General features: G+C 42.5%; 2 protein-coding genes and 1 pseudogene across 3 annotated transcripts; 1 reads left to right on the top strand and 2 right to left on the bottom strand.

Annotated features, from left to right (window-relative positions):
• The first annotated feature begins 275,102 nt into the window (after positions 1 to 275,102).
• Positions 275,103 to 761,329, top strand: LOC124775058 (neutral ceramidase-like). 2 transcript variants are annotated; one of them, XM_047249851.1, is made up of 16 exons: positions 275,103 to 275,234; positions 364,226 to 364,310; positions 492,066 to 492,189; positions 530,240 to 530,386; positions 596,960 to 597,136; positions 597,302 to 597,429; positions 615,144 to 615,342; positions 662,698 to 662,919; positions 665,240 to 665,362; positions 684,298 to 684,492; positions 716,021 to 716,239; positions 724,322 to 724,417; positions 728,302 to 728,469; positions 738,135 to 738,253; positions 755,231 to 755,399; positions 760,449 to 761,329. In XM_047249851.1, exons 3-16 carry the CDS (start codon positions 492,073 to 492,075, stop codon positions 760,509 to 760,511), a joined length of 2,142 nt encoding a protein of 713 aa, XP_047105807.1. In that variant the 5' UTR covers positions 275,103 to 275,234; positions 364,226 to 364,310; positions 492,066 to 492,072; the 3' UTR covers positions 760,512 to 761,329. The 2 variants fall into 2 exon arrangements, with proteins under 2 accessions (XP_047105807.1, XP_047105808.1); XM_047249852.1 differs by lacking the exons at positions 275,103 to 275,234; positions 364,226 to 364,310 and adding an exon at positions 379,522 to 379,868.
• LOC124778789 lies at positions 736,842 to 736,959 on the bottom strand (annotated as a pseudogene).
• A 131,036-nt stretch (positions 761,330 to 892,365) lies between the features above and the next one.
• Positions 892,366 to 1,140,294, bottom strand: LOC124776041 (neutral ceramidase-like). Its single transcript, XM_047250881.1, has 13 exons — positions 1,140,178 to 1,140,294; positions 1,084,814 to 1,084,960; positions 1,060,193 to 1,060,369; positions 1,059,897 to 1,060,024; positions 1,030,398 to 1,030,596; positions 992,817 to 993,038; positions 987,823 to 987,945; positions 973,259 to 973,453; positions 956,988 to 957,206; positions 937,288 to 937,383; positions 928,693 to 928,860; positions 914,045 to 914,163; positions 892,366 to 892,633 (listed from the first exon to the last, which is right to left on the bottom strand). The coding sequence occupies exons 1-13, from the start codon at positions 1,140,292 to 1,140,294 to the stop codon at positions 892,366 to 892,368; spliced, it is 2,178 nt and encodes a 725-aa protein (XP_047106837.1).
• Positions 1,140,295 to 1,153,433: the final 13,139 nt, after the last annotated feature.

Below are 1,153,433 nucleotides of genomic sequence, written 5' to 3'. Positions count from 1 at the left end.
CTGGAACACCGGCATAAATACGATAAAGAGATAATATTCCGTGAAGCTCGCGTACTGGCGAAACAGCCATTTACACTGAGGAGACAGAAACAGCCAAGCGACCCGCCAGCATGAATAGAGAAGACAGCATAGGCTTCCGGCGTTCTGGCCGCCAGCGGTGACAATGCTGTGAGAGGACAGCGTGCGCAAAGCAACTCACACAGGCGCAAGGGAGACCGCAGTGCTCGTACGTAAGCAGAGCGGAGGCAGCCACAGCCCACACCTGGAAATAAGTAAACAGCGCTACATCACAGATACCGCCAATTTCTAATTCGCCTGTTTCCTCCAATGGCAAGAAATAATGCAAACGCCAATCAAGACCGTCTTTATCTACCAATGACAAGAAATAATATAAAGACCAATAAAGAAAGCCTGACAGCCCTCCTCCTATCCTCAAGTAGCCAAGAAATAATATAAAGACCAATAAAGAACGCCTAACAGCCCTCCTACTATCCTCAAGTAGCCTATCAAATCACGTAAACAGCTTCCTCCGCTATTACATAAGATCTAAAGTCTGTGTCGTTCAGCAGTCAGCTCGGCACAAAGCCCTGAGGAAGGTCATTTGGAACAGTGGCCGAAACGTCGGATAATATTATGTGTTGACAATGCGGTCAAGAGCCCAGAAGAATTTTATTGAGAGTCACAAACGTAGATTATCATAAACAGGTAACTTCTTAGGATTTTTGGCAGGCGAGCGTATAAGAAACAAAATTATTCTCATGCAGGATCTTAATTCCTGCTTATACATTTACACACAAAAATAATTCTTCCTGAACATCCAATTTAATTTATAATGACCCTTTGATATTGTATGTAGAACCTTTAATATATATACATACCAAGGACATTTTTGAAGAATTAGAAATATATAAACACGCAAAAATTATCTGAACGATATCCTTAATGAACAAATCGACCTCAGACACAAAGTATACTACAAAATATTATTGACGTTTTGGAAAGCGATAATGGATGAAAATCACTTTAAATAGAAAACCGAAGATAGCCATAGATACAAATTATAACAAAATTATAATAGCAATTAAATGCAAGCAACATCATTGATTAGCAAAGATTGCAGTGTAAACTTATAGTAACGAGAACAAAATGTCATTACAGCTGTCAAAAGTATTAAGTAAAAATATTATACACAGACGATACTTACGTGATTGTAGCGATCTTGCAACAAATACACAGTTCAAGTTTACTCACTGTGCAGTATGGGAATCCAGTCCAACTATATGTAAGCCTGTATGCAAACTGACCTTCCAGTACAACTTTTATAAAAGTGAGTAGACTCGCCAAATGCAACGTCTACAGATCTTCTTGGGAATTGCGGTATAGCCGAAACAAGCTTGCAGTAGTGAAGGGTTACTACTAATTGAAGCATTTGCAGATTACCTGCAATTTTTCATTACAAAACGTCATGGAATGACATATTATATGCTACTGTCCTGACAGAAAGGAAGACTTGCACTTTGTCTGAATCAAGTTATACGTTAATGTTCAAATGGTTCAAATGGCTCTGAGCACCATGGGACTTAACATCTGAGGTCATCAGTCCCCTAGAACTTAGAACTACTTAAAGCTAACTAACCTAAGGACATCACACACATCCATGCCCGAGGCAGGATTCGAACCTGCGACCGCAGCGGTCGCGCGGTTCCGGGCTGAAGCGCCTAGAACCGCTCGGCCACTCTGGCCGGCGTTAATGTTCAGAAACAGTTGTATATGCATGTTGTTCCTATGTAAATGGTTTTACAGAGTTAAGTAATTTAACTTACGTATGCTGTACTAAAGAGAACTGATATTTTATGTGTTATAGTACTCACTCAGTCTAATCCCACATCAAAATAAAGAATCCACCATTCTACCGACGAGTATATCTTCGTCCAGTGCAACACATACAAGGATTTTTCCGTAGTTATTTACGAGTCTACAACAGGCAGTCTTATAGTGGTCTCACACATTACTAACGTGAGGATAATGTAGACTTGGAAATAGCAGGAGCCTCTTTGTTGTTAAATAATGCAATGCAAAAATTGGTTAACTCGGTGTTATGGAGCATTTATTAAATTATCACCGTGCAAATGTGATATATCTGAGTAATTTGTGCCGGCCGGAGTGGCCGAGCGGTTCTAGGAGCTACAGTCTGGAACCGCGCTACCGCTACGGTCGCAGGTTGGAATCCTGCCTCGGGGATGGATGTGTGTGATGTCCTTAGGTTAGATAGGTTTAACAAGTTCTAGGGGACTGATGACCTCAGAAATTGAGTCCCATAGTGCTCAGAGCCATTTGAACCATTTTTTGAGTATGAAACTTTCCTGGCAGATTAAAAGTGTGTGCCGCACCGAGACTCGAACTCAAGACCTTTGCCTTTCGCGGGCAAGTGCTCTACCAACTGAGCTACCGAAGCACGACTCACGCCCCGTCCTCACAACTTTACTTCTGCCAGTACCTCGTCTCCTACCTTCCAAACTTTATAGAAGCTCTCCTGTGAACCTTTCTGAACTAACACTAGCGGGATACTGCAGAGACATGGCTTAGCCACAGCCTGGGGGATGTTTCCAGAATGAGATTTTTTGAGTAATTTGTTTAAGTATCACGCTGCAGTAATTAGTCAGTCTTGTTTTGTTTCACATGTGTGTCTTTAGAGAAAATCAACGAACACTGAAAAATAGCAGTGGGATGTGTATTCTTTACGCCACAGTTTTTTTTTTAAATTTATGATGTCACTCATTAATAATAGAGGGACATGTATCAATAGCTTTTTTGTTATACTGTGTTAACTGCCCAGTCACATACTTACAGTGGATATTTGTGGAAAAATCGACTGAAAATGTAAACAACAATGGGAGTTGGAGTGCTTGCACAAAATACGCAACACTTTGCTGCTACTTCTTTCAATTAAGGTATAGAACTTCTAGGTGGCCATTTTGGACCCTTCATTATGGTAATACTGGCTACCATTTTACGTAGGATAACAACCTGTCACACAACTCGCCTAGAGGAGTGGATGGACTAATATTTTCCGCTATTTTTGCAGCATAAACCATGACATCACTAAAGTATAGTAACTGAAACCACACAGTAATGTCAAAGTATCTGACCTCTTAGATTACGTTAATATGAACTGCCATTTTCCAGAACATGCTAAGAATGCCCAACACTTTGTCAGTAACTGTGTTATTTAAGATACAAACTTGAAGATGTGCTTTTTGGAACCTTAATTATATAAATTTTAGTTACCATCTTCAAGTAAGACAACACCCTGTCATACAATTCGCCTAGAGAAGTGCATCTACTTGTATTTTACACGATTTATACAGAATATATCATGTCATTAACTTATAGTAATTCAGCCAGACAGTGTAATGTCAAAATACCTCATAAATTACATTTGTGTTAACGACCCCTTTGGAAAGTATACTACGGTGCTATTAATTTACAGTAATTTAACTACACTTTAATGTGACAGTGCTTACTCATAAATTATATTTGACGCCATTTATTCAGTAACTTAGTGCTGCTGCGTATGGTCCCCTCATCACAGCACATAGACATCGAATGACGAGGTCGACACTATTTTACTAATAACAAACAGGTCGGTGGGAGAGGTGAGCTTGATTGTTATTGGTGGAATGAGAAAGGGGGAAGAAGAGGAGAGGGACTTTGAATGTATCACATACAATTACCTTAGGTATGTAGGTAGACTGGGAGTTACCTGGAGGTAGAGAGCTGAGGGGAGGGGGGGGGGGGGAGGAGGCTCATTTAGAAGATAACAAGCCCAATTACATGAGGGTTCACCTGATACCTTAAAAGTATCAGTGATCTTGACAACTTCTCCGGAACCTGTCCTGCAACACTATTCGCATTCTGGTAATGATATAACGTCTACATTGCTTTGGTTGTGAAAACCAAGATTTTGTGGAATTCTCGGCTGCACTGCGGCATAATATCTCCCTTTGGACCGTCATGAGAGCTGCCACATTCGTGACCATTCTTGCAAGACCTGTTTCCATACACTAGCAGCGAAATCTGTGTGTGGAAGACAAGAGTTGTTAAGTTGCCCATCAATGATACTTTGTTTCGCATGGGGATCCACCAACTCATTACATTGATCCAAAACAACTGGACACGTTTACGATGGCTTTCACGCTGGTTGATTAACTTAATTACATCAAGCACATGGTAGTCTGTGTTGGAGTCACACTGCTGATTTTCTAACTTTTCCAGTGTCGTCCTCGCATCAGTGACAATAAGAATGTCGTCAAACTGATCTGTCACATATCAAAGCGCATCATTAATGGCAGGAAGTTTGGCAGTGAAGATGCTAGTTCCCGTCAGAAGTTTCAACATATCCCAAGGAAGCGAATCACCACAGAAGTAAGCGAAACCAATGGCCCCTCTTCTTTTCGAGTTGTGTGTAAATATTTTGATCAATAATTACCATGCTTATAGTTTAGTAATTCGTATTCCAATTTACATGCGGAGGGTCACCAAAAATCTTTGCTGTCTGTAACATTGAAGTAGTAGAGGTGCACTCTTCCCTCTTCCCTCGCTTCATATCGAGATACTCACTGTCCTCAATGAAGTGGTTGCGTTTAGGGAGGAGAGGATGAACTGTGTGTGCTGCTCTAGTAAGTATGAATTGCTGAGCTGAGGAATTCCTCATCAATTGTAGTAGCATTTTTCTTGCCTCTGCTATGATTCCTATAGTGGAAACAATTAAATATCCTGGCAGGGTCGACATGTACAATTATTACTAACCGTGGGTGGCCTCAGCTAATTGGTAGTGCAAAATATACAGGGTGAGTCACCTAACATTACCGCTGGATATATTTCGTAAACCACATCAAATGCTGACGAATCGATTCCACAGACCGAACGTGAGGAGAGGGGCTAGTGTAATTGGTTAATACAAACCATACAAAAATGCACGGAAGTATGTTTTTTAACACAAACCTACGTTTTTTTAAATGGAACCACGTTAGTTTTGTTAGCACATCTGAACATATAAACAAATACGTAATCAGTGCCGTTTGTTGCATTGTAAAATGTTAATTACATCCGCAGATATTGTAACCTAAAGTTGACGCTTGAGTACCACTCCTCCTCTGTTCGATCGTGTGTATCGGAGAGCACCGAATTACGTAGGGATCCAAAGGGAACGGTGATGGACCTTAGGTACAGAAGAGACTGGAACAGCACATTACGTCCACATGCTAACACCTTTTTATTGACCTTTTTCATGGACGCACATGTACATTACCATGAGGGGTGAGGTACAAGTACACACGTGGTTTCCGTTTTCAAGGACAGAGTGGAATAGAGTGTGTCCCGACATGTCAGGCCAATAGATGTTCAATGTGGTGGCCATCATTTGCTGCACACAACTGCAATTTCTGGCGTAATGAATGTCGTACACGCCGCAGTACATCTGGTGTAATGTCGCCGCAGGCTGCCACAATACATTGTTTCATATCCTCTGGGGTTGTAGGCACATCACGGTACACATTCTCCTTTAACGTATCCCACAGAAAGAAGTCCAGAGGTGTAAGATCAGGAGAACGGGCTGGCCAATTTATGCGTCCTCCACGTCCTATGAAACGCCCTTCGAACATCCTGTCAAGGGTCAGCCTAGTGTTAATTGCGGAATGTGCAGGTGCACCATCATGCTGATACCACATACGTCGACGCGTTTCCAGTGGGACATTTTCGAGCAACGTTGGCATATCATTCTGTAGAAACGCGATGTATGTTGCAGCTGTTTGGGCCCCTACAATGAAGTGAGGACCAATGAGGTGGTCGCCAATGATTCCGCACCATACAAGCGTCAACTTTAGGTTACAATATCTCCGGATGTAATTAACATTTTACAATGCAACAAACGGCACTGATTACGTATTTGTTTATATGTTCAAATGTGCTAACAAAACTAACGGGGTTCCATTTAAAAAAACGTAGGTTTGCATTAAAAAACATACTTCCGTGCATTTTTGTATGGTTTATATTAAACAATTACACTAGCCCCTCTCCTCACGTTCGGTCTGTGGTATCGGTTCGTCTGTATTTGATGTGGTTTACGAAATATATCCAGCGGTAACGTTAGGTGACTCACCCTGTATACAGGGCTATTACAAATGATTGAAGCGATTTCATAAAATCACTGTAGCTCCATTCATTGACATATGGTCAACTACAGATACGTAGAAAAACTCATAAAGTTTTGTTCGGCTGAAGCCGCACTTCAGGTTTCTGCCGCCAGAGCGCTCGAGAGCGCAGTGAGACGAAATGGCGACAGGAGCCGAGAAAGCATATGTCGTGCTTGAAATGCACTCACATCAGTCAGCCATAACAGTGCAACGACACTTCAGGACGAAGTTCAACAAAGATCCACCAACTGCTAACTCCATTCGGCGATGGTATGCGCAGTTTAAAGCTTCTGGATGCCTCTGTAAGGGGAAATCAACGGGTCGGCCTGCAGTGAGCGAAGAAACGGTTGAACGCGTGCGGGCAAGTTCCACACTTAGCCCGCGGAAGTCGACGAATAAAGCAAGCAGGGAGCTAAACGTACCACAGCCGACGGTTTGGAAAATCTTACGGAAAAGGCTAAAGCAGAAGCCTTACCGTTTACAATTGCTACAAGCCCTGACACCCGATGACAAAGTCAAACGCTTTGAATTTTCGGCGCGGTTGCAACAGCTCATGGAAGAGGATGCGTTCAGTGCGAAACTTGTTTTCAGTGATGAAGCAACATTTTTTCTTAATGGTGAAGTGAACAGACACAATGTGCGAATCTGGGCGGTACAGAATCCTCACGTATTCATGCAGCAAATTCGCAATCACCAAAAGTTAACGTGTTTTGTGCAAACTCACGGTTTAAAGTTTACGGCCCCTTTTTCTTCTGCGTAAAAAACATTACAGGACACGTGTATCTGGACATGCTGGATTGGCTCATGCCACAACTGGAGACCGACAGCGCCGACTTCATCTTTCAACAGGATGGTGCTCCACCGCATTTCCATCATGATGTTCGGCATTTCTTAAACAGGAGATTGGAAAACCGATGGATCGGTCGTGGTGGAGATCATGGTCAGCAATTCATGTCATGGCCTCCACGCTCTCCCGACTTAACCCCATGCGATTTCTTTCTGTGGGGTTATGTGAAAGATTCAGTGTTTAAACCTCCTCTACCAAGAAACGTGCCAGAACTGCGAGCTCGCATCAACGATGCTTTCGAACTCATTGATGGGGACATGCTGCGCCGAGTGTGGGAGGAACTTGATTATCGGCTTGATGTCTGCCGAAACACTAAAGGGGTACATATCGAACATTTGTGAACGCCTAAAAAAACTTTTTGAGTTTTTGTATGTGTGTGCAAAGCATTGTGAAAATATCTCAAATAATAAAGTTATTGTAGAGCTGTGAAATCGCTTCAATCATTTGTAATAACCCTGTACAAGAGCTGGAACTGTTAAAATTATAAGGTGTAAGGTAGGGGAATATGCCGCCTACGAAAAAGAAACTACTGATTCATTTCAGTTGCAATTATTTAATGCTTGTCATGATTATATAAAGGAATTGAAAAATTTATATATAATTCAAATACAAATAAGGGAACATAAAATCAGTAACCTATATTCTTATGAGATACCTGCACTATGTGATCAAAAGTATCCGGACAACCCAAAATACATACGTTTTTCATATTAGGTGCATTGTGCTGCCACCTACTGCCAGGTACTCCATATCAGCGGCCTCAGTAGTCATTAGACATCGTGAGAGAGCAGAATGGGGCGCTCCGCAGAACCTACGGAATTCGAACGCGGTCAGGTGATTGGGTGTCACTTGTGTCATACGTCTGTACGCGAGATTTACACACTCATAAACATCCCTAGGTCCACTGTTTCCCATGTGATACTGAAGTAGAAACGTGAAGGGACACATACAGCACAAAAGCCTACAGGCCGACCCCTGCTGTTGACTGACAGAAACCGCCGACCGTTGAAGAGGGCTGTAATGTGTAATACACAGGGTCTATCCAGACCATCACACAAGAATTCCAAACTGCATCAAGATCCACTGTAAGTCTATGACATTTTGTCGGAAGGTGAGAAAACTTGGATTTAATGGTCGAGCGGCTGCTCATGAAGCTGACATCACGCCGGTAAATGCCAAACGACTCCTCTCTTGCTTTAAGGAGCGCAAACATTGGATGATTGAACAGTGGAAATACGTTATGTGGAGTGACGAATCATGGTATACAGTGTGGCGATCCGATGGCAGGGTGTGGGTATGGCGAATGGCCGGCGAACGTCATCTGCCAGCGTGTGTAGTGCCAACAGGAAAATACGGAGGTGGTGGTGTTATGGTGTGGTCGTGGTTTTCATGGAGGGTGCTTGCACCCGTTGTCTTTTTGCGTGACACTATCACAGCGCAGGCCTACATTGATGTTTTAAGCACCTTCTTGCTTCCCACTGTTGAAGAGCAATTCGGGGATGGCGACTTCATCTTTCAACACGATCGAGCACCTGTTCATAAAGCACGGCCTATGGCGGAGTGGATACACGACCATAACATCCCTGTAATGGACTGGCCTGCACAGAGTCCTGACCTGAATCCTATACAACACCTTTGGAATGTTTTGGAACGCCGTTTTTGTGCCTGGCCTCACCTACCGACATCGATACCTCTCCTCAGTGCAGCACTCCGCGAAGAATGGGCTGCCATTTCCCAAGAAACTTTCCAGCACCCGGCAACATTGCCTGCGAGAGTGGAAGCTGTCATAAAGGCTAAGGGTGGGCCAACACCATACTGAATTCCAGCATTACCGATGGAGGGGGCCACAAGTTGTAAGTCATTTACAGCCAGGTGTCCGGATAATTATGATCACATAGTGTATCATACTCTCTCACGTGGGCCACAGGGAAAGTATGTGAGGTGAAAGAAACTCAAGGGCATCCCCTCTAATAATCGAGCCCACAGTGCTTGTGTATTACGGTAGTACCAAAAACAACTGCACTGATATTACATCAAAACGAATGTCAACCAAGCATGCAGAGGGAACAAATTCCACCCATTCGGCTTTTTGCGTGAGCATTCCTTTGAAAATAAACGTATGGGATGGTTAACTAATCTGTCGTCCATTCACGAATTTAGTGAAATTATGGAAGTGAAATGAATAAAATAAGTCCCGAGACTGTTGTCTCAGTATCACCAATCATTAACCAAACTAAACAATTTATTCCGCAAAGCAGCGCTTACCCACCGAAGAGTCGGTGCCACAACTGAAATAGGAGTCCACACCCATCAGAGGGTGATCTCCTCAGTTCAACGGTAGATGTACATCTACATCCACATCTACATCTATGTCCAATTTGCTACTCACACATGAGTGCCAGGCAGAAGCTTCATCGAACCAACTTCACAATAATTCTCTGTTACTCCACGTCGAAAACTAATACCTTGTGAAAGTGGGGTTGATCTGCTATTCTGTTATTCTGCGCAGCGGATTAATCTGAGATGTACCCTTTACCCTGTGGCTTCTGCAAGATGCAATTTCCACCCCCACACTACTACAGAAGTCAGACAGACGCTCCTAACGTTCTAAAGAGAAATGCCCGAAAAACTCCAGCAACAAATATCTTCTGGAGTCGTCCGCTGTAAGAAAATGACACAAAAATTCACAAAATTTCTGACGTAACTAGTGGGATACTTGGGTACTGGAGTAGCGCTAGTTAGTGTAAGAAAAACATGAAACTAACGAAAATTATTATTTATTTTGTAAAAATTCTGAGAAATCACGATGGCACTTTTAGTTATGAATTGAACAAGTTACATCCTGGTTCTTTTCGGAATGTGAAGTTACCCCTCAAGGATAGGATTCGCTAATGAAATTTCTATACAAAGTTTAAGATTGTTATTGACTTGGCAGAATGGCTGAGAGGCGCGCCTACTCAACTTGAGTAATTATCCTTTAGAATGTTGCTAGGTACGGTCGAGGCTGTCGCGTGTGAAATGCAGTGAAGTGTACTGTTGTGGAGGAAATATGGGGCTCGCAATATCTGTAGCGCACAATACTGTAAGCTGCGATGACTGCTGTCTGCGCCGCTCGCTGCTGACAAATAAGGTAACTCCCGTTCTGTCTGGATTGACCTTCGCCAATCAAACCCTCCCTACGCCTTGATGAAGTCAAGGATTCCTATTGCCCCCTAGTCTGACTATTGGCGTGGCACATCGGACAGATAACCTGTCCACCGCGATGCCACTCAAAATTCGCTCGCAGGCGTTTAACTATAACTCTGTCCGTTCACACCGCACAATAAGTGTGTCGGCCAACACAGTGAACAACACTTAATCGCAAGGACTCTATATAGAGTCGCACTTCGATTCGCTCTCGACAGAGGTGCTCTCCCAGTGAAGGTCTGAGGAGAGACTTGTTCCTCGCTCCAAGAGCGACGGCGCCTTTCCACGACAGACGTGAAGGGGTATATCTTTCGGTCTCTTCCATTACTCCAGCTCAAGGCGTCAGAAATATCGTCTGCCAATCAGCATTGATTTTCTAAAACGGGAGAATGACGTTTCGTTTAAGGCGACCAATCCGGAAATCTGTACTATCGGCATTTGGCGTTTGCTGTCTCCCTGTGAAAATCTCTGAAACTGCGTGCTATGCGTAAAGAATGCGTAGGTTGAACGCTCCCACACAATGTAGCGGAATTTGCTTTTAAGCCGACCTCGAGGTCGTTCCCCCTTTCACTCGAGCACACGCTGTCTGCTCCACGGGCGGCCGAGGTTGACTCGTGCTCTGAAGGGACTGGCCTCCGGTGTGTGGTCTGCCCCTCACGAACTAAAAGCTCCTGTGACCGTCGTGTCTGGAATGTATGTGTGTACGCCAGCCACGAGTATTTCAACCCCGGTGCGCACTTTGCATATCGTTTACATGAATTCATACAACATTGACTTTATCTTATCGAGTTCGCGTTAGAATGAAGCGTCTTGATGTGAGGAATATGATTGTGAGGGCGGAATATGTAAGCAATGAAGGTCAGGAGACCACGATGTCTTACAACCTATACCTCCTCCTTATTTTATTACGATGATCGTTTCTCCCTATGCAGGTCGTCGTCAGCAAAATGTTTTCGTATCCGGAGGAAAAAGTTCATGATTTAAATTTTGTGTGAAGATCGCACCATACCGAGAAACGCCTTTGTTTTAATGATGTCCACCCCAAATCCCGTGCATCTCGATGATACAAAACGTGCTGCCTTCTTTAAACTTTCTTGCCGCCCAGCAGTACTCCAAAAGATGACGGAAAGACGTTATTTAACAACCACTCAAGTCTGCACATCAAAATCAGATATTCCTTTATGCTAATTGAAAGAATATACACTGAAGAACCAAAGAAACTGGTACACCTGTCTAAAATCGTGTAGAGACCCCGCGAGCAAGGGGAAGTGCCGCAACACGATGTGGGATGGGCTCCACTAATGTCTGAAGTACTGCTGGAGGGAACTGACACCATGAATCCGACAGGGCTCTCCATAAATCCTCAACAGTACGAGGAGGTGGAGATCTCTTCTGAACAACACGTTGCAAACCATAAAAATTGTTCAATTGGCTCCGAGCACTGTGGCACTTAATTCTGAGGTCATCGGTCCCCTAGAACCTAGAACTACTTAAACCTAACTAACCTAAGGACATCACACACATCCATGCCCGGGGCAGGACTCGAACCTGCGACCGTAGCGGTCGCTCGGTTCCAGACTGTAGCGCCTAGAACCGCTCGGCCACCCCGACCGGCACAAACCATCCCAGATATGCTCAATAATGATCATATCTGGGGAGTCTGGTGGCCAACGGAAGTGTTTACACTCAGAAGAGTGTTCTTGGAGCCGCTCTAGAGCAATTCTGGACGTGTGGGGTGTCCCATTGTCCTGCTACAATTGCTCAAGCCCGTCGGATGTACAATGGACATGAACGGATGCAGGTGATCAGACACGATGCTTAAGTACGTGTTACCCGTATGAGTCGTATCTATACATATTATGATTCCCATATCACTCCAACTGCAAACGCTCCACGCCATTACAGGGCCTTCACCAGCTTGAACAGACCCTGCTCACATGCAGGGTCCATGCAATCATGAGACTGTCTCCATAAGCATACACGTCCATCCACTCGATACAATTTGAAACGAGACTCGTCCGACCAAGCAACATGTTTCCAGTCATTAACAGTCCAATGTCGGTGTTGACGGGCCCAGACGAAGAGTAAAGGTTTGTGTCGCGGAATCATCAAGGGTACGCGAGTGGGCCTTCGGTTCCGAAAGCCCATATCGATGATGTTTCGTTGAATGGTTCGCACGATGACACTTGATGATGATCAAGCATTGAAATCTGCAGCAATTTGCTGGATAATTGCACTTATGTCACAGTGAACAATTCTCTTCAATCCCGTTCTTGCAGGATTTTTTTCCGGCCTCAGTGATATCGGAGATTTTATGTTTTACCGGATTCTGATGTTCACGGTACACTCGTGAAATGGTCGCACGGGAAAATCCCCAATTCATCGCTACCTCGGAGATGCTGTGTCCCATGGCTCGTGCGCTGACTGTAACACCACATTAAAATTCATTTGAACCTTGATAGACAGCCGTTGTAGCAGCAGTAGCGTATCTGACAATTGCGCCAGATACTTGTTGTGTCATATAGGCGTTGCCGACCGCAGTGCCGTATTCTGCCTGTTTACCTATCTCTGTATTTTAAGCTTAGGGCCTGTTGACCATAGCTGTTAAGGCCCATAAGATTTCAAGCACATTTGAACATTGGAATACCAGTCCGTTTGGGGCTTCAGCGTAGAAAAAGCAACACAAGACTTAACTGTCACAATGCTGTTAAATGGTCCAAATATAAATGGAAACCTATACGTAATAAAATATCAGCCACCCACCCACCCACCCACCCACACACATACACACACACATATATATATATATATATATATGTCCGCCCTTGTAGTCTCGCGGTAGCGTTCTCGCTTCCCGAGCACGGGGTCCCGGGTTCGATTCCCGGCGGGGAATCGAGATGACTGGGTGTTGTTGTGTCGTCTTCATCATCATCATTCATCCCCATTACGGTCGGAGGAAGGCAACGGCAAACCAACTCCATTAGGACCTTGCCTAGTAAGGCGGTGCGGGTCTCCCGCATCGTTCCCCTACGCTCTGTAAAGAAGCATGGGACCTCATTTCATTTTTTTCATATATATATATATACACTCCTGGAAATGGAAAAAAGAACACATTGACACCGGTGTGTCAGACCCACCATACTTGCTCCGGACACTGCGAGAGGGCTGTACAAGCAATGATCACACGCACGGCACAGCGGACACACCAGGAACCGCGGTGTTGGCCGTCGAATGGCGCTAGCTGCGCAGCATTTGTGCACCGCCGCCGTCAGTGTCAGCCAGTTTGCCGTGGCATACGGAGCTCCATCGCAGTCTTTAACACTGGTAGCATGCCGCGACAGTGTGGACGTGAACCGTATGTGCAGTTGACGGACTTTGAGCGAGGGCGTATAGTGGGCATGCGGGAGGCCGGGTGGACGTACCGCCGAATTGCTCTACACGTGGTGCGTGAGGTCTCCACAGTACATCGATGTTGTCGCCAGTAGTCGGCGGAAGGTGCACGTGCCCGTCGACCTGGGACCGGACCGCAGCGACGCACGGATGCACGCCAAGACCGTAGGATCCTACGCAGTGCCGTAGGGGACCGCACCGCCACTTCCCAGCAAATTAGGGACACTGTTGCTCCTGGGGTATCGGCGAGGACCATTCGCAACCGTCTCCATGAAGCTGGGCTACGGTCCCGCACACCGTTAGGCCGTCTTCCGCTCACGCCCCAACATCCTGCAGCCCGCCTCCAGTGGTGTCGCGACAGGCGTGAATGGAGGGACGAATGGAGACGTGTCGTCTTCAGCGATGAGAGTCGCTTCTGCCTTGGTGCCAATGATGGTCGTATGCGTGTTTGGCGCCGTGCAGGTGAGCGCCACAATCAGGACTGCATACGACCGAGGCACACAGGGCCAACACCCGGCATCATGGTGTGGGGAGCGATCTCCTACACTGGCCGTACACCACTGGTGATCGTCGAGGGGACACTGAATAGTGCACGGTACATCCAAACCGTCATCGAACCCATCGTTCTACCATTGCTAGACCGGCAAGGGAACTTGCTGTTCCAACAGGACAATGCACGTCCGCATGTATCCCGTGCCACCCAATGTGCTCTAGAAGGTGTAAGTCAACTACCCTGGCCAGCAAGATCTCCGGATCTGTCCCCCATTGAGCATGTTTGGGACTGGATGAAGCGTCGTCTCACGCGGTCTGCACGTCCAGCACGAACGCTGGTCCAACTGAGGCGCCAGGTGGAAATGGCATGGCAAGCCGTTCCACAGGACTACATCCAGCATCTCTACGATCGTCTCCATGGGAGAATAGCAGCCTGCATTGCTGCGAAAGGTAGATATACACTGTACTAGTGCCGACATTGTGCATGCTCTGTTGCCTGTGTCTATGTGCCTGTGGTTCTGTCAGTGTGATCATGTGATGTATCTGACCCCAGGAATGTGTCAATAAAGTTTCCCCTTCCTGGGACAATGAATTCACGGTGTTCTTATTTCAATTTCCAGGAGTGTATATAACTTAGAAAAATTATGCAAGACTGTGCTTAAACTGACACACAATATTTTTAGCGCAACGCAATCTGACTTTCAAAAATCCCTGCAAAAGAATGGCCCTGACTAACATTATCCTATACCTTTCACAAATCACTTATCTCACAAAAATCTTGGTTACTCAAACTAGTGCAATACAGCGAGCGCCACTACTGCCAGCTAAATAAAAGATTCAAACTACGGAAGGCACTAACTACTGATAGGGATAGTTGGCAAATGAAAGATTTTAATAGAGAACAAACAATGTATTTGCCTCAATATTATCAAAAGTCATAATATATATAGCAGTTCATGACATCCAGTCTTACAAATTTCAAAACTCCGCCATTTCTTTCCCCACATGCACCACTGCTGGCGGTTCACCTCCAACTGTGCAACGCTACGCGCTATTAACAGCCTACTTACATAGCCCCCATGCTCCCCACAAAAAATTTTACAAATTGTTTTGGGCACTGGCCAATAATGATTTGATAAAATTTTTCATAATTACAATAACAAAGATATCAAATGCACACACTTATTGATACAATGTTGGTCAAAAGCTAAAATTTTCTCACAGTCCGTGAAGACAGTCCTGATCATTCATCGCAGTAAAAGTGAAGTGTTTTTCTCAAAGACTGAGCAGTAAAAGAAAATGCACACGGAAGTAGTGGATTTCCATGCGGTCTTGAAGAAGTAGTGTTGTCCTTCCAACGGAAAGATAGTGCTGGCTCTCGACATGCAGACAGGTAATGGGTCACAACAGAGCAAACCCCCAGCAGAGTCATTCGAAGTTTTGAAGAATATTGGTAGGTAGGTCATCACAGAGCAGACCCACTGTAGTCCTGGTAGAGATTACGGTATTGGTGGACCACCAGAGCTGCAGACCCACTGCAGTCCTTGTAGAAATAATGGTATTGGTGAGTCATCAAAGGTGTAGACCCACTGTAGTCCTTGTAGAGATGGCCAGCAGCCATCTGCTGCGACTGTGCAGGTGCACAATCACCATCGAAGAGTCTTGCAGATAATATGGCAAGTCCATAAACCACCACTTGTCCACTCATAAAAATTTGTTTGAATTGTCCTTAGAACCAGCAATGCTGTTATCCAGTCCCTTGCTGAATTATTAACACACGTCCAAACACTATCAGTCCCTACTTCTCACATATTGTCCATATACTATGACCAACAGAAATGTGTGCAGTGAAATGCAACTTACAAGTTACTTCATTTGATGAACTGGTGTCAATTACAATTTTATAACATAAGAATACAATAAAAAAGGTACAAAATACATCATTAAAGAACATAACAATACAGATAACATTTGTAGTAATACGAGGTTTACAAAAGAATCGAAATAACATATACATCAGTGTTACAGGAATTATGACATAAGTACATACATAAAAGGTCAGAATAACTTTCGAAACATCAACTTCACACATGAGCATTAAAACAAAACAGAACAAATAATGTCTAAACATCTTTACAAAGTAAATGACATAGTATTAGAAAACAACATAACAACATCAGCTAAACACATAAAGATAGGAAAAACACAAATATACATAGTGTAATAACACAAAAATACAGGGCAGGGTTTGTTTTCAGTATGACATTTGGTACTGCAGTCCAACCAAAAACTTCATTTCGTAGATCTTTCCTCTTATTTCAACATTTGTCTCCACCAAAAAAATCCTATCCAAGCATGCTTTCCATATTTATATGTTCACATATTTCTTACCTCATCATTTATTTCCAAGATAATCTTACCTAAACCTGTTGTCCCTAAACCCTACTTTTTTGTTCACATCCTCTTTCAAAATACTTTTTTGGCCAAACCATTTTATTATAGCTTCACAATGCATTTCTTCCAATTCATCACAACTCGTTCTCTTATATAGCTTACCCTATCTTTAGCTAACTTAAATCTACTGAGCTCAGATGCTAAACTAAGGGACGAGACAATGCAGCAGCACAAAACGATTAACACAAACAGCAATGACAAAAAAATGCCAATTTGCAAAGCAAGCAGCAGTAAATCTAAATTAACAGATAAAATGCAACATTACAACTAATATGAGCCAATGTGCAGCAACAAGAAAAATAAATCAGTAGTAAAACTGGCTTAACAGAGTAATACAAAGTTAAATTTAGTAGTACTATGCCTGGCACACAGCAGCATCAAATGCAATAACTTAAACCTAAACATGACATAGCTCAAGCAGTAAAAATATTACAGTAAAAATGGCCATGTTTAATACCTATGTCACACCTTAACACTAGAGTGATGCATCACTGTAACTTCCTCTAGCAGACAAGTTACCAAGTCACTGACAAAAATTATGTATGCAATTCCTGTGAAGTGGAAATGTCTTTTTGTGCTCCCTCATTTTTTTGGAGTACATCCATCATAAAGTTATTTTTTACTGGATCTGTAGGCATAAAATATTTATATTAGTACATCTATAAAATTTTATTTTAACCAATGCTGCAGTGCAGCTAGGAACTAGATATTAAACAAAATAGGCAAAGCAAGGTGTGAAACGTCATTCACTAGCCACATGGCATTTCATAATGCAGTAAACAATCTTTCAACTAGCAAGACAATAGACATGAAATGTTTCTCATCATTTCATTTCAGTAAATGTCATAAATTAAGAACTCTACAGCGTAATCATGTTTTCAAGTTTGAGGGTGTCATATTTACGATGCTTTCTACAAAGGAATGTCAATAGCGAGGATAACGGCCTCCCTTTTTTTTTCTTCTTCCCCACCTGTGCCTCTGAAAGGCACACACTAATGGCTTTTTTCCAGGCATCTGTCGCGCAGCTGGGTGCCCACGACGCATTACGTGAAGGTGGTCACTTAACTTTCTTACCGATATATTTAAGACAGCAGTTTCTGCTACAGTGACAGTCTCATATAAAAATATTTCACAGGTCAAGAATTTGCGTTACAAATCTGTAGAAACAAAATCCTATTGATATAACAGTGTCCAAAAAATTTTCGTCGGCATTGTAATACATTCACGCATTTACATACATTTCATAACTCTTAAAGTACGATTCTTGGTTTTCAACACCCTTTTTCACAAACCATAGTCCCTAACCACTACTCATTATTCCTTACCTTATTCGTCGACACTTCTTCAATATTTCATCATAACAGACATGTAGCATAATCAAATAACTCATATAGCATCAGCTTATTGATCATAAACATACCACAACAGCATAATACACATAGTCATCGTAATAATAATATAATAACAGATCAATCACATCTCAGAATCGTTGCAGCTTCTTTCAATAATTTCAAAACCTAAAAAAAATTCTCTGCTCATGTCAAAAGTGTCATCTGCCTCAAACGTACTTTAAAAATCATGATCCCATACCAAATATATCATTCAAAGCGCTCATAATATCACAATGGGTCCGAAAAAATATGAACAGTTCACAAAGTACAGACAAAATACAATTTCGTAAGTGTGAAGTTATCCAACGGTGTAATTACGTCAACATCTGTCACTGCCATAGTAAAAAAGTTTGTCTCTCTTAGTTAAATGATCAGATAGCTGTGTAATTCTGTGTAAGAGAAATATGGTACCGATGTGTAAAGTTATATAAGCAAATACCATATTAGCTAGGGCTCCTTGTGCTTGCCACACACATGGTACACAAAGTAAGGGTGTACCCCCCTGAGGATTAATGTACTTATACCCTCAGGTGTTACAGATTACAGCAATGGAATTAAATGTATCAGGGAAAACCTATGTGTCATTGTAATTAAAAAATCTTTAAAAATAAATGTTTTAAGAACAAAATTAATCACTCAAATATGTGTACTGTAGCGCTGAATTGTGCATCTTGTTGTAACATAATCTCTGTCATTACTCAAGGGTAAAAAATGTGCCAAGTGTCGTAAATATCGTCGTCCATAAGCAAAGTTCTGTGGAAGTCAATGTACTTACCTCATGATAAACAAAAGTGAAATGCTTTACATATAGATATCTTACTTATTACGCTTATTGCTATGATGAACAAAGTACTGCGCTGTAACGTATTGTTGTGCTACAGAAAAGGCTGTCTCATTGTAGCTATACCACAAATGTTACTAATAAAACGTGTTTTACTTTCCAGAATAATACAGAAAAACTGTGCGGATATAAAACAGAAACACTGCAAAAGCAACACTGTAAATTGTCACTCATTAGTAGCGTCGTGATACAATCGTGTAGCTGTCAAAGAAACCAAATACTAAGTCATCTTTAATCTCTCAGAAAGTACTTCAAATAAAGAATGTCTATTCAACTAAACCAAAATGTTGCATTAGAATCTCATTAACAGTATATGTTCTAAGGATGTAAGCCGTATATTCGTTACGTAATCGTGCAACTAACAAGCAAGAATATACACACACAATAACACTGTGTCGTCTGTTCACTATAACAATGCACTCGTAAATACTGTCTAACTATGTTCCCTATGTTCTAGATTGGATAGTTAACTTTAAAACATAGTGGCATGTTAACAGTTTCTAAGTCTGACGAAGTGTACTAGTAACGTGCAGTGAAAAGTTTTATGGCAAAGACAAAGTTAAAAAGCAGATTATCTTTCAATAAATGGTTTTAGATTTGAAATGTGGTGTAACCCTTTGCTCTTCCTAGTGTGCAGAGTTTCAACTTTAACGCAATTATCATGTGGTATATGTCGGTAAGGAATACTGGAATTTTCCTCAAGGTTAGCGCCTATGTTATTTTTTCCTGAGCCAGCAGGCGCACGTGGCTGCCTGCGGTACGAGTCATTGTCTGTTTCTTTGTTGGCGCGCATCGTTACTGGGATTAGGAGACCTAACTTCTACAAATTCACCTTGTCGAGAGGGCCCTGCTCTGTTTGAATCCCGCCAGTTCTGATGCAATTCAGGTCTGTCGTTACGATTATATCGTCTGTCGTCATGTCGGTAGATTCCATAGTTTCTTTCTTGCCGGTCACGTGGTGGGGAATTTCTTCCTGAATTGTAACTGCACGCTGAACTGTTGCATCTGAAGTTATTCTGTCTCCCTTGATAATAGTTGTTTTTGTTCCAATATTGTCTGTTTCTGTGGTTATCTCTGTCATATTCATTACTACAGAAGTGTGATCATTCTCTGTAACGATTATTCTGCCAATGGTTGTCATACGGGTGATATCTGTTTTGGTCACGATTTACGTTGTAAGAATAGCCTTATCGTGTCCAGTTATTATTTCTGTCATCGCAGAATTGTGACAGATGTGACCTGTAATTGTTGTGCTCCTGTTTTCGCGTTCCGCGATTGTCAGTGTCAATTTCCAGTTGTTGTAACAGTCCCTGAAAAGCTTCAATGTCGTCTTTGCAACGTCCTGCCAAAATAATATGTCGTAAATGTTCAGGTAATTTGATTAAGCAAATGTGGATGAGTTCTGAGGGGCTGTATGGGTTTGAAATATACTGATTCTTATGCAACATGTCTTCAAAATATTTCATAAGACTGGAAAATTCAGATTGTTCGAAACGTTTCATCATTATGATGCTATGTTTTACTCGGTCTTGTGTAGCTTGAGACCAATACGCTGAGAGGAAGACATGATAAAATTCTCCTTCACTGTGACAATCGTGAACGACCGATCGCATTCTTACAGCTGGTTCATTCTCCAAGTAGCCACACATAAATTCTAATCTGTGCTCTAACGACCAGTTGGGAGGAAAATAATGAGAGAATTGATGGAGCCACGCTTGTGGATGAATGTCGTTGCCAGAATTCTTAAATGTTTTAAATTTACGAGTAGTAATGAACAGCTTATAGTCATAATCATCATGTCGGCGAGTCGCATATCGGTCATTGTTACGGCGTTTCGGCGGTTCCATTTCAAAATTCGGTGCACCTTGCCAATTTCTTTCATAATTTCCGAAATGCGCTGTGTTATTATTTCGTCGCTGTTCCGTATTTCTATGTCCCTCTTCCCGTATTGGGGCGTGAGTGTCCTCTGAAATATGTAATTCTTGTACTGCCGGTGTCAGCTGATTTTGTACTTCACGGATTTCTCTTTGGTGTTGCGTATTAATTTTATTCTGATTTTGTTTGAATTTTCTAATTTGTTTGCACTCTTCTGTGTCATTAAAGACTGCCGGTTTTGGGTCATTCAGAGTATCATCTACCTTTGTAGATAAATTATTCAGCTGATCCGAAAGTTCAACTACTTTCTCTGACAATGAACTAATTTCCTCCATGTGTCTTTCTGAATTTCAGAGTATCTACTGTGTCCTTTAAGTGTTCTTGAGTTTTTGCAAGTTGCGTAACCGAATCGGTAGATGCAACTGAGTCAATTTTAGCTTGCAAGGTCTCATGATTTTCATGAACAATAGTTTGCAGTTCCTTTATGGGTGCTTCGTGATTCTGTAATGCATTTTCATGCCGCAAAAAAATAGGTTGGAAATGCTCACAAATTTGTGTTTTTGCGTCATTACAGACCTTTTGACATTTCGATTCAATGTTACGTAACTCAGTAGTTAAATCTTCACTTGTTTGTTCAAGCGAGGTGTCTAACTTCCGAAGATTTTGTTCCATTGTGTCTAACTTTTGAAGCTTTTGCTGTGTTTGTCTCTGATTTTGTTCCATTGTGTCTAACCGTTGCTGTGTTTGTCTCTGATTTTGTTTCATTTGTTGCATTAATTGCAATAATAATGTATTAGTGTCTGGAATCTGTTCCTCTATGCTTTTTGGCAGTGCATTTGCACCGGCAACATTCACATTTTGACAAGCAGAAAATGTGTCTTGACTTATTTGAGGAAACGGTGAGGACCCAAAACCTGAATCTGCAGTATTTGCAAGATTGTGTCCTTTCATTTCGGATTCCTGAGGCGAGCTGTTGCTGACCGATCGATCGAAAATGCTTGACTGTTCACTAATTGTTTCACTGCCTACACCATTATTTGCAGCCCACTCCATTTCCCTATGCACAATTACTAAATTACTACTTTGAACATTAGTTAATTCATTACTCGGTGGCACTAACACACTGCTTTCGTCTTCACTGTCATTTCTCAGTTTACTTTGGAGCCTAGTATTACGTTTTTCACACGCCATTATTGTCACAATATTTCACACGACAACACAGAAAAGCACAATTTGAAGAGCAAAATAAGAAAACACATTAACATAGCACTGAAAATAATATCTAGTTAATTGCAAGTACATCTGCAAAATACTTGGTGCAAATCTACATGCATGCCACAACTGTTTTACTGTACAAGAATGAAAAACTACAACTACAAAGGAGATTCTCTCTACAATTATGCACTAGCAATAAACAAAACTACACTAATTACACAAACTACAAGAAAAAAATCAGAAGAGTCCAGTGAGGTATCCTGGCAGGGTCGCCATATGAAACGTCCCCTTGGAAAAATTATACAAGACTGTGCTTTAACTGACACACAATATTTTTAGCGCAACGCAATCTGACTTTCAAAAAACCCTACAAAAGAATGGCTCTGATAACATTATCCTATACCTTTCACAAATCACTTATCTTACAAAAATCTTGGTTACTCAAACTACTGCAATACAGCGAGCGCCACTACTGCCAGCTAAATAAAAGATTCAAACTACGGGAGGCACTAACTACTGATAGGGATAGTTAGCGAATGAAAGATGTTAATAGAGAACAAACAATGTATTTACCTTAATATCATCAAAAGTCATAATATATATAGCAGTTCATGACATCCAGTCTTACAAATTTCAAAACTCCGCCATTTCTTTCCCCACATCCACCACTGCTTCAGGCTCACCTCCAACTGCTCAACGCTATGCGCTGTTAACAGCCAACTGCCCAATGCTACAATGGCAGACAACAATGCAAACTAGCCACAGACTGCACACAGCACAGCCAGTCATTTTTCATACAGAGCGCTACGTGGCATTACCAATAAGAAAACCTAAACAGCCTACTTACACACACACACACACACACACACATATATATATATATATATATATATATATATATATATATATATATATATATATATAAAAGCAACATCGTATTAGGCATCATTAGTGACAGATAGTAAAATCGTCACTGGAAATGGGGTACGAAGCACAGAACAATGCAAGCAGCTATGAACAAAGACTGCAAAAAAATTTGATACATAGTATTATACAGGGTGGTCAATTGATAGTGACCGGGCCAAGTATCTCATGGAATAAGCATCAAACGAAAAAACTACAAAGAACGAAACTCGTCTAGCTTGAAGGGGGAAACCAGATGGCGCTATGGTTGGCCCGCTAGATGGCGCTGCCATAGTTCAAACGGATATCAACTGCGTTTTTTTAAAAATACGAACCCCCATTTATATTACATATTCGTGTAGTACGTAGAGAAATATTAATCTTTTAGTTCGACAACTTTTTTCGCTTTGTGATAGATGGCGCTGTAATAGTCACAAACGTACAAGTCGGCCAGTGCGGACGGTATTTGCTTCTTGATACACTACCGGTGATAAAACGGACCGTTTACCAATTGTGGAAAATGGCGATATTGTGTTGATGTATGGCTATTGTGATCAAAATGCCCAACGTGCGTGTTCTATGTATGCTGCTCGGTATCCTGGACGACATCATCTAAGTGTCCGGACCGTTCACCAGATAGTTCCGTTATTTAAGGGAACAGGAAGTGTGAAACGTCAACTACGACCTGCAACAAGTGATGATGCCCAAGTAAGTGTTTTAGCTGCTGTCGCGGCTAATCCGCACATCAGTAACAGACAAATTGTGCGAGAATCGGGAATCTCAAAAACGTCGGTATTGAGAATGCTACATCACCATCGATTGCACCTGTACCATATTTCTATGCACTACGTACTGCATGGCGACGAATTTGAACGTCGTGTATTGTTCTGCCACTGGGCACAAGAAAAATTACGGGTCGATGACAGATTTTATGCACACGTTGTATTTAGCGACGAAGCATCATTCATCAACAGCGGTAACGTAAACCGGCATAATATGCACTATCCGGCAACGGAGAATCCACGATGGCTGAGACAAGTGGAACATCGGCGACCTTGGCGGGTTAATGTATGGTGCTGCATTATGGGAGGCAGGATAATTGGCCCCCTTTTTATCGATGGCAATCTAAATGGTACAATGTATGCTGATTTCCTACGTAATATTCTAACGATGTTACTACAAGATGTTTCACTGCATGACAGAATGGCGATGTACTTCCAACATGATGGATGTCCGGCACATAGCTCGCGTGCGGTTGAAGCGGTATTGAATAGCATATTTCATGACGGGTGGATTGGTCATCGAAGCACCATACCATGGCCCGCACGTTCAGCGGATCTAACGTCCCCGGATTTCTTTCTGTGGGGAAACGCCGGCCAGGGTGGCCAAGCGGTTAAAGGCGCTACAGTCTGGAACCGCGGGTCCGCTACGGTCGCAGGTTCGAATCCTGCCTCAGGCATGGATGTGTGTGATGTCCTTAGGTTAGTTAGGTTTAAGTAGTTCTAAGTTCTAGGGGACTGATGACCTCAGAAGTTAAGTCCCATAGTGCTCAGAGCCGTTGTTTTGTGGGGAAAGTTGAAGGATATTTGCTATCGTGATCCACCGACAACGCCTGACAACATGCGTCAGCGCATTGTCAATGCATGTGCGAACATTACAGATGGCGAACTACTCGCTGTTCAGAGGAAAGTCGTTACACGTATTGCCAAATGCATTGAGGTTGACGGACATCATTTTGAGCTTTTATTGCATTAATGTGGTATTTACAGGTAATCACGCTGTAACAGCATGCGTTCTCAGAAATGATAAGTTCACAAAGGTACATGTATCACATTGGAACAACCGAAATAAAATGTTCAAACATACCTACGTTCTGTATTTTAACGTAAAAAATTTACCAGTTACTATATGTTCGTCCAAAATTGTGAGCCATTTGTTTGTGACTGTTACAGCGCCATCTATTACAAAGCGAAAAAAGTGGTCCAACTAAAACATTCATATTTCTTAAGGCACTACAAGAATATGTAATAAAAATTGGGGTTCCTACTCTAAAAAAAAAACGTTTTTTATATCCGATTGACCTATGGCAGCGCCATCTAGCGGGCCAACCACAGCGCCATCTGGTTTCCCCCTTCAAGCTAGACGAGTTTCGTTCTATGTAGTTTTTTCGTTTGACGCTTATTTCGTGAGATATTTCGCCCGGTCACTATCAATGGACCGCCCTGTATACAGCTACCTCTTCTCACATACTGATATAAATTACATTGTGAATCATGAACTGTACGAGACAGTGTATTTATTCATATTACAATAACAGTAAAAGTTTGCGATAGGAGCGGAACCATTTTACTTACTGCCACCTGCACAGTTGATCACCACGTACCAGCTGAATAAAAGATAGTGTAGGGGTCTGCCTACATCGATAGCCCCAGTATAATTCGAGGGACTATTATCTTAAGATAACAGATGTTGTCGTTTCCCACAGTGTGCAAATTTGATAGTCCGAACGGGTAAAAATTTGTACGTCGCACCCGGTATCAACTTACTTTTTTGGAAGAACAGTAGTGGCGACAGAAAACAAAATTTTTAAGAAGAACGTGTTACAAATACAGACAGACACATGTGTCAGATACGCTTCAGCCATATTCACCATGTGTACTGCTTCCATTGTACTGTGACTTGAGAAACAGAGAATGAAGGGAGAGAAAGGAAAGAAGGGAAAGAACGAGAGAGAAAGCACATGTTTGTTCAACAACTGTTTTGGTGCCAGTGCAATGCGGAATGTTGGTCCTTAGAAAACACCCTTATGAGAAGCTTGGACAGGTACTTAAACTTAACTCTGGCCACTTGCGGACGTCTACAGAGGAGAAAAACGAACTCGGATCTGCCCCTACTGGTGCCGCTCTTGTGCGACACCAGACAATATTGCACTATCGGACGACAGCAGGGGCGTGTCTCAAGTTTGTCTATGAGACTTTCTGACGTTGGTCGGCAAGGCATCTGGTAGCCATCTTTGTCTCCCGAGCCAACTAATAATACGCATACTGAGAACGAAACAAGCCGTATATTGTGCAAGAAACCCCTTGGCCATGGCGAGTGCCAGAGGCTCCCGTCCGCAATCTCTTCAAAGTATGTGAGAGGAATTCATATTTTCTTTACCTCCTACGTCTTGCGTGTTCAAATAGTTTTACCTTCACAAAGATTCACTTGCCGTGAGTTAAGGTCAGGGCTAGTGCAAAGTCAAAAGTGGTCATTTAGTTGCAAAAGGGAAACTTATTCCTTTTCAGCGAGTAATATAAGAACTTCCCTTACTTTTCCTATACAAAGTGATGCAACTAAACCACAGTGGCAAAATGATATGATGTTGATCTTGCCCACTGATCTTCTGCGGTGGTTTCTCCTCTTTATTATTACCTCGCTCACTCCCTTGCTATTAGAGTTGCGGAAAATTAAGCAATAAACGGACACAGACATTGATCTCAACGAAACAGGCCAGCTATCAGTTGGAGGAACAGTTTCATTAACGGCACCATCCGACGAAAATGTGCTAGTGGATGTCTCACTAAGAGGTGCAATACTGCAACACATGTAAGCATTTTTACATCTTTTTGATAATCTGTTGTTGTGTACATAGTTCCGCGTAGTCAGCGCGTACACAACTTTCCCACTAGAGCGCGCCTCGCTAAGCACAACAGCGCAGGCACAGCGCTCGTCCGTCTCCGTACTACGAGATGGCGCTGCCTTAGAGACGGACCAAATACTGCTTCCGCCGATCCACGTATTAATATGTAACGCAGCCAATGAGATTGCTGCTAACGTAGAACCTTTTCTCCTTGTGGATCACACTCGTGCAGTGATACCTGAATGCGTGAGGTATTATAACGAGTGTACAGACCTCCGATTAATCAGTCTGCATTTGTCTGCACCAGTATGTACCAGTCTGCATTAGTCTGTACCAGTCTGCATTAGTTTGTACCAGTGTATAGTCAAGTTTCAGTTTGCGCCTAATAAGATTACAATATTCCTGTACATAGCCATGAAGATAAATGTATAGACACTTTGTCAAGTATCAGAGATATGTGAGAATAGGATTAACGTACCAAGATCAAAGGAACTTCAGATTGTCAATTGTAAACAGCATCCAGAATCAAGTTACGTAATGTCTACGCTTTTTATTATTTTAATAAATGTGTGTGAAAATTAATCAAGTTCTGTTTAAAGTTTGTCACCTTCAATCTGCTACTCTAAGCGTGCAAGTGGCATTTCTATCGTCTGACCTAGTGGCAGAAGATAAACACGCCACGATAAGACCACGAGACATATTGCTGACACTCACCTACTTCGTTAGAGCGACAAGTCAAATAATCTGATGGTGTGTGTACCGAAGGTCTTACAGTACGCACACCACATCTGTTGTTAGCTGTCATTGGGTTAAATTCGTCACATTATCTTTACTAGTATAGGAGTACGGAGTGAGGCGCCATGTTATTTTTTTTATTACTTATTCATGATCGCCTGCTTAGCTGGGTGGAAAGCCGGCTTGGTAGCTCAGCGTGTTCGGTCAGAGGGTCAGCTGCCCTCTGTAGTAATAATAATAATAAAAAAAACTGAGTTAACCCAACAACGAACTTAAACGGGTGTCTTACGACGTCTGCCCCGAGCAGATGCGATGAACGAAAGCAAACAAAATGATATTTAAAAAAAAAGAAAAAGAAAAAAAGAAAACAGGAAGGTGGCAAAGTGCTTGCCTCCCATGCAAGCGGCTCAGGTTCAATTCCCGGCAGGGTTGGAGATTTTCTCCGCTCGTGGACTGGGTGTTGTGTTGTCCTCATCATCATTTCATCTCATTACCAGCGTGGAAGTTGCCCAATGTGGCGTCGAATGAAATAAGACTTGCACTTGGCGGCCGAACTTCCGCCGATGGGGCCTTCTGGCCAACGATTCCATACGCTCATTTCCATTTTTTACTTATTCACTAACATCTAAGTATTATTTGATTTATTCAGTCAGTTTCACAAAATTGTTGTACTTGAAATTAAATTACAAACCCAAGAGTAACACACACACTCAATCCAATCACCCATGTAGATGCCTATGTTAACTTCATTCATATGACAACTCACACATTTTTAATTCTGGAGTTGCTGTAAACATATAACAAAACCCAATACCCTTACTGTGAATAAACCCAGATTGACTTTTTAAGTTTACAATTATTGTAATATCAACGCTTTCATTCATTCATTCATTAAGCATCACAATCTTCCCGTTCATACCCCCATTATGGATTAAGTATAAAGAAACATGCACACCAAACATAGTACAAGGAAAAACAATATAAACAATAAATCTCATCAGACCACTACGTTCAAAGTAACATTAAAAAGCACTCTGTCTTCAGGCCCACTCTGTCTTCAGGCCACGAGTGGCCTACCAGGACCATCCACCCGCTGTGTCATCTGAAGTTCAGGATGCGGATAGAAGGGGCGTGGGGTCAGCACACCGCTCTCCCGGTCGTTATGATGGTATTCTTCACCGAAGCCGGTACTGTTCAGTCGAGCAGCTTCTCAATTGGCATCACGAGGCTGAGTGCACCCCGAAAAATGGCAACAGCGCTTGGCAGCCCGGATGGTCACCCATCCAGGTGCCGACCACTCCCGACAGCGCTTAACTTCGGTGATCTCACTGGAACCGGCCGTTGCCTCAAAGTAACATCAGCAATAGTAAAAGAATTTTTTTGAAAATATAACGGTATCTAAACATTTAATTTGTAACTTCCCCACAAAAATTTACAAGACAATATTATATAGAAATGGAGCCAAGAAGCAATATCGTCCCCACAGAAATATTTAAATAAAAAATATAATAATAAATGGGAGCCAAGTGTAACCTCCCGCAATGAAATCTACTGACAATGACAATTAAACAAAAATTAGCAATCTGACCCAAGTATAAGTTCCTCACAAAAAATGAAAGTCAATTCAGTGATAAGAAAATCTCAGTGATAATGATAACTCAATTAAACCGAAATATCGGTCTTTGGCCCTGTGTAAAAAATCAGAATTAATTTCTTACCTCAGTATAACTGCATGTCAAATTTCTGCTCTTATTGTTGGCCACGGCTTGGAGGAAATGCATTGCAAATAATATATACATTTTTTTTTGAAAGTTAACTGAAACTTTTCTTTAAAGGAAATGGAAGGAGATCGTTGGTTCAATTAAAAGGTTTTTTTGTAAAAAAATTGCTTTGAAATGAAAATTATTATTGGGGCACTTGTTGAAAATTAATTACAATAAATAAACTTTACATTATCTGATGATTACCTACATTAACAATATACCTCATTCAGCATCTTGACCAGAATGCCATGTCGACACTCGCCGACTCCTCACACACAACTGCACTCGACTGCTACTACCGACATACTGGATGCAACTGAACTGAGCTACTGCTATCGACAGACTGCACTGCACGACGACTACTAGCGTACAGCTCGCAACACTCGCGTGGTCAAGCGCAGACTAACTACGATAAATGGCTCTCTGATCAAAGATTTTATCGTGCTTCACCATCGCTGCTATGTTACATACGTGTTTCATAACCCTCCACTGGGGGGGGGGGGGGGCAAAAATTTGGCAGCGATGGTGAGTCATTTGGACTTGCCATCGCAAGAAATTTTTTTTTTTAATTAATAAACTTCTACAATTTACAGAATATTTAGATGTAGTACATGAATTAAATGTTGTGCACATGCACCGAGTACAAAACATTTCAGACAAAGACAAAATGTGAGTATAAAACATAGTAACAAATCAGAAAACTGTATATACAAATTATTTGAGAGATAACAGAGTGCATACGCACTGAAAAAATTCTTTAGCATTTTCAGAACAAATAAACAGAATGGCAAAAAATCATGTTGATAAGTGACATGAGTGTACTCGCACTGGAGTTGAGAACATATCAGCAAATGACGAAATGTATATACAATGAGTAACAAATGGCATAAGTGCATACGCACTGAAGTATCGAACATACAGAATGAGTACAAATCATATTGAAAAATGAGAAAAGTGCACAGGCACTGAAGTTCAGTAGAAAACATATTGAACATATCAGGAAATCATAAAAGGTATACAGAATGAGTACAAATCATATTGAAAAATGAGAAAAGTGCACAGGCACTGAAGTTCAGTAGAAAACATATTGAACATATCAGGAAATCATAAAAGGTATACAGAATGAGTACAAATCATATTGAAAAATGAGAAAAGTGCACAGGCACTGAAGTTCAGTAGAAAACATATTGAACATATCAGGAAATCATAAAAGGTATACAGAATGAGTACAAATCATATTGAAAAATGAGAAAAGTGCACAGGCACTGAAGTTCAGTAGAAAACATATTGAACATATCAGGAAATCATAAAAGGTATACAGAATGAGTACAAATCATATTGAAAAATGAGAAAAGTGCACAGACACTGAAGTTCAGTAGAAAACATATTAACACATAACCTAAGTGCACATGCACTGTAGTTCAGAACATATCATCAAAATAAAAAATGTATATACGATATAAAAGACAAGAGTGCACATATACTGTACTTTAGAACAAATCGAAAAAATGTCTTTAGCATTTTCGCAATAAATAAACATACTGGCAAAAAAAACATGTCGACAAGTGCCATAAGTGTACTCACACTGGAGTTCAGCGAATCGAAAAAAAAATGTATAACCCATGAACATAAATGATGTTAGCAAAAAATGATTTTCACTATGTGACAAGAATTAGAATGGGAAAGGGAAGGATTGCATCATGGTTGTAGCACTTTAGATTGCACACAGCTGTTCTGAAAGTCCATATCTTTCCACAGAAGTACAACACCAAGTGACACAATTTGAAGTTCTTTTCCCATCAGAATTTATCAGCGTAGCCAAGACACTGAACTGTCATAGTAATGTTCCATGTTTTCATTTTGGCAGTACATTAGGTACACCAAACAGTGGGACCATAATAACGTCTTCATCGCTCACGGTGGTGGACAGCATGTCGTGTCAACACCACGCTCTTACAAGGCACACCAATGTAGAATTAGTGCAAAAACCAAATATAGTGCTCCATGATCATGAGGATGGACAGGACAATTCGACATTGCAGTAATTCAGGGTAGTTACCTCATAAGGTGAAGGACATTAAGTCACATAATATTGAGAATTACAGTAGTAGTTTGCGGCATTCATAGCCCAGTTATTGAACATTTCTGTACCATGTATGTAGTATTACAGAAAAATGTTCATTAATTGTTTTACATAGAATCAGTAGCCTTATTTTCCTAGTTACAAAGCATTATTAAATAATCGCATTCTTTTCCAGTTACAAAGTATAGCATAGTTAATTAATCATTTGTCATTCCAATATAGTATTAATCATTAGCCTTCTCCTAATTACAAAGCATTATTAAACAATCACATTCCTTTCCAGTTACAAAGTAAGGCATAGTTAATTAATCATTTGTCATTTCAATATAGTAAGAATCATTAGCTTTTTCCTAATTACAAAGCATTATTAAACAATCACATTCTTTTCCAGTTACAAAGTATCAACATTGAAAACAAGAGCTAATTAATGGCATAATTAATAACATAATTCATTGAGTGACATTAATTATTGGCACTCAGTGGCCAGCAAGTATTGAATAGAATAAAACATTGTTCATCATTCAGTATTATTCAGATCATTACGAAGTCATTATTAAAAATCAGTTAATTACAGTCATAGCATTAATAATCATGGGCATTATAAGTAGTCTCATTACAATAAAACATTGTTCCTCATTCAGTATTATTCAGATCATTATGAAGTCATTATTAAAAATCAGTTAATTACAGTCATAGCATTAATAATCATGGCCATTATAAGTAGTCTCATTACAATAAACAGTGGCAGTCCTTGGCCAGTTACAAAGCATTATTTTATATATATATATATATATATATATATATATATATATATATATATATATTGTATCATTAAGAAGTCATTACTGAAGTGACATACTATTCAGAGCTAATCAGTATTACTCAGAACTTTCTCAAACTGGTATCACTACTTGGGACTGGTAATACATTTTTTTGTTAGCAATGCATTGCGTTGGGATCGATAATTAATTGCTGAGGCATAACACTATTTGCTTTTGACCTATTGCTGCAAATGAGGATAGGTAACGTCATTCGTCATGAGTCAGCTGTAGCAAGGTTATGTAACAAGGTAGTATATGTGATCACATTTATAAATGATAAACACAAATGGGTAAAAAATGCAAGTACTAGAACAGGTATAATAAGTAACAGGTTTAGTAAGTATCACGAAAAGCTTCTCCTGGAAAAAATACAAAATGGATTATTGACCTGAAAGAAGAAACGCACACTATGCTGAAAAGTAGTGAACTTCGAATTAACAGGTAGTGAAATGTGTATAAAAATGTGTTCCATAGCTGTCCTTTCCAAAACCTTCAGTCATTATACTATGCAATATAACACCTGCTGTCAAAGCAAACTGCAACAAATTCTTAAATAACTACATAGCATAAATACATAACTTCAACATTATCCTCATCTGTAAAGAAAAAACTTCATTATCAATCACTTCATTATCCATATTACCATAACTTCATTATTATCATCACCTATAAAGAAAAACTTCATTATTCATAACAGTATATCCTTCATCATTATTCATCAGCATTCATTATCATCTGCAAAAAAAAAATCACTTCATTACTCCTTACACAACTATTCCTTATCTCTAGCATATTTCATCACTAAAACTAAGATGTGCAGTTCTGTCTGACAGCCTGCATCAATCACCTTGTATTCTGAAAGAAAAAAATAGTTAAGACTGCTATTCTACGATGAGTATAGTATATTCTTGCTAATGCTTGTTAATCCTGATCCATTTACTCTTCCTCATAGAGTTATTGCATCTTCTTTCGTTTATTCCGTAGGTGAAATTCCCATTTCTGTTGAATTTACTTCTTACACACATCATTTCTTTCTGAAATTGATGAACAAAGATTAATGTCTTGCATTTAAATCATATACCCACTAAATAATGACTGGTTTATGGTGACATAATTAACATACAGCATAACATGACAGAAAACGTAATATGTCAAAGACATTGACAGTGTTCAGGGCAAAATGTACAGAGTATATCACAATGCAGCAGCAAAAAAAAAATGTAAAACAGTCACGATCTTGAGATGTCATAGGGCAACAAAAATGTCAAAGTCAACTGGTGTGTGTTATGTCTTAACTATTTCACAGTGCATACAAACAAAACTGGAATACAATCATACACACAAAAAAATGGAAAATGTGCACGGACTGATGTGTAACGACAAGAAAAGCGACCTGCTAACCTTACCTTGCCGGGCACTTGCCAAGAAAAAATACGATAATCATCAGTAATTAGTCATGTGAATATAATTGCATAAGTGAATGGCATCATAGTGTGTTGAATCATACAGTGTCATCATTCAATAAAGGGTTTAATATTTGACCAATGATGGTTGCCTTTCGATTTTCTGGTTCTCAAAGTTTCGACGTGTACAACATTAGGGTGAGGGATGCTGCGAATCCGATATGGACCTGCGTATAGAAGTTCAAATTGACTGCACTTACCTCTTATTCTGCTAGATAAATAGTGTGTACGTACTAATATCTTCTGTCCAATGTGAAAGTCTCGGCGTCTACAAACCTGTTTTTGTTGTCTTCTCCGGCGCTCTGCGGCACGTTTGATGTTGTTCAGCGCAATGTCAATTATTTCGTGGTGTCTTAGTCGACGACAGGTAGGGAAGTTTACTAATTCTTTAATTTTGTTTGGTGGTTCAACGTTTTTCAGTATAACAGACGGAGATAGCTTAGTGGATTCATTTGGAATGGAATTAATTACATCTTGGAATGAGAGTATGTGTGTATCCCAATCAATATGTCTTTTGTGGCAGTATATTCGACACAGCTTACCAATTTCTTTCATTAACCGTTCACAAGGGTTCGAAGAAGCATGGTACTTGGATATATAAATCGGAGAAATGTTTCTAGCTCGTAACATGCGTGTCCATATGCTAGAACGAAATTGTGATCCATTGTCAGAAATTACTTTCATCACATGCCCTACATGAAATAGAAAATGTTTTACAAATGCTTTCGAAACAGTTTTAGCAGTAGCTTTGCGTAACGGAGTGAAAGTAACAAATTTTGAAGTGAGCTCAACAGCGACAAAGATGTAGCAAAAACCTCTCTCAGTTCTCGGAATTGGACCAAAAATGTCTACTGCGGCCATATGTCTTAATTTAACAGGTACAATGGGATATAAAGGAGGAATATGTTAAGTGGTGTCTGGTTTAGCTTTCTGGCAAATTTTACAAGACGCTAAAACTCGTCGTATCCGTTTCTCCATGTTGGTAAAATAACAATTCTGTCTCAGTATAAGAAAACATTTTCGTGCTCCGTAATGTGCGTAACTTAAATGAGTGTACCAAATTAATTTGTTAATCAGTTCGTCAGGAATGCATAATAACCAATTGTTGCTTTCAGGATGAGAGCGGCGAAACAGAATGTCATTGCGTACAGTGTAATGGTTTCTAATCGTAACATTATTCTTATCTTGCCAAAGGTGTTTAATTTCTTTCCACACATTGTCTTTATTTTGCTCTTGTGCTATGTCTTGTAATGAGGATGAAATAAAATTTTCAAATGCAACTTGCTGAATGTACATGACACTGAAATTTGTTTTGCAGAAGTTGGTTGCTACGTCTTGCTGATTGTTGCCGAGAGAACGCGATAGTGCGTCTGCTATAACATTTTGTGTGCCGGGAATGTGAACTATTGTAAAATTAAATTCCTGTAAATAAAGTTTCCATCTGCTTAATCTATCGTGCGTGAATTTGTCCGAAAGTAAAAACTGTATCGCTCTGTGGTCTGTGTAAACGGTGGTATGTCTGCCATAAAGAAAGTGCCGAAATCTCGTAAAAGCCCATACAACACATAATGTTTCCAGTTCTGTAACGGAATAATTTCGTTCAGCAGGTGACAGAATGTGACTTGCAAATGCGATGTTTTTAATTACTGTAGAGCCATCTTCTTCTATTTCCTGACAAATGTGTACGCCTAAAGCGGTATTGGAACTGTCGGTGGCAATGGAAAAATTTCTAGTAAGATCTGGGTGCGACAAAAGTGGTGCATTCAACAGAGCATGTTTCAGGTTCACAAATTCAGAATGTGCTTGCTTATCCCATGACCAAATAGTGTTTTTACCTGTTAATTGGCATAATCTGGGTGTGTCTAAAGCAGAGCGATGAATAAATTTACGAAAAAAGTTAATTAAGACCAAAAAACTGCGTAATTGCTTCTTCGTCGTAGGAACAGTAATGTCACGTAGAGCTTGAAGTTTTTCCGGATCAGGCGCAATGCCTTCTGCTGAAATTACGTGTCCAAGAAATTTTATAGAAGTTTTGCCAAAGTGCGATTTACTAAGATTAACTGTGAGTCCTTGAGCATGAAAAGTTTGCAACAGTTGTTCTAAAATCACATTGTGTTCAGACCAGTTAGCTTCTGCGATAAGAATATCGTCTACGTACGTCGTAATTCTGTCTTTAAGTTCTGTCGGAAGTATAGTGTTCAAACCGCGAATAAAGGCTGCAGAAGAAATAGTTAAGCCGAATGGTAATTTGCAAAATTGATAACAGTCGCCAAAACAGAGAAAAGCTGTATATTTTCTGCAATTTGGATGAAGTTGAATTTGCCAAAATCCCGATTTTAAATCTAGTGTAGAATAAATAGCAGTACCGTGAAATTTCTGTAGAAGTTCCTCTAGTGTCTGTGGTCGATCTGTTTCATTAATAATAATGTCATTAATGTGACGTGAATCAAGTACAAGGCGAAGTGAGCCATCTTTTTTCTTAACAATATGTAGCAGGTTTATGTACGGACTAACTGCCGGTTCTATAATTCCTTGATCAAGCATATCCTGCAATTCTTTTTTAACCTGTTCTCTGTGGATATATGGAATGGGATAATGCTTTGCTTTAAATGTGTCGTGCTGTTTGACTTGAAATTCATACATAAATCCGGACATAGTACCAGGAATATTGTCAAAAACTGGAGCTTGCTGTAAAAGAATTTTGTGTAACTGCGTGCGTTCGTCGTCTGTATTTGCACTGCTCTCTTTAACCTTATCAGAAATCAATTGCATTACGTCGTAGTCAGCTTCGTCTGGAGTATTATAGTTGTGTACGTACGTATCCGTGAACAATGTGGGATTACAGTCTATGTTATGTGTTGCGGAAATGACCTCTGTGCGGTTAATTGTTTGTTCTTCCGCAGATAAAGAGTGCTGAAATTCTAAAGCCAATTGTACATTTTCATCCTTTAACATTAAATAAGAATTTTGAAAATCGATAACTGCGTCGTGTTGTACCAGAAAATTCGTACTTAAAATAACGTCTGTTGTCAATAAAGGAACAATCCAAAAATTAGAGTGGAAAGTATGACCTCCAATACAAAATGATAAATGCGTCTGTAATTTAACGTCTACTCCTTTACTCGATACTGCTCCCTTCACTTTTGTTTTGCCTAAAGGTAATGTCGGATAAGTATTCTCTTTGTTGCATTCGTTGAAAGTCTCCTCATTTATTACTGATATAGGTGATCCGGAATCAATTACTGCTGAGAATTTCGATGAACCAATTTTAATTTCGATGACAGGATGTGAAATAGTTTTCTGAACAAATGGTCTTTCCTGCAAAAGAGTGTCTCTGATGTCGTCAAAAGTAATTACGTTTTCGTGAACAACATTTTGCGTGTCAAAGGTAGTGCTTGTGTTATTGGAAGATGCGACTTGTACAGTATCTAGTCAGATTCTATCTGACGTGTTATTATTATTAGGAGGATTCTGTGGCATTTCTACTATTTGAACTGTTCTATTACTTCTTCCAGACGTATTACGCTCTGGATGACACCTACTATCGGGTTCATTCATGAGAATAGGTTCTTGCGGATAATTCTGCTGTTGGTATGACCGACTGTTGTTAGATGTACGCTGATAATTGTGCTCATCGTTTTTACGTCTGTCGTGAAAGTCATTCCTATACGGTGCATTACGATAGGAATTGAAATACTGTCTTCTTTGTACGTAGTTATTTCCTTGCTGCCGTGCGTTACTATTTGTTGGACCAGGGACTATACGTCCACGCGGCGAAACATTAAAGTTAGGTTGACCTTGTGCATTCCATTGTTGGTTAGGTATGCTAACCGGCTGGTTTTGATGTTGTTGTTGTGAAGCACCTCTATTGTTACTAAAGTGTTGTTCCTGTTGCTGTAAATTTTGATGGTATTGATAATTAGAATTTTGGCTGTTATTAAAGTTTTGGTAGTTGTCGTTCCTAAAGCGTCTGTTACCTTTTCTATTGAAATTACGCCCCTGATCATAATTACTGTAAGTTTCTTGACCTTGGTTATTATACGAAAAGTTTTTGTTTACAAAAGAATAATCAGATTGTTGTACTTCCAAGAGCTGTAAAAGATCTCTGAATGCTGAAATGTTTTCCTTTTGCTGCCCCGTTAGAAGTGACACTCGTAATGACCGTGGTAATTTGGAAATGCATAAGTGTATAAGTGCGGATTCACTGTACGGTTCGCTTAGGTACTGGTTTTGTTGGACCATATGCTCAAAAAATTGCATCACATTGGGAAAATTTGTGTTTTCCTAATTTGGTAAACTAATTAACTGATCTTTAATTCTGCGCTGTGTCGTCTTCGACCAGTACGCTGACAGAAAGGCATTCTGAAATTCTTCTACCGAGTAACATTGCCTCGCGATCGGTCTCATACGAGTTGCCGGTTTGCCTTCCAAAAAGCTGCAAATAAATTCAAGTTTATGCGTAACGGGCCAAGTCGGTGGAAAAGCAAAGCTAAATTGTTGTATCCAATCTAGCGGGTGAATCTGTGTTCTGTCGTTTTTAAACACTTTAAACTTTCTCACTGACAGAAAATGTTTGTAATCAAAATTATCGTCTCTGTGTGATGGAACAGGTTCAGGATTGTAAGAGAATCTGTTGAACTGTGGTTGTTCGGAATCAAAGTCCCGTACTCTCTGTAGATTACCCAAATTATACGCGCTCCATGAGTCTGGCAAATGTTCGAAAAGTGGCGTCTGCTGTGATGTGTTATTAACTGAAATATTTTTCATCTCTGTTACTTCTTGCTGTAAACTTGTCAATTTTCTATGTAAGGTGTTATTAGACGAATCGATCTTATTAATCGCCTGCTGTAAATTTTGAAATTCAGGTGTTTGGTTAAATGAAACCAGTGCAGTATCGTCTGATTTATTGTCATTAGTACTTTCAATAACATCAATACGACTGGCCAATTCATCATATTTTTCAGTCAGTATTTTTGTCTGATCATCGGTTTTAGTGTTAGTGGCATTAATCTGTTTTTGCAACTTACATGTAGTTTCGTTCAGTTTTTTAACATCAGCTCTGACGACATCGGAATCCAGTGTTAGTTCTAATTGTTCGAGTCTGTCGGTCACTGTTTGAAAATCTGTTGTGTATGTATCTGTTTTTGTTTTAAGGTCAGAAATCTCATCACGTAATTCAGTGTTCAACTGTTCGATGGTATTAATTTTGTCCGATACTGTAGCAATATTGTTGTCTACATATGTTTTGCCTTCGCAAACATTTTACGTTTGTCTTCCTGTCTCTGTGCAGTGATTGTTTCCATTACCTGACGTTTTACTTTATTTTGATCCTGAATAAATTTACGGAAACGCGTATCACTGTTTTGTATGTGAACACTAAGACGTTCGTTAATTTGAGAGTTCTGTTGCTCGAATTTCGCGTCTATCTTTTCATCCATTGTGCGCGAAAGTTCTGCTGTCATTGTTTTAAACTCGTCGCGTAATTGTGTAGCCTTTTCAGAGCATTGTTTAGCGACTGTACTAATTTCCGCTCTAAGTGTTTCTGTTGCGGCTGTTTGCAATTCCCTTAATTCTTGCGCAACAGACCTAATTTCTTCGCTACTTTTCTTTGAACAAGCCTCAATTTCCTCGCGTAACTGTTCCTTAGTGTCATGACACTGCGCGGCAACGGCTCTAATTTGTTCACTAAGCTGTCTGGAATTGTCTTCTAATTTTTCATTTAACTGTCTGGAATTGTCGTCTAATTTTTCATTAAGCTGTTCGTTCTGTTCCCTAAGTTGTTTAAAATCTTCACTTTGTTTGTCTAATTTTTCATTCTGTTGTTTGAAATTGTTGTCTATTTTCTCACTTTGCTGTTGTAGCAAACTTCTCATAATTCGTACCAAGTCAAAACTAGCGTTTATATTCTCTGTGCTGTTTAGTGGTGGATCTGGAATTGTCTCGTTTTCTGTAACCATTTGGTTATTCTGAGATGTACAAAAAGGTTTGCCAGTTAAACATACACTGTCAGTCCCTATTTCGGAATTAAATGGATCCGTCGTACTTGGTGTATCCTGTTCATTTTCATTAGACAAATTTGTCTGTACATCACTTGAATTTTCCAAACCGAGTGTGTTCCGCTGGGCAGCGCTCATTACTATAGACCGCCCCGCGTCATCAATTGTCATCAAATTAACAGACGAGACAATTGAGTTCGTTTGTTCATCATTAAGGTAAAAGTCATCACTAGTGGTTGGAATGCATTGATTGTCAGTGAACGCAGGATTGTCATCATTACACTGCGTGTCACAACTACTATCGGTCACGCTGTTTAAGTCGGTAATTTCATTCAAAATACCTCGCGAAACACTATTCACAGTCTTTCGCGGCATTTTTACAATAGTCACAAATATTCACAAAACAAATAAGCACAAATGCAAAAAGACAACAAACAAATACAACAGAGCAACGAATTGCCGTTGACCTGTAGAAAGAAAGTCACAATATTAGTAAAAGCGTTGCGCCAAATCCTAATTATATCTAAGTAAATAAGAGCAGATATCTGACTGTCTTTCAAAAGATTATCAACGAAATACGATCCTGGACTGGGTGTCGCCAAGTGTAACCTCCCCACGAAAATTTTTAAAATGACAATATTTAATAGAAATGGAGCCAAGAAGCAATATCGTCCCCACAGAAATATTTAAATAAAAAATATAATAATAAATGGGAGCCAAGTGTAACCTCCCGCAATTAAATCTATTGACAATGACAATTAAACAAAAATTAGCAATCTGACCCAAGTATAAGTTCCTCACAAAAAATGAAAGTCAATTCAGTGATAAGAAAATCTCAGTGATAATGATAACGCAATTAAACCGAAATATCGGTCTTTGGCCCTGTGTAAAAAATCAGAATTATTTTCTTACCTCAGTATAACTGCATGTCAAATTTCCGCTCTTATTGTTGGCCACAGCTTGGAGGAAATGCATTGCAAATAATATATATATTTTTTTTTTTGAAATTTAACTGAAACTTTTCTTTAAAGAAATATAAGGAGATCGTTGGTTCAATTAAAAAGTTTTTTTGTAAAAAAATTGCTTTGAAATGAAAATTATTATTGGGGCACTTGTTGAAAATTAATTACAATAAATAAACTTTACATTATCTGATGATTACCTACATTAACAATATACCTCATTCAGCATCTTGACCAGAATGCCATGTCGACGCTCGCCGACTCCTCACACACAACTGCACTCGACTGCTACTACGGACATACTGGACGCAACTGAACTGAGCTACTGCTATCGACAGACTGCACTGCACGACGACTACTAGCGTACAGCTCGCAACACTCGCGTGGTCAAGCGCAGACTAACTACGATAAATGGCTCTCTGGTCAAAGATTTTATCATGCTTCACCATCGCTGCTACGTTACATACGTGTTTCAAATTATACAACAGAAAACACTTAACTGAAAATTACATCTGGAGAAAGCATTTCACGGTTCATTATTATTCATCTCGAGAAAAATGTTGAAATAATTACAATAATCATCTAAATTACTGTATCAATTTGAGTATTTTATGATTCAGATGTCTCCTTTTCTTAAAGGAACAATACACAGACACAAAATGTATTAATCCTAACCCAAACTGGATATTATTAGTTAGCCATGAAAAGTAGCTAACAAGAAACAAAAAAAGGAGCTCAAGCGGCGTCTCACTCGATATTGCACCACAGTTACTGACCACTACTTAAAAAAGCCACAAAAGGGTTCCCAGACAGTACATTTAAGTTTTTATCAAATGCTGAAAGAACGTACACAGTCATTTAGTCCTAGATGTGACAGGTGTTCGATCGACACTGTTCACACACATGAAAGCTTTATGGGGGGGGGGGGAGAGGGGGGGGGGGTTCTGTGATATCAGGTTTTAATAGGGCAGGACATAGTTTCCTTAAGGCGACTTTTGGATTGGACAAGAGACAAGGGGGAATAGTGGTTGTAGCAGTTTTCAGCGACGACTTAGTCTGCAACAACAGAGTCCCTTGCTGCCCCTCTGACGTTTACCCGAGATGGCTATGCGACGCACCTTGTGGTAACAATCAGTAACAGGACACACCGTCTCGTAAATAACGTCAGGTGTAACTGACATCAGCACTGGATCGACCGTGAAAGCTTACAGTCTATGATGCCCTTGGGAGTTCACAACGTAGTGTTTTTTAGGTATAAATAAAAAAAGACAATTCTTCAATACTCCTAATTTCTTTAAATATAGCTAGGGTTTATTTAGCTATTAAATGAAAAAAAAGTTCTTAGACTCTGACTAATATTTTTAAGTTTTGGGGTTTATATTCCACATCCTTTGGATTATGAGCACCGATATTACTCCAGAATTTATGTTAAGCCTGGAAACTCCTCCTAAGAGCATGAATAGGAGTTAGTCCATATCACATGCAGCTGATTACTGCAGACTACCTTTTATCATTTTGTCTTCATTCCTCTATTTTCGTCTTCTTATAAACTGCACTTTACTATCGTCAATCAACTAAGATAAACCTCATCAAATCAAACGCAACACACACTTGCCTTAAATAGAATTGACTACTTTGCACTAGTGTACAACTGATTCAACTAAAATGGATTTATTTCTGTCGTTTCATTTCTTTCTTCACTCACCGATAGTTTCCCAATTACGACAGTTAATTATCGCTGTGGTAGCTATACTGCATCTATCAAAACCATCGGTAATAAATTGTGGTCTCTCATATACTGTAAAACTGTACTGTTTCAAATTTACGAATGACACAAAATAATTGAATCCACATGCAATCTAAGTGACCGAGTGGGATGTTTCACGCTTGATACGTTACACTGTATGCTTTCGCCTGTTCACATAATCAGTCAATTAGGTAGTCTCCACTTTACTGAGGAAAACTACACTAACAAAAAAGTGAAAGTGGAAAGTCCCGAGTTCGAGTCGCTGTCCGGCACGCAGTTTTAATCTGCCACAGGAAGTGTTAATCTACGTTTGTTCAGAAACCATTGATCATCATTAGATGTCTTGTTATTCCTCAAACAGACATAAACAAAAAGAATCACACTGTTCTTCCTGCAACTTGGAGGCAAATTGTCGCTCCACAAAAATCAGCTACAAATAAAACTTTAAACTTTCACTTCCAGCAACCTTAAAATACCATCACGATCTTGGAAACCATTATTCAAGTGCTGGTATGTCCTTGGAATAGTATTTTCTTCAAATCTGACTCAGAATCATTCTTGTCCCTCACACAACTTATCATACTACTCATATTATTCAGTTCTATTATTCTTGACTTGGGCATCCATTTGCCCTCTGAGATGGTAAATACTTTAAAACACTCTCATAGGAGACATACGAACAGCAAAAAATCCACACTCACATAGACACAGAACCGTAAAAGAACAGATAGTAGCAAAGGAAAAAATAATGGAAATGAGGCTACTAACAGCTGAGCTTACCATATCCGTAACATAGACAGACTATATAATCCGCTGGGTTTTTAATTTGATATTCTCTCACCATGGAAGATTTGCAAAATCATCCCCACAGTTTTACCATTCTAACTCAACAGTGTGCCAGTCCAATACTCTTAATAACTGTGATCACACCGATCAATAGTCAAAACCCAAATTCACAACCAAACGGACAGCAACCAAAAAGAAAACGAAATCTCAGAACAACAATAAAAGAAGAAACCAAGGAAATTATAATCACACTCAGTAAACAGCTCCACATCACTTACTTCTCTGGTAGAGCACACAAACCATTCTTTACTTACAAGTTTAATGAAGTACATTGGTATAAACCCAGTCTATTCATCTCTCAATATCATCTCAGACTAAGCCTCCCTAGGTAGAAAAATACCCGATTATCTGATCACTTAGTAAAATTACGGAAACGAAGAGCGAAATAAACTACTGTAACTTTTCCTCCTACATACACACACCGAAATACTCAACATGTGGAACATAGTTCCACTAACAAAGAGAGGGCACAAACGTAACAATACCGCTGCCTGATCAGAGAGAGCAGAATTCATTCAGAACAGATGCAACACCCTCAAACACTGCATACAGTTATATCATACTTTCTTATACTGGAGAGTGATCCTTCTTCAGTATACCAGACATAGGATTTATGCATCATTCATTTTTAGTAGTGTTCCACCCTTTGGAATGATGTCAGCCAACAAGCTTTCTGTTTGGAAAAGCTATTGTACTTAATTTTTAATTGTTTAAGCACTCAGAAATTTCACTGCTCTCTACCTTCACAGCGAGTAAAATCTGACACTATCTAACCCGCGTCTCGTAACGGATCTGAACGTGTTATAGCTTAGGCGTTAGAAAAAACATGAGCTCTCTCGATACTTTAGTTCTCGATGGTTTCGCAAAATTGCGATAGTGTTTTCGACAGACTGAGACGCAACAGTTCGGAATACAGCTCTTCCCTCAAAAATCTCATTCGCTACCTCCTTGCTTCTGACGTGTTCCCCATCATAAAGCCGGCCAGAGTGGCCGTGCGGTTCTAGGCGCTACAGTCTGGAGCCGCGTGACCGCTACGTTCGCAGGTTCGAATCCTGCCTCGGGCATGGATGTGTGTGATGTCCTTAGGTTAGTTAGGTTTAACTAGTTCTAAGTTCTAGGGGACTGATGACCACGGCAGTTAAGTCCCATAGTGCTCAGAGCCATTTGAACCATTTTGAACCCATCATAAATATTTTATCGTATATCAAGCCTGGCCCCGAAGTTCGGACAGGTTACGTTCTGCCAGATGTTCTGCCAATTGATGTCAGTTTTCAGGGACCACAATTACGTTTAATTCAAGTAAGCATTCTCTGTTACTTATCCAACGCTCTCTCACATCTGCATTTATTTCAGAAGTATATTCTCGTTCATTACTTTGACGACGCTCTTTTGATACATTTAAATTCTCCAGTACAGTTCCGCCAAACATTACATCCTCCACTTCTTAAGCACATTAATTCGTTCAGTCACTATCAGTGAGATAAATGAGCTTCTCCCAAATGCCCTAAAGGGCGAAGAGAGTCGATCAGCCGCCGTGTCGTCCTCTGCCATTCGGCGTCATGCGGATGTGGTATGGAGGGGCATGTGGTCAGCACACCGCTCTACCGGCCGTTTTGCCGACTTCCGAAGTATCTCCCCAATTGGCATCACGAGGCTGAGTGCAAGCCGCATCCGTCCTGCCACCGGGAAAATATACTAGGCACAACCATGAGTCGAAACCTGGTCCCCTGCGTGGCGAACTCTGGTCCTCAGCACGGCAGGGCTCTACTACAAATGTACCGCAACTAGGGCACGGTGACTCACTGGTGTGATGCGAATATTTGCATACACCACCGGGAAGAAATTAGTACACCCTTATAGAGCTTTCCAGTTCAGTTAAATTTATTTAATTTTTTTTTTTTCAACAGTGCATATTGAGCCGTGTATCGACTCGTGCTACACCTTGTGTTTAGATTGCATTGGTTTTCCGTCCCCTTCCCCTGACATGTTTGTTTGATATGTTGTCTGTCGTTAAGTGGCTGCTTGGTTGTCTTTTCCCTCTGCTCTCGATATCTGCGTTTTTGCTTCCGGGAAACAGCTATGGAGGAAGTGAGATCTTTGACCGGCTGTAACCTCGTGTGGTGGCGCGGAAGTAGGGGCGTGGCGCGAGAGAGTGTGGTTGACGCGGGAGGGCAGTGTGGCTCGCCAGCGCGAAGCAGGCGTGGTTGGGTGGTCGGTTGTACCGAGTCGCCACGTGATGTATGTTGGTTGTGTGTAACGAGCGGGTCGAGTTGACGGAAAAGCTCCCCGCGTGTTGGTTGTATACAGAATCGCTCCACGAGTAGTTGCTGTTCATTTCGCCTTGGTGGGACGTTAACAAGCTTCTTTAAATCCTCCGTTTCAACACTGGAGTTTAAAAGGAGACACCTAACATGAACGAGCGGTCACTACCTGTCAAAGTTGCAGATAAGACCTTAACTCCGGTGACAGAGCGTGTTGTTGCGTGGCCGTGGCGTGTTGGATACGCTGGCGACGCGTGCGCGGTCGGATGTGTGGATCCTTGCCATCGGAGGTCGTGTACTTCCTGTTCGAGCATAAGTACAAGTTAAGTTCGTGGAAGCTTTAATCATTAAGTAATAATTTTGTGTAACCAGAGTCTGTTCTGCCTTGTGGCCTCCGGCGACCGGGTTTCCTGCCCCTGGCACCGGTGTAATTGAAGACAGTGATCTTTCCTCCTCCTCTCGTTACTGTCCTATAAGAGGTGTAGTTTTGGCAGTTTGATTGTTTCGCTATTCTGTCGTGGGTTATGAGTAAATTCATGCTACTTGTTGGTTGATCATGTGGTCGCTCATTCAGGACTGTGTGGTGTAATGTTTCCTTGCACGAGGTTAGCTCTAATTCTGTCAGCAAGTTAAGCCATCTTATTACAACTTTTCGCTGGCTAAAAGTCGGTGCAGTGACCAGACTGAGAGTGTCAAAGTGTGTTTACGGGCGTATTTAAATTGGTCAGTATTCTGTCTAGCCTGAGCATCCCTGAGTGGGTGATATGTGGCCGTCTTACACGGGTTCGTCATATCTGTTATGTTCTAATAATATTCCAGGACACTTTTGTTTAAAAAAAATTTTAAATTCCTCCAAATTTGTAAATTCCTTTTATTGCCATTAATGGTGTGTTTGCTGAGACCTGTTTAATTTTTTAAATGGCGGTGTTGGTAGCTTCACTACCTCACCGTATTTTATTAACAAAGTTCTGTATTTACTTTAGTAGCCTGTTTACTAATTTTCTTTAAATTTTTTTAAAATTGTTGTATTGCTATAAATTACTTTGATTGGCGTTGGCAGCGAGTTTTAAAAGGTAGTTTATTGCCGTACTGCTAGCTTCTGTGTGTGTCACATATGGAGTACATGAAATGATTACATTTAGAGATGAATAGCAGAAGCCTTTCTGATGTACGAGGTATCGATCCATGCTTAAACAGCTATACAGGTATGTGTTGTAGCCTCCACGGGCGACAATGGAAGCACCGACTCTGGCATCCAGTCGATCGTACAGATGATGAATACGGATCCGTTACTCCACGCTTGCTCGACATGTTCACGTAGTTCTGTAAGCGTAGGACATTTGTTAAGGCATCAGGGAATAATTTCCACTTTACTCGAGAGAGCTGCAGACGGTAAAACTGTTGAGGAAAACAGAGAGTGGAATAGAGCCGTCAGCTAACTATGGACGTAGGTTTTAAGTGCTACTCTGAAATGAAGAGGTTGGCACGGGAGTGAGGAATTCCTGCTACCTCGGCAGCAAAATAACCAGAGACGGACGGAGCAAGCTGGACATCAAAAACAGACTAGCGCTGGCAAAAAGGGCATTCTTCGCGAAGAGAAGTGTACCAGCATCAAACATAGGACTTAATTTGAGGAAGAAATTTCTGAGAATGTACGTTTGGAGCACAGCATTTATAACACTTCCGTCCGCTACTGCTGTACCATAACCTTAAAGTTGGAGGCAGGTTGTGAAATAATTTTCCTTATTAAGGAAAATATGGTATAACGCAACGGAGCAATGTTACCCTCTGAGAGGAATTTTGTTATGTTGATCGTGATATACCTAGCGAAGGTGGCGTATCGGAAGCGAATGTCAGAAATATTCAAACAGTAATTAATAATGTTTTACCTAGCTACACTGCTTAAAGAATAAGGAAAACGGTCGCCAGCCTAATTAGGCAAGAGAAAGATTAACGTTCTTTTCAAAGAAAGTAGGTATGAGTAACTTTAACGGGTAACACAACCTATATTTTACCACACGCGAGTGCAATGAACTCTGACACCTGCATATGTTAACGTTAAGGTTGGAACTAACAGCTAGAGCAGCACAAACTATTTGCATAAATATAACAAATAACGAAACCCACTATTACTTTCAGTGCTTATTCAAACTGAATGATCTTTATAACGTTACTATTACTATTCACTGCAGAATCGTTAACTGGGCATAGGTTCAATATTATTTTTCAAATATTTTCCTAGCTGACATAAAATTATAAATGCAGTTCAATGCATTTTTATGAACTGGTCACAGGTTAAATATCTCTCAACTAAATACTATTCTATTTAGAATGAAAGTTAAATGGAATTCACTAACAGGTTACTTCTCACTGTCTTTTGAATAAATAAATTATGGTTTTAATAAGTAGTGGTCTTCCCGTTACTTGTTACCTAGCATTGGCACAATAGATAAACTGTGGATCCTGTTATACTATTAATATGCACTTGCAATACACAAGAGAGACAAACACTTAGCAACCATGAACATATAACTTTCTACTATTGCAGTTTTCCTCTTTTACTACAGTGAAACACAATGTTGACAAAATTGCAAGAAACTGACTTTTAAAATTTACTGCAGGCAGCAATGTGATCGTTGACTAAGCAAAACTTTAGAAGCCTCATTTTTATGAACTTTTAATCTTTAAAGGAAACAGCAAATTGTCTTTATTACCACTGTCTCCCACTTGCAAGTAAATGATTAAATAGGTGACTTTGAAACCCCACAAAACTATAAATTGGACTATTTCCATCACTGGGAGGCTTTCACAAAACTACATTTACTACCTCCCACAATTTCATGAAATCCACAGTAAACCTCAATACTCTCTTATTACCAAAGATCAAACAACATCATTTAATGTTTTGAGGCTTTCATTTTTTCCACAAACTAGGACACTCGGTAATCATAGCTCAAATGGAGAGAAAGGGAAAAAATCAAGGTAGGTACATGAATTCAGTTATAAGTTACCTTATATTTGTGCACACTAAAACATCCAATAACCTGATCCTTCACTGTACATTATTATAGCATTCCGATACAGTGATTGCGCAATGTGGTGGCAACTGCATGCTGGTAGATAGATTTGCAGGCAAAATTGCTGGACCCTGTCCCTTCTTGGAGGCGATGATGGATACCAATTCCAGAATCGTTCCAGCTATTTATCCATTCATCCGAGGCATTGGAAAGTGGCAGAAAAAGCCTCTCTCGGAACCAGCACAATACACAACTTTTACATGGCAGTGCACAGTTTGGTAGCTCGTCCCCGACTGACTCTTGTTCCACCTTTTCTACCTAGACCAACCACAATTTGCGCGCGCTACACAGTTCCGTTCCCGAGGGGAACCACAACACCTTTTATGTATAAGATAACTAAGAACCCTAAGTGAGGATCAGCAATTTACATAACAGCAACCAAACACATTAAATAAAACAGAACATTTGCACATATTGACATTTCTACAAAAAATTATTCACACAGAAATTCAATTATATACAGTAAGTTTTGTTGCCTCCAAATGGGACAAAGAATTTAAATGACAGATACACTACTTTGCATAGAATCAAACCATGACATCAAAGCTTTTAAAAAGAAAGGAGTAAACAATTTTGTGTTATCGATTCAATCAAACACATTTACAGAAGGTGAACGATGTAACATTAAATGAAACAAAAGCAAATTAAATCAGTAGAGTATTAGAGCTATGGTGTTACACATTGTATGGTAGTGAAACATGGTCTGTGGGAAAATCGGAAGAGAACAGAATCGACGCATTTGAGATGTGGTGCTACAGATGAACGTTGAAAATTTTGAGGACTGATAAGGTAAGGAATGAGGTTGTGCGCAGAATCGGAGAGGAAAGAAATGTGTGGAAAACACTGACAAGGAGAGGGGGCATGATGACAGGACATTTGTTAAGAAATCAGGGAATGGCTTCCATGGCACTAGAGGGGATGCTGTAGAGGGCGGAAAACTGTAGAGGAAGACAGAGATTAGAATACATCCAGCAAATAAGTGAGGACGTAGGTTGCAAGTGCTACTCTGAGATGAAGAGGTTGGCGCAGGAGAAGAATTCGTGACTGGCCGCATGAAACCTGTCAGAATACTGATGATTGAAAAGAAGAAAAAAATGTTAACTACCATTTCCGTGTCCAGACTGAAGTCACAAAACAGTACACGCTGCTATTTACCACTGTCAGGGAGACCTTGTGGCAACTAAATTTTGTATGTCTCAAAAGACAAACGACGCTACAAAAAAACGCAGAGAAGCACATGAGGAATGACTGAGCCTCGGTTGGCGCGATGTATACTAGCCTTGCGTGGGCTACGTGAAAACCTCTGTCGAATGCTTTCTACGCCTTGCTTCTAGCGTCGTTATTCATTCAGCAGCACGTACGTAAAACAACATACCTATTCTTCGTATGTAGCGAGCTAAACCCACGAAGATGGCATCGCACATGCATTCGAAAATAATTGAGTGGTTGAAGACAGATTGTTGTCCGCTCTCGTGATTTGAATGTGGGCATCAGCTCTATAAGGTACCGTACAAATACGATAATATTCGGATTTTGCAGTTAGCCCCAAGGGGACTTGACGATTTCACCGTTTCTAACTCAGTCCTCTTAATTTTAGTGTTTTTACGAACCGTCTACTCGGCTGGTCACACTATCTTTGTGCTCTGAAAAAGACATTTACTTAGCACATCATGGGTTCGTTTATGAATACAGAATATTTAGTATGAAATCTTCTTCACTTGTAGAAGTTACATGATCTTATAATTTCAGTGACCTTCAAACATTTCCACTTTTCATTTATAATCTGCGTAATTGGTATTCACCAGAGCTTGTAAATTCGTCTGTGCACTATCCACTTTCCAATTAAATGCGAATTGGCCTTGAAATTAAGTATTCACTTTATTGAGTCTTTAAAAATGTTCTAAATAACAAATATATCAGTATCAATTATCACTTTGGCCTGATCTCCTATCACAATTCAGATCAATGAAATTACATTGTCCACCTGCGTTAGTTTTTATCAACAGAAGATAACTTTCACTTTTTCATTAGTGTCGATATGAATCTCGTCTTTGGTTATGATTTTTCTTAGAATGGCAATAGTCTTTCTGGCACAAGTGTTTCAGATATTATTTTCTGAAAATTATCAAGATAAATCAAAACACCATCATAAAATCAAGTTCAGCTCCTCGCGAAAGTTCTATTGCAACACTGTGGACAGCGTCTTTCCACGAAATAACTTTTTAATCTATCCAATAGATAGTGGCTATTGCGACATTACATAAACCGCATTACAGCTCTTGACATTTCAAGATCTCAAAACAGTGTTTCACAGTATAAATTATATCTTTTTTTGTACATTGTTAACATAAATACGCACAGCAAGAGCTCGACGCACTTGGCTCATCACTCTGGTCGCTGACTTGATGGCGATATGCAGGTGAAGACTGCCGTCGCTGCCAATTATTTCTTTCTACGACGCTATATGGGCGGAAAATGGGGCAACGTATTGAAATTAGCGACTCTGACAAAGGGGATATTTATATTGCGAATGGTACAGTCAATTGAAATAAGCGACCTTAACAAAGGACAGATTATCCCCTACAGCGTGTGAACGAGTATCTCAAAAATGCCAAAGCTGGTCGAATGCCATGAGAGAAGGGCAGAGAAACCACCACTAGGGCTTAAATGGTTGGATGTCCATGACTCTTCACAGAACATGGGGTTCGGAGGGCAGCGAAACCACCACTAGCGCTTAAATTGTTGGATGTCCACGACTCTTCACAGAACATGGGGTTCGAGGCCCATGACCCTTTACAGAACGTGGGGTTTGGAGGTTTGTCAGGTCTGTAAAGTAGGACAGATGGTGATCTGCGAATCTCTGCCTAAAGAGCACAATGCTGGTGTACGCACAATTTTTTCAGAGCACACCGTTCATCGTACATTGTTGAACATTAAGCTCCGCAGCAGACCATGCCTGTGTGTTCAAATATTGACCCATCGTCAATTAACGATTGCAGTGGGCACGGAATCATCGGGATTCGACCGTCGATCAATGGAAACGTGTCGGCTCTTCGGGTGAACGACATTTCTACTACATCTGGTCGATGATGGTCTCCACAAACACGTCATTGAGGTTTATGGCGGCTCGAAATGCGCAGCGTGCCATAGACGCAGGATGGTGGGATCAGTATTATGCTACGGGAGACATGGGACCTGTGGTAGTAATCAAAGACACGTTGACGCTGCGGACCACCTGCATCCCTTGATGCTTGATGTCTTCACCGAAGGCGATGTCATCTTTCAGCAGTGTAACTGAGCGTGCCTCAGAGCCAGAACCGTACTACAGTGGTTTGAGGAGCGTTATACTAAACTGACCCTTAATGTCTCGGCGACCAAATTCGTCAGATGCAAATCCTATGTAACCATCTGGGTCATTCTCGGGAGCAATCACCTCGTACGCAGATCAGGGGCCCGTTATTTACGCGAATTACATGATCTGTGCGTAGACACCCAATGCTACATACCTCCACTAACGTACCAACAGACTGTCGCGTCCCTGATAATCAGTGTCGTATTTCGTTCCAAAGACGGACAAAAAAAGCTACTAAGCAGGTGGTCAGAATATTCTGACTCATCAGTGTAAGTCATAATTACATTAAAACATAAATTCGACTTAACATATATCGTTGCTGCTGGGAAAACCGGTAATGATGATGCACTTTGAAACCTTCCCGTCTCGTCTATATCTCTTGTTACGCTACATTCCCTTCTACAATAACCTATGAAACCTTCCCTTAGGATTTCTATCTCTTGCTTAATAATAACAAATGAAATCTTCCCTTTGAAATTTATTCTCTTTCTCAATCTTCGCTTACAAATTTAATTGCTGCTTATTAAATGTGATTTTCTGATTATTTCGACGAAACATGGAATGTGTCGTCGACGTGGCCCTCAGTCGTTATCCGCAATAACCCAAAACTGTTCCTTACCTTTTTTACTGTTACTGGATCGCCATCTGACTGCTACATCGAACTCTGTTTTACTATACTTTATTAGCTGCTGGTGGGCTTTCATAATAAGTGGCTGTATTTATTACCAAAGCTGACGTTATTCTTTAATATCAAATCTGACGTTATTCTTTAATTAATTTGACTTACGTTACGTAATTCATAGTTAAACTTTTTCTTGACAACAATAAAATTTTGCCCAGTTTTACGTTGATGGTTTTTGGGATGGATTATAATCAGTAATGCAATATTGCTGGCAAAAATTAATTATATTCTGAATGAAATGATTTTACAAACGTTCAAATGGGACTTACTTTTTACAATAATCTTACAACTAGCATTGCGCAAACATACCTTCAGTAGTCTTGAGTTTCTCCAAAAAATAATTCAATAATATTAGTTCCTCTTATGATAATAGCTAGCTGATGACTCTGTGCACACTGGACTCGCATTCGGGAGGACGACGGTTCAATCCCGTCTCCAGCCGATCTGATTTAGGTTTTCCGTGATTTCCCTAAATCGTTTCAGGCAAATGCCGGGATGGTTCCTTTGAAAGGGCACGGCCGATTTCCTTCCCCATCCTTCCCTAACCCGAGCTTGCGCTCCATCTCTAATGACCTCGTTGTCGACGGGACGTTAAACACCACTAACCTAACCTAACCTAACTCTGTGCATCCGTTTATAATCTCTTGTAAATCATAGCTGGCGGCTGGCAGGCACACCGCTCCTCTCGACCTCTCGCTTTAGACCTGCTACCGACTCGCTTCACTTCTCACTTACTACTGACATCCTACTAAAGTTAAAGTGCGGTCTCTCCCGCCAACAATGCTTTCTGGTGCAGACAATCCCTGCAACCATTACAAAATGTATCAATGCGTGGACTTTCCCGCTCTTTTCTTAAAATGTATCCATACGCGGTCTCTCCCGCCCTTTTAAAAATTATATCAATGTGCGGTCTCTCCTGCCTACAATACTTTGGTGCGGACATTCCCTGCTACCACAGTTATTTCCAGCATGGCAAATATTAATTATTCCTACTTAATCCCATTAATGAAATATAAACATCTTTCATAAATTGTGGTTTGACAATAGACAATAGAAATATACACGTCTTACAACCTGAATGTTTCAAATCGCTACGATCCGTGGAATTCCCCTTTTATAAATAATCAGTGTTTTGAACCTCCTATGCCATAAGCTGTGGGAGGTGCAATGCCGGTCTCTCGGCGAAAATCATTTCACAAAGTTGTAACGTCACCTGTTCAAGTGGGGAGTATAAGGACTTTTTTGCTTCTGTGCTATGACCATCTCGACACATATTGGGTAATGAACGATCGAACACGCATCTAGACATCTACCGGCAACAACGTGAACCGGCGGCTTACAACTGGCACCAAGATGAACTTTTAGTCTCAATGCGCAACTTAAAATTTACTCCAAGTTACACCATGCGGAACCGTACACTAGACTGTCCTCAGTTTCCAAAATTAGTTAGTTTTATAAAATTATTTAATTTAATGGATGCCTAAGATACACGTACTCATGATAAACTTTCGTATGTCTACAACGCGTGTACGAGGGTTGTCCAGAAAGTAACTTCCAATCGGTCGCGAAATGGAAACCACAGCGAAAACCAGAAACGTTTTATTTGCGACAGTTAGGTACACCTTCCACCTACTTCTCTACATAGCCACCGCTCCAACTTCGAGTGTTGTCGTAGTGTTGTATCAACTTTCCAATACCCTTGTCACAGAAAGCACCCGCCTGTGCTTTCGGTCAGTTATCTGCACTGGACTGCAATTCGTTGTCTATGGAAAAATTTTGCCTTCATAGCCAGCGGTTCTTGTGAGCAGAGATGAGAGCCAGGGGGAGCCAATTATGGACTGTATCGTGGGTGATCAAACACTTCTTATCGGAAACGCTGCAAGAGCGTGTTCTTTGCCGCTGCAGTGTGCGGCCGAGAACTGGCATGAAGAAGGAACTGCTCGACAGTTGTATTATGTGGGCTGCATAGCACAGGCGAAATCTCTAACCAGGCGCTCATACGTGGCGGGAGACGCTATTCCCTACGCATCTTTACGTGCTCATTGTTCACTCAAAACTGAAAAGAGCGACGCGACACGACCGACGGGCAGACTAAAGACACTGCCCAACACATCTGTGCAAAGCTTTAGCGGATTTTCCCAGTGGTTTCCATTTCGCGACCGATCGGAACTTACTTTCTGGACAACCCTCGTACATACACGTGAAAACACCGCGAGAAGCGCATACGAGCAGATGGTAAGCGAGACTATACGTTGCGTTGTTGTACTTGACCACGAGCGGCATCTGTAGAATGTCCTCAATACTTCACACATATCGCAGTCAGTCGTGATTATAACAATGTTCAGCATGGTTGTGAGTGGATTATGTCGGAGCTAGGTGAATTTGAATGTGGACAAATTATTGCTGCTCGTGTGGATGCTACCCTAACAATGCAGCCAAAATGTTTCGTGTCTGAAGAGGCACTATATAGAAGATTCATGGAGCATAGAGGGAAATTGGAAAAATATCATCTGGTAAGGGGGGTAAAAGTGTGCATTGAGTGATCGAGACAGACGGTCATTGAAGAGGATCGCGAGGTAAATAAAAGGATGACAGCTGCAAAACTCACTGCGGAACTGATTGTCTCAGTCGCGATCCGTGTCACCATCAAACAACACGAGGGGAGCTCTATAAAACTGGATCTGGAGAGCGAGCTGGAATTCCAAAACCACTCATTAGTAACGCAAATGCCCGTAACGGGCAAACGTAAGGCCGAAGCCAAAAAGCCTTGTCTGTGGAACAGTGAGAGTAAGTCATTTGGTCGGGTGAGACTTGTTTGACACCGAGCGAGGTGGTTCAGTGGTTAGCACACTGGACTCTCACTGGGAAGGACGACGGTTCAAAGCCACGTCCGGCGATGCTGAATTTGTTTTCCCGTGGTTTCCCTAAACGGTTTCAGGAAAATGTCGGGATGGTTCCTTTGAAAGGGTAAGGCCTACTTCCTTTCTCATCCTTACCTAATCCGATGGAACCGATGATCTCACTGTTTGGTCCCCCAACTAACCTACTTGTTATTGTTTCACACTGTCTCCAGTTTCTCGCCGAGTTTAGGTACCAAGAGTGAAAAACGTGGGGGGGGGGGGGGGGGGAGGGAGTTTGGTGATGATTTGGCCAGCCATATCGTGGTATTCCTGGAGCCCCATTCTTATACGGCAAGATCGCAGAACTGCCAAGGATTCTGTGAACATTTTGGCTGATTAGGCCCATCGCATGGTAAAAGTGGTGACGCCGGCTTCCAAGACGACTGGACGCCCGTGCCCACGGCTAACATGTCCAAGACTGGTTTTCTGTGCACGAAGTGGAATTGCTGCATCGTAGCCACTAGACCTCAGTACAATCGAAACTGTGTGGAGGAAAGGATGACTGATCGCTATCCATCTCCGCCATCCTTAGCTCAACTTGCCACTAATTTGCAGGAAGAATAGTAAAAGATTTCCTCGAAAACTTTACAGGACCTGTATTTATTCATTCCGAGACGACTCGAAGCCATTTTGAATGCCAACAAGTTTGCTACATTGCTATGGTAATGTGCTGTGTTTTACGTGTTTCCATACCTTTGTTTGTCCCAATATAGTTCAAATGGCTCTGAGCACTATGGGACTTAACATCTGAGGTCATCAGTCCCCTAGAACTTAGAACTACTTAAACCTAACTAACCTAAGGACATCACACACATCCATGCCCGAGGCAGGATTCGAACCTGCAGCCGTAGCGGTCGCGCGGTTCCAGACTGAAGCTCCTAGAACCGCTCGGCCACTTCGGCCGGCTCCCAATATGTGTACCACGTTTTTTTAATGATTTTACACAATTCCTTTGGATGCTGTAACAGATAACAGTTATGTACTTGACGCCAAGGAACCTTTCTTAACTCTGATGATATGGTATCCAATACCATCTGCCTTACAACAAGAGGTCGCCTGAGTTATTTTGCCGTCTGCCATTTTTTTCTGTTAGTACGAAGACAACTTGACCGCCGCTTGAGCGGGACTGCTTATCGATAAATAAATACAACATTACAGAATATTTTGGCATTTCTGTGACACCGTTCTTTAAATAAATTGGATCTCTGCAGCACTATTTACTGAAAACTTTTGGAAGACAAGAAAACTTGTCTGAAATTCACCTACAGGTACTGGGAGAAAAAACAATGACAGTGTGAAACAAAGATGATGTCGGCAGCAAGCTGCGTGAAACTTAAGCCTAACGTACGCTGGAAGTGTTGTAGTGGGTGGGGGGTTGCAGTACAGCTACTGCACCAGCAGCGCCACTGGGGTCGTCCTATGGGGTATTGTCAGCGCCTGAGCCAGTTTCCGTATCCTATGAATGTAGGCTTTGTCCAGCCTAGAGTCGATAGGCTGGAGTTACCGGTTATGTTTGTGAAGGGTTTTGTGATAGGGACCTTCCGGGCTGGCTTAAAAGCAGATGACTTTGACGCTCCTCTCCTTGCTGTTGTTACCAACACCCACGCCACACAACAGGCAGCAGTTTGGCGGGAGCTGGCCACAGTGTACAGGCGTGATTAGCTTAACAAGCGGCGGGGATGTAAAATTAACTGACTACCCACAAGGGGAGCCCACGTCGTTGGCATCACAGATTTAATTCAAACTTTGTACACGTTTCGTAGGCCATTAAAACAGCAGAATGTGCAGGTAGTAAGGTGCCGTACTCTGGAAATTCCGAGAAAATAGCAAGAGAAGTTTTATTCGCGTACTATGTGGGTTATGTATCTGTTCGTAGGTGCCGGACAGTAGAGTTCATGTCGTCGCGTGCCACCGACACGGTAGATCAGCGTGTTTGGTCAGAAAGTCTGATGCCATCTGTAATGAAAAAACTTTATAATGGATCGATGATGAACTTCAAGGGGTGTCATGAGACGTCCGCCCCGAACAAATTCAACGGACACTAGAGAACAAAATCAGATAAAGAAAGTTATTAGCGTTTGAGCTCCGTAAGACGAACGTATATGAGGCGACAGTTCGACTTCCGCTCAAACTTAATTATTAATGTATTCTTTTCATTATTGGTCATATTATATAATATATATATATATATATTTATGTATTATATATATTTATATTATATATATATATATTTATTTATTTATTTATTTAACATTTGAGAGGTAATATAATTAAAAATGTATGTTGTCGAGAGCACATCCGACGAGTAACTGTATATTATTCTTGTGCTCTGCCGCCTGGTGACTTACTATATTATTTATATTATTGGTTGTGAGTAACGTCATTCGCATCATTATTTATCGAGGTTTGACTTGAGCTTTCCAAGCCTGTCCCTCGTCCTTGAAAATTTTGTTATAAATAATAAATACTCAAATAACATATGAAATTCGTTACAACTTAATGAATATGCATGTGTTTTTTTTCATTATGTTACATCTGAAATGTCATAAATTAAATAACGCGACCAGTGACGAAAATAATATAGATTAAAAAAGTAAGTTTTAGAAGGATTCGAACCGTCGTCTCGTTCACAACCCATTTTCAAAGAGCGAACGCTAACGACGTTTTTTGGACCTATCTTGTCATGTAGTTAAATTTAATCTCCAAAAATAAAAGAAAAAACATTGTGTTCTGCCTGACGGCAGCTCTTGTCGTGGGGGAAGAGGTCCACCGCATGAGCGTCTAGGGAAGTGATTCCAGTGGTGGTTTCCCGTTTCCTTCCACTGATAATGATGAAATGATAATTAGGACAACACAACATCCAGTTCCTGAGCGGAGAAAATCTCTGTCCCAGCCGGGAATCGAACCCGAGCCCCTTGGTGTGACAGACCGGCGCGCTGACCACTCAGCTGGCGGGGCGGACAAAAATAAAAGAAACAAGTATTAAATCTAGCCCAGCTTGGCACCGCCATTTCAGCTCTACCGAAAATGACCTATCCCTCCTCAGGCGTTGCTCCTGACTAATCGCAAAAATTCTCCCAAGGGGTAGTAGGTTCCATGGGTCTATGATTTTTTTTTTCATTTTTTTATATAATTACATGACTATCATTAGCAAATGTGTACAAATGAAAATGTTATAAAACAAAATCTTTCAATAAAAATGTGATTCGAAGCTGAAGTAAAATAGCTTTGAATATTGCTTGCTCTACTTCAGCAAAAAGAATCTTTCTTCAAGAAACTGTACAACTGGAGTTTTCTCGTCCACTGTCGCTCCACTAGTGTTTTCTGTGTCCATCACCACTTCACCACAATGACTTCTTACACCCGGCGCCTTCGCACAGATATATAAACCACATAATAGACGCGTAAAACTTTTCTTGCGATTTTCTCGGGTCGACCTGGGTGACCGAGCGGTTCTAGGCGCTTCAGTCTGGAACCACGCGACCGCTACGGTCGCAGGTTCGAATCCTGCCCCGGGCATGGATGTGTGTGATGTCCTTAGGTTAGTTAGGTTTAAGTAATTCTAAGCTCTAGGGGACTGATGATCTCAGGTGTTAAGTCGCATAGCGCTCAGAGCCACTTTTGATTTTCTCGGAATTGCCAGAGTAACAGCCCTTACTACTTGCACATTATGTTGTTTTAATTGGCTACTGAAGGTGTACAAAGCTTGAAGTAAATCCGCGTTCTCAAAGTCGTAGCGTCCCCGTGTCAGTCCCGAAAGTGCAAGAAGTATCGTCTTCGAACATACATGCAAAGGGTTACTGATTAAGTAGGAGACTCTGGGAGGTGGATAGAGAGCACAACTCGAATGTAGGTTATGAAATGGCTAAAGCGGACACTGCCCATGTAATCACTTCCAGCACCAACAAAAATTTGATTTTCAGTATTACATATACGCGTTGTCCTCTGAATTAAAGATTTAAAATTCTGTCATAATATAAACATTAAGAGGTATAATCCTCGACGCGCAGTTCACTCACGCAGTATTCAGTCCGCAGTTGAGAATGAGAGCATTTAGCGACTTCCAACAAATGAATAGGAAATCACCGACGTTCTGACTACGGACGGACTAATCGGTTCCGCCCGTTCGCCCTGTCGTTCTCAGCCAATGGCATCACATGGAAGCGATATAAAGGGGCGTACGGCCAATGAACCGCCCTACCTGCTGCTGTCGGCTTTTCAGACCTCGCAGCATCTACTTCTCATTCTAGTAGCTTGTCTTTTTTTTGCCGCTACGCAGGCGGACGGCTTTCAACAAACTTTACACATAATTTCAAACTTCTTCGAAAACTTGTCTCGCTCACATCTCCCACAATATAATGAAGGGTAAAAATTATCGCTTACTCAGTTTCGCTGTTCATGCACTAAAAGTTCAGCTTCAGGCACGACGTTTTAATTTAATACTTATGTACTACTAACTGTGCTCACAAAATATTTTACAGACAGTATTCACATACACCAGTGAATGTACCTGCAAAATTATATCGTTATACGACACACATTTCAGGAGATATGCCGTCATATGCATTGAGATGCGTGAAAAACGAGTGATTTGCGTCATGAACCATAAAGGTTTCACGTGATTAACGCCAAATATTTTACAAATAAATTCATTTATAATCAGACGTTTGAAACTGTTTTATACATGGAAGTTCGACTCTTTTAAGAAACAGGGGCGGGGTCCGGGTTTTACTAGTTAAATAGAACGACTAGAGCTTAATAAAGAGGTATATTTTAATGACAGGAAGTCGCAGATATGAACGAGAGCGGAGTTCACAGACATTTTTGTCGTATTAAAGAACGCGGAGTATCTTGATAGACATTAAACAAGAGTTAGCAGCAAACGACTTAACCAGTCACAAAGTTGTTTATGTATAACTCAGGCACTGTGCTAGAGAGATGGTGGATGAGTGGGTACTGTTCTTCTGGAGAACCCATCAGACACTGTAGGACGTGACACAGGGGAAGGGATGCCGATTAATGCTCAAAGAACCGGTTTTCGGTTGTATCAGCTTTTCTTCAATGCCTGTTTAACCGGACTATTATAACCGATCAAACTAACCGGTTTCTGATTTTTTTTTCGGTTTCTTATTCCTGTTATTTCCTGTAATAAACACAGATATATAACAAAAATAGAAAAATTTAGACCCCTAGTCTCAGAACAAATAGAATCAAAATAAATTAAATATGCAATCTTAGTTCTTCCACAGTTCGCTGCTTCGTCCACCGTTCGCTGCTCTTATCGAAAACTGATAAATGGTTGACTATTACAAAAAATCACCACAACTCTCCTACTGATTCTAATCTTTTGAAAACTCATCTCAATAATCATGTTTTAATCAGAGATCGTAACACCACCTGGACATCACAAATGGTCAGTGCTAATGGGTGAAAACTGAGTTTTAAGTACTCCATTTTCGCGTTAATTTGTCCATTTTCAAATATTTGCAAGCAGATAAAGGCGTATTACCCGTATGTAGACACAGGCAGCAAATCAGCTACTTCCTATTTTTAACGCATACTATGAATTAACTGTTGTTAAGGTTTACGCTCTCTCTCCTTATGAAACGTCACAAGTTTGTTGTAGCTCTTTCCGTTTTTAACCTTTTAGAGTAAATGGAGCATTGTACATCGTTGATACCGAACATCGTGAAAACTTCCAGATTATGGATGGTGCCACTCTGTACTACAACTTGTGTCCGACGACGACACTGAGAAATTACCATACAGACCAGATGGGGCAAATCTTGAATATTGCATGTACACGTATAGCATCAAATACGCGACACCACATGGTAACAGCTACATTATTGTCTGAGCAGTGCTTTATCTATTGTTATGCCATGTGTTTGTTGCTCGTTTTTGTCGACATTGTTATTAAAGTAGCACCGATCGCTTTTCCCACTTCCTATAACAACACAATATTTCAAAACAATGGACATTTTACGAATAAATATCACTTTTTCTTTAAGTAGGATTTTTATTTTGTGGTTTTTTACCCGGTCGTTCGCAAAAAATAAAAACACCTGTTATAATCGAAAAATACCGATTATTCAGAACTAAAATCTGTTTTTTCACATCCCTGCAGGGGGGCTTCGGGGGGAGGGGGCGGTCGGTTACGAAAACATTGCTGGCGCTACCAACTTTCGGTCGAAGCGCAACACAGTCGCATACGCCGGATTAAGACTGTCGAACTGTGATTAGCTGTAAGGCGACAACAACGCGTGTTTACGTCGGCGTCGTGGCGCCAGTCGTGAGTCCAGATCGAAGATACACAGAATGATTGGCATGGCTGTGCTCTGATGCTTTATGGTCACTGCTCCTTAGTGAGCTTAGAACCACAAAAAACAAGTCAGTTTCCAGCTGCAGAGAGCACAAGAGGTCACGCGCAACTGACCACGTCTTTTGCTAACAGGGGTCAACATTCCGCTTCAGTTCTAACCGTCGAGAAGCGGTGCTCACTGTCGTCTTAACCCCAATGAGGAAAAGAAATAGCGTTTAAAACATGGAGAATTTTTAACAGTTGCCGTTATTTTGAGTAAATTAGTAACTTCTCCCAAAATGACCACACCCGCATTCTTATAACTGTTTTCTGTTCCCCAGTACTTCATGAACCTGTTTAATATGGTGTCCTTTGTCTTTCAGTGTTTTTATTAAGACATGAAACTGCAACTGAAATTTAGTATGGTTCGAAATAAAATTATTATTATTATTATTATTATTATTATTATTATTATTATTATTGTGCCACGGATATGATACGCGAGCTGAAGTAGCAGTCGTTAAGAGTGAGGTGTTTTTCGTAGTGGCGAGATCTTTTCGCGAAACTTCATTCACTACATTTATTTCCAGAATTTTAAAATATTTTACTGACGCCCATGCACATAGGGAGAAATGATAATTCTGGTAAACAAGAAACATTAGAGATAGCACCCAATGACTTCTGTGTTCGTTTTTCCTGCGTGCTATTCGAGACGGGAACGGTAGAGAAACAGTCTGAATTTGGTTTTATCAACGCTCTGCCAAGCATAGTAATTATGCAGGTATAGATGTTCATATCCGGTTTTACAATGTATTTACGTTTTCCGGTAAGCCATTATTATAAACCGAATTTAATTTTCACTCTCCATCTGTCCATATATTACCTTTAATATTTTTTCTTCTATTTAATGTGTGAAATTCCTGTACCCATGCGGCCGATGGTCAGCCTCCTTTCTTCCTTTCTGGTGCTACCCACCCCATGATCCGCCGTTACAATGTTGCCTATGACATTAGATGGTTTTCTCTCACATGATTAATAATCGAACTAGTGAGACAGTACATCCCGGAAATTGAGCGTAGAAATGTGTGTGCGTGCCCTGATGTGACGTCAGGAGCAGGCGTGGCCGAGGGGGGTGGGGGGTGGTGGTGGGGGTGGGGAGTTTTGACAGCTGAGTAGGCGGGTCTGCCGAGACAGGCAGGGCCCAGTAGCCTCATGGCGGCACCCTTTGAGGCTCAGCAATGAGTTTAAATTTCATAGAGCGGCTATACGCCACCCATGATTACAACAAATTGAATTCCCGTCCGCCATTTTATCGGTAGTCAAGGGCATCGCCTGCTGTGTCACGTCCACTTGAAATTGTCCTTGACTAAGTTCAATGAAATCATCCTAGCTTCATTTTTTCTCCTAAAACACTAAACAATAGTTATTCATGCGTACACTGGCAGCAACAATGGAAGCTGAAGTCGAAATATGGACAAACTTTTCGACGCAGATAACATTGCAAACGACTCAAAACATTTTCGTGCAGTTGCGATAAGTCTTTGTTTCACGTAAACTGAACTGCAATCTTAGCAGTTATCACAAGAAGATTATGGAGTAAGCTTCGAAACGCGTTGTAGTTAACTGACAGAAACAGTGCCTCACGCAGAAATTCCTTACTTTTGTTTGTATTTAAGCATAGTCACAGCCTCAAACACCAGTCCACTATGGAAGAGAATATTTTTAAAGAACTGCTTCTTATAAGTAATTCAACAGTAATAATGACTTACGAGGCAAAGTAACTTTTTGACATTTCGGTTTTACAATGTTTTCATTCGCATTTCATTTCTACAGTGTTTTCATTGAAATTTTAATTTCGCAATGTTTTCACTGACCTTTAAATAAAGTAAGCTGTCTACACAATTGTGTCACAGCTTTATCTCCCTAATTAAAGGATTTGGATTTACAACAATGTTTTCACTGCGCGTAAAATAATGTTTGGGAAGCAGTGTTGACATGCAAATTTCACATAGTGTGTTTCATCCGCAAATTCAGTTGCTGTACAAAAATGGTCACTCTTTATAAATAAGGGACTTTCAGCAATTGCTGTGGAGTATGCTTGGATAAGATAATTTCACCAACTTTCGTGAGTAACTATACATCTCACCAGAAAGAAAAACGTAGGATCAGACCAAATTTCCATATTTGCTGAGAATATTGTGCTATCTGACCACTAGCTTCAAGTTCCAAAAGCTCTATCAACAGATCCATTATATTTTTACTACTGGTATTGAACATGTCAAAAACTGAATTAATAGTCTTTGTTTTCGAAACAGCAACTAAAATTTGTAACTGCGCTACTCGTTTGTGTTGCAGATTGAGTTGTTTCATATGCATCTAAAGTAGCACCCTGTCGCAGTGCTTTCAAACTTTTTTGGACTTGGAAGACAGTAACGCTGGTGATCGTAAACAGATGTAGAAAAGGCACTCAAAGAATATAATTCCACCACAAGTTTATAATAATAACAATAATAATAATAATAATTTTACTGCATAAAAAATAGAAACTATCATGCTGTGTCAGTGGCTCCAGACATAATCAAAACTGGGAACTGAAAAGCCTGATTATGTGTTTCCTTAAAATACTGTAGTGAAACCTTACGAACCTTCCTGTATCACACTTTCAGGCTGAAGTACCCGTATTACACTTAACTGAGTGCTGCAAAAACAACGAAAGTGCTTCCCTGGAAAACATAGTTTGTGTGTTCATTGTAATCCAAGTCCGTGATAGCATGAAATCTGCAGTACGCTCCTAAAGCATAAAAATTTCAAAATTACCATAAACAGTTAGTAAAGCAAACATTATTAGTGCGAATAACTAGATACCCACTAAACATGTTGTTTAAATGAGGAATCCACCAGGTTTAAAGTGTTTGTGGATAAAATCATTTAAAAGTGGATAATATAACTTACAACTGCGAGTTAAATAAAACAAAATCTAGTTGTGTGTAATTTGGAATTTAAGAATATGTAGGCACTGTCTAAGCTAGAAAACTGATGAACTGAGCAGACAACTGACGAACTTTATTAGTTAAAAGTCAATTTAAATCTCAAGCTGTGATGAAATACTCTTATTCCATGTGAGTTCGTCAATTAACCAAGAACATTTGGACTAGTCACATATGAAAATTGCGCTATGAGCTCTCTCGAGTTGTTATATACCGCATAAACCAAGAAACAGTTAGTGAAACATGGGTACACACATAATTTTCATTTATCTACTCACGCTATACTTACAAAATCATTGTGGGGAAGCTCCTGGTTCAAAAAATTTCTTCCGAGTAGCAAAAGGGGACATCAGATGTATTGCAGTACTGATTCCAAGTGTGTCATGTAAAGATTTTGATCATCTTAACATTTAGGCAATCTTCAGCTTATGTGTGCACAGTTGTCTCCTCAGCGTTAAAGGGAACACAAATAATTTTATCCAAAGGATGTCTGTACATGTTCATAACACAACTGAACAATCAACTGACCTCTCCTTCAGTTAGTTACAAGTCTCACGGATCATTCACGATTAATCATAATGATGTCGATTAGTCTCAGACTTTTGTAGTGACTGTTAAATGCAGTGCGTTTTGTTCCACTGAGTAGATCTAAAATTGTCTTAGCTGAATTTTTTAAGTAAAATGCGTTCTATAAATTGTTGACGGTGTTGGTGGTTTTGGGTTACTTTATACAAAAAGTACCTTTACCGGTTTCGAATTTTTCACAATTCATAATCAGATGGTGTTTTCCTCATTTCCTCAAATCAAATTATACATTAAACATTACTTTATTCAGAAAGTGCTGTTACCAGTTTCGAATTTTTCACAATTCATCGTCAGACAATTTTTTCATGCTTTCATCAAAACAAATTATACGTTGTTTTGACGAAAACATGAAAAATCCGTCTGATGATCAACTGTGAAAAATTCGAAAGTGGTGGTGGGACTTTTTGGAAAAAGTAACAACAATTTATTTCATATAACAGCCATGGTCTCCAACCATGTTTTTACTAGATAATATTGCAAAAATGCATACTATACAATAAAAGTGTATGAGGAATAAGAGTTAAATGACAGGAATTTATCAATGATTTCTTGACACTGTAAACTGTAATACAGTAAACTTCAAATGCAACACTATATTATTGATGGGAATATCGTTGATTTCTTTCCCTATATATGAGACATACATACAACAATTACTTGTACATATAATGTTTGAAGTTGAATAAGCAAAATAATTTTAAAAACTCCTATATTTTTTTTAAATTGGGGGCTAAAAGTAAAATACATGGAAATTTAAAAATATTAAAATAATTTGTTAACATTTTCTTTTTTACAGTTTTCATTGATCTTTAAACAGAAGGAGCTTAGTATACAACTGCCTTATGAATGTGTCCTCTCTGCTCGAAAGATTTTGATTTACACAAATGGTCTATTCTACAGACAAAAATATTGCTTGAGATGAAGTTTTACAATTGTAACGTAATGGTTTTTCTTACTCAAATTCAGTGCCCGTAAATAGATGGTTACAGTGTACAAATGAGGAACCCCTCAACGATTGTAACACTTATGTTTGACACCTTAACAAAACATTTCTCTCACATAGGTACTGAATCCCCGTGTTCCTCTTTTCTTCTCAGCAATACGAAAAGTTTATCAATCTCCCTACCTGAATCGATTAAGCTGTTGTTTACATCATTCAGCATGATCAGTCCAGCTCAGCTGATTCACTCAAAGCAAAGAGCGTATCTAAACAGTTAGCACAGGGAATTTTTTTTGGTTGCTTCCATCTATATATTCAATTACATACTCTGAGTACATGCTCAGTGACGCATAGTTAGGTATATAATCACGATATAAAGCCACTGAGCTTACCATACCTTAAAAAAAGAGGTGGTGGCATCGTGTAGAATCCATAAAACTTCCATGTTAAGAGCCATCTGCCTGAGCATTTAATCATGTGCTGTAAGGTGACATAAATTGAACAGCTTTCAGATTATTCCTGCTTCCACCTGTCCTATGTTGTGAAAAAAGGCTCTAAGAGGTCCTGATTTAGCCTTAGAGTTAAAATATAATTCATTTCTGCATTTTCCTGCCAAACACCTAATTATACATTTTTTCTGCTCATTAAGTGTAGCATTAATCCACAGAATGGCATTTTTATGTTGCACACAGAAAAGAAGTTGCGCCAGAGAGACTCAGATATCTGAGATAATGAACGCAGTTATGGATTCTTTTTCAAATTGTGTCCCTATTCCCCTTGAAAATCGGTGTCTTAGTGTTTTTGTCAAGAGTGTAACAATAATTAAGTCAAAGGCATTATCTATCATTTTTATGTATTGTACTGTGACCTCACACCCATAAAATTCGTTTAAGCCTAATTTTTTGCAAAATAACGTTGCATTTGCAACAGAATTACTAATTGTTTGGGCTGCCAAAGCCACCTTCATTTTTTAAATGTAATGCTTAGTGTTTTGCCTTCTAAGTTCGTTTGCAGCGTGCATACCTCCTCTTTCCTGTAAGTCAGAACTGCCCCTCTGGTGCCTTTACCTTTCCTAAAGCCAAACTGATCGTCATCTAACACACCCTCCATTTTATTTTCAAGTCTTCTCTACCATATTATTGTCAGCAACTTGAATGCATGGGCTGTTAAATTGATTTTGCGACAATTCCTGCACGTGTCAGCTCCTGCAGCCCTGGAAACTGTGTGAATGTTTTTTTTCCGGAAGTCAGACGGTATATTGCCAGGCTCATACTTTCTACACGCCAGTGCGAAGGGTCGTTTGGTGGTCACTTCCCCCAACTATTTTAGAAATTCTGATGGAATGTTATCTATCCCTTCTGCCTTATTTGGTCTTAAGTCTTCCAAACCTCTTCTAAATTCTGATCCTAATACTGGATCCCCTATCTCTACTAAATCGACTCCTCTTTCTTTTTCTATCACATCAGACAAATCGTCCCCCTAGTAGAGGCTTTCAGTGTGTTCTTTCCACCTATCTGCTCTCTTCTCTGCATTTAATAGTGGAATTCCCGTTGCACTCTTAATGTTACCATCCTTGCTTTTAATTTCAGCGAAGATTGTTTTAACTTTTCTATATGCTGAGTCAGTGTTTCCGACCACCATTTCTTTTTTGTTTTTTCAAATATGTCATTCAGCCATTTCGTTTTAGCTTCCGTGCACTTTTATTTATTTCACTCCTCGGTGACTTGTGTTTCTGTGTTCCTGAATTTCGCTGAACATTTTCGTACCTCCTCCTTTTATCAATCAACTGAAGTATTTCTTCTGTTACCCTTGGTTACTTCGCAATTTCCTTGTTTGTTCCTATCTTTTTCTTTCCATCTTCTGTAACTGACCTTTTTAGGTACGTCAGGTCCTCTTCAACTCAACTGCCTTCTGAGCAATACCGCTGTATCGCAGTATCTGTAGCCTTAGAGAACTTCAAGCCCATCTCTTCATTTCTCAGTACTTCCGTATCCCATTTCTTTGCGTACTGATTCTTCCTGACTAATCTCAGACTTCAGCCTGCTCTTGTCCGCCCCCAGCAGCTGAGTGGTCAGCGCGACAGAATGTCAGTCGTTAGGGCCAGGGTTCGATTACCGGCTGGATCGGAGATTTTCTCCGCTTAGGGACTGTGTTTTGTCCTAATCATCATCATTTCATCCCCATTGACGGGCAAGTCGCTGAAGTGCCGTCAAATCGAAAGACTTGCACCCGGCGAGCGGTCTACCCGACGCGAGGACCTAGTCACATGACATTTACATTTTGGACTACTCTTCATCGCTACTAAATTGTCATCTGGTTCTATATCTGCTCCTGGATACTCCTTGCAATCCAGTATCTGATTACTGAATCTCTACCCGACCATGACGAAACCTAACTGGAACCTCCACTACCTCCTGGCCTTTTCCAAATATACTTCCTCCTCTTGTGACTCCTGAACAGAGCATTCGCTGTTACTAGCTGAAATTTATTACAGAACTCAATTAGTCTTTCACCTCTTTCATTCCTATTACCAGGTCTACATTCTGGCGTAACCCTCTCTTCACTCCTTCTCCCTCACCGCATTCCAATCCCCCATGACCGTTGTACTTTCATCTCCATTTACGCACTAAATTAACCGTTCAGCATCGTCATATGCTTTGCCTGTCTCTCTATTTTCAGCTTGCGATGTCGATAAGTATACCTGAACCACCATTGTCCGTGTTGGATAGCTGTCGATTCTGATGAGAACAACCTTATCACTGAATTGTTCGCAGTGACTCATTCTCTGCCCTGCTTTCTTACTCACAACGAATCCTGCTCCCGTTATACCATGCTCTGCTGCTGTGGATATTACCTTACACTCATCAGACCAGAAATCCTTGTCTTCTTTCCATTTCACTTCACTAACTCCTATTATATTTAGACTGAGCCTTTCCCTTCTCATATTTTCTAGCTTCCCCACCAAGTTCAAACTTCTGACATTCCACGTCTCGCTTGGTAGAACATTGTCCGTTCGTTGGTTATCGAATCATAGTCACCTCGCCCTTGGCAGTCCCCTCCTGGAGATCCGAATGGGAGACTATTCCGGTATCTTTCTCCATTTAAGAGATCATCATGACACTGTAGTTGTATAAACTGATTATTAGTTGTAAAGTGTTTCTCTCTTTGTTGGAGGGTTTGCAATGGGACGCCACATCCGTTTCCTGAGATGTGGCGAACCTGGGGAGGGTCACTATTGGCAATTTTCCCGTTAAGGTAGGCGTCTGTCAGCATTTTGAAAAGCTATGGCATGAAGGAGATCTCTCAAGAAGATTGCTACACTACCGGCCATTAAAATTGCTACACCACGAAGATGACGTGCTACAGACGCGAAATTTAACTGACAGGAAGAAGACACTGTGATATGGAAATGATTAGCTTTTCAGAGCATTCACACAAGGTTAGCGCCGGTGGCGACACCTACAACGGGCTGACATGAGGAAAGTTTCCAACCGATTTCTCATACACAAGCAGCAGCTGACCGGCGTTGCCTGGTGAAGCGTTGTTGTGATACCTCGTGTAACGAGGAGAAATGCGTACCATAACGTTTCAGACTTTCATAAATGTCGGATTGTAGCCTATCGCGATTGCGGTTTATCGTATCGTGACATTGCTGCTCGCGTTGGTCAAGAACCAATGATTGTTAGCAGAATAGGGAATCGGTGGGATCAGGAGGGTAATACGGAACGCCGTGCTGGATCCCAACGGCCTCGTATCACTAGCAGTCGAGGTGAGAGGCATCTAATCCGCATGGCTGTAACGGATCGTGCAACCACGTTTAGATCCCTGAGTCAACAGATGGGGACGTTTGCAAGACAACAACCATTTGCACAAACAGTTCGACGACGTTTGCAGCAGCATGGACCATCAGTTCGGAGAGCATGGCTGCGGTTACCCTTGACGCTGCATCACAGACAGGAGCGCTTGCGATGGTGCACTCAACGACGAACCTGGGGGCACGAATGGCAAAACGTCATTTTTTCGGATGAATCCAAGTTGTGTTTACAGCATCATGATGGTCGCATCCGTGTTTGGCGACATCGCGGTGAACGCACATTGGAAGCGTGTATTCGTCATCGCCATACTGGCGTATCGCCCTGCGTGATGGTATGGGGTGCCATTGGTTGCACATCTCGGTCACCTCTTGTTCGCATTGACGGCACTCTGAACTGTGGACGTTACATTACAGATGTGTTACGACGCATGGCTCTACCCTTCATTCGATCCCTGCGAAACCCTTCATTTCAGCAGGATAATGCACGACCTCATGTTGCAGGTCCTGTACGGGCCTTTCTGGATACAGAAAATGTTCGACTGCAGCCCTGACCAGGACATTCTCTCACCAATTGTAAACGTCTGGTCAATGGTGGCCGAGCAACTGGCTCGTCACAAAACGCCAGTCACTACTCATGATGAACTGTGTTATCGTGTTGAAGCTGCATGGGGAGCTGTACCTGTACACGCCATCCAAGCTCTGACTCAATGCCCAGGCGTATCAAGGCCAGAGGTGGTTGTTCTGGCTACTGATTTCGCAGGATCTATACACCCAAATTGCGTGAAAATGTAATCACATGTCAGTTCTAGTATAATATATTTGTCCACTGAATACCCGTTTTTCCACAAGAATCCTACTCACAGTCACAATGCAAAGATTACAAATGAATGGAAGACGTATTGTTCCTCTATGCACATGTAGAATAACCCCATTATCCTCACTCTCCTTCCTAACGTGAAATATAAAACTCCTTTCCAAAAATAAACTTCTAAACTTATCTGCCAAGAGTGAACCGACAAACTCAACTACAAAAACTGCAGTGACGCCACAAACCTAGTGGTCATCTAATCTTTATTTTTTATTCTAACTTTCAGCGGATCAGTGAACAGGAAATGCAATGCTTTCTTTTAAGGAATGGCCAATTTGAGTCGAGGAAACGAATTACACTGTTCTTGCACGTGATCACTCACGCACCTTCTCTGTCATTTCGCGTGATCACAACGCATCACGATGCAGTATGTGTTGCCCAGCGGGGTTTCAGCCATACTGCACCGCATTAGCCGCAATCGCCAATTAGCCATAAATGTTACACTTGGATAGCTCAGTCGGAACACCCCCCCCCCTTTCAATGTAATTGATTTTATACGTGTAGATAATTAATACAGGATCGCTCATAAACTTATGCCGCTTAACCTGCGTAGCAGACCTGTCGTGTGATTTGTATTACAACGACATACAACACTAACAAGGGGAGCATCAGATTTTTTAATCATGGATTTCGGTGAGTCTCAAATATGTTGTACAGCGACCTGCCCTTAGTACCCGGCTAGCGGCTTTTCTCGTGACGGCCCCTAGTTTAGATGATTAAGTTTAATGCATACTTCGCATACCTGTAACATTAGTTCTGTCTCGACGAAGCGAGAATAGCACAGCAACTGAGATTCCGGACTATCATGCTACCCCACAGGTCCAAAGCCTACCCGTGTACTGATTTCCATTTCATCGTGAGAATATCATTAAATAGTACATGTCATGAAAATTTATTCAGAAACCATCCGACCGAAATGTACTCCATGTTGCCAACCCTGTCATGTCTATTTTTACATGTAGGTTAAAATTTTCACGAAAAAAAACACAGAAAATTTTCGCCACATCTTAAAGCAAAAACAGCTTCGAGGGAAGATTCCATAAACGTACATTATTAAAATCTGCACCGATTTCGTACACCTACTTTCAAAGGAACGATCAAATATGCGAGACATGTATCGAAGTTGACCGAAGAAAGAACAATCTTTTTGAATTCAAACGAACTGTGTTTCCCGGTATAACTCCTGAAAACTCCGTGTTCCTGCAAGGCTAATGTGCGCTCTAGTTCACAAATTTATGTTTCGGCTGCTCCTACATCGAACAAAATCCGGAATTCTGACCTAGCACAGCAGGCGATAGTGCCACAACTGAGATTTACCCCATAGTCGGGAAACAATACATAAAAATGAGTTGCTTTCTTTTTAAACTTGATTAGGTTTTTAACATGTGATTAAAAATACTTTGATTTAAAAAACTTTATTTTAAACATGCCAACCCTTAGTAGTATTCAAACAGACAGAGGCAGGTTGATAAAAAGGCTCCACAAAAATACAGGGTGGCGCACGAAATGTGTTACCAATTGTTTCTTTCACAATTTACGCCGCACATTAGACATCCCGCTGGGATCTCTACAGCAGTACCAGCAGAGCTTGGAAAAACAAATGAGTTACGAAATGACGTGTAATTCACGATACTGCCGCTAGGAGACTAGAAAGCAGCAATGGCTGACAATGGAAGACTGACGTCACAGCAACGATCGGCAGTTGTGTCACTTTTTCATGAAACGAAAAGCCTTGTTGCGACTCAGAGGCGTTTTCGACAACAGTTTAACATACGATGGGTACCTTGCAAGATGACCATCCACAGGTTGTACGGTAGTTTGTACAGGAAGGAATAGTATTGGAAGCGAAGCGACCTCGGCCTAAGCCTGTTTGTTCGCCGGAGAATATTGAAGCGGTACGAGTTGCTGTACAGAGAAGTCCCGGGAAATCGTATAGAAAGGCAGCAGTGCAACTGGGAATATACACACGCTCCGTTCAACGTATTCTTATAAGCGACCTCCATATGTACCCATACAAGATGACCTGTGCACAGAAGCTCACTGAAGAACACAAGCAGCAGAGACTACTGTTTGCTCTGTGGGCGGAGGTTAGGGAAGAAACTCTCAACAAAGTTTGGTTTTCAGACGAGGCGCATTTTCGCGTAGACGATGTGGTTAACAAACAAAATGTACGCTTTTGGGCCACTGAAAACCCACAAGTGCATCATGAACGACAACATTATGCTCCGAGGATTACAGCGTGGTCAGCAATTTCCAGTCACGGACTTATTGGACCCTTTTTCTTTGAAGAAACTGTGAACAGCGAGCGTTATTTGAGCATGCTTCGCAATAGCTTCATTCCACCGCTTCTTGCTACTGTCTTGCCCTTCAACACGCAGTGGTTCATGCAAGATGGAGCAAGGCCACATACTGCAGACACTGTGTTGGAGCTTTTACACGAGCATGTGGACATGCGGATCATTTCACTCAAGTTTCCAGGTCGCTTCAATGACGGACAAAATTGGCCCCGCAATAGTCCAGACCTATCCATGTGACTTTTTTCTTTGGGGGTACCTAATGGAAAAAATTTTCCCGAAACGTCCACGTGCTTTAACGGAGCTCAGAAGACTTGTTCTTCAAGCTTGCAGTGAAATTACGGAAGACATGTGTCGTAGGGTAATCACTAACTTCAGTGTCCGTTTGAAGGAAGTTAGGAAACAAATGGTGGACATATTGAGCATCTGCTGAGTTAGAACAAATCTCCATGGACAGCTCTTCATTGTAGTATATGTTCCTTTCAGACTGTATTGACAAAAAAGTTTATATTGAAAAACAAAATGGTAACACATTTCGTGCGCCACCCTGTATATTAACCGCTCTGGCAGTCACTGAAAAATTGACCTTGTTTTGGTATATTATATACATTAAGTGCCAGCGGCTTTGCCGCAGTTGTAACACCGGTTCCCGTCAGATCATCGAAGTTACACGCCGCCGGGCTTGGAAAACACTTGGATGGGTGCCCGCCCTGGCTGTTGAGCGCTGTTGGCAAGCGAGGTGCAGTGAGCCCTTGTGAGGCCAATTGAGGATCTGCTGGACTGGCCCCTCCTTATCCGCATCTCGTGACGCCTGTGGGCAGAGAATCACATGGCGGTCGGTCGGTACCTTCGGGCGTTCAAGGCCTGCTCAGACGGAGTTTATTTTAGTGTATATATTAAATGCCATTGTACCTTTATGGTTCAAATGGCTCTGAGCAATATGGGACTTACCTTCTGAGGTCATCAGTCACCTAGAACTTAGAACTACTTAAACCTAACCAACCTAAGGACATCACACACATCCATGCCCGAGGCAGGATTCGAACCTGCGACCGTAGCGGTCTCGCGGTTCCAGACTGTAGCGCCTAGAACCGCTCGACCACACCGGCCAGCCATTGTACCTTTACTTTGCAGATGAAAACAACATGGTTTGTACCTTCCTTTGAACCGTATGTTTACGTAACTTTTGAGTCTTTTCATTTACGTGAGCTTCAAGATACTCTAATTCTTGTCGATGAACTTGAGCTTAGCTTCCTTCGACAGGCTATTAACTTCTTGTTCACACATGTGTTTCGATTTGTGGGCGAGCCGCTTTACATATGCATTGTAAGAGTTTTGGTACAAATTCAAATTGAACACAATAATATCGGCATTATATGAATTGGAGAACATCATCACTGATTCACTTTGGCACGCAGTGATTTCGCCCGGCGCGGCAGAGAACTCCCCGAATGAGAAAGGACATGAAACTTCCTGGCAGATTAAAACTGTGTGCCGGACCGAGACTCCAACTCGGGACCTTTGCCTTTCACGGACAAGTGCTCTACCATCTGAGCTACCCAAGCACGATCCACGCCCCGTCCTCAGAGCTTCACTCCTCTGCCAGTACCTCGTCTCCTACCTTCAAAACTTTACAGAAGCTTTCCTGCGGACGTAGCAGAACTAGCACTCCTGAAAGAAAGGATATTGCAGAGACATGGCTTAGCGACAGCCTGGGGGATTTTTCCAGAATGAGATTTTCACTCTGCAGCGGAGATGGTAGAGCAATTGCCCGCGAAAGGCAAAGGTCCCGAGTTCGAGTCTCGGTCCAGCACACAGTTTTAATCTGCCAGGAAGTTTTATATTAGCGCACACTCCGCTGCAGAGTGAAAATCTCATTCTGAGAACTGACATGTTTGAAATCGCGGTATCTCAGACGTGCACTCGTGTAAAGGAATCAATTCAGTTCAGAGATGTCATAACCACTGGTGACCACTTTAATATTGTCTGGTTTCTGGATTAATTAGATAAAACAAAATGCTATCCTTTATAGTAGCATATATCCCTTGAAATAAAAAAATGGCATGAGATTTTCATTGCTCCCCACTTTAAATAAGATTTGGTGAGATTTTGCCAGATCCTTCCACCCCTTCTGCCCCGGCCCCCTCCATATTTTGACCTCACATAAGTAATCAACGTCTCCTAAGACGATTCTGTAATCTGTTTTGTAACAAAAGTGGCAGAAATGAGACGGACGTTTGGTCTAATGATTGATTTACTGATAAATTTACTACACCGAAAGTGACAATTTTTGAATAATTTTGCATGACGTATACTATTTAAAGGTATTCTGTGCGATAAAAATGAAAGAAGGTTCACACACAGGATCTGAATTTGTACGGCTGTGCCACCGGCGTGGTAACCGTGAACTCCTGACCGCTGTGATACGCTCGCTTGGTCGAAATAGGACTAACGTTACGGAACGGTTATAGGAGACACGTGTGAAAGTTCAACATCAGTTATCTCGGACACCAGGGACCGTCGCAAGAAAGTAGCCAGATGTGTAGGACAGGTCTCTCCGCGAAATTCATAAGTCTCATCGAAATCCGCGATTAACACTTTGCCGTCCGCACGTCTCGTACAAATTTATTCGCTTGGCGCCGGCAGCGCTAGTTCGGATTACTTGGCTTGACGCCGGCTGCTTGTCACCTTTCCGTTGATGACAAGCTTCAAACACAAGTATGGTGTCTCAGAACGAGCCTGAGCGCTTTAATTTTCCTGAAATCCTCTATCTTGCCGAATCGTTCCACAAACTCGAATTTTCTTTTCAAGTAACTTCTCTGCTGCACTGTGAAACACGTATGTAACGTAGCAGCGATGGTGAGGCACGTTAAAATCTTTGACCAGAGAGCCTATTATCGTGGTTAGTCTGCGCTTGACCGCGCGAGAGTTGCGAGCAGCAGTCTGTCGATAGCAGTAGCTCAGTTCAGTTGCGTCCAGCAGTTCGCTAGTAGTCGTCGTGGAGTACGCGAGTAGCAGTAGGCCAGTGCACTCTGTCGGTAGTAGCAGCCCAGTGCGGTTGTGTGATGTAGCCTGTCGGCAGTAGTGGTTTAGTCCTGTCACGGTCGCGAGCGGGACGCAGTCGGCGAGCGTCGACATGGCATTCTGGTCAAGAGGCTGAATGAGATATATTGTTAATTAAGGTAATCATCAGATAATGTAAAGTTTATTTATTGTAATTAATTTCCAACAAGTGCCCCAATAATAATTTTGATTTCAAAGCAATTTTTACAACAAAAATTTATTTAATTGAACTAACGATTTCGTTCCACTTCCCTTAAAGAAAAGTTTCAGTTAAATTTAAAAATAAAAAAAAAATATTATTTGCAATGCAGTTCCTTCAAGCCGTGCGCAACAATAAGAGCAAAAATTTGACAAGCAGTTTCAATGAGGTAAGAATTTAATTCTGATTGTTTTGCACAGGGCCAAAGACCGATATTTCGGTTTAATTGATTTTCATTATCACTGAAGTTTCATTAGCATTGAATTGTTTTTCATTATTTTCGTGACAGCTTACACCATGAGTCAGATTGCGATTCTCCTTTTTTATTGTCATTAAACTTAATTGCTGGTGTGGTTAGCATTCTTAAATAATATTGTCATTTTTAAGTTTTTGTGGCGAGGTTACACTTGGCGACACCCAGTCCAGGATCGAATTTCGTTGAGAATCTTTTGAAAAACAGTCAGATATCTGCTCTTATTTGCTTAGATGTAATTAGGATTTGGCGTACACTTTCACTAATCTTGTGACTTTCTTTCTACAGGTCAACGGCAATTCGTTTGCTCTGTTGTATTAGTGACTGTTGCTTTTTGCATATGTGCTTAATTGTTTTGTGAATATTTGTGACTATTGTAAAAATGCCGCGAAAGACTATGAATAGTGTATCGCCAGGTATTTTGAATGAAATTACCGACTTAAACAGCGTGACCGATAGTAATTGTGACACGCACTGTAATGATGACAATCCTGCATTCACTAACAATCAGTGCATTCCAACCACTAATGATGACTTTTACCTTAATGATGAACAAACGAACTCAATTGTCTCGTCTGTTAATTTGACGACAATTGAGGACGCGGAGCGGTCTATAGTAATGAGCGCTGCCGAGATTAACACATCCGATTTAGAAAATCCAAGTAATGTACAGACAAATTTTTCTAGTGAAAATGAACAGTGTACTGGAAGTACGACGGATCTATTTAATTCCGAAATAGTGTCTGACAGTGTACATCCGACTTATAAACCATTCTGTAAATTACAGAATGACCAAATGGTCACACAAAATACGACAATTCCAGATCCACCATTAAACAGCACAGTGAATGGGGTAGAGAATGTTACATTGGGTCAAATTATGGCTATATTGCTACAAATTGATGAACAGTATAAACAACTTAATGCAAAACTTGATAAGCAGAACAAACGACTGGAAGAAGAGAACAAACAATTTAGAGAACGGAACAAACAATTTTCTGAAGGTATTAAACAGCCGAGGGAAAAACACGATAACCTTAATGAACAGAACAAACAAGCTAGCGAACAGATTACAGCTGTTACCATACAATGTCAGGACACTAAAGTACAATTACGTGTGAATACTAAGACTTGTGCTAATAACAGTAATGAAAAAGTTGGCACTGTTGCACAAAAATTAAATAGTACACATGTAAGCACAACAGAATTACATAAAGACGAAGTTAATGCAGTCACTGAACAATGTTCAGCAAACGCAACACAGATACACGAAATTAATGCAGTCACCGAACAATGCCCTAAAAACGCAGTACAGATTCGCGACGAAGTTAATTTAGAGTCAGTGGAAGTTTTACACACTGTGAATACGGAAGTTGTTAATAAAAGTGAACGACACAACAACCAAATTGACGAAAGTATTAAAGTAACAGAATTAACAATTATTTCAGTCACCAATACGTCACAGAATCCGCCACGTTACGAACATTTGTCAGAGTCACACAGCGCGTATCATGTGAGCAATTTACAGCAACTACGCGACTTAAAATCCGAAAAGCCACGCGACTTAAAATCTGAAAAGCTACGCAACTTGAAATCCGAAATGACACAGACGAACAGATTCACACACAAACCTGAACGTGTTATCAAACTGAGTGACAAGAACGTAGATTTCGAGCAATTTGCATTTGTAAGAAAATATAAGGAATTTAATAGTGACAGAACACAGGTACACGCTTTGAGCTGTATACGACAATTTGTTTTTATGCTTTCACCGCTATTGCCTGTAATGCAGAAGCTAGCTTTGAACCAGATGCGACAATTTATTTTTGTATTTACAACAGCATTGCCTATAATGCAGAAACGAGAATTAACATGGATACAACTATTTGCTTTTGAAATTTTACCGCTATTGCTTGCAACGCAAAAGCTAAAATTTATTTGCAGTTCGTAAATGACCTCAGGGGATTCATTACGCTTTAATGAATATGTGCCGTAGCGAGCATAGGGCCCCGAGCTGTGGTAGTGCTGTTTCATCTTTAGTTTTCTGCACTGCTGCCTTTTCTTCTACTATCCTTTATATCTATCAAAACTGCTCTTTAACTATTGCTCTATCTAGGATTAAGAATATTTAATGAAAACCGGATATGACAAATCTTTACCGAATGTGACAATTTTATTAAGCACTCCCGTAATGACAACTACCGCCGTAACTTTAATAACAGATAAAATCGTAATCATCAGTATGTACAAAATTTACGGCAGTCGCAACCACATTTCTGTAACAATAGATGTTTTTTCACCACAATAGCATGAAAGTCAGTCGCTTAGCATACCTAACCAACAATGCAGTGTACAAGGTCAACCAAACTTTAATGTTTCGCCGCGTGCACGTATAGTCCCAGCTCCAACAAATAGTAACGCATGGCAGCAAAGAAATAACTACGTACAGATAACACACTATTTCAACTCGTATCGCAATGCGCCGTATAGAAATTACTATCATGACAGACGTAAAAAAATGATGAGCACAATTTTCAGCGTACATTTAATAACAGTCGATCTTATGAGCAGCAACAACATCAGCAACAACAAATAATCATGAATGGAACAGACAATAGGTGTCATCCATAGCGTAACACGTCAGTAAGAAATAACAGAACAGTTCATATAATGGATATGCCACAACATTCTCCCGTAAATAATAACACGTACGATAAATTTTAACCAGATACAGCACAGATTGCATATTACAGTAACGCAAACATTACTTTTGACACGCAGAATTTTGTTCACGAGAATGTTATTTGAAACATGCTTTGTTGAATGCACCACTTTTATCGCACCCAGATCTTACCAGAAATTTTTCCATTGCCACCGACAGTTCTAACACCGCTTTAGGCGAACACATTTTCCAGGAAATTGAAGAAGATGGTTCAATAGTAATTAAAAACATCTTATTTGCAAGCCGCATTTTGTCACCTGCTGAACGAAATTACTCCGTTACAGAATTGGAAACATTATGTGTTGTATGGGCTTTTACGAGATTTCGGCACTTTCTTTATGGCAGACATACCACCGTTTACACAGACCACAGAGCGATACAATTTTTGCTTTCGGCTAAATTTACTCACGACAGATTAAGTAGATGGAAACTTTATTTACAGGAATTTAATTTTACAATAGTTCACATTCCCGGCACACAAAATGTTATAGCAGACGCACTATCGCGTTCTCTCGGCAACAATCAGCAAGACGTAGCAACCAACTTCTGCAAAACAAATTTCAGTGTCATGTACATTCAGCAAGTTGCATTTGAAAATTTTATTTCATCGTCAGTACAGGACATAGCACAAGAACAAAACAAAGACAACGTGTGGAAAGAAATTAAACACCTTTGGCAAGATAAGAATAATGTTACGATTAGAAACCATTACACTGTACGCAATGACATTCTGTTTCGCCGCTCTCATCCTGACAGCAACAATTGGTTATTATGCATTCCTGACGAACTGGTTAACAAATTAATCTGGTACACTCATTTAAGTTACACACATTACGGAGCAAGAAAATGTTTTCTTATACTGAGACAGAACTGTTATTTTACCAACATGGAGAAACGTATACGACGAGTTTTAGCGTCTTGTAAAATTTGCCAGAAAGCTAAATCAGACACCACTTCACATATTCCTCCTTTATATCCCATTGTACCTGTTAAATTAAGGCATATGGCCGCTGTAGACATTTTTGGTCCGATTCCGAGAACTAACAGAGATTTTTGCTACATCTTTGTCGCTGTTGAGCTCACTTCAAAATTTGTTTCTTTCACTCCGTTACGCAAAGCTACTGCTAAAACTGTTTCGAAAGCAATTGTAAAACATTTTCTATTTCATGTAGGGCATGTGATGAAAGTAATTTCTGACAATGGAACACAATTTCGTAGTGCCATATGGATACGCATGTTACGAGCTAGAAACATTTCTCCGATTTATATATCCAAGTACCATGCTTCTTCGAACCCTTGTGAACGGTTAATGAAAGAAATTGGTAAGCTGTGTCGAATATACTGCCACAAAAGACATATTGATTGGGATACACACATACTCTCATTCCAAGATGTAATTAATTCCATTCCAAATGAATCCACTATGCTATCTCCGTCTGTTATACTGAAAAATGTTGAACCACCAAGCAAAATTGAAGAATTAGTAAACTTCCCTACCTGTCGTCGACTAAGACACCACGAAATAATTGACATTGCGCTGAACAACATCAAACGTGCCGCAGAGCGCCGGAGAAGACAACAAAAACAGGTTTGTACACGCCGCGACTTTCACGTTGGACAGAAAATATTAGTACGTACACACTATTTATCCAGCAAATTAAAAGGTAAGTGCAGTAAATTTGAACTTCTATACGCAGGTCCATATTGGATTCGCAGCATCCCTCACCCCAATGTTGTACACGTCGAAACTTTGAGAACCAGAAAATCGAAAGGCAACCACCATTGGTCAAATATTAAACCCTTTATTGAATGAAGACACTGTATGATTCAACACACTATGATGCCATTTACTAATACAATTATATTCACCTGACTAATTACTGATGATTATCGTAATTTTTCTTGGCAAGTGCCCGGCAAGGTAAGGTTAGCAGGTCGCTTTTCTTGTCGTTACACATCAGACCGTGCACATTTTCCATTTTTTTTTTTTTTGTGTGTATGATTGTATTCCAGTTTTGTTTATATGCACTGTGAAATAGTTAAGGAATAACACACCAGTTCATTTTGACATTCTTTTTGCCCTATGACATCTCAAGATCGTGACTGTTTTACATTTTTTGCTGCTGCATTGTGATATTCTCTGTACATTTTGGCTTTGAACACTGTCAATGTCTTTGACATATTACGTTTTCTGTCATGTTATGCTGTATGGTTAATTATGTTACCATAAACCAGTCATTATCTAGTGGGTATATGATTTAAATGCAAGACATTAATCTTTGTTCATCAATTTCAGAAAGAAATGATGCGTGTAAGAAATAAATCCAACAGAAATGGGAATTTCACCCACGGAATAAACGAAAGAAGATGCAATAACTTTATGAGGAAGAGTAAATGGATCAGGATTAACAAGCATTGACAAGAATATACTATGCTCATCGTAGAATAGCAGTCTTAACTAATTTTTTCTTTCAGAATACAAGGTGATTGATGCAGGCTGTCAGACAGAACTACACATCTTAGTTTTAGTGATGAAATATGCTAGAGATAAGGAATAGTTATGTAATGAGTAATGAAGTGATTTTTTTGCAGATGATAATGAATGCTGATGAATAATGATGAAGAATATGCTATTATGAATAATGAAGTTTTTCTTTACAGGTGATGATAATAATGAAGTTATGATAATATGGATAATGAAGTGATTGATAATGAAGTTTTTTCTTTACAGATGAGGATAATGTTGAAGTTATGTATTTATGCTATGTAGTTATTTAAGTATTTGTTGCAGTTTGCTTTGACAGCAGGTGTTATATTGCATAGTAGGATGACAGAAAGTTTTGGAAAGGACAGCTATGGAACACATTTTTATACACATTTCACTACCTGTTAATTCGAAGTTCACTACTTTTCAGCATAGTATGCGTTTCTTCTTTCAGGTCAATAGTCCATTTTGTATTTTTTTTTCAGGAGAAGCTTTTCATGATACTTACTAAACCTGTTACTTATTATACCTGTTCTAGTACTTGCATTTTTTTTACCCATTTGTGTCTATCATTTATAAATGTGATCACATATACTGCCTTGTTACATAACCTTGCTACAGCTGACTCATGACGAATGACGTTACCTATCGTCATTTGCAGCAATAGGTCAAAAGCAAATAGTGTTATGCCTCAGCAATTAATTATCGATCCCAACGCAATGCATTGCTAAAAGAGGTATTACCAGTCCCACATAATGTCACTAGTTTATGATAATTCTGAATAATACTGATTAGCTCTAAATAGTATGTCACTTCAGTAATGACTTCTTAAAAATAAAAAAAATACATATATAAAATAATGCTTTGTAACTGGCTAATGACTGCCACTGTTTATTGTAATGAGACTACTTATAATGGCCATGATTATTAATGCTATGACTGTAATTATTGGTTTTTAATAATGACTTCGTAATGATTTGAATAATACTGCATGATGAACAATGTTTTATTCTATTCAATACTTGCTGGCCACTGAGTGCCAATAATTAATGTCAATCAATGAATTATGTTATTAATTATGCCATTAATTAGCTCTTGTTTTCAATGTTGATACTTTGTAACTGGAAAAGAATGCGATTGTTTAATAATGCTTTGTAATTAGAAGAAGGCGAATGATTCTTACTATATTGAAATGACAAATGATGCTATGCTTTGTAATTAGAAGAAGGCTAATGATTCTTAATTATGCTTTGTAACTGGAAAAGAATGCGATTGTTTAATAATGCTTTGTAATTAGGAGAAGGCTAATGATTCTTACTATATTGGAATGACAAATGATTAATTAACTATGCTATACTTTGTAACTGGAAAAGAATGTGATTATTTAATAATGCTTTGTAACTAGGAAAAGAAGGTTACTGATTCTATGTAAAACAATTAATGAACATTTTTCTCTAATACTACATACTTGGTACAGAAATGTTCAATAACTGGGCTATGAATGCCGCAAACTACTAATGTCCTTTACCTTATGAGCTAACTACCCTGAATTACTGCAATGTCCATTTGTCCTGTCTATCCTAGTGATCATGGAGCACTATCTTTGGTTTTTGCACTAATTCTACGTTGGTGTGCCTTGTAAGAGCGTGGTGTTGACACGACATGCTGTCCACCACCGTGAGCGATGAAGACGTTATTATGGTCCCACTGTTTGGTGTACCTAATGTACTGCCAAAATGAAAACATGGAACATTACTACGACAGTTCAGTGTCTTGGCTACGCTGATAAATTCTGATGGGAAAAGAACTTCAAATTGTGTCACTTGGTGTTGTACTGCTGTGGAAAGATATGGACTTTCAGAACAGCTGTGTGCAATCTAAAGTGCTACAACCATGATGCAATCCGTCCCTTTCCTATCCTAATTCTTGTCACATAGTGAAAATCATTTTTTGGTTAACATCATTTATGTTCATGGGCTATACATTTTTTAGATTTGCTGAACTCCAGTGCGAGTACACTTATGTCACTTGTCGATATGATTTTTTTGCCATTATGTTTATTTATTGAGAAAATGCTAAAGACATTTTTTCGATTTGTTCTGAAGTACAGTATATGTACACTCTTGTCTTTTATATTGTATATACATTTTTTTATTTTGATGATATGTTCTGAACTACAGTGCATGTGCACTTATGTTAGGTGTTAATATGTTTTCTAATGAACTTCAGTGCCTGTGCACTTTTCTCATTTTTCAATATGATTTGTACTCATTCTGTATATTGAATACTTCAGTGTGTATGCACTTACATCATTTGTTACTCAATGTATATACATTTCATCATTTACTGATATGCTCTGAACTGCAGTGCATGTGCACTCATGTCACTTGTCAACATGATTTTTTTTGCCATTCTGTTTATGCTAAAGAATTTTTTTCAGTGTGTGTGCACTTTATCTGTCAAATAATTTTTATATACATTTTTCTGATTTGCTACTATGTTTTGTACTCACATCCTGTCTTTGTCTGATATATTTTGTACTCGGTGCGTGCGCACCACATTTAATTTATGTGCTAAATTTGAATATTCTGTAAATTGTAAAAATTTCTTGCGATGGCAAGTCCAAATGACTCACCATCGCTGCCAAATTTTTGCCCCCCCCCCAGTGGAGGGTTATGAAAAACGTATGTAACGTAGCAGCGATGGTGAGGCACGTTAAAATCTTTGACCAGAGAGCCTATTATCGTGGTTAGTCTGCGCTTGACCGCGCGAGAGTTGCGAGCAGCAGTCTGTCGATAGCAGTAGCTCAGTTCAGTTGCGTCCAGCAGTTCGCTAGTAGTCGTCGTGGAGTACGCGAGTAGCAGTAGGCCAGTGCACTCTGTCGGTAGTAGCAGCCCAGTGCGGTTGTGTGATGTAGCCTGTCGGCAGTAGTGGTTTAGTCCTGTCACGGTCGCGAGCGGGACGCAGTCGGCGAGCGTCGACATGGCATTCTGGTCAAGAGGCTGAATGAGATATATTGTTAATTAAGGTAATCATCAGATAATGTAAAGTTTATTTATTGTAATTAATTTCCAACAAGTGCCCCAATAATAATTTTGATTTCAAAGCAATTTTTACAACAAAAATTTATTTAATTGAACTAACGATTTCGTTCCACTTCCCTTAAAGAAAAGTTTCAGTTAAATTTAAAAATAAAAAAAAATATTATTTGCAATGCAGTTCCTCCAAGCCGTGCACAACAATAAGAGCAGAAATTTGACAAGCAGTTTCAATGAGGTAAGAATTTAACTCTGATTGTTTTGCACAGGACCAAAGACCGATATTTCGGTTTAATTGATTTTCATTACAACTGAAGTTTCATTAGCATTGAATTGTTTTTCATTATTTTCGTGACAGCTTACACCATGAGTCAGATTGCGATTCTCCTTTTTTATTGTCATTAAACTTAATTCTTAAATAATATTGTCATTTTTAAGTTTTTGTGGGGAGGTTACCACTGTTATAATAATCATCCATGCAGACGTGATGCCACTTTCCACCACAAGGTGTCAATAGTTCCGTCACTGTTTTTGCTAAAGGCTGTCCAGCGCCGGAATATATCTTGAATGAGGAAATGTATCGCGTACTCGAATCACACAGCATCCGAATGAGTAGCCGTATTTCGTAATTTTCAACGGATTGTAAACTTTAAAATTTAACCGTTCACGCCACGGTATCATTCCTTCATCAGTTGAGATTTTTTGACTTAGATTAAATGTTTCTTTAAACTTTTTGGAAAAATAATCAATTACGAATTGCACTTTGACAAGTCGGTCGGCATTATCCGGTTTATTGTAAAATGTAAAAATGATAGTATTTGTCTGAATCGGTTCGGGGGACATCGTTTTTCGAAATATCGGTGTGTCTATCAACGAATTCGTTGACCAAAATCATCGACCCATGCTTTTCTTACAATTCCCATAAGGATAGCAAGCCCAAACCATTTTCTAAGTTCGGGTCCCGTAACGTCGACAAATTTGGCATTTTGTTAATCCAGTTTCCTTCTATTGCAATTTTGACTGTAGTACTTGTTGGTTTCGTTACTAATATATTCAGTTAGATTGTTCCCAATAAATAAATCTACGATATCCTCGACGCTCTGTTTAACTTTGGGAAATATGTTTGCACCCGGGGATCCTTCAAATTTATTATTGGTACTCGGTAAATCAAAGTATGACTACTGTACACTGTCTTCTTCGTCTAATTCAGCCGTATCAGTTGGCAAACGTAGAGTTCGCCGAATTCTTCTTGGACGTATTTCACTATCTGCCTAAGATTCTGCTTCACTTTCACTTTTTCTTTTATATCCAATGTCTTCTTCCCAATCGGCCAAGTCGTCCGGAACGTCAGACAAGACGTCCGCGTATTCATCGTAAATAATCCTATTGTCTCTTTCGTCCGCCATGATGAAAGGGCACAAGTACTTATCAAAACAAAAAACTTGTTGTGTATAACTTACTGTTACGTAAGCAAAACACCAACAGGATGCAAAAGACACTAAAGTGCTGTCGCCGGCCACTGCGCGAAACTGTACTCACGACACCACTGTGGTTTCGCCGGTCACTGAGCGATACTACGCAGACGACACCACTGTGGTGTCGCCGGCCGTTGACCGCTATTTCGCGCACGACAGCATAGTGTTAACAGGTCGGACGGCTCCCTTGCAATGGTGCAACTTCGCGTGACGCCACAGAAGCATCGCAAACGTGTGTAAGTAACGTACACGGGTGAAGGTTCGACTACAGAGTTGTTACTGTGGCCACAGCAGCACTCGTGTCACGGACTGAACATGAGCCGTGCCTCTAGTCTGATTGTCACCCCATTACTTCCTTCGTAGCTTTCAATCCTAATTTTAATCGGGGAATGTTCTTCGGAGTGCAGTTTATTACACCAGTTAACTATCATGTCAAGAGTGAGTGAACGACGCTGAAAGTAACATGTTGAGCCGTTTAGTTGGCACTCATTTGCACTAGGAATCAGTTGGAGTGAGCTGTCAGAGAGACACGTGTGACCAGCAGCCCTGATTAGTACGAGATGATGTAAGACTGCTAGAGTAAGGAGTTGGCTGACTCACAGTATGCGATGTATGTTTCAAGCATTTTAGATATCTTAAATCCAATGATTGTTTAGCCCAGGTATCTCCGAACATTTTGGTCTAACGGCCATACTGGCTCTTCCACTAACAGCCAAGGGCCAAGACCTATCCACAAAAAAAAAAAAATGGTTCAAATGGCTCTGAGCGCTATGGGACTTAACATCTGAGGTCATCAGTCCCCTAGAACTTAGAACTACTTAAACCTAACTAACCTAAGGACATCACACACATCCATGCCCGAGGCAGGATTCGAACCTGCGACCGTAGCGGTCGCGCGGTTCCAGACTGTAGCGCCTAGAACCGCTCGGCCACACCAGCCGGCAGACCTATCTACAGTAAGTTTTCTTGAGCCTGAATACCACAGTATCTCGGAACTCTTTGGTACAATTTAAAAAATTTCGTTAGTGTTACAACAGTAGTCAGTTTGCATGAGCTGACACTGAGCGACACTGCAGTGGTCATTACGCAGTGAACTGCTCATTGTTTCAGCTTGAGCTGTGGCCTTAGCTTCTTTTAATGTACATTACTACAGATAAACTCCACTCGTGAAGGCTGCTGTAAAGGGCTTCCAAGACACCTCGTTACTTCCGTGCTTCATTCACATCACAGCAAGTGGTCGGAATACGGCGCGAGGTGTGTATGGTATCAGGAGCGAGGGATATCTTCCCACCGCAACATTCCTCGACACTCGACGGCAGCAGGGGTTATCTCTTCGTTCCTTGTGATCACCGCTAGCATGGGTCAAGAAAAATAGGACATAGTTCATAATAACAACGCACTGTAATGTTGAATTACGCGCAGATTTGCGTTTCAGAACTAGACGGTGGACTCCACTCCACAATTTGTGTTCACTCTTACGGGCAAGTCCAGATCATTTCACTGCCGCGGAGACAGTCGATACGCGTTCTGCGATTAGCGAATTGTTTCGACTACTTCCGACAATGCCAAATGTATGCTAGTGAATCCTTCCGGAGAGTAGAGAAGTTAATTGCAGTAGCACAGAACCATCTTGTGGGCAGCGGCAGCACGTGCGATCTGAAAAGCAAAATATAGTGGGACTTGTGTGTTTTATGACTACAGTTTCTTAGTGAAGACGCAGTGTATTTCAACGTGAGTTCTAATTTAATTAAAATTGCATTGAAGATGAATCCAGTGCATTTCTTTGCTCAGAACCAATGCATTTAATACTAACAATTGACAACATTTTGATTTGCAGTTATGTCCGATTTGTGTAAATATGGAAAGAAACGAAAGATACACGGTGAGTGAAGAAATTTCAAAGAGCGGTCAGTATTTCGTGATTGAGTGACGCCGGCCGAAGTGGCCGTGCGGTTCTAGGCGCTGCAGTCTCGAACCGCGAGACAGCTACGGTCACAGGTTCGAATCCTGCCTCGGGCATGGATGTGTGTGATGTCCTTAGGTCAGTTAGGTTTAACTAGTTCTAAGTTCTAGGGGACTAATGACCTCAGATGTTAAGTCCCATAGTGCTCAGACCCATTTGAACCATTTTTTTATTGAGTGACATGTGTATAATTTGCAATGAAACAATACCAGTTAGCTAATAACAGAATATGTAGAACAGGCCGTTGTATCCCATTCCGAAAATATAGATACTCAAAGAAATTTGTAATGGAGCATTGTACCTTATAGTACAGTATACCTTATGTTAGAAGAGAGTCGACTAAATATGTTTGTTTACGCCTGTACTCCAAAATCTGCTGAAAAACAGATATACCATTATCGTTGGTCAAACTGGCTGCGCACATAGATACTGCCTTGGCTACTGGCATCTTTAATGACTTCGCGTAAGTAAACGACAACAAATCAGAATTGGAATTCATAAATACACCACTGTCCATTAAAAATGCTACACCACGAAGATGACGTGCTACAGATGCGAAATTTAACCGACAGGAAGAAGATGCTGTGATATGCAAATGATTAGCTTTTCAGGGCATTCACACAAGGTTGGCGCCGATAGCGACACCTACAACGTGCTGACATGAGGAAACTTTCCAGCCGATTTCTCATACACAAACAGCAGTTGACCGGCGTCGCCTGGTCAAACGTTGTTGTGATGCCTCGTGTAAGGGGGAGAAATGCGTACCATCACGTTTCCGACAATGATAAAGGTCGGATTGTAGCCTATCGCGATTGCGGTTTACCGTATGGCGTTGGTCGAGATCCAACGACTGTTAGCAGAATATGGAATCGGTGGGTTCAGGAGGGTAATACGGAACGCCGTGCTGGATCCCAACGGCCTCGTATCACCAGCAGTCGAGATGACATGCATCTTATCCGCATGGCTGTAACGGATCGTGCAGCCACGTCTCGATTCCTGAGTCAACAGATGGGGACGTTTGCAAGACAACAACCATCTGCACGAACAGTTCGACGATGTTTGCAGCAGCATGGACTATCAGCTCGGAGACCATGGCTGCGGTTACCCTTGACACTGCATCACAGACAGGAGCGCCTGCGATGGTGTACTCGACGACGAACCTGGGTGCACTAATGGCAAAACGTCATTTTTTCGGGTGAATCCAGGTTCTGCTTACAGCATTATGATGGTCGCATCCGTGTTTGGCGACATCGCGGTGAACGTACATTGGAAGCGTGTAGTCGTCATCACCATACTGGCGTATCTCGCGGCTTGATGATATGGGGTGCCATTGGTTACACATCTCGGTCAGCTCTTGTTCGCATTGACGGCACTTTGAACAGTAGACGTTACATTTGATATTTGTTACGACCCGTGGCTCTACCCTTCATTCGATCCCTGCGAAACCCTACAGTTCAGCAGGATAATGCACGACCGCTTGTTGCAGGTCCTGCACGGGCCTTTCTGGATACAGAAAATGTTGACTGCTGCCCTGACCAGCACATTCTCCAGATCTCTCACCAATTGAAAACGTCTGGTCAATGGTGGCCGAGCAACTGGCTCGTCAGAATACGCCAGTCAGTATTCTTGGTGAACTGTGGTATCGTGTTGAAGCTGCATGGGCAGCTGTGCTTGTACACGCCATCCAAGCTGTGTTTGACTCAATGCTCAGGCGTAACAAGGCCGTTATTACGGCCAGAGGTGGTTGTTCTGGGTACTGATTTCTCAGGATCTCTGCACCCAAATTGAGTGAAAATGTAATCACATGTCAGTTCTAGTATAATATATTTGCCCAATGAAAACCCTTTATCATCTGCATTTCTTCTTGGTGTAGCAATTTTACTGGCCAGTAGTGTAGATACTGCTAAGGAGAGGATCGCCATGCACCGGCGAAGATAAGATCTTGCAACGCCGTTGCAGAGTATTTCCAACATCCTCGGGAAAGACCGAGCAGTGGTACGAGTGAGATCAATTGCGGCGCGAGGCGCTTTGCCCTCAGTAAAGCTGACTGAATGCAGTGTTGTCGGGGCTTCTACTTTACAGAGCGGTAGTTAGTACGTGAACGCGTGACCCAGTGTCCATTTATAGAAGCCAAAGAGACAGATCCAGGCCAGAACATGGGTTTTGAAACGCCCATTAAAGACTGAAAAACGACAAAACTGACTCTTTACGTGAAACATGGTTCGCTAAGCGAATTACTCGTTGTTGGAGGAGCTCGATTAGGATTGATCGATTGTAATATAAACAAAATAACAGTGAGGCGATACCACGCATGCCCTGACTCATTAACGTCGGCGGGATAGATAGTGCTCCTGGGCCATAGTTTGGAGACCGCAGGCTTAGCCGACGGATGTACTGATGCTGACGGTTTGAAGTCCCGGTACTGCACAAATGAGGTGTGCAGCTGGACACGCAACGTTACTTGTGAGGTTGTTGGTGAACCTTATTGCTGTTTGTCGTACCTTGCCTGGCCTTGTTAGACTATCTGTGTATTCCACCCATGCGATGCCGTCGCATGTTATTTATGTTGAGCGTCATGTTGTTGTTAATGAAGTGTACCAGTTTTTGCTGTAAGTGCTTTCATGCTGCGAGCTTAATCTCTTTGCATGCATGTATCATTCTAGTTTGTTTGGGCTAGCATATTGCTGCGTTGCCAGCCTACTACATGTGGGTGCGCCACCACTTGGGAGTAGATAAGCTCGCATCAAGCCTGTGTCATTATTTGTAGTAAAGTAGAGAGAGTTCATTTGTATGAAAGCATGGTGTCTGTCTTTTCGGACATGTTCGAAAGAACAGACACCACATATTCATATAACTGGTTCACCTAGATGGGCAACGAATCCACCTTCTTCAGTGCGGATCCACAAATACTCCCGACCTCCTGTGGGAATCTGAGTAACGAGCATGAAGGATATAGACCGGGGCTGTGAATAGGTGGTGCTGTATTGGAGTGTGGGTACACCATTAGGGGTCCCGAGCTAGTCAGCGCAGGAACGATGTACACTGTTCCGGGTGGTGCAGTGGTTAACGTAGCTGCCTAGTAAGCACTGGTGTATGCATGTGTACCTCAGCGTGTTCGGTCAGAGGGCTGCTCGCCCTCTGTAATAAAAAAAAAAAGACTGAGTGAAGGAATCAACTATCAACTTGAACGGATGTCTTGTGACGTCCGCCCAGACCAAACGCAACGAACAATACCAAAAAAAGAAAAAAAGGTTAGCGTCTTTGAAAATAAAAAAAAGTAAGCAGGAGATCCCGAGTTCGAATCCCGTATTTTCACTCGTCACCACAGATTTCGTGTAATCAGTTATCTCTTTCCATTCCTTTCTCCCCTCCCCACCTTCAATTCACATATAATGAGGAGTTCACTTGTTACTGTGCTGCAGCTGGCGATTGAGAACTGTTCCTAGAAGTGAAAATCTGGCGCTACCACTTGGAGTTATGATTATGTTATTTGATGAATATTGTCACTGTTAGTACAGCTTAGGTTTTAGACAACTGGATAATTCACTGGTATCTGGCTTAGTGGGCAGAATTCAGCCTTACACTGGGGGATCTTTAAGTTCGTGGTGTTAGGATAGTAACGGTGTTAAAGGTAAATGTGGCGGCACTATGAGCAAAGGGAGTTGTTATTGAATGTTTCTGTGGTCAGGTTTAATATAGTTTCCCTTTCAGACGAGCCCATGGTCGTATTTTTTGTATTATTTGTGTCAGCCTGGTTTCGGTTGCTTCCGTGGACAGTTACATTGTACGCAATTATATTTTGTACACAAACACTAATTGTGGAGGTGAAGATTTGATTAATAGTTCAAAAGAAAGCTTAAATCTTATTGCATTTTGATGTTTTATTTACTTGTTTGGGTAGTTAACTAACATTTTAATGTGATGTTCCTCAAATTGATCGAAAATGTCAATTTTCGTTTCATTTTTATTTATTAGTAGACCCTGATAAACAACAAGTTACAAAAGTTTCAGTGAGGAAATCACAGTCGAAATGTCCGAAAAAAATTAAAGATGACGCGACATTCCTGCCATGCCCACTTTCTGAAGCAATTGTTCCATACTAGCTCGACTGCGTCCATTACTTTCAAGCAACACTGCACAGGATACATAAGACTGCGATATATACTATTTGACCTTATAGATCATCTGTGACTATTCCATATCTTAGAAACAATAACAAACCAGCCCTTTCGTTTACGAAAAAGCAGTTCTTGTATTGGCGCATTTTCATGCACTACACTTGTCATAATTGCTGCTTATGTTGCAGTTCTTGGATTTAATGATGCGAACATGGGGGGATGAAGGTTTAAGAGAGAATAGGCTTTAAGAAAACCGATTTACAGCGCCTCCCTACAGCTGAAAGAACAGTTAAAGACCTGGTAAAGGAAAGAATGCAGTAAACAAGAAACCAGTAAAGAAGTCTTTACGGGGAAGAGGTACCTGAGTAGAAATCCGGGGCCTTCTGAAGAGACGACGTAAGAAGAACTTTAGACTGAACTTTAAACTGTATTTCTTGAAAATTATGGTTTGTAATGGTTACGAACTTTTTTCTCAGTATCTATGAAGGCTATAATTATTAAATTTTGTACGCGTATTTCTATAAACCCAGTAAATGTTGTCTCAAGAGCATATTTTGATATTCTGAGTGAAAGCTGATATATATGGGTCAAAGTGCTTCAAATTTTGCTCGAATTTGCTACTAAAAATCGTTAAAATTCTCCTATTCGATATGTTCGGAAAACCTCATGAGAGAAGCTAAGTATACGCAGGGAGGTTAAACAGAGAAAATTTTGCGGAAATCTCTTGGATAGTTTCCGGTGAAAAGTTATATATATGTTAATTTTTGGAAATAAAATTTTTAATTCCATAAAAAACTTATATGTTTATAATCCACGGAACTTAACTGCAGATGTGTTAATTTCATGTAAATCATGGTACAAATTTCAATGCCATATCTTTAAAGTTGTGGATTTGGTGCATCTTTTAAATAGAGTGTGTTTTTCATGATCGAATTTCCTTAAAACGCTTCTCTGCACCTGTTGGATACAATTGTTTCACCACTTCTGTATATGTAACACTGTCAAGATCTAACTGTTACCCAGGATACGACCAAGAAACGCGGTGAGCCGTTTGCTCCTCAATGCAACAATTTATCCTGAACGATGGATGACCTTGATTCTGGAAGTGTGCATTATGACTGTTCAGGAAAATCTGCACTTCGAAAATTACATCCCGTCATTTTGGGAATACCTGCCGCACAATTGTTTCTTCATCAGAGAAAAGAGCAATAAGTCACTGGGTGACACGTGAAGAGGATACATAGAGGGAATGGAGATGGGGCCAACTTTTATAGCGTAAAGATGCAGTAAGTGTGACCGAATAGTGCTAGAAGTGTGATGGAGTACTATCGTAGAGAAAAGACGCGTTCCCTGGACAGCGTCCCGCGGTGCTTCGCCTTGAGAGCCTCCTGTAATCATGTCAAGAGATTCCTGTAATATCCCCTCCGTCTCGCTGTGCTCCTTACGAGCGTAACCCGTTAGCAACACACCACGGAAGTCCCTAAAAACCACACAGCGACACTTTCCCAACAAGTCGATCGCATCTTCTCCGCGGCTGTGAATGCAGACGTTTCCACTGGTTGTTTCACTGCATTGCCTTGAAATTATATTACCACTCCTCCACGGTGATAGACGTTTGAAGACGTCATCCGGATTTACCTGGCACTGTTGCAACATTTCCGCTACTGCCTTGCTTCAGAGGGCTTTTTAAACATGTTTCAGCATTGTCAGAACCCAGCTGTGAGGGGGCCTCTGTCATACAAATAAAAACAAAAGTTATCGGCGTTAGTCATTTATTTTGCCACTACGCATCTCCATGGTTCGCACAATCGTCTTCACGTGGAGAACTGTTTAGTTACATAACATTTAAAGTTAAAAAACATGAACTACTGACAATAAATTCTACTTACAGTGGCAGTAGACTCGTACAAGGTCAGCATACTGCTACTTATTGAATGTCTTCTTTACTGTACGTTAAGTTCAGAGTCACTTCAAACCTGTACATGTTACAGATATGCTTCCTTACATGGGATACAAAGACAACTGGAAAGCACAATAGCTGGAGCTAGGTAAATTCGTCACTCTACATCACAGTTCAATTATTATAATCAATAGTTATAAACACGCATACGGTTTTCTTTTATTTTAGAAGTATTAATGTACTGCAGCAGAATATGGACATGTGCACAATTCAATTATTATATTAAGTGCTTATGTAACGAGTATAAAGATAAATATTTTTATAATGCTATCTTAATATGTACACGCATCCGTATGCTGGTAGTTTTCTCTCTGTGTCAGGCTGTCTTCCCACAAACTTGCCACAAATTTTACGACCTGATGTTTTCTGCACAGTTGTAACATGCCCTGTGGTCGTAGCAATTCAATACTTTACTAATTGTCCAGGGGAAAATAGACAATAGCTTGCTTGTGGCACACCTATGTGGAGGCACTATCCAAGCTAAAAACCTAAGACTTGTAATAGCTATAATTATTAGTCTGTAAAAGACGTAAATACTAATGTAATGTTGTTCAGTAAGCCGTCCTCAGCAGCAGGAGAAATATCTGCGCTTATACACCCTGCACATAAAAAAGATTACAACAAATCATAACACGTATGTATCGTAGACTGACTTCATTGGAAAATGAGTAGGAGTGGTTAAATAAATTCCTCTGCATTGAAACAGAAAATTAACAATGCTTCAAGTACTTTGTGAAAGCTGTTGAGAAAGGTGTTTGAGACTTTTCCCTGGTTTCTTTCTGTGGATATGGATTTCTAGTTCTTCATATAGAAATTTCGATGTCCTTGTTCTGTGTATAGTACGTAAAGGTTGCTTTGTACACTGTCGAATGGGTGTCCTGTATCTTTCATATGGAAGGCTATTGCAGATTTGCGTGGCGTTGTGTACTGGAAGGTATAGGTGTGTCTTTGGAATCTGTTGTAGAAGTGAAGACCTGTTTGAGCTATGTACTGAGCTGGGTATTTACTGGATATTATTTTATATACATGACAGAGGATGAATATTTATCTGAATATCTTTGTCATTGTCAAAATTTCGTACAAGAAGTTGAAAAGTCATTCATGACTGATTCTTCACTTTCTCCACTGTTGCCTCGACTGCGGTACGCCGCTTTTCTTACACCGGGTTATAGTTTGATTAGAGTGCTATTCGTTCCAATTGCTCCATAGTGAGGAGATCCTCCAGGATGTAGAACATGTGAGAAGAACAAGAATAAATAATAAATATTTACAATGGAAAACAAGTACGCGTATGGTAATGCACATTCCACAGATCTCAAGTAGAATGATCGTCATGGATGTGGAATGAGTCAAAATTTTTTAAATATATTTTCGTTTATGAGGTAATAAACAATGAAGAGAAGAATCATTATACAATACTTATATACAACGATCGCATTACTGGATTAAATTTGTGCAGAAGTTAGATTGTACTAATATTTGCATTATTTTACATTATTAGTAACACACACACACACACACACACACACACACACACACACACAGCAGTTGTATCTACTAAGAAATTTATAAATGGAGTAGAAGGAGTTGGCCACCAGTAAATCCCTTAGCTCCTCCTATTAGTAACACACACACACACACACACACACACACACACACACACACACACACACACAGCAGTTGTATCTACTAAGAAATATATAAATGGAGTAGAAGGAGTTGGCCACCAATAAATCCCTTAGCTCCTCCTATTAGTAACACACACACACGCACACACAAACACACACACATACACACACACACACACACACACACACACACACAGCAGTTGTATCTACTAAGAAATATATAAATGGAGTAGAAGGAGTTGGCCACCAATAAATCCCTTAGCTCCTCCTATTAGTAACACACACACACACACACACACACACACACAGCAGTTGTATCTACTAAGAAATTTATAAATGGAGTAGAAGGAGTTGGCCACCAATAAATCCCTTAGCTCCTCCTATTAGTAACACACACACACACACACACACACACACACACAGCAGTTGTATCTACTAAGAAATATATAAATGGAGTAGAAGGAGTTGGCCACCAATAAATCCCTTAGCTCCTCCTATTAGTAACACACACACACACACACACACACACACGCAGCAGTTGTATCTACTAAGAAATTTATAAATGGAGTAGAAGGAGTTGGCCACCAATAAATCCCTTAGCTCCTCCTAAACTGAACTTCACTGCTAGTTAAACTTTTTATGGCTCCTGGAAAATTATTGAAAATGGTTGTTCCTGAATAATAGACACCTTTTTGGACAAAGTAAGTTGTTTTAAGTCTTTGTGGTGATTAGTATTCCTATTTCTAGTATTGATTGCATTACCTGAGCTACTGGTTTGAAAAAGAGATACAATGATAAATTTCATTAAGGAGTAAATGTTTTTGGAAGCAGCAGTTAAGATTTCCAGTTCCCTGAATGGGCCGCTGCATGATGTTCTTCACACCACAAATACTTCTTATTATACATTTTTGTACACGGAAAGCTTCAGCTTGGCTTGATAATTCACACCAAAAAATGATACCAAATGACATTATGGAATGAAAGTAAGCATAGTACGCCACCTTTTGCACCTTTATATACCCTACAACTGACAACATTCGTATTGCAAACAGATATTTGTTTAGGTGGCTCAGCAGCTCTGTGGTGTTGTCCTCCCACCTGCATCCCAAGAATTTAACACTGTCCACGTCTTCTGTCTGTTCGTTGTCATATTTTAGGCGTATAATGGTCGGAAAAAGAATTTCTGAATTGCATTTAGTATGTTTGTTTGAAGGTTTAGTGACAAGGAATTGGCTAGGGACCATTTATTAATTTCCATGAAAATTTCATTAGCGCCGCCACTTCTTTTACGACTGCTGGTTCTCCATAATGAGATGGACTGTCACTTCGTCTTCTTCATTCGTCCATGTCAGAGCACATTGGACGCATTTTAGCACCTCGACATTGTGCACTATGGTTTTAAACGTGCACTTCCAAGAACTCACGCTGGATGTTTGCAGCATTGTTCCCCATCAAATGCAGAAAATTAATTACTTTATCTGCTGCGTGCGCTATCTTGCCTTGGATGCTCTAGGAGCGTTCTACTGTACTTCGGTGCGGGTATTTCATTCCTTACCAGAACTGCACAAATGTATACCGAAAGAAAAGAAAAATTACTTAAATTTAATATTTCTTCGGTGTGATAACTAAGACGTTGCAACCCCCCCCCCATTACGTTCTGAAGCCTGGCTCTGCCGGCCTTGGTAACTGGTGTAGATGTTACGCAGGAACTGGAGGTTTGTCGCACGCAGCTTCAGACGCAGCCTCGGGGTTTGGGTCACTTGGGCTGTTTCTGCCTCGCGGCTCGACCAGTCTCTCATTTGCATAGCCGGCAGCCGCGGCGGTAGCGTGCTGGCATCGGGCCAACCCCGCTCATGTTTACGACCATCCAAGAGGCCAGGGCGAACTTTCTGCAGCAGATTGCGGCAACAGCTGGAGCCCGCACAACTCCAGCTTACGTATCACTCATGAATAACATCCTCGTAAAGCCAGAATAAAATAGCTACTACCGTTCGCGTTGCACATCTCGCGAAAAAAGAAATGAAGTTAGAAATTTTTTACTGTCATTTACGGACACCTTCTGATGAAATACATCTCATCGTAAGCTTTTATTAAGCGGGTAGTCCTCTGTGAAAAGAAAAGTCCAATAGTGGAATTAACACTGAAACGTCTCTGTGAAGTCGTTTCATAAGACGCTTGTCGAATTCGGTACAACCTATTCATTTTACTACCTGATTTTAGCTCGATTCATGAACTATTCCAGAAAGACTGAGCACTCAGATAAGGCCTATTGAATATTATATGTGTGTTTTAATGTGGGGTTTCGGTTTTGTTTTGTGGGAAACGCTGAGTTGGTCATCGTCTGCTGGGAGCGGACGATGTTGCTTCTCGTTTGAAGGAAAGCACAGGATGACCAACTTAGGTTTCCAATACCTGAACAGAAAGGTTTACCCATCTTAGTCGAGGGCTGTTTCTGTGTTCTCCGCTGCACGAGGAGCTAGGTAATCTGGAAAGTGAAAGGGGCACTCTTCAGTGAACGCTTGGTGAGTACGGATCGTAGCTCTTAAGGGGGGTTTCAGATGATAGGAATCAGGTTGAGTTAGGACTTCGTTATGTTTAACTGGTGAAATACTTAAGAACTTTAGCTTATTTGAAGCGTGTGAAGAGAGTTATTTTTTTAATGATTTTTAATCTTATATTTTGTGGAAATTGCTTTTGTCTTTGTGTGTCGATTTTGTGCCAAGTGTTTGGTAATCAATGAGCCTTCTGATTCACCATGGCACCGCAATAGATTTTATTTTAACAGTTTGCTTGTTTAATGAGCTACAATTTCAGCAAGAATATCTGTTCTTTCGTGCACTTTCTGCAAAGCAGCAAAACAGTTTGAGTCAGAATGAACCACGTGCTCTAGTTCGGCTGTTTGCAAGCAGCAGACGCAGTTAGTATGTTAAATAATTATCGCACAGCCTTGTGTGTTGGTTAAACCTCTGTCCAGAATAGAGCATGCGTAGAATCGTAATGCAAATCTCATTTAGATATTTTTATGGTATTAATGCAAAGGAGATGAGAGTATAATTGTCTCCCACCCCCGTCTTCTGTGTTTCTTCTTGCTGTAGTTAAATTGTGCTCTGTTTCATTCTGATGTACTTCTTACTTAAATATTTCGAGTCAGGCACCAGTTATGTGTAGTTAGGATGTGCAACCAAATATTTAGTTACAATAAATAATCTACGTGAAAGATAAATTCTTTGCTGTCGATCTTACCCCCTTTCCATTCCTGAATTAATCAAGTTGCTTCATGCACGACATTGTGCTATTTATCTGGCTGCTTAAAGAAATTTGCGTACTTGTGATTAAATTATTAAAGTAATTAAACTAATAATTTTCCAGCTCCGTTTTTTTCTAAATGGTTAGCAAGGGCCTGGGCTGGTGGCGACCCTGAATTTCTGAATTTTTATCATTATTTGTGTGAGAGAAGCAGCTAGAAATGCGAGATAACGCATATGGCTCGATGAGAAACGTCGTAAACATAGTACTTTACAACATTCAAGATGGAAGAATTTTAATGATTAGATTTGCTGATGACATTGCTATCCTGAGTGAAAGTGAAGAAGAATTACAGGATCTGTTGAATGGAATAAACAGTGTAACAAGTGCAGAATATGGACAGACTATATCGAAGAAAGAAGAAAGTAATGAGACGTATCAGAAATGAGAACAGTGAGAAATTTAACATTAAGATTGATGGTCACGAAGTACACCAAGGCAGCAAAATAACCCATGACAGACAAAGGAAGCGGAACATAAAAAGGAGACTAGCACTGGCAAAAAGGGCATTCCTGGCGAAATAGTATCAAACATAGGCCTTCATTTGAGGAAGAAATTTGTGAGAATGTACCAGGTGGCGCACGCACGCCGTCCTCTGCTGACGTTAGGTAATCCTGAGAACGTACAGAGAGGAGACCCTGCTAAACTTTACAGCTATAGATGGTCCTATAGCTCGTCGCTAGAAAACGTGCTTGCTGTAGGAGGGGTGTTCGATTCCTGGGCTCGAGAAAGGTGTCTGTCTAGAAGAATGATTGTCCCTGACCAAAACAAACGCACAATGGCCAAAGCATATTAATTGTCTGTTTCAAGACATATCAGCATACGATAGCTAATTTATTAACACACAATGCACCAATTCGTGCTTCACAACTGGAAATACTACATAGATGTTATCATATCTCCTATTGCAATCAAGAACAATGAATATAACTAATATCATAAATTATGTTCCTTCAAACCTATGTTATTGACTGACAGATCTTTGTAACTGCATCATTCAAAATGATGATGATGAGGTCCCCTATTCCGAGGAGCATAGGGGTCGATGCGGGAGACCCGCACCGCCGACTAGACAAGGTCCTAGCAGAAGTGGTTTGCTATTGCCTTCCTCCTACCGTAATGGGGATGAATGATGGTGACGAAGACGGCACTACAACATTCAGTCATCTCGAGTCAGGGAAAATCCCTAACTCCGCCGTGAATTGAACCCGGGACCCCGTGCGCGGGAAGCGAGAACGCTACCGCAAGACCACGAGCTGTGGACATTGTTCAAAATACAAATATTTAAATGCTCGTCCACCTTGTTGTATCCATTGATATTAGGCCGTCTCGGTATTGGGATGGACATCTCTCCACATTTATGCAGATGCAGAAGAGCAATCATGATGTTTTGGTTCTTTCAGCACATCTGAATTTTCTGGTTCCGTCTAGTAAACACTGGCTTTGATATGACATCTAAGCAAAAATACAAGGGCGTTCAATCAGGCGATCTCGTTGGCCATCGAACGCAACCACCATGACCTATCCGCTCTTCGGGGTACACGTGATTGGGATACTCCTTAACTCCTCTACAATGGGTGGTGCACCATCGTGCTGAAACCTGTTCCTCACTGCTAACTGAAGTGGGACGTCATCTAGGAGATGCCCAAGATTCAGCACATCATGTAGGATTTGCAAGAACAGCCGACCTGCTAGACTGGGAGCAATATCCAGTGGTACAGTGATGTGCGCGCCATAAGATAACACACCAGTGCGCTTGGAAGTGATGTGGTCGTAACCAGCGAGGACCTGCAGCAACCCAATAATGTAGATTTCGTCTACTGGCAGTGACGTCATTGGCATAGCATTTATCTCTCCATAAAATCTGCCTGATGAAATCGGAATTTACGGTTTCTTTACTTACGAGACATCTGCAGAACGATACCTGATTTTGGAAATCGTTTCCATATACCTGTTTGTGCAGGTGCAGCTTAAAGTGATGCCATTTTCGTTCCGCCAGAATCATTTGTCCTGAAGATCTCAATATTCCCAGGTCCTTTGCAGCTATTCTTGTTCTAATTACGATGGGATACAGGTATTACTGGGTCGGATCTAATGACATTCGTAATAGTAATAAATATGACATTATTATTATTATATTATAGGTACAAATAATATTGTAACCGAAATGCAATAGCCCGACAACACTTTCGTTCATACTACATTGTACGTACGCAATATTTTAATTTACGCTGTGCTTACTGTGCGTAAGATGTGCTCCAAAATATTCAATAAGGTTCCGGGCAGCATCGGATGCTGCACTGATTGGTCTTTCGACGGGACGTTGTATCTGGAAAGCCCTCTCGATTCTTAAACGCATCTCTATAAGTCCAAATAAGTGTGCAGAAGGCAGACGTCTCGTGGGAAAACGTTGTGAATACAGCCTTGGGGCCTCAGCCAAATGGCGGTGCGTCTCCCCATAGATCAGTATTATATCGGTGTAGTCTTCGCTGAAGTACACTGCTGTTGTTACCTATCTAATTGTAAGACCTTATTCGAGCTACGGACAGATGGCAAGTGTGGTGTCACCGCCAGACGCCTTTAAATCGGCCGCGGTCCGTTAGTATACGTCGGACCCGTGTGTCGCCACTGTCAGTGATTGCAGACCGAGCGCCGCCACACGGCAGGTCTAGAGAGACGTCCTAGCACTCGCCCCAGTTGTACAGCCGACTTTGCTAGCGATGGTTCACTGACAAATTACGCTCTCATTTGCCGAGACGATAGTTAGCATACCCTTCAGCTACGTCATTTGCTACGACCTAGCAAGGCGCCATTATCAATTGCTATTTATCTTGTGATGCATGTACCGTCAGACCGATGTTCACCAGTTATGGATTAAAGTTAAGTATTCCAACAGCTACGTACTTTATTTGCTAGACTCAAATCCTTTAACTGTTCCAGACCTCACGCCACCCTGCGTGAGCTTAAACGCGTGCCTTTCAGCTGCCCGTCATTGTGGATTGGCTGTCTTGCCAGTCCACAACAAGAAGGCGACCTTATCAAAGCGGAACCGAGAGGAAAACGCACGCAGATGGCGGCACAGCTCGGTGGAGGTTCGCTTGTACGTGCATTCCCCTTTGAACAGCTGTGACAAGGCAACCATTTCGGCACTATCGTATGCGGGAAACATTAAACTACAGAGCACGGCTTATGTGATCCACCTGGTACGTTAGTAGCACAGCATTGTATGGTTGTGATACACGTACTGTTGGGAAACTGGAGCAGAAGTGATTCGAAACATAACAGATACGGTACTACAGAAGAATATTGAAAATCAGGTGGAGGGATAAGGTTCAAATGGCTCTGAGCACTATGGGACTTAACATCTGAGCTCATCAGTCCCCTAGAACTTAGAACTACTTGTTGTTGTTGTGGTCTTCAGTCCTAAGACTGGTTTGATGCAGCTAGCTAATCTAAGGACATCACACAAATCCATGCCCGAGGCAGGGTTCGAACCTGCAACCGTAGCGGTCGCGCGTTTCCAGACTGAAGCGCCTAGAACCGATCGGCCACACCGGCCGGCGGAGTGATAAGGTAAGGAATGAAGAGTTTCTGCGCAGAATTGGAGAAGGGAGCATATGAAAAACATTTGACAAAAAGGAACAGGATGATAGGACATCTGACAAGACATCAGAGGATAACTTCAATGGTGCTAGAGGACGCTTCAGAGCATAAAAACTGAAGACAGAGATTGGAATACATCAAGCAAATAAATGAGGACATACGTTCTAAGTGCTACTCTCAGCCGGCCGTTGTGGCCGAGCGGTTCTAGGCACTTAAGTCTGGAACCGCACGATCGCTACGTCTCAGGTTCTTATCCTGCCGCGTGCGTGGGTGTTGTGTGATGTCCTTAGGTTAGTTAGGTTTAAGTAGTTCTAAGTTCTAGGGGACTTATGACCTGAGATGTTAAGTCCCATAGGGCTCAGAGACTTTTCAACCATTATTTTTGCTACTCTGATCTGAATATTTTGACACAGGAGAGGAATTCGTGGCAGGCCGCATCAAACCTGTCAGAAGGCTGATGACTCAAAAGCGAAAAAGTCCTCTGAAAATTCCAAGAAATAGAATTTTTTTCTCTTTTGCTTAAAATGTTCACCTGGATGTCGACTGTATTGTAGTGCTCATCCCAAGTTCGCCAGAAATTCGAGTTACAAAACGATTTGTGAGAAAGTCTGTCCCGAAACATTAAGAGCGCGAAAGAATAGTCGACGTGGCGGCCAATGTGGCAGCAAGAAATTTCAGCTACGGCCTGGCAGGCTTTACAGAGATTATAAACGTGCCCGAACTTCAGATCGGACCAGCCTGTTAGAATGTCTGCAGTAAAGCGGACGCATAACGTATCGAGTGAGTAGAGCAGCGGATGACGGAAGCTGTCAAAGGGGCCCGCAGGAGCACGATGCCCACAAAGAACATGGAGGAGGACCTCCTTTTGAACGTGGAAGGATTGACATATGGCCCAGGAATCGCTGAATGGATATGTACACATGCATTTATAGATGTACATTATGTACACATATACGAAACATGAAACCCAAAACTTTAAACGCATTATTCGGAAACCGTATTTTTCAAGTTGGAGGGAAACGTAACTTGAGAACAGTGCATAAGTATTTGATCGGGATTTGATGCTGGAATTCCAATTTGAGTTCTCTGTCAGAGTACGTAGGCGTTTTGCGAGATATTCAAAAGTCTATTTTGATACCTGCTTTTCTCTCGATTTTGTGGACGAAGAAAGTGACACTTGTTTCAACACGTCATCATTTTTTAAGAACTTAATATTTATCAGTTAACATACGTAAGCTAATGGGAAAAATGTTAGAAACGACTTAAACAAAAAACAGGTCCTAAAGGAGGGCATCGGGAATTCACGACGATAGCCAATTCTTTGGCTGCAGGGGTTCTTCCATCTGATGCAGCGATTACAGGGAACGTTCAATGTGGACCAAAAAATGATTTAGTAAGGGTAAACTCTATCATCAGATTCACCATTAGTTTTCATTTTACTTGAAAAACAAAATCATGAAAATAGCCGACCTTTGATGCGCTCAAAGGGGGATACCACCTTAAAGCTTGTGTAAAGAATAACCACAGTATTGTGGTGTAAATGAATGAAATTACTTTAACGTGAAGAGACTTCTCTGGCGTTTGACAAGCAATTAGTATAACTTTCGAAGGTGACAGTATGAAAATCATGTCTCTTTTCCGGCAGATATGTAAATAGAATTATCAAAACAAGCAATTGGAGAAAATCGTTAGTTACATCACGGTTGTGATTTACAATGTCCGACAAAAAGGCATTGCGAAGCACTGGCAAAGGGATGAGGAAACGAAATGAAACCTGATGAATCCAGAAGGTGCTTGATGTTTGAATACTGATTACAAAAAAGAGTAAAATTTCAGAGAACTTGGGAGTATGAACCGCTTTACAAGTATAACATGCATCACATCTCGCTGGGCTAGGGACTGATTCGGTTCGGAAGTGTCCTAAAGCCGTTGTGTCCTCTCCTGAGACAAGCTGCCCCACAACTGTTGTAACTGGACCTCGGTATCCTGGACACTGGCGCTAAGAAAGGCGTGGACGTCCGAGCTGACGCCGCACTTGTTCTATCAGCAAGAGATCTAGGGATCCTTTTGACCATGGGAGCACATCAACATCAAGAAGACTGCTCAGAGAGAGACACGAGTCGTGTGTGGACGAGCACTGTCCTGTTGAAAAACTGGCACTGTAATATTGTGAGAAGTAACACACGAATACGCAGGACGTCCAAGACATATGGTTCTTCCGTCAGAGTTCTCTCAGTCATTAACAGGTGTGCCTAAACAAATATCCGATGCCTCTCCTCACACAAAGCATGGCCTGTGCCTGTGTGAAACATTGAAAGAATGGGACCTCTCATCAACTCGCCGCCATGCTCGCCGCCGACAATCATCCGAGGTAGTGCAGATCCACCCCTCCTTGCTGAACACAGTGCGACACCATTTATTAGCATTCCATGCTTCTCGGTCGTGACGCCGCCTCAGACGCTAACATTTATGTTGCGGTGTCAACAGCAGCCTAAGCATGAGACGGTAATTCCCTGTTCTGGCTGCTGATAGCCTCCGACCAATGGTGCGGGATGACACAGAATGTTGCAGGGAGTCCTTTACTTGTTCTCGGCAAATGTGAAGGAGTTCCGCTGCGATGAGGCAGGACATGGGGACCACCCCGGTATTCACCTAGTAGGATGTGGAAAACCGCATAAAAACCACAGCCAGGCTGGCCGGCACACCGACCCCCGTCGTTAATCCGCCAGGTGGATTCGTTCTGGGGCCGGCGTGCTTCCTGATATCTGAGTCCAGGAAGCAGCGCATAAGCGTTATCGACTAGCCTGGCGGTTTGAATTAATGTACAACATGCAGTGCTATATTGCACTCACAGTGTACAAGACCGTTGTATCGTCCATAAATATCTTATTTTAAATCTTCAGATAAAATACACTACTGGTATTTAAAATTGCTACACCAAGAAGAAATGCAGGTGATAAACGGGCATTCATTGGACAAATATATTATACTAGAACTGGCATCTGATTACATTTTCAAGCAGTTTGGGTGCATAGATCCTGAGAAATCAGTACCAAGAACGACCACCTCTGGCCGTAATAACGGCCTTGATATCCCTGGGTATTGAACGAAACACAGCTTGGATGGCGTGTACAGTTACAGCTGCCTATGCAGCTTCAACATGATACCACAGTTCATCAAGAGTAGTGACTGGCGTAGTGTGACGAGCCAGTTGCTCGGCCACCATTGACTAGATGTTTTCAATTGGTGAGAGATCTGGAGAATGTGCTGGCCAGGCCAGCAGTCGAATATTTTCTGTATCCAGAAAGGCCCGTACTGGACCTGTAACATGCGGTCGTGCATTATCCTGCTGAAATGTAGGGTTTCGCAGGGATCGAATTAAGGGTACAGCCACGGGTCGTAACACATCTGAAATGTATCGTCCACTGTTCAAAGTGCCGTCAGTGTGAACAAGAGGCGACCGAGACGTGTAACCAATGGCACCCCATACCATTACGCAGGGTGATACGCCAGTATTGCGATGTCGAATACACGCTTCTAATGTGCGTTCTCCGCGATGTCGCCAAATACCGATGCGACCATCATGATGCTGTAAACAGAACCTGGATTCATCCGAAAAATTGACGTTTTGTCATTCGTGCACCCACGTACGTCGTTGAGTACACCATCGCAGGCGCTCCTGTCTGTGATGCAGCGTCAAGGGTAGCCGCAGCCATGGTCTCCGAGCTGATAGTCCATGCTGCTGCAAACGTCGTCGATCTGTTCGTGCAGATGGTTGTTGTCTTGCAAACGTCCCCGTCTGTTGACTCAGGGATCGAGACGTGGCTGCAGGATCCGTTACAGCCATGCGGATAAGATGGCAGTCATCTCGACTGCTAGTGGTACGACGCCGTTGGGACCCATCACGGCGTTCCGTATTACCCTCCTGAACGCACCCATTCCATTTTTTGCTAACAGTCATTGGATCTCGACCAACGCGAGCAGCAATGTCGCGATACGATAAACCGCAATCGCGATAGGATACAATCCGACTTTTATCAAAGTCGGAAACGCGATGGTACGCATTTCCCCTCCTTACACGAGGCAAAACAACAAAGTTTCACCAGGTAACGCAGGTCAGCTGCTGTTTGTGTATGAGCAATCGGTTGGAAACGTTCCTGATGTCAGCACATTGTAGGTGTCGCCACCGGCACCAACCTTGTGTTAATGCTCTGAAAAGCTAATCATTTGCATATCACAGCATCTTCTTCCGGTCGGTTAAATTTCGCGTCTGTAGCACGTCATCTTCGTGGTGTAGCAATTTTAATGGCCAGTACTGTATATTATGCGAGGGAAATATAACACGTGCTGGCAGACAAACAGGAATAATAAGTATCTATTTAGTTCTATACAAAGTTTTCTGTTTCTTTTTTTTTAATTTTAAATTTTATTATGTGATTACGATCGCTTTCTCATATTCTGACAGATATATTTAGTCATCTGACAAAGACTGAAAGCGGCCTCACTGTGGGTCTCCATTTGGCCGGCTGGTCAGATCGTGCAGTGTCCTAAATTGCGGCGCCTTAGGATGGGACGCTTTCCCTCTGGTGGCAGGCATACTCTTCGCCGAGCTTCCAGTCTATCACGTCTAACCACCACAAGGGTGTATCGTTGTATTTTGCACCTAGCAGCACAATTCTCCCTTTTAGTGATCGGACATAGTCAAGGGGAATATCGACGACGGGTACGTCTACTTCACGTTACCATCCAGTCCACTATCACACAGAAGTGCTCCACAAATCTAGATATTACACGATTCGATCAGCCGGACAATGAGGCTCCTTCGTATTTCTATTATGTGCTGATAACGCTGTTTCACACCAGTACGCTGCATCTGATGCTGTTCACGCCCCAGCCTGCTAAAAACAGTAAAACACTTTGGCGGCAACTCTGTCTGTCACAGAAATTTACGTAGGAACAACTTAAACTGGAACGATCACATGGATAATGTTATGGGGAAGGCAAGTCAAAAACTGTGAAATATTGGCAGAACACTTAGAAAGTGCAACAGGTCTACTAAAAGAGACTGCCTGCACTACGCTTGTTCGCTCTCTTCTGCAGTACTGTTCAGCTTTGTGGGATCCGCATCACGTGACAACACTGAAAAAAAAATCAAAGAAAGAAAGCTCATTTTGTACTATCGTGAAATAAGGGATAGAGTGTCAAGAACACGATACCGGATTTGGGGTGGCAGTCATTAAAACAAAGGCGTTTTTCGTTGCGTCGGTATCTTGTCACGAAAGTCTACATAGCACTGACCTACCGTTACAGAAGTCCGCAGTTCGTGGTCTTGCGGTAGCATTCTCGCTTCCCGCGCCCGGGGTCCCGGGTTCGATTCCCGGAGGGGCCAGTGGTTTTCTCTGCCTCGAGATGACCGGCTGTTGTGTGTCTTTCATCATCATTTCATCCTTATTCACTCGCAAGTCGCCGTAGTGGCGTTAAAGAACACGCGAGGATTCTCCCGGCCACCAATGCCACACGCTCATTTATATTACCGTTACAAAATGTAATGAAACTTGGCAACCAAACGACATTATCAAAGATTAGTCTCACCAGAACACTAAAATGTTGAAAGCGAATCTTCAGAAACGTTCTCGCCCATTTTAATTCCTTGGTGATGGCAGTCGGTGCACGAGATGTAGTCGTCAGCATCATGCTCCTTAGCCCGTTCAACCTCTGTCTGCCTGTAGCCCTTGCTCACGGGCTACCTCACATCCCCGCAGAATACAATCCCTCCAACGCGTCACTTTCCACTTGCTGGTCTGCACAGCCCACGGCCCGTGGCACTCGGCAGGTGCCGCCTTGCATTTTTCCGCCGCAGTCATAACTTCAAAACGGAATGAATATCAGTTTGAGCTGTGAGCCGTATAAAAGCCGGCAGGACTACAGATAGCGTACTCTGGTGGGACGCGACAGCCCCAGTTGGTAGGTAACTGCCACACATGATAGAAGACAACCTCTATCAATATGAGCCGGCGGAGCTCAAAAAATTAAAAAGTAAAATGTTAAAATTTTGAACACACACTATGTGATCAAAAGTATCCGGACACCTGGCTGAAAATGTCTTAGAAGATCGTGGCGCCCTCCATCGATAGTGCTGGTATTCAGTATGGTGTTGACCCGCCCTTAGCCTTCATGACATCTTCCACTCTCGCAGGCATACGTTCAATCAGGTGCTGGAAGGTTTCTTGGAGAATGGCAGCCCATTCTTCACGGAGTGCTGCACTGAGAAGAGCTATCGATGTTGCCCGGTGAGGACTGGCTCGAAGTCGGCGTTCCAAAACATCTAAAAGGTGTTCCATAGGATTCAGGTCAGAACTATGTGCAAGACAGTCCGTTACAGCGATGTTATTCTCGTGTAACCACTTCGCCACAGGCTGTGTATTATGAACAGGTGCTCTACCGTGCTGAAAGGTGCAATCGCTATCCCCGAATTGCTCTTCGACGGTGGGAAGCAAGAAGGTGCTTAAAACATCGATGTAGGCCTGTGCTGTGATAGTGCCACCCAAAACAAAAAGGGATGCAAGTTCCCTGCATGGAAAACACGACCGCACGGTAAAAAGCCGCACGGGATTAGCCGAGCGGTCTGAGGCGCTGCAGTCATGGACTGTGCGGCTGGTCCCGGCGGTGGTTCGAATCCTCCCTCGGGCATGGGTGTGTGTGTTTGTTCTTAGGATAATTTAGGTTAAGTAGTGTGTAAGCTTCGGGGCTGATGACCTTCGCAGTTAAGTCCCATAAGATTCCACACACATTTGAACATTTGAACCATAACACCACCGCCTCCGAATTTTACTGTTACCTTTACACACGCTGGCAGACGACGTACACCGAGCATTCACCATACACACCCTGCCATCGGATCACCACATTGTGTACCGTGATTCGTCACTCCACACAAAGTTTTTCCACTGTTCTATCGTCCATGGTTACGCTTCTTAAAGCAAGAGAGGCGTCGTTTGGCATTTACCGGCGTGATGTGCGGCTTATGAGCAGCCGCTCTATCATGGAATCCAAGTTTTCTCTCCCCCGGCCAAATTGTCATAGCACTATCAGTGGATCCTGATGCAGTATGGAATTCCTGTGTGATGGCCTGGATACATGTCTGCCTATTACACATTACGACCCTCTTCAACTGTTGGCGGTCTCTGTCAGTCAACAGACAAGGTCTGCCTGTCCGATTTCTGCTGTACGTGTCCCTTCACGTTTCCGCTTCACTGTCGCATCGGAAACAGTGGACCTAGGGTTGTATAGGAGTGTGGAAATCTCGCGTACAGAAGTATGACACAAGTAACACCCAATCACCTGACCACGTTTGAATTCCGTGAGCTCCGCGGAGCACCCCACTCTGCTCTTTCACGATATCTGTTGACTATTGACGTCGCTGATGTGGAGTACCTAGCAGTAGGTGGTAGCACAATGCAACTAATATGAAAAACGTATGTTTTGGTGGGTGTTCGGATACTTTTAATCACATAGTGTAACTGTTGTTCATCATCGGCGAACGTAAATGAATGATTCGAGAAAATCAGCCAACTAGTTGCAGGTAAAAGATTTATTATATGGCCATGGTTTTAGCAATTGTAAAATTGTCTTCTTCGGAAGTCTATGGACGTATTGACGAAATTTTTTACATGGCACCGTCCACATGTGGGCTATTTCACTGCCATTTACTTTCATGTACATTTTGATGTGAAGACTTTTATGCTTAGCCCAGCTCCATTGGGAGTGTTTTTTATGGATTTTATTTGGTTTTACTGGCGGGCATACATACCGTGTTACTCATCATGAAGTTTTTTTCTCTGAAATTTGTCATCACCAATATGTGATTTTACGTATAACTAAATTTGTTCATTACTTTTCTATCAAGTGGTTTTGTTCATCATCTACACCTTGATAATTCTTTTTAACTATGATGTAATAAATTTCCTTCTGAAGAAGACAATTTTACAGTTGTTGAAACCGTGGTCAGTGGTAGCTAATAAACCTTTACACCTGCAGTTGGTTGCCTGATTTTCTCGAATCATTCAAATAAAACGTTAACTTTTTCCAGACATACAAAATTTAGTGGCTAGTGAACAGGTAAGTGGCCTGGTGGTTTCTTCATATCGACAGTAACCGCATGGAAAACCAAAATCAAACCTGTCAACTGTTCCAAATTCGTATCTTTCCATAGGACTGCTAAAAGAAAATAATTCAATATTTGTGTTTCTGAGGAATCTGCGCTCATTTCCATGTAACAGTGAGCTGTACATACGAATACTGTTACCACCAAGTCAAGAACAATTACTTCCACATAGGAAAGAACGCTAGATTCCAGTATTTGCATATCTACGAAAATAAATTTATTTCCAAGTTTTGTTACGGTGCATAGGTTTGTGTCGCATTTACAATACCATGATCCTTATTGTTTACTTAAAATAATTTGCATTACACTAGAATACAATACATTATAGCAAGATTTATTCACTAGTCAGTGATGTAATCACCATCTTTGCACTGACCGTTCAGGTCGGAACTCTACGCCTATTGTGTAGAACTGGTGTGATTTCTAGTGGAAGAAATCTGGTATCCAGTTGCTAACACAAGAATGATATTTAATCATGGTACAATAGTCCCTGAATGTTTTTAGAGAGAGCTCGGAAAATTATGAGAAGTGCCTAATTATAGTATACATGAGGGTGTGATTTCGTACCAAGTTCAGGAGTCATCTATGGTGATTCTAGTCTTATGCAGGCATGCATTTTCGTGGAGTAATGACACTGATTTACCAAGTGTTTTGTTTTCAGCAGTAACAGCCAGTCGTCTTAACTGTTCAGCATATGCAGCATCTTTTATCGGTTCATTTCTTGTTAGCTATTCATGATAAAGTAAGCCACTTTCGTTCCATCAAAATTTGAGAGTGGGCACTAACATTTGTATGGGGTTTTGCATTTTTTGACAGACTGAGCCAATTTTTTCTATTCTTTAAGTTAACATACAGGCCCCATTTCTCGTCTCCTGTAACAGTGTTACCAAGGCATGACTTATACTTACGACAAGCCAAATGTTAATCGGCCAGAAAAGACGAAAAGACGAACATACAGCTATTCGCTAAGTTTTTGTTGATGTCGCTTAACAGATGTGGTTCCCATGTACTCAGGTTTTTGCAGGTTATCCAATAAAGGCAAATGAAGCGCAATGGTTGTGTTCTTACATTTCATAACCTGTGCCAGTTCTCGCGTTGTTTAGCAAGGATATTTCTGAACCAACTCATTTAGGGAGTATGCATGAAAAAGAGGTCTCCCAGAGACTGGTTCATAAAACAAATTTCATTTTCCTCTTCAGAAACGAGAAAACTATTTCCGTGCTGTTCTCTCAAGAAATGCTTCGCTCCCATGCACACCAGAAAGTGTCTGCGTGGGTTCTGCAGTACCACATTCTCGATTAAACTCCAAGAGTAAAAGCCTCGGAAGTGTTAATTTTCTCTTCTCGGCACTTCATACTGACTGGCCTGGAAAATGAACAAAATGAGACCCTATTCGCAACTATCAGATTTAAAAGTGAGAAAATCACTGAATAATGAAAACCGACAGCTTCACAATGCAGTGGTGACACAGTGAAGAATGGCATGCATTTATGCACCGACCAAATAAATTCCCATGCTATGTGGTCAGTATGTCTGCACTTGTAGAGCCGTGCTCAGATACCACAGGTTCGAAGTACATAGTTCAGTAAACAGATGGATTGCAGTATTGGCTTCATTAAGATAACTGTGTGACACTTGACATTAACAGGTGATGGAGATAAGCGGTCTTTCGTATTTCTAAGACTTCTTAATTTTTTTACTGTGTCTTTTATTGCCTTGATCGCAATAGTACATTACATTCCAATGGGTCACTGTAAGAGGCGATCAAAAAGTTTCCGTTGGAAGCCCGTAGAGTCCAGAGTATCCATACCAGTCAGGCAAGATTTGCCTGAGCACTGAGGCTCTCGTCCCACCAATGGACCAGGCTGAAGACAGCAAAGTGCCCGGTTTGGAAAACAGCGTGTTCTGCTGCGTGAAGAAGTCCTTAACCGCCTGCCTCGTCCCACAGGAATCGCCGACCCTTCAAGGTCTCTTTGATGCGACCGCATGCTTGATAATCACATAGCCAGAGATAAGCACTGTAGGGCAGATGCTTGAGTGCCCCCACTTGGGTTGGCGTAATTTCTGCGTTACGACATTTGCGATATGGGGACTGCGTTATCATGTTGGTTTTTGACAGACGTCCTGGGCCCTTCACATTCATCGTTTTCTGATGGATGTCTAGTGCTGTTTGTCGTTCGGCTGCCAATAAGAGAATAACAACACGTTGGTTCTGTATGGACGCATTTTGTCATAATGTAGTCATAGTTTACGCTTCCACATTTACCGCAGGCACGTCGAGATACACGAATACCACACAAATCCATTGCCTACTTGTAGGTGCTTATATACCTGAATCGGATCCGCGCTACGTTGCATATACATTGCACTAATGCCGTCAAACGGAAACTTCTTGATTGCCTGTTATAGTTTCCATTGCGAAACAACCATTCTCAAATTACTCATGGCAGAGACATGTTATCTTCGTACACCGTAGACCGTCTTACAAATTACTCGTGATGAAGACGTTGTGTTTACATACACTGTAGATTAGAACACCATCGTTTGATAATATACTCTTATTTAGGAACTTGCTCACTAATTATCCAGGTTTCAATGCGCTGTTGGCTATACCAACAAAGTTACAAAATGCAATTCTGAACCATGCTTATTGAGAAATTCACTTGAAAAGCACGTTGGGAGTAATAAACATATGAAGGTAAAGCTCGAATTAAGAATGACTTAAGCCATGATTAAAACTTGGTTCAACTAGTATGTAGTAGAAGCAGTGCAGGGACTGAAAGAAAATTTCGGAAGAGTGATAAATGTTCAAGAGGAATGGATACCAATGATAAAGTCGTAGGTAAGGGAGAGACGAAAAGATGATGAAAGAAAGGGACAGCGCACTTAGCACAGACTGTAGCTCAAGGCTAAACAAATTAAAGACGAAGGTGTTTAAGAGTAACAGAAACGAGAATGAAGCCCTGCTTAACTTGAAAACAGGGAACGATTCGGTGGTGAAAGAGTTTGTATGGCAATTAAGGTTACACAGAATGGACGAAGCAAGGAAGACATCAAAGGGAATTTGGCACAGGTGAAGGAAGCTTTCTTCAGTAAAAGAGCTTACCTGATTTATGGAAATGAAGAAGGAGTTTCCGGAAGTGTACGTGTTGAGCACAGTAAGTAAATGAAACGTCGACAATCCGAAATCTTGAGAAGAAGAAGATGGAAGCATTTGACATACGGTGCATTGGAAAGACGTTCAAAGTTAAATGAAGAGATAAAGAGCGAAATGATGAATTGCTGAAAAGAAAAGGTAAGGAAAAAAGTCTGTGGACGACCACAGCAGAAGGAGGCACAGGTTAGTGAGACATCTGTAACAACATCTGGGAGTAATTAACTTGATGTTGGAATGAGTGGTTGATCGGAAAAATAGTAGGATCAGACAGAAGAGAATATGAAAAACAGGTTGTAGAGGTTGTTGGTTGCACCAGTTACGTAGAGGTGAAAACTTTAGCAAAAAGCAAGAAAAGACAGAGAAAACAACAAACCAGTTGAAAGACGGAACTGTTAAAAAGGAAAAAGAAAATAATGTGTGATGTGTCGAATCCCTTTCGTAGAAGCAGTGGAGGACTATGTTTACTTCAAACCTCACAGCTCCAAGCAATTCGAGTATTTCATCTGAGAGACTGATTTCTCATCTTGTGAGTGCTTAGTGAGATCTCCTTTTGCTCTCCAACATTAGTATTCCTGGGATACGCCCTTCCCATCCAAACCCATACGTTTGTGCGGATTCGTTCTCTTTCTCCCAGACAAAGTCTCTCGGCTTGCTTCCAACTAATTTGCAGCGATTGTGCACGCTCTGCGCTGTGTCTCTTGTTCAGGCTGCCACTCTGCGCCAGTACATCGCAGCACGTATAGCAGTCTAGTCAGGACGAAAGCACCATGCTGCCGCCGTAGATCAGTAGCTCGTGGTTACGTTGGGTTGTTTTGGCTATCGGCTGGTTATGATTTTTGGAAAGGAGCACACAGTGTTACACTGTCGACAGTTATTAATAATCTCATGTCCAGGCAAAGTAGTTTTGCTTTAAACTTGTGGTAGCAAGATTGTGGGGTTTATGTGCTTACTGCATAACTTGCACCTTGAATGGGCACGGCTGTGTGTTCGTTCTGTCACCACCTGAGGAAAAGCACTGGAGCACATTAGCTTCGCTATATGCAGGTCACATTCGTTCTCTGTTAAAGGATTCTTGTTTGTGCTGTGCTCCGTCTGCGTTACTGCAATTGGTAGATCTTTCAGTTGTCGACTACTGGTGTCTGTACAGAGAGCACTGCAGAGAAAACTAGACTGCGAATAAGAACGTTATGGATCTTCTGTAATTTTGAATGTCTTTGGTTGAGGCTCTTTTGCCTTGTCCAGACGGAAAGAGGATCGCAGAAGAGGGTGAGATACGATCATAAGATGAGTTAGGCTTCTCAAAAAAGGCAAACATACTTCATGAAAAACCAATTTATACATTGATTATTATCACTGGCCCATAGTGGACGTTATTTTGTCACCACCAACATGTCAGAATGAGCACTGTAATGCCAGAACTAAAATAAAGTGAATAAAATGCTGCCAGTACGTCCGTCTTACGAAGGAAATCATTGTATCAAACATACAAAAGGTGAAAAAGTCATTCCTTGAATTACAAAATTTTTTAATGACATTGTATTATCATATTTTCATGAGACAGGATGCGACCTCTAAGCTAAAATATCGTGAAAGAATTTTGTTACTATTTTTTCATCGTTTAAAATGCCAAAATGTTCAGAGAATTTACCTTAATGCATTATTTTCTTTAAAAAAGAATGTGTTCATTAGGAAAGAATAGACACTTGAAGTACAAGAGAGCAACGCACTACCTTCACCTCCGTTTCATCAGAGGCATTTCTGATGTTCATTTAACACTGTGCAGATTCATACAGGCAAAGAGACATTATCCGATCTTACTATTAAGGGGCTGGGGGGGGGGGGGGGGGGAGAACGAGTTATTGCTCGTAACGCAATAATCATGTAACGTATTGTCAGTCTAATCATACAGTATGTACTCCTTCCCCCAAGCACCTGGCAACTGAAATTACGTTATCTATCTGAAATGTGTATTGGCACCATGCTCGATACGCTTTTGTTTTCGATAAGAATCATCAGTGATAATTCTGTGCCTATATCTATATTGTCAGTAAAACATCAGATTCAGTAGCCCATACCAACGAAAAATATTCTTTAAATGGTTTTTGTACTGTAATAGTTTACTTTTATGCTTTTTTGAGGAATGGATCTATATCTTAATTCTTTTTTTCTGTCATGTACAATGCCGTTACGACGTGGCTCCGTTATAATCTTGATAATTAGCAACACAATGAAAGTCATGCACAATTTCCTACTTGTGGATTCGTCTGAAGCTACAGCGTAAGTCTTTAACGTCCTGAAACATTAGTGCTTTGTATAATGCCGACCGATATATGCATCAGTGCAACCTAACTTTGTTTTTAAATTTCGCAGTAGCAAAAACGTCCTCAAAAATGGTTCAAATGGTTCTGAGCACTATGGGACTTAACATCTGAGGTCATCAGTCCCGTAGAACTTAGAACTACTTAAACCTATCTAACCTGAGAACATCACACTCATCCATGCCCGAGGCAGGACACGAACCTGCGACCGTACCGGTCACGTGGTTCCAGTTTGAAGCGCCTAGAACCGCTCGGCCACTGCGGCAGGTCAGAAACATCCTCATACCGCAATAACTAAATAATTAAAAGGGTGGGGAGGGGTTAACCGGAGTTAAACCAAGACAAAAATGAAACCATAATCATTATGGTAGATCTCATGCAGCTGCAACACGACCTACACGCACCGCTAAAAATTTCATAAAATTAAAATACCATCACCGTTGAAGACAATTTATTCCCTGTCGGCTCTTAAACCTAGTTCAAGCGGACGTAACGTTCGAGAACGTAGTTCTTGCGTGAATACAAGTAGAGATACAGAACACGTGAAAGTCTAAGTTGAATAAAAATCAGGGTAGTGAAAAATATGCTCGTAAGAATCCAAAATTAATATTCAGAAATTGAAACAAAATCGAATGTTTCATAAAACAATCCCATTCAATAGACTATGTATCTTTAGCTGACAATCCACATATAACAGCAAACATAATCATCGTGTATTAGTGTTAACGTCCGAAATCGCAACTGATGGGTGGAAGAGTAAATAGATTAACAATTCGATTGTTCGGATGTCTGTATAAAAAATGGATACTGATTCCCTTATGTTCTAACGAAGTTGCGAATGCGAACAAGAACCTAACGTTTCCTGTCGTAAATACGACTGCAAGATATCCAGTCGAAAAAAATCTAATATTCCACAATCTTGAAAGGCAAATAACGTGCGGTCACGTAGATGCAACGCAGGCAAGCAGCCAGTAAAGCGTCCCGTAACAATCTAGAACGAACTCGCTTCAATATGCCCACTTAACAGTCAGGAGACAAGGCTCCTATACTGAACAGACAGGCATGTCTCCAAAGCAGCAAGTGGAAAAAGTGTGTCCAGTGACCCTTTGAGCACTGACCACGTGGTCCTCCCTAAGAAATTCTCCCTCCAAGCTTTCCTGTTTCTTATGTCACGTCAAACTTCAGACTATTCTCCAAGATATGCCTTGCAGTTTCCACCCAGTGATGTACACTATGTGATTAAAAGTATCCGGACACCTGGCTGAAAATGACTTAAAATTTCGTGGCGCCCTCCATCGATAATGCTGGAATTCAGTATGGTGTTGGACAATCCTTAGCCTTGATGACAGCTTCCACTTTCGCAGGCTTCGTTCAATCAGGTGCTGGAAGGTTTCTTGGGGAATGGCAGCCCATTCTTAACGGAGTGATGCACTAAGAAGAGGTATCGACGTCGGTCGGTGAGGCCTGGCACGAAGTCGGCGCTCCAAAACATCCCAAAGGTGTTCTATAGGATTTAGGTCAGAACTCTGTTCAGGCCAGTCCATTACAGGGATGTTATTGTGGTGCAACCACTCCGCCACAGGACGAGCATTATGAACAGGTGCTCGATCGTGTTGAAAGATGCAATCGCTATCCCCGAATTGCTCTTCGACAGTGGGAAGCAAGAAGGTGCTTAAAACATCATTGGACGCCTGTGCTGTGATAGTGTCTCGCAAAACAACAAGGGGTGCAAGCCCCCTCAATGAAAAACACGACCACACCATAACACCACCGCCTCCGAATTTCACTGTTGGCAATACACACGCCCGCAGATGACGTTCACCGGGCATTTGCCATACCCACACCATGCCATCGGATCGCCACATTGTGTACCGTGATTCGTCACTCCACACAAAGTTTTTCCACTGTTAAATCGTCCAATGTATATGCTCCTTAAACCAAGCGAGGCGTTGTTTGGTGTGTACCGGCGTGATGTGTGGCTTATGAGAAGCCACTCGACCATGAAATCCACGTTTTCTCACCTCCCTCCTAACTGTCGTAGTGCTTGCAGTGGATCCTGATGCTATCTGGAGTTCCTGTGTAATGGTCTGGATAGAGTATGCCTATTACATATTACGACCCTTCTAACATTCTGCGTGGTGTCTGTTTGTTCTAAGTCGTGTCTCCCTACCACTTTCGCGCAACGACGCTCTGAGCGTGTTTTTTAGGGAATTGACTAGTTTGAACCTGGGACCTGTTGCTGGTAAGGAGACGCCAGACCATACATGACATGTAGAGTTCAGAAGAGTTCAGTGCGACTAGCGATGATATAATCAAATACTTATTGATTTCAGCGTCAGCTCCACTGCACTCCCTGTAAAAGAATCTTAATACTAACTAAATTTAGTGGAAGGGGTTCAAGGCTTTCCTATTTTTAGTTAGCTGGAAAAATAACGTCGAAAAAGCAGTTAAGTTTACCATTGGAAATTTTATTCTACTCACAAAACATTGTTTATAAATTGCACTATTGATAAAAGGAAATATTTTAATACAGGATAATAACAATCAACTGAGTTCGACAAAAGTGTGAACGAATATTGCCTGAATGGGTTTCCAAGTTCTATAATGGATCGAAGGATGACCTATGCCATATTACGTCTATAATCTAGGTTTAAATTAAGTTTCATAAAAGAGAAAACGATCAAAATGTTCTACAGTGACCCTCAATTATCTTTAATTACTTATCTAACTTATCGTAAATTACAGTGGCTGATGTGGCTTCTCAATAATTATATAACAGAAAAATCATCGCGTTTCAGATTTTTAACTTCTAATAGCAAATGTGGACACCATGAGATTTAATTGACGATCGACACTAGTATTACGTAAAAAGGGAATGTAACAGATGAGACTTCTGCAGTTCTGAGTGAAGCCTTATGACTTTTATGCGGCATCGCGTGCGTTCATTAACTTGTCGGTGGTTAGGCAGCTTCAGGGAGCGGCGGGCGGCGCAGCTCCATACACCTCGCCATCTCGGAAGCAACTCTTCTCTAACCTCTCCTTACTACAATTTACCGAGGTTGGTTTAAGAAACGCTATCCGGCTGTGTTTTCAACTGACCAATCAGGGTCTCAATGTTAACCTTAAGCTCCGCCTACAAAAATTCTGTCTGTCCAATGAGAAACGTTATACTTTTCGTGGTGGGGCAATGTTTTTAACGTTTGCAACGTAACAGAGACGCGTATAGTCTCACGGAAAAACTTGCAGCTGGTATGGCCCTTTTAGTGTTATCGTATGAACTATACTGTTCTTCTGGAGGGCTCTATCTTTTAATATGGGCTGGGGTGTGGTCTTGGCGGTCGGCCGGAGATGTGGGTGTCTGCCCCTTATCGTAGGGCCTTCTAGCTTAACACGGTTCCGGTCTCGGCTTCTGTTCTCGTTTCTCCCATCGGAACTGCGTCTGTTTCACAGTGGGAAGGTATGACATGCATTTAGGCTTTCTTGTGTTAGTCTGTGGTATTCCAATTGCTCACTCGTTGATCGTATTACTTTGGTTAATTTAATGTCAGGATTTATTCGGAGCTATGTGACATACTGCCGGATTTGCTATCATGTCAGGGTTTTCACGGAAGATGTTGGATTTGTCTGACACCTTACACCCTCTTCTACTATCAGCGTTCTCTGTCAGTCAACAGATGAGGTTGGTGAGGTGTCACCGCCAGACACCACACTTGCTTGGTGGTAGCCTTTAAATCGGCCGCGGTCCGTTAGTATACGTCGGACCCGCGTGTCGCCACTATCAGTGATTGCAGTCCGAGCGTCGCCACACGGCAGGTCTAGTCTAGAGAGACTCCCTAGCACTCGCCCCAGTTGTACAGCCGACTTTACTAGCGATGGTTCACTGCCTACATAGGCTCTCATTTGCAGAGACGATAGTTTACCATAGCCTTCAGCTACGTCATTTGCTACGACCTAGCAAGGTGTCATATTCAGTTACTGTGTCTTCTGAACAGATAATATTGTGACTAATGTACCATCAAGAGCGACGTTCATCATTAATGGATTAAAGTTAAATATCCAGCTGATTATGTCCGCTTTCTGAATTCTAATTCCTTGTCATGTTCCAGACCTCACGTCAGTGTAGTTGTTCCCTCCAAACGCCAGCCTGCGTGAGCGAAAACGCGTGCATTTCGGCCTCCACGAGTAACACGGTGTTGGCTGTTCAGCCAACCCAACAGTCAGCCTGTACGTTTTTTTGCTGTACGTGTCCCTTCACGCTTCCACTTCAGTATCACATCGGAAACAGTGGACCTAGGGGTGTTCAGAAGTATGGAAATCTCACATACAGACGTATGACACAAGTGACACCCAATCATCCGATCTCTTTCGAAGTCCGTGAGTTCCGCGGAGCGCCCCATTCTGCTCTCTCACGATGTCTAATGACTACTGACGTAGCTGATATGGAGTACCTGGTAACAGGTGGCACCACAATGCACCTAATGTGAAAACGTATACTTTTGGGAGTGTATTCCTCACTTATATTGCGCAAATTTTCACGGGAGAAACGTAGGTGACTGTTGAAATAGTGTATCTTTAGGTTAATCACACAGCCTAACATCTTTAACTTTTGTAACGTGTTAATAGCAGCAGAAATACGTGGTGTCCCAAGTGTCAATATTCAGGTATTCAGGGGTATGACAGGAACGATTATTCGAAATAAAAATATCTAGTAAACATTTGCTCTGAGACGGGTAGCTTAAGTGCTATGAGCACTTCCTCATCTTCAACACTGAGAAACAAATCTGTTCTACTTCAAGCTCTTTGCTTTCCATATTTTGGGAGGAGATAGTAGGGACTAATACAAGAAAAAAATTATCCAGTAAACGTGAGCTCTAAAATGCATACTTCAAGCACTATGCGCACTTGTTAAGTAGAGCGGATGGTTCAAATGGCTCTGAGCACTATGGGACTTAACTTCTGAGGTCATCAGTCCCCTAGAACTTAGAACTACTTAAACCTAACTAACCTAAGGACATCACACATATCCATGCCCGAGGCAGGATTCGAACCTGCGACTGTAGCGGAGAGTGGATGTGTTTCGGAGGAGCGAAGATAAACAAGTGTACACAGCTCTTAAGGTACGCGCTTTAGAGCCCATGATCACTGGAAATTTTTTTCTTGTTTTGGTCTATGCTAGCGCCTCTCAAAATATGGAAAGCGAAGAGCTCGCAGTAGAAGAGATTTGTTGTACGGTGTCAAAGAGGAAGAAGTGCTTATAGGTGTTCATATACGCTTTTTAGAGCCCAAATGATCGTTTATGTCATGTCCCTGAGTATCGACCATTTCTTCTGGCACTACCTTTGTAGTGTTGGCTGAAGAGCCAACACCATGTTACGAATGGTGGCCGAAATGCACGCGTTTTAGCTCACGTATACTAACGGACCGCGGCCGATTTAAAGGCTACCACCTAGCAAGTGTGGTGTCTGGCGGTGACACCACATCCTTATAATGTGATCCTTTTTGTTATCTAAGGACGAAGTAACTATCTTCCTCTCATTAACTGCCATTTTTCATCCAATGTTGGAATCAAGCAGTATTTTTCGCATGTCAGATTCAACAAAGAATACCTGTTTCAATTTTGCTTCACGTAGTTGAGAAAAAGTCTAGCACAGAGAGTTGAAGCATTATCAACATCATTTTAGTTTTGTTTTTGGCCATTTTCTGATTTCATCGCATATTTCGCGTACCACATACGGTATTCACGAATTGTACTTGTCACCAAGCTTATTTCCTACTTTCTTTACGAAAACTGCGATGTTCCTCTCATAGGTCATAATCACAAACCTACCACAAACGTAACAAAAAAAATGATTAAAATCACCAAAAATGCATTTCTTTGAATATTGAAACTGTAGAAACCTAGCGGATGATACGGTGTTTTCGTTATCAAATTAACATTCGGCCTATTAAAAGCCTCAAAAATATGCCCCATCCACTTAAAAAGTGTTTCTATCGCTGACTTGTGTAAGTGAGGGAACAGATGATTTGTCAGTAGCGAAGATGTAGCATTCAAGTCCCAACAAGAAAAAAGCACTCAAATGTTTAATTCTTCAGAGACATTATTTTTTGCTTGTGGTCGCAGCTACACCTTAAAACAACAGTCCCTTCATCGTGTCGTAACTCTTCATTCAGAACAGTTTACTCAGCAACATATTTGGGACAGAGGACAAGAGCAACATTTATTGGAACCACTTTTCCGTATTACATTCTCTAAACCGATGGTTTGCAACGAGCGAGAGCCTCTCGCGAAAGATCAGTTTCTAGTCCATGCGTGGCAGCTGTCGACCGAAATTAGGAACGAGTTTAATTTCATCCTGAAAGCCTAATCCAACTTCGCTCCAGCAGCTGTCAGAACGAATACAGCGGCTCATTCACGTCACGTGGATGCGCCTACGCGCGACACGTGGATCACATACGTCACGAGCGCTCTTCCAGCTGTTAATGCCGAACCTTCGCGAGACGAGTTTATTCCTAACGTGGACGGACAGGTAATGGTGAAATTTTCCGCTGATTCAGTACCTTTGCCGATACAGCATTAAAAAAAAATTCTTGATATCGTTTTCATCAGAAAACACGCTGCAAATCGGATAGAAAACTAACTAACGCTAGCAAAAGCGAGCAAAAAAAACTATAAACGAAATTAGCCTGTACGACGTCGTTCGACGTTGAGCCATGTTATATGACGATAATTTTGGCCCAAAAACTGCATTTAAATGACGTTAAGAAATGCACAATAAATATCCAAATGTTGGACATCATTACAAACATTATCTCGACCGTGGACTACGCAGTTCGTATCGTTCAAATAGAATTTGTAAGTTCTTGACCCATCTCTTCGACAGGCGTCCAGCATCACTGCGAGCAATCGGTTTTTAGACCAAAGCCTTTTTCACAGATCTTTTAACTTCCATTCGTAAGAGATCGTCTTACCAGTTGCGTTTTTGCTCTTCTACCATGAAGTTTTGAAGAATATTGGTAGGTAGGTCATCACAGAGTAGACCCACTGTCGTCCTGGTAGAGATTGCGGTATTGGTGGGCCACCACAGGTGCAGACCCAGTGCAGCCCTTGTAGAAATAATGGTATTGGTGGGTCCTCAAGGATGCAGACCCACTGCAGTCCTTGTAGAGACGGCCAGCAGCCATCTGTTGCGACTGTGCAGGTGCACAATCACCATCGAAGAGTCTTGCGGAGAATATGGCAAGTCCATAAACTACCACTTGTGCACGCACATAGTTTTTGGAATTGTCCTTAGAAGTCTTGCAGACAATATAGCAAGTCCATGATATCCAACATTACAAATTTACTCTTTCTGATGGACACACGCCCAGATCGTCCGCTCTCAAAATTCCGCCATCTCTATCCCCACATCCACCACTGCTGGCGGCTCACCTTCAACTGTGCAACGCTACCCGCTGTTCACATTCAGCTGCCCAACACTACAATGGCAGACAACAATGAAAACTAGCCACAGACTGCACACAGCACAGCCAGTGATTTTCATACAGAGCGCTACGTGGCGTTACCAATAAGAAAACCTAAACAGCCTACTTACACCATTCGTAAGAGATCGTCTTACCAGTTGCGTTTTTGCTCTTCTACCATTTCATTTATGTTAAACTAGTAACATGCCCTGGCTTCCCACGGGTAGTTCGGAGTATCTGCAGCCTGAAAACGTGACTGACGTATCGGTAATAAATTGTACACACAAACATTCCTCGTGAATCAGTCAATTTATTATCGAAAATCGAATCAAAATCCCTACAAGAGTTACCGAGATTCGCCTTCACATGCAGACAGAAAAGGGCAACAGCGTAGTTTAGTTTAACAATGCGCATAGATATGTTTAATTCTTGCATCATATTTTCGTTTCCCATTTCGCCATTATGGAATTTCATTTAACTGTTTCAGTTGCTCTCTTCGTCGTGTCTGTAGTGACACGTACTCTACAGCAAGGCAGTAGGAACACCCTATATCGACAACTAGATGACAAACGTGGCTTTGTCTGGGTGTTCACTTTGTCATTTTCTTATTAGAAACGGAAACAAAAAGTGGAGTGTGTCTGTAGTATTAATATCGAAAAAATTTCATATCCATGTTTTCGTGGAAACACCTTTGTATTTATGTAACAATGGCACAAAGAATAAAATGTATAATATAGTTGCTTGCTTATCTGTAAACATCTGTACTGGCAATGCCTCTTCATAGCTCCACAGACTGCTATTCTTTTCGGTTGCAGCCTTTTGTGCTTCACGGTTGAAAGCTGTCAACTGCGCTGCCAGGTGTCAGGGATTTCCTTACGTTGACTCGAATGTAGGGGTGTCTCAGTAGCAAAAGTAAATTTATTAAAACTTAATGTATGATACGGCATTTCTTCACGTATCTCAGTATATCTCTCGAACTATGTGGCATACAACGACGTATTTGTGTAGGTGCACTCAGCGATATATGTGGAAATTTATGGCGAATAGAGATAGGAGCAAAGAAGTAATAAATTTAAATATAATAATTAATACAAATAAATATAATAATTAATAAATAAATATAATTAAATAAATTTAATATACATATATATACAATACGTATGGATGTTAAATTATAAATTATGTTACTTGATCACCCTGCATTTCAAAAACCACTGCAGTAATGGACATGGAACTTTTACAGGATTACACGTTACGTTACGTTCTTAGTGTACAGGACTAAAATCATTGCATTTCAGCCAGTGGTTTGGAAGACATAGTTTTTTTAACTATACAGTTATAATTTTGTATTATTTGTCCTTTCTCCTATATAATTATAATTATACTTAATATTAAGTTCTTGTTTCAGTACAGTAATACAGTAATGTTTAGTATAGTAGTATTTTTATGCTGCAAATCCCTGAAAATTTGAGTACGCTTCCTCAAGTGGTCTGGAGATTTAGAAAATAATGCAAATGAAAATGTTAATTTTCAGAGACAGCTTCCAAAGTTTTAAATAACCAAAATTCTCTTAATGAGTTACGTTTTTTTTTGTTTCTACTCACTCATAAGTACCCTGTGGGATACTGTGTAACATCCTCTTCATCATCTTCCATGAATCTCATTCTTTTCTCCGTTCTGGACTTCTTAGTGGCCAGTTCTGTTCCACACTGTGCTACATCGAAGTTAATGTTGTCCATGCATTGAAGTTCTCTGATGCAGTTTAGTCCAAGAATTATTCGCATATGCTGTACCGGTAGTGCTTTCACTCTAACCCTGTTGCCATCATTAAAAGCAATAACAGCATCAAAGGCCCCGCATTTTAGAGTATTTTTCACAACAAAAATATTTTTTAGTATGCCAGTCCATATGAGATTTTTGACAATCGTCATCTGGATTCTGAGTTTGCCCTTGTAGGCACTTTTTTAAGTTAGGATGTACCAGGTCTCTGAAATTGGGCTTTATGACTTGCATGACTGCTACTTGGATAGGATGTTTCTGGTTGTATGAAGTTTTTGAGTACTGCATGGTGCGACAGTTGCACCATTAATCTGGTCTGGGTGGACGAAGTTGATGTTCTGGTTCGTTGTCTGTTGACAGTTAATGGAAGAAGGTAGCCCACACACTGCTTGCCTCATTCTGAACAATTCTTCAGAGTTAGTCCTAATTCCTGTAATTCATCAGTATTTCTGCCTGGCAGCCTACCCCCTTATGGTTTTACCATCAGAAAGTTTTTTTTTCTCGATCTTAGTTCCAACTTCCTCAGCCTGGTGCCCATTCTTTTCTGGACATAAACCAAACTTTGCAGTTTAATGACAATATTATCAGCATAAGGCTGAGCTGCTGCTAACAGTATACTTTTGAGTCCCCATCACCTAAAAACTTAGAGTAACAAAACCCCATTTCATTCATGAATCGACTAAAAGCTGCAATAGCTGAAGCGACCTCCGTTCCACCACTTGTTTCTTCATAGTTTCTATCACAAATATGTTTTGTTTGGGTCATTGATTTAGATTTACAAGAATGTTTTGTCAGAATCTGAAAATACCTTTCCAGTATCGACACTGATCACCACTGCATCAGAAGTCTTAGAATTTCTACATACAATATCGATTTATATTATGCAAAGCTATTGTATGACAGTGTTACCAATAGAAACAGCATCTATCTGCCTTTGTAATATTGCATTTCACAGCCCTCCCTTTAAAAGGTTAACGACATTACTTGATCTTGAATTAATGCACGTAAAATTTTTAACATTTTAGACTGGTGCAGGTGAAATTTAAAAAAATGCAAATAGATTACTTACCATGCTAATTTATAAGTCAGTACCTGAGTAGCTGGCGTTCTCTGAGTATGTATTTATCCCAGTTCTATTAGCTTATCTCTTTCTCCTGTCTTTGTCCATCTCTTCCGCCCTCTGTCCACCTCCTTCTCCTCCCTCTTTCTGTCCACCTCTTCCACCCCCACTGTCTGTGTCCTGTCCCTCTCATAGTCCATTTTCTACTCTATTCTCTCAATGTCCAACTGCTCCTCCTAACTCTCAGTCCATCTGCTGTTGCCCCCCCCTGTATATCTGCACCTTCCCCCTCTGTCGCTCTCCTTCACCCCCTTTCTCTGAGACCCTCCTCCTTCCCCTCTACCACCACTCCCTTTATCTCCTCCACCCCCTCTCTCTGTCCATCTTCTTCTCTCCTCTCTCTGTCCATCCCGTCCTCTGTCCTTCCTCTGTCCATTTCCCCACTCCCCTTCACTGTGTTTTTCTCATCCTCCCTCATATATGTGTCCACGTCCTCGTTCCCCCTCTCTATCTGCCCATCTCTTACTTCCCCCTCCCCTTTCCACATTATAGCCTCTACCTCAGTAGGAGGCTGCTAGTTCTTACTCCCACACTGTTTCCTTCTGGAGCCAAGTTTCGTTGGGATGGATCCAGGATTTAGGAGGACCTTTTTACCTACAGCTTTGCCAGGGCACACACGTGCCACATATATTTCACATGTATTTTAATACATGTCACACTTATTTGTACACATATTTCACCTCTATCTGTAGCAAATTTCGTCCTACAGTTTTGATTTCATGTAGTTCTTTCTCTATGACGTCAAATCTCCTGAACAACACGTCGTACACCTATATCATTTTTGCAGCAGTGTATTTGTGTACAGCATGCGAAACGTGTTGCGAATAAAGTTAATACTAAAGACGAAATAAATTGAAACGTCGTGCATGATGCGGCAGTTTTACGCGCATCTTACTGTTTATTGCATCACATCTCCTGAGCTGTCTATCGTACAGTGATATAATTTTGCAGGTACATTCAGTGGAATGAGTGAATACTGTCTGTAAAATGTCTCATCAATACAGTGGGTAGCAAAGAAGTGATAAAACCTCATTCCTGATGCGGCAGTTTTACTTCATGAACAGCGAAAATGCAGTATGCGATAAATTATCTTTCCTTTCATCATATTGGGAGGGGGTTGTGAATGAGAGAAAGTTTCTTAAATGTTTGAAATTATGGGTAGATTTTGCTGTAAGTCGCTAAGTGCTCTTATTCTCAAATGTTGGATGAATGGATGAATAAAGCCTACGAATTTACGCGACGTGAGCTACACTACTGTTTCACTCCCACACCCACCCCTTTAATAGTAGGTGTTTCTTACCCCCCCTACAGCAGTTCTATCCGGACAGCAACTGATATGTACATCAAATTTGATTGAAATCGGTCGATTGGTTTTGGAGCGAATGGGGAATATATATACAAACCTTTTTATAATATGTACGAATTGACAAAGCATTTTATTAAAAACGTTACATGCTTTACAGTAGGGTCAAAAATTCGAAAATGTCAAGAAAAATTTTTTTACTCCTATGTAGCCTTAATCACTAGGCTTCGCCATTTCTGTTTGACTCGTCTAGTTACTAGTTGCAGTACTATGATACTGCGAGCAGGCAGTTCATTGTGAACCATGACCGCAGTCACGTATTTGCAAACAAACAGAAAAATAATCCGCAACTTGGTTTTTTCAAACACTTTTCATTCTTTTAGGTAGAACGGACTTTTCGAGGAATGATCCATTGGAGAGTCTGGGACTTTTCAACCAAACACACGGAAAGTTTGCAGTGTGGGCAAAGGAAATGCCAACGATGAATATTTTGGAGGGTATTTCCAGTTCCTGCTGTTTGCAACCAAGGGAAACATCCCGAAAACTTTGTTTATAACCGGGGGTTCGAAACTACATTTAATTTAATTCTGGGACAATATATCCGCGACAAAAATATAAGAAAGAGTGTTCTCGCCCCTGTTCCAGTTACTATGTATTTAACTTACCTTATTTTCATCACGCTCATAGGGAACCAAACATCACAAACAGTTTTCAGCAGTTAGTGACAGCCGGCCGCAGAGGCCGAGCGGTTCTAGGCGCTACAGTCTGGAACCGCGCGACCGCTATGGTCGCAGGTTCAAATCCTGCCTCGGGCATGGATGTGTGTGGTGTCCTGAGGTTAGTTTTGTTTAAGTAGTTCTAAGTACTAGCGGACCGATGACAGCAGAAGTTAAGTCCCATAGTGCTCAGAGTCAGTTAGTGACAGCAAGTAGAGCCCAGGGACTCCAAGCAACGGCTGTCATGTGGTCTGGGTTAATTTACTGTGGTCTGATGACAGTAATTATAACCGAAACCAGTCCCCACCAACAAAATTAAAGGTAAATGCGGTTTAGATTATTATTTTTTGTTGTTATATAAAGTAGAAAATCGCTGAAGTTCCTAAGTGTTGCCTAAATTTCTAAGATAGATAATTTGCTAACCTGTTGGATTGCTTTATTGTCCATTAAATTATTTGAACGAACTGGATATTTCTGATGAAATGCAATTACATTATCTCCAGATTGTAATCAAATCTCAGTTGAAAAGTTGATAAGTGGCTGGTTGCTGATCAGTCTCGTTGCCTGCAAATAAAGCCTGATCTCCAGCAAATAAAATGGTTTATTTGAACGAACTGGATATTTCTGATGAAATGCAATTACATTATCTCCAGATTGTAATCAAATCTCAGTTGAAAAGTTGATAAGTGGCTGGTTGCTGATCAGTCTCGTTGCCTGCAAATAAAGCCTGATCTCCAGCAAATAAAATGGTTTAAAACTGTTTTTCCAATCATAAAATTTTCATGTTGCTTTACCAGTAGTTTTTGCAACAGCTTCAGTATAAATATTGAAAAGCTTCACCGATAGGTCCACCCTTTTCTCACCCATTCACACGTGGCTTTATCTGCGGATCTTTTCCCTGCATTTTCCACACGGATGGTTGTATCTGTAGAATATCAAAGTGTTGTGGACTCTTTTTACAAAAACCGCAGCCTATCTGATACGACTCCTTCGTCTTTCCTGTCTGTACTATGTCACCCTTTTGATGACTGTATAGTAGCTGTCGGTAGTGTAAAGGATGTATAATAATTAATAGTGCACACAGATACAGCTGAAAGTACACGTTACTAGAAGCAAAAAAGTCACAGATAACTTGGGCCCTCAGACGAACCGTTTTCGAGGTAAGTGCACCTTTGTGGTTACCGGCCACCAATGACTTCATTCTGTATGAACTCATCCCTGTTAGGAAGAGGTAACAATATTGTACAAAATTAAGGACAGTTATCAGAGGTACTTTGGTAGAAGTGCAGGAATTTTGAGTGAACAAATGGTTCAAATTGCTCTGAGCACTATGGGACTTAACATCTGAGGTCATCAGTCCCCTAGACTTAGAGCTACTTAAACCTAACTAACCTAAGGACATCACACACATCCATTACCGAGGCAGGATTCGAACCTGTGACCGCAGCAGCAGCGCGGTTCCGGACTGAAGAGCCTAGAACCGCTCGGCCACAGCGGCCGGCTTGAATGAACACGACCACAGTAACATGACTGTGCGCGTAGTCAAGGAAGGTGTTCAAAGTGTCGACCCCGTACTTGAATGCAGGCCTGTACCGGTCGCCTCAATGAGTTTCGAAACTTTTCGAACACGCCTGGACCATTTCGAAGTTCCTGAAAAGCACCTTTAAGGTGGCATCAAACACAGAAATGCATGGAGTTGTGATGAGGTGATCCCGGAGGCTACGGTACAGGTCCTCCTCGCCCAATCCAACTTTGACCATACCGGAGCATCAGATGTCTTCTCTCCGGAGCAGCAAAATGTGCCGGTGCTCCATCGCGGATGCACCACATCCTCTGACGTTGCTCTAAAGGAACATACTCGAACAGTCCTGCAAGATGATGCAGCAGAAACCGATCATTCCATCCATTGAGTTTGTTTGGTAGCATGTACGACTCAATAAGACATCCAAGTGGATCATGTAACCATATAATCAATGTAATCAATGAGAGACTTCGCTGGAGTGGTGACTCATGCATAGCATCTGGATTGGAGCCTAGATTACTCCAAACGGGAAAAAAAAAATGTTGATAATGAAACACACCATCACGAGTGAACCCTGCTTCAACTGTAAATAAATTTTTATGGTCAAACATAGTTCAACGGCTTGGTGTTCCATCCACTGACAGAACATTAGTCTAGGACCAGAATGTGCCTCACTAACACACCGAACTCGCTGGAGATGGCGTAGGTACAATGCATTGCGATGCATTATTTTCCAAACACTGCTGAATTCCAGGAATTAGTGAGATTCCTAGCGAGTGTTCGACTGTTTCCAACGCCACATCTTCAAGCACAGGAGTAGTTCGTGCAGGCCTATCCGCTCCCGCAGAATGTGTGAAGCTCCCGTTTTCTGAGAGGCGTTTATGCACACCTGCAATCGTTTGACTCTCGGGGCTCCTAAGGCCATAGTATCCTTCCTGGTGTAAGCGTGTAGCGTCCCATGTATTGCCGTTAGCCCTACCATACATGAAATGCATATGCACATATTCGTTACAGTAAAATTCCATGATACCGTCAACATTCGTACAGCCGGCCGTGGTGGCCGAAGAAGCAATCACAGAGATTAAAGAAAGACTCAAGAGAGGGGTTACGATTCAGAATGAAAGGATATCGATAGTAAAACTGACGACATTGCTATCCTCAGTGAAAGTGATGAAAAATTGCAGGATCTCCTGAATGGAATAAACAGCTTAATGAGTACGGAATATGGATTGACAGTAGATCGAAAGATACGAAAGTAACGAGAAGTAGCAGAAACGATAACATCAGAAAACTTGACATTAAAACTGGTGATCACGAAGTAAATGAAGTTAAGGAAGTTTGCTACTTAGGCAGCAAAATAACGCGTGTTGGACGGAGCAAGGAGGAGATAAAAGTAGACTAGCACAACGAAAAGAGCGTTCCTGGCCAAGAGAAGTTTACTAGTATCAAACAAATATTTTAATTTGAGGAAGAACTTTCTGAGAGTGTACGTTTCGAACACAGCATTGTACGGTAGTGAAATATGGACTGTGGGAAAGTCGGAACAGAAGAGAATCGAAGCATTTCAAGTGTGGTGCTATAGAAGAATGTTGAAAATTTGGCTAATTGATAAGGTAGGGAATGAGAAGGCTCTGCGCAGAATCGGAGAGGAAAGGAATATGTGGAAAATTCTGAAAAGAAGATGGTACAGGATGATAGGACATCGGGGAATGACTGCCATGGTACTAGAGGGAGCAGTGGAGAGTGAAAACTCTACAGGAAGTCAGACATTTGAATGCATCCAGCAAGTATTTGAGGGCGTAGGTTACAATTGCTACTACTCTGAGATGAAGAGGTTGACACAGGAGGAATTGGTGGTGGATCGCATCAAACCAGTCATACGACTGATACCAAGAAAAAGGTGCAGTACGAATACCCTGCTCAGTCTACACGTGATGTTGTACAAGAACTGAACAACATGATTCCATGGAATATTTTTATGAAACTCAGGTCCTTACGAATGGCCCGCACGGTCGCCCGATTTAACACTAGTAGATCTCTTTTTCTGGGAGTACCTAAGGAATCGGCTGTATGTCACCTAATACGCAAGCTTTGACGACCTCACACAGCCCATCTAGGGATCTTACTGCTACGTGACGCCAGAAAATTTACATCTTATTCACCTGTCATTTAGAGAGCGAATTGAGTTGTGGATTCAGGAAAACAGACACTCGTTTGAGCACCTCACATAAATGAACAATCCGCCATCAGAACATCCCTCTGAAGACAGCTAAATACATACAACTTGTTGTAACCATACCTAACACTTCGAACGTTTCCAGTTCCCTAACTGAAATCCGTAGAAATCTGATTTAAACTGATTTATACACGGCTGGTTATAATGCATTAGCTACATGTTAGAAAACCTCCGGTAAGTGCGACCAGGACTCCTGCGTCGAGGGTTCCGCGTGAACTTAATTACGTATGCAGACAGTTCATCCATCACGGAAATGGAAAATTTCGACCATTGTTACCTGTTGACGATATCGATACTGGAAAAATATCAAAATACGTGACATAAATGGCTTATCTTTCGATTGCATTGACGTAGAATCTGGATTATTTTACACTGCCAAAGAAACGTAACCTGTAGTATGTGACTTAAATTTCAACCTGATACGTCTACCCCTTCTTGAGAAAAAAGGTTATTAACAGACGAACAGACCGACAGTCGGATAAGATGAGAAAAGAATATAGTTCTCGAGTGGTGTCATTACAGATTAACAATTTTCTGATTTTTTTCTCTTATTTGTGTGGTGAAACCTTTCGTCTTGCAAATTTCATGATCCGAGGACAACACGAAGTAACCTACAGGTGAGGGATTCTACGAATATCAAAATATATGACATAAATGCCAGTATCTTTTGGTTACATAACTTAGAAGCTTAAGGTTTACACGATAAAGGACCATACACTTAAGTATGTGACATAAATCTCAACCTCATAGGTCTACCTGATCCTGAAAAGAAAGGGGGGTAACAGGCAGATAGATAACAGGTGATAAAAATATTTAAAAAATTTTTCGTTCAAAATAATTACAAATTAACAGTTTTCCGATTTTTCCCATTGGTTGTACTGTCAAACCCTGCTTCTTGCCAGATTTCATGACTCTAGATCAACGGGAAGGTTTTGGTGAGTGAGTCGAGTTTGCGAGTATCAAAATAGTTATATTACGTAAATGGCCGTATCATTTGAAACGGCCGAGTGATCACAGACTGTATGTATCACAAAGTTCCACTTTATATGTGAACTCGTTCCTGACAAAAAAGGTTCTTCACTGTCGGACAGAGACACAGACAGGCAGAGGGCAACAAAGTGATCCTACGCTTACAAGGGTTACGTTTTTACCGTATGATGTACAGAAACTTAAAAATAGTCTTCTATTTAAATATTATAATTCGTTCTTGTAACACTCTGAAGAATACTTGCTAAAACCCGCAGTAAGAGTGGCTGGCGTTTCTTATGTTTACCTTTCTAAATAAATATTCCTTTCAGTTATTGTTTCCTAAGCTACATAGAGAAACACCTCATCTAAAACACCCTATGTGTATGAGAGAGAGAGAGAGACAAATGATTCAAAAAATGTTCAAATGTGTGTGAAATCTTATGGGACATAACTACTGAGGTCATCAGTCCCTAAGCTTACACACTGCTTAACCTAAATTATCCTAAGGACAAACACACACACCCATGCCCGAGGGAGGACTCGAACCTCCGCAGGAACGAGCCTCACAGTCCATGACTGCAGCGCCAAAGACTGCTCGGCTAATCCCGCGCGGCCAAATATGATTGAACACGGGGAAGGAGAAGATATGAAGACGGAAAATGAATTGTCATGTCCGTATTTTCTCGATGAAGACTGTCGATCAAAACTGTTCTTAGCAGGCAAATTGTTCATTCCAAGTAGAGGACTTTGTAATCTATCATACTATGTAAGTGCGGACTCGGAGATGCTGGCCTGGCACAGATTCGTGTTTGAGTTTCCCGTAACTGTGTTTGTCTTTCCTTGAATGAAACCAGTATTCTCTTTCCGGGTGCACTGCAACGAAGTTCTGTTTGCCTCTTTCCTCAGTTCTCAGCGTTCTGGCCACCTTCTCGCGTTGGCGAGGCTCGTAACAAAGAGCTGAGGAATTAATGAGTAACTGTACTGGAATCCATTGCAAGCGCGTATGCACAGCGACCGTTGAATACTCAAATTTAAAGGAGGACAGAAGTCAGTCGCAAAAGCCCGGAATTTACTGCAGCCTTAGATTTCGACTACAATAAAGTCATCTTCGGTGCATCGATGTATCACCACCTAGATCTACCATAAATTACGGACTTTTGTCACTGGCTGCTGCCTTTCTTTAAATTTAAATTAATGAGCTCTACTCACTCTTGATGCTCTGTACTGTGCTAAGAGAATTTTTACTGAGTAAGCGACACAATCACTTCACTTATTGTAAATGCGTCACATCCCCGTAAACGAGCAGAATATAAGGTGTCACGTGATAATGGCAGTGCAGTTAGAAATAAAACACTATATGTTTGACGCTTAATGGATATGAGGTGTCTGACAATAAGTCAGCTTTGTTATCAGACGTGTTGTTGTGTCTTGTTACGAGGCTTTGAGGAAAGATACAACCCATAAGTAAGATTTGAGAAACTGCTACGAAAGGAAGACAGAATTTTCTCTGCCTGTGTAGTGAACATCTTTGTACTTTGAAACTATTAGTTTTTATGTGGTTTTATTAGACCTACACTACTGGCCATTAAAATTGCTACACTACGAAGATGACGCGCTACAGACGCGAAAAATGGTTCAAATGACTCTGAGCACTATGCGACTTAACTTCTGAGGTCATCAGTCGCCTAGAACTTAGAACTAATTAAACCTAACTAACCTAAGGACATCACACACATCCATGCCGGAGGCAGGATTCGAACCTGCGACCGTAGCAGTCCCGCACAGACGCGAAATTTAACCGACAGGAAGAAGATCCTGTGATATGCAAATGATTAGCTTTTCAGAGCATTCACACAAATTTGGCTCCGGTGGTGACATCTACAACGAGCTGACATGAGGAAAGTTTCCAACCGATTTCTCATACACAAACAGCAGTTGACCGGCGTTGCCTGGTGAAACGTTGTTGTGATGCTTTGTGTAAGGAGGAGAAATGCGTACCATCACGTTTCCGACTTTGATAAAGGTCGGATTGTAGCCTATCGCGATTGGTGTTTATCATATCGCGACACTGCTGCTCGCGTTGGTCGAGATCCAATGACTGTTAGCAGAATATGGAATCGGTGGGTTCAGAAGGGTAACACGGAACGCCGTGCTGGATCCCAATGGCCTCGTATCACTAGCAGTCGAGATGACAGGCATCTTATCCGCATGGCTGTAACGGATCGTGCAGCCACGTCTCGGTCCCTGAGTCAACAGATGAGAGTGTTTGGAAGACAACAACCATCTGCACGAACAGATTGATGACATTTGCAGCAGCATGGACTATTAGCTCGGAGACCATGGCTGCGGTTACACTTGACGCTGCATCACAGACAGGAGCGCCTGCGATGGTGTACTCAACGACGAACCTGGGTGCAGGAATGGCAAAACGTCATTTTTTCGGGTGAATCCTGGTTCTGTTTACAGCATCATGATGGTCACATCCGTATTTGGCGACATCGCGGTGAACGCACATTGGAAGCGTGTATTCGTCATCGCCATACTGGCGGAACACCCGGCTTGATGGTATGGGGTGCCATTGGTAACACGTCTCGGTCACCTCTTGTTCGCATTGACGGCACTTTGAACAGTGGACGTTACATTTCAGATGAGCTACGACCCGTGTCTCTACCCTTCATTCGATCCCTGCGAAACCCTACATTTCGGCAGGATAGTGCACGACCGCATGTTGCAAGTCCTGTACGGACCTTTCTGGAAACAGAAAATGTTCGACTGCTGTCCTGGTCAGCACATTCTCCGGATCTCTCACCAACTGAAAACGTCTGGTCAATGGTGACCGAGCAACTGGCTCGTCACAATACGCCAGTCACTACTCTTGATGAACTGTGCTATCGTGTTGAAGCTGCATGGGCAACTGTACCTGTACACGCCATCCAAGTTCTGTTTGATCCAATGGCCAGGCGTATCAAGGCCGTTATTACGGCCCGAGGTGGTTGTTCTGGGTACTGATTTCTCAGGATCTATGCACCCAAATTGCGTGAAAATGTAACCACATGTCAGTTCTAGTATAATATATTTGTCCAATGAATACCGGTTTATGATGTGCATTTCTTCTTGGTGTAGCAACTTTAATGGCCAGTAGTGTATTTATTTTGTCCCGCCTTTTCCCGATGACTTGATTTCAACGAGCGAAGTCGCGCAGTGGTTAGCACACTGGACTCGCATTCGGGAGGATGACGGCTGAGCCATGCGTTCGGCCATCCTGATTGAGGTTTTCCGTGATTTCCGTAAGTCACTTCAGGTAAATGCCGAAATAGTTCCTTTGAAAGGGCACGGCCGACTTCCTTCCCCATATCCTGCTCTAATCCGATGGGACCGGTGACCTCGCTGTTTGCTCCCCTCACCCCAAATTAACCAACAAGTTGATTTCAGTACTTAAGAACGACTCTAGAAGACCTGCCAGATAACCCTCTACGACTACCATAATGTCTGATATGGGGTCAAAAAGTTTTCCAACTTGTATTTCTTTGGGGTACGGGGATCTTTACGCGTAACTAGGGTACCGTATTATGAGGAGCGGGATGTTCTTACGACAAATCTCAGAGTTCTGTACAAGCCGCATGACCAAAAAAACTGGAGCGCCCATAAGGTGAGGCGGCAACGAAATGGAACAGCAGTGGATCAGAGGGTATGTGATGTTACTTCAGAGGTTACAAAATAGAGTGAGATTTACAAGGAACTTGGCATTACAATCCAGCTGATCATGGTGACTGGCACCGTTTCTGGCCTGAACGTACGCACTAAGCTTGGAAAGAGTGTGACAAAGAATTTGTATCCTCTCCTGAAACAATCTGGCCCACCACTATCGAAACTGATTCTTGATATTCTCGATACTGGCGTCAGGACGATGTGCGAGCTGGTCCCAGAGATGTTCTATAGGAAACTGGTACGGGTATCTAATCGGTCACAGGACAACTTGAGCATTACGCACACAGTTCATAGAGACACGAGACATGTGTATCGAGCATTGTCCTATTGAAAAATGGCACCACGATACTGTCTCATGAGGGGTTGTGGCGAAACAGGCGCTGTATCATTTAAGAGATACAGCGACGAGCGAGTGTGCCTAGACTTAACCCCATTTCACTGCTACTAGCGCCACGTCATCATAATGCACCTGGACGTAGCATACAAAGTATTGCGCCATCATCTAAGAGTGAAATTAAAAAGTAAAATAGCTTTTCCAAACATTATCAACGTATGCTTCAGTATATTAATGTTCAAATTGTTAAATCTCAGAGTGATCAGATGGATATGTTTTCCTAAATACATCGTTTTAAATAAAAAACAAATGTAGCCAAATAGTAGAGGTATAAAGCCAAAAATCGGTCAGAGTATGCAAATGAATGTCAAAATTAACTGTTACAGATTTCAATTTGATCGGAACAAAATTTTGATCAGAAACCATGTTTTTACGAAAAATTGAAGGCTCTAAATATTAGACATAGAAAGATGAAAATTGGTATGAAGCGTCAGTTTGATATGAACACCTTAACTATATGACCCCATTAAAGTACCTCTAATAGTTTTCAAGTAATTTACAGAAAACTAAATTTGGAACAAAAACGTTCTCATTTGTAGTAGATTAAGTATCAGTTATATTAATGGTAGTTCTGACTAAAGCACTTGGTTACATGTATTAAATACTGAAGATATAACAAGTTTCAAGAGTTTCGTGTAAATAAGAATCTTTACAAAGTCTCTTAAAGATGTAGTTCAGAGGTCATGTTCTACTGTCGGTTCCGTTCAAAAAATTCTGGCCGCTAAAGTTTAAATGCAGGTGATCTAAAACTTTTTCTGTGATTAAGGCCTACTTAACTCCATTCATACAAAAATTACGAAGACTGTACATTGATACACAACAGTGTTTTAAAATGATACTTGTCAGAGAAAGCGGCCATTTAGAAGCTCTACTTAGGGATAGAGCGGATGACGGTAGGTTTTTTCTTCGGCCGTCCGCTGCGCTCATATATAAACACGGTCTGAGAGGCAGTGACACGACTTCACTTCGCACCCAGCTATGAATTGGCCCGCGTCAGTCAAACGCCGGCTTACGCGCTGCCTCGGATGACGTCACAGCCAGGCTGCAAGTAATCGCATGTTTTTGGCACAAACAGGAAGTGAACTCAAGAAGAATGACCACCGTTTTGGATTGCTCAGATTTCGCGCAAGTATCTTTTTGTGCCGTCCATAATGTTAACAAAACCGCGTGGCAAGTGATTGTATTTTACGCTTTTGTGACTAGCAATTAACACTGATAATCAGAAGTCAGGGCGAAAGAGCATTTAATGGGAACTTACCGTAGCCGGCCGGAGTGGCCGAGCGATTCTAGGCGTTACAGTCTGTAACCGCGCGACCACTACGGTCGCAGGTTCGAATCCGGCCTCGGGCATGGATGTGTGTGATGTCCTTAGGTTAGTTAGGTTTAAGTAGTTCTAAGTTCTAGGGACTGATGACCTCAGAAGTTAAGTCCCATAGTGCTCAGAGCCATTTGAACCATTTGAACTTACCGTAGAGGTCACCACTGAACTTCTAATACTGCTATTTTTGATAGAGACATAATAATAATAATAATTATTATTATTATTACTATTATACTATCAACTACAGGAGTCATACCACACAATATCCACCAGTACATCAACGCAATACAGCTACATCCAAACGTATATATACAACTACAGAAATCTGTAATTATTGACACATGTTCAATCACCCGAAAGTTCCTAAATGCAATGTAACATATATCGTACAGTTAAAAGGAAGTCACGCTTGATCAAGGTCCGTGTCACTTTCCATTTTTAACCAGACATAACGTCTGAGAAAGGAAAGAAATAATAGTAATATTAATTATTATTATTATTATTATCAAGAATATTACTATGTTGTGCGTGTGAAAGTTTATCAGATATATCGAACAATTAGAACTCTAAATTTTCATTTATAATCATAGTTCCTGATCTTGTTGAGTAAATAGAGGGTAGAAACATTTCTTTCAGTGAACAAAAGAAGAATGTGGACTTGGAGAATGGAAATTACGCTCAGTATGTTCTCCATGGCTTTCTGGCTGACCACAAAAATAGTTTTCAGGCTCTCGTATAGGACGGTGAATATTCCTATATTTCATATTTTTCGCATACTACTATCCATCCGCCACCCCACAACGTAACACAAAAGGACGTAGGACGTCACTGGTGCAGCGCTGTGGCGTGTTCCCGTAGTCAGTGCCGATCGTGCCTTGGACTCAATCCGATGGCTCTCTACAACATGACGCCAGGACTAACACCGCTGTGCCTCTCCAAAACGTTAGAAGAATGGCACCTCTCCTGAGGTTGTCGTCACACTCGCCAACGATGGTCATCCGGGATAGGGGAAAACCGATATTAATCGCTGAACATTTTGCGACGCCATTCACCAGCAGACCACCCTTACCGGTCGTGGCACCACTCCAAACACAGTCGTTTTGTCAAGTCCACGGCAGGCTACGCATGGGACGGTTATTTCCTAGTCCGGATGCTGGATGTCTCCGGCCAGCGCTGCAGGAACACACAGAACATTGCAGGAAGCCCATTACGTGTGGAACCCAGCTCGCGCTATTCGTCCACGAGACTCAGAGGGCCATAGACACGGGTTCCCAGATAGATGCCGTGTTTCTTGACTTCCGCAAGGCGTTCGATAAAATTCCCCACACTCGTTTAATGAACAAAGTAAGAGAATATGTACTATCAGACCAATTGTGTGATTGGATTCAAGAGTTAATAGATAACAAAACGCAGCACGTCATTGTGAATGGAGAGAAGACTTACGAAGTAAGAGTGATTTCGAGTGTCCTAGGACAGTTGCTATTCACAATATATGTAAATGACCTTGTGGATAACATCGGAAGATCACTGAGGATTTTGCGGATGATGCTGTAGTATATCGAGAGGTTGTAACAATGGAAAATTGTACTGAAATGCAGGGGGATCTGCAACGAATTGACGCACGGTGCAGGGAATGGCAATTGAATCTCAATGTAGACAAGTGTAATGTGCTGCGAATACATAAAAAGAAAAATCCTTTATCATTTAGCTACAATATAGCAGGTCAGCAACTGGAAGCAGTTAATTCCAAAAATAATCTGGGAGTAGGCATTAGGAGTGATTTAAAATGGAATGATCATATAATGTTGATCGTCGGTAAAGCAGATACCAGACTGAGATTCATTGGAAGAATCCTAAGGAAATGCAATCCGAAAACAAAGGAAGTAGGTTACAGTACGCTTGTTCGCCCACTGCTTGAATACTGCTCACCGGTCTGGGATCCGTACCAGACAGCGTTGATAGAAGAGATAAGATCCAACGGAGAGCAGCGCGCTTCGTTACAGGATCATTTAGTAATCGTGAAAGCGTTACGGAGATGATAAACTCCAGTGGAAGACTCTGCAGGAGAGACGCTCAGTAGCTCGGTACGGGCTTTTGTTGAAGTTTCGAGAACATACCTTCACCGAGGAGTCAAGCAGTATATTGCTCCCTCTTACGTATATCTCGCGAAGAGATCATGAGAATGAAATCAGAGAGATTAGAGCCCACACAGAGGCATACCGTCAGTCTTTCTTTCCACGAACAATACGAGCCTGGAATAGAAGGGAGAACCGATAGTGGTACTTAAGGTACCCTCCGCCACACACTGTCAGGCGGCTTGCGGAGTATGAATGTAGATGTAGATGTAGATACTTGCTCTCGGGCGGCAGGTGCAGAAGTGAAAGGGTTAGAATGTGCTTGGTGCAGGATACGGCGATCTACCCTTGTGTTGATCAGATGTTGTCGACAGGAATTTGCCATCACCTTCCCATGCAGTCCAATTACTGTCACACACGAAGGATCAAGTACACGATTGAGCAGCCGACGGTATGGAGACCTACAATGAAGCTCCTTCCAAACTCGGTGAGACGTTAATAATGCAACCTCACTCGGGTACGCGCATCTCCGTGTCCTACACACTGATCACTTAACATCTGTTGTTAAGGTCTTTTACTTATATATACCCTACCAGACCTGGTAACAACATCAAAGCACGCTATTGGCCGTTCTACTTATCACAGCTCATATCATTTACTTAACCGCCGATGGTGTGTGTGTGTGTGTGTGTGTGTGTGTGTGTGTGTGTGTGTGTGTGTGCAAATTACTCTGACATCCGATCGTGTCTTCTGGGTGTTTCCCTTTTTGTTTTTTGTCAGGTGGTATATACTGGGTGTAAAGGGTTAAGTGCAGATATTTTAATTGGTGACTGAAGACAATGTACTGAAGATCATTACATCGGTGTTATCTGCATTTGCGGACTAATAATTATAGCTATTGCAAGTGGTTTATTTAGGTTGGTTAGTACCTCCGAGTACATGTGACAAGAACAAGCCATTAATACTTATTTTGCCCTAGGCAGCAGGTGAGGTGTTGAAGTGTGGACACGTGGATTCAAAACACTTACAAGGAGACCCTCCATACTGTAAATCACGGATTCTGATGCACTTCAAATATGTTGTAGAGGCACTTACCCTGAGTACGTAGCTATCCGGTTTTTGAAGGACGGGCCTTGGTTTTTGAGAAAATCGATTTTGAATTTCATTGCGCGACGTGTTTACCCGTGACATGATCTGTATTCCGAGAATTCAGCGTAGCGCAGCGGTAAAGGTTCACGGCTACCGCGCTGAATGTACCGTGTTATAATCCTACTCCTGTGCTATTTTTTTTTCCAAAATCGACCGAATTTTTCAATTCTATTTCAAAGAATATGAACCAACTGTGTAAGGTGTGCGAAATTATAAAGATACACTGCTGGCCACCCTAAATGCAACACCAAGAAAGACAAGAGGTAGCACAACAAAATTTATTTTGTAGATAACATGTTGACCAAGTATCAAATTATTACGTTTACAGACGTCTGTGACATGTGGTTCCTGCCAGAATCAGTAGCCAGAGTAGCCGCCATTGTTGGAGATCACCGCTGCCACACGTCTCGGCACTGAGTCAAAGAGACGTTGGATGTGTTCCTGGGGTACAGCAGCCCAAGCAGCTTCCACACGTTGCCAAAGATCATCTGGTGTGGCAGCTGGGGATGTAATCTGGGTCACTCGTTGAGCAACCATGGACCACATGTTTTCCATCGGCGAAAGATCCGGAGAGCGAGCCGGCCAGGGAAGCAATTCAATCTGGTTATTGACGAAGAACCTTTGGACAATGCGTGCCACGTGTGGTCGCGCATTATCCTGTTGAAATATGGCTGTGGCCGAGCCCTGAAGGTAAGGAAGGACAACTGGCTCCAGCACCTCGGATATGTAGCGCCGGCTATTTAAAGTACCGGCAATGCGTACTAGAGGCGTGCGAGAGTAATATCCAATACCGCCCCATACTATAATACCCGGTGCAAGACCAGTGTGGCGGTGCATAATGCAGCTGTCCAGCATCCTCTCTCCACGGTGTCTCCACACTCGAATCCGACCATCGTGGTGCTGCAGACAGAAGCGTGCCTCGTCAGTAAGACAACGTCATTCCAGTCTGCCGTCCACATCCGTCTGTCATCTCACCATTGGCGATGGAGACGTCTGTGGTTCTGCGTCAATGGTAGACGAAGCAATGGACGTCTTGCGGACAGACCACTCTGCTGTAAACGGCGTCGAATGGTACGCGCAGACACTGGATGATGCGTTACAGACGCAATGTGCTGTGCTATGGTTCGGGATGTCACTGAGCGATCCGTCACTGCCATGCGCACAATTTGCCTATCAGCACGTGCAGTGGTGCACCGAGGCGAATGCGATCGACCACGTCGGTCCGTCGTAACCTCCTGCATCCAACGGTCACATATCCGCATTACAGTTGTTTGGTTTCGTCCAACACGACTAGCGATTTCTCGGTAAGCCACTATCCTTCCTCTGTCGAACTCGGATACTTGATCAAACGATGTTCGCTGTTGTCTACGAGGCATAACTGATCGTCTTGTGAAACAACCACAAGGTAAACACACGTGCCGAACGTACACTCGTCGAAATCGCCAAGCCTTAAATGGCGCTATGAGGTGGCGCCACAGGCGCGCGTGATGTGCGTCTGCGCTGAAATTCTAATCAGTTGCATATCTCTTCGCTGCAAGCCCATGCTGTAAATTTCACTTGATTCGGATGCTTCCTTCAGGGTGTTGCATTTACGGTGGCCAGCAGTGTATATTCAGTTATTATTTTTTTCTGTCATAGAATATTACAAAATCTCATTTCTCATCGTCCACATTCCTTTATGTGCCAGAACGATATTGTGGGTGATACTTATCACAGAAACAACCGAAACCGCAGCACCACGCGCATTTTATGAAAGCAACCGTCTTGCAGGCGTACGGTTGCTTCATGAGCGATACCGGGAAACACAATTCTTTTGCATTCAAAAAGATTTCTCTTTCATCCGCTAATTTCGATGCGAACCATGCGTATCTAATTATGCTTTCAGAATTAGGTGCGCTGAATTGATCTAGGATTAGCGAATGTAATTTTATCCAATTTTCCCTATAAGCGATCTCTCTATTGTCTTTCATCAAGTCGGGAGTATTCTGAATAATTTCCGTGAAGATTTTCACCTGTCGCTAAAAATAAACATCGCAGGGCTGGCAATAAGGAGTGCACATTGGTGGGACCACTTTTAGGGTGCAGGTGCTCGCTTTCCTTTCGTCAGTGAATTGATGATTGTATGAAGTTGAATCGTTTGCCGGCCGGTGTGGCCGTGCGGTTCTAGGCGCTTCAGTCTGGAACCGCGTGACCGCTACGGTCGCAGGTTCGAATCGTGCCTCGGGCATGGATGTGTGTGATGTCCTTAGGTTAGTTAGGTTTAAGTTGTTCTAGAGGACTGATGACCATAGATGTTAAGTCCCATAGTGCTCAGAGCCATTAGAACCATTTTTTTTAATCGTTTACCCTCAGCACGAATCGATAATGTACAAAAATTCTTTCTATCCCACATACGGAAGAATTACAGAACGCAAAAATTCGTATACCAGATTTGTGAACTTCTCGGATTTCCCGCAGGACACGACTATATTTCTGTATTTCCCAGTTAATTCATCTACTCGTTTTTGAACGTTCTGACCGAATTTTCCAGACGGTTCTTGCATACATAAAAAAATATGAGAGCAGGATTCGAACAAGGTACCTCCACTGCGGGAGTCGTGAACCTTAACCGCTGCGCTACGCTGACTTGCTCGGAACACGTGTAATGTTACGGGTACACAAAGGACGCAATGAACTTCAAAACCGATTTTCTCAAAAACCAAGGCTCGTCGTAAAAAAACCGGATAGCCAGGTACTCAGGGTAAGTGCCTCTACAACATATTTGAAGCGCATCAAAATCCGTAATTTACAGTATGGAGGGTCCCCTTGTTAGTCTATACAGACAAGTGTAGTCCACTTAAATAATCCACTTAAACATCCAGTTACGACTGTACAGAAACATCAACTCATAAAATTTGTGATGTGTTTGTGGGAAGACTCTTCGACACAGAGAAAAAACAACTAGCACAGTGATTTGTGGAGATATAAAGGTGCCAGATATAAAAATATCTGCACTTATACCAGTTGCACCCTACATAATTACAAAGTATCCCAAAAAAATATCGACAAGGTTTAGAGACACATTCCTTACATCAAAACAAAAAAAGTCTAGCAAATATGGGCTGTAAAATGCATACTTTATGAGCTATGAGCACTTGTTCAGTAGAAGAGATGTGTTTCACACTAGCGGAGATGATGAAGTGGTCATAGCTCTTAAAGTATGCATTTTAGATCCCACGTTTACTGGATGGTTTCTTCTTGGTTTGGTGCGTACTACCTCCTCTCAAAACATGGAAAGCAAAGGCTTACGTTATAAGAGATGTGTTTCATGGATTCGAAGAGGAACAAGTGCTCATAGATCTTACAGTGAGCATTTTAGAGCCCATGTTTATTGCCCTTTTTTCTTGTTGCGGTGCAGAGAACCTGTGCCTAAAGGAAGAGTGCCCGACAGTTCTGCCAACACCTTCGTATATATGGCGTAACCATCATGAAGTTAACGTATGTGAATAGAATAGGACAGATATTCTTTAATACATCGTACATCGTACCACCGCCACAAATATGTAAACACGGCACAACTGTTTATACACATTGGCCATTAGACTTTTCCTTTCTTTCCAGTGTAGCAGAGAATACAGTGCTCACACTGACTTCTGTTTTCCGCAGTTACGCAAAGCACGAATACTGTGAAATACTGTAAGTCCGTGGATAAAGCCCAAGACCATCTCATCGCCATGAAACAGCGTCAGATTCCAACATCAAATACAGTCCACTCTCGCAGCGTAGGTCGTCAACCAGACGGTACCTGGCGCTTGTGTTGTAAACATGTAACAGAATACGACACTGGCTTGTTGCCGCTGCGTGGGCAACTCTATCCCGCTCCAGACACCACGACAGGAGGGACTCCTCGCTATCTGCTGTGTGTATATAGCACCGCCATTTGTGAGAGTGAGTAAACAGTCTCTGTATCTGAGTTTTTATGTACAGCTGCTGGGTCATCAATCTTCTCACTGGTTTGATCCGACGTGCCGCGATTTCCTGTTTAGTGCTGATATCTTACATCTACATCTACATCTACATTTATACTCCGCAAGCCACCCAACGGTGTGTGGCGGAGGGCACTTTACGTGCCACTGTCATTACCTCCCTTTTCTGTTCCAGTCGCGTATGGTTCGCGGGAAGAACGACTGTCTGAAAGCCTCCGTGCGCGCTCGAATTTCTCTAATTTTACATTTGTGATCTCCTCGGGAGGTATGAGTAGGGGGAATGGGGAAGCAATATATTCGATCTCAGAATAACTCTTAAACACACCCAAATGCAGTTTAGTATTTTGACAAGCACAAATCATTGCCAGGCGAAAGAAGTGGTAAGTAGCAGAGAAGTTCCTCGGAGCAACCGTGGACTGGCTCTCGAAGTTTTGAATTTGTAGTCAAACACTTATCCACTTCTCGCCCTCTCTGTCCTCCCCTTACAGCCTTACCTTTCGCTCACCATCTCGGCCGAGTTACTGCGCCAGTAATATCGGATTATACTGATATGACATGGTATTTACATGCTTCATTTAGGGCATAGCAAGTTCTCCGTCCGTAAAACAGCTTAGTCATGGGATTAAAAGAAATAAAAAACCAGAGCAATTACGTCTTAAGGACTAAAGGACATACCAGTCATAATCTCAGAAACTCGACGATTTAGCGGGAATTGGAACGAAAAATTCATAATAAAAATCTTTCTCTAAGATTTTTACACTCTTTTGCTGAAGTAGTTGTCTGTAGCCAGTACTTCGCAAATGATGTATACAAAATTCTACATCCTTATTTTGCACTTGAGCAGCTTAATTATCGTCAAATTTTCATCGCATATTGTGCAGTGCGCAATAGATGTGACTGCTCGTTGTTCACATGAAACGCTTCCTTTCAGCGGTAGTGAACAAAGACCAGTTGTATCGTAACAAATATTCCTTGGTGAAATGTAATTCGCTGGATTTGGTCATAAGGGCCAATTTCTTTCTTACCCAGCCCCATACTACGGTTTGGGTCATGCATACAAATCTATATCGTAGTGAGTCAGTCGGTAAGGCTGGCCTCCAGGGCACGTTCTTCATTTTGTCCTGGATAGCTCTCCAGCAGTGGGGAATACATTCTACATCTACATCTACATACATACTCCGCAAGCCTAAATATGGTGCATGGCATAGGATACCTTGTAGCACTACCCATTCCTTCCTGTTCTGCTCGTAAACAGAGCGAGGGAAAAATGATTATATGCCTCCGTAGGAGGACGACGGTTCAATCCCGCGTCCGGCCATCTTGATTTAGGTTTTCCGTGATTTCCCTAAATCGCTTCAGGCAAAGGCTGGGATGGTTCCTTTGAAAGGACACGGCCGACTTCCTTCCCCATCATTCCCTAATCCAATGAGGCCGATGACTTCACTGTTTGATCTCTTCCACCAAATCAACCCAACCCAACCTCCGTAGGAGCCCTAATTTCTCTTATCTTCGTTGTCCTTACGCGAAATGTCCTTTGACGGCAGCAGACTCGTTCTGTAGTCAACTTCAGCCGTAGGATCTCTACATTTCCTCAGTAGTGTGTCGCGAAAAGAACGACGTCCTCCCTCAATCCAAACACTGGCCACTAACATTGTGGGATTTTCTCTGCATCGTGATGACTGGGTGTTGTGTGCTGTCCTTAGGTTAGTTAGGTTTAAGTAGTTCTAAGTTCCAGGGGACTGATGACCAAAGCTGTTAAGTCCCATAGTGCTCAGAACCAACCACCACTAACATTGTGATATCAGGAATGACAGCAAATAACGAAATTTTAGTTATTGTGTCTATACAGTATAGTGGGTACAATATGTGATTAAAGTTGTAGATTAATTGCGGTTACTAAAAATTTTTTAAAAAACTCCGCCCTAACAGGCCACGAAGGCCCAGTGGCACCGACTGGCCGCCTTGTCATCCTCAGCCCACAGGCGCCACTGGATGCGGATATGGAGGGGCATGTGATCAGAACACCGCTTTCCCGCCCGTTCTGCAGTTTACGAGACCGGAGCCGCTACTTGTCAATCAAGTAGCTCCTGAATTAGCCTCACAAGGGCTGAGTGCACCCCTCTTGCCAACAGCGTTCGGCAAAGTGCTAGCCCAGCCCGACAGCTTACCTTCGGTGATGTAACGGGAACCGGTGTTACCACTGCGATAAGGCCGTTACCTCGATTTGCAGGTACACACGGTGTGAAATTCAGTATGCATATCTGCCACCTCTGGCAGCTACCACAGCTCTAACCCAGCTAGACACGGAGCTGAATTGGAATTAATTGAGAGGTGTGGGTCATAGTTCCATATTATTTCACCTCTATGCTACAGCTCGTCAATGCTAATAGCTGGCTAATGGTGGCTTGCCCGTCTGTCCCCAACCATTCACCAGAAGTTTTCAATGGGTGAGCCGAGCGGTTCTAGGCGCTTCAGTCTGGAACCGAGCGACCGCTACGGTTCGAATCCTACCTCGGGCATGGATGTGTGTGATGTCCTTAGGTTAGTTAGGTTTAATTAGTTCTAAGTTCTAGGGGACTGATGACCTCAGCTGTTAGTCCCATAGTGCTCAGAGCCATTTGAACCATTTTTTTTTCAGTGGGTGACATATTTAGCCAAACTTATGTGCCGCAACTTGTGTGCCGAGGTAGGTCAGGATAGCATTGGCGACACGTGGTCTTGCGTCATCTTGTCGAAGGACTTTTTATATTAGCGGTTAAACTCCGTTAACATTTCTAAAATTTATATAGTTTAAATAAAACATTACATTTTCACTGTAAAAATAATATATGTATATTTATAAATACCTAAAAGTAAAAATACTTCCTTAACATCTTCAGTGTCACGCTCTAATTATAAGCCTCGAAGATAGAGAACGGCCGCTCAGATTACCGTCTATGCGAACCAGACGTGGCTGAGTTGTGTAACCAGCGGTACCCCATACCACCACACTGGTTAGCGGGCCCCAGTGGCAATGGCGAATGCAATCCGGCAACGTTCGTTCTTCTCGGGACATCCACACGCAGAAACGTCGATCGATGGGCAAAATCAGGACTCGTCCGTGAAGACAAGGTGCTGCCCTGTGTCCATCATTGCCGTTGGCCGCACCTCTGTCACCGCTGCTCTCTCTACTGCCGCGTCAAGGAGAGTAGCAACAATGGTCGCGTTGCTGATGCTCCGTAGTGCTTCATATGTCACGCCGTCCATGTGGGTATTTGTTTTGCTGCAGACAAACCTGTTTTCTAATTGTATGTAACGTGACTCTCCTGTCCTTCATGTCCGAATGAAGGTGTGTGTCCTCTCGAGCGCTAGGCGCGTGGGACAGATGAACAACTGCTGGGCGTTGAGTATGGTCCTCCTTGAAGATATTGAGTCCACATTCGTATGACAGACGTGCTATCCCCACCAACACGAACAGCAATATCGTGGAACTACAAACCAGAGTCACAATAGCTCCGATCCAGCTACTGTCCAATTCCAACAAATGTTTTGTAAGACGTCACTGGAGTTAAGAGTTTACATACATATATCAAGCCAATGATCTGACAGAGCACCACGTCCTGATATGCAGTTGTCCCCTACCTTTCAGATACATAATAATGAGGTATGCACAAGGAAACGGAACAGGTGGATGGCCCTGACAAGAGAATCATAGCAGTGGGTGTTGCATTACATTTATAATTGGCGACAGTAGAATCGATCTGTACTCTACTTCAGCCGTAGGTTCTCCACATTTTTTCAGTGGCAAATAACATTGCGACATCAGGAAGGACAACAAATAACATTTCTGACGCGATGTGGAAGAGGGGACTACGGTCTATTGAAATTAAAGTGGAATTTGTGAAAATCATGATTTATTGACATTCTGACGTAATGTGAAGCAATACAGGACACGAAAATCAAAATTAGTTATCTCAGAGACTAAAATAGGTGAGTGGCGAAATCATAGTCCGTGCAGTTAGTTACCAGTTACAGTACTGGGTCGGAAACGATCTCCTATGGAAGGGTGGAAGACTACTCTGGTGATAAACACGTAAAGTACCTCACTGAAAGTGTGGGGTTGCATCGGTCATGATGATTATATGTGTAGTGTCGGCAGACTTGCCAACACTACATACACTAATAGAAAGAGGCGGCCAAGATGCACGCGCTAACTCACGCAGGGTGGCGTGAGGTCTGAAACAGGACACGTAATGAATGCTATAAAGAAAAGTACGTAGCTGCTGGAATACTTAACTTTAATTCATCACTTGTATACAGCCTTCTTGATGATACAAGTGAGACTCTCTCTAGATAAATGCAATATAATGCTAATGGCGCCTTGCTAGGTCGTAGCCATTGACTTAGCTGAGGGCTATGCTACGTAGCTGCTCGGCTAATGAGCGATGCTTCGTCCGTGTAGTCGCTAGCAAAGTCGTCTGTACAACTGGGGCGAGTGCTAGTCCGTATTTTGAGACCTGCCTTGTGGTGGCGCTCGGTCTGCGATCACTGACAGTGGCGACACGCGGGTCCGACACGTACTAATGGACCGCGGCCGATTTAAAACTACCACCTAGCAAGTGTGGTGTCTGGCGGTGACACCACAGTATCGATTACAGCAAATGAAGGTAACAAGCATTCAAGAAACTAAACAACAAACCCATGGCCAGGGCATCAACTCAAAATCTAAATCTACTGAGACACCCCGCAAACCTCGGTACGGCGAGTGGCGGAGTGTACGGGTGTACCAGTACAAGCCAGAGAGAGAGAGAGAGAGAGAGAGAGAGAGAGAGAGAGAAAAGCGACTTATATGCCTCGGTATGAGCCCTAATTTCTCGTATCTTTGTGGTCCTTACGCATGTTGTGTGTTGTGGGCAACAGAACAGTCCTGTAGTCAGCTTCAAATGCCGGTTCCCTACCTTTCCTCAGTAGTGCCTCTCGAAAAGAATGTCACCTTACCTACAGGGTTTCCTATTTGAGTTCCTGAAAAAGTTTGTAACGCTTGCATGTTGTTCGATACTACCAGTAGCAAATCTAGCAGCCCGCCTCTGAACCGCTTCGATGTCATCTTTTAAGCCGACCTGGTACGGATCCAAACACTCGAGCAGTACTCAAGAATAGGTCGCACCAGCGTCCTGTACGCGGTCTCCTTTACATATGAACAACACTTTCTCAGAGTTCTCTCAATAAAACAAAGTCGACCATTCGCATTCGTTACCGCAATCCTCATACCCTCGTTCCACCTCATATCGTTTTGCAGCGTTACGCACAGATATTTAAGCGACGTGAATGTGTCAAGCAGGACACTACTAATGCTGTATCCCGAACATTAGGGGTCTGTTTCTCCTACTCATCCGCATTAACTAACATTTTTCTGCATTTAGAGCTAGCTGCCAGTCATCACACCAATTATGAATTATGTTAAATCATGTTGCATCCTTCTACAGTCACTGAACTTCAACACCCTGCCGTACACCACAGCATCATCAGTAAACAACCACAAATTGCTGCCCATCCGGTTCACCAAATCATTTATATATACACAGAGAATAATAGCGGTCCTATCGTACTTTCCTGGGGCTCTCCTGATGATATTCTTGTCTCTGATGAACACTCGCCGTCAAGGGCAACGTGCTGGGCTCTGTTACACAAGAAATCTCCGAGCAACTCACATATCTGTGAACTTATTCCATATGCTTGTATCTTCGATAACAGCCTGCAAGGGGGTAATGTAGTTATATGTATGAGATAAGTTCACACCCACTCTCTCTCTCTCTCTCTCTCTCTCTCTCTCTCACACACACACACACACACACACACACACACACACATATATATATATATATATATATATATATATATATATATATATATATATATATATATTGTGTGTGTGTGTGTGTATCAGTGTGTGTGTAAATGTGAATAAATTATGTGTGTGTAGTGTAACTGTAACGCTTTGTATGAAATTGTCTTTAAACCGATAATGATTAATTTTTTTATCACAGATCTTCCTACAATGTTTACACTGTAAAAGTGTTAACACAGACTTATTGCACCCAATGCTTTGGTGTGCTGAATAATGGATTATAATGATTTCTTGCACACCAAAGCAAAAACAACATGTGAACATAACCTCTTTCGGTCTCAGGGGTTGAAACATTAGTGTTCGTACGGATGTACATTTATTAGAAGCGCATTGGTTTGTTAATTTTAGTTGCATGAAGTATATTTAGTTATAGCTTTCTCTGTAATGGAGCCTACGTGAAAAATAACATACTCGATATTTGTGGCCCAGTACGGCAAAATTTTCATCAGAAAATAAAATAATGACTGAGACACTGTAATATTTTTATAAATGCATAATCTAAGTTAGTTATCTCAATAATACCTGGGCTAGAAGATCCTTAGTTGACAAAAATAGTTGTACCGACCGCAATGGAGGACAGCAATAGGGTAAGATCGTAAGTAAAAAAATTTTTACTAGCTGCAGGAAAGGACACAATTCTCCTATAAATAAAAGATGGCTTGAATAGTAACAAATAACATTTTGTATTCTGAAAACTATTTAGATAAATCACAAATTATTACACTTATTACAGCCCTCTTTATATGGAACGTAGGCAGAGTGCGTCTTGCTAGGTAGCTGTGTTATTCGGAAAGGTACAAGGTCTTCTCTTTTCTCAGACAAATGAAAATTAACGGAGTGTATATTGTCTTCTTTAATCATTGCGTACAAGGATAATAAATTGTAATAAATCGTGCTTATTGTCTGTGTACTTTTCATTTGATGCACTTCACATGAAAAAAGTCAATGTTTTTCACATATTCCAGAAATATATGAGGTCCTTTTTCTCAAGTATAATCTCAGGAAAACGCTTTCTGGATATCTAGAACTATGGAGTCTACCTATTGCCCTTCATCCATAGGTCGCAGTATATCATGTGAGAAAAGGGCAAGCTGAGTTTCGCACGACCGAAGCTTTCTAAAACCATGCCTATTCGTGGACATGAGATTCTCGATCTCAAGAAAATTTACTATATTCCAAATGAGAATGCGTTCAAGGATTCTGCAGCAAACCGATGTTATTGGTCTGTAAGTCTGTGGGTTCTTTTACGTGCACTTTATTTTCAGTGCTTAGAACTTTGTGGTGGGCGAGACATTCGCGATAAACGCAAGCTAGGTAAGGGGCCAATGCTACTGAGTACTCTTTGAATATTCGAATTGGAATTCCATCCGAACTTAGTGACTTATTTGTTTTCGTTCTTTCAGTTGTTTCTCTACATCAGGAATGCTTATTAATGTATCGTCCATACAGGAGTCTCTTCGACGGACAAACGATGGTATGTTTGTACGATTTGCCTGCGGGAATGATTTATTAAATATTCATTTTGCTATCTTCAACTGCCACATCAGACTGGTCGACAATGACTGGATGGAATTCTTAGATCCACTTAGCGATTTTATATAAGACCAGAATTTTCTCGCCCGCATCTCGTGGTCGTGCGGTAGCGTTCTCGCTTCCCACGCCCGGGTTCCCGGGTTCGATTCCCGACGGGGTCAGGGATTTTCTCTGCCTCGTGATGGCTGGGTGTTGTGTGATGTCCTTAGGTTAGTTAGGTTTAAGTAGTTCTAAGTTCTAGGGGACTGATGATCATAGATGTTAAGTCCCATAGTGCTCAGAGCCATTTCAACCATTTTTGAACCAGAATTTTCTCGTGTTCTCTGCAGGATCTTTTGCTAAGGCGTGACGATAGTAGTAGCTGTATGCTTCGATCATAGATCTTTTCAGAGACGTACGAATGTCCGCCAACCTGCACATGTCGTCTTTTTTGTGTATTCTCTTTTGAACCGACAGTGTAACAGCGTCTGCGTCCTCAACATTTTCCCAATGTCGTTATTAAACTATGTGTAAGGTGGCAGCTTGAATGAATGTTAATTTTGCTCCTTACATGAGATTTTATACGTCGTAACCAGTAGATGAATATGTCACCTGACATACTTCAGCGATAGTGAGCAGATTTGCCTATGAAAATGTACAGTATGTAATGCCAAAAGGGATGATACTCGATTCGACGGTATTAACACACTGAAACCAAATTCTACATGTCAGTGAGAAAAAGGTGAAAAAATTGCTGGAAGAAAGACAATATTTTGGGGGCAGACGCTAGTTTCGTCGTCGTAGCCCGCATACATCGAAAGGCTTCTAACAGGTGTTGGTGACGCACAGCGAGAGAGACAACGAACGCGCCGAGCGATACATCGAGGGGAGCAGGTAGCAGCCCAGTGTTTCCTGCAGCGGAGAAATTCTTTAGAAAACTGCGTTGGAGAATTTCCACATAAATATAAACGGGCCAGCGATGCAGTTGATCATGTGAAAAGCGGGGGGGGGGGGGGGGGGGGGGGGGCACAAAATGTCCGTTTGGCTTAAATAAACTCAGAAGGAGTAAAAGTGACGATATTTCGATGCAGGCACAACACCGAAAACTTAAGGGACTCTCCTTTGAACCAGCGTCAAATGTAAAACATGTCGCACTACCCTCTGTACGACGCCAAAAGAGGAATTTTTGTGTGAACACTTTGGCTGACATTCTGCTAGAAATTAGCTGAAGAGTCAGTGAGCTCCGATAGTGGAGAAACGAAACAGCCAGAACTGAGAGGGCGTTGAAATATACACAGTGCTCCAGCTACACACGTGTATATTGCCATATTTTACAGACAAGGGATGAGTGCAAGTTTCCTCGCCTAACGAGAAACATAGGACAGTTTCAGCTGATAAAATCAGCAAAGGTTTTGATTAGCTTACTGTAGGATTTCCAGGGGGCGACAGCAGTCATGCAGCGAACAGCATGTTGCAGCTAAAAGGTAAATGCCGATGGGCGAGGCGTAAAATTGTTGGACCACCAGTCTGCATCCACTGTGAACTCGAGCAAGCTTGAGTAATCTTTTGCTCATCTTCTCACAAAAAACTGACCATCCTCCGTGGACTTGATTCTCATCGTAAATAGCACCGAACTTAGAACCGGAATCGGATGGTTTATCGTTTATTGTCCAACTCAGGCAGTACTTCACTGTCTAGAAGTAAGAAAAATCTTGTAGAGAACCTTCTGTTTAAATTTGATATTGTTGTGTTCAGTGTTATTTCTGCTAATAGGGGCATAATACGTTATCTTGACAACTGTCCTGAAATTTTCATGTCACAATCTACGTTAACCTGCGTGCTTTTTTGAGAAAAATTCAGAAATTAAACAAATTTTGTACAGCTAAACATCGATGTGCTCTGTCATAGAATAGGGGTCCACTCCTAACGCCAGTAATGTATTCTAATAACGCTAACGCACTCACAGTGTGTTTTTGCTGATGTCTGTCGAATGTGAAAAGGAGTGCAGTGTCAGACATGGTAGGACCTTTCCGTCCTAAATCCACTTAATAGGCACATAATTCTCCAGACCACGATTTACAGTTTGTTTAAACTTTGCCCAAAATTACTCTACGTCCATATTACTGGAACTATGTGATGTCATTTCACTGTCTAAGGGAGATGCAAACAACTGATTATCTACTCTGTATAGTATTCTCCTACCCTTCTTAACTAATTTATTAACTTTCGTGACCATAGTTGCTATGATGCCATAAAGAGCGCTCGTCCCCTTTCTATACTATAACGTCTTGCTTATTTGTATCTAAAAGGTCTAAGATATTTCCATTGCGTGTGGGCTGCCGAACTAGGTGCTCGATACAGTTTCCAGAAAACGTGTTCAAAACTACCTTGCACGACAGTTTGCACCCCCTGCAATGAATCTCAGTCTATGCTCGGTAGGTTAAAGTCTCACAATGTGTGATTGATCAAAGTGTCTACTAATGTAAAGCATAAAACGCGCCTGTACCCTCATCGGTGCTGCTGACTAACCGCATTGCTGTGTGAACTTAACTCTCGTTATGACGGGCTGGGCGGTGAATTGGCGCTGCAACAGACGATGGACTACAGAGCTCCATGGCGCATCTCTCTAATGCCGAAGCTCTGAACAGAGTCTGTATCTGTAGCTCGAATGGTGGAAACGGAATGCAAGCCAAAACTCAAATCTTTAGTGTCAATGACCACCAAATAGCTAGGTACTGAAAGACACCGAGAACCCGAAACTGAAGCCAGAATCTTTAACCCTAATAACGGTAAGACGCTCTCTACCACATCTTCGCTCGAGGTGCTGCCAAAATTACTCGTATGCCAATCTAAGGGAATGTGTCAGCCACAGCCAATGAGAGTCCACGTCACCAACTTCGCCTTCCCGTTACGCAGAATTTTGTTCTTCCTCTAGCCAATTGCATCACTTTTAATAGGTTAAGCAAGTGGTGGGAGGCCTCTGCTTCAGGAAGTTGAGAGTTCTGTCAAATAGCAAAATTCTGTTTCTAATATTTGCGAACGCCGACCAATCAGAACACTGTCTGATTTTCGTGCGCCAGTCGACGTGGGTCGTAGGGATGCCGATTATCGCTCAAACAACCGCTTTTCGATTACATCGGTTTTTTCCACCCCAGTTTAACTTGAATGTTAACACAATCACAGGCTTCTGAAATAACCAATTTTGGTTTTTTATTGTATTATTTCCTATAAAAAACACAGAAGTCGAACAAAGATTGATAAATTTTGATTCAGTCAGTTACAAGGTATCCAGAATGAGATTTTCACTCTGCAGTGGAGTGTGCACTGATATGAAACTTTCTGGCAGATTAAAATTGTGTGCCGGACCGAGACTCGAACTCGGGACCTTCGCATTTCGCGGGCAAGTGCTCTATGAACTGAGCTACCCAAGCACAACTCACGCCCCCTCCTCACAGCTTTACTTCTGCCAGTACCTCGTCTCCTACCTTCCAAACTCTACAGAAGCTGTCCTGCGAGTTTGGAAGGTAGGAAACGAGGTACTGGCAGAAGTAAAGATGTGAGGACGGGGCGTGAGTCGTGCTTAGATAGCTCAGTTCGTAGAACACTTGCCCCCGAAAGGCAAAGGTCCCGAGTTCGAGTCTCGGTCCGGCACACAGTTTTAATCTGCCAGGAAGTTTCAGTTACAAGGTAGGTAGAATCAAAATATTTAATTAAATAGGCAAATAAAATTAAAAAAAAAACACTTAGTCCGTCCACCGTTCACTGATGTTCTCGGAAAGTGTTAAGTGTTTGAATAATAAAAAAAAACACCATTATTGTCCTACAGATTCTAATTTTTTGAAACACTCTTCCAAAATCATGCTGTATTTGTGCATTACGAGTAGTCAATGCTAAACTGTAAAAACAGAGGTTGAAGTACTGTGTTTTACATCTACATCGCTACATCTGCACCTGCATCTACACCTACATGGATACTCTGCAAATAAAACTTAAGTGCATGGCAGAGGGATCATCGAACCAACTTCGCAATAATTCTCTATTATTCCACTCTCTAACAGCGCGTGGAAAAAACAAACATCTCTATCTTTCCGTGCGAGCTCTGATTTCCTTCATTTTATAACAACGATCGTTTCTCCCTATGTAAGTCGGCGTCAACAAAATATTTTCACATGCTGAGGAGAAAGATGGTGATTGAAATTTCGTGAGAAGATTCCACCGCAACGAAAAACACCTTTTTTTAACGATATACACCACAAATCCCGTATCATGTCCGTGACGCTCTCTCCCCTATTTTTCGATAATACAAAACGTGCCGCTCTTCTTTGTTCTCGATGTACTCCGTTAATCCTATCTGGTAAGGATCTCACACCACGCATCAGTACTTCAAAACAGGACGGACATGTGTAGGCAGTCTCTTTAGTACATGTGTTCCATCTTCTAAATGTTCCGCCAATAGATCACAGGCTTCGTTTCGCTTCCTCGCAATATTTTCTGTGCGTTCTTTTCAATTTAGATTGTTTGTAATTGTAATTCCTGATTTCTCGTGTAACCGATGTTTTAGCACCTATGTGGATGACATCACACTTTTCATCATTTAGAGTCAACTGCCAACTTCCGCACCACAGAAATATCTTTTCAAAAACGTTTTGCCATTTACTTTGATCTTCTGATGGCTTTACTACGCGACAACCTAACACGGCAGCTCAGATTGTCTCCTAAATCGTTTATATAGATAAGGAACAGCACAAGGCCTATAACACTACCTTGGGGAATGCCAGAAATCACTTCTATTTTACTCAATGACTTTCCGTCAGTTACTGCGAACTGTGACCTCTCTGAGAGGAAGTGACGAATCCAGTAACGTAACTATATGCCATAAGCAGGCAGCTTGATTACAAGCCACTTGTGAGGTACTGCAAGACTACACCGGTTTTGCGGTTTGATTTGAAAGACTACAGGCAACTGCGGTGGTGGTGGTGGTTAGTGTTTAACGTCCCGTCGATAACGAGGTCATTAGAGACGGAGCGCAAGCTCGGGTGAGGGAAGGACTGGGAAGGAAATCGGCCGTGCCCTTTCAAAGGAACCATCCCGACATTTGCCTGAAACGATTTAGGGAAATCACGGAAAACCTAAATCAGGATGGCCGGAGACGGGATTGAACCGTCGTCCTCAGGCAACTGCATGTTTACACTCGGACAGGAGTCGCTTTGACTTGTAAACCTTCCACATGCTACCTGGCCAGGCATCTGCTAAATTGATTCTGCCCTCTGACAGTGGTTGTTGGTGCTAGCCTACATTGGAGGTTATCTCTTTTATCAGAATCTTAAATAAAACTTGAGTGCTCAGAAAAAATTAATGAAATGGTGATCCTGTCACCATTATAGGAAATTATTGATGGCTGATTAATATATCATCACGGGATTAATATTTTGTGAAAGAAGGCAAGAGTTAATTAATCATAAAATAGGACAAACAACTGAAGTTAAGCAAGATGACAAATAAATCATGAACTGTTGGCAACACAAATGGAAGCACCCAATAATTAACACTCCACTGGGAGGCGTTTGGTTGATAAAGACTAAGGTTTATCTGTTTAATCTGTTTACCCTGGCTGAAAACATTGATAACGCAGTCTGAAATTATCTAATGCTGAATAGAAAAAATGGTTCAAATGGCTCTGAACACTATGGGACTTAACTTCTGAGGTCATCAGTCCCCTAGAACTTAGAACTACTTAAACCTAAGGACATCACACACATCCATGCGCGAGGCAGGATTCGAATGTGCGACCGTAGCGGTCGCTCGGCTCTAGACTGTAGCGCCCAGAACCGCTCGGCCACTCCGGCCGGCTGCTGAATAGACTTTGACGGATTTATGCTACACAGAAGTTACGCTACGGTGGTGCAGCTGCGAACAAGTGGCGAGATTGTGATTCTGGGACATGACAATCGAATCCCTCCTGCAACTTCTGGATGTGGATGACAGGTCAGACGGAATTGTCGCCTACCAGATGACTTATCAGTTTTAGTCACTGCAAACAACAGAGCCCAGTTATAAGAGGAGGCCAGTGGAATACTACACACTATTACTCAGTGGTGTCAGAACATCAAACTCAGGATAGCCGGAAACAAAACAACATACACTTTACTGAAAGGATCATTCCAAAGGAATCCTTCGGTTAAAATTGGGGACACAAGCATCAAACGAGCACACATTACGCGCTATCTTGGGGTACACATAGATGAAAAATTGAATTTCCACGAACACATAAGGCTAACAACAGACAAAGCAGAAAAAATACTACACAAACTGGTGAGGCTAAATTCAAAGCAGTACAGAATATCTCTACCAGTCATACGGCCATGCGCTCTTCGAATCAGTACTCAGCTTCGCAGCTAGCACATGGGCACATAGATTGAACGTGGTCACCAACAAAGCATCCGTCAGACGACGGCAGAGAAGTGTCCTACTTAGGCTATCCGGAGCCTTCGGTACCACCTCAGCGGATGCATTGTGTGTGGTGCTCGGAATATGCCCCATAGGAATCACGATCACATACAGAGCTGCAAGGTACTGGTTGAAGGTGGGAAGACTAGATAAGGTACACACAATAACCGGTGTGCCGATAGAGACGATACGTCACCTTAGAACTTGGCGTTTGGACACATGGCAAGGTGAGTGGGATGTAAGTGATAAGGGACGTAGACTGCACGACTTCCTCCCCGACATAAGGGAGCGGTTGAGAATGAGACATATCGATTCCAGCCGCGGTATGGTACATTTCTTAACCGGACACCGGCCTTATCCCATGCACTTAGGCCGGCCGTAGTGACCGTGCAGTTCTAGGCGCTACAGTCTGGAACCGCGCGACCGCTGCGGCCGCAGGTTCGAATCATGCCTCGGGCATGGATGTATGTGATGTCTTTAGGTTAGTTAGGTTTAACTAGCTCTAAGTTCTAGGGGACTGATGACCTCAGAAGTTAAGTCCCATAGTGTTCAGAGCCATTTGAACCATTTTTGAACCACGCACTTAAACCGTGTGAGTCTGAGGCAGACACCTACATGCAAATGCGGGGAAGAAGGTTCCCCAGAACACACTGTCTATTTCTGCGGGGAATACGCGAACAATAGACATACACTACACTTAGACTACACAGATACAGACATAGATATATACACGGCAATAAGAGACGAAGAACAATGGGCACAATTAAACGCACTGACAGCCAGTATTTCAAAAACAACACATGAAGAGTACATGTGGACACGACATTACAGACATGCCTATGTGCAGCGTAACAGAAATCTCCAGAGGATGGACAGCGATACCCACAGTGACAGCGAAAATAGTGACAATGAGGAGGAACAGGAGGAGGAAGCTGAGATGTGACAGCAAATAAGCAAAAGTGCTGGCGATCTAGCCAAGAAAACACTAAATGCTGTACATGGATGGACACCTAAAGTAGTTAATACATATGATTAGTAATTAATAGGATAAGCAACATTATTTCTCTACTAATAACCATTTGTGTGTGTGTGTGTGTGTGTGTGTGTGTGTGTGTGTGAGTGACTGTCGGTCAACGGCTCGAAGAAACCATTCCGAGGTATTCACTTTCAGTCACATTCGGTGTTGGTACTAACAAATCTCTCCTCTATCCTATTTTCATTTTATATTCTTCTTAAAAAACAACAAAAATTTATTTATATTTCAACCTTAAATTATTGTTATTTTGAAAAGTATCATTCTTTGTAAATGTTGTACATAAAACAAAAGAAAACTGTAAAAAGATGAAAAACGAAAATTGTAAGTTGTACGACCTGTTTTAAACATCAAGTAACATAATTTGGCAATAAATAAATAAAATAAAATAAAATAAATTCTGTTTGCCCTAACAAGCCGGAGCAACAATACTGTACCCCTTCCTCGATGCATGGAGCTGCCTGAGGTGACATTCTTGGGGCAAGCGTCTTCAGAGTAGCAATGTGAGGCACCTGTAATTCGTTATTGTGGGCAAGAAATATTCTAGGTCGCAGGCACGTGATCTGTCAAACGGATCGCAGTTACTAACTGAGCCCTGAAATCACGGCAGATTCCAGTGTGTGACGCTCCCGTTCGCCGTCATACAATGTACCAATTTGACTCACTAATGTGGCAGTACACACAGGCCTGATACGAACAAGAATCTTCTCGGCACAGGGAGTTGTCCAAGATTATTGAGGTCCAAACTGTTGGTACAACTAAGACTTCACCACAGGTTCTCCGGTCAAGGCCAGTGCCAGTGCAAAGTCACATTCAGGATGAATGTCCCGAGTGCAACCCACTCATAACAAGAGTCCAGGCCAAAATCTTTCTCTGCAGAGCAGAGTCTGAATCGTCAGCCCAGTTTCCCCCTCGTGCCCTCCCATCAAAGCTCAGTAAAGTCCAAAAGTGCACCAATTCAATTGCTCCCTCACGGGTTTGGTGGTAATCACAAGACTGCACAAGCGCCACATCTCCCGTCTAGCTCATCTGCTCTACCTCTCAGCCAATCCTAACCAAAGTTAATAATATTCTTTTCTCTGCTGCAGAAGGAGCCATTCCCTGACTCATAAATTTCCGCGCAGTGTGGAGAAGAGTTGACACTCCTGACTGTTTGCCAGAGCCACTTTAGGCAGCGTGTTTTGAGAGCTTTCGTTTAAGTCTGAAGTGAACAAAATATTTATCACAGAGATTATTATCTTGATGGGCCGAACGTTACAGCATGTCCGACGAAGGACCTCAGCTAAACTAAGAGAAGCCTTTTGTGTCCCAACGGAGACCATTTCAGAGCAGCCACAAATGTTAGATTCCATCCTAAAATTCTTCCAAAGGCCCGAGGCTTCCCAAAAAACTCGGCAGGCAGAGGGACGACACCAGATGAGTCCATCTATAGCGTCCAGTCAAAGGATTTTTATAGACGCCAGTGCTTTACACAACGAGCGTTTGCAACACTGTCGAAACGCTTTGGCCGGGCGAACCACTTCCTCTCCTTCACTCCTGTACCTGCCGTGGCTAGAAACGGCTAACAGGTAGAGCAAGGTAGGCAGTTTTTGGCCTCTACAGCCGAAAGTATTGTCTGCACACCGATGCGATAAATTCTTGGGACCAGTATTCTGTTCCCAGTAAGTGCTTTGAGATGTTGTTCTCCCTAACAGCTGCACTTGGCGGCCAAACTCCAAATGTCCACTGCTAGATTTACTGTTAATTAAGCAAACCGCTTCCTTGTTCTCGAATCCAGAAAATATTATTCGAAGGAGATAAACCAAAACCATGTATCACAAAGATCCCACAGGTATCACAATGTACATGCTTCCATCAATGCCTGCTCGTGTTGATAACTGCCGTCGTCTGACCAAAAATGATATCTACGACGGTCATTCAATAATTAAAGAGACAAATTGGTCTGGGGAAAATACTGTCAGTGGGGCGAGTTTGGTACATTTATGGCTTTAAGTTGGCATCACTGGGATGAGCCCTGATGGGCTGATGTATCAACATTGTTTTGTTTATAGCCTCAAAAATACATTTCAAGATAACGAGTCCGCTTGAAACGTCCAAATTAGTTGAACAACGTTCTGTTATTCGTTTTTTACTTGCTGAAGACGAGAAACAAGTGAATATATACTGTGGAATGTCTGAAGTTTATGGTGAAGGTTGTATGAACCGTGCAAATCTTTACAAGTGGGTAGAGCCGTTCAAAAATGCTCGCAACTCAGTGACTGATGAACACCGTTCTGGGTGACCAGTTTCAGTTTCAACTGCCTCACTTGAAAGTCGAATTGATGACATTATTCGTGCCGACAGCCGTGTGACTGTGGAAATGATAGTTGATAAGGTCCAAGTTAGTACTGGTACAGTTCATAACATTACCTGTAACAAGCTGAAGTAGCGCAAAACATACGCAAGATGGGTCCCAAAGGAGTTGACGCTAAAGGAACGTCATGAAAGAGAAGGTGAGCACTTTCTCAACAAAATTTTAACTTGTGATGAAACTTGGGTGCACTATTATGAGCCAGAATAAAAAAGACAAAGCACGGAGTAGAAGCACACCAACTCACTTGCCAAGAAAAAATTCAAAACCTAAGCATCAGCAGGAAAAGTCATGTTGATGGTGTTTTGGGATGCTGAAGGTCCAGTTTTTTGAGATTATCTCCAAGAGCAGCGAACAATGAACAGCCAATACTACTCGGGTTTGCTTTTAAACAAGGTGAAGCCAGACATGAGAAAGAGACTTCTTGGCTGTCAGAGGAGATGTGTGATTCTCCAGCAAGACAAAGCACACCCTCATATTGCTCAACTAACCCGTGAAACCATCGATAAAATGGGCTGCGAAGTACTGCCTTATCCCCCATACAGTCCTGATTTAGCACCTAGTGATTTCCATTTGTCTGGTGCACTGAAGGAGGCATTGCGTAGGAAGAGGTTCCGGGACAACGATCACGTTAAAAAGTTTGTGGTAAATTGGTTCAAACATTAAGATAAAGAGTTCTTTGCAGCCGGAATAAAAAAAAGCTTGTAGCCCGTCCGAACAAGTGCGTAAATGTTCAAGGGGATTTTGTTCAAAAGTAATAAAAGTATTCTTTTGTAAAAATAAACGGTTGTTTCTCCAGACCAATTTGTCTCTTTAATTCTTGAATCACCCTCGTAGAATGTAATAACAACATTAAAGAACAGCCTTGAATATGAAAATAAGTGAGAGAGTGAACTGTCCTCTCTCACTGCAGTGTCAAAAGTCTTCTGGAAATCTACAAATACGAAATCAGTTATGAAGTCCCTTGTCATTAGCACTCAACACTTCGTTGAGTAAACAGCTAGTTAAGTTTTTAGTTTATTACTACACTCCTGGAAATGGAAAAAAGAACACATTGACACCGGTGTGTCAGACCCACCATACTTGCTCCGGACACTGCGAGAGGGCTGTACAAGCAATGATCACACGCACGGCACAGCGGACACACCAGGAACCGCGGTGTTGGCCGTCGAATGGCGCTAGCTGCGCAGCATTTGTGCACCGCCGCCGTCAGTGTCAGCCATTTTGCCGTGGCATACGGAGCTCCATCGCAGTCTTTAACACTGGTAGCATGCCGCGACAGCGTGGACGTGAACCGTATGTGCAGTTGACGGACTTTGAGCGAGGGCGTATAGTGGGCATGCGGGAGGCCGGGTGGACGTACCGCCGAATTGCTCAACACGTGGGGCGTGAGGTCTCCACAGTACATCGATGTTGTCGCCAGTGGTCGGCGGAAGGTGCCCGTGCCCGTCGACTTGGGACCGGACCGCAGCGACGCACGGATGCACGCCAAGACCGTAGGATCCTACGCAGTGCCGTAGGGGACCGCACCGCCACTTCCCAGCAAATTAGGGACACTGTTGCTCCTGGGGTATCGGCGAGGACCATTCGCAACCGTCTCCATGAAGCTGGGCTACGGTCCCGCACACCGTTAGGCCGTCTTCTGCTCACGCCCCAACATCGTGCAGCCCGCCTCCAGTGGTGTCGCGACAGGCGTGAATGGAGGGACGAATGGAGACGTGTCGTCTTCAGCGATGAGAGTCGCTTCTGCCTTGGTGCCAATGATGGTCGTATGCGTGTTTGGCGCCGTGCAGGTGAGCGCCACAATCAGGACTGCATACGGCCGAGGCACACAGGGCCAACACCCGGCATCATGGTGTGGGGAGCGATCTCCTACGCTGGCCGTACACCACTGGTGATCGTCAAGGGGACACTGAATAGTGCACGGTACATCCAAACCGTCATCGAACCCATCGTTCTACCATTCCTAGACCGGCAAGGGAACTTGCTGTTCCAACAGGACAATGCACGTCCGCATGTATCCCGTGCCACCCAACGTGCTCTAGAAGGTGTAAGTCAACTACCCTGGCCAGCAAGATCTCCGGATCTGTCCCCCATTGAGCATGTTTGGGACTGGATGAAGCGTCGTCTCACGCGGTCTGCACGTCCAGCACGAACGCTGGTCCAACTGAGGCGCCAGGTGGAAATGGCATGGCAAGCCGTTCCACAGGACTACATCCAGCATCTCTACGATCGTCTCCATGGGAGAATAGCAGCCTGCATTGCTGCGAAAGGTGGATATACACTGTACTAGTGCCGACATTGTGCATGCTCTGTTGCCTATGTCTATGTGCCTGTGGTTCTGTCAGTGTGATCATGTGATGTATCTGACCCCAGGAATGTGTCAATAAAGTTTCCCCTTCCTGGGACAATGAATTCACGGTGTTCTTATTTCAATTTCCAGGAGTGTATTACCATAATTTCCTTCCTCATTCGTTATTTCACAGAAATAGCAAGTTGTCACAGGAGAGAAATTCGTGGCGGGACGCATCAAACCAGTCAGAAGACTGATGACTCAAAAAATATATGAATGAATACAATAAAAAAAACCAGACAGATCTTTAATCATTTAAGCAAATTAAGTGTTGTGCTTCATTGCTACATTGTTACTTCCCTTAGTGAAAAAATATTTCCACACTAAAGTTGGTGCTATTCTGTAATGCAACAAGTGTCCAGCGATGACAGTAAGAAACTACCGTGTAGACCAGGTGGGTGCAAGATTTTGCGCTCTGCATATACTCACGTACCTTAAGCCACGACAGACGGCAATAGGAAACTCGTTGTCTCAGCAATGCTGTAGCAATTCTTATGCCATCTGTTTGTGTGTGTGTGTGTGTGTGTGTGTGTGTGTGTGTGTGTGGTTTGAGGTTTTGTTGCTTGCTTCTGTCGGCATTGTTATTACAATAGCACTGATCGCTTTTCCCATTTTTTGTAGTAACGCGGTATTTCAAACCAATGCAAATTTTACAAATGTAGATTACTACTTTTTTAAAAAGGGTTTATTCGAAAACGAAAAATTTTAGCACCAATGCTATGGCTATTTGTTATTTCGTTTCTTTTCACTCAGTTATTCTTAAAAAAATAAAAAGTCACCTGTTATAACCGAGACCAACAAATACGGGAAAATAGTGATTATTCAGAAATGAAATAACGCTATCGGTTTTAACTGGTCGATTTTCTCCCATCCCTAGTGGATTGTTCCTGAACAGCAGCGACAGCAGACGTATTTAGACAACAAACGTGTCTCTTAATGGTGGTGTTATAAGCATTTCCCACGTTATGAACCGATCTTATCATGCTGGGCGGCACGGAGGGGCGCGCTGTTGGTAGCCTGACATTCAGTCGCCTCAGTCCAACTTGCGAGCTACTGATAAATGTGCTGCAGACTTTATAACAGGACAGCGTCAGCTTGGCGCCTCCATTTCGCCGAGACAGTAATCCTCTCAAACGGCGCTTGCTGACTGCCTATCTAAAGGAGCAGGAAGAAATTGCGTCCGGCCACAGCCACACAACAGCCCAGCTACTTACCAGTTTCGGCGCCCTGTCCTTACCTACTTTCATGACGCTCTGATGGAACCGCCTTCGCCACACTCGGCTCCTACGACCAGCGGCTGCATACAGAAAGATACGTTACAAAAATAGTAAAGTGCAACTTCCATAATCGTCATTCCAGCCCTATACACGAATGTGTCCTACTACATTAAACAAACATTACGCGACTGGAAAGAAAATCTGGATGTCACATCACAGAATTAACTTAATTGCTTAAGGAAAGTGCAACTCCATACTGGCTACAGCCGAGCATGTCTTAACCAAGATACAATGCGATCTTCTTACAAATAAACATAATTCAAACGCGATTTCTGTGTGAGAAGACCCTCTTTCCTCATATACAGAATACACATTGCATTATTTCTGCCTGATTCGTTCAGCTGCTCTTAAATACTAATCGCTGCTTCTTCAAGCATGTAGTACAGTCTGTGTCAGTCTAACGTTTGTAAAATGCGTCCTACGTATTATTGCAGTTTTAATGACCAACAGTATGATGTGAATCACGTGGACCGTATGTGCGATTTTAAGATCATTTTGTGAATATTCTTTCATACCTTGCCCTACTCAGTTCCTAAGTCTCTCTTATTCCCTAAACCACCGTGCCACACAAGAGATCAAACTTTCAAAAGATATGAACAAATCAACTCATAACATTCTTCCGCCGACAGCGTAACTAGTCCTGTCACAGGAAAAGCCACGTATATCACACCCTGCTACAATTAAAATTATAATATGCCGATAACGTTGTTAGTGTGAAACGATACTTCTTTGACCGTGATCGTGCGTAATGGAAAGACATCGGATTAATTTTGTTTCCCTATATATTTCTATTGATAGGAAACAATATTAAGACAACCAGGAATCGAACCAAAGTTCTCGTATTAATCAATAAACCGTAATTACGTAAAAGGAAACAGTTGCCAGCCTAATTAGGCAAACTTGAACTATCATAAAGAAAGTTAACGATTGGGGTTGATTTTACTTTATACTGAACTTGTGTTTTGCTGATAAAATTCAAGACAGTAGCACGATATAATAATGTACCAGTCATTTGAAGTGAACTGCACAGGAGAAGTACTAATACGTTTAGACAACAACTGGCTCTCAATAACGCTTACTATCCATATATTACAGTAGGAAGATAATGATAATTATAAGTAAATGCTTACTAATAATGGAGCACTACTGATTTGGACAAGATGTTCTTTCGTCAGTTTAATTACAGGAAATTACTACTACTGAAATAATTATGAAATAATTGTATCTTTTGTACTGATTATTATATGCATTCTCAAGGAACATTCACGTCTTCATACTACAGTATTTAGCTCAAGTCGAATACGCAATACCTGGATCTAGTATAGTTTAAATATTTGTAGCCAGATGCTTATTCTTGATTGCTGTTATTGTAATATGACATTTAAATCTGGCTCAACTGTTATCATGAGATATCCAAAAACTAATCTATCGAGGCTGAACACTTTAGTCACAACACAATATGGGAAACACTGTTAACTACGTAACACAGGAAATTGTAAACACTATTTTTGTTTCAATAAGAAAAAACTTTCAAGTGAATGCTTTAAGTCCCCTCTTAATGAGTGTACTTTGATGAAACTTTAACTGCCCATTTACGAAAACTACGTGGAGTATTTGTAAATTTATACTCACTAAATACGTACTTACGTACTTTACAGCTCCACAGAGGATAATAGCTTCTGTTGAGGAAGGTAATTACTTCTCAGTTCAGTAAAATAAGTTATTGGGATTCATCGTAGCACATGGGATAAGACCGTGTATAGGTAAAAGACTAAGTATAAAATAATATGCTTCAACACAAAGTTTACAGATTACAAACTTTTTATTGAAAACGAAACCACGTAACTGATTCATGCAGTTACAAAGTACTCTGCTGGTAATTTGAAATGAAGGTGGTGGCAGTATCGGTCTGTGCTATTCAAAAATGGCGGCAAAAGTATCCATGGCTCTACCTGTCTAACAAGCTCTGAAAATTCTTTTCTTAGCGCCGGATTTTCATGGTATAGCGCTAGCCAAAGTATGCCATGAAAAAGTGCCCGAGCTACTCCCGCACCCGAGGCTATATTATATAATCGTGAAGTTGTTCTCACCTTTTTTAGTTCGCAATATGCTCACCCATTGCCTGCTAGTTACCGAATGACTCTTGCCACACAGGAGGCTTGCATTTCGACCGAAAGATCCATCTTCTCTATTCTTGCCTAGCTAGTTCCTTTGCGGAAGGACGTCCCTCCAAGTTTTACATGATTACAAACCTACTTTCCTTGAGCGTGAACCACTGTTACAGTTTAACTTTTACATTCTTTTATTGCACATTACTTTTGAAATTACATCCATAGATTAGTTACAGTTATATAAATGATCATAAATAATGAACAAAACATTTATGTCAACGTTAAATCCAAGAGCATGGCTGTACAGAAGCCGCATTACCTAAGAAACAGATAAAGAAGCTAGATAAGATCAATATAGGTAATCTCGATCATAGCGTTACACGTGCCCATTGTTTCATTGATGTTTTCTGTTAGGGATACATTAGTGAAACATCCGTAACACCTCAAACAGTGTTTGGCGAAAGATTAAAATTTGCAAACACATCACAACCGCATTCACTTTACACAACTAGCAATACAAAAACAAAGAACATCATTTCATCTCATTCACACAAGAACAACATTACTTACATTTTACAAAAAAAATGGTTCAAATGGCTCTGAGCACTATGGGACTCAACTGCTGAGGTCATTAGTCCCCTAGAACTTAGAACTAGTTAAACCTAACTAACCTAAGGACATCACAAACATCCATGCCCGAGGCAGGATTCGAACCTGCGACCGTAGCGGTCTTGCGGTTCCAGACTGCAGCGCCTTTAACCGCACGGCCACTTCGGCCGGCTTACATTTTACATAAAGTGGAGAAGAAAAGCTGTGTTACATAGAGCACTGGATAACAATGTGCACACTCACATGCAAACGTCACGTAGGCCTATATAAGAGAACACTTAATACATAAATTCAAGGAAAAAAATATGATACGTAGTTTCACATAAAGATTATACAAATTATGTTCGGTTTTTTATTGTTGTTTACTAGAATTTTTAAGCAGTTCGTTTAGCTGTCTTTAAAGGACAAACTAACATTTAAAATTGTTACCATTTTCGCCGGCCGCGGTGGTCTCGCGGTTCTAGGCGCGCAGTCCGGAACCGCGCGACTGCTACGGTCGCAGGTTCGAATCCTGCCTCGGGCATGGATGTGTGTGATGTCCTTAGGTTAGTTAGGTTTAAGTAGTTCTAAGTACTAGGGGACTGATGACCACAGCTGTTAAGTCCCATAGTGCTCAGAGCCATTTGAACCATTTTTTGTTACCATTTTCAAAATACTTCTGAAGACTTTTCTTTCGGTTTGTGTGCATAAAAAACAATTAAGGAAAACTATCATTTTCACCAGACACTAATTTCTGGCTGCGTTAATCGTTATGCAGTTGAACACAGTAATACAACATTGTTTACAATAAGCACAGCCCATAACTCTAGGGAGTTCACAGCAGCACTTTTATGTACCAAACTTGTTTACCGTTTGACTGCCCACTGCGATTTTTGGCAGTCCACTTCACATAGCCTTTCCTGTTTTATTCACTTAGTAAGAAGTTACGCTGCACATTTTACAAATTGGCAGTTCATTTTATTAAACTTCACAATGACATTTCGTTACGCCTTTCTGGATTTCTGTTACTTCAATACATTCTTCATCCGAAATATTTGCTGTATCTGACTATTCTGGGTCACTGTTCGGTTCTAGACACTTTCTTAGACACATGTTAATTTCCTCATCCGACCTTTCGTCGATTCTTAAATACTCAGGGTCACTGTTTCCACCTAATGTTATTAGTTCTTTTGCTTTCACAGCGGGTTTTTCATCAGAACCGTCATTTACACCGGCTCTAATAACGTCTGCCTTCGTATTTTGTGTAGTTTTCGCGAACTTCAGCAATTTGTAAACAATCGTCTGCATCTACTTCTTCCCACTTACTGACTGCAGTTTTCGCTGCTAGCTATTCGTTAGCCATGAATGTTTCATCAGCAACACCGAGTATTTCATCTTCTTCCTGTCTTCTTATTGCGATCATATTTCTTTTCTTACTATCGGGCAACCTTTTGTTTGTTAATTCCTTTTAAAATCCTCTCACTCGCACTGCTTTAGCCCTTGGTACAGATCATCGATGTGTTCACATCAACTAGTAATCTCTGACGACTCATTTTCGCAAATTTTATCTTAATTCAAACTATCGTCAGCGCTTTCTTCCTGGCCTAAGAGCATGTTCACGTTTTCTCTTTCCTTGGTGTCGTTATCTGCAGAAACAGGTTCATCGAAGTCATTTGTGACGCCCTCATACTGTTCTACTCTCGTTACTACAGCTCCCATACGAACAGCTGAGCGGTCTGATGTAATCTTCACTCTGTCCGTACGTTAGTATACGTTTCAGCACCTGGCTGTCATGACTCGTTTCTGAGCGCACCTGTCGCTTGGTTTGCAGCGGGCTGCGGTGCTTCTCAGACGCTTTCTCGAGTATTTGATTCATTACGTCTACGCCGGTATTGTTTCTTGACGTTTGGCCCGTGCGAATCTGTCCGAGTTACCAGAATGAGATTTTCACTCTGCAGCGGAGTGTGCGCTGATATGAAACTTCCTGGCAGATTAAAACTGTGTGCCCCACCGAGACTCGAACTCGGGACCTTTGCCTTTCGCGGGCAAGTGCTCTACCATCTGAGCTACCGAAGCACTACTCACCCCCGGTTTGGAAGGTAGGAGATGAGATATTGGCAGAAGTAAAGCTGTGAGGACCGGGCGTGAGTCGTGCTTCGGTAGCTCAGATGGTAGAGCCCTTGCCCACGAAAGGCAAAGGTCCCGAGTTCGAGTCTCGGTGGGGCACACAGTTTTTATCTGCCAGGAAGTTTCTGTCCGAGTTAGTTTGGCTCGAAACATAGGCGGTTCTTTTTTCCACGTTGTTGTTGTGGTAATGACGCGGTGCAAATCCTGATCCGCGAACGGCTGGAGCATCTCGACCTTTGTCCCCACCTCGTTGAACAGTATTAACCGTTACACAGAAACATAGGCTGATAGTACGTAATTAGAAACATCCGGTCTGAGAGACCTGATTTTTCCTGTTCCATACTTTTTCATAGTTTTAACAGTTTTAATAGTTTATTTGTGGGTTTAAAAGCTCTCCGTCTTCGGGCCACGAGTGGCCTACCGGGATCATCCCACCGCCGTGTCATCCTCAGTGGTGGATGCGGATAGGAGGGGTGGGGGGTCAGCACATCGCACTCCCGGTCGTTATGATGGTATTCTTGACCGAAGCCGCTACTATTCGGTCGAGTAGCTCCTCAATTGGCATCACGTGGCTGAGAGCACCCCGAAAAATGGCAACAGCGCATGGCGGCCTTCATGATCACCCATCCAAGTGCCGCCCACGCCCGACAGCGCTTAACTTTGGTGATCTCACGGGAACCGGTGTATCTGCTGCGGCCTATTTGTGGTTTTAGGACAATATTTTTAAATGAAACATTAAACTGAGTAATTTTGTAGTATTATTTATTCAAAATTACCAAACTAACTACATAAATTGTACTGAGAAAATAATAATATTGTAACTGTTTATGAAAACGAACGTTTATTCATTTTTGATTACACATGTGGTACACACTTTCCTGCCACACACCAGACATATTGGCTTGCTACACTGAACACACTTGAGGGAAGTCTTTCGGTCTTTGGAAGATGGAAACTTAAAAATGGTTCAAATGGCTCTGAGCACTATGGGACTCAACGGCTGAGGTCATTAGTCCCCTAGAACTTAGAACTAGTTAAACCTAACTACCCTAAGGACATCACAAACATCCATGCCCGAGGCAGGATTCGAACCTGCGACCATAGCGGTCTTGTGGTTCCAGACTGCAGCGCCTTTAACCGCACGGCCACTTCGGCCGGCATGGAAACTTAGAGGAGGTTTTTCTCTTCTCAGGTTCATCGCTTGGAACTTGATCATCTCCTCCCTCAACAGATTCCCCGTCAAGCAGCTCTTACTGTATGAGGTCCTTGAAATCAAAAAATGGCTCTGAGCACTATGGGACTCAACTGCTGTGGTCATAAGTCCCCTAGAACTTAGAACTACTTAAACCTAAATAACCTAAGGACAGCACACAACACCCAGCCATCACGAGGCAGAGAAAATCCCTGACCCCGCCGGGAATCGAACCCGGGAACCCGGGCGTGGGAAGCGAGAACGCTACCGCAAGACCACGAGATGCGGGCCTTTGATATCACGAGGCAGATTCAGAATGGTGAGCCGTCGTCTGATGTGCGGTTCTGTTAGAGAGTGGGCCAATCTTTTGATAAACCTCACCCTTTTCATAATAGGGTTTTGTTGATAGCTCAAGTATGAAACTGTTTACACAAATTATGTTTATAAGTGTGTAAAAAATAGCTAATGGTCATCTCCTATTGGAAGAATATAGGGCACATTTTAGGTCCAGAAGGTCTAATACACCTCATGTCTTGTTATAATAGCAGATAATATCTGGCTTTTTCTTGACAGGGTACGTTTCGAAGCTGTGGTGCATTGAAGATATGAGAAAAACTGCTCTGTTCTTCTTGGGAACAACAGACAGGTAAATCGTATGCAAAACCATAGAGAACTGAGCAAACTGGTCTAAATTTATCAGACTCGAATTCTGGTGGAATAACAGTTTGATGGGACCGATTGCCTTTGTAGTCTGGTCCTTTCAACCCCCTCAACCAACTAACATTTTGATTTTATTTCGTGGTTCTGACAAATGCCAGTGACCTTTTTCTCAGTTCTTCTACCAGTCCATGGATGAGAACCAATTATCTGCATCGACGTTTCTGTTTGAACCTTCAGTTGGTTTGCATAGGTGCACTGTTGATTGCGTAGGTTTATGAAGTTTCTTTTCTTCTTCACTTAGTCCAGTGCCATCACTGTCCTCTCCAGTATAAATGTAAGCATTGAAAAGGTATGAAATAGATGAGTCAGCCATGCACAGTATCTTGATACCATACTTGCCTGCCGGCCGCGGTGGTCTCGCGGTTCTAGGCGCGCAGTCCGGAACCGTACGACTGCTACGGTCGCAGGTTCGAATCCTGCCTCGGGCATGGATGTGTGTGATGTCCTTAGCTTAGTTAGGTTTAAGTAGTTCTAAGTTCTAGGGGACTGATGACCACAGCAGTTGAGTCCCATAGTGCTCAGAGCCATTTGAACCATTTGAACCATACTTGCCCGGTTTCTTTGGCATATAAATGCGAAATCGCACCTCCCTCTGAAAGGAACAAGAATTTCATCAACCGTCACATTCTCACTAGTGCAATACATCTGCTGGGAATTATATATGAACTTGCTGAATATTTTAAGAGATATCAGCCGCACTGTCTCATTTTTTCCTTACCTCACGTGTTGTAGAATCATCAAACTATACGCAGTTGATCAATATTTCATACCGTTTGACAGACATCGTTATTCTAAATATTGGTCTTCCAGTCAGGTCCTTGGCGAAGAGAGAGATGACATTGTCGTAGGCAGATCGGAAAGTGGATACGAACATCAGCAAATCAATCAAGGCACTAATTTCTACAAAGTCACTTTTGCGGTAGTTAGATTGGTTTGCTGTGTCTTTCAAGTTGTTCCTCACTGACAAACGTTTCCTATTTGTATGAAAAACGATACTGTCAATTATAGTTTGGCCAAACAAACACTCCCAAATTGCACGAATGTCAGGATTACCTAAGTTAGTAGCTTTCCTAGTCAGTCCAGGTAATCATCTCACAATGTTTTGACTTCGTGGTCTGACATCTCTTGTTGGTTCTAATCTATTCCATGCAAAATCTGTTTTGTTCCTTTTTCCAAGAAAAATATCTGCCTTGTTGCTTCGTTCGCCATGTATATTGTCCGTAAAAATATCTTACGTGTCTTCAAGAACATTGTCACATTCGTCGACGTCATCGTCATCATCATCGCTACTCTCACTTAATATCAGTCTATTGCCATTATTATTTCTTCTCTGAAAATCATTTCTCTCGTCAGTAATTGCAAAATGACTATATTCAATTTCCACCTCGGATTCATCACTGCTTTCCTGTAGCCACACGGAAATTTTTTCTCAAAACTGGCATTACTGCAACGTATTCTCTCATTTCTTGGGCCTCAAGCTGATTTTCGAACACACCCCGAAGTACTAGCCATCATGGAGTCTTCTAAAACACACAAAAGACGACACATCACAAAAGTAAGGAGTAGTCGAAAAAATAAATCACACATAATTCGACACACCAGGTCTGACAGACCTGTAGTGATTACGAAATTACAGTGTAACTAACAGTTAGAAACCCTAAGCTGAACTACAATGCCCTTGCTACGTGCGTGATTTAACAATGTGAAGGTACTGTGGAGGGGAAACTGGAGAACAGGTCTGTGTTGCCACAGATTTAAAAAACACTGTCGGTCTCTCAAACCGATGTGACGCTTTGAGGGTTAACGAGATACCAGTCGCCGTCATTCTGTTCATTGTCATTGTGGTTAACCCTATTGTTATTATCACAACGATAGTCACGATTACCTCGCCAGTGATCTTCCTCTACTCTTTCTAAAATCACAGAAGAGATTTTAAGATAGCTTCCTACGTACCTTGTCGAATCCTCTGGCAGGTTTTGGGTTCAGATCGTCTACTTCTTAAGTTTGTCAGTTTTCGGTACCAGGATTCACAGAAATCTTTCATAGAATTTCTGTCCCTATTGTCATATAATCTGGCCATCATGAATTCTCTCTATAATCAATTTCGTTTTTGTTCTGACTAGTATTCCTCTATACACTTTTGTTTGAACTCGTTAAACATCATGTGATCATTGTTCAAATTTAGCTCCACCGTTTAGCATCACCTGCTAATGCACTGGTAACTATTTTCCTTATCTGTCAAATACTCAGGAAAAATTCTTTCCCAATTTTTCAGAAAATCCAATGGGTGGCAGTCAGTATGTCTTTTGTCAGGACCAAAACGTTCTCAGAGGATCAAAACGCTCTTCACTTTCTAATAGTTTATCATGAGGTATCCTATCATTGACACATCTGGACTTGTCTCTTATTTTCTTTTCAAGGTCGCGGAACATGTCTTGAATTTGAGAAGTATTTTGGTTACACTTCCGTTCGCAACTATTCACTTGTTCAATTATTTATTTCTCAGAATCAACCACTGTCCCTCTCTCAAATGCAAAGTTTCATTTTACATTCGTCAATAATTTGAGTTTTCAGACAAATCTTTTTCGTCCGCTCTCGTTACTACTAAAGGGTGTACCATTTCTTGGATCGTTATGATTTCTGAATCTAATCTTTCGTTGATATCATTGATCTATTCCTGCATAGGGGCCATACTGGTACTTGTGGTGTTTATTTCAGTTTCATGTCTTTGATTACAGTACTCAAAACACCTGCATCTTCGTCTATCTTTTCGACCTGTTTTTACAGTCTGTGTTTTCGTTTCATAACTCTAGGTACTAATACCACTTGCTTGTGTTTTCAGTTGAATCTTAAGGCCACTAACTTCTGCCGTACTTTGAAGATTAATCCTACTAATTTGTGCTTTACTCTCATCATTAATTTGTGTAGACGAAAGTTTTGAACAGGTCGTTCATGCTTGACGATTTTTCACTACCTTGCTCTGCCGTATTTTCATGTTCTGATTCTACTTAATGTTTCTCGATAAGTTCGTTCTCTAACTGTGGCGAACTGAACATATCGACCCATTCATTCGCGTAACCAGTATATTCCACATAACGTTTCTCATTTATTCCGTCCTTTGGTTCCTGTTTTCTTTGTGACGGACTCATCATTTAAGCCTAATCATTTACGTACGCGTGGTATGCTATGTAAGCCAAGGGGCATTTTGTGGTGCTACCTGTGCACTCATTTCGGCAACTGGTATCGGGCTCCATGATGTTTCTCGGTACACACTGTACTGTCTCGTTCTGTTCGCTTTGGTCTACTACTGTGTTTGTATCCATTTACTTTCTAAACTCCCGTAATACTCGCTATTATTTGTCTTATTGTATTTACTGCAAGTCGTGCCACTGGACATTCATAGCTCGTAATACGTTTGTTTCGCGCTTAGTACACATGCTGTGGTATGTATGTTGCTGTGTACGAAGCTAACGAATGTCCTGCCACGCGGCACTTCCCTCGACAGCACAACTAGTCGTGTCACGGGAAAAGCCACGTATAACACTACCAGCTACTATTAAAATAGTGATATGCCTATAATCATATTGTTCTCGTGAAAGGATACTTCTTTGACAGTGTAGTTGGGAACTCTAACGTTAGGCGCGTAATGGGGCCCCTTAGGAACATGCCTGCCAGGGAGGGCAAGGAAGCGAGCGAGCACTCCGTGTGCATACCGGGTGGAGTCATTCCGGATGTGGGATAGGTGTTTCCGGATACCATGTAGAGTACAGGGTGCAGCCAACTGCAGCTGGTGGCCCACATCGGTACTAATGACGTGCGTCGCTTTGGATCAGAGGAGATTCTTTCTGGTTTCGGGTGGCTAGCGGAAATGTAAAGACTGCCAGTCTTGCTTGTGAGATTAAGGTGGAGCTCACCATCTGGAGCATCGTCGACAGAACCGACTGTGGTCCTTTGGTGCAGAGCCGGGTGGAGGGTCTGAATCAGAGGGTCGGGCGGTGCTGTGACCGTGTAGGCTGCAGATTCCTTGACTTGCGCCGTCGGGTGGTCGGTTTCGGGGTTCCGCTTAGTAAGTCAGGAGTCCACTGCACACAGGAAGCGGCTACACCTGTAGCGGGGGCTGTATGGAAGGGACTGAGCGGGTTTTTAGGTTAGAGGGTCTCAGGAAACCACAGAAAGGGCGTCCATCCAAAAACGGGCAGGTAAAACACAGTAAGGTAGCTGTAGATACGATCGGTATTATAGTCGTAAATCGTCGTAGCTGTGTTGGGAAAAAAACAAAGCTCCAAACCCTAATAGAAGGCACTGAAGCTCAAACATTTATAGGTACGGAAAACTGGCTAAACCGGAAATAAGTTCACCGAAATTTTTTCAAAGGACACATCAGAGCTTAGAAAGGATAGATTAAATACAGCTGGTAGTCGAGTATTTATTGCTGTCAGAAATAGTTTACCCTGTAATGAAATTGAAGTAGATAGTTCCTGCGAAATAGGCTATACTTGACAATGGGGCTAAACTATTAATTGGATCGTTTTACCGACCCCCCGATCAGAAGATATAGTTGCTGATCAGTTCAAAAAAAACTTGAGTCTCATTTCAAATAGGTACCAAACTCATAAAATTATAGTCGGTGGTGACTTAAATCTACCCTCGCTATTCCGGAAAAATTATAGATTTAAAGGCGGCGGTAGGCATAAAACGTCATCCGAAATTGTACTGAATGCTTTCTTGGAAAATTGTTTTGAACAAATAGTTCATGAGCCCACTCGAAGCGTAAATGGTTGCGGAACCATACTTGATTTCTAAGTAACATTTAGTCCCGGACAAATAGGCAGTATCATGGCGAATACAGGGATTAGCGACCACAAGGCAGTTGCTGCTAGGCTGAATACCGTAACACCCACAACCATCAAAAAGAAACGCAAAGTACACCTATTTAAAAAAAGCTGATAAAAATGCTCTTAACGCCTTTTTAAGAGACAGTCTGCATTCCTTCCGATCTGATCACGTAAGCGTTGAGATGTGCAATGATTTGAAAGAGATAGTATCGACGGCAATTGAGAGATAAAATAAATTAATAAGTGATGGTACTGAACCCCCATGGTACACAAAACGGGTCAGATCGCTATCGCAGAAGCAACGAAAATAGCATGCCAAATTTAAAAGAACGCAAAATCCCAAAGATCTGCAAAGTTTTGCGGAAGTTCCAAATATAGCGCGTACTTCAATGCGAGATGTTTTTAAGGATTTTCAGAACGAAATTCTGTCTCGAAATCTCGCAGAAAACCCAAAGAGATTCTGGTCATACATAAAGCACACCAGTGGCAAGACGCAATCAATAATTTCACTGCGCGATAACGACGGTGAAGTCACTGCTTACATTGCCACTAAAGCAGAGTTTTCCGAAACTCCTTCACCCAAAAAGACGAAGTAAATATTCCAGAATTCCAATCAAGACCAACTGCCAAGATCTGAAACATAGAAGTAGATGTTCTCGATGTAGCAAAGCAGCTTAAATCACTTAATAAAGGCAAGGCTTCCGGTCCAGATGGTATACCAGCTAGGTTCCTTTCAGAGTATACAGATGCAATAGCTCCATATTTAGCAATTATATACAACCGCTCGCTCACAGAAAGATCGGTGCCTAAATACTGGAAAATTGCTGAAGTCACACCAATACCCAGAAGAGAAATAGGAGTAATCCACTGAATTGCAGGCCTATATCATTAACATCGATTTGCAGCAGTGTTTCGGAACATATACTGTGTTCGAACATTATAAATTACCTCGAAGAAAACGATTTATTGACACACAGTCAGCACGGATTCAGAAAGCATCGTTCTTGTGAAACCCAACTAGCTGTTTATACTCATGATGTAATGAGTGCTATCGACAGGGGATGTTAAACTGATTCCATATTTTTACCTTTCCAGAAGGCTTTCGGCACCGTTTCTCACAAGCGTCTTCTAACCAAACTGCATGCCTAAGGAATATCGCCTCAGTTGTGCGAGTGGATTCGTAATTTCCTGTCAGAGAGGCACAGTTCGCAGTAATAGACGGAAAGTCATCGAGTAAAACAGAAGTAATGTCCGGCGTTCCCCATGGAAGTATTGTAGGTCCTCTGTTGCTCCTGATCTATATTAACGACATACGAGACAATCTGAGTAGCCCTATTAGATTGTTTGCAGTTGATGCTGTCATTTGCCGTCTTGTGAAGTCATCAGATAACCAAAACGAATTGCAAAATGATTTAAATAAGATATCTGTAAGGTGCGAAAAGTGGCAATTGACCAGGAATAAAGACAAGTGGGAAGTTATTCTCATGAGTACTACAAGAAATCTGCTAAATCTCGATTACGCGGTAAATCACATAATTCTTAAGGCTGTAAAACAAGTTCAACTAAATACTTAGGGGTTACAATTAGAAATAATCTAAATTGGAACTATCACATAGATAATGTTGTAGGTAGAGCAAACCAGAGACTGCGGTTCATTGGCAGAACACTTAGGAGGTGCAACAGGTCTACTAAAGAGACGGCTTGCACCACGCTTGTCCGCCCCATTCTGGAGTATTGCCGTGCGGTGTGGGAACCGCATCAGGTGGGACTGACGGATGACATCGAAAAAGTTCAAAGAAGGGCGGCTCGTTTTGCATTAACGCAGAATAGGGGAGACAATTCCAGAGATATGATACGTGAATTGGAGTGGCAATCATTAAAACAAAAGCGTTTTTCGTTGCGACTGTATCTTCTCATGAAATTTCAATCATCAGTTTACTCCTCCCATTGCGAAAACATTCTGCTGGCACCCACCTACGTAGGGAGAAATGATCATCACGATAAAATAAGACAAATCAGGGGTCGCAGAGAAAAATTTAAGTGCTCGTTTTCCCACTCGCCGTTCGAGAGTGGGACGGTAGAGAGTGAGTTTGAAGGTGCTTTAGTGAACACTCTTCCATGCCCTTTACTGTGAAAAGCGGAGTAATCACGTAGATGTAGATCGTGCGTAATGAAATGATATCGGACTAATTCTGTTTCCCCAAAGATTTCTATTGATTGGAAGCAGTAACAATACAACTGGGAATCGAACTAATGTTCTATTAGTAATCACGTAAAATGTAATTACATAAAAGGAAACGGTCGCCAGCCTAATTAAGCACTGTTGTACCCAGTACTATCATGGTTCATAAAGAATGTTAACTATTGGGGTTGACTTTACTTGATACTGAACTTCTGTTTTGCTGATAAGATGTAAGAGAGTGGCACAATTTAGTAATATACCAATGATTTGACACAGGAGGAGTATTAATACGTTTAGGCAACAACTTATTCTCAGTAACACTTACCAACCGTACACTACAGTAGGAATATAGTGATAATTATAGGCAGATGATTACTAATGATGGAGCACCACTGACTTGGGCAATACTTTCTTTTGTCAGTTTAATTGTAGGAAAATACTGCTGTTGATATTTTATTCGCATTCTCAAGGAACATTCACATCGTCGTATCATTTAGCTCAAATGGAACATATGATGCCTGCTTCTAGTATAGTTTGAATATTTGTAGCCGGATGCTTATTCTTGATAGCTGTTAGTGTAATATGACGTTTAAATCTGGCTCAACTATTAGCTTGGGGACCCAGAAACTAATCTATCGGTAGACAGAGATCGAGACTGAACTCTTTAGTCACAACACAATATGGGAAACGCTGTTAACTACACAACACATGAAACTGTAAACACTATTTTTATTTCAATGAGAAAAATCTTTCAAGTGAATACTTTCAGTCTTCTCTTAGTAAGTGTACTTTGATGAAACTTTAACTGCCCATTTATGAAAACTACGTGGAGTATTTGTAAATATATGCTCACTAAATACTTACGTACTTTACAAGTCCACAGAGGTTAATAGCTTTTGTTGAGGAAGGTAATTACTTCTAAGTTCAGTAAAATAAGATATTGGGATTCATCGTAGTACATGGGATAAGACCGTGTGTAGGTAAATGACTAAGGGTAAAATAAGGCACCTCAACACAATGTTTACAGAATACAAACTTCTTATTGAAAACGAAACCACGTAACTGGCTCATGCAGTTATAAAGTACTCCACTGATAATTTGAAATGAAGGTGGTGGCAGTATCAGTCTCCTGTGCTATTCAAAAATGGCGGCAAAAGAATCCATGGCTTTACCTGTGTAACAAGCTCTGAAAATTCTTTTCTTAGCGTCGGATTTTCATAGTACAACGCTAACCAAAGTATGCCGCGAAAAATTGCCCGAGCTACTCCCGCATCTGAGGCTTTATTACATAATCTTGCAGTTCTTCTAGCCTTTTTCGGTTCACGTTGTGCGCAACCATTGCCTGCTAGTCACCGAATGACTCATGCCACACAGGAGGCTTGCAGTTCGAACGTTATTAAGCGAATACCTCTGGTCTGGTGACCAGAAAGTAGATGAAGTTAAAGAATTTCGCTACCTAGTTCGCAAAATTACACAAGACGGTCGGAGCAAGGAGGTCACAAAAAGCAAACTAGCACTGGCAAAAAAAGGCATTTCTGGCCAAGAAAAGTCTACTAATATCAAATATCGGCCTTAATTTGAGGAAGAAATTTCTGAGAATGTATGTTTGGAACACAGAATTGTATGGTAGTCGAACATGTGCTGTGAGAAAACCAGAAAAGAAGAGAATCGAAGCATTTGAGATGTGGTGCTACAGACGAATGCTGATAATATGGTCGACTGATAAGGTACGGAATGAGGAGATTCTCCGCAAAATCAGATAGGAAAGGATTATATGGAAAACACTGACTAGAAGAACAGACAGAATGATGAGGCAACTGTTGAGACATCACAATTAGCTTCCGTGTACTAGAGGAAGCTTAGAGTGTAAAAACTGTAGAGGAAGGCGAATATTGGTATACTTCCAGAAAATAATTGAGGACGTAGGCTGCAAGTGCTAATGTGGGATGAAGAGGTTGGCACAGAGACGGAATTCGGGGTGGGCCGCATCAAACCAGTCAGAAGACTGGTGACCCAAAAAAAAGAGACCAACTTTTAAATCAGTACCAGCTGCAGATTGCCTATCTCATGGTTTGCAGTGGCAACAATATTGATCGAATGTAATTATTGATCGAATTTATAAATTTAAAATGATGTCATGATCTAGTCATTAAGAGGTATAATTCTTATTGTAATACGACAACTATTTTAGTTGTTAACTTGAGGTAGCGTAAATTACGGCGCCAAATATAATAATATATTTATCTAGTTTTCGAGAACAAGGGCACTTACTGTCTTCAAAAAACTTTAAATATAATTGCAAACCTTTGCAGAAAGTTTTCTCGTAGGAACTCCCCACAAAATGCTGAAAGAAAAAAGTTTGTCGCTGTTTGTGCATTCAGACTTCATCATCAGGCATACCGCCTTAATTTATTACTACTTTACTGCCGATTCCATTCACAATTCAGTTTGCAAACTCTGTCCACATATACCACTGAATGTATCTTCAAAGTTATATCACTGTACGACAGCTAGTTCCGGAGTAATGACTCTATGGACATTTAGATGCGTGAAAAACTAGCCTTTACTTAAAAGGGCGCGCAATAAAACTTTTAACATTAGGCACGATGTTTTAATTCATTAGTTATTTACTATTAATTCTTTTCGAAATGGACTTTGCAGACAGTATCTACGTATATCACTGAAGTACCTGCGAAATTATCTATGACAAATAGTTCAGGAAATATTATATCGTACACACTGACATGTGAAACACTAGATTTTGCTCCATAGGGAGCGCAAATTTCACAGACTATATGCATCCTATGTTTCATAATGTGAGCAGTCCGACAAACTGTATGCGTAAATTCAAACTTATTGTTAACATTTTTTTCTTTTACATTTTGTAACGTCTTCATATGTTTTCTTCCTTTGTAAATAATTCACCTTCACAGTACTGGGACCAAGATTAATGAGCATGCTGCACGAATAGTTATAAGATCCTTGATTCTGTGTTTAAGTTTATCCATAGTTCGTTTGCTTGCCTGTCAGCTGTGCTGCGCTAGAGCATTCTTATTTGAGGCATAATAGCGAGCAGCTGAGTTTCTGGAGAAGATTATTTGATATTTATGAATTTGGGAGAATTTATCTGAACTACTTCATTATCGAGACTAAAATTTGCTGGTAAACGCATGTTATTGATTCTATTGATGAAAAAGATTTTTTGGCGGAATTTTTGCAGGTAACTAATGCATGCTCAAGAATGAAATGTTTGTTTGTCAGAACTGTTGATTGAAGGAAATCTTTGTCCCTCAGATAACTCATAATGTTCATGATTACTGTCAATGTGATCTCTTTGTTTTCATTGCATCACAAATAACACAATTGATTGGAATGTTTGTCTTTTTGTATTGAGAGAATTTCGTATGTTAGGGTCTTCTTATCTTGTGCAGCCTTTTTTGACAATAACCAGAGTTTAATTTTAGAATTACGACTTCCATTACAATAAAAACCCCTCCATCATTTTTAGTAAAGTTTTGTGTATTTGTAAGGTGGCAGCTTCAATGAACGTCAATTTCGCAACTTATATGAGATTTTATGTGTCCTAACAAGTAGATGAAGATGTCACCTGACATACTTTGGAGATAATGAGCAGATTTGCCTATGAAAATGTACTGAATGTAATGCAAAGAGATGACACTCGATTCGATGGTATTAACACACTGAACCCAAATCCTGCATGCCAATGAGAAAAAGGTGGAAAAAGCTGCTGGAAGAAATGTATCATTTTGGGGACAGACGCGAGTCGCGCCGTCACAGCCCGAGTACATCTGAATGCTCCTAAATGGTTTGGTGACCCGCGGTGAGAGGGACAACGAACACGCCAGGCGATACATCTAGGGGAGCAGTTAGTAGCGAAGCGCTGCTTGCGATGAAGAAATTCTGTAGAAAACTGCGTTGGGGAATTTGAAAATGGATACAAACAGAGCAGCAAAGTAGTCGATCACGTGAAATGCCTGTGAAGCGCTCATGGTATACGGGTGTAGCTTTTAGGCGTCAAAAGCAGGCACAAAATGTCTGATTGGCTGAAATAAACTTGGTTTGAGAAACAGGGGCGACGTTGCAACGCAGTTTAAAGTTAGATTCCTTACGATTGGCGGAGGTAGTTTCCATAAGATGAAAGGAACGCTCCCATTGGTTTGAAAAGGCCATGACGTGAAGCGCGAAAGTAAACAGGTGGGGGACAGTTTGCTACGAAAGACCAAGGAGGAAAACTTCGTGAACTCTCCTCTGAACCAGCGTCAAGTGTAGTAGAGAGCGCATCACGGTCTGTACGATGCCAAAAGAGGTATTTTTGTTTGAACACTGTGTTCAATTTGGCTGCCATTCAGATAGAAATTAGCTGAAGAGTCGGTGAGCTCCGATAGCGGAGAAACGAAACAGCCACGTAGTTAATTGTTCTTGCGAGAACTGAGAGGGCGTTGAAGTATACACACTGCTCCAGCTAAGCACGTGTATATCGCCGTATTTTCCAGACAGAGGATGAGTTCATGTTTTCTCGCCTAACGAGAAACATAGGACAGTTTCAGCTCATAAAATCAGCAAAGATTTCCACAGGGCGAGAGCAGCCATGCAACCAAGAGCACATCGCAGCTAAAAGGTAAATGTCGCTGGCAGAGGCGTAATCGTGTTGGTTCACCACCTTGTGTCCGCTGTGAACTCGAGCAACCTTGAGTAATCTTTTGCTCATCTTGTTACAAAAACTAATCATCCTATGTAGTCTTGACTGTCATCCTCAATAGTGGCGAACTTAAAACCGGAATCGGATGATTTGTCGTAATATTGGCCAACTTCCCGGTGCATAAGTAAGAAAAATCTTGCAGAGGACCTTCTATTTAAATTCGATATTGTGTTCAGTGTTATTTCTGGTAAACAGGAAGAAATGCCTTATCTAGGCAACTTTCCTGACATTGTCATATCACAGTCTATGTAAATTCGTGTACTTCTTTGACAATAATACTGAAATTAAACAAATTGTGTACAGCTAAACACCGATGTGCTCTGTCACAGAAAAAGGGTCCACTCCTAACCCCAGCCATTTATTCTAGGGACGCTAACGCACTCACAGTGTGGTTTTGCTGATGTCTGACAAATTTGAAAAGGAGTGGAGTGTCAGATGTTTTGTTGTGTATGCATTGCACCTTACGCCACCCAAAGCCACAAATTATTTCTGATTACATCTACATGGATATTCTGCCAAACACATTCAAGTGCCTGGCAGAGGATTCATAGAACCACCTTCACAATTCTATATTATTCCAATCTCGTATAGTGCTCAGAAAGAATGAACACCTATATCTTTCCGTACGAGCTCTGATTTCCCTCATTTTATCGTGGTGATCGTTCCTCCCCTAGAAGTCGGTGTCAAAAAATATTTTCGCATTCGGAGGAGAAATTTGGTGATTGGAATTTCGTGAGAAGATTCCGTCGCAACGAAAAACGCCTTTCTTTTAATGATTTCCAGCCCAAATCCTGTATCATTTCTGTGACACTCTCTCCCATATTTCGCGATAATACAAAACGTGCTGCATTTCTTAGAACTTTTTCGATGTACTCCGTCAGTCCTATCTGGTAAGGATCCCACACAGCGCAGCAGCATTCTAAAAGACGGCGGACAAGCGTATTGTAGGCAGTCTCCTTAGTTGGTCTATTACATTTTCTAAATGTCCTGCCAATTAGGAAAACAAAATAGTAGTGAGTAGTTATTATTTTTCATTAGGTGCTGCATCTGCTGGTTTATATTTGCTTCTGAGAACTTCAGTCCAGCAGACACAAAATAACATGGTGAGCTTTAACTAATTTATTTTTATTTCGGGGCAGGTCTCACTTTGCATTCTTATTAGGAGCCAGTAGCCAGAATTATCAGGTGTTGTGTTAAGCAAGCAGATTAATTTACAGTGAACAGTGTAGGTAATTTGAAACTGTTATTTCTCTGCTGAGTAGAGCAGTATTTTATTTTTGTAGACGTTTCAAGTCAGAAACTGCACTTCGCGTCATGCAACTTTCGTAATACACTTCAGTACTGAGTTTCGGTTAAGTAGTTTTCTCTGAGCACACATTTAGTTACTTTCTGCACTTAGTTAGATTAGTTTCCATTATTTCAAATTCAGTATTTTACGAAGTTTAAAGTTCTGTATCACTGCGCTGTTCACATGCGTGACACAGAGCCAACCAATAGTCAGTATTGCTCAGCAGTTGAGTACGATGTATAAAGCACACGTTACACGAGGAGGAAGTTTTGTTATTTTTAGATAAATTTTTGTTGAAAGCTTACAATCTTCGCCGTCAAATATTGAGAACTCGCTCTCAATTAATGAGACATCTGAAGCGGTTGAAACGGATGTTTTATACATGGGAGTTCGATTCTTTAAAGGCTAAGAGGTTTACTGCTACGTATCTAGCACGAGTATCCAGCACACAACGCAGACAGAAAATGGAAGGATTGTGTGGGAAACGAAGGTAGCAGAGAAAATGAAGACCTAAGTGCAACATGGTGGTTTAATGTTGCCGCTGAATCCCAAGTTCACCATAATATTGCCATACTACCGATTTCATATTTATATCAATGACTTACTGCTTCGATCAAATGCGGCTGCTTTCAATAAAAGCGCAGTCGAAACGTGCTTTTTGTGTGGCTAATGTTGCTTTCGCAGAAGTTTCCAGTTTCTTCCTCTGTGCGCCTTGTCTATAATATGTTTGTATGCTTAAAATAACTCTGTATGACATGTCAAACACTGTATGAGCAGCCTGCAACAGTACTAGTTTTACCGCTTTTTTCTGCACAACCTTGGTGACGTAACGAAGTCTGTCTGCCCCGTGACCTTCTGAAGCGAATCTCTGCTCTTGTTCTCGTTCCCTGCAGCACTACACAACTAGACAAGCCTTGCTCACATTTCCAACAACCGTGCACAGTTCTGCTGCGGCCGTCCAGAGAGGCAGCTCCGCCAAGAATCCACGAATCAGCTCCGGCTGGCGTACTCTGGAATGTCTCTCATTCAAATTCCTGGCAGAGGAACGCGGCTAAGGCTTCCTAGAACCTGGAAACTGCTCCGTTTGTCGATTTAATTGAACATTCTTCCTTTAGCTATCGTCTATTTTGTGGGGGTTACACGTAATTCGATACGAGGGGATGAAACACCACGTGCTAAAGAAACTTCAAAGCAAGATATACTCTAACACGAAGAAAAACGACGCAGCACGAAGGAATTATCTGAATGGGACGGAAATCGGTAGACATGATTTACATGCACAAACAAACAAATAATTACAATTTCAGAAAAATTGAAGGATTTATTAAAGAGAAAGAGGTTCAGAAATTGATCAAGTCCCATTGATACACCTCTGGCCTTTACGCAAGCAGTAATTCGCTTTGGTATTGACTGATTTGTTGGATGTCCTCCTGAGGGATATGCTGCCAAATTATGCCCAACTGGCGCGTTGGAGAGTCAAAATCCCGAGCAGGTTGTGGGGCCCTAACCGTTGTTGTTGTTGTTGTGGTCTTCAGTCCTGTTGCCCAACTGGCGCGTTGGAGAGTCAAAATCCCGAGCAGGTTGTGGGGCCCTAACCGTTGTTGTTGTTGTTGTGGTCTTCAGTCCTGAGACTGGTTTGATGCAGCTCTCCATGCTACTATATCCTGTGCAAGCTTCTTCATCTCCCAGTACCTACTGCAACCCACATCCTTCTGAATCTGCTTAGTGTACTCATCTCTTGGTCTCCATCTACGATTTTTTCCCTCCACGCTGCACTCCAATGCTAAATTTCTGATCCCCTGATGCCTCATAACATGTCCTACCAACCGGTCTCATCTTCTTGTCAAGTTGTGCCACAAACTCCTCCCCAATTCTATTCAATAGCTCCTCATTAGTTATATGATCTACCCATCTAATCTTCAGCATTCTTCTGTAGCACCTCATTTCGAAAGCTTCTATTCGTTTCTTGTCCAAACTATATATCGTCCATGTTTCACTTCCATACATGGCTACACTCCCAACAAATACTCTCAGAAACGACTTCCTGACACTTAAATCTATACTCGATGTTAACAAATTCTTCTTTGGAAACGCTTTCCTTGCGATTACCAGTCTACACTTTGTATCCACCCTACTTCGACCATCATAAGTTATTTTGATCCCCAAATAGCAAAACTCATTTACTACTTTAAGTGTCTCATTTACTAATCTAATTCCCTCAGCATGACCCGACTTAATTCGACTACGTTACATTATCCTCGTTTTGCTTTTCTTGATGTTCGTCTTATATTCTCCTTTTAAGACACTGTCCATTCCGTTCAGCTGCTCTTCCAGGTCCTTTACTGTCTCTGACAGAATTACAATGTCATCGGCGAACCTCAAAGTTTTTATTTCTTCTCCATGGATTTTAATACCTACTCCGAATTTTTCTTTCGTTTCCTTTACTGCTTGCTCAATATACAGATTGAATAACATCCGCGAGAGGCTACAGCCTTGTCTCACTCCCTTCCCAACCACTGCTTCCCTTTTATGCCATCTCGTTTCTGTACAAATTGCAAATAGCCTTTCGCTCCCTGTATTTTACCCCTGCCACCGTTAGAATTTGAAAGAGAGTATTCCAGTCAACATTGTCAAAAGCTTTCTCTAAGTCTACAAATGCTAGAAACGTAGGTTTGCCTTTCCTTAATCTTTCTTCTAAGATAAGTCGTAAGGTCAGTATTGCCTCACGTGTTCCAACATTTCTACGGGATCCAAACTGATCTTCCTCAAGGTCGGCTTATACCAGTTTTTCCATTCGTCTGTAAAGAATTCGCGTTAGTATTTTGCAGCTGTGGCTTATTAAACTGATAGTTCGGTTATTTTCACATCTGTCAACGCCTGCTTTCTTTGGCATTGTAATTATTATATTCTTCTTGAAGTCTGAGGGTATTTCGCCTGTCTCATACATCTTGCTCACTAGATGGTAGAGTTTTCTCGGGACTGGCTCTCCCAAGACCGTCAGTAGTTCTAATGGAATGTTGTCTACTCCCGGGGCCTTGTTTCGACTCAGGTCTTTCAGTGCTCTGTCAAACTCTTCACCCAGTATCGTATCTCCCATTTCATCTCCATCTACATCCTCTTCCATTACCATAATATTGTCCTCAAGTACATCGCCCTTGTATAGGCCCTCTATATACTCCTTCTACCTTTCTCCTTTCCCTTCTTTGCTTAGAACTGGGTTTCCATCTGAGCTCTTGATATTCATACAAGTTGCTCTCTTTTCTCCTAACTATAGCGCTCCAGATCTTCTCGTTTTGGGGAGATTGGCGACCTTGCTGGCCAAGTTACGGTTTCGCAAGCAAGAACACAATCAGTAGAAACTCTCGCCGTATGTGCTGTGCAATATCTTGCTTGAATGCAAGCCTAGGATGACTTGCCATGAAAGTTAACAAAACGGGGCGTGAAATGTCCTCGACGTATCGCTGTGTTGTAAGGGTGCCGCAGATGACAACTGAAGAGGTCTTGTTATGAAAAGTAAAATGCAGCCCAGACCATAACTCGGGGTTGTCGAGCCGTATGGCGGGCGATAGTCTGGTCACTTTCCAAGTGCTGTCTGGGGCGTCTCTAGCGACGTCTTCGGCCTGGAATCTCATTGACTGGAGTAGAATAGCCTTCAATGATGACTGCTGATTCAAACTGAGCCCCGATGACCGTTATATTAGAAAGTTTCGCTACTGGTGCCTCAAAGTGAAATAACACAATTGCAAACGGCAATTCCGAAACCAATGCTGCCTTTTGTTTTCGCGGAAACTACGACTGATACAGCAATCACAACAAGACAGTTAAACATATCAACATTTCAGCTACATACTATCACTTTTCCCCATAAGTACACATTTCCAAATATAAACAGTACCTTGCATGGCACACTCGTTAAAAACTGAACCACCAGAGGCTAGTCAGAGTATCTGAATCTGGAAACAGTCGGTCACGTAGTTCGTCCTTCATAGGTCCAAAGAGATGGAAGTCTGAAGGTGCTAAATCAGGATTGTACGATGTGTATGATAGTCCAACCAACAATGAGTTCCATCGTTGCAAGACCGTCGTGGTACCTGGTGTCATTGTTTAACTATTTATCTGGCCGAACTCTGGAAATTGGCCTTTCAGTCTACACAGTATCGTATTGCAGTGTCCTAAATTGATGGTTGCCTTAGGCTCCCAGACATCCAAAAGAGCCACACCCAGGCTGTACCCGAAGACTATGAACTCACTTTGCTTGCTCATGGCTGTGTCTTGAACTTCTTTGTCGTAGAGATTACATGTCACCACTCCATGGACAATCTTATGGGTTCTGGCTCGTAGTCGTGAGACGATGTGTCTACTCCGGCGATGATGGTGATCATAACATTGTGACGTTCAGCATCGTATTGATCCAACAGGCCCAGACAAATTTCCATTCGATGATTTTTTTGTCTCGTTTAAGCAATAAAATGGAAATGCCTTGTTGCTAGGGCCTGCCGTCCGGTAGACCGTTCGTCTGTTCCAACTCTTTCGAGTTGACGCCACTTCGGTTACTTGCGTGTCCGTGGGGATGAAATGATGATGATAAGGACAACACAACACCCAGTCGCTGAGCGAAGAAAATCTCCAAGCCAACCGGGAATCGAACCCAGGCCGTTAGGTATGACATTCCGTAGCGCTGACCACTTTTTTTATACTTAGAACTACTTTTTTTAAATTTATTTTTTTAACTGACGATCGGGACTCGATCCAGCGAGTACTGTGCTTGAACACTAACCACTTTTTTAATTTTTTTTTTTTAAGTGTGTGTAGGAGATGGATCAGGTAGTGGGGTAGCGGAGGCAAGGCGGGCAGGGGTCGCAACCCGAGGCCTGGCCACGACGTCTCCTCGCTCCCATCCTGGGGATGTGATGTGGTACAAAGGATGCAGTTCGTGTATTAGCGTGAATGCTTTTTTATTTTATTTTATTTTATTTATTTATGTATTTTTAATTTTTTATTTTAATTTTTATTTTTTTTATAGTAAGTAACTGAAAACTAGTAAGTACGCTTGTTGCGTCGTGTTGGGGACGCACATGACTAAAAACATGCTTATAGTTGTAGCAAAAGGCATAAAGAAAGAGAGCAAAATGCGGGGCTAAGGAAGCCATGAAACAAAACTTAAGGTTGGAATCCATACCACCATTAACCGGTGCTACATTTTGCACCGGATAGGAAACAAAATCTGCGAAGACCTTTTCGCACCAGGGACAAAAAGAGGAAATGGGGCAAAAACTGCTATAGAGTGCGAGGGTTCACGACGAAACTCTCCATCTGCTGTACCATCCAGGTATGGCTTCTCGTAATGACCAAGGTAGAGCCCACGTTGTACCATGTAGTGTTCTATCATCTTCTTGTAATTTTAGCTTCTCTTACCCGTGATGTTCCAGCTACGTGGAGGGTCGTGGAACGCACTCCACAAACAATTGGAAAAAATATTGTCGATACTTTGTGTTACGGAGGATCTTGCAATGTCGTTCCTGCAAATAGTTCCAAAAGTCTAAAGTGTCCTTAGTGCCGTCTTGAAACAAATAATGCACTGCATGTCCACGAAGCAACGTCATGGCATTAGTTACCACTCAGCTACCAGTGGCGGACGTTTAAACAATCATTGGAACCAACTCGCACACATTTAGCGAAAACCTAGTGTAACATCCTGTCTGAAGCATTACATTCCACGTTATGAGGGTTGACAGCTGAACAGAGTTGCCTGGGATGTGGCGAGTCTTGTTCACTCCCGTCTTACCATATTGAAACGCATGTTACACACGTTTACTATATAGTTTCCTTAGAGCTTTAGCATTCTTCGATTGACATAAATTGATGCAATTTATTTTGCAAAAAATGGCTCTGAGCACTATGGGACTCAACTGCTGAGGTCATTAGTCCCCTAGAACGTAGAACTAGTTAAACCTAACTAACCTAAGGACATCACAAACATCCATGCCCGAGGCAGGATTCGAACCTGCGACCGTAGCGGTCTTGCGGTTCCAGACTGCAGCGTCTTTAACCGCACGGCCACTTCGGCCGGAAATTTATTTAGCAGTGACGAATTCAGTGACATAGCTCTGTTTCACACACACTTCTTTGTCAGATGCCGTGTGGAACTCTCCCCTGTTGCTGCTATTTGTCGCAGGACAACGAAACGATGTGATATTTATTAATGTAATAAAGAACAGACGCAGGCAATGTTGACTGATGAAGTGAACATACTTAATGAGGAGGCCTTACAGTCACGTCCAAATCACATTGAATACCAATAATTACAGCGTCCTCCCAGATGTACAAAAACCTGAGAGTCAGAAGGAAGTGATCATGCAAATAGCCGCACTGATAAAATACTCGTTACTAGGATTTGAAACAAAGTTACTTAGATTTATGAGTCTGTGCTAGAAAAGGAAGGAAATACCAGATGAATGGAAGATATCGCAGATCAAACCAGTCTTCAAAAAGGGTGACTGACAAAACCAAAACATTTTAGAGGGATTTCGTTACTGAGCTCGGTCTATAAGATACACGCTAGAATAATAACCGAAAGACTGGAGCCCATAATTCAGTGCATCCTATCAGAGAAACATAAAATTGTTTCGGAAGAGGAAGAAGTTGTTCAGACAATACATTTACACTACAACAAACTATAGAGAAACACGAAAAATACGATGAAGAAATGCATATCTTGTTCATAGGTTATGCAGAGGCCTTCTATAAAGTAAATAGACTGTCATTATGGGAGACGTTAAAAACAGACATACCAATACATCTTACACAGGAAATTCAGAAGATCTGTAATAATACAGGAGTCCAAATTATTGGGGACAGGTAGAAAAGAACAAAGGATATTAACTTAAGAGTTCGACAAGCTTGCAGCCTTTTGCCATTGCTGTTTAATATACGCAGTGACAAAATTGTATGGCACTGGAAGACAAACTACGGAATTACACATAAGATTTTAACCAACAAGTTAATATAATGACTATGCTGTCTGCAGATGACCATATTTTTATCTGGAACACAGAAGATGGACTACAGAGAGCTGCCTATGAACTACATGAAATATGTCAGATGTATAACATGTCGATATCAATACAAAAAACTAAAACCATGGCTTTCTCTGAGAAAAATCCGATAAGAACAAAAAAAGTAGAAAACAAGAACATAGATCGAGTAGATAGGTTTACATTTTTTGGGAACACACTAATGTACAAGAGACCTAGATAAAAAAAGACAAAATTTGGATGTTTATTAGAAGATCTCGCTAAAACAAAGTACGACTGAAACTTATCTTAAATATTATAAAGTTACGTTGATACCAACGTTGCTGTACCTGAGTGAATCTTGGTCTTCGGCAATGAAAAATAAAAGATAAAATAAGATTACAGGTCATCGAAATGAAATTCCTTAGAAACATAGCAAGACACACTAAATCATATCGCAAAAGAAACATAGATACTGGGAAGGAATTGAAAATATTTGATATAAGCGGAACGTTGAAGAAAATAGCCAAAAATGAATATTCCATCTGTTGCGAATGGAGGAATCAAGATTACCAACACATTTTTGGCAATATATTCCGCAAGGTAAAAGATGCATTGGAAGACCAGCAGAAAGATGGAAGAACAAAAGTAGCTGTAACAAGCCGAACAAGGCCTAACACATGAAAGGAGAAGAATAAGAAGAACAGGGCATTAGCGGGAAGTTTGAAGGTTCAAACATTAACACTATACAAACATAATCTGATTTGGGCACTCAGAGTCAACACAAAAAAAACGAAGCATTAGTCAGGAAGACCATTGCAATTGCAGGATACGGCCATACGCATATGTTGAATGAGACAATATTCAGCTCTGCACGCGAAAGAGTAACACGCAGGCACGTAATGCTATTTCAACAGTTCGTGTGGCACTGTTCTTGTCTCTCGTGATACAGTGGAATATCACAAAAACAATTAATTGGAAAGGTTTGAAAGTGAAACACACAGTTTCATCAAATGTGGATTCTTGTTCTACACATACACATAGTTTAATGATAATTTAGGTTTGTGATCACGACGTCACCTAAACCATTAATGATCGTATCCTACACGAAATGTTACCACAGAGCCGCATGATATTCTAGTTGGTTATTTAATAACACACAGTGACATTATTGGTAAAATCAACCATCTAGAAGTCGTCAATTATAATTAACCAAAATACTGAAATATCAAGTACCTCTGTAGTAAACTAACATGGAACCTCACCTACTAACTATTAAAAAAAGACCACCGTACACTAAAACTACCTACCAGCCGAACCACACTTCTCAACACATATAAATGCTTGATTTGAGCCATTCTCACCCATGTCAAAGTCACCTGGGTATTGAATGCACGCAGTTATTATGTCTCTCCAAGGCCTTGAACGCAATGCATTCCGCCTGACTTACCGCGTCAGTGTACCCTCCCTTACACAAACTCTTGACTAGCTCAGCAAAGCGGGCTCCCTCATTATCCACATTCATAAAATATGTTTATCGTTGACATCCCGCAAACCCGACCGAAATAATCAAATCGTATCCTCACAAGCTACTAATCCTGACATGCTGCCGCGCCTGTACCAAACACGTCTTATCGTCTCTATGCCTACGTATCCTCATTGCCCTCATGCAACAAAAATTCTATAAAAATTGACATGGTGAAGTTTGTGGAACACACGATCTTAATTTGGAATATACCATTTATAAAATGGTGACCAGTTTCAATTGCTCAAGAGATCGTATTTCAGCTGTAAAAAGAAAAAAAAGAAGCTAGGTAACATACCATTAAAATTACGTTGCATTAATTAATTCGTCACATGCAGTACAAACATATACTGTGTCATTAAAACTACTGAGTGTTCTATGAGCTTCCACAGAAACAATATAGAGACGAACGCATTTCTGCTAGGGGGTACAACAGGTGTACACAGTCAACGATTAAATGTATCGAACAGAACCAAATTCAAGCAAAATCCAGAGAGTAATAACGTTGGAAGTTTAACTGAAGATATTGAAAGTATTCCACAACGGATAATCATATATAACACGAAGTAAGTTAAGAAATTAAGTGCAAGGTAAAAGAGGATAGAGAGAGAACTTTACACCGCCGATGCGTTTATTCCAGCCACCAGGGGTCGCCTTCTTCAGGTGCGCTCTTACTACTTCTTGCCTGCAGTCATGATGTGTTGTGGGCGAGCGCAGACGGGCCATGTGGATACGGTCTCTGCCTCCTTGATTTCACAAGGGGCAGTAAGCGTCAGAACCACTCTTGTTTCTGTATATTAATGCACCACATTTTAGCACACGATGTCAGTATATCAAATCACTAAATCAGCTCCTCAGATATGTTACAATAGGCTAACCAACCTCGTACTGTTCGTTAAAAATGTGTTCTGGAGAGCACTTTTTGTTGCTAAAGATTTCAATTTCCTCTAAAACACGAAGCAGTCTTTCCTTGTTCGCTGCATGTAGCACTTCAGTGTTCAGTTTTACATTTGTCATGGTGTGCTTACTTTCAGCTATCCGTGTACCACAGGCCGTTTTATTTTTGAAATATGTATGCTCTTTGAAAATGTGTTTTAAATGTCCGTGCTGTATGGCCTATGTAACACTGATCACAATCGTAGCACTTCATCTTATCTGTACCTGAGTTCTGGACCTTGTCACGTTTAGGTCTAGTTTTATGGCGAAGACGGAACTGGGGACATGATTTGATTGAAAACTTATTGTAATGTTTGATTTTTCAAACATTGTTCAGTTCTTGTGATATTATGCCATTATGCGTCATAGGAATATACTTATTTTTTGTTCTTATCGTAACAGGTTTTCCTCGTTTACATACATATCGTTCCTTAATTTTTCTGTAAGGCCAATCCCACAGCCTTTCCCTCCCAGACAGCGGAACCCACCATGACAATTAACCCTTCTATCAGATCTGACCTGTTTCACTGGGTGTGAACCGTGAATTTACTTTCAAAACCTTTTCTTAAGAATTTACTTTATCTACTGGCGATTCATCAAGAATATTAACACATTTAATCACACTATGTGAACGTGGAAGTAGTTGCCAGTGGGTAACTGATCAAAACAAATTAAATTTCTTCCAACAAATGTAAATTTTATTCCTAAAAGCCCTCCCCCTTTTTTAAAACAGATTTAAAATTATAATCAAAAAGCACCCTCTAAATATCAAGTTACAATTTATTCAGAGGCAGAAAGAACAAATTTTGACAGTATGAGCTTTCGGGCTGAGAACCTTGTCGCTCCATTCTGACACGGCCGTAGTCACGACCGCTCACAACAACCTCTGAAAGCCTACACTGGCGCAAATCTGCAACACACCAGATTACTTCAAACTAAAAATTTTAACAACTCACACAAGCACATAAACTAACTGCCTAACAAATGCGGACGGGAGACAGACGAACAAGCTGGGGACGAGAGACTGACCAGGAAAACAAGTAGAAATCAACAAGTAAATGAAACAGCATATCACAAATCACTTCTAAAAAAACTGCGAAGTCTGGCGAAGACCTGGCGCAGCACCCCCAAAACGCTCTCCCGAACCGTCCACTGCCAGCCGCTTCGACGGAGGCTGGAAGGCGCGCCGATCTCCCGTCTCACGGCGTCGCAGCTCGCACCGGCCAGACCGATGTCGTGGATTGACTCCTGTTGCTCTCGTGTCGGCCGCGAACCCACTACCCCTCGCTATACGGCGCGGCCCACTGGACTCACGTGGCGACCTCACATGCGCCGACGTCCAAGACGGACCAGTCATCTTGTGTCCCAGTGCGCGACCGACCAACCGCCCGATCCAACCGCCAATGACCATTGCCTGAACAAACTCGAGCAGATTGGCGGCCTAACACATACTAGCACTCTGGACGACAGACAGACACTGACTGCCCCACACTGACCTGGCTGACCAACTGACCAGACTCGCCACCTAGCAAGTTTTTTTTTTCTTTATTGTTATTTTTAAACCTGTTACAGGTAGGCCATCAGCGGCATAGTACGCCGCTCTTTGGCCACAGAGAATACAAAAGAGACAAATGAAGACAATTATAGAATAAATATGGTCGATATACAGGGCTATTACAAATGATTGAAGCGATTTCATAAATTCACTGTAGCTCCATTCATTGACATATGGTCACGACACACTACAGATACGTAGAAAAACTCATAAAGTTTTGTTCGGCTGAAGCCGCACTTCAGGTTTCTGCCGCCAGAGCGCTCGAGAGCGCAGTGAGACAAAATGGCGACAGGAGCCGAGAAAGCGTATGCCGTGCTTGAAATGCACTCACATCAGTCAATCATAACAGTGCAACTACACCTCAGGACGAAGTTCAAGAAAGATCCACCAACTGCTAACTCCATTCGGCGATGGTATGCGCAGTTTAAAGCTTCTGGATGCCTCTGTAAGGGGAAATCAACGGGTCGGCCTGCAGTGAGCGAAGAAACGGTTGAACGTGTGCGGGCAAGTTTCACACATAGTGATGTGAAAGATTCAGTGTTTAAACCTCCTCTACCAAGAAACGTGCCAGAACTGCGAGCTCGCATCAACAATGCTTTCCAACTCATTGATGGGGACATGCTGCGCCAAGTGTGGGAGGAACTTGATTATCGGCTTGATGTCTGCCGAATCACTAAAGGGGCACATATCGAACGTTTGTGAATGCCTAAAAAAACTTTTTGAGTTTTTGTATGTGTGTGCAAAGCATTGTGAAAATATCTCAAATAATAAAGTTATTGTAGAGCTGTGAAATCGCTACAATCATTTGTAATAACCCTGTATAAAGGGAGACATTCACTTTTAAAATACAAGGGGCCGTTCACAGGCGTAGAGTCCAAGATAAAATTTGTTCAGACATGTGGACACACACAGAGACCAAAATTGTCACACACGAACGGAGGAGCACAAAACGAATAACACTGGAACACTTGAGCACGAATGACGTCACACACAGAAACACGAGGCGATGATCTCCGGCGCGCGAATGTTCACTGAGCGTATATGAGTCTGGGCACCAGCCAAGAGAGGAGGAGGGCGGGTGGGAGAGGGAGAGGGAAGAGCAGAGATATCAAGGGCAGGGGAGATAGGGGGGGGAAGGAAGGGAGGAGGGGGGTGGGGGAAGCCCAGGGGAAGATGGGTGGAGGAAGGGGGGATGGAGGGAAAAGGAGAGAGAATGGAGGGAGGGTGCCCAAAGGGAAAAACACAGGAAGGGAGGGGAGGATCAAAGTTGGTAGGAGGGGTAGATGGAGGGCAGGAGGACAACATCAGGGAGGGGGAGCTGGCGGAAGCCACCTTGGGAGAGGGTAAGGAGGGTGGAGAGATAGAGAGCAGGTGGGACATGGGAATACAGGTGTGGCAGTGGGCGTGGGTGGGAGAGGATGGGTGATACAAGTGGGTGAGGAGGATTGAGTTTACGGGAAGTGTAGAGGATCCATATCCATTCGAGGAAAAGGAGGATGTGGGGGAATGGAATTAGGTCGTACAGGATCCGCATGGGGAAGGTGAGACTGATACGATAGGTGAGGCAGAGAGCATGGCGTTCAAGGATCTGAAGGGATTTGTAAAAGGTAGGGGGGGGGGGCGGAGATCCAGGCAGGATGGGCGTAACAGAGGATAGGGTGGATGAGGGATTTATAGGTGTGAAGTATGGTGGAGGGGTCCAGACCCCAACATAAGGCCGGAAAGGAGCTTGAGGAGATGGAGTCGGGAGCGTGCCTTGGCTTGTTGGATTGTCCGGAGATGGGGGGTCCAGGAGAGGCGACGGTCGAGGGTGACGCCAAGGTACTTAAGGGTGGGAGTGAGGGCGATAGGACGGCCATAGATGGTGAGATAGAAATCAAGGAGGCGGAAGGAAGGGGTGGTTTTGCCTACAATGATCACCTGGGTTTTGGAGGGATTGACCTTGAGCAACCACTGGTTGCACCAAGCGGTGAACCGGTCAAGATGGGACTGGAGAAGGTGTTGGGAACGCTGCAGGGTGGGGGCAAGGGCAAGGATGGCGGTGTCATCGGCAAACTGGAGAAGGTGGACAGGGGGTGACGGCGGCGGCATGTCCACCATATACAAAAGGTACAGAAGCCTTGGGGCACTACGGCGGAGGGAAAAAAGGTGTAGGAATCCGTGTTATGGATGGTGACGTAGGAAGGACGGTGGGTGAGAAAGGAGCCGATCAGACGGACGTAGTTAATGGGAAGGGCGAAGGTTTGGAGCTTGAAAAGGAGACCGGAATGCCATACGCGTTCATAGGCACGTTCGAGGTCCAGGGAGAGGAAGATTGCGGAGCGACGGGAATTAAGCTGTTCGGAAAGGAGATGAGTGAGGTGAAGGTTAAGGTCATCTGAAGAGAAGGACGGCCGAAAGCCACACTGTGCCTAGCAAGCTCATAGCGCCCCTTAAATGCACGTGAACAGGCTACGTTTCCCCTTTCCCACCAGAGGGAGACACCAAAGCTGCGATTGCCACAGCGGCGCCGCCGCCAGAAACGGAGGGCGACTGCTTCATACAACGCGCTGCGGCGCGCTCTCCAAAGCAGTAATTTTTTACCTCGGCACAGGGTGGTGTTTCAGATTAAAGAGTGTTGGGAAAGTACAAACAGGGGTACAGACTGAAATAGTGTAGGTCAGACACAAGACGAGGATAGACCGAGGAACTGGTAGTTTTAACACTGCGCGCCGGACCGAATCTGTAAACCTTTGCCATTCGGAGACAAGAGCTCCTAAGCACGATTCACTACCCGCCATCACAGCTTTAGTTCCGCCAGTACCTCATCTCCTATTTTATAGATTTCACAGAAATCTTGCGAACATACAGTCTTCATTTCTTCCAAACTATGACATAAATTCAAAGAAATAGTGTTGAAAGCACTTGAGAGCTTTGTACCAATTAACTTAATAAGAGCGGATTAGTCCCAAATGAAATATAAAATAGGTCAGGACGTTGTTACAGAAGCAACAAAATAAAAAAAATGCCATGTTTGAAATAACGCAAAATCTCCAGGATTGGAGCCCGTTTTCAGATCTTCCAAAACTTAGAGGGGACTTCAGTGCGAACTGCTTTTAGAAGATGCCACAACAAACAGTACCTTCACTACGTGATAGCAATAGTAACGTTAGTGACCACAGCACTACTAAAGCAGAGTTACTGAACATGATTTCCGTAATCCCTTCACCAAAAGAGTTGCAGTAAATATTCGAATCAAGGGCAACTGCCAAGAGCAGTAATTTGGGAACAGATACATTCGGTGTACCAAAACAGCGTAAGTCACTTAATAAAGGCAAGTCTTCTGGCACAAATTTTCTGAGTTTACTGTTAAAACAGAACCATTTCTAGCAACTGCTTGCACGTCCAAAGATCGTTACTAAAGACTGGGAAGTTGTACAGGTCGCACCTACACGTAAGAACGTAAACGTAAGTTAAAATTTTTGGAACAGTCGATGGCATTTGCGCTGTTAATTTTTATTTATTTATTTTTTGGATGACCGGTTTCGGTCAGATCTACATTCCTTGGTTACAATGAGCAGTATTCTCCACACCAGCACGGACGGACCTGCTCCACGCCGACGATTCCTACTGTCATCGAGAAATGTAGATCTGATGATGAGCTCTTAGATTACCGAGACCAGTCATCTGAAACGTAAAAATTAACAGCATAAATGCGATCACGACTGTGTTTATTAAATAGGAAACAGAAGTAACCCGTTGAATTATAGTCCCGTATCACTGACATCAATCTGCAGTAGGACATTGGATCATGTGATTACACTGAGTTCGAACATTACGAAAGTACCTCGACGAAGTCAATCTATTGACACACAACTAGAATGGATTCAGAAAATTACTTATTTCGAAAGGAGGTTGCCGCCATATTGGTTGCCCAACAAGGGAAGTTCATGTAAAAATCTGATGACGCCCCAAAAGGGTGAAATACGTCATTGATAATAAATAATTTCGCAACAAAGACGGTTTTTATACTGAAACCAGAAAATTTCGTTTTTGTGGAACACAAATGGCTGTTTATTCGCACGAAGTAATGATTGCTATTGACAGAAGATCTCAAGTTCATTCGATACTCTCGTATTACTGGAGGCTTTCGACATCATTCCTTACAAACGGCTTTTAATTAAACTGCGTACCTATGGAGCATCGTGGGTTCGTAATTTCCTGTCAGAAAGGTCATATGTCGTAGTAGCTGTCGGGAAGTTATCTAGTGATACAGAAATGATATCTGGGTTTGTCCAAGGAAGTGATAAAGGCTCTCCACCGTTGTTAATACACAGTAACGAATTAGGAGACGTATGAGCAACCATCTTAGATTGTTTGCAGATGGTACTGAAGTTGACCGTTTAGTAAAGTCATCAAAAGATAAAACCGAATTACAAAATGATGCGGACAAAATTGTATGGTGTGAAAAGTAGCAATTGACACTAAATAATGAGAAGTTTGAGGTCATCCACACCATCACATAGAAATCCGTTGAATTTCTGTTACACGATAAATGACATAAATTTTTAAGGTTGTCGATTGAACTAAATACCAATGGAATATTATTACGAACAACTCAAACTGGAAGCAGTATATAGAAAATTTTCTAGGAAGGTGAATAAAGACTGTCTATTATTCTCAGAACACTTAAAAGATCCGATATATACTAAGCAGACGCTTATTGGTTGTCTTCTGGAATATTTCCGCCCTGTATGGGAGCCTTACCAGATAGCGTTCGCGGAAGATATTGAAAAAGTTGAAAGAAAGGTAGCTCGTTTTATATCACCGCCAAGCAGAGTAGCGAATGTGACGGATATAACTTGCGAGTTGTAGTGGCAGTCAATCAAACGAAAACTCATTTGTTGCGGCGAGATCCTTTCTCGAAATTTCCATCACCAGTTTTCCCGTCCGAAAATAATCATTCTATGCATACTGCATCCCCATTTTTATGTATAAATAGATTGTATGTAATTATAAGATAATAAAAGTTTTACAGTTACAAAAACGCAATTGAGCGAATAAGTGGAAAAAATGAAAAGTGTGCTGGAAACAAGTGTCCCTGAATTACTGAATATGTTAAGCAGAGCCAATCACCTCTTACTTCCTTTTAGACACACAGTGCTGTTCCATAAACTAGCAATGTTAACTATTCACACTAAATGTAAGTCTACTTTGGCCAGAGTATTCGTCAAGGATAGATGTGTATTCTGTTGACATCCACCCAAAGGAAGGAGAAATGACCGTCATAATATCATACAACTCGAGTGGAGTAATTGAGGCTTTCAGTTTTCCCTCGCACTATTAGAGAGTCGAAAGATAGAAAAATAATCACGGAAGGTGGTACCACGAACCCTCTGACAAACATTTAAGTGTGAATCCCAGAGTATTCGTTTAGATGTTACGTACATGTTTTCTGTCTCACATTCAGGTTCACTAAGGTTCCCTGTACCACCCTTTCTTCTGTCCCCATGGCCCGTCTTGCATCGCAGTTATTCCTCTTCCAAATCCCATGTCTCCTGTCACACAGTATCTCGAACTGTATGTCCCCACGTAGTAATTTCTCCTCTCACTCACTCCTCAAAGCGCAGTTTAAAGTTCCTGTTCTTATTTGTCGGAGCAGGTCCTCCTCACGGTTTAGAGTAGTTCAGTAATGAGCTTTGATTTTAATTCAAAGAGTGAAAGCAAAAGGTAAAGCAGTCCTCAACCAGATGGTTGACTGGAATACCGCAATGTTTTAGTAGGCATTTCCCTATTTGAGGTGGCAAAATTGAATACTATTCTGAATTTATATTTGTGTGTGTGTGTGTGTGTGTGTGTGTGTGTGTGTGTGTGTGTGTGTGTTTGTGTACTTTCCTTAAATGGCACACTAGGACTGTACTTGAGAATACTGTAATTAGTAGTGCAGATTGGTGGGAATTCTCTTCTTCTGTTCGTCGGGGTTGTTATTGTATCACAAGAACTCTGCAAACTAAAAAATCTCTTCATAAATCGTCTCTTTAGATCATACAGAGCCTGCCTATGTGCAACGACACGTCGCTCAATGAAAACTGATTGATAGGTCCGAAAGAAATAGTAAAATACACTTCCGTAGAGAATAATAATCTCCCTTCGACGAAATCGGATACTGACTGCTGGTTCGTGCTATCGAACCAATGTCCATCGAAATCTTCTATCGTTCGGATTAATAAAAGTCGACGTATCTTTTAAATAAAACTTCAGCACACATTCTGAAAATAGTTAACACCCTCTACAAATTCAGTCGACTCTGATGATACTTCCGCCTTAACAACAAGTTAAACTTGCACTCTAACAGAATTTTTCTAATAGCTGATTTCAACAGTGGCTAAAATGAATAAAAGATTCTAGTTTGTACAACACGTCTATCCTTGGCGAATAATTTGGCCAAAGTAGAGTTACATTTAACGTGAATAGTTAACATTGCTAGTTTATGGACTAGCACTGCGCGTCTAAAAATAAGTGAAAGGTGCTTAACATATTCATTAATGCAGCGACACTTTTTTCCAGCATGCTTTTAATTTTTTCTCTTATTCACCCTACTGCGTATTTGTAACTGTATAACTTTTATTATATTAGAATTACATATAATCTTTTTATACATAAAAATGGGAACTGCAGTATGCATAGAATGATGATTTTAATAATCATGTTTTCAACCGTTTCTAATTTGGAGGAATATTCTCTGTTGCTTTTAAGTCGTCACATCCTTCTTTTCCTTCTTATGCATCCTGATCTTCCTCCTCCAAAGTATCTAAGGCGTAATTTATCAATCAGCAGTTGACGATATGATGAATCCGTGAATTCTTTACAAGACTACAGACGTAGTCTCAAAGAACAATTTTCATTACTGCTATGGGGTTGGGGTTTGTGATTCCACAGAAACCTCTGGCTCGTGAGAGCGAGAGAACTTTGCTTGGTCCTCTCTGGATCCTCGATTATTAATGGAAGAGAAAGGGGGAAAGACTGTCAGAGTAATAATGGCAGTTAATGTGGAATTTAATACAGTGATGTTTACAAGGTGATTAAGCTGCCACTACCAATGATTTTATGCAAGCCACAATATCCTCAAATACATGTACACGATTTTTATGTTCTCGTGCAAACTATCAGTCCTACAAAAAAATAAATAGGACCTTTTCGTAGACAGATTAATGCAGTTAAATTTTGTACCGGGATACATTTTCGATAGACGCCGTATGTTTCGAATTATTGAAGAAAAACTAACAAAAGTGACCTTCAAACGCGATTTTCTTGGATAACTTTAATTTAACTACATTAAAATCTAACTATATTAAATTTCCTACAAAAAGGTCCTATCCACTTCTTCTGTAGGACTAGTAGTTAGCACATAGCAAGCAAGAGAGAATATGAAAATCTCGTGTGTGGGTTTTGAAGGCACTGCGAGTAGCATAAATTCCATAGACAGGGGCAGCTGACTCACCCTTCATATACTTATCCGAATCAGCATGTGATCGTGCTGCTGGGGTCTAATAAATTAATTGCTTTCGAAAAACTGAGTTTACATGTGGATACAATAGTCAGAAGGGAGAAACCACGCCTCAGCACTAAAATAAGGTCACCAAAACATTAGTTAATTTGAATGCAATTGCTTTATTTCTGCCTCCATTTCGATGTCATGAGTTATTTACGAATTAAGATTCATATTTAACAGTTAAAATTACTGTTGACATCGGTATGATTAGTGATTAAGGATGGAAGCACAAACACGTACGCTGAGCTATGGACACCAGCGTCAGAAGAAGCATGAGCTAACTACAAGTGTAAGGGAATCAGTGCCGTTCAAACGCCCAAGCCGCCATTTGGGGCGGCAAGCTGACAGGGGCGCCAGGGAAAACCAAGTACGAAATTTGTATGGAGAGTGTATCATGATTAATGGATGAAGGTATACAATTATAGAAGCGAAAACGTTCCGCTGTACATGGGTGAGAAAACAAATCGTTTGCCACATAAGTGCGTGTGCGTGGAAATGAGCCTTTATTGACATAATTATCAAACTGCCCTTGTTAGTATATATGTATCTGAAATGTAAGCCTTTTAGAGCCCACTTCCATCCCCGTCTAATTGGGCTCAATTCACTCGAGGCCTACGTTATCAAATAATACGATACTTCTTCAGATCATGACATGTTACAAGTTGTGTTCCTCACATGATTTTATTAAAAAGTTCGAATATTTTTCTTTCTTATCACACAATCTTGTGTATTTTCCTTTCCAGTTGGATATAAAAAACTTTTGATAGCATTTATCAATTTTCAACTAGTTTCATGAAAAATCTTCTGAAATATAACTATTTAAATGGCGAATTTTCTTCACGTGTAACAAAAGTTACGCTGCTAACCATGTCAGTATAAAATGGGATTGCTTTTTTTGCATTCTGTCCCATTTTTCCGATAGAATGTGAAACAGTTAGTAAGTTACATTACTAAAATAAAAAGAAGGTGACAGAAATTTTACATTCTCTCTATTCTCTTTGATAGATGGCAGATTTTTATTGAAACTGGAACGGTAAAATAATCCTACTTCTTACAGCGTTCCCCAAAAACTTTTAAAGACATCGTAAATTACCTTAAATGGACTTTCCCTTAATACTGATCACTGGAATATGATAAAGAAATTTATTTCTGTTATAGAGGTTTGTCTGTAGCACAAATTTTAAGAGACAAAGAAACTTTTAAAGATGTCGTGAGTTACCTTAAATGGACTTTGTTTCTTCCTTTAATACTGATCACTGGAATGAGATTAGGGAATTTTTTTTCTTTTATAGAGGATTGTCTATGTTGTACAAATTTTAAGAGAAAAAAACAGCCCTTTTCCATCACTGGCCGGGAGCGTGTTGGGAGAGGGGGGGGGGGGGGGGGGGTGGCGGAAGGAGAGAGTGAGGGCCCAATGTGTGAAAAAATATTCTCGAACAGGCCCTTAAACCAGTTGTGTTTGTCTAAAGTTTGCACAGAAAGAATTACGAGGGAAAGAAAAGGGTAACTGGCGTTCTGGTCACTGTGGTTAGCATTTAGCCAGTCTAGTTCTTGTATCAAATCCCACTATGTTCCTATGTTCAAATGTTTATGAATTTCTGAAGGACCAAACTGCTGAGGTCATCGGTCCTTAGACTTACACACTACTTAAACTAACTTAAACTAACTGAAGCTAAGGACAACACATACACCCATGCCCGAGGGAGGAATCGAACCTCCGGCTACCACGCGGCTATCACGCGCGGCACAGCCTGTTTCACTGCGCTTTATTTATAGTAAACCTACTTACAAAACTATAAAATAATTTGCTAACTCTGTGTACAAAATTGTATAGAAAGAGACAATTGAATGTTTCAATTTGTACTTAGGGTATGTAAAAACAGTATTTGTTTCGCTGTACTGATGTTTTTTGCGTCCCCAAAAAATGAGATCGATCGCCAGGAAAAGGGAATGAAAAAGAGAAACACAAAAAATGAGCAATTATTTCCGGAACGCGAACTGAAAGTAACTGACACGAAATACGGCGGGTTTTAAGCGTTGTTCGTAAATAATTTCCACTTACTGGCCACTAACGCATATATGAAGCACTGATCTTTCAAGCGCGATATCAAGAGTGTTTCTTATATTCAGTAAATAGCGGCTTCCGACACAAAGAGGTGTACTTTGGTTTGTCCAAGTGCGCCGGTTATCTGTTTTATCTCAGGCCACATTAACGCGGACACTCGGGACTTAGCTGTGTTTTCGGTCTCCTAGTCATATCGTTGTGCTGTTGGGGAAAGCGGCGAGTGCGAGTGCCCACCATGTCACGTCGGAAGCCACCTGCCTGCCCCCCCCCCCCCCCCCCTCCCTCCCGACGTCCCGAGATCCACGAGAAAGACACGCCGAGGCGCGTACCTCACAGCACGTGACACTGCAGCTCTTACAACTGCCATGTAACAACTCTGATACGCCCTAAGTCGTAATTTAAGGTTTTTTAATTACAAAAATAATTGGTTCATATACTTTACCAAATATTTGACGTATAGTATTAATAATGAAATAATTAGATTCCTAAGAACACAAAGGCTAGAGAAGCTAAAGATATGACTTATTGTTTCTATTTTCTTACAAGTAGCAGTGTAACACTCTGTTCCTCGTCTCCCTGTTCTTCTTTTCTTGAGTCCTTGTGTGTTGCTCTGTGGAGCACAGGCGTCTATTATTGTACTGGAAAACTTCTGATCTGTGGAAGTGTATTGAAAAGGATTTTATTTAACAAAGCTTCAAGATGCGAAAACCTGTGCATATAACTGGACAGATGATTAATATTTTCAAGTCTTAATAGAAGAGATTTAGTTAAAAAGGAGAGATAATTAATCTGAATCGGTTTAGTGGCCATTTATAGGTAGTGACTTTATTAACTGAAAGTATTCAGTCGTATTTAACTGGCAAATTTACGCTATGCACTGTAGACGTAGTTGACTCGTGTCATTAGATTGCCGGTTCTTGCGTTCTTGTGACATCTCTGTCCAGCACTGTTTCCGACGATACTGAAACTTGAAAAATGAATTAAAAGTCTTTAAAAATCTGGTCATTAACTAGAAGTGACTATATTTGTGAGATATCAGTGATGACACTGACACTCAAATATTGATACTGTGTGAGTGGGCTGCTTAGGTTTTTATGTTGGTAACGCCACGTAGCGCTCTATATGAAAATCACTGACTGTGCTATGTGAAGTCTGTGGCTGGTTTGCATTGTTGGAATCTTTGTTGTTGGGCAGTTGGATGTGAACAGCGCGTAGCGTTGCGCAGTTGGAGGTGAGCCGCCAGCAGTGGTGGATGTGGGGAGAGAGCTGGCAGAATTTTGAGAGCGGACGATCTGGACGTGTGTTCTTCAGAAAAAATAAATTTGTAATACTGTACATCATGAACTAATTTATATATGACGACGTTTGAATATTATTAAGGTAAATACATTGTTTGTTCTCTATCAAAATCTTCCATTTGCTAACTATGCCTATCAGTAGTTAGTGCCTTCAGTATTTAGAATCTTTTATTTAGCTGGCAGTATTGGTGCGCGCTGTATTGCAGTAGTTCGAGTAACGAAGATTTTTGTGAGGTAAGTGATTCATGAAAGGTGTAGATTATTGTTAGTCAGATTGCATTGCGTTAAAAATAGTGTGTGTCAGTTTAGTGCTGATCAGAATAGGTAAAGAGCGAAATGTCTGAGTACGTTCAGTTCTGCTCAGCTGTTTGAAAATCAAATGACGTAAGAGGTTTACCAGCACAGTCATTCATAAATTTTTCTAAGGGGACATTTGAACTGCATAGTTAATTATTGTTTAGTCTCCTGTGCAAGATAATCCAAAAATCTACACATCTCTGAGAAATTAAGGTCAAAGAATAACAAATCGTGAGTGCGGCTTCGTACACGCAGCACCAGAGGCCACACCACACCCAGCTGTCTTCTCCGGCAGAGAGCGAGTCATTATTTGAGACGATTTTATTAATTCTTAACTACGCCTTTAAATGCATGAAAGCTCTCGGTAGCACAGGACAGAGTTAAGGTACGTAGTGGGTATCTTTTCATTCACGTAGGTACATATGTAGCGGCTGGATGTCGGACGAGGCAAGCTGTTGTCTCTGCTACGAACACGTGCGTGAGTTTCGCTGCGTCAGCTGCATGTGGCCTTGTAGCGGCTCTGAAGGGCTGCTGAAACAGCCAGGCGCTCGCATTTGTTTCGACAGCGGAGATGGCGTCGAAGGCGTGGAGGATTATTGGCCGCTACCAACCCAGCACACAATAGTACCATTTATCCTTGCAAATAGCGACCTCCTGCCACGCTCTTATCGTTACACCCCACTTTCACATTTATCTCCAAGCAATCCCCTCAATTACAAACCCATATTACTGACGCCAAATTACAGTAGTGTTTTGGGACATATGCTGCGTGCGAACGTCATGTATTACATCGAAAAAAAAAACGATCTGTTGACACACAACACGGATCTCTGGAGTGCCAGCGACAGGGAATCTCAAATTCGTTCCACATTTCTAGATTTCCAGAAAACTTTTGACACTGTTTCTATCCATCGGTTTCTAATCAGGCTGTGTGCCTGTGGAGTGTCGTCGAAATTGTGCGTCTGGATTCGTGATATCGCGTCAGCAAGTTTACTTTTTGTAGTCGCCTGCGCGAAATCATCGAGTAAAACAGAAGTGATATCTGGTGTGCCCCGCGCAAATGTTATAGGATCTCTGTCATTCCTAGTCTGCACTGGAGTGCAAAACAAAAGTAATTTCAGCGTGGTGTGTCACTGCCAAGTAACAAAGGTCGATTAAACTTGGACAATACATAGAAGGGAATACTAAATTGTATTACAGATGATTGTTGTTGTTGTTGTTGTTATTGTTGTGGTCTTCAGTCCAAAGGCTGGTGTGATGCAGCTCTCCACGCTAATCTATCCTGTGCAAGTCTCTTCATCTCCGAGTAACTACTGCAAGCTACATCCTTCTGAGTCTGCTTAGTGTATACATCTCTTGGTCTCCCTCTACGATTTCTACCCTCCCTGTTTCCCTCCAGTACTAAACTGGTGATCTCTTCATGCCTCAGAACGTGTCCTACCAACCGATCCATTCTTCTCGTCAAGTTGTGCCACAAATTCCTCTTCTCTCCAATTCCACTCAGAACCTCCTCATCAGTTACGTGGTCTGCCCATCTAATCTTCAGCATTCTTCTGTAGCACCGCATGTCAAAAGCTTCTATTCTCGTCTTGTGTAAACTGTTTATCGACCACATTTCACATCCATACATGGATACACTCCATACAAACACTTTGAGAAAAGACTTCCTGACACCTAAATCTACACTCAATGTTAACAAATTTCTCTTCTTCAGAAACGCTTTCCTTGCCATTGCCAGTCTACATTTCATATCCTCTCTACTTCGACCATTATCAGTTATTTTGCTCCCCAAATAGCAAAACTCATCTACTACTTTAAGTGTCTAAGTTCATATTATAGCCCCCTTTCAAGACACTGTCCGTTCCGCTAAACTGTTCTTCCTACTCCTTTGCTGTACCGACAGAATTACACTGTCATCGGCAAATCTCAAAGTTTTTATTTCTTCTCCATGGATTTTAATACTTACTCCAAACGTTTCTTTGGTTTCCTTTATTGCTTGTTCAATGGACAGATTGAATAACACCGGGGTAGGCTAGAACCCTGTCTCACTCCCTTCTCAACCACTGCTTCCGTTTCATGTCGCTTGACTCTTATAACTGCCGTTTGGTTTCTTTACAAATTAAAAATAGCCTTTCGTTCCCTATATTTTATCCGCACTACCTTCAGAATTTGAAAGCCAGTCAACATTGTCAAAAGCTTTTTCTAATTCTACAAATATTATACACATAGGTTTGCCTTTCCTTAAGCTAGGTTCTAAGGTTAAGTCGTAGGTTCAGTATTGTCTCACGTGTTCTACATTTCTACGGAATCCAAAATGATCTTCCCTGAGGTCAGCTTCTACCTGTTGTTTCATTCGCCTGTAAATAATTCGTGATATTATTTTGCAACCGTGACTTATTAAACTGATAGTTCGGTAATTTTCACACCTGTAAACAGCTGTTTTCTTTGGGATTGGAATTATTATTGTCTTCTTTAAGTCTCGGCCACCAGATGGAAGAGTTTGGTCTTAGCTGGCTCTCCCAAGGCTATTAGTAGCTCTAACGGGATGTCGTCTACTCCCGAGGCCTTGTTTCTACTTAGGTCTTTCAGTGCTCTGACAAATTCTTCACGCAGTATCATACATCCCATCTCATCTTCATCTACATCCTCATCTATGTCCATAATACTGCCGTAACGTACATCGCCTTTGTATAGACCCTCTTTATACTCCTTCCGCCTTTCTGCTTTCCCTTCTTTGCTTAGAACTGGTTTTCCATCTGAGCTCTTGATATTCATACTGGTGGTTCTCTTTTCTCCAAATGTCTGTTTAATTTTTCTGTAGGGGGCATCTATCTTTCCCCTAGATTTATACGCTTCTACTTCCTTACATTTGTCTTCTAGGCATTCCCAGTTAGTCGTTTTGCATGCCCGTGGTCTTGCGGTAGCGTTCTCGCTTCCTGCGCACTGGGTCCCGGGTTCGATTCCCGGCGGGGTCAAGGATTTTCTCTGCCTCGTGATGACTGGGTGTTGTGTGTTCATCATCATTTCATCTTCATTGACTCGCAAGTCGCCGAAGTGGCGTCAACTAAAAAGGACTAGCAATACGGCGGCCGAACTTCCCCTCATGGGGCCTCCCGGCCCACAATGCCATACGATCATTTCATTGAGACGTTTGTATTCCCTTTGCCTGCTTCATTTACTGCATCTTTTTAAATTTTCTCCTTTCAACAATTAAATTCCAAATTTCTTGTATTACCCAAGGATTCAAACTAGCCCTCGTCTTTTTTCCCACTTGATCCTCTGCTGTCTTCACTATTCCATCTCTCAAAGCTACACATTCTTCTTCTACTGTACTTCTTTTCCCTGTTATTGTCAATCGTTCCCTAATACTCTCTCCTAAACTCTGGTTCTTTCAGTTCATCCAGGTCCCATCTCATTAAATTCCTAGCTTTTTGCAGTTTCATCAGTTTTTATTTACAGTTCATAAGCAATAAATTGTGGTCAGAGGCCACGTCTGCCACTGGAAATGTCTTACAATTTAAAACCCGTTTCTTAAATCTTTGTCTTACCATTAGATAATAAATCTGAAACCTTGAGGTATCTCCAGGTCTCTTCCATGACTCCTGGGTGGGGGGGGGGGGGGGGGGGGTACTGAAGGTAACTGAAAGAAATACGCAATGACACGAACAAAAATGACACTTTTATTAAAAGACAATCAGTACATTGAAGTCACCGCGATTATTTATGATGGTGCCCCGGATATTATAAGAGCCTGGACATAATTCTTAATAGAGTGTATGATCACCACAGATAGCAACGCATGATCTGCAAGGTGTTCCCATGCTGGTCACGAGGTTAGTAAGGAGTCCCTGCGGTAGAATGTTCTGTTGCTCCACTAACGAGATTGGCAACTGTTGGCTGATCGTTGGTGCATGTGGACGTCCTCTCCCCAATGGAAATTTAAGTCGGGGGAACGCGTAGGACAATCCATTCGCCGAGTATCATCTCGTTCCAAGAACTCCTCCACTTGCGCTGTTTGATGTGGTTGCGCATTGGAATACAGAAAAATGAAGTAAGGGGCGAATGTAGTCCCGAAACTACGCACATGGGAAACGAGTGCAGTGCCACAGTAATGTTGACCAGTGAATGCGGCGTACGAAGAGTCTTGCAATGGTGCCGAAAAGATAGGAACTGGACCAGCTCTTTTCGGATGAGACAAGATTCCGTCCGTTTAGTGATACTGGACGTACCCTCATATCGCGAGAGGTGGGATCACGTAATGCACCCAGAAATGCTGTGGAACATGATTTTCATGGGTGACTATGCGTGCATCTAACAGCGCAGGTGCAGGAGCGCTTGGAGCGACAACATATACTGCTGGCCATTAAAATTGCTACACTACGAAGATGACGCGCTACAGACGCGAAATTTAACCGACAGGAAGAAGATGCTGTGATATGCAAGTGATTAGCTTTTCAGAGCATTCACACAAAGTTGGCTCCGGTGGCGACATCTACAACGTGCTGACATAAGGAAAGATCCAACCGATTTCTCATACACAAACAGCAGTTGACCGGCGTTGCCTGGTGAAACGTTGTTGTGGTGCCTCGTGTAAGGAGGAGAAATGCGTACCATCACGTTTCCGACTTTGACAAAGATTTGCGGTTTATGTTTTCGCGACACTGCTGCTCGCGCTGGTCGATATCGAATGACTGTTAGCAGAATATGGAATCGGTGGGTTCAGGAGGGTAATACGGAACGCCGTGCTGGATCCCAACGGCCTCGTATCACTAGCAGTTGAGATTACAGGCTTCTTATCCGCATGGCTGTAACGGATCGCGCAGCCGCGTCTCGATCCCTGAGTCAACAGATGCGGAAGTTTGCAAGACAACAACCATCTGCACGAATAGTTCGACGACGTTCGCAGCAACATGGACTATCAGCTCGGAGAACATGGCTCCGGTTACCCTTGACGCTGCATCGCAGGCTGGAGCGCCTGCGATGGTGTACTCAACGACGAACCTGTGTGCACCAATGGCAAAATGTCATTTTTTCGGATGAATCCAGGTTCTGTTTACAACATCATGATGGTCGCATCCGTGTTTGGCGACATCGCGGTGAACGCACATTGGAAGTGTGTATCCGTCATCGCCATACTGGCGTATCGCCCGGCGTGATGGTATGGTGTGCCATTGGTTACACGTCTCGGTCACCTCTTGTTCGCATTGGCGGCACTTTGAACAATGGACGTTACATTTCAGATGTGTTACGACCCGTGGCTCTACCCTTCATTCGATCCCTGCGAGACCCTCTACTTCAGCAGGATAATGCACGACCGCATGTTGCAGATCCTCTACGGGCCTTTCTGGATGCAGAAGATGTTCGACTGCTGCCCTGGCCAGCACATTCTCCAGATCTCTCACTAATTGAAAACGTCTGGTCAATGGTGGACGAACAACTGGCTCGTCACAATACGCCAGTCACTACTCTTGATGAACTGTGATATCGTGTTGAAGCTGCATGGGCAGCTGTACCTGTACACGCCATCCAAGCTCTGTTTGACACAATGCTCAGACGTATCAAGGCCGTTATTACGGCCAGAGGTGGTTGTTCTGGGTGCTGATTTCTCAGGATTTATGCACCCAAATTGCGTGAAAACGTAATCACATGTCAGTTCTAGTATAATATATTTGTCCAATGAATACCCGTGTATCATCTTCATTTCTTCTTGGTGTAGCAATTTTAATGGGCAGTAGTGTATTTGGCGGATGGACTGACCTGCTCGTCCCGCCGAATTAAATCCCATCGAGCGCTTGCTTGCTAATTGGGAGACGTACCGCACCAAGGCCACACGCACCCAAGAGCATCCAGTGCTGGTGGAGGACTGGAACGCCCTACCACAGGAAGGCACTACAAATCTTGCGGCCAGCAAAACAGCACTTTGCAGAGCATACATTGCCGTCTGCTCTAGTCACACACCCTATTAAGAACGATGTCCCAGCTTTTATGATGTCCATAAATTACATAACGTCAGTTTCTCTGTTGTCTTTGAAGAGACGTGTCATTTCTGTTCGTCTCATTGCGTATTTTTTTCAGTGACCTTATGCACTATACTGTAACAGTTCTTTCTATGTATGGACCAAGTTTCACTGAGCTATTTTACTTGGCGGTCACACATACTGCGAAAGCTGCTTTTCTCCTCAAGTATTGCACGCCGGTGAATATAAACAATTTTATGCGACAGTGAGAATAACCCTTCTGGTTGTTTGCATATGATGCTGTGGTTTACTCTCTAGTAAAGTCATCAGAAGATCAGGACGAATTGCGAAATGATTTAGACAAGATATTTGTATGATTAAAAAAGTGGCATTTGATCCGAAAGAACACTGAAAGGAGTTCGTTAAATTTCTGTTACACGATAAATCACACAAATTTAATGACTTTCAATTAAACTGAATACCTAGGGAGTACAATGAAGAAATAGGTACATTGGAAACATCAGATATGAAATGTGAGGAGGAAGGTGAACCGAAAACTTCGTTTTATTGGTAGAACACGTAGAAGATGAAACAGCTCCACTACAGAGACTGCCTATATTATGATTTCCGTCTGTTCTGGAATACAGTAGCGTGATATGGGGTGCTTGCATGCAATGACTGAAGGAAGATATTGAAATACTTCAAAGTAGAGCAGATCATGGTTTATTACAGCGAAAAAAGGGAGTGAGTGTGACGGATGTGATACGCAAGAAGTTTGCCGCCCATTGTGGCCGAGCGGTTCTAGGCGCTACAGTCTGCAACCACGCGACCGCTACGGTCGCAGGTTCGAATCCTGCCTCGGGCGTGGATGTGTGTAATGTCCTTACGTTAGTGAGGTTTAAGTAGTTCTAAGTTCTAGGGGACTGATGACCTCAGAAGTTAAGTCCCATAGTGCTCAGAGCCATTTGAACCATACGCAAAAAATGTGTAGTCATTAAAATACAGGTTTTTCTCGTTGCAGAAATTTCAAACTTCCTCCTCCGGGTGAGAAATATTTTGTTGACTACCATCTACAAATAATCGAAACTGGAGATCGCACGGAAAATTTACGTGTTCGGTTTTTTCAAGTACTATTCGAGAGTCGAAAGTCTGAAAGTGATGCGTTATACTCTCTCCCATGCACTTAAAAGTGAACTACAGCGTTCTCATGTAGGTGAAGATGTAGATAAATCCATGTCCTTTCCCATGGCGTTTAGACACCTCTATTTATCAGACCACGAATTAATCCGCCTACAGTCGATGTTTGAGTGTAAAAAATGTAAAGACTTGAGAACTACTAGTCGCTGAAAAACCAGTACCGTGTGACAGAGAATTATTCATAGTAATCTCGGTAGCCCACTCGTTTATCGCCGAACTCGCGTCGACTCGACGTGGATATAACACAGCCGCAGAACGCTTTTCATATTTCAACAGTACAGAGAACCAACGCACTGGCACCTTCATGTCTCAACAACGAGCTACGTCAACGGCGGATCGGCGTTACGTAAACTACTAATCTCGCGTTGCACCATTGACCTACAGAGTCACCAGATGTCATGACATTTGATTCTTTTGTGGGTGTTTGTGAAAAACTCCGTCAATGTGCCTCCCCTCACAGTTCTTCGGGTGAGCAACCACTCCCATAGGAACAACAGTTTAACGCTTATAGGACTATGGGACGAGATCAAATATCGTCTCGATGTCTGTGGTGCGTCTGCCGGAGGGTACATTGAATATTTGTACAAGGTAAATGAATAGTTTCATTCTGTAAAAAGTAACCAAATGCTGTATGTGCATTCATGTAGGAGATATACCCTTATAGAATCAGATGATGAATTTGACAGCAAAAACTTTGTAACCATAGTGTAAGTTAAAATTTACCGCAAGGTCCTGTCTTCATTCATGTAGATGGTACAGTCTTGTGAATGCGAATGAACCTTTTTGAAACACCCTGTTATATTACTGTTTTATTTCATCACCCGTATTTATACTGTTATCTGCAACCTACTTTGTGCACCGAGCTAGAATTGTAAAGTCTCCGTTGCGAAACTGATGTTCCTTTTTTGTCTTTTGATAATGTGAGTACTGTGGCTTTGAGTGTCGGACTACTGCGTTGTGGATATACCAAAGTGATACACTGTGTTGACATGTTATCACTGCAAAGTACGCACATTGTTCCATTCCGTTGTGTTTTAATTACTTCAGTTAAATTCTACATTCTGCAAGGGATAAGTCCCTTCAGTCGCGCTATTCATCTGTGTGCTCGGTGGTTCAGATGGATAGAGTGTCTGCCATATAAGCAGGAGATCCCGGGTTCGAAAAAATGGTTCAAATGGCTCTGAGCACTATGGGACTTAACATCTGTGGTCATCAGTCCCCTAGAACTTAGAACTACGTAAACCTAACTAACCTAAGGACATCACACACATCCATGCCCAAGGCAGGATTCGAACCTGCGACCGTAGCGGTCACCCGGTTCCAAACTGAAGCGCCTAGAACCGCACGGCCACACCGGCCGGCCCCCGGGTTCCAGTCCCGGTCGGGGCACACGTTTTCAGCTGTCCCCGTCGAGGTATGTCAACAACACCTGTCGGCAGCTGAGGGTTTCAGTTAATTATCATTTATTCTAGAGAAGCTGCACACTCATCAATAGTATCTGTTCTTTCGAGAACAGTTACTATCTCCATATATATAGGGTGGTCCATTGATCGTGACCGGGCCAAATATCTCACGAAATAAGCGTCAAACAGAAAAACATTCGTATTTCTTTACGTACTACACGAATATGTAATAAAAAATGGGAGTTCCTATTTTAAAAAACGCAGTTGATATCCGTTTGACCATGGCAGCGCCATCTGGCGGTCCAACCATAGCGCCATCTGGTTTCCCCCTTCCAGCTAAACGAGTTTCGTTCTTTGTAGTTTTTTCGTTTGATGCTTATTTCGTGAGATATGTGGCCCGGTCACTATCAATGGACCACCCTGTAGAAATATAGTTAAAGACTACCCAGCCATTGACCTTTGTGCGAATGCGCACAGGTTGCCCGAACTCTTACGAGAATCGTCACCTTAATGTGTGCGAGTAATGAGTGGATGGGCAAATATCTCTTAGGTACATGGCGTATGTAAATTACGGACAGTTGGGAATGTGAGTCTCACGGGAAGCGTGCACGGGATAAGTCCCTGCAGTCGCGTTATTCATCTGTGTGGTCGGTGGCTCAGACCGCCGGCACGGTAGCTCAGCGTGTTCGGTCAGAGGGTTAGCAGCTCTCTGTAATAAAAAAACTGAGTTAATCGATCAACAACGAACTTAAACGGATATCTTACGACGTCCGCCCCGAGCAGATGCAACGAACGAAAGCGAACAAAAGGAGACTGAAAAATAAAATAAAATAAAAGATGGATAGAGCGGCTGTCATGCAAGCAGGAGTTCTCGGGTTCGAGTACCGCTCGGGACATACATTTTCAGCTGTCAAAGGTGTATTAGCAACACCTGTCGGCAGCTGAGGGTTTGAATTAATTATCATTTATTCTACATTTGAACTTTGTGGATGAAAAGGGAAAATCATTAGGCAACACAGCAACTTCTATTTTTAAGAAATATGGCGTTGTGAATATAGCATGTGTTAAAATATATTGTTTCAAGCAAACTTTTTTAAAGCGTCACATATCTTTTGACTAGTTTGAAACGGGCTGCCACGACTTCCTCTCTTGGGTACTTGCACCCAGAGTCCTTAATTAATGTTAGATCTACTCTAACTTCTGTTTTCATCTGCAGCTTTTACCGTCTACAGCTCCAGCTAGCAGCGCGGAAGTTATTCCCTCATTTTTTAACGCATATCCTGTCAGCGTGATCATTCCCTTCCACTTGTCAGTGTTTTTCACAAATTTCTTTCTTCGCCGATTCTTCGGGGGACCTCCTCACTTCTTATCTTATCCGTCCACCTGATTTACAACATTCTTTTGTAGCACCAAATATAGTACGCTCCGAATCTCCCCTTTTCCGGTTTCTCCGCAGATGCTGATTCACAGCCATACACTGCTGTACTCCTGTTGTTGTTGTTGCTGTTGTTGTTGTTCTGGTCTTCAGTCCTGAGACTGGTTTGATGCATCTCTCCATGCTACCCTATCCTGTGCAAGCTTCTTCATCTCCCAGTACCTACTGCAACCTACATCCTTCTGAATCTGCTTGGTGTATTCATCTCTTGGTCTCCCTCTACGATTTTTACCCTCCACGCTGCCCTCCAATACTAAATTGGTGATCCCTTGATGCCTCAGAATATGTCCTACCAAGCGATCCCTTCTTCTAGTCAAGTTGTGCCACAAACTTCTCTTCTCCCCAATTCTATTCAATACCTCCTCATTAGTCATGTGATCTACCCATCTAATCTTCAGCATTCTTCTGTAGCACCTCATTTCGAAAGCTTCTATTCTCTTCTTGTCCAAACTATTTATCGTCCACGTTTCACTTCCATACATGGCTACACTCCATACAAATACTTTCAGAATCGAATTCCTGACACTTGATTCAATACTCGATGTTAACAAATTCCTCTTCAGAAACGCTTTCCTTGCCATTGGCAGTCTACATTTTATATCCTTCTGTTCTCCTGTACTCCTCAGAAATTTATTTCTGAACTGAAGAGCTATGTTTCATACAAGTAGACTTCTCTTAGCCAGGAATGTCGTCTTTGACCCTGCTAATCTGTTTTTATATCCTCTTGGTTTCCCCCGTCGTGTGTTATTTTGCTATCAAGATAGTAAAATTGCTTCACTTCGTCTACTTCTTGGTCCCCTGTTTTGGTGTTAACTTTATCGCTTATGTCATTCAAATGGTTCAAATGGCTCTGAGCACTATGGGACTTAACATCTGAGGTCATCAGTCCCCTTGAACTTAGAACTACTTAAACCTAACTAACCCAAGGACGTCACACACATCCATGCCCGAGGCAGTATTCGAACCTGCGACCGTAGCGATCGCGCGGTTCCAGACTGAAGCACTAGAACCGTTCGGCCACTCCGGCCGGCGCTAATATCATTTCATATTCTGTACTTATGAGATTGTTCATTCCATTCAGTCGGGCCTTTAGTTCATCTTTAACTTTTACTTTTACTTTCGTTTATAATTCATTTAAATTCATCACAATCTGAGTTTTATTCCTGTCAGTTAATAAATATTTAATACTGTCATTAAGTAACCTCTGTGATTGCAAGGATTAACCAGCCCACTCGTACAATAATTCTGTCTCTTTGCTGGCGCGAGTTTTGCGTGTGACTTTGTCTGTAGGGGAGCGGCGTCATGATTTGCCTGGGAAGAAACAGACAGCTGGGCAGTGACTCGGAATCCCGTCAAGCCCCCTGGGAGTTTCGGCTCGCCTTTCTACATCTGCACACATATGCCGCAAGCCACCGCATGGTGCATGGCAGAGGATACCTTGTACCACTACCAGTTCCTTCCTTTCCTGTTCCAGTCGCTAACAGGGCGCGGGGAAAACGACTATCTGGATGCTTCTGCATGAGCTCCAATTTCTCTTGTTTTCGTGGTCCCTAGGCGAAATGCACGATGGAGGCAGTAGAATCGATCTCCAGTCAGCTTCAGATGGCGATTCTCCGAATTTTCTCGGTAGTTTTCATCGAAAAGAACGTCACCTTCCATCCAGGGATTTCAATTTGAGCTCCCGAAGCATTTACGTAATACTTGCGTGATGATCGAACATACAAGAAGCAAATCTGGTAGCCCGCGTCTTAATTGCTTTGATGTCTTCCTTTAACCGACCTCATGGAGATCGAAAACACTCGAGCAGTACTCAAGAGTGGGTCGTATTAGTGTTCTCTATGCTGTCTCTTTTACAGATGACTCACAGTTTCCTAAAACTCTCCAAAAACAAGTCGATATCGACCACTTTCCTTTCCAACTGCAATGCTTACGCGCTCGTTCCATCTGATATTACTTTGCAACGTTACACTATATGGTGGCCGTGACAGTGTCAATCAGAACACCGCTAATGCGATATTCAAATAGTACGGGTCTATTTTTCCTACTCATCTACATTAACTTACATTTTTCTACATTTAGAGGTAGCTACCATTCATGACACCAACTATCCTCCTACAGTCAGATCAGTTATGTATATAGAGATCAAAAGGGGCCCTGTCAGACTTCCATGATAACTCCTGACTACGTCTCTGACGAACACACACCGTCCAGGACAACGTACTAGGTTCTATAACTTAAGAAGTCTTTGAGCCATTCACCTATACGAGAACCTATTCCGTGTGCTCGTAACTTCCTTAACAGTCAGCAGAGGAGCCCATGACAAAAGCCTTTCGGAAACATGAGAATACCAATCTGCCTGTAGCCCCTAACCTGTCGTTCGCAGTATATCATGTGAGAGAAGGGGAAGATGACTTTCGCCCGAAAGATACTTTCTAAAATAGTCCTGATTTTTTGGACAGTGGCTTTTCCATGTAAAGGAAATTTATTATATTCAGAATATGTTCAAGAATTCTGCAGCAAACAGACGTTAAGGATATTGGTCTGTAATTTTGCAGGTCCGTTCATTTATCCTTCTTACGTAGTGGGAGTCGCGTGCGCTTTTTTCCATTCGTTAGGGACTTTGCACTGGCCGAGAAACTTGCTGTAAATGCAAGCAAGTAAGGGACCAATGCCGTAGAATACTCTTTGTAAGACGAAACTGAGATTCCATCCGGACCTGGCGACTTGTTTTCAACGCTTTCAGTTGCTTCACTACGCCACGTATGTCTATTACCACGTCTTCCACAAAGAGTCTGTGCGATGGTCAAACGGCAGTGTGTTTGTACAACTTCCTGCCTGAACGATCTCTTAAACGCGAAATTTTAAATATCCTTTTGCTATCTTAATTCACTTACTCAGCACATACTTCTCGAAATCTCGATTAACAGTCCGCCTAAACTCTGTCCATAATTCCCCTACGCCCATCAAACTGCAACTAGATGATGTCCCTTCATTGTCTAAGTGGAATGCTAACAACTGGCTATATGCTCTTTCTGGAAAAAACACTGTCCTAGCCTTCTTGAGTGATTTATTAACTTAAGTAAATACAGTTTCTATTTTGAAATCACGATCTGTCTCTATACTGACGCCGTCGATAAGGCAGGTAGGCTACAAGTTCTAAATATTTCCATTGCTTGTGGGCTCTCGAACCAGATTCCTAAGACAGTTTTCGGGAAACCTGTTCAGAAGCACTTCACAAAATGTTTCTCTGTACCCCTTGCAATTAATCCATAGACTTCCCAGTCTGTACTCAGTAATTTAAAATCGCCTCCAACTAGTATCGGATGATCTGGATATTTCCCCGCTACTGAGCGTAGACTTTCTTTGAATGAGTCTTAAAACTATCACGGCAGAATCGGGTGGCTTGTACAAACATTCGACAATTAAGTTTATTTCACCTAGGCCTGTTATATGTGTCTAGATAACTTTACATGCACTCTCAGATTTGAGAATAGAGACAGTACTTTTTTCGACTGCAATATACACTCCCCCTCCAACGGTGTCTCTGTTCCATGACTCGCAAATTATTTCAGAGCTTTCTACTTCGGGTTTCAGCCAGCTCTAGGTCCCATGAATAATTTCAGTGCGAGAAATGTCCTGGAGGGTAGTAACTTCGGGGACTTTATTACGGATACTTTGGCAATTTACTGATAAAATTTTGACAGTAGTAGTGTCTTTACTCTGAACACAGTCTGATTTTGCTATGTGTGTATCGACTGGCGAGCGTTCATCAGAGTACATCAAACTAGCATTTAGCCTAAAAACAACCATGTGCACTTCACAAGCACTTTTTTACCTGCTCTGAGAGGTGAAAATGAGGCGATGGGGGAAGCGTGCACTCGTGGCGGTATAACGTCACAAGCCAATCGGTGTTGCTAGGCTGTCCGGGAGTCGCCTTCCGCCAGTTTTTTCTCATACGCGGACTGCACAATATGAGCTCCCGGCCTCTACCAAAGAAAGTCATATAACATGCCGTGAGGAGAACCTGGATTTCTGCACAATCTTGGCTTATACGGGCTGTGGCATGCGGTGAAAACACAACCTTGTTTTTGGCCGACATTTCGCCTTCCTAGAACGCAGTGGATTGGGACGTCAGTGGCAGATACAGATCTCTGTGTCTCATGAGAAGAGAAGCATGTACATTTTATTTAAGTGTTGTTTTCTGTCTTTGTAATAGCGATGGGCCGACATTTCGGAGCTGCTCCTCGTAGGGTGAACACCCTCCTGTTGTAAGAGGGCACTTCATTGGTTAATGTGAACAAGTAGCAGAGAAGCGGAAGTCAGGACACCAGTTGCCGAAAAATTCAGATGTGGAGACAAGCATATTGGCTGAAGTGAAAAACTTAAATGAAGAGTGTGAATTGAACACAGAATGGTTTAAGAACTGTGTATGTAGGAGATAAGACGACTGCACAACGTTTGCTGGGTAAAGATTAGTTATTTTGGTAACAACAATATCATTGGTCAGCATTTTGCAGAACTTTTTCATGTGAACTGTGCGGACTTTGTGGGAGGGGAGAGAGTACAATTTCAGTATGATGTTCTTCGTTTAAGAATTCTGAGTAAAATATCGGCTGGAGATAATGAGACAGGCACTTGGTTCTCAGAGGGTGAGGAGAACGTTTTGCCCACACATGAAGAGAATAGACGTCACAATCAGCAGCTGAGGGACTGCAGAGAACAGCAGATCTCGGCATTCGCAGCTTTTTACATCATAGTGTGCATAGTTTGGTGAGGAATTACAACTTAGGCAAGCGGAGCATGAAAATTATTTATCGTTCTTAGGCATCTTACACTTTTATTGAGGGCTCATTCATGACTCTACCAGTGATGGTGTCTGCATGTAATAGTTTTCAGTTCTTCTGGGGCGATCAGCCGATCACTGTCTGTCCACTGCGGATTTATCTTCCCAAAAGTGATTTGTAAGATCCTTTATTAGACATCTTGTACTTTTTTTGAGGGCTCATTCATGACTCTACCAGTGATGGTGTCTGCATGTAATAGTTTTCAGTTCTTCTGGGGCGATCAGCCGATCACTGTCTGTCCACTGCGGATTTATCTTCCCAAAAGTGGTTTGCAAGATGCTGCTGTTTTCAGTTTATCTAAGCTATCCAACATTTGCCTGGTCATTTGAATGTTTTTCAATCTCGGACAGATCCTATGGTTAATTCTTATACTATCATGCATTACCAAAGAACTTTATATCTACATCTGTATCTACATGGACACTCTGCAAATCACACTTAAGTGCCTGGCAGAAGGTCTATCGAACCACCTTCACAATAATTCTCTATTATTCCACTTTCGAACAGTGCGTGGAAGAAACAAACACCTATATGTTTCCGTGCGAGCGCTCATAGCCCTTATTTCATTATGATGGCCGCTTTTCCCAATGTAGGAGGGTCAACAAAATATTTTCGCAATCGAAGGAGAAAGTTGGCGACTGAAATTTCGTGAGAAGATCCCACCGCAACGAGAAACTCATTTGTTTTCATTATGTCCACCCGAAATCCTGTAGCACGTCCGTGACACTCGCTCCCCTATTTCTCAATAGTAAAAAAAAACGTGCTGCTCTTCTTTGAACTTTCTCGATTCCTCCTTTAATCCTATTTGGTAAGGTTCAGGAGTGGAATTAAAACACAAGGTGATAGGATATCAATGATACGATTCGCTGATGACATTGCTATCCTGAGTGAAAGTGAAGAAGAATTAAATGATATGCTGAACGGAATGAACAGTCTAATGAGTACACAGTATGGTTTGAGAGTAAATCGGAGAAAGACGAAGGTAATGAGAAGTAGTAGAAATGAGAACAGCGAGAAACTTAACATCAGCATTGATGGTCACGAAGTCAATGAAGTTAAGGAATTCTGCTACCTAGGCAGTAAAATAACCAATGACGGACGGAGCAAGGAGGACATCAAAAGCAGACTCGCTATGGCAAAAAAGGCATTTCTGGCCAAGAGAAGTCTACTAATACCAAATACCGGCCTTAATTTGAGGAAGAGATTTCTGAGGATGTACGTCTGGAGTACAGCATTGCATGGTAGTGAAACATGGACTGTAGGAAAACCGGAACAGAAGAGAATCGAAGCATTTGAGATGTGGTGCTATAGACGAATGTTGAAAATTAGGTGGACTGATGAGATAAGGAATGAGGAGGTTCTACGCAGAATCGGAGAGGAAAGGAATATGTGGAAAACACTGATAAGGAGAAGAGACAGGATGATAGGACATCTGCTAAGACATGAGGGAATGACTTCCATGGTACTAGAGAGAGCTGTAGAGGGCAAAAACTGTAGAGGAAGACAGAGATTGGAATACGTCAAGCAAATAATTGAGGACGTAGGTTGCAATGCTACTCTGAGATGAAGAGGTTAGCACAGGAAAGAAATTCGTGGCGGGCCGCATCAAACCAGTCAGTAGACTGATGACCAAAAAAAAAAAAGGATACCACACTGCGCAGCAGCACTCCAAAAGAGGCCGGACAAGCGTAGCGTAGGCAGTCTCTCTCGTAGATCTGTTGCATCTTCTAAGTGTTCTGCCAATAAATCGCAGTCTTTGGTTCGCCTTCATCGCAACATTTTCTGTTTTCTTTCCAATTTAAGTTGTTCGTAATTGCAATTCCCATGTATTTAGTTGAATTTACGGCTTTTAGATTTGATTAATTTATCGTGTAACCTAAATTTGATGTATTCGTTTTAGCACTCATATGGATGACATCACACTTTTCATTATTCAGAGTCTACTGCCAACTTTCGCTCCATACAGATATCTTATCTAAATAGTTTGGCAGTTGCCGGCCGCCGTGGCCGAGCGGTTCTAGGCACTTCAGTCCGGAACCGCGCGACTCCTGCGGCCGCAGGTTCGAATAGTGCCTCGGGCATGGATGTGTGTGATGTCCTTAGGTTCGTTAGGTTTAAGTAGTTATAAATTTAGGGGACTGATGACCTCAGATGTTAAGTCCCATAGTGCTCAGAGCCATTTGAACCATTTGAACCAAGTGTCGTAGTTGTTTTGATCATCTGATGTCATTACTAGACGATGAACGACAGCATCATCTGAAAACGACCTTAGATGTATGCTCAGATTGTCTCCTAAATCGTTTATGTAGACAAGGAACAACAGAGAGCCTATAACACTACCTGGGGGAACGCCAGAAATCACTTCGGCTTTACTTGATGACTTCCCTTCAATTACTACAAACTACGACGCCTGTCACAGGAAATCACGACTCCAGTTGCATAACTGAAACTATATTCCATAAGTAAGTAGCTTGAATATAAGCCACTTGTGAGGTACAGTGTCAAAAGCCTTCTGCAAATCTATAAATATGGAATCAATTTGAAATCCCTTGTCAATAGCACTCAGCACTTCGTGTGTGTAAAGAGCTAGTCGTGTTTCCCAAGGATGATGGTTTCTAAACCCATGTTGGCTGTGTGTCAATAGACCGTTCTCTTCGAGGTAATTCATAATGCTCGAATACAATATATGTTCCAAAATCCTGTTGCAAACCGGCGTTAATGATATAGGCCTGTAATTTAATGATTACTCCTATAGCCTTTCTTGAATATTAGTGTGACCTGTGCAGCTTCCGAGCCTTTGGGTAAGGATCTTTCGTTGAGCGATCGGTTGTATATGAAAGTCAAGTACGACGCTATTGCATCAGCATACTCTGATATGATATGAAACTTCCCCTTTGAATGTAAAGAGAGACTGTGCTGGTAAAACTCTTACGTTATTTGATTTCAAACAGCTGAGCAAAACTCAACGTACTCAGACGGTTTTCTCTTTACTTATTCTGATCATCACTAAACTGACACACAATATTTCAGCACAACGCAATCTGACTTTCAATAATCCCTACAAAATAATGGCCCAGACTAACAATAACTTACACCTTTCATGAATCACTTACCTCACAAAAATCTTCGTGATTCGAACTACTGCAATACAGCGAGCGCCAATACTGCCAGCTAAATAAAGTAAATGTAAGATTCTGGTAGAGAACAAACAAGCTATTTACCTTAATAGCGTTTTCTGACGAACACAAGTCCAGATCGTCCGCTCATAGTAACCTCCAAAACTCTAGCATCTCTCTCCCCACATCCACCACAATTGGCGGCTCACCTCCAAACTGCCCAACGCTACGCGCTGTTCACACCAAACTGCCCAACACTACACTAGCGAATAATCCAACAATGAGTCCAACCAGCCACAGACTGCACACAGCGCAGTCAGTGATTTTCATACAGAGCACTACGTGGCGTTACCAACATAAAAACCTAAACAGCCTACTTACAAGGAATCTAACTGAAATAAGTCTGGAGAGGAAAACTTCCTTTTATTAAGTGATTTAAGTTGTTTCATTACACTGAGGATTTCTAGTTCTAAGATGCTCATGTTGGCAGCTGCTCTTGATTCGAATTCTGTCCTTTGTTCGAATTCTGTAACATTTACTTGGTCTTCTTTGGTGAAGGTTATGTTTAGTAACTCTGCTTGAGCAGCTCTGTCATCGATAGTATCTCCATTCCTATCGCGCAGAGAATGCATTGATTGTGTCTTGTCGCTAGTATACTTTACATACGACAGGAATCTCTTTGGATATTCTGCCAGGTTTTGGGACGAAGTTTCATTCTGGAAACTATTATAATCATCTCGCATTGAAGTCCGTGCTAAATTTCGAGGTTCCGTAAAATATCGCAAATCTTGAGGATTTTGCCTTCGTTTGGACTTGGCATGCTTTTTTCGATGTTTCTGCAGCAGTGTTCTGTCCCACGGAATAACACCTCCGTCGTTTGTTATTTTATTTCATATAAATCTCTTAATTGCTGTCGATACTATTTCTTTGAATTCAGGCCACTTCTAGTCTAGATTTACATTGTTAAATTCGAAGGAGTGGAGATTGCCTCTCTGGAATTTTTATCTGCTTTTTTGAATAGGTACATTTTTCGTTTATTTGTGGAGGAATTGGTAGTTCCGGTATTCATTCTCGGTACGACAATCCTGTGTTCACTAATCTCTATATCCGTTTTGATGCTCACTATTTGCTCAGGATTATTTGTTGCTAAGAATGAGTTTAGCACAATTTTGGTGGTGTTTTATGCGTACCTCCGGATATCAACATGAATTTTCGTCGACATATCGAGGGTAAATTGAAGTCACCACCAACTATAATTGTGTGAGTCTAGTAAGTGTTTGATATTAGACTCAAGTTTTCTTTGAATTTTTCAGCAACTGTATCATCTGAGTTGAGAGGTCGGTAAGAGGATCCAGTTATCATTTTATTCCTGTTGCCAAGAGTGACCTCTATCCATAATAACTACATCAATTTCGCGACAAGATAGACTGCTTGTAACAGAGACAAACACGTCAGCGCCAACTGTGTTTAGCTTGTCCTTCCTGAACACCGTTAGGTCCTTCGCAAAAATTTCGGCTGATCTTAAGTGTGGCCTATGCCATCTTTCAATGCCTATAATGATTTGAGCATCTGTGCTTTCAATTAGCGCTTGTAGCTCTGATACTTCTACACAACTACGACAATATACAACTGTTACACCGATGGTTCCTAGATCTATGTTCTTCCAACGTTGGACCTGCACCTTTTGAGACTGAAGTTCTTTTTTGTGTTTTCCCGAGACCCTTAACCTAAAAAAACACCCAGTCCACGACTCACAACCCCTGCTACCGGTGTAGCAGCCTCCTGCGTGTAAAGGACTCCTGACCTATTTAGGGGAACCCGAATCTCCACCACCCTGTGGCACAAGTTGGGGAACATACAGCTCAAATGGAGACAGAGCTGTCTGAACCCCTGATTCCGACCCTCCACTCCGCTCTGTACCAGAGGTCCCCAATCGGTCATGTCGACTATGCTGCAAATGGTGAGCTTTTCTTGCGTCTGACATTTAAGACCGGCAGCTTTTACCACCTCCGATAGACGCTCGAGACCAGAGAGAATCTCTTCTGATCCGAAGCGACACACATCATTGGTAACGACGTGAGCCACCACCTGCAGTTGTCTGCGCACTGCACTCTTCAGGTCATCAGGAAGGACCTGTTCCAGCCGGCCGGTGTGTCCGTGCGGTTCTAGGCGTTTCAGTCTGGAACCGCGTGACCGCTAAAGTCGCAGGTTCGAACCCTGCCTCGGGCATGGATGTGTGTGATGTTCTTCGGTTGGTTAGGTTTAAGTAGTTCTAAGTTCTAGGGGACTGATGACCACAGATGTTAAGTCCGATAGTGCTCAGAGCCATTTGAACTATTTTTGACCTGTTCCACTTCTGGAATGACTCCAGCTGGTAGGCACATGGAATGCACATTGGCTTTCTTCCCTTTCTTATCGCCATATTTCCTGACCCCATAAAGCGCTTGACATTCGATCTCCCAGCTATCTATAATTCGACCTCTGTGATTGCCCGGATCTTGCAGGGTGAGAGGTTTCCTCTGTAGCAGAACAAGCAATTGCATCTGGCTGAGGGACAGTGTCAGCCACAGACAGCACCTGTAACCTGTTTGACATACTAACTCGGGAGGCCTTACGTTCGGCAACCTAGAAAGTCTTTCACCACCTGCCACGCCACGAGGTGACCTCCCACACGACCATGGGTCAACCCCAGTGCGGGCAGTAACTGGGCTGGTCACCAGTGCACACCATCGGCGGACTCGTGGGTCGTGCTGGATGTCCGTTGGATCCCCACGGCCAGCCCACAACAATGGTGCCCATCCACTGCAGCCTCAAGCTGTGTAACTGAAGCCATCACAGCCTGTAGCTGAGAACGTAGTGTCAGCCGCACACCCCAATCACAGTCCCTGTCCACCCTGAAGACCGTGGGAAGCTACACTACACAGACAAAATAACAGAGGACTATCGACACGAAACTGTAGGCACTGACAAAAAAGTAAGAACTGTGTCCAATAAATTAGGTTAAAATACAGAGATCCAAAATCTAGCTTTGAGGAAGCAATTCGTAGTACACCCTACCCCGTTGTTCCTGCAGATGCGTATCATTATCCTTCATGGATGTGCGCAAGTCTTTATAAGGAGAGTTGCTGCTTCGTTTTGGCTCTACCGTACAGGATAGCAATGATCGGTGTTGTTTACGAGCCAATTGATAACGAGCAAACAGAGATGCACATATGGCCATCCACTGATTTTTGTGGTTTTGGCTTAGACCATGTGGTACGCATAAACTCGATTTTTTTAATCTCCCAAACTGTATGTAAATGTCTCACGATGGTGGAATGATCATAGTTCATCACATCTGCCAGTCCTCGAGTACACTGAGGTGGATTAACGAGTTTAAACGATCTTCATCTAACACCGAAGGTGTTTATGAACGTGGAGAGTCACTAATGCCAAAAAGATCCTCCTTAAAACGAGAAAACCATTTTCTTGTCGTGTTCTGTCAAATGGCATTATTCCCATACATGGCACAAATGTTTCTGGCACCCTCCGCTGCTATCACCCCTCTGCTGAACTCAAACAGGAGAATATGTCGTAAATGTTCCGATTTCTTCACTTGGCACTTCATTTTCTAGCGGCCACAGTTCACTCTCTACCGCCAAATGACAATACGTAAACTCAAATAACAACATTGAACTACAAATAAAAAATGATCGTCTATCAATAAATCCATAGGCAGTGTAATATCAACATGGAAAACAAGGACCTACGAACTTATGCAACAACCTAATAAAATGGGGTAAACCTGGACGATTGTTTCATTTCATACATGATACCGTTCTCATTACCTATTGTGGTTTACACAACCTATTTCTCATGTTTGCTAAGCTCATCCTTTTCCTGTCATTAATACGTTCCGCTACAGTTCTGTTTATTAAATAATTTAATCCCTTGGGGAGCGATGTGGTATCAGTCAGTCCAGTTGATGCGGATGAGTGTGATACCAACAGGGATATGTCAAAAGCTCAGTTGACGCCTTGCATAGAATGGGCAACTCCTACGCAGGATTTCGATCACTATGGACATGCTGACCCGCAGCAAATAGTACTTACAGTATAAAATTCAGAATTCTGTATACATTCACTCTCCGAAATTTTTCAGAAGTGATTGGGCATTTAGCGTCACTGATCGCGATTCTTTTGGATGAAATTTTCATATGGTATTAATCATAATTTTGGTAAACAGCAGAAAGCTGGAAAAGGTTTAGTTAAGCTGTTTGAAGGGCGACATTATTCCACTAGGATGTGTTTAAAACATTTTATTTGCGCTACTGTCTTAAGTTGGTTGCATACGAGATTAATCCATGAATTTCTCTTGCAGCATTCTATTGATTCTGTGTTGGTTTCTACTAGTCCATCTTGATGTTACCAACGTTGTTGTTATCCATGTTGCACTGTTTTGGAGGGTAACTGTTTCATGTGCGAGGTAATTAATGACAGATTTTTACTTTGGATTTTTACTGTGCAAGTGACAGGTGTGTTTTGCATATTAAAATTTGTAGCCTTACTAGACAGTGCCTAGGTTGATAGGCGCAAGAGTAAAGAGTTTAGCTGGAATGTGTGTAGTTCCACAGGATACTAATAATTTGGAGAGCTTAGAAACTGAGGGCAACATGGAGAGACAAGAAGAAATTGATCAGCAGGCTAGTATTAGCGAGATGCAGGAAAATAGTGTTCAGAAGTCAAACGGTGAGCAGGCTGGTATGGCAGGAACACAAAGCGTTGGGGAACAGCCTAGGGTTCGGTTTGGTAGTTAACGAAAACCGTGGCGACGCCTTCCCAGGAACGTCAGGACTTGCAGATACTATGTACGAGAAGAAGGCGCACAGCCCAGTGGGTAATGAGTCGACGCTGACTGCACCTGCTGCATCTGCATTTTCCGCCCTTCAAGCATTTTTAGTATGCACGGATAAAAAGAATGCTGAGCAATTTCAGAACCTAAGCCAAGAGAATAAGGAGCAAAGCAAAAAGATCTAGGACAATTTGACAAAGAAAACTGAAGAGCAGGTACAACAATTTAATCAAAAATTAGAAACGTTTGTCCAAGAGAGCAAAGGTACCACAAATGAAATAAGAAAAGCGGTCTCGGATTTGTGAACGAATCTTGAAACAGTTACTACGTGGCAGGATGAAGTTGCAGAACAAATGACAGTGATTAACAATGGACAAGTCATTTTAAGTTAAAGACTTGGACATCCGGTGTCCATGCCACAAGAAGTGACTATGATAGGTTGGGATGTCTTAACAAGATGACAGAGCAGGTTGGAGTCTTATCTACGGCTGTGGAAGAGCTCTCGTTAGAATGTGATACAAAGTATGATCGTACAATTCAGGGTGAAGAAATAAATAAATTATTCCTATTCAAAGAAGCTCTGGCAAACAATCAGGAATCTGGAAATGTTGCTCCAATTGCAACTAAATAAGGAGCGCAGTGGTAATTCGGATAACAATGTGAAAGATGTAAAGTCGAGTATAAGTTAGACAGAGATGAGAACACGAAAAATTAGGTAACATGGCTGAAAGGCATTAGGGGCACAATGCTGCAGCCATCTGCAAATGATTACAACGAAGATGAGAGTTGTAGGCATACAGTTGAAAAGTACTCACTCCTCCCAGACCCATCAAACAATCTGTATCCTATGATCTGAATCGATACTTTAATTACTGACATCATGCTCCAGAGATTAATTCTGTAAGTGGACACCAGTGTGAAGAAGCTGCAGCATACTTGCCGGAGGATGCAAGACCTGAGATGAATTTAGACGTGCTGTTCTGGCCGAATATTGTACAAGAGCATGCCAAGATCAAGTGACATTAGGGATACTTGTGACCGAAACGTTTCGTAACTCCAGGTGTCAGAATCTTCTACAATAATTTCAGGAGACAGTCCATCACAGTCAATTCTTGCATGTGCAATACGATCAGCTGGAGCTTATACTACTTTACCTTACGAAATAACTACACTACTGGCCGTTAAAATTGCTTGACCAAGAAGAAATGCTGATGATAAACGGGTATTCATTGGACAAATATATTATACTAGAACCGACATGTGATTACGTTTTCACGAAATTTGGGCGCTTAGATCCTGAGAAATCAGCACCCAGAACAACCACCTCTGGCCGTAATAACGGCCTTGGTACGCCTGGGCATTGTGTCAAACAGAGCTTGCATGGCGTGTACAGGTACAGCTGCCCATGCAGCATCAACACGGTATCACAGTTCATCAAGAGTAGTGACTGGCGTATTGTGACGAGCCAGTTGCTCGGCCACCATTGAGCAGACGATTTCAGTTGATGAGAGATCTGGAGAATGTGCTGGCCAGGGCAGCAGTCGAACATTTTCTGCATCCAGAAAGGTCCGTACAGGACCTGCAACATGCGGTCGTGCATTATCCTGCTGAAATATAGGGTTTCGCAAGGATCGAATGAAGGTTAGAGCCACGGGTCGTAACACATCTGAATCTGAAACGTAACGTCCACTGTTCAAAGTGCCGCCAATGCGAACAAGAGGTGACCGTGACGTGTTGTAAGGAGGCTGTTTATGTTTTCTTATTGGCAACTTTACGTAGCGCTCTGTATGAAATCACTGGCTGTGCTGTGTGCAGTCTGTGGCTAGTTTGCATTGTTGCCTGCCATTGTAGTGTTGGGCAGCGGCAGCTGGATGTTAACAGCGCGTAGCGTTGCGCAGTTGGAGGTGAGCCGCCAGCAGTGGTGGATGTGGGGAGAGAAATGGCGGAGTTTTGAAATTTGTAATACCGGATATCATGAACTGCTATATACATAATGACTTTTGAACACTGATGTAGTAAAATAAATGTTTGTCTCTCTCAGGTAAATAATCAGATAGCTGTGTAATTCTGTGATAGAGAAATATGGTACCGATGTGTAAAGTTATATAAGCAAATACCATATTAGCTAAGGCTCCTTGTGCTTGCCACACACATGGTACACAAAGTAGGCGTGTACCCCCCTGAGGATTAATGTAATTATACCCTCAGGTGTTACAGATTACAGCAATGGAATGAAATGTATCACGGAAAACTTTCTTTGTAATTCAAAAATCTTGAAAAATAAGTGTTTTAAGTACAAAATTAATCACTCAAATGCGTGTACTGTAGCGCTAAACTGTTCGTCTTGTTGTAAGATAATCTCTGTGGAAGTGTCGTAGTTATTGTCCTCCGAAAGCTAAGTTCTGCAGAAGCCAATGTACTTACCTCATGATAAACAAAAGTGAAATGCTTTGCGTATAGATATCGTAGTTATTACGTACATTACCGTGATCAAGAAAGTACTACACTGTAACGTATTGTTGAGCTACAAAAAAAGGCTGTCTTATTGTAGCTATACCACAAAGTTACTATTAAACATGTTTTACTTTCCAGAAGAATTCAGAAAAACTGTGTAGATATAAAGCAGATACAGCACAAAAGCAACAATGTAAATTGTCACTCATTAGTAGTGTCGTGATAAAATCGTGTAGCTGTCACATAAACTAACCACTGTCTCATCTGGTATCTCACAGAAAGCACTTTAAATCCAGAATGTATTTTCAAGTAAACCAAAATGTTGCATTAAAATCTCATTAGCAGTACCAGTATATGTTCTAAGTATGTGAGCCTTATAGTCGTTACGTAATCGTGCAACTAACAAGCTAGAATGTACACACACAATAACACTGTGTCGTCTGTTCACTATAATAATGCATTTATAATTACTGTTTAAATAAGTTCTCTTGGTTCTTGATTGGATATTTAACTTCAAACATTGTTGCATGGTAACAGTTTCTAAGTCTGACAATGCATACTAGAAATGTGAAGTGAAAAGTTTTATGGCAAAGACAAAGTTGAAAAGCAGATTATCTTTCAATAAACGGTTTTACATGTGCAATGTGGTGCAATCCTTTACTCTTCCTAGTACGCAGAGTTTCAACTTCAGTGCAATTATCATGCGGTATACGCCGGTAAAGAATACTGGAATTTTTCTCAAGGTTAGCCTCTATGTTATTTTTCTCTGAGCCAGCCGTCGTACGGTTCTGCCTGCGGTGCGAGTCATTGTCTGTCTCTTTGTTGGCGCGCGTCGTTATTGGGATTAGGAGACCGAACTTCTACAAATTCACCTTGACGAGAAGGCCTTGCCCTGTTTGAAGCTCGCCAGTTCTGATGGAATTCAGGTCTGTCGTTACGATTATATCGTCTGCCGTCATGTCGGTAGTTCCTGTAGTTTCTTTCTTGTCGGTTACGTGGTGGAGAATTTCTCCCTGAATCGTAACTGCGCACTGGACCGTTGCGTCTAAAGTTATTCTGTCTCCCTTGATAATTATTTTGGTTCCCAAATTGTCTGTTTCTCTGATTGTCTCTGTGATAGTTACTACCGCGGAGAGGTGATCTTTCCCTATAATTATTACTACTCTGCCAACGGTTGTCATATGGGTGGTGTCTGTTTTGGTCACGATTTACGTTGTAAGAATAGCCTTGTCGTGTATTATTTCTGTCATCGCGGAATTGCGACGGATGTGACCTGTAATTGTTGTGTTCCTGTTTTCGCGTTCCGCGATTGTCAGTATCAATTTCCAGTTCTTGTAACAGTCCCTGAAAAGCTTCAATATCGTCTTTGCAACGTCCTGCTAAAATAGTATGTCGTAAATGTTCAGGCAATTTGATTAAGCAAATGCGGATGAGTTCTGAGGGGCTGTATGGGTTTGACAGGTACTGATTCTTGTGCAACATGTCTTCAAAATATTTCACAAGACTGGAAAATTCAGATTGTTCGAAATGTTTCATCATTATGACGCTATGTTTTACTCGGTCTTGTGTAGCTTGAGACCAATGTGCTGAGAGGAAGGCATGGTAACATTCTCCTTCACTGTGACAATCGTGAATGACCGATCGCATTCTTACAGGTGGTTCATTCTCTAAGTAGCCACACATAAATTCTAATCTGTGCAGCAATGACCAGTTGGGAGGAAAACAATGAGAGAATTGATGAAGACATGCTTGTGGATGAATGTCATTGCCGGAATCCTTAAATGTTTTGAATTTACATGTAGTAATAAACAGCTTATAGTCAAATTCATCATGTCGGGGAGTCGCATGTCGGTCATTGTTACGTCGTTTCGGCGGTTCCATTTCAAAATTCGGTGCACCTTGCCAATTTCTTTCATAATTTCCGAAATGTCCTGTGTTATTATTTTGTGGTTGTTCTGTATATCTATGTCCCTCCTCCCGCACTGGAGCGCGAGTGTCCTCTGAAATATGTAATTCTTTTATTACTTGTGCCAACTGATCTTGTACTTCCCGGATTTCTCTTTTGTACTGTGTATTGATTTGATTTTGATTTTGTTTGAATTTTCTAATTTGTTCATACTCTTCAGTGTCCGTGAAGGCTACAGGTCTTGTGTCATATGTTAGTGAACTGATCTGAAAGTTCGGCTACTTTATCTGATAGTGAAATTATTTCCTCTGTGTGTTTTTCTGAACCAAGTTTCAGAGTGTCCATTTGTGTTGAAATCGTATCTACTGTGTCCTTTAAGTTTTCCTGAGTTTTTGCAAGTTGCGTAACCGAATCAGTAGATGCAACTGAGTCAATTTTAGCTTACAAGGTGTCGTGATTTTCATGAACAATAGTTTGCAGTTCTTTTATGGCTGCTTCGTGATTCTGTAATGCATTTTCATGACACGAAAAGCTAGGTTGGAAATGCTCACAAATTTGTGTTTTTACGTCATTGCAGACTTTTTGACATTTCGATACGATGTTATGTAACTCAGTAGTTAAATTTTCACGTGTTTGTTCAAGCCTGGTGTCTAACTTTTGAAGATTTTATTTCATTGTCTCTAACTTTTTAAGATTTTGTTCCACTGTGTCGAACTTTTGAAGAGTTTGTTCCATTGTGTCTAACTGTTGCTGTGTTTGTCTCTGATTTTGTTTCATTTGTTGCATTAATTGCAATAAGAATGTATTTGTGTCTGGAATTTGTTCCTCTATGCTTTTTGGCAGTGAATTTGCACCGGCAACATTCACATTTTGACAAGCGGAAAATGTCTCTTGACTCATTTGAGAAAACGGTGAGAACCCAAAACCTGAGTCTACAGTATTTGCAATATTGTGTTCTGTCATTACCGATTCCTGAGGCGAGCTGTTGCCGACCGATCGATCGATAATGCTTCCCTGTTCACTACCTGTTTCACTGTCTACACCATTATTTGACGCCCGCTCCATTTCCCTATGCACAGTTACCAAATTACTACTTTAAATGTCTGTTAATTCATTACACAGTGGTACTGGTAAGCTACGCTCGTCGTCACTATTATTTCTCAGTTTACTTTGGAGCCTAGTGTTACGTTTCTCACACGCCATTATTTTCACAATACAGGGCTATTACAAATGATTGAAGCGATTTCATAAATTCACTGTAGCTCCATTCATTGACATATGGTCACGACACACTACAGATACGTAGAAAAACTCATAAAGTTTTGTTCGGCTGAAGCCGCACTTCAGGTTTCTGCCGCCAGAGCGCTCGAGTGCGCAGTGAGACAAAATGGCGACAGGAGCCGAGAAAGCGTATGTCGTGCTTGAAATGCACTCACATCAGTCAGTCATAACAGTGCAACGACACTTCAGGACGAAGTTCAACAAAGATCCACCAACTGCTAACTCCATTCTGCTATGGTATGCGCAGTTTAAAGCTTCTGGATGCCTCTGTAAGGGGAAATCAACGGGTCGGCCTGCAGTGAGTGAAGAAACAGTTGAACGCGTGCGGGCAAGTTTCACGCATAGTGTTGTGAATGATTCAGTGTTTAAACCTCCTCTACCAAGAAACGTGCCAGAACTGCGAGCTCGCATCAACAATGCTTTCGAACTCATTGATGAGGACATGCTGCGCCGAGTGTGGGAGGAACTTGATTATCGGCTTGATGTCTGCCGAATCACTAAAGGGGCACATATCGAACATTTGTGAATGCCTAAAAAAACTTTTTGAGTGTTTGTATGTGTGTGCAAAGCATTGTGAAAATATCTCAAATAATAAAGTTATTGTAGAGCTGTGAAATCGCTTCAATCATTTGTAATAACCTGTATTTCACACGATAACACAGAAAAGCACAATTTGAAGAGCAAAAATAAGAAAACACATTAACATAGCACTGAAAATAATATCTAGTTAATTGCAAGCGCAGCTGTGAAATACTTGGTGCAAATTTACATGCGTGCCACACCTGTTTTACTGTACAACAATGAAAAACTGCAACTACAAAGGAGATTCTCGCTACAATTACGCGCTAGCAATAAACAAAATCTACACTAATCACACAAACTACAAGAAAAAATCAGAAGATTCCAGTGAGGTATCCTCGGCTAAGAGTCGACATATGAAACACCCCCTTAGAAAAATTTATACATGACTGTGCTTAAACTGACACACAATATTTTTAGCGCAACGCAATCTGACTTTGAATAATCCATACAAAAGAATGGCCCTGACTAACATTAACCTATGCCTTTCACAAGTCACTTTCCTCACAAAAATCTTCGTTACTCGAACTACTGCAATACAGCGAGCGCCACTACTGCCAGTTAAATAAAAGATTCAAACTACGGAAGGCACTAACTACTGATAGGCATAGTTCGCAAATGAAAGATTTTGATAGCGAACAAACAATGTATTTACCTCAATAGTGTTCAAAAGTCATAATGTATATAGCAGTTCATGATATCCAGTATTACAAATTTCAAAACTCCGCCATTTCTCTCCCCACATCCACCACTGCCGGCGGCTCACCTCCAACTGCGCAACGCTACGCGCTGTTAACATCCAGCTGCCGCTGCCCAACACTACAATGGCAGACAACAATGCAAACTAGCCACAGACTGCACACAGCACAGCCAGTGATTTTCATACAGAGCGCTACGTAAAGTTGCCAATAAGAAAACGTAAACAGCCTCCTTACAGTGTAACCAATGGCACCCCATACCAGCACGCCGGGTGAGACGCCAGGATGGCGATGACGAATACACGCTTCCAATGTGCGTTTACCGCGATGTCGCCAAACACGGATGCGACCATCATGATGCTGTAAACAGAACCTGGAGTCATCCGAAAAAATGACATTTTGCCATTCGTGCACCCAGGTTCGTCGTTGAGTACACCATGGCAGGCGCTCCTGTCTGTGATGCAGCGTCAAGGGTAACCGCAGCCATGGTCTCCGAGCTGATAGTCCATGCTGCTGCAAACGTCGTCGAACTGTTCGTCCAGATGGTTGTTGTCTTGCAAACGTCCCCATCTGTTGACTCAGGGATCGAGACGTGGCTGCACGATCCGTTACAGCCATGTGGATAAGATGCCTGTCATCTTGACTGCTAGTGATACGAGGCCGTTGGGATCCAGCACGGTGTTCCATATTACCCTCCTGAACCCACCGATTCCATATTCTGCTAACAGTCATTGGATCTCGACCAACGCGAGCAGCAATGTCGCGATACGATAAACCGCAATCGCGATAGGCTACAATCCGACATTTTTCAAAGTCTGAAACGTGATGGTACGCATTTCTCCTCCTTACACGAGGCATCACAACATCCTTTCACCAGGCAATGCCGATCAACTGCTGTTTGTGTATGGGAAATCGGTTGGAAACTTTCCTGATGTCAGCACGTTGTAGGTGTCACCACCGGCGCCAACCTTGTGTGAATCCTCTGAAAAGCTAATCATTTGCATATCACAGCATCTTCTTCCTGTCGGTTAAATTTCGCATCTGTGGCACGTCATCTTCGTGGTACAGTTATTTTAGTGGCTTGTAGTGTACATTTGCTGAAGTGTGAAATTGTGATAGCAGATCATGGCGAATAAATGGACACACAATACAGTTTTTGGCTAATATATACCGCCAGTAATATTTGGCTGCGAGACATAGACATTAAATGAGTCATTGTCAGGAAACTAATAGCAGCCCACGCAGGAATGGAAAGATCAGTGTTGAGCTACACAAAGAAAAACAGAAAGGAAGCAGCTGATATCAGACAGAAACAACAGAAAGAATGACTATTACTCTCTCTACATCATGCCAGTCTTCTACCAATGACGTGAAAGTCTTTCAGGGGTTGTGGTAGGAACTAGGTTATGTTCGTTGTGCAGAGGCACACTAACGAGTGCACTTTGTGCAAATTAATTTTCAGCCATAATGGGGAGAACCTTATAACTAGAGAGCCAGGCATCGTCCAATGCGAAATGGTGCCCCGTGTAATAGACAACTTCAACGAAGTCTTTGGTCACTGCATTAAAAATAGGCAGGACGGACATGAGTACCATGCAAGCAGAAACGACGGATTTTGAGAAAGAGTAAACGTGGCAGAGATTTGTAATCCAAATCCGCAACATAATGAGCGGCACGGCGATCGGAATTAGGTGCCATGAAACTGACTAGTAAAGGTTGCTCCAGACAGGGCTACGGAGAGCACAAATGCGCAAGGAACTTCATGTGTCAATTCACGAGCTACAAAAGACGTTTCTAGGAGGAACTGAAGAAGTTAGCTATGGTTACCCTTTAGTTAAGTTAAATATTAGTACGTGAAATTTATTCGCAGTTGCGAATATGAACAACTATCAGCCGTATAACGAAATGACGACACTGAAAATTTGTGATGGAACGGGATTTGAACCCGGATTTCCGGCTTAACGCTCACTGTCGCCTCACTATTGCACTGTCCAGGCACAGCTCGCGACTTCACCCAGACTTTCATATGTTATTAAGCACGTGTCTACAGCCTGCACTCGTACATCCATTACGTGTATTTTCGTACTTTTGAACAACACGGGCAGTGCAATATCGAATTTATCCGCCGGCACGAAGCAAGCGCCTTTCAATGAAAATGTCTCCGACTATACATATATAATGGGTGTACGAGTGCAGGTTGTGGGCACATGGCTGACAGTAAATGCAGAAATTGGGCTTAGTTGCAGAGCACGCTTGGATAGCGTAATGGTAAGGCGACTGCTCACAGTAAGCGGGGAAATCCGGATTCAGGTCCAGGTCCGGCACAAATTTTCGTTATCGTCATTCCATTGGACGGCTTATGGTTGCCTCTATATTCGCAACTGTGAATAAATTTGATGTATTTCGTAAATACTGTAGTCCCTGCATACGTTGTTCCTTTGTACAAGCAAGCATATCCAAAGGAACAGTGGATCATAGTCCTGAAATACAGTCACTGAAATATGGTAAAAATTGAAGGTGAATTGGTGCAGTGTGTTCTAAATTCTGGGAGTGAAGTCATAGTCTCTCACAAGTACGTACGTAAGTCATCCGACAAGGAAAAACTATGGGCAGTGTTTGGAATGAAGAGTATGAGAGTGCATGGAGATGTGAGTGGAAAGCTTGCAGAAGTGCAAGAGCAGGTTAGGGTTGAGTATGTATGTCACACAAGTTCAGTGCAGACATTTTAACTGCTAGAGATCTCACAATGGGAGCCATTTTAGGACTTGATATCTTACGACGGTACAAGACAATTTTGCACTTTTAAAGAAAGGTTTGTTTTTGCTAAAGTTGATAATCAAGTAGTTAAGCTAAAATTCAGAGATTTTTCTGCGGAGGAAGGTGCGAAGTGCCGGGGTCGAGAAGAGTTGTTACCTCTGTAATTCTAACGAATTTTGCATGAGAACGAGGCATGCACTCGACCCCTACTTACCTACCAACTCATTAATTATGTGCAGAACGGAGACGAAAGGAAATGATAGTGGACCCTGCTAGTTGGTAAAATAAGGAGTGCACACTCACAATAATTTAATAAAAATCGTAATCTACTGAGAGAGAAAAAAGAGAACTTTGTCATAATAAAAAATAGGAAATGGGATTTATTCAGTATGAACACCGGAGACGTCAACGAGACGCTGTAGAGAGCCAATTTTGCACCCGGTGGCCGAAATTGGAGCTAATTTTTTTCCATCGTAAATGGGTTCCACATTAAGGCATCAGCTTATCTACAAAGTTTCGCTTCCATAGCTCACACTGCTCCTGCGTGAGTAGCTGCAGTTTAATTATAACCATCTGATACTCGGTTTATTTGCGGATTGAATTGAAACCATGATAAGCCAACTGCACTGCAAGAAAAGACGAATGATGAACAATTGATTGTTATTAGTAACGTGCTGTAGAGTGACTATACATTTCGACATTCTATGTCGTAAAATCTCGTAAGCTATTCAAGTAAATTTTGTATATTACCCGAAGAAAAATTTATGAATAAGTATCATGTTCTTCGTGTAAGGTTTGGCACTAAGACTAAGTTAGGATTCCATGATTGCTGTCATTTTATTTGTTTTCGCAATAAGGGTAGATTACAACCATTCTCCCACACTGTTTGAGGAAGTACGAGACCAGAATTGCAGATGAGACACGCGTCATTCAGGCTTACCACTACTGAAGGCAGGTTGAACGTTCCTCTGCATCAGCAGCTGATGGTGAAAAGAACCGCGTCACTTGCCTCCTCTGTTGGGCACTGTGTACGGCATTCCAATGCTGCGCAAGGCCGGCTGACGCCTTGCAAATTGTTTCATTTCATTTCCCGTATTTATTACCTATTGTGAGATGCAACGCCAATGTTTTACGTTTCCCTGGGCCATCCTTTTCCTACCATTAATCCGTTGTGCTTTAGTTCTTTATCAATGCACAGGAGCCCATGGGGAGCGATTTGACTATCGGACATAGAATACCAATGTAAGCTGCGAATCTTATCACTGATATTCTTTCACCTTGAATTTGTATCCTACTCTTGAACTTTTATCTCAGTCATGCATTCTCAGTTCTGCAACCATTTTCATACGAACATTTCGTTCTTCGTCTTCCATTCTTATTTTTCCCTGTGAAAGGGGTGTTGCCATTTGTTGACTATCAGCTTCCCTTACGACTTGTATACACAGACGGCAGTCGCGCTTACTTTGTTTCTCAGACAGCGTGCAGTGTCATCTGCGACACAGCGGATGCTGGTCGCGGAGACAGTCCGCATTGGGTAATCCTGAAGTGAGCCACGGCCGAGGAATTGGCATGTGTAACACCTAGAGCGCCCCTCGGTGTCGAAAAGAACAAAAATAGCTCCCAAATTAGCTCCCATGTCCTTAAAATATCAATTCACAAAATGACCCAAGTCCTTTCACAAGTAGTAATTACGAAAAATAAATAAAAAACAAATAGAGGGAAATATCTAGTATAGAAAGCAAAAGAAAAGAAAAGGAAAATTTAATTATAAGGGGGAAAAACAGTAGAAAATATTAAAATATTAGTTATTCCAGTACGTAAGAAAATCAATGTTATAGTCATAGAACGTAGGTCTGGGACACCAAAGATGGTGTTTATTAAAGCATAAATAGATGTTGTAATTACGATACTCCAGTCTCTAGTCTGTTCTGGTTCGGAAGTTATTTAGGACGTACAGCTTTAGAGAACAACAATTGGGACTTTATTAAACGGGGATCAAGAATAGATCGTGACGAGATTGTTTTTGAGGATAGTCAATTCAAGACTTTAATTTGGACATTAATCAGATTAGATAAACGGGAAGGTGAATAGTAATCTCTTTGGTTTTCATGTCAATTCGTGTTAATATTTAAACGCATTACTGAATTGAGAATTTTAACCCGCTTCAGACTTTGAATTGTGATTGTGGGAAACTTTAACTTCACGCGACTAGTGATCATAGTTAATGACAGTTTGCGGATATTAAATAGAAATAACTTATTTACAAAAACTGACAGGATATTATCTAACGTCTCTGATGATAGCGGGAATCCTACTTATACATCTAATTAAAGAACTTCTTTGAATGATATCGTATGAGTGAACCTATTTATTAATAATTATTGTCAATAAACTGACGTTGTTAATTTGAAATACAATAAAAGTCTTGAACATTAATTTAACTTAGATTAATAAATGTTAAGGTTACTTGATCTATGCCAAGAACAAACGAGCAATTCGTAACTAAAACAATTGAACGACAGGTTAAAGTATCGTCGTCTGTAAATATTGGTAGTAAAGCTACTAAAGATTTTTTCTCTGAGTTGGGAAGACTATACGTGTAGTGACCCACGTTTAACATTGGGTTTTAAAAGTAATCAAAGTGATACTTAGCCGGGACAATATTAAATAAAAGTAAAACCCTTCAGTGACAGTCAATGTGTAAAAAATAAAATCAAACTTTCACCTCTTAGACGAAAAAGCGAAAACAGAAAAAGGGCTGCAACACGTGGCAAGAACGAAGAAAGTTAGTCTCTGCACTGCAATACACAAATTCGCGGACTGCCATCGAGTCCGGTGATAAGGGAGGGTAAGCAGGGTGACTGCTGTTCCTCCGAAGAATTCTTGGGTGGTCTGATGGCCTCTCGTTCGAATTGGCATCACGCTGCTTCCTGAGGTTGGCGAAGTAGTCTACGGCTGCTTGGTCCTCTGGGGCAGGCTTCCTCATGCCGGAGCACTACTCTTCCTTCCTTCCTTCACCCACTTCTCCGCGTTGAGGAGACGGAGCTGCTTCCGGGACACCACCTCGTGCAATAGACCACTGGTGCGGCGAAGGTCGCACGGGTGGTGGGCAAGGGAACGCTTGGGCGTGTCCGAGGCGTGAAAGAATATGGGTTGTCCCAGTGTGGGTACGCAGTCTTCTTGAGAAAGGGCGACACACTGCGCTCATCTGGGCAGCTCTTACTTTTCTGACGCCTCTTCCTCGTCGTGTGAGGAAGCGGACGGCGTCTCTTCCCCGGTGTGTGTGTCTCTCTCCACAGCGGGAGGCAGAGCAAGCGATTCCACGTCCACCTCCAGGTGCACAGCCTTCCGCAGTTGTGCAGGGCGCGAGGCTGTGGACGTCTCCTGGCGACGTCCACCCTCACTGGCCGCGTCACGGGGGAGGCGGGGGTAGCAACAGGCGTCTTCTTCTTCAGAACCTGCAGCTCCTCGCGCAGTTGTTGGAGAGCTGCAAGTTCGTCCTTGAGTGCGGCTCTTTCGGTCGCAAAGGCGGCTTGGAAGCCGGACAAGGCGTCGTCGGTGGCGACCCGCTGCCCTCGCCGCCTGTCTTGGAGCCAGGCTCCGCCGCAGGGTGCGTCGCAGCGGAGCTCCTTGAGGTACACAACACCTACGTGAATTAGCGGCGTGGGACACGCCGCGGTTCACGCATCTGCGAGCCACTCCACGTAGCTTGGGGCAGTTGGCGAGTGTCATGTGTTGCCGCGGCCTCGCATGTACTCCCAACAGGCCCCACCCGCTGGCACTTGTAGCATCGCGGTCATTTGCTTTGGCTGTCTTTACCGAGGAAACTGCTTTTGTAGTGTGGTTTTGGATTCTTTACTTCGAGAAAGAAAGATTTTTTTGACTGATTTGATGAAGGCTTCATAATAAGGAAACTATTAATTTTCTTTGCTCTAACTGTGCTCCAGCTGCTGCTTGCACACCGTTATAACAATATACACTACCGGCCATTAAAAATGCTACGCCACGAAGATGACATGCTACAGACGCGAAATTTAACAGACAGGAGGAAGATGCTGCGACATGCAAATCATCAGATTTTCAGTGCATTCACACAAGGTTGGCGCCGGTGGCGACACCTACAACGTGCTGACATCAGGAAAGTTTCCAACCGATTTCTCATACACAAACAGCAGTTGCCGGCGTTGCATGGTGAAACGTTGTTGTGATGCATCGTGTAAAGAGGAGAAATGCGTCCCATCACGTTTCCGACTTAGATAAAGGTCGAACTGTAGCCTATCGCGATTGCGGTTTATCGTATCGCGACATTGGTGCTCGCGTTGGTCGAGATCCAATGACTGTTAGCAGAATATGGAATCGGTGGGTTCAGGAGGGTAATACGGAACGCCGTGCTGGATCCCAACGGCCTCGTATCACTAGCAGTCTAGATGACAGGCATCTTATCCGCATGGCTGCAACGGATCGTGCAGCCACGTCTCGATCCCTGAGTCAACAGATGGGGACGTTTGCAAGACAACAACCATCTGCGCGAACAGTTCGACGACGTTTGCAACAGCATGGACTATCAGCTGGGAGACCATGGCTGCAGTCACCCTTGACGCTGCATCACAGACAGGAGCGGTTGCGATGATATACTCAACGAGGAACCTGTGTGCACGAATGGAAAAACGTCATTTTTTCGGATGAATCCAGGTTCTGTTTACAGCATCATGATGGTCGCATCCGTGTTTGGCGACATCGCGGTAAACGCACATTGGAAGCGTGTATTCGTCATCGCCATCCTGGCGTCTCACCCGGCGTGCTGGTTGCACGTCTCGGTCACCTCTTGTTCGCATTGGCGGCACTTTGAACAGTGGACGTTACATTTCAGATTCAGATGTGTTACGACCCGTGGCTCTACCCTTCATTCGATCCTTGCCAAATCCTACATTTCAGCAGGATAATGCACGACCGCATGTTGCAGGTCCTGCACGGGCCTTTCTGGATGCAGAAAATGTTCGACTGCTGCCCTGGCCGACACATTCTCCAGATCTCTCACCAACTGAAAATGTCTGCTCAATGGTGGCCGAGCAACTAGGTCGTCACAATACGCCAGTCACTACTCTTGATGAACTGTGGTGTCGTGTTGAACCTGCATGGGCAGCTATACCCGTACACGCCATCCAAGCTCTGTTTGACTCAATGCCCAGGCGTTTCAAGGCTGTTATTACGGCCAGAGGTGGTTGTACTGGGTACTGATTTCTCAGGATCTGTGCACCCACATTGCGTGAAAATGTAATCTCCTGTCAGTTCTAGTGTAATATATTTGTCCAATGAATACCCGTTTATCATCTGCATTTCTTCTTGGTGTAGCGGTTTTAATGGCCAGTAGTGTAGTATCCAACACTGAACTTTCCCCTCTTCTTCAGGAGATAACATTGGAGACAATTCAGGGAAGATTAACTCAGTTAATGAAACTTATTGCAGTCTACGGTGAACATATATATTTTTAATAATTCTTTGAACGTGACACTGTTGGACTAAAAAACTTTAAAGTATTTTCAGAATATGTCATTTGCTTGCAGTTCTTGGTCATAATGAAGAGTACTTTTGCAATGTGACATTTCTTCTTATTTTCACAATTCACCGTTTAAAGGAATCACCATTAAAATAATTTGCCACATCATCATCAATTTCCCAATATTTTTTATTCATTAGATGAAGTCTTGCAATCGCAATTTAAAGTAGAGGCATCTCAGTACCCGAACTCATTGCACACAGAGCTCACCTGTAGTTAGTTGGACGCACAGTAAATAGACGAGCCATTTTAGTAGCTTTCAATAGCAGCAGTTTCTAGAGAACAGTTGCCCGAACGTTCGTTGCCACTGCTAAGCCAAAACAAAAAAAAAAAAAACAAAAAAAAATTACATTTCAGATTTCAAGGGACTGCCTTTCATAGGAGCAGAGTCAGTTACAGTTTTGTCAGATTTCATATCAGAGCAGTAAACTGTGCGACAATTTTTGATGGGAACCTAGGTAGAAAGGTATTTTTTTATTCAGTACAATGCCTCGGAAATCACGCAACCAAATTGTTCACAATAGACTACCACCTTTCAGACAATCCAAGCAAAGAAATTGCCAATACATAATCAACAAATAGAATCTATCAGTAAAACTAATAATGATTTTTTTAAAGAATCACTTGGCGACATCTGCTCAAAGGAAGGGCTCAGTGGTTTTTTTTGTAAATTTTGTGATCAGATATAGGTGCAATGCTCGCGTCAACGATTCTTTTTAGTAAATTTCTGCCGCATTTGTGCTGTATTTGTAGTATCGCTGCGCCATTTACTAACCATTTGTGTTCTTTTTGCAGCCTAGAAGAAATAGTTTCTATCTTTTAATTTTCTATACTTCGTAAAAATGTATCTCACCAATATGTCTAATGCTGAGGGAAATATTAGGTCCAGCAGCACGACCAACAAGCAACCACGACCAACAAGCAACGTCAGAATCAAAATTCTTCATTTCCTATCGCAGCCATGGCTTCCGATGAGTTAGCAGCTAGTCAGTGAACGCAGCGGCGACGTAACAATGCAAGACACGACAACATTCCACACGAACAGTCAGCTTCCGCTCAACACAGACACGTTGCAGAGTGGTAAATTAATCATATTTTCCACCTTGAACATTTACTTCCCAGACAGTTCTCGTGATTCTAGAGGACAAACAAGGATTCCATTGCAACAGACACTAATCAGATGGTGCTAAATTTTGCTGTGACAAACTGCTAAACGGAGAACCCAAATAACAGCGAATTCCACAAGTTCCTTACATGACACTGACCTTTCGCAAATGCTACAACAAGTGCTAAAAACAGGAGAAGAATTAAAAACACATTTCACTACTCAGTTTGACAAATTTATCAAGAAACGGGAGGAAGGCATTAAATCTTTTGAAACGGACTTAGAGGAAATTCCTGGCGCAATTCTGAAAACAGCGGAACTCAGGGAACAAATAGGTAATGACATTAAACCAAAACTGACGAATTTATCAGCTGCAATCGTGGAGGTTTCTGCTACCCAGACACGTTTAGATGAACACATCAAGCAGTGCAAAAAATTAGTAGACGATAGATTCAAGGACCTCATTAACATCGAGGATAAAGAATAGATCATGGCAAAAATCAACAATCCAGCACACTAGTTACAAAATTACCAGAACACTCACAACAGATACAACAATTAGAAAAGACAGAATCACTACACAAACTAACGAAATACATGGACATGAAAACTAAAGAACAGTACCACACTTTAAAGGAATATGTAGATGAACTTCCGCAGAGAATGCCACAAATTTATTTAAATTCCGACGCTCACGCTGACGATACGCATCCGATACATTTTCAGAGACGGAAGACCTCCAGTCACTTGAACAATTCTAAGGACAGATGGCTATATATGATAAACGAAAACATGAAGTTAACCGATTACACCTCAGCAGCCTCCGGAAGATGTGCTCGTACTGTGAGCACAGAATATCAACTTATTCCAAGAACATTATTACAAACATGATCAATCTGCAAGACATAGGGAGACATTACTACAAGAGAATGAAGAAACTAAAGGAAACGTGGCTCATCATGTTATTAATATACACGTAGGAAAACATTCTTTATCTGCAGTTTTGGATTCAGGCTCTCCCATCTCAGTAATCAGTGACACTACTTTCAACAGATGTAACGAAGATGAAACTTGACGAACACTAACTTTACAGAGTACTAAAGTAAGAGGTGTTATTTCAGGAACAGAAGTAGATGTTAAAACGCAAACATATTTAGAATTCACTGCAAAAGACCACACATTTTTTTACAAATTTCTTAATCGCTACGTTACTTACAACCGAAGTTCTGCTTGGCATCTATTTCTTGAGTAGACAGAAAGCTATACTTGATTTCAGTAATCCTTATATTTCTCTACGAAATAACGACACTATGGTCACGTTATATTTCGATCGCTGCATGACGAGAGAAGAACGACTTTCTAACGCCGGAAATGCATATCCTCCTATTTCCATCCATTGTACTATAAATGTTTTCCATATTTTGATACATGAAGATATGACATTTCTGTGTCTTTATATATTGTAATTGTATATATGTATAATTGGTTTGTTTTGTAAATATTATTTGTATTTTTACCCTGGGTCTTGCCTAGGGAAAACTAGGCTATCGAACGATTACTTCGATAGGTCGTGTGGAGAACCAAAGTAGGATGTTGGGTAGTGTTAACTCTGCCACCTGGAGCGCGGGCAGAGCAGAGTCTGGCTGGAGTAGGGCGGTAGAGCTGGTGTGTTGAGTGACTCTCCCGCGAGTTGCCGCGCATTTGGGGTTTGGCAGCATATAATTGCGCTCGACTTGCTATGATATTTTTGGCACAGTGTCGTGGACGGGAAACATTAACTAGCACACATCAAGAGCCCGTTTCGCCTGGTGACCGTCTCGAGAAGAAGGCGAGCCAACATCCAGTTTCTGCAACAGCGACTGCCGACAATAAGTCATTGTCGCCACCTCCTCGACCGACGACTTCAAACCTTCAATCAATCAACAAGGAAGACTGAAAGCACGTTCAGTTTTAGAACTGTATGGCAGACATCAGTTTTTCAAACTGTTCCATTTGCAACACTAAAATACAGCAACTTAGCATGAACCTTTGTTGCTCATTGTCCCAATTGCTTTACCAAGCAGGGTCCCTTCCATTTCCAAAATGAACCCGAGTGTCATTGAAATTCAAACGCCAACATTAAAGTAATATCATTCCATTTCAATGCTTTAATTTCAAAGTTCAGTTATTCATAGCTGGCTAAAATAACCAAACATAACCTTATTTAGATTAGACAAGCACAAATTAAGAGTGCGAGTTTTGTTACCGTATTTTAACTTACCTGTGACTGCAGCTCAGCTTGGTACGTACTAAATTTTACTATTGTTAATTCTTCAGAATCATTTAATTCAAGTTCAAAGTTAAATCTCTTATCTATAAATTGCGTAGATTCAAGTAGCTTTCGAAATGATTGTTGAGGTAGCCCAAGACTAACCTTATTTTTATTAATTTCGTAGTGCTTTAGAAATAAAGTTCACTATTAATTTGAGTCACTAAATTAACTTTCAATTTTACGGCTTTATTAATTCTTTTGCTAAATTAAGTAAGAGTGTAACGAAATTTATTACTTCTGACAAACATTCAGTTTTCACACAACACGTGTCAACCTTCAGTTGCCACGCGTTTAGTGTTAATCATATGTGCATTAACCTATCTTTATCAGTTATTATAGTAGTTGTCCATAGGACTGGCGACAGTAATTTTCCGCAAATTTCAAATATCTAATTAACGCCAGTTAATTGTTAACGTAACGACTGCACATTTACTTTCTTTATTAAATTTACCCTTTTTCAAAATTAATTTCCACCAATTTTATTTGCATTTTTCCTTTCATTTAGATGTAACCCTTCCTCCCTCTTTACCTACAGATTAACTTCGGTGACGATTGCCTTTCCCAAATTTCCATTAGGTACATGCGGTTAAATTTTTCACTGTCATTAAGGTCAATAAGTGACAGGGCAAGGTTACAACTTCACACGGTAAAATGAATTAGTACTCACGTTTTTATAGTAATGTAAAAATTTTCCATATCAACGAAGACGACGAATGTGACATAGATCTGTTTCAGGTAATTCAGAAGAAAGCAGATGAAGATGAAGCTGTGACAGATAGTGAAAACCAAGAATCACACCACATTTTACAGTCTCAGTCTCATTTTTTTGTAACATTCCAGGTATAATTGTAGGATTTGTGTATGAATTCCAGGTGTAATCGCATCGTGAATTTACTGTTCCGCCACATAATATTCCACTCATGTACTAAAAAAAGTCCAACAGGAGACTGATTTTATGGAACAGCACGGTGTCATAGCCCGCCTCATATTGTTGAGAAGAAAGATGGTTAGACGAGAGTAGTGTTGGATTTCCGAAAAATTGTTACACAAACTGATAGACTTCAAATACTAGTCGCATTACTATCACCGTATTATCCATCCCTAATCTTAAATCGACATTTCAACAGACTGAGTTGCACTCAAACTGTCGTAAATACACAGAATTCTTACGTTGTGGAAATTGCTCCAATTTTTGAAACTATTTTTTGGTTTAAAATTTTATTCAGCTGCATTCATTAGAAATTTGAATACCATTCATCGAAACTATTTTAAAGACAGAATCACATCTTACGTCGATGATACTCTCATTGCAGAGAAAACTTGGTACGACCACAATTCCACTCTGAAATTATTGTTAGGAGCCTTTTCAGATCAAGGCATTACTGTCAGTCTTGACAAATGTGAATTTGGAAAATTTCACTTTAAATTTCTAGGACGTATCTTTTCGGGCACAGTCAATCTATCAGATCCACAGAAATTACAGGCACTTCATGACATTGAACTCCTACATCAACACGTCGTATTAGAAGCTTGTTTTGGTCTCAATTTTTTTTTCGTCGCTTCATTGGTTGCAAAGCTTTTAACACTCCACGGTAGTGCCAATCAACAGTTAAGGGGCTCCGGAAAGGCTCAAAATCATGAGAAGTTCAATTTTTAATTTTTTGCGTTTTCTGAATCTGCAGACTATTACCTTTTAATAGATATATAATTTATTCAATTCCGAAGACAACAACTATTTTTAAATTTTTTTTGAAATGTGTTCTACATGGGCGTGACCCACTGTGGCGCTGTTAAACTGCTGTCAAATGGTGTTATTATTAACGTCCGTGTTCATCAGGTACATTTTAGCGATGTGAGATAAAGCATGTGTTGTGGCTAACCTGTGATGGTTCAGTATATATCGCTGGTGTTATTGTCGATTGTTTCATGTTTATTTACTCTGTCGTTATCTCGAAAATATTCGTAATTAATTCTGTTTCTTGAGTCTCTGTTTTGTTGAAGTATAATATTGAGTAAAAGTAAGATTATTAGAAATCCTCTGAAGGCTTTTAAGAAAAGGAGAAATGTTGGAAAGCCAAAGGTATGTGTTATTACTGTAAACAATAAAGACGATAACCAAGTGAGTGAACCTAACCTCTCAAGTACACCTGCCCATAGCAGTCAAAGTGGGAAAGAAAATACTTCACAGAAGAAGCTTGATTCAATGAGTGAAAACTATGAATGTTTTATGGGCGAATCGGATGTGAATGAAATATTTGATATGTCGGTTCTCAAAGGAATTTTTTCAAACTGTGTAAGATGTATTCATTGTAGTGAAGTTGGTCTGGAACTCTCCATAATAAAGCACGTAGGACTTGCTAGTGAAATACAACTGAAATGTGATAAGTGTTCATACATGACCACCTTTTGGAACAGTGTTGCAGTAACTGCAACTGAAGAAAATGGTAGCAAAATCTACGAACACAACAACGAGCGACGCTTGCTTTAGACAAGGAACGCCTTCGGGCTGCAGACAGGGCTGTAAAGAGTCTAGAAATACAAGCAAGAGTAAACAGGAGGAGGAACAAGAGGAAGCTGGAGGAGGAGTTTGCAGAGGATGAAGATAATCCATCCTATGGACCTGGAATGCACTAAAAAGTTAATCCAATCTTTGTCGCTCCATTCCCAAAACTTTTATTTTCTCATACTAATTACATGTTTTCTAAGGATCTTCCAAACATATTTGTTTCAAACTTTCAGTAAATGTTACACAGTACCTTCTGCATAATTTAACACAGCCTTTTTCCAAAAAACTGTATATTTTTGAATATATAAATAAAAAATTGCAAAAAAATGTTGTGAATTTTCATTAAAATTGAAAAAAATCATCTTTAATAACTGAACTAAAATTTTGTAAAATCCCTGTGTTAAGTTGTAGCCCATATTCCAATAAATAATCTGTAAAAAGTTCAACTTCCTACCTCAAATACTTAGTGAGGAAAGATGTAATTTATAAGCGTTATTTTAACATTGCAAGTATAGGGCGTTCCGGAGCCCCTTAAGAACACAGTCTGTAATCGAGATAAAAACCTCAAGCAGAATTTGATAGTTCAAAACATGCATTAATTAGCGCTCCATTACTTTTCCATCCTGATCCTTCTTGCATTTTCTGCATTGCCACAGATTCTTCTAAGACTGTTCCTGGAACACGTTTATTTCAGGAAATTAAAGAGAACAGTGCTATAGTACAAATGAACATTGTTTTTACTAGCAGTGTTTTATCACCTCCAGAACGCAATTATTCAGTCACAGAACTTGAAGCGCTAGCAGTTGTTTGGCTTTTATAAAATTTCGATATTTATTATTTGGAAAACACATTAAAGCCTATATTGACCACCGTACACTGGATTTTTTAATGGTAGTCTAGGGAAGCAGCCTACTCACGCCATATAAAATTCACATCAGTCTTTCCATTGTGTGCCAGCCAGTCTGCTGTAACTAGCTCTGATGTCATAAATGTTGCGCAATACTTTAAAAATCAAGTAAATAACCTGAAACGTTTCTACAATGTCAGGAGTAATACGAAACCAATATGTGTTGAATATCAGTTCAATAACATTAACCATTTTCGAATATGGATGTTTTTCTGTAAAAATCATTGGCGCAACAGAAAAGAGCTAGAAACTTAAAAAATTATATTTAGATTCCTTTTTCATAAAAATTTAGTAGAAACAGTATTCTGGATCTCACAAATTAAAATTTTAGTTGAAATTCATGATTTTCTGGTTTTTGTCTTAGAAATTAAGGAAGCAAGATAGATTAAGTAGGCGAATAAATAAGGCTAGGGTGTTTAAATTTAAGTAGAAGGGAGATCCGCTATAATCATAAAGATGTGAGAAGTTTCAACTGAATAACTGTAAAACTATAGCGATAGCGATCTCCAAAGGGCAAGTTCAGAGCTCATCTACTGCGTGTAGTGTAATTAAATTAATTCTCTCGCCCAAAATATTGGACTTAGCCACGTCAGACTTTTATTATGATTACTTAACTGTGTGCTGATTGCACATTTAAATTGAGAGCTTCATCGGCCATCAGCAAAGGAAGCATTGATTTATTCGATAACTTAAAGTGGTGCATTACTAGCCCAGCGGCTAGTCGGGAGAGCGAATTTGATCAGACGTTCTCTTAGCCGTACGCACCGCGGCTTTATATATAAGAACGCTGCTCCAGAGAAGAAGGCTCCAGTTCTCTCCAGACGCTGATGAGCGCACCACCTGTGCCGGGAGTTGCATCGCGTCGGTATCATTGCTATAAACAGCCTCGGATGCCGTAATAAGTAACTCGGGATACGCGTAACCATGAAATCGTTCTCGAGTGAAGTGTTAATTCTGGGATGACTTTAATGATCTATCTTCAGTTTGTGTATGTCGTATTTTCACGTGCCGCCGCGGGACAGACATTCTACCATTATTTAGCGTGGCGTTTGATAAACATTATCATCAAATTATGGCGAGCATTCACTTAAACATTTAATTTGAACCGTTATAGTTGCATCAGCGCATTAGACTCTGAACTGCTCTGGTAGTTGGATTGTGTGGATTCTTTTTGGTCTGTGACTTTCAGAATATAGTGAACATTTTAGAGAGAATGGTTTTTTGATTATGAATCCCAGACAATCTCCTAATTCCTCAGAGCTATAAGCTGTAACTATAAATGTATTTCTCAAATGAAGTGGGCACTAGGAATTCTCATTACAGGCTTCACGTTTTGCTAATCACTTTCTGGTTGCCAATATTGTAGTTAGAGAGCCAGTGTTGAGAACAGCACACAATTAAATAAATAATAGGAACTTTTTTATAACAAATAATTCCACCCGCCGCCCCACATTAGCAAAACACTCCCACAAATGTTTGGCTCAATGAGCACTGTATCCACAAGAACTTCAGTTTACTGTAATACACATTCCTAGCAATAGTTGCTGAGGCCCTTTCTCAATCGGATGGTGAAACACAGCATGATAAAGCAGAAGAATTTTGCCAGAACAACTTCAGCCTTTTATGCATACGGACAACAGGTAGCTATGAAAATTTCTTCTCATCCACTCTGAGCGACAGTGCAAAAGACCAAGATAAAGCTACTATTCGGAAAAACATCGAACAACGATGGTATGACAAGAAAAAACGACTGTGACAAAGTAATACCTAGCGACGAACAATATTCTTTTCAAACGATAGGAGCCAAACAGTGTTCTATTTTGCTTGTATGCATTCGAGGAGAAGGAATAAACAGACTTGTGTGGCATATTTATCTCACTTATGATGCAAGAAAATGTTTTTTCTTGCTAAGTAAAACTTTTTGTTTCTGCGTAATGGGAGAACTGTTTGTTGTGTTCTTGGTAAATGCAAATGTCAGAAAACTAAACCACCCACAGCCTCACACGTGCCTCACATTTTTCCTATCACTTCTGTAAAATTACGTAATCTAGGCGCAGTTGATCTCTACGGACCAGTCCCAACGACAAACCAACAATTTCCTTATATTTACGTTGTAATAGAGTTAACTTCTAAATTTGTTTCTTTCACAGCTTTGCGAAAAGCAAGAGCCAAAACAGTATCTGCAGCCTTTGTTAACTTTTTCTTACGAGAAGTAGGTCACATAGGCAAACTAATTTCTTGATTTAAGACGCTAAGCTGTCAAGAGGCGTTGATATACATCAACGGGGATAGTTGAAAATGTGTGCCCCGACCGGGACTCGAAACTGAGATCTCCTGATTAGATGGCGGACGCTCTATCCATCTGAGCCACCGAGGGCACAGAGGATAGTGCGACTACAGCGATTTATCCCTTGCACGCTCCCCGTAAGACCCACATTCCTAACTTAATGTTCAGACACTACATTCGTAGTGCCCCTGCCCATTACACTCATTACTCGCGGCAGACAATCTTATCGAGTCCCGTGAGACTTCGGGCAATGCGTGTGCATCCAGCACAGAAGAAGAAGGTCAAGAGCCGGTTAGCCTTAACTATATATGAAGATGGTATCTGTTCTTTCGGACATGTCCGAAAGAACAGATACCATATTCATAGAAAACTAATTTCTGACAGTATACCACAATGTGGAACTGGTTTTTGGATTCACACTTTGAAAAGCAAAAAAAATTTATCTTTATTTCCTTGTACCACGCACAATCCGATCCCGCTGAACGTATAATGAAGGAATAAAAAAATTGCATGGATTGTACTGTCACAGAAAACATACTGGATGAGAGGAATATAAACATATTTTTCAGGAAATCATAAATTCCGTGCCAAACGACTTCACATGGCTTTCTCCACATGTAGGGTTGACAAACACGTTGCCTCCAGATCTCATTAGATAAATTATTCATTTTCCACAGCAAAAACGTTTATGACATCATGACATCATTAACCTTGTTAACGAAAGCATAAACAAACAGCAGAGAGGAGGAAACGCACGCAAAGATCGAAAATGAACAATAAAGAATTTCAGGTAGGTCAAAAGGTTTTAGTTTTCTCACATCTTCTGTCTCAAAAACGTAGGTGTCAGAAATTCTTTCTCTTGCATGATGGTCCTTTTCGCATTCGCGAGATCACCCATCCCGATGTTGTAACGTTGCAAACCAGGAAAACTAGAGGCTTGCACGACATTTCCAACGTTAAGGTATTTATCGATTGAGACAAGATTTTACAGGCATGTCAGACTATGAAATTTTATTGAGGAAGATAAAAGATTATATACATGTTTTACCACAGTTTCTTCTTATGCCATTCAATTTTGATATCACGGAGGAATAGCGTGTACACAGACACGATTGATCAGGAACTGATTTAACTTGCGTTTTTGTAAACAGTATTTTATGGAAAGTTTTTGCTTAGGCTTAGGTAGACAATCAATAGAATTTAGCTTTTCTCACATATATGACTGCTAGAAAAAGCTACATCTAGCACAATTTTTTCACAGTTGGTTCCCATATTTATGTAGATACATTTACTGTTGCAGAGAATGAGCATACTTTTGCCAACAACCAAGATTTCTGAACCATTTTAACTGAAGACATAATCGAACGGGTATGCTATCTACTAATGAAATTTATTTGATGAAGACTTCATAATAAGGTAATAATTAATTTTCTTTGCTTTACTTGTGTGTGAGCTACCGCCTGCATTTCACTATAACAATTTAGTATCAAACTAAAAACTTAGATCCTTTTCTTGATTAGATGATATTAGCGACAATTCAGGAAAGTTAACTCAATGCAATCTACTCTAATGTATGATGGACATATATATATTGTAATGATTCTTTGAACCTGACGCTTTGGAACAAACAACTTAAAATCAGTTTTCAGATTTTGTCATTCTTTGCATTTCTTGATTATAATGAATAATAATTTTGTAAAGTGACTTTTCTAAATTTGACAGGACAAATTTTAAAGGAATCAGCATTAACGTAATTTACCACATCATTCGTTTCACAACCTTTGGTATTCATTAGATAAAGTTTCACAATTGCAGTTCAAAACAGAGACGGGTTACGTGGACTCAATGTACACGGAATTGACCTGTGGGTAGTTCGCCACAGAGTAAATGAGTTTCGCCCTTCAGTAGCTTTCCACAGCAACAGCAGTTTCCAGGGAGCAGTTTCTCGAATGTTATTCGTTGCCATTGGTAGTGAAAAAGAGAAAAATAAAAAATTACGTTTCAGATTTCAAAGGACTTCCTTTATACGACCAGGGTTCTGTCAAATTTCATGTCAGACAAGAAAAGGAGTATGAAGCAGAATATTACAATTTTTAATCGGAACTTATGTAGAATGTAGTTTTCCTTATTAGGTGACTAAGTACACTTCCTTAGATATAACGCAGCCATATTAACTTCTACTTTGACTCATTGTTCGCAATAGACGCAAGTTCTCGAACAACCTTTCAGAAAATCCAAGCAAAGTAATTGCCAACACAAAATCAATAAATAGAAGCTATATGTAAAATTATTAATGATTTGTTTTTTAAAGACTCTTTGACCTCTTGTTCCTTATACACACCATGTATAAGCCGTCTTTCGCTGAGTATTTCTAACATCTTGCTCCATTTTATATTGCTGGACGCTTTCTCTTTCTCAACAAATCCTATGACGGTGTCTTGATTTTTCTTTAAGTCTTGCTTCCATTATCAAGCAGAACTGCTCCTCTGGTGCCTTTACCTTTCCTAAGGCGAAACCGATCGTCTCCATAGAGATCCTCTATTTGTTTTCCATTCTTCTGCACATTATTCTTCAACCGCCTGGCATCAGCACTATTCGCCACATAATATATACTTTATAATTCCTGTTTACGCGTTGCAGTTAACTCTCTGTTGAATTGCATTGTTTACTGAGTACCTTGTACGTCTCTTGAGTTTAAATTCATCTCTTTACAGATAAATAATGTTAATGGGTGGTAGAACAGACACACCTCTGCCTTTAAATATCTTTTTTATTCTGTTTTAGGAGCTTGCACGATAAAACTTCCTTTGACAGGGTCATTAATTTTTCATCCGATTGGATCTAGGTGAATATACACGAGGTGTGTGAGAAGTATACTCTTACAAAAGGAAGAAGGGACAGTAGGGTTTCACTCCCAACCTTTACAAAATTTGGAGACGATTTCCTCACAGGAAAAGAACAGTAACAGTTTATATAGACTTAAAGTATTTGTTTAACACCACAAACGGTCGTCAAGCCACAGTCACTAAAACAATGAATTTCTTTAAAAGGTTCTACAACGTGTTTCGACTCACTGAGTCGTCATTTTTAAATGTAATCACAAACCGGGAAAATTGCTTTAATAATAGCAGCCACACTCCTTTCAAATATTACGAAAAATACACTGAAATCAATAAACTGAAGCGAAGGCAGCAGAAACGGGTCACAACATGTGATGCCAATTTTTGTCTGATCGGTGATGGCGTCTTGTGACCCGTTACTGCTGCCTTTGCTTCAGTTTACTGGTTTTAGAGAATTGTTCAAAATTCAAATGTGTGTGAAATCTTATGGGATTTAACTGCTAAGGTCATCAGTCCCTAAGCTTACACACTACTTAACCTAAATTATCCTATGGACAAACACACCCACCCATGGCCAAGGGAGGACTCTAACCTCCACCGGGACCTTTAGAGTGTTGTTCGTAATATTTGAAAGAAGCGTTGTTGCAATTACTAATGCCGTTTTCCAGGTTTGTGATTACAATTTGTAATAAAGTCTCAGTGCGTCGAAACTAGTTACGCAACCTTTACAAAAAATTTCATTGTTTTAGTGACTGTGGCTTGACGACCATATTTGGTGTCAAATAATCATTTTACATTTCATTCAGTCACATCCCTTGATGACAGTTATGTCGAAATACAAAATAATGTTTATACAAACATACGTCCGAAAATCTTTTTTATGATTTACAAAGAAATAAAATTTTAGAAAGTTCCCGACTGTCACAATTATAAACTCTTTCACCAGTTCAAAGACGATGTTGACCGGTTTTTCAGTGATTTCTGTCACATTCATGAAGCAGGGAATGCGCAATCCATGCAACTCTTCCTCACTTCCTCACATTTGTAGCATGGCAGACGTTATCCAGAGTATGTTCAACAATGTGACTGAAATGTGCCGGAGCCCCAACAATAATAAGGTACATGCACCTTATAATCTAAAATTACACATCGTCAAGAAAATATTAAGTGTGCTCTGAATGAATTCCTTTGTAGACAGCTCCTGTAAGAAGTGCTAGGAGAACCGCCACTCACCTACAATTCCAGCCCATATATTATTTTTAAGCTGTTACTAATGTCTAGAGTGAACAGTAACATGAACATTTTTAGTGTCTCAAAATCTTTGGTTACCTCTTGCTGTTTTTGTGGTCTTCAGACCGAAGGCTAGCTTGCCGCAGAGCTCAATACTAGTGTATCCTGCGCAAATCTCTTCATATCTGCATAAACACTGCCGCCTGCATCCACTTGAACTTGCTCACAGAAATCAACACTAGTTCCCTCCCTACATTTCTCACCCCTCAAACATCTCTCATTACCAAATTAACTGCTCTTTGATGCCTCGGGATGTGTCCTTCCAACGTATCTCTTATTTTACCCAAATTGTGTTGTGCAGATCATTTGCCGCGAGGGATTAGCCGAGCGCTCTAAGGCGCTGCAGTCATGGAGTGTGCGGCTGTTCCCGGCGGAGGTTCGAGTCCTCCGTCGGTCATGGGTGTGTGTGTTTGTCCTTAGGATAATTTAGGTTAAGTCGTGTGTAAGCTTAGGGAATGATGACCTTAGCAGTTAAGTCCCATAAGATTTCACACACATTTGAACGTTTGAGATCATTTCTGTCCCACTCTTCATTAATTAGCCGATCTATTTATCTAATCTTCCGTACTCTTCTGTAGCACCGCATATGAAAACCTACTATTTCGCCATGTCTGTTCTGTTTATCGTCCACATTTCACTTCTTTATAAGACTACGATACGAACATGAAATAATTTCCTAACAATCAAATTTATTTTATATTTAACAAAATTTCTGTTTCTCGGAAAAGCTATTGTTTGCTGTTGCCAACCCTACATTTTATATCTCGTAAATTTCGACCTTAGTGAGTTGTTTTGCTGCCCAAACAGCATAGCTCGTCTATTACTTTTAGTTTCTCATTTCAAAGTCTAATTCTCTCAGCACCGTACCCCTTTACAATCATTTTACTTTTACTGATATTCAGCCCATAACTGTTTTTCAAGGCACCATTCATCTGAGTCCTTTGTCGTCTCTCAAAGGATTACGTCATCGGGAAACCTCAAGGTTTTTATTTTTTTTCTCACGGAAGTTTAATTAATTTTCAAGATTTTTCATTTGTTGCTAGCTCTATGGACACATTGAATGACATGGGGCATAGACTGCACCGCTATCCTACTCCTTTCTCAGTTATTGTCTCCTTTCCATGTCCTTCAACTCTTATCAAAGTAACTTGGTTTCTCTACTAACTGTATATAACCTTACGCTTTCTGTATCTTATCGTGGTACTATATATCTGTTCCAAATGTATCGTTATTGTGTGCAAGACTGAATACACACAAAATCACTTGGAAGTTTGTTGAACGGATCTGCGGCAAAAGTTCTCCCGTTGTCTGTGATATGTGGCTGAAAGATACCGCAGAGGTTAAAGCTGATAAAAACAAATCTCCACATGAAGCACCCTCTATGCGGTACATCAGTGATATCAAAATCAAGAGCGATGTGTCGTGTGCTGATACATAGATATCCTTGGCAGCCAGCAGAACTGTTCTTCCTGGTCAGGCGCTGGATAATTCTTGGTCTACCTCGGTCCAACGGTCATACAGCTACTGATCGTATCTCAGTAACGGGAAGTTAAACAACGGCCAGGACAGACTCATTGTGTTCTTTTGCATTCTTACGCGCGTTACCATTCATGTCCAGGTAATGGAAGTTAAATGATCCTGTTCCAGAAATGAATCTCCTGCCACGGTTAAACAGAATATTTGTCACTTAATTCACTGCTGGTACGAGTGATAGTTGTGAAGTTTTCCTTATTAGGCCTGCTTAAAAAATAAAATTTCATAACTATTTTTTTTAGTTTTTGTATGTACATTCCTACAGTCGTGGTACAGTCTGCCACAGTACCGGATCTCGCCATCAGAAGAGCCAAAATACACTGCCTAACAAAAAACTGATGCAACAAGAAGACATCGGCTGATGACAAAATAACTATCTACATGTACATACTGTCGGCAGATATGTAAATGATCACAGCTGTGACAGATAGAAAGTACACTAGAGGGCGTTAGTGTTGTTCATTTTTAGTGTTTTTACCACGCCAGTTAGTGTATTTAGGCATGGACAGCGCATGATACCGAGTGACCAATGACAAGATTGTGTTATATACACATGTGAGACAGCGTTACTGGCATCCGACACAGTGTGAAAGAGGCTTCATTGTGAGTCTCCGTTTTGTCGGCTGATGAAATCGTGCAATATCCAGTCTTGTGAGACATTCGGAAGTGACAGTGGCCCAATGTCGGACTGCATGGGAACGTAAGGGTAGGCATAGAGTCGTCACGGTTACGTGCATCAAGCACACCTTAACCCCTTCTCACCCACACCTACTACCTGAGATTAAAAAGGAGTCTCTGCAACATTCTGTGTAGTCCAGCACCATTGGACGGAGAGCAGCAGCATTCAGACTAAGGCATTGCTGTTCCACGTGTAGGCCGCCGCTAAACCATGAGACATAACACGCTTCCTTTCACTCATTTTTTGACAGATTAATCAGGTTACCACTCTCAAGTGAAAACAATAATGACAAACTAAATTAATTACGGCACATTGTTGTGCCGAACGGGTGTGAACCAGTCTTGGTTGATGGTTTATTTAAAGAAGAAAATTAAAACAAACTGAAAGAAAGGGACACAATGCATGAAATTACATTACGGAATATACTTGACTGAAAGAAAACAAAATCTGCTGTTCTCCTCTAGCTTTGGAGAGTACCAGAGAAAATTAGTCAGTTATTCAAAAAATTAATATCGTCATCTCTTTCTAGGCTGACAAGAATTAAGATCTTAATTTGCAGAAAAGTATTGCGGAAGACTACATGTATGATCTATAAGGTGTTCATAAAATCATATGTCTGCAGTGTGATAAATTTTCCATTGATTAGACGGAAAGAAAGTTTTATAGCAGATTCAAGGAACGCACTCACCAAACAGCTCATCAGCGTCAGATATTCGTTTAAAAACTCAGAAGCACTTACTTAATAACATGAAGGATGTAATGGAAATGCTATGTATAGGCATTGAAAGAAAAGTCATGAATTTACTTGAAAGAAAGGCAACGGCCTTGCCACAGTGGATACACCGGTTCCTGTGAGATCACCGAAGTTAAGCGCTGTCGGGCGTGGTCGGCACTTGGATGGGTGACCATCCAGCCGCCATGCGCTGTTGCCATTTTTCGGGGTGCACTCAGCCTCGTGATGCCAATTGAGGAGCTACTCGACCGAATAGTAGTGGCTCTGGTCAAAGAAAACCATCATAACGACCGGGAGAGCGGTGTGCTGACCACATGCCCCTCCTATCCGCATCCTCTACTGAGGATGATACGGCGGTCGGATGGTCCCGATGGGCCGCTTGCGGCCTGAAGACGGAGTGCTTTTTACTTGAAAGAATATAAATATGCCTAAACACCGAGATAAAATCTTGACTGAACCGAGAGACTTAAAGAATTACTAAAAGAACCTCATTTAATTGTTCAATATATTTTAAATAAACTCTACTTTTTAAAGCCTTCTTCACACAACCAAATTTCAACTTACAACTTTGCTTCCCAGTATTGTATTATGCGATATCATCCTTTGCGTCACTGATTATACAACCCATATGACAAAATAACTTGGGTAGTCTTAGATACCATTACACATTTGTATTTCCTGTGCTTATTACCTCTGATGTTAATTCTTCCAAAGACAATTTCATGTGGTTACTCTCAATCATATGCTTCATGGTTACTAACCTAAACTTCCCGCCCTCCTCCTTATACCATTTTCCTTCATTGAGTACGTCATTCCTGTGAATACGGTGTACTCCTTTTTATGAAAAAAGATGTGGTATTTACTTGAGGTACGCCTCCCCGTTATATGCTGTATTAAGAACCAATTTAAACTTAAATTTGATAAAACATAAGCGACTTGTTAAATCACATCACGAAGTTGTTCCTCTTCAGCCCGAGATTCATTGATGTGAGTTTGCAGCTGGTCCTTAAGTTATTTGCTTAGAAAGTTCTAACGTCAGAGCTAAATGACTACTAACTAGATGTTCTGACAGTTGTGTTGTTACTTGCTCTGTAATTTGCATAGTAAGTTGTTCAACCAGAGTTTGGTTGCGACTAGCCATTTTTTACTGGTCTGCTGAGAGCTCTGAGCAGTAAGAACTTGTTTAGTGCTAACTAGGCGTTCATCAAAGCTAGAAATTCGCTCATTAAAATTAGTCATTTGCTCGTTTAACTGCAGAGACAACCAAGCAACACGAGCCTGGTTATTGTTAACCATTTGTTCGTTTATGTCCTTCTTTCCGTTCCCTGCTCTCCTTCCGTTGGTCTCCTATTAATACCTGAATCGTTTGCGAATCCCTCTTGAATAATTATATCATCAAATATTTTCAAAATTGTATAAAAAATTTCGTCTAAACAGGTTTCTAACAAAAATCATTTTAAACTGCTTTCAATACGTCACTGAAAAATCGAGTATCGTAAATACTGTTCGTGGTTTTGAAACGACTTGCCGTTATGCCCGCACACCCACCGTCGTCGCGACTGCACAGACATATCTGAATCACGTTGTGAATCTAGTCGTGTGAACTAGTAGTTGAAAATTGATCGCGTTTTTCCAGAAATATTTCATACACTTTCGACCACGACGGATCCAAAGATATCAATTGAGTTCCAGTCTATTTTTACTAATTTGTTTCCCTGAGTAATTTGATTTAGTTATTTTAGCAGTCTGTATGCATTCGTTGAATCCCATTACATATGTTTATAAAAAGGTTTATCAGCTTCCTTAAATAACCCTTGAATGTTCGCAGATACTATTGTCTATGTACTAGCTGATTATGGAATTAAGTAAACACTGGGAATGTCTCGTATATTTCTGTTTTATTGACATAATTAAGTTCTTAAATTAATGAGAGATGGCACCGGGGGATCAATGAAAGGAGAGTTGATCCTAGTGTGTATTGTTTCGGTATGATAAGTCAGTCAGTACTACATTCCTTTGTGTACCGATCACCAAAGATATGCTTTCCCCTGAAACTGTTCTTTGCCATTAATGTCCGATGAATTATAAATGTGTCTCTGGGCCTTTCAATGTCTAAGCTCCTCAATTCTCACGACACGATATTAATTACGGGTTCGAATCCTTTCTGTGTCTGTTTAGCACAAGTTTAATCTTTCAACGGGCACTATTTTTCATTTCCCGTTCATTAGAAGAATCACTTTGACAACGAGCGGCAAAGATACTACTGTGATAAGGTACAAACCATTTTCGGTCCCAATACTCTTTAATAATTCGCATACAGAGAATAAATTCCTAATTCAACATTAAAGCTTCCTTATTGCCAATAAATCTCTTCACAATCGTAGGTATACGATCGTTGCGTTTCGTTTAACGCGTACAATCACCATTCACTTGAATATCAATGTTCGTACACCCAATCACCTCTAATTGGCTCCGTCTCTGAATTTATCCCAAAATAATATATTCTCCACCACTCCAATGTCTAATCCAGTTCTATGAATGCAATTTAATTAGGCTCCTAATCCCAAAATTCCGACTACCACGGAAGTACAGCGAACACACTCGCCACCTCTGAAAAGAAAAACACAAGAGACCTAACAATGTTGCGCATTGGTTTATATATTACATTCAAAACAAAACGCATCTCTGTTATGTCTTCCTGTGATTCCCTTGGTACTACTTTGCGTTACTCTTTTTCGAATATCTGCTCTTTGTAAAAATTCATACTATTACTTCGAAATACTACTACCGTTTTTTGGCTCTTAGGCCATTTCGTGTTACAGAATTTACTCGTTTCTGTATAACCACTCTCTAAAGAGCGGTTACACCGTTAACGGTAATTATCGTTGCTGAAACGGCGGTGGTGAAGCCGTCGATTGCAATAAGACATCTTCAACTTGTGGCCGCCTCTCGTCAGGACTGCTTACGTCTGCTCTGCTTTGACGGCCGAAGGGTGTAGCTGTCGCTTCGTCCGCGTATGCTGCCGAACGCTGCCGAACGCTGGTGGCAAAGACACGGAGCCGCCCACAGCTACCGTAGATTTACTCGAAGTGCACTGCGTGACCGCGCAAACAGTGCACGGAGACTGCTAGACTGGAGCTGGACACATTTTCAAATTTGTTGCGGAAGCGAGTAGTGTCTCGCCCTCCACAGATTGTTCGTATATTAAGTGTTCCCACGATGATTTGTAAGTCGATGATTTCCTCCACTTCTGTTCTAGCGACGGCCTGGAACCATCGGTCGCCACGATGAGGCACCCGGTCCATGATGCATTAAGACGTAAATAAGCTGCCTTTCTTCGTAGAATAGTCTTCAATTGGCAAACGTTACCGTGTTTTTCGGAATGGAACGAAGTCTCACATGAAGTTTTATTTCGTCTTTAATATTGCTTTATATAATTGTAATTGTGGATTACGTTGAATATATTGTTCACGATCGTCTTATCTGACTCAGGGAGAAGGGATAACTTAAACTGCGACGTATAATTCGTCGTCGTAGGTCACTAGCTGCAGAAGGTTACGTAAAACAATGAAGCGTCGACTTAACAAATTACTATCAATCAGCGATATTGTTTAATTTCGCTGTAGCGTAACATCTTTAATCTAATATTGAAACACAGTCAGCCGTAATGTTTCACTCATTTACTGTTGATTATCCAAGATAAGTACGCATTTAATTAACTTCGAGTGCTCTTTTGTAAGCACCGAAATAGTTTACACCCTTGAAAATCACTGCCAAAGATCATGTAATATGCTGAGATCGGTAACTTCGTGCAACGTCGATCAAAACTGAACTCAAGAACGTTTAGAGATTTCGAATTTACCACTATATCTGATTGCTCTTTTAAAACATTCTGTTTTTATCAGTTTTGGATTCACTGAGCTTCAAGAAATCACTGGTTTCAAAGCGCTGTTGTTCATAGCCTTTCAAACCAAAACTATGAAAAATTCAGTTTCGTCAGACTTGTGACATGGGCAATAAAATACTTTTCAAAAACACATCAGTTACGAGTGTAAGAAATTACTTCGGTATCTACTGCGGAATTTCTTTTCACGTTTTCACGTTAATTCACAGTACCAACTTCCAACGTGAACGTTTGAGTCACTTAAAAAAAATCATGTAAATAACTCTAAATGACTCATGACTACGTTTGCTAAATAAAAATTTCCTCAATACTAGACATACCTGGTCGTTTTATTTACTCACAATATAGAGCTATTCGCTAATATCGTAAATGTTAACAGCTTGAGAGTCAAACAGTAACTCTTTACCTTTTACGATATTTTTCGTTTTGCAGTTCATTAACAATGAATACAGAGATTCAACACAATGGTGGAGCGACATTCTCGCCGATGACGACCGTTGGCTATATCTGCTGAAGTGACCCGCACCGCCGGACACTGCTTCGTGGGGAACACTGCTGGAACACCTTGTCTATATTCTCCTCGGATTACATGGAATAAATTTTAACGGAAGACACATATATTTAACAAACATTTATTCAAATTATTAACGTAATTAGGGCTTCCTTGATTTCGTTTAAACGGAGAAATGAAGACAGTACCGCCCATCCAAATTGGCGCACTTCATATTCACACTTGGGACTAGTGAATATACACTACCGGCCATTGAAGTTGCTACACAACGAAGATGACGTGCTACAGATGCGAAATTTAATCTACAGGAAGAAGATGCTGTGATATGCAAATGATTACCTTTTCACATTGTTCACACGAAGTTGGCGCCGGTGGCGACACCTACGGCGACACCTACAACGTACTGACATGAGGAAAGTTTCCAGTCGAATTCTCATACACAAACAGAAGTTGACCGGCGTTGCCTGGTGAAACGTTGTTGTGATGCCTCGTGTAAGAAGGAGAAATGCCTACCATCACGTTTACGACTTTGGTAAAGGTCGGATTGTAGCCTATCGCGAATTGCGGTTTATCGTATCGCGACATTGCCGCCCGCGTTGGTCGAGATCCAATGACTATTAACAGAATATGGAGTCGGTGTGTTCAGGAGAATAATACGGAACGCCGTGCTGGATCCCAACGGCCTCGTATCACTAGCAGTCGGGATGGCAGGCATTTTATCCGTATGGCTGCAACGGATCGTGCAGCCACGTCTCGATCCCTGAGTCAGCAGGACAACCACCATCTGCACGAACAGTTCGACGACGTTTGCAGTAGCATGGACTATCAGCTCGGAGACCATGGCTGCGGTTACCCTTGACGCTGCATCACAAACAGGAGCGCCTGCGATGGTGTACTCAACGACGAACCTGGGTGCACGAATGGTAAAACGTCATTTTTTCGGATGAATCCAGATTCTGTTTACAGCATCATGATGGTCGCATCCGTGTTTGGCGACATAGCGGTGAACGCTCATTGGAAGCGTGTATTCGTCATCGCCATACTGGCGTATCACCCGGCGTGATGGTATGGCGTGCCATTGGTTACACGTCTCGGTCACCTCTTGTTCGCATTGACGGCACTTTGAACAGTGGACGTTACATTTCAGATGTGTTACGACCCGTGGCTCTACCCTTCATTCGATCCCTGTGAAACCCTACATTTCAGCAGGATAATGCACGGCCGCATGTTGCAGGTCCTGTACGGATCGTTCTGGATACAGAAACTGTTGGGCTGCTGCCCTGGCCGGCACATTCTCCAAATCTCCCACCAACTGACAACGTCTGGTCAATGGTGGCCGAGCAACTGGCTCGTCACAATACGCCAGTCACTACTCTTGATGAACTGTGATATCGTGTTGGAGCTGCATAGGCAGCTGTACCTGTACACGCCATCCAAGCTCTGTTTCAGTTAATGCCCAGGTGTGTCAAGACCGTTATTACTGCAAGACGTGGTTGTTCTGGGTAGTGATTTCTCAGGATCTGTGCACCCAAATTGCCTGAAAATGTAATCACATTTCTTCTTGGTGTAGAAATTTTAATGGCCAGTAGTGTATAGTACACTTATGTTAAGAAAGTAACAGAACACCTTGGACGACTAGAGGTAGGACGTTCATATTCGTAGGACATGTAAATTACAATCCCGGAAATTGAAATAAGAACACCGTGAATTCATTGTCCCAGGAAGGGGAAACTTTATTAACACATTCCTGGGGTCAGATACATCACATGATCACACTGACAGAACCACAGGCACATAGACACAGGCAACAGAGCATGCACAATTTCGGCACTAGTACAGTGTATATCCACCTTTCGCAGCAATGCAGCCTGCTATTCTCCCATGGAGACGATCGTAGAGATGATGGATGTAGTCCTGTGGAACGGCTTGCCATGCCATTTCCACCTGGCGCCTCAGTTGGACCAGCGTTCGTGCTGGACGTGCAGACCGCGTGAGACGACGCTTCATCCGGAGATCTTGCTGGCCAGGGTAGTAGACTTACACTTTCTAGAGCACGTTGGGTGGCACGGGATACACGCGGACGTGCATTGTCCTGTTGGAACAGCAAGTTCCCTTGCCGGTCTAGGAATGGTAGAACGATGGGTTCGATGACGGTTTGGATGTAACGTGCACTATTCAGTGTCCCCTCGACGATCACCAGTGGTGTACGGCCAGTGTAGGAGATCGCTCCCCACACCATGATGCCGGGTGTTGGCCCTGTGTGCCTCGGTCGTATGCAGTCCTGATTGTGGCGCTCACCTGCACGGCGCCAAACACGCATACGACCATCATTGGCACCAAGGCAGAAGCGACTCTCATCGCTGAAGACGACACGTCTCCATTCGTCCCTCCATTCACGCCTGTCGCGACACCACTGGAGGCGGGCTGCACGATGTTGGGGCGTGAGCGGAAGACGGCCTAACGGTGTGCGGGACTGTAGCCCAGCTTCATGGAGACGGTTGCGAATGGTCCTCGCCGATACCCCAGGAGCAACAGTGTCCCTAATTTGCTGGGAAGTGGCGGTGCGGTCCCCTACGGCACTGCGTAGGATCCTACGGTCTTGGCGTGCATCCGTGCGTCGCTGCGGTCCGGTCCCAGGTCGACGGGCACGTGCACCTTCCGCCGACCACTGGCGACAACATCGATGACTGTGGAGACCTCACGCCCCACGCGTTGAGCAATTCGGCGGCACGTCCACCCGGCCTCCCGCATGCCCACTATACGCCCTCGCTCAAAGTCCGTCAGCTGCACATACGGTTCACGTCCACGCTGTCGCGGCATGCTACCAGTGTTAAAGACTGCGATGGAGCTCCGTATGCCACGGCAAACTTGCTGACACTGACGGCGGCGGTGCACAAATGCTGCGCAGCTAGCGCCATTCGACGGCCAACACCGCGGTTCCTGGTGTGTCCGCTGTGCCGTGCGTGTGATCATTGCTTGTACAGCCCTCTCGCAGTGTCCGGAGCAAGTATGGTGGGTCTGACACACCGGTGTCAATGTGTTCTTTCTTCCATTTCCAGGAGTGTAGTATGTTCTGCAGAAATCATTATCATTTGGAACATGTAGGCCAGCGGGTTCTAGGTCAACACCGATATAGCGTCGCAACACCACCTACTGGTAAAATGTGCCTGCGGCTCTTGTTGCCGCTATAAACCGAAGGTAATGGATCAGTGCGACTTGAGCAGACGTGCAGGATGCCTCGCAGACGTATTCGCGAATCATACCGTCAAACCAAAGAGTTTGAAAGAGAGTGCATTGTTGCCATGACAGAACGGCATCCGTTTGGGAAACTGCTGTTCGTGGGGCGGAAGTGTTTCGGGAGTGCAAAGTGCGTTTGTAAAATGGTTCACACAAGGCCGTAGAACCGGACGAGGTGGGTCAGGTTGCACCACTCAGACCATCGCCCGAGAAGATCCACATCTCATCCGAATGGCACTGCAAAACAAATCTGTGTCCTCCTCGACTCTGCCCCAACAGCGGAATAGTGAAATACATCGTACACTATTAGGGGTGACAGTTTTTTAAGGTACCACTTACGTGAGCGTCGTCCACTTCGCTGCCTACTTTTGACGAATGTACTGAAACATTCTGGACGGCAATGGTGTGTGTAACGACGTCACTGGGGACAGGACTCGTATCAGATAGTGTTTTCGGATGAATCGAGGTTCAGTCGTTTGAAAATGATGGCTGCAGTTTGGTTCGCAGCAGGCAGGGTGAGCGGCATCACAGTGACTGCATTCGCACGAAACATACAGCACCAGCTCAAGGCCTTATGGTGTGAGGTGCTAATGAGTACAATCACAAATCACAGTTGGTGCACGTCCAGCGCACAGTGAAGCGTGACGTACATGATTGACTTGTGCTGTACAATAGTGATCGGCCGTGCTCCCCAAGACCACCGTTCAAAAGGATGGACATACGGAAACTTTACGTGAATGACATCCTGTGACCCGTAGCCATACCCTTCCTGCACTTCACGCCAGGCGCCATTTTTCAGCAACACAATGCATGACCACATGTTGCTGTAGGAACACGTGCCTTCTTGGTTTCATTGGATGTCAGCGTTTGCCTTGGCCCACCAGATCGATAATCGAAAATGTGTGGGAAATGGTGAAACGACAGTTGTAGCGCTATGATCCAACGCCAAGCAACACAGATGACCTTTCGAACCAGGTGAACGCACCATGGATGGACATATCACAGGACGCCATTCACGCGTTATACACGTCGATCCCATCACGCGCGAAACAAGCTATCAGGGCCTATGGCAGACCCTTTGCCTGTCAGGCAACAACACACACTGAACTGAGGTGACTGAAATGTTAATCATTTCTGCAGAACATAATAATGTACATGTCCTGTGAATGTGAACGTCCTATCTCCTGTCGTTCAAGGTGCTCTGTGCTTTCTGAACATGAGTGTACTTCTTATACGACACAGTGATAATTACTGTTCGTTCATATTTGGTGCCTACATTATGTCTCCAACCTACTGCAGGGCTAGGGTTTTGTCATACTTAACTCTCACTACGTTATTTAGTTGTCATTTCTGGTTCTCACATTAGTGTAAACATATTGGTTCCAACTTGCTATTGCGTGAAATATTAGTTACGATGTCTGCGCGCTGTTATTTGTAGATATTACAGATATATTACTCGTATTAGTACTCGCTTCATTGATGTTTATAAAAAAGCTGCTACTACTACTTACACCTCCCCGTTTGTTACCTGCATCTGTATGCTATTCTGTATTATTCTTACTCTGGTCCTGAGACGTGGATTGGGCGCTAATTTTGAATTTGATTTGAAGAAAATTATTGTTCTTTCTACTTTCAAGACAACTTGGTTTGATAATAAGTATTTTGTCTATTTGTCTTTCTTTCATTATAATATATTAGAAGTGGCTTATAATCTTCCCGTAAAATTTTTGTTCTGTTCTCACGTGTAGTAACAATGTTTTATGTTTTGTGCTAAGTTAGAACATTGCATGCTTGAAGAAGCATCAGTTACATCTACGGTTGGTATTTTCTCCATAATATTTGTAAACTTATACAGCTGCATGCTCTTTGACATGTGTACACTTTGCTGATGATCGCTTGTAACAGTGATTTCAAATTGGGCCCACCGCCTTTCCTATAACGATACTAGTTGCTTCTGCATATGTTCGGATCAGACCATAATTATATGGTTTCCCTCACTGATACAACTTGTGACGTGTGTTTCGTATTTTGTCTTTATTTGTATTCTTCTACGTATAACTGCTTAGATTTTTTGCATTTCTATTTCTTACATGCTTTTTTTGATGTTTTATGTTTCAGTAAAAGACAATTAAACAGCTCGCTAACATGTATTTTTAAAAAAGTCACAGAAACACTGGCTGATTAAACCAGCAAATGGCGGCAATGAAAATGTATGTAAATTGACTGAATATTTTACGAAACAACTGTGGTCGCGTAGAACTGTGACTTTTTTAAATACTTACGAGCCATGCGGCATTACTTTCAGAAAATAATCAACGCCGTTCTCCACTTCATCATGCTGGCGGAAGATCGTTATCCGACAACAGGACCACACCTACTCGTCAATGCCGATACCGTTCAAATTTATAGGATATGCCGGGCTTAGCCAGAAATCAAAGAGACTGAAATGAGAGCTCCTGATGGCTAAGTGGTTAAAAAAAATAGCACTTTTGGCGCCGGTTGGGCGAGGCATCAGCCGTTTACTTTAGCGTAGTTTCCACACAGCAACTGGTACTGTGGAAAGAGTATACAGCGTGGTAATTCGGGGGTCGCGGGTTTGAATTCCTATACATAAACTTTCTTTACTTTTAATTTTTACGTTACTTTCACTGCAAATAGAGGGAAATAATGCAGATTAGACTGTATTTATTAGTATTTTCATAAAGGAAAAGCAAAGGATATTTAGGATCGTAAGTATATTTCCAGGAAGGAATTGTAACGGGTACACCAGAACATCGCACACAGAATTAGATCCTATTTTTGTCGTGCTACTTTTAATGATTTACACATGCTGGTAAAAACAGGGCAGCAGTAATTTTCCCGGCATTTTCTACTTGTCGTAAACCCCAATTTTCCGCAATTACGTTATTGTTTTAAAGTTTCTATTTGTCCGCCTCGGCAGCTGTACGGCCAGCGCGGCGCATTGCTATCCGAAGGGGCCTGGGTTCGTTTCCGGCCGAGTAGATTTTCTCCGCTTCGAGTCTGGATGTTGCGTTGCCCTTACGTTACACACCACTGAAGATGCTTCATAAATAAAAGAAGCGAAACGCGTATGGCAAAAAACCAACTGCCTTTCACTTAGTAGCATAAACGGAACATACCTCCATGGAGTACAAAATCTTTTCCACTTTTTCGCCATCTCATCAGAATAGTAATACCATATACTACACACAAAAAGATGAATTGCCGAATTTTGTAGTGCTAAAAGAAGTCACAGCGAAAAATACATTTTTTATGTTTTCTGTTGCACTGATTCATGTTGTCGAATCTGTTCTAATTAATTGCGTTGCAGTGACACTGCATAGGGAGCTGCCTAATGCAGACATACTCACACACGCGCAAGAGTTTGAGAACCTGTGTAAATGAAAGGAAATTAATCAAACTGTCAGGTATAAATTTTACCTGCATATGAACATAGCACCAATATGTATATACTGAATAGCAGTTTACTCAAACACACCTGCAAATTTATCTAGCACTTCTGTCGTAAACACATCGTAAAATCGCAGAAGTTATCTCTAAAACAAAAGACTAAAATACCGTGTTTCGATATTTTTCGACAAAAAAAGTGCCTCAAATCAATATGACATTTACAAAATTGTTGAAATGGCTCTGAGCACTATGGGACTTAACTGCTGAGGTCATCGGTCCCCTAGAACTTAAACCTAACTAACCTAAGGACATCACACACATCCATGCCCGAGGCAGGATTCGAACCTGCGAAAGCAACGGTCGCGCGGTTCCAGACTGAAGCGCCTAGATCCGCTTTTCTTTTTAGTGTTCTTATTTTTTCTATATTGTCCGTTGAATTTCTTCGGGGTGGATGTCCAATGTCATTCACATTTACAGTTACACATTTGTCATACATATGTGTGAAAATCAACTAGTCCTCCTTTCACATACTTCTCTTTGCGACCGTAGCAACCACAGTACTGCACAATAGCTGCCACAAAATCTCAGACGTGCAAAACCGTACGTAAAACAGGGCGAATATGAGTGACATCAAGCTACACTATTACTGCAAATTGCAGACATGCAGTGTCGTCCCAAAATCATGTGATTAGCCCGGTCTAATGTTGAGAACATGCGCTGTAGGCTACGCTCACTCCAGAGATATACATACTCCATGCGAGCGGCGTGATATCATGTTCCCGCGGCAGCGCGGCACCCAATAGCACTCTCGTTGAGTCGCAGCCACCGACCGAGCAGGCGTTATCTCTGCCCTAGACACCCACAGACTAAGCTGCGCGCCTGATGTAAGGCGGTCACGTGACGTGGCGGTTGGCGCATTCAGCGGGACACGGCCCGCTCCTCGGCCAGTGCGTCTCGCGCGGTCTGGCGGTGCGGTGCGCATGCGCGCGGCAGCTAACGGCAACAACAACAGCTGAGCAGCGCTTCCGGCTTCTGAAAGCCCGCTGCTTGTCCGCCGCTGACAATAGGTACAGTGCGCGCTCGCTCAGCGCCCCACATATGCGGGACTCGGAAAAAAACTTTGCCTCTTACCTTCTCGTTATTATTGGGTTGGTGCACAAGTTCGTAGCGGTTTTCCGTGAGTTTAATAAACACAATAGATTCACATAACAGAAACTTTATTGATCAACATAATATTCTCCTTCACTATTTACAATAGTCTGCAATCACCGGGGTTACTTTTCGAATCCACGACTGTAGAAATCACTTAGCTTTGAGACGAAGAACTCGTCGATGCAAGTTCGGAATGTATTTTTATCTGCAAAGGAAATTTCTTGAACGTTTTTCGATAGACAGCTGAAAAGGTGAAAAATCCGAGGGTGCAAGATCAGGTGAAAAAGGTGGGTGAGGAATGATTTCCCAATTCAACTTTAGTATAGTGTTTATTGTTAGTCTAGCAGAAAGCAGGTGGGCGTAACCGTGGAGTAGGGTCACTTCACGCAGTCTTCCTGGTCGTTGTTCTTGGATTGCGTCTACAAGATGCCTCAGTTTTTGGCAGTAAATGTTAGCAGTGACGTTTATACTTCGGGGAAGCAATTCGTAGTACACCACACCGACGCTGTCCACCAGATGCATAACATTATCTTTTGTGGATGGGCGCAGGTCTTTGTATGGCGAGTTGCTGCTTTGTTTGGGTTTAGTCATTCCTTTCTTTTCCTTGTGTTAGTATATATACACCATTTCTCGTCACCAGTAACGATACGGGATAGGAATAGTCGCCGTTGTTCACGAGCCAATTGATGACTGGCAAGCAGAGATGCTCATATGTCCACCCGATGATTTTTGTGCTTTTGGCTTAGAGCATTCGGTACTCATACAGTCGATTTCGGAACCTTCCGCATTCCACGCAAATGTCGCGCTATTGTGGAATGATCACAGTTCACCACATCTGTCAATTCTCGAGTACCCTGGTATGGATAACTGCGGATTAATGCGTTTAAATGATCTTCATCAAACCCCGAAGATTTACCTAAACACAATGTTGATGGCATACACGGTACAAATGTTTCCGGCTTCCTACACTGCTACCACTCCACCATTGAACTCAAACAGAAGAATACGTCCGAAATGTTCAGATTTCTCCATTTGGCACTCCATCTTCTAGCGGCCACAGCTCCACTCACTATCTCCAAATGACCAAATGACACTATGTAAACTGAAATAGAAACAATGAACTACAAGTAGAAAAGACAGTCGATAAATAATCCCATAGCAACCGGAATGCCAACATGTAAAACAAAAACGCCACGAACTTGCACACGAACCTAATATATTAACAAGCCAGTAGGTCTTGGAATATACTCATTATATGCTAGATAGTTTGCTTAGAGGTCATATTACTGATAGCAGTAATTTACATTTCTCATTTTATGCTCGTCACACACACACACACACACACACACACACACACACACACTAACAAGTCATGTACAACAACCGGCATTTCAGAATTCTCTTCCAGCCTTTCTGTGTGTCCATATTACTTCCATTGTTTCGTGATGGGATTTCTTTTCTACCCACAGACCAAATGCTTACTACCTTCTTGAGTTTCTCTTCCCGGCCACTGATCAAGTCGTGAATATTTATGCAGAATATTTGAACTTGTTTTCCTACTGTGTTATCGCTTGCCATATTACACCTCCTCCAAACTGAGAGGTAGATTGAGCGGTTTAGTTTCGTGATTTAAAGTAACGATTATATTTTTTCGTTCTGACATATTTTGCTACATATTAAGAGCTATTTTGATCATTTACATATTTAATACCCTCTCAGTTTCTCTCGCCATCAAAAGAGGAAAAAGAAGCCGTGTGAAGACGATGCACAAAGCTGAGTTAGTAGCTGTGTGGTCAACAGTGAGACTGGCAAGAACTCGAGTACCTTTATAACATCATCCTTTGTATAACAGTTAATCGAATTACTGCGAAAAATAAAAATAAAATGTAAATTAAATAAAACATTCAGCCTTGTCTGCTTTACTTCAAATTAGTTCCACGTGATCCACCTTCGCAGTGCATCAACACAGAAATGTTTCTGCCTTGCGAATCCGAAGATGCCACAAGAAAAAATTTTCTCTATCGAGGGCCATGGTCACCAAAAGAGAGAGAGTAATATTAAAGGCTACTTCTTTTTACGCCGTCTTTTAGTGGTTCGTAGAAATCCACAACTTATCTCTATTCATTTCATACGGCCATAGAATTTTCGCATACGGTTTCTTTTTTTCTTTTCTTTTTAAATCCGAAATCTCCGTATACTATTGAATTGGCGCATTTGTTTTTTATACTCTGTATGTTTCTTCTTCACTCTCTTCTGGGCACCAAGATTTTCCTCACTTCTTTTGGATCTTCCTGCCGGTTGATGATATGCCTCTCTTTCTATTTTAAATGAATGTTTGAGCCCCATAAAATATTATGTTTCAGCGAAGAAGATGAACTAGTTTTGCGTATCTTGTGCTGCAGTTTTCATTTTTTTGTAAAAATATATAATGAATCAATTTTTTGTAATGCATTTTATCATTACCGTCAAAAATCATTGTAGAGTTGCCCCCATGTGGATCAACCGCTTTACAAGGTCCGTGGTCAAGGCCTTTCGATTATTATCCGTCTGGATCATCAGGGCACAATGCGTGTGAATTCCATGTCTGCTTGAACTAACACCGGATGTTCCCTGTCGTAGATACAAAGACTGGCAGCCGTGACTGGCCGTATCTTGTTTCACTGACGGGAGAGAGCAACGAAAATATTGGAAAATCTGAACTGGTTGAAGCTGGACTAAAGGCCCCTGATATCCAGAGCAAACTTAGATTGTTGCAATACTATTTTTCGGACATAACCTACAAAAAAATTTACCCACCTTCTGTTAGTCCTACTGTGGCCACAATGATGACAGTGAAAATTTCCCACCGGTAGCACACAAGTTCTAATTCTTTCCATGGTCCATCCATGACTGGGACTAGAGGAAAGAAAATGTACATATTGCCATGGTATTTTTATACTAATTTTTGCAGTACAGACGTCGATCTAGATTTTTTCATTTGCTCTGATCGTGTGGCTGTCGTCCGCTGCAAGAAAAAGGCGTTTGCTCTATTAAATGAATATCTTATGGGCTGTATTCGTACGCAGGAATTTAACTTGCGCGTAACAGATTCGTCACTCGCTAAGAGCTGGGTTCACATCCAATCGACATAAACAACAAAGGAAGCTGAACTTTGCGAGTCAAAGAAATTAATTCCTGAAGATATGTTTTAATATGCGCTACAGAAGGAACTATAGTCCTGAAGAAGAACTTTGAAGCATTAGAGTGTGTGGACTTAAAAACTAATACAAGAATGGGACAAATATAATGACTGATAAGGTAATGTAGAACATTTCTGTAGAGGTAAGTGGCTTGGTGGAGGACCAGTTTTAGTTGAAGGCGCTATCTGGAACGTATCTCTTTCGAAACGCCGAAACTCGGCCCTATTGGCTACGTTAAGGTCGTTACACACATATAGTCCGAACCTTTACGAAAAGAAAAGTTTGTGGTAAGGACTATAGGACCAAACTGCTGAGGTCATTGGTCCCTTGGCTTACACACTACTTAATCTAACTTAAACTAACTTACGGTAAAGACAACACACACACTCATGGCCGAGGGAGGACTCGAACCTCCTACGGGGGGAGACGCGCCGACCGCGACAAGACGGCATAGACCGCACGGCTACTCCGCACGGCGAACCTTTACGATTTTGCCAGGGACTCTAGGGAAGTTTTCCAAGCCGGTCGTGGCTTTGAACAACAGTTTACAATAGCGCAGCTGGGAAACCCTTTGGTGTCTGCCCGTGCGCCAGTGATGTACGCTTCATAGCCTCCGTCTGTTCATTTATTTATCTGTTTATTTATTCATTTATGAATCTCCATGAGACCATATGACCCACTTAGTCGTAGAATATAGATTAGTGTATGCCAACTAGAAAGTTTATAAACCAAGAATTAAATAATTAGTAGAACGCGAAACAAACAGAGAGCATACGAATCAACAATACACTGCAAAGAAAAGTTCTCAACAAATGTGAGGAACTCGTGTACAGAATAGAAGGAATGAGCCATAATGGATCTTTTCGACTTGGATTTGAATACTTTTTTCAGTTTTGCTGGCAGCTTATTGAAAATGAAACCGCTGAATAATACACGTCATTCTGCACAACGCTGAAGGAAGTGTTAGCCAACTGTACATCGTCTTCCCGTCTAATGTTCACTGAATGAATGTTCTGTTTTTCTCTGAGTGAGTTAGTACTGTCAAAAACAACTGGTGTGGTGAAATATACGTACAGGGATGACGGAGTTACGATTCCAAGACACCTGAACAACAACTTACGCGAATTTCAATAACTGATACAGATCAGTCTGACCGCCCTATTCCGAGTTAAGATATTCTTGGTGCATACACAGGATTGCCCCAAACTATAACACCACACTCTATGATATTGGCTACTCTTCAAGTCTCTCTCGCCTTTAAGGTTACGTTATTTTTTTTGTTTTGTTTTCCTGTTGTCACTGAATCTGTGACCAGTGAATATCATAATGTTTCATCTATTAATGGAACGCTTTATAGTTAGATATGAGAACGAGCCCTCATTTGGCGGGTGACGAGAAGCGAATATCACGGCACAAAGTGACAGATACGTAAGGCTGTTAATACACTCGACAACCTGAGCCAAAGCCCACGCGAAATTATGTACTGGAGAATAGTAAAAATATCAGGGCGCATATCGAAAACATAGAAAGAAAATAAATGATGTAAGGACTTATTGAAGTCTTACCAGTACATCTTACTACCAGCCGAAATTTTGATACCTTATTAATTGTGAACGAAACACTTCGTCTCAGTAACTTCCTTTGCTCTTAGCTCTTTTCCTTTACCTCTGCATGACGAGGGTAAGTGGTTACACGTGTAACTGTGTCTGTTTATCGATGAAATCTTCTCAGATTGCACAGGGAACTAGAAATACGTTTTTATTACTGGAATCTAAAATTATTTTTAGCTTGCATGTCCTACAAATACGACTTCTCTCACCTTTTCTTCTGATAGGCGAGGAAACTTGTCTCTCAGATACTTGAAAAACTGTTTGATTATGCACAACTTCATATATAAATGTGTCAACAGGATCATTTTCCATGTCGAAGAGGGATCTGCGCAAGGCGCACTACAAGCCTTAGCATTTTCTTGCTGTCCAATTTATTCCAGGACAATGTTTCCCTATTATCTCATTTACACAACTGAGATTATATATCAAATTTACAGAGTGTATCATAATTATTGGCGTAAACGCATACAGTTGGATGTACACGATTCCCTAAGTAACGCTGGTCCTCAAACGAACTGTTTGCGAGATATTGTAACTTTTTTGGTTACCTGCCACCGCTGACTGGATTCTGTGGAAACGTCATCTCATTTAGGAAAAGGTCGCAGTACTGTACAACATTAAGTAAAGTTATTAGAAATACTTTAACAGAATTACAGGTGTTTTGAAGGAACGCGACAATAGTCACATGACTGTACTCGTAGTTAAAGGAAGTGTTCAAAGTGTCGCCCTTGTACACAGAGGCAGGCTTGTACTAGTCGCCACAATGAGTTTCGAATCTTCAAACAGACCTGTAGCATTTATAACCTAATGACAAGCGTCGACTATCCTCTGCTCAAATTTTTCAGCCGTATTAACCGGAGTGGTGTACATTACGCCTTTGAGGTGGCCCAAAACACAGAGATCCATGGGATTTAGATCAGGTGATGTTGGACGCCACGTTACAGGTCCTCCTCTCCCAGTCCAGCTTTGGTCTATCGGTGCGTTAGATGTCTCACAACAGCAGAAAAATATGCCAATACTCCATCACGCATGTACCGTATCCCGTGTCATTGCTCTAAGGGAACATGCTCAAGCAGTGTTGCAAGTGAGATGTGGCAGAAATCGAAGGTAATTCCGTCCATTGAGTTTTTGGTAACATACACGGCCCAATAAACAGATCACATTGTACCCCTAACCACACATTCAATGAGAAACGTGGATAATGTGAAGACTCATGCAGAGCATACTGGCTGGAGCCTAAATGACTCCAAATGTGAGAATTATTTTAACTGAGCACGCCACCACAAATGAGCCCTGCTTCATCAGTGAAACAATGTTAGTATTAAACGTAGGGTTGCCCAGAACTTGCTGTTACAGGCACTAATAGAGCGTTAGGCTTGGACCAAAGTGCGCCTCACTAAGACACTCAGCTCGTTGGAGATGGTTAAGTGTACATTGCATTGCGATGTGTTACTCTTAAAACACTACTTTGGCTCGTTCCATAAATTCGTGTGGCGAGTCTCCTCGTCGAGATTCCTAGAGAGTGTTCGACTGTTTCCAGCACAACATCTTCAAGTACAGGTGTAAATCGTGCAAGTCTACACGCTCCCGCAGTGTGTGCAAAGCTTCCAGTTTCTCGGAAGCGCTGATGCACCCTAGTAAACGTTGGACACTTGGGCAACGTATGCTTGTTGGTACAAGCGGGCAGCCTCCCGTATATTGCCGTTAGCCCTACCATACATGGGACGCATATCCGCATACGCCTCGGTACAGTAGTGTTCCATACGAGGCCCAAGAGAAAGACAGGCCGCGGCGCGTGCATCACGGAGGTAGTCCTGAACTCGCTCGCTCGCTCAGCTCAGCAGACAAAATGCGTTTCTCAACCTGTTAACTCGCAGCTGGGCGTGTAAGTACTAACGAGAATTGCATCTTCCACTGGACTCTTGCTATTATGAAGTCTTGCAGACTAACAGTACCACAACAAAATTTAATTTAAGATCAATACTCGATAAAAATGGTATAACGGCTTGTTTATAGCATTTAGTCTCTTCTGCTTAACTGTGCTCATTACATGCTGGAAGTGGTGCCTTATGCAACTGATAATCATTTTAGCGTGATTTTATTTTTTGTTACGCCAGTACAGCCGTTACAAATTATAAGTGGGCCGGCCGAAGTGGCCGTGCGGTTAAAGGCGCTACAGTCTGGAACCGCAAGACCGCTACGGTCGCAGGTTCGAATCCTGCCTCGGGCATGGATGTGTGTGATGTCCTTAGGTTAGTTAGGTTTAACTAGTTCTAAGTTCTAGGGGACTAATGACCTCAGCAGTTGAGTCCCATAGTGCTCAGAGCCATTTGAACCATTTGAACAAATTATAAGTAGGCCCATGGACTTCCCATCATTATACGAGTAATAATAGTAAGATTCCATAATAGCGGATTCCAGTAGAAGATTCAGTTTTCGTTTGTACGGACACGCCTAGTTAAGAGTTCACAGGTGTAGAAACGTAGTTTGTCTGCTGATTTGAGCGAGATAGCGAGCGCAGGACTACCTTCGTGAAGTACGCGCCGCGGCCTGTCTTTCTCGTAGGCCTCGTTTCCGTATTACCACCAACACTCGTACGACACAACTGGCGCTCCGCAAACAACGGACGTGGGTGTCACTCTGTGTAGTGAGCTGTCGTATCCATTCTGTTTACAGCTCCGCGTCTCCAAAATGTAAACAAAAACCAATCGACGGACCGGTGTGTGACGTTTATACAGAATCACATCAGCAGTGACTGGTAATCATAAAGTCACAAACGTATCGCAAACAACTTATTTGCGGAGTTACGTTTACTGAAACAGTATTCTTTTAGTATCGTGTCCTTTCACCTGTACGCGTTGACACAATTTATTATGATTAGGGAACGGTTGTGTACGTGAATAAATACTTTTTGTTCATAGATAAAAAACTATAACTAACACAGAAATTCCGAAAGAGCACACACAAATCGTATACGAAAATCTGTTTTACATTAAAATACATAATTATTTATATATTTTAAGTAAATAAACATCTTAAAAATTTCTGTTAAAAACATAATTTTTCACTTCTCTTTCTTTTAATTTTTAAATTTAGCAAAAACTCTCGAGCATAGACATATTATCAGAAAGGAATTTGAATGAACTTCTTTCGCAAATGTACTGACTTCCACCACACGTGGATTGATTCACTCAAAGCTCCGAAAATGGAAGCTGTTAAATAGAAGAAATTTAGAAGTGTGTTCGAAAAAGAAAATGGTGGACTTCATATGATGTGTGAAATTGCCAAGATTTTGGGAGGAGTAGTAGATGGTGGTGAAATTGAAAATGTGTGTACCGGACACATTCCTCAGATGAAACGTGAAAGACTTTAGTCGTGTGATGTTGAAAGCAACAGCTCCCAGTATCGTGCATTGTTTCGAGACAACCGACATTGATTTGTAGTGGAAAACTTGGAGAAAGTATTCGTGATCTACTGCAATAGCGGTTTGCTTCAGTCCACTAATGCGTTAGCATGACTTGTAACTGATTTTTCAACGAAAGTATGTACATTTTACAATAGTGAAACAAAATATTTTTCTATTTTTGTGCATATTCTTATGTTTTTCCTACATAAAAATAATGTAATTTAAAGTTTTTTAGCACTTAAAAGTCCATTTCCTAATTATAATACACTTTTTATATCACAAAGATTGATAAAAATTATGTTTTAAATATTGAGTTTTAATTATGAAAAACTAATGGAAGAGACACCTTTTTTAATCAAATTTTTATTCTAAAGTATCATATTATAATTTTAAAAATCACAAGAATATGTCACTTCCATTATAAGTTTTTTTCATCAGTGGCCTATGGAATCGGCCGAGTGCCATCGTTATCTGAACCAACGTTTCAACGCGTGTCCTACACGGCATCTTCAGGCGATTTCAGCTGACACACGTTTAATCCTTGCATCTAGACAAGAGTTGTGAACCGAGTGATAGCGTCACATGAAAGCAACGTTTTAACGACTGCTCAAGAAAATGTCGAGGAGTTCAAACATTACTGCAAGATAAAGTCTTCTTATGAATAATTTTTTTCCCTCGTTTCGTTTACGGGAAAAACAACTTTTGTGAAATAAAGTTAGTGTGAGAGAAACTGTTTCTCTTAAATAGTCTCACCTTTCACGAAACTTTTGCGCGTTTTCTCGCGAACACAGGCCTAAGTTACAATATTCAAATGTATGTGAATTCCTAAGGGACCAAACTGCTTAGGTCATCGGTCCCTAGACTTACACACTACTTAAACTAATTTATACTAAAACAACACATACACCTATGCCCGAGGGAGGACTCGAACCTCCGGCGGGAAGGGCTGATCGTGTAAGTAGTTAGGGGTAATACTAAAGAACGAATACGTAAAATGTGTAGTGGGCAAGACGAGTAGAAGACGAAGATTTATTGAAAAAGTTGAAAAGTTCTGCAAACTGCGGTGCATATGTAGAACAAACAGCATGTAAAACGCTATTGCGATCAGTTCTAGCGTATTTTACCACCGTTTGGAGTACTCATTAAAAGTATGTGACTACAGGCACTCAACGAATTGACAGACCTATTCCTACGACTGTAACAGTTCTGCATAGTCTCTATGGAAGTGTAACGAAAATGGTCGGGATACTTAAACGCGAAAATTTGGAAAAAAGAACGGAAGGAAGATTAGGTTTTAAAGTCCCGTCGATGACGAGGTCATTAGGGATGGGACACAAACCCGAATTTCCGTTCGGAGCGAAATGGTGCAGTGGTCAGCACACTAGACTCGCATTCGGGAGGGAGACGGTTCAAACCCACGCACGGCCATCCAAATTTAGGTTTTCCGTGATTTCCCTAAACCCCTCCCGGCAAACGCCCGTGTGTTTCCTTCTCCATCCCCAAAACAATCCGACCTTCTGCTGCATCACTAATGACCTCTACGTCGACGGGACGTTAGGGATTAACCCTAGCATTACCAACGGGGGGGCCTCGTAGGCCCACTGACTCAGTTTTTCTATGTTGTATCCACACCCTTTGATATATGAACTTGAAAGCAAAGGTAATTGTTCGTTATTGAATGTACTATTGAGTCATTACAGAATTTCGGAATAAAAATGTAATTAAAATTCATTTACTTGATTTAATTCTCTGTGGGCCTTAGAAGCCCACCCGTTGGTAATAGCAAGGAAAGATTTACGAGGTTGAGTCTCTCGTTTCAAATTCTTACCATGAAACGAATTTTGGCATTGTTGCCTTCAGACATATTATTATGAAGCGGACCATTGTTATTTTCAGTGTTTCTGCTGCTGTTGAACCAGCAACATGAGTAGACATCGTTTACGTGATAGTTCCATTGAAAGAGTGCTAGAAGAAGTTTTGAACGAATCAGATTTAGAGGAAAGTGAAGTGGATGATGATGTGGAAGAAATTGGAACTGATTCATCGTCTGAGAATGAAGATGAGGTTGAAGCCAATCCACCGGATGATAATGATACGGAATGTGATGAATTCATTGCAAAAAATGGACGAGAGTATATTACGAAGCCATCTCGACAATATCGGCGTTCTGTACAAAATATACTGCGAGAAAGAATGGGGCTAGGACAACAAGGAAGAATTGCGTCTCCGAAAGAGGCTATAGAGCTCTTTTTTACACCTCAAATTATGAATCTAATAAAACTACACTCAAATGAAGAGGCTTCTCGACTAGGTATTCAGCACACAGATGAAGATGAGTTATTTTGTTATATAGGACTCTTGCTAATCATGGGTTCAAATCATGACAATAAGATACCTGTCCAAGATTTATGGTCTTTGCTTCAGGGCCGACAAGTGTACTATGGATCAATGAGTCGGACCCGATTTTTCGAATTGACTAAAATATTCGTCGCCAGACTGACAAGTTTGCTCCAATGAGGGAAATTTTTGAAAGCTTCAATTCTTCACTTCCATTGTATTTCATTCCTGGTCTACATACAACAGTGGATGAGATGTTGTCTTTGTTCCGTGGTCGCTGTCCATTCAAGGTGTTTCTAAAAGAAAAACCTGGAAAATACGGCATTCTAATTCGAATGCTGTCTGATTCTGAGACTAGATATGTGATCAGCATGGACATCTATACAGGCAAGTCAGGAAATACACAGCATTCAAATGGACCGATGGAAATTGTAAAGAGACTAATAAAACCTATTGAAAAATCAGGCCGTAATGTTACCACAGATCGGTACTATACTTCAGTGGAGCTTGCTGAGACTCTATGGAATGATTTTCACCTCACACTTGTTGGCACCCTACAGTCTAACAGACGACACATACCTGAAGAGCTGAAGACTACAACTGGCCGCAGTTTACACTCTTCCATCTTTGCTTATACTGACCCTCAGACACAGAGGCCACCAGTTACTCTTGCATCAACGCTAGTCCGCGAGAAGCCAAAACGACTGCTGTTGATGCTTTCAACTTATCACTCAGAAGGGGTGTTGAATGAAGACTCAAAAAAGACTAACATAAATCTTTTTTATAATTCTACAAAGGGAGGCGTGGACACCATAGACCAGATGGCAAGACACTACAGCACAAAGAGAGGAACAAGAAGATGGCCTTTGTCCCTCTTCTACACACTCATTGACATAGCAGCAATAAATGCATATTCACTCTTCCTCCTCAACTTTCCGAATTGGAAAAAGAATTTGCTAAACCGCAGAAGAGTTTTTATCGCTAACTTAGGTCTCGAACTAATAAGATCTCAAGTAGATAAACGGGCACAAAATTTGTATGGACTTCAGAAGCCAGTAATAATGGCAATGGAAAGCATCACACAACGGAAGCTCAGCTGCTCTGTAGAACCATCATCCTCAACAGCAGAACCAGGAACACGTGGACGGTGCCACCTATGCTGCCAAGAAGCTGCATCTAAAAAGATCAAGTACAACAAGCTGGGAAAGTCAACTGTTACCTGCTCTCAGTGCCACAAACACGTCTGTGGGAAACACTGCAGGAAGACAGTGTTGTGTGAAAAATGCGTTGCAGAATGAGACAGTAAATTTTGTTTGCTTCATGTAGTGTATCGAATTAAAAAAGTCGTTTTTATAAGAAAACACTATTTTGAAACATTATTCCAAAAAATATATAAACTGAATCTCGTGATTTGTTCATTTTATTCCTATTATAATAACATCTTTTATTATCCAGTATACAAAAACAATGTCTAAGCATTTTGAATTGTTATTAGAGGTATCAGAAGTAAATAAACTTGATTTATGATAAAATAAATTGTGGTATTCTTTATGGGCCTTTGAGGCCCCCCCGTTGGTATTACATGTAACAAAAAATACGTTGGTAATGCTAGGGTTAATCCTAATCTTCCTTTTTTCTTGTTCGAAATTCGGTAGGTTGGGGAAGGAGATGAGCAATGTACTTTTGAAAGACACTATCCAGGCAGTTGCTTTAGGAGATTTAAGGAAACCACTTGAAACCTAAATCTGAATATCTGGACGACTCGATGGGGATTCGAACCACCATCCTCTGAATGCGAGTCCATTGTCTTAACGCTGCTCTGTCACGCTCGGTTTTGGGTTAAAGGCGACGTTTCTCTCGCGAAACATTGCTAGGTTAATTTGGAGAACCTGTACCCGACAGAAACCGTGAGACAGTGGTACTGCGTGGGGATCATTAAACTTGGCCACCTACAAAGGGATACAGAGACGTATTTTTCCCTCGTTCGGTGAGTGAATAAAACAGGGCCGAAAAACGATAGAATTAGCACGAAGTATCCTCCGACAGGAACTGTACTGTGGTTTGCGGGATATACGCTATCAGATGAAAACATCCGGGCGCCCCTGTATAACGCGCAAATGGCCACTAGATGTCACGGGACGCGGACTCGACAGTAGGAAAGGAGGCGGAAACACTGTGTTACTAGTAGAGAAACAGCAACATCAAACTGGATCCCTAGGAAGTCACAAGTTGGACAGTCAGACGTAGGTACGAGGAAGGTAACTGCGAAGAAACTTTGAATAAAAGAATAAATACTTCGGTTGATCAACGAAAGAAGAAATTACTAAGGAAATGACAGGAATACAGAAATACAGCTCCGAGCCAGGTGGCGCAGTGGTTAGCACCCTGGACTCGCATTCAGGAGGACGACAGTTCAGCCGGCCGGAGTGGCCGTGCGGTTCTGGGCGCTACAGTCTGGAGCCGAGCGACCGCTACGGTCGCAGGTTCGAATCCTGCCTCGGGCATGGATGTGTGTGATGTCCTTAGGTTAGTTAGGTTTAATTAGTTCTAAGTTCTAGGCGACTGATGACCTCAGAAGTTACGTCGCATAGTGCTCAGAGCCATTTTTGACGACAGTTCAAACCCGCGTCCAGCCATTCTGATTTAGGTTTTCCGTTATTTCCCAAATCGCTTCAGACAAATACCGCGATGGTTCTTTTGAAAGGGCACGATTTCCTTCCATATCCTTCCCCAACCCGAGAATGTCTTCCGTCTCTAATGACACCGTTGTCGACGGGACTTTAAACACTAATGTCCTACACTTCCTCCTCCAGGAATACAGCAATAAAAATCCCTTAGGAATGAAAGAAACCGAAAATGAAGGACAGCTAAATGGCTGAAAAAAAGAGGTCATCTTCGGAGGACTTAGCTTGCATATTGAAAACTCAAAACTACCTCCGATGAAATGGGTGGTAACATTAAGAGTGCAATGGCATGTCTATTGTTAAGTGCATAGAAGAGTGCGGCCTCTTAGAAAAGAGTGCAATGAACGCCTCTATGACTTGACAGGAGCAGGAATTGGAATCGATATGGAAAACGTAGGGGATCCAGTTATAGAGTCAAAAGATCTCTCGAGACAAGGGCAGAAAACGTATACAACTTTCCATTGGAATTTCTAAAATTATAGGTGGAAGTGGAAATCAAACGACTGTCATGTAGAAAATATGAGACTGGTGACATACCATCAGACTTTCGGAAAAATATCATCCATACAATTTTGACGACAGCAAGAGCAGATATCTCTGAGAACTATCACACCTTCAACTTAACAGTGCATGCATCCAACTAGTGACAAGGATTATATATACAAGAATAGAAAAGAAAATTGAGGATCAGTTAGATGACGATCGTTTGGCTTTAGGAAAGGTACAGGCACCAGAGAGGCAGCTCTGGCAAGACGCTTGACAGTTGAAGCAAAACTGAAGAAAAACCAAGACTCGTTCATTGGATAAGTCGACCTAGAAATCACGTTCGACATTATGAAATGGTGCAAGATGTTGGAAATTCTGAGAAAAGTAGGGTTAAGTTACAGAGAAAAATGGGTAATACAGAGTATCTGCAAGAACCAAGAGGTAAAAATAAGATTAAAAGACCAAGAGCGAATTGCTCAGATTAAAAAAGGAAGTAAGACAGCGATGCAGTCTTTTGTCCCTGCTGTGCAATGTATACATCGAAGAAACAATGACGGAAATAAAGCAAAGGTTCAAGAGAGAGATTAAAATTCTGGACGGAAGGTTATCTATGATAAGATTTTCAGTTGACCTTGCTATCCTCGGTGAAAGTAAGAAGTAATTACGGGATCTGCTGACTGGAATGAACCATGTAATGGGTGCAGTGGATGGATTGAGAATACTCCGGAAAAAGACAAAAGTAAGGAGAAGCTTAATATCAAAATTGGTGGTCGCGAAGTAGACGAAGTTAAGCCAATGTGCTAGCTTGCAAGCAACATCACTTATGACGGACGAAGTGAGGAAGACGTAAAAAGCAGACCATTAAAGACAAAGAGGGCATTCCTGTCCAAGAGAAGTTAGCCAGTTTTCAAACAAAGACCTCAATTTGGGGAAGAGTGTCGGTTTGGAGCACACCATAGTGTGAGGCATGGACAGTGGGAAAACAACGGAGATTCGAAGCATTTAAAATGTAGTGCTATAGAAAGATGTTGAAAATTAAATGAACTGATAAGATAAGGAATGAATATGTTCTCCGCAGAATTGGCAAGGAAGGAAACTGTGGTGTCACAGCCAGACACCACACTTGCTAGGTGGTAGCTTTTAAATCGGCCGCGGTCCGTTAGTGTACGTCGGGCCCGCGTGTCGCCACTATCAGTGATTGCAGACCGAGCACCGCCACACGGCAGGTCTAGAGAGCCTTCCTAGCACTCGCCCCAGTTCTACAGCCGACTTTGCTAGCGATGGCTCACTGTCTACATACGCTCTCATTTGCAGAGACGACAGTTTAGCATAGCCTTCAGCTACGTCATTTGCTACGACCTAGCAAGGCGCCATATTCTTCAAGAATGTATTCTGAACAGATAATATTGTGAATCATGCATCGTCAAAAGCGACGTTCATCATTAATGGATTAAAGTTAAGTATCAAACTAATTACGTCCGCTTTCTGAATTCTCATTCCTTGTCATGTTCCAGACCTCACGTCAGTATAGTTCTTCCCTCCTAACGCCAGCCTGCGTGAGCTAAAACGCGTGCATTTCGGCCTCCATTCGTAACACGGTGTTGGCTCTTCTGCCAACACAACAGAAACATATGGAAACACGGACAAGAGGAAGGGACAGGATGAGGGTACATGAGTTAAAACATCAGAGAATAACGTGAAAAAAAAAAAGTCGGTCACGAGAGCTCACTGACTTGGAACATGTGCTAGTCATTAGATGTGACCTGTGTACCAAAGCCGTCAGAGATATTTGAATAATTCTGAAGCAGAAACAGTAAGGTACAGCCACAGCTAAACCAAGAGCAGGCAGATCTGACGGACAGATGCCAGTAGAAGGAGTCACTCGCGAGTTCCGCAGTGCTACCAACAGCCCATCTAGCACAGTGAATGTGTGTATGGAGTTGAAAAGAATGGGGTGCAGTGACCGAGCACCTGTGCTGAGTGACGCTTGAGGTTGCGTGAAGAGCGATGCCACTGGAAAGTGGATGACAAGAGACGAGTGCTTTGGAGTGATGAAACCTTTGTCAATCCGATGGTAGGGTTTGGGTTTGGCCATCGCCTGGAGAACGTTACCACCCATCATTCGTAGGGCCAACACCGAGTTACGTAGGAGGTGGTATTTCAGTGCAGGAGTGCTTTTCATCGCTAGGGTGAAGTCACCTTGTGCCGCGTAAGGAAACTCTAAATGCTGAAGAATACGAGCACATGTTACAGTATTGTTCACTGCGTGCAGCAGCAGAATGACAGTTCTCTGACTCTATGACTCTGTTATAAACTATAATCCCTGAAGTAATGGTTTGTGGATAATGAAGTTCCTGTAATGAGTGACCTGCTCAGAGTCTCGACCTGAACTCAACGGAACGCCTATAGGATGGGTTAGAACGTCTACCCGTCTCTAGACCTCAACGTTCAACATCACTACCTTCTCTCGTTTCGGCTCTTGAGAAAGAATGGGCTGCCATTCCTCCACAGAAATTCAGACACCTCACTGAAAATATCCAAAGGAGAATTAAAAGTGTCATAAAACCAAAGAGCTGTTTGTAGAAGTGGAGCCTTCACGTACGCCTGAAGGAAGCAGCCGTGAGCGGATGACACCTCTTAAGTACAGGGGAGAGGCAAAATAATGTGAGCACTTGTACTTACTTGGGAATGGTTTATTAATAAGGGGTTGGACCCCCATTTGCCCGTAATACAGATGCGATTCTTCTTGGAATACTGGCACATAACGATTGTATAGTCTCCAGTGGAATACTATGCAACTCTTCGATAAGAACCTCTTCTAACTCCTGTAGAGACGAGGGAGGTGGAAATCTGCTCCGGAGTCTGCGCTCCAATACTGCCCACAAGGGTTCGATAATGTTCAAGTCTGTGGAGTGTGCTGGACAGGGAAGGCATCGCAGTTCAGTTTCATGCTTCTCATAACACGATTGTACTGTCCTGTCTATGTGAATGGGAGCATTATCGTCTCGAAACATGTCGTCATTGTTGGAGAACAACATTTGAATCATGGCGTGCACCTGATCACCTAAAATGTTCACGTAATCGTTGGCTGTAACACGGCCTTCGAGAGTAGTGACGGGACCAGCAGAATACCACGATGTGGCTGCCCACACCATCACACTTTCACCTCCACGCTTAATCGAGGGAATCAAAGAATCAGAACTGAAGGATTCTTTTGGCGTTGTCCAGACGTGAACTCGGCCCGATGTTGGAAATAACGAAACCGTTGACACGTCGGACCATATGACGTGTTTTTACTGATCGGTTTTCCGGGACGTGTGCTCCTGACACCATGTTTTACGCTTCTTTTTATTGGTTGTCACTGATGTTTTCGATACAGCAGCTCATCTATGAATATTCGCTTTATGGAGCTCTCGGCGGACAGTGTCGATAGATACGGGGCCTCGAAGATGGCTATTGAACTCGGCAGTCGCTTTAGCCGCCGTAGTTTTGTGTTGTTTTGGGGGGTTGGGTTGACTTGGGGGACGAGACCAAACTGCATCGGTCTCGTCAGATTAGGGAAGGATGGCAAAGGAAGTCAGCCGTGCCCTTTCAAAGGAACCATCCCGGCATTTGCTTGAAGCGATTTAGGGAAATCACGGAAAACCTAAGTCAGGATGGCCGGACGCGTGATTGAACCGTCGTCCTCGCGAATGCGAGTCCAGTGTGCTAACCACTGCGCCACCTCGCTCGGTCCGTGTTGTTTTGACACAATTTGTGTTAGCGTACGGCGATCTCTGTCATTTAGTTTTGCGCCCACACGATGATATCATACTATGTTTCGTGCAGGCTAGCACGACTGTTGAAACAGTTACTCTTGAAACATTCAATAAGTTGGCTGTCTTGGTTACTGATGCTGCAGCTAATCGGGCCACCACAATCTGCCCTCTTTGGAACTCCTGTTAGGTCTTTCATTGCACGTCGAACTCGGCCTCTGAACGCAAATACGAAGTGTGCACTACTCGTAAACAACCTGCACTGATGCGTAGTCCGTACTAAACACGCACAGTCCATAGCGACACGTGCCTTACCTCCATTGTTGACAGTCAGACGCAACCATCTCACTACCGACTACTGTTAACACTGTTTTGGGTATCCCCTGTAGCCATCACCGAAACTCACAAGACTAGAAAAATCGCAACGTTAAGCTGGAGCGTGAGTGACGATGCAGTCGAGGACATCATCAGTATCTAGCCTACAGGCATTTTCCTTGGGGATTACCTCTGCGAGAGGAGATATCTATAGTTTAACAGGGTAGAACACTCACTTATTTAACGTATGATCGGTATTGTTATGACGTATATCGCACCTACTGGAGAAGATCAAGTACATCATTCGGAGCGTATGTGGTCTTCTTACATTTACATATTACGCTTTTGTAGTAAAGTATCTTTGCGTTGCGTAACAGCTTGCGCCGGACGTTGTTAGTCACTTCAGTTTCGATTTCTATCTGAGATGGATTTTGCATAATAGTTACTTTATAATACGAAATTGGCGATAGTAACGTTATTAACTGTATCCACAGCTTTCAGACTGCTGTCATTGTCAAAGAGATACAAGGACAACAAATAACAGTGGTAGTTAACGGAAGCAAATCGTACACTTCGCTAAGAAAAGCGCCCATACGATTTCACGGTTCATAACTGTTATGTGCAGAAAGTACGTCGTAAGGTATAAGTCAATGGTCGTTTATGAAGCAGAGGCCACAAAAAACTGCGTGGAAGGCTTTATCGTCTCAGATACGACTCTACGTTGTTGATGTCGGATGAAGAATGCTTAAACCAGGCCACTACAGCGCACAGGCTTTCAGGAGAGTAGCACGTGAAAGAATTCATGAACTGGAGCAGTAGGTTGTACAGAATGTGCGAGAGAAACGCAATTAAAGCTCGACAGCACACGAGGAGTTATCAGAATGAAGACGCCGAGATAAGAGGAATTTTCCAGCGGCAGGCGGCACAGAATTCAAAGCGAGAACGAACTCAGGTGTGCCGGTGATAAAAGGGGACAGGGATTGCGTTGCGGAGTAAAACAACGGTAGCTCAGAAAATCCTCGCGCCGTTTACAGTTTCATCTCATATGATCAGTGTGAATGATACTGCAGATCATTAGTTTAGATAATAACTAAAAAAATTTTAAGATCAAAGTAAACTGACGTAAAAAAATAATGTTCAATAATGGAATTTCAAGAATACAAATGTCTAGGTAACATATTTCAGTGATTAATATTGCAAGATCACAGGTTAATGTAATCGCGAGATAAGCCATTGTAAATATGAACTGCTGGTGCATTAATAGCCGGTGTAACTTCCAGAATGTTGAACGCAAGCATGCAAATGTACACACATTGTGTTGTACAGGTGCCGGATGTCCACACCTGTTGAATTTGGCCGGTCAATACAGGGATGGTTAATGCTGACCGTGGATGTGGCTGGAGTTGTCCGATGATGTTTCATACGTCCTCAACGGGAGACAGATCTGACGATCGAGCAGGCCAAGGCAACATGTCGTCACTCTGTAGAGCATCTTGGGTTACGACGTCAGTATGTGGACGAGCACTATATTGTTGGAAAACACCCAGTGGTATACATTTCATGAATGGCGGCACTACAGGTCGAATCACCAGACCGACGTGGGATAACAACGAAAGTGCTCCTGCTTCCCCAGACCACAGCTAGAGGTGTAGGCCCAGTGCGACTAGCACGCAGACAAATTGGTTGCAGGCCCTCAGCAGGTCTCCTTGTAACCAAAACACCGCCCTCACTGCTACCGAGGCACAACCAGCTTTCATCAGAAAACACAACAGATCTCCATCCACCCAGTGAGTTCTCGTTTGACAACCTGAAGTTGCAAATCGGTGGTCTTGGGTCAGTGGAATGCAAGCTTCAGGGCGTCTGGCTCTGAGCAGTCCTTGAAGTAACCGATGTTTCACAGTTCGTTATAGCACTGCTATGCCAGCTGCTGCTCAAATTTATGCTGCAGTGCGATGCTCCAGAACCATATGTCAGACACGATAATCTTTCCTCAAAACAGTGCAACACAGCCGTCCCGAGTCCGGTCACCTTGTGACGTACATTCTCGTGGCCGCCGCTGCCCGCAGTCAGCGGCTACATTCCTGCCAAGTCTTCCTGCAGTATCACAGAAGGGACTCCAGCAGTATCACAGAGGGGACTTCGAGCTTCTCGTGGCTCTATTTCACGGCCCCATTCAAACTGACAAGGGGAGGCCGCCAATTGTGAAATTCAGATTCGGTTCATACCGCGCATAATAAAAGCTCATAGCCAGAAGCGTAATGTGGCAAAGCACCAAGATGCACTTCTCAGCCGTTGTCGAGAAAATCGACAGTTAAAAGAAACCGTTGCGGTGAAATACTCTCTACGATTAATAATTGTCTACAGCGTCGTGGCGCAGCGGTAAGCGCTCGGGTTCGTAATCCGAAGGTCGCCGGATCGAATCTCGCGCTATGCAAACTTTTTTTCTTTTAGTATTTGTTTTTTATAATTCAAATATATATATATATATATATCTTAAGATATATTTTTCCCACGTGGAATGTTTCCCTCTATTATATATATATATATATATATATATATATATATATATATATATATATATATATATATATATATGTAATTCCCGGCAATCAGTTGCAACAATTATGCATATAATAAGTTGTTGAAAGTCGTTTGTCGTGGAAAAACTGGCGACATCATTATATTTTCCGCTAACAAAGTTGTATTTCACAAATGTTATTAATTGTCTTCATAATGTTAACCACGTATAGTTATCGGAAGACGTAGAAACGATATTCCGAAACGAATACGTATAGCGTAAGTCAAACGTTCGAATCAGAGTAGAGACCCCACGAACACAAATTTGCTGTGGCAGGTATGAAGTATAAACTCCTTTACTCGCTCGTTACACTTGAATGACAGATGTTGAATGGGCCGAAACGAGCCGCCGCATAACAGTGTAGTTGCCTGCTAACTTCGAAAGAAGGTAGATGCGGTCCCTAGCGCAACTTATAACATTGTCGAAAATCATTGCGGACGGGAGAGCTTTGGTACACCCTGTTAAAAAAAACCGGAGAAATGGAGGCGGTAAAATTGGAGAGCGATCCGCCTTCACCAACATGCATAAGCAATTCATTAATACTTTATATATATATTTGAATTACAAAAAACTAATAATAATAAAAAAAATTGCATGGCGCGAGAAACGATCCGGCGACCTTCGGATTACGAACCCGAGCGCTTACCGCTGCGCCACGACGCTGTAGAAAATATTAATCGTAGAGAGTATTTCACCGCAACGGTTTCTTTTAACTGTCGATTTTCTCGACAACGGCTGAGAAGTGCATCTTGGTGCTTTGCCACATTTCGCCTCTGGCCATGAGCTTTTATTATGCGCAGCATGAATCGAATCTGAATTTCGCAATTGGCGGCCTCCCCTTGTGAGTGAGGTGTTGCTAATGGCGTCCTTGTCCCCTTCAAGCCATTCTTGGCTGATGTCAGCTCACCATGTCTTAGTTGCAGCGTGTATCTGAAGCAAACGTGATTTCCATATTCATAATGGCGCGACTGGCGCGAAATTTGAATAGACATTATCTTTCAAATGTAGAAACACGCCTTCACAACTTTCGTTTATGTTGCAGAACTCCTTGGTGTTGCGATATTTTTTCCGTCAGCGTATGTTGAACTGTTAGAAATTCTTTCCACCGTAGCTTGACGGCTGTTGGCTTTCGCTGACTGGTCACTGGCTGTCTTCTTATGGCAGAAATTTCGCATCAATAAATTTTTGGCCGATGATTCAATGGAAAATTCCACTGGGCTTGACGTCCACCATTCTGATGTGAAGTTATTATGACATTTTTTTATCCTTTGAATAACATCGGGGATAGGCTACAACCCTGTTTCACTCCCTTTCCAACCACTGCTTCTCTTTCATGCCCCTCGACTTTTATCCCCCTCCAATGAACCATAGACTTTGCCGTTGGTGGGGAGGCTTGCGTGTCTCAGCGATACAGAGAGCCGTACGGTAGGTGCGTAGGTGCAACCACAACGGAGGGGTAATTGTTGAGAGGCCAGACAAACGTGTGGTTCCTGAAGAGGGGCAGCAGCCTTTTCAGGGTTGCAGGGGCAACAGTATGGATGACTGACTGATCTGTAACTTTAACCAAAACGGGCTTGCTGTGCTGGTACTGCGAACGGCTAAAAGCAAGGGAAACTACAGCCGTAATTTTTCCCGAGAGCATGCAGCTACACTGTAGGGTTAAATGATGATGCCGTCCTCTTGGGTAAATTATTCCGGAGGTAAAATAGCCCCCATTCGGATCTCTGGGCGAGGACTTCTAAGGAGGACGCCGTTATCAGGAGAAACAAAACTGGCGTTCTAGGGATCAAAGCGTGGAATGTCAGATTTCTTAAACGGACAGGTAGGTCAGAAAATTTAAAAAGGGAAATGGATAGCTTAAAGTTAGATATAGTGGGAATTAGTGAAGTTCGGTGGCAGGAGGCACAAGACTTTTGGTCAGGTGAATACAAATTATAAATACAAAATCAAATTGGGGTAACGAAGGAGTAGGTTCAGTAATGAATAGGAAAATAGGAATGCGGGTAAGCTACTACAAACAGCATAGTGAACGCATTATTGTGGCCAAGATAGATACGAAGCCCACTCCTACCACAGTAGTACAAGTTTATATGCCAACTGGCTCGCAGATGGCGAAGAAGAAATGTATGATGCGATCATTCAGATGTGAGGGAAGACGAAAATTTAATAGTCATGGGGGACTGGAATTCGAGAGTAGGAATAGGAAGAGAAGGAAAAGTAGTAGGTGAATACAGAATGGGGGTAAAGAGTGAAAGAGGATGCCAGCTGGTAGACTTTTGCGTAGAGCATAACTTACTCATAGCTAACACTTGGTTTAAGAATCATGAAAGAAGGTTGTATACATGGAAGAGGCCTGGAGACACTGGGAGGTTTCAGATACGTTATATAATAGTAAGACAGAGATTTAGGTACCAAGTTTTAAACTGTAAGACATTTCCAGGAGCAGATGTGAACTCTGACCACAATCTATTGGTTACGAACTGTAGATGAAATTTGAAGAAACTGCGAAAAGGTAGGAATTTAAGAAGCTGTGACCTGGATAAACTGTAAGAACCAGAGGCTGTAGGGAGTTTCAGAGAGAGCGTTAGGGAACGATTGACAAGAACAGGGGAATGAAATAGAGTAGATGAAGAATGTGTAGTTTTAAGAGATGAAATAGTGAAGGTAGCAGAGGATAAAGTAGGTAAAAAGACGAGGGCTAGTAGAAATCCTTGGGTAACAGAAGAGATATTGAATTTAATTGATGAAAGCAGAAAATATAAAAATGCAGTAAATGAAGCAAGCAAAAAGGAATAAGAAATTCTCAAAAATGAGATCGACGAAAGTTCAAAATGGCTAAGCAGGGATGGCTGGAGGAGAAATGTAAGGTTGCAGAGGCGTGTATCACTAGGGGTAAGACAGATACTGCCTAGAGGAAAATTAGAGAGAGCTTTCGGGAAAAGAGAACCACTTGTATGAATATCAAGCGTTCAAATGGAAAACCAGTTCCAACCAAAGAAGGGAAAGCAGAAAGGTGGAAGGAGCATATAGAGGGTCTATACAAGGGCGATGTACTTGAGACCAATATTATGGAAATAAGAGAGGACGTAGATGAAGATGAAATGGGAGATACGATAGTGGGTGACGGGTTTGACAGAGCACTGGAAGATCTGAGTGGAAACAAGGCCCCGGGAGTAGACAACATTCCATTTGACCTACTGTTAACCTTTGGAGAGCCAGCCCTGCCAAAACTCTACCGTCTGGCGGGTAAGATGTATGAGACAGGCGAAATACGCTCAGACTTCAAAAAGAATGTAATAAATCCAACCCCAAAGAAAACAGGTATTGACAGGTGTGAAAATTACCGAACTATCAGTTTAATAAGTCACGGCTGCAAAATACTAACATGAATTCCTTACAAACGAATGGAAAAACTGGTAGAACCCGACCTTGGTGAAGATCAGTTTGGATTTCTTAGAAATGTTGGAACACTTGAGGTAATACTGACACTACGACTTGTCTTAGAAGATAGATTAAGGAAAGGCAAACCTACATTTCTAGCATTTGTAGATTTAGAGAAAGCTTTTGACAATATTGACCGGAATACTCTCTTCTGATTCTGAAGGTTGCAGGGGTCAAACACATTGAACGAAAGGCTGCTTATTTGGGCAGATAGCAGATGGCAGTTATAAGCAGGGAAGCAGCGGTTGGGAAGAGAGTGCAACGGGGTGTAACCTATCCCCGATCTTATTCAGTTTGTATATTGAGCAAGCAATAAAGGAAACAAAAGAAATATTTGGGGTAGGAATTAAAATCCATGGAGAAGAAATAAAAACTTTGATGTTTGTCGATGACACTGTAATTCTCTCAGTGATAGCAGATGACTTGGAAGAGCAGTTGAACGGAATGGACAGTGTCTTGAAAGGAAGATAAAAGATGAACATCAACGAAAGCAAATTGAGGATAATGGAATGTAGTCGAATTAAATCAGGCTATGCTGAGCGAATTAGATTAGGAAATGAGACACTTAAGTAGTAGATGAGTTTTGCTATTTGGGGAGCAAAACAACTTATGAGGGAGGACGTAAAATGTAGAATGGTAGTGTCAAGGAAAGTGTTTCTGAAGAAGAGAAATTTGTTAACAGCTAGAATAGATTTAAGTGTCAAGAAGTCTTTTCTGAAATTATTTGTATGGAGTATAGCCACGGATGGAAGTGAAACATGGACGATGGATAGTTTAGACAAAAGAGAATAGAGGATTTGAAATGTGGTGCTACAGAAGATGGATAGATCACGTAACTATTAGGAAGGTAATGAATAGAAATCGAAAGAAGAGGAATTTGTGACACAACTTGACTAGAAGAAGGGATCGGTTGGTAGGACACGTTCTGAGGCATCAAGCGATCACCAAATTAGTATTGGAGGACAACGTGGATGGTAAAAGTCATAGAGGGAGACGAAGAAATGAATACACTACGCAGATTCAGAAGGATGTAGGTTGCAGTAGGTACTTGGAGATGAAGAAGGACAGGGTAGCATGAAGAGCTGCATCAAACAAGAGTCTGGACTGAAGACCAAAACAACAACACATGTAAGAGTTGGTAGGGTGGTTACAAGCAACTGTGAATTCCACCTATATTAGTTCTCTCAGTTTCGGCTCGTGTTGATGATAGACTCACTTCCAGTTTCGTTGAAAAGCACGCTTGTTTCATATGTCGATTACTATGATCCTTTGTTCGAAGTTGAAGCCGCCGCCACATGGCTCTTTCTTCCTTTCGCTCCTCGGACGACGTTGCAACATTATTTTGTATAACTACAAGTAGATTTGGGCAACTATTAACGTCGTAGTAATCAGATTAGATGCACTAAAATGAACTGAATAGATCAGAAATGGAGATGAAATGAAAGAAGATGCGATCACACGAAATTATATCAGTGAAATCCCGTCAGAAATGCTGTTCCATCAGTGTAGTGAAGACGTCGTAGTTAATGGAAATTATCGCCAAAACTGGCCCAGGCAAAGAAAGTTTGAGCCAGAGCTAGAGGCGTGGTCAGATAAACTACAGGACTGACGGAATCGCTGGCTGCAGTTTTAAGTAGATACGACGTATTCATCTCAAGAAACTTCATCGCCGTTATGTTTCTCTTGCTGTGTACTCTTCATATGATGTACTTTTTTTGTTATAATGTAAAACTATTCTCTATAAGATAGTTGGTTTGTTCTTGTCAGTATGTAGCTATTTCACGTGCTATGCCCTCTGAACAGCCTTAGCCATCTAATTGAGAGCTATTTAGAGCAAACTTGGAGCCATACTACAACTTGCGATTTTTAACGTTTTTAAAGCATTGCAAGAGGTGAAAAAGGGACAGCTGAAAAAATTCTAGGACCAACTGACGTTTGACCACAGGCCTTCCGATGTATAATCGAACGTATTCACTGAGAAATGTGTTTAAATTATGCGGTACTAAAATGTCACAAACGGTTAATCCATTGATTTGTTTCCGGGTGTCAACGTGTTTACTAGTAGCGGAATGTATCAGTGTATACACGGTAGACATAAAATTCCGTAAAACGCACGTGACAGGTGTGTGTGTACGTGGCTTTAAACGTAGGAGACAAATTATTTGATACGTAGATGCTTCTGTTTGTATGTGATTTGGTTCTATATAGTGTGTATACACCTAACGTGGCAATCGGCGGATCGAGCGAATAAGTCCCGCCTCCTGTCGCAGGGCTGGTACATTACGTCCCTGCTCAACAAGGAATATAACAAAGGCGCCCGGCGAGAGAAAAATTCCCAGTCGTCTTTCGGTGCTGTGACATCAGCCGCAGGACAGTTGTGGATCTTTATTTATTCTCAAACGGAAGTCGTGTTGTCCACCAAAGGAAAATGAGCAAGGGTGAATGTAATTGCGCAGCGGCACAATGCATTAATATTAATAGACGGACGACAAATGTTATTTACATAATTTTCCCAAAATGAACACTTGCAACTTCAATGAATAGTTCGATGCGACGAAGGAACTATTTCTTGGGCTAAAGAAAAAATAATATCATTATCCAATGTGGGAGTATAACGTAGTGGGTAAGACACATTCCTGACATGTTGATGGTTGTGGGTTTGAATCCCATCAGATGCTTTTTTTCATTTTTATTTGTATTCAGTTAACTGGCTGAAATTTAATTTTTCTATTTTCAGTATTTTTCTGCATCAATTTAATCATTGTAACTTCTTCTTTACTGTCTTTTCTCCTTCCTATCATTCCTCTTGCAATTACAATCTGAATACATGCTATTTTAATTATTTTGCGTAGCTATCGTAGCATGTAAACATTTAAAAATACTGATCTGTCAGTTGCAATGAAATAATCTATTTAAACTGGCTGTGAAATAGTGTGAATATGTATTTCACGTTGCAAGGTGTACATTTTTTGAAATATAATCGTCGTAAAAACATGTGAGACGTAAGTTCTTGTTGCGCTATGGACAGAATAACACAGGTGAAGATTTAAACTAAAGAATGAATTATAAATATAACGAGATTCAAGCAAGAGGAGGAATATAAATAATGAATATAATAACATTGATGAAAATATAAAATGATACAACAAGAGAAACTAAATCAAAGTTAATGATACAACAAGAGAAACTAAATCAAAGTTAATACTTAAAGAGAACTAAAATCTCATAGACAAAAATTCCAAAGGAAAACAGAGCAAATAAAAAAGTTGTTATGATGCTTAAAATTGTACAGCAAAGGATCATAAATAAAAAAAACTTACATTAAAACAATTAATAGCATGAAAATAAGGATCATAGTTATTTTGATAAAGATTCCAAAATAAATAAATTGAAATCACCTGATAAAATACAAACCCACAACCTTCAGCACACAAGGAATGAATCATAACCAATATGCTACACGACTACTCAGTGTAAATTATGTCGACCAATTACAAGTATGAAAAATGCTAGAAACTGTGAAAGTTCAAGAAAATTTATTAACAGACGTGGTAGAAGTGTGCGATGATTCCGGAATATGGGATGTTCTTCCAAATGAGATGACAGACGTTGCAGGCTATTCTGAATTTAGATCCCAAAGTATTAACAAATAATTGGGCTCACCTGTAGCAAAAACTGAACTTTGCACAGCCAGTATCAATTATTTCTCGTGAGGGTTATCTCTGTCCAGCATGAAAAAACAAAGTATTATACTTTGAAGCAGAATTTGCACTTTTCACGGGAGCAGGGCGTGGCGTGCAAACGAAAAAAAAGGCGTAAAATATGTGTGGTCCATTTTGAAACAAAAGTTTTGTGAGATTCATGACCCAGTTATTGCTCTTTATGTAAGAACAAGAACATATATAAGAATTAGGTATCTAAATCAAGAAGCTAATTGGAAGCCATGAAGAAATGTGGCAAAAGGAAAAAACAGCTGACTGTTGGTGTTTCATTTGGTAAGTGCCAATAGAAATCTGTAAAGGCACACATTAACATCTGCTTCTTCGTAACATCTGCTTCGCCGTAAGTACAGTCCTTTCTTGTAAATTTATTTGTAATTCCAAACTTTCCCTTACCTTTCTTTTTTAACCTCTAACCGACCAAGGTGGCTCAGTGGTTAGCACACTTGACTCGCATTCGGAAGGACGACGGTTCAAACTCGCGTCTGGCCCTTCGCAATGAGGGTTTCCGTGGTTTCCCTAAATCGCTACAGGAAAATGCCATGATGATTCCTTTGAAAGGGCACTGTCGATTTCGTTCCCCATCCTCGACACAATCTGAACTTGTGCTCTGTCTCTAATGATCTCGAAGTTGACGGGACGTTAAGCTCAATCTTCCTTCCTTCCAATTTTTTTCATGAAAATATTGATAAGTACAATATATTTAGCATTATTTCGCTTTTATTTGCAGTGTAAGTATCGTTACAAAAAAAATCCGGCTCTACAATGCACGGATTACTGTGCGCCACTCTTTCCGCTGCGAAAATCGCCGCTGGAAACTGCTCTAACATAATGGCTCATAGCTCACCCGACCCTCATTAATTTTTTGCCAAACGCTTTGCCATCTTGTCACTTTCATTTCTGGTCAAGTCCTGCATATGCTATTAATCTGGACGAAATTGATGGTGACGAGTAGGCGCGATCCCCTCTTTAGTGCAATGATAGCAAGCGATGGAAAAGAAGAGCAAGGGCTTAAGAACAACTGGACAGATTATTCTACTCTATTGGATTCTTGTAGGAGTAAAGGCGCCTCATCAGCCGCTGGTACCTCGAGAGGGTAGCTTGGCAAAGTCTACACTCTATGTTGGCGACAGTGTCCCGGGTCTTTCATCCCTGTAGACTCGAGGACGCAGTCACATACCACCTGTTGCCGACGCCGCGGGTGAGCCGGTAGCACAACGCCTCGCTGTTACCATGTTCTTCTTGGTGCACCGCTGTCCCGTTTGGGAAGCAGTTACCCATTGTTTACTTAAAACTCTTCCCGCTGCCGGTAGCAACTGGTAACTCAATATAATTAGTAAATCTGGCGTTACCTAAGCAGAATTCTCAGGGAGAGTCTTGGCTTCCAAGAGCAAACTTCGTGGCAGATGAGAACCGTGAACAGGACAGAGACTCGAACGTGTGACAGTTGCCTTTCGCAGATAGGTGCTCTACCGTCTGAGCTATCCAAGCACAACACACGACGCGCCATCGCAGTCTCGATTCGGCCAGTATGTCTTCTCCAGTTTTCTAAACTTCACATACTTTCTCGTACATAGATTGCGGGACCGTTATTTCTGGAAGAAAGAATGTACCGGAGAAATCGTTTAGCTGTAGTTTTAATCTGCCAGGAAGTTTCAGATCAGAGAGCACTCTGCTGCAAGGTTAAAATTCATGCGGAAACAAATCGATAGTATGTGGCTAAGCCATTCTTTCTTCCAGTAGTGCTAGTCCAGCGAGGTATGCAACAGAACATGTGCGGAGGCCTCAAGATAGGAGGAGAGGCCCTGGGGGTGGGTCGTGAGTCGTGTCTGGGCAGCTCAGTCGGTAGAGCACTTGCCCATGAAAGGTAACGGTCACACGTTCAAGGCTAGGCGCTGTACACAGTTTTCATCTGCTAGGAAGATTCAAAACAGCTCACACTCCGCTGCAGTCAAGTTCAAAACCACCCCACCACCTAAAACCTGGTTCAAATGGCTCTGAGCACTGTGCGACTTAACTTCTGAGGTCATCAGTTGCCTAGAACTTAGTACTAATTAAACTTAACTAACCTAAGGACATCACACACATCCATGCCCGAGGCAGGATTCGAACCTGCGACCGTAGCGGTCGCTCGGCTCCAGACTGTAGCGCCTAGAACCGCACGGCCACTCCGACCGGCCACCTAAAACTGCCATGTTTAAATTTCCGCATGATACTGTGTAAGCACTGTGCATCGTAAGTCTGCAACTGAAAATTCATTCTGGCCGTAAGTATTTGTTTCCCTGTTAGCCACATAATTGTATACAATTCGTCACTTTGTGTAAGCCTAGTTGCAGCATTTAGAACTCAGCAACGTCAATGTTTCGCTGCCGACATCCCACATTTCCAAATAACATTTGCATTGTTTCCCACCAGGATTGTGTGCTAACTGTAGCATATTTTAAGACTTATAGCATCCTGCCTGGTGCCGACTTCGGTGAATTAAATGAACCCTGTAAGCATAAACTAACCACCATAAAAATTGCTCATCCTCTTAATTCATGTCTCAGTGTGCGTTTTGTTGAATCAGATTTGCAGACACAACATTTTGGGGCCACATTTTTTTTTGGACCTGAGATACCACAAACGATAAGAAGTGGAGCATTCAACTAAGAACTGAAGTCATAACACGATGTATAAATAGATCAAATTATCCGGACTGAAACCTTCATTTCTTAGTATAGTGTCTGCTATTTTGTAAGTTTCTAGCAGACTAAAATTGTATGCTGGATCGGGATTTTAACCGGAAACCTTGCCTTGTGCAGGCATTGCTTTCACCGACGTTTCTCCATTTTTCATTCTTTTTTTCCGTATGGGTCTATCTTCCGTTGTAGCCTGCCTCAGCGGAAATACTTTCTATGTCTAGTTCCTCACGTTATATTCCTCAAGATTTTGTTCAAGCGTAACATGTAATACTCCACTTCAACGTAACATAAGAATCACGGTTCCACTTCGAAGCAACAACACGAAAATAACGTCTTCTGAAAACGCAGATATGATATTTATTCCAAAAGAAGCAGGAAGCTTCTTCCAAAGCAAATAAAATTCATAAAACAAGCAACATTCGCCTTTTATAAGAAACAATACTCCCCGTCTAAAAGCAAACAAGACTTCTCTTCTGGAATGATCATTGCTCCTCTTCTAAAACGGACATTCATTCTGTTCGGTAACAAAGATGCCTCTCATTTAAAACGAACAGCGCTTCTCTTCTTTGTCTAAATCAAACGAGTCTCCTCTTTTAGATCAGAGTTTCTTTTCTAACGTAACTCTCTTCTGACAGACACAAGGCTCCTCTTCTACAACAGCAAACATTTTTCTCTTAAGACAACAGAGTTCTTCTTTTAGAATAAATTTCCTCTTTGAGAACGTACAGACTAACAAACACGTCTTCTCAAACAAACCGTTCTTCTTGTGGAACAAACAAAAGTATCTCATATTTCAACACCAACAGAGCCGTTTCTTCTAAAACAAAGCATTTTTTCCTAAAACGTACAGGGCTCCCTTTCTACATACACCATACTTCTATCTCTGAGTACGCAGCTCGTGGTCTTGCGGTATCGTTCTCGCGTCCCGCGCTCGGGGTCCCGCGTTCGATTCCCGGCGGGGTCAGGTATTTTCTCTGCCTCGAGATGACTGGGTGTTGTTGTGTCGTCTTCACCATAATCATTCATCCCCATTACGGTCGGAGAAATGCAATGGCAAACCACCTCCGCTAGGACGTTGCCTAGTACGGCGGTGTGGGTCTCCCGCATCGTCCCCTACGCTCCTCGGAGTATGGGACCTCATCACCTTCATCTATTTCTGAGCTATAAAAGTATGACTCAAGATCCGTCCTCACTGCTTGAATTCTGCTCAACTTTCCAAATCTTACGTAAGTCATCCCGTTCACTTGCAGGACTAACAGTCCCATGAGAAAGCAAACTGGCGGAGAAGTGGCTTAGGTCCCAACTTTAGGGCTTCTCGGAAGTTTGGAAAGTAGCGGAGAGCTACTGGTAGCCGTGAAACTGTGAGGGCGAACCGTAGGTCGCGTCTGGTTAACTTACATGGTAAGGGCATTGCCTGCGGGAGGCACGATCCTAGGTTGTGTTCCTAGTTCGGCATACAGTTTAAATCAGAGTGGGCGTCTTAGGCACAACGTTTCTCGTGATTAATTCTGGCTGGAATGGACGCTAATGTCGGTAATCTGCAAATGCAGCGTCTGTGTTTTGCAACTATTCAACCAAGTATTTGCATTTCTTGTGGGTTTGCCACAATTTCAGACGAGCAGATAATGTACGTACAGTTAATGACATGGAATCAGAAAAGGAAACCCAGATGCTCTAACACTAGTTATGTTTGCAGAAGAGATTACACGTAGAATTGGTTTTCCCACTTTTATTCACAACGAAGATTCTTATCACCTTACTTTTCCCACCAAAATACGTTCCGGCACATTTGTGGCGGCATCACTGGAGCCTTATTTCACTGAAACTTTAAAATACTTTTGATGAGATTTGTGAATAAAAATTATACTTAAAACATTTGTTATTGTCTTTTACCTTAATTAGTGATTGATTATTACCCTTATGAACTGATCGGATAATTAGTCATCTACAACAACACGTATTTTTTTGTGCATGTAGTAACGAAAATAACTTTTTTCGCTGCAATTTCGTCGCTCGAATTTCACAACAGTAATTGGCGAGTATCTGCAGTTCGTTTTAGAGTTCTTGTCATGTATGTTTGCCTCCCGTGAAGATGGAGACGCAAAGCCAACGCATATGATGTTTTTAGTAACAGCATGATGTCATACCAAGTTGTTAAAGCTATGTTTAGGTTATTAACAAATTTCACAAAGGCTGCCTACATCTGGTTTTTCAGTGTGACGAAAAGTACGTAAAACTATAAACACATGTGGCCAGTTTCAAGAACGAGTATCCTTCTGCTCTTTTATTCGATTGCCTTTTATTTTCATGTTTCATCCGGTACAGTTAACGCCTCCATTTTTTATACAATTTTGTTAATAACCATTTAAATAAGTGATCAATCAAAGCACATCAAATAGAAAATCGTCGATGCTCATCTACTAGGAAGAGTAGGTCAGATTCTAGGAAACCCATGCTGCCTTTATACTACGTGTAACTGTGAATCTTTTATAATATTGCCACATTTGCATACAAACTTTTAATTAACTCATATGAATTTGTTATACACGTAAATGAACGGAAAGTAGATCGTAGTGGTGTTTACTGAATTGTCAGCTTTCATTTGACATTTCATTTGATCAGGTCCCTCCAGCAGTTCAGCTGTCATTGATTTGTGATCTATCACAATTAAAACAATTTTAATTTGCTTAATATTTATTCGAAAATAATGCTTAAAATTGCAATGAACTCGTCCCATTGCCACGATTTTTATGGAGTGCTTGGTTTTAATACAATATTATCATAACATGTCAAATAAGTAAGAACTTAGCAAACCACTTCCGCCTTCACAACCTGTTTCTTAGCACAATAAATATCACACAAAGCGAGTATATCTGCAACAGAGTAAAATAACAATGCAAATTCTGTAAAGTAAGGGATAATTACCCAGCAGGTATTCAGCATCACGTATACTTTCAAATAAAATGCAAAATTCCATTTCCATCGTCTATCAAACAGTTATCCGTGCTAATCGTGTCAACATGAACCATTAACTTCTTTTCAGTATGATGGTGAGAACTTGTGAACGTATTGTTTATTTCTGTCAGCACAGATCAGATCCCAGTTTGTCAGTTATTTTATTAAATATATTACAATACTTGTATTTGCAGTAGATACATTCTTTTACTTTCTTCCATTTAGGTAAGTTTAGTATTGAATGCTTTCATCTTTACAGATGAGTAGGAAATTGTTTTAGATAATGCATCGAAGTGTAATTCACAATGCGGATGTGTATTATTTTCACTTTGTAATAATCAACAGAGAGAGATCACAAACCAATTTATACCACTCATAAGAACATACTGGTTGAGTCACTTTAACTCGCAACGCCTAACTCATGACTGAAAATAGGCACCACACATGCCGTCCATATTTCGTGTATCCCTAGGCATATTTAGCGCGGTGTAGTTTAAAGCCGGTCCTTTTTGCTACATTTTGTGGGCAGATTTTTATTGTACACGCCAAATCCATTAGTTTCTGACCACACATCCACTTCAGGTTAACGTGATCGCCTCCCCATTGGCAGTTCCGTGCCGCAGATCCGAACAGGGACTAACCCAGTATGTTTTGCCAATGGAGAGATCAACATGAAACTTTTTCAACTAAAAGCCACACGTAGTGTGGATAGCCCTTGTGTGCCTTTAAATCATTGGTTCCCATTCCGTTCTGCATTCTCATGCCGTTGATCATTGCTGATTCTTCAGCCATTCAGGGACATTTTTTCCACAACAGGGGCAAAAGAGAGCCCCGAACCTCTTCCGCCTCCTCCGCCCTCTTTTGCAAGGCAGTTGGCAAAACCAGGGTGACTTCTTATGCCGGCAGTCTTCGGCCCCCGTTGCTGATGATTTTCATTCAAAAATATAAGTAGTGATTGGGTTCACGTCCAGGACTCCGGGCGTATTGATAACTGGTCAAAGATGCTACCTCTAGACCACAGGTTTTGCTGTCTGGCTTCTTCAACAGTCTCTTATTGCCTCTCCGCTATCTGGATCGTATTATCTTCTTGGCCGGTAATGACATATCTCGTAAATATCACGTGTCTTTTCTGGGTGATAACTGGAGATACAGGGGTACAGTTCGGTCTCTTTACGAAAACAGTGATTCTTAGCGTGAGAGGGAAATCCAGGCAATGCGGAAATCCCTTATCACCGAAGCTGGCCATTATGCTTCCACTTGTTTTCTTGTTGGAAGTAATTTCTGTCTCAACGGCTAGATAAAAGTGTCCCTTGTCTAGACTTACTTCGTACAAGGATATACTGAAATGGATGAATACTTTTTCCACTAATATAGGCAATTTGTCGCACACTAAATGCCGTAACTTATTTTGCACTCGTTCTATTGTAAGCTTCCGTTTGCCAAAGTAGTTTTTATTCTCCCCTGAGATCTAAGTATACTTTATTATAAATGGCATTCATTCGAGTCTCCACTAACAGCGTGGGCTTCCAAATCCGCAAGTGCGGTGCATAAACTTACCTTGTAGTTGTTTCTTGTACATGGTTGCTGCTCTGTGGCCTCCTATGTTGTATTAACCTTATAAAAAACGAATAAAAAATTTGGATAGGTGTGTTGCTTATTGTACTGGGTAAAAACAGTAGCACAGATTGATGCGCTGAAATAGCTTTCTGGTCAGTGGGTCAGACTTAGGTAATTGAAATGATTCGAAATACTGCTCAATAAAACTTATGTGTTCCAATGAGATACCAGAAAAGGGTTGGCTAATCGATTTCAGAGGTCTGCTTCGTCCACCTAAACAGACGAACAAGAGACGACAGTGAGCTCTCATTACAGTTAGTTACAAGTTCTGAACCTTTTTTGGTAATACATAATAACGTGATTCTAGATGTATCGCGCAGCTCAATATCGAAATTTCTCGTCATTGTCCCAAACGTACAAGGAAACTGTTGCCGAATGGCATCAACGCATACATCAGTTCAAAAAATGGTTCAAATGGATCTGAGCACTATGGGACTCAACTGCTGTGGTCATAAGTCCCCTAGAACGTACAACTACTTAAACCTAACTAACCTAAGGACATCACACACATCCATGCCCGAGGCAGGATTCGAACCTGCGACCGTAGCGGTCGTGCGGTTCCAGACTGTAGCGCCTTTAACCGCTCAGCCACTCCGTCCGGCATATATCAGTTACCATCACTGTAGGCAAAATGTTCAAATGTGTGTAAAATCTTATGGGACTTAACTGCTAAGGTCATCAGTCCCTAAGCTTACGCACTACTTAACCTAAATTATCCCAAGGACAAACACACACACCCATGCCCGAGGGAGGACTCGAACCTCCGCCGGGATCAGCCGCACAGCACTGTAGGCAAAACAGTACACAGCCATCATGGAGACATATGCACATCAGTGGCTAGCAAAACGTCTGCTAGCTACATTCGTCGATATTGCGTCGAGACTGTCACCACAACCGCTGAAGTGCTCCCCCCCCCCCCCCTCTCCTTCAACTGAAGATGTTCATTTCGTTCGTGGCTTCTGATGTCCTTCGTATCGCATCAAACAAGACCTACGCCGTAAATACGTCGTGTCTTGTGACTCAAATTAAGTTTAAAGTAATTTAAAGCTATGTTGATGGTTAATTACACAGATAACTCATTGCATCCAAATTACATTGCGAGTGCCTCACAAATTCCGTTTCTGATTGTAAGAAAATCATATTTATAATATTGGTGAATAACGCACGCAGCTACAAGTTCTTATGAAATGCCTTTATTTCAGAGCCATAACCAGTTTCGGACATGCCCAACTTCAGGCGCCCAACGTTTCCAGTTACATGAATGTTTCCAGCAGCAGCAGAATGTCGTCAGGTCCAGCACTGCACAAGAATAGCTTAACTCTTACGTTGTTTTGAAGATAAAAATACTCTATTACGACTGAACATATTCAGATATAAGGCGAAACAGCTGTATACACTTACTTATACTCCAATTGATGGCGCTCCGTCATGCCATACTCCGTATTCTCTTCCAGGATGACGTATAAGCTGTTGCATTGTAAACAGCACACGAACATATCGCTGTGTCACGTAAGACACACTTCAAAAAATTCTGTATGTCAATCTGGTCGTCACATATGAACTTCTCAATCGATATTTTTATTTACAAAACAAGTATCATCCATTAAGCAAAGATATCATTGATTTCTTATTGAGCAAAGATCTAAACTGAGCAAAGAAAATGTGTTAGAGATGCAACGTGTTAAAGCCCTTAAGTAATTTCATTCTTCAGGTGAAAATTTATTTGTTTTTAACATGTTGCGCCTCTAACTTATTTGCTTTAGTTAGTTTAAATCTTCGTTGAATATGAAAACGGTTATATCTCGGCTTAGTGAATCCTCTTCGCTTGGTAAATAAAAACATCGAGTATGAAGCGCATGTGTGACGCCAACCCGCGCGGAGTGGCCGCGCGGTTAGAGGCGCCATGTCACGGATTGCGCGGCCCCTTCCTCCGGAGGTTCGAGTCCTCTCTCGGGCATGGGTGTGTGGGTGTTTGTGTGTGTTGTACTTAGCGTAAGTTAGTTTAAGTAGTGTGTAAGTCTATGGACCGATGACCTCAGCAGTTTGGTCCCTTAGGAATTCACACACATTTTGCAAAGCCGAGACTAATATAATGAATATTAAGAAGTGTGTTTTACGTGCCCCACGGTTTGTTTCTGTGCTGTTTGCAATCCGCAGCTTGTACATCGTCCTGGGAGAGAAAGGGAACCATGACGAGACGAAACGACATCCACTGGAGCATATGTAAGTCTACACAACTCTCTCGACTTAAATCTAAATAACTGCAGGCGTATCAGCGTATTTTTACCGTCGAAACAACATAGAAGTGTTACTAAATACTCAGATAATCTTGCGCAGCACTGGAGCTTGCGACATGGTCCTACTGAAAACATTTACGCAAAAGGAAACGTTACCCATCTGAAGACGGGCATGAATGCCCGAAACCGGTTATGGCTCTGAAATAAAATCATTTTATGTACATTTGTAGCTGGTTGTGTTATTTGCCAGTATTCATTAACAGCTGCAGAGTTTACGAGGACCAATATGATTAATTTACTGTTTATAATTACTGAACCATGTTGAAAGATTGTGGAAGGGCTCAACAGATACGAAAACAAAACCCACTAGAAAAATGGGAAAATAAAAATTGAATAGAATCCTATCGTGCTGTATAGCAAACGATTCTGTTTGATCGGAAGACTACGAATTTAAAATTGAATACTGTCTGGGCAAAGTAATAAGAAAGTTATCGGTTCATAATTAATAATAATTGAAACGACTTTTAAGGTTAACTATCAACTTCGAGGTATTCTGATTTCCTGCTTCGATTAAAGTATATCACCTACTTTAAATGGCTTTTCTAAAAACCAGTGTCAAAATTATGGTGAACTGTTTTCTCATATCATGGAAGCCAGCCCCCAAAAAATATGTAAAATGGCTCTGAGCACTATGGGACTTCACTGCTGAGGTCATCAGTCCCCTAGAACTTATAACTACTTAAACCTAACTAACCTAAGGACATCACAAACATCCATGCCCGAGGCAGGATTCGAACTTGCGAGCGTAGTGGTCGCGCGGTTCCAGACTGAAGCGCCTAGAACCGCTCGGCCACTCCGGCCGGCCCAAAATGTAACGTCACTACGAATAGGAGGCAGTTCTTATTTGGGATGCATATTAATACAGTTGGGGATGTGTTCTGAAAGAGCAACAAAATACGAAAACTTGAACCACATGAAGGAAGCTGAAAACGTGAAAATAAGTAGAAAAATATCGATATGGAAAGGGACGGAAAACTTCAAGAAATTTTACGTAGTAACCGGAAGTGTCTGTTACGTTACATGACAACCAACTTTTCTTACTTCGATTTTAGGTTATAAGAAGCAAATCAGTTTTCATCTGAATCAATCTGTTTAGAATAGATCGAATGGTCACTATCGTTTCTGGATCTGTGAAAAGAGCAACCAGCTGAAGAGAAATACATCACACTATCCATTTTTCCTCGTCTACTTTGTTTCTTCCTCATCGCATGGGTCCACGTTGTTTGTGCCAATCCCTGTCGCTATACCATGATAATTACTTGTTCTTCTTCTTCTTCTTTGGAAACAAATTGACATAATGTTTTACAGCTTGGAAGTACTCAATACACATAGAGCACAGTTGGCATAACTTGGTAAAACTGTAAAGATTCAATACGACAAACACTACTTCGCATACCAAGAAACTGATATCAGTCATCAGTCACAAGGATTCTGTATAGACCCTTGCTAATGTTCCTGTGTACGGAGACAATGGTTATTTCCACCTCTAGAGAATCCATTATCTGTCAGCACTCTCTTTTTGATTGTCTCTGATCACGCAATATCTGTCTGCTACGAGCGCTCTGGGATGTGATTTCTCCTCTAACCTTGGTGAGTTACTCCATTTTCTTTTTTTTCAGATAAGACCAGAATAAGATAGTGGTATCTATCGATCTATCAACGATCAATGGCCCTGAAACTTTTAACAATGCTTTCGTAAACACTTCGGGGCTATCTGTAGACAACGATCGCACATAGAGTGCCGGCGATATTTGCTGGGGCCATCCGATAAGAATCGCCTTCGCGTTCAAATATAAACGTTTACTTATCATCATGGTTGGTATCACAGTGGGATTCCTAACGGTACTGCTAATGTTTGTGGGCTGCTAAGCGACATGTAACATAACTTAAAATCTCGACTTGGATATCACACAAGTAGTCTTATTTCTCGCCATTGTTCGTCTTCGAAGAGAAAAGAATCAAGAAAACACGAAGAGAAATTGAATCTTCGTGGCAGATTAAAACTGTGTGACGGACCTAGACTCGAAATCAGTACCTTCGCCTTTGGCGGGCAAGTGCACTTGTCAAGTGAAAATTTCATTCTGGAAACGTCCCCTGGGCTACGGCTAAGGCATGTCTCCGCAATATCCTTTCTTCCAGGAGCGCTAGTCATGAAAGATTCGCAGGAGTGCTTCTAGGAAGTTTGGAAGGCAAGAGACGAGATACTGGCGGAACTGAAGCTGTGAGGATAGGTCGTGAGTCGTTCTTGGGAAGCTCAGTCGGTAGAGCGCGTGCCCAGGGAAGGTAAAGGTCCCGAGATAGTGTCTCGGCCAGGCACAGAAATTAAATCTACCAGGAAGTTTCGTATGGACGCACACTCCGCTGCAGAGTGAACATTTAGTTCTAAGAAGAGAAATTTCTTTCACGGTAATTAAAGAATAGGAAAATAAAACAAAAATGCGTCGTTGGAGAAGTGTAATGACGAGATAGAAAGATCAAGGAATATCGGAATAAAAGTTGATGGGAGAACATTAATCGATTAAGAACAAACTGAATAACGACAGCGAAGGTATTACATTCCTTGCGTGTGAGACATTTTCTTTCTCGACTGTTCAGCTTCGTGTGCCATCTGTCGAAGTTCAAATGGTTCAATGGCTCTGCGCACTATGGGACTTAACATCTGAGGACATCAGTCCCCTGGAACTTAGAACTAATTAAACTTAACTAACCTAGGGAAACCACACACATCCATGCCCGAGGCTGGATTCGAACCTGCGACCGTAGCAGTCGCACGATTCCGGACTGAAGCGCCCAGAACCGCTCGGCCACCGCGACCGGCCAGGGTGAATCAGGAGGAAAAGAAAGTGGTCTTAGGAGTGATAGTATTGGTGATACAGAACAAAAAAGTTCAAAAGAACTTATGCCTTTTTCTTAATCATATCCGACAAACAGCTGTTTGAAAACCACGAGCATCATCGGCACTCACATGCGAATACAACCAAAGCTCACCCTTTCCCTCACACACAGATTAGAGCAGCCAGTTGCAGTACTGAGTTCCAGCAGCAATATAATCAGTTGCACCCATTCAACTTGACGGCATCCCAATACAATATCAGAAAACAGCGAAGAACTTTGGTGGAATTTTGGATGAGCATTTAAAGTGGGCAAAGAACACTGTCGCCACATGCCGGAAGACTTCTGCTTTCTGTAAACACAACGTTTCACCTATCCAGCATCCTGGCTGCACCGATTCATAAAATAAAAACATTGGCAAACTCCTTCGCTGAGGGTGCTGTCCGCCTCTGGAACAAGCTCCCCTCCACTCTTCACGTAACTCGACCTCTTTCTACGTTTAAGAAAAATTTGAAGCAATTCTTCCTGTCATTCTCCTAGCACTTCCTCAAAATTGACGTATATGGCCAACGTCCTCTCTGTCAAATAGCAAAGCCAGTGCTCCTATCTTCTCCCAATTATGCTTGTTTCTCTTTTCCTTTGTCTATGAGTCACGCCACTTCTCTTATATTCTTTAACGGTGTTTTATCACATTCATATTCCACGCCCATTCCGGCTAGCACTCATAAATATAACCCTACATTATTGTAATTTCTAAATATTGTTGTATTTACCAGGTACATATATTAACTGTGTGTACGTTTTTCTTATCTGCGCTACTGCAACAGAAAACAGAAAAAAGAGTGCAAAGGAGGACGGGGTACCCCTTCTCTCCCATTTGTGAGGGCACTGCCAGATGGCGGACGAAGCGAGTTGCTCCAACAGCAGACTTTCTATGCCAGCTGTTTCTAACGCCACGCTATATGGGAGGATCTGTGAATGTTTGATAATTGTGATGGTTATAAGAAATATTCAGTATGCCGTAAAATACGAAACCACATCGATAAATTCAATCGGCAGCGTCATTATGCCCTAAATTAAGCGGGAGAGTACGACAAACATGTCGACAACGAGTACAAGACAGTAATCCTTGACCTGAAGGCCTGCGTTTCATACGAAGTAAGTTACCATTTAAAGTTTAAAATAGAGGCAAATTTTGTAGTGTGACGACATTAGGGTGAAATACAGCAATTTTCACTTCAACAGCAATTAGTTTGCCGAGTTGCCTCTCCTTGCTGCATTGATCTACGGATTGTTGCGTGAAGACACAGCGACTGCCAGCTGTTCGTGCCGGAGACGCTTATCTGGAGCGAGCTAGAGGCAGCACAAATGAAGCGACATTCACTTCCGGCACAAACAAAAGTCGCACGACTGCATCCTTTGCTCTGCGGCTTGTTACTTGCCATGGAGCTACAATAATGGCTGACAGGCACATTAGCTAGACGCAGCGAAACCATAGCTCCTGAAGTACGAGTAGATCGTTCACACAAATGTTATGGACGATAAGGATACTATGTGGAATTTTTTTCTGTCATGCGACAATTGAATAGCTTACAAATGGATGTGATAGCGACATTTAAATCATCGTCAGCAGCAATAGCAACGGTCATTAGACGTCCATTCTTAGATGAACTTATAACACTTGCCTCGGTTGTATGTCACTCTTCCCTAACTACCGAACATTTAAGTCCTGTCACGGCAAAAGCCAGGTATAACACTAACCTACCGTGACATAAGCTAATGTTACCCTCTGAGAGGATATTGGAATTTTGACCGCGTGTTTTTCTAGCGGATAAGGGTATCAGTCTGTAATTTTGAATATATTGCAATTAACAGAAAAAACTAAACAGGCTATAACTTTGGGGTTCCATGAAAGAAGAAAAGTTCATACGAATCAAACAATGAATAGTCGCCAGCCCAATTAGGCACATTAATATGGAAATACATGCTTAATAAAATTAAATGTTAGTTATTGAAGTTAATTTCACCAATATTTCCCTTTTGCATAGCACACACGATACAAACGGACACAGGGCACTCTGTGCTCTGGGAGGCAGCAGTTACCAATAATGCACAAACTAGTAATCATAGAAAGCAAAATTGTAACCAACTCATAATAATAACAGCTACAATCACGATCATTACCTGACTCAGTACTGAGATGATACTGCAGAAAGCACCGAACAAAAGTTGAACATGGAGGTGCTTCTTACTTAAATGACATATAAATACCACGAATAAAAATAAATAATACCACAATTACACTGTTTATAATCCCATTTGTAGAAATATAGCCTATCAGGTTTCCTTAGTAGTAATAATAGTCCTATATGAAGATGGTATCTGTTCTTTCGGACATCCTCAGTGCCCTCGGTGGCTCAGATGGATAGAGCGTCTGCCGTGTAAGCAGGAGATCCCAGCTTCGAGTCCCGGTCGGGGCACACATTTTCAACAGTCCCCGTTGCTGTATATCAACGCCTGTCGGAAGCTTATTGTCTTGATTTAATTATCATTTAATAACAGTGCAGTTATTTTTCTAATATGAGAAGAATATGGTGGGGATCCATAAACTGATATTGTATCACTAGTCAAACTATAAGATTAATTCAGTAGCAAAATTCAGTTCAACTAAATTTTATTCTTAGCTTCACTTGGAATAGTTTATGGTTTTACTCTTTTCAAGGCGAATTATTCAACACTGATGCTCTCTTAACTTCAAAAATTCGTTCATGATAGTAATCAATGCTAAATTAAGTTTCAAATAAGTATAACTTATTTGCCTCTTTTCATCACCTGTGAAGCAGGTGTTTTAGACAGTAATATTTACAAAGTCTGGCACAGAATTTTTCCAAAACGATATTTTGCAATAAACTGTGATCACTTTAGCAGTATTCTAACTAACTTCCACTCCTGCTAATCCTTGCACATTTGACAAACATAAATAAATCACTAGTTCATTTGAAACAGGATACTCGGTTTTCTGAAGACCTAGGAGGGGATCCTGCATAGGTTCATGATTAGGATAAAATATATTGTTCTAAACACAAGTTTATAGCACTTGAATTGTTATTAAATCACTCACATAAAGTGACTGGTCCATGCTCTGATACGTACCTGTAAGCATGAAGTTGGTGGAGCAATGGCGAAGTTGTGGCAAGCGACGTGGCGGCTAACTGTACTCACGGCTCTTGATGTTCGAATGCTCTATACGATTTCTTCTTAGCGACGGATTTTTAATGTGTTAGAGCAATTCCTTATAGTCGAGAGTACCATGCAACAGCCAAATCCACATCCGAGGCAAAATTCCTTGCAAACCGGCTTCCGATTGCCTCCATTAGCACCGTAGATGTGTACCGTGCAACGGCTAGCCACTGACTGCGTACCGTTCCCACCTAGGAGCCGCCCAGTTCGACCACCAAAACCACCTTTTACATCGCGTCAAGCCACTTCCGTTGTGGAGGGACTTCCTTACATCTCTTGCATTTTATAGTACAAGTGCCCTAAGCATGAACCAGTTTCCAATAACATTGTTTTCCTTTTAAATATACACATATTATAAAATGTCATTACTTTAAATATCATTTAGGTTTCTCTATAAATACATTACAAACTTTAAATTTCCTGTCACAAGTCAATGACCTTAACTAAAAAAGAATAACCACTTCATAATTACAGACACAAAGTTACATAGTATAAACCTACTTCTAATCGAAATAAGTGTTACAAACTCTTCGCCTGGACGGTTTTCCTACACGCATCCATGGCGGACCTGAACGTTTTCTAGTCTTATGTACCTACCTGCCATTAAGTTGTCCTTTCGATGTTTTCTTTTCTCATGGAATGGAAACTCCAGGTTGGAATAAAAGCAGCGTAAGGAATAGGATAGACTGCTACTCACTGCAAGAATGACCCGTTAGTTGCAGGCAGGTGCAACGAAAAGATGCTACACTGATAGCTATCAGCCAGAGCCTTTCTCAGCATAGAAAGGCACGGCATTGTTCAGGCGTCTTAAAGTTCAAACTCTGCCGTCCCTGTACATGTACTCCATCAAGGTATTTGTTGTTGACAACACTGAGTCAGCAGAAGGAAAAATGCTTCTATCATAGCACAAGAAAGAATGTAAAAGAAGGTAACTATCTGTTCGACTTATCTGCCAACTTTGAAGTCTTTTAAATCATGGCATCTTAACATATTCTCGCATTTTTTACTTGTTAGTATTTTCACCAATGTCATGTAATATAATGCATTGTATCCAGTCATGTCGTGTCATGTCGTATAACACGATACACATCGTCATGTCATCCAAAATGGCAACGTGTTCATTAAAGTTTAGGATGCATGCATCCCACCCTAGGATTCTTCCTATTATAAGATGCACCACCACTCTCGGATATTACCTATTGTACATGTAACTCATTCCCTAGAAGCCACCCCATCTAGAAATAAAAAAAATTGTTTTATCGCCCTCCCAGGAACAAATCCATCCTCAGACGTTTTATGCCCCGCAGCTGTTATATGTATGCTCTTCAGCCATATGATATTATATATTGTACTATGGCTAGCGAATCTTCTGGATTTTGGGGACAGGATAAAGAACTATAGCCTATAAAGCGGAAGATGTAGGTGTGTCACCACCTTGCAGCTAAGGGAGCTCACTGCACTGCTGAAGTAGTGTTATCCCGCAAAAAAGCGGGAATATGTCGAGAAGTTTCTATTTTAATCTCTTTGATGATGATGATGATGATGATGATGATGATGTTTGGTTTGTGGGGCGCTCAACTGCGCGGTTATCAGCGCCCGTATACATCCCGAACCTTTGCTCAGCCCAATCTCGCCACTTTCATGATGATGATGAAATAATGAGGACAACACAAACACCCAGTCATCTCAGGCAAGTGAAAATCCCTGTTAATCTCTTTGAGGCAACCAGACAAGTCGAAAAGCTAGTTCCCTCCTTTGGATCCCTAACTCTGCCCAGGTATATTCACCTCTTTTCTGCCATGATAGGAACATTTTTTATTCGGGTTCCCAACATTTACTCTGCCAAAATTTTGACATTAGAACACCATAGCTCGGCAATCGATGTAGATTTTTGTTGACTCGAGCTGTGACTGATCCGGTATAGGATTTTTTATTGTCTTTCGAACCATGTTGCGTGAGACGGTCACCGTTAGCATGGCTCCTCTACGGTTACCTGCCTGATATGGTTGAACCTGTCCAGTGTAACCTACTGTGTCCTCAGAGCACACAAGCCTCACTATCACATCAAGGCCACACGCCCATGGGAATTTTCTGTTTTAAATTTTCAGTTTTCTCTTTTTTATTATTTTGTTATTTTGTTTCATATTTTTTAATTTTTTAAATTTTGTTTAATTTTTTATGTTTTAATTTTTTTCTTTTATAGTTGCACACATTCATTAGTATGCACATGAGACTGTATATGCAAATAAGAGAAATAACCGTAAATACTTAATACAGTGTACAAATTAACAGCAAACATAAATACGATATCGAATGAAATATTAAATACTGTAAGTGAATAGCCTTTACGTGTGTGTGTGTGTTTTCGTAAACACAAACCTGGAAATGTGAACTGACAACTTAAATGTGCTACTAAGCTCAAGCCCACATCACTTACATGAAACTGAAAAGAATCCTGTTTGTGTGAAAACCAGTCTCATCCTTAAGCAAATACATAAACAAACCAATAACTTCACGCTCAGTAGACTTGGCCAGTGCGAAATGTTTGAATCAAAAACTGTTACTTCGACCTGTATAAGACTGTAATATGAAGGATACGAAAATTTCTGCACCGACATTTGCCCTGGTAAAATAAAGAAACTGCCAGAACGTACATTGCGCAGAGGAAACGAAACAATCACTTATTCTGAGTCTCACTTGCAAAATGAAGTACTGCTAGAAACAGCAATACAGCAAGACTGCAGCAGATAAAAAAATACTGCTAAAAACTAACTACAGTTGGTCCAAGGAAATTGGGTTCATAATCTTGATACAGAATGCCAATGAAACACAAGATCCAGCTTTTAAGTTCTGAAATTTCATTTGGGGAGGAACTTACAAAAAGCAATCATACACTCTAATATGCAAATTCACTTAATCTAATAACTTCCATTGTACAGTAAATTAACTCAGAAGATCAATCAGTAAAATAATTGTCAAAAGCCCGACTGTGACGAGGGTGAAAGTGAACCAATGGTACAAGTCAACAAAAATAAAAATAAACTTTTTACATCAAATAATATCTCGTTCTTAATTTTAAAATCTTTTTATGTCCGTATGCTACCCAAGCATTGTTTTGAGTCATCATTCCTTCTCGTAATAAAACTGCAACTGAAATTGCCCCAAAAGTGCCTCCATGCATTACACTATACACTTGACGAATCCCCACCTCCTCACACCACAGCTATCAACTACTGACTGTCAAAGTCTCTACGACTCCACAGTGCTGTCATCACAACACAGATACCGAAGCCTAACAACTGTTTCTCTGGCCACAGTTCTTCAAATATATCATTTACCTATACAAATATTAAGACATCCAATAAAATCATCAAAAAAATCCATCTTACAATACAGTGCAAAGCTTTTAATAGTAATATATGTAAATAGTTTATATTATGTAGATATACCTACGATACGACTATATTACATAGGTGAACTTACTTAAAAGCTTACTATATGGCAAGCTGAATGATTCGCGCAACAAATAATAAAATATTGAAGAGCATATATCTTGTGAGTATCTGTTTTCTTAAAATTCTTGTCAATGCTTATTTAAAGAATGCAGTAATAAAAATAGAAAATTAAGAAACCGCTGCTAGAAAAACTGTATTGAATAATTTTGGCAAGAAATATTGCAACAACCGATCCGAATTAAGTAGGAGCACGATTGGATGAAATACGCAGAAGAACTGCGAAAAATGTATGCACGACAAAATACTATCGATTTTTCAGTCGTGTGCGAAAACAGACGAACATAAGCTTGTTTTACACCGAAAATAAATTTTCTACAAGACAGCACAATAGTTGTTGAACAAAACGCAGTAAAACATATTCTGTTGGGTAGAAACAAGGAAACTATTTGTCTAAAAACTATTTTTGTAGCAATTATCAGGATAGTTAAATTTTCTGCGTGGCCATCCATAAAGTTCAAAATGGTTCAAATGGCTCTGAGCACTATGGGACTTAACTTCTAAGGTCATCAGTCCCCTAGAACTTAGAACTACTTACACCTAACTAACCTAAGTACATCACACACATTCATGCCCGAGGCAGGATTCGAACCTGCGACCGTAGCGGTCGCGCGGTTCCAGACTGTAGCACCTTTAACCGCTTGGCCACCACGGCCGGCATCCATAAAGTTTTAAATGGTCAATCAAACAGTTTTTCATTTTGTACAGGGCTGGGCATAATTCTAGTTTGTTACATGCGTTATTTTGCACATCCAAAGATTTTTCAATGATCTTAAGCCACTGGTAAATAAAATCTTTAAGGTATAAACAAGGAAACGATAACCAACCCTAATAACCAGTTTTTTTAATTACATCCAAACACAGCTCTTAAAATGCAACTGATTTCTGCGAAACACAGTTTCATGTGCAAACGCTTGGTTTTCGCTCGTAAAACCCGGACGCTGAAAGATCTTTGCAAACACTTCTTATAATTACTGTAAGAAAATATGTTGAATTATCCTATGTATCACTTTGAACCGTCTCAGCAAGTGCGGTTCGCTTAAAACCGGATTTTATGTGTAGCTTTATACCACTGTATTGTGGCAATGGATAAAGCTCTCACGGAACAACAGAACTACCAATAATTACATGTATTTGTCTACCTTATTACAAAATTTGAAGCGATTCGCACAAGTCTGAAAAAGCGTAAAAAGCTCACAAAGACGTGTTTTTTTCACGTAAAACCCTAATGAAGTTAGATTTTTGAAAGCGAGTTTTCATTTTTATCGTGAGAATGCGTTTTTTTTTATTTGATCCACTTTAAACCGTTTCTGCGCATTCAGTAGACGTAAGAATGAATTTTACGTGCTGCATTTAGCTCGACTTTAAACCATTGTATCTCGACAACGGATAGAGATTATTCGATAAAAAAATTAGTTTTCAATTTACGCATCTATCTACTTTCGTGCAAAGTTTGAACTGGCTCTGACAAGTATAAAGTATAGAAGTGACGTGTTTCAGAAAAACCACAGGAAACCGTGTTTTTTTACACGTAAAATCCAAACGAAGCAAGATTTTTGGAAACGGTTAAACATTTTCTTAGACCAAGGACCAATAGCCCTGTGGACCATATTTAAACCATCAGTCTCGCTCCAGTCCAGAGTTATTTGATGGTGACTGTTTTTACACGTGAAATCCGAGCGGTTTACATACAAATGGTGCCACAAGCTGATCATTAGTTTCAGCCCAATTAAAATATTTTTCAAAAGAAATTAATGCATTCGCACAAATTGGCTGAGCGCCAGCTCCGCTTCGTCGTCTAAACCTTGATTAATATGCAGTAACACAGCTGCAGTAAGACAGATGTTCGAATAGCTGTGCAAATGGCCACTGGTCAGGGTTAAACCAAAACCCTGTGCCCTTTGTTCCTAGCTCGATTAGGAACCGATTACCAACTCCTTCCGAAACCGCTATTATGCCTATTTATACACGTTTATTAGAGTGAACAGAACGCGGAAAAAACGATTTGCCATTGGAACCACTTAATTAAGAATTATACAGAAAAGTGTACAATATCCAACAGGGTCAATTTTCGTTAGAATTCGAGCCGAATGACAAACACCCAGTATTTAAATTCAAGTTAAAATGTTTGCTTGTGACACAAACCTTCTATTTTATACAGAAGTTCCTCGCAATAGATGAGAACTTTCCCCCGTACTGAGTTATTTATTTTTACACTCTAACGTAATTTTTAACGTGTTTTGTTACTCTATAGTGCTTTCCTTTTTCTATTCAACATCATGTAAGCTAAGTTTCTGTGTGTCCATCCTTCTGACTGAAGGTTCGAGGGACTTCGGCCATTCACTTATGTAGTGAAATGGAGCGCCTATAGCCGTCCTTTCGGTGTTCTTTATTATATGGTTGATGGTTGGAGACTCAATATCGTTGTTACAATCTACGGAAACCGGTTCATAGATGTTGGGCATACACGATTCGAGTTAATCCCCTCAGTGTTAGTTAAGGCTTGAAGATGATGTACTGTGATTGAAACTGGTAGTCATATAACACATAACAACGAAATGACGGCTGCAGGTATTCCACCATTTCATTACACCATGTAAACTATGCACGTGGGGCATACAAAAATGATTGGCACTACAATTTTTTGTGCTCACAGGAACCATTTACCGAAGAAATAAATAGAGATTATAAGTTAGTTTAAGTAGTGTAAGTTAGTTTAAGTAGTGTGTAAGTCTAGGGGCCGATGACCTTAGCACTTTAGTCACTTAGCAATTCACACACATTTGAATATTTGACCTCTTTCCTACGTCCAATAGGGCATAGTCGCTAGGAGCTAGATTCGGCAAATACGGAGAATGGGGCAACACACTAAATCCTATTTCACGCACGGTGACAATGGTCTGGAGACTGGCATGTGCTTGCGTATTTTCGCGTTGAAGCAGAACACCACGGCCCCGTTTCCCCTGGCAGCATTGTTGACTGCATCAGCTGGAGCAGTGAACTGCAGTGCCCATCGCTGTTGAGGGTCGTGTTTGGAAGAATCCATTCCATCAGCAGTATACCTTCCTGACTCCAAGAAACAGTCGCCTTTGTTATTACACTAATAGCCCCGCCCATGACTTCTTCTTGGGACTAGGGCTCCAAGTATGCTTCCACATCATAGACTGGCGTTCTTTTTGTGGAGTCTCGTGGAAGAACCGTGACTCGTCGACGGTGACCAATCCCTCATAGAACTCCTGTGGATCTGCACTGTAATATTGCATAAAATGATGCCTTATCTTGACATGTGTCTGTTTTTGCGTAGTAGTAAGGGATTGGGGCTCCCAGTGTGCACACACCTTCTTTATCTTGAAATTCTTGTGGATGATGGCGTTGAGGGTTCTCCGTGATAGGCTTGTTGCTTTCTCTTGTTCATCAAACATGATTCGCCTGCAGCCCATTATCTAGTCATTGATACGCTAGGCATTGTTTGTTTTATATACGTTTTTCAGCAGCCGTCTGTGAACTCTGATACCCTACGAAACACGGATCTGCGACTTGATGCTGTTTTCCCACGTATGTCTACTAATCTCCTGTGGATGTCTGAAGCGGTCATTTCTTCCCTCCAGAGAAATCACACTGTTCACCGTTGTCCATCCTTGTCTGATTCCTTGTTGCCTTAACGATGTCCACCAAGGTTCTCGCAAGCCGGAAAAAGTGCTGCTGCAAAGCGCCATCTGTGAGAAGTAGCAACACGGTAGACAGTACTATAGTCTGTCTTCTCGCATAGTCGACAGACACTTCAAACTGCTACTTTTCAAAAGCTGTAAGCGAAAGACCAATTACTATTGAACGAACTAAATACTTACTTGTTCCATTACCATGAAGTTTTGCCTCACACGAAATATGCTAAAACAAGTAAAATTTTTAAAGAAAGTCTAGTGAAACAGTACTATAAGAAAATTGAGTCCGCCTTGATCCAAAACACCTTGTTATTTGTTTATTTCCTTATTCTCCCAAACTAGTTTCGGCGACAAATATCACCATCATCATAACAAGATAGAAGAGCTACACAGTAACATCAACACAGTACACCCACAAATCCACTTCACAATGGATATAGAAAACAACAAGAAACTAAATTTCTTGGATCTTACAATCACAAGAAACAACCACCAACATGAATTCTCCATCTACAGAAAGCCCACATCCACAAGCACTGTTATCCACAGCTCATCCAACCACCCGACAGTGCATAAATATGCCAGTGTCACACACATGCTCCACAGTATAAACAGGACACCTCTTAAACCAGAAAACTACACACAGGAACTAAATATAATCAAACAAATTGCTGTTGAAAATGACTACAAAACAGGTATCATAAACAAACTGAACAACAAGGTAAAACGGAAACATGAAGTACACACAAACAACACAGCAAACCACACCACTTCAGAAAAAAGAGAGAGATGGTACACACTAAAGTACAATAACAAAATATCACATAGAATAGGAAACATCCTGAAAAAGCAAGGGATCCCAGTAACATTCAGAACAAACAATACTGTTCAGAGAAGACTAAGACCAGTCAGAAAAACCTCAGACAAATTCAGTAATGCTGTAATATATCAACTCACTTGCAACTCCTGTCAGACGCAATACATAGGACAAACACGGAGAAATTTCCGAACGAGATACACAGAGCACATGAGAGCTCTAAACAGTGACAGCACACATTCAGCTTTTGCAGAACATCTAATGAACAAAAACCATAACCCCACTAATGTCGAAAACGATCTACACATTCTGAGAAACAGCAACAGTCTATACCGACAACAACAATAGAAGAAAATTACTACATACAAAAGGCTATAGACGAAGGGAAAAATGTAATAAACGAAAACACAACACTTTGTAACAACACACTCTTTACCGCTCTGAGAGAATTGACCAACGACACAGAACAGAAAGCACACACACACAAAAGAATCACTCCCCCATCACACACGGAGACATAAATAATGAACAGAAGTCGTCGTAATTCGCGCCACAGTTTTTCGTAGCCTTATTCGCCACATGCGATACACCTCTCGCGACACACGCAAACAACAAGATGGTGTAATGTTCTGGATCAGAAACAGAGTTCGAAAGTTTTGTTTTTCTGTGTATAAAAGCAGCCACATACCATCCAACGAACGTGAGTACACGAATAGCTGAGTAACAGCTCAGTACACACCAAAAATTGGTTTTCCACAACACTACCACAACCACAAGTATATATTGCTGACATACGAAGTTCACCTTTAAGTATTTTGTTTACTAACAGCCGCTGACATGTTTGCAGATGACATGATGTTCGCTAAGCAAAATAAGGCAACAGAAGCAAAAAGCGCACAGAAAATATGTAAATGATGTGGCACGTCTACCTATGGCCCTTGAGAATCTTGCATACTGTTCCACTCCACCGTGTTTCACTCATTTCACGCAACCTCTTTACTTGAGCATCGATGACGAATAAGGGAAGAATGTACGACAACATTGCAACTTCTGTTTTGTGGAATATAAAGCAGTGGTTACAGCACTTGTCAACATGTATTGTTTCAAGCAAATCTTTATCTAATTGTCAAGTAATATATAATTTATGAGTCTTGTGAATCTTCTGATCACAGCTGACTACATTCTGTCTTTAGCGGCTTGTGTTTCTACGGACTTTGGAGACTTTGACCTTCAAACATGGGTTGTACACAAATGCAGACTCTTGCAGATAAGTGTCCTTGATGGCTGGTAGAACAGACACATTTCTGTATTTTAAAATCATTTTTATTCGGTTTGAAGTCGTCCTAATTGGGATATTGCTCGCTGAGATAACACATACTGATCGCACGCTGTCCGTCCTACACACATCAGAAACTTAGGTTTCAGACCCTAGTTTAGGTTTCCAAACGAATGCCACGCCATTTTTGTGTAACTTCTGAGTTACAAGAGAATATACTTACGAAGCATTACCTTCGTTGATTATTGGATTGCTTTGCGTATTTCACAACTACTGCCAGACTCCAGAACCACGTATTTTCTACAATAATGTTAGAAGCTCAATAAATTAATTAAAATTTGCACCACAGCCAGGATCTGAACCCGGATTCCCTTGCTTACAAGGCAGGTGTGCTAAGCTTTTACACCACTACAGAAGTGTCTGAAACTCAGCTGCAACAACTTCAATTGACGTCTTCAGCTTATTTTCCCCTTCTTAAACCGTCGCTATTGCCGTGGCTCTCTGATACTGGAATAGAATCTCAACTTTGAAAGTAATGGGGAAATCCTGCCTGTACCTCAGGCGCAGGTGATCTATAGATCTATAGATCTCACATAGTTAAATTTTCCTTGAGACATATGAGTCTCAACTTTATCTACAGTAATGTTAGAAGGTGAAGAAATGAATTAAAATTTGTGTCATAGCCAGAACTAGAAACCAAGTCTCCTTACTTATTAGTTGGGTGTTCTAGCAATTACACGACCGCAGTAGTATATGAAATACAACCTAACACAAACTTAAATTCAGTCTTCGTTGTTTCATTGTGGATATGAGACAGCGGCTGGTCAAATATTTGACAGTGAAATTCGCCCTGCAGTTGAGATGTTATTTTATTTTATTGTCGCTACCAGTTTCGGCAGTTCGTTATGCCATCTTCAGATCCCGTATGAACCTCTAAAAAATAATCGATATTGGTATTTTGGGGCCATTTGTTATTGGATGTCGTAAATTCGTAGCTCAAGCTCGAAGAACTGACTGCAACTGACAGTTCTCTCTCTCTCTCTCTCTCTCTCTCTCTCTCTCTCTCTCTCACTGTCTCGATAAGAGCAGTTTTAAAGCTTTCTGATCAGATTCTTTACCTAACGGTAAAAACAGAGTTCTTAGATTCGCACTAGCGGAATGCATTTGGGGAGAGGTGGGGGGTATACTTCATTACTGCACGATGGCAGTCCTTTTTCGTCTTGAGGAATCTCGTCGTGTGTGCGTATGTCGATTTATCTGCCCTCCTCAAGAGTCAATAAACATAAGGAAAGAAGGAATGTTCTTCTGCAAATATTTATGGGTGATATAAGTTTCACAGATTTTGATAAGGGTACGACGACATTCCTATATCTTGCCTTTGGTTTTCACGCCTTTTATGAAAATATTAACAAATACGATATAGCTAGCATTATTTCAGGTTGTTTACAGTGTAAGTAACGTAAACACTGAAAATAAAGAAAAGATAAAATTATTTCCACATATGGAGTCGACCCCGCAACCCTCGTGTCTCCGCGCCAAACGCTGGTTAGAAGGTACGCTAACTTTAATGGTTTGCGCCTCGCCCGACCCTAACCAAAAATGCTATTTTTATTTGAGTGCCTGCCCATCTTGAGATCTCACTTCTGTTACTTCTATTTCTGGCCAAGCGCTGCACGTACCATAAATGTGGACGAAATCGGTGATGAGCAGCAGACGTGATCCCCTCGTTAAGCGCACTGCAAATTAAGAGAATATTACACGAGGCACATTTCGCTTCTATTTACAGAGCATCATCAGTGGTCGTTCTGCGTACATAATAAGTTTTGCATCTTTAATCCTTATAGATTAAAAACACTCTTTCTTTGATAATTTGGCGTTCAACATACTTATGATCATTATTCCTCCTTTTTAACTACTACGAAGATGACAGTTTTTTTTTCTCGCTTTGCTACCAGTGGCTGTAGACGAAAGAGCTCGGAATACTTCGCGTTTCTTCGGTTTTTGGAAGAACGCTTTTCGTTTTGCTGCACTGGTATTCTTTGCAATTCTCTTCATTGTTGTAAAATCTCCCACAAGCTATCTTTATAGAAATTCTATTGCGGCCGCACTAGTTTTGTATTTACCACAGTGTTTCTGTCTGTTCATCTGCTTTTTGTGTGTGTCCTGCCAAAACTGCGAATTCAGCGTTTTTAAGGATACTTCCATATCCATTAGTATTTATGGGTGTGTGTGTGTGTGTGTGTGTGTGTGTGTGTGTGTGTGTGTGTGTGTGTATGTATGTATGTATGTATGTGTGCACTGCTGAAGATGCCATTCATTCAAACATGTTACATTTTATTTGTTTCGCACATTTCGTTTCGAACCCTGTAGCTTCATCATCATACGCAGGTTACTGGAATTACATATTTGTTCTGCACAGTACACTGTGGCAGAACGCCAGAGACGAAAAGCGTCAAGAGCACTTCCACTCTCTATAGTAAAGAATGGAGGATTGTGTTATAACGCCCCGCCAGCGAGCAGGTAATTGATGACGTAACACAAGCTAGGTTGAGAAAAGAAGTCTGCTGTCTCCTTTATGAACGAACCAATCGGCAATTTGTCTAATTGGATTTGGAGAAACCAAAGAAAATCTAGATCTGTAGATCCGTCCAAACACGAATTTTAGCCTCGTTCACCTCACTTGCGCTTCCAGTGTCTTAACCATTGTGTAACTTTGCTCTGTGGATTTACTTAGTGCAAAAGCAAATTTTTTATCACATATTGTTATGTACCGCCAGCATATGTTAAAAGATTTTAGCTAAGGAAGCGATTTTCATAGCGTAGCGGAGCTCTAGTTAGCAAAATCATTACTGGAACGTCAACCGTTTGAAGCTCATTACATCCTGGATGTTCTTTTAACATTCAACTACAGTTGAGACACACGCAAATACACTTTATACGTAGGCAAACATTTATACAACATTTTAATTTTTACCTGGGAGAATGAATGATGTTGTCTCAGCAACAATCGAAAGTTCCGTTCTGGTCACAGACGGGCTAATCAGGACAGCCTGACCGCCACGTCACCCTCCACTAACGGCGTTATACGGATGTAGTATGGAGGCAGTGCCGGGAATCGAAGAGGGTTCCCCCGCTGACAGTCAGCCCCTCAGCTACAGATAAATACGAAACTGGTAAAACCTCTCCCGTTTATTCCCAATTGGGAACCCGCTCTGTCCCACTACCACCTCGCTCGTAAACTGGCTGAAAAGAACCGCTTTTTTATAACGAGCTGGATCTAAAACAATCCTCTCAACTTCGTGGAGTGGAGAGTAAAAACGAGAAAGTAGATTTCGACAGCTATCCTTTGGCTGTAAGGCGAGTACCGGAATTGGTAACCCAAACAACTGTTCCTATTTGGGTATCCATGCACCATACCACCAGTTCTCGTGACAACTGGCTGAAGAAAAAAGAGAGAGAGAGAGAGAGACTCCATAACGCTCGGCTCTCAACCAGCCCGATCAACGTTGTGGAAAGTAACTTCACACGTTTGCGTTACGTATAATTCACTACAACACAGGTATACATCTGTTGCGATTAATAATGGAAGAAAATCTAGACACGTGCACAGGATTTGTCAACCGGGAAAAAGCATTCACCAGTGTAAAATGTGACAAGGCGTTGAACATTATGAGAAAAGTTGGGGTGAACTACAGGGAAAGACGGGTAATGTACAACGATGAGCGAAAACATTATTACCACCTGTTTAATAGCGTGTTCCACATTTCAAACGCAGAACATAGATTCTGCTTGGTATCGATTCTACAAGTCCTTGACAGGATTCCAGACGTATGTGGCGCCAGATATCCACGCACAGGTCAAGAAAATTACGGGGTGGTTGTTTACGGGCACGCAGCTGGCGCCCGATATGTGCCCCAGTGTGTACAGATCAGGTACACCAAGATATCAGTGTGAGTTCAGTGAACGTCCCTAAGGCCACTGCAGCATCAATCTGACCTTGCAACACGGAAGAAGTCGCAACTAGCAGCGCGGCTATATAAAGTCGAGGCCACACGGACGTGGCAGTCATTTACCACTTCCCAATGCTCAAGAAGAGCTTCCTCGAAAGGTCGTGGGTTTTTAACCACCTGATACGGCTGGAAGCGCGAGAAGATTTTATTAACACGAGGGTAGTTACCACTTTGGGTTGCTCTAGTGCGTGGTCAAGCTTCCTAACACATTTTAATTACCAGTTCTTGGCTAGTCTTTGCTACATTGTCCTGGGTTAAATTCCAAACCTCTCCGCGGTGGCTTCTGGAGTGACGGCTATTGTGTGTGTGTGTGTGTGTGTGTGTGTGTGTGTGTGTGCGCGCGCGCGCGCGCGCGCGAGTCTGTGGCTGTGCCCGTGTCCTACTCCCGTCAAACTGATACGCTAAATGTATCGTTGTCTGTTTTATTTGACCATCATCAACATAACAAAAACAACAGTGGGCTCTCAATGAAATTGACAGAGTCACATTCAACACACAAATATATCTACATCTACAGTCCACAGGCCACCTTACGGTGACGGAGGGTACTACCGCTATCACTATCTGATCCCCCCTTCCCTGTTACGTCCTGTGAGTGGGAAGAATGATTGTCATTAACTCTCCTTATTCGCTCTAATTTCTCGGATTTATTATGGTAATTTTGCGAGACGTATCTGGGAGAAAGTAGTATATGTTGCCCTCTTTCCCCGCAACGTACTCTCTCAGATTTTCGGGAGCTAAACTATCCGTGAAGCACCACGTCTCTTTTGTCTGTCTCTAAACTTTGTTGAGAATCTACGTAATATTCTCGTGCCAACTAAACTATCCAGTGACGAAACGCACCGCTCTTCGTTGGATCTTGTCTCTCTCTTCTATTAATCCAATCTGCTAAAGGTCCCAGTCTCATGAGCAATACTCAAGAATAGGTCGAACGTGTGTTTTGTAAGGCATTTCTTTCGTGGACTGATTGATTTCCTTATGATTCTCCGTATGAATCTCAGCCTGGCATCTGATTTTCCTGCAATTAACTTTTCGTGATCATTCCACTTTAAGTCGCTCTAGATGGTTGGTTCTAGATATTTTATTGTAGTTACTGTTTCCAGTTATTTGTTTCCAATAGTGTAATAGCATAGTAGTAGATTTCTTCGCCTATTTATGCGCCATGTGTTACATTTATTTACTTTCGAGGTCAACGTCAGGGCTCAACACCAGTCATCAGTCCATTGCAGGTATTCCTGCAGGTCGCTACAGTCTTCTACGTTATGGAGTTATTCACTACATCATTTAAATGCGCAGGTTGTGTCAAAGTCTTTGCGACGAAATTTTGTTAGAGACACAACGTTCCCTAAAAAATTCCTCTAGGCATTAGGTGTCGTTCTGGTTATATCCGTCAGTGGCAACTGGGTATAGGTACTCTGCGCGTTTCTACGCAATGTGCGATGCCTGTCATCCAGTCATCTGCTTCACGTGAAGGGTGGTAGGCTGGGCAAAACTGAAGTTCCTAAATCGATGCTAAAATACCTTTCTCCGCTTAGTGATCGTCTTACTGTTTTCTGTTGAAAACATATCAGTTTACTAGGATGGGTAGTATGCTGCACACATGATAACTAGACCCCGCTAGTTTGGTTAAAATTCGTCGTCCCAGGACCGAAAAATACAAAAGGATGCCTAGAAGTGTTGGGAAAAGTCGGCGAACGTTTTGTCTCTAACAAATGTTGTTCTCCATGACGTAATCTATCACTCGTACGTTCCTACACAGAGACTTTGAAACACCCTTTAACGATCCTACAGTACTTCCCTCGAGTACTCCTGAAATTATCTTTACACTTGTCGATTTTGTTCGTGATATTGTGTATGTTTCGAAAAGGATGGTTATTCTACGGATGCTCGTCCTATTGAATTCTTTAGTGTTTTTACGCAACGATAAATTAACCCGCTAGATACGTGCTGGTTCCTATAATGACTCGGCGTGCTTTTTTCCAACCCAGCAAAAGCGCTACGGACATTTCATTACAGCGCTGCCACGTTGGAACTTCGTAATGCTCAAGACGAAGGAGGGGGGGGGGGGCGCAAGATAAATGCTTTAAATTATATGAGCATTGTTATGTTAATGGGACGGTAATTTACATCTGCTTTATATGGAAATGCAAGGGAGGAGAAGACACAAGACAAAAACTTTGTCTCTCGAGAAAAGATGCAATAAATGAGCGAAAGTGTGTGTTCATTGGCGTACATTAACTTGTCACGTAATTTCAAAACATTATGACTTAATTCACCATAAATTTTCTTGACCGGGTATATTAAAGCAATATATCACGCTTTCTGAAGCGTTCCTCGTACAATACGCATGAAGACTAGTGACTCCCTTATGACATCATAGTGCGTAGACATCACGGAAAGGCATCGTCGTTGAATGACTTGAAGAGAATTTTTATTTTACCACACGTTCCAATACTTATTCGCACGACGCGTTTCGACAGCATGCCGTCATCATATGGTGTCTAACTCTTTGTAGTGCACCAGCGGTTAGTTATCGATGCATTTGATGTGAGGAAAAGATTTTTTACTGGGTTTGCGAATGAAATTATGTTCCGAATGTTATATCCCCTGTCCAGAAAGATTTATTTTATTCCGTAATATTATCTGTGTGGTACGTTTAAATAATCTCCGTGATATCGTTACATGCATGTTTTGGGAATGTATCCTTATCTGGCACACTAAGCGTAGTAAGAAACAAAAGATCATTATTTCACTCAGCTGCTTACCTGCCAAAGATCCTCTGTGTAATATAATACGCACGTTAACTGCCAAGACGATACATGCAACACAAAAAAGGTACTTTTTTATACAAACAGATTTACATCATGAAGCATGTAACACGCTGTGTTATTTAGTAGTTATTAAGAAATTCAGTATCATTCAGAACTTTTTAATGCCGCTAGCTGTCCGTATTTACCTTTCTTTTTATCTTATTTATTGAGATTTTCCTCTACACGAAGGTTTTTCTTCAACTTCACTGCACCAAGTCTTCTCATTAGTAATAGTACATTTTGAAGCCAGGCGGTCATATGGCGTCCTCTTCTCTTCTTTCCCCTCCGGTTCCCATTCCAGGATCATATTTGGTATTCTGGCTTCTTCCATTCTTCTTACATACCCGTACGATTGTAACTTCCTTCAATCCATCGCGTCATTTATTCTTTCTCTTACTCCCATCTTTATTATTTCGTCGTTTCTTATTTTCCATTTTCTAGGAGTTCTTACTGATCTTCTCCAGAAGTCTATTCTGCTTGCATCTTTTTATGTGCTTCAGATTAGTAATCCATGTCTTCAATTCATACATAACTGTGCTTTCTAATATAGATTTACATATGATTCTTTTTATTTGGTTTATTACATTTCTGCTCCATAAGATTGAGTTAACCATCCCAATGACCTTCCTTCCACTGCTAATTCATTTATTAATTTCTACCTCTGATTTTCCCAGCATCGCTAAAATGGAATAATAGGAAGTATTGACCTTCTTAATTCTCTTTCCCTCCATGTGTAACTCATCTGGATGATTCATATTTTTGGAGTACTGCTGCGAAATGTGGTATCCTTACACAAATAGGATTAAAGGAGGAATCGAAAAAGTTCAAAGAAAGGCAGCACGTTTTATATTATCGCGAAATATGGGAGAGAGTGTCACAGAAATGATACAGGATTTGGGCAGGAAATCATTAAAAGAAAGGCGTTTTTCGTTGCGACGGAATCTTCTCACTAAATCCCAATCACCAACTTTCTCCTCCGAATGCGAAAATACACTCCTGGACATTGAAACAAGAACACCGTGAATTCATTGTCCCAGGAAGGGGAAACTTTATTGACACATTCCTGGGTTCAGATACATCACATGATCACACTGACAGAACCACAGGCACATAGAGACAGGCAACAGAGCATGCACAATGTCGGCACTAGTACAGTGTATATCCACCTTTCGCAGCAATGCAGGCTGCTATTCTCCCATGGAGACGATCGTAGAGATGCTGGATGTAGTCCTGTGGAACGGCTTGCCATGCCATTTCCACCTGGCGCCTCAGTTGGACCAGCGTTCGTGCTGGACGTGCAGACCGCGTGAGACGACGCTTCATCCAGTCCCAAACATGCTCAATGGGGGACAGATCCGGAGATCTTGCTGGCCAGGGTAGTTGACTTACACCTTCTAGAGCACGTTGGGTGGCACGGGATACATGCGGACGTGCATTGTCCTGTTGGAACAGCAAGTTCCCTTGCCGGTCTAGGAATGGTAGAACGATGGGTTCGATGACGGTTTGGATGTACCGTGCACTATTCAGTGTCCCCTCGACGATCACCAGTGGTGTACGGCCAGTGTAGGAGATCGCTCCCCACACCATGATGCCAGGTGTTGGCCCTGTGTGCCTCGGCCGTATGCAGTCCTGATTGTGGCGCTCACCTGCACGGCGCCAAACACGCATACGACCATCATTGGCACCAAGGCAGAAGCGACTCTCATCGCTGAAGACGACACGTCTCCATTCGTCCCTCTATTCACGTCTGTCGCGACACCACTGGAGGCGGGCTGCACGATGTTGGGGCGTGAGCGGAAGACGGCCTAACGGTGTGCGGGACCGTAGCCCAGCTTCATGGAGACGGTTGCGAATGGTCCTCGCCGATACCCCAGGAGCAACAGTGTCCCTAATTTGCTGGGAAGTGGCGGTGCGGTCCCCTACGGCACTGCGTAGGATCCTACGGTCTTGGCGTGCATCCGTGCGTCGCTGCGGTCCGGTCCCAGGTCGACGGGCACGTGCACCTTCCGCCGACCACTGGCGACAACATCGATGTACTGTGTAGACCTCACGCCCCACGTGTTGAGCAATTCGGCGGTACGTCCACCCGGCCTCCCGCATGCCCACTATACGCCCTCGCTCAAAGTCCGTCAGCTGCACATACGGTTCACGTCCACGCTGTCGCGGCATGCTACCAGTGTTAAAGACTGCGATGGAGCTCCGTATGCCACGGCAAACTGACTGACACTGACGGCGGCGGTGCACAAATGCTGCGCAGCTAGCGCCATTCGACGGCCAACACCGCGGTTCCTGGTGTGTCCGCTGTGCCGTGCGTGTGATCATTGCTTGTACAGCCCTCTCGCAGTGTCCGGAGCAAGTATGGTGGGTCTGACACACCGGTGTCAATGTGTTCTTTTTTCCTTTTCCAGGAGTGTATTTTGTTGACACCGACCTACATGGGGAGGAATGATTACCACGATAAAATAAGGTTAATCAGAGCTCGTACGGAAAGATATAGGTGTTCGTTCTTCCCGCGCGCTATACGATATTGGAATAATAGAGCTTTGTGAAGGTGGTTTGATGAGCCCTCTGCCAGCCACTTAAATGTGATTTGCAGAGTATCCATGTAGATGTGGGTGTAGAGATCGAAAATATCGAATCTGGACTAGTCACTGTATGTCACATGAGTTTCAGATTCACATGAGTTTCAGATCCATTCATTTCAACAAGCTGTCCAGCCGACAGATTGTGATGTGATTATGAAGTGGAAACGCAAAGCAAGAAGCACACCTATTCCAAGGCATGTCACACCAGATGTACAGAAGGACAGGGACTGCAGAGCATTGCCGAGGGTGGTTAAAAAGAATAGCATGAGATTAGTGGAAAGAATCACCCGCAAATTCCAAAGTGCTGCCAGCAGCCTATGTAGCACAACGCCTGTGCGTGCCGTGTAAAGAGAATGGGGTACAAAGCCCGAACAGCTCTTCATAAGATACAGATTTCTGTAGGCAGGGCGAAGCGAGGCTTGAGTCGGTATAACGAGAGACGGAAATGGACAGTAAACGGCTGGAACTGAGTGATTTGAAGTGGTGAGTCATGCTATTGTACTCTCTGGCAGTCCTCGGGAAGGGTTTGGGTTTGCTGAATGCCTGAAGAACTTTTACCAGCCATCATGTGTAGTGCCAATAGTCTAGCAGATATGAGGCGACGTTGCAGTTTAGGATTGTTTTTCGCGGTCAGGGGGTGGTCTCCTTTACTGTGCTTAAGAAAATGCTAAGTCATAACGATATGAACATATTTTGAACATATTGTACTGTGTACAATAGAGCAGTAGTTCAGAGACGTCAGTGGACAGTGAATGGCAGAAACTAAGTGATTTGAAGAGAAGAGTTCCGGTATTCCCTTTGGCAGTCTGATGGAAGAGTTTGGGTTTGCCGAATGCCTGAAGAATGTTACCTGCCATCACGTGTAGCGCCGACAGTTAAGCAGATACGAGGTGCCGTTACGGTATGGCCGTATTTCTCGCGTCACGGGGCAGTCCCCTTACTGTGCTTAAGAAAACGCTAAATGCGTAACGATATGAATATACTTTACAGCGTTGTGTACTGCGTACGGTAGGGCAATAGTTCGGAAACGATGATTGTTTGTATCAACATGACAATGCAACCTGTCATAAAGCAGTGGGTGAGAGACAATGGTTTGTGGAGAGTAACATTTCTGAAGTAAACAGTGGCCTGCACACAGTCCCGCCTGCACCCAGTGGAACAACTTTGGGATGAGTTAGAATGCCGACGTAGCTCCAGGCTCCAGCGTACAGCATCAACTCCTCTGATTTTGGCTCATGAGGGAGAATAGGCTGTTATCCCTCCACAGATATTCAGATACGTCACTGAAACCATCCCCAGCAGAGTTCAAGCCGTCAAATAGACCGTGGCTGTGCGCGCACCATATAAATGTCCGTTAACATGTAACGGAAATAAAAGAAACGCTCTGGAGTGGGATTAAAATTCCAGGTGAAAGGATATCAATGGTATGATTCGCTGACAACATTGCTATCCTCAGTGGAAGTGAAGAAGAATTACATGATCTGCTGAATGGGATAAACAGTCTAAAAAATGGTTCAAATGGCTCTGAGCACTATGGGACTTAACTTCTGAGGTCATCAGTCCCCTAGAACTTAGAACTTTTTAAACCTAACTAACCTAAGGACATCACACACATTCTTGCCCGAGGCAAGGTTCGAACCTGCGACCGTAGCGGTCGCGTGGTTCCAGACTATAGCGCCTAGAACCGCTCGGCCGTCCCGGTCGGCGGATAAACAGTCTAATAAGTACAGAATATGGATTAAGAGTAAATCAAAGAAAGAACGGAAGTGATGAGAAATAGGACAAATGGGAACAGCGAGAAACGTAACATCAGGGTTGATGTTCACGGAGTAGATGAATTTAAAAAAGTCTACTGTCTAGGCAGCAAAATACCCAGTGACAGACGGATCAAGGAGGACATCAGAAGCATACTAACACTGGCAAAAATGGCATTTCTGGACAAGAGCAGTCCATAGTATTGCAACTTCAGAGGGTGTAACTGAAACAACTGTCTCTCTACTTGGTTTTATCATTTCAACAGTCACCTACGGAATTTTCCCTGACAAAGACAACTCAAACTTAACCTATTCGTTTATTACCCACAATATACAAGCCCAACGCAATCTGACTGCTATACATTGACCACATAGCTTCAAATAATTAACACAAAAGAAAGGCCCTGAATTTCAAGAAATCCTAACAATAACCAATACTTTTTCGTAAGTCACTTACCACACAGAAAATCTTCATAACACGAACTGCAGCAGTTACAGCAAGCAGCAACTGCAGTCAGCTAAATGAAAAGATTCTAACTGCTATAGACTCTTACTACTAGGAGGCATATGGTTAGCAAAAGAAAGATTTTGTTGAAGAGCAAACAATGTATTTAGAAGATTTTACCTTATTCATGTGACATCCAGTTCCAAAAATTGTATGAAGACAGAATTGTTCTCGAAAGAATGGATACCATTAATGACCGTGCATCTTCTCTAGAATAAATGATAATTAATTCAAACCCTCAGCTGCCGACAGGTGTTGTTGATATACCTCAAGTGTAAGGGATAAGTCCCTGCAGTCGCGTTATTCATCTGTGTCCTCGGTGGCTGAGATGGATAGAGTGTCTGCCATGTGAGCAGGGGCTCCCAGGTTCGAGTCCCAGTCGGGACACACATTTTCAACTGTCCCCATCGAGGTATATCAATAACACCTGTCGATAGCTGAGGGTTTCAGTTAATTATCAGTTATATAGTTGTCAATAATTCCACTACCCAAACATTACCAACTACATCCATCCTCATTTTACAGTGCATATTCTACCAGCACTGAGTCTCCAGTAAGATATCATGTCCAAACCTCTGTTCGCTCGCTAACTGCTAGTGCGTCCAACCACAGAATCTCTTGCAACATACAAGCATACAAACAGGCTACTTACAGTATCAAACATAGGCCTTAATTTGGGGAAAAAATTCAGAGAATGTACGTTTGGAGCACAGCATTGTATGGGAGTGAAACTTGGCCTGTGGGAAAACTGGAACAGAAGAAAATCGAAGCATTTGAGATTTGGTGCTGCAGAGGAATGTTAAAAATTCCACGCAGACTCGGGGAGGAAAGAAATATGTGGAAAACACTGACAAGGAGAAGCGACAGGATGTTAAGACACCAGGGAGTGAATTCCATGGTACTAGAGGGAGCTGTAGAGGGCAGAAACTGTAGAGGAAGACAGAGATTGAAATAATCCAGCACATAATTGAGGACGTAGGTTTCACGTCCTACTCTGAGATGAAAAGGTTGGCACAGGAGAAGAATTCGTGGTGGGCCGCATCAAACCAGTCAACAGTCAAAGACAGACGACTCAAAGAAAAATAAAAAAAGAACAGGTACCTCGATACTTTTGAGCAGGTACTGTGCTGTTCACTGCATCGTTTTTGAAAGTCTCTCCCAGCTTGGCCCACGCCGAGGGCTGTACCAGAAACTCTTTTGTATTTGCTTGGTTATCGATACATATCTGAGAATTTCTGTTTCATGCGATGATAACGATTTGCTTTAAACATAAATAAATGTAAGATTATGCGAATGGATAGGAGGAACAGTCTTGTAATGCTCAAGTACATTGCCATTGGTATGATGTCAGACTTATTCGCTCCTATGAAATACTTCGTCGGTTTATCAGTCTATCGTCTTTACGATAAATATGTTTTTGTATTTTATGTTATTTTTTATACTCACGCTTTGTATCTTGATCTTCACTATCGCCATAGAACTATTTTAGGGTATGTTAATCGCTTTCTGTTCGATAAAAAATTGAAGCTCATTTTGTATTGCCCCCCACGTTCGTCTCGCTTAAAGGCCGTAAGAACAAAGTAAGGGAGTTCAGGACTTGTATTGAGGTATGCAAACAGTCATTTTCTTTCCTTCGCGCCATCTGCGAGTCGAACAGGATGGGGAATGGCTAAGAATGGCGCAAAATACACTTCGCCATGTACTGTATGGTGGCTTGTGGAGTATGTATGTACATGTACAACGCAATATCCAGAACTACGGACTGGCAAATGGCGGACAGATTTGAGCAATAGTGACGACGTGGCTCAAGAAGATTTGCAAGAGTAGCCATCGGGTTTCAACAGTGACGTAATAGTAATTGACGCTGTGGCGTCCCTTCTTGATGTGTGTTTTGAAAGTAACTTCGTTACAGCGGTATCGTTTGTCATTTTTCTGTTGGTTTCGACAGAATTTCAGAATTTATTTTTTAATCTCTGCTATGTATGAGAAAAAAATACGTTTCGAGGGAAATTCTAATACTTCATTGACTTATCAGTCTTATCACCTTTACGATAAATATGTTTTACTTTTTATTCGCACGGTGTCGTGGTCTTCACTACGGCTGCATAAAGTTTCTTCCGGATAAAAAACTGAAGTTCTTCTTGTGCTAACCGGATCGATATACTATTCATACAAACATAATACTTATATTTGTGACTGTATATTGCAAGTTCCTTTGAGTTATTTAACTGAAACGTATTTTGTGATAGTTTCTGTGGTTTTTTTATCATTATATTTGTTTCCTTTTTAAATAATTGTGATATACTGTATAACTATCAAGTATCCGTCACACTTGTAGAGATTCCTTTACGATATGGTATACACATACTAGTCGTAAAGGAATGAATGCGATATCGTTAACCGGCTCTAACATTGCTCACCGACTTTGCGCTAAAACTTACTTTTTGTGGACAATTTTAACACAGAAGACAAAGGGGCATCATGGATACTTAGCTTCATACTTATATTTTACAAAGGTAACTTATTATTTACGGATAAGAGGCTCCCTTTTCATATTGCCTTAATCACTTTAAAGTACTTACTAACGAAAATTCATCTTTAGCATTCTCATAGATAATAGCAATGACCGTTGCGGTAGCCCGTCAACTCTACCCCTCGTACAAGTAGTGTTTTATAAAAGAATATACTTTCTGAGACGACAAGCATATTTGTCACTGTCACCTTGTACTGTGATATACGTGATGTGTTGGCAGAAGAGCCAACACCGTGTAGCTAGAGGAGGCCGAAATGCACGCGTTTAAGCTCACGCAGGCTGGCGTGAGGTCTGGAACAATTAAAGGAGTTGAGTCTAATAAATAAAGAACGTAGTTCTTGGAATACTTAACTTTAATCCATAATTGGAGAACATCGCTCTTGTTGATACATTAATAACAAGTTCAATATAAACTGGTAATGGCGCCTTGCTAGGTCGTAGCAAATGACGTAGCTGAAGGCTGTGCTAACTATCGTCTCGGCAAATGAGAGCGTATTTGTCAGTGTAGCATCGCTAGCAAAGTCGTCTGTACAACTGGGGCGAGTGCTAGGACGTCTCTCTCTAGACCTGCCGTGTGGCGGCGCTCGGTCTGCAATCACTGACAGTGGCGACACGCGGGTCCGACGTATACTACCGGACCGCGGCCGATTTAAAGGCTACCACCTAGCAAGTGTGGTGTCTGGCGGTGACACCACAATACGTATTGCTGTTACAATCTCACGTGCTGACATAAAATACTAAGTGCAATTAAAATCTCAAAATACAGTTAGAAGTTATTGTGGAATTAGTGGAATACCAAGTAAGGAGCCAATGCTGCGTTCTAACCTATATATTTTACATTTATTTACTTCTTTGTATTTTTTATTCGTATTTTTCATTAACTGGCTCTTCAGAAACAGGTAAACGTAAATACGGTCGAATGTTAGAAATTACAAGCAGTTGATGACAGTCAAACAGTCATGTGCAGTACATTACATATCCTTACTTCTTTTACATTTGTGTTTGTATTTTCTCATTAATTATTAACGTTTGTCAACAACGGGGTGGTGTAAATACAACTGCCATAAATTGTAAATGACAAATTTACAGTGCTAAGGGAAAGAACATTAGAAGCTGTCAGCGAGAAGAGTCTCTCCAAAAGGGTGTCTGAAGCTTAAACACCTATTTAGAGAGAACTGCCCTTATCCCAGTGACTATACTTATTCCAAATATATCATTAATTAAAACTATAAAAGTACGAAAGTTTCGCACGGGTCCCCTGGTTTTATTTAGTCAAGGTAATTGTTTTGTTATTAAACTGCGATTGTGCATCATAGGTATAATCAAAAATATTTCTTTTGTTTATGATTGTTGTATTTACGTTACAGTCTTAATGTTAACATTACCTAACCCATCTTTATTACGTATCTGGCCAAAGCGACCGGGTAATATCGCCGTTTTCACTGTATCGCGACCTGCTAAGGTATCCAGGGAGCAGCCCAAAAGTTATTGCCAGCAAATAAATAATAACAGTAGCCAACGCTGTACTTCCGGGTGTTCTGCCGATCTATTCCCATTTTACGCGTAATACGTCGATGACCGACCCTTTTTTGTTAGGTACTGCAAGATCTGCTGTTACATGCACTCATTGTCTGTTGCAGCCTGTGAACTACTCATTCTCTCGAGCAGCTATTGACAGCTAGGTCGCTCTCCGAAATATTGTGCATAAAATGGAAAGAACCACGCGGCTGGATTCCCGGAAACACACTATTAATCACACACGCCGAGGAAACCTGAGACATCAAGTGACACTGATATCACGTAGCATGTCAAGGAGAAGCAGTCATCAATCTGGGCTCACAGATCCATTAGTGAGATCTTTGCTTTCTGATGATGAAGATTAATGAAAACCCCTCAGCTGTATTATTACACATTTCCTGTGTTACGATCAATTTCGTTTCTTTGAACATCTTCAGGTTACCTGCACGTAAACAAAGCAAGACATTAAGCTAAAGCTACAGCACCTTATCGAATAAAACAGCCGACTTGCATTGATAACAATCTTATACTATATCCTGATGGAATTATGCTGAAATTTGGTTATCGTACGTAATCTTAAATACCAAATCCAGGAACATTGGTCGTAAACATTCTGCCGACTACTTGGCGGACGTATGGAGAGCAGATACGGCATGTTACGTATTATTATTATTATTATTATTGTTAGTACAGTAAACTGCGTAGACAAGACCGCTCCTCGACAGAGGTAAACATCCAAACACGGTATTTGGCCACTGTCGAGTGCGACTGGCGATTTTGGCATCATAATTGCTACAAACAATGATGAAATCTTAAGTACAAAATTTATATTAAAAGATGCAAAAAGATGCACAATTAATGCAATCAGTTGAAAAGTAGAACTGTAAAAAATTAACTACACAATTAAGAACAATAACAAGGGAATAAGAGACTGCGCCTATACAAAACCACATCGTCGTTTGACAGCTATGGCAATTAGTAAATAATTATACAGTTGCAGAATAATTACGCAAATATATTTGGAACGAAATTTAGACTTCACAGAACGATCTTAAGTTATTAGAAACGTTGTTAGAAGAGTGTTTGTCTTTTAAAAATGCAAAACAGCTAAGGCAACCAAACTGGTGGTTATGGTATGCAGTTAATAATAACATCTTGTCACTGAACCTATAAATAATTGAAAATAGCTGAACAGGGTATATTTTGTGCTTAATTTGCTACATGTCTGTACAATAAAGGAAAAGAGAAGCAAATGTTTCGTGCTCACATTCGTAGACTTCAAGAAAGCTTATGATTTAGCAGACAGACGAACACTGTTCCAAGTTTTAGAGGAGTTTGGATAGAAAATCCAGTGAACTGAAAATGGGTCAAATGACTCTAAGCACTATGGGACTCAACATCAGAGGTCGTCAGTCCCCGAGAACTTAGAACTACTTAAACCTAACCAACCTAAGGACATCACACACATCCACGCCCGAGGCAGTCGCGCGGTTCCGGACTGAAGCGCCTAGAATCGCTCGGCCAATGCGGCCGGCTCCAGTGAACTAATTAAACAGGCTTTAAGCAACACAATATCCAAGGTCAAGTTTAGAAGAAAGCTGTCAAAGCTCTTCAAGATTAAAATTGGAATAAGACAGGGAGATGGACTCTCCCCCATTGCTCTTTGTCCTTGATAAGATGATCAGGGTGTGGCGACGAGAAATGAAAGGAGTAGGTGGAATACGACTGGGGTACGACGAGAAATACGGGTAGATTGTCTAGGATTCGCAGATGATATTTTGATAGTGTCGGAATTATTAGAAGAGGCTGTTAAACAAACCACGCAAATACAGAGACAAGCGGCTAAAGCTGGCCTACAGATCTCTTTCGAGAAGACGAAGTATGTGACAAACATCAAGGCAGGTCGAAGATGGGTGATAATAGGAGGAGTGAAAATTAAGAAGCCGGAGAGATTTAAATACCTGGGAGAGTGGATAGAAACAATGAAAAGGAAGCAATGGGAGGACCAATAAACAAAATTAGTTTAACATACAAACTAACTACGAACATCTACAACAAGAATATTTCGATCCATGCAAAACAGAGACATTACCAGACAGTCATCGATCATGAGGCCTAATAGCCAGCAAAATCTCTTAACTTTGTAAGAACAGGAGTATTTAAGAGATTAGCCTGGTGGAATGAAACTCTCAGGAGTATATTGGGACTCCAATGAACACAAGATGGTCAATTTAGAAGACGAGGGACCCAAAAACTGTATACCAAGCTAGAGAGAATCTCGGTCATCATCAGGAAAAAGAGGAGCGTTTTCGATGGAAATGTCCTTATAATGGATCAGCGAAGGCTAATACAGCAAATACACAGAAGAGCCAGACAAACTGGTACACCTGCCTAATAGCATGGAGGGCTTCCTCGAGCACGCAGAAGTGCCGCAGCAGGAAATTTGTAAATTTGTGGTAAGGGCTTAGGGACCAAACTGCTGAGGCCATCGGTCTCTCAGCCTACACACCACTTCATCTAACTTAAACTAACTTACGCTGTGGACAACACACACACACACGCCCGAGGGAGGACTCGAACCTCCGACGGGGGGAGCCTCAGACCACGCGGCTAGCGCGCGCGTCGCCGCAGCAGGACATGGCATGGACTCCACTAATGTCTGAAGTAGTGCTGGAGGGAACTGACACCATTAATCCTGCAGAGCTGTCTATAAATCTGTAAGAGTACAAGGGGGTGGAGAACTCTTCTGAGCAGCACATTGCAAGGCATTCCAGATATGCTCAATAATGTTCATGTCTGAGGAGTCTTTGTGTGCAGCGGAAGTATTTAATCTCAAAAGAGTACTCTTGGAGCCACTCTGCAGCAATTCTGAACGTGTGAGGTGTTGCGTTGTCCTGCTGGAATTGCCCAAGTCCATCGGAATGCACAATGGACATGAATGGATGCATGTGATCAGCCAGGATGATTACGTACGTATCACCTGTCAGAGTCGTATCTAGTAGTATGAGGAGCCCCATATCATTCCAACTGCTCACGCCCCACACTATTACAGAACCTCCACCAGCTTGAACAGTCCTCTGCAGACATGCAGGGTCCATGGATTCATGAGGTTGTCTCCATACCCGTACACGTCCATCTGCTCGATACAATTTGAAACTAGACCAGGTAACATGTTTCCAGTCATCAACAGTCCAATGTCGGTGTCGATGGGCCCAGGCGAGGCGTAAAGCTTTTTGTCGGGCAGTCATCAAGCATACACGAGCGTGCCTTCAGTTCTGAAAGCGGTTCGCACGCTGACACTTGTTGATGATCTAGCACTGACATCTACAGCAATTTGCCGAAGGGTTGCACTTCTGTCACGTTGAACTATTCTCTTCAGTTTTCGTTGGTCCCGTTCTCGCAGGATCTTTCTCCGACCTCAGCGATGTCGGAGATTTGATGTTTTACCGGATTCCCGATATTCACGGTACACTCGTGAAATGGTCGTACAGGAAAATCCCCACGTGATCGCTACCTCGGAGAAGCTGTGTCCCATCGCTCGTGCGCCGACTGTAACACCACGTTCAAACTCACTTAAAGCTTGATAACCTTCCAATGTAGCAACAGTAACCGATCTAACAACTTGTTATCTCATACAGGCGTTGCCAGCCGCAGCGCCGTATTCTGCTTGTTTACGTATCTCTGTATTTGAATACGCATGCCTACACCAGTTTCTTTGGTGCTTCTGTGTAATACAGTTTCTGGTGGACATGGCAGTTACAGTGCGCTGGATCCAGAAGGTACAGAGGGATTTGGAAGATATGGGAATTCAGGAACCAGAAATAACAACAGGGTGATAGTCAAATTTTAAAAAATAAAAAAAGATAATGCTTTCACGGATTTCTAAGCTAGAGTTAGCCCCACATAAAACCATCATGAGCAGAAGAGCAAAGAGCAAAGTATGAGAAAGGAAGACTAGAAGAAATGAAGGTGACGCGAATTATCGTGGTCCCCAGATGGCCAAAACGAAAAGAAGAAGAAGAAAGGAACAGATTCCAGAGCTTACACGATGTGACCGTAACAATGAGCAATGAGTAAATGTGACAACAAGAAAACGTGTAAAGATGTGGAATGCTGAAATAGATAGTTTCAGTCGTATATTGATAATTAAAATCAAGCTGGGTTTCGTATGCTACTATTACGTGCCAGTACGGAACTGGTCAAGCATAAAAGCCACTTCATAATCTGTTCAAAGAATTAAGAAACAAATACGGACAAAAGTTTTCAGGGCATTTATGCACAATGACAACGGATCAGGTGAAGTTGATTACACCAAACTGCATCGTCATTGGACATATATTGCGATAAATAAATAACCATAAAAGACATATGTAAATAATCATAAAACGGATAGTTAGAAAGTAATTATATACATTACTGAAGAATAGTAATTAAGACCTCACATAATGATCATAACGGAGCGAGGTGGCGCAGAGGTTAGCACATTGGACTCGTCGGGAGGACGACAGTTAAAACCCGCTTCCGGCCAACATGGTTTAAGTTTCCCGTGATTTCCCTACATCTCTTCAGGCAAATGATGATTCCTTTGAAAGGGCACGGCCTACTTCATCCCCATCTTTCCCTTATAAAATGGGACCGATGACCTCGTGGTTTGGTTCCATACCCCCAATCAACCAAACGATCAAAGATCATAAGTCATGAATAACGTAGGGTGAACATCAATAAAACCGAAAAACTGAAGGGACGAATTCCTGACTGAAAAACGTCCTATGAATATGTGTCCAGAAATGGACGGTGTGCGTTAAACGACAAGAAATCATCCACGTGAGAACAGACGTTCTAAGCGACCTCCATGGAATGCAGTGCACGCGTTCACACGTCGCATCATGGATTGTCTTACACATGTTGGCGGGTTACTTGCATGCAGCTTGTACTAGGGGTTCATCTCAATATTCAGTGCAACCCGGTCCCCCAAATCTGGTGCACCCACAGTCCGCCGCCTCCCTGCACTTTCGTCTGTCTGGAAGGACCCATGATCACACAAAAACCCAAAAAACGGCTTGAAATATTGTGTGATGTGGCTGGTGTGTGTGAGGGTACTTGTTTTGGTATAGCCGTGCCGCCTCTCGACGGTTTCCATCTGCTTGGTCGTACACAAACACCATCTCGACTTGTTGCCGAGATCAATACCAGACCATTATGCTCCATACAGTACGCTGCGTCCATTACACACAACCTGTAACTCGTAAGGCACTTGGTCAGAGAAACTTTCATTCGTCTGCGCCATCTACTGTGGCAACGGTGCATTTCCGGACACATGTTCATAGGACCTTTTTCCTCCATTGCCAGTCAGGAATCAGTCCTTGCAGTTTGCCTATTCTATTAATGCTCACCGTGTACAGTTACAGGAGACGGATTGTTATCAAAAATGTAAAAGAGCTGAAGCTTTGCTTTCACTGAATGGTGACGTTGCCCATCTGCACTTGTTTTTAACGGTCACATTTGATATCAATATCGGTTTCTTCTCGATTCCTCACGAAGAAGGCAAAGAGGAGTAATGGCGCACCTGAGGTGCGATTTATGTCGTGACTGCAGCAGGCGCGCTCCAGATATTGGAAATTTGAGAGCGTCAGTTGTTCTCGCGAGCTCTCTGGCGCGAGTATACCACTAGATAAAACAGCAGCTTCGTCGGCGCGGCTGCGGTCAGATAATAGAGAGCGGAGCTTAGGCAAATAGGCTCGTACTTATGATGTCCGAAACGGTAACAGAAATATTTATTTGTGTAAAGATAATAATGCCCCCAACTAAGATTCTTTAAGGAATTGAACTCTCATGTGTACAGCAGTTCCACAAGTTTAAAGTTTTCTGGAAGCTGCTAAATGCTCTCATTATCAAACACTCGACGAATGTAATGTGGATAATTTGCGCTCCACGTTCGTAAAATCTAGTTTTCACGAATCTCAGTGTTTATGACGTCATGTGTCCTGAAAAGTGTGTCGTACAGTGACATAATTCTGCAGTGGTATAGATAGATACTGCAAAATGCACTGTGAACAGAGCAAGGAAGTAATAAATTCCAATGTCGTGCTTGATACTGAAGTTTTAATGCGTGGACAGCGAAAATGCAGTAAGAGATAAGCCTTTTTCCTTTCATTATTTTGAGGGCGCTTTCAGGACGAAAAAGTCTCATAAGGTTTGAAATTGTTTGAAATTACGCGCAAAGTTCTTTGGTAGTCGCAAATTACTCCTTCTCAAATACTGGGGAGTATATTCTGGGTAATTTGCAGACCATGTGTTACACTGCCTCAGAACATGTACACAGTTTCTGTCTTTAACAGCTGTCTTATTGCGGTAAACCTTCAACTTTAGACTGTATCTCTTAACGGGCAGATCATGACCTTATTTGAGATTTTTAAATTCAGCCAACAATGGCGTGAAATACTGGAGACCAAATTTTTGTTGCCCTGTAAGCTACTAGATAGGCAATCGGCAACTAGGATTGGGTGACGGCGATTGTTTTAGCCATTTAATAATGCACATGTGAAGAACAGAAAGTTTGCTGAAACTTTCTGATAGTGAAATCTCTCAGATACCACCAACTGGTAATTCGCAATGAACATTATAACATTGTTTCCATTTGCAAGTACCGTCTGCACTGATGTTTCCTCTGCCTTTCAGACGTGACAGTTTTCTCCATTAATTATGAAATATACTGTATATTTGTTTTTGAACCACGTCGACCCGCGGGTAAACATCGATATCGCGGTGCAACACCACCTACCGGTAAAATGTGCAAGCACCTCTCGTTGTCGCTATAAGCTGATGGAGGGTACGGTTCTCTCATACGTCTGCGAGGCTCCCTGCACGTCTGCTCGCCACACTGAAATGTAGGTTTCTACGTTATTTTCTCAAACAACTTTCACAATTTATTCTGTGTGCTCATAAACTGTGCCTGGTTTGCTCTAACCATCGACGCTAATCATTATGAAGTGATCGCTTTCCGCTGTCTTTCTGTTCGTCATTTGATGCCACATGAAACTGATGGCTCAAATGGCTCTGAGCACTATCGGACTTAACATGTGAGGTCATCAGTCCCCTAGAACTTAGAACTACTTAAACCTAACTAACCTAAAGACATCACACACATCCATGCCCGAGGCAGGATTCGAACCTGCAACCATAGCGATCGAGCGGTTCCAGACTGAAGCGCCTAGAACCGCTCGGCCACTCCGGGAGCTCCTGATCATTCAGAAAACCCGCCAAGATGAAAAATTCAAACTCTTAACTGTGAAACACGAAGCTGAGTGGATTAAGTTAGCTCGCAGCATGGGTAGGTATTGTTTTTTGTGCTGATACGAGATCTATTTGCTCATTACTACGGAGTGACCAGCTCCAGCAGTGGAGCAGCGAGCCGTTATTCGAGAGACCACTGTTCAAATAATTTCATATTGTTGCAGCTGCGTTCCTACACGACCTATCATTTTCGTTACGGAGCTGTGATCAGTTACATGCTATTGTTAGCAATAGTTCGGTAGTTACTTAGTTTATCGAAATTTTGTCGAAACTGCTGTTGGTTCGGTATTAAAAGCTGCGAACAGCAGGTTTTGTGTGACCATCTAGTTAGACGTATATTCACATCGTTAGTGCTATTGTGTGATCGGCGTATTACTTTTTGAGTTATTCCTTTTCAGTAGCCTAGGTTTTCGCTACTAGTCATTTAATATATTTAATATGAAAGTTTTCTAGGTATAGTGCCATGTCATATTACAATAATTATCACTGCTGAAGTCCGCCCCCGGTAGCTGAGTAGTCAGCACCACAGAATGTCAATCCTAAGGGCCCGGGTTCGATTCCCGGAGTTTTTCTCCGCTCATTGACTGGGTGTTGTGTTGTCCTAATCATTTCATTTCATCCCCATCGACGCGCAAGTCACTGAAGTGGCGTCAAATTGACTTGCACCCGGCGAACGGTCTACCCGATAGGAGACCCTAGTCACACGACATTTACATTTCACTGCTGAAAGCGACGTTTCGGCCACAGTTACAGTGGCCCTCTTCCGTGTATACGAGGGGGTACCCAAAACTAAAACCGAAATTATTTTTTAAGAGCTATATGTTTTCAAATTGTTTGCAAAACTACCTTACCCCCTTCAAAATGGTCTCCATTACAACTAATGTATTTGTCAGGTTACCTTCCATTGGGAAAGTGGGTGCACTCAGCGGCTGTTATGTGATTTATAAATTATAGAGTGCAGCAATCAGTCGTCCTTTTTTTTGTAGGTTTTATTACGCAAATCCAGATTTCGGCTAATGCCTAACCATTATCAATGCAACATTTTCTAATCTAGATGCATGTTAGTTCCCTGTCAAGAACTGTGACTGACGCCCGAACAACAGGGAACTAACATGGATCGAGATTAGCTCTGTACGCAACAGACTTATGCTCTGTAGGATGCACTGCCAGGTTTCTTATATATACAAATCTTTCAAGTGGCACACTACACTTAGTTGGATCCAGAGTCCAATGTCTGAAAATTTAAAAAGTCTTAAGACAAAGATCTACAGTATAGAGATATTACTTTTAAATCATATTTTAAATAGTGATTAAATGGATTTACTAGACAGAGTCAACGACTCCCACATTGGATATAGATAATGTGATTCTACGTACGATACCTTCTGAAGAATACAGTTTTGAGACTGTCGAAACCATGGTCAGGCTTTAATAAACCTATATTTTCCATCTGGTTGACTTTTATTTCCAATCCATCGAAGCTCTTGCATGGACAATTGCTGAAGCGAAGCCATGTAATGAAATCTTAAATCTGTATTGCCACATGCGTTACCAACGGTCTCTACGATATGCAAAATCACGGGCGTAACAGAAGGAGCTACCAATTATTTAAGAGTTTTTATCTGAGTCCTCGTGTGACCGGCAGGCTAGATTACTGGGTAAGTGCCACGAAGGCAAGCACGGCGCTCCAGCGCGCCTCTAGCAATGCCCTATTGTGGAGTCGTTTCGATTCAGGCGACGCAGCCGCCTTCACGTCGCGAGGCCGTGTGTGAAGCACGTCTGACCTTTGTCTGCCTCGAGACCTTACGTGACACCGCCTCCCGAGCGAAGAATTCCGTTTACTAATGTCTGTTGTGGAATTGCTGGAGGGCATATCTTACATAGTTTGTGAAAGCTCGACTTGTAGAAAGAATTCCCAATACATTTACTGCATCTTACAAGTTGCTGTTGTTGTGATCTTCAGTCCAAAGACTGCCCGCGTAAGTCTCTTCATAACTGTCGCAGTCATGTGAACCTGTGTATCTGCTTACTGTGGTCAGGCTTCGGTATCTCTCAGTAATCAGCACTCACCCCTCCTCACCTTCCTTCCACTATGAAAAAGACTATTATTTGATGTCTCAGTATGTGCTCTGTGAACCAATCCCTTCGTTTTAGTCAAGTTGTGCAATAAATTTCTTTTCTACCAAATGATATTCAGTACCTCCTCATAAGTTACTTCATCTACTGGTGTAATCTTCAGCTTTTTTCTGTGGTACCACATTTCAGTAGCCTTCATTCTGTCCTTTTTTGAACTGTTTATCCTCGACGTTTTACTTCCGTACAAACTTACACTCGAGATATATATACCTACATAAATCATTTATATTCCTCTTCTTCAGAAATACTTTTCTTACTGTTGCCATTTTATGTCTTCTCTCTTTCGCTCATCGTCACTTTCTTTGCTTTGTAAATAAGAAAACTCATATACTACTATTAATACCTCATTTTCTAATGTAATATCTCAGCATCACCTGATTCAGTTCGACTACCATCACATTACCCTTGTTTTATTTTTTTCTGTTGAGCACTTTATCACCTTTTCTCGAGATAGTACCCATGTTGTTCAACTAATCATCTTAGTCCACTGCCATCGCTGACAAAATTGCAATGTAATCGCCTTGCTATCGTTACTGGGATATAGCGATCGCAATGGTGTTAGCAATATTACAAAATTCACTCTCTTGCATGTCATATCATACTGCTGTTGATATTGACGTGCAAGTTGTAGTGAAACATTTTACTTTTGGGTTTTTATTTAACCTGATGAGATTACGCTCTTTCTTACGTCGGTCTAGGTATTCACACATGCCGTACAAAATTGCCTGACAAAATTGCAATGTAATCGCCGTGCTATCGTTACTGGGATATAGCGATCGCAATGGTGTTAGCAATATTACAAAATTCACTCTCCTACATGTCATACTGCTGTTGATATTGACGTGCAAGTTGTAGTGAAACATTTTACTTTTGGGTTTTTATTTAACCTGATGAGATTAGGCTCTTTCTTACGTCGGTCTAGGTATTCACACATGCCGTACTAAAAAATAACAACAATTTAATATGAGAACTAGTAATAACATAGTATTAATAGAATAAGAAAGAATCTGAATGTATGTAGAGACGATGTGAACTAATAAAGTTAATACTAGAATTACTTCTACTACTGCTGCCAGTGATAAATAATAGTCATAATTTTCAAAAAGATGGAGCACAGCAATCAGTCGTCCTTTTCTTTCAGGTTTTATTAAGCAAATCTAGATTTCGGCCAGTGCCTAGCCGTTATCAATGCACTACGTCACAGTATCAATGCATGTCCTAGTACGTGAGTCCTCTGTTCTTCGAGCTTCTTGAGCGAACTGTGACAGAGGAGGGGACTGACGTACTAGGACATGCATTGATACTACGATATAGTGCACTAATAATGGTTAGCCACTAGCCGAAATCTAGATTTGCTTAATAAAACCTGAAAGAAAAGGAAGACTGATTGCTGTGCTCCATCATTTTGAAAATCGTACCACAGTCATTGAGTGCGTCTACATTCCTAATGGAAGGTAACTTGAATAGTAATAATAATAGCGATAGTGGCAGATTTAAAACTTTTATTTCTGCTACCTGAATTCTGAAAGTTGCTGACGTTTAAAACTGTGAGTTGAACCGGGACTATCGGCTGCAGAACCAAAAATCCATGCTGGAAACAATCCCCTAGGCTATGGCTAATCCTTATCTATGCCACATTGTTTTTTCCCGACGTCCTCGTGCAGTTAGATTTATAGCAGAGTTTCTGTAAAATACGGAAAGTAGGAAAGATGTAAGGGCAGAAGTGAAGGCTGGTTCTGAGTTGTGCCTGGTTAACTCACTCGGAGAGAGCATTGCACGTAAGTAAATGTTCTGGGTTCGTGTACCAGATGCGCACACACTTTTTTAATCTGTGAGGGCGTTTCATAAGTAATACGTTTAAACTGAAGTGTCTGACAAAATGAGAAGCACATGAAAAAGAAGCAAAGGAATCGAACAATATTTTTGATTGTCCGAGCCAGTAAACACACCTCCTTTCAATTTCCCTTCTTACAAACGCGGTAACACCTCGCTAACATACGTGAATCATTCTCCGTCTTTCAGCAGGGCGTCCACAAAGTGTTCCCCGAGGTCCAACGTGAAGTGTGGAGGTGTAAACAGATCGTCGTGGGCTCCAGGACGTTCTTACTAAAAAAAAGAACAGCCAAAAGCTTTGTAGTTGCGGTATATGCTAGCCAGTGAACCACTAGCTCCGTAATTTCTTTTAATGTTGTTACTGTTTTAAATATCAAATTAAGAATGTCGTTCAAATCGTTTAAATAAGCATTTTTAAGTTTCTGTACCTCAGTCGCGAAAAAAGGAACCGTTATACAATCACTTTATTGCCCCTCTGTCTGACTGTTAAAAACCATGTTTCTCAGGAACGGGTAGACGTATCAACTTGAAATTTATGTCACATACTAAGGTTGAAACTTCTTTAATTAAATGTGTGAATCTGTACATAAATTATTGAATGACTGAGAAGATGAAAGTTCTACGTTATTTGATTCTGAAACAGCTGAGTAAAACTGAACGTACTGAGCCTACATTCTCTTTACTTTTTCTTATCATGTCAACACTGACCCAAAATATTCTAGCGCAACGCAATCTGACTGCTCAAAAAAATGACAACCTGACTTCAGATAATTAATACAAAAGAATGGCCCTGAGTAAGAAGCAATCCTGACAATAGTCTATACATTTCATTAAGCACTTACAAAAATTTTCATTATGCGAACAACTGCAATACAGCGAGCGTCAATACTGCCACATAAATAAAAGATTCTAACTACTAAAGCCACTAAATACTAATAGGCATGGGGTTAGCAAAGGAAAGAGTTTGTTGCAATCCAAATAACGTATTTTTTACCTTAATAATGTGACATCCAGTTCAAACACGAATCGTCATTGACATCCAATACAAAGATATATAATCATGAATAATTTTCTATCTCCAAGTCGGATACTTCCGCATCGTTAGCCTACGCTAAGACTTCAGACCTCTACCCTCCACCAAAGCTAACTTATCACATTTATCATCCATCACTGCTGGCTGTGCACGCTCCAACTGCCCAACAGTACTTCCATCACCGATGGCGACTAACTTCCAACTGCCCAACACTACTGGCGATTAACGTCCGACAACGAGTCCAACCAGCGATAGAGTTTCTTACAAAGAAAGCGCAGTCAAAGATCCAATGCAAAGTGCTACACAGCGCTGCCAACACAGAAGCAGCCCACTTACAAGGCCTACGGTCATTTGGCGGCGTAAAATGTCTGAGTCAATGCAGTTAAAAGATACGGACATTTATGTCACATATTTTGATACACGCAAACTCATCAAAACCTACAGCGCACCTCCCGTTGACTCAGAATCAAGAAATTTTGCAGCAGCAAGTTCTCACAGTAAAAGGAAAAGAAAAAAGAAATCAGAAATTGTAAAGCTGTAATTACGTGACACGAAAAAAATGTTTCTTTTGTCATTTTTATCCGACTTCAAATTTAAAACGTTCTCGAAAGTCTTGGACTTTCCGGGACCGGTATCTTGCCATTATCATTGTCGATAATAGGCAAACATCGTCTATATTCTCTATTCACGGGATGGCTAAACTTTCTGTAAAGATAATTAGTTTTATACGGAACCCCAAAGCGGTAGTCCTACTCGCACCTCGTCAGTTTTTGAATAAGGGATGTAATTTAAAAAAAAAAGTGGGTGATAAAGCGTTTGATATCATATTAGGATTCAGCACATTAAAAAAGGTTTTTCGTATTTAGCCTGTGTTATCGATCATTATTTCAGCGATGAATAATATAGAGCAAGTATCTCTGACTTAATGAAGGCGGTGTTTGTCAAGTTTTATAAAGCATAAAGATAGGAGACAGGGCTTGTGTATGTGTTGAATCCTGCCTAGTCGTCAAGCATGGGGTGTCTAGGGAACCTGCTTTCTCGTATCGCTAGACAAACAATTCAAATAGATCGTATTAATGAGTTTTATTACGAAAACTAAATGACAATACTTAACTCTGAATATTTCACAGATGTGTCGAAGCAAAGGGCGACAGACAAAATAACCGAGTTCCTTCAGTGTAGACAATATTACATAGTACAAGCGAAACGACTAGTCTTGAAGCTATTATAGAACTGGGCTGCGACCAGCAGGGCGCACTCTTCGCATAGCGCAGCTGCTGTCACGTTGTCGTCCTGGAGAGGGGCCGGTCAGCGTGCAACTGGCTGACGTCTTCTCCACAGCCCTCTCTGCTCGTTCCCGACTGGCGTGCCGGCGCTTGCCTTTACGCCGTAACAGTATCGATTGTTTTGAAATCGAAAGCAGTAAGGGAGACACTAGGGTCAGATTTTTACTTCTAGCCGAAAACGATCTGCAGTGAGGGTTATGGAGATCCAATCGGCCGTGCCTTCGTCAAAGCAGCCACACTAACCACGCCAATATTCAGTTGAAGAGGATCTGGAAAAAACTATAAATTTGGATCAGCGTTCTGAGGGACTTGGACCCTGGTCCTCGCTGTCAGGGTAATTACTGTTCCTAGTTGGACGGTGTTGTGGAGCCAGAAACAGAGATGGGCAGGCCATAATGGCAAGCGAGCTGACCAAGGTCGGGATAAGGAAATAAGGAAATTGTATGACGTTTTCCTCGTGATTAGAAACGATCCTTGACGATTGGCTTGAAGGCCGATGGGTAGAGGACACGAGGAGAGATCCGAACATACTTACGAGGATCAAGTTGTGTGTGTGAAAAATCTGATAGATAAACAATGAATTTTGTTGCAGTCTCGTTAGCTCTAGCGGCTTCGACGTGTCAGTCATTTTCAAAAAGTTAAGCGTTTGATGCATTACATATAGATATACAAAGATACTCGATTCACACCACCGGTGTTTACGAAATACATCGCTGATTACACTTGCGGCCTGACTGCACCACGGAGACAGAAACTGTCAGTTGTTTGTCTTTGTAATTACATTGTCTGATGAGCCAACGACGAAATTTAAAAAAAAAATGAAAGTGGCTTCCTCTTGAACATTCTATATCGCTGAATCCTAATATGACAACAGATAAATGCATATTGTCCACAAATTTTTTACAGTTAGTACTTAATAGTTTAAAAAGGAATTTAGCTAATTTAATTTCCGATAAAAAACATTATACCGCCATTGTAATAGTAATCAAAATAATAATCAGTTTTCGATGGAACTGATATTGTGAAATTGTGGCTATGTGAAAACACATGTTTATTCTTGAAATAAAAACAGCAACCAGACACCGCTAACAATGCTATTTATTGGCATCGTTGCCGGTTTCAAACCGACAGGTGCATCTTCAGAGGTTTGAACTTACATTATGATTGACGTAGATCTGATATCCACTGATTGTGGTGAAAGTCCCCTGTGGTGGTTGTGCCCTACATCAAAAACCGATTCAAGAAAAAAAAATGAACAATTTTTTGGAAAGCCACGCAATACTGAATTATAATAACATAACCTACTTCTTAAGAACTGAAATAGTTTTGTGTTATTTACAGCGAAAATCTGACGTCTTTTTATTGCACTTTTTACTGCTTTTGAAGGAGCGCATATTTCATCGAACGCCAGACAAGACTTAACAGTTTCTGAACTTTGAAAATACGGGTAGTATAGAGCACTACACACGCACCAAAGTATTTCGACCGTACTGATCCTTATATAGAACGATAGCGATTTACAAGGGCAGAACTGAGCCATACAAATTTCATTTGCCGTTTCACTTAACAATTGTATGAAGTTTAAATTTCTGTGGCTGTGGTTGCAGTGTTGAGTATACTATACATCGAAACTGCTATGACAAACTCCTTGTACCTTCTCTGGATTTCTTAAAAATTCTTTTTGCATCACTACAATTAAGTTAGCCATAAAGAAACAGTTTGTGAAAACCTTACCTAAAGGTGGAGAAAGTTGAAAGCATCTCTCCGAGAAATTTTCTCTCCAGTCGGAAGCGAAACTGAAAGAAGGCATGTTTGTTGAAACCGATATTCGAAAAATTGTGTTAGATTTCAAATTTAAATGAAGCCTGTGGGTGAGACGTAGGCTGGGGTGGGTATCACGCAAGAAGTTTGTTACTACGATCTTAGGTAGCAATAAGGGATCTATATTATACTTGGGTTGCAGCCAACATGGTGAAAAAGTTTGTCAGGCTGTTCAGTGAGTTACATGATTCACTTTCTGAATAGTAAATTTGAGTGATATCAGCGAGGAGTGAAGAGAGTGCTTTCATCAAGACATCAAAAAGACAGAAAGATGCTATCAGCTTTTCCTCGGCGTGTGAGTAGCCTCTTAGGGCTTGCAGTTCTTTCGAAATGAAAGAAACACAGGTTGTCGGAATGACGATTCTGCGATACGAAGCGGGTTGTTAACTGCTAGACCCCAAAAGGAGCGAACACATACTTGAGTGATTGTGAGTCCGGAGAGCACCACTGGTGAACTAATGGAGTACGGGAGCAGATTACAGCACTTTTAGCGCATGCTTGAATGTAGGACAGCCCAGAGAGCTTGGCAATAGAACCAGTAGAGAAAGCAAAAAGGGACGGAGAAGGGAGAGATAACTTCTGTCATTCTCCATTCCTGCTTATGTCGTTTGTGGACCGTGAGCGAAAAGTAAATACCTTTCATGAAGAAGTCGTCCGATGTGCAGGATACTCCTTATGCACTCTAACATCGTAGCAGCTGACTCAGGAGCTTTCAATGTAACATTTCTTTGTACGTTTTGTGGGGCAAAAACCACTTTTAAGTCAAACTGGTCACACACCTCTATTAATCTGACTCCATTGTCATTTCTGAATCCTCCCCAGAATGCCGAACTATGTTATTTACCTTTTTGCTACCAACATAACCACTGAAATTGCCCACGGGGATCACATCGTTTTACTCGACTTTGTAAAAGCGGGGTAGTCAGTCTATAACACTCCTGTCTGCTACTACAGTTCCATAACCTCAATGCTAGAAACAGGTTGTGACATAAAACTATTTTGTAAAAGCAATTTTGGTACAAAGCAACAGAGCAGTGTTACCCTCTGAGAGGAATGTTGTTATGTTGACCGTGTTGTACCTAACGGAGGTGGCTTATCGGAATTACGTAAATATTCTAACGGTAACAAACAAGATTTTTGCCGATCTGCACTGTTTAATGGATAAAGAAAACGGTCGCCAGCCTAACTAGGCAAGAGAATGATTAACATTCTCGTTCAAGAAAATACACTCCTGGAAATGGAAAAAAGAACACATTGTCACCGGTGTGTCAGATCCACCATACTTGCTCCGGACACTGCGAGAGGGCTGTACAAGCAATGATCACACGCACGGCACAGCAGACACACCAGGAACCGCGGTGTTGGCCGTCGAATGGCGCTAGCTGCGCAGCATTTGTGCACCGCCGCCGTCAGTGTCAGCCAGTTTGCCGTGGCATACGGAGCTCCATCGCAGTCTTTAACACTGGTAGCATGCCGCGACAGCGTGGACGTGAATCGTATGTGCAGTTGACGGACTTTGAGCGACAGCGTATAGTGGGCATGCGGGAGGCCGGGTGGACGTACCGCCGAATTGCTCAACACGTGGGGCTTGAGGTCTCCACAGTACATCGATGTTGTCGCCAGTGGTCGGCGGAAGGTGCACGTGCCCGTCGACCTCGGACCGAACCGCAGCGACGCACGGATGCGCGCCAAGACCGTAGGATCCTACGCAGTGCCGTAGGGGACCGCACCGCCACTTCCCAGCAAATTAGGGACACTGTTGCTCCTGGGGTATCGGCGAGGACCATTCGCAACCGTCTCCATGAAGCTGGGCTACGGTCCCGCACACCATTAGGCCGTCTTCCGCTCACGCCCCAACATCGTGCAGCCCGCCTCCAGTGGTGTCGCGACAGGCGTGAATGGAGGGACGAATGGAGACGTGTCGTCTTCAGCGATGAGAGTCGCTTCTGCCTTGGTGCCAATGAAGGTCGTATGCGTGTTTGGCGCCGTGCAGGTGAGCGCCACAATCAGGACTGCATACGACCGAGGCACACAGGGCCAACACCCGGCATCATGGTGTGGGGAGCGATCTCCTACACTGGCCGTACACCACTGGCGATCGTCGAGGGGACACTGAATAGTGCACGGTACATCCAAACCGTCATCGAACCCATTGTTCTACCATTCCTAGACCGGCGAGGGAACTTGCTGTTCCAACAGGACAATGCACGTCCGCATGTATCCCGTGCCACCCTACGTGCTCTAGAAGGTGTAAGTCAACTACCCTGGCCAGCAAGATCTCCGGATCTGTCCCCCATTGAGCATGTTTGGGACCGGATGAAGCGTCGTCTCACGCGGTCTGCACGTCCAGCACGAACGCTGGTCCAACTGAGGCGCCAGGTGGAAATGGCATGGCAAGCCGTTCCACAGGACTACATCCAGCATCTCTACGATCGTCTCCATGGGAGAATAGCAGCCTGCATTGCTGCGAAAGGTGGATATACACTGTACTAATGCCGACATTGTGCATGCTCTGTTGCCTGTGTCTATGTGCCTGTGGCTCTGTCAGTGTGATCATGTGATGTATCTGACCCCAGGAATGTGTCAATAAAGTTTCCCCTTCCTGGGACAATGAATTCACGGTGTTCTTATTTCAATTTCCAGGAGTGTAGTTATTAGTAATTTTAGTGAATAAACACAACCTATACTTTGTCACACGGGAGTGCAGTGAACTCTGACACATACATTTGTTTACGTTAAGAATGAAGCTAGCAGTTAGAGCAGCAGAAACTATTTGCAAAATTATAACAGATACCGAAACACACTATTACTTTCAGGGCTTACACAAAGTGAATGGTCTTTATAACATTACTATTAATATGCACTTCCAATACACAAGAGAGACAAACACTTAGCAAACATGAGTATATAAAGTTTCACAACTGCAGCTTTCTCACTTTTACTACAGCGAAAAACAATGTTGACAAAATTGCAGGAAACTGACTCACCTTTTAGAATTTACTACAGACAACAATGTGATCATTTGCTTTATAAGCCTCAGTCTTAAGAACTTTTAATTTTGAAGTTAGCAACAGCACTTTAATAAGCAGTTTTAATAGGAAAATTATTTTCAGCAAACAACATTTACTTTAACTCACTCCTCACTCTCTTGCCACATTAACTTTAACTTTCTTTTTACTAAGTTCAAGAGGCATTAATTAGCAAAACTCTAGGCTTTAATTTCTTTTAGTAAGGACACTCGGATATCACTTTAGTTCAAACGGAGAGGAACCTGAGAGGTGTTATGATAAGGAGAAAAAACAAGGTAGGTATATAAATTCAGATATAAGTTACCTTATATTTGAGCACAATAACACATTCATTAAGCTGATCCTTCACTGTACGTCATTATAGCATTACGATGCAATGATTGCGCAATGTGGTGGCAACTGCACGTTGGTAGGTGGATTCGCAGACAGAATTGCTGGACTCTGTCATTTCTTGGTGGCGATGATAGATACAAATTCCAGAATAGTTCCAGCTATTTATCCATCCATCCGAGGCATTGGAAAGTAGCAGGAAAAGCCTCTCTCGGAACCAGCACAATATACAACTTTTACATGGGCAGTGCACGGACTTGTAGCTCGTCTCCGACCGGTGGTTCGTCCCCGACTCGTAGCTCGCCTCCGACTGACTCTTGTTCCACCTTTTCTACCTAGGCTACCTAGGCCAACCACAATTTGCGCGCGCTACACAGTTCCGTTCCCGAGGGGATCCACTACACCTTTTACATACAAACTAACTAAGAACCCTAAGTGAGGATCAGCAGTTTACATAACAGCAACCAAATACATTAATTAAAACAGAACATTTGCACATATTGACATCTCTACAAAAAATTGTTCACACAAAATTACAATTATATACAGTAAGTTTTGTTCCCTCCAAATGGGACAAAGAGTTTAAATGAAAGATATGCTACACAGCATAGAACCAAACCATGACATCAAAGCTTGTGCAAAGAATGAAATATACAATTTTATGTTATCGATTCAATCACACACATTTACAGGAGCACAGAAATGTAACATTAAATGAAACAAAAGCAAAATAAATCAGTACAGCATTAGAGCTATGGTGTTACAAGTCTGTGAAGAGACTCATTTTGTTTCTGCCCAGTAATGGATTTTTAAAACACAGTGTACCTAAGAAGAAACATTAAAAGATGGAAAAGGCATTTAGATGACATTACTAAAACGGGTGATGTAGATTTTCAAGGTGACCGCTGTGGTATGGATGATGGTGATGCTTCTGTAGGTCAGCTGAAGGATGATGTCTGGTGGCTTGATGAATAGCTCTAGATAGACAAGTAAGTGGAGTGGGCCTTATAGCAGGAAAAGAGGAAGAGGGACGAAATGGAGGAGCTGATATAGAGACTTGGAGAAGGAAATTTGTCAGATTTTAATACTAAGGTTCGGGTAACAGGACGGAAACTGGTTGAGATTGTGATAGGGATTTGCTCCAGAAGACTTGTAGGTACTGCACGCGGTAGGCCAGGAATAAAATCAAGCTGCGGTTGCGCGATTCGCGTATGAATCGCAGAAGCAGAGTTTGTAACTGATCTCACGAATCCGCGAAATCTGTTGCCAATGTTTATCGTTCTTTCCATCTTATACATGATGGTTTTGGTAACAATTTTCGCATAATTAGCAATTATTTTATTTCTCATTTTTTAATAATAATCGTTGCCGAAACATAATTTTTTTTTTTGAGGTACAGGAATTTGAAGGAAATATACTCCTGTCTTTCACTCATCAGTTTGCTCAGTCTGTTTTGCTGACTCCTTATTCTCGATACATTTGGCACTCGTTGTTTTCGTATCTCTAATTATAATGATATATTTACATTTATAACAAACTGTCTGTATGCATTTGTTCTTCTTTTTCAGTTGTTAAAAGTGCACAAAGTCATTACTTCACCCACTAACGACACAATCAATTTTTACTTTCTTCCAGTCAACATGCTTAATACAGACTACCTTGGACATGTAATATTTTGTCCTACAGAGTTTATCCAGTCTTTGTTACAGGACCTTTTCAATCAAATAGCACAAATGTAATACTCAGATTCGAAGATGGTTCAGATAAGATACATTGCTGTGTACTCCACCTTTATCTCACTTCACTGATTTAACAAGTTTTCTCAAGGCTGCTGATAACTGAAGATAATTTCGGAGAAATTGAATCCCTTTTCCTAAGACATTATTCAGCTCTATATGCTGACCTTGTCGCATGTGAAATAAAATACGCAGTGAATAATAGACCACAGGCTTGAAAAGATGATAACATAATATTTTTTCATTTGGACACTGCTTTTAATATTTTCAGGTTTCGTTGTTACTGTTTCAGGCACCACAACGTTCAGCACCAACCACCAGAGCGCCGCCAGTTTGTGGGTGAAAACTGGAAGACTACAAACTTAAAACTATTCTCTGTGAGTACGGATTTTATTTTAGATTGTTAAGTGTCTACGCTGTCTTTGCGACTTCTGTATTATGATAAGTATTTGGCTAAAAGTAAACAAAATTTTGGAATACGTTTGGGTACGAAGACTGTTAGGGCGAGGTCGGGTAAGAGTACGCGTCTGGTAAGAGTTCGCAGAATCGTTTTCTCTGCATTGGCGACTCTGACCGACAACGAAAAACTGCATTCAGTTTTGGTTCCGAAGCGACGCCATCATGTGTAATCTTGAAGAGCTCCGCCAGATTTTGAAATGATAATTAAATCAACGCCCTAAGCTGTCGGCAGGCGTTGATATACATCAACGGGGACAGTTGAAAATGTGTGCACCGACCGGGACTCGAACCCGGGATCTCCTGCTTACATGGCAGACGCTCTATCCGTCTGAGCCACCGAGGGCACATAGGATAGTACGACTGCAGGGATTTATCCCTTGCACGTTCCCCGTGAGACCCACATTACCTACTTAATTTCCACACACTACATTTGTAGTGCCCCTGCCCATTACACTCACTACTCGCGGCAGACAATCTTACCGGGCAATGCGTGTGCATCCGCACAGAAGAAGAAGGTCAATGGCTCAATATTTCTGCGTGGGACTTCCAACAACTTACTGAGTCCACTCCACGTCGAGTTGCTGCACAGTACCGGGAAAAATGGGGTCCGACACAATATTAGGAGGTATCAAAAATGGTTCAAATGGCTCTGAGCACTACGGGACTCAACTGCTGTGGTCATCAGTCCCCCTAGGAGGTATCCCATGACCCTTGTCACCTCAGTGTAATGTTCCTCAGCTGATCAACACAATGGCTGTGCTGCACCTGACCTCAAAACAGACTTAGGCTAGGCAGCACTAGGTCAGATTTTGCTGCCTTCAACATCCAGCGACAAAATGCCTCAGCGATTCTTAATTCTGCATGCGAACTAGATCGACGAACCAGCCAAGCACGATCACTGCAGCCTGGTACACAAATCTAAGCCACGACTGTTAACTTCCCAGTGGCCCTTTCTCTCTCTCTCTCTCTCTCTCTCTCTCTCTCTCTCTCTCTGCCTCTTTCTGTACCTCTCCACGGTCTTCCGGGTCCCGCTCCGCCACGCCACAAGTAAACATCTCCAGCCCCGCTGCTCTCGACGGCGCTCACCGCTCCCGAGCCGGACGCCAAAGACCTTCCTCACTACGGATATATCGATACTAATGAAACCATCGATGTACCCGCTGTACGATACAGAAACCCTTCCATCGGATGGCGACAAGGCATGTGTCGTTCATCACTCTAAAACACTCATTTCGTACTTTTGTTCAGTGAAAAATATACAAGCCAATCTGGAGCCACAAAAACTATTGAGTTTTGAAGAAGAGAGGGAAGCTATAATTTGCGGAACTGAGACCAGCTGTGTAATTCAAATAACGATAATCGTTCAGTTGGACGCACAGCATATGTAGCGTAACACACAATATTTGAAAAGGGTGGGCTTCGTCCACTGACCAACTACCACAGCGGTGCTAGGAAGCATACTGGCTTCTCTCAGTGCACTGTTGGAAGCTAGAACGTGGCGGTCAGCCTTTAGCTGCAGTATGATATGTGTATCCATGACTGGACTTCGGGACGAGGAGGTAGGACTTTGGGTGAGGGGAGGAAGAAATCTCCCACCACTCCCTCCACTAAATCTAGGTTGCCGCCAGCCCTACTTTTAACTTATTACAGATATCAACGATTTTAATAATAGCAATAATAGTAAAATGTATAAATGCTGTATTTTAACCACAATAAAATGCCTAAAACGTTTTAACATAATAATAACAACAAGAATAATAACTATCTGTAGATAGTTCACGACGTTCATATACATCTACATCCACAAGGTAACACTGAAATTCACAATTATGTGCCTGGCAGATCTTTCTCTACCCTTCCGGTCTTGAACGGCGCGCGAGGAAATCGAGCACTTGAAAGTTTCTGCGCGAGCTCAGATTTTTCTCATTTTATCGTGATAATCATTTCTCCCTACGTAGGTAGGCGCCAACAGAACATTTTCGCGATAGGAGGAAAAAGTGCCTGACTGAAATTTCACGAGAAGATCCTGCCGCAACGAAAAGCGCTTGTGTTTTAATGATTGCCATCCCAGTTCATGTATCATGTCTGTGGCACTATCTCCCCTATTTCACGACAATACGAAATGAGTTGCCCTTCTCCGAAATTTTTCGATATCCTCTGTCAGTCCATTCTGATGCGAATCCCACACCGCACAGTAGTATTCCAGAAGAGGGCGGACATGCGTTGTGTAAGCACTCTCTTCAGGGGACTTGTTGAAGTTTCTGAGTGTTTTGCTAATAAATCGCAGTCTCTTGTTTGCCTTCCGCTAGCATTATCTACGCGATCTTCCAACGTAAGTATTTAGTTGAATTTAAGGCCTTCAGATTCATGTGATTTGTCGTGTAACGGAAATTTAGCGGATTTTATTTAGTGGTCAGGAACCACGCCGTTGCTACTGAAACGTCCCCTTTGAACAATTATACATGACTGTGCTTAAACTGACACATAATATTTTTAGCGCAACGCAATCTGACTTTCAAAGATCCCTGCAAAAGAGTGGCCCTGACCAACCTATACCTTTCACAAATCACTTACCTCACCAAAAATCTTCGTTACTCGAACTACTGCAATACAGCGAGCGCCACTACTGCCAGCTAAATAAAAGATTCAAACTACTGAAGGCGCTAACTACTGATAGGCGTAGTTAGCAAATGAAAGATTTTAATAGAGAACAAAGAATGTATTTACCTTAATAATCATAATATATATAGCAGTTCATGCCATCCAGTCTTACAAATTTCAAATCTCCGCCATTTCTCTGCCCACATCCACCACTGTTGGCGGCTCACCTCCAACTGCGCAACACTACGCGCTGTTAACATCCAGCTGCCCAACACTACAATGGCAGACAACAATGCAAACTAGCCACAGACTGCACACAGCACAGCCAGTGATTTTCATACAGAGCGCTACGTAACGTTGCCAATAAGAAAACATAAACAGCCTACTTACACTACGGTCGCAGGTTCGAATCCTGCCTCGGGCATGGATGTGTGTAATGTCCTTAGGTTAGTTAGGTTTAAGTAGTTCTATGTCTAGCAGACTGATAACCTCAGAAGTTAAGTCCGATAGTGCTTAGAGCCATCTGAATCTAATTAGTGGTCATGTGGACGACTTCGCACTTCTAATTATTCAGATTTTTCGCACCATACAGATATCTTGTCTAAATCATTTTGCAATTGGGTTTGGTCATCTCACGACTCTGTAAGACGATAATGACTGCATCATCTGCGAAGAATCTAAGAGCGCTGTTCAGATTGTCTCCTATGTCGTTTAGATAGATCAGGAAGAGGGGAGAACCTATAATACTTCCCTGGGGAACACCAGATAATACTTCTTTTTTACTCGGTCAGTTACTACGAACTTTGACCTTTCTGACCATAAACCATGAATCCAGTCACGCAACTGAGGCGATATTCCATAGGCACACAATTTGATGAGAAGAAGCTTGTGAGGAACGGTGTCGAAAGCCTTCTGGAAATCTAAAAATGCGGAATCAATTTGACACCCCTATCGATAGCGCTTATTACTTCGTGGTACGCTATTCCAGGTTTACGTATTCGTTCCTTAAGTGCTTCATAGTCGAGTTCCTTTTTCATAATGATATCATCCAAGTACCTTAATTTGTCTGATCTGCTGATGTCTTCATATTTCGTCCTGAGTTTTGAAGGGGCATCTTTGATGGTATTTATTATTCCGTCGTTTTTTTTCCCTTAAAGTGATATCTGAAACAAAAAATGCCTTTCAAAAAACATTAAGATACGTCAGTATGAAAGGGATTTGAAGGCAGTAGTTACGTATGAAGCCGAGTTCCTGTCCCAAAAAATGCAAATAACGGCCACCGCGAAGAACTGGAGAAAATAGAGCGCAGAATCAGTACGAAAGTCGTGGAATCCAATTACAAGAATAGCATCCACCAAAAAAGATCCAAAATGGAAGTCTAGGCGAAATAGAAAAAAATTACAGACACATTCCAGAATAAACGCGTACGATTTTACGGTCATCTCAAAGGAAAGGACGGTAATGGTTGACCAAGAAGCTCTTTTTTTTATTATTCAAACCCTCCAAAACCACATTGCCCTAGTTGAGAAACGAATGAAACACAAAGGTGCTGCGTCAGGGATATCTTCCGTAAGAAGATAGTGACGAACGAGCTACACCGAGAGAGCAGCGTGGTTCTCCTTGGACGGAGGGACGCAAGTAGACCCAACTCACAAAAAATTATAGGGAATCTGGGGATCGAGGGAAGGCATTTCCTCTGTGAAATTTAACAGGGCTTAATGCGGTCCTGGATGGCCCAAGCGAAATAACAAGAATGATATCGCATTGTTACATCAGGGCTTAGTGTATCGCTTTAGCACAGAGGTGGTCAGCCGGGCGCCCGTTTGGCGTAGCCCGATGCAGCCAGGCAGACGTGACGTAACTGCGGTCAGCTCACCAGCTCACATACGTCACAGCGTAGTGGGACCACGTGGGAGGGAGAGCGGCCGGACGCAGCCACGCCGTGGAAAGTTGCGCGGGCCTACTGCGGCGAAGGATGCTAAGTTCACCGGACTTGGATACGATGTGACGTCATTATGACGTATACACGCTACATCGATAACGATAGAAACCGTATATCGACTATTCGACTTTTGTGAACTTTCGAGAGGTTGTGACAGGGAAGCGCGGGTGCTCTGCGCCGTTCGTTTAAATGTGTTTTGCGTTCCTTGCGTTTAAATCGTGTATTGCACTTTGTTTGTGAAACCACATTGACATGGCCAGGTACATGCTAAAAACTATTGTGGTTGTATACATGACATAATATACAGTAAGTCTGGTTTATCATACCACCATGGAATGCTTTGACACTGCATTCAATCATTTCATACGTCAGTCAATACTAGATTGGTTTACATTGAGAAATCCACTTCCCGTCGTATTTCATCTCCGGTCGACGATTTTTCTTCAACATTGCCTCATATTTTTCTTTTTAAGTTCGAAATTCAATCATTATACACACCAGTCATTACTGGACACTAAGATACCTGACTCTGGGGTCCGAGTGTAAAATTACTTGGAATTATGGTTGATAAAAGACTATCTTGGGATGGACATGTAAATTACTTAGCTAACAAACTTGCACGAGTTCTCTTTCAGCTATATAAAGAAAAAGAAGTCAGCAAGAGTATGCTGCTACAATCTAATATGTACTGACAAGACCAATTGTATGAAACCGTAGTAAAATGTTCATAAGAAATAAATATTATTTTCGGCGGAAGCATTCAATACAACAATCACACAATCTAATCTGGTCGGGACATAAGAAGACTTCACTTTTTTACTAAACGTGTTGTTTTCAAGGCCACGGTCAGGAATATTTCTATTAATATCCAGCTCTTTTACTTTTATTTTGGCGAAATACATATACGCTGCCACACAGCTGTTTTCAGAATCGCACATGTCAAAACAAACCAGAGCTGACGACAGTTTAGAATCTCGAACGTTCGTAAAAGTCGATAGGTGTGTTAATCGACTAAAGCGTATATACGTCATAATGACGTCACATCATATCCAGGTTGAGTGAGCTTAGTTAGCATCCTCCTACTGCGGCTGGAGGTCTGAATCCTCTCTCGGGCGTGTGTTTGTGACGTTCTAGGTTACACTAGATTAGGTACATTCTGGACATAAAACACAACCTTGCGGTGATAAAGATTCATCGGCAGCAGGTTAAATGTACCGTAATACTATTTTATTACTTACAATATACAGAGTGTAAATTTTAAGTCGACAAACCATAATAACTCGAAAAATAAGCTTCACGAATCCAAAGTTGATTATTTTCGAGGGGGACATCTGCTAGTGCTAAAATTAGCCCGCCACCCGAGCCCCTTGGTGGTGGGGCGGGAGGCAACTTTAAAATTTCAAATGGGAACCTCCATTTTCTATTGCAGAATCAGATTCTACATAAAAAACTACGCATATTCTTTCTTAAACATTTGTTTTGATTTTTGGTAGTTGGCTCTATAATTTAAGAAAATCCATGTTCTCATTTTTGCGTGGAAAATGGTTACGAATAAACAAAAAGCATTTATTTACTCCCTACATTTTGATTCGCTAAAACTAAAACTCTCCCTCTCTCCCCAAAGGGTGGGATTTGAGAGAGAGGAATTAGAATTTTACAAATGCTGACCCAAATATTAATTTTTTTGCGCAGATTCGAGTAAGTTTTGTTTGTTTCGTGGTCATGAGGCCACACAACTTTTAATTATCAAACAGATCATCTGACTAGATAACTAACTAACCACACATCCTACTTACTAGCGAGTGAACTCATTAACTCACAGAGTAAACAATGTAAAGGACTAACTGAGGAAAAGACTAACCCACTCGCTAACTAAAGATGAACGTTTTCCCGTTTAAGATTTGGTGGTCCTGAAAAGGAGCGATTGGTATCGTTTTATTGTTGATTATTTGCAAATATTTGCAAGTATTTCTTATTTATCCGTAACTATTTTCCACGCAAAAATGAGAACATGGATTTCCTTGTATTACAGCGCCAACCACCAAGAATCAAAACAAATGTTTAAGAAAGAATGTACGTTGTTTTTTTTATGTAGAATCTGATTCTGCAATAAAAAATGGGGGTTCCAATTTGAAATTTTAAAGTTGCCTCCCGTCCAACCCCCAGAGGGGAGGGGGGCGGGGGGCGGGGGGCGGGGGGTAGCGGGCTAATTTTAGCAACAGCAGATGTCCCCCTCGAAAATAATCAACTTTGGATTCTACACATTTTTTCGTGTGAAGCTTATTTTTCGAGTTATTCTGGTCTGTCAACTTAAAATTTACACCCTGTATGCACCGATGAGTCAAGGAAATTGGTATACCTGCCTAATATCGTGTAGTGCCCCTACGAACACCCATAAGTGCTGCAACACGACGCGGCACGGATTCGGCTAATGTCTGAAGTAGTGCTGGAGGCAACTGACATCATGAATCCTGCAGGCCTGTCCATAAATCCTTAAGAGTACGAGGGTCTGGAGATCTCTTCTGAACAGCACGTTGCAAGACGTCCCAGACATATTCAATAATGTTCATATCTGGGGAGATTGGTGTACAATGGCACTGTTTAAACTCAGAAGTGTGTTTCTGGAGCTTCTCTGTAGCAATTCTGGATGTGTGGGGTACCGCATTGTCCTGCTAGAATTGCCAAAGTCCATCGGAATGCACAATGGACATGAATGGATGGGGGTGAACAGACAGGATGCTTACGTACGTGTCACCTTTCAGAGTCGTATCTAGACGTATCAGTGGTCCCATATCACTCCAACTGCACACGCCCCACACCATTACAGAGCCTCAATCAGCTTGAACAGTCCCCTGCTGACATGCAGGGTTCATGGATTCTTGAGGTTGTCTCCATACCCGTACACGTCCATCCGCTCGGTGTTGACCCAGGCCCGGCCCAAAGCTTGGTGTCGTGCGGTCATCAAGGGTACACGAGTGGGCCTTCGGCTCCGTAAGCCCATATCGATGATGTTTCGTTGTAAGGTTCGTACGCTGAGACTTGATGGCGCAGCAGTAAAATCTGCAGCAATTTGCGGAAGGATTGCACTTCTGTCACACTGAACGTTTCTCTTCAGTCGTCGTTGGTCCTATTCTTGCAGGGTCTTTTTCCTTCCGCAGCGATGTCGGATTTTATGTATAACCGAATTCCTGATATTCATGGTACACTCGTGAAATGGTCGTACGCAAAAATCCCCATTTCATCGCTACTTCGGAGATTCTGTACCCCATCGCCCTTGCGCCGACTACAACACCACATTCAAACTCACTTAAAACTTGATAACCTGCCACTGTAGCAGCAGTAACCTATCTAACAACTACGGCAGACACTTGTTGCCTTATGTAGGCGTTGCCGAACGTAGCGCCGTGTTCTGCCTGTATATATAACTATATATTTTAATACGCATGCCTATATGCGCTTCAGTGTAATTGCATCACATACAAAACTTCAGACACTGTTGTATTACATTTAAATATGTTATGACCCATGTTTCTCAAGTTTACTGCAAGCTAGGGGTTGTCAGGACGAATACAACTTGTGGTGTTCAATCGGAGAACGGTCCTCAGATGGCTATCTGTCATTTGTGATCTATGTTTCGATTTTCAAACCTTTAAGACCGAGAAAAGTTGTTTACATAAATAAGCAGAACCAAACATGCACACTATAGCTGCTGCTTTCACTTGTAATTAGGGAATGTATCCCGTGGAACGCAAGAATAGAACTGAAAGATGTCATTCGCCATTCTAAACTTCTCCGTAATGAAGCGGTCACTATGCAGATCTATCAATTGTAGCTGCACCTCTGCGGGCACAGTTCTAACGTCCACCGAGCATAGTGACATCTGAAAATCTGGCTCAATCTTCGAACCTTTTTCCGAATGCTGCATCCAAATTATCAAGAGACTGAACAAGTGATGCAACAAGGTCATTATTAGTGTAAATTGCAAACCGTTGCACGTTCAGAAAATGCGTGAAATTGCGGTCCTGGAACTGACCTCTCCTTGTCTACAATTTCATTTGCATAGCGCAAATTTTAGAAAATAGAGATACAATTAATTAACTTTTCTCCCGCAACGAAGCATTGAGACTAATCAAAGGAGTCGTTATGTCGGTAATAGATGCTAGGTTAACAATCATTGAGGGTCAGAATACTCAGGAACCCACCTTCCTTTCATATCCATAAAAAGATTTAACCGTTCAAGCAAAAGGAGGAAACGTTCAAGGTTTATACCCCTACTCAGCTACCTTACCTGACAAAAACAGTGTGTATCATTGAAGTCATATTCTAGTGAATCCATTAACTCTCGAAATTGTCTGGGATTAAAGTCTGCAGAGCGTACAAAATTTGCAGACCTAATAATGACATTCATAACCCTGCCATATAGTACAGTCTTCGCACAAAGTGCCTCTTCATGAATTACACTAAGCACTGAGTGAAACTGCGGTCCTGGGCTCAGCTTAGTTATTAGACGTCCCATAAATCCGACGTTACAGGCGACTGAAACGAGCTTGTTCCAAGGCGGATTGAGTTTCGTAACAGCACGTTGAACAGCACTAAATACATATTCGCCGGTACATGTCTTCTCATTGGGACTAAATCAAGAAGCTCTTCTGTGATATTTAAATCTATATCCGCCCTTCGGACGAATATAACCAATTGTGTGTTGTGTCAGTAACGTTGGTACTGCCGGCACGGTAGCTCAACTTGTTCTGTCAGAGAGCTGGTTGGACTCTGCAATAAAAAAAAACTGAGTGACAGGATCAACAACGAACTTGAACGGATGTCATGTGACGTCCGCAACGACCAAACAGAACGATAAAAAAAAGAGGTGGTCAGCGCGACAGAATGTCAATCCTAAGGACCCGGGGGGCGATTCCCGGCTGGGTCGGAGATTTTATCCACTCAGGGACTGGGTGTCGTGTTGCCCTAATCGTCATCATTTCATCCCCATCGACGCGCAAGTCGCTTAAGAGACGTCAAATCGAACAACTTCCCCCCGGTAAACGGTCTACCTGTCGGGAGGCCCTAGTCACACGACATTTACATTCAACATCAAGAAACAGATAATATGCAAAAAGTCGTTGTTCTCTCACCGTTAGCTGCCGTTCACCATTTGCACTGAGGTCTTCCAAACGGCGTGCAATTGTGCGTCGTGACAGTCAAAGTGCACGAAATTTTGTTGTCCTTAGATGACATACGGATTCACTAGCACTGTCGAGACATTCTTTCGCAAACGGCCCTGTGGAGAATGGTCGAAACTTCCCGAGCAATTAAATGGGCAATTCTAAAGCTAGCCCTCATTGCGCCTTCATTTGTAGCTTCGAATGCGTAGAAATAAAATTGTCCTATAAATCCAATTGCAATATAATTTAAATAATATTAATAGTTGATGGAAGATTAATTACCTTTGCAGTTGACTATAGACGCTCGTCTCCCTGAACACTGTTATATACGTCGCAATGTTTGGAATTGTAGTGTCGCTCAACATTAGATTTTATTGGCACAACAGAATGCTGACGTAGGAAACACGTGGCACGTTCTCCAATATGCACAAAAAGTCTCTACAATTCCCACTGGGATTCTTGCTGCACGCAATTTGCACTAGAATTCGGTCTCTTTTCATCTGAATCCATATTCATAGCATGAGCTGTCAACGCCAAGCCGGCCGGAGTGGCCGACCGGTTCTAGGCGCTACAGTCTGGAACCGCGCGACCGCTACGGTAGCAGTAGCAGGTTCGAATCCTGCCTCGGGCATGGATGTGTGTGATGTCCTTAGGTTAGTTAGGTTTAAGTAGTTCAAAGTTCTAGGGGACTAATGATTTCAGAAGTTAAGTCCCATAGTGCTCAGAGCCATTTTTTTTGTCAACGCCAATAGGTTTGTTTACGCAGCGAAGACTGACAACAACAACACGCGACTGCCGTGCCTGTTCGCCGTCCGTGTATCAAGCGGGCTCCCTCTAGCCGGAAAGCCCCGTGTGTGCAAGCCTGCTTTAGCATAACACACGAGAAACTGCAGTTCGACGATATATGTCTGAAAATTTGAGAGGTATTTAAGAGTACATGCATCATGCAATTAATTTAAGAACTATAGTCTCATAATTTATGCACGACAAAATCAAAGTTTTCTACCACTACTATCAGAATTTCACTTAGCACTACGGTTATTACCCACGTCTAAAGCATACTATGGCTGTGCAAGTGGGTGCAGTAGGGAAATGAAGTTCCCTGCAGTCGTCTCCACCTACATTCGGAAGTCAGCCTTTATTTTTTCGAGAGTGGACTTTCATTATCTATCGTGTTGCATACCTTGTTGACAGGAGGTACGGTCAGCCTTTACATTGCTGGAATGTTCACAGGTGAGGATGCGAGACCTGCCGTGTGAGTAGACCATTCCGTTTACGTATGATGCGTACTGGTCAGCACGTACATCAAGCGCGTGACCTACGCAGCTGTTCGGGCAGCGAGAAACCCGTGGCTCAAGTATAAGAGGTGACAATTTTAGGCGATTCGTAGCGGAATCGAAATAGGCGAAGTGTACTAATGAGTGATCTGCCATGGATACCGAACGCATGATGAGCACACGTTTAATGAGCACAATATTTAATCATTACAATATTTCGAACTTTGTATTATCTTCCCCTCTCGCTTACAAGCAAATATTCAGCCGTTCCAGACAAGCAGGAAAACGAAACATAACATAACTACAACATGGCGGTAGAAACCTTACGTTTTGCTGATAAGACATATGAAATTCGTGTGTAATAGGTGGACACGACAATAGCAAGAGACGTACGTGTTTACACACACACACACACACACACGCACACACACACACACACACACACACATCATAAAGAAGAGAAGCAAGGCCACGGGATGAAAAATAATAGTAAGTAAAACTCTAAATAACGCTGTATAATATAACGATTTTCAGTATGAAATGGACTAAAAACAGAAAACTGGAAAACGTTTCGTTGTTTGCAGGTGACAAGATGCAAAAAGCCTGTTAGTTACTAAACAATCATCATACATAACTGATAGCGTCATGTGAGATCTGGGCACAAATGTATAACCGTTTTATGTCCGAATTAGTATCCTAGACTAATTTTTTTCAGCACAGCGTAAGTGTAAAAATTGTAATGCCTTAACTCGGTGATAAGTGTCTTTAATTATATTTGCAAACTAAGGTAACGTAACATGTCTACGAGGAAAACTTTTAATGTGATGTAAGGTAAAGTTTGATGTCTAAGTATTCTCCTTTGTACATGTTAATAGCTTCAAACCAGAAACTCATATAACTTCCACAAGATGTTAATATACGATAATAACAATTTTCAGAAAGAGAAAAGTAAAAATCCATTGGCGATAGCGTATAAAGTATGGCAACACTTTAGGTAAAACAAGAGTAATCAATCTTTGTCTTACATAAGGTGGACTTTCTTTCCAATAGGAAAAACACGGATATTTGTATGCTAGCGAAAATATACACATGCAAACACGTCGAAAACCTTTGTGACTCAATACATAAAGCCTGTGTGCCTTGTCCGTTGTGCCTCTTTCTCTTTCTAAGTACCAAGAAATCAACTGTATTTTTTACATTCAATAGAGCTGATGCTTCTGCTCCCTAAAGAAGATTGCATCATGCGTTTATTTTCCTGTGTGCACAGCGTAGGCTTTTTCCTTTCTAGGCGTTGTAAAACCTAAATCATTTTTTGGTTTCAGACTTCTGGCCTCTCTTGTTGAGGAACATTCATGGAAAGAATCTCAAAGTAGTCATCGAACATTTTCAATGTAGCACGAGAACGAAACAAAAGAGCTCAAAAATCCACACTACTGTGATTTGAGTGAAAATAACTTGACTGTCGACGTTAGCAGAGAACGACACTTTCGCCCCCCCCCCCCCCCTCCCCCAGGGAGAGCACTTGCCCGCGAAAGGCAAAGGTCCCGAGTTCGAGTCTCGGTCGGGCACACAGTTTTAATCTGCCAGGGAGTTTCATATCAGCGCACACTCCGCTGCAGAGTGAAAATCTCATTCTGGAAACACCCCCCAGGCTGTGGCTAAGCCATGTCTCCGCAGTATCCTTTCTTTCAGGAGTGCTAGTTCTGCAAGGTTCGCAGGAGAGCTTCTGTAAAGTTTGGAAGGTAGGAGACGAGGTACTGGCAGAAGTACAGCTGTGAGTACCGGGCGTCAGTCGTGCTTCGGTAGCTCAGTTGGTAGAGCGCTTGCCCGCGTGAGGCGAAGGTCCCGAGTTCGAGTCTCGGTCGGGCTCGCAGTTTTAATCTGCCAGGAAGTTTCATATCAGCGCACACTCCGCTGCAGAGTGAAAATCTCATTCTGAAAACATATTGTTTTCCATTCAGAAATTTTCGGGCCGTGCACGTATCTGGGAACCTGTTTTGTACCGTCGAACGTTCTTTAAGAGTATGCAGTTGGGCAATATGTCAAACACTTGCTGGAAATCTAGGCATACGGAATCTGCCTTTTGGCCTTCATCCATGGTATGCAAGACACCTTGCGAGAAGAGGGCAAGGTGAGTTTCGCACGAGCGATGCTTTCTAAATCCTGCTGATTTGTGGACAGTAGCTTTTCTGTCTCGAGGAAATTTACTATATTCGAACTCAGAATATGCTCAAGAATTCTTCGGCAAACCGATGTTACGAACACGAGTTGTTTGGTACTTGGCGCTGCACGAGAGACTGCGATAAATGCAACCCAAGTAAGGCACCAATGCCGAAGTGTATGCTCTTCCACTGTATATATACGCTCGATGATTAATACGAAAATTGTGGGGTTTGTTGTTGACATCATGATTATTTCTCACCATCAACGATGAGCGTAATGGAGGTATTTCTATTGGTGACTGAGGACGGTGTACTAAACAACGTTACTCAGCATTTACATCATTTGCAAAATAATAATTGTAGCTATTACAAGTCATATGTTTTTAGGTTGGTTTGTACCTCCAAGTACATGCGCCAAGGGCAGGCCACTACTGATTGTTTTTTCCTGAGCAGCAGGTCAGGCGTTGAAGTGTGCAGACATGGACGCAAAAGGGTAGTCTATACTGACATGCCTAGTCCACTTACAAGGGGAGGCCGCCAATTGTGAAATTCAGATTCGATTCATACTGCGCATGATAAAAGCTCATGGCCAGAGGTGTAATGTGGCAAAGCACCAAGATGCACTTCTCAGCCGTTGTCGAGAAAATCGACAGTTAAAAGAAACCGTTGCGGTGAAATACTCTCTACGATTAGTAATTTTCTACAGCGTGGTGGTGCAGCGGTAAGCGCTCGGGTTCGTAATCCGAAGGTCGCCGGATCGAATCTCGCTCCATGCACCTTTTTTTTGTAATTCATATAATTCCCGGCAATCAGTTGCAACCATTATGCATATAATAAGTTGTTGAAAGTCGTTTGTCGTGGAAAAACTGGCGACTTCGAACATCATTATGTTTTCCGCAAACAAAGTTGTATTTCACAAATGTTATTAATTGTCTTCGTAATGTTTACCACGTATAGTTGACGGAAGACGATATTCCGAAACGAATACGTATAGTGTAAGTCAAACGTTCGAATTAGAATAGAGACCCCACGAACACAAACTTGCTGTGGCAGATATGAAATATAAACTCTGTTACTCGCTCGTTACACTTGAAGGACAGATGTTGAATGGGCGAAACGAGCCGCCCCATAACACCGTAGTTGCCTGCTAACTTCGAAAGAAGGTAGATGCGGTCCCTAGCGCAACTTATAACATCGTCGAAAATCAGTGCGGACGGGACAGCTTTGGTACACCCTGTTAAACAAACGGAAAAATGGAGGCGGTACAATTGGAGAGCGATCCGCCTTCACCAACATGCATAAGCAATTCATTAATAGTTTGTTTATATATATATATATATATATATATATATATATATATATATATATATTTGAATTGCAAAAAACTAATAATAAAAAAATATTGCATGGCCCGAGATCCGATCCGGCGACCTTCGGCTTACGAAGCTCAGCGCTTACCGCTGCGCTATGACGCTGTAGAAAATCATTAATCGTAGAGAGTATTTCACCGCAACAGTTTCTTTTAACCGTCGATTTTTCTCGACAACGGCTGAGAAGTGCATCTTGGTGCTTTGCCACATTACACCTCTGGCCATGAGCTTTTATTACGCGCAGTATGAATCGAATCTGAATTTCACAATTGGCGGCCTCCCCTTGTTAGTGGTGCAGTAGGATTATGCAGCAACCTTGAGATCGTAAAGTTTGTGTCTTGTTTGATTTGTTTGATACAAGACTGTTAGATGCAGAGATAAACAACCAACACACTGTACACGGGGGGAGGGAGGGAGAGAGAGAGAGAGAGAGAGAGAGAGAGAGACTTCTGGCGAGCTTCAGATGCAGCATGCAGCCATGGTTGGTTAATCGGCCGGGCGATGTCGGCGACCGGTCTGCTGGGTTGCGCCAGTGACTGGGGGGATAGCGCAGCGGGCGTCCTTGACAACAACATGCGGGAGCGTCGTTCTGGCGTTGGCTCAGTTGCCGCAGGTCTGCGCTCCGGAGCACGCCACCAGCCGTGTTTGCCACACAGGGCGCAACTTGACGCAACGGCTGCCCTCTGTGTGAACCAGTTCCAGCTGCAGCCGATGCAGCTGTGCTGGCTGTGCCTGTGTCCCATCTCACCGAGCTCTGGTCATCCGTCATTTTGCCAGCGTACGTGAGGGTTTAATGGTGCCGAGTGTTTCGCGCGTTTGTGCCGAATTACTATTCTGATCGGATTTCTCTGGAATACGCCGTAAACTCCCGTCACTTCTTGTGCTGTCAGAGTGCAGAGCACTGGTGATGCATCGGTCCAACTGAAGGATCACTGCTGAACACCGACACCTCCCGATTACAGGTATGTTGAACAGCCTTCAATAATTGGGCTGGACTGTGATACTGATTGCTTGCCCACCGTCCCCTTGGTCGGTGTGGCAGATCTTTAGTGTGGCCCCACGCCTAGATTAGGTTAGAAGATGACAGGTTGCTTCAAATGGCTCTGAGCACTATGGGACTTAACTTCTGAGGTCATCAGTCCCCTAGAACTGAGAACTACTTAAACCTAACTAACCTAAGGACATCACACACATCCATGCTCGAGGCAGGATTCGAACCTGCGACCGTAGCGGTCGCGCGGTTCCAGACTGTAGCGCCCAGAACCGCTCGGCCACCCAAGCCGGCCTGACAGTTTGGTTGAGAGTTCGCGAACTCAAAGAATATGTAGGCGAAAGATCAGGAGGTATGTTCGATTCAAGTCGTTCGCTTTGGCCGGTGACGTAATGTTAATCGTTGTTGTCACGTCACTTTTTCGTGCGTATATTTGTTGGTAGTTGGCGGAGCCAATGTATATGAAGCAAAAAATCCTGGTTGTTGTGACAGATTGATCCGTAGCTTAGCCCGAGGTATAGGTTAGGATGGAATGTAACAATCTTGGGTTAGATAGAGCAGCAATCAGTCGTGGAATTAAGTTGCTTTAATACGACATTTATAGTCACAACGCAGATCAGATTTCGACCTGTGTCAGGTCATTATCAATGCAGTGCGGAATTGTAGCAGTTGTTCGTGCCCAAGTGAATGCTTATATAGTTCAACCATGAACTGTGTAAGCATTCACTTGGGCACGAACAACTGCTACAATTCCGCACTGCATTGATAATGACCTGACACAGGTCGAAATCTGATCTGCGTTGTGACTATAAATGTCATGTTAAAGCAACTTAATTCCACGACTGATTGCTGCTCTATCTAACCCAATATAACCACAGTCGTTGCGTGCACCCAGCCCATGGAGGGCAACCTGATGTAACAATCTGATTGTGAGTTGACGAAGCCAATAAATGTGATACTAACAAAAAGGCTGTGGTGACAGACTGATATGCAGGTTTGTCCGGGTTTGGTGACAGAAGACTAATCTGTAGGTTTGCCCGAGATCTAGATTAGGTTAGAAAATGATAGTTTGGTTAAAAATTGGCGAAGCCGAAGAATGCGATGGTTAAAAAAACCTGGTTGTGGTGGCACTCTTATTTGGAGTTTACTCAATCTGAAAAATATCGCCAATAACATCACATTACAATCGCCATATTTAGAGTGTTTGTCGCATGGTTTCAATGTCAGTCGTCAAAGCCGACGACTCGTATTGAAAATTCCTCTGTACCCGTATGCGAAACGAACCTTGTGGTGACGGAATCATCTGCCTCGTAACCTAATGTCTACGTTCGCGTAATATTTAATGTAACTAATTGGCATATGCAACTGCAAATTTCGTTATAGCTAAAACTGCAAGATGTAGCCAGAAAAGTGTCAGATAATACAATAGTCTCTCATAAATAAGTGGGGTACATATATCCTACGTAAACCACAGTGCGTTAACTATAACAGAAAGCCGGGGAGGTCAGTGGAGAAGGCAAGCCCAATCCCCATATAGACCCCCAACAGGCGCCCGTATGGGGGACGGGGTGAGAAACGGCACTTGACCCCATCCCTTCTGCAATCTGGAGTACAGAGGTTTTCTTGATACAGTGAGTGGATAACCATAAATTTTCTAGGATATTATAAGTTTCTTGTGTTACCTATAAAATTAGTTCTTGTGGCATGACATGTGTCGAAATTAACCAACTCATTCATACCAATTTTGCTACTTTAGCCCCCGCTCCCTTTAAATACTTGTTCGGACGCCTATGCCGCTACGAGGTGACAAGCTGCGCGGGGAAACGAAGCATGCCTGCCCCTATGGTAAAACCATAAACTGCCGTTAGTTCCTCTGCGGAACAGATCAAGCTCGAAAGTAAAAGGCGCATACATGTTACTCGTAAACGAAACTGTTTTGCGTATTGACATGCTTAATAAAGATCCAGCAATTACGTTCAATTATCGCAAACCGAGCGAGGTGGCGCAGTGGTTAGACACTCGACTCGCATTAGGGAGGACGACGGTTCAATCCCGCGTCCGGCCATCCTGATTTAGGTTTTCCGTGATTTCCCTAAATCGCTCCAGGCAAATGCCGGGATGGTTCCTCTGAAAGGGCACGGCCGACTTCCTTCCCCATCCTCCCCTAATTCAATGAGACCGATGACCGCGCTGTCTTGTCTCTTTCCCCAACCAACCAACCAACCAACCAATTATCGCAAGCAAAGGATACAGTACTAAATACAGTGAGGTACAACAAAATGACATAAGAGACAACAATGGCTACATGACACAGTACTGTCAGCTAGCTAATGTTGACTGCAGCCAAAAACAGATTACAGGCCGAAACCTTCCGAATTTTGCCGACTTACACCGATTCAGGTCTCAGAAGCGAATAGGCCAACTTAAAGTCAACACATTATAATAAAATGCAAGAGGGAGGAGGGGCACTGCGTAACTCTTACCAATATTTGTACTTAGGGCAGTATAGCACTTCTAATTGGCATTATCTCAATAGCTAATAGTTTTAAACCACAGTGTCCAGAAACAGTTCTGAAGTGGAACAGACCAATATTGGTCTATGCATGATGTTATTGTCATGATGGTGATGGTTAGTCTGTGAATATCGTTGCACATTGACAACACATAAAAAAGCCACAATTGTTAATAATTATGGATTATGGATGACTAAATGATCGTGAAACCGAAAACCAGCATGGCGCACTTCTGTACAGTATCATCTTGGGTTAACATCTCCTCCTTCAGAAGCATCGACAAAACACCCACCGTAACTAACCAAGGCGTTTCGGAACGATTTGCCCCGTTAACTCAGAACAAAGGCGCAACGTCTGGTGATCAGCAACCCGACGCCACCAACTCGCCGTTCTGGAAACACGCATCCCATCGTACTTCGCGCTGTAGCTGTCCTATTAAACAAGAGTAACTGCACTCTTGGTAACAGTTACAACATTGCTTGTTCATTAGTTGACATTCGTGTAGTTTGTGGAAAACCTTTACGTTAAATGTACGCGTAAAAATGCGAACAGGAATTTCCTGGTAGATTAAAACTGTGTGCCGGGCCGGGACTCGAAAGTGGAATCTTTGCATTTTCCGGTCAACCGACTGAACTCTCCAGGCACTGGCAGTCCTCACAGCTCGATTTTGCAAGTGCTATCTTCTAAACTTCCCCAACTTCAAGAATCTTATGTTCGAGTATAATGACTTTCCTGGAGACTAGAAATCTACTCTGTAGGAATCAGCATGGGTTTCGAAAAAGACGGTCGTGTGAAACGCAGCTCGCGCTATTCGTCCACGAGACTCAGAGGGCCATAGACACGGGTTCACAGGTAGATGCCGTGTTTCTTGACTTCCGCAAGGCGTTCGATACAGTTCCCCACAGTCGTTTAATGAACAAAGTAAGAGCATATGGACTATCAGACCAATTGTGTGATTGGATTGAGGAGTTCCTAGATAACAGAACGCAGGCTGTCATTCTCAATGGAGAGAAGTTTTCCGAAGTAAGAGTGATTTCAGGTGTGCCACAGGGGAGTGTCCTGGGACCGTTGCTGTTCACAATATACATAAATGACCTGGTGGATGACATCGGAAGTTCACTAAGGCTTTTTGCAGATTATGCTGTGGTGTATCGAGAGGTTGTAACAATGGAAATTTGTACTGAAATGCAGGAGGATCTGCAGCGAATTGACGCATGGTGCAGGGAATGGCAATTGAATCTCAATGTAGACAAGTGTAATGTGCTGCGAATACATAGAAAGATAGATCCCTTATCATTTAGCTACAAAATAGCAGGTCAGCAACTGGAAGCAGTTAATTCCATAAATTATCTGGGAGTACGCATTAGGAGTGATTTAAAATGGAATGATCATATAAAGTTGATCGTCGGTAAAGCAGATGCCAGACTGAGATTCATTGGAAGAATCCTAAGGAAATGCAATCCGAAAACAAAGGAAGTAGGTTACAGTACGCTTGTTCGCCCACTGCTTGAATACTGCTCAGCAGTGTGGGTTCCGTACCAGATAGGGTTGATAGAAGAGATAGAGAAGATCCAACGGAGAGCAGCGCGCTTAGTTACAGGATCATTTAGTAATCGCGAAAGTGTTACGGAGATGATAGATAAACTCCAGTGGAAGACTCTGCAGGAGAGACGCTAAGTAGCTCGGTACGGGCTTTTGTTAAAGTTTCGAGAACATACTTCCACCGAAGAGTCAAGCAGTATATTGCTCCCTCCTACGTATATCTCACGAAGAGACCATGAGGATGAAATCAGAGAGATTAAAGCCCACACAGAAGCATACCGACAATCCTTCTTTCCACGAACAATACAAGACTGGAATAGAAGGGAGAACCGATAGAGGTACTCAGGGTACCCTCCGCCACACGCCGTCAGGTGGCTTGCGGAGTATGGATGTAGATGTAGATGTAGAATCTCTCATGTATTTCTCACTGGAGGAGCACACCTGGAAAGAACAACAGAGCACAGAAACTGCTTAACCACAGTTAGAATACGTTTTCTTTATGTAATGGCTGTTCCTCAGTTACAAAGAATGAGGAGGTGCGTAAAAATTGGTTGTATTGTAGCGGCAAAATGCCACCACGTCGATGCCCAGGTTCCTCTACTTAATTAAAAAATGTTTTATACCCTGAAGTTAACATTAATTTACGTCCGGGATACGCTTTCTCAATGTTACAAAGGACAGCGTCAGTCGAGGAAATTACATTCTTAGTAAAAATTATCGTTACACTCTTTTACTCGGAGAGTATTGATAGGCCGATTGGTGGACCGCCGAACATTAAAAGGTGATATCCATAGGTTGCTAGTTCGAAACTAGCCTGCAACAATATTTTGTTTGTAAAACAAATCGACAGTCCTTTCTTATTGGAAGTTGTTGTTGTTGTTGTGGTCTTCGGTCCAGAGACTAGTTTGATGCAGCCCTCCATGCTACTCTATCCTGCGCAAGCTTCTTCATCTCCAAATAACTACTGGAACCTACATTCCTCTGAATAAGCTTAGTGTATTCATCACTTGGTCTCCCTCTATGGTTTTTATCCTGCACGCTGCCCTCCAATACTAAATTGGTGATCCCTTGATGCCTCAGAACGTGCCCTACCAACCGATTCCTTCATCTAGTAAAATTGTGTCACAACTTCCTGTTCTCCCCAACTCCATTCAGTACCTTGTCACTGGTTACGTGATCTACCCATCTAATCTTCAGCATTCTTCTGTAGCATCACATTTCGAAAGCTTATATTCTCATCTAAACTAGTTATCGTCATGTTTCACTTCCATACATGGCTACACTCCATTGAAATACTTTCAGAAATGACTATCTGACAAAGCTATACTATGCTATATACTCTCTAATTCGACCATCATCAGTTATTTTGCTCCCCAAATGACAAAATTCATGTGCTACTTTAAGTATCTCATTTCCTAATATAATTCCCTCAGCATCACGTGATTTCATTCGAGAACATTCTGTTATCCTCGTTTTGCTTTTGTTGGTGTTAATCTGATATCCTCCTCTCACTACACTGTCCATTCCGTCCAGCTGCCCTTCCAGGTCCTTTGCTGTCTCTGACAGAATTGCAATATCACGGCAAACCGCGAAGTTTTTATTTCTTCTCCAGGGATTTTAATTCCCATTCCAAATTTTTCTTTTGTTTCCTTTACTACTTGCTCATTATACAGATTGAACAACATCGGGGATAAGCTACAATCCTGTCTCACTCCCCTCCCAACATCTGCTTCCCTTTCATTCCCCTCGACTCTTATAATTGCCATCTGGTTTCTGTACAAATTGTAAATAGCCTTTTGAAGTTTCATCATCTTGAACGAAATGATGTTGGGTCTGCTTCTGACATGACGTTAGTTTAGACTCACAAACAGCATAGCCCTTACGTTTGTGTTACTTGCATGTTGTACATGCTTTATATCTCTTCACATACAAAAACCTCATCGTCATACACCTCGATGAACTGTGGGAGTGTGGAGATAGCTTCACTACTAGCAATGCTTTCCGAAAATGATAACTATTTGTAAGCGAAGTTGGTGCATATACCCTCAGTTGTCCATTTCTCAGACTAACATTAATGTGAAGCTGTATACAACACATCCCACCATCGAAACAACTGCTACAATGAGTTCTTGCTGACGCTTTTTTCATATTTCGTGCAAAACTTTTAAAAATTTATGACCCTTCCAGGATTCGGACTTGTTTTATTCTTTTCCGCAATCACCTGCGCTACCCGTTGCGTCACAGAGCGCGTGCTCCTTGTGGCATCGCTACTGCGGACATTGTATACCGGAAATAAGCACTAAGATTTTCCGCAAGAATAATTTTATTGTGCTTTGGCTCGTATTTCATTACTGATAGACGACAATCTAGATATAAGATACGGACCCATTTGCAAAAGTCCGACATTTCCTTACTTTTGAGCGGGTCTAATGATGTTGCATGGAGCAGGGAAAAGAATGTCCGCCCTTGCACGTATCGCCACTCTAAATGAGTGGATCACATACGCATCAACTTTCGTAAGGTTTCCACTATAGGGCTCACAAAATTCCTTTCTATTGTTATTTAAAAGATGCAAATGCGTTTCCTATCATTAAATAGCTTAACTATTTGAAGAAGAAGTACGTAAAAACCTAGTAACATTGGCTAACACACCTGTAATACACGTACAGCTTCGTCTTACTTCTGGTCTGTTACGTCGCCAGAGCGTCAGCCAATAACAGAGCGTTTTCGATTACGTGACCAGATCTTTTTTAAGTCTTAATTACTTATACATATGTTATATTTTGTGAGGATATTGATCGTAAATGCGATCTGAATGTTATAATCGCTCCGAATAACAACAATCCGAATCATATTTTTGGCACAGCCCATTGGCTGGCAGCTGGCCCCTGCCGCTCGATTTACTGAAATGTTAATCACAGAGATGTTTTAATCGAAGAGTGTATCTTTGGAAATTGCACTGAAAATCGTTTGTAATATGGTGTAGCCTTGCAGATGCTTGGCATGGTCTTCTAGAGAAAAAATGAGCCTGAACCAACGTTTGAACAGTGTAAAGAATTTGACATTAATATTGTAATATTGGAAAACAGAACGTCTGAAGTCTATTAATAATGAAGACATGAATATGGGACAGATCCAGTCACGCGGGCAACAACGTAACACATTAGTGCTATTTTTGGTACTAAAGATACCTGACATGTTACGGGAGTCATGCTCCGTTGCCCTTTTTTTTTTTTTTTTTTTTTTTTTTTTTTTTTTTTTTTTTTTTTGTCAGCAGTCTACTGACTGGTTTGATGCGGCCCGCCACGAATTCCTTTCCTGTGCACTTGCAACCTACGTCCTCAATTATTTGCTTGACGTATTCCAATCTCTGTCTTCCTCTACAGTTTTTGCCCTCTACAGCTCCCTCTAGTACCATGGAAGTCATTCCCTCATGCCTTAGCAGATGTCCTATCATCCTGTCCCTTCTCCTTACCAGTGTTTTCCACATATTCCTTTCCTCTCCGATTCTGCGTAGAACCTCCTCATTCCTTACCTTATCAGTCCACCTAATTTTCAACATTCGTCTATAGCACTACATCTCAAATGCTTCGATTCTCTTCTGTTCCGGTTTTCCCACAGTCCATGTTTCACTACCATACAATGCTGTACTCCAGACGTACATCCTCAGAAATTTCGTCCTCATATTAAGGCCGGTATTTAATATTAGTAGACTTCTCTTGGCCAGAAATGCCGTTTTTGCCATAGCGAGTCTGCTTTTGATGTCCTCCTTGCTCCGTCCGTCATTGGTTATTTTACTGCCTAGGTAGAAGAATTCCTTAACTTCATTGACTTCGTGACCATCAATCCTGATGTTAAGTTTCTCGCTGTTTTCATTTCTACTACTTCTCGTTACCTTCGTCTTTCTCCGATTTACTCATTTAATTCATCTTCACTTTCACTCAGGATAGCAATGTCATCAGCGAATCGTATCATTGATATCCTTTCACCATGTATTTTAATTCCACTCCTGAACCTTTCTTTTATTTCCATTATTGCTTCTTCAATGTACAGATTGAAGAGTAGGGGCGAAAGGCTACAGCCTTGTCTTACACCCTTCTTAATACGAGCACTTCGTTCTTGATCGTCCACTCTTACTATTCCCTCTTGGTTGTTGTACATATTGTATATGACCCGTCTCTCCCTGTAGCTTACCCCTACTTTTTTCAGAATCTCGAACAGCTTGCACCATTTTATATTGTCGAACGCTTTTTCCAGGTCGACAAATCCTATGAAAGTGTCTTGATTTTTCTTTAGCCTTGCTTCCATTATTAGCTGTAACGTCAGAATTGCCTCTCTCGTCCCTTTACTTCTCCTAAAGCCTAGCGCATTCCCCATTTTCTTTTCCATTCTTCTGTATATTATTCTTGTAAGCAGCTTCGATGCATGAGCTACTAAGCTGATTGTGCGATAATTCTCGCACTTGTCAGCTCTTGCCGTCTTCGGAATTGTGTGGATGATGCTTTTCCGAAAGTCAGATGGTATGTCGCCAGACTCATATATTCCACACACCAACGTGAATAGTCGTTTTGTTGCCACTTCCCCCAATGATTTTAGAAATTCTGATGGAATGTTATCTATCCCTTCTGCCTTATTTGATCGTAGTCCTCCAAAGCTCTTTTAAATTCCGATTCTAATACTGCGTCCGCTAACTCTTCTAAATCGACTCCTGTTTCTTCTTCTATCACATCAGACAAATCTTCACCCTCATAGAGGCTTTCAATGTACTCTTTCCACCTATCTGCTCTCTCCTCTGCATTTAACAGTGGAATTCCCGTTGCACTCTTAATGTTACCACCGTTGCTTTTAATGTCACCAAAAGTTGTTTTGACTTTCCTGTATGCTGAGTCTGTCCTTCCGACAATCATATCTTTTTCGATGTCTTCAAATTTTTCCTGCAGCCATTTCTTCTTAGCTTCCCTGCACTTCCGATTTATTTCATTCCTCAGCGGCTTGTACTTCTGTTTGGCATTAGTGCAGGCATATTTTACATTCTCACAAGAAACACACCAGAAAATTTTCCCCTGAAAGCTCCCTTACCACAGTATGGCTTACGCAGCGTTCTTAACAAGCGCATCCGCAGTAGTCGCAGTCTGTAGTTCGACAAGCGCTGCGTAGGATGCAGCTGGCCGTAATTGGAAATGGTAGGGCGCTGGTGACGATTGTTTTGAGTAACTATCAAAAATGTAGATAACTGATACGCATCTTGTTTTCTTCTATGAACTCAGATATACCGAGTCTTTTTCCGCTTCCCTCGAATACACATGCATTTTTCTGAAATTCTCTGTACTTACCGGTCCACGTCACTTGCTGGAAAATAAACACTATCGCTTTCGTCTGTGCCGAAGACTTGTAGGCTTTTGTTGAATAATTGTAGTGCCGTGATGTACTGTATGTACTGAAGACAAAGCCTCTAGGTGTGACATAGTAAAACTTACACCAACTGTAAGTTATTTGACCAATGGCCATGGACATGTGTTAGTAATGTGTTATTGTAATCAGGAACAGTGAATATTAAGAAAAATTTCGTCAATTAACACTTCTTACCAGTAGAAATGCTATAGTCTGACGGGATCTGTCTGACTGACCTGTCGTGTGCTCCACATAATTACAGTTCAACTGCATTCAGGCTGCCACTTCCTACAGGACAGCTCGTTTCGTACCCACATCACAGTCCACATGTACTGGATGGCCACCCATTTATTGGAAGCAGAAATTGCCACTGCAACCATTTCGTGTATGCATTCGATCATGAACAACGAAGGAAGAAAAGACACACAGAAATGATTGACATTAGCTGCTAGTGGACATTGATTTAAATTAATGGAAATATTTGAAAATTTATGCTTAACCGGGATTCGAATCCGGGTGTCCTGCTTACTTGGCAGATGCGCTGACCACTGCGCCTTCTGGACAAATTGGTAATCGCAACTGCATGGACTACCTTAGCACGCCTCCCATCAAACCAAAATTCTTGACTTACCCACACGCAACTGATGTAGCGCCCTTTGCCGTTTAACCTCTTTACTCGCGGCACTTCACCGATCCCCATAAGAGTTAGTGCGTGGTGTGCATCTGCGCTGAAGTGATACATTGGTCGTCCTCACTTTAATTATACAGACACCACATATACTGAAATTACAGGAATTTATTATCAGCAAGGCTTCATTCATGTTGATGATGTTAACGAGGGCTCGTGGGCGAAGTAGTTTACTGAGACATTGAATAATCCTTCCCCAACGACTGAACAATCTTTTTGATTCATTTATTCACATGAAGTGTTTAGATATATTCAGCGTGGTTGTCAAATGTTACGTGGATCGTTATGTCGGATGCCCAGAAATTGGACAAAGCGTAGTGCTAATTTCTGGAAGTCTTACATCAAGATCGAAGTAACGTTCGGTACTCTTCTTTTTCTTAGCGTTATCCAGTGTCTTCACGGAGTCGACATATTATTCTGGATTTTCCAGTGGGAGGGGCAGCCCTTCCCGTCGGCACCCCTCCCCCCCCCCCTGCCCCTCACCGCTTTAGGGGACGGAATTTGTGACCCCCATCTATCGACGGCTGGGTGAGAACTTGTTCTAAATGTTTCCGAATCGCGTATCTGCGGCGGGACGAGGATACCAGCCCAGCAGTCGCCTAGACTGGCGTGGGAAACCGCCTAAAAACCACAGTCAGGCTGGCCGGCACGCTGACCCTAGTCGTTAATCCGCCGGGAGTATTCAGCCTCTGCCTATCGTGCCTCCCCTAATTTCAAGAGAGGCTCCTAACGCGCGTGGTTATCCGGACATGTCCATGTGTGTGCGTGTATGTGTGTGTGTGTGTGTATGTATGTGTGTATGTATGAAAACCAACACAGTCTATATTCGCTAATATTTGTTTTATTCAGTCACCCATTTCAGTCGTTACGGTTATCATCGGATTGATAGTTCCCTGTGAAGTTAACAGCAGAGACAAAATTTATAGCCACAATTGACAGCGTCACATGATAAAATTGAAATAAATGTAGGGCCATTGTTAGTACACTGTCACAGTTATTGTTCACGGTCTTGTCTTCAACAACTGGTGTGAACTTATATCGTAAGCGACGTAGTAGTCACATTGTCAGGATGACACATCCCAGAGCACTCACCTAAGCTTCATAAATATTGTTTTCCTTGAGATGAAATTTGAATGCAGACACTACACCCACTAACGACCGGAAAAAAGTTTAATGGTTATGTCGAAACAGATTATTTATTCGCAAGAAGTACCGATCTCGAACGCTTCCTGATAAAATAACTAGTTACGCAACATCAAGAAACCGCATTTCTTAATCTTTTGTGATGAAATACATCGTATACTTCGAGCAGTTTTTAATAATTTTTTAACATTGCTCCGAGAGATAAGCATCACATATAGCTGAGTTCAAAGGAGCAAGGAGTATTTAACACGAAGAAAATCTTATCAACACTCATATCATAGACATCTTTCTTTATTTGTCATCAGTCTTCTGACTGCTTTGATGCGGGCCGCCGCGAATTCCTCTCCTATGCCAACCTCTTCCTCTCAGAGTAGCACTTCCAACCCGCGCCCTCAGTTACTTGCCAGATGTATTCCAGTCTCTGCCTTCGTCTTAAGTTCTCTCCCTTTACAATTCCCAGTTCCCTCTAGTACCATGCTAGCATTCCCTGATGTCTTAAGAGGTATCCGATCAGCCTATCTCTTCTCTTTATAAGTGTTTTTCACATATTCCTTTCCTCTCCGATTCTGCGGAGAACTACTTAAGTCCTTACCTTATCAGTCCACTTAATTTTCAACTTCGTCTGTAGCACCACATCTCAAATGCTTCGATTCTTTCCTGTTCCAGACGTACATTCTTAGAAATTTCTTCCTCAAATGAAGGCCTATTTTTGATACCAGCAGACTTCTCTTTGCCAGGAATGCCCTTTTTGCCATTGCTAGTCTGCTTTTGATGTCCTCCTTGCTCTGTCCGTCATTGCTTATTTTACTGCCTAGGTAGCAGAATTTCATAACTTCATCTACTTCGTGACCAACAGTTTTGATGTTAAGTTTCTCGCTGTTCTCATTTATGCTGCTTCTCATTGCTGTTCGATTTACTCTCAATTCATATTCTGTACTCATTAGATTCTTCAATGCATTCAGCACATCCTGTAATTCTTCTTCACTTTCACTCAGAATAGCAATGTCATCAGCGAATCGTATCATTGATATCCTTTCATCTTGAACTTTAATTCCAGTCGGGAACCTTTCTTTTATTTCCATAATTGCTTCTTCGATGTACAGATTGAACAGTAGGGACGAAAGATTGCGTCCCTGTCTTACAACCTTTTTAATCCTAGCACTTCGTTCTTGATCATCCTCTCTTACTATTCCCTCTTGGCTCCTGTACATATTGTATATTACCCGTCTCTCCCTATAGCTTATCCCAATTTTCCTCAGAATTTCCTACATCTTGTACCATTTTACATTATCTAACGCTTTTTCCAGGTCGACAGATCATATGAACTTGTCTTGATTTTTCTTTAGTATTGCTTCCATTATCAGTCGCAACATCAGAATTGCCTCTCTCGTGCCTTTACCTTTCCTAAAACCAAAATGATAGTCCTGTACCACATTCTCAATTTTACATTCTTTTGTGTATTATTCTTGGAAGTAACTTTGATGCATGAGATGTTAATTGTGCGATAATTCTCGCACTTGTCAACTCTTGCGGTCTTCGGAATTGTATGGATGATCTTTTCCCGAATGTCAGATGGTATGTCGCCAGACTCACACATTCTACATACCAAAGTGAATAGTCGTTTTGTTGCCACTTCCTCCAATCATTTTAGAAATTCTGATGGAGTGTTACCTATCCCTTCTGCCATATTTGATCTGAAGTCCTCCAAAGCTCTCTTACATTATGATTCTAGTACTGGATTCCCTATCTCTCCTGAATCTATTCCTGTTTCATCTTCTATCACATCAGACAAGTCGTCTCCATCGTAGAGCCCTTCAGTTTACCCTTTCCACCTATCCGCTCTCTCCTCTGCATTTAACAGTGGAATTCCCGTTCCATTCTTAATGTTATCACCTTTGCTTTTTTATTTCACTGAATGTTGTTGTGAATTTCCTCTGTGATGAATGAGTCCTTCAGCCAATTATTTCTTTTCAAATTGGTTCACATTTTTCGTGCAGAGATTTCGTCGTAGCTTCTCTGCACTTCCTATTTTTTCCTCATTAACTTTATTTCTGTATTCCTGAAATTCTCAGAATAGTTTTGTATTTTCTTTTTTTATCGATCAACTGAAGTACTTCTTCTGTTACCCACGGTTTCTTCGCAGTTACCTTCTTTAACCTATGTTTTTCTTTCCAACATCTGTGATTGCCTTTTCTACAAATGTACATTTCTCTTCAACTGTACTGCCTACTGAGCTATTCCTTATTGCTGTATCTATAGCCTTAGAGAACTTCAAGCGTATCACGTCATTCCTTAGTACTTCTGTATCCCACTTCTTTACGTATGTTTTCTCCCTGATTAATCTCTTAAACTTTAGTCTACTCTTCATCACTACTACATTCTGATCTGAGTCTATATCTGCTCCTGGGTACGCCTTTATTTAAAGTATCTGATTTCGGAATTTCTGCCTATGATGTAATTTAACTGAAATCTCTCGGCCTTTTCCAAGTATACCTTCTCCTCTTGTGATTCTTGAACAGAATATTCGCTATTACCGACTAAAATTTATCACAAAACTCATACTTTGTCCCAAGCAGATACTGTCCTATAACATTTTTCTCTACTCTTTCCCCTACAACTGCATTCCTGTCCCCCATGACTATTAGATTTTCATCTCCCATTACACACTGTATTACTCTTTCGATATCTTCATATACTTTCTCTATCTCTTCGTCTTCGCCGGCCGGAGTGGGCGAGCGGTTCTAGGCGCTTCAGTCTGGAACCGCGCGACCGCTACGGTCGCAGGTTCGAATCCTGCCTCGGGCATGGATGTGTGTGATGTCCTTCGATTAGTTAGGTTTAATTAGTTCTAAGTTCTAGGGGACTGATGACCTCAGATGTTCAGTCCCAAAGTGCTCAGAGCCATTTGAACCATCTGACTATTTCGGAATCTTTTGCCAACAGAGAGATCATCATGACACTTACAGGCCACATGTCCTGTGGATACAGGTTATATGTCTGTAATGCAGTGATTTTCATTTCCTTCTGTATCCTCATGTCGTTGTTCATTACTGATTCTTCCGCCTTGGGGGGGCACTTTCCCACCCCATGGACAAGGACGTACACTGAACATCTGTCCGCTCTTCCGCCCTCTATGACGGTTCCGTTGGCAGAATGAGGGTGACTTCCACAGGTGGTTTTCTACAGGACAACTCTCGTCCGCACATTGCACGTGTTTCTATGAATTTGCGCTATGTTGAGGTACTCTTGTGACCAGCAAGATCACCAGACCTGTTCACCAATAAAAAATGTGTGGACGAGTTCGTACGCCAACTCTGCCCTAGTGTGAGCATGCAGGAATCAAGGACTAATTGCTACAGTTGTGGGATAGCTTGGCTCAAGAGAGGATACAACGGTTTATAATACCCGTCCCATTCGAATCAGTGGGTGCATGCAGGTCAGATGAAGTGCAAACTCATACTGGTAGCCGGCCGTTGGTGGCCGAGTGGTTCTAGGCCCTTCAGTCTGGAACCGCGCGACCGCTGCGGTCGAAGGTTCGAATATTGCCTCGGGCATGGATGTGTGTGATGTCCATAGGTTAGTTAGGTTTAAGTAGTTCTAAGTTCTAGGGGACTGATGACCTGAGATGTTAAGTCACATAGTGTTGAGAGCCATTTGAACCATTTTTTTTTTCATACTGGTAAGTGGGGTCATACTGCCAAATTCTTTGCTATTTCCTCTCACTTTTTTAACCACTGAAACAACGACACTAATCCTGTCAACCCATAAAATTTCCTTTCCTTTCCTACTCCCTTTCTACGCGTTTTAATCCTTTTTGTCAGGTAATGTAGATGTATTTGTATGCTTCTTTCGCAGTTCTGTATGGTCATCTTTGAGCAATGTCATGAGCGTCTCTGTTAAAGGGTCGGGTACTGTTGGCAGTCGATGTTCAGACATCGACGATGAAATCGAAGTCAGCATCGATCGCTTGCCAGCATCGCACTTGCATAAGACTCGGGGATGAATTTATGGGCGCCATAAAGGAAGGACTATCTCGCCACCAAATCATGAAGATGACATTTCAGAACCAACCTTAGGCTGAGAAGAAGATAAGAACAACAATGCTCCGAGAAGCTGTGCTTCAACAGTTTACAAATGTGCCTGAGCTGAATGACCGCTGCGGTAAAGATGAAATGCGTTGCGCAGTCACAGTGAAGATGCTGAGTTAGTTGACATAATATGCAGTTTGGGTAAGCGGCGGCAGCAAGGAAGCAACTAGTGAGACGGGCATTACGTAAGCACAGTAACCGACTGCCTCGTTACCTGCGACAGTTCAGCCTGTTGCCTTCTCACGGCGAAGGATCGGTTTCCCAGCCTTATGTACTGTTAGCCTTTCTCTCTTTCCGGCATCTGCACACCCACTTCCCGTCTCGCTCTCTACAGTCCCGCTACGAGAGATACCGTCGGTGTGGACGTCCAAAGGGTCTAACCAGTACACAGACGTCCGTGACAGTTTCCTACTAGCAATGTCGTTCATTAAGAATACTCAGAGATCAGTGGCTCAAGTACAGGTCGCATTTGCATCCACATGACTGCTGTGCCGTTCACAGTTAAGTGCCTGGCCGATATTTAATCGAAACACCTTCAAGCTATTTCTGTACCGTTCCACTCACGAACAGCGTGCGGGAAAAACAAACATTTGAATCTTTCTGTGTGAGCTCTGACTTGAAATATTTTTCTCCGATGATCGTTTCTCCGTATGTAGGTGGATACCAACAAAATATTTTCGCATTCGGAGGAGAAAGTTGGTGATTCAAATTTCGTGAAAAGATCCTGTCACAATATGAAACGCTTCTGTTTTAATGACTCTCATCCCAGCTCGCGTATCATATCTGTGTCTCCCCTTTTTTCGCGACAAAACAGAACAAGCTTCCCTTCTTTGAACAATTTCAATGTACTCCGACGCTCCTACACAAGAAAGAGGACGGACAAGCGTGATGTAGGCAGCCTCTTTAGTAGCCCTATTGCACTTTCTAAGTGTAGCGCCAGTAAAACGCAGTCTTCGTTTCGCTTTCCATCTTAGTGATGTTCCAATTTAAGTTATTCGTAAATGTAATCCATAAGCAGTCGTAGATTTGTGACGTTATCGTGTAACCGAAATTTAGCGGATTCGCTTATAGTACTAGGGTGGATTACTCCTTTTCGTTATTTAGTGGCAATTGCCATTTTCCGCACTGAACAGGTATCTTGTTTAAACCGTTTTGCAATTGGTTTTGATCTTCATTGCAGCCTCAATGTCTTGGTGGATTAGCAGGCTTCGATTTCCCGTGATGTTTTTGTATTCCCGACTGACGCGCCTAGAACCGATCGGCAACAAAGTCCGGCAGCATCATATTACACTGGATAAAATGACTTCTGAAGTCATCGAATATATTACTTCAACAGATTCAATCATTTTTTAATAATTATGTAGCAATATAGGTTGCAATGTATTTCAAACACATTTTAACAAAAGAATAATAGCGGCAAATAGTTTACTATCTAAACCAATAAACACCATTTAACTTAAAATGGGCACCTTATTATTTATCAATATACACTGTATGTTTATCAATGTGCGTGTACCACTTACAATAATCAAGAAAATTAAAGATGCCTGGTATGCCTACCAACATTCAAATTGCTGACCCCAGACAAAAACTTGGAGCCGGCCGCTGTGGGTGAGCGGTCCTAGACGCTTCAGTCCGGAATACAAAAACATGATCGGAAATCGAAGCCTGCCAATCCACGAAGACATTTAGGGCTGCAAACAGTAATAGGCTTCGATCTAGGAACCCGCCAACAAGAACAGCAAGGAACTGTGTACAAGAGGGTTTCAGTGTCACAAACGCATGGTCTGAAAAATGGAACGCATGGCAAAATCATAACATGCCTTGCATCACACAAAAGCCACCTGGTTTTGACCTACCACGCAAAACGTGGTCCACTCTAAATAGGATTCGAACTCGTCATGGCAGATGTGCCTACTCCCTGTATAAATGGGGCAAAATGCCATCCCCGCAGTGTGACTGCGGAGAAAGTCAGACCATCAGCCACATTGTTGAAGAGTGTTCCAGAAGAGCCTATAATGGGAGCCCCGACGACTTCCTGCTCGCAACTCCAGAGTCGATAGATTATATTAATAGACTTGATGATTGTTTGTAATCCTTAAACTTTGTAATTTAAGTGATGTTTGTTTACAATTATTAACGTTTGATATATTAGTGATTTGTCTGTTTCTTTCTTATGTGTCTGTATTGCCATACTCGAATCCTGCCTTGGGCATGGACGTGTGTGATGTCCTTAGGTTAGTTAGGTTTAAGTAGTTCTAAGTCCAGGGGATTGATGACCTCAGATGTTAAGTCCTATAGTGCTTAGAGCCGTTTGAACCATTTTTTGAAAAACTTGGAAATCGCTGGACATCTGGAATCGTATTATTTTCCCGAGCACACACATTGTGTAGACACGTTTTTACCTTGAGCTCCAAAACAGTTACCAAAAACTACTTCAAACAACACCAGATTTTACCAGTTGGTCGGTGGAGGACCCCATCTTTCCTTTTGTTAAGCGATATTCCATTCCCCCCCCCCCCCCCCCCTGACACTAGACACCCCCCGCCCCCCGATTCCTCTTGACCGACTTCTAGAATCAACCCTGTCTCTGGCTTTGCATGTTTTAAAAGTAAAGTATACCATTACTACAATATTAATGTGACATAAAAATACAAAACTTTCCTTATAAACTACATTTTCAGTATGTCTTCTAGGAGCAGTAGTAACAACATTCTTTGGAGTCCTCATTCTTGAACAGTTAGCAAATAGCTTTCTGCAGAGAAACGTAACGTGCTCTAAATTCGCTCCGTAATATTTTCTTAGATTGTGTCAGTGACCTGTTGATCGTGATAGATAAAGCAAATCTCATCGTAAATTCCGATATATTAAAGTTAAAAGAAAGAGCCTTCAAATCTGTATGAATTCCTAATGGGCCAAACTGCTTAGGTCATCGGTCCCTAGACTGACACACTACTTAAACTACCTTGTACTAACTTACGCTAAGAACAACACACACACACACACACACACACACACACACACACTCGCGCGCGCGCGCCCGAGGGAGGACTCGAACCTCCAGCGGGAGGGGCAGAAAGATCCTTTGACGTGAGTGAGATCAGTGTAGTAACTGTCTCACCCATTGTCTTTCCTGTTAAGATCACAGCCTTGATACATCCTGACTAGAATCATCTCTTAACACATCCTAACGTCGTTGCAATACTTTTACATGTCGAGGAACGATAGTAAAATTACTGGAAGTGTCACTTTAAGGCGATGTGGCGACAACTGCGCCTGATCTACTACGTTTAGTATCTTCTGGAAGATTTTAATGGCTTCTGTACTGTACTGTACTGTATGATTAATTAGAGGTATAGAGACATGTAAGTTTGCTTCTGTGTAAATACTGTTGTAATTAGTTCTCGCAATTTATATTATCAATGTGCAAATTGTGTGCTAAATTTAATTTTGAGAAAATGTCAGAAAGGTACGTTATGCCACCTGAGGAGTAGGACAAAACATGCAGATCATGGTTTTCATTTAACGTGCGCCCCCTTGCGTCGAGCGATACATCGCTGTCAGTCTCGGTAGCAATATCACTCACAATCCGTTGCTCTTTTCGCCCGTTCGTACACCAATGGACCGTGTTTTGCTATGGAAAACAACGTGCTATGTCAAATAGCAGTGGCAGATGGATCTGCGCTTCTCGATTAAACTTGTGTAAAAAAAGAAAAATAATACAGCAACGGAGAGAGACGTGGAGAGAGAGTATCGAAATTCAGTAAATTTCTTTTGAAACGCTGCTGTTGCGCACTGTAGACTATCCACTAAACTTATAGATCCAAACTATTTGCCACATATCGAAAAAAAACTCATTAATAGTGTCTGTAATTATGAGTATACCTTTGATCAGTTCAGTACTTAACTTTAAAGAAATTTCCTCGTTTTCCTCATTCTTCTTTCCTGACCCAGGTTTTATTACTTTTAACACAGTCAGCTTCCATTTCCGTAGATATTTACTAAACATAATATTTTGTTCTACTTATAATCTAGGGTTTAGAAGCACTTAATTTATTTACGCACTCTATTTTTGGGGGACAACGGTATTCAAAGTAGGTTGGGATATGTTACAAAATACATTACATTGTTTGTTGTAGACAGTTTTCTCAGAATGTTTTTCGGATATTCGTCGTAAAGTCTTTTAGATATATTATTAATAGCTTTGTTCGCGGCTTGTGGTCTCGCTTCCCGCACACGGGGTCGTGGGTTCGGTTCCCGGCGGGGTCAGGGATTTTCTATGCCTCGAGATGACTGGGTGTTGTGTGTCTTTCATCCTCATTTCATCTTTATTCAATCGCAAGTCGCCGTAGTGGCGTTAAAGAACTTGTGGAGCGGCGGTCGAACCGCCCCGCGAGCGGTCTCCCGGCCACCAATGCCATACGCTCATTATTATTATTATTAATAGCTTTGCTGTTTGTCTTTGTCTGCAAAAATGTTATCGATAGCAATGCTAGTAGTTTTCACTCTTGTTGTAAATTGTTTGACTGTCTTCACGAGCATGATACTTAAGGTAAGTATTGTTCCAGAATAGGTATGCCCTAAAATATTAATCAACTTATCCACGTAATATTACCTCATTCCGCTACGAAGTAAAAAGTTTAATAATACTTCAAGTTGTTTCATAAATAACTCAAACTCACCGGCTGGAGCCCGGTATTTTGTGTCTCACTATTGACTTTCCATGAAACTCTACTTTTACAGCACGAGCATCGAAACGCTTATCACTGCAAAATTTATGAGTCTTGGTCTTCTTATATTTGTGACAGAAACCCTTCGACTTTACTTTTCAGAATATTTAGTGAGCTCTGAATAAGGATATATTCTGGCGTGATGTTCTTATTCTACGTGGCTAAAATGACACGAAACAAAATTACATTACAATGCTTAATGGATGGACAAACGGGTCTGTTACAAGTTTCTCCGTATTCGTAAGGTGCTGTTACTTCGCAACTGTACTCTATTAACGAAAAGCCACTTGAGTTGCTAATAGGTATTTTATTGAGCCCAAGACCTGTTTCGTCCTTTAATGATCTATATATAAATATTTCTACACAAATATTTTACTAACAGGAGATAAAAAAGGAAGGTTACATGTTCATAATCTAAGTGCAGAAAGAATACATAAGTTACGTTATGTTGTTGATGAAGCAACATCAAATGATAAAAGAAAGTAAAAGTCAGGTGCATTTAAAGAGGTTATGTGCCCAATGACACCGTGAGAAAATGGATGTGTCATGATCATAACACTTGTGCACTTCGATACATTAAAAGTATTAGCGTGCTTTATCATTCAAAGAAGTTACTTCTGAACTGTTCCAAATTCCAGACTGCATGCTCTACAACAAAAGTAAAAGGTAACTTTTTAGATTTAATGGAAATCTGAAATAGTTGCAGTGAACAGGTCGTCCAAGTCGAGATACAGTTGCGTCCTCGAGCGTGAGATGGCGAAAGATAAATCACAGGGAACTGCAGAGAACGGTACGTGTTTTGAGCGCAACGTGGACTGCTTACACGAGCTCGTTTACAAATTCGACATACAGTTACGAATATCCAGAACAAATTTAAGTTATCAATAACGACCCAGCAGATGTCCAAGGAACTGGTGTTTCATAGTGTGTGTCTCAACAACATACTAATTTTACACTGAAGCGCCAAAGAAACTGGTATAGGCATGCGTATTCAAATACAGAGATATGTAAACAGGCAGAATACGGCGCTGCGGTTGGCAATGCCTATGTAAGACAAGTGTCTGGCGCAGTTTTTACATCGGTTACTGCTGCTACAATGCCTGGGTATCAAGATTTAAATGAGATTGAACGTGGGGTTATAGTCGCCGCACGAGCGGTGAGACACAGCATCTCCGAAGTAGCGATGAAGTAAGAATTTTCCCGTAAGACGATTTCATGGGTGTACCGTGAATGTCAGGAATCCGGTAAAACATCAGATCTCGACATAGCTGCGGCTGGGGAAAGATCCTGCAAGAACGGGACGAACGACGGCTGAAGAGAATATTTGAAAGTGACAGAAGTGCAACTCTTCCGTAAATTGGTGCAGATTTCAACGGTGGGACATTAACAAGTATCAGCGTGAGAACCATTCAAGAAACATCGTCAATATGGGCTTTCGGAACCGTAGGCCCACTCGTGTACCCTTGACGACTGGACTAGATGAAACTTTACACCTTGCCTGGACCCGTCAACACCGACATTGGACTGTTGATGGCTGGAAACATGTTACCCGATCGGACGAATCTCGTTTCAAATTCTGTCTAGCGGATGGACGCGCAAAGCTAAAGAGACAACCTCATCAATCCACGGACCCTGCATGTCAGCACGGGACTGTTCAAGCTGCTGGGAGCTCTGTAATGGTGCGGGGCGTGTGCAGTTGGAGTGATATCGGACCTTCTAGAAACAACTTTTACAGGTGACACGTTCGTTAGCATCCTGTCTGATTACCTTCATTCGTCCATTGTGCATTCCTCCGGACTTCGGCAATTCCAGCAGGATAATGCGACACCCACACGTCCAAAATTGCTAGAGAGGAGCTTCAGGAACACTCTTCTGAGTTTAAACACTTCCGCTAGCCACCATACTCCCCAGACATGAACATTATTGAGCATATCTGGGATGCCTTGCAACATGCTGTTAGGAACACAATTTTACACCCTGAGAGTCCTGCAGGATTCGTGGAATCATTTCTCTCCAGCACTACTTCAGATAATAGTCGAGTCCGTGCCACATCGTGTTGCGGCACGTCTGCGTGCTCGCGGGGGCCCTACACGATATTAGGCAGTTTTACCAGTGTATGAGCATCGGTTTTTGTCTCTTGTTGTTAAAAATATTTATGTATCCATTATATTATGCATTAACAATGACAACGTCACATATACTTGAAAATGGCCAGATTGTAAAGGCCGAAACCAGTCGTGGACTTGCAAAAGTTCTCAGCTATTCGTTAAAAGAATCTGTCAGGAAGCTGTATTGCCAGACGCGAGTGATTTGTCGCCTGTAAGTTATCGGATCCAATGGGAATTTCGAGCGATAAGCGATCTGCTATTTGCGCGTACAAATGCCATCTACAGTGAGATTGTGCTACCTTCAGACACGCTGCTGTGATCCTTCGGTTGTGGGTTGTGTCCTCTAACTCTAAATGATCGCTGATTTTGTTCGTCTATCTTTCCCTTCTTCTCCGTTCAGTTGTGCGCCAAGCAGTGCGCGTGTGTGCGGAACGAACTGGTCGATGTGGGTCAACTTGTGGCTTAGGCTTTGAGAAAGCTGCAAATATTCGTCGCTTGCAGCTACGTAATGGCGACGGGAAACCAGCAAGTTAGCATTTCACGTCAGTTCTGGTCCCCATAGAGTAAGAACATCTATGAAATAAGCATTCGTATAGGTAGAACGTAGATTTTATTGGCTGGCTCTGAGCACTATGGGACTCAACTGCTGAGGTCATTAGTCCCCTAGAACTTAGAACTAGTTAAACCTAACTAACCTAAGGACATCACAAACATCCATGCCCGAGGCAGGATTCGAACCTGCGACCGTAGCGGTCTTGCGGTTCCAGACTGCAGCGCCTTTAACCGCACGGCCACTTCGGCCAGCTAGATTTTATTGTCAAAGCACATGGCCTGGTGACTATGGCGTGGCGTGAAGTTGGTCTATTAGCAATTTGCAGATTATGAATATCATTATATCGCTATTAAAAAGAGATGCTGCTCAAAATTAGTGTGGAACTTATACAAGCGTTTCACACGCAACGTAATACTTAACATTCGATATCGGGAATGAACTTCGTTTAAAGGTCTTAAGAGGCAAATGCATCTTCTCTGCTGCTAAACTATTTAGAAATGTTGCTCTCACAGGTGGCAAATACCGTAATAATAACCTGAAATATTTGTTGTTATAAGGGGTTTGCTTTTAATACATGATACTTCCATCCACTTCCTGTGAAAGAAGTGTGATCATTTCATTTTTAGTTCGTGCATAGTATTCACTTGAGGGAAATGCAGTACCTGTAAGTAGCTAAAGTATCGATTAATACTGAGTGAACAGCTTGTGTTGCTGGCCTTTAACGTAGCATTCAGGTGAGAAGATGCTAACGTCACATAAAACAAAACATATTTGCGTCAGAACTTCCCTGTGTCTTAAATGCTTTTAAAACATTTTTCAAAAAGTAATAACTCTGATAGAATTTTTGATAGCTAGAAAAATGTAACATATTGTGAAGACGGCGATTAGAATTGGCGTATTAAAATCATAGTTTATTTTAGCAATGATTCTGTAATTGTTGGTAATATTCAGTTGAGTAATTTGCAAAGAGAAACTTAGTGCAGACTGACGTGGAAAACTAAAGGACGAATGTAACGTTCGCATGAGGTGTCACTGCCATGTAACACAGCTCGATGAAACTTGATCATACACAGAAAGAACTGCTACAGTATAGCACAGAAGGTAACTGAAAGAAATTTGCAATGAGAGAAACAGAAATGGCCCTTCTATTCAAAGACAATAGCTACACTGTAGTCACCGCGACTGATGATGGTCTCGTGGATATTACGAAAGGCAGGACATGGTTCTTAATAGGATGTATGATCACCATGGACAGCAGTGCAACTTGGTGCCATACTGGCCACAAAGTTATACGGAATTCTTGGGATACGGCTTTCCATTTCTTCACCAGCGCGGCTGACTATTGCTGGATGGTTGTTAATGTATTGGACGTGCTGCAGTTAACCTCTTTAACGCATACCACACGTGCTCGAGTGATTTAAGTCAAGGAACAGCGGGCCAGTCAATTTGCGGCGTACCCCCTAGCACCGCGAGTTCCTCCACTTGCGCCGTTCGATGTGACGGCGCATTGTCATCCAGAAAAACAAAGTCCGGGCATAATGCACCCACGATAAGACCCACATGAGGAGGAGTGCAGTGCCTCAACAGCGTTGACTGCTGAGTGTACCGTATTCAAACATCTGGAGAATAGTATTTCCATGCAACAATATGCCTTCCCCCACCAAAACACACAGACCATAAAAAATATCACGTTCGGCTGTGTTCCTATGTATGTTACCTGTTCATAACTCTCGCCATATGACTGTACATCCAACATTGTACTTCACAGTAACCGTGCCACATTTTTAAGTCCAAAGAAAATACCGCACAACGGCGATGTTAACAATTACACTACTGGCCATTAAAATTGCTACACCAAGAAGAAATGCAGATGATAAACGGGTATATATTAGACAAATATATTATACTAGAACTGACATGTGATTGCATTTTCACGCAATTTGGGTGCATAGATCCTGAGAAATCAGTACCCAGAACAACCACCTCTGGCCGTAATAACGGCCTTGATACGCCTGGGCATTGGGTCAAACAGAGCTTGGATCGCGTGTACAGGTACAGCTGCCCATGCAGCTTCAACACGATACGACAGTTCATCAAGAGTAGTGACTGGCGTAGTGTGACGAGCCAGTTGCTCGGCCACCATTGACCAGATGTTCTGAATTGGTGAGAGATCTGGAGAATGTACTGGCCAGGGCAGCAGTCGAACATTTTCTGTATCCAGAAAGTCCCGTACAGGAGCTGCAACATGCGGTCGTGCATTATCCTGCTGAAATGTGGGGTTTCGCAGGGATCGAATGAAGGGTAGAGCCACGGGTCGTAATACATCTGAAATGTAACGTACACTGTTCAAAGTGCCGCCAATGCGAACAAGAGGTAACCAATGGCACTCCATCCCATCACGCCGGGTGATATGCCAGTATGGCGAAAACGAATACACGCTTCCACCGCGATGTCGCCAAACACGGATGCGACAGAACCTGGATTCATCCGAAAAAATGACGTTTTGCCATTCGTGCACCCAGGTTCGTCGTTGAGTACACCATCGCAGGCGCTCCTGTCTGTGATGCAGCGTCAAGGGTAACCGCAGCCATGGTCTCCAAGCTGATAGTCCATGCTGCTGCAAACGTCGTCGAACTGTTCGTGCAGATGGTTGTCTCGCAAACGTCCCCATCTGTTGACTCAGGGATCGAGACGTGGTTGCACGATCCGTTACAGGCATGCGGATAAGATGCCTGTCTGCTAGTGATACGAGGTCGTTGGGATCCAGCACGGCGTTCCGTATTACCCTCCTGAACCCACCGATTCCATATTCTGCTAACAGTAATTGGATCTCGACCAACACGAGCAGCAATGTCGCGATACGATAAACCGCAATCGCGATAGGCTACAATCCGACCTTTATCAAAGTCGGAAACGTGATGGTAGGCATTTCTCCTCCTTACACGAGGCATCGCAACAACGTTTCACCAGGCAACGCCGGTCAACTGCTGTTTGTGTATGAGAAATCGGTTGGAAACTTTCCTCATGTCGCCGGCCGAAGTGGCCGTGCGGTTAAAGGCGCTGCAGTCTGGAACCGCAAGACCGCTACGGTCGCAGGTTCGAATCCTGCCTCGGGCATGGATGTACGTGATGTCCTTAGGTTAGTTAGGTTTAACTAGTTCTAAGTTCTAGGGGACTAATGACCTCAGCAGTTGAGTCCCATAGTGCTCAGAGCCATTTTTTTTTTCCTCATGTCAGCACGTTGTAGGTGTCGCCACCGGCGCCAGCCTTGTGTGAATGCTCTGAAAAGCTAATCATTTGCATATCACAGCATCTTCTTCCAGTCGGTTAAATTTCGCGTCTGTAGCATGTCATCTTCGTGGTGTAGCAATTTTAATTGCCAGTAGTGTAAATAGGACTATCCTGCTTCTTTAATCACACACTCGTTTGTTTCATTAATTTACACCGCATCTGTGAATCGTAGCATAAAAATGATCAAAGAAAAGAAATCTGTTGCACCAGCTACAGGTTAAAAAACACGCACTCTGACACAGTGAAGAAAGCATGTTCCCCGTGTACTCGTAAGGACAGTGTTCCGCGAAGCTGTTAACTCACTTCACTGTACAGCACTTCGCGCTCAGGTATTAAGCGGCTGCCGTGGGGCGGAACGAGTGTCAAACAACCGGTGCGTACAAAAGGTTAAAAGCCGTACTTTCAGAAGTATGGCCCAAATTTTCGTAAGGCGTCGATTTCTGCGGTCGGTATCTTGCTACTGTGCTTTTTTCTCCTTAAAATATGAGGTCATGTTGTTTCCTTGTCAGAGTAGCCACCAAATATCTAAAATTGTAGACGTTTTATTGATCCAATTAAAGCTCCAGAAGAGCGAAATATCTGTATCCGTACTCCGTAAAACTAAGGCAAGTTGAAAAAGACAGATGGAGAGAGGGTGACGTATACGTCCGTGTGATAAACCCTTCCCTCCAAAATTTCTCTCCCTTATACCTCCTCCGTGTTACCACAGGTGACACGTCACTGATTTCATTTGTACTAAGACTGCAGCATACGCGAGGTGCCTATTTGCTTCCACCGCGCTGAGTGAAACGCTTAAGTTCTAATTAATATTCACCAACCTGCAGTCTACATAGTTGTTGTCCCCTGTGTAGAAAACAGCACATAGGTCGTGAATCCGTTACCTTGAGATTGTGAAAAACTCTTAGCGAGGAACATATTGTATAAATAATCAAATCTTCAATCAGATTGTTTATACAGGATGCTACACGTAATTTTTATTAGCAGAATACGAGAAACTGCACAATTATAGTCGCTTTACGAATCACAAATAATTTACAATCTTCACACTTTCATAAAAAAATAATCAAAACAATGAACGGCGTGCCGACAGGTGTGGCCGAGCGGTTCTAGACGCTACAGTCTGGAAGTCCCATAGTGCTCAGAGCCATTTGTACCAATGAACGGTTTATTTACATAATTACTATCAAATTCTTCTCAATTACATATCCAAATAACTAGAGAACGCTGATTAAGGCCTTAACCGATACCGACGAAGCCAGACAACCACTTGACCCGCCATCCAAGTTAGGCACGATCCGAAGATCTCTGTAGTGCTTTGTTTGCCTTTTCGTTTAGCAGCTGTTTCCTATTCTGCAGGTAATTAACACTTTTGAGATAATGGAATAATAGCCTGCTATTGAGAGAAGCTTTTACATGAACAAGTAAATGCACTGCTTACATTTTTCTAAGAGTAGTAACCGAAGTTGATCATTTTGGCGTGCAACTTCCGAACGCAGAAAACAATTGCGGAGGAGAACCAACATTTAAGGGACTTTCTCACGATACACATACCGAAGAAATCATCTGTTATCTATACCTCACACCACATTGCGTCGTCTTGCCACTGCTGCTTTCTGAACTGCTCTAATAAGAGCTTCTTGTAGCCTAATATGATGCCTGTAAAGCCATAAATATTACAAACCAACTTATAGTGTGAGGTGGAGGTCCCTTTGAGTATCACTGGCACCTAAACCCTTCCCTGAATCAGTCGATAGTGGCACATGGGAAGAACAGTTGCTGGTAGCCCTCTGTGTGAGTTGAATGTCCCTTATTTTACTTTCATTATCTTTCCGATAGACAGATAGATAGATAGATAGATAGAGAGAGAGAGATAGAGAGAGAGAGAGAGAGAGAGAGAGAGAGAGAGGGAAAGAGAGAGAGACGGAATCAATATGGTGGCTGACTTCTAGGAACATACAGGGTGGTCCATTGATAGTGACCGGGCCAAATATCTCACGAAATAAGCATCAAACGAAAAAACTACAAAGAACGAAACTCGTCTAGCTTGAAGGGGGAAACCAGATGGCGCTATGGTTGGCCAGCTAGATGGCACTGCCATAGGTCAAACGGATGTCAACTGCGTTTTTTTTAAATAGGAACCCCCATTTTTTATTACATATTCGTGTAGTACGTAAGGAAATATGAATGTTTTAGTTGGACCACTTTTTTCGCTTTGTGATAGATGGCGCTGTAATAGTAACAAACGTATAAGTACGTGGTATCACTTAACATTCCGCCATGCGGACGGTATTTGCTTCGTGATACATTACCCGTTATAAAATGGACCGTTTACCAATTGCGGAAAAGGTCGATATCGTGTTGATGTATGGCTATTGTGATCAAAATGTCCAACGGGCATGTGCTGTCTATGCTGCTTGGTATCCTGGACGACATCATCCAAGTGTCCGGATAGTTACATTTTTTAAGGAACCAGGAAGTGTGCAGCCACATGTGAAACGTCAACCACGACCCGCAACAAATGATGATGCTGTTGTCGCAGCTAATCCGCACATCAGTAGCAGACAAATTGCGTGAGAATCGAGAATCTCAAAAACATCCGTGTTGAGAATGCTACATCAACATCGATTGCACTCGTATGCACCAGGAATTCCATGGCGACGACTTTGAACGTCGTGTACATTTCTGCCACTGGGCACAAGAGAAATTACGGGGCGATGACAGATTTTTCGCACGCGTTCTATTTAGCGACGAAGCGCCATCACCAACAGCGGTAACGTAAACTGGCATAATATACACTATTGGGCAACGGAAAATCCACGATGGCTGCGACAAGTGGAACATCATCGACCTTGGCGGGTTAATGTATGGTGCGGCATTGTAGGAGGAAGGATAATTGGCCCCCATTTTATCGATGGCAATCTAAATGGTGCAATGTATGCTGAATTCCTACTTAATGTTCTACCGATGTTACCATGTTTCACTGCATGACAGAATGGCGATGTTTCCAACATCATGGATGTCCGGCACATAGCTTGAGTGTGGTTGAAGCGGTATTGAATAGCATATTTCATGACAGGTGGATGGGTAGTCGAAGCACCATACCATGACCCGCACGTTCACCGGATCTGACGTCCCCGGATTTCTTTCTGTGGGGAAAGTTGAAGAATATATGCTATCGTGATCCACCGACAACGCCTGACAACATGCGTCAGCGCATAGTCAATGCTTGTGCGAACGTTACGGAAGGCGAACTACTCGCTGTTGAGAGGAATGTCGTTACACGTATTGCCAAATGCACTGAGGTTGAAGGACATCATTTTGAGCATTTATTAAATTAATGTGGTATTTACAAGTAATCACGCTGTTACAGCATGCGTTCTCAGAAATGATAAGTTCACAAAGGTACATTTATCACATTGGAACAACCGAAATAAAATGTTCAAACGTACCTACATTCTGTGCTTTAATTTAAAAAACCTACCTATTACCAGCTGTTCGTCTAAAATTGTGTGCCATTTGTTTGTGACTGTTACAGCGCCATCTGTGGTCCAACTAAAACATTCGTATTTCTTTACGTACTACACGAATATGTAATAAAAACGGGGGTTCCTATTTTTAAATAAAACGCTGTTGATATCCGTTTGACCTATGGCAGCGCCATCTAGTGTCCCAACCATAGCGCCATCTGGTTCCCCCTTCAGGCTAGACAAGTTTCGTTCTTTGTAGTTTTTTTCGTTTGACGCTTATTTCGTGAGATATTTGGCCCGGTCATGTTCAATGGACCACCCTGAATGCTCCTGAAATTTCAGCGCTAAAGCACAGTGTAATGCACAACATCTCTCTCGTAGCGTCTGCCAAAGGAGTTTATATCGCTTTCTCGCTGACTAACCAAAGCTGCTCTTCTTTTGATCTTCCGCAATCCTTTTGTCAATTCCGTCTGGTAAGGGTAAGAGGGTTTTGTAAGCTATCTCCTTCGTGGATGGACTACACTTCCTGAAGATTCTTCCAGTTAATATAGCTGGCATTTCCATTATCTTTGATTAGCTTCATGTGGTTGTTATACTTTAAATCGCAATGTAGTATATTCCCAGATATTTAACTTGTGCGACTGCCCAAGCGACTGTTCGGCATTCACGTAATTATACGGATCTTTCAGGCTGCATTTCGCTACACTTTTCTAACATAGCGACTTTAGTATACACAACAGCATCGTTCACGAACAGCCTCATAAAGCTTCCCACGTTATGCACTAGACTGTTTATACAGTATGTACCGTCCCACCAAATGTTGCGATAGTCGATTAACAAAAAGAGGAGAAACGTTAAGATGGTGGTTTTAATGCTTCAGGCGTTCTAGTCTTTCCGCACTTGAGTTCAGCGCACAGAGCGTTCACACAACCATGAGAAACTGTCAGAACTTTCGGATGTTGTTCAACTGGCGCGACACATTCGCATTTTACACTGTATGTCGTTTGGTAAGTTCGTAATGATAACACCATGTCTCGTCACCCGTGATGACTTTTCCGGAATAGAAATGCCCGCGTTTTTCATTTCAGCCAAATCTCGGCAAGCGTCGAAGCATCGTTGTTTCTTGTTAGAGAGTCAATGTGTTATGCACAAACTTTTAGAGCGCTTTCTCATTCTGGAGACTGTCTCGAGCACTTCATTTAAAGGTGTTGCTGGATTGCAATTTTGTCACAACAACTGTGACACAATACGATCGCCCTTTCACTGTTTGGAACTGCCTGATCTCAACTGACTAGTCGAATGCACGTCTACACTACTGGCCATTAAAATTGCTACACCACGAAGATGACGTGCTACAGACGCGAAATTTAACCGACAGCAAGACGATGCTGTGATATGCAAATGATTAGCTTTTCAGAGCATTCACACAGGTTTGGCGCCGGTGGCGACACCTACAACGCGCTGATATGAGGGAAGTTTCCGACCGATTTCTCACACACAAACAGCAGTTGACCGGCTTTGCCTGGTGAAACGTTGTTGTGATGCCTCGTGTATGGAGGAGAAATGCGTACCATCACGTTTCCGACTGATAAAGGTCGGATTGTAGCCCATCGCGATTGCGGTTTATCGTATCGCGACACTGTTGCTCTCGTCAGTCGAGATCCAATGACTGTTAGCAGAATATGGAATCGGTGGGTTCAGGAGGGTAATACGGAACGCCGTGCTGGATCCCAAAGGCCTCGTATCACCAGCAGTCGAGATGACAGGCATCTTATCCGCACGGCTGTAACGGATCGTGCAGCCACGTCTCGATCCCTGAGTCAGCAGATGGGGAGGTTTGCAAGACAAAAACCATCCGCACGACCACTTCGACGATGTTTGCAGCAGCATGGACTATCAGCTTGGAGACCATGGCTGCGGTTACCCTTGACGCTGCATCACAGACAGGAGCGCCTGCGATGGTGTACTCAACGACGAATGGCAAAACGTCATATTTTCGGATGAATCCAGGTTCTGTTTACAGCATCATGATGGTCGCATCCATGTTTGGCGACATCGCGGTAAACGCACATTGGAAGGGTGTATTCGTCATCGCGATACTGGCGTATCACCCGGCGTGATGGTATGGGGTGCCATTGGTTACACGTCTTGGTCACCTCTTTTTCGCATTGACGGCACTTTGAACAGTGGACGTTACATTTCAGATGTGTTACGACCCGTGGCTCTACCCTTCATTCGATCCCTGCGAAACCCCACATTTCAGCAGGATAATGCACGACCGCATGTTGCAGGTCTTGTACGGGCCTTTCTGGATACAGAAAATGTTCGACTGCTTCCCTGGCCAGTACATTCTCCAGATCTCTCACCAATTGAAAACGTCTGGTCAATGGTGGCCGAGCAACTGGCTCGTCATGGTACGCCAGTCACTACTCTTGATGAACTGTGGTATCGTGTTGAAGCTGCATGGGTAGCTGTACATGTACACGCCATCGAAGCTCTGTTTGACTCAATGCCCAGGCCTGTCAATGCCGTTATTACGGCCAGAGGTGGTTGTTCTGGGAACTGATTTCTCAGGATCTGTGCACCGAAATTGCGTGAAAATGTAATCGCATGTCAGTTCTAGTATAATATACTTGTCCAATGAATACCCGTTTGTCGTTTGCATTTCTTCTTGGTGTAGCAATGTTAATGGCCAGTAGTGTATTGTTTTCAGTTTTTAGTTCAGACTGCCACCGTAATTATGATGACGTCACTTATAAACTAGGAATAAAATATGTGTCGGAACTTTTCGCACGGACGGTGTACACTGCGCCTATAGGCTGTCTAGAAAGTTGCTGAAGTTGAGGCGTAACGGGACAAGGTGCAGAGAGCTGGCTGACTTTGCGGTTAATAAGAACGGCAGCGCCGTGACTCAGAGTGGACTTCATTCCGGATGGCGGACGGCCTTGCGCAGCCTCCGCTCTGTGTCAGCTTCCGGAGTGATGGCGAAACCGTGACGTCACCTGCAAAAAGCCCAGTCCAGCATCGCGAAAGCTCTCCACTACGTAGCTAAGCAGGGTTGTTGTTGTGACACGGCGCGCCAGGGACTCCGCAGTTGCCGATAGTAATCTCACAGCGCTGTCCGATGCAACATCCGCTGCCGCTCTGCAGCCATTCGAAGGAAGTCCGACACCCGGACAGGATATATTTCGCTCGAGTGTTTGATGTGCGTAGTTTCCACACGAAGCTAAAGTGACGTCACGGCAAGTGGCAAGACGGCTAAGACAACAGCGCCGTGTGCTGCTATTACCCAAATGGCATTAGAATTGAGCTAAGAAACCAATTAGAACCAAAGAAAGCATCATCGTTGAATTTGGAAGTAGAATAGCGCGGTTTGTTTGAGGTTCACTTAGTGAGCGCGAAAGCATCACGGAGATGCTCAGCGAGCTCCAGTAGCAAACGCTCCAAAACAGGCGTTCCGTGTCACGGTGTGGTTTATTGTTAAATTTCTGAGAGTGTTCGTCTCTAGAAAAGTCAGCCACTGTGCTGCTTCCCCCTAAGTCTATCTCGAGATAAGACATGGACCTAAAATTAGAGAGAGTAGAACTCATACCGATGCTTACCGACAACCTTTCTTCCCTCGAACCATTCGCGACTGAAACAGATCGAGACTTGAGTTGCCAAGTCCAAAGCTAGAAAAGCCCGACTTGGTATTATATTTAGCCGGACATTTTGCAGTACTGCCTGCTTTCAACATACATAGAGCCAGTTTGGTTATTTTCAATCGTTTATTAATAATCATTTAGCTTTTTGAGAGATTGAAACTGGCGTACGTTAAACAAAATCTAAAACAAATTCAGTAAACAGATTATACAGTAAAGCGCCTAAGAAACTGCGGTAGGCATGCGTATTCAAATACATAGACATGTAAACAGGCAGCATACGACGCAGCGGTCGGTAACGCCTATGTAAGACAAGTGTTTGGAGCAGTTGTTAGACCGGTTACTGCTGCTGCAGTGGCAGGTTATCAAGATTTAAGTGAGTTTGAACGTGGTGGTGTAGTCGGCGCAGGAGCGGCGAGACACAGCATTTCCGAGGTAGCGATGAAGTGGGAATTTTCCCGTACGACCATTTCACGAGTGTACCGTGAATATCAGGAATCCGGCAAAACATCAAATCTTCGACATCGCTTCGGCCTGAAAAAGAACCCGTAAGAATGGCACCAACGACGACTGAAGAGAATCGTTCAACACGACAGAAGTGCAACCCTTCCGCAAATTGCTGCAGATATCAATGCTGGGCCATCGACAAGTGTCAGCGTGCGAACCATTCAACGAAACAGCACCAATATGGGCTTTCGGAGCCGAAGGTCCATTCTTCTGCCCTTGATGACTGAACGACACAAATCATTACTCCTCGCCTGGGCCCGCCAGCACCGAAATTGGACCGTTGCTTGGTCGACGAGACGGGTTTCAAATTGTATCGAGCAGATGGACTTCTACGGGTATGGAGACAAGCTCATGAATCCATGAACGTTGCATGTCAGCAGGGGACTGTTCAAGTTGGTGGAGGCTCTGTAATGGCGTGGGGCGTGTGCAGTTGGAGTGATATGGGACCCTGCTACGTCTAGCTACGACTCTTACAGGTGACAAGTACGTAACCATCCTGTCTGATCACCTGCATCTATTCATGTCCATTGTGCGTTCCAACTCACTTGGTCAGTTCCAGCAGGACACTGCGACGCCCCACACGTCCAGAATTGCTACAGAAAAGCTCCAGGAACACTCTTCTGTGTTTAAACACTTCCGCTGGCCACCAAACTCCCCAGACATGAACATTATTGAGCATATCTGGGATGCCTTGCAACGTGCTGTTCAGAGGAGACCTCTACCCCGTGGTACTCTTACGGATTTATGGACAGCCCTGCAGGATTAATAGCGTCAATTCGCTCCAGCATTACCGGAGACATTAGCCGAGTCCATGTCACGTCGTGTTGGGGACTTTCTGAGTGCTCACGGGGGCGCTACACGATATTAGGCTGGTGTACCAGTTCTTTCGGCTCTTCACTGTAACTTCACATGATAGTAACTGAGTGCTCACTCTTCTTAATTGTTTACTCTTCTTCGTAAGGTACTTTTATGTCAAAATGAACATCATGCAGTATAAACACCTATTATTCTAGGACGAAAAATGAAAATGGTTTTAATGGCTCTAAGCACTATGGGACTTAACCTCTGAGGTCATCAGTTCCCTAAACTTAGAACTGCTTAAGCCTGTCTAACGTAAGTACATCACACACATCCATACCCGAGGGAGGATTCGAACCTGCGACCGTAGCAAAAAAAAAAAAAAAAAAATGGCTCTGAGCACTATGCGACTTAACTTCTGAGGTCATCAGTCACCTAGAACTTAGAACTACCTATCTAACCTAAGGACATCACACACATCCATGGCCGAGGCAGGATTCAAACCTGCGACCGTAGCGGTCGCTCGCTTCCAGACTGTAGCGCCTAGAACCGCACGGCCACTCCGGCCGGCCGACCGTAGCAGCAGCAGCTTTTCGGACTGAAGCGCCTAGAACCACTCGGCCACAGCGACCGGCTCGAAAAATGAAATTACATTCAATAACTTCTGCGTTTCAATCATATTTATAAAGAAATAACAATAATCTGTGCTTAGGTATTTAAATTTCTCATCTGAATAGACTTTATCAAGAACATCATTTTGTCTGGGAAATCATTTCTTAGAACTCTTATGAAAGAAAACTCTTATGAAAGAGAACAGTCATATGGCGTTGGCATTGTAGGATGATGTTACAATGTAATATACAGTCAGTTTCGTTATTTACGGATAACATTTTTACTCATGCTGTCATCTGAAATAAGATGTCCACTTTTTATGTGCCATAAGCTTTTAAAGGGAGAGTTCTCTCTTTTTTGCTGCACGAATTTCGTCAGATTTTGCTACTGATTGAAAAATTTACTGTCGTTCATGTGGCTTTTACGGGCGGTTTGGTATCGGCTGATCAACTCGACACATTGACTTTGCCTCTACGTGTGGCGTGGTAATGACGCTGTGCGTTACGCTCTTTCGGCTTACAAACAGAAACGTAGGACAAGATATAAGAATATCATTGATTGGTATACCTGAATATTCTCCTTATATTTATTCCTCGCGCTAACAACAATAGCTTGGGTAAAATATAAATAAATGTCCATGTGATTCATTTTCTGCAACCGATCCCATTTCCTGACTCCAACCGAAGATAAACAGTGATCTCGGTAAACCAGAGTCCTAGCGTTGTCGGATTGGACACGCGTTTCTCCTTCTTAAGTGAGGCATTACCCACTGCTTAATATTTAGTGTTACTCGTACGTACTTTGTAGGGCTTCAGTGAAGAGCTAATCATATGCATATGCAAGCATGCAGTACACTGTATGCCAATTTGAATCTTGTTGCACGTCGTCTTCACGGTGCTGCAGTTTTATTGGGGAACAGTGTGCATGAAGAGATCAGCGCCGCCGGCCGAAGTGGCCGTGCGGTTAAAGGCGCTGCAGTCTGGAACCGCAAGACCGCTACGGTCGCAGGTTCGAATCCTGCCTCGGGCATGGATGTTTGTGATGTCCTTAGGTTAGTTAGGTTTAACTAGTTCTAAGTTCTAGGGGACTAATGACCTCAGAGCCATTTGAACCATTTGAGATCAGCGCCCAAAGATACAATTTCCTATTGTGTGTGTGTGTGTGTGTGTGTGTGTGTGTGTATGTATGTGTGTGTGTGTGTGTCAAGCTGCTCATATAACGCCATGAATGCCCTCAGTGGTGCGGAGGCATCCGTTAGCCGGGTTAGAAGTTTATTATTGAGGGCGGTACTCAATGCTTCCGTTTGATCAGTGACGCAGTGGCAGGAATGTACTGGCCGACCTCTCATGCGAATTGCGTACTCTGGGGCAACGAGGGGTCCTCCTCCACACTTCTCTAACAGCGTATAAAATCCTCTCCACGTCCTGAAATATACCTACGAATCGTGAAGTTCCTCTGTAGAATCTCATACAGTTATAATCAAAACGGCGACTTATTTTCTAATTTTCTAATTTAGAAAGAAGCAATGATTCTACGTAGTGTATGGAATACATTATTGTGTCACTTGGACACTAAATTTTTGTTTGTGTACCCACCTTCAATTAGACGAGGGGACTCCAGTTTTTACTAAGTTTTTATTGAAGTATGAAAGAATCTTTAAGCTTTATTTAGAACCATTGCTTTATCTGCTATCGATTTCGGCCTTAAAATGCACCATCTACAGGGTCCTCTGTGATAAACTGAGTAATCTTGCGGATAACCGGGTAAGTGGCAATATACACCACTGTAGACGCAATCAAACTGATGTCCGCGTTGATGAATTTCTTCCCTTTCGAGTTGTGGTACTGGCAAAGCCAGAGTGATTTCGTCATTTCAGGCTTCAAGGACAGCAGAAATGTCTCCCATTTCAGGAGAATTCGCTACCATGTCTTTTAGTGCTATAAACAAGTGTACATATCATATTTCCTAGATGTTTCGAGAAAGAAAACCATTGTTTTCGGCACATGCGAGTATTCTGCTATGTTATAATTGAACCGATCGGAGGAAATGCGGCTGCGTAAAATGGAGTAGTGACACGTTATAACAGCAATCGATAGCTATGTAATATCTTTGAAATTGAAGGCTTGTTGGTCATCACAGGCAGATTTGTCGCCAGACGCTTGTTACTTTCCTTCAGTTTTTTTACATCGTCAGTCTTACGAATACTTTGACGCTGCCGTCCATCTTACTCCACTGCAATAAATTTATGGAAATTAGTCTGCAGATGTCCCCTGTGTTGAGTACCAAAACGTACTTATCCAAGTGTTTGGAACGGAATCATTGAATTTAATTCTGGAATCAAACTAATTAAAACATGGATGCGTTTCTGTGTATTATAATATCATGGATGCAAATATAAAACTCTGTGCTGATTTGACGGGGCATAGGCATGACTCAGTAATCAGGCAAGAAGAAGGATTCCACCACTCCACCGACAGACATTGTAACAACCAGAGATGATCTCACCATTCGCCAAAGACAGATTACCATGAAAACATGTGCATCAGATGCGAGGTTAGCATGATGTGTCGGTTAACTCGTTGTTTTTGTGGCAGCGGGTTGATAGCCAGAAGCTGTCATCTTCCGCCATGTATTGTCCTTCGTATGTGTCTCGCAGAAGCAGTATTAGCATAATACACGGTCAGGCAAAATAATGTGAACAATGGTAGACATGGGATGGTTGTGTTTGGCGGTCAACAACGCACGTAAGGTTCGTGTCGCGTTGGACTGTGCGTCTTCAGTTCGGACTAGGGGTCAGTGCAGGTCGTTTACGAGTAGCGCACACTTCGTATTTGCATTCAGAGGCCGAGGTCGACGTGCAATGAAAGACCTAATAGAGTTCCCAAGAGGGCAGTTTGTGGGGGCGCGATTAGCTGGAGCATCAGTAACCAAGGCAGCCAACTTACTGAACGTTTCAAAAGCAGCTGTTTCAACAGTCCTGACAGCCCGCACAAAACATGGAAAGACATCATAGTGTAAACGTAATAGTGGGCGCAAATCAAAACTAAATGACAGAGACTGTCGTGTGCTAACACAAATTGTGTCAAAACAACACAAAACTACGGCGGCTAAAGTGACTGCAGAGCTCAACAGCCATGTTAGAGACCCCGTATCTATCGACAGTGTCTGCCGAGAACTCCATAAAGCGAATATTCATGGACGAGCTGCTATACCGAAACCATTATTGACGACAACCAGCGCAAAGAAGCGCAAAATGTACATCAGCGTACCTGATGATGGCGACGTGGTCGATTGCCGAAATATTGTGTCATATGCACACTCATACCAGGCTGTTCACCCAAGATTTATTCTGTCAAGATTTAACATCATAGACAATGAGATGTTTAAAAAATGCCACATCGTGCATGATATTTTAATACATTTATTTTTAACTACTAAGACACTCCTACAGTAGAGTCAAATCGAGGAAATCCCTGACATCTGGCAGCACTTTTGACGCCTTTCAACAGCGAAGTGGAAATGGCTGTAGGCGAAAACAGCAGCCGTCTACGGAGCAGCGAAAAGACGTTGCCATAGAGATTTTTACAAAATCACGTGGTGGACACGCTATGAAGCTATGCCCAGCGTGCAGAAACTGTCCAGGATCATGTTTCCTAATCTGGATACTGCACTTACAAATTTTTACGACTGTTCCATTATTTCGAAGATTTTTTCACGAGTACATGGAAAAGAAATTTTTTCGATACTTCTCAAGAAACACAGTTAATTTTTTGGTTTCGTTGCTTATTGAATACTGTCACAATCAGTACATGCCCGTTTTTTCAGCTAGTAATTAAATAAAAATTACGTCTTTACCTGTGGTGATACGTTCACACTGCCAGCTCTGTTCAAGAACGAGTTGTGTTCGTTTAGTACTGGCGCAGCAAGTTACGTCTTTGTACACATTCTATTTTCGATCACATTCCTTTCGCCACTATCGTCAGTGAAACCAAATGCGGCTCTGCTGACTGAGCGGCACTGATTTACCGTGAACTCGTGCGAAAAGTACTGAAGTCGTGCGCGGCAGCGTCGCGAGAGTAACAAGTGTCTGAGAACCTGAGGTGGTCAGCAGTTCGCCGTCCTCTCTGACCACCTGCGCCAGCGAACTGCGCAGAAACCCGACATTAGCGATCTTCCATTTTTCTCGGCACAGTTTTAAATCTTCTTGAAGTTTTAATCCGATTCCGAAGTTTTACGCGACAAGTTCGTTGCAGCGGCAGAAGCGAGTAATCTCTGCTGATGCTGTGTCGTTCGTCTGCCCAGCTGTCGTCTGTCAACCGGAATCTGCCGAGCGAAAGAGTCGGGGGCTCAGTTGCAGCTGCAACGATGCGTGACGGCTCTCCTCGCAAGACAGATCAGATGTAATTACATGTAATGGCTGTTGCGATGTCGCTTATCACTAGAAGTAGCACAAGGGTCAATTTTGACCCACGAGGGTTTTTCGAGGGCCGCACCTCCCTCCATAATCATAGCAGGACCAAACGATCCCCTGACTTTTCATCGTTTGTGGGGTTGTACAACTCACGAAAATTTCATCCCCCTAGCCCACCAAGAAGTATGAAAAATTTACTTCTTATACCAGTCGTGCCATGTGGGTCATTTCTGACCCATATGCATTTCAACGCATTTTGATCTCAGTAACACCGATTTTCAGACACTAAATAATCTCTGGGCGCGCCTCGACGTTGTTCACGAGCTCTTAGAGTATATTACGACACTCTCGGCCGAAAAGAACGTGAAATACAAAGAATTCGGTGTTTGGGCCATACTTTATATCAGCGCGGCTTTCCGTTTTCTACGTACTGATGACACGCAGACATACAAAATGACACTGGGAAGCTATAGATTAACATATTATACTGTGGGGAAGCCCCCTCCCCCTCCTACAATGATGTCTGGGGCACTGCTAATAGTTCTCTTACTCGATAGAAGATGTCAGGCATGTCACCATTATGGAACGTCTTAACTGACAGCTTCTTCACCTCTGTGAAACTGGCGGATGAGCTAAAACTAAAAGGAAAATTGTTTAGTTGTTACTCTTCAGAGATCACTCAAAGAGGTTCCTCCTTTGGCGCGAAGATGAGACGACGCACTGTATGCAGTACACATAAGAATCAGGCGACCATCTTCTCACAGCATTCCAATGGAAAAAGAAAAATAGTTCCTTATTATGAGTAACATCCATGCCCCCACATTTCCTATTCCTTGAACACATCTGCACCCTGTATATTGGCCGCCGACTCGATCCGCCCCCCAACCCCTGGTGTCCCCCTTCATCTCCACTCCCAGTCCGTTGTTGCGCCTTTACCATTGTGTCCCACCCTCTCTCCATCTCCACACCCTCCCCCTCCTTTCCCAACACAACTTCCAGCACCTACCCCTCCTGGATGATAAACTTTCCTCTGACGTCTAACCCTCCAACCAACTCTATCCCCACCTTCCTCCTACCTCCTCCTCAGGGCTCCCTGTCTTCCCCCTCCCTTCTCCTGAGCTGCTTTCCCCCTTCTACACCCCCTCCCTCTCCTTCCTGTCTTGTCTTCCCTCTTCATCTCCTGCCCCACCTGTCTCCTGTCTCTTGGTACACTCCCTGACCTCCCTATTCCTTTCATTCCACCCCCTCCCCCACTGCACCTTGCTCTCCCCTCTTTTTCCATTTTATGAGGCCTCTCCCTCGGCAGGTCCCACCTGGCAGGTTTTATTCTTTGCCGTGTGTGCTTCATCTCTTAAAGTGATTTTAAGGTGCCTTTGTTCTGGAGTGTTTTAATACTGTGACCAACTTTTAACCTGTGCTTGTGACTTCAGTTTCTTTTTCGTGCTCTACGAATTGCCAACTGTGTTTTTTTTTTAACTTTATGTAGACTTTTTTTAATTGTCACCCAATTAATGTCTCCATATCAGTGTATATTTTCCCTCCACAGTCTCCAATTACTCTCTTTTTATGTCCCCCTTTCTATCGCCCTTATATGTAAAAGTTTCTTATTTTGTTAGCTGTTCTGTCACTTGGCTGAAGAGCGGCAGATTGTGCCACTGCCAGCCCTCACAATAAAAGAAAAAAACCATGCATGCTGAATGAGAGAACTGAGAAGAAACTTCCAGAAACTGCAAACTTTTTATGGTGAAACTGAGGATGGAGTCGATATAGTTGATCAAATGGCTGTACACTATAGTGTCCACTCTGTCACCCACTGAAGGCCTGTGCATGTCTTCACCTTACCATGCCCAACACTCACACAGTTTCTAAGTTACATACCTCTCAGAAGATTTCGCACTGAACCTTATCCTCAGAGTACCAGACGAGTTTGTTGCTCCTTAGAAACTGCAGAGAGGAGCCAAACTCCCGTTACAGCCGCTCAATTCCAGTGGCGGCCAATATGGAAATAGAAGATGTTGTCACAGTCAGATTTCCTGCATACAACAAAGGGGACTGAAATATCAAACGTATGCTTCAAGTGCAACAAGTATGTGTGCAAAAGCTGCCAAGAAAAAACTCTTGTCGAATTTCTGAACTGTGAGCCCATCTCAGCTTAGGTAATTCTGTCAAATCTTTCTTCCTGAATATTTCCAAATATTTATAATTATAGACAGAAGTCATTTGTTCTTATGTTTTAGTTCCTTGATTGCAATAAGCAAGAAAACACACAGAGCATTTTAGTCAATTGCTGCGTTTTAGAATATTTCATAAATACTTGGTACTTACCTTATTTTCTGTAAAAGTACAAATACCATTAGTACTCACATAAACAATATGTTTCGATTCTGTTTACTAACTTGTTTTAAGAATGATTGATGAAATACTGTGGAATTTCTTCTGTAAAATTTAAAATAAGAGTTTATTTCTGGAAATTTGTGTTTCGCAATGTACTATTCATTTTAGAGACCAAATTATCCTTTGGTTACACTTTAGAGTCTTCCGGAACTATTATCATCATGGCGACACTCAAAACAGCACCAAAATATGAATAAAAAAGTGGTTTACTACTGTGAGTAAAAATGACTCAGGAGGAGTGTGGCCAAGCCCGATTCTTCTAGTGTTAACAGTGGCTGCGGCGATAGACGGGTATTTGTACAATGCTGGTTCCGCTCAGTTAAATAAATTTCCATTTATACGCGTGATATTTAATCATAGATCATTTCGCAGTCATCGCAGCATCTACGAAATAATCCTTGCTGCAAACGTGACGAAGTATAAAACATATTTTCTTACCAAGTAGGCCGCGTGAAAAACTGATAATGGAATTTTTACATCGGTAATTATATGTAAAAATGACACATTTATTCTAAAAATATGAATACCTTTTTTAAATAAACTGCCTCACCAGAAAAAGTGAAGCACCCAGGAGACATAGTGGGACGTCAGTATAACTTCGCACATATGCGCACCATCGGCAGGTACGTAAATGATTCAGAGTTAGAGTTCTCCGTGACAGGTAGCACAACCAACAGCACGCACGCTTATTGTTGGTACCAGACCAGATTTGGTACGTAAGGGGCCTCAACAACGCCAGATGTTGAGTGATCACTGCTGGAAGGTCATGAAGTTGAGGCTGACTCATGTGTGTGAAAAACCTGTTCGCCAAGCTCGCAGCGTCAAGAAGTGGTCTTGCCAGCACGAGGGTGAATTGTCGCATCTACACTGGGCACCACACTGACCAGATCTCAATATTATTGAGCCTTTGTGGTGTGCTTTGGAGAGAAGGGTGTGTGGTGGCTAACCATCGTTACCTCAACTTGCCATTATTTCGCAGGAGCAATGCTATAAGAGTCCCTTGAAAACCATACAGACCCTGTGATTACCCATTTCGGGATGACTGGAAGCGGTTTTGAATGCGAAGAGGTTTTCCAATGGATTTGGTTTCAGTGCCCAGGAAAAAAAGATTGGACTAAGCTATTATGCACCAAAAGGAAATATTTGTTCTATGGCCTCTGTAATCACTGAAGAAAAGCCACTGTCACAAAGTTTCACAAAGGAAGTGACCTTAGAAGACAGGGGGAAAACATTTGGACACTTTACAGATACTGAAAATGAACGCTAATATCGTAATGATTTAATAGAGCAGGAGCCTCGAAAGGTTGTTGTATTGGTAATGAGAGAGAGAGAGAGAGAGAGAGAGAGAGAGAGAGAGAGAGAGAGACGAGAATACAAACTTCATCTCATCCAACAGACCACTGATACTGCTGATGAAAGCAGATTTCAAAGACCACTGATCTACTACAAAATTCCATTGTGTCTTTCTTTCTTTCTTTGCTTGTGCTGTTTTTCCTGTGGATACACAAGGTGGCCATGGTTAATCGGCTGTGACAATGTTAGTTGAAGGGGTGGCCGGATGCCATTCCTGGCGCCACCCCATACTCCCCGGGAAGGAATTAGTGTACCTGAACTGTCTGGGACTAGTGTAATCCATGGAATAGTGCGAGTGTTCAGATGTCTGCGAGCCGTGTAACTGAGGCGGGACGTGGGGACCAGCCCAGTATTCACCTAGGGGAATGTGGAAAACCGCCTAAAAACCGCATCCAGGCTGGCTGGCACACAGGCCCTCGTCGTTAATCCGCCGGACGAATTCGATCCCGGGCCGGCACGCCTACCCGAGTCCAGAAAGTAGCGCGTTAGCGCGCTGGCTAAGCTGGCGGGTACAAAATTCCATTGTGTATGTATATGTTATTCAGTAGGACGCGTTACTCCTGAGTAAATTTTCTGTGCTATTGCATTTCACTTGTGTCAATGTTTTTGGAAAGGAGTGTACCACATGATTCGCCATCTGAGCGACTTATATGTCAGCAAACACCTGGGCTCTCGACGCCCAACGACAAAGCTATACCGAAGAAGTTTTATCGAAGCACTTTCCAAAGAGCCTTTGTCAACTAATGAAAGTTTCTCGTTGCACCTCAGTCGCTCCTGTATACATAAGGGTCACGTCCCGGCTGGGACTGGCAAGAAACAGCTTGTGCGTGGCCTGCATGTGCTGAGAAACTGGGTTGTGAGCGCTTTAGCTCCTTCGTCATAAACGCCGCACCGCTACATTCGTCACGGTAGACCAACACACTGTACTAGAGCGCGTCAGCAGAAGCTGGCGTTGTCGCTACAGCCTGAACTACGAACATTGGCCCAGTTATTTCACTGAGAGCGAGAACTCCTGACGTTAGCCGCTACGATCCCGGCACTCATGTTTTTTGTTACTGTCATCTCTCCCCTCTGACAGCGGACTATACTAGGAGGTGAAGTAGTCATGCGCTGGAGCAGTGGCTTCCAACTTTGATAACAAAAATGGTTCAAATGGCTCTGAGCACTATGGGACTTAACATCTATGGTCATCAGTCCCCTAGAACTAAGAACTACTTAAACCTAACTAACCTAAGGACATCACACAACACCCAGCCATCACGAGGCAGAGAAAATCCCTGACCCCGCCGGGAATCGAACCCGGGAACCCGGGCGTGGGAAGCGAGAACGCTACCGCACGACCACGAGATGCGGGCTTTTGATAACATTACTGCTGGATTCGACCAGGTGTCAGTAAACACTACGAATTAAGTGCGGCACCTGTCTAAATTTTAAAGCGGACAAAGAAACCTTCTTGTGCAATCCTGTTTCTAAAATGATGAAATATACATAACATTTAGTTGAAGTTCAAACAGATAATATTGGAATGTTTTGGAACCAAGAAGTAATAGGTCAGTTAAGCAACTGGTACTGTTTATTTTTTAGTCATTTTGTATTCTCTTTGGTCGTTGACAATGCATACTGTAAGTCGTGCTCCAAAATAATTTGATCTCACACTTTTATTTCTATTGATGACGTTGCCGAAAAGCCACTTTCACACCTGTCAGTTGCAGCGAATCTATTCAGAATTTGAACACTTTCTTTGATAGTGGACACTAACAACCATCGTTTCATCAAAATTATGGCAGTTCCTCCAGAATTTACTACTTTGTGTTGTCTTTGGGAGTCCAAAACTCAAATTTCCCTACTGAAAATATTCCTTTATTCGCTAAAAATTTTCCTAGAACCCAGACACTTATTTGGCTATTTCTCAAATCATGAAAGTAGTTGCTAACAGAACTTATAACTAGTGTAGACTTACTCAATCTAGGAATATAAATTTTTCATTGCTTGCATCGATCATTATTGACAGTTCTGTGACGATCTGAAAATCTTCGAATTCAGCCCGACTTTGGCGAAGCTCCAATTCGCATAGGAAACTGACGGCTTTATTTTGCGCTGTCAGAATATCCACCGTATTTTCTTGAACGCCGAGGTTAAAACAATTTCTTACTCCAAAGAAATCTAAGAGACATGGCAGTTTGGCAATAAGTACGTTATCCACATTTTGGTTCGGTCGCCAAGCGAACACCTGACTAGCAAAACAATGAGCTACAATGTTCAGATCACCTTGATGACATTGGTTTTGTGGGCGTTAGGGTATGGCATGTTTTTCTTCCACGACGTATTGCCCATAAAACCAGTTTCGACAAAGATGTATATACAGGTGGTGGATCGCTGCATTATAAGTCAATGTTCAAATAAGTTACGGGATTGCAGGCAAGTAACGTCCTCGAAAACCGCCGTTATTTCGACCGGTGCATATCTTGTCATTTTCAAGATGAAAATGAAACGAGACGTCACTGTGCACGGCAGTTTGAACCTTGGCGATACTGCAACCAAAGAAAAGCAATTACAGCAAGACAACAGGCTCTAAAAAAAAAAAAAAAAAAAAACTAGCTCCGCCACACAACCCCAAATGACCATCAGAATGTTGATGGTGGTGGTGGTTAGTGTTTAACGTCCCGTCGACAACGAGGTCATTAGAGACGGAGCGCAAGCTCGGGTTAGGGAAGGATTGGGAAGGAAATCGGCCGTGCCCTTTCTAAGGAACCATCTCGGCATTCGCCTGAAACGATTTAGGGAAATCACGGAAAACCTAAATCAGGATGGCCGGAGACGGGATTGAACCGTCGTCCTCCCGAATGCGAGTCCAGTGTGCTAACCACTGCGCCACCTCGCTCGGTCAGAATGTTGACTATGAAACATTTAACCAACAACACATGAGCAAGTAGAGCTTCCTCTGGCCCTCTGTTGTTTGACCAGCAAGAGAGAGAGAGAGAATTCCGAACAGAATTTAGGCAGAAACCTCTATCTCTTTATAAGGTTAATTGCCAATGTAAACTGTTTTATTCAGTTGCAGATTTGCCTGGTTACTGTAAGCATCTACGACGACCCTCCACAGTTGATATGTGATTGTTCAAGGACATATTTTCTTAGAAGACTTTATGACAGCTAAAGTTATATTCGATGTTTGCAAATTTCTTTTTGTCGGAAACATTTGTCTTGCTACTCAAAGTTTGGATTCTATACGCTCTTCCCTTCGGCCGTCATTTTGCTGCCCAAATAGCAAAGTTTCAAAGTATCATATTCTAACATAATATCTTCAGTATGTCCTGATTTCACTGCTCTTGTTTTAGTTTACACTCCATTCAACTCAAGTGATTTCCCAACTCCTAAGAGAATTACAGTGTCATCGGCAAACCTCAGAGTTTTCAATTCCCTTTCCAAATTTTTCCTTGTTTTGTTTTATTAATTGTTTAGTGTGCAGATTGAATTAGATCAGGAATAAGCTACAAGCCTATGTTACCCCATTCTGCGCTTTTCTTTCAGCTTCGTATGTTCCTTCTTTCCCTCCAGATCCCAAACTGGTCGTGTTCTGCTACGAGTAATTATACTGTTATGTCAATACCTGGTTACCTATCCGATAAAAATAAGCTATAATGTACCGGGCAGCCTGGATGAGGCAAACAAAATGCTGAGACGCTAGTTAAGTCAGCCAGCTGATAGTCAATAGTGACCGATGAGACGAGTCAGGTGGACACGGAAGTTGTTATAATGTGCGATCAGAAAGCTTCCATCCGAGGGCTTTGCTACAGCTTGTATGCAACGTAGCACGACTCCTATTTAGGTCTATATGGTGATAGTTACTAACGCTTAAAAACCTATGAAGCGAAGTAGAAGGCGCTGAGACAAGTGATTTTATGTAAGACACATGCGTCTCAAATGTCGGGAAATACCCAAAAAGTGGATGACAAATGTTGTAACGTCATCAGATGAATTACATCGCCGCACGTGCGGCGGTTGAACCATAGGTCTGTCGCGCCTGATCTTTCCAACCCAAGTCAAGTATGCGGGTAGGTGTGGCTCTGGACCCATGTGTGCGACTTTAGTGCGTGAGTATCAGGGTTCGAGTCTTGCGTCTGGCATACAGCATTTTCTTTTTCATTGTGCTAGATAGTTTTGTATTTACGTCGAGGTAAGATTTATTACGGGTCGACAGAAGCGTCCGATCCCACGCGTCGGCTTTGACCCGTGACGTAAGGGTGTTGTCGTGTGTGACGTCATGACGGCGAGGAGTTTGGTTTGAGTGTGGCTGCCTCCAGTTCTGTTTTATCTTATTTTATTTGCTTTTCTGATCTGCTCGTTCTATCTCGTGGGATTTTTTTTTTAAATTTAAAAACACTTATTACTTATTTTAATTATCTGTTTCCTCCAATTTCTGTTTTAGTTTATTATATTTATCTTTCTGATCTGTTCGTTCTATCCCGTGAGATTTTTTTTTTAAAAGACAAAAAACACTAATCAGCTACTGAAGCATCTTTATCTTCTATAGGTTGCATGGGTTACGACCCCTGGTGATGTGGGTGGGTATTCATGCATGGCTGTTTTCACTTACACGTTGTAGCTACGCAAGGCGTCTAAATTTGTTTATATGTAGTTTGCCCCCACCCAAAACACCCCATTTCCCGCGCTTGTCCCGTTAGTGTCATTAGGCTTCTTGTGGAAAGTGTGTGTGTTTGTTTTTGTTTCCGCCATATTTGTGACGTCATGGGTCAAAGCAGACGGGCGGGATCGGACGCTTCCGTATTTCCTTTATTACTTTATTTGCCGATCTCGCCGTCTCCGCCAGTTTACTGCAAGGTACGGTACAACAAAAACTTACCGTGTTGCGTCACAAGTAAATGAGCTTATGCTTCCGAATGACGTATTAGTATAATGTCTGTAAACAAAAAAAGAACGGACAAAGGGAAAGAAACACAAAGTAAGACTAGCTCTTACTTGGTTACAGCGAGGACAGTAGTTTTGTGGTGATTAAATCTTCTCAGACTTCCATCCGCGTAGCTGCGTCGAAAATCCGAGACGTTTCAATGAGTGACACTCATCGAAACGTGGCGGATTTTCGACGCAGCTACCCCGATGGAAGCCCTAGAAGATTTCATAGGCATTATACACCAAAAATGGCTCTGAGCACTATGGGACTCAACATCTTAGGTCATAAGTCCCCTAGAACTTAGAACTACTTAAACCTAACTAACCTAAGGACATCACACACACCCATGCCCGAGGCAGGATTCGAACCTGCAACCGTAGCAGCCCCGCGGTTCCGGACTGCAGCGCCAGAACCGCACGGCCACCGCGGCCGGCTGCATTACACACCGGGAAAGCCTGCATTCACATAGTAATTTTGTGACTTCTACATTTACAACATTTTCACCTTTAGGAAATGCTTACGAAATTTGTACCACTTGCTCGTAGCAAGTATTGCATCGCCCAATCACCCCATCATGCCAAGCTTAATCGCTGCTCGTGCGGCGAGGTATGTCTGGCGATGACACATGTTCAACGTTTCTCATCAATTTTTGGGGTATTTCCCGACATTTGCGACCTCATGTGTCTTATATTAAATTACTTGTGTCAACGTCGTCTATGTCGCTTCGGGGTTTTTCAAACGTTAATAAGCATCAGCCTGTGCAAGCACCAACATCCAGACTCGGGATTAGTGTGTCGTTCGCGTCCATCCGACGTGCGCGCGGTAAATACGGAGCTTAAACTATGGCGACGTTATTACAAACTGAATGCAAACAGAATCAGCGTGCTGTTATTCTTTCCTTGGCTGACTAAGGTCAAACACCGGTAGACATCCGTTTGAGAATGAAGAATGAGTATGGGACAGCACGTCTGTCGAAAACCGCTCTTGAGAAATGGTTCGCCAAAGGTTGCATGCTGCTTCATGATAACGCACGTCCCCATATTGAAAATGTCGTAAAGCAGAAATTACGCCAAATCAAGTGGCAGCCACTCGAGCATCCGCCCTGTACTACTGATCTCTCAGCACGCGATTTCCACGCTTTCGGTCCCTCAGGAAAGGCCTTGAATTGTCTACTGTCCATGTGGGACGAGGATGTGCAGCAGGCAGGTACGGACTTCTTCCCGCAGAAGGACACACTGTTCTACTAAAAGGGTATCTTCAACCTGGTGCGTCGTTGTAATGATTGCCTCAATGCTCACGGCGATTTTGCCTGATTTGAATACCGATAGTGGACTGTATGGTCTTCTGACGGAAACTTTTTCATTGCACCTTATGTAATTATTTACTTTCTCCCTCATAAGACGCACAAAATCAGAAACATGTACTGGATTCGTGCTCTACTTCCGGAGCGGCTAACAAAGAATTTATTTGAAAATTGTTTTAAGGATCTTCGCAACTAATCGATTCGTTTCTTTTTAACTATATAAGAATGTCAGTCCAGTCATTTTATAGTCTTCTGGAAAATATAAGTAATTCTGTTTTTAGTAGTGATACCTGTATGCGAGCTTGTGTAAGTCCGGAATAAAAAATGATAATTACTTTGAAGTGATTACAAAAACAAAAACTGTAAGGCCTTAACTTTCCCCGGCGAATTGGATGTTCAAATAACTTACGGGTCTACTGCGGGGTGACGTCGTCGATCACTGCCGATATTTCGGCAACAGAACACCCTGCCATTCTCAAGGCACAACTGCAAGGAGGAAGCCATGTGCAAGGCAATTTAATACCTCGGTTCACAGAGGAGAAACAAGGAAGATACCACACACAGAACAAGTAACCGCAGAGTCAACACACAATCAACGATAACCAACATCAGAAATATCAATAGTCACTATTAATCAAAAGGTGAGGTAGCACTAATTCTGTCCCTCTGTGTTTTTTTTTTTTTTTATGAGAGATAGAGCCGGATTCCAGGCAGCATTTAAACAAAATCCACCATCTCTGTTTGTAACATTGCTTGATAGTTCGATTTCAACAGCTTTCTTAATAACACTATCCCAATAGCTGGACGTGCAAGCCAGAATCTCCGTGTTGTTGTATACAGGTGTCAAGGCAATGTTCTGCAATAGCGGATTTGCTGGGCTGTTGTAAGCGTGTGTGACGCTTATGTTCAATACACCGGTCTTCCATAGTAATGATTGTCTGACCAATATATGACGTGCCACAACTGCAAGGAATACGATAGACACCAGCCTTACGCAAACCAGGATCATCTTTTACGGACGAAAACAGGGCCTTCACCTTAGAAGGTCGTCGAAAAACACATTTCACATCATATTTCCGCAAAATACAGCCAATCCTGTTCGAAATGCTTCCTGCGTAAGGCAAAAAGGCCGTAGACTTACGTGCCATTTCGTTGCTATCGTCACTCACCCGTTGCACAGACGGCTGATAGCGCAACGCACTCTTTATCTGCCTCTCACTATAACCATTCAGACTAAAGATGACTTCGAGATGTGATAACTCAACTGCCAAACTTTCAGGGTCTGAGATAACGTGGACCCTGTGAACCAAGGTACGAAGTACTCCTTCACGCTGAGCTGTATGGTGACAACTATCAGCTCGCAGATACAAGTCAGTGTGAGTAGGCTTCCTATAAACAGAATGTCGCAGTCTTCCTTCTGACCACCACATCAAGGAAGGAAGGAATCCATTCTTTTCCACCTCCAAACTGAACTTAGTATTCGGGTGGATTGAATTCCGGTTTATGGAACACGGAGATTCTGGCTTGCACGTCCAGCTATTGCCATAGTGTTATTAAGGAAGTTGTTGAAATCAAAATATCAAGCAACCTTATAAACAGAGATGGGGGATTTTGTTTAAATACTGCCTAGAATCCGGCTCTGTCTCTCATCAAAAAACAGAGGGACAGAATTAGTGCTACCTGACCTTTTGATTAATAGTGACTATCGATATTTCTGATGTTGGTTATCTTTGATATTGTGTTGACTCTGCGGTTACTTGTTCTGTGTGTGGTATCTTCCTTGTTTCTCTTCTGTGAACCGAGATATTAAATTCCCTTTCACAATGCTTCCTCCTCGCAGTTGTGCCTTGAGAATGGCAGGGTGGTCGACGACGTCACCCGGCAGCAAACCAGTAGTTTATTTTTAATAACATTTGACTTGTCAGAAAATGGAACAGTGATAGTCACAATTGACTCATTTCCATTCTGAAATAAAATTCCTTGGAAGCGAGTAACTCGAAAGATTTGTAACACAAACCGATAATGGTCGCACAAATGAGGAAATATGAAATTAAAAATGATGTATAGAGCCAATCGGATGCAAAATGTTTATCGTAATAAGCCGTGATCAGGTTTCTATACCACTAGGGCTATCTTCTTCGGAAGGAGCAACGTCACATAACTTAAATTACGCTAAACTTATAGGCATACATTATGAGCTAAAAAGTCAAATAGCAGAAATGATAAAGTCATCCATGAAAAACAGCAAAAATTACCCCAAAGGACAGCTTATTATATTGTTATAAACATGCATATTATAAGCTGTACTTATGGAGTTGATTCTTGGAGGACTCAATCTATCATATCTGCTATTTGACTCGAGCGTTTTAGCTCATAATGAAAATTACGAGTTTTCACTCCTTCTGAAGAAGATTCCTCTAGTGGTACTGAAACGTGATCGAGGTTTACTACAATAGACTTTATGCTGCTGTCAGTCGTGTTTGAAATTGTTCACCACAGTAAGTATGGAAAGTTGTCGCAAATTTTGTTCCGGGATGCTTCGACAAGCGCGCGGAAACTGTAGACAGTCAGCCACCTATGTCTTCGACGAGACACCTTGCTCACAACTGTTCTCGCGGAACCAACTATTTGCCATTCTGTCAGACGTGTTCTAAACACGGCAGCCGGAACCAGGAAATCCTAGCTGGCCATTGCAATGAACTGTCGTCGTTTTATTGGCTCCCGCAGCCAGGTTGCCTGGAGCGTCACGGCGATGAACTACTCGCAGAGTTTAACGCGTAGCGTATTAGCTTACGAGAGCACCAAACTCTGATGGAATCCGGGCAGCGGGTCAACGACCATTAGTCTAGCACACCGGACAGTCTGAGTTTGATTTTTACCGAGTTTTTGACGGTCATTTAGACGAATACGACAGACAAAGACTAAAAATACAGTAAGTCACATAGAAAAGTTTACACGAGTCAGAGACACATAGCAACATGACTTCCCTCCGTTTCGTTAACTGACGACCGAATGTCCAGACAAATTATAAAAATATGTGTGTGTATATGTGTACATTCCACATCTCCTCCTAAACTACTAGACCGGTATCAAGCAAACTTAGTACACCTATCACTTACTGTCTGGAAAGAATCACTGTGCCGTTGGAAACCACACATATCAAAGGAGTGCAGGTTGGGGTGAAAAAGTAGTGTAGCTCTTGCCGCGAGAATAACCAAAATTTAGCTATCCAGTATTTGAGAATGAGAGAACTTAAGACTTTCAGTAAGCTTTAGACACAATTTCACATCTTTACGCAACTTCCTCCCGCTGACGACTCCTACAAAACGAGGAAAGGAAAAAAAAAAGTTTGTCACTTGCTACATTTCTTCTGTTCATGCAGTAAAACTGCCACATGAAGCACAACATTTTGATTTACTACCAGCTGTAATCGTGGCACATTCCGCAGACAACATTCGCATAAACCAGTGGATGTACCAGAAAATTACAGAATTGTACGACACTTAGTTCAGGAGATAAATCATAAACACTAAATGAGTGAAAAACTACCGCATCATGCAAGAAGTTCTAATTTATTACTTCGTTGCTAATAACTATTTGCAGCACTTTTCGCAGACACTACACATAGCCATTGAACGTACGTAGGAAAATGTATCATTTTACGAGATCTAGTTCAGGAGATATGAGGTCATGAACTTTAAGATGCGTGAGAAACTGCCGCATATGAATGACGTTTTAGTTTTTTACTTCTTTGTTAATAACACTATTCACAACATATTTGTCAGAGAGTAACCACATATACCACTGGATGTACTTGCAAAATTATATCACTGTAGTGCACCAATTCAGTAATTGTTATGAGCATTAACCTGCGTGAAAATGAAACTGGAGGGCGAAATTAGTTAGACATATAGCTGAAATACACCTGTGAAATATATTTGACGCGTGCATACACGTGCTAGGTCACAGTAAAAAGCTCATCCTAAACTGCCAGAAAGATTTCAGTCAAATTTGGTAAGTATATTAGTTACAATATGGAAATAAATACTGTATGGGTCAGAACCACCAGCCACTTATTGGGATGAGTGAGATAACGTGGAGAGAGAAGGGAGGTCGAGGAGATGGACAGACAGCGAAGGGAAAGGAGGAAATAGGCGCAGATAGGAGGAGCAGAGAGACAGAGGTAGGGGAAGGGGAAATGGACAGAGAATGGGAAGAGGAGGGGTTGGACAGAGAAACGGGAGAATTTGGACAGAGAGATGGGAAATGAGGAGATGGACACAGAAAGGGAAGGAGAGGGGGTGAACAGGGAGAAGGAGGAGACAGACAGAAGGGAGTTGAAGATGGACTGATAGGAGATTCGGATAAATAAATGGCAGGGCAAAGCCATTCTACCTTATCAATACTGTGGAGTCCGTACGATGGGATAAACGGTAGAGACACACACAGAGAGAGAGAGAGAGAGAGAGAGAGAGAGAGGGAGAGAGGGGGGGAGGGGAGGGAGGGAAACAGAGAGGGAGGGAGGGAGAGGGGGGAGGAAGGGGACAAACTAGCGACGTCTGAAATGTGACTTTTAAAATAATTTAGCCTCGTGACTAAATCATAGTCGAATCATAGTCTTTTGTATACATGGATCAATAGCCGCTGTAAACTTCTTGAGTGGAAGTCTTTTTCCTGGGTGGGCTGTTTTTAACACTTTTTTATTAGTCCCCTTACTTGTCTATTTTTTGTGCTGTACAAAATTTGCGATTTTAAACTAACTTCTCGATGACCTAGGTACTTTAAACATTCAATGCAGATCAGGACTGGACGACGACGCAATATCAACTGGCTTTCTTGTCTGGTGTGGCAGAGAGTACTTTGTGTACCACTTGCAGATCCCCTTTTCGTGTTCTAGTTGCGAATGGTTTGCGAGAAGTAAGATTTCCAGTAAGCATCCGAGTCGAATTGGATCTAATGTTTACCTTTACGGTCTTTCGCGGGATATACATAGAAGAAACCAACATATTGCCTGATTCAGGTGAAGAAAACCAGGAATAAGCCGGAAATTCATCACATATCTATGTTGTAATCTCAACAAAATGTTTCAAATCGCCTGAAACATTTCGCTCACACACAAGACTAAATAGCAGAAGATAATTATTTAAATAAAAATCAGTTTTTAATATACTACGTTTTTAAATCGGACTAAAATGTATAAAATGACTTCTCGTAGCATCATACATATTCCTAAGACCGTACAGGTAGTCCCGAAAATACTTGTAAGATTTCAAACTAAAAGTGTGGGGCGCATGCAATAGATAATAGTAACCATTTTATCAATTACATACTGCATATACTCCACCCCCCCCCTCCCCCCCCCCCCCCCATTCTTCGTTGTGACTCTTATAAGTATTTTTATAGCAATTAAAATTGACAACCACACTTGTTCAGGACTATGTGGATGGGGCTAGGAATCCATACTTTGCTAGGAGAAATCATTTTATACCTTTATTAGTGCGATCTAAAAACGTGATATGTTAAAATGGATTTTTATTTAATTATTATTTTTGAAATAATCACTTTATTTCACGCAAAGCTATTAATTATTTTCGTTCCCTTGAGCATTTTCAATCTACCTTTTTTATTTCGATCACGGTGAAAAACTACAATCGTACAGCATCGTATATCACACACACGTGTGTTGAAGAACGAAGACCTGAGGGCATCCTTAGTAAAGGGTCCTTATGATCATTGCAGTAACTAGCACTATGTCAGCCATGAATTCCATATGCAGCAGGGACGGATTTTCTTTTCTTTTTTCTTTTTTTTTTCCATACGATGTTTACGTCTGACATAGTTGCGCCCGTAACTTCAATGATCATAACAATCCTTTATTGAGGATGCCCTCAGGCCTTGATTTCTCGACACACATGGGTGGAAATATACGATGCTATATGATTGGAGTTTTTCACTGTTGTGCAATGGTGATGCAATATTGCGGGCAATATTAATAGTAATGTCAGACTTTTTGCAGATTATGCATTTATCTACAATGAAGTACTGTCTGAAAGAAGCTGCTTGAATATTCAGTCAGAGCTTGATAAGATTTCATTGTGGTGCGGAGATTCCCAACTTGCTTTAAATGTTCAGAAATGTAAAACTGTGCACATAAGGAAATGAACTATAATATCAGTGACTCACAGTTGGAACGAGTAAACTCATACAAATACCTGAGTGTAACACTTCGTAGGGATGTTAAATGAAATGATCACATATTCTCAACTATAGGACCGGTTGTAGACTTCGGTCTAGATACTGGCAAAATGCAGTCAGTCTACAAAGGCGATCACCTACAGATCGCTCGGTCGATCCATCTTAAGTACTGCTTAAATGGGCGGGACCTTATTGGATAGGACTGACAGGGGATATTCGAGGTATACAGAGAAGGGCACCACGAACAGTTGGTTTGTTTGGCCCATAGGAGACTGTTAGAGATATGCTTTATGGGTCAGAACCACCAGCCACTTATTGGGATTATCCTTGAAATGCCCAACGAGACGGAATTATCTAGTAGCTAAGGGTGAAATGAAATGATTATTTCGAAAATGAAAACAGCCCACGCAGCAAAATGACTTCTCCCAAAATCGAACTTTCTTTATTTTTTTTATTTTTATTTATTTTTTACTCTCAGAAGGTTTCCTTTTTAACACCCCACGAGGTTTCTCCCTGGTTGTGAACCACCGTGATGGAACGAGCTGTTTTTAGGGTTCCGTACCTCAATCTGTAACAACAGAAGCCTTATAGGATCATTTTGTTGTCCGTTCGTCTGTTTGGAAGCTTTCTTTTTTTTTTTAATTTAGGAACGGGTAGATACACCTTGTTGAAATTTATATCACATGCTAATGTCTATGGTCCCTTGGCGGTCGAAGAGAGAGAAGCTTGTAGGTCAGTGCAATCAAAAGACACGGCAATTCACGTAAAAGATTCTAATGCTCGCAAACTCACTCACTAAAATTTCCCTGTAGCTGGGATCATGAAATTTGGAAAAAAGTCTTAAATTAGAGATAAACAATTTCACACGAAGAAAAATTTTTCTTTTGTCATTTGTTATCTGCCTGTATGTTCGTCCGTCTGTTAAAATTCTATTTCCAAGGAGTGAACTGATGTATCGAGTTGAAATTAACGTCACATACTAAGGTCTTCAAATTCAAATGGCTGTGAGCAAAAAAATGGCTCTGAGCACTATGGGACTTAACATCTGAGGTCAACAGTCCCCTAGAACTTAGAACTACTTAAACCTAACTAACCTAAGGACATCACACACATCTATGCCCGAGGCAGGATTCGAACCTGCGACCGTAGCGGTCGCGCAGTTCCATACTGAAGCGCCTAGAACCGCTCGGTCACTCCGGCCGCCCGGCCATTCCGGCCGGCTACTAAGTTCTATGATATTTTGGCGGTATAAACAGTAGAAGACAATGTAGTTAGAATACACTACCGTTTATGTTCACGTATTTTGATGCTTGCAAACTCGTCCACCAGAATCTATAAGGTACTGCACGGTAAGCTAGGATCACGAAATTTCGTGTGAAACAAGGTTTTACAGTCAATCAGAAAACTGGTAATATGCAATGTTATCACATAAAAATATTTCTTTTGTCATTTGTTATCCGACTGCAGACCTAAAATTAAAACATTCTCTAAAGTATTGGAATTTCTGGGACCTATATCTTGCCAGTATCGATGTCGATAACAGGCAGGAAATTCTCGATTGCCGGGACGGATAAAGTATCTGAATACATAATTACGTTTGTTCGAAACTCTCAGTGCGTGAGTCCTACTAGCACTTACCCAGATTTTCTTTACTAACCATCGAGTGTATTTGTTTGTTCGGTCACGCCGCAAGAGGATTATCTGTGTTTGCGCACAGCAGTCTGCTGATACGGGGCGCGACCAGCAGCGGCGAGGCCCCTGCAAGGCCGCGGCGTGCGACCTTGACCCACGAGACGGCGCTCTGCTGGTGCACAGTATTCCCGGTAGAGACCCGCGCGCTCTTGACGCTGCGCGCGCGTGTGGCAGCCTGCCACCTCAGCGCCCAAACCACCTGCTGCTGGGGGACGCGCCTCCATCTGTGGCACGCGCCTACTGGCCGTCGCGAATGCAAATCCCAGTGCACTCAAAGACACTAAATAAAAACTAGACCGCGCATTGGCGCTAGTGTCACGTCCCCACATTGAAAGTGATAGAAGCCGCCATTTGCAGGGAAACAGTGCGTAAATAGGGTTCGTTCGTGTGCTGCTTTTAATTGTAACAGTATAATGGAAGCAAAGACGAAGACGGAAACAATGTTACATTTCACAGGTCAGTCATTACTGCTTGTTTGTTACTTTCTACTACTTGTATATAGTATTTTCATGGAGAAATAATACATCATGAGCGTTTGTTTTTGTTTAGGTTTCCCTTTACAAACAATTTTCTAAATCGGAAATGGATAGTTCCTACTCGGGGAGAGAACTTCCAAACGACAGCAAATCGTTTTCTGTGCTCTCTTCATTTTGAAGAGAATTGTTACATGGAAAATTATGTAAATGGACGTCAACTGAAGGACGAAGCTATACTGACAGTATTTGGATTTCCAACTCATTTGAAAAAGGGGTGGTGTCCTGGAAATCGTACAATATAGGTCTAGGTTAAATAGTGTGGAAATACTGTCAGTATGTATAATTTTGAACGTTCAAATGGTTCAAATGGCTCTGAGCACTATGCGACTTAACTTCTGAGGTCATCAGTCGCCCAGAACTTAGAACTAATTAAACATAACTAACCCAAGGACATCACACACATCCATGCCCGAGGCAGGATTCGAACCTGCGACCGTAGCGATCGCTCGGCTCCAGACTGTAGCGCCTAGAACCGCACGGCCACTTCTGGCCGGCTTTGAACGTTCCTTTTACAGGTTACCAAGGCAATCAAATATATATATATATATATTACGTATGAATCAGAGGTAGTTCGAATAACTGCGTTTAGATACTTAACATGTGTTGTCAGGTGGTGATTATACTTCCTAAATGGTCAAATATTTGATCAGATGTTGCAAACTCAACCACTTTTCGTGGTGCTATCAATGTTAAAAACTAATGTGCGAATGAAATTCCTACCGTATTTAAAGTGACATCGGTTATTACAATTAATCATACCAAAATTCGAGTGTAGACAATACTGTGCTAAACAAAAGTAAGCCTGCAATATGTACACAGTAGTCGGCAAAAAGCGAACAGGATCTGACAGGAAAATTACGTGAATTAAATAATAATCGTACTGTCTGCTACTTTAAAAGTTTCATGTAATTATCTAATGCAAATAACTTGATGTAAACTCGCTCCACCTTGTCAGGAAAGAGCCTTACATTCTTAAATTTCGCGTCCCTATGCAGACGTATTTCGGAAATTAGGAAACTTCATTCATTTAGTATACTTTTAAAATAGACTAGAATACTCAGTACTTTTTTGAACAAACATGTGTTTATTTGTGCTTCAATTTGCTCCTGTTGCGTCTCATATACGTCAAATCACAACCCCAGTACTAGGATTCATCCCTGCAAATGGCGGCGATCAGCTGCTTCAATTGGGGGACAGTTGCCTCGCTTCTCCGCTACGGCAGGGTTGGGGCTTGAGTGCACTACGCACATCTGCTCGCGCCTGGTGTAGATACGTTTCGTTGAGCGTTAGGCTCATGGGATCGCTCCTACTCGTCGTAACCAATTTCGTGTAAATTTATGGTACACTACCTGTTCCCAGCCAGGCGTTGCTGTGGGTCAGTCAGGGTAAATCGAAAAGAAAGAGAAAACACGTTTCTAATACGTACGTCCTAACCTCCTTCTCTTCCCCCTTCCCTGTTTCTGTCCATCTCCTCCTCCTCTCCCTCCCTATGTCCAATCCATCTCCTTCACCTATCTCTGTCTGTATTGTCCTCCTTTTCCCTCTCCCCGTCCATCCTCTCCTATCGCTCTCTTCTCTCCCTCCATCTCCCTCTCTCCATCTCCTGCCTTCCACTCTCTTTGCCCATTTCGTCTCACCACTATCCCCCTCCATCCCTGACGTTGAGCCTTGTTTATTGTTTCCGCAAATTCAGATTCTATAATTTTATTCTAACCATAATCATTTAAGACAGAAATACAACTTTCCTCTCTTCTATGAAAACTGCCTGCAAAGAAGAAAGCAAAATAACACAGTTTTGTATACAGCTTATGCTTAAAAATTGTAAAGAGAAAGAACATACATGGAAGGAACAATTTGTCTGTTCGCTTTCTCACTGTCTGTGAGAAACAAAAATTGCAAATTTTTACAGGAGAGCATTCTATTTGTCTCAGTCTGTTTTAACAGAAAATCTGTGCAATGTTGTTTAAAAATAAGTAGTCTATGCACGTCTGAATGTTTAATAGCACATAGCATAGTTTAAAATTTAAAGTAAATCGTTCTAGAACTTCTCGAGATCTTTTACTAGCAACGTTCCACTGTACATTTTAAAAAATGTACATCCTATATTCGTCCAAACGTTTGTGAGAGTAACGCTTAAAAATTTTAAGTAAATTAGCAAGTACTTTCGAGATATTTGTTAGCAATCTTCCCTCTTTGTATACTTCAAATATATTAAGATATTATATGAATTAAAACAATATGTATCCTACTGACAATACGACTCATCATTAGAGTATCGTGAAAAAATTTGAAGTAAATCGGTCAAGAAATTTTCGACGTTTTTGATAACAACGTTTCCCCTTTATATATTTACTTACATATTGTATATAGTTAAAATACGCATATAAGTTTCCGTGAAGAACGATCGGAGATTTCAGATTTTAAACAAACGAACATTGCTGTTTTTATTTATATAGATGCAAGGCTTGGCCAGAAATGAAAGTGAGAGAAGCGGTAGTCCAGATGACTAAACGTTTACGGTAAACAGCGGTTCCGGCACGGGTCGGGCGAGTCATGAGCTATTTATGTTTGCAGACAGCGACTGGAGCAGTGGAATGAGTGCAGAGCGGTAATCCAAGGATCGAGGATTTGAGTATATATGCGGAAACAATTTTTTTAATTTCGGTTTTACGGTTCTTACATTGCAAATAAACCGAAATATGAACAAAGTAACCAAGTCAACTCATATACAGCGCAATACGCTATACCCCTTTCTGAAATATTGTTGCCAACGATCTACATTTGCCTGCAAGAGAGAGCTGGCTCTTTCGGTCCGAGGATTTAAAGAAAAGGGAGAGAGAGAGAGAGAGAGAGAGAGAGAGAGAGAGAGAGAGAGAGAAACATGGATGAGTACGGGGCAAAATATGCTCTGTCAAAATCTAGGGAACTTATAACAGCATTAAATGAAAGTGTTTTGAATTATGTGATGAATCCCTACGTGCGGGAGAACAAATATCTACTCTTATTTGACTCGTGGGAAAGAAAATCCACAATTACAAGATGAGATTTTTTAAGACGAAGAGCTGAAGTGATTCACTCCTCCCCCCAAATCACTACAATAGTGCGACCTGTGATGTCTATTTTTATCGTCAGGTAACGAATATATCTCACCGACAGAGAAAATGAAACGTCCCCTTAGAACAATTATACAAGACTGTGCTTATCCTGACACACAATATTTTTTAGCGCAACGCAATCTGACTTTCAAAAATCCCTACAAAAGAATGGCCCTGACTAACATTAACCTATACGTTTCACAAATCACTTACCTCACAAAAATCTTCGTTACTCCAACTACTGCAATACAGCGAGCGCCACTACTGCCAGCTAAATAAAAGATTAAAACTACTGAAGTCGTAATATATATATCAGTTCATGGCATCCAGTCTTACAAATTTACTGTCTCTGTCCAAAACTCCGCCATCTCACTCCCCACATCCACCACTGCTGGCGGCTCACCTCCAACTGCGCAATGCTACGCGCTGTTTACATCCAGCTGCCCAACACTACAATGGCAGACAACAATGCAAACCAGCCACAGACTGCACACAGCACAGACAGTGATTTTCATACAGAGCGCTACGTGGCGTTACCAATAAGAAAACCTAAACAGCCTACTTACATAGCCCCCATGCTCCCCACAAAAAATTTTACAAATTGTTTTGGGCAGTGGCCAATACAGATTTGAAGAAATTTTTCATAATTACAATAACAAAGATACCAAATGCACACACTTATCGATACAATGTTGGTCAAAAGCTAAAATTTTCTCACAGTCCATAAAGACAGTCCTGATCATTCATCACAGTAGATTTTTTTTTTTTTCAAAGTCTGAGCAGTAAAAGAAAATGCACACGGAAGTAGTGAATTTCCATGCAGTCTTGAAGAAGTTGTGTTGTCCTTCAACGGAAAGACAGTGCTGACTCCTGACATGCAGATAGGTGATGGGCCATAACAGAGCAAACCCACAGCAGAGTCATTCGAAGTTTTGAAGAATATTGGTAGGTAGGTCATCAGAGAGCAGACCACTGTAGTCCTGGTAGAGATTATGGTATTGGTGGGCCACCAGAGGTGCAGACCCACTGCAGTCCTTGTGGGAATAATGGTATTGGTGGGCCATCGAAGGTGCAGACCCACTTCAGTCCTTGTAGAGACTGCCAACAGCCATCTGTTGCGACTGTGCAGGTGAACAATCACCATCGAAGAGAAAAATAAATTACTTTCCTTGAAGACTGCATAAAAACACATTCCATTTGACATCACCTGCTGTCATCGCCAATATTTGTCGAATTGAGGCGTTAAGAGTGTCTTACTGCCAAACTGTGCGATAAGAACGAACCAAGTTTCTTGTTCTATAGAAATGTACAAGTAATTGTAAAAATGCGGTGTTTATAACGAGTGGAAGATGCCGAGAAAGTTACTGCTTCCTCTCTTCTTACGTTCAGTATCATTCCTGCACGTGTAAACCGCCACTCTAAAATAGTGGAAGTATCTAATTTTATACAGGGCGTTTAGAAACACTGTGAAAAGCTTGTTAGGGTGGTGCCGGATAGGTGTGCTGTGAATAAAACCGTTACGAAAAAAATTCGATACGTTGCGGCATTCACAAATTTATTACGTAGCATTGAAGTTAGCCAATAAAGACACAGCGCTCCCATATTCATGTCACTGTTGCCAGTGACTGAGTGAACTCCACGCATTTCCTGCATCCGTATACACTGGAGGGCCAAAGAAACTGGTACATCTGTCTCATATGGTGTTGGCCCCCCATGAACACGCGTAAGTGCCGCACCACGACGTGGCATGGACTCGACTAATGTCTGCGATAGTGCTGGAGGGAATTGACACCATGAATCCTGCAGGGCCGTCCATAAATCCGTAAGAGTACAAGGGAGTGGAGATTCTTCTGAAAAGCATGTTGCGTCCCAGATTTGCTCAATAATGTTCATGTCTGGGGAGTTTGGTTCAAAATGGTTCAGATGGCTCTGAGCTCTATGGGACTTAACATCTGAGGTCATCAGTCCCTAGAACTTAAAACTACTTAAACCTAACTAACCTAAGGACATCACACACGTCCATGCCCGAGGCAGGATTCGAACCTGCGACCGTAGGGGGGAGTTTGGTGGCTAGCGGAAGTGTTTAAACTCAGAAGAGTTTTCCTGGAGGCATCTTGTAGCAATTCTGGAGGTGTGGGGTGTCGCATTGTCCTGCTGGAATTGCCCAAGTCCGCCTGAATGCACAATGAACATAAATGGATAAAGGTAATCAGACGGGATGCTTAGGTACGTGTCACCTGTCAGAGTCGTGTCTAGACGTATCAGGGGTCCCATATCACTCCAATTGCACATTCCCCAGACCATTACAGAGCCTCCACCAGTTTGAACAGTCCCTTGGTGACATGCAGGGTCCATAGATTCATGACGTTGCCCCTATAGCCGTACACATCCATTCGCTCGATACAATTTGAAATGAGACTCTTCCGATCAGCAATATAGTACCAGTCATCTACAGTCCAATGTCGTAGTTGGCAGGCCCAGGCGAGGCGTAAAGCTTTGTGTCCTGCAGTCAGCAAGGGTACACGAATGGGCCTTCGGCTCCGAATATATCGATGGTTTGTCGTTGAATGGTTCGCAAGCTGTCAATTGTTGATGGCCCACCATTGACATCTGGTGCATTTTGCGCAAGGTTTGCACTTGTGTCACATTGAACGATTCTCTTGAGCCGTTGTTGGTCCCGTTTTTGCAGGATCTTTTTCCGGCCGCAGCGATGTCGGAGAACTGATGTTTTACGGGATTTCTTATATTCTTTTCCGGCCGCAGCGATGTCGGAGAATTGATGTTTTACGGGATTTCTTATATTCACGGCACACTCGTGAAATGGTCGTACGGGAAAATTCCCACTTCATCGCTACCTCGGAGAAGCTGAGCGCTGACTATAACACCACGTTCAAATTCACTTAAATCCTGACAGCCTGCCATTGCAGCAGCAGTAACATATCTAACAACTGTGCCAGACACTTTCTGTCTCATATAGGCGTTGCCTACCGCAAAGCCGTATTCTGCCCGTTTACATATCCCTGTATTTGAATACGCATGGCTATACCAGTTTTTTGGCGCTTCAGTGTATATTACCTCTCATATGATAATATGGCGGTACCATTTTTCAATAGGACAATGCACGTCCACACGTGGTGCTTGTGATATTAGAGTATCCCCGTGGCCAGCAAGTTCCCGTGACTGACCGTGTAACGTCGAGGCACTCTTGGTGCCGGAATGATCCTTGATAGCGCATGTGTGGGACATTTTCGGACACAAACTGGGTCCCAGTGCCAATACCTAGAATATCCAGGACCAGTTACAATAGTTGTAGGCCATCTTGTCTCAGGATTCAACGGCTTTGACACCTATCCTAACCGCATCAGTTCCTTGTAGACTTAATTTGACTTTGTGACCACAGAAACAACTTCATATACCCTCTCAATCCGTGACGTTTCATTTCCTCCTCCCCGTTTTGGTTGCTTCACTTTTCCGTCAGGGAGTGAGCTGAAAACAGCAATGACAATTCGAAGAGATCTCGTAGAATTTAATGTTTCCTCTTCTTACCTAGTAAATCATACGTTTTTGTCACCAGCGGATACCATCATGTGCCCCACTCGCGTTTTGTAGTTCATTTGTTGTTTTACAAATTCTTCTGTAGTGTGAAAGAATTTTTTTTCTGTGAATTCCAGTGAGATTATGTTCCGAAATATTTTTGATCACGTTATCCTATCTGGTGCACTGAGGACGAGAACAGATGCACTCCACCATCACTTCCCGCTTCCTCACACTGTTGTTTATAGTGGGATGTCAGTCACGACTGCGTCGCAGCAACTTTTTCTGTGCTCGGAAGTTAACGTAAATCGTCTGTGCTGTACTCCACTTATTGTCGAAGCAACCACCGTAGGTACTGCGGTATGTGCAGAAGCCCTACACTTTCGCAGCCGAGGCAGTGTTCTGCTGGCAGTTGCAAGATGCGGCAGTCTTTGATTCATCGGCACGCCGATCACACGACAAGCCGTGGTACGCCGGGACTCGGAATGACCGTTACGAGTCTACTTGGAACAATCCCAGCGCTACGACGCAGCGACCCGGTGACCTCGGAGATACGCAGGGGCCTTGCTTGTCCGCGATACCAAGCCCTGACGCGACTTTCTGACGTGTCTGGTTCTAAGGAAACTAAGAGGGTGATACTATAACGTTCACGCACTCTTTTCTCTTTTTATGACGCAAATGGAACGCATAAAAATCGTTGCACCGTTTTTCAATTTTTTTATCAGTAGCCGATAAACTACAGAGTGGGGCAGAGTCACTTGCTTATTTTAATTTGGTTCCTCTAAGGAGGGTGGGGTTAGGCACATTCGAGAGTGCTGGGCGGAAAGTTGTGGCTGTCGAGGCATAGTTTCTGACAATCGCTCAGTCATCTACACGTTACGTTTATTCCGTACCTATTTCAGTACTTCAGAGAAATTGGTGATGTTGTAAGTAGGCTGTTTAAAAGGATACGTAGCGCTCTGTATGAAAATCACTGACTGTGCTGTGTGCAATCTGTGGCTGGTTGGCATTGTTTGAATATTCGCTATTGTAGTGTTGGGCAGTTGGATGTGAACAGCGCGTAGAGTTGCGCAGTTGGTGAGCCGCTAGCAGTGGTGGATGTGGGGAGAGAGATGGCATATATATCAGTTCATGACATCCGGTCTTACAAATTTCGTTTTTCTGACGGACACACGTCCAGATCGTCCGCTCTCAAAACTCTGCCATCTCTCTCCCCACATCCACCACTGCTAACGGCTCACCAACTGCGCAACGCTACGCGCTGTTCACATCCATATTTATATTATGAGTTTTGAACACTATTAAGGTAAATACATTGTTTGTTCTACATCAAACTCTTTCATTTGCTAACTATGCCTATCAGTAGTTAGTGCCTTCAGTAGTCAGAATCTTTTATTTAGCTGGCAGTATTGGCGCTCGCTGTATTGCAGTAGTTCGAGTAACGAAGATTTTTATGAGGTAAGTGATTCGTGAAAGGTATAGGTTATTGTAAGTCAGGGCCATTCTTTTGTAGGGATTAATGAAAGTCAGATTGCGTTGCGCTAAAAAAATTTTAAAAAAATATTGAGTGTCAGTTTACTGTTGAACAGAATAAGCAAAGAGAGAGAAATGTCTGAGTACGTTCAGTTGTGCTCAGCTGTTTGAAAATCAAATAACGTAAGAAGTTTACCAGCACTGTCATTCTTAATATTTCGAAGGGGATGTTTCAATGTGAAGAAAAAAAGCTGACGAACAGTAAAGACACCCTAAAACTTTGACACGGTAGGGTTTTCTGTTTCGCGATCAACATGCAGTTGCTTTAGGTAGTCTGCACGTTCTGTGAGGCGAATCCTTCACGAAGAACTAAATTTTCATCACTACAAATTGACTGTGGTGTAGGAATTTTACTCGAGGAAATGCATGCTAGCTAGCATCTTTCGGGATCTGTAAATAAGTAGAGCATACGGTACCGGAGCCCAGGTAATCCCTGACAACTTCATCAGCATCCCTACACTCACAGCGTGTAACTGTCTGGTAGCAGCATGCAGCAGTCTGTGGAGTGTGTCGCTGTTTTTCCGACGAAGGCAATGGCCGAAAGCTTATGTGTAAGTGTCTTTTAACTGTGCCTGTCTGCAACTTAGCGTGTTATCTTTACTTCGGCTGGCCGGAGTGGCCGTGCGGTTCTAGGCGCTGCAGTCTGGAGCCGCGAGACCGCTACGGTCGCAGGTTCGAATCCTGCCTCGGGCATGGATGTGTGTGATGACCTAAAGTTAGTTACGTTTAAGTATTTCTAAGTTCTGGGGGACTGATGACCTCAGAAGTTGAGTCCCATAGTGCTCAGAGCCATTTGAACCATTTTTTTGTTATCTTTACGGTAAGCAGCAATATATCTTCTCCAACATGGTTACATTCAATACCCATATAGCTGGCACTGAACGGTACAACAAACAATTTATACCACGTTTTCTGATGTCGTACACGTTGAAGAGACCTGAAACGATTGCACGTGAAGATGACAGCGGCATTGTGGTGCTGAAGTAGAGGGATGTTCGTAATGTTAGGATGTTATTAACAAAAGATGCACCTATGATCACGTCAAGTTTGAATTCTACGCCGGCCGGAGTGGCCGAGCGGTTCTAGGCGCTACAGTCTGGAGCTGCGCGACCACTACGGTTGCAGGTTCGAATCCTACCTCGGGCATGGTTGTGTGTGATGTTCTTTGGTTAGTTAGGTTTAAGTAGTTCTAAGTTCTAGGGGACTGATGACCTCAGAAGTTGTCCCGTAGTGCTCAGAGCCATTTGGATTCTACGCATGGCAGTCCTCCTGCGACATAGCAAACCTTTGGTGACACTGGCGTATAATAATCGAAAAACTGGCATCGACAGAAGCTACCAGATGGTGTCATATCCCGCAATGATACGGAAGGGTGTCAAGTGTATTCGAAATTAGCACTACTATTTGCTTTAGGAGCAAGTGTAGTAAACGCTCACATTGTGTACCAGAGGGCCACAATTACAAAAATAGTAATAAGAAAATTTTGGGAACGTATTTTTACCGTATGATTGTCCGCGAAAAATGCTATGCCCGGCAGTAATATAAATAAAACAGGCAACATGTCCCACCATTTAGAAATTCGTAAGAATCAGCAGGGCTGGTCTGTACATAAGTTCTCCACAAACTTGTCTCCTTGAGCGGTGTCTTAAGTATTGTCTCGATCGTCTTTACTCGTGGAGCATCGACAATGGCCTTCGCTTTTCCACTGACGAAACCGTTTGTATGAATTTCTGGCGGCGCACCGGGTTTCTTACACCGTCATTACATCTCGGGCCTGTAGTTCTTCCGTTCGCTGAAACTACGAAATTCCTAGTCCTCATGCTCGATAGGAAACTAGCTTGGTCCTCCCATGTCTTACCTGGCCGCCAGCTGTACGTCGCGCCCGCAGTGTCCTACGTATCCTCAGCAGCAGCAGGGGTGCAGATCGGACCACCCTGCTCTGTTAGTACCGGTCCCTTGTCTATTGGAAACTAGATTGTGGGTGTTTCGTTTTTGCATTTCCACGTCTGTCCGTCTTACGCCGTCTCAATACAATCCACCCTCGTGACATCCGTTTGACCACTGGAGCCTTTCACACTAGCGCGGTCGAGAGTCTGTATGCCGAGGCTGCCGAACTACCGCTGTCATACCGCCGTGATTTACTCCTCCGCCTGGCCACCCATCCTATGCCTCATTCTCCTTTGATCCCCAGTGTGGGGCGCGCCCCTCTTCTCTGTTTTAGCGCCTGGAATTCGCTCTCGGCTTTTGCTCTGGCAGCATAACTTCACGCTGCCTGCCACTTTCCCACTACATCTACATCTACATTGATACTCCGCAAGCCACCCAACGGTGTGTGGCGGAGGGCACTTTACGTGCCACTGTCATTACCTCCCTTTCCTGTTCCAGTCGCGTATGGTTCGCGGGAAGAACGACTGTCTGAAAGCCTCCGTGCGCGCTCTAATCTCTCTAATTTTACATTCGTGATCTCCTCGGGAAGTATAAGTAGGGGGAAGCAATATATTCGATACTTCATCCAGAAACGCACCCTCTCGAAACCTGGCGAGCAAGCTACACCGCGATGCAGAGCGCCTCTCTTGCAGAGTCTGCCACTTGAGTTTATTAAACATCTCCGTAACGCTATCACGGTTACCAAATAACCCAGTGACGAAACGCGCCGCTCTTCTTTGGATCTTCTCTATCTCCTCCGTCAACCCGACCTGGTACGGATCCCACACTGATGAGCAATACTCAAGTATAGGTCGAACGAGTGTTTTGTAAGCCACCTCCTTTGTTGATGGACTACATTTTCTAAGCACTCTCCCAATGAATCTCAACCTGGTACCCGCCTTACCAACAATTAGTTTTATATGATCATTCCACTTCAAATCGTTCCGTACGCATACTCCCAGATATTTTACAGAAGTAACTGCTACCAGTGTTTGTTCCGCTATCATATAATCATACAATAAAGGATCCTTCTTTCTATGTATTCGCAATACATTACATTTGTCTATGTTAAGGGTCAGTTGCCACTCCCTGCACCAAGTGCCTATCCGCTGCAGATCTTCCTGTATTTCGCTACAATTTTCTAATGCAGCAACTTCTCTATATACTACAGCATCATCCGCGAAAAGCCGCATGGAACTTCCGACACTATCTACTAAGTCATTTATATATATTGTGAAAAGCAATGGTCCCATAACACTCCCCTGTGGGACGCCAGAGGTTACTTTAACGTCTGTAGACGTCTCTCCATTGATAACAACATGCTGTGTTCTGTTTGCTAAAAACTCTTCAATCCAGCCACACAGCTGGTCTGATATTCCGTAGGCTCTTACTTTCTTTATCAGGCGACAGTGCGGAACTGTATCGAACGCCTTCCGGAAGTCGAGAAAAATAGCATCTACCTGGGAGCCTGTATCTAATATTTTCTGGGTCTCATGAACAAATAAGGCGAGTTGGGTCTCACACGATCGCTGTTTCCGGAATCCATGTTGATTCCTACATAGTAGATTCTGGGTTTCCAGAAATGACATGATACGCGAGCAAAAAACATGTTCTAAAATTCTACAAGAGATCGACGTAAGAGATATAGGTCTATAGTTTTGCGCATCTGCTCGACGACCCTTCTTGAAGACTGGGACTATCTGTGCTCTTTTCCAATCATTTGTAACCCTCCGTTCCTCTAGAGACTTGCGGTACACGGCTGTTAGAAGGGGGGCAAGTTCTTTCGCGTACTCTGTGTAGAATCGAATTGGTATCCCGTCAGGTCCAGTGGACTTTCCTCTATTGAGTGATTCCAGTTGCTTTTCTATTCCTTGGACACTTATTTCGATGTCAGCCATTTTTTCGTTTGTGCGAGGATTTAGAGAAGGAACTGCAGTGCGGTCTTCCTCTGTGAAACAGCTTTGGAAAAAGGTGTTTAGTATTTCAGCTTTACGCGTGTCATCCTGTGTTTCAATGCCATCATCATCCCGTAGTGTCTGGATATGCTGTTTCGAGCCACTTACTGATTTAACGTAAGACCAGAATTTCCTAGGATTTTCTGTCAAGTCGGTACATAGAATTTTACTTTCGAATTCAATGAACGCTTCACGCATAGCCCTCCTTACGCTAACTTTGACATCGTTTAGCTTCAGTTTGTCTGAGAGGTTTTGGCTGCGTTTAAACTTGGAGTGGAGCTCTCTTTGCTTTCGCAGTAGTTTCCTAACTTTGTTGTTGTACCACGGTGGGTTTTTCCCGTCCCTCACAGTTTTACTCGGCACGTACCTGTCTAAAACGCATTTTACGATTGCCTTGAACTTTTTCCATAAACACTCAACATTGTCAGTGTCGGAACAGAAATTTTCGTTTTGATCTATAAGGTAGTCTGAAATCTGCCTTCTATTACTCTTGCTAAACAGATAAACCTTCCTCCCTTTTTTTATATTCCTATTAACTTCCATATTCAGGGATGCTGCAACGGCCTTATGATCACTGATTCCCTGTTCTGTACATACAGATTCGAAAAGTTCGGGTCTGTTTGTTATCAGTAGGTCCAAGATGTTATCTCCACGAGTCGGTTCTCCGTTTAATTGCTCGAGGTAATTTTCGGATAGTGCACTCAGTATAATGTCACTCGATGCTCTGTCCCTACCACCCGTCCTAAACATCTGAGTGTCCCAGTCTATATCTGGTAAATTGAAATCTCCACCTAAGACTATAACATGCTGAGAAAATTTATGTGAAATGTATTCCAAATTTTCTCTCAGTTGTTCTGCCACTAATGCTGCTGAGTCGGGAGGTCGGTAAAAGGAGCCAATTATTAACCTAGTTCGGTTGTTTAGTGTAACCTCCACCCATAATAATTCACAGGAACTATCCACTTCTACTTCACTACAGGATAAACTACTACTAACAGCGATGAACACTCCACCACCGGTTGCATGCAATCTATCCTTTCTAAACACCGTGTGTACCTTTGTAAACATTTCGGCAGAATTTATCTCTGGCTTAAGCCAGCTTTCTGTACCTATAACGATTTCAGCTTCGGTGCTTTCTATCAGCGCTTGAAGTTCCGGTACTTTACCAACGCAGCTTCGACAGTTGACAATTACAATACCGATTGCTGCTTGGTCCCCGCATGTCCTGACTTTGCCCCGCACCCGTTGAGGCTGTTGCCCTTTCTGTACTTGCCCAAGGCCATCTAACCTAAAAAACCGCCCAGCCCACGCCACACAACCCCTGCTACCCGTGTAGCCGCTTGTTGCGTGTAGTGGACTCCTGACCTATCCAGCGGAACCCGAAACCCCACCACCCTATGGCGCAAGTCAAGGAATCTGCAGCCCACACGGTCGCAGAACCGTCTCAGCCTCTGATTCAGACCCTCCACTCGGCTCTGTACCACAGGTCCGCAGTCAGTCCTGTCGACGATGCTGCAGATGGTGAGCTCTGCTTTCATCCCGCTAGCGAGACTGGCAGTCTTCACCAAATCGGATAGCCGCCGGAAGCCAGAGAGGATTTCCTCCGATCCATAGCGACACACATCATTGGTGCCGACATGAGCGACCACCTGCAGATGGGTGCACCCTGTACCCTTCATGACATCAGGAAGGACCCTTTCCACATCTGGAATGACTCCCCCCGGTATGCACACGGAGTGCACATTGGTTTTCTTCCCCTCTCTTGCTGCCATTTCCCTAAGGGGCCCCATTACGCGCCTGACGTTGGAGCTCCCAACTACCAGTAAGCCCACCCTCTGCGACTGCCCGGATCTTGCAGACTGAGGGGCAACCTCTGGAACAGGACAAGCAGCCATGTCAGGCCGAAGATCAGTATCAGCCTGAGACAGAGCCTGAAACCGGTTCGTCAGACAAACTGGAGAGGCTTTCCGTTCAGCCCTCCGGAATGTCTTTCGCCCCCTGCCACACCTTGAAACGACCTCCCACTCTACCACAGGTGAGGGATCAGCCTCAATGCGGGCAGTATCCCGGGCAACCACAGTCGTAGTCCGATCAGGGGATGCGTGGGACGAGCTGGCCGTCCCCGACAAACCCCCATCCCGACCCCCACAGTGATGCCCATTGGCAACAGCCTCAAGCTGTGTGACCGAAGCCAACACTGCCTGAAGCTGGGAGCGAAGGGATGCCAACTCAGCCTGCATCCGAACACAGCAGTTGCAGTCCCTATCCATGCTAAAAACTGTTTTGCTAAGAACGTCTGAACTAATCTACAGAGAGCGCAAACAAATCGACAAAATTTAAACGGTTATTAAAATACAAGATTGCCTAGTAAATGCAGTAATGCTGCTACTTGCGCACTGCTGACACTGCTCGGCGGCGGAAGGAGACTAAGCGAAATTACACTATTCAGGTACTAAAACACGATGCTACACTCTCAAATACTATAATACGCCCAAAATTTATGAATTAAACAATGCAAGAACCAAAAACACGCAAAGAAATTAAGAGTTAAACTATGTAACAAATGAGTGAGCTAGGAGTATACGACTTGCTGCTCAGCTGCTTATCCAACGGCGGCAGGGAGCACACTGACTGCGACCAACCGACACTGGCCGTTCAAAACAAAACAGTAGACAAACGACTACGCGAATTTACACTATTCAGGTACTAAAACGAGATGCTACAACTCTCAAATACTATAATACGCTCGAAATTTATGAATTAAACAATGCAAGTACCAAAAACACGCAAAGAAATTAAGAATTAAACTATGTAACAAATGAGTGAGCTAGGAGTATACGACTTGCTGCTGCAGCTGCTTATCCAACGGCGGCAGGGAGCACACTGACTGCGACCAACCGACACTGGCCGTTCAAAACAAAACAGTAGACAAACGACTACGCGAATTTACACTATTCAGGTACTAAAACGCGATGCTACAACTCTCAAATACTATAATACGCTCGAAATTTATGAATTAAACAATGCACGTACCAAAAACACGCAAAGAAATTAAGAATTAAACTATGTAACAAATGAGTGAGCTAGGAGTATACGACTTGCTGCTGCAGCAGCACTGGGTGAGAACCCTGCACCAGCCTGGCTTCGAGCGGCTGCCGTGTTCACTTTGGCCTTCATTCGATTCCTAAGGACACTACTCCAGCCGCCCTCTATCGCCGTAAGTTTCTCGCAAAGAACTTCGCGATGGTACCTTTGTGTACACTGATGGTTCTCGGACTGGCCGTGGTGCCGTATCTGACTTCGTCACTGGCACCGGCGATTTTCGTGACCGGCTTCCGGAACATTGCTCATTATTTACAGCGGAACTCTTCGCCCTGTATCAGGCCACACAGTACATCCGGTGACGCGGCTCTTCAAGAGTGTCAACTGCTCCGACTCTCTCAGTGCTGCCCAGAGCCTCTGTGTGCTGAACACCGTTCGTCCCTTAGTGCAACGGGTCCAGGAAAGCTTTCACTTGCTCACTCTTGATGGAGACACCGTGTGTTTGTGGGTTCCTGGTCACGTCTGTCTGACGGGAAACGAGGCCTCTGACGCTGCTGCCAAGGCTGCAGGCCTCATACCTCGGCGCACTATTTCTTCCATTCCCTCCGATGATCTCTGTGTTGCCACCTGGCACCAGGTGGCGTCATTCGGCAGTAGCACTGGCCTTCCCTTCATGGGAAAAAGCTCCGGGAATTAAACGTCTCCGGCGGCTTGTACGACTTCCTCTTGGCCCTATCGCCGCGGGGAGAGGTTGCGTATTGAACACTGTCTTTTTAACCATCGCCATTTGTTAAGGGGTGATTTCCCACCACTTATTGCTCATTGCCCTCAATCTTTGGCGGTTCATCATTTCCTGACAGACTTTCCTTTTCTTAACCATTTACGTTCTCATCATATGTTTGCCGTTTTAGCGAACGACGCGCGGGCAGTCGACCGCCTTTTACTTTTTATCCGTCGCGTAAATACGGCGAAGGACATTTTATCTTTGATTCAGGACCTCCGTTGTCTCCATGGCGTATTTTATGGACATTTCTCAAAGTCCCTGTTTTTGCTGTCTTTACTTCCATCGATTGTGCTCAACGTGTAATCGTTTTTAACTCCTTTTTCGTCTTCGTGTTCTACGGTTCTGACATGGGTGTGTATGGCCCTAGTTGTTTTTGCGCTCTAAAACAGAAAAAGGCTATACGAAGGATGTGCGCCTTATCTTACTCGAAGAAGGGGCAAACTGCAGAACGCAAGAAGTGACAAAGAAAAAAGCTGACATACGTATTCACAGTGTTTTAACGGTTGCCACATAACACAGTGTAAGGTAATATCTTATCCTAAATATCAGTGAATAAAACGTATAGTTGTTGTTGCTGTGGTCTTCAGTCCAGACAATGGTTTGATGCAGCGCTGCATGCTACTCTATCCTGTGCAAGCTTCTTCATCTCTCAGTACCTACTGCAACCTACATCCTTCTGAATCTGTTTAGTGTATTAATCTCTTGGTCTCCCTCTACGATTTTTACCCTCCACGCTCCCCTCCAATACTAAATTGGTGATCCCTTGATGCCTCAGAACATGTCCTACCAAGCGATCCCTTCTTCTAGTCAAGTTGTGCCACAAACTTCTCCCCAATCCTATTCAGTACCTCCTTATTAGTTACGTGATCTACCCACCTTATCTTCAGCATTCTTCAGTAGCACCACATTTCGAAAGCTTCTATTCTCTTCTTGTCCAAACTATTTACCGTCCACGTTTCACTTCCATACATGGCTACACACCATACAAATACTTTCAGAAACGACTTCCTGACACTTAAATCTATACTCGATGTTAACAAATTTCTCTTCTTCAGAAACGCTTTCCTTGCTACATTTTATATCCTCTCTACTTCGACCATCATCAGTTATTTTGCTCCCCAAATAGCAAAACTCATTTACTACTTCAAGTGTCTCATTTCCTAATCTTATTCCCTCAGCATTACCCGATTTAATTCAACTGCATTCCATTATCCTCGTTTGCTTTTGTTGGTGTTCATCTTATATCCTCCTTTCAAGACACTGTTCATTCCGTGCAGCTGCTTTTCCAGGTCCTTTGCTGTCTCTGACAGAATTACGATGTCATCGGCGAACTTCAAAGTTTTTATTTCTTCTCCGTGGACTTTAATTCCTACTCAGAAGCCGGCCGGTGTGACCGAGCGGTCCTAGGCGCTTCAGTCCGGAACCGCCCGACTGCTACGGTCGCATGTTCGAATCCTGCCTCGGGCATGGATGTGTGTGATGTCATTAGATAGTTAGGTTTAAGTAGTTCTAAGTTCTAGGGGACTGATGACCTCAGATGTTAAGTCCCATAGTGCTCAGAGCCATTCGAACCTACTCTGAATTTTTGTTTCCTTTACTACCTGCTCAATAGACAGATTGAATAACATTGGGGATAGGCTACAACCCTGTCTCACTCCCTTCCCAACCACTTCTTCCCTTTCATGCCCCTCGACTCTTATAACTGCCATATGGTTTCTGTACAAATTGTAAATAGCCTTTCACTCCCTGTATTTTACCCCTGCCACCTTCAGAATTTGAAAGAGAGTATTCCAGTCAACATCGTCAAAAGCTGTCTCTAAGTCTACAAATGCTAGAAACATAGGTTTGCCTTTCCTTAATCTATTTTCTAACATAGGTTGTAGGGCCAGTATTGCCTCATGTGTTCCAACATTTCTACGGAATCCAAACTGATCTTCCCCGATGTCGGTTTCTAACAGTTTTTCCATTCTGTAAAGAATTCGTGCTACTATTTTGCAGGTGTGGCTTATTAAACTGATAGTTCGGTAATTTACACATCTATCAACACCTGCTTTCTTTGGGATTGGAATTATTATATTCTTCTTGAAGTCTGAGGTTATTTCGCTGGTCTCATACATCTTGCTCACCAGATGGTAGAGTTTTGTCAGGGCTGGCTCTCCCAAGGCTATCAGTAGTTCTAATGGAATGTTGTCTACTCCCGGGGCCTTGTTTCGACTTAGGTCTTTCAGTGCTCTGTCAAACTCTTCCCTCAGTATCATATCTCCCATTTCATCTTCATCTACATCCTCTTCCATTTCCATAATATTGTCCTCAAGTACATCGCCCTTGTATAGACCATCTATATACTCCTTCCATCTTTCTGCTTTCCCTTCTTTGCTTAGAACTGGGTTTCCATCTGAGCTCTTGATATTCATACAAGTGGTTCTCTTTTCTCCAAATGTCTCTTTAATTTTCCTGTAGGCAGTATCTATCTTACCCCTAATGATATACGCCTCTACATCCTTACATTTGTTCCCTAGCCATCCATGCGTAGCCATTTTGCACTTCCTGTCGATCTCATTTTTGAGGCGTTTGTATTCCTTTTTACCTGCTTCATTTACTGCATTGTTGTATTTTCTTATTTCATGAATTAAGTTCAGTATTTCTTTGTTACCTAAGAATTTCTATTAGCCCTCGTCTTTTTACCTACTTGATCCTCTACTGCCTTCACTATTTCATCTCTCAAAGCTACCCAGACTTCTACTACTGTATTTCATTCACCTTTTGTTGTCAATCGTTTCGTAATGCTCTCCCTCAAACTGTCTACAACCTCTGGTTTAGTGAGTTTATCCAGGTCCCATCTCCTTACATTCCCATCTTTTTGCAGTTTCTTCAGTTTTAACCTACAGTTCATAACCAATAGATTGTGGTCAGTGTCCACATCTGCCCCTGGAAATGTCTTACAATTTAAAATCTGGTTCCTAAATCTCTGTCTTATCATTATATGATCTATCTGAAACCTTCCAGTATCTCCAGGCTTCTTCCATCTATACAACCTTCTTTCATGATTCTTGAACCAAGTGTTAGCTATGATTAAGTTATGCTCTGTGCAAAATTCTACCAGGCGGATTCCTCTTTCATTCCTTACCCCCATTCCATATTCACCTACTTCGTTTCCTTCTCTTCCTTGTGTACTATCGAATTCCAATCACCCATGACTATTAAATTTTCGTCTCCCTTCACTATCTGACTAATTTCTTATATGTCATCACACATTTCTTCAATCTCTTCGTCATCTCCGGAGCTAATTGGCATATAAACTTGTAGTACTGTAGTAGGCGTGGGCTTCGTCTCTATCTTGGCCACAATAATGCGTTCACTATGCTGTTTGTAGTAGCTTGCCCGCATTCCTATTTTCCTATTCATTATTAAACCTACTCCTGCATTACCCCTATTTGATTTTGTATTTATAACCCTGTATTCACCTGACCAGAAGTCTTGTTCCTCGTGCCACCGAACTTCACTAATTCCCACTATATCTAACTTTAACCTATCCATTTCCCTTTTTATATGTTCTAACTTACCTGCTCGATTAAGGGTTGTTGTTGAGTTGTTTTTGAAGAAGGAGACCAGAAAGCGAGGTCATCGGTCTCATCGGATTAGGGAAGGAAGAGGAAGGACGTCGGCCGTGCCCTTTCGAAGGAATCATCCCGGCATTTGCCTGGAGCGATTTAGGGAAATTACGAAAAACCTAAATCAGGATGGCCGGACGCGGGAGCTCGATTAAGGGACCTGACATATAGTATTATGTGTATATTCTTTGTATGTTTACGTTGTGTAACTTACAGGTATCCTATAGCTATATTTCAGTGCTTATTCCGTTAAATTCTTTGAAAATTCCAACTGCAAATACTATTAACTTCAGCAAGAAGAGCGTCACCCCCACGTGGGTGGTGCACCACGGAAACTTACACGTCACCCAGATATGGGTGACGTGGTGACGAACGTGTCAAACCTGCTGGACGCAGCCTGCACTTAGTATAGAACAGTTCACGCAGAGCGGTGCTGTCTTCCGGCATGCACAGTATAGCGCATGCGCGCTGTTAACTTCCGCTCCACGATACCGGAAGCTGACAGCGAGCTGGCGAGCACGCGCCGTATGAGCCAGGCCCGCCGGCCTGCGACCGCGTCCACAGCCGCCCCCGCAGAACCAGCTGTTGCTGACGCAACGCTACGCCCGCACGTTTGCAGTACCGGCAACAGTTACACACTCAACTGGCTTCGCCGAAAGCTGCTCTGTCATCTAGTTAGCAGCCTCTTTCTTTCAAGCGAATATTGGCAAAGTAGGCCATTGGCGCTCGTACGGCTACTTCCTGGGGTGGGGTTAAAGAAAAAAATGATTAACTCATTCAGTACTCCTAATGCACAAAAAGCTAATTTTACACAAAAAATTCCTGTTAGATAATAAGTAATTTAACACATATATCACCACGAAATCTTTCGCGACGGATTTGTTGTAATAGGCTGCGTTCACAGTGGCTCCGTCTGCTGTGGTCAGACGCCAGAGGTCGTCCGATCACAACTTGTGAACTGCAGAGCGCCCTCCCTTAACACACTGCCGTCTGGGGACAGCACAGTGGTATCGTCAGCGTAGTATCGCGCAGTGTCCGGCGACAGCGCTTTAGTATCTTTTGCATTCTGTTGGTGTTTTGTTTAGGTAACAGTAAGTTACACACGTCAAAAAAAGAAAAAAAGATTCAAATGACTCTGAGCACTAAGGGACTCAACATCTAAGGTCATCAGTCCTCTAGAACTTAGAACTACTTAAACCTAACTAACCTAAGGACATCACACACATATATGCCCGAGGCAGGATTCGAACCTGCGGCCGTAGCGGTCGCACGGTTCCAGACTGAAGCGCCTAGAACCGCTCGGCCACAGCGCCTGGCCTACGTCAACAAGTTTTTTTTTTTGTTTTTTTTTAAGTATTTGTGCCCTTGCATTATGGCAGACGAAAGAGACGATACGATTACTTAAGATGAATGCACGGAGCAAAACTTAGCGGCTGCCACTACGTCGCGTACATCCCATCATGATCCGGTTGACACACTTTCCGGCCATATAAAGCAACACTAACTAATAGGCCTAAGTATTTCCGAAACGAATAAACGGAAACGAAAAAACTGCCCTGTATGTTGCAAAAACAAAAAAAGAATAACAAACTTAATGTACAAGTCTTGTGGAGTTGCATTACATCTTGGAGACTGTTTTGCTGCAATCATACGAAAGAGAAATACTAAGTACCGAAGACCATTCAAATAAACAATACATAAGAAACAAACAAATTTTGAATTTATTTACGTATGTATATCTTCGAAATTTCGTGAAAATAGGGGAACAGGGTTGAGAACATACGAGAACTAACATTGAGATTAGTAAAACGTAACAATTAATAATCTCCCGATAATGTCAAGAACGGCCGGCGACAAGCCAAGTTATCCGAATAAGCGCTGCCGGCGCCAAGCGAATAAATCTGTACGAGACGTACGGACGGCGAAGTCCTGCGGACAGCACTAAAAGGAGGATTTGTGAACTGCGGACAGAGGATTAGTCAGCCAGTTAGCGTTATCCTGTAGACTCCACGATAATCACCTTAGCATTCTTTTTATAACTTTGATGTGATATAAAGCTGTATACTGTCATTTTTATAGCTTCACTTACATTGACCCTTATATATTGTTGATGCTGTCCTTACACAAAGACTACTTGGGCAAAGATGCATATTCATTTGGTTTACTTATTTCTGACGTTGCAGTTTCTTTCATACACCTATCATTATCTACAGTTAAAAGGTTAGTAGTTTACTTCAGGATTTTGCAGTTCAATGTATCATCCAACTGTGTAGTTTTAGTCATGTAACATTTGCCTAGTGATTTTATTAACAAACAGAACTTTTTTACAATGTATAGAGTAGAAATTCGTTATGGTATACTATATATAATGATACAGGGTGACAACTGAACGCCGGCCGGAGTGCCCGTGCGGTTCTAGGCACTACAGTCTGTAGCCGAGCGACCGATACGGTCGCAGGTTCGAATCCTGCCTCGGGCATGGATGTGTGTAATGTCCTTAGGTTAGTTAGGTTTAATTAGTTCTAAGTTCTAGGCGACTGATGACCTCAGAAGTTAAGTCGCATAGTGCTCAGAGCCATTTGAACCATTTTTTGACAATTGAACTATATCAAAAAAACGTGGATTATTTACAAACTACAGCGCGCACGGACTTTATTCAACATGTAAACGCCACTATAGATATTCGTATTTAAGTTATAACATGTTCGATATGACTGCCATGACGATGATGTGGCGCAGACCAATAGCGAAATTCTGCATGAACCGCTGAAGTGTCTTCAGCTCAGCAACGGTTTTGGGGTTACTGATGTACACCTTGCCTTTAATACAGCTCCACAAAAAGGAGTCGCATGTGTTCAGATCCGGAGAAGATGTCGGCCAACCGAGGCCCATGCCAGTGGCCTGTTGGTACCCCAGAGCCAGAATGCGGTCCCCAAAGTGCTCTTCCAACACATCATTCTCCTGCTTCCATGAAGTCGAGCACCGTCACGCATGAATCACGTCTTGTCGAAATCAGGGACACTTTGGACAATGGGGATGAAATACTCTTCCAAAACCTCAAGTACCGTTCCGTAGTCACCGTGCCATCAGGAAACATCACACCGATTATTCGACATTGCACACTACACAATCACACGGTGAAAGAGACTTCTCGATCGCGAAATGCGGAGGCTCAATTCCTCAAATGTGACAATTTTGCTTAGTGGCGAACCCATCAAGATGAAGGTGGGCTTCGTCGCTAAACCAAACGCTGTATGCACGTACTAATTCCTTTCATGTCTCGTGGGTAACCGTGCAGTTTGAAGGTCCTAACGCAAAGGTCAGAAGTTATTACGATTTTAGTTCATGTAGTTCAATAATTGTCACCCCTGTGTGTTTGGTAGGTGACAGCGAATCTACCTATTGATTTTTATCAAATGGTTACCGTAAATTCACTAGCATTGTGTTGTCCTTTATTCTTATTCTGCTTTTAATCTGTCTCTGTATTTGCTTTGTTGGTAAGTTGATGATGCTATCATAACTGTGCATGAATACACCCCTGAAGATGGTGTATTGACTCACCGCAGCCGGTTGCAATATAATAAGCAACGTCAAAACGACGGCAGCAGGTGCTTCACTTATTACCCAACTTTTCAACATTCTCGGCTCTCACCTGTTCTGAATTCATCCCCAGCCAATGTGTATACTCATCACATTTTCTGTGCACCATGTAGCGATGACCATGCTTGAGAAGACACGGATTCCGTTTCGTTGTTGTCAGTATTCCCATTACTCTCTCTGTATAACACTCAAGTATCTTAGGCCTAAGAAATTATACGGAAATGAAGGCTGTCGGCGAAGGCACTGCCTGACTGACGGCGACAACGAATCCGCTGCTAAAGTGCGCGTCATATATGTTGGCGGCCGAGTTTACGTTTGTTCTGCGCATCTGACGTCACAAAACACAGTCAGCCAATGAACAGAGAACGACGTTGCCAGATATCGACTGCAGAGCAGAGCACGGACGAGTGTCTTCAGTTTTAGAAACGTTCAGTCATAAATAAAGTAATAGAACAAAAACAATGTCTTGATAGCAGATTTTCTTTTATAGAAAGTTTGGAAAAAGCATTCTTTATACCAATTGCTTCATATTATATTAATTAATTAAAGCAAACAAGCAATAAGTCTTCTAATTCAGGCGATAGCAAGGAAAGGTGTTTGTATCAATCTCGCGAACCACTTTTTCGCAATAAAGAACAGCCATAATTGTTTATTTCCTATTGTACTTCGACGAAGTGTGAGTAATTCATAATCATACCAACAGTGTTTGTCAGTATTTTGCGTGACCTGTTAGATATCTCGTGGTGTTACATTGTAGGACGAGTTGCGGTAGCGTAACGGTTAAGGCGAGCCAGCACGGTAGCTCAGCATGTTCGGTCAGAGGGTTAGCAGCCCTCTGTAATAAAAAAACTGAGGTAACCGATCAAAGACGAACTTAAACGGATGTGTTACGACGTCCGCCCCGAGCACATACAACGAACAAAATGAGAATTAAAAAAAAAAAAAAGGCGTTAGATTAGTAAGCAAAAGGTGTAGAGTTCAAACCTTGTGCAGTGCTTACTACTTTCTTTATTTAAAAACAATATTTAAGCGTCTTACTTCACGAATTTTATTCGTTTGAATGCTATTTTTTGAAATTTCTAGTGCTTTGTCTCTTCATTAACCCTTTCGCTGCTGCAGACACGTGCTCCCCGCATTCCGCGCTGTGCGCGATTTTGTCATCACTGCACTGCTCGCCTGTGCAGACACATGGTGTTCTCACTGCTTTGACACACTTATCATTCGATTTCACAAAAGCTATTTGGCCCAAAAATTAGATTTTGACACATCCTCTTGAGTGATACCTTCCCCCCCATAAATGACTTAATTTTGTTTCGATGTTCAACCAAGTTATTGTGCAGCATTAAATATAGTAAACCATTGCACGAAATTTTGAAGAGTTCGCAGAGGTAAATGTCCATAGAGTATACTTTCCGTATGGTCGATTTTAGTTGCCACAATGTTGAGAATGAAATGTGGACAAGGTACCTAAATTTCATATAAAATTTACTGTGTAACAATATCTCATTCAATTTAAGTACCACATAGGTGTCGTGTGTAATATTGAGAAATATTCCATCTTTCGCGACTGCAACAAAAGTATGTCTGCACAGGCGAGCAGTGCAGTGACAAAATCGTGCACAGCGCGGAATGTGGGGAGCAAGTCTCTGTAGCAGCGAAAGGCTTAATGCGGCCTTGGTGGCATTACTTCATGAACTGCGCGCTCCCTCCTAAACGTAAGCTATACTATGGCGCTGCTTCTCTTGGCGCGTGCGTCTGGGCGGGCATGCGCGAGCCGCCAAGATAAAAGAATTGAACTATAGTGAACTACTTAGGTGAATCAGCAGTGTGGAAGGCTCTGGTCGGAAGTCCGACGGTACCTGCCGACCATCAAAAGCGTCGGAAAGCCCACGCAACCGTACTGCGGAGGAGCTTATCTGATTTCAGCAGTTCTCTACGAAAGGACTCTAATTGGAACGAGAGTCTGATGTTTTCCAGAAATCCTTGCACTTCGATTGAGTATCTCTTCCGTAATTACCCGCCTGCCGAAAGTTACTGTACCGAATTTGCATTAATGCTGGCAGCCTTTAATCATCTCGCTTGAGTGAGTAATTAGGCGATAAGTTTTGTTTTTCTCACACGTATTGCTTCAATAACATTATTTTTTCGTTTCACACTCATCCAAGTTGTGGTGAATGTCCTATTCAATTAATTATATATCTTCTTTTCCTTTTCGTAAAAATACGAAACGGTGCCTCAAGACTGAAAATCTTAGATTAATCTCACTATTTGGGCAGCAAAATAACTGACGATGACCGAAGTATAGTTAGAGTCAAAGTAGATAGCCCCTGACGTTTAAGGGGGAAACACAAGGCGACGGTCGAAAAAAACATGAATCTTTTTGAATTCGAATGTAATTACATTGAAGAATTATTCCCAAAAATATTATGCCCGTACTCCAAAAAGTAACGATTCTGTGAGCGTTTGAAGCCGAGCGTGGACAACTCAGAACGCCCTTGCCACAAGTCGTAATCGATGCCATCACCCCTGTTTCTACCGATTTAAGGAAACCTGATTTCTGGAGCATTGTTTGGGCGGTTTTACGCAAAATGTGAACGAAAGTTTCAGTAGTCACATTCGAAGATACACTCCAAAAATAACATCTAGCCGAAGCGAATTTGTCAACATTGTTTCGAATCTAGCCCTATGCCTATTCAGTAGACATACTGTATTAATGCACGTGGCAAGTGCCCTTTCCTTTATGCTGTCCTTTTGACAATCATTTCTTTTTCGATTTCTTCACATTTTTCATGCAGCCATTTCGTCTTAGCTTCCCTGCACTTCCTATTTATTTCGTCCCTCAGCAACTTGTATTTTCGTTTTCCTGAGTTTCCCGGAACATTTTTGTACTTCCTCCTTTCATCGATCAACTGAAGTATTTCTTCTGTTACTCATGTTTTCTTCGCAGTTACCTTCTTCGCACCTACGTTTTTCTTTCCAACTTGTGTGATGGCCCTTTTTAGAGGTGTCCATTCCTCTTCCACTTTACTGCCTACTGAGCTATTCCTTACTGCTGTATCTTTAACCTTAGAGAACTCCACGCAGATCTCGTCATTCTTTAGTAGCTCCCATCCCGCTTCTTTGCGTAATGATTCTTCCCGTCTAATATCTTAAACTTTGGCCTACTCCTCATCACTACTACATTGTGGTCTGAGTCTATATATGTTCCTGAGTACGTCTAACAATCCAGTATCTGATTTCGGAATTTCTGTCTCACCATGATGTAATCTAACTGAAATCTTTACATATCAACCGGCCTTTTCCAGGAATACGTCCTCCTCATATGATTCTTAAACAGAGTATTGGCTATTACTAGGTGAAATTTATTACAGAACTGAATGAGTCTTTTTCGTTTCTCATTTCTTGTCCCAAGCCCGTATTCTCCCGTAACGTTTTCTTCTACCCCTACTCGTACAGCTGCATTCCAGTGCCCAGTGACTGTCAGATTTTCATCTCCCTTTACGTACTGTTTTAATCTTTCAACATCTTCATATACTCTCTGTCTGTCTTCATCTTCAGCTTGCGACTTCGGCATGTACATCTGAACTATCTTTGCCGGTGTTGGTTTGCTGTCGATTCTGATAAGAACAACCCTATCACTGAACTATTCGCAGAAACACACTCTCTACCCCTCCTTCCCATTCATAACGAATCCTACTCCCGTTATACCATTTTCTGCTGTTGTAATATTACTCTATACTCATCTGACCAGAAATCCTTGTCTTCTTTCAATTTCACTTCACTGACCCCTACAATATCTAGTTTCAGCCTTTGCATATCCCTTTTAAGATTTTCTAGTTTCCCTACGACCTTAAAGCTTCTAACATTCCACCCTCCGAGTCATAGAATGTTATCCTTTCGTTGATTATTCAATTTTTTCTCATGGTCACCTTCCCTTTGGCAGTCGCCTCCAGGAGTTTCGAATGGGGGGCTATTCCGGAATCTTTTACCAATGGAGAGATCCACATGACACTTTCTCAATTACAGGCGACATTTCATGTGGATATACGTTACGTGTCTTTAATGCAGTGGTTTCCGTTGCCTTCTGCATCCTCATGCCTTCGATCACTGCTAATCCGTCAGCGTTTAGGGTCAGTTTCTCACCGCTAGGACAAGAGAGTGCGCTGACCCTCCGTCCTCTCATAAGCTCCCTTCGACAAGTCCGTTGGCAGGATGAGGGTGACTCCTTATGCCTGATGTCTTCGTAGATGTTTATGCTCCAGATTACAAACGACGCTCACTGTGACGACCACATGCATCCACGACAGCCTGGAGCCACTCTAGGGTTTGCCTTACTGCTACACGGAACAACAGTGGACCAAGGAATGTTCAGCTCTCTTGACGCAGGTCATGCACTGTTTGAAGATCGCACTAGTCAAGAAACCATGGGAAGCTAATGGAGTGTGTTCAACAACGAACGAGATATCGTCAACCATTGTTTTGAAATGGAGAAGCGATTTCACTTACATCGAGTGAATTATATATGGAAATCAGCTTTTCAGATGGCAGGTGTAATTATCTTAGAAATCAGTTTCCAGCGTCAACATGTTGCGCACGAAGCAGTAAAATAACTGTTAACGTTGGGCTAAGGGAAGTTCAGCGTCAAACGCTTCCAGTATCCGCAATGACGAAACAATGAATCTGTGAGACACTTTCGCCACATAACAAAATTCTCTTTTTTACCTCTTCTAATAACGCTACAAATTTGTATACGCAGCTTCTTTACATCCTGAGTACCAGTCTCCGTCTTCTTCTGAAGATTTTACATTCTACAGGTTGCTCAAATACCGTGGAAGTCAACTCCTCACGTTTTTACACAAGCCCTATTACCTGACCCTTCTACCTGTCAATTTTTTCCACATGTCCACTCTTCACCTAGTCGACAGATACTAGATTGTAAGGTGTTCCCAGGGAAAGAGGTAAACTTAGATCACAGTGTAGTAACGATGAAGAGTAAGCTGTAGTTTAAGAAATTATTCAGGAGCAATCGATACGCATAGTGGCATACGAAAACACTAAGGAATGGAGAGATACACCCGAAGTTGTCTGAGGTTATAGATACTGCAGTAAGGAATAGCTGTTTAGGCAGTTATGTTCAAGATGTATGGACATCTCTAAAAAGTGTAATCACAGAAGTTGGAAAGAAAAACGTAGGTACAAAGGAGTTAAGCAAAGAAACCATGGGTGACAGAAGAAATACTTCAGTTGATCGAAGAAACATAGAAGTACAAAAATGTTCAAGGAAAGTCAGTCTTGTAATAAAAACAGAAATTAGTTAATCTGATGCCTGTGTCTGCATACCTCTACCTGCTAGCGGCACTTAGAAATGGACAACTTAACATGAAAAACAGATTTCTCCAACCTTAGTTTTCACTCTTTAGCGCTGACTACTCGTAATGCCTAAATAGTGGTGTGTGATCCTCCTCTACAACGTGATTTTTTCACATAGATTTAAAAAATTAAAATCAGTGGAGAATATTGGTGAATTTTTTTGTACACTGCCCCCTGCTCCCCCCCCCCCCCCCTTTGCAGGGCCGCCCGCATCGCCACCCACGCCGCCCCTGCCAGTCAGCCCGCACGCTATTCGTTCGTTTCTTCCGTCAGTCGACTCGACTGAATCGAATTATCGATTAGTTGTACTTTCTTTTGTAGCATGCGCGTCCGCGTCATCGTATTTTATACGTTTCTGTCAGCCATATAGGTAGCTAACACATACTTACGAGAAAAGTCGCGTCCATTCTAGTGCTCTCGATACTTTATTCTGTCTGGCATTTGTTCGAGAAAAGTCGCGAATATTCTACTGTTTTCTTATACAGGGAATCTTCGATACGTAGCGTTATAAGCACAGACTATTCGCCGAATAGGAAGCTAGTTTACATTCAGAAGCAGAAGTATTAAGATTGAAGAATGAATAACTAACACGTCCTAGTTATAGCAAGTGCAAGGTGAAGATTAGTCAAGAGCGAGAGTGCTCAGTAGTTTGTGAAGTATTAATAATAGTAATTTGTCAGTAAAAATATTGTTACGAGACTTGTAACAATATTTTTATTGATAACGTAACAATAGTTTCCAATACCTAACTCGTAATAGGATCATAAACGCCCTTAATGATAGTGATTCTGTTACGCAAGCGTTGTCTGTTCGTCCTGGATCTGACTACCCTACTTTGCACACGCTGAAAAAAAATTTGCTTTTCTACCTTTATCTATTGCTACAGTAGAAGGAAGTTTTTCAACATTGCGGCGAGACATGGCTGTGCTCGACAATTAAGCACTTAATGGCTTAACTCTGTTGAACAGTCACCCTGACATAGACTGTCATATTGACGATGTAATTAACCAATTTGCCAGGAAGAATAGGCGCATACAATTCATCATTTAAGGAAGAGAACCACAATTTTAACTTTTTTATATCATAAGATGACACAGTCATGTATATTTGTATAATCAGTTTAAATAAAACTTTGTTAAACTTTGCGCGTGACTTGATTATTTTTTATTACAGTAAAAGAAGAGGTAGCTCAAGATATCTTTACCGCCCTTTCCTTGAGGTTTTTCTATATTCGCCGCTTGTACAAGCTGTTTTCTTTTTGTATACATTTTATTTGATATTTTGAGTCTTTGTATATTGAAAAGTATAACGCAAATGACTGAGAGAGTCGTGGAATTTTTTAATCTTTTTGCGACGTCCATGTTTATTGTTGGAAATAATAGCAATGAAAACAGAAAAGCCGGCTTTGTGACCGAGCGGTTCTAGGCGCTTCAGTCTGGGACCGCGCGACCGCTACGGTCGCAGGTTCGAATCCGGCCTGGGGCATGGATATGTGTGACGTACTTAGGTTAGTTAGGTTTAAGTAGTTCTAAGTTCTAGGGGACTGATGACCTCATATGTTAAGTCACACAGTGCTCAGAGCCATTTGAACCATTTTGAAAACGGAAAATCGGTTATTTCACAAATCCGTTACTTTGATCGCTTTTAGTAATCAGGTTAAACTAGATACAAAATAACCAGTGTAGCCAAACATCGGTTTTTTCAAGGATAACCGCGATACTTATCTCCAAATACGGTTTTTGTTTATGGAACGGAAAACTACAGCCGGCCGCGGTGGTCTAGCGGTTCAGGCGTTCAGTCCGGAACTGCGAGACTGCTACGGTCGCAGGTTCGAATCCTGCCTCGGGCATGGATGTGTGTGATGTCCTTAGGTTAGTTAGGTTTAAGTAGTTCTAAGTTCTAGCGGACTGATGACCACAGATGTTAAGTCCCATAGTGCTCAGAGCCATTTTGAAAACTACAGCAATTGCCAACGCCCACTTATAATTAGAGATGGGCAAAACTGTTCTTTTCAGAGACTGGATCAGAACTGTTCACTCCCTGAAATGAACTAGCTGTTTTTCATGACTCACCACTCATTCACAATAGAAAATAAATGGAAGGCACATTGCCCTTTAAACTTGGTTTATTCCAGTACTATACCTGTATTTTGATCTTATTTGATCCTATTTTGAAGTAATACAGATAATGAGTAAGAATTTTGTATTGTTTATTGAAATTTCCACAATATGACAAAGTTTTTGATTATTGATTTATTTTGCACTATCGTGGTTTTTTGGGTGATCGGAAAATGTTGTAACTTGAGATTTAAATTAACAATATATTTGGCTATAATGTATTAAAATTTCATTAACCTCGTACAAATACATCGCAAGCCATATATTTTTAAAGTGAACGTTTCCTTCTGAAGACGCCTAAAATCCGTACCAGAATAAGAAAAAATATATATAAATTTTACTGTAAGACTAAAGTGCTGCATATAGCCTTATGCACAATAAAACAAGGAAAATATTGGTGTATCACATTTTGCGATACGTTTATCGGTTCGCTCGTAATTAATGCGTAAATTCGAGTGTCCATAATAAAAATCCTATAGTAAGAGGAGTCGTCAGGAACCTAATCTGACCAGTTTAAACAAATAAAAATAAAATAAAAACAAATGATGAATACATAACATAATAACGTAATATACATAGCGGTATTACTACGAAGAACAATATCCAGTAGAGACGAACTCCCATGCAGAGGCGCTGAGTCAAGCAGGTCGAGCCGCGAGCTGTATTGCTGCGTGAGCGAAGACCGCAGAGGCCAGAGTGACACCTGAGTTGCTTTGCTCAACGCTCTGGCTAGAGTCGAGAACGGTGGGGTGAGCGTTGAGCGGGCGAGTTCCTAGGGTGGGGGGAGCGGTGAATGGCCACCAGTCACCCGCTCCGAGACAAATCGTCCGTTCTCTTGCGAGCAGGTTGTTGCAAGTAGTTCTTCTGTTCTCCGCTAGGAGGCTGTGTCTTGTTGCTCGCATCAACCGCCCAGAGGGCAGGACGTGCGACTGAAACGATCGCCGACGGAGTGCGATGCTAAGCAAAGTTGCTCCAGACACTGCACGCGGCAGAGGAAGCACAGCATATGTGAAACACAAAATCCAATGGGGCACTGCACAATGCAGGCAGCCAAGGCAGAAGCAGGGCAGAGGCCGGCGCTGGCTGTGTTGTGTGGCGTGCAGTGTGCTCTGACCAGCAGAGGCCCCGCTGATATGCTCCGTCTCTCTCTGTCTCTCTCTCTCCCCCCCTCTCTCTCTCTGTTGTGGGAAACGTTTGGAGCTACCGTTCTTTTTTTATGAATCACTGATTGTTCACTCCTTTGAAAGATTCAACTCTATGAATCAGTTCAGGAGCGGATCCCCCATCTCTACTTATAATAAGATAGGTGCGCCAAAAATCAGAGGGAGGAATTAGGTGGTTTTCAGCCTCAGTTCCATTCAAGACAGGTACAAAAAAGAAAGTCAAGCCTCGTGGGATTCTCGAGGGCCGCCGAGTCTGGAGCAGATTAACGACCTGTGAAGGCATCGGACACCGAACGCGTAGGAAGACTTGGAGGAGTCGGGCCCAACCCGCGCGGTCTCTGGCGGGATAACGAGGCAACCAGCCGGCGACGCGCCACGGAGCGGCAACGGGTTGAAGGATAGCAGGAGTAGAGGGGGTTGGAAGGGGGCGGGGGCTTGGGTGGTCGGTGAGGGGAAGGGTTGAGTGTGGTGGGCCACATCGTAAATTGGCGGAGGGGGGGAGGGCGGGCCACGGGGCCGCTCGTTACCGCCATGTGGCGGAAGGGGCGCAGATAACGCCCGCCTCACCCCACTTTCCAAACGCTTCTCCCGCCACATCCACATTCCCTCCCCGTTCGACAGCCTTACCAAGCACGATGAGCCGCGGGTTATATTCTTGGCCACAAGGAACTTCCCGCAAGCTATAACCTGCCTAACCACATTTTCCTCTTCCCTCATTAACGTTCTCTTGTGTCGTCCTGGCCCACTGACTTTATCTCCGCCGTGCTGTTTAACGCCTAGAAACGACCCGGCTTTGCACTTAACGGTACGTGTGTCTCGACGAGCTACACGCGATCGCAAAGCGCTCCGGCGACAGTTGTCGCTTGTACTTGGATCGCGTGTCACACAGTTTGTTTGGAAAATGGACAGGCGTAAAATTCGTACATTAGATCAATTAAATCACACAACTTGCCATTCATATCCCTGGATAAACACTTTGTTGTGTTTATGCGAAATTTTCTGGTGGTGTTTACAGGTTCTTCATGTTTGATTACACTCTAATCGAGTTAGCCGAGATGTGTCTCGTTTATGGGATGGCATGATGCAACATACGAGCACCAAAGCAGAACTATATCAACGTGGGAGGTAAAACACGATCCTTTGGAGCACTGATGGACTCTGCAGTGTGCGAAGTGTTCTGTCCGAGGAAGCTATGTTACGGCGAATTTAGGATAAACCCCAAGACAAGCAAGTGATCCATTGCTAAGAAACTGATGGTGGTGGTGGTGGTTAGTGTTTAACGTCCCGTCGACGACGTGGTCATTAGAGACGGAGCGCAAGCTCGGGTTAGGGAAGGATTGGGAAGGAAATCGGCCGTGCCCTTTCAAAGGAACCATCCCGGCATTTGCCTGAAACGATTTTTAGGGAAATCACGGAAAACCTAAATCAGGATGGCCGGAGACGGGATTGAACCGTCGTCCTCCCGAATGCGAGTCCAGTGTGCTAACCACTGCGCCACCTCGCTCGGTAAGAAACTGAACACCACGAGGTTATAATTAAAGTATAGCTACTTTCGGAGGTTCAGTGTCGATTGTAATTATCGTATGCCAGAGAAACTTGGTAGATATGCTGATTCCTTAACGCAGAACCGATTTACGCTGGAAAACAAACGGGCTCCAATTGTGACCACCAGGTGCAAATCTGGCAATGTACGCTGCTTGTATGACAGTATGACAGCCACGCTGTCATTTGACAAGCCTTAACGTGATTGAACAGTGTGACTATCGTGAAGAGAGACCACCTCGCTTTAGTGAAACTGTTTTATGTTAAACGGCAGCAATTACAGTGCTGCACTGAGAGAGTGTCGCAGACTGGATGGTTTGACGAGAGGTCCTATGTCATTAAACGGTTTAAAGAAGACGATAATGAAATCAGAAAACACTGGTGAGCTTAGTGTGACACCTGGAAGAGGAAGGCGTCCAATCCTGGTGGTTGTTTCTGATGAGGTTGCTTTTGTTTTAACTGACCATGCAGCACTTCTCCGGGTTAGTGTTCGTGCTCGTGCAGTGACACGAGAATTGTTCATCGCATGGTCAACAATACAGAAAGTTTTTGCTCTATTTTCCACTGGTACCCGCACAAGATCCAGCCGGTGCAGCAAATGACACCTCAAGATCCGCAGCGACGTTCTGAATGTGCTCTTCCGTTATTGACGGGGATCGATGACAAGTGCCGCTCAGTGTTCTCTGGACCGACGAGACACATTTTACACCACAGGGTACAGTTAATACACACAACTGCCGAATTTGGGGTATGCTACTGTTAAACCGCGTGTTGCGTATGAAGAGCCGTTACACTCGCCATATTTGAATGTATACATACGAGGTGCATTCAAGTTCTAAGGCCTCCGACTTTTTTTTCTAATTAACTACTCACCCGAAATCGATGAAACTGGCGTTACTTCTCGACGTAATCGCCCTGCAGACGTACACATTTTTCACAACGCTGACGCCATGATTCCAGGGCAGCGGCGAAGACTTCTTTAGGAGTCTGTTTTGACCACTGGAAAATCGCTGAGGCAATAGCAGCACGGCTGGTGAATGTGCGGCCACGGAGAGTGTCTTTCATTGTTGGAAAAAGACAAAAGTCACTAGGAGCCAGGTCAGGTGTGTAGGGAGCATGAGGAATCACTTCAAAGTTGTTATCACGAAGAAACTGTTGCGTAACGTTAGCTCGATGTGCGGGTGCGTTGTCTTGGTGAAACAGCACACGCGCAGCCCTTCCCGGACGTTTTCGTTGCAGTACAGGAAGGAATTTGTTCTTCAAAACATTTTCGTAGGATGCAACTGTTACCGTAGTGCCCTTTGGAACGCAATGGGTAAGGATTACGCCCTCGCTGTCCCAGAACATGGACACCATTACTTTTTCAGCACTGGCGGTTACCCGAAACTTTTTTGGTGGCGGTGAATCTGTGTGCTTCCATTGAGCTGACTGGCGCTTTGTTTCTGGATTGAAAAATGGCATCCACGTCTCATCCATTGTCACAACCGACGAAAAGAATGTCCCATTCGTGCTGTCGTTGCGCGCCAACATTGCTTGGCAACATGCCACACGGGCAGCCATGTGATCGTCCGTCAGCATTCGTGGCACCCACCTGGATGACACTTTTCTCATTTTCAGGTCGTCATGCAGGATTGTGTGCACAGAAATACCAACTCTGGAGGCGATCTGTTCAACAGTCATTCGGCGATCCCCCAAGACAATTCTCTCCACTTTCTCGATCATGTCGTCAGACTGGCTTGTGCGAGCCCGGGGTTGTTTCGATTTGTTGTCACACAATGTTCTGCCTTCATTGAACTGTCGCACCCACAAACGCACTTTCGACACATCCATAACTCCATCACCACATGTCTCCTTCAACTGTCGATGAAATTCAATTGGTTTCACACCACGCAAATTCAGAAAACGAATGATTGCACGCTGTTCAAGTAAGGAAAACGTGGCCATTTTAAGTATTTAAAACAGTTCTCATTCTCGCCGCTGGCGGTAAAATTCCATCTGCCGTATGGTGCTGCCATCTCTGGGACGTATTGACAATGAATGCGGCCTCATTTTAAAACAATGCGCATGTTTCTATCTCCTTCCAGTCCGGAGAAAAAAATCGGAGGCCTTAGAACTTGTATGCACCTCGTATGAATATGGTGTCTGCTCTTTCGGACATGTCCGCAAGAACAGACACCACTGATGACCTGCAGCCATCTAGAACGAAATAGGAATTATATTAATACCTTCAGCTGCTGACGAGCGTTGATATATATCAACGGGGACTGGTGAAAATGTGTGCCCAGACTGGGACTCGAACCAGGGATCTCCTGCTTACACGGCAGATGCACCATCATCTGAGCCACTGAGGGCACAAAGGATAGCGCGACTGCAGGGACTATCTCGTGCACGCCTCTGCAGGAGATCCCGGATTCGAGTCCCCGCCGGGGCACATATTTTCACCTATCCCCGGTGATATATATCAACGCCCGTCAGCAGCTGAAGGTATTAATATAATTCCAGTTTCATATTTGAATGTGTCGTGTGGATTCACAAGCACCTTTATTCCTGGTCCGTTCTTCTTCAAAGAGAGCACATCCAGAGGGCCTGTCAGGTGAACCGTGACGTCTGCAGTTTTCGAAGCCCCCTTGTACAGGACGTGATTCCTGCTTTGGAAGAGTGCATGTGTGTGGAGATCACTGTTTTCATGCAAAATAGTGCAACACCTCACGTCGCTCGCCCAGTGAAACATCTGCTTCATGCAACCCTCCACGAACGTGTTATCTCCAGAGCTTTTCAAGATACGTGGCCTACAAGATCACCTAATCTGAATATATGTGACTTCTGGCATTGCAGATATCTAGAAAGACGCGTTTACCAGGGACACGTTAGATCTCTACCTCATACGAAGGACTGTATATAGAAATACGTTGCTGAGGTTCCACAGGAACTGCTGCGAACCACTGTTGATCAGCATCTCGCCAAAATAATGGAAACAACATTGTGCCTTTGTTCCTTGTTTGACATTTCCTGCCCACGTCCCCTTCCTAATCAATTAGATATGGAAACCCATCTATACGTCTCTCTTGCATTCACAGCGACAGAGTTGCAACCGGTGCCCAAAACTGGGCCACATTTTTTTCAGCGTAAATCGGCTTCACATTAACGCGCTAGAACGTCTACCACACTTCGTCCGCAATGGAGTCTGTTACGACTGCACTGTAATTATAACCACCCGGTACCTCGAACGCCAATGCGTGGAACGTCCCACACGAGCCGGATATGCACCCATTCAAGTTTCTGGAGGTACAAGATGTATCAGCTGACAACTTACTCCAGGGCGTGGTATTCTGCCAACGGCATCTATGACAGTTTGTAAACATCCCATTACAAACGGGCCCCTCATTTACTGACGAGGCTGCCTTCACAAGGAAAGGAATACTCAGCAGCAACGTAGCCATGTCTGTCGGTTGGAAAATCCTAAGGCAGTTCGTGTGTACCACCATCAACAGCGATTTAACAAGAATGTGAAGGGTGGTATCGCTCACGACCGTCTGACTGAACTGGACCTCCTCCTAACGGGATCGACGAAGGAATAATTCGCTGTGAATTACTACCTGAAATGCTTGAGAATGTGTCGCTTGCACCCAGGCAATGATGAGCACGAAGGGACCACACCACACTTTGTTGTTGATTTTAGGAAATATTTCCCCAGTTGTTGGATTGAGAGAGGTGGACCAGAACCGTAGCCACCTCATTGTCCCGACCTCACTACTATGTGTTTTTTGTGTAGGGAGGGGGGGGGGCGAAGGAGGGAGAGACCAAGCGTTCGGTGTACGAAACACGAGAAGATGTGGATGCCCATTTGTCTGAAGTCGCTGCCGCTATTCGTGAAACTTCTGGGTATTTCCAAAATGTTAATCATTAGTGCGCAGATTCCAGTAGTGCATTAATGTAAACAGACGACCTATTCATCAACATTTCTAAAACAATATTCATCACAGCGCAGTTTGAACACTAACGTCAAAGCCTTCAAAGAATTCTTGCAGGAAAACGGTGCCCATGTGAGAATTTTGTCATATAATAAAGTATTTTCTTCTATATTGTAGAAAACACTCTAAATTTTGTGTGCGTAGTTTTTTTACGCCCCGTATATCTAACAAATACTTAAGACGCTGCCTGCAAGTGCTACTCTGAAGTGATTAGCACAGTTGAGAAATTCCTGGCAGACCACATCAAGCCAGTCAGAGGGCTGACGGAAAATAAGGTTGGTTGGTTGGTTTGGGGAAGGAGACCAGACAGCGTGGTCATCGGTCTCATCGGATTAGGGAAGGATGGGGAAGGAAGTCGGCCGTGCCCTTTCAGAGGAACCATCCCGGCATTTGCCTGGAGTGCTTTAGGGAAATCACGGAAAACCTAAATCAGGATGGCCGGACGCGGGATTGAACCGTCGTCCTTCCGAATGCGAGTCCAGTGTGTAACCACTGCGCCGGAAAATATGGAACAGCCCAGTAATGTCAGTCGGTTGATGGAGTAGGAGTGGGGAAAGTCACCAAATGATATGTCTCATTTGCGGAAAAATGTTCTCCCTGCAGTTGTTGGAAGAACAAGCGGGATGATGTGATCTCTGACTGCGTCGATGCTGCTGACCAGGGTAGTGGCAAGATGGCGTCTGCTCCTTCTTCTAACTTTATAAATTCACAAATAAATATTGCTCTCTAACCTGCAGTTCCAGAAATGAACTCGGTGGTAAGAAATCTTGTTATCTTTCCAAAGAAAATTGCTGGATGAGGTTTAGTGGAGGTGTGGCACGAAACACGTTTTATGACTACAATACACACAGCAGATGTAATTCACAAGCGAAGTGAACTTCAATTTCCACATGCTCGTACTATGTTCCTACAGCAATTTAAAGCTAGTTGTAAATAGTTACTTGCTAACGGAAGTCCATGTAATGTACAAAAATTCTGATAAAAACAGATTGTAAGTCTGCTACAGCTTGTCTGTACTCCACAGTCCAAATACGCATTTCACCTCGTTAAACAATAAAGTTGAAGTAACTTCGCTCTCGGTAAAACAATGTTCATTCACCTTCTGTTAGACAGGTTCAGATCAGAATCCAGTTAGTTGTCCAATCACGCAGGGTCTGTCGTCCGGCATTAAGCGAGTCTTCTCTATTCTTCTCCTTTTCTTTTCCCATTACATAACCCGATCCTCCTTTAACGTACTTCTACGTCTGTCGCCATCTTTATGCTCTCCGATATTCTCTTGTTTGTGACACCACAGGTGTTAATTTTATCCTAACGGGCGTAGTACTTTGTTTATATAAACCACAGATGTTACATTAATATTAAATAAAACTATAAGAAACTTGTAGCGACCAGAGTTTTTATTACTTGGCTGTTACAGTGATCGTCGCTGTTATCACGCCACTGGTGAGCTAGAGTAAAAGAATGAAGGGTGACTTACTACCTTTTCACCATCAGGCACAGAGAATATCACTAATCTGCTGACCTTTTGTCCCTAGACAGATAAGGCATACATCTTCTACTCGCAAGGGTTTGGTCGCCTAGTCGGTAATATAATAAATTAAAAAAAGGGATAAATGCGAGTAGCAGTCGCGCTTCGACGCTCCCGGTAGTATATAGATGACCCCGGGAATCGAGAACCTCGAGGGTGTTTACCAGTATCAATGTTGATACTGGCAAGATATCGATCCGGGAATGTTTTAATTGTAAGCTTTTAGTTCCATTTATTAGTTTCGTATTCACTAATGTAATATTCTATTTATTTTATTAATTTTGCTACATTACTGAGCGATTGCAAATGCGATGGCTTCGTCTGCTCTCCTCCCCATTAGAATTACTGGTAACATTTGATGGAAGTCTTCAGAGAAAAATACAGTACAGCCGGGTGTAGGGCTATTGTTACGCGTATGTCGAACTGTTCCGAGGGACGCGTAAAAGGATATTTTATGGGAAATTGGAACCTCATCCCAAACAATGGAGGTGCAATTCTGCTTTAGTTACCCATATCACTTCGCTCTGAAACATTGCAGATGCTGTACGTGTCGCATGCATAGACTGTCAGGGAAAGTTTGTATGTAGAAATCAGTAGTTTAAAGGCCATGGTATGGTAGTCGGGAGGCCTTACGCCTTTCACCGCTAGATGGCAAAGGCATCGCTTGTACGGCCTCAGGGGACTTACGGTAGCTCAACCAATCAACACGAAATATTTGTAGATTATATACACAAACCTTCCATGTAAATCATGCTAGCTATTACTGAAAACAAGATCAAAATGCTGGCAGTAGTTCCTGAGATCTTTGACAGTTCACGAATGAAAAAAAAAATTACGTGATATAATTGCAAATCCGGATGTATTCCTTTACTTGTACTGTGAAACCTTGCATTTTGTTAATTTTATGATTCTAGGTTACGGGAAGAACTCCAAAGGTTTTGATTTGTGAACTTGTATCAAAAAATGACCGTATCTGTCAGTCAGACAGACAGATGAACAATGAAGTGGTCATGTAAGGGTTCCATTTTTACTGACTGAGATACGAAACTGTAAAAACGGTAAACCTGTGAATTAACTCACCATGTAAAGTATTGATAATTAATCAAGCTGAACGCACTGCTGAATTGATACACATTAATTACACGTGACGAAAAATCTTGGTACCTTTACTTTCCTAACTGAGACACTTCCAAACAGTTTCTTCTCTTGATTGCGCTGCTTCCTCGCGGCGTCATTCACTTCGATACTTTCGCAGCAGACTCCTGTCATAAAACTTCATTAACTGAGACGAGTAATCAACGAATTCCGAAAATAGGTCGTCTGGAGACGGCGTACTTCTCGGACGCCACGACAGGTCTGTGACTCTCGCACACGGCTGCCAGGTCCCAAAACTGCGACAATATCCCCTCCAGCTCTCCCTCCATACCCCCCCCCCCCCTTCCACCGCCTGCTCGGCTCCAGCACTCAGGCTTTCAGCTTTACTTGCCACACGAGAGAGCAAGCGCGTGCTCCGTCCACTGCTGACAGTGTTCGAGCACTCTCTCTGTTGCTGTTTGGTCCAACACCCATCCTTCCACTTCCTTACAACGCCGCATTTGCAATCCTGTTTCATCCACACTCCATTATAGACTTTCAACGTTATGGTCACTCTCCCAACACACACTCCCTCCAGTGTCAGCTTCACGTCGTCCGCATTGTGAGTGGAAAACGTCGCTCTTCGCCGTTTCTCTTATAATTTGCACTCTATTTGGCCTATGTGTAATGGAAAGGTTGTTTTCGTAATGTTCTCGATTTTGAAGTACTAAAAGTTGGCTCCAAGCTGTGGCATAATCACAGCCCACGTAAGAGAAAAAGCGATTGTAAAGTTACTACGGGAAACAGTAATGAAGTACTGTCACAACTTCTGCTTCGAAATAAAATTTTTCTGTAGAGCAGTGATACACTTAAAAGTCAGCTCCACCACTCAAAAGACCTTGTAACTTCTAGTAACATTGGCAGTCGGACTGTTCGTAGATAGCATTAATTAAATGCATTATAGGCAATGATACTGAACGAAATCAGTACATATGTAAATTTATACCTCACTAACTACCGCAGTACCAAAACACCAAGGATAGCGCAATTGCAAGTTTCATAGGCAAGGATGCACATCACGCTTACTTATAGGGGCAATCAAATGGAAACGAGATGGATTGACAAAATATTGGGCAGATGCGAGTAGGACACGCCTAAGTGAGGGTTCCGTGCAAACTTAATTGCGTACACAGACAGTTCATCCATTCCGGGATTATTGACTATTATTGCCTGTTACCGATATTGATACTGGCAAGATATCTGTCCCAGTGACTCAAAAGACTTTCGAGAATATTTTAATTTCAATTCTGAATTCGGATAACAAATGACAATAATACAATTACAAATTAACGGTTTAGGATTGTTGTCTTTAATAGTACTGTGAAACCTTGTTTCTTGCCAAATTTCATGATGCTACGTCAACAGGAGGCACCCTCTAGGTTTCGATGAGTGAGGGTCCGAGCATCAAAGTATGTGATATAAATGATCGTATCTTTTGACTGTCTTAACTTAGACGCTTAAAATTTTTATACCGCCAAGGGGCAATAGACCTTTTAATGTGGCATAAATTGAAACGTGGCATGTTTCCTCGTTTCTGAGAAAAAGGGTTCTTAACATTCGTACAGACAGAGGGACAACAAAGCGTTTTTACAGATTGAAGCAGGGAACACTAAAAATCAAGTAATTATTTGTTATTTGAAAATAAAGCGCCGTAGCTGTTAATACATTTCCCCACTGCAAGACAACACAGACGCCTTCATGGAAAAGTGTGGCAGCTGCCTCCGGAACTACGACTGTATCCAGGCCACGAATGTATTCCTTCAGGACTCCAAACGCAAGGAAATCGCGTGATGAGAGATCGGATACTGTATGGTGGATGTGAAAGGGATTCTCCGCGAAACGTCTGCATCATAGTCGAAACAGCCTTGGTGGTACGTGGGCCTTACCCTGAAAAAGTGTCCACGTGGAATTGCAAAACAAAGTAACAAGTCAAGGAATGCCGATGTGTCCCATTGGAAAGGACGTGGTCGACATTTTTCCCATATCCTCATCCTTGCCTAACCCGAGCTTAAACTCGAGTCATATCGACAAAACCTTGTGAAGAAGGAACCTGCATCCCCAGAAGCATACACGATTGCACTGCCATGAATGGATCAATGACGATTAAAGAACGAAGCTGCAATGACATGAAATTACAGCAGAGTCCCGCTAATCCGAACCCCGGTAATCCGAACGTTCGGTTCATCCGAACATGAAAAATGTTAGTCTAAATATAGAAAGCTGTGCGGTAGGCTTCTGTAGATACACACTATTTTAATTTACACAGCACAGTAAACAAGTATTAGAAAAATCGGCAAGAAAACATTAGGTTTAAACAATGCGTAACAATGAAAGAAAAGGTGTCAAACATACTAAAATACAGCGGACATTTTATCCCTACTTCTTGGATAACAAAAACTCAGTCATTGTTTTTTGACGTAACGAAGACAGTCTGTTATGTGGCGTATAGTTGCGTCATCGTCTCATAAACTTTAAATCAGCAGGTGTAACAGTGGCTGTTGATCAAAATAACGTAGCGCGAGGTCAAGGGCATCTGCTGCGTCACTGGGTGGCACCAGCTCTCCTTTGTCGCTTTCAGGCTCATTGTCACTTCCCTCACAGCAGTCCACTTCTTCCTGGTCTTGAGTCACAGCAGCGTCAGTAAGGTTCTCCACACATTCTCCACACGTGCCCCATCCGCTGCCATCCACTCATCTACGTCTCCTTCACTAGCTTCTTCACATCCAGGGATTGTCTGTATCATTTGTAGTAGATTTTCATTTTCAACTAGGTTGTCCCGAAATTCAAGAGATGCCCACAGTTTTCTCAGAGTATTTTCTGAAATATTCTGCCATGTCTCAGCAGCCCAATAAAGAACATCCTTCACATTGGTCTTTTTTATTTTGTCCACTAAAGGAATGCTATCATCTTGGATCAGAATTGTTTTCTGTAAATCAGTTTGAATGTTTGCAGTACGCCCTGGTCCATCGGCTGTAGATGTGGTGTAACATTTGGCAGCAAGAACTTCGTAGTTTCTCGATTACATAATTCCTCAGTGCTGGGGTGAGATGGCGCGTTATCAATCAAAAGGATTGCACGGGGAGGCAAATGATTTTTCTGAGAAAACCGTCGAGCAGAGGGAACAAACCATTCTTTGAACAGCTTACCATCCATCCATGCTTTATTCTGGTTTCGGTAATATACGGGGAGGGACTTCATGTTGCAGTTTTTAAAAGGTCTGGGCCTAGCAGATTTGCCGATCAACATTAAAGGCAGCTTGTGATTACCAGCTGCGTTGCTGCACGCTAATAAAGTCCCACGGTCTTTGCACATTTTAAAACCAGGAGTATGGTCTTCTGATTTGATGCTAGGCTTTTTGCTGGCAATACCCTAAAATTAAGGCCAGTCTCGTCAGCGTTATAAATTTGTTGAGGAGAATACTTTCCCTCTCCTATCATTTTTTCAAACTCACCCAAGTATTCCTTCACTACATTACTGTCAGAAGAAAGCTTCTCTCCAGTAATTGTTAGCTGTCGGATTCCATGATGTTTTTTGAATCTGTCCAACCAACCCATACTCGCACTAAAAGACGCATCAAAAATTCATTATCTTGTTCAGGTAAACAGCCTTCTCCTGAACCAGTGCTCCACTCAGAGGAGTTCCCCTTTCTCTTTCCTGCGTAAACCAAAGTAAAAGAGCTTCATCCACTTTATTGTACTGGGATTGTTTCAAAGTCTGCCGAATTTCGAGTGTTTTTTTCCCGAAGACGTTGCACAAGACTGTTCAAGTTTCACTCGGTTCTTCTTCCAATCAGAAATAGTTGCTTCACCATCACCCATTTCCGTTGTCAGTTTAGATACATTCTCACCATTGTCTATCCACTTCAAAGCATTCAGTTTTTCTTTGAGAGTTAACGTTGGGGGTTTCCGTTTACTCATGACGAAAATTCGTACACCACTACACCTGAACGAATACAATACAACTGTTACGAGTGCCAACGATCGATAACTAACATAACCAAGTGCTTTGCGAGCCAACTAGCACTGCATTGACCTCAGACACTACAAAGGTCTCAACAATGCACAACAACTAGGGCAGGGAGTGAGAGTGAGCCATTGTTCCCACACTTGTTCCCATTTGTTACCATGGTGTACCTACTTATCTCCTTTGTACACTTCGTTCTAGAAACTCGTCACCGTAATTTCGCCTAATCCGAACAAATTGGTAATGCGAACAAGTTCCGGTCCCAGTTACTTCGGATTAACGGGGCTGTCTTGTCTATCAGTGCGAAACAATCACACGTACTGAACCTGCCATACAATCAGTAAGCACAGGAAAACAAAAATGTTTGCCGGACCGGGATTCAAACGCAGAGTCCCAGCTTATTGGGAGTAGTCGCCTCAATCATTAGTTTTTTTTCCTTCGACGTTTTAAAATAACGTCACTGCCGTAGCGGCATACGTACGTAGTCATAAAAACTCGTAGAATATTGCACAGAACGTTGCTCGACCCGGTTAGATTCGACACGACAGTTACAAAGCTTCGAGAATACGGAATGTTGCTCTCGCTCGTGTTCGCTACGACAGGGGTCATGTACCAAAATGACAGATATACATTTCTGTTCATCCACAACGGGTAATGGTGTACATTAACGAGTATGGGAGTAGACACTTAAAAATAACAAACTGCCCTGAACATAAGACCACAGTATAAATGCCTGACTGTGCACTGGTGTACAAAACTGAAGGACGAAAGAAACTTTCGCATGATGTGTCATTCCCAAATAACTTTGACGACACTTGCAACGAACTGCGACACTATTCTAGCGATCTTCGCACGCCGTCAGGCCTGACGCAAACTTTCGTTGTCACTGAGATTCCACCTATCATTTTTGAACACTTAACAAAAGAAATTCCCCATCGACTCTTTTACCTCAGTCGTGTTATTACCACGAATCGCGAACTGGAACCTCTGGCAGTAGCGTACGGAAGCCATGGGTAAAAATATAAATGAAAATGAAACTTTTCTTCACCTCTGGGTTCTTAATCAGATAGCACGTCTTGTATTGAGAAGTCGGCGCCAAAACTGTGAATGTTGTTAATGTTGTCTGCTGCACAGTTTGGCACTAAAATGAACGGTGAAAGTGATGCTATGAAGGACCGTCCTCCATAAAGAATGTCGAAATACAGTAACAGAGGTAAGGAATGTATACATACGAACCCACCAAATAATATTTTGAAGTGAGAACATATTGCCTTTTAAATTGAAAGAAATGGTCAAGGCTGCTGTGCTCACCACGATCAGGAAATTTATATTTGAATCGGGCACTGGAACTGATATTCAAGTGTCACTACATATTCAGAAGAGCAGCCGTTTAATGACGCACTTTCACGAGTGTTTCCTTCTTCTTCTTCATCACTTTTCCACTTTTTGCGGGTTACCTTTGGCTTCTGTACTTGTGATGCCACGCACGCCTGGGGTGGCAAAGTGTTATCGCCACATCAGAAATGGATTAACTGGAGATCAACAAGCCTTTGAGGCCAGCACTTACATTCGTATATGAACCAATTAATTTTGACTATGATTTTATTCGTGATTTTATAAGTGTTGCGCGGATGGAGCTTAGTAAGGTTCGCCATGATGACATTTTCCGTCATAAGGGAGCCGTTTGCGCGACGTTTGAACGGTCTTTTACGCGTGACTACTCCAGAGACGCCCCGGCTGTTTTGGCCGTTAGAAGAAGTCGACGTCTGGCGACCTAAAGTACAAAGAATAGCCTGCCCAAAACTGTGCAAATCACCACAGTTACGTTGTCTGTTCAAAGCATAGCCATCTGTGAAGTTGGTCGTTTTCTTCAGGGACCAGAATTCTTCTACCATCAAGGCGCTTTTCCTTGGCTAGTGGCGTCACTCTCATTTGCTACGAATCGTCAATAATTTCCCCACGCGTAATAACTTTTTTGTGTTTATAATATTCTTTTGCTATTCTATAAGTAGAAGAAACACCGTAAAAGGGAATATAAACAAACATAAAATTTAAATTGTTACATTGCATTTAGTCAATGTTGATTGTGTGGTCGAACGTTACACGTTAAGTATCGGTGTGCAATCTGTTTGTATTTGACATCAACAAGATTCTAGACATTCGATCGAGGTGTTTCTGCGTCCATGTGCAAATCTCTGGTAGGTGGTCTGACCAGAGGTCCCATTTCTGTACTCCATAACTAGGAGGTGCTACTGGATGATACTGGCGCGTTCTCGGATTTTAATTTTCGTCAAGCATTGACTTGGGGAGTTATATATACGCTGAAGTTCGAATTTCCATCGTTCAATGCGCGACAGTCAAATTATTGATCCTCCTGATTTACACCTTAGCCAACCATATTACTTAAAATGCGCTTAAACGCACAATCAACACGGCAAGTACAGTAAGAACGTACATTTTACATTACTTGATTTTTTTTAATTTCTGAACTCTGCACTGTGCTAATAAAAGAAAATTATTTTCTGTCACACTTGTTTATTAAAACGTTCATTTTCACTGGAATTACCAAGTTGCGGGGGGGGGGGGGGGGGGAGGGAGGGAGGGAATCATAGAGGGAGACAAAGAGATGAGTACAAATTCAGGAGGATGTATGTTGCAGTGGTTATTCGGAGATAAAGAGGCTTGCACATAGTAGAATAACAGCATGGAGAGCTGCGTCAAACCAGTGTTGGGACTGAAGACCACAACAACATCAAAGTTGCCTATTAATTCGCCAATTCCAGTGCTTCACATTCTAGTAGACCGCAACAGTTATTTTTGCAATCTTCAATCCTTATTTTCAGCTTCGATTAATCGATATAAGCTCTTCGAGCAATCACTTTGCATGGTTGCTGAGGCGACGTCATATCATTGGCTAGTCAGTTTATCTGTTGCAAAGCTTTCGCTGGTTAAAAACCACGACGAAGTCTTTGTTTGAATTAACATTCCCATTCTGTGTTGTAATGTTGATGATTTCCGCTCATGGTACTGCATTTGGATGGGTTCTGTTCGGTGTTACGACTTCGAAGAAACATTGGGTTTGCCTGGAGACAATCTGTGCTGGTGTCGAGATTCTACAGTTGTTATAGAGTTGGGTGAGATTATTTCAATTATTTGCTATGTATGTTATTTAGAGGACTGCTGGATAAATTTCTGCACCCTTTGGTCGCGATTACACTGCGTTCAAGCACGCGTTATTCATCCGCCCGGTAAAGTGGAATCTCATAGTTGCGAAAACTTGGTTGAATAGAAGCTGATTACAGCGCCTCATATCATTTTTCCAATCCGTCGTCCTTCGGATTCAAAGTAGCCATCATTTCACCACTTAAAAACTACATTAAATCTACTTTTTTTTAATTCGCACTCCGGGAACGTATTACTCCGATTACTGATTGTGAAACTGAGTTTTTATCTGCGGTTTTGAGGACGCAGATAGACTTGTAAACTAATTCCGTGTGTTTAGATAGCAATATATATGCTTACGAACCAAATTCTTTCTGCATAGTAACGATCAAACCAAATCATTCTTTCTTACTTAGACATAATGTAGTGCCACGTTCTACGGCCTCCACTATGTTGTATCATTCGGCACAAGGTCCGTGAATACTTTGGCGTATACATATTTAGTCGCAGGTATAAAACATTAGTAAGAAGGAGTTTCTTTTGCCATGCTATCGGGTTACAGACGCAGACAGTTCGACAGGTGCTTTTTCGACGGCCACTGCATACTAAATATTATGCGGAGTGACGTCTCACATTAGTGTGGTGTTAAGTGAAAATGATACAGCTTATGTTATCATCCTGATAGCTTAATTCTTCTTTTGTGCTTAAAGTTAGTGATTACAGAACTGAGGAAACATCGTCGTTCAGACAGCTAGGTGACGTAAACAAAAAGCTAACACTTGTTAAATTCTGGATCACTATATTGCTGAATCATTATTTGCTCGTTAACATTCAAATGATAGCCGCTCTAAGCTTACTTTCAATTGCGCTATATTATGTAAGTGTGTGTGTGTGAGTGTGAGTGTGTGTGTGTGTGTGTGTGTGTGTGTGTGTGTGTGTGAGAGAGAGAGAGAGAGAGAGAGAGAGAGAGAGAGAGAGACTACTTCTCAAAAAGTGGTTCAAATGGCTCTGAGCACTATGGGACTTAACTTCTGAGGTCATCAGTCTCCTAGACTTAGAACTACTTAAACCTAACTAACGTAAGGACGTCACACACATCCATGCCCGAAGCAGGATTCGACCCTGCGACCGTAGCGGTCGCGCGGTTCCAGACTGTAGCGCCTAGAACCGCTCGACCACCCCGGCGGGAGAGACTACTTCTCCTAAACTTTACGAGTGCGGTAGCGTATCCAAATTGTTTTCTGAGGCGTAAAATTTATACCAATTGCATAGCTTAATGGTTCAGGACTCAGCTGTCACTAACCACAGAAGTAGTACACTGTCTTTTCTGTCGCACATATAGCTTTAAAAAGGTAATGTAAAAATTGCTCCCGGGGTATGCCAGAGAATTGTTACAGGGGCGTTGCTGTTTACTGTAGACGTGTCCAACCTCTTACCTTACCTGGGCCCCGTTGGAAGAAGACGAGTATTTTTGGGGCGCACTGAACACTGACGGTAACTTCCGAGAAACAGAAAGAAAGGTGAGGGGAGGGGGGCGGCGGGGGGGGGGGCGGCGTGGGGGGGGCGGCGGGGGGGGGGGGGACCAGTGAGAAAATAGCAGCATCATGTGGCGGGAGTTTCAATTAGAAAATATTCCATTTATCATAACTTAACATAAAAGGAGAAAGAGTTTCAAGAAATCCTTTTTTACTGATTGTGTGATACGTGCTCACTTCTTGGGCGACATTGATATTTGCTTTGGGCTTAGGGTTGTACACCCCTGGTTTAGAACGTACACTGATGTGCAAAACTTAACCGACAAAGTAACTTCGATAAGATGCGTCACTGTCCCTGGACATGACTCCCAGTATACCATTTTCTCCTGCTGTTCTCATATGACCAGAAATCCTCGTCTTCTTTTCTCGTCACTTATCCCCACCATATTCAGATTGAGCCTTAAGATTTCCCTTTTCATATTTTCTAGCTTCCCCGTGAAAAAAAAAAATGGCTCTGAGAACTATGGGACTCAACTTCTGAGGTCATTAGTCCCCTAGAACTTAGAACTAGTTAAACCTAACTAACCTAAGGACATCACACACATCCATGCCCGAGGCAGGATTCGAACCTGCGACCGTAGCGGTCTCGCGGTTCCAGACTGCAGCGCCTAGAATCGCACGGCCACTTCGGCCGGCGCTTCCCCGTTACTTTCAAACTTTTCACATTCCACGCCTCTACTCTAAGAACATTACCCTTTCGTTGGTTAATCAATCTTCCTCGTGGTCATCTCCCCCTTGGCAGTCCCCATCCGAAGATCCGAATGGGGCACTAGTCCGGAATATTTTCCCTATGGAGATATCATCACAACACTTTTTCGGTGGCCGGCCGTTGTGGCCGAGCGGTTCTAGGCGCTTCAGTCCGGAACCGCACTGCTGCTACGGTCGCAGGTTCGAATCCTGCCTCGGGCATGAATGTGTGTGATGTCCTTAGGTTAGTTAGGTTTAAGTAGTTCTAAGTCTAGGGGACTAATGGTTCAAATGGCTCTGAGCACTATGAGACTTAACTTCTGAGGTCATCAGTCCCCTAGAACTTAGAACTAGTTAAACCTAACTAACCTAAGGACATCACACACATCCATGCCCGAGGCAGGATTCGAACCTGCGACCGTAGCGGTCTCGCGGTTCCAGACTGCAGCGCCTAGAATCGCACGGCCACTTCGGCCGGCGCTTCCCCGTTACTTTCAAACTTTTCACATTCCACGCCTCTACTCTAAGAACATTACCCTTTCGTTGGTTAATCAATCTTCCTCGTGGTCATCTCCCCCTTGGCAGTCCCCATCCGAAGATCCGAATGGGGCACTAGTCCGGAATATTTTCCCTATGGAGATATCATCACAACACTTTTTCGGTGGCCGGCCGTTGTGGCCGAGCGGTTCTAGGCGCTTCAGTCCGGAACCGCACTGCTGCTACGGTCGCAGGTTCGAATCCTGCCTCGGGCATGAATGTGTGTGATGTCCTTAGGTTAGTTAGGTTTAAGTAGTTCTAAGTCTAGGGGACTAATGGTTCAAATGGCTCTGAGCACTATGAGACTTAACTTCTGAGGTCATCAGTCCCCTAGAACTTAGAACTAGTTAAACCTAACTAACCTAAGGACATCACACACATCCATGCCCGAGGCAGGATTCGAACCTGCGACCGTAGCGAGATGCTTAGAGCCATTTGAACCATTTGAATTTTTTCGGTTACAGGCAACCCGTCCTGGGATCTCCATTATGTATCTTTAAAGCGGTGGTTTCCAGTGCTTCTGCATCCTCATGCCATTGGTCATTGCTGAGTCATCCGCCTTTTAGGGGCAGTTTCCCATCCCAAGGGCACGGTAGTGACCTGAGCCTCTGTCCGCCCCTCAGCTCTTTAACAAGGTCGTTAGCAGAACGAGGGTGACATCTTATGCCGGAAGCCTTCGGTGGCCATTGCTGATGGTTTTTATTCAAGAATTTAAGCAGTGGCGGGATTCCAGCCTCGGATCGAGCACGTTTTGGATGATAGTCAAGGACGATACCCTTATACCACGGGACCACCGGGAGGATTGTAAAAGTAACACTGGTTAAATATGTGGGAGAAAGCAACCAGATATGTGTAAAGTGAAATGGCCGCACAAAAGAGATGTGAGGCTGAGATTCATTGGAGGAATCTTAATAAAATGCAGTTCACTTACGAAACAAATGGCCCATAAAACACTAGTTCACCTGATTCTTGACTTACTAGTGTCAATCTGCCATACGTATGAAGCTGGATCAATAGATGGGATAGAGAAGGTCCAGAGAAGAGTGGCGCATTTCGTCACGACATCTTTAGGAACCGCGAGAGAGTTACAGAAACTGTCAACAAATTCCAGTAGCAGACGCTATAAAAAAAGCTTTGTGTGCCACAGAGACGTTTACTACAGAAAAGTCGAGAGCGTAACCCCAAGAAAGAAATGGCAACGTAGTATCTCCTTCCTCTTGCATCTTGCGAATTGTCCACTTCGAGGAAAACAGAGAAAAAGTCAGTTGTTCTCGCCGTATACTATTCACAAAGGGAACTATGAAGTTGGAGGGGGAGGGGGACTAATATTGGTTTCAGAAGTACCCACGCACTGTGAAGTGGGTCGTGGAATGTAGATGCAGATGCAGCAAGTTGCGTTGATGAACTTTAAGAGGAAAATCGTGAAAGTTTTCAATAGCTCGAGTTTATGTTATTTTTTCTTCCTCTTCATCGACTTCTATATATCTCCAATATAATTTTCCATCATGGAGACAATCGCCGTTCAGAGATATGAGTCTTTCCCTTGTAGCAGTGAGTTGTTCAGCTGCACGTGACTTTTCTCAATGACTATTAACAATTTTATTTTATAAATTGAAGTATCAGGTCATCGGGAAACTTGATTTGCGTCAAAATTGATAAGGTTTTCGCGTCCATGGCAAATTACGTGTTGGATTCTGCCTCGAGTTCTTCGGCTGACGTTTTCTGATGATTTTCTGACGTTTCACCAGCACGAATGGCTGGCATTTTCAAAGCTTCAGTCTCCGTTACCGGTAGCGGGCGCAGATAATGTGCACCTGGCGTGCCAACGTCCAAACGCTTTTCCGTTGGCATTTCCAGTGCGGTTCTCCCCTTGCTACCTACAAACGATCAACGATTACCCTTTCTAGACGTGTTGGTTACGACAGATGGTGAAAACCTAGGACACAGCGTATTTAGAAAACCGTCACATACAGACTGATTCCTGCATAAACTGTCGAATCACCAACCGAGCTCGAAACAAGGCATAATTAACACGTTCGTGATAGGCGCAAGACGAATATGTGACCCGAAACATACCAGACGTCAACGCAACACCTAGGAAACGTTCTGAGGAGCAATGAGTACTTTACAAGTTACATGAAAAGTGTAGCTAAATCAAACACGCGGCGAACTCTCATATCGGAAGAAGAAATTTTGAGTAGGGCCTTTCTGCCGTACATTCTCCAGAGTGACGGACAGAATCGGCCTATGTTGCGCATACCCGACGTAAGAACTATTTATAAACCGGCAAAGAAGATCAAAGAGTGTCTCAGATCGGCAAAGGAGAAAAAGAATCCACTTGCAATGTCGGGAGCAAGCCGTGTATGAGGTTCATGAATAGACGATAAATTGTAAGTAGGATGTTTAGGTTTTTATGTTGGTAACGTCACGTAGCGCTCTGTATGAAAATCACTGACTGTGCTGTGTGCAGTCTGTGGCTGGTTTGCGTTGTTGGAATTCGCTATTGTTGTATATATATATATATATATATATATATATATATATATATATATATATATATATATATATAGGGTTATTACAAATGATTGAAGCGATTTCACAGCTCTACAATAACTTTATTATTTGAGATATTTTCACAATGCTTTGCACAAACATACAAAAACTCAAAAAGTTTTTTTAGGCATTCACAAATTTTCGATATGTGCCCCTTTAGTGATTCGGCAGACATCAAGCCGATAATCAAGTTCCTCCCACTCTCGGCGCAACATGTCCCCATCAATGAGTTCGAAAGCATCGTTGATGCGAGCTCGCAGTTCTGGCACGTTTCTTGGTAGAGGAGGTTTAAACACTGAATCTTTCACATAACCCCACAGAAAGAAATCGCATGGGGTTAAGTCGGGAGAGCGTGGAGGCCATGACATGAATTGTTGATCATGATCTCCACCACGACCGATCCATCGGTTTTCCAATCTCCTGTTGAAGAAATTTTTCTGCTTTAGCCTTTTCCGTAAGATTTTCCAAACCGTCGGCTGTGGTACGTTTAGCTCCCTGCTTGCTTTATTCGTCGACTTCCGCGGGCTACGCATGAAACTTGCCCGCACGCGTTCAACCGTTTCTTCGCTCACTGCAGGCCGACCCGTTGATTTCCCCTTACAGAGGCATCCAGAAGCTTTAAACAGCGCATACCATCGCCGAATTGAGTTAGCAGTTGGTGGATCTTTGTTGAACTTCGTCCTGAAGTGTCGTTGCACTGTTGTGACTGACTGATGTGAGTGCATTTCAAGCACGACATACGCTTTCTCGGCTCCTGTCGCCATTATGTCTCACTGCGCTCACGAGCGCTCTGGCGGCAGAAACCTGAAGTGCGGCTTCAGCCGAACAAAACTTTATGAGTTTTTCTACGTATCTGTAGTGTGTCGTGACCATATGTCAATGAATGAAGCTACAGTGAATTTATGATATATATATATATATATATATATATATATATATATATATATATATATATATATATATGACTTTTGAACATTATTAAGGTAAATACATCGTTTGTTCTCTATCAAAATCTTTCATTTGCTGACTATGCCTATCAATAGTTAGTGCCTTCAGTAGTTAGAATCCTTTATTTAGCTGGCAGTAGTGGCGCTCGCTGAACTGCAGTAGTTCGAGTAACGAAGATTTTTGTGAGGTAAGTGATTCATGAAAGGTATAGGTTATTGTTAGTAAGGGCCATTCTTTTGTAGGAATTTTTGAAAGTCAGATTTCGTTGCGCTAAAAATATTGTGTCAGTTCAGTGTTGATCAGAATAAGTAAAGAGAGAAATGCCTCAGTACGTTCAGTTTTGCTCAGCTGTCTGAAAATCAAATAACATAGAGGTTTATCACCACAGTAATTCATCAATTTTTCTAAGGGGATGTTTTAAATTCAACACGAGGATCAACGAACGTAAGTGGCACTACAGGTTTGGGCAGGTGAAGAAATTGGCTGTGGCGGGAGCACGCGTTGTATGAAAGCGGACCACAAAATAAAACTGGCCGACACGAAAGTTCTTGCTGTAGCTAAAGAGCCACCACACCTACTTGTTCAGGGAAGCTACAGATATCCACATACGTGAGAGCAGCTTCAACAACAAAGAGGAAACCCTCAAGATGAAATGGTTCTGAATTCCTGTGCTCCAGCGAACGATCGATGTAAATAGTAAATGGAAGAACCACAGCGGTAATAACCACGGAGAAACCATCGGACTTGGCGTGCCAGGTGCATATAATCAGCGGCCGCGAGCTCGATTCCACTCCACCACTAGTAATGTAGAGTGAACTTTGACAAGGCCAACCTCTCGTGTTGGCGAAACGTCAGACAAATTGTCAAACAAACGTCAGCCGAAGGAAGGAGCTAACAGGCAACTGAAGTATATCCGTTACACACACACTTATACACAGCTTTACTAAGCGACGTCAGCAGATGATGTGCTAATTTATACTAACGATTATGTTTGCTTTTCTCATTTTCAGAGTCGAGATGACGCAGGGACGCACACTCGTGGTGTTGGCAGCACTGCTGTCCACGTCAGCTGCTTCGTATATGGTCGGAATCGGAATCGCTGACATTACAGGGCCACCGGTGGAAGTCACTTTCGTAAGTACCCTCTTTCATGTGCCAGCAAAATTTCTAACAGTCTCGAACTACTCGTATTTCAAGCCCATTTTGTATATTAACTTTCATTTCTCGAGTATACTCTTGCGGAGAAACTCCTACGTTTTACCTTTCTGTGTCGTATGAATACGTGTCTAAATGGATTTCCGAAACCGGGAATATGATAATTGTTACTAAAGTTATTAGTCTATTTAAAAAGTGGTAAATAAAGACACGAGCAGCTACAGAGGATAGCAGGGCTTGAAATCCTTAATAATAGCCTACAAACTAAGGGAAAGGCGTTAACTTCTGTTGATCACTGACTTTAGAAATGGTCTAACATGTGCGCTCCGTAGGTGTAGAAACGGTAACTGTTTCCAACTTACTGCAGTGGAGTAGAGGAAGACGAAAACGAACAGTTTGATACGGGACACATGTGCCTTACCAAATCGGGAAAGTACTTCAAATAGACCTACGAAAATACGGAAAACACAAGTGCATGTGTGGGCGTAGCGTGAGATTTCCAATATTCAAAATGGTTCAAATGGCTCTGAGGAATATGGGACTTAACAGCAGAGGTCATCAGTCCCCTAGAACGTAGAACTACTTAAACCCAACTAACCTAAGGACATTACACACATCCATGCCCGAGGCAGGATTCGAACCTGCGACGTAGCAGTCGCGCGGTTCCGGACTGAAGCGCCTAGAACCGCCCGGCCACCACGGTTGGTATTTCCAATATTCTCTCGCTCTCTTCGCACAAACTATTAGTCCTAGAGAAGAAATGAATAGGTTCTCTCTTGTAGCAACTTTTGGCTCATTCCCCAACCAGTCAGGATTTTTAGTATGTTTTTCATGGCACTCCCGCCTACTACTTCACAAAAATTTGCGACTGCACTATTTGTGTTCCACATTCCACATTTTTGATCTTCATTGATTGCGATATTACTCCACCAGCTTAGTCATGCACCACAAATTGTAAAACATTCGTGTAAATTTTACCTGTTTTGTAAATTTTAACACCATAAAATTAACAATTATATCGTTTCGTTTGTCTGGCCTTCTTACTACGAAAACTGCAGTGCTTGCACGGGTTAAGTTTAGATAGAATTGTAAAAGTAGTTAGTTTTTGCGTGGTATTTACAAAAGGCTTTTTTTATTTCATTACCCTCATGGGAAATTTTAAATTGATTAATAATCTAAATTATTAATCTAATCTAAATTAATCTAAATAATCTAAATTATTAGAAGAAATTTTAAATTAATAATAATAGACGGTTAAACCGGTGGCGTAATAGCTCGGTCAATGAAAACCAAAAAAAGTCGAACATGGGAAATGATTCGTGTAGTAACAGAATTTTGCACAGCGGTAGCAGTGTGTGCCATGAAGGACGTACTAAAAATCCTGACGGTTTGGCGTGTGAGATGGGGAGAGGGGCAGTTGCGCTTTTGTTGAATAACTCTAAAAGCGCGGCCTCTGGTGAAAGTGTATCCCAGTAAAAATCAAACTAAATTAAAATTGCTACAAAGGAGGCCCTATTCATTTTTTTTACTTGCGACTAATACACTCCTGGAAATGGAAAAAAGAACACATTGACACCGGTGTGTCAGACCCACCATACTTGCTCCGGACACTGCGAGAGGGCTGTACAAGCAATGATCACACGCACGGCACAGCGGACACACCAGGAACCGCGGTGTTGGCCGTCGAATGGCGCTAGCTGCGCAGCATTTGTGCACCGCCGCCGTCAGTGTCAGCCAGTTTGCCGTGGCATACGGAGCTCCATCGCACTCTTTAACACTGGTAGCATGCCGCGACAGCGTGGACGTGAACCGTATGTGCAGTTGACGGACTTTGAGCGAGGGCATATAGTGGGCATGCGGGAGGCCGGGTGGACGTACAGCCGAATTGCTCAACACGTGGGGCGTAAGGTCTCCACAGTACATCGATGTTGTCGCCAGTGGTCGGCGGAAGGTGCACGTGCCTGTCGACCTGGGACCGGACCGCAGCGACGCACGGATGCACGCCAAGACCGTAGGATCCTACGCAGTGCCGTAGGGGACCGCACCGCCACTTCCCAGCAAATTAGGGACACTGTTGCTCCTGGGGTATCGGCGAGGACCATTCGCAACCGTCTCCATGAAGCTGGGCTACGGTCCCGCACACCGTTAGGCCGTCTTCCGCTCACGCCCCAACATCGTGCAGCCCGCCTCCAGTGGTGTCGCGACAGGCGTGAATGGAGGGACGAATGGAGACGTGTCGTCTTCAGCGATAAGAGTCGCTTCTGCCTTGGTGCCATTGATGGTCGTATGCGTGTTTGGCGCCGTGCAGGTGAGCGTCAAAATCAGGACTGCATACAACCGAGGCACACAGGGCCAACACCCGGCATCATGGTGTGGGGAGCGATCTCCTAACCTGGCCGTACACCACTGGTGATCGTCGAGGGGACACTGAATAGTGCACGGTACATCCAAACCGTCATCGAACCCATCGTTCTACCATTCCTAGACCGGCAAGGGAACTTGCTGTTCCAACAGGACAATGCACGTCCGCATGTATCCCGTGCCACCCAACGTGCTCTAGAAGGTGTAAGTCAACTACCCTGGCCAGCAAGATCTCCGGATCTGTCCCCCATTGAGCATGTTTGGGACTGGATGAAGCGTCGTCTCACGCGGTCTGCACGTCCAGCACGAACGCTGGTCCAACTGAGGCGCCAGGTGGAAATGGCATGGCAAGCCGTTCCACAGGACTACATCCAGCATCTCTACGATCGTCTCCATGGGAGAATAGCAGCCTGCATTGCTACGAAAGGTGGATATACACTGTACTAGTGCCGACATTGTGCATGCTCTGTTGCCTGTGTCTATGTGCCTGTGGTTCTGTCAGTGTGATCATGTGATGTATCTGACCCCAGGAATGTGTCAATAAAGTTTCCCCTTCCTGGGACAATGAATTCACGGTGTTCTTATTTCAATTTCCAGGAGTGTAGTTTGCGCGAAGAGAGGGAGAGGATATTGAGAAACTCACTCTACGCGTATGTGCTGTCATTTATATGGGTTTCGTAGCCCGATTTGAGGTAGTTGCCCGACTTGATAGACTACAAGTGTTTTACATCTCGACTTCCCAAATACTACTGTGGTACGCTGTAAACAGTCACCCTATATTCATCGTTAAAACGATTGTAAAACAGAGAAAATACACTCCTGGAAATTGAAATAAGAACACCGTGAATTCATTGTCCAAGGAAGGGGAAACTTTATTGACACATTCCTGGGGTCAAATACATCACATGATCACACTGACAGAACCACAGGCACATGGACACAGGCAACAGAGCATGCACAATGTCTGCACTAGTACAGTGTATATCCACCTTTCGCAGCAATGCAGGCTGCTATTCTCCCATGGAGACGATCGTAGAGATGCTGGATGTAGTCCTGTGGAACGGCTTGCCATGCCATTTCCACCTGGCGCCTCAGTTGAACCAGCGTTCGTGCTGGACGTGCAGACCGCGTGAGACGACGCTTCATCCAGTCCCAAACATGCTCAATGGGGGACAGATCCGGAGATCTTGCTGGCCAGGGTAGTTGACTTACACCTTCTAGAGCACGTTGGGAGGCACGGGATACATGCGGACGTGCGTTGTCCTGTTGGAACAGCAAGTTCCCTTGCCGGTCTAGGAATGGTAGAACGATGGGTTCGATGACGGTTTGGATGTACCGTGCACTATTCAGTGTCCCCTCGACGGTCACCAGTGGTGTACGGCCAGTGTAGGAGATCGCTCCCCACACCATGATGCCGGGTGTTGGCCCTGTGCCTCGGTCGTATGCAGTCCTGATTGTGGCGCTCACCTGCACGGCGCCAAACACACATACGACCATCCATGGCACCAAGGCAGAAGCGACTCTCATCGCTGAAGACGACACGTCTCCATTCGTCCCTCCATTCACGCATGTCGCGACACCACTGGAGGCGGGCTGCACGATGTTGGGGCGTGAGCGGAAGACGGCCTAAAGGTGTGCGGGACCGTAGCCCAGCTTCATGGAGACGGTTGCGAATGGTCCTCGCCGATACCCCAGGAGCAACAGTGTCCCTAATTTGCTGGGAAGTGGCGGTGCGGCCCCCTACGGCACTGCGTAGGATCCTACGGACTTGGCGTGCATCCGTGCGTCGCTGCGGTCCGGTCTCAGGTCGACGGGCACGTGCACCTTCCGCCGACCACTGGCGACAACATCGATGTACTGTGGAGACCTCACGCCCCACGTGTTGAGCAATTCGGCGGTACGTCCACCCGGCCTCCCGCATGCCCACTATACGCCCTCGCTCAAAGTCCGTCAACTGCACATACGGTTCACGTCCACGCTGTCGCGGCATGCTACCAGTGTTAAAGACTGCGATGGAGCTCCGTGTGCCACGGCAAACTGGCTGACACTGACGGCGGCGGTGCACAAATGCTGCGCAGCTAGCGCCATTCGACGGCCAACACCGCGGTTCCTGGTGTGTCCGCTGTGCCGTGCGTGTGACCATTGCTTGTACAGCCCTCTCGCAGTGTCCGGAGCAAGTATGGTGGGTCTGACACACCGGTGTCAATGTGTTCTTTTTTCCATTTCCAGGAGTGTATGTCGCAGAAACGCATTTATTCTTCACACACGTAATGAAAGCTTTCGACAGTCTATATACCATAAATCTTTGGAAGGTGCTACCATAATTTCAGAAAGAAAGAAAAAAAACTGGTAAACAAATACTACAAGGTCTGCATTGGGGGCGTATCATGTACAGTTTTTGATATTGTACATAGAGATAATAAAACGCTGGAAAGCGATCGCTAATGCAGGAATTACAGACAGAAAGACCATAGCAGGCTGTATGCTGTTTGCGAATGGTACAGTAGTTTTGATAGGAAATGAAGAAATTTTATGAAGGTTGAATTTAATCTGTAGGCAAAGACTACGATGTGAGGTCATATATCATAATACATCGCAGCAACTCGGTTCTACCACAGTCAAAATTTAAGCAGCTTGGAATTATTGCACAAATCTTGTCGCTTACGTAATTTAACCATTTACAAAATGAATTTACTTCTAACATTCAAAAATAAAAAACCAACGTAATTATTTCAATGAATGCAGTATTGAGAGACAAGCCATGATATTGGTCAGAAAAAATGTAGTGCACTTTAACAGGCACTATATTATGTTATTTTGCGTTATGGGCACTAGAACATTGGAATAGATACAGTAACAGATAATACTGTTCAAATATAAGTACCACAAATTCACTCGAATGCGTTATTGTTATCGTAACTCAATAAATTAAACTGAAAAGGTGGGACACTGGTAGTTTAAAGAGGTTTCTGGTTTTGTAGTAGATCTGTACTCGAAACCAGAACGTCTGCTATTCGGGGGCAAATTCTCTGTTGACAGAGCTATCCAGGTACGATTCACAACCTGCACTCACTTCCCAAATTTCATTGTCCTGCATATCTTGCGGGTCTAGCACCCGTGGGAGAAAGAGTGTTATGAATAAATGACTTAGTCATAGCTTTGGGAATTGTTCCCAGATGTCAGGTCTGTTTGCTTGTTCTTTCCATACCGATGTATAACCTGATTATCCACCTAGGATATAACGAAATGCGAGGACAGCTCCTAATAGTCCTACATGGATGCACCTTTCCGAACAACTGGACGAATCTCGCATATGACGGTTGGTCTATAGTTACGTTTGTTTTTTATAATATGTGGAGAAGATTCCAGTGCCCAATGGCCTACAGATCCCAAGCAATTAAACATTTTTTGCGGGAACGTGATAGCTACAGTGTAGTGTTGACAGAACTGATCAACAGTTTTACATTTCCGATGACTTCTCCTCGTTCAAAAGTGCTATCGTGTCTTTGACACAGAAATTGTTTACGCTACGAACAGAAAATTCAGTGCTCTATGGTGACAGCTTACATGGCAAATCTTACTTATACATACAGTGGTGTACTTCGTTTCGTGAATTCCGTGTCTTGCGCCTACAGAACTGAGTTGCAGATATATATTCTGACTTGCAGTTTGTTTGCAGACTTTGTTCTGACGTGTTTCTGCCGCTTGTTATCTCTGTAGAAGATCATCGTATCTCCGATGGCTTTGACCTGCCTTTATCTGGAGTTCACAGCCGCGATACAAGAGGCCTAGGTCGCGTCGGGCGAAATCTGCCGATAGGTGTCATGAGTGCGTGCAAACCTATAGGCCGGCTCTATGCATAGAAAGCAGCACTAGGCTCCGCTTTTCGCATCAAGAGAAGGAGACGCCGGAGAGTACGTGCTATACACTGATAGTCCGTAGTATACTGCTGAATCTATGCAGGCCTCTTATCTTTCGATCATGTTTTCCTTGTTACTGGTGAGGAACTGGAGAGAACGCCTTTCTCTTAACAGTAAAGTTCATTGCAGTCAAACACTTGCAAATAATATTTCAGTGGCTTAGCCAGTTGGGACTTCTCACTCGTTTTCAGTATCCTACGAAGTACAAGGGCTATCCGGAAAAAGTATAGAAAAAAATAACTTTTTCATTTCAAAGCGATGCTTAAATATTTCTTTTCAACATAATCTTCTCACAGATTTAGGCACTCACAATAGCGGCGAACGAGGTTTGAAATTCCATTGTCGTCAAATTAAGCTTCAGTCAGTCACGTCCCCACCTTGCACCGAATTTTTGACAAACTAGCTTCTGTTCAACGATTTGCTGCAATCAACAAGGTGAAACTTGTGAATAGCTAAACGAGGGCTCTGTTATCGTGAATGGGCGGTCTTCTTCTCATCGACTTTGCGACCATTTCATCAGTCACAGTGCTTGGTCGACCATCTCGCTCATCATAGTGAACATCAGGCTGGCAACTTCTAAGCCGCATGCACTACTGGCGCAGTTCGCCGTCAGTGATTACGTTGTTTCCGTACACTTTACACAGTTGCCAATAAATTTCAAGCAGTTCATCATTTTTTTGCTAACAAAAACCTTACTTCTGACCGCGCTGCACACCTCGTGGGATTTTCAGTTGCAGCAAATATTTAAAACTTTTATTGTGAAACAACGGGAAACGGCACAATCTTCTCGCTGCCAAGGCAGGATGCCGACTAAATGAACAAACGCTCAGGGCTGCCAGATTCTTCCGTTCTGCTTGTAGCCAACTGCTGAACAAAAATAGCCAAATCATCGTCAACTTTTTATAAATAAAAATAGGCAAAATATCATCATTTTCATCATTTAGCATAGTTTTCCTAATTCTTGACTGAACTGTCATATGACTCGACAACGACAATCCAGAAATAAGTTCACTGAGGTGGCTGGTCATTCAATAACCGCTAAAACACACTCCAGCACACTCAGTACTTACACGCGCCAGACTTGACGTAACCGAGGAACCTTCCTCTTCAAACAAACATTTCCCTAGTCCAGCCGGGAATTGAACCAAGTTACTCTAACGAGAGAGCTGTGAAGCCAATCAAAATAAGAGGGAGAATCTGGAAGTACAGTAGTCACTAAATTATAGTTACATTTAAATACCACATTAATTAATTTGAGAACTTGTAACACTTAGACATGAAATGCGTAAAGAATCAGTATATCAAAATTGTGCACGGGATATTCTCTTGCGCAGCCTCGGTTGCAAGAAACCACTTTCATCTTCTTCAGTATTGCTGTTTATAGCTGTTGAATAAGTTGAGCTATTGAATTTTGTAAACATGTCTTTAATACACACAAAATCGTCACAACACTTAGAGACGTGATGGACTTCAATTTGTAACAGTGCACTAACCATTTTTGTTTTCATTCTATTTCGACTTCCGTTTTCATTGCATTCATATTACTGAATACTCTTTCCACTACAGCATTAGAAATAGGTTGCAACATCAGCAATAACACGATTGCAGCTAACTCTTTGAAAATTAAAGAGCCTCGACCTTTTCTGTGGTTTAAAACTGTTGGCCAAAATTTGTATGAACTTGTCAAAATGTCGCGTTCATAAAACTTAGCCCAGCTAACTTTATCAGTGGAGTTACGTTGATTATCAATAGTATCCATTCCATTTGTTAGGTAAATATTTATTAATGGCAAATCTTTGAAATTCGCTTTTGATGCTCGTGACAGACATATCTTATGGCTGAAATATTGAAGTTTCTTAAAATGATTAAAGTCTGTGAGAAACTTTTTTAGAAGTTGGTAAATTAAAACAATTTTGACAACACACGACAACATTCTGTACCTAGCTCAATATCTCTATTATCTAGGTATGCTAGATCGTTTTCAATGGACTCAATTATTTTGTGTAAACCATGGTGAACAGAAAGAAGTTTGAAAACCTTTCTAGCTAGTAATAACATGATCAACATTTTACCGTCGTTATAGAAAAGTCCAGTTTCGATATTTGTGTGCTGAAAAATTAGATTCGCTTTGGTTGGTTCAAATGGTTCTGAGCACCATGGGACTTACCTGCTGAGGTCATCAGTCCCCTAGAACTTAGAACTACTTAAACCTAACTTACCTAAGGACATCACACACATCCGTGCCCGAGGCAGGATTCGAACCTGCGACCGTAGCGGTCGCGCGGTTCCAGACTGTAGCGCCTAGAACCACTCGGCCACCCCGGCCGGCCGATTCGCTTTATTTACCTAAAAAAGAACGAGTTTCATAAACGTTAAATATACATAGCTGGCATCATCTTGCAACATCTCTTTTAGTGTCATTCCTATAAACCAATTTTTTTCTTTGTCTGCCGTAGTACGAATATGCACTTATAGTTCTTCATAGTGTTATGATATTATATTACTGTATTACTCCTACTTAGCCACCTGATTTTGCTTAGCTGTACGAAAGTCAAATGTTTTTAGTTATTATTGAAAATTTTAAATAACATTTGCTCATCTAGTTTCGGTTATGGGCTTGAATGAAACCAGTTGTATATTTCCCTGTAAATCGAATATTTTGCAGGACGTACTTAAGATGCCTGTGATGCAGCATTGACAAACGGACAGAGCAAAAGCTTAATTCTGTACCCTATATATATTGCTACCATTGTCCGTATCAATCGGTACCATTATATTTACATTCAATGATAACTTTTGCATGTGCAACTTAAGTGCTTCACACACAATCACTGTCCTTGCCTTCTCAACGTCTGTTAATCCAAGAAAGTCGACGGTGACGTCCGTTTCACCATGCTGTAATATCTCACGCAAATGCAAAGGTATTTTATGTCCCCCATGCCGGTGCTCTCGCCAGTAATTAATTATTAAAAATCGTTACCAATGTCAAGCAATATAGGATCAGGTAAACACAGTGCAGTAACGTGATTGGTGAGAGCACAGCATTTCGTCCTCTGAATTCTTACAGAGTTTTCACTAGTCCTCTTATTTGTTAAGACTTCTAAATAACCAACGGTTTTATCGATGGGTGCATTGCCACATGAAGAGATACTGATAGCCGTTCCTCCTTCCTTGATTCATTAACGACATCCACAAAATTATTTGATCTCTGCTGTTCTTTTTGTGGCCACCGACCTTTCATTTTTGAGACACGAGATTTCCCAGTTACAGGCTTCTGCAGACCCTTCTTGTGGGGGCGTAGATATTTCCTACAAACTCTGCAAAAGGCTTCTTCGATGACAGCATCTTTTGAACGGTCCATCCTAAAGTGCAGTAGTATATATTATAGTCGAAATTAAGGTTCATTATTATGACCGTTTAGTTTAACCCTAATTACTTAAGGACACGCCGCAATTTAAGAATTAATAAAATATGTGGGTAACACGTACCTTACGGTTACTCCTTTGCTTTCCATTCCCGGCGATATTTTTTAAGGCTTTCATGGATTCGGAAGTTCCCTAATCATAACCCACAGCCCACGATCTCTTCTCTACTTGAGCCCGTACAATTGTTGACTGGTGGGTCAGCTCAGTAACAATAGTTGACGACAGCGATATCTGGGATAGACTGTTACTGCACCATGAAAGAATGTAAGGCCAGCGCAAGTAAGCGGGGAGTACCACTCTTTTGGTCAGGTGTTGTTACGTCTAGAAATAAAGCAACACTCACGAGGAAGACAGGGAAATTATAGTATGTTCAACCGGTATCGTTAACAGTGATGTCCCAAGAGGAAATGTTTTATAATGGCTTTACTTGCATTCAAGTAAAAAATAGCTATTAAATCGCCAACTAATTCCTTTACTAGCCAAATCTGATTGCCAGTCGCCAAAGAGTTACAGGCAACTATTTTAATTTTTTTTTAAAAAGCGAAAAATGCGAAAAATCGCCGTACCTGGCACTCCTACAAACGCTGAGACAACAATATGCTGCAGGCGGAAACATAATCTACTTTCTGGATAGCCCCCATAGTACAATACGCTGTCAAAAATTACTGATGAGTAGGAATCGGATTGGGCACTGAAATATTGTATGAGAGTATGTGTGTGATAGGGAAAAAAACGGTAGATTCACACCTTTTCACGAAATGCAATAATGCCCTTCATTCTGTCAGATTACTCACGATGTGTTGTGTGAGGTCGATATACTGTAGATTTGCAAATTACTCGCACCGTTTCACGAAATGTAGTAATGCCCTCAATTCTGAAAGAATTGTCACAATAAAACATTCTCTATGCTATTTAAAGTAATTCAGCTTATCGTCTGGCACGGGATGCAGTTAAAAAAGAACGTTTTTTGACTCAAGAGACTTGCATTGAATGATGATGTAAGTTTTGAGACAAGGCAAACTATGCTCTTTTATTTCACAGACAGCCTTACATCACAGAGAATTCATTTTATTATTTTGTAACAACGAGAAGAACTAGTGTATTGTTATATGGAGAATTCATCGCCATTCGCTCCTAAAATAATAACTACTGATAATATTTTTTATCAAGTAATTATTTAATTTATTGGTTTTTCATCATCAAGGGAACGGCTGATTTTGGATAACATCGGCACTTAACGTGATGGGAGTCTGTTGCTCAGCTTATCAAAGGAGATTAAGATTTAACGATCTTCTCGTCCAGACTCTAAGAGACCTCACATAAGCTCAAAGTCCAGAAGGATGGGGAAGGAATTCGACTGTTACCTCTGTAAAAGCATCATCGCAGTATTTGCTCCAAGCGATTTGAGGGAACTACGGAAAATTAAATCCCCCTCGAGTCTTAACCCCTGTGCCACTTTTCTCTGTTCAACCGGCAATAGTGCTCTATTTGATTTTTTCCCTACACTTCCAAATCTACAACCCTTGCACGTTTTGCATCTACGTTCCACGTACTAGGATTCTCTGTCGTAAACACTGCCTCTAGATTTCTGATACATAACAGACAAAGTCAGAAGAAAAATCGTTTGAAATACGCTGTTGCAGAAGAACGCTGAAATGTGTGTAGGTGGAACCTAACCTGAAGGCAGTATTATATAAAGGGAAGAGGACGTAAAAGAAGATGGGAGAGGAGATACTATGCAGCGAGAAGACTTAAGTCGAAATAAGGCCCACAGAGTACACTTCCTTCCCTTAGAACTACTGAAATCTTTGCGACAGCCAGCTATAACAAACCTACTCCATGTGGTATGCAAGACGTATGAGACAGGCGAAATATCTTCAGTCTTCAAGAAGAATGAATTACTCCAAATTGCAAAGAAAGCAGGTGCTGACAGGTATGAATAATACCGAAGTGTTGGAGTAATAATTCATGGTTGCAAAACACTAACACGAGTTGCTCACAGAAGAATGGAAAAACTGGTAGAAGCTGATCTCGGGGAAGATCAGTTTGAATTCCGGAGAAATGTAGGAACACGAGAGGCAATACTGACCTTAGGATTTACCTTAGAAGATAGGGCAAGGAGAAGTAAATCTACGTTTATAGCTTTTGTAGATTTGGAGAAACCTTTTGACAATTTCGGCTGAAACAAACCCTTTGAAAGCGGAAGGCTATTTACAACTTGTATAGAAACCAGATGCTGGTTGCAAGAGTCGAGGGGAATGAAAGGGAAATAGTGGTTGAGAAGAGAGTGAAAAGGGTTGTAGCCTATCCCTGATATTATTCAATATGTACACTGAGCAAGCAGTAAAGAAAAGGAAAGAATAATTTGAAGAAGGAATTCAAGTTTACCGAGCAGAAATAAAAACTCTGAGATTTTATGATGAGATTGTAATTACGTCAGAGACAGCAAAGGACTTGGAAGAGGAGCTGAACGAAATGGACAGTGTCTTGAAAAGAGAATATACGATGAGCATTAACAAAAGCAAAATGAGGGTAGCAAAATGTAATCAAATAAATCAGGCAATGCTGAGGGAATTAGATTAGGTAGTAGCTGAGTTTTGCTTTCTGGGCAGCCAAACAGCTGATGACAGTCGAACTAGAGGATATAAAATGTCAAGAAAAGCATTTCTGAAGAAGGAAAATCTGTTAACATCGCATGTACATTTAAGTGTTCGAAAGTCTCTTCTGCAAGTATTTGTCTGGACTGTACCCATGTATGTAAGTGAAACGTGGACGATAAGTACAAGATGTTTTTAAAAGAATATAGGTATTTCGAATGCACATATTTACTAAACTTGAAGACATACGAATGTGAAACCTTACACTCATATTTACGAACCTCTCCAAGTTCAGATTACGGATGTTCAATATGTCCTCCATCAGCGACACGAACAATATCACATCGATACCGAAATTCCTCCCATACTCTGGCAAGCATGTCCTTCGTCACTGATGTTATGGCAGTACGATTCTTCAACTTTTCCAGATTCTGTGGGAGTTGTGGAACATAAACGTTGCCTTTAACGAAACCCCACAGGAAGAAGTCAGAGGGTGTGAAATCCGGTGACCGTGGAGCCCAGCTGAGGCGTGTTAAGTCACCAGCTCCTTGACGACCAATCCAACGGTTCGGTAGAGTTTCATTCAGATATTCACGCACTTGGCGACCCCAGTGAAGCGGTGTCCCGTCTTCTTGAAAATGAAGTTGCCTTGCAGCCCCTGAAACAACCAGTTTTGTAACATAGCAAGATACTGCTGACCGTCAACCGTGTTTCCATAAAAGAAGAATGGGCCGTAAACTGATGATCGGGATATCGCACAAGAAAACATTGACTTTTGGCGAATCTCGTACATGTTCAATAGCTGCATGTGGGTTCTGTAGGCCCCATATTCGAACACTGTATTTGTTTACCTGACCAGTAACATCACTGAACACGATGCGTTGTGCGAAAGTGTTATAATTGTCAATAGCATCAAGAATCTCGTTACAAAATGTCACAGGTTTGCGTTTGTCACAAGGATGCAGAGCTTGTAAGAGCTGTAACTTGTACGGCTTTATAACCAACCGACGTCTCAAAACATGCCAAATTGTTGTTCTAGGCAGTTGTAACTCCCGACTAGCACGACGAATTGATTTTGAAGTTCTCCGTTGGAAAGCAGTTTGAATTCGTGCAACATTTTCTTCAGGAACACGAGAGCGTCCAGGACTCTTTCCTTTACATACACATCCTGTACCTAGAAACTGTCGACACCATCTGCGAATGTTCCACCCACTCGGTGGTTCAATTTGATACCTCAACCTGCAACGTCTTTGGACTGTAATCATGGAATTGCACTTCGCAAACTGGAGAACACAAAATGATTTCTGCTGTGGAGTAGCCGTGTTAAACATATGACGGTTACCAAGAAAAACAGAAGAAAACTGACATCTAGCGGCTATTAATATACACTAGACTATGTATTCGTTTCTCCAATAGCCGAGCTGAGGCGAAGCTATCGATAGTTTGGACAAAATAATACTTTGTAATACGTATATTGCTTTTGAAACACCCTTTATTTTAGATAAGAAGAGAATAGAAACTTTTGAAATGTGGCGCTGTGGAAGAATGCTGAAGATTAGATAGTTAAAAATGGTCCAAATGGCTCTGAGCACTGTGGGACTTAACTTCTGAGGTCATCAGTACCCTAGAACGTAGAACTACTTAAACCTAACTAACCTAAGGACATCACAAACATCCATGCCCTTGGCAGGATTCGAACCTGCGGCCGTAGCGGTATCGCTGTTCCAGGGGATAGTTAGATCATGTGACTAATGAATAGGTACACTCATGTTTAGAGAAAAACAGAACATCTTGAAAGACTAGACATAGGACGTTCATATTCACAGGACATGTACATCAGTATGTATTGCAGAAATGATTAGCATTTTTGTCACCTCGGTTCAGCATGTATCCTGTTGCCTAGCAGGCACATGGTCCACCATGGGCCCTGATAACTTGTGATGGCGGTGAAGCATATAAGGGGCAAATGGCGTCATTTGGTATGGCTATTCCTGCTGCACTCACCTGGTTCCAAAGTTTGTCTGTAGTGATTGGCATTGGGTCATAGTGCTGCACCCTTCGTTTCGCCATATCCCACAAGTTTTCGACTGGCGACAAGTTTGCTTATCTGGCGGGTCAGGGCAAAAGGCATATATCCTTCGACACCAAGAAGGCATGTGTTCGTGCAGCAACACATGGTCGTGTATTGTCTTGCTGAAACATGGCACCTGATGTCTTTCGCAGAATGTGTTTGGGTACGGGCCGCAGGATATTATTCGCGTAGGTCACACTGGTCACAGTGTCCTGGACACGCACCAGCTACGATTTGTGGTTGTACCCAGTAGCACCCCCACACCATAAGGCCTTCCGTTGGTGGAATGTGTCTTGTGCGAATGCAGTCGAACCTAAATGCGGCCATCATTTTCAAACAAACAGAACATGGATTCGTCCGAAAACTCTGTGTGCTGCCATTCATGTCCCCAGTTATGTAGTTACATACATCATTGCCGTCTAACATTCGTCAAAGATAGGGGGAGAATTGGACGACACTCACGTAATCCATGACATAATAAACGGCGACGGCCACACTCGACAGTGTATAATGTGTTACAGTGTTCCACTGTCGCACCAGAGCCGAGGGCGACGCAGATCTGTCCTGCAATGCCATCCGGATGAAGTTTCGACCTTCTGGTGGGCAGTCTGGGTGGTGCGACCTGACCCATCTATTGTTCTCCGACCTTCTGCGAACCATTCTGCACACACCCGTTGCAACGCCGAATCACTTCGTCCCACACGAGCAGCAATTTCCCGGATGGATGCTTCACATTGTCTCTTGGCAATAATGCACCATCTTTCAAACTCACTGATTTGACGGTACGGTTCGCGCATACCCCTACGAGACATCCTGGATGTCTGTTCAAGTTACACTGCTCCATTACCTTCGGTTTACAGCGACAACGAGAGCCGCAGGCACATTTTACCTGTAGGCGATGTTGCGTCGCGGTATAGATGTTGACCTTGAACCCTCGGGCTGACATGGTTCAAATGCTAATTATTTCTACGAAACATTCCTTTGTACATGCCCTGTCAATATGAACGTCCGATCTCTGGTCGTTCAATCTGCCCTGTTTTTCCTGAACACGAGTGTACTTTAATAGAACTGGGGTGAAACGAATTTGGCGGCATAACTTAACTAAAAAAAAGTATCGGTTGATGGGAAATATTCTGAGGCTCCAAGGGGTCACCACTTTAGTATTGGAGGGAAGTGCGTTGTTTGTGATGGTGTGGCGAGGGGGAAGGTGAGGGGGATGGTATAAATTATTGAGGGAGACCAAGAGATGACTACAGTAAGGAGGTAGGTTGTAGTAGTTATTCGGAGACCAAAAGGCTTGCACAGGATGTAGCAGCATGGAGAGCTGCTTCAAATCAGTCTGAAGGTCACAACCACACAATAATAAAGATTCATAGAAGTTGAAGCTCTGTGAAACAGCCACCCTTCCGAGTCACTCATCTCTGTACTATTAAACTTCTATTTTGTTCATCTTCATAGACTTCCGTTATGAACTGAATTAGGTTCCAGTTAATTTGTTTTCCTTCCTTGGATGTATTAAACAAAGCCCTTTTTAATTAATTTTTATTTATTATTTCTTCACTGGATTACCCTTTAATCCGAAATGTTATTGAGGCTCTTTTATTTGTCTACATACTTGTTGCATATTTTCCTTTACAATATCCTTGAACTCCGCGCTTCATTATCACAACTTAAAACTGCTGAAGTAAACTGTGTGATAATCTTCGATGGTCATCGTATAGAATTACACATATTAAGTAATTAAAAACTGCTAGCAATATATGTGATGCAAGAGGTTTTTACAACTGTCACGGAAACATTCAACAAATCCACCACAGATTCACCATTCTCATGAAGTCAGACCTCAAACTGGCTACAAAGATATGAACAGGAATTATACTGCCTTTATTGTTTCGCATACGTATAGACCGTTTATCTTATCTTCGCTTTTGTGATGTGATTGAAAAGCGCAAAGGCTTTTCCGTGAAAATCGTTTGAAGTATAACAAAGCAGAATATTTTTCACGTATACTGCACTCGTAACACTGTCGCTGGCATAAGTAATCTACGTAGCGGAAAGCGATTTCGGAGTACACACGTGTGTGTGTGTGTGTGTGTGTTCATTGTATTCAGGGGAAGGGGCGGAGATAACGTGCATGCAAGTCCAGAAATATGCTTCCGCTCCGCCACAATACATAGAGGCAGCGGTTTTAACAGCGCAGCCACTTGGGGAATGCGTTTATTGTTAGACTCGTCTACAGATTTATTTGTGCAACGATAGCACCATACTCTTTCTTAAAAGTGATCAATGAAATGAGCTTGAGTAGTATTTCTTTTTTTTAATATCGATATTTGGAGCATCTATAGATGGATTTCTGTTTCTCATGACATTAAACTCAATGGTTGCGGTACAGTATTTAATTCCTTAATTTTTCGTTACTAATGTTCCTGTTGTTATTACAAATATACGAAAGATATCTGAAGTCCTACCAACATTCAGTAGCGAAATTTACAGAATCGTTATAGGTAATTTCTCTTGTATCCAAATAAAATGGCGAAAAATACAGAGGAAACGATGGTGAAGATGTTAGTGACAATCTCGGACCTTGATGATATTATGTTGGTGTAAACGGCATGACATTAATACAGGACTTATACGTCCCACAGGAATATACACCACGTAAGTCTCTGTCACATTTAATATTTTATTAACTTTACAATCATTGTGTGGCTGTTTCTGTGAAGGTTAAAAAGAAAAACATATCTCGCAAGGCTACCGAATTGTGAACGATAAACTTCTTTTATCTTGGCACACTAAAGCACTAACAATACAAAACGAGGCCCCAAAAGGAAAGCGAGGAAGTTTGTGAGAGCAATCTGAAGGTAGATTTGTTTCAAAACCGAAAGCGGTAATGGTTTGATGTAAATAATTGTTTTAAAACCATACTTTTGGTTGGTTGCTGTTAAAATCATGAACAATATAGTTGTACTACTGCCACGATTCCCAATATGTCTTTGGACAAGACAGCGTTAGGTAGGACTAATTACTGCGTGCACAGAAGCTTTTAAGTAGTCATTCTACCCATGCTCCATGCGCAAATGGAACGAGAAAAGCCCGTAATACGCGATGTAATTTGAAGTACACATCACTGTTTTACAGAGTACTGAATTAGCTTGTAAGATGCCCTTTGTGTTGAAGACACATATTTCCTTGCTTTTTACGGTTTTACAATTGTAGCGAGTATGTAGACACCACGTAGCATTCAGTGAGTGTAGCGGTACTTCAAACCGCGCAGAGTAGGGGGTAAGATTTCAGTTCCCACACTGGCTGAAAGACTCGGTGGACTACATGGCGCTGCCAGTGGACAATGGTGCGAGACGCTCCGCCTAGTACGGTGTTGATAAAATATCGATATATCGGCATACAATATTTTTTTCAAACAATATAGAAAAAGTATGACGATATTTTCTTCACCGATATATCGGTATCGAAAGGGCAATATCGACTGCCGCTATTTTTATTGTATATTATACACTCCTGGAAATGGAAAAAAGAACACATTGACACCGGTGTGTCAGACCCATCATACTTGCTCCGGACACTGCGAGACGGCTGTACAAGCAATGATCACACGCACGGCACAGCGGACACACCAGGAACCGCGGTGTTGGCCGTCGAATGGCGCTAGCTGCGCAGCATTTGTGCACCGCCGCCGTCAGTGTCAGCCAGTTTGCCGTGGCATACGGAGCTCCATCGCAGTCTTTAACACTGGTAGCATGCCGCGACAGCGTGGACGTGAACCGTATGTGCAGTTGACGGACTTTGAGCGAGGGCGTATAGTGGGCATGCGGGAGTCCGGGTGGACGTACAGCCGAATTGCTCAACACGTGGGGCGTGAGGTCTCCACAGTACATCGATGTTGTCGCCAGTGGTCGGCGGAAGGTGCACGTGCCCGTCGACCTGGGACCGGACCGCAGCGACGCACGGATGCACGCCAAGACCGTAGGATCCTACGCAGTGCCGTAGGGGACCGCACCGCCACTTCCCAGCAAATTAGGGACACTGTTGCTCCTGGGGTATCGGCGAGGACCATTCGCAACCGTCTCCATGAAGCTGGGCTACGGTCCCGCACACCGTTAGGCCGTCTTCTGCTTACGCCCCAACATCGTGCAGCCCGCCTCCAGTGGTGTCGCGACAGGCGTGAATGGAGGGACGAATGGAGACGTGTCGTCTTCAGCGATGAGAGTCGCTTCTGCCTTGGTGCCAATGATGGTCGTATGCGTGTTTGGCGCCGTGCAGGTGAGCGCCACAATCAGGACTGCATACGACCGAGGCACACAGGGCCAACACCCGGCATCATGGTGTGGGGAGCGATCTCCTACACTGGCCGTACACCACTGGTGATCGTCGAGGGGACACTGAATAGTGCACGGTACATCCAAACCGTCATCGAACCCATCGTTCTACCATTCCTAGACCGGCAAGGGAACTTGCTGTTCCAACAGGACAATGCACGTCCGCATGTATCCCGTGCCACCCAACGTGCTCTAGAAGGTGTAAGTCAACTACCCTGGCCAGCAAGATCTCCGGATCTGTCCCCCATTGAGCATGTTTGGGACTGGATGAAGCGTCGTCTCACGCGGTCTGCACGTCCAGCACGAACGCTGGTCCAACTGAGGCGCCAGGTGGAAATGGCATGGCAAGCCGTTCCACAGGACTACATCCAGCATCTCTACGATCGTCTCCATGGGAGAATAGCAGCCTGCATTGCTGCGAAAGGTGGATATACACTGTACTAGTGCCGACATTGTGCATGCTCTGTTGCCTGTGTCTATGTGCCTGTGGTTCTGTCAGTGTGATCATGTGATGTATCTGACCCCAGGAATGTGTCAATAAAGTTTCCCCTTCCTGGGACAATGAATTCACGGTGTTCTTATTTCAATTTCCAGGAGTGTATTTTTCCGCCATTTTCAGTAAATATTTGCGGTTGCTCTTTTGAAAATGTTATAGAACGTAATTTAATTAAACTGCGTGATGGAGTGTTACTACTTTTGTAGCTTTTATCTCGTGTAGTCTTTCCCTTTGACTGTGTGAAGCAAGTATAGATGGCCCAAAGAAGTTGTCCAATTGCACTAGGAGGTGGCGGAGCGAATGAAATAACATTTCCGATGTGAAGAAATACCATACCAGCTGCGTTAAAAAACAATTTTTAACGCAACTCGTGTGCTGTTTCTTCACATCGTCATTCTTTAAAAACAGTTGCTGAAACTGATCAACAAAAAACTGAGTGACAAGATTGGTCTTTGCTGCAAGCGGAGGCGTGTGAGGGGATCGGCACTTGGCGCTACCAGCAGAATCTGCAAGGTTTAACTCAGCCATGAAATTTTGATACTACGACTGTTAGTTCGCTGGCATTTTCAGAAATGAAAAAACAGGGAAGTGGACATGAAGTGTTCCGGACAAATGCGATATGTGACGAAACCCATTTGACACCTTTCATTGTGCCACTTAACAGGCAGTTACCATTGTTAGCAAAGTGGTTATCGCCAAGCCATCGTTTTCCTCTCAATTCTTGGTCTAACGGGGATAAGCAGGCTGCTGTCTTGATGACCTGCAGAGTATCTAACAATAAATCAAATGAAAAAATAAATCTATTAATAAATCGCAAGATACAGCTGTAAAACTGGCACTATATTATCAACGTGCAACTGATATTTTTTTGGGCGGTACCTCGGTATTTTTTCCATTGATATGTCGGTGAATAAATCCTATGTATCGACGGCAGTTATCGATATTTTTCGATATATCGATATATCTGATTACATGTATTTTTAAAAATGTCAACATTTACGTCAACAACGAGATAGGTAGCAATAACAGACTTATCCTGGCACAAGGCAAGTAATCTTGCATAACAAAAATTTGCTAATAGAAATTGCTTTTGCAATACAGATATTAGGACACGCCTACACGTCATAAGTAATTCTTTACAACAATATTACAGCGCCAGAAATCGATCATCTTAATTAATAAATGAGTAACGTTTAACGTTTAGTTAAAATGTACGAACGCTGCAAAATCCATCAAGTGTGAGTACGAGGTACAGGCAATAGTCAACGCCGACAGGATCCCTTTCGATCTGATTTCCAGTTATTCATTATTAATTGTGTCGCTATTCAACACTTCACAGGATGTAGAACTGCTCTTTACAGAGAACCCGACGGCGCCGATACTGCTTTTGCGAGGGACATGAAGTTCCAGAGCTTAGCGGTAAAGAGGGTAGAAAGAATCCTGCACGACGACTCACTAAGATAGTCCAAGGACGGATTGTCTTTATCTGGGGAAAGCTCGGATAGAGAAGCACGGCCAGTCATATTGTGCGGCTCTTATAAGGTCCTTAACGGACTCTCTGGCTAAACTGAGACATTTAAGGCGGTTTAGTACAAGTGTGGGGTTACTGGAAGCTGTACCTTCAATAGGAGCTCCCACCCTTAAATTACAGATTGCACAGTGTATTAGGAAACAATATGCAAACAGTAATTAGAAAAAGTGACCTTCGTAATAAACGCCCAGTACATCATAGGACAAAGTCCAGCCTTAACTACAACCACACTCTGCTTGCTAAAAGACTCATTGTTGGACCACAGTACACTCGTCCAGCCAGCTACCGCCCGCAAACGTCGGACAGTACGCGTTGATACACCAAAAAAGCAGGGAACTCCATTCGCTGTTTGGTCATGCATGGTCCATTCAAACACAATACTATAGTTCCTCTTTGACAATCTGTCAGATCTCCACGTCGATCCATCTTACCGAACTGATTCCACACAAGCAACTTGCTCAGACACACCCCTTCACTCCCGTGATTTGCACGACGTAGTGGTACTACTTCTACACAATCTGCAGCACTGCTAAGCGCCCAGTGTGCTTCTTCAAGAAGGTGACTAATACTTAGTGTGGTGAGCTAATTAAAATGTCGCTGAGATGACGGTTGCACATGCTGTATGTTGTACCTGACGAAAATACACTAATCGGTACTACGGTGGGTTCTGTACTTTGCTCCGGAAGGCGACTGAGTGGATACTATAACCCCAGCCTGGCCGAGACTCGGGCTCCGGAAGAACGCTAGCACTCTGCCCAGCGCTCCGGCTTTCCCAACAACTACTATGAGATTGAGATAGCTATATGCTGAGAGCTGCATGTGCTGCAAAGTTACAGAATTGTTTGCAACACAACTTACTTCCAAGAGGCGAATATTGCAGCATACTCCTGTAATGAGGAGATTATTTATTCTCAACGTTTTATTTTTTTGCAAAAGTAATAACTTCCATTATTTCATCAAGTAAGAAATCATACATTCTATGGTGCTAATCTATGAAAAGCTTTAAGTACAGACATTTAACATTTTAGCATGCTATTACGACAATTGCAACATTATAGAAATTTAGATCTCACAATATGTGTTATATATGAAACTAAGGTTTTCCATACGGTGGCAGAATTATTCAGATTAAAATCTTATGCAGATTACAATCCATTATACCTGAACGTTGGTGGAGAGTTTCGTCAGTTTCATGGAAGAAAAGAAAACATTCACACAGATGTGTTGAAGCAACCACTGAAAGCCCGCATCTCGTGGTCGTGCGGTAGCGTTCGCGCTTCCTACGTCCGGGTTCCCGGGTTCGATTCCCGGCGGGCTCAGGGATTTTCTCTGCCTCGTGATGGCTGGGTGTTGTGTGCTGTCCTTAGGTTAGTTAGGTTTAAGTAGTTCTAAGTTCTAGGGGACTGATGACCATAGATGTTAAGTCCCATACTGCTCAGAGCCAAACACTGAAATAACTTCAACGGTATGTCTGTGCGGTAGAGGATATTACACAACTGGCCATTAAAATTGCTACACCACGAAGATGACGTGCTACAGACGCGAAAGTTAACCGACAGGAAGAAGATGCTGTGATATGCAAATGATTAGCTTTTCAGAGCATTCACACAAGGTTGGCGCCGTTGGCGACACACACAACGTGCTGACATGAGGAAAATTTCCAACCGATTTCTCATACACAAACAACAGTTCACCGGCGTTGTCTGTTGAAACGTTGTTGTGATGCCTCGTGTAAGGAGGAGAAATGTGTACCATCACGTTTCCGACTTTGATAAAGATCGGATTGTAGCCTATCGCGAGTGAGGTTTATCGTATTGCGACATTGCTGCTCGCGTTGGTCGAGATCCAATGACTGTTATCAGAATGTGGAATCGGTGGGTTCATGGGGGAAATATGGAACGCCGTGCTGGATCCCAACGGCCTCGTATAACTAGCAGTCGAGATGACAGGCATCTTATCCGCATGGCTGTAACTGCTCGTGTGGCCACGTCTCGATCCCTGAGTCAACAGATGTGGACGTTTGCAAGACAACAACCATCTGCACGAACAGTTCGACGACATTGGCAGCAGCATGGACTATAAGCTCGGAGACCATGGCTGCGGTTATCCTTGACGCTGAATCACATACAGGAGCGCCTGCGATTGTGTACTCAACGACGAACCTGGGTGCACGAATGGCAAAACGTCATTTTTTTTTTGGATGAATCCAGGTTCTGTTTACAGCATCATGATAGTCGCATCCGTGTTTGGTGACATCGCGGTGAACGCACATTGGAAGTGTGTATTCGTCATCGCCATACTGGCGTATCACCCGGCGTGGTGGTATGGGGTGCCACTGGCACACGTCTCGGTCACCTCTTGTTCGCACTGACGGAGCTTTGAACAGTGGACGTTACATTTCAGATGTGTTGCGACCCGTGACTTTACCCTTCATTCGATCCCTGTGACACCCTACATTTCAGCAGGATAATGCATGTTGCAGGTCCTGTACGGGCCTTTCTGGATACAGAAAATGTTCGACTGCTGCCCTGGCCAGCACATTCTCCATCTCTCAGCAACTGAAAACGTCTGGTCAATGGTGGCCGAGCAACTGGCTTGTCACAATACGCCAGTCACTACTCTTGATGAACTGTGGTATCGCGTTGAAGCTGCTTGGGCAGCTGTACCTGTAAACGCCATCCAAGCTTTGTTTGACTGACTGCCCAGGCGTATCAAGGCCGTAATTACGGCCAGAGGTGGTTGTTCTGGGTACTGATTTCTCAGGATCTATGATCCGAAATCGCGTGAAAATGAAATCACATGTCAGTTATAGTAAAACATATTTGTCCAATGAATACCCGTTTGTGATCTGCATTTATTCTTGGTGTAGCAATTTAAATGGCCAGTAGTGTACTTTTGGGATGACATTTTAAGAAAATCTACTAAATTCCTGCAATGGACAAACGGGTCATCCAGTTGGGTGCTACACTCTATGTCTATCGGTTCAAGGTGGAAGTAGTGAGGTTCATTAGCAGCCAAAGGTGATATGATCCGACAAACAAATCGAAATTTCATATTCAGTCGTGTGCTGTCCTGCAATCTCGTTGAGAAATCATGATGAAATGTTTCAATTACTCCAAAAATGACTGTGTAGAGTTGGAAATACCGTGAACTTGAAGCCGACTTTCCGATAGAATTCATTTTAGTTCGATAGCAACATCTGAGGTCATCAGTCCCCGAGAACTCAGAACTACTTAAACCTAACTAACCTAAGGACATCACGCACATCCATGCCCGATGCAGGATTCGAAACTGCGACCGCAGCGGTCGCGCGGTTCCAGACTGAAGCGCCTAGAACCGCTCGGCCACACTGGCTGCCGCATATCTGTTGCCAAATGATCCTCCCCTCATCCTAAGAAAATTAATGAATTTAGTTAATTGGTAAGGACGACCATAAAAGATTTTGTCAACACTCTACTTACACTGAACTCAGTTTTTCCCACATGACCACCTTCAGCCATCATTCACTGTTGCTCATCAGAAGACAAGAGCATTATGTGTTCTTTGTGGTTGGCTATGTGATATCTGTTTTTCGAGCCCGGCCTATTGAACGCTTTGCATGGCCTTAAAACGATATGAAAAATACAGCATTTCCATTCGGTATTGAACGTTGGGCTTCACTACTTTTATCCTATTCTGGACTAGTGTGCAGATGCCCTAGTATTCCTAATGCAGAACGTAAATCTGACAGAAGAAAACAGCTTGGCACCTGACAAGGCACGTGCTTTGCTATAGCTGTGGTGGGCTGCAGCCTTCATTATTCTCTTCCTCCTCGCCCCTCACCGCGGTGGGGCCATTGTGCTTGCGCTCGCGGAACGCTATTTAGCAAGGCCTGTGCAACACACATGATATTTGTTCATTTTATTGTAATACAGCCAACAGGCTTGCCGCAATGGTAATACCGTTTCCCGCCAGATCACCGAAATTAAGCGCCGTCAGGCTGGGCTAGCACATGGATGGGTGTCCGGTTTGCCGAGCGCTGTTGGCAAGCGGGGTGCAATCAGCCCTTTTGAGACCAACTGAGGAGTTTGAAACGTCCCTTTAGAAAAATTATACATGACTGTGCCTAAACTGAAACACAATGTTTTTGGCACAACGCAATCTGACTTTCAAAAATCCCTACAAAAGAATGGCCCTGACTAACATTAACCTATACGTTTCACAAATCACTTACCTCAAAAAAATCTTCGTTACTCGAACTACTGCAATACAGCGAGCGCCACTACTGCCAGCTAAATAAAAGATTCAAACTACGGAAGGCACTGACTACTGATAGGCATAGTTAGCAAATGAAAGATTTTGATAGAGAACAAACAATGTATTTACCTTAATAGTGTTCAAAAGTCATAATATATATAGCAGTTCATGATATCCAGTCTTACAAATTTCAAAACTCCGCCATTTCTCTCCCCACATCCACCACTGCTGGCGGTTCACCTCCAACTGCGCAAAGCTACGCGCTGTTAACATCCAGCTGCCCAACACTACAATGGCAGACAACAATGCAAACCAGCCACAGACTGCACACATCACAGCCAGTGATTTTCATACAGAGCGCTACGTGGCGTTACCATTAAAAAAACCTAAACAGCCTACTTACATAGCCCCCATGCTCCCCACAAAAAATTTTACATATTGTTTTGGGCAGTGGCCAATACAGATTTGAAAAATTTTTTCATAATTACAATAACAAAGAAATCAAATGCACACACTTATCGATACAATGTTGGTCAAAAGCTAAAATTTTCTCACAGTCCATAAAGACAGTCCTGATCGTTCATCACAGTAAAATTGCAGTGTTTTTCTCAAAGTCTGAGCAGCAAAAGAGAATGCACACGGAAGTAGTGGATTTCCATGCAGTCTTGAAGAAGTAGTGTTGTCCTTCCAACGGAAAGACAGTGCTGACACTTGACATGCAGACAGGTAATGGGCCACAACAGAGCAAACCCCCAGCAGAGTCAGTCAAAGTTGAAGAATATTGGTAGGTAGGTCATCACAGAGCAGACCACTGTAGTCTTGTTAGAGATTACGGTATTCGTGGGCCACCAGAGGTGCAGACCCACTGCAGTCCTTGGAGAGATAATGGTATTGGTGGGCCATCAGAGGTGCAGACCCACTGTAGTACTTGTAGAGACGGCCAGCAGCCATCTGTTGCAACTGTGCAGGTGCACAATCACCATCGAAGAGACTTGTGGACAATATAGCAAGTCCATAAACCACCACTTGTGCACTCACAAAGTTTTTGGAATTGTCCTTAGAACCAGCAATGCTGTTAATCAGTCCCTTGCTGAATTATTAACATACGTCCAAACACTTGTCCATATACTATGACCAACAGAAACCTGTGCAGTGAAATATAACTTACAAGTTACTTAATTTGATGAAATGGTGTCAATTACAATTTTATAATATAAGAATACAATAACAAAGGTACAAAATACATCATTAAACACATAATAATACAGATAACATTTGTAGTAATACAGGATTTACAAAACAATAGTTATAAACATATACATCAGTGTTACTGGAATTATGACATAAGTAAATACATAAAAGAGCAGAATAACTTTTGAAACATCAACTTCACACATGAGCATTAAAAAACAAAACAGAATAAATAATGTCTAAGCATCTTTACAAAGAATATAACATATTATTAGAAAAATTCCACAACATAACTCAGATCAGCTAAACACATAAAGACAGGAAAAACACAAACATACAAGAGTACACAAACACATAGCAGAATAACACAAGAGGAAAAGGCAGGGTTTGTTTTCAGTATAACATTTGGTACTGCAGTCCAACCCAAAACTTCATTACATAGATCGTCCCTCTTATTTCAACATTTGCTCCAGCCAAAAAAAAAAAAAAAAAAAAAATCCTATCCAAGCATGCTTTCTGTATTCTGTTCACATCCTCTTTCAAAAATAGTTTTTCTCCACTGAACACTACTTTTTTTTGGCCAAACCATTTTCTTATTGCTTCTCAATGCATTTCTTCCAATTCATCATAGTTAGTTTCGTATATAGTCTACCCCCTCTTAAGCTAACTTAAATCTACTGAGCTCAGATGCTTAACTAAGGGACGACGCAATGCAGCAGCACAAAACAATTAACACAAACAGCAATGACAATAAAATGCAAATTGGCAAAGCAAGCAGCAATATATATAAGTTATATATAAGTTAGCAAAGCAAATGCAACATTATCACTAATGTGAGCCTATGTGCAGCAAAAAGAAAAATAGAGCAGTCGTAAAGCTGGCTGAACAGAGTAATACAAAGTGATATTCAGTAGCATTATGCCTGGCACACAGCAGCAGCAATTGCAATAACTTATACCTAAACATGACAAAGCTCAAGCAGAAAAAATATTACAGTAAAAATGGCCATGTTTAATACCTATGTCACAACTTAATACTAGAGTGATGCATCACCATAACTTACACTACTAAAAAGTTACCAGTCATTGACAAAAATTATTTATGCATTTCCTGTGAAGGGAAATGTCTCTTTGTGCTCCCTCGTTTTTATGGGAGTAGATCATAAAATTATTATTTACTGGATCTGTAGGCATAAAATAACTATATTAGTACATCTATTAAATTTTATTTTAACGAATGCTGCAGTGCAGCTAGAAACTAGATATTAAACAAAATGAGCAATCTCTCAACTAGACAGACAATAGATATAAAATATTTCTTATCATTTCATTAGGCATTTTACTAAATATCATAAATTAAGAGCTCCACAGTATAATCATATGTTTTCATGTTTGAGCACGTCGTATTTGCGATGCTTTCGACAAAGAAATGTCAATAGCGAGGATAATGTTCTCTTTTTTTTCTCCACCTAATGGCTTTCTTTTGTCAGACGACTATCTCTCAGCTGGGCGCCCAAAACGCATTACGTCAAGGTCACTTACCTTTCTTACTGAAATATTTACGACAGCAGTTTCCGCTACAGTGACAGTCTCATATAAAAATATTTCCACAGGTTGAGAATTTGCATTACAAATGTGTAGAAAATAAAATCCTATAAATATAACAGTGGCCAAAAAATTTTCGACATCATTGTAATACATTCACGCATGTACACACATTTCATAATTCTTAAAGTACGATTCTTGGTTTCCAACATCCTTTGCCACAAATCAGAGTCCCTAACCACTACTCATTATTCCTTGCTTTATTACACATATACATAGTCGTAGACACTTCTTCAATATTTCATCATAATAAATACATAGCATAATCAAATTCCTCAAATAGCATCAGTTTATTGATCATAAACATACTGCAACAGCGTAATACACATCGTCATCATAACATCATAAAACCTCAGCCAAATCTCAAAATCGTCGTAGCTTCCTCCAATAATTTCAAAAGCTAAAAAAAAATTCTCTGCTCATGTCAAAAGTTTCATCTACCTCAAACGTACTTTAAAAATCATGATCCCATACCAAATACATCATTCAAAGCTCTCATAGTATCACAATGGTTCCGAAAAATATGAAGGGTTCACACAGTACAGACAAAATACAATTTCATCAGTGTGAAGTTATCCAGCTGCGTAATTGCGTAAACATCTCTCATTGACGTAGTAAAAAAAAGTTTGTCTCTCTCAGTTAAATCATCAGATAGCTGTGTAATTCTGTGTTAGAGCAATATGGTACCGATGTGTAAAGTTGTATAAGCAAATACTATATTAACTAGGGCTCCTTGTGCTTGCCACACACATGGTACACAAAGTAAGCGTGTACCCCCCTGAGGATTAATGTAATTATACCCTCAGGTGTTACAGATTACAGCAATGGAATGAAATGTACCACGGAAAACTTTCCTTGTAATTCAAAAATCTTGAAAAATAAATGGTTCAAGTACAAAATTAATCACTCAAATGCGTGTCCTGTAGCGCTAAATGTGCGTCTTGCTGTAAGATAATTCTGTAGAAGTATCGTAGTTATCGTCCTCTGTAAGCAAAGTTCTACTGAAGTCAATGTACTTACATCATCATAAACGAAAGTGAAATGCTTTGCGTATAGATATCGTAGTTATTATGTACCTAACCGTGATCAAGAAAGTACTATAATGTAACATATTGTTGTGCTAGCGAAAAGGCTGTCTCATTGTAGCTATACCACGAAAGTTACTATTAAACATGTTTTACCTTCCAGAATAATACATAAAAACTGTGCAGATATAAAACAGATACACCGCAAAAGCAACAATGTAAATTGTGTCACATATTAGTAGCGTCGTGATATAATCGTGTAGCTGTCAAATAAACTAACAGCTGTGTCATCTGTTATCTCTCAGAAAGTACTTTAAATCTAGAATGTATTTTCAAGTAAACCAAAATGTTGCATTAAAATCTCATTAGCAGTGCCGGTACATGTTCTAAGTATGTCAGCCTTATAGCCATTACGTAATCGTGCAACTAACAAGCAAGAATGTACACACACAATAACACTGTGTCATCTGTTCACTATAACAATGCACTCGTAAATACTGTCTGAATACGTTCCCTAGGTTCTAGACTGGATAGTGAACTTCAAAACATAGTTGCATGTTAACAGTTTCTAAGTCTGACAAAGCATACTAGTAATGTAAAGTGAAAAGTTATATGGCAAAGACTAAGTTAAAAAGCAGATTATCTTTCAATAAACTGTTTTAAATGTGAAATATGGTGTAAACCTTTACCCTTCCTTCAGTACGCAGCAAATCAACTTGAACGCAAATTATTATGCGGTATATGTCGGTAAAGAATGCTAAAATTTTTCTCATGGTTAGCATCTATGTTATTTTTCTCTGAGCCAGTCGGCACACGTGGCTGCCTGCGGTGCGAGTCATTGTCTGTTTCTTTGTTGGCGCGCGTCGTTATTGGGATTAGGAGACCTAACTTCTACAAATTCACCTTGTCGAGAGGGCCCTGCCCTGTTTGAATCCCGCCAGTTCTGATGCAATTCAGATCTGTCGTTACGATCATATCGTCTGTCATCATGTCGGTAGATTCCATAGTTTCTTTCTTGTCGGTCACGTGGTGGAGAATTTCTCCCTGAATCGTAACTGCACGCTGAACTGTTGCACCTCAAGTTATTCTGTGTCCCTTGATAATAATTGTTTTGGTTCCCATATTGTCTGTTTCTATAATTATCTCTGTCATATTCATTACTGCGGAAATGCGATCGTTCTCTGTAACTATTATTCTGCCAACAGTTGTCATACGGGTGGTGTCTGTTTTGGTCATGATTTGTGTTGTGAGAATAGCCTTGTCGTCTCCAGTTATTATTTGTTTCATCGCGGATTTGCGACGGATGTGACCTGTAATTGTTGTGTTCCTGTTTTCGCGTTCCGCGATTGTCAGTGTCAATTTCTAATTCTTGTAAGAGTCCCTGAAAAGCTTCAATGTCGTCTTTGCAACGTCCTGCCAAAATAATGTCGTAAATGTTCAGGTAATTTTATTAAGCAAATGCGGATTAGTTCTGAGGGGCTGTATGGGTTTGACAGGTACAGATTCTTGTGCAACATATCTTCGAAATATTTTACAAGACTGGAAAATTCAGATTGTTCGAAATGTTTCATCATTATGATGCTATGTTTTACTCGGTCTTGTGTAGCTTGAGACCAGTATGCTGAGAGGAAGGCATGACAAAATTCTCCTTCACTGTGACAATCGTGAATGACCGATCGCATTCTTACAGCTGGTTCATTCTCTAAGTAGCCACACACAAATTCTAATCTGTGCTGCAATGACCAGTTTGGAGGAAAAAAATGAGATAATTGATGAAGCCATGCTCATGGATGAATGTCGTTGCCAGAATTCTTAAATGTTTTAAATTTACGTGTAGTAATGAACAGCATATAGTCAAAATCATCATGTCGGCGAGTCGCATATCGGTCAATGTTACGTGGTGTCGGCGGTTCCATCTCAAAATTCGGTGCACATTGCCAATTTCTTTCATAATTTCCGAAATGCCCTGTGTTATTATTTTGTGGCTTTTCCGTATTTCTAAGTCCCTCTTCCCGTGTTGGAGCGCGAGTGTCCTCTGAAATATGTAATTCTTGTATTACTTGTGCCAACTCATCTTGTACTTCCCGGATTTCTCTTTTGTACAGTGTATTGATTTGATTTTGATTTTGTTTGAATTTTCTAATTTGTTCATACTCCTCAGTGTCAGTGAAAGCTGCAGCTCTTGTGTCATTCAGCTCATCATCTACCTTTGTAGATAAGTTAGTGAACTGATCTGAAAGTTTGGCTACTTTATCCGATAGTGAAATTATTTCCTCTGTGTGTTTTTCTGAACCAAGTTTCAGAGTGTCCATTTGTGCTGAAATCGTATCTGCTGTGTCCTTTAAGTTTTCCTGAGTTTTTGCAAGTTGCGTAACCGAATCGGTAGATGCAACTGAGTCAATTTTAGCTTGCAAGGTCTCATGATTTTCATGAACAATAGTTTGCAGTTCTTTTATGGCTGCTTCGTGATTGTGTAATGCATTTTCATGCCGCGAAAAAATAGGTTGAAAATGCTCACAAATTTGTGGTTTTACGTCATTACAGACTTTTTGACATTTCGATTCAATGTTATGTAACTCATTAGTTAAATCTTCACGTGTTTGTTCAAGCGTGGTGTCTAACTACCGAAGATTTTGTTCCATTGTGTCTACCTTTTGAAGCTTTTGCTGTGTTTGTCTCTGGTGTTGTTCCATTGTGTCTAACTTTTGAAGATTTTGCTCCATTGTGTCTAACTTTTGAAGCTTTTGCTGTGTTTGTCTCTGATTTTGTTCCATCGTGTCTAACTTTTGAAGATTTTGTTCCATTGTGTCTAACTTTTGTAACCTTTGTCCCATTTGTTGCATTAACTGTAATAACAATGCACTGGTGTCTGAAACATGTTCCTCAGTGCTATTCGGCAGTGCATTTGAACCGGCAATATTCGCATTTTGCAAAGCAGAAAATGTGTCTTGCCTTATTTGAGAAAACGGTGAGGACGCAAAACGTGAATCTACAGTATTTGCAAGATTGTGCCCTGTCATTTCGGATTCCTGAGTCGAGCTGTTGCCGACCGATCGATCGATAATGCTTCCCTGTTCACTATTTGTTTCTCTGTCTACGCCATTATTTGCCGCCCGCTCCATTTCCCTATGCACAATTACCAAATTACTACTTTGAATGTCTGTTAATTCATTACACAGTGGTGCTGATAAGCTATGCTCGTCGTCAGTATTATTTCTCAGTTTACTTTGGAGCCTAGTGTTACGTTTTTCACACTCCATAATTATCACATATTTCACACGATAACACAGAAAAGCACAATTTGAAGAGCAAAATAAGAAAACACATTAACACAGCACTGAAAATAATATCTACTTAATTGCAAGCGCAGCTGCGAAATGCTTGGTGCAAATCTACATGCATGTCACAACTGCTTTACTGTACAACAATGAAAAACTACAACTACAAAGGAAATTCTCTCTATGATTACGCGCTAGCAATAAACAATAGCTACACTAATTACACAAACTACAAGAAAAAAATCAGAAGATTCCAGTGAGATATCCTCAGCTAAGGGTCGACATATGAATCGTCCCCTTAGAAATTTTGATAGAGAACAAACAATGTATTTACCTTAATGGTGTTCAAAAGTCATAATATATATAGCAGTTCAGGATACCCAGTCTTACAAATTTCAAAACTCCGCCATTTCTCTCCTCACATCCACCACTGCTGGCGGTTCACCTCCAACTGCGCAACGCTACGTGCTGTTAACAGCCAACTGCCAACACTACAATGGCAAATTCCAACAATGCCACCCAGCCACAGACTGCACACAGCACAGTCAGTGATTTTCATACAGAGCGCTACGTGGCGTTACCATTAAAAAAACCTAAACAGCCTACTTACAAGCTACTTGACTGGGAAGTAGCTGCTCCAGTCACGAAGACTGACAACATCCAGGAGATGGGTGTGCTATCCACAAGCCCCTCCATATTTGCATCCAGTGATGCCTGTGGCCTGACTATCACATGATGGCCATCGGTACCAATGGGCCTTCATTGCCTGTTCGTCTGGAGTTTACTTTTTATTGTAGCACAGCTGAGCAGAATTACATAGTTTTGTACAATCCATTTCCACAAAAAAGTCGCAATATTTACAACTGCCTCTGAACATTAATGTATCTCTTTATACAGCCGGCCGGTGTGGCCGGGCGGTTCTAGGCGCTTCAGTCTGGAACCGCATGAGCGCTACGGTCGCAGGTTTGGATCCTGCCTCGGGCATGGATGTGTGTGATGTCCATAAGTTAGTTAGGTTTAAGTAGTTCTAAGTTCTAGGGGACTGATGACCTTAGATGTTAAGTCCAATAGTGCTCAGACCCATTCGAACCGTTTCTTGACACAGAGAAAATACAAGTGTCTCACTCTGAGCACTTCCCGGCAGAACTGTGTTTCCCGGATGGTCCCTCGATCATGGGATCTCTTCGTTTCATTGGCAAGTGCTGTACCAACTGCACACACAGCCTCACAGCTTTACTTCCACCAGTACATCTACTACCTTCCGTATACATCCTACCTCTCATGTATTATATACTGCTGTTTTATCTGTAGGTGGGACAACAGATATGGAAAGGAAGGAATGGGAGATACCAGAGATTATGCAGACAGGAAATGAAAACGTCCTTCGTGTGCCTTTGGTTGAGGATAAACACTTCCTATAGGGATTCCTGAAGAATCGCACAAAGAGCAGTGCAACGAGTTATCGGAGTTGAGTTAAGCGGACGTGAAAGAAAGTGTGTTTATAGTAGTGAAACAAGAGTCAGGGCAACCAGCCACAGAAAAGTATAACGCCACTATTAAACGGAATGGAAGCGCTATAAATGATGAGTCACAGGTAGCAGACATATTTAATAATCATTTGTTAAATCAAGCAGAAAGTATAGGGATAAACTAGTCAATAGAAAAAATCACAGCAGTATGTTGAAGAAGTAATTCTCACAAAATTCAGTCATATGAATGTGTCAAGAACTTCTCCTTCTGAAATTAAGAAAATTATATATTCTCTCAAAAATAAAAGCTGCTTTTGATGGTGGTTCCAAAAGAGTACTAAAGATAGTTCCCATATATTGAGCCCTGTCTTATCTTGAATATGTAATGCAACGTGAGAAGAGGGATATCAGGTGAACGACAAGCTTCACTGCTGATACCATTTTCCAGACATTTTGAGAGGGTGATGTATTCTAGAATAGTATCTCACACCAGCAAAAATAATATCTTCATCGAATCACAGTTTGGTTTTCAGAAGAGTTGCTGTACTGAGGATGCCACTTATATGTTCACTCAGCGTATTTCACAGGCATTATATGTTAGCGCCGGTTGCTATTTTCTGCGACCTGTCTCAGATATTTGACTGAGTGCTGCACAGCACTCAACTAGATAGAATGAAGTTTTATGGGATTTATGGTATAGCCAATCAATAGATAATATCAAATTGAGCCAAAACAATGCCGTAACTCTTACTGGGGAGAAATCACATATGGGGGTTCCCCAAGGCTCAGTCTTAGGTCCACTATTGTTCCTCATATATGTAGAGGATCTTCCATGTAATATATGGCTAGAATAGTTCTTTTTGCAGATGACACTAGTAGTGTAGTGAAACCAAGCACAGGTACAGAATGCTTTTGGAAGTACCACTGAGTGGTTTTCTGCGAATAGTCTCACATTCAGTTTTAAAGAGACACAGCATATTCAGTTTTGCACATCTAGGGGTACATTTTGCAACTGCTATAACAATTTAGTTCATCTAAACTTGCACTTAGAATCACTGCACATCTTGGGGAGAGACAAACCAGTAAGTTGGCATACTTGCACATTTCATTCGATAATGCCATATGGGATACGGTTCTGGGGTAACTCACCCTTAAGAAAGATAGATTTAGTGCTGTAAGAATAATATGTGTCGCTCCCCCACGATCATGTTGTAGACACCTATTTAAGGAGTTGGGCATTCTGACTACAGCTTCACAGTATATTTATTCCCTCATGAAGTTTGTTGTAAACAATAAAGTTCAAAAGGGACAATGACGTACACAATTACAATACCAGAAGGAAAAATGACATTCATTACTCCACATTAAAGTGGTCTTTCGCACAAAAAGGGGCCCACAATGCTGAAATAAAGTTTTTTGATCTTTTACTCAGGAACATAAAATGTCTGACAGAAAGCACATTAAAATTGGACAGCAAATGAAAAAAGTTTTTTTCTTAACAACTCCTTCTATTCCTTACAAGTATTTCTGTAGTTGTAATGTCTAATATGTGGTGGATAAGAATTACGAAATCAGATATTAAGAAAAGACTAATAAATTTGCGTCATGTAATCATGTTCACAAATTAATTTGCAATGAGATGTAAAATGACTCGTTCTGCATCATTACGATTTATCGTGAAAATGATTTATGGAACATTAAACTAACTAACTAGGTCTGCAATAAGGAATGTCACTGCTGACTGCCACTTCCGAGACTTACTGAGTGACGATTGAAGATAAGGGTGGGTGGCATCCAAGGTAGTCGTAGCTAACGTCCTTGGAAATTCTAAGCCAGCTAGAATGGGAATGTTGAGCAGAAGTCTATTAGTGTGGGTAGGAAGGTGACAAATTGTCATTCAGAATCCTTCTTTTCAATTTATTTCTTTTCCAAGAAGTTCGGTGAGTGACTAAATGATAAAACTGATCAGCTTGCCGAATAACTTGCTGAATAGTTTTATTTCATAAACTGCATTTCTTTTACTTTACAGCTGTGTGTAAACACGTAAAAAGTAATTACAATGTGGTAGCCATACATTTTCGACAGGATATAGACTCTGTCGGCATAAAGAAATGAAAACATTGTGATTCTATCAGAGACAGAAAAGGACTTGGAAGAGCAGTTGAAGGAAATGGATAGTGTCTTGAAAGGATGATATAAGATGGACATTAACAAAAGCGAAACCAGAGCAGTGAAAATCAGTCAGTTTAATCTGGTGATGCTGAGAAAATTGGATTTGGAAACAATACAGTAAAGGTAGTCACTAGTTTTGCTTTTTGGGTAGAAAACTGACTCGGCCGAAGTAGAAAGGATACAAAGTGAGACAGCAAAATAACTCATGATGGCCGAAGAATAGAGGATACAAATGTAGACTGGAAATGAGAAGAAAAGCTTTTCTGGAGAGGAGAGATTTGTGAACATCGCATGTGCATTTAAGTTTTAAGAAACATGTTCTGAAGGTTTTTGTCTGCATTTAGTGTCGTATGGAAGTGAAACATAGACGATAAACGGTGCAGCCAAGAAGAGAATAGAATATTTTGAAATGTGACGCTGCATAAGAATGCTGAAGATCGGATGGGTAGATCACGTAGACGGAGTTTGTGAACGGAATTGGGAAGTGAAGAAAATGGAGGTAATTTAACTAAAAGATGGGATCAATTGATAGGTCTGAGATGTCGATGGATCACCAATTTAGTATTTGAGGGAAGCGTGGAGGAGGGGGTAAAAATTGTGGAGGGAGACCAAGAGATGAATACGGTAAGCAGGTTTAAAAGCATGTAGGTTGCAGCTGTCAAGCTTTCACAGCATAGAGCAGCATGGGGAGCTGCAGCAAAGTAGTCTTCGGATTGAAGAACGCTATAACAACACAAACTTAATGTGTGCCATAAAATGTTGTTGTTGTGGTCTTCAGTCCAGAGACTGGTTTGATGCAGCTCTCCATGCTGCTCTATCCTGTGCAAGCTTCATCATCTCCCAGTACCTACTGCAACCTACATCCTTCTGAATCTGTTTAGTTTATTAATCTCTTGGTCTCCCTCTACAATTTTTACCCTCCGTGCTGCCCTCCAATACTAAATTGGTGATTCCTTGATGCCTCAGAATATGTCCTACCAACCGATCCCATCTTCTAGTGAAGTTGTGCCACAAATTTCTCTTCTCCACAATTATGTTCAATACCTCCTTATTAGTTATGTGATCTACCCATATAATCTTCAGCATCCTCTGTAGCACCACATTTCGAAAGCTTCTATTCTCTTCTTGTCAAAACTATTTATCGTCCACGTTTCACTTCCATACATGGCTACCCTCCATACAAATACTTTCAGAAACGACTTCCTGACACTTAAATCTATACTTGATGTTAACAAATTTCTCTTCTTCAGAAACGCTTTCCTTGCCCTAGCCGGACTACATTATATATCCTCTCTTCTTCGACCATCCTCAGTTATTTTTCTCCCCAAATAGCAAAACTCATTTACTACTTTAAGCGTCTGATTTCCTAATCTAATTCCTTCAGCATCACCCGATTTAATACGACTACATTTCATTATCCTCGTTTTGCTTTTGTCCATTCCGTTCAGGTGCTCTTCCAGGTCCTTTGCTGTCTCTGACGGAATTACAATATCATCGACGAACCTCAAAGTTTTTACTTCTTCTCCATGGATTTAAATACCTACTCCGAATGTTTCTTTTGTTTCCTTTACTGGTTGCTCAATATACAGATTGAATAACATCGGGGATAGGCTACAACCCCGTCTCACTCCCTTCCCAACCACTGCTTCCCTTTCATGCCCCTCAACTCTTATAACTGCCATCTGGTTTCTGTACAAGTTGTAAATAGGCTTTCGCTCCCTGTATTTTACCTCTGCCACCTTCAGAATTTGAAATAGAGTATTCCAGTCAACATTGTCAAAAGCTTTCTCTAAGTCTACAAATGCTAGAAACGTAGGTTTGCCTTTCCTTAATCTATTTTCTAAGATAAGTCATAGGTTCAGTATTGCCTCACGTGTTCCAACATTTCTACTGAATCCAAGTTGATCTTCCCCGAGGTAGGCTTCTACCAGTTTTTCCATTCGTCTGTAAAGAATTCGTTTTAGTATTTTGCAGCCGTGGCTTATTAAACTGATAGTTCGGTAATTTTCACATCTGTCAACCCCTGCTTTCTTTGAGATTGGAATTATATTCTTCTTGAAGTTTGGGGGTATTTCGCCTGTCTCATACATCTTGCTCACCAGATGGCAGAGTTTTGTCAGGGCTGGCTCTCCCAAGGCTATCAGTAGTTCTAATGGAATGTTGTCTACTCCCGGTGCCTTGTTTCGACTTAGGTCTTTCAGTGCTCTGTCAAACATAACATAACAGATATAATATCCGATACCAGCTGTATTTTTAACCCGATTGTTGTCGCCAGCTTATTGTGTCATTAGTTATTGTGGCTGATGGCCTTTGTTGCAGATGGGCTATGCGCAGCTGGAGCAGCGGGGCACCGGTCTGCACCTCCGGCAGTTCTCCAGAGCCTATATCTTCCAGGACGATGACGGTAGCAGATTGGTGTTCACCAGCATCGACGCCGCCATGATCGGCAACGGGCTCCGCAGAGACGTGAGTGCACGCCATCCTACTTTTCTGCCGCATTACTTTCTCGAATTGTCTGAAAAATACTGGGACCGTGTAAGAGGTAAGGCTACCTAGGCCTGTATACAGGAGAAAACGCACACTCCAGAGGAAGCACACGAGGAGCGTTCAGTAAGTAATGTTATATTTTTTTTCTGAAAGCAGGTTGGTTCTATTCAGGACTTCGATACGCCATATTATTCCCCACTCTTTTGGCTATTTCTCAACATGATATCCGTTCAGTGCGACTGCGATACCCCACATCAATGGGAGGGCCCGTATGTTCACATGGTACCACTCTGTTGGTCGACGCCGGAGCAACGTCTTGCTGCATCCATACCCCCCCCCCTCTCCCCCTTTCTGTCATCACCAAAAAAATGGTTCAAATGGCTCTGAGCACTATGGGACTTAACATCTATGGTCATCAGTCCCCTAGAACTTAGAACTACTTAAACCTAACTAACCTAAGGACAGCACACAACACCCAGCCATCACGAGGCAGAGAAAATCCCTGACCCCGCTGGGAATCGAACCCGGGAACCCGGGCGTGGGAAGCGAGAACGCTACCGCACGACCACGAGATGCGGGCTGTCATCACCAACGCTTCAGGTGGAGTGCATCCATTATTGGGCCAAACAAATGGATCTCGGAAGGTGGGAGATTGGGGCTGTAGGGTGTTTGAGGAAGAACACACGTTTGAGTCCCCCAACTGACGTCTCAGCACTATTAATAGAGGCCGGCCGTGGTGGCCGAGCGGTTCTAGGCGCTCAGCCTGGAACCGCGCGACCTCCACGGTCGCAGGTTCGAATCCTGCCTCGGGCACGGTTGCTAGTTAGGTTTAAGTTGGTCTACGTTCTAGGGGACTGAGGACCTGAGATGTTAAGTCCCATAGTACACAGAGCCATTTGAACCATTTTGAACTATTAATAGAGACGTCCAGTTGAGCAGCTAGGTGTTTGATTGTGATCCGTCGACCAGCTGGAATGAAACCTGGAATGAGAGTGTCGGCACCTTTCTATATTAGAGCAATCACAGCAGTGCGTGGCTGACCGTCACGCGGGAGACACGCGATGATAGGAGACGCCTCGCCCAACGACCCACCGTGCTTTTGTTCAGTGCGAGGTGTCCGTAGACATTCTGCAGGCGCCTATGAATATTTGCGACGGTCTGGTTTTCCGTCAAAGAAAACTCAGTAATAACCCCCTGCTTGGAAACCGCTTCCGTTACAGACGCAATTCTAAAGGTTACGTGTAGGCTACCGTCTATGGGATCTTCATGAAACTATAGGTGCTCAAGCGTGAGTATTCTACGATGTCCCACAAAAAATTCCGCATTTTTGCAACCTAAACTGGCCGAGAAAAAAAGCGTTGCATTGTTTATTGAACGTCCCTCGTATTCACGAGAGTTAATCACAAAATTTTAATTATCACCTCAAAAATGAAGTTACCTAACTAATTTTTGTTAGTTTGCAGACCCAATTCAGACTGAAATCCCCGCGCCACGGTATCGTAGCATCCCGCTAGAGCACCGAGAACAAAATGACTAATTGGTAAAATCGTGTGGAAATTGGTTCCTTGCAGTGGCGCAGGAGAACGGCGGAAGTGGAATGTGGCTGGGGATTTTCTAAGCGTAGACTCTTAATCAAACGCAGATTACTTTTATTAAACAATGCGAACAACGTAATTAATAAGAGCACTTGCATGAGAAGGCAAGAACTAGCGCTCAGTTTATCAAACGACCTCGATATCTAGTACAGTAAAATAATTCATACATACTATAAAAATGGAACTACATAAATGTGTATGTATGTTCCCCAAGTCCTTCTGAATCACTGGGTCAATTACAGTCAGACTTGTTACGTACACCACAAACTGTCTCAAAAGAATCACTTTTGGAGAAGAGCCTACTAAAGGTGAAAAAGCAGTGGAGCCCATTACGCGCGAATACCAAGATTTTATTCGCCCAGTATTTCAGAATGAGAGCATTTAGTGACTTGCAAGAAGCATTACACATCATTTCAAACTATTACGAAACTTTTTCTCGCTGTCAACCCTCACAAAATATCGAATATTACATTTTCACTGTTCATGTTTCACTAAACTGCCGCATGAGGATATGACTTATTACTTTACTTCTGTACTTTTCATTCTTTCTCAACACACTGGACAGACCGTATTGACATACGCCGCTGAATGTACCTGGAACAATATGTCATTTTACTATAGTTCAGGAGATATGACTTCAAATACTGAGATGCATGAAAACCTGCTGCATCATGCGTGACCTTTTAATTTATTACTTCTTTGCTACTAAATCTGTTCACAACATATTTCGCAGACAGTAGCCACATATACTACTGGATGTATGGGGAGATAAACACCGAGAGGGGATGAGGAGCAGCTTGACATGGAGACGGGGAGGAGGAAATAGACAGAGGGAGGGGAAGCAGCAAATGGCCAAAGAGAGGGGAAGGAGGAAATCGATGGGGGAGGGGGGGGGGGACGAGCAGATGGACAGAGGGAGAGGAGGAGATAGATAGCTAGAAGGGAAGGAGGAGGTGGACAGAGAGAGGAACAGCTGTAGATGTACAGAGAGAGAGGAGGAAGAGAGAGAGAGAGAGACTCATAGAAGATTGGAATAAATATCCAGCCAGTACTCTATAAAACCCATGCCGCATTGGAACGACCAACTTTACAAAAATAAATAAAAAAATACAGAATCCGAAAGATTCAACTTAATACATTGCGAACTTCCAGCATGCTAGAGTAGCTTGGGTCAGCAGCTTTTATTAATTAGCAGAACGGAAAACCAGTCCAAGCCGCACTTTTTTATACTTTTTATTCATTCGACAACTACTTTCGGGCCGAGACCCATTTTCAAATCATCGTGACAAAGTCGAAAATGGCATTTCCAAAGACGTCAACAATGTGCAGTGAACATTTACAATGCATAAAGTTGACATAAAAGTTTTCTGGGTATAGTACCGCGTCATAATGTAAAACTACTGCTGCTGGAGAACTTCAAATGGCAAGGAAAATACTACGAGCAGACAGACGGCGTAGCAATGGGGTCTCTCCTGTCTCCGCAGGCAGCCGACATATTCATGGAAGCCTTTGAAGCAACGGCCCTCGCTTCATCTCCTTTACGCCCACCACGTTTCTGGTTCGGATACGTGTACGTCATGTTGGGTATATGGCCTCATGGTGAAACGGAGCTACACAAGTTCCACGAATATTTGAACAATATGCACGGGAAGATACAGTTCACGCTGGAAGTAGAAAAGAATGATGCTATCTCATTTCTAGACGTCGAAGTGTACAGGAGAACGGAGGGCACACTGGGGCACACAGTATATCGTAAGCCTACACATACAGACAGGTATCTGCACGCCCAATCCTACCACCACCCAGCGTAGAAGAATTCTGTCATCCATTCTTTGGCAATCCGAGCGCAGCGTCTAAGTGATGCTCAAAACATCACACCTGAGCTTAAAAGGTTACGCACGACGTTTCTAGCCAACGGCTGCAGCCATAAGTCGATAAACACAGCCTTGTAGACGAACACAAGCAAGAAAGATAAGCAAGAAAAGACAAACTGCAGCCAACAGTGCGCTTACCTTATATGAAAAACGTTACTGACCGAATAGGTAAACACCTTCGCCGCGTTGGGTTGCAGCCTGTTTTCTATAGTGGTCGTAGGATCCAGGACGTGCTAGGCTCCACTAAGGACTAGGTGGATTCATTACACACTGCAGGCGTTTACAAGGTGGAATGCGAATGTGGAGAGGCATACATCGGCGAGACTGGTAGGCCAATAGCAACGCCCATTCGGGAACACGAGCGTTACATTAGTCTAGGGCAACACAACAAATCCGCAGTGGGAGAACACCAGCAAGACTGCGGAAAAGGAATAACATTCAGCGAAGCCTGTGTGTTGGCCAAGCAGCCAATTATGACGAAACGCAAAATCAGAGAGGCCATCGAAATACACCCCAACAACATGAACAGGGAGGATGGACTCAGGCTTGCCCCATCTTGGCTGCCAGCAATCAGAGCCCAACAGACCGCACTGTCAACACGAGGCACGAGCACTACCGGCGAGTAACTTCCGCCGCGCGGCCGACGTCCAGCAGTTGGTAAACAGCAGCAAACTTCTCATTCGACGGTGACCTCCAATCATGGTACATAACACAAGAGCCAATAGACAACAGAGGTCACGTTCTCCCTCCACCGCAATAACCTGTTAAAATACAGTTCCCTCTCCTTCTTCCTTAAGTGACCAATGAAACCAAGTACCTTTTTAAAATTATGACGTAATGTCATGCGCACAACAAAATATAAAGGGCACTGCATAGCTAGAACGCACCATTAGACCCAGAAGAAGCCCGCTGCAATCGTGGCCGAAACGTTGGTTTTTCTCCAGCAGCAGTAGTTTTTAAATTATGACGCGGTGCTATACCCAGAAAACTTTTATGTCGACTGACTCTGGCTGCGGAAGCCTACGCAATTATAAATGCACAGTTATCTGCATGCACTGTAAATCTTTACTGCACATTCTTGACATCTTCGGAAGCGTCATTTTCGAGATTGTTATTATGATTGAAAATGGGTCCCGGACCGAAGCTAGTCATCGAACGAATAAAAAGTAAAAAAAAATTGCAACTTGGACTGGGTTTTCCTTCTATTGATTAATACACAGATATAAATATTTCGCTCCATTAGATAGAAACGTAGCATGAATTATCACACTAAATATTAACACGCATATAAATAGAACACACGGATACCTAATCAAGGACCTAGTTCCAGAAAATAACCATAAAATGCATCCCACAAGAGCCAAAACCTTAAGAAAACATCAAACAGACGACAGAATGACCTACAGTAATACACTGACCACACGTACATCCTGTAGCAAAGACACAAGGAAAATCAACCTCAGTAACAAGCAAACATAGCCGTAAAATGCAGTTCAGTCTTATAAACCACTGCTCTATAACTTCGAGGCCTAAAAGCGACCTCATCGCGTTTCATCAGTGTAAACCTTTTTTTACTTAAATATGTCAGCACAGGCTCAATTCGCTGCCTTCCACTTGTCGTAATGGAGACTTTACTTGAACTAGCATTCTGTCGCTTCCACCTGCACCGTGTCCCTTGGACTTTCAGAGGAAAACATCGTCCGTTGCTCCAATCGGAACGATGCTTCGCGTTGAAAAAGCACATCCACAGCCTTGGCCATCCATGAGTGCAAATGCCATGTTGATGTGCCGTGCCTCTAGCTGCTGCTCTCGAGCTTCACCATGTTGGCCGTTTCTACTTTGGCTGGCCAGTTGCTGCTGCCTCTGCTCAACCGCGACTGTCTTTCGCCGATGGTGAGAGCAGCCACGCGCCCTCCCTCTATGCAGAAACGCGCTGACACTGGCACACACTGGATCACATCCGCCCATACAAGCTCGGGCGTCATATCACGCATGGCCCTGACGAGGCACCGGAAATTTGGCAACCGCTGTGCATGGCAGCCCGGCGGCGGCTCCATGTTGAAGGTGCTGCTTTGGTGATATACGCCATACTCCAATCCGCTCTCCCTGGCTGCATGCCACCTCTCGCCTCACCGTGGCGTGGCACGTGCCAGTTCCCGCCACGAACATAGCTGGCGTGAGTTGCTGGGCTGGCAACAATAGATACGCCGTGAATCTCCTAAATCACGGCTCACTACCTTTGAGGGCGAACAACAATCCATGCTGAAGTTGTTTCTTTTCTTCCGGTCTGTCATCACAGAACTGTCCTCGTCCTATCGATTTTCGGTCATTGGTGACCATCTTCAGATCTGGTTAAAACACATCCTAATGTAATGAAGCAAAATACCGATCGTTCAATTTGTGAAATTCATGCTAGTGTGGTGAAAGCTTGTAGCAACAATGCACCATCATACGACACAATGGTTAGCTGGCGCAGGCGCATCTCTTGAGGTGAAGTAAGTGTAAACGACGGGAAAGTGACTGACCAAGGACTTGTCGAATCCGTGACACACAAAATCGCTGCTGTATAGCCTTCCAAAGGCGAACCAAAACGCCGTTAAACCACTGGTCATCATGTTTTGTCTCATCAGTCTTTGTTGTGCGCTGTGCCGTATGTGAGAGACTACTGTTGGAAATATGCATAACATGGTAGTTATAAATTAGTTATGAAGAAATAGCCTTTAGTTGTGAAAAGGGCAAATAACTTACAGAAATGTTTGATACAGCATTGGATGCAGTATATCTTCAAGTTTTATTCTCACGTGACACTGTGAGGCCCCGACTTCTTCGCTAGGTGGGAATGAGTTGTTCCAACAGCCATCATGGAGTCGTATAATGGTGCAGAGCGTGTACAGTGTTAGTCACCCATTGTATGCTTTCACGGTCTGCGTCTTTTTCAATTGAAACTACTGGGCTGGGTGGCCGTGGCCGATGTGTAAAACTGCAACCTGACGTTTCGTCTCTAGTCCGTAACTTTTAACTGAAGGAGTTCACAGCATTGTTCATGGTTTCATAAATCCATGGGAGACAGTTCAGAACTAAATGTCGTAAGCCACCAGCTTAAAGACAAGCTGTTATTAATTGGTACAGTTGTTTCACCGAAACTGGCTGTGGACACACATAGGACACCGGATTAGGGAAGACCAGCAGTTGAACAAGTCCGGCATTCTTGCATTCGTAGTTCCGGTAAATCAGTGAGACGTGTCAGATTAGAATTGAGTATGCCTAGTGTTACAGTGTGGAAGGTATTAAGGAAACGCCTTCCATTCAAAACCTATAAAGTGGCACTGTTGCAAGCTTTAAAAGAAACCCGAGCTGATTTTTATGCAGAAATGTTAAAGAAAATGCAGACTGAAGAAGATTTTCTTAATAAAATTGTGTTCTGCGACGAGTTCTTTTTTCATACTTGCGGTAAAGTGAATCGACATATTGTTCAAGTATGAGATGAACAGAAACCACGCCACGTGGTCGAAGATGCAAGGTACTTTCTAAGGTTCTGCTCTGTAAGGTGTGGCCGAGTGGTTCTAGGCGCTTTAGTCCGGAACCGCGCTGCTGCTACGGTCGCAGGTCCGAATCCTGCCTCTGGCATGGGTGTGTGTGATGATCTTAGGTTAGTTAGGTTGAAGTAGTTCTAAGTCTAGGGGACTGATGACCTCAGATGTTACGTCCCATAGTGCTTAGAGCCATTTCAATTTTTTGAATTTTACAGCTTCCCCTTCGTATTGTTCGTTTTGGGTCACTCCACTGTACTATCGGTACAAGCTGTGGACAATTTTTCGCTCGCTGTGTGTTATTCGCACTACATCCAGAATTTCAAAGAATGTATTCCAGGCAACATTGCCAGAATCATGCACTAAATTTACAGATTGACCTTACTTTCTTTAACCTAATTCCTAAGAAAGGCGTAGGATCAGTATTGCCTCATGTAGTCCTTCATCTCTCTGGAACTCCGACTGACACTTTACGAGATGAGCTTCCACCTCTCTTTCCATTCCCCTGTGTACAATAAGTGACAATATTTTGCACACGTGACTTACTAAATCGACGGTTCTGTAAAATTCATATCCTGCTCTAGAATTAGAATCGCTACATTCTTCTGAAAGTGTGGACCATCTTTGAAGAGATGCTGCGGTGCTCTGTCCCCACGACCTTCTGAGAATGTCTTGCACGACTTGCTTCGTCGTGGCGTCGGCCAGTGTATCTCAAAAATATGACACCGAATTTCAACCGGAGATACGTTCTGTATGTTGCAAAAAATTTCCACATAAGTTGTCTCCCGCTCGGCGAGAGAAAGAATAAGTGTCGTCATTTCCAGTTGCTGCAAAAACGATACTGCGTGTCCTCAGGAAGTGCCAGCTGCCGAGTATGACAGTCACATCCTGCCTCTGCTCGCGTGCTGTCTTGAGAAATCTATTCCGGCGATGCTCCTCATAGTCGTCGTGTAATATCACTTGAAAGACACCAACTTATTTTCTGCATTAGACTGACACATGCTTCTCCAAATAAAATAACATCTCTGCTTCTTATGATTTTTAGAAATTGCTAGGAGATTCGTGTCTATATCTATAAGATAAAACTGGAAAGTCCACGGGATACTGACCATACAGATTTTTCTATTTTATCTTTTAGTCTAACGACTGGTTTAATGCTGCTCTGCAACTTCTCCTTTCTTTTCATCTCTACGTTGCCGTTACAACTAAATCCGCTATAATCTACATACTTGGTGTATTCTGTCTGCCTGCTTAGCTGAGTTGTAACGTGTTTACCAACTATGCAGGGGCCCGGGTTCTATTCCCGCCCTGGTTAGAGATTTCCTCCGCTCATGGACTGGGTGTTATGCTGTCGTCCTCCTCATCGTCATCATATCATCATCACCGACGCGCAAGTCGCCCATGTGGCCTCCCCTGAAATAAGACTTAATAAGACTTACAACCCGGTATCCGAGCTTCCCCGGATGAGGCCTCCCGGCCATCAATGGCCTTAAAACGAACTTCTGTTCGTTGGCCTTTCATTTCTGACACTGCACAATCGGTTTTTTGTGTATTTTACTTTCCATCCGCAGCTCCTAGCGCCAGCTTGGTTTCTTCCTCTGTTCTTTTTAATACCTCTTTATTCCGTATCTTCGATTTGTTTGTAAATCATATTCTGTGTTAAATACGCTGTCCGTGCAATTCATCTGACTAAAAGAGCTATGTCGTCTGCGAAACTTAAACACTATCTGCTGCTGTAGTAAATCCTCTACAGAAATTTTGTTTCAGTTTTAATATTGCTTCTTTGACGTATAAGCACAGCCTTGTCTTGTACCTTCCTTAAAACGAACTTCTCTTCGTTGGCCTTTCACTTCTGACACTGCACACACACACACACACACACACACACACACACACACACACACACACACCGAGAGAAAGAGAGAGAGAGAGAGATGGGGTGGGGTGGGGTGGAAAGGGGGGACGATATCGTTCTGCGTTGGCTGTCGAGCAGTTTCGCAGAACCGACGTCATTTACATAGGGACGGAGCATTAAAGGCGGTAGACGCTGCGTGATAGACTACACCAATTTATTTATGCCTTCTACGTGTATTTTAGACTGTGACGTAGCTGAAAACAGATGATCTTCTGATTACATGTGTTCCGTTTGGATTATGTCTAGGTCATTACCTCAAAGGAAGAGGCTGTACGCGGGAAAAGACTTAAATATACGGTTATGTATGAAGTAACAGGTCTCGCCTAGGTGGTCTGTTTTCTGGTTAACATGACAACGCTAACAGATTTACTCATTCTTAAGGGGACTGCACTAAGCTCTGTACCTAGTTTCTGCTTGTGTGTTGAGTCCTGAGCTAGTAGCGTGTTTGAATGTTGGGCTAATAATAAATTGAGATTTACGGCTTCTTTTGATAATGACGCAAAATACTTTCCGTTTGTCTTTGTCAGCAAAAGAACTAGATCACGCTTTTAACTTTATTTTCTGCACAAATCGTCAAACTCCAAGTTCAAACCAACAACCAAGATTAGAATCGTGCTAAGTGTTTCTCCGATAGAAAACCCCACGGTCATAATCCTACTTGGAAATTTTTCTAAAAAGTGCCTCTACAGGTTTCTGTACTTAAATTCCACTCACTGAGATTTAGTGGTATGGAACATGTTGCTGATCAACGAAATAGTCGAATGTTAAGACGTCTTGCATAATGCAATTCGTCGTTGCGTGCATGTGATACATAAAAAGAGAGAGGAAAGAAACTCACAGTACGTGTGCCATCCTAATATATTGAATATTCCGAAACTGAAACCATGGTTGCTCTCAATCATTTTGAGATACGTTGGAACATCAGCCGTATTTTTATCTAGTGATTTGGGGAAACCATGGAAGACCTAAATTATGAAGTTCAAACGGGTATTTGAATCTCACTTTACCTGAATACATGACCAGTGTCTTACCTTTGTGCTAATTCTGTCCCTCGTTTTCTTATAACTAGGTCTGTATCTGTATCTGAAAGTGATTTTAGGCAAAGTAGTCGGACGCTGCTTGCTCATAAAGTGCGCCTGCGACATCGCTGCGAGGCAACCCGCCTGCCTGCCCTGTCTTGCGAGTCACCGATGAAAGGCGTAGTACCCGCAAACTCTGTAAAATTACGCCCACCTATACAAGAAAAATTTCCTGTTCCAAAGTTTATACTCTCTCTGAGTAAAATAAACCATCTGATTTGTAAACGAATTGAAAACATACATACATTGCAGAAACAACATGCTGCCTTGCACCTTGTTTATTAGCACTTACGAGGGTACATTATGGACAGCTCTGCTCTTTCCGATTTTGTGCATCCTTAGAGCATTTGAAAGTCACTGCTACGATATTAGTTTCACAAGGCAGTAAGATGCGAATAAGGAAACTCTTTAAAAAAATAGGCTATTACGATTAGATTTCCGAAGACTTTTAAGTATAAAAAGTTCGCAACTCGTTTAAAAACACGAGTGCTCTCTTTTTTTTAAAGGACATCGATTAACACCATAGTGAAAAATCCGATGAAGCTTTGCGCCGTGTCTCTAGTATGCCCTACATCGCATGACGTCGCGAACATATAAAGAGCACGTAGAGATGCCTAGAACAATAGTCTCGGGGGAAGTGTGAAGCGTGTGCTGTCATTCGATTTCTTCTTACTTAGGAATTGTGGCCGATTTCATGCAGCCGAAGTAACGCAGCTGCCACGCGTCACAGCATAGAGCGGCTGTGTGGCAAGAACTTTGAAACAGAACTTACAGCCGTTCGTAATGGAGGCAGTCAGGTAAGGAAGTGAATGTCAACTGATGATCTTGTTCAGAGAGTGGGACAGGTTATTCGAGAAAATCATCTACGAAGGTTAATTCCAGCACAAGCGAAGAAGAATGCGGTCATAAAGCATCGTCCTTCGTCATGACGGTGCCCGGCCGCACATTCAGCTGCAATAAAGACGTTCCTTCAGCGTTTTGGATGTGAAGTGTTTGACCACCCACCCTACAGGCCGAACGTGGCTCTCTCTAATTTTCATCTCTTTCCTTACATGAACCGGTGGCTGTGAGGGAAGCATTTTCGCACATACAACGACCAGCGACCAGAGCAGAGAATTGGCGGAAAGCATAGGCGACTGCCTTCTATGGCGATGATGTTGGGAAGTTGGTACCACGTATCGACAAATATCTAAGTCGGAGTGGCGACTATATTCAGAAATTACTGGAACGTGTAACTACATGTCCGAAATAAAATATTTTTGATTTTCACTGTGGTCTCCATTACGGTAGCTTGAACAAAAAATAGTCTCACTAAGTGTAGCGTAGCAGCCTTATGATAGTACAGTTACTGGCTCGAGTCGCGAAACTACCAGCAACAATTATTTTTTTAAAATTTAATTTGAGCACTTTACTTTCTAACATTTAGAAATGTAATTAAAAGCATCGAAATATAATTTTAAATAAAAATAACTTATTTTTAACTGCAGGTAATATGAGATTAAAAGAAAATTTGATGCGGACATGCGACTATTAAATGAAAAATATATTTACATCAATAATACCGTTCATTCTCTGAAAAAAGGATTATCTTTTCTGTTTGACGTTTTGTATTGTTACACCAAATTATAATGTTCTATGAATAATGACGTATTAATGTAAGTAATTTTTAAAGATAGAAATGTCAACTGATAAAAATATGATAAAATGTTACTTAAATAAAATTTCTATTTCGTGATAAATGTGGAATTTAAATAAGAGAAAACTGTTGCGTCTGATGACGTAAGAACTAGGGTCTATTACGATCGAAAGGTTTCTACGCTGTTTACTCAGATACCAAAACTTACAAATGTTTTATAACTCAGGGCTCGGAAATTTTCAGGTTTTCAAAAGCGATTTTTTTCGACTTAATTTGAGAATTGTATCGTACTGCTTTAGAAAATTCGTGTTCGGGCACTGAGCATCCAACCCCACGACTGTGAGGAAGAACTAAGAATAACTTTTGTAAGTGGGCTGTTTAGGTTTTTATGTTGGTGTCGTCACGTAGCGCTCTGTATGAAAATCACTGACTGTGCTGTGTGCAGTCTGTGGCTGGTTGGCATTGTTGGAATATTCGCTGTTGTAGTGTTGGGCAGTTGGATGTGAACAGCGCGTAGCGTTGCGCAGTTCGAGTTGAGCCGTCAGCAGTGTGGATGTGGGGATAGAGATGGCAGAGTTTTGAGAGCGGACGATCTGGACGTGTGTCCATCAGAAAGAGTAAATTTGTAATATTGAATATCATGAACTGATATATATGATGACTTTTGAACATTATTAAGGTAAATACATTGTTTGTTCTCTATCGAAAACTTTCATTTGCTAACTATGCCTATCAGTAGTTAGTCCCTTCAGTAGTTAAAATCTTTTATTCTGCTGGCAGTATTTGCGCACGCTGTATTGCAGTAGTTCGAGTAACGTAGATTTTTGTGAGGCAAGTGATTCATGAAAGGTATAGGTTATTGTTAGACACGGCCATTCTTTTGTAGAGATTATAGCAAGTCAGACTGCGTTGCGCTAAAAACGTGTGCCACTTTAGTGATGATCAGAATAAGTAAAGAGAGTAATGTCTGAGTACGTTCAGTTTTGCTCAGCTGTTTGAAAAACAAATAACGTAGAGGTTTTCCAGCACTGTCATTTATAAAATTTTTCTAAGGGGACGTTTCACTTTGAAGAAAAATTAAGAATAACTTCGAAGAGAAACTAAAAATAGCTACGAAAAAGCTACGAAGAAGAAAACTTGTGAATAACTATGGAGCTCCTTCTACTAAGGACACATTCCGATGTCTAGGTTTTTGACTACGGACTATAGAATGTGAATAAGGATGCGCAAGCAAGAATCAAAACGTCGTGGATGGGATTCAGAGACGTCACTGGTATTCTTTGTGATAGGAAGATGCCTATCCACCTAACTCAAAAATATAATGCACAGTGGAGGACCGGTTGACTATGTGGTACCACGTGTTGGCCCACACCCAGAGGTGCTGGGCACTTACTACATGTCATGGAAATGCGGATACTGAGTATATGTTGGGCATCTCCCTGATCGGCCCTATTAACAATGCATTGACTCGACAACTAGCTGGAGTGGCTCCAGTCAATGAAAAGATGCAAGCATGGAAATTCCGGTGGTATGAATACATCATACGGGCGCCTCATACTTCAGCCATCAGTTTAGCATTTAATCTGTCGAAGGGCAGAGGCAGCGTGGAAGCTGGACACTATAAATGCAGATGTAAGATGAAGAATCCTCAATCCGTATGAAACGTCAGACCGTAAGAAATGTGATGCATTGACCCAAAAAGTGCACCCCGCTCCAATGGCACGGCGCTAAGAAGAAGAAGAACTAAGGAAAAAACTAAGAATATGTATGGCCCCTCTCAGTACTATTTACCTCTCTTTCCCTAGCGATCCGTCATACTGCGTCCGCTGTTTTCGTGATTTGGTAAATTTATATTATTTTGGAATTGTGATCTGATGCTTTTGGCATCGCTACAGTCAACATTTGACCTAAGGGAGGGAAATCCTATGTAGTATCCGCCTGTGACTCGTGTAAACTTTTTTCTATGCATTGTCATATTTTAACTATTGGTGTATCGTGTTTTCTGAGCCGGAGCCCACTACGTGCTCATAAGTGCGTGAAAATTCATCTAAAAGCCATGCTGAAGCTGACCGGTGTACTAAACTAGCGATCGTTACACTGTGATGAGAGTTCGATCAAGGTCTGGTTTACCTTCCTGTCTCACAAGCTAGGCCGCTGCACGTTAATCAATACGAACAAGTTTGTTGCTGTATGTGCATAACGGGCACTATCAAAGAAGCCACGCGGCAGTCGATATTTGCGATTTTTTTATATTTGTAATACGTTAAGTTCAGAACCCAAATATGAATCACTGAAACCAATTCAATGCAGCTCTCAAATATTCTCGAGAAAATCGACATTGAAGTTTTTCGGACCAACTTTAAAACTATACAGTTAGATCGGCCTTTCAACAGGCAGTGTGGTGCTGTGCAATAATTGCGGCGTGCCATGTGGGCGACCTGCGTTCGATTCCAGGCTGTGGAAAATTTTGAAACAAAGCTACGTGCATTTCCGTGAAGAGCGAAATGCATCAATATGGAAAAAAAATTGATGCTTTTCTGTAACTGGAACAACCTTATTAACAGCCTTTCGTAAAAGATTGGTAATTAAGTGTTCCTGTTTGCAATCAAAACTGGATCTTTGTGTGTGATACGTGATGAGAAATAAGTTTATGTGCATTTTTCATAAAAATATCAATTAGGTGTATCTTAATTAGCATATATTTGAGGAATTTTATATTTGTATTGAACTGAACGGAAAAAAGAAAAAGTAATGACCGAAACGAGACTCGATCCAGCGATTACCAGTCTCGAGCGATAGCGATTTTTTTGAGACTGCATGCATTTTGTTTTTTTGCGAAAATGTTCGTAGAAGCATCATAAACTTGTATCGACAATGAATCGAACCCAGACCGACCACTTGGCAAACGATGGCTCTACCACAGAGCCACACTGCCTATTGAAAAAAACGGCCTTACAATAGAGTACTAAAAAAACTCGGAAAGCTTCAGAATTTCGAAGTCAGTTTTCTCTAGTTTTTGGGAGTTGCATCTTACTGCTCTGAGTGATTGATATTTGAGTTCCAAACTTCATATTCCATTAATATGAAAAACTACAGAAAACAGTACGACGAGAACAGAAAGTATGTTAAGGTTTTTTTTATATTACCGCTACCAGTCACAAACTTTATCAACTACTGCGTTACTTATTTATTTAGCGACATGTTTCGATGGTTAAACCTCATCTTCGGGCTAAATGGCATTACAAAAACAGCTTTACAATAAGGTCATACTGATGTTACGTAGTCTTTTTGTAGATGCTGTGGTCATCCTGTGGAAGAAGAGAAAACTTGGTAACAGGCGATGTCACTTTGGAAGTTGGACTGATGTTTGCACGAAAATGTTTTATAACAGTCACTCACTTTGTTCTTCTGGCGTGGCAGACTCGTTGTGTTGTGTTGCGTTGCGGTGTTTCCATTTCCGTGGCTGTCTTGGTCACTGTTCACAAATAGTCACTACATGGCAGTAGCTTGGAAATATGATCTCAAACAGTTCTGTAGTGCAGTGGACAAGATGGCGGTCGAAATACAGCTAGTTTCGATTTGACTATCGATTTGTCGATCTATGTGGTGGTCAGATGTTTACATGTCTTGTGCACATCCTGTTACCGCATTACAGATGTAGGTTGACGAAGTACATTACAGTTATTCGGCTTTGTACTGATGTTGCATGTCCTCCTGAGGGATATCGTGCCAAATTCTGTCCATCTGGTGCGCTACATCGTCAAAATTCCAGAGCGTTTGGAGGGCCCTGTTCATAGAGCTCCAAACGGTCTCAATTGCAGAGTGATCCGGTGACCTTGCTAGCTAAGGTAGGGATTTACAATCACGAAGACAAGCAGTAGAAACCCTAGCCGCCTATTATCTTGCTGAAATGTAAACCCAGGATGGCATGCCCTGAAAGACAACAAGACGCGGCTTAGAATATCGTCTGCGTACCGCTATACTGTAAGAGAGCCACGGATGACAACCAAAAGAGTCGTCCTATATAAAGAAATGGCACCCCAGACCGCCACTCCTGGTTTTCGCGCCATGCGGCGGGTGACAGTCACGTCGGTAGCTCGCCGCAGTTCTGGGCGTATCGAGACATATCTTCGGCCTGAAATCTCGTTGACTTGAACTGTCTTCAGCGATGAATCCCGTTTCGAAATGAGCCCCGATTATCAGCGAATGAAATCCCCATGAAATACTAGCACTGTGGTGGCGACCTTAACTGCGTCCTCCATGACAAGGACCAAACCCTGAACTTTAACAAATACCCAGGTTTGTTGACCTTAGTATCTGATCTCCACTTTCATGCCGCATGGGATACTTTTCTGTTCCTGAGTCACCAGTCTTCTAACTGGTTTGATATGGCCCGCTACGAATATCTCTCCCGTGTGAACCTTTTCGTCTCAGAGCACTTGAAACCTACGTCTTCAGTTATTTGCTGGATGTGTTCCAGTGCGTGTCTTCCTCTGCAGTTTTTACCCTCTATAGCTCCATGTAGTACCATGCAAGTTATTCCCTTATGTCTTGACAAATGTCGCATCATCCTGTCCCTTCCTCTTGTGAATGTTTTCCACATCTTCCTTTCCAGACAGATCCTGTGAAGGACCTTATTACCTAGTTGTTGAATGAAACCTGGTAGTCAAGGAAGGCAGGATTCGGTTACTATTGTGGACGGGGCCGTAATCAATTACTACTGGTTGGCTTTACTTTTAATCACACACAATTTACTTAAAATCAACAACAAATCGAAATAATGGGAATAATCTAAGAACTGTTTCACGGGTGAAGACTTTGAACGCCAAGAATGGCAATTATTAAAAAATTTTAACAAACATACATAAAATACAGACACAGCAAGTAATGTTTTGAAAACAAGCCAATGTGGTCGCAATTAGAATTTTAAAGCAAGTAACCACAGTCACGGCTGAAGGCCTTTAACGTCAAGAATGGCAATTATCAAAAACTTTAACAACATACTATAAAACAGCAAAAATAATAACAAACGTTAATTCAAAAGGACAAGCAACTGATCACCAAACAAGTGAGACAAATGATGGTAACTTCGTAATACAACAATAAAATAAAAACACAATAAAAAAAACACAAGGGCCAGTCACAGACGTTGCTCCAGGGGTCGGCCTCTGAGTTGGTCAGGCCAAAAACACTTTCGTGAGCGATGAGAAAGGCAGCCAAGAATTACATTCACGCCCCAAGATGGTAACTCAGACCAGTGGCAGTCTAGCGAGTGACTAATGATAATCTTGGTGAGGCTACTTGACGTCCAATAAACCAAATGAAAAGATGTAATTATACGCCAAAGCCGGAACCGGCGGTCTGGATTCCGCCTGCAGAATACTGTGTTTAGACCGCCCGAAACAAGAAAGGAATCACTACCATCAATGTAGAAGAATCGCCAACCAACCTACAATCAAGAAAGCTGTCAAACGTCTCACCGCACAGCGGCGGCAAGACGAGGAAACGTACACGGTCGTTACACACACTAACCCCCAGGGCAGGTAACTGGGGCTTTAGCGGTCACCAGGCAGGAAAATACCGCTGGTAGAACTTAACAATTGTAACAAGCTGAAAATAGTAAATAGTAATTGGAAGCCCAGCAAAGCTAATCAGATCCGCCTTCCCCAAGCACTCCACTCGCTGCTCTTTTCCTCGACGACACTTCGAGCAGCAACACGAACCCAAGTCACTGGAGAATCGCGAGATTTCACAATGGTAGAGGTTTGTCTACTCGAATTGAAATGCACTCAAAACTTGCAGGATCCGGTTTACGACGAGGTCGTGCACCCTCGTGACCACAGCCCTTCCATCTGGCAGTCGATGCGCACCGCCAGCGGTCCCGGCGTGTTCTCGCTCTGCGCGGACCTGGCTCCTCCTGCGTCCCCAACCGAACTGCTCACTCACACAAGGAAGAACAACGACGTCACCCCAAAGATAGGGCCACAGTTACTACATATCCTCATTACCCCACTGCTGCCACTAGCGGACAGGCAGCGCTTGCGAAACCAAGTGGCGCCAGTCAACACAAGAAGAAGACAAACAACCGAAACCGTGTCTACTAAACGATACAGTCTGGCCTCCAACAGAGGTTGGAAAGCTACAACAGTACCAACGCGAGCCGGAGCTCGGCTCACCAACATTCGCCTGTAGTACTCTGTTCCGGATCTTCCACCATCGCTGTTTCACTACCGTAAAATGCTAGGCTCCAAACGTTCATTCTCAGAAATTTCTTACTCAAAATAATACGTATGTTTGCTACTCGTAGAATTCTCTTGGCCAGGAATGCCCTTTTTTACCAGTGCTAGTCTGCTTTGTGTGTCCTCCTTGCAGCGTCCATCATGGGTTACTTTGTCGCCTAGGTACCAGATTTTCGTAACTTCGTCTGCTTCGTGAGTCCCAATACTGATGTTAAGTTTCTCGCTGTTGTCACTTCTGCTGCTTCTCATGAACGTCGTCTTCCTTCGATTTACTCTCAATTCATATTCTGCACTGGTTAGACTGTACATTCCATTCAACACATCCTGTAATTCATCTTCACTTTCACTAGGGACACCACTGTCATCAGCATATCTTATCATTGATATCCTTTCGCCTTGAATTTCAATCATTTCTTTTATTATCGTCGTTGCTTCTTTGATGTACACCATTTTTAATCTAAGCACTTAGTTCTTGGTCTTCAAGTGGCATTAATCCCTAGTGGTTTTTGTACATATTGCGCATTACCCGTCTTTCGCTATACCTTACCCATATTTTTTCTGCACTAGTAGAAAAGTGAATTTTTCGCATTATGGACCCTGCAGAACGCCAGTAAAACCTGTATTTCAGTTACTGTGTTTTTTAGTCACTGACAACCGATAATTTACTGCTGTTAACTGGAGCTTTTATAAAACGTGGGGTTAAACTTCTGCCTGCAGCGTTCACACGTGGCAGAGGTAAACAGGAAGAAATTCGAGCAAATACAGTATGGAAAAGCACATAATTCGCAGTCGTGCAAGGAATCTGTGCTGTTGTATGACACATTTTGCTGCTGGTGACGCGAACAACAGTTTAACGGTAAAGTGTCAGTAATTTTCATGTTGTATGAACAGCAGGCATACAAACGTTTAACACTGCGGGTTTTCTAAATGTAACCCACAGATCAGCGTTTTATTGGTTTTGAAAGCGAAAAAATACCTTACTGCAGTGTGTAAACTTAACGCAAACACTTTTGAATACTACTCGTTGGAAAGGTTGACATAAAAGCAATTTTACGGAGGTGCGGACATGGAGAAAAAAAGGGCGCTGAATATCACATTCAGGGGTCTCTTCAGCGAACGTTGGGTTTACGGAAGTGTTTGTTGATTCATAGCGAGTAGACGACGAGGTAGCTTCTGCCAAGCGCCAAGTATTGTTTGCTTCCTGCGTCATGCAAAGCTTTCTCTATATGTGAAGGTTGACTGAGAGCTGGTGTTTTCTAGTTAAACAAGTCCATGTTTCCGTATTGTGTCAGCTACTGACGTCATATGACTGCAGCCGGCAGCCTTTACTGAATCGATATTTCATGTACTTCAGGTATGGGGGTAATCTCAGCTGTTCTCTCGAAGGCATATGATGGACATGGTAATAAGCTGAGGTAATTAATTTTCGTTTCGATTACGTTTAGAAAATTAAAAATTTTGTGGACTGGCAAGACAGCCAATCCACGAGGACGGGAGGCCGAAGGGCACGCGTTTAGCTCACGCAGGATGGCGTGAGGTCTGGAACAGGTAAGGTCTTATAGTAGCAACGATAGTACGTAGCTTCTAGAATACTTATGTTTAATCCATTATTGGTTAACATCGGTCTGACGGTACATGCATCACAAAATAAATAGCATTTGATAATGGCGCCTTGCTAGGTCGTAGCAAATGACGTAGCTGAAGGCTATGCTGTCGTCTCGGCAAATGAGAGCGTAATTTGTCAGTGAACTAACGCTAGCAAAGTCGGCTGTACAACTGGGGCGAGTGCTAGGACGTCTCTCTAGACCTGCCGTGTGGCGGCGCTCGGTCTGCAATCACTGACAGTGGCGACACGCGGGTCCGACGTAAACTACCGGACCGCGGCCGATTTAAAGGCTACCACCTAGCAACTGTGGTGTCTGGCGGTGACACCACAAAAAATATTTCTCATCTATCGTTTTCCTGATGAAGAATCACAAAAGGCTCCAAAACAGTCATCAATGTGCTTTATGTACCTTATTTGTCAACGAGACACAGACCATCATCGTCATTGTCGTCTTCATCGCAGCATCATCATCATCACCACCAGTGCTCCTCTCGTACCTTGTGCTCAAATCTTTTGATATGTTAACTCTCCATGCTCTGCTGTCTTCTAGCATCCTGTTCAGATACACATAATTTCCGTTTCCCTTGATTTTGTCTATCATCTTATGTATACGCCTTCCTCTCAATCTCCTTCCACAAACTAGACCTTCCACAGCGTCTATTAGCAAGCACTTCAGTTTCAACTAATCTCTCACCCAGTTCTCCCTCGTCCACTACTTATGACGTGCAGCAGTCTTCTCCTCTCACCATCCCCTATCAACACATTTTCGTTACTCACTGTTTCCCATCAGCTTATCCTTTCCGTTCTCCTCCCCAATGGCGAGAAATGAAAGTTATATGGAGGTTAAGAAGAAGCATTTTTTATGTAGCAACTATGTCAGGGATACACTGTTCGTCCGCTATGGGCCAAGATAATTTTGACCCTAGAGACGTTCGGAGACGCTATTCAAACTGTGGTGGGATGAATCTTGTTTAGAAGATGTTGCTGGAAGTTTGATCCTTTTACAATTGGCATGACACGCTCAAAACACGCAGGTGTTCCAAGGAAAATGGCTGTATCTCCAGCCAAATGAATAACTAGTTCTTCTGGAGAGCCTACCGGTGGCTAGTACACCAAACGCTTCATCTCCACTCCTTACAAAAAGAAACCCATAGGTTCTCAGCAACAGCTATAGAACGATATTCGTCACATACAATTTTTTTCTAAACATCACTAGATTCAAAACCTTCAAACCAAGAAACTATGCATCTCAAACATTTTTGTACACATAAAAATGTGTTTGCTTTTGCTTCTTCTAAATACTCTAAAATTTCGAGTAAGTAGATTTTTTAAACCGTATATACTGTTCGCGCAGATCAAGTTGACACTCGGCGCAATGACTGATGTCAGCGACCGTAAATGGAAAATGTTTTTACGGTGGCTCCTATCAGCCACTGCGCCAAGTGTCAACGTCGTTTTCCCGAACAATACAGTATGTCCTAGGAGAAATCGAAAATATTCAGTGGTATGACAGGAACGATCATTTGAAGTAAAACAGCATACTAAACATGGGTTCTAAGATGTATAACTCAACAGCTATGAGCTCTTCTTGATCTCCAACACTATGAAATGAATCTCTTCTATTGCAAGGTCTTTGTTTTCTGTATTTTTCACCGAGATGGTGTGGCCCAAAACAAGAAAAAAATGCCAACCAAGCGTGGGCTCAGAAGTGCATACCTTAAGAGCTGTGAGTGCTTCTACTTCTCGCTGCTGTGAAATACATCCCCTCAACTACATATGTCTGTACAGAATGAGTCAGGAGAAAGATAGTTGCTTTTAACGATGATAGTATTGATGATTTTTAACAAAAAAACTTCAAATGAATGTGTGCTTTTTCTTAACCGTGCCAAACATACAGCTGTTTGAAAATCAGGGACGTCAGTCAGTACGGATCGATGTCTTTCAAAATGTGTTACCAGAATACTTGAAGGCTATTCCTTTTAAAACACGACTGTCAGTTCAAATTGTTCAAATGGCTCTGAGCACTATGCGACTCAACTTCTGAGGTCATCAGTTGCCTAGATCTTATAACTAATTAAACCTAACTAACGTAAGGTCATCACACACATCCATGCCCGAGGCCGGATTCGAACCTGCGACCGTAGCGGTCGCTCGGTTCCAGACTGTAGCGCCTAGAACCGCACAGCCACTCCGGCCGGCATAACGGAGCTCCTGCACGTTTCACACGGCCTGTGAGTCAACACCTCATGGGAAGTATCCTGGGCGTTGTATCCGACACCTTGGAAACATTTCTTGACCACCGAGGTCACCCCATCTTACTCGATTAAATTGCTGTTTGTGAGGTTGGCTTAAGAGCAAAGTCTACAAGCGCAAAGTAGACATAAAGGTGGAACTTCTCGCTCGTATTTTAGATGCGTGTGCACAAATAAAGGACCGTACGAACGATCTCAGATCAACTACATAACAGCTGTCTACAAGAACTGCAATATGCATTGCAGTTTAAGGTGGACTTTTTGAACATCTTTTGTGAGAAAATGTACACAATTATGCAAAACATTAGATCACTATGGTTAATTCACAATCAACTGCATGTGTTCTGTTCCCCTTTGTTTTCATCAGTTTCCTCGGAAATAGTTAAGAACAGGACATATGCTCAATGAGGTTTTTTGTTCAGAATCACTAACACTATCCACTACCCCTCGAAGCACGCACTATTTCTCCTGACTCACCCTGTTTGTGACATAGCGACAGGAGTCAGAATATCAAGCGAAGATTTCCGGAGAGCTTTCGGTGATCTCTGTTACCGCAAACGGAACCGGCCATTGTGGCCTAGCGGTTCTAGGCGCTACAGTCTGGAACCGCGCGACCGCTACGGTCGCAGGTTCGAATCCCGCCACGGGCATGGATGTTAGTTAGGTTTAAGTAGTTCTAAGTTCTACGGGCATCAGTGCCCGAGGTCTAGGCGTAGCGTCTTTGATTCGTAACCAAAACGTCTTCGGTCCCGAGTTCGATCCCCGCCACTGCCTAGATTTTGATAAATAATCAGCATTGGCGGCCGAAGATTTCCGGCATAAGAAGTCAGCCTCATTCTGCCAACGGCCTTGTCAAAGAGGGCAGAGGAGCGGATAGAGGTTCAGGGCACTCTCTTGTCCTAGGGGTGGGAAATTGTCCCTAAAGGCGGAAGAATCAGCAATGATCAACGCCATGAGGATGCAGAAGGCAATGGAAACCACTGCATTAAAGACACGTAACGTGTATCCACAGGACATGTGGCCTGTAATTGAAGAAGTGTCATGATGATCTCTCCATTGGCAAAAGATTCCGGAATAGACCCCCATTCGGATCTCCGGGAGGGGACTGCCAAGGGGGAGGTTACCATGAGAAAAAGATTGAATAATCAACGAAAGGATAACGTCGGGGCGTGGAATGTCAGAAGCTTGAACGTGGTAGGGAAACAAAGGCTCAATCTAGATATAGTAGGGGTCAGTGAAGTGAAGTGGAAGGAAGACAAGGACTTCTGGTCAGATGAGTATCGGGTAATATCAACAGCAGCAGAAAATGGTATAAAAGATGTAGGAATCGTTATGAATGGGAAGGTAGGGCAGAGGGTGTGTTACTGTGAACAGTTCAGTGACCGGGTTGTTCTAATCAGAATCGACAGCAGACCAACACCGACAACGGTAGTTCAGGTATACATGCCGACGTCACAAGCGGAAGATGAACAGATGGAGAAAGTGTATGAGGATATTGAAAGGGTAATGCCGTATGTAAAGGGGGACGAAAATCTAATAGTCATGGGCGACTGGAATGCAGTTGTAGGGGAAGGAGTAGAAGAGAAGGTTACGGGAGAATATGGGCTTGGGACAAGGAATGAAAGAGGAGAAAGGCTAATTGAGTTCTGTAACAAGTTTCAGCTAGTAATAGCGAATACCCTGTTCAAGAATCACAAGAGGAGGAGGTATATTTGGAAAAGGCTTGGAGATACGGGAAGATTTCAGTTAGATTACATCATGGTCGGACAGAGATTCCGAAATCAGATACTGGATTGAAAGGCGTACCCAGGAGCAGATATAGACTCAGATCACAATATAGTAGTGATGAAGAGTAGGCTGAAGTTCAAGACATTAGTCAGGAAGAATCAATACGCAAAGAAGTGGGATACGGAAGTACTAAGGAATGACGAGATACGTTTGGAGTTCTCTAACGCTATAGATACAGCAATAAGGAATAGCGCAGTAGGCAGTACAGTTGAAGAGGAATGGACATCTCTAAAAAGGGCAATCACAAAAGGAAAACATAGGTACAAAGAAGGTAGCTGCGAAGAAACCATGGGTAACAGAAGAAATACTTGAGTTGATTGATGAAAAGAGGAAGTACAAACATGTTCCGGGAAAATCAGGAATACAGAAATACAAGTCGCTGAGGAATGAAATAAATAGGAAGTGCAGGGAAGCTAAGACGAAATGGCTGCAGGAAAAATGTGAAGACATCGAAAAAGACATGATTGTCGGAAGGACAGACTCAGCATACAGGAAAGTCAAAACAACCTTTGGTGACATTAAAAGCAACGGTGGTAACATTAAGAGTGCAACGGGAATTCCACTGTTAAATGCAGAGGAGAGAGCAGATAGGTGGAAAGAATACATTGAAAGCCTCTATGAGGGTGAAGATTTGTCTGATGTGATAGAAGAAGAAACAGGAGTCGATTTAGAAGAGATAGGAGATCCAGTATTAGAATCGGAATTTAAAAGAACTTTGGAGGACTTACGGTCAAATAAGGCAGAAGGGAGAGATAACATACCATCAGAATTTCTAAAATCATTGGGGGAAGTGGCAACAAAAAGACTATTCACGTTGGTGTGTAGAATATATGAGTCTGGCGACATACCATCTGACTTTCGGAAAAGCATCATCCACACAATTCCGAAGACGGCAAGAGCTGACAAGTGCGAGAATTATCGCACAATCAGCTTAACAGCTCATGCATCGAAGCTGCTTACAAGAATAATGTACAGAAGAATGGAAAAGAAAATTGAGAATGCGCTAGGTGACGATCAGTTTGGCTTTAGGAAAAGTAAAGGGACGAGAGAGGCAATTCTGACGTTACGGCTAATAATGGAAGCAAGGCTAAAGAAAAATCAGGACACTTTCATAGGATTTGTCGACCTCGAAAACGCGTTCGATAATATAAAATGGTGCAAGCTGTTCTAGATTCCGAAAAAAAGTAGGGGTAAGCTATAGGGAGAGACGGGTCATGACATTGCTATCCTGAGTGAAAGTGAAGAAGAATTAAATGATCTGCTGAACGTAATGAACAGTCTAAAGAGTACACAGTATGGTTTGAGAGTAAATCGGAGATAGACGAAGGTAATGAGAAGTAGTAGAAATGAGAACAGCGAGAAACTTAACATCAGCATTGATGGTCACGAAGGCAATGAAGTTAAGGAATTCTGCTACCTAGGCAGTAAAATAACCAATGACGGACGGAGCAAGGAGGACATCAAAAGCAGACTCACTATGGCAAAAAAGGCATTTGTGGCCAAGACAAGTCTACTAATATCAAATACCGGCCTTAATTTGAGGAAGAAATTTCGGAGGATGTACGTCTGGAGTACAGCATTGTATGGTAGTGAAACATGGACTGTGGGAAAACCGGAAGAGTAGAGAATCGAAGCATTTGAGATGTGGTGCAATAGACGAATATTGAAAATTAGGTGGACTGATAAGGTAAGGAATGAGGAGGTTCTACGCAGAATCGGAAAGGAAAGGAATATGTGGAAAACACTGATAAGGAGAAGGGACAGGATGATAGGACATCTGCTGTAGAGGAAGACAGAGATTGGAATACGTCAAGCAAATAATTGAGGACGTAGGTTGCAAGTGCTACTCTGAGATGAAGAGGTTAGCACAGGAAAGGAATTCGTGGCGGGCCGCATCAAAGCAGTCAGTAGACTGATGACAAAAAAAAAAAAAGAAAAAAAGTTCTAGGGGACTGATGACCTTAGAAGTTAAGTCCCATAGTGCTCAGAGCCATTTGAACCATTTGAACCGCAAACGGAGCCGTAAGACAGATGCTGGTACGACGGAAGGAGTGTCCACATGTACACTGAAGCGCCAAAAAACTGGTATAGGCATGCGTATTCTAATACAGAGATATGTAAACAGGCAGAATACGGCGCTGCGGTTGGGAACACCTATATAAGACAAGAAGTTAGGAGTTGTTAGATCGATTACTGCTGCTAAGACATGAGGGAGTGACTACCATGGTACTAGAGGGAGCTGTAGAGGGCAAAAACTGTAGAGGAAGACAGAGATTGGAATACGTCAAGCAAATAATTGAGGACGTAGGTTGCAAGTGTTACTCTGAGATGAAGAGGTTAGCACAGGAAAGGAATTCGTGGCGGGCCGCATCAAAGCAGTCAGTAGACTGATGACCAAAAAAAAAAAAGAAAAAAAGTTCTAGGGGACTGATGATCTCAGAAGTTAAGTCCCATAGTGCTCAGAGCCATTTGAACCATTTGAACCGCAAACGGAGCCGTAAGACAGATGCTGGTACGACGGAAGGAGTGTCCACATGTACACTGAAGCGCCAAAGAACTGGTATAGGCATGCGTATTCTAATATAGAGATATGTAAACAGGCAGAATACGGCGCTGCGGTTGGGAACGCCTATATAAGACAAGAAGTTTCTGGAGCAGTTGTTAGATCGATTACTGCTGCTACGATGGCAGGTTATCAAGATGTTCTCCAACGTAGCGATGAAGAGCGAATTTTCCCGTGGGACCATTTCCCTAATGTACCGTATCAAGAATCCGGTAAAGCATCAAATCACCGACATCGCTCCAGCCGGAAAAGAATCCTGCAACAACGGGACCAACGACGGCTGAAGAGAATCGTTCAGCGTGACAGAAGTGCAACTCTTCCGCAAATTTCTGCAGATTTCAGTGCTGTGCCATCAACAATTGTCAGCGTGCGGACCATTCAACGAGACAGCATCGATATAGGCTTTCGGAACCGAAAGCCACTCGTGTACCCTTCATGAGTGCGCGACACAAAGCATTGCGCCTGGCTTGGGTCCGTCAACACCGACACTGGACTGTAGATGACTGAAAGCATGTTGCCTGGTCGGACGAGTCTCGTTTCAAATCGAGCGGATGGACGTGTACGGGTATGGAGACAACCTCATGAATCCATGCAACCTGCAGGGGCTGTTCAAGCTGGTAGAGGCTCTGTAATGGTGTGGGCGTGTGCACACGTCCAGAAATGCTATAGAGTGGCTCCGGCAACACTCTTTAAACACTTCCTCTGGCGGCCAAACTCCCCACACGTGAACATTATTCAGGATAAAAAAAAATGGCTCTGAGCACTATGGGACTCAACTTCTGAGGTCATTAGTCCCCTAGAACTTAGAACTAGTTAAACCTAACTAACCTAAGGACATCACACACATCCATGCCCGAGGCAGGATTCGAACCTGCGGCCGTAGCGGTCTCGCGGGTCCAGACTGCAGCGCCTAGAACAGCACGGCCACTTAGGCCGGCCTTATTCAGGATATCTGGGATGCCTTGCAACGTGCTGTTCAGGAGAGATCTCCACCCTCTCGTACTCTTACGGATTTATGGACAGCGCTGCAGGATTAATGGTGTCAGTTCCCTCCAACACTACTTCAGACATTAGTTGAGTCCATGCCACGTCATGTTGCGGCACTTCTGCGTGCTCGAGGGGCCTCTATACGATATTATTCAGGTATAACTGTTTCTTTTGCTCTTCATTGTAATTGTACGAAAATGTAAGCATGTCGCCTGAGCCCCTGCAGATGTTATCAAAGCATCTACCCCTTCCAGGACATTGCGCACTGAAGGTGAAATGGTTAATAGCAGTTACTTAAAGCGGCAATAATTATTACTATCGATCGTATGTAATGCAAAAGTATGATAAAAATAAAAGGACAGTGTCTGTATTACGATTAACGACGATGTAGTTATTGCGAATATCCGCAGCCGCACATTTGTCGAGAAAAAATTGATGACGTCTAATAAAGCTACATGAGAAGGAGAAGGGCCTCGCAAGCCCTTTGTTGTTGCGGTACGTTAAGCACCGACGAGAGGTGGAAGTTATATAGACTGTCATAAGCGTTACGAGCTACGAATAGCAAGTAAATTCCTCCGGCCTCGAGTTATATTCCCCGCGAATTTGGGATAGGAGGAGGTGGGTGGGCTTTTTCAGCGCGAAGGCAGAGGAGGCAGTCCCTGTCCCACTCCGGCTTTTATTAACTCCCCGAGGATTTGCCGGCGCTCATTTACATCGGGGCTTAAGCCGGCGAACGGCCGCCTACAGCGAATTCAGGCCGGGCAGAACAGACCAGAGGCTGGCTGCAGTATACGTAGCTACTCGCCGCTGCCTGTCTGCTCCGAAACTCCAGCGGTTTTCCAGGAGCGCGTGGCCCTAGTTTGAGGCTGGTTACTGCGAGCTCCTCATTAACCTGATGGTTCGATCAGTGGCAAAGTCACACCTAGGATGTTCCAAAACGCCGCTCGTAAAAGTAAGACTTTCCGGTGCTTGTACCTCGGCTTGTATTGGTAAAAAAAAAAGGTTGGATCAGGTGTTTTGGATAGCCCTTGAGCTGGGGACCGCTTGTATACGCAGCAGAAGAATTGTCTTAGTGTCATTGTCGTACTGTAAAAGGTCAAAGTATGTATATACACAGCTCCTGCTGCTCAGGAAAATTGTAACGTCCCCCTTCCCTTCTATCGACAATGTTAAAAATATATGACCGTGTAAGCATGTGCCTAAACAACTGGAATTAAAGTTTGGAAAGGCTATCGTTCCGAAGATTCAATATAAAGTCGTTAAATGAGGGAGAGGTTAACAACAAGATGCCTTCTAGAACAACTTATTCCGCCTACTCAATTATTGTAAAATTTAGTATGGTTGTTCGAAAGGTTTGTGCTGTCATTCACGTCCTGTGCCAACGAGAAAGGGTACCACGTGCATTGGAACAGAATAATAAGAGTTACTGAAATAATTATAGCTAAAAGAAATACCGTCGCCAGCCCAACTGGACAAAATTTCTGTTCGGTGGGTGAATTAATGAGCCGAACAGTCAATGTCAAGAATTACTCGAACACGCGCGGCAACAGAGGGCTGCGCGCACGTTAGCAAAAACAACTGAAATATTTACGTAATAAGCGAGAAAGAAAATAGTTTAATCTCGAAATATCATTAACTAATAGAGCTGAAATTTTGAAAACATACAAGATAACACTTAAATTAATGGTCACTTACTGTTGTAAGTGACAATGGCGCTACCTCACAATAACGTTTATTGTTTTCATATGAATTTTGGAAAATGGCAAAAAATTATTAAAAGAAACTCTATTGACTTCTGAACAGGGAAATAGAAATTGATAATTACTGTATCAAAAGGTAATTATTATACTTTAGCATGACTGCAAGTCAAAACGTGAACCAGAACTTTACTAACAATAAATTACAATAATCACTGATATTTGCACTCACTCATTAATTCTGGTTAGCGCTTTTGTTCATAGTGCCAGGAATCATTTTAATTTGACTAGTTGATTTACTATTTGCAACATTAGCTCGCCTCAGATTAAAGTTCAAATTTAAAGTTAGTGAGACTGAGATTACTGAATGCTTAAAGTTCAAATCTTTAATCTAACTGAATCATTTAGTTTATAAGCAAAATTAACTGGCACTGCAATTTTCATTTTTCATAAACGGTACTCGGATTATTGCAACAATAGGACAGAACAGGAACCTACTTGGGGAATGATTTTAGGAGAATCGCGGGTAAACAGTTTTGATTAAACTATGGTAATTATTCACTCGCAAAGCACCACAAAGCTGAGTACCGCCGTTACAAGACTAGTTGGCAATAAGCTGTGATGCAGCAATCTTACTTCAGTCCATCACGACGATACTGCTGCTGGCTCCTTTCCGTGATAATTAGCGAGCACGGGAGTTATTGGCAATGATATGGGCGTGGCGGGTTCTTGATGTTGCTGCAGCCAATATTTCTACCGCCCACGCTCATCACTGGCCACGTGCCGCAAACAATCACTCCTCCAGTACAGTGTGATGTCCTTAGGTTAGTTAAGTTTAAGTAGTTCTAAGTTCTAGGGGACTGATGACCTCAGAAGTTAAGTCCCATAGCGCTCAGAGCCATTTGAACCATTTTTTGCATTTTGCTCCAACACGCCATTGGCGCGAAATTGCGAACGTTTCGAAAATTTTTTTGAACAGACGTCGTGCAGTGCGTGCGAGTGCGGTCATAAATGTTTTGGATAACGACCTTCAGCGACGAACATCTCTGCAACAGACAACCTCTACGCTTTCCCATGTGGAGCCAACGCCATCGGCAATTACGATTCCAGTGAGCACAGTATCATAGATCTGAGTTCGTAGATCAGTGGAAATATTCATGTTTATATGTCTTTGCCACCAAATTCGCCTGATCTGACACGATGGAACACATCTTGTGCACTATCGGGAGCCATATCTGCGCCCACATGCCACTGTGCAGAAATGCTGCCGTATTGCGTTCCAAATGAGGACCAGTGCGGTGTTCAGCGGGTGGATATAATGTTTTGCTTTGTCAGTTTAAATGACGTAGCGTGCTGCAACGGTTTGTTCTTCCTAATTTTGATCCTCGTGCGCTACTGTGCCCAGATCTTTTACTCGTTTGTTGAAACGCTAGTTGGAGAGCGTTAGGAAGTATTGGGGGACATAAACTCCCGGTGTGATGAGGATGTGTTAGATGACGATAGATTTGGCTTTAGGAAGGGTAAAGGCGCAAGAGAGGCAATTCTGACGTTTCGGTTGATAATGGAAGCAAGACTAAAGAAAAATCCAGACAGATTCGTAGGATTTGTCGACGTGGAAAAAGCGTTCGACAATGTAAAATGTTTGAAATTTTCAGAAAAATAGGTGTAAGCTATAGGGAGAGACTGGTAATATACTATATATGCAAGAGTCAATAGGGAATAATAAAAGTGGATGGCTCTAAGCACTATGGGACTTAACAGCTGAGGTCATCACTCTAAGAGTGGACGACCAAGAACTAAGTGTTCGGACTAAATAGGGTGTAAGATAGGGATGTAGTCTTTTGCCGCCACTGTTCAGTCTGTGCATCCAAGAAGCAATGATGGAAATAAAAGAAAGGCTCAGGAGTGGAATTAAAATTCAAGGTGAAAGGATATCAATGATACGGTTCGCTGATGACGTTACTATCCTGAGTGAAAGTGAAGAAGAATTACATCAACTACTGAATGGAATGAACGGTCTAATGAATAAAGAATATAGATTAGGAGTAAATCAAAGAAAGACGAAAGTAATGAGAAGTAGAAGAAATGAGAACAGCGACAAACATGACATCGGGATTGATGATCGCGAAGTACATGAAGTTAAGGAATTCAGCTACGGAGGCAGTAAAATAACCAATGACGGACGGAGGAAGGAGGACGTGAAGAGCAGACTATCACTGGCATAAAGAGCATTCCTGGCAAGGAGAAGTCTACTAGTATCAAATATAGCCCTTAAATTGAGGAAGAAATTTCTAAGCACAGCATTGTGTGGTAGTGATGGTTGGTTGGTTGTTTGGGGGAAGAGACCAAACAGCGAGGTCATCGGTCTCATCGGATTAGGGAAAGATGCGGAAGGACGTCGGCCGTGCCCTTTCAAAGGAACCATCCCGGCATTTGCCTGGAGAGATTTAGGGAAATCACGGAAAACCTAAATCAGGATGGCCGGACGCGGGATTGAACCGTCGTCCTCCCGAATGCGAGTCCAGTGTGCTAACCACTGCGCCACCTCGCTCATGTGGTAGTGAAACGTGGACTGTGGGAAAACCGGATCAGAAGAGAATCCAAGCATTTGAGATGTGGTGGTACAGACTAATGTTGAAGATAAGATGGACTGATAAGGTAAGAAGGTTCTGCGCTGAATCAGAGAGAAAGCAATACGTGGAAAACATTGGGGTACGGCGGAGGTTCGAATCCTCCCTCAGGCATGGGTGTGTGTGTTTGTCCTTAGGATAATTTAGGTTAAGTAGTGTGTACGCTTGGGGACTGATGACCTTAGCAGTTAAGTCCCACAAGATTTCACACACATTTGAACATTTTTGAAAACATTGACAAGGAGGACAGGATGATAAGACACCTGTTAAGACATGAGGGAATGACTTCCATGGTGCTATGGAGAGCTGTAGAGGGTAAAACCTGTAGAGAAAGACAGAGATTGGAATACATCCATTAAATAATTGAGCTCATAGGTTGCAAGTCGTACTCTGGGATGAAGAGGTTGGCACAGGAGAGAGATTCGCGGCGGGCCGCATCATACCATTCAGAAGACTGATGACTCACAAAAGAAAGAGGATAGCACATGAGCTCTGAGTACTTAGCTTAAGACCTGGGTTTTGTTCCAACGATGATTCTGAACGCTGATTGTCATTCAAACCTGATACAGCAGCAGGGCTGGCACCTTGCTAAAATAGGTTATCAGCGATAAGTGTTAATTACAAGAGTGAAGCACAGATGATACATCATTAATGTATAACGCGAAAAGCGATGGACCGACAGAAGCGTGGAAGGCTCCTTCAAAGAGAGGACCACAGCCTATGCACTGCACCAGTCTGTGCAAACCTGAGTTTATGCTTCGCCTCCAGTGACCTCGTCTTCGGTACGTCGACCTCGTTATTTTGATTTCTCCCTCCCTTTGTGACAGCGAGCGCGCATATTATGAGGCAGACAAGGCTGGTCAGAAGCTGGGTAAGCAACAGGTGGAGCGTGGTGCAGGCTTCGCGCTCATGTCACTGCACCGCGTTTCGCTCTGTCTGACTGCCGCAGCGAAGTCGAGACGCACAGGCAAAAGGCTTCCCAGTTATCGTCCTGACGTCGCTCTCAGGTCGATAGCAGCGTAACCGGCAACCGGGGCATCTAGTTTTCGCACTCCGCAGGGGACGAAATGGTGTGTCTCGCAGCTTGGGCGGAAAATTTCTGCAGTCTGCGTTAGGATCGTCGCTTTCACTCTCGATACCAGCGCCACCACCTTGACTTGCTGTTTTCCATTTTTAAATACAGCGCAGTCTACAAAGGTGAGAGAAGCAACTGTGTTGTCCGATCAATATAAGTGCGTAATGCTGTCTGCTGCAGAATTGCTTAAAGCAGGAATGTTGGTCTCCATCGTCTTCTCGTTTAGTTACATGACACAGAGCTATGTTGAGATAACATCTTGGGTTGTCGGGTGTTCTGCCGGATATCAGCGTCGTACTTGCACGATATTTCGGTCACGTAGCTCGAGACCTTCATCAGGTGCGACCTGAGACTGCTCCTCGAGTTGTCATGGTCCAGTATTTATGCCTATGGCCTTCCCCCTCCACCAACGGCTGCAGGCGCTTCCTCTGTGGTCCGCGCCCATTCCCTGTGACCTGCTGGAGCGTTGCTGCTCCGTTTTCCGACCGCTGCGGTTCTAGGTGTTCCCTCTGCGGTCCGCGCCCACCAAACCCGCTCCTGGGGGTTTCATCTACGGTCTGGGGTACCAGGCGTTCCCCCTGCGGTCCGCGCCCGCTCACCACGACCTGTTGGAGCGTTGCCGCTCCGTTTTTCGTCTGCTGCGGCTCTGGATGTTCCCTCTGCGGTCCGCGCCCACCAGTCCCACTTCTGGGTGTTCCATCATCGGTCTGGTGCTCCTGGCAGTCCGTCAGGGGCTCGTTTACCATCTCCATGTCTCTGGTTCTTGACACAGGGTACCAGCTAAGCAGAGCCTGGGATCCGGCTCTGGAATTGTTAAAGGAGCAACGGGGCCAGCTGCAACACTACACAAACAGAAGAACCAGAGACATGGAGATGGTAAACGAGCCCCTGACGGACTGCCAGGAGCACCAGACCGATGATGGAACACCCAGAAGTGGGACTGGTGGGCGCGGACCGCAGAGGGAACATCCAGAGCCGCAGCAGACGAAAAACGGAGCGGCAACGCTCCAACAGGTCGAGGTGAGCGGGCGCGGACCGCAGGGGTCTGGTACCCCAGACCGTAGATGAAACCCCCAGGAGCGGGTTTGGTGGGCGCGGACCGCAGAGGGAACACCTAGAACCGCAGCGGTCGGAAAACGGAGCAGCAACGCTCCAGCAGGTCACAGGGAATGGGCGCGGACCACAGAGGAAGCGCCTGCAGCCGTTGGTGGAGGGGGAAGGCCATAGGCATAAATACTGGACCAGGTCCACTCGAGGAGCAGTCTCAGTTCGCACGTGATGAAGGTCTCGAGCTACGTGACCGAAATATCGTGCAAGTACGACGCTGATATCCGGCACAACACCCGACAACCCAAGATGTCATTAGATCGCCGGGAAAGCCTGAAGAGTTATGTTGTGATATATTGTTGTGCGTTATAAACAGGAATTTAGTGAATGTCTCTGAAACAGACACATCAAAAAAAGCTTTGCATCACCTCGGTTCCTAGAGTTCCGGAATCAGTACAGAAAATTGGAATAGAGAAAAACATATACATCATTTCCGCCATTTTTATTGCTCATGAAAACCACACATTGCATGTTGTACCACCATACACCGAGACCTTCTGAGGTGGTGGTCCGGATTGCTGTACACACCACGGTACTGACCGTCTAGGCATGGTTGAACTACAGACAACACGAGCCGTGTACCTCCTTCCTGGTGAAATGACTGGAACTGATCGGCTGTCGGACCCCCTTCGTCTAATAGGCGCTGCCCGTGCATGGTTGTGTACATCTTTGGACAGGTTTAGTGACATCTCTGAACAGTCACAGAGACTATGTGATACAATATCCACAGTCAATGTGTATCTTCAGGAGTTCTGGGAACAGGGGCGACGCAAAACGTTTTCTGATGCGTATATAATGTAAACACAAATATGGTAGATTACATGCGATCCATACGCGCTCGCCATCCTGGTCTGCACCAAATGTCAAGCAGAACTTAGTAAAATTTTGACAAGAAGAATGAAACGTCCCCTTTTTTACAACAATTATACCAGACTGTGCTTAAACTGACACACAATATTTTTTAGCGCAACGCAATCTGACTTTCAATAACCCTACAAAAGAATGGCCCTGACTAACATTAACCTATACCTTTCACAAATCACTTACCTCACAAAAATCTTCGTTACTCAAGCTACAGCAATACAGCGAGCGCCACTACTGCCAGCTAAATAAAAGATTCAAACTAAGGAAGGCACTAACTACTGATAGGCATAGTTAGCAAATGAAAGATTTTAATAGAGAACAAACAATGTATTTACCTTAATAGTCAAAATACATATAGCAGTTCATGACAAATTTCAAAATTCCGCCATCTCTCTCCCCACATCCACCACTGCTGGCGGCTCACCTCCAACTGCGCAACGCTACGCGCTGTTCACATCCAGCTGCCGCTGCCCAACACTACAATGGCAGACAACAATGCAAACTAGTCACAGACTGCACACAGCAGAGCCAGTGATTTTCATACAGAGCGCTACGTGGCGTTGCCAATATAAAAACCTAAACAGCCTACTTACAGAAGTAACACACTTGCTTGTTACAAGAAAGAAGCGTTACCAACGTTCCCATACAGGTTGAGGCCGCACAATACTACAGAAGAATGTTTGCCGATAACCAGGATGGCGGAACCTTACGGCAGAATACAGGAACTTTCCAAAATTCCCGTTCCCAGCACCTGATGGCTGTAAAGCAAATCTTCAGCGTAGTTTCCAAGTTGTTCCTGTATGAAATTGAAACCGCCACATGCCCCCTGTCCACCAGGCAAGGCAGAATATTCAGGTTCAAATGGTTCTAAGCACTATGGGAGTTAACATCTGAGGTCATCAGTCCCCTAGATTTAGAACTACTTAAACCTAACTAACCTAAGGACATCATACACAACCATGTCCGAGGCAGGATTCGAACACGCGACCGTAGCAGCAGCGCGGTTCCGGACTGAAGCGCCTAGAACCACTCGGCCACAACGACCGGCTACAGTATTCAGGAACTTGGACTATAACCCGCGACTCGCCGCTGCCCGAGTAGGAAGCAAACAGCCATTTCCAACAGCGTGTCGGCCCTATTAATGGTCAAAACTTCCGCCACGATATTCCAGGCGAACACAACTGCCGAAGCCAGTCCCTCAGCCGCGAGTAAAATGTAGTAGACATTCAACCAACTTCCTGCTGTAGGTCATGGGCGAGCTTTCGTTCTTGTAAAGCAGTACGTCGCTGCTCCTTAGCGGGACGCTCGATCCGCGGTTGACACAGTGAGTCAAAGATATTACGCTAGAGGCGCAGGTATCAATACTCTCTCACGGATCACGAGTGTAAGTTGAACGGTGACAGTTTTGTTGTCAGCTGCGAACGTGTATAGGAAGTGTTAGATGAGGTTACATACTGATATGTATGGTAACTCGAGGTCTAGGTTAAGTTGAAAGGGGGCGCTTTGGGTGTGAGTTCGGGAGGCGATATTAAATGGATGTGGGTTACAGTAGTCAAGCAGAGATCAAGAGGTCAGCCCAAGATATACAGGGTTATAACAAATGATTGAAGCGATTTCACAGCTCTACAATAACTTTATTATTTGAGATATTTTCGCAATGCTTTGTACACACATACAAAAACTCAAAAAGTTTTTTTAGCCATTCACAAATGTTCGATATCTGCCCCTTTAGTGATTCGGCAGACATCAAGCCGATAATCAAGTTCCTCCCACACTCGGCGCAGCATGTCCCCATCAATGAGTTCGAAAGCATCGTTGATGCGAGCTTGCAGTTCTGGCACGTTTCTTGGTAGAGGAGGTTTAAACACTGAATCTTTCACATAACCCCACAGAAAGAAATCGCATGGGGTTAAGTCGGGAGAGCGTGGAGGCCATGACATGAATTGCTGATCATGATCTCCACCACGACCGATCCATCGGTTTTCCAATCTCCTGTTTAAGAAATGCCGAACATCATGATGGAAGTGCGGTGTAGCACCATCCTGTTGAAAGATGAAGTCGGCGCTGTCGGTCTCCAGTTGTGGCATGAGCCAATTTTCCAGCATGTCCAGATACACGTGTCCTGTAATGTCTTTTTCGCAGAAGAAAAAGGGACCGTGAACTTTAAACCGTGAGACTGCACAAACCACGTTAACTTTTGGTGAATTGCGAATTTGCTGCACGAATGCATGAGGATTCTCTACCGCCCAGATTCGCACATTGTGTCTGTTCACTTCACCATTAAGAAAAAATGTTACTTCATCACTGAAAACAAGTTTCGCACTGAACGCATCCTCTTCCATGAGCTGTTGCAACCGCGCCGAAAATTCAAAGCGTTTGACTTTGTCATCGGGTGTCAGGGCTTGTAGCAATTGTAAACGTAAGATTTTCCAAACCGTCGGCTGTGGTACGTTTAGCTCCCTGCTTGCTTTATTCGTTGACTTCCGCGGGCTACGCGTGAAACTTGTCCGAAGGCGTTCAACCGTTTCTTCGCTCACTGCAGGGCGACCCGTTGATTTCCCCTTACAGAGGCATCCAGAAGCTTTAAACTGCGCATACAATAGCAGAGTGGAGTTAGCAGTTGGTGGATCTTTGTTGAACTTCGTCCTGAAGTGTCGTTGCACTGTTATGACTGACTGATGTGAGTGCATTTCAAGCACGACATACGCTTTCTCGGCTCCTGTCGCCATTTTGTCTCACTGCGCTCTCGAGCGCTCTGGCGGCAGAATCCTGAAGTGCGGCTTCAGCCGAACAAAACTTTATGAGTTTTTCTACGTATCTGTAGCGTGTCGTGACCATATGTCAATGAATGGAGCTACAGTGAATTTATGAAATAGCTTCAATCATTTGTAATAGCCCTGTACTAGCATGGAGAGCTGCGTGAAATAGGCCTGTGGACTGAAGAGCACAGCACTTGATAAAGTGGCGCAGAAGCTTGTGGTGTGGCTGTTTCATACTTTTGACACGCAAATAACAAGTATGCGAGTCAGTTTGACCTGTGCTAACATGTCTAGCCGCCTAGCTTCCCTCTGGAGGGCGCGCACACAACTCGGGAATTACGCTTTTTCCTTGGGCGCCTCAGCGTGCTTCTACTACATAGGGACTCACCCCTCTCAGCTTTGCCTACGTATTTTACACGACATTTCCTATCGACATACACTGATGAGCCGAAACATTATGACCAAATGCTTAATAACTTGTTTGTCGGTCTTCGGAACGAAATGCATCAGTGATTCTGCATATCAGGGATCCGAAAGTTTGTTGGTAAGTTTGTGGAGCTATATCTACGCACGGGGCCGGCCGCTGTGGCCGAGCGGTTTCCGGCGCTTCAGTCCGGAAACGCACTGCTGCTACGAGGGGTCAAACCAAAAGAAATGCACATTATTTTTGTAAAAAGACAGTTTTCATTCTGCATGTGTGAGAGTTTTACAGTGTGTAGATACAGCCTTCCCGCTTGTTTTCAAACTTAGTTCAACCTGTTCCCGTGAGTGGCGCCGTCACAGCAAGTCTTCAAGATGGCTGCTACACTTGACGTTCCTCGGAAGCAACGTGCTGTCATAGAATTCCTGTGCTGTGAAAGCGAGACAGTTGGAAACATCCACAAGAGGTTGAAAAAGGCGTATGGAGATGCTGCTGTCATCGCAGTAAATTTAGTCGGTGGGCAAGCAGGTTACGTGATGAAAGCGGGCACAGCAATATTGAGGATTGTCCTCACAGCGGCAGGCCTTGTACTGCACACACTCCACACAATGTGCAGAGTGTTAACGAATTGGTGACTGCTGACAGACGCCTCACAGTGAACGAAATGTCACACTACGTTGGGATAGGGGTAGGAAGTGTTTGCAGAATACTGAAAGTGTTGGCGTTAAAAAAGGTTTGTGCCAGGTGGGTTCCCTGGATGTTGACAGTGGCTCACGAAGAAACAAGAAAAACGTTATGCTGCGAACTTTTGGAATAGTACGAGAATGGTGGAGATGAATTTCTTGGAAGAATTGTGACAGGTGATGAAACATGGCGCCATCATTTTTCACCAGAGACGAAGAGGCAATCAATGGAGTGGCATCATGCAAATTCACCCAAGAAAAATAAATTCAAAACCACACCTTCTGCTGGAAAAGTTATGGCTACGGTGTTTTCCGATTCCGAATGACTCTTGCTTGTGGACATCATGCCAAGTGGAACCACCATAAATTCTGATGCATATGTGACGACACTGGAGAAACATCAAGCTCGACTGAGTCGTGTTCGACCACATCGGCAGAAGCAGGGTGTTTTGCTGTTGCACGACAATGCACGGCCACATGTCAGTCAAAAAACCAAGGAAGCGATCACAAAACTCGGATGAACAACACTGAAACACCCGCCTTACAGTTCTGACCTGGCTCCATGTGACTATCATCTCCTTGGGAAACTGAAAGACTATCTTCGTGGAACGAGGTTTGAAGATGATGACTCCCTTGTGCACGCTGCCAAACAGTGGCTCCAACAGGTTGGTCCAGAACTTTACCGTGCGGGTATATAGGCGCTGGTTCCAAGATGGCGTAAGGCAGTTGAGAGGATGGAAATTACGTGGAGAAATGAAAATATTGTTCCTAAAGGATATATCTACACACTGTGAAACTTTCAAACATCTAGAATAAAAGATGAATTTAAAAAAAAAAATTGTGTGCACTTCTTTTGGAGTGACCCTCGTACGGTAGCAGGTTCAAATCCTGCCTCGGACATGGATGTGTGTGATGTCCTTAGGTTAGTTAGGTTTAAGTAGTTCTGAGTTCTAGGGGACTGATGACCTCAGCAGTTAAGTCCCATAGTACTCAGAGCCATTTTTGAACCATCTACGTACGGGTCATCGCGTAAACAATGGGCCGCTGATTCGCGTGCTCGGTGATGACGCCCAATAACGACCCAGGTCGGTTCCACAGGATTTACATCAGGCGAATTTGGTAGCCGACACATCAACGTGAGTACCATAATGTATCTGAAACCACCGTAACACGGATATGGCTCCGCGAGACGCACAGTTATACTGCTGATAGATGACCGCCGTCGGGGAAGACACCAGGTATGAAGGAATGCAGGTGGTTCGTAGCTGTCAGCGTGTCTTCTATTATTACCCAGGTCTCATACCAGAGCAGTAAAATGCCAGAGCAATAAAATGCCTGCGTTTGTGGCGCGCTGCACTTTTCGAACTGCCATTCACCTTGATGCCGGCGTTTCCTAATGCAGGAAAAATGTGACTCACCTAAAGAGGCCTACTCGTTTCCACTGATCGACGGTCGAATATCGATGGTCCTGTGCCCACTGAAGTCGAACCTGACGATGTCGTTGGGCCTGCATTTGAACACGTAGGAGGTGGTCTGCTGTGGAGCGTGCACCAGTATTGTATTCCTTTGGCAGAGACGTCACAGATCACCACGTATTTTACTTTACAGAGAAGGGAAGCCTCCAAACCCCCTTACATACTTCTGTTACCACGTCACGTACCTGCAACGCCACAAGGGGGCATACAACGTCACGGCGGGCAGCGATCATAATGTTTTGGCTTCTCGGCGTACATAAAGAAGTTAAACTGTTTAAAAAAGTACATCGGAGCCTACACATGCGCATGAAAACTGGAATCTATTACAAAATTAAGTTAAACATTCGGTTGCAAACTCAATTATCTCGTATAGCGTATACGTGTCACTGAGTTCTTGTGTTACAAACTTACCGACCGATCATATGCATCCGTCTGTTCACACACAGATCCGTTTAGGCGACCTGTATCTTGAGCGCGACACTGCATCTACACATCGCTCTCAAATAACATCAATATACAGTGCTGGTCATTAAAACTGTAACTCTGTGAAGGCTACATGCAAGAAATGTCCAATTGGCATGATTTGTATTCATGGTAGTACATGAAAATGGTTAGGATTTCAACGCAAATTACGCAGTAAACGCGCCGTCTACATTATGTACATAAGTACACTGCAGGCTTCTCATTTAGCAATTGGATTTGCATATGGATTGTTTGTGTGAGATCGTATTATGTTGGAATTCGACAGCGGTAGCCTCGTGGCTTTTGATACTGCGGTTTATTGTTCACTGATATTCCTTCTCGAGTTGCTCGAGACACCATATCTGTCACGCGAATTGGAGTCGGTGGGTTAAGTAGGGCCGTAATCAGCAACACGCATGCAGCTTCTCTTGGCCGCGTAAGCTGTAAGAGACGAGACTGCAGTGCTGCAACAACCAGTAACAATGGACAGAGGAATCTTTTCAGATGAAATCCGATTCAGTGTATACGATATCTGTGAGGCTCCGACTGTAAAGAACGTTGTGTGATTGGTGTCGTCATACGGGCACAGTATCTGGAGAGATGATAACGGCAGCCATTGGGTAAACAACACGATCACCACTGCTTCACGTAACCTGTAATATGGATGGCCGCCATTACATTTCTGACCCGTTAAAGTCAGTGGCTGTGTCCTAGCTTCGAGGCTTCTGTGACGTTGTCTTTCAACAAGATAACACAAGACCACATATTGCCTGTGGTGTCATGACCTATCTCGATACAGAGGGTGTGCGACTGTTGCCCCTGCCAGCACGCTCTTCACATCTCCCACCGACTGAAAACATCTGTACATAAATTGCCCAGAGACTGCCAGCCATCACCAACGTTAGGATGGTGCAAGTGTGGCTGCCCTTCTCACGTGACCTCAGTCCAAGTAACCACAAATGGGATGGTTCCAATGAGCAGCTCTTGTTTAGGGCCAGCGCTGACCGATCGCTCTGAATTTGAGTGGCTTTGACCAATTGTTTATCCTAATGCTTTCGGTGTCTCATAGAGCCTATACCACGAAGCGTCGCTGCCATCTCGGCGAAAGATGGTGCCACAGGGTGTCCAGTTCAGTTGCTCATGGCTAGCCATTTTGTGATACTACTAATCATGCAAGTGTTACATTAAACCACATTGCCTGACAAAAAAGTGAAGCGCACAGATGGGGAGGAAAAAGCGAAATGAAAATTAACAGGTTCAGCGGGTATGTGATGTATTTCAGTGAGTACTAGGAACTTGGCTGTATGAGCGCACTTATCAGTGTGGTGTCTGAGTCCTTTTGACCTGGATGCAGCCACCGATTCGATTGGGAATGGTGTAATTAAGTTGTTCTATCATCTCCTGAGGCAAGCTGCCCCGAACTATTGTAAATGTTCCTTGTTATACTGGACTGGAACGAAGCTGATGTCCGAGCTGAACCCCCACATGTTCCTTAGGACAAAACTGATCTGGGGGTCTTGCTTGTCGTGGGAGAACCTCTTCATGGCTCTGAGCACTATGGGACTCAACTGCTGAGGTCATTAGTCCCCTAGAACTTAGAACTAGTTAAACCTAACTAACCTAAGGACATCACAAACATCCATGCCCGAGGCAGGATTCGAACCTGCGACCGTAGCGGTCTTGCGGTTCCAGACTGCAGCGCCTTTAACCGCACGGCCACTTCGGCCGGCAGAACCTCTTCATACAGACAGGTCATACAAACAGGTGGTATGTATGGACGAGCGTTGTCCTGTTGAAAAATGTGAGGTAACACATCAGGTCGCAGGATGTTCGTGATGTATCGTGCCGTGAGTTTCCTACCAGTCGTGACTTGAAACCGTACCCAACGGCTCCCTACGACATGACACCAGGAGTAATACCACTGGAAGAGTGGGTCCTCTCCCTTGTTCTGTGCTTGGTGTCGGACATGGTAGACTAGACGCTGATGACGAATAAGCCTGCTCCTTCGCTCCCTTGCAGTCCAACATAGAGCCACTGTAACATCCGCCATTTTCGCCGGCGATGCTCGTCTTGGGTAGAGCAGAACCTTAATCCATCGCTGAACAAAATGCGACATCATTCATCAGCAGTCCATGTTTACCGGTCATGGAACCACTCGAGACTCCTCAGTTTGTGTTATGGGTGTTTGCAGTAGAGTACGCATGGGACGATAACCCTATAGTCCGGGTGCTGCTGGTCTCCAACCAATGGTTCAAAAATGCTTCAAATGGCTCTGAGCACTATGGGACTCAACTGCTGAGGTCATCAGTCCCCTAGAACTTAGAACTACTTAAACCTAACTAATCTAAGGACATCACACACATCCATGCCCCCAACCTATGGTGTGGCGTGACAGAGAGACTTGCCGGGAGTCCATTACTTGTTCTGTGCTCGGTGTCAGACGTGGTAGAACGGAACGCTGATGACCAATTTGCCTTCCCCTGCGTTCCCTTGCAGTCACATAGAGGGCCACTGTAACATCTGAATTCTCCACAAATCTGGATACAACATGATTTGATCAGTCGACCAAATGGATATCCACAGAGTTTCAAATGGCTCTGAGCACTATGGGACTCAACTGCTGAGGTCATTAGTCCCCTAGAACTTAGAACTAGTTAAACCTAACTAACCTAAGGACATCACAAACATCCATGCCCGAGGCAGGATTCGAACCTGCGACCGTAGCGGTCTTGCGGTTCCAGGCTGCAGCGCTCTTAACCGCACGGCCACTTCGGCCGGCACCCACAGAGGTCTTTCAACTCTGTCATGTGCTGATAATGCTGTCACACACGAGTATGCGGCACCTCCGCATCCTTGACACTAATCATTCAACATACGACGTTGTTCACTACACACTAAACACAGACGACACTAAAGTACCCCTTGAATAATGATAATAAACAAGCGGCTGTACTTGAAACTCATGTCTTTTATTCTTTTTGACACTTGCTACCAGTTTCGACAGAACATGGTGCCGTCTTCGGGCCCCAAACGTAACCTGCTATCCACAATCATTGCCATGTGCAATGAACAGAATCGTATGCAAGCGGGTCAAAATTAACTGGTTTCTGTACCTTCCGAGGCAATAACAAGCATAGCATGGTCATGGTCGTCGGGGCCTGAAGATGAAATCACGTGTGTTGAAACTTGCAGCATGTGTTGAAAAGGATAAACGAAGTGAGATTCAAATACAGCTGATGGTTTTGTTATCATTATTCAAGTACTACATGTTCGGCTGCAGTCTCACATTCTCTGATGGGTTACCGGAGGCGTAATGTACCCCAGTGGCCGCTCTGTCTATCACAAATAATTGCAACTCATTTACACAATACCGGCGGTGTGTACGTTTACGAAGTTACATTGACATCGAACAATGTGTTCCGTGTGCTTCGTTTTTAAGCGGAAAAATACTTCGAAGCGATTGTTTGTGAATTCATTCAACCATAACAACGGTGATGTAATATCACGACGAAAAGAAGGATAAGAGACGAAAGGAATATATTGAAACTGAATTGAAAAACTTGAAAATAATGTATGTCGCGACTTGTCACCGACACGTAACCGTCCATCTTTGGATATGACTGTACTGCAAAATAAATTATTATTTTAAAAACAAACATTTCAACGATCATTAACATCTCCAGTACGATTGAAGTATTGTCCTTTCCAGAAATGAAGATGCCTGAAGAACTATGTAAATTGTGATTATAGTCAAATGAATAGCCATGCTCACTGTACTCGTCGCCCTCAAAATGGTCAAATGGCTCTAAGCACTATGGGACTTAACATCTGAGGTCATCAGTCCCATAGACTTAGAAATACTTAAACCTAACTAATCTAAGGACATCATACACATCCATGCCCGAGGCAGGATTCGAACCTGCGACAGTAGCAGAAGCACATTTCAGGAATGAAGCGCCTAGAACCGCTCGGCCACCGCGGCCGGTGTCGCCGTCATGCTTGTATTAAGTGCTGATTGGTTTGGTCTCGGGTTCGTTTTCCCGGCAGTTTTGTTGTTCGTTAACAGTAGTACACTGCACTATGGATATGTTTACTTCTAAAGAAATGGACGATATGTAAAAGGTGGATACAATTGAACTTTCGCTACTAGAATCTCTGTGATCTGTTCTGAACAGCACGTTGCAAGACGTCCCAGATACGCTCATTTATGTCCGTGTCTGGGACTTTTTTGGCCAGTGGAAGTCTTTAAACACAGAAGGGTGTTCCTGGAGCCGCTCTGTAGCAATTCTGGACTTACGGTGTGTCGCATTGTCCTGCTGGAGTTGCCCAAGCCCGTCAGAATGCAAAATGGACATGAATGGATGCAGGTGATCAGACAGGATGCTTACGTACGTGTCACCTGTCAGAGTCGTATCTAGACCTATCAGGGGTCACATAACACTCTTGCGGCACACGCCCCACATAATTACAGAGCCTTTACCAGCCTGAGCAATTCCCTCCTGACAAGCAGAGTCCATTTATTCATGGTGTTGTCTCCATACCGGTACACGTCCATTGGTTCAAATGGTTCAAATGGCTCTGAGCACTATGGGACTTAACTTCTGTGGTCATCAGTCCCCTAGAACTTAGAACTACTTAAACCTAACTAACCTAAGGACATCACACACATCCATGCCCGAGGCAGGATTCGAACCTGCGACCGTAGCAGTCGCGCGGTTCCGGACTGAGCGCCTTAACCGCAAGACCACCGCCGCCGGCATACACGTCCATCCTCTCAATACAATTTGAAACGAGATTCGTCCGACCAGGCAACATGTTTCCAATCATCAACAGTCCAATGCCGCTGATGACGGGTTCAGGTGAAGCGTAAAGCTTTGTGCAGTCAGCAAGGATACACGAGTGGCCCTTCTGCTCCGAAAGCCCATATCCATGATGTTTCGTTGAATGGTTCGGACGCTGGCCGCTGTGGCCGAGCGGTTCTACGCGCTTCAGTCCGGGACCGCGCTGCTGCTACGGTCGCAGGTTCAAATCCTGTCTTGGGCGTTGATGTGTGTGATGTCCTTAGGTTAGTTGGTTTTAAGTAGTTCTAAGTGTAGGGGACTGATGACCTCAGATGTTGAGTCCCATAGTGCTTGGAGCCATTTGAATGGTTAGCACGCTTTGTTGATGGGCCAGCATTGAAATTTGCAGAAATTTGCGGAAGGGTTGCACTTCTATCACGTTGAACGATTCTCTTCAGTCGTCGTTGGTCCCGTTGTTGCAGGATCTTTTTCCGGCCGCAGCCATGTCGGAATTTGATGCTTTACCGGATTCCTGATATTCACGGTACACTCGTGAAATGGTCGTACGGGAAGATCCCCACTCAATCGCTGCCTTGGAGATGTTTTGTACCATCTTTCGTCCGGCGATGTAACGCCAAGTTCAAACTCACCTCAGTGATGATAACCTACTGTTGTAGCAGCGGTAACAGATCTCTAACAACTGCGCCAGCCACTTGTCATATAGGCGCTGCCGACCGCAGCGCCGTATTGTGCCTGTTTACATATCTCTGTATTTGAATACGCTTGCCTATACCAGTTTTTTTGGTGCTTCAGTGTGTTCCTTTCAGTGGTTTATTCGTTATATCTGTTTCGCGTGTTCTTACAAATCCTTCCACAAAGTTTCGTTGTTCTACGACCATTCTTTAGTCATGGCGGCTCTGTCAAGTAGCGAAAGCGTCCTCGCGGATTTACTGAAAGCACTGAAAGAGCGGAACAGCAGCACTACGCAGAGCTTTACCTGCTGCAACAGCAACGACCTAGCACTGATTTTGTCTGTAAGTAGGCGCTTACAAGAAACCGGATCCCCCGTTGTACCAGTGAAGTTTCCACTTTCGCCTTTGAGAGATTCTAGCGGCTCACTGAGCCACACGAAATTACGGCAGTCCACGTTTATTCCAGCCCGCTTACTGTATTAAAACTTCGGCCTCCTCCTACAGTTTCCATCCACTCTTCCTTCCAGTACCAACTGACAATTCCTTGATACCTCAGAAGTAACTAGGGTAACAAACTGTAAATCGTATTCACATTATTACTATGTAACAGACAACGGTGGCCACAGGTCCCTTTCGACATAATAGCTAGAAAATATCCGTAGAATACCTTGCAGTTTTGTCGGTAGAGTTCACATTCACCTTCTGTTTGTTTGTACAGAGAGTCAGAGTGAAGGGAATGTTTGATGCAAAACGTAAAACTCGTTGCCACCGACCACTTTTTAGTGTGAAACTGGTACGTGCCGTTGTTTAGCCGTTACACCATAAAGGCGTAATTTCCTGTTCTGGAGTAACAGCCCAGCAATGTTATTACGGAGAAAATAATTTTGTAAACGGCGTGTATTACCCCACAATTATTGTTTATATTTTCCATTTCATACTCCTATATGAACAAAAATGTATTTAATCGTATGTCTGCTATTAAGTAAATTTATGTACGAGTCTTTTTAATTCGATAGCGATACAAAATAATTATTAGAAATTAATTTACAGTAGATATATTTTTCATATCGTTTTACGTTCATTTAGTGTTGGCGTCATTCATTCAGATAGATTTAATTGTCTCTAAACATGTACGTCAAATGTATCACTATTTCAAAAATTAATTTCGTGTTTGCATCGATGTACATATGGTTCAAAGCACCGTGCTTACGGCTTAAAGTGTTCAAAGAACGCTACTGCAGGGACATGGTGAACTTTGCCAAGTTCTTGTAACTATGTGGGAAGCAGGTGCTGTGTCCTAATTCACAAGTATAGAACAACTTAGATATTTGACAGCATCGATTCGACCTTGAGACACGGGCTGCTGCTTGTGTACCCAGATTGGTCATTGCTGATGTCTTTGGAAGCTTCTAGGGGCACTTGAGAATGGTCACATTGGAATTTAGACACCCACTTCACAGATATTTAAAATTATGGAGGAATAATATTTATTTGCAGTCAAAGACTCGCAGAATACAACTGTTATAACAGGATAACAGTGCTAAAGTTCGGCCGGCCGGGGTGGCCGTGCGGTTCTAGGCACTGCAGTCTGGAACTGCGCGACCGGTACGGTCGCAGGTTCGAATCCTGCCTCGGGCATGGATGTGTGTGATGTCCTTAGGTTAGTTAAGTTTAAGCAGTTCTAAGTTCTAGGAGATTGATGACCTCAGAAGTTAAGTCCCATAGTGCTCAGAGCCATTTGAATTTTTTTTGCTAAAGTTCGCAGACAACACTGCACTTTTGGAGAAATGTAAGGAAGACAAAAGTTTATCGCAGGGATTGGACTGCATCCTTAACATGGAATTGGGCTTTAGAACGGACAAAGCAAAGACGAACGAAAATTTGGAACAACGTAACAGTGGAAGGATGTTGAAAATTAGGCTGACTGATAAGAAGTGAGGAGGTTCCGCTAAAGTCGGTGAAGAGAGGAACGCGTGGAAGAAGGGACAGGGTGACAAGGTATGCGTAAAGACGTCAAGGATAAATTCCATGGTGCTTGGGGAAGCTATAAAGGGTAAAATCTGTAGGGGATGGCAGAAACTGGAACATACCCAACAGTTCAGAACAGTGGGTGCAAGGGCTGCTCTGAGATAAAAGGGTTGTCACAGAAGAGGAATTCGTGATGGGCGCTTCAAGCCACTCAGAAGAATTATGTACCACACAAAAAACAAGAAAACACAAGAAATAGCGGAAGAAGCGAAAGAATTAAGGTTGTAGCGGATGGCCGAAGAAAGGCAGGTGTCAGAAGCAGATTGGCGCAGGCGAAGAAAGCTTTCTTCAATTAAACAACTCTGCTGGTATCAATGGACATGGGAAGAAGATCCTGAAAAAGCACGTGTGGATGACAGCATCCCACTGAAGTAAAATGTGTATAATCGGAAATCCGGAGGGGAAGAAAATATCAGCATTCGAAACATGGTACTGTCGAAGAAACCGTTGATATATATGGTGTAAATCTCCATCTGTCTTTTAATTTGCACAGTGCTGCTAGTTGCGGTCGTAGACAGTTTTCAAACTTAGCCGGCATAAATGGCAGGAATGTTGTTGTTGTGGTCTTCAGTCCTGAGACTGGTTTGATGCTGCTCTCCATGCTACTCTATACTGTGCAAGCTTCTTCATCTCCCAGTACCTACTGCAACCTACATCCTTCTGAATCTGTTTAATGTATTCATCTCTTGGTCTCCCTCTACGATTTTTACCCTCCACGCTGCCCTCCAATACTAAATAAGCTTGAAAACGATCTGTTACCGAAACTAGTAGCACTTTGCAAAATAAGACAGCTGAAGGTTTTCACCATGAATTTCAGCGATTATTTAGCAGCTGATTTTTCCCCATATATACGCATAATAACGAAGAAACTTAAAAATTAGGTGGACAAATGAAGTACTAAATGAGAAAGGATGAAAAAAGAATGACGAATTGTGGGAAAATGTCTATGGACGAACATTGTTAGAAGAAGAGACAGGTAAGTGGGACATATTCTATGGCATCCAGGTACAGTTAACTCGCTGCTAGAATGGGCACCAGAGGATTAAAAATTAGGAGGGTTACAGAGTAGAATGTCTCAAACAAGCTATAGACGTTGTGGCATACAATAGTTACATTGAGATGAAACGGAACAAGAGGGGAATAGTAGAAAGGTTGATGACTACAGTAAGTCTATTTGAAGAGTATCATATATCTCTCGGATTCTAACAGACGCAGCGCTGCTGGTAAGAAGAAAAAATCAGACCGTGTTATCAGGACCCGCCTCCTTTGGTAGGAAAGCTGTGATGGCACCAAAAAAAGGAGTCGAACCAAAATTTTCTTCCCAAACATCGACCAAAGGGCGGAATCAAGATCTGCACAAGGTCTGCTCAAGATGGCTGATCAACTTTCTGACAGACTACCATCCACAAACGACCATGTTGCGCCCAATAAGGAGGTGGGAAACAACGGAATTTGCTTGCAGTATATAATATGGATGTAGCCGTGGGCTAGGGGTAGCGACTTTGATTCATAATCAAAACGTCCCCGGTCCTCGGTTCGATCCCCGCCACTGCCTCAATTTTGATAAATAACCAGCATTGGCGGCCGAAGACTTCCGGCATAAGAAGTCAGCCTCATTCTGCCAACGGCCTTGTCAAAGAGGGCGGAGGAGCGGATAGAGGTTCAAGGCACTCTCTTGTCCAAGGGGTGGGAAATTGCCCCTAAAGGCGGAAGAACCAGCAATGATCAACGACATGAGGATGCAGAAGGCAATAGAAACCACTGCATTAAAGACACGTAACGTGTATCCACAGGACATGTGGCCTGTAATTGAAGAAGTGTCATGATGATCTCTCCATTGGCAAAAGATTCCGGAATAGTCCGCCATTCGGATCTCCGGGAGGGGACTGCCAAGGGGGAGGTTACCATGAGAAAAAGATTGAATAATCAACGAAAGGATAACGTTCTACGAGTCGGGGCGTGGAATGTCAGAAGCTTGAACGTGGTAGGGAAACTAGAAAATCTGAAAAGGGAAATGCAAAGGCTCAATCTAGATATAGTAGGGGTCAGTGAAGTGGAAGGAAGACAAGGATTTCTGGTCAGATGAGTATCGGGTAATATCAGCAGCACCAAAAAATGGCATAACAGGTGTAGGATTCGTTATGAATAGGAAGGTAGGGCAGAGGGTGTGTTACTGTGAACAGTCCAGTGACCGGGGTGTTCTATCCAGAATCGACAGCAGACCAACACCTACAACGATAGTTCAGGTATACATGCCGACGTCGCAAGCTGAAGATGAACAGATAGAGAAGGTGTATGAGGATATCGAAAGGGTAATGCAGTATGTAAAGGGGGACGAAAATCTAATAGTCATGGGCGACTGGAATGCAGTTGTAGGGGCAGGAGTAGAAGAAAAGGTTACAGGAGAATGTGGGCTTGGGACAAGGAATGAAAGAGGAGAAAGACTAATTGAGTTCTGTAACAAGTTTCAGCTAGTAATAGCGAATACCCTGTTCAAGAATCACAAGAGGAGGAGGTATACTTGGAAAAGGCCGGGAGATACGGGAAGATTTCAATTAGATTACATCATGGTCAGACAGAGATTCCGAAATCAGATACTGGATTGTAAGGCGTACCCAGGAGCAGATATAGACTCAGATCACAATATAGTAGTGATGAGGAGTAGGCCGAAGTTCAAGACATTAGACAGGAAGAATCGATACGCAAAGAAGTGGGATACGGAATTACTAAGGAATGACGAGATACGTTTGAAGTTCTCTAACGCTATTGATACAGCAGTAAGAAATAGCGCAGTAGGCAGTACAGTTGAAGAGGAATGGACCTCTCTAAAAAGGGCAATCACAAAAGTTGGGAAGGAAAACATAGGTACAAAGAAGGTAGCTGCGAAGAAACCATGGGTAACAGAAGAAATACTTCAGTTGATTGAGGAAGTACAAACATGTTCCGGGAAAATCAGGAATACAAAAATACAAGTCGCTGAGGAATGAAATAAATAGGAAGTGCAGGGAAGCTAAGACGAAATGGCTGCAGGAAAAATGTGAAGACATCGAAAAAGATATGATTGTCGGAAGGACAGACTCAGCATACAGGAAAGGCAAAACAACCTTTGGTGACATTAAAGGCAACGGTGGTAACATTAAGAGTGCAACGGGAATTCCACTGCTAAATGCAGAGGAGAGAGCAGATAGGTGGAAAGAATACATTGAAAGCCTCTATGAGGGTGAAGATTTGTCTGATGTGATAGAAGAAGAAACAGGAGTCGATTTAGAAGAGATAGGGGATCCAGTATTAGAATCGGAATTTAAAAGAGCTTTAGAGGACTTACGGTCAAATAAGGCAGAAAGGATAGATAACAATCTATCAGAATTTCTAAAATCATTGGGGGAAGTGGTAACAAAACGACTATTCACGTTGGTGTGTAGAATATATGAGTCTGGCGACATACAATCTGACTTTCGGAAAAGCATCATCCACACAATTCCGAAGACGGCAAGAGCTGACAAGTGCGAGAATTATCACACAATCAGCTTAACAGCTCATGCATCGAAGCTGCTTACAAGAATAATATGCAGAAGAATGGAAAAGAAAATTGAGAATGCGCTAGGTGACGATCAGTTCGGCTTTAGGAAAAGTAAAGGGACGAGAGAGGCAATTCTGACGTTACGGCTAATAATGGAAGCAAGGCTAAAGAAAAATCAAGACACTTTCATAGGATTTGTCGACCTGGAAAAAGCGTTCGACAATATAAAATGGTTCAAGCTGTTCGAGATTCTGAAAAAAGCAGGGGTAAGCTATAGGGAGAGACGGGTCATATACAATATGTACAACAACCAAGAGGGAATAATAAGAGTGGACGATCAAGAACGAAGTGCTCGTATTAAGAAGGCTGTAAGACAAGGCTGTAGCCTTTCGCCCCTACTCTTCAATCTGTACATCGAGGAAGCAATGATGGAAATAAAAGGAAGGTTCAGGAGTGGAATTAAAATACAAGGTGAAAGGATATCAATGATACGATTCGCTGATGACATTGCTATCCTGAGTGAAAGTGAAGAAGAATTAAATGATCTGCTGAACGGAATGAACAGTCTAATGAGTACACAGTATGGTTTGAGAGTAAATCGAAGAAAGACGAAGGTAATGAGAAGTAGTAGAAATGAGAACAGCGAGAAACTTAACATCAGGATAGATGGTCACGAAGTCAATGAAGTTAAGGAATTCTGCTACCTAGGCAGTAAAATTACCAATGACGGACGGAGCAAGGAGGACATCAAAAGCAGACTCGCTATGGCAAAAAAGGCATTTCTGGAGAAGAGAAGTCTACTAATATCAAATACCGGCCTTAATTTGAGGAAGAAATTTCTGAGGATGTACGTCTGGAGTACAGCATTGTATGGTAGTAAAACATGGACTGTGGGAAAACCGGAACAGAAGAGAATCGAAGCATTTGAGATGTGGTGCTATAGACGAATGTTGAAAATTAGGTGGACTGATAAGGTAAGGAATGAGGAGGTTCTACGCAGAATCGGAGGGTAAAGGAATATGCGGAAAACACTGATAAGGAGAAGGGACAGGATGATAGGACATCTGCTAAGACATGAGGGAATGACTTCCATGGTACTAGAGGGAGCTATAGAGGGCAAAAACTGTAGAGGAAGACAGAGATTGGAATACGTCAAGCAAATAATTGAGGACGTAGGTTGCAAGTGCTACTCTGAGATGAAGAGGTTAGCACAAAAAATGGTTCAAATGGCTCTGAGCACTATGGGACTTAACTTCTGAGGTCATCAGTCCCCTAGAACTTAGAACGACTTAAACCTGACTAACCTAAGGACGTCACACACATCCATGTCCGAGGCAGGTTCGAATCTGCGACCGTAGCGGTCGCGCGATTCCAGACTGTAGCGCCTAGAACCGATCGGCCACAACGGCCGGCTAAACAAACACAAACGCGATGACTGGTCATCCCGAACGCTGGTGTTGTTCCGCTCTTCAAAGTAGGTCCAAATTACGTATTATAAATTTTAGTACTATTTTGCTGTAAATGATACTTTAAGACATGTTGATGTATTAACAGCCATCAATGTTTTTCTTAATCCTACTTTCGCTGCTTAATTTATATTTCAAACATTGTGTACAGCCACAGACTCAGTAAGTGCTACTTGTGCTCTGTTTGTCTCACTGTTCATGTGTACCGCGAAAATGGATGACACTGCTTCGTAGTGAAACACGCGCGCGGATCACCGTTACTGGCTACAAAAAAGTTGTTCTTAAAGTTTTTCATAACAATACAGAGAAAAATCAGCTTTGACGGTTATTGAGAGACACGATCTGATAAATGAAAGAGACGTAGGTGATATTGATATGCTGGCGTAATGAGAAGCGCCATTGCTTGCCAATCGGACGGGCTAATAGGCAGTGGTTCGAAATTCGTTGTCATCAACAATTTTTTTCCGTTGAATACCTAAATCATTTACATATGAAATTTACCACTTTTTTCAAGTAAAATGCTCGTCTTCTGGTTTCCAGTTACATATTACACGCATAATTCTGGTTTTCATTGCAAATACACATGCTTAATCATCAATATATTATACAAGATTGTCAGAGATTCTGAAGAAAATTATTATTAAATTTTCTGGAGAAAAGTGAATAATCAAATAGTCTTTATTTGAATATGCCCACTATTTTATAGGACAGATGTGATCTCACACGAGATAGTGATAAGCGTCGCAGAAACAGGAAAACAATTTTCACGCCGTCGAGCAAACTGTAAAAATGCTGCATTTTTACAGTTTTCACCGTACCCCTGCTATCTTAACCCAATAGAGTTGATCTGGAGCCCAGTTAAGGGATTTGTCGCGAGAAATAGCAAGAAATTTAAGCTGCCACACTTACTGGAACTAATGCACTAAGCTTTGTGACACGTCACTGCCGAACGGTGGCGAGATGCAGAACAGCACGTCATAAAAGAGGAGGAGAAGGAAATGTGGACTTTTTGGTGGCTTGGAATTCTGTTGTTGATGTCCTCGGTATCAGCGTAGCAATGCTGAAATGTACCGCTTTCCTGGGGGTCGGATATGGAAGAAGTTAAGAGATTACCAGACAACTGACTGTAATACCTTAAGTGGTGGTGGTTGTTGGGTCGTTTAAGGGGGACTTACTTTCAGTGGCTTTAATATTTCACTTCATGGTGGAATCCCAGCAGTGCGCTTTTACGCCGCACGTTGCTCCTCCAGAAAAATTACCCTTGTTAAAGTCACGAATTTTGATCAATCTCGTTTTTAATTACATTGCTACGATAGCTAAAAAAGAGGGCATGTTTTCCTTCAGATTACCTAAAAAGCGCATCGCCTGAGTTTTAGCATTATTTCCTTCTGTTTAAAAATTAAATGACATTGAAGGCTATACTATTCTCTTCTCGTCTTTTTTTTGCGCTTTTCCCGCAACTGTTCACATCACTGCAAGTTCAGGTGGTTGGCCAGTGCTTTCCAAGTTAAATGAGCCGGTAAAGCTATTGTCCCATATTATCGCTGAGTCGATGTACGCGTAGCGCACGACATAAAACGTATCCTCATTATCGTAATTGTCTGCACTGGAGACAGATTGGCTTCTGCTCCACGTCTAACGAAATCGAATGAGGTTCCAGTAAACGCGGAAGAATACATAGTGTAATCTTTAGATGAGGTTTATTCTTATGATGAAAGGAGTATAGTACTTGGGCGGTAACAACGTATCAAGAAATATACCAGGCGTTAAAGAGATCGTGCTTCACGAGCCAAACTAGCAGATCCGCAGTAACAATGCTGACACAATGTCCAAAGAATTATCTGAAACAACAAGTTCTCCCTACACTATTGGGACAGCGGAGCCGTCGAAGTTCACTTCTGCATACTCCAGAAATGAGGCGGGACCCGGCTCACGAGGTTCGTTACTAGGCGACGGTTTACATTGGATACCGCGTCACGCCGTAGGACCAGTTTAAAATCCCCTGAGACCGTTGAGCACTGGAGGAAAACGTGCGGGCGAGGACTGCTTTATAAACTGAAACGGACCACGGTCCAAGATTCCTCGACAACGTCTCTGCAATGACCACGGCGACAGCAGCTAACCTACAGAGGGAGGTGCCACACTGTGATAATGAGGAATCTCTGATGCAGAAGACTGTTAAACAGACAGTTTTCTGGGGTTGCACATGATAATTGATAATGATAGCAGTCGACAGGATATAAAGTGAACCAATACAAAGAAAAAGATATGAAACTTCCTGGCAGTTAAAACTGTGTGCCCGACCGAGACTCGAACTCGGGACCTTTGCCTTTCGCGGGCAAGTGCTCTACCATCTGAGCTACCGAAGCACGACTGACGCCCGGTACTCACAGCTTTACTTCTGCCAGTACCTCGTCTCCTACCTTCCAAACTTTACAGAAGCTCTCCAGCAAACCTTGCAGAACTAGCACTCCTGAAAGAAAGGATATTGCGGATACATGGCTTAGCCACAGCCTGGTGGATGTTACCAGAATGAGAATTTCCAGAGAGAGAAATCTCATTCTGGAAACATCCCCCAGGCTGTGGCTAAGCCATGTCTCCGCTATATACTTTCTTTCAGGAGTGCTAGTTTTGCAAGGTTCGCTGGAGAGCTTCTGTAAAGTTTGGAAGGTAGGAGACGAGGTACTGGCAGAAGTAATGCTGTGAGTACCGAGCGTGAGTCGTGCTTCGGTAGCTCAGATGGTAGAGCACTTGCCCGTGAAAGGCAAAGGTCCCGAGTTCGAGTCTCGGTCGGGCACACAGTTTTAATCTGCCAGGAAGTTTCATATGAGCACACACTCCGCTGGAGAGTGAAAATCTCATTCTCAAAGAAAAAGAGTTTCTTAAAAAGAAAAAAAAGTCAGCATCGTATAAAAACACAGACGTTAGAAGTCTTTCATGAAGGTACTTGTGTGGAGTGTAAGCTTTTATGGACGTAAACAGACAAGAAGAGACGAGAAGCTTTTGTAATGTGGTTCTGCAGAAGAATGCCGAATATTAAATATGGAGATCGAATAACAGATGAGGAGGTACTGATGCAAAGATTGGCAGCTGGCTTTAAAGTTGATAAATGTAAAATTTTGCACTTGACAAAACGAAAAACGCAGTAGGGTGTAGAAAAATTTCCGCTACTAGTTACAATAAAAGATTATTTATTCGTCACACGACCGATTTCGGGCTTGTGCCCATCCTCAGGTGTTTATACATTCATGTAAATGTTTAAATTGCTGGAGATCACTGTTTAAATACAAAGAAAATTATTTGCTGGTGACTAAACAGATACAAGTGGAAACAATTGTAAGTGGCAAGGCAGCATTTCTGTCTGCAAGAGAGTCTTAAATCTTGCCGCAGATCTGCTCCTATACTCGATAAGGTCGTACCTTTGTCACTAAACAGCAGTGCCTGACAATGCAAATGCCTTCATGAAGGAATCAAACTGAGCGAAATTGTCTATGGCGCTGCGGATCCCATGGAGCAACAGAGCGAGCTGAGTTTCGCAGGATCTATGTTTGTAGAAGCCATGTTGATTTTTGTAGGGGAGATTTTGCTTCTCCAAGAACCTCGTAGTTCTTGAGGATCACACGTTCCGTAAGTCTACAACAGATCTACGTCAACGATATAGGTCTATAAATGCGTGCATATGTCCTACGGCCTTTGTTAAAAACGGGAATGACTTGCACTTTTGTCCAGTCACTAGGTACACTCCGTTTCTCAAGCGACCTACGGCAAATTACTGCTAGAAGGGGAGCAAGGTCTTTCGCATAATCCTTATAGAATCTTATGGGTATCTCAGCTGGTCCTGGCACCGTTACACTGCAAAAGGATTGTAATTGTTTTTCTATTCCGTGATCGGTTATCTCAATATCTGCCATTTCAACGTTCGTACTACGATTGAAAGGAGGGGCCATGTTACAGTCCTCCACGGTGGAACAGTTGCGGAATACCAAATTCAGTATTTCGGCCTTCTCTCTGTTATCTTCCGTTTCGGTGCCAGTATGGTCACTGAGTGAGTGAACAGATGATTTTTGACCCTCTTGGTGATTTTACTTACGGGCAAAACCTTTTAGGGATTGTACTCGGATCTGTTGCTAAAGTTTTACTTTCAAAGTCATTGAACGCTTCTCCCATTGCTCTCCTTAATCTCGTGTTTGCCTCTTTCAGCTTTTGTTTGTCAGCTAGGTTTTTACCTGTCTTGAATCATAGATGAAGTTCTCTTTATTTAAGTAGCATTTTCCTAACACGGCTACTAAGCCACGATGGGTCTTTCCCACCCCTTAAGGCTTTTTTACAAAAAAAAAAAAAAAAAAAAAAAAACCAAACTTATGGGACTTAACTGCTAAGGTCATCAGTCCCTAAGCTTACACACCACTTAACCTAAATTATCCTAAGGACAAACACACACACATGCCCGAGGGAGGACCTAACCTCCGCCGGGACCTTACTCAGAACATATTTGACTAGAGCTATTGTACAATTCCTTTGAATTTCTTCTTTTCGTCTTCCACATTGTCCTCCTGTGTATCCATTGTGACAACTTCATCGAACCTCATATAGCCGCCGGCCGGGGTGGCGGAGCGGTTCTAGGCGCTACAGTCTGGAACCGAGCGACCGATACGGTCGCATGTTCGAATCCTGCCTCGGGCATGGATGTGTGTGATGTCCTTAGGTTAGTTGGGTTTAGGTAGTTCTGAGTTCTAGGGGACTGATGACCTCCGAAGTTAAGTCCCATAGTGCTCAGAGCCATTTTGAACCTCATATAGCCATAATGTTTAGCATTTCTTAAAACGGCGAACATAAAAAAATTGTTTGTAACTTCCACAAGAAAACTAGTTAAAGAGCCACCAGAAAAGCTACTATGGAGATCAGCTTCACACCTGAGTTACGTTACTGTGTTACATGAGACCATCGAAAAAATTTCGTTCGTGTTATATTGGTGCACGTTGCTTCCGGCTGAGGCCGAGGAATTTTCACAAGGCCTTCGCAGAGCCACGCTGTAGCAGCTAGATCCGTTATTGATAGCCGATTCCGACACAGAGACGTAAGCGGACCACGATGCGCCGTATCGACCACGCAGTGCGCCAGACTCCCGGAAGCTGTGTGGATGCTCCAGTGCAGTTGTTAGGGCGCAGGTGGCGGAAGTGGCGACGCCGTATGGCTTGTCGCTGATTGGCTGTTACGGTTTCACCGTACCAGTGCTGACGTCAGAGGCAAGACGCTGCTCCAGATTGCGAACCTCTGCGTCGAAACCCTCGCCTCTGCCCTACACCTGTCACCAAAGCAACGCGAAGTGTTCTAGTAATAGATTACTTTCTCGAGTGTTTTCGAATTATTTTACCCCAGCCTAAGAGTTTTTTATCCCTATGTTCAAGTCAGTGATCGTTCTGCTGTTTAAATGTTCGTCTCTAATACTTTTTCCAAAAGTTTATTTATTTTTTTCTTTTAGTTGTTGTATCAGTCTTTTGAGTGATGCGAGCCGGAACGACTGCTACTCCTGTACAAAGCCCATCATCTCAGGGGAGAGCTTACACAAACTGTCCTCGATTATTTGTTATAAATAATCGAATGAATGCCTTGCCCTACAACGTTTGCCCTCTACGGCTCCCTGCAGTACCATCAAAGTATTTTCTTATGTTTTAGTATATCTCCCATCATTCTACCCCTTCTTCTAGTTCCAGTTCCCATATTCCTTTCAAAAATGGTTCAAATGGCTCTGAGCACTATGCGACTTAACTTCTGAGGTCATCAGTCCCCTAGAACTTAGAACTACTTAAACCTAACTAACCTAAGGACATCACAGCCATTCCATGCCGGAGGCAGGATTCGAACCTGCGATCGTAGCAGTCGCTCGGTTCCAGATTGAAGCGCCAAGAACCGCACGGCCACCGAGCCGGCCATATTTCTTTCCTAGACGTTTCTGCATAGAACTTCCACATTTACTATTTTATGATTACACGAAGCTTTTAGTATACTTTTTGTACCATCACATTTCAAAAAAATGGTTCAAATGGCCCTGAGCACTATGGTACTCAACTGCTGTGGTCATAAGTCCCCTAGAACTTAGAACTACTTAAACCTAACTAACCTAAGGACATCACACACATCCATGCCCGAGGCAGGATTCGAACCTGCGACCGTAGCGGTCGTGCAGTTCCAGACTGTAGCGCCTTTAACCGCTCGGCCACTCCGGCCGGCACATTTCAAATAATTCGATTCTTTTCTTTCCCAGTTTTCCGATAGTTCATGATTCACTTCCATACATTATACATACATTCTCAGAAATTTATTCGTCAAATTGAGGCCAGTTTTTGTTACTAAAAGTCTTTTGTGGCGAGTAACGCACTCATTACGAAAGCGGGTTACCTTAACTTCTAGTTTCGTCCACCATACGTTACGTTACTTTAGTTTCAAAATAGCAGGATTTCTTCATCTACTATGTGATGCGCTATTTTGTTATTATGTTTGTCGCTAATCTCTTTGCTGCTGCTCCACACTTACCTCTTGTTTCTGTCGTTTTTTCTTAATGCGTATTCTCTGTTAAGCAGAGTGTTTATTTCACTCAATAGATCCCAAATTTCTTCCTCACTTTCACCGAGGATATCAATCTCCTTAGTGAAACTTAGAATAGGTATCTTTGCTTCCGATATTTTAATACAACTTACCAATCTGAATTTTATTTCCTTTATTGTTTATTCCATGGGCAAGTTAAACTACATATAATTCATGATAAATCGAAGTAAATTGACTGATATCGAGATACATGTTCTTATCTACAGAGTAAATACAGAGAACCTTAGCATATTAAAAATTAACAAACGTCAGATAACTATACATGTAAGTAAGCAGTCTATTTAAAATCATTAAGTTGATGGAAGGTTTCTATTCAGTCACTAGGAGACCATCTATTATCGCAATAGGAGACTACAAGAGTGTTACTGAAATCTCAAATTACACGTTTAGAAAATTATTCACGCGAAAGGATAATACAGACATAGCATTGTTTGGCCGCCACAAAACTCCTGTATGAAGAACATAATAATGGGAGTCCCGTTCGGTTTTATTGAGAGTAATTTTGATAATGGCCCCTTATTGAGAACCTCTCGCCCAGCGGAAAGTCCAAAGTAACTGGTATTCTGTTAATGAACTTAGCTCGACCAGTCACGTTCCCTACAATAGATCTTACGTGCTCGCTCTAATTCAAGCAAACTGATTGCAATGAAATGTTAGTGAAGGACTCTGTGACGTGCAGTATTTATTCTGGAGCACTGAAAAACCGTAGTCATTATGCGATACTGCATCACCTGTGTTATTAAGAAGAATGATGCAGTGTTTCTTGGGATATACATGCAAGTGCGAAGGAACAGACACTGCGGTGACTACGACTGTTACGAAATAAATGAAATGCATTCGGAGTTGCGAACAACCATCATCTGTGTAAGGGAACGATTACAATGAAAATATGTGCCGGACCGGGACTCAAACCCGGATTTCCCACAAGCGGTTGCCTTAAACGCTTTGGCTGTCCATATACGACACATAGCCAGACTTAAACTTGAGTATCTCGGCGTTACTGCATCGTAACCTATACTGGTACACACACACATTACGCAATTTCTGTATAGGGGAGGACACTTTAATTGGAAATCGCTCCCCACTATTGGCGGATAAATACGACAGTGCAGTGCCTGTCTTGCTAAGAAGAACCATGCAGTATTCATTCATACACGCATGCATGTGGGTTAGTAAAATTCACCATGAGTCTAGAACCGGAACTGAAATACAGTGAAGACGGCATGCAGTAAACGTGAAATTGACATGAAGCGTTCTAAGGACTTGGATGTGAAAATGACGACACAAAGGAGAAAAGATTAGCTTCATCTACACCCTGTACACACGATAGATTGCGCAGCTGATTTCTCATTCGGTAATCGGACTTTAGTGGTGGTTTTATGTGAGAAAATATTTCCTGCAAGAAGGAGAAAAGTCTACTAGAAAGAATAAGGATTACAAATCAGAATACAGGAGGCCACATTAAATGCCGTGCAGGATCTCGGAGACAATGCACGACCAGCGCTCGAGAGGACCGACGTATCATTTGCCCGACCATGCAGACCCGTGTAGTCACGTCATGTACAGTATCTTGAGGCAGGAGTCGCGACCTTTTTTTTTTTTTTTTTTACAGCAAATAATATAGCATTTAAGAATCTCTTATGTTAATGGCTACAGCTAATTTAAAAAAAAGAAATACTACAGTTTTGAATATAAATAAAAATGAAAATTCAGTCTTTGATATATCAAAGTTTTATAACTGCTCCTTGCCGGTAACGAACTAATAAAATGTTAATATTGATGTTATCTTCACTCATTAATGTTTTAATATTTGCTGGCGTGAGAATCTTCATTTGTGCGAGGCTTACCCACAGATTATTTCGATTTGGAATGTTTTTGGAACATTCTAGTATGATGTGATCGTGACCTTCGTCGTCTCCTGACTATTCTATTCATGAGGGAGACCCTGTAGCTCTAATGCTTTAGAAATGTGCAGGGAAACACGCGAGTAGCAACCTTATCCTAATAAATGATGTTATATCTTTCCTTGGGAGATTTTTAGGATTGCGCCATGGTTTTCTTGATATAATATGCTGATGTGAAGCGAAAGAAAAGACCTTTTTCTGCTGCTGTATTTGCCACTAAGTTTCCTGTTGATCGTAAACTTCTTTTTTTGATACGCCTGAAAAGTCACAAACTGAAAGCTGTGTAAATAGTGGGTGCCGTTGTTTGATACTTTCTTTAGCAAGACCATCTACTACCTCATAGTACCAAATGTCTAAATGTCCCTTTACGAACGGATTTATTTTGTTTGTTGGCTTTCGTTATCACATTGTTGTACCACACCATAGATACAGCTGTTATCAGCTTTCCACTTTCACTATTCTAGATGTTCGAAAGCACTTTTACAGTCAGAAAGATGTGTTCCGGGGCTCTGAAGTGGTTTACACCGACGGCTCAATGGCTAGAATGAAATTTTCACTCTACAGCGGAGTGTGCGCCGATATGAAACTTCCTGGCAGATTAATACTGTGTGCTGGGCCGAGACTCGAACTCGGCCCGGCACACAGTATTAATCTGCCATGAAGTTTCATGTCAGCGCACACTCCGCTGTAGAGTGAAAATTTCATTCTGGAAACATCCCCAGGCTGTGGCTAAGCCATGTCTCCGCGATATCCTTTCTTTCAGGAGTGATAGTTCTGCAAGGTTCGCAGGAGAGCTTGTGTGAAGTTTGGAAGGTCGGAGACGAGGTACTGGCGGAATTGAGGCTGTGAGGACGGGGCGTGAGTCGTGCTAGGGTTGCTCAGTTGGTAGAGCACTTGCCCGCGAAAGGCAAAGGTCCCAAGTTCGAGTCTCGGCCCGGCACACAATCTGCCAGGAAGTTTCGGCTCAGTGGTCACGTAGGATTCGCATATGTTCATGGAGGACATATTGAGCAGCACTCCTTGCCAGTTGGCTGCAGTGTTTTCGCTGCAGAGCTTGCGGCCATATCTCGTGTTCTTGAGCACATCCGCTCATACCCTGGCGAATCATTTCTCCTGTTTACTGACTCACTGAGCAACCTACAAGCTATCGACCAGTGCTATCCTCGCCACCCTCTGGTAGCGTCCATTCAGGAGTCCTTCTAAGCCCTGGAACAGTCCCGCCGTTCCGTGGTGTTTGTGTGGACCCCAGGACACGTCGGAATCCCCGGAAACGAACTTGCCGACAGGCTGGACAAACAGGCGACGCGGAAACCTCTTCTGGAGGTAGGCATCTCCGAAGCTGACCTGCGTTCTGTCTTACGCCGCAGGGTTTTCCGGCTTTGGGAGATGGAATGACATAACAGCACGCACAACAAACTGTGTGTCATTAAGGAGACTATGAATGTGTGGAAGTCTTCCATGCAGGCCTCTCGCAAGGGATCAGTTGTCCTCTGCCGGCTCCGCATTGGCCATACATGGCTAACGTATTGTTACCTATTCCGTCGCGAGGACTTACCTCAGTGTCGCTCCAAAATGACAGTCGTCCACCTCTTGCCGGACTTCCACTTTTAGCCGCCCTGCGGCAGACTTTTAACTTTCCCAGCAGCCTGCCTTCGGTGTTGGGCGACAATGCATCCACAGCAGCTTTAGTTTTACGTTTTATCCGTGACAGTGGGTTTTATACTTCTATCTAGGTTTTAGCGCATGTCCTTTGTCCCTCTGTGTTTTAATGTGTTGCAGAGTGGCTGGCTTTCATTCTCGTGGTTGGCCAGCCACTGTAATCTGCTTTCATGGTTTACTCTCTTCTGTTTCTAGCGTCTCTCTGTTGTTTTCTTGTCCTCTTTTTTTGCCTTTAGTGTTCGTTGCTTTCCCTCCGTTCTTATGGCTCTTCCTTTCTTTCCGTTTTGTGTTATATGTTTCGTCCGTCTTATTCTCACAGTTGTGGCATTGTTTTATTAGGACCAAGGGACCGATGACGTCCTAGTTTGGTCCCTTCTCCCGCCTCTAAACCAGCCAATCTCAACAGTCAGAAAGAAACTCTGTCGGTTGGGCATGCAACCTCCGAATATCTGGGTCTGAAGGACTGCCTATAAATGAATCATGTTTCTGGGCTACAAGACCGCATGCATGCCAATGTCCAAACCTGACTGTTCAAACCCGAACTTCTGACTGTTCTGCTCTGCACTCTATGCCCCAATTTTTGCAAATGTCCCAAAATGCACTTTTCCACGCAAGATCACTCTTTTTTTGCAATTTTTTGGGCCAGTCAACTATTTTCCAACGGTGTAAGTTTGCGATGTTTTCTATCTTCCCTTCAGAGGCGCTGGAAACAGTTTTCTCCCAACCAAATTATTTACCGTTCTTCTCAGATTAAAAAGTAATACTCAGGACGTAAGTCAGATTGTCGTTTACCAGTGACAGATTGCGCTTTTCTCACCAGTGCGATTTCGCTCGTACATACCACGAGCTAGTTCGTGGCGGTTTGGTATGTTTTCTAGACATGTTATCTGCAGCAAGAGCCAGCGCATCATTTGCACAAACAGAGTAGCGCCTGTTTGACCCCCTCCCTGGTCCCGCACTGCCCCAACCGGGCAAGTCCTTCTCGTCAACCTGAGGATAGGTAGTGCAGCCTGCAGGCTAGACTGGCGGGACAAGGTGGTTGTTCTTACAGCACCGTGACTCCACCGTATTGTCCTTGACCCAGGAGGACTGCGATACAGCAGTGACCTGGTGACTGCCGAGAGAGCCGCGGTGGTCTCGCAGTTCTAGGCGCGCAGTCCGGAACCGTGCGACTGCTACGGTCGCAGGCTCGAATCCTGCCTCGGGCATGGATGTGTGTGATGTCCTTAGGTTAGTTAGGTTTAAGTAGTTCTAAGTTCTAGGGGACTGCTGACCACAGCAGTTGAGTCCCATAGTGCTCAGAGCCATTTGACCCATTTGAACTGCCGGGAGACCAGCACAGAGCCGCAGTCTTCTGCTCTCCATCGGCCATGAGTTAACTGTTCAGCTTATAAAACTACCACTATGGTGGCCCTCCGCTGTCCATAGCGTTCACCTGCCCCTCGAGGGCCAGTGTCCGCCTCTACATAGCAACACACAGCATGTGTTAAGACCCATCAGAGTAGAAAAGCACAGAGTTATCTCTGCCCTTTCGATCAATATCGTATCACTGCTTCTACATCTACATCTACATTTATACTCCGCAAGCCACCCAATGGTGTGTGGCGGAGGGCACTTTACGTGCACTGTCATTACCTCCCTTTTCTGTTCCACTCGCGTATGGTTCGCGGGAAGAACGACTACCGGAAGGCCTCCGTGCGCGCTCGAATCTCTCTAATTTTACATTCGTGATCTCCTCGGGAAGTATAAGTTGGGGGAAGCAATATATTCGATACCTCATCCAGAAACGCACCCTCTCGAAACCTGGACAGCAAGCTACACCGCGATGCAGAGCGCCTCTCTTGCAGAGTCTGCCACTTGACTTTGCTAAACATCTCCGTAACGCTATCACGCTTACCAAATAACCCTGTGACGAAACGCGCCGCTCTTCTTTGGATATTATCTATCTCCTCCGTCAACCCGATCTGGTACGGATCCTACACTGATGAGCAATACTCAAGTATAGGTCGAACGAGCGATTTGTAAGCCACCTCCTTTGTTGATGGACTACATTTTCTAAGGACTCTCCCAATGAATCTCAACCTGGTACCCGCCTTACCAACAATTAATTTTGTATGATCATTCCACTTCAAATCGTTGGGCACGCATACTCCCAGATATTTACAGAAGTAACTGCTACCAGTGTTTGTTCCGCTATCATATAATCATACAATAAAGGATCCTTCTTTCTATGTATTCGCAATACCTTACATTTGTCTATGTTAAGGGTCAGTTGCCACTCCCTGCACCAAGTGCCTATCCGCTGCAGATCTTCCTGCATTTCGCTACAATTTTCTGATGCTGCAACTTCTCTGTATACTACAGCATCATCCGCGAAAAGCCGCATGGAACTTCCGACACTATCTACTAGGTCATTTATATATATTGTGAAAAGCAATGGTCCCATAACACTCCCCTGTGGCACGCCAGAGGTTACTTTAACGTCTGTAGACGTCTTTCCATTGAGAACAACATCCTGTGTTCTGTTTGCTAAAAACTCTTCAATCCAGCCACACAGCTGGTCTTATATTCCGTAGGCTCTTACTTTGTTTATCAGGCGACAGTGCGGAACTGTATCGAACGCCTTCCGGAAGTCAAGGAAATTGGCATCTACATGGGAGCATGTATCTAATATTTTCTGGGTCTCATGAACAAATAAAGCGAGTTGGGTCTCACACGATCGCTGTTTCCGGAATCCAAGTTGATTCCTACAGAGTAGATTCTGGGTTTCCAGAAACGACATGATACGCGAGCAAAAAAACATGTTCTAAAATTCTACTACAGATCGACGTCAGAGATATAGGCCTATAGTTTTGCGCATCTGCTCGACGACCCTTCTTGAAGACTGGGACTATCTGTGCTCTTTTCCAATCATTTGGAACTTTCCGTTCCTCTAGAGACTTGCGGTACACGGCTGATAGAAGGGGGGCAAGTTCTTTCGCTTACTCTGTGTAGAATCGAATTGGTATCCTGTCAGGTCCAGTGGACTTTCCTCTGTTGAGTGATTCCAGTAGCTTTTCTATTCCTTGGACACTTATTTCGATGTCAGCCATTTTTTCGTTTGTGCGAGGATTTAGAGAAGGGACTGCAGTGCGGTCTTCCTCTGTGAAACAGCTTTGGAAAAAGTTGTTTAGTATTTCAGCTTTACGCGTGTCTGTTTCAATGCCATCATCATCCCGGAGTGTCTGGATATGCTGTTTCGAGCCACTCACTGATTTAACGTAAGACCAGAACTTCCTAGGATTTTCTGTCAAGTCGGTACATAGTATTGTACTTAAGACTGAAAGTGCAATTGCCATGTTTAATTACCAATGTCACACTAATCTATTCCTTCACCGCTTACATGGACTATATGTGGCTAACCAGAAAGGCTAGCCATCTCCCATGGCGGATAGTTGAAGCAGCAGTTCATTTTGACTCGGTGCCCAGCCAGGTTAGAGACACTGTGTAGTAATTCGTGAACCCTGTGCACCCCGGATTACCTGTAATTTTCATAATACATTCCTCCTGATACGCTATATATTCAGCTCTTCATTATTTGTTATCATCCCTTGAGGTGCAATTTTATAGGCCATCACTGTATGTAGCTGGCCGACATCATATGCGCCCGTTTGTTGCAGGTCATCTCTAAGCTGCGGAAGGAGTTCGGTGACATGTACTCGGAGCGCAACGTGATGATCAGCGCGACGCACACGCACTCTGGGCCCGGAGGCTTCATGCAGGACTTCCTCTTCGACATCAGCAGCCTCGGCTTCGTCCGGCAGACCTACAACGCGCTGCTCTCCGGCATCGTGCAGGTCAGTCCGCAGCCTTTCACACTTGTCATTACCCTGCAGAATTAACTCACACGAGAAATGACCACTAGCCTTTGATAGCTGAACTTGCAGAGTAGCCCACTGGCCCATTTGACTGTCTAATGGTCACGTCCAGCGTTCCTCACAGTCGGTGGTGTCATGTTGCAGAGCATCAGACGGGCCCACCTGTCGATGCAGCCGGCGCGCCTCTTCCTGTCGCAGGGGGAGCTGCTGGGCGTCAGCATCAACCGCAGCCCCACCGCCTACCTCGCCAACCCCGCCTCAGAACGTAGCAGGTGCGTATATTGCTAGTACCCATACAGCCTGTGATTATTTGGCCGCGAAGTATTATCTCTTTTTTCGTAAGAGTAACACACAAACCTCTGGGCATCGACAACCTCCAGGGAAATGAAATGCTGTACTCAGAATCGTTGACACAATTGTTGTTTGGAAATATTCATACAATATACAGTATTTCTGGGTTAAACATACAACAATTGTTGTTGTTGTGGTCTTCAGTCCTGAGACTGGTTTGATGCAGCTCTCCATGCTACTCTGTCCTGTGCAGGTTTCTTCATCTCCCAGTAGCTACTGCAACCTACCTCCTTCTCAATCTGCTTAGTGTATTCATCTCTTGGTTTCTCTCTACGATTTTTACTCTCCACGCCGCCCTCCATTACCCTGCAGAATTAACTCACACGAGAAATAACCACTAGCCTTTGATAGCTGAAGTTGCAGAGTAGCCCACTGGCCCATTTGATTGTCTAATGGTCACGTCCAGCGTTCCTCACAGTCGGTGGTGACACTGTTGAATTTCTCTTCTCCCTAATTCTGTTCAATAACTCCTCATTAGTTATGTCATCTACCCATCTTATCTTCAGCAATCTTCTGTAGCACCACATTTCGAAAGCTTCTATTCTCTTCTTGTCCAAACTATTTATCACACATGTTTCACTTCCATACATGGCTACGCTTCATACAAATACTTTCAGAAACGACTTCCCGACACTTAAATCTATACTCGATGTTAACAAATCTCCAGAAACGCTTTCCTTGCTATTGCCAGTCTACGTTTTATATCCTCTGTTGTTCGACCATCATCAGTTATTTTGCTCCCCAGATAGCAAAACTCCTTTACTACTTTAAGTGTCTCATATCCTAACCTAATTCCCTCAGCATTACCCGACTTAATTCGACTATATTCAAATAGCCTTGTTTTGCTTTTGTTCATTTTCATCTTGTATCCTCCTTTCAAGACACTGTCCATTCTGTTCAACTGCTCTTCCAAGTCCTTTGCTGTCTCTGGCAGAATAACAATGTCATCGGCGAACCTCAAAGTTTTTACTTCTTCTTCATGGATTTTAATACCAACTCCGAATTTTTGTTTTGTTTCCTTCACTGCTTGCTCAATACACAGATTGAATAACATCGGGAAGAGGCTACAACCCTCTCTCACTCCCTTCCCAACTTGACGGTATGTTTCTACAAGTACGGTATTTCAAAATGTTTGAACGGTGTTGCCGCACTGTTAACACCTTTTGCCGTCAGATCACCAAAGTTAAGCAATGGTGAGCTCGGCTAGCACTTGGATGTGTAACCATCTGTGTCTTCCGAGCGCTGTTGGCAAGCGGGGTGCACTCAGCCCTTATTTGTGAGGCCAGTTGAGAAGCTACTTGACTAAGGAGTAAACAGCTCCGGTCGCAAAAACTGACAACGGTCGGGAGAGCGGGGTGCTGACCACACGCCCCTCCATATACGCATCCAGTGACGCCTGTCGGCTGAGGATGACACGGCGACCGGTCGGTACTGATGGGTCTTCCGAGGCCGTTTCGGACGGAGAGATAGGCGCAGATGTGGTACATCACGAAATGGTGGTGTCTGATGCATTTGTTTCTGGATAGATTCCCGCAGAAAACAATTCAGGTAGGGAAATATTTGGGGTTCTTGGGATACAGACAGTCGATGGATTTACTTCTCCCAGTCCAGCCATCTGGGAGCTCATGATCCAAGAAATCCCCCACAATGTTCGCAAAATGTGTTGGTACTCCATCTTGTTGGAATATTACGTCACGAGGAAGTTGTGGACATCATGTATCTCCACGTACATTGTTGCATTAAGTGCAGGCTTCGCGAAGAAGAATGGATCAGTCGTTCAACAGTCTACGCCACACATTCACGTTCGGAGAGTCGCGTTCGCACTCTGTCATTACGTGGCAGGGTTCATTTCCCGATATGCGGCAGCTGTGCGTGCTTACCATGTCGGAAGTGTGGAATGTAGACTCTTCAGAAAAACAGACGAAGTCAAGAAATGCCTCGTTTTCATCCATTTTTGCTAGAATTGTGTCCGCGAATGCCTTCCGTCGTGTCCTTTCCTCAGGCTTGATTTTGTGACGAAGCCGCAGTTTGTACGCCCTTAGGCACGAGCTTTTATGGGCGCCATCGTGTAGAGTCGAACGAGGTAGCTGTGACTGCCTACTTGCTTGTCGGATTGGCTGACGAGGAGTCCGCTGGAAGGAAGTACGGATCAATTCAACGGTAGCCTCTGGAACTGTGTGCTTGTCGTGGCGACACGACAACGATAGCAAATTCCATTTTCCAATTTCTTGATTGCTACGCAAGTGAGAACGTCGACAGTTGATCGTAGTCCATAATCATGGCGAAAACGACGTTGTATCAGTGTACAACCATACATGGTTGCTCGATTTATCATAGAGACGCCTGAAGATAGTGAACTGAATCGGTGAAATCGTTAGCTAATATAGCAGGACCTTTAATTACAGTGGAAGGATTCATTCATATTCAAACAAAAACATAGAGACAGCTGGCGTCCTCCGATCTTTCTGGAGGAGGGCGGTTAGTGGGACGTCTCTTTCGATACCCTATGATAGTTAACTTACTTGGCAGTGAAAGGAGCACTGGAGGGACAAAACAGTAGGAGTTGAAAAAACTAACGCAAGGTAGAGAACGACATAGTATCGGACCAGTTAGAAGCCTTGTCAGCATAGGTATGATAAACTTCGCAGTGCTCTGTATCGTGGCTTGTGGACTATATGTGAAAATGCAAAAAATATGTGGCCAAGGACCGTCATATGCTCATGAGGTTTGGTGAATGCTTACATTGCCTACATTATACGTAATACCGCACGTAAGGTTTAGGTACGGACGCGATGTTCTCTGAGCATTTTTGTGCTCTTTGTATTCGTATTCGATGTTTCTAATTACGTCTGTACATTTCCTTTACATCTGGCGCCATTTTAAGAGATTCTGGAAATTTTCATAATTTTTATCAAATTTTGCATTCTCTTATCTATCTTGAGTATCTGAAAGAGACATAATCGGGGACCTGTAAGAGGCGTAACACATAGTAATCTTTAAACATCTTATATTTTTCCCTGAGACATTTTAAGTCTTTTCTTTATCTGCGATAATGATTGAAGCAGAAGAAATGAATTAAAATTTGTACTACGGCCGGGCCTCGAACTCAGGTCTTTTTGCTTGCTAGGCAGAAATGCTAATTGTTACACCACCAGAGCACTGTTGTCAGAGTTGCTGCACGAACTACCCAAGTTGAGTGCCGTCCCTATCACAAATTTCAATTCGGGGAAAATAAGCAGAAGATATGAATTGCAGTTTGTGTTGGGGAGGGCACTCAATTTCAGTAGTTCGTGTAGCATTGTTAACCATAATGCTATGGTGGTGTAATGGTTTGCATTTCTACCTCGCAAGCAAAAAGACCTGAGTTACAGTCCCAGTTCCAGTCCCATTTTAATCAATTTCTTCTGCTTCAATTATTATCGCAGAATCTTTAAACACTTTGTTCACTCGGGTGGCATGATTAGCCTCTGTAATATGATATGGGCCTTGGTGGGGACGAAGATTGATGTTTAAAAAGCCGTCGACGAGGAGATCATTAGGGACGGAATATGAGCTCCGATCAGGGAAAGGCGGGGAAGGAACTTGGTCTCACCTTTTCAAAGGAACCGTTTGCGCTTAACAATTATGAAAAACCGTGGAGGACGTATGTGTGGACTGCTGGACGAGGATACGAACTACCATCTGCTGAATGCGAATACGGTACATCGCCACTCCGCCACCTCATCGGTCACCGTTTTATGTACACGTGGTTTCACTTGGCGGTCTCACAGTTCTGGACGATTGGCAGCCTCAAATATACGGCATTGGCAAAATTTTTCTTTCTGTGTGTCTTTTTTCGAGCGACTTATTGAAGAAACCATCATGGATTCCATAAACAGAGATGTTGAGAAACACAGCTCGTTCTGTTCGTGTATGAAATCAAGACTGCCGCACATGTTGGTTGGGTAGACCTGTCATAAAGCGGTTGTATTCTCCCGTTAGGCGAGCTGGCCCATAACTGTTATAAATACGATGGTATTTTAGGTGCTGGTGCTGGGACGGAGTTGTGTCAGTCAATCCCGTACATGTTCGATCGGGGAAGGATTTGGGGTTCTTGCTGGCCATGGAAGTACCTCACCATCACTCAGACAGTTTCTAAAGACAAGTGTCATCTGTGGACCACCATTGCCCTGTTGAAAAACAGGTAACGTCACCGCGGCGTATCGCTGTGTATTCAGTTCCGGTCCTGCCAGCCACTACCAGTCGTGAATTGAAGTCGCGATGGGCTGCTGCCCCTATCATAACGCTAGAAAAAATAACTGCGTTTCTCGAAAACTGAACAGTGGAAGAATGGTACCTCTCCCCGGGTCGCTGCCATGCTCGCCGACGATGTCCACTTGGGATAGTGCGAAACCGCGATTCATAACGTGACGCCGCGCCGTTCATTAGCAGTGTATGCCTTCCGATCATGGCACCATTGCGCACTCAGTGATTTGTGTTGTGGTGCTAACGGCAACCTATGCATCGGACGATAACTAGCTAGAACTGCTGCCGTTGCTATACGATCAGTGGCGCGGGATGACGGAGAGTGTTCCAGGGTATCCACTACTTGTTCTCGGATGGCATGCGCAGATGTGAAGGGGGTACGATGCTTTTGATTCACAATACGACCATCCTCCTCTGCTGTGAGAGTCTCAGTTGCCGGAAAGCGTGACGGCAAGTATGCGTGCCATCGCGTTTCCACGCAGTCCAACATCGCGCCACCGTTACATCCGAATTATGGCTGTTGTCGAGAAATCGATGCATCGACACATCGATATTACACAATACTACCGATGCATACTGATGGTAGTTTGTTCTGAAAAATTATCCGTGCCAAAATGCTAATATCGGTTGTCGATATTATATTTAATTTTTTTTCACAGTTTTCGGTAAATATTTGAAGTTGTTTTCATAATTTTAGTGGAACATAATCTTACTTTCACTGTGTGAAGGAGTCTTACTACTTTTCGAGCTTACATAACATCCAACCTTTCTCTTTTTTTCTCTTTAGGCACTGAGGGGGGGGGGGGCGGGTGGTTGGCTTTGTGAATGGAATAACAAAATATCCTGTGTGAGGGAATAGCACACAAGTTGCGTTAAAAAACCAATTTGTAACGCAAATTTGTGGCACATGGGCATTCTTCAAGAACTGTTGCTGAAAATAACGAACAAAAATCTAAATGACGACATTGGTCTTTCCGCTGGACGGAGACGTATGAGGGGAAAACCTTGCGTAATTGGCGCTCGGCTCTATGAACAGAAACTTAGTTTCACCAGCAATTGTTACACAACTACTGGGTTGCTGGCGTTAGCTAAAATGAAAAAGAAAAAAAAAAAAAAAACAAAAAAAAAAAACAGGGAAGTAGACATAAAGTGCTCCGGACGAATCCGATATATGACGAAACCTATCGATGTACCCATCGGATACCTTTTATTGTGCCACTTACATGCAGTTAACAATATTAGCAAAGTGGTTATCGCCAAGCTTGAACATGCATCGTTTTTCTTGAAATTCACGCTCTAAGGAGCATGGACGGGCGTCTACCTTGTTGATGTACGGAATATCTAATAAGAAATCAATACTTAAATATACAGCTCTAAAACTAGGAGTACGTTTGCTATGTGCAGCCGATATTTTTCTGTGATGTCACATCGATATCTTTTCTGTCGAAATATCGATAATTTTCTTCGGTAGGTCGAAAGCCGGTTATGGTATTTTTTAAATTTCGATATATCGGATACCCGATATTTTTAAAATTATCAACAGTCCTAATCCTAATGGCCCACAAACCAGGATATTAGACGTATCGGCCAGCCAACGTAGGGCCCCATAATGAGGCAGGTGCTCATAACGCTCTCACACGGGTACTCCTACGTCGTGACCACTCAACACCCGACGCTGATCACGCTTCATGTCAACTGTACTAGTCCTGGTAACAACACTGAAGACGAACAGCGCTGGTATACTTTAGTGGCCATTCCACTTATCACTTAGAACTGCATCTCTTCAGCATTTACATATCCGCCGATTGTGTGTACCAAGCTTAACTCTGTTGGACAGTTAAATTGACTACGAACTGAAGATCTTCAATTTGCACAAAATAATATACGTTTCGGGAATAACCGATCTGGTTTCTTATTTTCGTGACCATGTCAGCTTGACTATATTAAGTGCGCCAATATTGTTCGCACCAACAAATCGGACTTAATAAAGTAAGAGCAAGCACGTCGTGCATAATTGTTACATTTCGTGGCGATCTCAGTGAGATAATCATAATGGCGCTTAAGAAAACTTCGTCCAAACCGATTATTGCCGTCCACGTAGTAGGACTCACCCACATTTCGTTACAGAACCTGCTAATAACAAATAAAATTGCTGTAATTACTAAGAAATAATGAAGTACTGCAAAATGTGGGAAATAAAATTGATCGTTACGTTCAAACGCAATTAAATTAACATTTACGTCTTAACTGTGCAGCGCCAGGAGGAGGAAATCTGAGGGAATTAACCGGTGAAAGGTGTCAGAGACAACACGAATAGTAATCTCACGTAGATGGTCTTGTTACGCGCTCCATTCCTCCAAAGTTTAAATGATAGTAATTATACGATATTATGTTCCGAACCCTTGAGTCCTTTTCTTGTTGTAGATAACTTATTATGGATAGCATATTCTACAGGCAGACTATTTTTAGCTGCTCTCAAAAGAAATAAAATTCATTTAAATAAGAAAGTAAAGAAAAAATTGTACTGTATCTCTAAACAAGTTGCAAAGATATCCGACCATGTCTTCTGGATGCTTAATTTTTTTGTTAGTGTATTTACGTCAACCTGTATGGTACAGTTTTTTATTACGGAGTTCACAAATAAATTTGTGTTAGCTGGCGACGATCGGATCATTGAAACTGCTATCACAAACCTTTACTTGAGTAATATCTCTTGAAGAGTATTAAATGTGACTTCCTTCAAGTATTTGCTAGCTGCGGGCCGTCACTTGCACAAAATAAATCGGACTTACTCAAGTCTGAAATTATTTCAACAGGAATAATCATACCACATCTACGAAGTTTCAATATCATGCTGCTGCTTCAAATCCAAAGTGATGTCTCGGTGAGAACTGATTTATTGAGTGTCGAAGTAAGCATGTTGTTTAGAAGATTGTTCCAATAATTACATGGAGTCCCCGATCGGAGTTTGCTACTTTGCGTAGCATTGTCTTCTCACAACCTGCATCGATGTTACAAACATTTCTTCATTAATGGAAAGCTAGTGTGGGACTGAATGTAGCGATAGTCCCAATCTTATTGCAAACAGTTTGAAAGGCAAAGAAACGCAGGCGTTGTGTTTGTTCCTCTTTGTCGATTTTCAGTGATTGTGTGCCACTAGAGGAGGAATGGTTGCGAACGATACCTCCGGCCAGTGGACAGAGTATTCGTCGTCGGCAGGTCGCTTTTTACTCTCCCTCTCGAATCGCTTTTCTCGAAAAGGGGTTGTCTTGAAGCAATTATACGCACCCCGGGGAACGCTGAAAGAGCAGTTTTCCCCCCGGCTTCCCGACCTGTCACAAACGTCCTCACGGAAAGCTGGCTTCTCACTCGGCCGTCTGTATTTGGCCGTCGTCTCTTTCAGCAAAAAAGGAGAATTTCCCTGAGCGGAAGGTCACTGACCTCCACTCTGGGCGACCTTTCCCTCCACCGTCCACTCAACTTTGTTGTAAGAAAAAAGAGACACCAAGAATTTTTACCTTGGTTACGACAGAACTCAGTTAATTAAGCTAGAAACGCTGCTAGTCCTTAATGGTTGACTGAAACGAATTTCATTATCTTTTCAGTATTTTATTTAAGTGAAAAGCGGAAATGTCAAACACTCCAAGTACCATTATTCCACAAAACATCTTTTCAGTGCTACTGTACAGCCTTTATTCTGTTAAAATCCCTAAACCTTTTCCAAGCGCCAAATAGTGGCAAAAATGTTGCTAACATTTACCACTAGATGGAGTATGGTCTCTGAACCAAGCAATGATTTCTTCTGAAGTTCCATGCGTCAAGGTCTCCTCGTCCAGTTAACGCACAGTTTGTGTGCTAAGCCGAGGTAATGTAAGCTTTTGTTTCTATCAGTAAAATATACCTATAATGGATTGAGATAATATGGATCTCAAAAAAAGTAGAAAGAGTAAGAAGGAGTGTGATCAAAACCGTTTCATATGCATCTATCTGCAAGAGGTATTGAAAATTTTTACTTTTTGGAAGATTAAACTAGAAGAGTGTCATTGTATTCAAAAGAGGAAAGGCCGTGGCTGATGTATGCCATGCGGTATCTCCTCTGAAATACCAGCCTTCTTTATCTGTTGCTAAACGGAGTGACCTGTGGACGATGCTGCATGTCATTCTTTCCTCAAAAACACAAGGAGTTCCGCTGTATACTTTGCAACATCTGACCCTCAAGAATGGTATGGAAGAGGAAATGATAACTTTCTACTAACGGGCGCGTGGAATATCAGAGCTTTGGAGGTGGTGGGGAAGCTTCAGAATCTGAAAAGGCTCAGTCTAGCTTTAATGAGGGTTACTGGAGTAAAACTGAAAGAAGACAAAAATTTCTGGTCAGACGAATATAGGGTAATACCAACAGCAGCAGAAAAGTGTTAAATGCGAGTAGGATTAATTGTGAAAAGGAACATGGGACAGAGAGTGAGTTACTGTGAACAGTTCAGTGGTAGCGTTGTTCTCATCAGAAACCACAGCAAACCAATGCTGACAACAATAGTCAGAGTATACATCCCAACATCGCAAGCAGAAGATGGATAAAGTATATGAGGATACTGAACGGGTAATTCAGTATGTAAAGGGAGGTACAATCTCTAAGTCATGATGGACTGGAATCTGGTTGTAGGGAAGGAGTAGAAGAAAGGGTTACGGGAGAATATCGGCTTCGTACTAGGAATTAGGTATATAAAACACGTCAGTATCCGAATGAAACATCGTATCAAAATTTGAAAGCAATCTATGACAACTTTCAGAGATATAAAAATTTGAATATGGGCATGGGACAAGGAATGAGAGAGGAGAAAGGCTAATCGAGTTCTGCAATAAATTTCAACTAGTAATAGCCAATAATCTGTTCAAGAAGCACAAGAGGAAGGGGTATATTTGGGAAAGGTCGGGTGATACTGTACGATCTCGGTCAGATTACATCATGATCAGAGATTCCGAAATCAGATACTAGATTGTAAGGCGAATCCAGAAGCAGATATAGACTCAGATCACAATGTAGTAGTGATGAAGAGTAAGTTGAAGTTTAAGCCATTAGTGAGGAAGAATCAATATGTGAGGAAGAATCAATATGCAGAGAAGTGGGTTACGTAAGTACTAGGGAATGACGAGATATGCTTGAATTGCTCAAAGGCTGTAGACACAGCAATAAGGAATAGCTTAGTAGCCAGTTCAGTTGAAGAGAAATGGATATCTCTGAAAAGGGTCTTGGAAAGAAAAACATAGGTGCAAAAATGGTAACTGCGAAGAAACCATGGGTAACAGAAGAAATACTTCAGCTGACCGATGAAAGAAGGACGTAGAAAAACATGCTCAGGCAAATTCAAGAATACAGAAATACAAGTCGCTGAGGGATGAAATAAATAGGAAGTGCAGGGAAGCTAAGGCGAAATGGCTGCATGAAAAATATGAAGAAATCGAAAAAGAAATGACGGTCGGAAAGACTGACTCAGCATATATGAAAGTCAAAAGAAACTTCGGTGAAATTAAAAGCAAAGCTGGTAACATTAAAGAGCTTAACGGGACTGCTAAATTCAGCGGAGAGAGCGGATCGGTGGAAAGAGTACATTGAAGGTCTCTATCAGGGGGAAGATTTGCCTAAGGTGATAGAAGAAGAAACATGAGTCGATTTAGAAGAGAAAGAGGATCCGCTATCGGAATCAGAAGAGAGCTTTGGAGGACTTAAGATCAGCCAGCCGGCGTGGCCGAGGGGTTCTAGGCGCTTCAGTCTCGAACTGCGCGAACACTACGGTTCAGGTTCGAATCCTGCTTCGGGAATGGATGTGTGTGATGTCCTTAGGTTAGTTAGGTTTAAGTAGTTCTAAGTTCTAGGGGACTGATGACCTCAGATGTTAAGTCCCATAGTGCTCAGAGCCATTTGAACCATTTTTGAACTTAAGATCAAATAGACCAGAAGGGATAAACGACATTCCATCAGAATTTCTAAAGTCGTAGGGGCAAGTGGCAACAAAACGACTATTTAGGCTGATTGGAGAATGTATGAGTCTGGCGACGTAACATCTGACTTTCGAAGAAATATCATCAACAAAATTCCGAAGACTAAGAGTTGACAAGTGCGAGAATTATCACACAGAAAAATCCAAGTTGCTGACAAGAATAATTAACAGAAGAATGGAGAAGAAAACTGAGAAGACGTTAGATGACGATGAGTTTGGTTTTAGGAAAGGTCAAGGCGCCAGGAAGGAAATTTTGACATTGCGGTTGACAATGGAAGCAAGACTGAAGAAAAATGAAGACACGGTCATAGGATGTGACGGCCTGGAAAAAGCTTTCGACAATGTGCTCGTAAAATGGAGCTAGATGTTCGAAATTCTGATAAAAATTGGGGTAAGCTATAATGAGAGAGGGGTAATATACAATATGTACAAGAGCCAACAGAGAATAATAAGACTGGAAGACCAAGAACGAAGTGCTCGGATTAAAAAGAGTGCGAAACAGTGATGTAGTCTTTCGCCCCTACTATTCAACCTGTACATGGAAGAAACAATGATGGAAATAAAAGAAAGATTCAGGAGTGGAGTTAAAATTCAAGATGAAAAGATACCAATGATACGCTGATGACAGGTCTATCGTGAATGAAAGTGAAGAAGAATTACATGATAAACGGAATGGATAGTCTAATGTGTACAGAATGTGGATTGAGAGTAAATCGAAGAACAACTAAAGTAATGAGAAGCAACAGAAATGGGAACAACGAGAAACCTAACATCTGGATTGATGGTAACGAAGTAGGTGAAGTTAAGGAATTCTGCTACCTAGGCAGCAAAACAACCAGTGTCGTACGGAGCAAGGACATCAGAAATATACTATCACTTATCACCGGCAAAGAGGGCATTCATGGCCAAGAGAAGTAAACTAGTACCAAATATCGGCCTCAATTTGAGGAAGAAATTTTTGAGAATGTGCGTTTGGAATACAGACTGTGGGAAAACCAGAACAGAAGAGAATCGAAGAATTTGAGATGTGGTACTACAGTTTTAGACGAGTGTTGAAAATTATGTGGACTGATGAGGAACGGGGAATGTCAGCGCAGAATGGGAGAGGAAAGTAATATGTGGAAAACAAAGAGGAAGGACAGGGTGATAGGACGTGTGTTAAGACATCAGGGAATCACTTCCATGGTACTAGAGGGAGCTGTAGAGGGGAAAAACTGTAAAGGAAGACAGAGATTGGAATACATCTAGCAGATAATTGAAGACGTAGGTTACAAGTGCTACTCCGAGATGAAGAGACTGGCACAGGAGAGGAATTCGTGGTGGGTCGCATCAAACCAGTTAGAAGACTGATGACTTAACAAAAAAAAACAAAAAAAAAAAAAAAAAAAAAAAAAAACAAAAAAAAAAAACAAAAAAACAGATGCAGCAGACTCAAAAGCTCATTCATATATTCACGATATAGGAGTTGCACTCTTTACGAGACACCCCGTTGCCTCAACGTTAAAAAAGATCCAGTGGAAAAGGACGTAAAACAAGAAGAAACACAAAACCAGAACGTCTTTCGAATAGCTATAGTGATATTTGGGACCTCCCGAAACGATGAACACACAACGTGTCTCGAAATATGGGACGAACATTGTGCTTGACATGGTGAGTTGATGAAATACATCCGGTTTAAACGAAAGGGCGATAAATGAGATCTGCTTATTATAGTTCTTCGCTGACGTTGCTTTTGGACGGCTGAGTAATTAAATAAATAATTAATGAAAACGACAGCATTCCGTTACTTATTACAGCACGGCGCTGAGAATAGGCGCATTTTCTGCAACCCGCAGCACAGTTCTTGCTTAATAAACGCAAGGAAGGCAAACGCTTATTGGCAGCATTGGCTTCAGAAGCCAGACCACCTCCTCGATGGTGGTATTGAAATATTACAGACTCGCTCTGGGGTCTGTGCTGTTCCGTCTGTGAGGCAAAGACAATGTGTGTGTGTGTGTGTGTGTGTTGGGGGGTGGGTGGGTGAGTGGGAGGGGGGGTGAGAAGGGGGAGGAGGATGGAGATGCTACACCGCCGCGAGGGGCAATTCCGCTTGAGTGCCGCCGAGGGATTGCGTGGTTGACGAAGTCGCTACGCGAGACTACCTATCTCTTCCAGATGTATGTCTTTTCCATTCCTGAAGATTGAATTCACTCTTAAGAACAGTTCAGGCGGTCAGCATTTTGAGAACTCTTTGACGTACCGTGCACTCGATAAGAAAACGAAGATAAGAACTCCACGATGGATAAAATAGCATAAGTTCGCTTGAATGAAGTGTAGCCGACGATATATCTAGAGACAAAAAAATGGACGAAATAGTTCCCACCCCTACGTCATAATCCAAGCAGCCCCCTTAGATTGTTTGCAGATGACGCTGTAATTTACCTTCTAGTAAAATCATCAGACCATCAATTCCAATTACAAAATGATCTAGAGAGAATTTCTGTATGGTGCGAAAAGTGACAATTAGCACTAAACAAAGAAAAGTGCGAGGTCATCCACATGGGCATTAAAAGAAATCCGATAAATTTTAGGTAAGGGCTGTCAATTCGGCTAAATGCCTAGGAATTACAATTACGTACAACTTAAGTTGGAAAGATGCATTTACTCATTAAAGTAGTCCGGATATATTTAGCAACAAAAAGGTAACGTATCTGCTCGGTTTACTGTCGAACTGCTCGAACGGCTACAACTGAGTGGCAACGGGTGAGCAGTTTTACTACAGGCCTGTTTCTTCTCTTTGCTGGATCCCTAAGTTGGCTGCAACCTTCGGGAGAAGGGTGCTTCGAAACGCTATCCAGTCATCCGGATTCAAAAGTTCCCAGTTGTTCCACGGTTTCACCATCAGTATTCAATAAATAACTGCCGTGTTGCTACATGACAGTGCTGACCATCTGACTTCAGGCCAGTAGTTATATAAAGCTTCTTCAACTCTGGCCACAGTTAGTCGGCTTCAGGTACAACACTCACGTACGCCATCGCATGTCGAGTGGCCCGCTAAATCATCTTATAATGATACAACAGTTGCGCGGGAAACATAGCAATCAATATTCGCGCACTTTTATTTTCTCCAAGGAGTGTAATCATCGAGTGGCATGGCATTGAATATGGCATATCTGGGAAAAATCGTGGGCTCTCTTGTCACCTCACTGAGGCCCTTTATCTATCTAAACAGCAAAGCGACGGAACAACACGGACCAAACTTAGGACTGAAATATCTCGCTATCTCAAATGCCAAATATTGCAGTGCAGCTGGCCCACTGCTAAGAGTATATTGCAGGTCTCCGTGAGGGAAGCCACATAAGTCAGTGGGAAGCACTGACAAGTACCGCTGGATGGCTTTGGCTAACTGATATTAGAGTTCTGAACTTCATGCACAATAATTAATACAAAAAATTACAAAAATCCTGTCGCCATGTGGTCTCCTTGTTATGTCATCAATCTAGAACAGCAAATGTGTTTTAGATGTGTCATTTCAAATCTTATAGAAGTCTTAACTTTTATTTTTAGATCTGAAGACCACTGTTTGAGTCCATCGAAACTAGTAACGTTTAAAGATAACTATGATGTGTGGGGAAAGATTAATAAAAAATTAACTAATTTTGTCCACCGTAGTTTTATTATACAGGGTGTTTTTGCTAAATATGACGAAACTGCAGGAACTAGTCCGTCAAAGGAGAAGGAGCATGCCGAATTCAGAAGAACGCAAAATCCCCAAGACTGGCTAAGTTTCACGGAAGTTCGAAATTTAGTGCGGACGTCAGTGCGAGACGCTTTTGATGGTTTCCACAATGAAATATTGTATCAAAATATAGTATAAAACGCAAAGAGATTCTGGTCCTATGTAAAGTACACCAGTGAAAAAAAAAAAAAAAAAAAAAAAAAAACAGTCGATACCGTCACAGCGCGACAGCGATGGAAATCTTACCGATGATGGTGCCACCAAAGCGGAGTTACTAAATACAGTTTCCCGTAATTCCTTCACGAAAGAAGACGAAGTAAATATCCCAGAATTCGAAACCAGAACAGTTGTTAGCATGAGTGACATAAAAGTAGATATCGTAGATGCTGCGAAACAACTCAGATCACTTAAGAAAGGCAAATCTTCCGGTCCAGATGGTATACCAGTCAATTTCCTCTCAGAGTATGCAGACACAACAGCGCCTTTCTTAGCAATCGTATACAATCGCTCACTTGACGAAAGGTCTGTTCCTAAAGACTCGAACGTAGCATAGGTCACACCAAAATTCAAGAAAGGAAATAGGAGTAACCCACTGAATTACAGACCCGTATCACTGACCTCAATTTGCAGTAGGATTTTGGGGCATATACTGTACTCGAACATTATCAATTACCTCGAAGAAAATGGCTTATTGATACAAAACCAACACGGATTCAGAAAATATCGTTCTTGTACAACACAGCTAGCTTTTTTATTCCCATGAAGTAATGAGTGCTGTCGACAAGGAATCTCAGATCGATTCCAAATTCCTAGATTTCCAGAATCTTTTGATACCGTTCCTCACAAGCGACTATTAATGAAACTGCGTGCATATGGAGTATCGTCTTAAGTTGTGTGAGTGGATTCGTGATATCCTCTCAGAGAGGTCACAGTTCGTAGTGATAGACGGTAAATCGTCGAGTAGAACAGAAGTGATATCTGGCGTTTTGCAAGGTAGTGTCTTAGGCCCTCTGCTGTTCCTGATTTATATAAATGAACTACGTGATAATATAAGCAGCCCCCTTAGATGGTTTGCAGATGACGCTGTAATTTACCGTCTAGTAAAATCATCAGACCATCAATTCCAATTACAAAATGATCTAGAGAGAATTTCTGTACGGTGCGAAAAGTGGCAATTAGCACTAAACAAAGAAAAGTGCGAGGTCATCCACATGGGCATTAAAAGAAATCCGATAAATTTTAGGTAAGGGCTGTCAATTCGGCTAAATGCCTAGGAATTACAATTACGAACAACTTAAGTTGGAAAGACCACATAGATAATATTGTGGGGAAGGCAAAACAAAGGCTTCGCTTTGTTGGCAGAACACTTAGAAGATGCGACAAACCCACTAAAGAGACAGCCTACATTACACTTGTCCGTTCTATGCTGGAATATTGGTGCGCGGTGTGCGTTCCTTACCAGGTAAGATTGACGGAGGACATCGAAAAAGTGCAAAGAAGGGCAGCTCGTTTCGTGTTATCGCTCAGTAGGGGTGAAAGTGTCACTGATATGATATGGGAGTTGGGGTGGCAGTCGCTGAAACAAAAGCGGTTTTCTTTGCGGCGAGATCTATTTACGAAATTTCAATCACCAACTTTCTCTTCCGAATGCGTAAATATTTTGTTGACATCCACCTACGTAGGGAGAAATGATCATCATAATAAAATAAGAGATATCAGAGCTCGAACGGAAAGATTTAGGTGTTCCTTTCTTCCAAGCGCCATTCGAGAGTGGAATGGCAGGGAAGTAGTATGAAAATGGTTCCATGAACCCTCTGCCACGCACTTAAGTGTGAATTGCAGAGTAACCTGTAGGTGTAGATGCAGAAATGGTCGTGTGTTTTGGGACCATTGTTTTTCACAATATATATAAATGACCTAGTAGATAGTGTCGGAAGTTCCATGCGGCTTTTCGCGGATGATGCTGTAGTATACAGAGAAGTTGCAGCATTAGAAAATTGTAGCGAAATGCAGGAAGATCTGAAGCGGATAGGCACTTGCTGCAGGGAGTGGCAACTGACCCTTAACATAGGCAAATGTAATGTATTGCGAATACATAGAAAGAAGGATCCTTTACTGTATGATTATATGCTAGAGGAACAAACACTGGTAGCAGTTACTTCTGTAAAATACCTGGGAGTATGCGTGCGGAACGATTTGAAGTGGAATGATCATATAAAATTAATTGTTGGTAAGGCGGGTACCAGGTTGAGATTCATTGGGAGAGTCCTTAGAAAATGTAGTTCATCAACAAAGGAGGTGGCTTATAAAACACTCGTTCGACCTCTACTTGAGTATTGCTCATCAGTGTGTGATCCGTACCAGATCGGGTTGACGGAGGAGATAGAGAAGATCCAAAGAAGAGCGGCGCGTTTCGTCACAGGGTTATTTGGTAAGCGTGATAGCGTTACGGAGATGTTTAGCAAAGTCAAGTGGCAGACTCTGCAAGAGAGGCGCTCTGCATCGCGGTGTAGCTTGCTCGCCAGGTTTCGAGAGAGTGCGTTTCTTGATGAGGTATCGAATATATTGCTTCCCCCAACTTACACCTCCCGAGGAGATCACGAATGTAAAATTAGAGAGATTAGAGCGCGCACGGAGGCTTTCAGACAGTCGTTCTTCCCACGAACCATACGCGACTGGAACAGGAAAGGGAGGTAATGACAGTATGACAGTGGCACGTAAAGTGCCCTCCGCCACACACCGTTGGGTGGCTTGCGGAGTATAAATGTAGATGTATTAACCTAAGACCGGAAATGCGTTGGCAGGTATGTACAGTTACTTGAGGTGGAGATAAAATGTCTTTGACATTCTAGGTGTCAGTGATGGAAATCACACATGATAAGAAACCGGGCAAGTAGGAATGTTCTGTCTGTAGTATTGTTATAGCTTCACACCCAAATGAGCAGTAGTGGTGTCCATAATGGTGGCGCACTCACACGTCGGTACTTGAGGGCGTTCGCATCACTGCTGTTGACGACTCTCTTCGCTCATGGACAGCATTACTCCTGACAGTGGAAGTAAAGATGGCTCTGAGCACTATGGGACTTAACATCTATGGTCATCAGTCCCCTAGAACTTAGAACTACTTAAACCTAACTAACCTAAGGACAGCACACAACACCCAGCCATCACGAGGTAGAGAAAATCCCTGACCCCGCCGGGAATCGAACCCGGGAACCCGGGCGTGGGAAGCGAGAACGCTACCGCACGACCACGAGATGCGGGCGGGAAGTAAAGACAGCACATTCCCACTTGCTCGTGTGTTTTCATGTGTGCTTTCAATCATTGAAACCTACACTGTCAGATATCTTTTATCTTCAAATTCATGTGAGAGTACCTCCGTTGGAACACATTTCCGATTCTATGCCCATATGATCTTTTTTGCTGCTTATCCTCTCAGGGTTTATTTTCTGCAATGTGTCCATGCTTAGCAAAATCAACCTGTATTACGGACATCTGTGCAACATTTTATTCGGATTGGAGATGATTAGTTAGGAACTACTGGTCCTCTTGGTGTGGAATGATTCCTTAAGAAGTTTGTACTGCTCGTGACACGTTGGTCAGTTAACGACGTCTGTACTCTTGGTGACACTGTAACTTGAGCGTGACAGTCGTTGTGTGTGTGTGTGAGCAGGTACGAGCACGACGTGGACAAGACGATGGTGCAGCTGCGGATCGAGACGCCTTCCGGCCGTCCTCTGGGCGCCATCAACTGGTACGCCGTGCACCCCACCTCCATGAACAACACCAACACGCTCGTCTCCAGCGACAACGTCGGCTACGCCGCCATACTCCTGGAGAAGCAGTTCAACGGCGGGGCCATGCCTGGCAAGGTGAGCTAGCACGTCTGCTTAACTTAGGGTGGTGGACCACTGGAGCACGTGGCACTACTCGCACCATCGCAATCTCTGCGACGTCCGCAGTGGAATAACGTGAGCCAGGCTGCATTCGCGATCCGACCATGTGTTCTTAAAGAATCGTGGCGACGCTCTGTTTACCCTTCCTGTAGTCAACCCACTAATCCATCGACACTCAACAAGCTCCAGCCAACCTGACGAGTCGCTCTGCATTTCCAGGACGCCTCTGGCCAACCACCTTTAGATTCAAATGGTTCAAATGGCTCTGAGCACTATGGGACTTAACATCTGAGGTCATAAGTCCCGTAGAACGTAGAACTACTTAAACCTCACTAACCTATGGACATCACACACATCCATGCCCGAGGCAGGAATCGAACCTGCGACCGTAGTGGTCGCGCGGTTCCAGACTGTAGCGCCTAGAACCGCTTGGCCACCCGGCCGGCATCGAGTTTGGTACCAACAGCGTTTAGTTGAAAGCTGAACGTCACTGCCACTCCTGTTATGCCCAAAGACAGCAGTATTTTACGTCTTCTGGCCCCGCCCTTAGTAATTTTGTGAATGTGAACAGCTGTAATAGCGCTCTAACCTGTATAAACCCACTGACGTTGCAGTTCTAGGAGCAAGTATCAAGCTTGCTGCCTCTGCTTAGACGTACTTCTTCATGACCATCTTCTGCTGTGGCGCCTTACAACAGCTTCTAGGGTGTGGATGGAGTTATCAGATCAGTTAATTCTCTGAAGTGGGACAGCTGCCTAGAGCGTGTGCAATTTGCAGGGCTCTAGAGCTACTATTCAGCACCGGTAACATTTTCGCCTGCTCTCTGCACTGTATCTCTGAATTCCTGAGTGCCTTTGATGGCTCGCAACAGCCTTAAGCGTAACAGTGTACAAGTCATTAAGTCGTCAATATATGACACACTACAGAATACTCAGTACAACATTAAAACAGTAGGAATATAACGAATGCCGAACGTTAACCTCAGGGCAGTGGACAGTTGATACCGATACTGCGCTGTGAGCCTGGAACAAGGTTTCTCTCTTTGTGCAACGGGAATTATGTGTGGACGCGACCGAAGGTATCAGTACATGTACAGTCCTCAAAGCTTCGTTTCTAACCTGCAGCTGGTGGCAGAGATCGTTTCGACCCGAACATTATTGTGTTGCGATTCACAAATACTGCGTTAATGAATGAAACGAAAGAGTGTCTCATTAAAGGAGTAGCGTAGCACTTCTTAATATTACGCCAAGCTGCGCGAACACTGGAACGACCTCACCATAATCCTCGTAGTTTACAGCATGGAAATGGCCATCGGAAGGTAACCTCAATTCATAAGAAAACTTGACCTCATATTTTAAGGAGAAAAAGGCACAGTTGCAAGATAACACCCCAAGTAATAGATGCCGCACGAAAATTCTGGCCATAATTCTGACACTACATAGCTGCGACATTCTGAAGGCACAGCTTAACAAACATGGATGCGCACCGGTTGCTCATCACTCGCTCCGACCCGCAGTGGCGGATTAATGGCCGAGTGCGAAGCACTGTAGAGCGGAGTGAGTAAGAGGCTTATGAAATACTGTTTTGACACTGGTAACAGGCTTCGTTCATTGTGTCGGAGTGCTTCGTTTCTAACCTGCAGCTGGTGGCAGAGATCGTTTCGCCCCGAACATTATTGTGTTGCGATTCACAAATGCTTCGTAAATGAATGAAACGAAAGAGTGTCTCATTAAAGGAGTAGCGTAGCACTTCTTAATCATTAACATCGCAGCTGTCCGTTACTTAATTTGTATTCTAAAGCTGGCACTGTTAAAATGAAGCACGACTGCAGGAGATGCGCTATTCTTCAACGTGATTCGCATGTTTAAATTGTAAGTCGAATATCACTACCTCCATTTCATAACAATTCTTCAGCTGCTTAGGTTTATTCATTTTAGTTTTGCAGCGTATATATAACTGCACAATATCAATACGAGAATAGTATTAAATAATACTGAACGCATATGGGGGTGAGGCTGACATATCACGTACCAATTTTCGTGATCAAGATATCTAAATACATTGGGCAGATGTTCCAGTGACACCGCTCCCCCTCCCCTTCCCCTTCCCCTTCTTTTCCTCTTCCCTCTCCTTACGCGTCCTATACGAATGAGAGGACTCTGGTTGTCAGTCTGCAGTGCAGTCTTCACGCTCGGGCATTAGGTGGCTGTAATTGGCTGGAGCGAGTGACAAACAATAGGTGCGTGCTAAAGTTCAAAAGCTGTACTATCAGGTCATTACTGTACGCTATCAGAATTATCGCCCAAATCTTCGCGCGCGATCGATTACTGGGGCTCATTTCTTGTAAATGTACTTGTCTTATCCCTAAAATATGAGGTTAGTACGCAGCGTCCCCAGACAGACAACATAAGCATCGAATTCAGCAAATGGAAATACGTCATCAGAATACCGGAAACAGAGTGCCTTTGCCTTGTTTTCAACGGGGCCAACTTCATCCCAATTCTGCCGCACGGGAGAGTCGTTTGTTGGCCAACTATGTTTCCAAGTATCAGCTGGCAGTGAGTCGTGCTTGGGTAGCACAGTTGGTAGAGCACTTGCCCGCGAAAGGCAAAGGTCCCGAGTTCGAGTCTCGGTCCGGCACACAGTTTTAATCTGCCAGGAAATTTCAGTTCACTTACTTTTTTCGCTATCTGTCTCGTTTTCATTTGACTACCCCTTATAGGTATGATACTAACGAAAGGTACGAGTGGCGGACAATGAAACAAGCAAATAATCCTTATAAACATAGGTCAGGAAACCAATGGATTTCCCGATACGACGTATATCGATGAGTCAGAACATCATGACCATCTGTTTATTAGCGTGTTGTTCCACTTTTCAAACACAGTGCAATAGAGATTCTGCTGGCAGGGATTCTACAAGCCCTTGACAGGATTTCCGAAGTATGTGGCACGAGATGACCCGAAAACTACGGGTGCCAGAATGAGATTTCACTCTGCAGCGGAGTGTGCGCTAATCTGAAACTTCCTGGCAGATTAAAACTGTGTGCCGGACCGAGACTCGAACTCGGGACCTTTGCCTTTCGCGGGCAAGTGCTCTACCAATTAAGCTACCCAAGCACGACTCACGCCCCGTCCTCACAACTTTACTTCTGCCAGTACCTCGTCTCCTACCTTCCAAATTTTACAGAAGCTCTTCTGCGAAACTTGCAGAACTAGCACTCCTGAAAGAAAGGATATTGCGGAGACATAGCGTAGCCACAGCCTAGGAGATGTTTCCAGAATGAGATTTTCACTCAGCAGCGGAGTGTGCGCTGATCTGAAACTTCCTGGTAGATTAAAACTGTGTGCCGGACCGAGACTCGAACTCGGGACCTTTGCCTTTCGCGGGCAAGTGCTCTACCAAGGTAGGAGACGAGGTACTGACAGAAGTAAAGCTGTGAGGACGGGGCGTGAGTCGTGCTTGGGTAGCTCCGTTGGTAGAGCACTTGCCCGCGAAAGGCAAAGGTCCCGAGTTCGAGTCTCGGTCCGGCACACAGTTTTAATCTGCCAGGAAGTTACGGGAAGGTGGTTTACGGGCACGCAGCTGGCGCCAGATATGTATTGCAATGGGTACAGATCAGGCACATTTGCTGGGCGAGACATCAGTGTGAGTTTACTATAATGCCCCTCAAACATTGTAGCACGATTCTGACTTTGCAATACGCACAGGTATCCTGCTGCAAGAGGTCATAGACGCAGGTGGAGACTTCAAGCATGAAGCGATGCAGGTGGTCCGCAATAATCTTCACATAGTTCGCTGCCTTCATGATGGTGGTAATCTATACCACCACAGATCCAATAGAAGCCCAACTCAGTGTACCGCATACCATAATTCTGCCCTCACTGGCCTGCATCTGTCACGCTGTGCATGTTTCTTGTAGCCATTCACCTGAATGACGGCGTGTAAGGACCCACTAACGACCTGCAGGTACAAGAAATGCGATTCATTTCACAGGCGACGAGTTACCATTTATCCACGGAAAAACCTCACTGATGCTTTACTCACTGCAGTCATAACAGACGCGGTCGTTCGATTAACACAGCAACACGTATGGATCGTGTGATGTGGAGCTCTATGTTCAACAATGGCCTTTGAACGCTGTGTTCCGAAACACTTGTGCCTACACCACCATTTTACTCTGTCGTCAGATTTGCCACAGATCGCTGCCCGTCCTGGATTTCACAGTGGGGGATCCTCCGACCTCTACGTTTTGTGGTCAGACGTGGTCGCCCAATACCATGCTGCCGGCTCGTTATTTCACTATCCTTCAACCAATTTCCATAGATGCTCACGGCAGTAGTGCTCAAAAAGGTGACCAGCTTTTCCATTTTAGAGATTCTCGTTTTCAGCCACAGCGCCACATCAATGTGCCCTTTGATAAAATCGCTTACATCAGTGGATTTCCGCATTTTCGGCCCATATTTTCGCTATAATGACTGGCGATTTGTTTCTCTTCCGTTTACATTCTTTCCTTTTCACGTGCTCGCAACACCACTAGGAGGCATTCACCCTCGCTGTGGGCAGTGGTCATAATGTTTTAGCTCACCAGTGTATGCACAAGGTGCAGTCATGGCAATTTTGTTACACTGTTAGTGCTTAAGGCTACAATTTGGATCACGGTGAAAGCATGCGTAAGTGGTACATGCAAGGTGGTGCATTGGCACACTTTCATTTGGATGTTCGAGAATACGTAGCGCAAATCTTTGACAGGTTTAATAGTCGTGGCTCTCCAATACCTTGGCCTCCCAGGGCCTCAGACGTGAACCCGTTGGAATTTTTTTTGTGTGGGGATTGCGTCGGTGAACTCTGGGAACGCATTAAGGATGGTTTTCAGTGCATTCGGAACAAGCCTGGACTTCTCGAACGTACACTACTGGCCATTAAAATTGCTACACCACGAAGATGAAGTGCTACAGACGCGAAATTTAACCAACAGGAAGAAGATGCTGTGATATGCAAATGATTAGCTTTTCAGAGCATTCACACAAGGTTGGCGCCGGTGGCGACACCTACAACTTGCTGACGTGACGAAAGTTTCCAACCGATTTCTCATACACAAACAGCAGTTGACCGGCGTTGTCTGGTGAAACGTTGTTGTGATGCCTGGTGTAAGGAGGAGAAATGCGTACCATCACGTTTCCGACTTTGATAAAGGTCGGATTGTAGCCTATCGTGATTGCAGTTTATCGTATGGCGACATTGCTGCTCGCGTTGGTCGAGATACAATGACTGTTAGCAGAATATGGAATCGGTGAGTTCAGGAGGGTAGTACGGAACGCCGTGCTGGGTCCCAACGGCCTCGTATCACTAGCAGTCGAAATGACAGGCATCTAATCCGCATGGTTGCAACGGATCGTGCAGTCACTTCTCGATCCATGAGTCAACAGATGAGGACGTTTGCACGACGACAACCATCTGCACGAACAATTCGACGACGTTTGCAGCAGCACGGACTATCAGCTCGGAGACCATGGCTGCGATTACCCTTGACGCTGCATCACACACAGGAGCGCCTGCGATGTGTTCTCAACGACGAACCTGCGTGCACGAATGGCAAAACGTCATTTTTTCGGATGAATCCAGGTTCTGTTTATAGCATCACGATGGTCGCATCCGTGTTTGGCGACATCGCGGTGAACGCACATTGGAAGCGTGTATTCGTCATCGCCATACTGGCGTATCACCCGGTATGATGGTATAGGGTGCCATTGGTTACACGTCTCGGTCGCCTCTTGTTCGCGTTGACGGCACTTTGAACAGTGGACGTTACATTTCAGATGTGTTACGACCCGTGGCTCTACCCTTCATTCGATGCATGCGAAACCTTACATTTCAGCAGGATGATGCACGACCGCATGTTGCAGGTCCTGTACGGGCCTTTCTGGATACAGAAAATGTTCGACTGCTGCCCTGCCAGCACATTCTCCAGATCTCTCAGCAATTGGAAACGTCTGGTCAATGGTGGCCGAGCAACTGGCTCGTCACAATACGCCAGTCACTACTCTTGATGAACTGTGGTATCGTGTTGAAGCTGCATGGGCAGCTGTACCTGTACACGCTATCCAAGCTGTGTTTGGCTCAATTCCCAGGCGTATCAAGGCCGTTATTAAGGCCAGAGGTGGTTGTTCTGGGTACTGATTTCTCAGGATCTATTCACCCAAATTGCGTGAAAAGGTAATCACATTTCAGTTCTAGTAAAATATATCTGTCCAATGAATACCCGTTTATCATCTGCATTTCTTCTTGGTGTAGCAATTTTAATGGCCAGTAGTGCATAAGGCGTGTTCAAAAAGAAACGATCCAGAGTCTGGACTGCGTAAACCGGATACAGGAGGGTAATATCGTGGCGTGTGTCACGAGGTGTGGTTTCGACCAGAGCATGGAAGTTCACAGCCCGTCGCTAGAGGTCACTTGTGCGCGTCACGTGACTATACAGAGCTAGCAGCAGCATGCATCGATCGTCCGACGCTGCCAGTCGCATTGCAAACAGTGACATGGAGTGTCAAAAGAACAGCAGAGAGGTGTTGTTCGTTTTCTGACAGCGGAGGGAGTAGGAGGAACGGACATTCATCGGCGAATATCAAAAGTGAACGGCATATTCCCTGCAGGGGTCAAGGAATGGCACAAGCGCTTCGGGACAGGACAGTTGTCCTTAGCCGATGATGCACAGTCTGGAGTATCACATTGCATTACCAGTGACATCGTCCGGCTGATGGATATAGTCATTACCCAGGAAGGCCGAGTGACTGTGAATGCCATAGCCACCGTGGTCGGATGGGGCGTCGGAAGTGTTCACACCATCACGAACGAACGACTGCACATGCGCAAAGTCTGTGCCCAGTGGGTACCCCACAGTCTTCAACCACACCAGAAAGAATGTCGAATGGCCCACTACCTTGTTCATCTGCAGCACTATGCTCGGGAAAAGAGTACGTTCCTGGCACGAGTGGTGGCTGGAGAGGAGTCATGGTGTCCACTTCGAACCAGCATCAAAACGACAAAGTCTCCGGTGGAAGCATCCTGGGTCACCACCACCAAAAAAACCAAGGCCAGCTGCACGAGTGCAGGAAAGGTTATGCTGACGTTCTTCTTTGACCAAAATGGCCCCAATCTGATTCACTTCTTGTAGCGTTACTCGCAAACCTTGACCACCCTTCGCCAAACAATCAAATCAAAGCAACAAGGCAAACTCACCCGTGGGGTCATTCTGCTCCATATCAATGTAAAGCCTCATAGAGTCAACACAGTCGCAGCACTCCTGCAGAAATTCAAATGGGAGGTTCTCGGCCATCTTCCATGGAGTCCGGACCTCTCTCCCTGTGGGTACGCGATTTTTGGTCCACTTAAAAAGGCTCTTAGGGGCCAACGATTCACACCGGACGACGACGTCCAGCTGTACGTGCGGAACTGGTTAACATCGCAGCCCCGGGAATTTTATGAGACAGCTAAAAAATGGCTCTGAGCAATATGTGACTTAACTACTGAGGTCATCAGTCCCCTAGAACTTATAACTACTTAAACCTAACTAACCTACGGACATTACACACATCCATGCCCGTGGCAGGATTCGAACCTGCGACCGTAGCAGTCACACGGTTCCAGACTGTAGCCCCTAGAACCTCTCGGCCACACCGGCCGGCTATGAGACAGCCATTCACCGCCTTGTGTCACAGTGAGGAAAGTGTCTCAATAGCCAGGGTCAATACTTCTAACATACAGGTGCTGGTGTCTGTAATTATGCCTCCGGCTCTTTTCTTTTTGAACGCCCCTTATATATGGACATCGATAAGGAAACATGCTGAAGCGTGCCTTCACGTGAACGGTGGTCATATTGAACACTTGCTCTAATGTTCTTGTCCTGAAGTTCATACGAGTATCTGCAGTATAGATCCTCAGGCAATCTGTTACAATGTGTTAATGGTTGAAATTGGTTCAAATGGCTCTGGGCACTATGGGATTTAACATCTGAGGTCATCAGTCCCCTAGAACTTAGAACTACTTAAACCTAACTAACCTAAGGACATCACAAACATCCATGCCCGAGGCAGGATTCGAACCTGCGACCGTAGCAGTCGCGCGGTTCCAGACTGTAGCGCCTAGAACCACTCGGCCACACCGGCCGGCACAATGTGTTCATGAACTCAGTCGTAACACGTTGTATCAGTGAAACAATTGATTTCCAGACCTATGTTTATTAGGATTGTTTCACTGTGCCGTACTCGCCCCCTTTCATTTGTACCTGTAACAGCGAAACTTTCTGTAGGTAAGATAGAAAGAAGAGGAGCGGGTTTCGTCACAAGTTCGTTTGGTAAATGCGGGTGCTTCGCGGAAAACCTTACCCAACACCTGTGGCAGACGTGTGCGACAATCCTGATAGTCTACGTTTCTATAAGAGTCAGTCAGTTTATTGCTTCCTTGTGCGTATATCTCACGAAGATCTCATGAAGGGAAACTTAGAGAGACTCGAGGTCACGTGAAGGCTTACCAACAAACATTATTCGCGTGTACCATTCGTTACTGGGACAGCAAAGGGGAAGTGTGTGACAGTGGTATACAAAGTACCCTCGGCCACACACCATAAAGTGGAGTGTAGATATAATTGTTTAAAAGAGTGTAGATGTAGTAGTTTAAAACAGTACGGGGTGTTAGGGGTACAACTGCAAATATTGTGATCGTTGATACCTTGCTATGAAACCACTTCAGTGCGTTTATTCTTATTTGCGTCTAACAGTCTTCCCGGAGAAACATCACATGAATTACGACCTCATGTCATCCCCACGTTGCAATTACACTACTAACCGGACGATGTCTGTCAGTATAGATTGACCGTTTTGCGTCAACACTTGACCTGCTGCCATGGGAAAATAAGTACAGGGCTATTACAAATGATTGAAGCGATTTCATAAATTCACTGTAGCTCCATTCATTGACATATGGTCACGACACACTACAGATACGTAGAAAAACTCATAAAGTTTTGTTCGGCTGAAGCCGCACTTCAGGTTTCTGCCGCCAGAGCGCTCGAGAGCGCAGTGAGACAAAATGGCGACAGGACCCGAGAAAGCGTATGTCGTGCTTGAAATGCACTCACATCAGTCAGTCATAACAGTGCAACGACACTTCATGACGAAGTTCAACAAAGATCCACCAACTGCTAACTCCATTCGGCGATGGTATGCGCAGTTTAAAGCTTCTGGATGCCTCTGTAAGGGGAAACAACGGGTCGGCCTGCAGTGAGCGAAGAAACGGTTGAACGCGTGCGGGCAAGTTTCACGCGTAGCCCGCGGAAGTCGACGAATGAAGCAAGCAGGGAGCTAAACGTACCACAGCCGACGGTTTGGAAAATCTTACGGAAAAGGCTAAAGCAGAAGCCTTACCGCTTACAATTGCTACAAGCCCTGACACCCGATGACAAAGTCAAACGCTTTGAATTTTCGGCGCGGTTGCAACAGCTCATGGAAGGATGCGTTCAGTGCGAAACTTGTTTTCAGTGATGAAGCAACATTTTTTTTTAATGGTGAAGTGAACAGACTCAATGTGCGAATCTGGGCGGTAGAGAATCCTCACGCATTCGTGCAGCAAATTCACAATTCACCAAAAGTTAAGGTGTTTTGTGCAATCTCACGGTTTAAAGTTTTCGGCCCCTTTTTCTTCTGCGAAAAAAACGTTACAGGACGCGTGCATCTGGACATGCTGGAAAATTGGCTCATGCCACAACTGGAGACCGACAGCGCCGACTTCATCTTTCAACAGGATGGTGCTCCACTGCACTTCCATCATGATGTTCGGCATTTCTTAAACAGGAGATTGGAAAACCGATGGATCGGTCGTGGTGGAGATCATGATCAGCAATTCATTTCATGGCCCCTACGCTCTCCCGACTTAACCCCATGCGATTTCTTTCTGTGGGGTTATGTGAAAGATTCAGTGTTTAAATCTCCTCTACCAAGAAACGTGCCAGAACTGCGAGCTCGCATCAACGATGCTTTCGAACTCATTGTTGGGGACATGCTGCGCCGAGTGTGGGAGGAACTTGATTATCGGCTTGATGTCTGCCGAATCACTAAAGGGGCACATACAGAACATTTGTGAATGCCTAAAAAAACTTTTTGAGTTTTTGTATGTGTGTGCAAAGCATTGTGAAAATATCTCAAATAATAAAGTTATTGTAGAGCTCTGAAATCGCTTCAATCATTTGTAATAACCCTGTATTAATGGCTTGCTCTTGCCGCATGTAGTTGGAGGTACAGTACTAACCAACCTAAAAACGTACTACATCTAATAAAACTCCATTAATACAGGCCTTGAAGTCTCGATGGTATCGAGCGACCGCCGTGTCATCCTCGGCCCATAGGTGTCACTGGATGCGGATGTGTACGGGTACCTGGTCAGCACACCGGACTCCCGGCCATTGTCAGTTTACGAGGCGGGAGCCGTTATTTTTCAGCCAAGCAGCTCCTCAGTTAACCTCGCAAGGACTGAGCGGAGCCCGCTTACCAACAACGGTCGGTAGACCATGACGGTCACCAGTTCAAGTGTTAGCCAAATCCGACAGCGTTTAACTGGGGTGATCTGCCGTGAACAGGTGGTATCACTGCGGAGAGGAATTTGGCAATACTCCCCATGGCTATAATAACTACTCTGCTTATAAAGTAAACAGTGATGTAATGTTGTTTAGTACACTGTCCTCAGTCACCAATAAAAATATCTGCACTCATATCTCTAACACCTCATAAATTTCACGATGTAGCGAACCCGAAACAAGTGCTGAATCAACGGAGGCGCTATTCGGTTTTTCCGTGAAGGGCTGGAAGAGAAACGTACAAGGGATAATTTATTACCGCAGAGTCAATCCAGCTAACGATTACGGAGAACACTGAAATGAAGTTTCAGCATGGGGGGAGCACATCATGGTCCTGCATCGTCAGTTTGCCAATAAATTTTAAATTACACCGTTCCATTGTGAGCTGCTGAATACGAGGGTAGACACACCGGATCAAAAATTAAGGTCGTGTGCAGAAGGGGCGTAATGGAAAGACCGCAGTGGCGGCAGTGCGACGTTTCCTCCGCCAGTGAGTGTTATTTCAACTCCCGCGGCGGCAGCTGAGAAATGCTGCAAGTCGAGAGGTGGAGGAAGAACCTAATGCGTCGGAAGGCACGGTTGGCAAGTTCGTTCTCTGTCAGAGGATTCATGACCGTACATTCTGTGTGCAGCCTCAGGAACTTGTTTTCTCCGATACTACTTCACGTTTTCTGCTGTCCATCAAAATTGCAACGGCATGAAAGAGTCATGCTACAAACGTCACATAGGCGTGAAGTGTAGTACGTACTTGGATATGCAAATGATCAGCGTTCAGTGCAGCCGCACAAAGTACGTAGGGATCTCATACTCAAGCTCGCAGGCCGCTTTGTGACGTGATGCGATAGCAGCGCCCCCAGCGCGTAAAGTCATAAGCACTGCGTTCGCTGACGGTTATGTTTATGAGGTAACTCACCGTCGTGCCACGCCATAAAATTACGCCTCAAAACACGCGTTTTTGAGAATCTAATCATTTTGTGTTAACCGATATTCAGTAGTCGACGTTTTTTTTTTTCTTTTACTTAGACGTTTCACAATAGCTGACTTAAATACGGGTGGTTATAATTAAAGTGCAGCTACTCAAAGAGTTCCGGTGTGGGCTGTAATTATCGTATGGCAGCGAAACTTGGTAGATTTTCTAATGCGTTAATGCGGAAACGACTTACGCTGGAAAAAGTTAGTTCCAATTCTGGCGACCAGGTGCAGATCTGGTGCTGTGAATGCAAGAAAGAGGTATAGAAATCTTCCATGTGTGATGCATTAGGAAAGGGTCATGCGCGGAAAACATCAAAAAATGGTTCAAATGGCTCTGAGCGCTATGGGACGTCTGAGGTCATCAGTCCCCTGAACTTAGAACTACTTAAACCTAACTAACCTAATGACACCATACACATCCATGCCCGAGGCAGGATTCGAACCCGCGACCGTAGCGGTCGCGCGGTTCCAGACTGTAGCGCCTAGAACCGCTCGGCCACACCGGCCGGCGGAAAACATCAAAGAAGTGGGAAAGGCATAATGCTGATTTTTTGACGCTTACACAATTTGTTCAGTTTGAGAACCTGAGACGTCGACGAAATGCTGACGTTGACGAGAGACTGCATCCGTATAACGACATAATCAACAGTCGTTCACCGAGCGGGGTGGCGCAGTGGTTAAACACTGGACTCGCATTCGGGAGGACGACGGTTCAATCCCGCATCCGGCCATCCTGATTTAGATTTTCCGTGATTTCCCTAAATCACTCCAGGCAAATGCCGGGATGGTTCCTCTGAAAGGGCACGGCCGACTTCCTTCCCAATCCTTCCCTAATCCGATGAGACCGATGAACACGCTGTCTGGTCTCCTTCCCCAAACCAACCAACCAACCAACCAGCAGTCGTTCGCATCAGTTCCGGTGGAATCTCAGCATTGCGCTCCTGTATATTGGACTTCAGATCAGGCAGAGACCGAACTTGTGCCTGGTAAACGCTTCCTTTTAGCTGTCCACAGAGCCAAAAGTTATATGGATTCAGAACAAGCTATGTATTTGGAAAATATCTGAAGGGGATAACACGTTCGTAGCGTTAAGCATATCTTTCATTGGGCGGGTAACATGAGGTGTTGTCCCAACTCGTATAAATCTTTAGTTTCCACACAGTTGCACTCATGTCCCATCTCGCATAAAACACAGTTGCAATCTTACAGAACAGAAATCACTTGCTGTGTAAGGTCGTTTCGATAACGTGCAGGCCTTCTGGGTGTACTTTCTTGAACGGTCCGAGTATAAAGGCGCTTGTGAATCCACGCCACACAGTCACATACGAAGAGTGTGATAATTCTTCGTGCACAGCGCTTGGTTCAAGAGTAGCTCAAATTCGGCAGCTCTGTGTGTTCACTGCACCCTGTAGTGTGGCTCTTAGCACTATGGGACTTAACATCTATGGTCATCAGTCCCCTAGAACTAAGACCTACTCAAACCTAACTAACCTAAGGACATCACACAACACCCAGTCATCACGAGGCAGAGAAAATCCCTGACCCCGCCGGGAATCGAACCCGGGAACCCGGGCGTGGGAAGCGAGAACGCTACCGCACGACCACGAGCTGCGGACCCCTGTAGTGTAAAGTGTGCCTCGTCACTCCATAGAATGTTGCTCTACCACATGTCATCAACTTCGACCCATGCCAGAAACCGAAGAGAAAATTCAGAACATTGGTGCAGATCGCCAGGTTTCCGTTGCTGCACCATCTCGATCGGTACCCGTGCCAGTGTAATAAAGACCGCAAAACTGTCGTACTGTTTGTCGTGGAATGGACAATTCTCGTGACACTGCACGACCACTAACACTACTCGGGGCACGTACTGCACGATCAGTTACCGCAACAGTAGTCCCGTCCACAGCTCCCACCGTGATGGTACGCCTTCTTTTTCCAGGTGTCACATAATGCTGACCCGTGTTTTCAAATTTCTTTATCATCTTTTTTTAAACCATATAGTGACATGGGACCTATCCCCAGAGCTTTCGGTCGGCGATACTCTCTCAATGCAACACTGTTATTGCTACCATTCATATAAAACAGTTTCACTAACAGAGGGCGGTTTTGTTTCTCGATAGCCATACTATTCCGCCACATTATGACTTACCAAATCACAGCATGGATGTTCAAATGCCTCTGAGCACTATGGGACCTAGCCGGCCGAAGTGGCCGTGCGGTTCTAGGCGCTGCAGTCTGGAACCGCGAGGCCGCTACGGTCGCAGGTTCGAATCCTGCCTCGGGCAAGGATGTGTGTTAAGTTCTAGGGGACTGATGACCTACGATGTTAAGTCCCATAGTGCTCAGAGCCATTTTGCTAGTATTACTCCTATAAACAGTAGTTCCATGCAAGCAGAATTTACGGATGGCATTCCCAAGTCTCTTAGTGCTCCAATTTGTTGATTGAAACACATGCTGAATTTAAAACAAAAAAACCGTTGTTTGGAGTGTATATTACTGAGCGATGAATAGGGTTGATGTAGGAAAAACAGAAAGACAATATTTTTTTAACGGTACTAATTTACTTTCACAGTTCAGAAATACATAATGTATATTAACAATGTATGAAAGTTGTGTATAATAAATAATGGTTTTACAAGTTGTAATATGTTTTACTCCATCACACACAGATCAGATGTCCGAGAGAGAGTCATAGTAGGTAATACATTTGAATTGTCAAACAGCCGTTACAGTTCAGCTGTTGCAATATTTCCTACGGGAAGGCCGGCCGGAGTAGCCGAGCGGTTCTAGGCGCTGCAGTCTGGAACCGCGAGACCGCTTCCGCCACAGGTTCGAATCCTGCCTCGGACATGGATGTGTCTGATCTCCTTAGGTTAGTTAGGTTTAAGTAGTTATAAGTTCTATGGGACTAATGACCTCAGGCGTTGAGTCCCATAGTGCTCAGAGCCATTTGAACCACTATGGGACTTAACATCTGAGGTCATCAGTCGCTTAGAAATGTTCAAATGTGTGTGAAATCTTATGGCACTTAACTGCTAAGGTCATCAGTCCCTAAGCTTACACACTACTTAACCTAACTTATCCTAAGGACAAAGACACACACCCATGCCCGAGGGAGGACTCGAACCTCCGTCGGGACCAGCCGCACAGTCCATGACTGCAGCGCCCCAGACCGCTCGGCTAATCCCGCGCGGCAGTCGCCTAGAACTTAGAACTACTTAAACCTAACTAACCTAAGGACATCACACACATCCATGCCCGACGCAAGATTCGAACCTGCGCCCGTAGCGATCGCGCGGTTCCAGACTGAAGCGCCTAGAACCGCTCGGCCACACCGTCTGGCAGGGAAGTTTTGGAATGGAGATTAAAGAATGAGCAGTATTAATTTTCACAGATTTATTTATATCACTGTATACCAAAGAGTGTGCCATAATTGAATGTCACAAGCATTTCCGTTTCTTGAATATCACATTCGAGAGATGAACTCCCCCTCGGCGCACACATTCCTGCATAATGATAGGAATGTTATGCACGGCTCGACCTAACACTTCAGTAGAAATTCTGGAGATTTCCTCTCGCATTACTGCTTTAAGCTATTCTGAGGTAGCAGAGCGACTTCGCTAAACAGCGTTTTCTAAGTGGCCTTCCAATAAAAAATCACGCGCTGTCAAATGATCCGATTTTGGGGAGCCATCCAGTGTCGACGCACCTTGAAATGCCACTGTTACCAAACAATGGTCACACCGTTTCCATTTATATCTGAGCCATATGCGTCATTGTTCCGTCACTTTGAAACGAACCTTTGGCATGAAAATGGGCCATTTCACGTGCAACAAAACTTTCACTCGTGGCAACATACCGAACAGACGTTACAGTGGTTGGGCACTCACTATCATCTTCAAAAAAACGAGGGCCCCATAACAGCACATGTTGCTGTGCAGTGGACGCTCTTGCAGTTGATGTAGCTTTTGCTGACATCAGTAGCAAAAATTGTGTCTGCTGACAAAACCGCTGAGATGGAAGTGACTTTCGTCAGAAATCCATAGATTGTTAGTAAAACTGTCTGTCGTTGATAGAAGTGAGCTTCGTCCGAAATCTACAGAATGTTAGTAAAATCGTCGTCGTCGTGCGCTTTTGCTAACACGCGTTCAGCATACTGTCGACGCGATAGCAGATCATTACGTTCAAGCTGCTGAACGATCTGTAGCATGTACGGATGGAACTCTAAATTCACATTCAGTATTCGTTGAATACTCGAACGATGCAACTGCAGATAATCTGCGTGACGTCGAACAGAACAGTGTGGGGTTCTCGCGAAAGCAGCTCAGCCTCAATGTTGTCTCCCTCTCGTGCGAGCGGTTCGGGTCTCCCTTGGAGGTTCAAAAAGCAGTGCAGAAATGGTTGCTTCTGTTGGGTTGGCAGAAGAGCCAACACCGTGTTACTAGAGGAGGCCGAAATGCACGCGTTTTAGCTCACGCAGACTGGCGTGAGGAGGGAAGAACTATACTGACGGGAGGCCTCGAAAATGACAAGAAATTTGAATTCAGAAAGCGGACGTAATAAGTTTGATAACTTTAATCCATTAATGATGAACGTCGCTCTTGACGGCTCAGGATTCACAATATTATCTGTTCACAATTGATTCTAATTACTGAATATGGCACCTTGCTAGGTCGTAACAAATGACGTAGCTGAAGGCTAAACTATCGTCTCGGCAAACGAGAGAGTATGCAGGCAGTGAACCATCGCTAGCAAAGTTGGCTGTACACCTGGGGCGAGTGCTAGGAAGTCGCTCTAGAGTTGCCGTGTTGTGGCGCTTGGTCTGCAATCACTGATATTGGCGACACGCGGGTCCGACATATACTAACGGACCGCGGCCGATTTAAAGGCTACCACCCAGCAAGTGTGGTGTCTGGCGGTCACACCACAGCTTCAAAATTGCAGACCCAGATGTTTATTGCATATACCGAGGGAAGACGATCATGCATTCCGATGTTGAAATGACGCCGAAGTTCTCGACGCGTGGCCTCCACATTTCCATTCTTGCAGTAGGGTTTTACCACAAAGGCATGTTGCACAACGTTCCGTTGTTCCATGTTTAGTGTTTACTAAATGGCAAGACAGTGCGAGCAGCATTCTACGAGGCGTGTTTTTTTTAAGTAAGTTCCGTTTTGAAATTGAAAAGAGAATTGCTATGATATCTCAATTTTATTTTTACATGAAAGCCTGTATCTGAATCTACGCACTGACGCCATTACAGTCCCATTATTCCTTGTTTACATCGTGTTCTCCGATAATCGTGAGTCCCGCAGAATGTGAAGTACGGGATGTTATAAGATTTCTTAGTGCTAAAGGCCTAAAAGCGATCGATATTCATCGTGAGATCTGTGCAGTTTACGGAAAAAACATTATGAGTGATGGAATGGTAAGAAAGTGGGTGAGAGTATTTAAAGATGGCCGCACAAATTTGCATGATAAACAACGGAGTGGGCGTCCTCGGTCGTTAATGAATGTTTGGTGCAGGAAGTGGACAATAAGGTGAGAGAAAACAGACGATTTACGATTTCTTCCTTGCGGGATGACTTTCCTAAGATTTTTCGTAGTGTTTTGTATGGCATTGTGACCGAGCACTTGAATTAACGAAAATTGTGCGCACGTTGGGTACCGAAAATGTTGACTGATGTGCACAAAACCAAATGTTTAGACTGTGCACTGACTTTCCTTGAGCAGTACCACAACGACGGTGGTGATTTCTTAAGCTACACTGTTACGGACAATGAAACAATGGTGGCCTACGTCACACCAGAATCAAAGCAACAGTCCATGGAAGTTGAGAAAGGGCAACGTTTTGCTGCAAGACAATGCCCGTCCGCCTGTGGGAAACTCTAGATCATCCTCCGTACAGCCCCGATCTTACGCCCACTATTCCTGCACTTGAAGAGACATCTGGGCGGTCAGCGTCTTCAAGACGATGACGAAGTCAAAACAGTGGTGATGCAGTGGTTAACAAGTCAGGCGGCAGGCTTCTATGAGGAGGTTATTAAAAAACTGGTACAACGTTATGACAAGTGCCTCAATACTGACGGAAATTACGTAGAAAAGTAGAATAAGGTACAGGCTTTCATGTAAAAATAAAGTTATTTAGATATCTTAGCACGTCTTTTTTTAATTTCAAAATGGTTCTTACTTAAAAAAACATGCCTCATATATGTTACACGTCGCGGCGTTGTCACAACACGTTCCAAAATTTCCTATTTTTTTGAGGCACCCAGTATTACTGTCGTATTATGGACGGTGTCTGTGCTCTATCGTATTATGGCCGGTGTCTGTGCCCTATATTCGAGGTCTCTTTGACATAATCTATCAACAAGAAGACAGATTGTTTTCCATGCTGCCCTGACGTATCTCGATACGGAGTATGTCGTAGTGTTGCCCTGGCCAGCACGTTCCACAGGCCTCTCATCGAATGAAAACATCAGCTCATAGGTTGCCGATAGACTGGTTCGCTACCACTTCCAGTCACCACGCTTCATGAAAAATGCCTTATTGTCGAAGTAGTATGGAATTCCGTACCTGTGTTTCTCATCCAAGCACTGTTCGTGCACACAGGCACTTTAGAGCCATTGCGGCTGCCTGTGGTAGAAGCACGATGTGCTCAATTTCGCACCCTACACAGCGCCATATCATCTAAAATTTTATAATTCCGTCTCTACTCTAAAAGTAAAACATGTAAAATTTCACTATTTGCTATGCTTCCTACTTTGTCATTTTGATGACCAGCTGCTCCGTAATTCCTCTCTTCGCTTTCCAAATGATGTTGAACTTTCAGGCGGATTATTAAAACGATGGCTGAATTTCTGTATATTACCACCAGTTTCAATCTTACGAGTAATATCTGAAGGCAAAGTTCGCACACTTTAGAAACTGCCACGGAGATGAGCTTCGCAGATGAAGCGACACATACAGTGGGACAACTGGCAGACAAAACGCCGTGTGGAATTTTGCCACGCCTCCTTCCCCCACTTGTAACTGCTCTCCACTTACCAAGCGGATCTAGTTTCCGTGCCGGGTTAACGACCGAAGTATTACGCGGTGAACAGCATGGGTGTGGCTTCCACACGCCTTTCCTCGCACTTGTTTACGTAAATGCCAAGGTAATTATGACAACAAAGACTCAAATACTGAACACGTATTACGCAAACTGGTGAAGTTCAACGCTTCCAATTCTCATTTCGCACAGCTTCCAACACTCTGTCGCTCCGTTTTTAAAATACCTCTCACAGGCCACTGAAAACTTATCTTGTCACACGTGTAAAAGTGGTAAGTAGGAGGTAGCCCGTAATATGTTAACAAGTAACAACAATAATACAATCGTTACAAGCAATTTGGCATACAGCCGCTGTAATTACCAACATAATCCACAGCAAAGAGCTTTCGGAGTTAAGCCTCCAGCATCTGGCTGTCTAAGTTAATCCTAGGTGAAATGCGCTTCTGGTGTTGCTTTTTTAAAGTAAAACGAGGACTTCACGTCCGAATAATTTTATTTGTTTTCATAATTTTCCTTTAACAAAATGAACAAATTTGCAAGTTGAATAAGCTTTTATTCTTTGTAAAAGAAATATGAAGTGCTGTATTGCAAAATATGACAAGGATTACAAGACAGCCGGCCAGGGTGGCCGAGCGGTTCTAGGCGCTACTGTCTGGAACCGCGCGACCGCTAAGGTCGCAGGTTCAAATCCTGCCTCGGGCATGGATGTGAGTGATGTCCCTAGGTTAGTTATGTTTAAGTAGTTCTAAGCTCTAGGGGACTGATGACCTCAGAAGTTAAGTCCCATAGTGCTCAGAGCCATTTTTTTGATTATAAGACAGCCAGACCTGCAGCCCGCCCGTTATCGGGTAAAACACAGGTGTTTACTAACGCGCTGGACACAGTCTGTCTTAGTAAATGCTCTCTTGTAACAGATGAAAACTTTATAAGCACCATTGATGACAAGAGTGATTCAGTTACTCAAAACAAATGACTTGGCGTTTAATTTGAAAGCTGTATGTTGAAAGTTGCCACCTGTGCTTAAAGGATAAACAGTATAACAAACAATACGACAATGATTAGGCTTACTTCAAAGCAACCAACCTCTTAATTTCAATCGGCAACCAAGGTGCGACTTGATCCCAGCCCGTCCGTTCTGACAATTTTATTTTGACTAAAAGCCTGGTGACAGTTGGCTGTTAATAGTTTCAAGGTTAAAATCAGTGTCACTTATTAAGACCCTCTGAAAGAAAGTCTTAAAACATCGCTTGTGAACGCTTATTGCAAGAGAACTCACTCGACGGAACCACAAGACACGGCTAGAATACACCAACAATGACCGTGTCTTTCAAACACGGAAACGAACAGCTTAGTACAACAGGTTGTTCAGATTATAACTAATGACTGAGAAATGCACTTACAATCAAAGAATTGAACCAGTTAACGACAAATCTAACGACAAGGTCCCTCTTTTGTTTAACGTCAACCTGTGCCTTAGTACAATTGTTCCGGCTGTATTTACGACCAAGAGCTAGTTAGTTAGAACATTAATGATCGGGTACAAACCAGAAAGGAAAGGCCATATAATAGCGGGACAAATTTTCAAACGAGAACTAGTGTCTTAGTACAATAATAATTCCTACACGTACGACCAAAGAGCCAACCGAGTAAAACAAACCACAAAATAACAAGGAGGGCAGGTAGACAATGAAACATATCACGACGAGGATTACAGAATGTTACTCCCCTTTATCTGCAAGCAGCTACATGGTCCCACGGTCCGTCGCAGCGGCTACTGAGAGGTGCCGATGAAAGCCGGGTAGGAGAGGGCAGCCAGGCCACTAGCGGTCGACCGACAGGAATGCTGCCAATTGACCGACGGAATGTCTGACTGGTACTTGTAGCCGATGCTGACCCCGGTGAAGTACTCCGGTATCTTCGTCCAGCGCAGGCCCTCCTCGCGCAGCTCGTGGTTTCGGGCGCTCGAACCTCTTGAACACCTCTTGTCGCGACGGTACCGTCAATCCCCAGACGTCGTGTCTCTCTGTGGGCCAGCGAACCCCGTATATATCTCGGCATGCCAAGAGCTTCTAACGACACAGCCGACAGATACCAACTCTTCCTCACAGATATTGGCAATGGGGCCGCAAGAGGGATAGTCAACACTACACCTGAGCCAATGACGACAGACAGAACAGCTTGCTAATTCAATGGCGCCACAACTCACTTTTGATTGTGGTGTGGATTTATACAGTGCGCGTAATTCAGTACACAAAGTAGCCGCCTATGGCAGCTACAATGACTCTAACTCCAGTGGGCAGCTTGCATGGCCGATATGGATAAGTGAACTCCATGCTGCTTCCCCTTGAGTTCATTAGTCAAAGTGGTGGTAACCCAGTATCCCGGCAATCCATGACAATTTGTTTTCAGTGCGTGGAAGGTCTGGAGAAGTGCTGTCGAAGGTAACGGTAGAGCACCCTCTGTCTCGAGATAGATCGTAAAGGGCAGCATGTGATCTTAAGTTATCATGTTGGAAGATAACATCAACATCTCTAACGTTAGGCCACCGGCATTAAGACGTCACAAGTGCAATTCATGCTATCTAAATTAACAGCTATAAGATATACTGGTCCAAACGCGAATGGTGCGTGGAAACGATTGTCGGTGAGCCTCTGTAGTACCTGTAATTTCTGGAATTTCTTCATCGTGGCCTTTTCGCGAAATGTATGTGGGAGGAACTAATAAAATGCCCTACTTTTCCCTGAAGGTCCCTCTAGACATTTCATAGTAAATCTCTCCATGATACTCAGCGCATCCCTTGTAACCTCTGACACTGTAGCTTGTTGAGCATGTCTGTAACGGTCTGGCGCCGAGTAAACTATTCCGTGACGAAACGCGCCGCTCTTCGTTGGATCTACTGTATCTTTTCTATCAATCCAACCTGGTAGGGGTTCCAGACATATGAACAGTACTCAAGAATCAGTCTAATAACCGCCTTGGAAGCCACTTCTTTCGTTCATGAGTTAAATTTTCTAAGGATTCTTCCGATACATCTAAGTCTGATGTCTGTTTTTCCTACTGTTTGTTTTATGCGGTATTTCATTTAAGGTAGAGTAGTTACTCCTAAATATTTTAGGATATGTAATGTTTCCAGCAATTTGTCATAAATAGTGTATTTGTGTACTAAAGGATTTTCGTTTCCTACGAAAGAGCAATGAGTTCTATTTATTTACCTTCAGGGTCAACTACCAGTCCTTGCTCCACCCACCAATCCTCTGTAGCTCACTTTGTAAATCGATAATGTCTTCTGGCGTTGCTAGTTTCTTATAGACAACCCTATCATCTACGAACAGTCCTGAAGACCTTATGCGCTTCCTGCTACTGCTAAAAAAATGGTTCAAATGGCTCTGAGCACTATGAGACTTAACATCTAAGGTCATCAGTCCCCTAGAACTTAGAACTACTTAAACCTAACTAACCTAAGGACATCACACACATCCATGCCCGAGGCAGGATTCGAACCTGCGACCGTATCAGCAGCGCCCTGCTACTGCATTTATATGTAATGTAAAGAGTAACAGTCCTATCACACTTTCTGCGGCTTCTCCACAAATTACTTTCGTTCAGCTAGCAGCGACGTGCTGAGTTCTGTCGGCAAGGAAGTCATGAATCCAGTCGCAGATGTGGTCCAGTACGCGGTAAGCTCGTATTTTTTGCACTAGACCGCAGTGCGGGTTGCTGTCAGATGCCTTCCTGAAGTCGAGGAACACGATATCAACGTGAGCGACGTTGTCTACAACAGTGCGAATCTAATGGAGGAACATAGTGAGGCGAGTTCCTCAAAATCTCTGTTTGCGAAATCAGTGTTGATAGAGGAAATTTTCGTTCTCCAAAAACGTCATAATTCTTGATTATAAAACATGTTCCATAATTTTGGAAAAACGACATTTTGTCTATGGAGTGCATGATTGAATCTTTTGTACATTTTTTTTGTTTATTTATAGACGCGATAACATGTTTGATACAGTCATAACCGGTTCCGCCCCTACAGTGACCATCTTCAGATTCTAAAACAATACAAAACAAAGTTTATATTAAAACCTAAAACTAAGTGCAATATGTAACTACGTTTATTAGTAATCTAACTCAATTTATGCGAAATACATGTAGTTCATACCTAAAGACGGCACACACTGTACACAGGTTCTTGCGTTGTCAAACTAGGTATAAAATGTAAAACACCGGTCCATTGATAGTGACCGGACCAAATATCTCACGAAATAAGCATCAAATGAAAAAAATTACAAAGAACGAAGCTCGTCTAGCTTGAAGGGGGAAACCAGATGGCGCTATAGTTGGCCCGCTGAATGGCGCTGCCATAGGACAAAAGGATATCAACTGCGTTTTTTTAAAAATAAGAATTCCCCATTGTTATTACATATTCGCGTATTACGTAAGGAAATATGAATGTTTTAGTTGGACCACTTTTTCGCTTTCTGATAGATGGCGCTGTAATAGTCACAAACGTATAAGTACGTGGTATCACGTAACATTCTGCCAGTGCTGACGATATTTGCTTCGTAATACATTACCCGTGTTAAAATGGACCGTTTACCAATTGCGAAAAAGGTCGACATCGTGTTGATGTATGGCTATTGTGATCAAAATGCCCAACGGGCGTGTGATATGTATGCTGCTCGGTAGCCTGGACGACATCATCCAATTGTCCTGACCGTTCGCCGGATAGTTACGTTATGTAAGGAAACAGGAAGTGTTCAGCCACATGTGAAACGTCAACAACGACCTGCAACAAATGATGATGTTCAAGTAGGTGTTTTAGCTGCTATCGCGGCTAATCCGCACGTCAGTAGCAGACAAATTGCGCGAGAATTGGGAATCTCAAAAATGTTGGTGTTGAGAATGCTACATCAACATCTCTTGCACCCGTACCATGTTTCTATGCACCAGGAATTGCATAGCGACGACTTTGAACGTCGTGCACAGTTCTGCAACTTGGCACCTGAGAAATTACGGGACGATGACAGATTTTTCGCAATCGTTCTATTTAGCGACGAATCATCGTTCACCAACAGCGGTAACGTAAACCGGCATAATATGCACTATTGGGCAACGAAAAACCCACGATGGCTGAGACAAGTGGAACATCAGAGACCTTGGCGGGTTAATGTATGCTGCGGCATTATGGGAGGAAGGATAATTGGCCCCCATTTTATCGATGGCAATCTAAATGGTGCAATGTATACTAATTTCCTACGTAATGTTCTACCGATGTTACTGCAAGATGTTTCACTGCATGACAGAATGGCGATGTACTTCCAGCATGATGGATGTCCGGCACATACTTCGCGTGCGGTTGAAGCGGTATTGAATAGCATATTTCATGACAGATGGATTGGTCGTCGAAGCACCATACCATGGCCTGCACGTTCACAGGATCTGGCGTCCCCGGATTTCTTTCTGTGGGGAAAGTTGAAGGATATTTGCTATTGTGATCCACCGACAACGCCTGACAACATGCGTCAGCGCATTGTCAATGCATGTGCGAACATTACGGAAGGCGAACTACTCGCTGTTGAGAGGAATGTCGTTACACGTATTGCTAAATGCATTGAGGTTGACGGACATCATTTTGAGCATTTATTGCATTAATGTGGTATTTACGGGTCATCAATCTGTAACAGCGTGATAAGTTCACAAAGGTACATGTATCACATTGGAACAAGCGAAATAAAATGTTGAAACGTACCTACGTTCTGTATTTTAATTTAAAAAACCTACCTGTTACCAACTGTTCGTCTAAAATTGTGAGCCATATGTTTGTGACTATTACAGTGCCATCTATAACAAAGCGAAAAAAGTGGTCCAACCAAAAAATTCATATTTCTTTACGTACTACCCGAATATGTAATAAAAAATGGGGGTTCCTATTTAAAAAAAAAAGCCGTTGATATCCGTTTGACCAATGACAGCGCCTTCTAGCGGGCCAACCATATCGCCATCTGGTTTCCCCCTTCAGGCGAGACAAGTTTCCTTCTTTGTAGTTTTTTCGTTTGACGCTTATTTCGTGAGATATTTGGCCCGGTCACGATCAATAGACCACGATGTATAGACATAAAAATTTTGTTAGATTTTGTTCACCCTCTTTGCGCTAGATGCGCTCGTCCTTTATAAGATAGTCTTATCTTTTCAAAAGCCTAAAATATACAAATTGACTATTAATATTAGGTCAGTTGTACATAAATTTTAAGATTACTGAATAGATCGTTCAATCAGTAAAATAACATTTCAGAACAAGAAGAAAACATTGCTATAGATGAAAATAGTAGTAACACTCGTAGAGGCTATTGCCTGTTTATACCGTTGTCCATTGGTACGACAGGGACGACACGGGCAGGACGACGTGTGTAGTTCCATAATTCTAAAACAGGCCGATGTCAATCATATAAACTGAAGTGACAGAAGTCGTGGAATTGCGATATGCACTTATGTAGATGGCGGTAATAACGCGTACACAAGGTATGTAAGGGCAGTGCATTGGTGGAGCTGTCATTTGTACTCAGGTGAATCATGTGAAAAAGTTGCAGATGAAATTATGGCCGCACGACGGGACTTAACAGGCTTAGAACGCGGAATGGTAACTGGATCTAGATGTATGGAACATTTTGTTCGGAAATCGTTAGGGAATTCTGTATTCCGAGATGGAAAGTGTCAAGAGTGTGGCGAGAATAAAAGATTTCAGGCATAATCTCTCACCACGGGAGACGCAGTGGTTGATGGCCTTCACTTAATGACCGAGAGCAGCGGAGTTAGTGTAGAGTTCTTATTGAAAACAGACAAGAAACAATGCGTGAAATAACCGCAGAAATCAATGTAGGAATTACGATGAACGGATCCGTTAGGGCAGTGAGGCAAAATTTGGCGTTAATGGGCTAAGGTAGCAGAAGACAGACGCGAGTGTCTTTGCTAGCACCACGACATCGCCTGGAGCGCCTCTCCTGGGATCGCGACAATATCCGTAGGACCCTAGACGGCTGTAAAACCGTCGCCTGGTCGTAAGAGCCCCGATTCAAATTGGTAAGAGCTGGTGGTATGGTTCGAGTGTGACGCAGTTCCCACGAAGCTATGGACCCAAGATGTCAACAAGCCACTGTGCAAGATGGTGTTGGCTCCGTAATGGTGTGTGTTGTGTTTGCATGGAACGGGCTGGGTACACTGGTCCAACTGAATCGATCGCTGACTGAAACTGGTTATGCTCTGCTACCTGGAGACCATTTGCAGCCATTCATGGACTTCGTATTCCCAAACAAGGATGGAATTTTTATGGGTGAGAATGCCCCGTGTCACTGGACCAAAATTGATCGAGGTTGGTCTGAAGAATATTTTGGACAATTGGAGTGAATGATCTGGTCACCTATCGAACGTTTCCGAAACATAATCGAAAGGTCAGTTCATGCATAAGATCCTGCACAGGTAACACTTTCGCAATTATGAACGGCTGTACAGGTATCTTGGCTCACTACGGATCTTCCAACGACTTGTTGAGCCTGTGCCATGTTGAGCTACTGCACAGCGCCAAGCAAAAGAAGGTCTAACACAACATCAGTTATAATTCCAAGACTTGTGTCACCACAATGTAGTTCTATCCACACCATCACGTCAGGTGCTGAGCTCTTTCGACGATGACGAATGAAATCTGGAAATGTTCGTTCTGCTCCTAGCCATCATACACGGACACGTCCTAGTGATGGAATACACAGATCCGGGAAGACATGGTGCCACAGCTGTGCGAGTGTTGTCATTGGGCGAATCACTGTCGACGTGCCTCTCTCACACCAATTTCCTGATTCAAAGGGTATGTCGTGGCTGTACCCTCCTATAGGGCCCAGTGAATAACACGACTATCGTCTCTGGTGCTCAGTGTGTGGGGCTGTTGAAATCTTTGATGACGTTGAGTCGGCTCTCTTGAGCCCTCATATTCTGGATTAGTATGAAGGTAGTGTGACCTCTACCTATGCGAGCAACAAAATCGCGCGAAGTAAAACGCTTCCTGTACAGGCGACAGAAATGACGCTGTCGAATTACCTCTCGCGCTGGCAGAGGTTTCTGCGTTTTACACGACGCATAACACGATCTTCACACATATAACCAACATTCAAATACGGTTACTGAATATTGAATGAACTATAAATGAACTGCATAATAGGCCTAATCCGCATCACTTCAGTCAGGGATGTTATTGACTTTAGCATATGTCAAAATGCAGGAGCAAGTAAGAAACATGATTTTTTTTGTTTTCTCCAAAAAAATTCCTGCCTCGAGATACAGACCTCCAAAGATGACACTGCGATCACCATTTTGAAGATGCGAATTTCGGAATAAATTTTACAATGCTGTATCTCTGGAACAGTTCTAGATTTTTTTTATTTGAAACATAATTGCTTTATGATTACAAATAAATCCTCCATTTGGACTTACCTGCCAAAGTTCTTTTACTATGGCGTTCTGAACTATTTATAATTTGTGGAAAAAACATTTTTTTTTCAAAAATGTCAATCCATAAAATTTTGATTTTATTTCTGTTGATTAGTACCATGTAGTTCTACATTGGACAGTTTTTATTTTAAAAAATCATTTTTTTTAACTTTCAAGGGCAATGTATGTTTTCATTGAAGTTGTTTCTTAGTAATTTCTTTGTTATAATGTTTAGTTCTATTGTCTTTGTCGAAGTTATTTCATATCACTTTCTTTGTTGCAATTATTTCTTTTCACTTTCATTGTTGCAGATGTTTCTTACACTTTGTTATAGTTTCATGTCAGTTTCTTTGTCGTGGTTGTTCATTGCAGGTTTCTGTATCGTAGTTGTTCAGTGCTAATTTGTTTACTGAAGAGGCTTCTAAGAAATCTGATACCACCCAGTGTGTTCTGTGTTTTCGTGAGGAATTTGCCGGTTGACACAGTTGCGGTGTGTTTTGTGAAAAGGACTGTTTGAAATGTCTTCTGACTGGGGCCACATGAGAGTGAAGTGTGCTGAATGTTTGCATATCAATATAAGAGTGATACATAAGACGAACAAAAAAAAAAGACTTTGTTCAGGTTGGAAATAAGTGTTCCCATTTGAAGACTCTGTTTCAAAGTGAAAATGTTCCAGTGACGACTTTTTGTGTTTTAAATGTTTGGACACAATAACAACAATGATAGTATCTGAACAAGGTGAAGCCTCCCATGGTCCAGATGATGCAGATTTTGCATCAATAGGGGAAGAATTAAATACCCTGAATCAGTCAACTACAGAGGTAGGTGTTAGTCCTGTTAAGAAGCCGTTGTCAGTGAAGTCGTGACATAAGCTCTATGCATCAAGAAACCACAGAGAAATTACTAAAGCTATGGATGAATACACTACAGAAAAACTGACCACACTCTTCAAAGTAGAAATTCCATCTTCAGAAGAAAATGAACCAAAGCACTCTTGCACCTTTTGCCAGGACGTTTTCACAAATATCAATTCAGCTGTTGAATATTGTGCATCCTACAGTGAAAAGGAGCAAGTTTTAACTATTATTTCAGGGACATTTTCAAAGAAAACACTTTTGAACCACGTTCCATCAGTATCAGAGTACATGGTAGACAAATCAAGAAATGTGAGGTCCCTAAAAGGAGTCGTTGGAAGACTAGATTCCTATTATGGACATCCTGTAGAAGTAGCTCAAGTTCAAATAGCGCAGTCATTTTATCTGGAAGATGAATGGGACTGTTGTCGCCAGAATGCAAAAAAAAAGGACACTATGACTGTAACAGTTGAAGGTCAAAAAGTTGTGAAAGTGAATAGGTACATGATTCGCAGTGTTAAGGAAACTTTTGCAGTTTATAAGAGCAACTATAAAACTTCACAAATTGGAAGATCAAAATTTTATGCTCTACGACCTAAGTGGGCAGTTTCACACCCACCTAGCGATACCTGTTTATGTGCATACTGCGCGAATTTTCTGAAGAAATTGCAACAACAACACATTACAAAAGTGAAAGGGTGTGCACAAGCTGAAAAACTATGTTTAGCACTTCACTGTGATTTTGCTGAGAACTGGTCTGTAATTCTCCCACAAGAAGTACAAATGTATCATTGGAGTAATGAGCAGGTTTCAGTTTTTACAGGAGTGACATAGTTTCAAAACAAGACCACAAGTGTTGTAGTTATAAGTGATGACACAGGACATGACTCAGCACATGCTTCGCTAGCACTGCGCAAAATTCTTCAACTGAAAACAGGGGTACAGAAGATCATCATTATTTCTAATGGTGCTCCTAGTCATTTTGAAAATCGTTACCAGCTGTTTGAACTGAATAAGTCGCTTGTGCCAACTGGTGGGATATACAGTGCTACTGGTCACGGGAAGGGGCCTTTTGATGGTGTAGGAGGCCTACTGAAGCACCATGGTACAAAACATAATCTTTCTAGAGCAAATACAGCTGCGATAGTTCGTTCGGCCAACACCTCAGAAACAGCAGGTTAATATTTAGATTCACAACCTGAGAAGGGGGATGTTTGTGGCGTGTGTGTATGACTGTGACTGGTGAATTGCAGAGATTGTAGACACCAGTTAGGAGTTAAACGAAATTGTAGTGAACTTTATGCCACCACATGGATCAGCTGCTGGATATAGGTTTCCAGCTGAAGGGCAACAACAACGCCATCAATGCTCACTTCCTGTTCACAATCTTTTGGAGATTGTAAGTGATCCAGTTCCTGTTGATTTAACAGGAAGGCATCACTCTACATGAAAGGAAGATACTGAGTCAATGGAACAAATTTTTAATTCATTGACTGGCTAATTCCAGTACGAAAATGAGTACTTAGAAGTTGTATAAATTGAAACCTTTAAGTCTTTGGACCTTTCTTATACATTTTGGAATCATTTAAAATGCTTGAAAAATGAGTCCCTTGCTTATCTTTAAAAACTAAAATTATGTTAAATAAGGCTAGGTTTTGATTTTTATGAGCCTGATATGTGATAATGTAATAATAAAAGATGTATTGTGTGTGGCAATAATTTCAATTGTTAATCAAACCTGTTCAGCCTAAAAGTGAAAGCTCTCCTTTTCGGGGAATGTAGAACTATATGGTGCTGATCAACAGAAAAAAATCAAAATTTTATCGATTGGCATTTCTGAAAAAATTTTTTTTCCATAAATTATACAAAAAAGTTCAGAAAGCTATAGTAAAAGAACATTGACAGATAAACCCAAATGAGTCTCTTGCTTATCTTTAAAAACTAAAATTATGTTAAATAAGGCTAGGTTTTGATTTTTATGAGCCTGATATGTGATTCTTTGTAATCATAATTATCTTTCAAATAACGAAAAACCAACAAAATATCTAGAACTATTCTAGAGATACAGCATTTTAAAAAAATTTCCAAAGTTCGCATCTTCAGAATGGTGCTCGCAGTGTGATCTTTGGAGGGCTGTAACTCGGATGAGAAATTTTTTTGGGGAAAATAAAAAAAAATACGTGTCCCTTACTTAGTCCTTCATTTTAACATATGCTAAATTCAATAACATCCGAGACTATAAAGGTAAGATTTTTCCTAGCCTGCCTGAATTGATATGGACTATGTCAGTACGGATATATCCCTATAACCAGAACGGATATCCTATCCGCAGTTGCACTGAAACGCCAATTATTTGCATATTCAAACAATTTGACTATTGTTGCATGCCATATTCACGGTGTTGCAATTTAAGTTGCTATCTGTGTACTGTTCATCATGTAAATAAACAATGTAGCAGATAGGACGAGCACTATTCTCACATTGATTGTTCGTGACACCGATGTCTGCTGCGTATTAGCAGTCTGGATTCTAAGAAAATGTAAAATCAGACATGTGGTGGCTTTGGATGAAGATAAGCACCGTGAGTGTTGAAGCAACCATAGTGATAATATAATGTCGTCATTGTCAATGTTGCAATCACCTGTCCCAAGACTGGTCTGCTGGTCTCCTCGCTAGTCTGCCCTGTGAAACTGTTTTCATCTTTGCATAGGCACTGCGAGCTATATTCTGCTTACCATAAGCAAGCCTTGCTACCCCTCTAAAACTTCTGTTCCCCACAGCTCCCTTCATAACCAAAGTGACTGTTTCTTGCTGCCTCAGTACGTGTGTTAACTTCTTTTAGTCACGTCGTGCCAGAAAATACTCTTTCCGATTAGATGCAGTACCTGTTCACTAGTAATAACATTTACTCAGCAAATATTCTGTTTTTACCTGGAGCACCGCATCAGTGGATATTTTCGTGAAGCGAAGCCAGTACTTCTTAACTCTATGCTATGATTAAAAAAATAACAAATAAATAAAAATTAAAGAAAAAATAGACGGACAAGTGCGAGTGGGACTTGCGCTCTTGAGGGTTCCGTACAAATAACTTGCATTATTATTATTGTAAACAATAACTATTATTATTATTATTACTATTACTATTATTCGGGCCGGCCGGAGTAGACGAGCGGTTCTAGGCGCTACAGTCTGGAACCGCGCGGCCGCTACGGTCGCAGGTTCGAATCCTGCCTCGGGCATGGATGTGTGTGATGTCCATATGTTAGTTAGGTTCAAGTAGGGGATCTCAGAAGTTAAGTGCCATAGTGCTCAGAGCCATTTGAACCCATAGTGCTCAGAGCCATATGAACCATTTGAACCCATAGTGCTCAGAGCCATTTGAACCATTTTGAAGTATTATTGGTGTTGCTCCATAAGTTGGAGTGTCTTCCTATTGAACGCCACTTCGGCGACTTGCATGTCGTTAACCTATCCCAGCTACCCAACCAGGTAAAAGAACCTGCAGTTTAATGTGGAAATCGAACCACGTGCTGTGCGATCCCTCACACCGTTGAGAGGCAGAGGCTAGTTTAAAGCGAATACGGGAAATTCCGTAGTGCAACCGAGCTCCGAGCCCAAGACCTCTAGATTTCCAGGAACACGCTCTACCACTAGACCGCCAGGTCCGACATCTATGTAGAGACTACATCTATAGCTGTAGATTAGTGAGTTCGCGAGTGTCAAAACATGTGACGTAAGTGGCTATGTCTTTTGATGGCATTGCATGCCGTGGTGGCCGAGCGGTTCTAGGCACTACAGTCTGTAACCGTGTGACCGCTACGGTCGCAGGTTCCAATCCTGCTCGGGCATGGATGTGTGGTGTCCTTCAGTTAGTTAGGTTCAAGTAGTTCTAAGTTCTAGGGGACTGAAGACCTCAGAAGTTAAGTCCCACAGTGCTCAGAGCCATTTGAACCTATTTTTATGACATTGATTTCATTTGTATTTTTCATTTATTTTTGATCTTTTTTGAACCATCAGTCTTCTGACAGGTTTGGTGCGGTCCGCCACAAATTCCCCTCCCGTGCCAAGCTCTTCATCTGAGAATAGCACTTACACCCTACATCCTGAATTATTTACTGGATGGATCCAAATCTCTGTCTTCCTCTACAGTTTTTAATCTTCCATTGTTCTCTCCGCTACCATGGAAGTTGTTTCCTGATGTCTTGATAGCCGTCATGCTATGCTGCCCCTTCTCCTTGTTAGTGTTTTACATATATTCATTTCCTCGCCGATTCTGCGGAGAACCTCCCCATTCCTTGCCTTACCTAATTTTCAACATTCTTCTGTAGCACGTCTCAGATGGTTCGATTCTCTTCTGTTCCGCTTTTCTCACAGTCCCTATCTCACTGCCATGCAGTCCTCCGAACGTATATTATCATTATGTCTTCCTGAAATCAAGACCTGTGTACGATAGCAGCAGACTTCTCTTGGCCAGGAATGCCTTTTTTTGCTAGTGCTAGTGTGCTTCTTATGTCTTCGTTTCAATGAACAAACACTCGCTTACACACACACACACACACACACACACACACACACACACACACACACTACACGCAGGCGGACGTTTACAGCTAAATGCAGTTCCGGCATATTGGCCCGTTATTGGGATTCATACCGTCGAGTGGTTGATTGCGTCCCACATGACTAGCGCTGCCTCATTTCTGCGATTGGGCTGAGCCCCTTTCCCACATGCCCTATGCCTCTATGCTGCCACGATAATTTAGAAGACGCGGAGTCAGAGAGACATTTATAAGGAATTTATTGGCTTCGGACTTGGAAAATCCAATTTCATATAGTTTGTTGAAGCTTCCTGTTGCGTTCTGTTATTGTTGTGATGCCACAAAGAAAGGTCGAAAACTTCGTTATAAACGTGAAAAAACAAAAAGATTTGTTATACGTTTATTAAATTCTTCGCTTAGTGTATGACTTGGGTGGAATGTTCTTCAGGAACGGAATCGTGGCAAGGGAACGCAACGTGATTGCACTAAATGGGTGGATGCATGTATCCTCGCTAATGGAGGACATTTTGAACATTTCCTGTAACAAAGTGTTTGAAGTCACGCTGGTACGTTCTGTTGCTGTGTGTTTCCATTCCATGATTAATGTGATTTGAAGAAAAGTAATAAAATAAGCACTAACATGGAAAGCAAGCGTTTCCGGTCACATGTCCACATAACTTATTTTCTTTCTTTGTGTATGAGGAATGTTTCCTGAAAGTTTGGCAGTACCTTTTTGTAACGTCCTTTAGTATTGTGTGCTTTCAACTGTTTGCGTTTACGCCATTAATTATGATACACACTGTATATACATTAATTTAGAATTAAATTTCAAACAAATAAAATAAAAAAAAACTTGAAGAGTCACAAATAAAATAACACCCAGGAACAACCATTAACACGAGAAAGTGCAAAATTACGTCCAAAATGGCTCTGAGCACTATGGGACTCAACTGCTGAGGTCATTAGTCCCCTAGAACTTAGAACTAGTTAAACCTAACTAACCTAAGGACATCACAAACATCCATGCCCGAGGCAGGATTCGAACCTGCGACCGTAGCGGTCTTGCGGTTCCAACCTGCAGCGCCTTTAAACGCACGCCCACTTCGGCCGGCGTGATTGCACTGCGAATGCTGTGCTTGCAGTTCAGTTTCATCTGTGTTATCCATTTAAATCAGATTTAGCAAACAGCATTTAAGCTTGCTGGATGCCATAGGTTTTCGAAACATTGCAACTCAGTAGTTGACTTCGCAGAAAGCGCAGCGCTTGGAAAGACACGGATTCGCAAAGATAGTAAAGTGTAAAATTTATGAGTATATTCTTGGTATACGGCAAATTACATAAGGACACGGAATGGATATAACATAGAATAAATACAGAATGCATCAAAATTTAGACAGAAAACGTACACGGTTCAAGCATAGCATGACGTAAACAAGAACATTCCGGTACACAACAGTACGCAGACGAACCGATTAATTGAGAATCTGCGGTCATGACCCAGTGCTGATATCAGGCTGAAATACTAAGTTCGTGCAAACGTACATGACGTGTAAACTGCCATTCAGGTCCACATCTAACTGGACTCAATTTTCACCCAACGCCTGTTGTTGGGAATTGTGGTAAATGAATGTTGGCACCGTGGCACATTTTCGTGCTGATATAAGATGAAACGTAACACATGGCAAACATGGATGTACCTTGGCCTCCAAGATCAACTTACCTCAGTCCTCTGATTTTTCTATAGGGGTTCATCTTAATTCTGAAGTTTACAGCACTTCCATTGATGCCGTGAAAGTACTAAAGCAGCGAATTCTACAATCTTGTAAAGATTTACGAGGTGATCCGTGCATGTCTCAAGAAATCGTAACTGACTGCAGAAACCCATTCAGTACTGATCCAAATCCGAGGACGACACTTGCTACATCTCTCTGAAAAAGCGCGAGTGTACAGTTACTTCTGACATGTAACGTACTGAAGTAGGATTACATTGCTTGTTAAGGTAGGCCTTAAGTGAAACTTGAGTCCAGTTAGTTTCGGACTTCACATTTCAGATAGATTAGTGTCATCCACGACAATATTTCAACAGCGCGGAGTGGCCGCTCGGTTTGAGGCGTCATGTAACGGACTGCGCGGCCCCTCCCGCCGGAGGTTCGAGTCCTCCCTCGGGCATGGATGTGTGTGTTATTCTTACCTTAAGTTAGTTTAAGTAGAGACCGATGACCTAAGCAGTTCGGTCCCTTAGAAAATCAGACACATTTGAACATTTTGACAATATTTTATATTGAATCCTCATAATCTCACAAACGGTTTGTTTGCGGAAAAACATTTTCACGAACGTTTGTACATTTACTCTCGACTACTTTCACCTACGTCAGTTTTTGCTTTTATGATATGCCCTGCATACAGGCAAGCTTTATGTTGAATGTTGAGAAAGCAGATAAAAGCCTCACTGAGAATTTAGGCACCTTTGAAAGGGTGTGCAGTTACACTACAGGAAGACATACAAATCAGTTCATCAAAGAAAAGAGTGTATTTTCCGATTTCATAATCTATCAGTCTGGGATCCCAAAGTCTTTCATCAATACGACGCCAATTTTGCTACGAAGATAAATATGTCTTGGTCATTTTAGTGACTGGCCTATTTTTGTGATTTGTTGTCTCCTACATCATAATACGGTAACAAAACAATCCTTATCACCCAGCATGATTTATAATTAACACTCAGTGTTTAAAGAAATGTATTTTAGCCATAACGTTAAAATACACTGTCCAGTCACGTTACTGTGACTACCTGTCAGAAGCCAGAATAACCACCCTCTGGAGTACGATCTCTGCGAGACGTTCAGGAAGAGTGTCACTGAGGTTCTGGATGGTATCGACAAGGATGTGTAGCAAAAAAATGGTTCAAATGGCTCTGAGCACTATGGGACATAACATCTGTGGTCATCAGTCCCGTAGAACTTAGAACTACTTAAACCTAACTAACCTAAGGACATCACACACATCCATGCCCGAGGCAGGATTCGAACCTGCGACCGGAGCGGGCACGCGGTTCCAGACTGAAGCGCCTAGAATCGCACGGCCGCACCGGCCGGCTGATATGGAGCCATTCCGACTCCAGTCCTGTGGCCAGATGCACTAGGTTTCTCGGGTGAGAATCCATGGCACGAGCCGACTGATCTAGGTGGTGCCAAACATTCTCAATTGGGTTTTAACCGTGAGAGTTTGATCGCCAGAGGAGAATGGTAAACTCATCCTGCTGCTCTTCGAGCCAGGCATGTTAACTGACAAATGTGTGACACCTTCCATTGTGGATATGGTCCCGAGAGATAGATGCATACGTTATTGAGCCACTGTGCCTTCCAGAACGGAGAGATCACCCGGGGAATGCCACGAAAACGTTCTCCAGATCATAACGCTCCCTCTTCCTGCCTGGACCCTTCCAATGATCGTTACAGGGTATTTGCTTCCACGGCACACGAGCCAACGGCCATCTGTTCAGAGCCACATAAAACATGATTCGTCCGAAAATGCCACCTGTCGCCACTCAGTGGACGTCCGGAAGCGTTCATCGGCGATGAACAGCAGTCAGTTTAGGTGCATGAACTATGCGCAGCAACTTTCGGTGAACGGTCGTTGAGGGACTCTGTTGGTAGTTTCGTGGTTGATCTGGGCGGTCTGTTGCCCAGAAATTGCACATCTGTTCGTCCGCACATATCTTCGCAGCAGTCGTTCACCCTTGACATGTATGGCACGTGTTGCATCATAGTTACCTTGGTGACGGGTTTGGATAGCGCCATTTTGCCATGCACGATATACTTTAACGACGGCGGTGAGCGAACAATCTGCAAACTTAGCCGTTTCGGAAATGCTTCCACCCTTTGTCCAAACCCCAGTGGTCATGCCCATTTGGACGTCAGATCACTGTTTTCCGTAGCTCCCCCCCCCCCCCCCCCCCACTCTCCTCGACGCGCTATGGATACCCTCCACTACTAGTGCTGCCGCCTGGCGTCTGCTGTGAGTGGTTATTGCACGCTGACGTCTAGCATAGGGTTGAGGTTGGGTTATTTGGGGGAAGAGACCAAACAGCGAGGTCATCGGTCTCATTGGGTTAGGTAAGGATGGGGAAGGAAGTCGGCCGTGCCCTTTCAAAGGAGCCTGGAGCGATTTAGGGAAATCACGGAAAACCTAAATCAGGATGGCCGGACGCGGGATTGAACGGTCCGTCCACCCGAACGCGAGTCCAGTGTGCTAACCACCAAGCATAGGCGGTGCTCACATTAAAGTGACTGAGAAATTATTATGTCGTGTTTTATATTAAATTCAAACGGATAAACTGTTAAAAAGTTATTATTTTTAATTAATGATCTAATCACCCTCGCCGCGCGGGGTTAGCCGAGCGATCTAGGGCGCTGCAGTCGTCGACTGTGCTGCTGGTTCAGGCGGAGGTTCGAGTCCTCGCTCGGACATGCGTTTGTGTGTTTCTCCTTAGGATAATTTATATTGAGTAGTGTGTAAGCTTAGGGACTGATGACCTTAGCAGTTAAGTCCTATAAGGTTTCACATACATTTGAACTTTTTTTTTTTACTCACCCTCGATGTCATGAACCATTGTCCATCTTGGGTGCAAATTTTCTGTTGATTTTGGTGAAAAATATTTGGGGATAACATTTAGGCCATCATCCATATTTTCAAATTTTTTGCCAGTTAGAAAAAGTTATACTGATCGGAATAAATGGAAATTCTATGGCGCAATATTGGGCGAAATACTCCTATATTTTTCCACGGTTCTTCTTGCGCAGTGCGGTCTTGCACTATAGTGTTGCGGAATAACGTTTTTTCTGTTGACAGTCGTTGGCTCTTCGCAATTAAAGATTGATTTACTCGATCCAGTTGTTCATAGTAAAGGCTCAAAATGCCTCTAAGCACTATGTGACTAAACATCTGAGGTCGTCAGTCCCCTAGACTTAGAACTACTTAAACCTAACTAACCTAAGGACATCACATACATCCATGCCCGAGGCAGGATTCGAACCTGCGACCGTAGCAGCAGCGCGGTTTCGGACTGATGGGCCTAGAACCGCTCGACCACAGCGGTCGGCTCATAGTAAAGGTCAGCATTCATAGTTTGTCCAGGTTTCAGCACTTCAAAATAACGACCCCCTCCGAATACTCCACCAAATACACAGAAGCGCCTTTTTGGGATGCACACTTAGCTTAGGTGTAATTCGTAACGATTCTTTCGGAGTGAGCCACTTCCTTTTCGCGTTTTGAATTATAACAGAGGACCCATTTGTTATCTGCAGTGGTCAAGCGATCAAAAACCCCTTCTGTACTGTTCGTTGAAGCAATACGTTTCATGTAGTGTAATTGTTAGCTTTGTCATTTACCGATATGCTCCAAATGTTCTTGGATGTTGACCATGGCTGGTTAAGAGTGTTAGACAGTCGAGTCGGACTTGAGCTTAGAAAGCCACCTTTGTCTGTCACAAACCTCTAAAGTACTTGGATAAACATTGCAAATATTTTTGGTAGCAACTGTTACGTTACTGAACTTGCGAAACTCAAAATACAAAAGATGCCATTTCACCATAAACTGAAAAAATTATAATTTTAATCACTTACGAGTAAACAAGCCATTGTAACCTTAAAATGTCTTTGGCACGACTTCGGAGAACACAATGAGCTGATAAATGACAAAAGAATATGGACAAAGGAAGAAAGGATATTACTTTCCGGTTCTCCTAATATATCTCATTTACTAATTCGATTAATAACGTAAGTAATATATGACATTAGAGGGCAAATGATTAACATTGGTCCAGAATATACTGGTCTGCAAGAACATCTTTGAAACCTGATGAGAAGAACCCTTAATGCAAGGGCCTAGTGCTTCCGAAAAAGTTTCTGTTACCACCACTGCACATTAAGTTTTACCTAATGAAAATATTTCTGAGAGTCTTTCCCAAAGATGGACAAAATTGTAATTATCTGTACGAAAATGTGCTCATACAACAGAAGCTAAATGGAAAGTAGATTTGTTTTTCGGACTTCACATTAGAAAACTATTACAACTTTAAACAAAAAATGATTGAGCTAAAGGGAGGTTGGTTCAGAGCTCTTTGGAAGCAAAATTTCTCCGTCGAGGTCGTACAGGAAAAATGATGAAGTTATAGGTTTGGATGAACCTCAAGATGTACTGTTTGAAATCTCACTTTAATTGGCCTCATAATTTCGGTGATCTCAATGAAGAACGAGATGAGCGGTTTTATCAAGACATCAAAATGAAGGAAAGGCGATATTAGGGCCGCTGGAATACTGATTTGATGGGTGTTTACCGCTGGTCACACCACTGGGTCGTACAAAAGGAAATTCATCAGAGCCCGCATCTCGTGGTCGTGCGGTAGCGTTCTCGCTTCCCACGCCCGGGTTCCCGGGTTCGATTCCCGGCGGGGTCAGGGATTTTCTCTGCCTCGTGATGGCTGGGTGTTGTGTGCTGTCCTTAGGTTAGTTAGGTTTAATTAGTTCTAAGTTCTAGGCGACTGATGACCTCAGCAGTTGAGTCGCATAGTGCTCCGAGCCATTTGAACCATTTGAAATTCATGAGAGAGCTAAATTTTGTAGTTTAAGGGGAAGGGACAAAGGATATACAAACCAATGAACAGACGATTCCTATGTGGTAGGTTAGCACACTGGACTCGCATTCCGGCGGGCGACTTTCCAAATCCCCGTCCGCCCATCCTGATTTATGTTTCCTGTGATTTCCTAAATCGCTTCCGTCAAATGCCTGGATCATTCCTTTGAAAGGACGAGGCCGATTTCCCTCCCCCATCCTTTCGTAATCGTAGCTTGTTCTGCGTCTGTAATGAACTCTATACTGGCTTGACGTTAAACGCTTATAATCCCTCATTCCCGCGACATAACTAGGCGTTTCATGTTTATACCTCGTCAAAGTCTTTGCTCATACTGAAAGGTTAAATTTTCGGTTATAACGAAGTCACATTACTTCTACAGGGCGACACTTCGTGGGAGTAATACATTCACGAAAATAAAATAAAATGTTAAATAAAGTTTTGTCTGAAATTAGTTTATTTCCGAGTTACGACGTATTATGTCATTTGCGGTAGGCGTTACATCATGGGCCAGTACAGGCTTTTGGCGTGTCGTGATCGCTTGCGTATCGACTCAGTTGCTTTGTGCTCCCCTCTACACAGCTCGGTTGATTCTGGCAATAAATGACTTTGTTTACTTGACTTGGGGGTGTGGTCTGTTGTAGCGTAGCGGCACCATACGTCTTATGTACATACATTCATTCTGTCCGTAGACCGCAGAGTGCAGTCGTTGTGTACAGTACAGTGACGTGCTTAGACTGTGAATACGCGGATGTGCAACCCTTTTGTGGCGTAGCAGAACGCAGTGCGCTAGCAGCAAGACGATAGTATATGGAAATGTTTCCAAACAGAAGAAGGGTGAAAGGAAGATTAGTGTTTAACGTCCAGTCGACATCGAGGTCAAGATCCGTGCCAAACAGAGGAGTACCAAATGATCCGACTTTCACAGCTGTGGACGGGCTTTTAAGGGAATACATCATTAGTGGTGCACCACGGTTAAGTTGGTCTCAACTCGATAGAGTGGGTGTTGAGAACATCCTGGAACTGGCAGATGAAGATACGACAATAAGTACCCGCCGTATAAACGCCACTGTAGGGGTTCCTCAATCAATTGTATACCGCCTGCTTCGAAGGGAGAAATTCCACCCATTCCACCTGAAGAAGGTACAGGACCTGACACGAATGGACTACCCTAGACGTCAGAATTTACTCGAGCACCATGATGCTGATCCATTGTTCGGTCGTCGGGTACTGTATACGAGTGAGAGTTTCTTTACCCGTATAGCTTTCGTGAGAGCTCTTAAAATGCGCGTGTGGGCGTGTGAAAATCATCGCATAACTATAGTACGAGGATATCATTATCTTTTTGCTTTGACCGTTTTGTGTGATATAATGAAAAATCAGTTAATCGAACGGGATGTTATTCCACAGCTACAGACTGTCAGAATGTATCGACAGTTTTGGAACATGAACTGGGTGTTCTGCTTCATAAAGTAGCACTAAACCAACCAAATTATAGTTTATGCCCCATCAGATTTCAGTAGGAAGGCAAGAGAGTATCTCAGTGTTGCTTGTCCCGATAAATGGACAGGCCTTGCAGGACCAGTTTCTTGGCCCACCAAATTTCCGATCTTAACCCGGGGGACTTCTAATTTTTGGAACCGTTTCAAGGAGCTCGTTTTTGGTGTTGAAAATGAGAATGAAACACAACTACAGAAGCGAATTGAAATTGACTGTGCAGACTGAGACGGACAGAGCCTGCAACATTCAGAGAGCGGCAAGGGCCTTCGAGCACATCGTTTTGAACATGTTCTGGTGTAAATGTATACTACATAGTTCTGTAGAATTTCGGATCCCTTCGTGTCGCTGATTTCTGAGAAGAATTAACATTGTATTGTTTTGTGTTGCATTTCACTTTTTCTACGTCTACATCTACATCTACATTTATACTCCGCAAGCCACCCAACGGTGTGTGGCGGAGGGCACTTTACGTGCCACTGTCATTACCTACCTTCCCTGTTCCAGTCGCGTATGGTTCGCGGGAAGAACGACTGCCTGAAAGCCTCCTTGCGCGCTCGAATGTCTCTAATTTTACGTTCGTGATGTCCTCGGGAGGTATAAGTAGGGAGAAGCAATATATTAAATACCTCATCTAGAAATGCACCCTCTCGGTACCTGGACAGCAGGCCGAGCGGTCCTAGGCGCTTCAGACCGGAGCCTCGTTGCTGCTACGGTCGCAGGTTCGAGTCCTGCCTCGGGCATGGATGTGTATGATGTCCTTAGGTTAGTTAGGTTTAAGTAGTTCTAAGTCTAGGGGACTGATGACCTCAGATTTTAAGTCCCATAGTGCATAGCTGTAAGTAGGTTGTTTAGGTTTTGGTGTTGGTTACGTCACGTAGCGCTCTATATGAAAATCGCTGACTATGCTGTGTGAAGGCTGTGGTTGGTTTGCATTGTTGGAGTATATGCTACTGTAGTGTTGGGCAGTTGGCTGTTAACAGCGCGTAGCGTAGCGCAGTTGGAGGTGAGCCGCCAGCAGTGGTGGATGTGGGGAGAGAGATGGCGGAGTTTTGAGAGCGGATGATCTGGGCGTGTGTCCTTCATAGACAGTAAATTTGTAAGACTGGATGCCATGAACTGCTATATATATAATGACTTTTGAACACTATTAAGGTAAATACGTTGTTTGTTCCCTATCAAAATCTTTCATTTGCTAACTATGCCTATCAGTAGTTAGTGCCTTCAGTAGTTAGAATCTTTTATTTAGCTGGCAGTAGTGGCGCTCACTGTATTGCAGTGGTTCGAGTAACGAAGATTTTTGTGAGGTAAGTGATTTGTGAAAGGTATAGGTTAATGTTAGTCAGGGCCATTCTTTTGTAGGGATTATTGAAAGTCAGATTGCGTTGCGCCGAAAATATTGTGTGTCAGTTTAGTGTTGATCAGAATAGGTAAAGAGCGAAATGACTGAGTACGTTCAGTTCTGCTCAGCTGTTTGAAAATCAAATACTGTAAGAAGTTTATCAGCACAGTAATTCATTAATATTTCTAAGGGGACGTTTCAATAGAGCCATTTGAACCATTTGAACCTGGACAGCAAGCTACACCGCGATGCATAGCGCCTCTCTTGCAGCGTCTGCCACTTGAGTTTGCTAAACATCTCCGTAACGCTATCACGCTTACCAAATAACCCTGTGACGAAACGCGCCGCTCTTCTTTGGATGGTCTATATCTTCTCTGTCAACCCGGCCTGGTATGGATCAGCATCGTTGTTTACGGGGCAGTAAATCAGAAGGATTTTAGTGACAATATGCAGTAATCTTTATATAGAAAACTGACATATAACGAAAAAAACGTCATTTCGTAAGGACAACGCAAAAGTGCTCACAGCCAACGCGTCTCTGATAGTGTTACCGGTATCATACTGGACTGTCGGCAACAATTTACATTCCCCACTGATGTTCAGTACAAAGGGTCATGTGTGAAAGGAAGCTGTCGCGAACGTTTCTCAGCAATCACTCAAATTAAAATGGCTCTAAGCACTATCGGACTTAACATCTGAGGTTACCAGTCGCCTAGACTTAGAACTAAAACCTAACTAAGCCAAGGACAGCACACACATCCATGCCCGAGGCAGGATTCGAACCTGCGACGGTAGCAGCAGCGCAGTTCGGGACTGAAGCGAGCAATCACTTTCTGTTGATCCATTGTAGGCGTGGGACAGCTGCTCTTTATCAATGCAATTCGCCAACAACGGTGAAATTGAGATGTTATTTTATTTTATTACGCCTGAAGATGGAATAATGGAATGCGGAAACTGGTAGTGGAAACAAATTATAATAACATTTCAACTGCACGGCTTTTGGCGAATTTCAGTATTAACAAAAAGGATTTTCTAAGTATTGTTGCTTTTTGAGGCGCCCTTTTGCGTGTTTGCACGATGTCGTAATTATCTCCGCAGAGGTAGCCTCTCTTGCGTTCAGGAAGTTCTTCGACAACTATGTCACAAAGGCTTTTGTCCCTGGCGCCTGCGGTAATTCGAGTTTAGTCTTCCCACTAAAACTTCCCTCTTCTCCAACTTCACTCAACCACGAATCGATCAAGAGGTTCCCGAAATACCTGTAAATCTCCTTCTAGCGCCTTTAGCAGCAAAAACAACAGAAAAAGTGCCTGAAATTCCTCGAGAGACGGCCGGCAAATAACAGCGGAATGAGGGACCACCTACAGGAACACGCTTGCGGTCGTGAATAACTCACTTTGTACTCCTGTAGTCCAACGCTCACGGTTGTAATAATACCTGTCACGTGGGTTCTGGAAGGAAGGAGAAACAGCAGCCGCTAATGTTAATTATTCTGTTTAGTAAGAAATACCTATATTGTCCCTTTTCAATTAGCAGTTCTTTCACTAAGTTATTTACTTAATATTGAACGCATGACGCAAATGATCTAGTACCTTATCGAAAAAGTACACTACTGGCCATTAAAATTACTACACCAAGAAGAAATGCAGATGATAAACGGGTCTTCATTGGACAAATATACAGGGTGATTCAAAAAGAATACCACAACTTTAGGAATTTAAAACTCTGCAACGACAAAAGGCAGAGCTAAGCACTATCTGTTGGCGAATTAAGGGAGCTATAAAGTTTCATTTAGTTGTACATTTGTTCGCTTGAGGCGCTGTTGACTAGGCGTCAGCGTCAGTTGATGCTAAGATGGCGACCACTCAACAGAAAGCTTTTGTGTTATTGAGTGTCCGCAGCTCGTGGTCGTGCGTTAGCGTTCTCGCTTCCCACGCCCGGGTTCCCGGGTTCGATTCCCCTGCGGGGTCAGGGATTTTCTCTGCCTCGTGATAACTGGGTGTTGTGTGATGTCCTTAGGTTAGTTAGGTTTAAGTAGTTCTAAGTTCTAGGGGACTGATGACTTCCGATGTTAAGTCCCATAGTGCTCAGAGCCATTTTTTGTTATTGAGTACGGCAGAAGTGAATCGACGACAGTTGTGCATTTCGAACGAAGTATGGTGTTAAACCTCCTGATAGGTGGTGTATTAAACGTTGGTATAAACAGTTTACAGTGTTTGTGCAAAGGGAAAAGTTTTGGACGGCCGAGAACGAGTGATGAAAATGTAGCACGCATCCAGCAAGCATTTGTTCGCAGCCCAGGAAAATCGACTCGCAGAGCTAGCAGAGAGCTGCAAATTCCACAATCAACCACATTGGCACTTATCTGTCCGTAACTACCTGAACGTCAACTACCCGAGGCGATGGATCGGCCGCCAGGCAGCCCGTGACAGAGCACTTCATCACTGGCCTCTAAGAAGTCTTGATCTTACCCCCTGCGATTTTTTCTTATGGGGGTATGTTAGGGTCGTAACGGATCTGAAATGTAACGTCTGCTGTTCAAATAACTCTTGATTGAAAGCGAAATTTCACTCATTCTTAATTAATCATGAATCAGGCACATCCTTGACGTTCAGTGTTGAATTTAATGTACGCAGTCGATTTACTAACCCTCTCATTGATTTAGGCTCTAACAGTAAATCTGAAGGAGGGGCGATCGACGTAATATTTGTGATTAAAAGAAATAGAATATGATGATAATCTCAAGGTTTATGTATACTCGACAATTTATTACAAAAGACAACTGGAGTTTTAAAGCATTAAAATGGACTGGTGTTGCCTAATAATCGTGTATCTGACTATAAACTGATTTGCAGCTTGACTATGACGATCAAAGTGCGTCTTTGTTTACAGTAAGAACAGATTCCCAAAGATCTGTGGAAGCACTGTGTAATATGAAACAGTGGAACGTATCTAGAATCTTAACTACAATACTCTCGCCTCTCCTAATATATCAGATCTGTAAGCAACACTTGCCAAAGGGCTTGCCGCAGTGGTAACACCGGTTCTCGTCAGATCACAGAAGTTAAGCGCTGTCGAGCTGGGTTAGCCCTTGGATGGGCGACCATTCGGTGATGGGTGACCATCTGGTCTACCGAGCGCTGTATGCAGGCGGGTTGCACTCAGCCCTTGTGAGGCAAACTGAGGATCTGCTCGACTGAGAAGTGGCGGCTCCGGTCTCGTAAACTGACATACGGTGGGGAGAGCGGTGTGCTGACCACATGCCCTTCCATGTCTGCATCCAGTGACGCCTGTTGGTTGAGAATGACACAGCGGCCGGTCGGTATCGTTGGGCCTTCATGACCTGTTCGGGCGGAGAGAAGCAACACTTACCGCAACCGTCAGTGTAATGTGGGTAGAGTGGAGACACCATGACTCCCTAGGCTGAAGTTCAGTGCTACAAACTGCTCTGCCACTCAAGAGCGCAGCCACAACCCTTACCACTGTCCACTGTCCGCGACTTGTCTGCACCTAGTACGCTTATTTTATAAGTCTCTGAAAAGCAGATTCCTCCTTTACCCCCCCCCCCCTCCAAAAAAAAAACACGTCCATCAGTCAATAGTCAGTACAGCCTGCCAATGGGTAACTGTTTCTTTGAAGAAATACTGCGCTAAGAAGCGGCGAAAAGTCAACAAGCTAATTAATTGAATTTCTTCCCCTCTTTTCTAAAAAACGATCGCAAAGTGTTGCTAACACGCCAATTGGTGCTCATGCAGCCACCAGCTAGCCTCGCATTACAGCTCCTGTGTAAATGTTAAAAAACTGTTCCCGAGGTTAGTCGCCGACTTTGCTTCAGCTTCTGAACGTTGAGTAGTTCAGCGCTGTTTTAGGGAGGCCAGGAGATGGTTATTTGCTCAAGTATTTCCTTTAACAAGCTTCTAGCTTCTACCGTCCGCTGACAGAGTGCAGTCTTGTAGAACAAAAGCTTTTCAGCCCAGCGACCTCGCAGGCCGTACTAAAAACTGGATAATGGCCTCTCCAACTGTTCAACGTCAGCGAAGTAACTTTCACCTCCCGACATGTCGAGGACACTATACCTGCTCTATTTCTCCCCATTGTTCGTTTCGCCGGGCCTCGCTACAAGTTGCCTGTCTCATATTCACAGCACTCCTCCCTTCCAAAGCTCGTCCATGAAGGAAACTGATATACTCATTACCGTGGTAGTTTAAGAAGAAGAACTGAAATAGCTCTTAAAATAGCTGCGGTAACATGACTCCCATTGAACTAATTCAACTCACCTTCATTTCCATAATTAAAGATGAGTAAATCAAAAGACGCGACCCAAAGTGTTTGCCAGCTATTATACTATACCCTACAGCAATCCGTTGAAAGGATTTGGCTTTGGCGGATGATAGGAGAACTTTGTCAGCGTCATGTGCCGTGACAACTGTAAAGTACGGAGCAGGTAGTGTTATGGTATGGGCGTTTTTCTCTTCATTATGGTATAGTCCCATTATTGCGCTTAAGAAAACAGTAAATGGGGAAGGATATGAACACACATTGCGGAATTGTGTATTGCATATAGTAGACTATTTGGACCCGACGATTGTTTGTATAAGTATTGGAAATGTAACCTGTCATAGAGCACGATTTGTGGACAATAACATTTCTGAAATGAATTAGCGTCCCTGGAGTCCTGACCTAAACCCAATGGAACACCTTTGGGATGAATTAGAATGCCGACTTCGCTGTGGACTCCAGCCTCCAACATTACTACCCTCTCTGATTTTGTGTCTTGAGGAAGCATCATTCCACAGACATTCAGACACTTCGCAGAAAGTGTCCCCAACAGAGTTCAAGCCATCATATAGGCAAAATGTGGACACATCCAGTTAATTATTAATAGATGGGCAGATATGTTTGATCAGTTAGTGTAAACTGAACATTTGTCGCCTAACATTTCTTAGAATATTTTAGGAATGGTGCTCTCTGCAGACCATCATTTTATGGCCCTAAATGATAATGTACTTGAAAATTTTCGTTGTTTTCTGGCAAATATAGGTTATTATTTGTCTTTTGTTGGTTTCGATTCTGGGACCCAAGAAGGTGAAACATTTTACTCTTTATATTCATGGTTCTTAGTTAAACACGCTATAACATTTTGGGTAATTCAGGTCAATGTTTGGAGTAAGTTGTGGGTAATATTTCACCTATAATGGGGCCGTACTTGGTAAAACATCGTTGTGTTGATGGTAATCTTAGGATTGAGACAAACTTTCCTTTACTAACTTTTATATTTTTCAGAGTGCATGTAGTGCTTTTTTATGCTGTGCTTTAGTTGTAACATTTGAGACCATGAAGAGGCGCTGGTTTGCAGGGCCCGTTCATCTCGGCTTTCTCGTCGAGCAACCTGGGCGACGTGTCGCCCAACACGGCGGGCCCTCGCTGCAAGGAGACGGGCCGCAGCTGCGACCCGCTGTCCAGCACCTGCGCCAGGGCGCCCGACGGCCGCCAGGAGCACTGCTACTCGCCTGGGCCCGGCACCGACATGTTCGACAGCACCCGCATCGTCGCCAAGCGACTCGCCGGCAAGGCTTCTGTGAGTGTCCTCAGTCCTCCAAGTACCACCGTGTACATGGTTGAGTTAACGTTACAGATCTCTCGTGTCACCATCCTCTTGGGATTCACCGACTCGATATTCAAATGGAGCACAAAGAGGTGCAATGAAAGTGACATACATTTGCATGTTTGTAGAAATTAATCAGCATACGATGTTGCATGTGAAGTTCCCTTGATCTGTTTGCACGGTTCTGTTCCTAACGCCACTTTTGACAGATTGTGTCACAGGTATTAAATTAAGCTAAGAGCGAGGAATATAACATGTGGAGCCCACAAGGTTCAGTGTTGGGTCCCCTTCTATTCTTTCTCTAAATATATGATCTTTCTGACTTCAGTTGGGGTGGTACTAACCTAACTGAATACGTGTTTGACCCACTGTATCGCTGTAAAAATGAGCCCCCCCCCCTTACTTGGTTACCAACTGAAATAGAATGGGATTAAATTAAAGTGCCACTGATGTGAATACAAGTAATAATTAATGAACGAATGGGCTAAGAACTGTTTTCACTTAGGTGCCAGATATCATCATTTGTGATACTTTGGACATTCCTGTGTGTCTATTATAAAAACAACCTTAGTCTGGGAGAATATATTATATGGGTCCCACAATGTATCATCCTTGGTCCACTCTGTTCTTAACGTATATAAATGATTTTTCAGTGATTTTAATGGGGATAGTACTGAGCTGGCTGAACTCATATTAAGAGACATAGTGAATTACCATATACTTGGGATCCAGTGATTTGGTAATCATGTGAAGTAGAAATGTGTATAATAAAGCTGACATTGTCATGCGAATCAGTATCAGTCAATCAGAAAATTCGTTGAAATGTCTGTAATTTGTCGCAGGAATGCAAGTAAAGCCAGAATGGTGAATGTAGCATATGCTCCCTTATTTTATTCAGTGCTGGGTCCACTCTTGTTCTTAACATACATAAATGGTCTTCCAGTGATGGTAATGCGGCTGAGATGTCTGAACACATGTTAGGTCCACTGTATCAGTGTATAATTAGGATCCCACCCTTTGGTAGTGAAATGAAGTAAAGAATGACGAAATAGTGACATTTTTGTAAGATAGTCTCACGAATGAACTAATATCGGAATGGGGGAATACAAGAATGTGAGTGGGGATGGCGAGGATGGGGAGGTCACACAATATTTGATACCCGTTCTGCTTCTGTTCATAACTTTTATAAATGATCCTACAAGGGTTTTAGTAGTTAAATGTGATGTTTCCTGCTAACACACCTACTAATCGTCTACCCAAACTGACAGATATAGCTCAAATAGTAGCTGCATTTATATAAAACTTGTGCATAACAAACAGTTCGTCTTAATCCCATAACGTCTCGTATTGAACAACTCGAAATGAGCGTAAATTACCTGCTGGTGCAACACCACGAATTATGTAGCAGTGCACAAATAACCTGTCGCTTCGAGACTTATACTTCTAATACAAGAGATGTGATTTTTTGTTATTTCGGGTGTCCTATTTCGTACGATTTCTTCGCTTTTGCGTCTGTAAACCTGTCTTGAAGGTATCTGTGCAGAGTTTATCGGACATTAAGGCTGTTGTCAGCTGGTAATAAGTTTCATGTGCTTTGTGGTATCGCCGATTATTTATTTTACAGAAAAATGGATCAGAGAATTTGTTCTAAATTTGGAAATTCGCCCAGAATAAAATGCGGTAAAGCTTCAGAAATATTAAATATTGCTCATGGCGAGTCTGCTATTAGTAAACAAGGGGTTTATGAATGATTACAGATTTTTGTACATCCCTGGAGCAGCAACAGTAGACTAAAATCTTCTTGCAGAAGTCGAAATAGTTCATTGCTTTTGCACCACGATAATGCACCTGTTCACACTGCGGAGATTGTTCGTGAATTTTTGGCCGAAAAGAATGATGCCTCACCATTCATATTCGCCAGACATGGTAACATGTGTAGTTTTACGTTAATGGGTCCTCGATTTTACAAAAGTACATAGTATTAAATGCGGTGAAAGCCTTAAAGCTATCCTAAAGATGGAATTTCAACAATAACTTATGGGGTCTATTTTGAAGGGGATAACACTGACGTTGATGAATAATTAAAAACACTTAAAAAAATTCTCGTTATATTTGAATGCAGTTCGTAATTTAAATTGCAGCGGCAGATCAGGACTACACTGTTCTCAGTGTAAAGCGTAACTATCGATCTTCAGACCAAACTGCGCAAGATTTGTTGGTCCTGCAACCAAAATTTGTAGATTTTAGGCACTGCTGAGTGTGAACCGTCACCATTTGTGTTTGGTGTTTACAGGAGCTGTGGCGTTCTTCGAATGCCAGGGAGGTGACCGGTCCCATTGCGTTCGCTCACCAATGGGTTGACATGCCGAAGCAGACAGCCGAATACGTCGACCCCGAGACTGGAGCTACGACCACCGTGAGTTTCTGCTTCCATTTTTTTGTCGTTTGTTTACCTAGTTATCCATCAGGATAGATCGTTGGTCAGTCCCATTTAGGAATGGAAATTTCACTCACTCGGGAATCTCGAGGTGAACAGCCAATTGCTCGAGAATCTCGTTTAGCATCTCGAAAGGGAACAATTCTGCACTCTCCTCAGCAAGTACAGAAAGCACAACATACTGTTTCTGTCAGAAACACTGTTTAGCAAAGTTTTCTGGGAAAGAAAACGAGGGAATCGAAAGCGTATGGCAGTGATTCCTGCTAGCCAGAATTCACCTTTCTTCACCAATTCCAGCTTGTGAAAGGGGATGCCTACTTTAAGGGACTTCGTATTACTGTTGCCTGCCAGTTCATCATATATTACGTCTCTTCTGATCCCCTTCTTATTCGGAAATTGCTCTATTGAATCCAGTATTCTCTCAGGTACCAGCCCTCCTACGTAGAGCCACACCATCGGATCTGCTGCTTGTAGATTTGCGTCTCGTGAATCAGCACCAGTCAATGTCTCATTTTGCTTAGCTGGTCGCCTCTCTCTTCTATGGATAACTTTCCTCCATCATTCTTCGTTTATATGCGTTTCCATTTCTGGTCTTGTCATATTTCTTGTTGTAGGTGTTTCTTCTTCGTTTGTGGTAAATACATATTCTGTTCCCTATGGATGGTTTTGGGTCTTTTTGTGATTTAGGCGTCTTTCGTCTTTTATTTTCCCTTTCTTCCTTTATAAAAAGCTTAGTTCCACAAAACATGCTCACCTTCTGTACAATAAAACAATCCAATCACGCTCACTGATCGTACTTAGAATCAAAATGGCTTTCGCTTGGAGTATACCTCTGTCGGTGCAATCACGACCAGCTGCCAAGCATGACTCTGGCCACGGGCAATCCAGACGTACTGCTCGACATGGCACAGTGCTATGAAAATAGTGGGGGTATGTTGGTGGGAATAAGACACTACTACATTTTCACCAGGTGATCTGCATGTTGGTTGCCCTTAATAATGATCCATCAGCCTTGATGACAGCTTCTACTCGCACTCGTTCAGTTTCTTGGGAAAAGGCAGCGGAGTCTTCACGTTGTGCTGCACTGACGAGAGGTGTCGATGTCGGTCGTTGAGGCCTGGCACAAAGACTGCGTTCCAAAACATCCCAGAGGTGTCCTGTAGGATTCAGATCAGGACTCTGTGCAGGGATGTTACTGTCGCGTAACCACTCCACAACAGGCCGTGCATTATGAACAGGTGCACGATCGTGTTGAAAGATGCAGTCCCATCCCCGAATTGTTCTTCAACAGTGGGAAGCCAGAATGTGCTTAAAACATCAATTTAAGCCTGTGCTGTGATAGTGCCACGCAAAACAACAAGGGGTGCAAGCGCCCTCCATGAAAAACACGGCCACACCGTAACACCACTGCCTCCGAATTTTACTGTTGGCACTACACACGCTGGCAGATGACGTTCAAAGGGCATTCGCCATACCCACAGCCTGCCATCGTATCACCACATTGTGTGCCGTTTTTCCACTATTCAATCGTCCAATGTTTACGCTCCTTACACCAAACCGAGCGAGGTGGCGCAGTGGTTAGCACACTGGACTCGCATTCGGGAGGACGACGGTTCAATCCGGCGTCCGGCCATCCTGATTTAGGTTTTCCGTGATTTCCCTAAATAGCTCCAGGCAAATGCCGGGATGGTTCCTTTGACAGGGCACGGCCGACTTCCTTCCCCATCCTTCCCTAATCCGATGAGTCCGATGACCTCGCAGTTTGGTCTCTTCCCCCAACCAACCAACCAACCTTACACCAGGTGCTCCAGACAGCGCCGAACAGCAGAGCTGTGGCTACCTTCTGCTGTGGCATCCCGCCGGGAACATTCTACTAGTTGTGGCTTCCCGTTCAGTTGGGCTCAGACGGCCACTCACAGCGGCTGCGAGACGCAATCCCCAGGGCCATCTGATACCGTCGGGCAAGCTTGATCACAGTGCGTTGGACCACTTTCGTCAGTTTTTCGCGGGAACAAGGAAGTTAGAAATGGTGGGCGCCTTGTGGTTCCCAAGTCGTGCAGCCACCGTAAACAATAAAATTACCAAGTATGCAGCAACCAGTCGCAAAATCATATTTATTCACTTTTGCAAATCGATTTCAACTGATTAACAGCCATCATCGGTGCTACAAATACAATAATAAAAATAATTAATAACAGTGGCCAAATGAATAAATGTACATAAAGCAGCATAAACCAATTAAATGTATATGGGCGCATTTCATCATTTAAAATGAGCATACAGATTTACCTTTCAACGATGTGCCCTGAGTAGTAAGCAGAGGTCAAACACAGTGATACATCGAGAATTGACTATGACAACGAGAAACCATAATTGGGCGCTGCAAAGCAAACCCGCCCTCTATGCGAAAAGATACAGCTAAAATAAAAATGAGGAGAAGAAGAAAGAGGTATGACATACAAAGTTAGGTAAAATATAATTATTTAATACCAAAATATTTACATAAAATGGATATATTGACAAAAATTTTGTCAATCACATAGTGCAGTTATATACGCCAAAAAGCGATTGTACTAATTAGTAAAAAGGAACAAACGGAGATGAGAAGCACACCATCGAAAAAATTTTAAAAACTTTTTAAAAAATTTTTAAATTATTTATCATATTTTTATCCAAAAGCAAAAGTTAATCATAATGGCAAAACGTAAAACGGTGTTGGCATCCATCTAGCGTACAGTTAATGACATGCAGGAAAATCGGACTTTTTTTTGGCAGATGGAGCCACATTGCTGAATGTACATGTAATGTAAACTACGTTGAGATAACAAAATTACGGACACGAACGAAAGAAACGTATTAATGAAATAAAGCCAAATGGAAAAATAAATTAATTGGGCATTTGCTGCCTTGTCGGTTGCACCAACAGACATATGGGGTAGATTTATGTCTCATGATATACGGGCACACCATAAGAGCCCCTAGAAGTTCTCAATTCATCCTATCGAGCCAGTGTTAATTTTCCCATGTATGAAGTGTGCTAGCACCTTATTTTTGCATTTGTCCTTGTTTCATTAATACGTTTGTTTCGTTCGTGTCCGTAATTTTCTTATCTCAACGTAGTTTACATTTCATGTGCATTCAGCAATGTGGCACCATCCGCCGCAAAAAAGTGCGATCTTCCTGAATGTCATTCACTGTACACTAGATGGATGCCAACACCGTTTTACGTTTTGCCATTATGATTAACTTTTGCTCTTGGATAAAAACATGATAAATAATTCAAATTTTTTTTTAATTTTTAAAATTTTTTCGATGTAGTGCTCCTTACCTATGTTTGTTCCTTTTTACTAATTCGTACAGTCGCTTTTTGGCGTATATAACTGTACTATGTGGTTGACAAAATCTTTGTCAATATATCCATTTCATGTAAATATTTTAGTGTTATATCATTATATTTTACCTCACTTTGTATGTCATAACTCTTGCTTCTTCCTCTCATTTTTATTTTAGCTGTATCTTTTCGCATAGAGGGTGGTTTGCTTTGCAGTGCCACCTTATGGTTTCTCGTGGTCATAGTCAATTCTCGAGCCGGCCGAAGTGGCCGTGCGGTTAAAGGCGCTGCAGTCTGGAACCGCCAGACCGCTACGGTCGCAGGTTCGAATCCTGCCTCGGACATGGATGTTTGTGATGTCCTTAGGTTAGTTAGGTTTAACTAGTTCTAAGTTCTAGGGGACTAATGACCTCAGCAGTTCAGTCCCATAGTGCTCAGAGCCATTTTTTTTCAATTCTCGATGTATCACTTTATGTTTGACTTCTGCTTACTTTGTGTTTGACCTCTGCATGATTTTGCGACTGGTTGCTGCATATTTGGTAGTTTTATGGTTTACGGTTGCTGCACGACTTGGGAACCGGCCGGCCGAAGTGGCCGTGCGGTTAAAGGCGCTGCAGTCTGGAACCGCAAGACCGCTACGGTCGCAGGTTCGAATCCTGCCTCGGGCATGGATGTTTGTGATGTCCTTGGGTTAGTTAGGTTTAACTAGTTCTAAGTTCTAGGGGACTAATGACCTCAGCAGTTGAGTCCCATAGTGCTCAGAGCCATTTTTGACTTGGGAACCACAAGGAGCCCACCATTTCTAACTTCCTTGTTCCCACGAAAAACTGACGAAAGTGATCCAACGCACTGTGATCAAGCTTGGCCGATAGTATCAGATGGCCCTTGGGATTGCGTCTCCCAGCCGCTGTCAGTGGGCGTCTGAGCCAAACTTAACGGGAAGCCACAACAAGTAGAATGTTCCTGGCGGGATGCCACAGCAGAAGGCAGCCGCAGCTCTGCTGTTCGGCGCTGTCTGGAGCACCTGATGCTGCCTGCGCAGCTTTTGTGCCAGAAGGACGGATGGCTGCTGTGCACTGCGCTATTTAATTGGGCCGTAGAGGAACGCACCGATTCTACGTAGCTCTGACGCGGAGCGCCGAAGTTGTCGGCTCGCTGAGCCCTGGGCGGGAGCCTCACTCACCGCCGGTCTGCCGGCCGGCTGCGCATTCCACAGCTTCAGGAACATCGAACCGGCACTGTGCGTCTGCGCCAGCGAGGTGGTCGTCACAGAGCTTTAATTACGGGCTCGAAAAAAAAAAATAAAGCTGCTACCGAGAATAGGATGGGCGGGTATTCTGTGTTAGCCTGACATGTCCGGCTTTTTACGGTCATGTCCCGCCAAATATTCACAAGCCCGTCCTGTCCGTCTTTTGTTAGATTTTTTGCGTTGAAGCGGAGAGCGTACAACTGAGTCCTGTGCCACGTAAACGGCGTAAGAGCGAGGAATAAGTATGACGAAGCCATATATATTATAATAATGTATGTACTTGAGTATGTATGTTCCACATCTCCTTCTAAACCACTGTACCGATTCCAACCAAACCGTCTGGAGAGAATCGCTGTGGGGATAGGAGCAACCTGCCTATCAATAGGGTTTGGGAGGAAAAGAAATGTAGCCCATACCGCGCGAATACCCAGACTTCATTGCTCCAGTTTTCAATAACTAGAGCACTTAGCCATTTCAGGAAACTTTACGCCTAATTTCCAATATTTACGAAATTTTCCTAACAGACATACACCCACAAAATAATGAAAGGATAACAAATTCGCTTACTACGTTTTCGCTGTTCAAGATGTAAATATGCCACGTGATGCATACAGCTTTAATTCATTATTTATTACTAAGAGCATTCACAAGACATTGTGCAGACAGTATCCACATATACCACTGGATGTACCTACAAAGTTATATCATTGTACGACACACAGTACGGATTATATTACGTCATAAACATTGACCTGCGTGAAAATGAAACTGCGGGGCGAAATTCACAAGAGATGCATATGAGGTACGTGTGGAAATACGTGTGAAAAATGTGAAATATATGTGACATGTGTGTACGTGGTTAAAGCCTCTGGTAAAAAGCTGCTTCTAAAACCCTGGAACGAATTGAATCAATGTCGTGGACGTATTACTTACTATGTGGAAAAAAATACTTTGAGGGTAAGAACCAGAAATCTCCTGAAACTTCCTGGCAGATTAAAACTGTGTGCCTGACCGAGACTCGAACTCGGGACCTTTGCCTTTCGCGGGCAAGTGCTCTACCAACTGAGCTACCGAAGCACGACTCACGCCCGGTACTCACAGTAAGCTGTGAGTACCGGGCGTGAGTTGTGCTTCGGTAGCTCAGTTGGTAGAGCACTTGCCCGCGAAATACAAAGGTCCCGAGTTCGAGTCTCGGTCGGGCACACAGTTTTAATCTGCCAGGAAGTTTCATATCAGCGCACACTCCGCTGCAGAGTGAAAATCTCATTTCAGAAATCTCCTGTTGGGGTGGAGTCATAACGTGGAGAGGGAAGGGGGAGAGAGGACATGGAAAGAGAGGGAGAGGGGAAGAGGAGAAAGGGAATAGGAGGAGATGGACAAAGAGAGGAGAGAGTTTGAGATGGAGAGAGAAATGAAAGACCAGAAGATGGACAGAGACAGGAAGGAGGTAGAGATGGGCAGAGAGAGAAGGAGATGGTGGTGAACAGAGAGAGGGGAGGTGGAAGCGGAGAGAGAAAGGGAAGTTGAGAAGATTTACAGATGGAGAGGAGGGCAGAAGAGATGGAGAGGCAAGAGAAGCACATGTACAGAGGGAGGGGCAGTAGGAAATTGACGGGGAGAGGGGAAAGGGGGAAAGGAGGAGACTGAAGAAAACATGAGGAAGAAGGAGATGGGCTAATAGGAGATCGAAATAAATTCGTACCTGGGCAGTGCCAGGTACACAGCTAGTAAGGATACGTAACATAAGGATATACACGTATCATAAGGATATAGAGCAACAGGTGCTGTTCATATGTCTATGTGCTACGTCTGTGTTCGGAGACCGAACGAGCCTAAGACACGGTGTCACAACCTCACTAAGCGCAGAGCGAGCTTGGCAAAGCGGAATCTGCGATCAGATAATGAAAACCCGCTCTGCCCCGCTAAGCTAGCTCGATGCACTCTCCACTGCTTGGAGACGCATGTGCGAACGAGGACGAGTCGGCCCTGCACTTTCGCTATTCTGTTATTATTTATTTACGAGCAGAATTGAAATTATCAAAATTATGAATATCTTTTTCGTGTTTTCCGCCTTATAGGAATAGATAATTTGTTTTTCAATGATTTTTTGAAGCTTTCAGCTGCCGTTTTCTTTATTTCCTGTGCGCTTGTACAGTTTCGTCCTTAGGCCATTTTCAAGTATTTTATGGATGATTTTTTGGTAACAGATTATGTCATATACGTCGTTGCTCCTATGACATCATGTTATGCTTATAAATTAGTTCGAGGTGTTCACGCTGTTTTAGAAGCACGCTACATTCGAACAGTCGCTGCAAAGCTCTTGATAAGAGCAGCTGCGCACCCTATCGGATTGAAAATTATAGATAATTTATTGTTTTATTTAATGAACAACTCTTAATTTATTCTGACTTAGGATTATATTAGAAAGAAGACAGAGCATTTAAGAAAATTTAGGACAATTCTGAACAATGGTCAAGAAAAAAGTTACAAGTATCAGTGTGTGAAGCGTTTTTGTTTCTATTTTGTTCGAGACGTTCATTCCCTACTCATCAAAGTTGAGAGGGTCCTTCTAGAAATCTGTTCTTTTCACATGAATACGCTATCTGTTCAAAGGTATCTGGACACCTATAAGTGGACATATATATCTGTTGTGTCCACCATTCACCTGTATGACGGACTCTGCTGGGGACACTTTCAGTGAGGTGTTCAACGTCTGTTGAAGAATAGCAGCTCATTCTTCCACAAGAGCCGAAACCATAGAGTAGTGATGTTGAGGTTGAGATTGGGAGCGAAATCGACGTTTCTAAATTCCCACTGGCCAGTGCATTTCGGGGGGGAGGGGGGGGGGGGTTATTGTCCACAAACAACTGCATCAAAGATACTGCGTGACATGATAATGTTGATGTCAACGATCATCACCTCCAAACAGTTCCTCGGCTGTTCCCAACAAACACTATGCTGTAAACTGTGTTCATATAGTTCGACATTTAGGTAACGTTGTCCAGCCATTCGCCGAACCCAAACCCTTCCAACAGATTTACTTAGAGAGACTTATTGCTCTAATTCACTCGTTTCCACTCATCCGCTGTTCGATCGTGTCGCCCTTTACACCACTTTCAATTGTCACTTAAGAAGTGGGTAACTTAACAAGAGCTGCTCGGCCATTGTATCCAGTTATTTTTAACTCTCAATATGCTCCGTCACTTTGCTAGCTGGATTGTTGGTAACGCTCTGGAACTCACGAGTGAGTCCTTCCGCTGATCTCGTGCGTCATTTTACATCCACACTCTCTAATGATCGACAGCCCCTGTCTCTCAGTACATGAGATCTGCCTGGCTATGGTTCAGCTGTGATAGTTCCTTCGCATTTTGACTTCACAGTCACATCACCAACTGCCAACTTTGGCAGTTTTAGAAGCGCTGAACATTCCCTGATGGATCTGTTCTTAGCTGACGTCCAGTGACTAGTCCACGTTCGCCGCGCGGGATTAGCCGAGCGGTCTGGGGCGCTGCAGTCATGGACTGTGTGGCTGGTCCCGACGGAGGTTCGAGTCCTCCCTCGGGCATGGGTGTGTGTGTTTGTCCGTAGGATAATTTAGGTTAAGTAGTATGTAAGCTAAGCGACTGATGACCTTGGCAGTTAAGTCCCATAAGATTTCACACACATTTGAACATTTTAGTCCACGTTCGGAGTCATTAAGCTCTCATCACTAACCCATTCTGCTGTTGGTGCTTCTGTACTGACAACACAGTACTCCCCGCCACCTTTTATAATGGCTGCTGGTCAATTTCACGCTACATAGTGGCGGGCAAATACTTTTGTATATATGAAGATGGTCCGAAAGAACAGACACCATCGGTGACCATGCAGCTCGTTAGAATGAAAGTACAATGAAATCAATAAGCCAACGGGGACAGTTGAAAATGTGTGCCCCGACCGCGACTCGAACCTGGGATCTCCAGTTCACATGCAGACGCTCTATCCATCTGAGCCACCGAGGACACAGAGGATAGTGCGACTGCAGGGACGTATCTCTGGCACACCTCCCGTGAGACCCACATTCCGAACTTATTGTACCGCACTATATTCATAGTGCCCCTGCCCATTATACTCATTACTCGCAGCTTTTTGCCGATTCCCGTAAGAGTTCGGGCACTATTTGCCCATCCACACAGAAGAAGATGGGGGCACACATTTTCAACTGTCCCCGTTGACTTATATCAACGCCTGTATTGCAGCTAGGGGTATTCATTTCATTGTACTTTCATTCTAACGAGTTGCATGTTCACCGATGGTATATGTTCTTTCGGACAGATACCATATTCATATATATATAGTTAAGGCTTGCCGGCCATTTGATCATCTTCTTCTGTGCGGATACACAAACAGTGCCCGAACTCCTACGGGAATCGGCAAAAAGCCGCGTGTAATGAGTATAGTGGGCAGGGGCACTATGAATATAGTGCGGCCCTCATCTCGTGGTCGTGCGGTCGCGTTCTCGCTTCCCACGCCCGGGTTCCCGGGTTCGATTCCCGGCGGGGTCAGGGATTTTCTCTGCCTCGTGATGGCTGGGTGTTGTGTGATGTCCTTAGGTTAGTTAGGTTTAAGTAGTTCTAAGTTCTAGGGGACTGATGACCATAGATGTTAAGTCCCATAGTGCTCAGAGCCAATATAGTGCGGGACAATAAGCTGGGAATGTGGATCTCACGGGAGGCGTGCCAGAGATACGTTCCTGCAGTCGCACTGTCCTCTGCGTCCTCGGTGGCTCAGATGGATAGAGCGTCTGCCATGTAAACAGTAGACCTCGGGTTCGAGCCCAGTGGGGGCACACATTTTCAACTGTCCCCGTTGACATATCAACGCCTGTATGCAGCTAGGGGTATTCATTTCATTGTACTTTCAAATACTTTTGGTCAAGTACTTAATCTCGGTAGGATGGTAATAGGCGGAAGCAGTTCGCAATTGGGAATATTTGGGAGACGATTACCAGTTCCGACGCTGGACTGATGATCAACATAAACTTCCCAAAAACTTTGATAGAAACAGGTGGCAGAGGTGAGAAGGGGGGATGAATTTATGTTCAGTTCATTTCTAGGACAATATTGTACATTGTTGAGGAAGAAATTAAAGTTGCGTGTGTGTAGAATAGGAGATATGTGCGTCGGCTTAATCACCGATCTCCAAAGTTCCCTCTGCGGGGCGCGTAGTTTTTAATTAAAAACCACACCTGTAGTGGCGCTAAGAGGGAAGGAGCCAGTGGAATGCATCGCATGTGGTCCCACATTTGGCGCTACCCGTATGATCCGCGCTCCAGCGTCTATTCCGTGCACATTCCTCGCAGATAACTGCTGGCGGAATGCAGAAGGGGGATCTGGAGTACAGCTGGAGGAACGCATCACGGGAGTGCTGGTGGCGGACGGCATTCCTGAGCGCCTGCTCCGCATGCCGTCTTACGCTGCGTCGACGCGATGCTCCTCATTTGCTCAGCTTCGCGCATGCGCCTCACGATTTCCGCAGGTAGCATAACGCCCGTCCAAGGGCTTACCTTTCCGTCCTTACCAGGAATCTGGCCAAGCGTGAACAGTCTGATTCGTCTAGTAGGATGTACTGTCGTGTCCTGACATAGATGGGAGAGGGAGAAAAGGGGTTGCTGGTCAGTCTGCGCTCCCGAGCGGTACAGAGCAGAAGGCAGGACAATTCGCAGTGAAGGCATTTAATCGTTTTCTTCTACATCTACATCTACATTTATACTCCGCAAGCCACCCAACGGTGTGTGGCGGAGGACACTTTACGTGCCACTGTCATTACCTCCCTTTTCTGTTCCAGTCACGTATGGTTCGCGGGAAGAACGACTGTCTGAGAGCCTCCGTGCGCGCTCGAATCTCTCTAATTTTACATTCGTGATCTCCTCGGCAGGTATAAGTAGGTGGAAGCAATATATTCGATACCTCATCCAGAAACGCACCCTCTCGAAACCTGGCGAGCGAGCTACGCCGCGATGCAGAGCGCCTCTCTTGCAGAGGCTGCCACTTGAGTTTGCTAAACATCTCCGTAACGCTATCACGGTTACCAAATAACCCTGTGACGAAACGCGCCGCTCTTCTTTGGAACTATCTGAGCCAACGCTGGATCTATCTGAGCCAACGCTGGTACAGGCATTTACTAGAAATGCAGGTGGTGAGACTCTGTAGGGAACTCGTTGTGGAGACTCTTGGACAACAGGGTATTGGAATAGTTGTTTACTCCAGATAGGACTAACTAATACACTGGAGGCTAGTTCTAGGGTTAGAAGAAACACGAATAACACTGTTACAACAGAAGCCAGTGCAGAAGTCCCAGGACTGGATGCTAACCACAGTGGCAAACACTAGCAGCATCGTAAGGCAACAACTTAGTTGCAAAACAAAACATAGTGAATGTGACACTGTTCACTGAGGCATTCCAAGTGAGAGAGCAGACTTACGAGGAGCTGGACCGAGGCTGGATTCGACGGACGCGGATTCGGCGCCCAGATCGTCTGACTGAGAACTCCGCCAAGATGCGGAATCTAGGGGTTTTAAAGAGTCGCTCCGGGGCACTGTTTTTCCGACTTAAGCCACCCAGCCAATCCCGCAGGTCTCTTGCAGGCGCCTGCTAATGACAGTTTTGTTACGTCCCCTCTACTGCTCCTAAGGCGGGGATGTTAATGCAGTTGCGCTAACATTATTCAGCTGAAAGCTAAACGTAACTGCTCTGCCAAATAAGGCTTGCAACATTATTGTTATACGTCATTTAGCCCCGACCCTCGGGCTCCCCGGAGTAGGGACTGCTACGTCAGCAGTTCTTTGGCGCTTTCGCTCTCTTTCTAACCCTTGTGAGCCTACTGACGTTGCTGTTCTCAGGGCTGGTATCAAGCAGGCTTTATCGCTAACACGTGTCTGTTCGTTACAGAGTTGTACGGTGGCAACCTACCACAGCGTCTAGACGACATATGAAGTTACATGTTAATTCCTTGAAGAGTACCGAGCGAGGTGGCGCAGTGGTTAGACACTGGACTCGCATTCGGAAGGACGACGGTTCAATCCCGCGTCCGGCCATCCTGATTTAGGTTTTCCGTGATTTCCCTAAATCATTCCAGGCAAATGCCGGGATGGTTCCTCTGAAAGGGCACGGCCGACTTCCTTCCCCATCCTTCCCTAATCCGATGAGACCGATGACCAAGCTGTCTGGTCTTCCCCAAACCAACCAACCAACCTTGAAGAGTAACTGGCGCCCTGGGACCGCGTCTGGGGGCGCCTGCATTTTCGCAGGGCTCTCCTCTTACGGTTTACTTCATGTAACAATGTCTCTACTAGTTTCGTCTGCCCTCAGCATCGTCTCTGCTTCCGCGCGTTGGAGCGCCTGTCCTCCTTTCTCACAGCTTCAAGGTAACACTACAGTAGCAAGGAATAATCAGTATATTACAGTACTTGTAGAACTCGGACGGGAATATATCTTTTTGAAATTACAACCTTAGCTTGCTGTTGGCGAGATGCCTCTAAACGTACCACTCAACGCTACCAAAACACAGCCAAGTACCTTTTAAGCGCACTAATTCACTATAAATTCGCATAATTACCCGTTACTTCAACTTGCTTTCTTTTTTCAAATTGATCGATCAGCGTGGCGCATTGTAATTTCGAGGGTCTGAGAATGTCACACGAACACAGTTCCTTAAAGACACTCACGTCTGTTTTCATTCATAGATCAGCCATTCGACTCACCACCTGCAATTTAATTACAATACTCAAGTCGAAGGCATGCTAAATAACGTTCCACGAGGAGTCCCATATAACCGGTAGTATTTACTTGACGTTCCATATATAATCTCCAAGAAAGAAAGGAAGAAAAAAGCGGTACACGAAAAAAGAAATTTTCTGAATGGGACAGAAATCGGTAGCTGTGATGTATATGTACAAACAGATGATTACAACTTCAGAAAGTTGGATGGCTGATTTTTTTTTTTTTTTTTAAAAAAGTTCACAAATTGATCAAATGACAGACACGCTGGTGCATATCTGGCCTTTATGCAAGCAGTTATTGACAGACTTATTAGATGTTCTTCTGAGGAATATTGTGCCAAATTCTGTTCAATAAAAGAATAAATTGTCCGTTGTAGGCTGTGTTGTGCTTTATTAAAATCGTGCTATTAGCTAATTTAGGTCGTGAATTACATATGGTGTCCGTCACATAAAAGAATGTGTTGAGCACGATGTGTAATAACTGACATGGGAAATGAAACTTCCTGGCAGATTAAAACTGTGTGCCCGACCGAGACTCGAACTCGGGACCTTTGCCTTTCGCGGGCAAGTGCTCTACCAACTGAGCTACCGAAGCACGACTCACGCCCGGTACTCACAGCTTTACTTCTGCCAGTACCTCGTCTCCTACCTTCCAAACTTTACAGAAGCTCTCCAGGAGAGCTTCTGTAAAGTTTGGAAGGTAGGAGACGAGGTACTGGCAGAAGTAAAGCTGTGAGTACCGGGCGTGAGTCGTGCTTCGGTAGCTCAGTTGGTAGAGCACTTTCCCGCGAAAGGCAAAGGTCCCGAGTTCGAGTCTCGGTCGGGCACACAGTTTTAATCTGCCAGGAAGTTTCATATCAGCGCACACTCCGCTGCAGAGTGAAAATCTCATTCTGGAGACATGGGAAATGTTTGATAATGGCTCACGGCCAAAATTAGCTATCACCATGATTTAAATAAAACGCAATACAGCCTACAGTGTGCAGTGTATTCTTTTATTGAACACTTAGAGGCTGTGGATCCCAACGGAAGCAAAATCTTCAAATTCTGTCCAGTTGACGCGTTAGATCGTCAGAATCCCGATCTGGTTGGAGGCCTCTGTCCATAATGCTCCAAACGTTTCTCAACTGGGGAGAGATTCGGCGAGGTAGCTGACCAAGGTAGAGTTTGGCAAGCAGCAGAAACTCTCACCCTTTCGGGCGGGCATTATCTCGCTGGAATGTAAATCCAGGATGGCTTGCCATGAGGGCAACAAAACGCGGCGTAGAATGCCGTCGACGTACCGCTGTGCTGTAAGGGTGCCGAGGATGACAACCAAAGGAAATGACACCCGAACCATCACCCCTGGATATCAGCCCGCCTTTAGACACGTCTTCGATCTGGAATCTCATTGACTCGAGTAGAATTGTCTTTAGTGATAAGTGCCGGTTAGAACTGATCCACAACGCCCAGAGAAAACGTGAGACGTGTAATCGAAATGGCAGACGAAGACTTGTGGCATAAGACAACCCTCATTCCGCCAAAGGCTTTGTCATAGAGGGCGGAGGAGCGTACAGAGGTTCAGGGCGCTCTGTTGCCCTTTGAGCCGTAGTTGTGTCCGGCTCTTCGAAAAGCGCGCCAGGCGGAGTGCTTTCGCTTCACGTCTAGTGTTTGCGGTGGCGCTTTCGGTTTGGCGCGCTGTTTGGATGGCTACCGCCTTATGGCGGGAGGTGGAGCAAGTGTACGGTCGCGTGACGATCGAGGGGTACGTACTGGGCGGTGACCGAGAGAGGTGGTGGCGCGAACGGGGCCCTGTTGTTGGGGGTCGTCAACAGCTCGCCACGTGCTTAGCCCGACCTCTTGGCTGTCAGGGGCTAAGTCTGCCTTACCAGCATGTACGTGGCTTACGAAGATTAGAAGCCTTGGTGCAGGAGATCAGCGTGTGGGACCGTATGTCTTCTTATCGGCCGTTGAAACCATTGGCAGCGGTTGGCTCTGACGAGCATAAGGAAGTGCAACGTGTTCCCGGCGCTGTGGTGGAGTGTGAGAAGTTGAGTACTGTTTTCATGTAACAGAGTTAGTTATATAAAAGGGGTTTTTCAAGTTCTATTGAAATGTATGAGTTTCTTCACCAGTGGTTTTGTTGGGGGTCTTCCCACCACAGTTTTCGTTTGCCTGTCCGCGAGAATGTGGGAATTGCTTCTTGGTCGGGCCGTTTCATTCACACCTCGATTGGGTGAATCAGAGTCGGTGTCGCGTGTCTCTGTGGTTCGGAGTCTGTACAGGCACCACCCTTGCTACATCTTCTGGTTTTGGCTAACTCGGGGAGATGGTGGGCTGTAATGCAAGTTTTGGGGCTGATCTGCTGTGGCCCTGTAGACCACCAATAACTATTCCGCCTATTGTGATTTGGGCCCCTTTACACGTGTCACTCCCTCACTGAGCTAAGGAAAACTTTTTTTGGGAACTGCCTTTAATGTGAAGATTTGTGTGCTGGCTTATTCACATTTATCTTGTAACAACTGACGGGTGTAATATAAATTATTTAATTCGCAAGAGACAACTATTTTAACTTTAGTACAAACTAGCTACTTAAAGGTTTTCTAAGGAATTTTTCTCTTAGATATATGATAAGTTTAAAATCTTATTATTGGGAAGTTGTTAACGTCATACCTTGCAGTCTCCTTTTCATAAAGAAAATTTATCAGCTATTGCAAATTGTTTTTCAAATAGTTTTTTTTTTTAAAAAACCAGACTTAAAAATTTATTATTGAGAAAGTCTTTTAAAATGAGAAGGTATCTTTAGCAGTGTGTGTTATTTCACCAGCACCTCCTGGCCACGATAACGTTTTGGAATAACATGTGTACTTGAGTTGTTGTTTGTGAACCGCTCTAATTGATGGTTCACCCTTGGGACAAGAAACAGCTTCTAAAAGGATGAGGACGCAGAAGGCAATGGAAACCACCGCGCTGAAGACAAATAATGTGCACCCACGGGACATGTGGCCTGTAACTGAAACGTTTTATGATGGTATCTCCACTGGAGCAAGATTCTAGTCTAGTCTCCCATTCGGATCTTCGGATGGGGACTGCCAATTGGGAGGTGACCGTGAGTAAAATACTGAATGGCCAACGAAAGGATAATGTTGTACGAGTCGAGCCGTGGAATGGCAGAAATTTGAACGTGGTAGGGAACCTAGAAACGCTAAGGATCAATCTGTATACAGTGAGAATAAGTGAAGTGAAATGGAAAGACGGCAAGGATTTCTGGTCAGATGAGTATAGTGTAATATCAATAGCAGCAAAAAATGGTATAATGGGAATAGGATCCTTAGTGAATAGGAATGCAGGGCAGAGACAGTTACTGTGAATAGTTCAGCGACAGGATTGTTCCCATCAGAATCAACGGCATTCCAACATCAACAACAATACTTTTGCTGTAAATTTCAGATGCTAGCAATGAATAATCTGTTCAAATGTCACATGTGGAAGAGGTATACTTTGAAAATTCCGAGATACAGGAAGGTCTCAGATTACATCATAGTTAGGCGGAGATATCGAAATCAGATATCGGATTGTAACGCATACCGAGCAGCAGATATAGACTCAGCTCGCAGTTTAATGCTGATGACGAGCAGGCTGAAGTTTAAGAGACTAGTCAGAAACAATCAGTGCGCTAAGAAGTGTGGTACAGAAGTAGCAACGAATGAAGAGATATGCTTCAAGTACTCTAAGGCGATAGATACTGCGATAATGAATAGCTCACTAGGACTTTCAGTTGAAGAGGAATGCCATCCCTAAAATGGGCAGTCAAGGAAGTTGAAAAAAGAAAAGCAGAGGTACAAGGAAGGCAATTGCGAAGAAACGATGAATAATAGAATAAATACTTTAGTTCCGCGACGAAAGAAGGAATTGCAAAAATGCTCGGTGATCTTTAGGAATACATAGATACAAGTCACTTAGGAATGAAGTAAACAGGAAGTGTAGGGAAGCCAAGGCAAAGAGGCTGTATGAAAAATGTGAAGAAATCGGAAAAAGAAATGGCCATCGGAAAGACTGACTGAACATATAGAAATGTCAAAACAAGCTTCGGCGAAATTTAAAGCAAGGGTGGTGACCTTAAAAATGCAATGGGAATTCCACTGTTAAATGCAGGGGAGAGAACAGATCCGTGGTAAGAGTGTATTGAGAGCCTCTGTGAGGAGGAAGAATTGTCTGATGACGTGACAGAAGAAGAAACAGGAGTCGATAGGGAAGAGATAGAAGAGAATTTAAAAGCGCTTGGGAAGAAGGCAGTAAACATGATAAAATGTTATCAGAATCCCTAAAATGATTGGGTGAAGCGAGAAAAACAAGACTGTTGATGTTCGTGTGTGGAGTGTACGTAACTAGCGCTATACTACCGACCTTCCGCAAGAACATCACCCACACAGTACCCTATTTTGATTGAAAGAGCCAATAAGTGCGAGAATTATTGCACAATCATCGTAACAGTTCATGATTCCAAGCTGCTTACAAGAATAATATACAGAAAAAGGAAAAGAGAACTGAGGATCTTTTATATGACGATCAATTTGACATAGGAAAGGTAAGACACCAGAGAGGCAGTTCTGACGTTGAGGTTAATAATGGAAGTAATACTGAAGAAAAGTTAAGTCCTTGTTCTTAGGATTTTTCGACATGGAAAAAGCCTTTGGCCATGTCCAAAGACGCAAGATGTTAGAAATTCGGAGAAAACGGAAGCAATAGACAATATGGACAATAAGAATATAAGAACAAGAATTAAGTGCCCTGATTAAAAAGCTTATAAGGTAGGGATGTGGTCTTTCGCCCCTACCGTTCAATCCATAAATCGAAGAAAAAATGACAGAGATAGACGGAACTTTCAAGAGTGGCATTAAAATTCAAGGTGAGATGCTGTGAATAATAAGATTCGCTGATGACATTACTATCCCGAGTGAAAGTGAACAAGAATTACGTGATTTGTGATTAGAATGAACAGTCTGAGGACTACAGAATATAGATTGAGAGTAAATCGAAGAAAGACGCAAGTAATGAGAAGTTGCGGAAATGAGAACAGCAGGAAACTTAACATCAGAATTGATTATCACGGAGTAGACGAAGTTAGGGAATTCTGCTACCTACACACCAAAATAACTCATGATGGACGGAGCAAGGAGAACATAAAAAGGGCGTTTCTGACCAAGAAATCTACTAGTATCAAACATAATTCTTAATTTGAGGAAGACATTTCTGATGATGCACGTCTGGGGCATAGCATTATGTGGTTGTGAGCCAAGAAAGGTGCTGAGAATGTAAACGTATCTGCCGCCTGATATTGAAACTGAAGGGTAGCGTTAATGACGTAAGACTACAAAGTTGTGCAACGCTATCGGTCCTGTTCTGTCCCTGTTTACCGGATGGAGTTAACTGCCATGAAGAGAACCGCAGCAAGTCGGTCGAAACATCCGTAATTCAGTATTTTAAACATAGCTGCACAACAGCAACGGTTCCACGTAATAAAATTATAAACAGCCGACCAGTTGCAATGGATAAAGAATTCTTTACCTAGGTTTCAACAAATTTAAATTTGTCTTCTTCAGAAGGTGGCAATTTTACATTAGTATGGACTGATGTATCATCGCCGTTTTTACAAATTGCCACCTTCTGAAGAAGACAAATTTAAATTTGTTGAAACCTAGGTAAAGAATTCTTTATCCATTGCAACTGGTCGGCTGTTTATAATTTTATCCGTAATTCAGTTGCTTTAGTGTTTTACATTGACGCTGCCTAAAGTCAAAACTATTTTATTCGAAATGACACCGGCCGTGAAAGCTTACGAACTTATATAATGGGGTAGTCTATACTGTTTCACACATCTGTCGACACTTTGCGCTATAGCTGCAGCGTTGCCCCGTTTCTCGTCACCCATCGTGCAGTATCTGTCTCGTGGTTCTGTGACTCATAGCGATGGGACAACCTGTATATGTTTGTCTGTTTAATTATTGAATGAGCCTCATATGTTAGCAGGTCCATCCTCCAGTTCATTTGGTAAGCTACTTAGTATATAACGGGTTGAAGTGTGTATAGTTGTGTACAGACATTGGTTTGGTTTGAAATGAAGTCAGAGTTTTACTATCGCCTTTATTATTCGTTTTAAAATCAGTGCCTCATAATGACGTACGAGGAAGTCTAACCGTTCATGACACAGTTTTTGTAACTCAAAAAATGTTCAAATGTGTGTGAAATCTTACGGGACTTAACTGCTAAGGTCATCAGTCCCTAAGCGTACACACTCCTTAACCTAAATTATCCTAAGGACAAACACACACACCCATGCCCTCGGGAGGACTCGAACCTCCGCCGGCACCAGCCGCACAGTCCATGACTGCAGCGCCTCAGACCGGTCGGCTAATCCCGCGCGGCAGTTTTTGTAACTCTTAGCTGAAAACACAGTAAAAGAATTTCGCTACACGTAGCCACTGCGTTCCTGTTAGACAGCATGGACTGTCTGTTAAACTAGCATTGCTCTACAAGTTGACGGGGAGGGCGTAGCACAATGAGAGAGGTGGTCCTGATTGTTGACTGTTTGCAGGTGCGGGGCTGCCTGCCGGCCATGGGTTACAGCTTCGGCGCGGGCACCACGGACGGCCCCGGCGCCTTCGCCTTCCAGCAGGGCACCCGCTCCAGCAACTCGCTCTGGGACACGGTGCGCGACTTCCTGGCGACGCCCACGCAGGACGACGTGGCCTGCCACGCCCCCAAACCCATCCTCCTCATGACCGGCAGGGTGAGTACACAACAGTGTTCTGTGGAGTGCTGGCCACCAACTCACGGATCAAGGCACACTGCACAGATTTTGCTGTCACTTCACAAGCATACAGTAAAAGGGAAAAAACTGGGCACCGATCTTCCGTTTGTATCCTAGGATCTATTCTTCCCATTTTAGACGTTATTTAGTAAACTACCTACAGGGTGTTTCAAAAATGACCGGTATATTTGGAACGGCAATAAAAAATAAACGAGCAGCGATAGAAATACACCGTTTGTTGCAATATGCTTGGGACAACAGTACATTTTCAGGAGGACAAACTTTCGAAATTACAGTAGTTACAATTTTCAACAACAGATGGCGCTGCAAGTGATGTGAAAGATATAGAAGACAACGCAGTCTGTGGGTGCGCCATTCTGTACGTCGTCTTTCTGTTGTAAGCGTGTGCTGTTCACAACGTGCAAGTGTGCTGTAGACAACATGGTTTATTCCTTACAACAGAGGATTTTTCTGGTGTTGGAATTCCACCACCTAGAACACAGTGTTGTTGCAACAAGACGAAGTTTTCAACGGAGGTTTAATGTAACCAAAGGACCGAAAAGCGATACAATAAAGGATCTGTTTGAAAAATTTCAACGGACTGGGAACGTGACGGATGAACGTGCTGGAAAGGTAGGGCGACCGCGTACGGCAACCACAGAGGGCAACGCGCAGCTAGTGCAGCAGGTGATCCAACAGCGGCCTCGGGTTTCCGTCCGCCGTGTTGCAGCTGCGGTCCAAATGACGCCAACGTCCACGTATCGTCTCATGCGCCAGAGTTTACACCTCTATCCATACAAAATTCAAACGCGGCAACCCCTCAGCGCCGCTACCATTGCTGCACGAGAGACATTCGCTAACGATATAGTGCACAGGATTGATGACGGCGATATGCATGTGGGCAGCATTTGGTTTACTGACGAAGCTTATTTTTACCTGGACGGCTTCGTCAATAAACAGAACTGGCGCATATGGGGAACCGAAAAGCCCCATGTTGCAGTCCCATCGTCCCTGCATCCTCAAAAAGTACTGGTCTGGGCCGCCATTTCTTCCAAAGGAATCATTGGCCCGTTTTTCAGATCCGAAACGATTACTGCATCACGCTATCTGGACATTCTTCGTGAATTTGTGGCGGTAAAAACTGCCTTAGACGACACTGTGAACACCTCGTGGTTTATGCAAGATGGTGCCCGGCCACATCGCACGGCCGACGTCTTTAATTTCCTGAATGAATATTTCGATGATCGTGTGATTGCTTTGGGCTATCCGAAACATACAGGAGGCGGCGTGGATTGGCCTCCCTATTCGCCAGACATGAACCGCTGTGACTTCTTTCTGTGGGGGCACTTGAAAGACCAGGTGTACCGCCAGAATCCAGAAACAATTGAACAGCTGAAGCAGTACATCTCATCTGCATGTGAAGCCATTCCGCCAGACACGTTGTCAAAGGTTTCGGGTAATTTCATTCAGAGACTACGCCATATTATTGCTACGCATGGTGGATATGTGGAAAATATCGTACTATAGAGTTTCCCAGACCGCAGCGCCATTTGTTGTTGAAAATTGTAACTACTGTAATTTCGAAAGTTTGTCTGCCTGAAAATGTACTGTTGTCCCAAGCATATTGCAACAAACGGTGTATTTCTATCGCTGCTCGTTTAGTTTTAATAACCGTTTCAAATATACCGGTCATTTTTGAAACACCCTGTAAGAGATCCAGTGTTGGCCTGATACTTATTCATAGTTGTAACCAAGACTTCGTGGGTGGAATTGATTTTTACTTCTAAAACTTGTTTGTTTACAACGTTTGAAGTAGTATGATTGGAGACATCAGCGAACATCTTGCTTCTTTCACCGTCACAGAGGAGAGCCACATAGACCTGCCCGTGCAGAAAGCAACTGACAATAAGGTCCAAGCCCGCAACGTGCAGCGTGCGGCCTTGTGCTGTGTTTATCGTCATGACTAACATAAGCTCTCTGGGCATTGTACGAGTTTAAAGCGAAATGGTAAACTGTTAGGAGTAAGTGGGATTCGGTGTATGAAAACTCGTTCGCCTGCACTACTTCCCAGCAGAATTCCCGCTTATATGATATTACGTTGCAGAGAAATAACTTTAAGCCTCTGTGAGTGACGTTTTCGGAAGGCATTTCCAAAGAGCGAGTTAAAGCATGATGTTCTCGAGCTGCAGCAAGTCTCGCCTTCATTCGAATCTAGAACCTGCATATTCTGTTTTAGCCATTCAGGAGCATTCAGAAGAACTCGACTGTCTTCTAGACATTTTTATTCATAAAAAAACGAAATAAAAATATAATAATCAGGCACCCAAACAGCAAAGCAAACTTTATAAATTCATTGTCCCTAGCAAGGACCATAACTGTTATTTATCAAAGCAAAGCAGTATCGTGAAGTTTTTAATACACAATGCAAAATCAGTAAATTCATATATCCTAGCCAAGTACATTCAATGTTGGCATGCATTCATAAACATAAGATTATGATGCTTAATTCCGTCACTGTTGTAAACTTCTGGAATTAGATCTGAGTTTAAAAAAAAAAAAAAGCTTTTGTGAGACAGAACCAAAATTCTAGTAAAACCTTCGAAAGAAGTGAAGCAGTCCCATTGTATTTTTAATACACAAAAATCGATATAAGTCCTTTTATCATAGCAAAATAAATTCGCTCAACTCCTCCGTTCCAAACTTCACAGAAGATCTCCTACGTAACTTGAGGGAATAGCACTCCTGGAAGAAAGGATATTGCGGGGATATGGCTCAGCCGCAGTCTGCGGGGTTGTTTCCAGGATGGATTTTCACTGCATTGTAATGCGCGCTTATATGAAATGCCCTGGCAGATTAAAACCGTGAGCCAAATTAAAGTTCAGACCTGGCATCTTTGTCCCACAAGTTATCCAAGAGGACGTCCGTGAGGTTTGCAACGTAGAAGATGATGTACTGGCAGAAGTCGTATTCGGTTAGCTCGGCTGGTAGAGCACTTGCTCGGAAAGGCCCAGTCCAACATGAAGCTTTAATCTCCCAGGTAGCTCATAACAGCTCACACTCAGCTGCAGATAGAAAAATCGCTCATGATGCACAGTGTGCAACATAAAGAAAAACAGAAGACGTGTTGAACATCAGTTTGTATTCGGGAAAAGTAAACATAATACCAAAAATAACAGATATTCCGAAATTACGATTACAATGGTTAGCAATTTTACTGCTATGGTTCAATGGCTGTATGTGTCTTTTCTGGTAGGAAATTAACAGTAGAAGTGCAAAACATATCATATAGACAGAAAAATACCTCGGACACAATCTAATGGTTGTACTTCAAGTACTCTAAATGTTACGATTTTTTTATTTTAGAATATTTGTCTGTAAACTTTGTTGCCTCTTCAGAACAGTGGTAATAATAGACAGAAAGATGGCTTAAAAGAGAAGTGAACAGCAGCGAACTACTAAATTCACCGAGCGAGGTGGCGCAGTGGTTAGCACAGTGGACTCGCATTCGGGAGGACGACGGTTCAATCCCGCGTCCGGCCATCCTGATTTAGGTTTTCCGTGATTTCCCTAAATCGCTCCAGGCAAATGCCGGGATGGTTCCTTTCAAAGGGCACGGCCGACTTCCTTCCCCATCCGCCCCTAATCCGATGAGACCGATGACCTCGCTGTCTGGTCTCCTCCCCCAAAAAAAACCAACCAACCAACTACTAAATTCACACTGGATTGTATATCGTCAGTGCACCAGACGCCAGCGGTGGCGGCGTATTTATTGCCGTGTAGAATTTGATAACTAGTGATGTTATAACAGAATCCGAATGTGAAATTATCTGGTTTAAAGCAAGCAACATGTGGATAAAACAATGTAATCGAATGCTTTTATAAAGCACCTGCTTCAAGACCACGTCAGAGAATAAGCACCCTCCGCCATGAACTGTAAGGTGGCTTCTAAAACATCGATGGATATGTAGAAACAAGTTTTTTAATTTTTACTTTTCAACTTTAAAATAATTTGTCTTTACGCTGGTGTAAAATATTACAAAACGGGTTCGTTGGATGATAGCTGAGAACAGCAAATAGTTAATTTCAAAATGTCATTCGATTCTGCAAAGTAGAGTTTGACGACATGTATCTTTACAAAAGCAATATGAAAGTAGCGAAAAAAACAGTTATTGACTGAATATTATATAGAATTCGTACTATATTGGGTGGTTGAAAAAAGCGTCATATATTCCTATAAGAGGCAGTATTGGTCAAAACTAGTATAGTGATAGGTGCGGAAACTAATACTTGTTGAGATATGCCTGACTGAAGATCCACAATTCACGGCCTGCATTTTATTTAAAGATTACGCCAGAGATGGCATAGTAAATTGTCACAATATACGCACATATGGAAGATGGAAATCTTCGAGAGTCGAGATGGTGCGGCTCAGGATCGCTTCAATATTGGTGTATGGGCACGAATTTTCGGTGACAGACCCTTATGTATCACCGATTTCTACGCGGTGAATTATCAGCGCTGCTGGAGAACGTTGACTTCTAGAAACAACGGCTGTGGTTCACGCACGACAAGACACCACCCTATTTTGTACAGATCACCGACAATACGTCGCCGCAATGTTTAATTGGCAATGGATTGGTAGAAGGGGCACGGTAGCATGAACTTCCCGTTCATCGGACAAATCCTTGTATTTTTGGCATTGGGGACATTGAAAGGCACTGTTTGATGCTAATCCATCGGCAGTGTGCAAATGATATAAGAGAGCGTGATGGCAATCGAAATGGAGCTAGGGGTATTTGAAAGAGAGCATGATTCATTGCGAAGAAGGGCTGAAGGATGTGTTAGGATGCTTGGTAATCACTTTCAGCACAGCTGTAGTGTCTCCTTTTACGTAACTGACAGGCGGGAATGAGAGGACAGATTGGCCTATATCTGAACAAGTATTGGTTTCCAGACATATCGTTATGGGAACGGTTCTTCTAGTTGTGACCAATGCTGCCTTCTGTAGGAGTACGCGATAGTTAAAATTCGTAGTCCACTTATAGCAAGGTGTTTGTTTCTTGCCCTTCATGCTTCTTTTTCTGGTTACTCTGGGTATCTTCTTTTTTTTTCTTTTTGCAGATGACCACAAAATTGGTTTCACATTTATCTATACGCTTAAATCAAGGTTTTAAAGAGTTACAATGCACCAAAACGCTGCTTTAGCACCCACTACGTCTAGGGTTAACTTGGAAGATATGTAACCACTCAAATTTAGGAACAGGAATCTATTTTTTTAAAATTTTTGAGAATTTAATGCTGAACATAGAACTTACAATAGCTGAAAATACAAAATTTACAGCCCCCCTTTTCGCTTTCGGTCTCACAAGTACAGATCTTTTGAAAATAATTTTACATTATTGCACCTTTTGCACATGGCTGCAGTGAGTGACTGATTAGTACTTTGTGTTTTACCGTGCAGACATTTGTTTTCTAGTTCCGGATGGTCAAGGTCTCTACTGGTTGATTTCATAGCGCCAGTAACAATTTATTGCAAGTATTGGTCATATTTGTAAGGGTTTATAGGTTCCACAAGGCTGTTGACATAAACACGTCAACTCTGAGGTCGAGGAGGGAAGAAGCAACTTCATGAATTTGGGTCAGTAGAAGCCGTGTAAAGAATATCATTCATACTACTTGCCTCGTACCTTCCAACTCTTCAGTACTGGTCTTAATACGAACCTCTTTGGAAGCTCAGTCCAGTCTGATAAGTTAGTGACCTTAATACTGTCACCCAACCCCAAACCCATTCTGTTGTGTTCCGTACATTCAAGTTTTTCTACTTGAACTTTTTTACCATGTGTCTGTTTTTACAAATTAGCTCTGTGGAGTGCTAATCGCCCATGCACTTTGTATCAAGCGTTCTTTCTATCGGATTGCCACTGGGGATAGCGTGGTACACCACTTCAAATCACTTGTTTCCAGTCATCAAAAGTGCAGCGCCGACCGCAAGAAATGTGTGGCTCATGAGGAGCTGCCCGCTACGAACATTCGTTACGCTAGCTGGAATGCTGGTAGCATTTTGAAACAGACGAGAAATTCCTTTCCCTAACTTCATTAGATTTTTTACAACCTCTTTCCGCAATACGCGACGGTCCCTCTGCATCATTACATGAAGTTTGCCTGGTTTTGGTTTAGCTACGATTGTTCCTTCATGTTTCGACTTCACGGTCACATCACCGACAGTCGACTGTATTAGTTGTAGAAGGGTAGAAATGTCCTTGATGGATCTGTTACTCAAGTGACATCCAGTCACTAGTCCATGTTCGAAATTATTGAGCTCTCCTGACCTATCCTTCTGCTGCTAGTGATAACACAATACTCTCCTCCTGCTTTCATATTGTCAAGTCCGCTCTCGTAGCATGTAGCGGTCAACTCCGCAGTGCACAATGATGTCCGAATACTTTTGAATATGTATAGTGTTCCACAAGACCGTTATGCATGGAACAATCTATAAAAGGCAGTGGATGCCAAATAGCTACTTCTGATGATGATCATAATGATCACGACACTGATATTGAACCCTCAAAGACAATCCCTCGATTTTGTGGAATATCTTCAGTGTATTTTAGCAGTGCTGCTGGTCTCGAAATTTCATGGCCTATTACATCGTTGGGGAATGCACGCCGCACCGATTTTTCTCCATCTCTTGCGAATTTTCCACTTTGCCACCGTTTCACGTAATTGTTCTGCACATCACTCTGCACGTGTGTCACTTCCTCTGCGTGTGAAATCTCGACCATATTCTGTCCTGTTCACACCTCTGGATGCGGTGTCCTATTCTACGGGTTCTGTCACTACGAAGAGTTATCTCATTTGAAGATGTTGGTGTGTATCCCGCACACATGTGCTGTCTTACTATATTTTCCTGTGTAGGTGCAAGGAGTAGACGATAGCACCTGGATCACGATCGAGCTTCCCTATGGCGGGCAGAGGAGCGAGAAGGTAAGGCGTCGTGTGCGTTGCACGTATGGGTCTTTGACGTGTAGTGCTTACCAGGTACGGAAGCTGTGCTGGTGTGACGCATTTTAAGTACATGTAGAGATAAACGTGACAAGTACAGGAATATCCATCGGCACAATGGTTATACTAAATTGTTTTTCGTAGCCATTTGCATTGCCCAGTCTCGTAGGTATGAAGATGTAGCATCTGCATACTGAAGACTGGTTTTGGTGTCTAGTGTGCAGTTCTGTTCATCTCTTTGCAACGACTATAGCCTATCTTAACTTAGAAATTGTGTACTGTAATCTTGCCTTGACTGCTACTGTAAAATTTTTACTTTCCTCACTTTACTCCCTAGCCAGGTTATGAAATTCTTGCCCCCTGAAGTTGCGTCCTTTTAACATTTCCTTTCTGTCAAGTTTTGCCACCAAGAGTTGTCAGTAGCACCACACATCAAAAGCTTTCATTCTCTCCATTTACGTATTGTTCATTTTCGTATAAAACTGTATTTCAGATAAATATCTTCAGAAAAGATATCCTAACAAACTTATTTCCGTTTTTGAAATACTTCTTTTTTCATAAAATAGTTGCTTGCGATTGCCAGTTTCCATCTTACATCCTGTTTATTTATGGCATCGTCAGGTTTTTTTCTTATCCAGACAGCAAAACTTGACTACTGTTTTTAGTGCCTCATTTCTTAATCTAATGTAACCCCCTCAGCATCACTTGATTTAATTCTGCTTCACCCCATTACCTCTATTTAACGTTTTTTGACTGTCATCTTTCAACTTCTCGTCGAGATCCTAATTTCCGTGCCACTAATCTTCCAAGTTCTTCGTCGTCTCTGACAGAATTACAGTGGCATCCACAAACATCGAACTTTTTATTTCTTATCGCTGGTCTCTAACTTTTTTTTTTCAATACCTGCTCTATCTCATTCTCAACTGCTTCTTCCCTTTCATGTACTTCGATTGTCACAGCTGCAGGCTAATTTCTTTACAAGTTGTAGATAATCTTCCGGCCCTCGTGTTCTAACTATGCTCCTCCCTTCAGCATGTCAGAAGATTTTTATACATGCAGTTCTCAGAATTAAAAATGGCTAAAATACTATTTTGAGCTTACAGGCTACTCCTTTAATAGTCAGTGTGTAACGACTGTTTCTGATCTTTTCTCCTGTCATTAATGTAAATACCGATATTTATTTTTCAATGTGACTCTTTTAATTAATTCTTTAAACAAGGCTTGTCAAGTTGATACAATTCTGCAGTAATAAAACCACTTTAGTGTCTGTTTGTGGTTGTGGAAATTCAACGGCGAAGTTATCTGCGCCCAATCACTCTGATACGTAATATCATGAAATTGTTGCAGCATGACATATGTTAATTACTACGTCCCAGGTGTTATTGAAAGGCTTAATGAGGTAGTGTATCGTGTTACCTGGAACGTCTGTTCAGTAAACGTTAGAAGTTGCGCGTCGTTACTTACAAACTCACACTCTTGACGAGCTATGTTCCGCTTATTAGCAAACTTCGGTAGAAAGCACCGACGTGTTTGATCGTATCTCAGGCGAAATACGAAGGCATTTACTTGTTTGATACGAGGACGAAGTGAGAAAAACAAAATCAAATCTCTTTAAAATTCAGAATTTAAATTGCCCGACTCATAAATAATACTCAGAAATGATTCATGAGCAAAATTGCCAGACAGCGTTTTTATCCACAAACAACGGAACGCGGGTCGTCTTATACTCGACAATGATTGATGATTCACTTTCCTTTCGGAAAACGAAATTTCCGCTCAGAAATCTTCTGCCAAGCAGGAGCAGTGTAAGAGATGGAGACAAATCTTGAATGTCGACGCCTTGTCGAAAGGCGAAGCATAGTAAATTTCAACGACTGCTGTGATTAATGAAAAGGAAAGGAAAAACCATAGTAATATCAGTTCACTGCTTAACTTAAACGACTGACAGAAGAAAACTTTGCGATGCCATGCAAAGATAGAAATTTGTGCCGTTAAAGTGATTATAAATTATATAAGATAGTTGGTGGTTACAAGCCTCTTTTTTGAGACCTTCGTCAATTAATGCGTTTTAAATGATGATTACGACGTAACAAATGAAAGCCACTACGACTGTTTTGTTAGATACTATTTGAAATTTTTATATGTTAAGTAACGATCTGTTGAGCCCATTGCTGGATACTATATAGTGGCCGAGAAGACGCAATTTTATGTAAATAATAAAACCGATGAGCAGTTGATTCAACAATCTCCTGCACTCAGTGAAATAATATCGTTCAGAAGGGGAAAAAACGTAAAAATTGGTGCTAGAACTCTTCCACTGAATAAGAGAAATTTTCGTAGAGAATCTGTCAACCTTTAAGGTCAAAATGAACAGTTTGCTAAGTATCGTAAACCCTATGCTTTGAGATAAAGGATCGGTTGTTTTGAAATTCACATTTAGTTTATATTGACCGGAAAAAGCGATGACCACCAGGCTGAGTGCACGCATTTTAACAACTACGTTTCACTTAGTGCTCTACAAACATTACAATAGACGTACCCAATAAAGAATATGTTATAATCAATTCAACACAATCGACTTCTTCTTCAGCAACAAAGGAAGCACGTATCGTTCTTCTGGGTAGCAGGGGAGTGGGAATTTGGCGAAATGAGCAAGCAGACCAAGGAGCCAAAAAGGCGTGCAAGGAACAAGAGTATACCGCTGTAGGGTCGGTGAGCCATGCAGAAACAGTTAAAATACGATAACACACTGAACAAGGTTTACTCGATGCGCAGGTAGATGGTGCACGCGACATTCTTCCCTTAGGTTGTTGACTGTACCGACGGAAGGGCTCAGAATGAAAATAAATTTGGCAAATAATGAATACAGCAGACCCCTAACCTCGAGATAAAAAAAATGGCTCTGAGCACTATCGGACTTAATATCTGAGGTCATCAGTCCACTAGAACTTAGAACTACTTAAACCTAAATAACCTAAGGACATCACACACATCCATGCCCAAGGCAGGATTCGAACCTGCCACCGTAGTAGCCTCGAGGTAACGTAAGTAAAGAAGGAGCTCGTTTGCTAACAATGATATATATGTTAATGTTCGTGTAGCATAATGACACGGTAGATATAAAGTCTCCCTGATATACGTGTCTTTACCGGAGCGGGGTGGCGCATTCGGGAGGATAACGGTTCAAACTCGCTTTCGGCCATCCAGATTTATGAACCATTTTTGGATGGTTTCTTTGAAAGGACCCGACCGATCTCCTTCCGCATCCTTGACACAATCCGAGCTTGTGCCCGTCTCTAATTGCATGACGGGACATTAAACCCAGGTTTCATCTTCTCCGTATATTCAACAGATGTTCAATTTAGTTAATGAAGAATCTTTGCGTCCACGTGTACGGGCCGAAGGGTACTTTTATGCAGCAGCTTCGCTGCTAGCAACTTGCTGGTCTCGTAGACATCTCATTGCCCACGGGGAACCTATAGCATGTTGCTGTTGACATTCTCAGTTAATTACTTGCAGTGTGTGAATCAAAACCGATATACTCTGTATCATCTGACAATAGTAATGGTGGTTCGTCAATACCGAAAATAGGGTTACCGATGAGGTGGAAAATGACAAGGTAGGGATGCGCCCACGCCACTACACATACAAAACACACACACGCACACACCTCCGCAGAGGTAGCTCGTTCCCTAGAAATGCTCTGCACGTACAAGTACCATGTTTGATGTACATTCTGGTACCACATATCACTTCGACTGGCTCGCTTAATGACTCTAAAGCCCCACGGAAAGCATCTGGTGTTATACGGAAAAGCCGGTGAAACACAGAGACTATCGTTCCTGGAAATTGGAAGCTCTACGAAACTTAACCGTCAATGAGTGGCTTCAGCTGGACAGGGCATACGTGTTGTGGCGGGCTTTCTTCCTCGCCTAATTGAGACCGTTAACAAAACAAGAGGCGTTGGTACACAGTATTAGCTTGACGTTTCCTGGGGTGCCAATTTTTTTGTGCAGTGTGCTTACAGAATAAGGGGTTAATCTTGCCCCGTTAAAAACTAACAAGGCTAACAAGACGGTTCATTGCTCACTATTATGCGACAAGACGGATCAGATGAAACTATAATACATTTTTGCTTTTTTAGTGTATCCTTCCCTCGGGGCATATAATAAACTGGCAAAAATAATTAAATCGAGCAAAAAGTACGCAATGCATGAATAAAGGCTTGTCTCCGAAAAAGATACGTCACGAAAGCCATGGGGCGATGCGGTCACTGTTACAACACACATATATAGGTAATCTATTGTCTTGTTATACTATATCAACTTCATTGTATTTTGTAGGCAGCCTTTTGGGTTTTGAAACCGGTTCCGAAAAATAACTCTAGTCGCTTACTGATTTCCCTTGTAAACAAAAAATTAGCAGCATTTGTAGCCGTAAGACGGTAGAATACAACCTTAATAAGTGACCACGAGTGTGAGGCTTCCTTTGTTATTCGCGCTTGCTTCGAACGAACAAAGTGATGTGTGAAGAACTTACAAGTTAGCGGAGAGTAGGTCAGAGTGACAGACGAGTTGTATAGAGGTATTAGATTCTTTTCCAAGTTTCGCGAGATTCTAAATAAGCTACGATGTGGCCAGGAACGAAATCTAGCTAGCTACTATGCACTTGCAGGAAATGCAACGCTTCACACTATGAAGTTGCGCGAAATCAAACGCGGCAGATTGTCTTCTGAGTATACGTGTCACTAAACCTAACGGTACTGGGGTTACAAAACTCACGCTACGACGTAATCATTGCCTGCCATATTATGCGTCGTTGTAGCGCTATTCCGGAAGCTGCTTGTCATCGTTAAATGTAAAGTGTGCGTTCATTAGTGTAGTCCTTCCAGTTTCAAACTTTGTGGAGAATTTCTAGCCACAACGACCAGTCTTTTTTTGTTTATTTTTTTGTATATGCCTGCCTGTTACGTACTTGGATGAAAATTTTTAAAATTACGATTCTGGGGCGTATGTGTACGTTTCATAACTGCTGTAAGAAAATCAATCGGTAGCAAGGGGATCCATGCCTACTTTGGCTGTAGATAAAATATCACTGCGCGGGATTAGCCGAGCGGTCTAAGGCGTTGCAGCCATGGACTGTGCGGCTGGTCCCGGCGGAGGTTCGAGTCCTCCCTCGGGCATGGTTGTGTGTGTTTGTCCTTAGGATAATTTAGGTTAAGTAGTGTGTAAGCTTAGGGACACACATTTGAACTTTTTTTTTTTTTTTGATAAAATATCGATACACCGATACACAGGAAGACAGAAATTGGAATACATCCAGCAAATAATTGAGGACGTGGGTTGCAAATGCTACTCTGAGATGAAGACGTTGGCGCAGGAGAGGAATTCATGGCGGGCCGCACCAAACCATTCAGAAGACTCATGACTCAAAAAAGAAAAAAGAATGAAGGGCAGAAAAGTGTTCGCTGTTCTTCTCAGACAGTTGCGATCATCTGGCGTCCCTTCAACATTTGGTGAATCCTGTTTTCATATCCAGTAGCTTCCCACACCATGATTCCAGTAATTGGAGAGATGAAGATCTCGACAGTTGCTGCTTCCTATGACGTTTCACCTGATCGTCTATGGACACATGGCCATCGGTCTGAACACCAAAAACTGAAGCGAGGATCACGTCTGGAAGCCACAAAATACTATTCAGTGTCCCACTTGACTGTTAACTTTGCAGTTCTGTGTTGTTCGTACTGTGGCACCAGTGATAAATATCAACATGAAACCTGAGCCCAGATTGCACTAACGTGTTCCCAACGGCTCGTGATGGTACACTACCAGTAAACTCTGTCCGGATTTCTGTAGTTGTCATCTGTCCATTCGTCGTTGCCACTCGAGCAGTCCTATGATATTTTCCTGGTGTACTCCTGTGCCTGCTCTCCTCGTCACGTTGTTGTCCTAACTCATCACCATTCGTTCTGCAGTCACTGCACTACCATCAAATGTCTGTGTGACCTGTTGGATGATGCTACAGCGTCCCTCACACAAATGCGACAAACCGCACGTGTAGATCCCCTGGGCACAAGGTGTGCTGCTCCCTACCTGCAAAGTTTAAGTAACGTTTCACACACCCAGCTGCCAACAAGTACTCCAACCATTCTTCAGCTGTAGGAATAGCTAAAAGTAAGCTCAAACGCGGATGTGTTTTTAATCGGTACGCGTACGACAGCATACGCTATCCCAATGTTTCAAAACTTCGCACATATAAAGGGATTTTTCCGGGACCCAGAGCCCGAGTTCTGCTTGTGATACAAAGGAAGCGGCAAGTGTTTTGGACAGCTATTGGGTTAGTGACCGTTTGTATATGCTGTAAAAGGATCTCTTACTATAACCATCCTACATCACATGGACAACGTTCGAGTATTACACACTACCTCATGCTTAGGTAAATGGAGAAAATCAGTTGCTTCTTTTTGCATTTTATGTAGTCAATCGTGCACCTTAGGGGCTTGTGAAGGCACCATTTAGTTCCTGGGTAGTTACTGAGAAAAACTGAAAAGCGTGGTTTTTGGGTGCCAAAATCATGCCGTGGATTGCAAGCTGACTATGCAGAGAAAATGGTTGAACTGTTTGTAATATTGTATTCCTAAGATCCCGATATCGAACAGTCTTGATATCTTTACGCCTTTCCGAACAAGAGAGGTTCGAATTTACACTAGTTGTACGGATAAAATACGCACGTAAAATGCGGCTGAGGCGAAAAGAATGTTTATGAAGCAGCGTAAGACGGTAAGATGTGCTGCAAAGTGTCTCCGTAGCGATCTTGTAGTACTGAAGCCCATGCAAAATTTTTGTGCACGTAAAATCCGGTGTGAGATGTAAAATTACTCATAAAGTTCTTTTCATATGAGCTATGCGCCCTGCTGTGTCTAGGAAAACGTGGGAACCAGCTGAAAAATGGTCCTATCGGAGCACCAAAAAGGCGAATATATCCTTGTTTACAAGACTCTCACTGAAAAGTGGAGTTACAGGTGCTTTCTTCTACTTTTCTCAGCACCTTTAAAAATTTTTCCAAGAATTTTGACATCGAACATATTGCCGCTTTTTCTCACTCAGAGGGAAGGAAACACTAGGAACACGAAAGAGATGGAGAAGTAATAAATAGTGGAAGATAGTAGACATTGGTTGTGATAGAGAAAGGGCAATAGAGGTAACGCCAGTGTGAGAGAAAGAGAGGGACACTGTGGCAGTGAATCTTAATTGTCAGTGAAACAAAGTGGCAGCGGGAGAGGAATGAAGAGAAAGAGGGAGTGTAAGTGGGTGTGAGGGGGGGGGGGGGGGTGGCAACGAGGAAGAAAGAGATAGTGACAGTGAGCGACGTATAACGATGGAGCGAGTAGCAGTTAGGGGAGCTTGTAGAAGTGGGAGGTGAGCTACATGTTGAAAGGAGCGCGAATGTGTTCGCATGCCAAAATTTTTGGGAAAATTTTAAAAGTGGTAATCAAGGTATAATGAGACAGGTGGGACCCCACCTCTCAGACAGAGTCTTATAAACAGGGACATATTCGCCTCTTCGGTGCTACGATGAGAGCACTTTTCCGCCGACCTAAGTATTCAATAGACGTCAAAATAAAGGATAGCTACTTCAGTAGTTTTCGATCAAGGTGTTTATGGTTCTCATTTCCTTCAGTGTAGATGGCTACGAACTTCGAGTCTGTTTCTACGCTTGCGCGTGAAGCCATAAAGCCCGTTTCCTCCCCTACAGAGCGTCTTCGGGACCATGTCGAGAGATCCATCTGCAACAAGAATAGAATGTAGAGTCACACGTTCCACTCATGTGAAGTGTTTCTTCGTACCTGTTCGAATCGCATCCTATATCTAACCTTGTATCAGCTCAACAGACCGAAAAGTGTGTCGAAAAGTTTAACGCAATCGATAAAGAGGGAAAAGGACCGATGGAGGAAAGTCACTGTAGATGACGTAATGTATGGTCCGCATTATGGGTTTTGTAATTTTTTTATTTGTCTATGAGAGTATAGTGTTATCCAAGAGAGGATACACCGCATTGCCGATAAGAAAAGAAAACATGTAATCATAAAATCGGCAGGAAGGTATTGCTTTTCCTAGTGTTTTCTGTCTGCGCAAAATGTGTCTTACTCATCGGCATTTACTTTTTCATGCAACGATTAGCTAAAGACCAAACAGTCGTCATTGAAAAGCAACGGGATTGCTGACCCTAAATCTTATTATTGTTAGTCGCTAACGCTGAAAGTTAAAATAATCAAATTCGGACTTCGTGAAGAACATAGCCTGCAAATTCGACTCACAAAGGTTGAAATGGGAAGACGCTATCACGCATAGGGCGCATGATCGTCGCGTCACCGAACTGACTGCTTCCAACTAATTTACAGGCCAAGAATTATACAAAACCAAATTAATTAGTACGGAAAAACTATATTTTGTACTATGCTACTAAAATAAACAGAAAAAATTCAAAATGGCAGTATTATTTAACATAAAATACAAGTTAAAGGAATGGTACAACCTTATCTCATCGATACTCGAAGAAGAAGAAGAAGAAGAAGAAGGAAGGTGTATCAGTTCCATTAGTTAAAAAAAATTTCGAATATGTGTTTCACAGATAACTGAGATACAAAAGTAAAGTTGGTGTTCTGAGACTTAATTATCTCAAATATCGACATACTGAGTTCAGTCAGGGAGACTGCTTGAAGCAAAATGTTTTGCTACTGTCTCTAGACTTGCTTTTAGTATGTAGTTTTTGGGATATAAGCTGTGGAGAGAGCTAGATCCCCCACAGCCTCAGACGATCTCTCCGGCAACAGCAGACGAAACTTTGGGCAGAAGAAAGTGCTCAGACCACAGCTAAAACTCCAAAAATCAGAAATAGCCAAAGAAATAAACTCCCATTCTCAACGACTGTATTGTAGGACTCAAGATTTCCCACTTCGTGCTTCGATTAAATACGTAATTCGAACGGAAAAGTTTACATTAAACATAAAGTGCTTCAGTCGCGTTTGCACTTTTAACTCTTATAGCCGGAAATGTCTGGTAAAGCTACAAAACAGATTAGGAGAAGGGAGAAAATTGACATTTATCTGTGTATACATACGTAACCAGACGCTTTTTTGAATTTTAGATACGATTAGTTGTGCCATTAACTAGTTTTCGAGTCACTGCAGACTCATCATCAGAGGGAGGCGCATTATGTCGTGGACCAAGTGTAGCTAGACGCTGTGGTGATGGGGAGTGCACTGCACCGTGGTTTCCATAGTAATTCCTTTCCCATAACGTACATTATCAGGTGTATTCACTAATATACTCACTGTTTAGCTGCACTTGGTTTCACAGTTAGTCACAGAATGTAAAGACTGGATGTCAAATACTGCATTGATACAATACAAATCGACATCCAATGTTTAGATTCAGTGAATAACTGTGAAACCAAGTGCAGCTAAACACTGTATATATTTGTGCATACACCTGATAATGTACAGTATGAGAATGGAATTACTGTAGAAACCACGATGTTGTATACTCCCCATCCCCACAGCGTTTAGCAACACTTGGCCCACGACATAATGCTCCCGTAACACTTCTATCTGATGATGAGTCTGCAGTGGCTTGAAAATATGGTAATCATACAGTAAATCGTATATGAAATCCAAAAAAGCGGGTGGTAGCATATGCACCCAGATAAATCGCCAATTTTATACACAGTTGCAGTTCGACATGCATATTGTACGTACTGAAAAAAGGGGGAGAGAATGTCCACAAATTCTCAATTCCTTGCCCTGATCCACAAAATAAGACTCAATACAAAACTCAGTGTGTACAGAAGAATTGAAGGGCCAGTTAATACTTATGGAGCAAACAACGTTTGACCATATGCCGGCCGGAGTGGCCAAGCGGTTCTAGGCGCTACAGTCTGGAACCGCGCGACCGCTACGGTCGCAAGTTCGAATCCTGCCTCGGGCATGGATGTATGTGATGTCCTTAGGTTAGTTAGGTTTAAGTAGTTCTAAGTTCTAGGGGACTAATGACCTCAGAAGTTAAGTCCCATAGTGCTCGGAGCCATTTGAATTTTTTTTTTTTTTTTGATTGACCATATTCAGTATAAGGGAAACACTGATACGTTATCGAAAAGGAGATGTCTGTGACTAATACAAGCTTTCCTTTTTATAGTAGTTACATACACATGGTCACCTCACACATCGAACAACCAATCATAGGCCATTCGGAGATATTTTTCTTTCCAACTTCTCTGGTTACTCTTTTTAGAGATGTCCATTCCTTTTCAACTGAACTCCCTACTGTATTATTCATTATTACAGTATCTATAGTCTCAGAGAACCTCAGACGCACCTTGTCATTTCTCAGTACGAGTACTTCTGCATTTCACTTCTTTGCGCATTCAGTCTTCTGGACGAGTCTGTTGAGCTTCAGTCTACTTTTCATCATTACTAAATTGTGATCTGAGTCTGTATCTCCTCCTGGGTACGCCTTACAACCCAGCACTCATTCGGAATCTCTGTCAGACAATGATGTAATCCAGATGGATTTTCCCACATCCGTAAGCCTTTTCCGAAGTATAACTCTCCCACTTATTAGTTTTGAACAGTGCATTGAAATTGTGGCTGCCTAAGCTACCGCTAGGCGTCGGGTCTGAACTAGCTCGTATACGACACGACAACATCAGCAACATCCGTAGCCATTACCAATAGTTTGTGTACTCCGCTTAACTGTGTATTGTGTTGATCGTTGTTATCAGTTATAATTTTGGAATGAGTGCCGCGACACTAGAAGGCATCTGCGATCCTTGTGGTCACGACGCACTTTTGCTTTGGCACATGCACACAAGGATGCAGGTTGCTGCCAACCGAGCGAAAGGTTGCTGGAGCTATTTCCACCCACACCGCTACTCGCACTTCCGGCGGTTAGGTTCTCGTTTGTTTACGCTCGTGGCCGACTGCCACGTTAAAGCGTCAGCACTACGCCCTTTACTACTGTTTGTAAATAATAATGAGGCAACTAACAGTTAAACAGAACAACTATGTAAATAGGCGCTTGCGGATAACGGGGCGGACTTCTGACTGACTGCCAGGTCGGCAAGGTTCGCAGGAGAGCTTCTGTAAAGTTTGGAAGGTAGGAGACGAGATACTGGCAGAAGTAAAGCTGTGAGACCGGGCGTGAGTCGTGCTTCGGTAGCTCAGATCGTAGAGCACTTGCCCGCGAAAGGCAAAGGTCCCGAGTTCGAGTCTCGGTCGGGCACACAGTTTTAATCTGCCAGGAAGTTTCTAACCTAAGGAGATCACACACATCCATGCCCGAGGCAGGATTCGAACCTGCGACCGTAGCGGTCACACGGTTCCAAACTGAAGCGCTTAGATCCGCACGGCCACACCGGCCGGCTGAGGCATCAAGGGATCACCAATTTAGTATTGGAGGGCAGTGTGGAGGGTAAAAATCGTAGAGGGAGACTAAGAGATGAATACACTAAACAGATTCAGAAGGATGTAGGTTGCAGTAGGTACTGGGAGATAAAGAAGCTTGCACAGGATAGAGTAGTATGGAGGGCTGCATGAAACCCGTCTCTGGGTTCGAACTTTAAATAAAACCACAGTCGAATATCTTGGAGTCCCTGGGACCAATATCTTGCCGGTACCAATGTATATAACAGACGAAAATCGTCAGTATCATATTTTCCGTGGGTGGATAAACTGTCTGTATACGTAATTAAATTTGTACAGAACACTCAATTTTTTTTAAACAATACAGTTTTGTTTACATAAAATATATTGCAACCTGTGGAACAAATCTTCTTGCGATATGTGGATGTAAGTAAAGGAAGCTTTGGAGTCATAGACGTGTAATGTGTGATTTTCATGGAATGCTTTTGTCGACACCTGGTAGGTAAAACATTTACTCAATGAAAGCTGGAATTAATAACAAAGAGAAGATTTAAGATAATATTGGAAAACCCCAGAGTCTCGTAGGTTTCATAAATTCTGAGTGCTAATTTGAAAAAGAAGGGAATATATAAATTTCCTTGTTCACATATTCAGCGGAAACAGGTTAAGCAGGTAAATTTGCTTTGGCTTTTTATGTGTCCGATTTGTAAGGGAGATACCGATGAGATTCCCCTTGTGTTCACACAGATGCCTTTCTGTACCTCCCGGTTAAGAGATTACCTTCTTTTTGAGCAAAAGAGAGCAATATGAACTGGCTGATTGGAAAAGTTTGTGATACATTTTAATGAACCCGTTGCTGGTACCGCAGTGCAATTAAAAGATAAGCGCTCAAAATTCTTGTTCAAAGGCTCAGGTTAATCGACTTCTCCTTAAGCAGTATCTTCTATATTGTCTCCAGATTTGTTCAGCACACCATAATACCGAAAACACTAATTTGGAAGCAATTAGCTGCAACTCATCAGTTCTTACGAGCGGCGTGCTTCTTTACAGGGCTAGACGTCTTTGAACGCATGAAAACTAGATGATTTTCCTGAGTTGTTCAAGTAAAATAAAAGTAATGCTAAATTTTATAATATAGTTTTATTCCTTACACTTTTGTCTTCATGAAATCATGGACTGTGCGGCTGGTCCCGGCGGAGGTTCGAGTCCTCCCTTGGGCATGGGTGTGTGTGTGTTTGTCCTTAGGATAATTTAGGTTAAGTAGTGTGTAAGCTTAGGGACTGATGACCTTAGCAGTTAAGTCCCATAAGATTTCCCACACATCTTTTTCTTCAAGAAATGATTTTTTTGTGCACATCGGACGCTCCCTGTGACCACTGCACCAGGTGGAAGGACCCCTTGCATCCGGAACATTGGTCATCGGCGGTTAATTTCCGAGGCTCTCTTAGTAGACCTGTAACAAAATAATTTTTTTTTGGAGTCATTTTAGATGTATTTTGTATCATCATACACAGGATAATTGAAAAATATTAGGTTGTAACAAAATGGTGACGTGTTGAAAGAAATGACATCTTCTCCACCTACAAAATCGAGGCGAAAGCGTGGCAGAAAGTAGAGCTTTGAAGATATAGTAAAACGGCTACGTACGCTGGTAGGGAAGTCGGATTAGAATTCCAGAATCGAATTGCGATCAGAATCATGTGTGCCGTTCTCAGGTTATGTTTCCCGCAAATATGAAAAATACGGTTTCAAGAGAACACTTTTTGATGTTTTGGGTTACATTTTTTGTAGTTGAACGTATCTCTTGCCAGCGATCCCTGCACCATACAGCAATCCTGCCAGAGTCAAAAGGATGTCTTCCTTCTTCTTCGTTGCCATGATTATTCTATGGACCACTTTGGCAGCTTCCGTCATCCGCTGCTCTGCTCGCACGCGCAGTACGCTTTTCGTCCTCTTTTGTGCAGAGGCTGTGACGGACTGGTCCCATATCAAGTTAGATTAATTTCATAATTTCCGTAATGCCTGTTAGGCGATCGTCAAAATTACATTTCGATTATAGTTTCCAGCTTGTGAATGGTTTCCGGAGACCTTTTTTGTAAATCGCCTTGTAACTCGATAATGGTGCTTTTGGCAACCGTGGGATGAACACTACAATAAAGTACGCATCACAGGAACCATTTTAAGTAAACAAATTGCTTTTCCTAAATTTTCAAGTCTACCCCCTCAAGTTGGTAGCTCTTCAGTATATGTGAATTGTATCGAATGTGTGCAGTTAACTTGCATATGCTCCAGTTTCCAGAACAATATGCGTTCTTCATTTTTTGGTGCTAATTTTTCTGATGGAACAGAGACAACTACATCCTATACTGCGAAACCACCCTACGTCGTATGGTGGATGGTTCGTAGTGTACCATATTCGCGTTCTCCTCTTTCATATTTCGTTATATAGTTTTAGTGTCACAGGCATTACGCGAGATGTGTGTTGGAGGAAGTGTGTTCGTTCACTCGCCAAGCAGCGTGGGCAATCGGAATTTTGCGAATGAGTTTCTGCGCGATGCACAATGTTTTTCGTGTAACGCCTCGCGTAGTAGTGTATTGGCCACTTCTGTGGTACTGTTACGCTGATTATACAAACCCACGACGAGCTGTGTAGCTCGTCTTTGAATCTATTCCACTAAATGTACTTGGTAAGGATCAAAGAACGACGAACTGTATTGAAAGAGGGTGGTTGTAAATGACCCATTTCGTTCGTGAATTGCAGTTCCTTGGAACTGTTCCACTAAATACGTATCTACTGTACCTAGATATCTGATTGGAGCTTTTCGTGCGTTCACGCTCGTTGCGTTACATTATACAGGGTGTATCAAAAAGAGTCGTCCCATTTGGCACGTCTATATTTCTGAAACTAATAAACATGTACAATTAATTTCCTTTTTTGATGAACGGGAAACTAAAAAAAATCTTTTCATACGTTTTCATGTGTGTTCAACACGCCCCCTTGAGATGCGCAGCAAATGTCAATGTGATATTCAGATTGTTCCCACACTGCAGCGAGCATGTCTTGAGTCACAGCTGCCACGGCTGTTGTTATGCGATGTATCAGTTCATTAATTGTTGTTGGTAACGGAGGCACATAACCAGAGTCATTTATAAACTTCCACAAGAAAGAGTCACATACAGTCATGCCGGATGACCTTGGAGGCCATAAATGTATTGCTGGATCATTTGGTCAGTTTGTTATATAATCTTATTCCTTGATAGAAAATGCTGTTTTGAAGTTCGTGTTTCTTTTTCCGTAAGTGTAATACCAAAATAGTTATTGTTCCATGGTTATGCATAGAACTGTTAGTGAAATGCTTAGTACTGTTTTCATTGATATCCACGACGTTTGGTTGATGTACTTACTTGATGCTGTAAGGACACTCATCTTTTTAAGCAGTTTTTTACAATGAAGCCAACAGCTACTTCTAGTTCGTATTCTTTCAGTTCTTTTCCGCAGAAAAGGATCCTCCGGGCAAGGATTCAGTATATGTATGCATAGTATATCACCACAAGACAACGTCTGTTACAAACTGTCGACAGAATTCTAAGAGCACAACATGTCGATGACACTATTTTTTCCATTATACATTCATGTTCAGTCCAGTTCCCTGTTCTTGACTGTAGTCTGTCTTGGGAACAAAATAAAACACCCCAAATTCCAGAAGACAATTCCTGCGTGCTTCTTCCGCGAATAGAACTCAGTCTTTCTGCTTCTTTCCTTCGTTGTTTGTCAGATTCTCTATTACGGTATGAATATTCTCTCATTCTCGCCTCTTATGAAATGTCCTTGCTCTGTTCTTCACTTTGATCTTATTCGTTGATCTCGAAATATAGTAAACAGCCGTTCTTTGTCTTCTTGTGTTTCGTTCATCCGTGCCCCCTTAACGGTTAATAATTTAGCTTCAGTTATGTAAACAGTTTCATACGTTTTGTACTAACAAGAAGACTTAAGGAAATGACCCCCTTAGTACTAGAGGCAGCTATAGAGGATAAAAGCTATGAGGGCAGTCAGAGACTAGAATAGATCTAAGAAATAATTGATAAAGTAGGGTGCAAGTGTGCTTCGAGAGGAAAAGGTCAGCGCAAGAGGTGAATTCGTGGCAGGCCGGATCAAACCAGTCAGAAGACTGCTGTCTCAAATATATTAACAAATTCAGAATTTTAGAGGAAAACTAGTTTTTTATTCGTTGGTAAAACAAAAACTACGCCTGAGTGCCGAACTTTGTCTCATACATCCTCAAGGATGGAAACTAGTAGAACGCAGCATCTGGAGATGTCGGATCTAAAACCTACCAAACTCTGTTTCTGTATGACAGGCATACACATTCCAATTCCATGCTCTGCCCACAATTATGTAATGTACTATTGTAATTTGAAGGAAAAAAAACAACATTTCAGAAACATATCAATGTTTTGTCTGCAGATAATACAGGCCACAGAATGTAGAACCTAGTCATAAGCCATGTTTCCGTTAGTTGGCAACTATTTGGTCACTGCAGGATTCTTTTGAAGATGTCGAGTTAGGCTACCTGTCCGAAACTAAAAGCAAGCGAACTTAAAACTTTTCCTACTCGAAGCTGATGCTCCTCCTTTACCACACGCAAATATGACGTACGAAGTTTAACCACTTTAATGAAGATCAGGTGATCTCTCACATATGGGATCACTTCTCCTCTCTTTTATTTGAATACGGATCTCCAGTTCCCATACGGAGCAAAATGACACAGTGTTAAGCATCCAGATTTATATTTACTGCAGGTTTCCTAAGACGCCTGAGCAAATGCCGGAACGGTACCTGGGCGATTTTCCGATTTTCTTCCTCAGTCTGAGTTTCTGCTCTGTACCGACCTTTTCGACGGTGAGACATTAAAACTTGCTCTTCCCTCCTAACAGCTTTCTCCATGTTCTCCTCTAGACTTTTTTTTTTACCTAAGCGCTGATTCACCCCGTATACAGTGCTGTATTCTGTTTCACGGCATAGTTCACCTCTTTGCTAGTCGGTGATGCGAAATCAACGTATTGTTGCGTCTCTTCGACTTCTTATTCTTCTATTATTCTTCCTTTTCTTCAGTAATTAACCCGCATATTGGTATTCTGTAGCCATCCTCCAACCTTTCTTCAACGAGTTGTTATTGCTGCAATATTTCTTCTTTAGGGGTTGCTCAATGTTCTATAATGTACGTCGGCCTCTGCTATTCTTACCCTCTATTGTCCTTTCCAAAATTGTTTTTATCAGTCCTTCATGTCTTATATTATGCCAGATCCATATATTCTCCTTTAAAAAAGTGTTCCAGTGTACAGTTTTTATTCCCAACCGTGCCAGTATTTCCTTGTTCATAACTCTGTCAATCGTGTCCTCGATGTATTACATTGATTTCAAATTATTTCTATAAAATCAAAATTTTGGTCTTCTGTAAAGAACGGAAATATCGATGGGCATTTCGACAAATACAGGGCCGACAGTCAGTAGTTACTTACAGAAGCCATGGTCGATACTGCATTGAATGTGACGTTCTGCGAGGAAGTCTGCTTTACTTACCGTTTTCCTAACAGTTCAAATATTCATATAATGTGAGATAATGTGAAGATGTACATTTAGTAGTAGTAGTAATAGTTGTTGTTGTTGTTGTTGCGGTAAGTATCCATTCGCAGTGGTCTACATTGCGCAAGCTTCTTCATTTCTGAATAACTATTGTTGACTACATCCACTTGAACCTGCTTATTGTATTAGTGCCTGAGTCTCCTTCTTCAGTTTTGCCCTACACACTCCCAGCCCTTCGCCCCCCCCCCCCCCCCCCGCCCCTTACCAAATTGACGCTTTCTTGATGCCTCATGACGTGTTCTATCAACGGACAGCTTCAAATTGTTCCATAAATTTGTTTTTCCCCACTTCAGTAGCCAATAATTGCGAAGCGCTAAATTGCACCACTCCGTCTTGAATGTAATGTGGACATAAAGAACCTGATATGAGCGGTATCCTGCTAGCAGAAACTATAAAATTTCCGTGTGAAGTCTCTAAAGAAGCAATTCAAGCGGCAAAACTGTTTTAAACTCCTTTCGTTCCATAGACATCTGTTGTGACACAAAAGCGGCTCCACACAACACAGGCGCTCAGAGGTCATGCGCGTATGTGTTACCATCGGACGTTTGAGAGGTTGCAGGAAAGTAATGGAAAGCCCAGAAAGCGACTTGCAGATCTCGCATTGTTCCCAGTTTGTCTTGCTTTGCCAGTTGTCGAAAGCCACACGCAATTTGTAGCCAGCCACTTTCATTCAATGTAAAAAGTCATCGAGAACAGATACACTAACAGCTACTTGATTAATTTGTTTTACTTGACAACAAGTTCGTTCTTGAAGACCGTCTTGAGGTAAAGAAGCATCACCACAGCGCACACACAACATAAGATTTCAAACATGTTTATAAAGTCTGTGTCAACTGTCCTTCCAAATCCCATGAGTTGACCTGATAAACTTGTGATAATATTTTTGTCCTACAGATGGTGTGAAAAATCAACGCGAGGTTCCGAAATAAAACTGTTTCACCAAAAACTGTCGATGTGTGTATAAGTGACATGTATCATGCAGTATTTATCGGCCGCGTAGCAATACTTAGCGTATTTGTTCTGACACCGCTTCATCACGAAGTGGTTACGCTCAAGTCAGTTAAAGCACATATGTTCTTTAATAGATTAAAACTGTGTGCCCGACCGAGACTCGAACTCAGGACCTTCTCCTTTCGCGGGCAAGCGCTCTACCAACTGAGCTAGCCAAGCACGACTCACGCCCCGTCCTCACAGCTTTACTTTTGCCAGTACCTCGTACTGGGTAGCGCAGTTGGTACTGCCCTCTGTAATAAAAAAAAACTGAGTTAATCGATCAACAACGAACTTAAACGGAGGTCTTACGCCGTCCACCCCGAGCAGATGCAACGAACAGAAGCGAACAAAATGAAATAAAAAAAAAAAAGTTGGTAGAGCACTTGCCCGTGAAAGGCAAAGGTCCCGAGTTCGAGTCTCGGTCCCGCACACAATTTTGATCTCCCAGGAAGTTTCATATCAGCGCACACTCCGCTGCAGAGTGAAAATCTCATTCTGGATGTTCGTTAATAGCCGAGTTTTTAATGGTGCTGTAACCGATCAATTACTAAGCGAGTTTTCACGTGTATCTCAGTTTGACAGTGTGCTGTATTCTTTGTCGTTCTCGTCTATCAAAGACTGTTTGATGCGTTTGTGAGAATGCTCGAATAACGGTTGATTTGAGAAGAGAATTTGTCAAAACTTTGTTTCTTCTCAAAGTTTTACGAAGGTGGACCTTGGCCGTAGATGTCTAGGCATGCAATTTGACCGAAACGGAAGTGTATTACAGTTTATACCTTTCTGTTCTGAGTTTATACAGTTACGTACATTCAGATCTCATCAACACTTGGACGAAAATAAAAGATATTGCGCTGCTATAAAAATCTTAATTTCTCGTCCATGTATAATCTAGACACATGTTGAGAATTCAGAACACACTATCATTGATCAGCTGCAGTACATTTGCTATATCTTTATTGCCAAAACGACGGTAAACTAATTCTATTAAGTCGTAAAAACTTGACTGTTCATTGGAGAAAATCAGTGCAGTCGTTAAGTTCTATGCGTAATCTTTCCTTCTGGTTCTTTTCCTGGATATATTTGTCTTTTCATCTAAATGATTTCGTAGACCAGTATATTCCTCTCTTTGTCTTCATACGCAGTGCTACGATCAATGGAATAAATGTCTCATCTACTCTGGGATACATTCCCAGTTGTGATAATATACTAGAGGACGGCATACGAAAGCTGCTTGAAAAGTAGGTAAAGTTTGAAAAATACATGTAGTACACCACGCTCTTGCCTGAGAAATATGGGAAAAGCAAACAGAATTCTGAAAAAACAATCATGATCGTTTACACCAGCCTTCGCTAATGGGGGTATAGCAAGACGATATTGAAGACCCTGATTTTCTTGTTTAGTGACCTAGATAGCTAGTGTAATTTATTCTTGCCGTAACAGATGATTTATGACACCGAAGGATATTCGTAGTGTGGTAGAGGTCGCTACGTAATTTAAAAACATGTTCCTAGACGTTGTCAAGCTTATAAATTATCTGAAGGTGATGAGCGTTGTGAACTCTTCATATTAATTACAGCATGTTTCTGAGAAGCTTCATGCTAACGTCGAGAATCCAAGTGTGATTGTCACACACTTTCCAGTCTCCTGCCCTTAGCTGCTTACTGGTTCTTCATGAGAAAGGTCGTTCAGAATCAGTGATAAACGATTTAGATAGAGAAGGAACGAGTGAGAATAAAAGTTTGCGATAATGCACACGTAAGTTAAGCTGTCCTCAGCTCTTCCCTTCCTCCGTCCGTAGAACTGATTTACTCAATCAGTTCTAGAAGAACCTAAAATGTAACAGGAACTCTGAACTTCGCTTCCTGTCAGAGGAACTACGTAGCATTTTTCTCTCGAACTCGCATCCCTCCGCACAGACTGCGGAAGACGCACCAGGACGCTAAACTCGCCTTCAAACCGCTCTCGTGAAAATGTTTTCACCCAGGTATCCGCACCACGTTGAACAATGGTAGCTGGTTCCTGAAGTTACCTGATTCGAGGTTTTCCAAACAACCTTAACCAAATCTTTGTATGGTATATCACCTCTCAGTTCTTGCACCCATTCCTGTTGGTTATAGCATTCAGTCTGTGAGTACCATGACGCTGAAAGACCTATACTCAAATGTGTCTTGGGATTTGATTCTTATTACAGTTCTAATGCCTTAACCTTTGTCCATTCTTGCGCCATCGGTACTAATGTTAAAGAGCCACTGTCTCCATTATTTTAACTACCAAATTTATATAATTATTTAATGGGGAGAACACATTCTCAGCAGAGTCTCTCGTTTTATTATCATATTTACGTTTTAATATTTATGTATATGTCGGTAAATATATTCTCCATAAATCACTTCTGCCTTTTATACATTTGCAGTGATTATCATATGCCAAAACCACAGATGCATGAGATATTTCTTTCTTAATGAAATCGCCCCTTTATTGAACATTTCAAGTGATGTGCTTGCCTTATGTAGTAATGCATCTTACATGGGAGTATTATATGGAAACCTGCAACTAGATAGGACGAACTCTACAATTTTAAATTTAAATTTATCTACCTTGTATGGATTTTTTTGAGGTTAAGGACTGTGTTACAATATATATATTTTTTCTGTTTGTCACTTTTAGCACAACATGTCTTATCAGCTTGCTGTCATTATTAACTGCTTTACAGCTACATATTCATTAATTTATAATGATTGTCAATTACTTTTGAGCTGTTGTGAGATCTATTTCCTGGGTGAGTGAGTGAGGGAGATTATGTACAGAAATTTATCCGTGCACAAAATATTAATTTCCTTCAGTTAATACCTTAGGTGAGTAGTATGTTTAAATCATCTGACTGATGTCTTTTCAGTTTTGCTGAATGTGTACTTGTCTGCCACACACAAAGTAAAAGAATAAACACAACACCATGATATAATACTTTAACATTGAGTTTTTTTACATCCCACAGATTCTTAACTGCTAAGATAAAATTTCAGCTGCTAAGATAATAAAACCAATAAAATTTCTATATTTGTTATATAAGACAGTGTAAACTAAAAAATACTGTAATACTGTAATAGGTTTATTTGTTTGGTATTTCTAGATACTTCTGTTCTGATAATTTTTTACAGATAACTAAATCTCTTTCTATTAATAAAACAACTTTCCACATTGGAAAAGGTTTTGAAGAAATTTACTTTCTCTTGTGCAGCTTAACATTTAGGAACGTGTTACCATGTACTGTGATCTGAAAGAAAATTCCTAGTTCTTCATACACTACTGGCCATTAAAACTGCTACACCAAGAAGAAATGCAGATGATAAACGGGTATTCATTGGACAAATATATTATACTAGAACTGACATGTGGTTACATTTTCACGCAATTTGGGTGCATAGATCCTGAGAAATCAGTACCCAGAATAACCACCTCTGGCCGTAATAACGGCCTTGATAAGCCTGGGCATTGAGTCAAACAGAGCTTGGATGGCGTGTACAGGTACAGCTGCCCATGCGGCTTCAACACGATACCACAGTTCACCAAGAGTAGTGACTGGCGTATTGTGACGATCCAGTTGCTCGGCCACCACTGACCAGACGTTTTCAATTGGTGAGAGATCTGGAGAATGTGCTGGCCAGGGCAGCAGTCGAACATTTTCTGTATCCACAAAGGCCCGTACAGGACCTGCAACATGCGGTCGTGCATTATCCTGATGAAATGTAGGGATTCTGAAATGTAACGTCCACTGTTCAAAGTGCCGTCAGTGCGAACAAGAGGTGACCGAAACGTGTAACCAATGGCACCCCATACCATCATGCTGGGTGATAAGCCAGTATGGCGATGACGAATACACGCTTCCAATGTACATTCACCGCGATGTCGCCAAACACGGATGCGACCATCATGATGCTGTAAACAGAACCTGGATTCATCCGAAGAAATGACGTTTTGCTATTCATGCACCCAGGTTCGTCGTTGAGTACACCATCGCAGGCGCTCCTGTCTGTGATGCTGCGTCAAGTGTGACGCAGCCATGGTCTCCATGCTGCTGCAAACGTCGTCGAACTGTTCGTGCAGATGGTTGTTGTCTTTCAAACGTCCCCAACTGTTGACTCAGGGATCGAGACGTCGCTGCACGATCCGTTACAGCCATGCCGATAAGATGCCTGTCATCTCGACTGCTGGTGATACGAGGCCGTTGGGATCCAGCACGCCGTTCCGTATTACCCTCCTGAACCCACCGATTCCATATTCTGCTAACAGTCTTTGGATCTCGACCAACGCGAGCAGCAATTTCGCGATACGATAAACCGCGATAGGCTACAATCCGACCTTTATCAAAGTCGGAAACGTGATGGTACGCATTTCTCCTCCTTACACGAGGCATCACAACAACGTTTCACCAGGCAACGCCGGTCAACTGCTGTTTGTGCATTAGAAATCGGGTGGCAACTTACTTCATGTCAGGACGTTGTAGGTGTCGCCACCGGCGCCAATCTTGTGTGAATGCTCTGAAAAGCTAATTATTTGTGTATCACAGCATCCTCTTCCTGTCGCTTAAATTTCGCGTCTGTAGCACGTTATTTTCGTGGTGTTGCAATTTTAATGGCCAGTATTGTATAAATCCATTATGTGCGCCTCATTAATATTACATAATACATGAAGATCATAGCTGACATCCTAGGGTACTTAATGTATGTGGATATTATTGATTTAGTGATTTAGTTTAATTACATATATGAGCATAAGCATTTATGTGTTCATAGTATTTTATTTGGCCATTATTCAAGAGACAGATATCGAATAACGACTTTGGTCGTTTAGTGTGCCTGATAGAACAGAAACAAGAGCAAACTGTTATTTCCTTCAGGTAAGTCATCGGTCTTCCTTTGCAAAACAGGTATCATACAAAAGCTAAACATTTTTATGTCACAAGGAGAAGTGCACTATGCATGAATAGTAAGTATTTACTTTGAAGTCCGTTGTCTTATTTAACTGAACTATATAGTCAAATGTACCTGCCGTCAATATAATGTAACTTATTAATAGGAGCAAGGTAACGAATTATAGCATAAGTCAACAGGTGACTTGTTGTAGCTGTGTTTGGGGAAACATTTCATCCTTGGTCTATGTCAAGTTATGTGAAAAACAATTTAAGTTAATTTTTTTTTTTAAATGGGTCAGTTATCAAATTACATAAAGGTATAGAAGCAGGGTAGAAGTTTGAACATAAGGATGTCATAACAATATTAGTGACAGATACACTGTTACATACACATGCAGTAGGGGCCGAAATGTTGATTCAGCATTTCATTGTATGAATCGATGCATAACACAGCTGAATTGCATGAAAATGTAATGATCTTAAACAACGTAAGAGTTATGTGCATCGTGCATATTACTGAGAAAGGTTTTACAGCAAACTTTCATTGCCATACATCTTTTTCTACAGGCGAAGGCAAATACAATATATAACGGGTACTGTGACAGCTTTTACAGGATAATAACGCTTTTAAAATTTTATAATTGCCATCATTGGCATGCCTTTTCATTTCCAATATATGAAACAGCTACTACATTCCTTTAACGGTTATGCAAGAAACCATGGCAGTCATGGATAAACCATGATTTGTGACTGAAACCAGATATTTATTTTAATATCTTTCGGTTACATAGATAGACTACTGTTTCAGAAATAGCTCATCTGTAATTTGACGTATTACTTTTCGTTCTTTGTAGATATATTTAACTTTATCACCATGTATACACCTTGTTAAGGCTGCATCATCATTCAGTCAATAGAGAACACTTATCATACACATAGCTAGCTCATAGATGGTTATTCGGAAAGCTGGACATTTAGTTAGGTTATTACATGTGGATTATCAATACACCTTTGGACAGAAGAGGGTCTAAGGTTTCGACTACCACCTCTAAAGCTCGCACCAACAGATAGGTATTTCGTATCAGCGTAAGTTGGCTACCATACAAAATAACGGTCTCTGCTTGATTTCGAAAGAAGTGATGCAGAAGCCATGTCGTCTCCGTTTCGGCATTGAACCATCAATAGGTAATTGAATTAAGCTATTTTAACAAAATGAATGTCTGCAAGGAATGAGCATGAACTGACCGCGTACACCAGATGAGAACTTAGATGTGTGCCATGCGTCAAGAGAGGGATACGTTGAACATTTATAGCTTGTGCTTGTGAACTTCAGTGTTTGGTGTTTCCATCTGCGTATAAATAATTGAATGCCAAATTTTAATTTCTTGTAATAAAAATTAATTACGTGGTACATTGTTTTGAATAGCCTGTGTTAAAGAGAATACAGTGACCGAGAAGGTGCTGTATCTGCTGCATCGGAAAGTAAGCCTGCAGGCCTGTCCTGAACCAATATTGAGTGCTTCGTGCAATGTGGCAGATGACGTTCCCGTTCGAGTGGCAGCCCCAAGTGGTTTCGACGCACGTGGGACGCGTGGGAAACCTCGTGCTGATGTGCGTTCCGGGCGAGTTCACCACCATGTCGGGACGGCGCATGCGCGACGCCATGCGGCAGGTGTTCGGGCAGGACACGACGCCGGTGCTCGCCGGACTGTGCAACACGTACAGCGACTACGTCGCCACCCCGGAGGAGTACAAGGTGAGCCCACACAACCTGCTGCATTCGTCACCTCAGCTCGGCTCTGTGCGAGGGCAGAAACTACAGAGAAAAGTAGACTATCAGCTACAATGCTGCCCGGGAATCAGTTTCACCCACCCATTTAACTGCTACATCACGAATTATTTATTTTGATTTCAGGATTGGTAATTGGTGAAACATAATTGTATTTAAGAAACATTGGTATTTGGTACCTCTTTCACTAATTACCTAGTTTTGCGACCGGGTTCTGGCTAATAGTACACTGTCTAGCGTTACTGACAAAGATATTGCTGTGCATAGTTAAGGCTCACCGGCCACTTAACTATAGTTAAGGCTCACCGGCCACTTAACCATCTTCTTCTTCTGTGCGAATGCACAAACAGTGCCCGAACTCTTACGGGAATCGGCAACGCGCCGCGAGTAATGAGTATAATGGGCGGGGGCACTACGAATGTAGTGCGGCACAATACACTGAGAATGTGGGTTTTGCGGAAGGCGTGCCAGAGATAAATCCCTGCAGTCGCGCTATCCTCTGTGTCCTCGGTGGCTCAGATGGATAGAGCGTCTGCCATGTAAGCAGCAGATCCCGGGTTCGAGTCCCGGTCGGGGCACACATTTTCATCTGTCCCCGTTGACTTATGTCAACGCCTGTAAGCAGCTAAGGGTGTTCATTTCACTGTAATTTCATTCTAACGAGCCGCATTACTATATGAAAAAAATTGATTACTAATACAAAATATACAAAATAATACATTCATACGAGCAAAGTGAAGAGCACGATCATCGTTTTCTTTGATACCAAGGGAATTGTGCACGAAGAATTTGTCCCACCCAGCCAAACAGTGAATTCCGCGTACTACTGTGATGTTTTGCGACGGCTCCGTGAAAACGTGCGGTGGCGACTACGGCCCGAACTTTGACGTCAAGGAAAATGGCTGCTGCAATGATGACAACGCGCCCTGTCACACGTCCTTGTTCACCAGAACCTTTTTCGCAAAAAAACAACATGGCCTTTGTATCCCACCCACCGTACTCGCCAGATTTGGCACCTTGCGACTTCGTGCTATTCCCAAAACTGAAAAATGGTTCAAATGGCTCTGAGCACTATGGGACTTAACATCTATGGTCATCAGTCCCCTAGAACTTAGAACTGCTTAAACCTAACTAACCTAAGGACAGCACACAACACCCAGCCATCACGAGGCAGACAAAATCACTGACCCCGCCGGGAATCGAACCCGGGAACCCGGGCGTGGGAAGCGAGAACGCTACCGCACGACCGCGAGATGCGGGCCCCAAAACTGAAACCCAAGTTGAAAGGCCGTCGGTTCGACACTCTAGAGAGGAATCAAGTAGCATCGCTGGCGGTGATAAACACCCTCAAAGAACAGAACTTCCAGAAAACGTTTGACCACTGGCAGAAGCGCTGGGATCGGGGTGTACGTGCGGATGGGAACTACTTCGAGGGAGATGGTGACCATTAGCCCAAAGGTAGGGTTTTAAACAGATGGCAGCACCAGTCCCGAAAATGTTGGATAGCTCCTCGTAATCACATAAAACTACTAAATAAATAACTGGGGCACAATTAAACTAGAGCTGGGGAGGTAATCCAGCAGGTTTAGGAATAAGAAGAAGTGGAGGTGATCTGATAACGGTTCATTCAGCAGCTGTTCAAGATGGTTTTTGTGGAGCCTCTTGATTTTCAGTATTTCAAACAGATGCAAGTGTTCATTTTTTTCCGCCCGCTGCTCGAGAAATAGCTTGAAGATAGTTCGATGAACCCTCTGCCAGATACATAACTATCATTTGCAGAAAAATCACGAAAATCTAGATGAAGCATTAGTTTCTGCCCTTTGTACCCAGAGTGCAGTCGGTATAACAGGTGGAAACTATCTGTGCTTGAAATGTTTGAGATTACGAAGTTCTGCAGCAACTACTGATTGAGTATGTAATTACCCGTTAAACTTTTGTTAAGTTGTGCCCAATTATAAATCAGTGTCCCTATTATTTATTTATTTCACTATTCTAAGGTTACGAAAGTATTACTTCATGTATTTAGTATTACTGTAGCTATTAATGCATCTGACTTAACAGTTACAGAGTTATTCTCACGTATAACATTCTTACCTCAGCAATCCTCATCCCAAAGTGTGCTGAGGGTGTCCCAATTCCACCGTTTTGATTTTCAGATACCAAGTCATTTGTGTCTGTCCTCCTTTAAGATGAAGTCACGAACACTGAAGAGAATATCATAGTAAACTCCATCACGCCATTCATAAAACTGATGAATTTTCTCTCTCTCTCTCTTTCTCTCTCTCTCTTGCTTTTACCTAGCGGACAGTAAATGAGAAGACTGATTATAACTTGAATGCTCTGAAACCTGCCACTCTTTCTTGAACTAACCACAGGTGTTCATATAGGAATAATATGACCACTGTTCATGCCCTGGTATATACTCCCAAACAGAAAATATGATTTATGGATAACACGATCTAACTTTTGTCTAGTGACAAGGAGACGACAAACCTTTTGCAAAGCACAATAACGGGGTGCTGCATGAGCATCGAACTTACTTTACCTGCTGAAAACCACTTACCAAAACATGAAGTTCTAAGGAAACACGCCTTTACTTCTGGGTCCCTTAAGAAAATTGCAGCGTGTATTCAGTATATACGTTGTCCCCTGGGACTAAGTTTTGAATTCCAACATGGATTCAGTTACACAAGGGGAGGAAATGAATTTCCGTAGATGTATTGACCAAAAACGCATGCAGTTGACGAAGAAGTTAAATCTGCAATTCAGCCCTGGTGGAAAATTTGGAAATTTGGGGTAAGATCTTATGGGACCAAACTGCGGAGGTCATCGGTCCCTAATCTTACGCACTACTTAATCTAACTTAAACTAACTTACGCTAAGGACAACACACACACCCATGCCCGAGGGAGGACTCGAACCTCCGACGGGGACAGCCGCGTGGGCCGTGACAACACGCCTCGGGCCGTGACAACACGCCTTAGACGGCGCGGCTATCCCGCGCGCCTTCAGCCCTGGTGGCTATGAATACGTATTCGAAATGGACTATATTTAAATCCCCTCCTGTGCAGTATCGTAGAAACACCCTTCACTACATACATCATCATATAAAGTTGAAGGAACTTCCTATAAGTCACTAGAGGTTACGAACACGATGGTGAACAAAGACGTACATTTCGCACGCAGTATTTCCGCATTAACAGTTTTGCGAAACAGTGACGACTTTTTCAGAACCTTCTAGTACTATGAAGCACATTTGTATGAAAACAATTGCAATGCGCGCGACTATACGTATGCTTCTCTCCATTTATATCAAAGTGAGGTGGTGACGTGCTCCCATCTCGAATACAAGACAAACGTCTGTATTACTTGTTGTTACGAGAATGCTCTTCAAGCGGAAGACGAAGCAATAAATTAGAGCACTTGCTCGCGAAAGGCAAAGGTTCGAGTGTCGGTCCGGCACACAGTTTTAATGTGCCAGGAAGTTTCATATGAGCGCACACTCCGCTGCAGAATGAAAATCTCACTCTGGAAGCAATAAATGCCGAATCCTGAGTAGTGCAAATAGCATGCTGGAACGAACCGGACTTACAATCGCCATGTGTTCCCATTGGCCGACTGCAGTCACTGTCTTAAGCGTGTCGGCAAGAGATCCCTACATTTCCGTCTTTTACAAAGACACATCGCGTGAACGGACAGGTCGACGACTGAATCTAATTTACGCTGCCACCAAGTTACCGACACAGAGCACGTTGCATATTTATGATACATGGAACAGCGCTCGTAATGAAACAGCCGTCTTTCAATATCGTGTTAGAGAAATTAGTCTGTGTACTATGCTGTTAACGACACATAAAATTACACAGATGAGACTTTTCGTCGTCAATGAGATAACCTAAAATATATGTTTCATCTTTGCAATCGAAATTTTCTGCTCTGCTGTGCGCTTGGAGTCGTTGGATGAATGCGTAACAATCCGGTAGAGATAGCACGGCCTTTTTGTAGTGCCCTCAATTCAGCAAGGAAGAGAACCCACAATTTTCTTCGGGTTTGTGATATTCAAGTTGAGGCACTCAGCGATGATTATATGTTGCCACCATACTGACAGGATGTGAATCACTGCATACCATATGCTGTTCTAAATTTTTTATGGAACATCGGATGATTTAGCTGGCCATTCAACGTTCCAGACGGTGTCTGAGGGTGTCGCAACAGGAAGGGTTGTTGATGGACGCCAAATTAGTTTTGACGCGGAACAGCTGCAGAGAGAAAATCCGTTTCCGGTTGGAATGCACCTAGCCGCTTGCGGGCCTCCAGCAGCGTGGAACAAGTAACAGTGTTTGACGTGTCAGTGGCCCATTGTGATCGCTCTGCAGACCCGCGCCGCTTGGTGTCACGTGCTCTAACAATTCAGATGCAAACCCGGACGCCACACCTTATCTGTGCGGCGTAGCCATTACTTTCCACTGGAGCTTGTGGTTCGCTTCATGACCTCTGAAAACAGACCTATACTTTGCTGTAAAACCGTAAGCTGAATCGTCACACGATGTTGAAACTTAATGCCATATTTACTAGATTAAAGCGAGCGTCACATTTTAGACAGATGCCTGTCTCTGACGCGCGAAAAATACCCACCGCGCTCTCTTTTTCAGACCGCACATTTTGCGGTATGAATATAAGCTGCTTCTTTACACGACGGTGAAAATGAGTGCCATTTTACGAGTAACTAGATCAAAGCGAGGTTTACACTTGTGACAATCCCTTACTGACTCGTGAAAAGGATCCAGCGCCATTTAGTATTGTTCTCGTGTATTTTTTGAAGAACAGCAATATCCACTAAAAAAATCAAATTGGATTTTCGTTCAGTTCGTATTTTTGGCATTACGTAGAGTGGTGGTGGGACTACAAGTATCTATTTAATTCAAAAGTTCTAGTGTCTGATGACGATCAGTAATAATGGAAACTGCAAGTGATACGCGACTGTCATAACATTTTATGGGGGTACAATACGATATTCCTTAAATATCTGCAATTTTAATGTTATCAATTTAGCGATTGCTATGCTTTATCAGCAATAATTATTCACATTTAAACGTTTTAATAGAACGAAATGCACTTTAAGTGAAAGTGTGAAGAGTCAATGCTTTCATCACCTGATTGTTGGCATTTAGTTTGTGGCGTTCATGAAATTGAAATGAACTAAAAGAACACACTGGTCTGTGCGTGCCTCGTCTTACATAGCCTCATACGTCGCTATAAATATAAAAACAACGAGCAGTAAACGTTATAAATAAATTATATGCCACATTCATGGGCAAACACTTTTTGCAGTCAATTGAAATAAAAATTTAGGAACGTATGACCTGTTCAATGTTTACAGAACTGCTGATGTTCCTGCTTTATATAAAAGCGAAACACTTTAGGTGGAACACACCCTTAAACAACAACACGCTTAAGACAGAGAGAGAGAATAGTAACTACGTCCGATATGTGTGAATAAGAGACAGGGTAGCGGTGATTCTTATGAGCTGCAAGCTGTATGTTCGATGGTCTGGTGCCAGATTATTATGGGTACATTTGGACAGGAGCTCGCCGTCCAGTTCTTCCGGAGGAGTGCCCTATCAATTATTTTAAGTTAAAATCTAAGTCCACTGCAGGAAAAGAAATACCAGAGCTTTTCCTTGACATCACTGCCCACGTTTCAAGAATTAATGACAAATAACGTCCTTGATGTTGGAATAAGCCGTCTGTGTGCAAAGAACATCCCAACATGACTAGAGCAAATGTTACGCAGTTCCGCCCATAGCACGTGGCAACGATGCAAGTAGTTGAAATGTTGAGCAGAAGAATAACATAATTGATATCTCTGAGCATTGAGGATATTAAATTGTGCCTTAACCCTTTCATTACTGATTTTTTTTTTTTAAATTGGTACCGTTAAGACTACTAGCGTGGCGGTGATGACGCAGCAACAGCCCCTGAGCGGAGAAAATCTCCGAAACGCACGGCAATCGAACCCGGGACCGTTTGGATGTCATTTACCAACCGGGGCTACCTAGGCGGTCATTATTTCCCAGTAAAGTAATTCACTATTTTGAGCATTAGGACGGCTATTTTCCTAATATGTCTAGTGATACCATCTAGTGATGCTCTTTCGGAAGTAGGAAAAATTGCTACAGATGATGAAGTGGGCATGAGAAGACTGTGAGAGATGAAATGGGGCCACGCGGAGTGGCCGTGTGGTTTGAGGCGCCACGTCAAGGATTGTGCGGCCCCTCCCGCCGGAGGTTCGAGTCCTCCCTCGGGCATGGGTGTGTGTGTTGTGCTTAGCGTAACTTAAAGTAGTGCTTAAGTCTAGGGTCCGATGACCTCAGCGCTTTGGTCCCTTAGGAATTCACTCACATTTGAACATTTGATCAAATGGGGAGGCGCGGCGCGTTTATAGCTGGTGTGTGTGTTTCACGGGAGTCATATCGAAATCACCATCGTGTCCGTTCTAAGACTGAAGTAACTGACTGTATGTCCGTATACATCGTAGACTATATCCGAAACGTTACTGCATTCCTCAGGAATTCTGTTGGTTTTTACGAAATTTATATTTAGTATAATGGGCAGCAAACTTTGTAGAATGTGGAAAATATTGGTATGTGGTATGTCAAAGCCATCTACAAATTTTAAGCTAAATATTGGTGTACAATATTTCATTACACTGGAATAAATGCGTTTTGGTACTGATTTGCCATACTTTTTTCATATTTGCCGTAGTGACATAATCACTCTACAAACAAAAAAATTAACTTCGAAAATTCTAGGTTCATATGGAAACATGGACCAAGTTAGTTTGTGGGACATTATCTGTCAACTAAAAATTTTTTATAGTGAAAATCGGTTATAACAGTAGACAATTTTCGACTTTTTATTTTTCAAATATATGTATTATAAATTTTAGGCACGATAGGATCAACTAACGTGAATTTTAGGTTTAACATTGTAATTATCACAGAACATAACCTTATGTCCTCTACAGAAATCTTTATTATTAAAACATTGTATCGCAATCCGTTGTCAGTTGTAGGTTGCCTATTTAAAAGCTTTCAGGAGCAACAAAAATTCGATTTTGAGTATTTCGCGTGATTATTGACCGAATTGAGAAATTTAAAATTCTGTCATAATCTACTCATTAAGGGGTGTAATCTTATGTTAAAAGTTTAACACAATAGCACAGATATTAAGGTTATGAACTTTCTGTGTCTAGAGGCAAACTTCATCAGGCATGACGCCTTAATTTATTACTTTCTTAGTACATTATTCGCAGCAGAGATTCAAGACGGTATCCAAGTATACAACTTACCTGCAAAATTGTGTCATCGTACGACACATAGTCCAACAGACATGACATCATAAGAGTTAGATGCATGAAAACGAAACTATTGCTTAAAATAGCGCGAATTAAAATTTTAACATCAGGCATGAGGTTTTAATGCGTTACTTCATTACTACGGGCTCTATTAGCAACACACTGAAAGTACCTGCAAAAATATATCATGTTCAACACACAATTCAGGAGATATGACGTCATAAACCCTGAGGTGCCTGAGAAATTAACTTTTTCTTAAAATGAAGCGCAGATTATCCGCAACATATTCATCTATTGTTTCATAATGAGAACACTTAGCGACTTCCAACAAACCTTAAACATAATTTTAATAATTTCTTAAATTTTTCTCGCTTACTTGCTGAAAGTCAATATTTAACAGTAATTCATTTGTAAAATGTTTAGACGTTAGAAGCCTTTTTGTGGCATGTGATTCTCTAAGGGTCAGGTGTTTTACTGGTATATTAATAATCCAAAACCTAAATGAGCACAATAAAAATTTGCGAAAGGTGATTGAGAAAAATTTTCCTTGTGCAAAGATTAGCTCAATTTGTTGTTACTTTCTGTGAATCACTAGGTTACAGCACTAAACTACTACACACTGTGATTCTACAGGTTGCTCTCTAACTCGTTCTAGAGCTTGGTGACTAGAAGGGCATGTTTTGGTGTTACAGGTGCAGAGGTATGAAGGAGCCTCAACCATCTTCGGTCCACACACGCTAACCCTGTACCTGCAGCAGTACCGGAAGCTGGCTCAATCCATCCTGAGTGTAAGTTTTACAGTGCGCAAGCTGTTTCAAAGACTGATTTGGTGAGCACTGATCAGTGCAATGTTGTGAATTTGTTCAACTTTTGAAACAAATTTTGAATTAAGTCTTCATAATATCGAGTTATGGAAAGTCAGACGCCTGTTAAACGGATAAATTAAGAAAAGGCGATCTGGAAGTCTTCGTTCACGCAGGATTTTTTATTTATTTTTTATTTTTTTCGGTCTTGTGATAGGTTCAGTAGGGCCTGTCACAAATTCTCGTGCTGTGGCAGCCTCTTCATCTCAGAGTAGCGTTCGCACCCAACGTACTCGGTAACTTCTTTTTGTCTTCCGCTACAGTTTTTACCGTCTACAGCTCCCTCTAGTACCATGGATGCTATTCGTTGATGTATCCGATGTCTTATTACCCTATCCCTTCTTCTTTTTAATGTATTTCACATGTTTCTGTTCTCGTCGGTTCTACGGAGAAGTCGGCCGGAGTGGCCGTGCAATTCTAGGCGCTGCAGTCTGGAACCGAGCGATCGCTACGGTCGCAGATTCGAATCCTGCCACAGACATGGATGTGTGTGATGTCCTTAGGTTAGTTAGGTTTAATTAGTTGTAAGTTCTAGGCGACTAATTACCTCAGAAGTTAAGTCGCATAGTGCTCAGAGCCATTCTACGGAGAAGCTCTTCACCTCTTATCCTATCAGTCCACGTAATTTTCCACATCCTTTTATAGCACCATACCTCAACCGCTTCGATTCTCTTCTTTTCAGGATTTCCCACAGTCCATAAACACTTCCATACAGTGCTGCGCTTCAGTTGGATAATCTCAGAAATTTTTCCACTCATATTAAGACCCATGTTTGGTGTTTGCACGCTTTTGGACATTTGCCTCTAAAACCGAGAGACTCCATTTTCCGTACAGATATATTCATGGTGTATGCCGAGCAGGTATGTTGAAGATAGCAAACAGGTTTCTTAAGGCAAATTACTGCTTTAAATTTAGTTTTTTTATGAACTATAATAGCAAATACTAGTAAGGAAGTTGTAAGTTAACTTCATTATTAGTATTTGCTGTTATAGTTCTTCCAAACCGCCGAGCCTCCGGAATGGTTTATTAGTAATGGGGCTTACATTCATAGATCGAATTCGTAACTAGTGACAGTATGACAATGTACTCTGAAAAATACTACCGTGGTTTAACTTTCAATGAAGACAGTATTCTTTCAGCGAGGGAAAGATTTACGATAAAAACAGTTCAAAAACTAAGTTGTTTGTGCGGATAAGGTCATACTAGAGATATCAATTTTTTAATTCTGTCAGATAAACTAGCGTCGTCTGAATCAGTCGTACGAGCAAAAATTATGTACTAAAACGTAATGCGCTCGCTTAACAGTTGTATCGGTGTGGTGAGAACGCGCGTCTCGGCGGAAGTCTAGTAAATTAAATCCAACAAATTTATATTCTTCTGGGCCCGCAGCATTGCATATGGCTTTTAAAAACATTTTTTAATTATAATTCCAAGTATGCTGTTCTCTGATTGCATTTATTTTTACAGTAGGCCTAGTTCGGGTGAATTGCCACCATTATGTTATTTCTAAATAAATGGTACACAAATCGGTGCATTATTACTAATTTTATAAGCAATTGTTAAATAGAATTCATTCTTATACATTTTTACAAACGTCTTGTAGGTTTGACATCTACCCAGTATCTGTGGTTCTGTGATTGTCTCTTTATATATTTGGTGGTACTGGAGTAATAATGGTTGGCTATCACCTTATCTAACTTGCTACTTTATGTAGTTGTCAGATTATTCTTTGTATCAGTATTTTCGTGACAGCTTACTTGACAGATAATCCAGCGACGTTGTATGGTTACAGGCAGTTCTCTCTATCATTGCTGTTAGATTTATAATTGATCAATGCTACTACTGTCGTTTTTCTTTTACTGTATGTTACAGGTATGTGTATGTATTATTCTTTTTTACAATTATGCATATTTTTAACTAAGAAGGAATCAAACTTAGCAGCATACTTTGAATTATAATTATACAAATCTAACAAAAAGGAACGTGGCTATAATAATGGGCGATGCTCCACATTCTCGACATTTTCGAAGCCACTGGCAATATTAAATCTCGACAAAAGTCAACTTTTATAGGAACTCTTTCGGTTCTAATACATGTTTGTCCTATACAGGGTGAAAAGTATTTAAACCGACAAACTCTGGAAGGTTGTAGGGGACATAAAAAGAAATATTTTTTCCTAATGTCATTTTTTCCTATGAGGATTATTTAAACCGGTGGAGGCCATATTACTCTCTTCAGTCGTTAGAGGCCATATTACGATCTTCAGTTGTTAGAGGGCGTGTTACACTCTTCAGTTGTAGGCAACTGGTGTCCACCAGTGTGCATTGTCTCTGTCTACTAATGGAGCGATACACCTGGAGTGAGTACACTGGTATGGTTGGTGCGTGCTACGTAGCGCACCACAAGGGACGAGCTGCACAGCGGATTTATCAACAAAAATATCCTAATCGCTGTATCCCGCATCATAAGACCTTTGCTGTTGTGTACCAACGTCTGCGTGAGACCGGGTCATTTAGCAGATTACCTGGACAGGGACGCTATCGCACGGTACGAACGCTGCAATTTGAGGAAGCTGCCGTGCAGCATGTGGAGCGGGATCCTTCAATCAGCTCTCGTGAAATTGCACGTAACATGGAGACGAATCAGATGAATGTAAGAACAGTCCTTCGAGAGCAATTTTTACGTCCATTTCACTTAGAGCGTGTCCACAACCTGGAACCAGTTGATTACCCACTCAGAGCACAGTTTTTGCAGTGGTACCTGGAACAGTGTGAAATGCATCCTACATTTCCAGCCTCTGTGTTGTTCACCGATGAAGCAACGTTCGGGCGTGACGGAGTCTTCAACATGCACAATTAGCATGTTTCGAGTGAGAATAACTCATATGCCACAGTTACTAGCGGTCATCAAGTGCGGTTCTTCGTTAATGTGTGGGTCGGTGTAGTTGGGGACTGTTTAATTGGGCCGTATCTGCTACCTAGGCTATTAAATGGCAGGCACCATTACAATTTTCTCGCCAGAGCATTGCCAGAATTGCTCCCTACAAGACAACGCATGTGGTTCCAAGATGACGGGGCGCCGGCACATTTCAGTCGTCGTGTGCGTCGATTCCTGGACCGACGGTTCCCAGAAACGTGGATTATAGAGGTGGTCCTGTACCATGGCCTGCTCGAGCCCTAGATATGTCCCCTCTGGACTTTTTTTGTGTGGGGAGAGAGGCGCAACCTTGTTTACGCAAATCCTGTTGCATCAGAAGAGGATCTGGTTACCCAGATAGTAGCAGCAGCAGGAACAAATCCCGTGTCAGACAGAACATAATCCGACGGTGTAACCTTTGTTTACGTGTCAATGGAGGCATTTTTGAAAATGTACTGTAATTGAAATTGGGTTGTGTTAATGTGTTGTCTCTTGGTCATAAAAATGGAAAAGTGTTTGTTGGTTTAATTAATTTGCCGCCGGAGAAATCTTCCTCTAGCAGTTTAAATACTCCTCATAGGATAAAATGACACTAGGGTAAAATATTTGTTTTGATGTCCCCTACAACCTCCCAGAGTTTGTCGGTTTAAAAACCGCCTTGAACGAAATCCACTCCACAGATATCTCTTCTGTGACCACGAGCCACGCTCTCCAAAACCCACTTTCTTGTCCCGCCCTGCGAGATCGTCCACTTCGCAGTGTCAGTGCGATGACCAAAGAGAACTACTGGCGGGACGAAAGGGTGCAACGCCTCGAATGAGCGTGAATGTGCCGTCAGCACCTGCCCATACCACTTGACAGCATGCTACACCCTCATGGTGATCTTGTTGCAGAGGAGCACCATGACACCCGGGCCGACGCCGCCAGACCTGTCCAAGGAGCTGATCCAGCTGACCCCTGGCGTGGTGTACGACATGCCATCCTGGCGGTCTCGCTTCGGCTACGTGATGCAGCAGCCACCTGCCACTGCCAGGCCCGGAGACACCGTCACCGCTACTTTCGTGAGTACCCACAACATCTGTGTGGTCAGCTAAGATGTTTCTGGAAACATCCGCCAGGCTGTGGCCAAGCCATGTCTCCGCAGTATCATTTCTTCCAGGAGTGCTAGTTCTGCAACGTTCGCAGGAGAGCTTCTGTGAAGTTTGGAAGGTAGGAGACGAGGTACTGGCGGAATTAAAGCTGTGAGGACGGGGCGTGAGTCGCGCTGGGGTAGCTCAGTTGGTAGAGCACTTGCCCGCGAAAGGCAAAGGTCCCGTGTTCGAGTCTCGGCCTGGCACACAGTTTTAATCTTCGAGGAAGGTTTATATCAGCGGACACTCCACTGTGCAGTAAAAATTTCATTCTAAAAAATACAATGTTAAAAAAATCAGAAGAAGAGGTGTACTTTGAAAAGGCATGTAGATACTGGACTTCAGCTGACAGAGACTCTGAACTCAAATATTGGATATCAAGGCGCACTGAGGCGCAGATTACAATTTATTAGTGATAAAGAGAAGGCTCAGGCTTAAGAGAAACGTGCTGAAGATTTGATGTGGAAAGAAGTGGTATATTTACTAAGGAATAATGAGATGTGTTTGAATTTCTTTAACGCTGTAGATTTTGCTGTACCATAGTAAGCAGTTACGTTGAATGGAATAGTGATCGTTAAAGAGAGCAACAACAGTCTTGGGTGGACGAAAATAGGAGCGAGGAATGTAACTGTGAAGAAATCTTCGGTAGAACAATATATACTCGAGCTGAGCGAAGAAAGAAGTACCAAAATGTGCGTAAAAACACGCTTAAAGTAATGTGAGACCGTGATGAGATAGATCGGGTGCAGAGAAGCCAAGGCAAAGTGTCTGCAGGAAACATGTCAAAAAATCGAAAAGATGCACTGATTCAGCGTATAGAAAAGTCAAAGTAACGTGTGATGAAATTAAAAGCTGGAGCGCCAACAATAAGAACGCAATGGGAATTCCACTGTGAAACACAGGGGAAGAAGTGGGCACGTGGGAAGAATAGACTGAAAGTCTCAACGACAGTGAGATCTTGCCCGGTGAGGTAGTAGCTTTGAAAGACTTGTGATCCCATAAAGCAGAGCGGATAGATAACATTGCATCGGAATGGCGACCAAACGTCTATTCAGTGTCGTGTGTAGAATCTATGTGACTGGAGACTTCATTAGAAAACACAAATGTATTCACACAGTCATGGAGATAGCACGGACAGATAATTACGAAAAGTACTGCTTAACAGCAAATGCATCCAACTTGCTGACAAGAATTATACACAGAAAAATAGGAAAGATAATTGGCAATGTGTTAGATAACGATGAATTCGGCATCCGAAAAGGTTAAGGCATCAGTGAGACATCTCTGAGACTGCGATTGATAGTGGAAGCAAGACACGACAAAAATCAAGACACTTTAATAGGATTCTTTGACCTAGAGAAACCGATCGACAGTGTAAGTGGTGCAAGACATTCGAAATTCTGAAAAAAGTAGGAGTAAACTATAAGGAAAGACAGGTAATACACACTATGTCAAGAACCACGTGAGAAAAATAAGAATGGAAGACTAAGAACGAAGTATTCGCATTAAAATGGGTGTAAAACAGAGCATACAATCTTTCGCTGTTCAATCTGTGCATCGACAAAGCAATTAAGCAAATAAAAGAAAGTTTCAAGAGTGGGGTTAAGATTCAGTATGAAAGGATATCAATGATAAGATCCGCTGATGACATTGCTCTCCTCAGTGAAAGTGAAGACGAATTACAGGATGTATTGAATGGAATGAACAGTCTGGTGAGTACAGAGTATGGATTAATTATAAATGAAACTAAGACGAAATTAATGAGAAATAGCAGAAATGAGATTAGCGATAAATTTGTATATCAAAGTCTGTGACCACGAACTAGACGGAGTTAAGGATTTCTACTGCCTTGGAAGCAAAATAACATATGACAGGCAAAACAGGAAAGACATACAAAGCAAACAAGCACAAGCAATGACGGCAACCATGGTCAGAGGAATACTAGTATCTGGCATAGATCATAATTTGAGAAAGAAATTTCTAAGAATTACGTTTGCAGCCCTGTATTGTATGGTAGTGAAACATGGACTGTGGAAAAATCCGGAACAGAAAAGAATCGAAGCATCTGAGTTGTGGTGCTACAGACGAATGCTGAAAATTAGGTGGACTGATAAAGAACAAGGACGTACTCTGCAGAATTGGTGAAGAAAGGAACATGAGGTAAACAATGAGATCAAGAAGGGACAGGATACCAGGACATGTGTTAAGACATAGGGGAATGACTTCCATTATGGAGGGTAAAAACTATAGTGAAGATAGAGACTGGACTTTACTCAGCAAATAATTGAGAATACAAGGTGCAAGTAATATTCCTAAATGAACTGCTTGGCACAAGAGAGGAATTCACGGCTGCTACGCCAAACCAGTCAGTAACCTGATGACTCAAAAAGGAAAAAAAGTGTTGGAGGAAGGCAATGGCAAACCATCGCACTAGGAGCCAGAACAAGACAGTATGTGACTTTCCCTTTTATGCTGATACTCAAATAACACCCGCAATTTTTCCTTAGGCGAACACCACACTAAGCTTAAGGAAGAATATCAACAAAGCGGAGGTGTTTTAAACCGTACGTGGATGGGACTTCGAAGTTGTCAAAACAGAAAGAGAGTGTATTCAGAAAGGCAACACAGACAATAATCAACTAGCTCCTAGACTCAACCAAGAAAGACCACTGTCGGAATTCAAACTGAGGAAGTAGTGACAAGTATGTTTTTTAACGAGGGACAGATGTCATGATTCCAAGGAGAACTACTCAACCAAGAAAGACCACTGTCGGAATTCAAACTGAGGAAGTAGTGACAAGTATGCTTTTTAACGAGGGAGAGAGAGCAGGATTCCAAGGAGAATTTAGGCAGAAACTTTATTGCGCTAGCTGTTTACTGCGTTATGTGTTTCTGCGTACGCCGTCATTTGCTTTCCTCCTGCTCCCCACGTACTAAACGCGTCGTATACAGATATCTCTCGTTTCTGTCGTGCCTTGATCATCTATTGAAGTATCGACGACTGCTGAGCACGCTAGCCTGCTGCACTCTCGTAAGTTAATTTAACTTTCGATGTGCAGGGAGAAGCTACTGTTTCATTTTACTGAGCAGTTGAAGACGGAGAACGACTAGCGCTACTGGTGCAGTTACGAGGTTAAACATGCTGCAGCAGATGTAAATGACCGCGTATAAAGATTGTCGCAAGGATCTCTATCAGATATTGTACCCATAAGCCTTCTTCGCCACCCCATACTCTTCGCATTACGCGAAGAAGGCCATTTTCATCATTTTCCTACTTCTGCTTCAACGACCGTAGGACAGAACATCGTTGATATCCAGTGCAAACAAATCTTGGCCAACGTTTCGGTCCTAAACATTGGAATTCCGTGAGACTGTGTCTTATGATAACACTCGAGCAAACTTTCGGAATGGCACTGTTTTCATTTGTTAGCTATACATGTTTCTGATACAGTTTGAATCTAGGGAAGCATCCAGTAGGAGAGTGGGGAACAAAATGAAACTTTCACGATCTTATTTAAATAATTACAATGTAGTCAAATTTCCAAAGAATTTGGTAGTATAAGCCCTCTTATCACCAACGCATAGCACCTGTTTGGATGCATGTGCTAATTTGGCCGGGGAGGGTGTCGTAAAGCCATTGTATCCACTCTTGAGGCAAGTTGGTGCACAGTTGTTTTAATTGGTTCTTTATATCTTGGCTACTGTCACTTGGACAGAGCTGACGTCCGAGATGATCCCACACTTGCTCCATCAGGGGCAGATGTGGGGTCTGGCTGGCCACAGGAGTACGTCAGCACCACGTAGACAGTTTATAGAGACATCTGCCATGTGTAGACGAACATTGTTCTGTTAGAAAATAGCATTACGAAACCCAATTTTGTTTTTTGTCCCAGACATGTTTCACTGCAGTTGCAGCATCGTCAGTGGATTTTTTTTATTGTTATGGCTGTTAAACATAAGGAATGTTCTTTACTGTTTAAATACATACAATATTAGTTCTAAATCGTAATTACAGGTTTTTGAGGAGCACATAAAATTGTGTATTCATACCTTCTTACCACTTGGTGTGGTTTTCCTGCTGTATTGCGTTTTTATAGTGTCTGTTTATCTTTACAGTTTGTCCATTGCAGAGAGCTGTGTATTCATTTATTACTTGCTTTCCTTCAACTATGGCTTTTTGTACTGGATAATTTTCTTCAATTATTAGTTTTTGTGGGGGGCTGTTGCCGCATTTGAGAATTTTCAAATCAGTGTTGATGTCTCCAGGATATGTCTATTGTCCATAAGGCATTCAGCAAATGTGGAGTGACAGCTGTTACATAAAACTAAAATTAAATAAATATATAATTAGAATAATATTGATAAATCCTCAAACCTGCTCTCTCTCTCTCTCTCTCTCTCTCTCTCTCTCTCTCTCTCACACACACACACACACACACACACACACACACACACACACACTTTCTCTCTCTCTCTCCCCCCCTTCCTCCCTCTCTCCCTCCCTCCCTCCCTCCCTTCCTCTCCCTCTTTCTTTACACGCACACACACACACTGTGAAATTCAAAACAACCGCCAATGACATCTTCAATTGTTCCACTGTCTGCCATCTTGTTTTCATACGTTCTACTGTTCCACTGTCCGTCATGTTGTTATCACAACTGATAGACAATAGCAGTGACAACTCAAAAACACTGAACTTGACAATGAAGAAGACAGCGAAAAAAGAAACCGTAAGTGAAACATAATGCCAATAGATACACACACACACACACACACACACAGACAGACAGACAGACAGACAGACAGATACACACACACACACACATACACACACACACACACACACACACAAACACACACACCCTTTCACATAAATTATTAATTCAGGCATAGCCACAACAGTTTAGAAATCGTAATTTTTGCGTAAATATTTTGCCTACATTAAGTTGTATATAGTTGCAGTTGACAAACTGTAAAGAGAAACAGACACTATAAAAACGTAGTACAGCAGGAAAACCACACCATGTGGTAAGAAGGTATGAATACACAATTTTATGTGCTCCTCCAAAACCTATAATCACGATTTAGAAACTAATATTTGTATGTATTTAAACGGTAAAGAACTTTCCTTATGTTTAACAGCCATAACAATAAAAAAAAATCACTGATGACGCTGCAACTGCAGTGAAACATGTCTGGGACAAAAAACAAAACTGTGTTTCGCTAAAGGCGGACCTGACTCAAAAACGTATGTTATTGTTAAAGTAAACACAGACGAAAGAGCTTCAACATCACGAGCCGGCCGTGGTGGCCGTGCGGTTCTGGCGCTGCAGTCGGGAACCGCGGGACCGCTACGGTCCTTAGGTTAGTTAGGTTTAAGTATTTCTAAGTTCTAGGGGACTTATGATCTAAGATGTTGAGTCCCATAGTGCTCAGAGCCATTTGAACCATTTTTTTTTCAACATCAAGATGATTATTACGAAACTGTCCTATGAGGCTAACAGCTTTTAACATTTTTTTAAAATGTTAAGGATAATAAGTTGCCGTCTCTTTATCTATGAACAGATGATGAATGCAGCTAGCCGCTAACTTTGTGTAATGTCTTATCTGTATAGACGTGTATCTGTTGCCTTTAAGATCCCTTCACCTTCACACATAAATCTCTACAGTAAAGTAAGAGCCTCCCATTCCTTGGCTGATCCGTGATAAGACAGGCGAAAAGTTAGACTAATGGAGGATTATTAGTATTATCTCTATTCTCATTCGCTCTCTCTCTTTCTCTCCTTTATCTATGTACAGTTTTTAATATAATATTTCATTACGTGAAATCAGCCAAATAGAATCTTTGGTGGAGTCCTTCGTCTTGGTAATCAGCGGTTGGCTTGCTGTAAGAGATCTGTTATTACTGTTATTACTGTTAAACACTGCATTCAGTCGGGAGAATCAATCGTGTGGACAATTTGTTCCTTTTACGAAAGATTGCAAATTCCAGATGTGTAAGAAGCCTTTTTGGACGATTTAACACAGACTCAGTGATTGCAGGCTCTCTCCGACACAGCTGAAACTTCCCCACTAATTACAGGGCCAACGTGATCATCAAATGATTCAGAAAAAACTCATTCGTTCATTCACTCCAGAGCAAAAAAGTCACAAACCTTATTTATGAAGGAAATCGTGTATTAAATCCATCTCCATTACATGTCCAGATCTCCGGTGATTCCACATCTTAATTATTTCCCGTTTACAGTCTCTTTCTCTTCAAACAAACCGCTAGCGGCACAAATGTTAATTGGCTCGCTTTAGCGAGAAGAAAAGCAAAATATGTATCTCTCAGAAACACGTCAATCCCTCAACAGATACTCCAGAAGCTGTCCTAGTTACCACTCTAACAACCATGGAGAATGCATATATGCATCTCTGTTATTTCAAAGAATGAACGCACTAGAAAATACTTTGGCGTCGTCGAGCTGTCGCCGCATATGTTACGAGAAAATCAGATCAGATACTTTTCCAAAGTGAATGAATGTGGATGGTTTGATTGACAATGATTAATTGGTGCGTGGTAGAGGGTATTTTCTGTGGGGACATTACAAGCTGACTGCGCAGGGTGTCCATGACCAACTGCTGTGCTATCAGAGATCTCTCTGTCACAACCAACCGTGACCCAATGTCTGCCCACATTATTATGCCAGTAGTAACACCACTGTGCTCTCCAAAACATTGGAAAAGTGGGATCTCTCTCTCAGGTTGCTGCCGTACTATCGATGGCATAACCAGGATTGATCACTGTACACAGTGAAACAGTAGCAGTCCATGCTTCCCGGTTACGGCACCACTCCAGAACCCGCTGTTTGTGTTGTGGTGTTAGTGGGAGCCTACGCATGGGACGGTAATTCCCTAGTCTGGCAGCTGCTACCCCTCGACCAGTGTTGCAGGGAGTCCATTACTTGGGCTCTAATTCCAGGCTCAGATGCGAAGGAGTCGTGCTTATTGCACAGTACGGTGATCCTTTCTCGTGGTGGTCAGATGTGATCGACCAAAACCTTGGCGACCAATATAACTACTTTCACGTTCCGGTGGAGCTCGTCTGGGTGGTGCACGATTGGATCATCTGGTCAAGTGGAGAACCACAATGAGGTCCGTTTCAAACTTTGCAAGATGTTGATAACGATGTCTCATGTCAGTACGTGGCATTTCCGTGTCCTTCATAGTGATCAAACATCATCTGACTCCGTTCACGGCCCCTTGTATACCCCACCAGGTTGGTAACAACACTATACACACGTGTAAGGTGGCTATAATTTTTACAAGCACCCATCCACATACTTTGCCATGATCTACAAACACAATTAGGTATCAGGTTGTACATCGTATATATGCATATATAAAGGAGACTGAAATTCTCATGTACGCCTAGTAAATAATTGTTAACGCTTATTGCATGAAAGGTGACGGAGTGTCTTTATTATCATAATAGTAGAGGTTGGAGCGACAGTGGAAATGAAATGGCAGGCGGAACTCAGGTCCTGCTTATACACAGGAAGTAGGAGACGGACGTTGGGAACCTGAACGCTGGGGCACAACAGAGTCACGACTGGCCAGTATTGTAGCCGGACCTTCGGTTATACTTCCGAAACTACGAAAACCTTGGACGCAACTGAGAGGAACGAGGAAGCGTCATCTCGGAAACAACGCAGGCTGGGTTATTTCCAAGGATTTTTACTCAGAAGCGTACCATTGTACGAGTATAGATTTTTCCTCGCAAACTTCCGCGCTGGACGACAAAAGACTAAAATATGGTTGTTAGGCGTTCGGAAGAATCTGTAGAGAGGGAGAATATTCCGTGGTTTCGGGAATATGATATATTTTTCGAATTACGAGGGTGGATAGCCGAGCCTTGCTGGAAGGCCAGCGGTGGAGAGACGCGGTCATCCGTTGTGAGCGCCCGTGTGTGACGGTCGCTCGATATCAGCTTTGTTGGCACAGACGGACTTTGCTGTCTTTGCTCTCAGTACAGTTTATAGATAGAACAGTTAGGCACTGTACTGTTGCGGACCTATACGATTCTGAACTTCACCTTCGGGTTGGAAGTCGTCGTTGAGTACGCACTCCGTCTTCAGGCCACAAGTGGCCCATCGGGACCGTCCGACCGCCGTGTCATCCTCAGATATGCGGATAGGAGGGGCATGTGGTCAGCACACCGCTCTCCCGGTCGTTATGATGGTTTACTTTGACCGGAGCCGCTGCTATTCGGTCGAGTAGCTCCTCAGTTGGCATCACGAGGCTGAGTGCACCCCGAAAAATGGCAACAGCACATGGCGGCCCGGATGGTCACCCATCCAAGTGCCGACCACACCCGACAGCGCTTAACTTCGGTGATCTGACGGGAACCCATGTATCCACTGCGGCAAGGCCGTTGCCACAGCGGTCAGTAATTGAGAGCACTGTCTCTGTCTATTGTTACGTTGAGACGTTATCGGAACTCCGTCCTTGTGGCTGCGAATTCGCGTTTCTCGTCTGTAAAACACAGACAGGAGAAGACAGTATTGGAGTATATTAGTCAGAGGACTTCCTTCTGCCGTTATAGTGTTTGAAAGAGTTTATTTGTGGCTGGAGTTCTTCCATCGTCGCAGACGAGTACGAGAACCATCACTTCGATGCACCGGACGCAGTACATACGGTGATATCGCAAATTGCTTCGACTTATTAGGGCTATAAAAGCTAAACAGCTGTGATCACGTTAGTTTATTTCCACTGAGGTTCCACACCACCGTAGATCATCTTTGAAAGTAGTGTCTTCTATTGTTTGGTACGTGGATGATGTCAGTCATTTCTCGTTATTGATATTAGATCGCGCAGTCATAATAAGGGGCACAGTTGGGCAATTGAATAGTAATTTTACTTAGGAAATATAAACTTTGTAATATAAAGGTTGTTTTAATCTACAATAAGCAGGAAAAACGTTTATCATTTAGTAGGAATAGTTGCCTTCATCATTCATATATGTTTAGATTGTAGTTTATAGAATTAACAGATCCTAAGATCTGCTTCAGGGGGTGGTCAGACAGCGCCAAATCGTCATTTTAGCGTTTATTATTTTCCGTTGCGCACATTCATTTTACAACCGACTGTAGTAGCATCTTGGAAATGAACAGTAATGCAACCTGTTGGCCGTTCTGCCTGTCACAGAGGATTGCAACTTTAATCATTTACATATTGGCAGGAGGTGTGTACATGAAAGAATTCACACTATCTGACCATGTCTTCTGCGTGCTTCACTTTCTTCAGCATCCAATATGTTTAAAGAAATTGTGTTAGTTGATATGCAGTGTACAACCTTAACTGATGGAATCTGCTGTCTCCTCGACATAACTTTGCTCTTTCTTACTTAATAAATATTAGACAATAAATAACTGGAGTAGCAGTTGTTCATGAACAGCATGGAGGGCGAATACAGCAACAGGAAGATCAAATACAACTGTCTGGATTGTAACGAACTCGAGAGCGTCAGAGCTCAGAAAATAAGTTACGTTTACAAATATTTTGCGACGCTTGCTGGTTTTTTCTTGTGACGACAGATCGTTTTCATTCCACAGGTGGCAGGGAACCCGCGCAACAACTTGCAGCATGGAGGCTCGTACCTGGCTGTGGAGAAGAAAGACCCCTACACCGGCAACTGGTCCGTCATCGCCACAGACGCCGACTGGGAGACCAAGTGAGTCAGTCTGTCCACTGTGCTGACTGCACCATTCACAGAAAACGCTCACTGCGTGAGAGTTGTAAACATGCTCGTTCTCAACTAACCATGTATAATTTCTCTATTTCTTGTGCACTTAATTCGAATCTGACGAATATTAGGCACGTTCTAAGCACTAGTTGAGATCGGGAAGTGCAACTAAATTCTCAATTACGTGGTTTATCTTTCTGCTCATGATACTTCATTGCAATCAGTTGTTGAACTCCATCCTAAGGTAACTCGAGCTCTTTTCTGAATTCATATACGTCATGCTGAGTAAATATTACATATTCAGATAATAAACACAGTGTCTAATTACATTTTCAACACACAGATTAATTTCTGTTCTTCACAATAAATTGCTTCCGGTGACAACTTCATCTTCCAACCGGCTCCTGCCCAATGTACTATTCTACTGTGACTCAGGAAAAGGTATGGAGTGAAAGCCACAGATAATTTTGTGATACAAGTTTAAAATAATTAATTCTGTTGCATAAAGTTTACACTTAGACAAAAATAAAGGCATAAAAATAAAACAAAATAAACACTGCCCAAGTGTGAATAGATGTCCTCTGAGGGTTACGTACAAACTCAATTATGTACGGAGACAGTTCATCCTTCGCAGGAATCGAGGATCTCGACCATTTTTCCCTGTTATCGACTTTGATACTGGCAAGCTACTGGCACCGATAATTCCAAGACTTTCGGGAATGTTTTAATCTTAAATCTGAAGACTGATAAATGACACTAGAAATATTTTTTTCGTGTGATATAATTACAGATTAACATATTTCCGATATTTTTTCTTTACGTGCACTATGAAAACGTGCTTCCTCCAAATTTTATGATTCTAAGTTTTAGGTTTTAATGAGTGATTTTGCAAATATCAAAATACGTGACATAAATAACCTGCCTTTTGATTGCATTGATTTGGGAGCTTAACTTTTTTTACACCAGCAAAGGACCTTCTGCCTTATTGTGTGACAGATTTCAACCTGATACGTCCACCCGTTCCTGAGAAAAATGTGTCTTAACGGACGGACTGACAGACGGGGAACAAAATGAGTCTTTAGGTTCTGTTTTCACCCACTGAAGCACGGAACCCTAAAAAAGACTTGGATAAGAGAGAACGAAACATCTGTAGTTCCAATCGAAACATCTCTAGTTCCAATAAAAGAGGTTTCTAGAAAATATAAATGAACAAACTGAAAGCAACTGATCGAAACTCAAAAAATGAACATATCCATGCCGCATCGCCAAAACAAAAGTCCGATACCATAGTAACGTAACCACATATCCCTGGAAACTTTACAGCGCGCCTGTCGATAACCTTATTTTTGTGGGTTGGCCGGATTCACCAAGTTTGTCCCGTGCTGGAAGTTGTACAAGCAACCTGCTTTTAGAACGACTTCAGACAGTTGTCTGAGGCCAGACAGCTAGCGGTATCTCGTTTAGAATGTAATTGTTAGAAATAACATGATGCCAATATAATCATTCTCTAGTGGCTACCTGAGAGCTAAATGTCTTATACAGTTCAGAGCTCTATGGACAATGCGCTGTAAAGAAGCAGTCAAAAGATACGAAGTCGCGCACAGCACTCATCATACTGGGACGATTTTAAGATATGGACGCCAGATTAATAGCTACACATTATTGGTTTTATTACTAAGCACAGACTTCGAACTGAGAGAGGACCTAATAAAGACGAAAGTATTAAGACGCTTTAGAAATAAAATTAACAATTTCAGTATCGAAACTGGAGTCGATGTGGCGCACATAGTAAAGAAATTCTGTTATCCTGGAAGCAAAACAACGCAACATGCACGAAAAAAGGAGAGAGGACGCAGGCACAAACAAAGAATGTGTTTCTCGCCCAAAGAAGCCTGCATGTATCACAAACTGCCCTTAGACCTGAAAAAGAAGTTTCTTCGAAAATATGTGTGTTGGCAGTTATGGATCGTGGAAAAGCATCATTCAAGATGCTGGACATTATGAGTGATTCCTCTCAGAATCGATGCTGAAAGGAATGTGTTGAAAAACCTATCTTGAAATATAGTTAGGAGTCGGGACATGTGTTGAGAAATAGCTTCCACGGTGCTAGAAGGAACCATAGAATTTAAAATCTATAGGTTACTCGTAGATCGGAAGATACCCGAAAAATAGTTAAGGACGTAGGGTATGAGTGCTACTCTCAGATGAAGAGGTGAGCACAGGTGGAGGTCTTGGCGCATCAGGTCAGTCACAACACTAGTGGAATGGTGGCCAAAGAAAAATTAGGAATTTCGATCATTCATTGTACAGTTATTGTCGTTAATATCGTTTACTTCAACATAATTATGTTAAATATGCCGAATACGTTCCATGTTGTCCTACTGATTTTAACAGTGACATAAGCGTGAGATCCATAAGACAGAAAATATCCGAATGCAGGTCGAAGGCTTGTTCCTTGACTTCGGGAAGGCCTTCACTACGGTTCCGTATTGTTGCCTAGTGAAAAGAAGATGATCTTACTCTTACGAGATATCAGACCAGCTCTGTGATCTGACTGACGGCATCCTCACGAATAGTATCGAACACGTCCTTAGCGGTGCGAAATCGACAGATGTAGAACTATTATAGAAGTACACCAATGCAGTGTTATAAGGACTTTACTGATAGCGAGGAACATGAGTAGTATCTAAAAGACTTCATTTTACCTTAAATCCCATTAGGACTTTTTTTTTATTAAAGAACATAAAAACACCTATAGCCGTAAGCAGAATAATGACGTTCTTGAACAACACATATAGGCTACGTACAAGAATCGAAAAACCATAAATACTGAACAGCGCCCGAAGGTCAGTGATAGTTTGCATGGCTGACGCTGTTATGTGTAAGAAACTCGAATCGCCAGAAAACAATAGAGGTATACAGGAATGTGTGCTGACAGTGTAAGTAAGAATAATGTGTTACGTATAAATTAGCGGGAAGACCCACTATTTTTATTCTATTAAATGGCTTGCAATCGAAACACTCAACCGTACAATATCATTGACTTACCGACGGAAGTGGCCTAAAACGGAAGGACTACACAAAATTGTAGGAGTTTATTCGTAAGTACTTACGGAGCTTCAGAACGCGACTGCTCGAAAACTACAAGACATAACGAAAAAGACACACATCAGGGAATGCAAGTTCCGGAACGCAATACGCGGCGTGGCGTAGTCACACAACGCACAGCTCTAGGACGCACGTGTGTGAGAACACGTAGGGAAATCATCCGCTCCTTACTGTAGGATCGAATCACTTCGCGCCTGCAGATGAACAGATTTCTAAAGCACCTGCTCTCCTTGTGCCTTCCCGGGCTGGTAACAGCGGGTTCAGTGACCCTCCCTCACGTATTGACGTTTGCCGTATCACAAACGTTGAACTATTGAACACCTGTAATGAGAGTTCACAACTTGTAGAGTTGCTCTCTCCTCTGATATGTGTCTATTTTCACCTACCTTGTAAGTTTCGAGCAGAGATCTTCCGAAACACCGGAGGTACTTACGAATAACCCTGTAGAATAAGTAAATAACGAACAGAATTCAAAGTAAACGTAATTCACTGACGAAGGTGGTATGTTATAACAAACCCTTCTGCAACAGCTTCTTGAGTACTGCATGTCATTCTGGGCAAGGCGCCGGTTAGGATTAATAGAAGAGATAAGAAATAGTGTGAATACTTTGTGTTCAACTAGTTAGCTCGATACTATTATGCAGATGGTCATCAAAATCTAGTGACAGAAGTACAAAAGAGGCGTTGTGTATCATGGTATGCTTTATCGCTAAAATTCCGAGGCGTAAGTGGAAAGAAGAGTGAAGCAACATATTACTCACTCACTCACAATACTCGCGAAATGACCATGATGGGAAAACTGAAAGAAATTAGCGATCATGAGCAGACAAACGAACTATTCGCAATTCAAATAAGAAAGGGGAGTCATTGAAGTAACCTCCGCCACTTACCGGAAGGCGATGTCTTGAGTAGTATAGGTGTAGATTAGAATTCGTTGACATTCGACAATTTACGCAACTATTCACTTACTTTCCCGAATGAAATACTTTGAAAACAGTGTCTAAACTATGGCTAAGCTCTTTCTCCACAGTAGCCTTTCTTACAGGAGTGGTTTATCTCACTAGTTTGCAGCAAAACTTCTCTTATATGAGATAACTACTGGTGGATGTAACATCTGAGGACGGGTCGTGTATAGTGCCGGGGCAGCTCAGTCAGTAGAGAATCTGCTCTCGGAAGGCAAAAGTTCTGAGTTTTAGTGCAGCTGCGGGACAATGTTCTCGACTTGCAGCGACTTTTATCAGTTTAGTCCTGGTACACAAGCAGAAACGTTGTCGCACTTCTCACCAGCAACTCTCATTTGGAAATGTTTGCGATATACTGTAAAAAATGCAAGCACGCCTCAAATCACATAGAAAATCCAATGATTCAGCTCACACACGTTTATCGCCTGAAAACAGCTCTCTGGCGAATAGCTTAATAGTGTGCCCAGCTGAGGTTGGGCGCGGCTGTTGAGAAGAGTCTAATGAGGGTTATTGCGAAAGGTTCGTCTGCAATCCTACGTGACGAAGTTGTGTAATTAGTAGAAAGGCTTCTATGCCATTAGAAAATGGGAATGTAGGCTTGATAGCGCATTGGCAGGCAGCCATTTAAACCAAAGAAAGACCACAAAAATCTGACTAGTACTCAGGTCCGACTCGATGGTGTATTTAATATAGTGTGTAATGATGAAATATGTAGTACCTAGCTTAGTGCCAGCTGATTCACTCGCATGGAGTTTATGGTCTGCATAGTTTTTTATTTTTTAAAATTTTTCTTTAACCGATTTTTTATGTTGTTGACAAATTTCGATTCTTTCTAAAGTTTTCACTGTAACTGAGGGCTTCTAATCAAAAAGCGATTCTGGTAGGTGGAACACAAGTTTTTTGTTTACCATGCCTTTTGCGTTCTTTTGGTTATATTTCCATAGAAACTTTCATCTAACACGTATTTCTTTGTATCTCACTGAGAATCGAAATACCAATTTTCATAGATTTACCTTGAAAATTTCTTAAAGTAACGAAATATCTCCTTAAAAATTTTCATCCCCTATGTCACACCCTTAGGAGTTGAATTTCCAAAAGTCCTGAAACAGGTATTCTTTGTTATTTCCGACTGAGGAACCAAATACCAATTTCCGTAGGTCTAGCTTCAAATCTGCCTTAATACGGACACATTTTCAAAAAACCTTTCATCCCCTGCTTCACTTGCATAGGAGTGGAATTTCAAACAGTCTCTTCTTAAACGATGCCTACAGTATAAGACGAACGCCCTCTCCAAATTTAAAATTTATATCCTCAACAGTTTGGACTGTAAAATAATGAGTCAGTCAGTCAGGACATTGTTTTATACGGCATAGATAAAGCCGAGTGAAGTTTGTAATTGTGGCACTGTTAATTCTGTGAGTGACTTACGAAATTACACAAGATAAGCAAATGTAAAGCAACTATATCGCCTCAGGTGTTTACAGTTTTACAATTTATGGGAACTTGTGACAGCAGCGGTTAACGTGCACTAGGCGAGTAAAGTATTCCCCTGTCCTCCCAACCCCTCCTCATCACTTCCTGTCGCTGATTATTAATGACTCCTTTTTTTTAAAAAAATAAAATTTTAGTACAGTTTATTTAGATGGGTAATATATTCATTATATACTACAGAATTGGGATTAGTAACTGTGAAATTTTACGAAGCACTCAAATTGTAACGAATGTGAATATCAGTTTAGCATTCAAGTAAGCACTATGGTTCAAATGGTTCAAATGGCTCTGAGCACTATGGGACTCAACTGCTGAGGTCATTAGTCCCCTAGAACTTAGAACCAGTTAAACCTAACTAACCTAAGGACATCACAAAGATCCATGCCCGAGGCAGGATTCGAACCTGCGACCGTAGCGGTCTTGCGGTTTCAGACTGCAGCGCCTTTAACCGCACGGCCACTTCGGCCGGCAAGCACTATGAAACACAATATATATAACTGAAAATGATTCAAGGCAAAATATTTATTAATTAGTAACAGATACTTCGTCAATGGCTCGCCATGACTGTAACGTACTCGTTATGAGAGCTGTACGTCACTTCTGTCTTACTTGGACGCTTTTCAGAGACACAGCTTCATTTTAAACGACTACATTTACATTTTTTGGTGTTACGTTTGATTCAGTTCATCACCTAGCCGTAAATAAATAATTGTTAGTTCTAAGCGAAAACCATATCTGACGATATAACTGTTAGCTAGTTAACAGTAGACGTAACGCACAGAAAAGCGTCAGTGTGATCCTAGACAATGGACTTGTAGATCCTAAATGCGTTGCAATAAGACACAACAGTAAAATATAGGAACTAAAAGTGACGTATGGCTGCCAAACTATAAGCCAACAAAAGTAATCGAAAGATTTTTGTCTGCGCTGTTACGTTTACTGAGTGAGGCGACGTAGTATTTAAGCTGGATTCACACCACACACTGCGGTTATTTTACACAGTGTTGCTTGTCTGTTAGCGCTGACAACTTTTAGCGAATGCCGTTGCTCTTGATGGTTAAGTGATAGCCGTCGGCCAAAGGCGTGTCCTTGGTGAGAAATAATGCTTGAAATTTGTTATTCTTGGCACACTCTTTGACACTGTGGGTCTCGGAACATTGCATTCCGTTACTATTTCCGAAATAGAATGCCCCATGCGTCTAGCTTCAACTACCATTCCATGTTCAAAGTCTGATAATTGCCGTCGTGCGGCCATAATGAGGTCGTATATCTTTTCACATGAATCACTTGAGCAGAAACGACAGTTCCGCAATGCACTTACACCTTGCCTATGCGATACTATCGCCAGCTGTGTGTGTGTATATCGTTATACCGTGACTTTTGTCACCATAGCGTATACGGTCATTAAGTAGGACTTTCTTTCAGCTGGTGAAAACTGAGACGTTAGTAAGTAGAATATGTTTTACAGATGATTCTATTAGACTATTCGAGCTAGCGAAGTAGTTTTCAGGTTCCTATTGTGTGGTTACACTAAAGAATTTTTTTTTCAACATATTGTCATTCTGTTAAGACGAAACAAAAAGAATGAAATATGAATAGAAAATCTTTTACTCAACACCACACGACAGTATCTCGTATTACAGTCTCCTTTCTGATCAGACACGCCTTCGTCTCGAAAGTACTGAGACGTATGCTAAACAGAGAAAAGTAACTGTTCGCTGTCGGTTGGTTAATTCTGTAGCTGCAGTGCAAATATATCATCTGTGACTTCTGGGAAATTAGATTCTGCAACAAGCCGACGACAACTGATAGCCGTTCGTCTCGTTTCAATAGTGTAACAGATTGAGTCCTTCAGGACATGGGATTGAAGCTGATGTTATTGGCAACTTCTGAGAAGTAATTTAAGTTACTCAGAGAAAGTAGAAAATCCGGTCTAGCAGCTGGTGTCGATATAAGCTATCTCTAACTTTTTGCGGACCATTCGCCACCCAAGCAATTACGTTTGGAAAAAAAAGAAGCAAGGGCTTATTTTCATGCGCTTGTCTTCTTACGCTGTAGCTCTTTTGATTACTTACTAGTGCAAAACGGAAAAGTTTCCCTGTTACAAACAGATCAATCTTATTATATCTACTTCTCAGATAAGCGAACTGGAAAATAATGCGCGTACTTCTATGAGTCTGAGCGGAAAAGTTTTCAGCGGCTAACTATCGAGGAGGTGGGCAAACAGGATTTCGATTTTATGTACAAAATATAAAAACCTCATGTCGTAATTAGAAGGCCCACGCATTCTACGAATCTGTGTATAAAGCGATGCTCAAATCAGAAACCGAAAGAACGGTAAAAAAATTTAAAAAAAATCCACCGAAAGTTGCTGTGATCGGAAATGGAAGTACCTTGTGTTATAATTAAAGTGGACCTATTGACGGATGTCCAGAGCGGGCTGCAGTTATAGTATGGCAGTGAAACTCGGTATAAGTTAATGAGGATCTGATTTACGATGGAAAAACGTGGTTCGAACTGAGGCCACCAGGTGCAAATCTGGCGCAGTACAGGTGTTTGCATGACGGTATGACATCCATGCTGTCATCTGACAAGTCATATCGTAAGTGGCCAGTATGGCTATCAGGAAGAGAGATCGTGCACTGTTAGTGGAGCTGTTTTACGTGAATCACAGCAATTATAGTGTTAAATTGAGGGAGTATCGCCGAAAGGTCTGAGGAGAGGCTCGACGTCATTCAGTGGTTGAAAGAAGATAATAATGAAATTAGAAATCACAGGTGAGCTTGGCGTAGCACCTGGGAGAGGAAGGCATCCTATACTGGTGGAAGTTACTGCTGCTGTAACTGACTGTGCAGCACTTACCGCTGGTAATGCTAGTGCTACTGCAGTGTCAGGAGAATTTTCCATCCCATGATCAGCAGAACGGGACGTTTTGCTGTCTTTTTCACACTGGTACCCGTACAGGATCCAGACAGTGCAGCAGCTGAAACTTAACGATCCGCACCAACATTCTGAAGTTGCTCTTCGGTTTCTGGCACGGATCAAACTTGTCGACATGTGGCCGGGCAATATTCTGTGGAGTGACGAGGCACATTTTACACTATGGGGTACAGTGAATACACCGAACTGCCGAATATGGAGTACTGTTAAACTGCGTGTAGTGGACGAAGAATCAACTGTGACTGTGTTGTGGTTTAACAAGCACCTTCTTTCTCCATCCGTTTACCCAGAGGACCTGCGACGTGTACCGTGACGTTAGTACGTGATTTCTGCTTTGGAGGGGTTCACCTGTGTGGAAAACACTGTCTTCATGCAAGGTGGGGCAACACATCACGTCGCTCGCCCATTGAAATATCTGATTAACGCAACCTTCTACGAACGTGTTATCTCCAGAGCTTTTCCCGATGTATCGCCTGAGAGATCACGTGATCTGAAACCATGTGACTTTTGACCCTGGCAATATCTAAAAGAAAGTGTTTACCAGGGAGACGTTCGGTCTGTAACCGATCTGAAGGCTAGAATACAGGAAGACGTTGCTCAGATTCTACCTGAACTGCTGCAAGCGACTAATGGTCATGTCGTATAAAGGATACTGAATCTCGTCGCCGTCTCCGGTGCTCATGCGGAACAAATTGTGTTAGCAGTGGTTAATAATAGAATCAAAATTATGCCTTTCTCACATGTTAGACCTTTTCTGCCCGTGTCCTGTTTCTAATACATGACATATGGAAACATTTATTTACGTCTTTCTTGCATTCACAGCGCCGCATTTGCACCTGTGGACAAAATTGGAGCACATTATTCCAGCATAAATCGAATCCACAGTAACGCCTTAGAGTATCTGCCATGTTTCACTGCCATAAGATCAGCCCACACTGGACATATGACAGCAGCTGTACTTTAGTTATAATGAAACGGAAGGAAGATTGAGCTTTGCCTCGTCGACTATGACATCATTAGAGCCAAGGACAGTGCAGTGCAAGGACCTTTTCAAATGTGCCTTCGTGGTATTTACCTTACTGAATTTAGGAAGAGCACCGCGGACTTAGGACTGAGTGATAATGTGTCAAGAGCCTTACTACCACTATTCTTGTCCATTTGAAAATATGAGAAAAAAGAGGTTCACCAGGTAAGACTTCCAATATTTAAATAACGGAGAGAACAAAAATAAATGCGAAACGTTTCTTTCGGTCGTACGGCGCAGCTTCCCTAGAGTCGCTCGAAATTACAGTCACGGTCGCTGCCGGAATCCACAAAGTCTTGGCGATTGCGGGGCGTGAGACAAATTGCGCGACGTACTGCTCCACAGCTTTAATTGGAATCGCTTATTGCAGGACTCAGATTAATTCTCTGCGACGTGCTGTACATGTGAAATCTATATAAGGTTCGACATCCTAGTAGCAGCTATGACTCGCGACACGTGCTTCAACTCCTCCCTACTCCAGTCTTAAGAAACCGTGCAGCTATACAACTTTGTTTTTGAGTCATCAGTCTTGCGACTGGTTTGATGCAGCCCGCCACGAATTACTGTCCTGTGCCAACCTCATCATCTCAGAGTAGCACTTGCAACCTACGCCCTCAATTATCTGCTGGATGTATTCCAATCTCTGTCTTCCTCTTAAGCTCCCTCTGGTTCATGGAAGTCAGTCCCCGAGGTCTTAACACGTGTCCTACCCTCCAGCTCCTTCTCCTGTAAGTGTTTTCCACATATTCCTTTCCTCTCCGATTCTGCGCAGAATCCCCTCGTTCCTTGCCTTATCAGTACACCTAATTTTCAACATTAATTTCAACACCACATCTCAAATGCTTCGATTGTCTTCTGTTCCGGTTTTCTCACAGTCCATGTTTCACTACCTTACAATACTGTGCTCCAAACGTATATTCTCAGAAATTTCTTCCTCAAATTAAGGCCTATGTTTGATACTAGTAGACTTCTCCTGACCAGGAATGCCTGTCTCCTTTTTATGTCCTCCTTACTCCGTCCGTCATTGGTTATTTTGCTGCCTAAGTAGCAGAATTCCTTAACCTCATCTACTTCGTGACCATCTATCCTGATGTTTCTCACTGTTCTCATTTCTGCTACCTCTCATTACTTTTCTCTTTCTTCGATTTACTCTCAGTCCCTATTCTTTACTCATTAGGCGGATCACTCCATTCAGTAGAACATGTAATTCTTCTTCACTTTCACACAGGATAACAATGTCATCAGCGAATCGTATCACTGATGCCCTTTCGCCTTGAATTTTAATTCCACTCCTGAACCTTTCTTTTATTTCTATCGCTGCTTCTTCGATGTACAGATTGAACATAAGGGCGAAAGACTACATTCGTGTCTTACACACTTTTTAATCCGAGCATTTCGTTGTTGGTGGTCACTCTTATTATTCCCTCTTGATTCTCATACATATTGTAAGTTATCTGTCTCTCCCTATAGCTTACTCCCATTTTTCTCAGAATTTTTAACATCTTGTACCATTTTACACTGTCGAAAAATCCTATAAAAATGTCTTGATTTTTCTTTCGTCTTGCTCCCATTATTAACCGAAACGTCAGAATTGCCTTTCCCGTGCCTTTACTTTTCCTAAAGCCAAACTAATCTCTATCTAGCGCATCCTCAATTTTCTTTTCCATTCTTCTGTATATTATTGTTGTAAGCTACTTGGATGCATGAGCTGTTAAGCTGACTGTGCCATAATTCTCGCAATTGTCAACTTCTGCAGTCTTCGGAATTGGGTGGGTGATATTTTTCCGAAGTCATATGGTCTGTCGATAGACCCATACATTCTGCACACCAACGTGAATAATCGTTTTGTTGCCATTTCTCCCAGTGATTTAAGAAATTCTGATGGAATGTTATCTATCCCTTATGCCTTATTTGATCCTCCAAAGCTCTTTTAAATTATGATTCTAATACTGCATCCCCTATCTCTTCTAAACCGACTCCTGTTTCCTCTTCTATCACATCAAGCAAATCTTCCGCCCTCATAGAGGCTTTAAATGTATTATTTCCACGCATCTGCTCTCTCCTCTGCATTTAGCAGTGGAATTCCCGTTGCACTCTTAATGTCACAACCCTTGCTTTTAATTTCACCGAAGGTTGTTTTGACATTCCTTTATGCTGAGTCAAACCTTCCGACTATCATTTCTTTCCGATTTCTTCACATTTTTCATGCAGGCATTTCGTCTTAGCTTCCCTGCACTTCCTAGCCAACTACACAGCCCAAATGAATTAAAGAATCTATTTTTCGAAACTCCGTAATTGTCAGCCATTGCAGCGCTTAAATTTGGAATTTGCCTAAGGGGTGCGTACAAACTTCTTCTGTAACGGAGCAGAAGGGTGACGCCCTGCGACGGCACCCTCGGACTCAACGACAGGCGCTGCAAAAGGAGCCACAGCTTAGAAGTTTATTTCACGTGTAAGGTGGATTAATACCGTCACATTGGCTCCAAATTTCGCCACAATTCAGACCAGTGCCACCGTGGGCGTCTTACACGTTGGGAAGGTTGTCAAAGCTCCACTTACCCAAATTTTACCCCTTCTTCTGAGCCTCTCCGATGGAGGTTAGATCCGCAACGTAGAGCGTTGAAATCTCACATTTTTCTTGGGAGTGCCAGAGGTAAACACTCCAAACACACTGCCGCTCTGAATCGGCACGAAAACCTCTCACGGAATTATTTAGCAGTCAAGGCTAGCGGCCAAACACCCAGTGGCCGCATGCAAGTAATATCGTTGGCCTTTGTCCATTCGCTGTAATGGCCCTTGTGTAGGGTGCTGCTATGTGACGAGGACTTTTACAACTTTCCGTGCGAAAAAAGAGAAACCCTCACCGGAATTATCACCCCTCAGTTGCACCTCGTCGTGTCATCAACTCAAGACTGAGGAAAGTCTTCTTCACCCAGACGCCTACCCTTTCGTAGACAATTGCCAGAAAGATGATATTTTTCAAATGAATCAGTGACATTGAACCATACGTCTCTTCAGACAGTACGAGGGAAAGACGTTCTAGATGAAGAAAAAATGTATAGAAAAAATAGTCAGACGCTTCCAGGCATCTTGGCAAAACGGCGTTTACGTCATGTTGGAGACGTCAGCGACTGATAAAATTCATGTTAAATGGTGCTATTAACCGGCAAAACTGCAGTGCATCTAAAACTTGAATTATATGGGGAATCGCTAGCCAAGTTCACATCGTAAGAGGAGGCAGTAATTGACTCACAAGTACAATGAGAAAACTAAACTGATTATCTTATGGCCTAAAGATTCTTTTTCTGACACTGGCAATCATTCCTCATATGATCTAAAGTTCAGTATTAAATAAGCCACTTTGTAAACGAGTTTCAGCCATATCAGAAGAATCTGAACTGAGGAACAGATAAGAGTATGAAGAGCAAGGGAGATAAAGTGCTAAGAAGAAATGAGAAAAAGCGCCAGCAGAAATAATAAACTGTTTTTGGTGGTAGAATACTTTTCAGCCGGTGGCCACTGGCACCTGAAATCAATAACTGAGTTTAACACGAAAGTTTCCTTTCCCCATGTGTGTGTGTGTGTGTGTGTGTGTGTGTGTGTGTGTGTGTGTCTGCGATGTTAACAAATGTAATACACACACTATAATAAATCGAATATGTAAATAGCTATAATTACTTTTTGGAGATAGATCTGAAAAACAATTAAATACAATGCCAGACAAAGGAAGAGAAGCAACCAGAAGGGGAAGTGGAAACGAAATGAAACCTCATCGGTTGACAAGGTCATCATCATCACGTTGGACAGATTCCAGCCTATGGCCAGATCTGTTTGGATCATAGGCATCTCCATCGTCTTCTGTCTTGCCACCACCTCACCGTCTTTATCTTGGTCTAGTCTCCTCCTCTCAGCCATCTGTCTCTCGGTCTTTCTCTTGGTCTCTATCCTTCTAGTTTCATCTCGTGTATCCTCCTGGTTATCCTCTTCTTCTCCATTCTCTTAATGTGTCCATACCATCTCAGGCTTGGTTTCTCTATCTCCTCCTGTAACGGTTCCACCTTCAGTAACTCTCTGATCCTCTCACTTCTTAACCTTTCTATCTTTGCCACTCCAATATAGTACAAACGGAGAGCCAGAATCACACCTCTTTCAAAGTCTGTCAGATGCCGATAACGCTGTCTGAGATGTGTACACGTCATCTCCGTGTCCTTCAAGCGATCTCTTAACAACTGATCCTGTTGACGCCCCTTGTTTACTCTACAAGGCCTGGTAAGAACAATAAAACAAACAATACTGATGCATTCTCGTGGCCTTCTTGCCTGTCAAAGCCACTTGCAGATCTAATCATTTACATACGTTCTGATGTTTATATGTAGAATGTTATATTGTCACGCTACCATATTTTCTGAGAACCTCACTGTCTTTGTCAGGTAGTGAACAAACAAGTTAAGCAGAGTGTGGTGAGGTGTTGCGTGAATGAAGTTCTGGAGTACAAATTGGAATTAGGATGGACAGCGAGTATAACGATAACGACACTAACAGTTATGATAAGAATGAAAATAATGTTAATGACACTGATGACTAAAGTGAGGCAAGGATGGTGAGCATAAGGAGAATTAAGAGACTGACGACATTAAGTACGAGATGAGTAAGACATGAGTGGTGAGGAAGGTAAGAAGCGTGAGGATCAAGATGTTGAGAATGATGATTGTGTACGTGTGTGAGATGATGATATTAGACTGATGTGGCAAAGAAATTGGCATAGGGATGCGTATTCAAATACAGCGATATGCAAACAAGCAGAATACGGCACTGCGGTCGGCAACGCCTATATAAAACAACAAGTGTCTGGCCCAGTTGTTAGATCGGTTAGTGCTGTTGCAATGGCAGGTTATCAAGATTTAAGTGAGTTTGAACGTGGTGTTATAGTCGGCGCACGAACGATGGGACACAGCATCTCGGAGATAGCGATGAAGTGAGGATTTTCCCATACGACCATTGCACGAGTGTACCGTGAATATCAGGAATCCAGCAAAACTTCAAATCTCCGATATAGATACGGCCGGAAAAAGATCCTGCAAGAACGGGACAAACGATGACTGAAGAGAATCGTTCAACGTGACAGAAGTGCAACCCTTCCTCAGATAGCTGCAGATTTCAATGCTGGGCCGTCAACAAGTGTCATCGTGCGAACCATTCAACGGAACATCATCCACGTGGGCTTTCGGAGCCGAAGGACCACTCGTGTGCCCTTGATAACTGCACGACACAAAGCGTTACACCTCACCTGGGCCTGTGTACACCGACATTGAATTGTTGATGACTGTAAACATGTTGCCTGGTCCGGCGAGTCTCGTTTCAAACTGTATCGACCGGATGGACGTGTACGGGTATGGACACAACATTTTGAATCCATGGACGATGCATGCCAAGAGGGGACTGTTCAAGCTGGAGGAGGCTCTGTAATGGTGTGGGGCGTGTGTACTTGGAGTGATATGGGGTCTAGGATACGTCTAGATACAACTCTGACAGGTGACACGTACGTAAGCACCCTGTCTGATCACCAGAATCCATTAATATCCATTGTGCATTCCGACAGACTTGGCCAATTACAGCGGGACAATGCGATACCCTACAAGTCCGGAATTGCTAGAGAGGAATACTCTTTGAGTTTAAACACTCCCGCTGGCTACCAAACACCCCAAACATTATTGATCATCCTTTCTTCCAGGAGTGCTAGTTCAGCAAGGTTCGCAGAAGAGCTTCTGTGAAGTTTGGAAGGTGGGAGATGAGGTACAGGCAGACTTTAAGTTGTGAGGACGGATCGTGAGTCGTGCTTAGGTAGCTCAGTCGGTAGAGCACTTGCTCGCGAAAGGCGAAGGTCCCGAGTTCGAGTCTCGGTCCGGCACACAGTTTTAATCTGCCAGGAAGTTTCATATTAGCGCACACTCCGCTGCAGAGTGTTAATCTCATTCTGATTATTGACCATATTTAGGATGTCTTGCAACGTACTCTTCAGAATAGATTTGCTCCCCCTCGTGTATGGAAAGCCCTGCAGGATTCATGGGGTCATTTCCCTCCAGCACTACGTCAGACATTAATCGAGTCCATGCCACGTCGTACTGAGGCACTTCTGCGTGCTCTCGGGAGCCTACACGGTATTACGCAGGTGTACCAGTTTCTTTGGCTCTTAAGTGTAGATCTGGTAGGTGGGGCATTGTGTTAGGATTTTAAGAATGGTGGGCTTTTAACATTTATTTTAAATGTTAAGGGTAATAAGTTGCCGTCTCTTCATCTAAGAATAGATGATGAATGCAGCTAGCCGCTAACTTTGTGTAATGTCTTGTCTGTATAGACGTGTATCTGTTGCCTTTAAGATCCCTTCACCTTCACACAAATCTATACAGTAAAGTAAGGGCATCCCATTTCTTGGCTGAACCGTGATAAGACAGGCGAAAAGTTAGACTAATGGAGGATTATTAGTATTATCTCTATTTTCATTCGATTATTAGTATTATCTCTATTTTCATTCTTTCTCTCCTTTATCTATGTACAGTTTTCAATATAATATTTCATTACGTGAAATCAGCCAAATAGGATCTTTGGTGGAGTCCTTCGTCTTGGTAATCAGCGGCTGGCTTGCTGTAAGAGATCTTTACATTTATTATTACTGTTAAACACTGCATTCAGTCGGGAGAATCAATCGTGTGGACAATTTGTTCCTTTTACGAAAGATTGCGAATTCCAGATGTGTACGAAGCGTTTTTGGACGATGTAACACAGACTCAGTGATTGCAGGCTCTCTTCTACACAACTGAAACTTCCCCACTAATTACAGGGCCAACGTGATCATCAAATGATTCAGAAAAAACTCATTCGTTCATTCACTCCCGAACAAAAAAGTCCCTAACCTTATTTATGAAGGAAATTGTGTATTAAAACCATCTCCATTACATGTCCAGATCTCCGGTGATTCCACATCTTAATTATTTTCCTTTTACAGTCTCTTTCTCTTCAAACAAATCGCTAGCGGCACAAATGTTAATTGTCTCGCTTTAGCGACAAGAAAAGCGGAATATGTATCTTTCAGAAACATGTCAATCCCTCAACAGATACTCCAGAAGCTGTCCTAGTTACCACTCTAGCAACCATGGAGAATGCATATATGCATCTCTGTTATTTCAAAGAATAAACGCACTAGAAAATACTTTGGCGTCGTCGAGCTGTCGCTGTTTCGAGAAAATCAGATCAGATACTTTTCCCAAATGAATGAATGTGGATGGTTTGATTGACAATGATTAATTGGTGCGTGGTAGAGGGTATATTCTGTGGGGACATTACAGGCTGTAGGATGGAATGTGTGTGGCTCAAATAAGCGCCACACTTTTAATGTCCAGGTTAATTTAATGTTAACACCTTATCACATGTGCTTGGTGACAGGTTCCTGTGGCGGCGGACGTCGACTCCGCTGGGGATGAGCGAGGCGACGGTGGTGTGGTCGGTGCCCGAGGACGCGGAGCCGGGCGTGTACCGGCTGCGACACTCGGGCCACTCCAAGTACATCCTGGGCGGCGTCTTCCCCTACTCGGGCAGCACGCAGCCCATCACGGTGAGCCCCCACCTGCCGCGGTCGCAGGCGCAGCCGCCCAACGTCCGGCTGGCCTGCGTGGCCGCCGGCTCTTGCCAGCACGTCCACTCCTCGCTCTGACCACAGGTTGCAACTCCCGCCGCAGACAGGTAACAGAGGAGCGACACGCCCTCTGCGTCGTGTCGTGCCGTCTCGTCCAGTCTGCTCCGTGTCGTCCGCTTCCGACCTCAGCTTGCGTCTGTCGTCGGTGTCTCTGTTTCTTGATCTCTCGTGTATAATGGTATTGCAGAATGAATCTGCCAGGAAGTTACAGTGCCTTATTTATTTATTTATTTTGATAAGCTGGTGACTGCCACATAGATGTGAATGCAGCAAGATCGCGATCATCAGGGTAATGAGGACCCAAGCAATGAAAAAAAATGAAATGAGCGTATGAAATCGCTGGCCGGAAGGCCCCTATCCAGGGAAGTTCAGCCCCGCCAAATGAAAGTCTTATTTCCTTCGACGCCACTCGCGCGCCGGTAATGACGATGAAACTATGGTGAAGACAACACAACACCCAGTCCTCCAGCGGAGAAAATCTCCAACCCGGCCGGGAATCGAACGCTGGCCCGCTTGAATGGGAGGCAAGCACGTTACCACCCAGCTAAGCAGGCGGACACCCATGCAGTATGTGACAGTTATGACACTTGTTCGGAGATGGAATGTGTATACATTTCTCAGGAGCCCAAGACATTTCCGCTAGTATTTTGCATTCACATCCGTTGGCTTCACTAATTCACGCCAAGAACCGCAGCATTCAAACCCCCGACTCTTCACAAGAACTGTGATTCGCTGTGACATAACTTCTACTATATTCTGGATGCAGGTAATGTCAGTAATCAACAGTCTCTCTTGCCAGACAGCCCAAACGCCTGCAAGGGGTGTGGTAGCGATGGACAAATAGTCCGTCCTTTCTCCCTCTTCCATGCACCGACTACCCATGTTCTTGTCTAACTTATCCGGAAAATATAGCCTTGGTCATAGACTTAGCTGACAGCTTGGTTGCGTTCCGTCGTCCGCCATGAATAGTCTCTCATTTTGTTAATTTTTTATTTTTTACTAGTTGAGTACCCAGCGTTGCTCGGATATGCATTCCAATTCTGTTAGTCCATATCCTCTTTCGCCTCTGTCTCCGCGTCGCCATTCTGTTTGTCCATCTCCTCCTTCTCACTCTCTCGGTCCATCTCACCCTCTTTCCTTTCTCGGTCCATTTCCTCTTCCTCTTCACTATGTATACCTCCTCCTTCACCTGTGTAGGTCCCACTCGTTAGGATACAGGCTGCGATATTTGTTGCGAACATTGCTAGTAGTAAAGACGTAGCAAGTTAAAACATGAAGATGGGGCATTTTTTCAGGCATCTCAGTGTTTATGACTTCGTATCTCTTGGACTATGTATCGTACAATGATGTATTTTTATAGAAACATTCAGTGGCATATGTGGATAATGTCTGCGAAATATGTTGGGAATAGGCTTAACAGAAAAAAGTAAATTTGAACGTCATTCATGATGCCACAGTATTTCATGCACCACATTGTACAAGACGTCATTGCTCCTGAGCTATGATAAGTAACTGCTCCTTACCCCTACAGCGATTGTTGCCTGACAATAAGGTATATGTGCATCAAGTGTGGTTGAAATAGGTCCAATGGTTTAGAAGTGGCCATTTTCATGATGTGTTCGGATGTATAGCGCCAGCAGCGAATGATAAAATTATATCGAAATGTGTATGCAGGCATCACATGACCATTGTGTGCAAGAATTCCATACCTTGGCGATGTTTGAAATCAGTACATCATATGAATATCGTGGCTTAAAAGAAAGAAAAAAAGCGGATTTCAGTAGTGGCAAACACTGTACCAGTATTAATTAACTATTTATACAGCAGATGCGGATACGATCGCCTCACAAATGAATAATATGTCCAATATTATTCCGGAAGTATCTTTATTCGAATGGCTGAAACGATGTAATACATACATCACTTGAGCCTCGTCAAGTCTCTTACAGTTAAAGTGATCACGTAATTGCATTGATGAAAATGTCTTTAGAGCGACATTGTCCTACCGTATTCTATTCCGGAGCATATAATCATGGACACCTGACCCGCTGCTGCATTTCTGTCGCGCCTGTTCTTCTGGGCACTTAGTTACACTACTGGCCATTAAAATTGCAACACCACGAAGATGACGTGCTACAGACGCGAAATTTAACCGAAAGGAAGAAGATGCTGTCATATGCAAATTATTAGCTTTTCAGAGCATTCACACAAGCTTGGCGCCAGTGGCAACACCTACAACGTGCTGACATGAGGAAAGTTTCCAACCGATTTCTCATGCACAAACAGCAGTTGAGCGGCGTCACATGGTGAAACGTTGTTGCGATGCCTCGTGTAAGGAGGAGAAATGCCTACCGACACGTTTCCGACTTTGATAAAGGTCGGATTGTACCCTATCGCGATTGCGGTTTATCGTATCGCGACATTACTGCTCGCATTGGTCGAATCCAATGACTGTTAGCAGAATATGGAATCTGTGGGTTCAGGAGGGTAATAAGGAACGGCGTGCTGGATCCCAACGGCCTCGTATCACTAGCAGTCGAGATGACAGGCATCTTATCCGCATGGCTGTAACGGATCTTGCAGCCACGTCTTGATCCCTGAGTCAACAGATGGGGACGTTTGCAAGACAACAACCATCTACACGAACAGTTCGACGACGTTTGCAGCAGCATGAACTGTTAGCTTGGAGACCATGGCTGCGGTTACCCTTGACGCTGCATCACAGACAGGAGCGCCTGCGATGGTGTGTTCAACGACAAACTTGGGTGCACGAATGGCAAAACGTCATTTTTTCAGATGAATCCAAGTTCTGTTTACAGCATCATAATGGTCGCATCCGTGTTTGGCGATATCGCGGTGAACGCACATTGGAAACGTGTATTCGTCATCGCCATACTGGCGTATCATCCGGCGTGATGGTATGGTGTGGCATTGGTTACACGTCTCGGTCACCTCTTGTTCGCATTGACGGCACTTTGAACATTGGACGTTACACTCCAGATGTGTTACGACCCGTGGCTCTACCCTTCATTCTATCCCTGCGAAACCTTACATCTCAGCAGCGTAATGGACGACCGCATTTTGCAGGTCCTGTACGGGCCTTTCTGGATACATAAAATGTTCGACTGCTGCCCTGGCCAGCACATTCTCCAGATCTCTCACCAATTGAAAACGTCTGTTCAATGGTGGCCGAACAACTGGCTCGTCACAATACGTCAGTCACTACTCTTGATGGACTGTGGTATCGTGTTGAAGCTGCATGGGCAGCTGTACCCGTACACGCCATCCAAGCTGTGTTTGACTCAGTGTCCAGGCGTATCAAGGCCGTTATTACGGCCAGAGGTGGTTGTTCTGGGTACTGATTTCTCAGGATCTATGCATCCAAATTGCATGAAAATGTAATCACATGTCAGTTCTAGTATAATGTATGTGTCCAATGAATACCCGTTTATCATCTGAATTTCCTCTTGGTGTAGCAATTTTAATGGCCAGTAGTGTATTTCTCACATTAGTTCATTAACCTTGCGACACCTAAGTTTATCAGAAGGCTCCAGATCCGTGAAATCTTTTGAGCCAGTCAAAATTTCTCTCCATCTCCAATGATCCTCATACCAACCAGCCACTGTTTTAGCCCGCTGTATGGTTTCATCTTGGGGGGCAGGGGTGACAATGTTACGGTATTGGTCCTCAGCAATACCAGCAGCAGGTTCTGGTGTAGCAGCGCCTCCATGTAACCGTTTCAACGTACCTGTTACCTAGGCCTGATTTCTAAGCACCATCAAAGTGTGACCGGGTAAGGCGACTTCGCGATCCACTGTTGGTGGCTTTTAACCCACTGTAGGTTGTCCACAGGTAGTATTAGCGTCACAAGCTACTGTACAGAGTATGAAAGAGGGTACCGCTTATTCACACTAGCTACCCCGGTCTTAGTACATCTGCCTTCCAGCCGTACAATCTGTCCTCTGCTATTATTATGTCTCCTGTGGGAAATATGCAATAGATATCAGAACCGTCACACAATGAACCTCTAATGCCGGTACACTATGTTCTTGAGTAGGAGTTCTTGAGAACAATCACATCATTCTTCCAAAGAGTTCAGTTACAGCTCATTCAGTACGTCTGTTACTTTTTCGTATGGGCGACAGCAAACTCTTAAATTCGAATAGTGGGACCTAGAATTTCTGCAGCAGTCTCCTTCAGGACGCCTCGACAGAGCCCCACGAATCACCGCACCAGACGCCTAGAATTTAGGAATCGAGGAATGACATAGTTTCGACGTACTGATTACTTCCACTACGGTAGAACGAATAACTTTCTTCTATAACGAAACATCTTCTGCCATCACAGGTCATGAAATCATACTTTCCTGTATCCCTCATATTAGCCAATGTGAAAATTTTGTAAAGTTAAGGAAGGAAAATGGTAAAGGAGAATAACACTAAAGGTTGAAAACAATCGGCAACAAGTTTACTTGTGGCGGAGATGTGTCAGCTGTATACTACCTTACATGTTTGTAAACCATTGTTACGGTTTTCCGGTATTCCATTGTTCTGTGTTCCAGTATTATTGTGCAGTCAAATGTGAGGTGGTTGTTTCTCGTTGTTTAACTATAGATAAAATACTTATAGATCTTGACACATGAACACTAAATTACGGACAATAAGAGAGGGGACAGTAATATTACTCTGACATAATAACGGGGGTATATTGTCGGCTGGCCTTTCCTGTATCTCTTTCTGAGTTGATGGTTCACATTTTTGTTACAATTTATGGGAATTTTACTATTTGTAATTTCAAATGTCGTCATTTCACCAGTTCATTGGACAGTTTGTCATGAGAAACAGAAGTGTGTACTGCCACGGCGCTGCAGCATATTGTACGAACACCAACGTAGACGAGTCACAACATATTGGTACGAACTACGTACTACGTAGCGAGTCTGATGATGATTTTGCTATTATGTTGCAGGTGGGTCCAGACGCACCATCCTCCCGTTTCTCACGCCGCCATCGGAAAGGACTCATCAAGTGACGCCTGTTTGACACACATACAGCCAGTGCATCGCACCACATCATCATTAACAACTGGCCTCGTTGCCTGTATCCATGAAATTTGTATTCGAGATGATGCTTTCTGGAAGGTCCCAGCCAGTGAGTTGAAAGGGGTTGCGAAAGAACCGTACGGATCGTTCACATGACATAAATATTAGCTTCTCCATGACATTTTATTGCAGCAGTGTTACGCAGCAGGCTGATTTTATTGTTCCTAACATGCCTTCCTGCTTATAATATGTAACTTCGTCCAGAGTCAATTCAATTTTGAAACTGTAGTACAGTTAATTGTAAATGGAAACAGATCAAGCAGCATTAATTACTAAAAGAGATTGTTTTTTTTTTTTTGCGAACTGTCAGTCTTTCTATTTGCATAGAAAGTGGGAATGTTGCAATACCAGCATTAATTTGAATACTCATCAAAACATATATGAACTATTTATTGCTATTTCTTATTAGATTGCAAACAGGTGTATAGTAACTTGCGAAATGAAGCGTCTGTAAATAATAAAACAAAATCAAACTGTGCTATAATGACGTTGTGGTGGTCAATTTCGAGGACGTCGCAGATTGTGTGATTCCAAGTATGTATTTTATCACAGATTGTAAAAGAGAAAAAATATGTCGAGAAGTACTCACGAAAGGCACTGTGTGCAATGTATCGTGTTTATTCGTGTCAGTACAAATATTGTTCCTATGTGAAAGAGTTAAACTGTTTTATCCGCACTGATTTATATAGAAGCAGTAGACAAAACTATGTACATTGTTTGAATGAATAAAAAATGTGTTCATTGAAATTTTGTTTTTCACTGTTACCGTATATCCCAGTATTAAATACGTACTTGAATGCATTCAGAGTAGTCTGATGGACAAAACTTATAATGGTTGATTTATTAAGCGTTCCAACACCACACTGGATGTACAATCATCTAGTGGTCAAATCAGTGATTTCTTGAGTCAGTGTAGCTTTTGAGACTATCTCTGAAGGAATCAATCCTTTAACAAACGAACGTGTATCAGTGTGGCAATTCACACTGAATTTTTAGCTCCCCTCCGTCTGTGTTAGTCGCTCATTCACAATCCCTTCTCCAACAGACTTCTCAACAGTAATATCCCGATGTTAAGATTTGAAATTTAATTACGAGAAAGAAGAACAATTGCAAACAAACAATGTGTCACAAATGTGAGAAGAGATTATTGTAATGGAATTGGCAGTATCTTGCGTACCGTGCAAAAATTCAGCGGTCACATTCCCACCACTATTTCTGTACCCAGTCCAGCACTAACAGTCTGAGTGCGAGATCCGAGAACCAATGGTAAATCACAGTTTACTGTTGGAATCAGTGTCCTTACACAGAACGGTGTGCCATTGTAAGGAATTTAAAACTGAAAAAATAAATTTTAACTCAAGTAGTCTTCAGTATATGAATTTTCGAAAGAGAGGTGGACATACTAACCACTTGTCCACTTGCGTCGTCAATAAAAACAATAAAAACCATTTAAACACTAAAGCAGCTTTTGACATACAATGGCTAGTTATAGGTACTGAACAGGTTTTGCGACAAAGCAAATACCTAGGTAATATTACCAATAAAACACGTTTTATATCTACACTTTTTTAAAATATACATTGCAGTTTTTATTGTTCTACTGTAAATATTAGCAGATGCTATGACAAAGGGCTGGTACTTAGGTGCATCTAGAGAAGGGGGTGGGGTGTTAATTCATGAATACCCTCCACCCCTTCCCAAAGAACATTTTGCTAAAGACTTATATATTTTTTCTTGTATAAATTTTCAAATTGTTATCTTTTGGGGAATAAAGTGGCACGAGAACTGAGAGCCTCGATAGTGGCAAGGAACTCTCGAAAATTACAAACTGTATTTAACACCGGGTACTTTTCAGCTTCTTGCTTGAGTCCTGAGCCACACGGACAATTTTGCGAACTCATTACTTACAGAAAACATTCCAGAAAGGAAAAGGCGTCCATTCACAGACTTCTATGGGACATAGTGGAGTACTATTGTAAAAAAATGGAACAGAGAAATTGACTTTGATGACAGTAAGTGGAAATAAGCAGAATTCATATGTATTTACACATTTGCATTGTCGTAGTTTGCAGACCTGACGTAAGAGTCGCAGTTCCAACTGAAATACTGAATACTGAGGAACACACACTTCTCATTCAAGTAGCTGCTCAGTTGCCCTGCTGGCGCTGAGTTCAAATAGCTCTAGTTGTCCCATTAAGGATACATCTCTGACATCACCAGCAAATTAATCCAGATACATGCATTGCTGAAACGCTACTACTGAGCTTTAGTTCCACCTCTATAGCACCAACTAAAGATCCCAATGAAATGATTGTACTTTATCTAATACTTTTGCTTGAAGAATTTGCTCCATAAATTAAGAAAAAAGTACTCTGTTCTTTTCCATTAAATCTTTTAAAAATTAAATTCTTCTTGAAAGAAGAATAAAAATCTTCAAGGAAAATATGAAAACAAATAATGTCAGGCAATACATTTCTCGAAATAAAAATTTCATTGAAGAACAATAAATCCTGAACTTGCAACCTAAGATACTTCACAGAATTGAATTACTTAAGCCGTGTGGTTCTAATCTCTTGGTTGCATCTGTCTCTGCTTTCTTCTCTCTCTCGCATATCACTTCTTGCGTAGGTTGTTGCAGAACATATAACTGAAGATGGAATTGTCTGGTGTGTTTTTCTTCCTCTTTTTACCGTAAGATATTGTGCTGGGTGATTTTATGAACTGAAATATCATGATGATCCGGTATCTGAACTGAGATATTGTAATGAATGAAATATGCTATCATCTATCGTAGAACTGCCTTTCAAATCAGAGCCCGTAACCTGCAATCAAGTATGCAGAAAGCTGCCACCGTATTCCTCGAGCAGAAGCTGAAAGAGTTATAGCTGACATGACGGAAGTTTGCACCCTGGCGGCAGACCGAGTCTGGTTGACGTACGACTGGCTCCTCTGACTACTGCTTTCAGCGACTGGAACACTGTTTTCACTGCTGTGTACAGGGGCCAGAACATCGCACAGGTACCTAGAGCACACCACGTCGATCCTCGAGCTGCGCCCATTTCGGGGTCTAAATGATCGAAACTAACGTTCTGTTACAACAGGATGGTCTTGGGTGACAGTAAATAGTGCCTGCTCCAGCAAAGCATGATCTACACTCCTGGAAATGGAAAAAAGAACACATTGACACCGGTGTGTCAGACCCACCATACTTGCTCCGGACACTGCGAGAGGGGTGTACAAGCAATGATCACACGCACGGCACAGCGGACACACCAGGAACCGCGGTGTTGGCCGTCGAATGGCGCTAGCTGCGCAGCATTTGTGCACCGCCGCCGTCAGTGTCAGCCAGTTTGCCGTGGCATACGGAGCTCCATCGCAGTCTTTAACACTGGTAGCATGCCGCGACAGCGTGGACGTGAACCGTATGTGCAGTTGACGGACTTTGAGCGAGGGCGTATAGTGGGCATGCGGGAGGCCGGGTGGACGTACCGCCGAATTGCTCAACACGTGGGGCGTGAGGTCTCCACAGTACATCGATGTTGTCGCCAGTGGTCGGCGGAAGGTGCACGTGCCCGTCGACCTGGGACCGGACCGCAGCGACGCACGGATGCACGCCAAGACCGTAGGATCCTACGCAGTGCCGTAGGGGACCGCACCGCCACTTCCTGGCAAATTAGGGACACTGTTGCTCCTGGGGTATCGGCGAGGACCATTCGCAACCGTCTCCATGAAGCTGGGCTACGGTCCCGCACACCGTTAGGCCGTCTTCCGCTCACGCCCCAGCCTCGTGCAGCCCGCCTCCAGTGGTGTCGCGACAGGCGTGAATGGAGGGACGAATGGAGACGTGTCGTCTTCAGCGATGAGAGTCGCTTCTGCCTTGGTGCCAATGATGGTCGTATGCGTGTTTGGCGCCGTGCAGGTGAGCGCCACAATCAGGACTGCATACGACCGAGGCACACAGGGCCAACACCCGGCATCATGGTGTGGGGAGCGATCTCCTACACTGGCCGTACACCACTGGTGATCGTCGAGGGGTCACTGAATAGTGCACGGTACATCCAAACCGTCATCGAACCCATCGTTCTACCATTCCTAGACCGGCAAGGGAACTTGCTGTTCCAACAGGACAATGCACGTCCGCATGTATCCCGTGCCACCCAACGTGCTCTAGAAGGTGTAAGTCAACTACCCTGGCCAGCAAGATCTCCGGATCTGTCCCCCATTGAGCATGTTTGGGACTGGATGAAGCGTCGTCTCATGCAGTCTGCACGTCCAGCACGAACGCTGGTCCAACTGAGGCGCCAGGTGGAAATGGCATGGCAAGCCGTTCCACAGGACTACATCCAGCATCTCTACGATCGTCTCCATGGGAGAATAGCAGCCTGCATTGCTGCGAAAGGTGGATATACACTGTACTAGTGCCGACATTGTGCATGCTCTGTTGCCTGTGTCTATGTGCCTGTGGTTCTGTCAGTGTGATCATGTGAGGTATCTGACCCCAGGAATGTGACAATAAAGTTTCCCCTTCCTGGGACAATGAATTCACGGTGTTCTTATTTCAATTTCCAGGAGTGTATCTTTCTCCACCGCCAGCTCTGAGAACTACTCCATGTCAGTAGGTAATCTCGCCTATATGCTACAAAACGTTGCCTCCGTTAGCTGCAGGTCAACGAGTACCTCGTTCTGATGCTTCTGGAAGCTCAACTGGTGCATTCCAGCTGTGGTGCCATCTGCTCCCTGATTTCAACCAACCCTAGGACACCATCCCGGAGGTCCGTGGTTTGCAAACTGTGACCAGCTGCCACTCACACCTGATTATTACCAAGACATTGGCTGTCCTAGACGTATTCACTCTCCTACACCTACTTCGAGTTCTATGGCCCGCCACTACGCTCAGGTGCCTCTGGCACTGAGGCCACCGCAGACTGTTAGCTGCTCGTATATTTGCTCTAAACGGTTCTGGTCAGCTTAAAATGGATTTTCGCTTCTGCTGTATACCTGACAGTTCTACACTGTGCTGATATTATTTCTTGTTCTGCGACATGTCTGCCGGGTGCCTCGTGCCACCGGTCACCTCTAGCTGCAGTGTGTTGAGCTAGAGAGTGCCGGCGTCCAGCATATGCCACTGGATGCAGACTGCAGCAATATGTCACCTTCGACTGCGGTATTGATCACGATGAATAAAAATATTGTTATTATTGTCACACCACTTCTATGACTCTAATACAGCCAGCGACCTGTTTACATGTACCTCCTGCTCTGTCAGCCATCGTGTACGGCCAATGCAATGTGCTGTGAGGTCAATCCTACTGTAACTTGTGTTAGAGGTCAAACATAGCATCATCAGCAAAATAGGGCGTGTAAAAACTGCCTTTACGGTTTGTGATTATACGTTGAGTGTGATGTTTCGTGAACTGAAGACTGCCCTGGTATGCGTCCGGTTAGGTGAACACGTTGTAATTTATTAGGTCATAATATACCCTGTACCGAGTCAGATGCAGTAACATGCTTCACATGGCGTAGGTATGGCCACTGTGGTAGACAGTGAGACGAATGTACACGGCTCATGATTAGCCGAAAAGATGGATTTCTATTACAGTAGTGTTACATTTAAATGTCCTCCTCGCAGTCTCATTTTTGTTTCTCCTGTTGTTTGTCGGGTAGTGACTTCATAATGAGACAAAAACACAGGCACTTACCAATCAGAAAGTGGCTCAGTCTTTGTTAGGTAATGTACCGCAGTTGAGAGAGGGTAACGTAGACCTACTTAAGCGGTTAGATACTCTGAAAGAGGACAGAGCTTCGTCCAGGTTAGCTGTTCCCATTCCAAATTCAGCCATCGCTAGACTGGTTAAGAGAGGAAAGAGTGTGTTAGCATCCGCAAAGAGCTTTTTCACAGCTACGAAGATGGTATTTTGGACAGATAAATAGTTGTTACGAATTAGCGAGTTACTATTTCTGGTAGACGACCTACGGAATGCTCCACCATTCGAACTAAACAGAGGCCTGATGAAGCGATATAGGAGACAGAATAACTGTAGATATTATCACAAGCAGTTGAGTATCACAGAAGCAGAATGAGCCTGCAGATGAGTTTGTGTACAGGATACGGAAAATTAAGTGCACACTTACGAATCAGCAGATAGTGGTGAAACAAATATGACCTTTCTGCAGGAAGTGGAACAAAGGGTTTTAGATGCCTTTATCTGGCGACTGTCTTTCGATGTGTGAAGAAAGGTACAAGCAGAATTTTTGAAAGACTTGGCTAATTCCACAAGTGGCGTTATGGCTTTGGAGGAAATAGATACAGTAACATTAAGTTGCAATAAGAGAAGTGTATTTTCTACTTACGTGAAATGCTACTGTTGTGGACGTTCGGGTTACGTACGAAGGCAGTCTAGTCAACCACACTGTAGGAAATTTGGTGAGGTGGTACCCAGAGACCGAAATTTATTGAAGTGAAGTGAAGGGCATGGTGAGAAAAGGCGGAATGTAAACAGTTAGCCATTAAATGGGAATAGTAGCTAGAAGTCATCTGAGATGTGTTCCCAGTGACAAGATGGATTTAAACAGTATCCATGAGCAAGCCACTAGTACAACTACAGTATGAGAGAAGGTGAAGAATTTACAAGAACATAGAGAATAGCAATAGAGTAGTTACTGTTAGAATTTGAGGATCTATCTAATTCTCACTTGCCGTTATCAGCGACTCTGATGATGCTGCATAGGACCACAACTGGGAATCAGTAACCTCTTTACCATAAGCCATTCAGAGTAGGAATTTCCAAATAACTTCCGGGAATTCAGCCAGGTAACACTTTCAGCGACCGCCGATATTTCGGCGGGAGAACACCCCGCCATTTTCAAGGCAAACTGCAACGGACAGGCGGCGTGCATGCAAATTTAATACCTCGGTTCTCGTACAGAAGCAGGAAAGATAACACACACACACACACACACACACACACACGCACACACACACACTGAACACTAGTGGCACCAAAGATGACCAAAGTCAGAGCTATCGATAGTGAGACTACGAATTCGCAGGTGAGGTAGCATTGACTCTGTCCCTCTGTTTTTTGACAAATGCTATAACATTTTATGGCAACAAAATTAATTATTCTGCAGCTGTTGTTGTGTTAGAAGAACTCAGGTATTATAAGCCTAATTTGGACGATTTAATTCGTCAATTCAGGGACGCACACAGAGAATATCCATCGAGCAAAGATTGAGATGCGCCGGGACGTTAAAGGTAAAGTGGGCTGTAGTACCATCATGTCAGCCACATAACCCTTCGAATCAATAATGGCACTCTTCCAGCAGGGAAGACAAAGTCAGCCACAAGGAACGCCAATAACTCCGGCCTGTTAGGTGACGTGGAAGGAAGACTGGTCCCAAAATACGGTCGTCACTTATCTCAGCCCACATGTTCCAGCTGCCCCGATGCTGAAGATTTGCTGTCACCATACCATGGGAGTTTTGCATACTATCCCACAGATGACTGTTTGTAAGTTGAAGTACCACTCCGCATAAAGATGGCCTCATCGGTGAATTGCGTGAAAACCCGGAATTGGGGTTGCCTGGTGAAGTCAGTGACAAAAGTGCTCCCGATACGGAAAATCTGTGGCCAGTAAGTCGCACATACGCTGTTAGTAATAAGGGCAGTAACAATTGTCATGGAGAATGTTCCCCACGGTCGTCTGGCTTACCCTGTACTGGCGGGCCAACTGCCTGGTACTGACAAGGCGGTCGCCGGTCCCACCGAGTTAATCACGTTTTCTTCCAAATCTGGTATCCGAACATTTCGGGTACCTCCCGCATGATTTCCTGCTTCCTGAAACGACCCTGTCTCAGACAAATAGCGGAACACTGTTCGAAACTTTAATGCCATCGTTGTTGTCGGCAGGGATATGTCGGGTTGGGGTTGTTTGGGGGAAGAGACCAAACAGCAAGGTCATCGGTCTCATCAGACTGGGGAACGACGGGGAAGGAAAGCAGCTGTGCCCTTTCAAAGGAACCATCCCGGCAGTTGCCTGGAGCGATTCAGGGATAGGTCTTCTAATGCAACCTCGCTGCCTTCCGTCCGTTGCCATTTGCCTTTCCGTAAGTAAATACTACGTCGACAAGCTCTCGATTAGAATACGGAACCATTGTGTACAACACTGTATCACATTAACTACGAGGAGAGTCAGCAAGAGAACTAAATCGGACATAACATTACCAATTTCTATGGCAGGACAGGGCGCTAGGGCATGACGTATGAGAAACAGTAGCATCCTCTAGGAGGAAACCATGCATACTGTAACTCTGGCTGCATGATACAGTGTGTATTAGACCGCAGTCTCTGTAACAAAGTATGATTGAATAAATGGTCGTTGGCATGGAAACCATGAATGTCCGGGCATAAATTCATCAGGCTTTTTTTGTTCCGTATCCTCTCATCGATAAATCCCTAGAGTTTGTACACGGTGGAAAAAAATCACCCTATCTATTACTAAAACCCTATCCCGCTACTTTGCCACTGAAGCGGTTATCAATGTAACGTAGTCCTATTGTCTCTTACACGTTAAACGACGTAACACTAGTTCTGTGCCGGCCGCTGTGACCGAGCGGTTCTAGGTTCTCCAATCCGGAACCGCGCTGCTGCTACGTTCGCAGGTTCGAATCCCGCTTGGGGCATAGATGTGTGTGATGTCCTTAGGTTAGTTAGGATTAAGTAGTTCTAAGTTCTAGGGGATTGATGGCCTCAGATGTTGAGTCCCATAGTGCTCAGGGCCATTTGAACCGGAACCTGATACCAGATGCGCCACAGGGGCAACATAAATTCGATTTTCAGTATTAGGAGTGATTATTGACCGAATTAAAAAATTCAAAATAATTTAATAATGTAGCCATTAAGAGGTGCGATCTTACGTTAAAAGCTTAGCACAATAAGGCAAGTATTACAGTTAGTAATTGTGTTTCTGTCCTGAGACGGCTTATCTGTCGGCGGGCAAATACACGGACTTCATTCATACAGTGTTTGAGAATGAGAGCACCTAGTAACTTACAACAAAATTTACACATAATTTGAAACCATTAGGAAACTTCTTCTCTCAGACACCCTCCAGAAAATGACGAAAGGAAAAAAAGTTTCTCTCTTACTACATTTTCGCTGTTCATCCAATCAAACTTCTGCATCAGGCATCACCCAGTTTAAGCATGCTATCAAACTTCTCCTAAACTTTCCCTCGATTACAGACTTAAAGGCAATATTTAACATGTTAACTCATTTATATAGGAATCAGACTCTTGAAGCATTTTTATACATGAGAGTTTGATTCTTTAAAGAACTGGAGTTTTATTGTTTTTGTTCTGATCCATACAATCATGACGGTGTGCGATTGTTTCCCTTTTGTAGACAGGACCTTAGGTTAGGTTCTGGGGAGAGATGAATGTTGAACTTCCTCTCCCTCATCAGGACTGTATTAGTCACAATGTCGCACGAAGCGTGTTTTACGGTTGCTAGGTTGTTGTTGTGGTCTTCAGTCCTGAGACTGGTTTGATGCAGCTCTCCATGCTACTCTATCCTGTGCAAGCTTCTTCATCTCCCAGTACCTACTGCAACCTACATCCTTCTGAATCTGCTTAGTGTATTGATCTCTTGGTCTCCCTCTACGATTTTTACCCTCCACGCTGCCCTCCAATGCTAAATTTGTGATCCCTTGATGCCTCAAAACATGTCCTACCAACCGATCCCTTCTTCTAGTCAAGTTGTGCCACAAACTTCTCTTCTCCCCAATCCTATTCAATACCTCCTCATTAGTTACGTGATCTACCCACCTTATCTTCAGCATTCTTCTGTAGCACCACATTTCGAAAGCTTCTATTCTCTTCTTGTCCAAACTGGTTATCGTCCATGTTTCACTTCCATATATGGCTACACTCCATACAAATACTTTCAGAAACAACTTCCTGACACTTAAATCTATACTCGATGTTAACAAATTTCTCTTCTTCAGAAACGATTTCCTTGCCATTGCCAGTCTACATTTTATATCCTCTCTACTTCGACCATCATCAGTTATTTTACTCCCTAAATAGCAAAACTCCTTTGCTACTTTAAGTGTCTCATTTCCTAGTCTAATCCCCTCAGCATCACCCGATTTAATTTGACTACATTCCATTATCCTCGTTTTGCTTTCGTTGATGTTCATCTTATATCCTCCTTTCAAGACACTGTCCATTCCGTTCAACTGCTCTTCCAAGTCCTTTGCTGTCTCTGACAGAATTACAATGTCATCGGCGAACCTCAAAGATTTTATTTCTTCTCCATGGATTTTAATACCTACTCCGAATTTTTCTTTTGTTTCCTTTACTGCTTGCTCAATATACAGATTGAATAACATCGGGGAGAGGCTACAACTCTGTCTCACTCCTTTCCCAACCACTGCTTCCCTTTCATGCCCCTCGACTCTTATAACTGCCATCTGGTTTCTGTACAAATTGTAAATAGCCTTTCGCTCCCTGTATTTTACCCCTGCCACCTTCAGAATTTGAAAGAGAGTATTCCAGTTAACGTTGTCAAAAGCATTCTCTAAGTCTACAAATGCTAGAAACGTAGGTTTGCCTTTTCTTAATCTTTCTTCTAAGATAAGTCGTAAGGTTAGTATTGCCTCACGTGTTCCAACATTTCTACGGAATCCAAACTGATCTTCCCCGAGGTCCGCTTCTAGCAGTTTTTACATTCGTCTGTAAAGAATTCGCGTTAGTATTTTGCAGCTGTGACTTATTAATCTGATAGTTCGGTAATTTTCACATCTGTCAACACCTGCTTTCTTTGGGATTGGAATTATTATATTCTTCTCGAAGTCTGTGGGTATTTCGCCTGTCTCATACACCTTGCTGACCAGAGCTAGGAGCAAACAGAAATGTGAATTATTGCAAATACGGTTGCGGGTTGTGTCCAGAAATTTCTCCTTCTGTGGATAATTCAGTGAGATAACAGAAACTTTACATTACAGGTAAGCTAATCTGTGCCTAAGCACGTCGTTTGATAGTCAGTTTGCACTTAAGTAGTAGTGGGATGTCTACTATAAATCAGAATCCTGTAGAACGTAAACTGGTATAGTCGTGTGATTCCAGTTGACAGTGGTAATGGAAGGAAGACGGCTGTCTGCCGCTTCTAGACGTCTAGACGTCGTCGGCCACTGGAGCGTTCCATTTACCGTAAGCGTACACATGCATACCTGCGTTTGCAGACGTCTAGTTTCTATCCCCCTTCACAGAGAATGCTTGCCCCACGTTGTGTCTGTCAGGAGACAGCCTTGCAAAGGGCCCAGAACACCCATAATCTGCGTTCAAAGATAATTGATATCCTACACATCTAATTAACACAGGTTTAACGAGGAATAAAATCATAAAATAATGAGGAGAAAGATCTGTGCAAGTCTAGGGTGTTCCTTACATAAAGAAATATAAAAATGTTCATGTTTGGCGTAATATTAAAGGTAAATTGTTTTAAAATAATCTTCCGGCTACGTACAAAAACGTGTGGCGTTTACGGGTGGGTATAGGACGATCTGGGTTTGGGTAGGCTGCAGTCTGCAACATGCCATGCCAATGTGGCAATGCCTACATTGGTCAGATCAAAAGCACGTTACAGAAAAGATACATGCAACGTGATCGCTGCACTCACCTTTCAGGTTCCAGTATGTCAGCAGTTTTATGTGGAAATATGTTTGGCGGAAAATCTTGTTAGTAGTTACAGCAGCTTCGAACCAAATGAGGCATGGAAGAGGTTGAACGTGAAAATGCGCCTGTGCGCCGCAGAGGGGCAGAGTTCAACCGAGGACGTTGAACTCCACATAGGACGATCATGTCGCGGTAAGTTACGGCGTTCGCGATACGCGCCAATGTTTGCGTATAATGCTAGCGACATGCACGATCTCACATGAAGAATGATAGGGAACCGAAATATAGCGGGAAGATGTTGAAATAATCCCGCTGTAATCGCGAAACCTTATGGAAGAGTATACTCATACTACCAGTCAGCATGTCTCGAATAATTCTCGTATGTCTTTCTCAAGAAGATTGATGCCGGTTAAAATGCAGAACAGAATGTCTTACTTAATCCAGCTCCCACATGACAGCTGTTTGCGTTTTTAAGTTACGTTTCCATAAAGTTGTTAAAGCAGGAGGTACGGCATCCCGCTCAGGCAGAAGTCTTCCTGTCACTGAACTTCGAATCGGAAATTTCGCTAATGTATGCTGAAATTTTGCTTGACATACGTATTTTACGAAGACCATTTTTCGTCTCCTGGCCTAATGTCCGAAACTACGCGTTCATAATACACTCCTAATACACAGGCACCGCCTGTAGGGAACAGAGTGAGCATTAGTAATTGTGGTAAAGCAAACCTTTTATAATGAGCTGATTTATAGCCACTTGACAATCTGGCGTGAGGATCAACGTGAAATGAACACGTTTTGCAACGAAGAGATATTTAAGACGTGAAGATGACAGAAAAGGCTTCAACATTAAGAGTGCCAGAGGAATTACACAGTGAAGCGCAGTGTAAAGATAGAAATAATACATTGAAGGTCTCTACGATGGGAAGGAGCTTTTTTGATTACGTCACAGGCGAAGAAAAGTGAGTCGATGCGGAAAGTGCAGGGGCTCTAGTGCTAGTGTCTGAATTTAAAGGAGCTGTGGAAGAGTAAGTGAAATAAGGCGGAAGGCACTGACAACACTGCCTCAGAATTTCTAAAAACATTGCAAGAAGTGGCAACCAAATGATTATTCACGTTGGTTTGCAGACTCTGTGAGACTAGAGATATATTATCATACACCTTCCCTGTCGATTTACATTTCTTCAGGTGTGACGTAATCAGAAAAGATCCATTGATTCGTAGAGGCCCAAATTTTAATATTTTTAGCTGACAGCGGCGTTTAACAGCCTAATTCCTCAGTGGCACTTCATGCCGAACCCGTTGCTTTTAGTTTCTCAGAACGTAAGGATTTTTTTTATTTTTGTGTTCTGAATCGATTGTTCCGATGACATTTCTTTTTCGGATTCTTTACGTATTCCGCGTGGTCATTTCACTCTAGTTACTCTGCACTTCCTTTTTATTACATTTGTTACTGAATTTAGGATTTGTATACCTTTCACTCGTATTTTTGTACTTGCTTATGCGAATTGTTAGTCGTTGTGAGCATACGGTTATTCTCTAGTTTTGTAAATTAAACCCTCTTGCAAACAAACGTATAGTCTGCCACTGGGAATATGATGCATTGCTCAACCTGTTACACATTACATCAAGAACGAAACGCAGAATTAAATTATAATAAAACACAATTTCTAAACAGGGGTACTTTCTCAACTCTCAATTATAGTACTTGTTCTTTTATGTCTAATTAAGTCTGTTAATAACTTACGAGGAGAAAATAAAATTTCTAGTTACTATAAAGACTAAAACCAATATACAGTGGCTGCCATAAAAAGAAGATATACATTTTATCTTACTTTAAATTTTTTTGAAATTTTATACAATTATTAAATTTATTTACAACAATGATAAATATATCTGTATTATGCAGCTTTTTTCACAAGTAAGGTACATTTTAATAATATTTTTCATTAATGCTTTATTTCAGTTTGAAGGAGGATGATTTGAAGGAGTATGAGGGACAGCCTCATCTTGCTAAAGCGGTGGCACAGCTTCCATCTTTTGTGCTGCCTTTTGTTTTCCCACCAACATATGGTATCTTCTTACGATTGTACCTCGGCTCATATATCCCGCCCACAAGTTTGCAATATACATTGCGTTTGTCGATGGTGCTTAGTGTAGCCATCAGGCGATGAGTGTAAGTTACTATTACGGAGAATGAGTTTTGTGATCCGTCTATCTTATGTTGCGTGCAGAGCGAAAGTAGTAATAAAAGAGACTGCAAATAATGTGCGACCTGTGTTGGTCTTTCTTTGCGTTAACAGTCCACACTGTTGGCAATTTGTTTGACCAGGATACGATTCTGGGTGAATGCCCGTTTCCTGTTTACACCAGGAAATGTTGAGGGCGAATTCCTCTAACAAGATTGAAAAATTCTGACTTATTAATACTTAATATTGCCCACTGTAGGCCACTTTTCACATTCAGCTATAATTTGACAAGTGTTTGGTACACCTTTTGCATCCTAGTATCACGCTAACATCTGCCTACGCCTGTAGTGAGAGTTTTGTGTCTCTGACATAGCCTTTGAGGTAGGGAATGTCTTCTTCATAGTACGGTCTCCATTACTTTGGGATTTTTGGTTAAGGTTCTTTTGGAGCAGTACACAGTGAAAATCCCATCTAATATGATTGCAGTGTCAAAATTATGCAGTATTAGTTCTTCTGTGAAAGTTTTTCACACTCTTCTTTCCTACTGGTTCGTCTAAATGTTTACCAGGAGCACTGTCATAGAACAAAGTGAGATGGTTCAAATGGCTCTGAGCACTATAGGACTTAACTTCTGAGGTCATTAGTCCCCTAGAACTTAGAACTTCTTAAACCTAACTAACCTAAGGACGTCACACACATCCATGCCCGAGGCAGGATTCGAACCTGCGACCGTAGCAGTCGCGCGGTTCCAGACTGTAGCGCCTAGAACCGCTCGGCCACCTTCTGTGGAGACGCTTTCCGGCAGTATTTTCTAGTGTAGGTGACGACAGACATTCCCGATGGCCACCGAGGCGTGTGCCAGTGCTGGGACACGAAAATATATTTTCCTTTCAAGTACCCCCAATAAACACTATCTTCATTTCCAGACATCATACCAGAGTGGCGGCCTATGTGTGCATAGCCTCGGTTTGCTGTTTTCCTACTCTTCTCATAGCCTTTCGGTCTCAATAGTTGTGATGCGCTAGTATTAGTCAATGAACGCGCGGTTGGACGATGGATTCTGGCGCCGCTGGCAGAGTGTTGAAACAGTCGGCAGCTAGTAGCCCAGGAAATGCAAACATGGCACTCGCTAGCGTACTGCTGCGATGGCGCTATTGTACGCACAAATTGCTTTGTGTGAGGCAATAACGAGGCAGCAAACTGTAGCGTTGCTTGAAGTTATTGTGATATGAGGCTAGGAACTAGGCCAGAGACAAGTGAAGAGTTGTAGAAGACTGACATTTGGGAATTTATTCGCGCCATAGTTACTGTCTCGCTCTGACACTACGTCAGAAGTGAGGGAAAAGGCAGTTTAAATAGTGAGGTACTTTTACCTTGGGACAGAGTGTGCCAGGTCAGTCGAGCGTCGGAATGGACCTGTGTCGGTCTACGCTTATAGGGGCCAGTTTGGCAGCGATGTTGTAAATATTCTATGTAAATCTGAACTTTATTTCTATGTACTTGTTTGGGCTGTATTCCGCCTCCGGGGACGCAACACTGGTGTGGGGCAGAATGGCAGCCGGGAACTTGGAGACTGCAAGTGTTTGCCTGAAGAAGAGCAGTGACAGCAGTCTGCAGTGCATCCAGGACGGGCCACATTCACTTCCCACCTGGCGTACTGCGGTCCGGGCGAGCGTACACTGCGGGAGGCGCAGCAGTGCTGCAGCAGCACCGGAGATGGTGGAAGGTGTTGCCAACCGGCGGGCACCACTAGCGGCAAGCTGCGGCACAGCATCCAGGAGGGCGCGGGTTCGAGTCCAGTCCTGTCCTGGGAGCAGCAGCGGCCGAGGGCCACGGGTGACCACTACAATCACCTTCGCCCCATGGTCGGACAGGGCAGGTCAAACGGAACAGAGGGCGGCGAGGACTGGGGACTGCAGCAGTCTCCGAAGTAGTGGGCAGTGAGAGCGAGGTGGCGCCAGCCTCTACGCCTCGGCTGGCGGCTGACTTTCAGCGGCGAACGGCCTTGTTGACAGCAGCAGTGACGTCGGCATAGCCTCAGCATACCAGGAGTAGCTGAGCCGGCTGGACTCTCGGGACAGCGCGCGGGTGGCACACGGATGCTCCGCTGCACTCTCCGAAGCACTGTAAATTATGAGAATAAAGTAATGCCACCAAATACCGCTGTATCAGTCTGCACTGCCCCTTGACGCTCTTCAACTTGCTCGGCCTCCTGACGGCGGTGTGTCTCGGCTTGAGCTTGGCCATCTGAAGTCCCAGTTTCGACCATTCTGACAACCCTGCAACAGTGGTGTCAGAAGTAGTGCCGGTTACAACGCTTGTACCGGATTTCCACTCCCACATTTTATGTCGAGCAAGTAGCATTGAGGTGTGCCTGTGGATGGGTAGTTGAGGTGTTTGGTTGCGTTTGTGATGGGTGTTCGTACACTTCTTGTTATGTCTTGTCGTTCGGGAAGTGTTCGTCCATACCAGTATAGGGAGGAAAGCAGGACTGTCTCCTGCGCACGAGCACGATGGGGACGGGTGAGTGACGTTTGATCTATTGTTCATGTGTCATTTTTTTGTGTTTTAAAGGGTTAAGTGTCCATCGTAATTGGCTTTTTGAAGGTGTCTTTTGTAAGGCCGGAAAAGCCTGTAGATTTATCTGGATTTTGGGGAAATGGGGAGGCCATGACGACATAGCGCCTAAGCGATGCAATTTTTGTAACCTGTCAGGCCACGGATTACCGTGTACAAAGCTGGTGCCAAGGAATTGTTTTATTTGTAAGAGATTTGGTCATTTGGTCCGCAGTTGTTCAGAATGTAGATGGGTGATGATTCGCCGCAAGCCTTTCGGTCTCAACAGTTAACATGTAGTTGTCACATTCTACAAGCAGATTCGATCGATCTCCACTGCCCTTGCTCACAGCCGTTGCATTGCCCGCATATGTGACACCTTCCCCCCCAGGTAAAAATTTGTAGGTGCTGTCCTCAGTGGGAGTTCGTTGAAAGAAATGCATAATTGCTTTACAATGAATGATATTTCCTGTTCTGATTACAAACATATTGCCTGAACGAGATAGACATATATTTTACAAAGAGGAACCATTCCTACCTTGATTGAAAAACTTTTACCTGGAAGAGTTAACTGGCCACGTTACATATTTACACATTTTGTTTTCTATTAGCGTTTAACTGTCTTAACTATGGCATTAGTGGCTGTGCTTTATGTTCGTTTGTCAAGAATCTAATTTCACTCCACACATGCCTACCAGGCTTACTTAATCTATGGGATAAAATTTTTCACTCACTCTCGACAACCATATCCCCACCCCCCTCCCCCTTACTCATTCATGCTTCTTCGAAAGTTTGAGCAACAGATTTTGTAGCCCTTCTAGCACATCTGTCTTTGCCTTAAAGTAAGTGGCATCGTCTTCGTTGTCGCAAGTGAGTAAGAGCACAAATATTAACTTACAGATTCGAAGAATTTCATCTCCTGTTTCATGCTGTACTTGATCGCTACTCAACCTTACTTACTACAGTCTTCTGTCATTCATTAGCAATTGCTCTTTTTCGCGTGCAGTGTCTACTTTAGACAACAACTGCAGCACTCTGTAGCAGTCAAGCACATTATCTTGTAGTAACAGGACGCTTAATACGTAACTTAAAATGTTCCCCGCTGTAAAAACATCCAGATCTATAATTCGCATTAACTGGAAACCGCTGTTGCACATGAATTGCTCAGATACGGTTCTAGAACGCACTTCTGAACGTTCAATACTGCTGACTTTAAGAAGTAGTATTCCCACTCTAATTACTTGAAAATTCCTGCTTTCGGTATTAGTTGTTCGTTAACAGTGATCAAAATTACCGCTCTTTGCGACTATATGTCAGTGTCTTTTCATGTCTCTCCTCAGTTGTTTTATTCCCTGTGAGAATTTTTTTTTTCATTTTTCCCTATAAAGCTTACTATTCGATTGAAACTAATTAAAGTTACTTTATTTATCATTACTTGCTCCTTCGAAAGTTTGAGCAACTGATTTTGTTCCCCTCTAGCACATCTGTCTTCACCTTAAAGTACGTGGTGTCCTCTTCGTCCAATATTCCAAACAGGATTTCACTGATTCAAGGTTCCGCTATCCATGATTCGTGATTCACGTCATGCTAATTGCCCAGTTAGAACCTGTGAATTTTCAGTCTTACCCACGTGCGAAAGTAGCACGTGTTCTGCACTCATGTTCAGTAAAGCCAGCAGTTCTTTATAATATTCCGCTAGCCGTCTCACAAGAACCTCAGTTTTCTCAACATTCTCTTTCAGCGCCAGCACATTTAAATAGCTTACTATTCTCGAAGCTACACTATAGATTTATACTTCTCCCCTGTTGTCATAGTAGAATCCGAGTGACAAATGGAATTTCGTTGTCTGCATGTACGATTCTTCGCCAGAGTATTCAACGCCCTCTAACAGGAAAGTAATGTCGATATTGTAGTACGAAGACGACATGTCTAATTACGAAAACTCCTTGAAAATGGTTCAAATGGCTCTGACCACTATGGGACTTAACATCTGAGGTCATCAGTCCTCTAGACTTAGAACTACTTAAACCTAACTAACCGAAGGACATAACACCACATCCACGCCGACGCAGAATTCTAACCTGCGACCGTAGCAGCAGTGCGGTTCCGTACTGAAGCGCCTAGAACCGCTCGGTCACAGCGAAAACTCCTTCAGTCTATCGGAATGATACTTATTTCTTTTAGACAGATTACGATGTTAGTCGCGTCACTCCTACTGCTGTATACATTTGGTATCTAATTTACGAGATCTGCCTCATCGTATACACTCTTCGAACGACAGAACCTTATGCCCAAACCGGAACTGCTTTGCATTTTGTGCTTTATTGTAACAATCTTTGCTCTTTATTCTGATTTGCGCATTGTGTTCTCTCAGACATTGGTGTACACATTTCCTGTGCTGGAATGTTACACACTCTTCCAAAGAACAGCTCGTTTGGTGTATATACAGTTGCGCTGTACAGTGTCGTAATGTACACAAAAATCTCGTACGGGACCCAAAGTCCGTGTCCACTTCGGCTCTATTTACATAATGTTACAGCGTCTCTGTTACGATGAAATATTTTTAGTGCTCCATTCATTTGAGTTTGGCAACCAGTAGACTATACTTTCTCAATGCACCACAGGTTGCACATTGTTTTCATGGTATCACTTATGAAATTCTTCCCATGTCACCCAGTAGTACTGATAGAGTTCCATACTTAAGTATAAGTTTTTCAACCAGTACTCGAACTAACGTGTCGGCAGCTTGCATTACGATCAGTTCTGCTAATATAAACTTGGTTAGCGCTTCCTGAAACTCAAGAGTATACTAGTTTCCTCAGAACATCTGGTTAAAAGGACCGAAAAAATCCGTATCACACGCCTAGAACATATGTTAGGGAATCTTAGTGAGCACCAGAGGCATCTAATTTGGTTTCTAGTGAGTTTATTTTTCGCACTTTCATAATGCTCCACAATTAGTACTTTTTATGCATTCGTACGTTTCCCCTGTACCTTGGTGGCCTCCCACTGGGGAATCGCGATACTTTTTTACTATCACCTTTTTCTTCCTGATTTAATTGTTTCATTGGTCCCGAGTCAGCCGGCCAGTGTTTCATTTCTTGTGTGTGTGTGTGTGTGTGTGTGTCTGTGTATGTGTGTGTGTGAGTGTGTGTGTCCTCAGCGGCTGCACCTTTTGCCGGCTCAAGAGTATCAGCTGACTTTCTGTCGTCGCCTGCCTGAGGGCCGCTGACCCGCACAGCTCCTGACCCGCTCTACCGTCTCCTTCTGGCCTTACGTTGGCCACCCTGACGTTTTTCACTCGCGAGGTTGGGTCGGCCGCTAATTGCCCTTTTGTGGCGTTATACATTGTTTGGACGTCATACTCCACCTTCAGTCTAAATTTCATTAACATTGACAATAGTTCTGATATGTTACCTACCCCGGTTAAGGGTCAGTGCACTTCAGACAATTTTTGCAAAAGACGTAAGTTAAAGTATTTCACCGTCCAACATATATCTTCGTCTCAATAGTACTGCGCCCAAATTCTGCTTTGTTTAGTGTCTTTCAGGCGTACGCGATGGATACGTCGCCTCTGATCCTTGTTTCTCATAATAAAAGCCCTTTTCTTGCTCAACACCCTAGCTGTACGGTATTTTCTCCTTTACTAATGCATGTAGCGGCTCGTTGGTTTCCCTGAAGAGCGTTAAGTATCACCTACAGTATCCGACAATACTTAGGAAAGTCTTCCGTTGTTTCTTGGTTTTAGGTTGCGGATATTATTTTGTCACTTAGACTTACTTTGCGTCTGTCCTCAAACGCATGGCTGACAGAATGCGGACAAAATAGCCCACGTCTTTTAGCAAAAATGGACATTTGTCGATGTGTAGTTTTACTTTGGTTAACGGGACGTTGTGTTCCCCCAATATCACTACGCCATTCACGTACGTGATAGTTTGTGACGCTGAAGCCCTGTCAGAACAGCTGATTAGTTCCTGAAACGTAGTTTAGAGTGTTTTAAAGCCCATGGCCACACATTTGTATTCATAAGGCCCGTCTCCTCTCGATCCTTTTCGTCTAATAAGACATCGTAATAGCCTTTTTGGCAAAGCGAGGGTCGAGAAATATTTTGCCTTTCTCACCATCACGTATTTCTCCTATCCTCAGCTAAGGATAAACTGAATTTAACTAGATTTTATTCAGTCGCCTGTAATCAGCGACTACACGTCATTTTCCCATTTCAGTGCCACCCATTTCTTCGAAGTCATTATCGATAGAAAGTTCCATCCACTTTTCATTTGTAGTGTTATACCATACTCCAAAATTTTTTGAATTTCCTGCTGCAACACTTACCTCTGTGTGTGCTGCATTCCATAGGGCCGCGAACTATCTCCCTATCTTCTGCTTCTGGAAGTAATTTTATTTCGTGTCTGATAGTAGTTCTATAAGGTAACTTGTTTTCCTGCAGATGGAAAACAACGCTCTTTAAAAGCTGCTTTTCCTTCTGCGTTTAAACGACTAACACGTCAATAACACACCAATATTCAAGAAAGGAAATAGGAGTAACCCATTGAAGTACAGACCCATATCACTGACCTCAATCTGCAGTACGATTTTGAAGCATATACTGTACTCGAACGTTATCACCTTGAAGAAAATGACTTACTGATACATAACCAACACGGAATGAGAAAATGTCGTTCTTGTGCAACACAGTTAGCTCTGTATTCCCATGATGTAATGAGTGCTGTCGACAAGGGATCTCAGATCGATTCCATATTCCCAGATTTCCAGAAGGCTTTTGATAGCGTTCCACACAAGCGACTATTAATCAAACTGCATACATATGGAGTATCGTCTCAGTTGTGTCACTGGATTCGTGATTTCCTCTCAGAGAGGTCACAGTTCGTAGTGATAGACGATAAATCATCGAGTAGAAGAGAAGTGATATCTGGCGTTCCGCAAGGTACTGTCGTAGACCCTCTACTGTTCCTGATTTGCATAAATATCTAGGTGATAATCTGAGCAGGCCCCTTAGATTGCTTGCAGATGACGCTGTGATTTACCGCCTAGTAAAATCATCAGACCATAAATTCCAATTACAAAATGATCTAGAGAGTGTTTCTGTATGGTGCTAAAAGTGGTAATTGGCACTAAACACAGAAAAAATGCGAGGTCATCCACATGGGTACTAAAAGAAACCCGATAAATTTTGGGTATACGATAAATCGCACAAATCTAAGGGCTGTCAATTCGACTAAATACCTAGCAATTACAATTACGAGCAACTTCAATTGGAAAGACCACATAGAGAACATTGTGGGGAAGGCAAAACAAAGACTGCGCTTTGTTGGCAGAACACTTAGAAGATGCGACAGACCCACTAAGGAGACAGCCTACATTACACTTGTCCGTCCTCTGCTAGAATATTGTTGCGCGCTGTGGGATCCTTACCAGGTAGGATTGACGGAGGACATCGAAAGGGTGCAAAGAAGGGCAGCTCGTTTCGTGTTATCGCGCAATAGGTGTGAGAGTGTCACTGATACGATGCGCGAGTTGAGGTGGCAGTCACTGAAACAAAGGCGGTTTTCCTTGCAGCGAGATCTATTTACGAAAGTTCAATCACCAACTTTCTCTTCAGAATGCGAAAATATATTTTTGGCACCCACCTACGTAGGGAGAAAGTCATCATAATAAAATAAGAGAAATCAGAGCTCGAACGGAAAGATTTAGGTGTTCCTTTTTCCCACGCGCCATTCGAGAATGGAATGGTAGAGAAGTAGTACGAAAATGGTTCGGTGAACCCTCTGCCAGGCACTTAAGTGTGAATTGCAGAGTAACCACGTAGATGACGAACACGGATGTTTTCTTACAGTGTAGTTATTCGCATATTTAGCTGTGGCTTGTTCTTTCTGATGTGGCACGCTCTGAACGATTCCTGCTTCGGTACTGCTTCTGCTATTAGCAGTGGGAATTTTAGTTATACATTCTCAGTTGTAGCGCGCAGTAAACTCGCAGTAAACTCGCTATTCACTCTCCTGACTTCGCCTTTGCCAGTGTTTCTGGTAGACACACGCCCTTGGCAGTTTCCTGTTTAAGAATGATAGCCCCCTCACCTATCACTTTTTAACTTATCTCCGGCATTTCGCCTCCCGTCTCTACTAGGCTTGAGACTTCTGTCTGCCTTTTGCTTCACGCCCAAGCCTGTTCCAAAAGAGCTGTATCTGTACTGTGCGGAGTTTGCACTTCGGCTTCTTTTTCATTTTTATCTCACCCCACGCAGATCGACAGACTTTCGGTGCCGTAATTAATTTTCTTTGAATAGTTCTCTCGCACCAACTTATCAAGCGGAAAACCTTCCCCTACAAACTGTAACAAGATTAAAATATGATGGCACATATGCCAGCACATTTTAATCTTGTCACTATTTTCGATTTTCATTGTCAGTTGTGGTCTTCAGTGGTAGTAACTTATGTCAAAGTATGAATTACATTTGATACATCTGTGATAATTCTGCGATAATTTTTCTGCCATTGATGTTGGTTTAGAACCAGCAGAATAAATAACATTATCACAGACAGCTCCGTGTTAGGCAATTTTTAAGATTTGTTAGTGCTGTTGACCATCGCCTGAGCAAGATGTTCAGTTTTCGCACTAGGATTAGTTGCGGCTCGCTATCAACAAAATTTCTAATGCGTTTCTCTGTGCCTTCCTGGTACTCCTTCTATAAAAATCCATTTTCGTTTTCGCAGTCAACATTTCAGCGGGCAAGGCGTAACGCGGCTGCTATCTGAAGCCCTGCTTAGTTCTCGTGCATTTGCAATCTGTGGGTTTCTCTGCCACTGCTACGGAACACGGTGAGATCGGTATCGGCCGTCGTCACAGGCACACTTCTGTTATCACCTTCCTTTCGCACTATATCTCGCCGTATCTTCTGTACTACTTTATCGGAGCGACTGTCTCGTGCTACGTGATCTGACCTACTTCAAGTGAAACAGTTCAGCGGGTTCTTTTCATTTCACAGTACCGCACGACCGCTCCGATTATTTATCCTTTCTCTTCTTGGGGCTATTGCTCTTTTCGCCGTCCGCTTCTGTTAATGTTGACTCATCTCCACTGAAACGTAATAGACGATATTACAAAGTATATTGAACAGGTCGATACCACAATTCTCAGTTCATTAAGAGCAAGTTATCGCCCAAATTCCAACTAACAAGGTAGTTGTAATGTCAGAACAAGTAATCTCTACCTTGTAATGGTGTTACGTGGCAATGATCGTGAAATACCAAGCTATCAAACCTACGAAAGTCAGTCAATTGGTAGGAACATCTGAAATTACCATATTCTATTTTAATTAACGTATAATAAAATCGTGTTGTACGCGGGTAAGTCAATTATTATCCACAAAGTAGTTATAAGAGTTTATTGGAATCAAATAGTACACTTACAAGAACATCGTTTTTCGACACAGACTCCTAGCATTTCAACGCACTTGGTCCATCGTTGTAAGAGCTTCCTGATGCCCTCATGAAAGAAGGTTCTTGGTTGAGCTGCGAGCCAGGAATGCACAGCTTCTTTCACTGCTTCGTCCGAGGCAAATCGACGGCCCCTTAATGCCTGTTTGAGTGGACCAAGCAAGTGATAGTCAGAAGGGGCAAGATCGGGACTATATGGAGGATGATCCAGTACTTCAAATTTGAGTTTCTGGAGCGTTTCAGCAGTGTGGGCAGCAGTATGTGGACGGGCATTGTCGTGCAACAACGCAACACATTTTGATAGCAATCCTCGGCGTTTACTTCGAATTGCAGGCTTTAGCCAGGCAGTAAACATCTCACTGTAACGTACACTGTTTATTGTTGTGCCGCTTTCCCCATAATGTTCTAGTACTGGATCTTGTGCGTCCCAAAAAGTCGTAAGCATCAGTTCTCCTGCGGACAGTTGGGTCTTGAACTTTTTCTTGCACGGCGAATTTATATGTTTCCGTTTACTCTCCGGTTCGTAGTGATGGATCCATGTTCGTCACCAGTAATGATCCTGTCTAAGAAGTTGTCCACTTCGTTATCATAGCGATCCAAATGTTTTTGCAGATGTCCACGCACGTTTGTTTATGCAACTGTGTGAGTTGTTTTGGGACCCATCTTACACAAACTTTATGAAACCCAAGTCTGTTGTGGATGATTTCGTAGGCAGAACCGTGACTAATTTGCAGACGATGGGCCACTTCGTCAATAGTTAATCGTCTGTCGTAGAATCATTTCACGTGAACGCTCAGTAGTTTCTTCATTTGTGGCGGTAAACGGTCGTCCGGCTCCTTCATCGTGCGTAACACTATTTCGGAATTTTTCAATCCATTAGTAGACACTCCGTTGTGGCAAAATACTGTTCTCGTAATCTACTGAAAGTCGTCGATGAATTTCGGCCCCTGATACGCCTTCCGATCACTGAAAGTTGCTCTTCTCTGGTGCAAATAGACAGCGGAGCAGCCATAATTAACGGAACGGCAGCGATACTGAAACTAACCTAACAGTTTGGAAATGGCAAAGATGTAACAACAAATAAACAGAGCATGTGTCATCAACGTAAAACGACAGCACTGCAAAAAAAAAAAAAAATACAACTAAATTGCGGATAATAATTGACTTACCCTCGTACCATATTGCTTATTTTCGTTACGTCGGCCAAAATACTTGTTGCAATGTTTGTAATAAGATGAGAACTGCTATTATCCATCTTTGCAACTGATAATTCTAACAAAATTTTTAAAATAATTGTGAGTCTTGTCGAAATAATGAAACGCATTATATATATGAAATAACCGTGGAAAAATACTTCCTGTTAAAAGACGCAATAACTGTTCATACTGGCCAGAAGCTCTAATCATATGTACATCGAAAAAATGGTAGGAAACCTGTTCTTTGTTTTATTATTGTGTAATTAATGAAATTGTTAAGATCACTGTACGGTCTAAATATCTGATAGAAATTCAAGTGATACGATTGTTTTCTGGCAGATTTGTAAGTATGAAACTAGTGATCGAACGCTTCTGCACGTATTCAAATTAACTCAATAAGTTATTTTTCATTTGTAATCGCTAAAACTTGTAATATCAATGATGAAGTAATTGTCTTTGTATGTATATAAGAGAGCGTGTTGTAGAGTTCATGGTTCACTTTTAATCTGATATTCGTGACAGACCTCCCGTGTCGCTCTGAGTAAAAAATGTAGTGAAACGTATATCGGTGTACCTTGTACTAAGTAAAGTACCTGAGTTACACCACCCATCTAAATTGTCTGTATTTTGTCGAGTCTTAATTGCAACAAGCTTCCATCATTTTAGCCGCAAAAAAAGATATATTGAGTTGAAGAAGTACCGTAGCATCTTTCTGCTACACTATTTATTGAGTTGAAGAAGTAACGTAGCACCTTTTTTTATCTTTATTGTTATTTTCAAACCTGCTTACAGGCAGGCCAGCAGCAGCATACTACGCCGCTCTGTGGCCTCAGAGAAACACAAAAGATACAAATGAAGTCATTGAGAGAAAAAACATGGTGGACACAGAAACGGAGACAAACACTTATTAAAATATATGGAGCCGTTCACGGGTGTAGAGGCCAAGATAAAATTTGTTCAGACACTTGGACACAGACAGAGACGAAAAATTGACACACGTGAACGTAGGTGCACAAAACGAATAACACTGAACCACTTAAGCACAAAACGACGGCACACACAGAACACGAGGCGTTGATCTCCGGCGCGCGAATGTTCACTAACCGTGTCCGAGTCCGGGGACCTGCCAAGGGAGGAGGATGGGGGGTGGGAGAGGGAGAGGGGAGAGCAGATGCCATGGGCAGGGGAGTAAGGGGAAGGGAGGAAGGGGGAGGGGAAGCCCGTGGGAAGAGGGGCGGAGGGAGGGGACGCGGGAAAAGGAAAGAGAAGGGAGGGAGGGTGCCTAAAGGAAGGGACACAGGAAGTGGGGGTTGGAGGATCAAAGTTGATAGGAGGGGTAGATGGAGGGGAGGAGGACATCATCAGGAAGGGGGAGCTGGCGGAAGCCACCATGGGAGAGGGTAAGGAGGGCGGAGAGATGGATACCGGGTGGGACGTCGGAATACAGGTGCGGCAGCGGGTGGGGGTGGGAGAGGATGGGTGAGACAAGCGGATGAGGAGGATCGAGTTTGCGGGTGGTGTACAGGATCCGTATCCTTTCAAGGAAAAGGAAGAGGTGGGGGAAGGAGATGAGATCATACAGGATCCGCGTGGGGGAGGGGAGACGGATGCGATAGGCGAGGCGGAGAGCATGGCGTTCAAGGATTTGTAGGGATTTATAAAAGGGGGGCGGAGATCCAGGCCAGACGGGCGTAACAAAGGATAGGGCGGATGAGGGATTTATAGGTGTGGAGGATGGTGGAGGGGTCCAGACCCCACGTACGGCCGGAAAGGAGCTGGAGGAGACGGAGTCGGGAGCATGCCTTGGCTTGGATTGTCCAGAGATGGGGAATCCAGGAGAGGCGACGGTCGAGGGTGACGCCAAGGTACTTAAGGGTGGGAGTGAGGGCGATAGGACGGCCATAGATGATGAGATAGAAATCAAGGAGTCGGAAGGAAGGGGTGGTTTTGCCTACAATGATTGCCTGGGTTTTGGAGGACTTGACCTTGAGCAACCACTGGTTGCACCAAGCAGTGAACCAGTCAAGATGGGATTGGAGAAGGTGTTGGGAGCGCTGCAGAGTTGGGGCAAGGGCAAGGAAGGCGGTGTCATAGTCAAACTGGAGAAAGTGGATGGGGGGGTGACGGCGGCGGCATGTCCACCGTATACAAAAGGTACAGAAAGGGGGAGAGGACGGAGCCTTGGGGCACACCGGCGGAGGGGAAAAATGTGTAGGAGTCGGTGTTATAGATGGTGATGTAGGAAGGACGGTGGGAGAGAAAGGAGCCGATCAGACGAACGTAGTTAATGGGAAGGGCGAAGGTTTGGAGCTTGAAGAGGAGACCGGAATGCCATACGCGGTCATAAGCTCGTTCGAGGTCCAGGGAGAGGAAGATTGCGGGGCGATGGGAATTAAGTTGGTCGGAAAGGACTGAGGTGAAGGAGAAGATCGTCGGAAGAGAAGGACGGGCGAAAGCCACACTGGGTAACGGGAAGGGGGCGGTGCTGGCGGAGATGCTGGTGGATGTGGCAGGTGAGGATAGATTCCAGGACCTTGCTGAAGACCGAGGTAAGGCTGATGGGACAGCAGGATATGGGAGGTTTTCCACAGGTGGGGGTAGTAACCGGTGGACAGGATTACATTGTAGAGCCTGGCCAGGGTGGAGAGGAAAGAGACAGAAGCTTCACGAAGGTGACGGTAGGTGACACGATCGTGACCAGGAGCGGTGTTGCATTTTGTGCGGAGTGTAGCAATGAGATCGTGTGTAGTGATAGGGGCATTGAGTTCTGTGTGTGCAATGTTGTCCAAGTACTGGAAACGGCGGTTTGCCAGGTTTAAGGAACAGCAGGATATGGGAGGTTTTCCACAGGTGGGGGTAGTAACCGGTGGACAGGATTACATTGTAGAGCCTGGCCAGGGTGGAGAGGAAAGAGACAGAAGCTTCACGAAGGTGACGATAGGTGACACGATCGTGACCAGGAGCGGTGTTGCGTTTAGTGCGGAGTGTAGCAATGAGATCGTGTGTAGTGATAGGGGCACTGAGTTCTGTGTGTGCAATGTTGTCCAAGTACTGGAAACCAGGTGCGAGGGGAGGGAGAGGGGTCTCAGTTCAATCGAGGACATCCGGGAAGAGGGAGTAATTGAACTGGGGATCATCGGGGATGGAAAATACATCGGCGAGGTAGGAGGCAAAGTGATTGGCCTTACTAAGGGCGTCAGGGAAGGGGTGATCATCATGGAGAAGAGGATAGTAGGGGGAGGATTTAGTTCCGGTAAGGCGATGGAAGGCTGACCAGAACTTGGACGAGTTGACAGGTAGGGTAGCATTTAAACGGGTGCATGTCTGTCGCCAGTCCCGGCGTTTCATAGCCACGAGCAAATTACGAATGTGTTGCTGGAGTTGCCGGTGGCGTCGTAGTGTGTCCGGGTCACGTGTGCGGAGGAAGGCACGGTAGAGACGGTAGGATTCACAGACGAGGAGGACGGCCTTTGGGGGCAAGGTAGGACGGTGGGGGTGGACGGCGACAGTTGGGATGTGGGCCTCCACGGCCACAGACAAGGTCTGCTGGAGAAAGGAGGTGGCGTGGGTTGCATCGTCAGGGTGGTGGTAGGTGAAAGGGTGGCTATCGACCTCGGTGGAAAGGGTATCCCGGTAGGCATTCCAAAAAATGGTTCAAATGGCTCTGAGCACTATGGGACTCAACTGCTGAGGTCATTAGTCCCCTAGAACTTAGAACTAGTTAAACCTAACTAACCTAAGGACATCACAAACATCCATGCAGGATTCGAACCTGCGACCGTAGCGGTCTTGCGGTTCCAGACTGCAGCGCCTTTAACCGCACGGCCACTTCGGCCGGCGTAGGCATTCCAGTTGACATGGGAATAGTCATGGACGTACTTAGGGGTAGGATCATTACGAGGGTCGGGGCATGGGCGACGACCGTCTGAAATGGTGCGGAGGACAGGGAGATGGTCGCTACCAATAGGCTCCAGAACATCCACCGTTATGCGGCCAAGGAGGTTGGGGGAGGAAAGGATAATATCAGCAGTGGAGTTGGATTCGGGACGAGTGTGCTGGGGGATGGGGATGAGGTCGCCTTGAAGGGAGGAGAGGAACCGATGCCACCGCCGTAACTGGGTGGCGGAACGACTATGGATGTTGAGGTTGGTGGCGATCACGTAGGAGGGGAAGGTACGGTCAATGTGGGAGAGGAAGTCGAAGGGAATATGGGCGTTAGGGCGAACATAGATGGTGGCGCAGGTAACGGTAAGGCCGGGGAAGAAGAGACTAAGGATTAGGTGTTTGGTGGGGTTGGGAATGAGAGGTTGGAGCCGAACGGGGATCTGGCGGTGGTGACCAATGGCAACTCCGCCATGCCCAATCGGGAGGGGATTATCGGAGCGGTGGAGGAGGTAGGGTGAAGTGTGGATGGTGTGCTGGGGTTGGAGGAAGGTTTCATTGAGGAGGAAGGCATCCACGCGGTGGGTGGCAAGGGTGTGCAGGAAGAGGTTCTTGTTGGTGGGAATGGAGCAGATGTTGTTGAAAAGGATATGGTGCTGTCGTGCCATGACAGGGATTTAAGCAAGGGTGTGAAGACGGGAGAAGGTGAAATGGGCCTGGTTGTTGGAGTAGGTGGCATACATTTTTAGTTGGAAAACGGAACAGGCGGCGAGGGATATCTGTTAGAGGGTGTGTGGGCGCTGAAAAGGATGAACATTCTGAAGGACGATGGTGAGGAATCTGATGATGTCCTCAGTGGTAGGGGGTGGGCGAAGGGAATTGCCGAGAGGGGTGGGGGCGTCCAGAGGGCGGACAGGAACGGTGAGTTCAGGAGTGGTAGGAGGGGGTTGGGCCTTACATTTCTGGGAGTATGTAGGATGAGGGAGGTTACAGGTATTACAGGAGGGGGGGGGGGGGCTGGAGATTGGGGCACTGCCGTAAAAAGTGGGCTTGCCTACAGTGCGGGCAGGTGGGGGCCTCGCGGCACTCACATGTCGGGTGTGCATTATACCACAAGCACCTTTGGCAGCGGAGGGATTGAGGAGGGGAACGGGAGGGGTCAATTTTATAACGTTGGTTAAAAAGGGCACCCTCCTTCAGAAGACGGTCTATGGAGGGGGCGTGCTCAGAAAAGACCTGCATAAGGCGGGTGGGGCCTGCAGAGTTGTGGATTTGGCGAACCGCATGCACCTCCAGATGGGGACGTGCCTGAACCTCCGCCAACATCTCCTCCTCCGTGATCGTCGGACTGAGCTGAGTGATCACGGCGGTGAGAGTCGGTGGGTGATGCAGAGGTTGGGGTTGGTGGGAGGGAGGCAGGGAAGGGGCAGGAGTGAGGGAGGCATGAGGGCCAAAGCGGGTGACAGGGATGCGGGAAAGGAGATCTGTGTGGAGGGCAGGGCTGGGGGAGAAGATGAGCACCGAATCACGGCAAGGAGGGAGATGGGGGCACCAGGAAAATGCTGGTGAAGGAAGAGGATGAGGTTCCAGGTCTCAAGAAGGGAGGGATCAGGATAGGAGAGGAGGTAGCGGTTGGAGGATGGGGTGGTGGAGGAGGAGGAGGGGGCAGGGACAGGCGGGGAGATATCCATGGCATCATGGGCTGGGGAAGGGGGACGAGGCGGAGCCTTTTTGGGAGTAGAGGAGGCAGGGGTGCCACTGGGGCGCTTGACGGCGGCGGAGGAGGTTTGGGGGATGGGAGCGACTGGAATGTGGCGGGGAGTGGCCGGTCCCAGTGCTGGAGTTGGCGCCGGAGACAGTGAGGGCGATGGCGAAGGCGACGGTGAAGACGATGATGATCAAGGTGAAGTGGAGAGTTGAGCATGGGCTGTAGCCTGCCGGGCGACCATCCTAGTGGGGGCCGCAGAAACGGAAGGAGCAAAGGGAGGGAGTGGAGGGAAGGGAGCAGAGGAGGCGCGGGAGGGAGGAACCGGGGATGGGGCGACAAATAGTGAGGGAGATGGGAGAGTGAGGAGTGGGGGGATGGACTGAGGGGGGAGTGATGCGGCACACAACGTGATAGTGGTGGCGGCGGCGGAGGGGGACGTGTAAATGATGGCAGTGGTGGTGGCAGTAGTGGCGGTGGTGGGGGTCGACATTACGAGAAGGGGAAAAGCACAGGACAGGACAAAGAAGGCGACGAGAAACACGGAGTAGAAGGGACCGAGAAACTATGAAGGAGACTGGGGCCGAAGCCCCACTCTGCTGTTGCTGGCGGGGGAGGCGACGCTATTGCTGCTGCTGCTGCTGCTGCTGGACGCTGGCTGGGACCGCAGCTGGACGCTGGCTGCTGGGAGGAACCGCTACTGGCTGCTGGATGGGACCGCTGCTGGATGCTGGCTGCTGGCAGGAACCGCTGCTGGACGCTGGCTGCTGGCAGGAACCGCTGCTGGCCGCTGGACGCTGGCTGCAGGCTGCTGGCTGCTGGCTGCTGGCAGGAACCGCTGCTGGCTGCTGGCTGGGACTGCTGCTGGCTGCTGGCCGGGACCGCTGCTGGACGCTGGCTGCAGGCTGCTGGCAGGAACCGCTGATGGACGCTGGCAGGAACCGCTGCTGGCTGCCGGCTGCTGGCTGCTGGCTGCTGGCTAGGACCGATGCTGGCTAGACTGCTGCACGTCGACAAGCTGGTGGGCACCTGTAACACCTATCGCTTCGATTGGTACCGTAATAGCACAATCGAAGGGCGGTATTCAAACGAATTACCGCCGGAGATGTAACGTAGCACCTTGCTGCTGCACTATTTATACTGCCATCCAAAACCCTTTTTGATGAGCACAGCTCTACTTAACTTCTAAATCCCAAAGCTGCCTCCTGATAGAGATTCTCGCGCTGTACCTTGGACGGCGTCTCTCAAATGATGCTGCACTGCATCTAGCATTGAGGCTCACTATGTTATGCTATGACCGCGTTCCTGCTGATCCCCTGTGTTTCCGGCAACGTCCCCTAGCACAAGTAATGCTGACGGACATATTAGCGCGTTGTGTGTCAGCGGTTCCCTCTCGCTGTGCGTGCTCTAAATGCTATGACACATAAGTCGCTGTTTCCTTCCAAGTATTCCTGACAATAGACGATTTCATTTCCTGCAGTGGTACCGGAGTACAGCCTATCTCTGCTTAGCCTCGATTTATTGTGTTCCTGCTCTTCTTATAATCTTTCGATGCCGATAAGTAACATGTCGTGCTGCTAACCTGCAAACAGACTCGATTGCTCTGGCCTCTGTCCTTGTACACAGGCGTAACATTGCCCACACATGTGATTGCACGTTATTTCACTGCTTTCCCTACATTGGTGAGTCTAACTTCTGGAAAGAAGTGCGGACCAAACGTAGACATCACAAGACATACTCGTGGAAACGTAAGTAGGTCCCAACATTTATTGTATCCGTCGGACATGGCTCTGTTCAGTACGTACATTATCCTAAGAACAATACACGAGCGAAGAAACCTTACGCAGATTACCGAATAAATCCAGGGTGTTTCGGCAAGAGCGTGCAAAAATGTAACAGGACATAGAGAATGCTCCACTGAACAATTTGAGATAGGGAACCTGGGTGCGGTCGGAGATGCAAGCTTGAGATAGGAAAGTAAACTTGTCTACCGTTTTGTCTAGCATACTGTTTTCCAGCTTATTTACAACTAACATGCGTACAAGTTTACACTTACTGTGCTCTTTATTTGCATTTACATTCTTTATTTCCTGCAAGGAAACAAGGACGACGAGCCTTATTACCAGGAAGTCGTGATGCAGGTTTTGTTTACTTTACTTGTCCATAATGTGGCTGTGTTGTATCATATTTACATTTTCCCATGACAGAACGTGCTGTAAATCAACCACAGGCCCATTCATTACTCAGTGCTACTCAGAGGAGTACAGTAAAATACGATGGAGCCGTACTGGTTCAGTATATTCTGGTTACTGGATTGGACAGGGAGGTCCTATTCCATGGGCTGTGAGGTCACTTGACATGAATCCTCTTGATTATTTCCTATGCGGATATCTAAAGTCACTAGTGTATGAGACTCCAGTGTATACGGAGATGGAATTAGTTGCCAGAATTTTAGCTGCCTGTGATGTGTTCTAAACACACCAGGGAATTTTGTGGGGTGGGTGAGAAGCTTGTTTGCTGGTATCATGCTTGCATTCAGGTTGATGGCCGTTAGGCCAGCACATTTTCTAAGATAAAGTACAAATGGTACGTTAGTTATGTCAATGATGGTATTTGCGGTTAACTAATGTAAATAAAAAAGTACACATTAACGTGATCTTATTCCTGTTATCTCCTTAAGCCGGCATCTCCGACCTCTCGTTGCCTACCTCAGGCTGTTCAGTGGAGCATCCCTTACGTCCTGTTGAATTTTTTCATCCTCTTTGGGAAACATCCCGTACAGCAAAGGTAATCTTAAAGCACGCGCAACCACCGGACCACGAAAAGCGTGGGAAGCCATCACTAGGAGAAACACCTCTTCGTCTCCGAACCCAACATTGGGCCTATTTCCCAAACCATTTCGACCCAACACCTTCTTTAAAAAAAGAAAAAAAAAGAGGATGTGCAAAATTTGCATGAAACGAAACGACGAAGGGAAACAACGTAGAAAAGCACGGAGTGTAACATGGCGTTACATCTGCTCACCACAACGCTTTCGGAATTACCATGCTATGCAGAACTGCTTAGTTTTGGAGTTGTAGGTATTTTACCGTTAGAAATTCATTCAAGGTCAGTATTTTTTCATGTAATTACATTGTTTGGTGAGAATATCTGCTTTTACGCGTCGTGTTATTACATTCCTTGAGAAGGAGTCACACGTGAAGACACCCAAGAAGATTAATTCAAAAATGTTCAAATGAGTGTGAAATCTTATGGGACTTAACTACTAAGGTCATCAGTCCCTAAGCATACACACTACTTAACCTAAATTATCCTAAGGACAAACACACACACCCATGCCGGAGGGAGGACTCAAACCTCCGCCGGGACCAGCCGCAAAATTTTATTAAAGTGTTGTTTAAGAGTAAAAATTTATATTTACATTTTGAAGTATTGTTTGAAATATTGTAGGCTACTTTGGGGCGACAAAAGTCGTGGGATACCGCCTAATATCCTTGCGAATCTTCTTTTGGCCAGCAACAACTCAACGTAACATGGACTCAACGAGTCGTTGGAAACTCCCTGCAGAAATATTGAGCCATGCTGGCTTTATAACCGTCCATAATAGCAAAAATGTTGCTGGTGCAGTATTTCAAGCACGAACTGACGTCCCGATAGTGTTCCATAAATGTTCGATGCGATTCATTTCGGCCTGTCTCGGTGGGCAAACCATTCGCTCTCACTGCCCAGAATATTCTTCAAACTAATCTTGAACAATTATGGCCCAGCAACATGGCGCATTGTCATTTATAAAAGTTCCATCTTTCTCTGAGAACATGAAGTCCGTAAATACACTCCTGGAAATTGAAATAAGAACACCGTGAATTCATTGTCCCAGGAAGGGGAAACTTTATTGACACATTCCTGGGGTCAGATACATCACATGATCACACTGACAGAACCACAGGCACAGAGACACAGGCAACAGAGCATGCACAATGTCGGCACTAGTACAGTGTATATCCTCCTTTCGCAGCAATGCAGGCTGCTATTCTCCCATGGAGACGATCGTAGAGATGCTGGATGTAGTCCTGTGGAACGGCTTGCCATGCCATTTCCACCTGGCGCCTCAGTTGGACCAGCGTTCGTGCTGGACGTGCAGACCGCGTGAGACGACGCTTCATCCAGTCCCAAACATGCTCAATGGGGGACAGATCCGGAGATCTTGCTGGCCAGGGTAGTTGGCTTACATCTTCTAGAGCACGTTGGGTGGCACGGGATACATGCGGACGTGCATTGTCCTGATGGAACAGCAAGTTCCCTTGCCGGTCTAGGAATGGTAGAACGATGGGTTCGATGACAGTTTGGATGTACCGTGCACTATTCAGTGTCCCCTCGACGATCACCAGTGGTGTACGGCCAGTGTAGGAGATCGCTCCCCACACCATGATCCCGGGTGTTGTCCCTGTGTGCCTCGGTCGTATGCAGTCCTGATTGTGGCGCTCACCTGCACGGCGCCAAACACGCATACGACCATCATTGGCACCAAGGCAGAAGCGACTCTCATCGCTGAAGACGACACGTCTCCATTCGTCCCTTCATTCACGCCTGTCGCGACACCACTGGAGGCGGGCTGCACGATGTTGGGGCGTGAGCGGAAGACGGCCTAACGGTGTGCGGGACCGTAGCCCAGCTTCATGGAGACGGTTGCGAATGGTCCTCGCCGATACCCCAGGAGCAACAGTGTCCATAATTTGCTGGGAAGTGGCGGTGCGGTCCCCTACGGCACTGCGTAGGATCCTACGGTCTTGGCGTGCATCCGTGCGTCGCTGCGGTCCGGTCCCAGGTCGACGGGCACGTGCACCTTCCGCCGACCACTGGCGACAACATCGATGTACTGTGGAGACCTCACGCCCCACGTGTTGAGCAATTCGGCGGTACGTCCACCCGGCCTCCCGCATGCCCACTATACGCCCTCGCTCAAAGTCCGTCAACTGAACATACGGTTCACGACCACGCTGTCGCGGCATGCTACCAGTGTTAAAGACTGCGATGGAGCTCCGTATGCCACGGCAAACTGGCTGACACTGACGGCAGCGGTGCACAAATGCTGCGCAGCTAGCGCCATTCGACGGCCAACACCGCGGTTCCTGGTGTGTCCGCTGTGCCGTGCGTATGATCATTGCTTGTACAGCCCTCTCGCAGTGTCCGGAGCAAGTATGCTGGGTCTGACACACCGGTGTCAATGTGTTCTTTTTTCCATTTCCAGGAGTGTAGCTGTAAATATTCTCCAAATAGCCGAACATAACCACTTCTAGTCAATGATCGATTCAGTTGGACCAAGGGCCCAGGCCATTCCGCAGAAACACAGCCCATTATGCAGCCACCACCAACTTGCACAGTGACTCGCTGACAACCTGGGACCATGGCTTCGTGGGCTCTGCGCCGCACTCGAACCCTGCCATCAGCTCTTATCAACTGCAATCGAGACCCATCTGACCGGGCCACGGTTCTCCAGTCATCTGAGGCCCAGTTGATAAGCTCAAGAGCCCAGATGAGGAGCTGCAGGCGATGCCGTGCAGTTAGCAAAGGCTCTCGCGCCGATTGTCCACTGCCACAGCGCATTAACGCCAAATTTCGCCGCGCTGTCTTAACGGATATGTTGTTCGCCGCACGTGTCACCTTGATTTCTGCGGTTGTACCATGCAGTGTTACTTGTTTGTTAGTACTGACAACTCTACTAAAGCGCCGTTCCTCTCCGTCGTTAAGTGAAAAGTGGTGTTAACTTCTACAAGAGCAATGAAACAAATAAGCGCGTAGCTAGATGACATTTAGCCGCATATAGGCCTGTATTGCGACTGACTACTGACCCGCAATATCCTTTCTTTCAGGAGTGCTAGTTCTGCAAGGTTCGCAGGAGAGCTTCTGTAAAGTTTGGAAGGTAGGAGACGAGGTACTGGCAGAAGCAAAGCTGTGAGTACCGGGCGTGAGTCATGCTTCGGTGGCTCAGTTGGTAGAGCACTTGCCCGCGAAAGGCAAGGGTCCCGAGTTCGAGTCTCGGTCGGGCACACAGTTTAAATCTGCCAGGAAGTTTCATATCAGCGCACACTCCGCTGCAGAGTGAAAATCTCATTCTGGAAACATCCCCCAGGCTGTGGCTAAGCCATGTCTCCGCAATATCCTTTCTTTCAGGAGTGCTAGTTCTGCAAGGTTCGCAGGAGAGCTTCTGTAAAGTTTGGAAGGTAGGAGACGAGGTACTGGCAGAAGTAAAGCTGTGAGTACCGGGCGTGAGTCGTGCTTCGGTGGCTCAGTTGGTAGAGCACTTGCCCGCGAAAGGCAAGGGTCCCGAGTTCGAGTCTCGGTCGGGCACACAGTTTTAATCTGCCAGGAAGTTTCATATCAGCGCACACTCCGCTGCAGAGTGAAAATCTCATTCTGGAAACATCCCCCAGGCTGTGGCTAAGCCATGTCTCCGCAATATCCTTTCTTTCAGGAGTGCTAGTTCTGCAAGGTTCGCAGGAGAGCTTCTGTAAAGTTTGGAAGGTAGGAGACGAGGTACTGGCAGAAGTAAAGCTGTGAGTACCGGGCGTGAGTCGTGCTTCGGTGGCTCAGTTGGTAGAGCACTTGCCCGCGAAAGGCAAGGTTCCCGAGTTCGAGTCTCGGTCGGGCACACAGTTTTAATCTGCCAGGAAGTTTCATATCAGCGCACACTCCGCTGCAGAGTGAAAATCTCATTCTGACTACTGACCCGTTTCGCACGCGTCGTGTCGAATCGCTTGTGTACGTATTTCGTCGAACTACGAAGTACGCCAACGTTTAACGTGGCACTTATTGTGCCCCCGGAAGGCATCAAAGATTGCGAGTTGCTTGTAATGTCCACCTATGGAAATGTACGGATCATGCTTCCTGTCTTAAGTTTAAAAAGCAGCCCAAAACCTCGAATTTATGTAACATTCACGGTAACAACGTCTTGCAATTACGCGATGTCTGTGTCAAGCTCAGGTAGGCGCTGTCGGAGTTCCGGAAACATTGATGGTGCTGTTGTATGGCACGTAATTAACGGCTGTATGTATCACCTCAGCATATCATTAAAGATGTTGTCTGACCATTGCTGACTCCACTGAGTAGTCGGGCGTCGCGTCCACGGCAGCCCCTGTTGCATGTGCAGTATTTTCTGACTTAGTTATTCAGCCCTATTAAGACTTTTCTTGTCCCTACAATACGTTTGCCTGATTCTGATGTCCGTCCCCGCTGGCCGAGTGGAATGCCACACCAAGGGGCCCGGGTCAGATTCCAAGCTGGGGAAGGAGATTTTCTCCGCTCGGATTTTCTCTTGTCCTCATCATCATTTCATCCCCATCTCAGACGCGCAAGTCGCCCAATGTGGCGTCGAATGCAATAAGTACTTGCCCTCGGCGGCCGAACTTCCCCGAATGGCTGACTCCCAGCCCACAATGCCGTACGCTCATTTCCAATTCCTGATTTTGATCTCTTTGCATTATCATGCTTTCTGCAGCTCATCCAGCGTCCCCTTTGTTAGATACGTAGCCTCACCCAAGTTAAGAGCAGCCACATTACTTTCGCAAAATGAAGAAAACCGCCTTTTATTTACGAAAGTAATACAGTCACGGATGAAATTGAAGATACAATTCTTTCCTCACAAGCTGTATTTACTTTATTTCCCTGAATACTCTGCGGTTGTGTTTCGATGCGTATTTTAGTACCGAATGGAGTCTGGTCCTAAAGGAGGGTATGAAGCTCTGAGAGGAGTTCGTTGTTGTGCTGGTAGATGTCATCCCTTTGTTTGGGACTGGAAAAATTGAGAACGTTGGTCAAACTGTGTACCGTCCACAAATCTCTGAACTACTGGCGGAAAATAAGATGTTGTTGGTCGTAGGTAAGGGCTGAAATGCTCTAGTTCTCCCTCTCTTCCTCCCTCCTTAGAAATTTCGTCTCGTTGTTCGCGCCCAATCTGTCCGCTCACGGGAACTATGCTCAAAAGTGATTCGTATCACGGCCCACCGTAGGCCTTCCCTCATATAAGTACCGGTCTCTTGTCCTGACATCATTCACATGCTTGCTAAACCCATTGATCTTGCCGAGATGTGGTGGATTGTGTGCCCCAACGACACAGATTCAAACACGTTCAACGTTAGTGGAGGGATAGCTGTGGAGAGGCCACACAGATTTGTGATTCCTGAAGAGAGACAGCAGTCCTTTTTAGGAGCGGCCTGATTGAAGGGACAACAACTTGGATGATTGACTGATGTGGCATTGTACAATTCGCCAACATACCTGTCATATGTTGGTGCAGCAAACGTCCGAAAGACGTTATTTTTTGTGGGCAATCGAATGTGGGTAAGCTATTATAAAGAGCATAGTGAATGGATTATTGTATCCAAGGCAGACAGCACACGAACACTAACCACAGCAGTACAAGATCAAATGCCATGTAGTTCCACATATGATGAAGAGATTAAATACATGTGTGATGAGATAAAAGAATTTACTCAGATGAGTCAGGCACAAAAAATTGGTGGGTTACCGATCCGGTACTGCTAAAGGAAGAGAAGGAAAAATGGAAATGTAACGTGGTCTGTGAGAAAGGAAAAAAATTGAAATCCGTGTGTAATTTATTTATTTCAACTTTGGTTTAAGAATCAGACTTCAAGAAGAATATAATACTTCCAATTCCTACAATATCAGGTGCTGACAGGTGCAAATGTTACCGAAATGTCAGTTGAAAACGTGATGATGGCAAAATACTGGCACGGAATATTTACAGAAAAATGGAAAAATTGGTAGAAACCAAGTTCGATGAAGATCAGTTGGGATTTTGGAGAAATGTGGGAAAACGCAAAGCAATACAGACCCTACAACTCATCTTAGAAGATAGGGTAAACATTTGTGGATTTAGAAGAAGCTTTTGACAATGTGAACTGGACGACACATTTTGAAATTGCGAAGGCAGGAGAGGTAAAACGCAAGAAGCAAAACGTTATCTACAACTTATGCAGAAACAAGCCAGAAATGATAAGAGTTGAATAATATGGAAGCAGTAGTTACGACAGTATTAAGTCTGGGTTGTAGCCGATCCCCAATCCTACACAGTCTGCACGTTGAGCAAGCTATGAAGGAGATCAGACAGACTGACATGTGGGCGATGGAATACCTCGATTCAATGCTTAGGATCTCATTGATGTCAAAGCTGAGCCACTCGCTAACATGTAACGTTAGACTCCTCCATCAACGTTGAGTATATAGACCACGACAATGTTACTTATATGTTTCTTTGTATTCCTTTTTAAGTTGTTTCTTCCTCTTATTCCACACAAAAAATGATGTCTTTAGAGTGAGGGAATGACTGACGATTCGTAGGAACCTTTCAAATGCTGTTACAATCGCAGAGGAGATCTGAAAGGCAGCGGAAAATGGAAGAGCAGTGAAGAAGATGGTAAATGAGCGTTTGGCGTCATTGGCCGGGAGGCCCCTTACGGGCCAAAGTAGATGGTGACCCCTCGTCAAAGAAAGACAAAAAAGTGTGTGTTTCTGAATAATTACGGTCGGTGGACATGAGAAGGATACAGTAAGTCTAATGATAGTGAGATAAGGTTGTAGCTTATCCCTAACACTGAGTACACAGAAAAATGTATCAAGGAGAAATATGGAAAGGGGATTCATTCAGGAAGAAGAATTAAAAACTTTAAAGTTCCCTCATGACATTTTTGTTCTGTCGGAGAATGCAAAGGACACGGAAGGACAGTTGAACGTAATGGATGGTGTCTTGCATAGACGTTGCAATATGAACATCAACGAAAGTAAAGCAAGTTGAAACGATGGTAAACGATAAAAGAATGACAGACGTTTTATCAAATAAGACAGGAGGAGTTGTTCAGTCTCTTTACTATCTTGACACTATCCTCACTGAATCTGCAAAATATTGACGGAGGATATCGAAAAAATTCAAAGAAGACTCGATATGTATTATCACCAAACAGGTGTTGAGTGTCACGGATATGATACGTGAGCTGAAAAGGCACTCTTTAAAACAAAAGCGTTGATCGTTGCGGCGGGTGAGATCTTTTACGAAATTACAATCACCAACTTTCTCCTCTGAAATCGTCCGCGCCGATAGCTGAGTGGTACGGGTGTGGCGCAGCCGACATCCCTGGAAATTAAACCTTGCTCACCTCGCTTCTCCGGATTGTCGACGCGCCATCGAAGACACGTGGAGTTTGTGCGTCCGCCGCCTCCCGATGTATCCTACATCGATTAGTTGGTGGTTAAACTGCACCAAGCCGGCCCTACGGAGAACCTTTATTACGTATGGTCGTGAGACTGCTGCTTGGAGGCGGCAGATCCTCGATTTTTATTTCACCATCCTTCGTGAATGCGCCTCCTTGCCACGCACACCGGAACGACAGTTGACAGTTCAGCGTGCGAAGGCACAGATCGCAGCCCATATGCGCCGACACCTCGAAGGGACGATCGTCCGAGCGCGAACACAAGATAGACTCGCAACGGAATGACCCACCACGTACCACGTCATTCGAGAACGTACCCTGCGAAGACGGGCGCTGATACATGCCATCACCACTGAGGACGGCCGTCATCACACTACACAACGCGATGCTGGTGCAGCGTTCTTCGACCATTACGCACGACTTTATTCTGCTCAATGTTCCGACCCGACGACGGTGACAGCAGTCTCACAACTGGTTTACGGCATTGTCCCACAGGATTTACAAACTGAATTATTGAACGACATTACGGAAGACGAAGTTATCAAACCATAGGTAAAGGAGCGGGCTCCCTTCGAGTTTTATAGAACTATCCAGTATTTAGTGTCTCCCAAGTTGACAGACATCTGTCGGGAGCTTACGTCCACCGGGGTGCCGCTCCCCGCGACCTTCGTAGAAGGAATAATTGTACCGGTTCACAAGCCTAAAGGTGGGGCTCGAATCCAAGATTACCGCCCGCTAACACTCATCAACTGCGACATGAAGATATTCACCAGACTGTTAGCCAACCGTCTGCGACCGACCCTACCTTACGTCATCTCACCAGATGAGACTTCCCTAAGGGGTATCAACAACATCCACACAGCATTGTGCCGATACCGTGACTTAATAGCCCTAGCCAGAGCACGCCGCATCCCGGGAACGCTGGCATCACTAGATTTCAGCCAAGCTTTTGATCGAGTGGATCACGCGTACCTAACGTCCGTTCTCCAGCACATGCAGTACCCACAGCAATTCACAGACGTCGTGATGCGCCTCCTCCGAGGAGCGACTTCCAAAGTGCTCGTTAACGGTCCTCTCTCGCAGTCCCTCCCGATTTTCCGCTCCGTGCGCCAAGGCTGCCCCTTGTCGACGTTACTATATGCTCTGGCACTGGAACGGCTCCTCTGTGGCCGCCGTCAACGCCTCACCGGTCTTACCCTACGTGACGTCACATTTCGCTGTACAGCATATGCAGACGACTTGGTTCTCGTGTTCCGCAATCGCGACGATGTCAACAGAGCACTAGAATGGATTACCATTTACGCTGTGGCTTCCGGCAGCTGTCTCAACGTCACCAAATCGGTCGCCATGGCCCTAGGAGACGGGTTGACCCCAACGTGTGTCGAGCCCTTACAGCTTCGTGGCACTATCAAATGTCTCGAAATAGAGTTTCACGACGACATACGGCGCACTGCGGCTCTTAACTACCGCCGCTTATTACAACAAATTCGGGTCCAGATCTTCAACCTTCGTCTGTGGATCTCGACATTCTTCAAAGGACACATTTTGTCAATATTTACCTCACATCGCGCCCTCCACACATAGCGCGTGTCCTTCCAATACCGTTACTGATGGCTCGACGTCTATTAGTAGAGCGGCATTCGGAGCCTACGTCAGTACAGGCATGCTCTTCAAAGTCAGTTATGAGTCGCTGACCCTTCCCCCGGAAAGGGGAGGTTTTAGTCTAGTCCATGTCCACGACAGAGCTGTGTCCCTGTATGTCAGCTCACACATCAAGCTGTGGCGCCACCACATGGAATGTTTGACAGGTTTGCTGCTGGAGTCCTTAGCTCCACCCTCCCTATGTCCCCACAGATGACGCAAGACATACCCCCACCCTTCTACTACTTCGGGAACTTTTAAATAGAACACAGCTATATCCGTATCGCAATACCACCGACGAAACAGGCGTCGGAGGGGATATATATCATATCCTACAGCAGAGGCGCCCGCCAAACATCGTGGAGACCAAAAGCCCTCAGGTTAATTGAAAAGTGGTGTGGCGGACGATACACGCGGTTACACTGGATACAGACGTCCGATCCACATGGTACATCACAGTCAATGGTAAACAGATCACGCGATCACGCCTCCACAAGATAAATATGGCGGAATCGCCTCTATGTGTAAACTGCGCGGTGCCAGACATGGACAAACACCGTCTCACATGTGGAGCGGCAGAAGACGTATGGCGCTTGGTCCGACAAATTTTGTCGTATTTTCTACGAGTGATTCCGGAAAACATTACACCTCGGTTTCTATTATTTCCAGATCAACAGTATTTCCCGCGCCCCAAGACCAACACAGTCACGTGGATCCGTGGCCATGCGGTACACTACTTACTTCACGATGGACCTAAAGATGTATTCGACTTTTGGAACTACCTACAAGAACGTTATTGCAAGATCGTACGGAACCCAAAATACGGACAGTATTTTTCTAATTACTTAGGGAGTGCCGTATGCGACCCTCCACGCAGCTGGATCATCAGCAGGTAGGAGAGCTTACAAGACTAAGTTCTATTGTCAGTGGAATAACATACGACATACGTGAAGGCGTACCTGGATGATGAAGCGTAAGGAGCGTAGCGACAAACCCTTCTGCCTCATGTACGCAGCACTTTTTTTTCGTTTTCCTCATATAATTACCTCGGTGTAGGAACGTGCCGAGATATTGTGTTGTTTATTCAGTGCACGATGCGGTGCTAGGTACATTTATTTTTGTTGTGGTATAAATTAAAACAAAATGAAGAGTATACTAAAAATTTTTTATAAAAAATTAAAAAAGTGGTCAGCGTGACGGATTGCCATCCTACGGGCCCGGGTTCGATTCTCAGGTGGGTCGGGGAATTTTCTCCGCTCAGGGACTGGGTGTTGTGTTGTCCTCATCATCATTTCATCCCCATCCAGAGCGCAGGTCGCCCAATGTGGAGTCGAATGTAATAAGACCTGCACCATGGCGGCCAGATCTGCCCCGCTGGGGACCTCCCGGCAAATGACGCCAAACGCTCATTTCCACTTTTCCTGTGAATGCGATAATATTTTTGACACCCACCTACATAGGGAGTAATGATCATCGCAGTAAAATAGGAGAATACAGAGCTGGTACAGAAAGCTGTAAGTGTTCGTTTTTCCGGTGTGCTTTTCGAGAGTGGAACCGTAGAAAAATAGCTTAATGGTGGTTCGATCAACCCTAGGCAAGGTACTTAACCATGAACTGGTATAGCAGTCATGTAGATGTATATGTAGTGTGCCCTAGTAATCTGAATGACCACAAAACATCAATACCACTTTGTTCTCATGCATAAATCGGTAACGGCATACACGGATAAACCAACTGCACTGACTTATATTGTCTACACAGACAATGTCAGTCAGACAATAAATCATTAATGTAGAATAATAACAAGACTGTCATATGTAGGTTATGCCAGTTTATTTATTTTATTTTCTTTTATTATTAATTTGGCCAGCTATGGACCGCATACAACAGAAGACTTATGGTGTTTCTTTTTCTTCCGTTCTTCCCAGTACTTCTTCATTTTCTCGCCAACTGCTCGTCTCTGCTCATCTGGGGTTTTGGCGCATCTTCTTCATAGTTTGCGTTTTCTATAAGTAGCCTAAAGTTATTCCTGTCACGTATTATTTCTTCTGTAACACCTATTTTGTTGGCGTCTTTCTTTACTGCTTCTATCCATCCTCCAGTTTTTTTCAGCTTACTAACGTAATTAAAAATTTTCTTTGTAATCCGTGTTTCTTCCATTCTTTTTAAATGTCCATAAAATTTTAGCCATCTCTTCTTCATTGTATCTGTGATCTTTTCTGTATTTTTGTATAGGTCTTCATTTCTCCTTTTAATCCAGCTATTTTCCTTGTTTTTCTCAGGACCTAGAATTTTTCTTAATATTTTTCTCTCTCTTTTTTCTAGTTATCTTAATTCGTCAATGTTAGGCACTCTGATCCATATGTTGCTTGTGTCCTAATAACTGAATTATAATGTTTAATCTTTGCTTGTATGGATATTGATTTCTTATTGCAGTAGTTTTGTGTTAATTTATATGCAAATTCCAACTTTTTTATTCTCAATTTATTTTTTGTGTTATCCAGTCCATTGGCTTGGATCCACTCCCCCAGGTATTTGAATCTATCAACTCTTTTAATATAGGAGATTATCAAGCAGGATTTAGAAAAGGTAGATCATGTTCAGAACAAATTCTTAATTGAAAAACAATTTTGAGAGTGAGAGCAATACAAAATAAAAATACAGTAGTTACTTTCGTAGACTTCAAGAAGGCCTACGACTCAGCTGACAGACAAACACTATTCCAGATACTTTATGAATCAGGGATAGATGAAAACACCAGAAGAATTGTTGAACAAACGCTCACAGATACAACATCAAGAATTAAGTTTCAAGGCGAAATTTCTGAACCATTCAAAATCAAAACAGGAGTTCGACAAGGTGACGGACTATCCCCAATTCTCTTTAACTTGGTTTTAGATAAAGTAGTAAAAACATGGGAAAACACATTAAAAAACAGAGGCACAAAGGGTATAAGGAAAGAACAAATTTGAAGTAAAATGTGTAGCCTTTGCGGATAATATGGCATTGATAACTGAAAACTGAACAGACGCAACAGTTATGCTTGATATGTTACACGAGATTGCTGAAAAGACTGGGCCAAAAATATCCTACGAAAAAACCGAGTATATAGAACACAAACATAATACAGTAAAGTTTATGCCAGTTTATATTAATAAAAAGTGTCTGAATTTAAAGCACTAATGTCTCGTAAGAATTTCTGTTGTGTATAAATTTGTTATAATTTCCTATAGACTGCAGCCAATTTAAGTTAATGTGATGCCAAAGCTAAATCACAATGCATTAGCGTAGTCCTCAAACATAAATCAGTGATAGGAAATGTCGAAACTATCTAAAATATTTCTCACAATTAACGTGAATTTGTGTTGATGTACGTACACGGAATTTGCATGGTACTAGGCTGCAAGTGAAATTACATTAGCTGTGAAATTCTACTAAGGTTGGAATGGCCACCGTTTACTTGAGTCTATATTTCATATTTTTGCATTGCAAGTTTAACTTTATTTTTATTATTTCATTTACTCCTAAATATGAATCTTTTGACGTTCAGTTACTTAACTTCTCTAAACTCATATAATGTTGATCACGATATTCAGAGTTGTCGAAAGTATGCTTCTGTTATTATTTCCCGTATGCTTTCGGAGATGTATTTCTAAGTAGCTCATACCTTTGGTTGAACAGAGCTGACTTACAATATGTGGTTGGACCACTCTGCAGTCATTGAACTGAGGTGCCTGTGAAAATGGTGAAACCCTCTGAAAATGTCTCACTAAAAATACAGCTTTAGAAAACAGATAGAACACAATAAATATTGTGATCAGTGCAGGAAAAATTTATGGATGGGATTCAGATCCTAAGTCTTTCGAAACAGAGTATACAAGTTTAACAACAAGTTGTATTTTTATGACAGCGTGCTCATTTAATTAAGACTTTCGTTTTCCACAAATCATGTACTACGCCCACACAAACAACCGAAAAGTTCTAAATTGTCCGTCACATACAAAAGTCAAAACAATAATCACTGATTCAGGGAAACAATTCACTCATTTGCTACAGTCCACGTACGCTTTTCTCTTCACTGACGAATAAAGTAATTTGTAGCCGTTACACTCTTATCTCATTCCTTCCACCCACAAGTATTCAGTAAGAGTCTAGTTAATAACCTTTTCCAACCTGATGTAGTTACATAAATGTGCCATAAAAAGAATATATTTTCAAATAAAATATCACACATCTGGGTACATTCATTTATGATTCCAATTTGTATAACTTTAAACATGAAGACAATTAACAAAGCAGATATTGCTGTCCAATTAACATATAAAGATCACGTAAGGCGAAAATTTCGGTAACAAACTGGGATAAAAGTAACGGACCAGTTTTACTACTTCGGCAGTGAAGTAACCGTTAATGGCTAAAGCAGAGAGGATATAAAATGCAGGCAGGAAAAAAAGTATTTCCTAAAAAATATTTTTTAACATGAAATGAAATTCAAGAGTTATCAGTTCTTTCTAAAAGTACTCGTATTCGATTGTGGTGTAGCCTTTTATGGAAGTGAAAACTGGATAACAAAAATTCAGACACTAAGAGGGTTCAAGTTCTTGTAATTTGGTGCTACAGAAGAACACTGCAGATAGATGGCAAGACTGAGGATGTAAGTGTACCTCCTCCTCTTACACTTACACCTCATGTGATAACTGTAACACATTTCCTCTCTATATTTCCGTTTGGTGGTGCTATTTATTAATGATGAGTGCAACATCACATATACAAAAATACATACAGACAATTACTGTGCGCCGTAATTAACTTTGCAACTATTAAAATAAAGAGAAACTATATTTACCTTCGAAACAGGCTGTGGGCCTCACACTAGTGGTGAGTTTGTTCTCTTGGTTAGCTGTGTTTCCTAAAAGGCATTGTTGACGTCAGCGTTACACCTCACTTTATTTGTTCTAACATACTAATGCCATTTTTTAGTAGAGTACCTTGCATTCATATAGCGTAAAACGGTCTTCCTCTTATACTCTATAAAGTATGGAGAATATAAGGGAGTGTGAGCAACAGTTACCTGGTCATGAAATGAGTCGGTTTACAGAATGCTGGTTAGAGCTTTTATAGACCGAAAATAAATAAAACATGAAAAAATTGTGAGAAGATATATGAATAAATAGCTCAGTGCAAGGAAATGTTCTCAACAGCTGCGGAGAACTCCTCTATAGACCACAAGCAGTGAGGCATAAGAAAACTTTTCAGCTTGAATTTGAGTAGTTGGAGTTTATTTCTCCATTTTTTTCAGTTCTGTTGGAAGCCGACTGAAAATTAAACCTGCTGAATGCTACACAGCTCTCTACACAATGCTTAAGGAAGTGTTAGCCAAGAGTATATCATTTCAGTGTACACTTTCTGCACAATGCTTAAGGATTATCACCCAAATGTACATCGTTTTTCTGCCTTGTGTTCACTGAATGAAGTTGCAGTTTCTTTTGAATGAGTCAGTATTTTCAACAACAGATCCTGTAGCGTAATACATGTATGGGGTGGCAGAGCTATGATTCCGAGACACTGAACAACGGCTTACATGATTTTTGCGAACAGGCCCCTGATGATAAGCTTGGTCATCCTTTCCTGGGCTAAGAATGTTCTTGGTGAGTGCACGGAGCTGCCCAAACATATAACAAGATGCGAAATGAAAGGGTAAAAGAAAGCAAACCAGCGATCGCGTATCAGTTTCAGAGACAATGGAGATAAGTTTATAGTGAAGATGGCAGAATTAGGTTCGTGCACAGAATCTCGAACATGATACTTCCAAGAAAGGCTTAGTCCTGAGAACTGAAAGTGATCTACTTCTCTGACTGACCAACTTGGAACAATGAAACTTCATCTTTTTGGTAGTTTCTTGTCAGAGGTTTTATGCATTGCATTTTGTTGCACTTAAGCGTTAATCTTTTCTCCAAAAGTCATATGCCGATGTTACTCACTACGCTCTTAGTAACGTTATTTATATTATGTTCCACGTTTTTCATACAACACTTGTATCACCTGAAAAGAGAAAAAATGTTACTCATTTGTCATGTTCAGAGAAAGATGGCTCATATGTATATCGTTGAACTGGACGAAAATAAGAACGAGTGGATACTATAACACATGCAATATTAGAGCACTTTGTGAAGATGTAGACAAGATGAGTTACTTAGGTTTGGTGCTACACATCCACAGGAATACAATGAATATTTGTAACTGCGACTGAAGATTAACAAAGCACTTGATGTGAAAGACAAACAAAACAAGAAAGATATTCTGATAAGTGTAAGAAAAGTGAGAACAACTATAAAGTAGGATAGGAAGATGCAGATCAGGTCAGTGCTTTCAAATACCTGGAAAGCATAATTATGGGAGACATGAGATACAAAAAGGACGTGAAAACGTGTATAGAAAATGCGAATGAGGCGTTTAATAAGATAAGAAGGCTTTTATGTGGGTGCATGCCGGGACCTGAGGAAGATACTGGCGAAGTGCTTTATATGGAGTGCGGCATTGTACGGAGCTGAGACCCGGTAACTGAGGAAAGAGGAAGAAAGAAGCACTGGATTTGAGATGTGAATTTGGAGGAGGATGGAAGGCGTAAAATGGGTAGACAAAGTGATAATGAGAAGGTGTTGAAAAGAGTGGGGGGAAGAGAGTGATAACTTATAGGTAATTGGGAAAAGGAATCACAGTTGGTTTGGGTACTGGATGAGAAGAAATTGTTTACTTATGGATACTACGGAAAGAACCGTGAATGGAAGAAGAAGAAGAAGAAGAAGAGGACGCAGAGGAAACCATATGATGGATACTAAAAGGATGGGAATCAATTGTGGGAAAACGAAGAGGGTAGCAAATGGCAGAACTCCATGAAGAGCTACATGTGAAGACTTCCGCTAGGCCAGAACGCTGATGATAATGAACACTCGAGCCATAATACACATCAGCGTTAATGTAGAGTTCTGTATAATTGAATGTTCGCACTGCTGGCTTAATAGAAAGACGATGCTGTCATTTTCATTCATGATCGCAGACAGGGCTGAGTGGTAGTGATCTCATCCATAACTTAGAGAGCAGAAACAGTGGTGTATCGAAACTCCAGGACATGTCTATGCCGCCGTCGCCCTTTCATACAGGCTTCTGGCAGCAACTATCCTCCCGATTGCATTGCGAGGTACCAATCCTGGAACACAGTAATCTATTTCGCATGCTTTTTTCATTCGATTTCAGGTCGATTAGATAGAGAGAGATAACGGTTTTTTGCCCGCATCTCGTGGTCGTGCGGTAGCGTTCTCGCTTCCCACGCCCGGGTTCCCGGGTTCGATTCCCGGCGGGGTCAGGGATTTTCTCTGCCTCGTGATGGCTGGGTGTTGTGTGCTGTCCTTAGGTTAGTTAGGTTTAAGTAGTTCTAGGGGACTGATGACCATAGATGTTAAGTCCCATAGTGCTCAGAGCCATTTTGATAACGGTTTGGATTCCTTGGGCATTTTCTTTAAGGTATATTGAATGTCACTGGGCACACTGCACCTTTTCCATGTTCATTTAACATGGTGTTGGGGTGGCTTGTTCTGTGGATTATTTCTGTGTGCGTGGGAAAGCTCTGCGTTTTGGATCGGAGACAGACTGGGTAGAGAATTTTAAGAAAACAGTGGTCCCTTGCGGCCAGGACAGCCTGGGCCCTTCGTGGAAGTCGGGACTCCAGGGGCGAGCCATGGCGTTGCGGCTATTGTGTATTTACTACTTGGGCCCTGCCCAAACGGCCGAACTGTGGCTGGGACGCCTCTCTAGCAGCAGGGCAGCGCTGTTCCTTCATGCTTAAGTGAGAGCTTACTCACTTTCTGAAAACAAAACACAGCTTGGAGAAAATAATGGCTTAGCCTTCTGAGCTGCTTTTCCGATTCAGTGAACGTCTGACGTGAGGCCAGTACTGGGCACGAAGACCTGCCATCGATAAATCAATCAGTCACGTCAAGAAGACGGAGACACGGCAGCCGTTCCTTACAAGTGGGAAGGCGGTTTGTCAAGTGATTGGCGTTGTATCACGTAAAATTGTCTTGGTAGGAACTTGTGTGATTGAAAGATCCACGCTATTTGACCAAAGTATATGCATTTTTGGCTGTTGGTGGGCATGCCGTGTTTGGCGGGAAATGATAACAGAGCACTGGAATCAGTGAAAATTAGTCGAGTCTGTGATTAGGCACATGGGAGATTTTGTGTGTATCAGTTGCGTATATTGGAGACGGAGATTACCGCATATCGTTGGAGACGAATAAGGTCCCAGGTTGCGCCAAAAGCGACGCACATTCGGCTTTTCCACGGCAGAGCCATCTGCATGACATCAGCGTTCACCACGGCTATGAATGAATAATTATAGTGAACGTAAGCAGCTCCACCAGTATCATAGAGCATTTTTTGGTCTGCACTGGCAAACATCTCGTAACACCATAACTCTAATGCTCTAATGATTTATTTTGCTTTTGTTTCATTTAATGTTACCTCGTTGAGCTTCTGCAAATGTTCTTTGATTGAATCGATTACACAAAATTGTATACTCCTTTCTTTGTAAAAACTTTGATGTCATGATTTGATTCTATGCAATGTATGTGATTTAAATTCTTTGTCCAAATTGGAGGGAGACAAAAACTTACTGTATATTCTTTTAATTTGTTTAAACAATTTTTTAGAAATGTCAATATGTGCAAAGGTTCTGTTTTATTTAAAATGTTCGTTCTCTGTTATATAAACTACTGAGTTTCACTTAGGATTCTTAGTTCTTTAGTATATAAAAGGTGTTGTGGTTCCCCTCGGGAACGGAACTTTGTAGCGCGCGCAAATTGTGGTTGGCCTTGGTAGAAAAGGTGGAACCAAGAGTCAGTCGGGGACGAGCTATCAAACTGTGCACTGCCCATGTGAAAGTTGTATATTGTGCTGGTTCCGAGAGAGGCTTTTCCTGCCGCTTTCCAGTGCCTCGGATAGATGGATAAATAGATGGGACTATTCTGGAATTGGTATCTATCATTGCCACCAAGAAATGACAGAGTCCAGCAATTCTACCTGCAATTCCACCTACCAACATGCAATCGCCACCACATCTCGCAATCTCTATAATGGAGCACTATAGTAATGTACAGTGAAGGATCAGCTCATTGGATGTTATAGTGTGCACAAATATAAGGTAACTTATAACTGAATTCATGTACCTACCTTGATTATTTTTCCTATCACAACACCTCTCAGTTTCCTCTCCATTTGAACTATGATTACTGAGTGACCTAGGTTGTAAAAAAAAATAATGAAAGCCTCAAAGCCAAATAGTTAATTAAATAGTGTTGTTTGATCTTTGGTAAGAAGGGAGTATTCAGATTCACTGTGGATTTAGTGAAATTGTGGGAGGTAGTAAATGTAGTTTTGTGAAAGCCTCCCAGTGATGGAAACAGTCCAATTTAAAATTTTGTGGAGTTTCAAAGTCACCTATTTAATCATTTACTTGAAAGTAGAAGACTGTGGTAATAAAGACAATTTGTTGTTTCTTTTAAAGATTAAAAGTTCTTCAAACCGAGGCTTATAAAGTTTTGATTAGTTAATGATCATAGTGCTGCCTGTAGTAAATTTTAAAAGGTGAGTCAGTTTCTTGCAAATTTTCATCATTGTGTCTCACTGTAGTGAAAGTGGAAAATTGCCATAGTGTAAAGTTATATACTTTTGTGTAATAAAAGTGCATATTAATGTTGTAACAGGATCCACAGTTTGCCTATTGTGCTCATACTGCATGACGATTAATAGCAAGACCACTATATATGAAAACAATAATTTCTTTATTAAAAAGACAGTGAGAAGTAACCTGTTAGTGAATTCCAATTAACTTTCATTCTAAATAAAATAGTATTTAGCTAAGAGAGACTTAACCTGTGATCAGTTCATAATTTTGCAGTGAACTACATTTACGATTTTATGTCACCTAGGAAAATGTGTGAAAAGTAATAGTCTGTAATGTTATCTGTTATCTTTATGCAAATAGTCTGTTCTGTTCTACCGGCTTCCAGTCTTAACAGTGAACACATGCAGGTGTCAGAGTTCAGTACCTATTTTCTTAAAGAAGAATGTTGATCATTCTCTTGCCTAATTAGTCTGGCGACCGTTTTCTTTATTCTTTAAACAGTGTAGATAGGCAAAAATATTGTTTGTTACCGTTCAAAATTTTACGCAATTCCGACTTTCACTTCCGATAAGCCACCTCCGTTAGGTACAACCCTCTCAGAGGGTAACACTGCTCTGTTGCGATATACCATAATTGCTTTAATAAGGTAGTTTTATTTCACGACCTGCCTCCAACTTCAAGGTTATGGTACAGCAGTAGCGGACTGTAGTGTTATAATCTGTACGGTCGCCTGTCTCAGGTTCACCATTATTGTTATTAACCCTCCAGTAGAAAGCCGGAGTGCAGTATACCCAACGGACCGCACTTTCGTGTACAACAACGAGATGGAGACACGGGCAATGCTCAGGTTTGGAGCAGCATTTACCCAAGTCCCCTCCACGCGTTTTCCTCATTCGTGCGCTAGAACTTGACGGGTAAACATCTTCGTTCCCTCCGCTGGGGGTCTACTGCACTCCATTTTTCCGTGCTTGTTGCCTGGATTCTCGACACTGCTGCGCCAGTGTCATCAGAATCTATTATTACAACAATCTTGTACTTTCCGACTTAAATGACAATTGTTGCTTTATAAGTGGGCTACCGGTCTTCGTCTATTGTATTACCATTATCTGGTTATAGTATATTACAATTATGCTTATTACATTATACTTTAGATGTCGTCATATGGGTGGGAAAGCGATAGGCTGAAGGAGCAGGGAGAAAGAGAAAGCCGAGAATATGATCACCAACTGCACGAACCGCTACCTATTGATGATGGGCCACGTGGAATCTGATGGTCAAATTGCAGAGAGTAAACATAACACTCAATCAAATGAGGATACCAGCGACGATGGAATCAAAGGCCATATGAAATGAACTACTTGTACCTCGGAAAGGATGGCGTCACCAAGTGGATGCATCATCCTCCAGGTCCACAGAAGGTTAGGACTAGATCATGGACCATCATCAAAAAAGCTCCTGGACCGACGAGAAACGCAAGGAATGCAAAGACACCCGAGGAAGTATAAAATAAATAAATAAAATAAAATATTAATTATTGTATATGTATGAGAGTGATTGGTTGTAATTAATATTTGCTTATCTAGAACGTGAACGTTTAATTATTTGGTATCAGACGCTTGACAATGGCTTTTTCGTAAATGTAATGTTGTCCGTAGTTGACCGTGAAATGTAACTCAAATAATCGAACTTCGTATTTAAATCGTTTCCAAAGACTGCTGCGGTAGGTGCGGACTCAAAATCTCAATATTAGAATAATTTGCCAGCCATGTCAATACGTCGTACAGAGGTGACTGTCAACTAAACATAAAAAAAATTTAGTTAGTTAAATCAGATATATTCAACGAATAAGCCTACAGTTAAATAATTCAACTTACTTTCGTAAATATAGAATCTTTACAGAGTCGAGTGCGTAGTGAGATTGCAACTCGCAGTGTTCTTATATAACGTCAAATATGGCGGTGTGCCAGTTAATAAAATATACGTGCTTCCCGCACCAGCTATTGTACAAGACCTACTTCTTCTTAATGAAACATAAGAGTGTCGTAATTGTATTTTGTTTTATCAGCGGCATTGCGCTGCAGTTCTGTGCCATAGGCTTTATTTATTTGTCAGAGACTAATTAATTAATTAATATTTCACGTTTCCGAGTAAACTCACGCACGGAATGCAAATGTGCCTTTATAGAAGGCATTAGTCATGGCGTGCAGAGGATAAACTTTGTCCAATCCGTGAAGTCTTTGACCAGTTCAACAAGAACTGCCAGGACAGTTACATCCTCGGCAGCAACGTTACGTTCGACGAGAATCTGAAGAGTTTCCGTGGGCGATGTTCTTTCATTCGGTACATCCCGACAAAGATGGCCAAGTAAAGCGTCAAGATCTTCGCCATATGTGGCTCCGGTGTTTTCTACACTTCCTGCATGAAGGTGTACGTCGGAAAGCAATCTCAAGGCGGCTTCCACAAGAGCAACTCACCATATGATGTGACTGAAGGCCTCAGAGCCAAGATATCTGGATCAGGAGGGAACCTAACGACGGACAACTGGTACACCAGCATTCCACTGGCCAGCACACTCTTACGCATGCACAAGATGACCGTGATTGGAATCGTTATGAAAAACAAAAAAGAAATCTCTGAGGATTCACTGAGACCACTAGCCGCCCAGTCTGCAGCAGCATGTTCGGACTCAGGAACCAGATTACATTGGCGTCCGATGTTCCAAATAAGAAGAAGGCTGTGATTATTCTCTCCACATTTCACCCCGATGAAATATAGACGAATTGAATGGAGACAAGGAGAAGCCTGAGGTGATTACTACTACAATCAGACCAAAGGCGGTATCGACACTGCCGATCAGTTGTGCAGGACTTTCGACGTGAGCCGAACTTGCAAGAGATGGCCACTGAAGCTTTTCTTCTACCTACCCAACGTCGTTGCAATCAACGTGCAAGTAATCCTCCTCTGCAACTAGCCTCGGGCAACCCTTACACATCGACAACTACTCAAAACCCTCGTCCTTCTGCGAGGTCAGCTTTACAAGCGCCAGGAGACATCCAGGCACCTTCCTAAACCGACGCATCAGCGCCTCAAGGAGTTCATCCCTAGTTCCAGCAGCCAAGCCGTGACACCGCCTCCCCCAAAAAAGGGGAAGAAGAATTCAAAGTGTGGGCCGTACGGCTGTAAGAAGGACAGAAAGGCGAACTACATGTGCAAAACCTGCGGTCAGTACATTTGTCTTGCCGAACACGCGACCTTCTTTTGTTTCGACTGCGTCCCTGTTGCTGAAACACTTGCCAGCTGACTTCAAGGCCGTTGTGAAGGACGGATACAGGAAAGATATAGAATCTGGACGTTTATTGTGTGTTGGATTTATTATGTTAGCACTAACGTGTTCCTTGTCAAATGTTATAAAGGTAAATAAATTGTACATTCTAAAATGTTATGAAGATATGTAATTTGTTCATTGTAAATTGTTCTGCAACTACAGTATAATATAGTGTGAAAAAGAAACGAAATATAAAACAACGAAGTAGTAGAAGTCATACACGGAAAATAAATAAGGCAGGATAGCTGTAGGCATTGGCGTGTAATCCACCCCATCTTTGTGTTGGTAGTATAAGATCCGCCTTTCTAAGGGAGGGTTCAGTGTTTGAACTTCTTTATTACCCAGCAGGTTTACAGTCAGTGCTTCCGTTTGGGGTTAACATATCTAGAGATTCATGTTAGATCAAAGTCCATTAGAAAGGCATGCATTTATGATTCAGTCAGTAACTCTGCAAATCGATAGAAATCCACTATTTAGAATTTTTATGTGTAGAGTTTGTAGACCATTCCACAATCTTTCATAATCTGTTCGACGTGGATATGTTTAGTGAATAAAGTAATCTGTTAATTGAAAAATGACACCTTCCAGTCACTTTAAAACATTCTCCAGTCTAGGATCTACACACCTTTGGCATTAAAATTGCATTATTAATCATAGTTATGCATAATAAAGTTTGTGGGTTAAATCTTCGGACGACACCATATGTATCAATAAAAGCAAGGGACCCACAACAGCTCCCGATGACCCTCGCACTTTTCATGGCCCCAGTCATATTCAAACATATTCCCTGTTTTTCGACACTGTAGAACAATATTCTGCTTTCTATTATCAAGATTTGAAGTGAAATAGTGTTGAGATTTTTCCCTAATCCCATAATATTCAAACTTATGCACAAATGCTCCATGGATGAAATAACAAAATGCTTTAGTTAATCAAAGAAAATACCTAATGTCTACAACTTATCGTCGAGCCCTGGTAATCTTTTATATACAAAAGAATAAACTGCGTTTCATGTTAACATAACTTTCCTCAAACAGATCTGCTTGCCTGACAGCAAAATATTGTGCACTCAGACGTGCCGAAACTCTCCTATACATTGCTTTCTCAAAAACTTGCGATATATCGGTCAGATGCTAAGCCTGCAGCCCACATACCACATACAATAGCCACCTGGCAATGACGCTGGCAAACACCAGCGTAATTTGCGTTCACACCCCTTAGGCATGCCACTGGGCATTAATTTAGCCGCGATTGTGTGGTCGAATGGCTGTCAAAGTGATCATGGACCAAATCACACATTGCAAGCTGGAGCGAAAGCCAACGTTTGTAAATATAAATGGAGAAAGGGCAAATGGGCACGTCCACAGAACACGGGCGTCAACGCTTAGCGAATGGCACGCAATTTCCCAAGTGAGGGAATGCCTTTTAGGAATCACTTTCTTGTCGACTGTGTGTGGTCTTTTTAGCGTAAAAACTGTGGCTGAAACGAAATGGCCAACCACGATGTTTATATGGCCAGAAGAAAAATATGAGCTCGCCAATCGGATGTATGACTCCGTTCAGCAAAATATTTCTGCAGAACGCTAAGTGAGAGATTGTCCTGGTGTGAGAGACTCCTCTTGACGACAGAAAAAGACACACTTCCCTCGACAGCAGAGACTTAACTTCGAGACGCCAAAGCAGGGACATCGACGATGAGCTTGATCAGGCTTAGCGTCTGAACATCACTGCAACTAATGAGGCTTACTCATGTGTTTCCCATTTAAATCCAAATGTTATATACCAGCCATGTGCCGCATGAGACTGTAGCTCGCGTGACTCGGCTCCTCAAAGCGCATCTTACTACCATCCTGTTGAGTGAGTTCAAAGTCAGTTATGCTTTCAGTGATCGATAGCTAGATGTAGAAGGTATCTTTGCAAAAGTAAATGGATAGTGAAAGTTGTCAATATGAAAAATAGCTTTCAAATTGATAAAATCTGTAAGAGGTATTGCATAGCTGACTGATCATCATAATCTTACTTTAAATTTTATCATAACTGATTCAGTTTCATGTCTACATTTCCTGCAGATGCATATGATGTAGTATCACATAAAGCTTCTTCAAACACGTCTCACTGCGTTGTCAAGGTGGGATTGATCGTAACGGCGGAACAAATGTACAAATAGATGACCAGTGGAACCAGTTTGAGCAGCAAACCGGCCGAAGTCATCTCCTGTATCATAAGCCGAACCCCTCTCAAGTCTATTCGTAACTTCTCCGACTATAACTGCCTCATCCTTTTTAGTAAAATCCTTACTCAAACCCCTTGTCTTTTGTGATCTTGGTTTAAGAATACTGGCGTCTTGGTGCTCATTGCTTAAAGTCTGTTACAACTGCAGGCCTGAACCGAATTGGAGAATTAAGAAATTTGACATAACTTGACTGAAGAAAAGACCGGTTGATAGCACACATCATAACGCACGAAAAAATTGTAAATTTCGTATCGGAGGGAGGTGTGAGGAGTAAGAATTGTAGAGGGGGATCAAGAATTGACTGTAGTAAGCACGTTCAAGTGGATGTAGGGTGCAGTATGTGAGGTTCCTATTATTTCAGGCACAGTTAATTTGACTTACTTCGCAGAATACTTGAAAGATGCGTCTAAGCTGAATGAGTTGCTCTCGTGAATGGTGATACAGTCCGCTACAGCGATGCCTCTGGAGGCAATTCGCACGGTCGACAAAGAGACAGTGGAGCTGGTCACGCCACATGTCGATATCGGTACGCTTGTGTGTGTGTGGGGGGGGGGGGGGGGGATCAACCGAACGATGTGTGACAGCATATCTATTCGTAGATGCTGGTGATCGCCTGGCATTTAGCCGCAAAGCAACTACTTTCTCTGTATTAAATGTTAATTACCTGTATCCACACTGAACACGAGAAACGCTAGGAGCAGTCTAGGAGTCTAAAAGTTTGTCTACTATTATTGTACATCTACATACATATTTCGCAAGACAAGCTACCGTACATTGCGTCGGGAGGGGTTCGCTGCACCACTACTATTCATTTCGTTTCCTGTTCCATTCGCACTTAGAGCGAGAGAAAAAGTGCTGCCTACATGTCTCCGTTAGGTGCCTAAATTTCAGTCTCTGTATCACTCCGGTGTCTTCCTTTAACCTGCGCTGATGCGGATTTTCCTGATTCTTGAGCGATTTGTGTGTTGTGGCAATATAATCGTTCTGCAGTCGGCTTCAAATGCTGGATCTCTACATTTTCTCTTCAGTGTTCCTCGCAAAGAACGTCGCCTTCTATCCAGGGACTCCGATTTAAGTTTCCGAAGCATCTACGTAATACTTGCGTGTTTTTCGGACCTATCGGTAACAAATCTACCAGCCTCTGTATTACTCCGATGTCTTCCTTTAACCTGGCATGGTGTGGATTCCAAACACTCTAATAGTACTCAAGAACTGGTTGCAGTAGCGTCCTATAGTCAATCTTCTTTAAAAGTGAACCACACTTCTTCAAAATTCTCGCAACAAATTGTTGTTCTGCTCTTCAGTCCTCAGACTGGTTTGATGCAGCTCTCCTCGCTACTCTATCCTGTGCAAGCTTCTTCATCTCCCAGTATCTACTGCAACCTACATCCTTCTGAATCGGCTTAGTGTATTCATCTCTTGGTCTCCCTCTACGATTTTTACCCTCCACGCTACCCTCCAATGCTAAATTTGTGATCCTTTGATGTCTCAGAACATGTCCTACCAACCGATCCCTTCTTCTAGTCAAGTTGTGCCAAAAATTTCTCTTCTCCCCAATCCTATTCAATACTTCCTCATTAGTTATGTGATCTATCCATCTAATCTTCAGCATTCTTCTGTAGCACCACATTTCGAAAGCTTCTATTCTCTTCTTGTCCAACCTATTTATCGTCCATGTTTCACTTCCATATATGGCTACACTCCATACAAATACTTTCAGAAACGACTTCCTGACACTTAAACCTATACTCGATGTCAACAAATTTCTCTTCTTCAGAAACACTTTCCTTCCCATTTCCAGTCTCCATTTTATATCCTCTCTACTTGGACCATCATCTGTTATTTTCCTACCAAATAGCAAAACTCCTTTACTGCTTTAAGTGTCTCATTTCCTAATCTAATTCCCTCAGCATCACCCGAATTAATTCAACTACATTCCATTATTCCTGTTTTGCTTTTGTTGATGATCATCTTATATCCTCCTTTCAAGACACTGTCCATTCCGTTCAACTGCTCTTCCAATTCCTTTGCTGTCTCCGACAGAATTACAATGTCATCGGCGAACCTCAAAGTTTTTATTTCTTCTCCATGGATTTCAATACTTACTCCGAATTGTTCTTTTCTTTCATTTACTGCTTGCTCAATATACAGATTGAATAACATCGGGTATACGCTACAACGCTCTCTCACTCCCTTCCCAACCACTGCCTCCCTTTCATGCCCTCGACTCTTATAACTGCAACCTGTTTCTGTACAAATCGTAAATAGTCTTTCGCTCCCTGTATTTTACCCCTGCCACCTTCAGAATCTGAAAGAGAGTATTCAAGCCAACATTGTCAAAAGCATTCTCTAAGTCTACAAATGGTAGAAACGTAGGTCTGCCTTTCCTTAACCTATCTTCTAAAATAAGTCGTTGGGTCAGTATTGCCTCACGTGTTCCAATATTTCTATGGAATCCAAACTGATCTTCCCCGAGGTCGGCTTCTACCAGTTTTTCCATTCATGTGTAAAGAATTCGCGTTAGTATTTTGCAGCCATGACTTATTAAACTGACAGTTCGGTAGTTTTCACATCTGTCAACACCTGCTTTCTTTGGGATTGAATTATTGTATTCTTCTTGACGTCTGAGGCCTTGTTTCGACTTAGGTCTTTCAGTGCTCTGTCAAACTCTTCACGCAGTATCATATCTCCCATTTCATCTTCATCTACATCCGCTTCCATCTCCATAATATTGTCCTCAAGTACATCGCCCTTGTATAGACCCTCTATATACTCCCTCCACCTTTCTGCTTTCCCTTCTTTGCCTAGAACTGGGTTTCCATCTGAGCTCTTGATGTTCAACAAATTAAAGTCGATTATTTGCCATCCCTAGCACAGTTCTCACATGCTCTTCCATTTCATATCGTTTTGCATCGTTACACCTAGATATGTAAATGACCTGAGTGCGTCGAGCAGGACAGCAATAACACTGCACCCGAACATTTCGCATTTGTTTTCCCTGTGCATTCGCATTAATTTACATTTTTTCCACATTTAGGGCTAGCTGCCATTCATCACGCCAACTAGAAATTTCGTCTAAGTTACCTCGTATCCTCCACAGTCACTCAACTTGACACCTTCCTGTACACCACAGCATCATCAGGAAAGAACCGTAAACTGCTGCCACTCCGTCCGCCTGGTCAGTGATGTGTTTAGAAAATAATAGCACTCAATCACACTTCCCTGAGGCAGTCCCTGACGAGATCCTTGTCTCTGACGACACTCGCCGTCGAGAACAACGCACTGGGTTCTATTACTCAAGGAGTCTTCGAGCCACTTGCGACGGTACCTACTGGCTACTGCTGGTGTAACTACTCTTCCTAAACAGCATCCCATGCGACCAAACCAATTGTGTCTTTACCTACGGTCACTCGTACTTTAGGTACCTGGGCTTCAGCTATGTGTGGCCCTGTTCAAAAAGAAGAGCTCGATGTACTCATAGGGTCAAGCTGCGCACGTCTACTTTCTCGCCCACACCTAATTCACTGAAAATAATAACCCTGCAGCTGTGATCCGGCGGTCAAATAATCTATGCATTGGCTAGAATGGAGAGTTAATGAAATGCACAGAAACACAATATAAAAATTAATAACTTAATAGCATGGGTTCTCTTTCTAATGTCTGTAATTGATGTGGACGTCAGAGAATTATGTTGAATAATGCTTATTTACCAAAGACAATCTCAATAATGGTAAGTTGTCACTTAAAATAAAGACCAAAAATATCTTAATGAAATGGAGTAATGTTGTGTTGGAGTGTTAAGAGAATGGTAGCAAATTCCCAAAACTAAATAGTGATCAATGGTATTCGAAAACTAAGTCCACTTCGTTAACACAAGAAACGAAGTATTTACTCGTTCAAAACATTTCAAAGTTCGATATCTTGATTTACAAATTAACACACACAAACTGACGAGTAGAAACTTGTACTATGTCTATCGTCAGTTCCGTAATACAAGCGGAGAAAGTAGTCCTACTCTGGAGCACATTGGTATCTCCAGAAAAATCAAGCATGGTAGCAGCCACTCCATCAAAAACCATACAGTATCTGCCTTTTTCCCGAACGAACATACAAGTTTCCAGTTCTCTTCCTTGAGCTGTTCACTCGAAAAAGTCCCAATTTCCTTTAGACGTCCGCAGTGTTCCACTACTACCTGTTTATTCGTTGGCGAAAGGCTGTCCCTTCCTAAAATACATCGTTATTAAGTTCTACAGACGCGATTTTACTCAACTTGACCACTTCCGGACTAAACAAGTATGTTGTTGTTGTTGTTGCGGTCTTCAGTCCTGAGACAGGTTTGGTGCAGCTCTCCATGCTACTCTATCCTGTGCAAGCTTCTTCGTCTCCCAGTACCTACTGCTGCCTATATCCTTCTGAACCTGCTTAGTGTATTCATCCCTTGGTCTCCCTCTGCGATTTTTACCCTCCACGCTGCCCTCCAATAGTAAATTTGTGATCCTTTGATGTCTCAGAACATGTCCTACCAACCGATCCCTTCTTCTAGTCAAGTTGTGCCACAAGCTCCTCTTCTCCCCAATTCTATTCAATACCTCCTCGTTAGTTATGTGATCTATCCATCTAATCTTCTGCATTCTTCTGTAGCACCACATTTCGAAAGCTTCTGTTCTCTTCTGGTCTAAACTATTTATCGTCCACGTTTCACTTCCATACATGGCTACACTCCATACAAATACATTCAGAAACGACTTCCTGACACTTAAATCTATACTCGATGTTAACAAATTTTTCATCTTCAGGGCCGGCCGCGGTGGTCTAGCGGTTCTGGGCGCGCAGTCCGGAACCGCGCGGCTGCTACGGTCGCAGGTTTGAATCCTGCCTCGGGCATGGATGTGTGTGATGTCCTTAGGTTAGTTAGGTTTAAGTAGTTCTAAGTTCTAGGGGACTGATGACCACAGATTTTAAGTCCCATAGTGCTCAGAGCCATTTGAACCATTTTGAACCATTCATCTTCAGGAACACTTTCCTTGCCATCGCCAGTCTACATTTTATATCCTCTCTACTTCGACCATCGTCAGTTATTTTGCTCCCCAAATAGGAAAACTCCTTTACTACTGTAAGTGTCTCATTTCCTAATCTAATTCCCTCAGCATCACCCGACTTCATTCGACTACATTCCATTAGCCTCGTTTTGCTTTTGTTGATGTTCATCTTATACCCTCCTTTCAAGACACTGTCCATTCCGTTCAGCTGCTCTTCCAAGTCCTTTGCTGTCTCAGACAGAATTACAAAGTCATCGGCGGACCTCAAAGTTTTTATTTCTTCTCCATGGATTTTAATACCTACTCTGAACTTTTTTTTTTTTGTTTCCTTTATTGCTTGCTCAATATACAGATTGTATAACATCGGGGATAGGCTACAACCCCGTCTCACTCCCTTCCCAACCACTGCTTCCCATTCATGCCCCTCGACTCTTATAACTGCCATCTGCTTTCTGTACAAATTGTAAATAGCCTTTCACTCCCTGTATTTTACCCCTGCCACCTTCAGAATTTGAAAGAGAGTATTCCAGTCAACATTGTCAAAAGCTTTCTCTAAGTCTACAAATGCTAGAAACATAGGTTTGCCTTTCCTTAATCTTTCTTCTAACATACGTCGTAGGGTCAGTATTGTCTCACGTGTTCCAACATTTCTACGGAATCCAAACTGATCTTCCCCGAGGTCGGCTTCTATCAGTTTTTCCATTCGTCTGTAAAGAATTCGCGTTAGTATTTTGCAGCTGCGACTTATTAAACTGATAGTTCGGTAAATTTCAGATCTGTCAACACCGGCTTTCTTTGGGATTGGAATTGTTATATTCATCTTGAAGTCTGAGGGTATTTCACCTGTCTCATACATCTTGCTCACCAGATGGTAGAGTTTTGTCAGGACTGGCTCTCCGAAGCCTGTCAGTAGTTCTAATGGAATGTTGTCTACTCCAGGGGCCGTGTTTCGGCTCAGGTCTTTCAGTGCTCTGTCAAACTCTTTACGTAGTATCATATCTCCCATTACATTTTCATCTACACCCTCTTCCATTTCCATAATATTGTCCTCAAGTACATCGCCCTTGTATAGACCCTCTATATACTCCTTCCACCTTTCTGCTTTCCCTTCTTTGCTTACAACTGGGTTTCCATCTGAGCTCTTGATATTCATACAAGTGGTTCTTCTTTCTCCAAAGGTCTCTTTAATTTTCCTGTAGGCAGTATCTATTTTACCCCTAGTGAGAGAAGCCTCTACATCCTTACATTTGTCCTCTAGCCATCCCTGCTTAGCCATTTTGGACTTTCTGTCGATCTCATTATTGAGACGTTTGTATTCCTTTCTGCCTGCTTTATTTACTGCATTTTTATATTTTCTCCATTCATCAATTAAATTCAATATTTCTTCTGTTACCCAAGGGTTTCTACTAGCCCTCGTCTTTTTACCTATTTGATCCTCTGCTGCCTACACCATTTCATCTCTCAAAGCTACCCATTCTTCTTCTACTGTATTTCTTTCCCCCATTCCTGTCAATTGTTCCCATATGCTCTCCCTGAAACTGTGTACAACCTCTGGTTCTTTCAGTTCATCTAGGTCCCATCTCCTTAAATTCCCATCTTTTTGCAGTTTCTTCAGTTTTAATCTACAGTTCATAACCAATAGATTGTGGTCAGAGTCCACATCTGCCCCTGGAAATGTCTTACAGTTTAAAACCTGGTTCCTAAATCTCTGTCTTACCATTATATAGTCTATCTGGTACCTTTTAGTATCTCCAGGGTTCTTCCATGTATACAACAAGTATATTACAACAATATCTGAATATAGAAATATTGTAAACATTCGGTCACACTCAGGCCATTCACAGTAAATATTAATAAAGATTTGCCCATACATAACTAAGTCAGTATCCTTGTGCAAGTGTTCTCATGATAAATGGCAACAGACTGTCGTTAAATATTGCTTAAACAATTATTAGCCTGCTTTTCAGAAGCGTCTTTTGGCACTCTTTTACAATGATGATGTCAGCCAAAAAATGCGATTGAACAACTTCTTAAATCACCATGATTTTGTATTATCAGTTGCAGTTAATGTCTAAATAAAGTTACTTGCAAAACAGTAAACTGTTCATCAAATAATTGTAGAAGTATGCCAAATGTGAGGTATTCGTGCTGTATTCATTTACTGTGTAATTGTGAAGGATACGATGTTCTGACAAACATTTGCATAATGAAAACATATACGAAAACTTATGAGTCAAGAAATAATAGCTGTAGTGCAATGCTGTGCTCTCAGAAATCATACGCTGAAATTGAATTAAGCATTTAAAAGTTGGTAATTTAGTGGTTCACTGCGAAAATGTTTATTCACTGTGAAATATTAATTTCTGTAGTTTTAAAGGTATTGAAATACTGTTTTGTGATTGGTCATGCCTCATTTTTCTGAGGTAGCTGATATATTCAGATTTGCTTTAATACTTGACCGTGAATTACTGTAGATTCTTGAAAAGAAGCTATCTTTCAGGTAGTCTGACACTCCGTCATTTCTTGGAACACTGTCTGTCCTCCTAAGCATCAGAACTCCCCGCACTGGGGTTTACCCATTTCCTGCCACGCATTCGTTGTCTCTGCACCTGAGGTTACCTGAAGGTGCCGCGCAACATCCTCGTCCCGCCGACTCGCACGCAGCCAAGCACGCAAATTCCCCACCTCTCAGTACCAGACCTATCTGGACGAATAACTTGCCCAGATACTCGTCATGTTACACTCTCACATATATGTGTACATAAATCAAACTATCATGACGTCGTTAACAGACCGCATTGGGGTATCATGTCAAATGCCGTTCAAAAATCTAGAAATATGGACTCTGCTTGGTGCCCTTCATCCACTGGTCACAGTACATCACGTAAGAATAGGACAAGCTGAATTTCGCACGAGCGACGATTTTTAAATCCGCTCTCGATCTGAAGGAAATTTCTTATATTCCAACTCAGAATATGTTCAAGAATTCTGCAGCAAACCAATGTTGAGGGTACTGGTTTGTAGTTTTGTGGGACCGTTCTTTTACCCTCCTTATATACAGGAGTCACCTGCGCATTTTTCCGGTCATTTGAGATTTTGCGGTGTGCAAGCTTGAAACGTCCCCTTTGAACAATTATACATGACTGTCCTTAAACTGACACACAATATTTTTAGCGCAACGCAATCTGACTTTCAAAAATCCCTCCAAAAGAATGGCTCTGACTAACATTAACCTATACCTTTCACAAATCACTTACCTCACAAAAATCTTCGTTACTCAAGCTACAGCAATACAGCGAGCGCTACTACTGCCAGCTAAATAAAAGATTCAAACTACGGAAGGCACTAACTACTGATAGGCATAGTTAGCAAATGAAAGATTTTAATAGAGAACAAACAATGTATTTACCTTAATAGTGTTGAAAAATCATAATATACATAGCAGTTCATGACATCCAGTCTTACAAATTTCAAAACTCCGCCATCTCTCTCCCAACATCCACCACTGCTGGCGGCTCACCTCCAACTGCGCAACGCTACGCGCTGTTCACATCCAGCTGCCCAACACTACAATGGCAGACAACAATGCAAACCAGCCACAGACTGCACACAGCACAGCCAGTGATTTTCATACAGAGCGCTACGTAACGTTGCCAATAAGAAAACATAAACAGCCTACTTACAAGCTAAGTAAGTTACGAATGCCGTAGAGTACTCTTTGTAAGCAGGAATTGGGATTCCATTCAGGCCTGGCGACTTATTTCTTGTCAACTCTCTCAGTCGTTTCTCTATGCCAGTGATGCCTATTACTATGTCTTCCGTATGATGGTCAAACGACGGTATATTTGTACGATTTCCGTGCATGAACGATTTCTTAAATGCGAAAGAAGACTTCGGATTTCCTTGTGCTATCTTATACTGCCACACCAGGCTGGTCAACGAATGACTCGATTTAAGCTTTAGACCCGCTTAGCGGTTTTACATAGCACCAGAATTTTCTCGGGTTTTCGGCCAGATCTTTTGCTAAGGTATGACGATAGTTGTTTTAAACTAACCGTAATAAGAAGCAAGTGATGGTGGTTACGTAACCAACAAAATGCAAATCCTTTCACTGTCATGCGAAGTTTGCTAATAAATCTTGTTAGTCGCCAGAAGTCACTCGGCGTTAGCATGTACTCCATGTTTAGCTTTGCCCTGGTTTCCATTATTCCACGAAATTAAATGTATCAAAGTAAGTAATTGTGCTTTAGTTTACGGTTCTTATCAACAATTGTTCCGTAATGGCATACTGGAATATTATTTAAAGCAAATTTCCCACCAAAACATTCAATCGTAGCCACATAATTAGATTTTTTTCGTCAGTCTTCTGACTGGTTTAATGTGATCCGCGACGAATTCCTCTCCTGTGCCAACCCAGGGAGGACTCGAACCTCCGACGGGAGGAGCCGCGCGAACCATGGCAAGGCACTCCAGACCGCACGACTACATCACGTGGCTACGTCATATGACGTGAGGTGCATTGAAACTACCTAAATGATTCGCATTACTGTAGCAGTGTTTCCTAAGTATTTTATGTGGTTAAGGAAATCAAACTGAATTTTATTTCAGTACTACTGAAGATACGAAATAATACATCGAAGAGCCAAAGAAACTGATGCACATGCCTAATATCGTGTAGGGCCCCCGCGAGTCCGTAGAAGTGCAGCAACACGACGTGGCATGGACTCGACTAATGTCTGAAGTAGTGTTGAAGGGAACTGACACCATGAATTCTGCAGGGCTGTCCATAAATCCATAAGAGTACTAGGGCGTGAAGATCTCTTCTGAAAAGCACAATGCAAGGCATCCAGATATGTTCAATAATGTTCATTTCTGGGGAGTTTGGTGACCAGCGGAAGTGTATAAATTCAGAGGAGTGTTCCTGGAGCCACTCTGCACCAATTCGGGACGTGTGGGGTGTCGCATTGTTCTGCTAACTGACGAAGTCCGTCGAAATCCACGATGGACGTGAATGGATGCAGGTGATCAGACGGGATGCTTACGTACGTGCCACCTGTCAGAGTTGTATCTAGACATATCATGAGTCCCATATCATTCGAACTGCCCACGCCCCACACCATCACAGAGCCCCAACCAGCTTGAACAGTGCCCTGATGATATGCAGGGTCCATGGATTCATGAGGTTTTCTTCTACCCGTACACGAGACGCGTCCGACCAGACAGAGTGTTTACAGTCATCAACAGTCCAATGTCGGTACTGACAGGCCCAGGCCTCGCCTAAAGCTTTGCGTAGTGCAGTCATCAAGAGTGCACGAGTGGGCCTTCTCCGAGAGTCCAGATCGATGAAGTAGGCTGTTTATGTTTTCTTATTGGCAACGTTACGTAGCGCTCTGTATGAAAATCACTGACTGTGCTGTGTGCAGTCTGTGGCTAGTTTGCATTGTTGTCTGCCATTGTAGTGTTGGGCAGCTGGATGTGAACAGCGCGTAGCATTGCGCAGTTGGAGGTGAGCCGCCAGCAGTGGTGGATGTGGGGAGAGAAATGGCGGAGCTTGGAAATTTGTTAGACTGGATGTCATGAACTGCTATATACATTATGACTTTTGAACACTATTAAGGCAAATACATTGTTTGTTCTCTATTAAAATCTTTCATTTGCTAACTATGCCAATCAGTAGTTAGTGCCGTCCGTAGTTTGAATCTTTTATTTAGCTGGCAGTAGTTGTGCTCGCTGTATTGCAGTAGTTCGAGTAACGAAGATTTTTCTGAGGTAAGCGATTTGTGAAACGTCTAGGTTAATATTAGTCAGAGCCATTCTTTTGTAGGGATTATTGAAAGTCAGATTGCGTTGCGATCAAAATATTGTGTGTCAGGATAAGCACAGTCTTGTATAATTGTTCAAAAGGGACGTTTCAAAACGTTCGCACACTGATACTTGTTGATAGCCCAGCACTGAAATCTGCGGAATTTAAAGCCATGGGGACTCCTGTACGCGCCCGTTATCGGCAGGAAAGATGCCACTCTGCTACAGAAGGTTGAATATTCCAATTGGCGGCAACAGTTGGAAGCATGAGCTGTTGAGCATCGAAGCAGTTACTCCATATGGCTAAATGCTCAGGAGTTACCAGCAAGAATTGCACTTATTATTTTGCTAGCGGACGAACCTCTTCATTTTTGGAGAGTACAATTCTAGCCGGCCGTAGTGGTCGAGCGGTTCTAGGCACTTCAGCACGGAACCGCACGATTGCTACTGTCGCAGGTTCGAATTCTGCCTGGGGCATGGATGTGTGTGATGTCCTTAGGTTAGTTAGGTTTAAGTAGTTCTACGTTCTAGGGGACTGACGACCTCAGATGTTAAGTCCCATAGTGCTCAGAGCCATTTGAACAATTTTTTGAGTACAATTCCATTTTGGCCTGTGGTTAGGAAGTGGTTAATCTTGGTTGTTTCTTGAATTTATGCTGACTCTCTGTAGCCTCAACGCACTTTTAGAACAGGCTTGTCAGTGCCATTTTTCTGTTTAATTGGCAATTCTGCTGTACCTTATTCGTGGTGGTTCACGGTTGTGTGCCTTGAATGAAATGTGTGTGGTAAGTTATGCGGTCGTTTTGGGTACCTTTGTACCTCTGACTGTTCAGTGTTAGACAGCGAGTGACTGTTGACTTGTTTTCCCCTCCTTTATTGGTTTTGCACGTGATGCTGCTGCACATTGCGTCAGCATCTTATTTAAAGATGTTTACGGTCGTATGCACTGAGTAAATTGTCTGGAAAGTCAGGAATAATTTCTTTATTTTTGTTAGTGTTCGGAGTTGAACAGCGAGCGGTTGTGTACCTGTGTTTCTCTTATTTACTAACTGGCCTTTGTATATTTGCTGGTCTACTGTTGGCAAAATGCTTATGTCTGTGTGAGGTTAGCGTCTTTCGTGTAGACGGCGCGACATCCGCACTTTACTGACTGTGTAATTTTAAGGGACTGCGTTGAGTAAGGATGGCCACAACGGAGTAAGTATCCTGTTGCGTACTAGTTAATTACATGAGCCTAAGGGATTTTCTATTTAGTATTCGATCTTGTCATATTATGTTGTAGGTTGTGACTTACCGTTGTGTAACTTGTTTTGTTTACGTTTCAGTTTCTTCAATTGTAAGTAAAATGATATTACTTAGGTTGGAGTCTGGCTGTGGCTTCAGCACTTTTTAGTCAGAAGGTGAAGCATTAGGCACTTAATGACTTTGTAAACTGCAAGCGTTCACCCTGGAAAGAACTCGCCCGCGGCAAAGGAAGATATATTTTGTTCCCTGTTCAAGTTGCTGAGTGATTTAACTTTGTGTTAATCTCGTGATTAACGTGTTTTGGAAGGCGGCTAGCTGTATAGAGATTAGTATGTTACTGTACCTGGATATTGTTTTGCTACAGGAGTGCTTATCTCAAACTAGCGCCTATTTTCGGTGCTTTAACCGACGCCGTGTTAAGCGTGAGGCTGCTTATTTGTGTGTGTTTGTTTTGGAACATGTTAGAGTTCCGTTATTAGACTTGTAACCTCCCCACTGTATAATAATATTAAACAGTATTCACATTTAACGTAACTACCAACAGATAAATTCCGTAATCTTGCAATAATACAATGTGACTAATCTCTCAATAATAAATGTGACTCACTTACAACCTTTGAATAATTGACTGTCAATTTAACCTGGTAAATTTTGGACGTCAGCAGTGCTGCGTCATGGGCCTGAAAGATCATTCTGAATACATAGAAAATTCTTACCTCAATAAGGTCGCCGGATAACGCGTATATATCTGCTCCTATAAGACATTTTTCTGGCACAGCAGAGTGCAATGCTGGCCGATAGATTTGTCATGTACAAAAAGACAAAACTGATTTTTCTTTGTAATAATCGGGATGACCAATGATTGGAGAAATTAGTAAATTCTTTAAATTGAAATGAATGATTGTCAAAAATTACTTTTTATGAGAAAGATTATTATTAAGAGATTTTCTTAAACATTTACTTGGGACTTGATATAACAATACTACATGTGCGCGAGGCTTCTTTTACCTTAAATTATACCGCTCAGGCACCGCCATCGCTCCCACGACCGGCCCAGCCAACTCGATACACCAGCAACTACTTACTGCTATTACTACGCAGTTCCTACTGCAGTCAACACTGCTCTTTGGTCTGAGATTCTCTTATAGCTTACATATCGCAGGTAGCGCGTGAGCAATCCGTCGAAATTACATCTGCTCAAGTGCGCTAGCAACAAATTCGTTAATCATGGAACTCTTACATAACCCTTCACTGGGGGGGGGCAAAAATTTGGCAGCGATGGTGAGTCAATTGGACTTGCCATGAGCAACAAATTTTTCTATTATCTATTTAGTTACTAAGTCTACAGTCACAGAGTATATACATTACTGATTGACAAAGTGTATACGCAATGAGTACAAAAGATATTAACAAATTACATAAAGTGCACACACATTATAAAAGTCTTTAGCATTACTGGGGCAACTAATCATATTAACAGATGAAATGAAGTGCACACGCACTGTATAAGTCTTTAGCATTTTTTTATAAGAACTACATAAATAAAGTGCACACGCACTGTAAAAGTCTTTAGCATTTTTACATGAATTAGACATATGAAGGAGTGAGATAAAGTGCACACGCACTGAGTACAAAATATATTAACAAATGACAAAAAGTGCACACACACTGTAAAAGTCTATAGCATTTTTAGGACAACTGATCTTATTAACAAATGAAATGAAGTGCACACGCACTGTATAAGTCTTTAGTAATTTTTTTTAGAAGAACTAAATAAATAAAGTGCACATGCACCATATATGTCTTTATCATTTTACAAGAATTTAAACGCACTGTATAAGTCTTTACCATTTTATAAGAACTGGGAAAGGAATGGGAAGGATTGCATCATGGTTGTAGCACAGTAGGTTGCACGTTGCTGCACTGAAAGTCCATATCTATCTACAGAAGCACAACACCAAATGAGACAATCTGAAGTTCTCTTGCCTGAAGTATTTATCAGTGTAGCCAAGACACTGAAATGTTGTATTAATATTCAATGTTATCATTTTGGTAGTACATTAGGTACACCAAACAGTAGGACCATAATAACATCTCCATCGTGTAAGGTGGTGGACAGCTTGGTACGTCAACACCACATTCTTGTAGAATCCATACTCTTACATCAACGTAGAATTAGTGCAAAAACCAAATATAGTGCTCCATGATCATGAGGATGGACAGGTCAAACGGATATTGCAGTAATTTCTGGTAATTAGGTCATAAGGTGAAGGACATTATGTCTTATGCTAGTCATCATTGAGAATTACATTAGTGTATCAACCGATTTGAATAATTATTGACACTCATTGGTTAGTTACTAAACATTTCTGTACTATGTATGGAGTATTACAGAACATTATTCATAAGTTATCTAATTACAGTAAATGTTGGCACTCATTGTCCAGTTACAAACCATTTTTATGCATTATTCAGAAGTCATCATTCAAAGCATCATTTTACAGTAAACAGTGGCATTCATTGGTCAGTTACTAAACATGTAGCAAGTATTGAGTATTACAAAACACTATTCATAACTCATTTGATTGCAGTAATTATTGGCATTCTTTGGCCAGTTACAAAGTATTCATATAGGTTTACAATACAGTATTCAGTATTATTCACAAGTCATCATTCAAAACAGGAGTTATTGAGTGTAGCATCAAGTTGATAGTGACTATATATGATATCATGTAAGTGACGTAAGACGCACTTAAAATGTAAGACAGTGTAACTATTAGTCAAGGTCTGTAGTCCAACAATACATAGATATAATGGATTCAATACATCAGAGATATTTGCATTATATTTAGGACTACAAATATATCTTAAACTGGTAGCATTATTTAGTTATATACTGGTAATAGCTGGGACAGGTAATAATTTTTTTTTTGCGCTGGCAATGCATTGCGTTGGGATCGATAATTAATTGCTGGGGTTGAAAATATATGCTTTTGACTTATTGCTGGAAATAAGGATTAATAACGTCATTCGTCATGAGTCAGCTGTAGCAAGGTTATGAAACAAAGGCAGTATATGTGATCACATTCATGAATGATACACACAAATGGGTAAAAAAAAATGCAAGTATTAGAACAGGTTACATAACAAAGTGTTTATAGCATATTAATAGGATGAAATGCTTCATCTGGAAAAAATACAAAATGGATTACTGAGCTGAAAGAAGAAATGCATATTATGCTGAAAAGTAGTGAACTTCGAATTAACAGGTAAAGAAACGTGTACTTAATATGTATGTACTCTAGCTGTCTTTCCCAAAACATTCAGTCATTATACTATGCGACATAAGACATATTGTCAAAAGGAACTGCAACAAATACTTAAATAACTACATAGCATCTCTTAACTAATTGTAAATATATAAACTTCGTCATTATTCTCATCTGCAAGGAAAAACTTCATTATTCATATTATAATAACTTCATCGTTATCATCATCTGCAAAGAAAAACTTCATTATCCATATTACTATATTCTTCATACAACTATTCATTATCATTTATTATCATCTGCAAAAAATAGACACTTCATTATGCATATTCATATTACCATTTACTTCACACAACTATTCATTATCATTCATTACTTCATGTAGTATAGAGATTCTTACTTCTAGCATATTTCATCACTAAAACTAACATGTGTAGTTCTGTCTGACAGCCTGCAATAATGGCCTCGTATTCTGAAAGAAAAATAATCAGTTAAGACTGCTATTATACAGTGTGTATAGTATATTCTGGTTAATGCTTGTTAATTCTAATCCATTTACTCTTCATGACAAGTTATTGCATTTTCTTTCGTTTATTCTGATGGTAAAATTTCCATTTCATAGTGAACCACTGTGGTTGTTTAATTTATCTCTCTTACACGGTATTGCTTTCTGAAAATGATGAATAAGGATTAATATCTTGCATTTAAATTATATACTCATTAAATAAAAACTTGTTTCTAGTGATATAATTAAGCATACAGCATAGCATGACAGAAAACGTATTAGGTCAAAAACATAGACAGTTTTCAAGTGCAAAAAATGTACACACATTATCATAATTTAGTAGCAAAAAATGTAAAATAGTCACGATGTTGAGATATTATAAGGCAAAACGTCAAAGTCAACTGGTGTTTGTTATATCTTAAAGATTACATAGTGCAATTCTACTTTCGATAGGAAAACAATCATTTATACACCAAAAAATGGAAAATGTGCACGGTCTGATGTCTAACGACAAGAAAAGCGACCTGCTAACCTTACCTTGCCGAGCACTTGCCAAGAAAAAAAATACGATCATTATCAGTAAGTAGTCACATAAATATAATTGCATAAGTGGTCATATACACTCCTGGAAATGGAAAAAAGAACACATTGACACCGGTGTGTCAGACCCACCATACTTGCTCCGGACACTGCGAGAGGGCTGTACAAGCAATGATCACACGCACGGCACAGCGGACACACCAGGAACCGCGGTGTTGGCCGTCGAATGGTGCTAGCTGCGCAGCATTTGTGCACCTCCGCCGTCAGTGTCAGCCAGTTTGCCGTGGCATACGGAGCTCCATCGCAGTCTTTAACACTGGTAGCATGCCGCGACAGCGTGGACGTGAACCGTATGTGCAGTTGACGGACTTTGAGCGAGGGCGTATAGTGGGCATGCGGGAGGCCGGGTGGACGTACCGCCGAATTGCTCAACACGTGGGGCGTGAGGTCTCCACAGTTCATCGATGTTGTCGCCAGTGGTCGGCGGAAGGTGCACGTGCCCGTCGACCTGGGACCGGACCGCAGCGACGCACGGATGCACGCCAAGACCGTAGGATCCTACGCAGTGCCGTAGGGGACCGCACCGCCACTTCCCAGCAAATTAGGGACACTGTTGCTCCTGGGGTATCGGCGAGGACCATTCGCAACCGTCTCCATGAAGCTGGGCTACGGTCCCGCACACCGTTAGGCCGTCTTCCGCTCACGCCCCAACATCGTGCAGCCCGCCTCCAGTGGTGTCGCGACAGGCGTGAATGGAGGGACGAATGGAGACGTGTCGTCTTCAGCGATGAGAGTCGCTTCTGCCTTGGTGCCAATGATGGTCGTATGCGTGTTTGGCGCCGTGCAGGTGAGCGCCACAATCAGGACTGCATACGACCGAGGCACACAGGGCCAACACCCGGCATCATGGTGTGGGGAGCGATCTCCTACACTGGCCGTACACCACTGGTGATCGTCGAGGGGACACTGAATAGTGCACGGTACATCCAAACCGTCATCGAACCCATCGTTCTACCATTCGTAGACCGGCAAAGGAACTTGCTGTTCCAACAGGACAATGCACGTCCGCATGTATCCCGTGCCACCCAACGTGCTCTAGAAGGTGTAAGTCAACTACCCTGGCCAGCAAGATCTCCGGATCTGTCCCCCATTGAGCATGTTTGGGACTGGATGAAGCGTCGTCTCACGCGGTCTGCACGTCCAGCACGAACGCTGGTCTAACTGAGGCGCCAGGTGGAAATGGCATGGCAAGCCGTTCCACAGGACTACATCCAGCACCTCTACGATCGTCTCCATGGGAGAATAGCAGCCTGCATTGCTGCGAAAGGTGGATATACACTGTACTAGTGCCGACATTGTGCATGCTCTGTTGCCTGTGTCTATGTGCCTGTGGTTCTGTCAGTGTGATCATGTGATGTATCTGACCCCAGGAATGTGTCAATAAAGTTTCCCCTTCCTGGGACAATGAATTCACGGTGTTCTTATTTCAATTTCCAGGAGTGTATATATCAGGAAATGGCATTACACTGTGATAAATCATAAAGTATGTTTATTCAGTAAAGGGTTTAATATTGGAGACATGGTGATTGCCTTTGCTTTTTCTGGTTCTCAAAGTTTCGACATGTACTACACTGGGGTGAGGAATGCTGCGAATTCTATATGAACCAGTGTATAGAAGCTCAAATTTACTGCATCTACTCTTTCCTCTGTTGGATAAATAGTGTGTGCGTACTAATATCTTCTGTCCAATGTGAAAGTCACGGCCTGTACAAACCTGTTTTTGCTGTCTTCTCCGGCGCTCTGCGGCACATTTGATGTTGTTGAGCGCAATGTCACTTATTTCATGGTGGCGTAGTCGACGAGATGTAGGAAAGGATACTAATTCTTTAATTTTGTTAGGTGGTTCAACATTTTTCAATATAACAGTCGGAGATAGCATAGTAAATTCATTTGGTATGGAGTTAATTACATCCTGGAATGAGAGTATGTGTGTATCCCAATCAATATTTTTTATGGCAGTATATTCTACATAGTTTACCAATTTCTTTCATCAGTCGTTCACAAGGGTTCGAAGAAGCGTGATACTTGGATTTATAGATCGGAGAAATGGTTCTTGCTCGTAGCATACGTGTCCATATCGCGGATCGAAATTGTGGTCCATTGTCAAAAATTACTTTCAATACATGTCCTACATGGAATAAAAAATCTTTTACAAATGCATTCGAAATAGTTTTAGCAGTAGCTTTGCGTAACGGAGTGAAGGTTACAAATTTCGAAGTGAGTTCAGCAGCGACAAAGATATAGCAAAAACCTCTATTAGTTCTGGGAATCGGACCAAAAATGTCTACAGCGGCCATGTGTCTCAATTTAACGGGTACAATGGGATGTAACGGAGGAATATGTGAAGTCGTGTCTGATTTAACTTTCTGGCAGATTTTACACGACGCTAAAACTCGTCGAATACGTTTCTCCATGTTCGCAAAATAACAGTTCTGTCTCAGTATAAGAAAACATTTTCTGGCTCCATAATGTGCGTAACTTAAATGAGTATACCAAATTAATTTGTTAACAAGCTCGTCAGGAATACATAATAACCAGTTGTTGCTGTTAGGCTGAGAGCGGCGAAACAGAACGTTATTGCGTACAGTGTAATGGTTTCTGACGGTAACATTATTCCTATCTTACCAAAGGTGTTTAATTTCTTTCCACGCGTTGTCTTTGCTCTGCTCTTGTGCTATGTCTCGCAATGATGACAAAATAAAATTTTCGAATGCAACTTGTTGAATATACAAGACGCTAAAATTTGCTTGACAGAAGTTGGTTGCGATGTCTTGCTGATTGTTGCTGAGAGAATGAGACAGTGCGTCTGCTACAACATTTTGTGTACCTGGAATGTGAACAATTGTAAAATTAAATTCCTGTAAATAAAGTTTACATCTGCTTAACCTGTCGTGTGTAAATTTTGCGGAAAGTAAAAACTGTATAGCTCTATGATCTGTGTAAACGGTAGTGTGTCTTCCATAAAGAAAATGCCTAAATCTGGTAAATGCCTATACAACACATAATGATTCAAGTTCTGTGACAGAATAATTGCGTTCAGCAGGTGACAGAATGCGACTTGCAAAGGCGATGTTTTTAATTACTGTAGTACCGTCTTCTTCAATTTCCTGAAAAATGTGTACGCCCAAAGCGGTGTTAGAACTGTTGGTGGCAATCGAAAAATTTCTGGTAGGATCTGGATGTGATAAAAGTGGTACGTTCAACAGGGCATGTTTCAAATTAACAGACTCAGAATGTGCTTGGCTATCCCAGGACCAAATAGCGTTTTTACCCGTCAATTGGGATAATCTAGGGGTGTCTAAAGCAGAGTAATGAATAAATTTACGGAAAAAGTTAATTAATCCCAAAAAGCTGTGTAGTTGTTTCTTCGTCGTTGGAATAGTACTGTCACGTAAAGCTTCACGTTTTTCCGGGTCAGGCGCAATGCCTTCTGCTGAAATTACATGTCCAAGAAATTTTATAGAAGTTTTACCAAAGTGCGATTTGTTAAGATTAACTGTGAGCCCTTGTGCACGAAAAGTTTGCAACAGTTATTCCAGAATCAATTTGTGTTCAGACCAGTTAGCTTCTGCAATAAGGATGTCGTCTACATATGTTGTGATTCTGTCTTTAAGTTCTGTTGTATACTATTCAAACCGCGAATAAACGCTGCTGAAGAAATTGTTAAACCGAACGGTATTTTACAAAATTGATAACAGTCACCAAAACAGAGAAATGCTGTGTACTTTCTGCAGTTCAGATGGAGCGGAATTTGCCAAAATCCCGATTTCAAGTCTAATGTAGAATAAATAGCAGTACCATGAAATTTCTGTAAAAGTTCTTCTAGTGTCTGTGGGCGATCTGTTTCATTAATAATAATGTCGTTGATGTGACGCGAAACAAGTACGAGGCGAAGTGAGCCATCCTTTTTCTTAACAATATGGAGCGGGTTTATGTACGGACTAACTGCCGGTTCAATAATTCCTTGGCCAAGCATAGCTTGCAATTCTTTCTTAACTTGTTCTCTGTGGATATATGGAATGGGATAATGTTTAGCTTTAAATGTGTCGTGCTGTTTAACTTGAAATTCATACATGAAGCCGGACATAGTACCAGGGACGTTGTCAAAAACTGGAGCTTGCTGTAAAAGAATTTTGCGTAGCTCTGTACGTTCGTCGTCTGTATTTGCACTGCTCTGCTTAACTTTATCAGAAATCACTTGCGTAACGTCATAGTCGGCTTCGTGTGGTGTATTGTAGTTGTGAATATACGTATCTGTGAACAATGTGGAATGACAGTCTATGTTACATGATGCAGAAATCATCTCTGTCCGATTAATTGTTTGTTCTTTTGCAGATAAAGAGTGCTGAAATTCTAATGCCAGTTGTATATTCTCATCCTTTAACGTTAAATAGGAATTTTGAAAGTCAATAATTGCGTCATGTTGTACCAAAAATTCGTACCTAGAATAACGTCTGTTGTCAATAAGGGAACAATCCAAAAATTTGAGTGGAACGTATGACCTGCAGTACAAAACGATAAGTGTGTCTGTAATTATACATCTACTCCTTTACCACATACTGCTCCTTTTACTTTAGTTTTGCCTAATGGTAACGTAGGATAGGTGTTCTCTTTGTTACATTCGTTGAAAGTTTCTTCATTTATGACTGACATAGGTGATCCAGAGTCGATTACTGCTGAAAATGTGGATGATCCAATCTTTACTTCAATGACAGGGTGGGAAATGGTTTTTTGTATAACTGGTTTTTCATGAAAAAGAGTGTCTCGGATGTCGTCAAAAGTAATAACATTTTCGTGAACAAGATTCTCTGTGTCAAAAGTATTGCTTACGTTGCTGAAAGATTCAGTCTCTACTGTATCTAGTCAAATTCTTTCTGACGTGCTGTTAATTGCAGGAGGATGCTGTGGCATTTCCACTATTTGTACTGTTCTGTTATTTCTTCCTGACGTATTACGTTCGGGATGATACCGACTGTCTGGTTCATTCATGATAATCTGTTGTTGCGGTTGATTCTGCTGCTGTTAAGACCTACTGTTATTAAATGTACGCTGAAAATTGTGCTCACTACTTTTACGTCTGTCATGATAGTCATTGGTATACGGCGCGTTGCGATAGGAGTTGAAATGATGTGTTTTCTATACGTACCGATTTCCTTGTTGCGGTGCGTTACTAATTGGTGGAGCCGACGCTATATGCGTAGGCGGCGAAACATTAAAGCTTGGCTGACCTTGCAGACTATATTGTTGGTTAGGTATGCTAACCGGCTGGTTTTGTTGCTCTTGTGGTGAAAAGCCTTTATTGTTACCAAAATGTGTCTGCAATTGCTGAAAATTTTGTTCATACTGATGTTTACAATTTTGTCTGTTATTAAAATTACGCTGGTAGTTCCTGTCATTTCGGGAGTCTAATGAAAACTGTCACTTTCGGTAAAACTTCTCATATCAGGTTTTCCTTACTTATTCTTAATCCTAGATAGATCGATAGTTGAAGAGCTGTTCTGATAGATATAAAGGACAGTAGAAGAGAAGGCAGCAGTGCAGAAAACTAAAGATGAAATAGCACTACTACAGCTCGGGGCCCTGTGCACGTTACGGCACATATTCATCGAAGCGTAATGAATCCCCTGAGGTCACTTACGCGCTGCAAATAAATTTTAGTTGCTGCGTTACAGGCAAAATTCAAAAAAAAATTGTTGTATCCAGTCCAATTCTAGTTTCTGCATTACAGCCCAAGCTGGTGAAAGTACAAAAACAAATTGTCGTATCCAGTCCAAAGGATGTATTTATGTTCTGTCATTTTTAAATGCCTTAAATTTTCTAATGGATAGAAAATGCTTGTAATCAAAATTATCGTCTCTGTATGTCTGAAGAAGTTCAGGATTGAATGATAATCTGTTTGTCTGTGACTGTTCGGAATCTCTGCAAATTACCTAAATTATACTGGCTGTGTGAGTGTGAGAAATGTTCGGAATGTGGCGTATGCTGTGACGTGTTAGTGACTGAAACATTTTTCATTTCTGTCACTTTAAAACGTTCGTCAATTTGGCTATTCTGTTGTTCAAATTTCGTGTCTACTTTCGCATCCAGTGTGCGTGAAAGTTCTGCTGACATTAATTTAAACTCGTCGCGTAACTGTGTTGCGTTTTCAGAACATTGTTTAGCGACTGCACTACTTTCATCCCTAAGTAATTTGGTTGTGGCTGCATGTGTATTACTTAATTCTTGTGCCACAGATCTAATTTCTTCACTACTGTTCCTAGCACAAGCCTTAATTTCCTCACGTAATTGTTCTTTAGTATCATGACGTTGCACGATAACGGCTGCAATCTTCACTAAGTTGTTTGTTCTGTTCGTTAGGGTTGTCGTGTTTTTCATTCGACTGTTTGAAACTTTCATTCAACTGTTTGGAATTGTTGTCTAGTTTTTCATTCAACTGTTTGGAATTGTTGTCTAGTTTTTCATGAAGTTGTTTGAAATGGTTGTTGAATTTTTCATTAAGTTGTTTGAAATGGTTATCTAGGTTTTCATTCGACTGTTTGGAATTGTTGTCTAGGTTTTCATTAAGTTGTAGCAATAATGTCATAACTTGATCCATGCCAAAAGTAGCGACTCTATTTTCTATGATGTGTGATGGTGTATCTGCATGTGACACGTTTTGAATAACCATTTGGTCATTGTCTGATTCACGAAAAGGTTCGCTAATCGGATGTGCACTGTTGGTCACTACATCAGAATCAAATAAATCTGACGTGTTTTGTGTATATTGGTGACCTTCGTTAGAAACAATTATCTGTTCGCTACGTAAATTTTGCAAATCAGGCGTGTCAAACTGGACAGCGTTCATTGTAACGGAACGTACCGCGTCATCAGTTGTTACATTTACGGTGGACATAATTGAATTTGTTCGTTCATCATTAGGATCAAAATCATTACCAGTGATCGGCAAGCACTGATTATCTGTAATTAGAGGATTATCACTCTTACACTGACTGTCGCTAATATGATCGGTCAAATTATTCGAGTCAGCTTTTCCACTCATTGCACATCGCGATGTACTGTTAGCAGTTTTTCGCGGCAGTTTCACAAATCAAAGTGGCCGACAGATTTGTCATGTATAAAAAGAACAACTGATTTTTCTTTGTAATAATCGGGATGACCAAGGATTGGAGAAATTAGTAAACTCTTTAAATTGAAATGAATGATTGTCAAAAATTACTTTTTATGAGAAAGATTATTAATAAGAGATTTTTTCAAACATTTACTTGGGACTTGATATAACAATACTACATATGCGCGAGGCTGCTTTTACCTTAAATTATACCGCTCAGGCACCGCCATCACTCCCAGACCGGCCCAGCCAACACGATACACCAGACTGCTCGCTAGCAACTACTTACTGCTACTACTACGCAGTTCCTACTGCAGTCAACACTGCTCTTTGGTCTGAGATTCTCTTATAGCTTACATATCGCAGGTAGCGCGTGAGCATTCCATCGAAATTACATCTGCTCGAGTGCTCTAGCAACAAATTCCTTAATGTGGACCTCTTACAGACTGCTCTTAGAGTGCCTCGAAATTATTTTGTGTATATGCATTGATGTATAGTTCTTGCTTTACGTTTTGTTGTTTTACCACTAGGTGTTAGTCTTGGCGCCTACATTATTCTTTGAGAATTACCTTGTTTCTGAAGGACCGGATTGTGTGGCCCTTCGAAAGAATCCTTATGGGTGTAATCAATATCAGTTTCTTACAAGCACCTGATGAATGGAAAATCGACCATGAATTTTGTAAGCTCGAGACCTGTATTGGTCGACAGTTATTTTAAATGTTGTATTACTGGGATTCTTGTTATGCACAGCAGCGCCAGCGTGAGTTGTTACTTAACCTTACCGATTACTAGTCAAGTTGCTAACAAACTGGCGTAATTGTTATTGTATTATTCGGCTTTGTGTTAGCCGCCTTTGAGCCCCGCAAGGGGGCCGTTCTTTTTTATTGTACTTTATATGGTAATTACCGTTGTCTGGATTGTATTATTTGTTCATCCATGGGGTAAGAAAGTTGTGATCTAAATGTTTTGGACCTCTGGAAATAATTTTAAAAAAATTGTTATCCTTAGACTGTGTTTCTTTCGTGAGCAGCACCTTACTGCTCCAAACCTAGCTCCCAACCACCACAACTTCCGCTAATGAGAACGCGCAGCACACTACGAGCTGTAAACGTCTCCCGACTTGCGTGTCTGTATGGTGGCAATGTTTGTACTGTGAAGCATCTCTGCACATGGCAGTCTATTCTTGCTGTTAAGCACACGGTCAAGTCACGTTAAGATTACCGCCGCCAGTGTTCGATGTCAAGGTTCGATAACCAGTCACAGACAGCAGGTGGCAGCACTAGTAGTGGAGGGTATATAAAGCGCTTCGGGGTGACAAGCAAAACCGTGCAGTCGTTGTCGTAATGCGGAAATGGTGCGATTTATCTGACGTGCAAAGAGACATGATCATTGGTTTTCGGGCCAGGGGTGGAAGTAGTTCAGAAGCAGCACACTTTGTATACTGTTCTCGTGCTGCCGTCATTAAAGTATACTCCACCTCCAAAATCGCGCTATCCAAAATCAGCGCCGAGGCAACTGTGGTCCATTGCGGGCCATAGATAAAAGGGGTGAACGATAGCTGTGGAGTTCCAGCACTTAACCTTCTCAGGTGATGAGGCCTACCAACTCTAACCCCACCTTCCTTCTGCCTCCTCCTCAGGGGTCCCTCTCCTCCACCTCCCTCCTTGTGAGTGGCTTTCCCCCTCATACACCCCTCCCACTCCTGTGCTGCCCTTCAGTTTCTCTGCACTCACTACTGACTTGTCGTCCCTCTTCATCTCCCGCCCTGCCCATCTCTGGCCTCTTGGTGTGCCTCCTGCCCACACTTTTGCCTCTTCCTCCGGGACACTCACCACACCTCCCTCCCCTCTTTTTCCCTCCCTCTCCAGCCTCCACTCATTGGGCGGGTCCCTATCAGCGATCTTTTAGTCTTCATGATTGCTCTGTCGTTTTCACGGTGTTTTTCTAAGTGTCTTGGTCTATGTGAGTTTTATCCTGTGGCCGACCTTGCACTTTGATTTGTCAGCTTTTATTTTAACTTGATGTCGACTTTTTAACTGTCCCCCATTGCATGTCCCGATCTCAGTGTATAATTTAACTCCCATCACCTCCATTTACTGTTGTTTAGGTCTCCCTTTTTATGTAATCACCTCTCTGTATTTTTCTAAAGCCAATTGGCTGAAGAGCGGTGGACTGTGCCGCTGCCAGCCCTCCCGTGCCCATATGGGGTAGGGGAATGAAATTACAACAAAGAAAAAAAATTGGAAGCTGGTATGTTGTCATCCAGCTGTGGAGTTGAGTAAGGAGGGAATAGACGTACAATTGTTAATCAGTTGACCATCCAGATGAACCAGGGAGCTACCAACAGTGTCTCCTCAACGACTGTTCAGCGTAGATTGCTGCGCATTGGCCTCCGCAGCTGGCGCCTAGTTCTTGCACCCATGTTGACTGCTGTTCCACGGCGATGAACGCTGGAATTTGCACGCCAATTACTGCAAATGGATGTCCAGTGAGTGGTGACAGGCAGCCTTTTCATGTTCCATCACACAGATGGCCGTTGGCGTGTACAGTGTGAAACGTCTGAAAGCAAACACTCTGCAACGATGGAGGGAGCGTTATGGTCTGGGGAATAATTTTTTCGTGGCAGTCGCTTGCTGATCTTGTCATTCTAGAAGGCACATTGGATCAATACGAGCTTGCATCTATCCTTGCGGACCATGTCCACTCCTAATCCAATTTGCTCTTTCCTCTGTATGATGACATCTAGCAGTAGGACAATGCAATGTGTCATACAGCTCGTTGCGTATGTGCATGCTTCGAACAGAGCTAGGATGAGTTTACCATACTCCCGTGGCCACTAAACTCCCTGCATCTAAACCCAATCGAAAATCTGTGGGAACGCGTCGATCGGGCTGTTTACGGCGTGCATCGCCAAACGAGAAACGTAGCACAGCAGGCCACGGTATGGCTCCACATCATTGTCAGTATCTTTCAGACCCTCATTTACTTTCTGCATGTCTCACAGCGATCCGCGCTGCAAAAAGTGATTATTCAGGCTTTTGACAGGTGATCTCATTAAGTTGACTGGATAGTGTATTACCGAAGAACTGGAGATGTTGCACACATGACAGATATTGGCACCGACAGGTCAGTACAGACAGCATTTGCACACACGAATTGTTGCTTATGAAAGAATCGCCAACTGAAAATTTTGTCTGTGTTATCTACATCTACATCTACATGGATACTCTGCAAATCACATTTAAGTGCCTGGCAGAGGGTTCATCGAACCATCTTCACAATTCTCTATTATTCCAATCTCGTATAGCGCGCGGAAAGAATGAACACTTATATCTTTCCTTACGAGCTCTGATTTCCCTTATTTTATCGTGGTGATCGTTCCGCCCTATGTAGGTTGGTGCCAACAAAATATTTTCGCAATCGGAGGAGAAAGTTGGTGATTAGAATTTCGTGAGAAGATTCCGTCGCAACGAAAAACGCCTTTCTTTTAATGATTTCCAGCTCAAATCCTGTATCATTTCTGTGACACTCTCTCCCATATTTCGCGATACTACAAAACGTGCTGCCTTTCTTTGAACTTTTTCGATGTACTCCGTTAGTCCCACCTGGTAAGGATCCCACACCGCGCAGCAGTATTCTAAATGAGGACGGGCAAGCGTAGTGTAGGCAGTCTCCTTAGTAGGTCTGTTACATTTTCTAAGTGTCCTGCCAATAAAACGCAGCCTTTGGTTCGGCTTCCCCACAACATTTTCTATGTCTTCTTTCCAATTTAAGTTGTTCGTAATTGTAATACTTAGGTATTTAGTTGAATTTACGGCTTTTAGATTAGACTGATTTATCGTGTACCCGAAGTTTAACGAGTTCCTTTTAGCACTCATGTGGATGACCTCACACTTTTCGTTATTTAGGGTCAGCTGCCACTTTTCGCACCATTCCGATATTTCTTCTAAATCGTTTTGCAGTTTGTTTTGATCTTCTGATGACTTTATTAGTCGATAAACAACAGTATCATCTGCAAACAACCGAAGACGGCTGCTCAGATTGTCTCCCAAATCGTTTATTTAGATATGGAACAGTAAAGGGCCTATAACACTACCTTGGGGAACGCCTGAAATCACTTGTGTTGTACTTGATGACGTTCCGTCAATTACTACGAACTGTGACCTCTCCGACAGGAAATCGCAAATCCAATCACATAACTGAGACGATATTCAAAAAGCACGCAATTTTACAACGAGCCGCTTGTGTGGTACAGTGTCAAAAGCCTTCCGGATCCAGGAATACGGAATCGATTTGAAATACCTTGTCAATATCACTCAGCACTTCATGTGAATAAAGAGCTAGTTGTGTTTCACAGGAACGATGTTTTCTAAACCCATGTTGACTGTGTGTCAATATACCGTTTCATTCGAAGTAATTCATAATGTTCGAACACAATATATGTTCTAAAATCCTGCTGCATATCGACGTTAACGATATGGGCATGTAATTTAGTGGATTACTCCAATTGGTGCGACCTTTGCAACTTTCCAATCTTTGGGTGTGGATCTTTCGTCGAGCGAAAGGTTGTATATGATTGTTAAGTATGGAGCTAATGCATCAGCATACTCCGAAAGGAACCTAATTGGTATACAGTCTGGACCAGAAGACTTGCTTTTATTAAGTGATTTGAGTTGCTTCACTACTCCGAGGATATTTACTTCTACGTTACTCATATTGGCAGCTGTTCTCGATTCGAATTCTGGAATATTTACTTCGTCCTCTTTTGTGAAGGCATTTCGGAAGGCTGTGTTTAGTAAATCTGCTTTGGCAGCACTGTCTTCGATAGTATCTCCATTGTTATCGCGCAGAGAAGGCATTGATTGTTTCTTGCCGCTAACATACTTCACATACGACGAGACTCTCTTTGGATTTTCTGCCAAGTTTCGAGACAAAGTTTCATTGTGCAAGCTGTTATAGGCGTCTCGCATTGAACTCCGCGCTAAGTTTCGAGCTTCTGGAAAGGGTCGCCAATCTTGATGATTTTGCGTCTGCCTAAATTTGGCATGTTTGTTTCGTTGTTTCTGCAACAGTGTTCTAACCCGTTTTGTGTATCAAGGAGGATCAGCTCCGTCGTTTGTTAGTTTATTTGGTACAAACCTCTCAATTACTGATGACACTTTTTCTTTGAATTCAAACCACATCTGGTCTACACCTATATTATTAATTTGGAATGAGTGAAGATTGTCTCTCAGCAAGGCGTCAAGTGAATTTTTAATTGCTTTTTTGAATAGGTATATTTTTCGCTTATTTTTCGAGGATTCGGGGATTGCAATATTCAGTCTCTCTACGACAACCCTGTGATCGGTTTTGATGCTCGTTATTAACTCAGGATTATTTAGTATGTTTGGAATGTGCGAAGCCAGCTGGCGCTTGAAATGACGCAGAATGTGTTCAGACAAATGCTGCGCAAGTATGAACGTGTAGATGGTACACAGATCACGCTGCAGACAGAAATATCAGCCTTTCACCCAATGGTGTGGCATTCTCTTGCGTTGCTGTTATCTATTGGTTTCTGAAACTGATCTCATTCCTGACATATAAACGACATTAGCTCTGTAAATACGGTGGCAGATTGAACTAACAACTGCAAAACCAGCGATTTTCATTCGGCCAGTCAGTTCTGAGCGGCTTTGTTAATCAGTGGGGGGTACTGCCGTAGTGTGTCAGCGATGTTGTTTCACAAATCGCAGTGGAGCAACGAACTGAACTTATCTGTGCCAGCTGTCCAATACATTATCCAGAATATTTTGAAGACGAAAGTGTCATCAAAGTTTGTCCCATACACCTTGGTTCTCGCCGGCCGGAGTGGCCGTGCGGTTCTAGGCGCTACAGTCTGGAGCCGAGAGACCGCTACGGTCGTAGGTTCGAATCCTGCCTCGGGCATGGATGTGTGTGATGTCCTTAGGTTAGTTAGGTTTAATTAGCTCTAAGTTCTAGGCGACTGATGACCTCAGAAGTTAAGTCGCATAGTGCTCAGGGCCATTTGAACCACCTTGGTTCTCGACCAAAAACAACGCGTGGACGCATGCTGCAACTTGTCTGAAACTGAAAATGTAAGCAGTTTTTTCCAGAATAAATCAGCACTAGTAAAGGAGAGTCGTGTTATCAATACGAACCTACTATAAAACAACACATTGCAGAAATTCACTTGAAGGTCAATGCCTGGGCGATGTAGTTGACATTCAAGCCAATGTTGAACAAAATTCCAAAGAAGGACATTTCTGTCATTTTCAGATGATTGTATGAAGAAGTGGGGGAGGGGGGCAGGGATACTATGTACAATACATGCAACATTAAAATTACGACCTTAACGTTTCCCTCTTTTTCGTTAACCCATTTTCGAAACCTTTTGGACTGACGCCACATCCATAAGTAATTATTGACAGGGTTCACGTAGTTGTAGACGCTAATTTGGAACTGAACACACAGATTATTATAAGTAATTGCTGAGTTTTGGAAACTTAAGACCAGAGATTATAGTGGCTGTAACAAAAAAATAATAAAAAACACGGGTTACGTGAGACTAGTTTCCAGATTTAAAGACATCGAACCTAATGCGGATTCTGAAAGGTTGTAAAGAAAATTAACAACCTCTGAAGCACGGACAGAAGAAAATATTTGAAGCTTAGACGGTTGAAGCACTCAAGATCTGGAAGTGATGAGGTGTATACTGCGACGTTGTAGTGGTGTTTCATGCTTCCTACGAACTCAAGAATTTCCGTAGCTATCGATATTAAACATGAATGAGCAATCACAGAATACGGTAAGGGACTTAGTCCGTGTACATGTGAGACACTCATTCAATCAAAAGTGCTGTAGTTAAGTACGCTCACACTGCAAATACAACTCTACAAAAGGAGGCCAATTTTATAATTGCTGTTGTTTTATGCCAAACAAATAAAGATATACGAAATGTAAAAGACATTCCATTTTCAAACTCTGTCCATAAGAGAATTTAAATTATTGAGTCTTATTTAAAGCTCAGAAATAAAAAACAAATATTTTTCGAAGAACTTAGGCTCTGAAGAATAATATAGTATCCTATTCGTAAGCGTGCAACAGGAATTTCCTCGCTGCAGAAGCTCCCACGTGCGTGCCAGAAATGTGAGCAAATTCACATTTTCGTGACAAGAATTTGTGGAATACACAGATGCCATTACAACATTAACTTTGTTTTCTGCTTTCAATACAACTGGAGTACGGAAAATTCTGAATCTAGCGGATAAAATTCCAAAGGGATTTTCCACAGCTCTTCGAGCCCTTGACAAGAAATAGACGGAAAAAGCGAGAGAATTCCAGAAAGATGTGCACCTCTGCTTTATTGACTACGCCAAAGCCTTTGACTGCGTCGATCACAACAAATTATGGAACGTACTGAAAAACATGGGTGTACCAGATCACCTCATTCATCTGATACGGAGTTTATACCTTGACCAAGAATCCACGGTCAGAACTGTGTATGGAACAACGAAATGGATAAAGATTCAGAAAGGGATCCGGCAAGGCTGCATACTGTCACCGTACTTATTCAATCTGTATGCAGAACATGTCATGAGGAATGCGAGGCTAGATGAAGGAGAAACAGGAATTAAAATAGCTGGAATAAATGTAAACAACCTCAGGTACACGGATGATACGATCCTGTTGGCAGAAAGTGAAGAAGAATTGAGAACACTCTTACTGAAGGTGAAAGACGAAAGTGAAAAGGCTGGTCTTATGCTGAATGTGAAGAAAACGAAAATTATGGCAACTACACCTACCAATTCATGGGATATAGCAGGAGAAACCATGGAGGTAGTGACCACATTCAGTTATCTCGGTTCCGTGATCTCTGCTGACGGTGACTGCAGCCTTGAAATCCGGAGACGCCTGTTGCTCGGTAGACAGGCGATGTCAAACCTTGACAAGGTTATAAGGTCCAGAGATATAACACTAGCAACAAAGATCCGTATTGTGAGGGCTATGGTCTTTCCAGTTGTGATGTATGGATGTGAGACCTGGACCATTAGAAAGGCTGAACGGCGAAGAATTGACTCCTTCGAATTGTGGTGTTGGAGGAAACTTCTTAGAGTTCCATGGACGGCAAAGAGAACCAACAGATCAATATTGGAGCAAATTAAACCAGATTTCTCCCTGGAAGGTCTAATCTTAAAACAAAAGCTGACCTACTTTGGACACACAATGCGAAGGCATGCCTCGCTGGAAAATACATTAATGCTGGGGAAGATTGAAGGAACTAGAAGAAGAGGACGTCAGAGGATGAGATGGATCGATGGCATCACAGAAGCGATGTGTTCCAACCTGGAAGGTCTACGGGAGAAAGTGCAAGACAGGAAAAAGTGGCGTGATTTGGTTCATGGGGTCACGAAGAGTCGGAACCGGCTAAACGAATAGAGAGAGAGAGAGAGAGAGAGAGAGATGTGAATAGCGAGTGTGCTCTGTCAAATTCCTCTCGCAGTGTAAATGCTTCGTAGCCGATGAAAACAAACGGTAGCTCCTCACTAGTTTCAAGTTTCGGAATGTAGGACATATCACTCTGCAGCCTTCTGTAGAACTATGGTACTCAAGGACATCATCGACAGATACGTGACTCTTCACTCAAAAATTAATCGTAATAGATTTTTGACGTTAAATATACCAAATGAAAATAATCTGTGGTTTTTTTTTGCTAAAATAAAATGAACCACTATTTGCCGTAGGAGTTACCCATATGGAAGTATCCATCCATGGCTTCCAGTGCATTTGAGAATTTCCATTTGTTTTCACATTCCTTTCCAGTTTCCCTCAGTTGTCTTCAGATTTTGGAAACAAAGGTAAGAGCGAAATGACAGCAGGTGTATAAGCGAAATACAATAGAATATTAAAACTTTAGATGAAAATTTCAGTAAGTAGATTCAAAAATGTGATGTGTCAGTCTCAAGTCAAAACAAAAAAAGGCGATAAAACTGGGTTAGTTTTGACTAACAGAATAGATTCATTAGAAACTAAAACTAAATATAGCTAGTATTCGGCAGAAGCTCAGTGATTTTACGACCGGAGGTACTGATATCTTCGCTGAAAGGGTAGAAAAGAAATTAGATTCAAAATTAAGAAAGCTTACTGCATTAAATAACAGTAGTGGAAATGGTAACAAAGAATATCGCTATGTAAGAATAGTTACTTTCCACAAATTTACTTCCAAAAGAGAAAAGTACACAATAGAAGAAAATAGAAATGTTAATAAAGGCCACTGTCTGCAAGTAGGTAAACTACACAAGGTTTTCCATAAGAGAAAAGTATATCGGGCATCATAGAATGAAACATGGGAATATTTTGAAGGCTTCATTTCAAGTGGTTGTTTTGCCAGAAAGAGCAACGAAAGTTAGCGGTTTGCAGGGCGCAAGGTGGAAATCAAAGAATAATGGGAACGAAGAGAATCGTAACCTAAGCGTTGTACACATAAATGAAAACAAAAGTTAAGGGAATGGTCTTCCCAGAAAAGAATAGCTGGGAAGCGAGGGGGCTCGGTTTTCTTGGCACGAAACAAAATAATGATTGTGACAGACAAAACACTGACGAGAATTTACGTTTTCATGGTTGAGGACAGAATGACGATTCTGACAGGGAGTTCAGTATTTGATAATAAAAAACGATACAATAATAATGTCAAAGAAAATATGAATAATAGGGTCGAGGGTCGAGAAGAAAGAGAATCATCAGTTTATTGTGAAGACTGAAGTTGGTAGTATTGCAACATTAGCGATCATTACGGTAGCTAGCAAGTTATGTGCCATTATAAATGGAGTCTCTTATGGGCAAATAATAGACAGAGAGAAAGTACCAGTGAAGTGAGGAGGGATTTACGACTGCAGATGGTATTGAAATATTAGTGAAAATGAGGTATAAAGAAAAAGTAGTGAGAATTATTGACATAATGGTACCAGATGAATGTATCAGTTTCAATATCGGAAAGTATCTGTTGGTACACCCTGCTGACGTCATAACTTTGGAGAAGCACAGTATGACCGTTGAGGTAAGCGGCGCGGAAAACACAACGTAAGTTGCAAATATTGATGGTTTCTTGCTACGTGGCGATTATAGGTGAATGTTTTCAATACGAATTTAATAAAGGTAAAATTAAAGCAGGAAAGGATAATAATAGAACTTTGTGGAAAAAAAATTTGTAAACTATGAATTGAGAGTTAAAGTAAAGGAAATTAATTTTATAGCAAAATGGTAAAAGGAACAATAAAGGATCTGATTTTCATGTACCTGAGTGTATTTTCAAACAGTACGTATATGATGAAGAATGACCTATAGGCATATCATGTTATAGACAGAATAAAAGTAATTTACGAATCTGTAAAAGGGGGTTACAGAATATGTTTTCTAGAAAACAGAACGTATTTTCAAACTGCACAAGATTAAGGGAAATGTAAAGAACTCATTCAATGTTAAGGGTAGAATAGAGTTTTATGAAGGGATTTTTGAAGCTCAGTATATTATGAGCAGGGTACATAGCCTAAACTTAGTAGAAGTGGCACATTCAGAATCTAACGTATTAAGAGGTATATACAATGTAGTTGGTGTTAAGAGATACCATAGTGTTAAGGGGAAGCCATGCGACTCTGACAAGTTTGAATACGAGCTACCGACGAGAACATCTCTCCAGTAAACAAACATACGAAGTGTGTTTATATTCGTTAAGTAGCAGGGGTTGAACAAACTGCGCGAGGACCTTGTTAGACGTGTTGTGACGTCAGCGAGACAATTTAAAGAGCCAGTGTAGACGGTGTAGGGCTAATTACCTCTGAAAGGCACTGCTGCCTCAGCTGGGTGAGTGAATGAACTGACGCCGAGACGTAACAAAGGATGCATCTCAGTTGGTCTGTTAGTAAAGAGATCAGGTGAAGGGTATTAACCCCACGGAAGGGGTATAAACAAAATTCGTAAACACAGTTTTTTCGTGTAGGAGATTAATAATTATTCTTAAATGATGAAGTAAAGATTAATATAATGAAATAAGTGTTCAACAGACTTGGAATTGGAAAACCAGTTTCAGGAAGTAGCGAAAATAATAGTGTTTAACTTAATGAAATAGTTGTTTCTTGTGGGCTAATCAACTGAAAAAATATACTTCAACATAAAGAATTCACTAATTAATAAACCTAGCAGATTTTTTGACTTTTCCACTTGGCAGATTAAGAAAAATGATTTAAAATATCCATTGTAAGGGAAATGCATACTTTTGTTCTTATTTTATTTCTATAATATATTTTCTTTTTGCATGTATACTAAATATAATGATGGCTGGAAACACGGGAAAATTTTGAACACACATAACCAAATTATATGCTCTAAGGACTGAATTAGATGAACCATCAGAAACAAGAGACGCAATTGGTATACACACAAATGATGACTATCATCAGGGAAATACAGTGGAAATACGCCGCCTAGAAAGCACCCGTGGTCTAGGGGTAGCGTCTTTGATTCATAATCAAAAAACGTCTTCGGTCCCAGGTTCGATCCCCGCCACTGCCTAAATTTTGATAAATAATCAGCATTGGCGGCCGAAGACTTCCGGCATAAGAAGTCAGCCTCATTCTGCCAACGGCCTTGTCAAAGAGGGCGGAGGAGCGGATAGAGGTTCAGGGCAATCTCTGTCCTAGGGGTGGGAAATTGCCCCTAAAGGCGGAAGAATCAACAATGATCAACGGCATGAGGATGCAGAAGGCAATGGAAACCACTGCATTAAAGACACGTAACGTGTATCCACAGGGCATGTGGCCTGTAATTGAAGAAGTGTCATGATGATCTCTCCATTGGCAAAAGATTCCGGAATAGCCCCCATTCGGATCTCCGGGAGGGGACTGCCAAGGGGGAGGTTACCATGAGAAAAAGATTGAATAATCAACGAAAGGATAACGTTCTACGAGTCGGGGCGTGGAATGTCAGAAGCTTGAACGTGGTAGGGAAACTAGAAAATCTGAAAAGGGAAATGCAAAGGCTCAATCTAGATATAGTAGGGGTCAGTGAAGTTAAGTGGAAGGAAGACAAGGATTTCTGGTCAGATGAGTATCAGGTAATATCAACAGCAGCAGAAAATGGTATAACAGATGTAGGATTCGTTATGAATAGGAATGTAGGGCAGAGGGTGCGTTACTGTGAACAGTTCAGTGACCGGGTTGTACTAATCAGAATCGACAGCAGACCAACACCGACAACGATAGTTCAGGTATACATGCCGACGTCGCAAGCTGAAGATGAACAGATAGAGAAAGTGTATGAGGATATTGAAAGGGTAATGCAGTATGTAAAGGGGAACGAAAATCTAATAGTCATGGGCGACTGGAATGCAGTTGTAGGGGAAGGAGTAGAAGAAAAGGTTACAGGAGAATATGGGCTTGGGACGAGGAATGAAAGAGGAGAAAGACTAATTGAGTTCTGTAACAGGTTTCAGCTAGTAATAGCGAATAGGCTGTTCAAGAATCACAAGAGGAGGAGGTATACTTGCAAAAGGCAGGGAGATACGGGAAGATTTCAGTTTGATTACATCGTGGTCAGACAGAGATTCCTAAATCAGATACTGGATTGTAAGGCGTACCCAGGAGCAGATATAGACTCAGATCACAATATAGCAGTGATGAAGAGTAGGCTGAAGTTCAAGACATTAGTCAGGAAGAATCAATACGCAAAGAAGTGGGATACGGAAGTACTAAGGAATGACGAGATACGTTTGAAGTTCTCTAACGCTATAGATACAGCAATAAGGAATAGCGCAGTAGGCAGTACAGTTGAAGGGGAATGATCTCCTCTAAAAAGGGCCATCACAGAAGTTGGGAAGGAAAACATACGTACAAAGAAGGTAGCTGCGAAGAAACCATGGGTAACAGAAGAAATACTTCAGTTGATTGATGAAAGGAGGAAGTACAAACATGATCCGGGAAAATCAGGAATACAGAAATACAAGGCGCTGAGGAATGAAATAAATAGGAAGTGCAGGGAAGCTAAGACGAAATGGCTGCAGGAAAATTGTGAAGACATCGAAAAAGATATGATTGTCGGAAGGACAGACTCAGCATACAGGAAAGTCTAAACAACCTTTGGTGACATTAAAAGCAACGGTGGTAACATTAAGAGTGCAACGGGAATTCCACTGTTAAATGCAGAGGAGAGAGCAGATAGGTGGAAAGAATACATTGAAAGCCTCTATGAGGGTGAAGATTTGTCTGATGTGATAGAAGAAGAAACAGGAGTCGATTTAGAAGAGATAGGGGATCCAGTATTTGAACCGGAATTTAAAAGAGCTTTAGAGGACTTACGGTCAAATAAGGCAGAAGGGATAGATAACAATCCATCAGAATTTCTAAAATCATTGGGGGAAGTGGTAACAAAACGACTACTCACGTTGGTGTGTAGAATATATGAGTCTGGCGACATACCATCTGACTTTCGGAAAAGCATCATCCATACAATTCCGAAGACGGCAAGAGCTGACAAGTGCGAGAATTATCGCACAATCAGCTTAACAGCTCATGCATGGAAGCTGCTTACAAGAATAATATACAGAAGAATGGAAAAGAAAATTGAGAATGCGCTAGGTGACGATCAGTTTGGCTTTAGGAAAAGTAAAGGGACGAGAGAGGCAATTCTGACGTAACGGCTAATAATGGAAGCAAGGCTAAAGAAAAATCAAGACACTTTCATAGGATTTGTCGACCTGGAAAAAGCGTTCGACAATATAAAATGGTGTAAGCTGTTCGAGATTCTGAAAAAAGTAGGTCTAAGCTATAGGGAGAGACGGGTCATATACAATACGTACAACAACCAAGAGGGAATAATAAGAGTGGACGATCAAGAACGAAGTGCTCGTATTAAGAAGGGTGTAAGACAAGGCTGTAGCCTTTCGCCCCTACCCTTCAATCTGTACATCGAGGAAGCAATGATGGAAATAAAAGAAAGGTTCTGGAGTGGAATTAAAATACATGGTGAAAGGATATCAATGATAAGATTCGCTGATGACATTGCTATCCTGAGTGAAAGTGAAGAAGAATTAAATGATCTGCTGAACGGAATGAACAGTCTAATCAGCACACAGTATGGTTTGAGAGTAAATCGGAGAAAGACGAAGGTAATGAGAAGTAGTAGAAATGAGAACAGCGAGAAACTAAGGATTGATGGTCACGAAGTCAATGAAGTTAAGGAATTCTGCTACCTAGGCAGTAAAATAACCAATGACGGACGGAGCAGGGAGGGCATCAAAAGCAGACTCGCTATGGCAAAAAGGGCATTTCTGGCCAAGAGAAGTCTACTAATATCAAATACCGGCCTTAATTTGAGGAAGAAATTTCTGAGGATGTACGTCTGGAGTACAGCATTGTATGGTAGTGAAACATGGACTGTGGGAAAACTGGAACAGAAGAGAATCGAAGCATTTGAGATGTGGTGCTATAGACGAATGTTGAAAATTAGGTGGACTGATAAGGTAAGGAATGAGGAGGTTCTACGCAGAATCGGAAAGGAATATGTGGATAACACTGATAAGGAGAAGGGACAGGATGATAGGACATCTGCTAAGACACGAGGGAATGACTTGCATGGTACTAGAGGGAGCTGTAGAGGGCAAGGACTGTAGAGGAAGACAGAGATTGGAATACGTCAAGCAAATAATTGAGGACGTAGGTTGCAAGTGCTACTCTGAGATGAAGAGGTTAGCACAGGAAAGGAATTCGTGGCGGGCCGCATCAAACCAGTCAGTAGACTGATGACCAAAAAAAAGAAAGGACCATAACTTCGACCGGTGACTAACAGCGTTTCATGCAAAATATAATTATGTCAGTGTCACGACCTTCAGTCTGAAAACTGTGTTATGGTGAGCAGTAATGTTCCGTAGTAAGGTAAACAGGAATAACTTTTGCGTGTGTATTATATATGCATTAAACCGGGGACCTAGAAACGAGGGAAAGGCCTCGTCCCTCCGTAGCCCTCAGTGGTTCACAGCACCACAACAGGCCACAGCAATCCACCCAGCGAACCCAGAATTATTGTACGGTTCCGTCCCCCCCCCCCCCCCCCCTCCCTGGTTTAATGTCTCATACCAGACGAGTGTAACCTCAAATCTTTGCATGGTAGAGTAATTATAGTTCACGCGTACGTGGAAACGGTGTTAGTTCAGCAATCGCCAACACATTGTAACTGAGGCGGAATAAGGGGAACCAGCCCGCCAGGCGGATTCGTGCCGGGGACCGATAGGCCTCCCCACTCGGAAAGCAGCGCGTAAGATCGTGCGGCTGACCGGGCGGTCCTGTATTGTGTATAATGCGTTTGTATATTCTGTCTATATTGCTACTGTATAGTGCAAATTACGAAAAAAAGCTACGATGGATTTCTTTGGGACGGCCTACTAGCTGCTGGAAAATGTGAGCGAAATGTTTTTATTATTTTTCTAAAAGCGTATGAAGTCAAACAATATTTTGTTGACGTTCTGAGCAGGCGGATAATCGATATTCTCTAACTTAAGTGTGCTATTTTTGTTGTTGTATTTGATGTATTATGTTTGATATGATACTGTCGTTCAGCGACTTTTTATGAAACAGTGGTGATATTTAGTTTTACGAGGGCATGGGAGGTAAAATTCCAAGGGTCTGTTAATACTATTATTCTGAAATCTAAGAAGGCTGTTTATTACCTGCAAATGCAACAGTACCTCATCAACAATTACATTTCGTGTTTGAAACATCTCATTATGAAACACTGAAACTGATATGATGAAATAAAGAGGAATACATAAAACTTATGTAAAAGATGAAAGACCTTGTTCCTACGAGGGCAGTTCAATAAGTAATGCAACACATTTTTTTTCTCGGCCAATTTTGGTTGAAAAAATCGGAAATTTCTTGTGGAATATTTTCAAACATTCCCGCTTCGTCTCGTATAGTTTCATTGACTTCCGACAGGTGGCAGCGCTGTACGGAGCTGTTAAAATGGCGTCTGTAACGGATGTGAGTTGCAAACAACGGGCAGTGATCGAGTTTCTTTTGGCGGAAAACCAGGGCATCTCAGATATTCATAGGCGCTTGCAGAATGTCTACGGTGATCTGGCAGTGGACAAAAGCACGGTGAGTCGTTGGGCAAAGCGTGTGTCATCATCGCCGCAAAGTCAAGCAAGACTGTCTAATCTCCCGCGTGCGGGCCGTGCACAGCTGTGACTCCTGCAATGGCGGAGCGTGCGAACACACTCGTTCGAGATGATCGACGGATCACCATCAAACAACTCAGTGCTCAACTTGACATCTCTGTTGGTAGTGCCGTCACAATTGTTCACCAGTTGGGATATTCAAAGGTTTGTTCCCGCTGGGTCCCTCGTTGTCTAACCGAACACCATAAAGAGCAAAGGAGAACCATCTGTGCGTAATTGCTTGCTCGTCATGTGGCTGAGGGTGACAATTTCTTGTCAAAGATTGTTACAGGCGATGAAACATGGGTTCATCACTTCGAACCTGAAACGAAACGGCAATCAATGGAGTAGCGCCACACCCACTCCCCTACCAAGAAAACGTTTAAAGCCATACCCTCAGCCGGTAAAGTCATGGTTACAGTCTTCTGGGACGCTGAAGGGGTTATTCTGTTCGATGTCCTTCGCCATGGCCAAACGATCAACTCTGAAGTGTATTGTGCTACTCTTGAGAAATTGAAGAAACGACTTCAGAGTGTTCGTAGGCACAAAAATCTGAACGAACTTCTCCTTCTTCATGACAACGCAAGACCTCACACAAGTCTTCGCACCCGAGAGGAGCTCTCAAAACTTCAGTGGACTGTTCTTCCTCATGCACCCTACAGCCCCGATCTCGCACCGTCGGATTTCCATATGTTTGGCCCAATGAAGGACGCAATCCGTGGGAGGCACTACGCGGATGATGAAGAAGTTATTGATGCAGTACGACGTTGGCTCCGACATCGACCAGTGGAATGGTACCGTGCAGGCATACAGGCCCTCATTTCAAGGTGGCGTAAGCCCGTAGCATTGAATAGAGATTACGTTGAAAAATAGTGTTGTGTAGCTAAAAGATTGGGGAATAACCTGGTGTATTTCAATGCTGAATAAAACAACCCCTGTTTCAGAAAAAAAATGTGTTGCATTACTTGTTGAACTGCCCTCGTAGTGTTTACAATTACGATTCTGTTAAAAAAAGTCACTCGCTTGAAAAGAAAATGCTGACAGGGATGTGTAAGGTACCCCTACTGTTCAAGCAACATTTTCCAGTTTTACAATTTTGTATCACGTCTGCAGATATTATGCAGCATTCAGTGAGTAAAGCGGTGCTCCAGAACGCACACAGTCGGGAGTAAGATTTCAGTTCCCACGCTGGCAGAAGGAGCCAGTGAACCATAGGGCGTTTCCACTGGACGGTGGTGGGAGGCGTTGTGGTTAGACATGAGAACGCCCGTTGTCAGCTGCGAGATGGGCAGGGAAAGCACAGTTGTTCTGGCGCGAAGCAAGTAATCTTGCTCCAAAAATATTTGCTTATAAAAGTCGCTTTTTCAGTACAGATATCATCAGAAGCCTACAGGCCATAAGTAGTTTCTTACAACAATGTTACAACAATAGAAATCGATCACCATAATACATAAATGAATAATGTTTAAGCTAAAGGAAATGTGTGAACGGCTGCGTACTATCACCAGTTTAGGTCAGAGGTACTTCGAGAACTTCACGGCAAAACATATAGAAAGACTCGTACACCGCGACTCTAAGACAGTCCAACGGCGGATTGTCTTGATTTCCGCAAAATTCGGATAGAAAAGCACAGCCAGTCATACTGTATGGCTCTTACATTATCCTCTATGAACTCGTTGGCAAAACTGAGACATTTCTGGAGGCTTAGTACAGGTGGGGGGGGGGGGGGGGGGGTTCCCGCAATCCCACTGCATTTCGAGCCCCCTTTTAATTGTTGGCGAATTATCGATTTGACCAATTCTGGGTCTTTCAAAACATAACGAGAAACAAAAGCGCATCGTGCTGAGAAAAATTGCGACGTCTATTGCACTGCTGCGACTGCTTATGGCTGTTGACTTCGTTTAGGGGTTAAATTCAAGCCGCCGTTCCACCCCCGATTTTTGGCGTCTCCTTTCCCCCCTTCAGCCCCACCTTACACTCGTCATGTAAAAGACGTCTTAATCGGCTCAAGTTTGTCGCTTGTGTAATATTTTCTTCACAGAATTTGCCCTGAAACGACTGCGTGTGTAAATATTAACCCCCGAAAAACAAAGAAATAACATCAATAAATTCTTCATGTAACGAACAACATAAAATCTGTTCTATAAAGCTTTAGGATTGCAGCAAGAATACGTCGACGTCTTGTCACGATATTTCGGCTGATAACCATTCAACCATCTTCAGGTGAGTGTTTTACACTGGAGATTGTTGGTGCACGTCGCTGAGTGTATACAAAAAATTGGTGCGGGGGAGCATCGCATGGGTTACCGCCGTAGGAGCACCATTTGTGGATTTGAGAGCCTGCAGAGATAAAACTGAAGTGACAACATAGTAAAATAGTCACTAGACGCATCACAAGGCGTAAACTGTTGTCTTTATAAAGGTATTAAAGAAATCACTGGGTCCAACGCCTAATCCAATTGAAAGCTGCCATCACGGTAAACACCAACTTTCGCTAAACGTATTTCGACAGATTCTTTACTATTTGAATTCATGGGGGATCTTGATGGGGCCAAGATTTCCATGGTGGAATAATCCATAGAATGTCATGTGGACATGTGACTCTTCGCAATCCAGTATCAAGTACATTTATTTTGTTTTAAAAGCAAGCATACTGACTCTTCGGTGGTGAATGAAAAGTTCTCACTCGATGTTGCGGGTTCCAGGACATCCCAAGCCTTGTGTAGGGTTCCAGCAAGAAGGGCTTCTTCTTGGTGGGTGTTATTCTGGGAAGCTGAAAAACATACATCGATATGCGACATGGAATGTGAAGAATATTCAGATAATCTAAAGAAATTTAAACATTTCACCGGATACTGGAGACAAACGTTCCTCACAGAAGACGACGATTGGTGAATGTCACTCATACTTCTTTCCGCTTGTGTTGGATCTGTTGACGTGTCAAGTGACACAAAAATTCTCAAAGTGTCTTCAGATCTACATCTGCCTCGATCACGAACAAAATTAAGCAACACACAGCAAGTTCTTATAATATCTTCAGCAAATTCAGGAGATAATTTCAAAGGCTGATCAAAAATTCTGTACTTCTTAGAAAGAATGCCAAAAGTACATAAAACATATCTTCTAACACTACACAGATTACGTCAGTAAACTCTTCGAAAGAGAATTGTCTCCGTATTAACAGAGTAAGAGAGATGACACATCGAAACCTTAATCACCAACGGATACAAGTGCAATGTAATCAGAGACTTCATAGAACTGCCTGCTTTGAGCTAACTTAATTTTATTACTAGATAAATCGTTATGAAGCAATCAATTCTTGAATACATCTCAGTGTGGTGATTTGCAGTATACTCCATCACGTCTGTAGTGGAACCACACTTAGCCAGCAACAATATCGTAAAGAAGTTGCCGTAGTAAAGCTACCCAGTGGCAGCTTGCTCGATGACACGTACAACAGCGTTCAATAAGTAATGTAACACAAATGTGAAATGTGCTGTGGGACACAGTGTAATACTTCCCTTCTATCCCTGTAGTTTCGTGAAGTTTCGATAGGAGGCGGCGCTGTACGTAGCCTTCAAAATGGCGTCTGTAAAGGAGGTGCGTTACAAGCAGAGCTCTTTCACTGAGTTCCTTTTCGTGGAACCAGAGATCGTAGATATTCATAGGCGCTTGCAGAATGTCGACAGAGATCTGGCAGTGAACGAAAGCATGGTGAGCTGTTGGGCGAGGCGTCTGTCATCATCGTAACATGGTTGTACAAACCTTTCCTACCTCCCTTGTGCTGGCCGGCTGCACACAGCTGTCAATTCTACAACGTTGGAACGTGCGGACAGTCTCATTCGACATCGCCACAAGAATGCAAACGAACTTCTCCATGGTAACGCGAGGCATCACACAAGTTTGCGCACCCGAGAGGAGCTCACGAAACTACATTGGGCTATTCTTCTCCATCCGTCCTATAGCCTGGATCTCGCACCATCGGTGGTGGTAAGCTACTATGGGACCAAACTGCTGCTGTCAACAGATGGTTCAAATGGCTCTAAGCACTATGGGACTTAATAGCTGAGGTCATTAGTCCCCTAGACTTAGAACTACTTAAACCTAACTAACCTAAGGGCATCACACACACATACATGCTCGAGGCAGGATTCGAACCTGCGACCGTAGCAGCAGCGCGGTTCCGAACTGAAGTGCCTAGAACCGCTCGGCCACACGGCCAGCTAGGGTCATCAATCCCTAGGCTTACACATTACTTGAACTAACTTACGATAAGGACAACACACACACCCATGCCCGAGAGAGGACTCGAACCTCCGGCAGGAGGAGCCACGCGGACCATGGCAATACGCCTCAGACCGCTCGAATACCCTGAGCGGCTCGCACTTCGGACTTCGTCTGTTTGGCCCAGTGAAGAATGCACTCCGTGGGGAGCACTGCTGGACGATGGGGAGATTATAGTAGCTGTTGGCTCCAGTAGAGGTGTACCATCCGAGCATATATGCTTACCAAGTACGGTGTCGCAAGGCCTTCACATTGAATGGACATTATTTTGAAAAATAGTTGTTTGCAGCCAAAAGAGTGGGGAATAACATGGTGTATTATAATCCGGGAAAACCAATAGGCTGTCAGAAAAAAAGTCCTTCGTTTACGTTTACCATTTGTAACCGCCAAGCCGGCGGAGGTGGCCGAGCGGTTCTAGGCGCTACAGTCTGGAACCGCACGACCGATACGGTGGCAGGTTCGAATCCTGCCTCGGCCATGGAAGTGTGTGTTGTCCTTAGGTTGGTTAGGTTTACGTAATTCTAAGTTCTAGGGGACTGATGACCTTGGAAGTTAAGTCCCATAGTGCTCAGAACCATTTGTAACCGTGAAAGGTGGCTACACTGTGCCACTGCGCCAGAGAGTGCGCCAAAGAGTACTATTAAGCCGCCTCCACAGTGCGTGTTAAGAGATCGTGGCAGTCAGTGCTTGTTAGGAGATCGTAGTGGACAGTGGTTGTTGAGAGTTCATAGCAGGCAGTGTTTGTCGAGAGCTCGTAGCAGTGTGTGTGTGTGGGCAGAGCTCGTGGTTGTCGTGAAGTTGGAGTAAGATGTTGTAGTAAAGAGTGTTGTTCCATGTCTTATGCAGTTATTTGATGGGAGAGATAGCAGATGTTATTGTAATGAGTGCATTTCGTCAATATATATAAAGGTAAAACTTACAATGTTCTTTTATTACAATGTTCTTTTATTGGTTGTGTATCTGAAATAATGTGTCACTACAGGTTCAGTCAACAAAGCATCTGGCTTGTGTTCTTGGATTAGAGTGTAATTGTGATTTTCTTGCGTAATTATAGTTTTTCTAAACTTCTTTTGTCACGTCAGTATAGTTGGTATTTAAAAATTCTTGTCTTGTTGGAAAAGAACCGTGCCAGATGTGGGCGTTGAGTCACACTCCCACATACAGAACAGTTACTCTTGTGCTTGGATTTTGTAGGTTTTTTAGTTGCTGGGGACTTAATTAATTAACTGTGTTTACGAAAATTTTCTTACATTGTTTGTTGCAGTCAGATAGCGTAAATATACTAGTCAGGGCCAACCGATTACGAGACACAGCGTAATCGGACATACAGCTACTAAAAAAAAAAAATCATTTTCAATCAATTTATTTAATTAAGCCCCCATGCACGTGGCGACCGCTGCTTCGGATCGTCCCTTGGATTCTTCTGATTGTGAAAATTGTAGACTGTAGTATTGTTGTAGCAATTTGTAGTTTAGTGATTGTAGTCTGTATTGAGTGTGTAGATTTGGTAATTAGCATTCTTCTAATGGTATTTTTCAAAATTTAATTTTTTTATTGCCTTGTATACGCGTTTGACAATTTTGTGCAATTATTTCAATTGTTCGATTGATCGTGTTTGAGGGAGTCATTGCATTTGAATGGTATTGTTGAGATAAAGAGTCACCGTGTGTAATTTTCGTACAGTGACGAATTTTTTGTATGTTTTGCAAATGATTACGCGATCGATGAAAAAGGGAAAAATGATGAATAGTGAGAATGACGAAATTGTTGACAATGGGAACTCGCCAACAGAGGAAAACAGTATGATGGATAATGAAGTGGAAAACAATGTAATAAGTCGGGAAAATAGTCCGGAACCATTTCAAAATTTTTCTCAATCAGAAAATTCACAGAATACGAGATTAACGATGGAAGATTCTGGAATAGTATCGAACACAGATAGCCTTATGGCTATGCAGAAGGAAGTTAGTTTTGTGGGAAATGTTAGGGGCGAAAAGAATTCTGAACAATTTAATATGGAGCAGTTGATGAGTGCTATATTAAATTTGGGAGCACGTATGGAAACACAGATGGGAACTTTGCGATCTGAAATTAAAACTGATATGGGAACAATGGAAACACGGTTTGGATCTGAATTAAAAACAGAGATTGGAACAATTAAAACAGAGATGGGAACTTTGGAAACACGGTTAGATTCAAGAATAGGGACATGTTTCAAAAATATGAAAGATGAATTAAAGAAAGGAAGAAGTACAACCGATTCTGAATTCTCACAATAATAGATTAATTGCAGTAGAAATCAGACAAAGGGAACAGGATAGAGAACAGGAAGAAAGAGATCGCGTGATAGTACAGAATTTTTCAGAGTTAAATTTACAACGTGCAAAGGATAAGGAAGAAATATTTGAGAGAATCGAAGGATCCGTACCAAATGACAGATTAAATAACCTAACACAACAATATGAACAGCTAGCTACCAAATGTGACAATACTGAAACCCGAGTCGCGACACTTACGGAAGACGTAAATAAACAGAAAGAACAATTTGGTGACTTATCGGAAAGAGTGGAGGAAATTTCAGATAAACTGACAAATCTTAGTTTACATGGGGACAGAGATTCGGATGATACAGCTCCATTACCATTTGCAGAAACCGAAGAATACCAGAACATAAATAAGCATGTTGAAAATCAGGGAAAATTTAATGAACGCGTGAAAAGGGAATTTGAGGCATTACGAAAGCAAGTCAAGCTGATCGAAGGGGAAATTGTAGGAAAAGATAGCAGAAGAAATTTGGAATCACAGGTAGCAGAGGGGTTTGAAGAAAATAATTTGTTTCATTTACGGGATGCAACAAGAGAGCGCCAGGCGCGCGAACTTTACAATAATCGACATTCGGACTGGGACAGACGCGGTAGGTCTTTGTCGCCACGAGGCGAAAACTTTGATTATAAACACTTTTTGACTGTCCGGAAATTTAAGATCTTCCGCAATTCTAAGAATGACATACATCCATGTGCATGGTTAGATCAATTTATGTACGCACTTCCACCAAATTGGCCACTAAGTCACAAACTGGAATTCATGTGTGGATATTTAGAAAACGAACCGGCGACGCGGATGCGTGCACTCATTAGAGATTGTAATAATCTAAATGATTTTTATCATGCATTTCTATCGGCATATTGGTCCGAAAACACACAAGACAGAGTCAAACATAGTCTGATTATGCAGCGCAATTTTAAACAGTCTGAGTTCCGCACGCCGGCAGAGTACTTTGAAGATATGATTCGAAAGAATCAGTTCCTGTCCAACCCGTATAGCCCGACTGAATTAATTCGCATTTGTTTAACTAAGCTGCCGCAATCAATAAGACAAATTGCTTTGGCCGGAAGATGTAAAGATGACATTGAGACTTTTAAGACTTTGTTGCAAGAACTTGAGTATGACAACGACGACGGGACCTCTTGTAACCTTTTCAGTAACAGTAATTACAATAGATTTTCAGAGAAAATTGATAGTGGTCGGAACGGACGTTATAGCGGTAATTTTGAGAATGACAGACGTAACAGACAGGACAATAGATACCAGCCCTATGACAATAATAGACGTTCTAACAGAAATTACACAGAGAATTACAATAACGGTAATTCGTATCGGAATGATCAATCATACGGAAACAGTAATCGGTGTTATCAAGACAGAAATTATTCAAACAGTAATAGGAATTCTTACTATGGGAACAATCAGGGTAGTAGATACAACAATAATTTCAGAAATGACAGTCGAAATTACACAAGAAGTAGTTATGCAGACAGACAGGAAAACAGAAATTTTAATAACAGACACAACCCAGAATTTGCATCTAACAGACAGGAGGGACCTAATTGGCATCCTCCACGTGACAGAACTTCTGAGAGACAAGTGCAAATCGTTGAAATCGATCCGCGAAATAACGCGAATAATCAAAGACGTGACGCAAACAATCGACAATGACTTGTAGCTTCGGCTTCTGGCAGCAATATAGACGGTTCAGAAAGTAATGACACTACGACTTTACACTACGTACGCCTGGAAGACATGAGAGACATTTTGTTAGATGAAAAGGAAAATAATGTAGACGCATTTTTACATCCTGTTATTGAAGTATGTGTGGGTAAGAATAAGTTCACTGCAGTTTTAGATTCTGGGAGCCCATTGAATGTCATTAGTGAATCAGTTTTTCGTATATGTGAAAGAACTATTGCCTGTCCTGTGTTACCTATTTCTAAAACTACAATTCGAGGTGCTATTTCTGGAAAAAGTGTGGAGGTCAAACAACAGACCAATTTAAATTTCATTTGTCAAGGATACGAATTTTCTGCTAATTTTATTATTGTTCCATTACTCAGTACACAAATTATATTAGGTATGGAGTTTCTTAACGCACATAAGGCAATTTTGAACTTTAAAGAAGGAAGTGTAAATTTGACTGTTGCTGGAATGCCGAAATGTTTAAAATTTTTCGAGTGTTTAACAAGATCTGAGTCAGATACAAAATGTTTAAGGTTTCTTAGTTCTGATGTTTTCGTTGAGCATTATGACGACAATGTGTTTATTCATGATAATGACAACAGATACAGAGACGCGATGGATGATATAATTAATAGCGAAGAATTAATTAACGAAAAGGTTAAGAAAGCTGAAGTGCCAGATGACGTTGCAAGAGAAGAGCTGCACCACATTTTAACTTCACATGCTACAGTGTTTAGTCATCACACAGGAACTATACAAGGCTTACAATATTTATTTAAAGTAAAAGAACACACACCATTTCGCGGAAAAACGTACGCTATTCCTTTGGCTTACAGAGACAAGGTTAAGAATGAACTTCAGTACATGTTAGATCAGGGCATTATTGAGCCTGCAGTCAGTCCTTATACTAGCCCATTACACGTTGTTCTAAAAAAGGATGGGTCAATTCGTTTGGTTCTGGATTCCAGACAGATAAATAACATCATCATTCCTGAAACTGACCGCCCACAAAATTTAGATGAACTTCTTCAACATTTTCATGGAATTAAAGTTTTATCCACGATTGATATGCGCGCAAGTTTTTGGCAAATAGAACTCCACCCTGATTGTAGAAAATATACTGCCTTTTTAGCTTTTGGTAACTGTTACCAATTTCGGAAATTACCGTTTGGACTTACTGTATCTTCAGCAGCATTCATTCGTAGCTTAAATGAAATTTTACCTGTTTATCTTCGTGACAATATTACTTCTTATGTTGACGACATTCTTATTGCTAAACGTTCTTGGAGTGAGCACAACAAAATTTTGGACTCATTATTACGTATCTTTGCAAAAGTTGGCATGACAGTGAACTTGGAAAAATCTGAATTTGGTCGTTCTCAGGTGAAATTTCTCGGTCACATTATATCTACAGAAGGTATTCTTCCTGATCCAGAGAAACTAGATGCTATTCGTAATTATGCTGTTCCTACCACAAAACGTGATGTTCGTAGTTTCCTTGGTGTCTATAATTTTCTTAGACGCTTTGTTAAATTGGACGATTTGGCCACACCTCGTTTATGTGAACTATCCGGAAAGAAATCTAATTGGTGTTGGGATGAGGAAGCTCAGTCAGAATTTGAACAGCTTCGTGATGCTTTAGTTGCTGCTCCACTTCTTTCACATCCGGATTTATCTAAAGAATTTTGTTTGGCGACGGACTCATCATACAAGGGCCTAGGGGCACACTTATTTCAAGAGATAGAAGAAAACGGCCTTGTAGTACAGAAGACTATTGCATTTGGAAGTCGTGTTCTCTCTAAATCAGAAAAGAATTATTCGATTACGGAACTTGAAGCTTTGGCTGTTGTTTGGGCTTTTACAAAATTTCGCACATTTTTGTTTGGCAGACATACTAAGGTGTACACCGATCATCGAGCTCTGGAATTTCTTATGTCAACGAAATTAACTCATGGCAGATTGTCACGATGGGCGTTGTACCTACAAGAATTTGACTTTAGTATTGTTTACATACAGGGTTCTTCTAATATTGTTGCCGATGCTTTATCACGTGCACCTTTGGGTTTGAAACAAAGTGCTGAAGAGGACGGCAAGGAAAACAATTATTGTTTGATGTATATTCAAGGTGTTGCGTTTGAGAACTTTATTTCGTCTTCACTCCAGGATATCGCTAAGGAGCAAAATAAGGATCCAATCTGGAAGGACATTAAGGAGAAGTGGAGGAGAAAGGAAAGCGCAGCGATTAGACAGCATTATTTAGTTCGCAATGACATTCTTTTTAAACGAAAATCGGTCGACAACTCCGTTTGGTTAGTTTGTATTCCTGATGAGTGGGTCAATAAATTGATTTGGTATACGCATCTCAGTTATGCACACTTTGGTCCCCGAAAATGCTTTCACAAATTACGAGAAAATTGCTACTTCTGTAATATGGAAAAACGTATTCGATCTGTTCTTGCCAAATGCAAATTATGTCAAATGGCTAAGCCTCCAACGATTTCTCACAGAGCACCGTTGTTTCCCATCATTCCAGCGAAATTAAAGGAGATGGCTGCAGTCGATTTGTTCGGTCCAGTGGTTCGTTCTACTAATGGTTTTGCGTACATTTTCGTAGCAGTGGAACTGACATCAAAATATGTGTGTTTTACACCTTTACGCAAAGCAACAGCTCGTTCAGTATCCAACGCTTTCATCAAACATTTTCTTAAAGAAGTTGGTCATGTTGACAAGGTTATATCAGATAATGGATCACAGTTTCGCTCTAAAATTTGGCTTCGTACTCTACAGCGTCGTAAAATTAAACCAATCTTCATCTCACTTTTTCACCCTCAATCTAACGCTTCAGAGAGATGGATGAAGGAAATCAATAAACTGTGTCGTCTTTATTGTCATCAGAATCACAGAACTTGGGATCAGTATCTTCATATTTTTCAAAACATTCTGAATGAACTTCCTAGTGACTCAACTTCTTTACCGCCTCTATTGATATTAAAAAATAAAGTACCAACAAATCGCATTTCTGAAATCGTTCCTTTTCCGCCTTCACGGAAACTGCGGCATTCTGAAGTTGTCAACCTGGCTCTACGAAATATTGCGTCTGCGGCTGCAAGAAGAGAGAAATCAGCAAAACGTCCTGGTCGTTTAAAAATCTTGTCAGTTGGTCAAAAGGTATTAATTAAGTCTCACCGTTTGTCTCATAAAGGAAAAGGCTTGTGTCGCAAATTTTTTCTGCTTTATAACGGTCCATATAGAATTCGCAAAATTATACATGATAACACGGTCGAAGTAGAAACTCTTAAATCACGACGCTCTAAAGGAATACATCATATATCAAATGTTAAAATTTTTGTGGAATGACATACTTGTGAGAAACTAACAGCTAGATGTAAACATGCGGAGAGTACAAGGATACCGCGCTGTGTTTTGGCGGCGGCACATACTCAAAGCAACAGTCAAGTCTGCGCGCCGCACAAGGCAGTCGTTGACCGCGAACAATAGCTTCCTACGCCACGCGCCCACAGCTGGTCGAGCGCTCAGTGCGAATGCACTGACAGCCGTAAACAAATACTCAGTCTAATTTCTCCGACTAAATTAAGTATAAAGCTATAGTGACTTGATGAATTATGTTATTAACATTCAGTATTTTTCAGGATACGGTTCTATAAAATATTTCAGAACTTCAGGTAAATTCTGTGTGTCTCCGACGTTAAGACGACCTGCTATCGAGAAATTTTCAGGAAGAATGTAATTTCGAAGAAGAAACTAATTAACTAAAAAAGGGTAACTATTAATTGAGTTTATTTTTCAGGTAACATATTTCCACTTAGGTACGTACTTAGACGTAATTTGCTGCTCGCAATTACGTGATTCATACTTTGTGCTAATTTCATGTTCTATGGATTTACTTGTGAAGCGACGTGCTTGTATACATTTACTGATTTTGACAATTATTGATTAATGAACTGGGTTGTAACTTGTGTATATTATGCATCGCTTAGCTGCACTGCTTTTTCACTGATGTTACTTTTTTTTAATTATGTGCCTGCTGTGCTTATTTATTTAAATTATAATTGTCACCTGATTAGTTGTGCTGATATGTATGTAAGTTATACTTTGTGATTTATCTGCTTGCGCCTTCATGTTTATTTATTAAGATGACATATGAACATTTATTTGCTTATGCTGATATGATGCTAATGACCTGTTTGCTGCTATGCGTATGGATTGTATATTTACACATTTCTGTTTTGTTGTCATATCTGCTCTTTAATTTGGTATATAGAAATGCTGATATAAGGTGTACAAACATAGAGTTTAGGTCACACTACTGTATTAATTATAGATTGTTTGCTTGGCAGAGCCTCGTTGTAAGAATTGTGCTGCATCCACTTGCTGACATTCTGTTATCTACTGGTATATTTACGCGCTATTGCATGTTTTGCTTACGCTCAGTGCCTTACATTTTTAAGATAAGAAAATTAACTGCTATAATTCGACGAACGACATTAGTACAAGAAAGTCATTGAAGTCACATGAGCTGAGGTTTTATGGAAGCTGTATAATTTATGCTAATAAGAAGGAGGCTGACGACATGACATACCATTACTAGGTTTAGACCATTAACAGTTATTACACTGCATTTTTCGTGAGCAATTGAAATAGGAAGTGACACTTGACACAAAAATACTCCACATGTTTGCTTTTGCTATGATTCTTGAAGTGGTGTACACACTGTGAAATATTATGATTATTCACACTCCGTAATCGTACTTAATTACTGAGAGTTATTCGAACTAAGTCTGTTAGAGGTCAGGTATGCATTTCTTTTATTTAATGATGGACAAGGAACCAAAATGTATCTTATAATTTATAATGAGTAGAAGATTGGGTCAGATGGATTACACAGAGGTTGTGTGTGGACACTGTGTCTTCGGATTGTATGGGATGCTGAATTGAAGTTGCATTAGGATTTTATCTGTACTTGTTCGAGGAGACTGACTAGAGGAAAGAGTTGTTATGGAAGTGAAATGATATTGGTGCTGAGGTTTATATTTATCGACGTATTATTATAGGTATTGAGAGTATATGAAGTTGATGATTATTGGAGTTTTTGTGGACAAGAGGTAAGGTAAATGATATTGATGATAAGAGTTATATGTATCGACGTATTGAAGAAGTATTAGTGACGTATTGAGATTAAGTTGATGATTATTGGAGTTTTGGTGTATAAGAGGTAAAGTAAGTGAGGAGCATATTTTTTTGTTGGTCTTATGGAACAAGGAGGATGAAGAGAGCAGACTAGAACACTAAAATAGAAGGAAGATAGTCTATACACACACTTTGTTAAATCACTAAGCAGTATATACTTTTTTTTTTGGAGAGAGGAAGTAATTGCATATCTTGGCTCACTGACAGTTGTTCAGCAACAGTACATTTTAATCTGGCTTGGCAAACATTGGTCTTGACATGATGACTGTGACGTTGACTAACTATTATTGACTGTTATACATTGCTGCCACTACTACGTGATACACATGATGAACATCAGATTTTGACAGAATTACATTTACACAATTAACACTATTCAATTACACAGTAGTACTTAATGTGGATGAGAGATGAGTGAGTGTGTTCTGTGTGTTTTCCTTTACTAATCCTACCCACCTATCTCCTAAATATTATTTTATTTGTTTGTAGTGGCTTGCACTGACACTTATAAATATTATAGGTTTTCTGATATTTGAGTATTTGTAATAGTTAATAGGACAATTATCTGACATCATTTGTGTGTTTGTTATGATTTGTATGTTACTGTAAAAGCATTTGTATGTGCATTCAAACTATTGTTCATGCCTGAACTATCTGATTAGTGAAGATAAATATTCTGAACAGTTACCTGCACTTTTCAACATGATATGTGACATTTGGTCGTGTTTAATTTCTGCTGATGAACTGTGTGATCAGTGCTAGTGAATTTTGTGGAACTGCTTCTGCTGAGAGATGTGACTTTTTGCTGTCTGCACCAACTCAACATTGCTGGGTGCCACTGATGGACTGCTTCTACTGATAAGATGTCCCCTGTTGCTGTGTGCACCTGATCAACATTGCTGATGCCACTAATGGACTGTTTCTACTGAAATGATGTCACTTGTTGGTGTCTGCACCTGCTCAACATTGCTGGGTGCCTCTGATGGACTGCTTCTACTGAAATAATGTCACTTGTTGCTGTCTGCACCTACTCAACATTGCTGGGTGCAACTGATGAACTGTTTTTACTGAAATGAAGTCACTGGTTGCTGTCTGCACCAACTCAACATTACTGGGTGCAACTGATGAACTGTTTCTACTGAAATAATGTCACTTGTTGCTGTTTGCACCTGCTCAACATTGCTGGGTGCAACTGATGGACTGCTTCTACTGAAATGATGTCACTTGTTGGTGTCTGCACCTGCTTAACATTGCTGGGTACCTCTGATGAACTGCTTCTACTGAACTAATGTGACTTGTTGCTGTCTGCACCTTCTCTCAACATTGCTGGGTGCAACTGATGAACTGCTTCTACTGAAATGATGTCACTTGTTGCTGTCTGCACCTGCTCAACATTGCTGGGTGCAACTGATGGACTGCTTCTACTGAAATAATGTCACTTGTTGCTGTCTGCACCTACTCAACATTGCTGGGTACCTCTGATGGACTGGTTCTACTGAACTAATGTGACTTGTTGCTGGGTGTACCTGCTAAACCTTACTGGGTGCAACTGATGGACTGCTTCTACTGAAAAGATGTCACCTGTTAGTGTCTTTCTTTTGTTTGTATAAACTAATCATTGAAAGCATTTTATGTGAACATTTGTATAAACTGATTTTTTGTATATTGTGTAAACTATTATGTAAAGTCACATGTATGAAAAGAAGTTGTATTGCTTACTGTATTTTATATGTTAGGTTAGTAAAAGGTCAGTGCAAAGCCAAAATTTTTAACTAATTATGTGATAGTTAGGTATTAATATTATCTTTTATTTTTGTCTGTATTTTTCTGGACGAATTTGGTGGTATTTTCACCACCAATGCTGGCAAAAATACCATCAAATTCTGGCCTGTGGAGGAGGGGCATATGAAAGGTGGCTACACTGTGCCACTGCGCCAGAGAGTGCGCCAAAGAGTACTATTAAGCCGCCTCCACAGTGCGTGTTAAGAGATCGTGGCAGTCAGTGCTTGTTAGGAGATCGTAGTGGACAGTGGTTGTTGAGAGTTCATAGCAGGCAGTGTTTGTCGAGAGCTCGTTGCAGTGTGTGTGTGTGGGCAGAGCTCGTGGTTGTCGTGAAGTTGGAGTAAGATGTTGTAGTAAAGAGTGTTGTTCCATGTCTTATGCAGTTATTTGATGGGAGAGATAGCAGATGTTATTGTAATGAGTGCATTTCGTCAATATATATAAAGGTAAAACTTACAATGTTCTTTTATTACAATGTTCTTTTATTGGTTGTGTATCTGAAATAATGTGTCACTACAGGTTCAGTCAACAAAGCATCTGGCTTGTGTTCTTGGATTAGAGTGTAATTGTGATTTTCTTGCGTAATTATAGTTTTTCTAAACTTCTTTTGTCACGTCAGTATAGTTGGTATTTAAAAATTCTTGTCTTGTTGGAAAAGAACCGTGCCAGATGTGGGCGTTGAGTCACACTCCCACATACAGAACAGTTACTCTTGTGCTTGGATTTTGTAGGTTTTTTAGTTGCTGGGGACTTAATTAATTAACTGTGTTTACGAAAATTTTCTTACATTGTTTGTTGCAGTCAGATAGCGTAAATATACTAGTCAGGGCCAACCGATTACGAGACACAGCGTAATCGGACATACAGCTACTAAAAAAAAATCATTTTCAATCAATTTATTTAATTAAGCCCCCATGCAACCGCCACACAATTGGGGAAATTGGCTGCCTCTCTAGTAACCTTTAACTACTATTCCTCCGAAAAGCGATGGGGCCCCGGATTTACTTTTGAAGTACCTCTTTTTGATTAGCTTATTCTGTGTAGGAAGTAAAAGAAAGGCGCCCCCATCAGACTCAATGACGAAACCGAAGACAAAGGAGCCGCTTCTCTTTCCAGTAATGCTACGCTGTGCAGAGCCTTATGAATACTCGGTGCACCGCAGAGAAGCACTTCACGGCACACTACTAGCGACATAATTCACACGGATTATTACGAAGTCGTAACAGTACAGCTTCATTTCCGTTTTTCAGTTTCTTTTATTTTATTTTCATTTGCAGACGTTTTGTTGTGTATACCAGTTTGCATTTAGATCCAATAAATAGTTCACATATATTTCGATGCATATTGAAATTAACGCTGGTATTGCAGTTGGCCTAGGAAAAGAAAGACGAACATAATGTACTTTAGTAATGAGATAGTATTGACATTTTGAAAATCATAATTTACAGCCTGTCAAACGAATATAGTTGGCTCAAGAATAGAAGCATATCTTGATTTCGTGAGGTACGTAGAGTGAGTGCAGCCTTCGTAAAGTTGCTTTAGTAGTTTGCATATGGTTTCAAAATTGAAGAGGCTGTGAACGAAGTTATCTGTTACTGGAGCGCTACCAAGGTGAAAGCCGGCCGCGGTGGTCTAGCGGTTCTAGGCGCACAGTCCGGAACCGCGCGATTGCTACGGTCGCAGGTTCGAATCCTGCCTCGGGCATGGATGTGTGTAATGTCCTTAGGTTGGTTAGGTTTAAGTAGTTCTAAGTTCTAGGTGACTGATGACCACAGTAGTTAAGTCCCATAGTGCTCAGAGCCATTTGAACCAGCCACCAAGGTGAAAAACGCGTTACAAACAATAAAATCATCGTACTGTGGAAGAGTGTTGTAATTAGATGTCATCGAGGAACTACCAATGTCACGTGAACGAGCCACGTGGTACTTCTCAGCCTGTCTGATTTTAGTTGTTGGTCTTTGCTTTGTAGGAACCAGCACCTGGAGGACAATTTCAAGCTTACGACGCTACGAGGCCACATGTTAATGCCATTGCGATAAGATGCAGTGACTATATATGCCTCAAAGCAACGAGAGGCTGCCGCATCTGGACCCACTTGCAACATATGCAGGAGGAAAACCATTATCAGATTTGCTGCATGGTCGTACAAATATGTTGTGACTCATGTATGTCGGTGTTCGTAGAATATGCTGCAGCGCTGTGGCAATATCCATTCCCTTTTCTGAAAGCAAAATGTAAGGTGAACTGGTGTAATCGAGGCACCTTGTGAACCATAGACTCAGAAACATGTCCACGAGAGGACAGGTTTGGCAGGTTATCCCCATCAGCATGTCAGAATAATACTATAATATAAACTACAGTTCCCAATCTCATTGTGCATGATAACATAAAATTAATCCCAGTGAATCTTTTACATTATCCAATTGAGAACAACAAACTCACATTTCACTATACAATAATACTGCACCATACAACAGTGGAATACCAACTATCGATAACAACGGTTTACAGACATTTAAGAATTATGTTCACAGCAACTCTGCAACTCATAAACCTATTTTATTTTATTTTTAGATTTCTGACTGTATCTAATTTCTTCTTGGGAAATCTAATAGCTACAAGAAACTAATACTTCAAGAAATCTGGTGACAGAGACGTGTCGCTATAGAAGATCGAAGTTATTCTATGTTAGCAGCCCCATAAGGCAAACAAATCAGTAACAGCTAGCACTGTATGTGCTTGAGCATTGTCCTACCAAATGATGGTCAGGTCCTGCAGAAAATGTCATCGCTTCTGTCTCTAAGCTGGTCGTAGGTTGTGTTCCGAAAATGAACAGCATAGAGACAGAAGTGATGAAACTTTCTGCAGAAACTGGCCATTTATTTTGCAGGACAATGCTCAAGCACGTATAGTGCAAGCTGTTATTTGTTTGACTGATGGGGCTGCTAAGTGCTATACCACCCACTGCACTCCCCTGACTTAAGCCCTAATGAGTTCAACTCGATTGCTAAACTGAAGGAAACACTTCACGGCATTCGCTTCAGAACTGCTACAAATTCGCCGGGCAATACACCACGCCGCTCGAACTGTCAAAACAACTGACACTGCTAAGAATATCCCACGACTTCCACATCGCTGCCAAAAAGATATACACAATGCTGACGACCACTTTGAAGGTCAGTAAAACTTTGAAACACGCATATATTTTGTGCGAGCTGTAAATAAATAGTTGTCAATATTAAAATTCCAACGGCCGCATTTCCCTTTCAGACTTGAAAATAACACAAGACAGAGTAGTACAGGTAGGCACATTAAAGCATTTGATTTCCGTTCACTGCATGCTCCAATGCAGCGGGATGGGCACTGAGCCGGCCGCTGTGGCCGAGTGGTTCTAGGTGCTTCAGTCCGGAACCGTGCTGCTGCTACTGTCGCCGGTTCGAATCCTGCCTCGAGCATGGATGTGTGTGATGTCCTTAGGTTAGTTAGGTTTAAGTAGTTCTAAGTCTAGGGGACTGATGACCTCCTATGTTAAGTCCCATAGTGCTTAGAGCTATCTGAACCATTTGGTGGGCATTGACTAATTTTAGTAAGAACTGCCTTGTTACATGCTATGTGCATCAGCTTATGGTGTTTATAATACCTCTGGACCGCCTACAATGAACGAAGACACCAACAGTAGATCTCGCTGGACTGAAGTCTTACCTGGTCACCGTTTCATGTTACAAGCTTCGTGGGAATCAGTGTGACAGGTATTTTGAATTAAACTGTTACACAAAGCCAAGACACAACCACAGAATGCTGCAGGGTATTGCCAAGGACGAGAGAGGACGGTGACAGGATGATACCAGCCTTCCAAGATGACATTCGAGAGGAGAACTGAGTTGCTCAAATAATTCACAGGTCTGAAGCCTAATGAAATACTGCTTTATAGATTATCCATTAATGCTCGTATACTTTATACAGCTACTATATTGACTTTTTTCATTCACACTGCTTTACAATTTTACCATAAAAAACAGGCATTGATTCTAAGCTTAGCGAACAACGAAAGATAGAAAAGCTAACAATGAAGCCTAGGAGTAAGGCAATATTTTACACACAGTCAATAATACAAGAGCGCAGGCAGTTATCGCTCAGGTGAAAACGAATGGATGGACTATTTCCCCATCCCTAACTCACTCATTGCAGGCGCTGTCAGGTGCCTACCACGCTACTTGCTTAAGGAAAGAGAGACTGTTTGTTTCCTAGATCCAGTATGTGGTAGAGTCTGTGTTACAGCGATTGACAACTCTTGTCAAGAGTGGTAAGTATATCAATGCTAATCGAAACTTCCCATTCGCCTGCCCAAACACTATTGTTAATTGACTGTCCGATGTCTTACAGCATTTTAGTATTATTCTAATTTTTAAGCAGTTGAAGTGCTCAGCATGTTTAACACCAATCTTGTAATCGTATACTATTGGATCCTTTCCATCTTCATGGGGTTTACCTGGAATTTATCCATATTTATAGAGAATCATAGACCTTGTGAATAACACTAAAGTACAATGTAAATCTTTTTCCTGTTCTCTCGTTTTCCTTGTTTTCTGTTTCATTTTCTTGGCAGATTGGAAGATTTATTTTGGGATGAGTTTTGTAACTTTGTTTTTTTTGTGCTACTTTGTCTTTGTTTACGTCTTCGAGTTGCTATTTTCATTTCTTTCTGATTCTGTATGTTCACGCATTTGTTAACAGGTTATCTAGAATTATTTACCATGAGGAGAGTAGTGGGAAGTGGTAATTTTGTATGAAGTTATAAATCGATGTGCTCGTAAGATAATTTACTTACAGCTGCAAATTTGGAGGGTGGGGTGGGGTGGTGAGGGAGGGTGGGGGAGGTTAGAATGACGAGAAATTATTAAGTATGGTTCGGTTAAAGTTGACAGAGAATGCTAGGGAACATGTGATGTGCCATGAGAAGTTACGAAATGCTCAAGCTTCCTGGGACCTGGTGTGAGCATAACTCAAAGTCGAGGAGAGTCATGTAAACTTTTGTTGGCCGAATTAGAAACTCAGATACAAAGTGACAGATAACGATAATACCAAGAAGGCCATTATTCAAGAGGCAGAGCAGAGGACGATGAAATTTTCTGTAAATTGGGGGTGGAATTTCCAAAGATTTTAAATGAAGCTGTGGAGACTGCAAGAACTTTAACAGAGATAGATAGAGTAATCATAAGTAAGGGACAAAGGTAGTTTTAATACCGAGATAATGTGCTATGGATGTGGTCAGTCTGACCACGGTCGGCGAAATTGTACGAAATCTTCGTGTGGGAGATGTAAGCGAACTGGACACTCAGAACAGGAATACCAGGGCAAGTTCAACAGACACAGGGAAGCTGGGCATAGGTTAGAGCTTGCACACTGCTGTTAAATCAGAATGGGAATGACGTGCACTGTACAACGTCTCCAGTAAATCTGAGTACAGGACACCCATGTGTAGAATCAGTGACAGATACTGTTTGATCAGATATGTAGGAGTAATTTCCACTGAATGTGGAACAGTAGGTATCTGCAGCAATTCAGGATGTACTTGGAGAAAGGAATTTGGACCTGCATCATTGTAAACTAAATAGCATAGGTAGGATTAATATTCATTTGCCCAAATTGGCATTGATATACTATGGTGGGAAATTGAAAGAGTTCTGTGCTTAGGTGGAGGTACTTCCTCTAGTTGGCAACAGCTGTAAGGTCGTACATGGAATAAACAGTCTGTGTAAACACCACTCCAAAGTCGATCTGCAATGGCACATAGTACAACAGGATGGGACATAGTTCCCTTTAGATTTTACTCCAGGAAAAACCGAAGTGATGCAATGGATGCACCAGACATCTGGGAAGCAACCTAAATGATGAGCATGTTTTTCTCAGTATCGACTTGTTGGATAAAATACAAGGACACTAGTCTTGTTAGACGTTGAAGCAGATTTGCCAGTTACTACTTTGTGTATATTAAAACCCTTGGCAGAAAATGATGAGAAGGACAACGTGCAGTGTCTTTTTATGCCACAGTCTGTGATATGTGTAAGAGGCTGACGGTGGAGAAGTAGCGCCTCTAAGTATGGATAATTTTGGTTCAATGGAAATGGAGTCATCATGAATTGCAGTGACAGACAACCAACAAAGGCTATAGGAAGAAGACTTGGGGAAGGATTTCAACACATAAGGCTCTAAGCTGGGAAATGTTGCTGATGTAGTCACATCACAGACAAAATTGTCACATTTTCAAAGATGTTTGAGGGAGTACATGCAAAAGTTGTTAATAGAACATGTGCCACTGTTTATCGCTTCCGGACCATTACCAGCTACATTCTCAATGCAGCAGAGGATACCCACTGGGGCTAAACTGCCAGTATACAGGAAACCGTCATGAGTTCCACATCACATTCATATGGTGATGGAGGAATATACCAGGTGGTTATAATTAAAGAACAGCTACTCGCAGAGGTTCATTTGGACTGTAATTATCGTATGGCAGCGAAACTTGATATATATTCTAATGTGTTAAGGTATAACCAATTTAGGCAGTAAAAAATGTTAGTTCCAATTCTGGCCACCAGGTGCAAACCTGGCGCTGTAAATGCAAGAAAAAAAATTAGAAATGTTTCTATATATAATGAATTAGGGACAGGACGTGTGCAGAGAAGGTCAAACAAGAGATCAAGGGATAACTTCGATTTTATTATTAACTGACACACAATTTGTTCAATATGAGCATTGGAGACATCGATGATTTGCTGAATTCATAAAACCCTGTGATCAATAGTTGCTCATAGCAATTCCAATGAAATCTGAGCAACATGTTCCTGTATACTGGCCTTCAAATCAGTTAGAGACCAAACGTGTCTCTGGTAAACTCATACTTTAGATATCCTCAGGGCCAAAAGTCACATAAATTCATATCAGGTGATCTTTCAGGTCATGTATATTGAAAACCTCTGGAGACTAAATGTTTGTGGAAGGTTGCGCTAAGCAGATCTTTCACTGGGCGAGTGGCAGGTGGTGTTGCCCCATCTTGCATGGAAACAGTTGTTTCCACACGGTTGCGCTCTTCCAAAGCAGGAATCACAAGGTGTACAAGGAGGTCTTGATAATGTGTAGACATCACGGTACACCTTCAAAGAAGAATGGACTGAGAATAAAGATGCTCGTAGATCCACACCATACAGTCACACACAGTGAGTACAATGTCTCTTCATGTGCCGTGTATTCACTGCACCCTGTAATGTAAAATGTTCCTCGTCACTCCATAGAACATTGCCTGGTCTTATGTCATGAACATCGATCTTTGCAAGAAACTGAAGAGCAGATTCCGAGCATTTCTGTGGATCGTAAGGTTCCAGTTGCTACTCTGTCTGGATCTTGTATGGGTACCAGTGTAAGATCACAAAACTTTCCATACAGTAGACTATCGGCTGGACATCTCTCGTCACACTGCACAAGCACTAGCACTTCCTGGTAAACTTGATGCATGGGTAGTTACAGCGACAGCAACTGTGTAAATAAATTCCACTTGGATAGGACACCTTCCTCTTCCAGGTGCACAACAATTTCACCCGTGTTTCTGAATTTCATTACATTTAATGACATCAGGCCTGTTCTCAGACATTTCATTTGGTGATATTCTCTCAGTACCGCACTGTCATTACCGTCGTTCACATAAATCAATTTCACAAAGAGTGCTTGGTTTCTCTTCCAAACAGCCATACTTTTCATTCAGGTTATGGCTTTTCAGATGACAACTGGGATGTCACATCATCATATAAACAGTTTATACCCCCAGATTTGTTCCTGGTGGCCACAACTTGAACTAATTTTTTTTGCAGCACAAATTTCTTCCACATTAACGCATTACCACATCTACAAGTTTCGCTACCATAGGATTATTACAACCCACACTAGACGTCCATGAGTACTGGCACTTTACTAATAACCACCCAATATAAATCCAAAACTCTGTGACAGGATAAAGAAGAGAGTAATAGCTTGTAGGGGATACCAGTAGTAATTTTAAAGAGAAAATAAATCAGATCACAATAAGATTCTGTTGTGGCTGTCACTATTTACATCAGTGTGTGGTCACAGATTTGTACCCAGTGCCAAAGCTACAGATGCCTCAGATGACTGGTGGCAATGTTATTGTTTTACGACCACAGGTTTGCAAAGTGGGTCCAGTGGAGGTAGTGCTGATGGATCGAGACACGACCGCATTTACAATTGTATACAGTCGTTGTCAATACAGTTGAATGTCATTTGATTTTAAGAATGTGTTGGCAACATTTAAATGCCTATTAGATGAAGTACTATAAGGCATGAAATCAGAACAATGTATGGTATATTCAAATGATATCATAGGATTCTTAAATGTCATCAGTCGATTACAAGTGGCATGACTGACCCTTAGTTTGGAAAGATTGATTTCATCTTGAAGGAGATACTGGACAGGATGGTGTGGGAACGGTCCCCTGACACTTGTAAGTCATGCAGGTACTTCCTTCTATTACAGAAAAAGGGGTGCAGGTGTTTTAGAGTTTGGTTAATTATTAAAGGAATTTTGTGCTAAAATTTGCAGAAGTGGCAAGACCATATATACAAGGACTCCAGATTGAGAATAAGCTTTTGTGTGATTGAAGGATATATTTGTCATTGGTCCAGTCCTGCTTTATCAATTCTTGATAATTACAGCTTATCGTCTGTGAAGCTTAAATAGGACGTACTACTCACATTTATATGGACAATAATAAATGTGTTTATTAATCTACTTATTTCTTTCTGGTATCAATCACTGCTACCCCAGATTATCAAATGCGATTTACATTATATTTTGGTGTCAGCAACCACGTCTTTAGATTGGTACTAGGTCAGAAAGTAGACATAGTAGAGCACTCAAAAGCATGTCCCTCTAAGCAACTATATATGGCGGAAAATAAATACACAACCACTAAAAAAGAGATTCTTATCCTGATTTATGTTATCAGTATTTCTGTTGTTAGTTACAGGGCACGCACCTCAAAGCTATAGTGAATTACAAACCTTGAAAGTGTTGATTAGCCTTATAGAGCCAACAGACGACTTGACACGATGGGCTTTAAGGCATTGTCGATCTGATTTTCATGTGATACAGCACCCTGTGAAAACTTACTGTAACAATGATGGATGGATTCATAAGGTACATGTAGCGGAATATGTTTGCATTTCTGCAGACAAATGACAAAGGCACAGGCTGCTGTTCAAGATAGTCAGCAGTCCACGAAACATGCCCAGTTCAGTACTGATGATGAAGTATTTTACGCACTGACAAATTGTGGACGACATATGGTCGTAATGGCAGGTTTACTCGACTAGATGTCAAGACAGTCCCACATTGTAGCAAGGTGTGGAGATGATGAACTACAGAACGAAATCTGCGAGCAGGTCGTGGAACAATATTTGAAAAGCTTCGTACGCTGTTCTCAAAGACCTACGACAGTCGTTAGTGAATTTCATTCTAGAGATTACCAGAGGCCAGCAAACCATTATCAAATAATTGATATGGATAACCTTGGATTCTCTGCACGGGCAGCAGTGGGGAATCGTTGGTTTTGACTGTAACTGATCACTTCACCTGTTATTTATCTGTGACTGCTGTGTGTCCGCATCGCGTGGTCGTGCGGTAGCGTTCTCGCTTCCCACGCCCGGCTTCCCGGGTTCGATTCCCGGCGGGGTCAGGGATTTTCTCTGCCTCGTGATGACTGGGTGTTGTGTGCTGTCCTTTGGTTAGTTAGGTTTAAGTAGTTCTAAGTTCTAGGGGACTGATGACCATAGATGTTAAGTCCCATCGTGCTCAGAGCCATTTTTGTGACTGCTGTGCCAGATCAGCAAGGGAAAATAGTAGCTGAGGCAATAGGTTAACCACTGGACTTTGTAGTTTAAGACACTGGACACCACGTTAACAGATGAGGATAGTAATTTTATACCCGAGGTGACCAAACAATTACGTCTACTTTTACGGGTTCAGAGGTTTCTGCCGAGTTCACTACATCCACGAGCGAATGGGGGGACAGAGTGAGTGCACAGAACAATAGCGAAAATGTTAAATTCTTATGTGAGTAGCCACCAGGGTGACTGCGATGCTTTACTACAACCTGAAACTGCACCGTAATATTGGATTATTGCTATCAGAAATTGTTTATGGAAATAAGTTGCCTTGCGCTTTTGAACTGTGTGAGGATGTGTCAGATGTATGTAATTTTGGTAAAAGGATGGGGTGCATATAGCACCAGGTTCAGGAAGCAGATACAAAAACCCTCGAGTGGCAAGAAGGCACACAAAGAGAGAAAGCTAAGCTGCCACAGTACCATTCTGGGCAATGGGCAATGTTGACCAATCCTTATGTTTAAGAGCAAAAGACAAGGAATTTCACTACACAATACTAGTGGCTATATGAGATGATCAAAATGACTTCCCCAGTCAATGTAAAATTACAGTGCCCGACTCATACTACTGAAGTGCCTGTGAGGCGAGTTTATCCATTTAAGGGTGTCTCTGAAGTCCTGCCTCAGTTACTGGCAGCTTCCTCAAGAGAATTGGAGAAGTGGCATGGTAAGAGGTAAGGCCTGGAAAATGTATGAATTTCTCTTTCAGTTACTCTGAAACCTCCCCTTAGCAAAATTTATCAATTATTGTACTGGTTAAGGCCTTACGTTATTTGATTTTCAAACAGCTGAGCAAAACTGAACTTACTCAGACATTTCTCTCATTACTTATTCTGATCATCACGAAACTAACACACAATATTTTTTTAGTGCAACCCAGTCTGACTTTCAATAATCCCTACAAAAGAATGGCCCTCACTAACAATAACCTATACCTTTCACGAATCACTTACCTCACAAAAATCTTCGTTACTCGAACTACTGCAACCCAGCGAGCGCCAATACTGCCAGCTAAACAAAGGATTCTAACTACTGAAGGCACTAACTACTAATAGGAATAGTTAGCAAATGAAAGATTTTGATAAAGAACAAACAATGTATAAACAATGCATTTACCTTAATAGTGTTCAAAAGTCCAGTCTTTCAAAGTAAGTAGGCTGTTTAGGTTTTTATGTTGGTAACGACACTTAGCACTCTATATGAAAATCACTGACTGTGCCGTGTAAAGTCTGTGGCTGGTTTGACAGGGTTCGTTTTCAGTGTAACATGTAACATTTGGTGCTGCAGTCTGCAGTCCAACCCAAATCTTGTTCCCTCAAAAAAAAAAAAAAAAAAAAAAAAAAAAAAAAAAAAAAAAAAAAAAAAAAAAAAAAAAAGCTATCCAAAGCTGTTGTCCCTAAAGCCCACTGTTTTGTTCGTATCCTCTTTCAAAATAATTATTTCTCATTTTAAATTACTCATTTTCGCCCAGACCTTTTTCATATAACTTCTCAATGCATCCTTTTCCTATTCTTCATAACTCATTCTCTTATATAGCCTACCCTCCCTTAAGTTAACTTAAATCTACTGAGCTCAGATATATATACTAAGGGACAATGCAATGCAGCAGCAAAAAAAAAAAAAAAAAAAAAAAAAAAAAAAAAACATAAACAGCAATGACAAAAAAATGCAAATTAGCAAAGCATAAATTATCAAAGGAAATGCAATATTACAACTAATATAAGGCAATGTGCAGCAAACAAGAAAAATAAATCAATAGTAAAACTGGCCTAACGGAATAATACAAAGTGAAATTCAGTAGCAGTATGCCTGGCAGACAGTGGCAGCCAATGCAATAACTTATATCTAAACATGATAAACTCACAAGCAGAATAAATAGTACACTAAAGACAACAATGCAGATAAGGGAAATGTCTATTCACATCTTGATGTCTATGTCATTAAAGTGGTGTACCACAACAACTTATTCTACAAAAAAAATTTCTAAGTGCTTGAAAAGAAAATTATATATGCAGTTACTATTATTAGTCCCTTCTTATTGTTCTTTCCTTTCCAGGTGCTCCTTTTTGAAGAATGTGGATCACAAATTATTATTTAATAGATCTGTTGACAGAAAGTGTTTATATTTGCAAATACATTTCATTTTATTTTATAAAACCAGTGCTGCAACACAGCTGGAAACGAGATATCAAAAGAAATAAGCAGCTATGTACAAAGCAACTCTCGTAGAAAGACACTTGTCATAATCAGGTGTAGCACAAAGTACGAGCTCCCCAGTACAATCATATGTTTCCAAGTAATAGCGTGATATATTTGCAATGCTTTCTACAAAGGAATGTCAATAGCTGCGTTAATGGCCTCCTTTTTTCCACCTAATGGCTTTTTCTCCAGGCAACTGGCGCAGCTGAGCGCCCACAATGCATTACATCAAGGTCACTTAGCTTTCTTACCGAAATATTTATGACAGCAGTTTCTGCTACAGTAACAGTCTCATAAAAAAAAATTGACAGATCGAAAAATTACAGTAGAAATGCGTAGAAATGGAATCTCATGAATAGCAGTGTTGTAATACATTCACGCATGGCCACACAAGTCATAACTCTTAAAGTACGATTCTTGGTTTCCAACAACCTTTTTCACAAACCAGAGTCCCTAACTTCTATTCATTATTCATATATATATATAAGCACGTATTCACATTCCTCATATACGGTAGCATCAGCTTATTGATCATAAACATACCTGAACAGCATAATATACATCATCATTGTAATAATATCATGAAACCTCAGCCAAATCTCTAAAACATCATAGATTTCTGCAATAATTTCAAAACCAAAAAAAAATTCTCTGCTCATTTCAATAGTGTCATCTACCTCAAATGTACTTTAAAAATCATGATCCCATATTAAATACATCATTCAAAGCTCTCATAGTATCACAATGGTTCCGAAAAAATATGAAGAGTTCACAAAGTACAGACAAAATACAATTTCATAAATGTGAAGTTATCCAACTGTGTAATTGCATAAACATCTGTCACTGACGTAGTAAAAAAAATGTTTGTTTCTCAGTTAAATAATCAGATAGCTGTGTAATTCTGTGTTACAGAAATATGGTACCGATGTGTAAAGTTGTATAAGCAAATACCATATTAGCTAGGGCTCCTAGCACTTGCCACAGTTAGTACACAAGGTAGGCGTGTACCACCCTGAGGATAAATGAAATTATACCCTCAGATGTTGCAGATTACAGCAATGAAATGAAATGTAGCACAGAAAACTTTCTTTGTATCTTTGTAATTAAAAAAATCTTTTAAAATAAATGTTTTAAGTACAAAAATTTATCACTCAAATACGTGTCCTGTAGTGCTAAACTGTGCGTCTTGCTGTACGATAATTTTGTCGAAGTGTCGTAGTTATCGTCCTCCGTAAGCAAAGTTCTGCAGAAGACAATGTACTTACCTCATCATAAACAAAAGTGAAATGCGTTGCGTATAGATATCGTAGATATTACGTACATTACCGTGATCAAGAAAGTACTATACTGTAATGTATTGTTGTGCTACGAAAAAGGCTGTCTCATTGTAGCTATACCACAAGAGTTACTACTAAACATGTTTTACTTTCCAGAAGAATCAAGAAAAACTGTGCAGACATAAAACAGATACAGCGCAAAATCAGTAATGTAAATTGTGTCAATCATTAGTAGCGTCGTGATGTAATCGTGTAGCTGTCAAATAAACTAACCATTGTGTCATCTGGTATCTCTCAGAAAGTACTTTAAATTCAGAACGTATTTTCAAGTAAACGAAAATGTTCCATTAAAATCTCATTAGCAGTACAAGTATATGTTCTAAGTATGTGAGCCTTATAGTCGTTACGTAATGGTGCAACTAACAAACAAGAATGTACAAACAACACCACTGTGTCGCCTGTTCACTATAACTATGCACTGGTAATTACTGTCTAAATAAGTTCTCTAGGTCCTTGATTGAATAATTAACTTCGAACGTTGATGCATGTTAACAGTTTCTAAGTGTGACAAAAAGTACTAGTAACATGATGTGAAAAATTTTAAGGCAAAGACAAAGTTAAAAAGCAGTTTACCTTTCAATAAACGGTTTTACATGTGAAATGTGGTGTAAACCTTTACTCTTCCTAGTACGCAGAGTTTCAACTTCAACGGAATTATCATGTGGTATATGGAACATCGATAAAGAATTATCAAATTTTTCTCTAGGTTAGCGTCTATGCTATTTTTCTCTGAGCCAGCCGGCGCATATGGCTGCTTGTGGTGCGAGTCATTGTCTGTCTCTTTGTTGGCGCGCGTCGTTATTGGGATTTGGAGATCTAACTTCTACAAATTCATCTTGTCGAGAGGGCCCTGCCCTGTTTGAATCGCGCCAGTTCTGATGAAATTCACGCCTGTCCTTATGATTATATCGTCTGTCATGTCGGTAGATTCCATAGTTTCTTTCTTGTCGGTCACATGGTGGAGAATTTCTCCCTAAATCACAACTGCGCGCTGAACTGTTGCGTCTGAAGTTATTCAGTCTCCCTTGATAATAATTGTTTTGGTTCCCATATTGTCTGTTTCTATGGTTATCTCTGTCATAATCATTACTACGGAAATGCGATCTTTCTCTGTAGCTATTATTCTGCCAATGGTTGTCATACGGGTGGTGTCTGTTTGGTCACGATTTGCATTGTAAGATAAGCCTTGTCGTATCCAGTTGTTATTTCTGTCATCGCGGAATTGTGACGGATGAGACCTGTAATTGTTGTGTTCCTGTTTTCGCGTCCCGCAATTGGCAGTGTCAATATACAATTCTTGTAACAGTCCCTGAAAGCTTCAATCTCGTATTTGCAACGGCCTGCCAAAATAATATGTCGTAAATGTTCAGGCAATTTGATTGAGCAAATGCGGATGATTTCTGAGGGGCTGTATGGGATTGACAGATACTGATTCTTATGCAACATGTCTTCAAAATATTTCACTAGACTGGAAAAATCAGATTGTTCGAAATGTTTCATCATTATGATGCTATGTTTTACTCGGTATTGTGCAGCTTGAGACCAATATGCTGAGAGGAACGCATCATAAAATTCTCCTTCACAGTGACAATCGTGAATGATCGATCGCATTCTTACAGCTGGTTCATTCTCTAAATAGCCACAAATAAATTCTAATCTGTGCTCTAAATGACCAGTTGGGAGGAAAGCAATGAGAGAATCGATGAAGCCACGCTTGTGGATGAATGTCGTTACCAGAATTCTTAAATGTTTTGAATTTACGTGTAGTAATGAACAGCTTATAGTCAAAGTCATCGAGTCGGCGAGTCGCATATCGGTCATTGCTACGTCGTGTCGGCGATTCCATCTCAAAATTCGGTGCACCTTGCCAATTTCTTTCATAATTTCCGAAATCCCCTGTGTTATTATTTTGTGGCTTTTCCGTATTTCTAAGTCCCTCTTTCGTGTTGGAGCGCGAGTGTCCTCTGAAATATGTAATTCTTGTATAACTTGTGCCAACTGATCTTGTACTTCCCGGATTTCTCTTCTGTGTTGCGTATTAATTTGATATTGATTTTGTTTAAATTTCTTAATTTGTTCACACTCTTCAGTGTCAGTGACGGCTTGTGTCATTCAGATCATCATCTACCTTTGTAGATAAGTTAGTGAACTGATTCGAAAGTTCGGCTACTTTCTCCGATAATGAACTGATTTCCTCAGTGTGTTGTTTTGAACACATTTGTGTTGAAAACGTATCTAATGTGTCCTTTAAGTTTTCCTGGGATTTTGCAAGTTGCGTAACCGAATCGGTAGATGCAACTGAGTCAGTTTTAGCTTCCAAGGTGTCGTGATATTTATGTCAATAGTTTTCAGTTCCTTTATGGCTGATTCGTGATTCTGTAATGCATTTTCATTACGAGAAAAAGTAGGTTGGAAATGCTCACAAATTTGTTTTTTTGCCCGTCATTACAGACTTTTTGATATTTCGATTCGATTTTAAGTAACTCAGCAGTTAAACCTTCACGTGTTTGTTCAAGCGTTTGTTCCATTGAGTCTAACTTTTGAAGCTGTTGTCCCATTTGTTGCATTAATTGTAATAACAATGCACTAGTGTCTGAAACACGTCCCTCTGTACTTTTCGGCAGTGCATTTGCACCAGCAACATTCGCATTTTGAAAATCAGAAAATGTGTCTTGACTTGATTGAGAAACGGGTAATGACGCAAAACCTGAATCTACGGTATTTGCAAAATTGTGTCCTGTCATTTCGGATCCCTGTGGCGAGCTGTTGCCGACCGACCGATCGACAACACTACCCTCTTCACTAGCTGTTTCACTGTATACACGACTATTTATTGCCTGATCCATTCCCTTATGCACAATTTCCAAATTACTATGTTGAGCATTAGTTAATTCATTACACGGTGGCGCTAACGCACTACTCTCGTCTTCACTGTCATTTCTCAGTTAACTTTGGAGCCTAGTATTACGTTTTTCACACGCTATTATTGTCACAATATTTCACACGATAACACAGAAAAGCACAATTTGAACAGCAAAATAAGAAAACACATTAACATAGCACTGAAAATAATATCTAGTTAATTGCAAGCGCAGCTACGAAATACTTGGTGCAAATCTACATGCATGCCACACTGTTTTACTGTACAACAATGAAAAACTACAACTACAAAGGAAATTCTCTATACAATTATGCGCTAGTAATAAACAATAACTACACTAATTACACAAAGTACAAGAAAAAATCCGAAGATTCCAGTGAGGTATCCTCGGCTAAGGGTCTACATATGAAACCTCCCCTTAGAAAAATTTATGAATTACTGTGCTAGTAAGCCCCTTACGTTATTTGATTTTGAAACAGCTGAGCAACACTGAACGTACTCAGACATTTCTCTCTTTACTTATTCTGATCATCACTAAACTGACACACAATATTTTTTTAGCGCAACGCAATCTGACTTCCAATAATCCCTACAAAAGAATGGCCCGGACTACCAATAACCTATATCTTTCACGAGTCACTTACCACACAAAAATATTCGTTACTCGAACTACTGCAATACAGCGAGCGCCAGTACTGGCAGCTAAATAAAGGATTCTAACTACTGAAGGCACTAACTACTGATAGGCATAGTTAGCAAATGAAAGATTTTGATAGAGAACAAACAATGTATTTACCTTAATAGTGTTCAAAAGTTATTATATATATTCAAGATAGTATCTCACAATGATTCTTCTCAGTGGTAGCACCCTAAGTAACATCACAATGGTTAGAGCTACAAGAACAAGATGTAATCATCAGTCGTCATTGTTGTGACATACCTGGTCCCTGGTTTTGGCTACCTGGCACTATTTCTGGAAACACACCCTTAAATACCTCGAATCCACTGTATTACCTAAATGACGTTCGTTTCGGTTTATTTCTATTCTGTATTTACACTGGGCTCAACTTTCTTGCCTCCTGGACCAAATACTAACCACCAGTAATGAAGGGATTTCGATGGAACAACTATTTCGGTACATAATCCAGCAACATAACGAACATCATGGAGTTGGGAACTTCCCCGACAGTTACACTCTTAATCTTGTTGATAAAAGACGCCGTCTGTCTCCCTGAAGCGCTAGTTCGAGATCACACCCCTACCAATCCATACCACCTGCACGACTATGCCAGTAGTCTGGCTCATGTGAGGAAGCACTGTAACTGCTGGAAAGGTGTGCGTGAATTCCTGTAAATAGTGTGAACCAAAAACTCAATAGAATTTGTCTAAGGTGGATCGTGTACGATTGAACTAGTTTCAGGTTTAGTAGTAGCAAAGATATTGGAAGTCCTAATCCTTCGAAAAGGAGAAGAGTGCAACGACACAAGCCAAGCAAGGGCTCATTGCGTTAATAACAGTACTTGCTGGTCATACTGCCTTCCTAGCAGCTGCAGCTCAACTGTCCAGACAATGATCAATGAAGTTACTGTGGCCTGTGTGGTGTTGTGGCAAGTGGTGTTTGTAACTTCCAAAGTGGCCAGTCAACAACAATCTCACCCTATGGCAAATAAACTGGCCACAAGGCCAGGCTGGGCATCGAATTAACAAGTCATTGAATCAGCTAGTCATCAAGCTGGGGTCCATTGTCGGGTTGGTTTTTCTCTTGAGGGCGCCATCACAAATTTCATCCAGGAAGGGCCATATGTCACAGCACCAATGGGCCAAATGTTAAGCTGAGGCTCTCACAGCCACCAAACCAATGGGTGTCCACCAATCCGAGATGCCACTTGGCCCAAATCGAGACAGGGGTTCTCACCCTGGAAGTTCTACACTTCCTTCACTCAATATGGCTTGGCAATTCCCCCGTCTCTCTACTAACGGTATTTCCAGCTCAGACGGACATGCCAGAACCTGATACAGTGCAAATGCCATCATTCTAGATTGCATATACCTCAGGGTTACTCTGTTCGTGAGTGTAAGTCACACTAGACATAGAGTGTGCAGACTACTACACTTCTATGGATTGATTACCATAGTCCATGGTTTGAAGCACAATACACTGCACCACCTGACATGGACACGAGTTTACCGTAATAATATGCTAGGAAATAGAGGTTTCAGCTATTCTGAGCATCCCACTTACCTCTGCTAGTAAAGACATGAAAGTAGGTAGTGGTTTCTGGTACAATCATATGTATTTTGGATTATCCATGTCTTTCAGTAACCACTGCAGTCTAGTGTCCTCATTAACACGGATGATCGAGAGCCTGCTACATACATCATCGTGTAACCACCATCAGCTTGTCCACACAAAGAAAACTAACACCACTGTATACCAGATATCAAGAAGCAGGGTCACTGAAGACAGACGCAGGCTGGGGGTACAGTGGTATGCAAAGTCGAAAGCGGTTGACACAGAGGAAACTGGATGCCACCAGATGGCACAGAGGATGGCTCGCTCCTCTGTTACCTTGTGGTGGTGGGAGTTGACACTTGTGCTCAGAACAAGGAGTGGACCTGCTGGCAGGAGCCGTCAGCCACACAAACCAGCCTAATGATGGGTGGCCTCGCCTGCGACCGTGGCAGATGGGGGCTCACTGTGAAGGGCTCCGAGCTGCCTGAATACGGGAAGACGCCGCCGAGGATATACTTGTAGTGGCCCAAATGCCGAAGCCGGTACACGCCGGGCTCCACGTCGTCGGGCACCGACCACACCACCGTCGCTTCGCTCATCCCCAGTGGAGTGGACGTCCGCCGCCAGAGGAACCTGCCGGAAACCATATGTTGTAACTTATTATCATTAAAGTAACGTGAACAGAGAGGAAAAAGCTTAGTGCATACTTAAGCCACACCCACTCCAACACATCACTCTGCCTCACCTTGCTTGAAATTTTAATACAATACCCAACAGCCTGGACTTTCATATACACTACATCACCATAATCATCCTCATCCTCACCATTCCCATCATTATTATCGTCATCCATACCGCCCTCATCCTCGTGATTCTTATCTTTTCCATATTCACGTCTTCCTCATATTATCCTCAGCATCGTCATCCTCATAATTCTGCTGATCCTCAAGGTCCTCAGCCTCACTGTAATCATAAATGTACTTCACGTTGTTTTCGTCCTCAGCATCACAAATGCTATCGTTGCCGTCATCCTTTCTGATCTTAGTATCCCAGGAATTCATTCATGTAACATCTCGACTCAGTCCCCATTAAAGTCTCTTTCGGTTAACTATTTTTGACAGATATGCTGAAAAATAAGTTATAGACATATTTGACTTACTACGTGCTGCGTGTTACATTTATCACACACACACACACACACACACACACACACACACACACACACACAGAGGAAAAGAAACCATACATGTCAAACTTAATTAATGATTTCAGGTGCAATTGGTCCTCCACCGAAAAATGTTCAGTCACTACAAAGAGATGAATTATTTACGTTTTCCGTTAGGACTTTTTCTTCTTTCTTCTTAACTCTTAATCACACTTTCTTTCTGTTGTCTCTCAGCGAAAATTTCTGAAATGGCTGCAGGTGTCGGGCACAATAACATAAAATTTAAAACTGAAACCGCTGATCTAGAGCATCACTGGCCATCTTTAAATCACAAAAGGAATGCCTGTTAATGCACTTTTCTCTGTGAAATTGTGTGTAAACTACTGCTTCCTCTTATGATGTGGAGTTGGCCAATGACAGGTGAAATCGCTAATTCAAGTTTTACATGTTATCCATTTTAAGATTGATTTTATCAATCCCTGACGGCTCCTTCACGACTGAAACTTCTTTGTTTCCAAAATGGCTGAGACGGTTTGATTTTCTTGCTCTGTATTTATTATCCGGCTAGGATATCTTCAATATCTGAAGAGAGGTACTTTTCAGTGTCACTGGTCCATTTGATTTTGTTCTTTTCATTATTAAAATACTGAATAATTTATTTCGTGGACCGGTTTTCTCCGATCTTTTTTTCAATAAGTGCAGTAATAAGAAACTGGACACATTAGGAAAATGGGAGCTTCAAATGACAATCCAGTCACCCAGCTCAATGTGCTTCCTGGTTTTCCTAGATTACATAAGGTAAATACTAAAAAGGTACCTTTCAAAAAAGACACAGCGATTTTATTCCCTGTCCTTGCACTATATTAGCTTATGTTCCTGTCTCTACATTACTCCTTGTCGGCGTAGTCGATGGGAAAAATCTTTCTATCTCTATCCGGTTCCAGCGGTTTTCCAAGAAAATTTGTCTTTCTTTTTTTTTCCTTCGTCATTCCTCAGTTTTGCTCTGGTTTGAGAGTCCATTTTCGCTGAATTGCATGGAGTATCTGGGTCTTACAATTTCAATACTTGCTTTGTATATCTTGCATATTAGCACTTTCTGAAACTTAAAATCGAAACCCTATTTTCCCACGCACTAGATATTTCGCTGCTAAAAAAAGTTTCTGCTCACACGCATCTATTTAACTCGCAGATTAATTTTTATGCAGTTCCTCTCAGCCTAATTTTCTATCCACATCTCTGGCTTGGAATATGCACGTTTACCACCAAGCTTCAAACATTCAGCTTTCATAAAATTTGTTGCGTGGAAATTCGCCACGTGTAATGTTTCCTCTGAGTGCATCACAAAGGATGCCAGAAAACCCTGGACTGCTGTTAAGTCTTTCTTTCCCTTCACGTCACTGCTGACCTGCTTTAGAGAAGGATGTGCGGTTTTTTGACAGTTTTTCTGCTGAGGTTGGAACGCTGTTGCAGGTACATGCAGAATTATGTGAGTACAAAAGAAAATTTGCACCTGTAGTTTAGTTTCCATGCCTTTAGTAGGTGTTGATATGTAAATCGAGTGTCGGACAGCGATTGGAAAGTGGTACATGACGCAAACAGAACAAATGAAGGGACGAATGAAATCCCTTGCTGCTCTAAGCCCGGGTAGGCAATATCAGTTAATAAAGTTATCGCTGGATTCAGCGACGTGAGTCCGTCGACTGTTAGGGAAAGTGGAGGAGCTGCGAGCGGCTGTTAATACCTTGTTGTTGGTGATGGTATGAAAACAAGACGTATTTTCACCAAAGCTACTGACAAGTTGGTGAGCCGGCCGGTGTGGCCGTGGGGTTCTAGGCGCTTCAGTCTGGAACCGCGTGACCGCTACGGTCGCAGGTTCGAATCCTGCCTCGGGCATGGATGTGTGTGATGTTCTTAGGTTAGTTAGGTTTAATTAGTTCTACGTTCTAGGCGACTGATGACCTCAGAAGCTAAGTCGCATAGTGCTCAGAGCCATTTGAACCATTTGAACCAAGTTGGTGAGTGGAGGCCTTTCTAAAATCCATGAAGGTAGCATCTTTCTGGAAGAGCTTATGATTTTCATTAACGCTGACACGTATCACCTAGCGGGGTCGGAAAATATTGTTATGATTTTTATGTTATTCGGACGACATGAAAATGATCACAAGTTTGTGCGACCCTTGGGACAGCGCGACGAAGGTAATGAAAAAACGTAAATTGACCAAAGCTTGAAGGTAAGACGCCAGCTGTCTCGCGAAAGACTACTTACTTGAATCAGGTATCTAGTAAAATACTACATCCCTCACGTATCACTCCGGTAAGGCCCTCTAAGTCAAGGTTAGCGACTACAGAGGTATTAAAGAAGTATTTCTTCCCGCGCTCTACACACCAACGGAACGAGTGTTAGAGATATTTAACCAGTCTTTCATCCCGCACTCCGTACACTAACATAACGGTTGTTTGTGTGGTTTATGATTACGGACCACTTTTCTTTCATGAACTGTCACAATCTCTTTATATGAGCAAATGCAGGAAATGGCTGCAGTTTTATAAAACCGAAATCGTAGAGCAAATATACGTGTATTGCTACGCAATTTCTTTATCAAGCAAATATATAAAATGATTCCGATTTTTAATAGAGAAAATATTTAATTTTGTGCTAGTAAACAATAAATAAACCAGAAGTGTAAAGTGACGTCGCACTAAAATAAAGTTTCGCCGTTTTAGAAAGCTAACAGCTCAGATGTCGAACTGTCTGCAAAAAGCGACAACTTACAGTGATATCAGCTACACGAACGGATATTTTACTTTCACTGTGTAACTTAGTTTCAGGAAGCTGCAACAAACACAGGCTTCAACCGAATCTCCTGAAGAACTCAAACAATATATAGCTCGTCAGTTTTATTACTGTCTTTGTTTATTGTTATACCCAAGAAATTTATTTGCTTTTGTGTTTCTTTTTCTGTGGTGAACTGAATATTTTTATATTTATTGTTTATGTCTGCTTGAATTTTGTCTATTTTCTCTGTTGGTTCATCTACCATACAGATATGTAATCCACATATCTGCACCAGTTAACAAATTTGTATCCTTTCTTTGTGATGACTGTACCAAATATTGTGTTTTCTATGTGGTTGAAGAATATGTTTGCCAGTGTTCCTGTTGCTGCGCATCCCATTGGAAACTCATCTCTTTGTAAGTAAAATCTCTTTTAAAATTGGAAGTAATTTTGGGATGTGGTTGCTTTGAGAGCTTTGGTTACTTCATTAATATTATCTGCAGGTAGTTTTTTGTGTGTCAGTAAGTTTCCTTCAACTGGTTTTATTATGTATGCAACAGGTATCGAGGTGTCCATGTTCTCTATGCCGAAAGAGATGAGTGATGCTGTCTGTGGAATGTGTAAGTCTTTCATTTGTGTTATGAGTTCATTTGTGTTTTTTACTGTTCTACTGTTCTTCATTTCAAAACGTTGCATTATGATTTTTTCATGTGTTTTGCCACACGGTATAATGGTCCTATCATGAAATTAATCACAGGCCTTAACGGAATAAGGGGTTTGGGACCTTTGGGTTGAGTGCTGAGTGTTGGTGGTTTTGGGTTCCACTGTGTGATGTGTTGGTTTTGTTTAACTGTGATTATGTGTTTGATGTGATTTAGGTTGTTTTTTATGTATGTCTGGAAACGTGCTGCTGCATCGTATTTCAGTTTTGAGATGTTGTTAGAGGAGATAAAATCTTTAGTTTTTTCTATATATTTTTTTCTCTATTGATCAGTATTGTGTTGTTCTCTTTATCAGCTTTTGTGACTATAATATTGTTAGACTGTAATTTTTCTTTTAATTTTTTACAGCTCTTGTGATTATAACATTATTAGACTGTGGTTTTTCTTTTAATTTCTTAATGATGTTGTTTTCTGTTTGAACTTTCCTGTTTTACTCATTCTTTGACTTGGTGAATGTGTTGTTTATTTCTTTATGCATAAGTTCTCGTGTTAGCCCAATAGTTACAGCGCTATTTTTTTTGTTTATCTTCCCCTGTGATGACGCTTTTCGTTTTTGCAATCAGATTTTCTATGTAGCGGTTATCTATTTTTGTACTGATGTTGTGTTTGCGCTCTTTCTGTAATATCTGTGTCTCTTTCTCTGTTAATTCTGTATCTGTATCTTTATTAGTTTTGGGTGACATTTGTGGTGGTGGGTGTGTTGTACTTTTTTGTGATTTTCTTTCTGGTTATTTTTGATTGTGAGTGTTCTGATTTTTCGCCTGTGTCTGTTCTGTGTATATTGTTGTGTTCTCGCTGTGATGTGTTAAATTTTTTTGTGTTATGTTGATCACCACTACAGGGTTCTTAATAAATGCAGATAACTCGAGATGTACATCTTATAACATTATGTTAAGCACGAATTCCTTAGTATAAAGCGATTTGATTTAATTTTTAACCTAGTTTTTTCTGCAAATGACTTCGTTATTTGTGCTCTCAAAGAGTTGTTTCTGACATTAACATTAATGTTGCTGGGAACTACAATATTTATTTTGCAAGTCTGATTGAATCTGATATGTTCAACATACGAGACAAGACATGAAAATTATTAGAGTGAAGAATCACAACTACCAGTACAAGAAAACTTTCACATACGAAGAGTCCTTGCAATGAAAAGAAAAGTAATTAAGTCCAAACAATATGAGCAATAACTCCCGGATCATGTTAGCCACAAAATATAACAAAAGAAATATGAAACAGAACCAGAGTATTAACTAATGACTCTCTCTCCATCTCTCTCTCTCTCTCTCTCTCTCTCTCTCTCTCTCTCCCTCTCTCTCTCTCGCACACACACACACAAACACACACACACACACACACACACACACACACACACACACACACACACACACACACAAAACAAATGAAAAATGTCAAAACACACACACAACACAAACAACAGACGGGAGATAAACACTCTTCTACAGTTGGCAACATTACATTCTATAAACACACACATATAGATTAAAAAGTGCAGGTAATGTCTTATAATAAATGTGGGCGAAAAAACGGGTGATATTAGAATCAAGTTTAAAGTTTTTCCGACAGTTCGCAACTGCCCCTAGTTGTTTGTAAACATACTTTTGTAAATATTCGAAGATGCGCACGAGTTCCCAGTGGTTCTAAATTCACTCATTAGAGATCGTAAGTTTCCTCTCGACTTGGACATCTCGTTCATTGCAACTGTTTTACACTGTCATTAATTCCACATAACTACTTTCAGGTTTCATTTTTAAAAACATGCAGTTATAACTGTAAAACACGTCAGAATTCAACTCCTTTAAGGTAAACCATGTTAACCATTTTCGGACTATATGTTTTTAAAATTAAGACATGTCCATTTCCTCATGTCGTTATATAGCGCAAAACTTTTTAAAATCCATTTGACTACTATTGTTTTTTTCATTTGACGCCGCTTGCCTACACCACAATTTAAATCTGTATAATTAGTGTGCTTGTACTGCATGTATATACGAGCAATGTCGCACGTATTCTATTATAAAAACAATATGTATATACCCATAATATTATTTACTAGCATTCTGCAGATTCAGATACACTTGATAATTGCCTAATATAAAGATCGAGACCGGTAGTGCGAACTTAATAATGATCTTAAAAAAGCAGCTGGAGCGGGTTTTCATTAACCCGAAAATAGTCTGAATGAGATACTTATAGTCTTCATTCCGCTTACTGGCATCTCAGCTTTTACCAAATAAAAGATTGTACCTTATGATTCTATACATGCATTATCAAAATATTTCGATGAAATTATTGACACGCAGTTCTGACTAAATGAGTTCTTATGAGTTCTTTTGATAAAAACACTCAAAAAGTAAAACCTTATACAGCTGTTACCTTACTCTTCATCCCTGGAAATATTGAAATTCGAATAGTCTACTAAAGCTCCACATATAAAATTCACTGCTTATTAAAAATCGACAGGGATAGTGATAGCTTTGTTACTCCAGAAAGACGATAGTGTTGTAACCGCGATCCCAGCTCCTGCAAGATAGACTTTCCTCCAGAAACGTTCGTTGAACGGTATGTCTAGTCTCTAGGCGCAGCAGCCTACCACGGAGGTCGCTAGCAGAGTGGGAAAGTTTCATGTCGAGCCTAGCGTGGAGCATATAGTGCGGAGCTTACTGTCACTGCGCCTCAAAATATAACCCGTGCTCAGCGGCTTAGCCGGCAGAGTTCCAGCGAGAGCGAGTCGGATTTCCAGTCCCATTTCCAGCTCCCGGCGCAGTTGCAGTCGCAGTTACAGCACCTATTCATTGCAGTCAGCTTTCCGAAAAAGGATACGCCACTCATCGACAATGGAGGATACCACCACGGCAGAGTCTTCGCTGGAAAGTTGATAGTAGTGTTCACCAATTGGAGTTAGAGCTGGACTGCGACAGGCTAAGACTTCTACGATATCCTGTTGTTCACTGTTGTGTTATAGACTTAATGAACGTTTTGGGAATATAATGTGAAGTCACTTCAGTTGTTGTGCTTAATATATGTGCGTGTCCGATGTCGTTGGTTTGGAGTAGCACCCCTGTTCGCACTCATATATCGGCAGCACGTTGTAGTTTGTTGTCGACATAAAGTGAATTTAACACAGATAGTCATATGCTGCACTCGCGACGCGTAATCTTACTACGGTTGGTATACAAAAATACGCAAACACGGAAAATTCTGAGGCAGCAACACAAACTATTCTCATTCACGCACATTGGTTGATTTCAGAAAAGGCTGTGACTCAGTTGTCCGCGATTCACCCTTACAGATATTAAAACAGAAAATGGACTACATCTGGAAACACCTACAATAGTAAAACAGTGAAAAATACAATTTCCAATGTTAAATTAATGAGGAAGTCTCAGAATTGTTACAAATCGAAGTCGAAAAAGACAAGGACATATATGGCGTAACTCAAAATTATGGAATAGGAAACTCGGGATCCTGAGTTTTTATGCGTATTAGAATAATTTTAATTGCCATGACTTTTTGAATCTGTTTTGGTGCCATCACAAACTGCAGACATGGCAAGGTCATTTCCTTACTTGGTCCCAGCAGGTACATGGGAATCCCACTCTCCGTAAGCCCTCCGCTACGATTCCATGCTCTCTTGCAGAAGTAGTAAACAAACAATATCCTGTGCTTCTCCACTGTGCCGTGCAGAACTGTCGAAATTTTGAAAGTGTCCTAGAGAAAGATTTTAACAAGGGAGAAAGTTAATTTTTAACCTCATGTCTATGAAGAGATTGTTAAAGATGGACCTCAAGCTATGACAGGACGAAGCCAAGAAGGCTACCGGCCACGTTCTTCCTAAATGAACTCTCCTATTATTCACCTAGATCGATTCAGAGAAACTGAAGGAAAAGTATATCTGGATATTCACACTGTCGTGTGAATACAACTGGCACCTTGACATTGATATTGACTTCCTTATTTGGTAAAAGTATCATGTCAAACAAAAAGATTGCCGACTACTTTTTCTTGGCTAGTAGCTTAATCTCATGGTTTTCACGTCACTGATTTCCAAACTGACCTCAGTTTACTTTCTGTCATGTAAACTGTTTTCACTATCGTCTTCGTCATAAACTAGAAAGTTAGAGAAGTGCATGTGATTGGAATGAGACGTAATTTCATTTATCAATGTGAACAAAGGTTTTATCGACGTTTATTCAAAAACGCCTCTTTATTACGTAGGAATTATGTATCGTCGTTAAAGTATCTGAGCTGTTAGAGATTTTCCTCACTGAATTGCGTGTTGTACCACTCGGTGAAGTAACCTACAACTGCCTCTCGCAAAGAAGTCAAAGTGGCTGTCGAAGACGTGTATCTACAGCCAATCTCATAAGGTTTTCCAGCGTGCGAAACATAACGATTTCTTTTCTTTGACTTTGGAACCAAAGAGTTCAACTTTTTCCTTCTTCAAGCCCAAATAACTTGATTCAGTTTGTGTAAGGAGCTTTGGTTCTAAATTGTACACTACTGGCAATTAAAATTGCTACACCACGACGTTGACGTGCTACAGGTGCCAAATTTAACCGACAGGAAGAAGATGCTGTGATATGCAAATGATTAGCTTTTCAGACCATTCGCACAAGGTTGGCGTCGGTGGCGACACGTACAACGTGCTGACATAAGGAAAGTTTCCAACCGATTTCTCATACACAAACAGCATTTGTCCGGTGTTGCCTGGCGAAACGTTGTTGTGATGCCTCGTGTAAGGAGGGGAAATGCGTACCATCACGTTTCCGACTTTGATAAAGGTCGGATTGTAGCCTATAGCGATTGCGGTTTATCGTATCGCGACATTGCTGCTCTCGTTGGTCGAGATCCTATGACTGTTAGCAGAATATGGAATCGGTGGGTTCAGGAGGGTAATACGGAACGCCGTGCTGGATCCCAATGGCCTCGTATCACTAGCAGTCGAGATGACAGGCATGGCTGTAACGGATCGTGCAGCCTCGTCTCGATCCCTGAGTCGACCGATGGAGACTTTTGCAAGAGAACAACCATCTGCACGAACAGTTAGACGACGTCTGCAGCAGCATGGACTATCAGCTCGGAGACCATGGCTGCGGTTACCCTTGACGCTGCGTCACAGATAGGAGGGCCTGCGATGGTGTACTCAACGACGAACCTGGGCGCACGAATGGCAAAACGTCATTTTTTCGGATGAATCCAGGTTCTGTGTACAGCATCATGATGGTCGCATGGGTGTTTGGCGACATCACGGTGAACGCACATTGGAAGCGTGTATTCGTCATCGCCATACTGGCGTATCACCAGGCGTGATGGTATGGGGGTGCCAGTGGTCACCTCTTGTTTGCATTGACGGCACTTTGAGCAGTGGACGTTACACTTCAGATGTGTTACGACCCGTGGCTTCACCCTTCATTCGATCCCTGCGAAACCCTACATTGCAGTAGGATAATGCACGACCGAATGTTGCAGGTCCTGTACGGGACTTCCTGGATACAGAAAATGTTCGACTGCTGCTCTGGCCAGCACATTCTCCAGATCTCTCACCAACTGGAAACGTCTGGTCAATGGTGGTCGAGCAACTGGCTCGTCACAATACGCCACTCACTACTCTTGATAAACTGTGGTATCGTGTTGAAGGTGCATGGGCAGCTGTACCTGTACACGCCATCCAAGTTCTGTTTGACTCAATGCCCAGGCGTATCAAGGCCGTTATTACGGCCAGAGGTGGTTGTTCTGGGTACTGATTTCTCAGGATCTATGCACCCAAATTGCGTGAAAATGTAATCGCTTGTCAGTTTTAGTGTAATATATTTGTCCAATGAATACCCATTTGTCATCTGCACGGGGTCAGGGATTTTCTCTGCATCGTGATGACTGGGTGTTGTGTGATGTCCTTAGGTTAGTTAGGTTTAAGTAGTTCTAAGTTCTAGGGGACTGATGACCATAGATGTTAAGTCCCATAGTGCTCAGAGCCATTTGAACCATTTTTGTCATCTGCATTCCTTATTGGTGTAGCAATTTTGATGGCCAGTAGTGTATAAAGAGCGATGCTTGTCCTCCCGTATCAGATGGGGTATTGCTACAAACGTTAAGGATAATGTCATCAAAAATTTCATATGTGCTCGATTGGAGACACATCTGATGATCGAGCAGACCAAGGCAACGTTTTGACACTCTCTAGAGCATGTTGAGTTACAAGAGGTTATATGTGGGCGCGCATTGTGCTGTTGGACAACTTCCCCAGGAATGCTGTTCATGAATGGCAGCCCAACAGGTCGGATCACCACATTCACGCACAAATTTGCAGTCAGGGCGCTTGGATAACCAGAAGAGTTCTCCTGCTGTCATAAGAAATCACACCCCAGACCATAACTCCCGGCGTAGGTCCCTTATGTCTACCACGCACGCAGGTTGGTTGCAGGCTCTCAAGTGGCCTCCTTCCGACCAACACATGGTCATCACTGGCTCCGAGACAGCACCAGCTGTCATCCGAAAGCACAACAGACCTCCACTCTCCCCTCCAATGAGCTTTCGCTTGACACCACTGTAGTCACAAATGGTGGTTGTTTGTGGTGGGTGGAATGCACGCTACATGGAGTCTAGCCTGGAGCGGTCCTGGAAGTAATCGGTTCTTTACAGTTCGTTGTGTAACTGTGGTACCAGCTGCCACTCAAGTTTCTGTTGCAGAGGCAGTACGGCGTGCCTGAGCGACACGCCAAACACGTTGGTCTTCCCTGTCTGTGTGCCACTTGGCCTATTGTTAGTCTCGTGACTACCGCTGCCAGAAATGATGTACAATGGCTGCAAACTTGCCAAATCTTTCCGAAATATCACAGAATGAACACGCAGCTTCTCGTAGCCCTATTACACGACTTCGTTAATAGTGAACTGTTGACAATGGTGTATTTCTCGTCTTAAAGGCATTCTTGACTAACATCAGCCCACTACGTCCAATCTCAAAGGAAAGTAACGCTCACGACCGTTTCAACGTGTATTTAAAGCTAATTTGATCGGCATCCTCATAGCGGCTTTGCTAGCGCTACTCGTATGCGACATCATCTTTCAGATGTAGAAAGACGTCTACCAACTTTCCTTTTATTAGCACAATTCCTTCTTGGTATTGCAGTATTTTTTTCCGGCAGAGCGGTTAAATAAAATATACTTAAAATAGGCAAAAATCCATGTTTTGAATAATGAGTGGAGATTGTAAATAAATGGTGTTTTATGAGTCAGTTTTGATACTGCACCTGTGGTGTCACCGCCAGACACCACACTTGCTAGGTGGTAGCTTTAAATCGGCCGCGGTCCATTAGTACATGTCGGACCCGCGTGTCGCCACTGTGAGATCGCAGACCGAGCGCCACCACAAGGCAGGTCGCGAGATACGGACTAGCACTCGCCCCAGTTGTACGGACGACTTTGCTAGCGACTACGCTGACGAAGCCTCGCTCCTTTGCCGAGCAGATAGTTAGAATAGCCTTCAGCTAAGCCAATGGCTACGACCTAGCAAGGCGCCATTAGTAACATTGCATGTATCTAAAGAGTCTCACTTGTATCGCCACAATCTCCAGATGTACAAAAGGATGGATTAAAGTTAAGTATTACAGAAGCTACGTACTTTTCTTTATAGCAATCATTACGTATCCTGTTTCAGACCTCATGCACCCTCTTTGGCTTAGCGCGTGCCTGTCGGCTTCCTCTCATTGTGTCTAGGCTGTCTTGTCTAGACACAACAGCACCACACTAAAAATCACAGAAATGCGGCCTATACTTATTAAAAATAGTCTTTTTGTGGTTGATCTGTGCATTTTAACAGGATTCTCCTTGTCGTACGTTCGTCCATACAGAGCTGGACGCTTTTCTATACGATGCAACTACGACACTCATTTTGTAGTTCCCATCAACTGATTATCGTGATGATTTTTTGCTGAGCGATGAATAGTTTTCGTTCAGGTAAATTTTTGTTAGCAATACGCCCTCTCCAGCGTTCATATTTTGTTTAACTGTTTTGTTCGAACGCGTTTCAAGCAACAGGTCCATTTTCAAAGACTATACAGAGAAGTTTTTGGCTGAAACTTCCTGGCTGATTAAAACTATGTGGCGGACCTAGACTCGAACTCGAGACCTTTGTCTTTCGCGAGCAAGTGCTCTACCAACTGAGCCACCCAAGCACGACTCACGACCCGTCCTCACATCTTTAATTCCGCCAGTACCTCGTCTCCTACCTTCCAAACTTCGCAGAAGGTCTCCTGCGAACCTTGCAGAACTAGCACTCCTGGAAGAAAGGATATTGTAGAGATATCGCTTAGCCACAGCCTGGGCGATGTTTCCAGAATGACATTTTCACTCTGCAGCGGAGTGTGCGCTGATATGATACTTTCTGGCAGATTAAAACTGTGTGCCGGACAGAGACTCGAACTCGGGACCTTTGCCTTTCACGGGCAAGTGCTTTACGATCCTTATCCTTTCTTCCAGGAGTACTTGTTCTGCAAGGTATGCAGGAGAGCTTCTGCGAAGTTTGGAAGGTAGGAGACGAGGTACTGGCGGAATTAAAGCTGTGAGGACGGGTCGTGAGTCGTGCTTGGGAAGCTCAGTTGGTAGAGCAATTGCCCGCGAAAGGCAAAGGCCCCGACTTCGAGTCTCGGTCCGGCACACAGTTTTAATCTGCCAGGAAGTTTCATATCAGCGCACACTCCGCTGCAGAGTGAAAATTTTATTTTTGGCTGTTACACGTCTTTCAGCCAGCAGTTGTCTCATCTTAGATAATTTTAGCGTAGAACTGACAAATATGTCGTTCTTTTATTGCCAAGCTATAAAACAAATAAGATGTAACACCATAAAAAGTTCATGAGTTGGTGAAAATCGAGTTTTGTCTCGGAACAGCGTGCGCCGAAAAGAGCAAAATGAAATACTGTGACCGAGACTATACATAGCTTTCCTAAGGTATAAGTTACAGCCACGGCAGTCCCTTGTCGGAATATCTGTTGAAATGAATAAATCTTTTGCTGTGAGTCATTTTCAGTTAGATATATCGTGTCCCATAGCACCCGATTTATGTTAAATTAGCGTTCACATTACTTAAAATTTGATTACTTAACAAAACTTCGAAGGTACTAATCCTAATTCTGTTGCATATACTTGCTGTATTATTCATCTAAACAACATTGTACAAAAATCTAATTTTTTGAAAATAAAGGAGTGGGTATGACGGGCATAGTTCAGTGACGTGTTGGGAGGAAATGGGGAATGCATTACTCACCAAGTGCGCGTAAACTTCTACAATCGTGAGTTTTCATACTTAACAAAACTGTAAACAACTTAGTCCATATAGTCGGTTAACGTTTACCTTGCCTTGTGTTATTTCATAAATCATTCAGAATTAACAGTGCGACAATTACTAACTTTACTCAACTACATACCCTCGGCGCTTGTATGTTTCACCGTGAAACTGATACCTTAGAATGTGTGAGGGTTTTGCGACATTTCTTCTTTTCAAATGGCTGTCTGCCGATTTACTATCCGGCCTGCACCCGCATCTTCCACTAGCGTAGAAATATTTCCGTCCAATAACGCGAGTTCCCCGCGTAGGATGGACGACGAACTTTTCGCAATAACCAGTACTGGAGTGTTCTCGACAGCAGGACCCAACCTCAGCTGGGTAAACAACTAAGCAATTCGCCGGCGAGCTGCCGTTTCAGGCGATAAACTTGTCTCATCTAAATCGTTTAAACTTCCGCGGGAGTTGTAATTATGCAGTGGCCTACCTTCATCGTTTCCAGTACATTTCCATGTTGTCCAACTGACATGTGCAGATGAGACAACCGAGAACGTTTTTCTCAACAGCACTAAATGGATAAAACTTCCTGGCGGTTTAAAACTGTGTGCCTCACCGTGACTCAAACACGCTACTTCACCTTCTGACAGCAAATGCGTTGTGAACAGAGTTATCCAGGTCTGTCCTCACACCATTAGATCCACTAGTACCTATTCCATATTTTTCGAACTCCACAAAAGTACATACATGTTACGGGAATGCAGCCAAGTGACATCTTCGACAACCGCCCTCTGCCAGGTGAACACCCTGTCATTTTCAAAGCACAAATGCAACGAGAGATCGCGCGCGTGCACGCACGCACGCACGCACGCATGCACACACACACATACACACACACACACACACACACACACACACACACACACACACACACACACATAAGCGCGCGCAGTACACACTAGCACCACACACAACAAAATACGACTTACTTCAGAAGTTATAGGCCGTAATTATTAATTAGTGTCGCCTGTGGTAGCAACAACAGAGGCTGTACCTCTGTTGTCTGACCAGGGAGACAATAGGATTCCAAGCGGAATTTAAACAAAAATCTATACTACATCGCAGTGCCTGTGTTGATTGGGTGTACTCTGTACTGTCCTTGAGACATGCACGAGTGTCAGAATTAACAGGCACTGCTGCGATCGTTAGCTGTATGAAATACAAGAATTATATTCGCACCAATGCACTATTTATTGGGGACAGTGAAAATTTGTTCCGAACCAGGAATTGAACCCGGATTTCCCTCCTTACGCCAGCGGTCGTCTTAATCGCTTCGGCAGTCCGAATACGCTCCCCAGACAAGCCCAAGTTTCCACATGTCACTATTTTGTCTATATCCTAAACTCGACAGGCACTGTGAATCCCGGACCGGGACAGACTTTTTGATTAAAGTTGCAGCGTTGTTTTTAGGCATGAAATACTGCACTGCAGTGGCTGTGTTGGTTCGACGTGCTCTGCCAGTGTCCTTCATACATGCACGCCACTTTATTAGTGTATTGTATGTATTGAATCGGGGACCTAGAAGCGACGGAGAGGCTTCGTCCCGCCGTAGCCCTCAGTGGTTCACAACTCCACAACAGGCTACAGCAGTCCACCCACCCCACCGCCGCCTCACACCGAACTCAGGGTTATTGTGTGATTCACCCCCCAGTGGACACCCCCTTGGAAGGTCTCATCCCAGACAAGTGTACTCCAAATGTTTGCGTGGTAGAGTAATTATGGTGTATCTGTAGGTGGTGACAGTGTTTGCGCAGCAATCGCCGACATAGTGTAACTGAGGAGGAATAAGGGGAACCAGCCCGCATTCGCCGAGGCAGATGGAAAACTGCCTAAAAACCACCCACAGGCTGGCCGGCACACCGGACCTCGACACTAATCCGCCGGGCGGATTCGTGCCGGGGACCGGCAAGCCTTCCCCCTCTGGAAGCAGCGCGCTAGACCGCGCGAATAGCTGGGTGGGCCACTTTATTAGTACTTTATGCCTAAAAAGAAGGCCGCCACTTTGATCGTACGTTTCTCTGTTCAAGGAATACACAGTATATTTGTGAATATAGGATGTAGACAGAACGATGACGTATGTTAGTTTTGGTCTTTCGGGGGAGCGTGTTCAGGTAGCCGAAGCAGTTAGGGCGAGAGCTCGCGCAAAGCAGGAACTGTTTAGAGCCCCGGTCTGGCACAAATTCTCATTGTCACCAATAAATAGTGCAGCTGGAGTCTTGCTATGTGCGAAAATGCGAATGTCACTCTTGTAAGCAAAAAACTGTCTCTATAAGGCCACCTGCTAGTTATTAACCTCAAGTGTTTCGTTATAACGCTATCCGGAACTGGAAATGAAATCCACAATTTCCATGTTATTATATTCCATAGGATCAACGGCGCCAAGACAGTGTTCTACAACAGCAGTTTTGCTTGGGTGCCAAATGCGCGTTTTCACACGTGCTCAGTTCACTGGTCCTCCGCCGTCCTGATTATCTGACCAATTTGTAACATGCTTTATGTGCAACGGGTGCCGTAAATACCCGCCTTACGCAAACCCAGATCATCGTTTTCTTGTGTCATCGGTTTTCTGGATTGGTTTGATGCGACCCACCAGGAATTCCTCTCCAGTGCCAACCTTTTCATCTCAGAGCAACACCTGCACTCTACGTCCTCAGTTATTTGCTAAATGTATTCCTGTCTCTTTCTTGCCCTGCGGGTTTTACACCCTACAGCTCCCTCTAGTACCAAGGAAGATATTCCGTGATGTTGTAACAGATGTCCTACCATTCTGTCGCTTCTTCTTGTCAGTGTTTTCCACATGTTCCATTCCTCGCCGATTCTGCGGAGAATCTCCTCATTCGTTACCTTGTCAGTCTACCTAATTTTCAACATTCTTCGGTAGCTCCACATCTCAAATTCTTCGATTCTCTTCTGTTCTGGTTTTCCCGCAGTACATGTCTCGCTACCGTACAATGTTGTCCTTACAAAGCACATTTTCAGAAATTTTTCTCTCAAGTTAAGACCAGTGTTTGATACTAGCAGAATTCTCATGGCCAGGAATGATTTTCGCGCTAGTGCTAGTCTGCTTCTTCTGTCTTCCTTGCTCCATCCGTGACGGATTACTTTGCTGCCTAGATAACAGAATTCCTTAACTTCGTCTGTCTTGTGATCCCCAGTTGTGATGTTAAGTTTTTCGCTGTTCTCATTTCTGCTGCTTCTTATTACTTCGGCCTTTCTTCGATTTTCTCTCAATCCATATACTATATTCACTACACTGTTCATTCCATTCAGCGCATCCTCCAATTCTTCGTCACTTTCGCTGCGGATAGCAAAGTCATCACCGAATCTTATAACCGATATTCTTTCACCCTGTATTTTAATTCAATTTTCCTTTATTTCCCTCATTGCTTCTTCGATATACAGACTGATCAACAGGAACGAAAGGCTACATCCCTGTCTTACATCCTTTTTAATCTGAGCTCTTCGTCCTTGTCCTGCACTCTTATTGGTCTCTCTTGGTTCTTGTACATATCGTATATTACTCGCCTTTCCTTGTAGATTAGCCCTGTTTTTCTCAGAATTTCGAACGTCTTGCACCATTTGACAATGTCAAACGCTTTTTCCAAATCGTCATATCCTATGAACGTGTGTCGATTTTTCTTCAATCTTGCTTCCATTAACAGCCGCAACGCTAGAACTGTGTCTCTGGTGCCTTTACCTTTCGTAAAGCCAAACTGATCTTCATCTAACACATCCTCAATTTCCTCTTCCATTATTGTACGTATTATTCTTGTTACCAACTTGGATGCATGAGCCGTTAAGCTTATTGTTAATAATTCTAGCACTTCTCGGCTTTTGCTGTCTTCAGGACTGTGTGGATCATGTTCTTCCGCAAGTCAGATGGTCTATCGCCGCTCTCATACATTCTACACACCAACACGTATAGTCGTTTAGTTGCCCCTTGTCCCTTCACCCAATGATTTTAGAATACCGATGGAATGCTATCCATCCCTTGTGTCTTATTTCAGCCTAAGTCATCCAAAGCTCTTTTAAATTTTGATTCTAATATTCGATCCTCTGTCTCCTCCCTGTGGACTCCTGCTTTTTCTTCTATCACGTCATCATACAAGTCCTCCGCTGGTGGAAGCTTTCAGTGTGCTCTTTCCAACTATACGCTGTCTTCTCTGCATTTAACAGTGGCATTCCCATTGGACTCTTAATTCTACCATTCTTATTTTCAGTTTCACTGAAGGCTATTTTGAATTTCCTATTTGCTGAATCCGTCCTTCGAACAATCATTTCTTTTTCGATTTTTTACGTTTTTCATCATCCTTTACAGACCCAAAAGGGTGTTCGAAAAACACATTTCAAATCACGATTCCGCAAAACACTAGAAATCTTGTAGGAAATACTTCCTGCGTAAGCCCTGTGGCTGCCCAAGAAGTTTCTCAGCTCAGTTCCCATAAGTCGTTGTAACATTTATTACGCCTCGAGACATTTGTATATCACCTTGGTTGCCTTTACGGAAAGGAAATGTATCGTTGTTAGCGAAACTTCCCAGTTTCTGAGTAGGATTGCAATGCACTCTTTCGTTTTTGTTATGGGGTCGAGACCATAACATTGTTCCATCGTTTCTGAATGTCATGCATTATATTAATTCTCCTGCGCCAATCACATCAAGCAATGCGCTGATTTAGCTGTTGTTAGTAAAAGAATTCATTTTAGTTGCCGAAAATTTGATTTTGTTTCCAAGAAATTATCTCCGCTTCATTTAATTACTATACTGAAATTCCAGAATTTTTTCAGAAATGTGTTTCTCGGCCAGCGTGTAAGGTCAGAGGCTTTTTAGGTTCTGTAAACGATGATTTTAGTTTGCGAAAGGTTGCGTAAGTCGGGTGTCTAACGTATCCGTTGTAGATGTGGCACATCATAAATTGGGACTGCGGAGGACAGGTGTGTTGAGCGTAAGCGTTACACGCAGATACGACAACCAACGAAAGCTGCTATTGCAGAAGATAGCCTTAGCACCGGTTATCCTTTGGAACATGCCAACATGTAGAATCTGGCATTCAGTTTCCTGTATGGGATACTCTTATGATGGAAGTAGTTGAGATTAAATTAACAACTGACCTATAAGTAGAGAGATTTTGCTTGAATTCTGCATCGAATCTTGCTGTCTCCGCGGTCAAAGAGCAAAAGAACAGAGTTAATGCTACTTTACCCGTTGGTAATTAATATTCACAATGCAGGATGAATTACCTACAAGTTGCACGGCAAGTATTGCGGAAACGGAAAGTGCTATTGATTTACAGTTCTCACAGGTTGGATTGATAATCAGGGGCTCGTTTTATTAGCCAATAAACAGATTGTAATAATACTTAGAAAGTGTATTTCTTGTGCAAACATACGCTTTTCAAATAGAACAATGCCTATTGAAATTAACAAACTGCTGGTGGTCATTTTGAACACAACCTTTTCTGGTCAAATGTCTCGTTACTGGTCAGAACGCACATAACTAGTGTATGCACTTGTTCTTTGATGTGTGCTGTCGGTGGTAATGAACAAGTGCAGTTATGGGAACTTTTCGAAATACGATATCCCGTTAACGACTCTCACTAGAATTATCCAGTAAACAGCACCGATATTCCAATTTATCCTACCTTTATTCTGTTAATGCCAATAGGTGTTGTTCCACATAAAAAAGTTTGTGTTTGCACACGAAATACATTTTATAAGTATTATTACAAACTATTAATTGCCTAACAATAAGAGCCCCTGACTATCAATCCATACCTGAAAAACCGCACATCAGTACTACTTTCTGTTTCCGCAATATTTTCGGTACACGTTTTAGATGATTCACCCTATAGATCTGACGGTGCCTTTGGCATGTATAGTGTGTGTGTGTGTGTGTGTGTGTGTGTGTGTGTGTGTGTGTGTGTGTGTTGTCTTTCGGTATATACCACGCATACCAAGGTTTTAAATTTCCTTGTAAGGCGTTCTCTCATATGTTTGCACACAAAATACGTCCTTTAAACACTGTTAACATTTCTCGTTTGGATACTTCTACAGTTACTTTTACATTTGTCGATTTCGCCCTGTTAAAAAGTATTGAATTCTGCCTGTGACAGTGGCGTAGCTGGACTGTTAACTCTTAAGCATCTTTTGTTCATGCTACAGTATCGAACACATCGAATGCCGTACCGAAGTCAAGGAACATGCGTTCAACACTTGTGCGCATATTTTATCTCTTCTTGATCTCACTGTGCTTGTGACGATGTACTACGACTCGGGAACTGGTAAAACATGTTTCAGAGAAAACAGTTCCCGTAACGCCGCAAAAAGCAACATGGAACGTATTTAACGTATTTAAAAAAATGTTGCGTAAGTAGATGATGGCAAAGAAAATAAGTATAAATCAGTGGCCAGTATAATTACAGTAACATATTTTAAACATCAGTCCATCAGTCTGGTGATTGGTCTGGGACGGCCCGCCAAGACTTCGACTCCTGTGCCAACTTCTTCATGTAAAAGTACCACTAAACACCTAACGTCTTCAACATGTTAGATACATTCCTATTGACCTATTGATTTCGTCCTCCATGGTCCCCTCTAGCACTGTAGAAGCTGTTCGTTAACACATCTTCCAACACTCTAACAATTTCTCTAAGTAGTGTTTTCAACATATTCCTTTCAACTTGGATTCTATGGAGAGCCACACATAATCTTCAACATCCGTCTGTTCGATTCTGCAGTTTTCCATAATCCATGGTTAACTACACACAGGCTTCGCTGAAATAGCGAAGGCCAATGTCTGATACTAGTAGTCTGCTTTTACCGAAGAATAAATGCTTACCATGTGCTAGTCCGCGTCTTATGTCCTTGTTTAGTGCATCTTACGTTATTTTGCCACTGAAGAGTGATTATCAATGTAACGTACTCTTGTTGTCTCTTACGCGTTAAACGATGCAACACTAGTTCTGTTTGCTAACTGGTTTGACGTCTTCCCACAACCAGGTGGCATACACAACCATCAAGCTTTGTGAGCTCTGAAAACGCACAAAAATGAATTTGTCGACCAGCACGTTGCAAAGTTCTTAATGGTATGACTTTTCGTTATGCTGCTTATCGAAATTTTAATTTGCTTTCGTAACGCGGAATCGATATGTTCATTTTGTGATTTCCGTTTTATTCCTTTCCGTTTGTTCATTGGTATTTTGTAGGTGCACGTTTTATTGGAATTACGAGTGTCTGTGGTTCTCCCTGATCCAAGTAATAATTTTATCACATTGTAAACAACCACAACAGATGTATTCTTTCATGCCATATGTTTTTGTTCATTCCGAGCAGGAACTGGTTGGAAAACGAAATTGTAGTTGAAAGAAATATATTATGAATAACAAAAATCGATGCCGTGTTTGTTGAAATTGTAATCAGCAGTTGCATTTGTAGTTTAAATCTTAAAGATTTACTGAACATCACGTGTGTGAATTTAGAGAAGGCCCCTAGTTACCTAAGAAACGAGTTCAGCAAATGACTGCAGCGAAGTATCGTTAGCAACAACATAAATTAAGTAAGTGAAGATTTAGATTTACTTCATGATTACGATTTGAGTTTATAATGAACCTAATATTCATCATACTTGAATTAAATGCATTCAGAATAGATAAATTGTACTCGACTTCGTGTTCACCTCCGTAGGTGAGTGATCAGCACGGCTTATTGCGATGTGGAGGAGCCGGGTTCGACTCCCGTTCTTTCAGGAATTTTTCCTTGGTGGGGGGACTGTACAGGGTGGACTTAGCCTCGGAAGGGCAACTGTGGAGCTACTAGAGCGGTTAGTAGCAGTTCCAAGGTCAAGGAATTCATGAGCGGTATGCTAATGACGTGCTCTTCCACACGCACCTAGTGACGTCATTGGCAGAGGATGATATGTTGGAACTTAACTTACTTTTACACAGTTAGTTGAGAACTCTTAAAGTTACAAATCGTAGTGCGCCTGCACTGTGAGTGGTACTGTCGGCAGAGAGAAAGAGGAACTCACTTCGTCTCCCAGTCGGCGTCTGTGGCGACGACGGTCCAGTTTCCGGTGTAGGGTTCCTTCTTCTCCACAGTCAGGTACGATCCTCCGTGCTGCAAGTTGCTCCGCGGATTCCCTGCCACCTGTGGGAAGAGAACCAACTGTTGTCACAAGACCAGGCAGGTCAGTTTTGCAAAGGGTTTGCGAAAATTGCCTAATTTTCTGGGCTCTGGCTGTCGAAAAGGTTACACCGCACGTTGTTGTATTTGCTATCCCTGTTAATCTGCTCTTCATGTTCTTCATGAACACCTGCTACTTCACTTACTTATTCTTATACGACAAATCAAGGCAGAAAAATCAGGTTATTTCGAGCAGATGCCATATACCAGATTGCAGACTCCACACTCACCAACAACAAAGAGAAAAAGTGTGAAGCAATCCAAAATTCCTTGAAATATTTCAGTAATTAGGAGGTATATCGGTAACACGTATTACAACTACTGAAGCTAGTGCCATTCCGAAAGTATAGTCGATTTAAACTATGAGACTCCAAGTCTTACGGAATTCCAGTGTTTAGACTGAAACATTGGACATGACTTGTATGCTGCAGATACCTACGATGTTCACTTCTGCTATAGTTGATGCAGGAGATGGAGAGTGGGTGGAAGACGACGAAAATGTTCTTCTTGTCGTAGTGAGTGAAGAGCATAGGCTGGGGAAAAGGATTCCTGGGCAAAATAATTGTCATAGCTTACTGTGACACTCTCTTCACGCGTGTGCATTCACATCTGTTGTAACGTGGTTTACTCCCTAACTGCACCAGCAGCTTCAGTCGTCCTCCGTCTTAAGATACTCAGCAAAGTGAAGTAGATGGAACATATGTGAAACATGAGCGTCTCCCAGCATAGCGGATATTCAGATAACTTGCGAGAATGCAGTCGGATATCTTCCTGGACAAACAACAATATTTCGGCATCCGAAAGTCCCGTTGTTTCAAAGGCACAAAAAGAAGAGAGATCGTTGTGCACGACAGTTTAATTCCACGGCGAGCAGGGTTGCTTCGACGAAGAAAACAAAAGACGGCGTATGTACACACTAAACAAATAGTGCCACGAACTCTTTGCCTGAATTATGCTTGGAATCCGCTCTCTCTCTCCCTGGTTAAACAACAGAGCTAGAGCTAGTTGCTTATTCTCACACCTGATAAAGTCTGGTGTTGGTCTTCTGCGCTTGAGTAGTGGTGATAGCTATTTACTCTGTGTTCTCTTTCTGCATATGCTGTATTTTTGGTTTTGGCAGCAGAGTAGTTCCATACACGAAGAGACTAAATCGCCATCTTTCTTGTTAAAATCCTGCCTTAAGATAAACGTAATAACCGCCTGAGGAAACGTGGGGGAGGGGGGAGGGGAAGTGTTATTTGATTTGCAGCATACATGGTTCCAATATCTAATAAGCGAATCCCGTATGGCTGTCCTGGACAAGGTACTAGTGGAGGTGGACTGCCATTGGTTGCCCCGTCCTAATTTTTTAAACTCATCACCTTCTGCCTGATTTGATAGAGTAGACATGAAATCCTCTCTTGCGCTAACCGTTTCACTTCAGAGTAGCACAAAGTCTTCAGAATGAAATTTTCACTCCGCTGCAGAGCGAAAATTTTTCTCTGGAAACATCTCTCCGGCTGTGACTAAGCCATGTCTCCGTAATACCCTTTTTCCAGTAGTTCTAGTCCAGCAAGTTTCGCAGGAGAACTTCTGTGAAGATTGGAAGGTAGGAGACGAGGTGCTGGCGGAAGTAAAATTGTGGGGATGGGTCGTGAGTCGTGCTTGGATACCTCAGATGGTAGAGTACTTGCCTGCGAAGAGTAAAGGTCCCGAGCTCGAGTCTCGGTCCGGCACACAGTCTTCAATTACTAGTTGAACGTATTCCTATACCTGTCTTCCCTAAAGTTTTTACCCTCTACAGCCCTGTCTAGTACAGTGGTTCCCAACCTTTTTACTACCTTTATCCCTGAATGCCAACACATATTAGTTAGTACCCCTATACTGCTCCACCTGCTCCCCCCGTGCCCCTCCCCGTCCCACCAACACTACCCGATCCCCACAATCATTTTTTCTACTGCTTATTTCTGGCAATCATTTTTTTATATGGAATGATTGAGCTATTCTCAGTACATCTCGAGTGCTACCTGCAACTCGTCCGCAGAAAACGATGCTACTTATCCACGTTGAGGGCACATACTTGTTAGAAAACATTCTTCACTACCACCATTTCCTGCCTAGCTACATTTGCTTTACCCACACCCTACAGCCCCATTTAAAATCAACCATGTTAAAATGGACGCACTGTACGTAGTGTTTGTAAACCAGTTGACAATTGGACTCCTGCATGGATTGGAATACTTGGCGCTGCTAACGCTTTGTGTCTGATCACTACCACTAATAATAATAATAGTGATAATAATAATAATTTCGTGTGCTTCAGTGGTCAAGTGCACCCCACTTTGGCGACTTGCTTGTCCCTAACCTACACCGTGATCATGCTGGGGATAGAAGACCGAGGGTTTAACGCGGAATCTGAACCACCTGCCGTTCCTGGGAGACCTCACATCGAATGTCGTTGGGAGTTGCAGGCTAGGTTAAAGGCAAACTGAAAATTTCCATTGGATTCGATACCATGAGCTCTCGGTTTCTAGGCACGCGTTTTACCATTATACCACCATTATTTTCCAGTTCCAATAATAATAGTAATAATAACGATAATAACAATAATATAAATATTTTGAATATGACTTCGTCTCAGCTACATCGACATCCACACTCCGCAAGCCACTTAACGGTGTGTGGCGGAGGGTACCTTGAGTACTTCTATCGGTTCTCCCTTCTATTCCAGTCTCGTATTGTTCGTGGAACGAAAGATTGCCGGTATGCCTCTGTGTGGGCTCTAATCTCTTTCATTTTATCCTCATGGTCTCTTCGCGAGATATTCGTAGGAGGGAGCAGTATACTGCTTCATTCCTCGGTGAAGGTATGTTCTCGAAATTTCAACAAAATCCCGTACCGAGCTACTGAGCGTATCTCTTGCAGTCTTCCAATGGAGTTTTATCTATCGTCTCTGTAACGCTTTCGCGATTACTAAATCATCCTGTGACGAAGCGCGCTGCTCACAGTTGGATCTTCTCTATCTCTTCTATCAACCCTATCTGGTACGGATCCACAGCGGTGAGCAGTATTCAAGCAGTGGGCGAACAAATGTACTGTAACCTACTTCCTTTGTTTTCGGACTGAATTTCCTTAAGATTCTTCCAATGAATCTCAGTGTGGCATCTGCTTTACCGACGATTAATTGTATGTGGTCATTCCATTTTAAATCACTCCTAATGCCTACTCCCAGATAATTTATGGAATAAACTGCTTCCAGTTGCTGACCTGCTATGTTATAGCTAAATAATAAAGGATCCTTCTTTCTATGTATTCGCAGCACATTACACTTGTCTACACTGAGATTCAATTGCCATTCCCTGCACCATGCGTCGATTAGTTGCAAATCCTCCTGCATTTCAGTACAATTTCCCATTGTTACAACCTCTCATTATACCAGTAAATGAATCCAAAGTATCCAACCGTTTGTCACAAAAGTCGGTTAGTTGCAGGTATTTCTAAAGAAGACGGATTACATCCGCGCCGGTCGGGGTGGCCAAGCGGTTAAAGGCGCTACAGTCTGGAACCGCGCGACCGCTACGGTCGCAGGTTCGAATCCTACCTCGGGCATGGATGTGTGTGATGTCCTTAGGTTAGGTAGGTTTAAGTAGTTCTAAGTTCTCGGGGACTGATGACCTTAGAAGTTAAGTCCCATAGTGCGCAGAGCCATTTGAACCATTTTTGATTACATCCGTCGAAACCATGGTCAAAGATTGATTAAAACCACTTTTTGTTGCAACTGGTTAACTGCCTTGGATTCAGTTACTTAATAATTGTAACAGTAAAATAATAATAGTAATAGTAATAATAGTGCGTCGCCTATACTACAGTACAGTGACTATTATAAATGACTGCTGTTATGTTCTGCTGTCAGTTTGTTCATTTCGTGTTGCGACGTGCGAAGCGAATAATGAAGCAATTTCTGGTCTATTGTGGGAGCTATCTACAACTCCTAGACGGCATTCTCACCATATACGAAGGTGGTTTGAAAAGTTCTCGGAATCACCACGTGAGGTCAGCGCTAGCGCAACGAGTTGTTCACGTGATATTCATTGGACTGTTGGGTGTAAACACGTGCCACGTCAGTGCTCTTGGAACAGAGCTGGGGCGTTGACGTGGCGCTGTTGTTGTTCCCACGTAGTGATTTGCGAAGATGGAAAAAATCGAGATTCGAACAGTGATTAAGTACTTCGTAAAGAAAGGTATGAAAGCAAAGGACATTCATGCCGATTTCCAGAATATACTGGGGGACTCTGCGCCTTCATATTCAACTGTTACCAAGTGGACAAATTAACTTAAATTTCTTCGGGAGAGCTTAGATGACGACACACACTGTAGTCGGCCAAGATGTATCTCTACTCCAGAAATCATTGCAAAAGTGCACAAAACGGTCATTGAGGATAGCCGATTAAAAGCGCATGAAATTGCCCACGCTTGCCAGACGTCATCTGAAAGGGTGTATCACATTTTAACTGAAGAATTAGAAATGAATAAATTATCTACAAGATGGATGCAGTGATTCTTGACGCACGCCCGCACACATGTGCCGTCGCCATGGCAAAATTACACGAACTAGGGTATGAATTGTTGCCACACCCACCTTACTCACCTGATACGGCTCCGTCAGACTTCCATCACTCCCAAAACTGAAAATTTATCTTGGCGGACGAAGATTCACTTCAAACGAAGAATTAATAGCCGGAGTTGAGAACTATTTTGCAGGCCTGGAGGAAACTCATTTTCGAGATGGGATCAAGGCACTGAAACATCGTAGGACCAAGTACTTTAATCTACAAGGAGACTACATTGAAAAATAAAAAAAAGTTTCAGTGATGTAAGTACTTCTTTTCTATTCTGTTCCGAGAACTTTTCAAACCACCCTCGTATTTAAGCATATTTTACATATACGTCTCAATTCTGCAGTCATGTATGTGCGCAGTGGGTGGGCTATGTTAGAAAGATACTCATACATTCGTTTCATACACTGTAACCAGTTTGTCTAGTATTTAAAAAACAAAAAAGGGAATATAATAATTAATTATTGGTAGTTTATGTAATTAGTGTTACAGTCTTGCGAAATTCTGATAATGGTAATGATCTTTTGAAAATAATGTGTTTTCCTGACAGAAACAGAACAGGATCCTTTCGTTCTTAGCCCTCAGAAAATTTAATTTTATCCCTCGGTGGGTAAATTAGCCCCAGGCTGGAAACCCTACTCTAGTTCCATGGAAGTTATTCCCTGACAACTTCTGCCACCATCCTTTCCCCTATTCTTATCAGTCTTTTTCAGATGTCCCTTTCTGCGAAGACACTCATAGCTTATCCTGTCAGTCCACCTAATTTTGAAAATCCCTGTACAGCACCACATCTCTAACAATTCTCTTGTTTTGCGGATTTCCCACTGTCCATGACTCACTACCATACAACGCAGTGCTGCAAACATACATTCTCAGAAATTTCTTCCTCAGATTAAGTCAGATGGCAGATATCAGCAGACTGATATTGGCCAGGGTTGCCATCTTTGCCTGTGCTAGTATACTTGCATAGTTCATTGTGCGTAATTTTTCTTCCAAGCTAGCAGAATTCCTTCGGTTCATCTACCCTGTCTACTTCGTGGTCAGTAATTTTGACGTTATGCTTATCGCTAATCTCATTCCATCTACTCCTAATTACTTTCATGTTTTCTTGGTTTACTATCAGTCCAAAGCGTGAGTTCATTAAACTATTCATTGCATGTAACAGTTTCTGTAAATCTTCTTCACTTTCACTGAGAATATTAATGACACCAAAGGGTCTTATTAATGATATCCTTTCACACAGATTTTAACCCAGCTCTTGAAACTTATTTCCGAACTTGCTTGTTCGGAGTATAGATAGAACAGAACTTCGTTCTTGGACTTCCATTCTTATGGTCCTCTTCTGGTTCGTTTACTATTATAGCCCTTACAGCTTACTCTATTTTTCACAGGATTCAGAATATCTTGCAGTGTTTTACATGACCGAACGCTTTTTCTTGGTCAACAAATCATATGAACCTGTCCTGATTTTTTGGGGTATTGTTTCCAATACCAAGCGCAAGGTCAGAATTGCCTGTCTGGTGCATTCACATTTTATAAGCCAAACTGATTGTCATCTAACACACCCTCTACTTCCTTTGCATTCTTTTTTTTATATATTCTTGCTGCCAACTTGGGTGCATAAGCTGATACGCTTATGGTGCGGTAGTTTTGGATTTATTCGCCCTTGGTATTTTCCTGGTAGCGTGGATTATTTTTAGGTCTGATCGTATGTCTACAGTCTCATAGACTTTGCACACCATTGTGAATAGCCGTATTGTTTCCACTTACCGTAATGGCTTTGGAAGTTCCGGCGGAATGTGATATAGCACTTATGGCTTATTTGATTGCAAGTCTTCCAAATCTCTGACTCTGATGCTGGATCCCCTTAGGGTCCCACATCGAGTCACGTTTCTTCCTCAATCACGTCGTTACACAAGTGCTTCCCCTCGTGGAGGCTTTCTATATACTCTTTTCACCTGTTCAATCTCTCCTGTGTATTTAATAATGGAATTCTCATTCTACTCTTAATGTTGACGTCCCTGCTTTTAATTTGAACGCAGGTCATTCTGACTTTTCTAGAAGCTAAATCTATTCTTCCGATGACCATTGCTTTTCGTTTTCTTCCAATTTTTCCTGTAGCTGTTTTGACTTCCTTTCCCTCCATCTGCTTTCGATATTACATTATTCCCTTAACATTTTTGTACTTCCTTCCTTCAACGCACAATGTAGTTTCTTCTATTAACCAAGATTTTTTCGTATTTATCTTCCTCTTAACTATTTCTGTCCGTTCAACTTCAGTGACTTGCTTTTTAGAAATGTTTATTTTTCTTCAACTGAACTGTATGTTGTGTTATTCACTATATCAGTATCTACAGTTTTAAAGAACTGTACCAGAGCAATGTGACTGGGGAGTGCAGCGCTGGGTTTTTGTGACAGAGTCGATATGGCTGCAACAATCATTTATTTATTTTTTTGTTTAAACTTTCAGTTCCAAATTTCATAAGCACACCTTTTCTGGTTTTCGACTATCGAGTGTCCTCAGAGTGAACCCGGTGCCAGATGCCAGAATTTGACCCAGCTAGACCAGCGCAGCGGTGTATCATCGATGGCTCGTAGCTGGAATTGCTGAGGGTCGAGGACAAATGGAAAACGCAAGCTCTCTAGCTCTCAAACAGAGATATAATTAACTAATGTTATATGTTGAACGATTTTGACTTCCTTCTCACTCCAATTAAAAGCACCAATGTGTGAAAACAAGTAATACACCCACCAAATAAAATCATTCAACCGTCGATTTTGAGACATGAACAGAAATGTATCCAATGATAAACATTAAATAAAGACTTCAAGGAAATACAATTCAGGCCCAAATCACAATTAAATGACAGCCAACAATGCACTTCAAGTCGATATGACACAGTTGTTAACTACATGGGCATAATCACTGTATGCCCCTTGACACAAACACAACCACCCAGTGGCACTGAGAATTGTACAGGTTCAATGGTCACCATAGGTTACTAATGATAACTAAATCCATAGCAGAGTTAGTTATCTACATAACGCAAGTATCACCACGTATCTGGCTGGCAGTAACGGTTACTTTAAATTAATAAACCCAGTAGCGGCCGCTCACAAATATGCATCCAGACTAACTCTTAACTTGTACTGTTCATTCGAATTTACTAGTTTTAATGATGATTGCGACACTTACAAGCAGGACATTAGCCGTTTATCACCATGAGTGATAACCTACGACACTAACCGTAGCATAATCTTGCTTTTCAGTTTACACCGTGCACTTAGTTCCTTTATAACTAAACAGGCATTATAATGATTACCTGAAATTGTGAGCTGTATTGGAGGCGATCTCAGAGTCTAAACACTTTTATTTTTCTTACTACTAAAGGTTATTCACCGTAATCATACAAAAATAGACATCGATTACTAGTTTCAGTGAAATGAAATCGCTATTTTCAACTTCTTTGTATAGAAAATTTTTTTACAGGGACAAACCATTTTGTCGACTGTTCACATTAATTGGACGTAACTTACAGAGACGACATTTCATAGTACAGTCTCTCGTCATGGAATACGAGAATAACTGTGCGAACAGTGTACGATAGTGATAGTTACAAATAAAATACGTAAGACCTGAATGTTTAGATGTTGTGTCTTTGTTGATATTTAATAGTAAACTGTTGATAACTGTTGGTACACCTTTATGTGATGGGAATTTGATACCAATGTAGACAAAACGTTACACTCTAACCATCCTTCCCATAAACAAAATATGACCTAATGCCCAAGCTAGCACTGCATTTTAAGTGATTTATCACATAAATTATAAGCGTTTTACGTTGCACACAGAACATTTCAAGCAGATTTCTATGCGCCACCCAGCCCTAGTGTCCGGGCTTACTAGCCTTCAAGAATATACTGAAGCAGCATGTGGAAGCCTTTCCAGACAAGCTCCATGATTCATTGGAGCAGGACACACACAGCTGCTTCAAGACTTTGAATTTACTCTATCTGCAACATTTATGCGACTAACATAGCACAGTGCACATTGCATCAATGTATGTGGTGATAAATACGTTACGAAGGATTGTCATCAGATTGAGAGTTCATTGTAGGGTTAATTTTTGAAAGTTAACGAGTTGCTGAGATGAAATTAGCACTGTCAGATTATGATTGATATCAATTATGTTAGTATTCAGCACAAACAACTGCAGTGCTCATCTCCCGAAACTGATGTTACTGAGTTACAGTGTACAAGAGCTACCCAAGAACAATGAAAATATGCATCAACAACGAGAACGCCATGCAGTGCACTCACTTTCAGAAAACTGACGCATCTCAGAAACACCATCCGGCACGTGACAGCCTTACGCGTACAGAATTTATATGGAACTGTCTGATGAATCCCTGTTGAGCTCATCCACCAGAACGCATCAGAAGAAATCAAACCGTGAATTTCTAGGATATTATTCACATGTGACAGTCCAGCACAGTAAACCATTTAGACAAAACATGCTATTTCTGGTCTATATCCCCCTATACCGCTACCCTGCAGCTAGTACCAGCATGGATACGTATGAACAAGACGCACATTTCATCAGCTGCTTATAGCTGTCCTACCTACCCTAATATGCTATTTCAGAATTATGTTGTGCAACTGTATTTACCAATTGACCGCCAAAGGATCGAAGCGTGTTAATGTCATTTAGTGTCTGACACAGATTTGGAAGTTATAGTGGAAATAGATAATGTCCAAACGTCTGCAAAGGTGCAGTTTAGTGATTTGGAGAAGCATCAACTGTGCGTAAAGGTGGAAAACATCGTGAATTGCAAAACAATGACAACTGAGAAGAATCCATTCGCTCGAGACATCAATATCATCGGCATCAACGGCACATCCATCGTGTACATGTTCGGCGATTTTTTTTCTTTTGCAGTCCTTTTCATCTGTTGCGTAATATATGTCTTTCAATACATAATAAATTTGTACAATCAGTTACGCTGCCGTTAGTGTTAATTTTATTTGAACTTTAGGCATATTTCAGCTATATAGCCATGAACAGCTTATGTTTTCAAGTCCTGACTTCCATGCAGTATCGTTGTTCTGTTGCTGTATATTTGTTACTGATTACATTTTACGTTACGTCACAATCAATTTTGCAGTGTGTAGTATGTTCTGACTTTACATTTAGTGGTGGTCAGAAACAAATCTTAGTCTGTAGTTGACATTTAATGACAGCAGTTGTGATTGGTGATCAGCGACTTTGTTATTTCGGTTGTTGTATATCTATTTCCTGATTATATTCTTTCCTTGTTAGTTGGTAGTAATCAGTTGTGTGTTACGTTCTGACATTTGATTGATTATGGTCTGGAAAATCTTAAATTCCGATTGAAATTTCGTGACAGCAGTTATGTTAAATGATCAGCGACATTGACGATCAGCTATCATTCTGACCATTATTAATGAAATATGATAACATAACATACAACTGATTACTACTAGAGTAACGACGAAGGAATATAAACGGTAAACAAATAGACGGCAACAGAAATAATGAAGAACATTTTCCAATCCCTGGTGGTATGGTACAGCAACTAATGGTAACAATTTTAAAGAACAATCTTGATTGCAAAACTGTATTTTTTATTTTATTTATTTTGGTTCAAGTGGCTCTGAGCACTATGGGACTTAACATCTGAGGTCATCAGTCCCCTAGAACTTAGAACTAATTAAACCGAACTAACCTAAGGACATCACACACATCCATGCCCGAGGCAGGATTCGAACCTGCGACCGTAGCAGTAGCGCGGGTCATTTATTTACTTTATCTTTTAATGACACGTTTCGCCTTATTCAAGGCATCTTGAGTTTGTTCAACACAAAAAAAAATGCAACCTTTCATGTAAATGATAAGACCTCGATTTAGAAAATTTGGACTAGCAAGAAAAAATAAAACAACTTACTGGTGAAATCGGTATAAAGCACACAGGATTCCAATCATACAAATATCTTGGCAGGAAACCGCAGTGATCAGAATTTGAAAAAAGCTGTTGTACAGTATCTCGTAAGATAAGAGTAAAATATACCTGAATATGGCCGATAAAATGTTCAAAATTCAGTAATCAGTCTAATGCACTAACATTACTAAAAACTATATAAAAACAACTTATTGATATAAGTTGTTAAACACAAGGGAAACGGCGCCTGAACCACGTGAAAGCCCCAGCAGATAGTTGCCCTTGTCAGATTTTAAAATAAAGCCTCACGCGGCATCCTATAAAACACATCACTACGAGAATAATCAAGAAGTATTCAAAAGCAAATAACCGGCTTAGTCTTCCAAGAAGTACATATATCTGTATAAAAAGGGCAGCAAATTACCTTGTTAGATATGCGACGTCGTCCGCATCCTCTAAAACGCGATGAAGCCTGCATAGATTTCTCGCACAATAAATATGTAGGGGGCGCAACTGCTCATACTTCAGATTGTGCGCACAGTACTAGGCACAGAAACGTACAAAATGAGTGCTACTATGACACTCTCTCGGACATCTGATCTGTGTATGATGGAGTAAAACATATTACAACTTATAAAACCGTTATTTATTATACGCAACTTTCATACATTTTTAATATACATTATGTATTTCTGAACTGTGGAAGTAAATTAGTACCGCTAAGGAAACATTGTCATTCTCTTTTTCCTATATCAATCTTATTCGTCGCTCTGTAATATATACTCCAAACAACGGCTTTTTGTTTTAAATTCAGCATGTGTTTCAAGCAACGAATTGGAGCACTAAGAGACTTGGGAATGTCATCTGTAAACTCCGCTTGCATGGAACTACTGTTATAGGAGTAATACTAGCAGACTTGTTTATAGCACACATACACAAACCTGTATACGCATATAACTTTTTCTCCTCAGCGTGAACTTCATGTTCCAATAGATGGTTCAAATGGCTCTGAGCACTATGGGACTTAACGTCTGAGGTCATCAGTCCCGTAGAACTTCGAACTAGGTCCTTAGGTTAGATATAACCTAAGGACATCACACACATCCATGTCCGAGACAGGATTCGAAATTGCGACCGTAGCGGTCACGCTGTTCCGGACTGTAGCGCCTAGAACTGCTAGGCCACTCCGGCCGGCGTTCCAATAGATACTTGACAATATCATCGAAGGGTGGTTTAACATAACATTAGCCGTAGACTGTCTCTCCGTGGCAATCCTTATTGCATCGTACAAGCCGTGCAGGTTTTTGGCCCTTAGACGCTTTAAATACACCCACTGCGTTGGGACTTGAGATATTAACTTCATCGCAATATCGCCAAACACAATAAATTAGTATAACCAGTTACCATGCTATGAGCATCATTTGTATTTGAACTGTAGGCTTATTTCAGCTGTAAAACCATCATCAGCTTATGTTTTCAAGTCTTGACTTCCTTGCAGTATCATTGCTTCAGTTGCTGTTGTTAATGTAGCAATAACAATCAGTTTTACAGTATGTTCTGACTTTTCTTTTAGTGATAGTAAGAAATAAATCTTAGTCTGTAGTTGATATTTAGTGACAGCATCAGGGACAGATGATCAGACGCCTAACCCACTGAGAAAGCGGTTTCCTTGGTTACCTCGTGCAGTTTTATTCATTTGCTCCACATCAGTATACAGTTTTGTACTTCTGATTTTATTACATGTTATTTACTATTGTTTATTATGACACATTCGTATAACCCTTTTACCCCCAATTTTAAACGAGATCTCTTACGCGGCTGTAGTGTTTGTCATGTTCCTCTTTGTGATTATATATGGAAACCTAGCAGCCTGCCGGCCATGGTGGACGAGCGGTTCTAGGCGCTTCAGTCTGGAACCGCGATACTGCTACGGTCGCAGGTTCGAATCCTGCCTCGGGCATGGATGTGTGTGATGTCCTTAGGTTAGTTAGGTTTAAGAAGTTCTATGTCTAGGGGACTGATGACCTCAGATGTTAAGTCCCTTAGTGCTTAGACCCATTTGAACCTTTTTCTTGTAACACCAGTGGGGTTGGGGGAAACTATTTAAGCAGAGCACAAGTGGACTAAGGGGAAACGTGAATGACACACTTTTAAAGTGAGCTCCAAAATAACTTGTTTAAATTGTGATGTCAGAAGGGCAGTTGTTTGAACTTAGGGAAAAAGTGCGAAAGGTGGGCTTACGGTGTTTGCATTGAAATAACATGATGCTCTATGTCATATTTGTTGGCCCTTTCGAATTTAGTGCCAGATTTAAACTTAGGGGAAACAACTGTTTAAATGCTGACATCAAAGGCGAAAACCCTGGAATTCTGAAAGTGACCTGACTGCTGTAAATAACCACATATATGAGAGAGAATAATAGCTTGGGGTAAACGTGTGAAGTAGGTCAGCAGACTGGTTACTTCCTTTTGTCATGACAACTTGGATTCTAACATCGTTGAGACTGTGCCAGTATTGCAGGTCACATGTCTTGGAGTACATAACTAGCAGAACTATTTTACTTCTGCAGTGGTGTCACTGGAAAACCCAGTGGTCATCTTGAATCCTGTATTTAGCACAAGTGACCTACTTCCACCACACATGCGATCCTGGATTTTTGCATTTGCCGCCAGTTTATATTTAGGACAACAGCCCTATCACCACAATGATGTCATATGTTTTGGCGGCAAACCTTGTAGCACAGTTGGATTGTTTATGAATTTCCTGCCATTTTATACACAGGAAAATTGGCATAAACCCTCCAACAATATGTCATGTTATCAATGACGTCACAGGGGGAGAGGAGATTGGGAAAGCTGACGACAACGCATTTGGTGCCTGAACCTGCACTCTGTACCTACGCAGACTGCACATTGTGACCACAAAGAATGATGCGCAACTTAGAACCACGTAACACGGCGTAATAACAACAGACATAAAAAGAACCTAAGGTACAAGAACCGGAGATGAGTGACTTCCTTTATGAATCGCAATCGTCCTTAAACCCGACAGGAATTGCTGCTGTCAGTGCACGTAGGTGTCTCTCCCTCAATAAATTTTGCCAGGGAATATTCCGAAGGACGTTGCATGCATTGGACATTTGTCACATTGGCGCACGAAAATGCACGTCCTCAGTGGCCCAAACAAAAGTGAAACTGAACAGTATCTAACTAGGGGCGTGCAGTACAGTTCGACGAGTCGCAATTTTGGCTCTTTTCAAATGATGCAATGCGTCTAGTGCAACGACAACTGAATGAATCGTTTAACCTACAAGGTGTGAAGGGCGCAGTTCAGATCAGAGATTTCTTTGCAATTTTTAGCGAGGAGTTTTTCATACCTTGGACCCTCTCATACAGGCTACTACGTGCGTAAAGCAGGAAGTTTTTTTTCTACATTATCCGTGACTGAGTGTTGCTCTATCTTCAACATCTTCTTGATGAGTATGTTGTGGACACGCCCATCTTCCAAGATGAAAAAAGGCATGTTCACAGGATTGTACACGCTTGCTCCTGCCTCGAGGAATACTCGGACATCCTATAACATCTCGATTAACCCGCTAAATCATCCTGTCCAAATCCCACAGAAAATGTCAGGGAGTATTTGGAACCGCGAGTGAAACGTAATAGTCCTAATCCCCGCAATTTGGTAGCGCTGCGAGATCCAATCTCCAGTGAGCGACTTATGATTTATATGGCATACCTTAAGAAACTTGTAGACTCTCTTCCTCTCTGAGCTGAAGACATTTCCAGGGATAGGTAAGGTGTTGCACGGTATTTACTGGGGCTGACTAATATTTTGGTCAGTGTGCTTATTAATAGAATGCAACGAGAACGGAAGAGAGTGAGTGACACTTTGCTCTTGGGCTTCGTTTCCCAGACAGACTTGAGAATTTACTCACGAAAGTGGCGGTGACGATGTCTCCGGGCCTGGCTGTGGCAGGTGGCTGCTGCACCACGTAACCGAACGGTGACCGCCACGGGGGCAGGTCGTACACCACGCCGGGCGTCAGCTGGATCACCTCCTTGGACAAGTCTGGTGGCGAAGGTCCAGGTTCCAGGGTCCTATTCTGCAACATTTGGAAATTGGCAATTTGTGAAAAGTTCTCATGGGACCATATCGCTGAGGTCATCGGTCCCTAGGCTTACACACTAGTTAATCTAACTTAAACTAACTTACGCTAAGGACAACACACACACCCATGCCCGAGGGAGGACTCGAACCTCCGCCGGCAGCTGCCACGCGGGCCGTGGTGAGGCGCCCTAGAGCGCGCGGCTATCCCGCGAAACTCTGCAACATGATTACCATGAGGTTGTAGTATACTTCAAGGCTTGCATGACAGGTGTTGAGCCTACACTCAGTTTTAGCCGGGATGACGTTCCCTCTCCTTCCGCTGGTAGCTGTATAGCACGGTTACATAGCACGCGGCTGGACAGTATCGCGGCGCGGAAAGACAGTCTGGATTTTGGAGACTGAATGAAGTGATGACGGTAAAGGGATCTATGGTGTGGATTTCGTTCAGAACCGTCGTATAATTCACGACAGACTATCAGGGTACAGATATCGATCCTTTACTTAACAGATCGAATTTGTCCGTATACGCCGCGGGCACGCTCTATACGACATTTCCGAACTTTTAGGGCGAGCTAGTGAGTCAGTAGAGGCCCAGCTAACACAACGAGTGAGTCGTGGGTGTGCGTGCTGCTTATGATGAAGCATGAAAGCGAATAATATGAAGAATGCGTTTAATTTCGTAGCTAACGATTGCGCAATTAATTCGGAGGCGGCCATAAAGAACTCAACAGAAACGACAAACACGAAAGAACTGCGCTGAACGAGAGACTGTGAGTGTGTGACGCGCGTGATTAGGCCAACTAGATACATTTCGCCTGTACGTAAACAGCAACGAACTCGGTCTTATTTATGTTAAAGGGAACTTTATCAGCATTATTGTAATATTTTGGTGGGAATCGATGAATAGAACTAGTAGAAATTCGACAGGACCCGTGATTGCAGGCGTATGGTTAGGAATTTCAGTAACATGTACCTTGAGCTTAAACTTTCCCTCCCGTGGTGTCATGAACGGTTAGTCCGAAGCATGTAAATTTCTACAGCATAATAACTCAAACATTTTCATAATCATAACGGAGAATTTCCGTAAAAGTTCACTTTACTCGACGTCTTGTATTCTCAATAACTTCGAAAGTATCGAGAGACTGAACTATTGAATGTTATTGCGGACACGTCGAATTCTGAATGCACGGTCTTGCAGCGATAGGAATTAATAACGAGTTCGTGGTAATTTAACCAGCTGACGCCGCTGGAGGCTAGAGAAAATTTTATTCATTCACTAGTTGAGTAACTGGCGTTACCGAAGTTTGTATTTATTCCAATCTTCTATTAGTCCATCCATTCCTTCCCCCCCCCTCTTTCTCTGTCCATCTCCATCCCACTCCCCCCCCCAATTCCCTGCCAATCTCCTTGAGTTCCTCTACCTGTTCCTCTCCTCCCTTTTCGTTTCTGTGCCCATCTTCTCTTCTCTCCATCTCCTCCTCTTTCCTTTCTCTACTCATCGTGTCCATCTCTGTCCATTCCCCCCCTCCCCCCCTCCATCTCTCCATCTCTCCATCTCTTCCTCCGCCTATCTGTATCTTTCTCCTCCTTCCCCCTCACTATCTGTCCATATCCTCATCCTCCATTCTTTCCCCACATTATGGCATTCATTCCAATAGGAGGCTGGTGGTTCTTATGCCTACAGTATTTCTTTCCATATTGTAACAGCACGTAAAATTTGACTGAAATCATTCCAGGGGTTTTGCATGAACCCATACACGCATGTCAGATATATTTCACATGTATTTAACATAAATCACTCAAAATCGTACACATATTTCACCTGTATCTCTAGCCAATTTCGCTCTGCAGTTTCCAGCTCAATGTTTATTACGTCATATCTCGTGAACCGTGTGTTGTACAATAAAATAATTTCGTAAATACATACATCGACATACGTGGACAATTTATGCGATATGTGTTGCTAATAGATTTATTAGCAAAGAAGTAATAAATTTAAACGATATGTGTGACGCGACAGTTTATCAACCACCTAGTGCGAAGCCTACGAGAAAGACAGGCCGCGGCGCGTACGTCACGAAGGTAGTCCTGCGCTCGCTCGCTTGCTCGCTGAAATCAGCAGACAAACTATACCTGTTAACTCGTAACTAGGCGTGTCTGTACAAACGAAAACTGAATCTTCTAATGGAATCAGCTATTATGGAATTTTACTGTTATTAGTCCTTTAATGATGGGAAGTCCATGGGCCTACTTATAATTTGTTACGGCTGTACTGGCGTACAATAAAATAAAATCATGGTAAAATGATTATCAATTGCATAAGGCACCACTTCCAGCATGTAATGAGTACTGTTAAGCAAAAGAGGCTACTGCTATAAACACGCCTTTATGCCATTTATATCGAGTATTGATCTTAAATTTTGCTGTACTACAGTTAATCAGTAAGACTTCATAATACTCCATTCCGGTGGAAGATGCAATTCTCGTTAGTACTTACACGCCCAGCTGCGAGTTAACAGGTTTAGAAACGCATTTTGTCTGCTGAGCTGAGCGAGCGAGTTCAGGACTACCTTCGTGACGTACGCCCCGCGGCCTGTCTTTCTCGTCGGCTTCGACCTACTGTTTGTGCCGTCATATTTCCTGAACTATACGTCGTACAATGGTCTATTTTTCTAGGTACATCCAGCTGCGCTGTGGATACTGTCTGCGAAATGTGTTGCGAATAGAGTTAGTAGCAAAGAATTAATAAGTTAAAACGTCATGTATGATGAGTCAGTTTTTTCTAGCATTTGACGTGATATCTCCTGAAATATGTGTCACAATATGACATAAATTTTCTGATACATTTAGTAGTATTTGCGAATACTGTTTGCGAAATATGTCACTAATACAATTTGTCGCAAGGAAATAATAAATTAAAACGTCTACTTCACGTGGGAGTTTTATTGCAGAAACAGTGAAAACACATTGAGTAATAAACATTTTTTCTTTCATCATTTCGTGGGGCTCGTCAGTGAGAAAAAATTTCGCAAAGGTTTGAAATGTATGTAAAGTTTGTTGCAAGTCTCTAAGAGCTCTCATTCTCAAATAACTTAAGGCTAGTCTCACGTCGCTGTACCATTTTTTCACCCCGCCCCAACCCCTTTGATAGGTGGGTGATTTCTACCTCACAGTGATTATTTCCAGACCGTAAATGATACGTGTACCGCGTTTGGTTGAAATCCAGTGGTTCTGGAGGAAATGAGAAACATAAATACATACATGCATATGTACATCTACTTTTATAATTAGTATTTATGACACCGTGAGACGAGGCAGTCATTCATTACATACCTCTACAGGGAAGAAGCATGGCGCTCCATCAAACGCCTCTTCCTGCTGCGCGGCCGCGACGAGAACAAGATTCCTCGATTTGCACTGTGAGCCATCACATCAACACCTCGGCAGACAGAAGAATCTATTGTGCCAGAGCTGCACTACTGTAGTAGAGGTTACATTTCCTAGGACGCAGCTGGATTCAGATGGTCGCGAGCTACTGCCTGACCGCTCGCAATTGACAGAGGTATTCTCGAAACTAGGCTGGGAGTGGATCGACCTGGCCACTGTAGCGCAACAGGTGTCATAGCAGAAGATGACCACAAAAAACAGAAAGAAAAACTCATTCAGCTGTCTCAACAACAGCATGCTGCGGAATAAAAATCAACAGAACGGTCATCAATATGACGGAAAGAGATATCGACTTGGATGCCATTTCGGCGTTTAAGAAAGCCAGAACGCCTGGAATGCACAAGATACCACGTCACTGTAGCTGCTACTACGTCAGCCGAATAGTACGTACGCACTGCGGAGCAACGCCGGAGGGAACAAAAGAGATGCTGACGTCCAAAAGGAAATGATCATTGGTTTCCAGGCCAAGGGTGGAAGCATTTCCGAAACAGCTATGTTTGTAAACTGTTTACATGCTACTGTGGTTTAAGTATACCGTGCAAGGCAAAATCGCGCCGTCCATAACCGGCCTCAAGGCAACTATAGTGCACGATGGGCCATAGATGACAGGGATGAACCATGGCTGCAGAAATGCGGACCGGCGAATAGACGTGCAACTGTTAAATAACTGACCGACCACATCAGCCAAGGTGCTACCAACGGTATCCTAGCAACCACCCTTCAGCTAATATTGCTACGTATGGGTCTGCATAGCAGGCGCCTTGTTCATGCATCTATAATAACTGCTGTTCATCGGCAATAAAGGCTGGAGTTTGCACGCCATGTACTGCAGCTGGACGTCAATTGAGTGGCGAGAGGTGCCCATTTTATGCTCCACCAGACAGAGAGCAAACATCCTGAAACAATCATCTGAAAGCTACAGGCCGGAGGAGGGAGCGTTATGGCCTGGGGAACATTTCCGTGGCTTTCTCTGTGTGATATCGTCATACTGAAAGGCCCAATGGATCAACGCAAGTATGGATTTATGCTTTCTTATCATGTCCACCACCACATACAGTTTATTTTTTCTCGCCACAATGGAATCTACCAGCAGGAACGCAAGGTGTCACACAGCTCGCAGTGTACGTGAGTGGTTCGAAGAGCAACAGAGAAGCAAAGAGAGCTACACTCCAAGTTTAAACGCAGCCAAAACCTCTCAGACAAACAGAAGCTAAACGATGTCAAAGTTAGCGTAAGGAGGGCTATGCGTGAAGCGTTCATTGAATTCGAAAGTAAAATTCTACGTACCGACTTGACAGAAAATCCTAGGAAGTTCTGGTCTTACGTTAAATCAGTAAGTGGCTCGAAACAGCATATCCAGACACTACGGGATGATGATGGCATTGAAACAGAGGATGACACGCGTAAAGCTGAAATACTAAGCACCTTTTTCCAAAGCTGTTTCACAGAGGAAGACCGCACTGCAGTTCCTTCTCTAAATCCTCGCACAAACGAAAAAATGGCTGACATCGAAATAAGTGTCCAAGGAATAGAAAAGCAACTGGAATCAATCAATAGAGGAAAGTCCACTGGACCTGATGGGATACCAATTCGATTCTACACAGAGTACGCGAAAGAACTTGCCCCCCTTCTAACAGCCGTGTACCGCAAGTCTCTAGAGGAACGGAGGGTTCCAAATGATTGGAAAAGAGCACAGGTAGTCCCAGTCTTCAAGAAGGGTCGTCGAGCAGATGCGCGAAACTATAGACCTATATCTCTGACGTCGATCTCTTGTAGAATTTTAGGACATGTTTTTTGCTCGCGTATCATGTCATTTCTGGAAACCCAGAATCTACTATGTAGGAATCAACATGGATTCCGGAAACAGCGATCGTGTGAGACCCAACTCGCTTTATTTGTTCATGAGACTCAGAAAATATTAGATACAGGCTCCCAGGTAGATGCTATTTTTCTTGACTTCCGGAAGGCGTTCGATACAGTTCCGCACTGTCGCCTGATAAACAAAGTAAGAGCCTACGGAATATCAGACCAGCTGTGTGGCTGGATTGAAGAGTTTTTAGCAAACATAACACAGCATGTTGTTATCAATGGAGAGACGTCTACAGACGTTAAAGTAACCTCTGGCGTGCCACAGGGGAGTGTTATGGGACCATTGCTTTTCACAATATATATAAATGCCCTAGTAGATAGTGTCGGAAGTTCCATGCGGCTTTTCGCGGATGATGCTGTAGTATACAGAGAAGTTGCAGCATTAGAAAATTGTAGCGAAATGCAGGAAGATCTGCAGCGGATAGGCACTTGGTGCAGGGAGTGGCAACCAACCCTTAACATAGACAAATGTAATGTATTGCGAATACATAGAAAGAAGGATCCTTTATTGTATGATTATATGATAGCGGAACAAACACTGGTAGCAGTTACTTCTGTAAAATATCTGGGAGTATGCGTGCGGAACGATTTGAAGTGGAATGATCATATAAAATTAATTGTTGGTAAGGCGGGTACCAGGTTGAGATTCATTGGGAGAGTGCTTAGAAAATGTAGTCCATCAACAAAGGAGGTGGCTTACAAAACACTCGTTCGACCTATACTTGAGTATTGCTCATCAGTGTGGGATCCGTGCCAGATCGGTCTGACGGAGGAGATAGAGAAGATCCAAAGAAGAGCGGCGCGTTTCGTCACAGGGTTATTTGGTAACCGTGATAGCGTCACGGAGATGTTTAATAAACTCAAGTGGCAGACTCTGCAAGAGAGGCGCTCTGCATCGCGGTGTAGCTTGCTCGCCAGGTTTCGAGAGGGTGCGTTTCTGGATGAGGTATCGAATATATTGCTTCCCCCTACTTATACCTCCCGAGGAGATCACGAATGTAAAATTAGAGAGATTAGAGCGCGCACGGAGGCTTTCAGACAGTCGTTCTTCCCGCGAAGCATACGCGACTGGAACAGGAAAGGGAGGTAATGACAGTGGCACGTAAAGTGCCCTCCGCCACACACCGTTGGGTGGCTTGCGGAGTATCAATGTAGATGTAGATGTAGATAAGTTTACCATACTCCTCTGGACACCAGACTCCCCGGGTGAAATCCAGTCAAGAATGTGTACGACCACCTCGATCGGGCTGTTTGTGCCCTGGATCCTCAACTGAGGATGCTGCCTCAGCTGCCCATGGCACTGGATTCGGTATGGCTCCACATCCCTGTCAGTACCTTCCAGACCAAACTGACTGTCTTCCTGCACGTCTCGCAGGGGTCCACACGGAAAAAGGTGGTTACTCAGTCTTTTGACACGTTGTCACATTAATGTAACTGGACTGTGTAAAAGAAGCTACAGAAATAAAAAATTTGAAAACAGCATTCGTAAGGACGGCGGCTTGCAGCTCAGGACAGGCTGGAACCAGGCCCTAGCTAGGACGAAGCTGGGGCGCCGGCCGCGTTATGAAAACGTTACCATATTTAGCGAGAATGTGAGCAACAGTGACGTGACTGTCAGAAATGCAGCTATATAATGGCGACAGCAGTGATTTATCACTTGACAGTAACTGAGGAAAATTCGCCCGAAAACTCGTGGGGTTTTGACTGCATGATGGGGCTGGAAGCCCTAGAATATTTTATTAGCGTCGAATTTTGTTGGATTTGGTTCACAGTAAAATTTCTTCCAAGGTGTACGTCCGCAGTAGCCGTACGATTGTTGAGCAGTCTTACCAATTTTACTACAAAATACTACCAGTGCAAGTGATCAAGATACAAATTATATGAGATAATTAACAAACTCATATCTCTGGTAATGACCTTATACACATAGAAAGGTTTGATTGGAATTTGCAAAGTGGATGTGTGTAAGTTTGACCTTATACGAGTGATTAGCTTTTATTATCAAAATAATTTAGAAAAAAAAAGAAAATAGAGAAACAATATTTTTGTACTGTTCTTATCTCACGTTTTTCCCCTCACTGGTAGAATATAATTTTGATTTAATGTTTAATAGTGAATGTCAATTTTCATGGCGCAGCAATGTACGCAATCTATGTATATAAGCCCTTCTGCTAGTCAATCGTTCTGATTCCTAAGTTTTGTTGAAATAAACTAGTAAATAGTGGTAGAAAGCCTATAAGTGTAAATTTAAAATAGTAATTTGCTGCTGGACAAGTTATTTTTCACAAATTTGACAAACTGAGAATGACATTGAGAAATCTGCTTGATGTCTTCAATGGATCTGCTTGGAATGAAAATCTCTGTGCGGAATACCATCTCTGGCCTTTAGAGATAAATGTCCTAACAATGGTGAAAGACAAACATGACCCTTAATTGCGGCGAACAAATGTATGATTTTGTACTTTCTGAGCGCAGCATTGTGTGGAAATGAATCACGGACTGTGGTAAATCTGGAAGATGAGAGAGTCTAGGAGTTACGTATGTTGGATGTGGGAAATCTGTTGGACTCATAAGGTGAGAAATGAGGAGGTTCTCGACGGAATCGGCGAGAAGAGAAACGCGTGGAAAACATTGACAAGAATAGACTAGGTGATGGGACACATGTCACGACATGCTAGATACTTGAAGGAACGTTAGAAGGTGCAAGCTGTAGAGGAAGGTCAGAATATGCTAATGAAATAATGGAGTACGTTTGGTGCAAGTGCTACCATAAGATGAAGAGGCTGGAAGAACATGAGAATTCGCGGTATGTATCAACAAACGTGTCACAAGAATAACAACACAAAAAAAGATCCAGTGTGAACAAAAATAAATAGCTCTTAGATTACAGACTTATTGAACAAAAGTGTCATTTGCAGACACTTGAAATTCGAGAGACTTAACCGTAATTTGTCTGGCAAGCTTAGCGCACTGGAAACAAGAACTTAAACGCCCAATGTAATGATCGGTCGTGTCCCAACGAATCTCTCTCCTTCAGTCTGAACAAAATAGTGGGCATATATTTAAATGAAGAACTGGAAGACAACATGCATATTGTAGGACTTACACTAAGAATAGACTGAGCCAGTTTGCGGTACTGCTGTAGGTACAGGGTCAGCGTGTGTGGACCGTAGATGGTTGCGGCTCCTTCAAACCTCTGCACCTGTAACGCAAAAATATGCAGTTCTCGTTACCATGTTCCAGAAAAACCTATAAAGGTATTTATAGTATCACAGAATCCGGCAGTTTAGCACTGCATCCTAACGGTTGACAGAAAGGGACAAAAAATTGATTATTGCACTAGAGACCTGTTTTTTGCAATATCTTCAACAAAGTTTTATTGTCCTTGGCTTAGATTTTAGATATCAAATACGTATCTATGAGAGAAATAAGGTTATCTTTTTTAGCAATTACAATTTTAAAGCAATAATTCGTCATTTAACCCTTTCGTGGTTATAATATACGCCACACATATCTGAAAAATAAAAGAACAAAATCTTTCTCCTGTTATGATCACTAGTACATTTTGTCTTAAAAAAAAAATTTTAAAAATATTCTGAAAATCGATGAGGTGGGACACGCATGTCGATGTTGCCATGCGAAACTTGGATTTTCAAAGTTAATGGCAAATAACAAAGAAACTATTTCAAATCAATAGCAAAACAATTTTTCCTCATGACAGTTAAAACCAGGAAATATCACACACATTTTTACAACATAAAATTTCAAGATGGCTTTGACATGTCATATACGAATGTTTTGCACATTCTATGAAATCTGTTGGCGCATATACTAAATACAAACTATGTTCGAACCAGCAGAATTATTGAGGAGTGTAGTACTGTTTGAAAACAATACCTTTGGTGTATGAGAAACAACAATCAGTTACTGCAGACATTCTTAGAATGTAGAAGATGGTGACTTGATCCGATTTTCGTTAAACAGACGCACTGTTCCAGCAATAAGCATGTGCCTCCCCATTTGACTCGATACAGCCTTCGGTGCAAAATGATTCAGCCGACCCTACTGCTGTGTCTTTTGCAACCCAAAATCCTTCAGATACCAGGTACAAGATTTCCATATTCTCTCACTCGCTATGCACTCGCTATGCACTCGCTAACACGACCTTTTTGTAGAAAATTTAATGTAACTAAATTTGGTACTGGGATATGTATTCACTGGAGGGCACAGTTGCGGAATTATTCAAGAAAAACGTATTTGAATATCACTTTTGTATGTTTTCTTGAATAATTCGAAAACTGTGGCCTCTAGCGAAAACGCATCCCAGTAAAAAATTTAGTTACATTGCTGCAAAAACTGAACTGGCAGTCTCTTGTAGATAGACGTAAACTATCTCGAGAAAGCCTGTTCATTTTTTCTCTAATAGTTTTTACATACCAAGCAAGCGAGTATGAAAATCTTGCACGTGAAATTTGAAGTCGTTGGGGGTTGCATAAACCGCAAAGGTGAATCAACTTGTATAGCCGCTCCATGGCCTGCAGCAATTTTCGCCAAGTTCCGAAAGCTCATCACGAGATAGTAGCACAAGACGGATATTGAGTATAGATTTGCCAACGATGAAAACTGTATGTTACTTTAGTAGGACACACTTGTCCCATCAACAATGAAAGAGTTAAGAGTTATGCTAATTTTCTCAACATTCTGGGACATTGACGACGGTATCCTCCGGCTCAATATTTCGACTATATACATTGACGCCATGTTCTAAACGACAAATAACGCCACCATTGCTCTGTTCTGTATCTACACCTATGCTCTGCAAACCACTGAGAATCGCATGGATGACGGTACGTCCCATTGTACGATTTATTTCTTCCCGTTCCATTCACGTATAGAGCGTGGGAAGAATGATTGTTTAAATGCCTCTGTGTTTTGCTGTAAGTAACATCTTCTCCTCACGATTCCTACGTGAGCGATTTGTAAGTGGATGTAGTACATTCCTAGAGTCGTCTAAAGCCGATTCTTAAAATTTCGTGCGTAGGCTTTCTCGAGGTGGTGTACGTCTATCTACAAGTGTCTGCCAGTTCAATTTTTGCAGCTTATCTGCGACACTCTTCCACGGGCCAAACAGTGATCATTCGTGCTGCCTTTCTCTGTATACGTTCTATATGTTGTTTGTCCTAGTGGGTATGGGTCCCACCGATTTGAGCAATGTTCCAGAATGCGTCGGTGAATGTTTGTAAGCAATCTCCTTTGTACACTGATTACATTTCCCCAGTACTCTACCAATAAACCGAAGTCTACCGCCTTCTTTACTAACGACTGGGCCCATGGAGTCATTCCATTTCATATTCGTGTTGTGATGGCCGTTGCACACAGAGGTTTATGCCGAAATCAAGGAAGTTGTTTGAAATTAATTCTTAAAATGAGGGCGATGATATCATGTAATGGTTTTGGATTTTTGATAGCACCAGTGGATGTACCCATACTAAATTTCGAAATTATTTACAGGGATTTCTCATTAGGGATCTCTCCAGATCAGTGCGAAGCTGTTTCCTCATGGCAAACAGGAATTGGACGGCAATGTATTGTCTAAAAAGAAACCACAAAAACCGGCCAACAAATCAACAAACTTTCAGTTTCGAGCTCATAAGATCAGTGCGAAGCGGTTTCCTCATGGCAAACAGGAATTGGACGGCAATGTATTGTCTAAAAAGAAACCACAAAAACCGGCAAACAAATCAACGAACTTTCAGTTTCGAGCTCATAAATGTCACCACTCGCACTTGCGTTTCTTCACACGCATTTCTGTAGCAATTACTATTCTTTACATGTTCCAAGTATGTTGTTGTTTACGAGAGTGTCGTACCAAGCGCGACTCACTTCTACAAAGCGGCGGTTCCGTAAATAGTTCATACATAATACTCTTTCAAATGGTTCAAATGGCTCTGAGCTTAACATCTGAGGTCATCAGTCCCCTAGAACTTAGAACTACTTAAACCTAACTAACTTAAGGACATCACACACATCCATGCTCGTGGCAGTATTCGAACCTGCGACCGTAGCAGTCGCGCGGCTCCGGACTGAAGCGCCTAGAATCGTTCGGCCACAGCGGCCGGCGTAACACTCTTTACGTAAAAAAAAATGTAACAGAAACCAATAGACGCGATGTACACATACATGCAAACAAATGATTACAATTTCAGAAAAGCTTCACAAACTGAGAAAGTCAATAAGGCATTGGTGCACCTTTGGCCATAATGCTGTCTGTTATTCGTCTTGGCACTCTTTCTAAGGTATATCGTGATAGATTCTCTCCAACTGGCGTATTAGATCGTCAAAACGTAGAGCTGTTTGAAGGGCCCTGCCCATAATTCTCCAAACTTTCTCAATTGGAGAGAGATCGGGCGACCTTCTATTTAAGGTAGGGTGTGGTAAGCACGAAGACAAGCAGTAGAAACTCTCACTGTGTGCGGATGGGTATCGTCTTGCTGACAGTTCGAAGTGGGACTCATCACTGAAGACACTTCTACTTAGTCAATGAGATTCTAGGCCGAAGACGTGTCTGGAGCGGCCCCCAACAGCGATGGGATACGAACCTGACTGTTTTCCTGCTATTTATTTTGGTAACAGGACCCCTCTGGAGCATTATGAGCTAGACTCTCGAACCATCTCGGTATTCTGACGAGATAAAGCGCCTGTTGGACAGAATTTGGCACGATTTCTCTCAGGAAGACATCCAAGAACTCCAGCAATAAATGCCAAGCCGAATAACTACTTGAAACTTACTGGAAGATTAAAATTGTGTGCTGGACCGAGACTCGAACTCGGGACCTTTGCCTTTCGAGGGCAAGTCTCAGTCTCGAATAATTACTTGCATAACATCAAAATGCGGACCAACGCGTTACTGACTTGCTCAATTTATGAATAAATCATCCAGTTTTCAGTATATCACATATACTGATTTCAGTCCCATTCGGATAATTCGTTCGTGGTGCGACATGTTTTGAATTTTTTGTCTTAGATTGTACGTTCTTTCATTTGGACTTACATACATTGATAACAGTTTTGTATCATGAATATGGTGTGTAATTTACTTACGATGTTTGGTTCATTGTTATAATTTTTTGAAGACAACAGGTTTCCCTCGTTGCTAGTAAAGGTCGTAAAGGAGAAAGCTCGGTTTCACTCTCCCCGTTCGAATTCTTCGGCTTTTAGGAAGCCGTTTATACACTCCTGGAAATTGAAATAAGAACACCGTGAATTCATTGTCCCAGGAAGGGGGAACTTTATTGACACATTCCTGGGGTCAGATACATCACATGATCACACTGACAGAACCACAGGCACATAGACACAGGCAACAGAGCATGCACAATGTCGGCACTAGTACAGTGTATATCCACCTTTCGCAGCAATGCAGGCTGCTATTCTCCCATGGAGACGATCGTAGAGATGCTGGATGTAGTCCTGTGGAACGGCTTGCCATGCCATTTCCACCTGGCGCCTCAGTTGGACCAGCGTTCGTGTTGGACGTGCAGACCGCGCGAGACGACGCTTCATCCAGTCCCAAACATGCTCAATGGGGGACAGATCCGGAGATCTTGCTGGCCAGGGTAGTTGACTTACACCTTCTAGAGCACGTTGGGTGGCACGGGATACATGCGGACGTGCATTGTCCTGTTGGAACAGCAAGTTCCCTTGCCGGTCTAGGAATGGTAGAACGATGGGTTCGATGACGGTTTGGATGTACCGTGCACTATTCAGTGTCCCCTCGACGATCACCAGTGGTGTACGGCCAGTGTAGGAGATCGCTCCCCACACCATGATGCCGGGTGTTGGCCCTGTGTGCCTCGGTCATATGCAGTCCTGATTGTGGCGCTCACCTGCACGGCGCCAACACGCATACGACCATCATTGGCACCAAGGCAGAAGCGACTCTCATCGCTGAAGACGACACGTCTCCATTCGTCCCTCCATTCACGCCTGTCGCGACACCACTGGAGGCGGGCTGCACGATGTTGGGGCGTGAGCGGAAGACGGCCTAACGGTGTGCGGGACCGTAGCCCAGCTTCATGGAGACGGTTGCGAATGGTCCTCGCCGATACCCCAGGAGCAACAGTGTCCCTAATTTGCTGGGAAGTGGCGGTGCTGTCCCCTACGGCACTGCGTAGGATCCTACGGTCTTGGCGTGCATCCGTGCGTCGCTGCGGTCCGGTCCCAGGTCGACGGGCACGTGCACCTTCCGCCGACCACTGGCGACAACATCAATGTACTGTGGAGACCTCACGCCCCACGTGTTGAGCAATTCGGCGGTACGTCCACCCGGCCTCCCGCATGCCCACTATACGCCCTCGCTCAAAGTCCGTCAACTGCACATACGGTTCACGTCCACGCTGTCGCGGCATGCTACCATTGTTAAAGACTGCGATGGAGCTCCGTATGCCACGGCAAACTGGCTGACACTGACGGCGGCGGTGCACAAATGCTGCGCAGCTAGCGCCCTTCGACGGCCAACACCGCGGTTCCTGGTGTGTCCGCTGTGCCGTGCGTGTGATCATTGCTTGTACAGCCCTCTCGCAGTGTCCGGAGCAAGTATGGTGGGTCTGACACACCGGTGTCAATGTGTTCTTTTTTCCATTTCCAGGAGTGTAGTTTGCTGCGTTTAGTTTCTCTGCATTTAACTTCATTTACGCATAACTTTGCTCAAGTTGTCTTCATGGAAAATTTGCTGTGGTTTCACCTGGTTTGGATTCAGTATTGTGTCTTTGTGTGCTGACTTTTTTCTTTGTGATTGTTGTCAGTACTGGCAAAATAGTAAATGCAGAGTTGGAAGTATACTCTAGTATTTGTGTGTGTGTGTCTGAAAGTTACAGAAGTTACGTCTTAAGTCGCAAAGCAGATGTGTGATGATGAGTCCCTAGAGGGGAGAACGTTGGGGGAGGTAGGTGAAAGTTGTGGGCGAGTGAGGGGTTAGGAGAGGAAAAGTGATTGTAAAAGTGTGGAATGTGGGAAGGAAAAGTGGGGAACGGGAACTGGAACGATGGGAAGGTCTATTTCTGTTTTGGACACCGCCAACACACCGAATGTAGTGTTATAAGTGCACTTTGATATTCGTGTGTCTGTGAAAATTACAGAAGTTATATTAGAAGTTACAGAATAGATGTGTGCTGAGGACTTGGTAAGGGGGAGGGGGACGGGCGGGGGGTGTCCACAACTGGTGAGTGATTGGGGTACAGACAAGGAATGGTTGTTGGGAAGGAAGAGTAAGTGTTGCAAACTGGAAGGGAGGAGGAGCTGCCTTTCGAGTAATGACTAAGAAAATAGGTTCAAATGGCTCTGAGCGCTATGGGACTCAACATCTTAGGTCATAAGTCCCCTAGAACTTAGAACTACTTAAACCTAACCAACCTAAGGACATCACACACACCCATGCCCGAGGCAGGATTCGAACCTGCGACCGTAGCAGCAGCGCGGTTCCGGACTGTAGCGCCAGAACCGCACGGCCACCGCGGCCGGCTAAGAAAATAGGCATGCAGGAGATAAGCAGGGTATTATGTCCCTAACTAAAAGTGTGCCATGTGTGCTATTAATCAGTGTTCGCACTTACACGTCTCCAGGTATGTTGTCAGGACTTTGCGGAATTACGACGGTGGCAAACTAGAGCATCCAAAGAGGTAATCACCTCTCACCCTACTTTGGCTACCTTTATTCTACAGCACTTAACATCCACATCTTCGTAAGGTACCACTAGTGATGGTCTTATGGGAGAGGATAGTCAGAGGGCCTAGGAACATCGTCATACGATAATAACTAGTCGGACGTCATTTTTCTGGATTTATTTACTTCTTTATCTTAAAGTAGTTGTTGCATGGGCAAATAATTGACTTCTCAGGCTTTGTATCATTAGCAATATGACTTTTCTATGTTATTGCTGCAAACGGCTGACAGCGAGGGAAAGCTATAGTTATTATACTTCCGGAGGAGATACATCTGTACTTTGTGGCTTAATGGTGGTAGTATCCTCCTGGGCAAATTATTCCGGAGGCAAAGTAGTCCCCTATTCGGATTTCCATGGCGACTGAGGAGGATGTTGTCATCAGGAAAAACAAAACTTGTGCTCTGCAGGCCAGAGTGTGGAGTGTTCAATGCCTTAATTGGGTAGGTAGATTAGACAATTGATGCAGAGATACGAATAGGATTATAGGTACAGTGGAAATTAGTGAAGCGAAATGTCAGGAAGAACAGTGCTTCTGGTGGACATAAAAGAAATTACGAGCAATGCAAGATTCTTTCTAATATTGAATGAGGAAATCAGCACGCGCCTTAACTACTATAATCATAGCGAAGATCTTACAGTTCCTGCAGGTAATGGAGAGGCTGAAAGAATAGATGATGAGATAAAGGAAATGATTCGTTGGGTTAAGGGAGACGAATATTTAACTGTTCTGGGTGACTGCAATTCAGTAGTAGACAATGGAAGTGAAAAAAAATACGAGGAACGTTCAATTAGTAATGCAACACATTTTTTTCTCGGGCAGTTTGGTTGAAAATATGCGAAATTTGCCGTGGAACGTCGTGAAATATTCCCACTTCTGCCCCTATAGTTTCATGAAGCTTCCATAGGTGGATGCGTCATACGTAGCCTTCAAAGTGGCGTCTGTCAAGGAGGTGCTTTCCAACCAGAGAGCTGTCATTGTCTTTATTTTTCGGAAAACCAGAGCATATCAAATATTCCTAGGCGCTTACAGAATGCCTGCGGAGACCTGGCAGTGAACACAAGCGCGGTGAGTCGTTGGGCGAGGTATCTGTCATCATCGCAGCAAGGTTTCGCAAACCTGTCCGCTCTCCCACGTGTCGACCGGCCACACACAGTTGTGACTCCTGCAATGCTGGAGCGTGCGGACACTCTCATTCGAGGTGATCGACTGATGCAAACGAACTTCCCCTTCTCCATGACAACGGACTTCCCCACACAAGTCTGCGCACCCGAGAGGACCTCATAAAGTTTCTTTGGACTGGTCTTTCTCGCCCACCCTACAGCCCGGATCTTGCACCGCCTGACTCACAACTGTTTGGCTCAATGAAGTGGAAGCAATAAGTGGATGATTGGGAGGTTATTGATCCAGCAAGACTGTGGCTCTTACATCGACAAGTAGAGTGGTACCATGTGGGCATAGAGGCCATCCCAGTAAGGTGGAGTAAAGGTCGTCGCATTGAAGGGAAATTATGTTGAAGAAAAAGGTTTTGTTGACAAAAGAATTTTGCTGACAAAATAATGGGGAATAAATTGGTGTGTTGGAATCCTGAACAAAATCAATTCGCTTTCAGAAAGAAAAGAAGTTTTTCATTACTTATTGAACACCGCTTATAGCAAGAGAACACGAACAGCAAGAAAGAAATGAAAGGGGAAGCAGCCTGGTACAATTTTGCACTTAGCAAAATTTAATGATTTTTTTAATCCTTGGTTTAGTTTGGTGGAGGGGTAGGGGGGGGATGGAAGGGGTAAAAATTGTAGAGGAAAACCTAGGCTTGACTACAGCTACCAGGTTCAGACTGAAGTTACTTGTAGTGGTTATATAGAGATGGTAGGGCTCGCACGGGACAGACTAGCATGGGCACTGCATCAAACCAGTGTTCACACCCACAGCTGAAAAAGATGGCACTTCCTACGTCCTATCGCGCGGTTGTGCTGTGTGAAGTCGACGATTTTACCGAACTGGAAAACTCGTAGTCCAATGCGTTTTTTATTTTATTTCATATTATTTAATGAATGTCGCAAACTGGGCGCCGACCACCAGATGATAAGAGTACTGTGTCTTGACACTCTTTGTTGAGTTGCGTTACATTTTATCAAAACAATTAAATGCAAATAATTATTACTGGTAACGTATAAGAACGCTAGCTTACATCCAGAAAATTGAATACACTAAAGATTCAGGTATTTATCGAAAATCATATAGTACGCCATCAACTGCTATGAAAATTCCTAGTATCATTACCAGTCTCAATTGTTACTAATCATCGGCAGAGACAAGAAGTTCTTAAGTTAAAGCATTTACGTCAACCCATAAGTGTCGTACATTACACTCTAATGTCAAAAACTCGGACTATACAACAAAAATCTATACAATCCAGATTGATTCGTGGTGTAGATATTTTAACTCTCAAAAATGGATACAATACACGACCATAAAACGTGTTTATTAATTTCCACAACATATTCAAGCCGGGTATGAGCATTTTTCATACTACCATTTCCTGGAAACGGGATAGTCAGAGAGGCCGCTGAGAATACATGCGGAGTTTTGGTGCATAGAGTACATTAAAAAAGAAAGAAGTAATTCATCATCGTAAATGGCGCTGGGTGTTTTTCACGAGTCAGAGGGGTAAGGATTTGTCTTAAATGTGAATCTCGCTTTGACCTAGTTAATGTGACATTCATTTGCAATGTCGTGTGAAGGTGAAGAAGCAGCTTATGTTTTTATCTCAAAGTACAGGTTTGTTTTTAGAGCACACGACACGAACCATCAAGTTCAGTGGCAACGAATAGCTATCTGGCACATCTTAAAGGTGGCGACCGAGTTTCCGTCTGAATTCTGAAAGCGCCCCACCAAGTTGCGCTGCTCTGCAGCGCAATCGTAATGGGCCACTGCACATGTCACACACAGTTACTTCCTCCGCGCCGCTGGAGGTTCCCAAACGCTTCGCTGCGTTCCAACTAGAAACTGCGTTTTACCGCTGCAACGCTGGCACGCTTACCCACTAATTCGGAAGCCATTGAAAATCTTCTTCTGGTTCATTACGCATTCGGCCAGCGCTCCCCACTGCAGAACAGGAAATTTCAATTGAAAAGACGAGATACGTGCGTCAGGTTATTACAATGAACGTGAAAAGGCTCATCTGTGTAATTTTATGATTCGTTTGCGCAATTTACGACTAATTTCTGTAACACAATACTGAAAGGAAGCTATTTCATTATGAGCACATTTTCATGTACCTCAGGTCTACAACACGCAATGTGTTTGTCAGTTGTTTCTAGCAGACAGTAGACCCACTCGTCGACTTGTCTGTTTACGATGTCTGTCTTTGTAAAACATGGAAATGTAAGGATGACTTATTACTTTTACAGGAATTGGTCAATGGGAACACAAAGCACACATATGTTTGGCTGGCTCCAGCATGCTGTTTGAACCACAAAGGATCCACCATTTCTTATGTCACCTCCCATTTGGGCAGCACACTAGTAACAAATAATAATTCAGACATCTGTTTTGTGTGCAGATTGGGAGGTTTTGAGCAGCACAATTTGATGTTAAGTGACGAACTGCATGCGTGGCACGCATTACAGTTGTTTTTGTACGCTTGCACTTCATAGTACAACTAGGTTCTGAAAAAGTCGCCACTATTTCGCATAGCTATTCCTGTTGAAATTGCACGTGTGAATGCGGGTCTTTTTTCAAGCTTGTATTTGCTTTAAAACACGTGGTGACTCGAATGTGTTCCGAATTTTTTTATTGAATTAGAATGTATATTGTAATATTAGTAATTTTCGCCCCACAAACATTAATATACGCCTAATAGTCAACGCCTGATGGCCTAAAGTTATCGAACAGTTGTAAAGTAAAAGAAATGAACCATCGCATAGCAGCGACAGAATCTATTATCTTTGCTGTTCTTGTACGGTGCCTGTAAATCTCTGTGTACATGTATCGATTAATGATATAAAGAAGAATTCTGTTGTTTTAAGACAAATTAGGCATTGGGCACCTCACCTTTTTTTACTGTTTGTATTGCATGAAAGGCGGACGCCGACTTGCTGCGTTCCGCATGGTATTTTATATTTTATGTGAAAATATTCAGTAAATATGCTAATTGTTATTTTTCCAATCAGAAAACATGTAGCTTCTTGTAATTGATTGCTAACAGACAGCATCAAGAGGACATTTTGACTGTTACGTATAAAGTATTTAACCACAATGGTCATCTGTGGTAATTTAATATGAAAAGCTACATAGCATTAAAAAACGTGTCTTAAAGATAAGTGTGTTTATTTTAGTAAGTTAACCTTGGCAGGAGCACCATTATCGTTTTCCTATTATTTCTGAATCAGCTCTTTTTTTTAATTGTGTAGTGTTGCATTTCTTTTAAAGTCTATAAATCTTCTGGTACCTTAGTGTTGTTCCGGGTATGACTACATCGCGACTATAAAAATGCACAGAAATGATAGTGTTTCTTCCGAACGATCTCAAATAAATCAGTCTGCTGCTCTTGTTCAAAATAATCCAAACAGGTATTAAATTATCAACGTATGTTATTATAATAGTGTAATCAATCGCTGATTCTGTTGCCAAGTGGCCCACCAAAATATTAACTTTATCAACATTTTTCAAACAATACAAAATAACAATTCCTTTTTTTTTTCGCCCCCCCCCCCCCCAAGAGGAACGCTATATACATTGAAGAATTGTACCGCCTCTATTTTTCCGTTTGTTTAACAGGGTGTACCAAAGCTCTCACGCCCGCACTGATTTTCGACGATGTTATAAGTTGCGCTAGGGACCGCATCTACCTTCTTTCGAAGTTAGCAGGCAACTACGCTGTTATGCGGCGGCTCGTTTCGGCCCATTCAACATCTGTCCATCAAGTGTAACGAGCGAGTAACGGAGTTTATATTTCATACCTGCCACAGCAAATTTGTGTTCGTGGGGTCTCTATTCTAATTCGAACGTTTGACTTACACTATACGTATTCGTTTCGGAATATCGTTTCTATGTCTTCCGTTAACTATACGTGGTTAACATTATGAAGACAATTAATAACATTTGTGAAATACAACTTCGCGGAAAACATAATGATATTCGAAGTCACCAGTTTTTTCCACGACAAACGACTTTCAACAACATATTATATGCATAATTGTTGCAACTGATTGCCGGGAATTATATATATATATATATATATATATATATATATATATATATATATATATAATTACAAAAAACAAATACTAAAAAGAAAAGTTTCATGGCGCGAGATTCGATCCGGCGACTTTCAGATTACAAACCCGAGCGTTTACCGCTGCGCCACAAAGCTGTGGAGAAATATAAATCGTAGAGAGTATTTCACTGCAACGGTTTTTTTTAACTGTCGGTTTTCTCGATAACGGCTGAGAAGTGCATCTTAGTGCTTTGCCACATTACACCTCTGGCCATGAGCTTTTATTATGCGCAGTATGAATCGAATCTGAATTTCACAATTGGCGGCCTCCCCTTGTTAGGTTGTCAAATCCGGTGAGCGTGGAGCCCGGCAGAGAAGTGCTAAGTCGCCAGCTCCTTGACAACCAGTCCAGCGGTTCTGTAGAGTTTCATTCAGATATTCACGCACTTGGCGACTCCAGTGAGGAGGCGCACCGTCTTGTGGAAAAATGAAGTTGTCCTCGTGCAGCCTCGGAAACAACCAGTTGTGTAACATAGCGCGATTACTGCTGACCGTAGACCGTGTTTCCATGAAAGAAGAACAGGGCTGTAAACAGATGATCGGGATGTCGCACAAAACACATTGACTTTGGGCGAATCTCGTACATGTTCAATGGCTGCATGTGGTTTCTGTAGGTCCCAGATTTGAACATTGTGTTTGTTTACCCGACCACTAACATGGAAAGTCGCTTCATCACTGAACACGATGCGTTGAGCGAAAATGTTATCATTGTCAGTAGCGTCAAGAATCTTGTTACAAAACACCACGCGTTTGCGTTTGTCATCAGGATGCGGAGCTCGTAACGGCTTCATAACTAAGCGACGTCTCAAAACACGCCAAATTGTTGTTGTAGGCAGCTGTAACTCCCGACTGCCACGACGAGTTGATTTTCAAGGACTACGTTGGAAAGCAGTTTGAATTCGTGCAACATTTTTTGAGGGACACGAAGGCGGCCAGGACTCATTCCTTTACATACACCTCCTGTGTCTAGAAACTGTCGATACCGTCTGTGAATGTTCCACCCATTCGGAGGATCAGTTTGGTACCTCAGTCTGAAATGTCATTGCACTGCAATCATGGAATCGCACTTGGTAAATTCGAGAAATCAAAATGATTTCTGCCGCGCAATAGCCATTTTTAAACATATGACGGCTACCAAGCAAAACAGAAGACAAGTGACATCTAGTGGCTATTAATATAAACTAGACTACGTATTCGTTTCTCCAACAGCCGAGGCGAGGCGCAGTACTTTGTACTACGTATATTCTTTTTGAAACACCCTGTATTATGCGCAAACTCCAAAAAGTAACGTTTCTGTGACAGTTTGAAATTGAAACAAACGTGGTGAATTGGAAAGTTATAAAAACAAAACGCTGTTTCCGCAAATCGTTATCGATGCCTTCACCCCTATTTATACCGATTTGAGTAACCCTGACTTGCTGGAACGTTGTTTGGCTGGTTTAAAAATAACATCCAGCCGAAGCAAAGTTGTCAACATTGCTTCAAATTTGGTCGTATGTCTATTCAGTGTAGGCCATCCTGCATTAACGCACGTGGCAAATACCGTCAAAACGAAATAGGCGATGATATGCGCCGCTTCTGTGAAGATAGAGACGCCAGTGTCGTTGCGCTCAATTACGAGAAAAGCTCTTAGGTCGAAAATAAGGGCTCATCAGGTAAAAGTGGCAGACACCGGCCATCCGCTAGTCGGGGCGATAGTTATTATGGACCAGGCATCGAAGATATACCGTAAGTTTCAAGCTTTGTCCCTTGTTTGATATGATAAATACTTTTCACACTTCAAGTGCGTGCCGGCCGTTGTGGCCCAGCGGATCTAGGCGTTCCAGTCCGGAATCGCGCTGCTGCTGCGGTCGCAGGTTCGAATTCTGCCTCGGACATGTATGTGTGTAATGTCCTTTGGTTAGTTAGGTTTAAGTAGTTCTAAATCTAGGGGACTGATGACCTAAGATGGTAAGTCCCATAGTGCTCAGAGCCATTTGAACAATTTTTAAATGCGTTTTTCTCAAAACCATGTTTTCCGGCATGATTGACGTCGCCCATGCTACAATTTTCATCGGTTTTTAATGATTTTTGGTCTTCCTTGAAGCAAACCGAAATCGCTTCAGTTCATCATTAACGATTTTTTTAAGTTTATATTTAGCATTTTTTTTTCAGCCAAGAAAGAGGGGTCCAAATTGACTATTTCTCTAAATACCTATAATTTCGCAAAAAAATTGGTTTTTTCGAAACCTTACATGCACTAAAATTACATCTCTAAGGATCAGGATGATATATTTCATATTTCAGATAATCACAAGCGGAGTTACAGTGACAACCGTCTATCTACCTACTTTCAGAACTGCCTCAGGAAAACTCCAATTACACAGTGAAAATATTAATATTTTCCAATAAAACTACCAATAAAAACTTCACTGCATGCTTTATTCATTGCAGCATACCCCATTTGTCTACTACATTGTAGTATGGAGAAAAAAACCTGAATTTGATCAATATTTACTTCCGTCACCCCTTACAGGCAGCTTATGTAATGAGGTGTCTTAATTTTGCGACGTGCTTCGAAGGTATTGCACAGAAGGGTTTTGAAGGTAGACCATTTCGAATATGTATTCACGGCCACCAAAGCTGAAATTTTTAAAGGCACCTCATGTAGTGAAGTATCTTAATTTTTTTAATGTGATTTTAAGTGCTTCTAAGATACTGCGCAGAAGAGATTTAAAGATAGACCATATCGCATGTATATTCACAGCCACCAGAGGTCGATTGTTGATGTAACTTCTCTGTCAGTTATATGAGATTTAGTTTAACAATGGAAATTCATTATCCCACACCACATTTTCTGATTTATCAAACGTACCACGTATAACTGAATCCATGTGAGAGTTCCCAAACTTGGTCCCAAGAGACTAAGTATTTATTGAATATATTGAATATTCTCAGAACTTTGTTTAATGAATCACAACGGACACTTACCATTTATTTTTTGATAAGTGATTTTCACCATTTAGCTCGTTGCTGACACAATGGTCCAAGATAATCTGATGGTGGACATGACGGTTTTGCAATTCATAACATTCGTGAAAAGGAATTACGCCATCAGCTTATTATGTGGTGATAGACGATCGCTACTGAAAAACATGGGCTGTTTGTGCCTACGAGGTACACCTTACCATGTTATAAGTTCGTGTAGCGTGGAGTTTACTGTTTATACTACGTATTCAGTGGTCTAATTGTAATACGACCTAGTAGTCTTACCCCTTCTTGTGAAAGCTTTGCCGTCTTCTTATTGCTAGTCAACAGTCAGACACCGTTATTCATAAATATTATTTTCTGGATAGGTTAAAGTTAGATATTGTAGGAATTAGTGAATTTCGTTGGCAGGAGGAACAAGACATTTGGTCAGGCGAATACAGGGTTTTAAATGCAAAATCAAATAGTGGTAATGCAGGAGTCGGTTTAATAATGATTAAAAACGTAGGAGTGCGGATAAGCTACTACAAACAGCATAGTGAACGCATTATTGTGGCCAAGATAGACACGAAGCCGACGCCTACTACAGTAGTACAAGTTTATATGTCAACTAGCTCTGCAGATGACGAAGAAATTGAAGAAATGTATGATGAAATAAAAGAAATTATTCAGATCGTGAAGGGAGACGAAAATTTAATAGTCATGGGTGACTGGAATTCGGTAGTAGGAAAAGGGAGAGAAGGAAGCGTAGTAGGTGAATATGGATTGGGGCTAAGAAATAAAAGAGGAAGCCGCCTGACAAAATTTTGCACAGAGCACAACTTAATCATAGCTAACACTTGGTCCAACAATCATAAAAGAAGGTTGTATACATGGAAGGGGGCTGGAGATACTGACAGGTTTCAGATAGATTATATAATGGTAAGACAGAGATTTAGGAACCAGGTTTTAAATTGCAAGACATTTCCAGGGGCAGATGTGGACTCTGACCACAATCTATTGGTTATGAACTGTAGATTAAAACTGAATAAACTGCAAAAAGGTGGGAATTTAAGGAAATGGGACCTGGATAAACAGAAAGAACCAGAGGTTATACAGAGTTTCAGGGAGAGCATAAGGGAACGATTGACAGGAATGGGGGAAAGAAATACAGTAGAAGAAGAATGGGTAGCTTTGAGAGATGAAGTAGTGAAGGCAGCAGAAAATCTAGTAGGTAAAAAGACGAGGGTTAGTAGAAATCCTAGGGTAAAAGAAGAAATATTGAATTTAATTGATGAAAGGAGAAAATATAAAAAAAAAAGAAATTGAAGCAGGCAAAAGGAATACAAACGTCTCAAAAATGAGATCGACAGTAGATGCAAAATGGCTAAGCAGGGATGGCTAGAGGACAACTGTAAGGATGTAGAGGCTTATCTCACTAGGGGTAAGACAGATACTGCCTACAGGAAAATTACAGACACCTTTGGGGACAAGAGAACCACTTGTATGAATATCAAGAGCTCAGATGGAAACCCAGTTCTAACCAAAGAAGGGAAAGTAGAAAGGTGGAAGGAATATATAGAGGGTCGATACAAGGGCGATGTACTGGAGGACAATATTATGGAAATGGAAGAGGATGTAGATGAAGATGAAATGGGAGATACGATACTGCGTGAAGAGTTTGACAGAGCACTGAAAGACCTGAGACGAAACAAAGCCCCGGGAGTAGACAACATTCCATTAGAACTGCTGGCGGCCTTGGGAGAGCTAGTCCTGACAAAACTCTACCATCTGGTGAGCAAGATGTATGAGACAGGCGAAATACCCTCAGACTTCAAGAAGAATATAATAATTCCAATCCCAAAGAAAACAGGTGCTGACAGATGTGAACATTACCGAACAATCAGTTTAATAAGTCAAGGGTGCAAAATACTAATGCGAATTCTTTGCAGACGGATGGAAAAACTGGTAGAAGCCGACCACGGGGAAGATCAGTTTGGATTCCGTAGAAATATTGGAACACGTGAGGCAATACTGACCCTACGACGTATCTTAGAAGCTAGGTTAAGGAATGGCAAACCTACGTTTCTAGCATTTGTAGACTTAGAGAAAACTTTTGACAATGTTGACTGGAATACTCTCTTTCAAATTCTGAGGGTGGCAGGGGTAAAATACAGGAAGCGAAAGACTATTTACAATTTGTACAGAAAGCAGATGGCAGTCATACGAGTCAAGGGGTATGAAAGGGAAGCAGTGGTTGGGAAGGGAGTGAGACAGGGTTGTAGCCTATCCCCGATGTTATTCAATCTGCATATTGAGCAAGCAATAAAGGAAACAAAAGAAAAGTTCAGAGTAGGTATTAAAATCCATGGAGAAGAAATAAAAACTTTGAGGTTTCCTGATGACATTGTAATTCTGTCAGAGACAGCAAAGGACTTGGAAGAGCAGTTGAACGGAATGGACAGTGTCTGGAAAGGTGGGTATAAGATGAACATATACAAAAGCAAAACGAGGATAATGGAATGTAGTCGAATTAAGTCGGGTGATGCTGAGGGAATTAGATTAGGAAATGAGACACTTAAAGTAGTGACGGAGTTTTGCTATTTGGGGAGCAAAATAACTGATGATGGTCAAAGTAGAGAGGATATAAAATGTAGACTGGCAATGGCAAGGAAAGCGTTTCTGAAGAAGAGAAATCGGTTAACATCCAGTATAGATGTACATTTACACATTTACAGGATTCATGTTTTATGAATGGCTTTATGCAGCTTGCTATGAATCCCTCTTCTGTGACAATTATTTACTGTCAAAGGAAGACCTGCACAAGCTATTCACTAGCTGAAAGAAAAAACTGTGGAATTAGGACAACCCTGTCGCATTTTGGAATGGGGACTGATATTTGGAAGGAGCTGGTGTGTAGGAATAACGGTGGAATTAATAAGTCGGAGGAGACGAGGAATGCTTTCCGGATGAGTTGCGCTTCATCATGTTCCACTACTGCTTCTGCAACGCAATAATTACTGGATAAATTCGGGAGTGAAAATTTTTCGTTATTTACCCTGTAATTTTGACCTTTCTCCTGGTTATTTGCACATTTTCCCTAAAAATTCAGTCAACACCTTGTTTTATGAACTGGCAACCCCAACAAGACCAGCCTTGTCTTACATAAAATATCCGTCCAGCAAGGCTGGGATGTCCACACCACCGGACTTCGAATCGTCCTCTGCTACCAGCGTCCAACAAACCCTTTCTTGGCATGGCACACATCTGCTCCACCAGCAACGTGACAGGAACGAGAGGTTACCACATCTGATACAGCCCTGCCAAGGCATGAAACTGCTTCACGGGCTGCGAGACCAACACATGAGCAAGGCTGCAGAACATGTTATCGGTTGACGCCGGGCCGTGCCGCTGGATGAGGGCGTGGATCTGTAACTGTTGTGTTTTGTTGGAATCATACAGAAATTTACACGCTTGACGTGTGTTTTGCTGTAGCCACATTCATTTCCGATGGATGACTGTAGCAACTGCCAACCAACAGGGCTAACATTGCCTACGTGCGAAAGGAACCGCTATCCTTCACCTCCAAAATACCCAAATGGGTAGCTCTGAAGTGTTCTTCATCTGAAATTTGAAAGCAGGTTTTTTACTAACTAACTTCGCTGTGTCAATAGCTCTCTTATACTTGGGACCAAAATCAGCTGTACATTTTTCAAGATAAATTTCAGAACTTTCATCTAAGGCTTTTCCTGAGAAGAGATAAAAGTCAGATGAAATGGTGTGACATGTATAAGACTTGTTTTACATTTCTTTCAAATACTTTGAAGTACTTTAGCCAAACAGTGCCACTCCCGTGTCCAAGTGCCAGAGATCGGCAAAAATCGGTAGCCTTCAGACATGCATAATTGCTTCAGTGCCCGCTCGCTACCCTTTTAAGATCATACAATACCATACCGAAACAGCAACAAAGAACTTGATAGTTGAAGAAGTGTTAGACGTGTAGGCAGAAGCTGTGTGGACCAAGCACACTGTTGCTGCAGGAACCATGTAGTGATAGACATGCACCTGCGGCTCAGGGTCTAGTGGTGCCGGCACTGTAGCTTGGCGTGACCTGTCAGAGGGCTTCCTACCCTCTGTAGCAAAAAGAAACTGAGTGAAGTATTAAACGATCAGTTTGAACAAATATCATGTGACGTCCGCCCAGACCAAATGCCGAGAATATTAACGATCAAAATGAAGAAAGAAAGAAAAACCTTGGTAAGGTTGCTGCATCTGGATCAGGGAGTCCTGGATTCGATTTCCGGCCAGAGTGAAGACTTCTTTCATGTGGTGGACTGAATGTTGTGTTGTCATCATTATTAATTAGAATCGGCACGCAAGTCGTCCGAAGTGGCATCAAATAAGAAGATTTGCAGTAGGCTGCCGAAAATTCCAAATGGGTTCTCATAACGAACAGTGCCAACGATCATTTTATTTTTCATAGATATCTGTTCAGTAGCAGTCATTTGTTTATAATGTTACATAAACAAAATGACCCAGCATACAAGATACTCTGACAACAACACGCATTTACAATTGCTCAACAAGTTAAAGGCTTCTTTCATAAGTGTAAAGTAACAGCACGTGAGATATGAGAACTAATGTACCTCTGTTAATTCACAGTCTTTTCTGGTCAGATTTGGCTTCCATTGCACTCTTGGTGGGACTCGACATCACAGCGGCCGCAGAATGGCACTGCTCCCGTGCCTGATGTTGAGCACCGCCAGAGGCCAAAATATCAGTAATGAGACGACGCGCACCGGTAGTAGCAGCAGACAAGTCTCTGACGACTAGCGGTCAGTACGTGTTGTGCGAACCCACCTGGTACTCCTCTGGAGTGGTGACGTAGTTGCTGTACGTGTTGCACAGTCCGGCGAGCACCGGCGTCGTGTCTTGGCCGAACACCTGCCGCACGACATCGCGCATGCGCCGTCCAGACATGGTGGTGAACTCGCCCGGCACGCACATCACCACGAGGTTTCCCACGCGTCCCAGGTGCGTCGAAACCACTTGGGGCTGCCACTCGAATGGGAATGTCATCTGCCAGATTGCGCAAAACATACACTGTAGATAGAACACCGGTGGGCCAGTTTACCTCAAAAGTAAGCACATACACCACTTTCTCAATCACACAGTAACCTATCAGCTTCTCAGTAAGCAGCTTTCTTTGTTTTTAATACAGCTTATAGCAAAAGCTGAATCTAATGTTATTGCAAGATGTGACATGTGGCCACGCAAGAGCTATGCTTCCATTTTATGAAATTTAAAGTGCTGAACAATGCTGACATGGTCGGTGGATAAATACTTCGTGGCCACTAGATGTAAGGCAACTGGTTTATTGATGCATTCCCAATAAACTCATCTACAGAATATCTGAAAAAGGTTACAAATGTCAAGAGTAGCCCAGTAATGGTAGCTAAAAGACAAACAAAATACAATGAAGAGTGCATGAAAGAGACATACCAAGTCACGGAAAAGGACTTTCTGCAGGCAATGTGGAGTCATATGCATATGGCACATTCCAAAACGTAACTGAGTGCACAAGGCATGACATAGCACCTAAGATACCGGAGTATCCAGTAGGTGAAGCTAGTGGTATTATACCGTAGAATTCATAAGAAAAATGTATTTTAAAATATAGGGAACAAGTAATAGAATGGCCGCACATATGAACCACAGGAAAAAAGTATACTAAAAAGACATAGCTCAATGTAATATAGCTAAAACAAAAAGAGTATATGCAACGTAAAGTAGTAATCAGGAGAGGGGGGGGGGGGGGGCAGGAGGGTGAGAAACACGAATGAAGGGAACAAATGCATTTGATTACAGAAATAATAAAGGAAAAGTAAAAAAGTATAAACATATCTAAAACCAAAATCATGTTGTATACAAAACATGCAATAACAGTAAGACTAAAATGCCCTCTCATCAGAATTACGTTGAAGTGAGAGTGTATGTTTGGCATAGGTGCCTGTAAGGAAGTAGAAGGCTTAAAAACTACTACAATTTTTTTTTTAAATTTAAGTACAGCATGAAGGACGAAGGGCTCAGCCAACAGATTAGTCTTCTAATGTACCTTGGAGAGAAGTACATGGACATAGCTTGCATATTACATTATGCAAAAAAATGGATAGGCAGAGAGACCATAGGCGATAGCTGCCAAATAACAATGACACACCTTAATGACAGAAAACACTAAACAAACTCTATCCATCCACAAGAATCAGTAGGCCCCTAATGGTGACACTATAAAGTGCATGATAAAACAAACAAGCATACAACAAAACATGATAAGACAGGAACAAACAAAACAGCATAAAAGTTGTAAAACTCATTAGTTACTAATTCTGATGATGTCACATTTTAGTCTTACTGTTATTGTATGATATACAGGCTGATTCAAAAAGAATACCACAACTTTAGGAATTTAAAACTCTGCAACGACAAAAGGCAGAGATAAGCACTGTCTGTCGGCGAATTAAGGGAGCTATAAAGTTTCATTTAGTTGTACATTTGTTCGCCATTTCAGCCAATAAAGTTTTTGGTCCCTTTTTCTTCGAAGGTGCTACTGTAACTGGACTACAGTATCTGGAGATGTTAGAGAATTGACTGTTCCCTCAGCTCGAACAAGAAGCACAATAATTCATATTTCAGCAGGATGGAGCGCCACCACATTGCCACTTATCTGTCCGTAACTACCTGAACGTCAACTACCCGAGGCGATGGGTCGGCCGCCAGGCAGCCCGTGACAGAGCACGTCATCAATGGCCTCCAAGAAGCCCTGATCTTACCCCTTGCGATTTTTTCTTATGGGGATATGTTAAGGATATGGTGTTTCGGCCACCTCTCCCAGCCACCACTGATGATTTGAAACGAGAAATAACAGCAGCTATCCAAACTGTTACGCCTGATATGCTACAGAGAGTGTGGAACGAGTTGGAGTATCGGGTTGATATTGCTCGTGTGTCTGGAGGGGGCCATATTGAACATCTCTGAACTTGTTTTTGAGTGAAAAAAAACCTTTTTAAATACTCTTTGTAATGATGTATAACAGAAGGTTATATTATGTTTCTTTCATTAAATACACATTTTTAAAGTTGTGGTATTCTTTTTGAATCACCCTCTACAACATACACTCCTGGAAATGGAAAAAAGAACACATTGACACCGGTGTGTCAGACCCACCATACTTGCTCCGGACACTGCGAGAGGGCTCAACAAGTAATGATCACACGCACGGCACAGCGGACACACCAGGAACCGCGGTGTTGGCCGTCGAATGGCGCTAGCTGCGCAGCATTTGTGCACCGCCGCCGTCAGTGTCAGCCAGTTTGCCGTGGCATACGGAGCTCCATCGCAGTCTTTAACACTGGTAGCATGCCGCGACAGCGTGGACGTGAAGCGTATGTGCAGTTGACGGACTTTGAGCGAGGGCGTATAGTGGGCATGCGGGAGGCCGGGTGGACGTACCGCCGAATTGCTCAACACGTTGGGCGTGAGGTCTCCACAGTACATCGATGTTGTCGCCAGTGGTCGGCGGAAGGTGCACGCGCCCGTCGACCTGGGACTGGACCGCAGCGACGCACGGATGCACGCCAAGACCGTAGGATCCTACGCAGTGCCGTAGGGGACCGCACCGCCACTTCCCAGCAAATTAGGGACACTGTTGCTCCTGGGGTATCGGCGAGGACCATTCGCAACCGTCTCCATGAAGCTGGGCTACGGTCCCGCACACCGTTAGGCCGTCTTCCGCTCACGCCCCAACATCGTGCAGCCCGCCTCCAGTGGTGTCGCGACAGGCGTGAATGGAGGGACGAATGGAGACGTGTCGTCTTCAGCGATGAGAGTCGCTTCTGCCTTGGTGCCAATGATGGTCGTATGCGTGTTTGGCGCCGTGCAGGTGAGCGCCACAATCAGGACTGCATACGACCGAGGCACACAGGGCCAACACCCGGCATCATGGTGTGGGGAGCGATCTCCTACACTGGCCGTACACCACTGGTGATCGTCGAGGGGACACTGAATAGTGCACGGTACATCCAAACCGTCATCGAACCCATCGTTCTACCATTCCTAGACCGGCAAGGGAACTTGCTGTTCCAACAGGACAATGCACGTCCGCATGTATCCCGTGCCACCCAACGTGCTCTGGAAGGTGTAAGTCAACTACCCTGGCCAGCAAGATCTCCGGATCTGTCCCCCATTGAGCATGTTTGGGACTGGATGAAGCGTCGTCTAACGCGGTCTGCACGTCCAGCACGAACGCTGGTCCAACTGAGGTGCCAGGTGGAAATGGCATGGCAAGCCGTTCCACAGGACTACATCCAGCATCTCTACGATCGTCTCCATGGGAGAATAGCAGCCTGCATTGCTGCGAAAGGTGGATATACACTGTACTAGTGCGGACATTGTGCATGCTCTGTTGCCTGTGTCTATGTGCCTGTGGTTCTGTCAGTGTGATCATGTGATGTATCTGACCCCAGGAATGTGTCAATAAAGTTTCCCCTTCCTGGGACAATGAATTCACGGTGTTCTTATTTCAATTTCCAGGAGTGTATTTAAATACTTTTTGCTTGTTTGTTATCTCTCGGCAATGAGAAAAGTTTAGCATGCTCCACTGATATTTCGCCTCCCTCCCTTCTCCCCCCTATCCCTACTTTAAGTTACATATACTGTGTAGTTTTAGCATTATTATATAAGCAATGTCATTTTTATACGTTTTTTAAATTTTATTTGTGTTGCTGTGATTCATCATACGTACGAGCATTCTTTTCCGTCTTCCCTGTATTTTAATTATACTTTTATCGTGTGTTCTTCGATATAACATGCTATCACTAGCGCCACCTGCTGGGCACTTCGTTCTCTTAGGCATTACGTTACGCCTTGGGCATTCAGCTACATTTTGGGATGTGTCAAATTCACATAACCCCATATTGCCTGTTTGAAGTTCTTACCCCGACTTGGTGTGTTTTTCATGCACTGTTCATTGTATTTTCTTGTTTCTCTCTTAGCTACCATCATTGTGCAAATTCTTGATTTTTGTGTCCACCCCTTCTCTGAGTGTTCAGCACATCTCACAGCCATGCAGCGGGCCTACGTTTGATTACTGGCTGGTTCAGAGATTTTCTCTGCTCAGGGACTGGGTGTTGCGTTGCCCTCACCATCATTTCATAAGCATCGACAAGCTGGTCACTCAATTTGGCATCAACTGTAAAGATTTGCAATTCAGTGGCTGAAATTCCCCAAAGATAATCCCTACCATCAGTGCCATACGGTCATTTCATCATTTCATTTTTGATTTTGCTAGCCTTTTCCTGGTGCTCCGGAGATGAGTGTATTTGAAACGCATCAATAAAGCAGTTGCCTTACATCTAGCGACTTAAGCATTTATCCAGCGTCAATATCAAGACGACCCATCATTTTAAATATCGATATAATTACTTTTTTATTTCAGGAAATATAAATTTGAATGATCCACACACAGATGGAAACAGCAAGTGACGAATTTCACAAATACAAGTAAAAAGTGTTCAGTGTTATCCCATCCTGCTGCATCTAAATTTTCACCTGACATGTACATTTGGCCCATGGCTAGTATTTTGCAGAGATATCCTGTTTGTTAAAATAGCTTTATCCAGTGGCTTATGTATTTTCTAATTGTTTGTTCAGTGATGATCAAAGACTCTGAACTGAAATGATCGACTCACTTCTGCCTGAATCAACAACACATATTATTCACAGTGGTACCCGTCTTACGAATGACGTGTACTGTCTGTTTGCAGGTACGAACCCTTGTGGTAGTAATCGAAACTTTCGATCCTCTTCTATGCAACAGTTCGTAAATTATCAACATATAATTAATGTTTTAGAAAATAAAATTAACTACATCGCATCCATCAATTGGAATAAAGCTGTATTAGGTTTCTGTTTAGCAGAGACATGAGATACATGTTCTCTGTTAACTCAGTGATAAAACAGCCTTAGAAAATTCTATAAACTGCAGTAAAATTAAACATGCGTACAGAAAACAAAACTAATGTGTCAAATTACAGAAAAGCGACTACTACCGATATAACCAAATACTATACCCCCCCCCCCCCTTACACACACACACACACACACACACACACACACACACACACAGAGGGTGTGACATATTTAGGTGCAGATATTTTTATATCTGGTTCCCCAATATGTACCCAGACCAATGTGTTGATCGTTTTTTCTTCGCATTGAACAGTCTTCCTACAAACACATTACAAACCTTATGACCTAATCGTTTCAGCATGGTTGTACTGTACCACTAAGTGGACTACGCCTGCCAATATAGACTAACTGTTTTGCGTCCAAGTGTCCTCACTTCAATATTTGACCAGAGGAAAACAAGCATTAACAGCCTGCTCTTGACACATGTACCTGGAGGTACCGACCAACCTAAAAACATACTACTTGTAATTGCTATAATTATTAGTTAGCAAATGACTTAAATACTCATGTAATTTTGTTCAGTACACCGTCCTCAGGCACCAATAATGTATATGCCCTTACACCCATTACAAATATATTCAGTGACAAACTGTGATTTTTTTATTACTGCCAGTTTCATCCATAGTGGTTTAATAAAAACTGTGGCTGTGTCAATATATCATAGATCCATAGAATGGAAAGATATGCAGTTGCTGGCAGTTATGTAATTTGAATAGGTATTATTATCCTGTAAATGATGTCACAATAACTGTTAAATTTTATATTTACCATCAACTGAAGAAAAAATATGTATCCAAGAAATGCAAATGTGAATAATCACATAAATGTGTTAAATATCATTATTTGACATAGCCTGTTTAAATGAGATGTACAGTATATACGTTATGTCATATAAAATAAAGGCAAATCGGTATTGCATTTGAATGATGTAGATACAACACTATCCAAAATCGGACACAATATATCGATAATTCTTGTGTAACACACATGTTATTGTTAAGTACTGTGTTACCTTTCCGGCAGCCAAGCTTGTGACTTGTAAATAGGAAGAATATACGAGTGTCGAGAACAAATATTAGTCCCGCTGTTTTTTTCATGTAGTAACTTAAATTGACTTCCTCCGTGGAATGGTCTGAAAACCTCCGAAACCAGTAAAGGTCGATGAAATACATTTGATAATATTGGTTCGTTGCTGTATATTGTTTTCACACTAATATGTACGACGTATAAGCTTCTTCAGTTGCTTAATATAATTATGTCACTTCCATAATATTCATCTGTGTTGTAGACTCTTTCACAGTGTCATATGATGCACCAATATTTCAACCACTATTATAGGTGTGCATCAACAGAGTATCTAGCAATAGCATTTAACGTATACTGTTTAATATGTAACTTGACAGACATACAATATGTTATAACAGCCTTCTGGAACCTAGCATCACTTTTAAGCGAATCAATAGTTTTTGGTACAATTTGACATTTTGAAACCCGTCATAAAATTTGTTGTACAGGAAGAATACATCGAACGAAACACTCTACCAATAAATTAGCTGCTCAGACATATGGTGATTATTTGAAAAATGTTGAATATTGCCAAATCCGTAGCTCGGCAAGTGGTTGGAGAAATGTACACACCTATTGATCTGTAGCAGACAGTTACCGCACAAAACGGGAAGTACGTGTCCCTGGATGACGGCACATTGGTAATCAGATAATATGGCACAACACGATCGTACTTCGTAAAGCGAATTTCGGTTTCTGTTGATAGTTCTTCTGACTCAGTGTTCATAGTTACTATCCGTTCGAATTTAATGTCTATAATTATTAACAATTACCGAGCGAGGTGGTGCAGTGGTTAGCACACTGTACTAGTATTCCAGGCGGTGACGGTTCAAACCCGCGTACGGCCATCCACATTTAGATTTGCTGTGATTTCCCTATATCGCTTCAGGCAAATGTGGAGATAGTTCCTTTGAAAGGGCATGGCGGACTTCATTCCCCATTCTTCCCTAATCCGATGCGACATATGACCTCGCTTTTTCGTCCCCCCCCCCCTTCCCCCCCCCCAAATCAACCAACCTTTGCAGTATCGCTAAGTGTTAACAACAAACATGAAACAGCAATAATTCTCTTTGTGTTTTCTTGCTTGCTAACAGCATCTGTGCAGGTTCCAGGATCATACACTAATGTGGAATGCATTTAATATTTTCAGCTTAGTACCGATGAAGACCCACTTAAGTGTTATTTTAATAGTTAATTTCTTGGACATTCATTCGAATTATGTCGACCTTTCGTTAGAGAATGCTGTAACATTAGGAGAATCAGGAAATAACTCTGATGATACAGAGTTGTAGTTTCAATGGCGACAGTTCCTCCCTAGCCCCATGAAAAATGTATAGTAAAGCTTTCATTGACAAAGGAAAGGTTGTAAATTTGTTGGTTACACACAGGAGGAAGAAAACACAAATTTAAGCAGTATGCAACGCCGGTTTCACAACATAAGAACTGAACATGAATTGTGTAAATGGAAGAAAGATTTACACACAGTACGAAACATGCAACGAAATGAAACTCATATAAGTGTGAAAGAAAACCTGCTAGAAAAGTTTAGAACTGCTTGAACTGCTTATGAGTATAAATGCACCATTGTTGGGGATGATCTAAGAGACTGAACCATCTGAATCGAAAGACGAACGAACATTACTGACTTGCACTCTTGCAGATTCAGGAAATTGTAAGGAAAAGGGATTCGCAAAAGTACTAGGTTTACATGAAGTAAACGTGTAGAAGATATGCCATTGATGCAGTCAGAGACAGCAAAGGACTTGGAAGAGCAGTTGAACGAAATGGACAGTGTCTTGAAAGGAGGATATAAGATGAACATCAACAGAAGCAAAACGAGGATAATGGAGTATAATCGAATTAAGTCGGGCGATACTGAGGGAATTAGATTAGGAAATGAGACACTTAAAGTAGTAAAGGGGTTTTGCTATTTGGGGAGCAAAATAACTGATGATGGTCGAAGTAGAGAGGATATAAAATGTAGACTGGCAATAGCAAGGAAAGCGTTTCTGAAGAAGAGAAATTTTTTGACATCGAGTATAGATTTAAGTGTCAGGAAGTCGTTTCTGAAAGTATTTGTATGGAGTGTAGCCATGTATGGACGTGAAACATGGACGATAAGAATAGAATAGAAACTTTCGAAATGTGGTACTACAGAAGAATGCTGAAGATAAGATGGGTAGATCACATAACTAATGAGGAGGTATTGAATAGAATTGGGGAGATGAGAAATTTGTGGCACAACTTGACTAGAAGAAGGGATCGGTTGGTAGGACATGTTCTGAGACACCAAGGGATCACCAATTTAGTATTGGAGGGCAGCGTGGTGTGTAAAAATCGTAGAGGGAGACCAAGAGATGAATACACTAAGCAGATTCAGAAGGATGTAGGTTGCAGTAGGTACTGGGAGAAGCTTGCACAGGATGGAGTAGCATGGAGAGCTGCATCAAACCAGTCTCTGGACTCAAGACCACAACCACAACAACAACAACAACAACATACCTGTCTTCAGGAACCTCAAGGCAAATTTGGATCAAAACATTAAAAAAGCCCTTTTTAGTCGAAAAGGTTTTGTAATCTGGAGAAATGCAAGAGAACAATTTTCAACATTGCATCCGAAACGTCTTCTGACCAGTTGCAGAAAATACACTGACGGAAGAAAAATCGCAACAACAAAAAATAATTAATGTTGAGTAAGGAAATTCCGGAAATGCATTTGTCTAGGCAACATAGGTGGTTAACAGTTGCAAGATCACAGCTTAATGTAAGCGCTAGATAAGCGATTACAAATGTGAAATGCTGGTGCATTAATAACCGTTGAACAGTCACAACGTTGAATGCAAGCATGCAAACGTGCATGCACTGTTTTGTAGAGGTTCGGATGTCACTTTGTGGGATGGAGTTCCATGCCTGCTTTCTACCACAAATCTGCAGCAAATCCTTATGAATTCCATCTCTCCATCTTTTCTCCGGTCTGCTAAGGGGCATTCTTCTGTGGGGCGTAAAATCCACAAACAAATGGCTCTGAGCACTATGGGACTTAACTTCTGAGGTTATCAGTCCCTAGAACTTAGAACTAGGTAAACCTATCTAACCTAAGGACACTACACACATCCATGCCCGAGGCAGGATTCGAACCTGCGACCATAGCGGTCGCGCGGTTCCAGACTGTAGCACCTAGAACGTAAAATCCACAGATCTGGAAGCAAAATTCCCAGCTCATACTGGCCGTTTGGTTCACATCAGGCCTACAATATTTGCTTTCTTGTAGATCTCACCCAGTTCAAAATTGTCCCGGATGCTCCATTGCCTAGTTATCTCTTACAGTAGTGCACCACAGAATTTCCTTAAGATATGCCTTTCGAAAAGGAGTAGATCATTTTAGAAATTTTTTTCTGAACAGTACAAGTTTCACAGCCATATAGTGCTACCGGCTTGATCTGTGTTTTGGACAGCTGAAGTTAGCAGTTCCTTGACAGACTGAGATTTTAAAAGCTGACTCACAAGGGAACATTCCCAAGTGTAAATAAACTATATTGATGAAATTTGGCGGGTATGTAGTGTATTTTAATTATTTACCTCACATATTTTTGTTTTATACTTTAAGCTGTTACTATGTTTTAGGTTCATGTTTTTTGTTTTTCGGTTTACCGTTTTACATACATGTACTTTGTTAATTTAAAATAATAAGTAACTTATTATTTTGATGCAAGATCGTTTCAATAGTGACAACTTGTACAGACATGCTTAAAAATAACGTTTCTTTCACACTATGCACATAAAATGAATGAAATTTCTTCACCTAATAAGCACGACGGGAAGCACAAAAGAAAATGCAGCAGGATTTTAAATTGTTGCGGGTGAGCCTCTACACATGCTAACTTGTATAATGCATATTTCAATACATTGGAAAGCTTTGGTGAAGAAAACGGTGGGCAGCATACTGAATATGTCTTGCGCTAGTCTCACCACAATCAGAAACCAATATCGCTTTGCTTTTTATGCTGTTTTTGGCCCCAGGACAAACCGATATAATTTTGATTTTTATGCGGTTTTTCGCCTCAGGACACTTAAAACCGTTATTTCGCAGCCCATGTGGTATGACTTTGGCGTGGTGGATGGGCTTACGTAACAGTTCTGCAGCTGTTAACTGTATAACTTGTGCCCCCTGCACTTTGAACAGTGCGGATGAAGTAAATGTACAACTTAAATCATAGCCGTCGTATTGCACTTCGTCTGTCATCTGCAGCCGACATCATTTACGTTAAGACGCTTTTAGCACCTGTTTCCCAATGAGTTAATAATATGCTATTCATATTTGACGCCATTCTGAGGAATGGTTCGCTTTCTACAGCGTTTTGAAACTGAGATTTTAATTTTGTATACCTTTTACATTGCAGTGTGCACAGCGGGTAAAATTAACGAGGTTCGTTATTCGATTATTTTTGTTGGAAGTTTGAATGTTTCTGCAATTTTTAAATACCACTGTCTTTTAAAGAGCCTGAAAATGATTTCTGCGGAGATCCAGAAAGCGACGGAGAATGTGGTCCCTATAATCTCCAAACTACATGCCTGCGGCTCAGCTTGCCGAAACACAAATAAAATGTTTTAACTCGTTTACTTGAAAGGAGTCAGGAACTACGATTATAAATAAAAGTCTATTGTCGTTTAACGAATCATTATATTCTGGTAATAGTTCACACGCTGAAGAAAAGTTTTGCAATTAATTAAAGTTCTCGTATTGTATTCAGCACTCTACACAGTTCAGAGACGATTTCCACTCGGAGTTCCAAGTGTTGCTGATTAACGTTCTGTCTGCTAATTAAGTATCGTTAACTGCCCGCATTAAAAGTGGTAAATAAACTACTGCACAGTCCACGCGGTTTTCTATTACAAAGCGGGTGGCACATTAAACAAACCATCGAAAAGGATACACAGGTTTCCCAGTATATTATTATTTCCGCATATTAACTTTTACACATTTACACTAAATAAGCGCGATATCTAATGCGATAAAAGAAAAACAAAAATATGAGCCGTCTTTAGCGCCATCCGGTGCTTAGTGGCCACGGCCATGGATAGCATCATGGCACGTTATGTAGCAGAGTAAGACACATCATGCACGACTGACGGTAATCAGATAACCTCCCAAGTGGTGACAGGTCGATCTTTGTACACTCCTGGTGCGGATAGTGTACGGAACATCTGCAGCAGGACGCTTTCAGCATAGGCAGCAGTGCCCACACAGTGCCCTTTTCGACGAAAAAGTTATTTACAACGCTATTAGTTGAAGACAACAGTGTTACCAACTTTTCTCTGAGCAAAACTGCACTCTGTTGTTCTATAAAAATCTCAGCTCGGTAACTCTTAAACCGAGGGTAGATTGTCACCTATGAACTGTCTCTTTACTATCGTCTGCACTTTAGTCAAATTACAGTATCATCTTGAAAAATGGTACAACTCCTTCATTACACTTATCAAAGTTAGTGCGGCCATTATCTTAATTACAAAGGTTAGTTAATCTAAGAAGTCTTTACACTTCTTTGTCTGACAGTAATGTTTTGCCTAAGAAGTACAAAAAGTAAAAGGATCTTCATGAAACTACCAAAAACATGTTTACATAAAACGTAATCCAAATCCTGAAGAAGAACTTTATACCTACAGTTTTCGTAAAAAGTCGATTTTTCAGGGAACTAATCTGCGCATTACGCTGATACTCGAAATATTTCATATTGGCATAGTTTTATGTAATCTGCACAAGTCTTATAACATTATTTAAACATTTAATTCCACTTTCGATTATTGAGCAATTCTTTGTCTGTTGTGCAACGGCCTTGCCACAGTGGATACACCGGTTCCCGCCAGATCACCGAAGTTAAGCGATGTCGGGCGTGGCCGGCACTTGGATGGGTGACCATCCGGGCCGTCATGCGCTGTTGGCATTTTTCGGAGTGCACTCGGCCTCGTAATGCCACTTGAGGAGCTACTCGACCGAATAGTAGCGTCTCCGGTCAAAGAAAACCATCATAACGACCGGGAGAGCGGTGTGCTGACCACACGCCCCTCCTATCCGCATCCTCGATCAGGATGAGACGGCGGTCGGATGGTCCCGATGAGCCACTTGTGGCCTGAAAACGGAGTGTTTTGTCTGTTGTCCACAGACAACCGGCCGCTGTGGCCGAACGGTTCTAGGCGCTTCTGACCGGAACCGCGCTGCTGCTACGGTCGCAGGTTCGAATCCTGCCTCGGGCAGGGATGTGTGTGATGTCCTTAGGTTAGTTAGGTTTAAGTGGTTCTATGTCTAGGGGACTGATGGCCTAAGATATAAATTCCCATAGTGCTCAGAGCCATCTGAACCATTTATCCACAGACGTGCAGTCGACTTTGGCGGCTTGGGCTAGGCCGAGTGACTGGGAATCTCTCACCCACCACCGTATATACATTGATACAGCGTTTGCTTTTCCAGCAACACGATATGGCAGCTTAAAAATCGAGAAACAAAGAACAGTAGTAATGACAGAACACCTACTATGTAGTATGAAGGTATAAAGCACGCACATTGTTATGAAGTGAAATACATTGACAGTTGATGTGTATCAAACAGAAACAGAAGAGAAATACACTCCTGGAAATTGAAATAAGAACACCGTGAATTCATTGTCCCAGGAAGGGGAAACTTTATTGACACATTCCTGGGGTCAAATACATCACATGATCACACTGACAGAACCACAGGCACATAGACACAGGCAACAGAGCATGCACAATGTCGGCACTAGTACAGTGTATATCCACCTTTCGCAGCAATGCAGGCTGCTATTCTCCCATGGAGACGATCGTAGAGATGCTGGATGTAGTCCTGTGGAACGGCTTGCCATGCCATTTCCACCTGGCGCCTCAGTTGGACCAGCGTTCGTGCTGGACGTGCAGACCGCGTGAGACGACGCTTCATCCAGTCCCAAACATGCTCAATGGGGGACAGATCCGGAGATCTTGCTGGCCAGGGTAGTTGACTTACACCTTCTAGAGCACGGTGGGTGGCACGGGATACATGCGGACGTGCATGGTCCTGTTGGAACAGCAAGTTCCCTTGCCGGTCTAGGAATGGTAGAACGATGGGTTCGATGACGATTTGGATGTACCGTGCACTATTCAGTGTCCCCTCGACGATCACCAGTGGTGTACGGCCACTGTAGAAGATCGCTCCCCACACCATGATGCCGGGTGTTGGCCCTGTGTGCCTCGGTCGTATGCAGTCCTGATTGTGGCGCTCACCTGCACGGCGCCAAACACGCATACGACCATCATTGGCACCAAGGCAGAAGCGACTCTCATCGCTGAAGACGACACGTCTCCATTCGTCCCTCCATTCACGCCTGTCACGACACCACTGGAGGCGGGCTGCACGATGTTGGGGCGTGAGCGGAAGACGGCCTAACGGTGTGCGGAACCGTAGCCCAGCTTCATGGAGACGGTTGCGAATGGTCCTTGCCGATACCCCAGGAGCAACAGTGTCCCTAATTTGCTGGGAAGTGGCGGTGCGGTCCCCTACGGCACTGCGTAGGATCCTACGGTCTTGGCGTGCATCCGTGCGTCGCTGCGGTCCGGTCCCAGGTCGACGGGCAAGTGCACCTTCCGCCGACCACTGGCGACAACATCGATGTACTGTGGAGACCTCACGCCCCACGTGTTGAGCAATTCGGCGGTACGTCCACCCGGCCTCCCGCATGCCCACTATACGCCATCGCTCAAAGTCCGTCAACTGCACATATGGTTCACGTCCACGCTGTCGCGGCATGCTACCAGTGTTAAAGACTGCGATGGAGCTCCGTATGCCACGGCAAACTGGCTGACACTGACGGCGGCGGTGCACAAATGCTGCGCAGCTAGCACCATTCGACGGCCAACACCGCGGTTCCTGGTGTGTCCGGTGTGCCGTGCGTGTGATCATTGCTTGTACAGCCCTCTCGCAGTGTCCGGAGCAAGTATGGTGGGTCTGACACATCGGTGTCAATGTGTTCTTTTTTCCATTTCCAGGAGTGTATAATCCCCACGGTATTCGTTCAGTACATATGCTAGAAATGAAGTTGATGGTGAGCTGTAGTAAAGTTAGCTTTGAAAAGCGCGCGCAGCGCGTAGCGTGAAGCAGTCGCCCTCTGTTTCCTGGCGGTGGCGCCGTTGTTGCAATTGAAGGCTTCGGTGCCTCCCTCTAGCGGGAAAGGGGAAAAGTGGGCTATTCGCGTGGGTTTAAGAAGTGGCCGTATGGGCTCTCGGAGAGAGTCGGCAGTCGGGGCATCGAGAAGCGACTTCTCTGCCGGTGCTAGAGGGACAGCACGCTGACCGCGGCATCAGCGTAAGCGACGCGAGCAGCGGCTCCGTGGTATGGGGCGTTAACTGCTCGTCGCGAAAGGAATCTTCCTGAGCGTGGGACCGCGAGGGGCTTAATTGTCGTCCGGCCGTATGCTGCCCACCGGCGAGGGGGTTCTGAAAATAGGCGCGCCTTCCTGCGTCCATTGAAACGGCTGGCAGCGGGCGGCTCGGAAGAGCATTTGGAGGTGCTGCGTTGGTTCAGTCCTGGGAGTCATAACGCAATGGAAGTTGAATATTGATTGTTAACAGATTTTATGAAGTTTAATTGAATTCATTATACTGATTCTTGTTAATTATACCAGCCGTATTTTTTGGGGGTTTCCCGCCATTCATTCTCGTCTGCCCACCCGCGGGAAGGTGGTAGTATTAGAAAGGGTGGTCCGTTTGTCCCCTTTTCAGGACGAAAGGGGGGTAGTCAAGAGTAAATCTGTGGTTCGGATTGCTTCTTTCCCCTCCCAGCCTACCTACGGGTTTATTCGACTGTTAGCCTCTGCCATGTCTGTGAAAGTCTAAGGCACCAATGGCTGTAGTGTTTAAAATGCAAGGCACTAAAGCCTGATCCATTCTCTCGCCTGCCATAACTAGACTCATGTGTAAAAGGTACTCTCAGAAAGAATAAAAATTCCTTTTGTCTCGTGGTAAGAACTAGTCAATTGCATAACGAATTCCTGCTCATCTGGAAGCTGTAACTTACGGAAATTTGTGCTTCTGCATATTTGCCTACAGGTAAGCAAGACTGCTGTACGCCGTAGTGGATTTTTTTACATTGTTTCTGGTCATCAAAAACTGTTGTGTTTTTCCAATTCTATGCCTTTTAAAGCTTTTACTCAACGTGCTTATGTGTTTCATACAGGTAGCTGGTTATTGTGCTTATTTGCCATGCAAAAGTTCGCCATTCCATTACGGGTAGAAATTGTTGCCTTGAAAGGAGAATATTGTAAAAGTTCGCAAGTTCTACCTGGCAGGCGTGTGTGTTTGCCGTAAGTTAACTGGCAGAAATTTGTAAAATTAGTTTTTTTTAAATATATTTTGGGAATGTTAATGGTATTAATGGTGAGTGTCCCCCCGTGTGCATGACTCATGCGTTTTGGTTTTTCTATTGTGAGAACATTTGTAAAGAAGATTGTCTTTATATGTTGCAGACAAGTTAGATTCTGCGCCATTTAATGAATGGAGTGAAATTCACCTGTAATTTAGCTGAGCTTGAAAAATTATACAGCGTCGCATTGTATATGTTAAATTGCTCGCCTGTACTTGCTTTTTACAGGCATGAAATTTTTTAATAATAATTTAATAATTTTAATGTCTAGTCCTATCGTAAATTGTGACTTATTTGTTAAATGATTGTTGTTTTTTTTTAAATATCGGAGAGTCTTGCACCAAACTGAATAACAAGTGTTACTCAAACTTATGCGTAATTTCACCAGTTATTCCTTGGCACCTACTTCCACTCTACATTTTGGGTATTGATTGAGATTAATAACCTTTGGTGAACCATTAGTAATTTTACGGTTCAGATGTGAAAAGATGCTTCGAATAAAAACAGAAGATCAGATTACACTATTTCCACTCTTTACTGCATGCTCGTGTGGTGACGGCAAAATCTAAGCAGTTTCCCTTGCTTCATAAGGTGGTGGTTAACGGTAGACAGAACACTGCGGTGTACTCACCCTGCCGGTCATGAGGAGGATGGGTTTGGGGGCGTGGCAGGCCACGTCGTCCTGCGTGGGCGTCGCCAGGATGTTGCGCACGGTGTTCCAAAAAGAGTCGCTGGAACGGGTGCCTTGATGGAAGGCGGAGGCGCCGGAACCATCCGTGGTACCCGCCCCAAAGCTGTAGCCCATCGCGGGCAGGCAGCCCCGCACCTGCAAACACACAGTCAACAGCCAACAGCACTTCTCTCACCCTGCCACACCCACCTCGTCACCTTGCAGAGCAACACTTGTGTAACAGACACGCCGCACTGCCTAAGAGGAACGCAGTGGGCCTCCTACAGCGAAAATCTTTCACTGCCTTTTTGAGCCACGTGTTACACAAGCAGTAACGTTAATGGTTTCGAGTTCTTGATCATCAGATTTTCTGTTGAAAAAGAAAGAAACGGAAGCTAGCAAACCATCGGGTGGCTACAACTGAGTTGCCGCTATTCGTGGCGGTCCAGTGTGGGCTGTAATTATCGTATGGCAGGGAAACTTGGTAGATATACTAATGCGTTAATGCGGAACCGGTTTACTACAGAAAAAAATTAGTTCCAATTTTGGCCACCAGGTGCAAATCTGGCGATGTACAGCGCAGCCTCGACGTCTCCAGAGCTCATATTGAATTGAAATTGTGTACACGAAGCATAATAATACACTGCTGGCCATTAAAATAGCTACATCACGAAGACGACGTACTACAGACGCGAAATTTAACCGACCGGAAGAAGATGCCGTGATATACAAATGATTAGCTTTTCAGAGCATTCAAACAAAGTTGGCGCCGGTGGCGACACCTACAACGTGCTGACATGAGGAAAGTTACCAACCGATTTCTCATACACAAACAGCAGCTGAGCGGCGTTGCATGGTGAAACGTTGTTGTGATGCCTCGTGCAAGAAGGAGAAATGCGTACCACCGCGTTTCCGACTTTGATAAAGGTCGGATTGTAGCCCATCGCGATTGCGATTTGTCGTATCGCGACATCGCTGCTCGCGTTGGTCGAGATACAATGACTGTCAGCAGAATATGAAGTCGGTGGGTTCAGGAGGGTAATACGGAACGCCGTGCTGGATCCAAACGGCCTCGTATCACTAGCAGTCGAGATGAGAGCCATCTTATCCGCATGGCTGTAACGGATCGTGCAGCCATGTCTCGATCCATGACTCAACAGATGGGGAAGTTTGCAAGACAACAACCATCTTCACGAACAGTTCGACGACGTTTTCAGCAGCATGGACTGTCAGCTCGGAGACCATGGCTGCGGTTACTCTTGCCGCTGCATCACAGACAGGAGCGCCTGCAATGATGTCCTCAACGACGAACGAATGGCAAAACGTCATTTTTTCGGATGAGTCCAGGTTCTGTTTACAGCATTATGATGGTCGCATCCGTGTTTGGCGACATCGCGGTGTACGCACATTGGGAGCGTGTATTCCTCATCGCCATACTGGCGCATCACCCGGCGTGGTGGTATGGGGTGCCATTGGTAACACGTCTCCGTCACCTCTTGTTCGCATTGATGGCACTTTGAACAGTGGACGTTACATTTCAGATGTGTTACCACCCGTGGCTCTACCCTTCATTCGATCCCTACGAAACTCTACATTTCAGCAGGATAATACACGACAGCATGTTGTAGGTCCTGTACGGGCCTTTCTGGATACAGAAAATGTTCGACTGCTGCCCTGGCCAGCACATTCTCCAGATCTCTTACCACTTGAAAACATCTGGTCAATGGTGGCCGAGCAACTGGCTCGTCACAATACGCCAGTCACTACTCTTGATGAACTGTGGTATCGTGTAGAGGCTGCATGGGCAGCTGTACCTGTACACGCCATCCAGGCTCTGCTTGACTCAATGCCGAGGCGTATCAAGGCCGTTATTACGGCCAGAGGTGGTTGTTGTGGGTACCGATTTCTCAGGATCTATGCACTCAAACTGAGTGAAAATGTAATCACAGCACCAAATTTGCAGCTGGTGATCAAAATTGTAACTAATTTTGTTCCATCGTAAATCGGTTTCACATTAACTCAGTAGAATGTCTACCAAGTTTCACAGCCATACGATAATTACAGCCTACATTGGAGCTCTGTGCTTATCTGCGACTTAACCATAACCACCCGGAACTTGGAAACTAAATTACAAGTCAAACATCTATGCACGACTATTCCACTAGGTGATTTATATGTATTGTGATGAGTAGTGGTTCGGAAGAGTGTCACTGATCCACTGCTGTTCACAGTACGTGTAAATGACCTAGCGGATAACGTCGGAAGTCACATGAGGCTTTTTGCGGATGGTGCTACTGCGTACAGAAAAGTAGCAAAGCGAGAGAAGAGTAGTGAAAAGCAGGAAGACTTGCCGACAATCTTCGCTTGATGCAGCCAGTAGAAATTTACTTTCAACATAAATAAATGTAACGCATTGCGCGCGAATAGTCAGAAAGAGTCATACATTCATAAAATATCTAAGAGTATGGATACGAAGCGATTTGTAGTGAGCGACCTCATAAAACTAATTACTGAAGCAGATGCCGGACAGATTTACAGGGAGAATCCTCGAGACATGTAGTCCATCTACAGAGGAGGTACTTTGTTTACAAGTAAGTAATATTGAATTTTTATTGTATCTTTATACACTACTTCTATTGCTCTGTACATTGTAGGCTGTAACAATGTCCATTCCACGTAATAAGTACCACAGCGGTACACTCGGCTTCTATCGGTTTGTACCAAACACAAAGGAAACTATAAAAACTTAAATTTTATGTTTTTTTCTTTAAAAGGTAGATATCGAGAAGGCATACATAAATGGAAAGAAGGAAGCTGTAGAAGAAGCCAATGAGGGAAGCGAGTGACAAATATTCAATTCCAAGAAGCTTTCGCGGAAAAGGAGCTGACCACTGAACCCGTTTTAGGCAATAACAATTTTTTGTACTAAAACATTCAGTGTTGAGGTGAAAACAATATTATACGATCAATGAAACCTTCGATGAAGATTGGATTCGATGTCTCAATTTGAGGGTTGAGCCCATGTTAATAACGCTCATGTAGAGTTGATCAGTGTTTAATATAGTGTGATAAGTGTTTCACTAAATGTTCAACTAATATGTTGAGTATGTCAATTCAGAACTATAACTTAATAAATTTATTATGACCTTTTTCTTATAGGAATCAACGTAGCATCTTAGTACTAAGACGACAAAGATGTATAACGTATACTTTAGTTGAACGTTAATAACAATGTAAGTTGCAATTAACATTTTTTGCAACAAAAACGGCATTTTACACATTAAAATTTCATGTGCGATACAGCCCACCAAAAATTTAAGCGACAAAAATGCAAATGTGGAATAATGTACAATAATCAATGAACGAATATTCCTATGACACTGAGTTTTATTATTATATTAAGTAACGCATCATATTATTGTGTGGTGTGAAGAATGTTCCAATGCAACCTTCAGAAAGAATTATAACATCGAAAAAGTTAGCGTGTCTGCTACTAACCGACCTTCCCGTAGTGAAGGCAATACCTCATCAAGGGAACTACTGCAGACAGTGTTGCAGTAGGAGACTGTGGCTGGACCCTCCAGAGGCATCGTACGTAGGGCGTAATGTGGTCGGGGTGGGATACTCACGAGAAACGAAAATAATGACACGTGACAGTTTATTGCAGGACTGACACGTCTCATGTTTCATTTTCCTATTTTATTTAAATTCATTTGGTCTGAAGTCGATAGATGTCAGCTGATGAATGCTTACCGTTGGCTTCATTATGTAGTACTACCAAATTGTTTTCTAGACTGTTGACGACATGTTTCATTTCTAACGAAAAATCAATTATTGCACAACATAATGAAGCCAATGGTAAGGCCCTAAATCTATTAGTACAACTGGAGAAATTCCTCCATAAATTCAAAAAACCAGAATCTATATTAAATCAACAAACAGATTTCCAAGCCACAGTTACTTTAGTAGTTTTAAATAACTATTTAAAAGTTATTCTCTGCATATGTCAACTGCTTAATAATTAGATGTCTGGCACTATAGATAAATTTATCTTTGATCACACCATGCGCAAAAACATCTGTGAACTGTTTACAAACATGTATATGCAAATGTGGCTCTTGAGTAAAGTGATATGTACGAACAGGACCGAGAAAATAATGTATGATTATGTTAAAAATTTAAAAACTCTTTTCTAGGATTATGTGGCTAGCTTGCACTGTTCATTTTTTCCACTATTTCGCACATATTTTCCACGTTGCCTTACGAAATTCATAATCTAACATCAAACGTTTTCATGACAGGAATATGCATTTCACTTCATTCAAAAGAAACAGAAGTAAAGCATGTAGTAAGACAAATTACACCTAATGATGGACCCCAATGTCCGAAATACATCCTGAATTCAACAAAACACGGAAAGGCGTTTTTTAATTCATACTTCCAGTGTACTGACTACGGTCACGTACGAAGCAGCAAAATATGGAAAAATTAAATTCTTTCCATAACCTTCCGGCCTTTGCCAAGACACTTGTATCTCTCATGTTAAGCGATAATTTACGAGTATTCTGTGCTATTGGCGTTTCTGAAATTCAGTTAGATCTCGTAATCACATTTATTTTCATGTATTTAGACAACGTAACTACTGCAATAAATAGGTTTGATTTAAAACACTATTTCATGCCGTAGTGGACTGATGTCCTTTTTATTAATTAAATATTGCTAAGTGGTTGATCCATGACTGATGTTTCGTCAGGGTCATCCCTCTCTAATTAATTTATTTGGTTGGGCACCGTTTTAGTTAATATACACGAGCCTGTGAAAATAAGCAGTTACAGACGACAATTAGCTGTATTAACCGAACTGTTCAACTTTAGATAATTAGGTCCGAAAAATACGAACCAGTAAAATCAGGCGAAGAGTATTGTATGTCATTTTAGTGACGTAATGATCCGGGTTCAATGTATTGTTCGTCAAGAGTGAATTGCTTTCAATGGTAGTTGCAAGGTTGAAGAGACGTGTGCTGTATAAAAAAGTGTTGCTACTAAGTTTGGTAGATTACCCGTTTATCCAACTACAATCATTCATTCCCTCAAATAATTTGGAGGTCACATCAGGTCACGAAACCACGAGACGGACGCCACACGATACGTAACGAGAAGAAATGCAACGCTGTAGCTTGAGCGGAAAGTGTCGACAAGTATGTGATATTGCTGTATCGTCCCATACGTCGGTCGGTGGAGAATAAGTAGATCAGTGTATTTCGGAATGACAGAAGGAGGTACTAGGATCTTTGAATATGGTACCCAATAAATAGGACAGAATAGTACCAATACTGTTACACAACTTTATTCCCTGATATCATCAACTATACCCTTCTGTTCGAATCATTAGACGGCAAATACATCGCCAGTGTTGGCGTCTTTCTTGACCTGATGGGTAGATGAGTTATTGTGTAACGGGATCAAGGGCATACAGTTACGTACAGATGTTAGTTGTATCTGTGATTTACTTTCCTAATATTTTATTACCGTTCTTGTCCTTTATTTTTAAACAGGTCATCCTATGATGGTAATACGTAGAAACTGTTAATCACATTGTTTGTGCGACACGAGGAAAAGAAATATAAGAAAACGTTAATGAAAACTAACGCATAATTAGTAGGTGAATTACGGGTCGCGTCTGCCAGATACAGCTTCAGATTATAGTAGGTCTCCTTCAACTGCTAGGCACAGCACACTCACAAGGGAAGTACCCCAGCTCTACCGACTAAAAGATTTTAAAATACGGAGATATGTCTTTTCAGTTACCCGTCCATGCAATTTGTCCGTGAAATTCTGCATCTTCAATTGATGTTTGATTAACAAGTCTGAAGAATAGAGAAGTAAAGTTGACTGAAGAAAAAATACCGTATTCACAAGAGTGATACATGAGATGTAGTTTGTCAAAAAGCTAAACAATTACTTGAAACAATTCAGGTCGACACGTGCAGTACTTATTGTATTATAGTTCCAAAGTTAGATGTTACTGTTTTGTCGAACGTTCTTCTCTTATTCGTCGTTGTAATGCAAATGTTGAATTTGAACGAATAAAATATTGGGGAATCACCGAACGGCACAGATCGGGATAACGTGATCATTGAAGCTTTTGATATTGGACTACAGTGGTGCAGATACACCGAAAATGATGTAGCATTGCTACTTGTTGCCGGTCTCACATATGCAAAGAGTTCCTTTACTGGTGATTGAAATTTCACATTTGCACTTGAGAATTCTGTCATAAAACAAATTTTTTATTGTACGGAGATAGAGCGTGCAGTGCTCGATATTTTCTCTGGATTTGTAATATACGAGTAATTGAGCGTTGAGTTTGGCCACTGTTCATAACGAAAACACCGAGACAGTGAGAACAAGACAATGATGGATCAAGACTAAGATTATTTGTTTCCTCTAACGAGTGACATAAATTACAGTAAAATTAATACAGAGAAAAGTTTTCTAAAACTCTAATCAAATTACAGAATGACTCTTAACACTGTGGGGAGGTAGTGAAATGTGTGGAAGAATGTATGGAGAAAGCACAACAAAATTTGCTCATCGGAGCAACTCGTGAATTTAAATCTAACGATAGAAAAAGATGCTACAATTATAACCAAATTCAGCAACACAGGTTGTATGGCAAAGTAAGCACGCTACGAGCTGTTCACACAGAAAATCCAAATCTGGATGGCCGGATACGGGTTTGACCATCATCCACCCGAATGCGTGTCCAGCGTGCTGATCACTGTGGTAAACCGCTCAGTGGCATAAAAAACACACATAAAGAAGCACAAGGTTGGTACCAGCCTGGAGCAGTGTTTCCTCGATAGGGCACGCCCTTCACGCCAAGTGCAGTGGCAGAGCGGCTCTACGTCAATGGATAACATAAATTTTGGAGCCAAATAACCATAAGTCTCATGCTGGCTGGGCGATGCTGTGGCGTCTTGGTCTTTGATATTCACGCAGGAAAATAAAATAAAAAGTCAAACTCAATAATTCCCTAGGGATGTTTGTGGTGGCAGAGTGCCTCCTGTCCACGGTAGGCCATGGCACCAGCTCTGTCCACAGCAGACAGTAGGGTAGCTTCCGCAAAAATTGCCTGTCTCCGTAGGGAAGCGAGCCTCTACAGCGAGTTTCATTGACTGCTTTGTGCTGACAACACCCTGAAACTACGCCGGTAGTGCACCGTAAAGCTTTTTCCCAAAACACCCCAGTTCAATACTCATGAAATAATGACTGTGGGATAGTGGCAGAAAATGAAACAATGTCACACAGCGATATGTGACAGTATTGTCATACGCTTTTATGATGAAATATGCGTTAAAATTTTCATTTCAAGTAAATGTTTACCTTTTTCCAAACAATACCAAGTATATGACTGTTGTTAATCTATTGGTCATCAGAGCCCGTTGCAGCGCACGACATCTAGATCCACTTGTGCCACTATCGCCTTTAGATTATTTAACCTTTCAAAGATCGATTGTAGTGTTACAAATAAGTTACCTTAAAAGGTTGTAGAACATATACATTTCCACATTTTAATATCATTTTTATTCGAGTTTAGGCGTCAGAGGTGAGGTGCAACCATTCTCCATGCGGCCCATAACGAGCAGTGAAGGATCCTATCTTGTCTACTACAAAAATTCTCAACAACCAACTTCGGAGTTCATCCCATTGCTACCAGTGTCTATGGCTCGTTTTTAACTTCAGTTGGACTGATTACCAATGGAATTCACTGACTGCTTATTTTGCATGACAATACGTGATTACACACAGTGGAGCATATATGAATTCCTTTCCAGAATACGCATGAACTATTTCAGAAACACACAAAACAGACTATGGCTCATAACGGAGCACAGTATGGGCAAATAATAACTCAATGAGCACTGCAATACGATTCTGACTGGAAACGCAGTCATATCACGACACGCAGCTAAAGCATATCACCTCGAAATCATCAAACGGGAAAAAGAGGCAACTCATTCATAGACGAGAATCAGTACAACCTTACTGCACGGTGGCACGCATACGAAAATCATAAAACCTAGCTTTAAACAATTAGTGCGATCACATAACGACAGCTCAGTCACGATTGTCCAAGAGGCCGCTCATGGATTTACGCTGTATGCCGGCCGGAGTGGCCGAGCGGTTCTGGGCGCTACAGTCTGGGACCGCGCGACCGCTACGGTCGCAGGTTCGAATCCTGCCTCGGGCATGAATGTGTGTGATGTCCTTAGGTTACTTAGGTTCAAGTAGTTCTCAGTTCTAGGGGACTGATGAGCTCAGAAGTTAAGTCCCATAGTGCTCACAGCCATTTGAACCATTTACGCGGTATAATTTACGTCAGCTACTCAGTGAAATATAGCGTCAAACGACATTTAAACAAAGTGCTTTTAATCCACTCAGGACAGAGAAATTGAAATGAACATGGACAAAGTGACGATATCGAACACAGTTTCAACTAAAGTCAGCTGTGTTCTGCGTAACTGCTGCTTTTAGTATCTGAATTTCGACATCATTGTCAGCGTGTTACCGCTGTAGACGTACTGAAGTTGTTGCACTTCATTCTCCCAGTCTTTCTTCAGTAGAACAGATGTATTTGACATTACCGAAGATGAACAAGTTTTCATAGCACTTAAGGAAAGCATTTTAGAAAAAAATAGTTCAAATGGCTCTGAGCACTACGGGACTTAGCATCTGTGGTCATCAGTCCCCTAGAACTTAGAACTACTTAAACCTAACTAACCTAAGGACATCACACACATCCATGCCCGAGGCAGGATGCGAACCTGTCACCGTACCGGTAGCGCGGTTCCAGACTGAAGCGGCTAGAACCGCTCGGCCACTCCAGCCGGCCAGCATTTTAGAGCCCATATTCACCGGACACCTTTTTCTTGTTTCAGTCCGTACCGCCACCTCTCAAACTATAGCACGTAAAAGCTTGCAGTAGAAGAGATTTTTTCATAATATCGAAGATGAAGTGCTCATAGCTCTTAATGTACTCGTTTTTTGCTTCTAATGATCGTTGGTGTCATATAACTGAATACTGACGTTCCCTCTTGGAACACTCTGTGTATACAAAGTGAATCATCTGAAATGTGCTCCGAAATACTTTCCAAAAACTAGATACGGGCAGATCGAGAGAGATTCGCATTTCAAATATTTAGGTGAAACCATTCACGAGACCTGTAAAAGATTAGTTATGAAATGCATTGCCGTCAAACTTATAAAGAAAGTCCGCAACAAAAAGTGCTTTTCCAGCCACACAGAGCTGAGACACTACAACACAGTCACAATACCAGTCTCTGTGTGGCTAAAACACTCCTGTTAAACAGAGAGAGAACGAGGAAACACTAAAGAGACAACTGAAGGCAATTAGGAAAAATTTAGATTGAAATTGTACCGGGGAAGGAAGATACAGACGAAGAGCAAATGAAGAAATTGAACAGTATAACATCATTAATTCGGATAAGAAAAAACGCAGGATAAAATTCTTTGGGGATTTTAAAAAAGGGTGAAAACAATTACATTAAGGAGACAGGTTGTGGAACTCTACGGAAGTCGTAGTAAAGATAAAAATGAAGAAATAAAACGGATCGGTGCAGTAAAAGAAAACCCGTGGGAAGGCAGATTAATACAGTTCAATGTACCAACAGAAAGATTCCTTGGTAGAAAGTTCACGACTGGTTGGCTGGCCTGACATAAAACTTGGTGTAACAGGAGCCTTTTCTGAGGTAATGAGGGTACTATGGGCACAAAGAAGTGCTAAAATAAAACACTTAAAATGACCTTTGTTGTAAACATGTGGTTCACTAGGGCCCTAAGGGAATAACAATAATAATAATAATAATAACAGTGAAAAGAAAAAAAAAATGAATACAAAGCCATGACATCACAAATTCTGTTGAATATCAACTCTTCATCGACAGTGAGAGATTTTGTCAGGGACGGATAAAGCACAATAAAACTCCAGAAATCCGACACATTCGCAGGCGTAAACAACGTACACCATCTAACTACAGCTTAGGATGAGAACAACTGTTCAAACAAGTGACTGTCAGTCTCAGCACATGCGTTCCAGTGGTGCACAAAATCTTGTCATCGTCTTAGAACTGTTGTTGTTGTCTGGTGTACATTGCGATAGTCGCCGGCCGGAGTGGCCGAGCAGTTCTACGCGCTTCAGTCTGTAACCGCGCGACCGCTACGGTCGCAGGTTCGCATCCTGATTCGGGCATGAATGTGTGTGATGTCCTTAGGTTAGTTAGGTTTAAGTAGTTTAAGTAGTGCTCAGAGCCATTTGAACCATTTTTGTGATAGATAAGACCGCCCCAACCACTTGCTTTTCATTTTCAATTGGAGTTACATAGAACAACAAATTCATCTTCCCATAACCCTGTGCGAAAACATTCACCTTGAAAACATCACAGAGAAGCTATTATTTTGCAAGGGACCACTGCGAGCCTCGATGCAGAGAGAAAAGCAGTTTCCCGCCACCCAAAAAATATTCGGCTCAGTTTTGTGTTTGAACGAAAACAAGTTTACTAAAGCTGTACGTTAGGAACTCCAGAGAAGCAGATAAAGACTTACAGTTGACAAACGAATGTCGTCAATGCAGCTGAGCGCCGGTGCGGTGTATTTGGTTTTGCCACCAACTGCGCCCAAGCGGTTTAGGTAGGAATAAGTCGATTTATACGGGTGTCCCAGGAATGATGTCACACACTTCGAGGGGCTGTAGAGGGTATCTTGAGGAACAAATCGAGGAAAGGAACTCGTGTGCAGAAAAGCCGTGTAACGACGCTACAGAGCATCGATGTTAGGCGCCGGCACCTGCCATTAAGGCACGCCTTCTGTAGCAGCCGTGATTTCGCACGCTGACGGATCCTAGGTGGACCGTCTCGCAATGTCGTATCGAGAAGCTGTCACCTATGAATTCGACGCTCTGTTGCCTTGGTGGATGCCGGCTCTGGATACGAGTTTCCATCTGCAGTTTATTTTTCTCCTGTGTACTGAAAAGCATTGGAGATTTTAGGGGTCCAGGAGAGAAGTACGAGGGTTGAATGAATATTACTGCCCCCACCTTCGTTAACTGGGTTAGGATGGAAATATTTTAATAAATGAAAAGCAGATATAATCCTTATAACATGATCTTCAATTACCAATATTCACTTTTCCACATAATCACCAGCCAATTGGATACATGTCTGCCAACGATGAACAGTTTTTCTGAAGCCGTCACGGAAGAAATCGACACTCAGTTTCCTCAACCACAGTCTCACAGGTCTCTCAACGTCTTCGTCAGAAGCATAATGATTTCCCGGCAGATCGTCTTTCACTATCGGGAACAGATGGAAGTCAGACGGTGCTAAATCTGGACTATGGGAAGGATGCCGTGCGATGGTGGGATTTCAGGATTTCAGGAGTCAGCATCCGGGGTACTCGTGGTGCACAGGTCTTCCGATAGCCAAGCAAAGCAATAATGTGACATACACGTTCTTGTGAAATGCCCATTGCGCTTGCAACTTCTCTCTGAGTGATACGACAATCGTCCTGAGTCAATCTGTCAAAATTTTGCTTGTGAAACTCGGTGGTTGCTGTCATACGACGCCGGCCCCGGTGGCCGTGCGCTTCTGGGCGCTTCAGTCCGGAACCGGGAGACTGCTACGGTCGCAGGTTCGAATCCTGCCTCGGGCATGGATGTGTGTGATGTCCTTAGGTTAGTCAGGTTTAAGTAGTTCTAAGTTCTAGGGGACTGATGACCTCAGATGTTAAGTCCCATAGTGCTCAGAGCCATTTTTTTGTCATACGACGTCCAACTCTTTGTTTGTCACGCAGGTCAGATATTCCCGGCCCAACATCTTTAAACTTACTCGCCCAACGAGGCACAGTACTCACATCAACACAATCACCGTAAACTGCTTTCATTCTCTGGTGAATCTCCTTTGAGGTGACACCTCCTGCTGTTAAGAATTCAATGACGGCACGTTGATTAAATCGCATTGACCGACCATCTGCGCAGGGTTCCATACTTTACACTATAACAACACAACTAGTCAATGCTAAGGCTTCCCAACAACTGGAGCTGTAGACAAAAGGCTACGGAACGAGCCAGTACCTCCGCATACCAGTGCTGCCAACTGTTGTTACGGAGGTGGAGTCATTACTTTTGTCAGCCCTCGTCAACCGTGGATAGAAACCTGAGTCCGAAAACGGTATCCTCTGAGGAAACAGAGAGTTTTATTCATAGCAGTTGAGGCCTTTCTACACGGCATAGAGCTCCAGGTTATCTACTGGCCACATGGCATCCAGTCCCGATCCACTGAATAACAAACAACATTGCGGAATGGTGTGCCTACCCTCCGTCAGCTTGCAACCTCACATTTACTGCCGAAGGGATGCCCTAGTGTCAGGCGCTGCCAGCTACAAATTCGACACTCTGTAGCGTCGTTGGATGACGTTTCCAGACACAAGTTCCTATCGTCGATTTGTTTCTAAAGACACACTCTATAACCTCTCAAAGTTTGTCACAACATTTCTGGGGCTTGCAGTATACTGATATGCCAGGACATTCTGGCCACCTGCTTAATAATGTGCTGGTCTACCTTCGGAATCCATGTGTGGCGTGGATTCGAAAAGTTGTTGATAGGACTAGAGACATGTGGCACCAGACGCCTACAATAAGGTCAGGCAGTTCCTTTAAATTATGGGCAAGTGGTATGTACACATAGAACTAGCACATGTTAGTGCCCCAGATGTGACCCATCAGGTTCGGATTGTGGCCATGAAATCAAATTGCGTTCACTTTTACGCTCTTCAAAACAATGAAACATGATTCCGACCTTGTGATATGGACAGTTAGCCTGCTCGAATATGCCATTGTGGTTGGGGAGGGTACGAAGCATGAAGGAATGCAGCTACCCTCAACAATGTCCATGTACACCAAAGCTGTCACGGTTCCTTCCTTTACTACCATACGTCCCATGGAAGCTCGGGTGAATTTCCGCCATAGCACAATACTGCCCCCGTTGGCCTACATCCATGGAAAAGCGAAGGATCCGAGCAGGCATTCACGTTGATGTCGGGGTATATGGCAACAGACCTGGTGTAACAAGGGACTCGATTCATCCGAATGACGGCACATTTCCATTGATCTATGGTCAAATGTGGATGATACCACGCTTACTCAATCGTAATTGATTATTTATTTGAATCAGTATAGGAGTCATCAAAAGCAGGCTCGCTATGGCAAAAAAGGCATTTCTGGCCAAGAGAAGTCTACTAATATCAAATACCGGCCTTAATTTGGGGAAGAAATTGCTGAGTGTGGTGTCACCGCCAGACACCACACTTGCTAGGTGGTAGTTTAAATCGGCCGCGGTCCATGTAGTACATGTCGGACCCGCGTGTCGCCACTGTGATCGCAGACCTAGCGCCACCACCTAGGCAGGTCTCGTGATACGAGAGTGGACTCGACCCCCAGTTGTACGAGAACCAAGCTACCGCCCAGTTGTACGCGAACCTAGCTATCGCCCAGTTGTACGAAGCCTTTCTCTCTCATTAGCCGAGAGACATAATAGCCATCAGCTAAGTTAATGGCTACGAACTAGCAAGGAGCCATTTGTATCAGTGCCTATAGCTTACGAGTATTCAAGAGAGATGTATTCCAAGGAATCAATAAAAGTTAAGTAAAAAGCATCTACATACTTTTCTTCTTATTCATTCATAAGTTCTCATGTTCCAGACTTCACGCCCGTCTGCCTTCTGCCGTGAGTGCACTATCGGCCACAGCGTTAGTTTAGCATTCCTTTTCAGCAATCCACATCACGGTGTCGGTCCAGCTACCGACACTACACTGAGGATGTACATCTGGAGTACAGCATTGTATGGTAGTGAAACACGGACTGTGGGAAAACCGGAACAGAAGAGAATCGAAGCATTTGAGATGTGGTGCTATAGACGAATGCTGAAAATTAGGTGGACTTATAAGGTAAGGAATGAGGAGGTTCTACGCAGAATCGGAGAGGAAAGGAATATGTGGAAAACACTGATAAGGAGAAGGGACAGGATGATAGGACATCTGCTAAGACATGAGAGAATGACTTCCATGGTACTAGAGGGAGCTGTAGAGGGCAAAAACTGTAGAGGAAGACAGAGATTGGAATACGTCAAGCAAATAATTGAGGACGTAGGTTGCAAGTGCTACTCTGAGATGAAGAGGTTAGCACAGGAAAGGAATTCGAGGCGGGCCGCATCAAACCAGTCAGTAGACTGATGACCCAAAAAAAAAGGACTCATCTATAGCGAAGACCCATGTTCACTAACGTGCGCGGAACGGTTTGCTTCGAAACACTTGTACCCGCATCAGCATTGTATGGGCCTACTCTGTAACTGTTTACTTGTCTCGATAATCTCGAGTGAAAAGTTTCCATCCCAACATGCGAGAGACCAACGTGGTGGACAGCTAGGAAAACAAGCGACAGAAAAACTCACGGTGGTAGTAGCTCCAGTGTCGGGATCGACGTTGTCAGCCGTCTGCTTCGGCATGTCCACCCACTGGTGGGCGAACGCAATGGGACCGGTCACCTCCCTAGCAGTCGAAGAATGCCACAGCTCCTGTAAACAACAAACACCCAAATGGTGACGGTTCACACTTAGCAGTGCTGAAAATCTAAAAATTATACTTCCAAGCCCAATACGTCTTGTACAGTTTGGTAAGAAAATCGCAAGTTATGCCACACAATGCTGCCGAAGTTTTATTTACGAAGTGTGTTCAAATTTAATGAGAAATTTTGGTTTTTGTAAATATTTTTATTTGCTCGTCTACATCTGTGGTCGTCGAAGTGTCAAACTGCGGACCGCGCACAGCATGCGACCCGAAGCAGCTTTTGGTTGTCAGCCGTATTTCATAATAACAACTAAACCGACGATTCTGTAAAGAGTTTTCATGAACAAAACAGCTTCAAACTTCTCATTACTTTGCATCTGACTCTGTTAAATATTGGACGTTAAGCATAGAAGCGATAAAAAATTTAGGAAATGTTTTAAATGATAGGTAAACTTCGCTGGATGTCGCTATTTACTCTCATTCTCAAATACTGTATGAATATAGTCTCGGTATTGGCTAGCCGTGATTATTGCTGGTTCAAGATATATACAGTTTCTGACTGCAATACTTGTCTTATACCTCTTAACGAGTAGATTATGACATCATTTCAATTTCTAACTTGGCTCAATAATTATTTATAATATTGAAAATAAAAATTTTGTTGTCTCCGGAAGCCGTTAGGTAGGTAACTTGCAACTGCAACCGGGTTAGCCTTTTAATTATATATGCATCTAGCATCTAGCAGCCGACTTCAACAGCGTCGACTGACAATAGCTTAAGAATAGCTTTCACGCTCAATAACGCAAAAAAAATACTTACACAGCCTTACATATTTTACACTGCGTATGATTGTAGTTGAAGTTGGTAGATTCGGCCGTGAACTAAATAAAGGTGCCGACTTATCTCAGGGACACAGGGCTATGTGGCACGGTCACTGTGGGTTTAGAGGGTGTGAGAGGGGGCATGTTTTATTTGTTGTCTCTCAGTACTGACAATTAAACATATTTAGTAAAAATTTGTGATCGTGTTTCATTTTGCATAATGCATTAAATACCGGGTGATCAAAAAGTCAGTATAAATTTGAAAACTTAATAAACCACGGAATAATCTAGATAGAGAGGTAAAAATTGACACACGTGCTTGGAATGACATGGGGTTTTATTAGAACAAAAAAAACAAAATGTCCGACAGATGGCGCTGGACAGCAAAACGTCAGTGACTGCGCATGACAATCATGTATAAAAGGAGCTGTAATGAGAGAGGGAGTCAGATGCACCAGCAGTAGCAGCATGTTGACGTTACCTAAAAAGGCGTTTTTCGTGAAGCTATATTATCAGAATGGGGAATGTGCTAGTTCAGCGTTACGATCCTATCACCATAGGAAGGGGATTCGAACGGGTAAAGGTCCGTTGACAAATGCAGCTGTGGCGAGAATGATTTCGAAGTTCGAAGTCACGGGTTGTTTAGACGATAGACCCCACAGTGGCTGATAAACACCTGCTGGAATGTACGATGTTTATGCAGGCAGGCGCTCCACCCCATATTGCTAGACGCGTGAAAGATCTCTTGCGCGCGTCATTTGGTGATGATCGTGTGCTCAGCCGCCACTTTCATCATACCTGGCCTCCCAGGTCTGTGCGATTATTGACTTTGGGGTTACCTGAAGTCGCAAGTGTATTGTGGTTGACCGACATCTCTAGGGATGCTGAAAGACAACATCCGACGCCAATGCCTCATCATAAGTCCGGACATGCTTTACAGTGCTGTTCACGACATTATTCCTCGATTACAGCTATTGTTGAGGAATGATGGTGGACATATTGAGCATTTCCTGTAAAGAACATCATCTTTGCTTTGTCGTACTATGTTATGCTAATTATTGCTATTGTGATCAGATGAAGCGCCATCTGACGGACATTTTTTGAACTTTTGTATTTTTTTGGTTCTAATAAAACCTCATGTCATTCCAAGCATGTGTGTCAATTTGTACCTCTCTATCTACATTATTCCATGATTTATTCAGTTCTCAAATTTATACTGACTTTTTGATCACCTGGTATAAGTACACTTACTGTCTTTACTCAATTAATCTTCCGCGTAAATAAATTATTCAGCAACACTTCGTCAGGTAATTAGTGTCAGAAATCTGAGGTAACTGAGGGTGGCATAAATCTGAAACAAGGAGCAGTCGACACGAAGTGTTCCAAATTCTGTCAGATTTAAACAATCAGTACTTGGGGACCCCCTAGTCTATTGGGAACTCTTCAGAGATTAATATATGTAGGTTACTACTTATTAATAAGATCGGTAGATACGTGGATGGAGGAGCCGTCCCACAATGTCAATATCAGCTCTTGAGAATATTTGTCGACCGCAGATCTACATTTATGTTCTCCTCTTTCAAAAATGTCTCCATTACATATTACACACTTATGTCAGTGCTTCTTCCCATCCCCAAACCACTTCTGGAACTCGATCTTTCTGGATAACTTTTACCTGTGTCTATCTTTGTAGAGCTTTTTCTTGATTTTGTTAGCAGAAGAAAATCACCTGTGGTCTTTTGAATATGGAAGATGAGGCATCATTACAATACCGTTTTGCCAAAAATTCACTAACGAGAAAGGCAGCATGAGCAGGTGCATTATGGCGGTGCAAAAACCATGAATTATTTCCCCATAAATCAAAGCATTTTTTCGAATTGCTTCAGCAAATGACGTTGAAGTTACGATACTCCACATTAATTGTTAGATATTGTCGTAAGTACTCATTGTGCGCTGTGGCGTTGAGAACGAAGAAATACAGTGACCGTAATCTTGACATTTGACTGCATTTGTGGAGCTCTATTCGGTTTTGAAAATTCAGAATGCTTCTACTTCGGCCACTGAGCTTAGTTTCGAGGTTGTATCCGTAGCAGCATGATTCATTAACCGTTGTGAAGCATTCCAATAGTTCTGCGCTGTTGCTAACTTCATTTAGCGAGTCCTAAGCAACTTGCATTCGCTGCTATTTTTGATCGTAATTCAACAGTTTTGGAACAAATTTTGCTATCACATATTTCATACCAAAATCAACAAAAAGTTTAATAGCATGAGCCAGATGATACACTAATGTCACCAGCGAGTTTTGTGATTACGATTCGGCGATCGTTGATAACCATTTACGCACCTTTTCCAAGATTTCATCGGTTGATGACGTAGTGTGGCGTCCACGCCTCTCATCACCTTCAACGATTTCACGAGGTGCAGTGAACTGCTTATACCGCTCACAAACCCTTATTTTCCATAGTAGAGCCACTAAAAGGAACACCTAATGTTTCCAAAACTGTACTTCACGTTATTCTGTTCTTATACTAAAATTTTATACAAATTCCCAGATCCATTTTTCTACAATATCACCTATATCACTAAAACACATAAAACCTTTAATATGGCAGCTGACGACAGATTAAACAGACAATGTGGCTAACACTGGGTAATGATTTTCAGAAATGTTTGCCCAATTAACAGTGAAAAAATCGGTCCAACACAACAAACGAAACTTCAAAATTCCAGTTCTTGAAAATAACTCGTATATTGAAAGTGAGATCTGGTATTGTCAGTAGTTATTGCCTCTTATGTTCTTAGTCTCCGTGATACAAAGAGTTTTAATATCCTTCTTGATTCTCAGAATCCTTAACATTGTGGTGCTTCTGGTACCAGCAGGTTATTTATACTTTTTTCTAACTGCATAGAATGAGTCTTTCTGAGATTATGTATTAAACTACCTGCTATGTACAAGCTTTGTATCTGTTCACCTATCACCTGGATCACATCTGGTTGAGTTTTCTCACCTGAATTAATACGTTTGTGTCATCAACAGACATTGCAGCTTTTGCACCATCTATTACAATCATTGTGAGATCCTTTACAAAAGATACAAACTGGAGCAGGCAGAGTATCAACTACTGTGGGACGCCTCATCTTGTGTTCCCTCATTCTGAGCCTAGTTTCATTCATGTGCCTTTCTCAATCGCCTCACTAGATGCAGTACCTGGGAGCTGCACGACATGAGGTTTTAGTTGCAATTAGTTTGTTGATTATTTAATACTGATATTTATGTAAATATCACTCTCATTTTCTCCCTATTACTTAATTCGACAGCCAAAAGGTGGAATCCCTAATGTATGCTGATATAGTAGATCTAACATGTGTCTATATGGCTCAGAATCACCCTCATTAAAGTCGTTGGAAGATCATTTAGTAGGTTAAGAATAGCAGTCGAAGCTGCACTGCAACAAGTGGGAATGTGTACGTTATATTCCCAGATTCTTAGTGTCAGTCTGTGTTGCAGACCGTAAAAGTGCCGTTAGGATTGCTGTCTCACATCTAAATTGCAGATATAGAAACGCTTGTGCAGATTAACTGCTATTCATATTCAAGACAATGTCAATGTTACTGCAAACCTTTTTACTTAATTTTATTAACAAATCATAATATACAAAGTATGTGACAATTTGGTAGATATCTTAATATGAGAGCAACCAGTACCATTCCCTTTAAAGTCACTGAAACATCATTTACGCAATTAAAAACAGTAGTGGACCTGGCACTGAACCTTGTGGAACCCATATGTTGTATTCCCTCAGTCTGAGTTTAGTTTCATACCTGTGACAAGTCAGTAAAAAATATCGTTAGGAACAGTGCGGAGCACCCAGATTTAAAGGCTTTAGTTGCAACCTCGTTTGCAGATTGATTACTACTGATATGCATGTCTATGTCACTTTTATTTCACCCATTTGTATTTTATTTGTCTATCGAACAATGGATCCGAAATGAATGGTGACACAGTGTATCTGTGACCCAGCCAGGTTCTCATTGGTAGTTGGACTGGGGACACTCACGGCAGCCTTATGAGCGAGCCGCTCGGCAACGATGCGGGTGCTGTCGAACATGTCGGTGCCGGGCCCCAGCGAGTAGCAGCGCCCCTGGCGGCCGTCGGGTGAGCTAGGACAGGTGCTGGTCTCCGGCTCGCAACTGCGGCCCGTCTCCTGGCAGAGCGGGCCCGCCGTGTTAGGCGACACGTCCCCCAGGTTGCTCGACGAGAACGCGGAGATGAACGGGCCCTGCAAAGCAACGCCTCTTCATGTTGTCACACGTTACTACTAAAGCACGATATTCTGACGCCTAGTCTCTGAATAACACACATAAGTAAAATAAATGGGTACTCAATCTTAACCTTCATACGCTCGCGCTAGAAATAGTCACGCGAGCGCTCGCGCGAGCGGTCGGCCGACCGCCCGAGAGTTTTCATCAATCTTTTGAGGTTTTCAGTTTTTAAAGGTCATATTTCCATAAAATTTCGACATATGATATCTAACACAATATTGCGAACACATTTGTAATCAAAATTATTTATTTAACAATAAAATATACAATGGAATACAAAAAGGAAGACAAATACTCAAATGAAATATAAGAACATTTTTTGAATTGTAATGTTTTGGGACTATATAATGTAATACTCAAGACTAGAATGATTCAGTGTCTTAACTCGTCACAAGAAAAACTAATTTTGCTGTGAAAAAAGAATTTTTGATTGAAAACGTCACAAACATTTCAGTCAGATGAAAAATGCTGATCAGTCTGTATGCATTTCATTTTCGTTTTGAGGCTGACAACAATTATTGCACGTAACTGTCGTGGTTGAATGTCGTAGACAGACGTTTCTTCCACATTCATCGCATTCTCGCTTTGTTTTTATATTCTTTTTTGAGCCACACAAATAACATATTCCCCTCCTTGTAGGGGTTGATACAGCTGGATAAACTACGTCAGTCCCTCTGTAATTTTCCAAAAATACTAATGAATCTTTTGGTAAATGCTTCAATTTAGCTCTTTCTTTCAGGTTTTTGCTCATCAGTTCCAAAGATAACGCATGTAAGAATTGTCTTCTCGTTTTTTCTTTCATATTACCTGTGTTGAATTGAAAAATGCGTAACGAATTTATTCCTACCAAGTCAAGTAACCGGAAAAATATACTTGCAGGCCACTTTTGTGTTCTTCTTGATATTGAAATTCTGGAGCACATGCACATTCACTAGAGAATTGGAAGAGTCTATAAAATTGAGGAATTATAGGGGAATTACAAAAAGAAATGCTTACATTCCGAAGTAGACGAGTAGAACAAAGTCTCGTAAGCGCTCGCAAGGCGGTAACTGACCGTGTTTGTAAGTGCCGTAATCGGTTGCAAGGCGGTAAACTGACCGCCGAACGTGTTAGGACCTATTTGAACTTGTCCTGAGAGGCAGAGAGGCCAGACTTGGACGAACTTTGAGCAGCATCTGTCGGAAACAGGTGCACCCAGAGAATACATGTCCCTCCCGCCGCCTCGTTACCTTTGTGGAGTAAGTATGGAGCGAAATTGCAAAAAGGCGGTCACTTCACCGCCCGCGCGAGCGCGTGAAGGTTAAGGTAGATTGCAGCACTATGGTACCGAACAGTTTGTGGTCATGCTGTAAGTGCTTTGCCCTCATCTGACTCCCAACTTCGGCATGACTTACCGAGCAGGTTATATGGCCACCTACAGCTTAATGAGACATCTGCAGCACGAATAGAATTAGATAACTCTTCACCTTTTTATGGTGCAAAATCTAAACCAACAAAAGGAGTGGCACGAGTTCATATCTGCCAGACCAAGCCAATTATACAAGGTCACTACCCATCCCAATCTGCTTGAATACAAGTCGATCAATTGGAATTCTGAAATAATTGTGGACTTTATTGAAGCTACAACATTGTTTATAGGATTACTTCTCGAATTGTTTCCAATCATTGTTGATACATGTCATCAGATGACCTGTGGCGCTTAAACATACTTGTTTACATAGTCGTTTGTTAGAATTAACGGCTTCAAAATTGTTCTAGACAGCTTCTTTCAAGTCCTCAACTGTCTGAATGTGACGTTATGTAAAATTCTCTGCACAGAGGTTCTATAAATATCTCTTCAAGGGGCTCTCGATAACAGCTTGTAAAATTTAAACCTTAACTTCATCAGTTACTGATGGCCTTCCCGACCTGTGGCAATCCGCAGCAGATCCATTTCTCTCCCACGTTTGCGTAAATTGTAGGCAGCCTTCCTTGTAGGATGAACAGCGCTGAAATTATTATTCCCGTCATTCGTCACTAAATTGTGGTTCAAATGGCTCTGAGCACTATGCGACTTAACTTCTGAGGTCATCAGTCGCCTAGAACTTAGAACTAATTAAACCTAACTAACCTAAGGACATGACACACACATCCATGCCCGAGGCAGGATTCGAACCTGCGACCGTAGCGGTCGCTCGGCTCCAGACTGGAGCGCCTAGAACGGCACGGCCACTCCGGCCGGCCACTAAATTATAACTACCTTTATACCACGTTTCGTTCTCTAGAAAACAACCTTACAACAGTTTACAATCAATGATGAAGAATGTCACAAATATCTGATTTAATAGCAGTGCACTCTGGTGTTTGTATCACAAACAACAAGATTACAATAACGCTTTCAGTGGGTTACGATAGGCAGTGACTTTTGACCCACTATATACTTTATATGGTGTAAAAAATGGTGCGTTATCGCCTCCCTAAAAATGGTGGTTCGTGGAGTATATCAGTCGTAAGAAAATTCTAAAAAAGTTAGATGATGAAAGTCCGATTTAAGTAGCACCAGCGGAACATAACTACAACTAAGTTTAGAACAGATGTTATGTGCAGGATTTTAGAAATATACATTTTCCTCTAGCAGATGAAGGTGCACTGGTGCACAACTTGGCCCACAGTCAAATTTTATTCAAAGGGTGAACGAAGGCGACGTAATTGGGGAGTGGAGCGCTGGTATTTTTTGTGACAGAGTGTGCTGTGGTGTAACAATCTCTTTACTTAAGCCCTTCAGGATTAAATGTGTTAGACAAATAAGAACGTAGTTTTCGGTCTTATGGTACTGACACGAATATGGAACACCCGATGGTTCAGAATGGACCTGGCACCACACGCCAGAACTTGTCCCAGCTCGAATATTGCGATATCTGTAGCAACGACGGCCCCAACATTGAAGCTGGTAAGGGTGGAAGAAGAAATTGAAGGTGCACACGCTCTTGTTCTCAAATCGAGATCTGAATAACTAATGTGATCTGTCGTACGGTTTAAATTCATTCCTACTCCAACCAACAATGCAACTACCAGGCAACAAGCAAAACAAGCACAAAATAAAAAAAAATTCATTTACCAATGATTTAAAGGCTTGAGCAGCAATGCATCCAATGATGAACATTTAACAATGCCTTGAAGTAAGAAAAATTCTAGCCTCAATGAATATGAAATAAGAAGCGAAATAGTGCACCACGATTCGTTCTCATACAGTTGGTACTTGGTGTATATCCTCTAGTGAGACTGATAAACACATGGGTTACTAATACAACGCACATTCATACCGGAGTTATTCAGCTACATAACAAGTACATTCTCATGTACCCCGTTACTAATAATGGTTTTTTACGAATTGATAGACGCTCTAGTGACCACTCAAAACGCTACGCCCAAAATAATTCTTAACCTAGAGCACTGATTTGCTACTCATTCGCTATCGTGAAAATAGAGTTACTTCAAGTACGGCAGTAGCCGTTTGCCATAGGATATCACTTACAATAGGCACACACGTGGCTTCAGTAAACAGGAGCAACAAGGTTAAGAAAAGGTTCATAAAACACAGCCAACGAAATCAATGATCGCTCCGATATGGCTTTCACAATCTCCCGTCTCAGGCCAATCCAAACAAAGACAGATCTGAAATTTCAAACAAAAATGATACAGCCTGAGTCAATTATGCCAGCCACATTCACATACACATGCTAAACACTTTACACAATACAGTAAGCGATAGCGAGCAACCGTCTTCTCCTCCCGAAGGATATGCAGATTTCAATCCAAATGACAAAATCTACTATCTGAATGACAAAATCGCTGATATACACAATCAGTACAAAATACAATCAATTCTCCAACAGAAATATCTCAATAGATAGTTGGAAGTGTAAAGCACTAAACAACTAAACTATAGGTCCCTGAACCTTCACATGTTTCGCACAAAAGCAAAGCAAACACTCACAGACAGAGTCAGAACCAATTTCCCTAGAACGTGTATTGTCAACCGACCAGAAACACATACACTCACCGGTGCAAAACATCGGACTGACAGCTATTAATAACTAATCCTTAAGACAGTTTCCATGCTAGTTTGCCAGTCCATACGAGAGGAAACGCACTGTTAAGCTACAGCTAGTATAATATAACGACTGTAGCTAACGCTTTCTCAGAAAGTGAATAACCACACCGTCAGACAAATGAGCAATACTGAACAGTATAAGACTATGGTGTCGTCCACAGCACGAGGTCCCGTGCAAAAGTTGCACCAAAAGTAAAGACATCCGCTGCGAGACGCGTCAGCGAATCGGAGACGTCGGCGTAGACACACCCCCATGTATTTCCTAACGTTGCCAGAAAGTTAGTTACGTCCGAGCGCAGTGTCATTCAGCTAAATCTCTATGTAATCGCCCCAGTCTCGATGTAATTTCCTACGCTCTATGTAATCAGCGACCACTTGTTGTAGTCGCTTACGATGACAGAATCGTCTTGGCATAGCTACGGCTGAGTGCGAGTAGAACAGTTATTCAGAATTTTATAAAAACAGTTGTTCTCTGACTTGAACCATCATTCTGTAACGACGAAGCGTTAATTGCTATGTGTCAGTGACAACGTTAAATACATGTCATCGGTGTGGACTTTGTATCCGAAGTTAAGTATTTACCACGATTAAGTTTCAACAAATTATTAATAATACGCGTGAGTTGTGTGTTGTAGTATCTGCTCGACCTCTTCCTGAAGTGCTTTATTTGCTACAGCACACAACAACAACATCGACTAGCATCAGCGCCGGCCGCGGTGGTCTAGCGGTTCTAGGCGCTCAGTCCGGAACCGCGCGACTGCTACGGTCGCAGGTTCGAGTCCTGCCTCGGGCATGGATGTGTGTGATGTCCTTAGGTTAGTTAGGTTTAAGTAGTTCTACGTTATAGGGGACTGATGACCACAAATGTTAAGTCCCATAGTGCTCAGAGCCATTTGAACCATTTTTTTTATGACTAGCATCAGCGATTCGAGATCTATAAGCGCAGCCTCAAAGAGAGGCACATACCACTGAGAAGTTCCGCTCTGCTCTACCTCACGAGACAGACAGAAAACCACGTTTCTGGATGCTGTACGTCTCAGTTCGCGAAAACAGCCACCAGGTGGTGTCAACTCGAGGAAGAGTGTCGCTCGCTAAAGGTGTATTTTAAAATTCTCTAAAGGTAGGACCACTTGGCTCAAGAGTAGATTACTATAGTTCTTACACCAGATGAAGTAACAGTTAAAGCCTAAAACTCGCACATCGTGACGTATATGCACGCTCTCAATCAGGGACGGTGGTCTTCCTGTTTAGTTTTGCATCTGGTAGCATGCTATGGCTGGTTCAAATGGCTCTGAGCACTATGGGACTCAACTTCTGAGGTCATTAGTTCCCTAGAACTTAGAACTACTTAAACCTAACTAACCTAAGGACATCACACACATCCATGCCCGAGGTAGGATTCGAACCTGCGACCGCAGCGGTCTCGCGGTTCCAGACTGTAGCGCCTAGAACCGCACGGTCACTCCGGCCGGCGGTAGCATGCTATCTTAGAGCTTCTGTTTTCTTCTTTAATCTCATGCTCAGGTGGTTGCTGTCTTTTAGGGGTCAATTCTAGTGTCCGATTCTACTTTTCGGGTTTGAGCAATGACGTCATACCTAAGGCAGAGACACTACATAGACGCAGACTTTGAAAGCAACTGATCGTAATCGCAAACAAGCAAACGTATACACGATAAAATTACAATCACAGTTCACGTAATAAATTACTTAGCCACAAATTATATCGAAAAGAATTTAAGTTAACGAAAATCAGTAAGAATAGAAAAAGAGAACTGTATTTATCTGAACTAAATTATTTTATAAATTAATTTATGCGGCACACGGGATGTGAGTCACAAACAGGCACAACAAAAACACCTTTTGAAAATGAGCTTTCGACCGACAAAGTCTTCGTCGGAGATAGAACACAAACACATACACACACACTCACACACACACACACACACACACACACACACACACACACGCACGCACACGCTCGCTCACCCACATGACTGCAGTCTCTGACTGCTGAGGCTACCCATTTATTTATTTATTTTTTTTTTATTTGTGGTAAGTTCCTAATGGACCGAACTGCTGAGGTCATCGGTCTCTAGGGTTACACCCTTCTTAAACTAACTTACACTAACGACAATGTCCATTATGATTATCCGGGCTGGTATGCCGTGGTCGGTTGATGAATTTTGTCTCAATTCCCAACGCTTCGTCCCCGTCTGCGGGAGACATCTTCACGGGGGTCTGTAGCTCGATAGAAGGTCCAACACACCCACTGGCTCGCTACTAACAGCCCGGATAATCATAATGGACATGACATTTCCGGCCGTGAAAGTCTACATTTTAGTAACCAACGACAATACACACACCCATGCCCGAGGGAGGACTCGTACCTCTGACGGGGGGAGCTGCACAGACCGTGGCAAGGCGCTAGACAGCGCGGTTATCCCGCGAGACACACATTCCGTCCTGGATTTTTCATTGTAATTTATGAGCGTAAGAAAAGCACAGACAACTTTTAAATAAATTACACTATATCTCATTATGAAGTCATAATATTGTGAAAGAGTGTTAATTTTTGGTACAAGTACTGAATTTAATGGGACTAGTAGATTAGTAACGAAAATTCACAAAAAGTAAGGTCTAACAAATACTGGAACGGTAACTAGAATTAAGTTATACGGGTAAATTCACAGCTTAATTCTAATTCCTATTCCTACCATTCCATATTACACCCTTTAGTTCGTCTTTCGAGCAGGTATGTGCATTGAGGTGTAATAGGACTTCTGCATTTGTAATTGCTCTCTAAACTTCTGCGGAAAAATGACTAATATTGGAATCGGTATCTAGAACTGACCTATATCAGTTAATTCTAGTTACCGATTCCAACTATTCCACGGTTCGTTATGTATGCAGTTTTAACACCAAGTATATGAACTAACGTGTGACAGGATTTCTACATTTGGTATTACTCTCTTCAATATTATGGAAAAGAAAAAAAAGTTTGGAATCTATTAATACAATTTTCGTTACTTTTCCGTATTAATTCTGAGATTAATAATAAATCTAGAAATCCTACAAAAACATAGTTCACAGATTTACTGGAAAACTGTCCAAAATTATGTATCATCGAATAGTTGAAATCGGTATCTGGAATTGACCCACTACATAGGTCAGTTCTGTTTACCAATTCCAACCATTCGATGGTTCAATAATTAGATCTTTTTTCATCAGGTGTGTGCACTGAAGTGTAGGTTATTGGGATATCTGCACTTGTAACTGCCCTCTGGATTACTGCAAAAAAGTTACTAATATTGGAATCGGAGGGTAGGACTGTTCTATGTAGGTCAATTGTAGTTACCGTTTCCAGTTTTTGTTATTTCACTGCAGTAGTTTTAGTGGGCAGTTACAAATGTAGAAACGCTATTACGCTTCAGCTCATACAATTCCTGCAAAAATAATTTACTTATGAATCATGGAACGGTCGGAATTGGTAACTGGAATTTACGTACATAGGTTCATTCTAGTTATCGATTACAATATTGGTTTTTTATGGATTTTTGTTAGTTGTGATCTGGCTTTTATTTCAGAATTTAGTGTGTCGGTTTCTCCACATTTCATGCTACAGTATCGTATTTATTGTTACTCGTTTCATTTTCCAGTTTTTCTGCTAAATTTAGCTTCTCCCCGCCCAAAACGCCGACTTTCCTATGCTTACCCCGTTAGTTACAATAATTAACAGTAAAATTAAGGCAATTATATAATAATAATATGACTTCACCATGTGTTTTACTGTAGTACAGTTTAAAAGTGCTCGGTGCTTTTCTATTCGCATAAATTACGAGAATGATTCTTATCGAAAACGAAAATTTCTTTTTAATTCTTGTTCTTATTTATTTTCGTTATCTTCAGTTAATTTCAATATAATTCATGACTAAGTAAATAACTGCGTGAAACATGATTGTAATTTTATTGCATGCTGCATTCGTCTGCTTATGAGTATGATCCGTTGCTTTCATACATAGCATCTTTGGCTTAGGTATAAAAGACATTCTTCAAAGCCGACGAGTGGAATCGGACAATAGAATTTATCCGTCTGCTGTTTTCAGTACGCCGTACAAAAAGGACACAGTACGTATACTTCGAGACTTAATTACACTGTATTTTTTACCGTAACTTCATCTCTGAATAAATAAGTGAGTTAATATAAATAAACGATCTTCCTCATTCATTATTTGTATTGATGGAATCCTAAACATTTTATTTTTGTAGAAATAATCTGCTTTACGTCGTCGCCGTTTTCCTAGAGCATAGCAAATATTTATAATATAAATATTAAAATAAATATTAAAAATAAATGTTGTAATCTGAAAGATTAGGAACGACAGCATAGATATAGACAGGTGAAGGAAGATTAATATATAGAGATACTTTAACTCCTGTTAGAAAGTAAAAGGAGCTCTTACATACTGAAGCGAAGGGAATGTAGGTGTGGGGATAGTCAGATAATGTCAGATAAATAAATGGAGATATTATTATTAATCGATTCAGAGCACTGCGTAGAATCAAAAATTACACAATGTGATCAAAAGTATCCGGATACCCCCGAAAAATACATTTTTCATATTAGGTGCCCTGTGCTGCCACCTACTGCCAGGTACTCCATATCAGCGACCTCAGTAGTCATTAGACATCCTGAGAGGGCAGGATTGGGCGCTCCGCGGAACTGTCATCAAGGCTGAACTCCAGCATAGCCGCACATAATGGATTGTCAAATAACAGCGTGAATGTCATACTGTCATAAAAATAGTATACAGCTCCAGACGCTCACCTGGTTACCAAAATTGGAACTAACTTTTTAAAGTGTAAATGGGTTACACATTAACGCATAAGCACATTTGCCAAATTTCACTGACATACCATAATAACAGCTCACATTGGACGTCTGTAACTGCACTTTAATTATGACAACTATGTGCTTCCAGGGCTACAAAACACGACACACACGCACACACACACACACACACACACACACACACACGCGCACACACACACACACACAAAGAAATTCATGTCAGTCGACAGAGTATATCTGCAAGTTTTTAACCCACATTGCAGCTTCTCATTATGGGTACCAATTCTGATGTGGTGACAGTCAGAATGGGCGTGCAATGGGCGTGCATGTGCGACATCAGCAGTCCTCTGTGAAAAACTATTTGCTGGATTGCCTATCAGCAGGTGCGGAGTAATATAATGCAACAATATGGAGGAGGTGTCTTGCCTACCTGCTCTGACACGTCTTCCCCCCGAACTGTGCTCAGTAACTACACAGCAGTGTGTATTACGAATCCGAACTTGGGGAGATGCGTAATGCTTTAATATGTATCATGTTTATGTATGCCTTGCAGTTTTCGCACAGTCTGTTATTAAACCGTAGAAAAAACTTATGAGTAACCCTGTATATAGCTTTATTTACGGTCTAGGCTGAACTCATTAGAAAAACTGTCAAAACGATCATTACTTCTTACCCGCATTTTGTGTGTTCGTTTGATAACATTAAAGCGCTTCTTCTATTCCAAATGATTTATTTCATAAGTAGTCACGGAGCGTGATGATGGGGTGGTTAGGATACAGGTCACGCATTCGGGATGATGACGGTTCAAATCCACTTCTGGCCAACCATATTTATTGTCCTAAATCGCTTCCTCTGAAAGGGCGCGCATCCTTCTCTAATTCCAGCCTGTGCTCCATCTTCAATGACCTCGTTGACGACGGGACGTTAAACACTAATCTACCTTCCTTCCTTCATAGCTCACTCTGCTGTTTACCACATTATACACTCCTGGAAATTGAAATAAGAACACCGTGAATTCATTGTCCCAGGAAGGGGAAACTTTATTGACACATTCCTGGGGTCAGATACATCACATGATCACACTGACAGAACCACAGGCACATAGACACAGGCAACAGAGCATGCACAATGTCGGCACTAGTACAGTGTATATCCACCTTTCGCAGCAATGCAGGCTGCTATTCTCCCATGGAGACGATCGTAGAGATGCTGGATGTAGTCCTGTGGAACGGCTTGCCATGCCATTTCCACCTGGCGCCTCAGTTGGACCAGCGTTCGTGCTGGACGTGCAGACCGCGTGAGACGACGCTTCATCCAGTCCCAAACATGCTCAATGGGGGACAGATCCGGAGATCTTGCTGGCCAGGGTAGTTGACTTACACCTTCTAGAGCACGTTGGGTGGCACGGGATACATGCGGACGTGCATTGTCCTGTTGGAACAGCAAGTTCCCTTGCCGGTCTAGGAATGGTAGAACGATGGGTTCGATGACGGTTTGGATGTACCGTGCACTATTCAGTGTCCCCTCGACGATCACCAGTGGTGTACGGCCAGTGTAGGAGATCGCTCCCCACACCATGATGCCGGGTGTTGGCCATGTGTGCCTCGGTCGTATGCAGTCCTGATTGTGGCGCTCACCTGCACGGCGCCAAACACGCATACGACCATCATTGGCACCAAGGTAGAAGCGACTCTCATCGCTGAAGACGACACGTCTCCATTCGTCCCTCCATTCACGCCTGTCGCGACACCACTGGAGGCGGGCTGCACGATGTTGGGGCGTGAGCGGAAGACGGCCTGACGGTGTGCGGGACCGTAGCCCAGCTTCATGGAGACGGTTGCGAATGGTCCTCGCCGATACCCCAGGAGCAACAGTGTCCCTAATTTGCTGGAAAGTGGCGGTGCGGTCCCCTACGGCACTGTGTAGTATCCTACGGTCTTGGCGTGCATCCGTGCGTCGCTGCGGTCCGGTCCCAGGTCGACGGGCACGTGCACCTTCCGCCGACCACTGGCGACAACATCGATGTACTGTGGAGACCTCACGCCCCACGTGTTGAGCAATTCGGCGGTACGTCCACCCGGCCTCCCGCATGCCCACTATACGCCCTCGCTCAAAGTCCGTCAACTGCGCATACGGTTCACGTCCACGCTGTCGCGGCATGCTACCAGTGTTAAAGACTGCGATGGAGCTCCGTATGCCACGGCAAACTGGCTGACACTGACGGCGGCGGTGCACAAATGCTGCGCAGCTAGCGCCATTCGACGGCCAACACCGCGGTTCCTGGTGTGTCCGCTGTGCCGTGCGTGTGATCATTGCTTGTACAGCCCTCTCGCAGTGTCCGGAGCAAGTATGGTGGGTCTGACACACCGGTGTCAATGTGTTCTTTTTTCCATTTCCAGGAGTGTAGATACTTTTCGAGGTGCACCATGCGATGGCCACTTATGGCATCTCTGAAAGACGTATACACGACATGCCTTACGCGGGTCGAGAACTCTGGCGGATGTTGGTCAATCAGTCGCGTGGCAGCAGATTTTTGGTTCTATGAAAGCACCGTCAGCCAGAAGGCAGACTCGAGCGTTGCAACCTGTTCCGTTCGGACCCATCTGGGGCCGATTTTTCTACTGTGAGGCGGTGGATGCTGGCTGCTGTTTCCACCCTGCTGCATCCTACATGAAGGCTAAGATCACAACAAGATCCATATTGTATCAAGCCGTTGGTACACAGACTGCGTATTCGAACGTCAGCGCTCAGCATGCCTAGTTTTTGAGGCCGTAGCGTGGAAAAAGCACGTTGTAGAGTCCATCCGAACGTGAAGATCTACGTCAAGGATGCTAGATATTGTAAACGTGCCCTTGATCGTAGAAAAATGAGATGATAGAACGTAACCTACGTCACATGCACGCCATTTTTTCAATTATTTTATTTCATATGTCATGTTAGATGGGACCAAACTGAGGAGCAAGTCTCCATTGTCATTCCAATTTTTCCAAGAATGCTTCGACCGAATAGAAGCAGTAAGCCATGAAGAAATTCTTCAGTTTGGAGTAGAAAGTGCATGTAATACTGCATGAATTCTCGTGGCATCTTACTGATATTCGATGCAGCACAGTACTGCACCCCCTTTTATACAAGAGTCAAGGAGGAGAGTTTCTGATGCAGATTGGAGTTTTTCCAAGTATTAACTGAATGAAAGCTGCTATCTTTCGCGAATAAGCTGATACTGTTAACAACTTTTGACAGTAAAGAAAATATGTATAGACAGGCTAACCTCATAATTCCCAGATTACTGAACAGGGGTCGACAAGAGGTTAGCCAACTTATCACATACTGCTCGAACCGCCTCTTTCTGAGCCAAAAATACCCTTTTTGAATCAGAAGAGTTACCCCAATGTAAATGAAGCAGTATTTAATTTTCGAACAACATCCTCAACACGGTGTAAGTAGCATGTTTGTATGTTGCCAGCGCTATAGACTGTGTTAATATCATTGACAGCGCTCTGCGCCCTTGGCAAGAGATTCTGTGGTTGAACGGACCAGCAGTTAGTGAGTGGATAGGGAAGTGTATGGACATGATATTCTTCGTGGAGACTCTTTGTTGGTAGGACATGCATTGTACAGAGAGATGAAATGATGTCTTTATAAGAAAATACGCAAGGAACTGTATGAGGATGGATGTATGGTTGATAATGTTTGGGTAGTGGAATTATAGACAACTATACCATTTTTGGAGCAGGATGTCACATGAAGGAGACAAAATTTTCTTAATATATTGTTTGCTGTTCAACAAAATCTTGCTTTTGCTAACCATATGCCTCATAGTAGTTAAAGTCTATAGTAGTTAGAATCTTTTTATTTAGCTGACTGTTGTTGCTGCTTGCTGTGACTGCCGTAGTTCGTGTTATGAAGTTTTTCTGTGAGGTAAGTGACTTATGAAAAAGAATGGGGTTTTCACTATCGGGATTCGTGATTGAAATGAGTTTAGGCAATTAACAGAGTTGGAAGTAGTTTCACATTTCTTTTTATTTTCATATTTTTTGGATTTGTGTTATTGTTACGATTTCTTGCAAGTCAGGGCCATTCTTTTGTGTTAATTATTGGAAGTCATGCATTCACTGTATAGCAGACAGATTGCGTTGGGGTTGTATATTGTGGGTAACGAATGAATAGGTTAAATTTGAGTTGTCTTTGTCAGGGAAAATTTTATAGGTCGGTGTTTAATTAAAAAGATAATAAAAGCATTCGTATCAATGGGTTTTCCACTATAGATTACTATCTATCTGAGCTCTTAGGAATTTGAACTATCCAATATCGCTAATCATACATGTTAATTCCGTGGAATCAAAATGTCAGTTTTTGTTTGTGTGTTAGAAATACAACAGAGTCTTACTGTGATTTGGTATCAATTGAGTGTCTACAAGCTCCAAAAATCCTTCACTATCAAGCTGATGTCAGCAGCAAACAGACATATTTGATGATCACCTGCAGTACTATAAACGACATCATTTATATAAATAAGAATCAAATTCAGTAGCGGCCTGAGGACAGACCCCTGCGGCAAAGAAGAGTCTGGAGACGCCATATTGGCTTTCAGTTGAATCCTATATTTGGTGGGTTAATATAACTGCTATCCTAAGAATATATGCTGTTTCAGAGCACCAGAAAACTTATCTCTCAGAAATTTGCCATTTTTTGATATGATTTTTTGTGATAAAATAACAGGAAACCTCATATTGGTTGCTAGATAATTTTCAAAATGTAAATTGTGTGTGTCGTGAAATTACGCCATTTCCAGGGAAAGGCACATTCAAGATCCATGAGAAACAAGTTTTTCTTGGTACGATTTCTTGTAATTAAATGTCAGTTAATAACATGTCTGTGATTAAAGCTTGTACAAGATAGTAACATACAAGTCAAGGACGAAAGTTACGGAACTGCAGTGAACTGTATGTAATAAGTACAGACACAGAGCTACAATGTGATGTATGATGTGTCCCAGGTTGGTGTCTCATTGTATTCAACTTTTTCTTTTTCACTTACCTTCGCATTTTCTATTAGGTCCTGAGACTTCCTTATTAATTTAATAAAGATATTTTCTATGGTGTTCGATTTTATGCAGATATATCTTCTCTCTCTCAGGAGTGTTTGTGTTAGATTGACTTTATCTACAAGAGAGCTTGCCCTCATTGTTGTCAAATAATTTGCATTTTCTTGTTTGGTCTCGCATTTCACATGTTCTCAAGATTCTGCTACTGAATATAAACACCAGTCGAATAAGAATGACCTTAGATTTTTACTAAAAAGTGGGAATGATGAAATACGAAGGTCGGTCATTAAGTAATTCCCCAGATTTTTTTTCTCGGTCATATTTATTGTTGAGAGTCAAAATTTCGTGACAATATACATCAACATGTCTTGTCCATGTCCTATTTTTCTACCTAGTCCCCATCACGTACTATGGCCGTACGCCAACTTTGTGGAAGAACATGCAGTCCCTGCTGGTGAAAGCTCTTATCCCGTAGGCGTAGCCATGTTTTCACTGCATCGCTGACACTCTCGCCATCTTCAAAGTGTGTTCCCCATAGTGAATCTCTAAGCGGCCCAAAGAGATGGAAGTCCGAGGGTGCCAGTTCTGGACTGTGGGTTGGATGAGCAAAGATGACCAATCCAATTTGGCGATGTGTTCCCGAGTTCTCAGATTTGAGCATGGGCGTTTATTATCGTGTTAGAGGAAGACTTCTGCTGGATTCTTGTTCCATCGAACATATCGGAAACGGTTCTTGAGTTTATTCAGAGTCTTCACGTATGCCTCTGAATTGATGGTTAACCCTTTGGCATCACATCCACGAGAATGACGCCATCACAATCCCAGAACACTGTCACCATGACTTTTCCGGCAGAGGGTGTTGTCCTGAATTTTTTCTTTTATAGTGAATGAGGATGGTGCCATTCCATGGAGTGTCTTTTCGTTTCCTGCGCAAAGTGGCGCACGCAGGTTTCGTCTCCCGTAACGGTCCGTGTCAAACAGGCCTCTCCGTCGTTCTCGAAACACTCTAACAATTCAGATGAAATGGCCTTTCTCTGAATCTTGAGGTCCGCTGTGAGCATTCGTGGGATCGATCGTGAGCACCTCTTTTAATATTCGAGAGTCTCGATCATTGCAGACGCACTTCCAATGCTAACCGACAAGTGTAGAGCCAATTGTCGAGTTGTGATGCGCCGGTCGGCACAAATAATCACGTCCTCACGATTCAGCATTTCTGGAGCAGTGACTTTGACAGGACGAGCGTGGCTGATCATGGAGCAGCGTTTTTGCATTTCCTGAGGCTGGAACTTTCTTTATCCATCGCTAAACTGTACCCCTATCAAATGCACCATCGCCATATACTGCACACAAACGTTTATGGATGTTCAAGACAATCTTTTTCTGCACACAAGAATTCAATAAAAGCACAGTGCTTGTAACGTGAGTCGTATGTAGATGCTATCTTGACTCTGTACTACGGCTCTGCCATCTGACAGAACTGTTCGGAACATCACCGATGCACAGAATAAAGATTAAATGTGAAGCACCAACGAGGACGTACGTCTATGTATATCAAAGGCTTTAAAAAAAAGTGGGGCATTACTTATTGAATCACCCTCGTAATTTTTGTCTTGTGAGTAAGACTATCGTAAATTTGTATCGCACTGTTTGTAGTGGAATTTTTATACGCTTATATCCTTACTGACTCTATAGGGAACTTATAATATGTGCATGGATACTGAAGGTTTTATTTGAGTATTTTAGTGACAGAACTACATGACTAGCATATGGATAATGGAGAAACTGCGCGTTTTAATAGAGTTGACGTATGAATTCTATGCTCTTCCATTTCATAAGCTCTGATTTGCGAGCCGGATACAGCCCACAACTTCCGCTGGAGCGTGCTGCGATTGCGTATAACGAGTTGGGTTCAAATGGCTCTGAGCACTATGGGACTTAACTGCTGTGGTCATCAGTCCCCTAGAACTTAGAACTACTTAAACCTAACTAACCTAAGGACATCACACACATCCATGCCCGAGGCAGGATTCGAACATGCGACCGTAGCAGTCGTGCGGATCCAGACTGTAGCGCCTAGAACCGCTCGGCCACTCCGGCCGGCTATCCCGTTGGGACACGCATACCTTATACACAAGCCGCATCGTTTCTGAGTGTTCAGCAGTACGTTAACTCGACACGCTCGACGTTGACGTTCGAATGCACGGTTCGTGTGCCGTCGGCTTAACGCTTTTCACAAGTGTTCGAATGAAATTACATAGACGCGGTTCTTTTTTGGGTCTTGGTTAGCCTGAGTAAATTCTCGCTCGGTGTGATTGTTCATATTAAAACGGACACAGCTCTTCTTTTGATCAGATGAGAACTTCGTGTCCACCTGGACAGCTACAGGGTGTTTCAAAAATGACCGGTATATTTGAAACGGCAATAAAAACTAAACGAGCAGCGATAGAAATACACCGTTTGTTGCAATATGCTTGGGACAACAGTACATTTTCAGGCAGACAAACTTTCGAAATTACAGTAGTTACAATTTTCAACAACAGATGGCGCTGCGGTCGGGGAAACTCTATAGTACGATATTTTCCACATATCCATCATGCGTAGCAATAATATGGCGTAGTCTCTGAATGAAATTACCCGAAACCTTTGACAACGTGTCTGGCCGAATGGCTTCACATGCAGATGAGATGTACTGCTTCAGCTGTTCAATTGTTTCTGGATTCTGGCGGTACACCTGGTCTTTCAAGTGTCCCCACAGAAAGAAGTCACAGGGGTTCATGTCTGGCGAATAGGGAGGCCAATCCACGCCGCCTCCTGTATGTTTCGGATAGCCCAAAGCAATCACACGATCATCGAAATATTCATTCCGGAAATTAAAGACGTCGGCCGTGCGATGTGGCCGGGCACCATCTTGCATAAACCACGAGGTGTTCGCAGTGTCGTCTAAGGCAGTTTGTACCGCCACAAATTCACGAAGAATGTCCAGATAGCGTGATGCAGTAATCGTTTCGGATCTGAAAAATGGGCCAATGATTCCTTTGGAAGAAATGGCGGCCCAGACCAGTACTTTTTGAGGATGCAGGGACGATGGGACTGCAACATGGGGCTTTTCGGTTCCCCATATGTGCCAGTTCTGTTTATTGACGAAGCTGTCCAGGTAGAAATAAGCTTCGTCAGTAAACCAAATGCTGCCCACATGCATATCGCCGTCATCAATCCTGTGCACTATATCGTTAGCGAATGTCTCTCGTGCAGCAATGGTAGCGGCGCTGAGGGGTTGCTGCATTTGAATTTTGTATGGATAGAGGTGTAAACTCTGGCGCATGAGACGATACGTGGACGTTGGCGTCATTTGGACCGCAGCTGCAACATGGCGAACGGAAACCCGAGGCCGCTGTTGGATCACCTGCTGCACTAGCTGCGCGTTGCCCTCTGTGGTTGCCGTACGCGGTCGCCCTACCTTTCCAGCACGTTCATCCGTCATGTTCCCAGTCCGTTGAAATTTTTCAAACAGATCCTTTATTGTATCGCTTTTCGGTCCTTTGGTTACATTAAACCTCCATTGAAAACTTCGTGTTGTTGCAACAACACTGTGTTCTAGGCGGTGGAATTCCAACACCAGAAAAATCCTCTGTTCTAAGGAATAAACCATGTTGTCTACAGCACACTTGCACGTTGTGAACAGCACACGCTTACAGCAGAAAGACGACGTACAGAATGGCGCACCCACAGACTGCGTTGTCTTCTAGATCTTTCACATCACTTGCAGCGCCATCTGTTGTTGAAAATTGTAACTACTGTAATTTCGAAAGTTTGTCCGCCTGAAAATGTACTGTTGTCCCAAGCATATTGCAACAAATGGTGTATTTCTATCGCTGCTCGTTTAGTTTTTATTGCTGTTTCAAATATACCGGTCATTTTTGAAACACCCTGTATATGTAGCTGTACTTCATTCATTAGTAAAAATTCATAATCTCAGTTCCTCGTTCACTCAGTGAAACGTTTACTAACGTTATTTTATGAATGTGGTAAATTTTTTATGTTATGCCTAAGGTATAGTCGCCTTTTTAAACCTACCTGTTGGGCACCTCAGATAGTGAACACTATACTGACTTTTAAACAGTATCCGAGTTCGTCTACTTAACAAGGCTACGTCCCATTTGTTCTTTCTTGGAACTACGTAGTCCGCACGTTCTCGGCCAATGCTCGCCATATCCTAATTCATTGTCCTATTTATATGCTCTGTTTAATGTAGCTGGGTACTCGCTCCGTAGCATCATATATTAATCTCTTGTTTGACGTAATACTTCAGCTTTTATGTAAGTACCGGTGTAGATGTTTGCTGATAAATGCAATAGATCCGGCACCTGTATTTTCTTAGATCAGATCTATCAATACGTTCGTTGAAAATCAGTAGAACTTAAAGGTTAATATTTTTGGAGACGTAATCTCAGATGTGTGTGCCAGTTCAAATCTTACAAATGACATATAATACATACACAGAGCCTGAGTGTCTTCTTTTACTAATATTAACTAATGTACTGCGTTTTGAAACACATCAACAAATGTTAAGTTGAACTTGCGAAAATTTAGTCCTTGTCACTGAACAGCTTGAATTATATTGCATGATGGTTTGGGCTTGCCTGAAAATTAATTAGAAATCACTTGAAAAGGTGTTCCATTATTTTAATTAAACGTTCGAGTTAGAGTTTGAAGACAAGTTAGCTTCCAAGATACAGGATCATATGACGAGTATGACGTAAATATCTTAATACAAAATATGCCGAGTCGTTTGAAGATTAACCACTCAGTTCGAGATCGACAACACAGCGATTTCGTAATAAACAAAATAATTAACAGTGGCTGGTTGTGGTTTCTTCTTTCTTCCGGAATCCACGTGATACAAATTACTACAGTCCTGAGCGTTAGAGTACACGTGGGCAAAGTGAGCTATTCATGACGACAGGCGGCTTCCGACTAGCAGTTCTCCTCCCGCGGTTTTCTACTTGCGGCCTGCGACGCTTTTTCCGTTCCTTTGGGATGCTAAAGGCGCTAGAAAGAGATTCACAGGCATCTCAGGAATTTCTTGACGGATTCGAGGCTGAAGAAAGTTGGAGCAGAGGCGAAGTTTTAATGGAAAGGCAAAACTGGAATTACCGCTCGCTCGAGGAACAAAAGCCTTTGTGAGCTAGCTGTCGAAGAGCTTCCTGCACGCAGGAACGGCTGCGTCAATCCTGATAATTACGACATCGCGCGGACACGCAAAAGGTTGCGTCAAAGCGCAGCAACAGCTGGCAACTTTCACGAGAGTTTCGTCGTGAACGACCGTACCATCATTACTGTTCTAAGGAGGCCCTTTCGTAGTCAACGAGAGTAAAGTGGGTTGCCTACAATCCACTATGAAACAGATACCGTCACATTCTCGCTGCCAGTGAGTACTCTTCAGCTGTCTGCATGAAATAACAGTTGGTCTTTCACTTAGCGGTAGTTTAAAATTCTCTGAAAAAAAAAGGTTCTGTACAATCTCATTAAAACCCTGTATATAGTACCGCGTCATCTTATGCAAAAGCGGATGCCCTGAAGATGGCCGGTCTAAATGTCACATATTTTAATATTTTGGCAGTTTAGTATTTTATGTGACACGAAAGTAGGGCCAGAAGGACTGAAATGATGTTGACACTGGTCGCGGGCGCATACTTATGTAGGGAAGAGATGTCCATATTGAACCGGTAACTAATGTGTACCACTACTATAATATTCGTGGTGTGCCATCAGACATTTAGTTATCACAGCGTGAACTAAGTGCTTCTGGGAGCCACATTGTCAGTTACTGGTGTTGTATACTGAGCAAGATATCGTCTGAAGGCAGCCTTGATTATGACGTACCTGCCGGTGTGGCCGAGCGGTTCCAGGCACTACAGTTTGGAACCGCGCGACCGCTACGGTCGCAGGTTCGAATCCTGCCTCGGGCATGCATGGGTGTGATGTCCTTAGGTTAGGTTTAAGTAGTTCTAAGTTCTAGGGGACTGCTGACCTCAGCAGTAAAGTACCATAGTGCTCAGAGCCATTTGAACCATTCTGATTATGATGTTTTCAGCTAGCTTTGTGTGTGCGTGGCAAACAGTATTACTGTTATATGTTGAAACATAGTGTTTTATTTACGCGTGAATCTACGTGAAAGAACGATAGAGCTCAGGCAGTTACGAACCTATATCCGTTGAGAACAGTCTGTAGGAAACTGATAAACAAAAAATGGCGTTTCCTACAATGTACCGTTACAAGATTCCTACACTGTACCAGTACTATTTGAAAAACTCCCTCTTTTAATCAGCTTTAAAAAATTCCTTTAGCATTATTAATGCAACATTATGTTTAGAAAAGCCATGGAGAATCTATTGTGCGTACTTTATCCTAAGTTATGATTTAAAAATTCATTTCGATCGGTACTCACGATACAGCATGTGCTACCTAATATGTTCCACAATGCCGCGAATAAGAACAGGATTTTTCTGGAGCTCATACATAGGGGTTTATTGACAATGGAAAAGTAGGATCAAGTATTTTGTACAGCTCTTGGACTAGGGACCATTTACACACCCAACAGAAGGATATTCTTACTGTAACTAATTAAGAACCAAATTTTGAATATTGCACACTTCTCCAGCATAGGAAAATGGAGCGAATTGCTTGGTCATTTCTGATTTATATGTGGTCTATGGGGAGCCTTAATGGGCTTATGAAGGCACCAAGCAGTTCATAGACAGTTCCGGAGAAAATTCGAAAAACTTGGTTTTTTGGTACCAAAATTGAGTCGCGGACTCCAAGAGGGTTATGCACAACAAATGGCTGAAATTTTTACAATATGTTCCTGAGATCTCGATCTCGAACAAGATCTCGATCTCGGACAACCATGAACGTGTTCTTGCCATCTTCAACCATTTGCGAGATACAAAGAATCAAAGTTACCCTTCTTGTACGCGTGAAATACTCACCTAAAATCTATTGTGATGCGAAATTAAACAATTAATACCCGCAAGTAATGCTCTAATTCAATGCTAATTATCTAGGCATTTGTGCAGAAGTTTTATATTCCTGTTTTAAAAAACGTTTATCCGTTATCGAGAAACACCCCGAAAACCTGGTTTTGGGGTACCAAAACCGAGCCGTGGTTTTCAAGATGGCTAGGTACAGCAAACCGCCGAGTATTGTATCTCCACAAGACATTCTAAAGACTGTTTTGCGACAAAAATCCTGGCAAAGGCGAGATCCTTCGGGGATTCAACTATCAAAGAAACTGTGAAAAACGTCTGCAGTAATAATTTCCTACTTCATTACGCTTGGGACCTGGTGATGTCTCTGATGCCTTCCGACATACAAAATTTTTCGACCAAATGACACGTCCAGCGAAATTAATTTTATTGTTTTGATAACTGAATTTTGATACTGCACGCCCCTTGTGTGACAGAGGGCGCACGAGCAATATTACCATTGCGTCATAGATGGAGCAACATTCGACAGTGGGCACTAAACTCAACGTAGCGTCAACGTGCAGCAACAATCATCAGTGTAAACTTAAGTGAAGACAGCTGAATTGTTGTGTGTCGAAATATCGGGATGAGATGTCGACGTCATCAGGCTTCAAACCAGAAACCACGTGGAATTTTAGTTCCTTTCCATACCTGTTTTCCTTACAAAAGCGAGTTTTACATCCAAAAGAATAGTCTGCCAATGGATAGCAGCATTGCAAGCCTGGTTTTAGGTAAATTTATATATAACCTAGAACAAGAATTCTTCTTAACGCTCCGGCAAAACAAGGATAAAATAAAGTATTACAAAAGATATGTAGATGTCCGAATTATAATTCTTAATGACCACCAACTCAAAAATAAAAAAGGAACTGAATAATCTAGGAATCGAAAACATCAGACAACAGTAAGAATTAATATTCTTGATGACTATCTCCAGTCACGATAACTAGCATGTATTCGAAATATATAGAAAACCCACCTGCACTGATACTGTCATTAAGAGCACCTCATGCCGGAGAAACCAACACAGAATCGCTTTTTTAATGTCAGCCGTGAACTGTATCCCCTTCGTATCCAATCAGTGAGGCGGGTGCACGTAATTAAATGAAGATACTTTTAAAAATATAGCCCAGAATATTGGATGTAAGCCCTACTTCATAAATATACCATTTGATCAAACGAAACTAAACCACCATGACCATCGCGACGAAAAATAAAAGCCAAAATTTGCCTAACTTCCATTCCTGTGTCAAGTGTCATATAAACTTGTTAATCTTTTTAGACCACATAATACAAAAATATTTTTCCATACAGATAATAAATTACAAAAGAAAATCTATCGCAATTATAAGTTCTCCGAAGAGTGGCGTCAAAATCCGGCATAAGTAAACTCATATGCTCTTGTTCTCCCTTCTAACAGCGCAAGTGGGACGAACTTAGCAACCCGCTACAAAGAGCGTATGGGTTCCCTCCAACTCAAAAGCGTTGCGTCATACATTGCCCACCGTCAACATTCTGTTGGTGGTGTCAGTAACAACATATCTGCGTTATAAATTGTTGACGAAGGTGTACAGATGGATCTTGTCGAACGGTTAGAGATTTGGAAGCTGAAGTCACTTTAAAATATTTTCAACGAACGAGTTGAATCAATAAATAACTTTTTCTTCCAAGATATCCCAGGTGCAAAACATCCAAAAAGACCACAAGAAGATACAATTATCGTACTGCATAAAATATTATTGTCTTATTTATGTAACAGTAGTGGCACTCGGTCTCTTTAGGTGCAATACATCCAAAAAGACAACAACAAGATATAATTATCGTGCTGCATGAAATATTATTCTCTGATTTATGTAACAATAATGGCAATCTGTCTGTATACTCATAACTGTTTTACCCTAAACTATTTACGTCGCCAGGAAGTCACCAACGAAAGCTGTGTCACATTTCATAGTAGTTCATTCATTATTTATGTAGAAAATATTTCACTTTGATTGTTCATATTTTGTGTATCTTTTTTAACCATATTAAATGTATATTGTTAGTGTATGAACCCACGAGTAGCTGCAGCTTGCAAGGTTTGTTTACATCCATTATCTGTTCTTGCTGTTCAGTGCATCTGAAGACTGCGATGCGGTGAAGTGATATATCTGTCGTATTCACATACTTTTGCACTTTCGTTGTGTGTTTACTTACTGTGAAAGATTGTGAAGCCAAGCAAAATTAAATAATACGCATGTGTTCGTATTAACTGCAAAATGTACGTTATTACCTGCCATTGATTCTACGATGCAGTGCAATGTGTGTACCGAAAACTTAGCAACTCTTTCGTTTGATAACCTTCCGTTACCGGTAGCTAAATTTTCATTATTTCCGCTAGCACCATGACCAGAGCATCAAGCTCCACATGGTCTACAAAATAATGTTCATCCATTATCTTTATCTGATGACGAATCTGCAGTGGCTTCAAATCTATTAACGGTTCAGACAATATATCTTGTCAAACATTCTGGTTGCATAGTGAACCCAAATAAAACTCAGATTTACATAATAACTGAATTCGACATCCGCAATGCATACAGTGAGAGTAACCTCTTTAACTTTTTCAGCGTGTTGGCTTCGAGAGCGATATAGTAAGAGTTCTTCTAGTTGCCTAACAACATAGTAGCAGCCTCCTCGAATAATACGAGTATTCACGTCTTCCTGTCACATATTCTTTCTTTATTTTTATTCAAAGTTGGACTGTAACATCATTTTCCAATGTTAAGACTGAGAAATACACCTTCCTTCAATTATTCTTGTGATACGATTTTTCTCGCATAGATACTTGAAACAGTCTCCATCTTCCATCGAACTGTTTCATTAGGCCCAGCTTAGAGTGCAGAGGTGATAATAAAAACTATTCGGATAAAAATTTGCTCTATTCAGGTTCAAGGACCTTGCCGACCATTTTATTCTGGACCATCTCCTCCTAAGCAATTGAACCGATTTCAGTCAAACTTGACATACATATCACTTACTGTGTGGAGAGAATCAGGGCGGGATAAAAACAACCTACCTACCAAAAGGGTGAAGCTTGGGGAGGGGGGACAGGGATGAGAAAGAGGTGTAGTGCACGACATGCGAAAATGCACCCTTTATTCATCCAGAATTTGAGAAGGAGAGCACTTGGTGGGGGCAACAAACTTCAAACTTCACACATACTTTCAAACCCTGTATTGTTCTTTAATGGATACAGGGGCGAGGAACAGATGCTGATCACGAACCGAGTATTCATATATTAATTTATTCTATATCTAACGTCAAATAATAAATGTATTGCATATTTTTGTTGCTGTAGTTGCAGCGCCTGTTGCGAACAGTAAGTTTAAATGTTGAAACATATACAGACACCTCAGACTTACACTGAAGCACCAAAGAAACTGGTATAGGAGTACGAATTCAAATACAGAAATATGTAAACCGGCAGAAAAAGGCACTGCGGTCGGCAACACCTATATACGACAAGTGTCTGGCGCAGTTGTTAGATAGGTTAGGGCTGCTACAATGGCAGGCTATCAAGATACAAATGAGTTTGATGGTGGTTTTAGGGGTAGTTGGCGCACGAGTGAAGGGACACAGCATCTCCGAGGTAGCGATAAAGTGGGGATTGTCCCGTACCATCACTTCACAAGTGTAACGTGAATATCAGGAATCGGGTAAAACAGCAAATCTCCGACATCGCAGCGGCTGGAAAAAGATCCTGCAAGAACGAGACCAACGACGACTGAAGAGAATCGTTCAACATGACAGAGGTGGGAGCCTTCCGCAAGTTGCTGCAGATTTCAACTCTGGGACATCAACAAGTGTCAGCATGAAAACTATTCAACAAAGCATAATCAATATAGGCTTTCAGAGCTGAAGGCCCACCCGTGTACCCTTGATGACTGAACTACACAAAGCTTTACGCCTCGCCTGGGCCAGGCAACACCAACATTGGGCTGTTGATGACTGGAAACCTGTTGTCTGGTCTTAGGAGTCTCGTTTCTTATTGCTCAAGCGGATGGGCGTGCACAGGTATGGAGACAACCTCATGAATACATGTTCCGTGCTTGTCAGCAGGGAACTGTTCAAGCTGGTGGAGGCTCTGTAATGATGTGGGACGTGTGCAGTGAGTGATATTGGAATCCGTGATACGTCTTGACACGACTCTGACGTAAGCATACTGTCTGATTACATGCATCCATTCATGTTTAACAGGGCTAGGGGAAATAAAGTTAATTGCAGGGGGTTATTACCGGCCACCAGGTTACACCGTGATAGTTCTAGAATCATTCAAAGGGAGTCTACATTCTGTATCGCAGAAGTACCCGGATCATGCTATATTACTCGGAGGCGACGTCAACCTATCTAGTATAGACTGGGATGTCTATGGATTCATTACAGGTGGTACAGACAACCCGTCGTGTGAATTACTTTGAACACATTATCCGAAAATTGTTTTGAGCAGCTAAATCGACAGCCAACGCGTAATGGAAGTATTTTAGATATGGTAGCCACGAACAGACGAGACCTCACCGACGGTGTTATTGTTGAGACAGGGATTAGTGATCATGATGTTGTCATTACGACTGTGGTTACGAAAGTTAAAAACTCGATCAAGAAGGCTAGGAGAGTATTCTTACTAGAAAGAGCAGATAAGCAGTTGTTAGCATCCCGCTTAGTAAATGAATCGACTTCATTTACTTCCGGTACGATGGACGTGGAAGAATTATGAGCAAATTTTAAACGCATTGTAAGTCATGCATTGGACAAGCACGTGCCGAAAAAGTGGGTTACGGACGGAAAAGACCCACCGTGGTTTAACAGCGCTATTCGGAGAATGCTCAGGAAGCAAAGGCAGTCGCACTCGCGATACAAGAAAGATCGGGAGAATGACAGGCAAAAGTTAGCAGAGATTCGTGCTGCTGTAAAAAGGGCGATGCGTGAAGCATTCAACCACTACCACCGTCATACCTTAGCAAAAGATCTTGCTGAAAACCCAAGGAAATTCTGGTCTTACGTAAAATCGGTAAGCGGATCGAAGGCTTCAATCCAGTTACTCACTGATCAGTCTGACCTGGCAACGGAACACAGAAAAACGAAAGCTGAAATTTTAAATTTAGCATTTGAGAAATCTTCCACGCAGGAGGATCGTACAAACATACCGCCGTTTGAGTCTCGTACAGATTCCCGTATGGAGGACATAGTGATAGACATCCCTTGGGTCGTGAAGCAGCTGAATGGGTTGAAAATAAATAAATAGCCAGGTCCTGATGGGATTCCAGTTCGGTTTTACAGAGGGTACTCTACTGCATTGGCTCCTTACTTAGCTTGCATTTATCGCGAATCTCTTGCCCAGTCCCGAGCGACTGGAAAAAAGCGCAGGTGACGCCAGTATATAAGAAGGGTAGAAGGACGGATCCTCAAAATTACAGACCAATAATCTTAACATCGGTTTGTTTCAAGATTCTCGAACATATTCTCAGTTCGAATATAATGAATTTCCTTGAGACAGAGAAATTGCTGTACGTGCATCGGCACGGCTTTAGAAAGCATCGCTCCTGCGAAACGCAACTCGCCCTTTTTTCACATGATATATTGCGAACCATGGATGAAGGGTATCAGACGGATGCCATATTCCATGACTTCCGGAAAGCGTTTGACTCGGTGCCCCACTGCAGACACCAAACTAAAATACGAGCATATGGGATTGGTTCCCAAGTATGTGAGTGGCTCGAAGACTTCTTAAGTAATAGAACCCAGTACGTTGTCCTCGATGGTGAGTGTTCGTCGGAGGTGAGGGTATCATCTGAAGTGAACCAGGGAAGTGTGGTAGGTCCGCTGTTGTTTTCTATCTATATAAATGATCTTTTGGATAGGGTGGATAGCAATGTGCGGCTGTTTGCTGATGATGCTGTGGTGTACGGGAAGTTGTCGTCGTTGAGTGACTGTAGGAGGATACAAGATGACTTGGACAGGATTTGTGATTGGTGTAAAGAATGGCAGCTAACTCTAAATATAGATAAATCTAAATTATTGCAGATGAATAGGAAAAAGAATCCTTTAATGTTTGAATACTCCACTAGTAGTGTAGCGCTTGACACAGCCACGCCGATTAAATATTTGGGCGTAACACTGCAGAGCGATATGAAGTGGGACAAGCATCTAATGTCAGTTGTGGGGAAGGTGGATAGTCGTCTTCGGTTCATTGGTAGAATTTTGGGAAGATGTGGTTCATCTGTAAAGGAGACCGCTTATAAAACACTAATACGATCTATTCTTGAGTACTGCTCGAGCGTTTGGGATCCATATCAGGTCGACTTGAGGGAGGACATAGAAACAATTCAGAGGCAGGTTGCTAGATTTGTTATTGGTAGGTTGGATCATCACGCGAGTGTTACGGAAATGCTTCAGGAACTCAGGTGGGAGCCTCTAGAGGAAAGGAGGCGTTCTCTTCGTGAATCGTTACTGAGGAAATTTAGAGCACCAGCATTTGAGGCTGACTGTAGTACAATTTTACTGCCACCAACTTATATTTCGTGGAAAGACCACAAAGGTAAGATATGAGAGATTAGGGCTCGTACAGAGGCATATAGGCAGTCATTTTCCCCTCGTTTTGTTTGGGAGTGGAACGGGGAGAGAAGATGCTAGTTGTGGTACGAGGTACCCTCCGCCACGCACCGTATGGTGGATTGCGGATTATGTATGTAGATGTAGATGTAAGAGAATTATGCGACTTATGGCTGTGTCACAGTATTTACGTTACAGTCAGATAGAAAATATTTACTTCCTCATCCACTGCTTAGAACAAAGGCGTACTTGTGATGAGTCAAAAGCAACAACGAGGGAGTCACGCCTGTAAATACAGATTCAGACATGAGCGACTTAGATGAGATTTCGCTCACGGAAGAATAGTCTCTGAATTATCCGACTGGGAGAAAGGCACGACAAGTTAAGCAGAAATATGTGTTATGTGATATGTACTGTATACCATTTTGCGCAAGTCAGCATTTGAATGAGAAAGAGTTTGTAGATTAACTGAAGTCAAAAATTAGACGACCGACGACAGCTTATAACGTGTATAGGAAGCAGCGTTAAACATTATTCAAACAGCAGTGACAGTTTTCTGCATCAATGAAAAACAAATTTTGGAATCGAAGTTAGTTCAAGTACTCAAGGAAGATGCATGTGAAGCAGCCACGAAGCTCCCTCATACTGTTCAGTCTTGTCACACTCTCACAGAGGAAACCGTACATGAATTTTTTAAAAAAGTGTGTCTATTCTTTTGAGGAAATATAGCCGGCAGACAGAGATCGACGCCACTGCAAAATGTGGCACTACAAGTACAGGCATGACAAATGCGGTAAGGTTACCTCAGGACGCAGTCACCAGGCAGATAATTTATTTTCTGTATTTCATGTTATGTTAATGTAAAAAGGGCTATAATCTGCAAAGCAAACATAAACATGAGTAACGTTAACATGTAAACAGAATTTTGCATTTGAGTTGCAATATAGCAAGCAGTTCCCAAATACATCCCTGAGACAATCTAAATACACAGTGATGATGTTTGGTTTGTGCGGAGCTCAACTGCGCGGTCATCAGCATCCGTAAAAGGTCCCAATTTTTACACAATCCAGTTTTTACCCAGTCGAATCTAGCCACTGGCACGAATGGTGATGACAATGAAATGATGAGGACAACACAAACACCCAGTCCTCGAATACACAGTGCTGTTACATGTAGAGCATATATTACCCATCATAACAGTACGAGGAAGTTTTACCTGCATTAAGAGGAAAATAAAATGCTATGATTTCAGTGACGGACTTACGAAAGTCGTCATTTTATTTTCTTTACATTGTTTACTTTACGCACTGTGCTATCACATGCACAAATAGTCCCATTCACTTTCTCGTAAATGAGAATTCAACAGTTCTCTCCACAGCGCTGCTATAAGCGCTCAGGTCCAAAATGACGGGCGCCACCGACTTACTTTCTTTATTCAGGGCCTTAGCTGGAAATGCATGCAAGAGCTAGGAGCGAACGCAAAATAACGTTACCGGTAGATGCGCAATGAGCAGGGCACGCGCGGGGAAAGCAGTGGTGGCGGGGGTTGCGGGAAGGCGCTGTAGGGGAAATTCCGAGCACTGGAAAGGAAGTGCCGTTCTAAACGGAACCGTACGCTCTTATTTGAATATATATTAAGTGGAGCCCCTCCACGCCCACAACTGTATGGTGATCATTTAAAAAGATCTACTGTCACCTCTAATATGGTTACCATCTAAACAGTAAATATAGTAAAATCAGCGATTTATTTTCGTCTGGCTTCTTAGCTATTTGTAACTTTCAGAGAAGCGTCATGCGTAGCAAATTTTGAGTAAAACCTACATTTCTATTGTCGTAATGTTAATATTTGGTTGTTTTGCCGAAACACAGCGGGGATTATGCAATATCACCTCACTAACATTATGCAGAAGCAGCTGTGACAGAATTCTGAAGCAGGTGTTCATTAAGTGACGAACTGAGGAAAAGTAAGTTCCGTTTCACATAAAAAACCATATCTTCGGTACAAAAATAAAATCGTAATGTCTTCACCTACTTCGTTCCAAAGTCCACAGCATTTCTCGGTTCACCTGCTACGGAAGGCCCTTTAAAATTATATTCGTTCATCAAAATAGCCTGTTGTTAGAGGAAAAACACGGTAGATAATGAAGTTTTGCGTAATAAGCATTTGGTAAAATACTCTCCCCTTTGTGAGTTGTCATTTGCCAAATTCTCATTACGATATCTCTATCTGTTTATGAAATATGATGAATGTTGTGGATATTTAATTCTGGCTTAATCGCTGGAGCGCGCTATCGCAGATGAGTGTGCTACATCAGATCAATTTTCTCGAGATCGCTGGCAGATAGAGACGACCTCCAAACAAGTCTAAAGAAAACTTCATTATGTTAGACAAAATTGATATGCTGCAACATATTATGTAACACGCAGCAAACGCAAAACATAGCGGCCCCTATTTTTCATTGCAAACATTTTCGAATTTGGTGCAGTGTCTTACGTAAATGCAAATATCACAGTAACTACGACCATTAACGAAATAATGGGCATGTCATCATGGAGCTAACTTACAAAACTGTTAGTTAATCAAAATAGCGAAATGATGGGCACGTCACCATGGATCTGGCTTACACAGCTATATGTAACGCAAAATGACATTTTTACCCAACGGTTTCTGTAAAATCGTTTGAGAAAGACTGCAGGCCTTGCGTCTCGATTCTGTCACCGCAGCACACCGGCCGAAAGAGGGCAAACCAAATCGCCCAGCCCTTTGGACGAAAACTGGTCACTATACATCGGCCACCGTATCTTACAAACACTCTACATGTGATCCATTTATTTAACAGATGACTTTGTGCTATGGTGGGTGAGTACAGCGCCACCTACTTAGTATTTAGAGTAATACTGCAAATATTTTAACTTTCACTAGATGGATGTACTTGTACTTCGTAAGGATACGTTATCTAAACCACACTCGGAGATGAAAGTGTTCTCGGTCTTTTACTTTGTAAAAATACATTGTCATTATTGCTGCCGGTATATTAAAATTAATGTGTATATTGTGAACTACATTTTTTAACAGAGAGGGAGTGAAATGAAATGTCTTGAGCTTATATAACATGTTGTAAAGAATCTGTATTCATTAATTTTCACTGGTAGCAAATGGTACCAAGTATAACTCAACACATAGCCTTTGGAAGTTTTGACGATGACGAAATGTTTGTGTGTGGATGTGTGTAGTGTGAAATGGTTACTGGCGTGAAGAATCGTTCTAGTGGTATAGTGTTTGTGACGGATTAATACCGGACTAACCTGAAATGATGTTCGTCTTCAGAATTCAATCAGCTGCAATTGGAGAAGGATAATCTGAGCACAACACTACGATCAGAAAGAAGGTTCCAAGGATTTTAACGACTGTGTAGAACAAAAAGTCGCTTTGAACACCACGGTATGTGTTGCACCTTAATTATTTGGCTACATACCAACCATCTGAGTGTCATGTGACAAACAAAAATCAGTTCTATATTATACTGTTGTGATCTCTCCCTTAACGGCGCTTAAAAACCGAACAATAATAGCGATTATATGAAGATGGTATTTGTTCTTTCGGACATGTCCGAAAGAATAGATACCATCTTCATATAGTTAAGGCTAACCGGCCAATGACCTTCTTCTTCTGTGCTGGATGCACACGCATTGCCTGGACTCTTACAGGACTCGTTGTCTGCCGCGAGTAGTGAGTGTAATGGGCAGGGGCACTACGAATGTCGTGTGTGGACCTTAAGTTGAGAATGTGGATCTCACGGGGAGCGTGCAAGGGATAAATCCCTGCAGTCGCACAATCCTCTGTGCCCTCGGTGGCTCAGATGGATAGAGCGTCTGCCATGTAACAAGGAGATCCCGGGTTCGAGCCCCGGTCGGGCGCACAGATTCAACTGTCCCCGTTGATGTATATCACCGCCTGTCGACAGCTTAGGGTCTTGATTTAATTATCATTTCATAATAGCGATTTGTCTTTGCATTCAGACTTCACATTCTTTTGTTGTCACGAACTAAAAAATACCATTTTCGGTTTACCTACCCCTAGACATAGAATATGATAAGCTACCTACATACATTAATTATTCAGTTGGTAGGTGTGGGAGACAGAGCAAGAGAAAGTGAGAAACGTGTGTCCGGAGCAAGCAGGTAATGTGCAGTCGAGATAAAATTACTATGAAACCATTAGGTATCGTGTCAGTGGACTTAAAGTTGAAGCCATTAGTGCTTTGTGAGAGTGTTGTAGAAGGTTCCACATTGTTAGTTCAAATGAAATACATTTTACACATCAGATACTCGCTTGACAAAGAGTCAACATATTGGTTTAATCCACTGAGAGAACTGCTTATTGTAGCGGAGTCATCTGCTTTGTGTTCACACCTTGTTTAGTTAATGAGCAAAAACTGATACTTAATTTTCATACAAGCATCGTAATAGTTGACTAGGTTGTGATTGTTCCTACTTACAGTACAGATGGCCTGCTAGGACTTAGCTAGTTTGCAGTCACTGCCATTAACAGTATTATTATTCACTAGAGTACAAAAAATTGATTACTACTGTCGCTTATTCACACAGACTATGATTACTGAAGTGTAATTTGAGTTGATATGTTAATTAAGAAAAATTATGAGACAAATAAGAGCCTAATCCAGTTATTGTCAGGTTGTCTTACATCTAGGTTGACACCTAAACGTTCGGAGTGAGTCAGTATTAAGAAATGCTTAAATATTTTATTGTTTTTGAACGTTTATGTTTTAAGTGACTGGTGAGATAGAAATAGACTGGGTGTCTTGCTAGACGACTGCAAATCTGTGGTTACGAGCCGCCACTGACTTTAGTATGAACTGTTGTAATAGGAGAAATGTGCTAGAAATGTGAATATTGTAACTGAGTTTCCACCTAATTTGGCTCAGATTTCTCCCATGGTCTATGGTTCGAGAATTTAAGCGAATGATAAGGAACTGTCATACATCGCTGCTCATATACGGCATGTAACACACCAAGATTCTAAATTATCATGGCAACAGAGAAGCAGAGTACATTTGAGTAGGTACAATCTCAGAAGTAAGGCTGCCTTATCCACATGGGACGCAAGTAGCTACTCAACGGAATAACATCCACTATTGGGTCAGTAAACACAATCATCGGAAATGTGTTGAGCTGAAATCCCCCTCCTCTCGTGTGTGTGTGTGTGTGTGTGTGTGTGTGTGTGTGTGTGTACGAAGTGCGGCTAGAAAAAAACCGGACTGATGCTGGAAAAAACATTTATTTACAATTATTTACAATTTCATGTTATCACCTTCAATGTACTCTCCTCCTCGGTCTCTACACCGCTCCATACGAATTTTCCACTGTTCATAGCAATGCTGCAGATCATTTTCGGTAAGTCCATACATTACTTCCGTCGCTTTTTCTTTTACTGCTTCAACAGTCTCAAATCTAGTTCCTTTCAAAGCTGACTTGACTTTAGGGAAAAGAAAAAAGTCACAGGGTGCCAAATCAGGTGAGTACGGTAGATGATCTAAGATGGGAATGTTGTGTTTTGCCAAAAACGCCTTCACTGACAACGCACTGTGAGCTGGGGCATTGTCTTGGTGAAGGATCCATGACTTTTTTCTCCACAAATCGTTCCGTTTTCTCCGTACTCGCTCACGTAGGGTAGCCAGGACGCTAATGTAGTAATGCTGATTCACTGTTTGTCCCTCTGGTACCCAATCAATGTGCACAATCCCTTTGATGTAAAAAAAAAACAATCATCATTGCCTTGAATTTCGATTTTGACATTCGTGCTTTTTTTTGTCGTGGAGAACCAGGAGTTTTCCAATGCATCGATTGGCGTTTAGTTTCGGGATCGTAAGTAAAAAACCACGATTCATCGCAAGTAATAACATTTTGTAAGAAGGTGGGATCACTTTCAATGTTTTCCAGGATGTCAGAACAAATCATTCTTCGGCGTTCCTTCTGTTCAATTGTGAGACACTTTGGAACCATTTTTGAACACACTTTGTTCATGTTGAAACTTTCATGAAGAATCTGCCTAACACTTTCCTTGTCAACTCCTGTTAACTCAGACACTGCTCTGATTGTTAAACGGCGATCTTGTCGAACAAGTTTACCGATTTTTTCAATGTTTGCATCAGTTTTTGCTGACAATGGTCTGCCAGTGCGAGTGTCATCACTGGTGTCTTCGCGGCCATCTTTAAATCGTTTAAACCACTCAAACACTTGTGTTCGCGATAAACAATCATCGCCGTACACTTGTTGTAACATTACAAACGTTTCACTTGCAGAGTTTCCTAGTTTGAAACAAAATTTGATGTTAACACGCTGTTCTTTCTGTACACTCAACATTTTCCGACGCACAGACAAAACGTCAACTACTTAAAACAAACGCCACGGGCAGACTGAGTGCAGGAGGCAGATGAAACTCGAGCAGTAGGCGGAGCGAGAGTCACGTGACAGGCCACGCGACTTTCAGCCTTGTTGCATTCGTTTTATTGTTTCACCAGTACTAGTCCGGTTTTTTTCTAGCCACACCTCGTATGTGTTTATTGCAAGGAGCTGTAATGATCTCGCACAAGCAGACATGTCGGGTTTTACAGAAATTCATGTAATTTTCCTATGTATACTAATACTGTCTGAAACGCTTGCTCTCTTAATATAAAGAACTAACTTAAGCACCCGCTGCTTCGTTCTCGTAGGCTGTATGGGCTCCACAGATATTTTTTTTATCTTTAAGCGAATTTTATCTTGTTAGGCTCATTCCTGTTGTGTAAATCTGCCCACTGTGGAAACAGTGTATCTAGCCCACGCAACTTAAGCTGCAGACAGCATATTAAAATTTGATAAAGCAATTCTTCGTATAAGATTTGCACATTTAAAAAAACTTAATTCCATTTACGTATATTGTTCATGTACAAATTAAAAATCTATAACAGCGTACATCTGAAACGGATATGCCTATATGGAATTGCATTTAAATGCGTTAGCTATTTTGACATCAATAATGGTTGACTTGACTAATAATTACAAAAATAATTCTATAAACCTATTATAGTCTACTGAAAAATTATGGTATTAAAGATTAGTTTCTTTTTCTATACAATCATGTCAAAGCCGATGTGTCGTCATGACTGTTAAACAACTTTCTTTAATTTAGGTCACAAATTGCAACACCGGCTAAACTCTTCACTTTAGTGAAGTCCATAGAAGCATATTATTGCCCGAATGTACTTCCAACCATAAAGTGATTCAGATAGCTGTTAGTCGGAGGTTTTTGTCAATCCTGCCTTTTGAGTGTTTTTGGTGATATTTCCATAGAGACTTCCATCCCCTAGTATATATTTCTTTTCTTTCTAACTGAGAAGTCAAATACCAATAACTTTGGCTTTAAAATGCTTTCATGATGAAATATACATAAAACTTTCCACCCGCTACTTCACTCCCTCAGGAGACGAATTTGTAAAAACACTGAAACGCGTATTTTTCTTTATTTCGATCTGAGAAGTAAAATACCAATTCTGATAGATGTAGTTTTAAAAATACTTTAGTCGTTCTATAACACTGATTTATTGTAATAAAAATTTTCATCCACTGTTTTAGCGCCTTGGAAGTTGAATTTCAAAAAATACCGAAATACTTATTCTGACCTAGAAACTGAACACCAATTTTCGTAGTTACAGCTTCAAAATTGCACTAATAGAGACATGTTAAAAAAAAACATTCATAACTTATTTAAATACATTCGCGATGGAATTTCGAGAAATCCCGTCTGAAACGATGCCTACAGTATAAGTTAGCACCCTCTCCAAACTCATCTATCGATCGTGGTTTGGGCTGGGTGATGAGTCAGGGAATTAGTCAGGACATTTGCTTTTACGCACAGAGATTAACTATAAAAAAGTGTTAACGATACTGAATAACCAAAGAGAACTGAATAATCATATTATTTAATATGAGCCGGCCCTGGTGGCCGAGCGGCTCTAGGCGCTACAGTCTGGAACCGCGCGACCGCTGCGGTCGCAGGTTCGAATCCTGCCTCGGGCTTGGATGTGTGTGATGTCCTTATGTTAGTTAGGTTTAAGTAGTTCTAAGTTCTAGGGGACTGATGACCTCAGAAGTTAAGTCCCATAGTGCTCAGAGCCATTTGAACCATTTAATATGAACCATGACAATGATATGTTTACACAATAAGATTGTATTTTCATTGACTGCCCCAGTTAAGAGGTGTTTCTATTGGAATATGCGATATCGGCCACCTTGCCTTTCAGTTTAACCTCTTTTTCGGTTGTTTCTCAGAAAAGTTTCAACGCCACTATTAACAAACATTATATCACAGTACTCGCCGTTTCAGAAGCTGTCGTATGTGATTAAAACTTACATGGTTCCATTTTAGAAAAAATACTCTTGCTGGACTGAGAGAGTTTCGAGTATTAACCATGCAGTACAGTTACATGCGTACTATCATTTGTCGAAAGCCACGTTTCGATATCTTGAAACATTCAAGAAATAAAAGAGATATCGTGTCTCAAGTGGCTCATCCAGTTATTTCGTTATGTCTTTATATTCCCGTTTACTTCTGATGTAATGTTTTGTTTTTATACTCTGTGTGCTCCGTACTTATTGTTTGTTTCATGTTAAGTATATGATGTGTTCGCGTAAACCTTTTATGATGCTTCTGACTGGAGTTAATAAATAAATATTACAAAACCATTCTTCATAATTTTGCAGCAAGAGTAAGAAGTATTTCATTGTCCATTTCATCTTCTAAGTAATGCCTATGACACACGTAAGCGGCCACCTTCTTGTCACGAAGTCTGCTGACAAGAATTCGTGTGTGACGCCGCCAAAATACTGGCCTCGTTTTCCGTCCGTCGTATAGGGAGGCGCGACCTAGTTCACGCTTTCGCACATTGGACGCAACAGAGAGAGGAACGTTTCTATTCGTGCCGTGTGCACCAGTGATGAAAACCTAACATCCCCCGGAAGATGAATAGGCAGACATAGTCACATCTCGTGGCCACCTAGGTCCCCGGACCTCACCCCTTTAGATATTTGCCTGTCTGGATGGTTGAAAGACGAAGTCTACAAGGAAAAGAAAAAGACCCAAGAGAAGAATTGATCATTCGGATTATGAATAGCGTTGGACTTCTAAAAGATTGCCATAAAGACCTCAGAAGAGCTACACGTGCTGCTGCCGAGAGAATTCGAAAGTATAGTGAAGAGTCAGAGGCGTTATTTATGAAGCTCAACTTCGAACTTAATTATTTTCCCTCTGCTGAACACCTTCTGTTGGGTGTTTGGGCTACATTCTAAAAGCTGTATCTCTGCAAGCAATAAAAATTGAAAACTTTTATTCGAATTTGTGTATTCTACCACTTCCTAAAATATTATATATTCATGTGCAACACGCTGTGTATTGTATTTGTTTATACCTTTTAATAAAGTTTCTCACCTGTGTAAACAAATAAATAAAATAAAAAATTTCTTCATAGTTTTGGCGAAGAGTGAGAGCTATACATTTATTCGTTGCGTATGTCACTTAGGGCTTATACTGTATTTTGCACTGGTCGGATCGTGAGACAGTACTTGGTGTACTGTGTCCCAGAGAACGCGGTGATGTGATTCGTGCCTTACCCCTAGTGGTTCCGCACCTCAAGTTCAGCAGACATGCTCGCTCACCTTGCCCGGCATGGCCCCGCCATTGAACTGCTTCTCCAGGAGTATGGCGGCGTAGCCGACGTTGTCGCTGGAGACCAGCGAGTTGGTGTTGTTCATGGACGTGGGATGGACGGCGTACCAGTTGATGGCGCCTAGCGGACGGCCCGACGGCGTCTCGATCCGCAGCTGCACCATCGTCTTGTCCACGTCGTGAGAGTACCTGCTCACACACACAACCAGGAGCACGTTCAATCTATTGTCACCAAGAGTACAACCTTTCCTAACTGACCATCCTGTCACCTGCCACACAAACTTCTTCACGGATCGACACAAAATGGGAGAGTGATCCCTACCTGTCTCCAGCAGGGCTGGAATTTAGGACTTGTTCCCTGCATAGTGTAGCTAAGCTGGACAAATTTTTTTAGAATGCTTTTTATCATTTTTTGACATTTCTACTACTTTTCATTATCTTCGTCTTTCTTCGATTTACTCTCAATCCATACTGTACTCAATACACTGCCCGTAGACCACGGGTGCCAAATATAATAGAAACAGGAAAATTATATTTTACTTTCGTTAAAATATCGTCACTTAGATTGTCTCACAAACTCAAGGAATGCCGTCAGTAAATTGTTGTAAGTAACGCGTGTGTGTATCACTCCGCACATCATTAACGACATTCCAGGATGATCCTAGCTTTTTATGTCAAATTTCCAGATATGTCTGCCCACTTCATTCCAGACCATTTTAGTAGGATGACAGTGATGGTTTGTAATGACCACATCATATTTTTATTACCTCCTGTTTTTCCTTTCATGCAGTATGCTTCTCATAGAACGCCGACTACTGTTTTGGGTCATTATTCTGTTGTAATGTGAACCCTTTCCCTAATAAGCGCAATCAACATGGTATCGCATGGTAGCGAAGTGTGTAGTGGCAGTACTTTTCATACACCATTCTATTTTCATAATGTCGCCAACTCTTTACCCTGCAAAAGATACCGAAACCATAACAGAACATTCTCCGTACTTAACTGTCGTAGAATGCACTGTTGGTGCACCCCTTCTCCTTCAGACTGGCGAACAAATGTCCTCCGTCCGGCACCAGAAATCTCTCATTTCGATTCATCTGTGAATAACACTTTTTTTCACTCTTCGTAGGTACGCTTACAATGTTTCCTAGCCCATTCGAGTCTCTTTTTTTTTTTATTTACGAGTTTCAGAAATGGTTTCTCCACCGTCCCACGTCCCTTTGCGCCTGCGCCTCCTTTTTACTGGAGCAGCAGTACCGAGCGAGGTGGCGCAGTGGTTAAACACTGGACTCGCATTCGGGAGGACGACGGTTCAATCGCGCGTCCGGCCATCCTGATTTAGGTTTTCCGTGATTTCCCTAAATCGCTCCAGGCAAATGCCGGGATGGTTCCTTTCAAAGGGCACAGCCGTCTTCCTTCCCCGTCCTTCCCTAATCCGATGAGACCGATGACCTCACTGTCTGCTCTCCTTCCCCAAAACAACCCAAACAATTGGAGCAGCAGGTATGTGTCTCTAGGCCAGCCTGTGTGGCCGGGCGGTTCTAGGCGCTTCAGTCTGGAACCGCGCGACCGCTACGGTCGCAGGTTCGAATCCTGCCTCGGGCATGGATGTATGTGATGTCCTTAGGTTAGTTAGGTTTAAGTAGTTCTAAGTTCTAGGGGACTGGTGACCTCAGATGTTAAGTCCCATATTGCTCAGAGCCATTTGAACCATTTTTTGTGTCTCTTGTTCATTTCTACCAATCCTCTGCGAATTTGTGCTGTTGTTTTGAACCTGTATCTTTAATCATAATTCCGGTGAATTCATCATCACTTTTATATGGCTTATAGTTTGTCCTTGTCGTTTTTGTCGTGTAGGGTCCTTATTGATACCTGTTGTCTCCTGGTGGTGAAGAGAGTAAGACACGCCACATTGTTTCGCAATTTGGGGCGTGGATAAAACTGCTTGTCTGAGTCCTTCAATTGCAGCTTGTTTTTCTATGGATGTCTCCACTCTTGGAGCCTTAGTAATGATGTGTACTCTGTCAGCTGTCGTTAAGGAACTGAAGTGCAGTAACCATATAACCTGTATCGCACCACCGCTTGGAGTGAACTGTGGACGTCGCAGCACTACAGCGAAAAGCACACCGGTATGGAACGGGCATTCATTCATCACACAGGTGAAAGTACATACCCATTAGGTATTACCCGGCAAGACGAAGAGAGAATGTGGCAGTTAGCAGGAACTAACTGGGTCAGGTGTCTAGGAACAGCCACTCTCCGACTGAAGTAATGCGCATTCTACGTCGCGGTGCAAGTACGCAAGACGAACGCGGAAAATGTCTTCTCGGGCACACGCAACGTTTACGGTTAACGAGATTAAATTTGTTGGCAATGAGAAAGAGTTGAGATTTACCAAATCGACGGAGAAGCTCACGGAACGTGTAGCCAAAATGTCAAAGTTGAGAAGCAGAACAATGGACTGCGAATTACGGAAGAAAGAACACTAAGCTGAGCGTAGTGAAATTCCAGTTTCTGCGCCAAAGAAGATGAAGCAAGGTGATTATAATAAGTATTCCATTTACGACATGGACGAATGTATTAGTAGGCAGCTATTATGAAGAATGTAAAGAAATACCAAATTTGTGAAAAGTTTTTAGAGCACGGAACTGAACTCCAAGTCGAGCAAGCAAATTCGTAGAAAAGTTGTTCTCTCTAATCAAAAGATGCCAAAATAAACGTGTTGTTACCTGCGAATGAGAAGACGAGTTACAACAGGTACATACTACATTAGGGTTTACGGAAGAACTAAGCATTGGATGAAAGTAGTCAGTGGTTCACGTAGATGAAACATGGATCCGGGCATGTTACACCTTGAGTAAATGTGGCAAAGTGACAGTATGTGAGAAGTATAGTCGAAGGAAAGTGCCTGATAGTGGTCAGATGTTGTGCATGCAGGCGATGACACGATTTCATTAAGGTTTCACATCTTATATGTGACTCAAATAAGCAAAACGACGGATTGGGAAATGGGTCATGAAACCTTTTCTTTATTTATTTGGAGAGAATCACAAGTCATCTTGATACGTGGTACTTACTGGAATTAAGGAAAATGTGAAAGGGAGGATCCACAAATATAACCTTCTTTTCACGCAACCTGTTTATTTAACAATAAATAAACTATGTTTTACAGATAATCGGAGCATTTAACCATAAAATTTTCTTTAACAAAATGTACAAATTTGCAAAATTATTTTGACCTTAAACTCTGTAAGTAGGCTGTTTAGGGTTTTTTATTGGTAACGCCACATAGCGCTCTGTATGAAAATCACTGGCTGTGCTGCGTGCAGTCTGTGGCTGGTTTGCATTGTTGTTGGCTATTGTAGTGTTGGGCAGCTGGATGTTAACAGCGGGTAGCGTTGCGCAGTTGGAGGTGAGCCGCCAGCAGTGGTGGATGTGGGGAGAGAGATAGCGGAATTTTGAGAGCGGACGATCTGGACTTGTGCCCATCAGAAATAGTAAATTTTTAATATTGGATATCATGGACTGATATATATATATTATGACTTTTGAACACTATTAAGGTAAATACATTGTTTGTTCTGTATTAAAATCTTTCTTCTGCTAACTATGCCTATCAGTAGCTGGTGCCTTCAGTAGTTTGAATCTTTTATTTAGCTGGCAGTAGTGGCGCTCGCTGTATTGCAGTAGTTCGAGTAACGAAAATTTTTGTGAGGTAAGTGATTTGTGAAACGTATAGGTTAATTTAGTCAGGGCCATTCTCTTGTAGGGATCATTGAAAGTCAGATTGCGTTGCGCTAAAAAAATATTATGTGTCAGTTTAAGCACAGTCATGTATAATTTTTCTAAGGGGACGTTTCAACCCTAAGTTGAATAAGCTTTTAATCTTTGCAAAGAAATCTGAAGTACTGTATTGCAAAACAGCAAACAATATGGCAATGATTACAAGATGGCCTGACCGGCAGCCCGCCCGTTACCGGGTGAAACAGCGGTGTTTCTTACGGCGCTGGACACAATCTGTCTTATTAAATGTCCTTCTGCAACACGTGAAAACTGTATAAGCACCACTGATGACAAGACTGGTTCAATTACTTAAAACAGAAGACTTAACTTTTAATTTGAAAGCTGTATGTTGAAAGGTTCGGGTTTAAGATGCGCACCTGTGCTCAAAGGATGAACAGATTAGCTAACAATATGACAACGATAATACTTACTTCAAAGCAACCAACCTCTTAATTTCAATCGGCAACCAAAGTGCGACTGGATCACAATCCGTCCCTTATCACAATTTTATTTTGACTAAAGCCCTAGTGACAGTTGTCTGTTAATATTTTCAAAGTTAAACTGATTGTCAGTTATTAACACCGCTCTGATGGAACGTCTTAAACATGCCTTGTGAACACTTATTAAAAGAGAACCCACTCGGCGGAACCATAAGATCCAGCCAAAATACACCAATAATGACCCGGTCTTCCAAACACATAAACGAACAGCTTAGTACAAAAGGTTGTTCAGATTATAACTAATGACTGAGAAATGCAATTACAATCAAAGAACTGAACCGGTTAACAGCTAAATCTAACCATAAGATCCCTCTTTTGTTTAACAGCAACTTGTGCCTTAGTACAATTGTTCCGGCTGTGTTTACGACCAGGAGCTGATTTATTAGAACATTAATGATCGGGTATAAACCAGAAAGAAAAGGCAGTATAATAGCGGGACAAATTTTTAAACCACAAGTAGTGGCTTAGTACAACACTACTGCCTAAATTTGCGACCAAAGAGCCGACCGAGTGAAACGATGAGGGTCGGATAAAAACCAGAATATAATAAGGAGGGCAGGTAGAGAATGAAACAAATCACCTCTAGGATTGCAGAATGTTGCTCCCCTTTATGAGCAGGCAGTTCCATGGATCCACGGTGCGTCGCGGCGGTCACTGAGTGGCGCCTATGAAAGCCAGGTAGAAAGAAATGGTTCAAATTACTATGAGCACTTTGGGACTTAAGTTCTGAGGTCATCAGTCCCCTAGAACTTAGAACTACTTAAACCTAACTAACCTACGGACATCACACACATCCATGCCCGAGGCAGGATTCGAACCTGCGACCGTAGCGGTCGCGCGGTTCCAGACTGTAGCACCTAGAACAGGTCGGCCTCCCCGGCCGGCAAAGCCAGGTAGAAGATGGCAGCCACGCTACGAGCGGTCGTCCGACACGAATGTTGCCAACCCACTGACGGAATGTCGGCCTGCTAGTTGTAGTCGACGCTGACCCCGGTGAAATGCTCCGGTATCTTCGCTCTGCGCAGGCCCTCCTTGCGCAGCTCGTGGCTTCGTCGGCTCGGACCTCGTGACCACCTCTTGTACCTACCTCTCGGGCTTTTTTTTTCCTTGATTGAATTTCAATTCCTCCCGAAGGTTGCGGGCTGGCAGAAGCTTAGTACGCTGCTCTACAGCCTACCGACATTTTTTAAAACCGGAAGAAGAAAATAAACAAGAAGAAACAGGCGATAAAACGGTGGCTTAAAGTGTAAAATGGAGGAAAATTGTGGAAAGTTAAAACAGAAAGCAAAGGGGTTGGCAATGTTAATAAAATGCACACTAATCAGACAAGTAACATAGTAGACACACAATTAAAAAAACATGGCGGCAGTCTGGTTTCTGTTTGGAAGAGATAAAAAATCACACCCAGCGACAGTATGATGGCCGTTTGCAACACTTCCCAAAAGACACTCAACACGGAACACACACTGGAAAACACTCACTGTAAAACACTGCACGAAAATGTCGGCTCAAAGATGACGACACTCCCTAGCCAAGGGGTGATGCGGTGGTGGGGGGGGGACCTGGAGGAGGGGGAAAACAAGGAGGGAGGAGAGGAAAAAACGAAAAGGGGGGGAACCAAAGGACAGAGAGGACTCATAAGGGGGGAGAGGGGCAGGGCAGACGCGAGAGGGAATGGGAAATGGCAGAGGAGGGAAATGCAAAAGGACTCGTGGGGAGAGAAGGGGGTAGAGAGAGGGGAGGTGGAGATAAAAGAGGATGTAAGGGGGGAGAGGGGGCCTGGGAAAAGGACAGAGGAAAGAAGGGGGAGTGAGGATCAGAGCTGATAGGAGGGATAAATGGAGGGAGAGAGGGCATCATCCGGGAGGGGGAGTTGATGGAAGCCACCTTGGGAAAGGCGATGAAGGGTGTAGAGATGGAGGGTAGGGGGGACACAACAGTGTAGACGTGCCAGGTGACCTCTCGGGCCAGCGAACTCCGTATATATATCGGCAAGCAAAGACCTTCTAAGGACACAACCCATAGACACCAACTATTCCTCATAGACGTTGGCTATAGGGCCACAAGAGGGATAGTCGATACTACAGCTGATACCAGTGGCGCCAGACAGAACGGTCTACTAACTCATTTGCGCCACGGCTCACATCTTTCTCTGACAAAACTAGATACACAAATGCTGCAATATTTCCTAAATGAACAACACAAAAGTAACTGGCGTTAACGCATTATTCTTCATAGCAGGTTAATTTGTAATATATTAAACTCAGTTTCTCCTACTCGCAAACGCTCTAGTCCGCAATGATATGCTGGTGAGTGCTCCGTCAGAGGAAAAGTTTTGTAATAGAGCATCATGAGAAATACTTTTATTGATTTCCAGTAATGCCTTAACCCATTCGGAATATTTCTAGCCACTGTAACTTTCCAAAATGTTTGATTACATTGAAGTTCAGCCAGTGATGACTTTGAAATTATTTTCAATAATGGGCGTGATGCGGCGGCAGCAATAAACCAATTTCACATGGATAAGATTTTTAACAACCTCCTATCTCTATCAAATAAAAAAAGCTACGAAGGGACTCATAGTCTCACTTGATAGGAGTTCACTAAATTGGAGCACCAAATTTAAGTAATCCATTCGTGTTAGACAAGAGACACTTGGAAACTCGTATGTCATCGGGTTAGCAAAATAGATTCAAAGTAACATTAAATACCACAACGAACATAGCATTCGGATTTTGAAATTAGTTTTCGTCTTTTGCAAACTCTGTTGCTTGTAAACGTGGTGATGGTCAGGTGGCCTGTCGCGGTGCTCCTCCTGTAACAACACTGGAATGTGCATCAGTATTACTTCCCCCCTCCACGTTTATCGGGAGTAAAAACAACGGCGCTGCCACTGTGTCGAGAGTGCCACTTAATTTTGTCGGGTAATAACTATTCGTGCGTAAGGGAGATGGAAAGTAGACTGGTGTGGCAGTCAGAATCTGGATCCAGGTGGGTGGCGTGCCGGGATGATCCGTGCAGTTATCTGAACCGCTGTACCAGCGTAAATGCCTAGTAAGCAGGACACCCGGGTTACAAATTTCCACTCACCACTTCAGTCTATATACATAAATATAGCTGTCTTGTATTTATACAAGACTCTTCTGGATAATATTACTTCTAGACGAAAATAATCGCGTAAATCTGACATGTTTATCAATGTACTACCCCTCTGGTTACTCTATTGCATCCATAGTGTTACACAAAATCTAATGGCAGCCGTGTTATTATTATATGGTATCTACAATGAGTTGGATGTCAATCATTAGACTTACTGAATTTAGTGAGTGACAGTTAACATATGTTGTTATTTAGGAACTCATGCACTATTTAATCAGAGTTGTAGGTACCTGAGGATGTAGTTTAAGAATATGAATTAGTAAGTTTTCAAGGATACAGCAGAGTCGTGAAGTAAAATGAATAAACACAGAAGATATCTCTTAAAGATGAGCTGTTCCCTTTCCATCGTAACAACAAAAAGTTTAGGTGACGGAAGTAATTTATGAATGATCGCTGCTAAAAGGCAATTCCATTTTCGGCTTGAGCTGTGATACAATTACTGTCATTTATATCACCCTGCCAGATGATTTTGGCGATATGTTATTTTCAAGGACTATTCCTAACTACTCCATAATATTTTGCGTCGTCACGCTATGCGGGTGTATGCAAGTATGTGTCTGTCATTTAAATATGTAGATTTTGTATTATTAAACTAGAGCGAGAACAACGTTCGGTGTGTTTGTAAAAACGCACGGCGTTACGGCGGTAATGGTATTTAAAATCGTCGACGAGTGTGGAACATTGCTCTCGCTCGAGCCTACAACAGAATTTGTACATTTAAACGACAGACGCACGGGTCTACACACCGGCACACAATGACGGTGTGAAATTACGGCGAAATGAGTAGTATATGCAGTCTGATACAGCGCCGAAATCAGCTGATCGTGTAACGTAAGTGACAGTAAGGGTGTAACAACCAAGGTGGGAAACGAAACTGTCTTTAAACAAGGATGTAGCTCTGGACCCAGCTATGAGAGAAATATAGATACTCCTTATCATATAAAGGACGGTAACAAAGAAGTAGTAGGAAGAAGCCACATTTAAACGGGATACCTACTTAGCCTCAGAAGGACAGCAGCACAGGCTGACGAAGACAAGAATATTAAAAACGGATTATAGGTGGTGAGGTGTGTAGTAGTTTCATAGAGATGTAAAAATTAGGGGGAGATAGGGGAAAATGAAAGGTAGCAGACCACTAGCGAGATCAATGACGTACAAAACGGTCGAACAAATATAACAGGAATTTGGCGTCAATCCCAGCACGATGACATACAAATCTTTGGCCAATGAGTTTTGAAAGCTGTGTATCACTCTTAAGAAGCGTCATGTTTGCTTCGACTGCTCATGTAATACGAGGGTTGTCCAGAACGTAAGTTCTGATCGGTCGCACAATGGAATCCACAGTGAAAACCAGAAACATTTTATTTGCAACAGTTAGGTACACCTTCCACCTACGTCTCTACATAGTCGCCGCTCCAACTTCGAGTTTTGTCGTAGTGTAGTATCAGCTTTCCAATATCTTCATCATAGAAAGCAGCCGCCTGGCTTTCGGCCAGTTATCTGCACTGGTCTGCAGCTCGTTGTCTGTGGAAAAAATTTGTCTTCATAGCCAACGGTTCTTGTGAACTACGATGAGACACAGAGGGAGCCTGACTGTATTATGGGTGATCAAACACTTCTAATCGGAAACGCTGCAGGAGAGTCCTGATTGCCCCTGCAGTGTGCGGCCGAGAATTGGCATGAAGAAGGAACTGCTCGACATTTGTGTTATGTGGGCTGCATGACATAGGCGAAATGTCTAACCAGCCCCTCATACTTGGCGGGAGACGCTGTTCACTACGCATCTTTACATGCTCACTGTACTCAAAACTTAAAAGAGCGACGCGACACGATGGACGGGCATACTAGAGACACTGTCCAACACATCTGTGCAAAGCTTTACAAGATTTTCCCAGTGGTTTCCGTTTCGCGACCCGTCGGAACTTACCTTCTGAACAACCCTCTTAGAAACACGATTGTAACGCAGCAAAGTATTCACACATCTGCTTACTGTGACTTACAGATCTGGTGTCGGAAGAGCTTTTTTACTGAGGAAGGCCTTGTTCTCTTTCGCTGGTCTGTCGTTCCCAGATTTTATGTTAATTAAGTCGTTACTCTCTCCCTTCTTGGCTCCGTTCACCCTTAAAGCTTATTCTGTGTGAAGAGTGCTTTCCATTATTTTCAACTGGTTTTGTAAGTCGTCCTTACATGCGGCCTGAATGACTTTATCCTCTGCGAATATTATCATTAGCGTCTGCTTCGCACCAGTAGTTATTCCTCTTCCGAAATTTTGTTCCAATTCCTTTATTACCCTCTTAATTTGCAAACAACAGTGATGATTTGCTGCAACAACACCTTACAGTCTTGTGACATCCATCTGTAGCTTGTTCTTTAGTTCAGTTTATCAAAGGCGAGAAACCATCAGCAGAATCCCAAATACACAACTCCTGTGGGTGAACGAATCTTGGGATCGTTGATTGTTTTCGGGTGCAGGTCTATGGTAGCGATATACAAGGTGATTGAAAAAAACTGTTTACGACGTGACATAGCACATCAGGCATACAACAAGGATCAGTAATCACACACGGACCAGGGGTCGCAAAGGCCAGCCACGGTACTAAATGAAGTTGCAATTATTTAGTCAGTCACTACAAATGGACGATCACTACAGGAGATGCTCAAAGTTTTATCCAGACGCATCGAGACATGGCTGACATCGACGCTGCATTGTACAGCTCGTCGTCTGAAACATAACCGGTGTATCGCTTGGACATATAGTGTCCCCAGGGAAATAATAAGAAAAGACTTAAAAACCAGTGTTTCTAAAGAAGTGACATTTAAAAATTGAATAATATACATTTTTCTCATGTATCCGTATTATAATAATTTCACTGTGTAAAATTCGAGGCAAAGAAATATAACAAAATGATCTAAAGAGACTGTAAGATATACTCTTTTGTTAATTTTTTAGTCTTCTTCACTTCTTTTCTTGTCTTGGTTGCGTGTAGACGGACATCTTGCGAGTGCTGGCCAATGTAAGCATATTTGCACTAATTAAGCAGATAATATATTGATTTAACATTATTGTTCACTTTTAATTTGTAAGAGGTGATCCCGATTTCATGTCCGCCTTCCTTGAATTAACCTGCATTCGAGTAACTTACAGTGCAACAATCTCAGCAGACGATGCAGCCAACGACGCCATTACGTGGCGATATTAACTTATAAAAATTAGCGGAAGCGAAAAACTCTCCCGCTATTAACATAATATACATTTTTCTCCACAGCCGCCCGACGTTGCAGAAAATACGTAGCTTTAAGATTCTTATTTTCAGTACAACAGCCGAGAGCCAGAGCCAGGACTCCGACTACAATGCAATGGATAACGGAGGTAAGAAAAAATACTCTCGCGTGTGTGTGGGCCGCAATTGTAATAAATAACTAAAGATTTTTAGCTTTACAATGAACTGACTAGCCGAGAAAATTAATATGAAAAGTTTATTCCATTCTTCAACTTATATGCTCATGTTTTAAGATTCAGCGAGTCTAACGTTCATTAACGTAACAAATAATTTCCACTGATTGTTAAAAAAGAGAACTTCACAAAAGCATGTAATTGTAAATCAAAATTGAATGAAATATCATTTTGATTAAGGTCCACCACGTAAGTCGGCAACAATCACCATTAACAATCAATTTCTGCAGTAAGTAATAAATTAAATTACGACGGCAGACGGACGCGAGAGACACCCTGCCGCTCCAACAGTTCTGTCCACTAGGTCCTCCGGAGAAGTAACGTTTCATACACCAGGCCCTTCATAAAGCACCACTGGAAACAGTCGATTGCGGACACATCGGGTGATCGTGGTGGTCGTGCAACTGGCCCATCGTGGCCAATCCAGCGGCCGGTAAAGTTGCCTGCACATGTGCCCTCACTTGTGTGCTGAAATGCATGGGGGCTCCGTCGTGCTGAGATCGAATGCGGCGACGAATATGCATGGGAACATCATTCAGTCCGACCTGCGGAACCTGTCGCGGGAATACGAGGTTAAGTGCGACCATCAAGTTGGTCCGGGAGTATGTATGGCCCAACTAAACAGTCTCCGACGATGCCAGCCCACGGGTTAAGGAGTAAAACTGCGTTGTGAGGCATGCGTACTTCTACCATGTAGGGTCTGAACTTTCATCAAACCCATCAGCCTCATTGGTGAAGAGGACACTCGAGAAGCTTCGATCTGCAGAGAATTCCTGCATAAACCCCCACGCAAATCGCTTGCGCTTGTTGTAATATCGCGGTTGCAATGCTTGTCGCATTGGAAACGAAACAGATGCAGTTCTTCGTCGTGTACAGTCCGCGCCAGGTATCTGAGAGCTTCGTGACTGTTACTCTGAAACAGCCGGATAGCCACTGCACAGAAGTGTGCAGCTCTGCCCAGACACATTCCGCTGTCCTCCGTGTGCCACGTGTGTCCATTGTGACTACAGTACAAGTTCCATCTTTGTGTTCTTTTTCGGTATTTGTATTACTAGTACGCATTGACTTCATGCTGAATATTACGTCTATTAGTACTTCAAAACTAAAAGGCAGAAAACTGAATAGTCAGTCAAGGGTGATTATACATATCGTTTTAATGTTTATGGAGGCTGAGTCCTCTCAGGGGATGAATATTCCTGTGGAGGAAGCTCAGATGAGAGTTGAAGTGGCCACTGGCATTTCGCATAGCACTATCCAGAAAATTAAAAGGGAAGGCAAGCTATCGGAATATTGCGGGGAAGAAAACGTAAACGCAAAAGAATTATAGATATTGACAGTTTTGATGAGGCCGTTGTTAGGAGAATTGTTTACAACTGGCTGAAAAACGTGTGCCTACAGTGGAACTAATTAAACAGAAGTTGAAAGAAGCAGTAGACTTTCAAGATCGCAACACTAGCGTAAGGCAGCTACTAAAGAAATTCGGTTTCCGCTGGTAGATAATCAAAATCAAGTAAGCTGATACTGTTAGACAGAAGCGATATTAGAGAAAAAATAATATCACATTTGAAGCAAATGAAAATATGTATGGAAGAAAACAGAGACATTGTTTACGTTGATGAAACTTTTATTTTATCGTCACCTGTAACTGGGAAATCAAGGAGTGGTAATACTGCTCACGGTCTCCTCAAACTAGTATCAAAGGGACAACGTCTAATAATAACTCATGCAGGCGGCGAAAATGGCTTTATTCCTAGTGCGCTTGTTATGTGGAAGGCAAATCAAGCAACGGCAGATTACCACAACCAAATGAACCAACAAAATTATGAGAAGTGGTTGACAGAAAGGCTGATTCTCAATCTATAATGTAACTCTGTAATAGTTCTCGACAAGGCGCATATCACAATGCTAAAATAAACAAAGCTGCAACATGTCACTGAAGACGATATCAGAAAGTGGCTAACAAAGGAAGGTATCCCATTCTCGGTTGACTTGTTGAGGCCCGTTCTCTGTTAGCTCGTTCGAAGAACCAAGGCAACGACCGTCGAGTATTCCGGCGATAAAATCCTTGAAACTGCTGGTCACGTCGCTTTACGCCTTCCTCCTTACCATCCAGAATTAAATCCAATAGAAAACCAGCAGTTCTCCTCAATGGTGAGTGTTCATTGGAGGTGAGGGTATCATCTGGAGTGCCCCAGGGAAGTGTGTTAGGTCCGTTGTTGTTTTCAACCTACATAAATGATCTTTTGGATAGAGTGGATAGCAATGTGCGGCTGTTTGCTGTTGATGCTGTGGTGTACGGAAAGGTGTCGTCGTTGAGTGACTGTAGGAGGATACAAGATGATTTGGACTGCATTTATGATTGGTGTAAAGAATGGCAGCTAAGTCTAAATATAGATAAATATAAATTAATGCAGATGAATAGGAAAAAGAATCCTGTAATATCTGAATGCTCCATTAGTCGTGTAGCGCTTGACACAGTCACGTCGATTAAATATTTGGGCGTAACATTGCAGAGCGATATGAAGTGGGACAAGTATGTAATGGCAGTTGTGGGAAGGCGGATAGTCGTCTTCGGTTCATTGGTAGAATTTTGGGAAGATGTGGTTCATCTGTAAAGGAGACCGCTTATAAAACACTAATACGACCTATTCTTGAGTACTGCTCGAGCGTTTGGGATCCCTATCAGGTCGGATTGTGGGAGGACATAGAAGCAATTCAGAGGCAGGCTGCTAGATTTGTTACTGGTAGGTTTGATCATCACACGAGTGTTACGGAAATGCTTCAGGAACTCGGGTGGGAGTCTCTAGAGGAAAGGAGGCGTTCTTTTCGTGAATCGCTACTGAGGAAATTTAGAGAACCAGCATTTGAGGTTGACTGCAGTACAATTTTACTGCCGCCAACTTACATTTCGCGGAAAGACCACAAAGATAAGATAAGAGAGATTAGGGCTCGGAGAGAGGCATATAGGGAGTCATTTTTCGCTCGTTCTGTTTGGGAGTGGAACAGAGAGAGAAGATGCTAGTTGTGGTACGAGGTACCCTCCGCCACGCACCGTATGGTGGATTGCGGAGTATGTATGTAGATGTAGATGAAAATATTTGATCTATTGTAAAAGGTTGGGTAGCTTCCACGAACGTTCTCTGCAATGTAACATCTGTGAAAAATTTTTGTGACGAGAAATTTAAATCCATGAGTAAAGAAGACTGATTCCGTTGTGCGAACACGTCAAAAAAATTGAGCAGGAATACATGCAGAAAGAAATATTTATCGACAATGAAATAGATAAAATAATCATAGATTTAGGAGGTGCAGACAGTGACAGCGGAAATTGTTACTGTGATTTTAGCTCTCAAGATGACGGAGAACTGGAAGGAGTAGATGTGCTACCTGTTGATGACTGAAGGGTAAGTGCTCGCATTCTAAGCTGATCAGAGTTCAAAGGGAAAAAAAACAGGACACTTTTGTTTATAGTTTATACTTAGCTTCATTAGTGCAGTTACGTCTTACTCTTATTTTTCTTTCCAGGTACAGTGATATTTTGAAGCTGAAAATAGGCCCATAATGACGCTACACTTGAAGAACTCAAAACAAGAGTGCATCTTCAATTTGTGAATTGGGGTGGGAAATGTAAATATTACTAATCTGTAGTAAGACACGAAGTTAATGTTTTATCGTAAGATTTACCTTATTAGTATTTATCAGAAGAATCAATGGACTGATTTTATCAGTTCCTCGTTAGAAAGAAGGTAGTTTATTATTAATACGGCAAATATTGTGAAATACATTTCTCTAACGTCCTACTACCAGGGAATTTAATTCTCATAATTTTTAACTAAGTAAGAAATGTTGCTGCACGCATTTTGTTTCTCGATTAAAACAGGGAAAATTATGTATCCAGAGTGATTATCTCGAGGCATCGGGACATTCATGTGAAAGCCGAGACGTCTGGTCAGCCTAGCGCAGTCAATGTTGTCAGCTCGGCGTGCATACGCTTGCTCCGAGCTCCCCAGCAGTCCCCGCTGTGACGTCACCCATGCTTTCGGATATCTGGCGCGGAGTGTGCAACGCGCCATATGGAGGGCTTGGGGGATATCTGTGGCGCGGTATACGCCTCGTATACTTGTTGACTGCGTACGCTAAACCCTTTCCAGAACGCTTTCTTCAGCCACAACTGTCCTTGTCGTTCATTGGTCACTAGCGTCCGGCTTGTACACGTGGAACGAGCCGATTTCGCACAGTCGGCGGTGCTGCTTGGCTGATAATGTGTTTCACGGCAGCTTTCTAAAGGGGTTCTTCGCGTGATACAGTCACACGGCTTCTCGTACATTGTACTGAGTAAGCACCGATTTGTAGGCAGGGGTTTAGTGTGGCATTCGTGTCTTTCCGACGTTCTACGCAGAAACGTGAACTGTAACAGCGTTATTGCCGAATGGGTGAAAACAGGACCATCGTGCTGTTATTCTTTTCTTGGATGCAGAAGGACATGCGTTGGAGAAAGGAGAACGTATAAGGAACAACATGTCTGTCGAAATCACCATTGTGGAACAGTGGCCCAAGCTCCATGCTGATAGCGATTCCACACAAAACGCCGGTCGATCTAGGAGGGCAGCAGAAGTTCCACGAACTCAAGTGGGAGACACTCGAGTACCCGCCCTGCAGTGCTGATCTCTCCCCATGCGATTATCACGCCTTCGGTCACCTGAAAAAAGACCTTGCAGGTTCGACGATTCTTGCTGGACAGAGATGTGCAATCGGTTACAGACGTCTTCTTGCAACAGGACGCGATGTTTTGCCATACGGATATCTCCAACCTGGTGCGTCGGTGGGACGATTGCCTCAACGCCACGGTGATTGCCTTTTCGGCTTATCGGTTATGGAGTGTATGACCCTCGAACAGAAACTTTTTGGTCGCCCCTAAGGAGGTTTAATTGATGGAAGATAACTCCCACAAAACTTACCAAGGCCTTTTGAGTAAGAGGTGGGTCTGACTTCCAGTATCTCTTAATAAAGCTAAAGACAATTTCCAAAAATGAAAACCAAATACGAAATCTTGAACCACAGGAAGAAAGCGGTTAAAGTAAATACAAAAACCATCATGAAGGAATCATCCAAATAAGACAGAAAACTGTTGCTGTGATGTACATCTACAACAAACAAATGTTTACTATTTCAGAAAAATTTGAACGATTTATTCAACAGAAAAGTCTTCACAAACCGACCAAGTCAATAATGCGTCGGTCCACTACAGGCCCTTTGCAAGCAGTTTTCAGCTTGGCGTTGACAGGTGGAATTGCTGGATGTCCTCCTGACGGATAATGTGCCACATTATGTCCAGCTGGTGCTCTAGATCGTTAAAATCGTGAGCTGATGTTACAAGCGTTCTCAACTGGGGAGAGATCCGGCAATCTTGCTGGCCAAAGCAGGTTTTGGCAAGCACGAAGACAAGCAGTGCAAACTCTTGGCCTCTGTGTTCTTGCATTATCTTGCCATAATGTAACCCCATGATGATCAATGAAAAATGGCCCCGAAAACCATCGACGTACCGCTGTGCTCTAAGGATACCGTGGATGGCAACCAAAGAGGTCCTGCTACGAAAGGAAACGGTACCCCAGACCATCACTCCTATCTGTCGGGCCGTATGGTGGGTGGCAATCCGGTTGGTATCCCACAATTGTATGGGGCGTCTTCAGGCACGTCGTCGCTTGGTGCTCGAGGCTCATTTCGAAGCGTGACTCATCACTGAAGACAGTGGTACTCCAGTCAGTGAGATTCCAGGCCGAGGACGTGTCTGGAGACGCCCTAGACAATTGTGGGATACCATTCTGATTGTCGCTGGCCCTATGGCTCGACAACCAGGAATGATGATCTGGGGTGCCATTTCGTCTCAGAGCAGGACCGCTTTGTTTGTCATCCGCAGCACCCTTAGAAGACAGTGGTACGTCGATGATATTCTATGACTTGTTTTGTCGCCCTTCATGGCAAATTATCCTCGTCTTAATTTCAGAAAGATAATGCGTACCTGCACTTGGCTAGCGTTTTGTTGTTTGTCTTCGGCTAGCCGAAAACTTTGGAGCATTACAGGCAGGGTCCCCCAACTACTCGTCATTTTGACGGTCTGACGTCCAAGTTGGACGGAATTTAGTACGATACCCCTCAGGCGGCCATCCAACAATTCTATCAATCAATGCCGAGCTGAATAACTGCTTGCATAAGGACCAAAGGTGGATCAACGAATTACTTATTTGCCATTTTTTGTCTTAGGTTTCATATCAGACTTCTTAACACGAGTTCTTTTTTTCTGCCCTTTTGTGTTCGTCTTCTGTTTTCAAAAGGTACATGGGGCTGCCAAGGAGATTGCCAGCTAATCCTCCTGATAGTTCGGCAAGCAAAGTTAGGGGCCGTTTATACTGTATAACTCACATAACAAATGACCGTGCCTACTCGTTCCCACCGACTTCATCCAAATTTTTGGCGTACACGGGGGCTTGGCCATAAATCAAAGTCACAGAAGTGGGAGCTCCAGGTCACGAAATATTTACAGAAAAACAGTATTGTCGGCATGGGTCTGGAGAGACTTCAGACATTTATGTCAGCCTGGTTTCCAGGTATTTGGCGGCGCAGAGGAAAGAATAAAAAACCGTAATCCGAGGGTGCTGGGGTAGAGTAAATGTGTGAAGACACTCTTTTGTATTTTTTTTTCAATTTTTAAGTTACCTACTATTTACATTGCAAATAAACCGAATTAATATCTTCATAAAACAGGGACCAAGAAAAGTCGTAGGAAAGTTCGAGACTGCAGTGAATTTCCAAGAAGCGATTGTACTTACAGCGTCCACGAGGACTCTGAAAGTACGTTACCAAGAAGGGATTGTAATTTTCTCACAGGTGAATACTTCGTATTCTGTTAGTATGTGTTTAGAGCACCTCTCGGCAGATGCACCTCAACAATAGTTCCCCAGTGCAGAATGCAAAAAAAAAAAAAAAAAAAAAAAAAAAAAAAAAAAAAAAAATTACTGTTTCACCGGTTTTTGCGATAAAAATCGCACAACTTGTGTAAATCATCAACTGTAATATACTAAAAGTATCTAATTTTATATACGAAGTTCTCGTGTGCTCCTTGAAATCCGTTCCTGAATACTGAATTGCAATCCCAAGTTCCCTTCGGCCATTTATTTTCATGCCTTTTATGAAAATATTAATAAATCCAATATATTTAGCAATAATTCTGTTAATTTGCAGAATCAGTCAAGTAAAAATTGAAAATAAAACAAATAAAAAACCTTTCCCCATAGGGTTTCGACCCAAGACGCCCAGGTTACCGTTCCTTATTCTTAGCGGTACGCCAAATTTTCGTTGGAAGATACGTTGCCGTAAATGGTTCATGTTTCACCCCACCCGCGGCATAAATACTACATTTCCTGACCACTTGACCATTTGGAACTCACGCTTCTGGCACTTTCGTTTCTGACCAATCTCTGCATATGCCATAAATCTGGACGAAATCGTTTATGACGAGCAGGCGTGGTCCCCTTATAAGTCAATCGCAAAGTTAATTTAAACAGCTATTCCAAACCGCATGCAAAATGTATGTAACACTAACACAGTGGAGGACGTGTTCCAGCTACCGCACTACGCAGCCGGTAACGACTCCTGTTAAAATAATTTCGTCTCACCGCACGACACTAGGTTTTATGGTTCTAGCGTTTCCTCTGCTAGGTGCAACCACTCTTCTTAATAACAAGCAAATAGCCGATAAACTGTGCGCTCAGAAAGCAGCAGCATCGGAAATTCTGCGAGCTTTGGATGCCATTTGGCTTATCGGAAATTGCGTGCCACTCAGATAGTGAAAGCTATGAGACACAATATGCGGAAAATTCGGTGTTCACATACAACATTTTTTGTTGTTGCAATTTTGGAACATCACAATAACCTTTACGGACCATTTTCTCACAGGTGATGAGTTATAAATATCACATCTTACGTCAAAGAGGAAGCAGAAAGTTGCTGTGAAGGTTCATAGAAATTAAAGGGAGGGATGCATTTATTGCCATCTATCTGAAGTTCTACCTCAAAGTGGACTGAAGACATTGGTGTCAGTAAAACTGATGGCACTTGAGCGCTCGCGAACTGTGATCCGGAATATGAAAGGTTTATATAGCTCAAACAGTCATGAGAAATAGAGTAATTTTATTAATATAGAACTACGTGCAAATACACTTCTTGGGTTTGCAGCCAGATTCTATTGTGTAAATCCCACCTTATTTCATCGATTGAGCTGCTCGATATTTTCACATGGAGGTAGTTGCTGCTGTCACTGCAGCGAGACGCGGCTATTTGCTGGTGTCACTGCTGCAAGACGCGACTGCAGCTCGAGAATGGTATTTGCAACAGATCCGTCGGGAAAGGCTGAAAATAAAGACGTACGTATTTCGAGACTACGTGTCTACTGGTGCACACGACGTTTTTCACAATTATAACACGTAATCGGTACGCATCCGGCAGCCACGAATAAAAACGGAATTCTTATACCTCTGGTGCTATTGGCCACATAAAGGCAGTGTCAAGTGCTGGGCACATCCCATGGATCACTTGTATGCCCAACAGAAGGATCGTCTTACTGTAACTATTCTGCAGTACAGGGTCAAACACACTTCCTCCAGCTTATGCAAATGCAGCAAGTAGCTTGTTTCTTTTTGCATTATATGAGGTCTTTGGTTTACCTTAAGGGACTTACGAAGGCACTATTTAGTTCGTCAGTGGTTCCTGACAAAATTCGAAAAATTTGGTTGTTGTATAGCAAAACCGAGCCGCGGATTCCAAGGCGGCTATGCACAGCAGATATCTCAAATTTGTACAGAATTTTCTCACCGAAGATTAGGATTTCGAACCATCTTGAAATTTTTCCTGATGCCTTTATCCCTTTTTGAGAGACAGGTGTTTAAAGTTAACCTAGCTGTACACTTAAACTACGCACGAAAGATTTTATACGAGGTAAAATCTAAATAATAAATAAACACAGAAGACTGCTCAAATCTTACTGGTATATCTCCAGGCACGTATCTAGAAATGACATCTTGTCTTTTTCAAAATCATTTATCCGTTATCGAGAAACACTCCAAAAACAATGTTTTTGAGTACCAAACCCGAAACGCTGATTCCAAAACGGCTATGCGTAGTAAATGGCTGTAATTATTGAGCTATATTCCTGATATCAAAATGTCGAATAGCCGAGATACACAGTTTCAAAAGTATACTACGTGTACACATAAAGTAAGGACGTAATACCAGGTGAGAGTCGAAAGTAGAGTTTATAAAGTGACATAGCATGGAGAAATATGCTGCAAAGTGTGTCATTCAGTCAATTGTTACAAGCAGCCACATATTATTAAAAAATACAATCCCTTCAAAGGATCATTCAGAGGAAGTATAGTTCAAGATTATAATAGAGATGTTCGCGATCTAACGTGTCCAAAGGGACTGTTCACCAAGATGAACGGAATGAGCGAGGAACGAATTCTAAGGGACGGTCTTTCATAGTTCACTTCGGTCGCGGCTTTCTACTTGTAGTTCCTGGGAACGGGAAACGGTCGGGCTCGTTCCCGCAGTGGCACGTCGGCCGGTCTCGTTCCAGCCTCGGTCCTGTTCCCGTCTGTCTCGGTCTCCCTCGGCCGGACTCGTTCTCCGAGTGGCCACTCGTCGCATTTCCAGTGCTGACTGCTCGTAGTTAGTTCAGTATCGATTTGTTATTCATTTCGTTCGCAGCGCACGCCCATTCTAAATCTGTTTCAAACCTCTTTTGAAGTCTGGGCCTCTGGTTCTTTTCATATTCTATTCAGCGTCCACGACCGATAGTTAAAATGTATTTTATAATTACGTAAATTACATAAACATTACGTGGTATGGAATACATACATCTTTTTAGGTAACAAAAGGGCACATCACTATTTAGATAAACAGCATAAGCCATACTTTCAAAAAGGCAACTTTTTTTGTTATTACACATGCAAAGGATGTCGGCACGGCACACAAAAGTGGCCATTTACCTTGTTTTTTTTTTTTTTTTTTTTTTTTTTTGTGGTCCATGGTAAAACAGCATGTTCATTGTTGTGGAAGGCAGACCGACTTGCAACCGAATGAAGCCCGCGCTTCATAATCGAGTGTCTGGTGTCACATTTTGTAAAGAGAATTTGATAACTCCTACAATATTACATCAGAGTTACGGGGTCCGCATGAAAAATCGGCCCCGAGTACTAGACTGCTCATTGTCGCCCACCAATCGTCATCTATTGTTTCGAAGTTGTTGTTTGCATTAAGTTATTTATTTCTTCACTGCCTAATTATTACGAGGGCTATCCACAAAGTACATTACGTTTTGCAATTAAAAATAAATAAAGTATAGGCATTTTTTTTATTATATACAGATGAAAGCCACACATAAATACTACTTTTCTACATAGTTGCCATTTAAATTAAGGCTCTTATCGTAGCGATGGACGAGCTTGGAAATTCCTTCGTCGTAAAATTCGGCCGCCTGCGCCTTCAACCACGTGGCTACCTCTTCTTGAAGCTGTGCATCGTCGTCAAAACGCTGCACAGCCAACCACTTCTTCATTGCTGGGAATAAGTGGAAGTCGCTCGGTGCCAGGTCGGGACTGTACGGCGGATGAGGAAACAACTCCCACTCAAAAGATTCGAGAACTTCACGAGTGGCATTTGCCGTGTGGGCCCGGGCGTTGTCGCGAATCAGCAAGATCTTTGAGCCCAACTTTCCCCTGCGCTTGTTTTGTATTGCTCCTCTGAGGTTATGCAGAGTTTTGCAATACCTTTGAGAGTTTATTGTAGTGCCTCTTTCCAGGAAATCCACAAAAATCACACCTTTTATGTCCCAAAAGACAGTCGCCATCACCTTCCTTGCCGACATTGTCTGCATGCATTTCTTGGGTTTTTGGGGGGAATTTGTGTGCCCCCACTGCATTGACTGCAATTTTGTCTCGCAGTTCACATGCTTAATCCATGTTTGGTCACCAGTAACTATGCGATCGAGTAATGAGTCGCCATCTTTCTCGTAAGCGTCCAAAAACGTTAACGCTGCAGCCATTCGCTGATTTTTGTGAATCTCTGTCAAGATTTTTGGTATCCATCTTGCACAAAACTCGTGGTAACCAAGCTTTTCGGTAATTATTTAGTGCAACAAACTTCGTGAAATTTGTGGAAAACTCATAGAGAGTTCCGTTATTGTGAAATTACGGTTTTCACGGACCGCAGCATCGACTTTTTCGACAAGTTCGGCAGTAACTTTGCTGGGTCTTCCACTTCGCTCTTCGTCGTGAACGTTAGTTCGGCCATTTTTAAATTTTATGACACATTGACGCACTCCACCTTCTGTGATTATGTTGTCCCCATACACTTCACAAAGCTGCCGATAGATTTCTATCGGTGTACAGTTTTTTGCAATCAGAAACCTTATTACAGCACGCACTTCACACTTCGCGGCATTTTCAATTAACGCTGACATTTCAAACTGTCACAGTAACTCAACGGAGTACAGCACGAACCTCTAACTAGCACGGCAGGATGCCGACTGAGCGACGGAATGCCATGACACCAAGATGGCCGCGCTAGCACCGCCCCTAACGGACACAAACGAAAATGTAATGTACTTTGTGGATAGCCCTTGTACATGTTAATCTATGCTGCTCATAGTGGTCAACAAATCGTGCGTAATTGACGAGCAGTCTGTACTAGGGGCCGGTTTCTCATGCTGCACCTTATATTATTTCACAGCGCGGCCGTGGTGGCCGAGCGGTTCTAGGCGCTTCAGTCCGGAACCGCGCGACTGCTACGGTCGCAGGTTAGAATCCTGCCTCGGGCATGGATGTGTGTGATGTCCTTAGGTTCGTTAGGTTTAAGTAGTTCTAAGTTCTAGGGGACTGATGACCTCAGATGTTAAGTCCCATAGTGCTCAGAGCCATTTGAACCATTATTTCACTGCAACCAGCCATGTAACGCTACGGTTGGCTTAACGAGAGGTTTTGCAAGATCACGAGAATTACTCCTACAAGTGTGTGAGAATCCTGTAATGAATAAAAACTCTGTACTCCAGGGGGTTAGCAAATGCCCCTTCTTGGCGCCTTCCGTCTTCAGTCACATATGCTACTAATTTTTCGTAAGAACCATATACCATGCACAAATGAAAGGCGATCGAGTAAAAATAAACAGTTCCCAAAAAAGACCGATCACCAGTGAACTAGTTCCCAAGTATGAACGAGTTTGCCCAACTCTATATAACAATAATAATTTTTTCGTGTGATTCAATGGATGGTGCAAGTCTTTCAAATGGAAGCCGCTGACTCTTCACGTAGTGAGAGATTAAAATTGCTGTGGTCCGAACCGGAATTCCATCCCACAACCTCCTGCGTCCTAGGCACGCGCTTTACCACAATGGCACCATGCCTGACAGTATAAGATTTGCTGGTATGATTTTTCTGCACAATAAAACTCGACAGTAACGTTCGATGGACATGGCAACCTGCGTCATTTCAATATACCCTAACTATTTTGGTTTTCATTCAATTTATTAAGGAACTAAACGTATGGTTTTTCTTAAATATGGATTATTCTGCCTCATCTGTTTCTATTCTCACGGTCTATAGATAGTTAGGGACGCCCATTATTAGCTGATGGATGGGAGCAGGTGGTAAAATGTGTGCTCATACACCGACAGGTATACAGAGATTAGAATATGCTACTGTCTGAGAGCCAAACTAATATTTCATTAATATTATATTTTTCAATAAACGATGAAATTTGGGAAAACTCGAAACGATCTAGACTTGCTTAATAACTTTGCCATGATATTATAGGTAAAATTTTGTTACGCCAGTGAATAATGATAGAACTCAGTACAATTGAGTGTGACCAGAAATGTAGAAGTATTAACTACCTGAAGATGATTAAATGTGGCCAATGTTGAAAAAGCATTAACTAGCGCAAAAGTCGAGCTGAGGTCAGTATAAGTACGTACGTTGTTTATTGTCTAGCACAGGCAGTTGTATAAGTTTCGTATACACTGGACGACGATAATATATCAGTGAGATTCGTATTGTTTTGCAGCGTGATAAATGTCTTGAAAGTAAATTTGTTGGATGCGCGCCGCGCGGGATTAGCCGAGCGGTCTTGGGCGCTGCAGTCATGGACTGTGCGGCTGGTCCCGGCGGAGGTTCGAGTCCTCCCTCGGGCATGGGTGTGTCTGTTTGTCCTTAGGATAATTTAGATTAAGTAGTGTGTAAGCTTAGGGACTGAAGATCTTAGCAGCTACGTCCCATAAGATTTCACACACATTTTGTCAGAGGCGTCAAGGACTTTTAGAATGAAGATCTGTACTTATCAATATCCACCAAGTGATCTGCCAGTTTTTCTCAGTGCGATCTGTTTATGATACACTTCCGGAAATTTCGCTGAGATATTCTTTCCATTTCACGCCAAACATTTCGACAGCCGACAGCATCGTCTTCTTCACAAGGTGTGAGTAATGGCTCTGAGCACTATGGGACTTAACATCTGTGGTCATCAGTCCCCTAGAACTTAGAACTACTTAAACCTAACTAACCTAAGGACATCACACACATCCATGCCCGAGGCAGGATTCGAACCTGCGACCGTAGCGGTCACGCGGTTCCAGACTGAAGCCTAGAACTGCAAGGCCACACCGGCCGGCCAGGTGTGAGTAGTGTTCTTATGTGTACTCAGTGCATGGACCCCAACTAGACTGCACTACTATGAGCTTTGCGCTGCTATTTACACTACGCGGTTTGATAGTATTTTGTTTTTAGAACTTGCACTGACATTCTGTGAAATTCAGATTCTCTCAGCGTTTCCCAGCTACTGGACTTGGCGACCGGCGAGATTTTAATACATTACTGCCTTACTCCGAGCCTTGTTGGAATTAAAACCTCGATCGCTGCTTATTAGGTTTTTTGACGTACTTACGGCAGCACTAAGGAGTAGGTGGTAATGAGAGCGTCGGCGATGGAAAGAGAACACGAGAACCTTTCTTCCTTTGGATGGACATTAAGGCCATCAGATGTCGATTTAACGACCGCCAATGATGTTATCTGCCGTCTCATCATGCCGAATTCTTAGACCAGAATTCCTGACCTTCGAAAAGAATAATCCAGAGCTGACATCACCTAAGCTGTGCATAGACATGCGAGAAACATTCTCACGAGCAGTTCATGAGAAGTTAGCTGTCCAGGGGACGAGCTATACAATATAAAATTTATGCGGCAGGCAGCTGGGCTAAGCAAAGGAGAGCACGCAAAGGATTCGAACCGTCTACTTGCGAGTCGTGAGCCGCTGCACGGTCGTGTGTTAGCGACAGCAAGCTCTAACGGGCTTATTGTAATAAATCGCACAGATCTTATCTGGAGTGAAATTTACAAACGGTAAATTGGTTTATTTATTTAGCGTGCGGCTTACAGAATTATATTCTACCAGTACAAACATTGAAGTTGATGCAAGATGAGATAAATGATACGAATCAGTGCAAGCAGATAGATCTATGTATAGGTAAAATGGAAGCTGGAGAACTGACAATAGTAAGAAGATGAGAGAAACATTTTCAATCATAGTTGAATATCCAAAAACTTCAGGCAGTTAACTGCTGCAGGATTTGAGTCTATAAAGTCTTCCCAGGTGCCTATGAATATTCTTTTCGTGAAGTCGTGGAAAAACTTGCTTCAGTGTTTGTTCTGATGTTCTGCAGACGCACTGGGCATCATCGGTAATTCCCTATTTGTGTAGCGTTGCTTTGGTCACTGCTTGGCCAGTTCTAATAAGATTGAGGGAACTCCACATTTTTCTTGGTTGGTTCGCTCCAGGGGCTTGGATGGTCTAACTTCTTATGACTGTGAAAGGACGTCCACTGATTTCTCCACCCATCTCTTAGATTACAGCTTTCTGGGACGAGATGGCCAGCCTTTACACAAATTGGTTTCTCTAGATTTTAATCGGGTGCGTCGCAAGTTGTTTACTGTTTCAATAATTGCAAGTCTGTTGATCCGCCGGCCGGTGAGGCCGACCGGTTCTAGGCGCTTCAGTCTCGAACCGGGCGACCGCTACGGTCGCAGGTTAGAATTCTACTTCGGGCATGGATGTGTCTTATGTCGTTAGGTTTAAGTAGTTCTAAGTTCTAGGGGAGTGATGACCTCAGATGTTAAGTCCCATAGTGCTCAAAGCCATTTGAACTTTGTTTATCTTTTGAGTTTTATTCATTCGTACTTTACAGCTTGTCGTCGGAGATTAGGAGGAGCAGCATTGGCGAGTACTGCTGACAGCCATGGTGTTGGTGTGGATTTAAATGGATACTTTTTTTTTTTATTATTTTTTTACAGCGTTACTTCTACCCTAAACGGCCTACACACACAGCAGGCGAACCAAACGTGATCACAGCCGTAAGAATGACAATTACAGAGTATTCGGAAATTCCCTTAGAAACTTCTAGAACGTGTACAGGGAAGTGAGTACATAATATGTTGAACTGGAATTCTTGTCCGGAAAAGTGCCGTTTCCATGCTACAGCCATTTGAAAACAAATTTGCTCTATGGCTATGCAACAAGGTAGTCATCGTCAGGAGTGCTTATGTCGGATCGGCTGATGTCATTTGACGTCTGTCATACTTTTCTGACCTGGCTCGAGTCTCGTTCACGTGTGAGTGAGTGTTAGAGCAACATGGCTGAGTACACGTTTGCAGAAAACACCGACATGATCCTTCTGAATGGCGAAGCTCATGGTAATGGAAGATCTGCTCGTCGCCTTTATCAACATCGTTCTCCACAACGTCCGCCTCCATCGCATACTCTGTTCACCACAATTGCACAACGGCTTCGTGAAAGGTTAGCTTCACTGTGAGCGTGGTGCTCCAAGGAGACGCCGCACACCCGAATTGGAAGAAGCCGTACTGCACCACGTTGAAGAGAACTCGTTAACGAGTACACGATCAGTCTATTTAGGTATTAGTGACCGGAACTGTAAAAGAAGTGATCTACATCTACATCTACATCCATACTCCGCAAGCCACCTGACAGTATGTGGCGGAGGGAACCTTGACTACATCTATCGGTTCTCCCCTCTATTCCAGTCTCGTATTGTTCGTGGAAAGAAGGATTGTCGGTATGCCTCTGTGTGGGCTCTAATCTCTCTGATTTTATCCTCATGGTCTCTTCGCGAGACATACGTAGGAGGGAGCAATATACTGCTTGACTCCTCGGTGAAGGTATGTTCTCGAAACTTCAACAAAAGCCCGTAGCGAGCTACTGAGCGTCTCTCCTGCAGAGTCTTCCACTGGAGTTTATCTATCATCTCCGTGACGCTTTCACGATTAATAAATGATCCTGCTCTCCGTTGGATCTTCTCTATCAACCCTATCTGGCACGGATCCCACACTGCTGAGCAGTATTCAAGCAGTGGGCGAACAAGCGTACTGTAACCTACTTCCTTTGTTTTCGGACGGCATTTCCTTACGATTCTTCCAATGAATCTCAGTCTGGCATCTGCTTTACCGACGATCAACTTGATATGATCATTCCATTTTAAATCACTCCTAATGCGTACTCCCAGATAATTTATGGTATTAACTGCTTCCAGTTGCTGACCTGCTATTTTGTAGCTAAATTATATGGATCTTTCTTTCTAAGTATTCGCAGCACATTACATTTGTCTACATTGAGATTCAATTGCCTTTCCCTGCACCATGCCTCAATTCGCTGCAGATCCTCCTGCATTTCAGTACAATTTTCCATTGTTAAAACTTCTCAATATACCACATTATCATCCGCAAAAAGCCTCAGTGAACTTCCGATGTCATCCAAAAGGTCATTTATGTATATTGTGAATAGCAACGGTCCTACGACACTCCCCTGCGGCACACCTGAAATCACTCTTACTTCGGAAAACTTCCCTCCATTGAGAATAACATGCTGCGTTATGTTATCTACGAACTCTTCAATCCAATCACACAATTGGTCTGATAGTCCATATGCTCTTACTTTGCTCATTAAACGACTGTGGGGAACTGTATCCAACGCTTTGCAGAAGTAAGGAACACGGCATCTACCTGTGAACCCATGTCTATGGCCCTCTGAGTCTCATGGACGAACAGCGCGAGCTGGGTTTCACACGATCGTCTTTTTCGAAACCCATGCTGATTCCTACAGAGTAGATGTCTAGTTTCCAGAAAAGTCATTATACTCGAACGTAATACGTGTTCCATGTACTGGGTCACATCTAATCAGTTAGTTGTAAAAGTGGTTACGTTACCAATATGTTTTCAAATGGTTGTAGCAAGGAAATGGAACGTTTCCGAACATGGGTTACTGTTCAAAATATTACCTACTCACTCCCCTCTGGAAGTCTTACCAATTCCTGAACATAGTATATAGCTGAATGTGCCAGTGCTTTTGACTATTGCATTTCATTTCCCAGGAGCCTTTGGAGAGATAGAGGATTGTGCTTTACTTTTTGAAGGAGAAATTTCATCCCGCCGAAGAAATATTACTTAATGGGCAAGAAATGATTGCACGAGTACCGGCAGAGTGTTTATAAGCAAACAGAACACAGCATGTTGTTCTCGATGGAGAGACGTCTACGGACGTTAAAGTAACCTGTGGCGTGCCATAGGGGAGTGTTATGGGACCATTGCTTTTCACAATATATATAAATGACCTAGTAGATAGTGTCGGAAGTTCCATGTGGCTTTTCGCGGATGATGCTGTAGTATACAGAGAAGTTGCAGCATTAGAAAATTGTAGCGAAATGCAGGAAGATCTGCAGCGGATAGGCACTTGGTGCAGGGAGTGCCAACTGTCCCTTAACATAGACAAATGTAATGTATTGCGAATACATAGAAAGGATCCTTTATTGTATGGTTATATGATAGCGGAACAAACACAGGTAGCAGTTACTTCTGTAAAATATCTGTGAGTATGAGTATGGAACGATTTGAAGTGGAATGAACATATAAAATTAATTGCTGGTAAGGCGGGTGCCAGGTTGAGATTCATTGGGGGAGTCCTTAGAAAATGTAGTCCATCAACAGAAGAGGTGGCTTACAAAACACTCGGTCGACCTATACTTGAGTAATGCTCATCAGTGTGGGATTCGTACCAGGTCGGGTTGATAGAGGAGATAGAGAAGATCCAAAGAAGAGCGGAGCGTTTCGTCACAGGGTTATTTGGTAAGTGTGATAGCGTTACGGATATGTTTAGCAAACTCAAGTGGCGGACTCTGCAAGAGAGGCGCTCTGAATCGCGGTGTAGCTTGCTGTCCAGATTTCGACAGGGGATGAGGTATCGAATAAATTGCTTCCCCCTAATTATACCTCCCGAGGAGAGCACGAATGTCAAATTAGAGAGATTCGAGCGCGCACTGAGGCTTTCCGGCAGTCGTTCTTCCCGCGAACCATACTCGACTGGAACAGGAAAGGGAGGTAATGACAGTGGCACGTAAAGTGCCCTCCGCCACACACCGTTGGGTGGCTTGCGGAGTATAAATGTAGATGTAGATGTATAAGGGAACACTAGCACAGTATGCGTACCTGCTACGTTCTGAGGCGGGGTTGGCGAGGTAGGCGGTGGGGCTGCGGTTGATGCTGACTCCCAGCAGCTCACCCTGAGACAGGAAGAGGCGCGCCGGCTGCAGCGACAGGTGGGCCCGTCTGATGCTCTGCAACAGGACACCGCCTACTGTTAGAGGCACTGGACATGGCCATTAGACTATTAGAATGAACCAACAGTCTACATTGCAACTTCATTTACCGAAGGCTTAAAGGCTATTTTTCGGTATGTAAATTAGTTCTGAAGGATAATGACAGGTGTAAAAGGCTGGACTGACCTCTACTATGCCGGAGAGGAGTGCGTCGTAGGTCTGCCGGACGAAGCCGAGAATGCTGATGTCGAACAGGAAGTCCTGCATGAAGCCTCCGGGTCCTGAGTGCGTGTGCGTCGCGCTGATCATTAGGTTTTGCTCAGAGTACATGTCACCGAACTCCTCCCGCAGCTTAGAGATCACCTGCAAGAAAGTGGCGCACCTGACGTCGAGGTGGATGCAACACAAACATCACATCTCTGATGTCGATGTAGGAAGATACAAGGCGACCTAGACAAAATTTCTGGTAGGTGTTATAACACTACCGCCTGCTACTGCTTATACCATAACCTTGAAGTTGGAAGCAGATCGTAAAATGGAACTATCTTGTTAAAGAAATTATGGTATAAGGCAACAGAGCAGTGTTACCCTCTGAAAGGAATTTTGTTGTGTTGACCGCGATTCACCTAACGGAGGTGGCGTATCGGAAGTGAAAGTCAGAATTACGTAAATATTTAAACAGTATCAAACAGTATTTTGCCTATCCACAGTGTCCAAATGATAATAAAGAAAACGGTAGTCAGCGTAATTAGGCATGAGAATGATTAACATTCTTGTTCAAGAAAATAGATGTGAGTAACTTTAATGGACAGACACAGCCTATACTTTATCATATGAGAGTGCAATGAACTCTGTCACTAGCAGATGTTGACGTTAAAGAAAGTGCTAACAGTTATAGGAGAACAAGACTATTTGCATAAGGACAACAGATAACGAAACATGCTATTACCTTGAGGTCTTAGTCAAAGTGAATGGTCTCAATAATGTTACTATTAATATTCACTGTAGAATCGTAAATTGGACAGAGGTTCAATATTACTTTTCAATCATATTCCTATCTGACATGAAATATGGATATGGTTCACAGAAAAATTAGTTATTCTGCATAGATTAAGTCTCTCACTACTAAACACCTTTCTACTTAGAATGAAAATTGAATGGAATTCACTAACAGATTATTTCTCACTGTCTTTTGAATAAAGACGTTACTGTTTTCATAGATAGTGATCTTTCTATTAATCGTTATCTAGATGAGCATAACAGACAAACTGTGGATCCTATGACACCATTAATATGCACTTTTAATACACAAGAGGATCCCAATATTGTAGAGAATTTGACTTGAATAGCAAGAATAATTAAAACTTTCTATAATTAAGCAATTTTGTGTATTTTAAGTACTTTCAATGGATGGGGCCCCTTAATCTTGTCCACTTTAGCAGAGCAAACTAAATACACTTTCAATACACTAAAGAAACAAACCCTTAACAAACATGAACATGTAACTTTCAACAGTAATAGTTCTCAACTTTTACTGCAGTAGAACACAACTTGACGTGGTTATAAGACAATAGCTCACCTTTGGGTGATTTTCAACAGACTGCACTCTGATCATATAATTTGAAAAACTCTATAAGCCACAGTTTTGAGGACATTCATTTTAGAAGTTGGCAACAAAATATTAATAAGCAGTTTTAATAGAAAAATTATTTTTAGCAAGCATCATTTACGATATTACTCAGTTCTGCTACATTAACTTTAACTTAGTTTCTTCTTACTACCTTCAAGTGGCATTAATTAGTAAAACACTGAGCTTTAATGTTCTTTCAATAAGGACACTCGGTAATCACTTTAGCCTGGGAAGGATCCAAAGTAGAAATGTGACAGAGGATAAATCAAGGCAAGTTTTCATAGTCTTTTGGTTGAAAACAAATAAATCATCCACAAGAGCTGATCCTTCACTGTACATTTCTACTATTCCTTGGTTCCTTATCAGTGATTGCGCAATGTGGTGGCGATTGCATGTTGGTAGGTGGATTTGCGGGTAGAATTGCTGTGCTCTTGCATTTCTTGGTGGCGATGATAGATACCAATTCCAGAATAGTTCCAGCTCTTTATCCATCCATCCGAGGCATTGGAAAGCGTCAGGAAAAGCCTCTCTCGGAACCAGCACAATACACAACTTTTACATAGCAGTTGATATTTTGGTAGCTGGTTCCCGACTTACTCTTGGTTCCACGTTTCTATCCATGTCCACCACATTTTGCGCGCACCACACAGTTCTTTTCCCGAAGGGAACCACACCACCTTTTACTTACAAAGTAACTAAGAACCGTAAGTGAAGGTCAGCAGTTAACATAACAGCAACCAAACATATTAAACAAAACATTATTTAAACAAAATTACAATTATATACAGTAAGTTTTGTCCCCTCCAAATGAGACAAAGAATTTAAATGACAGATACACTACATTGCATAGAATCAAACCATGACATCAAAGTTTTTGCAAAGAAAGGAGTATACAATTTTGTGTTATCGATTCAATGAAACAACATTTACAGAAGCTCAACAATAGAATGGTGAACAAAACAGAAAACAAAATGAATCAATAAAAGGTATGTAGTATCTAATCTATGGTATTACAGTGTGATGAATGGCAGCTAGCTCTAAATGTGAAAAAATGTAAGTTAATGCAGATGAGTAGGAAGAACAAATATGTAATGTTCGGATACAGTATTACTAGTTCCTGTTTGACACAGGCCTGTCATTGAAACATTTGTGTGTAACGTTGCAAAGCTATATCAAATGGAACGAGTATATGAGAACTGTGATAGAGAAGGTGAATGGTTGACTTGGTAGAATTTTAAGAAAGAGTGATTCATCTGTAATGGAGACCACATATAGGACGCTGGTGCGACCTAGTCTTGAGTACTGTTCGAGCGTTTGGGATCCGTACCAGGTCGGATACAAGGCAGACAGTGAAGCAGTTCAGAGGTGGGCTATTCAGAGGCGATCTGCTAGATTTATTACCGGCAGGTTCGAACAATACGCAAATATTACAGAGATGCTTCAGAAACTGAAATGGGAATCCCTGGACGATAAGCGACGTTCTTTTCGAGAAACGCTATTGAGAAAATTTAGAGAATCGGCATTTGCAGCTGACTGCCAAACGGTTCAACTGCCGCCAACATACATTGCGCTAAGGACGACGGAGATAAGATACGAGAGATTCCTGTTGATGGCGTTGCTGCACCGTATAAGCAAAGAAACGCGACTCCGACACGGATAAGCACCGACATGTAGACAAGAGATTACTGTAGCATTCGTGTGTTTCCGACGTACGCGCAGTAAAAGCAGAAACGTGTACTGAGTCCAAACAGGACCAACGTGCTGTTATTCTTTCGTTGACTGCCGGAGAATGAATAATGTTTGTAGGGAAGCATGTCTGTCGGAAACCACCTTTATGGAATGGTGGTGCTACAGCTTCATGATAACGCGTAACCTCCCCCTTACTTATCGACCTTAATGACAGTGAAAAATTAAACTGCGTGTACCTAATTGAAATTTGGGAAAAGCAATCCTCACCGATGTTAATCTGTCGGTAAAGAGGGAGGAAAGGGCTACATCTAAATGAAAGGAAAAATGCAAATGAAAATGGTGGAAATTAATTTTGAAAACCGGTAAAGTTAATGAAGAAAGTAAATGTGCGGTCATTACGTTAACAAATAACTGTCGTTAATTAGATATTTGAGATTAGGGGAAAATTATGGTCGCCAGTCCTAGGGACAACTGCTATAATAACTGAAAAAGAAAGGTTAATGCACATATCATTAGCACTAAAAGCGTTGCAACTGAAGGTTGACACGTGTTGTGTGAAAACTGAATGTTTGTCAGAAGTAATAAATTTCGCTACATTCTGACTTAATTTAGCAAAAGAATTAAGAAAACCGGAAAATTGAAAGTTAATTTAGTGACTGAAATTAATAGTGAATTTTGCTTCTGAAGCACTACGAAATTAAAAAAAGTAAGGTTAGTCTTGGGCTACCTCAACAATCATCTCAAATGCTACTTGAATCTACGCAATTTAGGAACAAGAGATTTAACTATGAACTTGAATTAAATGATTTTGAACAATTAACAATGGTAAAATTTAGTAAGTACCAAGGCGAGCTGCAGTCACAGGTAAGCTAAAATATGGTAACAAAACTCGCTCCCTTAATTTGTGCTTGTTTAATCTAATTATTGTAGCCAGCTATGAATAGCTGAACTTCGAAGTTAAAGCAGTGAAATCGAATGAATGATATTACTTTAATGGTGGCATTTGAATTTCAACGACACTCGAGTTCATTTCGGAAAAGGAAGGGACCCTGCTTGGTAATGCAATTGGGACAATGAGCAACAAAGGTTCATGCTAAGTTGCTGTATTTTAGTGATCCAAATGGAACAGTTTGAAAAGCTGAGGTCTGCCATAGAGTTCTAAAACTATACGTGCTTTCAGTCTTCCTTGTTGGTTGACTGAAGGTTTGAAGTCGTCGATCGAGGAGGTGGCGACAATCACTTATTGTCGGCCGTAGCCGTTGCAGAAGCTGGTAGTTGGCGCGCCATCTTCTCGAGACGGTCACCAGGCGAAACGGGCTCTTGATGTGTCCCAACTAATTCTTCCCGTCCGCGACACCGTGCCAGAAACTATCATAGCAAGTCGAGCGCAATTACATGCTGCCAAACCCCGAAAGCGCGGCAACTCGCGGGAGCGTCACTCAACACACCTCTCCACCGCCCTACTCCAGCCAGACTCTGCTCTGCCCGCGCTCCACGCGGCAGAGTTAACACTACCCAAGATCCTAACCACTTTGGTTCTCCACATGACCTATCGATGTAATCGTTCGTTAGCATAGTTTTCCCTAGGCATGACCCAGCGTAAAAATACAAATAATATTTACAAAACAAAACCAATTATACCTCGACATAAATGCAAAAATATATATATGTACACAAAATGTAAAGCAATTACAATATATAAAGACACAGAAATTTCATATCTTCAGGTAACAAAATAAGGAAAAATTTTATAGTAGAATAGATGGAAACAGGATGATATGCATTTCCGGCGTTACAAACGCTCACGTCAGCTCAAGTAACAGACAGTCGAGCAACCGCCCTATAGTCTGGTATCTTCCCACGCTTTGAATGGTCGATGATCCCTGTCGGACGAGGATGTGCAGCAGGCAGTAATGGACATCTTCACGCAGCAGGACATAATACATTACTACAAGGGGATCTTGAAGCAGGTGCGTCGGCGGTATGATTGCATCAGTACTCACAGTGATTTTGCCTGATTGACATTCCGATTCTGTACTGTGTGGCCTTAGAACGGAAACTATTTTATACTTTGTCTGTGAAGAGTATCCCCACAGCAAATATCTGAAGGCGCAAGATCCGGTTACGTTGGCTAATAAGCGTGAATATAGTTCCCGATCCATCCTCCAGGGACCTTTAAGATTAGATAATGTGTCACCAGACGAGTAGAATATGCAGGGGCGCCATAATTCTGCAAGGAAACTCTTTTAATAAAGCTGAAAGCTCGCTTTCGAGGATGTCTAGAATGCGGGGCCGTATAAAAAGTTGCATTAACACAACAGACCCAAATAATCATTATCGTATTACATCACACACGTAGAGAAGTGTGTTTTAAATGTGTCTGCACAAAGGTACCTTGGTTTTCGTCGTAAGACCGATGTGAGCTGCGAGTGTTAATGATACCGTCGGGTGTGGATATGGCTTCATCAGTAAACAGCATTAATGCTATGAAAAGATGATTTGCAACTAGGAAAAAAAACATTCTAATCGTCTATCATCCTCTTCTTCTTGATGTCACTGAATACATTGTAAACCACCTCCACGTCGCCTCTAATTCCAGTTGTTAGTCAGTAGAAATAGACAAAAATGGGATGCTTTCGGTCAAATAGCATATTTTCTTCATCAGCTGCTGAAATTAGTATGATATCGTTGCGAAGTAGCAGCAAGAACCTCATTGTACGACATGTGTCTGCTGTCTAGGCGACTACACTTTTGCCACTTAAAACCGTGCTAGCGGTAGATATCTGATGGTTAGTAGAAACGTCATCTACCTGGCAGTAATTGTTTCTTTATGATGCCAGTGGGACGAAATTACATTGTGGAATTGACTCTGTAACAAAAATGTGTGTGGTCGTGTGGTAGCGTTCTCGCTTCTCGCGCCCGGCTTCCCGGGTTCGATTCCCTGCGTGGTCAGGGATTTTCTCTGCCTCGTGATGACTGGGTGATGTGTGCTGTCCTTAGGTTAGTTAGGTTTAAGTAGTTCTAAGTTCTAGGGGACTGATGCCCATAGATGTTAAGTCCAATAATGCTCAGAGCCATTTGAACCATTTGAAAAACGTGTGTGCAGTCGCCGGACGAAGGAAAGGCTCCGTCTCATAGACAAAACACAAGAACGCTCACGTACTGTCTTTAGACAAAACATAGGAACGCTCACGTACTGTCTTTATTTATTTTCTCGCCAGTTTTGCGCTCATTTTATGCATGGCCCTTGGCAGACGCAACCTCCCCACACATTCAGTAAGGCCTTACTGATGTGATGTTGTTGTTGTGGTCTTCAGTCCTGAGACTGGTTTGATGCAGCTCTCCATGCTACTCTAACCTGAGCAAGTTTCTTCATCTCCCAGTACCTACTGCAGCCTACATCCTTCCGAATCTGCTTAGTGTATTCATCTCTTGGTCTCCCTCTACGATTTTTACCCTCCACACTGCCCTCCAGTACCAAATTGATGATCCCTTGATGCCTCAGAACATGTCCTACCAAACGATCCCTTCTTCTAGTCAAGTTGTGCCACAAACTCCTCTTCTCCCCAGTTCTGTTCAATACCTCCTCATTAGTTATGTGATCTACCCATCTAATCTTCAGCATTCTTCTGTAGCACCACATTTCGAAAGCTTCTTTTCTCTTCTTGTCTAAACTATTTATCGTCCATACTTCACTTCCATACATGGCTACACTCCATACAAATACTTTCAGAAACGACTTCCTGACACTTAAATCTATACTCGATGTTAACAAATTTCTCTTCTTCAGAAACACTCTCCTCGCCATTGCCAGTCTACATTTTATATGCTCTCTACTTCGACCATCATCAGTTATTTTGCTTCCCAAATAGCAAAACTCCTTTACTACTTTAAGTGTCTCATTTCCTAATTCAATTCCCTCAGCATCACCCGACTTAATTCGACTACATTCCATTATCCTCGTTTTGCTTTTGTTGATGTTCATCTCATACCCTCCTTTCAAGATACTGTCCATTCCGTTCAACTGCTCTTCCAAGTCCTTTGCTGTCTCTGACAGAATTACAATGTCATCGGCGAACCTCAAAGTTTTTATTTCTTCTCCATGGATTTTAATACCTACTCCGAACTTTTCTTTTGTTTCCGTTACTGCTTGCTCAATATACAGATTGAACAACATCGGGGAGAGGCTACATCTCTGTCTCACTCCCTTCCCAATCACTGCTTCCTTTTCATGCCCCTCGACTCTTAAAACTGCCATCTGGTTTCTGTAGAAATTGTAAATAGCCTTTCGCTCCCTGTATTTTACCCCTGCCACCTTCAGAATTTGAAAGAGAGTATTCCAGTCAACATTATCAAACGCTCTCTCTAAGTCTACAATTGCTAGAAATGTAGGTTTGCCTTTCCTTAATCTAGCTTCTAAGATAAGTCGTAGGGTCAGTATTGCCTCACGTGTTCCAACATTTCTACGGAATCCAAACTGATCTTCCCCGAGGCCAGTTTCTACCAGTTTTTCCATTCGTCTGTAAAGAATTCGTGTTAGTATTTTGCAGCTGTGACTTATTAAACTGACAGTTCGGTAATTTTCACATCTGTCAACACCTCCTTTCTTTGGGATCGGAATTACTACATTCTTTTTGAAGTCTGAGGGAATTTCGCCTGCCTCACACATCTTACTCACCAGATGGTAGAGTTTTGTTAGGCCTGGCTCTCCCAAGGCTGTCAGTAGTTCTAATGGAATGTTGTCTACTCCCGGGGCATTGTTTCGACTTACGTCTTTCAGTGCTCTGTCAAACTCTTCACGTAGTATCATATCTCCCATTTCATCTTCATCTACATCCTCCTCCATTTCCATAATATTGTCTTCAAGAAGATCGCCCCTGTATAGACCCTCTATATAGTCCTTCCACCTTTCTGCTTTCCCTTCTTTGCTTAGAACTTAGTTTCCGTCTGAGCTCTTGATATTCATGCAAGTGGTTCTCTTTTCTCCAAAGGTCTCTTTAATTTTCCTGTAGGCAGTATCTATTTTACCCCTAGTGAGAGAAGCCTCTACATCCTTACATTTGTCCTCTAGCCATCCCTGCTTAGCCATTTTGCACTTCCTGTCGATCTCATTTTTGAGACGTTTGTATTCCTTTTTGCCTGCTTCACTTACTGCATTTTTGTATTTTCTCCTTTCATCAAGTAAATTCAGTATCTTTTCTGTTACCCAAGGATTTCTACTAGCCCTCGTCTTTTTACCTACTTGATCCTCTGCTGCCTTCACTATTTCATTCCTCAAAGCTACCCATTCTTATTCTACTGTATTTCTTTCCCCCATTCCTGTCAATTGTTCCCTTATGCTCTCCCTGAAGCTCTGTACAACCTCTGGTTCTTTCAGTTTATCCAGGTCCCATCTCCTTAAATTCCCAACTTTTGGCAGTTTCTTCAGTTTTAATCTACAGTTCATAACCAATAGATTGTGGTCAGAGTCCACATCTGCCCCTGGAAATGTCTTACAATTTAAAATATGGTTCCTAAATCTCTGTCTTACCATTATATAACCTATCTGAAACCTTTTAGAATCTCCAGGGTTCCTCCATGTATACAACCTTCTTTTATGATTCTTGAACCAAGTGTTAACTATGATTAAGTTATGCTCTGTTCAAAATTCTACCAGGCGGATTCCTCTTTCGTTTCTTAGCCCCAGTCCATATTCATCTACTACGTTTCCTTCTCTTCCATTTTCTACTGTCGAATTCCAGTCACCCATGACTATTAAATTTTCGTCTCCCTTCACTACCTGAATAATTTCTTTTATCTCATGGTACATTTCCTCAATTTATTCGTCATCTGCAGAACTAGTTGGCATATAAACTTGTACTACTGTAGTAGGTGTGGGCTTCGTATCTATCTTGGCCACAACAATGCGTTCGCTGTGCTGTTTGTAGTAGCTTACCCGCATTCCTATTTTCCTATTCATTATTAAAGCTACTTCTGCATTACACCTATTTGATTTTGTATTTATGACCCTGTATTCGCCTGACCAAAAGTCTTGTTCCTCCTGCCACCGAACTTCACTAATTCCCACTATATCTAACTTTAACCTATCCATTTCCCTTTTTAAATTTTCTAACCTACCTGCCCAATTAAGGGATCTGACATTCCACGCTCCGATCCGTAGAACGCCAGTTTTATTTCTCTTGATAACGACGTCCTCTTGAGTAGTCCCGGCCCGGAGATCCGAATGGAGGACTATTTTACCTCCGGAATATATTACCCAAGAGGACGTCATCATCATTTACTCATACAGTAAAGCTGCATACCCTCGGGAAAAATTACGGCTGTAGTTTCCCCTTGCTTTCAGCCGTTCGCAGTACCAAAACACCAAGGCCGTTTTGGTTAGTGTTACAGGGCCAGATCAGTGAATCATCCAGACTGTTGCCCCTGTAACTACTGAAAAGGCTGCTGCCCCTCTTCAGGAACCACACGTTTGTCTGGCCTCTCAACAGATACCTCTCCGTTGTGGTTGCCACCTACGGTACGGCTATCTGTATCATAGAGGCACACAAGCCTCCCCACCAACGGCAAGGTCCATGTTTCATGGGGGGGACTGATGTAACGTATCCAAGTGTTACGTCTGTTGTTGGTGACACGCAAGACAAAGTAGGCAGATGGGTTGCATCCGTGCAGGTGCACTAGTTTGGTAAGAGAAGTTGCGCTGAGTTAAGCCCATGGAGCGGGCCTCAAATAACCGTTCGGACATCTTAGTTTGTTTTCTATAGTTTCCCTGAGTCACATGAGACATCTTTTGTAAAGCCTTATATTTTCGATACTGATACGGCCTTCATTTTTCACAATCTTTCCTCATCGAGATTGTGCTTTATCATTGTCGTTTTAACGTTATAACAGGATCCCGAAATATGACATTTTATGAAAACCGTTCTAATCGCAAATTATTTGCACATTTTATGTAGAAAATTCGGTTCAAATATGTTTTTATGATGTTGTAAGCTCCTCCCCTATTATCTACTATTATGGAGCCAGTTCACAAAATTTGTTTTGTAGGATACAGGTGAACACGTAAGTAGATCAATGCGGAACGAAGGCGATAATTATTCCTCGAATCCACACGACGTCCACTGCCGGAAAAGAAAACCGCAACACCAAGAAGGGTTTGCTCGATGTAAGCGAACGTTGGTAGGCGTGTTTCTACGTCTGAGAAGTAATAACTATTCAGCTTTCGCGGCAGTCGCCTAAGAGTGACGCTTGTAACGCCAGTGTGAGGATGCAACTCAGGTTTGGTTTAAATACACGCTTTAACGGTCGCGAGCGTCAGTTACCTTTAAGATTGACGTGGTGATCTGATGTTAGTCATGAATGCCTTTCAGGCGACTAAGAAGCCTCACTCAGTTTGAATGAGGTCGTGTTATAAGGCTACGATAAGCTGGATGTTCCTTCAGCAATATTGTCGAAAGGCTTGGCAGGAATGTAGCCACTATACATGATTGCTGGCAGTAGAACTCACAAGAATATGAGGTCGCAAGAAGATCGGGTTTCGCACAGCCATGTGGCACTACCGAGAGGGTAGACCACTGTGTTCGGCGTGTGGCCCTAGCTTATCGTGGATCTGCAGTAGCAATTTGAGCAGCAGTTGATTCCACAGTGACACAATGAAGCGTTACAAATCGGTTACTTCAAGGACAGCTCCGAGCCAGACGGCCTGTAGCGTGTGTGCAAAACCATCGTCATTTGCGACTTCCGTTGAGAGCGTACTGGAGGGCAAAGTGGAGGTATGTGACAGTGTGGCCGCTCGTTGGTTAGAAGAAGGTCAGTTCAGGGCCTGCAACCAACTTGCCTACGTGCTAGGCACACTGTACCCAAACTTGGAATTATGCTCTGCAGTGGGATTTCGTATGACACCAGGAGCACTCTCGTGGTTTCCCCACGCACGAAGACTGCAAATTTGTACGTCTGTCTGTTTTTTCGACCTCTTGGGCTGACAATCATGAACAATATTCCAGGGGCTGTTTTGCTACAGGATAACTCTCGCCCACTACCGTTGCTATAACCTAACACGTTCTACAGAGTGTCGACACGTTGCGTGTGCCTACTCTATCGCAAGATCTTCTCCAATCGGGCATTCATGGTAAATCATCGGACGACAACTCCAGCGTTCTCTATAAACCGCATTAAGCATACCTGTATTGACAGACCAAGTACAACAGACATGGAGCTCCATCCCACAAACTGACATCCGTCATCTGCGCGACAGAATGCACGCACGTTTCCATGCTTGAATTCAACATTCTGCCTGTTACATCAGTTACGTAAATTATTAATGTACATCTACAAATGTATTCCCGAAATTTCATATTTTACATTAATTATTCTATCACGCTGCGATTTTTCCCCTTCAGTTTACGTATCTTAACAACTACTGCAAATGTACACGTGAAATATCAACTTATTACTCAACGCACGCGCCCTACCAGTCCACGAGCAAGCACAGCCACTCACTCTCTTCTTTAAGTTCACAGCACGCTGGCGCACACCAAAAACCTTTTTATATTTATTTTACCTCCGCAGTGGGTACTCTATTGAGCCACCTAAATCACTTGATAGCAATGATGGTTAAAATGATTAGTAAACTATGTGAAGAGAAAACAGAAATCAATATATACAGATACAAGAGCTCAAGCTGTCACAATACTGTCCACCGTTGATAGTAAACCAATATATTGAGAAGTAATTTGGACAATTAGATTTATCAGCTTACGCCATTTCTGAAATTCCAGCATAAGGAAGATGTAAAAATGAAATATGGTACAATTAAAGCGTACAGACGTTTTCAGTATTCTTAAGAAAATTAACAGTCACTTTATAAAGGCGAATGCCCTTAGTAAACAATAAATAAAGAGCTAATTGATAGAGGTGGTATCCCATACTCAGCAATATCTTCTAAATGTCCAACACTTCATAGTAGAGCATGGGACACGAAAACAAGGTGTGATTTACATCAGGTTTCTATTCAGAATCGTACAACCCGGACAGTTGTATATTTTGATTCGATGTAGACGTAGAGGGAGACAAGCGTAGTTGAACGGAGTGGAATTTTGGTAGAAATCGTTGACTGATGCAGACGTGTCCTCGTAAACCACGGCTGCGCAGTAATTCGACTTTTTAACACCGCATAATAACCGCCATGCGTTTGTTGATACACGTTCCACTCCTCTTGCCACAAATGTTTTCCGTGGCTCTTGCCCTCACGTAGGTAGTCTCTATAGAGTAATTTAAGATCGAGGTTAGCGCCTATTGATGCAGCTTGCTTTGTTAATATATTAATTTCCTCATTATATCGGATGCCACAGTGGCAATGCACCTACAACAAATGGATTGTCTACCCCTCAATTTATAGAGAACATATTCAGATTCAACGTTTTGGTTCCAGTGACGCGGCGTTGGAGACAACACGGTATCGAATATAGACTCCTGATGAAAGCTAGCCAACGTGTGCTAGTAATAAGGATCCCTCAGTAAATGCATCTAGGAAATCACATGTTCTTTTGGCAGTGGTGGGGCATGTGGATGGTGGTAATGTGCCGCCGAAACTAGTCATGTGATAGGATAGAGACATTCTCAAGATACAGTTGTGGTGGTACTTTTTCTCATATATATCATCAGCTAAAGTCCACCGAACATAGAATAAGATGGACATCCATAAACCGATTAAGCCCACGCGGTTTGAGGCGTCATGTCACGGACTGTGCGGCCCCTCCCGCCGGAGGTTCGGGTCCTCCCTCGGGCATGGGTGTGTGTGTCGTTCTAAGAGTAAGTTAGTTTAAGTAGTGTGTAAGTCTAAGGACCAATGACCTAAGCACAACTGGGTCTCTCACGAATTCACAAACATTTGAACATTTTTTGAAACCGATTAAAAATGTACAAGATCAGACATTTCACTTTAATGGACAAGCACAGAGTAATGAATAAAATCAATATCAGGACAGCTGTTAACTTGATGATTTAAAAGCTCCATCGAGTTCTTGAGAGGATGGGTGAAAGGATATGATGTATCTTCAACACGAGAAGGATGATTTAAGAATGGGACCGTTGGAGGAGCGAGCGTATCGATAGGTTCTTCTAACGAGGAAGTGGTAGCAGGAAGAGAGGAAACCATCTGCCTTTTCTAAAAACCATCGTTTTATATCAAATGTCGTAGTGGTTGCCTTATTAAGCGGAGAGCAAAATTTAGTAGTCATTCTTCTCTGGTTTTTTTCAGGAATTTATTAATACGAACATTTATTTTTCACCCTCTTTTTAGCATTGGTTAAAGTCTGGTATGCTTCCTGTTCTCATAAGGCACGTCATATATTGTCGGATGTCCCGGAACTGTGCCTTTATATTTGTCCCAGTTGGGTTCCGCCATTTTCGACTTACTATTAGCGTAACATATTTCTGTCGTATAAATATATTGTTGTGGAGCTCTTTAGGGAGATGATATGATCCTAATGTATCTGTTTCAGTATGGCAATCAGAAAGGGGTGCAAAGCATTACATCTATTGGAGAAAGTACAGTAGCAGGAGCTCCGTTGTTGACTATCAGTGGGCTATTCTTTTCAGTAACATTCATCAAAACCCTGCCCTTTCTGTTTGTCATGTCTCCTCCTAATCCTACATCATGGGACTTCAAGTATCCACCTACTATAAATGGAGGTCGTGGCTGGTTTATTAAGTACCTACAGTCATCTTCTACGATACTGCACTGTGGAGCTTTATATATCGTAATGAGCAGATTGTATGTGTGCAGCAACTAATTTGATGTAGTTGTCCTTACGTTGATCGAGAACGGCTGATGACACAACGAATTTTTTACCGTTTTAGTAACGCCATTCTTCCCATCATGACCGTCCTTCCATATTATGAAAAACTTTTGTAGGAACAGTTTCCTGTGGCTTGAATATTGTTCCGCATAACTGGACAACATGAGGATAACTAATGAATAATCCTTTTCCAAGCTTTCCCTGTTCGAGTTGGCTGATCTAGGGTTCATAATTTAGGCAGAAAGAGAATGAAACGTGCCTGTTGTGAAGTGCCGGAAATCGGTACCGTTCATAACAATGTTTTGTCGCGTATTATGAACGATAATCCCTATTACATTTTTTGTCTTATCGATTAGTTCAGCGAGAACTGGAGCCTGTCGTTGATTTTGTACTTGTGGATTTGCTAACCCGTGAGCAATAGGCTAATAGGGATTCTGTCTTATCGGTATGACTGTATGTTGCGTGGGGCGAAGCAGGGTGTGGGACTGAGGATACTCACGTCCATTACTGCGTAGCTTCGTGAGCGATGTTCGTCTGTTGAGGCACATCCACAACTGAGTTTCGTCCCTATCTCCGTGCTGTTGAACCAGCATGCCTGTTGCTGGCATCGTCGGGAAAAGATGTGTTTTGAAAATGTGGGGTGCTCAAATTTGGCAGAGCAGCAAGGAGCGGCGCATTGACAGCGGCGTAGATTGGCACACGAGGAAAGTTCAGCTCATCCCCGAAATCAGACTTATTGAACGTAGCTAGCTGCTGGGCTCATCACCATCACACTCAAAGCAGGACCGGTCAGTGGATGGGTGTTGCACCCAACAGTGGGCATATACAGGGTGTTTCAGAAGTGATGGTCAATAATTCACACATGGAAAGTACAGACCAAAAGTAGCTAAGTATTTCCAATAAATAAGGTACACATATAAAGCGCTGTCGAGATACAACATATTTTCTGTTGCAGTTCGTAAGTGCATAGAAACACATGGCATCTCTCAGTGTTAAAGTAGGTGCTCGAAATGTCATCCATGCTTCTGATGCGACATTAAACTCGTCTCTGAAATGGGTTGCGAGTCTTCTAAGGCAGTACTAGGGAATTCTGTAAATGTTGGAAGGCTGCTTAGATCAGCGAACGTAATTCCTCAAGAAACTTGGCGTCGGTAGCGTAGACCAAGCTTTTGACATGACCACACACACAAAAATCCATGAGATTTAAATCGGAAGACCTTGGAGACCTTGGCACAGGCCCTCTTCTACCTATCCAATGTTGACCATATGTTCGAGTTAGAACCCGGCGCATTCGTAAATGAAATTATGCTGGAGCACCGTCAAGCATGAACCACATGCTCGGGCGTTGGTTCAGTGGGACATCATCATGTACATCTGAAAGTCCAGACCGCAGAAACCGCATTTACTGGTGTCCTGTTAGTCTCTGTGGCAGGAAGTGTGGTCCAATTATGCGGTCTCCGAGCAGTCCTGCCCAGACGTTCGACGAATAACGCTTCTGATGACGTGTCACCCGTGTAGTAGGTTGGTTGGTTGGTTTGTGGGGTTAAAGGGACCAGACTGCTACGGTCATCGGTCATCACTCGTGTAGCATTAGCATTGACGCCGTCCCAAATGTGGGAGTTATGGTAGTTAAAAATAACGCAACGCGTAAATCCAGTCTCATCCGTGAACAGAATACTGCTTACAAACAGGGGAATCAAGGAGCTCTATTTTTGCAACCACTGGCAAAAATTCTCTCTAGGAGGCAAGTCTGTGTTGTTGAGGGCTTGTACTCGCTGGAGATGATATGCACATACTTGCCGATGCAAAATGCACCACACGCTGTTATGACTCAAAACAAGCTCTTGGATATCAATCCTCCTTGTTCAAGTACTCAAACGTTCGTGTACAACGCGTAATACCCTTTCTTCAGCATCGAGTGTTTTGGATTTGTGTCGACATTCTCGTACGTGGTGTGCGAAACTCCCTGTTTCACCAAGGCGCTGATGTAACCGGCTAAATGTACGCTTGTCGGGCTGCCTGAGGACAGCTGTGCTGCCTCAAGGGTATTGCCATTCGCTTCGCCATACATGAAGTGCATATCAGCGTACTCTTCATTGGTGTAACCTCTGTCCACTGCGCCTTCACTTTCGTAATTGATTATGAGGCTGGTGCAGCCCAGTGCACGGAGGAGGAAAGAGAAGTAGTTGTGCATGCGGAGGCAAGCGTATAGTCGATCCCAAACCTTGAAGATACCAACGTAAATGCCGCCGTATCCAGGGACGTTTACAGTTGGCTCCCAACTCGAATTAATGCGATGCAGTAGTTGATTTGCGAACCCATGTCTATTGGAGCTTTTTAGCTACTTTTGGCCTGTATTTTCCATGTGTGACCATTACTTCTGAAATGCACTATGTATGCCCACTGTGGGGGACACACATACATTCATACATCGGTCCTGCCTTCAATACCATACATGGTGACGAGCTCAGGAAGTAGCTACATTCAATAACATTGATTTCAGGGATGCGCTGAATATTCCGCCCTGTATAGCAATAGGGGAGGCCCAGAATCCACAAGAATGAGTCGCACTACCTTTCTCGCATCTCATGTGGAACCAACATTGTTTACTGATGTGGCGATAATAAGGCAGTTAAAGTGCCTTTTTAATAAACATTTTTTGAACAGTGATCAAAAATTTTTTAAAATTTTGCTTTCAAAAATTCAGTCTTGATCACACCACGTATGCTTCAAGAACATAGGTGACCGGATTCGGTCATATCACATGACCATCATCAGACCTGTAAATTAATTTAGAAAGTAATAGAAACCTTACTAGACTGACAATAAAATACGACAAAATGCTTATAAGGATAAAATACAATAAGACTTGTTATACCCATGGCAATATTCGAAGATGGTAGGTAGAGCACTCCTCTCAGCTACTGAGATGTCAACTGGTGCCAGCAAGTTGTAACATCCACGAGATAAATTTTAGCTACAGTGCGACAACAGGAAATTATGCCTCTAACAATTATAAACATTATCTATTCAACATATCAAAAAACAGTGAAAGCGATGATAAATATTAATTATTTATGTAATATTTTATGATGTAATTGGACATATCGATGTGTATTATACAAAGACAATGATAATTGTAAATTCCTTTTATGATCTGCGTTGGTCTTCCTTTGTTTTTACCTTTTGTTGGTTGGCTTTTGTAGGTTGCGGACACATATCAAACTGAGGTCTGTTAAGAAACTGTAATTATTTGTTAATTATTTCTTGAGAATAGAGTTCATTATTATTATAAATAGGAATGAATAATTATTTGTAACTTGAATTCCTCTCTCAGTAAGCATTATCTGTGTTAATTATTTCTTTCCGCTGCAAGGAGCGCAGCCATTGATGATAGCGATTTGTAACGCGTTTTTTGTCTGTGTTTTCCTTAGAAAAAAATCAGATGTTTGCTTGATGAAGTCTAAATAGTGCACAATACGAAAGTAAAGTTTAATAAGCATTTCAAGTACTTATCCTATTTGCTCTAACAATAGAAAGTCTCTATCAATTGTCTGCCGCCATCTTAACAATTAACTCAGCGGCAAATTCAAATTACGCAACTCTGCAGACATCAATGCCGAAGGTAATAAAAATGTGTAAAAATGAATGTGCACCGGTGGTCCCGAACTCATTTTAATGGAAATAATTCGAATCAGATTGGTTCTTTAAAAACAGTGCTCATAGCACGATCGTTATAACAACTTTTCTGGCTGATGTATGGAGCCAAAATTAATTATGCACAAGTTGCGAAGAATATTGTTTCAGGTAACATACGTCAGTTTTGTGCGTGGCTGATATTCGGTGGTTCTAATGATCATTTTGCTGAAGATAACTGCTTCCATCATAATCAATAGTTGTACAGAATCTGTTGTATGAACTGTGATTTAGTGACACTTACACTACTTACAGACAACACTTTAACACGACGTTAACTTGGAGTTCTTTAGCAACTTGACCAAATCTTTAGCCAGGAGAAAAATTATTTAGTAATTACTCATTGCAATAAAATAAGATTATATTTTCATTTACAAATTAGTTAAATACCAAACCACTGTATAACACAGCGAGCGCCACAAAGTGACGGGCATACGCTTAAATACGAAGATGCTCCGCCTGCCTCTTATCCCTCTACCTCACGTCAACCAATGAGTGTGAAACGGGTTCACATAATCGTCAAAATGTAAAACAACAAAGTACAATAATAACATAAAAATAGTTATGTATAAAATTATCTCTTTACAACCATGGAACTACTTAAATATTGTATAAAATATCAATTAAAAGCTTTAAAAATAACTGTACAGACAATGTTTACTCCGTGTGTACTCTATGGACTAAGGTGGTACTACCACAATGGTTTCAAAGTCAACGATGTTGTGGAGGTCTTTGGCATTGTGGCATCATATCGATATGTGAGTTGTGACCTGACTGCAAGTATACACCTATGCTAGATTCAGTCTGTCTGTCTTATATTAACATTATTTTGCACTGGAGATATGTGTAATAATGGAATGATCAGCTGCAGAGTGGTATGATATTACATACATTTTTTTAAAAAGGTGTCATAAAACTGATTTATTGAAAATGGAGTTAATGGAGCTATATTTCGTAATATTTCTAGTTGCAAGTTCAAGATTGTGACATAAATATTTATATACTGTTGTAAGGTACATTTCTGCATGGATAGAAATGGGTCCTATGATTTTCTGAAAAAAGAGTACATACGTGTTTATAGAATTTCGTCAAAGAGATCATAAAAATGTTTTTCAAGAAAATCCGACTGTTCATTGAGAAGCACTGACGGTTCATCTCTATAATGGGCGTATATCTCGATCTCCTCCAAAATATTTAATAATAAGCCTTTATTAGCGTAATGAAGGACTTGCAAATTCTGTTGTACCATCCCTTCGGCATGCTTATTAAAAGTTATGTGATGGCTGAAGACTGATTTTGTTCGTTCGGTTCCTGATATATGTTCTTTGTATCGTGCAGTAAAGCTCTGGCCTGTTTGGCCAATGTATATTTTTCTACAATCACCACATTGGATCTTGTAAAACCCCTGATCTAAGAAATCTATCGTTATCATTACCTACAGTATGTCTTAATTTATTTTGCAAAGTATTGTTAGTTTCAAATGCTATTGTTATTTCAAAGTTCTTAAATAAATTACTGATCCTATCTGATATGTTACCCATGTATGTCATTTTTGTGTATTTATGAACTCCTATTAGTGGTGTACTTCGTGATTGTAGAATTTTATTAAACATAATGTCAACTTGACGTGTACCAAAAGAATTGGTCTTCCCAATCTGTTTTAGAATAGTTGTTTCTTTTTTAATCTCATTTTCTTCAAGGGTTAATTTTAGCATCCGGTGGATCATTGACTTAAAAATGACCTAGCATTAATAATAACATCAGTAGTTGTAGGTTTTCAGTATATGGCAAAGCTATGTTTGCCTTCGTTATTGGATATAACGAGATCAAGGTAGTTAATACGTTTTTGATTTTCATGTTCAACTGTAAATTGTAGTTTTGGATGTACAGAGTCCAATTTTGTAGTAAACCTACTGATTTCATCTTTTGGACCATTATAAAGTATTAAAGTATCATCTGTGTACCGTAAATAATACAGAATTTTGTTTGCAATGTCTGGATAGTTAAAAAAAAATTTATTTCAATGTAGTGCTGTGCCAGCTAAAGAATTATCTATCGCTAAGCCATCTTTTTGATAGTAGATTTTAGTATTAAAGGAGAAATAATTGCAATTAAGGGTACATTCAAGTAATTCTATAAATTCAATTATTTCGTCGTTAGTCATAACCTTATGTTGTAATAAATTATCTATAATTATGTTGATTATCTCACTCATAGGTATATTTGTGTATAGATTTTTTAATGTCCAATGAGGCAAAATTAGCATTAGCCGGAATCTCTATATTATGGATTTGTCGAGCTAGTTCATAGCTATTTTTTATGGTAAACTTATCTCCATATACGTAAAATGCTTTCAAGATTTCATTAAGTTTCATATTCAATTTATATGATGGACAACTCTGGGTCATATCGAATTCTCTTCTTTGTGCAACTTGATCTTGGACCTTAATTTTGGTAGTTGGGGATTCATTATCTTTATAGAATTTTTTTCCCCGGAGGTCAATAGATGGTTAATGTTATCTACTAAATTTTTAATCTTCATCTTGAACTTAGGGATGGGATCTTTAGTTATTTGCGAGATTTCATTTTCGCTAAAGAACGAAAGTGTTTTAGAAATATAATCTTCTTCTTTAATGACAACAAGTGTATTCCCTTTATCGGCTTACACCACAATAGCATTTGCAACAAGCGATTTGTTGTTATTATTTCTAAGTATTTTATTTTCGGTTTCTCCTCGTAATTTATTCTTCTCTTTGATAACAGATCTTTGGTTTTTAGGGCTATCTTGCATGCATCAGATTTATTTATCTTTGATATTTTACTCATAGCTATGACATCAGCAATTATATGCTTAACATTAGTATTATTTAATGGCGGTATTAAATTATATTTCAAGCCTTTGTCTAATAGACATTTCGGCTGTTGTAAACTGTATGTCTGTAAGATTTATTGTCCTTTGAAAAAATTGATGCACATCCTTCATTTTTTTTAAGGCTGATTTTGTTGTTGGCTCATGAGAGAGTCAGTTTTTCTTTGGTGTCCCTTAACAATTTTTTTACGTAAACAATCGATATTCTCGTCAGTGCTCCACAAAAACGTGGAAAAAATTAAAGGCGACAGTTCATTACTTAACAACAAATATAAATTGTACATTTCGACATTTAAAAGACCTTTCTCCTTAAAAGCTTCTCTAATTTCGGGCCAGTTGACATCACAGCAGCTGAGAAGAGTGCTCCACCTACCATCTTCGAAGGTTGTCATGGGTATAACAAGTCTTATTATATTTTATCCTCATGAGCATTTTGTCATATTTTATTGTCAATCTAGTAAGGTTTCTATTATTTTCTAAATTAAATTACAGGTCTGATGATGGTCATGTGATATGACCGAAACCGGTCACCTATGTTCTTGAAACATATGTGGTGTGATCAAGACTGAATTTTTTGAAGTAAAATTTTTAATTAAAGTGCTGCCTGACAGTTGGCACATAAGGGTCTACCGGACGTCTAGTTCGATAGATAGACACAGTTTCCTTTACAGTCTGAGAGGTGAAGGTTAACAAGCAGGTCTTCAGTTCGACACTTTCCTCTTTATCATATCACTTCGTGAACCTCCGAACACCTATAGCAGAGAAGACAGGTTGCATGACTTCCAGATCTCCGCCTGTTCAAGATCTGTATCTGTTTTTCTTATGATGAAAGAAAGAAAGAAGGAAAGTAAGCTCCTATATTTTGGGACTTTAATACTTCACTGTTGACCAAGAAATTGGCCTTGTCTGGCGTTTTCAATTCGGTCTTCGCTTTTTTTTTTTCAGCAACAGAGATTTTCATTATAGCATTCTTGAGGTTTGGTAAGAAAAAATGCAAGGGTTGCCCTACAGCCGTAGGGCAGGGTGCAGACGGCCTCTTTCTTTATCCAGAATTGCCATATAAACAACGTACGGCCCACAATCAGTACGTTTGCGCAAGTTTCTAGACTGCTGAGCAGATACAGATCCCACGGCTGGAGTGTTGATAATGTTTTGTTTCTTGACAGCGGAACCAGAAGTTTCTGTTAGAGGGGGATCAGCTACATTTGAAACATCAGAAGCAAGTGAGACATGTTACCTTTTGCAGTGAAAGTTTTTGAATTCCTGAAGTGAAGAGCAGCCCTACTCTCTCGCTTATTTTTCACATTGGATAAGCTGGAGAAATCCTATTCTGAAGACTCCATTTTCTCTTATTCTGCAAGGATTTGAGATTCACCTCAAACGACGGCTAACGAGTAACTGATAGCGTCCATCGTGTTGTCCAGTGTAGATACTGGACGAGCTGTAAAGGGAACTGCATCTTCATGTAGCCATTGGGCAGCTGGCTGTTCTCGATATTGTCCAGCGGGGCCTTCGAAATCGTCATCTGCTTCAGAAAACACTATAAATGGCAGGGTTTGACGTCACCTATAGGAATGTCAGATGTTAAAGTTTTTGGCGTACAACCCTACGAAGCGTAAAACCAGTACTCAGATTCTATAAGGAAATCTCCGGCGTCAGACGCAAGACATTGGTTCGTTGGATATCGTGTGAGGAAAGGGCTAATTGAGTTTCTCATGGGGATGCTCTCTAAACCTGTTGTGATATGTGGTGAGAAACTTTTGTGTCACAAGAAAATTTATTGTATTCCGCGGCATACCGATGTTAAGGATAAGGGTCAGCTGTTTGTGAGAGATTGTTCTTTTACTCTTCTTACACACATTTCCAGTCGCTTGGCACTTAACTCTGGGCGAGTGGTTCGCGAAAACTGAAGCTGAGTAAGGGGCGAGTAACCCACAGTACTCTCTGCAAAGCCGAAGGGGATTACGTCTCGACAATACGATTTATTTTTTCTGTTCTTTCAGTTGCTTCTCAACGTCAGGGATGCCTATTGCTATGTCCTCTTAACGGGAGTTTGTGGGGCGGTCAAGCGATGATTGTCCGTACAATCCCACTGTGTGAATGATCTCTTAAACGTGAAATTTAAAACTTTAGTTTCCGATTTCCTTTCTTCTGTTGCCGCAGCAGACTGGTCGACGAGTGACGTGGTAGAGGCGTCTGACCCACTTAGTGATTTTAGGTACGTGCAAAAATTTCTCGGGTTCCCGGCAATATTCTTTGCTGAGGTATGACAACTGAAGTTCTACGCTTCGCGCATTGATCTTAATACTAACTTTCGCCAGTCAATATCTGCGTGTTCTTCTTTGAACCAGAACTGCAAAAATATCTACTCCCTCAGAATTTTCATAATAATTAAACCAGGATGGGTCCTTTCCATCCTTATTCCTCTTACTTGGCACATACGTCTCCAGAGCGTTGATTACAGTCACGTAAAACGTCGCCCATAATTCCGCTATGAGTATATATCAGAACTAAATGATATCCATTCACTGTCGAAGAAGGATGCTAAAAAGTGCTTGTTTGCTCTTTCCAGCAGAAATACTCTCCTAGACTTCTTCATGGGTTTATTAACTTTAGTAACCATCGAAGTCATGAAGACGTGATTGTCACTAATCCCTGTCCCTATACTGACACGGTCGATAAGGTCAGGTCTGCATGTAGCTAAAATGTTTAAAATATTTCCATTGTGTATGGGTTGTCGAAATACCTGCTCAAGACAGTGTTCTCAAAACGTGTTCAGAACTTTTTGCCTGGACTGTCTGTCTGTACGACCTGAAACGAATCCCAGTTTATACTCTGTAGGTTAAAGTAGCCTCGAACTAATAGTGGATGATGGAGGTATTAACGTGTAACTTTCTTTGTATGATTCTGCAACTTATACGGCGGAATCGGATGACCAGTAAAAACAACCGTCGATTCAAGTGAGTTCACCTAGGCCAGCTACTAATGTCTAGGTAACTTCACAGTTAGACACATTTTCACACTGGCCGGCCGCAGTGGCCGAGCGGTTCTAGGCGCTTCAGTCTGGAAGCGCGCGACCGCTACGGTCGCCTCGGGCATGGATGTGTGTGATGTCCTTAGGTTACTTAGGTTTAAGTAGTTTTAAGTGCTAGGGGGCTGATGACCTCAAATGTTAAGTCCCATAGTGCTCAGAGCCATTTCCTGAACATTTTCACACTCAATAGAAACAATATTTTTGTCGACTGCAATGAATGCTCCCCCTCGACAGACATCTGGCCTAAAATGGTGTTCCTGGTATTTCTCCCATATCTCGTTAAATATTTCGAAGCCTTTTACGTCACTGACTGTATACACGGACAATGCACGCTGAGGCAATGGTTTATGGACAACAATATTCCCAGAATCGACTGGCCTGCACAGTGTCGTGACCTAAATGCAGTGGAACGCCTTTGCTATGAGTTGGAGCTTTGACTTCGCTACAAACCCCAGCATCCAACAACAGTACCTTCTCTTGAAGAAGAATGAGCTACCATTTCTTCACAGACATTCAGGCACCTCACTGGAAGCGTCCCCAGCAGAGTTCAAGCCATCGTACAGGGAAGTACAGACACGACTCATTTCTTCTTTTTCCTGCCCTTACACAGAGTCTTTATGGATTGAGCGTGAATTTGGCAGTGTTAGTGGTATAGTGGGCCCGGGTGCCCTCCCTATGACCTCCCCAGGAAATTGTATATCCCATCTGCGTGCATCTAGTGTTACCCCATATGGAAGTGTGAGAACGCTTTGTAAACGCTTGCGATTCGGGTTACTGAGGTCGGGCGTATGTATCACCTAGGTACTCACCTAATCAGAAGTGGGAAACGAACTGAAAACCATATCCACGGACGCTGGCACACTAGTCCTTGTCGTTAAACCGCCATGCGGATTCGATGTGAAGATATCGCGCTCGTCGAATGCTGACAGCGGCGTGCTACCGGGCGCAATTTCCAGGCTTGTTGGACGCAACCCATAATAATTTCCATTACTAATATGTCGATACGTTTGATCAAATAGCGTTCCTCATGGATGGCCTCAGTATTTTTCAGGCCGTTGAGGAAAGTGATGCAGCGGTAACGGGATTTACTCACGTCTCTGCGGAGTCCGTTGCCGATCATAGCGGCGTCGACGCTGGTGAAGACCAACTTGCTGCCGTTGTCGTCCTGGAAGACGTAGGCTCTGGAGAACTGGCGGAGGTGCAGACCGGTGCCCCACTGACCCAGCTTCGCGTAGCCCATCTGAAATAAAAGCTATCAGCTTCATAACTAAAGACACAACAAGCCACCAAAAAAATCTTATATAAAAATTTAAAAAAAGTAGCATGCTGTATTCGTGAACAGGGGAAGTGTCTGTGTCGATGGAATAAGTATTTGACATCCTGCCGCAAACTGCATGTCTACCACAGTGAAATATGGATATTTACAAAAATGTATACGTAAAATAAAGGAAAGTTTTGTGTAACGAAACTGAGTACATTGTTCGCCATCATGCTGAGTATTATGCACTGAGGCCACAAAACTCATGGGGTACCTCCTACTATGGTGTCGGAACTCCTTCTGCACCGCGTAGTGCAGCAATTCGACGTGGCATGGCCTCAACAAGTTGGAAGTTCCCTGCAGAAATATTGATCCCTGTTGTCTCTATAATCATCCATAACTGCAAAAGTGTTGCCGGTACAGAATTTTGTGGGCAAAGTGACTTCTCGATTACGTCCCATAAAGTTCAGTGGGATTAATGTCGGACTATATGAGTAACCAAATCATTCGCTCGAATGGTCCAGTTGGGTCTGCGCCACACTCGATCACTACTATGAGCTTGTATCTGGGGTCCTAGAGATGTGGTCACGAGCCCAGGAGAGGTGCTGCAGGCAATGCCATGTCGTGCTGTTAGCAAAGGCACTCCCGTCGATCGTCTGCTGCCACAGCCCATTAACGCCAGATTTCGCTGTATTGTTCTAATGGATAAGTTCGTATTACGTCCCATATTGTTTTCTGCAGTTATTTCATGCAGTATTGCTAATCTGTTAGCAGTGACAACTCTAGCCAAACGCCATTGCTTTCGGTCATTAAGTGTGAAATGCATGAAATTTGATATTCTCGATATTGTGGATCTCGGAACATAATATTCCCTAACGATTCCTGAAATTGAATGTCCCATGCGTCTAGCTCCAACTATCGTTCTGCATTCAGTCTGTTAGGTCCCATCGTACCGCCATAATCACGTCGGAAACCTTTTCATGTGAACCATCTGAGTACAAATGACAGCTCCACCAATGCACTGCCATTTTATACCTTGTATACACAACACAGCTGCCATCTGTATATGAGGATATCACTTTCCCATTACTTTTCTCACCTCAGTGTACTTTACTCGCTGACCAAATCCGTGCACTCGGAGAAGAAGCGGGTCGAGAAGCTGAATTTCGACGGACATGTTAGCGTCTGTCTATCGACACTAGTACACGTCTGAACAAAATTTGCATTGCCAGCTGATTTAGAATTTCCAACAAACTTAGGCTTTTTGAATGCCACCCATCCGTGCCTTTCACCACCTCTCAGTAAGTCGTGAAAGTGACTATCAGTAATAATCTTCTTTACTTGCGGACTCATGAACACACCTTGTTTCACTTTCGCATAACCAAACTATAAAAGCTTGTTGCATTTGTACAGAAAAGTACCTGCCTACTATTTGCCTAGTACTTTTACGAGATTCTTGATGAGTTCCAGCTTCATATCAAGCAGTGGCATGACAAATTCACCACGCTCAACCGACGAAGTTCTAAATACAGCTTCATTTTCTGACTACGTGATATCTTTCATCGGCCCTTTATTCGTTACGCAGAGATGCTTTCTAGCTCTGCTGTCCAACTTGGAGATAAAACAAGAGTATATGCCTTTCCACGAGCATTGTGATCACTTTCAAACGATCAGTTATATGCTGGTTGCACTACGACAGCGTGCGTTTTCAAGACGCGGTTACACGTCTTCATGCGTCTCTTTCATGTAGCAGAAAAATCGTCCGATATTGACGCATTGTTGTTGTTGTTGTTGTGGTCTTCGGTCCAGAGACTGGTTTGATGCAGCTCTCTATGCTACTCTATCCTGTGCAAGTTTCTTCATCTCCCAGCACCTACTGCAACCTACATCCTTCTCAATCTGTTTAGTGTATTCATCTCTTGGTCTCCCTCTACAATTTTTACGCTCCACGCTTCTCTCCAATACTAAACTGGTGATCCCTTGATGTCTCAGAATATGCCCTACTAACCGATCCTTTCTTCTAGTCAAGTTGTACCACAAACTCCTCTTCTTTCCAATTCTATTCAATACCTCCTCATTAGTTATGTGATCTACCCATCTAATCTTCAGCATTCTTCTGTAACACCACATATCGAAAGCTTCTGATCTCTTCTTGTCTAAACTATTTATCGTCCACGTTTCACTTCCATACAAGGCTACACTCCTTACAAATACTTTCAGAAACGACTTCCAGACACTTAAATCTATACTGGACGTTAACAAATTTCTCTTCTTCAGAAACGCTTTCGTTGCCACTGCCAGTCTACATTTTATATCCTCATTACTTCTACCATCATCAGTTATTTTGCTCCCCAAATAGCAAAACTAATTTACTACTTTAAGCGTTTTCATAACGTTATACTGCTGTTTCCATATTTTTCTGATATAAATCTATGAAAAGTCACCATGTTACAACGCTATATTCATTCCAGAGAATTCAGTACAAATAAGACTCTAGTTGATGACAGTTAAATATTTCTATGTATACAAAAATTGTATGAAAATTGTGGTTTCACTGCGGTTCCAACAATGCTAATTTATGTCTCTGCATTAAAATAATGATAACGGTTACCCAATATCCGACAAACCCCGACGTGACAAAACAAAACGGATTTGAAATCGGCACAAAAATTAAAAGTAATATGAGGTACAACATCTCATGGAATGTATCCGGATATCCCTAGTAATCCAGAATTTATCACGTAGTGACTGGAGAGGCGGATCCGCCAGCATAAACGACTGCGGGGAGTATTGTGTTGTTAACAGAGAAGCAGTAAAGGCTGAATGCGCCGGTCGGAACGGTTGAATACCTTCGCACGTGGACAAGTCATTCGATGTCAAGTGTGCTACAAATCCATCAGAGGCATTTCAGCCCTTCCAAAGCTGCCCAAATCGACTGTTGGTGACGAGACTCTGAAGTGAAAACGCGAAGGAATAAACGCAGCTAAACCAAGACCAGAAGGAACTAGTGAGCTGACGGACAGGAACCTCCGAACATTGCCGGCTGCGGTGGCCGTGCGGTTCTAGGCGCTCCAGTCCGGAGCCGCGCTGCTGCTACGGTCGCAGGTTCGAATCCTGCCTCGGGCATGGGTGTGTGTGATGTCCTTAGGTTAGTTAGGTTTAAGTAGTTCTAAGTTCTAGGGGACTAATGACCATAGCAGTTGAGTCCCATAGTGCTCAGAGCCATTTGAGCCTCCGAACATTCCAGAAGGTCATTGTAACAAATTGCATGAAATCTGCGGAAAGGATCACTCTTATGTTCCAAAATTCCACTATCATTCCATCTAGCACAATGACTGTGTTAGAGAGCCCAAAAACCACCTGTTTCTGTAGTCAGTGGTGAGCGATGATTGAGGAGATGTAAAGAGAAACGCTAGTGGATACTAGATGACTGAAGACAAATGTTTTGGAGTGATGAATCACGGTTTATATGGTGGCAATCCGATAGCACTGTATTGGTCTGGCGAATACCTGGAGAACGTTACTGGCAATCATGTGTCATGCCATCTGTGAATTACTGAGGATGTGGTGTTACGGTATGGCGGTGTATTTTGTGGTTAGGTAGCGGTCCATATATTGCGGTTAAGAAAACACTGAATGCTGAAGGATGTGATTATTTGTATGAGCATGGCTCGCGGGGGTCCTACACGATATTAGGCATGTGTAACAGTTTCTTCGGCTTTTCAGTGTATATAAGTAAATTACACTTTTATTAAAATATAAAAAAATTATTCATTAAATATACATATTAAAACAGTAAAAATTTAATTAAGAAATAGCTGTACCTACAAATTTTTATCCATGTAATTTTTACGTTTCTAAATATTATTTTGCAAATAAAATAGGGTGACATCAAATAATCACAAAAAAGTTTTCTCCTACTTCCAGTTCTGCAGACTTTCTGACTGCATCTTTTAAATTTACTTAATCAGCAATTTGCTAACACCATCAAACGATTAAGACAATTTTCTGCAGTCGAACATAAAAAGTTTTTAATTGACTTTAACTTAAACTCATTGCGCTAGTTGCTTCACTTACTGGTGACGTCAGTAATATTCTCAAAGGACTAGTTAGATTTGGGGCAAATTTTAACTTTGTAATCATACTCAGTACTTCGGTTAGGTCTTCTTTTTTGCAGAAAAGCGCTGATAATGCTGAAATTTCTTCTGCTAATTTTACGCCATTTACGAGGGTAGACTGAAACGTTACTGGATTCATCACGAGGGGTCAGCGCTAGCGCAACGAGTTGTTCACGTGATATTCAGTGGACTGTTGCCCGTAAACTCGTGAAACGTCAGTGCTCTTGGAAGAGAGCTGTGAAGGTGACGTGGCTCCGTTTTTGTTCCCGCGTGGTGATTTGCGAAGATGGAAAAAAATCGAGATTCAAGTAGTGATTAAGTACTTCGTAAAGACAGGCATGAAAGCAAAGGACATTTATGCCGATTTCCAGAATACACTGGGGGACTCTGCTCCCCCATATTCAACTGCTGCCAGGTGGACGAATGAATTTAAATTAGGTCGGGAGATGACGTTTAGATGACGATCCGCGTAGTGGTTGGCCACGATGTGTTACTAATCCAGAAATCATTGCAAAAGTCCACAAAATGGTCATGGTGGATCGCCGATTGAAAGTGCATGAAATTGCTCACACTTGCCATATATCATCTGAAGGGGTACATCACATTTCAACTGAAGAATTAGAAATGAAAAAATTATCTGCAAGATAGGTGCCGCGACTCTTAGACGCTAGATCAAAAACGCATGAGAATGGACGTATCGGAACAATGTTTGGTCCATTTTAGGAGAAACGAACAAGATTTTTTGCTCTGGTTTGTGACCTGAGATGAAACTTGGATGCACTGCTATACAACAGTCAAAGCAGTGGAAACATGCTGAAGGCAAAGATATTTCCTTCGGCGGGAAAGTTCATGGCATCAGTGTTCTGGGATGCGAAGGGGATTCTGTGTGTAGATTATCTCCCCAATGGGCAAACAATTACTGGAGAATACTATGCTAACCTCCGGGACAAAATGCAACAACAGATACACGGAAAAAGGCCAGGTTTTGCAGGGAAGATAGTCATCTTCCATTAAGACAGTGCGCGCCCGCACACATGTGTCGTAGCCATGGCAAAATTACGCGAACTAAGGTATGAATTGTTGCCGCACCCACCTTTTTCACCTGATATGGCTTCGTCAGACTTCCATCTCTTCCCAAAACTGGAAATTTTTCTTGGTGGATCAAGATCCACTTCAAACGAAGAATTAATGAAGAATACTATGCTAACCTCCAGGACAAATTGCAACAAAAGATACACGGAAAAAGGCCAGGTTCAGCAAGGAAGATAGTCATCTTCCATTAAGACAGTGCGCGCCCGCACACATGTGTCGTAGCCATGGCAAAATTACGCGAACTAAGGTATGAATTGTTGCCACACCCACCTTTTTCACCTGATATGGCTCCGTCAGACTTCCATCTCTTCCCAAAACTGGAATTTTTTCTTGGTGGACGAAGATCCACTTCAAACGAAGAATAGATAACCGAAGTTGAAAACTATTTTGCAGGCCTGGAGGAAACTTATTTTCGAGATGGAATAGAGACACTGGAACATCGTTGGACGAAGTGCAATAATCTACAAGGAAACTTTACTCAAAAATAAAAAAGGCTTCAGTGACATAAGTACTTTTCTTTATTCCGTTCCGAGAACTTTTCAAACCACTGTCGTATGTCAATAGAATCACTATCAGTGAAAGTACACTGCAGATGCTTAAAGTGTGCTAGTAGCACTTCTTTGGATGCGGTATTTAAATCCTATATATTATATAAGAAAGGAAAATAGTTACTATGATTACTAAGTTGTTCAGATCTGTCATCTAGTGCATTTAGCGCTTGATCGTTTGTAAAACAATTTTAAAAAGTGTTTCATATTATTATTTTGAATCTCTGATGGCTTCATCTCGTGTTTCGTATAACATCCCTTTAATTCTTACAGCGAATTCTTATGTGAATGGTGCACGGCTGCCGTTCTCCCTGCCTCGTGCCACGTAACAATTGGCCACACAACCGCGACAATGGCGTCTCGGAGCGAGCGGAGAAACTTCGCCGTCGCAGAGAGCGACGAAAATTAAACGGACGCTCTCGATCGCGCAGTAACAACGAGTGACGTCATAATGATAATGATTTTAGGTAACCCACACGACAGAAACAACTCACATGACTACAAATTACATTTTATGTTTGTACGCGGTAATATTACTCTATTAATGAATAATTATAACATCAATATTTTTCTGACATTTACAGCCAAAATGATACCCCTAAATTTTGGCTCCTCGGACAAATTTAAGGGCTGCCCGCTTCTACAGCGGGCCCTGGATCGGATAATGTATCTCTAGCTCCTTTATCAGAGTAATTGGATAGTTTTTTTTTAAATTTTAGATTAATTGAATAAATTTTATCTCCAAGTAATTCTTATTCTGTGTACAAACACATCTGCGTTTGAGCAAAATGTGCTAGCAACGCTCACTTTACAGAACTCAAGTCACCAATAGATAAACCGCTTGCTGCAGAAAGACAACATGTCCACATTTCCTATTTTTACAGTACAGGCGAAAAACTGAATAAAACTGGTTTCATGCAATTTATCTCATAATACGTACTTCTGGTTTTTTGATGTAGGTATTCTTGCGTGATATATACAAGTAAAAGTCAAGAATGACATAGGGGGGAAAAACGGGGACGACTTTGTTGGCTTTGGACATATTCTGTTGTAACTTATCCGATATCTGTACCCATCTGCAACGTCCTCAGGAGGAAGATTACACTGTGCAACAATGAATATGTAAATCGAATGAAAATAGCAAATTCCTTTCAATTATGATGTGCTGATTTCGTATATCACAAAGACAATTCAAAATTAGCTCTAGAGTTTAATTTTACACTGTTTTATTACAGTGAGATAATTATATCCGGATTTTTATGTTAAGTTTAAACTCAAATGTTATAATGGTCTGTCAAAGTTATAATAACTAGTAACAATGGATGCTCTTACTTTCATGAACTATTTTGGATGTAAACAATCTGGTTCCAATTTTAGTGATCTTTTTGTCTCCCTTCTCTTCAACTTCAGTGGCTTTATTAATGTATATAATAAGTTTTGCACATTTGTTTCCAGATTAACTACCAGTTGTTCATGTTGACTGCTATTGAAGTGAACAAAAATACCACGAGTTTGTGTTAACAGAACCGACACATTTTGATATGTGTGTGTGGTGAAGTGACAGAAAATAACTCCATTGATTAAAACAGCGTACAGTTGTTATTTTGGGTGCAAAATAGGCGATCAGGATAAACTGTGGGCTCCAAATGTGATATGCAACACTTGTGCCAGCAACCACATTAATTGGATACATGGGAAAGGACGTTCAATGCCCTTTGCAGCTTCCATAGTCTGGCGTGAGCCAACTAATCATGTCAGCGACTGCTACTTTTGTATGGTTCCTCCTATCAAGAAGGGAATATCTAAGAAGAAGAAGCGGACAGTGATCTATCCTAACATTTCATCTGACATAAGTTCAGTTTTACATGGGGAAGACGGCCAATACCTGAACCACCAACAGAGTACGAGATTACTTCTGATGGGGATTCTGAATGTCCTGAATCATGTTCATAACAAGATCCAGAGTTTCTTCCAAATATATCATCAACTGATGATCCACAAAAATTGTCTCAAAATTAGTTAATTGATCTCTTTAGAGATTTTGAGCTCTCTAAAGCTAAGGCTGAGATTTTAGCATCAAGATTGCAGCAACGCAATTTTCTGGAAAGCAATGTAAATGTTTCAATCTACTGCAGAAGAGAGCAACAATTCACTCCTTTTTTTTAACATGCAGGATAGTAATGTGGCATGTGTAGACATAATTGGTCTAATGAAGGCTATCAATAATTACAACCCTTATGAGTGGAGACCCTTTATTGATTTGTCCAAATTGACCTTAAAAGCAGTGCGTTTACATATTGGTAATGAGCTTCCTTCAGTTCTAGTTGGGGAAAGTGTGCATATAAAAGAGTCATACAAAAACATGAAAATTTTACTAGAAGCCATCAAGTATAATGACTCTCAATGGCAAGCTTGTGGTGACTTGAAAGTGGTTGTACTGCTATTTGGTGTGCAGTTAGGGTATACTAAATATTGCTTCTTTCTCTGTGAATGGGTTAGCCAAGTTGTGCGTCTTATTATTGTAAAGATGAATGGCCCACCACAAAATTTCTTCAAACAGGTATAAAGAACATTAAGAGTAAACCCCTAGTAAACCCTAAAAAAATTCTGCTCCCACCTTTGCACATCAGGTTGGGTCTCATGAGAAACTTTGTTAGGGAATGAACAAAGATGGTGATGCATTTAAGTGCTTAAGGCAAAAGTTCCCTAACTTCAGTGATGCCAAAGTAAAGGAAGGCATCTTTGTATGCCCACAGATTCGAGATGCTTTTTGGTGACCATACTTTTGATGGAATCATACAAGGTGTTGAGGATCATGCATGGGAATGTTGTAAGACAGTCTGTTTACAATTCTTAGGGAACAAACGAGCAATAAATTACAAGGAGACTGTAGATAAGATGTTGTCACCTTACGAAAAACTTGGTTGCAGCATGTAATTGAAAACGCATTTCTTACATAGTCATCTTGACTTCTTCCCCAAAGATTGTGGTGCATTAAGTGATGAGCATGGGGAGCGATTTCATCAAGATATTGCCACATTTGAGAAAAGGTATGCCAGAAAGTGGAGCCCTACTATTTAAGCAGATTACTGCTGGACTGTCATAAGGGATGTTCCTGAGTTTGTTTATAAACGTCAAGCCAAGCGAAAACGGTCGTCTTCTGAATTTATCTCTGAGCAAAATATGTAATTGTATATACTGTACATATGGACATTTAAGATTTGTAATCCTTTATATACATTTGTGAACAGTTAATGTATATATTTTCTCTTGTGCTTTACATAGTTCTGGTATAAAGTAGACTTACAAAGTATTTTCATTCATATAATATTATCTTCACATTTTTAAATATTTTACTTTTGTACTTCCAGAATGGCACTGAAATTTATCAATGCATAACACATAACATTATGCAAGTTATTATTCACTTAAAATTTGTCATACTGAATCTTGGAACATGAATGCATATTTAGTTAGTGAGTTATTTATACACTCCTGGAAACGTAAAAAAGAACACATTGACACTGGTGTGTCAGACCCACCATACTTGCTCCGGACACTGCGAGAGGGCTGTACAAGCAATGATCACACGCACGGCACAGCGGACACACCAGGAACCGCGGTGTTGGCCGTCGAATGGCGCTAGCTGCGCAGCATTTGTGCACCGCCGCCGTCAGTGTCAGCCAGTTTGCCGTGGCATACGGAGCTCCATCGCAGTCTTTAACACTGGTAGGATGCCGCGACAGCGTGGACGTGAACCGTATGTGCAGTTGACGGACTTTGAGCGAGGGCGTATAGTGGGCATGTGGGAGGCCGGATGGACGTATCGCCGAATTGCTCAACACGTGGGGCGTGAGGTCTCCACAGTACATCGATGTTGTCGCCAGTGGTCGGCGGAAGGTGCACGTGCCCGTCGACCTGGGACCGGACCGCAGCGACGCACAGATGCACGCCAAGACCGTAGGATCCTACGCAGTGCCTAGGGGACCGCACCGCCACTTCCCAGCAAATTAGGGACACTGTTGCTCCTGGGGTATCGGCGAGGACCATTCGCAACCGTCTCCATGAAGCTGGGCTACGGTCCCGCACACCGTTAGGCCATCTTCCGCTCACGCCCCAACATCGTGCAGCCCGCCTCCAGTGGTGTCGCGACAGGCGTGAATGGAGGGACGAATGGAGACGTGTCGTCTTCAGCGATGAGAGTCGCTTCTGCCTTGGTGCCAATGATGGTCGTATGCGTGTTTGGCGCCGTGCAGGTGAGCGCCACAATCAGGACTGCATACGACCGAGGCACACAGGGCCAACACCCGGCATCATGGTGTGAGGAGCGATCTCCTACACTGGCCGTACACCACTGGTGATCGTCGAGGGTACACTGAATAGTGCACGGTACATCCAAACCGTCATCGAACCCATCGTTCTACCATTCCTAGACCGGCAAGGGAACTTGCTGTTCCAACAGGACAATGGACGTCCGCATGTATCCCGTGCCACCCAACGTGCTCTAGAAGGTGTAAGTCAACTACCCTGGCCAGCAAGATCTCCGGATCTGTCCCCCATTGAGCATGTTTGGGACTGGATGAAGCGTCGTCTCACGTGGTCTGCACGTCCAGCACGAACGCTGGTCCAACTGAGGCGCCAGGTGGAAATGGCATGGCAAGCCGTTCCACAGGACTACATCCAGCATGTCTACGATCGTCTCCATGGGAGAATAGCAGCCTGCATTGCTGCGAAAGGTGGATATACACTGTACTAGTGCCGACATTGTGCATGCTCTGTTGCCTGTGTCTATGTGCCTGTGGTTCTGTCAGTGTGATCATGTGATGTATCTGATCCCAGGAATGTGTCAATAAAGTTTCCCCTTCCTGGTACAATGAATTCACGGTGTTCTTATTTCAATTTCCAGGAGTGTACAAACATGTAGATTACTTGAAAAAATAGAGCTAAATATCTATGAATATGACGATTTTGTATCATTTTACACTGAAATAAATGTGGCTAACTCAAAATCATGCAATTTACACACTTTCACTTCAAATTTGTTGTTCAGTGTTATGTTTAAACTGTACTATAGTGCAGTGGTTCGCTACCTTTCTAGCTGTGTGGGTCACCGATTTTTGGAAAAAAGCTCATAGGCCCACTAACTAAAATATACAAGTAAAAAATATAAACACACACAAATAGACAATATCAAATCATGTGCACACCTCAATAGGCTTAATTCATACTGTACAACAAGAATTGAAATATATTTATATTTTTTATAAAGAAAACATTTTTATTGTATTCACTTAGGTGTCACAGTTATAAGAAAATTCAAATTCGAGTGGTCAGTGTTAATGATAATTCAGTGAGACTTTTGACATTGTTTCTCCCCCAGAAGAAAACCAGTATCTGGATTAAAACTCATAGAGTCTAGCCTCAAATCACGATCTAAGTGAAAAGACTCATCCACATATACATGTTGTCGAAAAGCCCATCAACTTTTTTAGTGCAAATTTGGCAACTTCTGGATTCTCTTGCAGAATATTTATTCAGAATGGGATCAGTGTTGGCGTTCTGAAAAACGATTTTAGTTTGCTCACTTGATAGTTCAATTAATGAGTCTTCTTGACTTGATCACATTTTCAATTTTTTAAGAAGAGACATGAAAAGACGTAGCTACTGCTATTGCAAGTGTAGTTTGTAGACTTCTCAGTCATGCGAATGAAGAATAAAATGTATAATCTCAGTACAGAACAGAACAATTTAACAAAATATAAATAAATTATTGTTATTAAATTATATATTAATAATATTACTATTAGTACAAGAATTATTATTAGTTTTAAAATAATTGTGTTTGAAAAATTAACTGTATTAGATGAAGTTATTGTTTAAAAATAGTGTTTAGAATCAAGCATATTCAAAGCATTTGCATGAAGTTTAGGAAAATATATGATGCTAAATTACCTGAGGCTGGAGGCCAATTGATTTGAGATAATCTTTTCTGCTTGTAGCTGTTATTTTAACGGTTTTGACTTAACTGATTTGTGTAAGGCTGGAAATACTTTGAAGGAATCCTATTCCATTTTTTGAGCCCATCGCTGAACTTTCATTACTAATGCTTCTGCTTTGAGTTGCACAAAAAGTTATGGACGTCCTTGCCCTACAGAGTTAAGAACGTCAAGGGCACCGAAAACATCCGCCAAATATGCAAAGCTAGTCCATCAGTTTTCATCAGTCACACAGTCTCAGTAGGAACTTCCAAGTATTCCACCACAATCTCCGCCATTAAGAATAATCCTGAGTTTGTCAAGGAGTTCAAAAAATCTTGACAATAATTTACTCCTCAATTGTCACTGAGTTGTGGCTGAAGTAGAAGCTGAGTGTATTCAATGTCCATTTCATCACACAAAACATCAAACAGTCTCCAGTTTTAGGTCTTGCTTGAACGAAATTGACGATTTTTACTGCATTGTTGAAGGTCTAAGACACTCTTCGGAACCCTTAGCCGTAATAGCCTCTCTCAGTACGTTGCAATGTTTCCACTGAACCAGAGAGCAACTGACCTACCTTTGGGAACTGCCAGTATGAATACCAGACAGAGCACGTGCCCCATCAATTGTCAAACCTATCTGCTTCAGCCAACGTAATTCATTTTCTTTTATTAATTTGTCAACGGATTTAAAAAGCTCTTCGCCAGTTGCTTTTGTCAAGAAAGGCTGGCGAAACAACAATTGTATTTCATTATTATCACTTAACTCAAAATCGCGAATGGCTAAGAAATCAGCGACGCCAGCATTGTCTGTACTCTCATCAAGCTGCAGCGAAAAATGTTCACTTAGTTTCAAAGCTGTAATTACAGCTTCTTTCATATCTTCCTGTGTTTCATCAATTCTTCTCTTCCCAGTTGTTGTTGACAATGAAATTTCGTTTACGTTTTGTGCGCTTTTCCATCAAATAAAGTAGTACTTATTAGTTTTGCTGCAGGTATATTTAGTTCTACTCTCCCAGTGTGAGTTAATCCTTTTTCAAAAAGTAACGAAGGTAGCTTATGAGAAACTCTGGTACTTAGAAAGTTCTGTTTTGAAGCCTTAGAGAACTTTCTTTTCTTGATTTGAAACAAATGGAGAGACTGTCCACACATTCAGGACGTTTAATTGATAGATGCCTTTCAAGTGTTGATAGTTTCCTGCATTCATATATCCGTTGGAATGCGTTTCGAAACAAATCACACACTGTGGCCTAGGCACTTACTCGTCACCAGAACACACAAACCAAAGTTTTAAAAAATAGCGGTTATATTTACGAAAATATGAGTCTTCTTACTAATAACCCACTACTTACAAAACATTCATCACATGACAGAGTGGCTAAAAAAAAGCCTGAGGACTCCAGCTGTCAGGAGAAAGATGCTGTCAAGAGGCTCCTGATAAATTAATGGTGATTTGGGGGGGGGGAGTGGAAAGGGGGGGGGGAGTGGAAGTGGGGGGGAGCAAGACCACAATATTGACCTGTCTTTCTTTCCTCTCATCTGAGGTATACTAGCCATAAGAAATAGTTCAACATCTGTTTTTAAGCATAGGTAGTTAATATGGAACAATATTCATATAATCAAGACAAATTGAAGTACTATGTATATAAAATTTTATCATTTATAAAACTTCAGTGCTATGTTAAAAACAGCTGAGATTTTATGAAATTTCTGACATTCTCTGCGACTTACCTGACATTTTCCAGGTAAAATATAATTCTCTGAAACTTTCAGGTTTTCCAGAAGAATAGCTACCTAGTATGTCTGCTTCGTCTTACGGCAAGATAGCGCCCGAAACCAAGCATCCATATTGACATGAATAGCAGTAGTGAACAACAGACACATCTGTACGAAACAACTCACAAACATTGACTAAAGGTGGATTTACACACATAAGTAACGCAACAGTGCCGTGACTGGCACCACCGACGTGGTTGGAGGAGTGGGTCAATATATCGAAGAAAATTTTCGTTATATCGACGAAAAGTTACCGACTTTCCGGTCAAAAAAACATCGGTCGCTCTATGTTTAAATACTCATTTATACACTCCTGGAAATTGAAATAAGAACACCGTGAATTCATTGTCCCAGGAAGGGGAAACTTTATTGACACATTCCTGGGGTCAGATACATCACATGGTCACACTGACAGAACCACAGGCACATAGACACAGGCAACAGAGCATGCACAATGTCGGCACTAGTACAGTGTATATCCACCTTTCGCAGCAATGCAGGCTGCTATTCTCCCATGGAGACGATCGTAGAGATGCTGGATGTAGTCCTGTGGAACGGCTTGCCATGCCATTTCCACCTGGCGCCTCAGTTGGACCAGCGTTCGTGCTGGACGTGCAGACCGCGTGAGACGACGCTTCATCCAGTCCCAAACATGCTCAATGGGGGACAGATCCGGAGATCTTGCTGGCCAGGGTAGTTGACTTACGCCTTCTAGAGCACGTTGGGTGGCACGGGATACATGCAGACGTGCATTGTCCTGTTGGAACAGCAAGTTCCCTTGCCGGTCTAGGAATGGTAGAACGATGGGTTCGATGACGGTTTGGATGTACCGTGCACTATTCAGTGTCCCCTCGACGATCACCAGTGGTGTACGGCCAGTGTAGGAGATCGCTCCCCACACCATGATGCCGGGTGTTGGCCCTGTGTGCCTCGGTCGTATGGAGTCCTGATTGTGGCGCTCACCTGCACGGCGCCAAACACGCATACGACCATCATTGGCACCAAGGCAGAAGCGACTCTCATCGCTGAAGACGACACGTCTCCATTCGTCCCTCCATTCACGCCTGTCGCGACACCACTGGAGGCGGGCTGCACGATGTTGGGGCGTGAGCGGAAGACGGCCTAACGGTGTGCGGGACCGTAGCCCAGCTTCATGGAGACGGTTGCAAATGGTCCTCGCCGATACCCCAGGAGCAACAGTGTCCCTAATTTGCTGGGAAGTGGCGGTGTGGTCCCCTACGGCACTGCGTAGGTTCCTACGGTCTTGGCATGCATCCGTGCGTCGCTGCGGTCCGGTCCCAGGTCGATGGGCACGTGCACCTTCCGCCGACCACTGGCGACAACATCGATGTACTGTGGAGACCTCACGCCCCACGTGTTGAGCAATTCGGCGGTATGTTCACCAGGCCTCCCGCATGCCCACTATGCACCCTCGCTCAAAGTCCGTCAACTGCACATACGGTTCACGTCCACGCTGTCGCGGCATGCTACCAGTGTTAAAGACTGCGATGGAGCTCCGTATGCCACGGCAAACTGGCTGACACTGACGGCGGCGGTGCACAAATGCTGCGCAGCTAGCGCCATTCGACGGCCAACACCGCGGTTCCTGGTGTGTCCGCTGTGCCGTGCGTGTGATCATTGCTTGTACAGCCCTCTCGCAGTGTCCGGAGCAAGTATGGTGGGTCTGACACACCGGTGTCAATGTGTTCTTTTTTCCATTTCCAGGAGTGTAATTAGATATTATGTACATCAACAAGCCAGCAGCCTGATTATCCCCCTCGGAACAAGAAATGAATGGAAAACGATGCACGTTCACGCTTGGCGATAACCACTTGGTAACAATGGTAACTGCAGGTAAATGACACAATAAAAGGTATACGATGGGTCCGCCGTAAGGTCTCGTCACATATCTGATTTGTCAGGAGCACTTCATTTGAAGTTCCTTGTATTTCATTTCGCAAACGCCAGCGATAGATGGTGAAGTTACACGTTGCAATTTTCGTTGGTAGCACTGAGCGCCGATTACGTCAGCATTTCGAATCTCACGTGTCCGCCCACCGCAATGACCAATCTTGTCTTTAGATGTTTGTTCATCAATTTTAGCAAATGGTTTTGAAGAACGCCGATGAGAAGAAATAGCAAACCACCTTGCGTTAAAAATTGTTTTTTAACGTAACTGGTTTTCTACTTCTTAACGTCGAGTATCTTGTTATTGCATTCAGACAGCCACCCCCAAATGCAGTCGGACTTCTTAATTCTATCGTCTCTACTTTTTTCACATAGTCAAAGAGAAACATCGGACGTGTTGAAAGCTCAAAAAGTAGTAAGACTCCCTCACACAGTGTAAGTAAAATTAAGTTGTACTACAATTTCAAAAGAACAACTTCAAATATTTATCGAACAATGAGAAAAATATAAAATAAAAATATTGGGATTAGATGTTGCCATTTCGATATGGATATAGCGGTGAAAATGTGTCGGCCACATGTATCGATAGATTTTGTAGAAACAACGATATACATTTCATCAACAGCCTTAGCTCACATTCATTCGTGGTGTGAAAGTGACAATGTAAACAACGCTCTCACCGTCGCCGTACCAACGCATCACTCATTATCTTCGGTTTTATACTAACATATCGCTTCTTGAACGAGTTACGTTGTATCGACACAAAAACTCTATCATTCGTAGACGCATTTTGACACACTGGTATTCTGATTGTAGCAGATAGTGATTTTTTCTGCCTCCATTATTAGTGGTTTATCCTTCGTAGCTAGGTATTTTCAGGAATTTAGCAGATAAAATAGTATTTAAGAGTAACTACATTATATTTGTCGTGTTTTTCTGTTTCTGTAAAATAAAGGGTCACGAACGCTCCATATGTCTGCATCTACATCTACATGGATACTCTGCATATCACATTTAAGTGGCTGGCAGAGTGTTCATCGAACCACCTCCACAATTCTCTATTATTCCAATCTCGTATAGCGCGCCGAAATAATGAACACCTATATCTTCCCGTACGAGCTCAGATTTCCCTTATTTTATCGTGGTGATCGTTCCCCCATGTAGGTCGGTGTCAACAAAATATTTTCGAATTCGGAGGAGAAAGTTGGTGATTGGAATTTCGTGAGAAGATTCGGTCGGAACGAAAAACGCCTTTCTTTTAATGTTGTCCAGCCCAAATCCTGTATCACTTCTGTGACACTCTCTCCCATATTTCGCGATAATACAAAACGTGCTGCCTTTCTTTGAACTTTTTCGATGTACTCCGTCAGTCGTATCTGGTAAGGATCCCACACCGTGCAGCAGTATTCTAAAAGAGGACGGACAAGCGTAGTGTAAGCAGCCTCCTTAGTAGGTCTGTTACATTTTCTAAGTGTCCTGCCAATAAAACGCAGTGTTTAGTTAGCCTTCCCCACATTTTCTTTGTGTTCCTTCCAATTTAAGCTGCTCGTTATTGTAATACTAAGGTATTTAGTTGAATTTACGGCTTTTAGATTAGGCTGGTTTATCGTGTAACCGAAGTTGAACGAGTTCCTTTTAGCACTCACGTGGATGATCTTTTCGTTATTTGGGGTCAACTGCCACTTTTCGCACCATTCAGATACTTTTTCTAAATCTTTTTGCAGTTTGGTAGCGAGCAGTTTTGCAGTTTGTTAGTGAACGAGAACAGATAAACTGAATGAATCTAATATAAGGCCAATCAAATGAAAACGAAACTGGTGAGAAAAAAGCAACTAAACTGTTTAATATTTCAAAAGTAATAGCGATAACTATTAATATATTTATCCCACTGTACACCGGCTTAACTGAGTGCTCAACGCGTTTGCCTACCATGCAGCGGGCTTGGGTTCGATTCCTCGTCGGGTTGGAGATTTTCTTGTCTTGTGGACTGAGTGTTGTGTTGTCCTCATCAACATTTCATCATCACCGCCGTGCAAATCGCCCAATGTAGCGCCACCTGAAATAAGACTTGCAACCTGGCACCTGAACTTCCCTGGATGTGGACTCCTGGCCATCAGTGGCACACGATCATTTCATTTATCACACTGTGAGACAAGACGGTCAAATCTTTCACTAAAAAATGTTTGTGGTTGCTGCGGTACCTCTTCATTCGAAGCAAATAGACGGTGTGTGTTTCATCAGGACTCCAAAAATAAGGAAGTCGCACGGGGAGAGATCGAGACTTTATGAAGGATGTGTAAGGGCTTCCCAGCGGAACTTCTGCAACGTAGGCGAAACACCCTTGTCAACCACAGGAAATACCCCCGTACTGTACTTCGTACTCCAGTTTCGGCAGTATATATAATAGCAGGCAACGTTCTCGGGCTTTCGCCAAAATCAGAGCCTTCTATGGGATTTCCATGCGATGCAGCGTGATTCTCACTCCAGATCACTCGTTTGCAGTCGTCCATTGTCCAGTGGTGTCACTTTTTAGCCCATCTTAGCACCGGCTGTACGAATGTGTGGATTACGAGGAACTGCACGACCATTGTACTCAATTCTATGTGCGTACGCCATGTCATTCTGATAGTTGCACTAGTTGCACTAGTGGTGTTTGCCAAACTCACAAGTGACTCCTGCCGCTCATTTCATGTAATTTATTTACAGCCAACATCCACACTGCTCGACAGTTCCTGTCCTGCAGAATGTGAGGTCTGGCTGAGCTTTTTTGTAGCTGTCGTTGTCCCTTCGCGTTTCCCCCTCACAGTTACATCACGAATAATCGGCTTGGGCAGCTTAAATAGGTTGGAATCTCCCTGATGTACGTGTTACACAAGTCATAGCCAGTGTCTAGTCCACATTCAAAGTCACTGAACACCTCTGACCGACCCATTCAGTTGATGGTGGTTCTCTGCTGACAGCACAATACAAACCTCCTCCATTTATACCGGTGGGTCCGCTTCTCGTGACATCTAGTGGTCAACTCCGCAGTACGTAGAAGTGTCCGTATACTTTTGACTAGGGGATGGTGTAGGTGTGGTCAATTTCTTGCCGTTATATGTAATATGTTTTTGTCATTATTGCGCTTCGGAAGTGTATGTTCTAAGTAGTTTCCAGAGAGTGCATTTACTATTGTGACTGGGGACGTTTTGACACACTCGCCGTTTACAAAAGTTTCATTGTCCAAATCGATCATAAATGGTTACAGTATCATTCAGTGATGGCAGTATGTTTGGGGAATATGTATATTAGCAAGCTGGGAGTTTGCCAAAATTATTTAGTTACAACTGTTGGTGAATTCGGTAGTCCATTGGAAAGCCCGGTTATTACGCCTATCGTTGATACTGAATCGTCTCGAAACAATCTTCGCTGCTGCTTCAGTTTCTACACTGGTTGACCTGAGTTTCTTGTCTACTGCGAGGACTGCACCAGCTCCACATTTTATTAGCCTATCTTTTCGATGTAGACCTAGATTTGCCCTCTTTTTTTTTCAGCCGTAAGTCTTCTGACAGATTGAACGCTACGAATTCCTCTCCTGCGCTAATCCCTTCATCTCAGAGTAGAAGCTGCACCCTACGACCTCAATTATTTGTTGGATGTATAACAGTCTCTCGTCTTCGTCTAGAGTTTTTACCCTCCTCAGCTCCCTCTGGTTACCGAGGAGGTTATTCCCTGACGTCGTATCACATGTCCTATCATTCTGTCCAGTATTTTCCACATGTTTCTATCTCTGCCGATTTTACGGAGAACCTCCTCATTCTTGATCTTATCACTCCAAAAATTTTAATTTTGTCAATTTCGGGCACTGACCGGCTCCCTGTAGCTAGTATTATGTGAGCTTCACCGATCTTAATGAGTGTTCAAACACGTGGGCTTCGTTACTAATTATTCAGGAGTTTGTTACTAGAATATTAATAATCTCATCCGTGGTGATATTTTATTAGGTCTTACACTAGTACTTCTTGGGTTTCCTAATGGTATTATTATCTCAATCTGAAAAATATATACATTATGGATCAAAACTATCCGGATACCCCCCAAAACAAACGTTTTTCATATTAGGTGCATTGTGCTACCACCTACTGCTAGGTGCCCTATATCAGCGACCTCATTAGTCATTAGACACCCTGAGAGAGCAAAATGGGGCGCTCGGCGGAACTCACGGACTTCGAACGTGGTTAGGTGATTGGGTGTCGCTTGTGTCATACGTCTCTATGCGAGATTTCCATATTCCTAAACATCCCTAGGTCGCCTTTTCCGATGTGATAGTGAAGTGGAAACGTGAAGGGACACGTGAAGCACAAAATCGTACAGGTCGACCTCGTCAGTTGACCAACAGAGACCGCCGACAGTTGAAGAGGCTCATAATGTGTAATAGGCAGACATCTATCCAGACCACCCCACAGGAATTCCATACTGCATCAGGATCCACTGGAAGTACTACGACAGTTAAGTGAGAGGTGAGAAAACTTGGATTTCATGGTAGAGCGGCTGCTCATAAGCCATACTCTCGTAAATGCTTAACGACGCCTCACTGTCGGCCGTGATGACCGAGCGGTTCTGGGCGCTACAGTCTGGAACCGCGCCACCGTCGTAGCTTGGAATCCTGCCTCGGGCATGGATGTGTGTGCTGTCCTTAGGTTAGTTAGGTTTAAGTAGTTCTAAGTTCTAGGGGACTGATGACCTCAGAAGTGAAGTCCCATAGTGCTCAGAACCATTTGAACCATTTTTGACACCTCACCAGGTGTAAGGAGCGTAAATATTGGACGATTGAACACTGCAAAAGTGTTGTGTGGAGTTACGAATCACGGTACACAATGTGACGATTCGATGGCAGGGGGTGGTTATGGCGAATGCCCGGTGAATATAATCTGCCATCGTCTGTAGTGCCAACAGTAAAAACCGGAGGCGATGGTGTTATGGTGTGGTCGTGTTTTTCATGGAGGTGGCTTGCACCCCTTGTTATTTTGCGTGGCACTACCACAACACAGGCAAACATTGATGTTTTAAGCACCTTCTTGCTACCCACTGTTCAAGAGCAATTCGGGGATGGCGATTGCATATTTCAACCCGATCGAGCACCTGTTCATAATGCACGGCCTCGGGCAGAGTGGTTACTCGACAATAACATCCTAGAAATGGACTCGCCTGCACAGAGTCCTGACCTGAATCCTATAGAACATCATTTCGATGTTTGGAAACGCCGGCTTCGTGCCAAGTCTCACCGACCGACATCGATACCTCTCCTGAGCGCAGGACTCCGTGCAGAACGGGCTGCCATTCCCCAAGAAACCTTCCAGCACCTGACTGAAAATTTGCCTGTCACGGTGGAAGCTGTCATCAAGGTTAAGGATGGGCCAAAACCATATTGAATTCCAGCATTACCGATTTAGGGTGCCACGAACTTGTAAGTCATTTTCAGGAGGTGTCCGGATGCTTTTGATCAAGTAGTATACGCACCACACAAAATAACTTACTTGGCTTGTAGAATCTGACGTGAAGCGCATAAATGATACGTTCAGGGGGCTCCTGCAGTTCTCACCACGATGGCGTAAATCCCCAAGTCACAGCACAGATTGTCACAAAAAGTTCCAAGTCTATCGTTCAAGTCATTTACTCGGCCCACAATCAGACGGTCCCCATCAGTTCTGGGGCAAGCGTACAAATTGTGAGCTTCGTTGAAACTCCGTGAGCAAGGCTGGCATTCTCACCTTTTCCCCCCGGTTATTGGATTGGCCGCGATGTATGACCTCGGGACCCAGACGATGGGTATTGTTTGTTGCAACGTGCACTACAGACTGCAGTTGGCTGCGTCGCGTTCGCTAAATGTCTGACGGAACAACGACATGTTGAATGAAGCCTGTAGGCGTGCATACAGATTGCACAAGATTTTCGTTTCCACTGTTGCTGTCATTTCCGTAAAGGGTACCAAATATTCGCCACATATTCGAATTTCCGACAGTTAACGGACCACCTACCATTTTGCGCTTGCTTCTACCTGACACACGACACAGCAGAATTGCCACCAGAGGAAGTGTGTCCCACTGCCTCAGGAACGTGCCGAGTAAAACTGTGAGGGACGGGGAAAAACCCACCGTGGTTCAACAACAAAGTTAGGAAACTACTGCGAAAGCAAAGAGAGCTTCACTGCAAGTTTAAACGCAGCCAAAACCTTTCAGACAAACAGAAGCTAAACGATGTCAAAGTTTGCGTAAGGAGGGCTATGCGTGAAGCGTTCAGTGAATTCGAAAGTAAAGTTCTATGTACCGACTTGACAGAAAATCCTAGGGAGTTCTGGTCTTACATTAAATCAGTAAGTGACTCGAAACAGCATATCCAGACACTCTGGGATGATGATGGCATTGAAACAGAGGATGACACGCGTAAAGCTGAAATACTGAACACCACAGAGGAAGACCGCACTGCAGTTCCTTCACTAAATCCTCGCACAAACGAAGAAATGGCTGACATCGAAATAAGTGTCCAAAGAATAGAAAAACAACTGAAATCACTCAACAGAGGAAAGTCCACTGGACCTGACGGGATACCAATTCGATTCTACACAGAGTACGCGAAGGAACTTGCCCCCTTCTAACAGCCGTGTACCGCAAGTCTCTAGAGGAACGGAAGGTTCCAAATGATTGGAAAAGAGCACAGGTAGTCCCAGTCTTCAAGAAGGGTCGTCGAGCAGATGCGCAAAACTATAGACCTATATCTCTGACATCGATCTGTTGTAGAATTTTAGAACATGTTTTTTGTTCGCGTATCATGTCGTTTCTGGGAACCCACAATCTGCTCTGCAGGAATCAACATGGATTCCGGAAACAGCGGTCGTGTGAAACCCAACTCGTTTTATTTGTTCATGAGACCCAGAAAATATTAGATACAGGCTCCCAGGTATGTGCCATTTTCCTTGACTTCCGGAAGGCGTTCGATACAGTTCCGCACTGTCGCCTGATAAACGAAGTAAGAGCCTACGGAATATCAGACCAGCTGTGTGGCTGGATTGAAGAGTTTTTAGCAAACAGAACACAACATGTGGTTCTCAATGGAGAGACGTTAAAGTAACCTCTGGCGCGCCACAGTGGAGTGTTATGGTACCATTGCGTTTCACAATATATATAAATGACCTAGTAGCTAGTGTCGGAAGTTCCATACGGCTTTTGGCGGATGACGTTGTAGTATACTGAGAAGTTGCATCATTAGAAAATTTCAGCGAAATGGAGGAAGACCTGCAGCGGATAGGCACTTGGTGCAGGGAGCGCCAACTGACCCTTAACATAGACAAATGTAATGTATTGCGAACACATAGAAAGCAGGATCCTTTATTGTATGATTATATGATAGCGGAACAAACACTGGTAGCAGTTACTTCTGCAAAATATCTGGGAGTATGCGTGCGGAACGCTTGATGTGGAATGATCATATAAAATTAATTGTTGGTAAGGCGGGTGCCAGGTTGAGATTCATTGGGAGAGTCCTTACAAAATGTAGTCCATCAACAAAGGAGGTGGCTTACAAAACACTCGTTCGACCTATACTTGAGTATTGCTGATCAGTGTGGGATCCGTACCAGGTCGGGTTGACAGAGGAGATATAGAAGATCCAAAGAAGAGCTGCGCGTTTGGTCACAGGGTTATTTAGTAAGGGTGATAAAGTTACGGAGATGTTTTAGCAAACTCAAGTGGCAGACTCTGCAAGAGAGGCGCTCTGCATCGCTGTGTAGTTTGCTGTCCAGGTTTCGAGAGGGTGCGTTTCTGGATGAGGTATCGAATATATTGCTTCCCCCTACTTATACCTCCCGAGGAGATCACGAATGTAAAATTAGAGAGATTCGAGCACGCACGGAGGCTTTCCGGCAGTGGTTCTTCCCGCGAACTATACGCGACTGGAACAGGAAAGGGAGGTAATGACAATGGTACGGTAAGTGCCCTCCGCCACACACCGTTGGGTGGCTTGCGAAGTATTAATGTAGATGCAGATGCAGATCATTTTCAGTTGTAAGTAGTACCTCAGGCTTGATTGCTGGGACCGTAAGTTTTCAAGGGTCACTGATTCCCTTGTATAGTCTCCACAAAGTTACTACCAGCAGGCCACACACATTGACGATTGGAGGAACTTCATTTTATGGAGGCTGTACCCACGGGAGAGGGTAGTACTTGACGTAACTTCGATATTTCGAGCACGTAACGCTTAGAAGCTTCCGTAGCACTCCTACTGCCAGGATCTTGCTAAAGCTTATTACTACCGTAGCTATTTGAAGCTGCATTTGTTGTGGTCTTCGCTATGAAGAATGGTTTCATGCAGCTATCCACGCGCTAATCTCTCCTGTGAAAGACTCTAACTGCATCCTATATCCATTTGAAACCGCACACTTTAGTCAAGCCTTAGACTTCCCATACATGTACCCCCCCCCCTCCCCGTTCACATTCCATTCCGTTAGAAAACGTACAATTCCTGTTTAATTCAGGAAACGGCGCTTCGTTTCCCATTTAATATCTCCTCATTACTTATCCAATGTAGCCATCTAACCCTCAGTATTCTTCTGTAGCATCCTATTTTAAATCTTGCTAATATCTTCCTGGCTCAACTGTTTATCTTCCACAAAGTCTAGAATCCAGATTCATACCTTCACAAAATACTCCGTAACATTTACACTTATATTCGAAATGAACAATTTTCTCTTTTTCAGTAATGTTTTCTTGCTACTACTAGTCTTTATTGTATGTCCAGCTGCTCACGAAGACTGATGTAAAAGGGCTATGAAAACAAGGTCATACGCAAATTTTCGTCGCTTTACGGCGAACAATGTCCTATTTACAATTGAATAATGCATTTCAACTTACCACCTTTCTGGAGATCTATCTCCTTCAAAAGCCAGTTGAGACCTATATGCTTTTTGCTCTTGTCTGTAGTTGTTTGTATCCATGCTGTCCATTTTTGGCGGGTTTTGTGAACTCTCTCTCTTCTCTACCTTTCCTACATCACATCAGGGCCTCCCATCTCTCGTTCTGTCTCCTTTCTCCTTCTTATCTTAATCCTCCTATTCACACCCCTCCCCTCTATTTTATTATTCTATTTTTCTATTTACTCCCACCTATCTTCCTACAACCCAGCGGACCCATTTGTTTGTACCCATACCCTATGATGGTTTTTTTTAACAACGGTCTTCTGACCGCCGTGACTACCAGTCTTGTGCCAACCTCTTTATCTAAGAGTAGCGCTTGCTCCCAAACCCCAAAATTATTTGCTGAACATGTGCCAGTCTCTGTCTTCTCCTGCAAATCTTACGTTGTACAGCACTCTCCACTACCATGGAAGTTATTCCCTGATGTTTTAAAACCTGTCCTACAGTCCTGTCCCTGCTTCCTGTCTGTGATTTTCAAATAATGCTTTCCTCGATGATTGAGCAGAAAACCTCTTGATTTCTTATCAATCCACCTAATTTTCAACCGCTTTCCGACGCAACACATCTCATTCGCATTATCAGTCCTCCTACATTTCAACATTTTTCTAATGCAACACATCCAAAAGATATCGCTCTCCTTTTCCGCTCCATGATTCACTACGATACAACGCTATCCCGCCAACGTACATTCTCCGAAATTTAATCGTAAAATGAAGACGTGTGTTTGAAAGAAGGAGACTAATTTTGGTCAGGAATGCTCTCTTTGCCTTTGCTTTTCTGCTTGTTATGCCTTGCTTGCTTCGTCCGTCATTTGTTATTCGGTTTCAATGGTACCAAAATTCCTTAACTTTGTCTACCACATGCCAACCAGTTTTGAAGTTGCTTTTATCGCTGTCCTAATGCCTGCTACTCCTCATTACTTTCATCAGTCTTCGGTTCACCTTCAAACAATATTCTGCATTGATTTCATTCTACAGGTTTTGTACATCTTTCGGCTTTCACTGAAGATAGCAATGTCACCGGCGAACCTTATTATCGACGCTTTTTCATCGTGAATTTTAATTCTTTTATTTCCGTCATTACCTCTTCTATGTACAGAGTGAACATTAATAGCAGAAGATTGCATCTCTGCCTTATACCCTTTTAATTCGATCACTTTCTTCTTCGTCTTCCATTCTTGTTGTTAACTCTTGGTTTTTGTATGTACTACGTATCACTCATTTTACACTATACCTTGAAAGGTGGCTACACTGAGTCACAGCGCCAGAGATTGCGCCAAAGATTATTATTTCCCCGCCTCCACTGGCGCAGTAGTAGTTCAGAGGATGTCGAGAGCAGTCGTTGTCCTGTTGGGCGAGAGAGTAGACGATCTGAGTGTTGACTGAAATGTTGTACTGTTCGGTTGGTGTAATGTGTAGTTGGAAGAAGATGTAATTGTCAGAATATATTTGAGAAAGGAGATGGGCTTTTGATTTATGATGCTGGTGTAATGGAATATTTTCGTCAATATATAATGAGGTAAAAAGGTATCACAGTTTTCTTTAATAACAGTCCCTCTTGCTCACAGGTACAGTCAACAAAGCAGATGGCTCGTGTTCATTTATTAGACTTGTAAACCTGGTTTCTATGTGCAATTGTAGTATTTCTGGTTTTCAATTAGTTCATTGTAAATGGTGTTTAAAATATTTTGTCGTATTGAGAAAGAACCGAGCCAGATACATGTACTTTGAGTCACAGTACCACACACAGGTTACACTTGTGCTTTTTTGTTTCGTAGCTTTTATAGTTGCAGGGGACTTAATTAATCTATTGTGTTAATGGAAATTCCCTGTCATTCTTTATTTTTATTTTATGCAGTGAGATTGCGTGCTAATAATAGCCAGGGCCAACCGTTTACGAGACTTCGTAACCGGCCACGCAGCTAGTAAAATTATTGCATTTATTCATTAATATTAGTCTTTTCTTCTTAATTAAGCCCCCAAGCAACCTTACATCTACTTTTCTCAGAAATTTTAACACCAAGTTATTTTTCACATTGTTGTTAACTCTTGGTTTTTGTATATACTACATATCATTCATTTTATTTTTTGTCTCACATCTTTTTTTTTCAGGAACTTTAACATTTTGCTCTTTTTCACACTGTGGGCCCTTTCACTATCTCCAAAAATCTTGTGAAGGTGTCTTGATTTTTCTTAAATCTTGCTTCCGTCACTGGTCGCAACGTCAGAACTAACTGTATGGTGCTTTCAACTTCCATTTCCATTCTTCTACATATTATTGTTGTCAACAGCTTCCGTGCGTAAGCTGTTAAGATGATTGTGTGACATTTTTCGCTCCTATCTGCCCTTCCTATCTTCGGGCTTATGCGAACGATTTTGTTCCGTAAATGTGTTGATAGGTTCTACAAACCAACAGGAGTACGCTTTTCTCTGGCACTGAGCCAATGATGATAAAAATTCCAAATGAATGTTACCTATGTCTTGCACCTCATTCTAGGGCCTTCCAATATCTCTGTTGTAGCCTAACAGCTGATCCCCAATATACTGCATATCGTCTCCCACTTTCTCTTCTGTCATGACATGAGAGAGTTCCTGCCATTCGTAGAGACCTCCAAAGATACTTTTGTACCTATCCAATCTCTATTCTTTGTTTAAAAGTGGAGTTATTGCTGTTTCACGGACACGAAATTGTTTTGACTTTAAATATATTGAATGTATCTTTCAACAACTATTCCCTTTTCCATTTCTTCAGACTTTTGCTACATTTAGATTTTCATTCCTTGGCTTACTATTTATTTCAGTCCTATCCCTCCTAAAAGGAAGAGAGCACCTCTGTGTAATTCGGAAATTACCACTAAATGTCACGAAGGCGGACACCCAGTACAAAAGGATGCATTGAGTACTATGTTGTCAGAGGAGAAGCAGTAATAGCAGCCGTATGGCATAGTCAGGAAAGCTTAGTGCCTTCTAATGTGAACACTTGTAACGTGAACCAGCCATAGCTTTCAACCTGAGTAAAAAATCCCACAGATACATTTCAGTGTCTCTAAAGCTACGCAAGTTGACTCTTGGTCATATCATTGTGAAGTGGAAACGCGAAGGAACCACCAGCTGCACACTTCATGTACTGGAGAACAGGAACCGTGGGGCATTGCAGAAGGTGGTTGTAAAATGTCGCATTAAATCATCTGAGGGATTCACATGTGAGTTCCAAAGAGCTACTAGCTATCCGATGACTGTTCGTAGGGAGTGAAAAAGAATGGAATGCAATCGTCATACGTTTCCTTATAAGCCACACATTTCTGTAGTCCCTCATAAGCGACGCTTGTGATGTGTACACATCGACGCCACTGGACATTAGGTAACTGGAAACGAGTAATTTGGAGTGATGAATCGCGTTACATCCTGTGGCAATCCGATGGAAGGGTTTAGCGAATGCTTGCAGGACGTTACTTGTCATTACTAGTGATAAGAGTGAAATGCGGATTAGATGATGTATTGGTATTGGGGTGTTTTCGTGTGCTCTCCTTATATCGATTACGAAAGCATTAAGTGCGCAAAGATATGAACAGATTTTAAAGCATTGTGTACTGCGTACAGTAGAGGAACAGTTTGGGGACGATGACTGATCGTCTGAAGATGATAATGCACGTCGTCATAAATCAGCATCCGTAAGACAATGATTTGTGACCAATATTGTTCATGAAATAGACTGGCCTGTCCAAAAACCCGGACTGAATCCAGTGGAACACCTTTGACACTAGTTAGATGTCGACTTCTTTCCAGATCCTAGCACCCAATATCACTACCTATCTAAAAGCATCCCCAGGAGAGTGGAGGCTATCACCATTAATAGCTGTCGGGATACTTTTAATCAGACAGTCATGTGGCTGTATTCCTGGTTTTTCTGAGCACTTTCGTGCTTTCTGATTTCGTCGATCAGTTAAAGAATTTCTATTACCAAGGATTCGTTTGCAGTTACCTTACTTGTAACTATTTTTGTCCACCCTTATTGTGTGATACCACTATTTACTGATCTTCATTGCTCTTCAACTGAACTGCCTTCTGTGGTTTTCTCTACTGTAGTATCTACAACCTTAGAAAACTCCATCGTTCATCATCAGTCCTCAGTTTCTCAGATCCCACTTCTTTCCATGTTGATTCTTCCTGAAGATTTTCTTAAGCTCCAGCCCACTTTTCACCATTACTAAATTGTGAGTAGAAGCTATATCTGCTGCTGGGTACATCTCACAATCGAATATCTGATTTCGGAATCTCTATACATTATATTATGTTGTTGGATTCTTCACATGTCTCTAGGCCGTTCTCAAATATCTATCCTCCAGCAGTGATGTCTGAACAGTCCATTCCGTGTGATTGTGGAACTTATGGCAGAACTCTATTATTCTCCTCACTCACTACTACTGCCGAGGCTGCATACTTACATAACTCTTTCTTTCATTCCTTCCCATACTACTGCGTTTTAGGGCTCAATGATTATTAGCTTTTCCTTTGGCAATACTATGACCTTAACAGACCGTTTAATCACTCCGTTCGTAGCAATTGTCCTTCCAAGTGCACGTTCTACCAGTCTCAGTGAATCTGCAGTCCTGTTGTATTTAGGTTTCTAACATTTATTTTTATGTATTTTTTAAATTTTACATCTAGAGGAGATCATCGATTTGAATATAATTTTTTTTAATACTGGCTTTTATACAAATTAGAAAAAAGATGTAAATATTGCACTTTAGAATAATGTGGAATGTATTTTATGTTTTTCAAAAGTCATCTAGGCGAAACAACGGGATACGCGGGCCGCGTAAAGTGTAACAGCTCCGCCATTACACCAGTGATGCAAGTGAAGCAGCAGGATGATGAAATCGTAAGTGATTAACTGTCATATAAAAGCCTTTCACACTCTTTTCGTAACACATAACTGATGCAAATCTATCTGCATCCTATACAGGCTGTGATATCATACATAGTCAACCACAAGGAAGAAAACCAGGAGAGGACATAACTGATTTCGAATTCTAACCATCCACTGCAATCATGAATCATTCCGTCTCACTGTATATATTGCCTTTTCTTAGCCGTGTGTTGGATGCGTCTTGATCGATGTGTGGCTGTGTTAGATGATACAGGTGCTTGCCATGTAGTGTTTTCTTTTTCCAGTTTACTTTCTTCGTATCTGTTGATGTTATGTGATCTAAAGGGTTGTAGAAGTGGTTATGAAATTGCAGTTGTGTAGCCAATGTATTTATATGAGTAATTGCTTTGTGTATTTTGCTAGTTTCTGCTCGTCCTAGAAAGAATTTTCTTAAATTGTCTACCTGTCCATAATGTAGGTTTTTTATGTCGATAAATCCCCTTCCTCCTTCCTTTCTGCTTAATGTGAATCTTTCTGTTGCTGAATGTATGTGATGTATTCTATATTTGTGGCATTGTGATAGTGTAAGTGTATTTAGTGCTTCTAGGTCTGTGTCACTCCATTTCACTACTCCAAATGAGTAGGTCAATATTGGTATAGCATAAGTATTTATAGCTTTTGTCTTCAGAATGAGATTTTCACTCTGCAGCGGAGTGTGCGCTGATATGAAACTTCCTGGCAGATTAAAACTGTGTGCCCGACCGAGACTCGAACTCGGGACCTTTGCCTTTCGCGGGCAAGTGCTCTACCATCTGAGCTACCGAAGCACGACTCACGCCCGGTACTCACAGCTTTACTTCTGCCAGTACCTCGTCTCCTACCTTCCAAACTTTACAGAAGCTCTCCTGGAGAGCTCTCGCAGGAGAGCTTCTGTAAAGTTTGGAAGGTAGGAGACGAGGTACTGGCAGAAGTAAAGCTGTGAGTACCGGGCGTGAGTCGTGCTTCGGTAGGTCAGATGGTAGAGCACTTGCCCGCGAAAGGCAAAGGTCCCGAGTTCGACTCTCGATCGGGCACACAGTTTTAATCTGCCAGGAAGTTTCATATCAGCGCACACTCCGCTGCAGAGTGAAAATCTCATTCTGGAAACATCCCCCAGGCTGTGGCTAAGCCATGTCTCCCCATATCCTTTCTTTCAGGAGTGCTAGTTCTGCAAGGTTCGCAGGAGAGCTTCTGTAAAGTTTGGAAGATAGGAGACGAGATACTGGCAGAAGTAAAGCTGTGAGTACCGGGCGTGAGTCGTGCTTCGGTAGCTCAGATGGTAGAGCACTTGCCCGCGAAAGGCAAAGGTCCCGAGTTCGAGTCTCGGTCGGGCACACAGTTTTAATCTGCCAGGAAGTTTCAGCTTTTGTCTTGTTTCTTGCTGTCAATTCTGTTTTCAGTATTTTTGTCAGTCTTTGTCTATATTTTTCTTTTAGTTCTTCTTTAATATTTGTATTATCTATTGCTATTTTTTGTCTGTATCCTAGATATTTATAGGCATCTGTTTTTTCCATCGCTTCTATGCAGTCGCTGTGGTTATCCAATATGTAATCTTCCTGTGTAGTGTGTTTTCCCTTGACTATGCTATTTTTCTTACATTTGTCTGTTCCAAAAGCCATACTTATATCATTGCTGAATCCTTCTGTTATCTTTAGTAATTGGTTGAGTTGTTGATTTGTTGCTGCCAGTAGTTTTAGATCATCCATGTATAGCAGATGTGTGATTTTGTGTGGGTATGTTCCAGTAATATTGTATCCATAATTTGTATTATTTAGCATGTTGGATAGTGGGTTCAGAGCAAGGCAGAACCAGAAAGGACTTAATGAGTTTCCTTGGTATATTCCACGCTTAATCTGTATTGGCTGTGATCTGATATTATTTGAATTTGTTTGGATATTAAGTGTGGTTTTCCAATTTTTCATTACTATGTTTAGGAACTGTATCAATTTACGATCTACTTAGTATATTTCCAATATTTGTAGTAACCATGAGTGGGTTACACTATCAAAAGCTTTTTGCTAATCAATGTATGCGTAGTGTAGCGACCTTTGTTTAGTTTTAGCTTGATATGTCACCTCTGCATCTATTATCTGTTGCTCTTTACATCCTCGTGCTCCTTTACAACAGCTTTTTTGTTCTTCATTTATAATTTTGTTCTGTGTTGCATGTCTCATTAATTTCTGTGTAATGACTGAAGTTAATATTTTGTATATTGTTGGTAGGCATGTTATGGGGCGATATTTAGCTGGGTTTGGTGTGTCTGCTTGATCTTTAGGTTTGAGACAGGTTATTCCATGTGTAAGTGTATCAGGGAATGTGTATGGGTCTGCAATGTAACTGTTAAATAATTTAGTTAGATGTGAATGTGTTGAGGTGAACTTCTTTAGCCAGAAATTTACTATTTCATCTTTTCCAGGGGCTTTCCAATTGTGAGTAGAATTAATTGCTTGGGTGACTTCATGTTACAAAATTATCACATCAGGCATTTTTGGTATCATCTTGTATGTATCTGTTTCTGCTTGTATTCACCGTGCATGCCTGTTATGTTGTACAGGGTTTGACCATATGTTGCTCCAGAAGTGTTCTGTGTCTGTTATGTTTGGTGGATTGTCTATTTTAATGTGTGTGTTATCTATTGTCCGGTAAAATTTCTTTTGGTTTGTGTTGAATGTTTGGTTTTGTTTCCTTCTATTTTCACTTTTTTTGTATCTTCTAAGTCGTTTGGCCAATGCTTGTAATTTCTGCTTATTTTCATCTAATTGCTCTATCGCTTCTTGTTGTGAAATTTTACCTAACCTTTTTCCCTTTTCCGTTTTTTTTTCTGACATTTCATTTCCTATAAATTGTGTTAGCTGTCCGATGTCTTTTCTCAGTTTTTCTATTCTGATCTGTAGCCTGTGTTGCCATGCTGGTTTTGTGGGTTTCTTCTGTGTGTTGGTTGGTTCTGATCTCTGCCTAGTGTGTATATTTATTGTAGTGAGTGCTCCTATACATACCAGTATTTGTAACTCTTCCATTGTTGTGTTTTCGTTTATTTTGTTGTCTATGATTGTGTTGATAGTTGTTTTTGTTGTTTCGACTGGTGGGTTATTTGGTGGTTTATGCAAGAATGGTCTAATGTCTGTATTTGTGTCTTTGTATTCTGTATATGTCAGCTGAAATTTCTCTTCTATATCTAACATGTGTGTTGCTTCGAGTTCTATTTGTGCTTGTTCTGGTGGCTGTCTTAAGATTTCGTTTTCCTCTGATTGTTTAATTGATGCGTGTTGTTCTTTGTTTGTTTGCTCTGGGATGTTTGAGTCCATTACTGTATTTTCTTCTTCTTCTGATTGCACATTATTTCGGTCCAGTATTTGTTGTACTTGTTGTTTGATGTTTTCTATTCTGACTGGGGTATCCTGTTATTTTTTATTATTACACGTATCTGATCAGCTAGTCGTTGTTCTGTTAAAAATTTTAATTCTGGGTATCTAGTAATAAATGTTGTGTATACTTGTGATCTGTATTATTATTATTATTATCTTCACTTTCTCAGACGTTAAGTCCGGTTAAAAATGGAGTGACGCGGACCTTGATCAAGCGTCACTTCCTTTTAACTGTACGGTATGTGTTATATTGCATTTAGGAACTTTCGGGTAATTGAACATGTATCAATAATTACGGATTTCTGTAGTTGTATATATATGTTTGGATGTAGCTGTATTGCATTGATGTACTGGTGGATATTGTGTGGTATGACTCCTGTAGTTGATAGTATAATTGGTATGATGTCAACTTTATCCTGATGCCACATGTCTTTGACTTCCTCAGCCAGTTGGATGTATTTTTCAATTTTTTCTCCTGTTTTCTTTTGTATATTTGTTGTATTGGGTATGGATATTTCGATTAGTTGTGTTAATTTCTTCTTTTTATTGGTGAGTATGATGTCAGGTTTGCTATGTGGCGTTGTTTTATCTGTTATAATGGTTCTGTTCCAGTATAATTTGTATTCATCATTCTCCAGTATATTTTGTGGTGTATACTTGTAAGTAGGAACGTGTTGTTTTAAAAGTTTATGTTGTAAGGCAAGCTGTTGATGTATTATTTTTGCGACATTGTCATGTCTTCTGGGGTATTCTGTATTTGCTAGTATTGTACATCCGCTTGTGATGTGATCTACTGTTTCTATTTGTTGTTTACAAAATCTGCATTTATCCGTTGTGGTATTGGGATCTTTAATAATATGCTTGCTGTAAAACCTGGTGTTTATTGTTTGATACTGTATTGCAATCATGAATCCTTCTGTCTCACTGTATATATTGCCTTTTCTTAGCCATGTGTTGGATGCGTCTTGATCGATGTGTGGCTGTGTTAGATGATACGGGTGCTTGCCATGAAGTGTTTTCTTTTTCCAATTTACTTTCTTCGTATCTGTTGATGTTATGTGATCTAAAGGGTTGTAGAAGTGGTTATGAAATTGCAGTGGTGCAGCCGATGTATTTATATGAGTGATTGCCTTGTGTATTTTGCTAGTTTCTGCTCGTTCTAGAAAGAATTTTCTTAAATTGTCTACCTGTCCATAATGTAGGTTTTTTTATGTCGATAAATCCCCTTCCTCCTTCCTTTCTGCTTAATGTGAATCTTTCTGTTGCTGAATGTATGTGATGTATTCTATATTTGTGGCATTGTGATCGTGTAAGTGTATTGAGTGCTTCTAGGTCTGTGTTACTCCATTTCACTACTCCAAATGAGTAGGTCAATATTGGTATAGCATAAGTATTTATAGCTTTTGTCTTGTTTCTTGCTGTCAATTCTGTTTTCAGTATTTTTGTTAGTCTTTGTCTATATTTTTCTTTTAGTTCTTCTTTAATATTTGTATTATCTATTCCTATTTTTTGTCTGTATCCTAGATATTTATAGGCATCCGTTTTTTCCATCGCTTCTATGCAGTCGCTGTGGTTATCCAATATGTAATCTTCTTGTTTAGTGTGTTTTCCCTTGACTATGCTATTTTTCTTACATTTGTCTGTTCCAAAAGCCATACTTATATCATTGCTGAATCCTTCTGTTATCTTTAGTAATTGGTTGAGTTGTTGATTTGTTGCTGCCAGTAGTTTTAGATCATCCATGTACAGCAAATGTGTGATTTTGTGTCGGTATGTTCCAGTAATATTGTATCCATAATTTGTATTATTTAGCATGTTGGATAGTGGGTTCAGAGCAAGGCAGAACCAGAAAGGACTTAATGAGTCTCCTTGGTATATTCCACGCTTAATCTGTATTGGCTGTGATCTGATATTATTTGAATTTGTTTGGATATTAAGTGTGGTTTTCCAATTTTTCATTACTATGTTTAGGAACTGTATCAATTTACGATCTACTTAGTATATTTCCAATATTTGTAGTAACCATGAGTGGGGTACACTATCAAAAGCTTTTTGCTAATCAATGTATGCGTAGTGTAGCGACCTTTGTTTAGTTTTAGCTTGATATGTCACCTCTGCATCTATTATCTGTTGCTCTTTACATCCTCGTGCTCCTTTACAACAGCTTTTTTGTTCTTCATTTATAATTTTGTTCTGTGTTGCATGTCTCATTAATTTCTGTGTAATGACTGAAGTTAATATTTTGTATATTGTTGGTAGGCATGTTATGGGGCGATATTTAGCTGGGTTCGCTGTGTCTGCTTGATCTTTAGGTTTCAGATATGTTATTCCGTGTGTAAGTGTATCAGGGAATGTGTATGGGTCTGCAATGTAACTGTTAAATAATTTAGTTAGATGTGAATGTGTTGAGGTGAACTTCTTTAACCAGAAATTTGCTATTTTATCATTTCCAGGGGCTTTCCAATTGTGAGTAGAATTAATTGCTTGGGTGACTTCATGTTGCAAAATTATCACTTCAGGCATTTGTGGTATCATCTTGTATGTGTCTGTTTCTGCTTGTATCCATCATGCATGCCTATTATGTTGTACCGGGTTTGACCATATGTTGCTCCAGAAGTGTTCCATGTCTGTTATGTTTGGTGGATTGTCTATTTTAATGTGTGTGTTATCTATTGTCTGGTAAAATTTCTTTTGGTTTGTGTTGAATGTTTGGTTTTGTTTCCTTCTATTTTCACTTTTTTTGTATCTTCTGAGTCGTTTGGCTAATGCTTGTAATTTCTGCTTCTTTTCGTCTAATTGCTCTGTCGCTTCTTGTTGTGAGATTTTACCTAACCTTTGTCGTTTTTTTTCCGAGATTTCATTTCTTATAAATTGTGTTAGCGGTCCGATGTCTTTTCTCAGTTTTTCTATTTTGATCTGTAGCCTGTGTTGCCATGCTGGTTTTGTGGGTTTCTTCTGTGTGTTGGTTGGTTCTGATCTCTGCCTAGTGTGTATATTTAGTGTAGTGAGTGCTCCTATATAAACCAGTATTTGTAACTCTTCCATAGTTGTGTTTTCATTTATTTTGTTGTGTATGATTGTGTCGATAGTTTTTATTGTTGTTTCGACTTGTGGGTTATTTGGTGGTCTATGCAAGAATGGTCTAATGTCTGTATTTGTGTCTTTGTATTCTATATATGTTAGCTGAAATTTTTCCTCTATATCTAACATCTGTGTCACTTCGTGTTCTATTTGTGCTTGTTCTGGTGGCTGTCTTAAGATTTCGTTTTCCTCTGATTGTTTAATTGGTGCGTGTTGTTCTTTGTTTGTTTGCTCTGGGATGTTTGAGTCCATTACTGTATTTTTTTCTTCTTCTGATTGCACATTATTTTGTTCCAGTATTTGTTGTACTTGTTGTTTGATGTTTTCTAATTCTGACTGGGGTATCCTGTTATTTTTTATTATTACACGGATCTGATCAGCTAGTCGTTGTTCTGTTAAAAATTTTAATTGTGGGTATCTGGTAATAAATGTTGTGTATACTTGTGATCTGTATCCAGTTGTGTTGGTTCCTAGGTTTGTTGCTTGGTAATAACAGAACATGAGGTGTCGATTAACTTCATCTGACCATCTCATCCTCTGTCTTTGTTTTCCTTCTAGGGTGGTTGCAGGAAGCATATCCTGCAAAACACCTCTATTTGAATTTAAATCATTTTCCAGTTGGCTAGCAGTGTCGTTACCATTGTGGGCGGGCATAGGGTTCAAGCGTCGTCCCCGACCATGACGGCGCTTGTCCGAGGCTTCTTTAGTTCTGTCCTGAACCAACTAATCAGACTAAAAGGGGGGTTAGCCCTATTAGTGGTTTGTTCTTTTCGTCGCCTTTTACGACTGGCAGAACATACCGGAGGCCTATTCTTTTCCCGGGCCTTATTATTATTATTATTATTATTACGGTCATTATTATTATTATTATCATTATTATTATTATTATTATTACAGTGTTACTGTTTACCATTGTCCGTTATTAGGTCGCATCAAGCCCTAGTGTTACACTGAGTGATATTGTATGACGTCCATTAAACTACAAGGAAGTACAAGGCGTAATCTCGTAAGAAAGGCGAACTGAGCGGCACCAGGTACTCGGAAAATACCTGTTATTGTATCTACATGAATAAGCAACAAATTAAAAGTTCCGGTATTCACAGTTTTATTCATATTTGAGGTCAATTCTGCGATCCTTCTTATCGAAAACTTCAATCACGGTATCGTAGAATGACACTTGTCGTTTCATAGACGTGGGCGATCGTTTTTTTCTTGAAACAAAAGTTTTTCAATGGAGAACAAGGCAAGTTGAGAAACTCTGGTTTGCGACTGTGTATTTCGAAGAAAAGTTTTGGTTCTCTTCGATACCGGAAATGGCCTTTCTGCTGAAGCACTGGTTGCAGTTTCTCTTCGACACCGAAAATGGTCTTCCTGCCGAAGCACTGGTTGCAGGAATGGTTAAAACTAACTTCATTAACTTTGATGCTTCAGGTACCGCTTAGTTTCGAACACAGGAGGTGAGACATTGGTTTTGTCTCAATAACAGCTGGATCAGGAATTACCTAGAAGAAATATCACAGACAGTTTCGTTCTTAGTCGATGGATATCAAAATGTCTACTGCACCATACCGTCAAGGAACTAAATACACCCTCAGTGGAGTTTTATATATAGTGGCCATACGCTTCACAATTCATAAGTGAAAGAAACTCTAAATTACCCAAGTCAGCAAACCAGTCAGATAACTAACGTGAGAGAGAATCAACAATTTCACAAAACCAAGTATGGTACGATGTTTCTCTGCCAGTCACGCACTCCCATTGCTTCCTTCTTGGAGGCTTTCTTCTGGCTTGGTTTTAGACCACACTTCAGATTTATCGCGTAATAACTTCATTACAACATTTACTTTGTTAAAAGCTCAGTGTCCGAAGGAATAAGTATATCGAGTGGCAAAAAAATAATAGTACACAACAAAAAAGAAGGAGAAACGTGGTGAACGGTGCGAAAAAGTTCAGAATACAAAATTGTGCTTACGTGTCGGTAACAAAGTGGTAGTGCGAGCTCCATACCAGATGAGAGAAGAGCAAGATCACAGCAAATAGTATGTAATTACTTATTTGCATAAAAAATCGCGACGTTAACTGTTTGATACTCTGAAAATAACAAAACTGTATCGCTATAGGCCCCACTGATGATGCCTAAGAGCAAGAAAAACGCGAAACGCATCTGGGAAAAATAAGTTAAGCTGCAGCAAGAAAAGGCAGTTTTATTTACAAAGCAAGTATCAATTAGTTTAGTTTGCAGTGTTTTGAAAAGAGCTGTTGACTTGGAAAGCATATACGAAAAAAAGATTAAGCCGCAAATTGCAACTAAATTGATCTCAGGTAAAAGTCGCTGGCACACGCTCATGTTTCGCCACCCCATGGAACAAGATCATCTCTCGTAGACTTGAAAAGCTCTTCGACTTCATTCTTATAGTTTGCCAATAGTTCGTTTAATCTGCTCATATACAACCATCTTGTGTTGGATACTGAATAAAAACACTTGTTCAAACCATCCAAAGAGTCGGACCTTTTAGACCATTTGGATGAAAAGAAGAGAAACCAGTAACTGTCGGAGAAAACATTTTGCAATCACGTAAAAGTTCAACAGGCAGTTTCAGTACGAGATTCAGTTTATGAGCATAGCAATGTAAGAGAAGAGTTGAGGTCTATTTTCGTATCACAAGTTTTTGTATCTCATTAGATTAGCCAGCGATGATAGCAGAGCCTCCGTGTGTCTGTTTTCTATTGCAATCAAATTCAATTATGCAGTCAAACAGAGTTCCTATCAGCTAGCAGCTCTTTTGTTATTACTGACATCAACACACGTCTCTCACACACATCACCATCGGATAAAACATCCCGCAAAACAGTTGAAAGGTGGGACTGGCTTGAAACATCTATCGTTTCATCCCTAATAACCGCCAGAAATGGCGTTTCTATAAGTCCTTTACCTCAAAATGTTGAAACTGGAGAGTTTATTTTAGTTCTTTCAAAATTTCTGTACAAACGACCTCAGCAATGTAATAGATGGGCTCATTTTTTATGTTACTTGGGATATCATGAGAAACACTTGAAGTCTGCAAGTGATTTGACAAATATTCCTCTTTCTGTATCATTAAGTGTAGGATTCAACATAATTTCCCCCATTATCACTGTACTCTGTTGCATCGTGTGTTCTGAAAGCAAGTTCTTGTGGAACTGGGAAACATGTGACATCAATAAGGCAGCTCACAGTCTGTCTATTTTTCCTCACTGGTTCGTTATGTGTCTGAACATTAAATATGAAGGCATTGTTAAAATAGAAATATGTTCCTCTACTGCCACATTTAGTGAGCGTCCATACAGATGAAATACAGTCCTTGCAATTTAGCGTGTCACTCACGTTATTTTTTTGGCCGCAACACTTCGGAAGAGAACAAAACACATGGCCTACAGCGCAATTTTTGTGTCTCTTTACTACGACATAATCGTTTTTAATAGCAGTGCCAAGATTCTTGTAAATCTCTGACATAATTTTTTGTTACTGTCTTTAAATGTGGACGATTTGGTGTAGAACAGCCTATACCATATTCCTGTCTGATTACGCCACTTTTCCCTCAAAACTGTCCTCGAAATGGATGTTGCAACAGAATTTTCTACACACATTTACAATCTGATGCATTTGCATCTTTGCACTGCTTCGTCAAAATTGCTTCAGCAGCCCAACTTCACACTTACACAGAAACTAATTAAAATCATTAAAAATATACCTGTTTATTAAAACTATAACGAATAAATAATAACTGTATGAAACACTAAAATATATAAATTAATTTATATTTGAATACTTTCAGCACTGCATCGTGCCTTTAGAATAGAAACTCGTAGGTGGCACACGATTATCACACCGGCAGCCGTTAGTGTCTTACATAGTGCGCCTTACAAGTTTGAAATGTGTCACAACTGTAATCGGCAATTGCAGCAGTTACTAGAACACCTCGCCCTACAGTCTAACGATAAATGCATTACACGCGCGGATGCGTTATTAAAAGCACTGCCTCTATTTGTTATGGCGGAGCGGTTGCGTATTTGTGCCTGCATGCACGTTATCTCTGTTCTTCCTCCCTGAATACAATGAACGCAGACAAACACAAGCACACACACACACACACACACACAAACACACACACACACACACACACACACACGCACGCACACAAACACACACACACACACTTACACAAATTCCGAGATCGCTTTTCGCTACGTAGATTAAATATGGCACTATCAGTGTTACGAGCTAGGTGTGGAAACAATTTCCATGCAAAGCCTTTCCACCTCTCAGTCACGTCACAAAGGTAGGGCTACGATAAACAGTCTGTAAATATGCCAGAGAGGCAGAATAAGTTTTGTTCATTGCTTTGTAGCCAGTTTGAGGTCTGACTTTATGAGACTGGTGGATCTGTGGATCTGTGGTGGATTTGCGGAATATGTCCGTGACAACAATAAAGTATTTTTACATCACACATATTGTTAACAGTTTTTATTACCTAATACATATAATTCTAATACAATGTAGCACCAAAAAAAAATTGATGCACCATGAAGGTATTACGCGAACGGGACGGAAATCGGTAGATATCATGTACAGACAAACAAATGATTACTGCTTCAGAAAGATTGGTTGAGTTATCCATGACAAAGAGCTTCAAAAACTCAACAAATCAATAACGAGTTGGTCCACCTCTGACCCTTATGCAAGCAGTTATTCGGCTTGGCACTGACCGACAGAGTTGTTGGATATCATCCTGAGGGCCGGCCGGAGTGGCCGTGCGGTTGTAGGCGCTACAGTCTGGAACCGAGCGACCGCTACGGTCGCAGGTTCGAATCCTGCCTCAGGCATTGATGTGTGTGATGTCCTTAGGTTAGTTAGGTTTAATTAGTTCTAAGTTCTAGGGGACTGATGGCCTCAGAAGTTAAGTCGCATGGCGCTCAGAGCCATCATCCTGAGGGATAACGTGCCACATTCCGTCCATCTGGCACGTTATATCATCAAAATACCGAGATTGCTGCAGCGACCGGCCCATAATGTTCCAAACGTTGTCAATTGGGGAGGGATCCGGCAGCCTTGTAGACCGAAGCAGTGTTTGGTAAGCGTGAAGACAAGCAGTAGAAACTCCCGCCATGTGCAGGTGGACATTATCATGCTGATAGGTAATACCAGGATGGCTTGCCACGAAGGACAACAAAACTGGCCGTAGATGACAACCAAACGGGACCAACTATGAAAAGAAAAGGCACCCCAGACCATTATTCCAACACTCGTGGTTGTGGGGCCGTATGACCTGCATCAATCAAGCTGGTATACCACCGCTGTTTTGGGCGTCTCCAGACACGTCTTCGGCCAGTAATATCGTTGGCTCGTGTAGAATTGTCTTCAGTGATGAATCTCACTTCGAAATGAGCCCCAACGACCAGCGAAGACGTGTCTTGGAATCACGGAGAGTGGGTGCATATCAACTTGCATGTTGTTCGCCATGCGGCCCAAGAGCAAGTTGTGATGATCAGGGCCGCCATTTTTCATAGCAAGACCCTTTTGGTTCTCATCCGCAGCACCCTTACATTAAAGCGGTACGTCGACGATGTTCTACGCCCCGTTCTATTGCCCTTCATGGCAACCCATCCTGGGCTTATACTTCAATATGATAACGCCCACCCTCGCATGGTGGGAGTTTCTGCTGCATGCCTTCGTGCTTGCCAAACCCCATCTTGGCTAACGAGGTCGACTGATCTCTCCCCAATATAGAACATTTGGAGCATTAGGCGCAGGGACGTGAACCATCGCGGGATTTTGACCATCTAACACGCGTATTGGACAAAATTTGGCACGATATCCCTCAGGAGGACACCCAAGAAGTGTATCAGAGAATGCCAAGCGGAATAACTGCTTGCGTAAGGGCCACAGGTGGACTTGCTCAACTTTTGAAGCTATTTCTCTTGAACAAATCATGCAATTTCTCTGAAATCATTTGTTTGTCTGAACATATGCTTCACATATACTGATTTGTGAACCGTTGGGATAATTCTTTCGTGGTGCGTCGTTCTTCACTTTTATTTTTTATTTTTATTTTTTCTCAGGCCGTGCAGTTACCATATCCCTACCGAGACAACGGAGATTATCATGGATTTTATTTGAATTTTTAAGTATGATAGTGAATAACGTAGTTTAGGGAAATTTGTAGGAAAAAACAGCAATATCCGTATACAAACGAGCCTCAAAACCAGCTTAGATAAAACACTAGTCAAGTGAGCAAATGAGAGCATTGTTAAACAGCAGCCTAGAAAGGAAGATGAAGTTCAAATGGTTCAAATGGCTCTGAGCACAATGGGACTTAACATCTATGGTCATCAGTCCCCTAGAACTTAGAACTACTTAAACCTAACTAACCTAAGGACAGCACACAACACCCAGAAGATGAAGTTAACTGAAGCCTAATTAATTTCACAACGAACATTAATGAAGAAAAACTGAGGGTACAAATGTAATAGTACAGACAAAGAGTGACACGAAAGGGTAGCTGTTCCACAGAGCTTCGACTTTAACGAATCTTGACTATTATCGGCTTGTAGTCTGTATTCAGAAAACTGTGCATGCAGCTCTTGACTCTACTGTAAAGACTCCTCATCTCATCTTCCACGACCTACATGCATCTGAACTTGCTTATTGTATTCATTTCTCACGCCAGTCTTCTTTTAGTTATCTAAGGAATTGTTTATTGATGCCCCAGATGTTTATAAACAATCAGTCCCTTCTTCTCCGTTCAAGTCTACATGAGTCATACGCTCTACCTGTATAACCTTCGGTGTTCATCCGTAACAGCACATTTCAGAAGATTCTATCTGTTTCTGTGTTGTACTATATCAGAGCTCCACAGTTTGTGCTTACGATGAGGTAACGTATGTGGAAAGCACACGTAAAGCGTGCAAGCGTTGTAATTTAGGAAATGTAAGGAAAAAATCAAATGGAGCGCTTTCGTCGTTAGGACAGTGGTACACAGGAGTGGCCTCAGGAATTGCTTTCCTGTTGTACTGTATAGACTAAATTTCCCATGGTTTCTTTAAATTGCTTAGGGCGACTGCTGCGGTAGTTTCTTTGCAGAGGTCGTTCAAATGTTCAAATTTGTGTGAAATCTTATGGGACTTAGCTGCTAAGGTCATCAGTCTCTAACCTTACAAACTACTTAACCTAAATTACAAACACACACAGCCATGCCGGAGGGGGACTCGAACTTCCGCCGTGACCAGCCGCACAGTCCATGACCGCAGCGCCCAAGACCGCTCGGCGAATCCCGCGCTGCTGCAGAGGTTGAATTTCTTCCTTGCAGAGGTCGAATTCCTTCCCTATCCTTGTCCACTCTGAGCTTATGCATCATCTCTACCATTCCTGTAGTCTGCAGAACGCTAAGCTCTGGTCTTTCTTCCTTTGATAATGGGAACAACAGACTCTCATCCCATATATGTACTGATATTAGGTGCCCATGAGTCTTTCACTTTAGGATGACAAAAGCCGACAAATTAAATAGTAATTTAACAGAAAATAAATTGTAATTGCTTGATTTTTTTTTTTAGGAGCAAATGGCTACGGATTTCTATGAAGTAATACACCTGTCTTCTTATTGTCACAGAGCAATTTATGAATCTATTACTAATGGAAAGGACGTGGCAGCGTTTATGAAAGAGGAGAAGTCATCGAGACTGCAAGATTTATTAATCTCTGCCGTCATCACGACACTGCAGCTGATTCTTTTCGTAAAGGTTGTTAATTTCTTTGAGATTTATAGGCTATTAGAATGGCCATGTGTATGTGAGCCTTGTCTAGTGATTCGTCTCTTACATGGACACGAAACATGTGAGAAGTGGACTTCCACCATTACATGATTCGCGTTAACGTAGACTAATTGAATGAACAGTTTGGAGCTTAGAGTTAGTCATTTTAGGATGTGACAGAGCTGCGACCACGCACTTTCAGCTTGATTTGTCGTTCACGTGTACTGCAATTATATTCAAAACATTTCGTTCGTGAATGACACGGGTACTAAAGATATACATCTGAAATTTCATGTACGTTAACCACATTAATTAGTAATGACATTAACTGTTACAGGATCTAGAAAGTTACTGAGCCGTGGCGGCTCATATCGATAGTGCCACTCTGGTGGTTTATCTTTCCTGCCACGGTCAGGGCGGTAAGCAGCGCCCTCTGGGGCCTACGCAAGGAGTAACGAGGCGACGTCCTGTGGTGGGGGGGGGGGGGGGGGGGGGGTGCTCCGGGACGTGGTGGAAGACGTTGTCGGGTTGACGCAGCGAGTGTGGGACCGGACCTATCGCATGGAGATATACGTACAAGTTGGCTCTGAACGGAAGGCGCCGCAGCAAGCAGCGGGAACCGGCGACCTGTAATTTGTGTGAAGGAGTAACGATTTTTGCACTGGATGCCCCAGTTGTTCCCGAGAGTTGCGGTGGCTGCCTTCATCGCTGTGATCGGAATACTACGACGTCTGAGTGGAAGGCCATGTGAAGAATCGGAACGAAGAATAAAATCCCTTCGCATTTCTAGCCGCGTCAATTCGAATAAAATTTTCGAGCTTTCCAAAGGAAGCACCGACGGATGCTCGACGCCTGTAGGAAAGCGGGAGCGCCAGTTTCAAACGTGGCCCCGGCCCCTCGAGCCACTTGACGTGACTCGGTCCCGCGACGGGCGGGAGCTGCTGTGTGTTACCCAAATTACTTGCCGCACACGCCTCGTTTCGGCCCACTCTAATTGGTGCCAGCGGCCGCAATCGTAGGTATATAAATGGGAAATACTGCCAGCCACGGCCACGACCCCCACCATCTGTCTTCCTGGAAGAGTTGTTTTATGTACCAGATGGCTCTGAAGTCTTCCCGACTCCACGAAGGAAGCCAAGGACGAATTGGCCACCCCCGCCGTCACGGGACGCACCCATTTCTCCGTCTGACGGGGTAAATCCGAAGACCACCCCACCACTGATGCTCAGGCGCCTGACGCATCTGCGACACAGAAGCCCCCTCTGGCTCCATCCCCTACAATCACATTCGATGCTGCGACTCAGTTTCCTCCTGCCCATCCGTCTTCTGTGACGCATACCAACGTCCCCTGTCTGTGGCCTCCTCCCGCCAGTCTGCTGAAATGGCACAACCCACCATCGCGGCGCCTACTCCACCAGCCACCACGCCCACCCTGCCCATCACAGGATCAAGCAGCCCACCTGGGATGCTCCTCCAGTGGTGAAGACAGATCCTTCTTTCCGGGACGATATGCGAGAGATCCTCCAGGTCATCTTTCTGTTCATGCAGCCCCACATCAGGGTTGTCATTTGTGAAACATCTCAAAAGATCCGTCGGTCAGAGGACGGGCTGATTAAGAACATTGCCCTTGTTGAAGGGCTCATCCAGATTGCCGAATCGCCCACCACACAACCATCAGCGTATTCGTGATCTACTTGTCTGTATTTTTAATGCTGATGGCCTTAAAGGTATGAAGACTGAACTGAACACTTTCCTCTGCGATCACCATGTGGACATTTTACTTGTCTCATAAACCCACCTGAAACCCACCGACAATTTTCATCTCTGCAACATGGTTTGCAATCGCACTGACCGACTCCATCGCCGAGATGGGGACATGGCAGTGTTTCTGTATAAGCCATTCATCCATAATCATGAGTTTCTCCAACTACTCGAACATACAGAGGCTATGGTAGTCACTCTTTCTACTCACCTTGGTGCTATAACTTTTGCTGCGGCTTATTTGAGCACTACTCTACCACTTCTTGAAGCTGATCTCCTTACGTTGACATCATTTCACAAACTCATTGTTGGGGAAGATCTCAAAACTAAGCGTTGGTGCCATTTTCAAGAATATTTTTGCGTTTCAGTTTTCGTTGGAAACACTCCATGAACTGGATTGTGACCACGACCCCATGGTCCTGCACCTTACCGACATTGCTCTGTTTTTAGACGTCTGTTCAACATTGATCATCATGGATTGGGATGAATTTTCAAGGACACTTAATAACACCACTCAGTAACATCTCGACCTAACATCATCTGCAGTCTGGTTAGTGCCGTTGATTAACATACTACAAAAATCGAAAAGGCAATGAAGGCCTCTACTTTCATTGTCCCACAGGCTCTAAAACCTCTTAATGGCATGCTTCCCCCCTTGCATGAACTCAAAATCCAGAAGAACCACTACCTCAGGTGGTGGAAGCAAATTCGTGATCCTCAGGATAAGCATTGCATGAAGCGTCTCCAACGTGAATTCGGCCACCGACTCTCTGATTGGGAAATGGAACAATGGGAGGACAAGATGTCTGCCTTCCTCCTCCAACATAAATCTGAATGGGCTTTTATACAAGCCCTGTGGCACTCCACAGTGAAGACCAACCATACCATCTGTGCACTGGATGGCTTAACTTATAATGCCCTTTGTGTGGTACAAACTCTGGCGGATACGTTTGAAGGCCAGAACCAATTGTTCAATTGTTCACCCAGGACCTCACACTTGATGAACTCCAAGATGAACGTGATATTCTAGTGGCTGTTGCCGCTTTCAGACAAAGACCACCTCTGACTGCCACTCACCTAATGTCCCCAGAGGAAATCCAATGGATCCTCCAGTGAAAGCCTGGACACTTGGATCCAGCTTTGGATGGCATCATAAACAAACACTGACTCCCATGCAAGCCGCTGGCCTTATTTACCAGCATCCTGAACTGCTGTCTCACAACTGGCCTTTTTCCATCACAATAGAAGCAGGCCAAAATGATTGCCATCCCCAGGACCTCAAAGGATCCTATGGTTCCTACCAACAAGAGGCCCATTAGCCTTCTGAATACCATGACAAAGGTTCTAGACACAATCATCCTCCACCGCATTTCCCAGCCTCTGGTGGCGGCTGGCACAATCTGTCCAGAACAGTTTGGATTCGCTTCCCACCTGTCAGCCAAACTCCAAGTCCTTAGGATCTAAGATCATGTCAGCAAGGTCTGTAACTCCAACAGGACGACCACAGCGGTTTTCATGGAATAGCAAAACAGGTATGACGCGATCTGGCGGGACAATCTTGTGTATAAAATGCTGGCACAGACGACCATCGCCGACATCTATATGAAGAATATGAATTTCTTACATGATAGGGCTTGCCTGGTTACTCAGCAAGCTCAATGCTCCAGCTTAAGTCACATGTCGATGGATATCCCTCAGAGCTCTGTTTTATCTCCCATGTTAACGATATGCCAGGCCTCCCACACTGCCACCTGGCGCAATAAGCCGATTATATGGCGCTCTATACCACTGTCCACGATACAGACCAGCTCATTGCTCCCTACAGAGGCAGTGACCAGCAGTGACGTGAATGCAGCAGCGACCTGGTGTCGTTCCAACAAGATTGCCCTTAATCCCACCAAAACTATAACAGTCTACTGCACTAAACAGCACCCCATCCTCCATCACAACTACACTATTTGGAGGCGTCCAGGTCCTGTGGACACCTGATACCAAATATTTAGGTGTCAAGATGGACAAAACAACTGCTCTTCCTCAGCCATGTAGAATATGTTACCTAAAAAGAACTCAAGCTGATAAAAGTGTTGTACCCAGGGAATTGAACCTCGACTCCAAGCTCTGGCTGTACCAGATGGTTGTCCACCCTTCTCTCAACTATTGCTCCACTGTGTGGGCTATGATAAGTGTTTCCCAGATGCAGACCCTCCAGCACCTGCAGAATAAGGTGCTTTGGTAGAGTCTGCATGCCTTTCCCCTCACGAGGGAAGTTGCCTCCATGAGGAAACAGACATGGCCACTATCAAGACGTCTATGCGAGAGAAGACAAGGCGTCTCTATGGCAAAGTAGAAGCCCTATGCAACACAGTTGCTGGCTTACAAAACATTGTCACAATGCCTCCCCAGCACTGACTGTGACACCCTGTTCCTCTCACCATCCTTGGTGGACTCAAATTCTGACCATGGCTAACGATAGAACAATTGTAGCTACTAATGAAGCGTCTGTGTTAACTCGACCACTTGATGGGTACTGACCATCATCAACCACCATCGTTGATACATAATGTAGCTAGTAAATATTTGCCTGCAACCTGAACTTCCACCATCAGAGGGTAGTATGGGACTTCAAGATGCAGCGCCACACTCCAGTGATGTCTCTGGTATGATATCATTGTGGAATGGAACAGTTTTCGTATCCACCAAGACAGTAAGACTGTGAGCCACCAGTGAAGCTGCATTTCAACCTCCCACAAAAAAAAATAAAAAATAAAAAAAAGCCACGGTATTAGACAGGTTGGAGCCCTGACAGTGTTTACTTGCGAGTACATGTGTGTCATGTGTGACTGTCACGAGTGCTGCTCAGCGTCATTTAGTACTAGTGTCTGAGTCAACATTGATTGCTCATCTGTATTCTAAGGCACCATCGTTTTTCTGTATGCTTCCGTTGTAACAGGCACATATAGGCATCTGCCAAGGACCTGGCTACATGGCTGAGGCAAAGCATGAATAATGACAATGACAGAAATCCTTTGCTAGGTGACTCTTCCATAGCCCCTTCACCCGGCAATTTGTCATGAGCCGGTAGACGGCCATCCTGGCAAGCTGCCAGAGACGCCGATATTGATACCACACAATGGTCTAAGGACCGAGCGCATCGTGTCTCCCGCCAAAAAAATCACCAGAAGCCACTCACAGTGATACAGATTCACCTGAACCTGTCTACAGCCTTGTGTAACAGACTGATCTTCCTCTTCGTCATCTGATGACTCTCTTACTCTCTTGGCAGCCTAGTAAAGGACCTCTTACCCAGTGATAGTCAAGCCATGTCGCCCTCAACACTGATGCGACCAACCATCACGTGGACGCAACGACGGGTGCTGTTTCGTCTACAACACCTCGTCGGCCCAACGGTCTTTCTGGGGACTCCAACCCCGTCAGTCTCCCCCTCCCCCCCCCCCCCATGGCAGCAACCATGATTTGGATATTCAGATGCCTCCACATCTGGAGCAGGACGTGCTCCTGCTCCCAACTCTTCTCAGAATCCACCTGCACCACCACCAAAGAAGGAGAAAATCCATTTTATCGTGGTGTACAATCCCATAAACTACATTAAACTGAACACTGAGCTGCAACGCCTTATTGCAGGTCAACTGTGGGCAGTTTACCAGAAAAAGCACGAGGACGATTATCTCCAGGTCCTCTACTTTGTGAAGTCGAGGGCTATAGACTACTACACTCATCAGCCTTCTGGCGACAGAAGAACAAAAATCGTCATCAAAGACGTTCCCTGCAAAGTTACAGAAACAGACGTCAGAGATAAATTAATCCGCTTCAAGTTTCTGGATACTTTGGTATATCAATACAACAAAAAGGACCCTGAGACCCAGAGGTTAATCCCTAAGCCCACCCATGTTGTCGCCCTTGTTAGGAGAGAGGAAGTCGAACGTATTTGCCAAATACTGTTCACTGCCTTTTCAGGGTGTCACGTGTGCCAGCTCTCCTCTGTCAAAGGACTGCAAACACCTAGCCTCAGAAAAGGCCACATCCGTCCACTGTTTGGGCACCACTAACGAGCATCCTGGAAGGGTTGACCTACATACCAGAAGGCTATAAAGTCTTCCCACCCTTGAAGAAAGAAACCAGGGACAAATCGGACACCCTCATTGTCACGGGGCTGCACCCACTTCCACATTTAAGAGGTAAACTCAACGACCGTTAAACCACTGATGGTCAACTGAAATGTCAGAGGCCACCATAATGGCACCTTCTCCATATCCCCTCAGTTGTGGAGACAGATACTTCTTTCCAGAATGACATGAGAGAGATCCACCAGGTCGTTTCTCTGTTCACGCAGCCCCACTGTAGGGCTGTCATTTGCAAACAGCTCAAAAGATCTGTCAGTTGGAGGACCGGCTCACAAAGATTTTGATGGGCTCAGCCAGATTTTGTTATAATGGTGAATCGCCTGCTGCACAATCATCAGCCTCACAGGGATTTAGTTGCTTGTATTTTTAATGCTAATGTCGTGAAATGTATGAAGACTGAAGTGAACACCTTCCTCTACGACCGCCATGTGGACGTTTTGCTTGTGTCAGAAACCCACCTGAAACCTGCAGACGATTTTCGTCTCTACAACACGGTTTTCTATCGCACTGACCAACTCCATCGAAGATATGGGGCACGGCAGTGTTCCTACATGAGACCCTCGTCCAAAATCACGAAGCTCTCCCACCACTAGAGCATATATAGGCTATGGCAGTCACTTTTTCTACCCGCCTTCGTGCTATTACTCTTGCTGCAGCGTATTTGAGCTCAAACCTACCACTTCTTGAAGTAGACCCCCATATGCTGGCACCATTTGACAAACTCATTGTTGGGTCATTTCTCAATGCCAAGTATCCAGCTTGGCAGTCTTGCATTGCTAATCCAAATGGCAGATGCCTGCTTCAGCTGGAAGGTCCTGTAGCACTATCGGTCTATGGCCCCACACTCCCATCAGTATACTAGTTTGTTCTGACTGCCAGCCAGAAGTTCTGGCTGTGGCCATTTTCAATAACATTGTGGCGCAGTTTTCATTGGAAACACTGCACAAACTGGTCTTGGACCATGACACCATACTCCTGCCCCTTACTGATGTCGCTCTGTCTTTAGACATCTGTTCTATCTTGACCATTACAGATTGGGACAAATTTTCCAGGATCCTCAACAACAGCACTTGTCAAAACCTCGACCTAACAATGCCTGCCAATCTGGTTAGTGCTGTTGATTACCTAATCACAAATATCCAGAAAGCCATGAAGGCTTCTTCTTCCATTGTCGCAAGACGCAAAGCATTTAACCTCACTGGATGACTTGTCTCCCCTGTTGGGCGAACTGGAAATCCAAAGAATCGTTACTGCAGCCTATGGAAGCAGTTTCTAGACCCTTGAGATAAGTATTACATTAGGTGCCTCCAACGTGAATTCTGCCACTGCATCGCTGATTAGAAAACAATGGGAGGACAAGATGTCCGCCTTTCTCCACCAATAAATCATAATAGTCTGTTGCACAAGTCCCATGCCACACCACAGTGAAGACGAACCATTACATCTGCGCAGTGGATGACTTAACTCACTATGCCCTCCGTGTGGTTGAAACTCTGGCCGATACATATGAGGCCCAGAACCAATTTATTGTCCAAGGTCTTACGCCTGATGAACTCCTAGACAAACACATTATTCTGGCTGCCATTATCATTTTAAGAAAAAGGCTACGTCTTTCTGCACCTCACCTTATATCCCCAGTGGAAGTACAGCGGATCCTCTAGCAGAAGTGTGGGCAGTAGGCTCCAGGTTTGGACGGCATCTTAAATGAACACCTCTGTCAGCTCCCATGCAAGCCATTGTTCTTATTTACCAGCAACCTAAACTGCTGCCTCACAATTGGTCTTCTCCCCCACAGTGGAAGCAGGCCAAACTGATTGCCATCCCTAAGCCCTCGAATGATCCTATGGTCCCTACTAACAACAGGTCCATTAGCCTTCTGAATATCATGGCAAAGATCCTAGAATCTTTGATCCTCCACCACATTTCCCAGCCGTTGGTGGCAGCTGAGATGATCCATCCAGAATAGTTCGCATTCACTTCCCACCTATCGTCCCACCTCCAATTTCTTAGGATCATGGAACACATCAGCAATGGTTTTGACCGAGCGGTTCTAGGCGCTTCAGTCCGGAACCGCGTTACTGCTATGGTCGCAGGTTCAAATCTTGCCTCGGGCATGGATCTGTGTGACGTCCTTAGGTTAGTTAGGTTTAATTAGTTCTAGGCTACTGATGACCTCAGAAGTTGTCGCATAGTGCTCAGAGCCATTTGAACCATTTGAACAGCTCCGGAGATGTGTATGGATAAATAGACGTGCAACTGTTGATCAGCTGACAGCCCAGATAAAGTAAGGGGCCACCAATAGTGTCTCCTCAACGATCATTCGGCGAACGTGGCCGTGTATGGGCCACCGCACGAGGTGCCTGGTTCGTGCACTGTTGCTGACTGCTCTTCATCGACGAACGCATCCGGACGTCAAGTGGCGCTAGGTGACCTTTTCAGGTGAATCGCATTTCATGTTCCGTCGGACATATAGCCATTGCAGCGTACGGCGCAAACGTCTGAAAGCGAACACCCTGCATTAATCGTCGGAAGGGTCCACGCCAAAGGAGAGAGCATTATTGTCTGGGGAATGTTTTCTGGCATTCCCTGGGTGATCTTGTCATTCTGGAAGCCACAATGGATCAATGCAAGTCTGCAGTTTGTTTTTCCTCAGCGCGATGGCATCTACTGCAGGCTATACAATGGGTCATACAGCTCGCAGTGAACGTGCGTCGTTTGAAGACCACCGAGATGAGTTTACCGTACTCACGTGTCCAAGAAACTCCGGGATTTAAACCCAATCGAGAATCACTGGGACCACCTCGATTGGACTGTATGCGCCATGGATACTCTGCAGGGAAACCCAGCTTAGCTGGTCACAGTAATGGAGTCACGTGGCTCCACACACATGTCGGTACTCTCCATAACCTCATTGAGTCTCTTCCTGCATGCATCGCAGAAGTCCGGGTACTACAGATTTATCAAGTTTGACGCAGCCTACAATGGTACGTCTGTTAACAGCTTCTAGGTTAGTCATTGCTTTTAAGTGTTTCATTATATTCTCTACATACGAAGTGAAAAACTATTTATGATAATCTACATATGTGCAGCACTCGTTTATTAGATTTTTCTGCGTATAACTATCTGACTACCTCCTAAAGTTTTATCCTGTTTAGAATGACGAACGCTGTAGCTACGTACATAAAGTGTAAGGCCGTGTCCTATGTGAGCGACAGAAGCGAGCAACAGCGCGCGACAGCTTCAGGCGACAAAACACAACAGCAGGTGTGGTTACGGAAGTGTCGTCCTATGTGAGCGACGTCTGCGTCACTGCCTGTCTCCCGCTCCAACTGGCGACGTTTGAATTCAAACGTGTTTGAATCTTGTCACTGCAGCACACGCGACAGAGAGAGACAGCCCCGTGTGTTCTCGGCAAAGCAGTGGATTGGACGCGACGGCAGCTATGAATTACTTAACATCCGATTATAAGAATACTATTCGGTGAAAAAATTTGATTCTTCCGCAACCTATACCTTTATATCTTGAAGCGATAAAGGTCTGAATTTATTTTCCTTATTCGTCATAGTTACTGTGCTGCACGAAATTGAGTACATGGCTGCACATAATTTTTAAAAATTTTCAGAGGTAAAATCACATTGTGTAGACCTTCCGTATAGTTCATTTAAGGCCATACATTATTGCGTATGGAATGTAACCAATATATATAAACTGTATTTAAAGTTGAGACCGGAATGACATCTCTTTTCATTCTTGAGATATTGGTTGTTATATCCGCGGACGGGTAGCCCACGTTGCGCTTCGGGAATCAAGTGGTCGTAAATATCGTCGTATCTCATAAAAGGTTCAAGATACCGAAACGACGAATTTTGGAAATGACAGCACGCAGAAAGGACTACTTCATCATATGATTAACACTCGATACGTTTTTGTAAACGCGTGAGCAGAGCAGAAAATAAGACTCCCTGTAACTTACACCGTGAGGTATTGTCCAAATTTTCATAGTCAAACAAAGGGAGAGAAACAGGTAAACGGGATATCAAAGTGTCCAGCATGAGGTCTAGTTTGGCATGAAAATATTTAAGTGCTTGAAAGTAATCAGGGTATTCAGGGTAATTAACGAAAACCTAATTAATAAGCATAGGAAAAATTGAAATATTTCACGAAAAGCTGCTGTAAATGAAGTCTCAAAAATTTCATCTGTTGAAGACCTAGCTATTTTGCATATAAAAAGATAAATTGGTGGGGTATTTAAATGTCAAAAAGGCTTCCTTCGAAACAAGTATGTTAGGAAGGCAAACGAGGAGTCAGTAAGATCATGCTTTCTGAATAAAACTTGAAATTGAAAAATGAAAAAAATCTGTCAAATATTTTATGAAACGATTTGTGTAAAAGAAATAAATAGATCAGAGAAACATTCTACGTGCCTTTGAATGATGCTCGACATCATGAACACAAAATAAGGTGCACCAAACGTTTCCCTAATATTTTTTATTTCATACTTTTAGAAAAATCGTTACACAAAATGTTTGACTTCACCTTCAAATATTTTGTATGCATTACTGTTGCAGACTATTTAGAGTAATTGGAATGCTTGACTTTAACACTGACTGCTGCTGAATTATGTTCGCAACATCAAATATCTGTCAAATTCTGTGGTTCTTTGTAATTTATTAGGAATTAACTGTGTGTCATATACTGGGATAGGTATGAAGATCAAGTTCTTTGGCAAGACCTTAAAAATATACTTAACGATGCATGTACACAGTATACACAAAACTTAGTATACTGATTGTAACTGAGTCAGTAAAAATATAAAGACAGCTCGGAACTGAACCCACGACCTCTTCCAAATATGCTATCACGAACCGTGTATACTACCCCTACACCACAGAGAGCTTTGGTTTATTAATACCAATCTGTGTACTTATGTTTGTATTTAGCATAGTTAGTCATGTAGTAGTCATTCCTCCACATTTATTGGCTGTTAAAAGTTCTTGATCATGTAAAAAAACATTCGTATTTAATTTATTGATGAGATAGTCAAATGCTCCTCTGCTCATTCACTTGTATTCGGAGAATTTGTCTGGTGATCTTCATAGTTGATGATATTTATGAAATTCTCCATGGAGATTCCTCCCTTTGTAAATTTCATGCACAGCATTCCTTTTCGCTTTATTTTCTTAAGGAAACCTAATTCTGTAGCTACAGTATTCTACAAGTTAGGGATGCCGTTTTAAAGAAACAGCTGGTTGGCTCTAAGCAGCCATCTTGTAGCGCGACATGGTCGCTCGCACGCAGGACACCCGAGTTTTTCGACCGGTACTGCTGATTGTCGCTGGAGTGTCGCGTATCCAGAAGTCGCTCGCTGTCGCTCGCTTCTGTCGCTCACGTAGGACGCGGCCTAAGGGGTTTTCAGCGACATATTCTCTCTGTTTTCAGACAATCATTTTAACAATGGATATATTGTCCGCAATTATTTGACCCCTTCTAAGCCACTTTGTGCTTCTGACGTTGCTGTCCCTCCCACTATTTATAGTCTGTTATTGAGATTAAATCTCTGAAGTTGTTCTGTCTATTTCTTTAATCTATTTCAAATAGATTAGTAACTGTATCAACAAGTATCATATTCTCTGTTTCAGAGACCCATTTAGACAACTAATTCGTATGGCACATAAAGGCAGTGCATATAGTGTATTCACGAATTGAAAGTTATTGGACGAACTTTCCATGAAGAACACGTCGTTTGAGACAGAAGTTCTTTTGAAACACAAGGAAAGAGAGTACTTACGAAAGTGACTTCTACTGGCGGACCTGTGACGTCAGCAATTCCGATTCCGACCATATAAGAGGCTGCTGACGTGGACAGCAGTGCTGCCAACACCACGAGTGTAAGCCCGAGCATCATGTCAACTCTGAAAATAGAAAAGGAAACATACTCGTCAGCACAAATTAGTACTTCATACGTGGAAGATGCTGAATTCATTGATATAACAGTGTGACTTTAACCCCTGTAGATTATATTTCTTGATGCACGTAGGGGAGAGTGTTTTTCCTTGTGACACTTTCCGAACTTTCGCCTCAATCAAGCTCTGTAACAGACATTTAATGCCTGTCCTTATTCCATTTTAGAATAATGGGATTGACTTTTCATACCCTTTTTCTGAAATTACAAAAATTACTAAGGAAAATTACGGTATTTTTTCAAATGTAAAAACGTGTTTCAGGTTACAATATGGTCATATGCCAAGAAGTAAATACTCATTCATGGTTAAAAGCGTTGCAATCTAGAGAAAGTAGTTAGTAATATGTTTATTCAACTGTTTGTTACATTATTACTCGACTTCTCACTAATAATCTATAAATGAAATGAAATTAGGTGGTAGTATTATCAAAAATACATTTGCAGTTTAATATATTTTAAAACTGCTGCAGTTGGAAACCAACAAAAATTTCAGTTTTCAACACAGGTAAAATTGTTAAGAGGTTAATTTGCAGACATCCCATGTTCCGTGGTAAAAATATTCTTCTGTTTCAAGATACGAGATGGTGCACGACTGATGAAGTATGGCTTCACTATCCACACCAGAACATTCTCTAATTCAAGAATGAACAACATATTCCATATAAATTTCATATATTGTACAGCACCTAAGCAGTATATGCAGAAGTTATCGTAGCACAGTACAGAGAAAAGAGAGAGATAACTATAACAGTTTAGGAATTTGTGGATTAACTCGTAATAACTATAGCGCTAGAGATTTTGGAATGACTGCAAGAAATATTAACAGCAGGTACAAAGAACATATAAGAACATTGAAGGATGAATGTAGGCACACCACATAAGCAACAAAATTTAATAAAAGAAAATCACCATCACACTGAGATGAAACGCACTTGGCAGTGTAATGCCATAGCAAAGAAAGAAAGGGAAAACCGACTCTAACAGAAGAATGGTTGATACAGAAGTCCTTACATAGAAATGAAAATATTTGCAATGACCAACAGAACAACAACAGAAGACCAATATTCAAGCTAATGCCCAGTCTACCATAAAAAAGCAACACACACATATATATATATATATATATATATATATATATATATATATATATATATATATATACAGTGGCCCGCCACTGCATCCATCTCCATCCGAACAACAAACTCCAGTCAAGCCTTCCTCAGTCAGTCACGTGACTAGACTGAAGAAGCACGTGCAATATACTTCTGTACACATTATGTGCAAACAGATATTTATTGGAAGAATCCTGTATTATGTGCACATATAATACAACAAATGGTTGCGTTAACAGACCACAAAACGAATGTAAGTAAAAAACGCAACCGTGTATATCTCAATACAAACATTTACCTTTAAAGAAACTGCCAAAGACTCACTACAAATCAAAATATAAATAATTAAATATTTTGGATGTACTATAGACCACTGAGATGCCTAAAATGAAAGGCGAAACATGTCTAGTATAAAGCAACAAATTTCAGTTGCAAAAGACGGCAGTAATCGTATCTTTATGATGTTTTTATAGCCACTGAGGAAAAGGGCTACAAATATTAATGATATTAGCTTAGTATTCGCTAACGCTGAAGAAAACTGTCGCACGCCTGACAACATTAAAAACGGTAGCAAACGGTGGAAACTGCTTATGTCGGTCTCTTGTGAGCATTCCTTCATGAGATTCAAAAATCGCTCACTAGACGGAAAGACCGACCAAAAAACATCGGGTGTTCCTAGGTACACTATCGTCTACGTGCAACACTCTCGCCTACAATTTTTTTTTTTTTTTTTTTGCGAAATACAGAATTGTTATTTCTCAATTAGAACAGAAATTTAAAAACTCCGTACTGTGAGGAAAAATCTCGTAACTCCGAAAGCTGGTTGTCTTCATCAAGGAAAATTATGTCAGAGGGAGGGGGGATATAGAAGTTGATAATGAGACAGAAAAATATAACGTCAACTGGATATTCTGACAACTTCTACAATTTCCCACCGCAAATTTAGAAGAGACTATCAAAAAATACGTTTGACTGTAACATCCTGGATCTTCATCTGTGTGCCACAAACCTCCTTATGATGTAGGGTGCAGAACATCACCATCATTCCTCCCTTTCTCCCCTTCTCCTCCCCCTCGCTGTTCCATTCGCGAATGATCGGGAGAAGACTGTCGGATAGCCTCCGCGATAGCTCTGATTTTTCTGGCTTTAGTCAAATTTCGGGAAACGTATGTGGAAGGAGGAAATATGATACCCCACTCCTCTTACAACTGTAAAGGTGCAGATGGGTGTGCGCGTGAGGTTCTCAAGTGGGGGTTGTAATGGAACTGACCAATGACAGACTGTTATTATTTAGAGAAGATCTCGATATATCTCATAAATTTACAATACGGTCAGACAAGGAGAAAATGGAAACTTCATTTTCTTACGATTTTATATGGTTAGAATAATATAAAGAAATTAGTCAGATGTATTTATATAAAGTATCTGCATGTAAACAACAATCTAACATGGGTCATATTTATTTTATTATTTTTCGAAAAACACAGTTATTTTCTCATATTTAATTTACCAAATTTTTTATCTAGAGCCATTACACAAAACGCCATTGACGTTAAGAAAATTTAGGAATATATTGTCGAAAAGTGCCTCTTTTGATTATATTAAAATTGTCTGTGGTCCACGTATTATTTTTATACTTCTTCTCGGTCACATTCGTAATTAATAATCTGATAGAAGTAGGTTACATGTTGCGCTAAGAAGAACTGAACGTCTTACGTTGTTGCTGTGAATATTTGCTGGAAATATTATGCTTAGGGTAGTGTCAATTCCTGCGTCTTTTCAGTAATAACTGTACATATGATAAAAAGAACCCAACATCCTCTTGCACCACGCAAGAACAATGCATATGGGGAGACACTAAGCCTAGACCAAGAAGAATCCATAACGGATGTCGTCAAACAGAAAAAGTAATATAATTCAGCGTTCCTGGGGGTATACACTTCTCGCCATATGAGCGTACGTCAAGTACTGTCGAACATGTCGTTTTGATGAGCCAGATACTATGGTCTGGGTACGCATAATGTTTAATGAGTGTACTAACCTACAAATTTCTGAACACTCGCTCTCACTGGCTCCTGGGTGATCAGAAAGTCAGAAAACTGAATAAATCAGGGAATCATGTAGATAGAGAGGTACAAATTGACACACATGCTTGGAATGGCATGAGGTTTTATTAGAACCAAACAAATACAAAAGTTCAAAAAATGTCCGATAGATGGCGCTTCATCTGATCAGAATAGCAATAATTAGCATAAGAAAGTAAGACAAAGATGACGTTCTTTACAGGAAATGCTCAATATGTCCACCATCATTCCTCAACAATACTCAACAATAACTGTAGTGGACGAATAATGTTGTGAACAGCACTGTAAAGTATGTCCGGAGTTATGGTGAGCCATTGGCGTCGGATGTTGTCTTTCAGCATCCCTAGAGATGTCAGTCGATCACGGTACACTTGCGACTTCATGTGACTCCAAAGCCAATAATCGCACGGACTGAGATCTGGGGACCTGGAAGGCCAAGTATGACGAAAGTGGCGGCTGAGCTCACGATCATCACCAAACGACGCGCGCAAGAGATCTTTCAGGCGTCTATCAATATGGGGTGGAGCGCCATCCTGCATAAACATCGTACGTTCCAGCAGGTGTTTATCAGCCAGGCTGGGGATGATGCGATTCTGTAACATATCGGCGTACCTCTCACTCGTCACGGTAGCAATTTCAAAACCAGAATCACGCATTTCCTCGAAGAAAAAAGGCCCGATAACAGTAGAAGTGGTAAATCCAACCCATACCGTGACTTTCTCCTCGTGCAATGGAGTTTCCACGAACAGTTCTAGGATTTTCGGTAGCCCAAATTGTTCAGTTGTTGGCGTTGACAAACCCTCAGAGCGTGAAATGAGCTTCGTCGGTCCACAACACGTCACAATCGTCATCTGCCGCCATCTTTTGAAACGCCCACACCGCAAATGCCCTCCGCTTCACTAAATCGCCAGGTAACAGTTCATGATGCCGATGGATTTTGTACGGATAGCATCGGAGGGTACGCCTAAGAGCCTATCAAACAGTAGTGTATGGAATGCCGGTGCGACGTGCGACTACACGAGCGCTGACTTCCGGGTGCATAGACGAACCCGCTACAGACTCCATTTCTTCCTGAACTGTCTGAGTAGCATTAAGCCTTGTTCTCGGTCGGCCACTACGGGGTCTATCGTCTAAACAACCCGTGGCTTCGAACTTCGAAATCATTCTCGCCGGGCACAGCTGCATTTACCAACGGACCTTTACCCGTTCGAATCCCCTTCCTATGGCGATAGGATCTTAACGCTGAACCAGCAAATTCCCCATTCTGATAATACAGCTTCACTAAAAGCGCCTTTTGAGGTAACGTCAACACTGCTGGCGCATCTGATTCTCTCTCTCTCATTACAGCTGCTTTTATACACGATTGTCATGCGCAGTCACAGACGTTTTGCTGTCCAGCGCCATCTGTGGGACATTTGTGAACATTTTTTTTGTTCTAATAAAACCTCATAAACCCCATGCCATTCCAAGCATGTGTGTCAATTTTTACTTCTCTATTCCGTGGTTTATTAAGTGTTCAAATTTATACTGACTTTTTGATACATGCGTCGTTTCAGCGTTGTATTCGGCCCTGACTTCATTTTTGTGGATGAAAATACTCTGCGGATGGAAATGCGAAGGTGGTGGAGCTCTTGGAACAAGACGATACTCGGTGAATGGACTGGCGTGCCTGTTCCCCCGACCTAAATCCCATCGAGAACGTGTAGGATGCGTTGGGAGACACTTCCATATGCACAAACGACCATTCAGCTGTTGCCAACCGCGCTTGTGGAGGAACTGATCACCCTGCCACAATAGTCCTCAACGAGATTGTGGACGTCATAGCAGCACGTTGGAGGATATGCATTGTCGTCTGTGATGATAACACACCCTATTAAGAACCTTGTCCCACCTTTTGCAGTGTCAAGGCGACCACTGACTTCAGTGTATTTATTATTTGTGAATAAAAGTGTGATTGATGTTCGGCTCATTGCTCATATTTTTCGGATACCTCCCATACTATACTGGAGTGCTCTTTCTACGAAAATAATAAACAATCTAGATCGCGAGCCACATTTATTGAAAGGTGACCGGTTTCGACCTTCACATGATCATCTTCAGACCTACAGCCATTTCGTTGGACAATGGCTGTGTGTGGAGCAGGAATGATAGTCAACTGCAGAAACAGCTGACTATCGTCATTCAGCGTTTCCTGTTCCACACACAGCCGTTGTCCATCCAAATGGTTGTAGGTCTGAAGATGATCATGTGACTATCGAAACTGGTCACCTTTCAATAAACAAGCCTTGTGATCCAGACTGTTATAACTACTTTTAAAGATTACATTTGGATCGCTGATGTCTCGAATATGTTTCAAAAGTAAATAAGTTCTTTCTATGCCTGGTCCAAGCTCCATCGACTTATGTTACTTGGAAATGACAGGCCAGTATATGTTGCAAACAGTAACGGCTCTTTAACACTGCTTTGGTTTAGTCTGCCTTTGCGTTAGAGTTACGCAGGTCGATTTCTTATCGTTAAGAACGAGTATTAAGTAAGTCAGTCGAGTCATAAATTTGTTACAACATTCGGTAGGCTTGTACTTTGTTTACTAAGCGACAGTGCGTTCCAGAAGTCTAGGAGGACGGTACTTGCTTCCGTGTCGTTGTCTACGGCTTAGTCTTAACGAAATGTTTACTCGTTTGTCTTGACGGCAGAAGAATAACTTCGAGCCCTACAGCCATCCATGTAGAAACAGACAAGCCATCGTGGAGAACACACACGTCCTTCATACAGAGAGGGAAGTTGGTGGCAAGTTACGTGTCTCGTCAGACTATTGTCAGTTGGATACTGGTATTTCTCAGTTCCAAATCGTTTCAAGAGTCTCATCCGAATCTGCACAGCAGGAAAGCAGGTGAGTGAAGCTATTTATCTCATACGTTGGTGAACTGTTTCTCCGGCCGTTTAGAAAGATGACCTACTCGTACAAATCTCTTTGTAAGGTCTGACACGAAGAAACAACTACTTTAAGCAGTATGAGGCAACCTTGAGTTTCTTCTGGACAAATGACGTGGTAGCTTATAAAGTGTAGTGGCTTTAGAAACTTGAGATACGTATTTTTAAAAGATGTACTGTCAGCAACTGTTTTATCATGAGTTGATATCGGTCAGAAAATTAAATTTCATGGGCAGGATCCACACCCAAATGCTATCGTCCTAAATCGAATTTTCTACCTTTTTCGTGCACTGTCGCACTTTAATACAGAGCCATGCTAAAATGTAAAAATTCCTTTCAATTGTTAGAAAATGGTCAGTATACGAGGTACGTAAAGGACTAAGCAATGAATGTTTGAAACGGAAAATTTCACAATTTGTGTGACGTCACGTGTGCTGGACTGCTGTTGAAATTTCTCATCAATATTTTATAATGTTTTAGTCTTAGGTACTTATTTTAGAGTTTATTTGTGTTAATATTTGCTGTAAAAGTAACTTATTATTGGATTTTCATTAATCTAAGTATTTCTTTCTGTGCTGTTGACTCGAGTGGTCTGTTATTTGTGGATGTGCTTGCGTTGTTCATCCAAGTCTCCCTCCCCAGTAGTGTGTTTACATTTCGCGGAGTGCGGTTGCAGCTGTAACGGTTGTAAAGCTAAGTACTGGCAAAGTTGTTTGTGCACCGTTATACAGTTATTAAATTTAATAGTTTTCAACGGTGTTTCGTACTGTTTGTGGGAAATAACGAATTAATAAACTTTTGGAAACGTTCGTTAGCTTGTTTTTTAAGCTTTCTGTGCGTCGGAGTAGGTTAGTAAATTTCGTGCTTTAGTTTTCAGCTGACGTTTCTTATTGTTTCTAGTGAAATATTTCAGTAAAATTTTCATTGACTGTTTTAACTTCGTCGAGTGTTCCAGTGGCCGCTTGAATTTTTGATTTTACCTAATAAATTTTGTAAAAAGTTGTTGGTATTGATATTAGTTGTGGTTTAGTAGTATTAATACAAGTTGTTGCTTTCTTAGTAGAGAGAGAATTACGAAGCAGCTATTGTTAGTTCTATAAACAGTTCTACTAGTGTAAGTGAACTTAGGTAATGTAGACGTTTAGTTTTTTTCAGTAACTGTAAAATTTTACCTTGAGTAAGAAGTGTGGGCTCTATCGTACGTTTGTGAGTAGTGGGTTACGGTGTGGGACTTGTTCAATGTATTTTCACTGGGGGGAATGCAGTGGGAAAGCCAGTGGACTTTCTAGCAAGATCCTTCCCTGTGAATGCAGAATCTGTAGTAGAAAGAAGTTGATAGAGGACGAAGAGCGAACGATTTCTGCCCTTCAGGTGCAGTCGCAATACGCAAAAGAGAAACTATACAGGTTGGAGAGGATGAGGGGTGGTGGGGAATGGGAATTGGCAGTTGGCAAGAAGGCAGCTAGGGGGTGGAGGTATTCAGACAGTTGCACTTTGCGTATACGCAACAGATTTGACCATCTGTCAAAGTTGAGTGGAGAGGTGCCTCTTGAGGCTACAGGTGTAGAGAACATGCAGCAGTCCTCAGTAGTTAGGAGGCCTAGGTCAGTTGCAAAGTCTAACAGAAAGGAGAAGGTTCTGCTGATAGGTAGTTCACACAGTAGAGGTGTGGGCCAGCAGTTGCAGAGGGTGTTGGGGAGTGAGTACCAGGTCACCAGCATTGTGAAGCCTAGTGCAGGATTGGCCTAAGTGACTGACAGCTTAGGGGAGCTATATAGGAATTTTAGGAAGGAGGATCAGGTAGTGATAGTGGATGCAGCATGGAATAGTCTAGATAGGGACCGGAAATTTGATGTAGTTGTTGACGTGGTAAAGATAGCTACTCAAATTGGTGGCACTAATGTGCATTTCGTGCAACTGTTTCAGCGTCATCATCGACCCAATCTTACTGCGGTTGTTAGGCGCATTAACATGGGGTTGGAGAAGGCATTGATGGCAGAGGGCATGGGTTACATTGCAGTGATGCCAGTTGAGTCTGTCAGCAGATTGGGTTTCACTCGGCATGATCTGCACCTCAATAGATATGGAAAGGAGAGGCTGGTTAAGCTTATAGGTAACATTGTAGTCGGTGGTGGTGGGACCACTCATGGAAAAATTCCTGTAGTGGTTATTGTTAGAGCTGCACCTCCTTTAGACTGAAGTCAGCTGATAGATATAACTGCTAAGTAACGAATCACCTTCAGAGAACGTCATGTTTCCAGGTAGAGAACAGCATATTTCATCTAAATATAAGGGGAATTGGAGATAAAGTTAGTGAAATGCTTATAGATGTTGGCTCTGTAATTATTGGTATATCGGAGCACCACTTAAATAATTTTAAAATTCAGAGGCTTCCTTTACCAGTATACAGATTAGCAGGATGTTTTCCAATGAGTTCCTTGCTGAGTAGGTGAGTGGGCATGTACGAACATTTGAGTCATGGCACTTCACTGAACAGATAATTGAATGCTGTACAAGAACAGTAGAATTTAGTGAAGCTAAACTCTTGATTTTTGTTGTTTATAGGTCCCCTAACTCTGACTTCAGAGCACTTATGCTCAAGCCAGAGAGGATTGTTAATTCACTGTATAGGAAGTACTGTACCAGAAATTAGTTATATGTGGTGACTGCAGTGTTAATTTTGTATATGATTGTGCAAGGAAAAGGATGTTGGTAGCTCTCCTAAATCCACATGGTTCAAATAGGGTACAGGGGAACAGTAGCACAGTCACAGACAATATTTTTATTCATTCTTTATTACTAGATGGGCGTTCTGTTAGTAAAAGGGTGAATGGGTTCTCAGACCATGATGCACAAACACTAAAAAGTTTTTGTGCTCAAACAAATGTCACATATTATTACCAACTATGTAGAGAAGTTAATCCAATAGCGATAGAGAGTTTTTTAAATCTCGCCATGAAACAAGAGTCGCAGGACAAATACATTGCTTTCATGAACACATTTCTCATGCTCTTTGATAGCTGCTTTCCATTAGAACGTTCTAAACGGGAACCAGCAGCAAATGGCAGCCAGGTGGCTGACTAGGGGGATGAGGATATCATGTAAAACAAAGCGGGAATTACACTCCTGGAAATTGAAATAAGAACACCGTGAATTCATTGTCCCAGGAAGGGGAAACTTTATTGACACATTCCTGGGGTCAGATACATCACATGATCACACTGACAGAACCACAGGCACATAGACGCAGGCAACAGAGCATGCACAATGTCGGCACTAGTACAGTGTATATCCACCTTTCGCAGCAATGCAGGCTGCTATTCTCCCATGGAGACGATCGTAGAGATGCTGGATGTAGTCCTGTGGAACGGCTTGCCATGCCATTTCCACCTGGCGCCTCAGTTGGACCAGCGTTCGTGCTGGACGTGCAGACCGCGTGAGACGACGCTTCATCCAGTCCCAAACATGCTCAATGGGGGACAGATCCGGAGATCTTGCTGGCCAGGGTAGTTGACTTACACCTTCTAGAGCACGTTGGGTGGCACGGGATACATGCGGACGTGCATTGTCCTGTTGGAACAGCAAGTTCCCTTGCCGGTCTAGGAATGGTAGAACGATGGGTTCGATGACGGTTTGGATGTACCGTGCACTATTCAGTGTCCCCTCGACGATCACCAGTGGTGTACGACCAGTGTAGGAGATCGCTCCCCACACCATGATGCCGGGTGTTGGCCCTGTGTGCCTCGGTCGTATGCAGTCCCGATTGTGGCGCTCACCTGCACGGCGCCAAACACGTATACGACCATCATTGGCACCAAGGCAGAAGCGACTCTCATCGCTGAAGACGACACGTCTCCATTCGTCCCTCCATTCACGCCTGTCGCGACACCACTGGAGGCGGGCTGCACGATGTTGGGGCGTGAGCGGAAGACGGCCTAACGGTGTGCGGGACCGTAGCCCAGCTTCATGGAGACGGTTGCGAATGGTCCTCGCCGATACCCCAGGAGCAACAGTGTCCCTAATTTGCTGGGAAGTGGCGGTGCGGTCCCCTACGGCACTGCGTAGGATCCTACGGTCTTGGCGTGCATCCGTGCGTCGCTGCGGTCCGGTCCCAGGTCGACGGGCACGTGCACCTTCCGCCGACCACTGGCGACAACATCGATGTACTGTGGAGACCTCACGCCCCACGTGTTGAGCAATTCGGCGGTACGTCCACCCGGCCTCCCGCATGCCCACTATACGCCCTCGCTCAAAGTCCGTCAACTGCACATACGGGTCACGTCCACGCTGTCGCGGCATGCTACCAGTGTTAAAGACTGCGATGGAGCTCCGTATGCCACGGCAAACTGGCTGACACTGACGGCGGCGGTGCACAAATGCTGCGCAGCCAGCGCCATTCGACGGCCAACACCGCGGTTCCTGGTGTGTCCGCTGTGCCGTGCGTGTGATCATTGCTTGTACAGCCCTCTCGCAGTGTCCGGAGCAAGTATGGTGGGTCTGACACACCGGTGTCAATGTGTTCTTTTTTCCATTTCCAGGAGTGTATATCAAAATGTTAGAAGTAGTCACAACCAAGCTACAGTAGCCCATTACAGACAGTATTGTAAGGTGCTTAAAATGTTATTAGGAAGCCAAAGAGTTTGTGGTACGCAAATAGAATACCTAATTCACAGGACAAAATTAAAACCATATGGTCAGTTGTGAAGGAAGTGTCTGGTCAACAGCATGAGGTCGACGATATAAAGTCAGTTCGTAGTGAAAATATTTCTGTTACTGATAAATCACATATGTGTACTGTGTTTAGCAATCATTATCTGAACATTGCTGGTGAACTAAATAAAAATTTAGTTTCTACTGGGAATCATGTAACTCTCTTGGCAAATGCCTTTCCAAGAGTCTGAAATACTCCTCTGTGATACAGACAAAGGGGAGATAGAGTAAATAATAAAATCACTGAAGACTAAGGATTCTCATGGATGTGATGGAGTGCCTAGCTGAGCGTTAAAGTACAGTGATGCACATGTTAGCCCTGTAGCTAGCCATATTTGTAATTTTTCCGTTAGGAACGGTCAGTTTCAAGAACGATTATCGTACTCAATAGTAAAGCTACTTTATAAAAAGGGAGAAAGAAAGGTGTAGACAATTTTACACCTATTTCTTTGCCATCAGTGTTTGCTAAGGTTATTGAAAAGACTGTGTATGTAAGGATAAATGATCATTTTCCATCACATAATTTTCTATCACATGTACAGTTCGGCCTTAGAAGTCGTTTAACAACTGAAATGCTATATCCTCGTTTCTCTGTGAGGTACTGGATGGGTTAAACGAAAGGTTTCGAACGCTAGGCATATTTTTTGATTCATATATTTTGATTTAACTAAGGTGCTGACTGTGTTGATCACCGAGCGAGGTAGCGCAATGGCTAGCACACTGGACTCGCATTCGGTAGGACGGACGGTTCAATTTCGCGTCCGGCCATCATGATTTAGGTTTTCCGTGATTTCCCTAAATCACTCCAGGCAAATGCCGGGATGGTTCCTTTGAAAGAGCACAGCCGACTTCCATCCCTAAACCGATGAGACTGATGACCTCGCTGTTTGGTCTTCTCCCTCAAACAACCCAACCGAACCGAACCTGTGTTGATCACTAAATATTGCTCCAGAAGTTGAACCATATGGGGAGTAGCTTACAATTGGTTCACCTCTTTCTTTAACAACAGACAGGAAAAGGTAATTATTCAGTGTTGAGAATGGCTGTAGTGTGGGATATGAGTGCGGTACAGTCAAATAGGGGGTGCCCCAGGGATCAGTGTTGGGGCCGCTTCTGTTCCTTGTTTATATAAATGATATGCCCTCTAATAGTACAGGTAACTGTAAAATATTTCTGTTTGCTGATGACACTAGCTTGACAGTAAAGGATGTTCTGTGCAACATTGGCTTGGTTTCATATAGTGTAGTTCGTGACAATTCAATAAAACCTGACGTTCTAATTTCACAGAATGGGCTTATGATTAGTGAAAATGAACAGTTCAAATTTCTAGGTGTTCAGATGAATAGTGAATTGTCGTGGAAAGCTCACGTTGAGGATCATGTTCAAAGACTTAATGCTGCAATTTTTACTGTTCAAACGGTATCTGAAGTAAGTGATCGTTCGACACGAAAATTAGTCTACTTTGCTCATTTTCATTCGCTTATGTTGTACTGTTTTACATTTTCGGGTAACTCTTCCGATTTTAGAAGGATAATTTAGGCTCGGAAGCTAGCGGTTCGGGCAACAGGTGGTGTAAGTTCGCTAACCTCTTGTCGACCCCTGTTCACTAGTCTGGGTATTTTGGCATCGGCCTCTCAATATATATATTCTTTACTGTCGTTTCTTGTTAACAATATCAGCTTTTTCCCAAGAATAAACAGCTTTCACTCACTTAATACTCGGCAGAAATCCAATGTGCATTTGGATCGGACTTCCTTAACTCTTGCACAGAACCGTGTGCAGTATAGTGCTGCATCCATTTTCAATAAGCTACCACGACAATTCAAAAATCTTAGCAGTAATCCACGCGCTTTTAAATCGAAACTGAAGAGTTTCCTCAGGGGTCACTCCTATTCTGTTGAGGAGTCCCTTGAAAAATTCAGCAGATTTTTAATGTTATATTGTTGATCGCTTTTTTTTATAACTTATGTCTTCACGTTTTTTTGTTCATAAAGATTTTATTTTTATGTTTTATTACTTTAGTTGCAATTTCATGTACTGACACGTTCCATGACCTTGGAGATTTGCTCCTTAATTTGGTCCTACGAAACTTGACGTGTAAATAAATAAATAAACAGTTTAAAAATTTATCACCAAGAAAGTCGGATAATATTTCTCATCTTACCGTACAAACGGCGCCAAGTTACATCAGTATTCGGCAACAGAGAGCTGTAGCGTGTTATCGTAGCGAATCAAGAAAAAAAAG

This window comes from Schistocerca piceifrons, chromosome 2, assembly GCF_021461385.2.
Source record: "Schistocerca piceifrons isolate TAMUIC-IGC-003096 chromosome 2, iqSchPice1.1, whole genome shotgun sequence".
NCBI lineage: Eukaryota > Metazoa > Arthropoda > Insecta > Orthoptera > Acrididae > Schistocerca > Schistocerca piceifrons.
This window is presented reverse-complemented; position numbering and strand designations above follow the sequence as displayed.

Bases quoted from the DNA above. Each gene is read 5' to 3' on its own strand.
- LOC124775058 (XM_047249851.1), top strand. From the start codon at position 492,073: ATGACGCAGGGACGCACACTCGTGGTGTTGGCAGCACTGCTGTCCACG. The intron at 597,430-615,143 runs GTGCGTATATTG...GTGTGTGAGCAG, and splicing joins CCCGCCTCAGAACGTAGCAG to GTACGAGCACGACGTGGACA. The intron at 724,418-728,301 runs GTAAGTTTTACA...ATCTTGTTGCAG, and splicing joins TGGCTCAATCCATCCTGAGT to AGGAGCACCATGACACCCGG.
- LOC124776041 (XM_047250881.1), bottom strand. From the start codon at position 1,140,294: ATGATGCTCGGGCTTACACTCGTGGTGTTGGCAGCACTGCTGTCCACG. The intron at 1,060,025-1,060,192 runs GTCAGTCCAGCC...GTCCTGTTGCAG, and splicing joins TCCTCTCCGGCATAGTAGAG to AGCATCAGACGGGCCCACCT. The intron at 957,207-973,258 runs GTGAGTACACCG...GCAATCTGGCAG, and splicing joins TCCTCCTCATGACCGGCAGG to ATGACATTCCCATTCGAGTG.